We start from the raw sequence: 1,153,433 nt of genomic DNA, 5'->3' as shown, positions 1-1,153,433 counted from the left end.
GGCAACATAGCATGTTACTTAATTAAGTACATAGGTTTTAGAGCCAGACAAACTCAACTTCAGATCTAATTCTGCCTCTTACTGGCTGTGTGACCATGGGCCTATTACTTAACCTCTCTGAACCTGTAAAATGGGGGTAATATTCACAGGATTGATATAAGGGTCAAATCAGATCATGAATGAAAAGCACTTAACAGAATTCAACAAATGACAGGCATTATTATTATTTTGAGAGAATAAGGAGAGGATAAATTGAGGAGTGTCACCTAACATACTATGAATTGTGAACTACAACTCCAAAAAACTAAATTAAAATATACTGGGTGAGCTTCCACAAGTGGTCAGAAGACCCAGCTTTTAACAATGATTCTCCTAAGGATTTTCTGTGAAATTTGAAGCAAATTTTCTAAGGACTTAATGAGTCAGCTTCTTCATCCATTCTCATAGCACATCTGTGACCACAAATGTGGATAAAAGATCGGTAGGCATCTTTCTTTTTTTATTGGAATATAGTTGATTTATAATGTTATGTTAGTTTCAGGTGTACAGCAAAGAGATTCAGATATATATTCTTTTTCAGATTCTTCTCCATTATAGGTTAGAGGGCTTTTCTTGAATGTTCTGTTCTGCATAAGAGTCCTCAAGCCCTCAGACAATTCTGAGTCTAGGATGGTGGTGAGGTGATAGGGAACCCCAATAAGCCAGATTCAAATCCTCTCCAGCCTAACCTAACAGAATAGGGGCTCCGACAAGATTAAATTTAAATTAGAACAAGTACAGTATTTATACATCTAATGATTGCAAACTCCCACTCACCCATACACACTTTCAAGGAGTAGGGAAGGATGTTGGCTTGTTCAATGTATTTGATGACTCAGCATAGCTAGTAGGACACGTGCAGAAAAGTGAGACGCTTCAAAACCTAGCCTGGACCCTCGGAATGCAGTTGGTGACAAAAAGTTGACGTAGGAGTCACAGGAATCTAAGACAACACCCAGATCTCATTTAGATCCATTCATTATTTTTATTTGAAGGAGATGCTGTGGTGAAGGAAACCCACCCTCTCAGACCTACCTGAGATGCTAACTGGTGACCAGTTGATGGGCTGGTGTTTAACTGTCCCTGTCAACTTCCAGAAAAGAAATGTTAAGAGATAGCCAAGAACAACGGAGCCAGAGGAAGAGGATGATTTATTATAGAAAGTTACCTGAGTTGGTTCCACTGGGAATTAGGGATACTTTCTATTTTCCAAATATTACCGATTTTGGAGCACTGTAACAAAGCTTTAATTAAGAGCAACCCCTTGGGTCACCCAATTCTCACTCCCAGGCTTGTTTTGTCTTCCCTTGATTTGTAGGCTCACTATTCTGAATACTAAATTTTCAACCCAGGAAGACAGTGAGAATTCACTGAACATCAAACAAACCAAATTACCTTCATCAAAATTAAAATCAGAAAGCATCACCAGGGTGCTAGTCTTTCCAAATAAAATACATGTGTCAATAATGGCAATGAACACTGGGGGGCGGTAACACACAGCACATGGAACTTTTTCCCCTTCAAACTTCTGTTAATCAAGTTTAATTAATTAATGGTTTTCTACATTTTTTCCCCTTTGAAAATGAATTTCTCCAGTATCTTCTGTTGTTCAAGAGATATTAAACAGAGAATTGTGTTCAAAGTGTTGTTCGTTTGGACCTTAAGTCAATCAGAAGATCTGATTCAGTTTGTGAAATTCTCTTGTTATCTTGACAATTGATGGGGCTTTGCAAATTAAATTGTTTGCCTTTTTACTTCTTAGACTCAACATTAGGACAGGCTATTTTTTTAATTGACTTTTATCATTTTGTCTCATTTTCACGGTAGAATCACCGAAAACTATGTTTAATTTGCTTATTTCCGTGTTCCTAAGTCAGGGCATCCTAGTTTGAGAGGCCCTAGGCCTGTGTGCAGACTGCCCCTGACCTTGGTGATGGGAGTGACTGCAGAGTGATTCCCAGGGGCTGGGACACAGGGGCCAAGGGATGGGCTTCTGCTTGACAGCTGTTTCAAGGCTGTGGTCATGGTGAGACAGGTGCACAAAGGCACCATGGAGAGGAGAGATTAAGGAGACCTGGAGCCGCCTGTGGTTTGGGAACATATGGAGAGCAGACTAAGCCCAGAGCTTACCTTCCCCGGGGCCTGGAACAGGTACAGGGTCCACCTCCCACCAGAACTGGGGGAGGATGACAATGGCATTGCCCCTCAGGCTTTCCTGTTACTGCAACACCCTGGGTTGTTGGTGGTGATGGTTTGGTGTTTCTTTTCCTTATATTTTCTCAAGTGCTTCAGTAACTGTTGACACTCAGCCAATAGCTTCTGGCTTAGCCCTTTTGACTCTAGGGGCCTGGAAGATTACTAAAAATCAACCAGAAATAGGGGACTATCAAGCCCTCAAACCTTTGACAAGCTACTGCCATACCTTTACAGAGTGCAGGAGAGAAAGAAACCCTCGAGTATCTGTGATATGTTTGGAAATAAATATAAACTGCAACTTTATCCTGGAAAATAGCTATTGTTTGTGAGACTGTATATAGTGCTTATAGGGGATCATGTACTGTTCAAAACTCATTTAGTCTTCAGAAAGAGACTCAGACATAGAAAACAAACATGATTACTAGGGGGGAAAGGAGAAAAGGACGGATGTATTAGGAGTTTGGAATTAGTAGATACAAACTACTATATATTAAACAGATAAACAACAAGGTCCTACTGTATAGCACAGGGAACTATAGTCGATGGCTTGTAGTAACCTGTAATAAAAAAATACAAAAAAGAATATATATACGTATAACTGAATAACTGCTGTACACCAGAAATTAACACCACATTGTAAATCAACTATACTTCAATTAAAAAAGAACTATTAAAAAACACATTTAATCTTTATAATAATCCTATAGAGTAAGGTATCATAGTTATCTTTATTCTGTAGATGGGGACCTGGAGTACAGAGACGTTAAATGACTCTGCCAAGAACACATTACCTACTAAGTATTCAAAACTGGGATGTGAACCCAGACAGTCTGGTACCAGAGACTACAATCTTGACTATTATACTGTAATAGTCTCAAAATGAGAAAGGAACTTTCTGTGAATGAAGACAACTTTTATTCTGAATTTCAGTAACTGGATTTGGAGGTAAATAATTTGAATGCATGTATTATAATTTGTCAGTATGAAAAATGGTATGTTTTTTATGATGGCATAGTTAACTCTTATTTGAAACTTACAATGGTATTTTTGCCTTTCATTGTTTTAATTCCACTCCCTAGTTACAGAATTGGTTTTTTTTTAACTTTTATAACCTCTACTAGAAGTCAAACATCTCAAGAGAAGAATCACATTTATGTCATTATCTTTTTAGCATTTGGAATATTAGCATGGGCTCTAAACCAAGAGAAGGTATTCAGGAAATGCTTATTAGCTGCTTCAGTAGTATTCAGTATTATCCTGCTTTAATAAGTATGCATTATAGGTGATATGTACATCTATCAGAAATACTTGTACTTTATATCATAATAGGAAAATAAATTTTATGTTTTATGAAATATGGAAATGTTCATAAACTAGAGTATATCTTCATCTTTTATTTTTAGAAATTATTGGCAATTTCTGGACAGGCTAGTATACCTGAGAATAAAAGGGAGAAATAATGAGTGAAATTATCTTAATAACAGATGCAGAATTCTTAAGGGAAGGGAGCTAATACTATGTCCCAGTCAATATGCTAGGAATCTTGATAATTACCTTATTGCAGCCTTCCCATTTTACTGATGAGGAGACTAAGGGTTAGGGTCAAGGAACTCACTTTCCTACTAGTCAGGATTTGAATATGTCTGTTTCCATACATCACACATTGTATCAATCAAGGATGCTTTCTACAGTGACAGAATTTGTCTGTGGTGGTTTAAAACAGCAGGGGGTTATTTTCTCACATGAAAGGCAGTGTGACGGCACTTGGATGCACATGCTGGTCCAGTGATATTAGGGTCAGAGGTGCTGTGATTGTCCTGACTTTTCTTCATTGTTGCAAGATTCAAAAGAGAAAGGGGGAAGGAGAGAGTAGGCAGAACTTGCACCCCAAATCCAAGAGCTTTTCTAGGATCCCCATAGCTGACTTCCATTTACATCCCATTGGCTGGAATGGGGCCAAGGAGGAGGATGGTAAGGGGTTGGACAAGCCAGTGTCTATACCATCGTGTTGTGTTATTTGATAGTAGAGTCCTGTCCAGCTAGCTCTGTAGAGCTGTGGGAGTTAAGTGACCAGGCAGCTGCTCCGAGCCCAACTCTCGGGTACATGCTGGGTCAGAACAACTGAGTTGTCACGTGCATCTAGGCAAGCTGGTTGCCCTTGCTCCTGCCAAGACAGCCTTGTCCAGGTGTCACAGAGACGACATGCTGGTAGATGCTGTCGTCATTTTCATATGCTTCCTAACAAGTTCCCTGTCTGTAGCAGAGTGTGACAGGGCTATGCGCACTGGGTTTTTCCTTTTTCTGATTCTTGGTTTTCAAGCAGCCATAGAATGAGATCAGACAAGGAGTCAGAAGATCTGGGTTCTAGTCCAGGTTTGCCACCCACTGAGAGCTCTGGAATAAGTCCCTTAAGCCTTTATTTTTTCATCTGTACAGCGTTGGGATAATTTTCTTGCCCATTTGTTAGATTTCAGAACGTACCAGTAGGTACTCTGAGGTCTCTAAGGTCTTTTATAAAATTAAAAGCTATTACTATTACTAGGGGCAAAGGGGCCCTCCAGATCCAAGGGCTGTCGTGACCTTCTTGGACCATGAGGCTGTGAGATCCCAGAGGGCAGAACTGTGTCGTTCTTGCCTCTGTCTCCCTAGAACTAGCCCAAAATTGTGCTTAAGACTCAGTAAAGTTTCATTCAATGAGCTGAGTAGGTGAATGGCTGGACAAATAAATAAGCAAATGAAGGATTATCCTATGACAACCAAATTCTGGCCTTAAGCGCTGCCTTCACTCTTGCATGTCTAACCTTCTGCTGGAGGTCACTCCCTGGATGTCCTGAATCACCCCAAAATCAGTCTTACCCCACGGAATCATTGTTCCTAACTTCTGCACAGAACTGTGGTCACTTCTGATTCCTGATAATGGCATCTCTCTCCTCCAGCTCCTGGGCATGCAATTCCAGATGTACATTTGTCTCTTTATTTCCCTTCGTTCCCAATGTCCTATCATTTGAGAAGTCTTTGAAATCTACTTCTGTGATATTCAGGCACCATACAAATCTTAGCTACCACACAATTTTGCAAAGAGAGGCTCCTGACTATGAGGCCTGATCTTCTTTCACAAAGTATTGATGTGGGGTTGGGAAGCCTTATTTCTGCTCCTGGGTTTAGTCAGGATCTTGCTCTGCAGCAGAGACTGGGCTGGATTTTCTCAGATGTTTCCATCCCATCAGATGCCCTGCACATGTGGCTTTGATGTTTTACAATCAAGCATTGATGAGAGTTTATATTTTCTAAACTGAAAAACTAGTGGGTTAGACAATGATAGTGCACTTTCCAGTGAACAATTATACACTCAGGTTGGACTGGAGATTCCTTCTCACTCCCACCATCAGTTTGCAGTCACTTTAAAAATAACATCTGAAGATTCAATTCACCCATTAGAAATGTACAATTCAGTGGCTGTTATTTACAGTTATGCAACAATGGCCATGATCAATGTTAGAACATTTTAATCAGCATCTGCAAAGCCCCTTACCCATTAGCAGTCACTCCCCTTCTCTCTCCCTTATCCTCCCCCACAGCCCTAGGAAACCACTAATCTACTTTCTGTCTCTATAGATTTGTTTATTGTGGACACTTAATATAAATAGCATCATATAATATGTTGTCTTTAATGTGGGCTTCTTTTACTTAGCATAATGTTTTCAGGGTCCATTCATGTTGCAGCATGCATTAGTAATCCATCCCTTCATATTGCTAAATAATATTCCACATGTTTTATTCCACATCACGTTTTATTTATCTGTTCATCAGTTGATGGATACCTGGGTTGTTTCTGTTCTTTGGCCATCATGAATACTGCTGCTGTGAACATCTGTGTACAAGTTTTGTGTGGGAATATGTTTTCCTTTTTCTTGGGTAGATACCTAAGAGTAGAATGGCTGCACGTAGGATGATTCTAGGTTTAACCTTTTGAGGAATTGCCAGACTGCTTTCCAAAGCAGAGGTACCATCGCAGAGTCATTTTTAACTTAGTGGCCTCATTAGCATCATAAGAGAGACGGGCATTTAAAGTGAGAGTGGTAAGAGGTTTAGGATTTAGATGTGTCAAAATAAACACAATTTTATGTTTAAGTACTGTGCATTTATAACTTGTGGCAAGTCACCATCAGAAAATCTTCCAGGAAACAGGATTGTATTGTGCTGTCTAGTTTGTCCACAGAGAAAGATGAGATACCTGGTTAAATATCCTTGCTTTTAAAGCCACCTTCACTGAAATGTGGTCTGGAGCCAGCACCTTTCTCTGCCCCAATTCGTGCTCTTTGTTAGGACATTCAGGGACGGCCAGCCTCAGTCCTTCCCAGTCATTCCAGCCCTGAAGCCAAGGCTCAGCAGAGTCTTGTGCTCATAGATTTTTTTCCATAGTGAGTGACTGTGGTAGAACATTATGTCAGAGACAACAGTGTGACCTCTCTGTGGCGGGGTGCGGGGGGGCCTTGCCAGGAACAGGCATGCCACCACCCCAGTGTGGGTAAGGACAAGGAGGAGAAAAATCCATTTTCATGACTTTCAAATTTTAAATTTTATGTTTCCTAACTCTGAATACATAAACTATAAATGTCATACTCTGTGTTTAATTAGGTTGGCTTGCTTTCACAATTTAAAAAAAATGGAAAGAAAAGAAAGAAAAAGATACCACTGTCAGTTTGAGCTTAACCTTTATTTAGATTCTACATATCTCACCTCTGGAGTTACGAAATTAAATGAATTTCTTATTTTAACAAGAGAAGATGAAGAGTTTCTTTAGCAGATCTGAGTGTCTCCTTAAAGTAGGATTGGCAGTCACTCTCTCACTGTTTCTTTTTATAAAGACTTGAGAGTCACTGGACACAGTTTTAGGAAGGTAATAATAGTAAGTTTTAAAACATATAGGTGGTTAAATGTAGGGGTGAGGCAACTGGGGAAATGGGAGCCCAGAGAAATGAAACATACTTCTTGGTCTTCTGGACAGTGGTGGCCCTAGAAGAACACCCAGAGAGTTTGACTCTCAGACCAGTGCTGCCAACTGGTACTCACTGCCTCGGGCTGCTCCGGCCCCTTGACCCTGACCATGGCTGGGGGATGGCAGGAAAGAGCCTGGTAGCCAGGGTGTGCATAAGCTCCTCTCCTCCAGTCTGAACACCATGAGCCACCTGGGAGTAGGGCTCGATGGCAGACGTTATAGTGCAGGGTGTTGGGGAAGGAATTCCAAGTTCTAGTATCTGACACTGGCACAGACAGTGCCTTTGTACGAATTAGAAAAATTCACATTCTTCAGGGCAGATGAAGCTCCGTGCAGTTCAGCCCCACAGTGGCTTTTCCTGGAAGTTCTTATGCCGGGCCCAGCCAACACCACCGAGACCGTACAGGGTGATCCCATGAGTCCTCAAAGAGGCTTACTGTCCTTATCTGTAAAATGGGGACATCAATAATAAGACTTCTCCACTAAGGATCCCTGATGATTGGGTGAGACCCTGTTGATGAATGTGCTTCATAAACTAGAAAGGATCACCACAGGTTAATTATTATAAATATATATTACACATATACATCTGTGCACACACTTGGTTTCTGCCATTTTTAAATGCCTAGAATGTGCTTCATAAACTAGAAAGGATCACCACAGGTTAATTATTATAAATATATGTTACACCTATACATCTGTGCACACACTTGGTTTTTGCCATTTTTAAATGCCTAGAATGGTAAGTCCTTATTGCTTAGTAAACAGGCCTTTGTAACCAGTGAAATGCTTCTGGTTCTCAATATCAGAGAGCTTCTCAGTAGGTATCTCAGCAAAAGATATAGAACACAATGAAATGTGTCCCCTAAACCTATGTTTCTCAGACCTGGCTGCATTTTTAGAATAATGTGGAGAATTTAAAAAATACAGATACCCAGGCCTCACCCCCAGAGGTTCTGGTTCAATTTATTTAGTAGATGGGTAAGTAGAGGTTTTGGTCACTTTTTTACCCTGAGGAAATTGCCATTTAAAAAATGATGCCCCAGGCCTCTGTCTTTGTTTTTTTTTTTTGTGTTTGTCTTTAAATAACCCTGGAGCAAAACCTCTACTGTGGAATAAAACGTAAGGAAACTTAATAGGCTATTGAAACTAAAACCCTCAGAAGAAGCTGTTCCAACCCGAATTTTCTTCCTTGTAAAACTCTGAGGTTGCTGAGAATGTGTTCCCGCCAGCCCTGCGTTCCCCACTTCCCTGTCATTCCCACAATCCTCTGTGCTGCCTGCCCCCCTAACCCTGTCATCCACGGCTCTTCTGCCCCATCTACATGAGGCTGCCCTGTCTCCAATACCGAATGTGGGATGCAGCTGGGAGGAAGAGTCAGCAAACAAGTAGGAGATTCTGACGTAATCTCCCACCTTATAAAACAAAACCAGATAATCTTGGCAACAAGCCCGCCTTGACGGTCTGTATTTCTGCCTTATTTTTCTATTCTCATCCATTATCAGATTCTCCAGAGTTATGTACATAACTTGTTTCCAGTTGTGTACTCTCATTCACCCTGTGGCCTGCTCTAATCTGGCTTCTTTCCCGTGTCTCCATCCACTGCATTTGCTAGATCCATCAGTCACCTCCAGGGAGTCAAATGAGATCACTTTGAAGAAAGTGATGTCTTTCTTTTTAATAAAGTTTAATGATGTTATGAATTGAATGTTTGTGCCCCCCCCCCATTCATATACTGAGACCTAATCCTCAGTGTGATTGTGTTAGGAGGTTGGGGCCTTCAGCGCTGATTAGGTCACAAGGGTGGTGCCATCATGAATGGGATTAGTGCCTTTATAAAAGAGACCCCAGAGAGCCTTCCACCATGTGAGGACATAACGAGAAGATGCCCTCAGTGAACTAGGAAGTGGGCCCTCGCCAGACACAGAATTGGCCCAGCTTTGGTCTTAGACTTTGTAGCCTCTAGACTGTGAGAAATAAATGTATGTTGGTTAAGTCCCCCAGTCTCTGCAGCCCGAACTAAGCAAAATTTACATGTAGAAAAGTGCAAAAAGCATAAGCCTACAGCTGGATGGAGTTTTGAATGTAATCCCATCTGTTTAACCAGCATTCAGGCCAAGAAAGAGGACACTCTCAATATCTCAGAATCCTCCACATGCCCCCCACTGGGTCACTACTGTTCTGAAACAGCAACAGATCAGTGTTGCCTCTGAAACGTGACATAAATAAGAATATATGGTATGTGCTTTTTTGTGTGTTTAGCCTCTTAGTCTCAGAATTAAGAGATTCAGGTATTGTGAGATTAAGTTATGAACATACCTTACTTTGTTAATTTATTCCATTCTTGATAAATTGAGTCATTTTCCATTTTTGGCCATTATAAATGATGTTGCTAAAAATGTCCTTGTACAGGTTTTTTTTTAAATGTACATATGTGTGTATTTCTGTTTGTTATGCACTGAGGAGTAGAATTGATTGGTCACTGAATACATATACTGAGGCTACCAGTTTTCCAAAGTGGTAGTACCAGTTTACACTCTCAACAGCAGTCTATAAGAGTTCAAATTGCTACAGACTCTCGCCAACATGTTTATTTTCCCCTCTTTTAAATGTTTTCCATTCTATGGATTTTAGTGCTAGTAATATTTTCATTTCTTTAACAAACACCAAGATTAAGCACCATTTCAAAATTTTATGTTCCATTTGGATATCTTCATAGGTGATGTCCTCATTCAAATCTTTGCTTATATTTTGAAATTGTGTTTCACATTCTTTTTGTACTTATTCATAAAATACCTTTACTTTTTTCTATTGTGTTCTTTCTTGAATATCTGAATGTCAATTCTATTTTGTGGCTTGCCTTTTCTCTTAATGGCTTCTTTTGGTAAATATGTTGTATCTCTCCATTTATTCAAGTCTTTATTTTCTCTCAACAATGTTTATATTATAGCTTTATTTGGAGGTTTTCTCACAAACTTCTTTAGATGTATTGCATTGCATTTGATGATGTTCGGTGTTAGTGAACAGGGTATCTTTTTTCCTTTTAGAATGTCTTTGATGCTGGTATATAAAACTAAAATTGATTAACCTTGCACCATTTGTATTTATAAATTCACTTACTAATTCCAATAAATGTTAACTTATCTGAGGATTCTTTTTTGTTTTCTAGACATATGGTAATGTCATATGTAAAAATTTTATATCTTACTTTTTATCTGTATTACCTTTTATTTTTTAATGTTGCCTTTTGTACTGGCCAGTAATACCTCCAATAATTTGTTGAATAAGTATAGTGACAGCAGAAATTCTTGTCTCGTTCTTGATCTCCAGGGAAACACTTTCAGTATATCCCCATTGAGTATGATATTTACTCCATATTTGTAAATATACTTTATCAGATTAGAAAGTTGCCTCCTAGTCATAGTTTGCTAATAATTTCTAATTGCTAATAATTTGTTATCATAAAGAAATGTTAAACTTTTTTCTGTATTCATTGAAGTGATCATATGGTTTTTATTTTTTGGTCTGTTAAAAATGGTCAACTGATTGATTTTTTAAATGTTAAACTAACCTTGTATTCCTGAAGTAAACCCAATTTAGTTGTCTTGTATTATACTTTTTATTTGTAGCTAGGTTTGATTTGCTAAATTTTTAAAGAATTTTTTTGCACCTATGTTCGTGAGAGAGATAGACCTGTAATTTCCCTCTCTTGAAATGATCTTGTCAGGTTTTGGTATCTTGGTCATTCTAGCCTTGTAATACTTTAAAATTTCTGGAAGAATGTAGGTAAGTTTGGACTAATTCACTAGTAATGTCATAAGGACCTAAAGCTATCTCACAGAGAAGGTTTTAACCAAGGACTCAATTTGTTTGAGAGATATAGTACCCTTCATACCACTAGGCAAAGGGGAAACATGGAATATAACAACTTGATCAGGTCGGGGTTTTAGAAGTTCACTTTGGTGTTATTGTAGAGGGTGGATTGAAGGCAGATGATACTGGACAGAGACATCAGTCAGGAAACTGTGACTATAGTCACTTGACATCAGGTCTAGGCAGTGACAAAGAGTTGAAGAAAAAATGGCAGGTAAAAATAAATATTTTGGGGTTTTTTTTAAAGAGCTTATTTGGGGGAAAAAGTGGCAAGATAAGATTGGTCTATTAAAAAAGTCTGAATTGACTGTGGATTTTCTTTACTTTTATAAGAAGGACAGAGAGCTGGCACCATTTCAGTAGCTTGGCCAGTTTGAAAACTGTGACCTTGGAGCATCATTTATTCAAGATGCTGATCAAAACACCAGGTATCAAAACCAGTCATTTTTCACCATATGGAAAGTGATACCCAAGTGTAATACGGTATTCTTAGTATTCCTTGACAGAGATATAGATGTGGTTAGGGTGGACCTTAAACCATGGTATGTTCTTCCCATCTCCCCATTCCCTTTCCAGTTTTTTAAAAACACTTCCCACCCATCTCATCTGGGCCCTGCTCCTGACTTGCCAGGAGTGATGGCATTGGGAGCAAGTTGAGCTAGGAGGTGTTACCTGGAAGTTCCTCCTATCATTATCCAGGGGAGAAGGAGAAAGAGGACAATGGGAGTCCAGAAGTAAAGCTAAGAACAGAGATAACCACTAACTGGGAAAGTCTAGTAGATGAGTCCAGAGAAGAGATAACACAGATGGTGAGGAGAACACAGTGAGCCATGGTAAGGATAGGAAAAGATGTTTAAGATTTAAGTCTGCCAGTCTTGGACAGCTATGCAGATTACCTTTGTATGCAGGCTCTGCCTGCTCTCAGGTCAGATTATTTAAAGAGCCCTAATGAGCCAGACAGTCCCCTCCCAAGTGTCTGCCTTTGTTCAGTTCCCCAGTATTTCACAGTATCTTCCCTTCTTCAAAGGCCTTAATCACCCCTATCCTTTTTTCCCAGTTGGTTGATGTTGTCTTCTTATTAAATAAGATGTGTTCTCTACTCTTAGGGAGTTAAAATTCTGATAGAGAACAACAGTATAGACACAGATAATGTCAAACTATTTATTTTAAATAGGGAAGTACAGACCAGCGGGCTCTAAGTTCAGGCACATATAGCAGGGAAGTTGACATATTTTGAGAAGGGGGTTTCCTTGGTTTGTTTGCTGTAGGGACACACACTCCTGCAGCAGCCCAGATACACTGGGGGACTTTCCTTTCTCACAAGACTTACAAAGTTAGTCCAATCAAGAATGTGTTAATAAGAAGCCCTGTTATTGACAATGTCCTTGTAATTTATATAAAGACGACCTTGGGTTTCCAGGACACTTCATCTGCTAAGTGTCAACCAAATACGGCTGAGGGTGTGATGTGTCGGCAAGGATGTCAGGGAGGAAGTCAGAGAGTCAGATCTTCTGGGACGTGGCTTGTTTCGTTTACATGGAGTTCTGAAAGTGTCTGTGGCTCATTCTGCTTCACAGCTGGGGGAGCCATTCAGGTTCAGAACTAAAAGTGTTCGAGCCACAGATAAGGCAGTAAATGATCAGGGACTGACTTGTTGATACCTTCCAGAGGTACCAATTCTAGTAACTGAAAGTCTGGAAGCTACCACATGTATCCATTCCCATAGGCAGCACTTTGGCTAGATAGAAGAAGAAGAAGGAGAAGGAGAAGGAGAAGAAGCAGCATCTCTCCAGTTTCTTAAATTTCATTTTGCCTGAGAATCGCCTGGTACTTGCTAAAGTGAACATTCCTGAGCCCCACTCACAGAGACTTGCATATGAATTTCTGTGGTGGGTCTCAGATACCTGCATTCTTGCAAGCCCACCAGGTATTCCAGAAGCAGGTGGTCTGTGGACCACATTTTCAGAAATGCTGCCTTAAGATCTTCCATGCACCCCAGCTATCAAATCACTCTGTGAGGTGTCATAATTCAATTTATTTCCAAAGAAAGGGGTCTGAAAGTAGTTTTTTTTTTTTCTCCTCCCACATTCAATCTGTCATCTCCTTCTGCCACTATGTTGCAACATTTTCTTTATGTTTGCATTCTCTTCTCAAGCTCCTCACCCCAAATCATCATCTCATCCTGAGGCATTTCACATGTTGTCCACTGCTCCAGCTCAGTCAGCCCCAAGCAGGGTGTACAGCTCAGATTTGGGCAACAACCTTTCTTTGACCTTGATTGCTGTATAACTCAATTTGCCAGGTGTGCCAAAGTGATGACCAAAAGTTGTCTTATGAAGAATTTTTTATTTGAATTTTTTGTCAATATTTTTAAATGGGGGAAATTTCCTATAAACATCCAGATTTCTGGCTATTCTTAAAAATCTCAGAAGACCTGGCCATTCTGGCCAGTTTTCTTAAAGGTAAGAGACAGCTGGATTTGAGAGCTGCCCCCTTGAGACACAGAGCAGAGGCGCATATACTGTAAAGACAAGGAAGCCGGAGCATCAGGGCCCTGCTGCTCCAAGGCCCTTGACCTAATATTGCATTTGCCATTTTGTATTTTTTTCTTACAGAGGCCTTCACAATCGTAGTTTAGATCTCACGAAACTTGGATCCACCCCTGCCACTCTGCTCTGTGTACTCCCCTGATACCAAGGATTGGTTAGCATTTACCATCAGGCTTGCCAGTAGATTTTTCTTAAAGGAGAGAACTATTTCTCTAAACTACTGGGCCTGTGAAAACAAGAGACAATAGGGAAGAGGGCCTCGAATTTCAGGCAGAAAGGGAGAGGGTCTGTCTTGCTGTGGGTGTGATCTGGCCTGTGTCCCTGACATTTGATTTCATGATCCCTCACTGCACCTAGTTCTCCTACAATTCATGATTCCTTAAATTCCCTATAGATGGAACACTCTTGCACATAGTCATCAAGCTGGGTTCCTTCTCCATTTCTGCAAAGACATTTAAATCCCATCAGTGTAATCCTCATTTGGAGTGTGGATGCTAAGAATCCCCATATTGGAGAAAGAAAAATAAAAGTCCTGTCTGCCCACAGAAAGGCAGATTTTTGAAGGAAATGTCCTGGGGGAAAGAACTGTATCTTCTCTGTGATTTTTACTGCACGCGTTTGCAGACATGGCTAAATGCTTTCTGAGATCTCAGTAAATATCCACTGACACCGATGGTAAGACATATATAGAATAGATTAAGGCAATATGGTCTCCATTTACCTTCTAAGATATGGTTTTTCTATATGGGTTACTGCCTGGAGCTGGTTCTTTTATCCCAAAGCATTAAGATCAGTGGAAATTCAAATATTTTTGTTGTCACGGAATGCGGTAATATTGGGAATTCAGGCATTGCATTTCCCCCTTCCAAGATACTATTGACTTTACTTCAATATTTCCTGTGTTGTTCAAGACCTCCCTTTTCACTCTGGAGATTGTTAAGGATTTGGTGATGTTATCTGTGAATGTATTTATTACTCAGCAGTAGCCCATCTCTGCTCCTCTGCGAGAAGGAGCAGCGTGTATTCTAGATTGTTGCGGAGGAAGTCTTCCTGAGCCATTTTTCTGAAGCTTATTTTAACACTTTCCATTTGCACAAACTGTTAGTCAGCTCCTCTTTTTAGATAACATCTTATGAAAAGGAAACACCTGTTTGAAGATGTGAAAATAAGACCAGATACAAACAGAAGGGCATTTTGTTGAACGTGGGCATTTGCTGTATTTATTTTCTAATTTTCCCTGGCTGGGGTTGAGGTGGGGCATATGGCTTATTACTCTGAGTCTGAGCCATTAACTTTGTTCTACAACATATAGTGTTGAGAGCCAGTACTCACCAGGCCAATGTGGATATTTGTGGGTCATGACTGTGGAACTAGTTAAGGGGTTGATTATTTAATGATATTATTAATGGTATTAACTTAATTGTTCAATAGTTCCCTATTTTAGTTATATTTCCTTACATAAATGTCAATCTAATTTTTTTTCGGTTTTTAAAAAATTCTAAATTTTTCAATACAGTCACTAGACGTTCCAAACACATTTCCTGATTCCTCTCCAGAGATGAAGAACGTAATCTCTCTGTTAAGAGAACTGTTTTATCTTGAATAAAATCATTTAATAGATAACTTAAATTCTTATTCAGCCATATCAATGGCATATTGTATTTTTTTTTTTCAAATTTTGCTTTGAATCTACTATCCTTGTATTATGCAGGAGATAGGCAGCCCTCTCTTTGTGAAGTGAACATTTTGGTAACCACCAGTGAATTTCAGAACCTTATTTTATACAGTCGCTGAATTACTTAAAAGTAGCCAGGAATATCTGATTCCAGTAATAGTGTACAAAGATATTGGGTCAACTGTTTGCTAAGTCTAACTAGTAGTGCTGAGCAAAATATTTTTATAAATCTGCCTCAAGGCATTGGAGACTTAAAGCAATGAAAAATTACCAGGCCAAAATCTTGGGAAAAGAGGGAAATCTAGAGAGGTAAACATGGTTTTGGTAACTGCTTTTCCCTGGGGAGATTTGCAAATTCTAGAAAGCGTAGCTGATAGGTTGAGAACTAAGCAACAACTTTTAAAGCTTCCAGAGTTGAGGAAAACAAAATCTGAAGTCTAAGGCCTGCCGAAGTGTTGGTGGCAGGTAAATCCATGTTTTGGGTTGGCATCCAGAGGGGAGTAAGGGCAAATGAGGAGTAAGTAGGAACTGCAGCCAGTTTGGAATCATCTCTAGTCCTGAAATTGTATTAAGATGATTGTAGAATGCTTGTGCCTTCAGATGTCCGAAAGAAGCAAACAAAAATCCTGAAAAGGATAGTACAAGAAAGGAAAATAAGCCAATTTCTCTTATGAAAATAGATGCAAAAATCCTAAGTAAAATATTAGCAAATCTAATCCATCAACACACGAAAAGTATACTGTACATATACAATATGATCAAGCTGTTTATTCCAGGAATGTAAATTTATTTAGGTATTTGAAAATCAATGTAATTCACTACAGAATAAAGGAGAAAAATTATGTGATTATTTAAGTAGATGTAGCCAAAATATTTGATGGAATTCAACCATTTTCCAAACTAGTAATAGATGGGAATTTCTTAAATAGAATAAAAACTACCTACAAAACAGAAAAAGAAAATGTATTATTTAATGAGGAAATATTGAAAACTTTCTCCCAAGAACAGGAAAAAGAAACAATGCTTACCCATTTTACTATGGGTCCTAGTCAGTGCAGTCAAGTCCTAAAAAGCAATAAAATATTCGGAAGGGAGAAGCAACTGTCATTCACACACCAGATGTTTGCTTTCACAGAAAAATTGCAAAGAATCTTTAGACAAACTATTATAATTAATAAATGAATTTATCAGTCATTGAATAAAATCTCAGTACACAAAAAATCAATTTTATTTTTATATACTATCTCAGAAAACTAAAGAATGGATATTAGAACATACTTAGGAATATAGCTAGCAAAAGATAAGTAAGAATGAAGCATAGATAGATGAAAGGGCAAAAATACAAAGGAAAAGGTAAAATACATAGAGAATACAGTGAAAAGGCTTAAGAAATGAGTAGTTGTAGACCCAGAGAGGATGTGGCAGAACTCCTCATTAAAGATACAATGGCTAAGAAGATTACCATACTGGTGAAAAACATCACAGCACAGATCAAGAGGTCCTACTAACTACAAACAGAATAAATAAAAGAAGTCCACACCTATGTACATCACAGTTAATCTGCTGAAAATAAATGACAAATAGAAAAATCTTAAAAGCAGTCAGGGTGGTGAGGAGTGAAGACATATTACCCTCAAATTACAAATATTGGACTGTGTGCTGACTATGTATGAGAAATGGGATTCAGAAGACAATGGAGAAATATCCATGGAGTGCTGAAAGAAAATAACTGCCAACCTGAAATTCTATTTTCATCCTTAAAGAATGCAAGTGAAATGAAGACATTTTCAGATGAACAAAAACTTAAAGGATTCATCACTAGCATACCTTTTCTTAAAAAAATAGCAAGGGATATTTTTTAGGCAGAATGAAAATGTTCCCAGATGGAGGGTGGGAGAAGCAGGAAGAAAGGAAGAGCGATAGAAAGGGATGTTCGTGAATAAATCTGAATGAATATCGGCTATGTAAAACAATAATAAAAACGTCTTACAGACCTATAACAGGAGGCAGGTAAATGGAGTTAAAGAATTCTGGAGTCCTTGCATTGTCCAACAGGAGGCGAAGAGATCAATCAACATTATGTTCTAATAAGTGAAAAATGCATGTTGTAATCTCATAGGTAATTGGTTTTTTTTTTTACATTTTTTATTGATTCATAATCATTTTACAGTGTTGTGTCAAATTCCAGTGTTCAGCACAATTTTTCAGTCATTCATGGACATATACACACTCATTGTCACATTTTTTTCTCTGTGAGTTATCATAACATTTTGTGTATATTTCCCTGTGCTATACAGTGTAATCTTGTTTATCTATTCTACAATTTTGAAATCCCAATCTATCCCTTCCCACCCTCTACCCCCCCCCCGGTAACCACAAGTCTGTATTCTCTGTCCATGAGTCTATTTCTGTCCTGTATTTATGCTTTGTTTTTGTTTGTTTTTGTTTTTTAGATTCCACATATGAGCGATCTCATATGGTATTTTTCTTTCTCTTTCTGGCTTACTTCACTTAGAATGACATTCTCTAGGATCATCCATGTTGCTGCAAATGGCGTTATGTTGTCGGTTTTTATGGCTGAGTAGTATTCCATTGTATAAATATACCACCTCTTCTTTATCCAGTCACCTGTTGATGGACATTTAGGTTGTTTCCATGTTTTGGCTATTGTAAATAGTGCTTCTATGAACATTGGGGTGCAGGTATCATCCTGAAGTAGATTTCCTTCTGGGTACAAGCCCAGGAGTGGGATTCCTGGGTCATATGGTAAGTCTATTCCTAGTCTTTTGAGGAATCTCCACACTGTTTTCCATAGTGGCTGCACCAAACTGCATTCCCACCAGCAGTGTAGGAGGGTTCCCCTTTCTCCACAGCCTCTCCAGCATTTGTCATTTGTGGATTTTTGAATGACGGCCATTCTGACTGGTGTGAGGTGATACCTCATTGTAGTTTTGATTTGCATTTCTCTGATAATTAGTGATATTGAACATTTTTTCATGTGCTTTTTGATCATTTGTATGTCTTCCTTGGAGAGTTGCTTGTTTAGGTCTTCTGCCCATTTTTGGATTGGGTTGTTTATTTTTTTCTTATTGAGTCGTATGAGCTGCTTATATATTTTGGAGATCAAGCCTTTGTCGGTTTCACTTGAAAAATTTTCTCCCATTCCGTAGGTTTTCTTCTTGTTTTATTTCTGGTTTCCTTTGCTCTGCAGAAGCTTGTAAGTTTCATTAGGTCCCATTTGTTTATTCTTGCTTTTATTTCTTCTAGGAGAAAATTTTTGAAATATATGTCAGATAATGTTTTGCCTATGTTTTCCTCTAGGAGGTTTATTGTATCTTGTCTTATGTTTAAGTCTTTGATCCATTTTGAGTTGATTTTTGTATATGGTGTAAGGGTGTGTTCTAGCTTCATAGGTAATTGTTAAGAAGAATAGTAAAAGGGCTTATAATTTTGAAGCTATAGCAAGAAAAAATGAAATAACATACACTGGGTCAATCCAAACAAGTTAAGAAAATCTGGATGCAGAAGATAAAGCAGGTGGAACAAAGAAGAGAACTCAAGTAAGATGACAGTTTCAAATCAAATACATCAGAAGTTATACTAAAGGTAAATAGACTACATGATCTAATTAAAAGAAATTATTAAAAATTTTATATGACTAGATTTAAAATATTATATAAGGTTTATAAAAGATACACCTAAATCACAAGGATGCAGAAAGGTTGAAATAAATACAAAGACTAACCAAAAAAAAGCTAATATAGAGTATCTGTCTTTCATCTATATTAATATCAGATAAATTACTTTTGATTTAAAAGGCATTAATTAAAATGACATAATTAATAGAATAAGGGGTTTTACCCACCAGAAATATATGAGAAAGCCAAATTGTATGCAGCTAACGATAAAGTCTCAAAGTAAATAAAGCAAAATTTGACAGACATATTAGAAGAAATAAACACATTCACATTCATGGTAGGAAATTTTAACACAACATTTTCAGTTAGTGATAAAATATACAGACAAAAATCAGTAAGGACATAGGAGATTTAACATAATTAGAAAACCAGCTGTAGACATACATAGAGTCCTGTACTCAGCAATGGCAGAATGTACATTATCTCAGCATTTACAAAAATTGACTGTATGCTGGGACTTGATGCAAATCTCAGAAAATTTTTAAAGATTCAAATGAAAGAGTGTGTTCTAAGTCTACCATGGAATGAAGTTAGAAATCAATTATAGACTGAAAAATTGTGCTGAACACTGGAATTTGACACAACATTGTAAAATGATTATAAATCAATAAAAAAAGTTTAAAAAAAAGGAATTAGAATGAATTACAAAAATAATAAAGAAGTGTTCAAAACTGAAAAAAAAATCAATTATAAAGACATTTTTATAAAATTTCCAAATAGTTGGGAATTAAGCAATATACTTCTTAATAACCCATGTCAGGCAAAAATCATAATAGAAGTTAGAAAATATTTCAGACAGAATAAAGTATTATATATTAAAACCTGTGATATACAGCAAAAACTATGCTTAAAGGGAAATTTGTAACTATAAAGAATGAGGGATATCTGAAAATCAGTGAACTGACCATTCCTCTCAAAAAGCTGGAAAAGAATATCAAATTAAAATAAAAGGAAAGGACAAAGCCATACACAGAAATTAATGAAATTAAAAAATAAATAAGATACAGAAAATCAATAAATCAAAAATTGCTTCTTTGGAGAAACTAATAAAACTGATAAACCACTGATAAGACAGAAGAGCAAAGAGAAGTGAAAAAAACTCGCAACAGTTCCCCTCTCCAATTTTGCTGGAGATTTGCACATGGTTTGCCAAGATTACAGTCCCCAGATTGCACTTCATTGTGTTTTTTGTTGTTGTTGTTGCTGTTTTTGCACTTCATTGTTGAATCCAAATAAACCTCCTTTTCTCCGCCCCCCCCTTTTTTTTTTTTGCTGGAGAAATAACTGGCAGTCTATTTGTTTTAGGGCAACAGACATATTCATGTTTTTCCCTCAATCTAACTGAAAATTTGATGATAGTATATGTTCAGTGAAATGAAATAAATTAGAAGTGGTAATTATTTGGAAGTTGATCCATTGCTTTAGTTTCTTAGGCACTTAAATTTCGTTCATGGAAATAGTTGGGGACTCTTTACATTTTCTAATGTAGCTCTCTCTTACTGTTGACTTGTATTTAAAAAGAATTTCATGATGAATTTTGGGTCTGAATTCTCTATCGTTTTTTGACTAGCGAGACTCTTAGAAGTGGCTGAAGTGTACACCCTCAGGCTAATAGAACTTGCAGTACTACTGTGAGGGCTGAGCTGGTGGACACTGAATCATCAGCTCCATCTCTCTCCCTGATTATTTAGTGGTTAACAGTCAGAATGGCTTATAAGGTAAGTGGATTACAAGTATCTCAATTTTTTTCTTTAGGAAGATCTGTGAGCCCAAAAGGCCTATCCGCAACTACAGAGTACTGAATTTATATTCTTCTGAATTTAAGTTCTATTTTTCCAGGCCTAATGAGTCTCCCCTACTACTCAGAGTTGGTTGTTTCATATGGCTAAAGCCAGAAGGACACAGAGTAATGAGGGATTTATGGGGGACCTTATGCTTTTTTCATTAAATGATGTTGCTAAATAGCTAAATATCGATCCACGAAATAGGAGGAAACTATTATGTTTAAATGTACCAGATACGGAATGGAGAAGAAGGGTCCCAGAAAATATCCTAAGTTAGCATATGTGAACATCATTGGTTTAGGGATACACACTTTGTGAAGGGAGTGACTTTTTCTCTGCCAGTGGCATTAAATAAGGAAATCTGCCAAGTGTCCCTGTGTTCCTGGTGTCGGGGAGATGACTTAGGAATGCTGAGGAACGTGAAGTGTTTGAACAGGAGTTGTGAGTCGGGAACGTGTATGGCTTCAGCTGGGTCCCCCCCAAAAATCTGTGGAAGTCCTAACAACCCAGTGCCTCCGAATGTGATTTTGTTGGAAAATAGGTTCGTTGCAGATGCAATTAGCTAAATTAAGATGAGGTCATATTGGAATGGAGTGGGCACTTAATTCAATAAAACAGGTGTCCTTATAAGAGCAAAATTGAGACCCAGGTACACGCAGACTGTCGACTGCCATGGGAGGACAGAGGCAGAGACTGTGGTGATGCATCTAGCAACCAGAGAACACCGGAGCTTCCTGCCATCAGCAGGAGCTGGGCAAAATGCATGGGACAGATTCTCCCTCACAGCTCTGGGTAGGAATCAGCCTTGGAGGCACCTTGAATTTAGACTTCTAGCCTAAAGAACTGAGAACGAATTTCTGTTGTTTCAAGCCACCTAGTTTGTGGTAATTTGTTACAGCAGCCCTAGCAAGCTTACACAGGCTCTAGATCTCCAGTTAAACTGCTTAATAAGTTTGTTTCAGTTTCTCATAGAAGAGAAATAATATCTGCCCATTGTGCGGACCCAGTGAGTTTCTATAAGGGAAAGGTTTTACGTTTGGCTGCCTGAGCCTTCTGGCCTTAGGCAATTTCCTATGACTTCTCTACCTTCTCTCAGGTTTGGTGACTAGTTTGCATCAGAATCACAGAATCACCTAGAGGCCTTGTTAAACTACAGACGTCACGGCCTCACCCCAGAGTCATTCATCCAGCAGGGCATGGGTGGGGCTTTGATAATTTGCTAATCTAACAAAGACCCAGGTGATGCTGATTCGGCTGGTCTAGGGACCACATTTCAAATACTATTGGATAGTTGCTTGGGGAAGATTCATGGGGGGAAATAACAAAGTCAGCTTTAGAGGGAGTCCTGAAAGGGTGGGGTCTTTGCATCATGTGCAAATTAACCTTAAATCCTATTACCCTGAATGGGCTCTCACCAATCTGGCCCTTCCCCCATGCTGTAGCAAATGAAAGGCTTATAGTACTTTATTGGTTACAGGTTTTTATTCCATCTTCATTCTAAATTTGGACTCTTTTTCCCTTGTATATCAGGGTTTGGGCTTGAATGTCTACCTATTGTTCCTTCTTGACCTTTCCTTAGTAATGAGATTTGAGATCTGACTGAAAGTTAAGTTCAGCACTGTCTCACCTCTCCCAGGAAGGCTTTTCACCATGACTCCTCCCTTCTTTAGGCTCAGGACACATTTTTCATACTACTTGTTAGGTGCTTATCATACATTCACCACTGGCACCAGTTTTCATATGGTGATCACCTAGTGACCTTCTTGTCGATTGGTGGGCCCCCGCCTCATGATTAGAGAGGCTTAGAAATCTAGGCCATCTTTGTTCCTCAGAAATGCTTTAAACTTCTTTCGTCTTACTAAATTTTCCAAAGCTTCTCCACTCACTCATTCATTCACGAAATGCCCTGTGGAGCACCTCCTGTATGCCTTTTGGAATTTGTAAATAATAGGGGAAAGGAGGAGAGAGATACAAAAAAAAAATCCCATGATTATATGCAAAATTACAGTTGTGCCAAGTGCATCAAAGGAAAACAGTACTTAGTTCCCAGGGACAATAATGGTGAGATTTGGCTCTGCTGGGGAGGTCAGGGATGCCTTTTGAATTGATATTGGAAGGACGAGCTGGGGAGTTAGCTAGTTGTAAAGCAGAAAACAGCTATTCCAGGCAGAGAGAACAGTGCCTGCAAAGGCCTGATCAGAGGAAGGAGGGCACAGGGACTGACGTTTGGGTGAGGGGAGTAAAGGCGTCAGGGGGACATGAGCCTGCTGGGTGCCTGAGGCTGGAGAAGTGGAGGAGGAAAGATGCTGTAATGCCCTGATGCCACCTGTTCACAGTCCAAGCAGATATGGGCCATCAGGCATCTGCCTTGATTCTGTTGATGACTCTCCCACCTCATTGTTTCTGGCGTCATCCCTCCACGTCTCTTACCGCTTATTCTGTCTCAGGGAACAGGCATTCCTCTACCTTTACCAGGTGACTTCTTCACTTGGCCTTTGTTCTCTTCCCTCCTGCTTCCCTCAGGGACTGGGCTCAGAGAACCTTTTAAGTCTCCAGTGTGACTCTCAACTGCCATTTAAACTAACTCCTTCCCTTTGTTAGTTAATAGGCCCAGATTGCCCCAGTGCAAGAAAGATAAATAAATCAAAAGGCTTTCCTCTCTGTTACTTGTGTTCCTCGGTCTTATGCTTGCAGGCTGGGATGGGATTTCCTTCCTCCTTCAAAAGTAAGGGCATCTTAAGAATTGCCATCAAAAGTTCTCCCCAGTCAATCCAACTCTATTCACAGGAAACTAACAATCTTTTCAAGATCTTTGTTCTAAGGAATGCTCTCCTTGGCAAATTTCCTGTGACTAGAACTTGAGAGAAAACTGGTATTCTTGAGAGGGTGATGTAGTCATGTTAAGTTAAATTTTTGAAATGCTGTCTTAGAATAGTGCTTTATAAGAAAGAAAAGTACCATATGGTATCACTTATATGTGAAATGTAAAAAAAATAGACACAAGTGAACTATTTACAAAACAGACTCATAGACAGAAAATAAACTTATGGTTATGGTGGGGAATGAAGTGGGGAGGGATAAATTGGGAGTTTGGGATCTGCAGATACGAACTACTATATACAAAATAGATAAACAACACGGTCCTACTGTATAGCACAGGAAACTATATTCAGTACCTTATAATAGCCTATAATGAAAAAGTATATGAAAAGGAATATATACGTATAACCGAATCACGATGCTTTACACCAGAAATTAACACAACATGGTAAATCAACTATACTTTGATTTTAAAAAAATGGTGCTTTATATTTGATTCCTTGTCACTGAAGTAAGCTTTATAGGTGTGGGCCAGAGAAAATACAAGCTGTGCACATTTAATAAAATCATTAATCATTTTTTAAAATGCAAAAAAAAGTCCTGAAAAATACAAAGATAAATGATCTATTGAAATATGTATAAATTGCCAATTAAAAACATAAAGAATACCTATTATTATTTTTAATATATAAAGCTAATGCTGACAGAATACTGGTGGACTGTACTCTGAGTTCTTGGTATTGTTGACAGGGTTTGGCTGAACTAAGTTATCTCTTTTTTCCTCACCTGAACTTTTCTGTAATCAAGAGGATGCATCCTTGAGATGACAGGATGGAATGCATACTGTGCTAAGGAATAACTTTTCTCTGCATGGCTAACTGGCTACTAAAATAGCAACAGAACTTGGCCTCTTTAACACCATGCTTTAACAGGTTGACTAGCCAGAGCTTATGATCAGGGTTAACAACATGTCTTCAGAATCTCTAATGATAATATCCATCCGGGAATAGAATAAATAAGCCAATGGTAATGATGCCCGAATAATTCACACTTCATTAAGGTTGCTCTCATTCCAGGTGTGAACACTGCTGTCTGATTCCAGTTGCTTGGCATTTATTTACTTGAATTCAGCTGCCAATTCTCAGGGGCTTGCGAGATTCAGACCCTGGCAGCCTGACACATACTAGTCAAATAAACAAAAGATCTGATTTGTAAATTAGAATGTCCGTGTCTTATAGGCAGAACTGACACTTGCTGAAGAATAATGTTCCTTGTCACTCAATCTGTCCACCCTACTCTGAGAAGGAAGCTAATGGAGTGCTTGGCAGGGACTGCAGTTGTCCAAATTGCTGTATTTGACTTGCTAGATCCAAACAAGAACTGGAACTGTATTAGAACATTATTGCAGGGGTCAGAGTGGGGAGGGGATATATGACTTAGAGTTGGCTGATTGCAAATAACAGAAAGCAATATTGGTTGACTGACTAAAGGGGAATTTATGAGAGGATCAGTGGGAACTCTCAAAATTATAGGAAACCGGAGATTCAGGCTTGAATACAGCAAGGGAGCAGCAACTAAGACCATCGAACTGTCAGCTCAGGTGGAGAGAAGCCAGTTAGTTCCAGTATTTTTTGGACCTCACCTTAAAAATTTCATTAGGCTTTTAAACTTTCAGTTAGACCATATCTAGTCCATGTTTATATTATCTGCTAAGAGTTGTAAAAGTAAAGATAAGAGGCTACACTTAAGAGAGTTAAAGAGTTAAGAACCTAATACTACATATCAATAAGTAAAACACATGTTAGACCAAGTTCACAGCAGAGGTGCCCAATCAGGGCTTTCAGATTTGACAAATGAAGAGAGGATATGGGGTTAGAAGGATAGGAGAGAAAGGAAAGGCACTGGAGATGGGCATTGGAGATGGCAGGATTTTGCTGGGAAGCTGGAAGCATCTCAAACTGGGATGCAAGTAATAAATACTGGGCTAGATGTAAGGGCCTAATGTTAGTCACACACTTGGTTAAGTCCCCTCCTCCTCCTGTTTTTGGGTTAATAGGGTTTACTAAATGAAGAGAAAGGTTTTGCAAGGAAAGGTCCCTGTGCTTTGGAGGGTGGAGGGTTATGTGGGAGGGGAGAGAAAGACACACATGTTCCACCTCTGAGAGACAAAAGTGTGCTTCTCTCTGTGTATCTGTTGGAGGGTGGGTTGGTAGGCGACAAACCTGGGAGCAAGGAAACCAAGGTGGTCTTTCCTTGATTTCTTCTCTCTAAGAGAGGGCTCATTAGTTCTATCCATATTGGGTGGGGGTCCCATGCTACTGGTAGCATCCGGAGGCACACAATCTTATGTTTAAGTGCCATCTACCCCAGAACAACCATCTGGGTCCTGCCCAAACCATGCTTTAACACAAGGCTGTTGGGTGAAGGCTGTTGAATATCAGACCCTCTGTAGGAAAAATTCAGCATCAGTGACAGTGATAAACAGTTCAATTTTTCATTCATTCATTCCAATCTGTGTTTATTAACACTGACTGGAATCTCTGCCCGAAATTGAGGCTAGAGGCTGGAGTAGAAAAAGTAATGATGAGTAAATTACTTCTTTTCCTGGCTTGTAGTTAATAAAAATAAGAAGCTGGGATTTAGTGCCTTTGCTTTGCAATGTTTCTGTGCTTCACGAGCTTACTCGTAAAGTCAGGAGCAGTTTGTCTTGGCGTGGGCCGGGGAGTGGCGTCGGGCTGAAGGGTGAAGAAGAGGCGCTGCTTGTCCTCTGCCTCCTTGGAATGAGGGGCCCTCTGAAAGGTGCCAGGGATGCAGCAGCTCTGCGCAGACTAGAGGCCTGGTATTTGCCAGAAGCTTTGGCATAATGCAAGGAGAACTAGTGCATGAATGATGTGATGGAATTATTGCTGACCATGGATTTCCTGCCCAATTAGTGAGTCGAGTCTGTGTGGGGTTTCATTTAATTGGAACTTTCCTGAGCAGATCTAGGTTTATTTACCATTTTACATTGATTTGATCTCAGGAGATGAGAGGGCAGCACATTGAATTACAATAACCTGTTATTAAATGAAGTTCTTCCTCATTGACCTTTGATTCCCCTTGCCCTGCGTCGTTGTGCTTCTGCATTTGTCATAGAGCCTCTGTCACAACTTCTTTGCAACCAGAGAGGGCACTCACGTTTGAAATCTTTTCAGTGTCTGGTGCATTTGTCCCTCTACATTCAAGGCACAAGAAATGTCTATAAGAAGAGTTTTCTAAATTGCTAGCCTGCAAACTCCTTGGGGTTCACAATCTAGCCTATATGCATCTTGGTATTTCCCCTTACAACCCATCCCTCAAAGCCTCCTCATGATGCCTGCTAGAAAAAGCTCAACAAATCTCTTTCAAAACATCTTAAAGGTCTTTATAGGTATACATTGTGGCTTCAATAGAAATACTGAGTTTACATTGCAGTCCAGAGGATTTCTGGGAGAATCAACCATAGTTTCAGAAAGATGTAAAGACCTTTCTCTTCTTAAGTAGTTCCTTTGACGGATAGCTGGATAAGCATTCTAAGTTGGTAGATGAAAAATCAGGGAAAGAGAGGGACTTGCTTTGTTACTTTTAGGGTTCTGTTAAGTATTCAAAGTTCTGAGGAGAATTTTCAGGGCCCCCTTTCACACTATCCACCTTTAGAGACCAGAGCTCATGTGTCTCTCCAGTCCTGCCGCTTTGTAGATTAACTGTTCTGTCTCTTAGCATCTTCAGCCAAGGCCTATCCTTCTAGGAACATGTTCCATCACTTAGATCAGGGATCAGGTAGGAAATATTAACTATAAAATACTTGTATTATACAAGTAATGGGAAAATATGATAAAAATGGGGAGACTAGAGGAAAAAGTTCATTCCTAACATCTCTCCTCCAGCCCAGGAGTTTTCAAAATGCGGTCCCAAGACCAGAACATTAGCATCACCTTGGAACTTGTTAGAAATGCATGTTCTAGGGCCCCACCCAGTGAATCAGAAACTGGGATATGATTCACAGTTTGTACTTCAACAAGTCCTCCAGGGGATTCTGATGCAGGCTAAAGGTTGAGCAGGGCTCTGGCAGCCCAAGCATTATTAGCATTTTATGGCAGTCTTTTCATGAGAGTGTGTGTGTGTGTGCAGGCTTTGCCACACTGAGAGTACAGAAGTAGCCACTGGAACACTAACTCACAACATCTCTAGTCTAGAGCTCCACCTAGTCAAGCAGTGAGTCCAAACTCCATCAGAATTTTCTAATACCAAGAATCCAGAAATCATCATGGTGGGTCTTACAGATGTGAGTAAATGTGCCCGAGGCAAACCACCCCATGGGACCTCAGGAACTTCACTCTCCTGGTTTGTTCTGGTTCTGAAGGATCAGTAGCCTCACTTATCTATCATCTTGTCCTGTCTGATCTTTCTCTGAAACACAGTTGTCTCTTGCCCTGACGTTCCTTTAGAATTTCTTCTGGATCTCCAGAGCTAACTGTTCACTGTCTGTAGTTGGAGGTCAGGGTATGGTTAACACTTGGAGCCACCCTTCCCTGTGACCCTTGGGCCTCGGGGCTGAGTCTGCCCACTGCTTCATGAGGCTGAAAAAAAAAAAAAAAAAAAAGAAAACACATCTCCCAGAGTTCACTGAAGCTTTTGTAAGAAAGAAACAGGCCACTTCATGTACACGTAATGACAAAAAAATAAAATACACGTGGGCCATGGTATAAATGGAAAATCTCCCTTCATCTTTTAAGAAATGGGAAAGCATTTTCTGTTTTGTGCATTAGTCAGGAGAGACTAGTTTCGCCACAGTAGCACCCCAGACTCAAGTGAATTAAATTATTCAGGTTTATTTCTCCTTCATGCTTAATGTCTTTGGACATCAGCTGGGAACTTTGCTCTGCGCTCACCCTGGATTCTGGTTGACAGACCACAACTACCTAATATCCTGTTGGAGAGGGAATAGGGCCTTGTAGCATCTCATACCAGCAGTTAGATTCTCTGCCAAGAGGTGACAGTTACTTTCCTTCCTATCTCACTAGTTAAAACTTGTCACAGTGCCTCACTTAACCACAAGGAGTTTAGAAAGTGCAGTTCAATCGTGGATCCGGAAGGTATGTGAACATCGGTAATGACTTCCACTTTGGACATTTGCTCCTTTTGTCTGCTTCCCTTTGCAGAGTGGGTCAGGAGTCCATGTGCTGTTATTGCTCTGTGATTCACCACTATTTGCTTGATTCTGCCTTTATGAGTTTCAGTTCACATTATCAAGAAGGCCTATGATTGGTAGACCAGCTAATGGACAGGAATATAAGGTATTTACCCAGTGCCCAAGCAGTCTGGCTAGAAGGGTAGGAGTGGGGTCTGTGGTTCCCACCTGGCAGTGGGGGTCATGGAGGTAACGCAAGGCATTCCTAATGCTCCCATTCTCCCATGTTTCCTTATCCATTCTTGGCAATGTCTCTTATCTTGGCTTCCATCACTCTGGCTTCTCCTCTATAAAACTTTTGGTCCCCCACAAGGGGACAGAACTCAAGTTCTTCTCTATGCTCTCCTTAGTCCTAGAAGAACCAGAGGAAGTGGCTAACTACCAGAATACAGAAGCTCTCTAGTCCTGCTGGGCTACCAGTCCATCTTGTTACATCAGTTTCCCTTCAGCCTTGTCATATATACTTTGTTACATATGTAGTACTCGTACAACTTTGCGTCATGCTTTTTCACCTTATGTAATGCTGATTTTAGATTGAAAATCCTAAATCCACTGTCATAACTGAAAGTCAGGTTCATATTTGTTTTTTTTAATGTCTGTAAACAGAGGATTAAATGCTATTACTGTAGCAATATCCTACTTCAATTCTATTTACCTGACCAGCTTTAAGGTTTAAAATTTATTTTCATCTTTTTAAAAAGTCGTTAAATTGTATCAGATCGGAAAAAAAAAAAAAGCTTTAGTTGGCTTTACCTAACGTTATGGAGGTTTAAGCGATATTGAAACCAGGACAGAGAAATGTTTTTCTGTGACCAAGTGAGCGGGTGCAAGGCAGAGAAGGAGCAAAGACTTATTCATTACCCCAGAGAGAATACCACTCCTTTCCAGTCTGCAGAGAGGCCAGTCTCAAAGGGCAGGCAGGCCGGCAGGCAATGCCCCTGCGGCTACCTGGAAGCCCAGCAAGTCACCTGAGTCGTGCCGGTGCCTGGGTTGCCAACTCAGCGGGCCGCAGTCCGCGTGAGCACGAGTGACACTCCTGGGGCGGGAAAACGTCCTTGGCCCTTTGAGCAGGCAGCCAGCCCGCTGGTGTGGCGGAGCCAGGTGCACCGGCGGCTGACGCCAGGTACCGCTTGCCGCAGCACCTGCCGCACCAAGCCCGCGCCCGGGGCGGGGCTTCCCGCGTCCCCTTTAAGAGGCCGCATCACCCGCCCCTGACGTAAGGGTGTCTCTCCGCACGAGCCCGCGTCCCGCGCCGCTCCGCGCCCCCGCGCCCACAGCCCCGGCGGCGGCACGACGAGCGGCGGCTCGGCCAGCGCGCCTCTCCGCTTGGCCCTCCTTCTCCGCCCCGCCGCCGCCCGCTTCTCGCACCGCAGCCGCCCGCGCGTCCTCCTGCACCATGTCGGTGGCTGGGCTGAAGAAGCAGTTCCACAAAGCCACTCAGGTAGGGCGCGTGACAGGTGCGCCGCGGGGCAGTCCCGGGAGGAGCCCTGAGGGGCGCCCTCGGGGCTGGCAGCCGTCCGGGAACGTGGGGACCCCGGCCCGCGACGAGCTCCCTACCCCGGGAAGAGCCCCTCACCGCCCGCCCTGCCCGCCGCGGCGGCGGCCCGGGCATCCCGGGGCTGGGAGCCCGTCTTCCGTCCTCCACCCTCAGCTCGTGGCGGCGCTGAGGGCAGCCGCCGGTCTCCCGCGTGCGGCCTCCTCGCCCTGCGCGCCGCCCCCTCACCGCCTGGCCGGGGCAAGGAGGGGCGGCGCGGCGGGAGATTATGTAAAGTCGCTTCTTCTCTGGTGACCTTGCGGTGCCGGTGCGCCCGGCTGTCCCGGGATGTGCTGGCATGAGCGGTGGCCCGCACTGGGGGTGGCTGCGGCGATGCCCGCGGTCTGCGCTCTTCCCCTGAGGTCTCAGAATCCTTCCTTCCATGTAGTCCGCAGGCTCCAGAGGAATGGGAGGATGGGGCTTCCTTCTGGGAAGCTCATGCATTAACTTTTCCTTGGAGAACTCGGTCGTCAAACTCCTTTGAGGCCAAGGCTTGGCCAGCAGTCTGCATGCCTTTACAAATTTCCCATGGGTTTTGCAGCCTTAACGTTATCAAATCATCATGTATTTTAAAGTGTTATTTTTAGTGAGCCTTTTTCATCTTGAATGTGCCCATCTTTATGGGGTTAATAAGCTGTGATTATAATAAAACTTATTTAATTCAGATTCTAGTAATTTAAATCTCATTGGACTGGGGTGAAAAATTTTATATAGGCAAGAATAAGTGAATACTTATGTGACCTATTTCTTATATAATGAGTATGATTACTAATTTTTTACGCTTCTGCAACAGTTCTAGTTTAAGAGAGCATTTGCTAGGGACTTTGTTAATTTCTTTAAATATTTCTCATAATTTAGGCATATATTTTTGAATAGATTGCCATAATTAATATCAGACTTTATCATAATTTCTCAGAAGTAGTGAGCTTTTTCCTGGGCTGCTACAATAACAGTCCTATTATAAACCGCCTTCAGAAAAGGTGAGAGTTGTGTCTTACAGACTGCTGGTGAAGCCACAGTGACAGATGCTGTGTGACATTCATCCCCTGTGCGCTCACCCGCCACCTCTGTCACCACAGACTTGCCTTTATAGAGTAGTTGTATTTGCGAACTTAGGAAAGGAAGGAAACGAAGACTATTTCAGTAAAAAAAAAAAAATCCCTATTCGTGTAATTATTTTTGCTTTTCACCTTGGATTTTCCTGAGCTCTCTGCCAGAAATATTTGTAAACACAAGTATATTGTTGGTGTAATTTGGAAGCCCTCTAATAACTTTTTACTTCAGATTCCTTCAGGTTTACAGAAGCAGCGTATGAGCTACCCATAAATTCTCAGGCAGGATTTCTTTGCCGTCACCAACCTTATTTATTTCAGATACTTGTCACTTCTGTGAAGCACCTCCCAGCACTATATTTACCAACACTGCATCCTTTTTCCACTTTGGTTCTGAAGACTTCGTTTGCAATCCTTGGTGCCCTAAAAGGCAATTAGGAATCTTGGCTTTGGAGTGGAAAAGACAGAGGATTGACCTACCTCTGCTATCTGTGATGTTGAGCAAGTCACTTAGCTTTTGAATCTGTCTTTGCTAGAATGAGGATAATAACCATTGCTTAGAATTGTTGTATGGATAAATGATTTTGTAGAACATGCATAAAAAGTGTTTAGTAAATGGTAGTATTAACATTAAAAATATTTTTATTAGTATAAAATACTGTCCCTTTTATTAGTAATAGTGAGACATGAGGAAATTACAGAAACAGGAATTTCTAGCTTTACTACCTTATATAATCAGGCAGCTCCATTTCGGCTAAATCCTGAAGTTATTTGTAGCTCTGAAGTTCAGAGTAAAAAACTTGAATTGGGATATGAAAGAACTTCTTAGAGCCTTGCAGGAGGTCCACTTGTGATGAGATAAGATTGGTATTTATCACATTGACTCTAGAATCGCTGTCATTTCCTTTTCTTTCTCTTCTCTTCCTCTCTTTTTTCCTTTCTTTTTCTTTTCTTTTCTTTCTTTTTATTTTATTATTATTACTATTTTTTTAACTGAAAAACCTTTCATTTTAAAGGTGAAGTTAATGTACAATCTCTTTTCCAAAATTTAACGTAGCACAATCTTAGAAAACCCAAGGCAAATGTTATTTTTGCGTGTGGATGGGTTTTTCAAGGTACGTAAAGCCAGTGCTAATGTTTGCATGTGACAAAGATATTAGGGGAAATAGCCATGTCCTACTTTTTAAGCCATTTTTTCCCGTACAGTTCCATGAACTTGATCTTATCTATGGAAGAAACTTTAGACTTTAGAATTATTTCCTTTTGATAACGGGTATGCTGGATTAGATACCCTGTGTTTATAAGTGGAAGGCCCTCCTGAGGAACATTTCTCTTGTGTTTGTGAAACTGAGTGCTTTGCTTATGTTTGTAAGGGGTGATATTTGTATTAATAAGACAGAATATTTTTAGTGTTTACCTGTTGATTTCAAATCTCTGATTAGATTTAAACTAATCTACACAACTGTTCTTCGTTAGAAGGGATTATTTCTACCTTGTTGCTGACAGTTATTTTCAACATCTCTGCTCTTTGGAAGTTAAAAGATGCTTTCACCAAATACATTTTATTAAAGAGGAAAATAAGCTTTAGAATATATTAAAATAGCAAATATTGATCATCTCTTTTTTTACTTGAATGTACTTTATTACTCAATTGCTCATGAAGATATACTTTACCATGCAATTAAAATAAAATAAGATATTCTTTTTTTACTATAAAATAGGACAAATGAACATACATTATTCTACTTTAGTGAATTTTATCCATATTGAAATTTTATTTTTGCAAGAGTAATGCCTTTTTTCACCCACATGTTGGTTTAAGCTGGCACCAGATTAGGTAAAAATAGCTCTCTGGTTCTAGTTAACCTGCTGTTCTTATAAAATCTATACTTAATTTTTTTAACTTTATCAAGCATTTGATATGGATACACCTTACTGTATAACAAAATTTTGTTCAGAGTAAATTTTGTTATGTCTTTGTATTAGTCTGATAAAGCTGTAGCAAAGTATCACAAACTGAGTGCCTTAAACAACAGAAATTTACCGTCTCATACTTCTGGAGACTTGAAGTCTGAGGTCAAGGTGTCAGTAGGGCTGTGCTTCTGTGAAAGTACCAGGCAAGTGGTTTGTTGGCAATCTTTGGCCTTTCTTTCTTTCTTTTTTTTTTTTTTAACATTTTAAAATTTATTATTTTTTTTTATTGAAGTATATTCAGTTACAGTGTGTCAATTTCTGGTGTGCAGCATAATGTTCCAGCCATGTATGTATATATACATATATTCATTTTCATATTCTTTTTTATTAAAGATTATTACAAGGTATTGAATATAGTTTCCTGTGCTGTACAGAAGGAATTTGTTTTTTTAATCTGTTTTTATATATAGTGGTTATCATTTGCAAGTCTCGAACTCCCAAATTTATCCCTTCCCATCCTCTTTCCCCTAGTAACCATAAGATATTTACTATGTCTGCAAGTCTGTTTCTGTTTTTTAAATGAGTTCATTAGTGTCCTCTTTTTAAAAATTTTTTTTTTTTAGATTCCACATATGAGTGATAGCATATGGTATTTTTCTTTTTCTTTCTGGCTTAATTCACTTAAAATGACAATCTCCAGATCCATCCATGTTGCTGCAAATGGCTTTATTTTATTGTTTTTTATGAGTAAGTAGTATTCCATTGCATATCTATACCACAGCTTCTTTACCCAGTCATCTGTCTATGGACATTTAGGTTGTTTCCATGTCTCGGCTGTTGTATATAGTGCTGCTGTGAATAATGCATGTATCTTTTTAAATTAGAGTTCCCTGTGGATATATGGTCAGGAGTGGGATTGCTGGATCATATGGTAAGTCTGTTTTTAGTTTTTTTGAGGAATCTCCGTACTGTTTTCCATAATGGCTGCACCAAACTACATTCCCACCAGCAGTGTAGGAGGGTTCCCTTTTCTCCACACCCTCTCTAACATTTATCGTTTGTGGACTTTGTGATGATGGTTTGGCCTCTCTTGGTTTGTAGACGTATCACCCTGATCTCTGCCTTCATGTTCACCCCGATCTCTGCCTTCATGTTCACATGGTGTTCTCCCTGTCTGTCTCTGTCCAAATCTCCCCTTTTTGTATGGATTCCAGGACAGTAGAGTGATGAGTATGACCTCATCTTAAGTAAGTACATTTGCATGACCCTGTTTCTAAATAAGGTCACATTCTGAGGTACTGCGGGATAGGACTTTGATGTATGAATTTGGGGGGAAGGGGCATAATCAGCCCGTAATAGTTCTTATTTTCATAAAAGCATTCACCACACTGTTCTAAATATTGTATTTGATTCAACATGTAAAAAGTCAGTTCAACCTATAAATAACTTTTTATTGCATAGAATGAGATATGCTTTCTTTTCAGTGAGTCTGGTTAGGATATATACCTATCATAAACTGTATCTTCTGGTTTTTTAAAAGGATAACACATACTTGGTTAGGCTGTGTTAATTATGATATAGTCTAGCATGTAATTATTGTCACACTCAGATTCTCCAACTGGAAACATTTAATTACATTGGTATTTTATGCCTTTCTGTTTTAACTAATTTCTTCATGTTTTCATCACATGTAAGGTGTGTTTTGTATAGACGTTTTGCTCTGGAGAATTTTAACATGAATGTGTTTATGCGTTCTTTGATTTGGCGAGACTTAAATTTGTTAGGGTATGTAATTAAATATATAATTAGTTATGACTTTATCTGAGTGAGGTTCTCTGTTCTTTAGTTGCCTGTGCTGAGCAGTAAAATCTCTGGTGCCTTCAGAATCTCGAGTCTGGCTTGTCCCTATCCCTGCATTGTTATGAGGTTCTTAGCCTGGGGTCTATAATAGGCTGTGGAGGGCCTATTTATTTTCTAAAATTATGTCACATTTTTATATGTGCATTTTCCTGAGGGACAGTGTCCTTAGCCTGTTCCCAGGTTCTTAAAGGAATTCCTGATCCCTACTCTCCCCCTACAAAGTAAAAATACATCATAAGAAGTTGATCATGTCATCAGGAGAGAATGGGGTGGTGCTTATAATAGCAATCACTCCATGCATTCTTTTACTGGGCTTTAGAATGTCTGATCAAAATGCAGCCATCTTGAATGAATTTTAGGGGCAACCAAATATTAAAAAAACGTTTCCAGAGGTATTGGGATTGAATGGAATCATGTTTGTCCGAGTGCCATGCTTGTATAGTTAGGATAACCTGACTCAGGTTAAAAAAAAAAAAGTTGTTAATGAGCTCTAACTTCCTGATACGCTTGACAAATGGACAGACCTGTGGGGTGATTGAACTGAAAATGGTGACTGAAAATAATTTCGCTTATCACCTAGATTCTTCTTGATCGAAGCTTTTGTTGTTGACCAAGTTATATTTTTGCAAGGGTTTTTTTCTCCCCCACAGTGATTCTTTAATGTTTTAAGTTAAGTTTATATGAATTTTGGTTTCAGTCAACTTGGAAAATTTAAAGTATCTCCCGAATTAATCAGAAATAACTTGAAGATGTCAAGACTTGGTTGGGAAAGTGGTAACTTGTTTTGAGAAGAAATGTTGTTGTGCAGGGAGGGGCATAATATCAGGGTTGGGGGAGGAGCTTCAGCTGGCAGAGCAGATCCTGGGCTGCATGAGAGCCTCAGGAGCCTGGGCTTTCTTTAGAGTAGGTAGCTGGAGGGAGGAGTGAGAAGGGCAAGACTTGTTGATAAGTGAATCATGAGAACTGGGTGAGATGAGTTGAAGAACAGCTCTAGGGTTTAAAGTTGTGGGACTTTCCTGAGCAGTTCTTCACGAGTTAAGGCCAGAATGGGGGAGATACTGGGGGGTAAGCAATCAAAGGGTTTCCTCTTTCCCATTTCTGTTCTTTCAGTCCTTTTTTCCCTTGTTCTACGTTCTTTTATGTGACAATCAGTTGGTTGTGTCCACAAGGAGGTACACAGAGGTTTAGAAGAACAAAGTTTATTATACTCTCAGGTCCTAAAGAGACAGAGTAGAGTCCCTGCACACTGAGAGGGGGCCACCTGGGAGGATGGCCAAGAGAGTGGGCTCAACCAAGCAGGTGGGGGTGCCAAGAGAGAGCTTGAAAACCCTTGACAAGTATCTTGATTGAAGGTCAGCGTGGAGCACTCAAGAAGAGGCAGGAGGGAATTTCCTAAGTGTGTGAGAATATTACTTACCAGGTCACAGTCAGGGCAGACAGAGACGGAAACTTGTGGTGAGGCCACCTTATCACACTGGTGCACTTAGTCACCTGGGTGGGGTGCTCACCACTTGTGTGGGTGGGGAATGTTCAGGGAGCAGGAGACAAAATGAGAAGCTTAAAATTTTTACAGTACAACCTTTCTCTCTCTCTTTCTTTTTTGGCTTAGATTTTCTTTATTTCCCTATTCACTTTGAGCCCAAATGTTTAAGAGTGGTTTGTATGGTCTACTATGGATACTAAAGACTAAGACAACAGCTCTGTACAGCTGTTATTAAAATGCCATGTTGTGAGACCTTCTCAAGTGTTCTCACAGACTGTCAACAAAATATTTTCAAACCAGACTACAACATCAGCTGAGTCTTATGCTTCGGAAAATAACTTTACTATTTATGAAGATTTTACATTTAGTACAACTTCTAAAGTTGGAATATGATGCTTTAGTTGCTTTACTCTAACCTTTCTCCCCAAGCCCTGGGTCAGGTTGTGTATGGTATGATGACTATGGAGACCCTGTCAGTCATTCTCAGGAAACACCCAGCTCCTAGGAGGTTTCCATTTATTTTCTAGCCTCTTCAGAGTTATGATATCTGAAAGAAACAGAAATGTCTTTCTTATAATGTAAACTGAATTTACAAATAGATCCTAGTTGGAGCAGTTCTGTAATGCTGAACGATACCTCAGTAGCAAGGTGCAATGCTCGTGAGGTACAGATGGATAGTTTGCCCGTGCTTTTGAGTGTGTAGGAAGCCGTGTTCACAGGGAACACTCCCGTTTGTGAAAGGAAAGAGTAGCAGTCATGGTGGTGATGGTCCGTAAAGGGGATGGATGCCACCTGCTGAGCAAGCATTGTGAAGTCCCCAACCTCTGGTTTTTTTGCGTGGTTTCTACCATCTGGGGAGCACTCTTGTTCTTTCTTCTATTTGGCCAAATCTAAGAGGGTGACAAGGAGTGTGGCCTCTGGGAGCTGCAAAGCTTCTTTAGTCAGCTCCCTGTTTATTTAAATTTGGGGGTCACTTCACAGTCACAGGCCTTGAAGTACTAATGGCTCATGGCTGATTTGAGCAATACAGTTTCTTCAAAATCTTGTCGGTTCCACTGGCCAGTTACTACCGTGGAATCTTTTTGGGTTTTGTTGGACCCAGTTGATCTTTTTTAAACCTTGTTTTCAACCAGTAGCTTTGGTTTTGTTACTCTGAATTTTGCAAGATGTCCTAATGCTTTCGTTTAGCCAAGAAGTGTTAATGGATATTTGCTGGTCACAGCTCTTTTCATTCTTGTTTCCTGTTACTTGCTTCAGGGATCCAGGATGACTACAGTTCTGCCATCTCTAACACACATTTTTCAAAATTGTCAGAGCGAAAGAGTGTGTTGGAACAAGCGTAGGAGTTCGGTGGTGGATCAGATCTGGGAGGGGAATGTGGTTGGCAGAATGTTGAGACCTTGAGTGACCCTCGCTCTGGTGTAGTCCTCTCCCCTTTGAGTGTGGGTCAGCCTGTCACTGTGAAAAGATGTCCCTTCTGAGATTGTTGCTTTATATGGCAAAGGTAGATTATACAATTGGGATTAACCTAATCACATAAGCCCTTTAAAAGAAGAGCATTTTTTTTTTTTCCCTAGCTGGTAGCAGAAGGGGAGGTCAGAGAGACTGGAAGTGTGAGAAGAACTGGACATGCTATTGCTGTTTAGGGATGGAGGGACCGGGTCAGGAGTGCGCTTAGCCTCCAGGAGCGGAGAGCAGCTCTTGGAAGGCAGCTGATGAGGAAACAGGGACCTCCTGAGGTCTGGGGCCTAAAAGAACTCGATTCTGCTAACAATTTGACTGGAAGAGACTTCTTCCCTAGAGCCTGCAGATAGGAGCCCAGTCTTGCTGGCACCTTGATTTTGGCCTCGTGAGTCTATGAGCAGAGAACCCAGTTAGGCAGGCCCAGACTGTGACCTGTAGAGCTGTGAGCTAATAAATGGCTGCTGTTTTAAGTTGCTAAATTTGTGCTGATTTGTTGCAACACCAGAAAACTAATAGAAGAAACAGTCATTTCAGTTTAAGTTGAGTTGGCTGGAACTTGTAACCTGGCCAGACCATAATGCCTAAGTGCACGGGAAGAAGGGAGGAGGCTGTAGTCTGTCAGTGCACCCAGAATGTAGAGGTGGGTGTTGGTAAAACGCTAGAGGTCTTTGTCATCCCCTTTGTCTAAAACACATTCATTTGTATAATGCACACACTTATGAGTGCCTGTGTGTGTATGTGTACATATACATACAGCATGAACACATGTGTAAAATTTGTCTCACTTGCTGAATCAATCTTTTCATATTACATCAAGGTCAGTGTTACATATGCCTCTTTTAGTATGTGCTGTATTTTACAGGTTTTTCCCCTATGCTTAGGTTTTTGATATTTTTTTCTGAAACTCAAATTTCTTTTTGTAGTCCCTCGTCTGTATTAAACAGTGAGGCTGTTAATTACTTTCCGAGCAGCCTCTTAGGTTGGTAGGCTGGTCGTGCAGTGACAGCTCATTAACTGTGGAGTGGAGAGACTGTAGAACATTGAAGAGTTTTTTGAATTATTAGTCTCCAGCAAGGCATCAGGGACGTTTACAGTGAGAGTGGGTGGTTGACTGTTCACGCTGCATCTGTGTCTGTGCTTGTGGAAGGCTGATGCCAACACAGATGCATAGAAATGCCCTGATCTCATCTGAGCACATTAGACAGCTACATGGTAATTTGAAGTTGTTCATTAAGTTGTTGTTGAGGATTGCAGATACGTGTGGCACACTTGGTGATATGTGAGCTCCATGCTCTTTGACTTGATTCTTGGATCCAAAGCCCTGAGTGATTTTCTCGGTGCAGCTGGTGGACAGTGACAGACATCTTTTGGAAGGATGAAGTCTGGCCCCCTGAGAGGTCTTTGTAAGGACTTGGTGCCAGTTGAGCAGCTTGGCCAGGGAGAGAACAGTCAGGCACTGTTCTGTGTCTGAGAGATGAAGAAACCCAAAGAAGGGGTGTCCTGAACGAACTGATAACAGGGTGGGTGCAGCTTTCACCCTTCTCATTCCCTGCTTGTACTGCTCACTGAAGTGACCCTGGAGTGCTTCTTTATGTTTCATGAATGCTGTGTTCAGTGGCTTGCTGGCCATATTTATATTATTCATTAAACTGCTTAAATAGCTACTTCTGGGCAAGAGGGACCTACAAAGCCAAACCCTTGGCTGTGGCTGTTCTCCGTCATGTCTTAGGCAAACTGAGGGAGAGGCTTTCTGCAGATATTTCTCATCATTACTGTTACCAAGGTTTTGCTCATGAAAGTGTCTTGTTACCTAGAGATTCTGTTCTACTTCATATGCTTAACTTTGCACTGGAGTGCTGTGTCCTATTCCACTTTTTAATTAAGTTTAATAAACCTTAAAATTGTTTTCCAGTAAGCTCATTTCTTTTCATCTCATCCACTACTCTCTGTGTATCTTTGGTCCCTCTGAAGCTTACCAACCAAAATCTTTAGATTTTCTACTTTTTTGGGGGTGATTACCTTTGCCTTCAACCCAGTCCACATTTTCTAGAGAGATATTTAGAATGCATCTTGTCTGTAAATTTCTTGATGTAGACTTGGAAAACTCCTTTTTTTTTTTAGCTCCAGCAGAAGCTGGAAAAGGTTGTCGATGTTTATAAGATTTAAGTTATTCAGCAAGTATTTTGTGATCATCAAGATGCATTTAATTCATTTTTTACAAGCTTTCAGCTACTTTCTTTGTCTCAAGATGTACCCATTTAAATCATTTTGATCCATTTTACCATAAACCACCTTATGTCAAAGGATATGTCCTAATCAGAAACTTACCATAAAATCTTTATATCAGTACATTTGTCTGAATTTGATAACTGTTACTTTACTTTTATGAGGCAGTGAGTTATGCTATCGTGTGATACATATTGGCTCTCCCTTTATGTTTAAGTTACTGCTGTCTGACGTCACTGTGTCTGCTGGTTGCTGCTGTGAATGATTCAGGTGAATTTCTGTAGGCTCTTTCAAGTTCTGTACGGTTCCATATGGTTATGATGGAGTAATTTGAATATTTCCAAAATTTGTCATTCAGTTTTATCTTCATGACTTCCGGGCATCTGTATTCATCACTTTGATAAATGGAAAAACCGCTATCACTTTTTATAAGTAGAGGTCTAAAAAATTATCATACACAAAAAGTTAAGTCTTAGATATTTTCACTTGATTAAATCTGTGAGCTCAAAGTTTATTCTGCTTTTGTTAAAACAGGAGATAAACAAATATTAGGCAGGTAGTAAATATCCTAACAATACACTGAAGACTTTTTCCTTCACTAAATCAGAGTGATTATAAGGAGACTAAAACAAATGAGATCTTCATTGGGGGTATCGGTGTTATTGAAGACACAAGTGTGCACCAACTGTATTGTTCAAAACTTGCCCCCTCCCACAGTTTCACAGAGTAAGTGGTCGACCAGTTTCTGACCATCGGGGAATTTCCTGCCCACGACTGGATTTGATTATGTATCATAAAAGGGAAGGTCATTTGATGAGAGCAGCACAGAGTCATCTGTTCTGTGCCTGATGTTCAGAAGGGAGAGCAGAGGCATACTTCGAGGGAAGCTCTTGAAATCATTTAGAAAATGGTGAAAGACTGTCCGTCATTTGGTTGTGTAGAGCATGATCAGTAGGAGCCCAGGATCAGAGGCTCAGAGACCTCAGGTGTCCTCCTGGTTTTCCCATTCTGAGGACCCGTGAGACCCCAAACAAATCACGAGTCACTTGATTTCAATTCCACCTCCCTGGCCCCCAATTCCTAAGTTGCACAGCCAAGGTAGGATGGACTTGGGCATAAGTGTAGCCATAATCATCTTTCTAAAAAACAAATCTAATGTTACTTCTCTGCTTAAAGCTCTTCAGTGGTCTTTAAAGCTCCCATGTAAAGCCCTTGTAAGGCCCATGAGAGAGTTTGAAGGGAGTGTGGTCTGACCCTTTTTGTCTATGTGGTATCATCTCTTGCAGCTCTTTATGTGTGTGATTATCTCTTACCACTTCCCTGTGTACTGCACACATTTGCCTGCCTTACAGGCTTTGCACCATGCTGTCCCCTTTGTGGAAATTCCCCTTCTCTTTCTTCCACTTTATACAAACTAATCACTACTTCTTTTTCAGGTCTCAGCTTGATCATTTCTTAGGGAAATGTGCCCTTCCCTTGTTTGGTGCGGGTTAAATGCTCTTCATTGTGCAGTGAGAATGTACTGTAGTGCTTCTCTGAAGTATAGGGCTTGGCTCACTGGACTGCTTGTTAGTTTATTTCTTTGTTGGTATCCCTCAGGGTGGGTATAAAGAAAGGGACTCTGTTCTGTCCTTCATTGTGTCACCAGTGTCTGCCCCTTAGTGGGAATTCAATATTTGTTTGTTGAATGAATACATCCTTCCTGTTTCTTTTCTTTTTATCCAATTTGTATATATTTGAAAGGGATTATCCTGTACATGTATTTTTATATTTGCTTATTTCTGCTTAAAAATACATCACATCTTTTTAAGAATTAATTTAGAAGTTAAATTAAACATGCCCATGTAAAGTTATAAAGTTGTAAATATAAGATAAACTTCCTTAATTATGAAAATGGCTAGCATGTCTTGGCATTATTTTAACTTAACTATGCAAAAAGACCCCATAAGGGGATTATTATTTCTCATTTCATAGATGAGGAGACTGGTGCACAGAGTGGCTAAGTAAGTCACTCAAGGTTGCACAGCTTTAGTGGCAGAGTTAGGATTTTTGTCTAGACTGGCTAGTTTCAGAATTGATAACTGCCAGTAATTCTCAACTATGAGTCCTATTCCAACTTTAAATGTCAAGCTAAAAAATATCTTAAAGCATCTAGTAATCAGTAAGATAAAGATGAACACCTTAATAGAAAAATTAGAAAAGAACTTGGAAAGGCAATACTGCACTCTCTTGTTATCCATAGGGAATTGGGTCCAGGACCCCCACAGATACCAAAGTCTGCTGATGCTCAAGTCTCGTATATAAAATGACGTGGTACAGTCAGCCCTCTGTAGTCGCAGGTTCCATGTCTGTGGAAACAGGGCTGACCGCATAGGAAAGGACTGCAAGGGGCCAGGATGCAGATATAAAATCATGGAAATCACACAGCAATATGTGACATTGTTCATTGTTTAAGTCAGCGTAGATTAAAAGGGATGATAACTTTCTGAGTCAGCAAGGGTGTAAGTATGTGGGTTCTCATTTGATGGTGGGAGTGTTGATATCAGCAGTTCTCTTGCTTGTAATTCTGTTTTTAGGAATCTGTTTACAGAAAATAAATGTATGAACCTGAAACACTTGTGTGCACAGTTGTTCACTTCAGTAGTGTTGTAGTGAAAAGTTGGAAAGAACCTGAATGCAAATGCTGGTGGATAGGGAAGTAGATCACAGTACTTATGCATCATCGAGTGTCTGTAGCTGTTTTATCTACACAGCAGTTCTTATTGGTGTAGGGGAGTATTCATGATGATCACTCTTGAGAAAAGCAGGACATAAAGTAGATATTCAACAAGCCTTATATTGGAAAAAAGAGCTACGATAGTAGATAAAATACACTGAGTACTTATATACCAGGCACTGTGCTATATAATGCTGTAAGATTATTTTTAAAATTAACATTTAAACAGTGATTTTTCCTGGTCAGTGGGCTTATGGATGAGCAGTTTGTGTTTCTACGTTTTCTTCCTTGTCTTTTGTAATTAGGTTTTTCTCTCTCACTACATTTTCTTTCCATCATCTTTACTTCTTCCACCCCCATGTGCTCAGGTTAGACTGAAAACAAGGGACAGAAGAATCTTACAAGCTCTCACTGGGATTGGGAGCAAACCCAGTTTCCAGCCAAATTCTTGAATTATCAGTCAGTGTAGGTTTGCTCCATTAGGCAATTAGCTTAAGAGTATTAGAATACCTGCCTCGCCCTCTGTAGAGCCCAGAATTAAATTGTGCTGCTTGGGTTGCTTCTGAATGTGTGGCTGCTTTTCCTGTTTCTATAAGAAGTGTAGAGCTCTTGTGAATAAGAAGGCTGCTTATGACTTTTGCTAATGTTTCTTTTGAATGCTTTCCCCCCAGATCCTTAGGAAAGACAGTGTCATGACTTTGACTCTGTTTTGAGCAAAGGGAAGGTGGGCAGCTAGGACATAGTATAGCAGAGCTTCTGCAAGATGCTCTCGGTCATTTGGTGTGCACAGGCCAGCTTTGTTCTTCAGCCCTCATACCAGGGGTCTCCAGGGCATTGCTTATTTTTTAGCTTCTTGGCAAAAGATGTGTAGGCAATGCTATTCAGCAAAGAAGGGTGAAGAGCGGTGGAGACATTCTAAGAAGATGGGAGACCTTCCCAGTGATCCTCTTGGTGGGCTTCTGTTTTGAGGACAGAAAATGCAGAGTGTAGGAGAGCATGAATGGAAAAATAATACATCTTTTCTTCTACCTCAAGCAAAATAGAACAGAATGGAGGAAGCACAACCAGGAAACACAGCCTCAGGAACGAGGTGGTCAGGCCACCGTCAGTCAGCTTCCTAGGAGAGAGGGCATGTCTGGCAAGATCAGCTGGAGCCCTAAGGGTGGCTGCTGCCTGGGCACAAGTGTGCCTTTCTGGGTGGCTTGGCTTTCTCTGGGGCCTGGCACACTTTAATGGCTTCAATGAAAAGTGCTTCGAGTTCTGAGACAAATAGGCTGTGAAGTCATTTCTGGATTAAAGCTTGTTTTTCCACCCTCTGCAGAATCACTTTAAATTTCTGGAGTGAACATTACTTTGTAAGTTGAGAAGCAAGAGTTGAAGACTCTGTCTCAAGGAATTTGTTTTCCTGCGTAGTAATCCTGAGTACATTAAACTGATGCTTTTGTTTGCTGCAGAACTTCAGATTCTGGTCCTCATCCATGATGTTAGACTTGACCATGTAAATACAGCACTGTGTAAAAGTGATTTTTGAATTGAGGTAGATGTAGCATAATGGAACTCTGTTATCTGTACGTGCCGTACTATGCCCTTCGGAGGTTTTCTGAAGAGTGCCAGGGTTTTGCAGGACATTTCTCTCATAATTGGGCATTACTTGTGGAAGGTGAGGTGTGAGTCTATTTGATTTTTAAGTTTTTTAGAGCAGGTTATTAAAATGTGTTTTATTAAGCTACTCAGTGAATTATTTTGATTTAAAAACTCTCTTGATGCAAGGTAGATTCTTACTTGTATCAGTAGTTTAGTCTCTGGTTCCTGAGTGTACTGTTGGAATCCTAACAACTTGTTTAATAGAGTACCCATGGACCGGAAAAAGGTGTGCTATTCTGTTTCTGTGGATTAAATTACCTCACTTTTTCTTTATAATTTTGAAGGTGCTATTTCTTTACCTCATGCTTCATTTAGAAGTGATTCTGGCCCCAGCCTACCAGCCTAGAAATCTACAGCCTAGAATTGTGCAGGGAATTTAAAAACCGCTTATGCTGATACAGTGGTTCCCAAACGTGGCTGTGTGTCACATTTAGTTCCTACCATGTGGGAGTCTGAAATAGGTCTGAGAAGGGGCACAGACATTACCATAACTGCCCCCTCAACCCCAAAATAACTTCTCAGGTTTAAGGACTGCTGTCCAGGGAATCTCCTATTAATAGATAGAACATGGGAGAGAGGCACCTACCAAAAACAAGTAAGTTTGAGAAATATTGGAAGCAGAGTTAAGCATGCATCTGTATTACGGGACTTTCCAGAGCCCCTAACCGTTATAAAATGTTCAGAAATCTTGAAGCAAGGTATGATTATGTACAATTGATTAGTAAATCCTCTTGCCTGTTTCCTTCTCACTCCCCTTCTATTCTTTCCTCCCCCCTATTTGTTTATCTTTAAAGAAAATTAAAAAAAGATTTGTAGATTACCCATACATAAAAAAAAATAATAGTTCTCCTTCAAAAGTTCTTACAGTTTGGTTTTGATATGTGTTTCTTTAAGTGGAAGCATCACCTATATTTTGAAACAAGTGTTAGGGTCTTTTGAATAATCCCTTCTACTGAATTAAAGTTTTTTATTCAATCTGTCACATAATTAATTAGATCATCATGATTTTACTCTTCCGTAGCTACTCAGGTACTTGCTCTCCTAACATCCGTCTGAGACAGGAAACTCACATTAACTTCTCCCTGTTAGTTGGTAATTGTGGAGTGGCACCTTCACATTTTATATTGTGCGTGTACTTATTTACTACTCTAACACCTCTCTGCAGAGAACACAGGTTGATACTGAACCATTTGACACAGGAGAAAAGAGAGTCTGAGTGCCTTACCTAAAGTTTCTGCAGAAACGATGTTATTATGAGAGTCTGGCCCAAACTTTTCGTACATACTTCTTGCCAGTCAGCAGGCTCTTAGGCGCCTAAACCCCTACCTGCGGTGCTAGATGTGTTCGTGGCAGCTGTGAAGGGCAGGAAGGGAGAGTAGCAACATAAGAGTGTGATATTCTCAAGATGCTGCAAGAGGCAACATTGGTAGGTGGAGTGCCCCTGCCGAAGAAGCCATTGGCAAATACAGAAACTCATTCCTTTCTCACATTAGAAAGGACTTAAAAATATGCAGTTGTAGGTTTTCAGGAATGTTACAAGGCTTGAAGAGTAAGCATTCAAAGATTTTTTTTTTTTGGGTAACATTGTGAGAAAGAAGCTTTGTAATATATTATTTACTTATTTATTTTCTTTAGAGTAGTAAACCACAGTGCTGTAGAGTTACAACTGTGGAAATTTAAAGGCCTTTAGCCACTGTGCTCTGTAGTCTTAGCTTAATACTGTTTGTATATTCAGTATTTTTAATACATAGGAGCTGTCTTTTTGTGGTTAATAAATAATGTCCCTTGGATGAGTGAAATTGTCTAGAACTGGGACTCCTCTTTGGGGAATAGACTTTATACTCCGTTCTGGCTTTATAGTTTCCTTGATTACAATGACTTATATATGCACTGTACAGTCTCACCTTTTGTATCTAGATTACTAATCATAGAATTTTCTTTTCTGATGCCAAAGCTCTCCCTGTGAAATATTGGCACTTGTCACAATGTCCGTTTTTGAAATGCTGTGGGAGTTCCTCTGACAGTTGGCTGCTCACCCTCCCCCACCCCCCACCATCCTGGTCCTACCTGGGACCATCTCTCAGTCTCCCAGTATCTCTCCTGTCTCCAGTCAGGTCACGTTTTAGCCAGAGAAATTCAAAACCGAATATATCCTTGACACTTCTGTGCTTAAAACCTTTCAATAGCTTCTGGTTGCAGAGACTAACATCCTAAATCATGAGATGCAAGGGCCTGCCTGATGTAACCCTTGCCTCTCAGCCCCGATTTAGTGCCAGTTTTCTGCTCACATGGTGCTCTGGACATCCATCTGTCTTACAAACTGTAGGCATTAAATTGATTACCTGCCAGGTTCTGTGCTAAGTTCTGAGTGTAGAGAGATGAGTAAAATACTCAATCCCTGTCCTTATGGAAGTGGCAGTGTAGTGGGAGACAGACCAGTAATCATGCAAATATGTAACTAGACATTGTCACAAACGCAGCTGAGACATGCTAGGGTGGCATGACAGGAGGTCATTCCTGACGTGTTGTGGAGCTAGACCACATTCTCTTCAGCACGTAGGAAGGTTAACGGTGCTCATCAGGTGCAGCAGGGAAGGCTTTTCCCAGCAGAGACAATTCCAAATGTAAGAAAGGTACTGTTATTTGACATAAAGAGCAGATGATGGTTTCACAGGTACCTGCAAATAGTAATTCAGAAAAGATAGCCTTGGAGATAAATACGGCTACTGTGTTTTACTGAGGATAGGATCTTGGATCAGCTCCAGCTGTAATAGTTTCTGTTGAGGGAATAAAATCATATGATTTACAGCATTAGCTTTCTTATCAAAGACCGTATCTCTGGCTTTTCAGAAGTAGGGTGGTCATGGAGTGTCTCTCTGAGGATGGAAATTTAAACTGAGAAGTTGAAGGTAAGAAGAAACCAGCCCTTTGTGAAGTTGCCAGCAGAGGGAACAGCATGTAGGAGGTCCCTGGAACAGGCAGACGTGGTGGCCCCTGTGGCTGGATTGGGTGTCCACCTTCCTGTCACCCTAGGGACACATCCGTCCTACTCATCCTTTAGCCCTTAATTCCAGTGTTACTTCTTGGAAGCCCCTCTCTGATCTGCTAGATTGGATGAAGTTCCCCTTTGATCTGTTTACTGTGGTTTGTCATCATGCATTAATTTTGTGGCCATTTGGTGAAATGTTTATTTCCTTCATTGGTCTCTAAATTCCAAACGACAGGGATCAAGTTTCTGTTGGCTTACTTATGGGGATGATGATAAGGATAAGTAACATATATATAGTACTTACCATTTAGCTTAACCCCATTAAAAAAAACCTATGGGGTAGGTACTGTTACACACATTTAACTCATGAGGAAACTAAGGCAGAGATGTTAAGTGTCTTTTTTTTTTTTAACATTTTTTATTGATTTATAATCATTTTACAATGTGTCAAATTCCAGTGTTCAGCACAATTTTTCATTCATGGACATATACACACTCATTGTCACATTTTTTTCTCTGTGATTTATCATAACATTTTGTGTATATTTCCCTGTGCTATACAGTGTAATCTTGTCTATCTATTCTACAATTTTGAAATCCCAGTCTATCCCTTCCCACCCTGTACCCCCCTAGGTTAAGTGTCTTATCTGAACTAATACAGCTATTAAGTGAAATAAGTCAGACAGAGAAAGACAAATACTGTATGATATCACTTATATGTGGCATTTAAAAAATAAAACTACTAAATATAAGAAAAAAGAAACAGACTCACAGATATAGAGAACAAACTAGTGGCTACCACCAGCGGGGAGAGGGAAGAGGGAGGGGCAATATAAGGTTAGGGGACTAAGAGGTACAACATACTATGTCTAAAATAAATGCGCTACAAGGACATATAGTACAGCATAGGGAACATAGCCAATATTTTATAATAACTGTAAATGAAATGTAACCTTTAAAACTTGTGCATCACTGTGTTGTACACCTGAAACTTATATAATATTGTACATCAGCTATATCTGAATCAAAAGAAATAAAAACAAAATAACAAACAAAAATCAAAGTAACACAGCTATTCATGGTGGAGGCAGAATTTGACACTGGCAGCCCATCCTTTGGATACTGGAATAGACTTTAAACCAACCATTTAACATTTCATTTACTCAGTCAGTGGAGTAGAATAGAAGGCCCAGTGATGTGTAGTACAGGTGTACTGTGGTAATTCGGTATACGATAAAGGCAGCATTTCAAATCAGTAGAGGAAAGGATAGATTATTCAGTAAATGATGTTTGAATAGTTACCTAGCCATTTGGAAAACTGGATCCTTTTATCACATCTGATACTGAAATAGATTTTAGGTAGTCGAAATGTGTAAAGATAAAAGAATATAAAATAGTAAAAGAAAAAACTTCTGAACATGATTGATAAGGTGCAGAGACTGTGGAATAAATTAGGTGGGTGATTTTTTTTTTGTGGGGGGGGTAATTAGGTTTATTTATTTATTTTTAGAGGAGGAACTGGGAATTGAACCCAGGACCTTGTGCATGCTAAGCATGCACTCTACCACTTGAGCTATATCCTCTCCCCTAGGTGGGTGATTTTTGCTACATAAAAGTGAAGAACTTCCAAGTAGCCAAAGCATCCTAAATATGATTAAATTACTAATGAGATTAAAATATGCAGCATGTAACTAAGAAATAAAATGGACAGAACCCAGCTTTGGCAAGGGTGTGGGGCCCAGGGTTACTCTCAGGTCCTGCAAGTTCCTCCTTTCTGGGAACCAGTTTGGTAATGTGTCAATATGTGATTGTCTTTGATTAAGGTACTTCTTGGAATTTGTCACAGATGGGAAAATAAAAGACATGGGCAGACATACATTCAGAATTCATCACTGTGTTAATGGTAGTGAAATATTGGTACAGTCATCCAATGGAGTTCTGTGTGACCGCTGAAAATGATATAGTCTATAACTATTATGTGAACACCTTTCCTTGATATACTTGGGGTCATGGGACAAATTTCAGTAAGGTGGGTGTAGCATGAACCTATGTATAAAATTGTGGGCATGGCCTGTATCCGAACATGGTTGAAGATTTGGAACAAGGTTCACAGTGTTAATAATTATCTCTAGATGTGGGCTTTTGAAAGTTTTCTTTTTCTTAAGTTTTTTTGGATGTTATTTCTTTCAGAAGGTATATATGCTCATTTTTTTTAATAAGAAAATAATCCAGAAAATGAGGATAAATATTTAGGGTTATGTATCTTTATTTTTTTCCAATCTGAACCATTTTCCAGCTTATGAAATTAAAAAAAATTAAGACATTTTGTTATCCTTTTGTAAGTATTTAAATTCTTAAAACACTTATTTTTGGCTCCTATAAATGCTCTTTTGGCCTTCCTAACCACTGTATTAGGGGTGCTTGAAATATTCAGCGTACTGAACAGAAGGTCAAACACATGAAAGCAAATGGGGTTCAAAAGCATTATCATTAAAATTGCATGAATACTGGAGTTTATTCTACAGCACAAAGCCTTCCTGGATGAATGGGATCAAAGTTTAATAGATACACAGCCTTTTGAAGAATCACTGTTCTTAAACTCTCTGCTTGTAATTAAATGTGCTGTGTTCTTCAGCCTTAGAAGACAGAGTAAGACAAACGAAAGGAAAAAAAAATCCACCAATGTCAAAGATAGGGATATAATGTTGAAAGGAGAATTTCAAATAAACCACCCACACACTCACCTCCCTTAGAGGTAATATTAAACAGCACAGCTGGCTTAGATTCTGATCTTTTCTCAGAGCTTGAGAGAACAGTTTACTAAAGTGTTCATTATGCATCAGCCCTGTGCACTCTGTAGACAGCGATAATGTAGCTGCATAATTTTGCTAATGATGTTATCTATGGAAGGCTATTTCTAGCCTGTTGTGAGGTGTCCTACACAGCACAGGCTGCAGTGACGCGGGGCAGGCTGAATACAAGCGGTATTCAGCACTCTGCCTGGTTCAGTGCATATGTACCACTGTCTTGTATTTTGAAAGGAATGGATTTTAGAGAATTGTTTTAATATAATCCACAATGTGTGGACACACTTGGGATTTTTACAGATGTCTTTATCCATTGTCCTAGGTGAGGGAGCATTGGAAAGCAGAACAGAGGGAAGACCAGGATACATTGTCTGTGTAGGTGAAAAGTGCCACGTGAATTTGGGTTTAGAGTCTAGGATATGGAGAGTGTAATATGTTGTTGGAGCTGCAATAGGTAACAGATCGCTACAATTTTTTTCCCTCTCTCTCTTTTTTTTCATTAGTTCTGTGATAACCACTGTGATTTTTCTCCCTTAATCATTGTGTCCCTCAGTACTTTTAACCATTGTATACATGCCGCACTGGAGCTTTTCCTTGGATGCCTCCTGCATGTTTTGTTTCTTCAGCTTTAACACACCGCTCGGGGTCTTCATCCCACGGCTCAGGCCCTATCCTGCGGGCTCATGGTGTTATAAGTGGTATCATATTCTTTAATTTGAACCAATCTGTTACCAGTGGGCATATAGCAAAAAGAGTGAAGGGTGAAAAAAATAAACACAGGGCTTAATGTTCAGAGGGTATTTTTAGACTTAGAAGCAGCTTTACTGTTTTCCTGTTTTCCGTGAAATGGTCCAATATGATTAATAGCTCACGTTCCCCTTTGTTATGTTTTCCTTAAAGGATGAAATACTGATTTTTAACTGTGTGTGTGTGTGTGTTTGGTTCCCCAGTTCATGGGAGGGAGTGTGGTTATTTTATGGCTCTGTGTATAGTGTTTCCTCTCATCCCTTGTAAAGTATCTTTTTCATCCCTTGTAAAGCAACAGAAATCAAATCTTTCCACATAAGTTTCAGAAAAGGTGAAGTGGTACATGATAGTAAGTACACTGAAAAAAAGAAAGCGATAATGGAAGAAGCCAGTGAGTGATTAAATGACATTGTTAATTTTCAGGTTCTCTGGAATGGTTAAGATAGAGCCAGAAGCAATTTTTTTTTTTTTTAGATCATTTGAGTTCATTTGGTGACTTGTTGAATCTTCCCCTCAGAATTTGGATGTAGTCACCAGGAGAGTGTGTCTCGTTGTGGGAAATCTTCATCTGTCCGTAGTGGGTTTGATTCTGTCAGGTGGTTACAAGTAATTCTAGTTCCGGTCGTTACAAAAGAGAAACAATCAAGCTTGGGAGTCATGAGTTGAATTAAATATCAAGGTCTTGCAGATCATTTCACCTAGGGGAAACTGAGACCTCACTATTATAAGGGCATTGCAGAAAGCCGTCTGGCTTAACTTGCTGAAACCTAACTCTTCCTTCCCAGCCTGTCTCTCCCATCTTTTGAAAACCAAATTGGCATTCTTTATAAAAAGTGCTAAAAAAGGGGGAGCTCTGTTTTTTGGATGATATGACTTAGAAGAGGAACAAACTGAAGAATGGCAATCAGACATCCTTGAATCTCCTCTGGGCTCCAGGCAGGATGCTCTTGGTGTCTTGGTGCCCTTCGTCAGGATCAGGATCTCTGGACACAGAAATGATCTTACTTCGTGGGCCCATGACTTGAAATCAGCTTGCAGTAACCTTTGAGTTTATTTTCAGTGTTGTCATCTAAACAAGGAAGGTCTGCCTGCCTCTCTCTTGCCCTCGTTCTTGGCTTCTTACACACAACAGTCATCCCTTGGTATCACGGGGGATTAGCTTCAGGATGCACTGTGGGTATCAAAATCTGTGAACGCTCGAGTCTCTTATATACAGTGTGGTAGTGCAGTTGGCCTCCGGATTCGCAGGCTCTGGATCCGTGGATTGTGCTTCAGCCCGTGTGTCTCCCCCCAGATGCAGTGTCCCATGCAGGGACACTTCTTTTCTTTAGCTTATTTACCTCAAAAACCCACTCAGGGGTGTCAGTTTGATTGCTATTATCTGAGCTCTTTTTTTGTTTTACTTAGGGAGATTGTGGCAGGTTACAGTCGAAGTCACCTAATTTTACGGTTAGATAATGATGAAGCACACAAAAGTATCTCTGATTTGGTACATTTTAGCCACAACATTTTCGTGCAACTTTTCCTTTTCTTTTTCCAAGTGTTTTATAATATATTCGCCTGTCGAGGCCACCAGCTGCCTTCTCTCTTTCACCCTTGCTTCCAGGAGATTGGCGGGTCTGGTGACTGTAAGAATGGTGGATCTTGCCCTCCACCTGAGACTTTACCCCTCGTATAGGGAGTGGCCTGGCCCCATAAGGAACTAGGAGTGTAAAAATAACAAATATATTGATTTTAGAAAGAAGGATTACCAACAGTGATAGTAAGACAGTTGATGATCATCATTTCCTCTTTATTCTTCCATCTGGGGGGAGGGATGGAATGGGGACAGATAGGAAACACCTGTTCAAGAATGGAAAAAATATCTTGTTGTAAGAATAACAAAGGACGTCTATTATCAAATAATTTCCTTTTTTAAAAATATTTCTGAACCAACTTCAGGGTGTTCAAACATAAAAAGAAATCCTAACGTTATTCTCAAAATTGATGTGCTGTCCAGAAATCTGTACCTTAAATCTGTTTTGAAGTGCATTCAAATCCTCCTTGTTGTGGTAGTTTTTTGGAGATTATTTTCCTTGGGTAGCATGTGTTTGTTCTATTCTTCAGTCGTAGGCAAAGAGCCATATTAGTGATGGGAGCCTAGACCCTGAGACAGAACAGCACACTGTGTATGACTCCAATTCCTGAGCTTGTGCTTAGAGAGCTTGGCTTAATTCAAGAAGATTTATTTGTGAGAAATCTCCTGATGTGTTAATTTTTTGAACATAAATTGAATCCATTCTGCCTCATCAAAAACCCAGTTACCTGTATACCCATGTTTATCGGAACATTAGTCACAAGAGCCAGAAGATGGAGGCAACCTATGTATGCATTGAAAAATGAATGGATAAACAAAATGTGGTATATCCACACAATGGAATATTATTCAGCTTTTCCTGACACATGCTACATGATGAGCCTTGAAGACATTATGCCTAGTGAAATGAGCCACTGACAAAAAAGACGAATACTGTATGATCACCTTTATATGAGGTACCCAGAGTAGTCAAATGCACTGAGACAGAAAGTAGAATGATGGTTGCCACGGGCTGGAGCAGGAAATGGGGAGTTAGTGTTTAATGGGTTAAGTTTCGTTTGGGGAAGATGGAAGTTCTAGAGATGGGTCAGGGTGATGGTTCTATCACAGTGTGAATGAACTTAATGCCACTGAACTATACACTTAAAAATGGGTAGTGAGGTAAATTTTATATTATGCATATTTTATCACAATTTTAAAAAATCCAGAATGGATCACTTGGATTTGTTTTGGCTTTTGGTCACAGTGGGATATGCCTCTCCTGGTCTGGTGATTGGTGCTGGGGCTGATACTGTGAGCAAAACTCACAAAAAAGGGATCTTAGACATCATCAGCTCTGACACTCATTTCACGGGTGAGAAAGCTGGCTGTCAGGTGAGGGGATCTGCCCACTTCATTGGTTGACGTGGTCCTCCGCTCTTCTGGCTTGCCTAGTTTTCTGTGGAGGCAGTATAGAAATAGTAAGAGGCAGGCTGTGGAGTCATAGTGCCTGGGCTTCACTCTGGCCCTGCAGCTTAAATTCACACAGACAGTTCAATTCTCCCTCCTCATTTCTGCATCTGTCAAGTGGGAATCGGAGCAGGATCCCATGAGATTGTTATGAGCTGATCCATATTAGCACTCGACACTCAGCGTCGTGTTTCTACGCTCAGTAAGTAACAAATGTGTCAGCCGTTTAAAATGATCATTATTGTTCTTACTGCTTTTAATAGCTCCTGAAAGGAGGATTTGGAGACAGGTGTTGGGACTGAGGCTCGGTAGTAATCACGTCTTAGCTCTCTGTCCTTAACCGAACTGCTTAGTTTGTCCTTGTTAACCAGTGTGTGACATGGGGTGGATGAAGTGCCCGTCTTGGTGTGGCTGCAAAGGGTGGGTGTGAAGAGCCTGATGGAGCACCTGGTGATTGTACAGGCTGGGTCAGTCGTAGTGGTGAAGGCGAGGGCGCTGTGGGCAGGTGGCCTCACAGGCTCTAAGAGCAGACATGCTAAACTCTCATCAAGGGCTGAGGCTGCAGATGTGTCCTCTTGGACCTGCTTTCCGGGGCCTCCTGAGGAAGGAGTCCCCGACTCCTCTGGGCCAGTTATCCTCAGAAGTTGGCCCTCAACCTGCAGGTAGGACTTGGCTCTGTTTAAGGCGGGACAGAGTGTTATCTCACAAGTACTTTTGTCTCTGACCCAGATGGTGAGCATCCCCTCATTACCAACTCTTAGTCTTGTTATCTCTTTTTAAGCTCTTTTTTAATTGTCAGTCTTCCTAGCTTATCGTGGAAAACTTCATCCAAAATTAAGATTACCAGGAAGGTCATTTGTGCTCAAGGCAAACTCATGTATCTAACAAGTATGGATCAGCTGGGCACCTAGCCAGAGTGAGAGGCTGGAGCTGTAAAGAGGACTGAAACGACCTCGCCCTGGAGGGGCTCCACCCTGTAGAGTCCATGTGCCGTCCTCACCCCTGAGAACTAGAAAAGGACCAGGGGGAGATGTTCCTCTTAGCTCAGGCAGCTCCTGGGTGAGGAGGACTGGGGCCAGCATTGTGGTTCTACTATGTATTATTTAAATGTGGGTGTTTGTGTTCAGAGTATACATAAATGTTCATATATAAGTGACATACATATGGTAAACTGCATATCAAAAAATTCATGAGGTGAGATTTGTCGTAGTCAATGACATCCCTAGTTAAACAGCTTCTCAATATTGTGGGCATCCCAACCGGGTGAATCCTGAATGACTTTAAAACTCTGGTGCCAGAGTGGGCAGGGGGTGTGGCTTCCTCTCTGGGTGGTGCACACTCTCCCGGATCAGGTATCAGGCCCAGACAGGAAGTGGACTTCAAATTTCATCAAAGTCAACTATTTTATCTGCTCTAAAATTTCTACACTTGACCACATGATCACTTTCATTAATGGCTTATTCTTTCTTCAAGTAATCTAATCCAGTAGGTTTCAGCCCTCGCTGCTGGGTTAGCATCACTTGGGTGAGCTTTAAAAAAGAAAGTTCAGACCTCAACCCTCCCCAGACCAGTTAAACTCAGGCAGTACCACCATGCAGCCTGTACTGAGAACTATTAGCCTCTCCTTTGCTTGAGAAGCATCTACTTTCCCTTTTGATGGGAACCATTCTAGACTTCTTGCTTTAGTGGCTCATGGCTGTACCAATTGGGTGTCTTCTTGTTAGTCACGCTAGAAGTTGGATGTCGGAAGCAGAAAGCTAAAACCAGTTTGAGAAGTTTATATCAGATTTAACTGATGCTCTCTAGTGAAGGGAAAGCTTAATATTCTCCCAAAGTCTGAGCTGCCTAATGTTGAAGAGACTGTCTTTATTCCATTGTATATTCTTGCCTCCTTTGTCGAAGATTAGTTGCCCAAAAGTTTGTGGGTTCATTTCTGGGCTCTCTATTCTGTTCCATTGGTCTATATGTCTGTTTTTGTACCAATACCATGCTATCTTGATGACTGTAGCTCTGTAGTAATGTCTGAAGTCTGGGAGAGTTATTCCTCCAGCCTCTTTCTTTCTCTTCAGTAATGCTTTGGCAATTCTAGGTCTTTGATGGTTCCATATAAATTTTATTATGATTTGTTCTAGTTCAGTGACATTATGTCCTGGGTAATTTGATAGGGATTGCATTAAATCTATAGATTGCCTTGGGCAGTGTGACCATTTTAACAATATTGATTCTTCCAATCCAAGAGCATGGGATATCTTTCCATTTTTTAAAGTCTTCTTTAATTTCCTTCATCAGTGGTTTATAGTTTTCTGTGTATAATTCTTTCACCTCCTTGGTTAGATTTATTCCCAGATATTTTATTACTTTGGGTGCTATTTTAAAGGGGATTATTTCTTTACTTTCTGTTTCTGTTGATTCATCTTTAGTGTAAAGAAATGCAACTGATTTTTGAACATTAATCTTGTAACCTGCTACCTTGCTGAATTCTTCGATCAGCTCTAGCAGTTTTTGTGTGGACCTTTTAGGGTTTTCTATGTATAGTAACATGTTGGCATATAGTGACACTTTTACCTCTTCTTTTCCAATTTGAATCCCTTTTATTTCTCTCTCTTGCCTGATTGCTGTGGCTAGGACTTCCAGGACTATGTTGAATAGGAGTGGTGATAGTGGGCATCCTTGTCTTGTCCCAGATTTTAGTGGGAAGCTTTTGAGTTTTTCACTGTTGAGTACTATGCTGGCTTTGGTTTGCCGTATACAGCTTTTATTATGTTGAGATATGTTCAAGATGTATCCTGTCTAGCTTCTTGTCTAGGTAGCTTTTTCTCTGGTCATGAAATGGCAATATAGAGGGAGTGCCAGTGGTTTAAAATGGGGCCTCACTGTGATCTCCTGGGAAGCACCCCAGAAACACACAGTGCTTCTTCCCAGGAACCTTCACCAGTGATGCCCTTTCTCTCTCTTCTTCTTAGAGGGGGTGATTTAGAGGAGGAGAGTTTGTGTGTCCAGGGAAAAAGATTACTTGACTCTGGCTCTTTAAAACGATGACATATTTAGCAAATAGTTTAATGGAGTAAATCATATAAGGCCTTTCCCACAGTAGTTTTTACAGGCTCACAATTCGTAGTCTGTATATGTTTGTCATATTATAGGATGTACAGTTGTAATTTTGACCCATTTCTTCAAAATTCGAATGGCTAAAACTTCCAGCAGGCTCTGAGAGCTTGTCTGCTGTATTGTTTGTTTCAGCCCATAGCAGAATTGCCTCTGTTGAAATTACATGAAAATAATTGTGTGAAATGTGGTGACATCACAAACTGATTATTCAAACTCAGGGATTAAATACAGTTCATTTCATTTCATTATTGATTGAATACTTTTCTGTCCCAAATATCTGTGCTCAGTGCTGGATGTCTTTAATGTGAACTGCTTATTACTCTGAAGAAATTCAAGATTTTTCTTTCCCTTTAGCTCATCTGTGAAATAAAAATGGAATCCTTTTTTGGGGGGTGGGGACCTGATTTGCACTTGTGCGTAAACTACAGAGGAAGTTACGTTATTTAGAAATAAAATCTTTGTTGAATTTGAAAGCAGCTCTCACTATGGTCAGACCTTATGAGAGAAACTTGTTAAAGGAAACATTGATAAACTTGTTTGGTTTCCCCTCACCCAGTTCTCTTCCAGCCAGGTTGGAAGCAACAAGTATTTTTATTTTGACTCATGACTTATCAAGTGACATGTCAGTTTGTTGATGGATGAAGCACAGTGATATTTCAAGCTGAAGTCCCTCAGAAAGTCTTGTTAGGAACAGAGACCTGAAGTCTGAGACTTGCTTATGCTTTCATGATTCTTCCTTGTCTCTCCTTACATAGACATTTCCAGAAAGCAAATAAAATTATTCAAGGCTCAAAACGAAGGAGTTGTCAAGCTGGATTTGAGGTTGAAATGAGGTGGGGCAAAACATGAATTATTTTCAGTAACATCAAAGTGAAAATAGAATTTGGTTCTAGTGGATATAAGACACGTAAAATTCCATGAAAGTGGCTGCATTGCTCTGAATTCATAATAATTTGAAAAGTTACAAATTTTTAGCAAAGCAGCTCTGTTTTGGTGACTGGAGATCCAGGTGACCACTGACACCTAAAGGTGGTCTGTTCTTTCATTATCCTTACCCAGGATAGTAAACTGATCCCAGCATCTGTTACTTCTGTATCTCACTCTTGGGAAATAGCATGTACAGAGCTGATGAAGATATGGTCTTGCCCTCAGTGAGCTTTAGTCCAGCAGGTGTTAGCAACCAGCATTACTGAGCACTTAATGAACAATAATTTTCTAGCCCAGTGAAGAGGTTACTAACTTCATCCCCAAATATAGATGTGACAGTGGTGTGCAGAGAGATTATAGCTTGCTTAAGATAACAGTTTATATGAGAAGGAATTAGAATTTGGATCCAGGTAGTCAGGGTTGTACAACCCAAGAACCAAGTAGATAGATAGCTCAGGTGAAATTTTTCTGGGATTTTGCAAAGGAGAGATGAGATTCAAGAGAAGGAGCCAAGATGCCCAGTCTTGTGTTTAAACAGACCCATTGAGCACCTTCTGGGTCATGGTCTCTGAACCCATAGAACGGTGACAGTGGCAGGGGTTACACATCAAATGCGGGTGGAGTGAAGCCTGCCAGGTGGGGTTTGGGGAGCTGGACAGCCTCCTGCAGCCGCCTCAGGGTGCAGCTGTAGCCATGGGCGTGAGCTTAGTGTGGCTCCTCTTTAGGAGGACAACTAATTAAAGGTCTAAAAAACATCTGTGGGTCACAAATATAGATCTTTGGGCCATAGCAAGTTTGTGAATCTCCAGTGTGCAACCCTGGACACGTACTGGAAAGCGGTTTGGGGAGAATTGTTGAGAATGTGGGAAAAACACTTTGTTCTCTAGAAGAAAGCTATGCAGATCATATTACAGAGCTACAGCTGAGCTTGGTAAGGCTGCCCCTGAGAAGGGTGTGGGCTTCCTGGCTCACTCCTGCCTGGACTTCCACTGGCGGTGGGAGACTCTTGGAAACCACAGCAAGATGTACTGCACTTGGGCTGCTCACGGAGTCATTTTGCTGCCCCGAGATCTGCAGGCCACTAAAAAAAAGTGCTTTCTGATGCAAATGTACTGCTCAAGTATTTATTTGCTAAGTTAGGGTGGAGCCCTTGGTACCACTAAATGGGTCAGTGTGTTAATGCAGTGTTAACTCTCTGGTCCTGGATTTGATTTGAGGCCCCACCTTATTCACACTTGGCAACAGTGCCTTCTCAAAATTCATCTTCCTCAGGGTATATTGAAAGGACTAAATACCAAAATGCACACTGGGCTCTGGCAAACAGCAAATGATAGTTTCCTTTCTTTTCATCCTTTTAACTGATCACTTGATTTATGGACGTGATAACAAATGATCTTTTCTGATCAGTGCTGTGTGGGAGCAGAGGGCTTTGTTCTGTTTACAGTCTGTTCTGGCTGACGGGCTGGGCTCAGGCATTAGGGGAGTTAAAAATGGGAGTGAAAGGGCTGTTTCTGTTCTCAGGGAGCTTATGATTTAGGGTGAGAGATACATAAAAGTAGATGTTTGACTGTTGGATTGGTTTCAGTGTTCGATATATTTGGAATGACTACAGTGACTTTCTTGGGGTGAATGCACCCTATAGTGGGAAGCAAGAACTTTGGGGAGGCCCTTGAACTATTAAAACATACACTTAAAAAGAAACAGGGTGTTAGCATTGTGATGGCTGAGCAATGTCTAGATGTTTTTTTCCTTTGGGGGGAAAGCACAACTTTCATGCAAATTTTTTAAGAAAAGCTATTCTAAGAACTCTAGTGAATTTTCTAAAGTTTTGGTTAAAAATAAAAGCTTATTAATTAAAAAAAAAGCTTAGATTGTCTTCTATAAGCTAGTTTGCTGACTCACAGGAGAATTGTAATAAAAATAGGGCAATGCCCTCTTAAAATGATGGCTTTTCCTACATTATAAGAATGCTTTTAAAATGATTAATTCATATCTTTACTCATCTCTTTTTTAGGTTCTAGGCTCCTTACATTAAAGTTAATACAGCTCAAATGTTACTGTTTGGAGAAAGAAAAGTTCTTAATAATGCCATGGTGTTAAATAAGGCTCTTATTTCTTTTCAGTGAAGGATCTGTTTTGAATTGGCAATTAACTTTTTTCCTCTGTTTCTCTAAGAGTGTATTTATTCATTATGACAAATTTCATTGTATGAAAAATGTGAATGATTTCTTTAATTAGTTTTTGGTGTTTATGGGTTTATAATATAAATATAACTTGCAAATAGGAAGATACGCTTTATTAGTCTTATTTCATAAAGTTTAACAATCTTTTTGCTATGAGGAAATACGGAAGTAGAGTAACTCCATCAGGTTTTAAGACTATTCTGTAATAAGGGGATGATTGGCTTTTTGATGATTGGAACTTATTTTTGAAGTTGTTTTTAGAGAAATACATCATAAGTTCTATATTTCTTGAGTATTTTCATGATTTTGAAAGCAAGATTAATTTTTATGGGGTAAATATGGGTCCACGATAGACATATAGTACATTTTGGTTTCTTTTTTTATTTTTGCTTTTGGTTGAAATTGATCATGAAAACTAAAATATATTCTACAATGAAATAAGTTTTCTTTTATCCTCAGGGATCTACAATTTAATAGAAGGTAAAGCTCATTTAGAACTTAATTGGCTTCAGTTCTTTCTGGCTACAGCAGAACCAGAGATGTTGAATTTTCATGGCATGGCAGTGATGTGCTGGAGATGTGCATGAACTGAGTATGAGACATCATACCTGAGACCCCATGATGGTAACGAAGTTCCTCCTGATTAAGTTCATGATCTCACACTGACATTCTTACAGGACCCTAAAGATGAGGACTAAAACTTTTACCGACTCTCAGAACATGTCTTGTTAGCTTTGGTCACTGAAGCCTTCTCTCTCCCCCTTAAAAGGGATAAGAAGGGGCTTTGTCTTGGCCTCTACCTTCAGTGCCCACAGGAGCAGGCAGCAGGAATTGACTTCTCTGTCTTTCGTGTCCATCAGGGAACTCGGAATGAGAGCCTGCCTCTCTCAGCACTTTTCCCCATCATAAGATAATATAACACTTTATGGTTCTTTAGTCTCTTTTTGCTCACATTTTCTTATTTCACTCTGGAAACAACTCCTTGAAGTCAGCAGCTAGAAGGGTGGGGTCCAGTAGTAAAGTATGAGGAAGTTGTCTCAGCGCCTGAGGGTGCCCTGTGAAACAGAGCAGCAGTAGCAGCAGAGCCGGCCTAGAAGGCAAGCCTGCGCCCTGTCTATGTGTAAAGAAGTCCCAGTGGCGGGCATGGGGTTGCCGCTTGTTCTGTCTGTGTAGCACTGTGCATGGGAGGGGCCGGGAGAGAAAGTCCTTCCTGGGATACTCCTGGCTGTGGCTTGTGGCCGGACTTGGGCCTCGTGCTCTAGGATGGTATGAGTCCGTGGTTGTGGTACAACATCTGTGGTGTGGGGGCAGCACCACCCGCTTCACATTGCCACACCTGATTGCTTGCTAGAAAGGGAGACTCTCAGGCTCCCCCCCAAGACCTAGGGAATCATAATCTGCTCTTTCACAAAGTCTGCAGTCATTCTTGTGTATGTTAAGTTTGCGAAGCACCAGCTCTGGAATACAGAGGTCAAGGGAGTCTACATTTGAGACTAAAGTGAGGAGAGGGAGTGTGGGTACATGTGACTGAGATGATACTTTTAATTTTGTGTATGTTTGTAAATGTGTTTAATTTTTAATAACATTTAATTTTTAATAACAAATTTTAATGAGATATAATTTGCAGACCATGTAACTTACTCATTTGGGGGGTACAATTAGTGGTTTTTAGTGTATTTACAGACTCGTACAACCATAAACACAACAAATTTTAAACATTTTCATCACCATGAAAGAAATTTGATCCTCATTAACACGCACTGGCCATTACCCCTGAAGCTCACCCACCTTCCTGGAAGCCCCTGGCAATCACGGAAGTACCTCTGCCTTTATGGACTGGACTTGCCTATTCTGTATGTTTCACTTAGGAAAGAAATCGTACAACATGTGGTCCTCTGTGTCTGAATTTTCTCATTTAGTGTGATGGTTTCAAGCTTTATCCATGTTGTAGCATGTCTCAATGCTTCACTTCTTTCTTTTACTGTCATTTTACTTATGAGTTTATGTTGAATGGGAGTAAGGAGAGGCTGCCTTTTTTCTTAGCCTAGATGAAGTTGAGACAGTCTTTTCATTGTACAGTAAGAGTCAACAAGAGTAACTTCTTAGTACAATTGTTGCTTTCCAGCACCACAAGCTCTAGGATCTGAGAGCTGTGTGGCAGTGAAACACTAGGAGCATTGTTGCATGCCTATAGTTGAAAAAATAAAAGTATTATTTTCCATTTTCTTTCCAAGTGAAGTTTCGATTCCTTAATTTTCATCCACTGTTTTTTTCCATGAAAGCAGTGTTATGCCATCCATGCGCTGCTGAAAACTGTGGCTGTCTTTACAAAATATCCAGCTGATGTTGGTGAAAATTAAAATGACAAAATACTGTATTCAGATAAATAACAACAATAGCTATATTTTTGGCAAAATCCACATGATTGTCCCTCCCCCAAGCAGTCTGTTCCCTGCAGTTTTGAATGTTCAGTGATTTTAAGCTTCCCAGAGGAAGACAGCACTCTTTCCTTTGTTGTCTGTGCTAAGCTCTGAAGTTTTCATTTGTCAAATAAAGGACACATTTGTTTTCCTCTAGATATTTGAAGACCTTTTAAGAAATCTGTCATGAAGAATACCGTAATGATTGAGAAAATCTTTGCTTGGTCCTTGGGCTTTCCAGTGATCATTTCATAATGCAATGTAATGTTTGGTGTCCAGGAAAAGAATGGCAGCAAGATGTTTGTATATCTGCACAGAAGTCATTTTAGCACTTCACTGCCCCGATGGTGTTACACAGTCATTGGAAATGCTTAATTTTGGTTTTAGCCACGTGAAAAGCTTTCAGTTTCCCTCTGCTCTCCTCCCTGACTAAGCTCGTCTTAATGCCGCTAAATTACCAGTGCCTTATTTGGGTGGCTGCCTGGTAAATCAAATGACTGACAACTATACTGGAGATCTTGTGTGGTCACTTTCTAAAGGGCTTTGTATTTCCTTTATACTCTGTCACCCTCTCCCTCTTTGGCAGGTAGACTCAATCATTTGGCTGTGTTTGAGAAGGCTCTGGGCAAAATGCCCTTTATCTATCTTTTCAACCTTTGGGGACATGCTTTCTAAACAGATCTCTTTGGGAAGTAAGTTTCTTTCCTTAACCTGACTACTATTTTTTCAGGGTGCTGTAAAGTGCTGATGATTGTCAGCAAGTTGCAAGCATTCTTTTCTTCCTCATTATCCCCACAAAGTTGCTGTTGTGTGTCTGTGCATTTGTGTGATAATGCTGAAAATGTGTGGATTCCAAGAAGAGGAAAAAAAGATAAAAATCCTTGCCCCTTTTAGTCTTGGAAATTAACATGACTGGGTTAGCCGCATTCCTCTGTTGGAGGAAATAGGAAAGATATTGAACCCTTTTTCTTGTATATATATATTTTTATTGAAGTGTAGAACTGGTAGTCAGTTTACAATGTTGTGTCAGTTTCTGATGTACAGCATAATGCTTCAGTTATACATGAACATACATGTAATCATTTTCATACTCTTTTTCACCGTAAGTTACTACAAGATATTGAATATAGTTCCCTGTGCTATACAGTAGGATGTTGTTGTTTATTTATATTATGTATATTAATTAGTATCTGCAAATCTCAAACTCCCAATTTATCTCTTCCCATCCTGTCTCCCCCTGGTAACCATAAGTTTGTTTTCTATGTCTTTGAGTCTCTCTGTTTTGTAAATAAGTTCATTTGTCTTTATCTTTTCTTTTGTTTTTTAAGATTTCACATATGAGTGATATCTTATGGTATTTTTCTTTCTCTTTCTGGCTTACTTCACTTAGAATGACAATCTCCAGGTCCATCCATGTTGCTGCAAATGGCATTGTTTTATTATCTTTTATGGCTGAGTCGTATTCCATTGTATAAATATACCACAGCTTCTTTATCTGGTCATCTGTTGATGGACATTTAGACTGTTTCCATGTCTTGGCTATTGTAAATAGTGCTGCTATGAACGTTGGGGTACATATATCTTTTCAAATTTGAGTTCCCTTCAGATATATGCCCAGAAGTGGAATTGCTGGATTATATGGTAAGTCTATTTTCAGTCTTTTGTGGAATCTTCATACTGTTTTCCATAATGGCTACAGCAGACTACATTCCCACCAGCTGTGTAGGAGGGTTCCCTTTTCTCCACAGCCTCTCCAGCATTTATTATTCATGGACTTTTGAATGATGGCCATTCTGACTGGTGGGGTGATACCTCATTGTAGTTTTGATTTGTATTTCTTTGATGATTAGCAATATTGAGCATTTTTTCATGTGCCTGTTGGCCATTTGCATGTCTTCATTGAAGAATTGCTTGTTTAGGTCTTCTGCCTTTTGGAGTGGGTGTTTTTTTTTTTCTTATTAAGTTGTATGAGCTGTTTCTATATTCTGGAAATTAAGCCCTTGTCAGTCTCATCTTTGCAAATATTTTCTCCCATGTCTTTTCATTTTGCTTATGGTTTCCTTTGCTATGCCCTAGAGAACATTGCTGAGATTTATGATAGATAAATGTTTTGCCTGTGTTTTCTTCTGAGAAATGTATAGTATCTTGTCTTGTGGTTAAGTCTTTAAACCATTTTGACTTATTTTTGTGTATGGTGTGAGGGAGTGTTCTAACTTCATTGACTTACGTGTAGCTGTCCAGTTTTCCCAACATCGTTTGCTGAAGAGACTGTCTTTACTCCATCGTGTGTTCTTCCCTCCTTTGTCAAAGATTAATTGACCTAAAGTTTGTGGGTTATTTCTGGGCTCTGTATTTGGATTGAACCCTTATGTCAAGGAAATTGTCTTGGATGGATTTCAGGGAGCAGTCAGGGCTGGCCCACTGAAAATCTGTGTCAGTGTCTTTAGTGACCTTGGAATTAGGATGGGTAGCTATTTTCTGTAGTAGGTCAAACTCTGGGGAAAAGGGTGACCAAAATTGTTAACAACCTTGTGCACTGTGTATTACTATTATTATCGTTGTTATTAACACCATTGCTTTATAAATAGAGAAACAGAGGCCTGGAAAGGTTAAGATTCAAATTTTCCCACATCCACATGGCTAGAAGCAGCATTTCCAGAACAAGGGCAAGCTTCCCTGGCCTCCAGGGACCCACAGAGGTGCCCAGGTGCCAATGACACTCCCTCACTAGGGTGATTCTCAGGTCCATCTGAGAATGCCCTCCTTTCCCTACTGAGGGTCTTCTGTCCTTGTGGCCCCTCCTGGCTGTTCTAGAAAATTTGGACGTGTACTGTCTGCTTAGAGGTGCTCAGTGACTGGTAGCAACTCATTGTTGAGTGTTTCTTGCACAATTTGATGAATCAAAGGTTGGCTTCCTGGTGAGTACCCTCTAAGGGCTGAGGCTATGGACCTGCCCAAAGTCTATTTTGCAAGAAGTGTTTTCTGGAACCTTTTAGCAGTTCTCAAATAAAACTATATAATTGACCACCTATATTTTCTATGAATAAATTTGGCCTTTTGAAAAATGTGTAATCTTTTCATCTTCAAATTTTCCCCTGTAACATCTTATTTTTTTATTTCCCTCTATTGGTACATGCTTATTGTAAAAAACTTAGAACAAAAGTCAAATTAAAAAAAAAACCCACTACCCCATTATGAAGTCAATTAAAATCATTATCTTTCCTGTAGGAAAAATAGTTACCACTAACCTTGTTGAATTCAGTCAAATGGCAGTGTAATCATTTTAATCAGTAAATAATTTGCTCTCGTAGATTGAAAAATAATTTTGCACCGTCTTACTTTCTCCACTGCATGGCAGGTTGTAATTCTGTGAATGAGAAGGTTAAAACCTGTGCTCAGTGGCAGGACCCAGAAAGGTGTTCATGGGAGTCGAGGTTCTGAGACAATCTGCCTTCTGCCTTCTGCAAGACTCCCTAATTAATGAGACCTTTGTTCAGTAGCAGAGAGTGACAGAGACATACAGAGCTAGCAAAGAGGCATGATGACTTTCTGGGATATACACAGTGAATCAGTGATCCATTTTTCAGGCAGTAGCAGCTGCATTTTGTTCTGTTGAGGGGAAAACATAATCTATGGGTACAACTTCAACTGTTCTTAATTGGTTGTAGTGATACAGTTTAAAAATTGAAATCAATGAGGAGAAATCTGCCAAAACGAGTTCCATATGCCCTGAGCTAATAAAAGAAGTTGTTGTATTTTTTGCGGAGGTGGTGGTTTTATTTTTCTTTTTGTGAAGCGGTGCAGGAAGGGAGGGGGGAGGCTGAGGGTCTGGGAGCTGGAGGAGGCTACAAATGAGGGAGCAAAGTGCTTATGAATCATTATGAAACCGTGAAGGGAAATAAAATATTGTTACTGCTTTATCAGAAGTATTCTCTTTTATTTATTATTTTTAAAACAAGAAGATATCAGCCTTCAGAATCATATCTTTGACAGACTAAGTTTCCTGTTTTGCTTTTTTGCTAATAGAGCCTGCAGTTCTAGTGGATTATTGCATCTTAACTTCTTATTTTTCTGTTTTGAAGAGACTGGTGAAATTGGTTGATATAGTTATCTTTAGCTTTAATTTTTCTGAGTGTATAGTGCCATCAGCATAGTACAGAAGGTTAGACAAGGTAGTGTTCTGTTATATTATTATGCCATGACTTTCTTAACCTGTGCCCTATAGGTGAATGTTTTCAACTGGCTCTTTTGAATAATGTTGCAATTTGTAAAACTGTACGTATAGGTGCATTTTTTTTAGAAGGAAGTGGAAAGGAATAGCTGAAAGATGATTTTAGGATTGTCCCTGTGGGTAGGACTCTTTCATTGTTTCCCAGACTGGTACTCCTTGGAACTTTCATCAGGGAAGTAGATATTTTTGGAGCATAAGGAAAAATGGGTTTTAATGTCCAAATAAGATTGGGAAATGCAATGTTCTCTATTTTCTCTTGAAACTTCATAAAAAATTACCCAATTAAAGGCTTAAAGTGATCACATGGTACTAACAGCAACCAAAAATAAAGGTCAAAGATAATTTTTAACCTTATTTGAGCATCACAAATATGAAGATGCTTATTAACGTCTTTCAAGACAATTTCTGGGAAAAACCAGTCTGGGAAATGTTGCCTGTGTGATTCCTCTCTGTCTCCCCAGTTCTATAGATAGCAAAAACTAACTAAACACTAGATTTTTCAGCTGACAAATTGCTTGCCTTTGGAGTCATGTTTCTTGACGCCTGTAGATTGCTCACTTCTCTGGTCATAATGCTTAATGTGAGACGTGCCTTCTTGAGAAAGCTGTATGTCAGACCATCTTCTATAGGTGGGCATGAAGGCAGGTGGAGTCACCTGCTCTGGGTGGAGCCTTGAGTTGTGAAATCATGTTGTACTTGGGGACAGCAGTGGGTTTATTTTGGCTGGGGTTTGGGGAGTAGTGGAGGTTGAGGAGAGTGGGGAGACAATAAAAGAAGCATCACTCCAGCAGAAGTTGCTGTTTGGAGTTCTGTTGTGGAGAAGAGAAGGGTAGTTTTTCTTTGTTTTTTTGTTTTTTTGTTTTTTTTTTCTCTAGTGCCCTTGTCTCAAGGAAGGATGATTTTGCTCTTCCCCCCAGGGTACATTTGTAGTGTCTGGAAACATTTGGTTATCATGACTCGGAAGGTGCAGTTGGCATCTAGTAGTGACCAGGGTGCTGCTAAACATCCTATAATTACACAGGGCAATGCAAAATTATCCAGTCCAAAACGTCAGTAGCACTGCATTGATAAACCTGCTCTAGTGGGATCCTGCCAGGGTTGAGGACTTAGTAAATCGTCTTTATTTATTTATTTTTTTGTCCAAGCATCTGTAGTGGTGTTAATCAGCCATGTGCCAGTTTGGACTGTTGCTGCTGCCGTGAGGCTAGCATTTGATAATTGAGCTTCAGGGCCCCTTATTCACAGTTCTGCAGTTTAAAAAGCTCTGAAAATGTAAAGTTTCCGCATAATTTATTTAGCAGTGAAACCTCACCTGCACTGACTTACTGTCTTGACTGATTGGATTTTGTGTGAACATTCATGTTTTAATTGTAGGGTGCTGGCCCAGACCTGGCTTAGGATTTTATATTGAACAGTCAATGCATACCGTATCGTCTTTTAAATCTGAAAATTATGTGTTTGAAAACATTTTGAGTCTCAGAGGTTCCTGATAAAGGATTATAGATTTATATATTGAATTAAATTTTTGCCTAATTGGATTTCTTTTAAGAAATTAGAAACTGTTAGTGATATTTATTGATTTCTTTTCTTTTTTTTTTTTTTTTTTTGGCTTTGAAATGACATAGGATCTCTGCGAAGAGTTTGATAAGTACAAAAAGGAAATCATACCATCACCTGCCTGTGCGGGGTACTTGTCCCAGGGCTGTTCTCAACTTACAGGAATTAACTAATTCAGTCTTGACAATTCTGCAGTTGATGTTTACAAGTGACAAAACTGTGGCATAGGAACTTGCTCAAGATCCCATACCTGGTAAATGGCAGAGTTCTGCTTTTCTGAACTCAGCAACAAAGATGGAAATCATCTAAAATCTGACAGCTGGAGAGGTTAAAAGGATAATTGAGTGAACCATAATTTATTTAAACAGTCTTCTATTGTTAGGCATTTAGACTGTTTTCAGTTTTTCACAATAGAACATTGACATGAACACAGTTATGTTTAAATATTTGTTCACATCTCTCATTATTCTTTAGGGATTATTTAAAGGGAACCTTAGCGTGTATGACTCTTTACAAACTCTTCATATACACTGCAAAACATACTAGTAGATACTCCCACTAGCACTACACCCTCATCAGCATTGAGTGTTACAATTTTTTTCTGATTCTGAGATGTAGTATTTTGGTGTTTTCTGAGAAGACGGGACAGATGGCTGGACATTTAGTATGATTAAAAAAATTTTCAGGATTCTAGAGTTTAAATTAAAAATTTCCCATGGAAAAAACACTCAAATTAAATAGTTGGCAACAACTGAATTTTAAAACATTAAATTTCAAAATTTAAATTTTATGGCCACTTTCTTTTCAGGTTGATCTCTGAAGTTAAACTGAGGCTCCATTTCACATTATTTTGAAGGATTGGCAGAAATAAGGATATCTGGCATTGGGAAATGTTTTGGTCAGAATCTTGTTGGTATGTGTTTAGTATAGGACTCAATTAGCCACTCAGTAGACATTACAGAGCATTTGCTACGTGCCACGCACTGTACTTTGTGTTGGGGACCCAGTGAGGAAAAAGGAGTAACAAGAGCAGACACCTGCAGTGCTTCTTAGGTGTTGGATGCTGTTTTGACTGCTTACATATATTGACTCATTTCACCCACATGGCACCCCTGTGAGGTGGGTACTATGATCATCTGCAGGAGCGCAGGGAAGGTGAGTGACGTGATCACAGACATATAGCTGCTAGGTGGCAAGAGTCAGGATCTGAACCCAGGCAAAGCCTAACTCTACTAGTTTGAGAGGCAGACAGTAGAGGGTTGGTGCAGTAATCTGGGCATGAGAACATGGTAGCTTTAGCTTATGATCCAGCAATGGGGTTGGAGAGAGATGGAAGATCAGAAAGGTTTTTCAAGGTAGAATTCATCAGACTTAGCAAATGTATCAGACTGAATGTGAAGGGAGAGGGCCAAGCCTAAGTTCTTTGGCTTGAGAGACTTGCTAGATGGTGGTATATTCAGCTGGTTGGGGAAGACTGGGGGAGAAGGAGGAGCATGTTTTGGGGGAGGAGGAGATGATTTTAGGCTTGGATTGGTTACACTGGAGGGGTCTGAAAGATGGCTAAGCTCAGAAGGCCATTATCTCCAAAATATTTGAGAGTTGCTAGCTTCAGCTCTCAGCAAATTTGGCCAGGTGGTTTATTTATCAGAAAGTCATTTTCTTTAAATATTTACATGTAGTTTATGAGAAGGTTTTACAGGTTTTACAGATGTCAACAAAGTTTCAGTTGATGGCTTTGTTTTTCATGTATCGAATATGAACAAATTTAATTATGTCATTTTAATGCCCTTTTAAAAACTAATGTTAATGCTTGTAGACAACTTTGTAATGTGGTTGTAACATTACTTCTATAACCAATCTGTGAAGGATATAATATTGCCATTTTTCTTTAGATAGATTGTAGATAATTTTATAGTGAATGTGTGTAAAACACTTCCATCATTCAGTATTATTTCTTTGGAGGTAGATCAGAAAGAATGAGAATTGCTGGATATTAGTACATATTGAAGAATTACTTTCTTGTGCTAGTTTACATGTACCAGATATGTGCAGGATGTTGTCCTGATGATTTTTGTGACACCATTGTTCACTTCCTTCTTTTTATAAAATATCCTATAATCACAATCAAATGATGACTTTTGTATACTGACTTTATTTCATTTTGATCAATATCTGATCACATATTCATAAGAATTTTTATACATCTAATTAGCTAAAGTTGTGGAGATTATCATGGTTTTTTAACTGTCTAAAAGTGTTGATGTCAGGATGATACTCGAAGTCATTTGAGATTGTCTGCCAAAGTCTGGCTGATAATAGCATGAACACCTGGAATTCAGTGAAAGATGCCTGTTCTTCAGTGTGCATTTTGCCTGCCTCTGTATGATAACTGGAGAATTGAAGCCATTATGTGGATAATTCAGGACAAAAACAGATTTTACTATAAATTGCCTGATTATTTTGGGCAAAATTAGAATAACTCGTTGACTAGAATTATGCCAGTACTGGCCTCAGATTTGTAAAACTTTACTCTCTAACCTTTCATTTCTATAATTTGTCCACCTTAATTTTCCACTGCCAATATCACTATTTTGTGTAATTTTCCTGAAGTTGTTAATACCTGCCTCCAGAGCCATGGGATTTGGCTTCTTTTGATTATTCCCAAGTGAAATTTTGGGAGATCTAGAATTAGGGTATTTGTCCTTTTGGAATTTGCTGCATTTATAAACTGACCTCCTTGTAACCTTTTAATGACTTTGCATATAAGTTGTGATAAAAGTTTATAATTCAGGGGTTACTTATTAGCCTACTTACTTGCCAAAGTGACACATTAGAAAAATGTGTTTGTCCATCCATCTGCTTCTTCCCGTATCCCCCCAAACAGTCATCAACTGGGAGAATTGTAATATGCAAATAAGCCATCTGCAAAGTCCAAATGGGAGGTAGCTTCCAGTTCTTAGTCAGAGATCTGCCAGAAGCTGGGTAGTAATTTCAGTAGTTTTCTTAAGAGGGTGGGGATCTCTTAGGAAGCAGCTTGATTAAAAATGTTCCCTTGGGGACATTTGGAATTGGGTGCCCAGGTCACTTGTGAATTAAACATCTCTTGTTTCCAGATTCATTGTTTACCTGTGGGCTGTGTTTCATATGATAAAACATGCCTATGTATCATCAGAGATGTCCTCAACTTTATTTTTTTATCCCTTTACAAACGCCAAAAAAAAAAGTGATACCGACTATAAAGCATGAAAGGATATTAATTCAAATTGACTAATACCTGTGATTTTCTGATGCAGCCCTGGGCCTGTGTTGTTCCCTGAGAAAGTGGGTACCCTGATGACCCGATGTGCAGAATGGGGAGGTTGAGAGGCAGCCGTGGGAGGTAAAGAACAGCGGACCCGAGCCTGAGCTGCAGGGTTCTCTTTTGGCAGCGTACGTGCCTGGGGCGTGAGAAAAGACCTAAAGTTGTGGCATGTTGTTGTTGAGAGTGTGGACTTTGCTCGCCGTCACTGCAGAGTGAGGTCATCCCAGCTCTCTCCTCAGTTTTCCACTTTCCCTGGAGCTCATGGGTCGTCGTTCTCCTTCAGCTGACTGTTGTTGGAAAGCAAGGAACAGAGCCTGCTTCTGTTCCTTCCCCTTGCCCTTCCACCTGAGTGCCCCCCTTCGTGGGGAGTAAGAGTGAGGAGTCAGAGGCTGGTGTCCGGCGGTGTTGCTTTCTCAGGCCCCAGGCTAGTCTAAGTGTTTTGCAAACCTGGAAGCTGTGTCCTGTCAGTTCTGAGTGGTGGGTGAGGGGCCTATGGGAATCTAGGTGGAGAGGTCCAGTGGGTAGAGTGGTGGGGACTGTGGGCCTAGGTGATGGTGTGTCTGTGTGGAGCTCGAACCTTGCCTGGGATTTTCTGTAGGCTGGAGTGGAGGCTGAGAACAAGAGACCTCCCAGTTCTAGGGAGTGAATGGAAGAATTGCCTGTGAAGGACAAGTCAGAGAGGAAGTAGGAAGTCCAAAAGAGAATGCTGTTATGGAAGGTATGACAGGGCAAGTTTTCAAGAATATCATCAGAGAATGAGGGCACATGTGTTTTTGGTTTTTACTTGGAAATAATTTCAAGCTTACGGGAAAACAAGTACAAAGAGTAACTGTCTCCTCTACCCAGATTCACCTATTAAAATGTAACCCTATTTGCCTTATCATTTTCCTTTTACACAGACACACCCCTATACACTTCCACCCATCCATACACACAGTATGTTTTGAACCATTTTGAAGATACATTACATACATCATGGCCTTTTACCTCTTTTTACTTAAATATTTGTTTCCTAGGAATTGGGATGGTCTCTCATAGAACCACAGTATAATTGTCAGCTTCAGGAAATTTAACAATTGCTAAAATGTTTTTCTTAAATCACATCTAGCATTCATATTCTGACTTGGCCAGTTAACTCAATGATGTCTTTTGTAATATTTTCCTCTCCAATACAGGATCTACTCATTTTATTTCATTCATTAGCTTTCTTTAATCTGAAGCACTTCTACAGCCTTGTTTTGTGTTTCATGACATTGACAATTTCTAGGAATATATCCTCCCACCTAAAAAAAATAGAATGGACTTAAGTTTGGGGTTGTTTGATGTTTTCTCAGGGACGGATTCTGGTTATACAGTCTTAGTTGGAATATTGCATAGGTGGTATTGTGTCCTTCTCGGGACACCAGATCTGGAGGTAAGTCATCTTGGTGGTGATAACTTTAATCACTCAGTCAAGATGTGGTCCAGTTTCTTGACTGTCCGTCTGCTTACGTTGCAGAGGAGGAAAAATAAATCTATGGGGAGATACTTTAAGATCCTGCAAATATCCTGCTTCTCATCAAAATCAGGGCAATATTTAGCATCCCATTGGTGATTCTTACTGGATCCAGTCTTTTCTGTGATGGGTACAAAATCATGAAATTCCAACTCGGTATTCCTTCCATAGTTACCAGTCAGTTTTCTGCACTCTCCTGTAAGCAAGAGCCCTCCCTTCATTGTCTGTCTGTCTGTCAATCAGTTATTGGTATGGAGCCATGAATTCCTATTTTCTAATTCTTTCAATTGTTTGGTGCTTAAATTGCCCCAGACTTGGCCAGTTGGAGCCCCTTCAAGCTGGGTTTTGTGTCCATGTGATATTTCCTTTTTTGGAGACCTTTTCTTACTTTCTGGCATAAAAAGATGTTCCAGGCTCATCTTTTCCATACTCTGCCCCAGCCCTGAAATCAGCCATTTCTTTGAGGAGCCCAGGTTTCTTTTGGTAGAGAAAGGATACAGCACCTGAAGGTGCATGTTCTCAGTGATCCTCTCTACTGTATGGAGTGTTGGGGTCAGGGTTTGGAAACTGCCAGTTCTTGGTCGAGGAATTTTGGATGAAGTAGAAATTGTTTGGTAGTCAGGAGGGACAGCTTTGATTTGCAGTTGTTAAATGAAGAATATATAGTCAGAGTACCTCTGAGATGAAGATTGTTATTGCATTTATTTGTACGCCTTGGCTGGAGTTAGCCTGACAGATGGTGTCCCTTTGCCTCTGGCCATACCTTTTTGGAAAGGATCTGGCCTGCATCTTAATGAGAGTGCCATTCGTATTCTGGTCCTCTCCCATGCCTGCGTTTTTAGTTGTCCCTTTGTTACCAAGCTCTATAGACTTTCCTGTAACACTGGATCATTGCTTGTGAAGGAACGGGTAGAGGAGGTGAAGGGAGGGTGTTCTGGCTCCTCGGTGGGTGAGAGGTTTGCAGATGCCACTGAGTCCATGGCTGTTGTTGACTGGATCCTTGTCTGGGAGCCAGACCTTGTACCACTGTACAGAATGAGCAGAATCATGGTTGCAGGGCTGTGGGAGCATATGGTTTCTTTTTAAGTCCACCTCTCTTCATTTTTCTCAATGAAACTGATGTTTTCTGTCTGTTTGGAGCTATTAAAAAAGGATTCCTTGGGATGCTCTTGACAGTAACCTTGTTTGGTAATCAGGGAAAGATTAATTCTGTTTTACAGGGGAGGAGGCTAGGCAAAAAGAGTAACTTTCTGAAGGGGGAGCACCTAGTAAGTGGAAAAACCAGGACTGCAGTCCAGCTTTCCTGTCTCTCACTTCCACACCCCTTCATCTTGGTCTTGGAAATTCAAAGACTGAAGAAGGTAAGTGTGCCCTCTAGAAGTGGCCTAGGTGTGGAAATTGGTGAGGGTAGATTTCTTCCTTCTTAACTTCCTGTCTGGGACTTCACAGATCAGGGGTATAATTTTTCAAAGTGAAGAGAGGCCAGGGTCATTCTGTGTTCTTATGGAGAACCAGACCCAGGAAATATGTCCAAACCCCAGGGTTATCCGAAGGCAGTGAGGGGAAACAGTAGAGATCAGTCTGACAAACCAGACACAGGAAATATGTCTAAACCCCAGGGTTATCCGAAGGCAGTGAGGGGAAACAGTAGAGATCAGTCTGACAGCTCTGTGGTTGATGAAGCAGAGCAGAAAAGCTGTTCTCTTCTCCTTGTCTTTGTTTTTGACTTCCTCACCTCATCCTGCTCATCCGAGCTGATGGGCTCTCTTGCAGGGGTAGGAGAGGTGTCCTGTTGTTTCTCTGGCCATAGGACACAGCAGATGGCGCCTGTGGGAGCCGGTGTGTGTGTGTGTGCCTGGGTGGCGCAGTCTTGGATGGCTTCTGACCTCTGCCTGGCACGGTGTGTCAGGAGGATCTCACCCCGTATGAGTATTTCTGCATTTCCTCTGGCATGAGGCCAGGTTTGGGAACTTCCGCAGTGATGTCGAGGGGAACTTTTCTGAGGGGCCCTTGAGGAGATGGCCTGAGGTTAAAGAACCACAGCACTGTCCTTCTCAAAGCTTCAGAAATGGGCTGAGCCTGAGGCATAGCTTCAGAATGGCTGGAGTTGGGCTGTGTTTCCATCTCTCATATTTATTTCCTGCTCCAGTTTTGTTTTCATTATTTTGTTGGAGGCTCATGAGCTTGGATTTTTTCAAGTGGCAGTGATGATATTATTGTAAAATAGTGACAATCTAGTGCAGTTACTTCAAGATACATACCAGCTACCCTTCACCAAGGAATTGAAGGCCATCAAATAAGAAGGTCTTGGGGAGTCTGTGGATCCACTGAGATGAAATGCAAAATGTTGTATGTGTGCACGAATGTTTTTCTGCAGATTTTCTCAGTTGTTTGACAGCCCTTTTCCAATGCATGGTCTCCAGTATGTTTTTCCCACCTTCCCTTACCTGATGTGTCCCTCGTAGGTATCTGAGCCCTTTAATTTGTGGAAGAATCCAGGGAGAGTAGGCCTTGAAAATGGTCTCTTCTTACTACAGCATATTCAGTCTTGTGCTGCCTGCTTCCCTGAGCAGTGCTCTGAGTCAGGACGGCTCTCTTTCTCTTGGACTCTCTCCAGTGCCAGGCCCTGGACTACATGCTGTGGGCACCTCCTCTCATCTCATCTCATGGTTCCCTGTATGGGAGGTGATAAGCATTAAATGAAGCTTTCAAGCTATTAAATAGGGGACCTGGGACCACCAGTCACATTTGCCAGATTCCAAAGCCAGTATTCTTCTAGTACACGCAAGGAACACAAACACCAGCTGTCATTGTATCAACTCCCCCAACAAGACACCCTCCAGTTCTGACCCCTCTCAGGCATCCTGCAGTGCTGCTGTAAGTCACCCTAAGCACAGAGAGTGCCTGGGGGCTGCATTCAGCTCATCATCTATGAGAGGCAGAGAACTAGCCTGGTCTTAGGGGAATGATGCCAGAACTCTCGCAAGGGGCTCCATCCCCAAACACTTGCTGGATTCTTCATTCCCGGCCCAGTTGAGAACTCTTCTGAAAGTGAGGACCAGAAACTGTGGCCTCTTGCCTGCAGCGATTCTGCTGGGGAGAGAAAAGTAACACAAGTGTAGTGTTAGCAAGCAGACACCATCTGCTATCTGACTCTTAAAATTAAAAATAATAATTAATCATAATTACAAGATGTTTTTAATGTAGTCGCATTGACATGAAAAATATAAGCTTGAAGCTCAGGGATTTAAATTCTGGGAGCATAATTTGTATGTAATTCTATGAGTATTGTCAGTTAAAGAAATTGCTGTGGCTGTGCCTGCTGGCTCTCTGAGAAAGTAAAGGTACTCGTCATCATACTGAGTCCCTCCATCTTTCTGTGGTAATTCTGTAAACAAAAGATAAAACCCAGGTAAACCTCCTGAGACAGAGGCTCCAGATGGCCTTAGCTGAAGAGACACCTGGCATCAGAGTGGCCCTGTGGCTTTTTGCACATGAACCTGGGGGATTTTTTTTTTCAACTGGTCTAGTGACTCAACACAGTAGTGGTCTGCAAAGTTTGGCTTTTAGCCTTTCCTCTTCTGTGCTTTAACCCCTTCATAGCTCCCATTTCTTTCTTTTTTCCAGCATCACACAGACTGGTTGTGAAGATGAGTATACAAGAGATGCAAGAGCTCTAAGCTCTCTTGGGTCAGAGGAGGGCTTCCCTGCTAAGGAAGTGATTTGGCGATACAAAGCACAAGTGCGTGACTCTTGTCCCTGCCCCATCACCTCCCTAAGTGCCCCAACCCAAGTAGAACCTTTTAATTGGCTGGAAGAAGAGTAGGAACATAAATCTATTTCTCAAACCAAGTGCCCAGCTTAAAAACACATCTCTAGCTCTGGAGATGGCCAGATAACTCTGTTTTGGACAGAGGTAGGGAGGGTGGCTGTGTGTGTATGTATGCGTAAGTCAGGGTCTCACCTAATGAGGAGAAGCTTGCCTGGGTGACTTCAGTCTTTTTGACCCTGATCTGAAGATCTTAAGGTGAGAAAAGATAGAGTAACAACATATTTTTGAAGCTAGAAAACTCAATAGCTTGTTTGGAGGATTTTTTTTAATGGGTAGCTTTAATTTCCAGCAAAAAAGTTCTAGGTAGGTTTTGTCTAACTAAAGGGAGAATTGCATATTGGGCACTATTAATGGATGAAATTCTGCCAGCTACCCTTTTATAGATCTTTAGTGTGAAACAGGGCTTCAGATAGGTTGCCAGCTAAGAATCGATCTCAGATCTAATTCCATCAGAACAGCTTTAATATTTTTAGAAGTGACGCTCTTCCAAGCACAGCATACGGTGATATAGAATACCAGCTGTTTATAAAATCCATGTTTTAATTAATTTCTAGAAAATTAAATTGCCTTTTTCCTCCCCTTATGCCTTCTGTCCAAACTGCATGAAACTGTATCAGAGTTCAGGAAGTGGCCTTTGCAGAGAACTTAGAGATGAATTGGAATGTTGACTTTGAGCATTTTGGGATAGCATGGTGTTGGAAGAGATGGGAACCAGGAGACCTGGGTTGTGGCCCCAGTTCTGTCTTTCATGATGTGTGTTATCTGGGCCTAGCCACCAGGCCATTGTGGCCCTCAGATTGTACAGTTACCAAATGAGGAGATTTTATGATCTCTAAAATTACTTCATGTTTTAATTTCAGTAAATTATTATAGCTGCATAATAGAAATGAAATACAGTGTTTGTAAGTGTCTCTCCTAAAATTGTGATACTGTATCCATTAGAACCATGTAGCTTGGGTAGTTCTGAAGAATAGCTTGGAAAAAAATGAGACTTAAAGAACCAAGATACTGATTTTTGGCAATCTGGCACAACATCCTTGAGATGTTAAGTGGATTCCCTTGCTCTGTGTTTGAAGAGCATTTTTAGGTTGCCTTAAACCTACTTATTTCCCATTTATCCAAGTTTCACATTTTGTCATTGGCTCCTGTAAGGCCCACCTTCTACACGTGCCTGTGACCAGGTTTCTGGGTTCAGTGAAGTCCTGTGGTCCTGTTCACTGACATTGATTTGGACTTTGAGATGATTCCTTGAATATTTATTCCTGTATATATTCTGACCTGCCTTAGACCACTGTTTAAAATCTGGTTCCCAGGCCACCTGCAGTGGAACTACCAGAGGTGCTTGATAAAAGTATGGATTCCCTGTTCATATCCCATTCTTACTGGAGCCATGTCTCTTGGGATAAGACATGAAAAATCCTAATTTTTTTAGCAAGCTTCTCAAGTATCTGTCTTTGAGAATTGAGGCTATACCTTTGTTCATGCTCTGGAGATCTAACATGACTAGAATTCAATGAATATTTTTTGAGCAAATCAGTCATTGCAGGAATGGGTGAATATGTAGTAGTTAATTGGAAAGCCATTAAAAACCTGTATCAGCACATTTATATTGCAGACTCAAATGAATGAATCGTGTTGATAACAAGGTGATGGGAGTAATTTTTTCATTCATAAATTTCTAGCATACTACCTTTCATTACATAGTAGTCTTCCAAAAACAGTGTATCTGTGTTAGAACATTATCGAGTACATACTGAGTATTACTGGGTGCTGCCCTGGTTGCACACGGGTGTCTTTCACCCTGCGTTCAGAAAACACCACTCCCTTGGTGAGAAGCTGGTAGGACAGCGTGCACGCAGGGTTCCAGGGTTAGGAGGGCCGTCAGGTGGGCTGACTGGGAAGGGCAGGTGTGGTGGGTGGGTAAAAAGTAAAAGACACGTGCTCTGGCTCCTTGCTTTTTCTTGTTGTTTTAGAGCTTTTGAGCTTTGTGGTGGTTACTTAACACCACTAACAGTAGACACCAGGCGAGGCCACAGATGCACTGATTAAAGAAGTTACTGTTGGTTACTAATTAGTCTAGAAATCACATATTTCCTTGCTTCATTGTGTAATGATGTAACCTGAGGGGCTTCCAAATCCCATTTGGCAGATGGGGGATGGGAAGTGGAAGTTGGTTCTGAGGCCAAGTTTCTGACTGCTCTTCCTGGTCAAGGCAGGGCGGGACCAGTGGTAATTTCTTCAGTCATGGCCCCTTTTCCCCATGATGGTAGAGGATTAGGACCCTCTAACTGTTGAGGGACTTGGGTGTACAGCAGGTAGAGTTAGTCAGAATGGTGGAAAGGAAAGGTAAGTGGCAATTGATTTAATATGTGTTCTTTGATCACATTAAAAGTGTCTCGAACCTGTGAGTGCTGTTATTGGTGGACAGTCTAGTTTCAGTCTGAGTAATGGCATGGAGATGGTGATTCCATAGAGGGGTGGATAAAAGGGAGAATTGAACTGATATCTACCTTTATTAATTCTTAAAAACTGTCCTGTTAGTAAAACAAACCTAAAAAGGTGAAACACAGAAACTTAATAGCTAATAATGTACACATAGCAGCCTATTCCGTGTTGTCACATTTCTCCTAAGTAATTCTGTTTTGGCAGTACATTTTGTTTTTAAGAAAGTAGAACAAAAATTTTAGTAATTTATTTTTCAGAGAGCAGGATGGATACTATCCATCTTTATTCCCCCTAGACTTCATAGTAACTCCTTCACATAGTCATTGCTTGTGTGAGTTATTTTTCTAGTCTTCTGGGTCTCTGGTGTTTTATGTCTAAAATGAGAATTTTGTACCCCAAATTGTCTTGGAGGCCTCTTTCAGCTCTAATAGTTAGATTCTTGGTAAGAGACTATTTTTTCCAAATGGATCATCATTTTAGTTAAGATCATACTTTACTTTGAATATTTTAGATCTCTTTGCATCTGTAATCTATTCCCAGTATCCTTTCTTTAAAAAAACAGAAACAAAAAAACGTTTCCTGCCTCCATTTCCCTCTTTGCTAGATTTATTGAGAACATATTCTATGGAAAGACTTTGAACGTCAGGTTGAATTTAGATAAACTGTTTATATTCCAAGGTTGCACTGCAGTTTCACCAGTTTTGGGGGAAATGCCGATGGTGGATTTCTCTGCTGTGCCATCCCCTGGACTCTGTTGATTGAGTTCCGTCCCAGGTTTCAGTGCAGTGATGACTGTGACAAGAGACCCTGCCTGTGTGGACGAGTGAAGAGAACCAGGAGTCTGTGCACACGAGGCCCCTGGGAGCCGTGGCCATACGTATTCCTGGTTGTGCCCTGCATGGCTTGTGTGACGTTGGGGGGCCATTGGATGTGTCTTGGCCTTCCTTTGCTCATCAGTAAAATGAGAGGGATGTAGTAGATAGATGTTGAAATATGTGACCTGATACTGACTTTGAATGCTTTGGCTTACTAAAGTGTCTTCTAAGTTGTCAAAGAGATACTGCTAGTTATAGTTTGAGTATAACACAAACTTATATTCAAACTCACTAAATATTGGTAATGTAAATATGGGAAAGAGCAGATGGGTGGTTCCACAGTGGGTGTGTAAGATGGTAATGGGAGATGTAAGAAAAAATATTAGAACTTAGTATTTCTGTATTTTTGTCAAACTTAAAAATTATTTTCGTATTTTGAATTAATATAGAAGGTTGCATATTGTTTCTAAATAAAAATATGAGAGGCCTGCATGCTGAAATTTTGTACTGATTAGGGTTTGTATTCAGAGTTAGAAGACCACTGGAATAGATTATATGTCTTTCTTGCTCAAAACAATGTATTTCATTAGGTCGTTCCATTGTCTGATTGTTAAGTAACAGGATCTTCTACCTTTCCTTGGGAAAGATTATGATAAAGAATAATAATCATAATCATAATCATAATTCAGAAAACCTTTATTGACTCTTAAGTATCTTGCAGTATGTTGAGAGGGCAGCAGGTTTTAAGGATGAAGTTTTTGCCTTCATAGAGTATAGTTAAAATAAAAACAACGGCTTATGTGTTCTTGTACCTTCTTGTTCAGGTCTTCACGCTCACCTTGACATGGGATGTACTTGGTGAATCTTGGCCATTCTAACTGTTCCTGCTATCATCTCTTTTGCTGTTCTTTTCTGGGGTTTATTATTATGTAAACCCACCTAACAAGACTTCCGGAGGCTCTATAGATGGAAACTATAAAGACTTAATTTGGTAGCCTGGAAGAAATGAGTCCCTGCCTTACCGGATGTTCACATCAGCCGGGCTGGTTACAGTGCTGATAAATCGTTGCTTTGAAGGCACTAAGTTTAAATGTTTTGAATACCACCCTAAGCATAGGATCTTGGGTTCTGTGGGTCTTTAAAACATCCTTTTTTCCAACCCACTTTTCACCAACCGCCACAAACATTTTATATTTTTCTATACTTTTTCTGAAATGAAATTACATCCCAATCATACCTGGAGGAGACATACTTTGTAAAGCAGAGAATTTGATTTAGTGATGGCTTTAGGGCTTCTCCTTATGTGCTCATGTTTACAGTTTTGAAATGGACCTAAAACATCAATACGTTGTTTTAGTTTTGAAGTTTGTCTGATAATTCCTTTTTGGACATGTTAAAATATTAATTTTCATGGCAAAACCATTTTCTTTTTAGAGTTGAGCATCTTCTTTCCAAGGACTGTTTTTGGAAAAATTTTAATAGAGTTTACAGACTTTATTAACCACATAGATTATTTCCTCTAAATTTATGGGAGAAAGGATCAATGAAAGGGTTAGTATGACACTAATTAGTGAATGTCATTTTCTCTAAAGCTGGCCTCAGATTGTCTTTGCATTAGGAAAGAGTTTTAAAAATTGATGAAAGCTTAGCACCAGAAATAGAAAATATAACAAGTTGGCCTTTCATCATAAAAACGAAGTATCTGTGACAAGGAAAAAAGATACAAAAAAATTCACTATCTCTAGCTCAGTTATTTTTAGTTTTGTATGTTGTTTTTATATTTCTTTACGAAGCTATAAGTCAGTTATAAACTAGAGTAATTATATTGTATTTCTGATTTTTATCTGCTATTAATATATCACACTTTCAGTTTTTCCATGTACTGTACAAATATCACTGAAATGGTTAGTTAATGGGCTATACAGTTAATTTACTGTAACCATTCTTACGTTGTTAGATTTAGATTGTATCTAGTAGATACAGATATTTTTTGATACAGTAGATAATATTGTAGGAAAGGTATTTTTGCCTGTAATATTTTTCTTTTTAGGATTACTTCTTTAAATTAAATTTGGAATTTCTGGATCAAAGTAACTTCCATGGCCCTGAAATAATACTCTGTTTTACACTTTTTAGAAGAAGTTTTTCTTCTTCCAACCAACTAGATCACAAGTGGTGAGCAAGGTTTTAGATTGAGTGCACTGAGGAGTCAAACAATGTAAGTTATTTATGCTGTTAATGCATTCTGACTATTTTGTGCCTTAATAAATGCCTGTTATTTGGGGTCTGCCTGAAGGAGATTCTGCCAGGGGCCTCAGGTAATTAAATTGAGTTGGTCTAGTATTTTCATCAGTCTGGCTGCTGATTGTGGTGTTTTAGTCCTTCATTCTCATCCCTGGAAATGGTTTCAGTAAATTGAGAGACTGTTAGCCTGAGGACAAAAGTAGTTCGGAGTTCTGCAGAAGAGCTGCCAAAGTTAGCATTGCTTGGAACTTGCCGGTCTCGCCTTTTCCCTCCCCTGAGCGAGCCATCAGTGGTCTTTCGTGCCCTGCCCTTCACTTTCTGCCAGCAGAGTTTAGCCAGTGTCTTCTGGTGTAGGCTTTGTCTCTCAAGTGAGTGTGTCCTCACGGGTGGAGCTCTGCAGTCTAAGAAGGTTACTTTGACAACCCAGGCATATGGGAATGACAATAGAGTAGGACTCTGGTTAATGTGGGTACTAGCTGTGCCTGGCAGGAGTGGGCTAGAAGTCTCCTGGGGTCACTTTGAGCCCGGTCCATTGATATGCACCAGTGACATGAGAAGATACTGCTCTGCACTGCTTCCAGTGACATTAAAAAGTCTTTTGAGAGACCATGCAAATGGGTAACTGTTTAGAATGTATTAAATGTAGAAGCAAAATACAAAATGGTCTAGATATTGTGCAGGTACCCTAAAATTTTTGCATATATTCAAAATAATTTAAGAAAGTATAAATAGCTGTAATGGTGAGATTAAGGGGTATTTCTTTCTGGGTTTTTGTAGTGTGTGTGCCAATGTGTTGTTTAGTATTTTAGCACATTTTTAGTAGAGGTTTGAAGTTACTTTTTTAGTTTAGACATGTAGGAGTCTAAGGTCTGTGAAATGAAATTGAAAAAGGAGGATTTGATTTTTTGGTTAAGCCACTGGGAAATGGAGGTTGAAAACACGTGCTTTGTCTGTATATCTTCTGGAACTGACATGAGCACTGTGCCTTTTTTATTTTTCTGTATGTCTATGTGAATATGTTTTAAGATCTCTCTGGGGATGAAGTATGTCTTTAGCAGGAAAATTTCTTACTTCTTCCTAATGCCTTTAGGAAGCTAGGGGAACGTTTTGCTGAACCCAAGTTTGCCTGCAGTAGCCTTTGGCTGCCCTCTCTGCACTTTGTTCTTCCCCGTGATATGTGTCTCACATTGCCAGTTCTCTCTCCCTGCTCATAGAAAATCTGAGGTCAGTTGTGTACACCTTGTATGAGATACCAGAGTGTAATGGTGAGATGCTGGTTCTGGATTCAAACAGCTTGAGTGTGAGCCCCGGCTGGTTTTATGACTTTGGGCTCTGTAATGGTTTCTTATCTGTATGGTAGAGACCACCATGGTCTCACCCTTCGGGGTTATTGTGGGGATCACGTTGGTTAACACTTGTGAAGGCCTGAGCACAGCATAGTACTCTACTGTAGTTTGATGATGGTGATGATATAAAGATTATGATCATTGAATTTTTGGTAATTGAATTTTTAAAATTCTCATTACCATTGTATTCTTTTTCATTGTGGAAGATCAGGGGGAAAAAAAAAGACAAACCAGAAGATCACAAAGAATAAAAAGAGCAACTCATAATTCCACAGTAGGTTTTGCCCTTTAAGTCTTCTCTGATGATGAAATGAAAGATGTTGGCTGTTTAAGGAAATAGAAATGTCTTCAGGTGGGGTGTGTCCAGCACCTCTGAAATGGGTCTACCTATTCTCCCTGTGCCTAGCATAGTGCTGGGCTCATTGACACTCAGCAGAGACTTAGCTTGTGGTCTTTGATTCTGCTACTAACTTTTGTGACTTGGGCAAATCTCTTAAATGTTTCTAGGTGTTTTTCTTTAAGGCTAAAACCAGGTTAGGCTAACTTTGTCGTTCTCTCTTCTCCTAACCTCTGGCTTGGTTAGTCTACGGTTTGCTCGTTGCACATTTATGCACATCCCGTGTATGGTCAGAGATGTCTGGACACCTCAGTTGGCCAGCAAATTCTGAGTCCCCCATAAAAGCAGGCACTCTGGCCCTGGGACATACAGGACGAGACTGTGCACTTTTGTTTCAGCCTCATGGAGTGTGCGGCGGGGTCTCAGTAGAGAAGACATGTCTTCTCACGTCATGGTGTGATGAAAGCTTTTGTGGGCGAGCACGAGGTCCAATGCCTGTACTTATTTGAACATCTCTAATAAGGATGAAGTGGAGTAAGAAAGGGGTGGTGAGATGAGCCCCTGGTACTGAGTCATGAAGCCAGGATTTGAACTGCTTCATTTTTCAGAGTCAGTTTAATTCAGAATCATGTCAGTCCCTAGAATGTATCCAGCATTTGCCTTCTAGGGGCAAGGATGCACAGTTTCCACCTTCACAGAGCACCTAGTCAAGCTGAAGTGGGTATTTTTTTTTTTGGATTTTTTTTAACATTTTTTATTGATTTATAATCATTTTACAATGTTGTGTCAAATTCCAGTGTTCAGCACAATTTTTCAGTCATTCATGGACATATACACACTCATTGTCACATTTTTTTCTCTGTGATTTATCATAACATTTTGTGTATATTTCCCTGTGCTATACAGTGTAACCTTGTTTATCTATTCTACAATTTTGAAATCCCAGTCTATCCCTTCCCACCCTCTACCCCCCTGGTAACCACAAGTCTGTATTCTCTGTCCATGAGTCTTTAGATTCCACATATGAGCGATCTCATATGGTATTTTTCTTTGTCTTTCTGGCTTACTTCACTTAGAATGACATTCTCTAGGAGCATCCATGTTGCTGCAAGAAGTGGGTATTAATTTTCTTTGTCACAGATGAGGAAATGAAGGTACAGAGAGCTTGGGTAGCTTCATGGTCACTTCACCAGGAAATGGTGGAGCTGGGATTTGAACACAGGCAGTCTGGGTATAGAGTCCATGTTTTTCACCACTGGGTGGAAACAGAGGTAGTGACAATATCTACCTCCTAGGGTTTTCTCTGATGATTATACGAGTTAACTTGTATAGTGGGCTGACGTGTGTGTGTGTTTAAAGTCTCCTTCCCTTATTCTCATTCCATATGTGAAAATAAAATCCAATCTTCCATTATTAAGCCCTGTGGTATGTTAAAACACTGACTAGAAAGTGACTTTTGGCAAGAGAGGCTACTCACCAAGTGTAGTTTCTGTAACAGTTGCTCTGTGAAGGCGTGTTCAATGAAATGTGAATTCTGAATTGTGGGAGTTAAAGTGAAATCATTGCCATTTGCTCTTGTGACTTTGGATTAGATTTCTTAAACAGGACTCAAAAAGCATGAAGTACAAAAGAAAAAAATGGTAAAACGGACTTTCTCAAAATTCAAGACTTTTACATCTTTCAAAGAACGCCTAGGGTTAAAAAAACAAGCCATAGACTGGGAGAAAATATTAATAAAACATAAATCTGATAAAGAGCTTGTGTTCAGAACATAAAATTTGGGGAAAAGATTTGAATAAACATGTCATAAAATATACATCAATAACCAATAAACTCATGAAAAGATACTCACCATCATGTGTTGCCAGGGAAATGCATATTAAAACCCCAGTGAGATACTACTACATAAACACAAAAATGACTAAAGTTAAAAAGACTGATAATACCAAGTGTTGGTGGGGATGTGGAACAGCTGGAACTTTTATATGTTGCTGGTAGAGATGCAAATTAGAAACCAGTATGGCAGTATCCTATAAAATTAACATAAATTTGCCATATAACTAAGCAATCCAATTTTTTGGTATTTGTCAAAGAGAAATGAAAATATATGTCCATATAGACTTTTATGTGAATGTTCACAGCAGTGTTATTTGTAATCATCACCTAAATGTGACGTATCTGTACTCTGGAATACTACTCAGAAATAAAAAGGAACCAAATATTAATACATGCAGATACATGTTGAATTTTAATGAATCTTAAAAATTATGCTAAGTGAAAGAGATCAAACTGAAAAAAAAAACTTTCGACTCCTCTTACATGAAATTTTATAATTGGCAAACTATTGATGGAAAGCAAATCAGTGATTACCTGTGCACTATTGCCTGCAGAGGAGAACCAGGAAACATTTTAAGGTGATGGGCTTGTTATAACTTGAATGGAGGTTATATGAGATCGTGTATCATTACAAAATTTATTACACTGTACAGTTAAAATGAGTGAATTTTACCATTATTTTAATTGTAATTAATCAGTAAAATTATAAATTATATCTCAGTAAAGCAAAAACATTTAAAATATTTATAGCCTCTGCCAGTTTATCTTATTTGCTTCTACCAATGAAGCATTCTGCAATGTTTCTTAATTAAATGTGATAATAAAGGGTTATTCTTCTAACCATCTTATACTCTTATTCTTTTACTAGTCATTATGTGAGTGGAGGATTTGGAAAGAGGTTGCTTGTTCCCTTTCTTATTCTTTATTTTTTTTAAGCCGTATTAATCCAATTTGCTGGCCCTTTATTGTTTTTCCCAAGAACATTCTTTCCATTTACTACTGAAAACACTAGACAGGTGTATGGGACAAATGTTCTGTTTTGAACTAGAGAGCTTGTCCTTCATAATGTTAAAGAAAACCAGCAGTATTTGTATTTATTTAAAAGGGCCTCTCTGAACTGGTTTTCTTACCTGTGATTTAGGCTGAGCATTGCCCTTTCAGGGCTGCTGTGAATGTGACCTGAGACCGTCTGTCAGCTGTGGCCGTCCTTTACACGGACGTGGTCCTCGGTGGGGCTGGTGGCTTTCCTCTGCTTCCCATAACGCTTGGAACAAGTTTCTCAAAGCCAAGGCCTGGGAATGTTTTAAAAGGTCTTGAATGTTTATTTGCTGTGACTTTTTAATTTATCCATTTGCTTATTATTACTGTGTCCTTGAAATAAAGGCTATCATATACAAATATTCAGATCAATTTTAACATATCATTAAGGCCAAATTGAATTTTTTCTTTCTGCATGTTGCCTAATGTAGCATAATAATTACTAGCATAGGAGCTCAACTTTTAAAATTAACTCCAAGGAAAAATGTGAATATAGAAAACTTGCTTTTAGAGATTGTCTAAATTTATGCATAAATTCTAAGTGAAGTACTGGCATTGAATTTAGACATAGAATTATATAATCCTTTTGATTCTAACAGAATTGAACATTTTTGTTTGGTTTTTACCTGAATAAGTTCATTTTTAAAAATTATCATCAAATTTTTATAAAGGAGCTTTTTTGGGGGCGGTAGATTCTGATTCTTTTATCTGTTTCGTAATGTTATAGACTCTGTGCTTGAGCTGAATATTATATTTTTGCCTTCTAACACCTATTCGTCTTCCCAATCAAGTAGTGTTAACTGTCCCTCCGAAGTTAAGCTCAGTCACTGTCTCCCCACGTCTCCTAGAGTAGGTGTTGCTTCTAGTAACAGGTAAGGGCAAAGGTGCATCAGAGAGATCAATCCACGTTCTCCAATTTGCAGAGCCCTTACGCTATATATTGTGGGGAAAGACCAAAATGAACAACAGCTACACTCAGTAAGTTCTCATTGTGTGCCAGATTCTATGCTAAATGCTTTATGTGAGTGATTTTATTTAGTGCCTGCAACAGCTTTGTGAAAGAGCTCTTGTTAGTTACACACATATACACAAACACACACACACCCATTAATGTTTGAAGAAATTGCTGCTTTAGGAAAATGCAAGGGTTGGGGATGGGATGCAAATTCAGACCACAAAGCTGGTGTTCTTAACTCCCATAATTAACATACAAACCTCACCTTTCTCATCGGTAGGATGGGGATAACAAACTAGCTTGTTATGAGGGTTAAATACAGTCATACTAAAAAACACTTACTACCACATAGTAAGTACTTAATGATAGTGGCTGTTATGGGAAGGCAATGTAAAGGTAAAATAAATAATGTATATAAAGCACTTAGCACACAGTGTGGCACATAGGTACTCCAAGACTCAGCGAGGCATCCTTTAAATTGTAACTTAAAAATTGACAGAATTTTTATATAGAGAGATCAGTGCTTGGGGAAAACCGTAATCAAGATTAGGAAAATGCATGTTAAAGGTATTGAGATGGGATTGAGGACTGGTAAGTAGTCAGTTTAGCTACATGAAAGAATTTAGGAAGTGTAGGGAGCTGGGTAGCAAAGGTAATTTGGGGCCTGATCATTAAAAATGAATGTCAGGCAAAGAAGTTTGGCTTTATCCTTCTTTTGGAAAGCCTCTGCCAATTTAACTTGCTCAAAAATGTGCAATATTTTTTCTTAGCATTAGTAAATTAATGATTTAGACATTTGAGAGAGAGCTTTCCCTTGGATTATGTTCTTGTTGCCATTATTATTTAAAACGTTCATTTTCCACAATCTGAGATAGTGCCTTGATATAATCAAAGCTGCTCAGAAAATGAGCCATTGGCTTCTTTCAGGTAGCTTTTTAGGGTTCTAAATTATTGTGCAGTTGGATCTCAGACATTGTCTCAAGTCTCTCTTTTGGTATATCTGATATATTCCAAAGACTTTTCCATGATGGCTTGGTTAGTTGGGTTGACATGATGAAGACAACTCCTAGAAAGAGCTGACATGACAATGTAGGTCACGGCTGAGGACCCAGAAGCAGAGTACTGTGGGCTGTTCATCACACCAACATTTTAAAAAAAGTATTAGGGTGAAATTCAAATAGAAAAAGCTTCATCAAGGATTGTATTTTATTCTGAGTATAAATGTATTTCCTGTGTAATATTGTATGTGACTGTGTGTGTATAAAAGTAAATCTGTCACTGTGGGCTTCATGCCTTTTAACTCAAGCGTTCATTATAAGGTTCTACAGTATCATTTTTAAAGGGAGAATTACCACCATATTTTGAATTTAACAACTCACTTTAACTGCCTCACAAATACTGCATTCTGATTTGGTTAAAAGGTCTATGTTTTCAGTATTTAAGTGAAAAAATAATAATGGTATGACAGAGATAAATCTACATTACTAAATATATGATATTTAAAAGGGCAGGGGGAGGATGCCATAAAACTTTACTTTTTTCTTCTTCAAATTAAAAAATAGTTTTCTCTGTGCCTATTTAGCTCACACAAGTGAGTTTGCTTCACTAGACTTAGCTCAATGAGGCATTGCAGTTTTCTTTTAGTAAAAACATATAAGGCATCATTTCAGGCATAGTAAAATAATGTTTTTAGTTACTTTGAATAAAAATGTAGAATACTCTGTCAGAGAATTTTAGGTACTTTTTCTGCTATGCCTAAATTTTGAGCAGATAAACATTTCAAACCAATTTGTTCTACATCTGTTATAACAGAGAGAAATGAGGAAGCAAAATCACATTTAACAGTTTTGACAGGTTTGTACCAAAATGGTATTTAATAAATCCAGATGTTCTACCCAGAAAAAATGTAGAATGACTCATAGTTTAACTTAATCTAAAAGAAAAACCTTCATATTCACCAGTTTTTATTTAGCGTCCCACACATTTCCAATATACTGACGACGATGTCTTCCCTGGAGAGTCAGGCTGACTTCATACCAGCTCTGATTAGAGCTTTAACTAGAAACAACAGTTGAGATGATGTCATTTTCATCCAGATTCTCAACTCAGCTATGGAATAAAATATTGCACATGTGTATTGATATAAAATAAGTAAGATCGGATTACTGCCAGGATTTTACTTGGGTTAGGAATAAATGACATTCTTGTAACCATCTGAAGTACAGAAAAGAGCATGAAATCTAGTTTGTGTGTTCCTCAACAGTCATGTTGCAGCCCTCCCCAGGATCCGTGGGGGATTGGCTTTAGGGCCTCCGTGGATACCAAAGTCCGCTGATGCTCAAGTTCCTTACAGTCCACATTCCATATTCCTGGGTTCCGCATCCATGGATACGGAGGGTCGGCTGTCCCCTTACAGACTGGTTGAAAGGTCTTTAAGGGTATGTCTGCATGATGTTTTCACGGTCGACTAACTAGCATATTTTTGTAAAAGCATAGGTAAATGGTAATATCAAGGATAAAGCATCCTTATTTCATTACAGAATGTGATCCTATTTAGAATATATAAATACATGAGATTGCTCATGGTAATTCTTTGTTTTAGAGCTTCTAGAACCTTTTCTCTACTGCATAGGTCTGTTTCTTGCTCAGGAGAATGTGTTTCCTGCCCTTTGACTGTTCACGTTGATATCCTGATTACAGAGTCACAGAATTTCTCCAGATCTGGATTCTGACACCCTGTCACTGACTCCACACCTTATCTCCAATTCCCTTTTTTCTCCTACTTTTGTGTATGTGTGTGTGTGATAGAAAGAAAGAACATGTGTTCTTTTTTTTTAAACTATGCTTCTTGATTATTTTCCATTAATTTTATCAATTATTATGATTTGATGAATTTTAAAATCTGGCAGGATAAGCCCCATCAACTTTTACTCTATTTTCTTCCAAAAAATATCTCTGCTATTAATTTTCTTTTTTCCCTCCATATATATTTTTAGAACTAATCTGTCAAGCTCCCTCCAGTTCCTGATGAGATTTTATAAGAAATGCACTGATGTTATACATTAATTTTAGAGAAATTTGGTATCTTTAAAAATGTTACCTTGTCCTGCCTGTGAGCATCTTCTCTCTCCACTTTTTCAGAGATTTTTAAATGTCCTTTAAGATTTTAACATTTCCTCTTTGAGAATCTTGTGCAGTCTTTGTTAATGCCTAGATACATTGCTTTAGTTGCTGTTACAGTGTTTGTTTTCCTATTTTCAAAAAGATTATTACAGTAAAGAGGAATATTAGTGTTTTATGTGTGTTGGTTTTGTACTTGACAGTTTCTCAAAACTCTCCCATTAGTTCTCCATTACCTTGTTGTACATCTCTGTTTTATTTTTAATGTTCTGTGGGTGATGAATTCTTTTGGCTTTTATCTCTCTTGAAAAAGTGTGTCCTAAGATGTTTTGCTGGGTAAAGACAGTTGATGGTTTTTCCTGTCAGCCTATTCGTGGTGTCACTTTCATATTTCCAGTATTTTCTTATCTTTAATATTGCTATTACTTGTTTTAAATCTTATTCTCTCTGTTCCCTTATACGTTATTTCAGTAGTTATTGTCCCTCTGTTTTATTCTGTCTTTAAATTCCGTGGATTTTGCTTTTTCTTATGGTGTGAGGGAGGGATCTTTGCCATTTCTTTGCCTTCTCTCATGTCAGTCTTGCCTGAGGCTGTTCTAAATTAGTAGCCTTTAAAAAACACCACTTGGTTGTTTATGAATAAGCTTTAATTTTTGTTTTTTTTTGTCTTCTTCTAGTTCATTAATTTCTGCCCTATCTTTATTCCCTGCCTTTTCATTTCTGGCTTTATTCTCTTAATTTTGTCCTCCTTAATGAATTAACTTTTGGACTTCTTTTAAAATCTTTTTTAATTTTTATTAAAGGTATTTAAAGCTCAGAATTCTCTGCTATTACTGATTTAGGTGCATTCCACAAATTTTGCCATGAGTTCTTTCTTTGACCTTATGCTTTAAGGGTTTTTAGTTCTCAGTATTTCTTCTTGAAATCACACATTTTTTACTATTATACTTACATATATTATATTTCAGATAGGTGAGATATCTTCTAGTCCTCCTTTTATTATTTGTTTCTATCTTTATTATATTGAGGTTAGAATATAATTTGTTGAACTTTTGGTTTTTTTTTTTTTTTTTGAGGATTCTCTTACAGTCTATGAAATGAAAGTTCTGTGAATGTTCCATGAGTGCCTAACAAATAGTCTGTGTTTCTAAAGTTCTATGTGTTACTATTAATTAGTATATTTATGTTTTCTGAGAGGGGTATTTTAATATTATATGTTATGTTATTAACCATTTATTCAAATATACTGTTAATTTCTATGGTGAGCATCTTAAAGTAGCCAATGAAAATTGTTGATTTATCTATTTATTCCAGTAGATGACTTGTTTACTTATATATATTATGGTCACATGTTTTGGTACATAATAATTCTTTGCTGTATTTTTATTCTGCTTCATTCTTTTTATTAGTAGGCAAATTCTTTGGCCTTTATTATGTTTGACTTTAAATTCTTTTTCTATCTGATAGTGAAATTGCTACACTGGCTTTCTTCCATTTCATTCTTCTCTGACATAAATTTTCCATAACTTTTATGTTCACTATTTGAGTCATGGTTTAAAAAAAAATCAGTCTGAGAATCTTTTTGGTATTGTTTCACCCATTTACTTACTGTTCTGTCAGGCTTATTTATGCCACTTGTTTTGTGTTTTTCTTCATCATGTGTGTTACTTTGGTTGCTTGCTTTCCTGTATTGCTCTTCTTTCCTACCTCCCAGTGGAAACTCTTCCAACTTACTGAAACATGTCTCATCCTCCCCGCTGCCCAGGCGCCCCCTAGTTCTTGGAAATTCTTGACTTACTCTTTCAGCTGTTTTCTCTCATCTGTTTACATTTCTGTATTCTTAGGAGACTCATCTGGAGACTTTCTTGACCCGGTTTACTCAGATCAGATAGATTGTTTTCTTTCTTTCATGCTGCTTGTGTTCCTCAGCTGCCTTAAAATCTTCTCTGGACTCATTTTTAATTCCCCTGGAATTACCGCCTATGTTGGTAATGGTGTCTACCTGAGACTAGAAAACTTTGATGGAAAAAAGGGGAGGAAAAGCCCTTCTCTACCTGAGAATTCAAGACTCCTCTGAAGCAAGAGTTTTGTGACTTTATGGACAACTTGTTTGGCATTAAGTTTTCCCCGTAGGGAAAAAAACAAAGAAAAAGAATTTCAATGATTGAGTTCTTCCTGTGTATTAACCCATGTGCTAGGCACTGTCCCACAGTATTTCTCATTTATTCCAACAGGAATCCTCTGAGGGGCAGGTAGCTACCATTCCCACTTTACAAACAGACCTAGGGAGAATAACTGACGGGAGTGGCGAACAGCAAGGGAGCAGAGTCTGAAGGAGGGTCACCAGCTTTAGGTACCCTGGGATGGCCGTGAAAAGGGGAGCTGACAAAGTCATAATGCTTGAGACTGTGCATTCCCTGCATGATGATGTGTGGATTAGGGTTAGCAGAGACCAGTGTGTTGAAATGATTTGTTGCTCAGAGGAACCCTGAGGGCAAAAGCAGTTCAATTGGTGGACGGCTGAATTGGGCTGGTCCTGTGAAAGAAGAGGACAGGTATTTCCTTGGTGAAGGTTCACAGTGGGGACCTTCACCAGAGGCTGACATGGAGGGTACGTGATAGCCTAGCTTTAAAGTAGGTGGAAAACATCTAATTCACAACGGAAGAAATGACTAGAACGATTTTTCTTGAACCCTAAGAAAAGTAATTGCACAGTATATTTACATAGCTAGGTTTCTGTTATTATTCACTCTGCATTTTAAGCTTTGACTTTTCTTTGACTCTAATTAGCAACTAGCTGCCAGTAGGTGTCAAGCCAAGGACAGAGCTGACAGGCAGGTGGTGGGAGGGCACGAAAGAGACGCAAATGAGAATCCCTTCCCCAGTCAAAAGAAAACCAGGCTGGAAAAATTAATACTTCTCTGGCTGCTCCCTTCTGCCACTCTCTGACCCCTGATGTCTTGCTGAAGAATTAGTCTTCTGTTCTCTGTGTCTTTTATTCATACATCATTCATAATCTCTCTTTACTGTGGTGATTGTAATGTATATTTATCTGATGGGTTTCTGTGCTGTTCCCCCTCAATAACTGAACTCCAAAGTGGGGACTGTGGTGTTTTTTTCCTATGTGTTCAGGGAAGTTTTGTTATCTAAATAAGTGGACAAGCAATAATTGAAAATGTAGAAGGAGATACTACTCTTGCCTCTTTGGTAGGCAGTGGCAGGTTTTGATTTATTTATAGGAGAGCCCTGACCCTGAGCCAGCATGCTTATCTGTAAGCTAGTCCGAAAGAGCAGATTAAGGCCCAGAATCAACTATATAATGATGAAAATAATATATACTGTGTCTAGGATGAAGACAAGAAAGCGTTTAGAGAGAAAAATTTATGAAAATAAAGTTGTGGGTAAAAATGAATTTAATCACCGCTGTGACTGTCTTAACCAGTTGTTAGCATGAATGAGAAATAGTATGCTGGGGGAGGTGAGAACACACTGTTTTTGTGACAAAAGTATAACCCCTATTGTAAGTGTACTTGAAGAGTATAATAAGTGGAGAAAATGAGGTAATAGTTAAAAAAAAAAGGAAAAATAACTGGGTGTGGTAACATGTGGACGTCTTCCAACTAAATTGTTTCTTTTAATGACAAAGACTTGCTGCTCTGGGAGGATGTGGTAAGAACTCCGTCATGAGATTGAATAGGTCCTGGAGGAATCTGTGGTCCAGTGCTCTGCACATGTTCATACGTCAGACAGTTCTTTGCCTTTCTTGAAAATCCTTCAGCACAGGGCGGTGATGAAGAGAGGACCTCGGTCAGCAGGTGTTTTCCTTTCTCCCTGGAAATGCTCTGGCCACCTAGGAGGCTTTGAGCCCAGGTCTGTGAGTGCAGAGCTGTCCAGGGTGAAAAGGAACGTTATAGCCCAACAGGTCAGAGGACTGAAAGTTACTGTAAAGTAAGTACCTGAATGATGTTTCATGGTTTCACCTTTCTGAATTCGCATAGCACTTCCCTTCTCAAACAGCCATGGAAAGATAACAATAGAAACACACTGAATGAAGGCTTTTCCCTCCCTCTCCCCAAGTTCAACTCTTGTCGTGGGGAAATGGGGTGATTTATTTTTGGGTCTCCTGCCTGATCATGCAGCTTGGGAAGCGGGTGCTGTGAACTGAGTCCATTCTAATAAAGCACACACAACAGGACTTAATATTTCACAGTGCATTTTATATGATAGTTTGATTTATGTGCCTTGTAAGTTGAGTGTGAATAGTCAATTTTCAAACGTCATTTAAGCAGAAATTGGTTTTACATTGCACCTTGATTACCTAAAACCTTTAAAAAAAAAGCCAAAAATAGTATTTATTTAAACATATCACTTAAAAAGTACATGTTTTGAAATTGTGATTGAAGCACCTTCTATTCTTCACATCAAGTGACCTCGTTGCTGTTTCATCTTCTTGTCTGCCTTCTCTGGCCTACTAGCCCTGTGTGTGTTTTTGGAGCATGCTGAACGTATCCAGTCCGTGCTGTCTGAGCCTCATGTGTTCTAGGGTTGCCATAGCATCTCGGAGTGCTTGTCTTCAGCCAGACCCTCCTAACTCAGCCCCACCTGCTCTGTCCCAGGAAGAGGGGACAAGGGCTTCCAGGTTGCCCTGCACAGAGAGCTGCATTTCCTGACTGAAGAAAAGTACTGTTAAGGCTTAATCTGTTACATTTTCAGTTAGGATTAAATTTGAGGTTGGTTCATCCCTTCAGTTTTCAGTGCCCTGAAATCTTATTAGGAGTGAAGTCTGATTATGTATAAATAAGCTCTTTCCTCTCCCATCTCCATGTGTTGGGTATCTAGTAATATGCTGGCACGGTTTATCCTGACACTGTTTTGGTTTAGGTACCATACGTAAAATATATTCATGCTCTCTCTTGGGCTAAAAGTGTCTGTAGTATCCATATAAAACTTTGAATTGGTTTGGACTATCTGCAGATACTGTTGGTTATGAGCTCAGCTTAATTTCAGAAGCAGTAAAAACACTAGAGCAATACTTTAAACTTCAGCAGTGGCTTTGAGGCGACATTAGCCTTAATTTTGTGGACAGATGAACTGCTCAGTACAAAGGAAACTCATTCTAATGATGTTAATTTTATAGCAATGTGTTCCTTACGTGAAGTAATGCTTATACCATAACTTAAGGGGAGAAAATGGATTCGAGAAAATCTGTGACCAGGTTCTGGTTTCAGACAGAAGAGTCAGAAATGCCTCCAAGAGAAGTTTAAACCTTATATTTTTTGGAAAACAATTTTGTTTTGCACCCAGAGGCTTCAGTCATATGACTCTTATGGTCATTAACCTGATTTGCGTTTAAGGAATGATGATACCTGCTGGTAACAGTACCAACTGATTGATCGCAATGTTGCTGGAATTTTTCTTAGTCCAAAAATAGAGTACATGATAAATGCTCAGCCTGATGATATTTGAAAGAGAAAATTTGAGGAGTTGACGTGAATGACGTGATGTGGGGTTGGAGAAGGAATGCAGAATGCAATGTCCTTCCTTATTCCTCCCCCTCAGCTCTTTCAACAGAGCGATTAGGTGGCCCTTCACTGAGAGACAGGGTTCCTCTTTTTGAAGTCGGAGAACTAGACTAGTTTAGAATTCAGTCCTTAGATTAGTTTTTTGCAAATAATTTCCCTATTTGTTACTTAGGCAATACTAAATTTCTTTATTTTCTATATAAATTGCGTTGATCAAGCTGTACGCAATATTATCTCATTAATCATTTCTTTTGGAATGTTTTCAATTTTAATTATTTTGATAGACAGGCTTCTACTAAGAGTTATCCATGAGTTAGATACGTTAGAGAAAATTTTAAAATTGTTTAAAATGTATTATTTTTTCAGAAGATTAACTATCAGTGTATCATTAAAGTCAGCAGTCTGATTGGCCTTATAAAATAGCTAGTTTGGAGAAAGTTGAGGTTTTGACCAAATCTGGATCTCAAGAATTCCATAATTTAGAAAGATGATTCTATGCCATTGCTTTGTAGTTTGCAAGTAACATAGATAGCCTTGCCTGTGATACGTAGGTGAAATTGTCTTGTATGTTTGCAATATCACAAGTACTCAATAAATTAACATAAATTATTAAAGTATATGCCTCCAACTGGTATCTTTTAACATAATTCTGTTCATTCTCTTCATGCAAAGAAATAACTCCTAATGGTAGCTATTTAAATTATATTCAGATCTCTTGAAATGTTTGAATATCTTATGCTTATCAAAAAAGGCTTTTCCATGCATATATGGGTATTGTTTTTGCTTAAAAAATATATGTATGTGATTGCCTAACAAGCTATATATTACACAATTTAGGCTAGGAAAATAGAATTTTAAAAAGGAGAAATAATTTAGTTATTTAGTTTACTTATGGTGAGTATGGAAAAACTGATTTCCTTTAAAGAAGAAAAATCTTTAGGTGGTACATAATTGAAGTGTAGACCCAACTAAAGTACTCCTGGTACTATAGACATAAAACATTTTAAATTATAAGCAACATGTGACTGTTCCTCGGGGATGGCCATGAAATACCATTTAGTTATCTACCTTGAAGAGGATATGTGATCTAATAAACTTATGCACACTGAATTAGTATTTTAGTTCAGCTTTTTTTAGTGCCTACTAGTTGCTATGCATTTATATTGAGAATTAGCATACTGAGTGATGAATAACACATAATCTTGCCTTCCAGGAACTTCTTGTCTAATAGGAGAAAAAGTTGCATGAACAGGCCATTCTGTTACACTACAGTAAACACTGTGATAATGGTATGTACGCATGAGCATTGGGAAAGTTTGAGGCAGGAAAGCAGAGAGATTTAGGGGCAGATGGTCCTCAAGGTCCCTGTGAATCACACCATGTAGTGGTGAGGTTTCCGGCAATGGGTCATCGCATAGCCAACATGGGTAGGCTTTTGTGGTTGACTTGTATTCTGATGTCAACGTCTTTAGGCAAGTTAGTCGCCAAAATTGGTTTCTTCATCTATGAATTAGAAACAGAAGTTAAAATACCTGCCTCACAGTGAGGCAGTTATGAGGATCAGAGAGATGATATGCTTGAATGGGTTTTGTAAACAGGGAAACTGCATACACATGCTAATTGTTAACATTCTTGACACTCACCTTGTGACTTTGAGCTAATTACTTAACCTCTCTGTGTTTTGTATTTATTGTGTGTTAAAGAGGATAATAGTAGTTTCCTTGACCTAGGGTAATTGTAAGGATTAAGTAAGTTAAAATACGCAAAACTCTTAAGATAGTAACCAACTTCTATTATGTGCTAGACACTATTTTAATTATTATTCTTGCAACAGAAGTTTACCCCATCTCTTAGTGATTCTAGTGATATATAGCATACTCATTTTACAGTGCTCTCAACATGAGAATTCCATGTAGTTGTAATGACTAAGTAAACATTGTATGTTGTTGGACTGCTGTTCTAGATGAGCTTCCAAAACTGGATTAACTGATTAGCTGCAGGTAGGAACATAAGAGGTGTTCCATGTTATCTCACACCAGAGGCTGAATGGTTTGGAAATGCCTCTTTCTTCTGATCAGATCATATAGGTTTAATGAACAGTGGTTGAGATGCTGCCCTCTTAACAGTCATTAATACATTGTTAATTAAAAACCTCAGCCTAGAGTGTCTGCTGCCCTCCCTTCAGCTGGCTACTTAGAAGAGCAAACTGTCCTTTTCTTATGAGGCTGGGTAGGTGTCGGTTTCCTCCAGGTGCTTTTTCCTTTACTGAGAGTCCTGTTTTGTTTAGACAACTGCAGTAAAATGAATAGTCATTTCTGATAGCTTTTCTTTTTTAGTAGCAAGTTATAATGCTTCCTCTTTGATTTCTTTTAGTGGCATATTTTAGTTCCCTTGGGATGTCTTAACAAAAAGCCTTATTTCATCTGAATTGCACTGGCTCATCAAATTGGATGTGTGAAAGAAAAGTGGGTTTTACAATAACAGTTGATAAAAGAAGAAAAAAAAAGCAGTACCAAACAACATTGCCTATTAAGTGTGCACTATATATACCAGCCACAGTGCTAGGCATTTTAATACCTGATCTCATTTAATCACCTAAGGACATTGTGAGATACCCTCACAGCAATTTTTTTAAAAAACTAGATGTTTCTTCGAAGGTGACTTGAAGCTGCATTTGAGTAGTAAGAACTCTGTAGTGTATTTATTGGGATGGAGCTGTTGGAACTTATGGGGAGGAGTGTGACTCATATCTCCAAGCTGTCCCTTGAGGTCGACATCCCTGGCCCTACTAAGGGATCAGGAAATTGCCTAAGAGAAATGAGTCCTTTAGATTAAGTCTTCCCACCTTTGGGAGTCCTGCTTAAAATGCAGATGTCCCTGAGGGGTATCTGATTAAATAGGAAATCAGCCACAAAATTATCCTCCTCTGAGCAAGAATGGCGCTGAATGAAGGCTCAAGTGACTTTTGATGGGATACAGCAGAAAGGTGATAAATTTTTCTCATTAGTAATAGTTCCTTGGGAGTTAACGGGAAGTAGAACTGAGGACCTAGGGAGGGAACATAGAGTGGGGAGGAAGAGTGGGAACGGGGAGAGGGCATGAGGCCCCTTCCTGTGCCTACATCGCAATCCCCAGTTAGGAAGAAAGTCCCTGTTTGGCTCTGATCCCCGCCCTCAGACAAAGCTTTGGTTCTCTTTGGTCCTCTGTTGTGTGCTCCTGGGATGACGCCTCAGCCCCTTGCACAGGCTCGGCAGTAGATGCTGCAGCTGTAGGAAAGGAGCCAGCAAAGCCATTTTTGAGTTGCCTCTTAGGTATGGGGCCAGGGACATAGAAGTTGTCCCTGGAATGGCAGCCCTTAAAGTAAGTGTGGTGTGTGCGTGTGTTTTCACACCAATTTAGTCCCATGTCCCTGGCTGGAGAGTGGTTTATGAATGAGTAGAGGTAATGAAAATGCAGTAGTTAATCTCTGAACTCTATCATTTAGATTCAGGGAGAGAACTCTTAGTCCTTGCAACAAAGAATATTGTATTTACATGTCTTCTTGAATCCAAGTTAGAAACTGGTGCTAAAATACCAAAACGAGTTTACTCTTAATGTTCACTGATTATTTCATTAGAGTTTGAATTTAGTGTTATTTATCTGTTCGATTAAAGTTGAAATTGGTTTACTATAGAGGTACAGAAATCTCAACAATGACTTGTAAGCTAAACACAAAGCAGTTGGAAAGTCAAGAAATACTTTCTAGTTTAAGACTCACTGCTTGAGAGTCCTACATCCCCTTTAAAACTGGAAGACAAAAATATCCTGATTTTCATGAAACTGGGTTTTTGATATGACGTCAAAAGAGAATCTGCTAGTCTCTGTGACTTGCTTCCCCTAATCTGTATACACAGATAATGATAACTGCCTCTCAGGGTAGCTGTAAGGGTTAAATGAGCAGTATAATGAAGGTGCTCAGTATACAGGCTTGAATTATGACTCTGGCACTTGTGAGCTATGTGGACAACCTTACGTAATCTCTTTGAGTTACAAGTCCCTTATTCATTAGAACCGTGATTGTGGAAAGAATGTAATGAGAGAATGCATGCAAAATGCCTGGCGTGTATTGAGTGGTTTGCCATTTGGATGTGGTTTCTTTGACCAAGACTGGGTCAAATCTGAAATAGTTGCCAGCATTTCAGCATCAAAAGAAGTCAGAAGATCTGGTAGCCTTGCACCTGCACCTCTCGCTGGCTGCACTCCTTAAGCTGTGTGCCTGTGGGTCTCTTTGGGTGGACCACGGCTCCCTGATGACTTACACCTTGCCTGCTCATTCAGTTATGCTGTGTGGCTGATCCTGTAGGCATTTACTGTTTTGCACTGACTAAATGGAGGTTTTGGTTAGAGAATGTGCAGCACTGGGTGTGACACTTGGCGTACGTGACATGCTCAGTAGGTGTTTCCCTTTCTCTTTGCTAGACCACTGATGATGTAGTGAAGAGAACCCAGGTTTGATCCAGATGATTGCAGCCCCAAACTAGGTTCTGTTTCAGATGACTGGGTGACCTGAAAGAACCACTTAACTTCTCTGAATGCACCGTTTTCCAAGGGAAGCTGGAGCATTTGGATTAGCTGGTTCTCGGCATTTCTTCCAGTAGTGAGCATGTCTGAAAAGTGGTGTATACCACACTTAAACTTCCACAGGGTGTTTGAAAAAGTCTTGTATGATGGCCTATAAAGAAAAGGGTGAAGTATGGATTGTAAGAACAATTGAATTAGAAAATAACTGAAAAATTATGTTAAAAGTTGTTGATAATATCAATCTGATAAGCTGCAGAATTAGCCCTGTGCTGTTGAAATTTTCATTGTTGATTTGATAAAGCTATTGAGGGCAGGTACATCAATGTAGCAGCTCATGTGAAGCAGGGAGTGACAGTCAGTGATGGATGACAGGCTCAGGATGGAAAAATATCTTTATTGAATGGAGCAGTGGACCATACTTGTACAAGGATAAATGGGCAGTGCTATAATTTGGGTTTGAAAAATGAACTGTGAGTTAAGATGGGGAGGGAAATATCCCGAGAGCAGGTGAAAAAGAGGTAGGGTTTTAGATGGAATGTTCAGCCACAAGTGGGTATCCATGGCCATCACTGTGTTACATAAAGAAGACATTAGAACTTTTATTCATGTTTAAGATGAACATCTTTTCAAAATACCCTATTTTTGTATGTTGACTTACATAGTAGGATGATAATACATGAATGAAGATGAAAAATACATGCATTTGGAGTACGGGCTTTAAAAAAAAATAGAGTGGGAAGGTGTGATAAAGTTTGGCCACTACTGGATTGGAAGCTCTGCTTGTTGAGTTGTAACACAGTGTTGTGGAAACTAGATTTTGGAGTCAGATATTCTTGAACAAAAATTTCAGCTCTAACACTTAATGCTTATGACCTTACATAGGTAGCATAGCTTCTTTGAGTCTCACTTTTTCATTATAAAATATGTTAGAAAAGGAGGTTGGGATGGTTATAGTGAGATGATGTTTTTAATTGCCTTTCAGCTATTGATTTCTAGTTTGATACCATTATGGTCAGAGAATATATTCTATATAATTTCAGTTCTTTTAAACCTGTTGAAGTTTCTTCTGTGACCCAAGATGTGATGTGTCTTGGTGAATATTCCATGGTCACTTGGTAAGGATTCTGTGTATTCTGCTGTTGTTGGTTGGTGGGTTCTATAAATGTCAGTTAGAACTTGTTGATTGATGTGTTGTTCAGTTCTCTATCTCTGCTAGTTTGCTAATTTTCTATCTAGCAGTTCTGTGAGTTGCTGAGAGTGGGATGTTGTATCTCCATGGTGAGGTGATTTTTTTTGCGAAGTGCCCAGAGTAGTGAGTATGGTACACCTTAGGGAAGAGTTAAATAATACGTGCATGATATTAGGTCTTCAGCTGTTTGCAGGGCTGCTTAATGGAAAACAGAGGTTGCCCCTCTGAACAAATGCAAAGAAACCACAGTGGGAAAATGTTTGGCTTCATACAAGGAAGTGTTCTCATCTTATGGCTTCCCATGAATTCAATCTCTGAGTCTGTCACCATAAGCTCTCTAGGTTTATAGAAATACTGTCAAACCTTTGTTCCCCTCATGGTTGCTGAGTAAGCTTGAACACCAGAATCTCTAGTCCCTTCTTTATAAAATAAGTTGGGTAGGTTGTTATTCTGGCTTTTAATGACTCTCAGTCAGATACAGATTCACATATTTAGCCCTCTCTTTTGGCATATTAGCACGTAGAATTAACATGTTTTCACATTTCACGGTAGCACATGTAAAATTATGTGCTTTCTGTCCTTTGTCCAATCCTTTCTTAATAAACCCATTGCGGAAGATATATTCTAATGCAGAAGAAAGGAGTTACATATTAAGTAACAAAAAATAGCTGAAGGCTTTATACCTTAACAAAGCAGTCATTCATGAAAGTTATATTTTGTTTCTGTATGCCTTATTTTCTGGAGAGAGTTGTCAACTTCTTTGGGTTTTTTCTCCCCCTCCCTGGGATTAAGAGGAACTAAAGCAGCTAAGCATCTATTGGTGTCAAAAAAGACACATAAATGTGATCACTGAAACATCAGTAGTTAATAATAACCATAGTAGAACAGTGCCACTTTATTTTAGAGGAGGGGTCTCTTTTAAATAGCATATAGCTGGAATTAAAAAAAAATCCAACAAAATTGATCTGTTAGCTGGTGGGTTTTGTATAGAACAGTTGCATCAACTATGAGATTTATTTTCTTCTTAGTATTTTTTCTCTATTTTCGATTTATCTTTGCTTTTTTTTTCACTTTGTGCTAATGCTTTTTCTTTTTTTTTCTTTCCCTTATTTATTATATAGATTAAATTTTTCATTATTTCCTCTCCACTGGTTTGGAATGTTACATGTTTTATTTCTGTTAGGCTTAAATTTTAATGTGTATGCTCTGATTCATTTTACAAAAGATAAGTCTGGCTTTTAGCAAAGTTGTGAATCAGGGAAGTAAAAATTTATTCTGGTATCAGAAAACATGAGCACTGAGTTCTAAAATATGGATCTGTTGTTCTGTGACTGTAGTCTGATGTTTAATAGATACTTGTTAATTATATTCTCATTAGTGACTCTGGGGAATGATCCATCATGGATATGTGAAGGCTGGTAGAAGTCTGCTGTGGTATGATTTAACCCCTGCCTCAGCACTGCAGACTGACTGTAAATGCTCTTGTAGCTAAAGTGAAGTCTCTCTCAGTGGTTGAATTTGAGTCAGAAAATGAAATAACAGCAAAAAATCAAAAGCAAAAATAAACTTCTCTTATGAAACTAAAAAATACCTATTAGAAGAGCATGAATTAAAGACTCACCATTTCAGTAGTGAAATGAACTACTCTTTTTTAGGTATGGAAAGAGACACTCCACCAACTATAATCTCTTGGTTATTGTCACCACCTGTGGCAATTTTAAATGAAAGACTGCTAAGGGAGAAAAATTCTGAAACAAAGAAATATTACTATCATTAAAAAAATGTTCTTTGGCAGTGGTCTTTAATTTTAGCTCTACTGTGTTCATACATGAAAGCTTTCACTGAGTATGTCAAAATGAAGTTGGTTAACAGCTAGGGAGGGCAGAGCTAGAAAAAAAGAAAAAAAATCTGTAGACAGACACATTACACATAATATGTCTGTCTATCTATCCATCCATTAAAAACCATGAATTCACACTGATACCATCAGTTTCAGTCCAGTACCACAAAGCTCTTTATGGAGTTCCTCCTTTCCTATTTATAACTCATTTACTATCTATGAAAAACCTGGCTTTCATTATTTCTCAATATACTGGCTATTTGCTCAATCCTAAAAAAAGCAAAATATTAGAATTTCTAACCTGAGCTACTGTGGAAATGAAACCTAATCACTGGAGTTCCATATTTGTTTATGGTCCTTTTTGTTCTTAGTCTGAGGGTGTGCTGTGAAAGTACTGCATTCAACAGTTGCTTGGGCTAATTCACTTTTTCCTTTTTTCAATGTGATTATGTTCTTTATTTGAAATACAGTTGGGTCATCTGTTTCTGTTGTATTCCACTTTAGGATCCCTCTATTCATGCCTGTTGATTTATTTTTATTTGAATATGTAAACCATTAATATGGATTCAGAAGTGAAAGATGTACCTGGAAATGTCGTGACTCCAATTCTTTCCACCCAGTTCACATCCTAGTTCTTATAAGTAACTACCAGTGTCATTACTTTCTGGTTTATCTTTCTTTTATTTCCTTTGCAAAAATACACAGGTACATGTGTATTTTCTTTTCCCATTCCTTCGTCTACACTAGGTGACATGGTATATCCTTGTGAACCTTGCTTCTTTCACTAGCAGTATATTCTGGAGGTTATTATATATCAGTTCATAGGGACTGTCCTGTTTCATCTTTTACAGCAGCACAGTATTCTTTGTCTAGCTATCACATAGTTTATTCTGCCAGCTTTCCAAATATTGGCATGTAGGTTGTTTCTAGTGTTTTGCAATCAGAAACAGTGTGGCAGTGGATAACCTTATGGATATATATTTCACCATGTTGGAGGTATATATTTAGGCTGGATTCCTAGAAGTGAGATTGCTAGGTCAAAAGGTAAACACATAAGTAGTTTTATTAAATATTGCCATATTCCCCTCCGTAGTGGCTATACCAGTTTTCATTTCTACCAGTAAGGTGGGAGAGGGCCTTTCTTCACGGGCTTGGCTAACACCCCGTGGTAACTTCTCTTTTATTGTTTTTCTGCCATGGACGGGGAGAGACCGTTGGATGATGTCAGTGACATGATTTTGTCTAATTTATTCTGCTTATTAAATTGTAAATGGGCCATCAAGTAGGATGTCCTCTATTTTCCCAACTTCAACTCTATGTTTGGGCTAGTTTAGCTTGGAAAATAAAATCTCGGAGTCAGGATTTATTCCTCTCTTATCTACTCAAAACAATGGACTTCTGTATGCCCCAGGGGTTCTCAAACTTGAATGAGCATCAGAATCACCGAAGGGCTTGTTAAGACATGGGGTCCTGCCCTCCAGAGATTCTGATTCATTAGGTCTGGGGTGGGACCAAATGATTTGCATTTCTATAATCCCAGCAATGCTGATGCAGCTGGTCTGGGACTGCACTTGAAGAACCTCTAGTCTGTATTAATGGAATGGTTTATGGAGTATCTCAAGGAAGCTGTTAGATCTTATTTTATGATTGATGCTATTTGAGTGATTGTAGAGGACAGATGTCATCATGTCTGTACTGTTTAAGAGGCAAGATATCTAACAGGCCTTTAAGTCTTAGTACTGAAAAGAGATAGAATAGTCTAGTTTTAATTCACTCATTTATTAAATAATTACTTTATTCATCAGATTTCTTAGCTTTCAGCTATATTTACTAGAAAGTACAAGGACTTCTGTTTTACATATTGAAGAATTTTGTTTAAGGAAAATTAAATATATTTTCTAAGATCCTGCATTAAAAAAAAAAAGCCCTTGATTTCAGGACCTTTAGAATAACCCTGGCAATTCTATGCCTCTTTCTGCACATAATTGACTTTTACTGTAATAGAGCTTAAAGTTAAAGCTGAAATTTAATTTCATAAACTTGATAATGGCCTTTATAACTGATAATGACATCTTGGTTGCCTTGAGGTGACATGACTGCTGGTTGAAACATTTCTTTAGGTATTTAATCTTGCCTCCTAACAACTGTGTTACCTCATCAAAGACTGTACTCATACCTTGACTGAAATGTAACTACACACCAGTCAGGTAACCCCGTGTAGAATTGGTGGGGTACACGCAATTTGAGGGCCTGCAATGTCAAAGAAGACCTAATAGGAAACTGACTTCTGCAACTTGATGCTTTATTTTGCCCTAAACCTACTCTGGCGTGTTAAATACAGTTATTTAAGATACTTAAAATGCAGATACTGAATTTTCTTATTTTGTTATTAAGGTGATATGTGGAAATTTCTGGTTTTGCAATAGTTAAAATTGGAAGCAGAGAAGGAAAATTTGAGAAATCTTAGTTTCCAAGCAACTGGCTGCATAATATCAAATCCATGTACCACTTGCTTAATGTTAAGGTGCCTGAAGTGTAAATAATTGATTGAAAAGAAACGAAAACAGCCAATTTAGTCAGCTGAATTCTAAGCTCATTGACCTGAGCTCATTACGGTCAGGCTAGTGAATAAGATGGCTAATTCTCCAAGAAGAGGAGCCCAGATGCCATCTCTGGGATGTAGGTGGATCTTGAAAATCTGTTGGACTTAAATAAACATTTAGTTTTCAAGCTCTGACTTAGTGAATATGGGAATCCTGAGCTACAACCCCTCAGGAGGTGAAGGAGCTACAACAGAGCCTTGGCCTCTCTCCCTACGGTTCCTCTGAAATGGAAGGTCTAAGGAGTGATTGTTGTTGTAAAAGATGCTACAAGTAATATGCTTTCAGTCATGAAGCCCTATAATAACTGTTAATACTAATTATCCCTGTGATATTTCTCTTCACTCTGGAAGCGTTCTCTGGTTGATTTCATCTATGCTCATAGTTTCAGTTCTTCTGCTTATACAGATTACTTCCAAATATATACCTCCAGCTTCATTTTCTTTCTTGAGAATTTAGACTTATATATTCCAATACATGCTGGGCATTTTAACTGTTCCATTTGTAAGTCGAACTTAAAATGTCCTAGAAGAAATTAATCTCTTACCAACCTTCTCCTCCAGAGAAGACTGCTGTGCCTGCTCTGCTCTGTCCTGTCTGGAGATGGCACCTGGGAATATCGGCTGGGCTGTTTGATTTCTCCTGTATTCCCCTTACGTCTGGTCATTTGCTGTGGCCTGTCAGTTCTTTCTCAGTAGGTCTCCGCAGTAGGTGTACCCTCTCTTCTCCTATGGTCTCTCTCATCTTGACCTTCACTATTCTACCTGTCCCTGGGCATGACTTTCTCAAGTCCATCTTGTATACTGCAGCCAAAATCTTTTAGAAACATAATTCTGACCACATTACTTCCCTTTAAACACTTGGATGGTGCTTGATCATCAGCAGGATAAAGCCGAAACTCCATTTATCGCCCACTGTGATCTCACTCTCATCTGTTTCTCCAGCTAGATGTCTTGCCATTGTCCACCATTACCTCAGAAAGTGGCAGTTCAGAACTACTTTTGTTTCTCTGAGAATGCTGTGATGCTTCACACATCCTCACCTGTGGTTGTGCTAGTCTTTCTCACTGACCTTCGTGCCCCTTAGGAGTCTTTTGCTTTTAAGACTTATCTCTGGCTCCTCTAGGATGCCTTATTTGATTTCTCTTGCTCACCCACCTACTACAATCCCAGAGTGTCCGTTGCTTTTTCTCAAATGTCTCCATATGGCTCCCTGTGTACATCTCTGTAATAGAATCTCTTCCACTTTATTGAATCCATCTTTCAATTCTTTGAGTGGAGGGTTTCTGTTTTATTTCTCCTTGTATTCCTCTTACCTAGTATGGTTCCTGAAATCATGATGAATTAATCTATGCATTTGCTTATGAAGATGTGTAGAATTAACTGCATAACGGTAGCAAGGAGTGTCTTTGCCTTTCTAGTGACAATGAGAAGTAGTGACTCTTTTTTTTTTTTTTTAGATATTTATTTTGGGTGTCTATTGCTGTATACCAAAACACCCCAAAACTTAGTGCTTGCAACAATAAACATTTTATTTATTCATGATTTTCTTAGAAAATTAGGGACTCCTAATTGGGCTTGGCTTGGCTGAGTGTTTCTTCTGTTAGTCTCATCTTGGTATCTTCATTCCTCTGGGGCTGGATGATTTAGAATGACCTCACTCACATGTTTGGCTGTCAGCTCTGCCTCCCTCTCATCCTCCAAACAACTTGCCCAGGCTTCCTTATGTGGTGGTCTCAGGGCTGCACTAAAGTGAGGGTGGAAGCTGCAGGCCCAGAAGTGCCATGGTGGCTTCTCTGTCACATTTTTAGCTTAGAGCAAGTCAGCAGGCCAGCCCAGATTCATGGCATGAGGCTCACTTGTGGTGGAAAGAGTGATCATGTCACATTGCAAAGGCATGTGCATACAGGGATGGGAGGAGTTTATATCTGCACAGTATTCCTTGTTAGAACTGGATTGACTTCTCTACTTTTGGTCCTTTTTGCACATTGTATTACTTCTGAGTAGTCATCTTACACGATTTACATCTTGTATGGCTTACTTCCTTCTTTAGTAGGTCATCTTTGTCTTGCATTTAGAAAGAGCATTAATAAACATTGGTGTACTTCATGGAGTATATCAGATTTTTTACTTGGGCAGGATTTCAATAAATACTTAGGCAGTGAATTATCTTTTTCCAATTAAGAAATATTTTATGTATACAGAAAAGTTAGAGAATGATATAATATATAGCTGTCTGCCTCCCACTGTGAACATCTTTCCTGAAATAGAAATGTGAACTGATAGCTAAAATAGTGATGCTTGTGCAGTTACATTGTGAGTTATAATGAGCTGTTGTTGGCTGACTTGAGCTTTTAACAGCCATTTATGACCTTATTTCAAAGGGAGAATGAATTCAAGCACTCCGCCTTGCAAATTTAGTTGAGTCATTATTTGGGAACCTCATTTAAAGCCAAGGAAATACCCATACATGTGAATATAAGCATCTGGGTAATGTCAGTATCTATCTGAAAAGAATGAGCTAATTACAGAGTTCTTTAAGTTGTATAGAGTTTTTTTTTTTCTGTGAAACTTCAAAATTCTTTGCTACAAGAGAGGGAGCAGTAGATAAAAGTGCTTTAAGGATGTAGACAAGCTGTGTCTAGTATTGCTTTTTTTCCCCTGTGGATTTGCATTTTTTCTGTTTTCAGTTTTATTAGGTAGAGTTGTTACAGTTCAACTGCACATGTACATTATATTGCATGTAAATACATATATACAGTATACTGCACTTTTTTTAGTTTACATGTATGTACTGATCATTGTTTCTAAGAACAGATTAGAGCTTTATCTTTTTAGACTTACATAGTTATCAAAGGAATAAAGCCAACCACAAAATAGGAATCAACAGAATGTGGTAATCCAATCATAAAGGACAGTCAGATGTCTTTACACATAGTCAAGAAATCAATTATCTAAGTTATAGATAATAAATAGTTCATTTGTGTCCTTATTATTATTACTGTTTTTTAGATTCCTCATATAAGTGATGTCATATGGCATTTTTCTTTCTCTTTCTGGCCCACTTCACTTACAATGATGATCTTCAGGTCCATCCATATTGCTGCAAATGGCATTATTTTATTCTTTTTTATGGCTGAGTAGTGTTCCATTGTATACATGTACCACATCTTCTTTATCCAGTCATCTGTTGATGGACATGTTATCAGTAATACCCTCCTAGAAATGCTAAAGCTTTAATTGTATGTTGGATTTGCTTCACGGATGACCAGTAAAACCCAATAAAAATCCTAAAACTTTTACTTGCATGTTGGATTTATCTCATTGATTTTTCTCAGAGTACATAGAAGCTCTGTGTATACCTCAGGGAGCTAGAGAGTGAGAGAATGTAAAAGGTTTGGTTAGAAGAAAGGAGAGAAATGCATTCTAGTTTAGGGACTGTTCGGTTCACCAGGCCCTGTGTTATGTCTGGAAAACATAAATCTCTGCATTTAACCCTAATTCCTGATCTTAGTCTCTGGTGTCTTCTCCTTTTTTCTTTTCTTTCCCCCCAACTTTACTATGGAAATAATTGAGCATTTAGAATGGAGAGAATTATTTTTGCCCCAAATTTGAACAGTATATCACAGACTTCATTACATTTTCTTCCATAATAAATAATTGTGCATCTCTGAAAATGACATTTTCCTATGTAGTCTCAATACCATTTTCACAGCTTAGGTTTGTTCTCTTCAAATGAGAACCATGGTCCCATCTGCATTGAGTAAATGGGGTTAAGTGAGAATGCCTGAGATGTAACAGGTCCTTGCTCAGCTTGCTCTTCCATCCGTCCCTAGTTTCCTTTCTTTTTTTTTTTTTTTCTATTGCTTTTTTCCATACTTCTGCCTCCCTGTTTCTTCCCCAAGTTCTCTTATTGGCCTTCCCACCTTATGTGCCAAATACCTTAACTCCTCTGTCTTGGTTCCTTCCCAGAGTGACTAATGGAAGAGGCTCCCCTTTCCTCAGTTGCCTTTAGCCATCCCTGTGGACTCAGGGATTTCTGTGGGGTGAGCATGAGCATCTGTCTTCTAAGTACCACGTTTATGTACAAATGTATTCTCTGTGAAGATTTTAACTGATTTTCCTGAGAAGATTCATCTGTGCCCATTTGTGCACACTCTGGAATTTGTTCATTGTTTTCTTTTTTGCCCACCGCCATGTTCACATTCACTAAATAATCTTGGTTTTGGCTTATGTTTGACCTTTCTGCATACAATAAGGATTGGATAATTTTTCAGGGATGCAGTTCTCTGACATTATGCAGGTGATATTTCGATACTGAGTTTTCTAGTGAATGCTTTGAAATATTGTCAGTTAGAAGGCTTTAGCAGTTTATAACCTTCCACCAAGCACTTATTTTAGGGTCTGCAGTGGTTCCTGTAATGTGTTAAGTGAACACATTATTTCACACAACTCACACCAAATCTTTCAGCCACAGCTGCTTCTACAAGCTCTTAGGAATCTAAAAGTAACTTCATTAAAATGGGTGAAAAATTGGTAGGAACTTATGATGGCAAGTACCACAAATCATTAAACATAAGGAGAAAGAGAGAAATGGCAAAAAAATGCCTTAGTGTAATCAGTACAGGATTGGAAGCCTGCGTTGTAGGAACAGTGAGTGACATCCTGGTAATGTTATCAGTTAATGATTTTTTTCTTTTTTCCTTTGCTCCCCTTGTGCTGTCCTCTCTCACTTAATCAAAAAAAAAAAGTGTATTTCTACACTGGCTGTAGGCTTTCCTGTGACACATGTTTGTGTCACTAGAAAGTCTGACTCTTCAGTTAAGGAAACTTGGTATCAAATGTGAGATAATATGCTCTTCCTTTGCAAAACTCATCTGCTTTGGATCAGTTCTAAGAGGTAGCATTTTATATATTTAGGTGCACTTATGTTATAGAACCACAAATGATACTGAATACTCAAAGTAATCTCAAGATGGAAGAGCAAAGCTGTAGGCATTACACTTCCTGATTTCAAACTATATTGCAAGGTTATAGTAATCTAAACAGTATGATATTGAAATAAAAAGGCACACAGATCAACAGAGAGCCCAGAAATAAACTCATGTATGTATGGTTAATTAATTTACAACAAAGGAGCCAAAAATATACAATGGGGAAGGGTCAGCCTCTTTAATAAGTGATGTTGGGAAAAGTATATAGCTACATGTGAAAGAATGAAACTAGACCACTATCTTTCACCATACACAAAAATTTAACTCAAATGGATTAAAGACTTGAATGTAGGTCCTGAAACCACAAATCTTCTAGAAGAAAATATAAACAGTAAGCTCCTTGACATCAGTCTTGACAGTGAGTTTTTGGAGATCTGAGTCCAAAAGCAAAGGCAACAAAAGTAAAAATAAACACAAATAGGACTATATCAGACTAATAAGCTTTTTGCACAGCAAAGGAAATCATCAAAAAAAATGAAAGAACATCTGAATAGGAGAAAGTATTTCCTAATCATGTATCTAATAACAGGTTGGTATCCAAAATATGTAAAAAATTCATGCAACTCAATAACCTAAAAGCAAACAATGTGTTTTAAAAATCGGCAGTTGATCTGAATAGACATTTTTCCAAAGAAGGCATACAGCTGTCCAACAAGTACTTGAAAAGATGCTCAATATCACTAATCATCAGGAAAATGCAAATTAAAATCACAATCTCATACCTATTAGAATGGCTGTTATCTAACTGACAAGAAATGTGTTGATGAGAATGTAGAGAAAAGGGAAGCCCTGTGTACTGCTGATGGGAATGTAAATTGGTGCAGCCACTATGGAAAACAGTATGGAGTTTCCTCAGAAATTTAAGAATAGAACTATTGTATGATCCAGCAGTTTGATTTCTGGGTATTTATCTGAAGAAAATAACCTAATTTGAAAAGATATATGCACCCCCATGTTCATTGCAGCAGTATTTTCAAAAGCCAAGATATGGAAACAACCTAAGTCTGTGGAAGAATGGACAAAGAAAATGCCACACACACACACACTGGAATGCTGTTCAGTCATAAAAAAGAATGAAATCCTGCCATTTGCAGCAGTATGAATGGGCCTTGAGAGCATTTTGCTAAGTGACCTAATTCAGACAAAGAAAGACAAATAATATATGATCTCACTTATATGTTGAGTTAAAACAACCACAACAACAAACCACCCACAAGCTAATAGATACAGAATAGTTTGATGTTTTTCAGAGGCAGAGGGTTGGGGTCGGGGGTGGGAGCAATGGATGAAGTGAATCAAAAGGTATAAACTTCCAGTTATAAAATATTTTTATGAGGATTTAATGTGCAGCATAATGACTATAGTTAATACTGTGTTGCATGTTTGAGAGTTGCTAGGAGAGATCTTAAAAGTCCTCATTATAAGGAAAAAAATTGTAACCATATATGGTGATGGGATGTCAATTAGATCTATTGTGGTTATTATTTTGCATTATAAACAAACATCAAATCATGTTGTACATCTGAAACTGATGTAATGTTATATGTCAATTATACCTCAGTTAAAAAAATTAAATATAAGATGCCCTATAGTCCTGAGAGTAAGGAAAGCAATAAAACAAAAACAAAAACAAAAACAAATAAAAACCCTTCAGCTTGGTGGGTTAGATAAAAATAAGCAAACAAAAAAAACAGAATAACTATGATCAGTATGTTAAAGGTTCTAGTGGAAATAGTGGACAATATGCATAACAGATGAGGAGTTTCAGTAAATAGGTGCATATTATAAGAAAGAGTGAAATGAAAAAATGAAAGTGCTAGAGGTGACAGTTACAGAGATGAAAATGCCTTGGGCAGCTCCTTGGTACTGCTGATTACAGCAGAAGGAATAATTAGTGTACTTGAAGATGAGTCAAAAGAAATTTCCCAAAACAGAAAGAGAAAAAGAGTTAAATACAAAACCAAGAAAATTAGAGCCTTTAAGAGCTTTGGGACAACATCAGGTTGTGTAATTAGACAATTAGACAACAACCAGCATATGTGTAATTAGAATCCCAGAATGAGAAGAGAGTAAATAGAACAGAAAAAATAATTGAAAGGATAATGGCAGATTTTCTAAAATTACAGATCCAAGAAGCTCAGTAAATAGCAAGCAGGATGAATATCTCACACACACACACGCACGCACACACCATATTCAAAACTATTAAAAAAAAACCCCAAAATTTCAAAAGTAGCCAGAGAAAAAAGACACATTAAATACAGAACAGAGATAAGAATAGATTTTGATCAATATTAGGCAAGCTCAAAGAATGAATTGTCAACCCAGCATCTTATATACATCAAAAGTATCTTTCAAAATGAAACAGAAAGAAAGAAGACATATCTGTTGATGTTCTTATTACTCCTCACTGCCAAGATTTAAATACCCATGAAAATGAAGATTAAGGATCTGGTCTCAGCCACATTGAACTGAACTGACCATTGTAAATCATCTGTGTGTTTCAATCCCTAGGTTTGCCTGTGACTTTAGAGTTTTCCTTGAGCCTAGTACCTGGTTGAAGCTTTGATGGTTTGTAAGAGTTATATATGCTTGTTATCTCTGTCAGTCAGGGTTCTCCCCAGAAGCAGAACCAGCAAAGAGCCTTCCAGTTCCTTGACTCAGTGGTCTCATTTTAAAGAGTCCATCAGTAGGGTATTAACGATTGCACTACAAGGGGTCTTTTTCTATTGTTTGCTCCTTCTGTTGCAGTGAAGTCTTTCTGCAGACATTCCCAAACAAATTCATCATCTGAAGTAACACTCTTAATTTATCACTCTAGGACACTCACAGTCCCGTATTGGATGTCTCAGAACAATTAATGTGAAGAAGTCATCGCCATACTCAAGGTTTTCTAGACTTTATCTTATGTTACCATCTAGGAATTTTATAGTTTTGCATCTCATATTCAGGTCTGTGATTCGTTTGAGGTGATTTTTTGTGAAGGGTGTAAGGTCTGTGTTTGGATTCATCTTTTTGCATCTAGATATCTAGTTGTTCCATCACCATTTGTTGAAAAGACTGTCTTTACTCCATTCATATTGTCTTTGCTCCTTTGCCAAAGATTAGGTGACTGTATTTATGTGGGTCTGTTTCTGGGCCTTCTGTTTTGTTCCATTGTTTACTCTTTTATCAGTACCGCACTGTTACTTACTTTATAGTAAGTCTTGAGTAGTGTTCAGCTTCTTTATTCTCCTTCAGTATTGGGTTAGCTGTTCTGCGTCTTTTGCCTCTTCATGTGAGCTTCAGAAACAATTTGTTGATATCCACAAAATAACTTCCTGGGATTTGAACTGGGAATGCATTGACTCTGTTGACCAAGTTGGGGAAAACGGACATTTTGACAATATTGAGTCTTCCTGTCCAGGAATATGAAATATCTCTTGGTTTATTTAATTCTTCTTGGTTTCTTTCATCAGGATTTTATGACTTTCCTCAAACAGGTCTTCTGCATATTTTGTTATAATTATACCTAAGTATTTATTTTTTGGGGTGGGCTAATATAAGTGGCATTGTGTTTTTAATTTCAAAATCTATTGTTCATTGCTCGTATATAGGAAGGAAGTTGATTTTTATGTAATAACTTTTATCATGCAACCTTGCTATAATTGCTTATTAGTTCGAGGAGTTTGTTTGTTGATTCTTTTTGATTGTCTACAGAGACAATCATGTCATCTATAAACAAAGACAGTTTTATTTTTTTCCTTCCTAATCTGTGTACCTTTTATTTCTTTTTTCTTTTTGGTCTTATTGCTTTAGCTAGGACTTCCTGTACATTGTTGAAAAGGAATGGTGATTGGAGACATCCTTGCTTTGTACTTGATTTTAGTGAAAAAACTTCTAGTTTCTCAACTTTAAGTATGGTGTTAACTGTAGGGCTTGTGAGTCTATGTGTGGATATGCTTTATCCAGTTGAAGTTCCCCTCCATTCCTAGCCTGCTGAGAGTTTTCAATGGGTGTTGCATTTTGTGAAATGCTTTTTATACATCTATTGATATGATCATGTCATTTTTCTTCTTTAACCTATTGATGTGATGTATTACATTAGTTTATTTTTGAATGTTGAGTAGCCTTGCATACCTGAGGTAAAATATATACATATTTTATATATTGGTAGATTCAGCTTGCTCATACATTGTTGAGGATTTTTGCATTGATGTTCATAAGTACTGTATACTTTTTTTTATACTGTTGTTGTTTTAATACTGTTGAACCATGTCAATGGTTTCAATGGGCAGTAGCCCATTAAAATTAAGACATTTAAAAAAAAAATCTTGGCTACTTGGGACTTGATAACAAGTTTTGGAAATTTGCAGCAGAAATCCTAATAGTAAGAAACCTAATGGATACTCCTTTGATTGTATTAGATGTGTGAAAAAAAACAAAGAGATGAACTAAATACAGAATTTCTACTTTTTAGGAGTTGCCATTGATTCTGAGTAAAATGAGGATAGAGGTAATATTTTTTGTTTTGTTTTGTTTGGTACAATATGAGTGGTGTAAAGGCCCTTCAAAGAAACAAAATGCTTCTTATCCTATCATTTTGTACAAGAGCGTCTCCACACACTTATAAGAGGACAGCAGAATTGCCATGTGAAAATTTAGAATTTTCTCTCTAGATATTACTGTTTTTCAAGAATTGAACTGAAGTTGCTAAGAACTTGATGTGTTCCCTGCTGGGTGAAACAAGCAGGCAGTGAGTGGAATGCATGGAAAAGTCATTCATGGGAGAAGGATCTCATTTGGCTCTCAGGATAGGCACTGAACATCAGTATATTTGGGATAACATTAACTACTTATATCTTGGTCAGAATTTTTATGATAATTTAATATCTGTTGATAGAAGAGTTTATTATTGAATATATAATGGAAATCGAGGATGCTTATTAATGAACTGAACTTATATGAAGTATATATTAGCTTTCATTTTACTACTTTCTTCTAGGTCTACTCTTTCTCAAGATTTGAGAATGTCCATTGGCAACAGCTCTCTTTTTTAGCTAGTTGGAAACTTTCATGTTATTTAGAAAGGAAAAATCCTGGTAAGAAAGGAGACAGGAGTACATTTTGGAAGGTACCAAGAGTCTGGTGTTGACTGCCCATTTTTATACTAATAAAGAAAACATTAGTTCTTTTTTTTCTTGGGCATTTCTCAAGTGTTTTATTCTAAAAGCAACTATTGCATTTTTATACCATAATCCTGGATTTGCCATCTACGAGGCATGATGTGTCTCTACCAACTCAACAGTATTGACTATCATTAGCCTCCAGAATTCAATTTATGAAATGTCACTTTTTTTTTCTTTCTGTCAACTGACATAGTACAGCTAAAGCCAGGGGAGGAAAAAAAGCAAATATTTGAGGATGTGAATATTGTAAGTATGTGACAGTTGGAAATAAAAATATCCATCTCTAGGTCAAGCAAGTGTGTTCTCTTTAGATTTCTTTGTGCCAGTAAAGTAGAGATGAAGATTTCCCTAAGGTGTTACTCTGAGGTCTTAAAATTATTGGGTTAAATACCAAACTTCATATTCATAGATCTTACTAAAGTGTTTGCTAACAGTGGTTATGGACTGGACTACTTTTTTTTTTTTGTAGGGAATGAGTAAGGCAGGCAGCACTTCCATGATACCTTTCACAGCAATCATGTTGAATTTTGAGGAAATCTAATACAAAATTTAGAATGCTGTAAAATAAATAAGAAAAAATAGAAAAATGGCCACAAATTGCTACAGGAGAAAGAGGCAAGCAAAGATTACTAGAAGGAATACAGAGGAAGAGGAAGAAAATAATTAGAAAACAGATAATAAGAAATATCATCTTATTCTCTCCCCTGGCTGTTTTTTCACAGCTTTCCTTAGTGGGTGAAAATTCTGAAACTTTCAGAAGTATCTATCTCTTAGCTCAACATTTTACCAAAATCTTTTCATTTTCTCAAAGTGAAATGCAATTCCCCTCTACCTTCTTAGGGTGACAGGCACATGATGAAGGATGGGAGAGGAACTGAGGGATCCCGCGAGCTTCTTTCTGCTTGATACACAGTAGATTAGATGCCTGAGGTATCAGTAAATATTGGAGATCTTTATTTCTAAGAGGTTAGAAACTTTACCTACCTCCTCTCCTCTGCACACATACGGTGTGGTAATTGGATTATTTTCACTGAGTCAGTAAGGTTTCTGGTGTCACGTTTGCTTGGGTCTCAACATACTGCTGCAGATGGAAACTTTCTGTAAGCAGGTGGTGTCTGAATTCGCTGTGTGCTCCCCTGGAGCCTCTGACTTTCTCTGTCAAAAGCCCTTTGTGTCCTGATGCTCCGGGTGGTAGTGGTGGGTCAAATGGCAGTTACATAATCACAGTCCGTTTTCCAGCCAGGTTGGCCTTTGTTTAGAGAGCTAGAGGAGGATTTCTTCTTGGCAAGAATAAGCAAAGAAAAAGCTATTCAGATTTTTTTTTAAATGGAAACATTATGAAAAACAAAATATCTGGATGGCTCTAAAATTGGAGAGAATGGTATTTTATCTGAAGAAATTGGTGGGGAATTGAAGGTCATTTCTTAAATCTGACCTTCATAAGTAATGGGGGCCTTTTTGTATTGATGTTGCATTTTTAAAAGGCATCTTGACTTGCTGGGTGTGGGGTGGGGGGAGGGGGACACTAGACCAGGAAGAGGCAAGTATCTTAGTTTTAGCCAGAGCAGTGCTGTGGTCTCAGTTGTTGAGCATTCTGGTCTGAGTCACATGACTTCTTCCCCTTCACGGAGGCCCTGTGTAACCCCAAGTCCCTCTCAGTGCCCACATTACTGAAATTAAGAAGACATTTTTTTTTTTTTAAAGAAGATATCTTTTAAAGCTAGCTTTGTAACTCAAAGAAGGATATTTTAACCACAGGTTGCTGTTGCATTTGTATTTTATAATGTTGATTTCAAATTTGAAAATTTTGAAGATAACTAGCTATGAACAAAACAGCTTTGTAAACAAAAGGAAAAAGAAAGAATGCTTACTTGTATCACAGTAGAAAAATGGTCACTTGACTCTCAAGGATGTGGGTCCTTGACTGCGTTTTTTGGTTCTTCTTCCCCCTCACATCTTTTGTGTGGATGCTGAAACTAAAATTGACCTTCATGTATCTTTGCACGGTGTCTCCATGACTGTTTACCTTCCTTTACTTTCTTGGACTTGTGCTCATTTTACGGTGGTTTTGAGAAGAAGAACATACAGAAGCCTCAGTGTCTCTTGCAGATGTAACAGCTGATTTTAAAAGTTTTATATAGAAGAAGGGAAGGACCATTAGGGGGATACACTAAGTCCAGTTGGAACTTTGATGCTGTCACAGGCTGACAGGTACCCCACAGAGGTGCTAGAGAGTACACGTGGGATGTGGAAACTGGGTTGCAGACACTCAGAGGTGGGCAGGTGCACTGCTAAAAGCTGTACAGACAATCCACTCTTTTCCATGTTCATAGCTGGCTATCCATTTTCAGCTTGGGCTCATCCTCAAATGAATTTCTGTATAAACTCCAATCAGAGTAGTAGCCAGTCCCAGCTTTTGTGTTCCTAATATATCCTGAGGAATTCAAAGCAACATTTTTAGTCATCTGGCATAAACAATTCTGCAGCTTCATTACAAATCCCCTGGTGCATAATTTCTGTTAATGATTTCGTCAAGGAATCCCCATCATTTCTTCTCAGTCTTTTTGACTGCTGAGCTTGAAATAGATCAGTGAGGCTTTGAATATCCCAGTTTCACAAATGAAGAAACTATTAGGAGTTGTAACTCAGATCTCCTTATGTGGCCTGGGTTGCTTCCCCTGCTTTCTTCTTATCTTATCATATGCTCTATTGTCATGATGTTTGAAAGGAAGAAGTAATGTCAATTGGTGTTGAATCTCCAGAATCTGGAAATGGGCTATTAGAATTTGAAAAGCATTCATTCTCTGCATTCTGTCTCTCTGTGCTTACTCTTTTTCACCCCTACTGTTGTTCCATGGCTGGTGTGTAGGATTCTATCGTCAGCCTCAAATACATTTGACCAAGTACTTCCCTAGAGGATCCTGGAAGAACTTAAAGATGAAGATTATTTACTTTAATAGAATCCTGCATAGGAAGACTCGGAGACATGGACTCAACTCCAGATACAGCTCTTTGCTTATAGCTTTGGTCAATACCTTAACCTCTCTGGGTTTCAGTTGCCTTGTCTAAAACTTGATGCCTTCAGACTCTCAATGTCTGCCTCATAAAATAATCCAAGCCATGTTGTCGGTGATTACTGCTCCTCACATCAGTTTGGGAGATAGAGAGCCTTCCAGACCTACTCTAAGTTTTGGACTATACAAATACATGAGCTTTCCTGTCTCCAGTGGCCCCAGGAACGTAAAATGTAACTGGTGACATTTTTGAACATTATTGAAACCAGCCACTGTTTTCGGTCCATATAGAAATGGAATTGGATTGAAAACCAGCCTAATCCCTGTGCTCCATAGCCTTTAACCTTTTATGTCGGACAGAGAAACAAAGGCCTTGAGGTCATTGTTAAGTTAGAATACTGGACAAGAGTTATGGGGAAATGTGGGAAGTCTATGTGGGGAAATGCAGTGTGGTTGTTGAAGAACCTTTATGGTGTACAGTTCTAGGAGATTGATGAAAGGGAAGACTTTCCTCACAGCTGTGTGTGTGTGAGAGAGAGAGAGAGAGGGAGAGAAAGAAGGGGAGGGAGGGAGAGAGAATGGAATAGAGTAGATAGATTCCTGGAAGGTCTTCATGAATGGGAGAGAACCAGCAGAAAGTCCTTAGGAAGTTTTTATTTTTATTTTTTTGTCTGTGTGAATAAGTTTATGTTGGAATGATTCTGAATCCCAGACTTTAGATAAAGTAAGGAAATTTCATCAGCCAAAGCTGAAATTTTGTATCAAGAGGTGAAATTTCATCAGCCAAAGCTGATAAGTATTGAGTAATGGTGAGAGAAGAAAAGGAAAAATACAAGTTTAAATTGGATGGATGAAACGATGCTGGGCAGGTCATTTAACAAACTCTCTGGCATTGGTTCTGCATATGTAAAGAAGTTGGACTAAATTGTACTTCAGGCTCCTGTTCCTGTTTCACAAATACAGTGAAAGATGTTTCTGACCTTGAAGAAAAGTTAGATGTTTCATCAGTTTTTGTTCTTTTCCTTAAGGTATATAGTACATGCAAATTGTTTAAAAAAGAATCAGAATGGCTTGTGTGGGAAAAAAGCTAAAATTCCCCTGAAATATTTCCATATGTAAATGATTGATTCTCTGTTAATCATTTGGTGAAGATATTAGGCTTCTGTGCAGCCAGCATAAACTGTTTCATAACATTCAAGGTGAGGGAAACAAGTGGTCACATTTTGTACTTCTCCAAACTAAATTAAAACCAACTGACATACACACTTGCCAGATTGATGGGAATTTCCGGATACCCTTCAGGGATAACCTTTCCTCTCTCCCCCACCTCAGGTTTACACAGTCCAAAGAGGAAATTCACTGAGGTTGGCTTGAAGAGCCGTCATCTGTCTCCTGCGGCTGTCCTTGCCCCCTTAGGCCTCCTGCCATGATGAATGCTGGCCCACATGGCTGTCCAACGTGGCTGTCCAGCAGTGCTTTCCTGTTTCACTGTATTGTGCCCTGAGCTTAAACTCCCAGCAGAGGCCGTGTAGCTCTTTGAACAAGGGCAGCTTGGCTCGTTCAGTGTCTCACCCATTGTATGTGTTACATACAACTTCATTGATGACCTGTACTATCATTTGTTTAGCCAGTCAACTGATGGTGAACATTTAGGTCATTGCCAGCATTTGTTTTAATTATGTCACAATGAATGCCCTATTCAGTTGTTTCTTTAAACTTAATATCCAGGGTCATGTTGCTGGATCAAAAAATAAACCTATTAAATTTTGACCCATGTTGCAAATTTGCATTCCAGAATAGATGCACTAAGTTACACTCCCAATGAGAGTGCACAGGAGTGCTCTGCATTGTCAAATTTGCTGCTGTGAGAGAAGAGAATAGTTCTGGCTACCACAATCTCCAAAGGAGGACATATGGACACACACATCGGCAAAATTATATTTAGAGAACTTGAGTTCCCCTATGTGTTCAGGATCCATCTGTTAGGGATTTACTGTTTTTCCTTCTTTCTTTTTATTAGTTTCTTTTGAAGTGATTGTGTCAACCTACTTGGATTTAGAGGATGTACTAATTTATCTCATATTCTTTCATCGTATATGATGATGTGGCTGTATTTCTCTCAGTCTGCTGGGTATATATGACTTTTTAAATTGTGGTTTTTCATATACCTATGATTTACCCAGTAAAATAAATTTAAGTTCAAGAATTCCAATTAAAATTTCTTAAAGCAACATCCTGAAACCCAGCTGTGAGCTGAAAACTGAGCGGAACTGTGAAGTTTTTAGAGCTTTCTCACTTGACCTTCTTTTTCTGTGATTTCCCGATGGTTAGGTAAAGTTAGGTTAGCCAGTACTGATTTCTGAGTCTGTCTTTGTTGTTTTTTCTAAAGATTACCAATTACTGTCTACCTTTTGTTCTTTAGCCGGATTCACTTGCCATTTCAAATTTTTCATCTTTTCTCTTTACTTTACCCCTCTTCTTTGGAAAATGTCATATATTCTGTACTTTTGGTTGGAAGGGTCTCCTAAATATTACAAAGGCCCATGTTAAAATTTTGTTCGTGACAAGACCATATGGATTCTTAGATATTTCACAGATAAAGAAACACTTACTCTGATATTTTGAGTCAAACTCTGAGGACTTCAACATATGGTATAAAGATGCTAGGCAAATGGTTTTTAAGATCAAAACCATGTCAAGCAGAGTGCAGATGAGCTTGTCCCCAAGGCTTGCCTTAAAGAGACAGATGAACTTTTCAGCTGTGTCTCCTTTTGCTGGTGTGTGCCTGCCCTTGGGGCAAGTCCTTTCCTGTTAAGTCCCTTTCGTGGAGAAACCTGGAGATGACTACTTTAACCAAGGGATCAAACTGAGCATTGATAATAGTCCTGACATGTATGCCTTCTGATGTGACGTAACATGAAGCAAATATCGTCACCTAGGAAGCAGTCTTCAGAAAAATAATTAACCTGGATTAATTAAGCCTTTGCACCTACCTTTGAGATTTCAAAAAATGTAGATAGAGGAACAAGTTAAGTGACACCATCAGAAAACAGTTTGATGCATCTGAAGTTTGTAACATTCTCCAAAACAACTGGCCTGGTTTGTTTAAAAAAAAAAAATCAGTGTCATGGAGAGAAAAAAAAAATCAGTGTCATGGAAACATTTCAGAACTGAAAGACTAGAAAGGTGTAAAAACTAAATGTCACCCATTAACTATTCTTGGTGTTTTGGAAAAGTGAGTTTAAAAGATACTCTGAGGCTGTCTAAGCAAATCACAGCTATGGACGAGACATGGATGATATTAGGACATTATTTTTTTTAAGTGCTGTAGTGTATGTGATTATTGGAGACAATGTGCTTATTCTTAGGAGATACTTAGTAAAATATTTGGGGTGAAGGGTCACAGTTGGAATTTGCTTTTACGTGGTTAAGCAAAAAAGAAAAGTAAATGAGTGTGTGATATATATACACACATAAAACAAATATGCAGAATTGTTCATTTTAAAAATTAAGATAATATGTATATAGATAATCCTTGTACTGTTATTTTCAAGTTTTTAATGTAGCAGAATATTGGGGGAGAAATCAAGTTGGTCTTTTTCCAAGGTCTTATTCAAGCTTAGTGATGGCTTAATATTAGGAGGCTGCTAATACATTTTGTTGTATTAGGTCTAAGGAGACATATGTAATTATTTCCAGAAGTTATAAAGACATTTGATACCATTCAGTAACCATTTCAATAATTCTTAATAGAAATAGATTAATGCTTCCTGAATCTGCCTCATGATACCTGACAAACCAGCATCATGCTGAAATATTAAAATATTCCCATTAGAGGCAGGAATAAGAGTATTGCTTAACTTTGTTCTGGAGGTACTTTGTCATCCAAAGCTCAACAAGGAAAAAAAAAGTAGGAATATAGAAATTGAAAGAGACAGTTCAATCTTCACTATTATCTGATATGATTACATACCTAGAAAACTTTATGGGATCAAGTAGAAAAACATTGCAAACAATAAGCACATTCATTTTAACATACAGAATTATTAACATACAGAAATAGTTTACACAGAGACAACCACCAGTTAGAGGATATAGTGGAAGAAAAGACATCATTTAAAGTAGCGTCAAAGAATAGGAATAAAAATTTTAATCTTAAAGTTAAATAAAGTAAAGCTCTTCCTTAGAAGAAGACATAAGAGACAGAAAAACATACCTTTTTTTTTTTTTGGATGAAAGGACTCAGCATCATAGTTATCAGTTTTACCAAGATTAAATTATAAATGTAGTGTGATACACGTAAAAATGATGTATTTTAAAATTTTCATAAGTTATGTGGAGAAATAATCAAATGAGCTTAAGAAAATACAAAGAAGAATCATAAGGAAGAACCAGCCCTGACAGATACTAAAACATATTTTGAAATTTTTAGTATTTAAAACAGCATGTACTGGTTCATTAAGAAACAGATCAGTAGACAAGAATAATGTCCCGGCACATATGGGAATTTAATACAAGATACAGGTGGTATTTCATATCAGTGAAGACAGGATAGTTAATTCAATAAATGTTACTGGGAAAAATGGGTAGTCCTCATGGTAAAAGGTTGGATTCATAGCTCATATCTTATACCAGGACAAATACCTAATGGAATAAAGATTTAAATGCTTCTAAACAAAACCATAAAAGCACAAGAGGAAGCTGTGGAGGAATTTAACCAATAGCCTGATTATGACTCCAAACCCAAAAGCTATAAGAGAAAGAAACAATGTGCACATCTACATAAAAAGAAATCATGGTGCATGGCAGAAATGCCACAGTAGGGTCATGGAAAGATTTAAACAAATGGAAGAGTTAGGAAAAAAGCATAATACACCCTCATGTGCCCATCCCCTAATTTCAATCTTATCAACACATGTCTAATCCTGTTTATTTTGAAGCTAATTTTTGCTATCACATCCTCTCACCCAAAAAAATATCTGTGTATGTAGGTATGTGTGCTCACGTGTATGTGTATATAGAAAGCCTTTTAAAAAACACATTAAAATACCATTATAATAACAAAAAATTAATGATTCCTTAGTATCCATGATTATGTTAAAGGCAAAGGAAAATGAATCTTGTAGCAATATTTACATATATATAAACACAGATATATATATATGTATATATATATACACACACGCGCACACACACACACACACACACATACATATATACAAGGCATATTCTGTGGCTTTGGAAATATTAGAAAAAATAAAAAGAGAAGGAATATGCTGCAGAAATTCCCGTTAAACTAAATTTAGACGCTACCCCCTGGCAGTGTTTCAGATGATCTTGAATCAGTTAATGCCTTGCAGTAGCTTGTTATGTCACTTGGTTATCCTTTTGTTAATCCTGGATCTTGCTCTGACCTGAATGCAGCCAGTTGCTGCATCCTGGCCTTAGAAGTTGCTTAGGACTATGACAGATGACAACCCAGCAGTCTCCACTCAGTCCTTCAAGGTGTGTATACACTAGGCATTGGCAGGACCCTCAAGCTCTTGAGAGAAGACTCAACCCAGATGAAATGTGGACGTAGCCTGACTGCCTCCCGAATTCCTGACCCTTCCCCAAATGAAGATCAGCCACATTCTTTGAGTGTGGAAATATTTTAAGGATGTTGTAGCTCAGAAAAAAAAACAATAAAAAATATTACTCTTTTTAAACAGCTAGACTAAGAGAACCTCTTTTCATGAAGATATTTAAGATGCTGTGAGACCAACTAATTGTGAGACTGATCTAGGTTGAATTTTGATAATCATAATAAATTTCATTTTTAAAATGGATGTGACTGTTTAGAAGAACATGTGCCAGCTTCATCCAGTTTGTCAATAGATTTCAGATTTTAAGTGAAACTTAGAAATGTATTATTTGAGAATTTACCCCTTCCTATTCCAGAGTAGCTAAAGGATTCATTGGAGGCCACTCAGTAGGGCCTGGATTCCAGGTCTCCCAGTCCTCATGGCTATGTCCTTTTTTACAGGATCACACTTCTTTTCATACCTTTAGATTAATTCTCTTCATTTCCTTAGAATGTGTGCATTTCAGTAGGGCATGGCAGACATGAGTGTGTTTTTATGGGCTTTTAATTTAAACTTTTTCTCCACATTGCCTGTGATGCTCTAAGTTGCTGCCAGATGCAGCAGGAGCAATTGCTATTCCTAAAGAAACACATAGCTCACTTACTTTCCTCCTGTCTTTTCTTACCCTGGTGAACTTTTATGGTCATTTATCTACATCATAAAAATAAATGAATGCAGTGCATTTAATCTTTCGTGTGTTCATTTATATGGCACATGCGGTTCATGTCTTCATTCTAATTTCTTTTGTGTTATTGGAAAGTTTTATTTACGAAGAAAGATCTGCATCTTTTTTTTTACCCTCCCAGCATCAGACCTGTCATAGGTGGGCAGCTCAGGTTACCTGACTCTTCATCATTTGTCCCTTTCTTCCTGATGTCTAAGGCTAACCTCATACATTCAAATGAACAATGATTAAAAAAAAAATCCCGTTTCCCATGTAGGAGAGACTTAATGAAGAGCCAGAGAAGGCTAGAGAAAGCTGCTGAAGGATTTTTGCCTCCACAATATAGTAAGTGTTGAAAGGAAGTTCAGTCAGTGCGCTTTGGTAAGAGAATCGTAGCATCTCAAGGTAGAAAGAGACTTTTACGCAACATTTGTGTACAACCACTTGACATATAAAGCCCCTACACTGTTGTTGAGTGGTCAGCCAACCTGGTTGACCCACCCTAAAGACCAGAAACTTATGAGGGCAGCTAGAATGACAGAAAGAACCTTGGCTTTTTAGTAGATTTCTGTGTCCTGACTGTAAGACTTGTGCTCTGTTGTCTTGGGCAAGACCCTCACCTCTCTGATCCTTCATTTCTTTATTGTAACCTCATTAGGCTGTTATGAGAATTCAGTAACTGTTATTCTCAGCTAGTCCCTCACATTGTGTCGTACCTTGAAGCTGAGCTGAAGATGCTTTCTAGTTCTCATCTCTTGGTTCCGAGTCTGCCTCTTGGGGCTATGCAGAACGTGTTTGTAATATCAGTGTGTACCCTCTAGGGGCATTTAATTTCAGATCTCAACTCTCCAGGGCTGTTTGTTGTCCTTTGTGTATTTGAAAGCTGTGTAATTGAAGGACAAATGCAGACAAAACATTGGTGAGCTGGTGGCACCTTATAGCATTCTCTATGAGCTACCTGTATCTTACTGTGTTACACTGAGTTTATGTTACACAGTCTCTTTTGTGAACTTGTTGTGTTTATGAACAGAAGCTCAGATTAAATGTAAATATTTCATTTCAGTCATCCACTGATGTGGAAAATTGTTCACCTTCTGAAGAGTATATACATATGTTTTAGCCAGAGGAGAGTGAGTTCTCACTGACACCAGGCATTTACTTTACAGGTATTAGAGCTTACCACGAAATCCTTACCCCTAAGATAGAAAGCACAGCCTAAGTCTGTTCCACTTGCTATTGATAATCAGAATCCTGTCCCACCACAAACAGGCAATAAAGTAACCCCATAGACATACACGATCTCACACATACTCATCACATACTCTTTACATTCCAAATACTGGGTGATCCCTGGAGAGACATATTTTCACAGTTGTCCTCTTGGAAGCATGTGGATTTTCTGCAGCCTGTCCCCATTTTATTGAATGGAGTGTGCAGAGATAGTTCAGCAGCTCTTTATCTCTGGGCATGTCCATTCCAGATGTTCTGTGACTCAGGGCTGCCTCAGGGCCTCTGAGATGGGTCGGGAACGGTCTGTCCCTCCAGTCCGGATTATTCTTGGTGCCTTGTCCTCTTTCTTCCCCTCGTGGCCATCTTTGCTTCTTGACATTGTTGTCACCACCTCCACCCCTTTATTCTTTTTAAATAGTTTTTCTCCAGTTTCCTTTATCCTTGAGATTTGTTTGTTGTTGTTTGTTTTTTTCATAACCAGTGGTGCTGAATTTTGCTTCATCTTAACTGATGTGTCATATTTCATACATTTTCTTTTTTGAGCTTGACTCATCTTGGCCCTCCCTGTTTCATGGCAGATGTTTTCTTCTTAGAGAAACTCTATCTTGAATAATTTAGGAACCCTAGAGAAGAACAATTCCAGTTCGAAAATATTCTGACTTGGGCTTTAAAAGAGGTAAAATTTGAGGATGGACCTATTAGATCTTGACTTTCTTAGAAACCCATCAAGTATATGGTTAGCAAATACGTATGATTGTATTGCATTGTGCTCATAAATTAAATGTGCCTTAACCACGATCACAATGGTCAGGTCTCCCTAGTGGCTCTACAGACCACTTTACTCACCCTCATGTAGCTCAGATAATGAATGTCCTCTGTTGTGCTGCCGATTTGCTCTGTGAAAGAGGCCCACTTCTGAGATCAGTTTTAAAAGTGCTATTTAAAGGCTGTCTGCATGGCCCCATTTAAGAAATTAGGCTATGCAAATCCAACCTGAAAACAAGATTTAGGTCTAAGGAAATTTGAAGTGCATTTGAGGTTCTTGGTTACCATAGATTTCACTAGAACTGAAAAACTGAATTTTAGGCTTTTTAAGTGTAACGCAAGAAGAATTCCACTTCTAGCACCAGTGTATGTTAATTCTGAGTGCTCACTGACCAAGCTGGAGTTTTTCTCCATGTTCAGAAATTGATTCTGTGGCCTTGATATACTTTAATTTTTCAGTGTATTTCCTGCTGCCATGATTCTTACTCCTATCAAAACACTTGTTTCTAATGTAGGTAAAGTGTTTAGCCCAGAGATCCTGCTGATCTATAATTCCTGATTATGCAGGTTGAAATGTTTCCCGGGGCTTGTTTATGTAGGGTCCGTGGAGAATGCATTTGGCGTGGAAGAAGCTTGCTTGGTTTACTTGTGTCTTACTTGTGAGAGGTCACTCCTTTACAGTGACCTGGTCTGGGCTGAGGGCACCAGTCCCCTTTGAGACCCAACTCATCAACAAAAAGCCCAATAATGTGATCTGTGACAGTTTTTTTTTTCTTTTTTTCTGGTGTTAGTGCAATGTGGAAAGCCAGAACCTTTTTGGAAAATCTGACATTTTTCTTTTCCATAAAGACTGACAGAATTAAAAAAGAGAAAATCCAGCAAATCATCTAGTGTGCACAGTTAGAAACTGTCATTTATCTTAGTTTGAGTTCTTGCTTCAGGAAAACCATTATCCATAATCTTTTATCAGGTTTAACTGCATGCTGAAGTACTCTTCTAATATCTTTTCATTAGACAGTGAAACCAGTTTTGGTGTATGTATGAGTGTAAAACAGGAGTTTATTATACCTTTAATCAAGAAATCGTATCAGATGCAAGAACATATTTCCATGTGGTGAGTTCATAAAATCAAAGGCCCATTCCATGCGCAGATGCATAATACTCTTCAGTAGAGAGACACTCTGGGTGTTAGCCTCTTTCTGGTAGTGTGACATTCAAGTGGGCCATGTGTCATCAGCCTCTTTTCCTCCATTGACACTTGTGTACATCCATGAAACCATCTATGAAATCCAGAAAGTGAGTGTATCCACCCCCCCCCCAGATTTTTCTCAGGCCCCTTGATAATCATTCCCTTTCACCCCAGCTCTGTCTTCCAGGCTTCCATTGATACTCTTTCTCTTAGTGTAGATTACTTTACATTTTTAGAGTTTTATATAACTGTAATTATACAGGATATACTATTTTGTCTGAATTCTTTCAGTCGGCATAATTACTTTGGGATTCATCCATGTTTATGTCTGAATAGTTCATTCCTTTATGCTGCCAAATAGTATTCCATTGTGTGGACATACTGCAGTTTGTTTATCCATATCCACCTGTTGATGGGTATTTGGGTTGCTTCCAGTTTGGGGGTATTACAAATAAAGCTGCTATGAATATTCATTACAAGTTTTTATAGGAATATATACTTTTTTTCTCTTGAGTAAATCAAGGACTGGAATAGCTGGATCATATAGTAGTTTCTTGCTTAGGTTTTTAGGAAACTCGCAACCCGTTTTACAAAGTGGTTGTTCCATTTTACACCCCAGCAGCAATATATGAGAGAATCTGTTGCTCCACATTCTCACCAGCACTTGGTGTGGCAGGCTTTTTAATTTTAGTCATTCTAGTATGTATTTAGTATTACTGAATTGTGGTTTTAATGTATATTTCTCGATTGACTAATGAGGCTGAACATCTTTTTAGGTGTTTATTTGCCATTCTTGTATTTTTTTTTTGATGATGTGTATTTTCACATCTTTTGCCCATTTCTTTATTGAGTTATTTTCTTGTTGAGTTCTTGGACTTGCTTATTTTTATGAATACAAGGCCTTTATCAGGCATATGCTTTGTAGATACATATCATATAGTTGATTGGTTGGTTTCAGGCTAGAGAATAAATCAGACCTTCTCACCCGATCTTGCACTGGAACTGAAGTCTGATAGGATACTTTTTAATTGTCAGAACCTGTTACATAAATGTTTTCAGAGGCATCCATTGCGGTTCAGTGGGAACAGTGATATAAGGCTGAGACTCTCATCCTTTCTCAGTGACCAGCTGTGTGAGTTTTCTCATGGCACAGACTCAAGGAGTCTTCTAGTTGGATGGGACTCTACAGGTTGTGTGGTTGATCATCCAGCAGATTCATAAAACCCCTTCTGTACAGTTTCTCCTAGCCTTCCCCATGTTGGGCAACTCTCCTTTTTAAAGAACACATCTCCTACCTTAGATGTTTCTCATGGTTGGAAACATCTTACTTATATGAGCTGAAATCTGTCTTCCACTAATTTCCATCTAGATTTAGAGATGTCATGTGGAATTAGTCTATTCCTTTCCCACACAGTAGTCCCAGTCACATTTGAGGGCTTCATGCCTGCTTTCTTCCCAGGTCATCTCTCCAGGATAAATACCTCGATCTCTCTGAGCCTCTGTTGGCTCATCTCCCAGAAAGTGGTATTTGTTTAAAAAAAAAAAGATTCCTGAATCTGTGAGCAACTTCTTTAATAAGAGAGACACCATGCTAGATGCTAAAGATGCAGAATATACTGTCTTTGCTTCCTAGAAACTCATCGGGAGAAGAGAAGTCAAATGATGCAGCAGAGAGATAAAAAGTCCTCTTAATAGATGTGTGCAAAGTATGCTAGGCCCTTTCCAGGATTTTAGAGAGGATCAAATTAATTAAGATACCTGAAGTGTAGCTTATACACTAGAAAAGACTGTAAGTGTGTTTGGTATTATTAACAGTAGTGAAAGATATACCAACAGTTGATCTGTCCCCATTATTTTTTTCTGAAGCCTGTTATGCCTCTGACCTTTTCAGTTTGAAGATTCTGTTTGAAACCTCTGGGTTCCACATAATTAATGAGTTTGGATATGTGATGGTGCCCACAGGGGGCCAGAAACATGCCAATAAGTTTATTTTTCCTCCTGCTATTACAGGTTATTTGCGATTAGGGCTTGTAAAAGACAATTATACTCAGTGAATTTTTCTGTGAATTCAGATCTTGCAAGCTAGGGGCACTGTAAATCTCGACTGATGCTTTATTGTTTAAAACTCCAGATGGTGATGGTAATACTTCAGCTTTTGCCATATGGAGAAGCAGAAGAAAGCAGTGGCAAAATTCAGCTATCATGATTTTGTAGCAGTTAGGTCACTCTGTGCCTCCCTCACAGGGTGTTAGAGCTTCTCATCGTGATTTTTCAAGCATCTCATGACTTTGCCAGCAATATCATAAATGGAAACAAGAGGAAGAACTATGTATTGATGGGACTCAATGCAGAGGGCAGGGTTTGCCACAATATGGCAGCATTTCTTACACTTGGCGAGCCTGTTAAAAATGCAGATTCCCAGACCCCAGCTCCAAATGTTCTGATTTAGCCGCTTGGTGGGTGTTGGGGGAGTGGGAAGCTGCTGCAGTGTACTTGAAATTAGCTCCTGGTAACTCTAGTACAGGTGGCTCCCACTTGGAGAAACGCTGGTGGGGGAGTGGGCCTGTGATAGGAGGACAGTAAGTCTTGTCCTGCCTCTGACCCTGTGTTTGTTCTCCCAGCCTTGCCTCTACCCACTTCTGAGTGTCTGCTGTTTATCAGGAATTTATAATGTGAGGAGTCAAAAATATGAGTTAGATAGTTTCTATTTTCAGAGAATCTTCAGTATAGCCTAAAGATGCCTGAAGACCCTGGTTTTGTGGCTGCATTACTTGGAGTGGAATTACTTTTAAGCTTAGTGAGTATAATTTGAATAGTGCGATCTACCTGTTCTTCAGGATTGTTGGGAAAACTAATTGAAAATCAAGTTCGTTCCCACAGTCATAGTAAATGTTACTTTATCCTGTCTTAGCATTAAATGTGCTTTTCCAAAGTGGCTAATCTAAATAAGGTTCTCAGTGCCAAAACTTAAAGCATTACGTGTGTGAGTTAATTATTTGTAGACTGTGGGAACTGTTTCCAATCAATGTTTTCATGATCTGGCAAATTATAAATATGAAGAATGAACAAGATCTTACCTGGAATATAAGGTTAAGCTTTTGGAGTCAGATTCATGTCTTTCTCAATATATTTGAAACTTTTAATGCCTTTGTGCTAATCGATATTCACATTATAGTACTATGTGAAGAATCCTCTCTATACTTTATTTCTTGTTCTACTGTGTAAAATAAACTATAAATCATATATCTTTTTTAATAAGTAGAATTTTCCTTTTATTTCTATTACTTAATTACAAAAACTTGCATATATTTTTAATATGTTGAGTACCCTATTTGTAAAGTTGTGATTGTCTGAAATAAACAAAATCATCATTGACAAGGTAGATATGAATTTGTAGTTTATCAATAGAAGGAAATATATTTTAATTTACTCTGCTTGGCTCTAAGATTATAATTTAACATTTCTTCTCACAAAGAAATTAACAGTGTCAGGACAACACCGCAAAGAAAAACTGCATGGTCTTTTGCCACTTCGGAGTTGGGAGAGAACAAAAGAAATAAGAAATTGACTTTCTAGCATTCTTTTGATAATTGAGGTAAAATGAAATATGAGGAAATGTGAGAAATAAAAACAAAGGCCTTAATCCTCAATTTTCTAAGTGTAACTTCTAAAAAAACCCAGTAGTCTTCGAAATTAAAAATGTACAGCTGTCTAAACTGGTCATTTTTAATTTATGAGTCATGGTGTCCCTTTGTGGCATGACTCCTTTATGCGTGAGCCACCAAAATATGATCAATGCCTATAATTAACGTTTGCTACAATAGTTGCTGCATTGTCTTCTAGAAGAAACACTTTGATGAGATTGAATGGCAGTGTGTTACTGAGCAGAGTACAACCGTGGCAAATAAGATGTGGGAAGCTTTATTGAAAGATCAGACTGGTAACAAAACGAGGTATGTGTCTCAGGCTACATGACTACTCTTTTCTGAATCCTTTAGCTCTTCTCTTTCTTGCTAACTTGCTTGGGCTCTTCACCTATGTTCAGCTGCCTGAGATTGTCAGTTTGGTTAGACTGACTGCTTGGCTTTTGGTTTTGGATTTGGCCCCTTGAAGAACCATCAAATCCCTTATTTGACTTAGGAAATTAGCATTCAAATAGTCACATCCAGCGGTTTCCAGGGTTTGAAATTTGACAGTTTCAGGATTTCCTTTAGGGCTACAAAATTAATATATATTCATTATGGAAAGTACAAACAAAAGAAGAAAAATTTAATCTATAATTCTCTCATCAGACATAGTTTTGATATTTTGAGGAGTTAGTCTTCTCTACAGTCTTTTTCTATATGTATATTTTTAAGAGTTAGGATTATAGGGTTTTAAGCCTGAGCTATTTTCAGTTTACAACATAACATGATGATCTTTTCTATCATTTTAAATGATCGCTGTGTGTTCCATTAAATGAAGGTACCGTATTTTACTTAGCCAATCTGTTGTTTGTTTCTTAGTTTCTTGGGAAAGTTTCTCTTACATTTCTCAGTACCATTCTAACTCAAGTTAAAAAATAAGTGTATCTTCATGTGTGATCACATGTATACACTTAAGTACATGCTCCTCAGTATGTATGTGTGGCTTTGACTACTAATAGGAAAACTGGGACAGCGAAGTAGGGGCAGCTCTACAGACAATCCAGTAGTGATGTCGGTAGTAATGCTTGAACCTTGTGCCTTTGTGATCGCAGATCTCTTATCAGGGAGATAACGAACTCTGTAGGAGGATTTAGGTAGAGCCAGAGATTCTTCACTCTGACTTTCTGCATTACTAATAAAATAAGAATATGATTACAATTTTAACCAACACTTAAAGCACTTACTGAGTGCCAGGCACTGTTCAAAATACCTTTATAGACATTAGCTAATTTAATCTTTACAATCATCCTATGAGGACGTGGACCCTCAAACACCAATATAGAGGATATTTCAACCATTACTAAATTACTGATTCAACCATTACTAAATTATAACTCAAACTTAACTGGGAAAAAGCAAAGCAAATTTTTATCTGCTTAAAAAGTCTAATATGAAAATGGAGTCTCTTGAATAGGAATGGTAAACTTTCCAAAAGTTAGCAGACTTTTCTACGTTGATACATCTTTGATGCACTAATTGTCACTGCACTGAACTATCAAGAGAGAAAAGCAGTAGAGGCAGCAATCAGAAATAGGAAAATATAAATAGTTCATTAAATATTTCTTTTGGAATGCTTTGCTCAAGATGGGCCACATTTCCTGACCTTTTCAAAAGGAAAAAAACCAAGTTTTTATGAAGTGGTAGGGTGCATGGAGTTCTAGTCAGTGACACTCTTACCTCTGGTCAAGTGAATGTAGCCCAAGATGCTTGTAGAATATTCATAACTGTAACTAAGGATTCACTCGCCCCCAGTTTCCATATTCACTTGGATATACAATCTGTAGACTCTGTTTTTTTGGATGAGGAATCAAATTATTGAGAAAGTGAAACATCTGTCCAAGATGACATAACCAGGAAGTGAGAAGATTGGAACCAGGGAGTGGAAAGATTGGAACCAGGGAGTGTGGCTTTTCAGTCTTCCTCTCTCTAAGTTAACCTCAAACTTGGTCTATACCTGCCAAAAGAGGCAAATCTTCTATTTAGTGAGCTTTTTTAGCCTCCACTTTTAAACAAATGACAGTTTTTCCTGTCTGCAATACCAACTCAGAGGTTCCCACAGATGTGTGGCTGTTACCCTCGCTATGCTGTACAAGAGCTTATTGAACATAATTAATATCCATTATTCAAGAGAAGACATCTTCTCCACGCCATCATGAGCATTCATTTCCTTTTAGAAATGTTTTTGTTTTGCTTTATTTGTAATTTAACTGTGTGGCTTTTAAGTGTGCAGTAAAATGTTGATTCACAGAAGTTCCTTCTGCTACCAAATGGCTCATGAGGATTTACACACCTCTGGGTCACTTTCTTTCATTGTCTGTTAGGGCTGCTCCCATCACCACTTTTTTCTTTGTATATTAGCCATTTTCTTCTGTCAGTAACTTATGTCCACATCTGATTATAACAGCTAGGCTTCTAGTAGGCAGTGGTAAATGTAGGTGTATTCAGGGCACTCTAAACATAATTACTGGGCTCTTTGAGTTAGCTCAGTACTCAGCTTCACTGGTGCCCCATGCCCTTTCTCTCACAGATGTCTTTATCTAAATCACCAGGACCTGATTAGTAAATTTGCTTCAGTTGTAAAAGATCAACAGTACTCTCCAGTAAAAGCACATTTAAAATACACAGAAAACAAAACAAAAAATCCCAGTGTTTTCTGAGAGCCGAAGCAAGCTTACTGCTCTGATATAAATAAATGGTCTTTGTGATTTCATTCGCATTATTGCTGTACCAAAGTTTTCATCATGTTCCCTCAGATCTCACCTTACATATTTCTTATCTTCCTTTGTAACGTTAATAATCAGTGTTGGAGGAGCCTTCTAGTGTTTCTTGGATTACCCACTATTTTTACAAACATTGAAATCTTAAATTTTCAGTAAGAAAATATGAATGAGTAAATTCTCTGGTTGTCCTATGTAATTAACCTCACCTAACTTTTGCCTTCAGTGTCACCCCCACGGTACATGTTTATAAGCAGTGAATAATTAATCATTTCTTTCTGAATATTAACTAGCGAATCTATATGTCTTTCATACATCAGCTTAAATTCAGAATGGCTCACTGACAGTTCTGTTTGAGAAGTGTATCTCAACAATCTGTTGAGATGAAAGAGCTGTTAACTTTCATAAACTTTCAAACTCTGTAGATGAGAGATTTTAAAAAATTTGACTTTAATGAATTAGGTTTTTGGTAAGGTCTTTTAACGCTTGAGATCAGTGTTTCCTTCGTACTTTCTTTCAGCATTAGTTTGCTGAGATAATTTTGCATTCTTCCTCTGTTTGCTTGGAGAATCCTATGCATGGAGATTCCTACTACCTATGAAGACCCTTCTCATATATATTTTCTGGGTCTTTCTCTTTACCACAATCAAAACTTACATGCATTTTCCTGATTTTTCTTTCAGGAACAGTTCTCTGGCCTCCACTGTTTTTGATGAGAAGTCAGCTGTTAATTTTATTGTGGTTCCATAATGGAACAAATTGTTTTTCTCTTATTGATTTCAACAGTTTATCTTTATCCTTGGCTTTCAGCATTTTCATGAGTCTGGATGAAGTTCTCTTTGAATTCATCCTATGTGCAGTTCATTGAGCTTCTTAGAAGTATAGATTAGTTTTTTTAAAAAATCAAACTTAGAACATTTTCAGCCATTATTTGTTTGAATTATATTTCTGTTCTGTTCTATCTCCTTTCCTTCTGTTTCTTTCATTGTGTGTATGTTGTACAATTAATGGTGTCCCACTATTCTGAAGCTCTTTTAATTTTTTTCTTCTTTTCTTTCTGTTCTTTGGATTACATAGTCTCTATTCATCTGTTGACAAGTTTGCTTCTGCCAGTTCAAATCTGCTGAGCCATTCAAATAAATTCTTCATTTTAGTTACTATACTTTTAAACTCCAGGATTTCCATGTGTTTTTTTATTGTAGTTTCTATCTTTTTAATGAGACATTGTCATCATACCTTCTTTCACTACAATAAGCATGGTTTTCTTTTATTCTTTGAACATATTTTTTAATGGCTACTTTCAAGTCTTGTTAAATCTTACTTCCGGGCGCCCATAAGTTTCTATTGCCTGTTTTTTTTTTTTTTTTCCTGTGTATGGGTCATGCTTTTCACAGTTTGTCGTTTCTGTTTTTTGCATGTCTCATAATTTTTTATTGAAAACTGCACATTTTAGGTAAAATATTGTTGCACCTCTGAATACCAGTACCCCTTTACCCTTCCTTTTTGGAGGAAGTTTGTTAAAAGTCACATTTCTTAATGGGGTAACCAGCTTTCGAACACACTCTTCTTGGCTTTGCCTTTCTTTGCCCAACTCTTCCTCCTCCTTCCTTCTGTTTGCTGGGACTACATTGTCCGAATAAACCACTGCCCCTTCATCCCATGACCCAGGCTGTTTTGAGAAGCACCAACTAAGACAGACACATGGGCAGTGAAAGCACAAAACTGCCATTGGGAAGGAGAGTGGTATTGCAGGGGTGACGGGGAGTGCCCAGGGAGCATGAAAGGAGCTTTAATTAGATTTTTACATTTTATCTATTTATATCCATATCAGATAGGGAAAAAAGTTAGTTTTTTAAAAGTCAAGTAGTGTATAGATGGGTATTTACAGTTTGGATTTTGAAAAAGTGTGCCAGATTTCTGTGTGAAAATAGTGTTTGAATTTTTCTTCAAGAACCTGTTTCTTGTGGTGCTTAAAATTCAGCTTCTGCCTTGTCATGTCCATCATACCTTTTTGAATGAAATTAATTCGTTATGAGAATGAAGGAAAGGTGCTTACATTTAAGTAGTAGAGAATATGTATCACAGTAATTAAATTGAAAGAGACTTTACCTTCATTTTTTTCCCCAGTACTTGACAGTACAGCTTTCCCCTCCAATAGTAGTGGTATAGAAAACCTTCTGCACTAAAGATATTCTCTTGAGCTCTAAGTGACAAGTTGAACATGCTCTAGGAAATATATTGTAAGAGTACGTGGTAATTCACTCCAGAGAAACACAGTTTACAGGAAGCTATAAAATAATTCATCAGGAAAATTTCTTCTAATTTCCAGAAAATTAAGTACCACTTGAGTTTTCATGTGCTGGGTAGGGAAGGAAACCAAAACCATGACAAAAGGACAACAACAACAAAATTGTGTTCTCCAAGCCTGCGTAGAGGGCAGGATGTTTTTATTAGCAAATTTGGGATTTGATGCAGGCAGGACTTCTTTCAGAGAGGAGCCATATGTTCTCCTGTGCAAGCCAGACTTATGGCAGTCACGATTCTCTGGTCTTGCAAATGAAAGCAAAATGTTGTGTAGCCCTCACAGCAGGAATGAAGCCTTTTCCCAAAGCAGCATCCTTTTGTGATGCCAAGCTCTCGTTTGGCGAGTGGCTTTGTGCTAAGTATATCTAGCATAAGGTTTTAAAGTCATAAATCTTCTCATTTTACCCTCATTGCTTTTATGATGAAGGCCTTCATTTAGTGCAAAAGGACCTGCAGGGTCTGCCTCCTGCTAGCATGTCCATCTTCATAGTGGATGCTTTCTCCTTCCCTCCCTAATATTCTCTCATGTTGGCCTCTTGGAGGAGCCATGCTTACCCAGTACACCCCAGGGCCTTTGCAACAGCTCCTCATGGTTTCTTCAGTGCTGACATGTAAAAAACATTCAGTAAATATTTTCCAGATGAATGAATGGTAGAGATTAGAAAAGGTCCAGATTCTAACGTGGTAGTATTCATGGTGATGATGTCAGTAGGAGGGCAACAAGCATATAAACACCACCTTTGACTGCGTTGTCCCATCACCAGTGTTTTAAATGGGTGTTGAGTAGGCCAGCTCTTGCTTTCACCTCACTTTCTTATTTTCATCATATTCTTATCAACAGTCATGCCAGCACATTACCTTAATAATAATAATTTTTGAAAAACTATTTAAGATACTGCTGTTGGAGAATGATCCAGAGCTGCTGCTAATTATCCTGTGTCTGTATCCACTTTTTGCCATCAGGCTTTGCCACCAGTAGAGAAGTATTTTGAAGGAAAGAGGAAGAGACAAATACAGTGATTGTTCTGGGGAATGATATCAAATAGAATTGAAATAGGAAAAAAATAAGCAGATCACATTAGTGCAGAGGTTAGTGTACTGTTCCACTGCCTTCCCGTCCGCTCATACATTGCAGACCAACCGTGAGCCAGGGCTACACCGGGCACAGGGAAATGAGGCAAACAAGACCAACATCACTGCCTTCCAGGAATGCTAAAACACTGGAGAGGCATTCAAGTAGATGATGATAGTATAAAATACAGTCTAACAAGTGCTGAATAGAGTTAGACCCAGTGTTACTGAACCAAACTTGGGTCTGTTCCGCTCACCCGTTGTGCAGCAAAGCTGATCTGCTGACACTGGGTTGTGGTGAAGGAAATCTTTATTGCAGGGCCAAGCTAGGACAATGGACACCTCATGCTCAAAAGACCAGAATTCCTCAGTGGCTTTTAGAGAAGAGTTTTTAAAGACAATGTGAGGGAGAGGGTCAAGGGGCACATGATCAGCTTGCGCACAGTTCTCTGAATGGTGGGTGGTGAGATCACCCCAGAGGGTCACAGGGGTCAGCATTATCAATCCTCAGATTCCACCTCAGATGTGACCAAAGCACCTCTGTTCCTCTCACCCCTACGTCCTTAGCTGTTCCCATCCCTCCTCTTGTCCCTACCCTCCAGCACACAGAGGTACACGTAGGATGGTGTATTCCATCAAAACCATAGGTTTACTCCTGCAGTGCTTCTCTTCTGATCGGTGACCAGACTCCTCTTTTCCTACAACCCCATGTCAAATTAGAATTGGAATACCTCATTTTGCCAAGAAAAACCTCAACCTGCTCCCCCCAAACAAAAAACTGTACTGCATCGGCTCATGAACATATTCACTGTCCTTTCCCATTCTTCTGCTTAACCTGTGTTTGCTAACTGCATGAACCAATATACCACAGAACTAAGGTAACATGAGTTGATTGGATAAGAACACTTAAGAGGTCACTTCTGAAAAATCCATCCTCTGTATAGCATTGCATTTTGAAATGTAAATCTCCATTTCATCTTTGACTAGTAACAAGTGCCCACAGGCATACTGTTTTGCTCTTAAAAATCCTCATCTTGAATGATGCCATGTATATTAATGGCCCTCAAACCTTTAATTGGCCTGGATTTGGGAAAATGTGTGTATCTTCCTTCTACCACAACTTAGTCCCAGGTGGAAGCATTTTGGAAACCTCTACCTTATAGTCACTGTGTCTGTGATGTCACCATGTTACTCTTAGGTGACAGGGTCATGTTGGGTGCTTATAGAATAATGGAATAGTCCTTTGCATTGGTGAGGTACTTTACAGTTGACAAAGCACATACTCAGTTATCTTTTATGATGTACATAACTGCCCTGTGAGGTGGCTTTGAATTATCCACATGTCAGAAAACTTGAGAGGTAAAATGATTTGTCTGAGGTTATCAACCTAGGAAATAACACAAAATGTCCATCAGCTTATGAATGGATAAACAAAATGTGATATCTTCACATGATGGATGAAATATTTTTCAGCATAAAAGGCATGAAGTGTTGATACCTGTTAACAACATGGATGAGCCTTGAAAACATTATCCCAACTGAAAGAAGCCAGAAACAAAAGACCACATAATTATATCATTCCATTTATGTGAAATGTACAAAGTAGTTAAATCCATAGACACAGAAAGTAGATCAGTGGCTGCCAGGGGGTAGGGCATTGAATGGACTTGGGGAGGGGAGTGGGGAGTGACTGCTGTTGGGTACAAGGTTTCTTTTTGGTGTGATGAAACTGTTCAAAAATTAGTTTATGGTGATGATCACACAACTCTGTAAATACACTAAGAACCGTTGAATTGTACCCTTTAAATGAGTGAAATTCATGTTGTAAATTGTATCTCAATAACGTGGTTAAAAGTTTTAATTCATTTTTCTTTTTCCCACATCCTAGCACTTAAGGACAAGTGACTTTAAAACAGCTGCCACTGGGCCCCTGTGTTGGTACATATTCAGCTTCACTTTTCCCCTGTCATGAAAAGAGGTACCCAGCCTCTTCTAAGTCTTGTCCCTTCTAAATACTCCTCTATCCCTTCCTCTCATGTACAAATTGAACAAATAAGAGGACAGACTCTCAGAGTCCCTGTGTCCACCACCTACTACTCACTAGCTGACATTAGCACATTAGTAAGCCCGAGCAGAATTAAAAGAGAATATTCTTTTCTGCATCCTTTCCATAGCTTATTTCTTGATGTATTTTCATTAGGGTTTTGCAAATAGTTGACTCATTCAAGAGCAGATCTCCCACATGGTTGAAAAGCACTGGACAGAAACTTGAAAGGAGAGGAAGCCATTAGTGTCAGTTTGGAATGCTGGAGCCTGTCTCCAGTTGGATGCACAGCTTGGAGCAACCATAAACCTGCAGAAAAGTCAGATATTTCCCTGTTGTTTATCAAATGAGACACACACACACACACAATTTATTTGTGTAAGAATGTGAAGTATAACTGTTGGTACAAAATTGATTGAGGCAATAGGAAGTGGGATGATAAAATGAGTAGCTTCTTTCCACACCTTGAAAGCATATTCAGAAAGGAGTCAGATTAGCTCTGAGATGTGGGATGCAGTGACTGTGCTCTGAGAATGTGCTCCAGCTGTTGCAACGGCCTTGCCTGCTACATACATGTTGTCGGACATGACAACACAGTGGGCTGGTGATGTGGGCAGTGAAAGAGTTTACCAGAGGCCAAGGAAAGTTTAAGAACAAGCAAAAGTTTAATAGTTACACTACTACAGACAACAGTGGGCTACACAGATGAGAGGTGCCTGTGTGAGCACCGAGGGTCGGTTGTTGGGGTCTTTTATAAGATAGAGTCACAAGATGCCTGATTGGCTTGTGTGCACGTCTCTGATTGGTTGCAGGTGATGTAAGAGGTTTAAGGTCCCTGAAGGGTGGTGGGGTTTATGACTGATAAGGTGGGCTGAAACAAGCCATCCTGAGCTATTGTGAGATTAGGCATTACCTAGGACTATTAGTTTGTTAGGGCAACATGCCCAATAAAGAATGTATCTGTTGAAGGATCACAGGCAGACATCTGAGAGCCCAGGAATGAGGGTTGTTGGACTTTGAAGGATGGCTCCACAATACACCCTGCAGGGGCCAGGGACACCTAAAGTTCTAGTACTAGAAATTTTGGTTAGAAGCAAACCAGGAATCTGTGTGATGCTAGAGGTAGGAAGCGGCCACCATGTTTCCTTCTCTGACTTTAGTATGCATTTGCAGGTGTGAATCCCCAGAGAGCTGACTGCTATGTGGGCAGCAGACCTTGAAGCTTGGAGTGGACGCACAGTGGTGCGTCTGTCAGTGCTTTAGCCTTCTCTGGCTGTGATGGGCTGCTTAGCAGTCAGGAAATTCTGCCCAGATTGTAAATGAAATCTGTATCTGTATCTGCCTTAGCACTAAGGTACTTTTAACACTTTTGGTTCAGATGATGGAATTTCTGCAGATAAGAGTTTTCAAACAATATCTCGGACAGGGATCCATCTTTCTGAATTTTGTATGGTTATTCTTGGTTCACAGTTTAATTCCTCTGTTAGCAGGCCAGTGATTTCCTATATGAGATGGTGGGTCTGGTATCTCTTCATTGGATGCCAGGTGGTTGTCCATACACTTTCATGACTATCTCTGAGGTCTTTTCATATCCTCTCCTTATTGTCATCTAAGGTAAAGCTTATAATTTATTATGGCAGCTAGAGCATGGTTCTAGCTTCCTTTGGCTTAGGAAGAGAGGAGCATTGACCTCAAGATAGAGCCTGGCTGCCACATTTGGTGCTATAAAATGCCATGTAGAGAGCTGAATGTGTTGATGTCTGAAATACTTGTGGGAAGTCTCTCAAGTGTCTTCAGATACCTGCTGGCTTGCAATTTGTCTCTGATGTTTGCTTTCTGCAAAACTGAAGTACCTACCTTGGATAAGCAGATGAAGGCTGCCCAAGCATTAGTGATGGAAATGGAGCCTATTTTGAGCTGCCTGCCCTGCCACTGGGACCCAGCAACTGTCAAGTTACTCTGCTTTTTATGGGCATCTCCTACTAAAGATGATTTGTTGTCTTTTTTTCTTTTTTTCTTTTTTTTTTTTTTAGTTTAGGAGAAGATTTACATCAAAATAACCCTAATCTGAGAACGGCGGTGGGCAGGATTTTGTAACATTTTCTCTTCAGACACTTGCATGGTATTGTCTCTTTTCCTAATTGTTCTCTACCTTTTTTGTACTATAAATAGCACTCCAGTGGGTAGAAATTGCATGAGTTATGGTTCTTCAGAGAAATAGAACCAGTAGGATATGGAGGCACAATTTCTTCTTTATCAAGGGAGTCTCCGTTTTGTTCTTAAGGCCTTTCAGTTGATTGGATAAGTTCCACCCTTATTTTCAAAGCTGATCTCCTTTACTTAAACTCAGCTGACTGTAGAATCAACCACATTTGCAAAATATCCTCATGGCCACACCTAGGGTGGTGTTTGAATAACTGGGTATAACAGCCTCGCTAAATTGACTCATCAAATTAGTCATAATAGAAATAGCTGTCAAATTTTAAAATGGGAAGTATCTTAGAACTCTCCTGGTTATCTACCCACATCCTACCCTCGCCCCATTTTGTGGACGAGGAAACAGAGGCCCAGGGAAGTTTGTGATTTCAGTTCACGAAAAAGAAAAGAGCTTCTCAGCAGTTTCTCTTAACAAGTGAAAGCCTCGGGCTACTTCCTCCTGCCGCGTCAGCCAAGTCGTGCGGCATTAGGTTCTGGGCCATTCATTAATCAGAACTGAAATCGCAAATGAATTACTGGTACCTTTTCCCCCCTCTTTGTTATTTCTGCTTTTTTCTCAAGGGATTTTATAGCTGAGCTTTAAATAGAATTTAAAAAAAATACTACATGACATAATTATAGCCCTAAGTCTTAGAGTCTATTTTTAGCAGACACTGTCTTTTTATATTTTGTTCAATTTTGGTGATTACTGAAGTGGACCATGAAAGTGCATAAATTTTTTCCTGTTGCTAGCCAGGGATAGGAAACTTAATGGAAATATTATCCCCTCTCTGTGAACTGCCCCCTACTAAATTACCCCTTATATGATGAGAAACTAGATTATTTGGGAAAGTTGAAAAATAAAGAAAAGGTTATTGGTTTTTATTCTACATATTTTACATACTAAAATTCTTTTTCTAGAAGACAAACAGGATCACTTGTGAATGAAACTGTAAGTAATAATATATAAACTATCTTTGCAAAGAGGGACTGAAACTGCATGAAACCTCTGTAATAAATCTTAACAACTCCCTTTAAGGGGTGTATATAAGTAATTAGCCACATAGTCCGTGAGAAATTCTCACTTTGGGGAAATGAGACTTAGAAAGTTCCTGCTTTTAACCCCAGTGAACCACACCAGAAACTTAGAACATCATGCAAATCAGTTTCTGAATTTTCTACATAGTATTTGACAAGAAGCAAGATAGGCTGAAAGCTGGGAAAAGGGCCAAGTGCTTAGCTCACCCAAACTCATTTTAAAGTTTTTGGCTCCAGATATTCAAAGAAAATCAGTCTTCATCCTGTTGAATTGTTATGGAGGGAAATCACTTTAGTCTATAATATATAAGAACCTTTCTGCCTTCTTCAGTGTATAAGTTCTACTTGATAGTGAGAAATAGAGTTAGCACAGTGAGCTCAATTAGCTCAGTTCAGACAGATCAAAATGCTTTACTCATTTTCTAAGAAAATCTGAAATTTCTGGATAGGAAAAATGAATCTGTATTTTTTGAAATTCACTTTCAAAACTTCATGGCATTTAAGCAATCCAATTTAATGTCAGCTGAGAAAAACTAGTGTGAAACTTACATCCCATAAAGTGAATCCACCCTGCCTTTCATACATGGGAATAACTACCATCTGGAAAAAGAAGATTACTTGTATTTAGCCAAATACCAAGAAAATACTGCTCTAATTTTGACTTTCCTGTTTTCTTCTGAATATTGGATATGTTGTCAAGTATTATCATTTCAATTTTTTAGTACCTTAAAAATTAATAATAATTAAGGAGCTTTTATGAAGAGTCAGAATATGGCTTCTTTGTTATCACAGGTTGGTGCCTTTCTACAAATACTGGGAAAACAGTATTTTGAATTTTCTAAGTTTTTGCCTGTTGTTGACAGAGAAAAAGATAGGAGACTTTACCAGGGAAATTAAACTCAGAAAGGAGATACAGAACCAATGCTAACTCATAGTTAAGGGTCTTCCTTTAATTTCTTTTGGTCTTAGAGTAATTCATTGAGGTACTTTTTTTCAACTGATAACTGTCTACTCTTCAAGCACTGTGTTAGGTACTGCAGTCTCAGATGCTGTCAGACAAAAAAAAGCACGTGACATGATTCATAGTTTTTGTATCTTACAATTCAGATGAGCAAAAGGTCTCAGCAATTTTACTCATCAAGTGGCTAGTTTCAGGGAGTCCAGCAAATGATGTGTTTCATTAAGAGAGTGCAGAGGAAATCTAGTAACTTCCAGCTGGGGTGAGCAATCAAGATGAAGATGGAGAACGTGAAATCTGGGTGAGCATCTTAGATAATTGGTAGGGTTTGAAAAATAGAGAAAAGAAATAGGTCCAGGTACAAGGCAGAAGAAATTAACAGACTAATTTGGTGGATGGTAAGGAAACCTGGCTTTGTATAATGAATGATATGAAACGGAAGGAAAACAAGGACATTAGGTGGTTAATCACTTTGCACGTGTGTAGGATGTGAATGAATTTGGTCTTAAGTCTATTGAATTTCACTGATGATATGATTTTCAAGGAGATCTGTATAAAAGGCAGTTTGAGATATGTAGCTGGATCTTTAGTGTTTAGTTGAAATGCAATGCAGGGAAGAACAAGAGCTGCAACTAGAGGATGGAGTGTCTTTTGCCTGAAGGTGACAGTTAATGCGGGGGAGGATGAGTCATTGTTGGAAAGCATGCAGCATCCTTTGGATTGGGAACATTGGTCATTTATTTAAGCTGTCTCCTGCTGCTGGTTCTCTTGACGTTTTTCTTATTTGGCATATAGAGAAAAATAGTCAGCATGAGACACTACTGCAGACTCAGAATTAAGATTTTTAATTTAAAGCCTGAGTTTTCATTTTCTTTTTTGGAAACGTTATGCCTTTTGAAAAACCATCCCTAAGTGAGGTAATCAGTCTCGTTTGCCTTACTTATGCCTCCTATCAGTCTTCTTAACATTAATATTTACAAAATTACTCTGTAGTTCAGTTCCACAAATCTTTACTGAGTATCTGTTGTGAGGAATACAATGAAGAATACAACAGAGGAAGGTGAGATTTTTGTTGGTTGGAATATAGAGTACGTGGAAAGTGTAATAGAAAATAAGATTCGAAGCATAAGCTCTCAATGTTGAGCTAAGAGGGTACAACTGAGGGTTTTGAACAGAGAAGTTATTTCTAGGTGATACAGGAGAACATAGTGACTTATTTATGCTGTTTTGTTTGATGCAAATAACTTTCGCTGATGTTTATTTAAGTAGGGGATCAATTTCTCAAAAAGCAAGAATATTAGTGAAAGTATACTAAACAGCATCAGAGAACGTTCAATGTGAAATCTTGGTTATAGGAATCACTTCACTGGAAAATAGTAGGACAAAACTATTCTTAAATAAATAGTACTAGGTAAGGAAAACAGAGCTCACTGTTGGCCAGATGAGCTCAGGAAGCCTTTCTTCTTCACCTTGACTCTTATACATAGAAGCAATAGAAGTTTTAGTAATGTTATTTGAAGAACAGGAGGAGAAAATATTTGGCATACTCCTAAGGAATGAGAAGGTTGTTATTTAGCACATTGTTTAATGCAATGCCTTGATATATTTAGATCCTTTGTGACTTGGGAAAAAATAGCCCAGAGGTCAATGTCATTTTGATGTCATTTTGAATACTTTTCCCCCACAAATCTAATAAGATAAGAAAATTTTATATCAACCAAACAATCAGGCCAGGGCCAGTATCTAACTATTAGCCTCATTCAGTGTATTTGGTGAACTGTTCCTCTCAGAGCAGCTCAAATGTCAGCTTTTGTAGAGAATAGATTCATTCTCCTTCCCTCCCTCCTTCCCTTTCTCCCTCTCTCCTCTCCACTCCCCTACCCTCTCTCTTTCTCTAGCTTTCTTTCACACACACACACACACACGCACACACACACACAGACACACACACACACACCCAGTACTTAAGCCAGATAGTTAAAGTCAATAAACTGATGAGCTGGCCTCTGTGAGAGTAACCATGACTAGTTCTAAATTACTAATGGTCAGTGTGATCCCATTTGATGTCCCATTTGATATAGTGAGCAAGCAACTGTGTTACTAACCTGTTGATGGATGCAAAAAGAGGGGAAATTAAAGTTACTTTCAGTTGAGCAATATGGGATTTAAAGTATAATTTAAGCCCTTGTGCTTTTGATGAAAGTCATATTTTATTCCTTAGAGATGGTCAAAATGTGATTACCCAAGGTTACCGGGATTCTATGATGTTAGTATAAATGGAGGCATTGCTCAGCTACTTGGCTTTTATGACAATTTTGAAAATGAAATTTAATTATCTCATTCATAGTTCATGGGAGGGTATATCTGTAATGATCCTCTTTGACCAAAATAGAGGCTTGAGATATAGTAAGTTCCCTGACATCGAAGACGTTCAGCTAGAACTGAGAGACAGTTGACCTGGGGTTGTTTAGCGTACATTTATTGTGTAGGAGTTAACAAGATTAGGGTTTCTAAACCCCAATGTAACAGGTGATAGTGATGCTGGACAAAGTCTGGCTCTGTGCAGACTGTTGAAATAGTTGATAGCCAACATCACCTAGGACACAGGTTAAGTGAGAGGGCTGATGTCAAGGACCAAGGGTTAAAGCAGTGAATCTGTCAAGGGCCAGAGAGGTTAAAGCAGTGGCTCTAACTCTGGCCGTTAGAATCTAAAGGAACTTTAGGCAGAGATGGCCAGCACCATGGACAGCTCTTCAGTGCTGTGGCAGGAATGCGAAGTCATCTGTGGTTTAGCTTGGGAAAAGTGCCTTCCAGATCCTGGTTCCACCTCTCCCTAGCTACAGATCCCTACCATGGACAGCAGTTTAATTTATGCAAAGCCTCAGTTATCTCATCTGCAACATAGGAATGAAATCTGCTCTACATAATTCTTGTGGTACACATACTAGATGATAAGCTGTAAGTGAAAGTATGCTAGATTCTTCTCAAGGTGTGGAAACAACAGTTAAATAAACTGGTGGGAAGACCAGATTACTGTAAGCAGATATACGATTTGTTGGTAAGAGAAGGGAACTAGGATATACTGCATGTCTCTTAGGTTCAAACAGAGGTTCTTATAATTAGTATGCCATTTTATTTTCATAACAACTCTGTGTACCCAGCAGAGAGCAGAGGGGTCAGTGCATACCATGCCTTTCCATCATAACATATTCCTTTGATTACTGCTGCCAGGCTGAAAGGAATGACATCTGGGCCAGAATGGTGATAGAACTAAGACTCTTGACTTTTTCAAGAGTGATCTCTGGTTTTCCTGGTGGCAGAAAGCAGGAATGAAAGACAGAAAGACAGAGTAAGGGATATACCTCAGCCCTCAACAAGGGGATAACTGAGTTTCCCTGGCCAGAAGATGGAGACATATATCCCAGGGCCCTTTTTAGAAGAAGGTGAACCAAGTTCACTAGGATGATCCAGTTTGTTCCTGAGGTTGCTAGAGGTCTGACCATGGTGGGGATTCTCTGCAAAAGCCCTCAACCTGGTGGCTATTATAGGAAATGAAAATTATACTTTGATATCTGTGTGTGATTACTGTATGTGGCACAGTGACGTCTTACTGAAAAGCATCTAACTACTGTTACAATTATTTTAAGGGGAGTGAAATTCTGGTGTCAGTAGCATTTAATATTCTTGTCTTTGATGAAGCCAGAGTATTTTTCTTGTGATCCCTTCATAAAATTTTATTAGACTTAATTTGAGCCTTCATTTCAAAACAGAATAGCATATCTAATTTTTTATAGACATGAATTCTATGTGTGAAAAATGACCATTTGCATATGTAAATTGATTAATATAAATTGTATTATAATAATAATTAATGGGGTAGCAAAGAAATATCCTTGACATCTTTCCACATAGTTTATCTCATGTATATAAGGATGTTGGCAGCTACAGGGAGTTTTATGAGACTACTATTTAAGTTCTTTTATCTGAAGATCACTTGGGCTGATTTTTTTGTTACCAGTTTGATAGATGCTTGTGATTATCTGTTCAATAGCCCATTGAGGAATAAATTGAAGATGTAGCAATTTTCTACCTAGGTAGCTTTTTAGATCCATTGTCAAAGGGAAATGATTATTGTATGATGCTGTTGTCCCATGGAACTTTCAAAAGGAGGACATTAGTGATTTGATAGTTATGTAATGATTTATGTAATAGAAAGAGTACTAGGGTTGAAATCAGAAGATACAAGTGTGAATTTTTGTTTCATTACTTACCAGGTGCATGGTTTTTGTTAAGTTGTTTATACCCTCTGAGTCACAACCTCCTCCTATGAAAATGGGACTGCCTACCTATGTCAGAAAATAGTCGTGAGATTATATTAGATGTTTGTCAAAGTGCTTAAAACTTGTGACACATATTTTTAAAACAAAATTTATTTATAATAATTTCTTTTTTTGTTGTTACTTTCTACAGAAAGTGAGTGAGAAGGTTGGAGGAGCTGAAGGAACCAAGCTAGATGATGACTTCAAAGAGATGGAGAGGGTGAGTCTTCATCGCTTAAAGTTCCCTTGACATAAAATTGTCCTGCATACTAAGTGGAGAAGGGAGAAAGGAGAGGGGAAACTCTTCTCCACTGGTGCCTGAGAATACATTTTGTTATTCTGTAAAGTGCTCTACTTTTAGCATGTATTTTAAAACAGAAAATGTAAAGTATTGTAGTTTTTTTTTTTTTAACTACCTGAGAACAAAGCCTCCGCGAAGGTGAAATGTCTTAATGTGCTTCTGGTGCATTTTATCATCACTTTTCCAAATTCAGACGACGTGGAGCTGGTGTTTGAATTGCGGTGAGGTGGGAAGAAAAGAGGAGAAGGTGGAGAATGATGGACCACGTGTTTTGGGGAGAGTTTAAGTCACTTAGTGGTTTTCAAGGACTTTCCTGACAGGACTGGGCCAGCAGTGGCTGCAGGTGTGACAGAGAGAACACGGCATGGAGCCTGTCCAACCTTGGCCCGAAGTCCACTTCTGCCACTTACTGCATGAAGGATTAAAAATAATAAAAATCATTTAACATTCTTCCTTAAAAAATAGCAGTTTCTCAACAAGTGAGAGTGGAGGTGAGGAACAAAATGTCCTTTCTCATTTTTCTTGAGATAAACACCATACTTACAGCCACTTACATGGCTTATGATATAAGAGTGTGTATTGGAAGGAATGATTTTAGATGTTAAGTTGTGGATGGGTCAAGGATCTGGGAATACAAACCCTGTACTTGAACAGAGAGGATGTCAAAAGCCTATGATACCCAGAAACCACATTTTCAGTCTATTCCAGTTCCAGTGGGCTGCCTCGGTTTTGCTATTTTTGCTCTTTGCATGAATGATAAGGCAAAGAAAATTCCTAGATGCTTTCTGACTTGTCCTTTTCAGGTTTTCTTCTGATGAGTTCATTGATGAATATATCACATTCTTATTTTGCACCTCCTCTGAGGCAGGCATTTAGGATACAGCAGTGAGCAGGGTAAATAAGGTTCCTGACTGCATTAAGTCATAATCAAGGAGGGACACATACTGGCCAGTGTGGCTAGGGTAATGAAACATGACACTAGAGAAGCTTGGAGCAGAGGAAACTCGCCCACACAGCGTGGCCAGGGAGGATTTTTCTAAGATTAAAGTGAGGATATGGAGGATGAGTAAGAGTTAGCAGAGCCTGGTGTGTTTCTGGTAAAGGGAACAACAGACAGGGGAGAACAGGACACATGTGAGTTCCTGAAAGAAAGATGAGTTGCCAGGAGGCAGGAGTCTTGTGAAATGAGACTGTTTAGTGTTTACCCAGTTGGTATTTCTGGCTAAGTTTTTGAGATGAACCTCACTGATAAGCTAGGTACCCACTGGAGAGGAAATTTAACATGAGAGTCCTGAGTCCCCCAGAACTCTGAGAAGCCAGCCTCCTATACCGAAGGCCTGGCATCCACTTGCCCCCACTGGACTGAAGTCTATATTGGTCCATGTTTTCTCCTCTCTGGACAGTTCTAAGTACCACCTGATCTTCAACCAAAGCTGGTAGTCACCACTGTTTATAGTTATGGAAACAGTGTTCTCCGCTTCCTTCTTTTGCAGCATCTGGTCCTCCAAAACTTGACACACCTGCTCAGAATGACATGGCTTTGACTCTTCCACTCCTCGTAATGTTGGAGTTCCACACTTCTCTGGATGAGCAGCCTTGTGGTCTGTTAATTTGCACCAGCCTCTATGCCCAGTCTTCCTTTGTCCCCCTCACCCTTTGATGTCTCCTTCCCACCCCAACCCCAGAGGGAATTTATGGCATGCCACTCGGCCAGTGCTTTGTCATTAATGATGAATTAGGCTAGTATTTAGGAGTTTAGAACTAAGGAATCAGAATTTGAGTTCTGCTTTCAGCATCTGTCAGGACACAGGGTAATAAGCTAGGTAGCTCACTGTCTAAGCGGAGACAGACTAATTTTCTGTTTCTTAAATGAGACTAAAAGGAATAAGAAATTTGGAGAACAGTGTAGAGTTTGTAACTGAACAACTAATTAAATCTTTGAATCCATACCAATCTTGCAAAGTAATTGAGATAAAAGAGGCTCTTACAAGTATTTTACTTCAGGCAAAGATCCACAGACATCCCTCTGAGTCTAGATAAGATTTGTTTTTCCTTTTTCTCAGAAATATTAAGATTCTGAAGTTTTTATTTCAAAATATAGATATTCCTACAATAAATTGAACTTTTGTTGCGTGAAAAACACACCTGTGGTTTTGCATTTGGATTTATACCTAAGTAAATGAAGAGATTTAGATTTTAGTGCAGTGTGGAAATTGTTTTATTCCATTTATTTCACATATCTTTTGTCTTCTCTGTGGCTTTGTGGCAAATTTGTACTCTCTACCCAAGTTAAAATTCACATTAAAGGTAGAGATTTCTGTGGTAATTGGAAAGCACATGCTTTAGATTTAGAATCTCAAATCGGTTCTCTCTATTAATATGTTTATTACTCACAAAAACACTAGCTCAGTGTTCCCAAGCCTGCAGAAGAATCACCTAGCCATGATCGGTTTTCTGATCATCAAGCATTTAGAGTAGAGAGACCTTTGTTCAGCTATGTTCTCAAAGGTGCAATTAGACAACAAAATGAGATAAATTAGAGGTTTGCATCAAGCAGCACTACTGGGAGAGAGAAGTGGATATTCTTAGAGATTGTGTCTCTAATCAGCCACCCCATCCACTCTCCTGCTGAAATGCAGTAAAATTACCATGTGTGTGTCTTAGCTCTTGGAGTCTTCCCCTCCCAGAGCTGATTGGATGGAATCCTGCAGTTGTGTTGTCTCTGCAGGAACCCTGCCTATAGCCATTTCTCCTCTTATGTGCCTTGCATGGAATTGTTTCTGTTAATTTTTTTTCTGTTTCTGTTTTTTATTTTTATTTTTTGTTGAAGTATAGTCAGTTTACAATGTTGTGTCAATTTCAGATGTGCAACATAGTGTTTCAATCATTTATATGCATACATATATTCCTTTTCATATTCTTCTTCATTATAGGTTCTCATTACACTGAGAACACATTGCTACAAGATACTGAATATAGTTCCCTGTGCTGTACAGAAGAAATTTGTTTTTAAATCTATTTTATATGTAATATAATCTATTTTGTATATATATCTGTTACTTACAGGCTTCATCAAACATAGACTAAATTTCTTACCATGCAACAGACATTGTATGGATGTTTTCTTTGAAAAGCTGTAGATTTTTTGTCAAGAGGAAGTTCTAGAATTTGAGGGCTCTCTGATTTCTTGTCAGATTTCCATCAGTTGCTGTGGTGATTCTGTGTGTTTTTTGTATATAGTTATGCTCATTAATTCACACAGAATATCTATAAATGCCTCAATGTGGCAGGCATCGCGCTTGGCAGCAGAAATACAAAGATGATTAACGCATAGTTCCCGCCTTCAAGGAGCTTCCCATTTTGATGGAAGAAATGGGCACGTAAATCAGTGTCTTATAGGACATGATGCTTGGTGCCCTGTGCAGTATTTTCATGGGAGACCTAACTCAGACTGGGTAGATCAGTGGAAGCTTCCTAGAGGAGAGGGCATCTGAGCTAAATCCTGAAATTTCCTCGTTTCTGTGTACATGAGTAATGTAGAACTATGCGGGAACTGTGCGTTAATCATCTTTGTATTTCTGCTGCCGAGCGTGATGCCTGCCACATGGAGGCATTTATAGATATGAGAAGTCCACATCAGGGAATATAGTGTATCTTTTTGCAGCCTGGAAAGTATCATGAGAAATTGCTTTTGTTGAAACCAGGAGTCCTTGAGTTGAAAACATGGCTATAGACCTACTTTAATGAGAACGGAATTTTTCTGAAAGGGCAGCCTCCAGTTTTAAGGCAAGCAGATGTTAAGAAAGAATGGAAAGTATGTCATTTCATATGAGAGTGAGAAAGAGTAGATTGCTTGCAGAGCAGGCTGTGGGGAAGGCCAGTAGGAGAATGTCCAGGGTCATTATCTCCATACCCTTAGTTAGTCATTGGGTGGAGAGGGGCTGGGCCCTTCTGTTTAACCCCAATGGTGGACTAGAATTAATGAGTAGAAGCTATGGGGAGATAGATTCAGGCTTGACATAAGAAAGAACTTTATTTTTTTTTTCTGTCAAAGCTTTTTAAATAAAAAAGGGCCTGGGGAATTAATTCCCCATCATTGTCCATGTTTAAACAGAGGCTAAACCCACAATTCCCACATTCTTTGTGAAGCACACTAATTGTCAGCTCCTTCGAGTTTCATGGCAAGTAATTTATTACTAACAATGTCATTTTTAATAATGTCAGTGCTACTTGGGTTCTAGCGATCTGTCTGAAATGGGAGAGAAAGGAGTAAAGTCCCAACCAGCACGCTCAGAGTTTCACGGATCCCTGAGTGCACCCACGGGCACCTGTCATAGACGTGGTTGTCTCTTCCTGTGTGTAGTGGTACAAGAGATGACGTGGAAGTGGATTACTGTCCTTAGACACTGACTGCTGGTGTAGAATTATGGGGCGGGTGAGAGCTCCAAACAGGATGAGCTTTAAAGATATCTTTCTGCTTACCCTAAAATTTGGTGAAGCCAGGCTGCTTCTCAGTTACTTGTTTGCAATATATTCCCAAGCTAATACTCATTAAAGATAATGCCCAAGAAGATTAGCAAAAAAAAAAAAATATATATATATAAACAAAAACAAAAAAAAAACCGTTGGGGGCAATCTTAGCCAAATGCGTTGTTTATTTTTGTTTTCAACACACTTTATTAATCAGGCTTTCCAAACACAAGAGATAACTGTGACAGAGCAGAGCAGTTTGGGGACAGGTACATTCATTCTTCTGAGTCAGTAGGAAGCTGTCAAAACATCCCCTTGTTGGACCAGCCTACCAGCCTGTGTCTCACTGCCAGACAGACGTTTCCAGGGTGCTGTTTTCATCATGCCTCTTCCTTGTTTAATTAGGGGTTCTTGCTCAGGTTCTCATTACTTTAAGCAGGTGTGTATTCATTCTTAATAAGTACATTTTCCCTTAACTTTGGTGACAGAAAAATTAAATGTTTCATGTGACATTTCAACATTTTATTTTGTGCAACTGCTGCAAGTGACCCCATGTCCAAGTAGGTGCTTAATTTATCTACTTAGTATTGATCACTGAACCCACAAACTGTGTATCCATTTTCAGGTACCTATTTTTTCAAAAGGCAGAAGCAACCATTGGTGGTGGTTAGATGAATGAGCGTGGCTGCATTTCAACAAAACTCACCTAGGGACACTGAAATTTGAAGTTCGTATAATTATTATATGCAACAAAATAGTTGTATTCTTTTGAATTTTTCCAACCATTTAAAAATGTAACAACAGGTAGTGGCCCAGATTTGGCCCACTGGCCATAGTTTGCCAACCCTTGTCTGAACGTGGAGAAGAAGAGTGTTACAGTGAGTAAAGAAGGTTGAGGGGGCTGGTTCTCTCCCTACCCAGAGTTGTAAATTACAAGACTGCATAGTGGAGGGAGAACCTTCCTACTGAGCACTGCTAAAATCTTGACACTGAGAAAATTGAAGTGAAAAGAGCAGAAGAATATGTGCCTATGCTTTTACTTTCAGGAAGAAAAAAAAAAACCTTTATTTCACCCAGAGAAGTTTTTATTTCCTGACGAATAGAAAGCACTTTATGATGATGGTGATTATGATTATTACTGAGCATAGAGATGGGGGAGAGGTAGAAATTGGTCAGCCTCCTCCAACATAGGACTTCAGAATATCTAGTGGTCATTGGTCCATTCACTTCTTCTGGCATTCTCTCTTAGGAACCTTGACATTTGTAGCTACTTTTCTTCCCGTGATAGCCACACAGGACATTTGGATTCATTTGATATCAAATGCCTTAAGCCCTGTCGTACAGTCAGCAAGAGATCTGTTTTCCTCCTGTCATGCATGTAACCTGGTCTTTCAGCCTGTTTATTCGGCTTGTAACCTTTGATTTCATTTCTGTGACACTGAGTACCTAGTGGTTGGTTGGCATGTTGGTAACACTTCCAGGACTTCCATGTATGGCCACACAAGTCCTGCTCTGCACAACCCCAAGTAACCACTATGTACTTCAGAACTAAATACTACTTAGCTGCATACTCATATCTAAGACATTAAAAATTCAAGTTAACCAAAAGGATGTGGTACAGGGTTCACATTAGGCAGGCATTTCTTAAATAGGAGTGCTTTTTAAGATAACTTTATATCATGATGACTGCATAAGAAAAAAATGTTTTCACCTGTTAATCACAGCAATAGCAAACTCCTTTACACACACAGTAATCTGACGACCATGGAAGGGGAAGTTATTAAATATTTGAAGAACAAACCTGAAAGATAAAATCTTCTGGTTCTGGTTTGGCTTCTGATTATGAAAGAAAAGAAGGTTTACCCCACCTATGAAAGGCTGATTTTATGTGTTGGTGCAGTAGGTTATTGATAAAATTGGAATTGAGGAAGGAGCCCATGAACTCTAAACAAAACAAAACAAAACAAAACAGTAATATCCCCATGGACTTAATTGATACCTGATATTCTACCATCAAAGCTGAATTCCTTTCACTCATACTTAAGCATTCCCTGCATGTACCTTGGGTAGGAGGATGCATTAATTTTCACTGGTCATTTACCCTATAGAGTGGTTGAGTGGACCGCATGTGTTGGTAAGAAAAAGAATCCATGGGGGAACTTAGAAAGGACCTAATCGCATGGCCTCTCCACGTGGGGAGAAGGGCACAGCAGAGAGAGGACTTGGGGACCTGCTAAATGCAAATGCTGAGCATTCAACATTTTGCAAGGGTAGACTCTAGGACCAAGGTTTTTATTTAGAATTAAGCGAAAGTTCAAGGACTGATTACAAGTGTTTGCTCAAAATTTTTATGTACTTGGGATGTTCTCGGAAGTTAAATAAAAACTTTTCCACTCTTACTTGAATAAACAGAGTCGATGTTGCATTTTTCTTTTCTTTGGGGCAGTGAAACCTGCCAACATGCCTGGCCCACTATAGACATCCAGTAAATGCCTCTGGGGCAAAGTATAATTCATTATCTCCACCTTATTTTTTTTAATTTACATTTAATCTCTGCATTTTCAAGCATGTGCATCACAAATTCATACTTTTTGGGTCATGGACCCTCTTGTCTAGCCCCATTCTTTGGTATAGGCACACCAGCCAGCTCTAGCATTGTAATGATGGAATGGCATGATTTTATGGGGTTTTCTGAGTCACTTGAATAGTGAACCATTTTCAGAGACCACCTCAGGCCACTTGGAGAGGAAGCCACTGCCACCTTATTTTACTAGAAGCTAATGAAGTATATTTTGAAACACGTTTTAGGAAGTTACCAGGTTCCTCTTTGGATGAGTAGGCTTTCCAGATCTTGGTGGAGCACAGCTGAACGCAGAGGCAGAGTTACCTCTGGCAGGTCCGGGAGCCCTCACTGTCCACCGCAGGCCTGCTTGTTGCTCTGTTGTCCCGCCAGGGACATATTCAAGCAAAAAAGAATTTTTTTGTATATACTCAAGCAAAAATGAAATTTTTGACGCTAATAATTTATATCATTTCGAGTATTTATTTTCTCATTTCAGAAAGTGGATGTCACCAGCAGGGCTGTGATGGAAATAATGACTAAAACCATTGAGTACCTTCAACCCAATCCAGGTAAGGGGTCATTTTATACCTTCAGGGGATCCCTCCGGGTAATTTTGAGTTTCTCTTTGGGGGACATTTTAGTTTGGTGTGTTTCTTCTTCCTCAGTCTGCCAATCAGGAGGTTCAGTGACTTCAGGTAGAGCACTTCTTGTGGGGAGGGAGCACTTTCAAGGCTCACACTGAAGTAACTAGAGGCTGCTGTGGTGTTTTGTCTGACTGCAGTGTGTTTAACAAACTGCATGGTGCAGGCAACATGGGTGGCACATAACGTCAGGGGAGCTGTAAGCTGCTATTAACTGAAAGAAATTGTAGGAAAGAAAACTGGGAGAGCTGTAAGGTAAAATACAGTGGTTCCCTGAAAGTGTGAAAAAGTAGGAAGTTGAATGGTTTTGTTAAATACAGAGGATTTCTGTTCATACACATCACTGATCAGCATTGCTAACCTGTTACCACTTGTACGAGGAGGGAGTTATAAGAGAGATAATAGAGCTATACCTTGAAAAGAGAACCAGGTAGAACTGGGGTGACCTCCATGGGCACAGGTTGTAACAGAGCAAAGCACCTGTTCTAGACCCCCAACTACTCTTCCTGTATAACAGCTCCCACCTGCAGAGTGTGGAAGCTTGAAGCAAGGCTGGACATATGTAAGTGAAATGCATGAATGTTGGGAAAACGGCTTTCTCTGGAAGCTGGTTTCTTTGGGAGTTTCAGGTTGAGATTCCTATGTCTTTGGTGGTCCTAGGAAAGATGATCCAGGCACTGTGTCAGCCCCAGTTTGGATACTGAGCACTAGTGGGTCAGAGATAAGGAAAGGAGAGATACGGAATAAGAGGAAGCAGGCAGGTATAGTATGTGCTCTCTACTGCCCTCTGCTGCTGGTTGCAGCTTCACTCAACATTTAGTTTGACAGCACAGCTGCTGTTTTGAAGCTCAACATACTATGTGGGAATAACATTCTCAACTTTTTTTCTGTCTTAAACTACATCAGAGATGGGATTATGTGAAGAAGAATGATATAGAAGTAAATGATAAGGCATAGGAACCAGACACTTAACTGACAGTGGACCAAGTGGTTGGCAAATTAGGCAAAGAATAGCAGAAATCAATTCTAATTTGTACCCAGAGCCTTTTTCACGACTTTGATACTCCACAGAGATGCAAGGATCTCTTGGATGTTCACCTAGTCCTTAGTATTTAAATGGATGTGATGGGTCAGTTCTGAAGAGAACCGCTCACCCTGCCTCACCATAAGAAGTCATTGTTTAGCGCAGGTTATTTTTATCTTGATCTTTGCATAGAACTTTGAAGTGCTCTGATTTCCTGGGATTTACACATGATAAATTGTGCTAGTAACTCACTGTTGTACGGCTATGATCAAATATAGGGAAAAGGAGGGAAAATACAGTATCTATTGAGCACGAATGCATTTTCAGTATTTGGTAGTTATGTACACTATCTCTCCTCTCTAAGAGTAACCTTTTTTTTTTTTCTGACTGCAAAACTAAAGCACAGTTGAACAATTCATAGTATAGGGAAGAGACTAAAAATCTGTTAACACAAACTCTTAGTGGGGACCCGGCATTGTTCCTGAGTCTAACGGAGCTCGGTTGTAGGTAGGTGTTGCGTGTTGGATAGGATGCCCCTCAAAAACCCAGGGCCACCCAGAACCTCAAAATGTGGCTTTATTTGGAAATAGCATCTTTTGAGATAGAATTAGTTAATGATTTTAAGATGAACTCATCCTGGAATTAGAGTGAGCCCTGAATCCAACAACTGGTGTCCTTTAAAGAAGAGAAAACTCAGAGAGACATAGGGAAGAAGGCCATGTGAAAACAGAGGCCAAGATGAGAGTGACACTGCCACAAACCAAGGAAGCCGCGAGGCACCGGAGCTGGAAGAGGCAAGGAAGGGTTCTCCCAGAGAGCCTCCGGAGAGCCAGCCCTGCTGATGCCCTGATTTCAAGCTGCTTGAACCGTGAGAGAGTGAATTCCTGTTGTTTTAAGTCACACAGTTTGTGGCAATTTTTTATGGAAACCCTAGAAAAACCAGTATAGTAGGAGAGACTAATTTTCTGCAGAAGAAGATAAGGGCCAGAGAATTTAAGAAACTTTCCCAAAGTTACACACCTAGGGAGGAATGAAGCCAGGGATTGGGACGCAGGTCTGACTACCCCATAAGCCCAGGAACTTTCCGTGGCACAATCCTGCTTCTGAGAACAATGGGTTCTTCATTTAGGTACAAAGGGGCCTTCACTTACAGAGTGAATACGACAGAAATTCAGAAAGGAAACAGATTGAGGGGTGAGACTTATTTTAGTAAAAACAATTACAGGAGAAAGTCATTGGGGGAGATCTGAATTTTTAGAAATGACATATCTGTGACCAAGGAGGATCATTAAAGGCCATCACAAGGCAATCACAAATTGGTTTCAGAAAAGCAGTTATATATGGACAGGCCACATACGTATACAAATATGTGTCATACAAAGGGTCCAGAACAAAACAAAATTTCACATACTCTTTCTACAGAATTTAGGCAATCTGTGTTTATTGGTTTATAATAGATATGACTTAGTTCCTCCATGAATTTCTTGCCCTGAGAGCAGACATTGACTAGAGCTCCTGAAAGGTCCAGTACACTTGTTCAAAACGCAAGTGTCCTTGAGAAGGGGACACAGGAATCTAGCCAACACCCAGAGACTCCCAGTCCTCAGGCACAGAAGAGCAGAATCTTCCCAAACTCATGCTGTTTGATAAATGGTTTGACCACTTGTACTCTCAGTGACCCCAGAAGCTGGGTCAACCAGTATGAATCACCAGCTGCTGTTCCTGAATAAGCAAGGTCTGGCGGGGGTCAGGAGAGAGGCTGATGCAGAGTAACAGATTTACATGGACAGGCCAGTAGAAGCTGTGGAAATTAATGCTTTGAGGGCACTTTGAGAGTATTTGGTGTTAGATGAATACCCTCGGATGCATTCTGGCTCTCAGATCTGTCCCTGTGGAGCCCTTACATCTTTTATAGTCTCAAAACTAAGTTCCTATTGAAATGATGACCAGAGCATTTGATTACTTTTCACAGATCTCTAGATATGCTCTGTGTAGGCCCCACATCTGCTCTTGCCCACCTCCAGAGTGATATTTTTAAAAGACAAATCTGATCATACCATATTGCCAAAAACCCTTCAATGACTTTTCACTGATTTGGGGATTAAGTTTTAAATTTTTAACCCAGTTTAAAGGGCCCTCCCTGCATGGTCAGCCTGCCCCTTCCCCTCCACCTTGCCAGGCAAACGGTTCTCTCAGGTCCAACATACATGTCATTTGGAAGCCATCCTGGACCCCCGACTATAGTAAGTTCCCCTGTCACCGACCCTCTCAGATCCTGGTTGCTTTGTCCTGCTGGTACCCACATGCTTACTGTAGCTCTTTGGTGTTTGTCCTCCCCTGCGAGGACAGGACTGTGCCTGTCTTATTCACCCTCATGTCCCTAGCCCCCCGCTCAGTCAGATATTTGAATAATGAATTATGAAGCACAGTTGAAAGTCAGCGGCTAATGTGATAAAACTGCCATGATTTAAGTAAGAAAAGGAAAAACACTTGCTTTTCCCTGAACCATCAGCTCTACCCATGTATTTATCAGATGCATTCACTGTGTGCAAAGAACAATTCTAGGTGTGGTGGGGTAGCAACGGGACCAAGACTGGGCCCCTCGCCTCTGGGACTTCACAGTCTAATCACACAGGAGAGCTGCTCAGAGGCCTTCACAGCTAATTCCTTCTGGAAATTCCAGCTAACTGATGAAGTGAGGAGGGGTGAATGAGGTCACAGGTCTACAGGAGTGGCCTGCAAAGCAGGGCTTTCAAGACCATGGAACAGAGAGTTGTAAAATCTTTCAGCTCGATCTGTGAAATTCTGACAGGAACAGCATAAACCAGTACAGATTTCCAACCTGCTTATAAAAGCCCTGTGTACGTCTACTGATTGTGAGCCCTTGTTCTCATGGTGTCTAAGAGCAAAGATCATCAGAGAAGACACAAATCAATTTTCTTTATGAGTATTCTGATGCCACGTTGGGGGTGGGTGGGAATGTACTAAATCTATACTATCCAATAGAAATAAAATGCAAGCCACGTGCATAATTTTGAATTTTCTAGTAGCCACATTAAAAAAGGTAAAAAGAAAGATAAAAGTGATTTTAGTATTTTATTTAACCCAGTATGTCCAAAATTTAAAAATCATTGAGAAGTTTTACATTCTTTTTTTTTTTTACACCAAGTTTTGAAATTTGGTGTGTGTTTTATACAATATAGCATATCTCAGTTTGGACTAGCCGCATTTCAAATGCTCAGTAGCCCCATGCGGCCAGTTGCCCATCATGGACAGTGCAGGACTAGAGAGCTTGCCATTCAAGCTCTTTATTATATTTTGATATAATAGCTTTTTGATGTTTAGCTTCTTGGTTTATGTATATTGATGGTTGCTTTTTTCAGTAGAGAAATGGACTCTTGATTTTGGATCAGTGTATTTTTAAGTTTTTTTTGTTGTTGTTCATTTTTTTCAATATCCTGCAAATCTGTATCATGGCACTGTAGTGAAGCTCTTCGCCTGGAAACAGGACAGTAGACATGGCAGGAATGGCTATGTTTCCTTCCCAGCCTTAGCAGAGCGGTTCTCACAGAGACTTTTTACTTTGCACCAAAAAGTTATTCTGACCCTGATTTCATCATCCTGTTCAAATTTCCAAGATGTGTTGATAAAAAGCAGTTTGAACATGAAAAACGCTGTGCAGAGTGGGGTTTGGTTCTCTAGGGAAATGCTTTTTTCTTGAATATTTGCATGGTCTGGCATTCTCCGGCATGCCTGAGATTCGAGTATTAAGTCAGGGTCATTAAATGTCTATTCAGAATTTCACAATAATAGTTTCAGATCTCATTGGTGGCATACCTATGGAAATAAAAATTAGCTCTGTTAATTTAAAAAATACCTTATTAATCCCTGGAAAGCTATTACATCAAAATTACTATGTTTCTTTCCCAAGGGCTTCCCTCTTAATCATCTCCTTCCAAAGATGAATAAATACAGTGATTAGAAGATATTTGGTGAAAATCAATACATATATTGTTTGACATTCATGTCTTTTAAATACTTGGCCCCAAAACACACTGAATTTGCTGTGTTTCCTGGAGGGCAAGACCTCATTTGTGTTCTTCTTCTTGTCTTTTAGGGCTCTTAGCATTGTGCCTGGTACATCGTTTGCCCTCAGTATGTCTTTTGGATAAGTGCACACAAATGACTATCCATCCTTTACTTAAAGAATAAGACATGTACTGATCTAGTAGCCTGAGCTTTTACTTTTCTAAATCCTGACACTGAAAAATAATGAAAATGCATAATGGACAGATTACAGAAGATTATTTAGCACTGGCTGTTTTCCTGGAATGCCCCGCCTGCCCCGTATGTGGCACCTGTCTTCATCCTCATCCTTCCTGCCTCAGCTTAAATCACGTCCTGTGAGAGGCATTCCCTGAGCCCCTGTCTAAGTCTGCTCTGCTCCACTGGGCTCGTGATGCCTTCACTTGGGTCCCCTCCACAAATCTCTCCAGTGGTTCCCCATTTAGAGTAACATTGAAAGCCCTCACAGTGGGTTAAAGGGTTCAATGATCTGACTTCATTTCCTACATGCCTGCCAATCTCTACCTCGTTGCCACTGCACAGGGTCCCTGGCCTTCCTGCTGCCCCCTCATTCCTTGGACTGTGCCAGGCCTTCTGTCCTAACCAGTTGGCTCCTGGTCTTCTCACAGTCTTCCCTTGGGTCTCTGCTCAAATATCACCTCATTTGTACAGCTTTCCCGCCTGCCTTGTTTAAAGCATCCCCCCTCATCACAATCTAAGCCATTTCCCTGTTTTATTTTTCTTCATGGCCCTTGTTACTTCTTAAACCTTTATTATGTATTTACTTGGCAAGGTGTGGCTCGTCTCTGCCACTGTGATGCCAGTGGCCTGACTGTAAGATTGTGGTTTGTACACGTAGTCAAAGAGTCTGTACTTATCTTTTATCGTACTTACCGAAATACTTACTTTTGTAAGTTGTTTTTATTTGTATAATTCTTCATTCTTACTTCCCAGTCTCACATCCTCCATGTAGCAGCCACTTCATGCCATGACAGCTTTCAGTCACATCCGTCGTTCCTCTGCTTCTTACCCTGCGATGCTTCCCACTGAACTAGAAGAGACTTCCTGGCTCCAGGCCCTGGCTGACTTGGCTCTTGCTCTGCCCTTGAGCCGGTGTTGACGTCTGTCACCCCTCACTGACTTCTTGCTGATCCTCAGGGCCTTTGCACAGGAAGCCCTTCTACCTGTAGCACTCTTCTCCTCACTCCCGCTGTGGCTGTTCTTCTGGGCACTCCACCTCCCTCTGCAGCCCGCTCCTGGCCACTCACTCTGAAAGAGCCTCCCCCCACCACACTCAGAGCCCCTTCTCATAGTCTGTCACAATTGCAGTTATCCCCTATTTAATCTTTTGTTTTAAACATCTACCCATCACCTACATTTCCCATCTAGAATGTAATCTCCACAGAAGTAGAAACTTTGAGATGAAATTACTTGCCCAAAGCCATGCAACAAAAGAACCAGAATTCATATTCGGAAAAGACCGCCTTCCCAGTCCTTTTTGTCTTCTCTGTCATATGCTACAAAATATGAAGACACATTGTCTTGGTGTGTGTGGAGAACACACTCTAGAGTGACTTCTAATGGTTCACACCCTGGGTAACCCCTTCCATTTGAGTATAGGTAGGATCTGTGACTTGTTTCTAACCAGTAGACTGTGGCAAAGGTAATAAGATCACTACTCATGACTCCCTTGATGAAGTTACACTGTGTGCCAAAGTTGATGGGCTGTTACTCCCATGGTCACATTACTTTATATAAAACTTTCTTAGCAGACAGGAGTGAGAGAGATTCTCCTGCTGGCTTATGAGAAACAAACTGCCATGTTGTGATGGTCTTAGGAGAGGGCTGAGCGTCAGGGAGCTGGGAGTGGCCTCTAGGACCTAAAAGGGGCCACTAGACAGTGGCCAATAAGAAGCCAGGACTGTCTGTCATAAACCATGAGGAAGTGACATTTTGTCAGCAACCCAGGTGAGCTGGGAAGCAGAGTCTTCCCCGCTCAGACTTCCTGATAACAAGGCAGCCTGGCTGACACCTTCAATGTGCCTGGTGAGACCCTGAACAGAAGACTTAGTTAAGTCGCACCTGGACTACTGACCTACAGACTGTAAGATAACAGATGTGTGGTTCGAAGCTACTGAGTTTGTGGAACTAGGTTACATAGCATGGACAATGACTGCAGCATGGCTGTTTGTTCCCCAACCAGAGCTCCTACTTCAAGCATATCACCGTCTGCTGGGGCCCCCAGGCCATTTGCCCTGGTCACTTTTGGCTACTTTACATGGAAACAGGAAGTAGATTGGGAAAACCTGTCATATCTTTTCAGCTCAGGGTGAAGTCTCCTGAAGCCCATAGGGAGTGGTGGGACAAGCCCACTCTATGCTAAGATACCTATGAAACATGAGATGGTGAACAGTGCCTGGCACAGCACCTGACATTTTGTAAGGCTCAGGAAACATCACTCCCCTTCCCTTCCCAGTGGCCTGCTGCCCTCCTTGAGGACATCTCAAGTCCTTACCCAGCAATTCCTGCACAGGTAAGGCTTCCAGGGAAAAGTCCCCCTGCCGGGCCCTCCCCACAACAACATTATAGTTCTGTCTGCTCCAAAAATCTGAAGAAGCAAAGGCTCATGATGTTAGTACACAGAGGATTGTGTACTTTTCAAATGGCAGGAACCATTCTGTGCTCCTGTGATGTAATTTTTGCTCAGGGCCCACTGTGAGATCTGTGTTGTCACCTTCTAACACTCCACACAGATGTGGGAGATGTTAGCTGTCCCATCTCACGGGTTCTTAGGGCTGCTGACTGTGTACCACGGCTCAGTGTCTTAAAATACCTTCCCACTGCTTCCAACTCAGCAGGGGCATAAGAGAGCTCTGCCACCTTGGAGAGAAGTGTTTTAAACCATAATTTGGGTTGAATGTAACATGATCCAATGCTACAACTACATATTTGCATAAGTCAGTGGGCAGATCTTCCTCTTCCCTTCTAATATTTTAACTTCAAAAGAAACTGTATAGGTTTGGGGATACTTACCTAAAACCTCCATAGAAATCTTTTATGCCCTTTTATAATTGTTAGTCTGCAAGGCCAGGGAACACATTGCTCACAGTTCAGGGAGCATCAGAGGGATTGTTTCAAACTTGTCGGTGTTCTGAGATTTCATCGGAAAAGCTAGGCCGTCATACAGAATCATCATAGGTTATCAATGTGAGATATATGCTAAAATGTTATTTATTACATATGTTTTGCAAATATTAAGCCCCAAATCTAGCTTAGTGTGATTTGGGGATTTATATTCATATTCCAATTATAATCTCTGTACTAGACTTCAGAAATTTGGTTACAATAATTCAGACTTAATTTTTTTGCTCCAACTAAAGACGTCAGTGAGCCTTGACAGGTAATAAAGAGGTAAGTAGATTTTTAGTTGTTGGTGACCGTTTCAGTGAAATGGCCATCAGCCACAGTTTTCTGCCGAAAGGGGGAAAGAGGAGAAAAGAACTAACATTTGTTTAGTGCCTGCTTTGATGTCATACATCACTTCACTTTTCCATCACAACATTTCTGTCACTCAGTAAGAGTATCTCTTACTTAGCCAGGCATGGTGAGGTTGAGAGAGCATCTTCTCTTCCTGGTAGAGCTGCCGTTTGAACCCTGTACTGTGTTATTCCTTTGATAGCTCATGCCTGTGTATTAGTACGAAATGATAATAGATTCAGTCACAGAAGAATGCCGTTCTAACTTTTCATTGTCATATCTAAATATCACTTTGGTCCTCTAAAATTTAGCAATGCTTGTTCACAGCGTTTGTTGTATTTAGTAATTATCCCTAATGAAATGTAATAACTTTCCATAAGAAGGAACCGTACATTCTTTCTTATTTTCCTTCCTCAAATATCTATTTGATCTTGTAAAAAAAAACCTTGTTTTTGTAAAGACCCATACACATAAACCAGATCATTAGGAGATAGTCTGGCTGTAATATCCATTCTTGTAGAAACAAAAACCAAAAAAAGAAGGGATTAAAAAAGAATAAAGTTAAAATCTTCACATTGGTATTTTATTTTACTTTTTAAATATTTTTTTATTGATTCATAATCATTTTACAGTATTGTGTCAAATTCCAGTGTAGAGCACAATTTTTCAGTTATACATGAATATATATATATATTGTCACATTTGTTTCTCTGTGAGCTACCATAAGATCTTGTATGTATTTCCCTGTGCTATACAGTATAATCTTGTTTATCTATTCTACAATTTTGAAATCCCAGTCTATCCTTTACCAACCCCCTCCCCCTTGGCAACCACAAGTTTGTATTCTATGTCTATGAGTCTATTTCTGTTTTGTATTTATGCTTTTTTTTTTAGATGCCACATATGAGCAGTATCATATGGTATTTTTCTTTTTCTTTCTGGCTTACTTCCCTTAGAATGACATTCTCCAGGAGCATCCATGTTGCTGCAAATGGCATTATGTTGTCAGTTTTTATGGCTGAGTAGTATTCTATTGTATAAATATACCACCTCTTCTTTATCCAGTCATCCGTTGATGGACATTTAGGCTGTCTCCATGTCTTGGCTATTGTAAATAGTGCTGCTATGAACATTGGGGTGCAGGTGTCATCCTGAAATAGGGTTCCTTCTGGATATATGCCCAGGAGCAGTATTCCTGGGTCATATGGTAAGTCTATTCCTAGTCTTTTGAGGAATCTCCATACTGTTTTCCACAGTGGCTGCACCAAACTGCATTTCCACCAGCAGTGTAGGAGGGTTCCCCTTTCTCCACAGCCTGTCCAGCATTTGTCATTTGTGGACTTCTGAATGATGGCTATTCTGGCTGGTGTGAGGTAATAACTCATTGTAGTTTTGATTTGCATTTCTCTGATAATTAGTGATATGGAGCATTTTTTTCATGTGCCTATTGATCATTTGTACATCTTCCTTGGAGAATTGCTTGTTTAGGTCTTTTGCCCATTTTTGGATTGGGTTGTTTGGCTGTTTCTTATTAAGTCATATGAGCTGCTTATATATTCTGGAGATTAAGCCTTTGTCGGTTTCATTTGCAAAAATTTTCTCCCATTCCGTAGGTTGTCTTTTTGTTTTACTTATGGTTTCCTTTGCTGTGCAGAAGCTTGTAAGTTTCATTAGGTCCCATTTGTTTATTCTTGCTTTTATTTCTTCTAGGAGAAAATTTTTGAAATGTATGTCAGATAATGTTTTGCCTATGTTTTCCTCTAGGAGGTTTATTGTATCTTGTCTTATGTTTAAGTCTTTAATCCATTTTGAGTTGATTTTTGTATATGGTGTAAGGGAGTGTTCTAGCTTCATTGTTTTACATGCTGCTGTCCAGTTTCTCCAACACCATTTGCTGAAGAGACTGTCTTTATTCCATTGTATATTCTTGCCTCCTTTGTCGAAGATGAGTTGACCAAAAGTTTGTGGGTTCATTTCTGGGCTCTCTATTCTGTTCCATTGGTCTATATGTCTGTTTTGGTACCAATACCATGGTGTCTTGATAACTGTAGCTCTATAGTATTGTCTGAAGTCTGGGAGAATTATTCCTCCAGCCTCTTTCTTTCTCTTCAGTAATGCTTTGGCAATTCTAGGTCTTTGATGGTTCCATATAAATTTTATTATGATTTGTTCCAGTTCTGTGAAATATGTCTTGGGTAATTTGGTAGGGATTGCATTAAATCTGTAGATTGCCTTGGGCAGTGTGACCATTTTAACAATATTGATTCTTCCAATCCAAGAGCATGGGATATCTTTCCATTTTTTAAAGTCTTCTTTAATTTCCTTCATCAATAGTTTATAGTTTTCTCTGTATAATTCTTTCACCTCCTTCGTTAGATTTATTCCTAGGTATTTTATTACTTTGGGTGCTATTTTAAAGGGGATTGTTTCTTTACTTCCTTTTTCTGTCGATTCATTGTTAGTGTAAAGAAGTGCAACTGATTTTTGAACATTAATCTTGTAACCTGCTACCTTGCTGAATTCTTCAATCAGCTCTAGCAATTTTTGTGTGGACCTTTTAGGGTTTTCTATATATAGTAACATGTCATCAGCATATAGTGACACTTTTACCTCTTCTTTTCCAATTTGAATCCCTTTTATTTCTCTCTTTTGCCTGATTGCTGTGGCTAGGACTTCCAAGACTATGTTGAATAGGAGTGGTGATAGTGGGCATCCTTGTCTTGTCCCAGATTTTAGTGGGAAGCTTTTGAGTTTTTCACCATTGAGTACTATGCTGGCTGTAGGTTTGTCATATATAGCTTTTATTATGTTGAGATATGTTCCCTCTATACCCACTTTGGCGAGAGTTTTTATCATAAATGTGTGTTGAATTTTATCAAATGCTTTTTCTGCATCGATTGAGATGATCATGTGGTTTTTGTCCTTTCTCTTGTTGATGTGATGTATTACATTGATTGATTTGTGTAGAACCCCACTTGGTCATGATGTATAATCTTTTTTATGTGTTGTTGAATTCTGTTTGCTAATATTTTGGTGAGGATTTTGGCATCTGTGTTCATCAGTGATATTGGCCTATAATTCTCTTTTCTGATAGTGTCTTTGCCTGGTTTTGGTATCAGGATGATGGTGGCTTCATAGAATGAGTTTGGGAGTATTCCCTCCTTTTCAGTCTTCTGGAAGAGTTTGAGAAGGACTGGTATGAGTTCTTCTTTGTATGTTTGGTAGAATTTCCCAGTGAAGCCGTCTGGTCCTGGACTTTCAATTGTAGGAAGGTTTTTTTAATTGCTATTTTGATGTCATTTCTAGTGATCGGTTTGTTCAAGTGGTCAGTTTCTTCTTGATTCAGTCTTGGTGGACTGTATGTTTCCAGAAACTTGTCCATCTCCTCTAGGTTATCCTGTTTGGTTCCATAGTTTTTTGTAATATTGTCATATGATATTCTGTATTTCTATTTTATTTTTTGTAATTTCTCCATTTTCCTTTCTTATTTTACTAATTTGTGCTCTCTCTTTTTTCTTCTTTGTGAGTTTGGCCAGAGGTTTATGGATTTTATTTACTTTTTCAAAAAATCAGCTTTTGGTTCGATTGATTTTTTTCTGTGGTTTTTTTTAATCTCTATTTTATTTGCTCCCTGATCCTTATAATTTCCTTCCTTCTGCTGCCTTTTAGGGTTTATTTGTTCTCCTTTTTCTAATTCATTCAGCTGGTGGGTTAAATTGTTTATTTGAGATTGTTGTTCTTTTTTGAGGAAGGCCTGTATCACTGTAAACTTCCCTCTTAGCACTGCCTTTGCTGTGTCCCATAAATTTTGTGTGGTTGTGCTTTCATTTTCATTTGTGTCAAGGTATTTTTTAATTTCAGCTTTGATTTCCTCATTGACCCATTGGTTTTTTAATAGCATATTGTTTAATCTCCATGTTTTCCTTTTTTTCTCCTTTATTTCTCTGTTGTTGATTTCCAGTTTCATGGCATTGTGGTCAGTAAAGATGCTTGAGATAATTTCTATCTTCTTAAAATTGTTGAGGTTTCTTTTGTGCCCAAGTACATGATCAATCCTAGAAAATGTTCCATGTGCACTTGAAAAGAATGTATATCCTGACAGTGCGTGGTGAGAGGCCTTGCGGAGCGCGGAGTTTCTGCTATGGCTTCCAGCGGTGTCAGCGTGAACACTGCGGCCTCGGCAAATGAAGCTCCAGAAATTCCAGACAACGTGGGAGATTGGCTTCGAGGCGTCTACCGCTTCGCTACGGATAGGAATGACTTCCGGAGGAACTTAATCCTCAGTTTGGGGCTCTTTGCTGCGGAAGTCTGGCTGGCCAGGAATTTGAGTGACTTTGACCTAATGGCACCTCAGCCAGGGGTGTAACCATAAAGACACACGGAACCCCTGTGCTGTACCCGAACCTTCCAAAAACAGCCTCCAATTGTGACCATCACAAGACTTGCCCTGATGACAGCTGAAGTTTGATTTCCTTCCCTGCCTGATTTCCTTTTCTTTGCTGATTCCACTCAGAACACCCTTCACTGGTCAGTAGGCAGGCTTCAGCTAAAGTGTTGTCCTCTGTTCTGTAAAATTCTGTACATAGTTCCTATGTTTTTGCAGGGGATGATCTTTGCTCTGGCCCTGAGGAATAATCTAATGGTATTTTAACAAGTATCTGAAATAAAGACTGTACACCAAAAAAAAAAAAAAAGAAAAGAAAAAAAAAAGAATGTATATCCTATTTTTGGGGGGTGTAATACTCTGAAACTATCCACCAAATCTAATTTTTCTATTGTATTATTTAATTTCTCTGTTGCTTTGTTTATTTTCTTTCTGGAAGATCTGTCTAGTGATGTTAATGCAGTGTTAAAATCTCCAACTATGATTGTATTCCCATCAATGTCCCCCTTTATCTCTGTTAGTAATTATTTTATGTATTTAGGTGCTCCTATATTGGGTGCATATATATTAATGAGTGTAATATCCTCATCTTATATCACTCCTTTAATCATTATAAAATGTCCTTCTTTATCTTTCTTTATGGCCTTTGTTTTAAAGTCTATTTTGTCTGAAATCAGTACTGCTACACCTGCTTTTTTGGCTTTTCCATTTGCATGGAATATCCTTTTCCATCCTTTCTCTCTCAATCTATATGTGTCCTTCTCCCTAAAGTGGGTCTCTTGTATGCAAACATATTGAAGGTTCTTGCTTTATTATCCAGTCTGCCACTCTATCTCTTTTGACTGGAACATTTAGTCCATTAACATTTACAGTAATTAATGATAGATGTGCGTTTATTGCCATTTTGAACTTACCTTTGCAGTTGATTTGGTATTTCCTCTTTGTTCCTTTCTTCTTCCTTTTGTGGTCGGGTAATTTTCCTTTGTATTATCATGGATTTTATTAAGTTTTTGAGACTCCCTTGCAAGTTTTTGAGACTCCCCTGTAAGTTTTTGACTTGTGGTTACCCTTTTTTGTAAGTCTATTAGCCCATTACTATAACTGTTTTTATTAAATTGATAGTAACATGATATCAAACCCATCCTACTGAGAACAAAAACTTTAAAAAACAAAGAAAAAAAATTCTTTATTTTCCTGCCTCCCTCTCCCACTCTCAATGATTTAAATGTCTTCTTTTACAATTTTGTGTTTATTTTATTTGTAATTTATGAGTTGTCACCTTTCCAATTGTGAGTTTCTCATTTCTGTAGCATCCTGCTGCTTTTCTATTTAGAGTAGACCTTTCAATATTTCTTTTAACATGGGTTTAGTGTTGCTAAACTCTTGTAGATTTTTCTTGTCTGTGAAAATCTTTATGTCTCCTTCTATCCTAAAGGAAAGCCCTGCTGGATAAAGTATCCTAGGCTGCATCTTTGTTTCATTCATGACTTTGAATATATCTTACCACTCCCTTCTGGCCTGTAGTGTTTGTGTAGAGAAATCAGCTGAGAGCCTTATGGGGGTTCCCTTGTAACTCACTCTTTGCTTTTCTCTTGCTGCCTTTAGAGTCATTTCTTTATCCTTGACTCTGGCCATCTTGATTATGATATGTCTTGGTGTGGGTCTGTTTGGGTTCTTCCTGTTTGGGACCCTCTGTGCTTCCTGTACTTGGATATTTGATTCCTTCTTTAAGTTTGGGAAGTTTTCAGTCATGATTTCTTCAAAAACCTTTTCAATCCCCTCTGATCTTTCTTCCCCTTCTGGGACCCCTATTATGCGAAGATTGGCACGCTTTGTATTATTCCATAGGTCTCTTATGCTATTTTCTTTTGTTTTTATTTGTTTATCTTGTAGCTGTTCTGATTGGGTGCTTTCTATTGTCCTGTCTTCTAGGTCACTTATTCCTTCCTCTACATTATCTAGTCGGCTTTGCCCAGCCTTTAGATGACATCTCATCTCAGCCAATGAGTTTACCAATTCTACTTGGCTCTTCTTTATAGCTTCCATTTCATTTTTGACATATTTTATATCTCTAAACACTACCTCTTTTAGTTCCTTCAGTACTTTGATCACTCCTTTTTTGAAATCTTGATCTAGTAGGCTATCGATGTCTATTTCATTGATCGTTCTTTCAGGAGATTTCTCTTGTTCTTTTAATTGGGAATGGTTTCTCTGCTTCTTCATCTTGCTCATACCTCTCTGGCACTGTGGTTTATGGAGTATCGGTTATCTATTGTGGTCCTTAAGGAGTTTGTCTATCTAATGCCTATGTAGGAATAAAACTTTAAAAAAAAGAGAGAGAGAATTCTAAAAGAAGGGAGAAAAAAGGGTTTGAAAACAGTGTATAATGAATAATAGAAGAGCCAGTTGAAGCAGAATAGCAATCAGGTTGAGATGTCCTTTAAAAACCTTTAAAAAAGGAGAAAAGAGGAAAAAAAAATGTATTTGAAAGCTGTGTATAATCAATAACAGGACATGGAAACCAAGAGAAATAAAAGTGAAATGATGTGGATTTTTAAAAATAATAATGATAATATTTATAAAAAATTTAAAAGGGATTAAAACTGGGGATATATATAATTAAGAAGTAAAAATTAAAAGGTTAATAGAAAATAGAACACGTAAAGACAGATTTGGAAAAAAAAAAGGAAAGGGGGGCAGTGTTCTCCTGTAGACTGTGTGCTCTTAATGCGAAGTCTTTTTGTCTTCATCCTGTTTTAGAAGCTCAGCTTGCTGTTTCCAGAGGCCCTCTGTTGGCGCCCTATTCTGTGCTGCTCCCAGCACCTGTCGGCAAGCAGATCGCGCCCCCTCCCAACACTGGGTCAGGTGCAGCTCTCCTCTGCTGTGGGCGGGCGGATCACTGCCCCTCCTGATGCTGCAGTCATATGTTGCAGACTGGCCAGGTAGGAGGGCGGGTCACGCCCCCACCCAGCACTGCGATCAGGGGCTGCGTTCCTGCCAGAAAGGCGGGGGTGCTGCCCACCCTCTCCCGGTGCTGGTCGCTCCGCAGCTCTGTGTCGCTGTGTGCTCCGCCTTGGGTCGGCCCTCCGCAGGTGGGCTCAGGGAAGACCAAGAAACAGCCCTGCCCCTGCTCCAGGACAAAACCCAGCTCCTTGTTTGTCTTGGCGGAGCAAGTTCTCTGAGGGACCAGGACGATCCTATCTGCCTCAACCTGTAGACAAGTCTTCGTCTGGCCTTTGAGGCTGCTAAGCCCTTAGGTGTGGATGCAGGTTTCGCCCCTGCCCCTGCCTCTGCCTGGGTGCTAAGCACCAGAGGATATGGTGGCTTTGCCTGAGCCCCGCCTCTCTTCCCCCGAAAACTTTCCGAGGGTTTTCAGAAATGGGGGTATGCACCCTTCCCCCCAGGGCACATCAGCCATGTTGTTTTATGGAGGGCCCAGGTTGTTCTGCCCTGTGTACCCACAGCCATGGCGCGCAGCCCCCTGCAGTCCCCCAGGGATGCCTCAGTGCAGCCGCCCCAGTCCTCCGCCCAGCTCGGGCAGCCTGGCCCTGCCCCTGGCTGCCAGCCCGCGTCTCGGGCTGGGTGTCGTGGGGACCCTCTGTGCCCGTTTAACTTAGTTCTGTAGGTCAAGGGCTGCTCTGTACAGGTACGAGCCTCGGAGCCTCCCCCTCTGTCCCGCTGGCCTCTCAGTTGGAGAGGGGAGACCCAGCGAAGGAGTGCCGTTCCTCCTTTGCTGCTCCCTCCCCTTGGGACCGGTCCTGCACCGTTTTGCCTTTTTTCTTTCTTTTTTCCTTTTCTCCTACCAGATTTTTGGCGTCTCTATCTTGTGAAGAGGACGATGCTCTGTCGGAGTTCTGCAGGTGCTCTGGTTGGCTGAGTGGGTCTGTGGATGTGAGTCTTGGTGTATTTGGGGGAGAGGGTGAGCTACGAGCATCCTTCTACTCTGCCATCTTGGCCTTCTCCTTCACATTGGTATTTTAAAATAAGACCTGTTGGTTTTGATGTCAGCAGTGGCTTGCAAAGGATGAGTTTCTTTGGTTTTGAAAGTTTACATTAAGATTCTGCATATACTGGCATAGATACCATCTGCTCACTTGTAAATGACCTAGCCCACTTATCCTAGTAGAGTCTAGAGCACGTGTGGGAGATTGCTAGATTTTAAAGGCATTAGTGAAATCAGGTAAGCTGGTCTGCTTAGGTTCCAGGGGAGGGCCAGAGGGCCAGAGGGTTAGGCGGCTTGCCCAGGGTCACGCAGCTAGAGAGACCTCCAACCTCCTAACTCCTAACTCATGGTGCGGTGTCACATTGCCTCATTTCTGCATCTTCAGACACCTAATGAGTGTAAATATAGCTAAAGCTCTACTTTTTGCTGCTGATATGTCTTAATTTGACCTATTTAAATGAAGAAGTAATACAGCAGCGAGAGCCAGGATGGCATTCTGGGACAAAATTGGGCTTCTGAGACACAGCAAAGATTCAAATTTTGCTCAGCATCTTGTTGCTGTGTGTGACTGAGTGTGTGCCATCATTTCCTTCTGCTTCATTTTCCTTATCTGTGAAATGGGGAGACCAAAGCTGTGTCTTGGGTTTTGGGGAGGATTAAAGAGATGATATATGTGAATTACACTGGTAGATATATTTCTGAAATGATAGCTGTGGGATGAAATGTCATCCTGATCTTCAGTTATTCAAAGATATTTTAGGGCTCTTTCTACATTTTCAGACCAGATGGTAGCATTTATGAAAACTAGTACACATCATTAAGCATTTGTCTGCTAAAGAATTTCTGTTCTTTGGGGCAACTAGGTTTGTTTTCTGTAAGGTAGGTAGAAACAACAAAGGAATTCAGTCCCTAAAAGTGGTGAAAGGCTTCCGCAAGACATATTCCATGTCTTTGGTCTTCCCTGATGAATGTTAAGTCCATTAGGTTTCCCCTGTCAGTCAGAACACGAGGACATGACTTGCAATACTGTGGCCACATCTTCTGCCCAAGCGTGTCAGCTTCCTTCATCAGTGCAAGCCAAGGGTGGGGGTGGCTTATCTTCCTCCCTGTTGTGAGGGACAGATGCCCTGTCAATATGTTTTCTGATCTGAAGTTTGCCAGTTGAAGAGAGAAGGAAGCCACTCTTGAGAGCGTAACACAACAGTTTAAAGCACGCTGTGCTTTTTTAAAATTTCCAAAAGGTCTCTTCACAAACATTCCTGTCATGATCATTGAGGGTGTGGAGAAAGATGAGGTGCAGACTCATCACTCCTCCGAGCCTCCCTTGCAGTGAACACTAATTTTCACCACCCTGTTCGCCTTCACCCACCTACTGGTGCTCAGATTTGTGCTGGGCTTCTTCATCCTGGCTTCCTGTTCCACAAAGACTGCTGGTTTCCAGAGCTATGCAAATCCCATTTGCTATAAACCTTGATTTTGAATTATGGTTAATGAAACTAAAAAAAGGTGATATGAGGACTCAATTTTTTTCTTCTTAGGAGAAAGAGCCCTCTATCTTCTGCCATCACTGTTTTTGGGACCAGACCCTCTTAGAAAACACCATTTTCGCCTTGTCTTCAGAGGCTTGAGATTCACTAGTCCTGACGTTTCATGGAACCTTCCTAGAAAAGCAGTCTCAAGGGTTTTCCTGCAAATGTCTATCAGAACCTCAACATCCACTCACAGGAGTGTGTCACATCCTGTTTTAGAGATATGAAAGGAAAACTACTGTTTTTTCTTTACTTTCTGCCTGCAGAACACTTAGGTTTTTCCCCACACCAACCAGTTCTCTAACTCTACCTGGGTGTCGCACAATTCTGTTCAATTCTGACACTGTCTACTTGGAATTAGCCTCAGATTAGTTAAGGGCTCAGTCCCACAAGACTGTCCCAATTTCATATGCCAACCCAAGTCTGAGTCACTGGTGCTTCTGACCCCTTCTTGGGTTTGCTGATTTGCTCCAGCAGCTTACAGAACTCAGAGAGTGGGCACTGGTTCTAGACAATTACTTAAAAGTTCTTGAGTCAATAAGCCGATGACTCTCAAATTTCTCTCTCCAGCCCACCGTGTTACATGCTTATGTATTTTGATACCTTGTAGTGACTTATGAGAACTCGGTCAGATTTTCCAGTCTCACTGAGCCCCTGCATCCTCAGCTTGTGGATGCACCCAACCCTCTCTCCACAAATGGAAGTGATATGGTGAGACCCACAGGGTGCTTGCTGTTGTGAAGCTGAAGTTTTCATTGTTTTTGTAAAGCTTCTGTCTGATGCAATACTAATTAAAGCTAATCCCCACCTACCAAATATAAAACCAGAAGAAAAAGAAAACTTGTAAAATTTTGTTTTATCTTGATTTTTTTGGGGGGGGAGGGGATTGTCTTCCCCTTCTTCCTTTTATCTAATGGCCTAGCCTTCAATATACCAGGTGATTCCTTCTTTATTGTGGCTGCATAGTATTCCATTTTATAAATAAATGTGTGTATATATATATATATACACACACACATTTATTTATATATATATGTATATATACACACACACACACAAAATTGTATGCTATCACTTACATGTGAAATCTAAAGAAACAGAGATCAGATTGTTGGTTGCCAGCAGTGATGTGGTGGGGGGTGCATAAAATGGATAAAAATGGTCAAAAGGTACAAATTTCCAATTATGAGATAAATAAGTTCTGGAGATGTAATGTACAGAGTGATGACTGTAATGGACAATACCATATTGTATAAATTCTGTATTTTAATACCATATTGAAAGTTGCTAGGAAAGTAGATCTTTAAAGTTCTCATCACAAGAAAATAAATATGTAACTATATGAGGAGATGCATGTTTACTAAATTTACTGTAGTGATCATTTAATGATATAGAAATACCAAATCATTATGTTGTACACAAACTTATGCAATGTTATAGGCCAGTTATATCTCAGTAAAACCAGGAAAGAAAAAAAAAGATTCCAGATGTTATCAAATAAGCTACTTTCTTTTGGGCTCAAGACCCATGTGCTTAGTTATATGTTTAGTACAACCTTGTGGATATTCTGTTAGACTTTGTATTGGCTGAAATTGAACCACCTTCATACTCCCTCCCCCAAATCTCTTCCTCCTGTGTTCTTCATCTCAGATCTTTATCATCACTTGCTCAGGTATACAGTCTAGAGGTTGGAATCCAGTGGTTTTCAAACTTGGTTTATGTTAGAATTCCCTAAGGGACTTTAAAAACTATAGGTGACCAGACCATGAGCCGGACCAATCCCTTGGAAATTTGGGAGTGGGACATAAGATTTTTTTTTCCCCCTGAGCTTTGTGTGTGTGTGTGTGTGTATGTATGTATGTATGTATGTATGTATGTATTTATTTATTTATTTGAAGTATAGTCAGCTTACAATGTGTCAGTTTCTGGTGTACAACATAATGCTTCAGTCATACATGAACCTATATTCATTTTCATATTCTTTTTCACCATAGGTTACTTCAAGATATTGAATATAGTTCCCTATGCTATACATATGAACCTGAGCTTTTTATTGATCTGTAATACACAAAAAGTACAGTGTGCAAATCATACGTGTATAGTGCAATGAATTATTACAAGCTCATACTTTCATATAAAGGTTCCTGGTTCAAGTAGCTGCACGCTGTGGCCTCCCAGAAGCCCCCGTCTGCAAATAAGTTGCCCTGACTTCAATACCATGTAATTCTGTCTGTCTTAGGGCTTTACTTCAGTAGAGTCGTAGAGCTTGTCCTCTCTAGATCTGCTCCTTCTGCTCAGTGTGGTATTCGTCATTGCTGTGTGGAGGTGTAGTTTTTGCATCCTCATTGCTGGGTAGCGTTCCATTGTGAGAATAGAGCACAGTTTATTTGTCTGTTTTCTCACTGATACACGTTTGGGTGTTTCTGTTTTCTGGCTATTTTAAACAGCCTGTTTTTGTACTTGTCTCTCATACACATACACATATCTGATGGATAGATGCCTAAAAGGGGAATTGCTGGGGCACGGGGTGTAAATGTTTTCAGCTTTTGTAGGTAGATACTGTCAAATTGTTTTCCAAAATGTTCCACCAGTTCTTACTCCCACCAGCAGTATCTGAAAGTTCAGGTTGTTCTATACCCTCTGAACACTTGATATCTTCTGAGTTATTTTTCCCGCACTTTAACAATCCTTGCGGGTATGTTGCAGTGTGTTTTTATTTGCGCTGCCAAAATCATTGAGTTGAGCCCCTTTCTGATATCTCATTAGGTATCTTTCTGAAGTGTCTGTTCAAGTCTCTTGCCCATTTGAAAATGGGTTATCTTTTTTGTTAATGATTTATATGAGTTTTAAATAATATTTTGGGTAAAATCCTATTTTAGATATATGTAGTGTGAATGTTTTAACTTATTTTATTGGCTGCCTTTTAACTCTTTCTAATGATTTCTTTTGAAAGAAAGAAGTACTGAATTTTAACATAGTCCAATTTAGCACTATTTTTGTTTTTGAATAAGTGCTTTGGTGCCCAATTTGAAGAAATCTTTGCATTCTGTGCAGATCATGACTGTGTTCCCCCATATCATTTTCTAAAAGTTGTGCTGTATTTCCTTCCATAGTTAGATCTGCAGTCCACTTGGAATCAGTTTTAGGTATAGTGAGAGATGGAGTCAGGAGTCCATGTTTTTTCTTATTGAATCTAGTTGACCCGTACCTCCTCTAAAGGAATCAATGGTGTTAAAACCTCCCCAGGTGATTCTAAGGGGCAGCCAACCACTGCCCTGACACCGCCCTAGACGCCCTCTGCTTTCCCCTCACGCTGAGTCAGGCACCTGGTCCTGTTGATGCTGCCCCCAAAGGACTCTGAAATTCCTCTCTTCTCTCCTCTGTTTCCTTAAGTCTCATCTATTACGGCATTCTCGTAACTAGTCTCCCTGCCTCCAGTGGCTTTTCATTTTGGGAAGACCCCTTCCCACTTCCCACTTCCCCTCCACTGATGATAGGAATCTTTTTTTCCCAAACCTCAATCTGACTTAATTTGAATTAAATCTCTTCTGAAGGTCTAGATCGTAAATTACTCTCTGTCTGAAACCTTTGATGGGAGAATCTAAGCTCCTTAGCATGCAGTCTAGGACCCTTCACACCCTGGTTCCAACTTTGCAGCCACTTTGCCTTGTCCTCTCTGACATGGCACCTAAGCCACAAGCACCTTGCGGTTCCACATGCAGCAGGCATCTCCATGTGCCTTTGCTCATATTGTCCAGATGCCGAGAATGGCCGTTCCCACCTCTCTGCCTTCACAGCTCACTCTTCAAGAAACCCAGCTCAGGCATCACCTGTTTCATAAACCTTCCCAGCCTTATTCTTCTAGCAGAATTTGTTGCTGTGTTCTGTGACGTGCACACATTATCAGCTTACTCACACTACGGCCAGCATCTGCCCCGTGCAGCAGTGAGTGGAGCACTCTCTGACGCTCCAGCTAGATAGTAAGCTCCCTGAGGATGGAGGCTGGGCCGTGCTTCTCTCAGTCTCCCTGGTGTCATCCCTCCCACGCGATCGGGGCTTAATAAGTACTTGTTTTGTTCATTTAATCACTGAAAAAAATCTTAAGAAAGCTGACTTTTGGTAAATACCAGTTCACTCAGGGAGTGCAGATTCAGAATTTTTCTTTATCGGGGGATACGTAATTGTTTCCAGTGTCACCTCTGTATTGATTTTTATTCATTTGATTTTTCAATCCCTTTAGTTAGGGTTTATAATTTAGCATAGCAGCCCTCTTTTACTGGGGGAAATGAAAGCCTGTATCCTGATTCTGGGAGCTTGTGTGATCAGCTTCTTATCATTTTCACATAAAGCAGCATTTTATGCAAATTTGAGGTGACTTGCTTCCAAAGAGCCAGCATTAGTAAGAGTGATTGGGAAGTGGGGTCCCACCCTTCTGCACCATAAAGAACAGTCAGGAGAAAAGAAAAGGCCTAGCAGCCTCAAAAATCTTAAAATCTTGTGTATATAAGGGAAATACCAGTCTGATGGCTATCAGCATGACCTGCTCTCCCGAATCACCCTGTCAGACCTCAGAGTTTGTATGTAATTAGATCTTACCAGCACCCTCTCACTCCATTTCAGAGCATGATAGGAGATTTGTTGTGCTTTTGAACAGGGAAGTCTTTTCTAAGGATTGGAAGAAATGATGTGTATATAAGATTTTATTTTAAAAAATCAAAACTTTTAAGTGAAATCATTCAGCCCACAGTTAGTAAGCAAGCATCTGTTATATGCTTGGCCTTGTGCTAGAATTCAGTAGGAGGCAATTTCTCAACTTATAACAAGAATGAGACATGCAGAAAAGAGAGAAATAAAGTATTGTGTGAGATATGATCACTGTATGTACAGGGCACAGTGGGGGCGTAAATGAGGGAAAGGGGCACATACACTTGGCAGCAGTAGAGGTAAAGAGTAATTGGGAAAGACCGTGGGAAAGGTGTGCCTGGTGTTGTGTGGGGCAGGTAGAGAGAGGGAAAAGGTCATTCTGAGAAGAGGGCCAGTCCTAGCAACTTCAGGAAACTGCTAGAAGTTTCCTGTGGCTGAAGGCCACGATACACTTTCTTTGAGAAGTCTTCTGTCTAAGAAGAATCACAGTTAAGTAGAGGGGGCTTAACTGTCTCCTTTTTCTCAGCTTTTTATCAGCGAGGAACCTGAGATTCAGAGAGGTAAAGTAACTCATGCAGAATCACACAGGGAACTTGCTGGCGTGTCTGACGCTCATAGAAATAGCCAGTATTTATTGAATGTTTATCGTGTGCCAACATTGTGACATACATTATATCATCTAATCCTTACATCATCCTTACCCCCTGAGGGGGAGGTACCACTTTACAGATGAGGAAACTGAGGCCCAAAATCACCAAGCAAGAAATAGAGCCAAGATTTGAACTCAGAGCATCTGACTGCAGAGTCTGTGTCTTAACCGCACCTGTTAAACTGTCTGTCCTTTCCGGTGTTCTTTCCACATTTAGCAGCTAACTTACACCTACAGTTACTCTCTTTTATGTCTACCCTGAAAACACAGAGTTACAGAATTGAAATATTTACAGTCACTTTTATTGATTTACTTTCAGGGTTCTATCAAGGATAGACCATCATTTTTTGTCAGTTTAGATTTCAGACCATCAGCCTAAGAATTCAGTAGGGGAAGCAAAGCCATTGGGGATGTTATAGACTTAAGAGATTTATTATAGGAATCAGAGCTTGAAGAGCTGTAGGACGATCTGGGTAAATAAGGGCAGAAAAAGCAGAGGTGAGGATCAGAAAAGGTTCACTGCCCAGCCGTGACCCAGGTAAACAAACTTAGGCAGGAATCTGGAAGGTAGGCAGGTGTGGCTGCTGGAGCAGCACTGCAGAGGGCAGCTGGCACGGAAGACTGTGGGAGATTGTTGGCTCTTCAAGGTCACTGCCTCTGTGAGTTTGCAGCAAAAGCTCCGTGGCAGGCCCGGGGTCACTCTTGGTCAGCAGGATCAGCATTCAAGAAGAAGAGCTTGGCACAGAGTATATGAAGTTGAGGACAAACTGGAACCCATATCCACCTCTGCCTTCAGCGTGTATGGCTACTGCTTCACCTTCACGTCCCACATCTTGCACAGCCTCACGTGAGACCAGTTCTAGCTTGGAAACGTGCAGAGAAGGGGTTCTGGGAAATACTGCTTCCTGTACAACCAAGTCAGCAGTGGAACACTCCAGCACACATACTCACAGAAAGGAGAGCTGGAAGGGTAGAAAGGACTGCTTTCCTTTGTCTTCAGTGCCTGTGGTGTGTGTCTGTGACAGTTACTCTCTTGAGTGTTCATCACTGAATACTGATAACAGAATGAGATGATTTTCAGGGATACATAGCGAGCAAGATTTGGAGCCCGGATTTTCACCTGTGTTTGTATGAGCCAAAGCTGATGTTTATTTTAATGCACTGTGCTGCTTTCCATGACAGGCAAGACCTAATGGTTTGTTTTCCTGTTTAACTAAGATTTAGCAGAGGTACTGGGTTTTCAACATTCCTGATTAGTTAACACACTGGTTACTTGGGAGAGACTGAGCAGTGACTCACGTGGACGCCACTTCTAGGTCAGAGGAAAGTTAACTCCATCTGGCAGCAGGAGGAGAGCTTCTGTTTTGCTCTCGGCAGAGCGTTGACTTCCCTTCAGCTGTGCCCAGAATGAGGAAGCTCGTCAAGGGATGCTGCAGATGATGCTTTAGAGCTGGGAGATGACTCAGATTGAGCCTTGGCTGCCCCTGTTTCTCTGCCTTAAAGATAGTATAGATGTTGAGGCCAAAAAAGAAACTGCCTTTTTTTTTTTTTCCAGCAGGAGACAAATCAGTGGAAGCCTTTTTTAGGAGTAAGTCTTTTTTTTCCAGTCATCCCAATTTTACATCCTGTCATTTCAGTTCACCAGATATATTCCTTACAGAAATCACCTAGATGTGGACTCATCAACACCTTGCCTTTGATGGTTTTTTCTGATGGCACTTCACCTGTTCATCCTTATTAACTTTCATCTTCCTGGCCACTTCTCTTTACACCCCTGAACATATCTCTCAGTAGAACTTTTTGGTGGGAAGACCCTCAAGGTTAGAGCAGTGCTCGGCTTGTCAAGATCCTGTGAGTATTGTTTATCCAGTTCAGCCACTAAATTAGGTCTCCTGATGGAAAAAGAAGTGGAAAATGTCTTAAATTTAGTTTTTCATAATGAAAGTAATATATGCTCATATTATAAAAAATTAAATAGTTTTTTAAAGCTTTTTACAAAAAACAGCAGTCCCCCTGGAATTTGCATCCCTCCCCCCATTTCCATTTCACAGAATCAGCACTTTCAAACCTGTTTGGCTCTTTCTTTGGTTTTTACTTCTTGAAACAACATGCTTAGGTTGCTCTTGCTAGATTTTCCAGTTTTAGCTGTTTCAGTTTGATTCCCTATTTAGAAGGTGAGAATTATTTGCTCTTTTCCTGTTTTCCCCTTCCTTCTTCCACATCCTTTCTCTCTCTCATTTTATCAGTTTGTTGATAGCATAATTTTTGTTGGATCAATATTCAGTGTTTACATTTTATGCCTTTATAAACTGGTACAAAGCGGGTAATATGATTATATTTCCTTTCTTGTACAACCTTTTTGTTTTTCCTGGAGTTAATAATTGTTTTAATTTTCATTTTCTTAGCTTTCTGTGTACCTTTTAGTAATTCTTTGCCAAACCCTCTACCACAAATAAGAATTTCCTGTCAGGAGAAATTAAACATGCCAGATGTTAGTCATCTCTGAGAGGCGTATCTGGTACTGCATTCTAGGTTGGTTGCTGTCTTAGACTGGGTCCCCCCAGAAGCAAATCATGAGTCAAGGATATGGGCATAAGTGGTTGATTTAGAAGATGATTCCAGGAAACCCTGTAGTAGGAGTAGGGAAAGGGAGGAGGCCAATGAAGGGCACATTATAAAGTGAGGCACAGTGGTGGGCAGCTATAACCTGATTCCCCTGGGGATGGCGGGGAGCCTGGCGCTCCCTTGTAGCTCGAGGCTCCCTGAGTTGCATACACCTGGTTATGTGTAGTGTCAGCTACAGTTGTCCTCAATGCCTGGTGCACAACAATCGTCTTGACAGCCCCCTTTGTAATCATTTTCACCTCTTTTCTTATAAGAACTCCCTTTTTCTAGATCCCATACCTGTCCCTTTTCTTGACACCTTCATTTCAGTAGATTGCCTCTTCTATTACCTTGGGAAGAAAAATAAATTGAGATCTTCTTTGTGTATTTGGAGATGTCATATATTACCATTATACTTCATTGACAATTTGAGTATAGAATTGTAGATTATTTTCTCTAAAAAATTAGTCATTGCTTCATTGTTTTCTGAGGAAATTTCTCATGTTGTTCATGGTTTTCTCACATTCAGTGGCCTTCTAACATTCAGTACTTTGCATGTAACATATTTTTTTTTCCTCTCTGAAAGATTTTAGGACTGTCTCTTTGTCATCAGTGTTAGGAATCTCTTGTTTTGTTGTTGTTGTTGTTGTTCTGCTTTTGGGGGGATTTGCCTCAAATTTATCATCTATACTTTTATGATTTTTTATTTCTTTGTATTATTGAAATTCATGTTTAAAGTTAAATTATATTTTAGTTGCTAAGAGTTCGCTGTTTCTTTTTTATTTCATGGATGAATTATCTTAAACACCTAAGAATATTAATGATAGTTATTTTTCTTTTCCTAAATTTTTTTGTTTCCTACAATTTCCTTGTTTGTTTTGCCTCTCGCATGTTAGAAGCTTTCTTCAGAGTCTGATGTTAGTGGCTAACCTTTTCTACTTGAGTGTGGGACAGTAAAGCTGAAGCGGGTAAATTGCAGTTTTACTAATCCAAGAGTCTTAAAAAAAATTAAATGATTGTGAATAAATTTGAAAGGCAGTCTTTTCAGATATCAGTGATATGAACATTAGGTATTTTAGATGATTGGAAGAAATAGAAGTATTTTTTTTTTCCAGGTACAGTCATCTTTTATTGGGTGGTGATTCTCTAGTAGGATGTGAAAGGATTCGGGGGTGCAGGGCAAAGGTCCTGGTCAGGAATGCAGAGTGCGCCTCCTTCAGTGGTACTTGCGGAGCCGCTCATGTTTGAGCTCCTTGTAACAGCGGCAGTAGTTGAAAAGCACGTAAGCTGCCAGCACCATGGAAAGCCCCGCGACGCTCCCTTTCTTCACGTTGACGTACTTGTTGTAATACCGGTAGTAACCTCTTTGAAACGCTCCAGCAATGCCTCTAGGGGTGAAATCCCGCATCAGTATCCAGCTTGGCAGCTCCCCTAATTTGACATCCAGGAGCCTCTTCTCCTTCAGTGGTACAACTGACGCCATCTTGGAGTCCTGGCTGTCCGCTTCTCCGAAATAGAAGTATTAATAAGTGAAGTGAAGTGTTTGCTTCATTCTGAGAAGGCAATCAAGCCTCAAGTTGTTGCATTGGGTGCTTTCAGCTGTGAGTATCTTTCAGTCTCTTCTCTTGAGTTGGTTGTATTCCCCAGGGAAGAATCTTCCTGTCCCCCCAGAGGGTGCGAACCTGGCTGCCAGTTTTCTGGGGGACAAGTAAGGGAAGTGGGCTGGTGCATCCCACAGGTCACTGTCTGGACTGGCCCTGATGCTCTGTTTTCAGTATAGGTCAGCTGTCTTCTCTCTTCAAAAGAATTCTGTTAGATCACTACACCTTTTATTCTCAAACAAAAGAAGCAAGTTTCCTGTTCCTGTTCTCTGTAATGTTTCAAAAGGCTCTCAGTCACATGAGTCAAAGGATGTGAGCAGAGTCTGCTTATGAAAACCACTGCCATGATAGTCTACTGTGTCCAAGGTGGTCTCTTTATTAATTTATTCTTTCCTTCAGCAGACATGTGTTCAACATCTACTGCATGTGCAGCTTTCTGCTAACCCTCTCTGGGAGACACACAGAGCAACACACCAGTATCCTGCTCTCATGGGCCAGGGAAGAGATTGCTTTTAGGAAGCTGTCCCTGCAGTAAATCCAACTTGCACTAGAATAGGGAAGGTGAGAAAGTAAAGATGGGGGCTTAGAGAGATTGTAACAATTTGAAAGAAAGACTGAAGCTGTCGGGGGGAAAAGTCAATGTGAAGGAGAAGAGGTAGGTCCCTTTAGAAGAGAAGACAAGGGTGCCCAGGGACACGTCCAACTTAGTGAAGCAATCTAGGTTGAGACCATACTATGGGAATTCTAGTGTCCTAAATTTGTATTTTTCAGACTTCCTCTCTGTTTCTTAAAGTCCCGCTTTAAAAAGTCATTTAAAAACAATTATGTTAACATTTTAAAATGATTAATTCAGAAGTCTGATGATTTTCTTTCAAGAAGTTTTGCTAATCCAAGAGTCTTAAAAAATGTAATGGTTGTGAATAAATTTAAAAGACAGTCTCTTCAGATATCACTGATATGAATCATTAGGTATTTTAGATGATTGGAGGAAATAGATAAACTAATAGAATATGGTTTTCTTCCCCCTTCTCATGAAAATACAGAACATATTCAAGGTATTTTTAAGTAATTAGTAGAAGAATAAAGCTCGTCATGGTTGAACAGCATTCAAAATGATGAATTTGAAAATCAGCCACAGCATATTAAACTGTTATAATTACTTCTAGTGATTACTGACCAGAAACAGCTCTTAACGGAACCAAAGTATAAGTACAAATCAGTAACAAGCCTTTGGAAAAGGAATAAATCTTTAGGGTATAAAATGGTCAAAATAGGATTTGAAGGGATTCACTGCCATGTGTAGTTTCATTACTCTGTTTCTTCCATCTCCATTTATCTTCTTTCCTTCTATTCATTTTGTACCTCTTATTGCCTGGTGTGTGCTTACTTCAGTGTTATCTGTGCTGTTGTTACCCTCTCTCTGAGTTTCTCAGTACCTTGCGTGTATTAGCTGTTATTACATTTACCATGTTTCTTGCTACTATCGGTTTATATATCTGACACTTGTGAGCACCTTGAGGGAAGGGGCTGTGTTCTTCCTGGATCTCAGATATGGCTTGTTGTAGAAAAGTCTTTGAATATATACCCTAGTAATAGCATTCCCTCAGAACTGTGTGATCATGTGACATTTTCAGTTTCTGAAATTAAATGTATATAGTACACTTTTCTTTGAAAAGCAGAGTAATGAAAATGTGAATTTTATGGTTTTTTCCGGTGACCACCAGGCTTTACATATCACTATTAGCTTGACTAACTGCCATTTCTAAGCTTAAAGACACTTCTCTTCTGAATTCTCTTTTGCATTGCCCACCCCCACGGGCCAGAGTGATGCTGTACTTCTGTGACTTGCTGTCATCTCCCCGCATAATGCTTAGTATACATACTTCGCTCGAATTGCTTTTAAAACAGACCCTACCCTCAGTTCACGACAAACTTCATAAAGGCAGAGGCCATAGCTGTCTTGTTCATTATCATATCCCTGGGGCATGATAATTCTCTTCCTCTCCAGTTTTGACCTCTGAAGCCCAAAGTTCAAGTAAAAGCCTATTTGAATCACATGTTCAAGATGAAATGTTGGCCACCAAATGCAAGAAGTATGTGCTATGGGTGTGATTCTGTCAGGAGTTTCCATGCAGATGGACTCCGGGCACAATCCTAGGTTAATGGACAGTCCCAACTCTGGTGATGAAGCTGAGAAACCCTGGTGTCCTAGCATCATTGGCTTTAACAGTGTGCTAGTAAAACTCTTTCTTCCATGAAAACTGGATTTGCCTTCTAGGATCTTCTTTTATAAAAATAAAAGCAAAAAATAAATTGAAACTCTGTCTTTGTGGCATAGAACTGATTTTCTGAAGAACTTATGTATGAGAGGAGTAAATAAGTCTTTTTAATGAACACGATATTTCTGTACTTTGTGGGTGTGTTTACTGTCTGAATCTTAATTGAGAAGTAATTTTGAACATAGTTCTATTTTATACATGGTATAAGTGAAACACGGCATAAGGCCCACATTGCAAGAATTAACAATTAATTTCCTACTTTAGTTTGTGCACTCCTAGAATTGAAATATAAAGTAGAATCCTAAAACTTAGAGATCACGTAATCCAGTACTTTTTCAAATGCTTTCCCTGGGCCACTGAGGTCCACAGAGGCACAGTAGGGCCACAGCAGTGAAGAGTGTCGGAGAGGGCACAGGGAGCGGGCAAGAACACAGAAGGATAGCATCTTCACCTGGAAGAGCTTTGTCTTTTCTGTTAACTTCCTCAGAAGATTTTGAGAGACAGGGAGAGTTCAGTGATTTAAAAAATATCTGTATTTGTCTGTGGACCTACCTCTAGGTGAAGGTGCAAGTCTCAGTCACTGACTCTCCATCCAGCCCTGTTTCCATTCCATCACATTGCCTCCTGTGAAAGTCTCTTATCTCTTTGCCTCCAGCTTCCAGAGCCAAGCTCAGCATGATCAACACCATGTCAAAAATCCGTGGCCAGGAGAAAGGGCCAGGCTATCCCCAGGCAGAGGCACTGCTGGCCGAGGCCATGCTCAAGTTCGGAAGAGAGCTTGGAGATGATTGCAACTTTGGTAATGAGTGCTTTCTCACAGTTTAAGTGTTCATTTGTCCATGGGGATTTTAGTGCCACTGAGAAACTCTGTAGGAGAAAATTCAAACCATTTTATGTTTTGCTTCTCAATTTTAGGTCTTGTACACATGGGCCCAAAATTTGTTTTCAGAGCTCTTTCATGATTTTTAGTATGATTCGTCATTGGAATTTTATTTATATTCTTTTTCCCTGCTAAGAGCCCATCATTACGGTAGCTGGCTGACCCATCCAGATGCTTGGACGTTTACCCTGGTGTGTGTCTGGCTGTAACTGAGTTTGGGGGCACAGCCAACAGTCACACTCAGCATGATTCAACATTCGGCCCCTGGGCTTTCTCTGAGATGTCTGCTCTTCTCTGTATGGTTTTACCGCTCATTTTACCAGTCCAAGTGCATTCTCTCACCCCTCCCTCCTTTGACCCTCAGCTACCATACTAACCACCTTTGTTTTCACTCCTTCACCATGTGACGTCTCAGAAAATGACAGTCCTTCCTGACTGAGCCCTGCTCTCCGTTCCTGGTGTTTGCCTTTGCTGAATGCATTGGCCTTAAACAGCCCTCCCATAAGGGAAAACTAGTACTTACAAAGGAGGGTAGGGAGCTTCCAAATTTGCTTTTTAAGGAAAAAGTAACATTTTATGTTCTTTATGATAAGGATTCCACCACCACCCCTCGGGGGCATAGAGTCTCTTGTACTCAGTGAACTCTCACGAGCTCTCTTAAGTGGGAAACTACACTGATCTCTGGAGGGCATCATATACCGTCTCTTGTCTTGGCTGCCTTCAGAAGCCAGGCTGTAATCCCTGGGTGTTCAGGCCCTGTTATTGCAAATTCATGTCAAGTTTGTTCTTTGACATGCAAGCACTTCATTATTCCCTTCCAGGCCCAGCGCTTGGAGATGTGGGCGAGGCCATGCGGGAACTCTCGGAGGTGAAAGACTCTTTGGACATGGAAGTGAAGCAGAACTTCATTGACCCCCTTCAGAATCTTCACGACAAAGATCTGAGGGAAATTCAGGTATCTGCAGCCAGTAATCTGGAAAGTGGGCAGTTAGGGTCATACAGATGCAGGTGCCCTTTCCCTGTAGAATACATTTTTTTAATGCTTACCGTGCACATTGTCAGCACTGATGGGGCACATAAATTGCAAAACAATCCAGCAGGATAAATCAAGAGAAACCAGAAATGCAGCACGTTTTGCCCCACTCTCATGACTGTGCCACTCATGAGTATCACACTTGACTTCTCTGCGTTCAGTTCTCAAGTGTTTTCAAGCTTTTTTCTCCTGAAGGACAATATCCTTTCCTTGATAATATACAATTTTATTAATTGTTCTGTGGTTTTCTGGGCTGATTTCACCCTCTAAAATACTAGCTATACCAGTTGTTAGCTTGAATACTTAGTTATTTTATTGCTCTCTAAACAGTGTGTTTTTTTATTTTCATAATGGTTATTAGGATTGAGGAAAAATAACCAACTATCCTCTTCCTAAAACATGTAGAACAGTTGAGCTATTCCAAATACATGAAGTTCAGCTGGTTTTACCTCTAACAAAATGTATTATGTTTACTCATTCACTCCTTCAACAAATGGTTGTTGAACTTGTCTGAAACTTGATTTTCTTGACTGTAAAATGAAGTGTCATAACCTGCAGCCCCCCAGTCTCCTAGCTGAATCTCCCTCAGCCCTGTCACCTGCTCAAGGTCACACAGTTAGTATGTGGCAGACTCACTGTACATCCAGAGTGTAACCCTGACTCCAGTACTCTACCCTGCAGCTGCCTGCAAGTTCAGATGTTGTAAAAGAATTTTCCTTCCAAAGGAACAAACATTTAGTTTGGATCAGGGCCTGGATTGGAGGCAGGGTGTGCAGTGGGAAGGAAGGTTGAAATTCTTCTTCCTTTTCTTCGTGTTCCTTCTCTACTCCCAACTCTGTTTCCATTTCCTTCCCTTTCACTCCCTGCACATCCAGAACCAAGGGAATCTAGCATTTTCTCCTACCCAGTCGTAGTGGAGTGCTGCAACTTCTAGGGAAAAGACACTTGCGCACTTGGTCACTAGAGGTGACAGGCGAGGCTGGGCAGCCCGGCACCTGGGATGATGCAGAGAGGGGCTGAGCACAGCGTAGGGCATCAGGTCCCTTCAGAGCTCCCTTCTAGTTAGGTCTTGTGACTAAGTGTCATCCTCTGTCAGATGGCTCAGATGAGAGACTTAAATTAATCCATGGTTCCCCGAAAGCTGCTATCAGTCCACTAGGCTAAGTGTTGAGACATAGATTCCTAGACGCCAGCCCTGCATGTTCTAATTCAGGTGATCAAGAATCCATATTTTAGTAAGTGTCGTAGGTGGCTCTAACAGAACGGATAACCTCACAGGTAAATTGTTTCCAGCACTGACGTTCTATGATACGAAAAGTAAGAATACCATTCTTTCTCACTTCGTTTCAAGGAAAGTGTTTCTCCTCAGCCTACCCATGAAACACCATTTGCCTTGAAGGTGTGGCTTGTGGGCCCCATAGGCCTGTGCTTTCCGAATGCGTAGAGTGTGTACACATTTCCAGCTTCTGTCGTGGGGCGGAAAGACACATTCCAGCTTGGCTCTGGACCGGCGAGGGCAGAGAGTAAAGGGCACTGGTATTTCCCACATTTTTTGGTTCCTCTTAATTAGTTTCGGAGACATGTCCCTACATTTAGCCTTTGGAAACATTTGCCCCACAGGTGCATGTTTATTCTTCTGGTGGAGTGATATTTTAGGACTTAGCTTGTCTTACTTTGGAAGCTAATGGGCATGATGGGGAAGTGAGCTGTCAATAGGCCTTTTCCTTAAGTCCTTTCAAAGCCTTTTGACTTTTTCAGCATCATCTAAAGAAGTTGGAGGGTCGACGCCTGGACTTTGATTATAAGAAAAAACGACAAGGGAAGATTCCAGATGAAGAGCTCCGTCAGGCTTTGGAGAAATTTGATGAATCTAAAGAAATCGCTGAGTCAAGCATGTTCAACCTCTTAGAGATGGATGTGAGTGACTCACCTATGGTTTTTAATTTAATCTTGCCATTGAGGCACAAGTTTAATGTGTCATAATGGATTGCACCATGTGGTGAGAACTTCATTGGACGGTTATTCTTTTAAATAATTTAAAAGTAGAAATTATAAAGTAGACTGAGAAATGGTAAAGATTTTTCTGTATTCTTAGTTTGATTTAACTAGACTTTTGTCTACTAATGATCAATAGTGGGGAGATAAAGAGTGGTTCTGATGACCTGTATGTAAGTCCAGTAGCTTAAAAAAATACTCTTGAAATGTAAGGCAGATTGACTTCAGACTAAGAATATCAATCAAGTAAAGTACGTTCAGAAGTCAGTGTCCAACAAAGGTTAAGATGTTCTGTGTTTTGAATTAAAGTTGACATTTTCTTTCAAAGGTAATTTCAATTGAGATTTAAGATTGTAGCACAAATACTGCACTTGGAGCACAGATGAGATTGTTTAAGAGTTGCTTTTACATTTCCTGAATACTAAATTATTATTCATGGCTTTAGAAGTTACATTCCGATCATTCATATCATGAATCCTGTTCACCAGCTTCCCTGTCCTCGCTCATCCTCACCTCTGGCCCTATGAGTTGCTGACCAACTCCGGCCAAGATGGTTACAGAGCCTTGATGGACTTATCACTCCCCCAGCTGGTGACTCGGGAGGCATATTGAACACACCCAGACTCTCCCAGTGCCCAGAGACAGTGTCGGTTTGTGTCTGTGTAAAACAGTTTGTCCACCTACCTGCTGAAGAGGAAAACTCGGCGTGAGGATGACCTGAATCAGTGGTCCTTCCCTGTACCCTGGGCCCCACCCCAGCCCAGACTCCTGGGGCAGCATAGCCTCTGTTGAGTTGGAGACCATTATTCAGCTCGATAACAACACAAGTTGCAGAATGAAGAAGAGTAACAAGGATGCTTAGAACATTAGAGCTGGAATGAACCCAAAATGTCGCTTGATTCAACCCTTTTACATTCGAGATGAGGCTCAGAGAGGAAAAAGATTTTCCATCGTACCACACAGCCTCCCGTAGTGCCTCACATGTGACATCCATATTCACATTTGTATTAACAGCACTAATGTTGTCTTAGCACGAAAAGTATAGGGAGCAAAGAACATTCTAGTCAGTGCATCTTCTTCCTGTGGAAAATCAGTACGTCAAGCCCGATCCTAATTAGAAGGCTGTAGCTGAGCATAAGCTGTTTGGTAAAGTCCTGTGGCCTTCAGGAGGATTCTGACTCGTGTGTCTCCTCACGGTACTGGAGTTTCAAAGCTTAAGAATGTGTTCTTATCCTTAATCAACTTGAAATCTGCAGAACTGTCTGTCAGCCTGTCTCATGACACAGTCATGAGCATCTCCAGGCACTGGGCTATATCAGGGGTAACTCTGTCATGTCCTGGGAGTAGCAGCTGCTTCAGGACAGTGATCTGGTAACTAAGGCATGATTCCCCCATTCATCTGCAGATTGAACAAGTGAGCCAGCTCTCTGCACTCGTCCAGGCCCAGCTGGAGTACCATAAGCAAGCAGTCCAGATCCTGCAGCAGGTCACTGTCAGACTGGAAGAAAGGTATTTTACAGTTCCCTGCATTTTACATTTCCCTTTTCTTGTTACAAAACTGTGTGTAAAGGAATGGAAATAGTAGAGAGAATATTTTTGAAGAAGAACTTCCGACAAAATTCCTGCTGATCCCACACAGGCACCTTATAGACCATTTGTTTTGGTTTTATATTGTCTTGGGCTTTATTTTATTTGTTCTGTTGAATCTAATCTTGTGTTTATAAGAGATTGATACTTAGATTATATTTTGGCTGCCACGGATGGGACACTGGGATGCTGGTAATGATAATGGACGTGATTTGCTGGGCAGCTCTCATGCATGGGTACTGAGGGCATGTCCTTGTCAGTTGTTAACAGCCCTGTAACCCACATGTTGTTAGCCTCTCCAGCAGATGAGCAGACTGAGGCTCACACGGTGGTGCAGTGGGGGTTCACGTTCAAGCATAACCTTTTGGAAAGCTTGTGTTATTGCACACCTTGTGTTTCTCTGAATGGTGACAAGATCCATCGGGGGGACCTGCTTTCTTAAGCCTGTTCCACCTTCTTAGCTGTGCCCCATAGCTTGGTGGTGGTAGTTTTCTTTACTAAAGGGACTCCCAAGGGTTGCAGGGCACAGCCTACTCAGCTGTATGCAGTGCCCTGTACTGTCTAATTCAGCTCAATGTGTGTACATCAAAGGGTCACCTCAGCAGGTAAATGCACAAGGCGGACTCCAAGTATGATGCTTGTTACGGAAACTTCCTCACTTGTTTCCATCTGGCCAGCCTCTTCTTCTCCTCAGTATCTTCCCTGAGGAGTGCTTGATTGTGCATCTTCCCTCAGTACATCCTTGTGGAAGTGTGTGTAACACTCAGAAGCCTCTAGAAAGGTTTAAAGTCATGCACTACAAAGTACTAAAGAAATACTATGTCTCTGCAGCATCTGTTGAGCAAGAAGGCCATTTTCTTTTTTCCTCTGAAGTATGTCAAAGTCGCTACCATTTGACGATCACCATGCCCTTAACTCTGCGCACCCTTGCAGATCTGCGGCACATTTTGCTTAGTGAATCCCTGAAACTGGAAGAGACTTAAGGGTATGCAGCAGACAGTGACTGCCCATCCCTTCTGCCTTTCTCCTGATTCATTGCCCCGTCCTACATGCCATTCTCAGAGCACACAGCGTTTCCTCTGTTCCTCCCTCACATCTTGTCAAGCTCTGCGTGGAATCACTTTGTTTTGGAAACAACTGTTCATCTAGAAATGACTCCTACCTGTCTTTTATCTCCTTCCTTAACGCTTCTCCAACTTCCCTGAGGACAGGGAGACTCCTCCCCACCCCTGCGTTCCTGTTGCATTTTGTCCATATCTCTGTAACAGCACTTTCTACAGTTTACCCCAACCAGTTGTTTATGCTCAGAACATAAGCTGCTGGAGGATAAGAATTGTGTCTTATTCATCCTTGTGTTCCTGGCACCTCGCACAGTGCACACTTGCAAAGTGAGCTCTGAATAAATGAGGGAGAAAATGAGAGACTGAGAGAAAGGATGAAGACAGCGAGGGTATAGCCAGAGAGGCTATGACCACAGCACCAGAAGCAGAGACAGACACAGATAAGAAACCTGAGGGTCTTTCTCAGATTGGCCCTGCTCCACAGTGGTAGATTGGTGGGTGACGTAAGCATTTTCTGCATTTTATTGCTTTACTTTTTGTTTCCTAATTGGCTACATACTCCCCCCACTTTTCTTTTTAATGCAGAATAAGACAAGCTTCATCTCAGCCTAGAAGGGAGTATCAGCCTAAGCCTCGAATGAGCCTGGAGTTTCCATCCGGGGACAGCACTCAGCCCAACGGGGGCCTGTCCCACACGGGCACCCCTAAACCTGCAGGTAAGGAGCTGAGACCTTGGGCTGTGGGCACGCCCCGCTGACACTTTCCAGAATTTCTAGGAGCAGTCCAATCTGGCTGCATAAGAAAAATAAAGCAATATATTGCTTACAGGATGGTTTTGTCAGGTAGAAACTCTTCTAAAGAAATCCTGCCTTCTTGTCTCATTGAGCATCTCCTCCCCGCCTCTCTGCTCTCCTCTCCTCTGCAAAACTTTCTTTGTTTTCATCATCCTCAGTACACAGCTGCTCTAACTAGCTCATTTGATTTTGACCCTCCTCTGTGGTCTCAAAATCCCCTCAATATGCCAGTTTAGTTGTAAGGATGTCCTCTTTCTTCTCTCTTTCTCCCCTTCTGTGATTCCAGCATGCCCGAGGGTGAACGCCCCCGGCCCACATGCAGCCACACAGAACCCACACACAGCAGCTCCACGAGCCTGTTGAGTTGGATTTCTTGAGTCACAGGAACGTATGGGTGAATATATTTGCAGATGAATATATTTTGAACCTCACCATCTGCTAGGTTTCCCTCCTCTCCCCACCCTCCAGCCAGTTCATTGTGCTGTGGTGACAGGTTGGGATAACACAAATTAAAACTTAATTTCTATCAGGAATGTTGATATATACCCAATAATGTGTTCTTGTAATTGGCACCATTGCCCTCCACCTCCCACACACAGATCAGATAAAAGCCTGTGCTTGAGGTAGATTCAACCCGCATCTGCTTGGAGGAAGAATGGGCAGTGACTTGTACTGGATGTGGATTTAAGGATATGCAGCTCTCTCCTTTATTCCCTGCATCCCCAGTGCTGGATGTTCTACAGTAGGAAATGTTTTGTGAGACGCTGTCAGGAGACTACGAAAGGAAGAAGGGAGGCCTGTGATGACGGTGGCGCTCTCTGCCCCTTGTGCTTGCCTGTGCTGCTCCGAGCCCTCAGTGTGGGGATAAAAACCAGTGGCATTTAGAAGTTAGCTGGTTACAAGGACTAGTCCTAAAAGTTGTATAACCTGCTTCTCCCTGCTTGGAACCATATATTTCACTTTTCTTTTGGAGACTCATTAATTTGCTGCTTAACCTAAGTTAAAATAAATTTCATTATCCCCCTTCAAAGCCCTCTAGACGGCATGGCGCTGTCTGCACTTGTCTGAGTTTATATACATGTGTTTGTGCTTGCTGTGTTGTTGTTTACTCACTTAATATAGATCCTTTTTAAGATATGATTCCATCCTTCATTGTTTAATTGAAGGTAGAGAATATTAGTTTATATATGCCATAGCTCTGATGCACGCCTCATATTTACATATGCAATATATAATGCAAAGGTGTAAATTGTATCATTTTTGCCTAATCTCATTTAATAGCCACCGCTGTACTGTGAAGTAAGTTTGACTGTGAGTTCCAGCTTGAGACCAAGAAACTGAGAGTGAATTGTTTTGTGCAAGGTCACAGAGAGTAAGAACATGAATCCAGTGTTTTATATTACCTTCTTTTCACTGAATTACAGCAATTTTCCAGAGCCTGGGGTCTTTGTTTTTAAAAAGTGAGAACTGCGCTGTTATTCTGAAGTTGCAAAGCACTATACTTGACTGTAGTCTTTCAGATGTGCAGAGGTTTTAAAGTGCTAAACCTGGAAGGAATTCTGGCCATCCTCTGTTATGAACCTTAGTCTCATTCAGATTCCTTAAGTCTTTGAGCCTCCTGTCTCTGGACATCGTTAGGTAGGCCAGCCTGGAGGAACTATGTTGTATGTATCATGAGAATAGATGTACCCATTTTTCATACTGGAAATGGAAACGAATTCAACAACTTCCAGAAATGTGAGAAAGCTTCTGAAGACTGGTAGAGGGTGAGGTGCTAAGCAGCAGGCACTGGAGACCAGAAGCAAGAGGAAGCTTCAGCAGGAAGAGGAGGGAGGAGCCCAGGGGGACAACAAGCTGGGCAGGTGCAGCAGGCGGTAGATATGTGAGTTAAATTCCCCTTGTCTTTCTGTGTTCTTCTCTCCTGCTCCTACACCCAGGTGCCCCAATGGATCAGCCCTGCTGCCGAGCTCTGTACGACTTTGAACCTGAAAATGAAGGGGAGTTGGGTTTTAAAGAGGGTGACATCATCACACTCACTAACCAGATTGATGAGAACTGGTACGAGGGGATGCTTCATGGCCAGTCAGGCTTCTTTCCCATCAACTACGTGGAGATTCTGGTTGCTCTGCCCCGTTAGGATGTTACTCTGGCTGGCTCACCTCTTCTTGGCCCAGATAGTTAAGTTTAACCACTGCTTTGGTAATGCTGCTTACAATACATCCCAAGTGCAGGCCGCAGTGGTCCAGGTCATCAAGCCCCACCAAGTATCTTTGGTTGACTTGCGTGATCCCACAAAAGTCATGGTGATGGATGGTATCTTCTTAGTCTGGTAGGCATGGCACGTGCTTTTTAAACATCATCTGAGATCAGCCAGTAGTCACAGAACTGCTGTTGACACAGTTCTCAGGAGGCTGTGGCTTCTTAGATTATGCCCACGAGCCACATCACAGAAAAACCATCCTACCGAAGATACTATCTATCACCTGGGGCCTTTTCAAGGTCTCAGGTTCTCCACTGAAGTAAAGGAGAAAGTTCTTGTTTTCACATAGATCCCCCTCCCAAACATGTGAGTTACAGAATTGTCGAAGAAAGCCTCCCTCACCAGCAAGCTGTCTTCTGGTCTGAATGAGTCAGTTCCTCGATGCTACCAATAGAAAAGTGTTGAGTGTGTGTTCAAAGCCTTCTCTGAAAAGTCACCCTTGTTCCCCAACTTATGCCTATTTCTGAGGTACAGCCAGTTTTCTTCCCTCTGTGCTATTACAGCCAGAGGGGGCTCCCCTTTTATTTCTAAGTCAGTTAGCAGTCAGCATGCTGTGGGAGAGGCTGAAGAGATTCTCCCTTAATGAGAACTTGGGAAGAGATCTGGTTTCCAAGCTTACATTTCTTGCTGTACAGAATCCGTGTATGTATTTAGGGCATTCCTGAGGTTACATGCAAGGGGAACAAATATCTTCACTTGAGTTTTATTTATGATTTACATGTTTCATGAGTCCATTTGGCAGAGACACAAGGAGAAAAACACTGGAAACCATTTTCCCACTAGCTCATAGACCAAGAAACAGTAACTATCTTCCCTTTCCACTTTCACCTTGTGTTCTTTGAACATCGTTTGTGCGTATTCTGCCCTCAATGAGGACCAAATAAAGATGATGTTTGTGCTTAGCAGTTTAAGATGTGTGGCTGCATATGCAAAACTCTTCCCAATTCAGTCATTCGTTTTATTTCTGTCCCTTCTACCTTATCTTCGGTTTGAGTGTACAGTGCTGTGTGTAAGCTTACGAGTGGTTTTGTTTTTGTTTTTGTTTTTGTTTTTGTTTTGTATCAGTCATTGAAGTCCTGTTAGGTATCCAGAGTTCTGTTTATCTAGCTGTACAGATCCTTTCAGAGGTTTAATGTGCTGCTTCCAATGTGCCACCTGCGACAGTGGATCATGTGGAGTGAAAGGCAAATCTTACTGCTTAATGTATAAAATCTCACCATGGGAAGCATCGCTGTTTCCAATAAATACTGCTGAAGACAGAACCAAAGGCTCTGGTCCTTTATTTCATGTCAGTTCTCTGGGTCCCCAGTGGGTGGACTGGGGCTCCTTCCCATCTTAATTGCCTTCTGATACAACCAAGCCAAACCTGGTTCCAACCTCGGATCTACTTCTCTGTGAGAAGGGGAAGTTCTGTTATCAAGAGCTTGATAGCCTGTTGGCCTGGACACTGGCAACATCTTGATAATCCCAGCAAGGAGGAGATTTGGAAGAAAGGCTAAGAAAGCAGGGAGAGGAGCTCTCATCATGGTAGTATCATCAGAAGAATGTAGTGTTCAGAGGGGCAAATAAAATATACCATTTCAACCAGTCTTTTGTTTTCTTTCATGCTTAAAGAGAAAGGAATAGACATGGAAATGCAGGTTGGCCAAAAGCTAGCATTCTTAACTCTTGGTGTGTATGTGGGGGCTGGGGGCCTCGGGGAGAGTATGTACAGAATATGTATTTCCTGAGAAATAAACTTGCCCCTGAGAAAATAAACTTGTGCTTTATGTGCTGAGTGTTCTTTGTGTTCTTCCATGCTAAGACCAATTATCCAGATACTCTCATTGAAACAAATATTTTTAATCTAATATACTAATATGTGAACTGCTCTAACGTGAAAATAACATTTTTGCTAGCTGTGAGTTAGAATATTACAGATCAGTTCTTCAAACCCATTTGGAAAAAGAAATTACTCATGATATTATTGTGAATGGAGAAAATTCAGAAGAATCACAGATAAACTGTTAAACTCAATAAGTGAATTTGGTATGATTACTGGATATATTACCAATATCCAAAAAATATTTTTATATACCAGTAACACTCAATTAGAAAAAAGAAATTAAAAAACACAGTTTACAAAGGCAATCAGAATTCAAACCCATAGATATGACTCTTAATACAAATCATACAAGATCTCGACATAGAAAATTATGAAACACGTTTGAGAAAAAAGGTATTAATTAATAAGTGAAGATATATTTATGTTAATGGTTTGGAAAACTCAGCATTGTAAATACGTTCTTTCTACTAAAATTGACGTATAGGTTTATAGGTCAATTTCAACCAACCAAAATCTCAGGAAATTTTTTCTGTGTTTGAAAATTAACAAGCATATTATGAAAGTTATGCGGAAATGCCAAGGGATATTTATTCTTAAAAGAAGAACAACAAAATTGAAGGACTTTTTTTAGATGGAAAACATCAAGTTATAGAAATTAAAATACTGTGGTACTGATGCAGTGATGAGACAAAGGTGACCCACACAGAAGAGCAGGTCCAGAAAGAAGGATAAATACATTCAACCACGTTTGAACCAGTAAAGCTCTCCATGTGTTTAGTCTTCCATGCTCAGATGTGCCTGTATCTGTGCAGTGGTGGTTCTGTAAGCCTAAAGGGAGACCTGAGAGCAGCACCCAGCACCAACTGGAGTAATCTCATTGTGAGTCAACGTCAGATGAAACTAAATGACCACAACAGCTTCCAGGAGGAACTTAACAGTTTTTTAGGGAGTCTTTTGGAGACTGCTAATAATACACTCACCAGATTCAGAACTGCCTGGTTTCCTTATTTTTATCAAAGTATAATAAATTCTTTTTTACAAAATTTAAATATAGAAAAGAGCAGCCAACTCTGTGGACCACCATTGGAGAAGTTGCATCTACCCCTAAACACTTGCTTTTCTAAGTCTCATCTCAGAATGAACTGTCTGAGGTGGAAACAGAAGAACTAAGCTCACTTGAGCCAGTGTGGCAAACTGTGAGGCAGTGGTCTCATTTTAATTATTGTAATAGGTCTAATAGGTCCTAAAAAGAAAACTTTCTGGGACAATAATTATTTTCCTTAGTTTCTCTTTGATTAAAAAAAATGAGAATAGGAATGACATGACCAAGAGCTGAAGTTTCCCGTGCACTGTTTATAGTATATAGTGTATATCCTGAAATGTACCAACTCTAGCATCTGCTTCACAGTGGTTTAGGAAATCAGGATTATCCCCAAGCCCTAGTTTCAAGACAGCGTCTAGTGTTCTGGATTGAACCCTGTGGGCCCTTTTAAGATGCTCATTTCAAGACCCTCTTATTAACCAAATGAAGTACTGCTTTGCAGACTGCCTTTCATCTGATGGGGATGGGGATGGGGATGGGGATGGTGACAGGAAGGACTTAATGCTGAAGGACACAGCAGCCCGAAGCTTCCATTTGGAGCTCTGGGTGATGGTTGGTGAAGACCTACAGGACAATATGGCGAAGTGGCCACACCAGCAATTTCTAGGACCTGTTATGAGTTCCCATGTTGAAGAAGATGTCAAAGAAAAGAACACAGCTATTTTTGAAAGGACCCAGTGAAGGCTAACCACTTACAGGTCAGGCTGTTGAAAGTCACTCACCCCCTTTATGTACCTGGGTAAGGGGGGGCCTTTGGTTCCAGAAGAGCTGTGATTCTGGACAGGAGTCAGGCAGGTGGCCAGCTTTGGAGGCAAAAGAATGGAGAGCAGCATCTCAATACAATTTTCTCGAACAGACTTTTTTGTACCACCCTATGGGATTATTCACCCACATGTACCAAGGCCAAGATTTTGGGAAGTCCCTTCAGATAAGATATTACTAAGGAGTCTACAGTAGAGGGTGGAGAATAAAGTATGAATATCAGGAAAATTTGAAGATATTTGGAGCCTTCCCTGTAATCTGGGTTCTTGATTTTGTTTTTCCCCCTATGGCACATGTGGTATCAGAAATGAGGGTTTCCTATCTTATTTCCGGATGTTATCTGAAAAATGTTTGCAGCATTCACGAAATTTTCCTTTCTTTATATTCCAGGCAGGCAAAATGTAGATTCTTCACCTGGCAGAGTCTTTCCTGATTACAGGCTTTTAGGGGTCTTTAAGCAATAAAAATAGATGTGTATTTATAGCTTTGTTTGAATTTCCTCTGTCATTCATACACAGAATCACACTGAACAGTCAACATTTTTATCAGATGATGCTTGTAATTGAAGGGGAAAGAAATGGGAACCACTATTATTAATTACCTGTATTGAGCACTTCGTTAAGCTCAATATATGTGATTTTGATTGAAGACTAAGGTGTTAAACCTTAAACACTTGGCTCTTTGGGGTTAAACAGTAGAAGAAAGAGCTTTGTAAATGGGTTGATTGTTTACCCAATGTACTGTCTTGTGTCTGTTGGTATTCAGAGCTTAAAAAATAATTCACCAACATGATGAAATATCTTAGTAGCAAGACAAAGGAATAGTGAGCTTGATGGGGAAAGAAAGAGACTGTAAGTTCATATAAAAGGCTGACTTTATAAAATGTCAGACTTAGGAGATGAAGATAAAGAGAGAAGTTTTAAAAGCAACATTTTTTTACACTTTATTTCCCTGCTAGTGTTTTGGTTTCCTCAAAATCTTTTCTGTGTGTGACTGGTAAAAGAAACATGTTGCTTTATTTTTCTAAACCCAGTTAAGTAAGGCTGCCGTCCTGCACCCATCAGCTTTGGCAGGCAGTGCTTTCTCCGTTCTGCCCTTGGGAAGGGACTCTGGTCCTCAGCCCAGGTGGTGGTGCTGCTGCCAGGTTTTCTCGCTGAAGCCTTTGTGGTCTGCTTGAAAGTGCTGCTCCAGCCCTCTCTGCTGGAGCTTGGTGCTGGGTCTTTGCTGAGAATTCCAAGCTGGAGCACCGGCATCCCCAGGTACAGAGCTAGTCCCGCTGAAAAAGTTACCCCTTCTTCATTTAAGGCACTTACTGCAGGAAAACAAGAAGCATGGTTTACTGCTCTGCCGCCTCTCCCAGATACAGTGATTGACAAGATTTGGGGAAAAGCCCAGAGGATCTGTATTTTTATTCATTTTTTATTTATTTAATTTATTTTTTTAAATTTGATGACTAATTTAAAAAAAAATTTTTTACGTTTTTTGTTATAGTCATTTTACAATGTTGTATCAAATTCCAGTGTAGAGCACAATTTTTCAGTTATACATGAACATACATACATTCATTGTCACATTCATTTTCTCTGAGCTACAACAAGATCTTGTATCTATTTCCCTGTGCCAGCCATCCTGTTTTGATTACTATAACTTTGTAGTTTAATTTCAAATTTGGAAGTATAATACCTCCAGCCTTGTTCTTTTCTCTCAAGATGACTTTGATTGTTCATGGTCTTTGCATTTCAGTGCCAGTTTTAGGATTTTTTTTTCTTTTTCTGTAACTGGAATTTTGATAGGAATTGCATTGAATTTATAGATCACTTTGATTAGTATAGACATTTTACATTGTCACATTCTTTTCATTGTGAGCCACCACAAGAGAGGATCTGTATTTTTAAAAAGCTCCACCAGTGACTCTTACGTGCATATCTTATCAAAACACCTGCCTCAATCAGGGCTCATGAAGGTAAACAAATCAGGGAGGTGCCTAGAGTCTCCTAAACTTACCTGATAGGAAAAGTCACCAGAGGATGCTCGCACAAGTTTCCAGGTTCTCATTCCAGCAGCTCAGAATTGCCCTTTGAAGGGCCTGGAAAGATACACTTAGCATCAGAAAGGTTTAGGAAATGATGTACTACAGTGCTTCTAAAACTCAACGTGTTAAAACAAATGCCTGGGCCCCACCCACAGAAATTCAGATTCAGTAGCTGGAGGGGTGGGATGGGGAAGACGGGGAGCCAAGAATGTGCATTTCTAATAAGTTTCATAATGATGTATTTCCTGATCCCTGGACCACACTTGGAGTAGTATTGCTCTGTGAGATGAATGTCAGCTGCTTTCTGATATTTAGACCCTGCCCTTGCTGTCATGAAAGGTGACAAGATGTAAATGCATTAGTCAGTTACTGTCCCCAACTACATTGTTCTTTGTGCTCACAAACTGAATAGAACTTTCTGTGGAGACGGATGGCTTGGTGAAATCAAGGCTTTTTGCTGCAGACCTGAGAAATCCCCTGTCTGTTGTGCTTAAACATGGTGGCTGCTGAAACACACCCTGGAGAGTCTATGTCAGTATTTTTAGCAAGCTTCCCAGGTGATTCCTAGACTCAGGCAAGTTTGGGAAACACTAGTCTATATAAAAAGGTTTTAAACAGGTGGCCAGCTGTTTGCTGACTTTTCTTATTTTCTATTTTTACTTTAACTTTTTTTAAAGATATTCAGATTGACTGATGGATTAACTTGACAACGTGCGTTTCCACCTCACTCGGAGTGATCTTGCACATCCTCAGTGTTTCCGTGTCCCCCCCACCCCATGTGTTGACAGCAAAAAAGACACCCTAGGGCTGAGTTCAGTGCTGATGGAGAATCCTTTCCTTCCTGGACATTCCTTGTGCTGGACTGCTCACTCCAGGTCTGGTGAGGGGACTGGAGAGAGGCGTGGTTACAGTGAGACACTGGTGCCTCCCTCCGGTGGAGAAACCTCAGATCCCTTGCTTTTCTTATTTAGATCAGCAGGCCACACACTTCCGTTCCTATCAGAAGCAGAAAGAGGTGCGTGTTAACAGGCAGATTCCTGGGTCCTGGGGTCTTAGATTCTGATCTGCGTTCTAGAGTGGGTCCCAGGAGCTGCAGGTTTGACAGGCATCCTGTCCCGCCCCATAGGTCTTATGCAGGCAGTCTTCAGGCCACATGGAGAAACTCTGGTGCAGACTTGGGAATCCTTAGGTTTGTGAGTACCATGGAAGTGAATCGTGGGTTGACAACTTAAAAGCGGGAGGAGAACCCAGCTTCCTCTCACATGTGGTGCAAGTGCTTCCCATCAAAAGAGACAGTGAAATGCATTGCAGAATGCACAGGGCCATCCCTGACAGCAGTTGTGCCACAGCCTTTCTCTTGCCTTGATTTTTCTTTCTAGGAACATCAAAGAATTAGAATTTATTATGTTGGAAATACAGGTGGGAGAGGGAGGGCGGAGAACGGGAAGGAGGAAATGGTTCACGAATGTGAAGAAACCTGGACTGACGGACTTAACAAACCCAGTCACCGAAATATTGATGCCACCCAATTACTACATATTGTCTTTTACATTCCTTTCCTCCCCCTCCATTTGCTCTTTTCTCTTTCCCCAAAAGCAGTTTCATGGGAACTACATTGCCCTCTGCTGGCCAAAAAAAAAAGTTTTTAATCAGTTAAAAATCTGACCATATTTCCTGATTGTTCAGTAATCATCATGTATAAACAAACCTTAAGATTGTCTCTTTCCAGAGGTATAATGCTTGAGCTATTGCTCTTTTAATCAGTCAGTCATTTTCAGTCTATCTCACTGATATCAGTGAAATAATGTGTCGTGTTCAGGAAGAGAAACAAAAAGCATGGCTGTGGATCACATGGCATTGTTACCCAGTTAAGACACAGTGATTGGCTGCGTGTTTGCAGGGGTTAGCTCTGATCTCCCACCAGCTTTCTGAAGCTAAGCTGAAAAGAAGCTGTAGATCACAGTCTTTCACCTTAATAACAGCCTTCAAGAAATGCCATCTCCAGAGACAGTAACAAAGTTGCAACGTCTAAATAATATACTTGGAGTAATTTTTAAAGCAGACTGACTGAGGTATAATCTACATACCATAAAATTGATCTGTTTGAGATGTATAGTTTAATGATTTTGAGTAAATTTATAGAATTGTGCACCACCACTGAAATCTAGCCTTAGAACATTTCTGTCACCCCAAAAAAGTTGTGCCCATTTGCAGGCAAGCCTGCTTCTACTGCCACCTCTAGGTGACCTCTAGTCTGTGAGTAGTTGTTTTAAAGTACAAAACTTGAGACATTTTAGTTAAGTGGAAGAGATAATGCTTTAATTGATAAATGGTACCACATGGTTGGCTATCCGTCTGGAAAATACCCCATCTAACTTGCTCGCCTCCATGAATCTTGTCACCTCTTCCTTAACACTGCACAGCAGCTCTGACATCTCACCTCGCTTCCTGTAGGCCATCACCACATCCAGGCTTCAAGGAGCTGTGCCAGTGACATGTTGGGAAGGCTCCAGGTGTTGAATGCTGGGTCCCGGGAAAGTCCTCCCAGTAAATGGTCCCTCCAGCGGCCTTATGTTCTGCACGCCTATCCCCAGGTCAGCACTCTTGAGATCCATTCCCACATGTCTTCCCCTATCCTGCTAGTCTATGTTAGCCTCATCGTCCTTCACTGTGTGAACTCTTTCTCCCAGACATGAGACTATATTTCCGTGCTCTGCATGCAGTGAGCTGTGATGCTGTTCACCAGCCTAGAAGCCATGAGAAGCAGCAGCCTCAGGGGAAGCCTTTGCAGGGTCTCCTAGAAGCCTCTAGGGAGGCTGCTGTCCTCTGGCAAACTGGAGGGAGGATGGGCCCTTCTCAGGTGGGATGGTTCAGGGGATCCGGGGGCTCACGGATCGGAGCCTTGTCCACCTAGACAGCCCCAGCCCAGTCCTTTGGGCCCCTCTCTCCCTGACTTTGACATAAGGGAACTGTTGAGACTGAATTTCTTTGTCGCTTTGTTGCCTTGGCATTTTTTGAACTTGATTTCCAGTCTAGTCTGCCCTGCAGTTGCAGGAGATGAGAGTGCTTCCCTAGAGGCCCTCTGGTTTTCATAGCTATGATTGATTGACCTGTAGCTATCATTTTTTTTCAAGATATTCAAAGCTGTTACCAAAGCAATGAAGGCTACAGTCATCATAATTGGCATTCCCCTGTGCTGTTTACGGACTCTTCACCTGCCAGCAGTACCTAACCCTGTTACCCCACAGGTAAGAGTTCAGTGTGATGCTTTGTCCCTCAAGTGGCCCCTGTAAGTGCATTCATTGCCATCTGACCAGTGGCTAAGTAATCAGCTCGGAAATCCCATTCTGTGAGTTTTCTGGGGCCATTTCTGGTACTAATTTTCTTAGCCTGATACCCTGATATGCAGGGACTGAAACAAAGGCATGTGGGTAGATTTGGGGGGACTGTGATTCCAGGAGAAAGGAAATTGGGACAGGGAAACCAAAAAAGGCCAAGATAAGGTACATTTTGGAGGTATTTTTATTGCTTTGCAATCAGTGCTTGATCCCACTGGAATCTACCAAGGAGAAATATTCCCTTGAGGAAGGAGAGGGGGGAAACATTTATCTGTTGGTTCCTGTTCCCTACACTTGTGGGTTTCTCAGAGCTGAAAACAAGAGTGGTCTCCCGGGAAGTGAGAGATAAGGAACCTTAACCTGAGGCAAGACTCTGTCTACCTACATCTTGCAAAACCAGTCAAAGCTTGTGTGGAAGTGGACGCTGCAGTTTTGGCTGGAGTAAGAAGTAGGGCTGAGAGGATTCTGAAGTGCACACTATACACACCATCCATCCCATACAGCTTCTAATCAATCTACTTCTGCCCCCCTCTCCTCAGATCTTGCAAAAGTCATGTTGTATTTAAGGAATATTTCTCTCTCACATCACGATAAGCCCCTTACTGGGAGGAAGTGTATTACTGGCATCTTTTGAGCCCCTGGGCCAGCTCGTTAGGCCTTCCCCCTGTGTAGCTTCTTCCTAAATAGCTTCTCCCCTGATTTGGCTGTTTTGGACAACCGTTGGGTGTTTTTGTTTGTTTGTTTGAGGCTGAGGATTATATATTCCTCCTATTTTGCTCAAAATGTTATTACTCATACTGCTATTATTTCCATTAATCTTGTTTTGTATAACATCGTGAAGAGAACTGGGAAATTTCTATCTCCCACTGCCACGTTGATCCTGAAATTTCTACTCTGATTCCTCTAATCACACGGAGATGGAAATGTCAGGTCCCTGAGTGGGAGACAAGTTAGATAGTTTCCGTCTCTCCTGGGTTACTGTCCGTGCAGGGCCAAAAACACTATTTAAGTAATAACTGTTGATTTTAGCCCCTGCTGAAGGAAGGACGTTTCAGTTGTCTTCACAACTCTGACCCCAGAGCTGGCGTGGCTCCCTTGGTTGGGGGGTGAGGGTGTGTGTGCCTCGTCTGCACACACAGCCAAGCCTCTGTGGTGGCCGCCAGGTGACTGTTCCCTGGGGAGGGGGGGAGTACATGTTCTGACATATTTTATTATTTTTCCTCGGGGTAGAAAATACAGGCCCATGGTGATATCTAATTGCAACTCTCTTACCTCATCTGTGACAGCCATCTCCCTGTGCTTTTATAGAAATATAAAAATCAAGCAAGTGTGATTTGTAACCAAAGAGGGGCTTTTTAACATTTTTTTCTTTCATTACTACATATGAGGGGCCTGTTTCCTAGGAAAAGACTCAAATGCTTCAAGTATCTTGTTGAAAAATCCACAGGCAATAATAGTCTTTCAAACCCTCTGCTTTTCGGAGGGAGGAATTTTACAAGGGTTTCCCATAGCTCAGGGCATATATCATCTCATTTAATCCATACAACAAACTCAAGAGAAAGGCATTGTTAGTCAAGTTTACATATGAAGGAACTGAGACTCAGAATTCTAATGTAAGTTTCTGACTCTGAAACCCATACTTTCCTAGTACCACAGGACACAGCATTTCAAGTAACTTGTATTTTGTGGATGAGGAACACAAGTCCCCAAATTCAAAACACATGACACCTCGCCATTTACTACTTTTGTTATATTGAGTAGACTACTTAAACCCTCTGTGCCTCAGTTTCTTTGTTTGTAGAATGGGGATAATAATACCTGCTTCACTGTTGCTGTAGGTTGTTGAGGATTAAATGAGTTAATATATATGAAATGTTTAAAATAGAGGCACAGAGTGGGCTTGCCGTGTGGTTTAATAAAACCAAAGCAAACCACAGTTCACAGATTCTGGGACTAAACTCAGTTCTTCTGACTCCTGCTCTTAAATCTTCATGAAACATTTCTGAAATGGTAACTAACATCAACGAGAAGATGAGTTGTGTTTTCTGAATGCTCTGTGCACTTCTTTTCTGCAAACATCTCCGGCATTAAACAGTGACAAGTTATGTCTCTGGTTATTTGGAGACTGCATTCAGTGTAGAATAATTCACATACATTCACTAAGAGAAAGGAGAGAAAGCAGGAGCTCCTAAGGTTGGAGCCATTGGGTCTTTAAAGAATGGAAGTAGCAAATGGGGGAGACCAGGTACATAGAGGCTGAGCAGGCAGGACAAGCCATGTTTAGAACACGACACATGTTAGTGGTGAAAGTCTTCATCGTAAGTGACAGTAATACAATGTACACTAAAACAAAAAGAAAGGCGTGGATTGTACATGTAATTGGCAAGTTCATGGATGGCACTCACTTCAGGCAAGACTAGAACTAGGGACTCAAGCAATGTCATTGGGACTTATTGCCATAACTCCCCCCCGCCCCCATCTCTTCTTATTTCTTATTTCTTTTTGTTTCCTAATACTTTGTTGGCTTCATTCTCTACTGCCACAGACAACTCTTGGCACCTCTTGGGGAAAATGATTGCTGACACATCTATGTCTTCATTCTTACAGGAAGAGGAGCACTTTCTCTCCAACATCCAAATAGAAAAATCTCGTGGAAGAACACTAGTTGGCCCTGCTTGGATCTATGTCCATCCCTGGACCAATCACTGTGGTCCAGTACTGTCATTAATTGGATAGGGTCTCATGAGAGTCCCAGTCTTGATCGTTGCCCTCCCTTTTGGAGTAGGAGAGGCAAGGCTTTGGGTTGGAGAAGAAACAGCTCTCCAATGAAGCAGGGAATGCCAGACAAACAGAAATCAGTCACCATCCCCCGCCCTTTGTGCAGGATCTCAGGTTCTCTCAACTGTTCTCTTCTCCTTCCCCTCCAGTCTAGTTCCCTGCTGGTTTCTGGCTCTTGGTTTTCTTTACCTTTCATAATCCCAGCTTTAGATTTAATGTTTACACCTGATCCTCCGACTCCTGACTCTTGTCTGCATCTCCAGGAGTGTAGCTCAGCTGTGTTCGTCCATGCTTTCTGCCTTGGACAACCACCTTAAATGAGATTTTCTTCTTTGGCAAGACCTGTGGGGCCCAGATTCTAGCATCAGTTCCATCTTCCCAGTTCCATTGAGCTTCCCAGAACCAGGGATTTTGTGTGACATGAAGGTATACTTAGAGTTCATGCGGCTGATGGTAAGTAGTAAGCCTTCAGTTCATATAACCCACTGAGGAGTGGGATCTCAAGAACACTGAAATAGGAGGCATCTGGGGATTAATGATGTATCAGAGTAAGAGCATTTCCATAGCTCAGGACTATTTCTATGTCTGGGGCCTTGAGTTTAAAATGGAGTAGGATCACTCCAGGGTCAGTGAGAAACATGGGGACATTACTATAGCTTCCTTTAATTGGAGAGAGGGGTTATGTCCTTTGGACTCCCTTAAACTAAAAGTTTTCTCTCTGTATCTTTCTTTTACTGCAGTTTGTTGAAGGCACAAGACCATCCATTTTGTAGAGTGTCCTCTATGTTTCCAGTAATTTGGTATTTGGATCTACAGAAGTGACTTGATCAAACTCAAGCTTAGTTTTTAGCAAGACTACCTCTTAGGTAGTGTGTTCTTTCATCAGGAGGCATTTAAGCTTTGATCATTTATCTTTTTGTGATTTGGGCAGTCACTGGTAATCATTCCTTAGGTACATTGATAGGAGTTGCAAGATAATGCTATTCCAATTCTGTCATTCCTTCTGCATTTATTTTCTAGAATACTTTTACAAAGAGAAATTTCCTTTTATCTACCATTTTTCCCCCTAGTGGTATACTGTATACAGGAAAGGCAAAATAAATTCTTGATTTTTTTCCCCTTTGTTTTCAAAATTATTAATTCATTAGCATCACCAATAGTGACCAATAGTTTTTTGTAAGTATTATTAACACATGGGTCTAAACATGTTTAATATGTTCTAATCCATTAAGGTTATCCTTATTGATACTCAAATTGCCCCTGTTTTGGCCAGTGGCAATTTAAATTGGCTTCCGAGGCCTATTAATACAACCCTAGGAGTCTCTGCTAGCTTCCTTGCTTTTTCTTTTCATTCTACATGGTTACGTGATTTTTCTTGTAGCTTTGATTGTGTGAGATCTGCCAGAGTTCAGCAGGTATTCTGTGAGAATTGCTCCACCTGTCGATGTACTGTTGATACATCTGTAGAGGGAGGTGAGCTCCTTGTCCTTCTATTCTGCTATCTTGAAGCCCCTACTCCTTTGCTTTTCTAGTGAAGTGAAATATATGGGCATATCTGGTAGGTTTCTTGCCTCAGAACTGAAGTTGGCCATTTCTTCAAAGAACCCTGGTTCCTTTGAGCAGTGGATCTCAAGACCACAGCCTAGGTGCTAGGGAGTTATTTTATCTTCTGCAAAATTATTCATTTATAATGTACTTAAGTAATGTGAAGGCTCTGATAGTTACTCATTTTCTGTGAAAATGCCCTAAAGATTTTCACAGATTTTGGACAGTATATTAGTCAGGGTTCTCCAGAAAAATAGGAAAATAGAACCAATACTCTGTCTGTCTATCTGTCTGTCTGTCTGTCTATCTATCTATCTGTCCATCCATCCATCCATCCATCCACACACATATAAAGAAGACTTTTTATGAGGAATTGGCCCATGTGATTATGGAGGCTGAGAAGTCCCACAGTCTGCAGTCCACCAGCTAAAAACCCAAGAAAACCAATGATGTAATTCCAGTCCAAGTCTGAAGGCATGAGAAGCAGGGAAGGTGATGGTGTAAATCCCAGTCCAAGAGAAGACAGAAGTCCTGGTTTAAGCAGATAGGCAGGGAGAAGATGAATCCTCCTTCCTCTGCTTTTTGTCCTATCCAGTTGCTCCATGGATTCGATGATACCCACCCACATGGGGAGGGCTATCTGTTGTAATGAATCCACAGATTCAAGTGCTAATCTCTACCCAGAAATGCCCTTACAGACATACCCGGAAATAATGTTTAATCTGGCCCTGTGGCCCAGTCAAGTTGACACAGAAAATTAACATCACAGAGAGTATGTTTGACAATACGGGTATGTTTAAATAATTTGTGAAATGCCCCCTAATTATCTCAAGAAGGTCTTCAGGGGCTTTTTAAAGACTCAGGCTGTTATCCTCCAGAAGGGCTGAAGTTGAGGTGTGATGAGAGGCCCGGGGGACTGCTGGTCAGGCGAGACGTGCTAAATGAACAGAGAAATCAAATCATGGTTTCAAATATAAGCCTCAAATTGAAGTCACTGGCCAGATGCTTCAAATTGCAGGCATTGATTTGTGTGAGCAAGCTGTTTTTCACATGGGCAGCCCTATGTGATAGGTCCCAGGAGGACTGGCAGCTTGGATTTATTTACTTAACAATGGTTAAACATTCACCCAGGCAATGCTGGATGCCAGCTAGTGGGAAAGCTATCATACAGGCTGAATAGGCCATATCAGCCCATCTGCATATTTTTTTTTGTTTTTTTGCCTAGGTGAGCTGTGTAGAAAGCGAAATGTTAATCTCAGTGTGCTTAATCTGAGTTCAGCTAGCTATTGGTGATAATGTTCAGTGTCACCATGTTCTGACAGCCTGTTGCAATTATTTCCACCATGGGGCCAGCTGTTCCTACAGGAGGTCTGGAATGCACCTTTCCACTGGTCAAGTTCCCCTTTCCCGGACGTTGCTGGAGACTGTTCAAGTTGTGTAAAGAGCAACAGTCCCCTTTACAAGTGAGCACACCACCACCTTCCCTTTTATCTTAAAAATATGACAGTATATGTGTTTTCTGATGCAGGTCAACTGGAGAGTTCTGGAATCTTTAGCTGGGGGAATTCTAGGCCTTGCCCTCAGTCTACATTTAAGTGTGTGAAGACTCTGAGTGCCCTTGTCCACACATCTGAAGAAGGTCATTGACTTTGCTTTTCAAAAATGATTGACTTCATTCTTCCGACGTGAAGACAGACAGTGGGCTCTTCAGAAGGAACGTCTGATTCGCAGAGCTGATAGGCTTCTGGGTAAGAATGTCAAATTACATTTGCTTGTTGGGGGCCATCATCAAGGTCAGACTAAGTTTGTGGAGTAACTAAATTCAGTTGATGGTCAGATCCTGAGATGGTGTGACGTTACGTGGTCTAGCTAACGTAACGATAGTGCAACCCTGAAGTGGTGCCTAGGCTGCGTCTGAAAGTCTCTGGCTGGCACAGAACTGAGAAAGCATATTCCTGTGGTGTTTTTATTGGGGAGGTTGTCTATGATGCTTTTACTTCTGAACAAGCGCAGAGTTTTCACCTTCACTTTACATCAGTTTGCGGAGGAGAGGGAGCTTATTTGGGTTAAAAAAAAATAACACAATTAGACAAGCAAATGTATGAGTAGAATTTCTGGTGGGCAGACAAATGAATTATAAACAATGTTAATGTAGCGCATATTACGTGACTTAAGTGCTGGGCATAGTGCTAAACAGTTTACATGGCTATTTCTCACACTTCTTTATAACAACCCAATTAGGTAAGAGCTGTTACTGATCCCTGTCTTTGTCCACTCAGGCTGCTATAACAGAAATTCCACAGGCTGGGTGGCTTAAACAATAAACATTTATTTCTCACACTTCTGGAAGCTGGGAAGTTGAAAACCAAGGCGCCAGCAGAGCTGGTGTCTGATGAGAGGCTGCTTCCTGATCCATCGATGGCTCGCTGTGTCCTCGCAGGGCAGAAGGGGGAGATAGCTCTCTGGGGTCTCTTTTATAAAGGCACTAATCCCATCCATGAGGGCTCCACCCTCATGACCTTATCACCTCCCAAAGGCCCCCATCTCCTAATGCTATCACACTGAAAGTTAAGATTTCAGTGTGTGAATTTTGGGGGGGAACAAGCATTCAGTCCATAATAATCTCCATCTTACAGCTGAGGAAACCGAGGCCCAGAGGAATTAAGTTATGCTGAGTGCATATTGTGTGCCAGAAACTGGACTAAGCATTTCACTTGGATTATTTCACATAGCCCCTTACAATGGCCTGATGTGGTAACAGCTATTACTAATCCCCATTTTATGTGCAAGGAAACTTGGGCACAGAGATTTAACAATTTCCCTAAGATCACACAAGGGTGAGTAGTGGAGCTAGAATTTGAACTGCAGAGAGTCCAGCCTCTTAAAGGGCCCTTTTGTTCTTAGAGTTATCTCAGCCTCTGGCTCCTTCACCCAGTACTCCACAGAACCACTCTGGTTAAGGTCACCAAGGATGTCATTGCAGTGATCTCCTCTGAAGTACGACATTTCCTTCTGGAACCTTTCTGTTAATTTGCCTTTGGAAACACTTCATTCCCTGCTTTCTCCCCTTGGCATTCCTTAAAGAGTTAATGGGGCTGTCATTCTTACGTCTCTGAATGTTGGCCGTTGCAAGGTCTCTTCCCTGACCCTCTCTTGTCTACCTCACTCTAAATACACTCCAAAAGGAGAGACCAGATCTACTTCCATGGCTTCAGTTACCATGCTGATGTAGATTTGTTGAAAATCTTTATGTTAAATCCAGATTTTCTGAGTTCCAGATACAAAATTCAGCTGCTCCCTGGACTCCACTGGGCTCCTGAAACCTGCATGTCCCAAACAGAGTTCATCATTTCCATCCCATCCTTGGCCTGTTCCTTCTCCTATGTTCAGAATATCCAGTGGGTGACCTACCTGCTTATTATCCAGGCCCCTCACGTGGAATTCACTCCTGACTTCTCCCTCTATCTCATCTTCCAGCTCCCCCGATAAATGACCCAATCCTATCCATTATACTTTCAAAATGTTTTTATATCTCCCTTCTGTTCCATTCTTAGCAGTTCAAAGGCCAAGTCCTAATCTCTGCCTCCCTCCCCCATCCATACTTGAACTTTTCCAAGTATCTTGTTTGGCCTCCTAGTCTCTTGTCTTGCCCTTTTCCATTCAGTCTTTCATAGTTGTCAGCCTGATCTTTCTGAAATGGAAATTTCATTGCGATACAGCCTTCTTAAAACCTTCCAACATTCCTCACGTCACAGAATATGAGCATCATCAATCAGCATGCTATGGTTATAAATAACAGGATATTTGACCAGGAGTGACTTAAGCCATAAGAGTTCCTTTTGCTCTCATAATAAGGAGTCCAGCAATGTGTGGTCCCAGAGGTGGTCCAGCAGCTCTGTCCTGTCATGGAGGATGGTCATCCTCACTGTGTTGGCATCATCTCTATTTCTAGCCTCTAGACGGCTGCAGCAGCTGCAAGGATCACATCTTTACATGATAACTTCAACGGGCAGATTGAGATTGTAGGCTCTCTTCCTGGGTGTCTCCTCTTTTATCATAAAGGAAACTGCATTCCAGCCATCCCTCCAGCATATGATTGCTTACATCTTGTTGGCCAGGACTGGGTCGCATGGCCATTTCTAGCCATAAGAGAAGTTAGGAAAATCGGTATCTGGTACTTTCTGCCATCAGGATAGAAACAGCCCAGAAAACAGATCGAGGAATGGCTGGCGAGTAGTCAACCAAGAGCAGTTGTCAATTCGGGATCTTTTGTGGTTCCATATGAATTTTAGGATTATTTCTTCTAGTTCTGTGAAAAATGACAGGAGTATTTTGACAGTGATTATATTAAATCCATAGATTGCTTTGAGTATATGGCCGTTTTAACAATATTAATTCTTCCAGTCCAATAGCACAGGATATCTTTCCACTTCTTTAAATCATCTTCAGTTTCCTTCATCAGTGTTTTATAGTTTTCAGAGTTTAGGTCTTTCGTCTCCTTGGGTAAGTTTATTACTAGGGATTTTTGTTGTTGTTGTTGATGCAATCTCAAATGAGATTTTTTTTTACTATCTCTTCCTGATATTATTAGTTTATAGATAGAAGTGCATGGATTAGCAGATACAAACTATATATAAAATAGATGAGCAACAAGTATATACTATAGAGCACAGGGAATTAGAACCACTTTCTTGTAATAACCTATAATAGAGTATAATCTTTCAAAAATGCTGAGTCACTGCTGTGCACCTGAAGCTAACACCATATTGTAAAGCAATCATACTTCAACTTAAAGAAAAAAAAAAAAAGCAACTGTCACAGCTTTCAACTCCTGGAGCCTGGAACATGTTCTCTTTGCCTCTATGTGTCTGCCTTTATGGTCCATCACCTGGAATCTAACTCTCCATGGACATACCACTCCCTTCATCTGGCCGACTCCTACCCCTTTACACACCCAGGCTCAGGCATCACCCCTCACCCCTGCATGCTGGGTTATCTGTGCATCGTGTTCTCTAATTCCAAATTTCTGTTCCTCATAGTCATCTTCAATCCCCTTGAAAACAGGGACTGAATCTTTTACTCTATTATAGCTACAGGCCATTTTCTTTGAAAGGGCTGAAATATTTTTTTCATAATCCCATGTGTGGATTTGAATATAAAGCTGCTTTCTCTCTGTGATTCCCCACCATGGTTCTATTAGCTGCCAATGGCCAGTAGAGGGCACTCTGGCTTTTGACTATCGTGCCCTTTTCTGGTAGTTTGAATCTTTCAGCATTAAGCTTGCTTTTATTTTAATTTTCCTCCAAAGAAATACTGATTTTAAGTTTCTTAATCAAAAGACTGAAATGTATCATGCATTTAAAGTTAGATTTTGTTTGTATGATGTATCTGTGACTATACTGAGGTCACTTAATCTTCTGAAGCTTATTGCTAAGACCGTGCACACCCTAAATTCCTCTCCTTAGGCAGAGTGAGTGCAGCTGTTGAGTTCTTGACAGTAGCTGAAGTGGTCTAAAGAGCATAATCTGGTGTCTTGAAAAGGTGCTAACCTTTCACGGTTCCAAAGCCTGCTCCACCCCTCAGTTTGAGGGAAATCACTTAGGCTCGGTTGGACTGGAGCGGTTTTGAAAAGTTGTGAGAGCAAAAGTGAATATTATTTCTGGCATAAAGTAGGGATGAGCCTGGATTAGGAAATATCATTCATTCACCCAGTCTTCCATGCATTTAATACAGTTTTGAGAACCTATCATGTGCCTGAAATCATTTTCATCACTGGAATGCAACAATATATGACACAGATTAAATCCTTGACCTCATGGAGCTTACATTCCAAGGAGGGATATAAAATTAAATTTAAAAATATGTGATAAAAAAAATCAGGAAAAATCCCATGGGAAAAAAATAAAGCATGCTAAAGGGTTAGAGAGACGGAGAGGGCGCTGTTTTAGGCACACGCCTTAGAGGGAATAGCATTCTAGGCAGAGAGTTCAGCAGGTGCAGAGACCCTAACGCAGGAGAGTGCCTGGTGTGTGGAAGGGATGAAAACAAGGCCAGAGGAGCAGGAGCAGGGTTGGGAAGGGTGGGTGGTGGGAGACCAGGTTGGGGAAGTAGCGGGCATGGGCAGGGAGGGCTGGGAGGGCCTGGTAAGGAGTGGGCTTTCTTCTCAGTGTGATGGGAAACCATGGGAGGGCGAGTCAGGAGGGGAGCAGAGAGGCCAGCCAAGGGGTTAATGCAGAGTCCAGGCTACAGGTGCTGGTGGCTGGGCCACCGTGGCTGTGGCAGAGGTGGTACGTAGTGGTCACATTAGGCTGTTTTTGAAAGACTTCAAAGGCAGAGTTGCTGGGATTTGTGATGGATTGATTACAGGAAGCATGTGTGTGTATGTGAGCGAGAGAATGGCCAAATTCAGGGTCTCATTCTCTCCTCTGTTTTCTGAGGATGCATTTAAACAGAAGCCAAACTGGTTGTCTGTCTTAAACCCCTGTGCCCTTGACACCAAGCCTAGCATGGAACAGCTGTCATTTATGCTGCTGTCACAGTGAGGATCTCAATTCAGATAATAGGACCACCACACTGGGGCTTCCTTCATTGTTTTGTGATTGACAACAGTCTGTTCATCAGGGTTGGATGATCTGTGAGATGTAACATAAGCACCAGGGTTTTAGACACTTTGTGGCCTCTGTTTCTCCTCAACCCTCTTCCTGTTCTTTTTATTCAGGATGAAGTATTTCATTTTGTTAGCTGGAGCAAGCCACCTTTTAAATGTTCGTCCCTTTTACCCAAGAAAGAACTGAAATAGCGCAGTGAGACCTCAGTGTGGCATTTGTCATTATTTCAAGTCAGGCTGACAAACCGCCTTGGTCAGGGTTTGCTTATATTGAGTCCTGTGCCTGTAATTCAGAGAGCTGCCACCAAGTGGCGCCTGCACAGTCTAACAGGCTAGGCCTTCCCAGGCAGGGATACGGAGCTGGTAGGAAGAGAGCAAAATCCAGTCTTTTTTTTTTTGATAAAAATCTTGCAGTTTATAGAGATGAACCTCATTAAAAACTATACTCAATAACTTGTAAATAATAATAGGATAGTAATTCCTAATGAAAAAGCCTGCCTTTTAACTGTTTTCCATCTCTCTCCTTCTCTGCAGCTCCCTGCTTGTTTGGGTCCCCTCCTCATATCTCCCCCATTCCCACATCATGAGCCTCCTCATTGCACTCCCTGCCCCTCACCAATCCTACCCAGCCTTTTATTTTTTGACCCTACAGTGATCTTTCTAAATCGCAAGTTTGATCAAATCACTCTCTCTCAAAACTTTGCCCCCTACCATTGTCTACAGAACAAATCCTGAGCTTTAAGTCCTTCATAATCTGACCCAATTGACCTTCCCATCTGCATCTTCTCCCACCCCACCTTTTCAACCTTATGTTCTGTTGACGCTGTCCACACTCAGGGTTCCTTTAGTAAGATGTGAATCCAAGCCTTTGTTTTCTCTGTACTGTTGCTTCTGCCTGGAATGCTCTTTCCTTTTTCCCTGGAAACTTCATATTCATCCTCCAAGGCTCAGCTCAAAGCACTGCCTCTGTATGACACAGCTTCCTCATGACAGGTTCTCTTGGTGCTGCTGTAGCAGCTTTTTACAAACTCATGTACCTCTACTCATGCAGAGGTTAATAATAACCAAAAGCTACCCTTTGTTAGGGCCTTTCTATGTGCCAGGGACTCATTAAGGTCCTTTCTTTCAACAGTAATGCAAATATATGTCTTCCATGCAAGATGACTTGAGGGTCAAGGTTTGTTTACATTCTGTAACCTTTCAGGGTTTAGTAACACACCAGAGGCACAGCCAATGCTTGTGAATTTCCCATTTATTAAAGATACAAAATTTTGGTTTTGACCTTGTTGGTTCTCAAGTACTACCTGATAATTGTGAGAATTCCTGCAGGATTTTGTCAGAGTTCCCATAAGAATGCTGACAAGGCTAAAATATGCCCCTTTTCATTGGGATGAGGTTTGGGGAATGCCTCGCTTTATAAACCATGGGCTTACAAACCACAGAGGGAAGACCTGCTTACCCTCTCCCTTATTAAGAGCATTTCCAACTTTCTAGCATTAATTGTAGATTTAACATGCTTTGGATAATCAGATGTAATGTAATCAAGTTACCCAGTGTGTTCTGGGGTTCTAATCACACGTGTGCTAAATAAATAACAGCTATTTTCTTCCCTTCCCCTTCTCCCTTGTGCAATTTAAAATGTTTCAGGAGCTCTAGTATAAAAATAGAGAGCACGTGAAAAACTTTCCCTTCACTCTGAAAAGTTTCAGGGGTTACTAGGAGTTTCTGTACCATTTGTTGGATTATAAGAACATCGCACATATAGGGAATTGTCTGGATTCAGCTTTCTTCTCATGCTGCGTTGGGCTCAGAAGGGTGGAACATCTGCAGACACCTGCTTTTGTTCTTGTAACTGCAGGGTGAAGAGGCCGGTCTAACCACCTACCATAGAAACTCTGGGGTGGGAAGGGATATTCTTTCTGTGGTTCCTTACTAGGCTTCCAAACAGGAACGTGTCCTGCTGGTATTTTAGTCTCCTGCTTGGGAAGGCCTAGCCTGTTAGACTGTGCAGGCGCCACTTGGTGGCAGCTCTCTGAATTACAGGCACAGGATTCAGTATAAGCAAACCCTGACCAAGGCGGTTTGTCAGCCTGAGTTGAAATAATCATGATAGCCTGATTGATAGATGTGTACTCAGGCTCTCTGATGCCTGGATTAAGACTCTGAAACAATGTAGGGTGACCAAAATAAATGCCTGACTTTGGGATGAGTGCCCTGAATATGCAGAGATCACCTGCTGAAAACCAAAGAGGTATGATCTAGTACAGGGTGAGAAGGGAAAAGTAATCTTTAGTGTAAACCTATGTGGCAGTATTAAAAAGTCTTCCAAACCACCCCCAAGCATCTTGGACTTAAATTTCTCAAGACAGGAGACTGAAATACCAGCAGGGCATGTTCCTGTTTGGAAGCCTAGTAAGGAACCACAAATACAGGTGTGAAGTGAAGCCTTCCTCGTCAACTCCAGAAAAGGAAATAGCGGTGGAAGGGAATCAGCAGTAGTTACAAAGAACCACCCACCTCAGTGGGCAAGCAAAGAGCACCATCAGTGGTGGCAGTAAAACATCATTGGCTACTTTAAGGGGATGGAACATGTGACTAACCTGGGCAAAGGGGAATTTCAGGGGCCTTGAATTTCCACTCGTTTTACCGGGTGTCCAGTGGAAAACTGATCCATCAGGTGTGCTGCCAGCCATTTTGCCCAGACATGGTTCATACTGATTAATCTGATATGTGCATGCACTGGGGGAAAGAAGCTTAGGAGCATTTCCCTATAGCTCTAGCTATGTTGTACTATGATTTGTTATTTGTATGTCTGTCTCTCTTGCTAGATTGTGAACTGTTAGGGAGAAAGAAGCAAGCATTATTCATTCTTCTACCTCTAGATCCTAACTAAGGACCTAGACTGCTGGTTGATCAACTCCTGGTGAATGAATGAATTTCTGAATGATCAGTGGGTGAATGGATGAGGACATGGTTTGGCCCTCTAAGCCTGATTCCACATACTGCTTCCTAAATAGTATTTCAGTGATTGATGAGAAAGTTTACCACTAGCACAATCCATTGCATTTTAAAGGTGCAAGAGTGAGAATAATTGCTTATCTATGCACACAGGGCTGGAAAGAACTGATTGATGGTTTGTAGGTCCTTTCAATACACACGAGACAAAGACTGTTTTTTCACTTGTGTCTCCAAATGCTCTCCGCAGACTCAGCCCAGCTTCCCACAGCTGTGATATTGGGCCAAAACACCACCCACCTCTAATTCGATTCGTTCATCTAATAGTTATTATGATTTTCAGGCTTTGGGAATGGATGGGCCAAAGGGAGCTGTGAAGGAACCCATGGGGACCCCGTGACAGCTTCCTGTGTGGAACCATGGGCGTCTGTATGGAATTCAGTACAGATGAAGCAAGTTACCTGTGTATTCGTTGTTTTGTTTTTGTTTGCTTTATTTTATTAGAGCTTGTTATCATCATCATTATCAAACACCTGTGAGGGCAACTTAGCTTTCAAATAAGCAAACTGCAAATTCAGGCAAACACATAAGTGTGTTCAAGAATGGAAAGTTGGTGGAGATAGTTACCCTCTTGGACTCGATCTCTGTGAATGGACACCAAATGAAGAGAACTTGAAGACTTGTCTTTTCACGATGAACATCTTTGTATTTCATGAATAACTTGGAGATAACTTACCCCTATGGTTGGGCTATAGAGAATCCCTGAAACTCTGGTAGTAAAAAAACAAAACAAAAAACCCACTGTTGTTTCTAGGATAATTATAAATTAGTTGACAAGTTTTTGTGATTCCAGGAGAATGAGAACACTTTATCATGCTGCATTTATTTCAGAATACACTAGGGTGGAATTGTTTTGGTCCATAGCTGTTTTTTTTTTTAGCACTTTACAATTACCCCACTATGCTAAGTTGCTTTAAAAGGAGTTAGATTTGAATGATTCAAATTATGGTGATTCAGATTTCTATAAGGTTTGCAAGTCTCTAACATTTAAGCTTCTACAAGATATTGTGGCACTTGCATGTTGTGGAGAGAGATTTATGGGTGGTTAGGTGACCAGGAAGTTCAAAGCCTGTATTGCCCTAGCCTCCCAGCCCCCTGAACCTGAGGGAGAAGAGAATGAGGATGAGCAAAGGGCTGGCTGGGGCCTGAACTGGTGTCCAGCTTGGCCAGAGCATGGATCCAGAGTGTCTCTGTTGCCTGAAGTGAGCTGCTGCAGCTCCACAGCAGAAAGGGAGGTTTCCTGGCCTCCCTTTCCCCCACCCAGACTCAGGTCTCAGGTCTCTGGAGCTTACCCTTGATGGGGAGGAAGGGCAAGCCAAAGGAAAAGTATCCTAAGAAAGAGAAGGAGCCAAATACTGTAGGAAACTTTCTATGCAAGAGCTCCCCATTCACCTGAAGATGCCTGCTGAGTCAGTCCACTGCCTAGGAAGTCCACAGGGCTGCTGGGATAGAGGGAGCTAAAGGCAACCAAAAAGGAAGCCGGGGCTGCCATGAGAACATCCCCACCCCCCAAATTTGAGTGTATGTCTTTATTTAAGACTTTTTTATAAACATGATGTTGTCCCCAGGCTTCCTTTTCTGTAAATGGAGAAATGATTTATATCTTCTAATCAGTTCTATCCAATGTTAGTGTCATATTCATGATGGGCTTTGTAGTCTTTGGACTAAATCAGCTTTATAGGAATCAAGTAAGTAAATGGAAACAGCCAAGTGTTGTTTCACAGTTGCTGAAGTAGTGAACATGTGGTAAACATGTTTTTACTGTAGCAACCCACAGCTGGCTCATCACTGGAAATACCTGGGGAGCTTTCTGGTCAGCCCTTAGAAATCTGTGTTGCTCAGTTACCAGGTCTTTTCTGATGGTCAGCCGAGACTGAGAGCTGCCCTGTGCCATGCTATGCCACCTCCCCCCGTAATTGTTTTGTTCATGCTCATAATTTAAGTGCTTTTCTCTCTGTTCTTTTTCTAAATCTCAACTCTTCTCACATTTCTTATCTTTGATGAGACCTTCTCTGAACATGTGATTAAGCAAAGTAGTCTCTAATACTTGAATACTTACAGAATCTATTTCTCACCTTATATACTTTGCCATCCTCTGAGGGCTGTAAATCTGCTTTCCCAGACGTGGGACAATGAAGTATATAACTTTTTGAGATCTCCAAGAGTTTAATGACCACACAAACAGATACTCAATATGTTTTTTAATTAAAAAAATCCAAACTTAAGTTGATTAATGTTAAATACTTCAATTTTGAGCCTACTTAGAAATTCATCCATTGCTAAAGAGAATGTGAAATTACAGTGAAATTGGTTTAAGTGTCAATTGATAGGGATTATTTTACAGAAGAAGCTTTCCAAGCCTAAGGCCTGATATCACTGAAAGCAATTGAAGGCTCTCTCTGGGCAGATCTCAAAGGCAAGCCAATCGCTGGGATAGCTAAGTGAAATAAGAGTTGAATGAGAAGGTCCATATTAAGGTTCTTACATGAAGTAGTCCAGTCCTCAGCTGGTGAAATAATACCAGTCCCATAAAAATATGATTCAGATTTCATTACTGTGTTACACTGTGAGCAATTACATCATATGCAACTCACTCCTAGCTCTTCAGGCAACAAATAACTATGTAAACAGCACATGCACATCATGATCAGTAACCAACCATGTCACTCATTTCAAAGTCTGTGAGTGATTGGTCTATACAGGTCCCTTTTCAGTTCGCACAGTCAGCAAGGCATGTAGTTGTGTTACCTCCTTGTCTCCCAGTGATAAACCAACATGACATTTTATAAAAATGGATAATCAAAAAGGGAATCGGCCAACGAAGATAAAAATGCTAAAATGAAATGAATACTGATGACCCTGGAAGTGAAATTTGAAACAAACATAAATGGAATTATAGAAGAATTGCTGATTATGGAAATGTTGACAAGGCTGCTACTTGAAAGATTCAAAATATGCAGCTGGAGGAACTTGGAGTGGGTATAACTACGTATATAAAGTAAGGAAAATGATTGTAACAAGACGACGAAAATACACCAGAGAGAGTGGGGAAATCTGGCAAAGAACCTCACAATAATTGAACTCAGAGCTATTTCATAACACTGAAAGTGCAAAGGGCACAATATTGGAGGTAGATCCTAACATAGAAAGGAGTATGATAATTCATCCACATGTAAACAGTGTTTGCTCTGTATCGTGAATTACATGATGAGAAGGAGAAGGCAAACACTGTTCAAACTACTCTTGACAGTTTTTTTTTTTGATGAACAAATAGGACATTTTAATGTTCAATGTTCCTAATGTTCTAAATTACAATGTACTAAATAAACATTAGTCTTACTGTTTCTTTCAATTTCCCTATCCATTTATAACCAACAGTAGGAGAGTTTTTAATATTTGGACAAAAATTTTTAAAGGTCACAGAACAACTGTGATTCTTTCCATTGATTATTAAGATCGCTTTGCACAGTTTCAGCTTACAGGTTCGTTTTTACAGTCTTGCACTACCATGCAAAGTGAGGACTGCCTGTGTTATTTCAAAGTAGACTGTCGTAAGTTAAGAATACTTAACATAATATCTACAGTAAACACTTAAAAATAAAAATACATAAATAAAAGTTACATTAAAAAGGTGTAGCTAAAAGGTTAATAGAAGAATTCAAAGAGATTACCTAAAATTATTTGATTAACTCAAGAGAAGGTAGGAAATACAAAATGATGAAACAAAACTTTTTTTTAAATGGCAGTAATATAATAAACTTAAAGTCAACTATATCAGCAATTACATTAAGTATACATGTGCTAAGTGCTTTTAGTTAAAATTCGGAGATTGTTAGGATGGATTAAAAATCAAGTTTCAGCTATACTTGATTACAAAAGACATAATTTAATATAAAGATGCCAATAGATAAGGGTAAAAGCAAAGGAGAAGATACACCCTACAAATAGAAGTGTAAGAAAGGTGGTACAGACTGGAATTTGACACAACACTGTAAAATGATTATGAATCAATAAAAATGTAAAAAAAAAAAAAAAAAAAAAGAAAGGTGGTACAGCTTTTTAACATCAAATGAAGTAGGCACCAAGCAACGAGATTATCAGACATAATAAGGGACACTTGATAACGATAAAAGATTAATTCAGCAAGACTCAGCAATCACACATGTGTACATATCCAGTAATTTCAAAATACATGAAATAAAAACTGATGGAGTAAAAGAAGAAATAGAGTATCAGCAATTATCATTAGAGACTTTAATGTCCTTTTCTCAGTAATTGATAGAATAATTAGTTAAATTCAGGACAAAGATGTGAATAACACCTTGACCTAACATTGCCAGGTTACTACCCACAACGTCTGCAGAGTACATATTCTTTCCCAGTGCTTATGGGACTTCCACCAAAATAGACTATTTGCTAGGACATTACATTTCAAAAGACTGAAATATTATACACTATGTTCTCTGACCACAAATCAAAATAAATAACAGTAACTTAATACATTACAAATACATAAGACAATAGCTGAAAGTTTTGCATTTTTATAAGGATATTTTACATTTGGGTCCAATCTGACTTTTCTCTTTATGTATATTCTTTAGAATGATCATAAATAGGCCCCACCCCATTGGTTTATTTTGAACATTGTAAAATGGCAGCATTAGTCTCATAGGAGATGTGATATTTGAATTAACTCAAAGAGCACCTGGCTGTGGTTTAAGTGACAGATCATGAAAAGAGTCAGCTATTAGAGGAACAGTTGAACCAAGTGCTTTGGTTTTGTGTATCCAAATGGCAAGTAATAATCTTCAAAATTTCCCCCCTTTTTAAAATCCACTCTGCCAATCAGTCTTTTAATTAATATTATTTAGACAGTTTATTTAGCTAATGTTAGGCCTTAAGTCTACCATTCGTTATTTTTTGTTTTTTCTTTCTGATTTTAGTTTCTCTGTTTTCTTTTTTCTGCCTTCCTGTGGGTTACTTTATTTTTTTTAAACATTTTTTATTGATTTATAATCATTTTACAATGTTGTGTCAAATTCCAGTGTTCAGCACAATTTTTCAGTCATTCATGGACATATACACACTCATTGTCACATTTTTTTTTCTGTGAGTTATCATAACATTTTGTGTATATTTCCCTGTGCTATACAGTGTAATCTTGTTTATCTATTCTACAATTTTGAAATCCCAGTCTATCCCTTCCCACCCTCCACCCCCCTGGTAACCACAAGTCTGTATTCTCTGTCTGTGAGTCTATTTCTGTCCTGTATTTATGCTTTGTTTTTGTTTGTTTGTTTGTTTTTGTTTTTGTTTTTTAGATTCGACATATGAGCGATCTCATATGGTATTTTTCTTTCTCTTTCTGCTTACTTCACTTAGAATGACATTCTCTAGGATCATCCATGTTGCTGCAAATGGCATTATGTTGTCGGTTTTTATGGCTGAGTAGTATTCCATTGTATAAATATACCACCTCTTCTTTATCCAGTCACCTGTTGATGGACATTTAGGCTGTTTCCATGTTTTGGCTATTGTAAATAGTGCTGCTATGAACATTGGGGTGCAGGTGTCATCCTGAAGTAGATTCCCTTCTGGATACAAGCCCAGGAGTGGGATTTCTGGGTCATATGGTAAGTCTATTCCTAGTCTTTTGAGGAATCTCCACACTGTTTTCCATAGTGGCTGCACCAAACTGCATTCCCACCAGCAGTGTAGGAGGGTTCCCCTTTCTCCACAGCCTCTCCAGCATTTGTCATTTGTGGATTTTTGAATGACGGCCATTCTGACTGGTGTGAGGTGATACCTCATTGTAGTTTTGATTTGCATTTCTCTGATAATTAGTGATATTGAACATTTTTTCATGTGCTTTTTGATCATCTATATGTCTTCCTTGGAGAATTGCTTGTTTATGTCTTCTGCCCATTTTTGGATTGAGTTGTTTATTTTTTCTTATTGAGTCGTATGAGCTGCTTATATATTCTGGAGATCAAGCCTTTGTCGGTTTCACTTGCAAAAATTTTCTCCCATTCCGTAGGTTTTCTTCTTGTTTTACTTCTGGTTTCCTTTGCTGTGCAGAAGCTTGTAAGTTTCATTAGGTCCCATTTGTTTATTCTTGCTTTTATTTCTTCTAGGAGAAAATTTTTGAAATTTATGTCAGATAATGTTTTGCCTATGTTTTCCTCTAGGAGGTTTATTGTATCTTGTCTTATGTTTAAGTCTTTAATCCATTTTGAGTTGATTTTTGTATATGGTGTAAGGGAGTGTTCTAGCTTCATTGTTTTACATGCTGCTGTCCAGTTTCTCCAACACCATTTGCTGAAGAGACTGTCTTTATTCCATTGTATATTCTTGCCTCCTTTGTCGAAGATGAGTTGACCAAAAGTTTGTGGGTTCATTTCTGGGCTCTCTGTTCTGTTCCATTGGTCTATATGTCTGTTTTGGTACCAATACCATGGTGTCTTGATAACTGTAGCTCTATAGTATTGTCTGAAGTCTGGGAGAGTTATTCCTCCAGCCTCTTTCTTTCTCTTCAGTAATGCTTTGGCAATTCTAGGTCTTTGATGGTTCCATATAAATTTTATTATGATTTGTTCTAGTTCTGTGAAATATGTCCTGGGTAATTGGATAGGGATTGCATTAAATCTGTAGATTGCCTTGGGCAGTGTGACCATTTTAACAATATTGATTCTTCCAATCCAAGAGCATGGGATATCTTTCCATTTTTTAAAGTCTTCTTTAATTTCCTTCATCAATGGTTTATAGTTTTCTCTGTATAATTCTTTCACCTCCTTGGTTAGATTTATTCCCAGATATTTTATTACTTTGGGTGCTATTTTAAAGGGGATTGTTTCTTTACTTTCTTTTTCTGTTGATTTATCGTTAGTGTAAAGAAATGCAACTGATTTTTGAACGTTAATTTTGTAACCTCCTACCTTGCTGACTTCTTCAATCAGCTCTAGTAGCTTTTGTGTGGACCTTTTAGGGTTTTCTATATATAGTAACATGTCATCAGCATATAGTGACACTTTTACCTCTTCTTTTCCAATTTGAATCCCTTTTATTTCTCTCTCTTGCCTGATTGCTGTGGCTAGGACTTCCAGGACTATGTTGAATAGGAGTGGTGATAGTGGGCATCCTTGTCTTGTCCCAGATTTTAGTGGGAAGCTTTTGAGTTTTTCACCATTGAGTACTATGCTGGCTGTAGGTTTGTCATATATAGCTTTTATTATGTTGAGATATGTTCCCTCTATACCCACTTTGGCGAGAGTTTTTATCATAAATGGGTGTTGAATTTTATCAAATGCTTTTTCTGCATCGATTGAGATGATCATGTGGTTTTTGTCCTTTCTCTTGTTGATGTGATGTATTACATTGATTGATTTGCGTATGTTGAACCAGCCTTGTGTCCCTGGGATGAACCCCAGTTGGTCATGATGTATAATCTTTTTTATGTGTTGTTGGATTCTATTTGCTAAAATTTTGGTGAGGATTTTGGCGTCTATGTTCATCAGTGATATTGGCCTATAATTCTCTTTTTTTGTAGTGTCTTTGCCTGGTTTTGGTGTCAGGGTGATGGTGGCTTCATAGAATGAGTTTGGGAGTGTTCCCTCCTTTTCAATCGTCTGGAAGAGTTTGAGAAGGACTGGTATGAGTTCTTTGTATGTTTGGTAGAATTGCCTGGGGAAGCCATCCGGTCCTGGACTTTTATTTGTAGGGAGGTTTTTAATTGCTATTTCTATTTCCTTTCTAGTGATCGGATTGTTCAAGTGGTCAGTTTCTACTTGATTCAGTTTTGGTGGACAGTCCATCTGGACAAGTCCAGAAACTTGTCCATCTCCTCTAGGTTATCCAGTTTGGTTCCATATAGTTTTTCATAATATTCTCGTATGATATTCTGTATTTCTATTTTGTTTGTTGTAATTTCTCCATTTTCCTTTCTTATTTTGCTAATTTGTGCTCTCTCTTTTTTCTTCTTTGTGAGTTTGGCCAGAGGTTTGTCGATTTTATTTACTTTTTCAAAAAACCAGCTTTTGGTTTGGTTGATTTTTTCTATGGTCTTGTTAATCTCTATTGTATTTAATTCCTCTCTGATCTTTATTATTTCCTTCCTTCTGCTGCTTTTTGTTCTTCTTTTTCTAATTCATTCAGGTGGTGGGTTAACTTGTTTATTTGAGATTGTTCTTCTTTTTGAGGAAGGCCTGTATCGCTATAAACTTCCCTCTTAGCACTGCCTTTGCTGTGTCCCATAGGTTTTGAGTGGTTGTGCTTTCATTATCATTTGTCTCAAGGTATTTTTTAATTTCAGCTTTGATTTCCTCATTGATCCATTGTTTTTTCAATAACATATTGTTTAATCTCCATGCTTTCCTTTTTTCCTCCTTTGTTTCTCTGTTGTTGATTTCCAGTTTCATGGCATTGTGGTCAGTAAAGATGCTTGAGATAATTTCTATCTTCTTAAAATTGTTGAGGTTTCTTTTGTGCCCAAGCACATGATCGATCCTGGAAAATGTTCCATGTGCACTTGGAAAGAAAGTATATCCTATTTTTTGGGGGTGTAATGCTCTGAAAATATCCACCAAATCTAGTTTTTCTATTGTAGTATTTAATTTCTCTGTTGCCTTGTTTATTTTCTGTCTGGAAGATCTGTCTAGTGATGTTAATGCAGTGTTAAAATCTCCAACTATGATTGTATTCCCATCAATGTCCCCCTTTATCTCTGTTAGTAATTATTTTATGTACTTAGGTGCTCCTATATTGGGTGCATATGTATTAACGAGTGTAATATCTTCATCTTGTATCACTCCTTTAATCATTATAAAATGTCCTTCTTTATCTTTCTTTATGGCCTTTGTTTTAAAGTCTATTTTGTCTGAAATCAGTACTGCAACACCTGCTTTTTTGGCTTTTCCATTTGCATGGAATATCCTTTTCCATCCTTTCACTCTCTATCTTTATGTGTCCTTCTCCCTAAAGTGGGGTCTCTTGTATGCAGCATATTGAAGGTTCCTGCTTTATTATCCAGTCTGCCACTCTGTGTCTTTTGACTGGAGCATTTAGTCCATTAACATTTACAGTAATTAATGATAGATGTGTGTTTATTGCCATTTTGAACTTATCTTTGCAGTTGAATTGGTATATCCTCTTTGTTCCTTTCTTCTTCCTTTTGTGGTTGGGTAATTTTCCTTTGTATTATCATGGATTTTATTTAATTTTTGTGACTCCCTTGTAAATTTTTGACTTGTGGTTACCCTTTATTGTAAATCTATTAACCCATTACTATAACTGTTTTTATTAAACTGACAGTAACATGATCTCAAACCCATCCTACTGTTAAAAAAATTTTAAAAAGAAAGAAAAAAAAATTCTTTATTTCCCTGCCTCCCTCTCCCACTCTCAGTGATTTGTATGTCTTCTTTTATAATTTCGTGTTTTCTTTATTTGTAATTCATGAGTTATCACCTTTCCAGTTGTGAGTTTCTCATTTCTGTAGCATCCTGCTGCTTTTCTATTTAGAATAGCCCTTTCAATATTTCTTTTAGCATGGGTTTAGTGTTGCTAAACTCCTGCAGCTTTTTTTTTTGTCTGTGAAACTCTTTATTTCTCCTTCTATCCTAAAGGATAGCCTTGCTGGATAAAGTATCCTAGGCTGCACCTTTTTTTCATTCAGGGCTTTGAATATATCTTGCCACTCCCTTCTGGCCTGTAGTGTTTGTGTAGAGAAATCAGCTGAGAGCCTTATGGGGGTTCCCTTGTAACTTACTCTTTGCTTTTCTCTTGCTGCCTTTAGAGTCATTTCTTTATCCTTGACTCTGGCCATCTTGATTATGATATGTCTTGGTGTGGGTCTATTTGGGTTCTTCCTGTTTGGGACCCTCTGAGCTTCCTGTACTTGGACATCTGATTCCTTCTTTAAGTTTGGGAAGTTTTCAGCCATGATTTCTTCAAAAACCTTTTCAATCCCCTTTGATCCTTCTTCCCCTTCTGGGACCCCTATTATGCGAAGATTGGGATGCTTTATATTATCCCATAGGTCCCTTATGCTATTTTCATTATTTTTTATTTGCTTATCTTGTAGTTCTCTGAATGGGTGCTTTCTATTGCCCTGGCTTCTAGATCACTGATTCGTTCCTCTGCATTATCTAGTCGGCTTTGCACAGCTATTAGGTCATTCCTCATCTCTGTCAATGAGTTTACCCATTCTACTTGGTTCTTCTTTATAGCTTCAATTTCATTTTTGACATATTTTATATCTCTAAACACTATCTCTTTTAATTCTTTCAGCAATTTGATCACTCCTTTTTTGAAATCTTGATCTAGTAGGCTATCAATGTCTATTTCATTGATTTTTCTTTCAGGGGATTTCTCTTGTTCTTTTAATTGGGAAAGGTTTCTCTGCTTCTTCATCTTGCTCATACCTCTCTGGCACTGTGGTTTATGGAGTATCAATTGTCTATTTTGGATCTTAAGGATTTTATCTATCTAATGCCTATTTAGGAATAGAACTTAGGAAAAAAAGAAAAAAAATAAGAGAGAGAGAGAAAGAATTTTAAAAGAAGGGAGAAAGAGGGTTTGAAAACAGTGTATAATGAATAATAGAAGAGCGAGTTGAAGCAGAGTATTAATTGGGTTGAGATGTCCTTTTAAAACCTTTAAAAAAAAAAGGGGAGGAGATGAATAAATGTATTTGAAACCTGTGTCTAATCAATAACAGGACATCAAAACCCAAGAGAAATAGAAATGAATTAAGAAGTAAAAATTAAGAGAGTAACAGAAAACAGAACAGGTAAAAACAGATTAAAAAAAAAGGGGGGGGGGTCGTCGGTGTTCTCCTGGAGTCTGTGTGCTTTTAATGTGAAGTCTTTCTGTCTTCGTCCTGTTTTGGAAGCTCAGCTTGTTGTTTTCAGAGGCCCTCCGTTGGCGCCCTCTTCTGTGCTGCTCCCAGCACCTGTCGGCAAGCAGATCGCGCCTCCTCCTAACACGGGGTCAGATGCAGCTCTCCTCTGCTGTGGGCGGGCGGGTCACTGCCCCTCGGATGCCGCAGTCAGATGTTGCAGACTGGCCAGGCCTGTGGGTTACTTTAATAACTTTAGAATTCTGTTTTTATTTATCATTTTTACTTATTAACTATAGTGTTTTGAATATGTCACTTTGTGTAGATTTTTATCAACTGCTTCAGGTATTATATATGATATATATCATGTGTATGATAGTCTCCTGATGTCAACATTTTACCATTTAGAATGAAGTGTAGAAACCTTATCTCACTTTATATCCCTTTGCCCTCTTCTATTTATAATTGTCTTAAATAAATGTTAAATTTAAAAACTTTCTCTTTGTATATTGAGAACCAAATTAGAACATGTTACAACTTTTGCTTCAGTTGTCAAACATAATTTTAAAAAACTCAAGAGGAAAAGTAAATTTTCTTTACTCATATTTTTGCTCTTTCCCTTGTTCTTTCTTCTTTCCTGATATTCCAAGATCCCTTTTTTTTTTTTTTTATCATTTCTTTCTGTTTTGAGAAGGGAGGCATGGCGTGTTGCTGACAGGTGGGACTGGAGGTCCAGGTTCCCCCGTCGGCCTCCAGTGACACTGTGTGGGGGGTGGTGACCTCTTATGACTGCCAAGGGTGGGGGGATGTGGGGAATGCCAGTTCAGAATCCCCACTAAAGCCTCTGCTGATACCACCCCTGGTACCCTGTCATTACTCTAGTCTTGAGGTTCCAAGCCAGTCTGCCTTTTGCTCTCTACCTTTCAGGGTCTTCTTGTGCTTCTTTAAAATAAATTGTCCAATACTTTTAGCTGTACTTAATAGAAGAAATAGGGAAAAGTATATCTACTCCATATTTGCAGAGTGAAAATCTGGAAAATGTTTCTAATACAATGATAATGAAAACAAATCTGTCAGAATGTGTGAGATGCAGCTGAAGTAGCATTTAGCAAGAAATACATAAATCTAAAAAGTGATAGAGGAAAATAAAAATGATCTACAATTGGTGGTCTAAACGTCCACCTTAGGGGGAGCTAGAAAAAAAAAAGGAGTGAATTAAACTCAAAGTAACTAGAAGAAGGAAATAATAAAGATAAAAGCACAATAAATGAATTAGAGAACAAAAGACTAGAAAAATGTACTGAAACTAACAGCTCTTTCATTGACAAGATCAACAAAATTGATGAGTCTTTAGAATGACCAAGGGAAAAAAAAAAGAGAAGACATAAATTACAAATACTGTAATTTTACAGTACAAATACTCAGTTCTGATATAACACTGGTTTTGAAATGTGAAATGTCTCCAATGCAATTGATAGACTAGGAAACACGTTGAGCATAGCACACTTTAACATTTACTTGTATGTGGTTTTGTGCACAAGAAACAGTAGGTGAATGCTGTACTTAGCTGAACCAAGCCACCTAGGAATATACAAAATGCACTCCTGTGCACATCTCAAACATCTACCAGCTACCTCATTTCAGTACATGTGTGATGAGCTACACCCATCCACATCTGGTGTCGGAACTTTCTGTTCCATTTCAGATAACTCATCTTCCATCACTTCAAAAGACATAAGCTGCAACCCTCCACTTCCACAAGCAAGCTTCAGGTCTTTGTTTTTTTCTTTTTTAAGATTAAGTGCTATATTTGTTGTAGTATTTATATATTTCATAACCATTTCACATGTGTAAAACTGCTACTGTTTTTAATAGATTCCTATTTCTCTTTTTCTGTTATGTATCACCAACAAAGTTTTTGAATGTTATACCCTTATCCCCATTTCCCCCGTAAGCCTTGTAGTTTGTATGATGTAGCATTATAGCAAAACTGTTATCATGCCGGGTCCTGACATTTACTGTCCCTAATAGTACAGCCAGACATTATGCGCCCCTTGATATGTTGCAGTATGAACTATACAGCATCACCTGTGAGGACTTCTCACCAAAAATCTTGAACCCCAAACTAATCACATCTTTAGATCTAACCTTCAGTGAAAACACAAACAAAACAGGAGAGAGAGAGAAATCATTTAAATGATACCACAAGGAAGTCATTAGATAGATACAAAATGTTACAGCCAACCAGATAGTTGGCTTGGTCTGACTGACTCCTATTTTGAGGAAACCAACTATAAAATAAATTTTTGGTGCCACTGGGGAAATTTACTCAAGACAGTATATTACCTGATAGTGTGGAATTATTGTTACTTTGAAGAGTAATAATGTTATTACTGTTAAATTGCAAAATATCCTTATTTGGGGAATAGAAAAGCTTAAGTTTAGAAGTGGAGTATCCTGATATGTTTAATTCCTTTAAAGTATTTCAGTCTTTTACATCTGTGTGCATACACACAGACACACACACACACACATATATGTGTATATGAAAACACGTATAAAAATATAAGAAAGCAAGTATAGGAAAATATTATGGATGCTCATTATACCAATTTTTTCACTTTTTGTATGTTTGACATTTTTCCCACTTTATTTTTATACTTTTATGAAATTGGCACCTAATAGGAATTAAAATATTTTTCACCTGCTCTTTTTCACAGAAACTCCATGACTTCAGGTACCTCCCTCCCCCTTCACCCCCAGGTCTCGGGGTCAATTTATCCTGCTGGCTCTGAGCAGACACAGTACCCTGTCTCCTTGCTCTTGTGTCTTCTGTTATAAAAGCGCTCAGCTCAGGCGGCCTGTGCCCATCTTCGGGATTCCTTGCATTCCTCCAGGATATAAGGCCCCCATTGTATTCCCTTGTCTGGCTCCACAAGGGAAATTTAGCATAACTTTCTCTCTCTTGCTTGGATTTTTTTTTTTTTTCCTTTGAGAAAAGGAACAATCAGATCAAAGCAAAATCAGAAAAAGTAAATGGAGTCGTGCTTCATGTTCACCAGGGAAGAGAGTCTTCTAGACATCTGGGACTTCAGAGGAAAGTCTTTTATGCCTTCAGCAAAGGCTGTAGCACAGACAGGCAGCTCAAGGGGGAAGGCAGAGCCTGGAGAATGAGCCTATGATGTGTGTGCCTGAGTCCTGCTTTCCTGCAAAGCTGGTCTCTCTCTCCCAACTCCTTGTTGACTCAGAGCTGCTGAATCCGAGCCAGCCCTGAAGGAAATAGATACCTGAGCACAGCAGACGCAGAGGGCAGTGAGTGCAGAGCAGTCTTAGAGATGAAGGGCATGGGGGACAGGCACCCAGGAGTCAGGGGTGTTTAGGGGAGATTATAGGACTTTTTTTTTTTTTGACTTTTTTTTTTCTGCTTTAATTTTTCACTGGAAGAGGTGATTAGCTGTTGGGCATCCGGAAATAGTTTCAGCTAAACATAGCATAGCTGGCAGAGGTTGTTATAAAATAGAATTTGTGTGTGGGAATGCTGCCTCTTAGCTGTAATCCCTCCCCTAGGTAGAGCAATGTCAATGCTATGAACTCAAACCAAGGCCAGCCTTGAGGATCAAATGTAAGATCTCAGCTCCTTAATTCAGGGGGAAAAGTTCATTCTCATGGGTATGCAAAGCATCTCAAGTTAGAAGGACCTTTTCTTTAATAAACATCATCTCTTTTAGAAGTGGAAGAGACCACTATTAAGAAGATTTATTTCAGATTCCCAGTTTTATGGATGATGACTCTAGAAGTAATTTAGCCAAGCTCACATATAGCTAGTTGGTGATAGGGGTCAGACTCCAAGTTTGGTCCTTTTCCTACCATAGCATGTGGTTTCTCTCAATTTAGGATTCTTTCCCCCATTGGTTTATGATTAAAAATGAACTCAAATAGAATATGATTAAAACTCAGAAGATACTGTGCATTGGCCTGATGGAAACCCGGTAAAACTTTGATTAGGTCCTCAGAGGTGGGGAGAAGATTGTAGTTGGAAGATTATATGGACACAATACAATGAGTTTCTAGTTAGAGGCAGGTGTTGCCCCTTTAGGTGATCTAATCTCTGGAGATGCTCAATGCTCAGAGATGATTCTGTGTGTACCATCTGAAGAGCTACCTCAGCACTGAACATGCAAACACCTATGTGGGATGGAGAACCAGGGTTTCCTGGCTGAGAATTATGAGATTAGATATTAGGAAACAGGAAATGTTGCCCTGGGCTCAAACTGGGTGGAAGTAGAAATATCTCCCTGCCTCCAGCCTTGCTTGAGTCCTCCCTGCATGGGATTCCACTTTTTTTCTTCTGTAAAAACTCCCTGGAAAATTCTGTACCATTCTATTCTTTTATTCATTCTTCTAAAATAACTTTTTGTGGGTAATAATATCGGACACGCAGAAAGGTTGCATAAATATTGTGAAGAATTCCTATATACATTTTACCTAGACTCTCAATGTGTTAATGTTTTATCAGTTTGATTTATCATTCTTTCAGAATCATTTGAAAGTACCTTGAAATCATATGATATGTATGAAATCATATGGTACAATCAATCTTTATGCCTAAATTCTTCAAGGTACATCTTTTGAAATAAAGATATTCTTTTACATAACTATAGTACAGTTATTAAAACCAGGAAGTTAAGATTCATACAGCTATTATCTAATCTACATTCACAATTCCTCAATTGTCACACTAATGTGCTTTATTGCAGAAGAAAAATACATTTTTTTGGTATAGGATCCAATCTAGGTTCATATGATGCATTTAGGTGTCATGTCTCTATAATCTCCTTCAAGTTCCTCCATCTTTTTCATGACCTAGACATTTTTTAATATTACTGGCCAGTTAATTTATAAAATGGCTTTCATTTTTGGTTTATCTCATGTTTCCCCCTGATTAGATTCAATTTATACGTTTTTGGAAGTAACATCACAGAAATAATGGTGTTTTTCTCCACACATTATCTCAAAAGGCAAATGTTATCTATTGCCTATTATGGGTTAATAACACCAGTTGGGGAAATTGGTGTCTGTGAGGTGTGTACACTGTAAAGTAACATTTGTAATTAGTAAGAGTCTTATGGGAGATACTTTCAGACTAGATAAAAATCATATTTCTTATCAAATTTTCCCTCCTTGGTTTTAGCATCATGGTGATTCTTACCTGAAACAATTATGACTATGGTTATTGCCCAAAGCTAACTATTTTCTAATTCCACCCCTCCTTCCATGTTTTTCCATCATTTCTTCTATATGTTTTAGGTGCCATTCTAATGCAAGGAATAGATTTCTCTACTTTCTCATTTATTTATGTGTTTACATAGGTATGGACATGTGGATTCTTACTGTATTCTGTGGGTTATAATGTGTACTATCACTATTTATTCTGAGGCTCAGATTGTCCTAGAGTGAGTCTCTTCAAGCTGGCTCCATACTCTTTTGACATGTCCCATATTCTTTTAACATGTCTCCACTTTCTGGCACAGCAAGACATTCCAGATTCATCTTGTGCATTTCCAGCCCTACCCCTATCATCAGCCATTTCTTCAAAGAACCCTGGTTCCTTTCAGTGGAGAATGGTATTCAGAATCCAAGATCTGGGTTCTAAGTTTGCTTGTTTGTACCGGGATGTCCCAAATGACACTTTCACAAGGGCTGCTTTCGTCATTTCACTTCTCTGAAACTTCCTGGGCCTTTCTGCTGGAAGACTCATGGTTCACTTTGCTGCTTCCAGGCCAGTCCTGGTGCTGCCTCCTGTCTTCTAGGAAGACGCTTCCACCTGCTTGTTCTCATCTTCCTAGTTATGTTTCTTCTCCCAGCGGCTATGAATTTGAATGCAAGCTCCCAGAATCCTTCTTTCCAACCAATTCCTACAGCAATCCTGTATTCTGAAATTTCAATACACAACCTCCCAAGCTTAAATATACTATGGGTAGAATGAAACAAGGTATTTGACATCAGGGAAGTCCTGGAAATTCTATCTATTGAGAAGTACAAAGACCTCACTCTTCTTCAATTAGGGACACACATATGAAGAAACAAAAAAAGATAAATGTGGGTAGAGCTTAACCTTTCCAAATGTTGCCTGTTCCCTGGTCTATATTTCCCAGTTATTTTTCTGAGAAGGTTCAGGGATGGTCTTTGCCACTTAAGCCTCTTTAATTCTTGGGAATAAAATTCATAAATCCTTTTCACTCTCTCATCTTGGGTATCTTAGGACTGAGTTAAGACCCTATCAAAGCATTTGCTCTTTATACAAATTCCCCAATACTCTAAATATCAAACCCTTCAAAAGACCAAATACAGTCAGTGATGGTGGACAAGAAAAGTAACCAACATAACATACATGTTTCATTTTCCGTGTCCTGAAAGTTTTCCCTGGCCAAGTCTGACATTTTTATTATCTCTTAAAGTTGTGCTTTGTTATCATTTCATTTGAAAACACATGTCTTTGTTTAAAGATGTGTGTTAGTTGATGCCAGTTGTATATCCTGAAACGTCTTCCTGGAAAGAGAGCAGTTTTCATTAATCTCAGAAACCATGGCCTTCCCTAACACTGGGGAAGCAGAAGCACAAAGGAGGCTTGTCAGAGCTGACTTCCAGCTCAGGGCTTGATTTCAGTGTAATCTTAGCAAGTCATGCATCTTCTGTACCATGTCTACATCTTCCCCTAGCCCATGTGGGAACTTCATAGGGATTAGAAAAAGGTGCCTAGAAGGTTTCACACTCTCAAGTAATTAGTTGGCCATGTCCATTCACAACTCTTTGGCCAGAATTAATCACATGACTTCACCCAGTCATGAAGCTGTCGTAAAGTGTTGTCCCACCACGTACCCAGAAGGGGGTAGTTCAGGAACTATGTGGTAGTTAGACTAATGACAACTCAATGCCTTACAGTTGGTTGCATCTTATAATTAATCAGCAATATTTTAGCTCATTAGCAGTAGGTTAAATAGTGGTGCTTCTTACAATATGTGTCCTCTTACATTCTGTGAAATATGGTTGGTTTTATGGACACTATGAGACTAGTAGTAAGGTGTCTTCCTAGCCCTACCAACACATGGGGTAAAAAAGTCTATGGTCATAAAAAGACTCTTAGCCAATAAACTGATCCAGAAAATCACAGGATGTCTTTGGGGGCACTGACATGCCAAGGCTGTGCTGTTTGCATGTGTATCGGGAGAGCTGAGTCCTTGGCTGTCACTCTCCAACTTCTGTATTTGTCCCCCATCTTGTGGCCACTGTAGCTGCTGCTGCAGTGGTGGGGCCCAAAGTCTCTCTGCCTGAATACTGGTGATCCTGTGACTCTTGCCATGACCACTGCTTCCCCTGGGATCGTGGTCGCCTTGCCATGTCTGCAAGAATTAATTAAGAGGGGAGGGTATGGCTCAGTGGTAGGGTGCATGCTTAGCATGCACAGGGTCCTGGGTTCAACCCCCAGTACCTCCATTAAATAAATAAATAAGTAAATTAACCTAATTACCTCCCCCTTCCAAAAAATAAAATAAGTAAATAATTTTTTTGAAAGTGCAGCTGTTATGAGAAACAGTATGGAAATTCTTTAGAAAACTAAAAATAAACTTACCCTATGATCCAGCAGTCCCACTCCTGGGCATATCCAGAGGGATCTCTAACTTGAAAAGATACATGCACCCCAGTGTTCACAGCAGCAGTATTTACAATAGCCCAGACATGGAAACAACTTAAATGTCCATTGACAGATGACTGGATAAAGATGTCTTGGTGTATTTATACATTGGAATACTACTCAGCCATAAAAAGGATAAAATAATGCCATTTGCAGCAACATGGATGGACCTGGAGATCATCATTCTAAGTGAAGTAAGCCAGAAAGAGAAAGAAAAATACCATATGATATCACTCATATATGGAATCTAAAAAAAAAAAAGACACAAATGAACTTATTTACAAAACAGAAACAGATTCATAGACATAGAAAACAAACTTTCGGTTACCAGAGGGAAAAGGGGGTAGGAAGGGATACATTGGGAGTTCAAGATTTACAGATACTAACTACTATATATAAAATAGATAAGCAACAAGTTTCTTCTATATAGTGCAGGGAAGTATGTTCAGTATCTTATAGTAACCTATAATGAAAAGAATATGAAAACTAATATAGGTGTATATTTATATGATTGAAACATTATGCTGTACAGCAAAAATTAACACATTATAAACTAACTATACTGCAATAAAATAGCTAAATAAATAAGAATTAATTAGACCTATTTCAGGAAGGAATGGCACTTGGGCCAAGACTTGGGATCTGGGTCCGACTGACTCCCGTCAGCCCGAGCCCTGGGACTGCTCTGAGGCAGGGCACGTGGCTGTCTGGAGCCCAAGCTGGTGCTGGTCTCCAGGCTCAACTCTGGTTGCTGTCTGGATAGAGTCTCCCAGGAATGCCACACCTTGACTACGCAACCTGTTTTGCTCGAGCTGCAGATACCCTCTCTGGCCAGCAAAGTGTCCTCGTCCAGCACCCTGTGACGATGCTGTGTTTCTTTTGCTCCAGGCTATTAATGAGCTTCTCCTAGAGGAGGGAGTCCAGATGAGAAAAAGCCTGTTCCTACTACCCCGTGAAGCTTTAAACACCATTCAGGGCTTAGCACTTACTCCACAACCCAGTTACCCTCCCTCCAGACCCACTGCAGACATTCCTGTCCTTGCACGTATCCCCCCAGCCATACTCGGATGTCTGCAACCGCCCGCTCTCTGACACACCAGCTGCTCTTACACCTTGGGTCTTCCCACAGGCCTTTTGTTTCCAGTACCTCCTGCATCTTGCTGTATCCTGTTGATTCTTATACATTCTTCAGTGTCAGGCCAAAGGCTATCCACCCTTGGACACCTTCCCTGATTGCTACAGCCTTACGTTCTTTCCTTTGAGCCCCACTGAATTTCTGCCATACCCAGGTCAACCTAATCATTGTATCACATTACAGCTATAGATGCCTGTCTTTTTGCAGTGAGCTCCTTGAACGTAGAAGCCACACCCTTGCATTTCAGGCTATCTCATCCCTGGCACAAAGCCTGGCATGTTGCAAGGCTCCATAAATGTTAACTGGATGCAGGTCTGTGCTCTTGATGAAGAAAATGAGGAGTCAGTCACCAGGCATGCAAACTTGAAGGCTGCAACAGGGCCCTCTCACTGGAAGTGCGGGTGACACCAAACCTGAAGACAGAACAAATGGAAGACAGGAGAAGGAGATGCCACCCAGGTCAGCTTTTCTCAAGTGAGGAGCAGGGAGGGACCAGCAGTGATGCCAGGGAGGGAAGATGGGGCCTTTCTCAGCCACCAGTGTGTGCTAAGGAAGAGCGGCAACACTGAGGCCAATCAGGCAGAAACCTCAGGCTGGAGAAGACACCTGAGGGGCCGGCTTCTGTAGCCATGATTTCGCTGCTGAGACCAGAGCTATATTCGTAGCTGCCCACTGGAAATCTCCTGGACACCTCAGGTTTGGGATGCCCAAAGCTGGGATCATTGTCACCCTCTGCCCGTCCTGGGCTTCCTCCTTGGTAAGGGTCCTACCGCTCAATCAGCTGCCTGAGCCGGGAATCTGGGGATCCTTCATGATGCCTCTCATGCCCTCACTTCCCACAGCTGATCCACTGTTGTGTTTCCACCTGAATGTCTCTGGATTCTGCTTCCTAAGTCCTCTTAATTCCATCACCTTATCTCCACTCCATTGTCACCATCTTAGGTCAGGCCACTGTCCTCTTCCAGACTTCAGACTGATCACTATGCCTTCAGTCCCTGTACAATGCTATTAGGTACTTATTTCCCTTTTCTGAAAGACTTTGGAACCTATTCATTGTCAGCAGGATAAAGTCTATTTTCCTTAGCATGAAAGAACTACCTTCACCATCTGGCCCCATCTTCAATATCAAGCTTTATCAGTTAAGATTCTTTCAGCTGCAAGTAGCATAAATGGCTTAAGTCCTGATGTAGAGGACTTAAACCAGTGATTTCTCAAGTGGCAGACATATATCTGGAGTGTGTCCAAGATGACCTGTTGGACTACAATGAAAAAATATTAGAACTTCTTAAAAGTAAGTCATCAATGTTTACTAGAATTTGGTTTAAGAATTGGCATTGGTGGATTCAATCAGATTCCATGCCATATAGTGACAATCAAATCTCCCATGGGCTTAAGAGTCTGAGGGAGGAGACAGAACTCCAAAGTGGGGAAGAGTTGACCAAGTGCAATTCATGTGTGACTGGCTCAATAAATTTACAGATCGTCCTATCTGGGTTTTTTTGAATGGTGAAGATAATGAAATGATTTTCCTTTTAAGTTTGTTGTTGGAATACACTTTAAAAAACTGAAATACACCATAGATTAGTTTTGCCTTTTATAGAACTTCTAGGGCTAATAGAATCAATAGAATACGTTCTTCTGTGTTTGACTTTTTGCTTACCATAATGTTTTTGGGATTTAGGCATGATGATGTGACCTGGTATATGCTTGACTTCCTAAGAAGCTGCCAATTTGTTTTCTAAAGTGTTTGTATGATTTTATACTCCCACCAGTGATCTATAAGAATACAGGTTTCTCCATATCCTTGCCAACATATGATGTTGTCAGACTTTTTCACTTCAGTCATTGTAGTGAGATGGTATTTCATTAGGGTTTACATTTGCGTTTCTCTGATGACTGATGATGTTATTTACCTTTGTATATGCTTATTATCCGTTTGTATGTCTGCTTTTGTGAGAGTCTAAGTCTTTTGTTCATTTAAAAAAAGTGATAGATTTTTGTTATTAATCTATGAGTTCTTTATATATTCCATGATCAAGTACTATATCAGATATATTTATTGCAAATATTTTTTCTAGTCCATGACTTGCCTTTTCATTCTGTTGGTAATGGTTTTAATTTTGGTGAAGTTTTAAAACTTTGGTAATTAGACTTTATATATTTTTTTCTTACGTAGTTAGTACTTTCTATGTCTCATCTAAGAAACTTTTGCCTGATTGTGAAAATACTCTCCTATAGAGTGAGAGTGAAAAACGCACATAACCTCTTTGCATTATTATAAAATCAGTTTTAAGTTCACAGACTTCCTGTCTCAGGGGTCCCCAGACCACCCTTTGAGATCCTATACTCTGTATCTTTACTGACTTTTTTTTTTTTGTCTTCCTCTTTTATCAGGAGTATGAAAATCTTTAATTCTAATTGCAGATTTTTTTTTCTTTAGTTCTGTTAGATTTTGTATCAGCAGAGCTCTGTTATTATTTAGGATGTTTGTATTTCCCAATGATTTAACCCTTTTTTATGTCCCTTTTTATCTTTGGCAATGTACTTTGTCTTGAAGTCTAATTTATTTGATATTCATATAGCCACTCTAGCTTTTTAAAAGTCTATAAATAATGGTTGCATAGTATATCTTTTTTCATCCTCTATGTTTAACCTGTCTGTAGCTTTATATTTAAAGTGCATTTCTTATGGACAGCATATAGTTATTTTTGCTTTTTTGAATGCCAATATGACAATCACATTTAAAAATTAGAGTGTTTAGTCCATTTACGTGTAATGTAGTTATTGACATGGTTTGGTTGAAGTCTACTATCTTGCTATTTGTTTTATTTGTCCTATCTGTTTTTTTTGGTTACTTTCCTTTTTTTTTTCTTGATTTCTTTTGGATTAACTAAATATTGTTTAGTGTTCCTTTTTGTGTACTCAGTTGGATTTAGTTTATACCTCTTTTTTATTTCTTAGTGGCTGCTTTAGGGATTAAAATATTTATCCTTAACTAATCACAGTCTACTATGAATTAATAAATACACCACTTCACATGCACCTTAAGATCCTTAACAGCATACTTCCATGTACTTCCTCTTCCCTTTGTGCTACTGTTGTCTAACATTTTACTTTAATGTATATATAAACCATACAATGCATTGTTTTAATTTGTATTTTATACATATAATTATGTGAGCCCTTTTACTATGTAGGCACAGATCCATATTTAGCTCAGAAATATGTTCTCCTGTGACTTAATTATGTTTAACGATGGAATCACCTTTATTTCTTCTTTTTCTTCTTTTGGGATTGATTTGTTCTTCAGGTTGACTCAATATATTCTGCAAGCCTTTTGTCTTTTACTGCATGGCTTTTATCTCTTTGTATGGATGCTCAGTTCTTCGAAATATTTCTTCCATTTGTCTGGCTTGTTATTTGAATCTCAGTAGTGATTCTTTTGTCAATTCATCTATTGGCTTTATTCTAAATTGTGTTTTTTTAATACTAAGAGCCATCTTTGTATTATACACAGATATCTTTAAATACTGTTTTTCTTGTTCAGTTTATTAGTCTCCTTTAGTAGCTCTATTTCACAAGGGCCTGTTCAGAATGATTCTGCTTGTCCCTCCCTCCCCACCCCACCTCTGACTGCCAGACACCATTACGTGTAATTGTTAATTTATTTGATGGTTTGCTCATTTAGGCTCAGATTCAGCTGCTGATGTACCGTAAGTGGGGCTGTCCCATGAGCGATGGAAAGCTCGGTTGTCTCTGCTCTTTTGAGCCAGTCGTGGAATAATAGGCACTTTATCATCCTCTGCTCAAGTGTCAGTGTCAGGAAGAAGCAATTCTGTTTCTTAGCCTCCCTGGGTTCTCCCACCTTAGGAGCAAAGAGAAGAAAATCCCCCATTTCTGCTCTTCCTCAGCCTCTCAGGGGCAGGATCCCAGACAAACATATCCAGACTTAATTGCTATTCCCTTGATAGTATTGTTGGAGTGAGAGATGGGGCTCCATTGCCAGTTTATGGCAGCTTCCCTGTAACCTGTAAGTCCACCAGTCCATTGACACACCCTCCATGCCTGGAGAACCCAGAGAGGCAACCCAAACTAATTGGAAGTAGCTTCTACTCAGGACTCTCTTTACTTTGTCACAAATATTCAAATTCTGTCCTGTTCCTCATCTATATCCATTTTCCTGTTGTCAGCTCTGCTCTGACCCTGATGCTCTCTGCATGAATTCAGTTTCCATGGCTTGGCTCTAATGCTTGCTAAGGAGGCTTAAAGTCATGTCTCTTTAGCTCCTGGCAGTAACCCCATCCCAGCGTTAGCACCTGCTCTTGGAATGGAGGTTGACCATCAGTCTGCCCACTAGACTAAGTTTGCCCTTCTAGGGTACCTATCTCCCCTGTCCTTTCATGATTTAAAAATGTCCTGTTTTAAAGTCTAATTTTTTGCAAAAGTTACTTCATTGCCCATATCACCTACTATGATAGTGGTTACATTAGCAGCCCATATTTATTGATCGCTTACATGGACTATTTATTATTTATAGCATTTAGAAAACATGATATTCTCTTTAGAATCAGCAGCAATTGTTCAATCAGATCAGCTAATCAGTGTAAGTGAATTAAAAGAGGTCAGGATGTAGATGGAAGGTGAAAAAGACATTTCAAGAAAAAGCTGACAATTCATGTCATTTAGGGAAGCCAGTGTTATTAGGTAAGAAATCTGGCTAGAAATGCACCACAGCTAAGTTTCTTTTACATATTATTTTGCTTACGGAAGCCAAGATTGAGGGCTGGGGAAAAGCTTTTATGTATCATTTTCTGTTTATTAATATACAAATAGTTCTTTTAACCAAAGGCTAGATTTACTAAAACTCAAGTTATCCAAAGTATAATTTGTCTTAAAATCACCTTGTGTACCTCCAATTAATAACCTAAGTTTCCAGCTTAAGAAACTAAAAAAGGAGTGGATTAAACCCAAAGCAAGTAGAAGGTAGGACATTAAAGATTAGAGCAGACACCAATGAAATGAAAAGCAAACAAAGCAAGATAAAATCAGTGATAACAAAAATTAATTCTTTGAAAAATCAGCAAAATTAAAACTTTACCTAGACTAGTGGTTCTAAACAGGGAATAATGTTGCACCCCAGGGTGTACTTTTCAGTGTCTGGGGAAATTTTTAATTGCCACACCTTAGTGTGTATGTGTATGAGTGTGTGTATGTGTGTGTGTGTATCCATGGGCACTATTGACATCTAGCCGGTAGAGGCCAGAGATTCTGCTAAACATCCTACAATACATGACAGCCCCCTCCACAATAAAAATTACTGGACTCAAATATTAATAGTTCTGAGGTTGAGAAATTTGATTTAATCTGACTGACAAAAAAGAGAGAAGGCACAAATTACCAAAAATCAGAAATGAAAAAGCAGACACCATTACCAACCTTACAGAAATTAGAAAGATTATAAGGGCATACTATGAAAAAACTTTATGCTAAAAAATTAGGCAATTTAGATAAAATTAGAAGATTCATACAAAGACACAAATTAATGAAACTGACTGAAGAAGAAATAGAAAATCTGAATAGACCCACAAGTAAGACTTTGATTAGTAACTGAAAATATCCCCTCAAAGAAAAGCCCACGCCCAGATGTCTTCACTGAAAATTGTATGAAATTTCTATAGAAAAATAATACCAATTTTTCAAAAACTCTTCCACAAAATATATGAGAGAATAGTTTCCAACTAATGCCACGAGGCTAGTATTACCCTAATACTAAAGTCAGGCAAAGACATCACTAAAAAATTACAGACCAGTATTCTTTATGAGTCTCAATGCAAAAAGCCTCAACAAAATATTAGAAAAATGAATTCATCTACCTATAAAAAGGATTATATACCATGACCAAGTAGTATTTCTCTCAGGAATACGAGATTGATTTAATATCTCAAAATCAATGTAGTTCCATATCAATAGGATAATGTGAATAAAGGACAAAACCTACAGGATCATCTCCATAGATGTACAAAAAGCATCTGATAAAATCTAACACTCATTCATGATAAAAACTTTCAATAAACTAGAAATGAAAAAAATTTTTTTCTCCACTTCGTAAAGGGATTCTGTGAAAAAGCTACAACTAGCATTATATTTATTGGTGAAAGACTGCTTTTCTCTCTGAAATTGGAAAAAAGACCACATTAGTATATGGCCCCATTTATATAAAATGTCCAGAGAAGTAAATCTATAGAGACACAAAATGGATTAACATTTGCCTATGTTGGGAATGGGGAATGACTGCAGATGAGTACAAGGAATCTTTATGGGGTGATGAAAATGTTCCATTTTTGGACTGTGGTGATAGTTTCATAATTCTGTAAATTTACTAAAAATTATTGAATTGTACAATTAATACTGATGAATTTTTTGGTATCTAAGTTATGTTCAACAGAGCTCTTAAAATACCACCATGTGTGGTGTGGTGTATGTGTATACACATGTGTGGGAATGATTATCCTAGTGCTGGCCTGATATCTAACGAGCTATCTATCTTTGGTAAAATTCCTATATTAGGCCGAGTCTCAGTTTCTACATTAATAACTGAAGGGGCAGGGCTATTTGATTTCCAAAGTTTCTTCCAGTTCTTCTAACATCGTATGTCTCTGGATGCTTTCATGTGAATCGTGCCTCATGGGCCAGGTAGCTAAGGATTAGATGCTCGACTTCAGAGAAAGCTGTTAACTCTGTTGTAGAGAGTAAGAGACTATTAGGATGGGAGAACCTCGTGAAGCTCAGTCAGGGCTAGGCTACCCGCTTCATCATGTGAGTGAGAGCACTGATACATTAAGGGACTTGTTCAAGCCAGACCAGCTACTTAAGTAGCCCAGTTGGGACTAGAATCTACTCACCTCGTCTCCAAGTCAATGTCCTTGCTCAAGGAAAAGCCAGTAGCCTTTCCCAGGGGAAAGCTGTCCTTTTACATTTATTTTACTAAGAGTTGGGGTAGGGGAGCTTGGATGAAAAGTAGGCAGGAAAGGACTGTTAGGTGCATGTATGTGTGCTTTATATCTTCATACAAATAGATACAAGGCTGGATCTGAGCCTGGTGGGAAAGGTGTTGCTATAAATATGTTCAGTATCTTCCTTGCACATCTGTAAACATCCTTGCCTTTTCAAACCTTCTTTTCCCGCTGGTCTCCATGTCACTGACTAAAGTCACCACATGCATCAGCTTTCAGGAAAACCTGTATTTGTTATTCAACAGATTTTTATTCCTACAAAAGCCAAATGAAAAAGTAATCCCATAAAAGTCAAAGTATAGTAAACTCCCTGAAAATTCATGGCCTAGATTTCACAGGTTCCACCCTCCTTTGTTTCTAGCCATGAGCTTGTGGGTCTAGGTTCATTTCTTTCTCCTCTTTCATTACTTACTGCTTTCTTACTGCTTCTTACCTCCAAACTAGATCCCAGAGCATGAATTAGGGTACCATCTTGTCTGTTGCCTTGTGGTTGGAAACATAAGGTTATAGGTTAAGTTCTTTGAATCTAAAGAATTTGGAAAGTTGACTCTCAGTGTAGCAAAACCCCTAATACTCATGACTGGTGGTAAGAATGGCTGGCATTTATTAAGCGTTTTATGCCAAGCAGCATGTGAATCTTTCTGTACGCATTAATGAATTGACATTTCAAAACAACCTGATGGGACAGGCTCTGTTATCTCCATTTCCTGTTGAAGCAACTGAAGCTTAGAGAAGTGAAGCAGAGTATTCAGGGTCATATGAAATAACTGAATGAGGCCCCCAAATCTGTCTGTTTCTAGAGCTGAGCTCTTAATGCAACCACTGCACCACCCCGCCTCCGAATCCCATCTCATCTGAATCCAGTTTCATCCACTACTCCAATCCCTTGACAATACCACTGTCAACGGACCATCCATCCTCACCCCAGCAAGGGATTCACTGCTACTAGGGCACCTCGTTCTGTACGTGAGGGACTTTTTGCAACTTGTACCCAGTATTTGTCCTGGAACTTCTACACAAACAAGTTAAAACCATATGCCTTTCAAATTAGAAAAAAATAAAACAAAAAGCATCATGTCCCTTTGCCCCTTGAGCATCCTCCTTGCCTCCCAAATAGTCCCATTCTTGAATAGTCTCTGCATCTCCCCATCACCCTGGTTTCTCTCCTCTGGACACATCCTCAGTTATCACTACTTCCTCTTACAGTGGAGCCCACAGCCCCGGAAGCATCCCCTTCCTCTTTCTAATTTCTGTGCTTCTTTTAATGCTGCCTAGGGCTTGCTTACTTTTTGGTGGTCACATTATTTTGGTGGTTAATTACCTTGAGAAATCCATTTCCACCTCGACATGGTTCAAGTAAAATAGATTTAGAAATCATAGCTAAGTACATACTTCAGGCTTCAAGAAATACTTGTTAAATGACCTTAGACATTCACTTCATCTAATTTCAGATGAATTGATTGCCTTGATGTCTATTTCCACTTAAGCTTGCTGATGATTTTATTCCTTGATCTCATAATCCAAATTCAGCCAAGGACTTTTGCTAGTTTGATCCTTTTAAAAAATGTTCTTTCCCTTAGAGGAAGAAGAAACAAACAGCCTCTTCTTGCGAAGAGCGTGGCTGAGCCGTATGGCTGAGCTGACAGGGACACATACTCTGTGCTCATTCTTCTCCTGACTGATGGCCAAGCTGCATATTTGACCGCAGAAGATGCTGAGGAACTCTACCCACTCCAAGTTTAGCGTGGATCTTTTTGAGCAGCAAAAATGTCTCTGTGTCAATGGCTAAAATTACCTAGTCAGGCTTTCTCCACCCTTGTCCTGTATGTTCCATCATCTGTTTATTTGTAGTGGGAAGAGATCATCTTCCAAAGTGGGCCGAAAGCAGATAGATTCAACTCTACCCCCTGTTGAGGCATAATACTTTTCTAAATCTGCCTGGGGATTCAAATTAGTTCTGGATGCTTTCCTGTCACTTGGGTGGAGGGCCTGTCCCCAGCATTAATATTGATGGAGATATAAATTGTTGCCGCCTATCCAGTTTTTAACTGGTACTTAAAGTTGTTTTAAAGCCCTGCAAAGATTAAAAAAAAGAAGAAGAAGAAAATACTTGCAATTTCTATAGTTCTTAGTTCTTGAAGCACTCGAACAGTGGGATCCTCTCTGATGCCCTTAAATTGTAGGAACATTTCCCAGCCAGGCCCCATCCTGTAATTCTACCTGAAAGCAACTTAATCTGTATTTGAGGCTGTTGCCTTCTTCCTAAGGACCGACACAGAAGGTGATTCAGTGAGATGAAATCCGAGCTGGGCTTGGCATGCCTGATTTTTAAAACATGTCTAAAGCATGTATTTAGCTGTCACGGAGAGATCTGACAGTTTATGGGAGAGGTACTGTGCACAAAGGACCAGCGCTGGGCATTCCCAGCACACACCCACTTAGAGCATGCTGTGATCTGAGCGTCCCATTTCCCTGGAGCCAAACACAACCTCTATAATTAAAAACAAAAAAAATCCCTCATTTGTAAGACACAACCATGGTTTTCTTTTGGGGACACCCTACAAGGACATTGATGCAGGTAGAAACAAGTAACCACCAGCAAGTTTGCTCATCAAAAGTATGTTTTTCTTTTTTGGATTAAAATAGTACAGGGAATATTTGATTTTAGCCATTGCCAGAGATCCTGGAACTGACTGATTTTCTTAGCACTGGGATTTCTCTTTTGTTGGGCTGCACCTAGTCTTGGCTCCTGAACTACTTCCTCTTGCCATTACTGAACACTTAACAAGCAGCGTCTAAACACAGGGCATTGCACTTGATTATCTTATTCAATCTGCAAGGTGAGGTAGGCATTATTAGCCTCTTTCAGAGACGGGAAAAATGGAGCTCAGGAAGGATAAGGATCTGCTCCAAGGCCACACAGCTAGTGAACAGGAGAGCTGACAAAGTGACGAAACAGCCAGAAGAGCCTCAGGTCTCCATCTCTAGAACCCTTGTTCTTAACCATTATGCCTCACTGCCTCCAGTGGAACTTCTCAGGCCTGTGCCCTGTCCCTGCCCTCCTTCCATCCAGGTTAAGTGTTAAGTTTATCCTCCATCACCTATTGCTATCTCCAGGGAAATGAATTACCAAGTTTAATTTAAAAAGCCCTGCTGTTTTTGCTGAGAAAGGAGAGCCCCTATCAGGGGAGAGATGCTTACCATGTATCTACTCAGTCTTTAGGGGACCCCAGCCCGCTGTCTGATCACAGCATCTGCAAGGAGAAACCCAACCGAGCCCATCTGAGCCCATCAACCCCAGAACCATGAGACAGAAAACTAAATTGTTGTTTAAGCCACAAAGTGTTGAGAAGTTTCTTATACAGAAAAAGACAACCATAATACTGTTGGTGAATTAGTACATACCCTCTCTAATTCATTCACTATCCATAGTACCTAATGTCCAATGCAGAACTATCTTGCAGAGATATCTCCAACCTCCTGTATGTATGTGTGTGTGTGTGTGTGTGTGTGTGTGTGTTTGTGTGTGTGTTCCAAAAGGTTCCAAACCCACAGAGGATCACTAACCACTCAATTAAATTGTGTTGTCATTGAGTTGAAGGGCAGTGATTGGAGTTTTGAAAAATTCCTTTTGCTCCTCTGCTGTCCCATAATGCAACAGAATAGATCTTGCGAGGGAAGAGGAGGGGAGAGAGGATTATCAAAGCTCAGTTGCTGCTTTGGTAGTTCATCGCATGACACTTATACTTCTGACATATCCCACGTGCCTTTGAATTTGACTTTCCAAATGACTGACCATGACTGCTGAAGAATACTTTACCTCATGAACAAAGGCAGGTGCATATTCTCTGAATGACCAGATGGGTCACCAGTAGACACCAATGGGAGTGGGAAATCATATTTCACAAATGCTTCATGTGTGTGCAAATACTTCTTATGTGCCAGGGACTGTCCACGAATTATCTCGTTTGTTCCGGATAATTCATTCAAACACTGAAGGAAGTTGCACTTCTCCCCTTTTAAAGATGGGAAAAGTGACTCAGAGAGGTTGTAATTTGGAGGTAGCCAGAAGAGCCAGGATATGAACCTCTCAGTCTTATTCCAGCATCTGTTTTCTTTTTACTCATTAGCGTCAGATACACAGAGCCAACCAATATGACTTCTCTGCAGATGTCAAAGCAATGTGAATGGATCTTTGCTGCCTCCCTCTGCCCCTCTCTGAGGCAGGGGCCATCCTTTGGCTTGTCTCCAGAAGTGCATGGCTACAACTGAACCAAATGTGTGTTGAATGGGTAAGCGCTTGTGCTCCACCCTGTTCTACCCTGTATCCCATCCCAGGATGCTGCATTCCTGCCCTGGGGGTACATGGGTACCTGCTAGTGTTGCTGCTCCCTGGGGTGGACATCACTTAGGGTTACTGGCTCTTGGGCCACCATTATGTTTCCAAGGGTTTGGTTACTCTGAGCATAGTCTTAAATGATCATGCCTCTTCATTCACAGAGAAGATAGAAGTCTTTGCACGTGAACGTCCTGATCTTTTTATTTATTTTTATTTTTTTATTTTTATTGAAGTATAGTTAGTTTACAATGTTATGTCAATTTCTGGTGTATAGCACAATGCTTCAGTCATAAGGAACATACATATATTGGTTTTCATATCCTTTTCCACCATAAGTTATTATAAGATATTGAATATAGTTCCCTGTGCTATACAGTATAAACTTGTTTTTATATTTTATATATAGTAGTTAGTATCTGCAAATCTCAAACTCCCAATTTATCCCTTCCCACCCCTTTCCCCACCTGGTAACCATAAGTTTGTTTTCTATGTTGAGTCTGTTTCTGTTTTGTAAATAAGTTCATTTGTCTTTTTTTTTTTTAGTTTCCACATGTAAGTGATATCATATGGTATTTTTTTTTTCTTTCTGGCTTACTTCACTTAGAATGACATTCTGCAGGTCCATCCATGTGGCATTATTTTATTCTTTTTTATGGCTGAGTCATATTCCATCGTATAAATATACAGCAGCTTCTTTATCCAGTCATCTGTCAATGGACATTTTGGTTGTTTCCATGTCTTGGCTATTGTAAGTAGTGCTGCTGTGCACATTGGGGTGCATGTATCTTTTTGAATTAGAGTTCCCTCTGGATATATGCCCAGGGGTGGGATTGCTGGATCACATGGTAAGTCTATTTTTAGTCTTTTGAGAAATTTCCGTACTGTTTTCCATAATGACTGCACCAAACTGCATTCCCACCAGCAGTGTAGGAGGGTTCCTTCCCTTTTCTCCACAGGCTCTCCAGCATTTATCATCATGGACTTTTGAATGATGGCCATTCTGACTGGTGTGAGGTGATACCTCATTGTAGTTTTGATTTACACTTCTCTGATAATTAGTGATATTGTCCTGATCTTTAAGGTGCCACTAATCTCTTTCCCCTCCCACCCCAACCAGACACTTACTCATCATAGTGAAAGGTTCCAGTCACAGCTTAGATGTACAGCCACACAGCTCTCATTATATATTACTCCATAGCTAGACTAGAATTTCTCACAAACCCCCTCGTTTTCCTCTGATGGTGACATCTACTATCTTTTGCTACTTCAAGATAACTCAGTCACTTACAGTCTTAAATACAGTCAATCCTAAATTTAATTCTTCCAATTCAATCCAAATTCCTGATGGCTTTTCTGGCCTGAGGGCGATGCTCCTGTCCAAGTGTTGTCCTTTGTTCTTTACTGACCTTGGCTTTGCTGCTGCATGCCCCCAGGCCATAGCCCCTGGCTTTCCGCACCCTGAAGCATCTATGGCCCCCACCCACGCCTGCAGCCCAGCCCCACCTCTGCTCTGCCCTCACCAGGCTCCTCTGGATTGTTTCCTCCCCTGATCTTCCCACAGTGACTCCCTTTTACCATGGAAAATGTGGCAATCATTATTATTGCTCACCAATAATCCTGGAATTTCACTCACTGGGCCCCTAATAGGTGGCTGGGGCTGTGTGATTCATTTGAACAGTAAGCAAAAATGAAGTGAGTCCAACAAGATAAACATCTTATTATCTGGGAAGATCCTCCTTCCTCACCAGGGTGGGCGGTCAGGCGATGTTCACAATGACTATTGCTTCATCACTCTGGGTCCCTGAGTGTCGAAACAGACTCACCTCCCTGCCAGCTAGTGATGATCATGTAGTGTGTGCAAAAAAAGGTTTGTTAAGTTTCCTATATTCCAGGGCTGTTTGTTAGAGGAATTTTTTCCCATGCACCACTGGAGGCCAGGAAGTCTTGCAGACTGGGGCAGGGGACCTATTCAGGCCCTGCCGTATTTTTTCTACTCTGGCTCCCCATAGTGATGGAGGTGCTTCAGTTCTCTAAGCCTATCTGTGTATTTCCGTCCTATCTCCCTGCCCCCACTGGTTTTGACCTTGCAGAATGAGGCACAGAGCAGGCCCACCAGCTCAGTTTCTGGCTCTCCTCTCTTGATCATAAGGTTTCCTTTCAGCCAAGGAAGGATTTTACCTCCTTTCTGAATGATGGGAAAACTGACTTTGACATCATATCCTGCCTCCCTCCTATGGCCTCCGCCTGCCACCCCAGGGCTGAACTTACAGGCCTTTGCTTTCATCTCCCTGCCTTGCCCTGCATGGTCCAGCCCAAGCTTTTCCCTTTCAATCAGCCCCGGCTCTTACAAATCAAAAACATGGAGTCTTTTGACTTGCCTTAGCCTGAGACTTGAGGAGCTGTATTTTGAAACTGAAAGTTGAGTCTTTCCACTGAGAACAGTGAGTAAGAAAGCCATCCCTCCTGCCTGACAGATTAGAGGAAGAGAAATAGAAAAGACATTTAAAGAACAAACCATCCTTCAACCCCGCCACCTCCTGCCCCTGTGTCCGCACACCCACACCTGGCCCTGCCTCCTTCCCTGCCACCAGAGCTCAGGTCCCAGAGTGGCCTTGCCTCTCATTATCCTCCCATATCTTCAATCCCTCCATCTTTACTCGTTCTGTACCCTCATCATTTCACCATCTTTGTGTTATGCCTGTTAAATTCATTAAATGAGGACATGAGACTGAGGTGCTTCTAATGTCTTAACAGCCTACATAAGCAAACCAAAACCCAAGCCTGAAAAGCCTCAAGATTAAGAAAATGAAACCTAACGGCAACCAATCACACACAGCCACTGAGCCTTTCCCAGATAAGGAAGCTGCTTAAGCTAGAGCCAATCAAATAATTCCTTTGTTTGGCTTCCGTCATCCTTGCTATAAAAGTCTTACCCCAGCTGTTGCCAGTGGAGCGCTCCTAACACTCCCAGTTTGGCACTGCTCAGTTCAAATAGATTTGTGCTCCCACAGACTCTTAAAGTTTTAAATATGCCTCAGTTGATCTTTTAACATCTCCTTCAAAACAACCCTACAAACAGAAATGCAACAAAAATCCCCTGCCAAATGTACATCCATGTCTCTCTCCTCCACGAGTTTCTTAGAAGAGAGGATACTCACCGTCCATTACTCACTCCCATCCTCTTCCATTTGGTTCCTGAGTCCAGTGGGGACCCATCAGCCTCGTTTCCCTTGACCTCTCAGCAGGACTTGCTCTCAGTGACCACTGGCTTCTCAAAGCTCTCTCCTCTCCCGGCTGGCCCAGGCTCTCCTAGGTTTCCTCTCACTTCTCTGGCCATTTCTCAGCGTCTCTAGTGAGTTCCTCCACCTCTGGATGCACTTTTGAGGCTGCTATTGCCTGGTTTCTGTCTGAGGCTCTTTTTCCTATTTCCATCCTCCCCTGAGGACTTAGAGACTCCCAGATGTGCCCTTTGCATCTGTCTTCCAGCCCTTTAGGATTTTATCTTTGCTCCTCTTCATTGCCCCTAGACACACGCCTCCTTAGTCTACTGATTGAAGGCAGGTGGCAGAGGGGGTGCCTCTCTTCTAGGCAGCACTGCACCCTCTCTCAGCTCGTAAATGCTTGTGGGGTCTGCTGGCAGGGGTGTTCTCTGTGCTTGGGGAGGCCTCTCTGTACCATAAGCACACCTTTGCTCCTGACTTTTCCATCCCATCATTTCTTTTTTTTTTTTACATTTGTATTGATTCATAATCATTTTACAGTGTTGTGTCAAATTCCAGTGTTCAGCCCAATTTTTCAGTCATACTCCATCCCATCATTTCTTGCAGGAGTAAATATAGTCTTTTTCACTGTCTGCTCCCTAAGTAACAACTCTGCTGTTTCCAACAACTGAGCATCCTGTCCACGAAGCTGAAGGTGTTTTGCTCTCTGAGGTGTCAGCGTCCCTTTTAGAGACAATTGCACCATTTGCCTAGGGGGCCAGGGTGGGGCAGAATGCTGCCTCAATTAGGTCTTGTCACCGGAGCAAAACACTGCCTTTAGACCACATTTGGGTGATGGTTGTCTCTGTGTAGGGTCAAGACTATTCCTAATGGCACCAGCTCTATCAGCCTCAAAACCTTGGGACCAGCAGTTCCCTCTGCCAGGAACATTCTTCCCTTCCTTCCCCGCTGTCTGCAGGTCTCTGTCCAAGGATCCCCGTGTGACCATCCTGTGTCACCTAGCACCCCTCAGTCCTCTCCATCCCCTTGTCAGTTCCCCACCCTCTTTTTCTTAGCAACTATCACCATCTGACACATTTAAGTCTGTTTGTCTGTTGTCCTTCTCTCTGCTGGACTGTAACATCCACCAGTGGCATTGTTCACAAACCTTTGTTCAGGGCTGTACCCCATCTCAGACAGGGCCTGGCGTGTTTAGTCCATGTTTGTTTACTAGGAGAATGGATGGATGATTGAATGAATGAATGAATGAATGATGACATCTCTTCCCATGAGCTTAAGTAATTTAGGGCAGCAGATGTTAAACTGCTCTAGATAAACTGAGTCGGAAACCTGGGATTCACCCTCAGCTCTTTCCTCTCCCCAACGTTCAGTATCACTCAGCTCTACCTATTGGATGTCTCTGAACTTAGTCCCATCTCTCCATCCTCATTCCTGGTCCTGATCGACATTGTCTTTCACCATGTTACAGCCTCAGCCTCACACCTATTTTCTCTGACTTTAGTTCTTCACCCTTCAGATCATCCTTCCCACTATAGCCAGAGGGTGCTGCTGACACCCAAAGCAGCTGATGGCACTCCCTGGATTAAAAGACTTCAAAGCCTCCTCATTTTCTCCAGGGGAAACCCCACCTCTTTTGCACCTAACAGCTCTTGAGATCTGTTTCCACAGCACTGAGCAGCCCTGTCTCTCACAGCTTGTTCCCTGGACTCAGTGCCCCACACCCAACCGAGCCCCCTTCACCTGGTTCATTAACCAGCACATTCCAGACCAAGAGGGGAGTGTGGACTGCAAGGGGCCACTGTGACCCAAGCATCTTACAGATTCCAAAACAAACACACAAACAAAATATGCAGCTTCTGTTTCTTGCAGCCCATCCCCCTTCTGCAATGAAAAACAGCTCTGTGTTTCCCTTCACCAATTATGCAATTATAGCACTGCATTTGAATTGTCTGCTGATTCATCTTTCTTGCCCATTAGACAGTGAGTTCCAGTGCACAGGGTCTTATTATGTATGTTTTGCATGCTCTGTCTCAAAGGGGACATGCACATGGAGGCCACAGAGGAAATGTTGATTGAAAAGATGATGAATGAATACAATTTTAACCAACACATTAATTTCCTTCACATGAATTGGAAGGAAAAGGCAATAATCTTTTAAAATATGGGGAAAAATCAGTTAGATAAAAATCACTTATTATTGTAATGAACAGTTTCATACTTTATGTGCTACTTCTCCAGGGTGTGCAGTGTTATTGCAGGCGTTATTCTGTATTTGTGTACATACCTGCCTCTGAAAGTGAGTATTTCTAGTGCAGAATGCAAAAAAACAACTCACTGTCCTGAAAAATTCATTGTCAGCATGATGCACAGGCATTTAATTTGGGGTCTTTGAAAGCTGCAGTGTGTTTAGCATGTTCCCGGTGCAGGTGTGGGGCCAGTGGGGCAGCCCTCTCTCTGGGCACCTCCCCAGCATCCCTCCTTCCTGCCCCGGGGTTGACGGCACTTAGAAGCGGAAGTGGTTGTACAATCTCCAAGGTCTATTTAATCTTTGGCCTAGTTATTGAACTTGCCAAAAGGGAGACCAATTAGTTCCAGGTGTGATGCTGGGGTCTCTGATGTGGAACTTCCCCAATGGGAAGTTGGCTCACACCTGCCTGCAAACGGCTCCAACTTCATTACCAAGCTTCTCTCCTGCCTATGGGCTGGGAAGGGAATTCCATTCACTTGCTTTATTTCGAAGTCAGTGTCCCATATCGTCTTGAGAAGCAAGTATGCATTTGGTAATGTGCCTTTCATAATGTGAGAATTTGGTGATATTTAGTCATACAAGTTATAAGCAAGAAATGACCGTCTGAAAGATTAGATCTCAAAGTGCACTTTTATTGGAAGAAAAAGCACTTCCCTTTCCCTAGTTAAAAAAAAAAAAAGGCATCTGTGTTGATGAAGCCATTCTTGTCCCTCTCTCATGCTGTGACTCTTTTTGCCCCAGTGGGTCATTTGTCCCTAGGGAAAATGATGTAACAGTTTCTTTCTCCGTGAAGGAGCATAAAGTAAAAACTGTGCTAAATCTCTTGTGCTCTAAAACCCCTCTCTTAATGCTTTCCAGTGTAGAACTCTCGTCTTATATACCCTGCAATGTTCCCAATTATAGTGTTCCTTTTTCCGGCCCCTGGGAAAACCAATTTTACTATTAGTCGTGCACACTTACGGATCCACATTTTCACTCCCAATCAAGAGTCATGGCAAATTCTCAGCAGCAGACATATATACGGGGAGCTAACAATGTTCATTCTTTAAAAAGCTCTCTGTAGTATCAAATGTAACATGGAATTCATGGGGGCAAGAAGGCAGCCCCAACTCCCTAAATGCCTGTGGCTTACCCTGTTTATTCCCCCAACTCTTGCCAGGCCCTTGGTCCCAGGGGTTTAAACAGAGGCCTGTGACCTCCGACTTGAACTTTGGGGAGATTGTCCCCACCCAGATCTGAAGAGCATCTATGAGCAGAACATAAGGATTTGATTAGGGACTGTGTTCAGGAGGTTGGACAGCTACGTACCAAGAAATACAGTCTCATTCTTGGTAGTGTATAAAACCAGTGAACAATTTAAGGTTGGTTAAGAAATACTGGAATTCTATAGCATAGGATGTGAACTCTTCAAGAGAAACTAGTGCTATTTATAACCTTAGAGTCTAACTTAAAATTCAAATGCATTTAAGAGCAGAATGAGGTAAGCATGCATTTTCTGTTTCAGAAAGATCACAATTATGAACCAGGTACCACTCTTTTGTAAATGTCAAGATAAACTCCAAAGACTGTATCCTTTTTGGAGCTCTAGTAAAACTGGAATAATTCCATAGTACCAACAAGGAACATTGTAACTATAAAACCACATTCTACCCAGGGTATTTACTCTGAGTATCCAATTTTCTAGAATTCTCTAGGTTCATTGTATGACGCATGCTTCTAATAACGTAACTCCTAACCTTTAGAACGGAGGGTAACATAAAGCATAAAACAGCATGGCAATGATTGTGACAGAAAAGATCTCCCTTTAGAGATAGATTTAAAAAATCTTAAAGGTAGCTGATAATATTGGTGATAATTTGCTATATGAAATACATGAGCTTCACTTCAAGATTAAATTTATTTAGGAAAGTTAGTATTTGGTCCTTTGTAAGCTTTAGATTTTAAACACTGGTCCTAAGTGATAAATAAAATTCTTTTGCCTAGAGGTTCCTGAAAGATTAGAGCATAGAGCATAGATCATCAGTATAGACAGGAAGTGCTGGGAAGAAAAGCATCAGAAATAATGGGGAAATGGTTGCCATGCAATAGTTCTTGCAAAGGCACTGGAAAGTTAACTGTAACTCATTTCACTCTTTATATGTCATTTAGGCACTAACTGTTTGATAATTGATGTACTTAAAATCAGTAGTAAAACATATTTCAACAGTCTTCCCTCTGACACTAATGAAAGATCTTGATTCAATGAGGAGGGGTCAGCGATTTTGGAGACTTGACCCTCTGGATACGAATATTAAGGAAAAGATGGAGACCTATATGGTGGGTGGTTGCCAGTGTTTATGTCACAGCTACTCACATTCTGCTTATCACATGCATCACATTCTTTCAGAATGAGGTGGAGCGTAGACACAATTTAATAAAATACTCAGGCATAATTGAGCAAAGATTTTTGTTTCAAACACATAAAATTGGTGTTCAGAAAATACTCCTCTCTGATATTTCTCTAGATTTCTACTTATTCATAAGCTTTGTTTACTTGTGATTTTTTTTCCCTTATAACCTTTCCTGATTGTTCTGTTAGCTGATTTTAAAACAACAACATGACTTGTCTGGCAAATGTGGTATGTTAGAGTCAGTCCCTGTGGGAATCCAGAAAATGTGCCCAATGGGTGGGAAGATGTGTCGTCTGAGGTGTATAAGCTCCCCATGGATGATTTGGGACATCATGGTTTTGAGCAGATGTTCCCTTCATCTTAAATGGCCCTGTGATTAATGTACCAGTAGAAAGGAAAGGTGGTTTCAAAATTTTATTCACGCTGGATGAGTCATTGTGCACGCATCATGCACGTGTACCTTTAAGTCTCAGGAATGCCCTGGAAATCATTTGATTTCACTTGCAGTATGTACACGTGTCAGTCCAGAAGGATTTCCTCAAGTTCAGTTCAGATCTGTAGTTGCCTTTTTTCCTTCTTTCTTCTTCATTAACACCTTTCCTCTCTCCTTTTGCTGTATTGTTTTTGCTTTGCTTTTCTTCCCTTTTGCCTTCCCTCTAAGTGAGAGCCTTTCTGGCTGTGGTATCCCACGAGCCGTAAATCCTCTTGTTGGCCTGCTCAAATATCCAGCTCACTCCCCTCTTGGATATTTCAGACCCTTCCCCAGCATTCTCTTGGTCTGCAGAGTGCTTGGCTTGTTGAAGAGGAAGACAAAATGTGCTTCTCTTTGTTTTGGAGGTTAACTGGGAACAGCCTTCCAGCAAATCACTCTTCCTCTCAACCTCTTCATTGTCGTCTGTGAGCATCTCCTTTCCAAAAGCAAAAATAATGGTCCCTCACCTGGTTGGTATACTGCCTTCTAAGTCAAGATCACAGAGGTTTTGGATCCAATGCTAATACGGCAAAGCAATACTTTTTTTCCTCCCAGTTTTTACTGAGGTATATTTGACCGATAGCTCCGTATAAGTTTAAGGTGCACAGCACAATGATTTGACTTACGTGCATCATGAAAAGATGACCACAATAAAGTTAGCAAACATCCCTCTCATATATTTATGAAATTAAAGAAACAGAAAAGAAATATGTTTTCCTTGTGATGAGAACTTTTGGGATTTACTCTCTTAACAATGTTCATGTGTAAATACAGCAGTGTTAATTATACTTCTTAAGTGGTACATTACATCCCTAGTGCTTTCCTGGCTGTGGGTTCGCAACCCCTAGACACATTAGCAAGATGATGCTAGGTGCCTCTGAGAGAGAGAAGGAGCGACATTCAGGAGTGTCAGGTACTAACTTTGCTGATATCTGCTTCAAGAAACAGAGAGCGGCTTCCTTCCTCCCGGTATCCCTAGGCAAGAAAATATTCCCACGAGTTAGCGTGGGGCATGCTCTTACCAGAGCTCTGGAGTTTCCTGATGTGTGCTCAGGGCTGGGAGCAAGCGGGGACTCAGGCCTCACATCTTTGTTTGTGTGTGTTGAGCTATGTCTCTGTCAAAACATGCTTGGGGTTCTCTGGGGGCTGACCTTCCTGCTTCAGGAGTAGCGTCCCAGGGAGCTGTCAGGACACCAGGGAGGGAACTATTCCTTGATGGGTTTAGGCAGGTGATGCCACAGTCATCCTCACTGACACCTGTGTGCCTCGAATGTGGAGTGGAAGAAGAGGAGAAAGCCACGAGACTGCGGGCCACGTGGGCCTGGGCATAGGCTGAGGCTAGACAACCAGCACAGAGGGGATGAGTTGAGGATCAAATGTTTCCACCCTCTCCCTGGAACAGAGACCTCCCTCATTCTGTTGGCACATGTTCCTGAAGTTATGAGAGCCTGAGAAAGAAATAAAATTTTGTTAAATAGAAAAGATGAAAAATATTTTTTAGACTATCTTAGAAGTAGATAAAATATATACTTAACTACATTCATGTGTTTGGCATCTTGTTGCAATGTAATAGCAGTGACTTTAATTTATAAAGTGATAAATCTTTAATAAAAATAAAAAAAAAAAAATAATAATAATAATAAAGCAACAAATCTTACCAAATACTATGCCTTAGAGATAACCTATGTTGACAGTTGGTGAACCTCCATCTAGATAGATCTCTGGGTGATCAAAGGTAGAAGGATGTGTAGATAGAGAGAAAGAAATAATTTTATTAAAATGAGATCATACTATATCTGCTATATTTAAATAAGAAGGATTGTACTTAATTTTACTTGAATTTAATACAGAAAAAAATGGTATCAAAGCAAAACTGAAGGGATTGCTGTACTTCACATAATTGTTTCTTTATCCTAAAAGATGCTAGTTTGTATAGGATTCCTTGCAAGTTAAGGAAGGAAAATGAGGTTTAAATAATTATATTTGGTTTATAACACCTTTTAATTTAATTAAATATCAGTTGATTCCGTGGTGGAAAAGGTGGGATTAGTGTTTTTGCATGTCTTCCCATTCTTTCGCCTCCAAATTTGAAGTCTGATCTCAGTAACTCTGAACTTGGCCACATGATCTACTTTGGTCAGTGAATTGTGGTGGAACATGACATTTGCCTCTTCTAAGCAAAAGGTTTTAATTCAAACGTGTGTTTTGACCTGAGTCATCTTGCTTTAGCCCCCCACAATGCAAAGAGCTTGTTTTGAAGAGAGGCTGCTCTTTCAGTCTGGTTTCAGTGAGAAGGAAACTCGTGGAGATGGACCCAGCAGAGCCGCAGCTGATGCCCAGCTCTGGTCTCACGTGAGCAAGATAGAAATAAATGTTTGCCAGGAGGGTAGAGAGTTTGTCTGTTACAGCATCAAAAATAGTAACTAATTTTCTAAAACTTTATATATTTGTATTCTGCTCTATAAACACAGTTTCTCCAGTTGTTTAGTCTTAGCTTTGTTTAAATGGATTTAGTGTTAACACCAGTTCTTTTACTAAGCTGTCTCCACTTCTGAATGATTTGTTTTGATCCCTCTATTGATGAGTAGATTTCATCATCACATAGATTTTTCTAGAAGAGCTCAAGGTTGCCATCTTTTGTGTTTTCTCAAGTTTGTGAATACCTTCTTGTGGCCCTTGTCTACTTCAATACCAACTTAGCTGCGTATAATATTCTCATATTATAATACCTTAGAGTTTTGACAGTAATGTCAAAAGAATTAGAATAATTAAGTTAAATGACGCTTGGGGGAAATTCAGAAGACAGGCTTTTTTTCCTCTTATGAGTAACTTTTTATTTTGCTTGAATACTTGACACATTCTTTGCTTATTTATTTGTTTGAAGTACAATAATAAACCAGGATTTGTCTCTATGTGGGTCATTACATATCACTTTTTTCAGTTTCTTTTCTATATCCAGGTTTTTCATTTTTTGGAAATTTTCCTTTATTATAGCTTGAATTTTTTTTCTCTTTCCTTTATTGGATTTTCCACTCCAAGAACATCATTATGTATATGATGGACCATTTCTCAAAAAACATTTTCCAGTTTTATTGAGCTGTAATTGACATACAGCACTATGTAATTTTAAGGTATACAGCATAGCAATTTGACTTATATACATCATGAAATGATTACCACAGTAAGTTTTAGTGAATATCTGTCATCTCATATAGATACAAAATAAAAGAAAAAGAAATATTTTTCCTCATTTTGCAAATTCTTAGGATTTACTCTGTTAACTTTCATATAGAACATATATCCGTGTTAATTATGTTAACCATGTTGTATGTTACATGCCTAGTACTCATTTGTCTTATAACTGGAAGTTTAAGAAGGTTTTAAGTTTAAGAAGGTTTTGACCACCTTCATCCAGTTCCCTTTCTGCCCATCCCCAACCTCTGGTAACCACAAATCTGATCTCTTTTTCTGTGAGTTTGTTTGTTTTTTGAAGTATAATTGACCTATTACACTATGTTAGTTCCTGTTACACAACATAGGGATTCGATATTTCTATACATTACAAACTGGTCACTGTGGTAAGTCTAGTTACCATCTGTCTCCATGCAAAGATGTTACACTATTCTTGACCCTATTCCCCATTCTGTACAGTTCATCTCCTAGGCTCATTTATTTTGAAACTGGAAGTTTATATCTCTTAATTTCCCTCACCTGTTCACTCATTCCCCTTACATCCCTCCCTTCTGGCAACCACCAGTTGGTTCTCTGTATTTAAGACTCTGTTTATGTTCTGTTATGTTTGTTCATTTGTTTTGTTTTATTTTTTAGAGTCCGCATATAAACGAAAATGTATGATATTTGCCTTTCTCTTTTGGACTTATTTCACTTGGCAAAATATTCTCTAGATCCACCTATCTTGTTGAAAATGGCAAGATTTCATTCTTTTTATGGCTGAGTAATATGCCATTGTGTCTATACACATCTTCTTTATCCATTTATTTATTAGCGGACATTTAAGTTGCTTCCATATCTTGGCTATTGTGAATAATGCCACAGTGAATGTAGGGGTGCACGTATGTGTTTGAATCAGTGTCTTTGTTTTCTCCGGGAAAATACCCGGAAGTGGAATTGCTAGATCATATGGTAGGTCTATTTTCACTTTGAAAGGAATCTCTGTACTGTTTTCCATAGTGACTTCACCCGTTTACATGCCCAACAGTGCACAAGGGTTCTCTTTTCTCTACATCTTGGCCAACACTTTATTTATTGTCTTTTTGATAATAGCCATTCTGACAGGTGTGAGGTGATATCTCCTTGTGGTTTTGATTTGCATTTCCCTGCTGATTAGTGATGCTGAGCATCTTTTCATGTGTCTGTTGGCCATCTGTATGTCTTCTCTGGAATTTTTTTTTTTAAAGTTGTGGTAAAATACACATAACAAAATTTACCATTTTATCCATTTTTAAGTGTACACTTTCAGTGACATTAAGTACATTCACGTTGTTGTACACCCATAACCACCATCCACCTCCGTAACTTTTTTTATCTTGCAAACTAAAACTCTCTACCCATTAAACAATAGCTCACCATTCTCTTCTCCACCTACCCCTCACAACCACCATTCTACTTCTTTCTGTAGGAGTTTGACTACTCTGGATATCTCATACAAGTGTAATCATACAATAATTGTCATTTTGTGACTTGCTGGTTTCACTTAGCGTAATGTTTTCAAGGTTGATCCATGTTATAGCATGTGTCAAGATTTCCTTTCTCTTTAAGGCTTAAAAATATTCCATTGTATATACCACATTTTTCTTACCCACTCATTTGTTGACGAACACTTCGATTACATCCACTTTTTGACTATTGTGAATACTGACACTATGAACCTAGGTAGACAAATATCTGTTCTTTGGGGTGTATACTCAGAAGTAGAATTGTTGAATCATATGGCAATTCTATTTTTAATTTTTTGAGAAACTGCCATACATTTTCCACACATGCACACCATTTTACATTCCCACCAGCAATTTACAAATCTTCCAATTTCTTCGTATCCTTGCCAACGCTTGTTTTGGGGGTTTGTTTGTTTGTTTGCAGTTTTGTTCATTTTATAATAGCCATCCTCATGGAAATAAAGTGGTGGATCATTTCTCGATCTGTTGTCTCTATATACCATCTCTTCCCTGTTTGCTGTAATCTTTTCATTATTCTTATCTATATTCATGGTAATTAATTCAGATCTTTCAAATTAATGAATTCAGCTATACTGATTTTGTTCTTGGCTGTTACAGACTTATTAGATATATTATATTCTTATTTTGGTAATTTGTTCATTTCCTTAGCTTTGCAACATGCATTTCAACTCAGTCTGTAGTTTTCTGATCTTCCTTTATTGAATTCAGATATTTAAAAAATGTTATATCTCAAAACATTTCCAAGGAACATCATTCTGTTTCTGGGGACAGATTTTCTTTGAGACGAGGTTCATCATGTCTTCTGCCTGCTAAGTTCCTTGGTTTCCTTTCCCTTTCTTTTCCTTTTAACATGTTTGTATAGTTTCCATGCCACTGCTCTTCTTGTTGTATGATACAGGCATCTCCAACTAGTCTTCTCTTTGCTCTCAGAGATTATCTTTCTTTTCCTAAGCCTACTTTTTTTTTTCTCTCTCTCAGCTGTAGTTTGAGGGATAAATGTAGATTTCTGTCCATTTTTCTGTAGCCTGAAGGCATTGCAGTGGGGAAGGAGGGAGAAATTAGCTGGGGACTAGGTGCAGTCTTGATCAAAGGACCTGAATTCTCTCTGAGAGTCCATTAAATGCCACGTAACATGACCCATTTCTTCAGGAATACACTCCACTCCCATTGCTTTGGGTTGTTCCCCTCAGTCAGCATATTTTCCCTGGGGCTTGGATCCTTCAGGCTCATAGGTGTTTCTGTCCTTTAAAACTTTTCCCTGAGCTACCTACTCTCTCCCATAACCTGCCTCCATTCAAATTGGGAAGTATTTTATCAATTCTTTCTTCCGTATGATTTTTGAAAGGATAGGCTTGGAAAGCAAGCCACAAAGGAATCCTTTGTGGTCTTTCTTTGATTGCCATTTTCTTAACATTCATATCATGAAGCTTAACCACTTTTCTTTATTGTGGTTGTTAGTTTGTTTTATTTGTTTAATTTTTTTTAAATTGAAGTATAATTAACATATAATGTATTAGTTTCAGGTATACAACTTAGTTGTTTGATATTTGTATACAATGCAAAATAATCATCACAGCAAGTCTGAGGAACATCCATCCCATTATACAGTTACAAAATATTTTTCTTCTTGTGATAAAGACTTTTATGATTTACTTTTTAAGCAACTTTCGAATATGCAATATGGTATTGTTAACTATAGTCACCAGGGTGTACTTTGCATCCCCATGGTTTTTAAATCGTTTTAGGTACCAGGTACCAGAAGAAGAAGACATTGTAATCCAGATTTGTCTTGGTGTCTTTTCCTGAAATCCAATATATCTTTTGAGTTTCTGCTCCAGGGCTATGAAGAGCCTTACCTGCCGTCTAAAAAGAAAAAAAAAGCTTGCGTTTCTTTGGCACCGAGAGGATGTTTGTGTCAGCTACACTGACCTTATATTTTTTCACTGACATTGAATTTCAGAGAATCTTACAACCATTCCACCAGTAGATCATGAGAGGGCCCTTTCTTTTTTATTTCAAATGCTGACCTCTTGGGCTTGCTGTGGATTTTGAGAGGCCCTTTTCCCTTGCTGACATCTGAAACCCCCATTTTTTCTTCTCTTGACGGGGAGAGTTGAAGAGGAGGTGAGGTCAGGAGGCAGTTCAGCCAGGAGCTGGAGTAGTTGGGGCAGTGATCTCTCTGGCTGAGGAGTGGGGTGGCTGCCCCTGGGAGGCTGGTCAGCGGGAGCAGGGCTGCAGGAGGGCACGTGGTGGGCTCTGGTTGCTGAGGGACTAGGGGCCAGCTAGACTGTCTGCCAGCCCGCGTTCTGTTTCACTCACCCGTCGGCCTGCTCCTCCTCTCACATCTGCCTCTGCTGCTTTCCCCCTCCATTCCTGGGCTCTCCCGCTCTGCCCAGTGCTGGCCCAGCTCCATGAGAAGTTTTGACTCAGTCATGTCTACTGCAGAAATAGAGTGGATCTCTTTCGAGCATCATTGCATCGTCACATTTGTATGTGATTACATACCCATTTTTATCAGTTATTTTAACCACTTGACAGGCCTTGTCTTAGCCTCTTAAATGATTCACGATGTTTGAATCTGTACATCTTGTAAAAAAAGAAAGGAAGTGCTTTTGACTCACACAAGAGGCCATTCACTTACAACTAAAATACCACAAATGCTAAAGAGCACCAAAATGTTCACATTGATCTGGAAAGAAATGTTAAAAAACATTTCTGAGATGTGACAAAAATTATACTCTATCTGAGTGGTCTACCATGTCTGAATTATCTGTACCCTCTGGGGTCATAAATCACTAAATTTTGCACATGCGGGAGAAGAGTCACAGTCCTTGACATTCAGACAGAGCCCTGGGAAAGGGAACACGCCCAGGCCCCACGCAGCTTGTTCTGCCGGTGCTGCCTGGAGCTCACCAAAAGGGCGCCCATCAGATCTGGAACTCCGGGGCTGCCTTTCAGAGTTCCCTTCGTCACTTCACTTGACTGCAGTTGGAGACTTTCCCCTGAATGACATGGGTGACTGAAAAGGCAATATTGTGTTAGTTTCCACTCCACCCCAAATTGATTCTGCCAGGAACTTGAATTTCAGTAGTGTTCATGCCTCTTTGTGATAGGGGCCTGGAGGTCCCTCCCTGATTGGAGCTTGGGGCCTGTAAGAAGAAGGGCCTTGGGCATCTAGCCACTCCCTTGTCCTTTGAGAATTCACCTACTTTCTGAGAATTCCTTCTGGCAGATCTAGTGGCCTGGTCAGGTTTTCATGGACTACCCGTTCACACATTTTGTATCTGAGACTCCTTTCTCTTAAAAGGTAGTTTTGTAGCTTGCCAGATACCATCAACAAGATTATGAGTCTGAATTAATGGTTCCTGAAAAAAATTCCATACCCTCTTAGTACCATCAGTAAGGAAGTGGCCCATCCCACCCATCGGTAATATTTCCAAGCAGATATATTTTACTTGAGAGCACTGAGGTAGAGTAAGATCAAAGCCTGAAGTCTGGGCCCATTCTCTCTATGATTTGAATAATATTATTATTTTAACAAAATAACCGGATGAGTAGGGTTGTGTGAGGATTAATTTAAAATAATGTGTACAAAGCATATAGTACAGTTCCTGACTCATAGTAAGTGTTCAACAAAAAAATTAAATGAGGATTCTTGGAAAGTCACTGTAATAGACACATGTATCTCTATGCCCACGTACATTTGAACAAGTTAGCCAACATCAAACACCTGTGGAAGGTTTCCCAAACCCACTATATAGGCTTATATCTTTCAATAGTTCATAGGAAATAAATACAGTAGTATATCACATATTATAATATGTAATTATACTGCATTATTATATATTCATGTGTAGACTAGAACACATAAGATATTAGTATATATAACTGAAAACCAGCTGCCTCACTAATGACTTTAAATATTACAGCTGGTTTATGGAGCTCTGTCTGTATGTCAGGTGTTAGCCAAAGCGCTTTACAAAGCTGATCTCATTTAATCCTACATCAGCAGTAGGTGCTACAGTTATTCCTGCTTTATATAAAGCAATAGGCTGTGTGTGTGTGTGTGTGTGTGTGTGTGTGTGTGTGTGTGTGTGTGTGTGTGTGTTGCCTTAAGTATTCTCCCTGTGCTCACGTATCTACTAATTGAACAAGCCAGGATTTGAACGCAAGAGTGAAGCCAGCGTTCTGATTCTCTAAGACACCTCTGTTTCTCTCACTAGTTATTTATTTGCTGGGCTTGTCCCCAAGCGGCCACTCACAAGCTCTCCAGTCCTTTGAGGATCTTGGATGTTGAGTATAACTTTAAGAGTTTAGTTTTTTTTTTTAACATTTTTTATTGATTTATAATCATTTTACAATGTGTCAAATTCCAGTGTTCAGCACAATTTTTCAGTCATTCAAGAGTTTAGTTTTTTTAATCCTTTTTTTTTTCCTCTTAGCAACTATGCAAGGTAACTACTAATCTCCTCATTTTATAGAGGCTCAGGGAGGTTAAATCATGCAGCTCTTAAGTAAGCAGGCCAGAGCTGACCCAGAGTCTCACTCCAAAGTCCTTCATCTTCCCACTTCACCACACCCGTGCCCTTGGAACCACCACCCACCCCTTGGAAGCCTTTCGCCTGTGGAAGCTGTGGGTCAGCTACCACAGGGAGGCCACCCCAGCCTCTTGGTCATGGATGTGCTGGAGTTTGATTGAAGAAGAGGACCCAACAATGAGTCTGTGCCTTGGCTCTCTTGGGAAGCCTGCCTTTGACCCGCTGCTCCCGCCCAGCCCTACTGAGATTATGAGGCCTGACAGCCTCACAGCTGGAGGTGTTGGTGGCCTGCTGTGCTCTGATTGATGAGATTTGCCACGGTTCTGACACTGGGTGTTATTGTTTCAGCACTTCATCTCTTTCTCTTTAGAGGCTGGTGATGAAGATTTTCATCATTGCCTTTTGGTTAACCTCGAATAAAGAGGAAGTTAACAAGCACCAACCACATTGGGAAGAATTTCAACCCCAATTAAGTGTGTACTATAACATGATTTGATTTGTGGGAGAGGCATAATAAGGAATTCAGAATAAATCATATCTAACATGACACCAGGAACTAAATTTAGATGCTTAACATCATGGAATGTGGACTTGCCCACCCAGGAACACAGCTATCCCTGCAGTTTCTTGCAGGCTGCTTTGTGCTGATTCTCCAGATGTTCATGGACATCTCATAAGTTTTTTTGACTATTGAACCATGAAAGTAGGAATCACCATTTGGTTACCCCCCCTACCTCATATTTGCTAAGAGGGTTATAAGGAGATCTGCTGTCAGTTCCTTGAAGGAATGTGCTGCCCCAGTGCAAAATAAGTCTGCCATTGCCAGACATCCTCAGTTCCACCTGGGCCTGGGAGATGTGTGCAGGGACCTGGTTTGGGGCACCTGAGACCCTCTGGTTAGAGAGGTGTGTGTCCATTCTTGTCATCCTCTTTACAGACCCAGTGGTCTCTTTACACTGTGAGCCTTTTATTTAACCGTCACCAAAGGAAGATGGCAAAGTCAACAGCTATGGAAGAGCTTGGTTTTTTTCTCTACATTTAATTCCATGGAACAAGCTAGCATTTCTGGAGAGATCATAGCTCTGTCAGCGTTCTTTTAGATCTCTTTATTGTATATAGAACAGTCATCTATTGAATACTTGTTACATGATACCATCTCAAATCATTTTAATTTTTGGTGAGTATCAAAAGTTTTCTTTATTTCTACAGACTGAAATTCTGCTGTTCAGTGTTTACTTTCTTGGCAGTCTATGTTTTACCTACTCATCGTTTATTCCTCTCCTTCGTTGGTTTATCATTTTAGCCAATTTTCAAGGAGATTTTTGCTCCTTTTCTATCTTCGTACTTAGGATGAGAGATTGTTTTCTCAAATTTCTTTCTAGGTACTATAATAAATTATTTTCAAATTTTGGTTCATCCTGCACATCTTCAGAGTCAGGGTCACCTTTTGGGGGGGTCTAGAACGTTAAATAGGCTTGATGTTATTATTTTTTCACTTTTCTTATTTTTAAAGGGAAGATACAGTATTATCCATAGACAAAGTTTGTGGTTTGATTTTGATCTCATTCTTCAAATGTGCAGCTGAACAGTAGGTTTACATGCATAGCTCCTAGATCCATCTCTAAATCCATCTCCAAACTCTAGGCAGAGGCATGTTAAGGACCCCTGTGAGACTGACATTTCATTCCACCTCACTCCCGCCTCCTGACACTGACCTGATGGAAATGCTAAAATGCTGTCACATCCCTGGTGTGTGCCCTTCCTGGGACTGATTCTGGAGAGCAGGGCTGCCTGTTGTGATTTACTTTGGAGAATTTCTCCTTACATACATTTGCTGGGAATTCCCACCTCTGACTAAATATAGAAAAGAGAGATCCAGATGAGATCCAGATGAGAGATCAGGATGAAAGGTAGATGAGGATGGCACCAGTCCCAAAGAGCATCACCATTTAGAGAGATGGCCTCGGTTATCCACTCAACACACATCTTATATTTCTGAGCTGGGGATCTGATGCTGAGAGGGGGCAGGGACTGCTTACCTCCCTCCCAGCTATTTTCAAGTGGGGAGGGGGAAGTGAGCCCCATTTCCCATGGGTATAACACGAGAAATCATGGATTGTGGTTTTAATCCCATTTTGCCAGTCTTTCAGTTAGTGGAAATTAATCCTCAATTCTGAAAATAGGTTATTTAGTTTCTGTTTTGCATTTTTAAGTTGGCATTTTTTTTCCTGTGTCTTTTGAGGTATTTTTGTTGAACCGTTGGGAAAGGCTGAATAAGGGCCTCGAAGCCAGCTGCCATTTTAAACCCAACTCTCCCAGTCTTCATTTCTTAAAAGTCAAAAAGCCCTTTGGTCCAAAATATGGTTATGTTGATATCCTTGTAGATAACGCATCCTGTGCCTGACAGGAAAGAAAGGTCTATTCAGCTGGGACGAGTTCTCTAAGGCAGGGAGACTTCTAATTGAGGAATAGATTTCTTGTAACAACGTTTCTCATTGTCTGGGGAGACTGCATTGACAGAAAGACTACATTGATGAAACCATCTGATCTTTTAACCCATTCACCTTATGTGGAGAGATTCTGTAAATTCTAATGATCTAATAGCAGAGCTTAGAAACACCTGAATAAGAAACACACAACCCGGAGAACAGATCGTATTCTCTCTGCTCAGGGGTCAGTCACTGTGGGATGCGGACCAACTTCTCCTTCCCCTCTGAGGACCAGCCCTGCAGCTCGCTTCAAGATGTGCGTCCAGCCTCCGTGACTTCACTGCCACGGGACGTGTCCCACTGCGGGATGGGAAGAGGAGTGCCTTCCTCCTGTCACAGGGATGTTGACAGAGCTGAGTCTCTGCTGCCTGGGAACAGCATGTGGACAAATGTTTGGCACCAGAACGGGTCTGGGGCTCCAACATCAGAGCTGCTTGGAGCCCAGCAATGTTCTGCGGCCAAAACCGCAGAGTCCTAACAGCTGGCTTTACAAAACCTGAACTGAACAAGAGTCAGTCTAGCCTCCACTCGAGGGACTGCCCTGCACACTGGTGATTTCTCCCAAGGGCCTCAGGATGCACTTGGTTGGGTGGAACAGAAAGACACGTGAGGGTGCGTTCGTTCCCGTTGCCCCACTCCTCTTTCACCAGAGCTGCAGGGCCCTGAGCCTGGTCCACTGGAGTTTCAGGAGAACAGCTAAGAGGCAGGACCCAGTAAGTAGTATACGATGTCTTGGAAAGTCTTTTTGCTGAGGCCGCAGACTGATTTTTCACTGCGTTAAAGTCATTAGGTGTTGGGGGGTGCTGATGAGAAGTGAGTGGTCATCTGTCTGGTCAGCACTACTCCATCATCTACACAGCCCTCAGCAGAGAATCACACATGAGAGAATGCTAAGTAGACAGGGTCCTAATCAGGGTTGGCATCCAGTTACTAAAGAAGGATGCTCATGGGAATCATTTGTAGGGGCTAGAATGTGTGTTTTTGCTTGTGTGTGTGTGTGTGGATTCCAAAAGTACAGCACACGTTCGGTTATTCAGTCTGGTTGTCAACTTCGTGAACTGCCTACCAGTGCTTCATTTCCCTATATTTCTCTGTCTCATATACATCTTATGACTCCTCTACATGGAAAACAAAGAGGAGAAGACCCACTGTCAAGTCAGATTCTTGAGTTTAATTTAGCTAAGATTGTCTCCTCAGGAACACAGTCCTCAAATGGCAGTCAGCCTCCCGCTGTTATCAGAGAGCAGGTTGTGGCTCATTGCCGAAAGAATTCAGAAGCAAGCTGAGGTCAAGAAAGCAAAGCAAGGATAGATAGAGGGACCCTCTCAAGGGGAGAGCTGGCAGACCTGTGGGTAACTGCCCTGAGTTTCTTTGGCAAGCTGGTTACATGGGTATAAAAATAAATGGGCAGAATATTCATTGGTGAGTAGGGGTTTGGGGTCATCTTTCCTGATCTTTACCCCAGCTCCACCTTCCCAAGGGGAAGAGAGGTTCTTTTTGTCCTTATTTAGTCTTGATCAGGAAGTCCTATGAGGGCATAATGAGCACAAATTTACACTCGGATGGGGGAGATTCCTGCCTTGTCCCACCTTTCTTTGCCTCCAGGACACTTGTCAACCCAGGATGTATGGTTTCTTATCAGTCCAGAGTTTCCTGCTTTTCTTGGTCTGCCCAAGGGCCCCTGTTGTTCACAAGATGCGTGGTTTCCTGCCATCTGGCCTGTGACCCCCTTTCTCTGCTCACATCTAGCTACCTGCCTGCTCTAACACCACCATCCCCCTGGAGGCTGAGCCCTGTGCTGACAGTGTGGAAAAGCAGCAGCCAAGAATCCTGTCTTGTCCACATCATCCCTGACTTGAGGGGACCAAGTTACTTTGTTGGTTCTGGAATTTTCCCTAATGTTATTTGAGTTTTTCTGGTGACACTTAGATTCTTGGTTGGTCTCAAAATGAGGCCATGCTTGACCAATGATCAAAAGTCAAGGTTTTCTGTGGTAACAACCTCAAAATCTCAATCACTTACTGCAGTGGCCGCTTCTCTCTCAGAGTTGTGCATGTCAGCTGCAGCTCTGATGGCTGAACTGGGCTCAGCTGAAACTGCCTCCAGGCTACAGGGTGAGTTCCTGTCTGCTTTGGGCACCTTCTCACTCTGTGATTCAGGCTGAAGGAACAGCCACTCACTGTGACATGTCATCCTTGTGGAGGAGGGTGGGGGATCAGGAGGACGGACAGAAGACATCCTCCTTGAAGCTTCTGCTCCGAACCAGCACACCGATACTTCCATTCACATTCCATTGGCCAAAGGAACTAATTCACAAGGCCAAGTCCAAGGTTGATGGTGTGATGCTGTATATTCTGCCTGCTAGAAAGTACGGACAAGTCGCATGAAAAACGGGTACTATCTTATTCCAGGGACGGAGCAGAAAGTTGAAAACAATAAGTCTGTTCTATCACACCAACCATATAATGGCCCGAAAAAAAGATTCACCATGATTCTTTCCTGTTTTTGCTAGATGGCCTCAGTTCATAGGTCATACAGTAGCAGTAGAGTACCTATCTTGATTATTACCTCCTTTAACTTACTTTCCTAGAGAGCTAAAAAAGATTTCTTCCACTATTCCTCCCCTCCAGCCTCACCATAGATGCACACCAGAGGACACGTTTATTAGGTTAGAGAAAGATTCATTGTTTCTCCTCTGTGATAGGGTGTGTAGTGGAAATAGCCTGGGGTCTGTGTTCATACAGACATTAGTTTCGGTTCGGCTCAGGACCTAAATAGCTGAGAGTAATCTTGGGCAACTTATTAAGCTTTCCTAGTGTCCATTTCTTCTAGCATGGGGGACAAAGTACCTTCTTCATTGACTTACTCTGAACATTAAATGAGACGACTTACATCAATTACTATGTCTCCCATAAAGAAACTTTCCCTTCTCCTAAGTCTTGTCTACATCCAGGGTAAATTTTAAGTCCCATTGCCTTCCCTAAACCATCTTTTAACTTCCTGTTGAATTCATTGAGCTCCTCCTCTGACCTGCTGTGTTCTTAGGGGAGGAATCTATAAGCTGCTCCTGCATTCATGAATGCATTTCAGGAATTTCCATCCCACCCGCTTTGGAACCAATGTGAAATTTTGCGTGTATGAACCGCATGCTGATTTCTGGGAGAGACTACATAGCCTTCTTCTGAACTTCAGAGTGTCTCTGAACCCAGACGAGGTTCTGAACCATTGATATTAGATGCACTGGGTGACTCAACCTTCATGATATACCACCCTGAATGCTGGGCGTTGCTTCATGCTATCAACCCTTCTTCCCCATCTTAATTATGAGCTTCTTGAGGAGAGCATACACATCCTCCTTGGCTTATGTATCTTCTACAACTTGTAGCACAGGCTGAAACCTTGGTGAGAATTCAAGAAGTATTTGTTCAGTAATTACCCAGATAAAGGCTTAAAAAGTAGCCCCACCACAACCCCCCAGGGTGAACCTAAAAGGTCAAACATTTAACAACAGTGCTGAAAGCATGTAAAGAATAAAAATCATGAAACGCCCCCCCCCAAAAGCCCCAAAACTCTAGTGGTAGCAGAGTTTGTCAGTCATGTGAACATTGCATCAGATGTGATTGAAACATATCTCATTACTGATTGAAACCTGTCTCCTCACTTCATTTCCTAAAAGCAATGTGGAATATGTTAGTGATGATGAATATGGCTTCAGGTTAGAGCCAGGAGAGGACGACTGTCAGAGTGATGTTTGACAGCATGTTGGAAGGTGTCACAGTCCTATTAGAGAACTCTTTGCTCTCTTTACAAAGGGGGCCTTTCCTAATCCATAGGTTGATGTTTGAGTCCAAATATAATCTGGGGGAAAAAAGGAAGAAAAAAAGAAACAAGGATAAATGAACTTGTCAGTGCTTTTTCTTTCTTGCCTGGGAAGCAAAATAAATACAGAGTTGACATCATTAACCAAGACCATAAATGCCACCCAAAGATATTTTTAGAAAGTACCTTTCCAAACATTTAAGAACCTTTATCCCATTGAAAGTACCAGGAGAAAGAATGGTCAGGAAACTCTTCATGGAAGATGTAAGCATGTCATCAGAAGTCAAGGAGTTCTTGCTGGTCCTATGGTTTCTTCTCATAGGTTGTAACCTCCAAGATTCAAGTCTTTGATTCTCCAAGATTTGCAAAATAGCTCTCGGGGACACCATTGTCAAGTGCAGCATGGCCATAGAATTCACAAGACACATTCCCTACATAAAAATTCACAAGCATGCATTTTTGCAAGTCAATCCTCTAACACTTTCAGAGGGCCAGATTCCGTACGCCTAGCAACAATTCTATTTTTTTGTGTGTTTTATCCTTCTTCTCAGCTTCCTTGCTAGGCTTCAGGGAATTAGCAGGACTTACCACCAATTGCATTGCAGAGCTTTTTGGCCCACAGTGAGGCTTGCTATCATCAGGTATGTAAAATCTTGCCCAGTGCAGTCAGAAGTTAAAACCAAACCATCGTAAACCTGCAGGACTTATGACCTTGAAAGCCCTGGGGGAGTTTCCTGGACCAGACCTCAGTGGAACTTTGCCCAAAGCCCCAAATGGGAAATATATATGAACTGATTCTGTGCAGTGTGAAGGCTGAGGCAGCAGCAGAGTACTTTTATAGACTGATACAATGATAGATTAGTACACATTTAATCTTAGGCTCGGGGTTTAGAGGAATCGGTCTTCCTCAGCCCCTCCTCCCTCTCTGTTCTTGTTAATAGTCCAGAGTGCAGATTTAATGGTAATGGGCATTCTTCTTTTGTGACACAATTCTTCTATATCTAAGCCAATTAGAAAGTCATTCCATGAGGAAAAGAAGTGCACATGGGACACCGGTGTGTCGTGTGGCTGAGATTAGCTGTAGGATTGCAGACCGCTAGTTTAATTGGGATTGGGGGGAAGAAAAGAGATCACGGGAAGTCTTAGAAATTTGGTGATAAAAAATTAAATCTCATCACATTTTAAAGTATATAGGTGTCACTGACAAGGAAAGGCAGCTTATATTCAAATTACGGAACCAATGAATTAGGGGCTATGGTTTACATTACAAATTTCTTTACTTTTTGCTAGGGTCTCCACAAAGGAGGCTAAATTTCTTGGTTATCTTTAATATATATATATTTGATTTGCAAACATCCGGTGGGTATACTGCTTTTCAGGAGCCAACTTATTGGGTAAAGCAAGAAACTGTGCAAATGTATTAGAGCTAAAAGATGCCAAGTTGGAAAATACTTAGGATGTAAACACAAAGTTCTTGGCCACAGCTTATGGGGGAGATAGGAATTATAGGCTGTCTCGAGAAAAGCTGAAGAAACAGACCCATGTGGGTCTGTCAGTCTGAGGTCTGGTGTGTACAGATAATGAAGTTTTTTTTTTTTTTGCTTTAAATACATTTATTTATTTTTAAAAATTTTAAATTGAAGTATAGTCAGTTACAGTGTCAATTTCTGGTGCACAGCATGTCCCAATCATGTGTGTGTGTGTGTGTATGTATATATATATATGTATATATATATATATATACATACACACACACACACACATACATACATACATACATATGGTAATTAGGTATTTTGATCATGGAAATGATTCAGCCGCACATGCTGAACGGAAGATCCAGATGACACCAAAGCTGTAGGCTTAGCCCTTTTTGTTAGATTCCATATCAGATTCTAAATTCTATCAGAGCTTAAGTAAAAAACAAAAGCAAAAAAAATTTTTTTAATTACAAGAAGCTGGAGAAGTAAAGAATTAATCTCTCTAACAGTGTTAGAGTTCCTTGCAGTTAGATATCTCTAAGATATCCAACACATCCTCACTTGATGTCTAGATATTTTAGTTTATCTGACTTCTCAGAGGCTCTAAATATCAGCAGTTGTAGCTGAAGATTTCTACATCCTATTCGCATGCGAAAGGAACACGGGAAGTAAGTATAATTCCATATCCAGTGATTTTCTGCCAGAAGAAGCAGAAGCAATGAACACTTCTCCCCGAGGCATTGAGGAATGGCCCAGGACCTCTCTAATAGGGAAGATTCGCTGTCTCAGTGTCTGCAACCTACCTGATTTTTTTCTCCTGGGATTTTTCTCAGCATCTCTGAGAAATGCTCCAAAGGCATTAAGTGGAATGGAATTAAAAACACTACAAAACTAGGGTTTGGAACTGTGCTGTTGTTAATGACAGTGAGAGTTCAGGGTGCTCTGTTTAGAGTGGAGTCTGTGCTCTGTTTAGTGGTCTGCTGTGTCCAAGATCTCCAGTTGTTCTGGCTATCTTGCCCTTTAATGTTTAGATACAGTTGGTGTGAACCCCATGAAATATACAGTGCTATATCTGGTGTTTGACTACATATCTAGGCGTTCTTGGTGGTGGTAGTGGTGTGGTAGGCGTGGGGAGGGGAGGTGGTGGTGGTGATCGTGGTAGTGAGACTTTCTCTTGGGAAGCTCTGACACTGAATTCTTACATGCAGTGAGATCTCTGGGCCATCCGAATTTTCCCTCCTGTTCCTTTCCAGCGCCAGGTCATCCTTCTGGGTACAAACCTAATCCCCTCTTACCCAAAGTATGCTGACTCAAGAGTGTGTGTGGCAGTCTTCACTTAAGGCTTAGGACTAGGATTGCACAGTGTAAAAATCAAAATGGAAAGTCAGTATCCTTCTTAAAATATTGTGGCAGTTACTGAAACCAGGAATTTCCTTCCCTAATGCTTCTCTGTCTCTAACTCATTCATCATTATTTCCTCTCTCTTCCAGCTCATTTACGCCTCCTCCCCTTCCCCTCAAATTCCTATTCGTTTGTACATAGAGATCAGTTTAGCTTACTCTGTATCTCAATTCGAACTCATCTTCATTTCTCCTTAACTGCATTAAACAAAGATGGTTCTTTCCCTCAAAGGAATTCTATTCCTTAGCAAGAGTTAAACAGTTATGTTCAATGAATTTTCACTTTGTTTCAGTGCTTCAAGGCACACCCATCACTCAATCAATAAAGTACCTTTTGAACACTTAACACTTACTCACTTCCTCTGTGGGCATGTAAGAGCAGTGGCCCTTTTCATTTGAACCATACAGGCCTTGGAGGTGGAATCATGGAGGCCATGGGATTTCTCCTCTGCCAACTCACTCCCCTTATATGCTAAAAGGTAGACTTGGTATATATGTGCTGCTGAAGCGAGCACGGTAGACTTGGGAAGAACACATATGCCCTTCTTTTAAACTCTTTTCCTAAAACTTCCTTGTGGTTCCAAGAGACTCCTCCTCTGTTGCCCTTATAACTCCATGACCCTCTGCCTTGTCATTTCCAAAACTGGGGGCCAAACAATCTGCTGAGAACTGCCACTGTTCTCATCCCAAATGGGACTGATGTCTCTCTGCAGTGGACCAGCCCCAGTGACAACACCTCCAACAGAGCACCACAAGACAGTTCAGTCCATCCCAAACACCTCTGCCTGCACAAGGGGCTATAAAGGGCTGTTTGTAGGTCCACTTGTTCCTAAGTCCTTCATAGGTAAAGGTTTAAACTTTAAAACTAGGCATGTTATTTTATTTTGTACTGATTTCTATTGAGCATCTTTTTGGAATAGTAAGCTAGTGTTACCTGTATCGAAATTCTATTGCCTCAGAATCACCCTCCACGTATACCCACCTCACCTTATCCTGCGACCTCTGTAAGTGACGTCAGGAATATCTTATCAGCTGCAGTATTCACACTGACAGTCTAGTCAGCACTCACTCTGATGCACAGACTTGAAAGGGCCTCCAAACAGTGGAACCATAGGAAACATTGAGAAAAAAGGTTTATGCAGCCAATTTTCAAAGTTTAGTTCTCCAGTACCCTTCTGGCCTTCTCCTGAATTAATATTAGTCTGATAGGCTTTTGATATGAAGGCTAAATATTCCATTTCATCAGTTACTTTTCCTTGTCTTTTGCTGATTACCATCCTTTGCTTAGACCTAGAGGTTTTCACTTTACATGATTTGCTTTGTCCTTCAGAATTGTTCCTACTGATGAATACTCATCCCATGGATCTGTGGACATCTATCATCTCCTTGTCACCTTCCATTTAAAAAAATTTTTTGACCTGTGCTTCCATTGTCATCATAACCTTTTATTAATGGTACTTTCAAAGTTCTCAATGTCTTTGTACTCATCAAAAATCAAGCACTTATCAAAAATAACAGAAATAGAAGCAATCAGAGTATGGACCAACAAACCAAAGGATGATTGAGCCTAAAATGACCAACATGACCAGTGACAGCATCCTTGGTGGTAGGTGGAGTTCATAGTCTTTTGCTTTGGGGTATCAATATGTTTATGATTTTGAAAGTATGTAAGGTGAAAATCTGTAAGTAGGTGATGTCCGTGTGTCTCTCTTGCTATTGAGGAACTCATGCTAGGCTCCCCAGAGTCGGATCATAGTGCAGTGTCAGCCTGGGATACCTAGTTACTAATTCCCATTGACTGTCCTAAGATGGACTCAGTAACCTTATGCCTCAGTGCAACTAGTCTGTTTCCCAAGGACCTCCCTCACAGGGGCTGGCAGAGATTTACTCTGCCTTTCTTTGTTCAAGTGTCTTCATTTCCCCAGGGAAGTGTCTTCCCGACTCTTTGTTCAAGAGTGGGGAAAGGAGTGAGGGGGTGGAATGAGCAGGATCAATAATTCTGCTGAAGTTCCCTTCACTTTTCTTCCAGGAGGACTAGATGCTCTCATGAACACAACTTTCCTGGTGGCCAAACTCCTTACAGAGTTTCTAAGAAAGATTTCCAGATGAAGGTATTCATTATGATCCTTGCTAAGGTGATACGAATTAATGTAAAGACGTGCAAACAAAATGTTCATTATGCTGTACACCAGAAATAATTGATGCATTGTAAACTGACTATACTTCAATTTAAGAAAATTCTCTCTGTTCCTCTCCATACTAGCTGGTCCCCAGTGGTGAAGTAACTCTGGAGATTTGGTGAAAGCTTTGCTATCCCGTTGCCTCTCCATCCCAGGAGAGTCACAGGGAGGGTGGGAGCTGAGGAGCTAGCTGTGGTCCCTGAGCCAGACCTTGGCTTAGGCTGCTTGATACACTGAATGACTTCAAAACAGCTCTGTTACACTAATTTTCATAGAATTTTGCCCTATAACTTAACCCAAAAGATGCCAAGACTTTACAATAAATGGTTACCCTGGAAACTCAGGGAAACCCAGGACAAACCCAAAGAATGAAATCATTATTTAGAACGTCCCTGGCCTACTTTTTCTAATTCTTGGTTAACACTTTTTGGACAGGCTCTCTGTGGCTGAGGAGGAGGGCCTGAAACTGCACATGCTTCATAAACAGATGACAAGTCCAACTGCAACAGGCAATGGGCCCTGCTTTGAACTTCACCAAGAGGCTCATTTAGCTTGAACGCCGTACCAGGTGAGATGCTGAAAACCTCTGCCTGTCTCTCCTGTGTACTCTCAGTCTGATACCTGCTGACATTCACGTTCCTCAGTTTTAAAGGTGTCACATGCACATTTGATAGATCCATTTTGTTCCAGAAATTATTGCATAGCATCATCTCATACAAAAAACAAGAAAGAAGGCACAATAAGCTGTTTGCTATCATGATCATGATTAGTGTTTCTATGGCCTGTTTTTTCCATCCTTTTACGTTAAGATTTATCTCTTTCTTGTAGACAACACATGGTTTCTTTTGGTTTTTTAATCATTATGAAAATGTCTGCTTTTGTTGTAGTTTACATCCTTCACAATTGAGGTGATTATTGATCTGGTTGGGTTTTCATCAACCATATTGGTGTTTGTTTTTTATTTATCACATTTCTTTGTTTCTTATTTTCCCTTTTTTCCTTCCTTCTTTTGGATTAACTGAGAATTTTTCATGATTTTATTTTATGGCCACTACTGGCTTAAAAGCTTATTAGTTAGATCTCATTGATTTAGTTTTCAGTGGTTGCTATAGATGAACAATATTCTTTAAATTTTCATATTCCCTTAAGAAATATTACAGTGTTACACGGATAATTAAAGAAACTTACAATAATCTATTTTCATTTCTATTACCCTGTTCTTTCACTGTTGTGTTCATACCGTGTTCTAAATCCACAATGTATTGTTATTATTTTTGCTTTAAACATACATATGTTATAAACTCCACAATACATTGTTGCTACTTTTGCTTTATATCTTAACTAAAACAAAAATGGAAAAGTTTAAAATATTTATCTATTGACTTCCCATTGCTGGTGTGCTTCATTCCTTTTGGAAGGTCCAAGTTTCAATCTGGTATCATTTTCCTTGCTCAAGGAACTTCCTTCAACAAATTGCATAATTTAGATCATCTGGAAATGACTTCTGACTTTTTGTTTCTCTGAAAAAGTCTTGATTTTTTTTCTACATTCTTGAAAGTTGTTTTTGCTGGATTTAGAATTTTAGGTTGTTAAGGGTCCCCTACACCCACACCAGCTCCTTCAGTGCTTGAAAAGATGCTGTTCCATCGTCTTCTGGCTCACACAGGTAATGATGAGAAATGTAATTTCTTTCTTTCTTTTTTAAAAATTGAGTTATAGTCGGTTTACAATATTGTGTCAATTTCTGGTGTACAGCACAGTTTTTCGGTCATACATGAACATACATATGTTCGTTTTCATATTCTTTTTCATCATGAGCTACTACAAGATCTTGAATATATTTCCCTGTGCTATACAGTACAATCTTGTTTATCTATTCTATATATACCTGTCAGTATCTACCAATCTCGAACTCCAGTCTGTCCCTACCCACCCTCCTCCCCACTATTTCTTATCCTCGTTCTCCTTAAGTAATGTGTCTTCATACATTTTATTATCATGTGCCTTGAATTTTTTTTTTGTTTTTCTTCTTCTTTTTAAAATCCTTTTTTGGTTTAATTGAGCTTGTGTATCATCAAATTCAGAAAATTCGCAGCCATTATTTTTTCTAACACTTTCCCTTTGGAGTGTCTAATCCTTTTCATATAGATCTTGTGGTGTTTTTTAATTCAGAAGTTCCATTTGGTTCATTTTTATGTCTTTCACTTACATCCTCACTAAGTTCATGTGTTTTGTTAATTACTTGAATGTAGCTAAAATAGATTTTTAAATGGCTTTGATTGCAGTTTCATAATCTCTATCATCTGTTCGTCTATTTCTATTGAAAAATTTTTATCTTGGTTATGGGTCACATTTTCCTGCTTCTTGAGACATCAAATACTTTCTTGTTAAATGCTGGACCTTGTGAATATTATATCCTCAAGGATCTGGATTTTATTGTTATCCTTTAAGTGTTAGCCTTTCTTCTGGTGGTCAGTTCAGTTTGCTGTTCACTTTGATCCTCTTGAGACTTTTAAAGACTTTTCTTAGGGTAATTCTAGAGTATCTTATACTTTAGGAATATTTTATTTAACCCCCTTCTAAGATGTAGTCTTTCTGGGGTTTCTCGTGAACACTTGAAGTGATCAGCAAGACTTCCTATGTTGGTCAGAGAAACAAAACACCTCCCAGTCCTGGGTGAGCTCTCTGGACTATTTAGTCCATAACTCCTGAGGCACTGCTTGCCTAGCCTCCTGAATTTTCACACTATGCACCAGATATTAATAGTTAGCTGAGACTCCAGGGGGCCCATATGAGGATATCTGAAGCTATTTTTCGGCATTGGTCCCTTCTCCCAGAACTTTGCTTGCACCTCAGTCACCTGCCAGTCACCTCAAACTTCCAGAAGTCAGATCTCTGTCTCCATGACTTAGCAAGACTTCTATGCTCTTCTTGGGAGCCCTACCCTCCTGTGGTCTGCAGTGTGCCTTCAGGCAGAAAATAAGCATGATTGTTTGAATCATCTCTTGTTTCTCTTGTCTCATCAGAATCCTGTTGTGCATGTTGGCCAATGGCAGCTGTTTCATTCTCACCCCCACCACTTGTTTTCTAGTTTTCTGTTTGGGGAAATCAAACAAGGTAAATCAAATCTTTGCTACTCCCTCATGGCTTGGAGTAGACTTCTTAAATAAGTCTTTTTACAGTTAATTTGAATCAGGATTTAAAGAAGATCACATGTTACAAAGGTTTTGTCTGTAAACATCTCTTTTCTTTTGTAACTCATTCTTTTCCTTTTTTATGCTATTGGCTTCTTAGTTAAACTGAATAGTTGTACTTTGAAAATCTGGACTTGGCTGATTCCTTCCTTGTGTTATTATTTAACTCATCCTTCTGTTTCTGGAGAGCTGTGGTTAGATATAGAGTTTCAAAAATTCAGGTGAAATTTTTTTAGATAATAATATTTCATAGGTGCTGTGTATACTCCTGATGCATTACATCATAAGGCAAATAATGTCTGGCTTTCCAACTTAGAGTAATGCTAAGATGGGTCATTGTATTCATATATGAACATTCCAATCCCTGTTATAAGTTCCACCAATCAAAAAACTCCCTTTTATTTAATAGTTTTGGTATTTATTCACAATATTTGACATTGCTTCATTGGGATTGGTAAATCATGATTTTCTAATTCTATCATTTATTCTGCATTTACTTAACTAGAATTCTACTTTATGGTAGGCACTTTTCAATGAAAATTTTAAACTATTTTATTCTGCCATTTTTGAGAGCATCAGGTTGGAATTTGGGAAAAGGGGTTTGTAAAAAAAGACATATATGGTTTATATAAACAAAGCCATTGTTTTTGAATTTTAATAACATTTTAGTAATTAGAAAGGACTTGGAGCAGGCATATTCAAAGGAAAACACCATTGTTTCATTTCTGCTTGCAATTAAAAGTGATAACTTTAGCAACTCAGGGGGTGACCCTAGAGGTAATATTGACCCACAGTTTCATATTTTAAAAGCCTATTTAAGAGTGGGGAAAAAATGGCTTCTCAAACTGGAAGAGACCTCAGAGATTACCTACTGTATTCTTCTATTTTTCTTGATGAGGAAAATGAAGCTCAGAGAGGTTAAATGAAATAGAATAAAGCAGTGGCAAAAGCAAAGGCCCTAATATCACTACAGACCTGTGTCTGTTTCTTGACTCTGCATTGACCGCCTGTGTGACCTTTACATGTTATTTAACCTTGAAAGTCTTTAGCATCCTCATTTACATTAGATGACAGCTAAATGGCATAGAGCGTGAAGTGTGTCTAATGCAGTCTTGAAATATCTTAGACGCCTATATCAGCAAAGTTATTATTTAAAATGTATTTAACAGACACTTTTTGAGTGTGCAGTTTCAGGCATATGGTATATCCTGGAGATATGGTTTTCATGGGAGGCAGAATAATGGCCCCTCATAGATATCCACAGAACCTGTGAATGTGTTACTGCACATGGCAAAAGAGGCTTTGCAGCTGTGATTGAATTCTAGCTCTTGAGATAGGGAATGTCTCCTGGGTTATCCAAGTGGACCCAATGTAAACACACGTGTCCCTTAAAAGTGAAAGAGGGCTGTAGGAGAGCTACAGTCAGAGAGGGAGATACAATGATAGAACCAGAGGTTAGAGTGATGCAGCCATGAGCAAAGGAATGTAGGTGTTCTCTCAAAGCTGGAAAAGGCAAGGAACAGAGTGTCCCTTAGAACCTCCAGAAGGAACACAGTTTACTGGCACCGTGATTTTAGCCTTGTAAGACCCATTTCTGACTTCCGATTTCTACAATTGGAAGATAATAGATTTGTGTTGCTTTAAGCCACTATGTTTGTAGTTATTGATATAGCAGTGATAGCAAACAAGTATAATTTTAAAGAAGACCCGGTCCCTATCTTCAAGGATATTATTATTTCTGCTTAACCATTCTCAATTGGCCTGTTTTATCTGTTCTCAATTCAGTGCTTTTTGTGTTGCAATAATATTTCCCAGTTACCAGCCATCACCTTCGTGACTTTTTACCATGATTTCGTATCACCTGACACCACACCTATGATTTGGGGGGTTAGCATCGGGTGAATTACCATGTTGCTACTGGCTTCAACCTCTCCCAATGCAAATATGTTTCTAAAAATCGTAAGTTTGATATATACTAATGATATATTTTTGAATATGCATTAAGATATGCCCATACCCATTAAATTATTGTTTCACATAGCCCCTCTCCCTAAATTACTTTACAAACCATCGGTGATGCTCATCAGTATTTTGGGACACTTCTCTGTACTCTATTCAGCATTTAGCTGGATTTTCCTGTCTTAGAACTCTTCACTGTGGATTTTAGTTTGCTTTGATGAGACATGGGTTAACCAGCATGACTACTAACCAGTATAGCAGCAATGGGGGAAAGATGCCAGGAACTCGGCTCCTTGCTGATCTATGATGTTATTAGGCATCAGTCTTTAATCAGCTCTCCTGAGAGCTTATAGATCCGTGTCATTTGGAAAAGGAGCACAGGGCCTTGAACTGTTTTGCACATGCCCTCACATGGGCGGTGTCTCCCAGTTACTGCTTGCTAATACTTTTCTTGAATGAAGAACAACCAGAAAAAAAAAAAAAAGAAACCTTTAAAAAAAAAGAGATTTTTTATGTCAACATTCAAACTCCTGGATTTTGGTGTTGATTTAGGTAAACTTGCCAAATTCTTGCACGTCCTAAATAAAATAACATGCTGGAGACAGTGAAGACACGACCCAATTGAACATGTGATATGAATCCTCTCCAACTTTCCTGCATTTATAGGAGTGAGTTGGAACAGCATGGAGGAGGCTGTAGATTGCAGCTTCAGCAATTACACAGCTGATCAGACCAGGCCTAACTGAATTTGGCATGGCTCTGAGGATTGTGGTTTTCTAATTTTTTTCCCTTCCATTTGAGGTAAAACATTCTCAGAAAATCTCTCAACTGCACTTATTTTTTCAGCTCAGGGACACAGCCTCTCCTCTCTCTCAGCCCTAACGTCTTCCATAGAGACCACTGTGAGGAAGACGTCATGTGTCCCTGTCCTGTCCCTCTTGGTCTAGTTTATCAGAAAGAAGACAAGAGCCTTAAGACCTGGGTTGCAGGGCCAGCTTGGTCACACATTCACTCTGTCACCTTAAACAAGATTCCAAACTTTTGTGTCTCTTTTTTCCTTATCCATAAAATGGCCATCATGATGCCTTAAACTGTTGGTAGTTCAAATAAAATTATACTATGACCAAAGGACAAACTCATCTAAAAGCATTTTGTAAACTGTAGAGTGCCTCTCTTTGCTCCATTTTTGCCTTGAAACATGTGGTCTCCTAGCATCTCTTTAGACAAGTGTCCTAATGAAGAATTCACTGACTCACAAACATAGAGAAGAGGGAAGTGTCACCAGACCCTGTTGTTCTTATCTTAAAACCCTTAGCTAGTTTAAGTAGGTCCATGTTTTCACTTTGAAACAACATCATCTGGCCATGCTTCCCTCTATAAATGTACGTCCCTTGGGCTTATACATTTTTAGCTGCATTGGCTTCTGATATTTCCCTGACCATATCAAGGTCATTTCCATTTCACAGCCTTTACAGTTTTCACTTGCTTTGACTGGAGCACTCGTCCCCCTGCACAGCTGAATCCTCGTTCCTGCACTGGACAGATCTTAGCTATCATTTTCCCAGGGACCCTTTCTTCAACTGCTTTATCCAAAGGGGTCCTCTTGTCTCATCGCTCCTTATCACAGTAGCCTCGATGTTCCATACCGCTGAGCATCAACTGTGATTAATCTGCATGTGAACTGATGGCCAGTTTATTGTTGGTTGCTAGTAAAATGTGAGCTCCCTGAAGGCAGGAGCCATTTCCTCTTTAGATGGAAAGAATAAAGCTCAGCAAAGTAGGCATTCCTTCTGGCAAAACCATGTTGGTGCTTGGGCCCTAAGGCCATGGTGGGGGTCAGCTGAGCAAGAGATTTGAATTCTCCTTTGAGCGTCTATGTAGAAGGATATGGTCCTCTAGGAAAAGTAGTATTTATTCTTCCTTAACACCCTTGGCATCTATCATAGAGCCTGACACATACCTGGGCCTTACTGTGTTTTGGTTTGGACAGAATGAAATCTGCCTCTGTTTTCTGAAATGGAAGGTAGGTGAACACATAGCTGTTCCCTGGACCCCAGAGAGTTGACCTCTCCACCCACCTCAGCAACTCAACCTTGGGTGACACGACACTCCAGGAAATGCCTCTCTTTTCCCCTCACTCACTGGCTTGAGCTGAGCCCCCCTGAGTCTGTTGATAGACACGGAGGGCTTTCCAACTTCTGTACTATTTGCTGAAGGGAGTATTTATGATAACTTGTTAAAAATTTAAAAACTGATGGTAACGCTCATAACAATGAGTTAAAATATATAGGATAACATGTACCAGGCACTATTCCAAGAGTTTTGCATATTAGTTTTTGCAAATTAACTCATCTGATCCTAACAGTAATCCCACAAGGTAGGTTACAATTATTTCCTCCATTTTAGAGCTAAGGAAACTGAGGCACTGAGGGTCCAAGGAGCTTGTCAGAGACAGGGCTGGACATGAGCCTGCTCAGTCTGGCTCAGGAGACCCTGTGCTTAGCTGTTAGGCTGGAAACATTGCAGTTCTTAAAGATAGTTCTTCTGGGCCTGTCATTAGCCTTCCCTAGGCCAGAGGGCGTATTTAGCCTCTAATTAAATGTTTAATGGTTTATTACATAAGTAATACATGAAATAAATTCTTCTTTAAAGCAGTTAATACCTTCAGATAAAGTAAAAGTCCCTGTTTGACCTCCTTTGATAGCCCTGACCTGCATCTCCTTTTCCAAGGGAGAACCCACGTACCCAGTTTTCTGTCTGTCCTTCTTAACCATTCTCTGTGCATTTACATGCACCTGTGTGGCAACAGAAACGACCAATTATCACTGTGGTTTCTTCTTTAATTGTACATGGAGAGCAACATGTATAAATAATTAAATCATTTTAATTGTATATATTAAGCCTTTTCTCTGACAGTACACATTCAGTAGCCTTTGTCTGCAGGGCTGATATTCAGCTGGGTTCTGCAGTGGTTGGGCTGTGCCTGTAGCTGACACTCTGAAACCCTTCTGGACCATTTGGTTAATAGTCCCTGCTGCTCTCCCAGCAGCAGGACCAAAGGCACATTCATGGATCCACAAAAATGTCTTACTTTTAATTTCTCTGAAAATCAGAAGAAAAAAATGAAGATAATAATAATAGTGACTTAAAAATGGATCTAGCCAAGATTACATTTCTCTTTATACCATAAGAGCCATAAAATCTAATTTTGGTGTTTTATGGAGGGCAGAGCCCACAAAAACAAAAGTACCTTGAACAAATACCCAGGGCCCCACCTGGTTCCTCCCCATGATGCAGCCCTGGCATACAAGGTCAGTGCCTGGCAAAGCAGGGGCCTCCCTGGACCCATCCTCATGTTTGGACTGGTGGTGTTAGAGCAGATCAAGGCCATCATTCAATATCTGTGGGTGACAGTGTTTGAATATGTCTCCCAGCCACATATATTCTGAAGTGAAAAATGTGCTGCCTCATGCAGCAGTATTTCTGATGTCAGCAGAAGAAACCCATGCAAACGAGCTTAAGCAAAACTGAGCGTGAGTGGAGGGATCTAAAGCAGAAGAATGGTAGGACTCCTGGGGTTCTGGTTGAGTATCGGCAAACTTGCCAGAGACCCAAATGGCCCTCCTTCTCTTCTTCTCCAAGCCACGGGCCTCTCTTCTGCTTCCCTCAGCTTAGCTACTCATGTCCCCTTTCTCTTTGGACCGTTTTTTCAGTTCACCTTTAGCGCTCTGCCATTAATGAGACTCACCTCCCACCCAACAGTTTCTGTGTTTCTCATTTCAGATTCCTACATGAGACAGCATAGATTTGGCCTAGCTAAGGTCAGGTGCTTATCACTTGTCCAGTAAGTTAGGGCCAGGGGCCAAGAAAATGACAGCAGAGGGGAGGTCTGGGTGGCATTTGCACACACACTCCAAGATGTCAATGTCATTGCATCCCTTGATTATCCGGTCAGCACACCCTTCTGCCCCCACGTGCAGTGCCATTGCTTCCCCTGCTTACCACGAGCCAACCTTCTCAGACACAACTAGAAATACAAACTTACCATCCCCAGGGGTAGCAAGCCATAATCCCTTGCAACTAATGCACGGAGAGATCTTGTTTACAGGGCCAAGACTCTTGGAATCCACTCTCTCCTGATGATATTTGTTTCTGAGTACAAAACAACTATTTGACAAATGATTAGCTAAATGATAAATTTAACCACCATATAGAAAAAGGAAAGTATCAGGTAGAAATATTAAGTGCATGGTCAATTTTTGTATAATTTAGCAGCAAACATAGAAGTACAAGTGGAGGTTATACACTCAATTATACAAAAGAAGTCTTTAGAAATGTTTCAGGTCTGTAACAAAAATGTTAAAGGAATATGATTGCTTCCTCATAAAAGTTGACTTTTTCTTTCAAAGTCGCTTTCATACCTTCTTTGAAATGAATGTGCTTTAGGGTAGCCTCTCTTGGGAAATACTGGAATTGGGAGTCTAAAGCCATCTTTTTGTCTGGGTTAATAGCTTGCAGAGTCACTAATTTCTTTACTATCTTGTAACCAAATCAACAGAACCTCAACCCTGTGATAGCAGCAGGAAATCTGTGGTTTATTCTAGGCTTCCCCTTAGAAAGAAGGGAGGACTGACCTGACATAGGACACTTTCCCTCCCCGGAAGTGCTGGTAGACTAAGAACTTGAGCTTCCTGTTTACAGGGCTAACCAAACAAGGTGGGAGTGGGATAAGCATTTAATAATGACAGGACATACAAGTTTAGTGAACTTTGTTTTTAACTATAAATGCCTATATACCTGGGAGGATGCTTAATGTTGGCTGTGATACACAGCTGGATGGAATTGTTTTATTGGTTAGCCATAGATATTTGAATATGATACCCTATATTTAATAAGGAAGCAGTTTATTTATATATTTTAATTTTTTTGATAGACTTTATTTTTTAGAGCAGTTTCAGGTTTACAGCAGAATTGAGCAGAAAATACGGAGTTCCCACATAGCCTTTCCCACCCACACATACATACTCCCCTACCCTCAACATCCCTCATCAGTGTGGCACATTTGGAACAATCGATGAACCAACATGGGCACATGATTATCAACCAAAGTCCATAGTTTACATTAGGGTTTACTCTTGATGTTGTACATTCTATGGGTTTTAACAAATGCATAATGACATGTAGCCACTATAGTATCATACTGAATAATTTCATTGCCCCAAAAATCCCCTGTGCTCCATCTATTCATTCCTCCCCACCTCCCTCTCCCCGAACACCTGGAAACCACCATCTTTTTATTGTTTCTGTGGCTGTGCCTTTTTCAGAATGTCATTTGGTTGGAATTGTAGTTTGTAGCCTTTTCAGATTGGCTTCTTTCTTTTAGTAATATGTCTTTTTAAGTTTCTTCTATGTCTTTCATGGCTTGATAGATCTTTTTTTTTAACTGCACATCTATTTTTTAATTTAAATATATGTACTTCCATTGTTTCTAAGAAGGTTTAGAACTTTAGCTTTTTAAACTTACATAGTTATCAAAGGAATAAAGCCAACCACAAAATGAGAATTAACTCAAAAAAGATACATACACCCTGCTGTTAACAGCAACATTATTTATAATTGCCAAGATATGGAAGCATCCTAAGTACACATCAATAGTTGAATAGATAATGGAGATGCAGTGTGTGTGTGTGTGTGTGTGTGTGTGTGTGTGTGTGTGTAATGGAATACAACTCACCCATAAAAAAGAAAGATATTTTGCCATTTGTGGCCCTTCATTCACTTTTTTTTTTCTACTTCAAAACCAGAATTTTATAACTGGCAGAAACATTTCCATTCCATCAAAAACAACAAAACACCTAGAAATAAACTTAACTAAGGAGGTTACCTATACTCTGAAAACCAAAATGACACAAAGAAATGGAAAGATTTCTTGTGCTCTTGGATTGGAAGAATTAACACTATCAAAATGGCCAAACTACCCAAAGCAATCCACAGATCCCATGCAACCCCCATCAAAACACTTACAACATTCCTCACAGAACTAGAACAAACAATTCCAAAATATATAAGGAACCACAAAAGACCCTGAACAGCCAAAGCAATCTTTTGTAGGTCTCTCTCTCTTTTTTTTTTCTCTTTCTTCTTTTTGTTCTCTTTTCTTACGGTTTGATGACTAGAGACAGTCCTTTAACATTTGTTGTAATGCTGATTTGCTGGTGTTGAAATCTTTTAGCTTTTGTTTATCTGGGAAGCTTTTGATTTCTCCATCAAGTATGAACGAGAGCCTTGCTGGATAGAGTATTCTTGGTTGTAAGTTTCCCCCTTGCATCACTTTAAATATTCCGTGTCACTCCCTTCTGGCCTGTAGAGTTTCTGCTGAAAAATCAGCTGATAACCTTATGGGAGTTCCATTGTATGCTGTTCATTGCGTTTCTCTTGCTAATTTTAATATTTTCTCCTTATCCTTAATTGTTGTCAGTTTGAGGACTATGTGCCTTGGTGTGTTCCTCTTTGGGTTGATCCTGTGTGGTACTCTCTGCGCTTCCAGGACTTGGGTTGACTATTTCCTTTCCCAAGTTAGGGAAGTTTTCTGTCGTTCTCTCTCCAAAAATCTTCTCAGGTCCTTTCTCTCTCTATTCTCTTTCTGGGACTCCTATAAAGCAAATACTAGAGCACTTCATGTTGTCCCAGAGTTCTCTTAGACTATCTTCATTCCTTTTTATTCTTTATTCTTTGTTTCTGTTCTGAATTAGTGATTTCCACTAATCTGTCTTCTAGCTCACTGATCCGTTCTTCTGCCTCATTTAGTCTATTCTTGTTTCCTTCTAATGTATTGTTCATTTCAGTGATTTTATCCTTCAACTCTATTTGGGTATTCTTTATATTTTCCAACTCTTTGCTAAAAACTTCACTCTGTGCATCTATACTCCTCTTGAGTTCTCTGAACATCTTGGCCATCATTACTTCAAACTCTTTCTCAGATAAATCACCTATCTCCTCTCCCTTATGTCTTCTTCTGGGATTTTATCTTGTGCCTTGGCCTGGGAGCTATTCCTTTACCGCCTCATATTGTCTATCTTTCTATGTGTTGTGGATTCCTTCCACAGGCTTTGGGATTATTGTTTTCTTATTTCTACTATCTGCCCCTGGTGGATGGGGCTGGACTAGAGGCTTATGCAGGTTTCCTGGCAGGAGGAGCCAGTGCCTGCCCACTGCTGGGTGAAGCTTGATCCTGGACCTCTGGTGGGTAGGGCTGTGTCTAGAGGCCTTTGTGGCTTAAGAAGTCTGATGATGGGTGTGGCTGTGCTCCCACCCTGTATATTGTTTCCCTACAGGCTGTTGGGTGGGGCTAGGTCTTGGTGCTAATGATCCAATCAAGATGTCAGCCTCCAGGAAAGCTCATGTAGATGAACACTCCCTGAATGTCTGCCACCAGCTTTTATGTCCCCTGAGTGAGCCGTAGCCGTCCCCCATGTCCCCAGGAGACCCTCCAAATCCAGCAGGCAAGTCTGGCCCAGGTTCCTATGAAATCGCTGCCTCTGCCCTTGGACCTGGTGCATGTGAGTTTCCGTGTATACTTCTCAAGCGATTGGAGTCTCCATTCCCCTCAGTCCCATGGGGGTCCTGGAGCCAAGCCCCCCTGGCCTTCAAAACCAGATGCCCTGGGTCTCCTTCTCTTCCCAATGCCTGGATCCAAGCTGGGGAGCCTGACATGGGGCTTAGAACTCTTACTCCTGTGGGGGGTGGGCTTTGCAAGTTGACAAATCATCAGCTTGTGGGTCGCCCATCTAGAGGGTATGGGGCCCAATTATATCATGAGCACGCCCCTCCTACCATCCTACTGTGGTTCCCTCTTTGTTTCCAGTTGCAGAAGATCTTTTTTGCTAGGTTCCAGTCTTTCTTCGATGGTTGTTTAGCATTCAGTTGTGGTTTCATTGTAGTCTCTAGGAGAGGTGAGCTTATGGTCCTACCACTCCACCATCTGGACCGGAATTCCATAAGGAAGCAATTTATAATTTAAATCCTTGTACTTAAAAATGTTTATAATCCAGTAGTCTATGAAATCTGCCACTGTACCAAAAAGATAGAGGGCACTTGAATATAATTTGTAAACATCTACTCATATTATTTTCTTTCTGATCATAAAGTGTTTATATACACAAAATGTTAAAATAACCAAAAAAAAAATCCCAGAGTGTCCCCACAACACAGATGGTGCCATATAACTCTGTAATGAAGGGTAATGTTGTAGGATAAAATCTCGGTGGAAGTATTCTTGTTTGTTTTCCCAGGAGGAAGGAATAAATATGAGAACATGTATAACGTTGTTGTAGGACCACATGTACTTTAGTGACTTGGCACAAGGCAGCTGGCTTACAGGTGCTCTGGCAAGTTGTGCCGGGAAGGCGTCTTTGCTTTTGTGTTTCTAATATTGTGTGCATGAAATGATTGTATTTTTTTTTTTTGTACTGTGGTAGATACTGCAGGCATTCCCTTTGGGCTGAGCCGTTGGATTTGAATGTTGTTTCTGGAAACAGGTGACAATCCTATTTTCTTCCTTAAGAGGATCCTTTGTCATGCCGGGGATTGTTAGCTGGAGCAGCTCCCTTTGCCTTTCCGTTAGAATTGAGGAGAGGAAACTTAAAGACAAAATGGACCAAAAAATTATCTTAGGAAAACTTCAGGAATGCAGCTCTGGTAAGATCATTCAGGCCAAGGCAAGCGGGTCACAAAAGATTAGCAAAAACTTTTATAAACAAAGAGGCAATTATGAACATTCTTAATAGCTTTTAATCCAGAAATGTCCCAGTGTTTGTTTTTGAATCTGATGTACACCGTTTTTGCAGGTGGCACGCAATCAGCTGCAGCCAAGAGGATGGTCCTGGAGTGATACAGCCCAATGTGAACCACTGGCATTGAGGAGAAGGCATTTGCCTTACCTAGATGCCTGGCTGCTCTGTTGGAAATGTATCTGCTTGGAACCTGGCCATCTAAGGGCTGCTCTTCTAGCACATGAAATAAAGAGAGGAGGGAGAAAAAATAGCCACCCATACAACTGTGCTGAAATAAGACTGTTCTTCGTTAGATTCTGACCATTCCCCGTGGTGCATTCTCCTTCGATGATGTAAAGTCGTTGGGGTGTGGGAAGCCATACCATGAAGCACAGGAAATAGCTTAAATCTTTGGAAATGTTTTTAAGGTTAAATAAATGGGGAAATAACTCTAGTTAAAGTCGTCAACCACTTCAGAGTAATTTTTACTGGCAGATATTTGTTAATTGCCAGTGTTCCTGTGAAAACATATGCAACCAAGGTGTATGGGTAGAGCTGCCCCCTGGTTACAGGACCTGCTTTCTAAAGAGGCTGTGGTCACTTCACTGGTTTCTCTCAGACTCAGTTCAGACTTAGGTAGCCTTCTGGGAATGAAGCAGTGAATTAGGTACGTCTGACAGACCTGGTGGTGTTACTGGGACTTCTAGATGGATGATGATAAACAGGCGAGATTTTAGAGGGTTTTGGTGAACATCTAGCGTTGCCTTCAGTACCAGCCACAGACACATATCCATGCTGCTTCGATGAAAATGTTGCACCTATTTTGTTAACTGTTCACGTTTGATGACTGCAAGGAAATCACGGGATGATGGTTTTGATGATAACATACGAATTCACATCAGAACAGAAAGTGAAGCTCATTGGCTTAAACTGCTTGAAAAGCTGTACTATTCTGTAAGGCAGAAGTAGCCAACATGGTCACTTGGCCCATAAACAGCAGCCTGTCTGCAATCCTCATGGTGACCAATTATTGATGGTCTAGATCTAGGAAAACCAGGCTCCTTGGCTCCCTTTTCTATTCTGTCTCTTCAGTTTCCTGATGTTTGTCTCCTTGATCTCTAAAGAGTAAAGTAGGGAAGGCAAAGAAGTTAATTTCAAGATACCCTTTTGTTATAGGTCAGAATCTTAGCTGGTCCTCTGTATGTATCCCTATTATGACATGCATCATATACTACTATAACCATACATTAATGTTTCTGTTAGCCCTACTGGTCTATTCTTTCCTTAAGGGCACTGTGTCATGTCAGTTACATGACCAGTAACAAAAGGTCAGTATAATGTTTAAAATATGACCAAGTAATTATGTCAACCCATTACTATGTCCAGGTATGTGTGGACATGTTTTCAGTTTTCTTGGGTATGTACCAAGGAGTGAAATTAGTAGGTCAAATGGTAACTCTATTTTTAACTTTTTGAGGAACTGCCAAACTGCTTTCTAAAGTAGCTTCACTCTTTTGCTGTCTCACAATGCATGAAGGTTCAGTTTTTTCCACATCTTCACCAACACTTGTTATTGTCTGTCTTTTTTATTTTAGCCATCCTAGTGTGTGTGAAATGGCATCTCATTGTGATTTTGATTTTGATCTCTCTGGTGACTAAATGATGTTGTGCATCTTTCCATGTACTTATTAGCCATTTGATTATCTTCTTTGGAGAAATGTCTATTTGTATCTTTTGCCCATTTGAAAAATTGGGTTATTTGTCCTTTTATTTTTTTAGTTGTAAGAGTTTTTTTTATATATTCTGGATACATGTTCCTTATCAGAGATATGATTCTAAAATATTTTCTCCCAATCTATGAGTTTCCTTTTCACTTTTTTAATGGCATCATTGAAGCACAGAATTTTTTCATTTTGATGATAGTCCAGTGTATCTAGGCTTTCCTTTGATTTCTTGTGGCTTAGTTGTCATATCTAAGAAACTATTCACTAAATCAACATTACAAAGGTTTACACCTACATTTTTTTCTAAGACTTGTGTACTATTATCTCTTAGATTTAGGTCTTTTGTTCATTTGGAGTCAAGTTTTGTATTTGGTGTGAGGTAAGGGTCTAACTTCATTCCTTTTCATATCCAAGTATGCTTTTAACATCTAGTGAATATGTCAGCAGAAGTTGAGTGGTGTTTGAAAACATAATAAAACCTCAATAATTCGTACTATACCACACTCAAAACTAATGATAATTTGGCAATTGAGTTTCTGTGTTAGTTATAAAGAAAGGCTTTACTAAGAAAATTATCAATAAAGAGGATATCACAGTGGAATGTTAGTATACTTAGGAAATTCTTTGGAAAACTGTTAACTGCATCCATTCACTCTCAAATGTTATTTATAATATTTATATTTATTTATTAAAAAATTGTTGAACACTTTGGTTTAGTTGGGCTCTTTAAATTGCAAAGAACAAAGATGTTCATCACTAACTTCAGTGAAAAAGGAGTTTACTGCAGTGATCTGCGAAAATATCAGAATCTAAGTCTGGAGCCCACATCCTTAAGAGGGCTCTTTGTTACTCAGTTCAAGTTTGAGAATGAAGGGAGGCCTTTTGGTGCAGTAAGATATGAAAGCTATGAAAGGAAAGAGATTAGCTCCCCATGGCGGGATGTCCTATTTTTCTTTAGATATCTCATCCTGAGATCAGAGCACCTTAATGGCTCTCCTCCTCTCCCCATCGTCAGGAATAAAAGCATTCCCATGCTAGCAATGGAAATGGAGCTCAGAGTGTAAACAGGGCTCATAACCAATCATATTCTTCACTATTATAAAAGAAATAGGACTCTGTTTTTGCTATTTTTCTCTAGTGTTCCTATGTAAAGGCTCACTTTCTCCTTTCCCCTGTTTGCTGAGAAGTTCTTTTAGGGGTCAAAGAATGTTATGGGCTGAATTCTGTATCCTGCTCTCCAAGATTCCTGTGTTGAAGCTCTAACCCTCAATATGACTATATTTGGAGACAGAGCCTTCAGGGATGTAATTAGGTGAAATGAGGTCAGAAGTGTGGAGCCCTAATCTGATAGATTGGTGTCCTTATTAGAATAGAAAAAAACACCAGTGCCCTCTTTCTTTCCTTGTGCACACACAGAGGAGAGACCACGTGAGGACAGAGCAAGAACACAGTCATCCATGAGCAAGAAAGAAAGCTCTCACCAGAGACCAACCCTGACAGCACCTTGATCATGGACTTCTAGTCTCCAGAACTGTAAGAAAAGAAATTGGTGTTGTTTAAGCCACCCAGTAGGATGTAGTATTTGGTTGTGACAGCCCTGGCAGATTAATTCAAAGAGGGAAGGAAGCAAATGTTAATGAGTTCATTCTGACTTATCTCTAACGCTGAACTCAGTTTTATTTTTGTCCTAGTGCTGTGAACTGAGATTATTTAAGCATTTATTTACATGCTTTTGGCAATCCCCTTTTCCCCATTTACCATGTAAACCCCACGAGGAGAGGACTTGCCTATTTTGGTCCCTGCTATACTCCCTGGCACATAGTAAACAGATAATGTATTTACCAAGTGAATGCATAAATGATGTGGTCGTTTTGGTGCACCTTTATGAATGTGAGCATGGGAGATTTTCCCCCAAATATTAATATTTGACCCAGCTGATCATTCTCTTCTTCTCATGGTGCTTTCTACATTTGGCTTTTAGGAGGCCATGGGCCCTTGATTTCCTCTTCTACCTTCAGGGCTGCCCCATCACCATCTCCTTTACTAGCTCCCTTATTTCTAGATGTAAAGATTGGAGCTTCAGGTCTCAGTCCTGTGCCCTCATCTCTTCTGATAGGAGATGCAATATTAAATAGTGACTAAAGCATAGATTCTGGAACTGGATTGCCTGGGTTCAAATTCTGGCTCCACTACTGAAATAGAAGCATGAGTTTAGGCAAGTGAATTAACTTCTCTATGCCTCAGTATCCTTATTTGTGAAATGGGGATGGTAGGTATCTCATGGCATTGTTAAATAAGGGATATGTGTAAAACACTTAGATGGCACCTGGCGTGTAGAATGCACTTAGCAAATATTAGATGTAATAATTTTTATACTAATATCACTTTTTGGTCAACTGTAGTTTCTAGGTGACTTTATCTAATCCCATGGCTCTAATAGCCTTGAACTGCCTCTGAGCTCCAGGCTCATATAGCCATTACACATCCAGCTGTGGCAGGCAGGACTCTAAGGTCACCCCAAGCTTCCTGCCCCCTGGTGTACACACCCTGTGTAATCTCCTCCTCGAGTATGGGTAGATTTCATGACTATGATGTCATATCACTCCTGTTATTAGGACACTAATCGGTTACCTTTGAAGTAATCAAAAAGGAGATTATCTCAAATGGGCCTGACCTAATCAGGGGAGCCTTTAAAAGAAGGTGAAGCATCAACAAGGTGCACTCCTGCTGGCCTGGAAGAAAGTGAACAGCAATGGTGCTGCTCGCCCATGGGAGCCACGTGGCGAGGACTGAGAGCAGGCGCTGGGAGCTGAGAGCAGTCCCTGGCTGACAGCCGGCAAGAAAACGGAGGCCTCGGTCCTACAGCTGCAAGGAAATGGATTCTGCCAACAACCAGTGAGCTTGGAAGAGGATCCCAAGCCTCAGATGAGAATCACAGCCCTGGCCGCCACCTTGATTTCATCCTGGTGAGCCCCTGAGCCAGTGACCCCGCTAACCCGTAACTGGAATTCTGATGTACAGAAACTGAGAGATAATCAATGGGTGTTGTCCTAAGCTGCTAAATATGTGGTACGTTGTAGCACAGCAGTAGGAAATGCATGTACCAACTGCCAAGTTTACTTCTCTTCATCAGTGCGGAGGAAGAATCTCACACTTCACACATCCAAAGAACTCTTGATTTCTTTCCACCCTCCTACATTTTCCTCTTCAGAGTAAGTTGTTCAGGCCTAAAAACTAGAATGATCCTTGATGCCTTTCCTTCCATCATAACCTGCACACAGTTCATTTGCACATCCTATAGGGTGTCTCATCACAATGTAGCCTGCATCGAACAGCTTCTCCTCTCTCCCCTGCAGCCATGTTGGCCCAGGCCACCTCCTCCTTCGACCTGGACCCCCATGACAGCATCTAACTGCTCTCCCTGTTCCAAGCAGTAACTCCATCACTGCAGGCACAGTGAGTATTTTGATATAGATCAAGCCATACCACTCTGGGCGGGATGCATCCGTGACATTTCAGGACCCTTAGAATAAAATCCAGACGCCTTACCATGACCTCAAGGCCCTGCACCATGTGGTCCCTGGCGACTTCTCTGATCATGTTTCCGACCATTGTTTCCCTTGCTGTGCTCCAGCTACACTGGCCTTTCTGCTTTTCCTTTATGATGCCAAGTAAGGTTGTATTCCAGGTCCTGTATAATTGTTTTTCCCTTTTCCTGGAACATTCTGCGTATGTCTTGCTTGACTCCTTCCCTCACTTCATTAAAGTTTACCTCCTAGAATAGCCTTCCCTGATGGCCCAACCTAAAACAGACGACCCCTCCCTCCTCCCATCACGGCCTCTTGTCTTTATCACACTCAGCGCTCCAGGCATGATTACAGGAGGCATGTTCTCTATTTGTCAGCTTCCTTGGTTATTGCCTGTCTCCCCTGTTAGAGTGTAAGTTCCATCAGGGCAAGGGCTGTGATTTATCACTCAATCCTCAGTCCTTTTAACAGTGCCTGGCACTTAAACAATCTTTATTGAATTAAGAATATAGAAAAACATTTGATAAATTTACATTAAAAGCAGAATTGAAACTTCTGTCTTATCCAAGAAAATCCTGATCATGACACCTGTTAAAAACAGGAATTGAGAAAACATACATTATTGAATTGAGAAATATTTGTGCTATCAAATTCCATGTTGTTTTAGACAAATTTAATGCTATTAAAAATACTAATGATACTGCTGGTGCCATTTTTTCAAATGTAAGTTTATGGGGGTTGAACTCCAAGACATGGTGCTGTTCTCAAAATGTGCTCTTTTCCTTTTCTTCCTTTCTTCTTTTTTCTTTTCTTCTTCTTCTTCTTTTTTTTTTTTCCTGGCAGGGAAGAGGTGATTTTGTTAATCCAAATGCTGAAATCTCAATTCTAGCCCTGATCAAGTCAGACATGAAAATGGGGCTGTGATGAGACCATGTCCTAGGTCAAATACAAACTGTCTTCCTAATCAATGGCAAACAGAGCTAGAAAATATCCAAAATATATGTGACATGGAAAATAGGCTGTTTAGAGCTCATCTCATATTTTAGATATCTGGATGGATCACAAGTTCAAAGTTTCAGCACAACAAACAGATACCATTACAATGAAGTTTGAGAGGTTGGAAAGGTTTTCCCAGTATAAAAAGGAATTAAGTGTTCCAAGATGGATCAGTTTTGAAGGCCGGATTTCCAGGTTTACAATTATCAGTTCACATGGAGAGACAAGTTCACCCCCTTTCTCCTTCTCACAGTGGAGCTTATTTTAAAGACATTGGTAAATCGTGTCCACCAGACTGCTAATGCGTTGGCTTCCCTGCAGTGTAGAAAATGGCATAAGAAAACCCAGGCAATACCGTGTGCTCCTGTCCATCTAACATCGTAGGTTTCTGCTGTTTCAAAACTGTCACATTTGCTCAAATCATGCACTTACTTCTTTTTTCCTAGCAGGTCATTTCCTCACCAACTTGAGGCCTTTTAAACAACATAAATAATTTTTAATTTATGAAAGAAATGTTTATTGTAATTTAGTGTAGTTAAATCAAGAGAGTCAAATTCAAATGCCTTCTATATTATCTTCCAAAGAAAATAAATACAATGTAAAATTTTTTTTAATCTTCAAGATAGATAGGAAAATATTTACTGTTTACCCAAAAAGGGCCTTTCTTGAACTCTAGTCAAGGATGGAAGTATGCTGTGAATTAAAAATCTGATCTGATAAAATGACACATAAATATTTTAGCAGGAATTTTGGTCTTAATGCCCAGGAGATGGCTGTAAATCTGCCTGTAATACACAGCTCTCTCTTGCTTGACAACTTCAGAGAGCCAACTATTTGGGTATTAAAAACTCCTGCCCAGATTACTGTTAATGCTAATCCTGATGGAATTACTTAATAAGTATGATTTTTATCCTTTTTATAATGTCATAGCTGTGTTATATTACACTGTTACATTGCACGTCTTCACTCTGACTGGGTTCTGGCTTCTTCTGTTGTGCACGTGGATAGAAATTATGGTCTGTTTCTCATGAAGGTGAGTTTAGTTCCAGTTGAGTGAACATTATAAAAGAATTATTTCCTTTTAGTGAATTATTCCTTTTCAGTGTTGTGCCCATGGCCTTAAAAGAAAAGAAAAGAAAAGAAAAAGAAATCTTTCATTGTATTTAGACATGGAGAAAGGCCAATTTTTTTAAGATAAAAACAAAAAAAATCTGTATTGACCAGCAACAGACTTAGTTGAAATAATTAAAGCTTCAGTCAACAAAGTAGTTAAAGGACTAGGGGTGTCTGAGAATTTTCTCAGTTTACACTCAGCCCATACAACAGATGTTGCTCTAGGAGAGGTGAAAGCGATTTGGACTTCCAGGAACTAACAGGCTGGGATGAAATGTTCACAAATAGAACAACAGATGATTACCAGAGATTCCCCCCTCATCACCTTCCCATCCCACACATCTGGATGAATAAAGAGCTATTCTTCATTCTGTCTTGCTATTTGTAATAACATATGTCCAAATTAGGTTACAGGTTACCCTGCAGTTAATCACCACAAGAAAATATGTTTGGATGTGATGAGATACAAGGGTAATCCACGGTGTCCACGTGGAATCATTGGATTAAGATGCTTCAGAACCTCAGCGCTTCCCTATGATTTTCTCGTCCCTCTTCATACCAGTCCTGTGAGCAGGCAGAAGCCATGATCTCCATTTGACAAATATAGACACCAATACAAGAAAAGAACTGATGATTTTCCAAATGTCACACAAAAAAAGTTCAGGTAGGAAAATGGCAGCAGAATCCAGATTTAAAGACTCCCTGAATATTGCTAGGCCCACGATGGCACAATCCATTGAACTTCTCATTTAAAAGAACATACCTTTTAGAGAACTGACTAGTGGTTACCAGTGGGGAGAGGGAAAAGGTATAGGTAGAGGATTAAGGGGTACAGACTACTGTGTATAAAATACATAAGCAATAAGGCTATATTGGACAGCACAAGGAACATAGTCAGTATTGTATAATAACTATAAATGGAGTGTAACCTTAAAAAATCATACATCACTGTGTTGTACACCTGAAACTTATGTAGTACTGGATGGAGCACATCAACTATACCACAGTTTAAAAAATTACCACAGATGACTCCTCAAGACTTACTTCTCTCAACTGAGCTTTCGATGAGTTCAACAGCAGAAAAAAAAAGGAAATATCTTTATTTACAGGAATAGAAACAGAACAGGCACCCTGGACTAATGTTGGCCTCTTGAATGAGAAGGAACTTTTTTTTTCCCCCACAGGGGACCTGGAAAGTCTTCTTTATGGAATTTTCTTTTTAATTATGCAAAATGTTCTTTTTTAAATTATAATTTGCACAGTTGGGCAATTTAGATTGCTGAAGTGGCGCTATATGCACTTGTCGTTATTCAGGCCCTCATCCTTACACCTGGTGACCGTGAACGCAGTACTCACAGCTCCCCCAATAATTCCCCTTAAATCATTTCTGAGCTCAAGGCCTTTCTTTCTTTCTCTCTTTCTCTCTCTCTCTTTCTTTCTTTCACATTTTTTTATTGAGTTATAGTCATTTTGCAATGTTGTGTCAAATTCCTGTGTAGAGCACAATTTTTCAGTCATACATGAACATATATATATTCATTGTTACTTTTTTTTCGCTGTGAGCTACTACAAGATCTTGTATATATTTCCCTGTGCTATACAGTATAATCTTATTTATCTGTTCTACATTTTGAAATCCCAGTCTGTCCCTTCCCACTCCCTGCCCCCTTGGCAACCACAAGTTTGTATTCTATGTTCAAGACCTTTCATCGATGCTTTATTGCAAAATACCACCTCTTAACTAATAAAGTTGGCCATCAGGACTCTCCACTAACTCTTCCCCTCCTGTCACTCTTACTCACTCATTCAATGAATATTCATTGATTATCTATATATATGAGGCACTGTGTTAGCCCCCTGTTAGCCAAAGTCTTGTAAACCATCCTCTTTCATCCCTAGAGGAACTCTCACTTTTGGAAAGGGAAACTAAGCAGTTATTTAACAATGAAACAAGTGAAAGAATGCATTGGGGGCATAATGAGAGAGCTGTGTCTATATATTTTTGAAAAGTAGATAATTATCTGGAAAATTTTTCTAATATTGAACAAAAAAAGGATTTGGAAAAAAAAGATTTAGGCTTGTTAGTCATAGAAAAGAATCAAAAAAGTACTGTAAGCAACTATACTAGAATGGGAAATGGGTTAAATAATTACAGTACCTTCATAGCTTAGAATATTAGGCAGTGTGAAGAATTCTGCTCCTAATCTCTCTACAGCCTCTCTAGGGGTGAGATGGAATCTTCTTCCACCTCAGCTACCTGTATCTCCGCCAGACACAGCACATGGAGTGTCTGATGAAGGATTCCTATGGGACCGCTTCCTGGTATGGTGAAGCCTTTCACAAAGCCCCTACTTTCTAGTTCCTACCCGTGAGCTTTGTGGGAGTTGTAGTCTGGTTGGTAGAGATATGTTTAAGGAGAATCGGAGATATTCTTCTTCCCACAAAAAATATCAATCAGTTGGAATGAGGATAGTTCCTCAATTTTGGGGCTTAGATTGAATGAAAATCAGAAAAAGTTTTCACTTGCAGACTCCTAAGTAGGCATAACATGATCATTCTTTCATCCAGCTCCATCAGTTTTCTTTCTTTTTAAAAAATTTTTAAATTTTTTTTATTGAACTACAGTCAGTTAAACTGTCAATTTCTGGTGTGTAGCACAATGTCCCAGTCATGCATATACATTCATATATTCATTCTCATACTCTTTTTCATTAAAGGTTATTACAAGATATTGAATATAGCTCCCTGTCCTATATATAAGAAACTAGTTTTTTTTAAGTCTACTTTTATATATAGTGGCTAACATTTACAAATCTCAAACTCCCAAATTTATCCCTTCCCACCCCCTTTCCCCAGTAACCATAAGATTGTTTACTATGTCTGAGAGTCTGTTTCTGTTTTGTAGATGAGTTCAGAGTGTCTTTTTTTCTTTTTTTAAGATTCCACATATGAGTTTTCTTTTAATTGGAAATTCTTTTCAAATTCTGGCAATAGCTTGACTGATAGTACTGTTTTTCACCATAGCTGTTGGTTTTCATTTTTCTGTTCCCTTTCTTCTGAATCATAGATATTTTAGAGGGAAGTTTAGGAAAACCTTTTCATGGACCCATGCCAACAGTGTTTAAAACCTACTGTTTGATTTGGCTTGTACAATTAAAAAAAAATTCCTTCAGGCTGGACATTGATTCTCCACTTTGCCACAGTTTCTACTACTTCCTACCACTTCCTACTATCTTAAAGTGACTTACTCACTTATTTAAATTATGTTCCTGGTCATTGAAGCTATCAGTGTTTGCCATCCCTGTTTTATAGGCTTAACAGAAATGGAAAAAAAAATCACCTGAATAGAGGGGATTTCTAACATTCCCAACTTAGAAATCAGTGGGAACCAACAATAAATTCATATAGGGGAACTCTTAATAGATTCTAGCATTTTTCCATTCATCCCTAGATACGGGGAGGGAACTTCTTTAGTACTTGTGGAGTCTGTCTTTAGTCCTTGAATGGAAGAAAGGAATGAGGTCTAACAAAATCGATGTATGAAAGGACTAGGAAATGCAAGCTATAAGGAGTGACACGTAATGGGAATCTTGCCAAGTAATAAAACACTTGCCTTTCAAGCGAGGCACTGTGCCCAAATCAACTAGCTGAATCCTTCATGGTTCAGATCCTCTTCATTTTCTCTTTAACTCTCCATCTTGCTAGTCAACTCTGATGTTTTCCAAACAGTTAGAAACTGGAATGTAATCCCAGAAAGTGAGGGATTTCCTTTGGGCAGCCACCCTGATCTTGGAAAGAAACAAGATTTCAGATTCCACACCCTCTTCCTGGAAAGCCCATTTCAGATTCCTTTCTGATAGCCGAGGGGAATGCAGATGACCTTGGGGAGGACCTCAACCTTCCCATCATTCAGTGGAATCCCAAACAGTGAACCCTGATGGTCTCATTTGGGAGAATTCATATTAGACCAAAATATTTGGGGAGATATAGAAAAATCTGTGATGTATGTTGATCAGATTATCTTTTTTTTAATCCAAATTGTTAATCTTCCTTGTTTCAAAAATATTAAAACAGAGAAAGGAGATTCTTGTTAAAAAGGTAGGACCTGGGAATATGCATGCTTAACAAGCACCTCAGGTAATTCTGATGCAGATGGTCCACAGACCACACCTTGGGAAGCACCGAGACTTTATTCACACCTGAAATATGTCTGCAAATTTTCCACTGTGAAATTTCAATTATTTTTGATTATGATGAAGCTGGGTAATATAAATCTAATAATTCAGAATTCTCATTTAAACCATTGCTTCCAAGATTTTTTTAAATCTTCACACCCTGACAGAATTCTTTACCTGAACAAAGAAGAGAAGCAAATGTCAATGATTACTGTCCATCAACTGGATAATCAATCCAAGTTCACTACTGAGACTGAGTTAGAGTTCTTTGTGTGTTAAAGTTTCAAAGGCACACAAAATCGCAGAGGGGAAAAATCAGTTTATTGAAATGTGACTTAACTCAGGATTTCATCAATGGGGAAAGAACACAAGAAAGTAATTAAGAACGTGAGCTTACTTTCTTACAAAATGAGAAGGAAAACAGCAAGAAATATATTACCTTTAATGAAATTTGAGGGATACAGTAGATTATGTAAAGTCACTCACAGAAACGTAAACATACAGTTACCAAATTGGTCAGAGTATTTCAGGATCATGTATTTACACTTCTGTGAAGCTAGTACACGAGTCCGTGCTAAATAAAACTGCATGTTAAATGTATTATTCAAGTAATATAAACATTACCCTTATCAAGGTCAACAAGGCCTGGAGTTTTGAATATATGTGATTTTAATATGACATGGGTTATAATTAATAGGAATTGCTTTGGAGGTTTTGCTCAGTTGGTGTGTTAATTTTGCTTTAGGTCTTAAGGACTGAGTTCAAGAAGAAAATGGAATCCTTTAAAAAATATATGTGGAAATATTTAGGAAAGTGCAAATGTTACAGAAATGAACGAATTCCTGAAATAATTCACAACTTTTACCCTTTTGTAAGTATCCCTATAAGCCTCATACCTTATTTTCTTAAATAAGTGTAGAATTCACTTAAGATGACTGTTAGTAAGGAGCTTTATAATCTCTGATAAGGCTGTTTTAGACTTTGAAAACATTCCAAATATGGCTCCATCAATGACTAAAGTAATGTGCTCTTGTTTGCACAGCCAACACCGTAATTTGCACATGTAGCTGGATGAATACGTTCAGGTACTCTAAGGAGCAGTGTCCAAGGCACAAGAATTTCAGGAGGTACTGTTTGCTCTGTATATTTGCCCACAAATTCCTTTGTTTACCCTTTTGAAAGGATGGAATCAGGCACAAATAGCACTTACTCGCAAAGTAAAGTTTTTGCATATTATAGTTAAATAAATTAAGATTGGCAGTTTAACTCTGATGTTTCTTCCCTTTATTTTAATGTTATTTTCACACAATGGCACATAATAGAAAAGCTTAAAAGCAAAAATGAAATCTAATCTGTCTTTTCACCCCCTCCCCTGCCCAGCATCAAGGCACTTAATAATTTAGATTCATCACATTTCTGTGATTTGCTTTCTAATTAATTTACCTTCTTAACTAGAGGATTCCAGTTAGTCTTTATCTTCTAAGGTTGAACAACTTTCTGAGTTCATGTGCTCCTTTTCTGTCTCCACTTCTCTTTCCCTCCTTCCTTCCATTGCGTCATTCAGTGAATATGAATAAACACCTACTATGTGCCAGGCACTCTTCTGAGCAGTGGGGATGCAAAGTGAGAAGACACAATTCTTGCTCTCTTGGGGTCTAACTGTCTAGTTAATGGTAAAAGAAGTAAAGAACCAGTTACAATATTGTGCGCGATGGGCACATAATAGGGACAGCGTGGACGAGAAGTGTGAGTTGACCGGAGCACCTGGCAAGATTCCTAGCCCAGTCTTGGGAGAGGGAAGGCCAAATAAGGTTTCCTGGAGAATCTCCCTAGTTCGTGGTTAATTTAGGACCATTGCAGTCTTTTAACTCCAAATGGCGGTTAATTTAGGACCATTGCAGTCTTTTAACTCCAAATGGCATCAGCTTTCCTTACTCAACAATACTTCCTTTTCTGAAAGTTTCCTTGACCTTCTGAAAGCATTTTTCACATATTCCAGCCACCTTTCTATTGGCCAAATTTAACTATTTATCCTAAACAGCTATTGTGTTATACTATTGAGAATTGAGGCTTTATCTGTTAACCACGGTTACTCTTATCCGTCCCTTGATCCCGATTCAGACCAGCTGTGGGATCCCCCATGGACCTCTGGGGCTGAACGCAGTGGAAACCCCAGAAGAAGCCTGAGCCCATGCCTCTCCCCTTCCCTCCATTACCTGGCCCAAGATCAAGGTAACAATTTGCATTTCTTATTTAACTTACCTTCTCCAAACTGCAGTTCTGAATTTCCTCCCTTCTTTATGTCTTATCTTTGAAAAGTTTAAATATACATTTAAAGGGGAAAATACATGGTCAAGAAATTTTGCTAAAAGAAGTAGGCACTAGGAATCCCAACAATAGTTTCCTTTATTAATTATCTTACTGTATCCTGTTCTGCTAATAACTATGTGCTAAAGAACCCAAGGGCATATGTGATGACATTAGATGAGGCAGGATGAAAAAGAACCATGAAGCTTTTCTGAATTTTGTCAAGGCCTGTAGTACTTTGTCTACATAGCTAGTCTGATTTCTTTTTTTTCCCCCAATATGGGCACTGTAATTTATCAGGTTTCACGACTGCCTGAAAGTTGAGAGCCGAATCTGTGGCTGTTGCTCTTTATGGAATGTGTATTTGTATTAACGTCATCCTTGGTTCCATTTTAAGGCCATATCCTTGGTTTTCTTTCTCATCTAATTTTTTTCTAAATGGAAATATCTTTATTGTTTTAATCAGAAATTATGAAGTTAATTCATGCTCCAAGTAACAATTTTCAATCAGTATTGAAAAGCAGAGTAGTATTTGAAATATCCCAATAATCCCACCTGACTCTCATCTCCTGAGAATGTTCATGTTCTCACCTACCTTTAATTAGATCTTGACATATTTTTTAAACATCTATCTTTATAAGTTGGCTTAAATTCTCCTGGAACATAGCAGTGTACAACTAAATAATGATTTAAAGTGTTTTTAATAGTGCTTCATAATTTACAAATCACTTTCACAAGCTTTAGCTCATTTAATCTTATAAGCAAAGATCAGTATCTTCTAAAACATGTTCATTTTATTGCCAAAAATTTCGTTGATTTGGCCGAATTTCATTTTCCTGCCAGTGCCTTTTTTTTTTTTGCCAGTGTATTCAGTTCAGAAAAAACTGTAAGTCATGTCTCAAACTTTATGTTCACATTCTGCCCAGTTGATAGTGAGATCATTGTTTGTTGCATCTTAGAATAGGAAGGGCAACATACAAGAACACGTGGAGCAGTAGAACAGGTAAACATATGTAAGTCATTAATTGCAGATCAAAAGTAACAGTTGCCTTCAAATTCTGTTTCATATCACAATTTGTTTTAGCCTGATTTGAAGAGGAATTATTTTGCTACGTTGTTAATGAGAAGCCAACAAAATTGTGTGTTCCAGTGTATTTATTCTCATTGTGTGATTTTTTTTTTCTCTGAGCAATCCAGAGACTCAGTGTTGATTTTTCTGATTTTTCCAGTAAAACTCAAGGGGATTGTGTCCACATATGCATTGGTATTTCTTTCAGAATGAACCAAATGGAGGTATAGCTTACACCACTAGCTTCTATAGATGTCGCTAGGTAGACTGATGATGATAACTTAGTTCCAGAGAAAGAGGTCCGTTTTCCTTTTGTTTAGATACTGATTTCAAGTTTAAAAAAAAAGACTATAATAAGCAGATACTCTTCATATCCAGGCACAGGGAAAAACTGACAAGTGGAATGTTGTTTAATACACTGATGATAATACTTTACTTTTGTTGGGTTTGCTAAAGCGATTTTATAAGACATGGAAACCCAGCTCCTGGGACATATTTTGGGGTCTTGTGACACTCTCAAGGAACTTCAGATGCTGAGTTTGGAATCAGCACTGTATTTCATCCATTAGCTTTCTAGCATGCCCACTATCCACGGGAACAGAGAGAATTTGGACAGATATTGGGCTGGGCGATGTTGCGATGAAGCAAAACATATCAAAACACACAAATGGCTTGGATTTAAAAAATGGCATTCTTTTATACGAGGACAAACCTCTACAATAAAATGTTGAATTAGTTGACTGAGAACTACCTGCTAAACCACTGGTACTTTGTATAATAGTTGAAGTCATATCTCAAAGTCTGCCATATCTGCACTTTAGAGAAATAAGGATTCTGATCATTGACATTCTCTGACAGGGGATTTGGGGAACTAGTCATCAGTACCAGATCAGTGTATGTCCACAAAGTTCTTGTTGATGGTGTTGGCATTAGGATAAGTGTTTGGTGCAGTTCATCAACTATTTATTCAGTGCCTACTGTGTGGTAGGGGCTGAGGATACAAAAATGATTGTGACAGGTCACCATGCTTTCAGAGGGCTTAAGAAATAATGTAGAAGAGATATTTTGGAGATAGAAGTTTCTTTCATTTTGCAAAACTTAATTGTGCATTTTGAAAGAACAAGGATCACAAGTTTTACTTCTTTCACATATTTTCACGATGGCTAGGACAAAACAGAAACTGAATATTATTGTTGACAGACCAGCTGACTTATGGAAAAATTGTTGCCAAGTTCAGGTAAACAGTTTCTGAGTTCTCTGGAGAAGTTGAATGGAATGAAAATGTCCATTTCTAAATGTAATTTTTTGATTTCTTTATAATCTCTGTTGTCCTTTGCTGTGTTATTTGGACAAATCCTTCAACACATGGAGAAAGAATGACAATTTTTTGAAAAGGTTATTATTATAGATTTTCTGTGTGATAAAACCACACCCAGTGGGCCTCACCCAGAGGAGCTTATATATGTTATTAGACTCAGGAATGTTAAGTGTGTTAGATTCGGTCCCTGTTGGGCAGTCATATGACGCAAACGGTGACTCCGAAATGAAGCCATAATATATGGTTTAACCTCTTAACAGTTTGTGATGTCATTTTTTATGTGGTAAGAAAAACAAATGCTGTCACATTTTATATTTGAGACTCCAGCAAGCCAACATCAAGAGATTAAGTATGCGCATTACTAACACACTATCGTGGATGCAGTTAGCTGGGTGCCAGGAAATCACTGAGACCTCAAACCCTCCTCAGTAACTCAGTGTTATAGAATGGAAAGATAAGTCTGCTGATAAGTTATAACCCTCGTGAGACACTATGTTTTCCCAATAGAAGGAAGCCAAGGTAATCTTAAGTATTTGGACTTGAATGTTAATTTATATAACTATATTTATCAAGTTCCAGCAAATCTTTATGTTTAATTTAAAATTCCAGAAATACAGCAGCTCAAATGAAAGACAAATCTGTATGTTCATACATAAGACAAAATTAGAACAGAGATGAAATTAGGTTAGAGAGTCAGTAAAACCACTGGTTTGCAGTGTTGGCTTTCCTGAAATATGGTTTTGAGTCATTTCTGTGAGATATAAACATACTACTTTATGTTTCCTATTTTTTTTATTAGGCACATCATTTAACAGTTTGTAATAGTTGAAGCCACATGTCTCCATGGACTGGGATATTGTTGAAACAGCTTCACTCAAGTGAGGAGATGTTAACTGTATAACTCAGGTATGGATATTTTCTTTGAACAAAGTGTGTGACATTCAACTTGTCAAAAATGAACATTTTGCTTGACTGAACAGCTTTGCTCTGCGTTTTGCTTGTCTACTGAGGCAAATAAAGCCTGACAAGAAGGGCATTTCCAGCTAGTTAAAGACCAAGCGGGGAATGAAGCAGGATTTGAGCCAGTTATCAGAAAATTCCTTTCTTGCTGAACATTTTATAATGTATACGATACACTAACTAGAAATAATTTAGGTAAGTATTAACTCTGGGTCACAGAATATGTGCCTCCTCCTTCCTCCTGCTTCTAAGTATTTAGTAAAATTCTTTTTAGTATATTCTCTGAAAAGTATAAAAGTATAATTGGTATTTTGGTGGACATTCTGTATATATTATTTACATTATTTCTTTTTTGTTTTCTTCTTACTGGGGAAACTTCAGGTTGATGATGAGGACTATAATTGCCTCTGTACCAAACTTCATTATATGTTTTAAAGGAGGGGGGATTATTGGAATGTTTTATTATCTCTTCAGGAATTGTATGGCCTCTGGATTTTTATTTGGAGTTTGCTTAGGAATTTATATGATGAGGTGATCCATTCCACTAGTGGATTTGTTCATTGTTCATTCATTCATTTATTCAGTCAGCCAGTCCTTTTTTTGTGTGTACCTACCCTGTTCCTGGGACTTACGTAGATACTGGATGAATAGCATATAATGTCTGTCCTCAGGGACTTTCTGTTTGCATCTTACTTGATGGCTAAGTTTCCAGGTCAGCTCACTGAAAGAGTTTATTCATTTATTAATTATTTATTAATTCAGCAAATTTCAGTAATTGTCAGACTTGATGTGCTAGGCATTTGGACTGGGTTGGTATTGGAACCACAATGATGACTGCTTCTATAGAATTTACCTCCTAGTGGGAGAGGGAAAGACACATTTTGGTCAATTAATCACATTAGGGAAAGTATAATTACAAATTAGAATAAATTCTTTGAAGAAAAATAATGCAGATACAGGAGAACATACAAATAAGGACTCCAACCAGATATGGGAGGGGCTTGTAAGGAGTTATACTAGATAGAGGGAATTGGGAGGGAAAGGGACAACATGAACAAAAGGCAGATGTGTTCCTAGGAGGAGCATGCCAGTGTCTGAGGAGCAGCCAAGAAGGAAAGAACAATCAGCCATGCCATATGGTTCTGCAAGGACAAGTAGGAAGCAGGACCCACCAGTGTTCATTGGATATGGCAGCAAGGAGGTAACAGGTGATTGAAAAGGTTCTATTTCTGTAGCGTGATGGTGGCTGAATTCTAACTGTAATGGGTTGAGGATTACATAGAAAGGCAGAAGGCAATAGAGAGTATAAATAAAACCTTCAAGAAATATGGTTATGAAGGAAAGATGTGGAGAGTTATTAACTCCTGAAGGAGAGTTATTAATTCCTTTGTAGACTTATACTTGATAGAGGCTGGAGCATGTTTGAATATTGAAAGATAGGACAGAGTTCACAGGGGGTTGTTGACTATACAACAGAAAGAAGGGACAATTTGTAGTAAGTTTCCTTATAGCTGAAGGGAAGGGAGGGTTAGATCCAGAGCCCCATGGAGGTGCTGCCCTTAGAGAGAAAACAGAAGGAGAGAATAGTTGTATATATAAGTAGATTTGGTGGGAAAAGGTAAACGTAGAAGTTGTCCCCATTCTGCTGATTTGGTTTTCTCTGTAAAGATGGAATTCTATGTGCCCTGTTGAAAGGCAAAGAGGTGAAAGAGTAGCTGGAGGTTTGGAGAAAGTTTGAAATAGTCATTGTAGGGGTTGAAATGGAGTGGGAGTGAATGGACCAGGAGGATTGATGGGCAGTGTTGAGAGTCCATATGAGGTGGGTGAAGATGATAACCCTCATCTCTTCCATTCTGTGGCTTTCCCCTGCTCTGCTTGGCTCATATAGGGCAGGCACTGAGAAAGCAGATAACTGAGTTTGTTTTGAGTTGAAGTGTGAATAAAAGTCCAAGAAGCCAGGGTGTGTAGGGTATTGAAAGCATGTTATTGAAATGATGGGCCCTGGAAAAAAAGATGCTGTATAAAAAGGGATAGGAAGAGAAGAGAGGACTGAAGAAAGGATTGGGACATAGTCAACGGAGTAGAAGTACCCTGAGATCAATAAGTAGACCCAGAGTCAGCCTCCAAATCAAATAGTCTAATGTTCTAATGGGATGATTCTTTAAAAGGTCAGACTCATGATGTCAAAACATCTCCTGCTGCAAGCCTCAAATGAAAGGGCTTATGGTCCAGAGCAAGAGGTCTGGAAAGACTGGAACTAGGGTGAGATAAAGAACTATTGGTGGTGGCTGAGGTCTTCTGATACTCCATGTGTATTCTAGCACCTGAAGAATTCGACATTTTTAGTCCTTGTGTTACAGTGAGGTCATTAAGCTGTTAAGTAGAGACATCTGTTTTAAAGCATCCTCCCTAAATGGGGCACAATCTTCTCATAATATATAGAACAAATAATGCTTTCCTTCTCCTCTCTGGTTTTCTGAACACATGTTGTTCTCCAGGAGGTGAAATGCATCTCCAGGAAGCCTTCATCACCTCATGGCTGGTTTACAGCAGCATCTTCTTAGCTGGTCTCCCTCCTTTTGGACTTTCTACTGCCTTTTTACCGTATATTTAACTGCCCCATTATTTAACTTCCTGTTTCCTTTACCTCCTTGTATCAAGGAATAGAGTCTCACTCTTTTCTTTCCACTCTGAGGTAGGAATAAATTTATCTACTTAAGTGATTTATCCAATGCCCCCCACTTAATTTTCTTGGGCTTTAGTTTCTTCACCTATTTAAAAATAAAAATATGGCTATTGAACTAGATGGCCAAGCTCTGGGGTTTGGGGTACGTAGCTGGACTAGAATTCCCTTCTAATCCTGAAATTCTGTTGCTGTATTTCCATCCAGGGCCTGCTTCCAATCCTGTTAGTATAGCCATTGAGCTTCAGAATTCTCCTATGTCAAGTTGGGATAATCTGCACCTATCTTGATGGCTGTTTGAAAGCTTAATTCAGTTACTGTTGCCTAGCTCTGCCACCTTGCATGCCAGTGTGGATTCTCTTCTTTATTCCAGCCTGGTACTTTAGGTTACCTGGTATTTTAGGACCACCACCTCACCAAGCACAGCCTTGCCTTTTGCTGTTCAACTTTGTGACTCAAATATGCCAGCAAGGCCAACCATTTGCAGTCCTCCATAGGAACACTTTCCTATTTCCAGCCTCTGTGGTTTGTGTTCTTATATTTTTGTGCTTGGTTTTGTTTGCTTTTTACTATCTTCTCCTCCCCTGTTCACCAGTTCAAGGTGAAAACCTTGCCCCAAATCCCTTTTTAAAAAAAGATCTGTAAAGATTTTGGCCATCCAGCTTTGACTTTCTGGGGTTTTAAGCTCAAAGGGAGTTTTTTCCCCCCCCCTCTACTTCTGATTTTTTTCTTTTATATCTTGGGAACTCAAATATACACATAATGAGTAAATAGATGAATGCTGTGAAGCAGCTCGTTTACCATATACAAGAACAAAATCTCCATATTCTGGACACAGATGCTTATGCTGGCACTTATAATGTTCGTTTCCTATAGGCATTTGTGCCCTGACTGTTCCTCTCCTTGTCAGTGGTTTGTGTCTGGTCTGTTTACGCAATTAAAATGGGCCAGATCCCAGTCTGTCTAGGTCACTGACCGGCTACAATGTTTAAGCACAGAGCTTGGCTTTTGGAATATGTGGATTGAATGAATAGTTGCTAGGGAGTATGGCCGCATCCTCATTTTATGCTGGGCTCATCCCAATGGGTGCACGTGGGAACTTTACAAAAGTTATTTCACCAGCACTGGGCTGAATCCTCTTATCATACGGAGTTTACTGAAGTGGGGCCAGCTCTCCGCCTCTCCTAACTTCACTGCCAATGTTCGAGAGGGGTGGAGTGGCCTGGAAGATGGTTGGAGAAGGGTGGGGAATTTGCTTTCTTACAACGATGCTTTGGGAGACTGGCCCTGGAGCTCCAGGTTTTCAGGAAGAGATGAGCAAGTGGAAAAGAGCTTCAAAAGGGCACGAGGTATGTCATCTGTTACAAGAAAGCCTGGAAGTCTCAAGTCTAATTAAGAACCCTGCCCACACTGAAGAAGGGGGCGCACTGGCTTGCCCCCAGAAATCCATTGGCACAAGAATATAACAAGCAAAGTCATTCTCACTCAGCCCCTGTTGTGGACCCCTTACACGTGTCCCTACTTAGCTGTGATGACTCCCCAGACCCAGGTGGCAAAACAAATTAACTCCACGGAAGAATCTCTCTGCGCACGCCCAGAGTTTGTTTCCCTACGGACAAACACACCAAACCATTGTGTGGAATCGTGAGTTCCTTAATCATCGGTCCTCTGCATACGCACAAACTCTTCTCTACTCCCTGGAGGGTCTTCCGTGGTTCCCAAGGTGGCTGCAGCGCGCCCGGCTCCAGGTAAAGCGCGCAGGGAATGGCCCTGGGGACTCGTTCCGGGGAAGGCGCCAGCATCTGGGGTGAGCCTTCCCTTCTCAACCCGCGCTCTCCCAGGGCAGGCAGGGTGGCATTCCAAACGCAAGCAAGGTGTGCAACGCAAAATGCTCCCTTTAAAAAGAATAAGTTAAATAGAAAGCCAGCTCCTAGTCCCGCTCTCGTTTCCTAAAACGCTCACCGCCGTCGCTGCCCCGGCGGCTGGGTGTCTGCGCTCCCCGCCTTCACTGGGCTGACACAGGAGGGGAGGAGCAGGAGCTGGAGGGGGTGCTGGGGGTGGGGGAGCGCGAACCATCCCGAGCCAAGACAAGCAGCACATTCACAAATAACGCCCCCACCCCAGCGCACGCGCTCCCATTCAAAGCCGCCCGGCTCCGCGGCCGCAGGGCGGCTCTGAGAACGCGCGGCGGCTCCAGCGCAGCCCTGCCCCGCAGGCGCACATCCCGAGTCCGTCCGCCGCCGAGCCCCGCAGCCCGCGCGGGAGGCGGCTACCGCTCGCAGGGAGGGGTCTCGTCCGGGACTCCCCTCCTTCCCCGCCGGGGGCCCATGGCCCGGCTGACTGCGTCCTGGCGCTCGGGGCTGCTGGCCCGCATCCTCGGCGGCACCTGGTGCCTGCTGTGTGTCGCCGGACAGGTAGGGCAGTTCTGAGTGTATCGGGTCCTTCCCCCTCCTGGGACTTTCTTCTTAAGTTGTGCTATAGCGGGAAGTGCTATAGCTTGGGGCGCGCTCTCTCCGGTCAGGGTCTGTCTTGGGGTTGCACCGCCACCCGCCACAAGAGCTGGGACAGGTGGCGCGGGGTTGGGGCTAAGACAGCCCCTCGCGGCAAGACCCTAGCTGGCGGGATCAGACCCTACCCTGAGCCTCTCTGCCCAGCCTCCTGAGGCCGCATCCCGGCTTCCCGCCCACGCCGGGTCCTGCCTCCAGCTGGGCAGAGTCGGGGAGAGGAGGTGGCGCCTGAGCCGGGGTGCGGCCTTCTCCCAGGGAGCCGGCGACCCTGCATCCCTTCCGGGCGGTCCTTCGAGGAGCCTCCTCTGTCCTTCCTGGCGTTGGCTTGGGCGGCTCCGGGAAGGCTTGGGCCTTGCCAGGGAACTTCTGATAGTGTCACTCTAGGGCCACCCGCGTCCTAGAGTCGGGGGCGAGGCGCTGTAAGGTGTGCAGACGCCAGACCAGGTGGGCTCCAGGATGCTCTGTAGAGGAGAAGTGGCTCCCCCGCGGGTGCACGAGGACTCCTCTTCACCACGCCCCCTCCGAATGCTCCCAGAATTTTCTCCTGAACCAGATAGAGTGTAGGAATTGGGGAGCTCTTCTGAGTGGGTGGCTCAGGCCCCGAGGTAGAGCAGAAGGGCCCTGGAAGGATGTCTAATTCACAGGCTGCTTGGCTAGGGGCTAGAGGCTAGGGTTTATTACTCAAAGACCCTGGAGGGAAACCCTGCTTAGGGAACAGGGTTGGGTAGGGGGTCAAACTCGTGATACATGTGGTGTCTTCGGTTTTCACGTTTTCCAGCGTCAGTTAACATTTGATTAAAGCTCACGACTTAGGCAGTTTGTACATAATGTAGCCTACATAGATTTGCTTTTCACAGGATTACTTGGGTAATTCTGGGAAGATGCCCAAATACTCTTGGCCAGAATTATCGCCAGATAGCCTCCCTTTCCTCTGTTTTGCTCATGGAGACTTGTCCAAATCGGGGGATTTCCTTCCCTCACTTAAAGTTTTGAAACTTGTTTTCAGATCTCTATTTTAATGGTCATTTTGATTGCAGTGGTGTGCTTTCAGAGGCTGAGTGAGGACCAAGAATGAAGGCTGAAAAGGGCCCAGAGCCCGCTGGAACCTGACAGGCAGGGACTACCTTAATAGGTGATAGATCTTTTCAACAGGGAACACCTGCTTAATATGGAGTCTGAAAAACCCTTGCAAAAGCTTTACTTAATTATCAGTCAGTTTTATTCCCAGTATGCTTTGCTCCAGCGGCAGGACTTCTTAGAGGTGGCTGTACATTAGCATTGCTTATGGGGGCTCTTGAAACTGCTTGGGCTGAGCCCCCAACCCCAGCTGGATTGCATCACAATCCTTGGGGGCATGGTGATGAGGTCGTGGCATCGGGACTTGTAAAGCTCCTGGCGAATTATATTGTGCAGGTGGGTTGAAAACCACTGTGTAAAAATGACCTGCTTTACAGTGACCTGTAAGAACTATAGAATTGGGAGCCCAACAGGAAACTCAAAAAAGGATGGTAAAGAGAGACTAAGAGACAGGCTAGGGAGAGAGTCAATGTGGAGCTTCAGGTGCTGACTCTGTCCCTAACTAGCTGTGTCATTTTGGTCAAGGCCCTTAACCTTCCATTTCCTCATCAGTAGTGAGGGTGTTGGCCTATGTTCTTGAGGGTACTGCCAGCTCCAACAGCAAGCAGGTCAGCGTCTACCCCAAGTCAAGACAGAGCACCTTGTGTCTTATTTTAAAACAATCCTAGGGGTAGAAAGTCTGCCTTATCCCTGAGATTTCAGTAAATTATCTGGTAATATTTGTATCCAGCAAAGATGCTAAAGATGCAAAGATACATAATGTAGTTTCTTACATTTGTGCGTTTTTTTTGCTGGGTTTTTTTTTTTTTTAACTTTAATACTCTGCCTTTTTGTTTGTTTGTTTAAACACTGCTTGTTTAGACCTACTTCAAATCATTCAGTGCCTTGACATTCAGGACAAACTGATTTCCCCAGTATTTCACACCTGTTCTTTCTTGCATCTCTTCTTACCCAACTTTCTTCTGGATGAAGATGATGAAAGGAGACGTGAGCCTTTTGTGTGTGTTGAAAGTGGTTTATTGTTTAATTCCAAATGACTTTCTTGTTGCAATGGGCAGGGCTAGTCTCCACATGTGAGAAGCCTGACTAAACTTGTCAGGTAAGGGAGAACAGAGAGTTGAAAGTGGTAGATGGGGTCCGTATCCTGGTAGAATGCAATACACTTTAGAGATAACTTAGTCAGGTGATGGTTGGAAGCAGCTGATCTTGCAACATAATTTAACACTTTTTTTTTTTAAACCACATGGGTGGGTGTTATACCTAATAAGTGAATTAAACAGACCAAAAACTTGAGGATACTTAACATCAGATCAAGAAGAAATCAAACCCCTAGCCAGTGACAAAGGATTTGAGCATTATTTGAAATGTATACACTGTTTAAAATCTTTTAAAAATCTGAGCACACAGTGCATGAAGATATGGGGACCAGTTATCAGACCTCTTGTATATGTTGCATCCATAGTTAAAGGTAGTTTTGTGTTCAAGAGGTTCTCACTCCCTAAGCTGAATTACACCTGAGCTATATTCTCCAAAGAACAATTTTAATGCAAATGAAAATTACTTGGAAACCTCAGCATTTCTCCTTTCTTCTCACTGAATTTCTACCCTCAGGGGTTATTTCCCTTTCCTTCTGTCCTGACAGAATTACCCTCCTAACTTGCAAGACTTTTTTTTCTCCCTGTGCAACTGGAAGGCAGCTCACTCTTTACATTCTTATGAAACTGATTATTTTACTGATAACAATTTCATTTCATCAACTGAACTCAAATTTATCCTATTGCCCAAATTGCTCCCAGGTAAGGAAGTACATAATTAACTGTTTTAACCACTAGGGGTTACCAGCTACTTAATGATTTCTACAACCCATCTGCAGCAATCCACTGGAAAAATAAACAAGTTTGCTGGAGACGGTTTGTAGCTAGGTCAGCACAAATCCATGACTATTGTTAAAAATGTTGCTTAGCAGCAATTCATGTTCTTTTGGTGGTACATCAGTGATAGTTTATTCAAGTACTTAGAGTGAATATTTTCATTTACTATGGCATTCTAAATTGTATCCTTGTTAGGAATTCAGTAATGAGATAAAAAACAGGATGCCTGAAAAGAATTTGTGCCTTTGTGGGTACCTGATTTTTAACTAAAGACCTTAAAGGAAAGATTTACTTGTCTCTTTTGTTATTCTCTGGTATGTTTTGCTCTTATTATTTCTTTTTTATTTCTGCTTTGATAATAATTCTGCATGGTTAAAAAAGTACTAGTAAGGGCTTATAAATAAATATAAGCCTACTCTTTCTCCTAACATTAGATCCCATGGCCCAAAGGCAATCTTTGTTTGTTTTATATTATATCAAGATATAATTGACATACAGTAAATTGCACATATTTAAACTCTACAGTTTGCCAAGTTGTGACGTATATATACACCCATGACACCATTAAAGTTTCCTCATTACCCTCTTTGTCCCTTCCTGCCACCCTTTCTCACACCCTGAATCAGCACACAGTTACCTACTTTCTGTCACTGTAGAAATGTTTGCATTTTCTTGAATTTTATATACATAGAATCATAGAGTAGGTACCCCTCCTTGCCCCCTCCTTTTTTGTTCTGGCTTTTATTTTTCACTCAGGATAGTTATTTTGAGATTATCAATACTGTAGCATGTTTCAATAATTTGTTTCTTTTTATTCCCAAGTAGTAGTATATTGTATGGATATACCACAGATTGTTGTCCGTCAACTTTCACCTATTGATGGACAGTGTGGTTTCAGCTTTCGGCTATTATAAAGAAAGCTGCTATGAAGACGTGTGTAAGTCTTTGTATGGTCATGTAGTTTCATTTGCTTCAGGAGCAGGATGGCTTAATCATTGGTAGGTGTATGTTTAACTTTTTAAGAAACTGTCAGTTTTTCAGAAGGTTGTACCATTTTACATTCTTGCTAGCAATTTGTGAGAGTTCCAGTTCCTCTGCATCCTTGCCAACACCTGATAAGGTCAGTCTTTTATTTTAGCCATGCAAATCAGTATAGTAGCAGTTTGTTCTGAGTTTTAAGGTGGAGTTCCCTAATGATTAACAATAGAGAGCATTTTTCATGGATTTATTTAGAGTATGAGTGTATGTGTATATATATATGATACTGTTTTAAATGGCACTGTTTTAAAATTTGTTTCTGATTTTTCCTTGTTAGTATATAAAAACACACATATATATATATATTTACCTTCTTTGGCGAAATATCTATTCATATATTTTGCCCATTTCTTATTGAGTTGTTTCCTTATTAAGTTGTGAGAATTCTTTATGTATTCTGGCTGTAAGTCCTTTATCAGATTACCATTTGCAAGTATTTTCTCCCAGCCTGTGGCTTGTCTTTTTGTTTTCTTGACAGTGTCTTTTCATGGGCAGAAGTTTTTAATTTTGATGTAATCGAACTTATTGTTTATTGGTAGAATGCATTTTTGCTCATGTTCTTCAGAAATATTTACCTAACTCAAGATCTCAGAGGGTTCTTTTTCCCTAGAAGTTTTATGCATTATATTTATTGTCTATGTTTTATTTTGAGTTAATTTTGTATGTGATGCAAGATATGGGTGAAAGTTCACTTTTTGCCCATGAATTTTCAATAATAAGGTTTTTGAAAAGACTTTTTCCACTGAATTGCCTTTGAACCTTTGTGGAAAATTAGTTGTCTATATATGTGGGTCTGTGTTTGGATCCTCTATTTCAGTGAACTGCATGCCAGTTGTTAGGCTGGTACTACGTGGTCTTGAGTACTGTAGCTTTACCTTAAGTTTTGAACTCAGGAAGTGTGATTCCTCCAGCTTTGTCCTTCATTTTCAAGAATGTTGATTTGACTACCCTATATAAATTTTTAAATGAGTTTGCTAACCTTTTTTAAAATGTAAACAGGGATTGATTGGGGGTGTTTTAATCTATAGATCTATTTTGATAGAAGTAGCCTCTTAACAGTATTGAGTTTCATAATCCCTGAACATGATATACCTCTCTGTTTAGGTTTTCTTTAATTTCTCTAAGCAATATTTGGTAGTTTTTAGTGTATAGGTCTTGTATTAAGTATTTCATGGTTTTGATACTGTTTTAAATGGCGCTGTTTTAAAATTTGTTTCTGATTTTTCCTTGTTAGTATATAAAAACACATTTGATTTTTGTTTATTTTTCTTATTTTCTGCAACCTCACTTAGTAGTTGTAGTATTTTGGTATATTCCATCAGACTTTCTACACATATGATCATGTTATATACAAATAAAGACAGTTCTTTTCTACCAATCTGGATGCCTTTTATTTCTTTTTTTGTTTAATAACATTGGCTAGAACCTCCAGTACACAGTTGAAAGGAAGTGAAATGAACAGATAACCTTACCTGTTCCTGATCTGAGAGAACAATAATTTAATGTTTCGCCATTAAGTGAAGGTTTTTCGTAAATTCCCTTTATCAGCTTGAGAAAGTTTTTTTTTGTTTTTTTTGTTGTTTTTTTTTTTTGGTATCAGAAATGGATCCTGGATTTTTGTCGAAAGCTTTTTTCTGCATCTGATTATTTTTCCTTTATAGTTTGTCAACATGGTGAATTCACTGCTTGATTTTTGAATGTTAAACTCATCTTGCATTCTTGGGATAAACTCAATTTGCTGATAATATATTATCCTTTTTCTATATTGATGGATTTGATTTACTAAATTTTGATTAGAATTTTTGCCTTTATGTCCATGAAAAATATTGGTCTGTAGTTGTATTTTCTTGCAGTGTCATTGTCTGGTTGTGGTACAAGGTAATGCTGGCTTCACAGAATGAGTGGGAAAATATTCCTTTCTTTTCAGTTTTCTAGAAGCAATTGTGTATGATTTTTTCCTTAATTGTTGGGTAGGATTCACCAGAGAACTCATCTGGACCTGGAGTTTGCTTAGTGGGAAGGTTTTTAACTACAAATTTAAATTCTTGAATAGATATAAGGCTATTCAGTTTGTTTGTTCCGTCTTGAGTTAGCTTTGGTAGTATGTGTCTGTCATAAATTTGTCTATTTCATTTAAGTTGTTGAATTTATTGGCATAAAGTAGTTTATGATGCTCCCTTTTTATCTGTTTAATATTACTAGAACATGTTAGAATTTAATATTACTAGAACATTAGACACGTTACCTGTGTCATTCCTGATACTGGTTATTATTTATCCTTTTTCCTTACTAATCCTCTTAGTGGCTTAGCAATTTTATAGATCTTCTCAAAGAACCAGGTTTTGATTTCATGGATTTTCTCTATTGTTTTGTTTTCTATTTCAGTAATTTCTTCTCTCATCTTTATTATTTTCCTCCTTCTACTATTTTGTGTCTCATTAGTTCTTATTTTTCAAGTTTCTTAAGGTGGATGCCGAGTTCACTGATAAAAGACCTTTAATGTTTTCAAACATAGGTGTTTAGTGATAAAAATTTTTATTCAGTGCTGTTTTAGTGGCATATCATAAATGTGTTTTAATTTTTCTTCATTTCAAAATACTTTATTTCCCTTTGATTTCCTCTTTGACTCATGGGTATTTTGAAATGAGTTGTTTAGTTTCTAAATAGTTGGAGATTTTGCAGGTATCTTTGGGTTATTTACTTTCAATTCCAGTGTGTTCAGAGAACACACTTTATATAACTTGAATCTTTTTAAGTTAATTGACATTTGTTTTATGGCTCAGAATATGGTCTGTCTTGGTAAATGTTATATGGAATTTGAAAAAAGTTAAACTTCCTAAAAATCTGTGCCTTCTAAATTTTCTTGATTGGTCTAGCTATTGTTGGGTGGAATAGCATATAAATGTCAATTAGGTCAATTTAGTTGAAAGTATTGTTAAAATATTCTGTCTTTACTGCTATACTTACTGTCTCAATTGTTGAGAAAGATATATTACAGTCTGCATCTACCATTGTGGGTTTATCTATTTCTCCTTGCCGTTCTACCAGTTTTTGCTTTATTCTGAAGCTCTCTTATGGGTGGATAAGCATTTAAAATTATGTCTTTTGGGTGAACTGATCCCTTTAAAATTATTAAATGACCTTATCTATCCCTGTTAATAGTCTGTGCTCTGAAATCAACTTTGCCTTTGGTTATATTAATATTAGATAATCATTTTTAATTCTTTGTGATTTTTTATATGATGGTGGTAACTTTGTAGTTATGATAGTATACCTTTAATGTGACTTATTATAGTCTATTAAATTTTCATTATGGTATGATTTCCTAATTCTCTTTCTCATCCTTATTATTCTTTTATATTTTATCACATTTTAAAGACCCAGTGTTAAGTATGAATACATTGTAATGTCTACAGTGTGTCAAGTAGCATATTATTATTCTATTTTTCTGTTATATTTCCTTTTAAAAATAGCTTTATTGAGATATAATGCACATATCATACAATTCACCCATTTAAAGTATATAATTCAGTGGTTTTTATTATATTCACTGATATGTGCACCATCACCACAGTCTGTTTTAGCAATTTTTGTCACCTCAAAAAGAAACTTTGTACCTTTTAGCTTACCACTATTCTCCAGCAAACCCCAGCCCAAGCAACCATAATTTACTTTCTTCCTCTATGGAATTCCCTACTTTAGATTTTAATAAGAATGAAGTTATATACTGGAGTCATATAATATGTGAATTTGGGGGATTGGCTTCTTTCACTTAGCACATTTTCCGGATTCAGCCACATTGTAGCATAAATCAGTACTATATTCCTTTTATGGCTGAATAATGTTCCATTATATGGATATACCGCATTTAGTTTATCCATTTGTCTGTGGTTGGACATTTGGGTTGTTTCTAACTTTTGGCTGTTATGAATAATGCTGCTGTAAGCATTCATGTGCAAGTTTTTATGTGGACATAAGTTTCATTTCTCTTGGAAACGTGTTTTAGGCTCTGTATGCTATACTGTCTTCTGCCACAACTACTCAGCTCTGCTACTATCACAGGAAAGCAGTGATAGACTATGTAAATGAATGAACCTGGTTGTGTTCCAATGACCTAGTTGCAAAAATGGACGGTGGGCCAGATTTGAACCATGGGCCATAATTTGCCAACCTCCAGACCAAAGTTTCATGATGCTGTGCCTTGGTGTGAATTATTTACATTCGTTGTGCTCAGTTCTTAATAGACCTTCAATAGATCTGTTCTTCAGTTTGGGGAATATTTATTTTCATGTGTCTTTGATAATTTCCTCTCCAGCATTGTATGTGTTTGATTTCTGTGAAACTCCTTTGAGTCAGTTATTAAGCCTCCTGGGTGGACTATATATCTCTTAAAATCTTTTCTCTTGTCTTTATCATGATCTTTTTGTTATACTTTCTGAAAGATTTTCTCAATTTCATTTTTCAACAGGGTCTTCTTTTGATAGGTTTCCAACCACCATTCCTAGTTGTAACCAAAACATCGTGCCCCCTCTTTTGCAGAACCAGCTGCCTGCATGTCCGAGGCTTTTCTGAGGTTTTACAGGCCAAATGGTCTTGCTTCTCATCGTTATATCCTGTTGCAGGCGCAATTCTGTTTCATCTGTTACAATTCCTCCACCAGCTTTCCGTATTCCAAAATTTTATTGGCGTCTTTTGTCTGCTGTTGTCTGCCTTCCAGTTCTCTTGTCATTTTCGTTTATTTACTGTTATTTTAGCGGACATTTGGGAGAGAATGGAGAAAATATGGTGTTCAACTTGCCATGTTTTACTGGAAGTTAGCACTATTTATTCTCTTTCATTATTTCTATTTTCCTGTCTTGATCCATTTCCAAATCCCATTAAAGCTCATTCTGGTTATTATGCACACTTTTCAGAAACTCAGACTTTTGTTTCCCAGTGCAAGTGAAACTTTGGTCAGTATTACAAAAAAAACAGTAAATTTGAGGTCCAAAAACCCAGGTTCTAGTTCTGGATTTACTGATCCTCTCTGCAAATAGAGAAGCAGCCTTTTTAGGGAAGGGAATCTGTGCTACTGACTGCCTGCTAGTTGCCAAACATGATAACAGGTACTCTCTCCTCCCCTGTTTTATGTTTTAGATTTCAGTCTTTCCGTTACTGTTTATTTCCCATTCCCTGCTTAAATAAATACAGTCTAACCTATTTGCTCACACATACAGTACAGAAATATTATATCGTTTTACAAATTTTGATGTTCATATTTGGAAACTGTTTTATGAGAGAACATGGAGTTAACATGATGTAAAGATCTGGCTGTATAATATGATATTATATGCGGTATTAAAATTTATTCTCTAGGGTGTGATTGAGGTTCAGGCTTTTTTTTTGTGGTGAAGAATGGAGATGAGGTGAAATGAATGGGGAAGTAGTTTTGAATGGTTAGCATGTAATACCGTATCAGTTTTAATATTTTATTTTGCACAGGGATGATCTCTAAGTACAGAATTATGCATTTTTTGAGGGGGATGAAGTGGGTGGTGTAGGAGCTACATATTTCTTTTCAGCTGTGCTCATGGCTGTAGTATTATAAAGCCAGAAAGCACCTCAGAGATTCTTTAGTCTTTTGGTTCACAAACTTTATTGTGTATAAGTCAGTTTGATCTTACTGCACAAGGTCACCAAAGACTAGAGCTGTGCAGGTAGAGATTGAGAAGCTTTGAAATGCAGATTCCTGGGTCTCACACTCAGAGATTCTGATTCCATAGGAAAAGGATGGGTCCTAGGAATCTGCCTGTGTTATAGACCCCCCCCCCAACCCCTCACCACGTACTCACAGAGGATTCAGACACGGTTGGAGCGACGACCACATTTTGGGAAACACTGGCCCAATCTGTCTTATTTACAGATGTGAGAGATAAGGTCCTAGGAAGTTGAGCGACATGTCCCAGTTTGTTAGTAGGAGAGGTGGGAGTGAGCCATACATCTCAGAATTCTCATCAGTGATTTTTCCCATGGAAGCATGCACTATTATTTGAGTGTCTAGTTACATCATGAACTAAAGATATGAACCATCAGCTTAAAGTGTCTTTATTTGTAGTAGCCTCCATTTTTTTATAAATGGTTTTCAGATGTTTGGGAACAGCTTCAGCTCCCAGTCACTCTGCCTGCAGCAGAGGAGGCGAAGGGAAAGCCCTCTGTCCTTACCCTCCTCACCTAACCTGCTGGAAACTGCCTTCTGTGTATTTTCTCTGCGAGTCATCATGCCCCTGGAAGATTAACAGATACTTATTTAGAAAACTGTCCAAAGCATCCAGGAACTTGACACTTGTTGAAAGGGGGAGGATGTGCTTCTGAACACCTTCTCTGCCTGAGTGTGATGTAGCAACGGTTGCTACGTTCTTGGAGGGAAGGAAGGAAACATTTCATGTGCTTGTTGTTTAGGATGTCCTCCCATCTCTACCCCAAGCCAGCCAAACAAAACACACGCATGCTCTCTGCTGAGTCATGCACGGTCTGCAATGTAGTCCTGCACGTGGAAAGGAGAGTTTTCTTGACTGCTAACATCTTCCACATTTTGTGAAGAAGAATCTTTGTGAATTTTCTTTTAGAAATAAATGTCAGAGAAATAAAGGATTTTTAGAGTTAAAGAGTATCTATTGATTAAGGTGATATTCAAATTCTCTCTTCTCTCTCTCTGTCTTTTTAAACTCCATATTAGTCAGGATGGGTTAGATTATGCTGTGGTTACAACCCCCCCCAATCATGGTGGCTTAACACAACCGAAGTGTACTTCCCATCAGGCCACATATCCCGTGTGGGTTGTCAGTGGGGCTCAGCCCACCATGTGCACTCAGGAATCCATGCTAATTGCAGCTCCATTTCAACCCTCCTGCTTTCACAGCTGCCAGGGCAGGGAGAGGGGAACGCTGCTCTGCCTTGCTTCTAATGCTAAATGCTTCTACCTGGTGACAGATACTGCTGCTGCTCACATTGTATTGGCCAAATCAAATTCAGGAGTTTTGGAAGGGTAACCCAACGTTATCATGAACCCAGAATGTTCTTTTTCTTGCTTCCATTTCAACGTCATTAGCTTTTACGAATTTTCAGACTTTCTAGATAAGACCTAGACTTTAAATTTTCTCGTGGGTGTGTATGTGAACAGGGGTTCTTTGTCATGACTGTGAAACCACGTAAAATTACCTTTGATTTCTCAAGTTAAAAAAAATTTAAATATACATATAACTTACCATCTTAATAGTTTTTATTTTATTTTCAAATTGTAATTGATTTTTGGGGGGAAGGTGGCAATTAGGTATGTATGTATGTATTAATGGAGATACTGAGGATTGAACCCAGGACCTTGTGCATGGTAAGCATGCACTTTACCACTGAGTATGTATATCCTCCCACCTTTAATCATTTTTAAATGTACTGTTCAATAGTATTGAGTATGTTGACATTGTTATGTAACCCATCTCCAGAACTCTTTCATCCTGCAAAACTGAAACTCTCTGACTATTAAATAACTCCCTGTGGTCCCCCACCCACTCCGGGCAGTAACCATTTCTGTCTCTCTATGAATCTGACTACTCTAGGTACCTCGTAGAGGTGGGATGGTACAGTATTTGTATTTTTGTAATTGTTTTATTTCTCTTAACATAATGTCCACAAAGTTCGTTCAGGTTGTACCTTGTGTCAGAATTGCCTCCCTTTTTAAGGCTGAAGAGTCTCCCATTGTATGTATTTACCATGTTTTGTTTATACAAATGTTGATAGACTTTTGGGTGGCTTCCTCCTTTTGGCCGTTGTGAACAATGCTGCTGTGAACATGGGTATTGCATTTTGTTCTATGTGTGCCGCTTTTTCTGTATAAAAGGGAGGCAGCCCCTTCAGAGCTCTACTATTTGAGAGGGACAGGAAATAATTTAAATATTGAACTAGTAGGCTCACCTTGGGAATCGTCTGCCAATGGTTCCAACAAAAACTGAGCCAGACTCCACCCGCCTCCTGCACATTCAACTGAATCATCAGAGCCAAGGGGTTCTTGTTTAGTCTTGCATGGACCCTGCAAATCTTGACATTTTCCAAGATAGGTGGCAATATATGGCTAGCACATAATTTTTCCTCTATAGATCTAGGTACATGGCAAAAAAATCTGCTTACATGTGCTGTGGTCCTTTGTAGGGCCTAACACTACTGTACTCTTCAAGTCCTTTCCTCTCCTACTTCCAAGAACCAATTTTTCACCTGCTTTGGGGCATTATCCCCCATTGAGCACACATGCTTAGTCTAAGATTGCAAATCCTTACTGGTGCTCAAGGCCTGGCGTGAGTTATCTCCTCCTGAGGGCTCCTTCTTGCCCCTTTCCTCTCCCACCCTCCCCTTGTTCACTCCTATCCAGCCCCACTGACTTCCTTTCAGTAATTCAGAGGCATCAAGTTTGTTCCTACTTTAGGGTCTTTGCACAAGTTGTTCTCTTTGCTGGAAGGATATTTCTTTTTAATTAGTTGATGCTCATACATCTGTTCTTCTACTCAAATTCATTGCCCTGGAAGAACCTGTCCTCCAACTCCCTCGCCCTAGTCTATATTTCATCTCCTCCCTTGTGCTCTCACAATGCCTGGTGTCCTTCAAACATGGGAAATTTGTAATTATAGCCTTATTTGTTTGTTTGCTATATGTCTGCCATCCCCAATATATTGTAGGCTTGAGGCCAGAGACTAACTTTCCTCTGTGTGTATCACATTTAGCTGAGTGCCTGGAATTGTTGAAAAAAAGGGCTAATGAAGTATTTTTGTGAAAATACGCAGTTGGGGGAAAAACCTGCTATGAATTTTGTATTGTTTTTAACCGGATGTATGCACTCATGTTAAGTGTTCTTATCAAAATAAAATACATACATTGCTAATCACAGCAGCACCTATATGCATGTACTAGGTCAGGAAACCCTAGCTGCTATAACAACAAAATCCTGAACGGTCAGTGTTTTGATAAAATAGTTTACTTCTTGTTCACATAAAAGTTCAGTTGGCAGGACCAAAGTTGGGGTAGAGGGTCCACTCCAAGTAGCCACTGAGGGACTGGGTTGATGGAGACTTGTGTTCTCATTGCATGGCTTCCAAGGTCACCCTGGTGCCTGAGTCTGGATGATGGGGGACAAGGATGTCAGAAGAGGATGTTGAAAATTGCATGGGAGGCTTTCTTGGGGGTAATCTGGGGAGCGGAATGCATCACTTCTGCCCACATCCATTTTTTGCATTCCTGACCGAGATTCAGATCTCCAGGAGGGTCCCAGTCCCTATTATCCCACCACAAGAACCCAGTCACTTGGCTATACTTCCTAGTCAGGGAGGCTGGGAAGACAGCTGTGAACTCAGGAGGTCAGGTGGCCTCCTCCATCAGACACTTGGAAAGTTGCACATATATGTGCAGGTGTGTAGTTGATTTCTAGATGCCTGTGGATTTACAAATCACTTTCAGTAACTTAGGTGCCCTTGTGGAAGTTCAGGAAGCAGAGAATGGGAATCACTAAAATTAGGAGTATGTGAGTTTTATGTTAGGAGAACTGTCCGCTTCATTATTTTCAATAATCTGTCTGCTTCATTATTTTCAAAATTATAAGCAGAGAGAAGATGGGCTAAAGTTAGGGGAGAATGGGCTCTGGGTTAGAGAGGTGTTCTGTACATCTAACTCAACAAAACAGTTCATTGAGGTGTGACAACGTCTCTTCCCAGGCTCTTCTAACATTGCTGTGTTCATGAGATTGCAGGCTGGCATCCTGGCAGGTGAATGCAAGCCCAGGTGGGGTTCTGGCTGGGCTGCTGGCAGCGGTGTCATTAATAAAACAGAGACTGTTTTTCTAACCAAAAGGTCTGTTTTCAGTTCCCAAATCACCTGATAAGTCCTATTCTTTTGATGCACTACAAATAAAAACTGGTTCTCCATCCCACGGGGCTGTTAATCAAATAATGTCTGTTTAAAGAAAGAAGAAAAAGACCTATCGCATGTCTGGCTCAAAATACCACAAGGCAGTTGTAATTGATCTGCAAAATCATGATACTGTGCTTTTATCTGGGCCAGAACTTACCTGGCCATCCTTCTAGTTTGCTATTCTCCCCTGTGCCACAGGATGGGAGCGGAAATATGAGCCTTGGTGTTTCTTTTGTGCTGTGCGTGAGCCTCTCTCTCTAACTCCTGTCCTTAGCAGAAAGAGAGAGGGTTCAGAGCTTGGTGTGTTAGATGAGCTCTGGTGTTTCTTCTATTTATTCTTGACCAGCTTTTGAAACTTGCTATTTTCTTTTCCCTTCTACCATCCATCTAACTCTGTAGCTAGTGATCCCTTTAGAAAAGTTAGAGGAACAAACAGCATTTGGAAACCATCTCTAACCACCAAATAGAAAACAATTGTGCATTTTAAATATAAAAATTTCAAGCAAGTTGATTAGCAAATTGAATGTTTTTCCCACCTCTTACCTCTTACAGCTCTTTGGTTTTTCCTTTTGCATCAGGTACAGTTTCGGGTCAGTGTTGCCCTGCTTTCTGTGTTTCTGATGAAGCTGAAAAGTATCTGATGGGTGTGATAGTTGTGAACATAACCCCAAAAGCAGGTTGGCGGGTTCGTGCTGGCATCCTTCTTGGTGTCTTGGTAGGATTAGCAAGGAGTAAAAACTCTAGGCTCTCTGGCTTTTCAGAACTGCACCGCGGTGCTGACTTGTATGTAACAAGATGGAGGGTGATGATGATCTCCTTCTATTACGAAGAAACATTTTACAAAAACAAAACAAAACAAAAGGTCTTATTTGGAACAAGGCAGCCATGTAGAAGCTGAGTGGAAATGGCTGAGCAGGAGTATGTGACTTAAATTTAATTGGAATCTGCCCATGAACAGCTTTAGGTGTCCCTCTATTTGGAAACATACCATTTTCTGCTCGATTTTGTTGTAGGTCTTCCCCAGGTAGGAGATGGCTGTTCAGAGAAATGTGTATTGCATGGGAATTTGGGAGCCTCCCAGCCAACCATGAGCTCAAGCGGTTCTTCCTTACAGCTGTGCTCCATTATGTGTTTAGCTGCCACTGGTAATGAGCCCAGAGCAGCATCTGCCCAGCACCGGGGCTGGCATTTCCAGGGTGGTCTGCCACCTTTCTGTCAGCTGCTCTAGAGAGCATCCAGGGTGTGGAACAGATAAAGCTGAATGTTGGGCATGTGTTTCTTTCGGGCTGTTTTTGAGGGAAAATGGAAAATAATTGAATTTGACATCGGTTAATTTACGAGTTACAGTTTCAACCTCTTAACACTTTTTGAGTCCTGGTTACTTTTGTTTCGAATAGAAGGCTGCCTGAGGGGTAAACTCAGTTTGGTTTGAAGATGCCATAGAGATTCAAAAATCTCCCTGAACTTTAAAAGCTCCTTCTCTAGAGTCGTTTGTTTCTTGAATGATTTCTGAAGTGAAGACTTTGGAGCAGATGACAGGAAGCCCTTCCACTAAATTTATTTCATTCATTTTGTAAGTCTCTTCTCTGTGTTGGGTGGGGATAAATATATTCCCTTTTGTACAGGCTATCCCAGAAAATGTTTTCATTTTGAATACAGTGATCTAAGTAATCAGGTTATTACAACAGATTATTCTCCATGTTGTATTTTTTGGGGGGAAACAAATGTAAAAGCAACATGCAAGCTCTTTGGAATTTATTCAGGAATCCATAGTCTGAATAACTCTTCTTGTAGTGTGACCTCATATATGATCTGTTCCCCACATTTAAGGACACATTTCTTCAAATGTTTTGACTTCTTATTTTCTGGATTTTATTGATCACTTTTTTCAGAGCAATTAAGGTGAATAAGTAGAACCTCTTTTAATTGAAGTATAATTGATTTACAATGTTTAACTTCTGGTGTAGAGCATAGTGATTCAGTTGTACATATATGTTCCTTTTCATATTCTTTTTCATTATAGGTTATTACAAGGTATTGAATGTACTGTGCTATAAAGTAGGACCTTGTTGTTTATCTGTTTTATATATTGTAGTTAGTATCTGCAAATCCTAAACTGCTAGCCAATACCCCTCCATTCCCCCCTGGTAACCATAAGAAGTTTGTTTTCTATGTCTGTGAGTGTGAGTTTGTCTGCTTTATAAATAAGTTCATTTATGTCTTTTTTTTTTAGATTCCACATATAAATGATATCATATGGTATTTTTCTTTCTCTTTCTGGCTTATTTCACTTAGTATGGCAATCTCTAGATCCATACATGTTGCTGCAAATGGATTATTTTATTCTTTTTTATGGCTGAGTAGTATTCCATTGTTTAAATATACAACTTCTTTATCCAGTCATTTGTCTCTGGACATGTAGGTTGCTTCCATGTCTTGGCTATTGAAAATAATGCTGCTATGAACATTGGAGTGCATGTATCTTTCAAATTAGAGTTTGATAGTTAAAACTTTTAAGGAAAGGACTAAGCCCTGTACATCTTGCATCCTCCCAAATTGCCCCTCCTAGCACTATGCCTCATAGACACTACTCAGGTTAAATTGTATGCATTTCCTTTGACTGCTGTAATAAATTACCACCAACTAGGTGGCTTCAAATGAGAGAAATGTATTCTCTCAAAGTTATGGAGGCCAGAAATCCAAAATCAAGGTGTTAGCAAGACAATGTTTCACCCAGAGACTCTGGGGGGAGAATATTATCCTTGCCTCTTCTGATCGTTGGTGGCTTCCAGCTTTCATTGGCTAGTGGCCACATCATTACAATCTCTGCTTCTGTCTTCCTATTACCTTCTGGGTGTGTATCCACCTCACTCTGCCTCTCTCTTGTGATGAATTTCAAGACTCAGCTGGAACATCCAGGATCGTCTCCTCATCTCCAAACTCTTAATTTGATCACATCTTCAAAGACCCTCTCTCTAGACTTTGGGTATGACAATGACGTATCTGTGGGAGCCATTATCAAGCTTACCACACCTGTGTAAGGTTTCCACATACTCGCATGGCCACTCATTGGATCTCCACCTGAAGGACTTCAGAGATATTTGCTTCTATTTTATTTGGGGGACAGGGAGCTGCTTATTTCAAGTCACTGCTGTTATAATATTCTCTTCTTTATTCTCTTGTCTTTAGGGTATCAAGTTATTTGCAGTGAAAATGGCTTTCACTGCAGTGAGAATGGCTTTGGTCTTGGCAGTCTGTGTCCCTGATAGTGAGTTTTACATGTTTGGGACTGTGGACAGTGATATCACTATCAACCCTGAAACTCCTGACAAGCTGAGTGTTGGTGTCCAGGGCAGATTTATCATGACTGCGTAGGTTAGATGGCATCAAAGTCTTATCTGTAACAATAAATGCAATCCGCCCATAATCTCAGTTTTGAGCATTTTACTCTCTTAAACTTCACCCCTGTTTTTCACAATTGTCTTCCTCTAGAATCCCCAACTCCACAATTCTTCAACTCTACCTGTACCTACAGGCCCTAATTCCTGCCACCTTTTTCCTGTACCTCACTCACCTTACTTCTATTTCAATTTCTCCTTCAATTTCTTTCTTCCTCTCTCTTTGGTGCATTCACGTGGCTAAACCTTAACCCAAGTTAATCCTACCTATGTGATTGCTTCAAATTGATGATCACCATCCTCCAGTGCCAGCATCCTGCTGGGCCCCTAGGCTGCTCAGCAGTCATACTGTATTTCCCTGGTCCATCCACTCTCATGCTCCCCAGATAATTATTTTCTTTCTTTTCTCTGATCAAACCTCCTACGATTCTTCCACATTCCCAGTTAAAGATTCCTATTTAATTGAGAAAATAGAAACTATTGGAAGAAAATTTCCACATTTCCCACCTACCTGGATCTAATTCTGGTGAATGAATCACTCATCCATTCATCTCAAAAAGACCGGTCTCTCCACTTGGTGTCCCAGATCCCATCCCATTTGCCTATTCAAAGATACTGCTCTGATCATTCTTCCCCTCCTTTCTGCATCCATCCTCCCTCCCCTCCTCCTTCCTTATATCATGGACTTCTCCCATCAGCCCACAAACATGCCACCATCTTAAAAGTATTCTCTTGATGCTACTTGCCCCTTCATTTACCTCTACATTTTCCCTCACTCTTGTACATTCAAACTCTTAAAAATAGTCACCTATATTTGCTATAATTATCTCTTGAAACAATTGTAGTCAAGTTCTCAAGCCATTACTTCTCTGAAATGATTTTTATCAAGGCCATCAATAACCTTCATTGTCTCAAATGCAGTGGACAGTTCTCAGTCCTCATTTTACTTGACTTATCACCATAACATTTAACACAAATGGTCCTTCCCTTTTTCTGTGAAATCTCCCATTGCTTGGCCTCTAGAACATCACACTTCCCTTTCCCTCTGCCTATGCTTCATGCTGTTCCTCAAACATACCATGCATGCCCCTGCCCACAAGGCTTTCTATTTAGTATTTAGCTCTTTATGAAAGCAAAACAAAATAAAACCACTATCTCCATTTATGCTCATCTATACTCACCCAGTTTGTGGACAGTCACATGCATGTATGTGATTTTTCTAAGCATGATTTCCTCGCTATTTGCTAAATAAAAACTATTTCTATGTGAAATGAATTTATACCCAACACTGGTGTCTTATGTTATTTTTACAGACTGATTAACTCCCATTTTTGCAACTTCACAAAATAGTTGAAATCCTCATTGTCTTATGCATTTTTTAATCATTGTGGCTCACTTTAAAATTGTGATTCTTTTTTTTTCTCTAACTACTAGGGGTGTACTCAAAACTCATTGGCACCATAAACGTAGAAGAAGAATTGAAGGTACCCCTAACATAAGTAGAAGTTCACAGATGATGGAGGCCATGGTCGTGACCAAGTCTTCTCTCATCCAGGGCTGGTGAGAGAAAGGGAAACAACACAGGTTGGGTGTGGCTCAGCCACACAATTGGCCATGTGACCTCAGGCAAACCCTGTAACCCCTGTGAGCCTTCCTTTCCCATCTGTAGAGGGGAAAGTGCTTGAACCAGTTAATCTCTGGGGCTCTTTTTAGCCTTAACAACCTGTGACTGTGGGCAGGGGCACCACTCAGGCTATAAATACCTGCTCCATTATATTGAGGTCTCTCCCTTTTCTTACCTGCTCTCCGTCAGCTCTCATGTTAAAATTTTCCACCAAACAGGAACAGCAGAGGCAAAGGACTTACAGCAGGTATCACCCCTGCTGACTGCCAGGTATCTCTCCTACCTAGCCACTGCCTGTCTGGATGGGCTTTTGCGAGAAATTGGCCAGCTTCAGTCCCTTTCCACAAATAAACTTTGAAGTACTCCCTTGAAGAGTGAGAAGCTGCCAGTGGTACTGGCAGTGAGTTTTATAATGATGTTTTGATGCTTTCCATGTGACTTTGGGTCTGAGGGTGATGTATTTGGTTGGGTTGTATTGACAAGTTTCCCATGGACATGGTTTACACCTGCCATCCATGGAGGAAGCTGAGTGTGGCAGGAGATGTCCGGCTCTTCTGGCTCTCTGCTAGTCTCTGGGCATGCTGATAGCTATGTCTGCAGCTGTGGCCTTTGCCAGCCTGTCTGCTGGTGTGTTTCATGCCTGGCTGCCACCGAAGAGAGACTCAGACCACTCAACTTAGACATGCTGAGTCAGCTCTCCAAAAGGATTTTCCCTAAAATGATGTTGCAAGTAATGAGGAGGGATAACCCCAGAAGCATGCTGCTGTGGGCCAGGCTCTGGACTGGCCTTATCTTTAATCCCCAAGGTAGTCCTTCCAGGGGAGGCTTGTTGTCTGTGTTAGAAATGATAGAATGATGAAAGTGACCTAGATGTTAATTAGTGACCGGTGAAGAGTTGAGCTGAATTGGAATCCAGACCTTTCTGACTCTGTAGTGCACGTTCCCCACTGAACTGTTCTACCCTGCCTGCGATATACAGCCAGTGCTAGACTGAGACCCCTTATGGTTAATTACGTTTTCATGGGTTGATCAGAATCCCAGCTCTTAATTATGCAACATTGTTATATGGAAAAAAATGAACTATGATTTTCAAAAATAGAAACTTTTGTAATACTGGCCCTTTGTAGGATGTACAGGAAGGAACTTGGTTTACTTGTTGATTTCGGTTCCATTTTTTGATCATTACACAGGCACCTCTTCTAAAAAATGTAGACATTTCAGGTGAGTTGAGAATTGTCCTACTGAGTATTGTTGGCCATATTATGTTTCTTCATGTCTCTCTTGCTTAAAATAAAGAACAAAATATCACCTCCACCAACACTGTCACACAACTAGAAACAAGGAAAAGGGGAAGACTCTAAAGCTTTCCTTTAAGACACATGGATCCTGAGGTTTTAATCAAAATGATAGTGTTTTACCATTCATATCTGTTTAATTGTGACACAGTACATGTGCTTACTTTTAATATGAAAAGTAAAAGAAGTGTAAGGAGGGGGGAATGTGACGTGGACACCCAGTCACTCTTCTCCAGTGGTATCCTGATGAGTTAAGCACAAATGAATCAGAAACAGATGGATTTTCCCCCCCTTGAAATCCACATGGGTTTAAAAACCAAGGGAAAATATGCTTGGAAAAAAAATGTTCTTTGTTCAAGTCCAAATGTTTGAATTAGAGTTTAAGATTTTCGTAGGCTCCTGCAAGTAGTTGTGTGCACTCGTCTCTAATTTAGATGGGGTGTGTGCCTAAGTAGAGCATTTAAACTATTCTGCGGAGCTGCTGTCAGGGAGGCGTAACAGTCCTGTAAAATGACATAAGGCACAAGGGCCCTATGTGCAAACTCGTTTCACATGAGTTCTTGGATATTGAGTAACATGAATTCCCTGTAATCTGATTCTTGAAAATTTCATAAGGTTTACCTCAATCTTTGTGTGTGAAAGTGGAAACAGTTTCAAAGGGATACATCCAGGTGCTGTGCTGGGCATCTTTACTCTCCATCCTTCTGCCAAGGGTGGAGTGTCTTCTCCACAACCTTGTGTGTAACATTCTTCTTCAGTTCCTTTGGTCGTTGTTTCAGTTTCGTTTGAAGCCAGTATTCTCCATAATTTCACTAGCCGCAGGTGTTCCTGTGAACTTTGACTTAACTGGAAAACTACGAGAGAGGTGTCAGTTGGATATCAGGAAATCTTCCTGACCAAACAAAAGGTGTGTATTGGAAGAGCTCACCCTGTCACTGTCCTTCATTATTGACTGGGTGACCTTACTGTTGGATCTTTGAGGAACTGGGGAAATGGTGACATTTTAAGAGCACATTTTCCCCCCAAATTATGGAGCTAGTAACTCTAATCTGGTCCACTGCTTTCCCCTGATATTTCTGTCTGGGTGTCTTGCCACCATCTTGACCTAGATATGGAGAAGACTCTTTTTTGGCCAATCATTAAACAATTCTCTGCCTAATGCCTCTGTCCCTGTTGGGAGGGAAAACACCCCTCCTTATGCTATGCTCCCTCCACCCTGAACTTCTTTCAAGGCTTTCTATTTCTTTCTCATACAGATCCATCAGTTCCCACTTTTACTGTCCGTTTGTACAGCCTGGTAACTTTTGCAGATAGTCTAGTCATCTGGTTTCACTAGGACTACCCTACTTTATCAATTTCTAGAAAACTGTATATCTTCAAACCATTTTATTTTGTTTATTACTTGGTCGCTTTCCTTTTGCTAGTGAACTATTTCTTTGAGCATAAATGTGATACTACTTAACCTTGCAAAGCCTTCCTTCATTAGACTTTTTAACCCCTGTGGCTTCCAGTTGGTTTCTTTGATTCTAGTCAAACTAGTCTCCTCTTGGGCCCCCTTCACTCCTTTTCTTTTTGTTGATTTTGTTTGTTTGTTTGTTTTTGTGGAGAGGTAATTAGGTTTTTATTTATTTACTTTTAGTGGAGGTACTGGGGATTGAACCCAGGATCTCATGCGTGCTGAGCATGTGCTCTACCACTGAGCTATACCCACCCCTCCCCATTCCTTTTCTTACTTGGAAAGTATGTTCTCTGCTACCTCCAATGTCTAAAATACTGACTTTTTCACCTCATCAGTGTCTTTTCATCTCATCCAAAAGTCTTCAAGATTCTCTTTTAATATAATGTATACTTGGCTGGTAATAATGATGTATGACTGTTGATATATAAAAGTCTACCTCAAGGGAAGCTTTAGCTCATTTCGTGAAAGAATGATTGTAGTGATCATAATGAATCTTGGTGGGATTTCTGTTTTTTCAGCTGGTGTTTGATGTTCTGCATCATTCATTCATTTACTTACATATGTTGAACTTACACCATATTCTTATGCTGTATTAAGAACTAAAGATGAAAATATGAATAATACATTACCCCACCCTTGGAAAGTAATAATCAGAGGTAGACAGACATGTATGAACTGTATTATACTAGATTATGTCTACTATGATGAATATTTTAGCAGAGTCCTGTGGGCACTTAGAAGACAGAGTAATAAAATCAGCTCAAGAAAGGAGAGTGTCACCAAGAAAGTGACATTGGACTTGAATCTTCCTGGCTGATTGGAGGAATGGGGAGACCCAGGGTATTGGTAGAGGATAGCATTGATAGAGGCATGGAAGCATGAAGAAGGGTGTTTTGGGAAGAATAAAATAATAAGTGTGGTTAAAACATAAAGTGTGGTAGGACCAATTGTAGGACGTAAGACAGTGTGGTAGGTAAGACCAGATTTGTAGAAGCTCTGTAAACTTTGGTGAGAAGTTTGATATTAGCCCAGAGTTACTAAGGTTATTTCATTCATTTATGTGTTTATTTTAGCATAATGAGATGATCTAATTTATTTTTAAGATTGTAACCCTTACACCATTGTGGAGAATGGTCTTAAGAAGAGAAAAGGCTCCAGATGGGGAGAAGAATATTGGTGTAAGCATTTCAAGGATCTGGATGGGAGATAACGAGGGCTTGGGCAGTGAGCTGTAAAGAAGGACAGACCTCTTGCAGTAGAATCTGGTAGCAGTTTGAATTTAGGGGCCAAGTAGAGAGGGAGAAGCAGCTGATGACTCTTAAGAACTACATAGCTTATGTGGGTGGCAATGCAGTTTACTGAGATAGGAATACAGGAAGAAAAGTCAATTTGGGGTGGGTAGGTAAAGAGTTTATTTCTTACTTATTGAGTTGGAATTGGAAGGGTGTCTTACAAGTAAAGCTGCCTGGTCGGTGTTTGGAACTGCAAGATAGATGTACAGAAGAGGGAGTTAGCATTAGAAACAGCAACTTGTCATGCCCTTAGATGTGCATGGCCTAAATAGTGATGTTTTTTATATACACTTAAAGTTTTTAAGGACAGGCCTGCTTATGCCTAGCTTACTCTTTTTTCTCTTAGTTATTTTCTAATTCTCTTGACAAATTATTCCATTAACATCTCTTCTGTGGCTCCAGATTTTGATGGTAATTTTTTTTTTTTTGCTTTTTAATATGAATTATTTTTGGCCTCAACTTCAGACCTTTTGGAGAGATAATGGTTTCATTTCTTTATGCCATTTTGAAGTTGCAGGTTTGGGGCCAACCTTGTTTTTGTCTGTATCATAAAAGGGAGAAGCCAAACACGTTTTTCCTGGTTTAGACTTTTCAGGCAGGTGATTTCCCAGCTGTTGTCTCTTGGAAATCTTCCCATTCTTCTCCTTATCTCATTGGGCAAAATGGAAACTCTGAAGGTCTGTAATTTTCAACTTGTGGTTATAGAAATTCACAGTTTTGTTGCCAACCAAAGCAGGCGTTGTTGTTAGCCAGCGTTGCTTAAAATCGCTTCAAGCATTAATCTGAATTTGAATACTTGTAATTTATTCCCAATTTGAGGAGACCACTTTTTATATAATTTCAGCATAGAATCTATAAATTTTCTTAGTTGATACAATCTCAAAAATGTGTCCCATCAATGGGGAGACTATTTTGTATGCTGCTACTCAGCACATGTTAGACCTCATTTCTCAAATATGCTGAGCTTTGAATGTAGTGTCAGTGGTGTTATATGAAATACTTAATAACTAGTATGTTAATATGTAAATGCTCATTTATTTAAAAATATTGTATAGTTCTACCCACTGATACTAGGTATATAACAGGCAAATTTATAGAGACAGAAAGTAGAACAGAGGTCATTAAGGGGCTAGAGGAAGGGCGAGTCAATGTTTAATGGGTGCTGAGTTTCTGTTTGCAATGATGAAAATGTTCTGGAAATGAATAGTGGTGACGATTGTGCAAAATTGTGAATGTACTTATCGGCACACAATTGTACACTTAAAATATGGCCTTGTATTCTCCAGACAAAGTATAAACACACATCACAAAACTGCCTACCAACTAGTGTAACTCAAATTACTCACCAAGTTACTGTAATCATTTCCAAATTATTAGTTGATGCTTAAACATTGCTGGTGTGATCTTTTTGATAAATTCTTAGTTCTGATGTGACACAGGGAACTGGGTCACACTCTTCCAAGTTTTCCATTAAATCGATGGACCATTAGGTTTTTGGTCCCGGTGCTTTGTTACAACTGGGTGGTGCTCACCTGGAACCTAGTCCTTCACACGTGACCTTGAGTTTCTACTTTGACCTTCACTGAAGACATCACTTCTGACCTGCCCGTCATTACTCCTCACATATGCTGAACCACACATGCTCTTGTGCTGCTGTCACGGAGGTCATTTCAGCAGCCACCAGAAGCCACTCATATCTGTGTTGGCACTACGCCAAGGTCCAATGCCTGCTTCCAGGCTGCCACTGGGCAACATACTTAGGTAGCTTGTAGTGTCACTAAATATAAGATTTCTTTTTATCCACTGGTATGGAAGTATTTCAGTATTTTTACCACAAGAACATACCATCTGAACATCAGCACTGGTTACTTGCTATAATGTGCTTTATTTATTTATATGAGAGTTTACAAGAATGATGTTCATTAAGAGTAGGTTATAATGGGTTATTTCTGAGAATTTAACACATAATGCCTGGACTTGACCTAGATTGCCATGTTGAAGTCTTGAATTTTTGAGTCGTACAGAAGTATTGCTGTTGATTTTAAGATGGGATAAAAGACCATTCTTACCTCATCACAGGTTCATGCAGAGATATATATACATATATGTGTGTGTGTGTGTCTATCTGTCTATCTATCTATCTATCTACATCCTAAATAATCTTTCCCTGAAACTAATAAGCAGGCTGTGGCAGGATCCTTATTTAAGATATTTTGTTTTTTCTTCTGGATATAGATGTACTGATTTTACCTCTTTTCTACATGGGTAAGAACAGCTGATGAATTCTGAGTTTGAACCATTTTAGAAATGTGAAAATACTATGAAAACACCTCAAGTCATTCCTAGAGGCCATCCTCATATTCCACAAATATGGACTCTTATTTGTATTGTTTCCATTCAATGTTATTGTCACCCTTTAGGAAATCTTATTCTGCCACAAATGACTTTTGTGTATGTTGTTGATTCCTTATTCTGAGTGATAAGTTCATAGTGCGAATATGAACAAGAGAGGAATGAAGTAGCATCGCTGCTTTATTAACTCCTTGTTCACATCAGCTCTGCTAATGGCCAGATTGACATGGCCCAGTTAATAACACTTACCATTTCTGGAGCCAGGCATTCTTGTAGGCTTTTTACATAAATTATTGTAGAGATCATAAAACTGAATGTTCAAAGAGATGAACCTTTGTAAGTGAAAGTGGACAGTAAGAAATGAAAATGGTAGACTTCTCTGGAAAAAAATCAATCAACAGATTTTATTATATATATCTAGTGTTATTTTAAATGTCTCTAAAAATCTAAGGTAATATTGCATAATAAATTTAAAATTTATTTATACTGATTATCTGAATATTAAAACCAACAAAGGCAGAATAATTGTTCTTGGAACATATGTACATAATTTAGTCAGTTACCTTGGTGTCTCTATCTCTAATAATGTATCTGTAGTGTTTTCTTGAAGATTATGTTTTTAAAGTATGATTTTATATATATAAGTAGTTGCCTGTAAACTTTCAATTTGCATTTTATGATTAATATATTTAAAACTATTGTCTCCTTCAAGTGTGTCTTGTCTGTAGACCTTTATATATATATATATATATATTTTTTTTTTTTTTGCTTTTTTGGATGAGGAGGTAATAAGGTTTAATTTATTATTATTTTTTAAAATTTAAGTGGAGGTGTTGGGAACTGAACCCATGAGTTCCTGTGTGTAAGCATGCACTCTACCACTGAGCTATATCCTACCCTGCTATGGACCTTAATATTTTTGATAGAAAAAATAGCTTGTCAGTGGGTACTCAGGTCCCTGGTATGGCAGAGAACATTCTGATATAAAAAATATACTCAATTCCATATTTTTCCATAATTAAATTTTTCCATAATTAAATTAAATTTCAACCTCAGGAGTTTACTATCTTTGGGTATTCATTAACAAGATATTTTTTGGCAAATATTTATATGAGGCAAAATCCAAGTAACTCTGCTTACAATCGTTTTTAATATTTTGCTAAATTTAGATGCTGTGAGATTTGCGGTCTTTGGAACTTTTTTTATTCTATCAAATGCAATTTTTCCAATTTCCAAAGAATTCTGAAATTCCATCGAGAGATTCTTTTTACCAATGAAGCTAATGAAAAGTGTACTTAGAGAATTTCAAATGAGAATTTTCACAGTATTTGAGATGCTATCATAATTTAATTATTTCAGTTGCTCCATTGCTTTTATAGGGCTTAATTTTAATGTCTTTCTGTTTGAAAGCTCTGATTTTATAATTGAGATTTGCTAGCAACTTCAAAAGCTTAAGCATTTTGGCATTTGATTGATTGGCACTTTGATCACTTCCTAGTAAAGATTTCTAATGGATTTTGAACAGAATGCAGTAAAATTTGGAAGATTTGTTTACAAAAGTAGGTCAATACCATGGTAGGCTACTGGGGTTTATGTATGAAATAGTTCTACAAGCTTTCTAAGATCCTACTGATGACTGAAAGCAGAGAGACCACACATGGTGCCGTGCAGAAGTGTGTGTAGGTGGCATCAGCTTTGCCACCAAGGCGTTGTTTCTGGTTCTTTAACTGTATGTGTGTGTATGAAATATAACTATATATATTATAGTTACTTAACCATTTAACTATATATATATTTACATATATAATGTATATTTAGTTATATATATAAAGTAACTGTAAATCAAAATCTATAAAACTATAAACATATGTACATGTGATATATACACATATCTATATATATGCAGTTAAAGTAACTAAAATAACTAGAAATTATACGGCATTTACCTTATCTCTCTCTCTCTCACACACACACACACACACACACAGAGTCATTTTTTAAATTACAGCTATTTTGATTAATTGACTATCACAGTTTGGGGAACATTTTCAAATTATTTCAAGTGCGTTTCTGCTCTATACATTTCTTAATTTTATAAGAACATTGCTTTTACCAGGATACAGTGTTCTACTGAATTTGTGTTTGTACTTACATCACAGAAGCAAATATTTTTGTCATCACTGATGAACTTTGTAACTGAGTTTTGCAGGCAGTCCCACTATCATCAGTTGTTTCACCTAAGACAGAATGATCTTCCCAAAGCTTCACTCTTATCCAGGAAGTGTGTGAGGAATCAGATGATTACTGACACACACTCAACTAACTTCCCTTTGAAGCGTCTGATGACGGTGATCATTTAACTGTTTACAAATCTGTGCTAATTAGCGAAGAATTCAGTTAATGGTATTGATTCATTGTATATTGTCCTTGTAAGTGAAGTGTCTATTGTTTCAAGGCAGGAAGGTATCTGGAAAACAGCATCCCTTGAGTATTGGTTGTCTCTAGATTTAACCCCATATTACAGTGAGAACCTGACCCTTGAGTGTCTCACCTTCTAATAAATAAGACCACAAGAGGAACTCAGAGTACAAAGTAATCTTTTTCTTCCATCATATTCTCTCATTGGTCATTATTGGTATAAAAGAACATTGTGTAACTGGTATAGAGGAATGTCATTATGTGTTTTATCACTTTTGTATCAGATTATATTATACTTTGCTCAGAGTCTTCTGTCTGACTTAGTGTAACATCCGAATTTATAACATTACATTTTACAGCCCTACTGTGATCTGGTCCCTTGACCCCCTTCTGGGTTTATCTCCTACCCTTATCTTCCTTGTTCCCCTTACAAATCTGTATAATATACCACCCTCATTTTTTCCTTTACCGTACTTTGTTTTTCTTCATCATTCTTGCCACTGGCTGGCATTTTATAATTTTTTAGTTCTTTTTCTGTCTCCCCACACTATAACCAAGTTTCACAATGTTGGGGACGTTGTTTTATTTACTTTTGTCTCTTCAGTACCTAGAGCAGTGCCTGGCACATGGTGGGCTCTTCTTGGTCAATACTTGTTTGAGTGAGTGAATAAATGAATCCAGCAGCTTTGCTGAATTCTCTATTAGAAAATCAAAGACAAAATAGAAGAACTTTGTTGACTGTGTGCAAATCATAACACAAGTATTATCGATAACATAAGTATTGAAAGAGATATCCCCTTTATTATGACCCCTTGTCCCAGGACTCTGGCTTGCACACACATCATTGGCTAACAGGACACCCAAGTGGACACACCATGTTCTTCCTGCTTCTCCAAGGTCTTGGAAACTTCTCTTGTACTCAGGTCTTTTCTTCCCATAGGTGAGCTGTCTCTCCAGGTCCTTCCACACACCGTGGAGGGGCATCCCTGATGAACTTGAGTAACCCCTTCAAATGTATATTGGGATCTCGGCATCTGCTTTGATTGTGCCCTTTATAAGCATCGAGCCACATGGCAGTTTGGCCAACAAAAGAGCTGCCCTTGGGAGAAAGCTTTGTCACATGAGTCACTTCCTTGTTGGAAATTCGGGTTGTTGTTACTGCTCCTGATGCTCCACAATACATTTGTCACCCTGTGCACAGGTGGACTTGCCTATTCGTTCATTTATTCATTCTACTGCCTTTGATTGAACAAGAGCATGCTTCAGGCACCCTACCCGGTGAGGTAGGTTGTACAATAACTGAGGCAGAAACAGGACCCTTGGTGGGATTCATAGTTTATTAGTGGAAATCGTTAAAATGTTGTGCTCAGGAAAACCAGAGAAGAAGAGTAATTCATCTTACCTAGCAGAATCTTGGGAGGAAGCAACCACTGAATTTGGCCTTATTTGTTTAAGGATGAAGTTTATAAGGGAAGAATGGAAAACCAGCTTTACAGAAGCAAAATGTTCTTCATCTAGAAATTTCACTTACAGTAGTTTGTCAGATGTGCACCAAGCTTTATTTGTGAAGATGTTCATTCATTCAATATTGTTCAGAAAAACACAAACATGAAAAGTATTTAAATGTCCATTATTATGGGACTGATTTAATAGCCTGCAGACTTTAATAATATTCAGTAAGTCTCCATGCACTGATTTAGAAAGATATAACATTAAATTTAGGGAAAAAAACCCTCAGGGCTCAGAATAATACATGTAGAAAGGAAAAAGTTATGCTCATGTATGCACAGAAAAATTTTGGAAGGATGATGTTTTAGTTATCTATTGCTGCAAAACAAACCACTCCAAAGCTTTGTGGTTCAAAACAAGCCAGTTTTTAAAAACTGGTTTCTTACAAAGTTTATTACAGCTCAGGAATGGCCCAATGGAAGAGATGCATTAGGGAAAGGCATGTGGTAGGCAGGGTGGGGAGTGTGGTGCGGAGTTCCATGACGTCTCTGGGTAGGTGGCACCACCTTCCCAGCACTTCAACATGTTCAGCTACCCTGAAGCCCTCAGAATCTCACTGCTCAACAGTTTTTATAGAATTCAATCTCCAGCCCCTCTTCCCTCCCAGAGGCTGGGGGCAGGACTGAAAATTCCAACCCTCTAATGACATGTTTGGCCTTTCAGGTGATCAGCCACCATCATGAAGCTATCTAGTGGCCCCACCCTGAGTCACTTCACTAACATAAACTCCATTATGGTTGAAAGGGGCTCATTGTTAAGAGTTGCTATTCAATAACAGTATCACCCAGGAAATTCCAAGGGTTTTAGGAGCTTTGTACCACAAACAGGGAATAAAGACTAAATATATATATCTTTTATTATACCACAGTTCCAAAGTGGAATGTTCAAAAATTATGATTATGCATTATTGTCCTGAATGGGTCCTAGTCTTTGACTTTGTGTTAACACCCTCCTTTGTCCACCAATAGCATTAGATTATGGTTCTGGTTTTTCCTTTTTATATTGAAGTATACTTGATTTACAATGTTGTGTTAGTTTCTGGTTTGCAGCATAATGATTCAGTTATACACATATATATATATTTTAACATTTTTTATTATATATATTCTTTTTCATTATAGATTATTATAAGATATTAATGTAGTTCCTTGTGCTGTACAGTAGGACTTTGTTGTTTATTTTATATATATCAGATATGGAAAAAGTTTGTTCATAGAAATTGCCTCTGGAGAGGGATTCAGAGGGCTTGGGATATTAGGGAGACATATTTTTCAGAATGGTTTAATTTGGAAAAAAAATCATCTTTCTATCTGTATGATGTTTTCAAGTGGAAAAACAGCCCCTAAAACTAGTTATTCATAAAGCTCATGGGCTTAGACTTGTCTGACGTGTTGGGCACGGCAGGAAGCTGTGCTCAGTGGTTCAGAGCATCCCTCGGTGTGTTCAGGGAGTGTCTGCTCTCCTCCACAAATGAGGAGGTTAGATCCTAAGAACAGGGGAAGTAGAGGGCTAGGGTTTTAGTCTAAGTTAACAACCTTGAGTTCTAAAGGGGAAAAATATTAAACACAGTTAGGTCTGTTTAGTTTTCACTTAAAATGGAAATCACTCTGTACAGGAAAGGGTCATATTTCCCCTAGACATCCTGAATTCCCATCCCTTCCAGTTCAGCCGTTTGATGGTGCTGGACCTGGAGTCTGTCAAGCCAAAGGTGAAAAGGTACTGGGTTGCTCTGGAACTTCTGAGGCCCCTTAAGAAGTGTAACAGTAGCATCCAGGTTGCAAGACAAGGGTTAGAAACAAATGGATGTGGCCTCAGTTAAAAATAATGAAGAATCGGGTACATGTACATATACCCATGTATATGTGTGTATATTTTATATTGTGTATCTGTATGTTATATCACATGGCCAGAAAGTTATAGGAAGATTTAATCTGTCACCCTGCATACACGTGCCATGGTTTTCTCTTAGTAATACAGAATAGCCTGTTTCTCATGTGACTGCCAAGTCTGTTCCCTGTGGCTCTCCAGTTCTTGGCAACCTTTCAGGCTGTTGGGTCACTGAAGTGGCTTATCCCTTCCTGGGACCTGGAATAGGAGACTCTGGGCTATCCTGTCAGCAAAAGCAAAGGGGAGGACTTTTGCTTTCTTAATTTACTTGGTTTGCTAAGGCATGAGTCTTGAAAAATTCCAAATTTAGGATTGTGGTTATAATGTTTTTTGGGCTTCTAATTTTATGCTTCTTTATTCAATTTTTTATTTTAGGAAACCTTTTTTAATGTGAGAGTTTTCAAGGGAGAAAAGAATTTTTAAAATATTTGCTGAAGTTTTTATAAATGGCAACCAAATGCCTTGGAAAAATCTGAGTATTTCATTTTTTAAAATCCAAATAGGCACAGTTATCAATGATAGTATGTAAATCAAATATTTTATATAACAGAAATTTGCATTTTTCATGAATACATTTTACCTTATAATGCTTTTAGAAGTGGTTCTAAGACCTTCTTTGGAGACACACACCACTGATGTTTTGCAGAGAGATGATCTGAGTCTCAGTCAGTTACCCTACGTATAAATAACAGTTTGAACACTGAATTCTGGTCGTGTTTGTTTGTTTGGCTAAACTGCTTAGTAGAAACAGTATTGCTAGTGATGATAGTGTGATGGTGATATTGGTGGCAGTGGTAGAACTGGCAGTATTGTTGGCTGTATGCTCTTCTTTTCACATAAAACAATTAGAAATTCTGATGAGGTTTTATGTGGTTTAAGCAAAGAAAAGTCTTGAGGAAGATAGCAAAGAAAGTTCCAGAGTAAAGTGCCTTATGACTGGGAAACCCAGGTGACTGTTAGTTTCAGCAGGTTAGGTGCGGGCAGTTCTGCATGTCTGTAGGATGACTCAGTTTTCCTGCTCCCATTCTTCCTTTGGACTGCTGGAAGCCTTCTCTGAGTTGCCGTAGTGGAGCTGTTGTCCTTCGCTTGGCTTGAAAATAAAAGCTAAGTATTGAGTTCACTGCTTGTCTTTTTCTCATTAGCTTGCAACCATTAAACTCATCCTACTGTGTGCCTCTTAATTGTTACCACTAATGTGCACGCTAAAATTGCACAGCTATCAGATGATCCAGAATGTATATTTTATTTCCCTGGATTTTCATGCGAATGAAAACATAAAATTAAAAATATATGTCAGTACTCACAAGAAAACTATTATTAGAAAGACTGATTGGAATTCAAAGGTGGAGTAGGTACACACACACACACACATACACACATACTTTTTAAAAACATGTAAAAATAAATGAAATGTTCCAGAGGAACTCACAGACCCATAGAGCCTTAGTCTGAGGAACACTGCTGGAGAATCAGGGTGTAGAGGAGCCCATGATAAACTCCTGAGAATTCTGTCCTCTCCCTCCTTTCTGCCTTGCATGTAAGTGCTGCTGCTACTCCTGTTTAATCATACTTACTCTTACTGCTCATTGACATGCCGTGGGACACTAACGGACTCTGAAAAATGCTACCACCAGAGGAAGGCTGCCATCACTGGCCTTATGGTTTTTGAGATTCTGACACCTGCATCCTCAAGCTTTCTCATTGTCTCCACTGCTTCAGCTGCTGCTGTCTTGCCAGCTTCTTTTTTATTTTTTGACCTCTCCATAGGTCAGTTTCCACTGGTAAGGGAACCAGTAACTCAGACTTGGCCTTTGTTCCCCACTGTAGTGGGTTGCATAGTGTCCCTCCAAATTTATGTCCACCTAGAACCTCACAATGTGACCTTATTTGGAAGTGTAATTAAGATGAGGTCCTACTGAATTAGTGTGGGTCCTAAATCTGGTGACTGGTGTCCTCATGAGAAAAGAGGACACAAGAGACGCAGAGAAGATGCCCATGAGGAGGAGGCAGACTGGAATGTTGCAGCTACCAGCTGAGGAAGATCAAGGCTTACGGGGAGCCACTAGGAGCTGGGAAGAGGCAAGGAGGGCCCCTCCCCTAGATTCTGTGGAGGGAGCACGGCCCTGACAACACCTTGATTTCCTACTTGTAGATTCCAAGACTGTGAAGGAATAAATTTCTCTTGTTTTAAGCCTCCCAGATTGTAGCAATTAAGGCAGCCCTGGGAAACTAATAAACCCACCTTCCAAAATATACCGACCTTCCCTGTTGTCTCACTTTTCCCCAATTCCCTTTCTTTCTAGTCCTTCTTCCAAATGTCTCTTCTTTCATCTTTCCTTTTTGTGTCTTAAATTATTTCACCTCTTTCTAGTCAAATGCCACTAAAAAGAGATGGGGAAGTTTTAGCTGTAGAGGGCAAGCCATCCTTTCACATAAACCCCCCTTCTTAATTCCTGTTCAGAGCAGTGTAGACAATAGAGCTACAACAACTGGTGTTAAGATTTGTTTTTCCACGAGACAGTCAGAGGAGACAATGGAGAAAAGAAGCAGCTTGTAGAAATATCCCCTCCACCTTGGGCAACACTTAGCAGCCTGTTTATTAAAAGCTCAAGTTTTGTGAGCAAGTTTATCACATTAATTTTTGTTACAGGAAGACTATTTTAGCTGACATTTTCCCTTCCAAATAAAATTCAGAGTGCTAACAATGTCTTAGGCTGCATCCTGAGCCAAAATAATTTGGTTATCCCTAGATGAATAATGACTTCATTAACTGGGCATTGGACAAAATGTTCTTTTCCTCTGCTTGTCCTTAATTACATTAATTAGTTACGATTTCTGTGGCATTGTATGTTTTGTGCACAACACATTCCAGGGCAGTTCAAATAAGGTGATTTAAAAATTGGATTTGTGTATCAAAACCCCAAATCCTAACCAAACCAAAACCCACATTTCTTCCATGCCAATGAAAAGGAAAGTAAGTCTTAAAAATCACATTTAAGAACATGAGAGATCTTGCCTGGTCTAAACAATATGTACTGTTACAAAAAGAGAACCCTATTACATTCCATGAGAAATTCTGGCTTGTCATAATTTCAAGCAGTGGTTGAGAAAACCCATATCAGTTTAGTATTAATACTGTCATACTTTAAATCAGGACTAAACCAAATTCTGACCAGGCAGAAGTTTAAACTTTTTATTTTATCAGGATGCTGAAAGTATTCAGTCAAATACTTCACCAATGTTTACATATTTTAGAGACTCATAATCGATATCCTTTAAAAATTATTCTAAAGTTTTCTGTTCATGTGAATATTAACTTAAGATAATTACTACTGTAATGATTACTATGTTATTTTCAAGTGCCAATAAAACTTCTATATGTACTTCAAAATGTGAAAAGGAACCCTGAAAAAATTTCTAAATATCTTGAATATGTTTAAGTTCTCCAAGAAGGTAAAGAAAAAATTAAATTTGTGCCTAGCATTTTGCTGAACAGCATTTAGACTTTTAGTTATATGCTTAATGGCATTTTAATGTCATACTTCTTTCCTCCTCATCTGTCGCCTTCAAGGTCTGCTACTTTTGGCTTTTCAGTGTGATTATTTAATTGATACGGTAGAAATAGATGACAATCATAACCCCTCTTTCCCTACCCGCAACTTTACTGAGTGTTTGACATATGTCACAGTCATGGGTAAACTTTTTAACCTGACCTGTTTATCTTTTCTCCTGTATTTTTGTTCTCTTTTCTGCCCTGACCTCTGCATCCTGTCCTAGAGTATGACTTTCTCAGTTTGATTTTCCATGTCTGAGCTGACTTATGCCTAAAGTGGGTCTTTATGACCTTCTGCTAACGATGGTCTGGGCACTGCTTACACTTTAGGTCTATCACTGGAGTCACTGAGAAAAAGACTAGTGTATTTGTTAGGGTCAATTTCTCTTGTGATAGAGAATCCAAATTTTTACCGTGCCTTACCCAAGATGTAAAATGCATTTCTTTTTCTCATCAGACACGATGGTCCAGGCTGGTTTCTGGTTTCATATCCTCCCTGGTTTCCTCTTTCTTGGGTCTCTATTGTGTTGTCTTCAACACACAGTTTTTATTGATTCAGATGCTCAATTTTCTTTCAGTTAACCTAATTTTTATTATTTATGTTACGCTGTAGTTTTCTTCTTTCCTAGTTTTATTGAGATACAATTGACATACAGCACTGTGTAAGTTTAAGGTGTTCAGCATAATGATGTGACTTCTATACCTCATGAAATGATGACCATAATAAGTTTAGTGAACATCCATCATCTGATATCAATACAAAACTAAAGAAATAGGAAAAAAAACGTGTTTTGATGAGAACTCTTAGGATTTATTCTTTTAACAAGTTTCATGTTTAACATACAGCAATGTTAATTATGTTTATCATGTTGTACATTACATTCCTAGTACTTATTTATTCTTATAACTGTAAGTTTGCACAGGAACTCACTTTTGTACAGAGGTTTATCATATAAGAACCTGTTCCTGTGCAACAGGGAGATAGCCTATCTTAACAGGTGACAAAAACTGAGTTTTGTGGAGGTTAAATGAGTTAGCCAGAGGTCACAAAAACAGCTCAGGGGCAAATCTGGGTACTTTCATATGTTCTAATTCTCAGTTCCACTTTATTAGGTGTGTCTTAATCTTCTCCTTGTAAACCAGGGTAGAAGCCAGAACACAGCCAAAGTCTTACTGTTTTTAACTGGTACCTGAAGAGTTGTCACGAGACCATATTCTACTAGGGCTGGGAGGGCAAGGAAAACTTGACCCAGAATTTTACTCTTCACTGTCAATTCACTTCACTGTATGTATCACAAGATACCTTCTGAATACTTTCTTGTCAGGCTTTTTACATGTTTCATCCTTTTGGTCTTTTCCTCAGTATCAAGTGTTACACTCTTTGTCTATGGAAATAAGCCCTGGGTAGAGTCACATTTCTGACATCTCCCATCTCTCAGTACTAGGCTCAATCTCATACCTTCAGTGTTACAGCAAAAATCCAAGACTTTGTGTGTGGAAGGAAATCTCTACGGAGCATGTTATCTGAATCACTAATGGCTGTAATTATGACACAGCAGAAAAATGTGAGATCATGGCATAAGCAGTGCCTAAAGTTTAGAAATTTCTTTTTTTTTGATCTGCTCTATGAACCTCTTTGTGAAGATTCCTTGAACCAATTATACAATTCCCCCTCTGTGATGTTTTTAAAAAATTATGATTCCTGATAGATTTGGATATTTTCAAATTTAAGGTATGTTTTCATCTATTTTTCTTAAGAAATATGTTCATTTTTCTCTCTCTTGGAAGACGACCTTGCATAGCACGGAGTTATTTCATTGGCTCAACAGTGACGTCATACTCAAAGTACACAGCCTTGTTGCCAAGTTTCCTGGTGAAGTAATTGTCAGTTGGTATTTAAGAACCCACATCAATTGAAACTATTTCTCATGATGTCAGCCTGTGTCAGGGCAAGAGTCCAGAAGATAGGATTCCCTCTGACCTTCAGGGTACAGAAACGTGCTATTAGCTACCTTTTGGCAAAATGCCCTTGAGATAAGTAAATGAGATTAAGGGGTCTATTTGAACAATTCCATTAAAGTACTTTAAAATTTTTAATTTATGATGATTATCCCAGTTCTCCCTAGCTCCCTTTCTGAGGCTAAAGTTTTTTTCCTTTAATTCTGAAATATTTCAAATGTATGTAAGAGTCAAACATATAGGAGAGTGCTGTAAACACCCCATATACCTCTGCATAGATTCTACAGAGAACATTTTGCTGTGTCTGCTTGATCTTATATTTATTCATCTGTTCCTTTATATGGATGGAGTTTTTAAGCATCATTAGGGACTGTAGAGGCCTAGATAATAGACTGTAGACATTTGGGGATTCTAAGGGGAAAATCACAGCATAGTTACTAGTCCTTCACAAAGATACTTCATGACAGAATGAGTGATTTTAAGATAATTATTGTTCAAGGAATAAAATGTGGCAGCATTATTGGTGAAATTGAGATTGAAAGTGACAAATAATTCCATATGAAAAAGTAGGGAATCAAAATAAATGAAGGCATTTTTATAAAGTCCTTATACTCTGATGTCTGCATGTTGACTGTAAAGGGATAGACTTTCAGTTCAGGAACCATGAGTTCTAGTGCCTTCCTGCATTTAATACGAGTCACTTCATTATGTGACACCAAGTAGTCCAGATGGAGATCCCAGTTGAGGGACATTAAAACCCTTATGGCCCTTTATCCCTCTGGCCTAACAGAAATCTTTGTTAGTAGATTTCTTCGATTTTATTGTCTAAAGATTCCCAGAAATAACAGAATTCTATACCCTGCTTCCTCATTTTCCTACTTAAGAGCCATATTTGTAAAAAGGAATCCCTAGTGATAATGGAATAGTCATGCTGGCTCTCACTTTCCAACTCCTCTCAGTGATAGCTGTGCCTTTGACAAGCTAATAGATGTATGTCCCACAAATTCTTATTTTTTGGTTTAGTGGAACAGACAGCAGGAAAATTAGTCAAACTTTTACAAAGCATGCTAAAACAGAATTGAAAAAAAAAAACCCACAGAAAAAAGCATGTCTCCTCTACCACCCTAGTCTTTGAGAATTGATCAAAAAGTTTTCAAGGTTAACATATTTTGTTGTTTTCTCGATGTAGCATTGTATGCTCTGGAGTCTTCTTCATAAGGTATGTCATCCTTGTGTCCTTTTGTGATTTTTTTTTTTTTGCCTGTGACTTTTAAACTCTTTATTTACTGGAACAAACTCTAAATTCCCCAAACTCTAAAAACAATATTGCGTATTGTATGATTCCAGTTATATGACATTCTTGAAATGACAAAGTTATAGAAATGGAGGATGGATTAGTGGTTGCCAGAGATGAGGGAGAAGGAGGAAGGCAGCAGATGGGTGTGGTAATTAAAAGGCAACACAAGTGATCCTTGTGTGGTGATGAAGCTCTTGTGTGTGTTGACTGTAGTGGCAGGAACATGAACATACACAAATGATAAGATAGCATAGAACTGAAGAGATACATGTACACCAATGAGCATTAGTAAAACTGGAAATCTGAAGAAGAGAGGTGACTTGTACCAATGTCAGTATCCTGGTTATGATACTGTACTGTTGTGCAAGATGTAGTTACCATTAAGGGAAACTGGTGAAGGGTCTATGGGCTATCTCTCTGCATTATTTCTTGCAACTGCATGTAAATCTACACTGATCTGAAAGTAATAAGTTTAAAAAAAAATTCAATGACTTTCTTTGGGGGAGAATAATTTTCTTGTTTAAAAACAACATTCACTTCATCCAGCTTTTTTTTTTCCAGCTAGCATTTTTACAATTATAGTGACATATATTAGGCAACTTGGGAATTAATCAGATTCATGATAAAGTATAATTTAATCTTTTAAACTGTGGTATAATTTTTATTTCCTATGTATTTTTGATGTATATTTCACTAGAACAGTTCGTTTTTTTCCCTTTGAACATTTCACAGGAAAAAAACTTTATACTAGAATAAAAGTGAGCACATTATTTTGAAAAGAAGAAATATGATACAACTTAAATTTAGCATATTTTGTACTTTGTATCTCTAGAGAATATACTTACATTAAATAGTGATGAATTATTATAGACCATAAAGGCATGCATATTGATTTCTCATTGATTAAATGCTGAATTTCTGGTATTGTGGAATAAAAAAAATTCCATCAATGTTAATTACTAACTAATGTGCTATATATAGCCTGATTTTTTTTTAAATTAAAGCAATCATACCACTTAATAAGTTTATCTAATCATTAGAGACAAACCAAACCAAGAGAGTTCTAGTAGATATTGCTGTTATCCTTCAAGAGAATTCCATTATACATGATACATTGGAGCATTCAGGGTTTTGACAGTTTCTGAGTGAAAGGAGATTATTTTCAGAATTTCAATTCAGTGCGGCTTGAATAATTGATTCTGTAAGATTTGGAGGCCCCGAGGGCACCCAAGTACCCATCCAAGTACATGTGGTTACTGTGTCTCACAGTTGTGAGAATGCTAGACAGCTTTGGTCTGCTCAGAACACTCAGATATCCCAGTCTTTTGGGGGAGCTGATCCTACATCCCAGAAGTAAAGACAAGCAGGTTTTTCTTTCTTCCTTCCTTCCTTCCTTTCTTCCTTCAGTCCGTCCTTCCTTCCTTCCTTCCTTCCTTCCTTCCTTCCTTCCTTCCTTCCTCTCTCTTTCTCTCTCTTTCTCTCTCTTTCTCTCTCTTTCTCTCTCTTTCTCTCTCTCTCTCTCTCTCTCTCTCTCTCTTTTTTTTTGCCAATGACTGGACATCGACTAGCCAGGGACTGCTGCCTGTTCAATCATTGTGTCTTCTCTGCTTTGCACTTCTCCTGCCAAATTTTGAACTAGCGAAAAGAAGCAAATCAACCTATTACAGAGTATCAATTCAGTGGAATAAAAGCTGTTTGCTACATCGTTGCAAATTGAGTGTGAAGTATATACACTTTAGGAATGCAGAGGCCCATCAAGAGCTTGTAGGATACATTGAGATTAAGATGGGCCCAGGAGACCTTTTGAATATATAAAATGAACACCTCTAGGCACAGTTCCTGCTTTGAGGAAACAAGTCTACAGGGAAAAGAGAAGGCATAAACCACTACAATCAGAGTGCAGTGATGGAAGAAGTTGGTTTATTTACTGTTCTACTTGTTTTTGTTTTAACTTTTTACAATAAAATAAAACACAGATACAAAAAGACACACGACTCAAAGATAAGTATTAAAGAATATAACGTGAATACCAACCCGGTAAAGAAATAGAGTTTTGCCATATACTCAGAAACCTCTTCCATGGGCCACATTGCAGTCACAGACCCTTCCCTTCTGTATACATACACATTATTCTGCCTTTTATAGTATTTTTTCTTCCTCGTTTTACTTTTTATAGTTTTATCACCAAAATGTGATTGTGCAAAATGTGTATCCACAGATGATATAGTTTAGTCTTGCCCTTAAAAAATAATTGCCTTTTAGTTTTCTATATGTATGTGCCAACTCCTACCCCATCTCCTTCTTTTCCTCAAAGTTTTCCATTATAGAACAAGAGTCACTTGGCCAGTAGAGTTTCCCACATCTGGGTTTTGTTGATTGCCCATTCATGATACAGTTTACCGTGGTCCTCTGTCCTCAGTGTTTCTGCAAATTGGCCACTAGACCCAGGGACTGCACTGGGCTCTCCTTCCATCTTTTTGGCAAGACTTTATCACTTGTGGCTTAAAATGTCTTGTTGTCTTTCTTTTTTGTGATTTTAGCAAATGTTGGAACTTAATGCTTATGTCTCTTTATCCATTAAAGCTTATAAATGGTGATATTCTAATTCTACCCTTTCTTTTTCATTAATCACTGGATTGCTTTCTGAAGAGATTATTTCCCCCATCCTGGTGTTTGCTTAGACAGTGGTATGGTTCATGCAAGGAAAAAAATAAATGCTTAATATTTCCTTTTATTTAACAGTTACCAAGGTTATTAGTTTTCTATCATCTTTTGAAAGTGACCAATATTTTAAAATATCATTATTAACTCATAGATATAAAGGTATTTGGGTTTCAACCGATTATACTTTTTATTATTGAAATTCAGATCAACTGAATTCATATTTCTTCAAAAGCCATGATCACATTTAGTGAGAAGGATATTTCAGGACCACAATATGGGCACAAAGGTAAGCTTCTCGCTACTGGTTTGATCATTGTCCTTCGGGCTTTCAGTAGACATAGGAAGGGAACAGACAAATGAAAGCACGTGTGCACTTCCATTCCTAATTTTCAAATTTCTGGGAATTCCTGGTTTATTCCAATTTAAGAGTATTAAGATTTTTTTTTGCCAAATTTCTTTCCAGACAACTTATACCAAGTTATATTTCTACTGCCACATGATTTATAATTTTATGGTTAATTAGCTTGTCTTTTTGCCAATCCAGTTTGCCATGATTTGCTATTCTTATGTTCTTAATTTAGATTTGTCTCTAAGTTGCTTAGTGTATTTATAATTCTTTAGAGATGGGCAATAGTAGTAATAATTACATTAATAAGTAACATTTCTTACCTGAGTCAAGCATTTTCCATAGGACTTTACACACAGTTCTCAAAGTAACCCAATTAATTAAGTGAGCCTATAATTACACTGACTTTCTAGATGATGAAATGAGATTTTGGGAGGTTAAGCCTTCAAATGTAGGTTATAAATCTCCAGCTGGATTTTCAGTTTCCTTGTCATCCTCTTTTAGCTGATTTAAGCTTGCTTTTTTATATCAGCTTTTTCTTTCTTTATACATTTCTGTTCCTGATTCATAAAGGTCTTTCTGTGTTCCATTGAGGACATCAGCTGGTTTTCTGAAATAGTCTTTTGGTTCCTATAGTAAATAATTTTTGAATGTATATACTTTCTAAATTTTCTCCCAGTGTTGTCTCATTTTCTTTGTTTTGTCCAAGGTTTCCTTCTGTTTATTCACCCTGGGACAATGAAAAGTCTATCCATACTTGGTATTTGCCAACAGACTAGGTGCATAGCTTGCTCTTGGCCTTGTTCACCGACCACTTGTAAACTGTCAGGTCTCATTTTCTGTTATACAGCTGGAGGGCAAGTCGCTATGCACTGCTCTCACTGCAGTCTTTGTTAACAGACATTTGTCTTACATAGCTTTATTTGTTTGAAGGGCAATCTTCTCTTACTCTCTTCCTGGTTCTCTGAAACTGAACTGATTACTCACAGCAAAGACTACAAATCTTAGTGTATACTGAGTTCATCATATCTTTCCTTCACCATCTTACAACACTAGACTGTTGATTCTACTACACTGCCTAGAGTGCACGTGTCACCAGCAGTTCCCATCCTTTTCCTGGGGGGGGGGGGTGTGTGTGCGTGCGTGTGTGTGTGTGTGTGTGTGTGTATGGATGTATAGTCCGTGTAGGTATTTTCTTCCTGAATGTTGGAGTTTCTAAATACATGTTGGAAGAGAAGAACTGAGTGGATGGTATGAGAACAGCCTGTTGGACTTTTCAGATGGCTTGCTCATGCTATAGAGGTGTGGCTGCCCAATTTTGTGGTTAGTTCAAATGCTAGGCTAGTGCTAGTCAAAGCCTAGGCAAAGCAGGGCAGATGAAATTTTATCTCTAGATTCGTTCAGATTGGTGAGTGTGCTCCATTTCAGCAGGTGAAGCAGGCATTGACTACTGATGTTTGATTCTAACTTTACCTCCAATGGTAATGTAGTGAGTAGAATTTTCTCCCAGATTTTGACAATGTGTTACTCTCACTTATTGGAGCTGGTTTGACTTCATCTGTTTCTGGATCTTAGAGATTATAGTGTAATGTTAGCAAAGGCTGTGTTATACACTACTTAGTGCCATGCTATTTTTAAACCAACATTCATAAATGAATTTTGACTATCAGTTATTTCAACAGATCTTTGGAAGATTTTTAGTATATTGACAGTTCTTAATTGAGGTTTGAAACAATTTCTTTAAATGCATAATGGTTTATAACTACCACAGTGGCATTTCATGTAGGATTTTTTTTTCTATTCCAAGTATTGCCAGTATTGGCTTTTAATTGCATTGACCCATAAGTTATTTCTGATGTCCCTCACGAGTTCTTTTTTATTTTTATCTTTGTGATTGGTTTTTTTTTTTTTTTTTTGTTATAGTTATTTCTTTCTTTTGATGCCTCTTTCTGAATCTTGCTTCTGGAGTTCTGTAAGATAAAACTTTCTTCCTCCTTCCATAGCTTCAAGAACTTATCTCCTGATTGAATTAGATTACTCACTGTCTACGATTTTTTCTTTAGGTGTATACATGGAGCCTAATTTTGATAATTTGCGTAAACACCAACTCTGCCTCAACATCAATGAACGGATTGAATAGAAGTGGAGTCTTTACTAGATTGCCAGTTAAAGTCAAATTTCTCTCTTATGTTGGGAGAAACAAGTGTTACAGGAAATAGGCAGGAGATGTGATATTAGAGAATGAAATTCCTTGGCCAATTTTTAGCCTTCCTCAGCAGGGAGGACAATGTGACAATGCTTCCTGGAATAGTAAATGAGACTGAGTTATGAGGAAGGAAGCTCTGAGCTGGAGGAGGCTGACTGTGCCTTCATGAGGTGTCTGGTTTCAGACACATCGTTCAGCCATATTCTAATAAACACAAAGAAATTATAGTCAGTAAATCAACACTGTTTGGAAGGATTTAAGGTCTTGTGCAGCAATACTCTTTCCTTTACACATCTTACCTTTTTTCCCCCAGAGCTAAGGAAATGCACATGAAATTCTGTCAAGTATTAGGTGCTATTTATTATCTAAAAAGGAGATCTGAAGAAGTATTTGAGTGATATACCAAATGAGGTAGAACACCTAGCTGTAGATTAAAAACATATGTCTTATCTACACATTAAATTTTTCTTAGTGTTTTTAATAAGCTGAAAATAGATGATTTGTGAAATCTGATATTTGTAATAGTAACAAAGCAGTAACAAAATAGTAAGAAATTATAAAAAATTTATTTTAGCCATATGCAAACTTTTGATGGTGTTGAGTCCATATTACATGCTACATTAAAAATCTAAAATCAAATTTTTTGTAAAGTCATGAAAATAATTCATAGAACACCACACTAAGATGAAAAGTCATGATGTTCTGTGGGTTTATGAAATAATATACATGCTTCAGTCTGTGATTGATTTACATAATTTCCGATAAAGCCCAATCAGGGCCCAGTTTTGTTTGCTGAGTTAAAGGCACAATCACAAGAATTCTTGTGTACATACTTTGGAAAAGATAAAACAAGATAATAGAATATCATTATGTCATATAACACTATTATAAAGTACTTGGAATGGGCACACATCTCTTCAAAATAGAAAATTGTTAGCATTCTCTTTCCTCAAGTGCCCATTCTGATGCCTTCTAGTGAGGAGTGTTGTGTTAATTCAAGGACCTGCTTATGGTTTCCACAGAATGAGTGTGCATGATAAACATGTCGCTCTCTTGCTTATTTAGTGAATTAAATGCATAGGGAAATGTGGGAAAGAAAAGACACAGCTGGTATTTTCACGTCGACAGAGTGTGTGAGAATGTGTCTAATGTACAAGTGGCCTCATACATGAAAACTGAGTGACTTGGGGTTGTCCTTTATGACACTAGACAAGTACAGTAAGTGTTAGGTCCTCTGTGTTCTTGGGCAAAAGGAGGGGTGTGTTAAAGGAAGGCATTTTTGCCACATGTCTCTCATCTGTTCTAGAAATCGTTTACATGCAGAGTCAGTGACATGGTGGCATATTTCTCTCGAGCCATCAGGCCAGGTTGTGTTTTAGTTACTGATTTACACCATTGGGCTGTAAGGCACACTGGGGTTTAACTTGGTTTCAGTGTTAATGCCCTTATATCTGGTGCTGGTGCCTCTTTCTTTGAAAGATGAGATGTGAAGTCCTTCCTTACTTTTTCCCTACCTGCCTAGAGAAAAATTGGGATGATCGTAGATCACTGTAGTAACCTTACCCTCCACCTCTGGGCTGACCTCTTTCATCAGGCTTCAGCTCTTAGTTAACATTCAAATAGTATATTTCAGTGTCTGATGTATATTTCCATTTGGGTTTAAAGATTGATTTTTCTTACCTAATGTGACTTCATCATCTTTCTTCAGCTCCCACTTGCACTAAAGACCATGAGTATTTCCTGCTTCCATTAATTTTCCACCGTTTGTCCAACCCCAACACAAAACATGGGAGCTATTTTATTTTTTTTAACATTTTTTATTGATTTATAATCATTTTACAATGGGAGCTATTTTAGATTCTTCCTGCATGGATCTATGATGTCTTATCAGCAAGTCCTCAAAACCATCCTCTCCACACTACCCTGACTGCCTTGGTGGCTCTCACTCAGAACATGGGAGTATCCTTCTTACCTGGTCAAATTATGCCATTTTCCTGTTTAAAACCCCATTGTGACTCACCCCGTTCTCAGGGTGAAGTGAAAACACTTAGACATGGAGCATGGGCCTTGTGGGGACCTCCCTGTGCCTCCTGGACAGCCCATCCCCTTTCCTTCGTCACCTTTAACCTTGTGCGTCAGTGGTTCTGAGCTGAACAGATGTTCAGTGACCATACTGGCCTCCCTTCCAGGCCCTTGCTGTTTCTCATGTACAGAGTGACATCTCCCTTCTCTGCTCACATTGCTCCTTCTCACCCTGCAAGTCTCAGCCCATATATCGTCTTCTTTAGGCTGTTGTCTCTGGTTCTACCTCCCCCGTTCCCATCCACGCTGTAGATTGGATTAGGTGTTTCTAGGCTCCACTGACTCTATGTGTTTCCTCCTGTCTTTGCAATTGCCTGGGTGCACCTCTGGCATGACACTTAACCCCAAACTATCTGATCTTGTGTCTTCCTCATGAAATTCTATGTTTTTGAGGGCTGAAATCAAGTCTAATGTCTAGTACAGATCTTGAAGCATAGAAAATGATTAATATATTATATATATATTATAAATGTATCATGCTCTAAAAATATTTCTCTAAACATTTGCATATATATTTGATGTTTAGTACATTTAGTTATTGGTACATGTAGATCTGTGCACATATACACAGAAATAATTCTGTTTATATACCAAGACTTTGATGTTTGAAATACGAACTTTCTGCTGCTTGTTTTGTGAAGGGCAAACAGGTATGAGACAATGAAATGTACCATCAGAACACTATTTTCTTCAATTGATTTTTTTTTTGTCAGGGAGATAGGGTAAAGATGCAAAAAATATAGTCAAACTGCCAAATATCCTTTGAACATTGAAATAATCTTCTTTTCTGGAGCTGGTTTTCAGCTTTGAAGAATAGCTCCTTGTCTTTTCATCTGAAAAGAGCCAAGTCCTTAAGATCTCTAAACTAATGAATAATTTTGTGACTTAACTTTGTTTTGGCCATTTAGCTTCCAAATGCCCAATAAGTATCAATACTTGTTTGGTAAACGGACTCTTAAATCTACGAGTTAATTAGAAGTCTAAGTCATAGAATTGGTCCATAATTAAATTAACCTATTAGTATAAAGTTTAAAAAATAAAGAAAAATCCTTAATCTGCGAAATGCTTGTGTCCTTTCTGAAAAAGATAAACACGTACAGATCTTCCCTGACTTAGGATGGAGTTACATCTGATAAACCCACCGTAAGTTGAAAATATCTCAAGTCCAAAATGCATTTAATACACTAACCTACTGAACATCATAGCTTAGCCTTGCCAACCTTAAGTGGGCTTAGAAGACTTTCATTAGCCCATAGTTGGGCAAAATCATCTAACACCAAGCTCATTTTATAATAAAGTGTTGATTAACTCCTGGAATTTATTGAGTCCTATACTAAAAGTGAAAACCAGAATGGCGGTGTGGGTACAGAATGCTTCTAAGTGAACTGGTTGCTCACATTTGTGATCACATGGCTGACTGGGAGGCGCAGCTTGCCACCGCTGCCCAGCATCACGAAAGCATCACCCCCCCCTCCCCCGGAAAAGATCGAAATTCAAAGTACAGTTTCTCCTGAATGTATATCTCTTTCACACCATCATAAACATTGTAAGCGGACCATCGTTAGGTTGGGGAGCATCTGTACATGAGTTTATTAAACTAATTTCTTCCATGTCAACAGCTGCTTTTAAAGTGTGACCAGGTTTAAGTCACTCTACCAATTTAACTAAAGGAGGCTTTTATTCAGTTTTATCTTACAAAATTTATTTATGCTTTAGTGGTTCTTCTGCCTGCATACTTGGATATGCCTGTCCAAAAGATACATTTTACCTTCTTAAATATGACCATTGATCAGGAGGAAACCATTCTTTTTGTTGCTTAATTCATGGGGAAAAAAGCCAACTTAAAGTACACTGTGCATTTTCCTTCTGGGAAATTCTAATGAGAACCAGGTTAGACCTTCTCCCTATATCTCAATGTCTCTTTCTTCTGTATTTTCATCTTTTTGTCTTCCTCTGTGACATTCTGGACAGTTTTTTCCTGTTTTTTTTTTTTCCTTTTCTATCTTCCAAGTCACTAGCTCTCTTCTGTTACCACATATGGCTATTGGATTTTAATTTTAATCATGTCTGTTTTTCATTTCTAGCACTAAATTCTTTTTTTCAGAGCATCTGTCACTTTTTGTGAGTCCCTGTTCGCTGAAGATACCTTCAAGCTTCTCCTTTATTTCATGATGCACTCACAGTTATTTTGATAATTTTAATACCTAGAATCTTTCCCAAGCTCTCTCTGCTTGTTGTTTGTGATGGCTCTTACTTGTGTTCTCTTGTTTCCTGTGGGCCTCGTGAATTTTCACTGCTTGCTCGTCATCGACCCTGGACATTGTGTGAGCAACTTTATGGGCCAGGATGAATGTGCCCTTCTTCAGGGATGCTTTTTTATTTTCTTCTGCCGGGCACCTGAGGACACTGTCTTTGGAAAGCAGCTCTACAAGTTTATGGCTGAGTTCCCTGGCCCATTCAGGCTGCCAGCACCTGGGATGCAGATCTGCTTAAGGTCTGATCTGTGACCACACATATAAGCCCTTTTTGTCCTTTTTCTTCCCCTGTTCTGCTCTGTACCAAGGCATCTTTTTCTTTAGTCCCTGGAAGCTGATGGGGCTGCGGGGTGGAGCAGGGTTTATTTCTAGGTTATCCCGACTATAGGGTGTAGCCATTGCACAACCCTTTAGTGTGTAAGAATTCCCGCAGTGAACCTTGGCCTTCACTTTTGCAGGTTAAGAAACCAAGGCCAGGGGTGAGGTATTACTATGTGTCCTAGGGGCAAAAGTGGCTGGTTGCTCCTGAAAACAAACAAGCAAATAAACAAACAACAACAAAAACCTGACATAATTCATGGACAAACCACACACTTCCTGCTTAAGTACTTTCTATACTTATAATTCTACACTTTAAATACTAGTCAGTTTCTGGTTATGCACATTTACTATTGACATGGATGGCATCAGTTTCATGATAAAGCCATGAAAATGATACAGGATTCAATAAGGTAATTTAACTACCTATAAGAATTGTGGGCCTGCCAGACAGGGAGACTGTGAATAGAATTAAGAATAAAATCAGGCAGGAAATAGACTAGCAAACCAAGTGTGTGGAATTGCAGACTCAATTCAAATGGCAAAATCAGTTAATGAATAACCTGCCTACAAGACCATTCCATGTGCAGGGAAAGGAGTATTTAAAGGGGCTCACTGATCTTAAATTTCAGAAGTGTTCAACCTCATGGCCAGCCCCCCAAATCCCATCAGAATAAGCAATGTCACCTTATAGCTGCCTACCCCTTAGTGGGTAAAGACTGTTCTTGCTTGGGTTGGTGTAATTATTTCCTTAGAACAAATGTTCTCAACCTGGGCTGCGTATTACCATCTCCTGAACTGCTTTAAAAAAAAAATTGCCCCCAGAGATTCTGAATTAAATGGGTTGAATTGGAAGTAGGCTTTTATCATTTTTCGTTTTCCTTTAAAGAATCCTGAGTGATTTTAATGTGTAGTCAGGATTGAGAACCTCTTCCTGGTTGGGCAAGTGCCAACCTTTAACCCTTAAATGCTTAGCACTAAATACTTTTAAAATGCATTGTATTAAAATTTTGCATTGCATTTGAGAATAAGATTCTCTATATATGGTTAGTATTTAAAGATTTCTTTAAATGTTTAAGAGAATTTGATGTTTAATTGACTAGCCTTGTGATTCTAATTTAAAAAGTGTAATTAATTAGTTTCAGGATTTGGGATTTTAAAATTGAAATGTAATGTTAATTTGGCTAACTTTATAGATAGAATTAGACTATGAAAAGTACTTGAAAGAGATCATGTTTATGTCTAATTGACTGGAATTATGAGGATTAATAACTGAGGAACGCTTTGTTAGGCTTTTGAATTTTTTTTTTTTAATCCCACATTAAATTTTAAAATGCAGTTTGAAATGTTTAGGGGGTTTAATGATCTAATTTTGTAAATGAGGCCAAATGTTAATCAGATCCTCCCTTGAAGGTGATTTAAAAAACATATTTTTGGTCTATGAATAGATAATGAGATTTAGAAGTTCAACTTAAGTACATAAGAAATCATAGAATTTTTAACTTATAATTTTAGTTAATTGAGTATTATTTTCAGAGTAGTTGCAGGTGGTCTTTTTTTGTGATTAAGAGCTATCCTCACGATTACCAGAAACTTATTTTGACACTTGCCAGGTCCCTGTGATTTTTCCTTTTCTTTTCCAAGGTTAAAATAGTGACACATAATACAGAATGCAGAAAGATGTAAGGGATGAAGTGAAACTCCCATTCACAGCCCCCAGATTACAGTTGTTAGCAGCTGGATGTATCCTGCTCAATGGCTGGTTGACTGACTGATGGGTTCAACTGATCTGTGTATCTTTTTCTTTCTGTCATCTGTTTGATGTTTCATCGGATAAATGGAATGTCACCTGTGCTGTTTTATAATTTTCCTTTTCCGTTGACAGTCTCTTTTGGACATATGCCCTTAAAACTTTTACCTATAAGGATTGCAGTATATTCCATAAAGAGACTTACCATCTTTTATAAGAACAGTGTACCAGTTTGTAAGTTACTTCCAAACTTTTCTATTATAAGCATTACTATGAGGAACATACTTGATTGTTCACATTTAGGCACTTGTGTGACTATTTCCACAGCTTCATTTCCACAAGTGAAAACAGCTCTGTCCATGAATCATGAATTTCTGGAATTCAGAGAAATAAACCTATTCTGTTGATGGCAGTTAGACATTTTCAGATACTTAAAACCTTTTCCTCCTGTTGAGATGAGCTGTTGGCTGTAGTCTAGCTCTGCCTCAGTAGTAGGAATTTGGAGGCCTGGATGGAAGTCCTAGCCTTAACCCTGTCTATTTTGTTATTTTAATTGTCACTTAAATTCTCAATTTTCTCATTCATAAGGTGAAGATAATAAAATTAACCTTAAGCCATTTTGGGGAGAGGACAGATGGGTAAAAGTAGCTAGAAGGGAGCCTAACACCCAGTAAAGCTCAGGATGCATTTATTTTCTCTCTACTTAACTTGAGAAGATGAAATTCAGTTAATTCCTCCCAGATCCCTCACCAGGATCCATCACAGTTTGAATTGCATAAGAGACTGGGACACAATTTATTTTTTCAGTGCTTGCTTGAGACTTCATTCTGGTGTATCTCTTTCCACATAGCTGACATTTAATAAAATTTTGAATAAAATGAAATAATCACCCTATTTACAAAAGAATTTTCTTACATGTTTTTCAGGACTGAGATATATTTTCCCAGTGTTAAAACTTCCTTTGCAAAGGTAACGAGCAAAACCATTTAAAATAGTTACAACAGTGTCTCCTTCCCTACTGTGTGTCATAAAGCTTAACTGGGCAGATTTAACCATAGGGAAAATAAAATCTTGAAAAGCACTTTATAGTTCTCAGTATTACACAAAGAGGTGCTTGGGTTAAAATATAAAGGTAAGAATTAGCTTGTAGCTTGTAAAAGGAGGAGAAAATGGATTGATTTTATGCAGAAACATTTTGCCTTAAGGAGTTTGAGTTGGTGCCGCTTACTGAAAAGAGGTTTTCCTCTGAATGAAGAACTTTGTACAAAATGCATAATTGTATATGGGATCCTACAGTCTCTAAACATCACATGGGAAGCATGCTTAGAGATTATATAATCCAGTCTCTTCATTTTACAAATGAGCAAAATGAGACTTAGGGAGGTTCTGATGTATATTCGAAGATTTCTTTAAGGAGAAACTTGAGTTTTTGTTAGAATGAATTGCAGACACCAATTCCTTCTTTTTATACAAAAGGAAACGTTAGCTGGAGAATCTGAAATGCATTGTGAGCGATAAACCAGAACCCAGGTCTAGGACTCTTGTTCCAGTGTTCCTCTAACACTGGTCAACACACATGCTGAGTAGGCAAGAATTATTTATCAGCCTGAAATTCTTCTATACGTGAAGAACAATTCAAAATCACTTGAAGTCTGAATCAAAATCAACTGAAGTTTTGTTGATCCTTGAATATTTCTTAGAGGCTCTTGAGTTCATGAGTGCAGAATATTTTCAAGGTTATATTTTAAGGAATATTAGAAAGCCAGTCCCATTTCCCCAAGGATTTCTACCTCAGGTCAATTAGTTGTCAGAAGACACATTTCTTGAACTACTAGGCCTAGTGACTAAATCCTTAGGGACTCAGCTGCCAGCCCTCTCTGGTTGTTTGTAGAAAAGCTACCCATTCATTCAGCTCAATTGTCCTCAAGGTGCAAGTCCAGAAATTTTGGAAGGGATACCTCAAAGAAATAGTCCTGAGCATGTACCTGAGTAAAAAGCAGCAGACATCAGAGGAAAACTCAATATGAACAAACATCAGAAAACGAGAAGGATCCCTGATTGACTGTCGGTGTGTGCAGAAGTGTTCTCAAGTCTTGTCCATTTTTTATCACCTGCACTTTTCAAAGAAAAGACTAGGTTGAATTTAAAATTCTGCTCATTTTCTCTATGGAGGTTTGAGGTTTGGGGTGAGCCCTCCCCTGTGCCCAGGCTAGCAAACCCTAACTGAGAGTGTGACATTGGAGCGCAGTAACTTTTTTCCAACTCCAGGTGTGTGTGTGGTACCCGTGCTTGGCCTTAAAAAAATTTATTACAGATGTCTGGAATTGAAGACTGTTGACTAGGTACGAACATTACCTCATACTCCATTTGACACTAGCACAGTGGGGGGAGATTATAAAGGTAAATACAAATGTGCTAAAATGTAAACTGTGCTGTATTTTTAGCAAATTGGGTTTTCTTCTTATAGCCATCTCAATGTTTTATGAGTCAGATAATAGAAATCCGGAAATTAAGTACAGATTTACAGCTTGTTAGGGAATAGTTCCCACTCATCCCTTGAATATTTGATACTCATGATCTCTTTCCTGGATTTAGTGAGAACAGGTTCTCTTAATGTTATGTCTCTTTTAGAGTTTCTAGTCTCTGTAAATTTTGATGACAGACAAAAGATTGATTGTCTTGCATCGAGAGATCTAAAGCAGTGACAGTGGTGGGTGCACCAGGGGAGTTAACAGACTGGTATTTCTATCATTGTATGTTCTGTTTTCCCATCCTGATGGGTCCCCAGATGGTAAGCACCGTGTTGTAATTATTTTAGAGAGCCGAGGAGGCAGGGCACAGAGACTAATCGATACCATTTGATGATTATCATTAACAAAAAATGGCTAAAGGTATTTAAAATACCACAGCAGTCTGACCTTATTGTCATATTACATAGGTTGAAAATGACATGCAGGCACGTTCTGTACAGCTAAAGCAAAGAGGATTTAAAAAGCAGTATTTATGGATGAGGGAGCTGCTTGGAATATTTGGATCATTTTGGACTGGTAAGACTTAGTGTGTTTGGAATAGGTTACTAAGCAGCCTTTTTAAAGGGCTGGGCAGGGAGAGCCTATCTTGGCCAATGAAACCACCTGAAATGTGCCTGTAGAAGCATCTGGTAATAAGAGAATTGATTAACCATCAAATCCTTATAGAAGTCTGCCAGCAGCATGCTCGAGATGGTCCCAAATGCTCAGCTTTTACTTTGGAGCCATTGAAACCTTTTCCTATCTCTCTTCCAAGATGAGTGGAATCAAGTTCCCTCAGTGTGTTACTTGACTATTGGGGTCCAGAACAGACTCAGTCAGCAGGAGTTGAGACAGGTGGCTCTTGAAACAGCTCCAATATTCCTGTTAATCTCTCTGTGATCACCCAGGGTGTGAATACTTGTTTTTGCTGAGACCCCCATCCCAGAATCCCAAGCTTATTTTTGAATCTTTCTGTTGGTTACGTGGGTTAAGGCGAATACGTTTTGGTCCACTAGCATAGTCATTGTAGAAGTGCTCTCTAAATTCAGCCCTGTGATGTTTGGATTTGCGTTGCCTGGTGTTGATCGTAGGTTCCACTGCTCTGACATTTATGGCCGTGTTTCATCTTGGAAACCATGTGCAGTTGTAACTGGGAGTTGGCAGGTGCAAGAAAAGAGTAAGTGAAGCTTTATTGGCATTGTTTTATTCCTCAAGATTCCTTTCAGAAGGTGAAATAAGAAATATTGACGAAATTGGGAGGACTGGCCTGTTAAAGGTGTGACCTGATTCTGAGTTCATATGTTACTCTCTGTTGACATTGCTGTGGAGACAACTTTTACATTGGGTTTCAAATATTTACATCAATAATTATTCTTTCTCACAAAGAACAGTAACCAGAATAAGAGATCAGATGGCCCCTAAGTGAATATAAGTTTCCCCAAGGATTATTACACTGATGTGAAAAGTCGTAAGTGTGTTCACACCAACTCATGTGTTATGAGTTATACAGTTCTTTCATATAAAATCCCTTATCAGTCTTAAAATATCAATTTATTGGAGGAGATGGCCAGGAGTACCATCATTTTTAAGTAAAATAACTGACTTAACCTGCAAAGAAGAGCCAATTTGATATTAAGGTCTGTCAGTGATTTAACTTTACTCTGGTCGACATCAGCATGAATGTGATACTGCTTTCAATTATCAGTGAGACCTTTGCCTTTTTTTACAGAGGAAGAGAATACATACAGAAAATACATGTTGGAATAAAGGTTTTCATTTTTATTATAAATTATGATTTTGTATTTTATGTGCATACTGTAACGAAGTTTCATCTTGGTCTACTGTAGTGTTTCTCAACTTTTAAAAAATTATTGCTCCCTAACGAGCCTATTTTTAGACTTTTTTTGTTCCAGCTTGCTCTCCCTCTCTGCATGCAATTAAATACTAAGAATAAGAAGATTTTATTGGGTAGGGTTTTTTGCACACCCCCAAGACCCAGTTTTTACCTTCTTTGGAGGGATAGGGCCCTCACTGAAAATCCATGGTTTATTTGAAATGAACTTATGTATACTAAACTAACTTTTTAAATTTCTTAATTATTATGAAACAATTTATGTTTAGTACAGAAAAGTCAGAATACAAAGCAAAGAGGACATAAAACATACTCATACCTACCAAGACACAGTCATTGATTACTCCTTGATGTACATACTTGCAAATCTTTCTCTTGATGTGTTGTGTGTTTAGTATTTTTGATAAACAAAAAATAGATTGTACCATATGTAATGTTTTGTAACTTGCTTTAGTCATTTAGTAATATTCTATGAACATCTTTTTAGGACAGAAATAAACTTGTACAATTTCATTTTTACTGACTGAACGCTTCATTGCTTTGTCAAAATTTATTTAACCAATACCCTATTATTTGATATTTTGGTTGTTTTATAAATCATTGCATAGACTCAAAATCATGTAAAAAGTCACTGTATTATGTAACTAAAACTTTTTGGGCATTAATTCCTTCCATTTTTTCAGAAGTAGAATTGCAATCTACACACACTATAAAGCCTTTTTTCAAGAATCTTTTACCAGTTTACATTCCCAGTAGCATTCAGTAACAGTGTCCATTTTCTGCAACCTAACCAACAATAAGTATGAGCACTTTTTAAAATATTTGCCACTTTTATAGGTATAACACTTGGCTTTAGTAGATATTCTTTTACTTCCATAAAGAGTGGTCATTTTTACCATATGTTTATTGACCATTAGCATTTTGTTTTACCTTTTTACAACTTAAAAAAATGAGAATCTGATTTTTTCTGTAGCATGCAAATGTACAAGGTCAATGTAAAAAAAAAACTTCTTGCAAGAACAAGCAGGTCCTGAATATAAGTTCACATTAAAATAAATACACAGTTACTGAAAAATTGTGCTCTACACTGGAGTTTGACACAGCATTGTAAAATGACTGTAACTCAATAAAAAAAAGTTAAAAAAAAGATAAATACACAGTTGTGTGTATTTAAGACACAGACTTGTCAAATGAAAAGTAGAATTAGTTCAATGGAACCTTCTTTGGGACGGGAGAGGATTAGGGGGACCAAACAAGAATTATTTTCAGATTTAGGGCTTATTAAAATAAGTAATCTTTCTCAAAGGAGAAGACATAAGTTGCTAACGTGACACAGAAAAATTATGTTCTGTTATATGTCTGTAGCTTACTTTTAATGTGATCAACTTGACCTTTTGAAGAGTTAGAGAAACAGCTTTACAGTTTGGGTGATTTTGTAGATGACTCCTTATCTAGTTTAATTTACCGCATTGATCCTCAGAAGTTTACACGTTTAATCATTGGGATGTTTGGACTCCTTTCATTCTGTTTTTGTACAATTTGTTAACTCCATCTGAGTTTTGCAGCTGTCTTTTTGTTCCCCATACTCGTGCATCTTTGTGTGACTTCTGCTAGCCAGCTTCACATTGTATGACAGTCTAAACCTGGGCTGTATTGGGAGGGAAGAAAACTTTACACTTACTAAGTCCTTCTGCTGTGCCAGGTGCTTTCATATTCAGGTACTGCTTGGATCGCATGGTTAGACTGTTTCACAGGCATTCTTTGGCTTCCATGTAACTTTTTCTTTGCTAAATGAAATGTAGTCAAATGAATAATTCAGCCAACTCATGAGGCTTTCCTGCTTAACTTGGAGGTGCCTCCTGGGCAAGCCTCTTCATCCTGGTACCCCCCCATCACCTCCTCGCTCCCCCTACCCCTTGCTATTTCTCTCCTTGGGAGTGGAACCCTCCACCACCAGGGGCTCTGTGATGGACCTCCACTGCGTGAAAGGCCCAGCGCCTGTGTTGCCTTTCCCTGCCCAGCTTACATCCCACCTAACTGATGCTTACTCTTGCCTCTTCTATGGTTTGAAACCCTGCTTGCTCACAGGATATACAGAGTGGTCACAGAAAGCAATGAGAAAGACTCCTTTCCTGCACCCCTGCGGCAGGTTATCCTTCCTTGCTTATGTATCAGACCCCTTTGGAGAGGTTGACGAGAGAGCAGAGGTCATGGCTGGAGTGGGTACCTTTCTCGGGGCCAACATCCTGGAAAAGTTCATCCCTACCTGCTGTGTTGTCTGCTCATCTCATTTGTTTTAGTATTTAGTTCTAGTATTCTTTTTTGCTTGTGAAATATATTTAATGCCATTCATATTGTTTAATCTCAGCTATCCTTTTTTTTTGATGCTTTAAAATTTTTTACCAATGATGGTTTTTGCTTTGTTTCTTTTCTAAAAAATATTTGTGTACTTGATCTCTTCAACCTGTGGGAAGTAAATGTTTCTATTCCATCTGTTATGATTATATGACAGGTCACACAACCAGGGGGTGTTTATGTAATTCCAAAAGCCATACTCAACAAGTTATCCATGCTACTGTCCACCAAGATACATGGTCCATTACTGAAATTGAAAATCAAACTGAATGGAAAATTGCAAATGTGGAAAGAGGAATATTCATGCATTTAAATTTATATATCATGCTAAATTTACTAAAGTGAATAGCCAACTTATGGCTTATAAATAATATATCCTAACACTGTATTCAAAAGATGACAGAGGCAAGTAATACATTCTCACCAGCATGGGATTTATTTCTTTAGGGATTTACATAGCAGCTCTTCATGGAAAGGAAGAAAGATCATAAAAATGCTGCTGGTAGGTTATCTCGTCGGGTGGAGTTGTAAGAATTATGAAATCATGCAGAAGGGTGTGGCATACATCTGGCCTTTTATGAATTTAGAGGAAAGTGTGATATTCATTTCTATTCAGTATGTTAAATGACATATTTGGTCATGAATTTTTTTCTCTCTTTCATTTTAAAGATTTTACTCCATGTGTGTTTTCTAGAATAAATGAGCACCCCAAATACTCTGGTGGGAGAGATGACTGAAGTTCATGCCTTTCAGATTGTCCATAAAATATGTAATAGGAGCCTGTCACAGCTCACAGGGTTCTATAAAAATAGGTATTATTCTGCTGTTGGAAATATGTTTACATTCCTATCTCTTGGTCATAAATTTCCATTTGGGGGCAACCGGTTCCAATCTAATGAAAAGTGGCAGGATTCTGTTATTGTCAACAATCTCAACTTGGTCACCATTAGTCTTTCTCATAGTTACTTTGCTTGCAGGAATCACATAGTTACGCTTATTAATGGCGGTAAGTTAGGGAGTATCTGATCCCTGAAGTTTTTCTAAATCAGAGTGCTATTTGGATCATCACTTTTGTTAATGAAAAGTCCTATTACCTTCTGCAAATTTTTGATTGTTTTCTTTCGCATTTTCAAATTTCCTATTGTCCTAAACTTCATGACTAAAACTGTGCACCCACCCACATCTTGTGGGATTTGGATTTGCCTGTGTGGAAGAATGGCTGAATCTGAGATATTCCTTAAAGTATCGACCTTCATATTAATAGGAGTATGCTTCCTGGTCTTAGTTACTTACCTTTGTGTTTTTGAGAGATCTGAGAGGTCTTTAGAAACCAGCTTATGTTTGGATGAGCTGTTTGTCTTTTGGTTTCCGTTTTTAGACCTATTGCATGCTGCTGGTTGAGGATATTTGTGGAGCATCTGTCTCAAATAACTCTACTGTCTTTTTGTTTTACACTAACTATGCTGTCGGTATCAAGGATCATGGAAAATGTTGACAGAGAAACCATTGTAATAATTATGTAAGATGACACTGATCTAAGATGAAACTGATGAAAGAACAATTAGAAATTAGCTTCTATTTCATATTTATGTGGACCTGTAACAATTGGATGGCTAGTGCAATTCACAAATGCCTTTATTAGGTTTTTGCTGTATCCAGTTCTACTTTTGTTTTACCTTCCTTCTGTGAATGCAGCATCACAAATACTAATTCCCAGCATTTATACATAATGTATGAGAGTCAACTAACCTATATTTAAGGTAAAGTTAACAGAGCAGGGAGATTAAATCGGAATGCTATCAGGTTAGTGGTAGTGGTAAATTTAGGGTTAAGGATCAAAAGAGATGGTGCATTTACAATTCTGTTTTTTTCATATTCCCCTGATGTTCAGACATGAGCTCTTCTAGGTAGACAGAGATGTTTACTTAGACGCTTTAAAGTGATTTATTAAAGTAGATGCATCAGTATTTTCTGTATGCATGCGAAATCCTTGTGGGATTATACAATTAAAAAGGAAATAGATGGGACCTCACTCTTCAGCCCTTCATGGGACAAAAAACTCCCTTTAGCTGAAAGTGCACTTGGAGAATGAGTTTAACCATTTTTAGAGAGGAATGTAATCTGTTTTTGCTTATTTCTTTTTCTATCCTGGAGATTCTTTCTCAGAGTCAGAATGGGATCCATAGCACTACCCAGGGAATCTTAAGCTTTCCTCCCTCCATTTTCTTCTTTACTTAACAGAGAAAGGAGGCAGAAGTTAAGGGCTAGCAACATCTACTCATTTTGCTACACTTAGCACTGGTACTTATATCTCCACTTTCTTGATTGAGCTGCAGAACCCATCTTCTTTCCAACACTTTTTTTCTGAAGAGGAAGAAAAGAGGGAGTGAGAAATATCATGATTGAGTCATTCCCTGTTAAGTCTGATGAAAGTATGGAAAATCACATTTTTGATGGGAAATAGGAAGAAACTCCTTGAATAGCTGCTTTGGCCAGATAGATGCTCTAAGAAAAGTGCTGCATTATCTCTGCTGGCAAAAGAAGGGCTTTAGTAAGGAGAGGTTGCATAATAGGTGGTAGAGTCCTAAAAACTTAAACATGCTATGTTATCTTTGGCATAGTAGATAAAAGCACTGGTTCTGGAATTGGATGACCCAGCTTAAATCCTAGGTCTCCACCTGCTGGATTGGGCACTGACCTTACTAACGCATCTCTGCCTTAAAGTTCTCATCTCTGAAATGACATATTATGTATAGCTAAGCCACATGGCTGGGATGAGGACCAACATGATGTAAGTGCCTCAGAATAGTGCCCAGCCCAAAGTAAGTGCTCTGTAAATGTGAGTGTTATCACTGAGTAAACATCAGTTTTTTTATACTGTAAATATCTTTATCACTCCCTTTCTCATGGGTCAACTTCAGTCTCAACTCTATTAAATGATCATACTATAAATTACCAGTGTCCAAAGAGTGCTTTGCATTTATTTTTTTTTAAGCTTCCCATTGTGCTCTGCCCTCTCCACCCTCCCCTCTTCAGGACTGGACCCAGCACTGTGTTCACAGTGAGGATGAGTACAGACCCTGGCTTGTTCTTCACTGGATTGCTTTTCCCTCCCTGGCACACAAACCAAGCTGTCAGACAAGATGGGTTTGGGGATAGTGGAGACCCTTTTAGTATAAGGTGAAGATGATGCTGATTGCACCACAATGTTATTTTCAGTGAAAGTAACTGCCTCTTTTGTTACTTGTCCAGAAGGAGCAGGGAGGTGAAGATTAAACACAGGGACGGTTGGGCAAGGCAGACTTGGAGAACTCTGCCACACACTGCAGCATAGTTCTGAAAGGTCATCACAGTGCTACTTAATATTCTTAATGCACTGGGTATTGTTTTCCATATGGAATCCCCAAGTGCTTTCAGCCACTTGTTAGCTGCCAACTACTTTTCACCCAGCGTTTTCTACTCCTCCCTTCTCTGCTTTATCCAGATTCTAGATCTTTGAGCTCCAGATCTTATTCCCTGTGCTCCCCTCTCACACCACCCCCCTGTTGCATTTTTTATAGTAAATCAAATAATTGTGCTGTGTAAAGTCCACTGGGATAACAAGGCATTTGTTTTTGCATTTCTTTTTGGTAACATAAGCCAGAGGAGGATGGTGAATATTCTTTTATTTACAAACAATCTACATATAATTCTACTCCACTGGAGATAACAGCTTAGGCTGCTTTCTGATTTAACCCCCTTGCTATTTCAGATAAAGAACCTACACAGGCTTTCATTTGACCAGGCATTTTGCCTTAAAGTTGACCCTTTGATAGTGAGTGTCTCAGGGCAGTTCTGCATTCCACTGATGCCGTGAGCCTTTAGAATGCATACTGAAGAGCAGCATACAGAGTTGGATTTATCCCAATCAGTTTAGAGACTGGCTGAAACTTGTACTGCGTCTAAAAGAAAAAAAACTTAAATCAAACCAATGGGTCTAAAAATAGGTTCCCTAATAAGAATGTGAGATTTTGGGTTAAGGGCACTTTCTTGCATTTTAATATTAACTGTAACAAACAAAGGGTGTTGGTTACAGTTTTACAGAGCCCATTGTTGAATAGAGAGGGGACTGACGCTGGTTGTGCTGAAGAATCATTGTGTCATTCAGATGGGTGAGGGAATACATATGTATCACATTAGAAATGAGAACATTTGTCCTTCAATACTCAAGCCAGGAAATTAATTCATTGGAAACCTTATTATACATATGTTGGTAATGTTTATTACTTGTTAATTCTATGTAAATGGCTCTACTTTTATTAAAGACAAAGATCTGTTTAAAAAGGAGAATGTTTCTCAGCAGAGTCCTCAGCGCTGTGATGCTGTGTTTCACTGAGTTTATAAACAAGTGCTGGCTCTTGTGTTGACATGTGACTGTTCTCCACAGGAAAAAAAAAAAGTACTAATTCCTATCTTCCAGGGATCTTTTGAAGATCATCCATGTAATACATGGTATATGTTAGCATTTCACAAATGGCAGTTAGTATTGTTTTAAGAAAACAGACTTTTCATAAAGATGGGGACCCGTGGAAAGATCACATCTTTCATACTGGATTGCTTGTCTTTGAGCTTCTGATGCTCCAAGTTAGATACTGCCTCCAAATACTGCCCCCTACTGAACATGGCGTACTGACAGCTATGCCTTCATGTTATGGAATGACTGGCACACTGTGTTTTCTGTTAACAGAAATTAAAGTGGTATCCACCATTAATAAAAATTGAGCTATCCTTCATTAATAAAATTGGGACTCCTTGGGCATCTCAGATAGTTCTAGCCTTTCCATTCTTAACAAGCTAAAAAAAGAGTCAATTTAACCCAATAAGTGGAAGCAGACATATGTTAAAAGAGTATGTATTTAATAGAGACAATGTGCTTACAAACATATGTCCACGCATGTCCGCTTATAATTATGCTTGTGGAAACTCAAGCAACATGTCATCTATTAATGGAAACCAATGTTTCCACAGAAGGCAGAGAATAGTGCTAAAAAAGAAAGTAGGAAAAATGAGAAAAGATAAAAATAATACAGTTAGCATACATGTGCAAGGAAATGAGAGGGTTTGGGGGGCAAAGCTAGGCACACAGCTGGAGGGTTCAAGAAAGGCAAGTGGCTTGTCACCCCAGGCTTCTGGTCCATGATACCCAGGGAAGTGTTGGAGTGGTAATAGACTCACAGATAAAGCTATGTTAATTGAGAGGCTTTTCTGGAAAGAGAGAAGAGAAGGAAGTATCTTCTACTGTGAGGGTTTCAGGAACATTGGCAAAAATGTTTAGCTCAACATTTTTTCTTTTAATGATCATCTGATGTTACCAGGTCATCTGGGGGAAAAATGCTTTGGAAAAGGAAGTGGGAATGAGGGACAAAGTCTTAGGAAGTTGTCCTGTGGCCTGAGTTGTTGGGTTCTTTATAAGTATTTAATTTCCTGTCGGGGAGATGGGTTTCTGACTTGGTGTCTTACAAGTGAGGTGACCTGTCAAGCTATTTACTGTGAAGTCTGCTGCTTTCCTGCCTGTTTTATCTCCTGGATGCCTAGAATAATCTGCGAGGAGACAACAGAGAGCAAGCATATGCTCAAGACAAAGGCCCCGTGAAATCTGTGAGCCTGCTGTGCATCAAGTCGATGTAATTCATTTATTTTTCTAAAGCGGTGATGATACACTCTTTCCTCTGGATGACAAATTACAGAGCACATCTGAAAAGCCGTCTCTTTGGGGAAAACATTCTGCCTCTTTTTTGTTCCTTGCATTGCATCTTTATTCTGTATGATGAAAAAAAAAATAGCAGCATTGAATACTCCTAAAAAGAAAAAAATGATAAAAGAACTAGATTTGGACACATAATTGTAATAGGGAGCACAAAGAAAATACACATAATGTATGCATAACATTAACTAGGAGAAGTGGTCCTTTTATATTATTTTTGCAGCTGTCTACAATATGAATTATGATTACGTCCTATTGTCTCTTCACTCTGTGTTACCAGAGACTAGAACTGTTTAAGTCTGCTGTAGCAGAGGCTACAGTGAAACTTTGTTTCTGTAGGATCTAATAGGTTACCTGCAGTTTGTGAAACCTCCCTAAAAAATATACTAACAGAATAGTTTTACTTGCATCAAAGAATCCTTTTCTTAGTTATTACTAAGATTTTTGTTAGCCATTGTAGAGCTTTGTTATAGTTGCAATGGGAAAGATTTACCACTGATGTTTTAATATCATGATATATTGATATTTGTCTTCAAGCTGCCCAGCCATCCTCAGCATCTTTGATTTCTCAGTGTCCTCCCTAGACAACTATTTCAGACAGTTTTCCTGTCTCCTAAACACTCCTTATATCCCTTCCCTCAGGGAATTGTCTCCTCCTTTAGTGAAAATCAAGGGCATCCAGCCTGACCATCCTCATCTGCTCTTTTTCTTTAGCTTGACCTCTCTCTGTCCGGACCAGACCCAGAGGAAGGGGAAGGGAACGGGAAGGGCGCCTCTTCTCTGAGACCAGTTTCTTTGTCATCCCCAATTTAGATCCTCTTTCTTGCTGCCCCTGTAGTCTTCCTACGTTCATATCTTTCTTTCTAGTGTATGTACTTCCTTCCAAGTCTTAATGCTTCTAGGAATTGATAGGCCTTTTTTAACTTGGGAGAAACATCTCTTTGATTCACATATTCATTCATCATTGTTCATTCAGTGAACATTTGTTGAATCCCTGTGTATCTCTTAGTGTTGGTTGTTTGTAAGCAACAGAAGGAGACTTTGGTTACCTTAAACCAAGAAAGAATGAGATAACCCATAAAATGAGTGGAAAAGTTTAAGGATCTGGTTTTGGAGATGACATAGGCCAGAGCAGTTCAGAAGAATCCAGGTGACACAGACTAAAGAAAAATCTCTTCTGGAATGAATCAGCTTTAAGCATCCTCAGCCTCTCGATCACTGTTCTCAAATTTTATTCCAGGAAGTGAGTGACTGGCTTGGGACTCAAACCCATCCCTAGACCTGAGAAGGAAAGGAAACCAGGACTGACAGACTCACTAGGACTGCATCAAGTTGGGGAGGGCTAGTTTCAAGATGCTATTTCCAGGAGAAAAGGATGGGTACCAGTGAGGCAAAAACAGTGTATAGCCTACAATAATCAGGCATCTACCTTGCTGGCCATCAGGACAGAAAGATGAATAAAGGAAAACTAATGTTTACTAAAAGGAAAATCATATGATAAAAGTGGTAGAATTGAATGTGAATTTTTAATAATGAGTTTGAAGATAAAAAGATATTGCACACATATCATGAGATATAAGGGAGAAATCATCTCTATTCAAAGATGAATTCATATGCCAAAACATATGAATTATTTGGTCCAATCACACTGTCTTGTCACAAAGAGTTGATAAGAGACTGGAACTGTCCAAGATAAGACAGTATCTATCCTTGAGGCAATTATAGTCAGTGAGGAGTCTAATTCAGGAAGAGGTAATTTTAAGAAAATATAAGGGGAGAGGGTATAGCTCAGTGGTAGAGGGCATGCCTAACATGCACGAGGTCCTGGGTTCAACCCCCAGTACCTCCATTATAAATAAATAAGTAAACAAACAAACCTTATTACTTTCCCCCAAAAGAAATTTTTTAAATAAATAGAAAAAAAATGTTTTTAAGAATATATAGAAAGTTACTAATACAGAGGCACTGAGAAGCTACTCCTAATTTAAGGATGGGATAATTCTGAGGACATTTCCAGGAAAAAAAAGCACGCACACACACACACCCCTCATCTGGAATTAGAATTGAAGAAGAAATTATCTGTGGTAGATGGAATGGTACAGGGGTGGGAAGGGCCTTCCCTTAAGAGGGACTTGCAGGAAGAGAGGCAGGGTGATAAGAAACAACATGTATGTAAAAAGAACTGCAGTGATGGTGTGGAGAAAGGGTTTGAGGGAGTGGAGATTGGAGGCAGAGGGTCTGGGCACCATGAAAGTCATTGAGGAACACAGTAGAGAGGCCAGTAGGATGGGGAGTGGAAAATGCCCATTGGTTTTGGTGGGAAGAAAGCCAGTGGCAGGCCAGAAAAGAGCAGTTTGAGTAGAGCGGGGCACGGGGGAAACCAGATGGCCCTGATGGAGGAGTGAATGGGGCATAGGGAGTTTGACAGGAAGTAGAGGCTGCTGTGTAGTGGGGTCTAGGTGACAAGGAGCAAAGATTGACAGACAGCTGAACGGGTTTGTGGAATGAAGGCTGTACTTCTATACATTAAAAAGATGAAGTCAAAAAAGGAAGAAAGGAATTTAGGAAAAGACTGGAGATACAGAGGGGAGTGATACTTAAAGATCAGAGAAACAGGAAAGAGTGTTGGCCTCAAATAGAAGAAATGACTTATCCTCTGATAATGGAGATTAGGTCGTAAGAATAGGTGTTGGTATATGGTAATCTGTGGGAATCAGAGGTTGAAGATATTGAGGGAGGCTTTTACGGACAGTCTCAATAGGAGACTAGACATACTTTGGAATTAAAAGAAGACCTGGGTTCACATAGCTGGGTGATCTTTGGAACATTACTTAACTACTCTGAGCCTCAGTTTCCTGTTTGTAGAATAGAAACATTAAAGAACCCACCTCAGTGGGTTGTGGCAAAATTGAAACAGTAAGTGTAGTCCTTGACACCTAGTAAGTAATTTCTAATGGTATTCTATTATTATTGTTATTATTATCATAAGTATATATGAACATAATATGAATGAGTTACTTTATAATATACATTATATCTTGTTTAAGACTAGACCTGTAGACTCTGGAGCTGTGAGTCCTGGCTGTGCCTCTTACCGGCTGTGTGACCTTGGGGAAGATAATATTATCTACCTTATAGGATTACTGTGACAATTAAATCAATTAATTCATATAAAACTCTCAGTGAGGATTGTATAAATGTTAACTATTACTAGTATTTTAATTTTTATTCAAGATCCAAAACAGTGCTCTTCAGTATATATCGTTATCTCTATTTTGAAAGAGAGCCTCAAAGTGCAGAAGAGTTAAGTGATTTATCCAGAGCCAGATAACTAGCAAATGGCAGAGCTGGACTAAAACCCAGATTTCTTGTGTCGCCACATTCTATCCACTTGGCATTACACAGCAATATGACCCATTGCCAACCTTGAGTACCTATTCATTCATACTCTGAATTGCTTGACATCACATACTCTGTGAATTTATCTTGACCATTAGCTTCCAGGCTCATTCTTGGGTCTAGCCAGCCAGACTTTGTCCAGGCTTTGTGACCTGCTGCTTACGCTCCAGGTACTGACAGCCTGTATGTGTAGAAGCACGAAGATAAATAGAAGTTTGGTTCATGGGGGTGCTGTTCTACAAGCCCGTGAGGGAGGCTGCAAATACTTGAGAGAGAGAGGAATCCCATAGTGCATGCAAGTATATCCCATAGTGTGTACAAGTATTGTATTCATTTCTGTGAATGTCATGAAAGAAATCTGTCCTGTCCAACTCCAGAATTGCTGCACATCTGCGCACACTCTACCTATATATCTGCATTTCTTTCTCATCAGCATGGCCAGTTGTTTTATTGCCATCTGATTTGGCACTTTGGAAACACCCAAAGGCTTACCATTTGGATGGTGGTATGGATGCTTGATGATAAAAGCCTGACCCTGTTCCTGCTCTTGTAGCAAATCTGATGGGAATCTCAGTTCCAAACATTATATAATAACATCATGATCTTTCTTTGATGTCCCGCAGTGTGGCAGACAGATGTACATAAGCATCAACATCCAGAATATTTCAAACTACCCTTGTTCTTCCATCACATTCATAACAGGATTAGGAGACAGAGTGGGCCTTCTGTGCAATCCAGCTTTACCATATGAAAGAAAATTTATGTAAAAAGCAGATTCTCTGTATTTAGAAATGAGGTTCTTTGGGGGTTAGGTTTTATTTAATTTAAATACACTTAAGTTTTACGTTCAAAATGTGTTCCCACTTCATGGCCTTAAAGAGTCAAACATTAAAGATGGAAAGAAGAATTCCAATAGTATTTTAAAACAATTAGGCTGCAGAATGTCAATATTTGGACACCTAAAAAGAAAATATTACTTTTAATGAGTGTTAATGTAATCACTAATATACCAGAGAAAGGGTTCATCAGGGACCCTTGAATTCACTAATGCTTTAAAGAAGGACACTTAGTTCAACTGCTGAGGAAATGTTTTATTTCAATTACGAACAAAAGGGTTTTATATACAAATGAAGTGATTTTACAATATGGGAAGGATTTGGAGGGGGATGAAAACTCTAAGGATCAGAAATGTTAAACAGGGAATGTGATGGAAGGACAAGAAGCAGCGGAGTGAAAGGAAGAGGGGTGCCATCTGCAGGGAGGGAAGGGGCTGTGCTTTAGACCTTTGGTTGCTTCCATGGGGTACAGAATGGAAGCTTCTTCTCTAAGTGGTAAAGGGACTCACACAGATAGCTTCTGCCAGCCTCACACATGGGTGTGAACCCCCAAAACGCAGAGCAGATACAGACACTAAATGAGGGGAGCATGGGACCCACCCCAAGCCAAGGGGAGCGGAAGGATGCACAGAGGTAAACAGCACAGTGTGCCACACAAAAGATTTCTAATCTACTCTTATCTCAAACCCATAGGATAGATGCTAATATAAAGCCAGATTTACTCACCTGGAAACCTAGGATTCTTTGACATCGCCTGTATCACTAGTAGGGAATTTTGATGTTCATCCATCTCATAGAGGCTATAGAATGATACCTCTGATGGATTACATGGTATAACTAAGGATAAGAACTTTGGACTTATATTTTCTTGAAGAATGTGGGAAACTAGTATCATTTGTTAGAAGGATCACTGAGACAACAGGGCTTACAAAAGCATCGATTGAAGTAGGACCATTACATGGAAACCTGTGTGCTAAATAAGTGAAGAGAGGTACCAAATGTACCAACTGTCTAAAAAAGATCTGATAAGGTCATTCATTTACCCTAGCAAAAAATTTAAATCACCTACTATGTGCTGAGCCCTCAGCTGGGCCCTTCATATATAATGGCAAGTAAGATAAGCATAGTTTCTGACCTCAGGAGCATACAGACAAGTAAGTGATGACAGTGAAGTTTAATGTGTGTTCGGATGGAAGGTTACGCTATAATCAGGCAAAGAGCAAGAGCACCTAAGTTTAATAGTGTGTCATGGACAGCTTCTCGGGCGATGAGACACTTAACTGACACTTGAAGGGGAAGAGATAGCCAGGCAAAGACAAGCATGCCTGGAAGACAGAGAGGCTAGACCTGGAGAACACCCCAGAGGCTGCGCAGCTGTCTGGAGGAACTGGCAGGAAAGGTAGACCTTGGCTGCAGGAGGGAGCCGGAGGGTGGGAAGCAGCATCCCTTGAGTACCCATCGTGAGCCAGCGTTACCTACATTATCATGCTTCACCTTCAGTACAGCAGACTTTGCTTGCTTTTTTTTTTTATTGACATTTAGTTGATTTATAATGTTGTGTTAGTTTCTGGTGTACAACATAGTGATTCAGTTAAACATACATACTCTTTTTCATATTCTTTTTATTATAGGTTATTATAAGATGCTGAATGTAGTTCCCTGTGCTATACAGTAGGACTTTGTTGTTTATCTATTTTGTAACAGATTTATGGTTACTATAGCGGAAAGGGTGGGGGAGGGATAAATTAGGAGTTTGCTTCCATTTTGTAGATGAAGAAAAAAGATGATGAGAATCAGTGACTTGGTCAGGGACTCATGGCTTGGTGCCACCCCCATCTAGAGCCCAGCTTCAGCCATTCTGGTCCCTTAGCTGCTGTATTTCCCACTCTATCTCCCTTGGTTTCTTTCTTTTTTTTTTTTTTAACATTTTTTATTGATTTATAATCATTTTACAATGTTGTGTCAAATTCCAGTGTTCAGCACAATTTTTCAGTCATTCATGGACATATACACACTCATTGTCACATTTTTTTCTCTGTGAGTTATCATAACATTTTGTGTATATTTCCCTGTGCTATACAGTGTGATCTTGTTTATCTATTCTACAATTTTGAAATCCCAGTCTATCCCTTCCCACCCTCCACCCCCCTGGTAACCACAAGTCTGTATTCTCTGTCTGTGAGTCTATTTCTGTCCTGTATTTATGCTTTGTTTTTGTTTGTTTGTTTGTTTTTGTTTTTGTTTTTTAGATTCCACATATGAGCGATCTCATACGGGAAAGATAACCTGTTGCACACAGATGGCTGTTTAAATTATAACCCAAATAGGTCTTAGCCTTTAAATAATGCCAATCTTCTCAGTGAAAAGGTTTCATAGTCACTTAAATGAGAAACAGGTATTTGGGATATAAGGAGCACAAGGACAAATATACTGGAAGCCAAATGGTCTTGAGCTTTTGGATTTTCAGTATCCTTAGGTGAATTTGCTAAATCCAGATCAAGCCTCCTCTTCTTGTATTCTCTTAGCTGCCATGCAGAATTCATTGCTTCCTGCTCTGGCCATCCTGTGACCATAGGACTTTTCTGCATTATAGTTTTGCCCAGTTCTTTCTTTTATGAGTCATGAAGTCTGTCTCACAGACGTATTTGGAAGAGTATTTGAGATCACGTATATGTAAATTCCTAGTCCTACTGCCAAGTCCATACTACAGTAAAGTATATACTCTATATTAGTTATATATTATGTAACTATGTATTAGTTACTATGCGTATTCATAACTATATATTACTTATTATAGGTTAGTTAAATGCTGTGGTGGGTTGGTAAATGTTGAAAAACCATCTCTTAGGGAAAAATGTCATGAATTTGTAGCATTTGCTAAATTCTATTGTGTAAATGCTCCCCTGATGTCAAGCTACCAATGTGATATCACTGAGGGTGGACTTGAGAAGAGGAGGACCAGAGGGCTCCATGATCTAGATTTTCCAGTATGCACTTAAACCAAATGTGAATAACCTCAACAGCATAGAAACGTAGTGAGATGATTAGGAAGTGCTGTGTTTTAAGCACATGTTATCTTTAATTTCCATGTCATTTATTGAAATGTAAGTTTACATAATTTAATTTTCAATAATGACTGTTTAATAAGTGGCTCACAAATTCCTGAGACTTTAACCATCAGCCCTTCTGAGCTGGTAGCAGCTGGTTCCCACACACCACTGATTCATGAGCCCCTGAGGTGGGAATGTTTTGTGTTCATCTTTGGATTTTCTGTGCTTAACTGAACTCAGTTAAGCCTGAAACTCAGAAGGTGTTTGGTATATCAATAAATAATAAAAAAATTGGACGAATGCAAATGTAAAACCAAGTTACTGCTGTGCATTAAAAAAGACCTTCCATATATACGATAGCCCTATTTGGTCTCAGTTTCCTCATCTTTCAGGCAAGGAACTTGGACTGACTTAAAGCTCCTTCCAGCTCTCACATTCTGCATGTTCTAATGGCCAGAAGCAAATTCTGTGACTGTGTGAACAGTTTTCTCAGCTGTGTGCTTATATTGTGATGACAGTGTTATGACTAACTTATTTAGGACTTAAGCACTAAGTGAATGGGAGATAACTTATTTCTCTTGAACAGAAATGAAAACTACTTAATTTGCTTTGGTTTACTGTTGAATCATTAGAACATTTGTATAGATTTTCTGTAACAGGCCATGGTCATGTGCTCCTATACATTTGGATTTAAGGGAAAAAATCTATTTCTTTAAGTGATAGAAAAAAGAAATTAAGAACAGAGAAATTCCTCATTTTCAAATATTTAATAAAGCTTTTTTAAATGCTTAGTTTTTGGAGCTGTGAGCTTAAGATTAATGTTGCCAGGCACTTTTTTTGAGAAGGAGATCAGAATAAACACTAAAAATGGAGTCTTTCACATCGTTTAAGGCATGTTCCTGCCACTCATCTGATCCTTTTCCCCTGCAAATCACAGTAACACCTTATAGGACACAGGTGTTTCATGGAACCTAGTTTGGAAAAATGCTGCTCTTGAGCTTTCTCTGTGATAACCAGCCGTGAATTGGACCAGAAAAAATAAAATGGCTTACTGTTTGTTTATATGTATTGAATAATTTAGAATTTTGAAGTTTCATGTTTTCAATTATTAATTTAGAATGCTGTCTTTCCAGGTGTCATATACCAAATCCATTAACCTGATCTGTAGTGAAAAAGTAAAACCAGATGGTTATATTAGTGTAATCTCGGAGTAAATGTAGAAAGACCAAGACATTTTCCTCTTCCAGATTTCCTGAAGATATATCCAGTATAATTTGCCACTGCAGTCAGCTTATTTGTACAATGAGACAGGTGAATCAGATAAGTCTAAGTCTATGATTTACATTGTTAACCTGTGTAACCACTGCATAGGGAGCTCTGGCATCGGGGAGGATTATGGTACTAAAGCATTAAACGTATTCATAGAAGTGAAGGGGGAACCAGAGACGAGTTTAATTAAGCTAAATGTTCCAATGTTTGAATGTTGACACACTCATCTGTACTTAGGTCTAAGAGAATTAAAAGAAAAAATTTCCCCTCGGAGAATAGACTTGATTTACATGGGACTTCTTTTATTAAATTCAGTGAAGCTTGGAAAAATTGCTAATGAAGGAAAACTATGAAGTATGCTGGCTCAGTTTACTTGTTCTTGCCATAAAAATTTGGCCTCAAACCATCTTACACAGAATCGAAAGTAATCACATTTCAAAGAAATTAGCTCCTTCATTCTGTAGCTTAACATTCAAAGAAGGATGTTTAGCTCTTATCAGAAAGATTAAGAAGATACAGTAAAACTGGATTGGTAATTTCACTTCATCATAAGATGCTGAGGTTATGTTATGCATGAGATTTTAACATGTATTTAAAATAGTTTTAGATGTCTCTATAAGAGTTTTTCAACTTTTCTGAGACAAGTTACTACTGTCTCAACACTTAGAAAATAGCTCTAGAAGAGATGCTTAGCTAATGGATGAAATGGTTAAGTAAGTCTTTGCTGTCCAGGCATTTGAGATTTTCATGTTGTCCCCTCCAGTCTATTCTAGACTCTGCAGTCAAAGGGATCAATATTGACAATGCAAATCGGACTAAACCTTCCTTATATCCCTTTAAAGGAGTCCCAGTGCTCTCAGTGTAAGATACAAATTCCCCAGCAAGGCTGGGAGGCTCTACACAATACTGCTCTTATCTGACACTCATCTTGAATAAGGCAGGACACACTTTATTTTGGTTACGTCAATTCCATGCTGTCAGCAACCCCAGCTCTCAGGAGTTTAATGCAATACAGATCACTCAGGCTCCAAGAACAATTGCATTCAGCAGTGCAGATTTGCTCATGGTTGTCCACTCAGGGACCCCAGCTACCTGAGCATCTTCACTTTGAATGTTGCTAGTGCCTCCGCCAGAGGAAACAAGATCTCTGGCAGGTCCCACCTCAACAGTTAGGTGCTCTGGCCTGGAAGTGACACTTTTGCTCACATCTCATGGCCATAACTAGTTGTATGGCTCCATACAATCATGAGAGAGCCCAGGAGATAATCCTCTGTTGTGTCCAGAGGGAGAGAGAAGGGGATTGGATATCAGTGAGCAGCACTAATGCCTGTCACAAGCTTCATGTCTCTTGCTGTTTACTCTCCCCTACAGATCTCCAGTCCAGATGTCGTTCAATTAGTCACTTGTGACCTTGACTTTGTCACCAGATGAATTTACCTGTGCGATTCCCTCATTCTTTCCTCTATCCCTTCCTCCTCCCCCTCCACTTTGCACTAATGCTCAGAGTTCTCTTCCTCTTCTTCCCTTCATTTTCCTCTTCCCTCCTCCTTTACAACTCAGTTTTTCCACCACCCCCTCCAGAAGACTTCTTTATTTGCACCCCACAAAGCTGGCTTATCACTCCTTTGTCTGGTCTGTCACACCTCAATCTTAACACACTGCATTGTAGTTGCTCATTTACCCATCTCTGTCTCGAGGCTGCTGTACTCCGAATACTTTGCGTGGTGCCTGGCAGAATCAATTGATAAGCACTTGATTACCATTTCGAATGAATTAAGTACAAGAGATTCTTTACAGCGAAAACTTAGCATCATTATGGATCTGAGAAATTCCTTTTCTCTATTTTTCACACTATTGCTTTAATGAAAACATGATCCAACTCTAAGTCTGTTGATTTTATTTGATGAAAACAATTAAGAGAATGAATTTTAGGTTTCCAAGTGGCTAAGAATATAACTGGCCATTGAAGCTAATGGCATCAGAAATGGGGTTGAGCAACAGCGTGTAAAATTGAGTTAAAGTAAAATATTCTAGCTTAATGGCCCTTATGACCATAAAGCAAATGGCCACCAAACAGATGTGCTTATTCTTAGAATTCAGCATTGCAGACACAAGCACTCCGTACAAACATGTCAACTTTCTTTAAATACATTATTTTACTTCACTGAACATTTAGAAAAGAGAATCTAGGAGGAGAAAATATAAACATTCTTTGCTCTTATCTTTACAGTCTTCAAAAGAAACGTCTAACCTGTGTATCAATTGTATGGAAAATTTAAACTCAAAGGAAGAATGATTCTCTTTCTCATTCCACAGTTGATATTGTGTGTGGTTGAATTACCCAAGGGGGCAGTTGAGAACACCCATCACTGTACACTGGTCTGTTTTTCAAATTCTGTCCCACAATTTGCCAAGTTTCTCAGATGAAGCTCAAGCAACTCTGAGAATTAACACAATTGCTAAGGCAGATACTTAAAGTATAAGCTTTAGGGATTAGCTCTGAGCCTTAGGTGGAAAAACTGCCAGAAAAATAGGGGGATCATAGCATGTAAGCAGAAAGAAAGTCTTCTGACTACACACACACATATAAAATTATTTACATATATATTATATAAGACCCTTCAAAATCTGGAGAGATTGTTTTTAGGACATTAAACACCAGGGAAAATCATTTTATGGAAAAGAAACACAGGCAAATAAAGGATTAAACAACAAGTAGTCTCATTCTACGAAATATTCTACTCAGATTGTAAGAACCTGTACTGGTTTCCTTCAGAGCCACAACTGGGAGAGATGAATAGTGAACTCAGCAACTAGGTGCTGGAGCCAAAACTTAACATCTGCTGGGGGATAGGTGTCAGTTCCAGGGGACATGGGGGAAGAGGAAACCCGTGTCTGCAGTACTGCTTGTCTGTTTTCTCAACCCAGGAAATGCGCACAACCCCAGCAGAGTCGGTGGAGGGCTTGCTTAGCCAAGTGGGACTCCCAGGCCCAGATTTATTCCATTTGGTCAGTGTAATCCTAGACCTCAGGGCATCCTTTATATAATTACCCAGTCCAAACACTACTTTGCAATGGACCCAAATACTTTCAACTTTATATGTCATACATATAATGCACAATTAATTTTGCTCATGAATTTTATGTGATCATTATGTCTTGATATATAGTTACTCTGGTGTACCACGTTCGTTTTGAGTATTTTATAATTTCTTTAGGTAGTCAGTTTCTCAAAGACATGAAGCATGCATGGAATGAAAACTATAAAAAATGTTATGACACAGTGTCCAGGTACCTAATGAGTGGTAAAAAAAAAAAAGTATAAGAATAATAATGAGAAAAAATTATTCACACAATGACATGAAAGTGCTGAAGAGTTCTCAAGACTTTATAGCTAGCCTAGAACTGATGCTTGATTTGGGGACAAAACTGACATAAGTCGGAAAAGATCTTTGCCAACTGTGAAATTAAGTTGAAGGTAATTTGAGAGCTAATATTTATGAAAAATAATAGCTAAACTGTTGCTTGAATTGTTGTCATAATGTGATCATCATCTCAGTCAAATTTTATCTAAGGATTTTAACGGAAAACAGTTTAACAACTTAAAATCTTACTGAGCCAGGGAGTGGGACAGGCAGGCAACACTTACACCCGGTGGTCGAATATTTGCCCCCTGAAAGGCGTGAAGGAGGTTGCTCTCGTGGCCATGAGAAACAGATGGTGGATGGCAGGTGGCTACTCCCCCCACCCCTCAATCTTGTTGGAACTTAGATTCTCATGGTTAGAGAAGACAGGTCTAGATGAGGTCACTGGCTCTGGAAATCTGCCTTCTCCCTCTCTTGATGCTTCCCCTAGATGGGCCTTGAGCATGCCAGAGTCCAGGACCTAGCTGAAGCTGTCAGATAGGGAACAGACAGATATGACAGGACATCTAAAATTCAGTGTTTTCAAGCTCAAAGGAGTGATCAGATCACTGAGCCTACCTCTTTCATTTTACAGATGGGAAACCTGAGGCCACAGGGGATTCTGTGACTTGCCCAAGCTCACACAAGTGAAACACAAAAGCCAGACTCTTGACTTCTAGCCCAGTGTATTTTCCATGACACAACACAACACATGAGTCATCTGGAGAAAGGAGCCTAGAATTACAAGGGTGGGGCAGCAACTGAAGAGAGAGTTAGGTATGTAGCTTTGGCAGAGTGTTCCCTCTAAGACAAAGGGGCCATTCTTAAGAAAATGTCCCCAGTGTTAGCACTGAGAAATCCAAAATACCCACTGGGGTCTTTAGCTGTCAGGGTAAGGAGGTTCCTTTCTAGAGAAAGAAACAAGTTTGCCCTGGCAAGGGTCCGAACCTGCAGGTGCTCTGTGTGGGATCTCAGTCACAAAAGCTTGCCTTGGCTTGTCAGAGAGAACCCCGCCATGGAAGGGTCTCCCCAAGAACTATAACCTGCAGGCCCTTGTGGCTAGGAAGGAGGGCGGTGCCTTCTAACAGATGGCTCCCATCTGACCACCAAGTCAGAACTGCTGTTATGAAAAGGCTGCTGCTTTCCAGGCTTTCTGGCATGTGCATTCCAAACAGGATCAAGAACATCTGGAGAACTTGGAACCAGCAACATGCTTAGGGCATGGCCTCTAGGCAAGCAATCAGCAAACCGAGTCACTAAACTCTCTTTTATGAAGCATTAGCTGTAGGTCTGGAGGCAGCACTGAGGCCAGCCCATTTCAGTGGAGTCCACCTTACTTGGCCCCATTTCCCTGGGTGGAGCTTATCCTCGAGCCCAAGTCTCACCCGTGAATGTTGCTTTCGAACAAAGGCATTTGGAAGCATGGGGAAAGAGAATATCTGTGGTTTCGTGGGGGATCCTGAGACAGGTGGCAGAAGACCCAAACCTAGAATCTTTACAAATGTTATTGGTGGGTGTTAGGAGGGAAAATGATATTGAGAGACCTCTGAAATATTTGGATCCTCTCTAGCATCTGAAGTGGTGGCTTCATTTTTCTTGCTTCATCTTGTATTTTCTGTGCCTGGAAAGAAAGGACAAAAAAAAAAAATGACAGGACACTTCCTATGCATCACATAAATTTTACTCAGAAATGGCATTTGTAGAAAGATACCTTTGTAGTTAGGACTTGGATTCCAGGATTGTTAATTTAAAATAATTCCTTACCACCACCACCATTTATTCACATAGCACTTAGCATTTCAGCACATATGATTTTGTGATTTTTCTATTTTCTAGCTTCATTACCTTTAGATTCTAAGTGTCTTAAGGGCTTTAATTCATGATCCATTCATCCTGTCCTGTCAGCATCTGCCATTGTACTTATTGAATGACCAGAGTTAGTGATTCTAACAAAGTAGTGATTGCTAATGATGATAACAGTTGTGCATGTGCAACATTTTATATGTAGCTTGCACAGCACTTTCACATATATTGTACCATTTCAAACTTTGACCAAGACAGTGAAGTAAAGAGGGATGGTTTCCTTTCAGGGAATTCAACCTCAGCAGTACCTGGCCTTGGACTCTCAATGAATGATTGACAGAACTTTGATTCCAGCCCAGGTCTTCTGACTCCATATCAGATGCTTTCTCAGTGGTCTGAAGGAATCTAGATTTTTAAACTATGTGTTTATCAGAGCATATGGCTGACCAAAGCTGATAGTTTTATATGTATACATCATGAGACATGGGAGTATATACAGTCTTACCTTGAGTCTTTCACTAAAATTTCAGAGCAACATAGTTTTGTAGATTTTTAAATGAAGGTGAGCCAATTCAGAAATCACCTAGGCAGCCAAACCAAAATCAGAGGGACCCTAAAACCTTAAATGAGGACATTCCTAGGTAAAAAAATCAATTTTTCAGTCCGTTTTTGATGTCACAAAATTGTGGAAGGGCTGAAGGAGCTCTCTGGAGTCTCCTTTATAAGGGTGCTAATCCCATCCGTAAGGGCTCCACCCTCATGTCCTAATCGCCTCCTAAAGGCTAAAGACTCGCCTCCTAATATCATTTCACTGGGGGTTAAGATTTCAACATAGGAACTTTGGGGGTCACAAACATTGAGTCCATAACACTTCCCGTGACAAAATTCCCTATGTCTGTTATTCTAAATAGAAGAGTTGGAAGCATTTACTTGTAGCTATACAAAGCATAGTCCTCATTTCTAGTGGAGGAACTTCTCTTATCTTGTCGCTTGAGCACAGGGTGACTGAGATGCTGCTAGTTAGGACCCAACAGATAATGTTCTCCACATACCAAATGGTTAAGAATTGGAAGCCAAGGTTTGAAAGGTCACTTTTCATCAGCCTGTGATTATGGGAAAATAGAGAAATTACGGGAGGAGTGTGTTCTTTAAGTATTGGAAATTCACACCCCTAGAAAGTTTGCTTATACCATCTTCCACGGATTATAATCGGTCAAGGATATAGTCAAGCACATTTGGTAAAACTGCACTGAAAACTGTATTCTGAAGGTGAAGAGGTTCATTACATACACTTTCACATCCTATTTATGCTGTTGCCTCTCCCCAACCCCAACATCTGGGGCTGTGTGCCTCCACCTAACAATTACTTCAGGGGTCCACATCTCAGTGGGACCAGTGCTCCATTGCAAGGGGCGGTGCTGGTAAATCACACACAGAACGTGAAATCCAACACCTTGTGAAAACTCAGTACTGTTTCAATAACCCCACGGAATGGATTTACAATCACAGCAAAGCATAATTTGGGAATGGAAGCCTTGGTTCTTTAGGAAATCTAAGCATAACAGTGATTCTCGTTCACTCACAGCATGTCCTAAAGGGGTAAAGGGGATCTGTTTAAATCCTCGGGTGAGAGAACTTAAAGCCTAGAATTATTCCTGCTATAAAATATTAAAATAGCCTAGTGAAAGTGGATGCGCTAAGCACTTATACCTGATGCAGTCAAAACTCACCAGTTTTATGCGGGTCGGGTACCTGTGAAAGGCCCAGAAAAGTGCAGGCTGAGATCGTCACTGAGCCATCTCTGTGTGCAAAATCGTTTTAACTGTGGGTTTCAAAGCAAACTTGTTAATGCCGGAGGATCATGTTGGATAAGTGGGAATTGCTTGCAGAGGAATAACAGGGAGGCCAAGGCGGTGGAGGCTGATGACAGCTTGGGTCTGAATCATCCAGAATGACGTTGGCTTATGCACCTGAATACATCAGAACCATCTTCTCTGAGTTTCAGCGTCATTTTGAGGAGTGCATGGAGCTTGTGGAAAATCTGTCATTCTGTAGGACCTTCCTTTTTCTCTTCACATTTTTAATGAACAAAACTCAAGTACAGTGAGCATCAAGAAAAATCATGATAAAATTAGTCTAGAGTCTGGATATCAGGAACAGCCCGTAGGTGGTCACGGAAATAACAGCGGTGACAGAGGGAGTATTCATTGAAGGTTTACTGCACTGCAGAAAGTATGCTGAAATGCGTATTTAATCTTTACAGCCTCCGCATGGGGCAAGTATTAATGTTCCCGTTTTATAGAATTCAGGAGCTGTGATGGGGAGAAAAGCAGCAGCCTGCTCTGGTACACATGCCCATGAGCTGAGCAGTCAGGGCTGGAACCCAGGTGTGTCTGGGCTCATAGCCTCTACCTTTGCTGGGAGGGATGGGACCAAAGGATGATAAACAGCCTGAGAAAGCTCCTAGAGGAAAGTGGGAAACTGATATGATCACCTCATTTCAGATGCTGATGGAAATTGAATTACATTTTTAGCTTCCATTCCTTCTTTTCCTCCTATTCCTGCCACTGTCTTGGGGTCACCCAAAGCTTGGAGATTAACCATGGAGGCATTTTGATCCCAGAGCATAATTTATTTAGCACCATTTATTACAAACTTCCAGGAACTCAAGGACTGTGTCACTCACTTGACGTGTATTCTTGTGAGCTTCACTGTGAATTAGCCAGACGCTGGTGTTCCCATTTTCTGGTTGATGAAATGATCTCAAAAAGTTTAATATTCCCCTCATAGTGGAGCAGGATAAGAAGCGAGGGCTGCCTGACTCTGGGAGTCGTCCTACAGGGCAGGACCAGTGTTTCTTGTCCCAGGCTTCTCAGCACAAACACCTAGAACTTCAAAAAATAGAAATGCCTGGGTCCCTCTTCAGACCAGTCAAAAGTTCCTCAACAGATTCTGATGGGTGGTCAGAAGTGAGAACTATTACCACATACAGCTGCTAACTAAGCTATTTTGTGGACCATAATAACCTCACAATCTCTTTAAAAAGTATGGTGACTGAATGATTAGCTTTTTTTTCTTTTTTTTCTTTTTTTTTTTTTTTAGCTACTATGACAGATCCAATCCCGTCAGCATAGCCTTATATGCCAGGTAAACATTATATCTGATAGATACAATGGATTCTTCAAGGATTTAAATAGGCAGGGATTTTCCTGGTCTCAGGTAGACGTAAGAGGGAGAGTCAGAGGAGGTATGGTGACAATCTATTCATTCTGATGGCTGCTTCATCTTTCTAGTAGAAATAGAAATGGAATTAATAACCATTGAATTCAAGACTCATGTCCCTGTGAACACCAGAGTACCCAGCACTCAGGTAGCAGGGCCTTAGGTGAACTGGGAAGAAAGTTCTTATTGTCCTGACCTTTTGCTTTGATGAGCCCCTACTTTCAATGTCAGTAGATACAGGGGATGCTTGTCATGGTTTCCCGTATTAGTCTTCTGTCTGCAAGATGATGGTCTACCTAGTATTGTCTGGGATGGTGTAAACTCTGTTATATTCATGAGACTTACAGAGTCATGGAACAAAGGGTCCACTGGGTAAATAATTTCCCCCAACAGATTTGCAAGATACATGAATGAAGAGAATATGATGTATACAGTATTTTTCTATTTCTTCCTTCCCACTCCTGACCTTTTCCTCAACTCTAAACACATAGTAAATAACTAAGGAATGGAATAAAAATTCTGGGAAAAAACTATTCTAGAAGTAAAAGGCTTGGTTGTATGTTTAAAGCATCCCTGAGATGGTTATCCCATGTCCCATAAAGGTGCTATGTAAAAAAAAAAACAAACCCCAAAAAACCTGATGAGTTGTGTTTGTAATCATGTTGTTAAATTTAACTTCAAATTGGTGGAGGGCCAACAGAATGTGGTCTCTGAGTTTATCAGTACTGTATGTCAGGTTTAAAATTGGTCTACTCAAATTGTGGAAACTGACTTTGTCATAGAATTTGTGAATGAAATGATACCTTTCCCCCCCCCCCCCGGGAATTAAATATGAATACACTGGAGGAGATAATAACACCCCATATTTGCATACTGGTTGGATGGCAGGTATCTAGTATGAGTTCTCTTATTCTACCCTCTCAGGTCCTATGCCTGGAAGATCTTACTAACGGGTCGTGTTACTTTTTCTCCTCTTTTTCTGATTAAGCACAGGCATGGACTCAGAAACTCTTTCAACACTGTAACCTATGTAGTGACCACCAATAGGTCAGATCTGGCACAAAAGATCAAATCTGTTTTCCATTTCTATTATAGCAAGTTATAGTTTACAAATAATATTCAGGCCCAATACCTTGTAGTGTGCTCTTTGCAAAGTTAAAAGCTCTACAAGATAAAAAGTGGTGATTGTTTAAAAAAGCCCCATATTTGTTTTGAATGATAGGTAGAAACTGCAAGTCTTCTTCTGTTTTGCTTTGTTTTGTTTTGTTTTTTAATGTGTCTCTCTGTTCTGAAAGCCAGCAGGGGCAATAGCCCACTTCTGTAGATCCTGCTTTTAATACCTGCTCAATTTCAGTCCTGACAGTTTATTTTATAATCCCTCCAATTAGAGGAGCTAGATGGAAAAAATCACATTTAGCCCTTACACGATAGACCGTCGAGAGTTCAGTTCCCCACAGCTCACGGAGTCCTGTCTGTGGACCCTCTAATTTTTTTCTTGGATTTGACACCAAAGCCACATGCAGGTCTAATGTTGTGGATTGAAAGCATTTTTGTTGGACATCTTGTCTTTATAACTGACCATGAAATGATGATTGGATTTTGTCTTGAGTCTAATAAATTGCATAACTGAACCCCCGACCCTGTGTACTGCTTAGGTTTCAACTTAGGTAATTATATCCAACTTCCCAATTTCCAACTTAGTTTATGTGGTTCTGTTTCTTACTTGCCTGCATTAAATCTGCATTGGCAAAGAACAGTCGTGGCATTCCTTACAGGAACAGGCTGACTTTTCTTGGCATGTAAAGTGATGCCCCTTTGATAAACGGCATCATACCTATCAGATCAGTGCACAGGTAATGGTGTGCTTTATAATATGAAGAATTCCAATCTCTTTGCTGCCCTCAAAATTGTGTCTTAATATCAGGAATCAGCAAAGTATGGACCATGGGCTAAACACAGCCTGTGACTTCTTTTTGCACAGCTCTGGAGCTAAGAATGGGTTTAGTATTTTTAAAGCATTGTGGAAAAAAAACCCTACACACACAAAGAAGAATATGCAGCAGAGACTGTATGTGGCCTGCAGTGTCTAAAATGTTGACTAACTGGTTCTTTACAGAGTGAGTTTGCTGTGTCCTGCTTAAAGTGATCTTCTTAATAATATTAATAGTATGAATAAAAGCCCACTTAGATAGCAGTTACTATATTCTGTATTAAGCATTCTTCATGTTTTAACTCAGTTAATCTTCATAAAGGCTCTGTGAGATCAAGTGATAGGCAGCCTTTAAGAATGTCCCCAGTAATCCCTACATCTGGCCCTTGTGCCCTTGTGTGATCCTTTCTCCTTAAGTGCAGACTACTTAGGGACTCTCGTCTAGTGAGTAGTGATTTCCTTCTAATGGAAAATGGCATGGGGTATAGAATATATGGGATATGATGATGGGATATTACTGAGATTAGAATATTAAAGACTGTGATTTCCTTCTTGAATTCTCTCTCTGGCTCTTGTGCCCTCACCCACTCCCTTTCCTCATTTCCCTTCCTCCCTCCATTCCTTTCCCCCTCCCTGTCTTCCCCTTCTTTATCTTCCTCCTCTCCCTCTTCTCCCCCTCCTCTCCTCCCTCTGATTGATCCCTAAGGGAGAAGCCAGATGCCATGTAGAGATGCTCATGTAGTAAGACACTGAAGGGCTTGTGAAGTTAACCCTCTGTGTGAACCAGGAAGCAGATTCCCCACCCCCACCCCACCCCAGCCTTCAGGTGAGACCACAGCCCCAGCCAACAACTTGACTGAGACTTTGTATGAGACCTTGAGACAGAGGAAGCTAGCTAAGTTGCATTCAGATTCCTTACCCTCAGAAACTGAGATAACTAAGGTTTGTTGATTAAAACCACTAAGTTTGGGGGTAGATTGCTAGGTATCAATAGTTAAATACAGATTCTGGTACCTGGAAGGCAGAGTATTGTCATAACAAATATGTAAAACGTGGGAGTGGTTCTGGAACCAGTTGGTGGGCAGAAGCTCTGAGGCATATACAATTTTTAGGAGGATGTTAATGAAAGCTTAAAGTACTTTGAAGACTTTGTTCATAGAATTTGAGGCTTTGAGGACACCAAGGGTGAGAAATTGCAAGAAAGTGAATACCAGAGGAAGTAGGGTTTTTGTTACTTAGTGGCAGAAAGTTTAGCAACACTGTGGCCTGCAGTGATGTGGAAGACGGAAAATGGGGCTAGTGAACTGGCTGATTTACAAGCAGGATATTGCAGATGCTGCCTCATTTCTCCTTCTTGATAGCAGTAAACTAAGAGGAGAGATATTCACTTAGGAAGGAACAAAAAGGAGCAGGGATTTGATGGTTTTGAAAATTCCCAGTCTCTATAAATGGAACGTGATGCTAACATTAAGAAATGGCTTCTAAGCAAAGAGCAAATACAGAGCGCTGTCAGCAAAACATACTCTAAAGATGAAGCTCAGGGTATGACTGTAAACTTTGTTAAGGCCTCGGAAAGATAAAAAGCTGTGCCTCAGTATGTACTCTTCAGCCACACGAAGGCTCTTTAAAGAAATTAAGAGTGAACCTCATACCTCCTCTCAGTTAAACAATAGGGCCTCCGGGAGGTTTGAGGCTGCTGTGTCTCAGCCATCTCCAGAACAGCCCAAGGTGGAGAGGGATCAATTTGGAAGAGATCTGTAGGTGTGTCTAATGGAATGAACTCAAGTGCATTCACAGGAGACCAACCAAGGTCCCCTAACAGTTACATACACAGGAACACGAAAGCTTGAACTGAGGGGAACAGAAGGCAGAATGAGGAAACACCTTTGGACCCTCAGAATTCTACTGGCAGGAAGCAGGCTGGGAGAGCTGTTTGGCTGCAAACACGTGCTACCTTTCATTAGTAAAAGGTAGAGTAGAGCCAAAAGCCCGCAGGACATAGCAGAGACTGGAGAATTATTTTCAGGCCTTGAGACTGAGTCGGAGAGCTCTCGATGTTTTCCTGGCTCAATTTGGAATCCCTGTGGACCACAGACTTCTTTCTACCTCCCCTTTATCCCCAATTGAACAGGAACGCATATGATTATCCTACGCTGGTCTCACCGCTGTGTTTTGGGCATATGTGGGGAAGAGAAATTTCTACTTTAGTTTCGCAAGTCTAGAGTCTCCATTTGGAGAGATGTACTCAGGAACCACACCTGAGGAGAATTGTTTGTACCTGGCCTGGACTGAGATGGAAAGATCCTGGGTTTGAGTTGATACTGTCATTGGATGAAACTTTTGGGGGCTGTGGGAAGGGGTGGGTGGATTTTCCATGTGCAAGGAATGTGAATCGTCAGGGATCCCAGGGAGTACTGTGATTGGCATTTATGCCCTTGAGTGTGAACAGGATTTAGTGACTCATTTGTAACAAACAGAATATTGCATAAGTGATGGGATGTCATTTCCAAGTTATGAAAAAATGGCTTTTATCCTGGGTGCTCTGCTCTTACTTTGTCTTTTGCATCTCTTGCTGCGGGGAAAGCCAGCTATTGTGAAGGAGCCTTGTATCAAAGGCTTGAAGGCTGCTAACAGCCTTGTGAGTCTGGAAGCAGATTTTCTCTCCCCCAAGCCAGCCTTCAGGGAGCCCAAGCCAACAGCTTGGTCTCTCCTGAGACCATGAGCTAGCGTCTGTGTTAGTTGCAACTTGAGTGATAACAAAAAGAAATTGTGAGATAATACATGTTTGTTGTTTTTAACTTCTAAATTTGGGAATAATTTGTCACGTATCAATACATCATCAATACAGAGAGGTACCATTCTTACCCACATTTTATAGAAGACACTGAGGTCTAGAAAGCTATCCATTGCCATACCACTGATGACAGGTGGAGCTCAGGTTTGAACCCAGGCAATCTAGCTGCAGAGTCTGCACTTGGAATAACAAAGATCATTAAGAGATTGAAGTAAAGTAGATGAGAATGTACATTTGTTAAATGAGTGATGAGGGCAGATAAGCATTCAGAGTCCCTTTGCTGGTGTGTGTGTGGGGATGTGGTCACCCACATGCACAGATACATTCACTGTGAACATCTTGAAAAGCAGGGATGTTGCCTTCTGGGTACTTATTCTGTTGCCAAGTGGTGCTGGGTACAAGTATATATTCTTTAAATGGCACTTTTCTTTCGAGCAGTACTTACTGAAAGTCCAGGCTAGCATTCTGCTGAAAACTGGGGGTTACTGAAACAGTCTTTGTCCTCAAGCCACCAAAATTTAGGGAGAACATGGGAGTAAGTAAGCTTAAAACAATGTCCTCTACCTGAGTTCCACCACATTATTAATGTTTATAACATTGTACACATTATGAGTAAGATACGGATTTCAAACTCCTAGTTTAAGTAACTTTTTGGCACATGCAAAGGAGGGTTGTTTTAAAGTCATGATTTGCTGAGAAAAAGAAGTCACATTAGTCACTTTTGTGTTTAAACTAATAGCTTTAAAAGTTTTTATTAATAGGCTTATTTCCTAGAGCAGTTATAGATTCACAGCCGAATTGAGAGGAAGGTACAATGAGTTCCCTCCTGTCTCCTGCCGCTACTGCCACACCCTCCCTCCCCAAACATGCAGCCTCCAACAAACACCTTTTAAAAGTGAGGTTGAATCACAAAGTTCTCACTAAGGATTTCCAATGGCATCATCACGCATAACTAATTTAGTTAGTTCATCAGGTGTTAACATGCCCGGGACACATGTATTCTCTTTGGTTCCAGGGCTGAAATAAACTGCAAGGTGATAACTTCAATTTGAAGAATTTACTAAACCTCACTTTTTATTTGCATTTTCTGTTTGTTTGTTTGTTTGGTACAAAATGCCACCAGGAGACCAAGAGTTTGTAGACACAACTCAATATGTAGTTACACAGCTTTACTTAACTTCCCTTTCTTCTAAAGGAGTTAAGGGGGGTGGGGGCGGTGAGTTCTTGGGATATGGAATAAGGGGATATATGATGTTCAGCTACTGGGAGGCTGTTTCTGTCTGACTTCTGTGTTTTATTAAAGACATCTGCCAGTTGTCAGCATGTTTTCCTGGGTTTCTTGGAGGAAGTGTTGACTGACACTGAACGGACCTCCTGAAATGTAGATCCACCCTACTGCTGCTCCTGAGACATCATTTTGGTTTGCTTGCTCTCAGCTACTGGTGAAAGAGTGAGCAAGGCATCAGAGACTGTGAAGCGTATCAGCACTGTCACTTTGACCATTTCAGAGCCCTGATGGTATCAAGGACAAAGATGCAGGTGCTCTTGGCAGTATGACTTTAACCCTGCCTTTCGTCTCAGAATGCCTGCTGGTCAGAAGATAGGTGTGCCCAAAAGGGGGGCTGTATACTGGTAGTGCCCCCATCACCGGGGAGCTTAGTGAAAACACAAATAGTACCCATCAAGGTGTAATGAGTCAGGATCCCTGGGGCTGGTCCAGCAAGCTGGGCTTTGACTGGTGACTCCCGTACACACCAACGTTTGAGAAGCAGACTCTTAAATCCGGACTGCAGGTTTGATTAACATTGTCACAGCTTTCTGAAATCTGAAATATACAATCTTAGCTCTTCTGGCAAGAGTTCCTTTGCTCACAGTGAATTTTTATCTTAACACCTCATTTGAAAATTCTGTGTAGTAGTGATATTTGACATGTGGTTCACAGGAAATCGCCTATTTAAACAGGGGAAACACCTTAGCGGAACAAGCTAATGCTCATATAACTCTGTTTTTCCCTGTGGAGCCTCCTGTAACTTTTGTCTGTCTTGAGATTAATTTTTATTTTCATTTGAAAAATGCCATTAACTTTACTAATTGTGGCAGCTTCAGAGTCTAAATTTGTGGTTAGGTCTGAACTATCTATGCTGAAATCCCTTCTTTACAAAATAAGTGATTGTTGTCATGGTTCCATAGTGTAAAGCATAAACTTCCAATGTCATTAGAAAACAATTATTAGCCAGCTCTAATAACCGTTTATTATAGATAGAAAGTTATTTAGTTATATAACTTCTCAGATGACACTATTTAAAAGAAGATGAGTATCTCTTAATCTGTCTGGGGTCTTCTCATTAATTGTCAGTTGAACTGTGCCAGGAAATTATTCTACCATTTATATTACTATTTTAAGCTTCTTACAGATGTGGAGCCTCATGTGAAGGCTGGAACATTCTTAATCTTCCCTGTCTCTTCAGAAGAAGAAGATAATAAACATTTCTGACAAACTGCAATCAGGAACTGGCTTGGTAGTTAATGAACAGGTCAGAGGTGGCCATCAGGGATGTTTCTGAAGAATGTTCATAACGAATGATCATTGGCTTAGACCTACAGCTCCATAAAAGTGGTGTTAAAAGGCATGGTGCAGGGGTGGGGTTAAAGAGAAGAGGATTCTCTTTGGCCACTAGGAGTCACAGTACTCGCTCTTGTCTCATTTTGCTCTCATCTTAATATTTCAGAGAGTCTGGGATGTGTCTGAACCCTGCATTCTGCACTGATTACCACCGTGGAGAGCTAGGGTTGGTTCAGCACCTTCTCTGTGGTCCCGCAGGGAAAGACCACCAGAAACTAGAAGGAAAGAATCTGGGGTTGAATTTGGATTTGAGCACTACCTCTGCCTCTGAGCGTCCTTAGGGAAGTCTTAGCTCTTTGAGCAGCTGGCTGGGAGGGCTGTGGTGCTTAGATCCAAGAGAAGGCAAGAGCTTCTGTCTTGTTTTCCTCCCTGAGCAGTCCTATTACTGAGCACTGATGCTTTAATAGAGGAAGGTACCACACACCACCTTTGCCCTTGCTGCCTCAGGATCCTACCCCCTAGCCAACAAGGAGGGCAGGGATTGTAAATCCTTTTACCACTTCCTCCAGGTTGTAGCATCAATGAAATATAACGCTATTTTTATTTGATGAAGAGTGTTTGTGTGATGAAGGCTGAATAGCGGGTTAAATCTGATTTTTATGGGTGTCTTACAAGGCTTGTGAATTTCAAATATATTATGGAGAAACAAGCGCCCTTTTGCTAAGGGATACCATAAAGCAAAAGCAATTTTTAAAAAAATCAGCAACCTTTCTAACTGAATTATACACAGAAGCATGATTTATATATCTATGCTAAGTTATTTCCATTGAGAACATGAACCAGAATTGTCTCCTCTATAAACATTTACTCTGAAAATGTTTTTTGAGCACCTGCTATTTGACCGTTTTGGTTCTGGCTACCACACATGATTTGGTGCCTGTCTTCTTGGGTAGGTAGAAGTTGATTCCTGGTCTTCCTTCCCCAGCCTCTTCTCTCTCCTTCTGGTTCTCCTTCCTTCTTTCTCCCTCTCCCTGCACCCCTTTAAAAATGTTACTTAAAAATAAAAAAATGTTTTCATGTGGCTCAGTCATTCAAGTGGTATGACTGGTTTGGAAGTCATTATAAAGTGACTGCTTCTTGAAAGTACTTCTGACATTTATGGATTTCTAGATCCCTATGACAGGATAATTTATGATCTGTATATAAGTTAGCAATTTACCTAGGACAGTGGTTCTCAAATTGTGGGGTGCACTAGAATCACCTGGAGGGCTTGTGAAACCGCAGATGGCGGGGCCCACTTCCAGAATACCTGATTTAGTAGTCTGGGGAGGGACTCAAGGACTCACATTTCTAATAAGTTTCCAGCTGATCCTACTGTCCCTGGGACCACATATTCTGAACCACTGACTTAGGAGATGGTTTTCAGGGCAGTTTGTTTGTTAATGTGTCTTTCTTTGTGGAGTGACTAGAGAAGAAAAACTTGTGATAGGATATTTTCTGGGGATGAATGACCAAATGGGGTTAAGAACCCCAAGATCGTCCACTTTCTCCAGATTGCCCTTAATCTCTAGGAAAAGCTCTGTATCTGGCTCATTAACACTTAAATTTACATTCTTGTTGTTGGAGCCAGGGTGGCTGTTGGCTTTGGGATTTTATTTTCATTGTGTGGGAATGGAGTAGTATTATGGCATATCATCTCCCCAGATTTCTCCTGCTGGGTAGATTGTGGCCATCTGTGCATGATCGTCCAGTTTAGGACACTTGTGGAGTTTTTCTGTTTCTTTGTCTAAAAATTTCAAATAACTGCTCCTGTGTCTCTTCAAAGACTAGTTTAATCATTTGCAATGAAAACAAACAGGAAATTTGCTATGATTGGGACATTCAATTAGGCAGTAATGTATAGACTTCATAAGAGAGTAGTTTGGTAAAATTGAATATGATGGAATCTTAACTTATTAAACTGTTATGTTCAGAAAGAAAACTGAAAATACTAACTTTTAAAAATAGTGAGATATTCAGTTAAAATACTTTCTCCTTTGTAAGTATTTATTTAAAGGTCTCCTCTCCTTCCCTTTCTTCTTTCCTGTCTGCTTTAAATTATTGTTCTGTGTCTGGTTATGCCTTAAATTGATCAAATGCTTAAATACGGTTTACTGCTTAATTTTGTGTTAGTAAAAATGGCTTGATAGTGCTCTTTGTCTTGATAACTGTAAATATTTTATCATTTCTATGGTCCTTAGAACAAAGTAATTTTGTTAAAATGAAAACAAAGCAAAAACAGTATTTTAAATTTGGATGAATATTGTTTCCTTTTTCCTGACCCTACTAGCCTGTGACACATAGGTCCCTCCATTCTCCATTTGACCTTTCATCAATGACAATCACTACTACTTTTCAAAATTAGCGAATAGTATTCTTTCAGACTGAGTTGGCGTACTCTTCTTATGAGCTAGGCCAGGGTTTGGTTCCAGGGTAGATCCAGTCTTCCAGTACCACTGATCACTTTGTAGTCATGAAACTTCAAGCTTCAGTGCTGCTGAGTTGGAGAAATCTTGTTTATTAGGGAAAAAAATAAGAATATAAGGTAGGGCTTGGAGTCACTTTAATTTGATCCTTACCTGTGTGATACTTGGTATATTTCTAGGACCTGTCAATCTTCAAGGACTCTATCCTGATGATAAAACATCACAAGAGGTTTACTGTCTCCTGAGTGTTGGTGGCAGGCTGCCCTAGTTTAGGTGAAACTGCTTAGCAGTGTAGAGCAAAAACCTCAGTGTTAAAGGTGGAAGAGCATTGGTTCCCAGCCAGTAGTCATGGGTACTGATAGGTTGCCTAGCTTCTTGGAGGCTTCTTTATGTTTTCCTCTTTTTCTAACATACTCTTCTTCCCACAGAGTGTTAAATAAGTATGAAATGATTATCATTATCAAAGTATTTCAAAACTACAAAGTGTATACAAATAGGAGCTGGTATTTAAATGCTCCCTTTGAGAGTTCCTCAGATTTTATTTGTGTGAGATTTAGAGATCTACTCGAATGAAGAATTCAAGCCTATTGCAACTCAAATACTGATGTAAATAGTAAAATGTAAAGGCTTATATTTTATTTATTTAACTAGAACTCCCAGTTACAACTTCTTACTTGACTGAAGTAAAACCGTTCCATATAAGAGAAATATATCCTCTCCGAATAGAATGTGCAGAAATAGCATCTGAAGATTTATTACAGAAACAAAACAAATGGGGCACAATTAAAATAGGCATGTTCTCCAGGAAAAATGTTCCTAGCAGGCCTCAAAACCCTGACTCTACTTTTGGATTTGTCTGGGCTGGCATATATATCAAGAATCTAAAGTATTTTAGGGTGATGCAGTCTTTTATCTTAGTGATCATGATACATGAAATTCAAGGGTGCTCAGGAAAGTCTAACTCAAAACGTGGCCCCACAAAAGGAGGTATCTGTGGGCGTCAGTGACCTGGCTTGACCCAACTCCTGGGCTGCTGCTATCATGGCCATTAAGTGTGCCTGTCTATCCCTGAAAGTGTCAGATGCTCCTCTGTCGTCAGGTAGATGATCTACTCATGCTGCTTGCTCCTGTGAGCCTTGCTTGTTCATTCCAGGATGGCTAATATTGGGACAGCAGCTTGGAGACACTATTTGGGATTAACAGATACACGTTACTATATATAAAATAGATAAACAACAAGGGCCCACTGTATAGTACAGGGAACTATATTCAATTTCTTGCAATAACATATAATGCTAAAGAATCTGGAAAAAGTAATATATGTATGTTTATGTATAACTGAATCGCTTTGCTATACACCTGAAACTAACATTGTAAGCCAACTACACTAAATTAAAAAACAAAATTAAAAAAAAAAACCACAAGTGGCATTTTTGGCTGTTGCCCTTCTCTGGGCCTCTGGAGTATCTCAGAATAGTCTTTCTCCATATACTCCAAAGCCAAAACCAAAATCAAAACCAAAACCATTCCTGCCAGCATTCAATTAATTAGGAAATCAAGAAGGCCCTAATCTCCCTGAAAGATCAACTTGGAAGACTGTTTCACTTTAAATAAGTCTGATTTCAAAGGTATTACACACATTGGTAATCATAGTAACTTTCAACTGGGTGGACATTTAATATTTTATCTTCACCTAGAACCTTCATGTCTGATACCTTGCGTACAGGATTTCAAAGGGGAATAGAGAGGAGGCAGAATAGAGAAATCAACGGGATGGAGTAGCAGGACCTAAGGGAAAGAGAATTGGCTTGGGGTTTGCCTGACTTGGGTGTGAATCCCAGCACCCCTAGTTCTAGTCTGTCCTTACAAAGTTACCACAAACCTTTCTCAGGGAGTTTTGGAATAATGAACATAAAATACCTAATAATGAGGTGCAGAATACATACTAGTTCCACTTCTCCATAGGAATAAAAATATGGCAGAGAGTCCATCATCTAAAACTTACTGATACAATAACTTCCCACATAGCTGAAGGTGAGATTTCAGATGGCAATTAGCAACGACAATGCTGTGAACACATAAGTAAGTTAAAGAATGGATGGATCACCTGCTGTAAAAACCATGCACTTCTCTTCATAGGAGTGACAAAGCACTCACCCTAGAGCCTAACCAGATATTCATGAAACAAAAATGGAATCCCATGACTTTGAGCATTACAGCGATAAGGAAAAGCTAATGCCAACTGAGAAGTAACTTTCCAAAAAAAAAAAAGTTACATGAATTGCCTGGGATCTTATTTTAGGAACAGACTGTGTTGCTAAACTCAACAGAATGGTTATCTTGTGCCGTTAAGAGGAGATTGAATAATGTTTGGTATATTTATTTTATAATACCATGAAGTGATTGAGATTTGGACACATAGGTATCTTTATTCATCTGGAAAATGTCATGTGAACATCATGTTGGCAGATTAATGGGAAATTACTACATTTTCTTAATGACACACCATGTCTTTCTATAGATTATTTTAAAGAATACTTCCTCCCTCAAAGTATCACAGTAAGTCAAGAGAGTCATCCAGTAATTTTTGGTGTGCTCAAGAGCTAGCATGAGGTTATCATTATTTTATGAATTTTTGTTTTCTTGTTATGGGATGGGTTTTCTTTCTGTAGAAAAAACATTCCTCATAAGGAGTCTTTCTTCTCACAATACATTGAGTAAACTAACTGAGTTAGATTCCAAGGCTCTTACTGATGGGAATTAAAAAAATTTAGATTGGGAAAACTGTCAAGTTAACTCTAAGAAGACAGGCACACATCAGCACCCAGAAAAAAACTTGATTATCTTGTTGCATTTCTCTTAATGAGTGCTGTAGATCTAAGAGTGTTGTTAAAATTCAGATTTTAAGATGCCCGTTTTAAAAAATTAACTTTATTCCTGAGTTTGGGTAAAGATTAAGGAAGGAAGGAAAGTTGATTCAGAGGATGTTTGTATATTTAACTAGCTAATCAGATGTTTGAATCTGATTTGTCTCTGGTTGGCATGAGGAAATTGGCAATTTTCCTTTTTAGGCATACGCTGCTATATAGTGCCATGACCAAATGTATACGTAAAGGGTAGGGTTACCATATACCCTTGTTTCCCCAGGGCAGTCCTAATTTATGTCTTCTGTCTTCGTGTTTTGTCTGCTTTATTGTTTATCCAGTACTGATTCTATTTTTTTAACAATGTGTTATCATTAATGGCATTTTAAAAATAAATCAGTCTGGGTTCCACCACAGTCTCATTCAGTAGCATGTGAGATGCATTTGCAGTGAACAGAGTTTACCCTTTAAATTGTGATTAAATCTGAAAGACAACTAGTGATGACCTGTTTCTTTCCCCCAACCCTTTCCAGAAGCAAGGTAAATAACATTTCCCGTTCAATGACAGCATACTCTCTGATAAAAATAAGCCCTCTTGGAACTGAGTAGGTAAGGAGAGCTAACCGTTTCTGGTCTTAAGTTGTGGTGGAAGAAGTTCTTGATGCTGCTGTCCCTGCTGGCTACTTGGCTTTCTAGCTAGTTGAACTGTGGCCCAACCATGCAAAATGAGCAACCCCTGGCCACCAGGACGCAGGGCCAGTGGGAAACAGTAAATTATGCATAGGAGTACATGAAATATGTGTGGAGAATAGAGATTGAGCAGTCCTGTCATAGTGCATATAGAGAGAAATCCAAGTACTTCTGCTGTTGTGATTTTGTCATTTACTATATGGTACAAATCTATACCTGAAGATTCATTTTGTTCAGGTGATCAGAATTATTTCAGAGTTACTGAGAAAGCTCTTACAACCCGAATAGTTCACTGTTTCAACTCTTACTTGGTTGCTTTTTCTTTCCGGAAGCCAGGTGAAATGGTTATTTTAATTTTAGGGAGATTAAATTCATGAAAGTCTAAGGATGTAATTTCTGTTTAGTTATCAGAGAAGTGCCCAATAAGATACCCCAAAAGTCTGAGGTTCAATTGAAATGATCATTTGTGCTTTTGTTTTTGACACTTTTATTAAAAATGTTTCAATAAATCCATTTGACTTCAATGAGCTTGAAGTGTAGTGTAATGAAAAGATCAGTTTCTCAAGTAACTGACAATGAATGGAGACGATGTAGAAAATGCTTATTGACATTTACTATCTATAGGGGGGTTGTAGTGATCTCAATAACCACATGAAAACCCAAAACCTAAATCTGCTGAAGGAGCATCAGAAGCTGTTTCAGAAACTACTGCTTGTGTTAAGAAGATTGTATATGAAGATGATTTAGCTCATACAGCTGCAGAAAGTGCTTTTATCATCAGTCTGAAGCGTGCCCTTTCATTTAGAATAAATAGCTGTTTTCCTGAGTTAATTTAGCTCATTTATTTTAAATTTTCTTGTGTGAAAAGTGAAGCAAGAAGAGTTAATGTGTTAATTTCATTAGCAGGAGAGGAATTTTGCATATGTTAAATGGTGCAAATTTTATATTAATGTCATTGGCTGCTTCAAATAGAAAAAGCAATTAAGATAATTCCAGTAATAGTTTGACTATCTCAATCAATTTATGGAATGGTAAATATTTGGAAGTTAATTTTGTTGAAGGTAAAACCCTTGACACTGTTTTAAATGCTATTGTAGATTCAGTTAAAAATCTGAACATAATTAGGAGATTTATTTTGCCATAACAATACAATTACACATGGTGGAGGACTGAATTATCCTCAAAATGGTCTTGTTAAATCAAGATGTCTGTAGCAAAAAATTACTTGGAATTGGTGGGGTGTGCCCAACAAAGCTGATATTTTACCAATTGTGATAGTCTACAAGTTTATATAGAAATTGTGAATTTCAAAGTTTATAAATATTTGGTGCAAACAGAGGGGGTTTGAATAACTGATATACAAAGTAAGCTGATGCTAAATATAAAAACAGAACAAGACACTACAACATGGTAGTACTCGCTTTCTCTCTTTGCAGTTCGCAAATCAGATTTTAGGAATGTTTGAAACTTTGAAGAACCTATTTGTGTATCAACTTTAGTGTCCTATAATCACATTAAAATTTTTAGTATTCTAAATTTTGGCTGCATTTTGCTAAAATCAGTTGAATGGAGTCTTAGATCAAATAAGTCAATACACAAAATGCCATTTTTTTTTACTTTTAAGTTTTTAGTGAATTGCAGTCACTGAAAAAAAAATCACAAATAGTAGGAATTTGAAATTTATTTCTCTATAAACATGGGAGGTACTGAACAAAGTAAACCATGAAAGCTTAAATGATATACAAATTATAAATCACAGAAATATTACAGTTCATATGTAAAAGTTCACCTAGCTTGATTCAGAGAAAATTGCATAAATAGCAAATACTAAAAATATTGGGATTCTAATTCTGACTGAACTTATCAAAATGAATGAATTTCTGCCAGAGGAAATGAAAAATAACTTTTATTTAGTGTTAATCGTTTGCCAGTAACTCTTCATGGACTGTCACTTTAAATCCTCATTATGGCTCTCTGAGATGGGTTAAAAGAGATGATCTTTTCTGTGAATGAAGACATGAGGAATTGAAATGTCAAGTCACTTGTTCAAGATCATCAGTTATACATGAGATCTGAAGCCAGATCTCCTTGATAAGAAAGCACTCTTCATTACTACTCTCTATTGCTTCTGAGTAGTTAGGATTATATCAAAGTTATCAGAGAAAGGTCTTATAACCCCAGAGGTTCACTGTTACAGCCTTTATTTAGTTTGTGTTTCTTTCTGGAACCCAGTTGAAATGGAGAGTTTAATTTTGGGGAGATTAGACTCAGGCAAGCCTGGAGATAAAACTTTTATTGAGTTGTCAACAGAGTACCCAATAGGATATCCTTAGAAGTTTTGCTGTTCAGTTTAAGTCGTAGCTAATATGTAATACAGAAAGATGAGATGGTCACATGACATTTTCCCAAGTTTGCGGTGGTCAAGACTTCCTTAGCCGTAGAGACCTGCCAGTCAGGAAAAAACCCACATGGAACCCGTAGAAATGTTTTGTGGTAAGGAGTGATTGAAGCCAAAATTTTTAGCTGAGTAATGAAATGAGAATTCCTTCTGCAAAGCAATAATTAAGGGGAAAAAGTCATGAAACAAGAACATTTACAGTCTAGAAAACCTGAAAGGCTGAAACTGTGTGATATAAGCCAGTCTTTTTCAAACATGCCATATATCAGAAGTACCTGGGACTTGTAAAATAGGACATATATGCCTCACTGAGAAGGACTGTATCTGAATTTCAGGCTGTGGGATCCATGTTTGTTTTTAAGAGCTTCCAAGGTGATTCTTTGATCATCTAGGATGAGGAACTACTTGGTCAGAATACTTTCAAATAAGAGGAAGCTGCTGTACTTGAGTTAGTTGGAAAAAATTACTCTGGGAAAGTAGTTGAGATCCTTTAAAAAAGAGTGTTTAGATTTTTGGGATATTTAGAAGTGGAGACACTAGACAATTCAAATTATTTCACCTCTTGTGATAGAGCAAGCAAAAGATAATTTGGATATACAAGAATGATTCCAGATTTTAGTGAATTCTCCTAAATTACACATTAGGGTGGTAGGGAGATAAGGAAAGAATTTAATTTAGTGATGGTGAACCACTTTACTGGCATCAATACTAAGTAACCTGATGGTCATCCTCTTCCTTCATCCCCTTCATCCAGTTTCTAGTCAGTCTTTACAACTGTATTGTGCCCATCCTCATATAGGCTCCCCCTCCCAACCAGTAATGTAGCTTCTATCATTTCCTCCATTTGTCACCCTTGGGAACCATTGTTGTCATCATAATCAACACCAAATATTTATTAGGCACCTGCTATGTGTAGGCTATTGCACGAGGTACAAAAATAGGTCTGAGTCATTTCCTGTAGGGAGAGGACTTTGGTCTACTTTGGGACAGAGAGTATTCATCAAGACCAGGTGCCAAGTGGCTAAAGATCAAACAGATGGTCAGAAAATAAAGATATTTCAAAGGAGTAGGCAGATGCTGTATGGAGTAGCTGGGGCTCAAGCTGGATCTTGAAGGAAATAACAGGACTTTAGTTGATAGAAGTAATGAAGGTATTCAGCAAAGACCCAGAGTCAGGGAAGTTCATGGTTCTCTGAAACAGCAAATAGACCAGGTGGTAGGATGGTTTAGTGTTTTCCTCAAGGGGGAGAGTCTGAACTAGAAGGTTAGAACTAGACTTTATGGCTTTTGATGTAGGGACTTTAAGGTGAAAGACAATAGTAATAATTTATTCAGCTGATTGGATTGGCTTTTTATTTCACCACCACGTTCTTTAGCATCTTATTACCAAGTTGTGAGAAGATTAGAAGACAGGGAAGATGGATAAGTGTGAATTCCAACTGCTAAGCTAAGTCAAGTGTTTAGTCATCTTTCTCGAATTTCTAAGGTCGTAGAACCAGAGCATCAAAGGAGCTTTGGAGAATATTAGGCAATCCCTTCATTTCACATTATCAGAATTTATCTAAGTCAACTCAGAAAGATATTAGCTGAGTCATGCCTGGAATGGAGATCCACTGGCTCGCATTTCAGAGCTCTTTCCCTGTGAAGTGTGGCTTTATTTATGCAATATTAGAAGGTTTTATTCTTCTTTTCAATTCCTAAATTGTGACTACTTGGAAAGAGTCCAACTCATTTTTACTCATTAGAGTTCATTCTTGATCTTGAATGTAAAACAGTGGAAAGTAGAGGTAAGAGCACTGCTGAGACATGGGATTCTGGATTCTGCTGCAGACTCTACCTTCTGGTAACTCACAGTACCTTAGATAGATTCCCAGACCTCTGTTAGCCTTGGGTTCCTCATCAGCAAAGAAAGGAGTTGTACTAGAAGGGCACTGAAGTACTGGGAGTCTTTATTTGCTCTAAATTGAATATTTTCTCATGTTGGAAGTGTCACTTGCTAGAAAATTAGACTGTGTCACAACTGAGTATGTGTAGTTGGAGGACTGCAAGATTTATTCCCTTGTTGAATGTATACTGACGAGGTGGGTTATTCTACTGCTTGTCAAGTATTTCTTAAATCAGCAGTTGGAGCTGGCATTAGTGAATGGGGCACCAATGACTGTAGCTCTGAAGTCTTAGTACAAAGAAAGTGATTTTGCCTTCTTTTGCTGACTCTAGGCACATTCAGCAAGAAAGAAAAAATCTGTAGAGATGGTTTTGACTAAAACTTGGCATTTTGCTTTAAGTCTGTCCACAAAGATACCCATTCACGATCAATGAATGCTTATTAAATTAGATGAATGGCTAGATCCCAGAGGGAATTTCATTGCCCAAATACAAAAGCATTGCCCTTCCACAGGAATTCTCACATATAGTGATAGGTTGTAGCTTTATGCAATGAATTTAACTCTATTTTACCCTCATACATTGTAGTCATCATTTTCCATGGATCAGGCTATCTGGATTATTTTTTAAATCTTGGATTATTTTATTTAAATTGTATGTCCCTTTCCTACTGTAGGTCCTGCACTTGGATGGTACTTTTATTTTTGAGATACTCACCTGGCATCTTTATTTTCTATGTGATATTGACATAAATTCATGTATGCTAACATTCTGCCACAATCAACAATTTTGAAGCCCCAAAATTCCCTGTTCTAAAAAGAAGAATGAAAGAAGAGGGGAGAGAGATATCAGATAAGCCATTTGCAACTAAAATACAGAGTACTAATACCTCAGGGGGGAAGAATGTATCTGTTCATAGCCAGTGTGGAGAGAATTATCTTGTTCCTGGATGATGATTCTTGGAAAATTTTTTCTTGGTGTCCAGATCCATCAAAACAAAACCACAGTGGCTTTGTAAAGAAATGGCTAGTTGAGGCTAAGTTATGGGAGGTGCACATCATAAAGGAAATGTACTAGTTAAGATACAGGCTTGGCTGCTGAAATGGATAGACACTCAAACAATAGTGGCTGAAATAAGATAGCAACTTATTTATGTCTTATGTAAGAGTCCAGCTAGATGGTCCCAGGCTTCTGTGGTGGCCCTACAATCTTGAGGTACATGAGCTATTTCTGTCTTGTTGATCTGCCATCCTCAATGCATGGCTTTCATCTGGTGGTTCCAGTTGACTTTTCTTGCTCTGGTCATCACATACATACTTCAGTCAGTAGGAAGAAGAAGGAGAAAAGGGGTAGGCAAACTCTTCTCTATTAAGGACATGACCCAAAATTTGCACTGTCACTTCTTTTCTCATCCAGTTGGCCAAAACCTAGTAACTTGGTCACATCTTGCTGCAAAGAAAATTAGAAGGGAGTTTTGAGCTTGGTGACTATGTGTACAGCTAACTTGTTAATATGTTAGAAACAAAGAAGTGCAGTCTTTGCCACAGGAAATAAAATTTATTGAACCCCTATTTTGCACAATAAGTTATTTATATAAATAATAATGATGAGAACTATAATAATAACAATAGAATCTAACATTTCTTGAACTGCACCTGCTTCATTGCTCACAGTATATCTACTCCTACATCAACCCTGCAAGTGAAGCAGTTATCTTACCGATAAGAAAACTGAGGCTCAGAAAAGATAATCAACTTGTCTAAAAATACATAGCTGGAATAACATCTTTGGAATTGTACATAAGTTTTCTGCTTCCTGGAGGACTCAGAAGGCCTAACTAAAGAGGTTGGATTTTCTTCTGGAGGGTGTCAGCAATTGAAGAAAATGATAAAAATTAGATGAGCAATGTGTTTTAGGGGCAAGATGGATTGCAGAGTAGAGAAATGGAACGCAGGGAAATGGCTTAGGAACTGGCCACCTGGAATCATGGGGCCTTAGATCAAACTCACAGGATGAAACTAAAAATTCAGGGACAAATGCAGGAGATATTACTAGAGAATACTGTCAGGATCCAGCCAGAAGATGGAAACTATACCAGTTACTTGAATGAGAGTCTTTCATATGAGAAGTGTTAACTAGGTATAAAATTATTAACTAGGTGACAAAAAGAGGTAAAAATAAAAGCTAAGATAGTCATCCTCAACCCAGGGTGATTTTGCCCTTCCAACCCCCAGAACATTTGGCATTGTTGGAAGACATTCATGGTTGTGGGGAACTTATGGGAAGAGTTACTGGCACTTAGTGGGTAGAGGACAGGAATGTTGCTACACATCTTGAAATACACAGAATAAGTCTCAAAGCAAAGAAGTATCCAGCTCAAGATGTCAATATTGCTGAGATTGAGAAACCCTGCATTAAGGTATTGAGAGGTAGTTAAGGACCGGAAGCAGCTACCACCTCTAGGGCTTCCAGAATAAAGGGAAGAGACTAAGATTATTAAAACTGACTGGATTAGAGAGGGGGCCTTGTGGTGCGGAACTCAGACATCTGAGAAGGAGGACACTGGTCAGATGGTATTTACATCTTGAAGGTGTGGTGGAACAGTGAGGCTGGTTGGCTCTGTTTGAGAAGCTACCAACTGAACTGAGACTTAAAACTGACACATGCATATGTCAGAAGATGCAGGGTGCAGACAAAGAGGAATAAAAGATGACTTTGAGGTCTAGTGCTCAACCTTCCTAGTACTGAGAGAAGTACTTCCCCCATTACTTGATTTGGGAAAAAAGATGTGTTCAGCTTTTCGATTGTTGGCCTCCAAGTGGAATCATTCAGCAGGCAGTAAGGGGAATTTAGAGGATGGAGAACGAAAATAAAGAAATGAGTCCTCCACCAGAGATCAAACTTGGAGCCCTAGGAGGAGGTGAAATGGGCCAGGGAGAAACAGTGTGAGAACAGTGTGTAGCACAGAATTGTCAGAACCACCCTCTGTAGGAATAAGGAGTAAACACATCGTGTTCCTAGCATCCTTACCTTGGAAGAGTCGTTAGATTTTTTTATCTGGAAATGTTGCAGCTCTGATGGTGGTTATTTTGTTGTATCATAGTATTTACTAGGTCATTGTGGTTCTTATCTTTGGGCTGTTCTTGAAAAGAAGTTTATTTTCTCATCAATCTACTTTTGAGTTGATTTGTAGTCAGTGGAGTCTTTTTGTGTTCCCATTCAGCCCATATTTCCTTTATATAAAAATGTGTACATATACAAAGTTCATGATGATTTTTATAATTATACTTCATTTCACAAAGAGATTTTTTTAAAGGTGAGTTTCCTGCTGTTGTATGTACATTATAACTAGTGTATACTGAAACAGAAAAAAAAGACATTAGATAAAAACTAAGGAAATATGAATAAATTATGGACAATGGATCATTCATAATTATTGATATTGGTCCATTAATGGTAACAATTGGACCATACTAATGTAAGATGATAATAATAGAAATTCAATGTGGAACTCTCTACAATTTTTCTGCACATCTAAAACTATTCTAAAATGTTTATTTTAAAAAGATTTTGTGAATGGTTGAGGTTTGAAAACTGGGAAAGTATCTGTAACAGACATTCTTGGTTGCCATCTCCCTCCTAACCAGCTGTGTTCATACATCTGTTCTCTTCCATGCCATCATGTGCTTCAGAAAGGATAATCTAGCCCTGTTTATCAGTTACCTAGAGTTGCTGTAACAAAGTACCACAACCCAGGTGGCTTAAAATAGCAGGAATTTATTTTCTGAGAGGCACAAAGTTCAAGATCAAAGAGTCAGCAGGATTGAGTCCTTAAGGCAGGATCCAGTCCATATCTCTTTCCTAGCTTCTGGTGGTTGCTGGCAATCCTTGGCGTTCCTAGGATTGTAGCTTTGTCCCTCCAGTCTCTGCCTCCATCTTTACATCTCCTTCTTTTCTGTGTCTGTTCTCCCTCACTTTTCTCTTAAAAGGATACAGTCTTTAGATTTAGGCCTCACCCTAAACCCAGGATGATCTCATCTCAAGATCCCTAACTTAATTATCTATGCGAAGATACCCAAATGAGGTCTCATTCACAGCTACCAGTGGTTAGGACTTGGACATATCTTCTGGGAGGGCACCGTTCAACTTGGTACATCCTGAATGGTTAAAATTAATAGTGGCCAGTGATCAGTTTTATCCTCTGCTAGTGATCATTTTCAGCATGAGAATTGGTCACAGTTTTTTGACCAATGAGATGAAAAGGAAAATTTGATTTGGGTATTCTAGGATTTTTTTGCTCTTAAAAGTTAGAAGAGGGAAAAAGAAAGCCCCTCTCCTTTTGTTTTTTTTTTTTTTTTGAGCATTGGCATGTCTAGATATTATGCCTGGAATTACACAGCCATTTTAGGAGCATGTGGGGATGCTTGTCCAATGATAAGCCCTGCATGGAGCCACTCTAAGGGCAGAGCCAAGAGTCAGAAAGAAACTTAGAGTCCTGATGGAACTACACCTGAAGCCTCCTATTTTCAGACATCTTACTGTCTAGAATAAAAATATCTTTATTTTGTAAGGCATTTGAGTTGGGAGTTCCTGTCACTTGCAGCCAAAGGAAGTGCAACAGATATGTTATCTATGTTTACATATTTCTTGCAAGCAAATCTAATGGTCTCAGTCATCCAGTGGAAAATTTTAGATACTGTTGGCATTTTCTCACAACCTAGTACGACATTGAATGAAAATTAAATTGTATGGAGTTAAAATCTCATTATATGGAAGACATAAAATATCCTGCTTAAACCATCAAAATTAAAGTAAAAATATGGTTTAAGCATTAGCTAGTAGATTTTGATATAACAAATATCTTCTTTAAGTTTACTTTAAAAATTTCTGATAAACGGGTAATCCTTTCTAAAAGCAAATATAGACTAGTAAACTTTAGTCAAGTTTTCATATATCTATAACAAATTATTAAATACTTGGGCTAGCAGTCAGTAATCTGCTACCTTCCAGAAGTGACTTTTTAATAAGAATTCCCCCTGTAAAAAGAATAAAACGTTATTTCATTATTATCTAAAGGATTCTAGCCTCAAATCATATGCCAAATCTCTAAATTGGTACAGCTCCTCCACGTTGGAAGAATCTCTTTATTTTATCAAAGTCTTCTGTGAAATAATATTGGAGCTTAAAATATATTTTCTCTAAGTCATAACATGGTGGAAAAAAATGCTGTGGGAAGTCTGGACTTTAATACATCTATTTAAGTGCTGATTTGACTTTTTTTAAAATTTATTGTTACTTATTTTTAGGCTGGTTTTGGGCTGATTGTATTTTATCATTTATCTCATTGATATTGCTACTTCCTGATTTTATTTTATGACTGACTTTGTTGGTGTGAATATTTTGTGCTGTGTCACTCCTATCAAGGCCCATGGGAACATTTAAAGGGACGTTGCCACAAGTGGCACCAGCTGAGAGCCTGATCACCCCAGTATAAGGGGAAAAGGAAGAGATATAGGCTGTGTCATCAACTGGTGTGCCGTTTTTCTGTGTCGACATGCTTATTTTAGTAAAACAAGGAAATTCGTTTATAATCTTGATATTGGTAGTATGACCATTGCAAATCAATTGTGATGTGACATTTTTCCCTCTACACTGGCACTTTAGTGCTTTGAGAATCCATTCTAATCAGAGGACATTTGTCTTTATCATACTAAGTGAAGACAGAATCTCTAGGTCCATCCATGTTTCTGCAAAAGGCTTTATTTCATTCTTTTTTATGGCTGAGTAGTATTCTGTTGTATATTAATACCACAACTTCTTTATCCATTTATCTCTTGATAGGCATTTAGGTTGCTTCCATGTCTTGGCTATTAGAAATAGTGCTGCTAGAAACATTAGGGTGCATGTGCTTTTTTGAATTAGAGTTTTCTCCAGATATATGCCCAGGGGTGGGATTGCTGGATCATATGGTAACTCTGTTTTTAAGGAACCTCCATACTGTTTTTCATATTGGCTACACCAGTTTACATTTTCCACCAACAGTGTAGAAGGGTTCTCTTTTCTCCACAACCTCTCCAGCATTTATTATTTGTTAACTTTTTAATGATGGCCATCCTGACCCGCATGAGGTGATATCCCTTACATGTGGAATCTGAAACATGATACAAATGAACTAACTTACAAAACAGAAATAGACTCACAGACGTAGAAAAGAAACGTATGGTTACCAAAGGGGAAAGGGAGTGGCGGAGGGATGAATTAGGAGTTTGGGATCAGCGGATACATACTACTATATATAAAATAGATAAGTGTCAGTGTCCTACTGTATAGCACAGGATATTGTATTCAATATCTTTTAATAAACTATAATGGAAAAATATGAAAAGGAGTTTATACATATGTATGTGTTTAGACATATACACACACACACGTGTGTGTATATATATATACATATATGAATCACTTTACTATACATCAGAAATTAACACATTGTAAATTGACTGTACTTCAGTTTTAAAAAATCCATTCTAATCAGTTATTCCCCTTACTTACTTACTCCTTAAAATATCCAGACTGTAAAGAACAGTCATCATTTACTCTGTTACTCCAGGCTGGAAGCTGATGGACCACGTGGGAGGGAGTCATCAATGAAGGCAAAGGTAGGGATACTTGGAACGCCTGGCCAGGGATAGAGCCCAAGGGACCTTTTCAGTGGCTTGCATCATCTTGGGATACATGGCTTCAGCCTCAGGATTGGGTTGACCCTGGAGAGTGAGAAAGATGGAAGGATGCAGACTACTCTTTTGAATTTTTTTTTATGTCCAGGGACCTCCTGGATTAAGTGGACGTTCTTCAAATACAGTTAGGCATTTGTTTTTGTGTATATTTAAATGGAACATTCCTATCCAATCACTATTTCTACAATATGGCATAAATGGCATAAATAAAATGGAGAAGAAATTCTCATCTTGAAGCTTTTGGAAAGAAGAGTGACTTTGTGAAAATTTTGATTCACATCCTGTATTCTAAGGCAGATATTCTATTTCTCTCCCTGTTGGTTTGTTTACCTTGTCTGTGTAACCAGATACTGGGTAGACCTAAGTAGATTTTCTCATACTTCATGGAGTGTCTGTATCTGTTGATATAGGGAAACATCACAGACTAGTGGAGTCATTTCGAGATTTTTCTTTTTTAACAGTTCTTTGTATAAACATCTTTTATTTCAAGACATGATCAGATGAACACAGAGCTCCTGTGTTTAGAACAGGCAGAGTACAAGTACCAGCAACTCTTCATTTCCATCTTTTGAAAATCATTGTTACACTGATTTCAGTCAATGAATTAGTCAACAAATACTTATTTAACAATTATATTTGCTGTCATGGCTCTTGCCTTTCTAGGAGCTCACAATCTGGATCAAAAAGCAGGCATCTTCTACATAAGTACACAAATGAACACAAAATTCACACTGAGGTAAATGCCTTGAAGGAAAATGACAGGATGTAGAGCCAGAGAATAACTGAGGACTAACTTTTGGTTGAGTAGGCAGGTGAGGCTCTTCTGAGAGAGTGGTGTTTAAGCTGAATTTTAAAGAATGAGTATGAGTTGTTCAATGGAGAGATGGGGGAGAGTCTTTCATTCAGAGGACTCAGCATGTGCAAAGCCCCTGAAGGTGGATGAACTTGCTGGTAGTAAGAGATGTGGAGTCAGAGAGGTCCAGCCTAGACTTCTGGTTCTGGTTCTCTGCTGGACAGTGCTGTGCCTCCTTGCCCACTTATCTGTGATCAGGCTGCCTGCCTTCTCTGTGCCTCAGTTGCTTTAGCTGAATCGTGGGGCCAATAATACATCCTTGCAGTTTTGTCCTGGGGGTTAAAGATGATTTCATAAAGCAGTTGCCTGCAGTAAACACTGTTTTAGCATCATCATCATTGTTGGCAATATTTTTATTAGTTTACTTTTTGAAGTCTTTTTCATGTTATTTTTTCGTTAACCCGGTTACGTTTCTTAGGGGTAATCAGGGAGGGGATGTCACAGTTTTGAAAATCAGAGGAGGAAATCCTCTGTACATTTTCAAAACTATTAGAATTAGCACAAACCAGAATAAAATCATTGTTACTGCGCTCTCATGGCTACCATCTTTTCCGGAGCTAATAGGTTTGAACCTGGGAATCTAATTCAAGTTTTATCCCTTGTGATTCCTCAGTCTTTCAAGAAAACTTTCGGGAAACATTTTGTTTCTTTGATTCTTGCTTTAGTAATACTGGGTCAAAATCAAAACCCATAAAGCTAAGAGACCACAAGTGTGCAGTTCTGTTCTTGCACTTCTGTGTGGAAATGGGATCCCTGAGTGTGCAGGCTCTGCTTCATGGAGAAGGTCTTCAGGTGGGGCATCTGCACTGGGGGTAAGTACTCCGAGGAGTACAGTCTCTGCTGTGGGTCTTGTCCTAGATTTAACAACGAGTTGAAGAGGGCAGGAAAGGGAGGAGACATCTACTTCACTGCTCCTTATATTGCACTTTTATTTTCTCAAAAATAAGTCCCTTTGGGAATTAACATTTTTCATACTCTTTCACCGTGAAAAACATGTCTTTTGTTTCCAGAAATTATAAGGAAATTGTTTCAGTATGTTTTGGACTTGACACTATCTTAATTTTTAAAAGCGTGGGATATTTTCTGATTTCATGAAAAGTTGTGTACTGTAGTAACCATATAATGTACTCCACCTTCTTAATTGTCAACCATGCCCATCTCATTCTGAATAAATTTCCTTGAATGTTGCTTGCCCACATCTTTTAGTTAACAAGAAGAAAGCAAAACAAAATAGAAACCATGAAAACCATTATGATTATCCATCACTCCCATGCTACATCCATTTATTCTTTAAACAAGTATTTACTGAGCATTTACAATGTACCACACTCTGAGGTGGCTTCAAGGATGTATCATGGGTAAGACTTTGCTTACTCTGGTCTGTATCTTGCAAGCCATAACAGTTATCAGACAATATTTTTTGAAGTGAAAGTATCTTTTTTTTAACTGTTAGTGTTCAGCTTTCTCTGTTTATGACATTTTGGTCAATGTTCTGATGGTGTAAAAGTGTAGAATGGTAGCATAACAATTTTCTTTATTCACAATGTTTTAATAGCCTGTATAGTTCCAGACATAAATGGACACAGGGGTTTATTTCTAATAGGAATGATTTGTCTGCATCTTTTGTCTAGCATATTTCTGATTACACAAGATATCTGGATATAGATATATCTTAACTATTGTATGTACACACACAGACACACTGTATAAAATTGAGAAACGATGAAAAAGCCCAAGGAATAAATTACATTGTATATGTACACACACACACACACACACACACACACACACACACACACTCTGTATAAAATTGAGAAACGATGAAAAAGCCCAAGGAATAAATTACATTGTATATGTACACACACACACACACACACACTCTGTATAAAATTGAGAAACTATGAAAAAGCCCGAGGAATAAATTACATCTCCAAGAGATAATCTCTATTAATATGTTAGATTGTTTTCTTCCACATTTTATTCTCTACATATGAAGTATATGTATATTGGGAATGAACTAGTACTCACTGAGTCTTATATTCTAGGTGCAATTATGCTATGTACACATGTTTTCTTGTTGAATTATTCCCACCACCCTTGGGGGTGAGGCACAGTGTTATATTCAGTTTACACATTAGAAGACTTTGATTTACCAGGGTCTCTCAGCTATCAAGCAAAAGATTTGGGGTTGCATACACATGGGTAATATTTAAGGAAAACTCCTTTCTATCAAAGCTATCTTTTCATTATTTAGATAGTTCCATATATATTCAGATTCTTGGCAGGATGAGTTAAAATTAGTAATTGACATTGTCCTGGTGGTAGTGGCGGCAGGGGAGGGCTGTTTTATGATGCATGAAGTTTTATCTTTCTTCCTTTTACTCTAAGAAGCATCTTTGAAAATCCAACTTCTTCTGTAGACGAAATAACTGGTCCAACAGTTTACGTGGAACTTACAAAGTTCAGAAGGACATTGATTCTGATATGAGGGCACGTACCAGGTCCCACCTGGCACTGCTGGAGAGAAGAAGGGAGTGGATTTCTGTCATGGGAGGGGCTGAGCCCCAGGGAGGTGGGGTCAGCGTTGGGTGGCCTGTCTCCCTGCCCCAGGACTCACACACAGCACTATATCTCATGTGAATAGATGGTGGCACACACTCTGTCTCTACTGAGCAATTTTTCTAAAAAGCTGGGTTAAATGACAGGATATGGAATCTCAACCCCCCAAAAAAGTAGTAACAGTGTTCTTTTCAGCACCTATTCTTAGTTTAGTTAAAGTAGTTATGTAACTTTTCTTACAAACCAAGTTGTAAAATAGAAGACTTTGGTCCTCAGAATCATGGGCTGGTTTTATTGGTTCTGTTTTGAAAGCATTTGCTTATAATCATCGTACTTGTATTACCTTTGCTCCATGTGGTAAAGGCTGCCACACCCCAGTCAAAGGAAGTGAGTAAAAGTAGGGTCAGTCTCATTGTGCTTTTGTGGATTAAAGTTTTCTCATGGAAACTATAAAAGCTCATCTAAAAACCCTTCTATAAATAAGCCCCTAAGACCCACTTGAATGTCTGTACATTAAATGCTTAATGTACGTCCAAAGACTAAAGCAGTTTTTGCTTTTCTAGGGTTTCCTTCTAAAATTCTGCAGCCTTTCCAAGTTACAACCACAAGGACTCCTAGATGCAGGCTTCGTCTGTACGTCACCTAATCGTTGGGGTGCTGTGTCTGAGAGCGTGTGGCGCATAAAATCGGTATCCACACAGGCCCCTGGCAGTTTAGAATATTTACAATAGAGAAGTATGATGAAGTAAATTAGGATGGAGCCCTGGCTTTGGTTTTAAATTTCCTAAATTTTACAAGTCAAAGTCATACTTTTGCCATCCTGACAAGGTCTAATATTCAAAATATGGGCTTCCATTCCTTGTGAGGGCCATCAGATATTACCCATGCTTTTGTGTTTTGTTCTTAAAGAGTTTAAAAATACACTCATTAGCTTGAATTGCTACCATTGCAGCATACATTTTTGGGAGGAAAATTTTCCTGTCTGATCTATGGACCAGATAATCATGGCGAAAGTACTCGCCTAAGATCAGCTGAACAGTTCACCCTGTAGGGGGAAAGGGGCCTTGGGAATGGGTGGCTATTTGGGAGGGGTGACATTTTTTTTTCCTCTCAAACAAAGCAAAACCCTTTTCTCCTCCTTGGCCCTTCTCCTAAGATAGCAATACCATAAAGCAGTCTCTTATATTTAAAAAAGCAAGAGGGGAGGGTATAGCTCAGTGGTAGAGTGTGTGTTTAGCATGCACAAGGTCCTAGATTCAATCCCCAGTACTTCCATTAAACAAACAAACAAACAAACCTAATTCCCCACCCCCCCCCGATGAAAATAAATAAATAAATATAAATAAAAACTGCAAAAACAATTTTTCCAAGTTGTGAAATGCTGCTCTGGTGGCAGGGGAGGGAATATTCAGTGAGGGAATCTGCATATCTGCTGTCCTCAATCTAGAGGCAGGATTGAATGCATTTTGTGTGTGATGACCTGGAGAAGCTCTGGTTTCAGATCCTTGCCTCTTGAGCGTGAGCTCCATCAGGGCCTCTGACAGCAGCAGCTTAGAGGTTAATGTTTCCCACAGCTCCGCTGGGGAGAGCAGATGAGTCATTCCACCTTGGGAGGGTGACCTGTTGGCTCTTCCTCACACGTTCCCAGTATCAACAGTGTACAGGGAGCGGGTTCTTTGTTGGCACAGTCTATTTTTGTGGGAGGTAGGGAGCAAAAGAAGAGGCAATAAAAAGAGACTTAGATAGTTGAAAACTACAAATCTCAACATGGCAAGCAGTTCAGAGCATGGTAGCTGGCCAAGAGGAGGAATCTTAAGTGCACAAACACATGTCTAATCTCGAAGACCCTCCAGGTAGCTCTGCAGCCGGGCAATGTCTGCTGCATGCTCTCTAGACCCCACAGAGGAGCCCCGTCCGGGCTTCTACTCAGCCTTGCTGCCCTCCCTGTCCTCTTCGGCCCTTTCCCCAGGTCCTTTTCCCCACTTTACATTTGTCTCCCTATACAGGCTTCCTTGAAGGCAGGAGCCTCATCTAGACATGCCATTACTTTTTGCTGTGTCTGATTCTCCCTCATCCACTAGGAATCCCTCACTGAGGTACAGATTTCAGGGGCATCTGGAAACATCCAGCTAAGCTTCACATCATCCTTGTGGAAGAGAACTTCCACTTTTCTCAAAGCAGAGACCTCCCCCAACCCAAATCCCCCCAGTAGGCAGGTAGTGGCCCCCCTAGAAGGTGGTCTTTCTGTGGGTTATAGAGACCACAGGCTTTGCATTCTCCAGATGAAGAATGACTCTGCACTTAGTTTTCCTGTGTGTGGAATTGACATTCAGTATTGGGCCAGATGTTTTTCCCTCCATGATAGAAAATCTTTTAGAAATATCAGAATGGGAGACTTAACTGTTTTGGGTAACTGGTTATGTGGTGCTAGTTTAAGGAATGGTTTTATAATCACTATGCATAAGGAAATGAATTTTCTTTTAAGTACAAAGATTATTCTGTTCTCCCTACATAATGGTTAGAAACACATTCCTAAAATGCCAGTGAAGACCCAGGGAAAGTTGGCTACAAGTAGATTTGCACATTTTTTAAACCCCAGCCAAGGGGTGTTTGTGACTCAAATGTTAAAAACAAGGGAGAACTCATATAAGCAAATTCAGTACCTAGTTCCCTGGAAGAGCAATTTGAGGCATCTTTTTAAAGTGAAAACCTGATTTTGGCCCTGACCGTTGTCTGTAGATCCCACATCATCAGGCCCAGTCCAAAGATCATGTCTCATCATCACCACCCATTTACTCTGGGCTCCAGCCCTCCCTGCTGAGCCTACCAAGCTCCTCTCTCTGCCTCAGATCCTCTACACGTGTTGTTCCTTCTGCCCTTGCTGGTCTTCCAAGCTGCTCTTCATCTGCTGAGTTCTTCCTCACTCTTGAGGATTGAGTTTTACTGTTACTCTTTCAAAGTTCAAAGGCCATCTTCTTTGAACCCCTAGTGTTGTTGAGATCCCCCACATTATCCATCTTAATCGCTGACCTTATCTCTTCTTTGGAGCACTTATCTCCACTGTGAATGCATGGCCATCTGGATGGTTGTTTTTCATTGTCTCCCTGGCTAAGGTGTAAGTTCCAAGGGCAGGGAAACCAGCTTCCTTGTTCACCATTGTGTCTTCAGTGCCCAGCACAGAATATGGTACACAGAAGTGTCTAAATAAATATTTGCTGGTTGAGTGGGTAGGAGAATGGATAGATGAAAGAATAAATAGTGGGAAGAGTAGATGAATGAAAAAATGGATGAAAAAATGCAAGTGTTTAGAATAGTAATCTAGAATAATCTTTTTGCTTCAACTTAATTAGTAGTCTCAGTAAAATCACCTTAATTAAGATCAGTTGATAAGCCCTCCCATCCATGGATGCCAGATGAATCTGTCTTCTGGATGCCTGAAAATAACATTTCTACAAAGAGAAGAGATTAAATGGGTGCACTAGATTCCTGGGAATCTTTGTTTAATACTACACCTCATTAGTATGTGTGCCATTTGTTACGTTTCAGAACATAATGCACTAATATAGTGAATATTGTGAACATGCTCCTTTTTTCAATGGATGTAACTATAAATGAGGATTTGGGAATGAAGGGACTTTATATAAGTATGGGCATCTCTCACATAAGGAAAACTATAAAATCCCACACCCTTGACCCATGAAATGGTTCTCACTGGTTCTTTCCAAAACAGAGACCTTGCTTTGTCCCTATGTTGTGAGTGCACAGAGAGACTATATTAAAACATCCTTGTATATCTATTGTATTTCCTGCACCATTTTATTTTATGAATAAGCCAAGGAGAAACGTTTGCCTCCCATAAATCTTTTACAAGAACAATTCCAGCAAAAGAAACCGCAGATGTAACTGCCAGTTTTAAATTTCTAACAAATTACTCTGCCAGCCCCACGTGAGCTTCCAAGTTGAAAGTTTGCAATACTTGCAAATTTTATGGAGATTCCAGCATTTTAGCTTTGGGATAAACTGTGCCAATGATAAAAGCATGTTCTTATTTAAGCCTAAGGAATAACGGTGCTTAATGTCTACTTAAGATTAACCTCTGCTCTTTTGTCCCTGTCCACCATTTTTGCCCTCCTTTTCTTCCTTCTTTCTCAAATGTCCCTAGTTTTCTAAATTCTCTGCTTCTTTGGCTTGCATGGTATCATAAACACAAACTCTTGCTATTATTTGGGGCATTCTTCCCATAGTCTCCCTTGAAGTAGTTAATTCTCCTACTGGACCATTAGCTTCTTGCAGAGATAGGGTTTGTGTCACCTTTGCACCTCTCAGTGCTGGGACAGTGACTGGGGCCTTGAGGATGCTCAGGAAGTGTTTTTAGAATTAAGCTAAACTGAATATCTTTTTTTGTTGTTCTTGAGTCACTTAAGGTACCAATTTTGTGTCATATATTTAGTGAAATTTTAAAATGTGTATAAAACTGCCATCTTGTAATATAATAGGGAAAATGGTGTCATGGAAGCAAGCATACCCAAGCCTAGTAATATTTAGATATAGATGACATATATTGCAATACAATTTATGGTGTGATTTTGATAGGCTTTAGTGAAACATGGAATTTTTTCTCAGACACTGATAAAGAAATGGATACTTTTACACACACACACACACACACACACACACACATACACATGACATTAGGTTCAAGAATTATGTATAAAAGCAAGTACAAGGTTTACTCTTGAATGACTGCTTTTGACCTTGTAAAATCTTACCCAGGGATGTTTGTATATCCCATATTTTTATACTTTCTAAGCTATAAAAGTGGATTTCTACCTCACCTCATTAAATTTTGAAACATTACAGTTTGGAATTAAATAAAAATACAGAATTTGGCCTGATTTTCCAGCTTGTATTATAAATCTTACTTTGGTACCATTTTAAGTTCTCTTTATGTGCATTTTTTTTCTTCCAACTCAAAAGTCCTTAACAAATCTTTCCTTACCAAAAAAATTTTTTTTTATTTTAATTTTTGAATAGGTAATACAGTCACATAGCACAACATTTAAGAGGTACAAAATAGTATATAAGTTTCTTCCTCTGTTGACCACCCCCACTTTAGCTCCTTGGAATTAACCATTATTGACTGTGACTTAGATATCTTTTCAGAGTTGACTTATGCTTACACATGCACACATGCATGCATGCACACACGCGCACACACACACATTTTTTTTAAATGCAAGTGGTAGCATACCATATATGATTGCACTTGTTTTCACTTGAGAGTGAATGCTTAATCCTTTCTTCAACCTGGGTCAAGTAATTGTGTTTACGAAGACTTTCCATTTGTGGGTTCACGTGAATGTTGCAAGTCTGTTCACTTACTGTTATAAGTAACTCAGATCATCTGTAGAATGACCCTATGGGCTAAGTCACCTGCAATATTTTGTTTTCTTCATTTCAAAAATGGATAAGAATCTGGCTTCTGTCCACTGAGGGTCACAATCTCTGTGATTATCCTTATTACCAGTTTCAGCTTCTGACACGTTGGGCAAGACTAAACACAAAGCTATTTTAGTAAGCTGCCTATAGAAATTTGGCAAAGAAACAAGACATACCTGTCATTTATTTCTTCCTGTATTTTGCCTCCTTTAAAAACACCTCCTTTTCTTTCACTCTGACATGTCTACCCTACTGATTTTAGTCAGGTTAACTTACTAATTCTTTTCTCCACTCCTACCCCAATTTGTAGAAATTCTCAGGTCCTTAGAATCCCATTGGTAGCCTTTCACACATTTAGTGTATATGAATGTTACCTGACTTATTAACTTTGGGCTTGTCCTTGCTGGACTAGAAAATGTCAGTGATGGAAAAACATTTTTTCCCCCTCTCCTTTTAATTTCTTTACCACAGAAGTCAAACAGTACTGTGTCACCTAATTAAGAAAGTGACTCAAACTCAACTAGAGAAGAATTCTGCCTGTTAAAAATAATTAACAATGATGATGATGATGATAATAATAATAATAATAATAATAATAATAATAATAATAATGATGATTCTAACTGTGACTCAGATTCTTTTGCAATGAGGGCTTTAGTGTCATGTATCCTAGCAGTAGGCTTCTTCCATTTTGGGGGGATGTTTCCAAAAATTCAAATTCTTTACCTCCTTAGGCTGGTAGTGAGATAATTGAAGAAGCGTGACTTCTTATTAGAAAGTCTTGATCAAATCTAAATATTTGCACTTAACTAGTTGTGTGACCTTAGACCTACCACTTAGTGTCTCTAATGGTAGCATTATCACCAACTACTGGGAGCCAAAGAGGGGGACTAGGAAAGCCTTTATTAAACGGTTGGGTGGTTAAGATTGAGTAGGTTTTTCTTTCATGTAGCCTTCCTTTGTTTCCCATTGAGTTCTCTTTTTTTCTGATGTCTTGTGATATTTACTTGCTTACACCCCAAAGCATGGTAGCTTCCATTTTTGCTCCCATGGAAGTTGGTACACCTAACCCTTCCCTTGACAGTCTCCCAGAATTGCTATGGAGATCAAACAAGGCTAATATACATGAGATTTCCCCATAAACTACAAAGATGTAAAATATTAATATGCTGTTTGCTGACACGTGGACTGGAACTGGGCCCTGACTGCTTCATGGCAACCAGTCTTGTTAGGCATCCCTGTAGAAACTGGAATTGTGCTCTATGCTCTGCGCTCATTGCATTCAAGACTCTTTGAAATGAATTTGTCTGAAGCTGATGTCATGTCATCTGAAAGCAAGCTTCAGTCCCCTGTCTCTTACAAATCATCCTTTTTGTACTTCAAAGAGATGGGTTTGTGGTCAGTGTAGTTGAGGCTACACACAGCACCTAGAAGTCTGACTTACAGTGGGGTAAAGTGGGCCCAGACACGAGTTCCACACAGAAGTACAAATCACTGCTTTAGGGGCTCCTAATGGTGCCTGGTTAACAGTGGATTTATAAAAACAGGGAGACATTTTATGAACCACACAGTTTCCTGAAAGAGGCACAGCTAAGATCAACCTTGAGAGAAGCTGGTAGTTTAGGACAACATAAAATATTTCGTCTTTACTTTCTGAGTATTTCAACCTACTGATTTTATTTCCGGAATATTTCAAGTTTATAACATTTTCTTCCTCATGAAAAGTGGCAGTGTTGACTTGTGTGTAAATGTTAGAGAATATGTTCATTTTGTGGGAGTCTGCAGATAAAGGTAAATCAGAGTTTAGCACTGAGTGTTTACTGAACATGAAAATAGCTTGCACAATATTGAGCATGTATTTGAATGCTGCTGTTAATGTTATTCAGTAAATAACATAACAGGTATAATATATAATAAATAGAACAGAATAATTATAAAAATAAATATGTGAGAGAAGTTCTACAATAGTCAGTGATCCTCTTATTCAGCACTTAACTAAACATTTACCATGCATTAGCTACATAATGTGTTTTAAGCCATCTAGCCTTAATTGTAAATGAGTTAAAAACAAAAATCAGAAATTTATAAGAAGAATAAGTGATGATTTTAAATAGTCTATAAAAAATGTCACTATAGATATTTGGAATTAAGGAATTACACAAAATTTTAAAAATTTATAGCACCTAATTGAATAATTGTATTTTATTTATTCAGTCTGTGGGATATAGTGATGGCACTAAAGATAATTCTAATATTTTTATTTTTTATTTTATTTTTTAAGACTTGGTAAGGTTTTTTCTTCAATCTTTATTTTTAATTTAATTAATTAATTATTTTAGTGAAAGTACTGAGGATTGAACCCAAGACCTCATGCATGCTAAACATGAACTCTACCACTGAGCTATACCCCCACCCCCTTAATCTTTTTAAAATTTTGAGTTAAAAAATTATTTTTCAGTATTTTCCTGTGCTTTGTGACCAGAGATTTTCATGAAACCTTCCATTAACAAGTGCTTATTAACATTGTTCCCTTCTGTTTTTTTTTAATTTCCTCCAATTTAGTTTTTGTTTCTTAGGTTGTTGAAAAGAAACTATTTTGCATAGCATATTATACCAAGAAAAATTCATTTTGTAAAATAAATTCAAATAATATACTATATTCCTATTAGGTAAGATTTCATATTTAAAAAAAATAAGTTGGGTGTCTACCCTTTTATTTTAGAATAGTTAACTAAAGGCAGCCTTTAGTAACCAGGAGGAAAATACTATATTCTGAAATGACCAACTTAAATTTATTTTCTCTTTTATTTAAAAATATTTGCGAAGTATTCATTTTCACTCCTGGAAGAGGCCACAGGGACAGGAAGTGTTCAAAACAGGCATAATTCAGTGATTTTTTTCTGTTACTGAAGCCAGTGCCAGGGAAGGGCCAAGTTGAGTGGGACACATCAGAACGGCTGGGACATCACCCAGGACAGGACAGTCATTGTGCTGCAGAGAAGAGCTCATGGGTACTGCACGCAGATCGTACTTTGATTTCATTCATTTGGATAAAATACTTGGGAAAAGTAAACTAATATCACCTTTTGAGTGTCCACCCATGCATGACATTTTAGGGCTGAGTGACTGAGCTGTCACACAATACCCTCTTCCCACAGCTTCCACCTCGTGCTGTTGCAGAGACATTTGGCGTTGCACCTCCTTTACAAGTGGGTGTCCTACACCAGAGCTGGGACTCCTATTTGCATCCCTGAGATCAGGATCAGCAATAGCAGGACTTCTATTTCATCCCTCCACTGCCTCCCTCTCTCTTTTCTTTTACATATATTTGTATCAATTCCCTCTCTTTTACAAAGTTAAAGGAAAAATAGGTAAACACAGATAGATGTTTCTGCTGTAACTCCATATGGAAACCCACTTTCTAAAATGAGTAAGCTGTAGATCTAGGAAGAGTATTGAGCTGTCTCGAGCTTCCCCCCTAGGGAATGTGCAGCTGGAGGGGATTCTTAACTCAGAGGAGCAAAGGAGAAGGGGATGTGTGGTTGGGGGTTGGTGCATACAATGGAGTGATCAGTGCAATCTGTAGGGATTTACCGGGAGAGAGCTGCAAAATGTTCATCTGCTCCATCCCAGATAAGTCTCAGCCTCTCCAGTAGCAGAAACTTATTAAGTTTCCAGTAGCATTCTAGAGACACTTGGAATGTGAGAAGTCAAGCTTAGATGAACTTTCTGGCTGTTCCTTTTACCGTTGCAAGTTAGGAGTCCCATTTCATCAGAGTTAATTCCAAAAGGCTATCTGTAAGAACTTAAAGTCAAGGTCCTACTACCACCTCCTTAATCCATAATTTCTATATTCACTTTAACAACCCAATATATTAAAACAGATACAAGGTCTTTGAGAGCAAGGATTCTCTTCTCTTTTTATATGCCCTAAAGCATAAACTTAATACTGTAAACATTCATGAATTGATAGATTAGTCGATAAAATAATTATTACACATAGCTTAAAAATAATGATTAATGACTAATTTCAAATTTTACATATGCTTTTTGAAAACTTTGTAGACAGTTAGGTAAGGCTGGTATTTTCTGGAGGTACCTTTGAATCATGAAGTTGGAATGAAATACCAAATAGGATTGTTGCTCATTCCCAGCAGAATCACACTGGTATTTAGAGATTGATTTATAAAACTCTATTTGCTATAGATTTTGTTTTGTGGGTTCAGAATAAATCTGAGAACAAGGAGAGGGTTGATAAAGATACAGATTTTTAGTAAATATGTTTGAAGCAATTCAATACCTTGGGGAAAATCAATTTCAAATTCCAAGAGCTTCTCTGCAGCTGGGAAAGTAAATTTCTATAAAACCTTTTTTCACAGTTAACTCCAAAACATGAGGACTGGCTCTATACACCGCACTGACTCATGTCTTACCCAGAGGGACAGATTCCCATCTCTGTTAAGATATGCCTGCAAGGATTTCCTGTACACAGAGATGGAATAGCTATTGCCTTTGCTGGCCATTTCTGATCACAGAGTAAGGAGACTGCATGTCTTCAAAGATTTAGGTTTTTCATCTTTTTTTTTTTTTGGTCGGGGGAGGATGACTGTTAGAGGAGTTTATTAAAAATTTTAGATGAGTGCTAATCCCAACAGACAAAAGAGAAAAGAAAAAAAAAAGATCCTTTTGCTTTTGACCCTCCTGTGTTGGTCTCCAACCAGAGTCCTTTTGCCTGGTGTTGCTTGTGCCGATAGAACAGACCTAGTTTAGTTCAGAAGCAAAGAGAAGCTTTATTTTTCGGTCAAAGAGTGGACAGATGAGAGATCGAGCACTAGACTTCACACACTGGCTGGAGAAACAAAGCAAAACCCAGAACCGGCAGCGCGGCTGCTCTGTGAGGTTCTGGGCGCTGGGGAGGGGGCGGAGTTCTCCCCAGTCTGGCGCAGGCGTGTTGTTCTCGGCTCCAGGTTGCGTGCTCACGCAGCCTCTCTGCACACGTCTCGCCGCAGCTGCCGCCGCCGCCGCTGCCGCCATCGCCGCCGCCATCTTGAGCTACAGCGTGAGGTGAGGCGCGGTGCTTCTGCTCTCGGCCCTTCGGCGCTGAGGTGTGGGGCGCAGCCGTTTGCCACTAGGAACTCTGGTCTGAAGTGCTAGGTGCGAGGACTCTTCACGTGGCCCCCTGTGAGTGAGTGAGTGAACTTTGACACCATTATCACCCAAGTCCATTTTAATTACAGGTAGCTCTTGGTGTTGCTCTTGGTGGGTTTGGACGAGTATATAAATGGCGTGTATCCACCTTTATATACACATATAGAATAGTTTCACTGTCCCAAAAAATCCTCTGTCCTCTGCCTGTTCATTTTTATGCTCTGTGTAGTTTTTGCATTTTCCACAGGATCATGTAATTGGAATCATACAATATGTAGCCTTTTCAGATTAGCTTTTTTCACTTAGTAATACGCATTTTAGTTGATGTCAGTATTCTGAGTTTTGGCCATTCGGATGTATGGTGGTATCTCGTTTTAATTTGCATTTCCCTGATGATACATTATGTGGAAAAACTTTTCATATGCTTATTTGTCAACTGTATGTCTTCTTTGGTGAGATCTCTATTAAGATCTTTGGTCCTTTTTTTAGTCAGGTTATTTTCTTTTTTTGTTCATAGTGTGGCAGAGTAATTTATTATTTCTCTAATTATTTTGTGAAATACTTCACAAAAAGAGCATTTCAATGTGGTTATTTGTGACAATGAATTGTTATGGCATTGGTAATCTGGTTCAGGAGTTCACCACTCCAAAAGGAAAAAATAAAAATGCAGTTTGTTATTTCAATATGACCCTTTTAACTTTCCAAACAAGATGAAATGCTTTTTAGGGGCTGGAAAGAATCTTAGAAACCTGTCTTTACCTTTTAGTTTTCTGAGAAAGAGTTTTTTAAAGAATCAATAGAATGCAATAATCCAATCATAAAGGAGAGTCAAATGTGCTTACACATATTCAAGAAATCAGTCATCTAAGTTATAAATAATAAGTAGTTAATTTGCATCCTTTTTAAGATTCCACGTATAAGCGATATCATACAGCATTTTTCTTTCTAGCTTACTTCACTTGCTGCAAATTGCATTATTTTATGCTTTTTTATGGCTGAGTAGTATTCCATTGTGTGTGTGTGTGTGTGTGTGTGTGTGTGTGTGTGTGTGTGTACACCACATCTTGTTTATCCAGTCATCTGTTGGTGGACATTTACATTATTTCCATGTCTTGGCTATTGTAAATAGTGCTGCTGTGAACATTGGAGTGCATGTGTCTTTTTGGATTATATTTTTCTCTGAGTATATGCCCAGGAGTTGGATTCCTGGATCATATGGTAAGTTCATTTTTAGTTTTTTAAGGAACCTCCATACTGTCCTCCATAGTGGCTACACCAATTTACATTCCTATAGTGTAGGAGGGTTCCACTTTCTTCACACCCTCTCCAGTATTTATTGTTGGTAGACTTTTTAGTGATGGCCATTCTGGCTGGATGAGGTGATACGTCATTGCAGGTTTGATTTCCATTTCTCTAACAATTGGTGATGTTGAGAGTCTTTGCATTGTTTGTTGGCTATTGGTCTTCTTTGGAGAGATGTCTATTTAGGTCTTCTGCCCATTTTTTGATTGGGTTGCTTGTTTTTTTGATGTTAAGGTGTATGAGCTGTTTGTATATTTTAGAAATTTGTCCCTTGTGGTTGCATCATTTGTAAATATTTTATCCCATTCTGTAGGTTGTATTTTCATTTTGTTGATGGTATCCTTTCTTATTGTTGACTTCTAAGTGTTCTTTGTATATTTTGATGAACAGTTCTTTCTCAGATGTGTCTTTTGCAAATATTATCTTCAGTCTGTGGCTTGTCTTCTCATTCTCATTCTCGTTCTCTTAATATTGTCTTTCACAGAGCAGAATTTTTGAATTTTAATGAATTCCAACTGATCAATTATTTCTTTCATGGACTATGCCTTTTGTATTGTATCCAAAAAATCATCACCATACCCAAGATCATCCAGGTTTTCTCCTATTTTACCTTAGTTATGGAGGCTGGGAAGTCCAAGGTCAAGATGTAGGCTTGCCAGTTTCTTGGCTTTCTTCCTGGTTTTCAGACTGCTCCTGTCTTGCTGTGTCCTCACATAGGGAAGAGTTTAGGTTCTCATCTTTAATTACAGTGGGTTAACCCATAATGCTTCATCATTCCCTTCTCCAAGTTCAGTCACTTGTATGCCTGCTTTATAATTATTACCATCTTTTCATGGGCTATTGCAATTTAATATATTTATTAAATCAGCTCACTTTATAATTCACTGAATTTCAAAGTATACTTTATATCACTACCAGAAATGGGAAGTCAGTGCCACAGGCCATAGATCAAAGGTAACTGTAAAAATACACACAAAAGAAAATAAAAAATGTAATTAAATTCTGTTATGTCCTGCTGCCTGTCCAAGTCTTGATGCTTGTGGTCTGTTCAAGAAGTTAAAAAATAGGACCACCACAATGACCCATTCTCCTTCATTTAATCAGAATGATTGAAAGAGATAAGGAAAGAAGTAAGCTTGTGATTATGTGATGTCATGTGATTAAGTGTTACTGTGTTCCTTCAAGTCACCTCACGTACTACCTAAACTCCTGTGTACAGTCAGGGGCAAGGGACCCCATGTCTTGGGGACCCCTGCTTTCTAATAAAGTAAAGATTTCAACACAGAAACTGAAGCAGCAATAACTAAGTCACTGGGTATATATTTCTCATATTGCAGGGATGCTAACCTCATCAGTTAACTAGTTTTGAGTTGTGTAGGGAAAGACAGAGTATTCATAAACTAAAGATTCAGAAGGGAGGATTATTTAAATCTGGTTAGCTTTTAAGTGGCTTCAAGTTATCTAAAATAGTGATTTTTTTATCCATTATTTTATGTATTGATGGTCCAAATTTTTTTTAAATAAATAGATGACACATTTATATAATAGGTACCTATATGTACAAGATGCAAATGATTGTTTAAAGACTAGCTCTTTACTGAAATCCTCTTCCTATGTTTTTGGATAGTTAATGACTACTATTCACAGGAGGTGTTTTGTTGAAATATTTTTTGGTGCTCAGTCCTTTAATTGCAGAAGCAATTCCTGGAGAGATTTAAAAATTATGGCTGTGCAGTCCAAATAAGGATAGTGGCAGTGGATTCAGTAAACACACTATTGCATTAGAAACCAAAGTGTTTAAGAATAAGGCAGACTGTTTGTATTCTGATCCCAGCTCCACCATTTACTGTCCACTTGACTTTGGTCCAGTTCCTCAGTCTTCTTGTGCCTATTTTCTCATTGGTAAAGTGACAGTAATAATAGCTTCTACCTAAATTATTTTACTTAAAAGGTTAATAAATGGACTGTGTAGACTAACACCTGGTATGCAGTGAACATTCAAAAGCATCAGCTGATACGACTCCTACTGCTGTTCATCCTAGATGGCCCTTGGCGGTGATGTGCGATGAGAAATACAAAAGCATGAAATGCCACACAACTCCATTGAGGCCACGACCATTGTCATTCCATTGTCATATTTGAAACAATAAAGGCAATAGGCAACTTAAGTTAAACAACAAATTCCTGATTTTGAGAATAACCGTCCTCTGATTCAAGTTTTCCAGAGGCCATTACACAGTACGAAGTGGGTATTACTCCTCACAAGGCTGGAGTAAGCTCAGCACAGAGAGCTGTCGGCAGCCCTCAGCTTTACAACAGCGGTAGGACGGAGGAACTTGGAGAGCCTAGTCTGGAGGCGTGCCACCGCGGTGATTAAAAGCTTGTAAAATAAGATCTATGGAGGAAGGCTAAAGAAATTTGGATTGTTTACCCTGGAGAAGAGAAGACTTAAGGGTGATTTAATGCTGTTATTGAAGCATAAGAGGGTTCTTTTTTAGAGTCTCATGGTAAGCTCTTCTGTAGCTCTCCTGAGATCCAAATAGGAGGAGGTGGGCTGACAGTACAGTGCAGAGGATTTAGGGTAGGTAAGAAAAGCTTTTCAACAGAGGGATTTTTTAATAATTTGAAGTGGTGGACGTGTGGGGTTTTTTGAGAAGTTTCAATAATAATCATCTGAAGTGGTTTGGTCTGGTCTTGCCTCGAGGCATGTTGGGTGGGGTATTTTGCCAGAGAAGGCATCTTCTGCAAATCAGTAAAGGGCTGACACACCGACTCCCAGAAACAGCTGCTTTATTAATATCACAGCTCTTCTCATCAGTAAGAATATAAGTATTATAAGAATGTAATATAAGCTTCAAATAGTAAAGCTCACAACACAGGTTTATTAAACAGAAACACAAACATGTCAGTCCTGGGGACCAAGGCTCTCAGCTCAGGCCATGACTAATTCTCTGTCCTCCGGGATCCTTCTTTAAGTTTCCATGGTGTGAATCCAGACATTTTAATATATAGCAAGTTTTCACTGAGCACCCTCTACATGGTAGTAACTAGGCTAAGTTCTAAGATAACTTCTTTGCCTTTAAGAAGCTCACACTCCAACTAGGCAAGGCAGCATCTGAAAGGACAATTAAATGCGGTGTGTATAGTATTGCTTTAGGAGCCTTTTGCTCTGGGACCCTAGAGGAGAGCATCTCATTTGGCCTTGTTGGGTCAGGGAAATTTCCAGTGGATGTAGCCCTTGACGTAAATCTAAAAAGATGAGTAGGAATTACCAGGTGGATTTAAAAACAAAAGAACAAAATTGAAAGAGACTCCAAGTATAGGGAACAGCATGTGTAGACATAAAGATATAAGGAAGAATGGATCGTTAGGTAGTTAACTATGTGTCTACAACTCCACTATCAATACAGTGGTCACTAACCACACGTGGCCATGGAGCACTTGTAATGTGGGATCTGAATTGAGATCTGCGTTAAATGTAACATACATGCAAAATTTCAGACTTAATGTAAAAAATGAATATATCTCACTATAATTTTTTTACTTATTACAAGTGAAAATACTAATATTCTAGACATGTTGAGTTAAAGAAAATATGTCATTAAGACTAATTTCACTTGTTTCATTTTGCTTTTTTTAAGATGGGTACCAGAAAAATTTAAATGCATATATGGTTTACATGATGGTTTACATTCTATTTCTGTTGGAATGCCCTGGTCTAGAAGAAAGTTTTGGAAGAAATGAGGCAGGAGATGGGGGAGAAAGCTGGAATAGTAGCTGTGAATCAGACTACAGGAGAGCAGTAGATTTAGAATTTTTTTCAGCAAATCTCCAGTATAAATATACATATTACACTGCTATATATATCTATATAATATATATTATATATATATATATATATATATATATATATGTCTCAGATCTACCTACACACACACACACACACACACACACACACACACTGAAGCATGCAAAAACTGAAGCAACAAATTCACCCCTCTGCTTGGAAATACACTCTGGTATTGTCTGCCTTATTCTATTTCATATTCTTTTAATGCTGATTGAAATCCATTAAATTGATTTTAAAATCTATTAATCCACTAATGGGTCACAATTTACAGTTTTAAAAACACTGAAATATGGTCTTATCCACTAACCTGGGTTTTAGCCTTCGGTTGCTGAAGTGTTTTTTTTTTAATCAATACTGTGACATTATTGGATTTATCTTTAGAAACTGTTCATATGTGTAGGTAGCTTGGGGAGAAATAAGGTAGTGACCAGAATGCTGACATGAAGGTGGAATCACCATCATAGTCCCGGAGAAAGATCAGGAGGCTCTAAACTGTAGCCATGGCATTAGTCGGGAAGAGAAGGGAATCCATAAAAGGTGGTGAAGAGAAAGGAAAAAGCCATTAAGAAGGTATATTATTGGGATCTGGGGAGTGATTAGATGTGGGAAGGGAGAGTGTAGGAGGCTATAGTTAGTTGAGTCTTTAGCTTCTGATTTGAGTGACGAGATGGAGGCAGTACCATTTGCAGTGATGACAAATACAGACAGAGCCAGTTGGGAGCAGGTAAGGAGTTCAGGTTGGAGGATGATCCTCAACTCCTTACCTTTGGGAGTAATTGGAGGATGTCTGTGTGGCATCTAGAGTGGACCACTGAGCAAAGTCATCAGTGTTCAGCTGAGACGTGAGACTGCGGGTAAATAGGAAAATCCAGGGATGCTGGAGAGTGAAAAGAGACCAGGGAAGAGGACTGAATTCTGAGAAATAAGAACCTGTGAAAAGCCAGGAGAGCTGTGGAAAAAAAAAAAAAAAAAAAAAAGACAGGCTAAGCAAGCATGGTCTAGTGAAGCCGAGGGAAGAGAGAGCGTCAAGGAGGAGAGGACAGCTAGTCATTCTACAGAGAGCCAGTGCTGGGAAAAGCTGGTCTAACTTGGTCTAGGAAGCTATTCGGAAGAGATGCTTCCATAGAGGCATAGCAGTGCACTGCAGTTGGTTGAAAAATTACAAGAAAAAGAACAGAGATGATAGACTCTTACACAGTTTTCCAGAAATTGTGGCTGGAGGGGCAATATGAGATTAAGTAAAGGAGAAAGAGGTGTAGGAATGCATGCATGTATGCATGAATGAATGGTAGAAAGTGGAGGATGAAACTTTGAGCCAGAGTTTTGGCCATTAAATTTGTCTTTTTTTTTTTTTAATTTCAAGAAGGGGAAGATTTGGGTCTCCTTCTAACTAAGCTCAGTGAGCTAATGGAGAGGGGGAATTTGAAGACAGAATCATGAGAAAGAATAATGAAACAAAGCCCCTCAGGAAATAGAGGGATCTTAGGGATAAAGCAGAGGCCATGGAATAGAGAGAAGGGGTGAGGCGAGATAAGGAAGATGGAGGAATTGGGTGGCCATGGGGATGGGTAATGTGTTGCTGAGTGGAATAGAAGGACCGCAGCCCCGCCTCTACCCCTACTCTGGGGATCAGATACTCTGTGCAGCTGGTGGCCTCAGATACACAGGATAGGCCTTTGTTCAGCATCAGCCTGGGTCCAGGGGCCAAGGTAGAAAGGTGCTGGGTTGATTGAGGATCAGAGTCAGGCCAGAGCTGTAGCATCTGAGCTAGACAGGACCAGAAGAACAGCACAGCAACAGATGAGAGGGAGGGCCCGAGACTAAGGATCTGAAGGAGGCCACCGATTAAATGTATTTTGAATAAAAGAGGAAGAGAACAGAAGGGAGAGAAGACTAGTCAGAGTTTATGGTTTTCATATCAGTTCTCTGAGATAGTTTTTGTGGAGAATGATGAGAACCCAAGTTGATGATAATCTCATGAAAACAGGTGAACAAGATGTAGAGATGCAAATTTTTGTCTGTTATTAGAAGTTTTCAGATCTAAAATATTCAAAGATTTGGTCACTCCAGAGAATATCCATGTGGGTCCTTTAGAATTTGTTTGGATAACAAGGGAGAGAGAGAGAGAGAAAATGAATGTGTGTGTGTGTTTCTTATTCTGTTCAGATATTTGGAATGACATGGATTCCTGCCTTATACAAAAGGATCTCTATGGTGAAGAAATAGTCCAGTGACTCAGTTAAAAGATTAGGAAGTGGTTATATTGTTTTTACAGATTCTCATATGTGAACAATAGTTTATAAATTACTAGAATATGGTAAAAAAATGCAAGGAAGGCTAATATTGTCAGAGGGCAGTAATGATAAATCTAGTGGCAGGTACAGGTGAAATGGCTTTTGTCAATGGCATTCTGCCTTTATCCATACACCAGCAGAGTGCAAGTGAAAAATTCATGTTGAAAAGTTTCCCTGTAACATGGTACTTCCTCCAAGGAAGTAGGTGACTGTTGTAGGCATATGCCCATTTCTTGGAGTGCAGCCAGTGAATTATCTGATACACTGTGTGTTCCGGGATGACTCAATTTGGGGAGACTGGACGTCAGTACTGGAGAGATGTGGTGAAGGGTACTCAGTGATGAGATATGTTAGCCTCACTTCCTGTGTGTCCTTTGCTAGAACATAATCCTCAACTTTATCCCCATTTGAGAGAAAAAGGACTCTGAGTTTTGTTTTAATACAGAACAAGCTTAACAGTTCCAAGCTGTTGACAGTGCCAGAAACTTCCTAAGCCTCTTAGCTATTCTGGCAACTGTTAGAACAAGAACATTGCCCTTCCTACGGCCAAGCTTGTGTTTTTCCGGGTGGTCCAAAAGCCATGGGCCTTGGGGATCCCACTTTTGGACTGAATAGGTCATATTTTTTCTTGTTTTTCAGGGAAATGATAGTTGCAAAAAGCAAAAAAATGGACTAAGTATTTTTCATTCCTTGCAGTGGCAACTGGTAGTTTTTATATTTCTCACTACTGTTATGCAAAGCATGATTTCATGTCATAGTCACATGGCTGGAGGAGCGACAACAGGAATCAAATAAATGTGACCCTCAAATGTGAGTCATAGTAGAAACCCCCCAAGCCTGAAGAATGTTCCAATGTCAAGTCATTTGCCCACATCTTGCAGAAGCTCCTGTGTTTCTTTTTGAGAAGTTAAGTCCTGCAGGTCTTGACTCATTCTTCAGAACCCATACACTTTGCTAGTATTCTCTGTGAGCTGTGTGTTGGAATTCAGCTATAGTATGTTTTGCTTGTAAAGGAGAGAACATTATTTTCTTCCTTATAAGTAATGTGCCTTAAATGCTGGGTTTTGCCAAAGAGTGGTCATCAGCAGAAACCTCAGTCAGCATTGCTCAAATAGGAGTTAAAAAAATAAAACCTCTTAGACCACCTGTATTTTTTATTGAAACATTTGTGTAAGGTTCACTTCTCTTTGAGGCAAAGTTTGGTAACTATGCGGCTGACAATTTTCAGTGTCTACTGTGGGGTGAGAAAGGGATGAATAGCACTGTCCCCTGGCTCCCTCTAACAGGAACAGACATACATGACCATCCTCTGGCTCACACAATGTCTATTCTCTTTTCCAAAGACAAAATGATATTTTTCCTGGCTAGTGAAGATTGTATCTGTTGCCCATCTGCAGTTCAGGGGCAACATTAAGGATATTTTGTGTGCTGTTCACTTCAGTGTTTCTTTTTCAGAAAGTGAGATAATGAAAGTGATGTGGGTAGAGATCGCTTCCCTTTGAGTAGATTAACAAAGTTATTGTTAACTTCACTAGTGAAGTGCACTGAAGTTCTTGTCATTATAAGAAGCACAGAACAAGCACATCATGCTGTCTCTACATGTTTTCTGTTCTTCCAAATTCCAGGATTCCTTTGAATTTATGTATTAAATATACCCACTGTCAGCTCTTCATAGGACTCCCCAAAGTCTATGATATATAGCAATTCATAACTTGCATTGTGTGCACTGGGAGGAGAGGGCGGTATGAAGATGAGTGATTCAGTCCTGTTGGGCACCCTGCCTGTTGAGCATCTACATCTCAACTGATTTTGCTGCCTTCCACTTGGTCATGTGAACTATTGTGAAAACCTCCCATATAAGTCAACCTAGGTATATTTATAGAACCATTAGGAAACGCGTATTTTTCATTTGTATTTCGCACATTTGCGGAGGATGTTAGATGCCAGAGTGGTATTTGCAATTGGGGGGTTGGGGAAAGCCTTTGGATGGGGCCATCGCGCATAACCAGAAGCAGTGCAGTTCTGAAGAATCAGAATGCTCTCTTCCCGGAGTGAAAACAGGACTTCTTTTACCCATAACTGAATCATGCTGCTACATTGTCAAAACATACATGCATTTTTGATACCTGTGGAACTATGCACATTTGAGAGACCACATGATGTACTTGTAGGAGCCCTTGCAAGGAATGAAAAACAATGGGTTCTGGTTCTCACTAAATGAGTGACCACAAGGATGTCACCTAGCTTCTGGGGCCTGGGTGTCATCATTTGCTAAGAAAGGTAGCCTCTGATATACATTCAGGATATACTTGAGGACTAAGAATTCTATATTAGCATCCTTAGGCCCCATTTTTAGGTTCATTCTTTAAAATATGGTTTTGCACACAAGATAGCCAGCCGGTTTTATGGCTGGCTCATAAAACTCTACATTTCTTACATTAAAGGGGGTGAGGGTACAGGAAGAAGAAGGTTTCTTTATTTTTCAGTGAATGATGTAAGTTTTTATGTTCATGTGTCCATATCTTCTGGCATCTCAGAATTCCTTAAACTTGGAGCACTGGGGACAGATTGAAAATCAAGTCCCTTGGCTCAGGTGCAGGTCCAAGGTGCCCCCAGCAGATCCATGGCACATCAGCTCTAATGACTGGCAACTGGGACTTCCCTTTGGCTTAACAAATTTCTTTTGGGGCTCTAGGGGCTATTTCCTTTTACAAAGCTGTAAACACAGTGAAGGATGCATCATCTGGCATGTCCTTGTGTGAAGCACCTTGCCCATGGCATATCCTTGCTCTGGCCATGTATGCGATGCTTGGAGTGGAGATGCCCACTAATAAATAGGTGGGACTTGAGCAGAGAATCAAAGAGGAAGTAGACTGTTCTCAGGTGGCCGCGGAGGAGAGGGCCAAGCAGTTGTAAGAGGTGGGGAGGGACACTGTGGGCTTTCTGGCTCCTGCACTGCTCTTGGTGTTGGTGACAGGATGCTCTGGCATTCATCCCTGGATTGGTGAAACGAGGTGAGCTCGGGAAGTTCCTGCTCTGCCACTTGTGTTGTGTGAAGCTTAGAAATCCCTCAGATTCTGTGTGGGTCTGCTGTGTTTACACAAGACACATTCGCTTGTGGCAGTAGCTTCCTTCCTCTGTAAGCCCTCTTTTGCCTCTCACTTTGGCTATTTTTTTATTTGGCAGATACATTCATTTCTGCACTTTGTGTTTTCCATCTTCAGTGAGGGATGCTATTCAGCCAGGCAGAACAAATTTATTCGAAATGAATGTACATTCCTGAATTCCCTCCCTCCTCTCTCCTCTCTCACCCTCCCCTTTCCTCCCTCCCTCCTCTCATCTCTCCCTTCCTTCCTTCCTCCCTTAAGAAGTTCTGTGAAGGAAGACTCAACTGTTTTCCCTGAACCCTGGTACAAATTTCTTTACCATAATGGTCATTGACATTTATATCATTTCTGACTTATTCTAATCAAACATTGCAATAGGTGTTATTAAAGTTATTAAGACTCCTATAACATGAAGAAGTATGCATGGTAACACTTGTATGCATTTTTTTAAAGCCAAGCACCTAATCTGAGGTTACAGTCAGTGTCCAAAAGTTTTATTTGAAACAGAAAAGCCATGGTAGTTTAACCTGTGTGGGAGCCACTAAGAATTCTCAGGACTCATTCCCTCTACCCCTCCCTTCTGAAACTGCAGTTCGATTACTAGACAATAAAACAAGTTTAACATGTGTAGTTTGAAGAAGTCAGTTTCAACATGAAGGCTTTATAAAAGTCAACTCCATTATTTTATAGCACACCAAAATCATTTAGTTTTGGCATCTACCCTAGTTCACTGCACTGATTTATCCAAGAAGGAATACAGTTTGATTTCTAAAGGAAGAAGAAGTAAAATCATAGCCAACATCAGAAGATGAATCAGGGAAAGAGTAACTGCATTGGCCCTGAGCCCACCCTGGGAGGGATGTGTGACCCCAGCAGGAGGCCACAGCTCCTTAGAGCTGACCCAGTCTTTGGGGAGTTTCCAAGCTATGGGCTGAGCAATATTGGAAAGTTCCTGCTTAGGGCAGCCTGTGCATATAAAAGATGCTGACTAATTCTTTATTGATAAGCTATTAATGAAATTCTAAGAGCCCCAAACTGTCATTCAGTCCACTTGAATTCCAAAGGAAATAATTTCGTGTCTCCACAGATATATTGATGTAAGTAATGAACAACTTTAAAAGTTGCACATCACTGCAGGTTGAATACCCAATCCAAGCATGAGGGTAATAGGGTTTTCCTTTTATTAGGTCCCTGTTTGATTTCCCAAAACATTTTGGTATTTAATAACTGCAACTTCCTCCAATCCTTCAAAACAAAGATCTTTTCCTGTGGTTTGGCCTTTTATTTGGTTCCCTTTCTTTGTGTGGATAGCTGAACCCTAATAAAATCATTGTTCAACATGAGGAGTACCTGGAATAATTTATGACATTTAGGTCACGGTCATGTTGATGTGCTACCAGCAGAATACACCATTCTGCACATATTGTTGAGATTTCCTCTAGGCCAGGTGTAGTCTTGCTTGTTGGGTGGACACAGGTCAACAACACTGCAATGATTCATATATTTAAGAAGCCTAAAGCTTGTAGAAAAAGGTAGGTAAGCAATGCACGCATGGTTACTAGTGGTTGTAAGTGCATTGACAGAAAGGGTGAGGGTACTGATCAAAAATACAGCCTTGATGGGGGAATCTGGAAAGGCCTCTCTGAGGAGCTGAGCATTAGGCTGAGTCTTGAAAAAGAATCAGAAGCAGCCTGTGTTTAGATGAGTGCTTTGAACGTAGAAGTAGAGAGAATAGAACATTTCAAGGCCTCTTTAGAGGTGTGTACAGGCAATGAAGGTTGGCCAGTGTGGCTGCATCATGTGAGCAAAGATCTGGAGTTAAAGGCTTGAGGGGGAAAGGGGACAGAATTTCATTGAGTGAATTGAGAACCTTTATGTGTGGGGAGTGGAGCTAGGAATGATATGTACATTGTTGGAGTATCACTTTTGGTAACCTGTGGAATGTGGGTTGGCAGAGAATAGGAGGAAAATAGAGTGAGGAGGCTTTTGTACTAGTCCAGGCAAACCATTTGATGATAATGGTGATGAAGATGGGTGGTCAAGATTTGCTTGGAATCCCCATTTGATAGTTTGGCTGTAGGATATGAGGAAAAGGGAAGAATACAGAATGACTCTAGATTACTGATATATGTAAATAGTAGTGACATTTACCAAGATGGAAAGTCTGAAAAAGCCAGAGTCTGGAAAGTGGAGGAGGGGGTAGATTTAGGGGTCTAATTTGGACAAGTGGAATTTCACATGCCTCTGAAATATCCAAGTGGAGGTATCAAAAGAGAAGTTGGATATCAAACTCTGAGCTTCCCAGGAGAAATTTGGGCTGAAAATATCAACATGGGAGTTATCAACACACAAATGGTGTTTAAAGCCGTGGAGAGAAAGGGAAGGCAGAGAACAAAGGTAGAAGGGCTCAGAGGCAAGCCCTGAACTCTCTCTCTCTCACATTAAAAGATAGAGTAGAAGAGGAGGAGGTTGCAAAGGAGACTGAGAAGCAGAAGCCTGAGAGTGAGTACAATTAGACGAGAGTCATATTATGCAAGTCAAGAGTAGAAAATGTTTTGAGATAGAGATGGAACAGTGATGGGGAAATGAGTTACCTATACTGAAATTAAAGGGCCTTGGATTTAATAATGTGAAGTCACCAGTGACCTTGTTGAGCTGCTTCAAGGATGGGAATGGTGGGCAGAAGTCTCAGTGGAGTGGCTGAGGAGTGAATGGGAGGTAGAGAAGTGTAGCTATCAAGTAAATGCTACATATACAAGAAGATGAATTGTGAAGAGTAGCCAAGTAGTGGAAAAAAAGCTAAGAAAGGAACCCAAGGGAGATTTTTAAATATGAGTTTGCCTTACGTAGGTAAATGGATAAATAAACTGTAGTACATCCAGACCATTGTTACTCAGCAATAAAAAGAAATGAACTATTAAGCCATAGAAATACTTGGAGTTTAAATGCATATTACCAGGTGAAAGAAGCCTGTCTTAGAAGGCTAGATGCTACATGATTCCAGCTATATGAAATTCGAGAAAAGGCAAAACTGTGGCGACAACAAAAAGATCAGTTAGTTGTGGGATGGAGTGGGTGAGAGGAATAGGCAGAGCCAGAGGGATTTTAAGGCAGTGAAAGTATTCCATATGGTATTATAATGATGGATACATGTCACTATACATATGTCCAAACCCAGAGGATGTACACCACCAGGAGAAAACCCTAAGGTAATCTATGGATTCTGAGTGATTACAATGTGTCAGTGTAGGTTCATCCTTGGTAAAAATACAGCATTCTGGTGAGTCGTGTCAATGATGGGAGAGGCTGTGCCTGAGTCGGGGCAGAGGGTATATGGGAAATCTCTATACCTTCCTCTCAGTTTTATTGTAAACCCCAAACTGCTTTTTTAAAAAGTCTTAAAACATGATCTATTAGGAGGAAGAGACTGCTGAGGGGAGAAGAGGACAATCCCAGGAGGTGAAAAGGGATGGAGAGGAATTAGCTTTTTACAGAGGAGGCTTTTGGAGGCTGTAGCAGGTGGAAATGTGGCTGATGTGTAGGCAGTTTTGTGGGTGAGAAGTTTGGGCATCATCATCTTGGAGTTTCTGGCATCTCAGTGAGGCATGGGTATACTCATCATCTAAGGGGAAAGTGGTGGGAAGGGAGGGAGGGAGGAGATCTGAGCTGAGAGTGAAGATTAAAACAGTCATACGGGAGAACAGTGGGAAAGCAAGCCTGCTCTAGTGGGAAACGAAAACAGGAGCATTGCTGGGCTAGGCTGAGGGCTCATTCAGGGCTTATGAAAGTGCAGTTAATGTGAAACCAGTATAATCAATATCTTTAAAAGCATGACTCCTGATATAGAATGAGAATGCAAATTTTAATTCTTTCTGTTTTTCATTTGTCTCTCCCATTGTCCCTTTTATAGTTGTGCAGTGGGGAAAGTTTTCTCTGTGCCACAGATAGAAAACTCTGGCTCATCCCTGTGCCTCCTAGGAAATAGGTTTCAGATATAGTAAGTTGAAAAACACTCTAGATTTAGAAATTAGAATGTTCAGCTCTACATATTTCACTTTCAATTTTCATTCAAAGGGAAGATTTCTCCCCACACCTCCTTTATCTCCATAGCCAAGGCTGCACTGGCCTTGACTTTCAGGCTCATCCAGGGCTGGTGCTCAGGGAGAGAGAGAAAAGAAGGTACAGAGGGTTTCTGCTCTGCTTGACAGATGCAGTTCTAAGATGGATAGGTATTTGAGGGGCCTGGAATGTATTTAATTCTGCGTCATTTCTGTGTACTTCCGTGGGTTTTCCTAGATTCCCCTCCTGAGCCTCTCCAATCTATGTATGCAATGCAGGCATATTCCACTCGTCTGGCTGCCTCTGCTCTCCCAGCTTCTAGTTTTCCAGAAGTCCAGTCCACACATATTCTCTGTGGAAATCCCATTACTTTCCCAGTTAGTCCTCATACCTACAAGCCCAAAAGGCTCAGGCTGACACTCACCTTTGTGGCCCATCTCTGGCCTTAAGAAAGAATAAAGCTTCCTTTGCTCTGATAAATTATAGGGCAGTAGATTCCATTCAGCCACCTCTCCATGGCTCCCACATTGAAGCAGTTTAATAGCTCAGGTCTTTAGTCCTCAAAGTTTCCAGGGTAGGGGTCAGAACTTTGTCTGCTGAACTTCCATCTGCAGGTATGGATTATTGAGTTCTGAGTGGTCCCATAGAAGCAGCCCTCACTAGTGCTGACTTGAGAGCATGGCTATCCCTAGACACCCCTTCCTTTGGTGATGGCTCAGCATTCTAGCAGTTCCCACCAGACAGATCCTCCTCTTCTTAAAATGCATCTTGAGTCTTTTACTACTATCCTCAGAGAGGAGGAGTTTTTAAATGTTGTGGTATCACTTTTACTCTTGCCTTTGAAAATTTGCATTCTGAGGGGGAAAATGTAGCTCACGTGGTAGAGTGCATGCTTAGCATTCATGAGGTCCTGGGTTCAATCCCCAGTACCTCCATTAAAAAAAAATACGAAGTAGGCCTAGTCACCTACTCCCTGCAAAGAAAAAAAAATTGTATTCTGGTTAATACTTCACATGAGAATTTGTATCTGTCATTCCCTGGTACCTGAAGTCAAAGTTCCAATTTAATATCCTTTCAATTTGTTTATATAATATATTAAGCAAACCTTGGTACATATCTGAGGAACACCATGATAGAAAGCATCCAGATTTAGTTTTTTCAGGCAAATAGTATGGGCATATGAGAGCTGAATGTGTTCCAAAAGGGATGATTTTAGTGAAGGACCTCAGAATCCCACCTGGCCCATAAGAGTAACTGAAAACAGGAGAGGACTGATGAATAGTGAGGAAGTGAATGGGTTGAGGGTCACAATGAGGTTGAAGAGTTTTGTGGAAGTGAAAGTACTTGATCAGATGAACTGGCCAGAAAAGAAATGGTGGTTAGAGTTGATTGTTTACTGATGATGACAAGGGTCAAAGGATAACCATAGGAGAGCATGGCAGAGACAGAATGGAGAAAAAGATAATTGATGGTCAAGTAATGAGAAACCAGAGTGATGGATGGTTCATCTTCAGGATGTTCTAGTTTTATGATTTCTGACTGGGTTGAACATAGGTGGGAAGAATAAACCAAAGGTAAAAAAAAAGTCCTGAGTGAAGTAGGAATAGTCAACACAAGATGGTAGAAACATCAAAGAGATATGGGGCAGAGGGTAGAGTATTTGGATGGTGTGAGGCTTAAAGGAACAGCAGTTGTTTTGTTTTGTTTTAAGACTGAAGGGGAGGCACGATGCAGAAGTGAAAATGGTGAGCTAGAAGGATACACACGAAATGCCTCTGAAACAAAATTTTAGGATGCCATTATGCACTGCAAATTATGATTAACCTTTTTTTTCTGATAATAGTTACATAATACAAGAGAGAAAGGTACACTGTAATCAAAAGAGTGCAGAAAACAGCCAGAAAACTAGATTTCTACACGTTATGCTGTTTTTACAAATAACTGGCTGTGTGATCTGGGATAAGTCATTTAACCCTGAAATGATAAAACCCTACATTGATATAGCAGCTTACAAATCACTTTGGTAATCAAATCATTTTATAGGGATAACCACCCTATGTGTTGTACTTTATTTTATCCTTTTTACAGTTTAGAAACTGAGACCCAGACACATTCATTTGCCTAAATAGTGGAATTGGACTTGAATGTAGATCTTCTGGTTCCAGGTCATGTGCCCTCCATTTCCACTCTTTAGTCATCCTGTTATCTTTCCCTCTAGACCCAGCAGTGCCCACCTAGACTAGTATAATTTCTATTTTGAGTTAAAAAACCTTATCAAGCAATGCAATTGAAACCTGCATAAGAAAAAGCATGCCAGGCTAAGATTCATAGGGGTACCAGATGGGAAAGAAAGAGAAAAAAATGGTCTGAAAAGGTATTTGAAGAAATCAGACTGAAACTTTCTGAAACTGAAGAAAGAATCAGCTATCCCAATACAGGAAGCACAGAGGGCCCAAAGCATGATGAACCCCAATAGACCTACGGCAAGATATATTATCATTAAAATGACCAAAGTTCATGGTAAACCAAATGATTATAAACGCACCTAAAGAAAAACAAGTTAGTCACAAGGGAACCTCCATACGGATTTCAGCTGATATCTTGACAGAAACATTGCAGGACAGGAAGGAGTGCCAAGACATAGTCGAAGTCCTGAATGAGAAAAAGCTGCAGTCTAGGGTACTCTATGCCACAAGCCCATCCTTTACAATAACGGGAGAGGTGCAGAATTTCACAGACTAGCAAAAATTTAAAGAATTCAGCAATTCTAAACTTACCCTAAAAGAAAGATTGAGAATTCTACCCTAAATAGAAAAGAAGCAGGATGATCTAGAAATGAGAAAGTGATAATTGGAAATGCAAGAAGTACAAGTTGCTAAGTATGAACAAGAAGTTGGCAAACAGGATATCAAAATCTTAAAGATGGGAGCGGGAAGTAGGAAAATATAGATGTTTTTTCACTCTTTTTAGGATGTGGATGAGCTTATATGACTATCTGTTTGAAGTAAATGGATAGACTAATGGGTTAATGTATTTGAAAAACAAAAACAGAAACAAAAGCATACAGCTGACTCACATAAACCCAAAGGAACCAAGATAATATAAAAGAACATACTCAAAGTGAAGTCAAGGAGCATTCAGCACACATCTACCAAATATTGCTGCTTGCATGTATTCATCACACCTGGTAAATGAAATCATATATTTAGAAAAAAGTTGTGTGCATAAATATTCAAAAATGTTGATTCCTAATAGCACAACTGGAACTAACCCAAATGCCTATTATTAAAAGAATGGATTAATAGTCTGTGATATACACTACAAGCCTTCCAACAGAATGAATGAATGGCGTATTCAACCCTACAAGCAGAATGGATGGCATATTCATATAAAAAAAGACACATAGCTCTAAAAAACAGTACTGAGAGCAAAAGAGACAGACATTAAAGTGTACATTGGGATTGATTTCATTTCTATGAAATTCAGCCCCCATGAATCAGATGAATCCATGTTGTGAGAGTGTGTGTGTTTTAGTTGAAATGTGACAGAGGTGTATATTCTGGGTTAATGGATATTATTCTAACATATGATTCCTACAGTGGGTCTTCAGATACTGTCAAGTATTAGAAACATTAAAGACGTGTGAAACCATAAACTTAACATGGACACACTTCCCTCCATTGTATTGTGTATTGAGATCAACACGAAAGAGGGAAGAAAAAAAATGACTATTAGACCCTAATGGAGAGAATCACATTTTCATTACAAACATCTCTGACACAGGCCCTCCCCCAGCACTGACAAGATACCTGACCAATCCAGGATGTCAGGTGCTGGTTTGGTTCCAGGTGGAATGTTGGTGTGTTCCCCATGGCTTGTTGTGGCTAGTGGATCCACGGTAACTGGGCAGAGCCCTGTGGTGGATTAGTGTCATGGAGGGGCTGCCATGCTCTGTGGAGCTTGGCTTAGCGCTCTTCTTTGCGAGGGTGAATGAAGTCACGGTGTTGCTGCTGCCCAATGGTCTGAGTTCACAGTTCACTTTCCAGAACCTAGAAGGGCAGACAGTGGCATGTCTGCCTGTCACCAGCTTATTGGTGAGGTTTTTATGTACTTTCAGAATTGCTCAGTCTTGTAGAAGTCAACTTTATGGGAGACACGAAGAGAAGTTGGCAAAAATGCTGGCTGTACTGATTGAGAGGAAATACCAACTCATTGATGAGATTTGTGCTGCTAAAAAGAAGAATGCTGGCATGGATACATCTGTAGAGAATGCCAGGCTCAACAGAGATTCATGAAATATACTTAGCCTTGCTGATACTGGCAGAAAAATGATGAGGGTCAACGTGTGTTTGAGGAAGGAACTGAATTCTCTGGTGCAAGTACTGGTCCAAGATTCCTGCAGTCTAAAGAAAAAGAGATGGCAGAGATGCTAAAAGTGCTCAAGTTCCTGGAAGAGGTCATGTGAATCCACACCTCCTAAGGAGCATTTTCAAACCATTCAGGGGACCAAGCACCAAGCACTGTTTATCCTTTTCCCAGGGTTGGGCCTTTTCCAAAGGACTTGCTGTTCCCTCCCCTCTGCTCAGGCATCCATTTCAAAGGATCAACACCTGAGATGCATTGAAGCCAGTAGAAGCAGGGCAAGCCCCTCCTTTCATCAGAGTTCCTCCAACTTCACATTCTGTGCCCAACAGTGAACTCCTCCATGGTCAACTTCTCTTGTGCAAAATATATTGGAATTCTTAGATCACGCCACGAAATCATGATCTTTCTCTAAATTCAGCAAATGCTTGAGTTATGTCTTCTTAGTGGTGACAGGAATGTGGTAAGTGAGGGGAATTTTTTACTTAGTTTGAATAGTCATTAGGCCTCATTTCTCAAGACAGTATTGGTAACTATTATAAATCAATTATAGAAGTGAACTGTAAAAGTTGCTATAGACATGTATGGACACATTTTTTGTGGACCTTCTTTTCCCTTCAGTAAAATCTTGGGTGCAGGATCTCTTGTTGGTACAGAATTTGTAGAGTTAAATTAATTTTTCCAACATATTTGTACCATTAAAAATTCACGTCATTGAAAAAAAACCTTAGTATTATTACAATGTCAGCCCTAAAGTATTTTAACTGAAAATTTAAAATATTTATTAATATTTTATGCATCTGTGAGTCAGTCTTTTTATGTTAATGATTTATCTGGTGATAGAATATCTACATCTAGCTGTTCCTTCCACACAAAGATTACTTGATATCTTGAACTGATCATTCTCTTGGAAAAAAGAAAACATTGCACAGCTTGTTAATATTTCTGCAGCTTGCAGCTTTGAATGGTGAAAGACTTCAGGAAGTCTAGTTTATTAGAATTAGTAGGCAGGCAATTAATGTGGCCCCAAAGTGGGAAAATGCTCTTTTAATTCTGCACACTACTGAGATGGCAGCCAATCTAGTGCTTAGTGCTCTGTGCCCCCAGATAGATCTATTTTTCCCCCACGTTTAGCCATGCTTTATTGTGAAAAAGTATTTTTTTAAGCTTGTCATACAAATAATTCTTTTCCATTGTTTTCCTGCGTTATATTACTCTCACTTTATAAAACATTCATAGTCTTTCAGAATAGTTAACCATCCCAGAACTGACCTTGCACACAAGAATACTCAGCAGTCCTATTAAACACTTAACAAGCTTCATGAAAATTGTATGCAGGTGGATCAGAGCAAAACTCTTTAACAGCGGTGTATCCGAATGACATATCTTTGCGTATTTTCATAGATCCATTGCATTTGTCATTTGGTCAAGCTCGTAATCTTGAAGAATTTAAAATTGGGAAATAGAATTTTAAAAAGGAGAAGATGACTTTCTTATTTGGTCCTCTCCTCTCCCAAACTGAAGAGCCAAAGTAGAATTTCTGATTTTTGTTTATTTGCATTTTTGAAGTAATTTTAATGGTTTAGTTTTTTTTTAAAGATTATGATAGAAGAATATGTGAGTGCTACCTGCATTTTTTTAGCCAACTGTTTTAATACGATGAAGACAAGCTATGTATCTGTGCAAGTACAAGAGTATGCTTTGTCACAGGTACACTCTAGGTAACCTCTTTAGATGTGCATATGGCACAAGTACAAGGTTCAGATTATTGAGGAGTCTAGTATATGGTAAAGGTTATAAATTGGTAGTTTAATATGTGTTAAACTGCTCTTACCTTCTTAAGATACGAATCATTCTTTTGATATCCATCTGTTGGAGTAGTTTTTTAGCAAAAACAACATGAGTAGGCACATTTTCAACTAGTTATTTAAAATTTCTTTTACTCTTTTTGGAGGGGGAGGTAATTAGGTTTATTTATTTATTTATTTTTTAAACGGAGATACAGGAGATTGAACCCAGGACCTCATGCATGCTAAGCATGCACTCTACCACTGAGGTGTACCCTCCCCCTTCTTCAACTATAGTTATGTTTAATGTTGAAAATTGAATTTACATTCTTCGGGACAGTAGGCTTATATAAGGGCATAGGAATACCTTTATTTGTCAAATAACATAAAGAGGATAAAACGGGTGAAACTAAATACGTGCCCAAATTAAGTCTGAAGGAGGAGAAAATGTAAACTGGGGGGAAGATTTGCCTTTTATTTACTTCTGTTTACCTAGATTTACCCCCCCCCCATTTTTGGCTTCTTAAGGACACCTAAGGTACATACTGTGTCCTTCACTTGCCCTCTTTTTAAGCCTACCCAAACCAGATGACCAACAAAGCTGTCCACCAGTCCCTGCCCTCTGGCCTGTATCTAGGTGATCCCGTGCTGTGGACTCAGATGACTATTGGGCTTGTTCCTCCCACAGCCCTCTGCTCGATGATGGGAAGGAGCCAGCAGAGGAAGGAGGAGCTGAGAAAAGGAAGGAGTAGAAATTAAGGGACCAAAGAAGAATGGTCTGGCTTCCATTATCTAAAAATCCTTAAATGTCTAAGGCTATGAGAAAGTTGTGATTAGAAGAATAGAGAAGTCCATAATTAGACCTGAAAACTAATGTGGCCGATTGTACATGAAAATAACATCACAACTTACATTGCCAGGAACTTGAACTCTGATACAGTTCATTACTAGGCAAATATTATTCAGTAAAGGTTGAAAAATGGAGAAATTAAAATCATGTATTTACCACAGTAATGTTACAGATCCACATATATGGAATATAGGACTTGAGACCAGTTTGAAAAAAAGAAAAAAGGAAAAAGAAATCTTAGAACAAAAAACCCACTTTTTTTTTTTTAAAGGATTGAGGCCAAGCATGAGATTTCGCATCTTTAAGTTTGACTACCGCTCAAGTCAGTGAGTGAGATCTTGAGGACCACTGACGCAGTGATAGTCTAAGGGACCTATGAGAGTCCGGAACGCAGTGGTAAGTGTAGTTTCAGACACGTTAAAAAGCAAGTTTTTATCGTGTAACTTCAAGTTTCAAGGTTAGAGCTCTGTAACACTGAAATGTTACATCAAGATATTCATTTCAGTTGGTTAAAGGCATCGAAGACGAAAGTTATTGTGTTAGGAAATCTTTCAGTGCCAGTGAGACTAGGCTTTTCTGGATAAAAATGCCCGTAAGCTTGACTATGGCATACATCACCCAAGAAAAATCTATGTCTGGTTTTAATGCTGGTATTTAGCCTTTGGCTAGGTTCAAATGCTGTAGGTAATTTCAGGCTTAAGCCCTCACTTGTGTAAAGCTCTGAAAATCTCAGAGCACTTAAGAGTTATATGAAAGACAGACCCGCAGTCATCTGGAATTCTAATTCTGAACCTGGGGCAACTAGGGCTCTTTATGAGGGACAATTGGCTGTTTTGTGCCTGCTCTTCAGAATTGTGTGAATAACCTTGCCCATAAGACATTCATTTTCAGCAATGTTTCTGGATAGTCTGCATAACTTGTAAATATTATTCCTGACATTAATGTTAGCTTTCCCTGGCTCCTAACATGACGTTCTTGCTCTTGCCCTAAAAACTGGGTGATTTCTTTTTCTTTTTTTAGGGTTTATTACCTTATAAAATCCTTTGCCCCAGTTCTCATTTCTTAGAGACCTGGGCCAAGATGGTAGTCCTGTGTTCTCTGCACTTGGAGAATTCTGGATAGGAGTCAGTAGCGATGAAATTAAAGCATTCTGAAAATTAAGGGAGGCCGATTAATAGATTCACAATGGGAAAGTGCTTGCTTCTGATTACTAAGAAGAAGACTTCTCTGCTCTCATTTTAACAAGCTTCCCTACCTCCTAAGCTACTTCACAGAGTGAGCTCCAATTGCTTACCTTAGCTAAATCCACGACTCTTTATCTTGGGACACTGCTTCTTGTACAGTTCATTCGGGTGAGTGTGGTCTGCTCTTCGGAGTCAGATCGGGAGGTGGTCATGGAATTCTCCTAGCTTCTCATTAGTGTTTAATTTGTAGACACATTAAAAAAAACTGATCAATTGCAACATACAGCTCAAGTGGTCTTTCTCCCTCACACCTCTCTCCTCTCCTTCCTCCCTAACTTTTCCCTCCCTCCCTCTCTCTTTCTGCCTTCCCTTCTTTCTCCCAAGTGCCAAACACTATTCTAGGTATTGGAGACAGAGTGAAAAACACAGACTAAAATCCTTACCATTATGTAACTTACAGGACAGCGGGGTTAGGTAGAAATATACACAATTAAAATGTGTATCTTGTCAGTTGGTGCTAAGTTTTAGGGATAAAAATGAAGCAGGCAAGGGGGATAGGGAATGGAGGGGGAAGAGGACTGCTATTGAAATAGAGCATTTAGGTGAGACTCATCTACTCATCATCTGACTTGTGAGTGAACCATGTGGGTATCTGAAGGAAGTGTGTTCAAAGCTGGGGAAGCAGCAAATGCCCATAAGCTGAGCCAGAAGCTTGCTGGTCTGTTTGAGAAAGAGTGTAGGGGTGGTGAGACTGGAGAGGAGTGAGAGGAAGCTAATAGGAGTCATGTTAAGAGAGGACCAGGTGATATTGGACCTTGTAGACTTTCTTTATACTCTGAATAATATGAGAGTCCTCTGGAGACAGTAGAGGTACTAATGCCCAGACTGCCTGGATTTGAATCCCAGCTTTGCCACTTACCAGCTGTGTGACCTCAGGCACAATACTTAACCTTTCTGGACTCCCGTTGCCTCCTCTGTAAATAGGGATGATAATAGTTCCTTCTTTATAGAATTGTGATGATGAAATGACTTAATATCAGTAAAGTTCATTGTACGGTGTCTGATACACAATAAACATCATATGCTTATCATATGATTATCATCATTTGATTAAGATCATATGTTTATCAACTGACTGGTTGGCCATTGGGAGGCTCACTCTGGTTGTGTTTTTGGAGAATGACGGGAGCAGGATCAAGGAAAGGGGCAGAGGTAGCACTTAGGAGATTGTTTCTGTAATGCAGGCAGGAGAGGACAGTGTCTCAGACCAGGGCAGTAGCAGTGGTGGTGGTAAGAAACGGATTACGGAGATATTTTGAAGTCGAATGGGTGAAGCCAGCTAGCTGTCAGATTAGACGTGAGCTGTGAGAGCAAGAGAGCCAAGGAGGGCTTCAGGATGACTGCTATCAGCAAATTGTCATTTACCAACATGGAGAAAGTCTTTTTTTTTTTTTTTTTGAAATCCACAGTTTCGTTTTTTAGGCATATGTTTGATATGCTGTTGGTCATCTCTGGGGGTTGACTGGGCGGAGGTTTTGTTGTAGAGCAAAGCAGGCATCAGAGAGAGCCTGGACCATAGGAGGCTTGAACCTCCTGAGAGAGAGGGACTACCTGATGGAGGAGTGAAGCCTTCAAGCATTGAGGGGTTGCAATTACAGTTTGAAGGGACAGAGCAGAACCTTATATAAAACAGAATGACCAGTGACTTGGATACTCTTGCCTGTACTTGGTATGAAGGAATTTATAATAAATAAAAAAGCAAAATAAACAGCCCAATCAATTTCTTTAAGAACCATCACATAATCCTCAATCTCCTTAAAAGTTAGATCAGAATCTCCCTAATGCTGCCTCTCTGAATTCCATGACTATGATAACTACGTTCTTCTACCTTCTGATTTACTGCTGTAAAAATAAAACAAATATTATTAAGCAGTAAGATAAGAACTTGTGCTGCACACTCTGATACATAACATGTTAAATACAATCCTAAGTGATTGGTTAATTGTGGTGCTTTGGTTAATTAATTCATGTGTACTTTAGAAAGTTTTTAAGTGATTTTATGTGACAAGGATGGTTATAGTTGAGTGAAATGCTGCGTATAACAATTTCTGTAAAAAGTTGGGCACTGGCCCTTAAGCATGACTGTGTTTTAATTTTTTGTCAGCTTTATCTCTTTTATTTGATTTCAAGCACTTTGAAAACAGTGAATAGTTATGTTTTTATGTTTTCTATATTCAGGACTTAAACTTTAGCTGACTTAAAGTTGCTGATTGCTTGCAATTAGAAGAAAACTAAACACTGGCCTATTGTATAATTCCACAATCAACTCTCTTTTTGTAAAGCCATCCCCCAATCAGAATTCTCATGAGACTGAGTTAATTTTGCTATTAGACATTTATTTCTAGCTTTGCTTGACTTGGGTTAGATAGCCACTTTCTTGTGTAAACTTTATTTTTTTGCTTTTGTTTTTCTCATTTCTTACACACCATAGTTAATTTCAGTTCATAACCCTCCCTCTTCGCTCTCTCCTTGAATTCTTTAAAATTAAGAAAGGGCTTTTAGCCAGAAATTTTTCATGCTTAATTTCATCTCAGAGCACAGTCTTTTGGAAGTTTGAGCAAAATATACTTCGAATGGTATATTTTATAGAAGAAAATTAACTTTCCATTTTTAAAGCAATTAAGTTTTGTGCATGGATCATTTTTTAATTGACAAACTATAGATTGGAACTGTCTGTATGTGTAGCTGGTTTTTAATGAGGAATTCTGGGTCATAAAGTAGAACAATTCAAAAGTGCTCAGTTCTACAAATCAACCTTAAGTCTCATGAGTTTAAAAAAAATTATGTATGTTTTCATAAAACATACTTTATTAATAGATCTAGAGCCATGTTGCTATATAGTTTCAGACTTGCATTTTATGATAGAAAATTTAAGGTGCTGTAAAAAGTAAAATGGTACAGCTGCTTTGGAAAATGATGTGGTTCATCAAAAAATTAAACAATTAAACATAGAATTACCATATGATCTGGAAATCCACTTCTCTATATATATTCAAAAGAATTGAAAGTGGGGACTCAAGATATTTGCACACTCGTGTTCATAGCAGCCTTATTCACAATGGCCCAAAGGTGGATTCACCTCAAGTGTCCATCAGTGGATGAATGGATAAACAAAATATGGTATATACATACAATGGAATATTATTCAGCTTTTAAAAGGAATAGGGTTCTGGTACATTCCATAGGATGAATGAACCTTGAAGACATTTGTGCTAAGTGAAATTAGTCAGTCATGAAAGGACAAATATGAGGTACCTGGAATAGTCAAATTCATAGAGACAGAGAGTAGAATGGTGGCTGCCAAGGGCTTGGCGAGTGAGATGGGGAGTTAATGTTTAATGGGTACAAAATTTCAATTGAGAAAGATGAAAGGGTTCTGAAGATGGAGGGTGGTGATGGTTGCCCAACAATGTGAATGTACTTAATGCCACAAAACTGTACACTAAAAAACAGCCAAACTGGTAATTTTTATGTTATATATATTTAACCATGATTTTTAAATTTTTAATTAAAATTTAATTTTAAAATTTAATTTAAAAAATTACCATAAAATAAAGCCTATTCCACTTGACTTCATCTTGACCTTTAAAACAAGAAAATCTCTTGTTAAGTAGGTAGTACTCCCCATGTGTATGTACCTGACTTCAGAGCAGCCAGTCAGTTGTTGAATATAATTGATTGCCAACTATTCTCTTCACTGTGCCAATTTTTAAATTGAAGTACCATCAGTTACAATGTGTCAATTTATGGTGCACAACACAATGTCCCAGTCATGCATATACATACGTACATTTGTTTTCATATTCTTTTACATTAAAGGTTATTACAAGATACTGAATATAATTCCCTGTGCTATACAGAAGAAATTTGTATTTTTGAAATCATTTTTATAGTGTGACACATTTGCAAATCTCAAACTCCCAAATTTATCCCTTTCCACCATCTTTTCCCCAGTAACCATAAGTTTGTTTACTATGTCTGCAAGTCTGTTTCTGTTTTGTAGATGAGGTCATTAGTGTCCTCTTTTTTTCTTTTTTTTTTTTAAGATTCCACATATGAGTGATACATGGTATCACTATGCCATTTTTATTTTTTATTTCTTTGTTATCAGACATAAGTTTTCACTTCAAAAATGATTCCTTCTGTAACTTTGAGATGTTGTCTTACTTACTGTTGCTAATGTTGTCTGTGTTTTGCAGAGTCACACTGAAGTGTCATGATACTAAATCAACATTCATATTAAAAACAAAAAATCGAGGGGATGAGTCTTTGAATTAGTAAACCTGTATAGACGCTTGAATTCTACCCCTGCCTCTGGCTGTGCCTCTCTAAGGTCTTTAAATGTACTGTTTAACTTCTCTCGTCCTGAGGCTTTCTGTCTGTGAAGTCAGAATCTTCCTTGTACTATGAGAATAAGCTCTAGCATCATAAAGACAGTGTTTAGGACTCTCTTGTTTAAGACATCAGGAGTCAAAGATATTTTGGTCCTAATCCCAGCTTTGTCATTTATTAGACATGCAACTTAGTCCAAGTCACTTAATTTTCTTGGTTCTCAGTTTTCTCATTTGCAAATGAGAGCTGTCAGAATAAGCTTATAGAACAGCGTGGCTAACAGTAATTTGTAAATGCAGCATGCAATAAAAAAAAGTAAAGGAGTGTTGTAATGATTAAGGCTTGGCCCCATCGATCTTGTACAGAGACAGAACTTGTGCCTAAAGTGATAAATGGTAAAGCAGAGCTCAGAGAGTGCTGTGAATTGTGTTAATAGTGAATGCTGGAGAGATCAAAAGAAAATCATAAAGGTCCAAGAAAAGCTTCTTATTTTAAGAACTCTCATGAAGTCTTCTCCTGATTGAATTCTTTGGAAATGGTTTGTGTCAGTTTCCCCAAATTTTTGTTCATCTGTAGTTGTTTCTGGGATACCTATTTCCCAGTCACATTGGGAATTACCCAGGAGAAAAATCATTCAAAAACATTTACTGGGCACTGTCTATGCTTGGGGCTTGATTCTAGGGACTATGAGATGAATAAAACATTGACTTTACGTCATAGATCTCCTAGGACAGTTGGAGAAAACCAACACGTAAAGAAATAATTATAGTTCAACATAACATATGCCATAATACATGTAGGCACCTAAGGCTGTGAAGGCATGGGAGGGAGGGAAAGAGAGAGAGAAAGAGAAAGAATTATCTCCCTGGAGAAGGCTTCACAGAAGAAGTGACAAGTACAAGTTTGTTTCTGGTCGTAAAGGATGAGTTAACCTTATCAGGCAAATGAGAGTGACAGGTCTTCCCAGGCAGAGAAAATGGCTTAAACAGAGTTAAGTAAGAAAATTTATGCATGTGTACACATATGCATTTGTTCTAAAGTCAAAAGCAAGTAATTTGGGTATTATCTTCAACTTTTGGTCCATACCACTACTTTTTTCTTAATGTGGATAATTGAGAAATGACTCTAATAACATTGGAGCTTTTAGAATAAGCTTTTATGCCTGGCACTTGCACTTTGGATTTTCCCAGTCTTTCCCCAATGCTCATGGTCCAGGGGACTCCTAGTAAGGAATTTTTCATTTGCTCTAGAATCCCCCCAGTTCCACCTCCCACTAAGATAGTCTGGTCAGGGTACTTTGGGGCCACCAACAAAACAGCAAGTTGCCAAAATAAATGTTTTCCATCAAGATCTCACACTTGCACTTAATGAAATAGACGTTTTCCAAACTGTTTCTTTAGAGCTAAGTTTTTCTTTAAGATTTGTAATGAAAATATTTCATGACCTGTTGACACATTCATATGATGGTTTTCAAAAGGCAGATTTCGTTTACAAAATGGACTTGGCAACAAGTAGGAATATCTGGGAAGTTGAACAAGGCTGTTGACAGGGAAAATTAGGGCCGAATCATAACTGACATTGTTTTGCAGCTGTGCCATTTTTTAAGACTGACCAATGGGACAGGGTTTATAGAGGCCTCGTGTCTAATAATGCTGAGACTGGCAGCTAATGACCATTCATAATGGAACTACATAGGGAGTAGCTGACAAGAACAGAAAAATTAGTTTCTCTAACTGTTATTATTATTTTTTTGGTAAATGTCAAAGGAAAAATTACGCCATTTAGAAGATAGTAAAGAAGAAATTCTGTAATATTTTTCAAAGTAGCAGATTAAAAATCAGAATTTTCTTGTCTTCTCTGTTTTATATTTTCTTTATCTTGTGTTATCTGATTCAGTTAGCTCTTTGGTTGAACTAATTGACTCACAGATATCTAATTTAAATTTATAGTTGCAGTGCAGTTTTGAGTAGAATATATTGTTGAAGATTAACAAGGGATGTTCAAGTTCAGAAAACACAAGGCAGCACTGGAAATAGTTCTAAAAATTAATCAGTTTCAACTATTCCTTTACATTTATAAAACTTATATCAGATCTATTCTCATTTTTCTAAATTTCTGCTCCCTATTTCTGTAGACTAAGAGGATATAAAAATTAAATATTGTTACTTAGGGCTCTCTAGAGACAAATATAATTATAAAAATCTAAATAAATTCTTTAGGAACTGAGAAACAGGCATGCCTAAAGCTTTTAGCCATCCCTGAAAATAGTATCAGAAGACTTTGCAGAGTGTAGTGTTTGAGATGTGGTCTTGGAAGAGAAATCACTTTTTAGTGAGGAAGCGATCACAGAGGGCTTCTTGGCAAAGGTAGAATTAGAACCAGTTCTTAAATAGGGAGGGTAGGGCTAGGTGATGATGGGGTTCACTAGGGAGATGAATATGGGAAGGTCACTGTGCATTGGGGCAATTCCAAGAGAAAGAAGAAAGGCTAGGTAGTCATAAGTCATGCAGGGTATTTGAAAGGTAAGGAGTAGAATTCTAAGTTTGGAAGCTGATGTAGTGATTTATTTTGTCAGTTACTGGGAAATCATTGAAAGGATAGTGTTTTTGGATAATGTACCCAGAGTAAATTTCAGAAGTTAGAAACTGGAGGCCAGGATAACCTGTGAGTAGTAGTAACTGCCATTTTTGATTGTCTATTAAATGCTACTCATGGTGATACAAAATTTGGATGTATTTTTAAAACCCTTTAACAAACATTTCAGTTGTAGAGATGAAAAAATTAAAACCCGGAGAGATGAGATCTCTATTTTGTGATCACTCAGTAGGGGATGGGCTGAGAGAAGACAGCTTTATCTGACTCCATCACCATGTCCCTGACCACCAAATACATTACCACAGTGTGAACTGCTTGGATGTGATCTCGGTATCACAGTTCTCTGCCTACTTACTTCCTTCTTCCCCTACACACCTATCAGCTGTGCATTTTATTTTATTTTATTGTCCAGCTGATTTTTTTCCAGCTTTATTGAGATATAATTGATGTACAACTTTGTGAACACTGTGTAAATTTAAGTTCACAATGTGATGGTTTGATATATGTATATATATTATGAAATGGTTACCACACAGGGTTAGTTGACACCTCTGTCACATCACATAATTAACTTTTTCTTTGCATATGTGTGGTGAGAACATTTAAGTTCTACTATCAGGAAATTTCAAGTATAGAATACAGTATTGTAAATTGTAGTTACCTTTCTGTACATTATATCCCTAGAACATATTCCTATTATGATTAGTACTTTTTTTATGTTCTGAGAAATCTTTTCCTCCTCCAAGGTGGTGAAGAATTTCTTCTATACTTTTCCCGGAAGTTTTATATTTTTAACACTTAGCTTTAGATCTTTGATCCATTTTGAATTAATTTTTGTATATGATGTAAAGTAAAGGTCAAGGCTTATTTTTTCTCCAGATTGGTATCCAATTTTTACTGAATTTATAGAGAAAATAATCCAGCCTCCTATTGAATTACACTTTCACCTTTGTCAAAAATTAATTGTGTGGATCATTTTTGGAATTTCTTTTGTTCTAGTTATTTATGTGTTTATTTTTATTCTAATAACAAACTGATTTGATATCATTGTATACTAAGTCTTGAAACAAAGTAGTGTACATCCTCCAACTTTGTTCTTCCCTTTTCAAGATTATTTTCCCTATTCTAAGTCCTTTGAATTTTCATATGAGGTTTAGAATCAGCTTGCCGGTTTATGCAGAAATCCTGCTGAAATTGTAATTGGGGTTGTGTTGACTTTTTCATTGATCAATTTAGAGGAAAAGGAGATCTTAATGCTCTTGGATCTTCCAATTCGTGAACTTGATATGTCTGTTCTTTAATTTAGATCTTTAATTTCTCTTGGTTATTATTTTATAGTTTTCAGTGTAGAGCTTGGAAATATTTTGATAAACTTACTCTTGATTTGTTATCTTTTTTGATGCTATCGTAAGTGTTATTGTGTTTTAAATAAAATTTTCCAGATGTTGTTGCCATTCTAGAGACATGCAGTTGATTTGTGTATACTGACCTTGTATCATGCAGCCTTGCTGAATTAACTTGGTAAATCTAATAGTTTATTTTTATAGATTCCTTAGTGTTATTTATGTAGATAATGATGTTATCTGCAATGGTGACAGTTTAACAACTTCTTTTCCTATCTATGAGCCTTTTATTTCTGTATCTTGCCCCATTGCATTGGTTATAACCTCCAGAGTCAATGCTGAATATTTGTGGGGGAGAGTAGATATTCTTTCTTTGTTCTTTATCTTAGGGGAAAGCAGTATTTCATCAAGTATGACATTAGTTGTTGTTTTCTTTGTCAATTTATCAGGCTAGAGAAAGTTTCTATCTATTCCTAGTGTCCTGAGACATACTTGTAAGTAGACATTGAATTTTCTTACATTTGTTTCTCTGTAACTGTTGAGGGTATTATTTTGTATTCTGATAATATGGCATATTATCTTAATTTTTATTATGTTAATTTAATGCATTCTGGAGACAAATCCAATTTGGGAATGATGTATTATCCTTTTTATATATGGCTGAATTCTGTTTGCTAAGTTTTTGGAGAATTTTTGCATTGATGTTCATGAGATGTTGGTCTATAAATTTCATTTTTTGTGTTGAAGTATAGTCAGTTCACAATTTTGTGTCAGTTTCTGGTGTGCAACATAATGTTTCAGTCATATGTATACATTTGATGCAGGAAAACAGTTGTGGGGCATGAGGAAGGCTGTGTCCCAGGCTTCGGTTTTGCCCCTAGGACATGCCCCTCCAAGTGTGGGTCTTTGGCTTTGTGCAGGAAAGAATTCAAGAGCGAGCCACAGTTGAGTAAAGGTAGATTTATTTAGAGAGATTCATCGAAAGGCAAGAGAAAAGCCATAAGGTATAGGGGTTGGGTGCTCAGATTAGAGTACAAGTAGGTACACACTACATAGACAGAGTACGGGCTGTCTCTGAAGGGGGAGAGAGAGAGGACAGTAGCCATAAGGCACTGTGTTGCCCGTTTTTATGTGTTAAGTGGCTTCATTATGCTAATTAAGTGGAAAGACCAGTCTGACTAGCCTGGGGAAGGGGCTGCAATTCCCAGGAAGTTGGCCATTTCCGACTCTTTGACCTATTGTGGCTAGCCTTGGGACTGTCATGGTGCCTGTGGGCATGCTATTCACCATGCTAATATGTTACAGTGAGCATATAATGAAGTTCAAGGAAGTCATATCTCCCACTGTTTTGAGCCTCAAGGCCTACTGGGTGTTGAATCTTTCGCCATTCTGGTGTTAATTGCTGTTTTATTCCTTGAGTGGCTATGCTCTGGCCCCTTCCTGTCTCACATCGATATATTCATTTTCATATTATTTTTCATTATAGGTTACAAGATATTGAATATAGTCCCAGTGCTATACAGAGGAAACTAGCTGTCTATCTATTTGATATATAGTAATTAGTATCCACAAATCTCAAACTCCCAATTTATCCCTTCCCACCTCCTTACCCTCAGGTAACCATAAGTTTATTTTCTATGTCTTTGAGTCTGTTTCTGTTTTGTAAATACGTTCATTTGTGTCTTTTTTTTTTTTTAAGATTCCACATGTGAATGATATCATATAGTATTTTTTTTTTCTCTTTCTGGCTTACTTCACTTAGAATGATGATCTCCAGGTCCAACCATGTTGCTGCAAGTGGCATTATTTTATTCTTTTTATGGCTGAATAGTATTCTGTTGTACAAATATACCACAACTTCTTCATCCAGTCATCTGTCAATGGACATTTAGATCCATGTCTTGGCTATTGTGAATAGTGCTGCTGTGAACACTGGGATGCATGTATCTTTTCGATTTAGAGTTCCCTCTAGATATATGCCCAGGAGTGGGATTACTGGATCTTATGGTAAGTTTATTTTTAGGTTTTTGAGGAATCGTTTCCATAATGGCTGCACCAAACTGCATTCCCACCAACAGTGGAGAAGGGTTCCCTTTTCTCCACAGCATCTCCAGATTTATCATTTGTGGACTTTTGAATGATGGCCATTCTGACTGGTGTGAGGTGATACCTCATTGTAGTTTTGATTTGCATTTCTCTGATAATTAGTGATACTGAGCATTTTTTCATGTGCCTGTTGGCCATTTGTATGTCTTCATTGGATTGCTTGTTTAGGTCTTCTTCCCATTTTTGGATTGGGTTGTTTGGTTTTTTGTTTGTTTGTTTGTTATTTTATTAATGTTTTCAAATACTCCACTTTTGGTTTGTTAAATTTATTGTTTTCCATTTCATTGTGTTCAGCTCTTTATTTCTTTTCTTCTTATTTTGCTCATACTTTGCTCTTTAAGTTTACTTTCTAAATTTTTAAAGTAGAATCTTCAAAGTGAACATGGAAATCACTTAGTTTAAACTCTACTTTCTGATGTAAGTATTTGAAGCAGTATTTTTCCTACATACTGTTTTAGCTATGTGTCATAGTCTTGATATTTTCCATTTTCATTATTTAAAATATTTTCAAATGTCCCTTGTGAATAATTCTTTGATCCATGGTAGAAGTTTGTTATTTAATTTCCAGACATTTGAATATTTTCTGGATACCTCATTTTAAAAATTGATTTCTAATTTAATTCTATCATGATCAAATAATGTATTAAGCCTTATTTAAGGATTCAGCATAGGATCTATCCTGGTGTACTTTCCTGGGCAAGCCTCATTAGTTTCTCTCTGATGCACAGTCTAGTCCTTGGCCAAGAACTCAAGAGGGAAACCTCCCCTGCCCCTCCCTTCCCCACCCTACCCCCCATTAATAGAATTCCGGCACCTTCTTTGTGCCTCTCTCTTCTCTGGTGTTCTGCTGTGCAGATTCCAGCCAGTTCACCTACTTTGAGCTGTGATCCCTGCCTTCTAATCTCTGCAGGACCCCAGTGTTCAGCTGGGACTCCAGATCACTGAACAGTAATAGAGAATTAAGAAATGTCCATATACAAAGAGTCAAGTCAATTCTGGAATTCACTTTGTGATCTCTTCTCTTAGGCCTCACAATTTTATATTGTCTGTAGATTAATGTCTGAAAATAGTTACCTTCTATGTTTTGTTCAGTTTTGTCATTTATGGTGGGAGGACTAATTCACTTCTTCCATCATACTTGGAAGTAGAAGTCCATTCCCTGAGTTTTTGTGTGTTGACAGTAGTTTTTTGTGTATTCCCTTTATATTTGGAAAGTCAGTTTTGATGGATATGAAATGCTTGGCTCACATTTTCTGTCCTCAAATATTTAACTATGTTACTCCATCTTCTTCTGGCATAATGTGTTGCTCTTGAAAAACTCTGATGACAATCTAATTTTCTTTCCAGTTTAAGTCACTGATTGTTTTTGCTTTGACGCCAAATGGATTTTTTTTTTTATTTTTACATGTAAAGTTTGGTAGTTTTGCTAGAATATATCTTGGTTTTGGTCTTTCTAGAGATTGATATTCTCCAGTGTGGGGTTTGTTCTTTCAATAGGAAGCTTCCATGTTTTCTTTAATTTTCAGGAACTGTTTTTTAAAGTATAGTTTTAGTATTTTTTTTTCTATTCTCTTGTGTTTTTTTATGGACTCATTTTATTTGCATTTTGAATTTTCTTTGTCTACTTTCAATATTTGTTACAAGCTCTTGAAACCTTTTAATTTCTTCCTTCTTTATTTTAAAATTTCCTCCTTTTCACCATCTGTTGATATTAAGGCATTATCTCTTGTGATCATGTGTTTGTATTCCTTCTAATTTAGCTTCTTTTCTGATATAATTTTTCTTATAGTTCTAATTATTTTCTGATGCAAACATTTTATTTATCAGCTTTTCTAATTCTGATTTATGTTATCCTTTGTGTATTGTATCATCTTCTTAATGTGCATTAGCCTCGTTAAATAGATAGCCTAGTTATTAGTTAAGTAGAATGTTATACTTTTAAACTGTTCTGTGGATATGTCTTTCAGGCATATTTTCTTCGTATGCAAGAGTGTCATTAAGTTCTTTTGTCCTTTTTTGTTTTCAAGAACTTTCCTGGAAGTTGACCTCAATATTTTTATGTTACTCATTTTATGTGAAATTTGTTTCCCTGAACTTTTAGAAGGAGCGTCACAGTGGTTTTTCTAACTTCACAGAACTCCATCTTGTGTAATTTTTAGTGTGCTATTAAAAACATGGAAAAAGTACAAGTGAAAGACTGGACTTTTAATGAGACATCAGGACTAGTGACAGTGATTTGGGAATTATTTACATATAGAGATAACAGCTGAAATGTTTAGGATGGATGAGATTGGAATGGAAAAAAGTGAAGGAGAAGAACAAAGGTCCAAAAACAGGAAATGCTGAAAACCTACAGTTTTTAGCCAAAGAAGAAGAAGAAGAAAAAAAAAAACTTGAGAAAGAAGGTAGTCTTACAGTTAAAAGAAACAGGATGGTGCTTTGGGAGGTAAGAAAAGACTGTGACTAGAAAGAAATGGTGATAGGATTTAAAAGGACATAAAACAGGTTAGTAAAATTAGGGCTGAGTATAATCACTGATATCCTTGATTAGAGTTGGTGCGAGCAGCAGATGTGAAACACTGATTTGACAAGTTTAGAGGCAGAGAGAACAAGGGAGGAGTTAATGGGAATGGTGGAGTTGAGTAAAGTCTTTTATTCCAAGATAAATATAATTTGATTATGTTTGAAAGCCAGGAGGGAAAAATCTGGAAAGACAAGAAAATTGAAGATGCTAACGAGAGAAGATATATGAGAAACAAAGGAAGCATCAGGAAATTAAAGGGAACTTCTTCCTCTGAAATAGGAGGAAAAGAAGAAAAAAATATGTAAGAGAGAGACTTGGAGTTAAGAAGGCCAACAAACATATTGAAAGATGCTTAATCGCAAACAATAAAAGGTGGCAGGTTGCTTGCTGAAATTTCCAGACTCTATTCCCTTCCTCCACTTTTTCCTTTACCTTCTCTTTCCTTCATCTTTGTTTTCCTTTTCTTGCTCAATTTTGATTCCTCTCCCAGCAGTTTCTTTTCCATATGGGACTCTGTCTTGGAAGGGAGTCCTGGGTGCCTAGTTTTGAATGTTCACAGGGCCAGCCTGCCCCACCCTCTCGCCAACCCTTGTACCCACCTGTTATTAGCTTTGCCAGACCTTCTTCATTTCAGCTTCTGTTCTGAAGTTGGCCTGTCATCTTTTACAGTAAATACCTGATGGTTGCTTTGGGATTCTTCTCTTCTTTGGTGTTTCAAACTCCCATTTTTTTCTGTTATCTTTCACACAAACACTAATACCATGACAGTTTTTTGTTTTGTTTTGTTTTGTTTTTTACTGTTGGTGGCTGTCCTCATCTGCTTGTAGTCAGAGACTCATGGAATACCTTGTCACCTACTTTTATTGTGTATGATGTCCACGTGGTGTCTTTTCCCTCATTACCTCAGCCATTTAGATGCATTGTCTTTTAAAGATCACCATGGTTTCTGCCATCTTTCTATAATTCCTACATAGTACTTTTATTCAAAAATTAATTCTAACTGAAAAATACAGAGAAGTGCATTAAATGTGGACTATGTTTCTTGGAAAGTCTGAAAACCAGGTAGCATAATCCTGTTAAAATATCTGCTGGTTGATCTACTTCTCAGGCTCCTGTTCTGATTCACCATAGAATCCTTCTTCCAAGGACCACTCTGAACTTGGATGCAAGGGCAGAGGTTGGAGGTAAGAGATGTCAGAGACAAGAGAAGGTAGACAGTTATTATAGGTAGGAGTGAATGTGTGCACTGTGTTCAAGTAAGAAGGCATAGTTGAAAATCCACCTGATGAATAAAAAAAAAAGGAAGAACTAGCTGGTCCTTAGCTCTTGTGCGGCTATGAGGGACTATACATCCTGACTCTAGGTCAAAGGATGAGGTGCCTTGTCTCACATTGATGTTTCTTCCAGTAAGAAGGGTGGTTCTGTGTACAAGTTAGATACTGGTGATGAGAGGGCAGAAGCATATAAGCAAAACTTACTGTATTTAGTGCAGGGACGGAAATTTTCATTTAACCTCAAAATATGTGGGAAATATTTCTGTTGAATTGTTCAGCCTTTAGAAAGGATGTTACTTAAAGATATCTTTTTTTTTAATATTCTAGAGAAACTCCTTAAAAGGATGTCATTCTAAATCCTGATGAATGTATTTTGCTACCTTCTAACTTCAGTTGATTTTTCACACATTCAATTTCTTAGTGTTTTGTGTGAACTTTATTTGATACAGAAGTCTTGAAATTCATTTATTTCTGAAAGTATATTATTTAGCAAGTGCCTGAGATAAAGACATGGTGTATCATGGTCTTTTCCCTACATATTATAAACAATCCTGAAAGATCATAAATACTTCAAAAAAGTATTCAAGATGGGAAGGGGGTTATTGGTTCATTTGGTTGTCACATCTACATGAAGGAGACAGAACAGTTAATACAAGAGTTAGAATGTCTTAGGTGATGAGTATGATTTTGACCAGCAGGATATGGGAGTGGGGAATGAAGAATGGAGTGGACCGTTCAGCCAGAGGGCCTGCTTGAACAAAGGTACGAAGGAGAGCGTAGGATGTGCTCAGGCAAAACCACATAGACCAGTTTGGCTGGAATATATGACATGTACAAGGAAGTTGTGAGACTCAGCCTAGAAAGCTTATACGCATTATCAAGGGGTGAATGGCCGGTAGAGGAATCTGTACTTAATTGTGTAAATAAAGGGATTCTTCAAAAGTTTTCAAATAGATTTATGTGATCAGAGCTAGGAAATGATTCTATGTGGGGGCTTGGTCAGAGAGGAGCTAGTGCAGAGGTAAGGGGCCCACGGTTAGGACACCTTTGGACTTGATGATAACAAAACTCATTGTTTTTGTTTAAATTTGAACTGAATATTTTCTTATCCATGTGTACACATGGTCAGTTTTATGTCTGTTGTCTGAAAAGTAGATTGCTGAGTGAGAAATGGTTTCTCTGTATTCCTGGGCCATTCCATAGGAAGCTGAGATGCCAGAAATTCCCAGAATAAAGAGATCTTTAATGATATGTAGCAAATTAGATTGTGAAAGGTCAGGAAAACTAATTTTTTTTTCATGGAAAATTAAAGACATCTGGGCTTTTCATTGTAAATATTTTACATGCTTGGGACTAGGCTAACTGATAATTTTAGGGACAATTTGCAGTAAAGCATAAGACTTTTGAAGCTCATTATATGGTACATATATTTTAAAAATCGGAGTTGGAGACCTATAACTATGTTGTTTTAGAAGATGATAATCTGTTCTGAGGATTTTTATGATGTCCAGAATATGAATGTATTTTAAAAAGTAATCTTCTCAGGCCGGCACTATGGATTTCTGAAAAATGGATACAAGACCGTCTTAGATTTCTATGCCAAGTAGGCATTACAGGATTATATTCTCTGCTTGGTCAACAGTTTTAAAGTGTGGGAATGACATAGTTTAGGTTTACCAGCTGTAAATTATCTATCACTGTAGGTTTATAGTAGCATCTGAGTGCCTGTTATAAAAAGAGCAATATTGTATGTGATACAGGCATTTTTGAAAATGAAATTTAGGCCCTTCAACCAACATTCTGTGGAATCATAATTAAGAATTTAAGAGCTGGAAGGGACATTAGATACCGTCTAGGCCCCGTTCTGAATAAATGTTCCATGCAACACTAGTCCCATGGATGACCTGTAAATTAGAATTTCTGAGGGCATTGCTTCGTACTGACCCCTCACCTGGCAGATGCACATGATTATTAGCATATTGAAGGCTCTCGGATTTTCCTAGTGATGAAGCCAGCTTGACTTTTTACAACCCAGAGTTTCTCAAAATTATTTGATCATGTATATGTGCTTACATATGTATTATGGGCACGTGTGTGTGTGTTCATTCAGTAAATAAACATCTTGGGAAACTCATGTTATTTAGAACATGCTTCGAGAAACTAATTTGATCTCTTCGTTTTATGGGAAACTGAAATCCAGGAGGATTTATTTCTCTCTGCTGGTGACAAGAATCTTGACAGAACTGTGAACCATATTTCTTTTTTTTTTTTTTTTTACATTTTTTATTGATTCATAATCATTTTACAGTGTTGTGTCAAATTCCAGTGTTCAGCACAATTTTTCAGTCATTCATGGACATATACACACTCATTGTCACATTTTTTTCTCTGTGTCATATTTCTTAATTTCCATATTGCCACTTCTCTTTTCAGTGACCTCAAGAATCCAAATGTGATATGGCATTGGCATCATTGTAATTATCTTTTTCCTTTGTCCTTAATTACCAGATACATCCCTTCCACTGGTAAACTTTTCACTCAAATAGAAGGATAAATTTAGGGATGAACAACTCTATGCTAATTACAAAGCCTTTGGCTTGATTCTACAGTGCTTAGTGCTAGAAACTGGAGTGCCGGTCTCCATTTTGAATTTTCCCTTCATCTCCCTCTGCCAGCTATCACCTGTTCATCCTGTACTCTGCATGTGACCACGGTCAGGGTATTGGACTGCCTACTTAAATGGCTGAATGTAACTGTTCACTCCTTGCATCTTCCATTTGTAAATCACTGGTACCCTATGCTCACTTGGTCCTCCTGTGCCTGTTTGTCATTGTATGTTTTTCCTGATGCTTCAGACTGAGGGTGAACAAGAGCAAAGCAAAGCAAATCAGACTTTAAAGGGTGAGTTAGGGTTTACTCGGCACCTATACCCCTAAGAACTTCCATTTGGGGAAAAGAGGTCAAGGTTGTATGCTAAACAAACAAACAAACGAAGTCTGTACAAAGAATCCATGGGAGAGAGTAAAAAGAGAGAAGTCAACTGTGAGTCAGAAACTCATTTCTAGTCTTAGTTCTACTCCTTAATAGGTGTGTCAGTTTTTTCAAGACACTTAACCTTGATTGTCTCACTTGTAAACCAAATGAATTGGACTAAATGCTCTCAGACTTTCCTTCTCGCTCTAACGTTTTGTGAGACTGTGATCTTGGAGTGTTAATTGTCCATGACCTGATCTTTATGGATAATCAAGATTTGGCTGCACTTGTTCAGACTGACAGCATCTTGATGAAATGGCCTGGAAAGAGAAGGAAAAGCAGGATCTCTGTTCATGTTTTGACAGCCTTCCAAGCTGCACGTTTTGTTCCCCTTGATACTGCAAAGTTAAAATCACCTACCTGTTTGTGATAGAGTATTTTCAAGCCCTTCATTTTAAGGTACCATTGTCTTCATTTTTGAAGAGTTCTGGCTGAGAGAGAAGAATATGGTACTTAAAAGAATGTCACTGTCTTGGAGAAATCACATAGCAACAAGAAAGCAGCACGTAAACTGGCCTCCCAAAGAGTTCTTTGCAGACTTCACCCGTAATGCCAAATACCATAAAGGATACAGGCTGTTTCCATGGAAAGGATGTTGTAGAAAGATACAACCCATTAGAATGTATACATAGGCATAATATTGTTTAGATTAGTGACACCTTATACGGCATAGCCGTTTTTCCCTTTGGGAAAACCATACTGACAAATTAGTCAAGTAATCCTCCCTGGAGAGTAGAACAAAACACACAGGTCCTCTGGACCATGTCAGGGTTCTAAAAAGTAGAGAAGGTCATCAGACAAATTGGCTGCAGGACAGGTTGAGTTAGAACAGTTGGATACTCTGTTCTGTAACTGAACTCATGCTCAATCCTGCAACATCAGTCAGAAGGTTCTTGGTTTATTCTCCATACAGATACGTCTTAGCTCTGAATTCCTAGGGTGATTCTCAGCACTTCCTTTCTTCCCTGGGAGCTTTGTGCAGTGCTTGTTCAGAGCTCTCCAAACTATCACGAGGAAGACCAGCAATGAGAGGGATATACTTGAAGGGGAATGGAAACACACTGCTGAGGGCTGGCATCTCCCTTGAACCCCCTTCCTTCACATCTTGTTCTCCCAGCTTCTCAATGAAAGCAGCTAACTCGGAGAGAGACGGAGGCTCCCATGAATAGACATTTGTTTTCACACACAATGCTAAACTGGGATTGCTGGCCCATGCTGTTTTGCATCAGCAGATGCTTTAGAAGGCAGTGAAAACATCTTATAAAGTGAAAAACCTATCATTTGTAAAACTGCAAAGAGAGAGCTTTGTTTGCCCACACAGCATTGCTCAATGGAACCCCTGAGGCTAGGAGGTTTTCAGGACAAGTTTCAACTCTGCTTAGTGTGCATTTATTGTACTAAGGAGAAAAGGCCCAAATAAGCAGGGCATACTATTGTGAATCCTGTAAAGACTGCATAAGTAGAAGATCTCCGTCCATCTGGCTTTGAACTAAAGCCAATTCCCAATTACCTGTGATCAAAAAGACAGAGTGTAGACAAATTAAAATGGAATCCACATAATCTCTTCCTGACATTGAAAATGCCACCTCACCTTTGCTTGCTTTGTTATTTGCTATGGCAGCTTGCAAGTAGCAACAATTATACATTTGAATTTTTGGATGAGATTCTAGCCAACAAGAAAAATGGTCTCAGTTTAGATACTAAGAATGGATCTGATGTCCAATCCAAACATAATCAAAGAGTCTGTATTCTTGCCAGGGCCATTTATTAAAAGGAGGAAACTTCACAAATATCTGATAATACCACCATCAAAATTTTCTTGATTGATTAACAAGAATAGGTTATACACTACACAGAGTTGGGATTTTTCAATGCAACTTCTTTCAGCCACTTGGGAAGAGAATTTAATTTTTTTCACTCTTTTAGTCACCCCACACCTAGTCTTTCTTGTATACCTGGAGCATCACACTCGTCCTAGGGATCTGGAGAGGCTGGATTAGATCTTTAAGTTAAGATAGACATATCAGTTGCTCTTGCAAGTTGGAGATAATTCATCCACATATATGGCTCTGGTATTTCTCATTCCCTTAATGATCTGTGAGCTGGATGGCTCCTAATCCAGCAGTTTTACATTGATTGGGACCATATACATAAATTTTGCAATTTTTAGCATCTTAATATGGGTTTTATTTGTATTAGTGCTTGGATCTTCCTCTAACTTCTGCTGTAGAAGCATTTCCTTGCATGCATGAAGGTGAGACAAAATTTCCTGTGTAGAAATCCACAGTGAGATAAACTCTTAAATGAGAACAGCATTTTGTTGTGCTCAACATGGTGGTACTTCGGACAAAAAGGGATTGAAGTTCTAAATGATTATGGAAATTTCATGATTTTTTACAGCTTAACTATGGGACTTGAGAAGAATATAGACTCAAAATTAAAAAGGAAAGGAAAAGGAAATAACACTTTGGAGATTTAAAAATAATTTAAGCAAGAAAATAAATAAATACAACAAAAAACAAAGACCCATTTCCTTGAGCTTTAGACCAGAAATATGCATGAGGTTCAGTCTGTGTTTCATATGCTGCCTTTTCCTCAAAATATTAAGTCATCCTTGTGAATATGATGTCACGTGCATCCTTTAAGACTTTAACCAGAAGGCAGGTGTATGACCTGGTATAGATTAGAATGTTATGCTACCAGTTATTAAATGCTGAGCATGAAGTAAGTCTGGACTAGCCCAGCTCTTCATGCCCATAGTGCCAGCCTCTAGTGCAGTTTCCTGCTGCCACACCATTGCTGGTTTCTGGTGGACAAACAGAATAAAATGATGCCTGAAAGAACCCTGTCTCTAAAATCTATAGGGAGTGGCTTTAACTTCATGGTTTTAGCAAGTTGGTCTTTCTAGACTAGAACAAAGGATTTCCTAAGCTGAAGTCTCTTTTGAAGGAAGAATCTGCAGTGTTTACCTTCCTCCAAGGCCCAAGAAAGTTAGATTTGAGAGAAGTGAGCAAAAAATATTCATGTTAACTCTTAAAGGTAGGAGTTTTGAGAACAGTGATCTTAAAACATTCTTGGAGGCCAGTTCGTAGAGAATGTTAAAATAAAAAACACTAGTTTGTGTTTAGTATCTAGGAGGTGGCAGAGCAACTGGAGTTCTATTCTAGCTTCTTGCATTTGCTAAAAAAAAAAAAAAAAACAAAAAAACAAAACCCACAACACTGCATCCTCAATGTTAAAGATGGTATTTAGAGCTGTTTTAAATTTTATCCCTAGAATCTTCTTGAGCATAAGTGAAAGTCAGTGGATGAACCATTTAATATCCCCTGTCATGGACTTTGGATGAGAGGATCATCTAATTTTTTTTCTTTTTCATTGTATAATTATTTTTTGCCTCTTGAAGTGAAACTCTTTTCAGTATTAAAATAAAAATGATATGAATGCATTTGCAGTTTAAATTCACCAGAGTTATCCATGAAAGCATTGGTGTGTAGAGAGGGAGAGGGGGTACATTATATTGTTTTCCCTGACAGTGGTATAGAATTACTAAAAGTTTGGAGCCATAATGAAATGATAAGCATCAGTCAATCCTGCAGTCTTTTCACAGCCTACAATCAGTTTCTTACAATGTCTTAAGAAAACGTGTCATGAAAGGCTCTTCTCAACTGCACGTGTAGATACTCAAAGTTTAGGACTTACTGAATACACGTTTTAGGGGACAAATTTCTATCCCTCACCTAATTTACAGTTTGTTGGAAGAGATAAATCCTCATTATATTCTCCTTTTACATTCATATCTGTTAATTCCTGTGTTTCTTGTGCCCTCTTCTGTATCTTTTTCCCTAGAGGAACTCTGGTGCTATATATGGCACTGCCAGGAATCACTCTGGAGCTTTCAGGTGTTTTGCCCTGCACATCAGGTCATCCAGGAAGAGTTTGGATTCTGTGCACATTAGCCTGGGGAATAGTTGACTTCAGGCCTCCCTTGGATCATATGCTTGGCCAATTTGGGGACATTCCGAAGAATGTTGGTGCCCCAGGCAATGAATCACCCTTCTGCTGTTTATCACCCAGCTTCAGCTTAGGACTCATGTGTCTCCTCTTTCTTGAGCGCACATTGAAGTCAGAACCAGGGGATCTCTTGACTGACCATGTCTTTAAAATTCACAAGGTATAAATAAAATGACATCCTTGTTTCACAACTTGAAGTTCCTGAAACAAAGATCCTGATAATAACCATAGAATATATAGCTGAATTCTTAAGTACTGTGAATCCCAGGGCCCCTCAGAGTTCTTAACTGTTGGGAACATGGAACCAGTCTTACAACTGAGCAGTACTCTGCATGGTCCTCTGACATCTACGTGGGAGTGATCTGTCATTACACTCCCACTGCCACTTGCCCCTGCCCATAAAACCAAAGAGCAGAGAGAGTGATAGACTGATACTGTATTTCCTGTTTCCTTTCATTAGCTGTACCACCTTTACTGCTCTGTGCAAATTAATTTGTCTTATGAAAGGAATGGAGAGATAAAGATGAGAGAAGGAGACTGTGCCCCTTGCCCAGTCACTCACGGCAGATGATGTGCCCTAGCCTCCAGATGCCTTTTCTTCATTCATAAATACTTACTTTTCTCTTTCTGTAAAGACTACTTTCAATTACTTAGTTACCCTTGAATTGGGTTCCCCCTGTTGGTGCCCAAGGGCCCCATCTCTCTGAGTGTTTCCCACAGGCATATATGATTTGTTTCTGACCTGGACCTAAGAGCAGTTGGCTGTAGAGAATCTTGTTCTCAGTTCTCAGGGATCTTGTGGCTAATCAAGGTTTATCCCTGATCATTCAGTTTTCTCCAGTTTACATCAATTCCAGATCAGTCAGTGGCTCAGTAAGAAGGACATGGTTCTGAGAGCTGTGGCCCAGAGAATGCTATGAGGAGGGAAGGAACAGGACTAGGGAGACTTAGAGGATCTCTGAGAATTCAGGCTACTAGGATCTAGGACTAAAATCAAGATCCACAGTTCAAGGGATGAAGCTTGAAGATAGATGATTTCCTGGGACCTCTTTTCTTTTCATTGTCCTTTGAAATAGCCACAACTCCTAACTGGGACATCCTAAGCCAGAAGCTTTTATGAGTCCAGATTTGAGCCATTAATCCATTGTCTCTCTTCTGCAGGAGAAATACTGGTGGGATAGATTTGTGGCAGTGGCCATGGTTTTCTTTTTTATGATGAACATGGAGCTTTAGCTTAGATACGAGGACTCTCCAGGCTAAGTGGAAATGGGCCCTTTATACTTATTAGGAAAAGCTGCCAGTTTACACGAAAGCCACTACACCTAGGACCCAGAGCATGTTTTCTCTTTTGATCTTACTTTGCTCTGTCCGCTTGTAAGTGACAGTTAAGGAGCAAACTGAATCTGGCCACACATGAACAGTCCCAACACCCCCCTCACAGAATATGTGTCAGTTGACTTGGGGGGAAATTAAAACTGAGTTTTTGATCAGCTTTGTTTAACAAACTGAAGTGAATCAATTTCTCCTCTCCTCTACCTCTAAACTATTATCTGTTTTAGTTGGTGTGAAGAAAGTAACGAAGGTTTCATTCTCTAAAATGATGCTCTTGCCTTGTGTTTATTCTTCAGAGTGAAGTACAGAAATATGTTTCCTTAAGCTTCCCCTGCTAAAAATACCAGCAAGAACATTGACCTTTTTGCTTCTAAAGGAGATTGAGGAATTTTCTCCATCTTAGGTCAGGGCTGAGTTCTCATAACTGTTTATCTGTACTATCTTCCCAATCATTATATGACAAGCATTATTTTATAAACCAAGAACTTATACTCGAGCTAGACACATTGAATTGTAATTTGTTTTAATATCCAAAACTGAAAATAATTTTTTGCAGTGGGCAAAACCCCAGATGTGTTTTGTCAGTCTCTTTTTCACTTAAAAGTCTAAAGCTCTATGTATTTAAGGAAAATTTTATCCATGTGTTTCTCATTTATTTACACTTAACTCATCAGTATGTTTAGTATGAGTTATTTGATGTCCAAGAAGTCTTTTTAACCATTTTATGGGCTTATTTTATGTGCCTATGAAATGGGAAGTTATTTTATGCCAAAAAAAGGCAAACTGCAAAGCCTCTCACCATCATTGTCAACAAATATTTCTCTCTAAAAGTTCATGATTGATTTAAAAATCTGAATGAGAAATCTCTGAATAGTTCTAGACTGAGCAACATAAAACTTACATCTATTTTCTATAGACAGTCTTGTGTGTTCAGGGGCTTTTGTAGTCAAATACAGCCTTGATAAGAAAAGAATTTGGGGCCAGGGTCTTCTTAAGGGTATATATGTCAATGTAGAGCTCGAGGAATGTCAGTCACTGGCTATTTCTATGCAACTTTTCCCTGATGTCATTGGTGAACCCACCTCACCAGTACCATTCATCTTTTCAAATGTGCTTGTCTTCGTCTTCTTGGGCTGCCATAACGAAATACCATAGACTGGGTGACTTAAACAACAAAAATGTGTTCCTCACAGTTCTGGAGGCTGGAAAGTCCAAGATCAAGCCAAGGGATGGCAAGCTTGGTTTCTGGTGAGGACATTTTCTGGCTTGCAGACAGCTGCCTTCTCATTTTGTCCTCATATGGTAGAGAGAGCAAGCAAGAGAGTGCTCTCTGATATCTCTTCTTTTAAGAACACTAATCTTAATAGATCAGAGCCCCTCACATTGATGACCTCATTTAACTTTTTTTGAGATGTTTTTGAGTAATTTGTTCCCTGCTATTTACTTTATTTCATTTTTGCCCATCTTAAATGATGAATCTTGAGAAGTTCTTGTTAATTGATTGCTACGGTTAACAATATATAGTATTTAAAGTTTACCTTAGCACATCTCTATTTAGTGTGTATTTTAGGCAAACAGCCTAGCAATTTTAATAAATAGGTAAAGAGGGAACATACTATTAGGTGAAAGACTGTCTATGAAATACTTCATTAATATTTCTTTTTTAGCATACACATATCATAAGATTCATTTATCCAGGCATTTAATACAATATACTGAATTCCTAATATTTACCTAGCCCTTTTCTAGATTCTACAGAACAATATAAAAATTATTAAATTTAAAATATACAAAATAATCCCCATTCTTTGTGGGGTTTTTTGATCACTTCTTTTTTTAAAAAATTAAAGTATAGTCATTTTATAATTTTGTGTCAATTCCTGGTATACAGCACAATATTTCAGTCATACATATATTCTTTTTCATGTTCTTTGCCATTATAAGTTACTATAAGATATTGAATATAGTTCCTTGTACTATACAGAAGATACTTGTTGTTTATCTATTTTATATATATAGTAATTAATATCTGTAAATCTCAGACTCCCAGTTGATCCCTGCCAAGCGCCTTCCCCCCAATAACCATAAGTTTATTTTCTATGTTTCTGAGTGTGTTTCTGTTTTGTAAATAAGTTCATTTCTGTTTTTATTTTTTTATTTTAGATTTCACATTTGAGTGATATCATAGGGAATTTTTCTTCCTCTTTCTGGCTTACTTCACTTAGAATGACGATGTCCAGGTCCATCCATGTTGCTGCAAATGGCATTATTTTATGGCTGAGTAGTATTCCATTGTATAAATATACCACAACTTCTTTATCCAGTCATCTGTCGATGGACATTTAGGTTGTTTCCATGTCTTGGCTATTGTAAGTAGTGCTGCTATGAACATTGGGGTGCATGTATCTTTTTGCATTAGAGTTCCCTCTGGATGTATGCCCAGAATGGGATTGCTGGGTCATATGCTATGTCTGTTTTTAGTCTTTTGAGGAATCTCCACACTGTTTTCCATAATGGTTGCACCAAACTACATTCCCACCAGCAGTGTAGGAGGGTTCCCTTTTCTCCATACCCTCTTCAGGATATATTGTTTGTGGACTTTTGAATGATGGCCATTGTGACTGGTATGAGGTGATACCTCATTGTAGTTTTGATTTGCATTTCTCTGATAATTACTGATATTGAGCATTTTTGAATGTGCCAATTGGCCATTTGTATGTCTTCGTTGGAGAATTGCTTGTTTAGGTCTTCTGCTCATTTTTGGATTGGGTTGTTTGTTTTTTTGTTGTTGGTAAGCTGTATCAGTTGTTTTCATATTCTGGAAATTAAGCCCTTGTCAATCACATCATTTGCAAATATTTTCTCCCATTCTGTACTTTGGGTTCCCATTCTTTTGGTTTTCTTATGATTTCCTTTGCTATGCAAAAGCTTATACATTTAATTAGCCCCATTTGTTTATTTTTGCTTTTATTTCTATTGCCTGGGTTGACTGCCCTTGGAGAACATTGCTGAGATTTATGTCAGAAAATGTTTTGCCTGTTTTCTTCTAGGAGGTTTATAGTGTCTTATCTTATGTTTAAGTCTTTAAGCCATTTTGAGTTTATTTTTATGTGTGGTGTGAGGGACTGTTATAACTTCACTGATTTACATGCGGCTGTCCAGTTTTCCCAACACCCTTGCTGAAGAGATGGTCTTTTCTCCATTATATATTCTTGCCTCCTTTGTCAAAGATTGACTGTAGTTCTGTGTGACCTCATTTAACTTTAATTACCTCCATAAAGGCCCTATCTCCAAATACAGTCATGTTAAGGATTGGGGCTTCAACATATCACTTTGAGGTAGAGAGGGGCACAGACATTCAGTCCATAACAGTGGTCAATGGTTAGAAAGAAATCCTTTTAGGCATCTTATCAATGAGTTTCATGTCTGGTATCTCATCAAGAAAACTGTTTCTCCCGTTGATGCCTCTTCACCTGTGCCCTTTTAGCTTTCAGCATTATAGAGCAATAAGAACCTGTTGAAAATACTTATTTTATCATGTTGATATAGTGGAGGTTTGTCCATTCATTCAGCACATTTACTGAGTAGACACTCCGGTAAGTCCCATGAATAGGAAGATGGGTAGGTAATGCACACTTCTTGTAAGCTCAGGCTGGTAAGGGAACTGATCAGTGTAGTAGATGTTACTGTGTTCCTGCCATTCTTGTCTTGGTCCATCTGAATTGACCCAGATGCAGGTGCAACCAGGCAGTACAGTGAAGTTAATGTCCTCAAGGGGTCACATTTTGTTAATAGGGATGGGGTGCTTCAGTTCCCACACCACCTGGTGTGATGGTTCTGAGATACATTCCATATAATTTCTCAGAGAGATTTCAGGGGCACTGAGACCCAGTTTCCCTTAGCAGCCATCTGCTCATTAAAATACTCCTTACTGGGTTTCTTCTCTTTCTTGTCTCACTTTTCCATATCTGTGCTTCCTGAGATCATCCCTCAAATAAGCCACCCGCAGCCAAGTTCTTGTCTCATTGTTTCTTTTGGGGAGAAACCTAAGCTAAAGCACACAGAAAACCAGAAGTTAAGTTTTTTTTTTAATAATAAGAACATTAGGTATTAAGTAACTATTTAACAGTTAATAACTGTACTTAACCCTTAAGACACTAAATATTAACTCAGTATCTAACTCAACAACCTTATAAGGTAGATGCTGTTACCCCACTTTATAGATGAGGAAACTTAGGCACAAAGAAGTTAAATGCCTTTCTCAAAGTCATATGGCTAGTGAGTGATGGAGCTAGGGTCACTCAGTTGGGTGAACAGAGAAAGAAAAGATGAGTGACATAGCTACAGGGGATGGACTGGGTGCTTGAGATCCACTAAGGCCAGAAAGGAGCAAGAGAAGGGAGAGAAATATCAGGAAAATGGTGGAAACTTAAGAGATCAGGAAGAAGGCTTTCCTTGGATCACATGCCACTGAGAGATCAAATAACAAGGCTAGAAGATACTCACTGGATCAGTTTCACATTGAAAAAAGTCAGCTTTAATAAAATGATGCAGATTGGACATTCAAGTCAAATATTCTCCCAGAGTCAGAAGAAGCCCTTTGGGCAAAGCTTTAAAAACAAAACAGCTTAACCAAACTAGAGGAATCGATTCTAGAGAAGGAGTTTGACCTGAGAAGTTTGTGCTGCAGATATTATAGGAGGAAATTTTGAATGAGCCTTGCTTTCTGAAGGCTGCACCTACCTACCCTGATACCAAAATTGGCAAGCCTTAAGAAGGAATAATGCTAAAAAAGGAAGGAAGGAGGAACAGAAACCTAAGTGAAAACCATAGTAAAATGTGAAAATTGAAGAAGATATCCCTATAAAGAATGTTCTTGAAATTATTCTTTTTGAGACCAAATTCTTTGCTTTGGGTATTGCTCATATATGAAGAAAGAAGTGTTTACATCAGACACTAGAACTCAAAATATCAAGAACAAAAAGAAGATTCATGTTAAATCCCTTGCTGATGGATATTGGCAACATACAAGAAACATGTGGGGGAAAGTTCTCAAGCTTAGAGTACAAGTGGAATGACTTTTGCACATGCAGGAAAAAAGATGTCCAAAGACAACGGGGAAAGCTGAAGGGAATGTGGGAGTTAGAAATCAGTGTAGGCAGGCCTAATGAGGTGGAGACAATTCTTTCCTCAGTCATGTTTGAAGGTAAGTCAAGAGTGTTTGGACCTAAAGCTGCTGTGGTCAACTTTCTCCGTAAGGGACTTTCGCTGATACTTGCAGTGAATTCATTAGATGTCAACGATAATTGAATCAATTTGGGGTGGTTGCCTGGAAGAGACTGTACTTTCCTTCTGACAAGCCAGGTTTTAAAAAACGAAGCTTTAAATCGGTCAGCTGAAATTGGTTTATGAATTGCTGGAAATCCCTAGACAGCTTTCCATCAATTCAAAACATCACAGACAAACTTGTATTTGCAGTGGGCTTTGAGTTATTCATGAAATCCTATTGAACATCTTTTTTGCATTAATTTAGTGATATTTCTCACTGACGTCAAGGTGATGAAAAATCACACTAAACCTTACTTGGCTGACTGTTGGAGAACTTGGAAACCCACCAGGCATGCTGCAGGCAATTTCTGGAAGGCAGGCAGGGGGACCCGGCATGCCTCAGAAACTACCTCAGAGATGAGCTTTAGAGAGGAAAGAGTCTACAATTATGGGAATAAAACTCAAAAATATTTAACTGCTGCCATCAGTTTCTGAAAGATTATAAAAATATGAAAAACATGCACCAGTGGCAGAACTAAGCAGAAGGAGGTACAGTTTAAGAGAAAAACCAAGGTTTTATTTATCTATCACACCCTTCTATAGCTCTTACCATGTTTCTAGTGGTTTCTAATGACTTTATAAATATTAATTCATTTAATATTCTTGACAATCCTTAGGAAGTGGGTACTGATATTATCCTCATGTTTCACACAGTGGTGGTGTGACAGAGAGGTTAAGTAGTGTGCTCATGGTCATGCAGCTGGTATTGAGCTGGGTGGAATTTCGACTTAGGTGGAATTTCAACTTAGGGATCCTGACTCCAGAATCCATGCTTTTAGCCACCTTTGATGCTTCATCTCATAAAGGAAAGCAAAGGAAACAACATTTCCTTTCAAGAGTCTACACCTATTATCTCTAATAATACTCAGAATGACGTTTTCACATGGTGGCTTCTCTTTGATTCTAGTTTTGACACGATATTGGTAATCTGACCTAGTGGGATGGCGTTGGTTTCCTTTTCTGTGCTGACGTCCTCAGCACATGTTGAAAGATTATAAACAGGAATAATTTCCACTGCATAAACTGTGAACACAAACATTTATGAACTGCATAGTTCTAACAGATTGTCTTCAGACAATCAGTAGCTTCAAGAAATTGTGAGAAGCAGAAAATGAGAGGAAATATGTGTAAATAGCTTCTGCAGAGGACTTTTCTCTTGAGACATACATTTTTTTAGAACAAAATCACTACATTTGCACCAGTTATTTTGACTATTTTGAATGAGATTTGTGTTTTTCACTAACTTGAAATGGTATCTGCACTCAGAGGTTCTATTTCCAATAGCCAAAACAAAGAAATAACCTAAGTGCCTATCCCATTGATGGACGAATTAATAAAGAAATTGTGGTATATGTATATACAATAGAATATTATTCAGCCATTAAAAAAAACAAAATAATCCTACCATTTGTGACAACACAGATAAACCTTGAGGGTATGTGAGATAAGTCAGACAATGGAAAATGAATACAGTATGATCTCACTCACATGTGGAATCTAAAAAAAACAAAAACACAACTCATAGAAAAAGAGATCAGACTTGTGGTTACTCGAAGTAAGGGGTAGAGGGAGGCGGAATTGGAGGAAGGTTGTCAAAAGGTAGAAACATCCAGTTATAAGATACGTAAGTCCTATGGATGTAATGAACAAGGTGATGATTATAGTTAACACAATTGTATGATACCTAGGAAAGCTGTTAAGAGAGTAAATCCTAAGGGTTCTCAACACAAGGAACAATTCTTTTCCCCATTTTTTCTCTCTCTTTTTTTTATTGTAATTATTTGAGCATATGGATGTTAGCTGAATCTGTCATGGTAGTCATTTCAGAATATATGTAAATCAAACCATCATGTTGTACACCTTAAACTTATACAGTGGAGTATGTCAATTATTTCTCAAAAGTGAAAAAAATTGTGATTGTGATATAAAGACTCTTGGTTACTGGATTTTTGCATAATAGATCTATCTGTTTGATTGTCACATTACTTAGAAATAAGGTGCTTCACATGTTAGCTCAGAGTCTCTCCATCAATTCTTTTTAGCCAATAGGAGTTTTCCTAAAAGTCTTTTGGCTCATTATGGATGGGACTTACACCTTACATTATAAATGTCTCGAATAGTAGCCAAAACAGTAGACCATTTTTATTGAGACATCCTATCTCCAGCCTGGACTTCTCTCTGTAGACTCTGGTACCCTACTATCTATTCAATATCTCCACTTGGGTTTCTCCTTGTAATCTTAAATTTGATATGTCTAAAATGACCATCTTTTTTTACCATTTTTTTATTGAGTTATAGTCATTTTACAATGTTGAGTCAAATTCCAGTGGTAGAAGTGACCATCCTTTTTATCTGCAGCCTTCCCCATCTTAATCAAAGGGAATTCTATTATTCAAATTGCTGGGAGCCTAAAACTTAAGAAACATCTTGACTTCTCTCTTTTTCTCCCATCCCTCATCCAATCCAGTAACAGATCCTGGCTCTACCATCAGCAGTCCAACATCCAATCAGTCCTTACTTTATCTCATGCTACTATCTATTTTGAACCACCATCTTCTACTCAGATTGCTGCAGCTATCTGGTAGTGGCCTCTGTGAGCCTACTCTGTCTTTCTGTAGCAGCCAAAGTGATCCACTAAAAATAAGTTCACAAATGACAGTACTTTACTAAAAACGCTTTGGTGGATTCCCTTTCAAAATGAAGGTCAAAGTACTTTGAACAGCCTCCATTACCTCCTCTATAACTACTTTTGATTCTGGCTTCTCCACTCCAGCCATCCTGGCTCACTGCTTATTCTCATCCACCAGATCCACTCCTGTCTTGGAGCCTTTGCTTTGGCTGTTTCCATTGACAAGGAAGCCCTTCTCCCAGATAGCCCTACGGCAAATTTCTTCTGCCTTTAAAAAATCTTACCTGAAATGTCACTTTCTGAATGAGGTTCGCCCTGGCCATCTTATTTAAAATAGGTCTCCGAGTACTTCCAAATCCCTTCTCCCTTTTCTTTCCCACAGCACTTGTCATCTAACAAATGGTAGAACTTACTTACTACAATTGATCATTTACTGTCTGTCACCAGACTAGAAAGTAGATTCTTCACGGGTACGGGTATTTGTCTGCTTTGTTCACTGAAATATCCTAAGTGTCTAGAATAGCATCTGACACAGAGTAGGTACTCAATAAATATTTGCTGAGTAAACAAAAGAATTAATTTAAAAATGTGTACTACATTGGACCTCTCTGATGAAACCACCTGTGGCTACCTTGCTTATTCATTCCTCCATGATTAGCCTCATGAGGGTGACAAATTTGTACTAACTATATGTTTTGCTTTCACGGTTGACTATTTAAAGTTTCACATTCTTTAAACTTCCATTTAATATACCTATTTACATTACAGTCCTAAAAATAGCATCCACCATTTTAATTAAATTCATCATGAATGTATCACTATCTAAAACACAAAAAATCAACTCCTAGAGAAACATCTGGCACACAGGGCAGGATTTGCTATCATGTTTCCTAAATTGTCTTTCTCTTCTGCGAGCCAAAAAAAAAAAAGGATCACTTGCCTCTGGGTTAAAATAAGGAAGAGCTATTGCTGCCATTTGAAAATGGAGAAGGTGAGCAACAATTCTGGTTCACTCAATGATTCTTATTAAAGAAGAGATTTGCTTCTTGCCTGAGGAGATGTGCATGGGAAACAGTGTGAAATCTCCTTCTATTTTGATTTAAGAGATGCTGAGTAATAAACAGTCCTTGAAGCTTCTAGTATCCAAGGACACAGATCTAGTGTTTTTCCACCTTGTTTGAATGTTCAGTTTAGGCAACACATGGCAGCTGGACTCAATCTTGTTGTTAGGAAGATCCCTAAATGAAAGTGCCCGGTCATTACTCATGATCTGATTGGTATGCTTGGAGAAGTGGGCCAGCCAGCTTTCAGTCTGAGATCACCTTTAATGGGGGAGATGGAGAAAACTTTGGAACTAAGAGGCAGAAAACAAAGATAAACATAGAAACAGCATGGCCAAGTGTTAAATTTGCAAAACGCAGGTGGGACAATTTTGTCTTTGCATACTCAGCAGTTAGGATTAGGTGGGACTTTAAAAGCCGCAGTGTCATCTGCACTGTCAGTTTGACACAGAGTGGAGGCAGTTGCTCATAAACCCCTTTCAACTTGTGTGTCTTTATTGGAAATTGTAGTTGAGTTGAAGGCACCGCTATTCCCAAGTTACCTAGAATCCCTGTATTTCTTAAATCAAATGAAGAAGTTGTGCAAATCATGTCACTTCTGCTATACCAGTTCCTTGACTTTTTTTGAATTAATAGTATTTTAATACAGTAAAAAGATGGGTTATTTATGAGGGCCAGTTTAGAGGGATTGAGACCATGGGCTCTGGAGCCAGACTGGCCCCATCACATAACTGTTTGAATGACTTTGAGCAAGTTAACATAGTCTGCACTTTCTTTATTTGTAAAATAAGAATATTTGCTGTACCTACTTCATTAATTTGTGAGAATGACATGAGTTAATGTATAAAAAGGATCAGCACAGTAATAGTTAACATATATGCATTTGCTACTGTTCCAATGAACAGTTTTTGTCATCATGATGCTCTTTTGATGTAGGCTAGACATTATTACTCGTACCTAAGAATTGGTTCTTGCCTTTCTGAATCTCTTTAACGTGAGATTGTAATGTAGCATGCTGAAAAAGGTACACATAAGGTGGGGGGCTGCCTCTTATTAATTTAAGTCACTGTTTAGTTTCTGGAGGAGTTCAAGCCAGGCTGCTGAATTTGGAGAGTATACATTGGTAACAGGTGTGGAGTTTAGGGTGTGCATGCGTGAGGGGGAATGGGCTTCACTCTCCCCCTCTCCCAACATTGCTTTATGAACAGAGATAGAAGCAGAAAGAGATTGGGAAAGATACCCCCAACCATTATATGGTATGTTCTTTTAACTGTGGGAGATCAAGAAATCCTATCAGAAAAAGTTCATGAGTTCTTTTGAGAAACAGGCCGACTTTCTGTGGATTCATTACTAAATATATCATTTTTGCTGTGTGTTTGTTATCAATTGCTATATATGTACTCCCAAACTTGGCAGCTTCAAACAACACACTTTGATGAACTCAGAGTTTCTGAGGGTCAAGAATCCAGGAGTAGCTTCCCTAGGTAATTCTGGATCCGATGCTCTCAGAGGTTGGAGCCAAGTTACGTGCTGGGGCTGTAGTCATCTGAAAACTTGACTGGGATGAAGGATTCCCTTCCAAGTTCACTCCCTTGGCTGTTGGCAGGAGATCTCAGTTCCTCACCACGTGGGCCTCTCCATAGGACAGCTCATACCATGGCAGCTGGCTTCACCCAGAGTGAGTGATCCAGGGAGCATGCAAGAGAGCCCAAGATGGAAGCCACAGTGTCTTCTATAATCTAATCTCAGAAATGACCACATCAGCTTGGCTCAATTCTATTGATCATGCACCAACTCTGGTCTCATATGGGAGGGGACACAGGAGACATTAAGTACCAGAGTCAGGGATCATTGGGGCGGCCATCTTGGAGGCTGACAATCACAGCCCTGTTTAACTTTTGAAGAGGAACTTAATATTTCCTTTTTATGAACAAGGCTATAGCCTTAGAATAGTCTGGATTAAAAATAAAATGACAAACATTATATCTAAAACCATGTATTCTTCATTAAACATTGTAATTTTGTCTACATATGCATAACATCACTGTATGTGCACACACCCATGAAAACACACATGTTAGAAATGGAGACTATTATCCCTTCCCAGACTTACTAAATCAGAATCTACATTTTAACCAAACCCTCAGATAATTCATATGCACATTAAATTTGGGAAACACAGTATAGGATATACTTTAAACTTTTTTGGTCATAAAACCTACTCTGTCCTGAAAGTAATGGAATAGAGCTAACAAAATTACCTATTAAATTAATGTTTGATACTAAAGCTCTCTATTCTCTCTGCCCTCCCCACCCCCCACCCTGATTCCTTTCCTACACATACTCTATGCAGAAATATAGTCTGGCTTTCCAGAATGTAGAAGTCAACCAAAGCTTTTTTCTCCTCCTCCTTACAAGAAAATAGGTGGAGTACTGCAATGACATTTCAAAAAAAACATGTTTTGAGATAAGGTTTGTTTTTATTGATGGCAGATGGGAATAGACTTGCAAAGGATACAGTTGGCTCAAGGAAAAAGAAATAGTTTGAAAATCATCAACTGGTATTTGCAAAATGTCATCAGGGACTTTTCTTTTCCCCTTGCTGAAAACAAATACAGACAGTTCTACATAAAGAGAAAGCCTGTGTATAAAATTCAGCCATGTGTTTGAAATGATTCCATTTTTCTGACAGCTTGAAGTACCATGACAGTTGTGCAGACAAAAAAATTCAAACTCATTCATTTTTGTGGTATTAATGAATTTGTATTGGTCTTGTTGGCTTTGGGATTAATACCCACCCACTATTTCATTACAGGGTTAGTCCCTACAGGGGAGATTCTGAAGTAAAAGCAATTATGCAGCCTGCAGCTTATTAAACAAACCATTAAAATGTATTTTTCTCTGATTACAAAAGTAATATGAATTCATTGCAGAACATTTCAGAAATACAAAAAAAAAAACCTAAGGAAATATAGAAGTTACTTGAAATCCCACTGAAAGATAGCTCCTTTAAAGAGATAATGTCTAGTAATATTTGGGCCCTTTCCCTACAGTCATTTTCTTTGAGATGCCTTATATATGTATATAGTACATGTGTGACATATACACACATACCACACAAGAGGGCAGCATGGAAGACTTCTGCTATGAGGAAAAAAATTAAAATGATAGTGTATTTTTACCATGTAGACAGAACTTCCAAAATTGATGTGTTTGTGGGTGACTGTTTCTTGCCTTCTATATACTGCCAGACTAACTTTGTACACAATGTTTGCAATCATCACAACTCTCAGAACTTCTTGGAACATTTTTGTCACCTCAAAAGAAATCGCACACTAATTAGCAGTTGTTCCCCATTCCCTCCTCTCCCTTGCCCTAAGTAACCACTAACCTACTTTCTGTCTCTATGGATTTTCCTGTTCCGTACATTTCATATTAATAGAATCATGTGATAGGTGGTCTTTGTACCAGGTTCCTTTCACTTAGCATAATGTTTTCAAAGTTCTTCCATATTATACCATGAAATAGTCCTTCTTTTTTTTAATGGTTAAATAGCATACTGTTGTGTGGATATTTTTTGCATCCATTCATGAGTTCCTGGACAAATGGGTTGTTTCCACTTTTCAGCTATTATAAATAGTAATGCTATGAACATCCATGTACAAGTTTTGGAAAGGACATAGGTTTTTATTTCTTTTATGTACACATCTAGAAGTGTAATTACTGTGGCATCTTACTCTTTCATTTTAGCCATTCTACTGGGTATAAAGTGGTATCTCATTGTGGTTTTGATTTGCATTTGCATTTTTCTAATGACTAACGATGTTGAACATCTTTTTATGTGCTTATGGGCCATTTGTATATTTTCATTGGAAAAATGTCTACTCAAATCCTTTACCTAATTTTTATTTGCCTTTTTATTATTGAAGTTGTAATAGTTCTTTATATAGTCTGGATACCAGGCCCTTATCAGATATATGATTTGCAAATATTTTCTTTTATTCTGTGGATTGTGCTTTGACTTTGTTGATAAAGTCCTCTATACAAACACATTTAACTTTGATGAATCCCAATTGAATACACTTGATATATGTGATATAGCATATGGGTGATACATACATACACATACATAAAACTAAGGTCATACTCAAACAGGACTTTAAAAACAGCAATTAAATAGAATTTCTGAGTTCTTAAGATGTGTTATTTCAGAGGAAAAAAGTGGAAAGGCCATTTTAAAGCAAGGCTTACTTGACTCTTGTGCAATGCAAAAGGCAATTTATTAAGTACAAACATTTCCTAATCATTTCAAAAAATAGTTTTCTGGTCCTAAGTTCTCTCTGTAAATATTTTCTCCTTTGAATATATTAAGGAGAATTCCTAGTGACTAATGCCAGAAACACTGCTGAGCTCAAGATAGGAAATAGAACTTCCTTCTTTCTCACGAATCTGTTGGAGGAACTTATTTGCCAAGTTTGGTATTAGAAAAAGGTTTCACATTCTTAGAGCAGGTTCCTTCTCTTGTTGTTAAAAAAAAAAATTAATGGAACTGAAACTTTTTTTTTTTTTTGGTTGCTTGTAGTTTTGTTGTCATATCTAAATCACTGCCTAGTTCAAGGTCATGTAGATTTACACCTATGTTTTCTTCTAAGAATTTTATAATTTAGGTGTTTGATCAGTTTTGAGTTATATTTTCTCTATGATCAGGTAGGAGTCCAAGTTCATTCTTTTGTATATGGATATCCAGTTGTCCCACCACCACTTGTCAAAAAGACTGTTCTAATCCCATGTAAGTGTTGTGGCACCTTTGTTGAAAGCAATTGTCCATCAATGTAAGGGGCTTTTCTCTATTGAGTCTTTTCTCCACACTGTGGCCACTTATTCTAAACTATAAGTTTATCATGTTTTTCTGCTACTGAAATGTCTTCAGTGTTTTCCATTGATTATAAGAAAAAGACTAAATCTGGCCATGTGCAGTGTGCAGGAAAGGACAGGAGCTGTGAAATAGGCAGTCATTTTGAATCTGGCTCTCCCTTTTACTAAAATTGTAACCTGGAACAAGTTACTCAATTGCAATTTAAGTGTGAATCTCTCACTGGCAGGGAGCTTGCCTGACTTGGTCACCGTGAAAACCCAGCTCTGTTACAAAGCCTGATACATCACCCACACTCAGAAAATATTTGTTGAATGGAGAATGAACCTCAGTTTCCTCATCTACAAAATGGAGATTATTACAACTTTTATAAGGTTCTGATCAATGTTAAATTACATAAGATACCCCAGAGTTTTTCTTAAATACAACAGAAAAGTACACAAATCACAACTGTAAGTGTGATGAATTAAAGCGAAGTAAACACACTCATGTAACTACTACCCAGATCAAGCACCCCGGAGTCTCCCCACAAACTCCTTCTCATTACTGCTTCTGTCACTCTCCCTTGTGCGTAGCCAGGTCCTCTTTAGATTTAGTTTCAGTGTTACCTTCCTCCAGGAAGTCCCTCTGGAGCTTTCCATTTGGGGCTCAATACCTTTCTCTATGCTTCCAAAGCTCCTTTGAGACAGTCTTTGTCATCCTGTATTGTAGCCTCTGTTTACTTGTCCGTCTCCCCTGTTTATTGCTGTATCCATCATACACAGTGGAGTGCCCATCACTTGTAGTAGGCATTCAATAACTTGGAGAATGAAATCAGCTGATGTTATTTGAGCCTCTGGAGACAAAACCTATTTAATTTCAGGCTATTATTATAATATTTTAGAAAACTTAAAGTAACAACAGTTTGGCACAATAACATAGAAATGGAAAAAGACTGGGTGAACTCGTGATTTGGGTAAATCTAATAGCAAGCAGCTATCCAAACAACTCTACATGGGTTTTAATTAGTTACCTGTGAATCTTGGAAAAATGTGTCTGTAGTTAGGCCTCTGGAGGCAAACGTAGCGTGTTGAAAACTCAGACTGCAACAAGTAGTTGCAGTGTGGGAAGAGGGAGTTTCCTACATACATTACTTTCAGATTGTCGGCAGCAGCATGCACGATTGCAGCCAGCCTGCTTTTGCCAACCTGGGTGGGGAAGAAGTGACAAGGTTGATCTTCTAAGCTGCATGTCCACCAAAATGCAGGGCAGCCAGCAGGGAGAAATCTACGAGCTGGAGAGGCATTTCAGTGGGTAACCAGGGCTCATCATTAATAATGTGTGACACATGGCACAGTCCTGAGGATTTTGTGCCAGGCAGGGTGAGCTGGTGGGAAAGCATGTGGAGGCAACCAGACCGTTTGGACCTAAAGAGAATCCTATGCTGCTAATAGGAACATGAGGTGATAAAACTGGTTTCTCGTAGCATAAGGAAATCACTTCGTGATTCGCTGTCTAGGCCGCAGGATGGATTATACTGTCCTCTGTCCCAGAGACAGCATTTTCTGATGGAATAGAAGTGTGACATGGGAGTGGATGTATGTGAACAGAGTGGGAGTGGGGTGGGGAAACAATTTTAAGGGGATTTTTAGTAGAACGTGCGGACGTGTTTAGGGAACGTGTCCCCGGGAGCACGGGCGCATGCGTGTGGATGCACACGCACGCACAGACGCACGCACGCGCAGGCAGGCGGACGCACGCTTTAATAGAAGGACATTTTTGCCAGAACCGAAATGTTTCTCTCGCTTGATGGGCTTGGAAAGTAATATGTCTAGTTTAGGCGTCTGGCGTGCTGTACGTGGAGAGTTTTCACGTTCTGTCACTCTTGTTTTAAGGAGTCCTTGCTGTCAGCGCTCAGGTTAGTGACCTTGGGACTGGGTCGGGGAGAGGAGAGGTGTGAGTCAGCTTGGCTCTCTACAGAGAGTGGGAAACGGACACTAGGAAACTCACCACGGGCCCGGAAAGGCTGTTTACAGCCAAGCCCACGAGCCCACACCAGCTGAGTTTCTTTTTTTTTCCCCTCACGTAGCAGGAGTCTTACATCTGTTTCCCTCATGTTTCTATAGCAATAATGTGGCAGTGCAGTATATCAAGGTCGGACCTTTATTTTTGTTTAGAAGAGGCATGTGCAAATAGATCAGGGCTTCAGTAGAGGACCAATTTTAGATGTTTTTCCTGAAGAGATGACAAGTGGCCTGATGGTTGGTGACGTTATGTTTTGGTCTGTCAGGTGACTAATCACGTGAAGTTGTCAAGTGATTTGCGTCATGGGAGAGTTTTAGCTAGGTAGAAAGACATCTAAACATATAAAGTCTCAAATACAGTTTAAATTTTGGAAGAATTCTATTAGATTATGATTTTAGTAGGATGTGATCATGGAAAATCAAAAAATTGCTTTCTATTTCCTCTTAAGCTATTAATGTCCTCCCAGGGTAATGAGATTTGCATGTATAAACAAGGCACCAATGATAGTATTTCTGGATGTATTCTGTGTTGGTAGAAATAGCCTCAAGTTGTACAATTTGAACTAAAATATTGAACATGTTCTATGAATCACCGTCTCTAATGAAAAAGGGACTTACTAGAATTCCACAAATTCACCACTTCAACTATAAACAGAAATTAATGCTCTCTCTCCCCATTCCCTTCTTCCCTCTCTTCCCACCCCCATTCCTGGTCTCTTTTTCCTATAATTCCCCAGCAAATAACTAAGAAAGTAGGTATTTAGGCTACAGAATAACCCTAAAAGACAGAAAACTATAACAACCCACAGCAGAAGGAAGGTAACTGCAGAAGACTTGTGGATCTTCTTAAAAGAATACCATGAACAACAAGGACAGGGTACTATATTCAGTATCTTGTAATAATCTATAATGAAAAAGACTGTGGAAAAAAATATACACACACACACACACACACATATATATATAAAGTATAACTCAGTCACTTCTGCTGTACCCCAGCAACTAACACAACATTGTGAATCAATTATACTTAAGTAGAAAAGAATGCCAAAGTAGAAAATCATTTCATTTCTCAAGGAAGAAGCAATGTTTTGCATGCATGATAATAAAAACATAGAGATAATATATAAAGTCTTTTAGAAAACTGACCACAAAGACATTAAGATTATAAGCACGTCCTCCATTTGTTTTACCCAAATAACATGCAGAAATTCCTCATTTTAACCATGCCTTATTTTACCAGTGGTATAATCTGTTTTAAATCTATGTCAGGCAAGAGTAAACTCTGGTCAGCCTAGCATAATATTATGATGAAAGGAGACAAAAGGCCCACCTGCTAAATATATCTTTCCCTCTAAAGGCAAATCTTACTGGTGTTAAACTGTGAAACCCTAAAAGCCTCTTGCAAGCAAAAGTGCTGCCTGGAAGTTCGTATTATTCTGTTGTCACAGAGGTGAGTTGCAAAATCAGAGACTGATTGGGCTGGAGGAGGATTTGTAAGCATCTTTGTACTGCACCCCTTTCGAAGATGAAAACATTGCAGTCCAGGGGGGAGCAAGAGCTCATCCTAGGTCACATCATTTGGTGGGGGCAGAGCTGGGACTGGACACAGGTTCCTGAAGAAACTCAAGGCACTCATAGAGACCTTGTCTTTTTACCTCGTTTCTTTCCTCGTTATCTTTTCAGTCTCATCCCTTTTCTGCTGGTATGTATCTTTCTTTTGTATCAATGCATAGCTGAGGGGTGAGCCCGTAAAAAATAAGGTTTAAGGATGGATACGTTTCTTCAACTTTTTATTTGGTTAATCATATTTACAATAAAATAACAAAAATATGAAGCACATCCTACCTAGAAAAGTATCCATTCTCTTTTATAAAAAGCTGGTGTATAAAAGAGAGTGGATGACTAGTAAATTCCTTTTCAACCCTGTGATTCTGTAATTCTGAGTGGGAACTGAAAAATCGCTGGTATACGGGGTATTAGCTGGTGTGTGCTTCACAGCCAACAGGTAGTGTGTAGAGATCAACAAATCTTTCCTGTTCCCAGTGAAACAAGGAGAGGAAGGGAATGTTTATCTCAGGAAATGCGTCCAGTAACTAGTTCTTGTCCACAGTCCTTACTCTGGGTTGCCCATTGCTGGCCCACATTGGCCTCTTTGGGTCCTGTGCACGGGGGTCTTTGGCAAGGTGGTGTGTTCTTGCAGGTACCCACATCTCATCTCAAGGCACTGGCTCAGAGAGAGTGGAGTGCAGGGCCCTGCCTCCTGCTAACTTCTCACCATCACAGTAACCTCCACGGCTTCTCTCCCTGTCCCACAGGCCTCCCTCTGCCTCCTCAGTGTGTCTTTACCTGGTTTCACCTTTTCTGGGAGGGTAGGAAGCACCATGGCTGTCAAGTGGCTTTTGTTTGCTGGACATCTTGAAATGGAGAAAGAAAATATTTCAAGAATAAGCAGAAATTGTTATTTCCCCAATGCTGTTACTTCATCTTCTTATTTTGCATCTTTTATTTCCTTGATCCTTTGAACCAGTTGTCCTGATGACATTTCTGACAAAAGCCTGACCAATTGTATATGTATATTCTTCGTGCCCTTGTGGGTTGAATCAGGCTGGAATAGAATGTTCATTCAGTTGTACAATGAGAGTCAAGACTTTAATAGGCCTGATTGTATTATTTCTTCTATTTCACAATGTATCATTACAGAGAGAAGCTAACAAGTTGTTTTTTTTTAAGACACAGATGAAGTATTTTAGATGGACAGGAAAATACATTATTAAAGCATTTAGAGGAAATTAGAAATACAGACTACTAAATATGATATAAAACCCAGCATTACCACCAGACAAACACTTTTTCCTCCAACAGACAGTGGTCTGCTTCACTCCCTTAGGATACAGTGAATAATCAGTTTCTCTCTCACAGCCTTAGAACATGAGCAGAGGCATTGCAAACAAGGGCAGTCCCTTCCTGGTCGTGGTTTTAATCAGTTTCATGAGAAGTGAAAACCTGGGTGGCCTGAAACCCTCGTGAACATGTTAAGATGCCAGAGATAACAGTGTCCCCAAGGGATAACCAATTTGTTATCATAGGACTAGAAGATGTCTTAGAAAGGCAGTTTGGGCTGGTACATTGCTGTCCCTGAGAAAGGGTCGGTTTGGCTCCAAATCCAGTGCTCTTTCCATAACACCATATACCTAAGGCCAGAAGTCTTGGTGTCACTGGTTATCTTTGGGTCTTTGTTTTGACTAAGTTATTTAAGGAAGTTTTGATAAGTTATTATAACTTTTCTCCCTGTATCTTATGGTGCAGTAGGTCACGTGGAGATTCTCTGGGAAAAACACCCTCATGTATACCAATATTTCATGGGAAATGGGTCTCTGAATGATACTGTTTTAAGTAAAGCTGGCATCCCCAAGAACATGACCGCAGCATTGCTGTAGTAACAGTTGCATGAGTGCTGGGGGATCCTGTGGGAGAGGGCTGGTTACTGTTTGTGAAGGTTTTTTGGAGGCGATCAGTCTTGTGTGATGGCAGGCATCAGGTGACTCAGAGGGTTAGTGGAAATGAAGCAGGAGGTTCTTTTCTGAACTTTCACTTTGAGCTTCCAAGTTCACAATGTTCTTCTTGAAGCTCTCCTACTTCCTACTGGTAGACCCTCTATGGCCCCTCATCTCTTCTTCCTCCCTGGACCCTGTTGATGATGGCCATTCTTGAGAGTAATTGTCACCTTACTCATCCTTTCCCTCAGTCATCTTCCTCAAGAAGTTTATGATCACTCTTGAATAAATAAAGTGAAGGGGAAAGACTACTGGGTTGAGTTTCAAAAAGCCTCATGCACTCTCTGACCTCATAGGAGCCACCTCACTTCCCTGAGGCTTAGTCCCTCCATCCATAAAAAGAATAGCTGAGATCAGATGATCATAGTAAGTGCTTCAGAAGAAAAGTGAAGCACCTCAGTCCTTGTCACACACTGATGATGATAACATTGGTGATAATTTCTGAATTTATAGAATCAGTGCTGCTTGTCACTCAACCTCTGGACTGCATTTCCATCTACTAAAGATCAGTCATTTTTCCTTATTTGTACTTCCTAAACCCAAAATGCAGAATGGGCACCATTTCAATCAGGATTTTCTGCATCTAAGAAGGTGGGGATATCCTACTTGGCTCAGAAGTGCTGCCCCTGGGCACACTGGCATAAGTCTTAATGGTCTTTTTTGATCTGTCCTTTACCACCTCCATCCTTTCAGTCGCCCAGTCTGCCATATATTTTTTTTTGAATACCTCATGTGTTTGTGTTTATTTCATTCTGTCTATTCTGTGTACATGGTAAAATATACGTAACACAAAATTGATTTTTAACCCTTTTAAAGTATGCAATTCATTGGCATTAAGTACCTCCACATTGTCTCCAACCATCACTGCTAGTCCTCTCCAGAACTTTTCCGTCATCCCAAACTGAAACTCTGTATCCATTAAAGAGTGTCTTCATGTCTACTCTTCACTACACTTGATCTTAGCCAAAAGGCCGAGAAGCGATCTTCATGTCTACTCTTAAATGGCATGTTAGAGTGTTTTAGATGATCAGAGCTAAATAAGTTCTTCAAGGTCATCTACCACAACCGTTTATTTGACAGGTTATGTAAGGCAACTACAACCCAGGTGGGTGAAACCCTGCACTCACCAGGCCTTCTTTCTACTCCTCCTGGATTACATTTATACTTTCCTGGCTGATTTCTTTGATTCTGGCAACTCCAGCTTCCCACCCATCATGTGTATTTCTTAGAACTGAATTTACTTATTACACTTTTTTCTCCCTTTTACTCTGCTCAGAAACTGAAAGGTTCACAGTCACATGTCACCCAAACACCAGTTTCCTACCATTTTTGTTGCATAGTCTCTATTCTGTCAGTGGCCTGCCTGCTCCCCCCCCCGCCCCCAACAAACACTCGTACACAAATATACGTTCTTTTTTCTTTTTTCTTTTTTAGTGGTTATAATGTGTTTATTTTCTGCCCCTCTGATTTGCAGCCAGGTTCAGGAACTTGTCCAGGATTATAGAACTAGGGTTCAGATTCTCTCCTGGAGGACCATGGGTAGCCTGTACCTCCTCTGATGCAGTGAGATAGTGACTAAGATCAGCGGTGAGGGGCCACCTCAGTCAGCTTCGATCCAGCTCCAGATGGCCAAGCCAGCTCTGGTTACTGTTCTTTCTCTGTCTTGTGCCTCAACAGTAACTACCAGCATTATTGAGCTGTGTTGGCCTGGGTCTTGGCTAACCCCTGTCATAAAGTGTTTCATTGAATTCTCATATTTATCTGCATTTTACAGACCCAACACCTAAGTATTAGAACAAGTGTTCTTCAGTCCTGGCTGTACATTAAAATCAGCTGGGGTGCTATTAAAAATTACCAATGTTCAGGTTTTACCCTTTGAGCCTTTGATTCCATTGGTCTGGGATGAGACCCAGAAGCAGAATAACTTGTGCAAAGTTACACAGTCAATAAATGGTGGAACTTGTATTCAGACCCAGCAATCTGTGGCGTCAGAATCCAGGATTCTCTTAATCCAGGGTTCTCAGTCCCAGCTGTGGATCAGAATCACCTGGGAATCGGTAAATTGCACATATGGGGAGATGATGATGGAACTGAGTTAAGAGATACCTATATTATTTAAAAAGATAAGCAAACAAATCACTAATTCTCCTAGGCAACCAGAATTGAGAACATGGCCGTAGCCATGTTGCAGTATTACATCTCTTTGGATCTGGTTCAACAAATGCATGACTTCCTCATTCATTAATAAACAGGCATTTGTGGGCAGGGTGGCATGTTGGGAAGCATTGGGAGAAGACGGAATAACAGTAACAATATCTTATTGTGGAATATTAAGGAATGAAAATGGGACGTGTAATTCTTTAACCTACATTTATTTGCAAGCCATTACTTGAAATAAACTCCCATTAAATGATATGTATGCAAGCCTCATTTGGCACAGCACAGTTTTGATCATTTAATAGGAACTCGACATGTGGAAGTAAGTATCCACAGTGAAAGGAAAATAGGACTCTAAACTGAAAGGTTGTAGTGTAAAGATTTGTGAGTGCTCTGAATGCAAGAACTGACAAGGACGTCCAGTGGACTGCTACTTACTTGAACTTCTACAGAGGCGAGTTTGTAGGTGCTGCATGTCCTGGGTACCATCTGATTATTAATATCATTAAGCTGATGTCTTGAGAGCACACTCACTATCCTATTTTGGCTTCAGATTCAACTCTGGACGTTGACAAATGGTGGGATGGAGCTGAGGTGGAGTTTGCTGCAAGAACGAGGCCCTGGGAGTATAACATCTCCAAGGGCCCTGTGACAACTGCAGTTGCGTGACTTGTTGAGATGAGATTTAAGTGGTGATCATCCTGATGTTGACATTTACAGATTCTTCCCATAGTTCTCAACGTTTAACTGCAGCACACATTTGACACTGAAGAAGCACTGTTCTATGTAATGTGCTCAGAATTTGTCAGTGGGTGTGGTGGTTTTTTCTTAAAGTAAACAAACAGCCTGAGATTTACCAAAGTCCTTACAGAACACAGACAAATAAATTCACTAGACAAATGAAGCCCAAGCATCTGAAATGATACTTTGATCTTCAAAATAGGAAACAGAAGGGCAGGGGGTTTTTGTGGAGATAGACATCTCTTTAAGCAGTGACAGCAAGACCATCAGCCAACGTAGGGAGACGTACTGGGGACAGCCAGGATGACTAAACGCTTTCAAAAGAAAGGCAGTGTCAGTCAAAAATCGCACTGGCATTCCATTTGGTTCATTACATCAGCCCTTCACTAGGAGAGCACTTGGACAGAGGAAGCAATGCTGTTCTTGCCTTGCCTTCTGTCATCAGTGGTAACACCTGCTTTCACCTGGGACATGTTATACCTCTGTGTATTGCCTGGTTAAATGAACTAGTTCACTATTGCTCACTATAACATCTGACTTTAAGCTGGCCTGCATAAACAACTCCATATATAGAGTCTGCTCTGGTTCAGTGAGGAAAGTGAAACTGCAGGAGGGAAACAGTTCACAGTTGAATTGTTGTAACAGAGCACACCATCCAGATTATACATTCAGATGAAGTTTTCAAGGATAAACTTCAACACAAACACATTGTTTAATAAGATTCATAAGATTATCAGGAAAGCTGCTGTTGCAGACTATAAGACCAGAGACTGAAATGTTAAATGCCTTTGAAAAAAATTTTTTAGTAGAAATTGTATTGTGGCAAAGGAAGGAGGGCAGCACACAGTAGTGAGAATCTCATATAAAAACAATAAGAACAATCAAACATTTGAAATCTGCTGCTAGCGAGATGGCTGAAATAAAATTAATTTTAAAACAGAGTAGTGAATATTTAAATAACAAACTACAGTTTAAAGAATGCATGGTTTGTTAACAGCATCTTAATTGATTTGCTTTCCGCTGAGGAGCAAAGAAAGCACTTAATCATTGCTTATAAAAATTTAAGGTGTATTTCGGTTTTATCTAGGCTGTTAAGTTTCAACTCGTGTGGACCCTCTGCATGTTATCGTGTTACTTGAGCCTTGATTTTTCTGCAGTGTAACAGCATATGAAGAGACATGTTCATGGGCAGGGGCTGTTGCAGCTAGGAGATTATGGTGATGCTGTTCTGCTTTCTCTCCTTTGTGCCTCTTCTCTACCTTCTCGCCTTCCGCGTCGTCTTCTCCCACCACTATCATCATTGTCTTTGTCCCTTCCAGCCTTTGTATTGTGTAGCCCTTTGTTAGATTTTACAGAAAATGTTACATAATGAGACTATCAAGAGAGCGTCTATTGTGGAATATAAGACCAGAGACTCAAAATGTGAACTGCCTTTGAAAATATTTGTTTACCAATCACTGTCTTGCTAGAAGGAAGGAGAGCAGGGCTCACTAGTTAGATGGTGTACCATTACCACATCAGTTATTACACATCAAGACTGTACGGTTTTCTGTTATAGATATGTATGTAGGACAGGAGCAGGCTCAGACACCCAGTTGGAAATGGAGACCTGGAGACACTCAGCAAGGCAGAGTGGGCACACCTTGTGCTAAATTGGCACATTTCTAAAAGGTTGTCTGCAAGGAATGATGATATAATACATTTGAAAAAGGTCACCATGTTTATCCTTAAAATTTTAAGGATATACTGTTTTGTTATGACTTCCACTCTCTTTCTCTGACTATGGATGGACCTGTCTTCCTAGTGAGGGGCCAGTTTCATCATCACAGCTCATATTGAAGCAGTGCCCTCTGTTCATGTATGAAGGGCTTTATATGGAATGCCCCTCACAAACATCCCCCTGAGAGGCTTAGCATTTCTCTCATTTTAAATGAGAGATCCAAAGCACAGATTAGTTCATTTGCCCGCATGACTTTGTAGCTTGGATGCACAGCAGAGCTAAGATTCAAGCTGTCTTGCTCCATAACCCGTGCTCTGCACCACCTCCCTCTCCGTCATGTAATACTGATGTGGAGGAAGGCAGTGGGAGCATTTACATGACTCAGTAAGTCATGTAAGTTGCACAGTGGTTCCCAAAGCTGGATGCGCGTCAGAACCACATGGGAAGGTTATTAAAAATAAATATTTCCAAGGAATACCCTTAGTGGGTCTGATTAAAGGAGGTCAGAGGTATTCCTTGGGAATCATTTTCAGAATTGCTCTCAGGAGATTCTAATGAAGACAGTGAACACAGCATTTAGGAACCGCTGGGTTAGATAGCACACATAAACAAGGTATATTTAGGCAAGGGGAGGCTGCATTCTCTAAAAACACCATATTCAAAAGGTATGTAGGTACTAGGGATATAACATGAGTACTAAAAACAGTCCCTGACAGGATAGTATGTTAGGGGAGACCCAGAGTGTGCAGGTACGGGGCTTTGTTTGAGGTGGACGGGAGAGTTATGCCAATATGGCACAGGGGAGAGATGAACTACCTCTTTTGAGGAAGTCACCAAAGACTTCACAGAGGGAAGTCCCTTAAGTGGAACTTTGCATTGTTTCTACAAAGGAAAAAAAAGGGAAGGGATGGCATTCTGAGCAGGAGGCTGTGAGATCAAAGGCTGGGAAGCAGAAACGCAGGTAATTTGGACAGCAGCCCGAAGTTGTGTTATTGGCCTCATGTGCTAATGGCAAGAAGTGAGGACTTGTAGTAACTGGCAGCCACTGACGTATTTAAACAGGCTGATGAAAGGGAAGGGCTGCATTTGAAAAAGGTCAAAGTGGCTAAAGTGTGGGGATGGCTTAAAGTAGGTGATGTTGAAGGCGGGGAGACGGAGACGGGTCAAGAGGCTAAGTAATACTTAGAGTGAAAGAGGAAAAAGCTCCAGTTGAGTCAGCGTGAGTGTGGAGGGAAGGGAAGGAGTTAATGCAACACATCTGTGAGAACCTCAGCAGAAAAGGAGAAATAATTGGGTGGAGAAAGCTGTGAGGGAGGAGTCAGGGATGAGGCTAGAATTTCTAGAGCAGTACAGTGATAGTTTCCCAGGTTTCTGGGAAAATATCTCTTGTTTCTGGAGAAAATCAGTCTAATACTAGGTTTTGTTTCTATTTTATTGACAGAGTCCATCATTTGATTTATTTTTCATTTTTTTATTACTTTATAGACAAAAACCTCTATTTAAAAAAAAAATTTTTTTTATTGGAGGTACTGAGGATTGAACCCAGGGCCTCCTGCTTGCTAAGCATATGCTCTATCACTGAACCATTACCCTCTCCCCAAATCTGTCATTTTAAATAGAAAATAATATAAGTTTGAGGATAAGTGAAAAAAATTTATTATTGAAATAATTATAATATTTATAAAAAGAGAAGTGTGGTGCTTTATTTTATTCATGCTCAAAGCCTTGGGCCTTCAATAGTCATCTTTGAAAAACACACGGGAACCTTAAAAATTTTTTTCTTAATGTTTTCTGATACACTCATATTGAAAGCCCAAGTTCCACTAGTCCCAGTGGTCAAACTTAAATTTCTTGACATGTAAGTCTTTCTAGAGTTGCTTTCTAGTAATAAAGTGGGTGATGGAATTTTTAAGAAAACATTTTATGGCTCTGCAATAGATGAATTTTTCCACCGGGGTTTATATAATGACTTTGGAGAAAGCTAACACAATGTATAAAATAAAACCTTGTGGAAGAAAAATAATTATAAAGAATTCCCACCTGAAACATTGGAATGCCTATAATTGTAGAGTTCTGTATTGTGTTTCACTATCTGTTTAATAATTAAAGGGCCCTTTTGGTAACCAGCAGTTGCATTTTCAAGCATGTTATTCTAGGGTGCTAAGAATTCCATTGGTGGAGAGCAGTGACTTTTTCCAAATATGGGAAGAGAAACCTTCAAAAGAGAGGTGACCTTGGCCCAACACCCAGTCAAATGAAGACAGACAGGGAGGAGTGTTCTTGTTGGGAGGAGGGTTTCTTGAGGTAGGGACCATCTGCTGGCAGCTGGACCAAGACGTCCTGACGTACAAAAAAACCTTTGGCTCTGTTTTGAAATCCCATAGAGTTCAGTGTGGGGCCCTGTTGTGCCATGTTCTGGCTGCATGTTCTCAGGCAACTAGCTTAAATGTTCGAACCTCATTTTCCTTCTCCATAAGATAGGAGTGATAAAACTCGCCTAATGGAAGTATTGTCAAAACTATTAAATTAGATGAGGTAATATGTGTTTACATTGCTTTGTGAATTGTAAAGACTTGTGTAATTGTAATTATTATAGTTTTAAAACTTTCTTAAAATGGAACCAAGTTGTGTTTATGTATGTATTATCTTGCAAATGTTTTTTCTAGATGGATAGCTCCCTGCTTGTTCTCTATCCATGTAGCCAGCAGCTAACACTTTTAAGGTTGGGTATGCTAAGTTTAGGGGATAATGAGCATGAGGAGGCGCTAGGTTTGTGTTACTTGCATTTCAAAATGGGTTACTTGCAATTTTTAACATAGTTAGAAGCCTCCAGTGCTATACTGTACAATGAAGGCGATGTGCTACCATGTGTTCTGGCCACTGAAGGAACCATAGCTTCTGCTCTAGTGTTCTACCAAATATGGAAAACTCAGTTTGAAAACAGGTGTTCTCATACTGTAAATGTTCTCAAAATACCTGGGTGAGAATGGAAGCACTGCAGAGACAATTCTAGGTATTCCAGAGAAAAAAGGAGGGTGGAGTTGTGCTTTTTTGTAGCATATTTATTAACTCCTGCTGAAGCACTAGCTTTCTGATGAGATTATTTAGTTTAAAATAGATCTTACCTGGGATGGTTAAATAATTGTCAGGACCAAAATAACACTGCTTCAAATGGATTTCACCATAGCCATGAGCCTCTTACAGGTCCCCACTTTTATGGGATGTGTATGTAGCTGAGGGTACATGTGAGTGTGTGTGTGCGCATGTATGTGCATGCTCTTGGAAGACTGAGAATCTGGAGACATGGATCCTTCCCTGATAACTGTCACCAAAGAACTATGAGACTTTGGGGGAAATCTTCTCACCTGTCTGAATCTCATTTCTCTCACTTGGAAGAAAAGGGGCAGAGTACGATGCTCTTAATGTTTTGTGGCTTGTGAGCAACCAACTCACTGATTGATTTGCCAAACCTCGGACCTTGTAGTATTTTTTTTTTAATTGAAGTACAGTCAGTTACAATGTGTCAGTTTCTGGTGTACATCACAATGTCCCAGTCATGCATATACATACATATATTTGTTTTCATATTCTTTTTCATTAAAGATTATTACAAGATTTTGAACATAACAGTTCCCTGTGCTATACAGAAACAACCTTTTTAAAATCTTTTTTTATATATAGTGGCTAACATTTGTAAATCTCAAACTCCCAAATTTAGCCCTTCCCACTCCCTTTCCCTGGTAACCATAAGATTGTTTACTATGTCTGTGAGTCTGTTTCTGTTTTGTAGATGAGTTCATTGTGCCCTTTTGTTTTCTTTTTCTTTTTAGGTTCCACATGTGAGTGTTATCATATGGTATTTTTCTTTTTCTTTCTGGCTTACTTCACTTAGAATAATGATCTCTAGGTCCATCTATGTTGCTGCAAATGGCATTTTTAATGGCTGAGTAGTATTCTGTTGTATAAATATATCATAGCTTCTTTATTCCATCATCTGTCTATGGACATTTAGGTTGCTTCCATGTCTTGGCTATTGTATGTAATGCTGCTATGAATGCTGGGTTACATGTATCATTTTGAATTAGAGTTCCTTCCGGATGTATACCCAGAAGTGGGATTGCTGGATTTATAGTATTTTTATTCTAAATGCAGTGTTGGCTTTTGTCAGCCTGGTTTCTGTGTTCAGTGTTGAGGTGGCGTTGTTCCCTAAGTTGTTATTAGGTTCTCTTCTTACCCTTGCAAGACAGCAGAGGATACACTGGGGTTTGTACACCTGATTCTATAGGGTCCTCCTTACCTTAAAGCAGAACAAATAACATCACTTTCAGGAGATGTAGAAGCATCAAGAGTGTTTTCATTTGTGATGAAGTGAACCTTCCCAAGTTAGTGACAGAGAGCAAAGAAAAAGGAAGCCAACTTTCTTCTGTTGTATTCCACTGTCTTCTGATTCTACTCAGATAAATTCCTTGAAGATCCAAAGAAGAGTTTGCAAATCACTCTAGATGAGAATGCTCCCAACTTCCCACTTTTAGATGACGAGGCCAGCATAAATTAACAGATACTGAATATATGCTATATTACGTAACCCTGTACAAAATGATAAACATAACCATCCTATGTGAAGCTGTGTGAGTAATACTTTAATCTTATAAACTGAGTGCATCAACACAGTTTGGGCTAGTAAAGTTTGAAATTTGAAATTTAAATTCTACATTAGAAAATTTCAAAAACGTATCCTGCGTTTCTTCCCCTAAATTTAAATCTGATTCTTCCTTATTGGTTTCTTACAATCTTCAGCTAATCACAAAAGATTGTATTTTTCTCTGTCTCCAGCAATTTAAGGAATTTTTAGAAGCTCTGAAATTTTGGGGAATGCTGATTATCTCACTTTCAAACAGGTTAAATAAAAGTATACGGTATTTTGAGCCAGACATTATAATTGAAAGGAGTAGCTAAGAGACTTTTCATTCATTCGTGTACCACCTATTTCCTAGGTCTGTTCTTTGTATAAGGCACTGGACTGGATGATGCAAAGGTAACTGAAGCCCATTCTTAGGGAATTAGTGTCCTTGTAGGGAAGTTAGACTTGGACAAAAATGACCAAAGCACAAAGTAAAAAGAGCTGAGATCATAAAAGGAATACAGTTGAAGCAGGAAGAGTTCCTAACATCTTAGAAAAACTTTTTTTTCTTCGTCTAATGTGTTGGGAGTTCCCAAGGTCACCCTCATGTTCAGTGATGTGCTAGAACTCACAGGACTCAGTACATGGTCATACCCACAGCTATGATACAAAGTAAAATTGAAGGGAAGATGTGTATATGGCGAAGTTCAGAGGAAACCAGAAGTAAGCTTCCAAGAGTCCTCTCCCCTAATGGAGTCCCATGGAATAGGTTGAATTCCTCCAGCCACAAGTTGTGAAAATGTGTGTAAAATGTCCATCAGGGAAGCCTGATAGATACTCAGCACCAGAGGATTTGGAGGTGGGGTGCTGGTCATGTAGGCAACTTCTGCCTAGCACATTCCAGAATTCCAGCCTCCCAGAAGGAAAGCAGGTGTTCAGCATAAATCACATTGTTTGTACAAGCAGTTGAGGCACAGTGAGCTGCTCTATATGTTCTGGGAATGGTGGGAACTCCCCCAAATCCACATTTCCAGATGCCAGCCGAGGACCAACCTTGTAAGCCAGCTTTTTGAAGGATAGCAGTGTTTGGACTGATAAGTTAACTTTTCTGTACACCATCAAAGAATTGTCACAAAAAGCAATGAAGTGAAAAAGGTCCCAGAATGATTAACTTATGGTTAATAGAAGAGAGCTGTTCAGAACTGGGCTACTTGGAACATATGTAAAAGAAGGCAGAGTTCCCATAACCTTTTCATTCACTTACTCATTTTTGTGTCCATATACTATCTGGTGAACTCTGAGTAAAGGAGTGAAAACCGCTTATTTATTTAAATCTATCCTGTGAGTAGGCACTCTGAAGTCAGAATGAGATTTCACTTAGACATTCACAAATTTTCAGTGACTGCTTTGTGGGAAACACCGTGCCAGGTGCTGACAGCGTGAAACAGTCAGAACAGGTCCCTGACCTGACAGAGCTCACAGATAAGCAGACTCCAGTTCCTGAACCCTTGCTCAGTGATGCTGAGCTCAGTGAGAAGGGAAGGTGAGGGAAAGAGCAGATGAGGAAGATTTGGGCTTCTCATCAGGGATAGGGGGACATGGTCCCCTGGGACAGCAGTGCCTTTACACTACAGGGAACTCCAGATTGGGAAAGCAAGCTGTCACAAATCATCTCTGGACTCCAACAACATGCTGTGCTGCACCCAGAACACTGGACTAGTCCTGCTAAGACAGACTCATCGGCCCTGAGGTTAAAGCAGTTGAAACAAATACCAGTTCCCACCATTGGAGGAAATGAGAGACGTCTCCCTCCAGTCCAGGTAGCCAGCTAGAGGCAGCACAGTGGCACCCAGCAGCCCACCTACACAGGTCTGGCCAACCCCTCTTCCAGGTAGCCTTCCGTTTCCACATTGGTGGCCTTCTCTTAGTGGAGGCGCCCCTTACTAGGCTGAAGAGCCCCTTCTTTCCCATGCCATTGCTGGCAAATTCCTCATGACAGCTGCAACACATCAGCCGTGCCCGCACATCTCTGTGACTGTCACTTTCCCCAGTGGGTGTTACTGAGCTAGGAGCTACTACTAGTTCATACTCAGGAGATTGGCCAAATGCTACACCCCCACAAACCACTCTACAGCTGTGGGCAAGTGTCTTAACTTTTCTGAGTAGCCCCTCTTCTACTTTGAAAAGAGGATGATAGTATGTCTCAGGGTGTTAGTTAGGTTTATATGAAACAATGCATTTATGTCACCCAGCATGGCTCCTGACACAGAGTAAGCGAACTCCACAAGTAGCTCACTTTGTTGGGTAGAGGACACTGAGGACTCTTCCTACAGCTGTAGGACCAAGGGCCCCAGGGCTCTCAGCCTCTTCTCCTACCTATAGCATCTTTCACAGTTGAATTATAGAATGAATCTATTGCTTCTGTTCCCTGCTCCACACACAGAACTCACTGGATACAGGAGGACATCAGATGCCAAGCATCACCCATATTTCTGTTGCCCATTCTGATTTCTTCAAATTTCTTGCTGTCTTTGTCTTTGCAGACAGAGGACAAAGAAAAAGTCAGTGGGTCAGGAAACGCTGAAATTAAGCTAGGCTCTTTTCCTTCTGATGATGTATATCTCATTCCAAGTCCCCACTGTAGAAGCTGAGGGGTAGGCTTAAGTAAGGGGGTTGGACCTCTGGTCCCTCAGATGAAGTTTGTCTGGAAGTCTGAATGTGGCCCTTAGAATAGGCATCTTGTATTTTGTTTTCTGTGGACTGGACCTTCAGTGATATCCATGGTGGGGGTCTGGAAGACCCATGGGAAAATCCTGAGATGGTTGCATTATCGAATGTAATTCTTTCTTTTCTAGAATAAAGCTAGAATGAAAGTATTCTCTTATGACTGAGTCCATCCCTCATTCCAGCAGACTGCTAGAGTTGTTTTGTGCCCCACTTGCTGCTGACACAACCGGCCATTCTGTAATCTGGGGTGTTAACTAATGGCACAAGCCAAGTTAACTGCTCTGCCGTGATTCTTTTTTTTTTTTTTTTTAACATTTTTTATTGATTTATAATCTGCCGTGATTCTTTATCTAACCTTGGGAAGCAGGTTGCATCCTCAGGCGCAGTTCTGGACAAGCGTGATTAATCACGATTGCTGTTTGGTGGGAGGCTGAGCATGGGCAGGGGGAGGTGGTAATGTTTGTGAGGCTGCAGGCACATTTACCTTTGTTCTGATGAAAAATTAAATAATCAAATGGTATAACCTGCTTCTGGTTCATCCTGACTCAACAGGTATGTTTTATGTGAAAATTTTATTCCCCCCTTCCCCCCCGCCTCCGACTATTTGAAGAGTGAATGACTTCTCACACATAGCCAGGAATGCAGTGAAAAGAAGAACATGACTCAAGAGGAAGAGGAACAGATTGAGAATTGGGAATTATGGGATGTGCTTAGTCTAACTATTGATTTAACCTCTGAGCAAGTTACTTAACCTCTGGTTCTCAGGAACTCTTCCCCATCTCTTGTATAATAATTCTTGACTAACAGATGTTTTAACAACAACATTACAAAAAAATTGGCAAAGCGATCTACTGACTACAAATCGATTGGCGCTGTCCACGAGTACAGCTCAGAGCCATCAGCCCTTAATAGTAATGACACGACAGGACTGAGAGCTAATGCTGCTGTTATCCAACTTTCTCTATAAAATAATCGGTGCTTATTTGTAGTACATTATGCTTCTCTCTCCAAAAACCATGAGCGTCAGGAGTTCATTTCTTGGCTTTGCTCTGACATGTCCCTTCTTCCTCAGACTCCTATGAGGCAAAGAATGGTAGGAAACATTTCCTGAGTGGCCTTCCACCTGCCAAGTGCCCCTCAAATAGTGTCACACCTCGCAGTCCATCTAGCCTCAGAAACAATTTACGAAGTAGGTGCAGCCGAGGGAGCTGAGGCAGAATGGAGATAAATAACTCGTCAGAGTTGCTCAGCTAGCAAGAGGCAGAGCTAGGATTTAAAACAAGAAAGTCTAGGATCTGTACACTTATCTGACACTGGGATGCCTCTCTGTATAGGAGAGTGACCTTCCACAGGTAACCACAGCAGGGTCATATTGCAAAGTCACCCTCCTAACAGGTGACCAAGGCCTTGTGGATGTGTGACAGTGTATAAAAGTGTGAAAGACGATGGACTTCAGAATGAGGGAGGCATGAATTCAAATCCTACCCCAGCCAGTTTTGACCCTAATCTTTCTGAGCCTCAGTTTTCTAGTCTATAAAATTGGATGAGTAATGCTGACTTCTGGAGGCAATTTTGAAGGTTACATGAACTAAGGTACCTGAAGCCCTCGTCTGGGTTCTGGAACCCAACAAAGCTCAGTAAATACTAGCCAAGATGAGAAGGATGTTGGTCTGCAGGTGGCAGTCTCATTTTAACCTTGACTGGGCAGCACTGAACCTGGTTATAAAGTAGCACTGACGGGAGGTGATCCAGCTTGTGATCAGAGGGTTTAACCACCACCCACTCTCTGCTGCTGTCTAGAATGGAGCTTTGGCCATAAGGACACTCATCACTGTCCTACTCACTGTGGGGCAGGTTCCCTGTGAGGAGTGTGCTCAGAGGACCCCCTGTAGGGTCCCCAAAGCAAATTTCCTTCTCTCTTACTTAGCAATTACATACAAGCTCTGGTCAACTGGGTCTTATTGAAGGATTTTAAAGAGCAGATTTGCAGCTTCTCTCCAATCTGAGTATATCGTCCTTTCCCACAGTCAGTAACTTCCACTTCACTTTATTTTTTATAGCCTTGGAGGGTAAGGGCTGAGGAAGCAGGATGACGTTGCTTAGCAGCGAATCTCAGAGCTGCCGTGTGCCTTTGTGTTTTTTCAGGCTCGGGTTTTTGTCACTCTGCTTGTTGGAATCACATCGGCGTTCTCCCTTGTCCAAAGCCCGTGGGTCAAGTGGAGGCGTGTGCATGCTTTACAGAAGGGTCCTCGTTCCTGCCTGGAGGATGCTGGCTGCTGCGTTTGTTTAACAGACACTTCATGCTGCAAATTCTCCAGTGCAAATCACCTTTTGTTTCTTTTATCCTTGGCAATAATGAAGGGCTGAACTGGAGCTTAAGTAATTCTTTCAGTGAATACATGAAGCAGACTCTTTCATTGTGGATGTTAGAGGGATGAAAATAATCCACACAAAGCCACCTTTCCTTCACAGAGTTCTCAAAGAAGTGAGGGAGCGGCCATTGAGGGAACAATTAATTTTGTTTCTGTAAGAAAATGGGGAGGGGCAGATGAAATATGTTTCAGGACTTTTGAAAAGATTTCTGGTGGGAACATTTAACAACTGAGTAAGACATTCCCTGGGGAAAGACGGTGCTATTTGGATCTGTGTTTCTGTGACAGTTTCTTCTTATCTTTCGAGCAAAGAATAGAATTCCTCCTGCTTTTGAGGGCTAAAACTTACTACAGAGACAAATTTTGAGAATGGTGTTTCTATAAAGGCTGTAGAAGCCACTTAACATGTCATAATATTGTATATCTCTTTATGGCTGAACCCACGCAAAGTTGGTGATTTAAACCGTCTTTGTCCTATTTCAATGCCCTTTTCATCCTTCCTGCTGTTTTCTTACTCCCTGAGTGCCTTCCCATTATTTACTTTTATTTGTAGTTGAATTAAAAACAAACTCTTGCCAATTGATGAGCTTTTGTAGAAGCAGAGAATTTGAAACTTTATCTTAATTGGAAGAATTAGGACTCATGGGAATGAAATACCTGGTGCAGAATCACCCAGCTTGGACTGGTACCTCAGCATCTTTCATTTAGCCAGTGCTCCTTCCTAGATACCAGGTTGAGGATGTTCTGTTGGATTAAAAATGATGAGAATTTGGTGGTGTTACAAGGAAATGAATTCTTACTGAGTATGATGATGAAGCTGTCCCCCCTAATACCTGGAGCTCAGGAGGTCAGCTGGCTGCCTCAGGAAGAAGCAAAACCATAGAATAGAGTAGAATCCCCACAGAGGCTATGAGAGCTGCTATTTTGGGTGAGGAGGAGTAGAGCTTCATTCCAGCTAAGGGTCTCCGATGCAATGCTATTTAGGTATAACCTGGAAATTCTAGCAACAAAAGAGGTGAACCAACTCTCATGGTATGTATATGTTAAAAGTGGACTGTTGAAGACAGAAGAGACTCCAGAAGCCAAAAGAAAACAAGCATAAAGGTGTAGTAGCAACAAAAGTCAAACCTTCATGAATAATGCTGTATAGGTGCTATACATCATAACAGTCACCACCATTTGTTTCCAGTTCTCCAAGGACCATGCAGTGGTTGACTTTAGTAAATTACTACATCTGCTGAGCCTCAGTTTCTTTGTAAATGGCTCATGCTAATGACTCCTGGAGTTTTACAGACTGAAAGATATTTTAATCATCATGTTAGTTTTATTTTTTAATCCACTAATAAGCACATACAACTTACAATGACTCATTCATTCTACTGATATTGAATTGCACTATTATGGTGCTGGAACAAATAGATGTCCATGTGCAAAAAAAAAAAAAAAGACCCCAGACACAGACTGTACATCTTTCACAAAAATTAACTCAAACATGATTCCTGGACCTAAATGTAAAATGCAAAACTATACAGTTTCTAGATTAAAACATATAAGAAAACATATATGATCTTATGTTTGGTAATGAGTTTTTAGATACAACACTAAAAGCATAATCCATGAGAGACAAAGTTGATAAGCTGGACTTTATTGAAATTAAAAGCTTCAACTCTGCAAAAGAAACTCCTAAAAGAATGAAAAAACAAGCTATAGACTGGGGGAAAATATTTGCAAAACTCATATCTGATAAAGGGTTTGTGTCTAAAATAGGCAAAGAGCACATAAAACCATAAAACTGAATAATAAGAAAGCAAACAGATGAGCAAGAACTCTGAATAGATAACTCACCAAAGGCGATATGCAGATGGCAAATAAGTGTATGAAAAGGTGTTCAGTATTTTTGTCATTTGGCAAAAGGCAATTAGTTACCACTACACACCTATTAGAAAGACTAAAATCCAAAAATCTGACTATACCAGTTGCTGATGTGGAAGCAAATCAACTTTTTCATTTGAAGAGGGAATGAAAAGTATTACAGCAAATTTAAAACGTCGACTGTTCGGTAGTTTCTTACAAAGTTAGAGTCTTATCATATGACCCAGCACTCCTCCTTCTAGTTGTTTACCCAGCCAATTTATATCCACACAAAACCCCGCACGCGAATGTTTATAGCAGCTTTATTCACGATCATCAAAAACAGGAAGCAATTAATCTGGCAAACGAAATAGGTGAATGGAAAACTACTCAGCAATAAGAAGAGACGAGCTACCAAGTCATTCAGAAACACTGATGAATCTTAAATGTATATTGCTATGTGAAAGAAGCCAGTCTGAAAAGGCTACATATCGTATGATTCCAGTTTCATGACATTGTCCAAAAGGCAAAACTATAAAGACAATAGACAGATCAGTGATTGCCAGTGGTTGCCAGTAGGAGGAGGGAGGGAGGTTGGGTGAAGCAAAGCGGATATTTTAGGGTGGTATATTCTATATGATGAATTAATGGTAGATACATTACATTGAGAACAAGTATTTTTTAAGCACATGCTATCTGCAAAACGTGTGCTCAAAAAATATTTGAACATTTTGGCTTTCAGTGAGTGTGGTAGTGTGCTCTTATAAAGAAGACATAGGATTCAAAAGTTTAGGAGACTTTCATTTTATAGTCTCCATACACTTCTTTATTATTGAAAACAATTTATAAGAATGTATGTGTGTGTGTGTGTGTGTGTGTGTATCAACATACAATTTATTGTGTAGCTTTCTATGGTGATTTTGTACAAATCCAAAGTAAATTCATTCTAATCCACGTTTCTAAGTGATTAACACCTCCCCATTCCCCCCACCCATTTTAGTTTCTCTTTTGGGGTAGAAATCTTACCTTTGAATTATTTATAGCTTTTAGCACCATGTTCTTCATGTACTTACGTACTCAGGAATATTTATTTAATTGAATATTATACCTTAATTTCTAAGGAAATACAGCCCTGGATTCAAATCCCAGCTCTCCTACAGGGCAACATATATACCCTCTCTGAAACTTAGTTTCATTAACTATAGGATAAAGACGACAATACTGAATTTGTCTCACTGATCTGTGAGGGTTTGAAAAGATTCTAAGTATCGAACGTTTAAACCAATTCCTGATGTAAGTTAGGAATCCAGTAAACGGTCCTGAAGAAAGTAGTGACTCCAGATTGGTAAAAAAAAGATTGACAAAGTACTTCAGTTAATCAGGGAGGGAGTGGGGGAAGGCTCAGTAACCAGAAGAGGAAGATGGGAAGTGGTGTACAGTAAGGAGGAGGGATGGCTCATCACTCGTCACCCATTGGATATAATTTTGATTGCCATCAGCCCATTCGTTACTTGGGACGAAGTTGTGGCCAGTCTATCTACATTACTGTAGACTGGGCATAATTGTTGGGAGTTCCTGCTTCCTAGGTGCTGTTGATCCTGGTGACGATACCCGAGAAGTTGAGGTGCTTGACCTTTTATGGGTCTTATTTTCACAGCCACCCAGCAAATGGAGTAGGACTTTTTATAGAGACTTGCACGTAGGGTGGAGGCTCACTTACAATTTGTTGATTGATCCGTCCCTGAGATTGTTCCAAAAGACCAAGATAACCAAAGCAATAGTTATTTAGACACTATTCCATTCATCAGTTGGGCTCCAGGGATATACATTAGCAAGCTTGAAAGTGAGCATGAATGGTTTGTAGTTCTCAGAGCACATGTGGTTATCCTTTGAGAGAGCATTCTGTTTCGATGTTTTCCACAGATCCAAGGCATGGAGCTTGTATCTCCATGTAGCAGATACTACAGACTTTTTGGCATTATGATATTTTGCTACTACTACAACTTAAGGAAATACAAATTAAAACCAAGGAAGTACCACAATATACCTACCTACTTTGATTACCTAATGTTTTCTGTATCCTTCTAGACTGTAAAATCATGAAGGCCAGGGACCATATTTTTTTCTGTAGCCACCCCCTCCATCACCTAGCACAGCTCTAACAACATAGTAGAAGCTAAATAAATATTTGTTAAAATAAAATAAGATAATAAAGGACCAAAAGCTCCCTCACACATGTAAAGAAGGTTTGAAAACTCTTAGAAACATAGTAATGTTTTAACAACAAAAAACCTGACAAACTTTTAGAGTTTAAAATACAGATTTTGAAGTGAACAGAATTTGCTTTTTTGAGACCACAGGGAAAAAAGCTCACATGTTTTCACGTTTACATAGTATAGACAAATGGAACATCCTATTTTTGGTTTGAGTTTGAAAAAGCATGTTTATTTAACATTGTCACCTACACTTCACTGACAGAAAAAAAAAAGATGATTAACAGGGTACAGGAATTTACTTGGTATGTATAAAACAAATGTCTGAAAGTCAAGATCATATACTAAAGTTGTCAAATGGGAATCTGCAAAAATATAATTAAAATATACAACATTTATGAAGAGTGAGCAAAATGATGGAAGCATCCATGGATTCTGTCTAGGAAAGACAAGAAAGGCAAATTACAATGTTCTAAGGAATCTTTAATAAGTAAATAAATTTTTATTTTATTTTATTCTTTGCTTTCCCCAGGGTATTGATAGCTGCTGATGGTTGGGTTCCAGGCAGTGAGGCTGTAAGAATTAATAAGCAAGACCTTCAAATGACTCATTAGCTAATCCTTCACTCTTATCCATTTTGTAATGGGTGACACATTTAATTCATTTAGTAATATGCTCAGGAGGCACATTTAAATGAAAGAGTTTGGTGAAGCAATTTGAAAAACATAAAAATATTTTTATTAATGATAAATTTGCCTAAATTCCAGTTGATCAAATGGAAGATAGGCTCTAACTCTACACGTAATATGTTTCCATTATAGATTTTTTTCCTCATTTACTCCTACTTTAGTATTTGTTTTAACCTCTCAAAGGAAAAATCTTCTATACTTATCTCACTGGGGCTTTTGTCTTATGATTATTAGCCAGCATGTTCTCCACTAGGAAGTGTTTAAAGAGCAATGAGAGTTGTTAAGAGGCATGTGCTGTAGCCAAATAGATCGAATACTGATTTGCTGAGCTTTGATAACTAGCTTCTCTAAGCTAGGATCTCTCCTAGGTTAGTACTTGGGAGAGGAACTAGCCTCTTCTCTCAAGAAGCTCACTGTGTGGTGCAGAGAGAAACTTGTCAAGACAGAATTGAGTTGAGGAAGAGTTGATCAGTAGCCTTCTATAGGTGGATATGGAAAGCAGATGGAACTAAAAGTGAGTAGTCATAGAGGAGCAGATGATCACAGAGTATTTGGACAGCAACAAGCCATTCAGTGTTGCTGGAGCATTAAAAGCAAAGAAGAAAAGAATTGGAGAAGAGGCTGCAGTGGCAAGTAGAGGACTCCCCTCACCCCCAAAATACAGGCTTTGGGCACCTTTAAAAGGGGGTTGAATTATAATCTGTAGACACTGCTACTGAAAATCTGGTCACTGAACGGCATCAGCATCATCAGGAAATGCGTTAGAAATACAGAATCTCAGAGCCAATCCAGACCCCCTAAATCAGAATCTATATTATAATGAGACCCCCCCCAGTTGACTCCTATGAACATTAAAATTTAAGAGATGTGTATAGAAGGTAACGAAGTGTTGAAACACATTATAACAAAGAGAGACATGAAAGAAATTACTTTTTAGGAGTCTCAGTCCAGCACAATACAGGTGTTGGATTGAAGAGGGGATGAGATTAGAAACACAGACACTGTGAAGGAGAGTATTACGGTAGTTGAGGGGACAGTTAACCAAACCTGGGATGGAAAGGTCAAGTAGAAAAGACATTAAGAGGACAGCAGTGTCAAAATTTGGCAATCAATGTAATGTGGGGGAAGAAAGAAGTCAGATTCTAGGTAGACTAACAGGTTTCTGGTTTGAGACACTTGAGAGAATGTGGTGCCAGTATTGACAAAGTATTTAGCATATTTAGAAGGGATGGATGTGATAATGAATTCTCTTTTAAATACTTGACTGGAGTTACCTATGGGACATTTAGTTGTAGATGCTTGTTAGGTAACTGGGCGGCATGTATCTGGAGTTTGGTCTGGAGATACATACATCTGAAAGTTGTCTTACCAGTGCTGTCTAAACCCATGGTCTGGAAAAGATTTCCAAGAATAACTCATAGGCTAAGATACAAGTAGTGTAAGGGTGGAAAACCAGAGAACAGCAGCATTTAAAGGAGGAACAGATGAGTATCAAACCATGCAGGAGATTGAGAACTTGAAGGGTGTGCTGTCATGAAAAGGAAAGTGGAAGATAGTTTCAAGCAAAAGATAATGGCTAGCCAGGTCATGGTTTATGGATGTAAGATGAAGATGGGAAAACGCATACTACGGTTGGTACCTAGGAAGTCAGTGATAACCTCAGCCAGAGAAATTTCAGTTGGTGATGATATCAGTAGAGTTGCTGTTTGTTGAGCTTGTGGAGCCATTACGCATAGTGAAGATGTATTTCTAGAAAAGTGGCAAAGAGCAAGGAAAAATGTGGGATACTAGATAACAAAAGCACAGAGACAAGACGAAGCATATTTCTCTCTCTAGCTCTCTCTCCTTTAAATATGAAGAGGTGAACCTAGAGAAAAGAGTCAGTTGGAGATAAATAATGACAACACGTGAGGGAGGAGAGAGTAATAGCTAATGGAACAAGAGTCCTACTGCGACATCAGTGGATGGAATTCAGAGTACAGGTCTACAGGAGATTTGCCTTAGCCAGGAAGAAAGACATGTTAATATGTTAGACCAAGGGAAGCTCGGGAAGAGGGCCATATAATTTGGGGAGGCAATCATATTAGAGTATTCACATCTTAGGGACTTAATTTTTTCCTGTGAGGTAGGAGACAGTGACATTCACACAGAAGGGAGAGCAGCTTGTAGAAATGGGAGCCCAGAGGAGAGTGAGGGAAAAAGCTGACCAGGGATACAATTGGAGGGGGGCAGCATTTAAATCACTCAACTCAGATTCTTTGAATCTCTAAAATGTATTATGGCTGTTTCTGAATTCTCTAGTATATCTATTTAATGAATAAACAAATTCATATATGTGTGAATTATCCATCATCTGTGGTTTTAATGCATGATTACAGAGGCTATTATTCAGTTGCTAAGGAACTAGAAAATGTTCCAAAGATACCCAGAACAAACAAACAAAAAGACCATTGCATGACTGTGCTGTAGGGAAAGTAAATGTTGCCACCAATTACTGAATTATATTCTATGTCTACTGTTGTAGAGGAGGTAGGAATGACATCGGAAATAATAGAAATAATTTTAACTAATCTGAAGACTATCAGGGTTAGAAAGTCTTTCAGAATTCATCTAAATGCTTTCTTCAGGTCCTGAGTAAAAGCTTACTATACCAGAGTTTTCATTACCTACTATGTAGCCAGCTCCATGCTCAAGACACCATATTTAATTGTTTGAAATGTCTGTTTTATCAGGATATGTTGTGACTAAATTCCACTTCCTTGAAATTGGATGTGCCAAATTTATTTTCATTTAATTCAACAAATATTGTGCACATACTGAAGTTTAAGGTGTTGTTCTTGGCTTTCGGATGATCAGTAGGTCAGGGTCTCTAACCTTAATGTCTTTACAGAGGTAAGACAAGTTCCCAAATGACCACAAGAGAGCTGAAAATATGTGCCATTAGAGAAGTAATAATATGCTGTGCTTTTTGGGGTTAAAAATGAAGTGCCAGCACTCATATCTCAATAAATTATGACATGTGTCTCCAACACCCTGTCCCCAATCCTATTTACATTGGAATGTCAACGTGTTTTTCCAGCCAAGTGAGTCATCAAGATGGAAATACTAATTTATTTGACTGGACATACTCTGCTAACTTATACTGTCAAAAAAAAAAAAAACAAAAAACAAAAAACCAAACTTCCCTGGTTATGATGATACTACCAAACTCTGTAGAGCACTTTATTTTATAAATCCCTTTTCTGATGTTAGCCCATGTAAACATTATGTAAAGTAAGTAGTAATGCTTTCTTCCATTTACATATGAAGGACCTAAGGACCTCAATTTTTGAGTAATTTTCCTAGATCACACAGCAGGGAAGTGGTAAGCTAAGACATTCAGGTCCCATGACTCCAGATCTCATTTAGAAAGCAGGACCTCTGTGGGTGCAGTGGGGGAGAAATTATGCTTAGAGAGGGTGGAGAAATTATGCTTAGAGAGGATGGGGAAAATGCATAGAAGAATCAGCCTTTAAGGATCGATGCAGTTTCAGTACAAGGAGATGAAAGGAGGGTATTCCAGGGAGAAAGTACAGCAAAGTTCAATTTATGGATGCAGAAAGTGCAGGACATGCTCATGTAAGGGCTGTGGTTCCATGCATGGGTTTGGAAATCATCTGTCCAGAATAGATGGTTGACTCATTGAGAGCTAATAAAAATCCAAGGGCAAGAAACAAAAGAGACAAGAAAAGTTGCCAATCGACAGAGCCCGCAGATCACCTCTGGTTAATGGGTGAAAGGCGCAGAAGGAGCCACCAAATGAGAAACCAAGGGAATGGCCAGAGAATTAGGATCATTCACAATCATTATAGAAACCAAGTGGGGAAAAGACTTTCAGGAGAGAGCGTATGATCTTTATGGATGATGACTGAGGAAAAATGGTTGAAAGACCAGCCTTGGTGAGCTTGAAGAGACAGAGCAGTGACTACAGAAGTCAGAATGTAATGAGCAGATTGGTGAGAAGGAAATGAAGATCGGGAAGGAGATGAGGAGGACTGAGGTAGGTAGGTTTCCTCTGTCTCAGAAGTAGCCCTTCCAGACTTTGACAGTTCTCGAATTTCCTTCTTCCCTTTGTCACGCAAAATGCCTTTAATTAATTCAGCTTTTTTCCTGTGATTTCCAGATTAGTCACCATTCGCCATCATATTTTCTTTCTTTAGGAATTGTTGGTTTGTCGGTTGTCCTTCTTAATGTTTGGAATCTAATAATTAACTCCATACCCCATAGTTACGGTCAGTTGAACATGGAGTAGAAGACAGCTATCATATGTTTTATTTCCTACACTGTATTTTTAACTTCAGCCCCCGTTTAAATTAGCCACATTTCATTGTTGATGCATTGAGCTTGCCATCGGTTATGATCCCATGTCATCCACATCCTGTACTTGCCAACTATTACGGGAGACAATCCAAATAGGGGAGGACACTGGAGCTGTGGGGTGGAGAGGGCGCGGGACTGGCATCCAGAAATCTACATTTTAGTCTGGGCTTTGACACGTTAAATATATGCTCTTGGGAAAGTCAGTCAACTTCTTTCTCGACTAGAGGAAGCTAAGTTGGATGGTTTCTAAGCCTCTTTCAATCTCTAAAACTTTTGAAATTAGTAACTGATAACAAAGAAAGACCTTCATGAATTTACTACTCAGATATTTATAGAACTTAATCCTGTGCCAGGCACTGCTAGGATTTCAGAATATAGTGGCGGACAAGACAGAGGTGGTTCTCATTTGTGGATTTTAAAGTCTTAGGATCACATTTTGAGGCTAACATTACTTGGTCAAAGTAGGGATGAATGGGTGAAAAACAAAGACCAGAAAGTGCCCTCAGATCATTATTGGTTAAAAGGTGTGCAGAAGAGCAGTGGCCTTGAGGATATTCAAAATACAGGATGAAGAATAAAGTCTCTGTGTTTGGAATTATACCAGTAAGTAGCCATTTTACATTCTTTCATAGCTATCAAATTATGTGAGAAATAAAATGGTAAACAAGAGACTAGAAGGGTATGGCCAAGGGTAAAACTTTTCCCAAGGACCTAGTATTTGCAGGAAGTACAGTCACTTATATTGAAGAAGAAGATGTTAATAACAACATCATTCATGATATGACAGTGTCATCTGAATTTGATGGTATCTACCCTAAATGTAAAAGTAGTGATGCATACAAGAAAACTCTTGCAGTAGGCCATCTTGAAATGTATAGGGTGAGACACAAAATCAGCAGAGCCAACTAAGAAATCATTATTTTTCCCTTAGTTCCAACTGAAATCTGAAAATTCTGACATCTTAAAATTCACTTTTCAACATATGTGAATAATCCAGAAGGAAAACCAGACCCCTTTGTGTGCTTCTGAAAGCAAACATGGGCTATGAAGATGAATTTCTCCGTTCTTCTTAAGCTACCATGGTATTTTGGCTACCTAGCGCTATATAATGAGTTAGCCCCAAAATTAGTGGTTTAAAACAATAACTATGTTATTATTACCTCTCATAATTTTGTGGGTTGACTGGCTCCATTGGATGGTTCTTTTACTCCACTGGACATCAGCTGGGGTTGCACTCATCTGTGAGCTTAATCGGACTAGAAGGTGCAGGATGGTTTAGTAACGTGTCTGGTGCCTTATCAGCAGGGCCAGGTGGAAGGTTGAAATCAGCTGGGACATTGGAATGTCTGAGTCTCTGTACATACAGTCTTAGAACTTCTCTTCCACATGCCTTTCTGCTTGGTTACTTCATGTAGCCTGTTTAGCTGGGTGCCTGGACTTCATACTTGGTGACCCAGAGCTCCCCAAAACATAAAAGTGGAAGCTGCTGGGCCTTAACACTTAGGCCTTGAACTGCCACGGTGTAATAATACACATATATAATCAGAATTCCATTTCTCTTTCCACAAGAAATACATGGGCTGAATTTCAGAAATAACTTGGGAGTTGAGAGCAAAGATGTTTTGAAGAACTAGCTGCCATCTGTGTGAAGCACACTAAGAATGACAGCAATGGGTGCGGAGGAAAGAGTGGACATTTAAGAATGCCTGCTATGCATTAAGTATTGACCTCCCATTTCTTGGGTACTTTCTTGAGATACTGAGTAAATATTTGAAATTCTTCTAGTTACATATACAGTGTAAATACTGATATACATTTCTCCCAATTTTTTGTGTTTACATTTTTTAGAGACTGGGCCACGGGGTATGTGTGGGCAGCAGGGGGAGGATGTGGTGAACTCACAAACTTCTGAGTCACCCTACTGATACCATTAAAGCACTATCCAGAGAATTGTGCTTTGATTATTTTTTCAAAAGGGTAATACATTTGCTTGAGTCCAAGCTATCCTATTTTTTCCCCTGAAATATTGGCCCATGTAGGTGAGACTTTTAGCCAGGGGTAAGAGAAACTTCTAGAATTTGTGAAACAATAAAATCTAACTTGCCCACAAAATAATTTAACCTACTATCTTGATCCTTTTGTATGGAATTAAAGTCATTGAGCCAACTGTGAGTATCTGATGTGTCTGCGTTTCACTGCTAGGGTGAAGAAGAATGCTAGGAAAGGGTGAACTTGGAGCCAGGTCATGGTGTTCTGGGTACGGATCATGGATCAAAATCAGAGCTGTTTCTTGTCCACCAGTTCTGATCATTATTTCTCGGTCTGTAGAGAATTGACTGAGACTTCAGTGCAGAGAGAGTAGAGAGGAGTGTTTCCACCGTTTTGTGGAAACAAGGTGGCCTTTTTGATAGAGGTAGGGGTGGTGAATTGAAACAGTAGGTCTAGTCCAATAGTACTTGGGTAAAAAGAAGAAGAGATGCTGTGTTAGTTTAGGTCCAGAAACAAGTGCCAACATGAGAATAGGAATGCAAGAGATGTATTGGTGAGTAAAGGAAACAAGGCAGAGGAGGTCAGAAAAGCCATCAGCCTGTAACTCGGGCTGTCCCTAGTAAAGAAGAGAGAAGACACACAGGTTGGGTAGAAAGAGTCTTAGATTAGCGCCATGCTAGGAAAGGTTTGGCTAGACAGTGGAGTCCTTGAGCAGAAGTCACCTGTCAGAGGAGCTCTGCACCTCTCAGGAAAGGACTTGCTCTGACATCTCCGCTATGCTCAGTTATTGGTTAGGAGCACCAGTGGGCAGTAAGTAGGTGAATTCAGAGGATGGCATCTGGGGCCGTCTGTTGATTAAGTTCTGCAGTGGAGGCTCTGGGTGGCACGTCTTTATGGCCCTCAAAGAAGCTAATGTAATGTAAATAAGGGTGAGAAAAGACACTCCTGTCCTAATTAGTATCTTCATCTTCATTCAGAATGAGTGGTACCCTGACTTCCAACTCCTCTTAGCTAAGCAGCTCTCTTAAGAAATACCTAGATAATAATGTTGATCTGTAGAAACATTTGCTAAGTAAACAATGAGAAAAGTTGATTTCTACCATTGCATGTGTACATGGACGTCTTTATGTTCTATTTTTTTCTTAAAATTCTCCTCTAGTTGCTCAGTTCTCTCCCTTAATTCTTGGCATGAGTGAGTGTTTCATTTTACATGTACAATTTAAAGCACACAGGCACACACACATGATTTGAAGACCATGCCTGTTTCTCCTTGTCATTAGAAGATGTGACAATAATGTGCCCTTCCACCTAGGAGTAGAGCATAAAGGATTCCACTTTTCCTGATTCAGGTGTTCTTTCATTGTCTAAGTGAAGATCTGAATCACAGCTGTTACCAGTGTTTGGAAGCTTTGTGGCTTTAGAATTCGGGAAACTGTACTCTGTTCCCCTTTTGATAGGAATGGAGTATGATGTGTCTTAAAATTTTTGTGAAAAATAAAGAATGGGATTGGCTTTATATTTTGGGGAAGTTGGTGCCTTTACTGAGTTATTTGGCTGTCTTGCCATCATATATATATACCAATGCATGTCTCAAAACCCACGTATTTTCTCTTCCCTATACTTAGGAAGACAATGTTCCTCTTCTGGAAAGATAAGAGCTTTGTAAAGATGGTGTCTGATTTTCTTAGCACTTTCATTTCCACACCAGTGTTTCTAGCAAGTGATGGAAATGCCACAGCTTAGCTCTAGATCACTCCCATGTTATACACAATGCCTACCCTCCAGTGGAATTCCTTTGTTACTTTTTCTTTACCCTCTAGTACAGAAAGGGTAAACTTCCCAACATTGTTTGTTTGCTTTATTTTATTTTATTGTTTTTTATTTTTTAAAGAAGTCTTGTCTTGTCAAGGTAGATACCCATCTACCCTAAAGATAAACTAGATTACTTTTTAAGCATAACTTTTCCCCCGCCCCTGTACAGGTTTGCTAGGGTAATAGAGTTTCTTTTCATTGACATTCTGGGACAGATCTTTAATTTCAACTACATCTGGTCACCTTGCCTCAACTCATATTATAGCTGTTTCTGAAAATCAGACCTGAACTAAGTAGGAACATCTGTACCAAGAATTATGAGGCCCAGCTGAACACTTCGGACCAGTGTGTCCCATCTCACTTCTTTCTGCTCTAACCTTTAAGCAGTTATCTTTACAGTCCTTCAAAGTAGTGATTAAAGTTGGTAGAAGAACAAACAGAATACTGAAATGTTTTTAAGCTTCAAACACCAGGTATATAAATGTCAGTGGCTTCAGTATGGTTGTAAGAATGTTTTTATTAATTCCCCCCGCCGATCTTGGGGATTGTATTTAGCCCTTCCTTCAGGGAGTATATAACACTGCTAATCAGCTCGTAGAGTTGTCAGCCATTAGCTAGGACACCTGAAGCTACTTCAAGAAAATTTTGATTTTCCCAGACACACTGGCTGTAGATGTAGGTATGAATATAGGCGTAGGAGCATCGCAAAGTCTCTGTCTAAAAAGATTTAATCACACCCCTAACACAACAACCAAAAATACTTTCAAAGATAAGCGGATGATTTTCTAAGTGGACCCTTTGAACAATGATAGCAGTTTATTCAGTAACACTGCTTCCCTGCTGTCTGTAAAAATTTTTGAATGTGTGCATACTAAATTGCTGAATTCTTAGGCATGGTAAGCTGGCTGAGCCTCTTCTGATGGGTGACTGTGAGTTAGAAGACATTTATAAATATTTTGGTATATATTCTCATAAACCTCTGAAATACTTCCTCTGCATTTTAATCAGGAAATTTCTTTAGTAAGATTATATGCCCATAATGTTTTTCTATCCTTTATGATTGAATTATTCTTTACTCATTTCCCCATCTTATTATATTAGAATATTCTAACCAGTAATGCAGTTATAGGGATTAATGAAAATGGGGTCACTGAGAGTAGATTAGATTCTTTTCCCATAGCATTTGGGTCCATTAGAATAGCCCTACCAGAAACAGGCTGTCAAGTGGTTAATTTCCTTCTGAAAATCAGGGACCCTTGTTTATTGTCAAGTGGAATTTACTGATATCAGGCAAAGTCAATTTGTTACCAAATGTCAGGATCTTTAATAAAGTTGAAAAGATGTATAAATATATTTTTCTTTCAAATCTACTTCTTAGTTGATTTAAGCCTGAAATTTTGTCTGGAACTATTTTCATTTTTGGCCTAAGCCAAATACATCAATATTTTAAGGGCCAGTGATAGGATATTCATCCTTTGGCTCAATTTCCTTCAAACCAGAAGTTACTTGTACTTTCACACTGGGAACAGATTTTATCTTGCTTCCTTTGGCTTCTTCTGAGTAGCTTTGATTTTGGGAATCAGATGGTAATGATATTGGGTGGCAGGGCTACTTTGGGGCTCTTTGAATCTATGTAAGTTCTCATTATTTCCCCCTTTTACTTAGCAGGAATTCTCAAAACTGGAGCTAGAGATTTTTTTGGCTCCAAGAAAACTTTCTCTTCAGTTACTTATTCAGTAAACATTTGTCCTCTTGTGCCAAGAACTCCTAACCCTGACCCAATCATTTCACTACTCACTAGTATTTAAGTATAGGTGTGTATTCAGATAACAAAGTGGCCAGTTACTTCAGTTGTTTTAATTATTATTCTAATCTGATCAGAATTTATAACTTCACTGTCTTAATTCTCAGTCAACTATGAACCAAAATATGAGCATAAATATACTTTACAAAGTCCTTTTGGTAGGCAAAAAAAATTTTTAACAGTGTGGCTTTCAGTGCTGCGCTTTGTAAGTAATATTGTAACCTAAATCCTACCCATGGGACATAAGCTTGACTACGTTTGAGTTTTCACAGAAAAACTAAATAAAGAAAGAAGGACAATAAAATGATAATGTGAGGGTAAGTTTGTATGTTTAAACTTATTTCTACATCCCCTTCTCCCACCCTGGAAGTAAATGGCCACCTCTCCTGGAGTTACAGGAACATTATAGCTGCTTGAAACCTCAGGCCTTAATCCACTCCTGTCATCAACATTACAGTTTCTATAGAAATGATGACTCTTAATGATGGTAGAGGTTCCCCAATGTGAAGCAGTTGCTATGTATTTTAACTTTCCATATTCTAGTCACAAGTCATAGAGCAAACTTGTAAGAGATAGGAAATTCTAAGGGGGAGTTTTTATCTTTTCTTTCAACAAACATGTGCATGGTGAACAGACCATCAGTCAGAATTCTAACCAGCATTCTCTGGATCCACTGAAAGGCAGGTCAGGCAGGGAAACGGTTGGTGCCAGGTTGTGATGGGAGAGAGTTTGCAGTAGAAGATGAAAGGTATTGTATATACCTGGTTTGAGTTTCTGACTGCATCCCAAAGCCAAAGGCAAAAACTTTAGTATTCAGTGACTTTTGTTGTAAACTACCTTTGCCTCCTTTTCCCCTCTAATAGGGTAGAGAATAGAGAGTTATTTGAAAACTCCCTTGTTTCCTGTATTTACCTATGTCCCTCCCTAAAACCTCTATATGGTTGATCGCTCAGCCCCATTAGAGAGAGCATATCCCACAACAATAAATTGCTTCCATGCCTTCCTGGATCTAATGAGGTTCTATTCTGGGAGCTGGTATTTCTACATTCCTGGCTTCTCTAAGGAGTACTTTGCTGTGCCAACGAGCAGAAAGAGGAGTCACTGTTTGAAGCAGGAAATCAGACTGCAATTGGAGAAGCAGTCCTCATCATAGGGTACAAATTCTAGCACATGGCAGTCTTCATGCTTGCTGAGGATCAGTCCTTCTTGGTCTAGAAATCCTGTAGAAACATATAGATGTCTCAGTAATGATTACTTGTTTCTTGCCCTGTTCCTGTGGGTGAATAACCAGATTTGAATCCGGAGGAGACTTGCATTTTTAAGAAACACTGTCTCTGGTCCCTAATCCTAACATAGCCACTGGCCATGTACAAAATTCTTCCACTTCTCACGTTTCTGTTTTCCCATCTGTGAAACTAACACTGCTGAACCATAAAATACCATGGGGTGCCAGTTTTCATGCATTTTTATGATATGGTGACTACTTTATAACTGCAAGAGGAGCTTTGACATAACAAATGTAACTATATTTTCCAAATGAAAAATCAGGAAAACTGGTCTGACCATCAGAAATAGGATTTTTAAAATCTAAGTTTTCCTGGAAATTTTCAAGTTTCATGCAACATTTAGTTTGTTGAATTCAGGGGCTGAGATCAGTAAACTAAGGAGCCATGGTGTCTGTTCCCAAGGAATTAACCGCCTTTCATAAGGTGAATGCAGTGCTCTCATCAATGTGTTTTCTTAGAAAACCAATAAAGGGAAGCCTAAAAATGATGAAAATCAGTATAAGTTTGGGTTCTCTTTGTTGATATTTTCTGTTGGCATAAATGGGCCATTCGAGACGGATCCATGTTACATGTTAAATATCAGTGCCCCCCAGTGTTCTTAGCTCTCATACCTTCTCATTCTCTATGCTTTCTCTTGGCAAGCTCTTTCAGGCCAAGTACCATCGACTGCCCATGTGATGCCCAAACTTACACATTATCTCCAGATGAGTTTCTTTCCTAGGTACAAAGCTCAGCTCTTTTTGCCCAAGGCACCTTAGCTGCTACTTCTCTGAAACCAAATTCCTAATCAACCTGAATATTTGCTCCCCCTCCTATATTTTCTGTTTTGTTGAGAGTATTATATCCACTCTGCTCTTCTGGTCAAATCCAGACAGAAAATACGGACATAACCTGAGACTTATCCCCTCTATTTATTTGGCCACCAAATCTTCTGGTCCTTTCCTTTCCCATCAACCCCTTGGGTCTTCATAAATTCTCATCTGAGTAATTACGATTTGAAACTGGTCACTTTGTCTCCAGTCTTACCTCCTCAGAACCATATGCACACACTTCCAAACTCATAAGTTCAAGCAAGACACTGGCTGCTTAGGTCTTTCAGTGACCATGATTCATGATCTGGCCCCTGCCCACTGTACAAATTCTGTTCCCATCACTTGCTGATATGTACCTCCTGCTCCCAACATGCCAGATTGCTTAAAACATACCAAACAAAATTAGGTATCTCATGCCTCCATGCCTTCTTCCAGGCTGCTCCCTTTTTGTAGAACAAGAATCTTCCTTCCCCACTCCCCTTTCCCTTGTCCAGCTGGTAAGTTTCCATTCTTCCTTTAACCCCACTTTAAAATCTTTCAGAATCCTTCCTGGGAGAGGTAATTGTCCTTGCTCTATATTCTGGTGACATCTTGTGCTCACCTAGAATTTTTCATTGTATTAATTAAGGTAGATTAACCACAGTAAGAAATAGTCTCTGAAATAATTAGTGGTTCAAACACAGTAGACTGTTACTTCTTTTTTCTCCTATTTTTTCTTTATAATTGAAGTATAGTTGATTTACAGTGCTAGATTAGTTTCAGGTGTACAACCTGGCGATTCAGTACTTCTATAGACTACTCCATTTTAAGTTACTATAAAATAAGAGCTATGTTTCCCTATGCTGTACAATACACCCTTGTTCTTTATGTATTTTACACGTAGTAGTTGGTGTCTCTTAGTCTCCTGCCCCATTTTTGCCCCTTCCTCTTCCTTCTCACATTATAGTATTAGGTAAGTGAACAGGTCTTTGGGTGGGCTTCCTTCATGCAGCATTCAGGGGACCAGGCTAATGGAGCCTCTGCCGCCTTTAGCAATGTACTCCATGATTTTCCTGAAGCTGCCTCCATTCCAGACTTGAGGGTGAAAGAGTGTAGAGGAGGCAATGTGGGAGCTTTTTATGGGCCAGGCTTGGTGGTATCACCCATCACTTCGACCAGCTAAAACTCAGTCTCACCCACCTTATCTGCAGAGGAGGCTTGGAAATGTACTTTAGGTGTGAACCAAAGATGATGAGAAAATGGTGGCTTTTGGTAACGTCTAGTCATCTCTGCCACATCCATGTACTCATTAGAATGGCTTTACCCTGAAAGGAAGAAATATGTGCTATAGTGGAGCTCCTGTCATTTGATAATACTTGTGTAAATGTGTTTACACATGAAGGCATGAAAGAGTAAATAAGGTAAAGTACTACTTTGGATTTAAATAGTAATTAAAAATCAGCTTGAAACAGAAGTATAAGATTTATATATTTATGTACATATTCATGTATCTCTTTTGTTGTAACAGTGTTGGTAAAACACACAAAATATTGTTATCCATAGTTGATAGATACAGATATTCACAACTAACTTAATAGCAATGAAATTAATTTGGGTATTTTAAATTGTCTAATTAGTAATAATATTCATGGATAGAAATTAAACTAAACCAGATATGCACAAGATATCTATAGGGGGAAATGATTATAATTACATTCATCTAACATATATTCTTATCTGTCCTCAAGATTAAATTGAATTTTAGTTTAATGAAGACCTTCTGCCTTGGTATCATATAAAGTATTTGATAAGTTGAGCATCTTGGTGAGAATTATGTGACTTACAAAATGTAAACATTCTTGGGAAAAATAAAGAGGCAGAAACTCTAAAACAAAATACAGTTATGGTTGAGAATTAAGTTAGAAACTAAGCGAACAAGATGTTTGCTGATCATTTTTGTCACGTTAGTGAGGGTTCAGTTTTTATATCTGACATCTATCTCACTGTTTCTGTTGGAGGATATTTGAATCATTTTTGTCTATTTCTTTAATCAGTTTACATAAAGAGACGTGTTTTCCACAGGCACAAAGGTTCTCACTGAGAAAATGAACCTAAGTTTATAGGTCTTCTCTTTTGCTTTTAGCTTTTAAGAACTATGGCATGGCATTGCATGGCTAAAGATGGCCACCATTTTGAATAGTAGAGTTACATTCAAAATAGCCTACGATTTTTAGAACAGTGATTTGTAAGATGTGAGATTAGTAGCAATCAATATACATTAGTCTTTTGGAAAACAGTGCAGTTAAAACACATCATTCTAGGTTACTTTAAGTTTGGTTCTTGATCTTTTTCAGAAAGATTGTTACATGAGTGCAGCTAGGCCCTATCTAGAACTTGAAGAGCTGTGAGGGGTCCTGAATACAAGGTGTATGAATTTGGAATATACCCAGGAGAAGGTGGGGAATCTTGCAAACTTCTGGGCTGGAAAGTTACATAGTCAAGATGAATTTTGAAGTGTATTTACTGTAGACTCAAACAATTGTTGAACCTCATGAGTTTAAAAGAAGTAAGAGAACATTAATTTTAAATATAACAGGAATTTAGGTGAGCAAGAAGGATACATTCTCCAAAATTAGTCTTTGGAATTCTACTTGTTTCATACTGGGTAATTCTTATGAAACTTAATGTAGGAAAAGAAATAAGATAACCTTTCATTGTACCTCTTCTCTTGATGATTCTATCAGTTTTCTCTTGCTGCCATAACAAATTACCGCAGATTTAATGGCTGAAAACAATGCAAAAGTATTATCTCACATTTGCTGTAGGTCAGAAATCTGGCAAGGCAAGGCTGGACGTACTGCTCAGAGTCTCACTGTGCAAAAACAAGGTATTGGCCAAAGATGTAGTTCTCGAGGGTGAGGGTCCTCTTCCAAGGGTCTTTCATTGTTGGCAGAACTCGTTTTTCTTCTTGTCCTTCCCACGTAGCCCCCTCCATCATCAGGCTCTCAGTGGCAGGTCAAGTCCTTGTCACCCTTTGAATCTCTCTGACTTCCTCTTCTGCCCTCAGCCCAGAGAAAGCCCTGTTTTTAAGGCCTCCTATGATTACATTGGTCCTGCTTGGATAATCCAGGATACTAACTATTTTGACGTTAACAAATAAACTTAATTATATCTGCGAAGTCCCTTTGCCTCATTAAGCGACAGATTTACAGAGATGACTCTAGGAAGTGACGGTGCCCAGGATTCTGTTTACCACAGTGATATTGACTGTAATGTATAACACAGAGGCCATTTATATATAAATTATAGAAAATTATACAATCAATTTATTATGAACTTTTGCAGGTATTCCAGTAGGTAAAAAATAATATTATGAACACCCATATGTAGCTTACTGATGTTACCAATAGCATAAAAAGATAAAAAATTCAAAATGTACAAAACTTGAAAAGTTGAACCAATGTGAAGATAACTTAGAGATAATATAATACTTACTGTATTATCCATTATAGATATTATAAATATATTCAAAGAACTTCATGTATGTTAAAAGCTTGATTTTCTTTTTATTGAAGTTAGGCAGTTTACAATGTGTCAATTTCTGGTGTACATCATAATGTCTTAGTCATATATATACATACATACATTTGTTATCATATTCTTGTTCATGATAGGTTAATACAAGATACTGAAAATGGTTCCCTGTGCTATACAGAAGAAACTTGCTATTTATCTGTTTTATATATAGTAGTTAATGTTTGCAAATCTCAAATTCCCAATTTATCCCTTCCCACCCTCTTCCCTACCTGGTAACCATAAGTTTGTTTTCTGTGCCTCTGAGCCTGTTTCTGTTTTGTAGGTAAATATCTTTTTTCTTTTTTTGGATTTCACGTATGAGTGATATCATATGGTACTTTTCTTTCTCTTTCTGGCTTATTTCACTTAGAATGACAATCTCCAGGTCCATCCATGTTGCTGCAAATGGCATTATTTTATTCTTTTTTATGGTTGAGTAGTATTCCATTGTATAAATATACCACAGGAGCTTAGGTTTTTTTATTTGTTACTTGAGCAGAATGTGCTTTTGATAGTAATAATGGCTGTTATGTATTGAATGCTTATTATATGCAAGTTGCTGGACTAAGTACTTTATGTGTATTATCTCATATCTTCTCAACAATCCAGTAATACTGATATCTTTCCTGTTTTAGGATGAGTAAACTGAGGCTCAGAGAGAGGGTAGGAGGAGGCCTGGGTTTCTAGATTATTCCTTGAATTTCTAGGAGTCACTTAACAATTTGTCCTTCCCTGAAGGAGGTTTGAATAACTCAGTAGCAAAATGAGATAATAAACAAAAATGGGTTTTTGATTCAGGCTTGTATTTGAATGCTGATTTCAGCACTTACTAACTTGGCAAATTCCTGAAACCCTTCTGCTTTCAGTTCCTAATTTGTAAAGTGTGTTTAATAACAGACACCTCCTAGGGCTGGTGCAAGATAGCATGTGTAAAGGACCTGGTGTGTGATAAGCTCTAGATAAAAGTTCTTCACTACCTCCCTCCAGAGTAACTAATGTACATCTGTTTTTAAAGCCCTGCAATAACTCAGAAAGTCAGTGGTGGGTGCAGGCTAGCTCCTTCTTATCTGGTAGATAGTTAACAGGACGTCAAGATCCACCTAGATACTCAGATCCACAGGACTAGGGATAGATCCATGTGGATCCAAGACCGCTATGTAATACATACACATGAATAGCCCAATCAGTAAGTCTAGGAACCTGAGCACGCTGGATCTGGCCTCAAAGATAACTTATAATCACTGAATTTTGACATTGTACACCAGTCAATTAAGATGTGCCAACTTAGCAGGGGGCTTTCCTGGCATGCATCCAATGAGCCACATGCCAGAATGTTCTAGTGGCTCTCACATTAATAAGTATTTGTGTGCATTGTTTTTGATTGCTCTAATCAGACTTGAAATGAATCCAAGAGGTTTCTACAATTTGGAGACATTAATTCCTCGGTGCCCCTTCCCTCCAGACTCTGTCTGTAGGCTTAATTCAGCTATCTTATCTCTCTAGGTATGCGGAGACCAAAGCCAAGGGGCTGTTTTCCTGCGGGAATTTACACTGATTCGGAGAGAGAGCCTTCACGATGATTTCCTGTCTGACCTCTTGAATAGTCACAAAACTGAAGACTCGGTACAGTGCCTCTTCTTTTTATTCTTAGAAACACTGAAGTTCAGTTGCTAATTCTGACTGGTGGTGCTGGTTGATTTTAGCAAATCTGAAATGGTTTGGATGGTATTTTCATATCTGTTAGCAGGGGAGGGAAGAAAAGTGATATGACAGTGGACAGACTGTATGGGGCAACTTTCTGACTTTCCTGTGTCTGGCAACCTTCAAATATTTAACTCGAGCGTTGAAGTTTCTTTGGGGCCTCAAGTGGAAGATTCACATTAAAATAACTGATGTTTTGCCAGTGAGTCTGAACTTGAAATGGTAGTGATTTAAATGAGCGAAGAAAAAAGGAGATTTATATGTAAAGACCAAATTGTTTTATGGGTCAGTGAAAATTCCACCATCTTCCAATCCTGGCTTCTTTGTGGATATTTTTACTTCAAAGTGTTAGTCATATTTATTTTATTAAAGTTTGTTTCTCTGGTGGTGGTTTTGAAAAAAAGTGAAAGTCTAGAAAAGGAGCTCTCAAATGAAAACAAGTAGTATAGCTGACTGGAGATGTCAAGTTATAGGCCCCTCTCTGCTTGATCAAGGTGTGACTTGTTATTTGCACTTGGTGTGAGAATTGGATGGATAACTTCTAAGAGTTCTAAGTGAGGCTTTTCATGGTGATGACCTTGTGCTCAAAAGTACTCACGTGGGAATTAGAGGATGCTGTGTGCACAATAAGCCGGTGGGTTTCTTGTCCAATCATAAAATGGTAGGAGAATCCCTCCAAAGCAAATACACCTTCTCTACCTTGCTTTTTTATAGCCTTCTCTCATGAAGGTGTTTGGCGTATTTATTTCATAAACTTCTCTTCCAGACCCTGAGTAAATTGTCTCTCTGAGTAGCCACTCCCAGGTGACCTCTTAACTGTTTTTGTCATTTCCATCTTCTCTATGATGAGCTTTCACATCCTTTTCAAAGCTTGTGTCCCAGCATGGGCAGAAACAGTGTTGATGTTTCCCAAGGGTACTATGATTAATTTTCAAATGCTTCACGTACTGTATATTTTACTTGTAAATATATGAAACTGGGAAAACGCAGAGACTGCCTTTTAAACTTTCATTGTTTGCTGAAGGCTTTTTTTGTGATCTACTGTGGGACACACGTGTTGCCGCCTAAGTTTTATGACTTTGTGAGTGAACAGTATCTAATAATGTTATTTTCATTTTTGTCCCATTTAGTGTTATTCAGTATCTGAAGTATGTTAGCTCATTTTGGATTTGGTTTAGGCCAAGTCCTGGAAAGTGCTACTATATGGATACTATATACATATTTCATGTCTAATTATTACATAATTTATACCATAAAGGAAATTAAATAATATAAACTAATTGTGAACATAATGGAATGGTCAAAGCCATGCCACTAAAAACAGTTTTTGTCACTTGGCAACACTGAAGGGTGTCCCGAACTTTATTATTATATAATATTACATGGATTTACATCACAATGGAAACTGTGTGCTGCCGAATTTTCCCAAATCTACTGAGGTCATAAGTAATTGAGTTGGGGGAAGCCTTTAATAAAGCTGAAAGAGAAACTATCGACCAACACAAACAGTCAGAACTGGAGTTGCACAAGAAAATGTGAGGGAAAAGGAAAGATCGAAGCTTCCTGAATACCAGCAGCTAGTTCAGCCTCTTAATAAGTTTACAAAATTCTAACAATTTCTTTGGGAGGTTTGTCTCTCTGAGAACTTCATTTGATCCAAAGGATAGCAAACTTTCAAGTGTAACTTTACCTTCCAAATAGGCATGAATAGATAAATCACCATAATCCCTGTGTTGGTCCAAAGGGAAGAGTTCAAACATGAGTTGTCACTTGTATTAAGAGCCAGAGAAGTGAAATTCCTTTTGTGCCTCTTTTATGTGAATTTCTGCTACATTGGGAGAAACCTTGGCAGCAGAATGGGAGAATCAGGAACAAGAAACCTTCTTGGTGTAGGTCACAAAATCCATTTCACAAAGGTAAGTGGGAGAAAGGGGAAAAACGGTGGCACAACATAATATTTGTACGATTCTATCTGCTTTCAAGTAAATCCTCCCTGAAGTAGCCCAGTGACATTTACAGATATGTTTTACCTCCCTTACAGACTACTCACCCTGCTTTTTAAGGCCAGGATCCATGTGGAGTCTCAGCTGCTTAGCTACCCTTGCACCTGTGTATGCTGAGTGTTTAGTTGTGTTTAGGTTTGTTGATGGATAAAGCCCACCATGACTATTCTCTCTTGCCCTATTGTTGACATTTTTATATTGAGAACACCATAAGAATTCTATCACAGACTGCATGAAAAGGGCCTCATAAATGAAAATCGTTCTAAATGCAAAGTTGTTATGGCTAAAGTGGTATGCAAGACTTCAGTTTTTAATGAGGTGATGAAAAACTATTTGGGATTATCTTCCATAAGGTCCTTTCAAGCCAGGGTATGGGTTTATAACAAAGCATGTGAATTCAGGGATTATTTGCCTAGCAGAAATTTATAGTTGTGGAAGAAATAAATTTATCCCCAATATGTGTAACGGTTTGGACAGAGGTAGCATTAAATGTAGTTAACACCTTGTCATACTTCTGGGTAAAATTATTGCTATCCTCTTTTTAGGTCTTTAATTTTTCTTCTCTTATACCCTTTCTTTATCCTTTCAGATAACCTTTGAAAGCCTGAACAGCTTTACTTACAACTTGTTTGTAGAACTCTTTCATCTAAAAGCTTGATTTATTTTGGTCATTTTTGACCTTTAAGTGACAGTTCCTCAACTCCTGCTCAACTAGGGCTTTTTGGCATGAACTGACTTTCACGTTGCATTAGAAAAACTTTCTAGTTAGCTTCCTCTCAGAGGGCTAATTCCATTCACCATGCTTTGAAAAACAATCTAAGTGAGCCATTTGTCTAGAATCCACGACCGGCAACTGAACTTCTAATCGTTGCCTGAAACTCTGCGTGTATGTGATTTGTGTCATTTGCAGAAATAGGATGTTTGTCAAAGGCTGTTATCCATTATTGGAATAGTCAGGATTCAGATCATGTTGGTTTGCGCTGTCAGCTGGATGCAACAAAATCAGGATAATAATTAACATGAAATTCACTACAAAATGAGATTTTTTTCAGTATGTAGTTAGTGGAAACCTCAAGTGTCTATAGCGTTGTGGTTCACAAGGCACTTATTTAAGCCACTCTACCTTGTTAGAAAAGTTATTTAAATAATTTACTATAAAATAAATCATTTCTTCCAATTCAGGGTACCATGTCCCTTTTAATGACTGGTAAGACAGAGGTGTCAGTTGTAGAATAGAGGTGAACTTTCAGGAGAGGACCTCGAGAAATGCCTGTCTTTAATGATCATGTGTGAAAAGACGGAGTTGTTTTTAAGGTTAAGTCAGTAATTCTCAAAGCTCAACTAAAACCAAAAATGCAATTTATAAAAAATGATTTTGCTTTAAATTAAATTATTATTTTCTCTCTCAGTTGGGAGGACTGGGGCAAGGGCTGGGGATTCAAGTTGTATTTCTGTGAACTGGGAAAAGTTAGTTCAACCAACACATATACATGTATGTAAAATGGACTATAACTGTTTCCATATGTTCTCAAGGTGTTTACCAACCTCCTCGCCGACCCTGCCAAGGGAAAGGAAACATTAGAATTTAACTGCTAACATCTGAAGATAATAATTTAATTTGCTTAATTATACTTTTTAAGTTGGCTACTATTTTAGAGTATTTACTGGACGGAAATACCAGGAAGTAGCAATGTATCAGGAACACTTAAGTTACTGAAGAATGACTCACTTTGTTGCTCTCTCATTAGCATCTTCCCGTCTGCATTCAGCACACTCTTAACAGAATTACCTTTTCCCCAAACAAAAGTTTGATCTCTGTTCCCTTGCACAAGTGTGTGTGGAATGAAGAGAAGAAGGAACTAACATTTAACTGCAAATGCATAAGTGCTGAAAGCTACTTCTAGCTTCAAAAAGCCTTATTAATTAGTGACCATCATATCTTTTCTTTACTGATTTTATGCAAAGGACAGATACGCAGTGATATTGAAGGGGCCAGATGGTTTGAAAGTAGAAGCATGTTTTAGTTCCATCTTTGATGTATGTGGTGTGCTTACAGGTGTACTTTGAATTGGCTACCAAACTCCCTACTTGGGAAAATGTGCTGAGACAAGAAGACTAGGTTTGATTTCTAGTACTGTTGCTACTTTGAGTTACATAACATATCACAGAGAGAAAATCAGAACACCCTACAAAGTATATATAATACGTTACCTTGTGAGGGTTTTACATGTTTTTATTTGCCTGTGTTTGCAAGACTTACCTAACTTATTATGTCTCTACCAGTCATGAACTATTAAAAAAATACTTTAAGTTCAGAATATAAATATTTCATATAACTTTACATTTTCTGATTTTTTTTGGTATTCTAAACTAATAACCTATGTTATTTCTACGTTTTCTGTGGAAAAGACAGAGGAAGCTTACAGAAGGCCAAATGTACCCCAAACACTTTACTAAGGGCTTGATACAAATTTCTTGGAACAACCCAAGATAGGCAACAGTAGCTCCATTTTGCAGTAGTAATAACCAATTGGAAATGTAATTCTTGAAAGATACTACTCATAATTGTAATAAAACTGTAAGAACTGAGGTCTGAAAGAAGTAGAAAACCTGAATGGAGTATCAATGAATAACTCAAAGATAAAGTTCATTCATAGCATGTTCCTTACTTGTATACAGATGAAGCCAAAGGAACTAATAATTAATTTCATCAAAAAAGACAAAGTAGGATTTAAATAAGAGAAAGAGAAAAGAGTGGGGAAAATTTAAAAAACACAGATTGTTTACAATAGCAAACTGTGTTTTTCATTTCTTATTGTTTGAAATAGTTAACTGCTCATCAGCTGCCAGCTGCCAAAGAGGCTTGCGGTTGGTTGGTCTTATGCCTTGAGAAACTAACTGGGTCATCAGAAAACATAATGTGTCTATTGATTCTCTAGGAGAGCGTGGGGGGTTAACTGCGTGCACACATGACATTGTGTTTTTATGTTAATGTCTCCTTTTCATTACACCAGACTTTATCATATCGCTGATCAAAATTTCTTAGGATAAAATTATAAACCTTTACTGAAGGATTAAAAAAAAGACAAATAAATGAAGAGATATACAGTGTCTATGAATAGGGAGTCTTAATATCACAAGGATGCCAAACTCGCCACAAATTAATGAATGTATCTAGTGTAAGCAGTATACTTTTAAAGAAGAAAGGAGATGGAGCCGTGCTCTACCTATTAAGACATCCTACAAAGCTATAAAAACTGAAATAGTGTGATTTTAGAACATAAGCAGACTAATAGACCAACATAGATGAGTAAAAAACCTATAGGCACATACTTAGGACTTAAGACGGAATTACCGTTACAAATAATTGAGAAAAGATGTATTAATCAATAAATGTTCACTGTATATAAACATAAATTCCAGACAGATTAAACCCTATATGCAAAAAGAATGACTTTAAAACTTATAGATGAAGGTATAGAATAATTTGTTTTTGAACTCAGAAAGATTCTCTAAAGATATAAAGAGCAACCTGTAAAGAAAAATCTTGATGCTTTAAATTATATTAAATATTTAATATGTCATTTAGTATGTCATTAAACGTTTAATATCTAAAGACTCCATGGGCAAAGTAAGAAGATAGGACCCAGGCTGGGAGACATTTTTTGCAATGTATGTAACTAGCAAAAAATAATATCTGCAATATATAAAGAACTAGAAATCATGTTTAAAAAGACAGCCCAGTGGAGGGGAAAAGAGGATCATCAAAAAGAGGCAAGGATAGCTAATACTCATTAAAGATATGTTCAATCTTACTAGTCATTGGGAATCTACAAATCGAAATAAGAAGGACATGGCATTTGATACCCATCAGATTGGCAAAAAATTAAGAGAACTAACAAAGGCAATGTCAGTGAGGAAGAATGGTAGTAAGCAGTACTCCTATATTGCTGTTGAGGTATGAATTGTTTTGAAGAGCTGCTTTCCCATGTCTATAAAGCTGAATATGTGCATCTGTTCAGTCTCACCAGTTTCCCTTTAGAAACTAACCATATCTTCCATGAAGTTTTGAATGTTATAGCCTAAAACTGAAAGAAAACCTTAACTATCGATCAGAAGGTAAATGGATAAATAACTTACAGTTTATTCTAACAATAAACTGCTATCAGAGCAATTAAAATAGATAATTAGAGCTACATGCATTAATAAAGATAAATCTGAAAAATAAACATTGAGTGGAAAATTATACCATTTTATAATATGATACCATTTATATCAACTTTAGTATCACATAAATGTTTACTAGATACTGTTTATAGAAAATGCTTATGTTAAAAAACAGAGGTGGGAAAAATATGCTCAACTGTGTAATGTTAGCGTTCCTCTGGGCAGGGAGAGAAGGACAGTTGGACTGGGAAGATGTGCATAGTCCACTTTAACCCCATCTTTAATATTTTATTTTAAAAATATATGGTAAAATAGAAATACATGTTTAAATGGCTAGTGGTTCACAGAAAAGTTTACTTTATTATTCACTGCAGTTTTTATGATTCAAGTCTTTTTAAATACATGCATAATAAAACCTTCAGGATAATATTTGGCAAATAGCACAAAATAAATGCTGTTTTTATTAGCCGTGGTTGAACTGACAAATCGTTGAAACATAAAGTGACAAAACTCAGTGCCCAAGATTTAATATATACACTGTTCACATTTTTGCCTTGCAATATAATTAAGGAGTAGTCAGATGTAGGACAACGGACCACAAGATCATGCAGCCTCCTATCAGTTCATGAACTGCAACTCTAGTAAATAATGTCAAGATGATGAATCTCAGTATTTAAGGAGAGGGACTACTTTCTCACACTTGACCTTTGGAATTAACTGAAAAAAATTATCATTTAAGGAAAAATTTTTTTTCTATATCAAGTTCTAACTTCCTTCCAGCTTACAGAGTTCCTAGCTGCTGAGATGTCCTCCATTTGCTAAGATTCTGTCGTTTACTCCAAACAACAAATAGATAACAAGATTAATTATCTAAAAGACACTGGAAGTCATAAAATGTGAAGCACTAAGAATCCCAACTCTCATGCAAGCAGATTTTTAAGATCAAACAACCTCTCAAATAAAAAACATAATTCTCTTTAAAAAATTTAACATCCGTTAGAAACACATAAATAACACATGAATTTTAGGACTCTTTTTTGAGCATTCTTTCAGGTTTCATATTGTAAGTTCCTTCCCCAAAAGAACATTGTCAGGAATGGTGAAATTTCAAACTTAAATCAGTTATTCTAGGCATGCATTGAACTTTCTTCCTTTAAGTTAGTATTCTTAAGATAATCTCCACTTAGAGTTATCCTAAAGTAAACTAGCATACTTAGAAATATCAAAAATCATTAGGAAAAGTTAATCGATGTGAGGAGCTGACTAGTTGCTGGTTAGAAACTTGGAAACTTTCCTAATAAGCTTAAACTAACTCCATGGGCTGTAATTTAAATTACACCTCAGAAAATCACTTGGGGCACCAAAGAATAATTTACTGCTTCCTTAATATAAAAAGCTAGTGCATCTCATGGAAAGACAAATAACTTTCAAAGGAGTTCCTTAGTTGTTTATAAGGTGGTGCTGAAACAGCCCGAGTGAGAAGTGTAAATGCCCATCTTGTATGCCTATCTTTCAGTTTCTTATTTCGTTTATGACTTAGTTGTGCATGAAGGCACTGTTCATCACTAGTTGGAGGTGGCTAGAGAGGAATGGTTAGTTACAAGGTCATTTGGCACAAGGTGTCTGCATAGAGAGGGGCTGAGTAGACTCTGAGAGTTAGCCTAATGGAATAAGGTAACTGAGGGTCCAAATTCTTTCACCTGAATTTAAGGAAATACAAGCAAATACTGTGTGTTGTGGGCAGGAGCAAAATGTCCCTTTGGTGTAGCACATCCTCTTAGAGGTTATTTTTTAAATTTTCTCATGTGGATACTTTTTTTTTTCTTTTAGAGTAGGTTCTGTTTCAGAGTAGGTAGAAATGTTGACCTTTAAACAGATTGTAATGAGGCTGGACAATTGAAGCAAAACATTAAAAGAACATTATTTACTAGAATGATATTATTGAATAGATATAATCTCTACATGTTGATTTTAAGATTCCATATACCATTTTGAGTTTGTTAATAGTAACTTTTAGGTAAGAAAACTAATGTCATACTTCTGTTCAAAAGACTAAAAATAGAACTGCCACATGACATAGCAGTTCTACTGAGTATATATCTGAAAAAAACAGAAACACTAATTTGAAAAGATGCATGCACCCCAGTGTTCATAGCAGCAACCTAAGTATCCATCAAGAGATGAATGGATAAAAAAATGTGAAATATATATTATATACACAATGGAATACTACCTAGCCATAAAAAAGAATGAAATTTTACCATTTGCAGCAATGTGGATGGACTTAGAAGGCATTATGCTAAGTGAAATAAGTCAGACAAAGACAAATACTGTATCACTTATATGTAGAACCTAAAAAAAATACAACAAACTAGTGAATATAACAGAAAAGAAGCAGACTCACAGATTTAGAGAATAAACTAGTTACCAGTGGGGATAGGGAAAGAGGAAGAGCAATATAGGGGTAGGGAATTAAAAGGTACAAACTATTTGATGTAAAATAAGCTACAAGGATATATTGTACAACATGGGGAATATAGCCAGTATTTTGCAATAACTGTAAATGGAGTGTATCTTTAAAAAATTGTGAACCATACATTGTACACCTATAATTTATATACTATAGTGCAGAAACTATACTTCAATTTAAAAAATAACAGCATTGTTACTCAGTGGAAAGCTTTGAAAAGGAGCACATTTTAGTTTTCCTTTGTGTTACCTTCTTAAGATTGATTTTAACTTGATGTTGAAAAAGAGGGAAATGATTACTAATAGAAAGAATAAAGATCTGTATTACATAATTATACATACGTAACTTTTGCTAAGAGAAATATCTTTATCTTTAATTAACTCGTTTTACCAAAACTAAAAATGCGAGATTTAATGTACAAGTACCGTTTATAGAACCTAAAACCTGAGGGGTGGTTGTGCTGTCCGCTCGAGACTTTACTTCCAAATGACTGTGAGACTTTGAGCAAGGCATGTAACTTTCTGACCTTGCTTTCCTGATAAACATGGTCTGGATGATTCTGCAGCCTTGGATACTGTTTCAAATTAGGTATTTAATGGAAACCTCAGATCCCTTAATGTTGCTATTTGATAAAACTTAAAAAAATTTTTTTACTCAAGTTATTTTTTATGGCAGAGCCAATTATGTGTTTCTGGAGTCAGGTCTTCCTTCCTATAGTAGATTCACTTTCCTTCTGATTCTCCACAAACAACTGGCTGCCCATCCATTCTACATGTACGTTTACCAACAAAATATTCCTAAAGCTCCACTTTGCCTTTAACACGACGAGTACTTGTTTTTTGTTTCTTAAAATTTTTATTGATGTGTAGTTGATTTACAATGTTAGTTTCAGGTGTACAGTTATACATATGCATACATATATATTTTCTTTTCAGATTCTTCTCTATTGTATATTATAAGAAATTGAATATAGTTCCCTGTGCTATACAACAGGTCCTTGTTGTTTACTTATTTTATATATGGTAATGTGTGTCTGTTAATACACGAGTATTTTATGTTAAAGCTAATTATATGTTTCAGGAACATCAAGCTTGTCAAACACAGTTTAATGTCAAAACTCCTTAGTGTGGCCCCTGCTTATCTCTAACCATGTTTCTGACAATATCTATTTAGACTTCTATCACTGCAGCTTGCTGAGACTGCACTTTGGTCCTGTATGTAATGATCAGTTTGTTGTTTTGCTCATGGGGCATCTTCTCCCTGCAATGGCCTCCTTCCCTCTTCACTTTATTAACTCAACCCTCCTCTCACCTTTCTCTCTGGAGGAAGCTTTCTCTCTGAACTCTCCCATAGCACTCACTCACTGTCCTAGCTCATGGAAACAGCCAGTGCCCTGCCTTCTCAGGCTGCCCAGTGGGCCTTATGCAGATGTGGAGAGTCATTGGCTCAAGGCTGAGGGCAGTCCGTTACCAGATTCCTAATCTGCAGGGATGATCTGCTAAGAGGGGGAGTATAAGTGTAAGTCTGGGAAAAGAAGCAGGAAGTTGTGAGATCTCAGAGGGTAGGATATGGTGGAGGAACTAAGAGGGGATGAGCGGGGAAAAGGGAAGCAAGGATTTGGCTAGGTGGCCAGTGGGGCACAAAGGAGTCAAAAAAAATCAGACTAGGAATTAATTCTGGGATCCTGTTCCAAGAGTGTTTTCCCTTTGTTGTAGCATCTCTCCTACTTGGCACCTTCATTTATCTTTTCATACATTTTATCTTTCTCATACATCTTTCAGGCAAGGACTATGTTTTACAGTACTTTGCCCAGCACACAGAATAGAATCTTCAGCAGAGTAATAATAATCTAATAACAATAAAAATATCAGTAACAACAGTAATGAGAACTCCAGCTATCATTTATTGTCTCCCTCTTCTGCACCTGCTGCTGCCTAAGGCACTCTGCATACATATCTCATTAATCCTAGGAAGAGGATGATTTCCTCTCCTAACAGATGAAGAAATGAAAAAGAAAAGGAACTTACTCAAGGTTGCAAAACTGATCTGTTACTTAAATGATTAAAATGACCCACGTATGAAGAACACTGATTCATGTTAGCAACCATTCAAATCACTAGTCTAGATACTACCAAGAGATACAAAGATGAGCTGAACAGTCCTGGCTCTCTAGGAGTTTAGAATATTAATATTTTAATTCTAACTGTCGAAATGTTTTTGTTTTGGTAAGCTCACCAGAATAACAGCGAAATGCATAGATTATAGGTATCATTTTAGGGCACTTCATCCTTTTAATGAGAAAGTCTTCTGAAATAGTACTTGATTTATTTTTGGTTTTTAAAGGGTTGAACCTTATAGGAAGCAGGTTGAACTTTATATGAAGCATTCATACATACATGAAGCAGATTCAGAGGAGTTGCTGAAAACCCAGCATTTCAGGTGGACCTCATTTTGTTTACATTTTTATTCCTGCGTAGAATAATGGCTTTGCATACTCTGTGGCCTTTAATGGATTTGAGTGTGGATATATGTATGTTCAGATGACTGCTTGCCTCCAGTTTGAAAGCACAGTTCAGTAGATTGGTTTGAAAGTACAACCTCTGGTTAGTATTTCAAGTTTCTATGGGGACTGTTGGTCTTCATGTGTTACATATAGAGATTTGTGGAGATTATATGTAGGAAGCTAAGTTAAATAAGTTGCTGATAACTATGGTGTCCTGGACTGAACTCCAGTTTGTTAGAATTTTTACAAAGAGCAGAAAAAATTGGCCTTAATTTTTCAAGTACCCTTACCTTCTTGGCAACTCAAAATGTATGACACTGATGGGAATCTGGGAAACAGGTTGGTATTTAGTATTAAATTTAGTATTGAATTTACTGTATGTGACTGAAACCTCCTCAAATAGTGGCATAAGCATAGACGTTTGCTTCTCTCTGTAAAAGGAGTTTTCTAGAGAGAGACATCTCAGGTTCCATATGATCAGAGGTACCGGGGACCCAGGCTCATTCTCTTTTTCTCCTAAATCCTCCTCCCTTCTGACTGTCATTCTCAAGGATACTTTGTGATCTGAAGTGGCTACAAGAGCTCCAACCATTACACTCATTCTAGGTGGTGGGATGGAGGAAGAGACAAACGATAAGGTGATTAAAAAAAAAAAGGCATAAACCAGCTGGCTCACAAGGGATTTCCCAGTAGCTGCCACTTAGTATTTCCTTCAGTAGCTCATTGATAAGGGCTTAGTTGCACAGCCATGCCTAGGTGCAGGGGAATCTGACCATGCAGTCTTTATACTGGGCAGGAAGAAGGGTGGATAAATTTTGGTGTGAGCGGCTTAGAGTCTCTCCCACAGTAATATACTAAGTGAAACAGTAATTGTACTAAAATCCCCACAGTTTGTACACTGAATGCAAAATTTATTTCCCTGTGGCTTCTAGATTTTGGAGGGTGATTGTTCTGGAATTAGGGGTGATAGTTGAAATACATACTTTGAAAGGGTGAATTTTGTGGTATATGAATTACATCTCATTTTTCAAAAAACCAGTTCTGCAGTCTATAAAGTTTCAATCTAAGAGGAGAGAACAAAAATGTAAAAACCTTTACATTATTTCCCAGAATTTAAGGAGGATAGCTCACAAGACAGCAAAGGCTATCACAACAGGTCTCAGTGGTTGTCTCTTCTATAAGGGGAACTTCCCCCACACCAGGACTCTCTGCCTGATGTTGGAGTGTAAGGCAAATGCAGGATACCTGAGTGGTGCAGCAGCTGGTGGGGATGGTGATGGCAATGAGTACAGCAACAGCAAACATTTGTCATCTCTCAGATGCTGGCCAAATGTGTTATGTATTTAGGAATCATGACAGCAAAACCTTTCAGATAATAGCAAGATAAGAGAAATGGGAGGCACATGTTGGTTAACTCCCTTGCCCAGGTCACACCCTTTGTATGCAGTAGAGCCTAGTTTTGAATCCAATGGCCTTGGTCCACACTCCATCCTCTAACTGCTCCACTAGCCTTTCAGCTATCTTTCAGCTTTCTCTGGCTATCGAAAGTGAGCTCTCAGATTTGGAGGAAGAAATCATCACCTTTTATGGATTTTATGGTTTTTATAATTTATATTTAAAATTAAATGTGATGATAGTTATTCAAGTAATTTTATGAAGCAGGACTGGACATCTGTCTCAGGATTGCCTCATTCATTTTCGTACTGAAATGCTCTCCTGGAGTAATTGGGAACATGAGATCAATTATCAAGACACACACACACGCATACACACACACAGAGGTGATGAAGGTGACCTGCTACACCAGGCTTGCATTTAATTAGATATTTAAAGCACATATTTCCTTTTCAAACCTCATGTAGTGAAATAAAACAAATTTCATTTTTTTTTTCTTCCGAATGATCCTGTGTGGTCATGGTAAATGAGTGGCTTGCTTTTGACAGGGCTAGCATCTTCTTTTAAAATTGAAATTGTTTGCAATTTTCTGACCACTTAGGGTATAGATATTTATTGTACTCTTATTGCTATAATTAAGAAATACATGTGAATCTGAAAAGTTTATTTTTAAAGACAGTTCAAAGCTTGGGCAGCCCTACCATGGAGCAGAAATACTCTCTTTCAAAATGTATGTGTGTGGCGCTCTTGCGTATATAATCAGGGTACGTGATATGTGCTAAACACATTAAAACTTGGAGAAATTTACATATTCCTAGAAGTATAAATTTGACTGAGGGTCCTCTTTAGTCGTGTGCTGACCTGTACTTATGAAAAGTAGGTTGCTTTTGTGTGCTTACGGCATATCTGATTCTCTGCCATCATTTGACTTATTCTGTGATTATGTTAGGGCAAACAATAGGACAAAAATGGTTCAGATCTCTTAATTTCAAAACCCAAAATCGCACGTAGGGACTTATGATCTCAACAGAGATAAAATAAAAGAACGGCTTTAATGGAAAGACAGTAAGAATCTACCTGACTGCTTAAAGTTTAATGACTACATTATCTCCAAAGAAATAGAACTGTTACTGCACACAATTGAAACTATTTTTAAATATTTGTATTTCAAGATTTATAATTGTACCTACTCACATACAGATATGATGGATATAAATTGAAGTCACATACTCAGGTATGCAAAAGAGTAACTTTGGTTCTTTTTGTAATCACATTTAATTTTTCTTACTCCTCCCTATTTGGCCTGATGCAAGAAGTTAATTTAGTCCCTTCCAGGTAACTTTAGTCCAAGTCAGTAATTTGAAAAATTGTCTGTTGTATGGGCACCTATCCCCAGTGTCTGAGAAGCATGTATAGGTACCACCACAAAGAAGAGTGGAAAAGTGTGTGGTTCCAAGCTGACCTCTCATCCCACTGGTTCTTGGCCTTGACAAGTTTTATGGCCACTCAGAAGGAAACTTGAGGTGGAGGGAAAGGCAGCCTGGACCTCCTGCCAGTGCTGACAGACCTCTGGATCCTAGCTACCACCTACCTGCCAAGGAGCAGCCTTGTCCTTCAGATTCCTGGTGGGAACTGTCCAAGTCTTGTCCACCTGACAAGCATTATCAACGATAAACATTCTGGCAGATGAACCACCATTTTCTCTTCCTCTGATAATCCCTGAGTCCCTCTGGAATGCATTGGATATTTCATATGCTACTCTAGAGCCCAGGGGAACCTGAGTTGAGAGTGTGGACATGTGAGTTTAAGCCTCTTTCAGTCCTAAATCCATGCGTCACGCCACCATTCGTATTCTGGCCCCCAGGGTGGCATGAGGACTTTTCTCTGAAGCCTGCTATCCCCTTCCACGAAGACAAAGTGAGTAATGTCTTTTCTTCTCTACTATCCCCAAACCAAACACGCTGCCCTTTATCCCACCAGACTGTTTCTGGTGGGTGAGAAGGGCATAGTTTCCAGACTTGTCTAACTATTTTGAATTCTCTCCATACTCTACCTCCTTAGCTTTTTTTAGAAGTTTCTTATCATGTAGAGGTAGTTGAGGGAAGGGAGCATGGGGGAAAATTGGTATACTAGATCACAAGTACTGTCAAATATTTTGCTTTTAGTGTGAACCTCAGCATTTGAATTTAGAACTCAGTAATTCAACATCTTTGTTTTGGCCTGGTCTGATACTCTTTCTTGGGATTAATGGTGACCCCCATGTCTTGTAGAGCAAATGAAAAAAATCAGTTAATATCTCAAATAATTACTCTACCACACTAACTTATGTGCAACATGCAGTTATATGAAAATGAGTAAGCCAAATTTTATTTACAGATTGGGTGATTTTGAACATCATTTCATTGTTTCAGTTGTGGTCTTGAAGATTCCTATACTGCTGAACTCTCCATTATTTTGAATTTGCACTATGGAATTAAATATCACATAGTTGTAACAAGTACAAGCTAATTAAATACTGTGACTAGGGAAGAAAAGGTTTAATTGTGATTTTAAATAAGAGAATATTGTTTTACAGATAAGATTTGGAAATAGAATAAACTTGTCCAGTTGCCTTGTTCCCCAGTGTTGTCTAAAAGAGAGAAGGATGATTTCATCATCCAACAAATAATTCCTAAATGTTACAAATGCTGACAGAAGTGACAAGCATTTGATTGTCCTTGAATGAATTCCAAACTTCATTCCACTTACTGCATACATTTCTTGTTCTCCAAATAACTGCTCAAATAACAACTTTGGTCTAGAAGAGTTATGCACATTCTAAGTATGAGACCATGATACCAAAGAAGGCACAGGATCTGTCCTTTAATACCTGGGAGAAGAAACTAATTTAAACAACTTCCACATTGGTGGGTATGGTGAAGGAGGTTTCAATTTGGTTCAAGTTTATCTAAGATTGTCCAAGTATTTCCTGCACACAGCCTTTACAAGGATTTTTTAATCCTCACCTACCAATATCAAAATCCTGTAAGCAGTAAAACATCACAGACCCTTTGAGGAAAACTTTCTATTTCCCAGGAATCAGAGAAGGAAGATTCCTACTTTTACTTTGCCTAGTATTGTGGGAATTTCATCCCAGCAAATGCCTGGTCCTGACCGACTACAGGGCTTAGTCAGTCTTCAGTAATGGAGCAGTAGCCAGAGAAAGACTCAACTTACTTCATAACAAACTATTTTAACATAGGAATGCCAGTGAGTTGGCCAGCATTTTCACCACCTATCTAGAGAGGAAAGAAAACGGGGCAGCACTGTTACTCTTTGCAAGCTGTGACCTCTGCTTAAGAAAGCATCTGTATATGAAAAAATCACACATTGAGTAGCCTGGGCTATCCAGAACATTGTCAAGATTCAGAGAGTAAGTAAAATGGAGGTCTTAAAAATAGTCATAGTTAACTCACAAAAGCCACTTCGTCTGTGTTTTCAGTGTATTATTCTACTTTGCGTTTGATTCTAAGTGGATTCATTGGTGTGGTTGACAGATTTTAAAGTAGCCCTCCATGACCCCTACCTCCTGGTGTTCATGGCCTTGTGTAATTCATTCCCCTTGAATTTGGGCAGGACCAATGACTTGCTTTTAACCAGTAGAACATGGCAAAAGTGATAGAATGTCATTCCTGTAATTATGTTAACCATCTTGGTGGGGGAGAGTGTAGCTCTAGTGGTTGAGCGCTTGCTTAGCACATACAGGGTCCTGGGTTAAATCTCCAGTACCTCCTTTAAAAATAAACAGGTAAACCTAGTAACCCCCCCAAAAAAAATACATAGATAGATAGGTAGATAGATAGATTGATTTTGCGGGGAGGGTGTATCTCAAGAGGTAGAGCTCATGCTTATTAGCATGCACCAGGTCCTGGGTTCAATCCCCAGCACCTTCTCTAAAAATAAATAAATAAACCTAATTAACTCCCACCCCCCCCGGAAAAATAAAAATAATAATAAAAAAAAGATTTAATCTTGCTAGAAGACTTCCTTGAGAGTCTTGCTCTCCTTTCTGCTGATTTTCAAGAGACAACCCATCCAAAGTCCTACAGACACAGGAGATGAATTCTGCTAACAGTCTGTAAGCTCAGATGTGGACGCTTCCCCAAATGAGCCACCGAATGAGAACCAACCCTGGCTGGCACTTTAAAGCCTTACAGAGGAACCCAGCTAAGCCATGCCCAGACCTCTGACCCACAGAACCTGAGAGATAACAAATGTGTATTGTTTTTAGCCTTTAAGTTTGTGGTAGTTGTTATGCAGCATAGCAAATTAATTTAATTGGTTTCTTATATTACAAAAAAGAGAGGTATTGCTACATGAATCAGATATTGATAGCAACAAGAGAAAAGTAACTGACAAGTAAGATGACAAAAGATATGAAAACATAAAGTATACCAGATATAAGAACAAAAGATAGGAGCTTGAAAAAAATCACATAGCTGTCTGAAATTAGCTCAGAAACTTGTAGCCTTATACACCAGTATAATCTATGAAAACAAAGTTGAACAATAAATGGTGTTTATGATTATGATTCCGAGTCCACAAGCAGTAGATATATCATGTAAAATACATTCCATGCAAGAGGGTAGAGGTCTGTGTAATACAGTCATGAAAAAAGTTCATAATCATTAATGTAGCATTGGACGTGTTTGACCATAGATCTTGTGGAATTATTTGAGAATCTGAAATTTATCTTAGGATTAATTCAAAGAGAGCCTAAAATAAATATTTACAATCAAAGAGTTGCATATGCTTTTCACACAGTGTAATGTGTCAGAATGCTGATAGAATCTGCAATGAGAATTTTAAGTTATGAATGAAATTGAGCTAAAATTTCGGCATAGCCTGTGGACAGTTTGGACTCTGTTTCCGAGCAGGAAAGGTAACTGGAATGGAAGCAGTGAGTACTTGGCCAATAGTGGTGGTGAGCTATAGGTGGCTTTTTCCTTTGGCTTAGAGTGTGTGGGAGGGAGAGTTTCCTTGATCTGTGGAAGAACTAGTAAGAGAAACAACTACCATCTATTACTTATTAAAAAGAGCCAAACTTGAAGCATATTTATATAACCATGACATAAATCTGCATGAGATGATTTTTCATGGTCTTCTCTGTATCTCATGAGATTTGGAGTAGGAAGAGGTCATGGGAGTAAATGTTGGAAATGCTCTGGATCCTGCAGAAAATGAAGCTCTGTAATGTAGTTCCAACTTAGACACATACTAGTCATGTCGCCTGCCTGAGATTTAGTTTTAGCAATTGTAAATGGAGAGAATATTCTCTATTGTAGACGTAGACTAGGCGCCTTCAACCCCTTTGATAGACTGTAGGACTATTCTGTTGCAATATATTTTGTGAATGATGCTGATTTAAAAAGAGGAGCTGTCAGACATGTTTATGAAGTCCATAAAATGAAGAGTTATGAGAAGGGTCTCTTTATATAATTTGGATGTGGGATCCCATTTCAGTTTATAAAGCACTTTTCATTGCAGCCAATCATTTGATCTTCTTGGTCATCCTGTGAGGTAGATATTATTGTGTCGTGTCAGCAGTGCCTCTTACTCTGTGTAGTACACACACACACACACACACACACACGTTATTGATTATTTAAGGATGGAGTTGCCCAGTGTCCCATAATTGGTGAATGGTGGAATCAAGACTGAGATCAAAACTTTAGATCCCATGTCTAACTCTGGAGTATTTCAACGGAAAGGTATTACTTACTTGTAAATAGAAGTAATCTCTTGAGAGCAAAGATGCTTCTGAGTCACCATGCTGCCTTTTCACTGGCAACTACCATGTCATGTTCTGGGTTACTGACTCACGTTTGGAGTGATGAGCATCTCAATCACAGCCTAACTTCTCTCTGTCCATGCAGAGTTCTAGGTAAACAGGAAGCCCTTGTCATCAGTCTCTTTCTGGCAGCTCTTCTTAGTGTAGTTCATTCCTTGTAGAAAATGATAAAAACATGGCATTTCTTCTTGTCCCTAAAGCTAACCAACTCATATTTAAAGTACTGTTATTTTGAGAAAAACTGTGTTAGATTCTCATCAAAGAACAAAAGTTCAATGCAACCGACTCATGCTCCATGGATTCATATAGGGAATTATTTACTCTTTAAATTACTTGTTTAAAGAGTTAAAGGGTTTAAATTTCTAAATGTAGTAATAATGATAAATAAAATAATAAGCTTGCACACAAATGTATATAATGTGGTCCCTGTTTTGGATCAAAAATAAAGAAAAAAGAATTTCAGTATGTGTTCATTTATAGGAGAATGGAGAAACATGAAAGAAGCAGCTAGGTTATTTGGTTTCTCGGTGCATGAGAAAAGTTGGAACTTGCTAACTTTTTGAATATATCTCTGGATTCTTTTTCACTTGTAGCAAGGATCAAATAATAATTTTGTAGTTTCAAATTATCCAATAAGTTTAGGAATAAGAAAGAAAGATGGGGAAAAAGAAGGAAGGGAAAGAAGGAAGGGAAATGAACAATTATTCTCACAGCTGAGAGGGCCCTCATTTGCTAACTCATAGGTATAAAGTATCTTGTTTATCACTATGAAGGAAGTAAGAATATATTCTGTACAGTTAGGCAGTGCATTTATCCAGTACTTCAATAAATATTTTAAAATGCCATTTATGTGTTTTCTGTGATAATTATTTCTTATGTTACTGGAATATAAGAATGTGAGATTATATGATGGATACTGTAGTGTGTGTCAAATGTATGTTAAAGCCATTCAGTTATTCATGCTTTCAACTAGGTACAGGGGAGCACAGGATGAACAAACTACGATCCTGAACTTGAAAAATAAAAAAGACCGAGGAGAGTTCACAACTTGTTTAACAGGGATATAAATAGTTGGCATTCCTACCACCTCCACCGGCTCCCCCAGCCCCACCCCATGTAAGTCTCTAATTGTGTTACTCTTGGCTACTGAAGTCAGAGCACCCTTTAGGTTTCCTTTTAACTGTAGGCACCAGCATCATTAGGAATTGGTTGGCATTGATACTTAGCCCTTCTTAGGAATTTGAAGTCTACAGAATCTTTCTGTTTGATTTGCTACTTTTGATTTCTCATTGGCCCCTGAATACATGGACTACACAAGTGACCTTCGATGAGAAGTTGTTATCTGGGAACGTGATAACTGTCTTCGAAATAGCTGTTATGTAGAAGATGGGTTTGACTTTTACTGATGAGAGAGAGGACAAATGGGTGAAAATCAGTGGAAGGCAACTTTTAGAGAATTTTAAGACTTATTTTTAAGGGAAAATAGTGCAGTAATTAGAGCTGCCCAATGAGGTAGTGAGTTCTTTTTTGCCAGAGTTATTCTAATGGATTCGGGGATATTATAGAGGTGATTCACGGGTTAACCCTCCTTAGTGCTTTCACTGTGTCTTATACGTATCTTTTATGATTTCTTTATTTCATTGTTTTGTAATTATTTGCTTACCTGTTTACTCACCTACTCACCTCTGACAAGATGATGATTTTAATTCATTGAACACTGTTATAAACTAACCACCTTTAAGTCTTGTTAGTGTATGTTTAAAAATTTTTATTAATGATAAGAGTACATAGCAAAAATGAACCTTATTTGACAAGCAAGGAAACTGAGGTGTACAAAGGTTAAGTAACTTGCTTAGGTCACTGTGTTAGCAACTTTGGACTCTTTACCTTACACAGTACCACTTCCCAAGAAAATTAGTAGCTGAGTGATGCTTGGATCAGAATAGTAATAGGCTTGAGTAAGTAAAGTATTTCCCTTGAGTAAGGGAAAAACTGTCTCTTAAGTAAATCATTTCTATTTCCCACCAGCTAATTGGAGACAGGCGTTAAGAGGAAGGAATTAGTTCCACTCCACAGTTGTCAGGATGAACCGTGTGTTGCCTCCAACAGAGGTGGGGGGTAGGGGACACAAGAACATTGTTCTAATTGAGATCATAGGGAAAATTGCTCTTGAAATGGCTGTGAATAGCCATATTGAAATTTTATTTGCTATAATTGTGTTAAATTACAAAGCATACTTAATTAGGTAAATTTTGCCATTGTAATTTGCAAAGTAGCAAAGTTCCCAGTTGATCTAAGGATTCTCAGTGATGTCTATAGAAGATTTTCTCAAGGTAACTGCCAACTGAATCTAAGTCTTTATATTGAGTCAGATCCTGCAAACCTAAGAAGTCTTTTTAAACTTTTCTAAGGGCAAGAATGAATGCCCTTTCCCCTTATTTTATTTTTAAAAATGAATTAAAAAGTTATGGATATGATATAGTTCAAAATATGTATGCCTTTCTCATTCTCCGTGCAGCCAGGCCCCTCAAATGTACAGAGTAAAAGCCTTGTACAAACTAATTTCTGTTAGGAATTAACTGTTTCAGCTCCCAAAACTGTACATGGCTTGTACTCTGTTATAGAACTGTTTGGCAAGATACAATTTTTTTTTAAAACTTCTCAAGTTCCTTCTTTTATGCAGCCAAGTTTTGTGGATTTTTAAACTCTTGGAGAACTGCCCTTTGAAAGGTTTTGTCCTCTCTATCAAGTATTATCCAATAAATCATTTTCAACAAGTAAGTCAAATAAGCATATTAGTCTATGTGTTGCATTTACACAGGCCTGTTAAACTGGCTGCATTTTGGCAGTGTGCCCAATTAAAGGTTGTCATAATGAATCTGTCTAGAACAGGAGTGAGCCCTGGTCAGGTTTCAAATGAAACGTATGTTTTTGTAGAAGTAACCTCTGAGAGGACCCAGCCCTGCAAATTACATAATGTGATACAATCGTCACAGAAGCTTATAAATTCACGGGAATGAGCAGTCATCCACTATGTCATATATTAATCAGATTGGTTTAGTGTCAGCTCTCGCTTTTAAATTCCAGTGACTAGGAAGACAGCTTATTTTCATAAGGATATCATGATGTGTGCGTGTGCTTTAAGGGGAATGTTATATGAATGAATTACGCTTGTTCAACCAACTCCATTTAATCCTGGACCATTTAAATGGAAAATCCATCTAAGCTGACTTTATTCCATGGAAGTCACTTTTCCGTGGGGGAGATTAGGAACTGTCATTGTGACCAGCACACTCTTGTACTTGAAACAGAGGGCTGTTATTATGCTTGTCTGAATTTTATCCTTTATTTTGTTAATTAGAGTGACTATTTCAACCAGATTTCAAGCCAGGCTTTTATTGATTGTTCTCAAACAGGGAGAGAATTCAGCTCTTTACATGATAAGAATTAATTTCTCGCCCTGAGTCTAGTGACAGCTTTGTCCGGATTTGAATCCGTTAAATAAATCACGGGGGTCCTGCTGAAGAATTACAATTGTTCTTTGAAACTTGACCAAAAGATTTTTTTATTGTGTATTCATTTTTTTAAAAATAAATTTATTTTATTCGATTTTCCCCAACCCAGCTCTTTGGTTTAATAGATTTTGCCTCCTCTTCTCCCCAGGGTTCATAAATTCCCGGGCAAGACTGGAAAGAACAGTTCTGACCACCCACCACGAGGTGGCGCTTTATCTTGTCCGTTCCAGGGTGGTGGGTTTTGCTGTCACACGCTCCCAGGGCAAATGAACCTACCCTGTTTTTCTTGTTAACCTGCCTGCAGGTGTCAAAATAATCCAAATTTCCACATGACATCTGGGATGAGGTTACAAGTAAGCAGATGAAAATTATCCTCTTGTAATAGTTTTTACAGTGGTAAAGGGTATAGGAGAGGACTCCAAAAGAAATATTTAGGTCATGTATTTCTACTGGAAGGTGCCAGTTAGGGACTGGGTTCAGTGAGGAATGCTTATGAACAGGCCTTGATATTTTGCTTGGGGGGCTTCCCTCCAGACAGTCATCTGGCCTGACAGATGGGGGTGTGGGGAAGAAATTAGCTCGTGTGCTTGGACCTCCCTCTCAGGCATTCAGAATTGCTGGTAGGAGGTTCCAGTGGTACGCCTCAGGTCTCCCGAGTCCTGCTCTTACCAGGCTCTCCCCACCCCAGAGGCTGAGGAGGACAGATCTAGACAAGATGGCTTGGAGACTGGTGGGGTCTCTGGCAACAAAGAGCACACCCACACTAGGCCTTTCTTTTCCTTAATCTCTAGAGACAAAGTCAGGGAGCCTGGTAGGTTCAGCCCACAGCCTGGAGCAAGTGGCCCTACCTGGGACATGACAGGACCTCTTAGCTGAGCTTCAGAACCCTGAATTCAAGAAAAAAGAAAGAAAAAACAAAACTTCTTAAAGTCTCTAGCCTTGGAGGGAAGGCTTCTTCCCTGAATCCCACCACCAGCTCAAAATGCAGTCACCAGCCCAGAGACCCAGCTTCCACGAATTTCCAGGCCTGCTTTTTAAGATGTCACTTAAAGACTGCATGTAATTGTGGTAACTGGCATCATTTCATAGATGGCTTTGGGAAGCTTATTATTCCAGAGACTTGTCTTACTTTATTTCTTGAAATAGTTTATTATGCTCATATTCTCTCACTGTTTCTTGAAGTTATAATACAACATTTGAAAGAAGAGAGTTATTAAAAAGAATTTGTAGGATCTTGCAGTGGAAACTTTGTTGTTATTTTCATCATAATTCCATAACTGGCCCCATAATAAATACAATTAAGATCTACTTGTGATGAGGGAAACTGTATTAGAGTCATGATGTTTAATATTGATGGTTTGGTCTTTCCTGAAAGTGGTATATTCTTAATGTTCTTTTTATTTTCTCATCTTGATGACTTTGTGCTTAAAATTGTTTAAAACTTTTTCTAAGAAGAGTACATGGATTCTTGGTTGCTGCCCTCTCTAGTCTTAGAGTGACTTACTCTATTTCTTTCTATATTTTAATAAATCAGTAACAGTGCTCTCATAAGACCTATTTCCTCAGACTTTGTTACTGAAAATACCATTACCTGAAACATCTCAAGAAGGCAAAACTTTAAATCAGACTGTTCTCTGATCTAGGCACAACTGTTTATATTTTGGTTTCTTCGGATGCACTAAAGGAACGTTATCAAGTTAACTGTCTAAATTGTGAATTAGACGCTCTTGATATTTAATTTTTATAATGATTTTCAGAGAAAAGAAATAAGATTTGGGAAGCTGTAACATTCTCCAGTGGTATTTGATAGTGACCAGTGGTTCTTGGAGATGTTTCTAGATTCCTCTCACTATATAGTTTCTGAATCACTTCAGTGATGTTTAGGGCTACAGTTTTACCAGACTAAGAAAATACTCAGAGTACTATTTTGAGGAAAGACTGATACAGAAGGGAATGTAAAAACATAAAAACACTCAATGCATGGCTTCAAAGAAAGGAGGAAAAACTTGACCAACTTAGAACATTTATATAACTCTAATCCTAGGAGGTTTTCCTTATTCGATATGCATTTATTGAGCAGCTTTTATCTCAGGTACTGTACTGAATGCAGACTTTCAAAGTAGATTATTCCTACTTTCTATAATTCCTATTTTAATTCTATGTGTAATACACACAAGAATTATTTAACCACAGACATGAAGGGTATAATGAATGTTTAGACAAAATGTGCTGAAGAGATTAGGATTAATGGCCACAGTGTCCTTGTACCAGATCTGCTTTGCCTTTTCCAAGGTTTTTTGGTTGGGCAAAATAAATAAACCTACAATCGTTTGGGTTTTCTTTTCCTCTCAGAAGATATTTTCAGCAGATTCAAACTAGTTTTCAGGTTGGATTTGAACCTCAAGAGTCAATAGATTCGTCAAGTCATTACAAGAGACAATGGTTTTAAGTGGTTTCCAATAACTTTTAAAGCATGATCCCATGAGTTGTGAAATTGAGAAAGATTACTAGTAGGAAACTTAGCAACCTAATCTCAAGTGGGTTAGGATACTGGGGAAGAATCTTACAGAGAAAACGTTATGGAAGACAAAGTGAGGGGACAAGATGGATGGAAGGAGTAGTCAAGAAGGGTTCCAGTTTGCTGAGACACAGGGGAAGGTGATGGTGCCTTCACCAGCCATGTTGCTGTGAGAAAAACCTTCAGGTATCCAGGGAGAGACATCTCTGGTGCTGTCCCTCTCTATAGCCTTGTGGTCAGGTTCAAGACTGCATTTGGGAAGGCCTTCTGTGTGCCAGGCTGTGTGCTAGGTACTTTCACTCATAATTTCATTTCATCCTCTTGAAAACCTGAAAAGCAGGTCCTCATTGCCTCATGTTAGGGATAAGGAACTAGGGTCAAATGACTGAGTGACCTGCTAGTAAGTGGCGGGACCAGAAACAAACAGACGTTGTCTGATTCTAAGTCTAATGCTACTTCTAAAGATGTGGTTGAAAGTTAAAAAAAGAAATGGTTCTGAAGAAGTAATGGTGCATTGGCATGGAGACATTTCTCTTAGTGATGTTTTCTTTGGCCTTATAATCTCAAAAGAGCTGGTACTTGTTGATCTTTGTTTGATAGTTAAATCCATCACTGAAAGACAATTTATGTACAAGCAAATGTCATAAGCCATAAGGCTTATTAGTAATGGACATCAAGCATTAGCTTTGTATTTGAAAATTTGTTTATCTCAATACCCTTTTAAGTTATTTCTATTTTCTTTGCTAGAATGAAAGTCATATGTTCATTTGGTAAGATGTTTAACAAATTCTTAATTAGATGTCCACCTAAAGCAATTTTCTCCATATCTTTCTCTCTTTTTTCTTGAAAACTATTTTTGCTGATTCACATCGTCCCATGAAAAGTTAAAACCATGTTTTTGAACCTTAGGAGAAAAACCATTTACTTACCATTTTCTATTTAGAACCAGTCAAATAAGTTTGTATATTTTAGGACATTGAATGTAGCATACCCTGGGTGGAGGTTTTGTAACAAAACTCAAATCCCTGGGACTTTGCCGGTCATCTACACCATAGAGCTTTAGCTTAGTTACATCTTGCATGAGGTTAGAGTTCTCCAGATTTACATTTCTTCTTTTACACGCCTCTGCCCAGTTGCTCTAAGATAAGTACTTATCTGGGCAGTAGGCTGGGAAGTCAGTGAGGTACTAATGTGAATAATTTAAGAAATAACCTGAATTTACTTGCATTTTAAGGTGTGTATGTGCATATGTGTTGTTTTATTCTTTTCCTCATCAGAAGAGAGAGTCCTTTAAGTTAGAATTCTAGGTAACAAAGCCCAGAGATATCAATGGAATAGATGGATTCAAGCTCAGCTGTAGAAACTGGTCGTTGAAGCCAACCAAACTGAGTAGATGAGCCTCTTTGGAGATTCCTTGATAAAATCCTAGGAAACACAACCTGGTAGGGCAGGGATACAGAAATTTGAAAGTATGGAAAATAATCAGCATGAGTGGTTCAGAGATGCTTTTGCTAAACCTGATGGCAAAATCATTAGTGTATGTTTAGCCTCAATTTCCTCAGTGGTGAAAATCTCTTTAATTTCTCCCCCTAAAGAGCCTATAGATATCGTTGAAATATTGGTTAGTTGTTTATACATATATATTATAATAAATGTCAATTTTATCCTGGGAAAGTATCTATCCTGAGCAAAAATGATCAAAAACCCCTAAAAGTTATACCAGGGAAAGTAAGCCCGTAAACCTGTCTTACTCTATACTGTCTTTTAACTCAGCAGTAGCAAACGTGGGTTTTGCACACATCACTTGACTTTGAATGATATGTTACAGTAATTTTTCACTCAGGTGACACACCCCTCATGCTTTTGCTCTTCAAGGAAACAGTGCAATGAATATGTAAATGTAAATTAATGAAGTATAGCTTCAGGGCACACTTTCTAAATGAATTCTGTTTCAATTGAAAATTAATAGATTTAATGCATGTAAAAAATCATATATTTCTTTTTCCTCTTCTTCATGTGATCCTAGCAATAGATTAAGAAGATAAGTAAAGCAGAAGAGCTAATAAGGATGAACGATCATGATATCCTCTTCCATGTACTTTTCTTATTTTCCCAAAACGGACATGGTAGCCCTCAGAACCACAAAACTTAAATGAATTAGAAACAAAATTATGCTAACTCTAATGCTGAAGTTCTAGTCTTCAACCCTGCTATTTTTTCAACACTGAGAAATATTATCAAGCTATGAAATATTCAGTCTGGACACATTCCTGATCGTGTCCCCCTGAAAATTCACTTATGTCTCTTGGTGTACTATAATTTAAGATGATTTTTTTAACCAAACACATAGACAGTTTATCAAACAGTGTTTTGGAGTTTGAGAAAAGAAGTTGATTTCCCACAGAGAGTGAAATTTGGTCCAGAGATGAATTCAGCACGCTGGCTTTATTAAGGAAATGCTTGGCTGTATCCATTTGGGAATCTCCTTGAGCAGTAAATTTGATGAGTTAGCCATGTACCTTCCGGCATGTATGCTGTGTTGGATGATGCGATCTCTGTTGAGGGGGCGCATGCTTCGTTATGCTAAGTTGCTTTCACCATTATTCATTTTTCAGCCACTTTCATGTATTCTCTTGATATTCTCTCATTAATAATCAAAGTCAACTTGGATTTTGCTAAACATTTTTTGAAAGATTCCTAAGAACATTCCTCTTTTATTTTTTTCTCTGCCCCCACCATGCCTGCTGTAGACTGTACACTATCATGTCCTTAGAAGGAGCAAAAGACTCAAAAACTTTTTATCTTGTCTAATTGAGATAAGAGGAGGAATTTAAGGGAATAGACCAGGACTTTGTATATATTTAAACTAATTAAATAATAGAAGTCACATTTTACTCTACTCTAGTCTTGTTCTTATAGCACAATACATAAGAGCATGGGGTTTGGAATCTTGGAGACCTAAATTTGTATCCTGGCTTTACAACTTGTTGCCAGTGTGCCTTTGGATATGTTATCAAACCTACTAACTTTTAGTTTCTCTGCAAAATAGGAAAAATAATATCCATGTCTTTGTTTTGCTTTGAGAATTCATTGTGGAAAATACAGATAACGCAGTTAGTAATACATGATGTGTATGTATTTAACAAAAGTGGATTTTACCTTTTGTAAAAATCTTATGTATTAAATTAATATACTTCCTAAACAGACTATTCTGTAAGAAAATATCATTCAGTATGATTTGCTATGACCACATTACTCAGGATTGTGATTGTTGATTGTTGGATAATTTGCAATGATTGTTATGATAGATGAAATAAAGTGGGTTATAAATAAATAGATAAAATCCATGTGTTTCCCAGACAAACATGAAGTTATAGAAGAAAAACATGAATGTAGATTCAGATAGAACTAGTTTAATATTCTGTTTCTAACATAGTAAAGCTTTGGGACCAAGAGAAATTTAATTAAAATAGTTTACTTGGTCTTTAATTTGAGAGAACAAAAAAAGATAAAGCTATGTAAAACTCAAAGCCTTATTTTGATACTTCAATTACATATGTGTGTGTGTATATATATATATATATATATATGTATTGTATTGTATATATATATTTTGTATATATATGTATTGTTTTGAAGATAATGTATGTTAATACTAAATCTAGTGTCTGGGACTTAGTATAAAACTCAGCTAGTGAACCCACTCAGTCTTCAGCAGAACCAGTATACAGTGGTTCAAATGATGATCCCTGAAGTATTTCAATTTCCTTTCAAGTTAGTTCTATCTTTGGACTTCATCTGTTGCTTTAAGCCCATCTGCCTACTGGAATGTTATTTGTCTCCCAAACCTCCCTTCATACCTAACCTGTAGGGACTACCTCATCTGAGTCAGACAAAGGCCTACCTGACTCCTGGTAGAATGGATGACTCCTCTTCTATGTCTCCACCACGCCTCAGACACACCCTTATCTTTGCACTGGTAACACTTGTGTCCCTTATTTATTTGTATATACCCTTCCTTCTTTAAGACTGAATGCACAACTTGGGAGCCAAGATTTTGTCTTGTCTGTTTTTGTCTGCAGTGCTTGTCACAGAGTAGACATTCAGTCTTCTGTTGAGTGAGTTGGATGGGTGGATAGATGGACAGATAGAGGATGGACAAGATAAATAAGAAGATTATCAGATAAATGACTCTTAAGAGCTCTTTCTGCCTAGAAATTAACTAAATGGAGCCAACAGGAGTGGTTATATGCAAACTCAATTTTTGTGGGACACAAGGCTCTGAAGCTTCTAGCCTCCTTTCCCAGCGCTCTACTGATTAGGTTATATTCAAACTTAAACTTTGATTCCAAAGCTGTCCGTGAGTCTCACAAGGCCAAACCATGCTTGCTTTACAAAAAGAAGGTGGTGGACTCTGCTGGAGGCTCCCTGCTAAAATCCAGCACCACAGTGCATCCAGCTGCATCCCAGCCCTAGGATGCCTTCAGTGGGATGTGGAGAGAATGGAGGAGGAACTGCATTCACTTGCTGACACTTCTTTCCAGGCATGAGTTCCAGCTTGCACCAAGGGATGCTGTTGGTGCTTATCAAGTTCCTTTAAGGACAGACAAGTTGATTTGATAAAACCACACATATTAAATCTACTAAATAATAATAGAAGAATACAGGGTCTGTGTAATGCAGGAGTTTGGGTGATAGAGAAAGTCAGGCTGATAACTGTACCAAAAAGCTTCAGCTCAGAATAAATACTGGATTGGAACAGAGGTTTGTTTGATCACTGGAAGTCCCAAAATATAAAAGCTAAGCCTGCAAGAGAATAAAACATATTTGATTATGTATCTATACACATAGCTATTTATTCAGAAAGGATTTGAGGCAACTTATAAGTTCACATATTATAAGATAGAAAAATATAAAATAAAAAAATCAAGGACAGGGAAAATACAGACCCTCCTGAAAAATGAGTCTGGAAGAAATGAGAATGAAGTTATAGAGACCACAGGATCCAAAGTGGTTAATGCAAGTGTGTCTCAGATTCAGCCCAAGCGTCAGACACAGACATTGTCAGTGAAAGCATCTGGTTGAAAAGGAGTCTTTGCCCTGTATTTATGTGTTAGAAATAGAGTTGAGAAGGAAATAGCACTTCTGAGTATAACTTACTGAACTATTTCAGAGGTTTAAGCAGGAGAATCCCGCATCCTGCCATCTTGAGCTGGATGTTAAGTATTCTCTCTGATTCTTTTAATAAGAACCTGTAACAATATTAATAACACTATTTAGCGTCTACTGCAGGTTAACTTCTCTTTGGAATTTTCTCAGGTATTCATTAAACGACCCTATGTGACAGATACCATATGAACCTAAGAAAATTAAGAATTCTAGAAGTGACTTGCATGCCAAGGGAGTAAATAGACACAGACTCCTAGCTCCCCTGCTTACCATCATACCATATTACTTCAAGATAGACCTGTCTGAACTTCTAAAGGTTGATTTGCCAGAAACCTTCTGTTGCTCAGCATGATGTGTTTGGGTTCAACCAGAAATTTACAAGGGAAGAGACTCTGCTGGCTGTGGTACAACAAATGGTATCCAGAGCCAACAGTCTGATTGCCTTGGATGATAACTCCAACATAAGACTTGAGAGGCACCTTCTGTTCAGGCTTGTTTGTTTGTTCTAGAATAAGCTTGCGAGAACATCTATGTTTATTTTAATGTACTGTATATTCTGGTGCTGGTGAGGAGTAGTGAGTGTGATTGGGTTGATAGTAGAATTGGGCATTCCAACAGGCAAAGTGCCACAAGCACAGTTATACCAGAATCATCTTTCGTAAGGTTCCCACAGACTGAGGAGGGTGGAGCCAGATCCACAGTGGAGCCACCAACATGAGTTAAGAGTTGTGGGCACACCCTCCTTCTTGTTGCAGTGTTCTTGAAAAGGAGAGATCAAACTCCACCCTGTTTTGTTAATGAGGATCTGACAGAATTATTGCTTGGGGTGACGTATAAACACTGATTTTACTCTTTTAAAACAGTTGAAAAGCCATCAAAAGACTTTAAGCATCTGTTAGAATTTTACATACTATAAAGCTCTTAGAAATATGACTTATCAGTTTAATTGATCTCAAAACTAAGAAAGGTCAAAATGAAAATACACAGTAACTTCTTAGGATATGATATTACAATTCTCAGAATTCATATTTCCAAAATAAACATCTTTTAATGCTATTATTTTCAATAAATACAATAATGGATTTATGTCCTCTCTTTCTGTTTTGAGTTAGCCTCAAAAAAAATGTTCTAGTGTCTCTTTCTATTTCATCTCTATTAAATGATTTACAGTTACTGGGCTTAATTCTCATGTCAGCTTTGAGGAATCTGTGGCACAGAGAGGTCAGGAAACACGGTCAAGGTCCCACAGGAGAAAAACAGACCCAGGTCTCGCTGGTTTCTAAGCCTGCACTTGCCTCATACTCCTGCTTTTCTTCCCTGTGAATTCATTCACATTTTCTAGAGCAAGTAAACACTAGCATTCTTGTCTGAAATTGTGGCCTCTTGAGATTGGGGTTTGGGGATCAAGTGGTTTCTCCACAAAAGCCAAGTTCTTCAGGTTTTTACATGGAAACATCCCAGCATGAGTTTTGTGATGTCTTATTGTTAACAAAGGATTATCTTTTCATCGCAGAAGCCAAAAGCTGGAACCTCTGGCCAGGAAGGTGTTATGCTTTAAGAAGCTGGTATACTATTTGGTCCTTGCCCCGCCACCATATTTGATTTGAGGCATTTGCCAGCTTTACTATTCAATTGACTTTCTCAGAGCCCTGCAGGTGCTTGGCATGAAGCCAAGGAAGCTGAGAGTCCTGGAGTGTGTTTGCTGGGCATGACCCTGAAGCATCCTCGTTTCTGCCGTCTCTTTCCTCCTATCTTCCCTTCTTCTCAAGCTGCTTCTCTTTAATGAAGCACTCTGTAAAAAAACAAAAACAAACAAAAAAACACACACACACACACACACACACACACACACACACACACAAACCTTTTTTATTCTTTTCTAACTTTATCAAGTGTGTTATTATAATTTCTAATTATTGCATGCTGTTCCGGTCATCCCCATGCTCCTGAAACATCCTATGCAGATTTCCAGCCTTGCCTTCACCGTATCATCTCGAAATGATCTATTTACCAATGCCTGTTTCTTTAAGCTGCTGTATCCCTTCTCGCATCCTCAGCTTGTAGGCATTAAAAATACATTTGTCCACTCTTGTTAAGAATGTGAGTTCCTTAAAAACAGAAGCCATCTTTACTTATTTTGCATCCTCACTTTTCCTTAGCTAGTACTTGACTATCTTAGATAGCGCTTGAGAGTTGATCCCTAAAGTATGTAGGAATCTCTTGACCTGGATGGAATTGACATAAATCCTGTAGGTGATCAGGCAAGAAAGGAAGGGAAGGGAAAGAAAGAAGGTGGGAGGGGGAGAGAGGACAAAGGAGAAAAGGAGTGAAAGATTGCAAGAATATTACCATAATAGCTAGCTAGCTATCAATTATTGAGTTCTTATCATTTGTCAGACAGCGTACTTGATAATACAGTCGCTCATTCAGTGCTCTCCATCACCTTGTGAGAGAAATAACTGTTTTACAGGTGAGAAAACTAAGCCTTGGGTTCAGTAACTTACTTGAAATCACCCAGCTAGTTAGTAGTCAAATTGAAGTTAGAAGTCAGGTTGACTTAGCTAATCAGCAGTGGGTTTTGAGTAGTTTAATGTCTTGATATTCAGCAGTAACTAATGTGTGCATAGACATCCCCTGGACCATGGCCCCGCATAATCTTAGTATTGCATGACCCTCCCATGGTAGAGGATAAGAAGTTAACTCTTCAGAGCTGATGAAAAGTTGAATTCATGGTCCAATGCTAGTCATTTTAACACTCCCTTTTGTGGCCTGTTTCATGGGCTAACTTTTTCTCTGGCTTTCCCTCCATTTTCTCTTTTTTCTTTTTCATCCTCTTAGAAAATTTTATTTATTTCATGTATGTGTGTAAGGAGCCTCAGGTTTTTTTGAAACAATGCAGAGCATCAAACAAAAGAGGATCAATTTGGGTTGGTTTTAGGATAAAACAAGATAGGATAAATTAATATTGCATAATTTGGCCCTGGGAGGAAGCACTGTGTGTTCTCAAGGGCCAAAGTTTTGGAGTCAGCACTGTGAGCCAGTTGAATACTGGTTTTACAACTTGCTGTGTATCATTGGATAAATTTAACTCCTTGAGGTCTCACTGTTTAAATGGCAGGAATGATGCATACTTTGTAAGGAGTACAAAAAATGTTGAAGACAAATAAATAGCGAGGTCCCACTGTATATAGCACAGGGAACTATATTCAATACCTTGTAATGACTTATAGTGAAAAAGAATATGAAAAGGAATTTGTATGTATGTGTATATGTATGTATAACTGAATCACCGTGCTTTACACCAGAAATTAACACAATATTGTAAAGCAACTATACTTCAATAAAAATAAATTTTGAAAACTGTTGTAGACACTTAGCACAGGGTTTTACATCTAGCAGGTGCTCAGTTAAGTGGCAGTTGCTATTATTTACAACAAACTGGAATAGAAAAGAGTATAACTTCTTGAAATATGTAATTATTACCCCAGGTCAGAAAGAGGCTATGAGTTCCAAGTGGCAGATTTCCTCTGTGTCCTTCAGTAGGACACTGTTAAATTGTGAAAGAAAATGTAGAGAAGGGAGCTCCCCAACCCCTCATGGCAGGATTTCTGGGGAGCCTGTGAGCACTGATGCTGGAAGCCTCTTACTGAACCCATCCTACTGAAGTGTGAGGGTTGCACCTGCAGCCTGTGGACCGTCAGATACATGACAGTCTGAAAGTATCCAGGCAGTGAACCAGGCCCTCAGGGTCAATGTGTTACTTTGCTAAGCTGAAATTTGAAGAATTTTATTATATTTTCTATGTACCAGTCATTGTTTTAACTGTACACCAGAAATTAACACCACATTGTAAACTGACTATACTTCAATTTAAAAAAAAAAAAGACACACACAAAATTTTAAAAATAAATAAATAAATCAGATGCTTCATAAGTATTTTAATCCTTATGACAGGGTTATGAGATAGGTGATAGTATTATCCTTTATTTATAGCTGTTGAAATTTATAGCTCTGTTATAGGCACAGAGAGGTTAAGTAACTCGACTAAAATCACATAGCCAGTAAGTGGTGGGGTTGGGACTTTAATCCAGGCAGTCTGAATTGTTTTCATTGTAATAATGAATAACATATCATGATAATTTTTATTTTATCTGGGTGAGTTACTTACATTTCGAGGATGAAACATGAACATTGGAAAGAGAAAAACTTGACTGATATCTAACTTTACCTCTTTTCAGTTCTGTGGCCACAAACCAAACTTCTAACCTTGATTTCTTCACCTGTAAAATGGGAATAATGGCAACGAATGACCTTACAAAAGTGTTAGAAAGATGATGTACTCAAAGATGTTTTGTGAATTGTGAAATGCTATCTAAAGGAAAGTGCTGCTCATTTAAGCTTATAAGTTAGGTTTATATTATGCCAAGATGTGTGTGTGTATGTTGGTGTATGTTGCAAATTCAAATCTGCATTGTATAAACTTGTAGGAACATTGTACAAGTTGCTTTTTCTTTTGCCTTTTGAAATGTTTGTTTGCTTACAGTTGAAAAAAGTCTTTGTGATGAAAGCACATATAAAATTCATGCCAGACAGACTTGATTGTGATGACTGCAAGAAACTACTTGGGCTTATTATGCATTGTATCATTGTTAGAACCTTCACTTATTTTTCTGCGAATGTGGCACATTTATGCATTTTATGGTCTTGCTGGAATGTGTAGCATTATGTCTTTTTGTTGTAGAATCGGTACCTATTACTCAGTTATGTGAACATTCATTTGAGATGTATCATAAACATTTAGATCATGGAACCAAAACCAAACTCTCCTCAAACTCTGTCCAGATTTCGTAAATGGAACTTAATTTTATAAAGCTGTAAGGAAGCTCTGATTAACTTAATTCTTGCATCACAGTAAACCCCCTGAATTCAACTTAAGTATCTTAGCCATTCTAATGAGTAGGTTGATGCTGTTGAAAGAATGCAAGTTTTAGCTTTGCTGATGCCATTCTTCTTAGTGAAAGGTATCCTTGCTCATTTAAACACCCTTCTAGTTGTTTTTTTGGATAATACTGACTTTTCTCTCTGTTACCCTCTTTGCTCTTTATGAGTGACATGTCATAATGGATAATTAGTTCATTTTGTTAATAGGTGATTTTGATGTAGGATAGATGCCAGCTTGCATGTAGACAGTGGAAAAAAGTTACTTTCTTCTGAATCATCTCTGAACCTGAGTCAGGTCCTCTTGGATGTGCACTCTAACCATGGAAAGCGTTACCAGTGCAGAATACGTGGAAGGAGCAGGTCTTGTTTCCCACATATTATATTTATGTTTATGTATGTGCTTCAAACAAACTCTCTTTGGTAAGAGTGCTGCATTGCTATCTTGTTCAGCTTATGAAATGTTCCCCCTTTCTGATGCCTTCCTCTCTTCTCTTCATCAGCCTCTGAGCATAACCACAGCCAGGTCACACCCATCCTAATCCATGCACATGTGTTCTTTCCAGCCATTCAATGCTCCACTTTCTTTCTTTTTTTTTTTTTTTAACATTTTTTATTGATTTATAATCATTTTACAATGTTGTGTCAAATTCCAGTGTTCAGCACAATTTTTCAGTCATTCATGGACATATACACACTCATTGTCACATTTTTTTTCTCTGTGATTTATCATAACATTTTGTGTATATTTCCCTGTGCTATACAGTGTAATCTTGTTTATCTATTCTACAATTTTGAAATCCCAGTCTATCCCTTCCCACCCTCTACCCCCCTGGTAACCACAAGTCTGTATTCTCTGTCCATGAGTCTTTATCCACTTTCTTTCTTTCTTTCTTTCTTTTTTTAATTGAAATAGAGTCAGTTACAATGTGTCCATTTCTGGTGTACAGTATCATGTCCCAGTCATGGATGTATATACATATATTTTCATATTCTTTTTTATTAAAGGTTATTACAAGATATTGAATATAATTCTCTGCTGTACAGAAGAAATTAGTTTTTAAATCTATTTTTATATATAGTCTCCATTTTCTTTCTTTCCTCCTTTACCCCTCCTATTAGGGTATAATTTTTTAAAGGTAAAATCATGATGCTCTACCATATGAAATGAACACATATCAAAGTTTTATGTAACTCATTAGTTAATGAGAGGAACGTGAACATACTACAGCTGGTTTAGAAGAGAACTCAAAGAATACACCTATGAAGACAGTTAGGAATGCTGAGATGAACTTGTTAATAATGCAAAACTAGTCAGTATCCATTGGGTATTAATCAGTTGCATCTTCACCAAATCACTTGTATTTCTATGGATACAAATCGTTTGCATTACTCTGTTTTCTACACATACAGAGTTGATTATAACTCAGGCAGTGAACTTATAAGATACCCCAGAGGGGTGCACTAAGGATATCCCATAGTCTTTTTGCCCATCTAAAGTCTTTCACAGTTTCTCTTGCCTCCCTCTTCCTCAAATATGAAGAGTGCCTGGCAGGCTTTATGCAGCAATAAACAACAGAACTAAAACCCAGCCATAAAATCCGTTTAGGAACAAAGAGAGAAACATTAGAGAAACACAGATGAATATATAATTACGCGCTGAGAAAAGTGCTTTATAAAGGAAAGGTGAAAGGCAGAATTAGAGACTGTAACAAGAGGAGCAGCAAGGAAGACCTGAGAGAGGATATTTAAGCAATTTTTAGGATGTGCAGAGAGCTAGCTGGGCAGACAGAGAGGACGTCATCCCAGCTTCACAGACTGATGCTAGTTGAATCAATCCCTAGACTATAGGCTAAAACTCTGGAATACTATTTGATGGTCCCAAATCTTTAAATCCTCATCAATTCATCTTCTATCTCCTTTTCTCCAAAGCAGTGACATTTTCTTATCACCAGTATCTCTTCATTCTTAAAATGTCTTCAGATTTCTAATTCAGTAGCTTTTTTGGTTAACTTCTATGTCAGCATTTTTTTAAAAAAATTTGGGATCATGACCACCCAAATAGTAAGAAATGTAGTACTCCTCTGCTTCCCACATACACAAACTGAAATAGATATTTCACAAAATAACACTCTTAATATGTGGGATGTTCTCAGATATTTGCTGTTTCATTTTTTTCCTATTATATTTTATTCTAAAAATGCCAGCCTCAAGACCCACAAAATTGATTTCATAAGCCACATGGGCAGCCATTTCAAATTTGAAAACCGCTGTTCTAAAACACATTTATTTATTTAGATTCAGTATCTCTGTTATAGGATATCTTTTTTAAAAAAAAAAGCCAACAAAACAAAAACCCTTTTAGTTCTGGAATTAAGAATCTCCTGATCCTTATTTGTGACTGTCCATCCTGGATTTCCGAACTGAACATTCAGGTATACATCACAGTTCTGTACTTGAGACCAAAAGTCTAACCTTGATGCTGAAAAAGACCCTCCTTTGACTTTAACTTCAGTTCCCCAGTATTCCATAGTGATTCAAATGCCTCTGCATTTGGGCATCCCCTTCCAGTCTCCTGGACCCTTGCTACCCATCATTCCACGGAATAACTCCTACTCTGTTCTCCAAGTTTCAGTTCAGAAGACTCCCAATGAGACTGGGGCTTCCTTCTGATGCTTGTTCTGCCCTATTGTAATAACTGTGGCCCTTCGAGCCACCTCCAGCTTGTCCCCCAAATGCTCTTGGGAAGGTTGTCTTCCTGTTAAGAATTCAAGATTTATGAGGGCAAGAATCAAATCTGTCTCCCACTATCACAGGTGAGTAGGGGTAGGATGAAGGTCCCTTGCTCGAGTGCGTATGTGCTCAAAAGTCTTCAGATGGTATCATCATCAACTATGACGTTCTGTACACAGAGATACACTAAGAGAACTGAAAGATATTGATTATGTAGCTGGATATCTGTGTCCTTTTACTCCAGCACATAGCCTATAGGCTACTATAAAATAATTGTTGCATATGCTATTTGCTAGTTATCCTACAGACAGCATAGTTATATTGTGTTTTTACATTTTTAATTTATGAGGTATAAAGACTTAAAATGTACCACAATTTTGGCATTACTCTTTTTTTCACTTCTTCATTTTTGAAAATAGATATGGGAGCTTACAAAAATAGAAGTGGGCTGGACCACAGTTCACCTCCTAATAGGATAACTGCAGGTATTATTGGTGAATGAATGAAGGATGCATAGATTGTATCAGTCTGGTTGGCCAGGAGGGCAGGATCAGAGCAAGGATAAGGAAACATTGTTAATAATTTTCACCCTTCAGCCTTATGACAGCACTTCTGTGTGTTGCAACCATGATTTCATCTCCTGAACCAGTGTTTTGTATGTGACATGGCTAAGTTCCAAGTGTCCCCAAGATTTTACTTTCTATAAGTCATGTTTGGCAAATGTATTTGTAACTAGCTCGTGTTGACCAACCAAAAAAAAAATCACAGAAGTAATGTTTTACCCATCAGTTTTCTCAAACACCAGGTCTTGAAGAACACTAGATTGATTAGGCTGAAGTGTAATTTAAAAAGTTTTTACTATAGTCACCCAGTACAATCTTCTTTTTGTAATTTTATATGCAATTGCAAATACCCATATGCAGTTTGATATTAGTTGTTTTTTAAAAATGTGTGCATATCAAAAGTATAAAAAGCTACTAAATTACACATTTCCTGTAATACACAGTTTGAGTTGCCTTCTATCCAAAGCAAGACAACTGGCTTTAAAGCAAGCTTCACCTTTGTGGTGTGGATACTGTCAGGCAGGCAGTCAGGCAATGAATGCTGAGTCCAGGTGAGACGTTTTTCAACATTAAAAAAAAAAGTTTTTTAAAGAAGAGTAGTCTTTTATTTTATTCTATTTAAGTATAGTCAGTTTACAATGTGTTAATTTCTGGTGTACAGCATAGTGACTCAGTCATACATATATATATGTTCCTTTTCATATTCTTTTTCATTATAGGTTATTACAAGGTATTGAATATAGTTCCCTGTGCTATACAGTTGTTTATCTAATTTATATGTAGTAGTTAGTATCCACAAATCTCCAACGCCCAATTTATCCCCCAAACCCCCACCAAAAAAAAAAAGTTTTTCACATCAGTCATCACACTAAAATGATTTGGGACAGAATGACATCTGAAAATCATATTTCCATTTTGCTTTTTGAATAGAATTTGCTTATGATCCTAAATGCAAATTACTTGCCATTAGAAATGTTATTATAATGGAGTCTTCTGCATTTCTGTTAGCAGTATTTTGAAAGGTCAGCGCAGCCTGACTTTAAGTATTGCAGTACTTGACCACTTACAGACATTTTTAAAGGCAAAGAAGTGTTTGATATTTTGGCAGAAATTCTCACACACACACTTACCACATCCCAAATTTACTAATCTGTACAACTTTAACTAAAGACACTAATTTTCAAGCTCTGTTCTTATCCCTTTGCTCTCCTTGGAATCTATTTGATATCTTTTTCACCTACTTGTGATAGATTACAGACTGCTGGAGCCGGCAAGACTCTTGTTCTCTCATTTTCTGAAAAAAGATATTTGTAGCTTCATGATCTTGTTTCATTGGCGCTGTGATGGTTAAGGGATACTTTCAGGGACTGAATTAGAGTTGGTGTCTCTCCGATAAAACACTGGGTGTTTGTTGTTGGCAGAAATGGTCGAAGTCGCAAACTGCTTGCGCCCTCTAGCGTTACTTTCCCTCAGAACTTGGCAAGAGCTGAAGCTTTCACTCTAATGAGATGCTGAAGAGATGCTGAAAAAGGAGACTGAGGCTGGAACTCTTGGATTCAGAGATTTAACAGTAAAGCACAAGAGTATCTTTTTAAAAATTTTCTGCTACTCTATAGCTGTAACTACAAAATGGGGGTATTCTCTTCCCATTTTTTAACAATTCTAATGAGTAAAACAAGTCTTCATTATGTCTCTGCAGAAACATAAAGGCTTTCAGGATAGTACACACTGGGACACTGGGACTCCCAGGAATACCACCTGTACCTGGGAGACCTGAAAGATAGAATCTGGGTCTCAGGAAGTTTAATCATAATTAAAAATTTTTAATTTATTTCCTACATTTAAATAATGTTATAAGGTACATGATTAGCTCTTAGTGTGACTGTAGACTAAGTTTCATGGTCAGATTATCACCCCACATTTCCTTCTCTTTCTAACAACCATATTTCTCTACGATGCCCATCAGTCAACCCAGAATCATATTCACAAAGTAGATTTTAAATTTTCTTTGTTTATGTGAAAAATAATGATGAGCATAATTATACTATATGTTATCATAAAAGATACTCCAAAGTGAAATATGATTTATTTTCAGTAGCTTATTTGAAAAGACTTACAGTATTTGTTATTACAAGGTACAGTTTCTTATGTGTTCATAGCCGTGGCATTCTTTGGAACAATACAGAGATTATGTACCATGTGTTTTGTATTTTTCCAATTATGAAACATCTTGATGAAACAAATACCAAAACTGATCTTATAGCCACTTTTGGACTCCTGATGACTCAATGTTATTAAAATATTTAGATTAAATTTAGAAAGATGCACTAGAACAGTTATGTGACATCACAGAAGACTCGTAAGTGAAAAATGAATCATGCCCTTTTGCAGAAACTCATTTTGTTTATATTTTTTATTGAAGTATAGTCAATTTACAATGTAGTGTCAGTTTCTGGTGTACAGCATAATACTTCAGTCATATATGAACATACACATATTCGTTTTCATATTATTTTTCACCAGAAGTTACTACAAGCTATCGAGTATAGTTCCCTGCACCATACATCATGAACTTGTTGTTTAGCTATTCTATATATATCAGTTAGTATCTGCAAATCTCGAACACCCCTTTTATCCACTCCCACCCCCTTGCCCTGTGGTAACCACAACAGAAAATCATTTTTTATTTGTGCTGTCCATAATCATATAGTGTGAACTCTTGCTTGCTATTAATAATGTTTGCAAAAGTTCTATTTTATCAAAACCCAGAAAGATCGAAGTTTGATTACTTTATTTGATAAAGGACTTAAAAATATTTTAAACATTTTACAGAAGATAATTTTACTACCTAAAAATAAACTGGGAAGAACTTAACAGAAGTGACTTTTCAATAAATGTCATGAACACCGTAAAAGGGAGGATTTATGTATACGTAGTCCCGTAACTAATTTCTATTGACATTATTTTCTGGCTGCCATGGATAAAGGGATAGTATTGATTGTAAGAATATTTTAACAAATTGAGCAACCTACTGCTGGTTTGGGTTTTCTTTATAATAATTTAGCATTGAAAAATCTGTAGGAAGAGAAATGAAATGCTTTGTAGATCTATATATTGCTTTAAGAGATAATGGAAATTGAATATGAGATGGTGGTTTAAATGATGAAATGAAAATATGGTCATATTTTCTACAAAAATGAAAAATTGTGTGATTTTATTACAATGAACATTAAAGCAATATATAAAATTAATAGTTCACATTCATTGTTTTATTTTAAGAATTTTATTGATAATTCCAAGTTATTGTCTCAGCCAAAAGAAGTCTCTCTAAATTAAAGTTAATAAAATAAATGTAAGAACTACAGTGACTCAAGAAAGATTACCTAATTTAGCATACTGTCAGTATAAGAAAATCTATATGAAAATGTTAACTATAGTAATATTTTATAAAAATGGAGAGTAGGAAAATTAAATTCTGTGGAATAAATATATAATATTTATAAGTTATGTGTGTGTTTATTTTATGACTCATCTGAATGTTACTGGCCCATCAAGAGAACCCTGAGATGTACATACTACTAATGAACATTAGTCATCTTTAATGTCTCACTATCATTCATTAAAAAAAACATAGCTTTACACCTTTTGATTTTGTTGTCATGGAGGTTTATTTATCAAGGTGGGGCAGAAGAATAGTTGAATAGCTTATTAGTATGACTTACAACCTTTTATGGGTTAGATTTGTGGTATGCGAGCCCCTGTGTGTTTCCTTGGTCCTGCTCTTGTAAATGCTGGAACTGACCTGCAGAGGGAGTATCTGAGCATGACCTCAGGGCAGGGGCACCTGCACCTGCTGTCCCTGCAGAGAATTGTGATTCACTGATGAAACAGAGGCCAAGAGAACGAGAGAGACTGCAGGCCAGTTTTGTCAGTTCACTGCATGTTCAGGCTTGTGAGTCCTCTTCTTCCTGATTGAGAGAGAGACTCCATCATGAGAACACAGAGTTAAGAGCTCAAACCATCACCCATACTAGGAAAGAGTCTATGGTAAAATTCTGTGATTGCTCCTCTTAGAACACCATGATTCCTGGTAAAACATACTGATTTATACTTAAATGCATTTTCCCATGCATTCCATCGATTCCTTGAATTAAGATGTGTCTCTCTTTAATAAAAGGATCCTCAGTGCGATTACATCCAAAAAACAAAAAAAAAGGCTGTGTTAAGTGAAAATGTAAAGTCCAGCTTTTGTTCCTTTTCAGGGTGCTTTACACACCTTCAGGTGTGTCCTGTTTTGGAGAGGAAAGTTGGCTTTAATCTGAGATTGGGGCACAGGATGAGGTGTAGTCATACAGGATTTCATTTTAAGCAATTTGCATGTAGGGTTGGAAGTAGGAACTCTGCCAGATTATAGCTGTTGATCCGGCGGCTTTCATCACAACTAATTCTTTTACATTTGCATGGGATGTCTCCAAGAGAAAAACATATAAGTGTATTAACAGGACAAGAATTTAGTGTGAGCACGAGGGAAGCAAACACCGTGACATTTGGAAAGTTGGCATCTACATTAGGCTCACTCTGACAGGTAAACCCACAAGCCAAAACAGGGAGGCCAGGACAAGCCAGCACTTCTCCTGGCTAATCTGGGCATGCAGCAGCAATGCTTGCTTGCTTACACCCTCAGATGACAATCCTGCATGCCCTCCCTTAAAAATTTTTGTTGTTTTATTTCAAGAAGACAAGGATTTCATAATTCCCTTCCTTTGTACTTTAGTCTTTTCCCATTCCCTTCTACCCCTCCTCTTGGTAATGAATCCAAGTAATAATATTTTTATTTTGTTAATTTCCGTGTTTTAAATTCAAATTCTAGATTGTGTAGTATAGCACGGGAGTTAAAAGCACGGACGCTGGAGCCTCACTAGCTGGATTCAAATCCTGGCTTTATCCCTTATTTGCTGTGTAAAGGCCTAAGCTTTTCTTGGACTTGGCTTTCTCATCTGTAAAATGGAAGTATTAACAGCACCACCTTATTAGATTGTTGAGTGTTGAGACAGGGCTGTTAGGAAAACAAAAGGTCAAAGAGAGAATAACAGACACTCTAGGTAGATGATCAGAGAGGATTCTCTAGGGAAATGCCACTTAATCTGCGCCATAAAGGAAGAGAGAAGGGGCCAGTTACTATATCTGCCATGGGAGCATTTTTGTCACGTTGCCTGTCTTGTTTTTGTTTTGTTTGGGGGGAGGGTAATTAGGTTTATTTATTTGTTTTTTTTTATTATTTTTAATGGAGGTACTGAGGATTGAACCTAGGACCTCACACATGCTAAGCATGTCCCCTACCACTGAACTATATCCTCCCCACAATATTGCCTGTTTTTTTCAATCAGAAAAATAAGTCAGTGAGCTTCACAGTAATAATACCTATTAAGGTGTTTTCACATATTATATCTTTATACAAGTTATTTTTCATAACAACCCTGTGAAGTGAGGAAACTGAGGCTCCGAGAAACTGACTGTTTCGCTCACGTGTTGTTTCTCCCATCACTGTGGCTCTTGAATGTGCATGCTCTCATGCAAATGCTTCTTGAAGCTTGAGGAAGTTGCACTACCCTCATTCTCCTCACTGTCGCCTCTCACTTCAGAAATCTTGGGCTCTTGTTTTTCCTTCCTGCTTTCCGGGACCAGTGAAGGATCTTGTGGCTTTCTCCTTTCAGAGGAATTAGTTGATCTCCGTGTCCCGACGTCTTACCATCACATTTGTCCGAGGAGATGTGTGGATGATTGTTGACATGACTCATGACGCCCCAGATACAGTTTTGGTTCATATGTGTTCGACTCTTTCTCTCTTGACTAATCTCTCATGTTAATTCCAAGGGCATATGCACCTGCCCTTTTGGTCTTTGTACCCCTTGATCTTAGCTAGGATGAATGTTAGGTTCATCAGAAGAGTGGAAATTTCCAGAAAATGGCAGATGACTGAATTCTTTACCAGAAAAGAATTCCCTTTGATTCAGACTCAGGAAAGTTTTTTTTTTTTTGTACCCTAAGGACATGTAATGCTGAGAAGCATGTAGAGACCCTCAACTTTAGGGAGACATAATTGCTAATGGCTGGAATTTGAAATTCATTTTAGCAGCCAACAAGTTAAATCACAATCAGCTGTTAATATTGAAGTGGAAGGAATATATTTCAAAGAGATATGAAAAATAAAGAAGCTTAACTTGATTCTTTCCTGACATTTTCAAAATGTGTGCTTAGTATAAGTGGAAAACAAATGCTTTTTTAAATCTCTCCAGCTACAGCTATCTTATAATTAGTCATGCTCATAAACTGAAAAACAAGCTGAAGATCCAAATCTTATAATAGATATTTATTCTCATTTTTTCTGACATGTCCAACTCCCCAGAAAATACAAGTCCTCCTAAATATCAATACCTTTCTTATAATCACATACGTAATTTATTTGGCAATGCCATTGAAAGAAGCATTTCATTTAGGTTAATTTTGGATATTAAGTCCATACTACTTGGCTGCTAATTTTCATTGTAAAGATTTTTCTGTCACAAATATATTGACTGTATGTTAATTTTATGATAAAATTAATTATCCCTGCATTTTAAAAAAAAAGGCTCAAATGTTACAGAATGATGTGAAAAAGTGCATCTGGAAAGACTTTCTTTGATTAAAAATGATGCTGGGAATCTCAATATATGTTTATTGACCATTTCTGTTTCCTTTTTTGTTGATTACACACTGAATCTTTTGCCTCTTTTTCATTGTGTTGATTGTCTTTATCTTATTGATTTGCATGCATTCTGTGTGCTGGACACTAACCATTTGTTCATATATGAAGATATTTTCTTTTAGACTGGCTTATTTTTGACTTTATAGAATTTGACTATACGAATATTATTAATTTGGATAGATTTCAGTTTGTCAGTCTTTTCTATTATGATTTGCACTTTTATGTCTTGTTTTATAAACCTTCCTCTATTTTGGTTCATTAAGATACTCTCCTGTATTTTCTTTCAAAAGTTTAGTGATATTTAGCAATTAAATGTTCAATTAATCTAGAATTGATGCAATGAATAATTTGATATAAAGATCTAATTCTGTCTTTTCAAATATGAATTATCAATTTTCCCACCTTCTTATCCAAGTTAATCTGTAATGCTACATCTGTCAAAAGCAGAATATATGTCTCTGTTTAATTCCATTAGTCTGTTGGTTTATGCTTGTGCCTGTATTACATTGCTGTAATTACCATAGATTTATTGAGTTCTGTTATATTACTTTTTCTCAAACTTGTCTCATCTCTTTACTGTTCAATGTGGGTTAGACTTGGTTTTTCAAGTTCCATAAAAGACTGTTGGAATTAGTATAGTATGGGCTTTATAGATTAATATATGGATAATTGTTATCTTCATAGTATTTCATCCTCCTCTCAGCCTAGAATATATATGCAGTTAAAATAATTTTATATCTTTTATTGAAGTTTTTAAATTTTTCCTATAATGACTTTGAATACTTTATGCCAGTGTTCTTTATGATCTGTAGTGTCATTATGAAAATATCTTTTAAAAATTAAATGTTTTGTTTGCTGGTGAATAGAAACAAAATTGATGCTGGTTATATTGATCTTGTATCTAGCAATCTTGTTAAACTATTAGTTTTTCTTCTATATAGTTGCCTAGATTTTCTGTGTATATAAACATGATGTCTGAAAATCAGGACAGTTTTGTATTGTCCCTTTTGCTCTTACATTTTGTAGTTTAATTCATCCATTTTAATTTCACTGGTTGGGGCCACCAGTCATATTGGTCTTATCTATTATTGTAATGGGGATGCTTTTAGTATTTCACCATTAAATAGCTATTTTATGAGCCTTTGTCAGGTTAAAATGTTTCATATCACCCCTAATTTGTCAAGACTTGGATCTCCTACATCTTTACTAATTTTTGACCTGCTTGATCAATCAGTTTTTGTTTAGGTAAGATAAGATTTTCCCTTATGACAGTGGATTTATTGATACTTTTTCATGAGACTCTTTTCTTTATGTTTATAATCTGTTTTTAAGTGTAGAAAGGGTCAGAATTTTTTATCTTCATAGTGAATTATTCTTTTTACCACTGTGTAGTGACCCTCATTATCCTAAAAATTATTTTTCTTTAACTTTATATAGTGTGATATTAATATGGTCATAGCATTTTTAAAAAAAAGTTTTAAAATTAAATATGAGAATCTCATATTCTTTAACCAGTGAGCTTAGTTGGGTTACATGTATGAATACTAACATATTTTGATTTATTTTTTTCATCTTACCTTGTACTCTCTATTTTTTAATGCATTTTTCTCCTCTCTTATCTGCTATTGTGTTGATAAGCTTTTCTTTACCCCCCTTTTCCTGCTAATTGTTTTTCAGCTATACATTCTACCTCAATCTTAAATTTTAAACATGCATACTCCTTTAAAGAAAATCTTAGTAAACACCATGCTTTTCTCTTAAAAGGCCTTAAATTCAATCACCTCACTACTTAGTCTCTTAGTTTTGCTTTGTTTTTAAACTTCAAAAATTAGACACAATTTCTGCTGTTTACTATATACAACAACGTGAGCAGATACAAATTTATTTTTATTTAATCTGCTTGGGATTCATTATATTTCTTCAATATGAGGATTCCATAATTTTCTTTAATTCTGGGGAGACCTTGGCTATTATGTGTTCAAATATTGTCTTCCTCGTTCTTTCTATTCTCTTATTTCAGGACTCCTGTTAGGTGGGTGTTGATGTCTTATTTATCTTTCACTTATTTTAACATAATTTTTCTGTTTTCCTTTTTTTAAAAAAATGTCACTATACCACAATAAGTTGAGTGCTTAGTGCATTTGTTTTTAGGTTTATCTTTTTTTAATACAGATTAAATGTAGAGATTTCCCTTTAATAATTTTTTGCTACATTCTACATGTTTATTTCATTTAATTCTAATTTCCATCACAACTTCTCATTTAGAAGTGTGTTTATAAATTTCCAAACATATTTAAGTTATCTTTTTTATTATTGGCCCAGCACGTGGTCAGTTATGTCTGTTATGTATTTTGTTGGTGCAATGTTCTTTTTTTTTTTTTAACTTTTTTTTATTGACTTATAATCATTTTACAATGTTGTGTCAAATTCCAGTGTAGAGCACAATTTTTCAATTATACATGAACATATACATATTCATTGTCATATTCCTTTCTCTGTGAGCTACCATAAGATCTTGTATATATTTTCCTGAGCTATACAGTATAATCTTGTTTATCTAGTCTACAATTTTGAAATCCCAGTCTATCTCTTCCCACCCCTCGCCCCCTTGGCAACCACAAGTCTGTAGTCTATGTCTATGAGTCTGTTTCTGCTGTGTATTTATGCTTTGTTTGTTTGTTTTTTAGATTCCACATATGAGCGATCTCATGTGGTATTTTTCTTTCTCTTTCTGGCTTACTTCACTTAGAATGACATTCTCCAGGAGCATCCATGTTGCTGCAAATGGCATTATGTTGTCGGTTTTTATGACTGAGTAGTATTTCATTGTGTAAATATACCACATCTTCTTTATCCAGTCACCTGTTGACGGACATTTAGGCTGTTTCCATATCTTAGCTATTGTAAATAATGCAGTGCAATGTTCTTATGTCCTTCAGATTAATGTTATTTTATTGTTGGTATTGTTTTCATATCTGTATCTTTGTTGTTTTATTTTTGTCTATTTAATCAAATTTTCAGGCATATTAGAATCCCTCACCATAATGAAAAATTTATGGAGGGAACTCTAATTCAAAAAGACACAAGCACCCCAATGTTCATAGCAGTACTATGTACAATAGCTAAGACGTGGAAGCAAACTATATGTCCATCAACAGATGGCTGGATAGAGAACTATGGTATATTTATACAATGGAATACTACTTAGCCATAAAAAAGAATAAAATAATGCCATTTGCAGCAACATGAATGGACCTGGAGATTGTCATTTTAAGTGAAATAAGCGAGAAAAAGAAAAAAATACTATATGATATCACTCATATGTGGAATCTAAAAAAAAAGATACAATGAACTTGTTTACAAAGCAGAAAGAGACTCACAGACATAGAAAACAAACTTATGGTTACCAGAGGGAAAAGAGTAGAAAGGGATACATCGGGGATTTGAAATTTGCTGATAGTAACTACTATATATAAAATATGTAAACAATAAGTTTCATCTGTATAGCACAGGGAACTGTATTCAGTATCTTGTAGTAACCCATAATGGAAAAGAATATGAAAATGAATATATGTACATATATAACTGTAACATTATGCTGTACACCAGAAATTGACACAACACTGTAAATTGGCTATACTATAATAAAAATAGAACTATGAGTATATAGGTCAGAACTTTTCACTTTATTTTCTGTTTCTTTACTATAGTTTTGTTTCTTTTTGAATATTTGATTTAATATACATTTATCTCTTTCAGTTCATTAATTCTGTCCTCTGTGTCTCACCAGCTCTTTAATTTGTAATCTGAGTTTTTAATTTAAATAGTTACATTTTCCTCTCTAGAAGTTCTATTTGGTTATTTTTCAAATATGCATAGTCAATTCTAAAGTATCTTATTACTTAATGCTTTGAAGAATTTTATTCTGTTCCTTTAAATATATTAAGCATGTCTACTTTGTATTTTGAACCTGAAAATTTTAATATGCAGTATATACTGATTTTAATTATATACATGTTGCTTCTGCTGACTCTCACTCATGGTGGTTTATTTCTCATAAATTCAGTGATTTTTTTTCCCATTGTGAATTACTTTTCTTTTGAATTTTTCGTTGGTAATTTTTTTAAAGTGCATTCCTCCACAGAGGTTTTGTTGCTTCTGCTAGGCATTTGGAAGCAATGCCAACTCAGAACTCTTTTGTATTCTCTTTTTTAATCACCAGAGGTATTATTAATCCAGATTCCAAACCATTATGACTAAAAGCTATTGGCTTTTTCCCCCTGTTTCCCACTCTTTCAGAGACAAGTCTGAGGCTGAAACACATCCCGCCCACTCCTTGAAAGTCAGAGTTTTCCTAGTTCATCTGTTGAGCAAATTGTCATCTAGGGACCCAGAGTTATGTGAGGTTTTCCAGGTCAGTTTATTTCCCTTGGGCCTCTGGCTTGGCCTTCTGTTACCAGAAAGAGTATCTCAAAAAACAAACAAACAAGAACAGCAACACCCACAGAAGCTTAAGGCTATTAGCAGATACCTACATAGTAAATACTAGCTTCACAACTCACACACTCCCCTCAATTTATGCTTTTTGAAGTTTCTGGTTTCTGGGAAATTCCCCTTTTTTTTTTAAAGCCAGGTCAGCCAAAGAATTTTCTCACACACACACACACATATACATTTTTTTTTTGTCTAGTATTTTCAGGTTTGCTGTACTAGGAGAATCTCTCTGATGTCGTGTCCACCAAATTGTGGGGAAGGGAACCCCCTGCCTTCTTAAATGGAATTAGTGAACACTATTTGATCTTTTTTGTTGACACACGTGGTTGTCAATTTAACAGTTACTGTATTGCGTCAGTTATAGTGAGGCACACAGCATATGGTAGGATCACAATAGATGACAGTGAGATAAATGGCAGTCTCAAGGTTGATTTATTTATGTAAACTACTTTCCACTACATTATATTGTCCCAGATTTCTATGAGTTTTGATTAAAATAAAATGCTTTTAGTGCTTGTTTGTGATGGCTACCTGTAGGAACACCCCTGACTCCAACATTTACCAACTTTCCCCATGTATATGTTTAAAAGAGCCTTGTATTCTAGTTATAAAAATAACACATGTTGAAAAGAAAAAGGTAGGTAGTCCTTGAAATTCCGTCATCTCTTCTACTCTAGTGATTTTCTGTACCCTTTTTGGCTGTGTGTGCCCAATCTTTGGGTGAACGACCTCTTGGGCCCTCAAAATGAAAGGGAGAGTGCTTTACTGATGAGATTACTCCGAGCCCTGGTCACGTGACCCAGGGCACCCAGGACAGGAAGCTCCTTCCCTTTCTTTAACCATGATTCTTCGCAGAAAGCAATGCTGTTGGAAAAACAGGTAGAATAACTCAGTTAAGCAGCTGCATTATTTATTATTGTCACAGAATTTATCAGTCAGTGAAGGGAAAAAACTTTAAGTGGAGAGTAGACCTATACTGGCAGACTTGAAAGTATTTTTTATGTTTAATTAAAATCTCCAGTTTCATTACATCGTTCTTCGTAGTGTGCGTGAAATTCTCAGATCTTGCCCTAAAGTCAGCTGCCTATGACACAGTGGTCATTCCTCTAAGTACTGCCTCGGTTGCATATGGTTTTTTTTATTATAATATCATTACCGTAGATGAGAGTAAAGTGCATGCTTGGTCACATTTCTACTATTGGACACTGGATTTGGTTGATATTTTACCATCCTACAATCTTATAACCTACTTTTTTCATTTAACAATGTATGATGTAAGACTATCACAATAGAATTACTTTAGCAAATGTATAGCTTTCTGTCATATTGGTGTTCTGCAATTTATTTTCTTTTTTTGTGAGGGAGGGTTGATTTTTTTTCCCTCCTTTTTACTATTGCAAGTAACTTATGAACGTCTTCATACATAAAGCTTTTTCTATGTTTCTGATCTTTTTGAAGTATGTAAAACCATTCCTATAAACTACACATTTGCTGCTTCTGAACTACTCATTTGCTGCTTCTAAACTGTTCTGGGATAGGAAACCTGTTAAATAAGCTTGTTAGAAGTAAACTTAAGTTACAAGTTAATAGGATCCGAGGGAAGATTAAATCCATGGGCATTTTGATGTCACAGATACCTCTTGTGTGATTTTCTTTTCTGCTTCTAGACTGAGCTGGATGATGAGCATGACATAATAAATGCCTTCCCCCAAAATGAGATCCTAAATTGCTGTAGACCTGGTTGAAAATCAAAGGACACTTTGTAAGGAAGGTTGTTAATTTAGAAGCATAGACATAAAATCAAACCTCATTTGTGGAGATTTCATTAGGTCATTATATATCATTATGCTAGCAAATATTTACCGTGTCCTAATAAGTACCTCCGTAATGGAAATACATAACGTGAGTAAGCATTTTTAAAACTTGGTGTTTGCAGAAAAGCATATTTATCCATTTGATATAGCTGTGTTAAAAATCTTCTATTAGGCAATTCCTTGATACCACAGTTTGAATAATTCTTTGTATTTAAAAGCAATAAAAGCACATTTTTTAAAAATATTAAAAAATGCTGAACTATGACCCATTCAGACCATCCTCAATTATTCTAATTACTGACTTTCTACAATATTAGTTTGGTAGAAATACTGCTTCATTCAGAAACACTTTTAATAATGCTGAGGATATTTAATACAGAAAAGAAAAAATGAGTTTGGCTCTTGGGCAGTTAAAGTTAAATATGATCATTTATAGAATCATAATTATTTTGCATAGTTTAATAAAAATCTCTAGATACTTATCTTACCTCATTCTTACCCAGGGAATACATTAAAGTAACAAAAGTCTTTGCTAATGGGAGGAATATATTTTGGTTCTGTTTGTTTGATTAATCTTATTTTTCTCTTTTTCTCTTGAATTACTTGCTACATCAAATATGTGGGTGCTGATTTTATAGTAAAATTTATGTTTTGAGAGTAAAGGTTAATGTCGGCAGGTAGCTGTTTTCTTTAGTTGTGTCTGCCTTTTATGCAAGGGTGATGGAGAGGCCAGAGTTGCAGTAGAGGGCTAAAGAGAGTGTTATCTTTGAGGCAACCTTATGCCTGATATGTTTAATAGTTTTTCTAATCTTGGAAATCTATTCGTATGGTTCTTCCTAGCAGACCATCTCCATCAAATACACTCATCCTTGTGCCTTCCCTCTTCTTGAGCTTGCCATCTTTCCAGTCACCCTGGTTTGAAATGACGATTATTTCCTGACCTTCCACCCTTCTCCCCATTCACTCTGGCTTCAGTTCATGTAGGTTCCATTTCCTTCATCACTCTTCTCTGTTCATCCTCTCTACCAACTGAGGATCTTTTACATCTTTCCTAGATGATTGTGATCATATCCTAGTTAGTCCTTTTGTTTTCAGGACTTTCCATCTCTTTCTAGATATTTTCATCTCTATCCTTTCTTCTCATGGCTCAAATCATGTCACCCCCTTACTTAGAAGCCTTTGCTTGCCATCTTTTGACCTTCGAGTGACATTTGAGGCTCTCCTCATTCACCATAACCTGTCTTTCTGGATTTATCTCCTCCTGCTCCGTCCAGCCGTGAGGTCATCTTACCCCTAGGTCTGATAGCACAGCACTTTGCGCTCTGGGTACTTTTAGGGGCTCGTGAAAATGTTTTAATTGTAATGTATTTTAAAATCAGAAGAAAAATGAATATAATGATAATCATGTATAATAATCATGATTCTAGCCTGAACATATTTAGTTTTATACAATACAGTTATAAAATATAATTTTCATGTGTTTTAATGGACAGAGAGATCCACAAAGGCAAAAGTGCCTAAGGCCCCTGAAAGTTATAACGCATCCCTGTTTAAAGGCATTAAACTCTGGCCTCATTAGATTTCTCACTGTTCCTTACACACCATTCCTGCTTCTTTGTTTTCATCACTGTTGTTCTTTTTACCTAGACGTGGTATCCAGACTTAACCCTCCAGTTTTTCTTAATAAAACTGTACCCATATCTCAAAGCACAAATGGCTGTTTCCCCCTCATCTTTCCTAATTTCTCATCTGTTTTATATCCATTCTAAATCACTTATCTTCTGCATTGTCATCCATTTTAACTCAGCAGTTATTTATTAAATACCTACTGTCTGTCAGACTGTAAACAAGACTAGGCATCCAAGAAAAAAAAAGTTAGGCTTCTAACTCTCAATGGATTCTCCTTTTAGAGGGAGCAGAAAGATAGGAAAGCAGATAAATATTAGACTATGGTGTGATAATGGTCTAGTAGAGATACATTCAGGATGTTTCTCTTACGTTGTCTGTAGATTGTAAACTTATTGGAGGTAAACTCATCTTACCCATTTGTGTGCAGACAGTTCTTACCCTAGAAATCAGTTGTGTTCCAAATTATTTTTAAGCACACACCTCACTCACATACTAGGCACAACCCTGTGTGAGGTGGCCATCTGTCCTTTGAATGGGTAGCAAAAATGCCTCAACATCAAAAGTCTGTCTTTTCATGGAAGCAACCTAAATGTCTGTCAACAGATGACTGGATAAAGAAGTTGTTATGTGTGTATACACACACACAAAATAGAATACTGCTTAGCCATGAAAAATAATAAAATAATGCCATTTGCTACAACGTGGATGGACCTGGATATTGTCCTACTAAGTGAAGTAAATCAGAAGGAGAAAGAAAAATACCATATGGCATCACTTGTATGTGGAATCTAAAAAAAAAATGACACAAATGAACTTACTTACAAAATAGGAACAAACTCACAGACATAGAAAACAAACTTATGGTTACCAAAGGGGAAAGAAGTGGGGAAGGGATAAATTAGGAGTTTGCGATTTGCAGATTCTAACTACTGTATATAAAATAGATAAACAACAAGTTTCCACTGTATAGCACAGGAAACTGTATTCAATATCTTGTAGAAACCTATGGTGAAAAAGAATATGAAAAGAAATATATGTATTTATTTGTATGACTTAAACATTAGACTGTACACCAGAAATTGATACATTGTAAATCGACTCAAAAACAAAACAAAACAAAACAAAGAAAACCTCCAAACCTTTGTGTCTTTTTCATGGAAGAATGTATGTATAACATACTCTTAGGTCCAGTGCTACCTACTGAAGACTTAGCTTGAAAGTTTCTTTGAAACCTCCCCTAATGCCACAGGTAGCCCTGATATCCATTCTCTTGTTTCCTGAGTGCTAGGGGAATAGCATTCCCAACAGAGAGGAGGGCTCAGAAGATAGAGAACCACCCATGTAACACTGGAAGGCCAGTTAGAGGAAGAGTGTCATGTCAAGGGGCAGGAATTTGACTTTATTCAGAAAATGATGAAAATTCCTTGAAATCTGTTAAGAATGGGGATGTCATGCGCTGATGAATATTTTTAACACCGTATTCTGGCCTATATGTGGGAAATTGATTGCAGAGGGCCAAAGTTGGATTGAGGAGACCTGTGAAGCACTGGTTACTGGAAATAGCCTGGAGGCAATGCAGATGGAGAAAAGTGGACAGATCTGAGAAATAGCTCAGGGATGGAAAGGACAAGACTTGCTGAAGGATTGGATGTGGAGGGTGAGGGTGAGAAAAGGGAAGGAATCAAGGATGACTCCTACACTCCTGGCATGAGCAACTGGGTGTCAGGTGGACTGGTGGTGCCATTTACAGAATTGGGGAGGTCTTGGAGAGGGGAAGGAGTGTGTGAGGGAGTGTAAGATGAGTCGAGAGTTTAGTTTGAAACGTGTTAAATTTGAGGTATGTGGGAGACATTCAGGCAGAGATGTCAGAGAGGCAGTCAGATGGTAGCTGCTGAAAACAGAAGTAGAAGGAGAGGAAATTGACATTTCTTGAGCATCTGCAACGCTAGGTACTGCACATATGTTGCTTAATACTGCCCAGAACCTTAAGAGATAAGTTAACCTGTTTAATAGAGGATAGAAATAGACAGAGAAACTGAAAATCAGAGTGGTTGACTCAACTTGTCCTAATTGGTAATAGAGTAAGTACCAAGGCTTAGACTTGAATTCCAGTTTGCCTGGCTCCAAAGTTCACTGTTTCCACACCACCAAGATTGACAATTCTCATTCGATTGACATTTCTTTTCATTCGATTGACATTTAACTGAGCTCGAATTGGCTAGGTGGACATTCAACTAACCATGTTTTAGGAATATTTACGAACGTAGCAGTATATTTCTTTTCATTTCATATAGCAAATTACAAAATACCTGCCTGTGGATGATTTAGAAACAGAATTGCCCTCAGGTAATCTGATCCTTGCACTCCCAGCCTTCTATTAAGGGTTCACATATGTGCCACAGTAGGTCAAGTACCAGATTTTCCATGAACTGTTTTCAAATAAATATTTTATTTTTAGAATAATTTTAGAGTTATGAAAACGTTGCAATGTTAGTACAGAGAGTTCCCATATACCTCACACATAGATTTCTCTATGGTTAATGTTATGTTACTGTGGTACATTTGTCACATAGAAGGAATCAACATTGATGATGATGATATTATTATTATTATTATTATTATTATTATTAAAATGATAAGCACTATTCAGGTTTCACTAGTTTTCCCATGATATCTTTTTTCTGGTCCAGAATTCCATCCAGGACACCATATCATATTTACTCATTGTGTCTCCTTAGGCTCCTCTTGGCTGTGACAGATTCTCAAATTTTCCTTGTATTTCATGATCTTGACAGTTTTGAAGAGTGCTAGTCAGGTATTTTGTAGAATTTCTGCAGTTAGGGTTTGTCTGGTGTTTTTATCATGACTAGGCTGGTGTTAGGATTCTTGGGAGGAAGACCACAGGAGCAAGTGCCCTCCTCACCACATCTTATCGAGGGTAACTGCTCTCAACAAGGCTTATCACTGATGATGCTAACCGTGATCCCTTGGCTGAGGTGGTGTTTGCCAAGTGTCTCCACTGTGAAGGTACTACCCCTTCTCTTGGGGCATGTTTTCATTGTCTTGGATTTTCTTCCTGTGCTTCTGGAGCTGACATGTTGCACCTACACAGATATTAGATGTAGTAATTAACAGCACCAGGCATTGGGCTAAGAGATTACGTTGAAATCACCCCCATATGGAGTATTAATATCTCCCTTTTACATGTGAAGTACCCATGCTGAGGGAGGTTATGTAAGTTGCCCACAGTTGCATGGCTGTCAGCTCCGGGCACTGACTCTATGCCCATCATTCAGGGGTGGAGCTGATCCCTCCCTCTGCCTCCTGCATCCATCCCAGCAGAGCGCAGGACAGAACTGAAAGGCCAAGCTGAAGGCCTCAAAGTCTTTGTCATCTTCCTGCTGGGAATTCCTCCCTGCCTTTGGTGAAGACTTTAGCATTTATCCTTTGTGCCTTTCCTTTTAGCATTTGTTATTCATGACCACATTGCTAGAAACTAAGGAAAAAGGACATTCATAGGGGAGTTGGTACTTTTACCAGGTTTCTACTCTTGGAAGTGTAGTCCAGAGTCTTTCATTTTGATGTTTTCAGACCCTAGTGCATGTGATCTTTTTGGAAGGTCCTGTAGGGATGGCTGTCTTTCTATTTAAATTCCAAGTAAAGAGTACCCTCTCCCCAAATTAATCAGTGCCATTGTGACTGTGTCACTCACACTCTTGTGTCTAGCTACATCTGCACATGTCAGATTCCAGAACTCAGTTAAATCTCTCTGAATGAATAGGCTCATGCTGTTCACATCAAATTCTTTTTCATCCTTGGCAGTATGCAGACCTACTTCCCTTTCCTGTGATAATGATGGAAAATGTGTGTTTGCACTTTTCATCAAAGTTGGGGAGAAATTCCATCCAGTTGTTATTTTTAGGTTGCTAAAAGTGATAAGAAGCTGCAAGTCTGTCTCCTAAATCCAGTACCTCTTCATACAGCCAAGATTAGATCTATTTGGTTAATTTATTTCAGAAGCACAGAAATTAAATTAAAGCTTTGATATACTTTCCGGAGACTCTGAAGAAAAATATACATCTCATTCATATATATTCTTTTGGAAAGTGCAAAATGCAGTGTAGTGCAAACAATGGATATTCTCAACATTCCAGTGCTAGTCAGTTTCTAATAATGTAATACATCTTTTATCTTCAAGAGTCATAAAGGATATGGTTCAGAAAACTTCCAGATGTATGTGCATCTAAAATTACAGAATTGTATGTTGTTAAATTTTTCATATTTTACTCCAGTAAAATCTTCTTACAGATTATCCCTCTTCCAGAGACTAAATCTTGTCCTGTGTATTTTTAAACTGCCTAATACTTAGTAACATTTTTGTATATCCAAGTGAAAGCAGACCACGATAACAAACAAGTACCACATTGTGATCATCTTTAATTCTAGACCCATAAGATATCCAAAAAGGTGTCAGAAGGTGCGTCTTTCCTGGCAGACCATGAGCCCTTCAATGTGGGAGATGGGCAACCTGCCCATCAACATCCCTGAAATTAACACCCTTTGCCCCATACCATCACATCTCCAAGTGGAGTGATCTGGCTTGACATGACTGTTCACTAGCGCAGGAGTGACATCATGACAGTGATGTTAACCGAGACTGTGTGTGGACATGATTGATTTACTCCCGGTTGACACTTTGAGATCTGTTTGCATCTATATTTCTCTCTTATTTTCTCACGTTCTCATATTCTGTGCTCTACTCTTTACCTGTGTTGCTTTTGGCATTTTGGGAAACATTTGATATTCTTTATATAAATGTGATGGATAAAGCACTTTGGGTTCTTAAGAGGTAAATCAGTATATAAATCTTATCAACCTAAAATGTCCTCTTGTACAGAAGCCTGATACAGGCTGCCCCTGACGTACATATATTGATTTACGTCTATGTCATAGAAATGAAAAGTAGGTATTTACAAAAATTTGAGTAATCACTAAATCTCTTGTTGCACCCTGCTGCCTTTGAAAAGAATTTGTAACCCTAGTAAATTATTCTATTCCCAATAAATTATTCCATTCATTTTACACAGAGTATTACTACTTAATGGTACACTGTTTTCTTCTTTTGTCAGAATGTTTTATTCTAAAGTCTGTATTTGATACATCCCGTGGTTAAGAAAAAGCAAAATTAAATGTAGTTGTTCTGCTTAGAAGTCATGATTTTTTTTTTTTCATTTGTTCTTCAGACCTTTCATGCACCAGCCAACGTATCGATCATACTGGACCTCTGTAGGAAGGAGGTAGAATCTTCAGATTCGGCTGTTGCTTCCCTGTATCGCCCTCTAGAGGCCAGAGCCTAAAAATATCAGTCACCTTCCCTGAAGAGCTATGCGCTTTTTATTTGGGTTTTGAATGTTTCTCCGAAGAAAGCCACTTGCCCTCTATAGTTCAGATTTAGATTCAGAGGCCTAGGAGAATTTGACCATGGCCCTCCACCGGAATAACTGCCACACGGTTTTCTTTAAGAGATCTTAAAGGAGTGAATATTAGGTTTGTGTTGGAAATTCTCTGAGATGTTCAAGACTGTCACCTATAATTTCGAAATGGGGTAATTGCAGGAGAGAGGAAAAAGAGTTAGGACCCTGTCATTACATTTCCATCTTCTAGCGCTTGCAGGGAGTGGGTGGCTCATTCATTATAGGGCACTTTCGGGAGCAGGAAATGTGCGGTTTGAACCACCCACCCCCTCAGCAGGCAGCCGAGTGTAGCAGAAGGAGCTGGGCCTTGGAGCCAGACCTGGGTGCAGATCTTGCCCCTGCCCTCTAACTGTTAACCTCTCTGAGTGTATTTCTCCACCTGTAAAATGCCTGTAGAACAGGACTGTGAGGGATGTTAGATGAGATTAGTGCTTGACTTGTAACAGGTAACAAAAAATTGATAATTCTCTTTCCTAGCTCTTCTGTGATATTACAGACAGAAGGGAGGAGTAAAAGAAAAACAATGATATAACTCTCTAGTGAAAAGAAACAAGGAGAAAAAGGGGGCAGAAATCCCTTAATAATCATTTTGAGATTATTAGGGTTAGAAGTTCCCAGTGAGAAATTTGTATCTGGAAAAACTTGTGATTTCCTCAAGCTGATGGAAAGCATTTGTTGCAGATAAATTTGGGCAGTCAAGATTCTTTCCCAATAATTTGTTTGTGTTCCAGAACGGGTCAAATAGCATGAGATAACTGAGGAGCACTTTGGTGGTTTTTTTTTTTTTCAGTTCACTGAAACTTTAACACAATTGACTTTTTAATTTTTGATAGAGATACCTTTAGTAAGGAATAAACCTCGATATTCTAACATGAAGTAGATAAATAAGAATATTCTGATTGAATTTAGGGGAACATTTAGAACATTGATGATAAATTGGTAATAATGCTAGTGTTTTTCAGTAGATGACTGTGTTCTCCAGAGAAGCTGAGCAGTTGTAATAAAGTTGGTTAAGGCTGCCTTAAGCCCTAATGAAGTAAGTGGGGATCCCAATAGTAAAAGGTCAAAAGGACCAGGTACAGCCTCTTTTTTTCTATTATCTCCCCACTTTAGGTATAAGAGCTACTTCCATCAGAGAGTCATTCACAGGATTGGTCTCCCTTTAAGTGCATGTTAAAAGTACAATAATACTAGTGGGTATCATTATACTTACTTATAGTATAGTATTAGTGTTGGTAAGGATTTTTCCAGCTCATTTTTTTGTGCAAAGTGAAGTTAGGATTGGGAATGGTACAGAAGAGAAACAGGTCAAAAGAGATAATGACATCACAATATCAAATACATAGGGAGCTGCAGAGCAACAGAATGGGCTCCATGTAAACGTGTCTGTTTTTACCTGTAAAAATGTTGCAGATAATTTCTCTTACGCTTGAGGACCTAGCTCCTGAGGAATGTTTTGACTGTCGATGAATGTTACTGTTTTTATTGTGAGTAAAATGAATGTTTTATTTCAATACTTTTTGTAAATGGAAAATGTTTGGGGAAAGAATCAAAGAGAAGCCTTTTATCTGCAGTTTTAATTAAGCTCTGTTTAAAATACTTTTTAAATCATATATTTCCATTTTCATCAGTCCTCTTTTTGAGGGCTGTCTAACAAAAGTTTTGTTGGCATGAAACATGGATAGTTACCAATGCTGAAATACGGGGCAAGATAAAGTAAATACAGTGGTGAAGGATAGACCACAGCCATATTGAATGAATGTTGAACGTTTTTTCCTGTAAGTTACTTAGTACTGCAGACAGTAGTACAATGTCATGTGCATTCTAAAAAAATTCAATGGACTAATCTGCCTCCCCAGCTCCCCCCCAACTTTAGAGCCACGTACATGCTTGTGATTGCCAGACAGTCTCTTGACTCTGATGTGTTCGTGGATGCTGGTTGACAATAGATGTGTGTCCAGTCGCGTTTTTCCACCTGATAGCCTGAATTGGGTGGGGCCAGTCTAAATGGCCAGCATGAGAAAACATTAGAGTGATATTTCTAGTGATCAGTAAACATGTTGCTCATTGTCTTATAGCTTCTACATGTAAAATGTTGTACAGTAATAATCGGTCATCACAATGAATTGGTCATTCATTCATTCATATGGTCAGCAAATATTCAACCCCTTTCTGTCTGGCAGGTTCTGTGATGGAGGATGCAAGTCAAACCTTTAAGGACTGAGTAATGACCTGAGCCCATGAGCCTGGCCTTTGGAGCCAGATGGGCCTGGGCTAGAAACATGGCCCCCTAACTTGTGTAGTGATTAGTGATGAGTTATTTACCTCCCCTGAGTTGCCCAATATTCCTTTGTCTTTATTTTCCCTCTCTTTTGGCACTACTGGCTCAGAATGTCCATCTTCTGGCCTCACCTAATTTCACCCTACCTGTGCCGTTGATCACATCTTCTTAAGCGTCCTGAGTTTTGCTCCATCAGTGATACTTTTTCCTGATTATATTAATCTTGCCTTTTACATCAGAGCCTTACTTTCAACCTCTTATACCCATTCAAGCCTTCTATGTCCTAAAAAAGTCAATATGCATTTGTTCTCTCTTGAAATTCCTTCAGAATAGTATTCCTTCTTCCCTTCTCCTTTCCTGTGCTCAGTGTTTTTAATGCCCTTAATCATCAGCTCACTCCACTTTAGGCTTGCTCCCATCCCCACTATCTCTACCTCTGAGGGCCCTCTCAGAGGTTACCAGTGGTCCCCCAATGAACAAATTTATTATCTTTGCCACCTATAATTATTCCAACCTTTAAAACAAAGAATCTCCTCCTTAAAATGTGCTCTCCTCCCTCAGTCTCTATGGGACTCCATTAGCTTTATTCTCTCTGGCCTCTATGGTCGTATGTGCCCTATACCTACTCCTTTGTCCTGCACACAAACATAGGCATACTATAAAATTCTCTCCTCACACCTTCCCACATCTTCATCTAAACGTAAGCCCATGTCCTTAGCCATGACTTCTGGGTAGAAGACATTCCAGTCAAGACTTCTCAACTATCCTCTGTCCACAGCCCCAGGCTTCCTGGGCTTTTCTTTCTGAACTATCCACCACTGCTTCATACGCAACTTGCCTGTGATGAAACTCATCATCTTTGAAGGGAAGACCACAGTCTTCATGAGCATCTCTGTTTCTGTCAATGGTACCAAAATTATCCTATTCAAGAAGGCAGGAATGCTTAGTGCAATCATATGCCCTCTCTCCATTGAGATGCCAGTTGTCTGTATTCAGCCTCTGAGATGATTCTGCATTTTTTCTCTTCTGCCAGTGTTGATACCATCCTCATTAAGGGTCCTTACACTTTTGCCAAATAAAGAATAGAAAATCAGTTTTCTTCTGCATGCCAGTGTATAGCTTCCTACAAGGCTGTTAAGAAGAATCCAGAGATTGCATTTGGGGAAGGATGCCACGATCAGTGGGCAGTATTTACCAAGAGTACGGGAGGGAGAATGACAGCCTCTCTGGCGTAGACTCTCCCAAGACTTTCCTAAATGGTCTCTTCACTTCTAGCCTCTCCCTCATTTCACTTCAGCTGCATAACATTACAGTTACTCTCCCTCAAGCATAGCTCTGATGGCTCACATTGTCCACCACACTAAGTGAAAACTCCCCAATCCAGCATCCAGTATTCTCACATCCCTAGCCCCACCCTTTGCTACCCCTCCTGCGTATTGGTCCCTCTGCTGCAGCCCAACTCAATTACTTTTTCCTCCCCAGACATTCTCTATACCTCCTTGCCTCCTCCTCTTTACCCAAAACACACAGTTCTTCACTCTTCTACCCCAGCCTTCGAGCATGAGCTCATTTATCATTTCTTTCATGAGACTTTTCCTGACTTCCTCACCTATCTGGATTTTCTCTCATTTCTAAATCACTGTGGTGCGTTGTAACATTCTGATGCAAACAAGCAGTGGTGATGAATGGGGTGCTGTGTATGAACGACGTCACCCAGGGAGTTCATCTGCTTATTGAGTCATGTCTTTCCCCTTCCACTTGACTGGAGGCTCGTTGCTGATGGGAACTGCACCTGGACTATACCTGCAGATTCCTTGTTGTCTGTGCAGTGTCTCACGTAGTTTCTTTCGTGATGGCGTTGGATGGAACCGTCAGAAACAACTACTGTGAAATAAGGCTGCATGGGGCTTTTCATTTGCATTTCATTTAGAAGCTCTGCAGCGGAGCTTGTATCTGGCAAAGAGCCTGACCTCCAAGGTGCGGGTGAAAAGCTGAGATCTGGTGAATTCCTGCTTCCTACAAGGGAAGCAGCCAGCCTTAAACCATATGGAAAGCTGAAATCCGAAACATCGTTAAGGGAGCCTAGCACAGTACTGTCCAGTGGAAATGTAATGCAAGCCACATACATAAGTTAAAATGTTCTAGCTGATATGTTTTTAAAAAGAAGAAACAAGTGAAAATGAATTTTGATAGTAGATTTTATTTAAGCTATGTATTAAAATATTATTTTGATATTTAATCAATATAAAAAGTATTAATTAATATTCTATGTACTTTTTTGGTCGAAGTCTTAGATGTCCAGTGTCTATTTTATATGTACAGCACATCTCTATTTGGACTGGTCCCATCCCAGGTGCTCTGTAGCCACACGTGGCTCACAGCCACCTTACTGGGCAATGCAGCACCCACCCAAAGGTGCTCTGGGTTAATACAGAAACTGGGAGTTCAGAACTAGGAAGCCAGGGATTATGGCAGTGAGAAGAAATGTGTCAGGATGCCCCAGTTGGAAAGTCAGGGTGGGAGAAATGAGTAGTGTCTCACAGGCTCAGTCATGGTGCCTGTGTGATAGTTTGTTTTGGAGTTGGGATATTGACCCCAGAAGCAGCTCATTAAAATTTTGAGAGCCAAGAAAGATAATTGACTCCAGGCATCAATTCCAAATTCTCAGGCTCATGAGATCTGTAGTACCAACCTTTTGCTGAAAGTTTAAAGAAATCAGTAAGTGGTTAGTTCAGTAAGTAATCATTTTAATGATTTTGGGAAACTTACAACAAAGGAGATACAAAGGAAGTTGGCCCAAAGTTTGGTTGGTTGAATTTTAAAGGAAAGATCTATCTGCTTACTTAAAGCATTTATTTTGTGACAGATATGTATTTTATATGTGACCATAAGTTACATGAAGGGAAAAGAAATCTCATTAAAGGAAATGATAAAGCAGAACTTCCATTTTTCATCACTAATGTCCCCTTCTCCCTCCCACCCCATCCTCTGCAGGGGAATGAATAATGTTTTGTTCTCCATTGAGTCCCCTGGACCTAGAACAGTATCTGGCACAAGTAAGAGCACAGCCTTCTTCAAAAAATTACTAATTTTTGTTTTAAATTTTTTTCATAGAAGAAATAAAATTAAAAGGTAAAGGAATATAATCTGAAGCTCTTACTCAGACCACAGTTTGAGTGTCGGCACAACTTACCACTCTGAGTTTGTAAATTGAGCATCTACAGCAAACTTTCATTACTTTCTTGTCCTTTGACACCAACTAACCCCTATTTCAGAAACCCAAGTGTCACTATTTTTTTTTTTTTGGTCTACTTTGAAATCATCGAATCTTTTTAGAGAAATTAGCAGAGACCCTTGTCCTGAAAAGAATGGCAAATTGTTGCTATTACCATAAATTAAAATACGTTTCACTCCTGTATCCTCAGTTGGTTGCTGTGGGTAAGTTACAGACACAGATTAGACACAGATTTTGCCCTTAGGGAAACTATAAACAATCAGGACTCTTATTTTTTTTAATAACCATGTCACCCTAGAGCCATCTGGTGTATATTTAGAGTAATGTAATTTCTCCTCTTGCTTGATGATACTGATGTTATACAGCAAATATAATGCCATTTTGAAGAATAATCGAGTCAATTTCTGCTTATAATGCAATAGTAATTTAATCTTCCATTCTGTGTGAACTGCAATAAATTTTGAATTAGTTCCATTTTTAGAAAAGTCATTGAAAGGCCAATACGTATTACTCTATGGAAACTCAAAATGAATTTTAAAATATGTTCCTCTAGTACACTGGTCTAGGGGTACCCAAATAAAAGGGAGATGAGAACATCAGACAAAAGAAAAATGGTATCTAAGAAGGATAATAAAGGTTATCATTTGTTGCGTGTTTACCTATGTTAAGTATGCAGTACCAAAGAGACGTTACCTATGGCTTCTTATTTAATTTTTATAACAGTACTCTCCCTGCTTTTAAAGATAAGGAAAATGAATCAGAGAGAAATTAATTTACTTGCCTACAGTCTGATGGATGCAAAGCAACGTAACTGACAACACAAACCAGATCTCCCCACTACTTTTTCACACGTTTTAATACGAGAGTCCTGTGGGAAACACACACACACACACACACACACACACACACACACACACACACACACACACACACACACACACACACACACACACACACATCACTACCAATGCCATTACTGCCACCGTCAACCCACATTAAAATTAAAATAAGTATCTCCAGAAAATGAGTAAGTAATTTAGTAGGTCTGATTAATGAATATATGATTGTAGATAGAAACCTTTCTAGTTGGTAACTCTGTAAGACATTGCATGCCTAGTTCTTTCTAAAGTTCAGAACAGAAACATCTTATTTAGGCTTTAGTTACTCTTTAGAGAGTTCATGAACCCATTGATTTTCTAGAGAATTTAGGTCTTTACGCATATTCCTGGATATAGGATTCAATAGATTTAATCAGTCAGATTCCCAAAGAGATACAAGATGACAGAAAGATTAAGAACGGCTGTATTAACAAATGTAAAGAATGGAGAGTGTTCAAGGCATGAGATGCATTGTCTAGCATTTTCTTCACAAGTATCCAAATATAGTACCGATTATCCCATGTTCTAATTTTTTTATTAAAGTATAGTTGACTTACAGTGTTTCAGATGTATAGCAAAGTGATTCAGTTATATATATTTTTTTTCTTTTCAGATTCTTTTCCATTTATAGGTTATTACAAACTATTGAATATAATACCCTGTGCTATATAGTAGGTCCTTGTTTGTATTTATTTTATATATAGTAGTGTGTCTCTGTTAATCCGAAATTCCTAATTTATCCCCCCTTTCCCCTTTGGTAACTGTAAGTTTATTTTCTATGTCAGTGAGTCTGTTTCTGTTTTGTAAATAAGTTCACTTGTATCTTTTTTTTTTTTTTTAGATTCCACGTATAAGTGATGTCATTTGATGTTTGTCTTTCTGTGACTTAACCTTAGTTAGTATGATCATCTCCTGTTCTAATATTGATAGTAACTAGTAACAGAGCTGTAGCATCTACAGCTAAAGTAGTTATCCACCTGTGACACTTAGAAAATGCATTAGGATACCCTGCTGAGAAGTGGGATGTAATAATTAGTTTTGAAGTTTTGAAGAAACAGGAAAGAAGCATCATTTGTTCATTCATTTTTTCCAACAGTATTTCAGTTACTTCTTTAACAAATAAACACTGAGCGCTAACATTCTAGGTGTTTGGGACCTCGCAGTGCTCTCAGAGTTCTCCCTCCTATAGGGTTTACCTTGACAGAAAGTGCAGGGAAGAGGAGTAAACAGCTGATGCTTTTGGGGTGGAAAGTGCTAAAATGGAAATTGAGTAAGTGAAGTCGACAGCCTGATGGTGAATGATGGTTTTGAGGTGGTGGCCTGGGAAGGTCTCCCTGATAAGGTGACAGCTGAGCAGAGGCCTGAAGAAAGAGGGGAGGAACCATGAGGATGAAAGTCACAGGCCGTGAGGAGGCTGTGTGGTGGGAGGGAGGGAGGGAGGGCGGGGCTGGGCAGGATAAAAGAGGCAACACGCATATTGAGAAGGGCCACGCTGCAGTTCTTGCTGGCTTGGTAAGAAAATTAGATTTTATGCTAAAAAAAAAAAAAAGGATGGGGATGGGGAGTTTTGTGCAGAAGTGTAACTTGGCCTGTCAGACCAAGTTATTTTTCTTTTCCACGGACAGTGAAAGATATTCCCAAGTTGATTTTCTTGTAATTTGAGGGCTGCAACTCTGAAAATCTCTAGATGCTGTACTTTCAAGATTTTCAAAAGTAGCAAATCTGAGCACTCACACTTTCCACTGTGGCTGGTGGTATAACAGGGGAGCTGTAATGGTAACAGCTGGGAGGGCAGAGGCTAGCACGTGCTCCATCCCTTCTTTCTGAGAGCAGTGTCGGGCAGAATCACAGATGCTGGACCGTGGATTGTGCTGTACGTAAAAAGCACGGCTTTCCATTCTGGGTATTCCAGGGTACCACGTTGGAACCAGTAAGCCAAGGTGTATCCAACCAGTCCAGGAGTCCCGGGGCAGTTTCCAGAAAGAGCACTATTCTATCTCATATTCAGAAGAGCTAAGTCTGTACATTAAGTAATGCCTGAGTCTCTGAAATAGTGACCTTTAGTATTAAAAAAGGAATTAGTGACAATTAAACTCATTACTCAAATAAAAGGAAAGAAAAGAAAGTGAATAAGTCGTGTATAAGTATCATAGAAGATTTTGGAGCTACTACAGGGCTTGGACTCAACATTCTGTAAGGTTCCTGAGCTGCAGCAAACACATCGTCCATTAGGGGGTCCCATAAGCCTGCTTTGGTGTGTGTGCCTTGTCACAACTGAGAGATTCACTTTTGTTCTCTCCGCTCCAGTTTCTTTGTCTTTCTCTCTCTTTGAATATCTCCCTCTCTGTCACTGGAAAATAGATAAACAGTGTGTTATGTGTTTTGTTTTTTTCCCACCTGGTTGTATACTCCCCTACATTTGAACAAAGAAAACAAAGTGCCATGTGCCCCAGCAAGGAAACATCATGAACATGTCATCTTTAGGTACACAGTCTGAACACTGACGTCATCAGTTTTTGCATTGTTTCATTGTAGAGTGAGAGAAAATGGACTCTTAAGAAGAAGCTCGGACATTGGAAGGAATGGAGCTCTTGCTCCCCTGGAGGGATGGAGAGGTCTGTTGAGGCAGAGAGCCTTCCTTGATCCCCATCACTTTCAGACATGAAGCAAGGACGCTAACTCTGTGGTTGTTTCATTAATCCTGAGGCAAGAAGAGCAAGTCTTCAGCAAAACGTAAAAATGATGGCATGTAGGTAGGACACTATAAAAATACCCCCATTTGCTCAAATCACACACTCAACATTCTAGAATCACCAAGTGGAAATGAACAGCTTATAAATGCATCTTTAACTGATTGATTCTCAGCTGGTTACCTGAATCTGCAGAAAGTTATCACTTCTGTCAATAAGAGTCTTTTGAATCTAATACAAAATACCTCAAACCTACAGGATAGTGTAGAGAGGGACATTACGAACACCAATGCGTTCATCCCTAAATTTAACTGATCTCATCATTTTGTCATATTTGCTTTAGGTTCTTTTTTTTAATATGTCAAGGTTTAAAAAAAATTAGGCTGCTTTGGCCTACTGCTAATGTCTCATGCCTAGTTAGAAGACTTTATGTTTAGTGGGAATTCTTCTGTGGTATTGCTGAGGCAGTGTGAATCAAGAGTAATCAAACATGATATTTCTTGAAAACCCTAAGGACACACAGGTCTCAAGGCTCCTCATGTTACCTTAACCAAAAGCCAAACCAACAGGCCTGCCTCAGAAACTATTAGGCTGAAATACTCTTCGGAAGGAATAGTTCAGGGCAGAGAGTTTGGCCTGGACTCAGTGATTGACAAGGATATAACTCCTGGTCAAGGAAGGGATTCTCCAGTTGCTGAGCTGTTTGGAATCTCTGATATCTTCCCTAATGGAATCGTGTACTGGGAGGCTTCTCAGAGATATACACATCTTAGAAGTCAAATGGCATACCCACATTTGTCTGCCTTAAATACTTGCTATTCAGTCTCCTGTCCCTCTATTCAGAAGTGTGATACAGTCATGAAGTAGAAAAATGTTCCCAGCTTAGCCTGCCTAAATTATCATTCCAATTCTCTGTGGTTGGAAGATGGCTGACCATGGCACAGACATCTACTCTTTGCTCTGTTCAAATCTAATAATGGGTCATGGGAGGAGAAGATTGAACGTCTGACCCTGCCCCCCTTTTCAGGAGGGGCTGGAGGGCACCTGTGAGGCTGTGATTTTCTTGGGATCCCTAGGGACTCAGTACTAGGGGATGGTTGTTCCTGGTGCCCAGTGAGAGCCTGAAGGAGGAGGAAAGATTGGCTTTTTCAAGGCACAGCAAACACTAAATCTTAGAAGCTACCTTCTGAACTCTAAGAAGCCTGGGGATCCCTTCCCCTCCAGCAGGAAGCTCAAGTACCCAGGTGTGCCTCGTGACCCAGTTGTTCATGCCAGTGGTGACTCACTGGAAAGCAGAAGTACTCCCAGGCACTTTGTGGATAGAAAAGGGGGCACCTGCTTGGGGGAGGCTGGGGAGCAGAATGACAGTTCTCCACTCCCCACCCCCAGAGGACTAACAGTTTGCAAATTCCATCACTGACAGATAGCAGGGGAATCAGCTCTTGTCTTCCACCCCTGCCTGGCTTTACACTGCTCAGGAGACCTCTGAGTCCTGAAGGAGCATAAAGCCCTGGTCAGGAGAGACTCACAACAGCTCGCTAAAGAGACTAGACATGTGATCTTGAGAGCATGCGACCGTTGAGACAGCAGTTCTCAATGAAGTACAACTAATGGGAGAAACAGGAGAGAACTTTACAAAAAATGGCAGAGAACTGGCGGGAAGTTGTAATTCAGGCACCAAAATTAAATTCTAAAACTAAAAATTAAATTAACAAATAACCTGATTAGGAGAATAATTCTTGCAAAGAACCAAATGTGTGATGTAAAGGATCACAAGACAGAAAGACCCAATATGGAGGGAAGACCTAAAGAAATTAAAGTCATGAGAAAACAGATAGGAGACTTGGAGGACTTATTTAAAGACATAATGTGCAATCATAGAAGTTCTGGATCATAAAATGGGGTTAGTAGAAGGAGAAATAATTAATGATAGAAGAAAAGGTTTCCTGAGCTAAAGAACGTTTTGAATCTCTAGACTAGAGAGGTTTATGGAGTCCTGAAAGAGGATGTACATTTAAGCATTTCCTAGTAACTTTCTAAACTCCGAAGAATGTGAAAAAAAATTTTCAGTCTTCAGACAGAAATCACAAGTTACTAACAATGGACATTCCTATATGGCAGGACGTTTTTTCATAAGTGCTTATCCTTTTGAAAGTATTGCTACAGGGGAAGGGGATGTGAAGGGATAAATTGGGAGTTTCGGGTTTGCAGATGCTAACTACTGTATATAATAGATAAACAACAAAGTCCTACTGTACAGCACAGGGAACTATATTCAACATCTTGTAATAGCTTATGATAAATAAGAATATGAAAAGGGATCACTCTGGTGTACACCAGAAATTAACACAACATTATAAATCAACTATACTTCAGTAAAAAAAAAAAGTATTGCTTCAATTGAAATCATTTTCTAGTAGACTATCAGTGGATATTTGTTTTGTTTGTTTGTAGGAAGGGACTGAGAAGAAAAAGGGTATAAGAAGAGTCAAGAAATTGATGGGAGAAGAACAGTGTGAGGAAACTTGCTTTACCACACATGAAGTGTTTCTGTAAAGCTACTGAAAACCAAACAGAATAGAACTGGCAAAAGCAGAGACAGAGTGCATGTCAGTGCTGTACAGTAAATGTCCAGAAATAGGTGCAAAGATGTGTGAGAAATTACATTTGACAAAGGTGACATTTCAGTCCAGTGGAAAAAGTTGGGTTCAGCTAGACAAAATCAGATAGCTTTGCTGACACACTTGACTGTCCAACACAGGAGAAAAGAAAAGCTAAATGCCAATCCACTTTACAAGATGAATTCCAGATCAGTTAAAGGTATAAATATAAAATATGAAATAATAAAACTGTTAGAAAAACTTTCTTAGCAAGACAGGAAACCATGAAGCTGAAAAAAAAATACATTAAACTGTGTAACCTTTTTAATTGGATGGTAAAAGATATAAAATGAAAAAAAATGAGAGAATGGGGGAAGTTTCAGTGCATTTGAAAGGCAAAGGGATAAAATCCCTAATATTAAAAGAATTTTTACAAATTTTTTAAAAAGACATATAACCCAATAGAAAAACAGGCCAAGAATATGGATGTAGAATTCAGATAGCCTGTAGACAAGAATATGTTCAACCTCATTTACTAGTCATAGAAGAAATGCAAATTCAATTAAAAAATGAGATACTTTAAAATCCATCACACTGACAAAACTTAGAGAGTAAAAGTACCATTACTGGTAAGAAGATTAGGAAATGGGCAGTCTGACACATTGCTGGTTGGACAGTCAGTTGTTACTATTTTTGCAAGTTATCTTGCAATATCAAATAAAATACAAAATATACATATGCATGTGCTTTGACTAAGCTGTCCAACTTCAGAGACTCCCTGGAAGGCATGCACTGAGGGGCAAAGATGTATGTTACAGGTTGGTTGCCTCAGTGCCTCCCAAACTAAACTGGAAACAAAATCAATTTTCACCAACAGGGAGATGTTAGAATTAATTATGGCAGTCCATACTACGGAATGTTGTGCAGGTATTTTAAAATAATCTTTTGTTAATACGTGTCAACTTAGAGTGGTGTCCATGATGGAGTGATGAGTGAGAAAACCAAGTTGCAGAGCAATGTGTTCAGTACATTTTATTTATAAAACATGAGATCTTGTATATGTCTATATATGAGTGCAAATGTCTGTATGTCTATCTGGGTGTAGAGAAAGTAGTGGAAGGATGGACCTCTCATGTTAACATGGGTTAGTTACCTCAAGGAATAAAGGAAACTGGTTAGATGGTAACTTTTCCTTTATACATCTTTTGATGATTTTACTGGTAACAATGACCATGTATTTTAGTAGTAAACATAACAATTAAGAAAGTAAAAGAAAATAAATGAAACTAGTTGTCTGATTTTACCAAAGACAATATGAAAATCTGGACCTGTGTTTCTTTTCTCTAGTTAGAGCTAAAATTCTCAGTTTCTCCATTACTATAGGAACTGTCTTTGATTACTTTCTAAATCCTAAGAACAGAAGAAGCTTATAAAGCAAAATCCAAGTGTATTCTCAGGGATGTGAGCCATCATCTCTGGTTGCTCTGTTGTCAGTTGAGAGAAAATGCCTGTTTCCAGGGCTGTTCAGCCTCTCTGGGGTGAGAGCTCTGGTCTTCTCAGCGTGGATTTAGTTGGCCCCTTGTTTCTAGCCAGAATTACTGCTTGGGATTTTCATTTTACCCTTATTTTATGCTTTAAAAAAAATTCTAGCTGGTAGAAGCAGCCCTCAAATCTCCACACAGATCTCCCCTTAAATAACCTCACCTTACGTCTCACCTTGAAGAACCTCAGCGGAGAATCCTATCTCAACAGAGTGCCGTGGGGGTCACAGCTGGAGCTCACATGTGGTGGAACAAGGCAGGCACCAGTAGTGCATAATGACACCCCTTTCTCCAGGTCGACATTTGTACACAAATTCTCAAACACATCATCACTCCCATCTTGGGTCCTTGGCAACAAAATTACATGCCAATTCGTGTGCGTACCCATCTGTATCATCTACCCTTATAGACTCTATGTCCCGGCGTTTGGGAGATGGAGTAAACCAGAGTGATTCAGAGCTTGAGCGATGAAGTCAGACTCCCTTGGTTTGAATCTTACCTCAGCTACCCCTGTACGCTGTGTGGTTTTGGACTTAATTTCCTCCCCTGTAAAACAGAGCAGATAATATGTTCACCTCACTGGTTTGTTATGAGATCATTTCTATAAATTGCTTGCTAAGTAGTATGTTAGTCACCATCTTCATCATTGTTATTATTTAGGGGCGAACATTCACTGCGAGTTAGTCAGCTCTTATTTTACTAGTATCTTAAACAGCCATTAACTGTGGACCTACATTTGACGCTCTGATTAATAGACTTACAAAAAGGAGAAAGTACAAGAAAAGGGGAAATGTGAGAGCAGCATTTTTAATCTATCAGGGTGCCTTATTATTTTTTAAAAAAAACCGAACAAAACCTTGGAAGATATAATATTAACAGCTATGGGATGAGAAGGAGAAAGCTTGATCTGCTCTACTGATTTGCTCTTTAATAAATTTAAATCCGAAATAAAGGTGCTAAATGTATCCCATTATCTAGAACAAGAATCAAATTAGTCAACTCTCCTTATCTTGGCATCAGGGACCCAGTTTTCGAAAGCAACTTACTTTCACCTGATACTCCATAGGTATACATTGTTCCTTTATTCCAAGTGGTACCTTACTGTATGTGCAGGTGACATTGCGTTGATCTGCATTGATGGTAAAAATTGCTATTAAAATGTTTGAAAGTTCATATATCTGAATTGTATTCATTGGTCCTTTTAATAAAACTTCATATTTTTTGAAGTTTGATTAAGAATGATAATGCTAACAAATCCAAGCTTTTGGCGTTTGGGTGTTCTGTCAGCCTGGGAATGAGAACTGAAGGATCCCATCCATTCATACCTTCGTGAACTGTAACTAGACTCGGCGAGCACTAGGAGGCGCTGCCACATTCTCTACCCTGTGCCAGGTATGTCAGAGTTTGCTAGCATCTTTAAGCATGATGTATGCACTCACATACTTAGACAAAAAGAACTAGGCTTTCAGAGTAAAAACAGATGACACTCTCAGCGGGTTTCACATGGCGGTACTTAATTTCTGCAGAGTCAGAAAGAAGGCTTTGTTTTTTGGGCTGTACTCTTGTGACCAACTACTTATGTGAACTTCTAGAAAAGCTTTGAGCTTTTCTGTGAATCCCAAGTGCATTTAGCATTTCCTGTGTCATAAGAAATAGGCCTTTTACATTACAGGATATGTATGAATAAAGGTGTGAAATATGAACCATCCATAAATACCGTGGTTTCCTCTCTAAAGGAAAATCTATGTTTGCAAATCCAGAGACAGGTGAAAATGAGGACTTTGTCTTTTCATGGCCTGTTATTAAATCTTATTTATTTGGATGCAATTCATCGTTCTGTCAAAAGTCCCACTGTCTCCCTGCCCACTCCCTCCTGCCTCCCCGCCTCTTTCCAGATCTCCAGCGGGCCCTTGGTAAGCTTTACCATCCACGCTGTTTGCCAGAAGACCCATGGTATCTTTGTGACAACAAAACTGAGAAGGAGAGATTACAGTCTGTTTCTCCTCAGTCTGCTTGTGGTCTTGTTTGTCAGCTACTACTGACTTTTCCTTCGTCAGAGGAAGGGGCCTGTGTTTGATTTTTCCTGTTGGGTGACTGTCACCTTGTCTTTGTCAGTCTTCCTCGCTCCCTATCCTAAAATGCACTTCCAACCAAAAAGTATGATTTCTCTTGCTCTTATCATGTGATTCCATTTCTTAAACCTTCCCTGGGGACATTTTACTTCTCTGAGCGTAGTCTACATTCTGCACCTTTGTACTGGTACTGAAGGTACTGTCCCCTTCCTGCCTTTTCCAGCATCCATGACACCTCATAAATGGCCTCTGAGATGGTTTTTGTTGAGTTGGGACAAGGTCATAGGGCATCATGCAGGCTGGGAGGTTTAGCTGAACATGGGGAGTTGGATGAAGATGCTAGGCAGGCAATAGATTGGTTTTAATAAGAAAGAGTAACTTGGACCCTTGAGATCTTGACAGGATTTCTAGGAGTTTCTCCGAGGTAGGATGTGAATACAAGAAAAGAAGCCAAGTGTAAGGTATAATGGACCCTAGGTTGGAGCAGATAGATGCTTGCGGGGCTTCCAAAAGTTCACTGTAGATCTTCTTTGTCTGAAATGCCATTCTAAATGGTGGGTGTTGTAATGAAAAAGAAGTAAGTATAGAAATGAATAGAACATGGTTCCTGACTTCCAAGGAATTAACAAGCCAGTGGAGAAGACCAGAAAGTCAGTGCAGTGAGAGGAGAGAAACAGGAAGGCTTAGAGCTCATTCTGGAAGCTACTAGCCTCAGGCAGTTTTACTTCTACACCAGGATTCATTGCTTTCACAGGCACCAGAGGAGCCAGCAGTGTTGCCTGGCAACCATAGTAATATACAGCCTGGGTGCTGTGATGGTGACATCTCCCTGTCAGCACTGCCTATTCCCTAGGAATATTTTCTTTGATTCATTTTCCCAAGAAATTTCATTACAGTATGTTCAAAGGAAAGGAGCTAACCCCCCACTGATTTTTAACCCTCTTCTGCTCTTAGACTTCATCTGCCAGAGAAGTCCCAGAGACAGCTGTATCCCTGCCTCAACCTTGCTTATATATTTTATGAGACTGCGTCTTTTTACTCATTAAAAATCGTTTTGATATCCATAACTTCTTTGGAAAGATACCCACCAAATAAGCTTGAATGATAGGTGGAAGTTTGGACAGATGTGATAGTTAGGTATGAGATAAGTCAAATATAATAAAATGTTAAGTAGAATTATACTTAATTAGGTATAGCAATGTTCATAGTGTAATTCTTTCCACTTTTCTGAATATTTGAAAATTTTCATATCATCTTGGAAAAACAAACAAAAAAGAGACATTTCTTAATTCTTTCATTTATTAAGAGCACCTTACTATGGATTGAAGGGAATCCAAAAAGATAATGCAAAAGGCAAAGAGTTCCACCAAAAAACTCAATTCAAAAATGGGCAATGGACTTTAATAGACGTTCATCCAAAGAAGATATACAAATGGCCAATAAGCACATGAAAAGTTGCTCAACATCTGTAGTCATTAGAGAAATGCAAATCAAAACCACAGTGACTGCCACTTCACACTCATGATGGCTATTATCCAAATTAATTTTTTAAATCATACTAATAACAGAAAATAACAAGTTTAATGAGGATGTGGGGAAACTAGAATCTCCATGTGTTGCTGGCAGGAATATAAAGTGGTACAGCTAATATGGAAAATAATTTAGCAATTTCTTAAAAAGTTACACATAGAATTACCATAGGATCTAGCTGTTCCTCTCCTAGATGCTGCCAAAGAACTGAAAGCAGGCACTCAAACAGATGGTTGTACATCCGTGTTCATAGCACCATCATTCACAATAGCCCAAAGGTGCAAACAACCCAAATGCCCACCCACAGATGAATAAATAGACAAAATGTGGTATATCCATGAAATGAAATATTATTTGGCCATAAAAAGAAGTGAAATTCATGTACATGCTACAATATGGATAAATTTTGAAAACATGCTAAATAAAATAAACCAGATATGAAAGGACAAATAAATATTTATGATTCCACTTATAAGAGGTACCTAGATTACCCAAATTCAGAGAGACAGAAAGTAGAATGGCAGTTCCCAGGGACTGGGTTTGGGGGAAGGGCAAGTTACTGTTTAATGGGTACAGAGTTTATGTTTGAGGTGGTGAAAACTGCTGGAGATAAATAGTGGTGATGGTTGCACAACACTGTGAGTAAGTGTACTTCAAGTGTACTGTATTGTACACTTAAAGTGGTTAAAATTGCAAATTTTATATTATGTATATTTTACCACAGTTTTTTTAAAAAGGCAAGGAGTTTTTTCCCAAACAAACTATATACCAAAGAAAAAAATTAGATGAAAGGCAAGTATGCAGTTATGCAAAATGAGATAAATGAGTCATTATCTGAAAGAATTAAGAGAAAAATAAGCTAAAGATGACAGAACACCCTGGGGGATGTAGGTCCTGTGCTAGGTATCCAAGAAAAGGAACAGGGCTGGAAATGCACGGAGAGATTTTCCAAAATCTCTGTAGCTCTGGAAATGTTCTCTTTTCTTCTCTTAATCTGCCCCTTCCTTGCCTCTTTCCATCCAAAACAGAGGTCCCACCTGGCAAAGACAGAAGGTTCCTGTGTAGCCTGGAGCTCCACACTTTCCTTAGGATCTTGGTCCTCAAGTGATCCTCTCTCATTGGCGGTCCCTCCCTGGCCCCTGGACTCTCCAAACAGCACTTCTAAGTGCTCAGATTGCTCTCCAAAAGAACAAACCAGTGAAGCCTGCAGATCTTTCCTATGCCCCTACCCCCCTGGTTATCTCCCATCATTCTCCTGCCTTTCATAACCAGGCACCTTCACTTGCCATCTACACTCCCTTTATTTTTTTGTAGCCTTTAAATATTCTAATCTGGTTTTCCTCCTATTCCTCCAATGGAATTACTGTTGCCTAAGTCAGTGATGACCGTACTAAGTCCCATCAACACATCTCAGTCCTTGTCTAATCAAAACTGCCAAGAAGGGTCAACACAATGGATGAGTCCCTTCTGGAAATATCTTCTGTTGTTGGCATCCAGGACAGCTGCCTGTTTTGCACTCTGTCTTCACTGCTGGCTTCTGTTTCTGCACGTTTCTCCTGGCTCAATATTATGTCCTCCTCTCTACATTTACTTCAGGGGCATTTTCATCCTCTCACATGGCTTAAAATACCATCCATATGTTTACTGAAATCATAGTCCCAGCCCAAACTTTGCTTAAGGATATGAGACCCAGTAGCCAAACTACCTACTACCCATCTCTATTTAAATTCCTCAGGAGCATCACAAACTCAGTGTGCTCCTCTAACACAGGTTACCTGGCTGAGTGGGCACCTTTCTTCCCTTACTCCTTCTCTGTCATACTGCCTTTGACTCTCTGGGTTTCTGCCACCATGCTCTTCCTCATTCCCAAGTGTGGCAAACGCTAGTTTTCTCTGCAAATGGGGGTCTAGTAACACCTAACCTATATGGTTTTGTAAGATGAAATAACATCTGAGGTGCTTAGAGTAGTGGGAAATGTTACAATTGTTATTATCACTTATTATTCATGCTGGTCTGCTCAGGTTAACAGAGAAAAGAAAAGCACAACAATTAACATACCAAATTCCTAATTACAATTGTTTCCTAGTCACTGAGAAAAATCGGTATCTTTGATAGCTACTTGGCACTTTTACCTCATTAAAGAAATTGGAAATAATTTGTTGATTGTACGCAATGACCCTACGCCCCTTAGAAATCTTGGAAATTAGTTTTCATCCGTATTTTTAAATTGAGAAAACTGAGGCTGGCAGTTAGGCCATCAAAGGAATCAGCCATTTCAGGGTACATAGTCACACTATTATGTATTGTTTAGCCTGGGGGAAAGTTTCGGTTCCATTTCAGCTTCCCAGCTAGCAATGCTGGCATTGTGTAGACACCAGCATAGATGCTAAAAACGGGGACTGGCCAATTAAACCCCCTGCTGAGTCTTCCACCCACTGAACTAGATTCCTTACTCTTTTATGCAGCTCAAAGCAAGAATGTTTCAAATACCAACTCACTTGGCCATCTCCGATGGCACGAGAAACAACTGTTTGTATAGGAAAATGTTTTCCAGTACTAGAAGCCCATAAAGATTATTGCCTTTCTTTTTAGTACACAGAAATATTCCACAAACATGACTCTCACGGCTTTTTTGCAATATGGTACCCAGAAGAAAGAAGATCCTCTCCTTCTCCTCTGTGGCATTCTCTGCTTTGTCATCAGCTCCTGGACTACCTGGGTCCAGGACCTTCCGTGGTACCTGATCCTTCATGGCCCCATCCTCCCTCCAGTTGGGCTGACGGGTATCCATCCCAGCTTAAGGAGAGAGAAAATCCTTGGCAAAGCCAGCACCTTCCTGCTGATGCTGGGGCATTGGCATTGCTTTTGCTGCCAGGCTGGTTGCTTCCTTGTTGCCTTTGGAAGCCTGCACTTTCTCTGTGGCTTTTGTGGTCGTTTCCATCCGCCAGTGTGGTCCCTCTTAGCGGCACTAGCTGCCAGACCAGCCTATTTGAATTGATGCCAGGCCACTTACTGGGGAGGTGAAGCCAAATCCCATATATTTAAAACTGTAATGCTTTGCTTGTCCACCTAGCTCCTGTCTCTTGAAGTCATTAGTTGTGGTTTTACTTTACTGTTAAAACACTCTTCTTTTTTTCTTTTCTCTCAGCTCTGGCTATTTTCAGCTCTATATATTTAGCAAGTTGTATGTAGGTAGGGATTCTGCTGTTCTACTTAAATCTCTTTATTTTATTTTTTTCTTTCTTCCTTCCTTTGTGTGTGTGTGTGTGTGTGTGTGTCCTAAGGAAAATATGTTTCTTATTAAATGGGGGAGGTGGGGAGAAGAGATAGACCCTATATTTGAGTAGAGTAGAAAGCGAGAGAACAGTGGCCGCCTGTCCAGTAACAGAGGAGCAGGGAGAAGCCTGTTTATATGGCCTGAGAGCAGATGTCATCCCTGATCTTGAATTTCTTTGGGAAAATAGTCCTTTGGATGCTTGAGGGAGACCTTTTATGCTCCATTTTACTTGACGTATTTGAAGATCCTGAGACAGTCATGGGATTCCCTTTGCATGATGCCACGTCCAAGACTTTGCAAAGATGGAACGTGATTGTACAATGTATGGCAGATAAATAGTAACATTTCCATTCGACAGCTGAATTTAGGGAAGTTAAGTGATTTTCCTGAAATCCCACAGGAAGCAAGAGGAACACAACACGTGCATTCTGAGTCTCGGACCTTTCACCCATGGCTGCATCGCCCTGTCTCTATTTACTCTAGAATTCTGCACATATGTTTTTCAAGTAAATATTTGGTTCTGGAGAGATTTAGGGTGGAACAATCTTCTAACCTTCGCCAGTTTAAGGTGCTGGATTAGCAGTGCTGTAGACCGAAGTCTGCCATTTATCAATATGTAACTGTAGTTTGAAGAGCAGCTGTCTCAGCATTCCTGTGGGGCTACCCTGCGGTACTAACAGAACACAGAGTTGCCAAAAGGAAACTGCTCTCGCTGGCACTCAGACAATATCTGTTTTTCTGGAAGCGCCCTAAATAAAAATCAAGAATGGAACTCAGAGCATGGAAAAAGTATCCTTCAAAGGGTGAGAATAAAAGAGCGTGCCAATGGTGGGTAAATGTGAGTGCTCCCTGGAAGAAGTCTGGGTTAATGAGTCTATAACATAAAACCTATGAAATTCATCTTCTGCAGAATAAGTGAATTTCTCCTCTGGATTGAAATATATCATTATATATTATTTTAGATGTGCCACAGTTTATAAAATGTGAACATTTGACAAAAGTGTAGCATGACAGAATTGAGCAAACACTACAACTTCATTTTAGATGTGTCTTTCCAGAGTGAGGGTCACAAATCCAGATATTTTAAGAACCTGATAAGTGAAATGAGACTGTGACCAGTGGAGTATGAAGGAGCTGCCTGTTAGGGAGTGATGGAGACTGGCAAAGCAGAGCACCTGTGATCCTGGTAAAGGGTGCAGTGCTTGACAGGCAGGATTGCGGCTCAGTGTGGTCAGACTGTCTGATTTTTCAAGAGAACCTGAAAATCCAGATTTGTATGTAAAAAAATTCCAATTTTTAAATGTGAGAAACTTTTTTTTAAAAAAACTTACAACACTGTGTTAGCCAAAGAAAACATATCCTACAAGACCGTTCTATGAATAGACTGCCAGTGAGTTTCTTTTCCTTTTGAAGGTGACGATTTATGTGATGAAATACAGCAGCTTCTAGGGGGAGTTAGCAGAGAATCTGAGAACTGGGGGAGGGATGGGATGGTTTGGTACAAGCCAGAGGTTCTTGTACAGCACCTGTAAGAGCTGGATATTAACTCACAAATAACAAGTCTACCAAAAATATTTCACATAGGAGAAGAAAAGAAACCCTGGAGAGATCATTGGGGTACATGGGCTCAAAAGACAAACTGGGTCTGGTCAAGTTTTGCAAGTAGGAGAGCAAGAGACCCTGTGGATTATTCAGGTGACTAGAGAGAGTGCTTTCATCCAGGGAACACATAGGGTCCATGCCGGAAGAATACTTACCTGAGCAGGTTAAGAGCAAAATTTGGAACTAGAAAGTGAAAATATGCCTACTAGCGTGTTATATATTTGATTAGAATAGTTAAACCAAGGAGACTGGGTGCAAGCACTGAACCAGTATGCACCGAACTTGGAACTCAGAGCTTTCCAATAGCAGTAAAGTAAGTGCTTCACTCTTAAGACCATTGAAGGCATATGTTATGTATCTTTTTCATCACTGCCCCTAGCCCGGTGTTTGGCACATGAGAAGTTCAGTAAATGATTGCTCAATTAAGAAGCCATAGCCACGTGATAGTACATGTTGTGCCCACGGAATACAGGTTACTAATAACCCATTTGGTACTAGATTTAATGGCTACTTCTCAGTTCACGTACTACTCAGAGGAGTTTTAACATTATTCAATCTCCAGTCATCTCCTTCAATGTGTTAGTATCCTTCTTGACTGATGGTACCTTTACCTTTCTGTTTGTTTGTTTGTTTCCTTAATGTAATCTCCTGGCTCTCCTGCTGCGTCCTCAGTGTGCTCCTTCAATGTCGGTGTCCCTGGAGTTATAGGACCTCTCAGCACTATTCTTTCTACAGTGATCTTCAGTAGTCTCATCAACATTCATTAGTTCATCTCTCATTTATATGTCATTCTCACATTCCAGCCTAAAATCAAATTGTGAAACCAAATTTCCAGTGACTGTTACAGACTGAATAGTTGTGCCCCCAACTCTGTATGTTGAAGCAGAACCCCAATGTGGCTGTATTTGGAGATGGGGGTCTCTAAGGAAGTAATGATGGTTAAATGTGGTCATAAGGATAACTCCCTGCTCTGATGGGATTAGTATTCTTGTAAGAAGAGACATCAGAGAGAGCACTCTCCCTAACCTCCCTTCTCCCGCTCCCTACTCCCCTCCCTCATGGACACATGGAGGAAGGGCCATGTGAGTGCACAGTGAAATGGTGCCCCCTACAATCCAGGAAGGGAGTGCTCACCAGGAACCAGATTTGCTGGCACCTTGATGGTGGACTTCTAGGCTCCAGGACTGTGAGGAAGTAAATCTCTGTTGTTTAAGCTACCCAATCTGTGGTATTTTTGTTACGGCCGCCCAAGCTTCCCTCATCTATATTTTAGGATCTCATCATTTCATGTCTGTGATTTCTCTAAATTTCCTTCTAAGCTCCATTCCTGATTCTAATTCACCTTGCCTCCAGAGGTATTATTCTGAAACATCTGATCACGTACCAGTCCTCATGAAAACACTTTCCTTCCTACCCAAGTCTAAATTCCTTGGTGTCACATAGCAGAGCCCTCAGCTAAAGAGCTGTGTCACCCAGAAACAGAGACTATAGGGGTGGGAAGTGTTTTCCACAGATAAGACGTGGTGGAATTCAAAACCCAGGGCACTGCCTAAGAAATCCCTTCCCGAGGACCCTGAGGGGGCTGAACAACTCTTCATTTCCTTAGCCAACAGGAATGAAGTGAAGGACATTAGAAAGTATGGCATTTGAGGGACATGGTGAACTTCTACTTCCAAGTTAATGACAGTGTGTTTGAGGGATTTTTTTTTAATGATAATAGTATTTTTTAAATGTTTCAAATAAATTAAATACTTTAGTAACTAATTAAAAATAGATTTTATTGTGGTAAGAACACATATCACAAGATCGTCTCTCTTAAATATTTTAAGTGTACAACACAGTATTGTTGACCACAGACACAAGGTTGTGGAGAATATCTCTAGAGCCTGATTCATCTTGCTTAACTGAAACTTCCTGTCGAATGATCAGTAACTCCCTTCTTCCCCTTCCCCGTAGCCTCTGGCAGCCACCATCCACTCTAGGTCTTGAGTTCGACTATTTGAGATACCTCATGTAAGTGGAATCATGCGGTATTTGTCCTTCTGTGACTTGCTTATTTCACTTAACATAATGTCCTCAAAGTTCATCCACGTCTCGTATTTCAGAATTTCCTGACTGAATTATTGTAATAGTCCATTTTATATATATATGTGTGTATGTGTATATATATACACTCACATATGTATGTGTGTATATATATATATACACTTTCTCTCACTACACATGTATATATATATATACATACACACACACACACACACACACACCATTACATATATCATATATATACCATTATACACACACACACATACCCCACATTTTCTTATTTGTTCACACATTAATGGGTACTTGATTTAATGTTTGTTACAGGTTATTTCCTTAATGTTTGTTACAGGTTATTTCCTAACATACATATCAAAGTTGGTTTGGGCATACAAATGATAGAAGTAGACAAATTTTTGAAATCTCTCACTCTCACACACACACATGGAAGTATAGGATATTAATTCATATTGGAGGCTCTGGATCCAAATTCAGAAGCCTAGATCTAAATTCTGGCTCTACCTCCCACAGTGTAACCTTAGACAAGTGACTTCATTTGCCAAGCCTCACTTCTCTGTCTGTTAAATAGTTATAACAGTATGTTTTGATAAAAGTAACTTGATTTACAAAGTTGTAAGGGTTAAATAAGGCAAAGTGCTAAGTGCAGTGCCTGACTTGTTAGTCCTCAGTGAGTATTTACACTGGCATTAGTGGTAGCCACTGTTGTATCTTCTCATCATGTTTTAGAAAGAATGTTAACAAAAAAAAACTTTAGAATTCTAGGGATCAAGGAACCCCATTTAAGAAACACTGGCCTAAGCTCCAGCTACACTGGCTTTCTACTGCTCCTTGAAGATGCCAGGCCTGTCCTACCTTGAGGCCTTTCCTCTTGGTATTCCTTCTTTCAGGTGCTCCCTTACCTAGTATCTGCACATTTTCATCCCTGATTCAGTCAGGCCTTCTCCCAGTACTCAGCTTCCTGGTGAGAACTGCTCTGACCAGCTCATCTGAATGTTACCTCTGCCTGCCCCATCAGCACCAAAGTCTCATACCTCTTTTCCTGCCTCACTTCTTCACTTAAATACTTACTCTTAGCACATTGTTGATTTTACTTACTCATCCTTTATTTTCTCTTTCTCTCACTACACAAAGCCAGGGACTTTTTGTCTGTTTTGTTCCCTAGCACTAGTAGGTTCTCAGTAAATATTTACTGAATGGCTGAATAGATAAGCTACAGTAAAATAGTCAACATGATGTACACTCTGTGAACGTGCTTCCTTCATTTGACAGTCTGTGAAGATAAGCATTTTTTTTGCTATTTATTTTTTTAAAAACAAATAGAATATAGTAGCTATTGTATTTATATGAGCATTGAAAAATTTCTACAGAAGTACCTTCCAAAATCATCTAAGGTAGCATGTTTTCACATAGGTGGTATACAGCTTAAAGGGAAGGAGAGCATTTAAATGTTTAAGAAAATGAAATTATGGGAAAACTGGGCTGAACTGCAGCTTATTATTATAAGTTTGCAGATACGGTGGAGGATGGATTATATTACCTGAACCATACCCATCGCCCATAATGAAAACCCAGACTATGAAAGTTAGACCTGTCAACAAGTACACTGGAGAGCTCACTGTTTTTGGAGTGACATTAAAATGAAATACTTTAAATTTAGAATAAAAAATAAAATGTAAAATGTATTAATTTAATCATAAAAACATTTAATTTTTTAAAGTACATTTATAGCATTATTTTTATTAGGCATTAATATCCCAGACACATCATTTAGAAAGAGCAGAAACCACTGCTATCTCTAATTGTGCACTTCTCATTGTCTTGCCTTCTGCCTAGGAAACATGGATTATTTTCTCATCTGTATTTCTCTGCTAGGATAACTTTTTCACCTCGATAAGTTGCAGTTTGGTAGTTAGGATGTTGTAGCAAAGGGGTGGCGCTCATTTAGGGGACCATCAACTTAGCGAAATCACTGAGCCAAGGTCTAGTCTTCAATTTTAAAATAACTGCGTCGGATAATACAGAGCCGGTCATCCAAGAGAAGTGAATGAGACTTAATAATCAAACTGATTTAAGTAGGCAGAGATGAATGTAGATATCTATTCATAATCAGAGATGATACTTCATAAGTTCCTGGTGTCATATAAACTGTCAGGTGAGTGTCAGGCACTCTCTGGCTTGGGTGAACTCTGGGAGCCCTGAAACTAGGATAAGAAGTTTCATTTGTTTATTGAGTTTTTATAAATATGAAGCCGGAAGAGAGGAATCCAGGCTTCTCTACGGGGTCGCCCTCAGGGAGGATGATTTGCATCCGTCTTTTTGACTAAGGTGATGGACTCACTTTAGGAGCTATAATGATTAACCCCATTGGCCATAATTGAGTGAACATGACTGACCTCTGACTCTGGAATTTTTCCATTTCTCTGCCTCACATCCATGGTTCATTTCTTTTTTTCCTTAAACCTTTCCCTGGACGAGTGAAAATACAGTTGACTAGGCTTGGGCTTGCCAAATTGTAGTCACACTCCAGGCCCAGGATCATTGAGATGAATACTCCTGGGTCCTCGCCATTGGGCCATGGGAAATGGATTGCCTCTAAGTTCTTCAGTTCCTCGCCTGCAGGCATTGTGCACAGCAAGGATGAGCTTGCTCAGGTACAGGATGGACTACAGGGCACAGTATCTTGTCATTCCTTCATTTGATCTGACTTCTTGATGCTTTGCCTGGAATTGCAGTGACATCTAGAAGGCCTACTGTGCAGGACCTTGCAGACTTCACTTTATAATACTCTTCTCCCAAGTGCATTACAACTATTTTTGAATCATGTCTGGACTCCCAAGGCCAAGTTCGGTGCAGTGTCATTTGGGAACTATTTTTAAAGACAATATAGTCAATCACTTGGTGATTTCTTACCTCATGGCATAGGTATCAGCCAAGCTCAGTTCTAAATAGTATTTAAAAGGTAACATTTTGAGCTTTTATCTTTTGGGGTTCTTACAGGTGAGAGAGCTGGTAAACACAAGACCTGAGTCTTGCAAATGGCCAAGCTGAATTCAGATTAGTTCATCCTCAGAAACGATAAGAAACACGTTTTTCTTGCCACCAGAAGAGAGGACAAATGGCAGGAAATGTAAAATTTGTGCATTACCGTGCTTCAGTGCATGGCTTACAGAAATGAACTTATCATTGTATTCAATCCACAGGAGTTCTTAGCTAAAGGGCAAGGTTTATTCTATGAAAAATAAAGAATAGACCAAATTTCCATCTATGAATGTTCTAGATGTAAAGAACTCAATTCCTAAACTATAATTATGATTTTTAAAATTTTAACTTAGGTAAGTAGTGGGAAATTAAGTTATGGATTATAAGCATTTATGCTTTTCTCAGATTACTCAAAGGCTATATATCCACCCCTTAAAAATCTTAATTTTGGAAAAGTAAGACACCAAATTCAGAAGCCAAGGTATTTTCTTATGGAGCCTTTGTTATTTGCATTCCTTTCTGAATGAAAAATGCCTTAGATGTCTTCTTACCCTGAGTTCTAGTTTCTCATAAGCTCACTCATCTCTCTCCAAGTAACCTTCAGAATCAGTTTTATTTTTAAACATTCAGATCTAGCTGTTTCTAAGTTATATTTTATAAAGTAAGTGGTCAGAGTTTAAAAATTCAAGTATTGTGCTGAGAACTAAAATTTATTTAAGTAGGGAAGATATCTTTTTCATTAAATTAAAAAAAAAAGCCTTCTCTTGGTATAACTTGCCACATTAAATTATACATCTTTTAAGCATAAGCTTTGGAAGCTGAATCTTAGGCTCAACATTTGGAATGCTGTTTACTCGATGCTTTTGGTCATTGTGTTTATTTTGACATCTCGGTTTTTTTCCTGTCATCTATATTCAGGAGTTTGGGGTTGGAGTCATTGTTAACCTGTATGAATTAATTGTTCCAGCATATAACTCATGAACAGAATAACTCTTTTTGGTGTGTAATAGTCCCAAGATCACTGAGTTGTTTTCCCTTCTTGCAAGTTTCTTTCTACTTTGATTTAATTAATCAGTATTAAATGACAAATCACAGCAACTCCACAAAAAATGCACATGGTAACATTTCAGAATTGCTCTTTTGTATCATTTGGTCAAATATTAGTCATTTAAAAATATTTAGGGGAAGAAAGGGGAGTGGACATTGACGAGAAAACGATGATAAATGTGTGAAGCATTCCTATCCTCTCTGGGCTGACAATGCCTCCATTCATTTCTCCAGGCTCTGGGAAGTACGTTTTTTCTTTCTTCTAGGAGTGTGGGTTGGCTGGAGAGAAAACGGAAGAAATGAGGGGAGTAGAGTCCTCTCTAAATCACCAAATACGTTTTCAGCTGACAGACCAGCTCATTGTCACTGTCTACCTTTAAAAGAAGAAAAGCTGAAATAGATTCTTTTCCAACAGCATATGGTGATTCCTTTGCTAGTAAGTTATTTTGTCTGTTCATGACATTGGAAAACAAGGCTATTGGGAGACCCTTCATTGAGGTGGTGGTGGTGGTTGTTTTTTCATTTTGAATTGTTCCTGTGGTAACCATTAGGCTGATTGAGGGAAAGAATCACTTTCCAATTCCACCAGAAACCATGAGAGGAGAAAGCTGCAGCTATAATACTTGACCTGGAATTAAGGCACTTCATTTGAGAATTTCAAATATTAGAGGAAGGTATAGCCTGAATATAAACACTGTCTTTGCACTTACACTCCTCTGCCTGGTTTCATAAGTCTTCCATTATCAAGACTCTCTTATCAGTTCAAATTTATTTCTTCTCATTCCTTAATACAAAAATCTTCTCTTAAGTCAAGTCAGTCTCACCACTTCATTGGATTTTTAAATGTTCTTTTTCTCCCTGGCATATAAAATTGAATATCAAACTCCTTCAGAAATGAACATATATCCCTCAAGAAGCTAAACTATCAGTAGCATTTCACACTTCAAAAGATCCTATAGAAAGAAGATTGTCATCTACAAAATGGTATTTCTTAGAGTTCTGCAATTCTGTATAAAGTGTCATTGATATCCTAGTCTGTCTATATTGCCACATAGCTATGGAAGAAGAAAATCAGATACGTGTTTAAATGTTTTTGGTAAACATGTATGGAACAATGAATAATAATCCTTCTTGGATTCATACTGGAAAATAACCTACGGAACAAGGTAATGTGGTAAAGTATCATGCCCAATAAAGTGTGCAGACTCTTGCTTTACAGTTATTTACATAAATATCATCTCTCTCCAGCTCTGTAAACTCCTTAAGGAAAGAGGTCAATTTACTTTTGTATCCTTTAGAGAACTTAGCATAGTGTCTCTATGTCATACACACTTGATAAACATGCACCAAATGCAGGAATAACACTGTAGGATCTTCCTGCATGAATTTCTTGAGACCTTTTCTATAGATCTTTCATACAGACTTGAAACTTGGAGATCTATGAAAGTACATAAAACATCAAATACAAATACATGACAATTGAAAGCCAGAAAAAAAATCAAAAGAATATATAATGATTTTCTAAGAACAGATCAATGTGGTATCATAATTGATAAATTTGGCAATAGTTTTCCTTTAAAATACAGAAACAGTTAGAGTATAATCAGCTTAGCTGTTAATTGGTTTTGCAAAAATGTCTCTTTTCATTTTATAACTGACCTACTTAAAAGCATGGTGAACCATGAAGGGTCATTTCCTTGGAAGAGAGTGTGGACAAACCCCTTGCAGTTTTTTTTTGGGTGCTGTTCAAAGCCATACCCTAAACTTTCCCCAGAACTAGAAACAAACATTAAGTGTGACCACAAACCAACGTGGGAAACTCTGTTGAGAGATTATTTCCTCTTTATCTTTTATTTTTTATTTTTTGTATATCCCAACTGCTTATTTAGATCTATCCTGCTTTCTCATGGATGAGCAACTAACTCTATACAGTGAACTCTCAAGGACCAGGATTTTGGAAAAGCAACTTTTGGGAGATTTATAATCAGATGCTGTCTGTACAAGACTGCTTTTCATAAGAGGCCATAGTGACTTCTAATGGGACAATTCAACTGGAATACCAAAATCTACAAAGACAGAATTATCTTATTATCCTTCCATAGAGCCAGAAAGCCTTTGTTGGGGTGTTGAATTTCTGATAAGATCATTTTAGGATGATAATTGAATAGAATGAATGCCAGCTGAGAAATATGAGTATTAATCTAAAAATGATTCCTACCTAAGCCTTATTAATATTTCTATCATAATCCAGTTGACCTATTGCTTTATTGGGGCTTTTATCCAAAAATCCAAGAGCATTTAGACATAATGATCTGAAACATACATACTTTTTAGAGGTGCAACAGGGACATGTAGCCAACTATCAGAGTTTCATGTTTCTCTTCCACAGTGTTGAGTTGTCATGGGGAAGTAACTAACCACCTAGAGGCCACATTTTCCAGCCTCTTTGCATCTAAATGGGACACTGTTACTGGTTGTAGCCAAAGGAAATGAGTGGAAATGATACATATCATTCTGGGAAGTGCTGAAGAGGCAAGTGTATCTTCTCCATGGTCTCTTTCTCTGTTTGGATTGAAGAGGACTCATAAGACCCTAGAAGGGAGTGGGACCACAAGATGGAAGGAGCCTGAGTTTCAGAATGATCAGGTGGTTGGTGGGTGAAGGGCCACCCAACTTGGAACATCTACATTAGCCTGTATTGTGAGCAAGACACAAATGTTTATTGTGTTAAGTTAATGGAATTTGGTGGTTTATCTCTTCTAGCACCTAACATGACTTTAACAAATATAAGAGGTAAATAAAAATGTCCCAAACAAAGATCATTGTAAAATGGCAGATTTGTTCCCATTCTCTATTGATGCTAGAAGTTTAGGATTTGTGCCATTGAAGGTATCCTTTAAGAGTCATGTTAATACTGTACGACTTATACACAGAGAAGGCATACACATTCCCTGAATGCTGACTCACCCTATCCACCCCTTCTCAAAAAATGGTTTTCCTAGACATCATTAAGGCCATGCTAGACCCCTGTCTCTCTTTAATCTACCTCTCCCTCTCCTGCCCATTTCTCACTCAATTCCCTTCTCTTCTGTTAAACTTTTTCTTACCACTAGAGGTATCATTTCTTTCTTTGAGCTCATAGCAATTACAGTCTGTGCCAGTCTTTGTGGTATCTCATATGCAGCCTAGTGAGAGCAGTCACATTGTTACATTATTTTATTTAATGAATAACGACATTATTTGCCTTAATTAGAAGGTAATGAAGGGAGAGGGAAATAAAAAAATCTTAAAAATAAATGGAATTAGGATACTGGAAATAGAGACACATCTTTTTGTCTATAGGAAGATGATTATAGGGGGAAAAAGGGCTCAGGACATAAACCTCACTGTAACATTGACCTTCATAGTAGAATACTTGTAGTGTTATATCCAAGAATCCCAGAAGTGATATAGCAGTCACTGAGTCCACAAAAATTGAGACATTTATTTATGAGCAGTGAAGTGGAAAATTGGTCATGAGCAGTGCAGGTACCTCTAGTAATTTTGGCCATTCAGGCCCCCTGCCTACAGTCATCTTCCAAATTTGAGAGTATATTTTCAGCTAATTTTGTTTTTGGCATCATTCTCATTCTACCAGTGAGAATGTCAGTTGTATACTATTAGGATGGCAAGTTTTATGTGTTGATCCTACCTGAAAGTTGAAACTAGATTCATTCCACCCACAGTGCCAGCCATGTGGTAAATCTCATCCAGTTCCTTGGATGAGACCTAGATTTCAATGGACAAAATGTAACGTGAAGGCTCCACATCCTGTTACCCAATTGCAAGTGATCAATCCTCCATGGTTGAGTATCAGATGTCTACATTTATCATCTAGATCTTAATCATTGTTAACTGTGCAGAAAGACCCTTGGAGATTTTTAGATGTACGAAATTCTGGAAATTCTCATGTATGCTTCTCACAACAGTGTAAGTCATGCCCCTTGTGTGCATACAGGCAAATCATAATTTGAAAGACCTATTTAACACTTAAGCTTAAATAATTTGGAGGATGAATCTTAGATGAAGCCATGGAAGAGAAACTTTAAATGAAAGCTTTAAGTATCTCACACATGTACTGCAAAAGTAAGAACTGTGAATTCTCTTCCAGGCAATTTAGTCCAATTATTTCAAGTATGTTATGGGAAAGCTTGAATCATTAACACTATCTCTAGACATGGTTTACTTGAAGCTTTTAAAAAAATGTACAGAGTATATAGTGCTCTTTCCTTTTACACATTAACTTTCAGATTAACATATGGTAATAATGCAACATTGTTTAGTTGTCTGATTCTTCATAGAACATGAAATACAGAGTACAAAAGCACACAGGTACAAACTGAGCTAATATTTCTTTCCCCAAAGTAAGTAACTATTATTAATCTAGATTCTTTTCAGTTATAGAAATTCATGATATCTTCATGGAAGGAACTAACAGTTTACAAAGAGTCCCACAATGTTTGAGTTATTTAATGAGACAACAGAAATGGGTGACATGAAAAGAAAGTTTAAACTTGATGAAAAAAAAATTTTATTATACCAATGTAGGGAGGAAAAAGTCTGAAAATTTTCAGCACCAAGGTTAATTTTTATATAATAAGTGCATAGAAACAGAGGATGGAAAAGATGTGATTTTCAGTCACAAAAAATAAAATGAATTGAATTGTTGCAAAGGAAGGAGACTATCATAAAAGATAGTAAGTAGATTTACCCACCATTTACTATATCATCCTGTTCACAGCACTACATGTGAGATTGTGTCAGCACTTCCATTCTAAGCCTGTACTTTCAGGAATTTGGAATCTGGCCAATGAAAGATCATTCTGAACTAAAAGTTGGCACAGAAAGTTTCCTCCCATGAGCAAAAGATGTTTTCATTATTTCTTCTTCTTCATCTTTCTTTTTTTCCCTGTCTTTACAAAATTCCATAAAACTTCATCTGGTTGCTTTTAAACTTGGATATCTGAAGTAAAAGTAGACGAGAGCCAACCGAGTGGTTTGAGGACAATACATCTTTTGTCCATCTGGGTAGAATTTGTATTTGGTATTTTATATGAAGGAACCAATACTATTCAGTTGGGAGTACTTAGAGAAAGAGTAAAAACTAATTTCAAAAGATCTCTTAGTTGTTGCTTCTAGTAATGAAGTTAGAAGAAATGAGGGTGAGAGAGAGCTTGTCCACTTGTTCTTATTATTGTCCACATTACTTTATAGCTATTTATAAAAACTGTTCTTCACAGCACTGCTGCATGGTTTCATACCCATTTATTTTACATTTTTATTAATGTATAATTTACATACAATAAAATTAATTCAGTTTAAGTGTACAGTTCTGTGAGTTTGGGTAAATATATGTAGTCATCAACTCCCACCAACCACAGTCAAGTTTCAGAAAGATTCCATCACCATAAAAAGTTCTCTTGTTTTACTGGCACTTGTTTCCCAGCCCCAGCCTCAGGCAACTACTGATCTTCTTTATGTTTCTACAGATTTGGCTTTTATAGAATTTTAAATAAAATCAAATCCTGTATGATTTCTGTGTCTGTGTCTGACTCCTTTCACATGGCATGTTTTTGAGGGTCATCCATGATCTTTCATGTATCAATAGTCCATTCTGTTTTCTATTTCTGAGTAGTATTCCATTGTATGGTTGTACCAGCATTTGTTAATCCATTCATGAGTCATGGATATTTAAAGCTATTTCCAGTTCGGGACTATTATTAGTAAAACTGCTGTACATATCTGTGAACAGGTCATTATGTAGGCATGTTTTCATTTCTCTTGGATAAATACCTAGGAGTAGGATTGCTAGGTCTTACGATAAGCACATGTTTAACTGTATATGGAGCTGCTAAACTGTTTTCCAAGATGCAAATGGGGTTTTTCATTCCCACCAACAATGTGAGAGTTCCAATTTGGTCACATGCTCATGAAGTCTTTTTCTTTAAGCTTTTCTGTTAGGTATGTACTGATATCTCATTGTGCTTATTGGCCATTTGTATATTTTCTTTGATGGATTGTTTTTTCAAATCTATCCCTCCCACCTCTCTCTTATTGGGTATTTGCATTTTTATTATTGAGTTGTAAAATTTCTTTATGTATTTTGAAAAGTAATTCTTTGTCAGATGTATATTTAGTAGATGATTTCTTCCAATATGTGGTTTGCCTTTTCATTTTATTAATGATAGTTTTTGGTGAGGCAAAATTTTCTAAGTTTGAAGTCCAATATATAAATATGTTTTCTTTTGTGATTCATTTATTTCTGTGTCCTAAGAAATCTTTGCCTGACTCAAGGTCTCTAAGATTTTTTTATGTCTTTTATTTTTGAAGTTACGGTTTTAGCAGTTGGGTTTAGGTCTCTGATCCATTTCAAGTTACTATTTATGGTGTGAGCTAAGGATTGAAGTTCATTTTTCCCCATATAAAAGTACAGTTGTTCCAGCGGCATTAATTAAGAAGACCATCCTATCAACATTAAATTACTTGGCACCTTTCTCAATAAACATGTCATATATCAAATGAAGTATGAGTCTATTTCTTGACTTCAATTTTTGTTCCACTGAGCTCTAAGTAAGTCCTTATTCTAAAACCACACTGGCTTGGTTATAGCAGCTTTACAGTAAATCTTTTAATCAGGTAGTGTAAGTTCCCTGACTCTGTTCTTCTTTTTAAAATTATTTTGGCTATTCTAGTCTTCTGAATTTCCATATAAATTTTAGAGTGAGCTTGTCCATTTGAACGGGAACAACAACAAAAAAGCCCCCCAAAAGCCTACTGAAACTCATATTGGGATTGTATTAAGTCTGTAGGTCAGTTTTGCAAGAATTGTCATTTGAACAATATTGAGTCATCCTTCCCATCTATGAATCTTGTGTTTTTTTTATTTATTTAAGTCTTCTTTAATCGATCTCATCAATGATTGGTAGATTTTAGCATTCAGGTCTTGTACATCATTTGTTAAATTTGTTCCTCAGTGTTTTGTTTGATGGTATTTTAATGTATTTTAAATTTTTTATCAGATTGATCTTTGCTACTGAATCGAAATATAATAACCTTGCTAAATTCACTTTGTAATTCTAGTAGGCTTTTGTTGAATTCCTTAAGATTTTTCTGATAAAAGCATTTAAAGTGTTAAATTTCCCCATAGGCACTGCTTTAGCTGAATCCCACAAATTTTTATTTGATGTTTTGTTTTCTGTCAATTTAATATATTTTCTTATTTCTACTTTGACCTATGGGTTATTTTGAATTGTGGGAATATGTGGAAACGTTCCAGATTTATTTCTGCGATTGATTTCTAATTAAATTATGTTGTTGGAGAACATAATTCCATATCTTTGAAATACATTCAGGCTTATTTTATGAGCTAGCATATGGTCTATGCTGGTCATAAAGTGAATAAAATGTTCCATGTGCTCTTATAAAATATATCTGTTTGTTATTACCTGGAATTTTCTATAGATGTCAGTTAGGTCTGGTGGTTTATAGAATTTTAAAATATTCTGTAGTTTTATTGACTTTCTATTTGTCCTAACAATTGCTTATAGAGATTATAATTTACATCCTTCACTTATCATAACATGTTTGAAGTTAACTGATTTCTGTTAAAATATAGAAACTGTGTATCAGTATAGCTCTTCCCTTCACTATGTTACTTTTTAAAATTTTGTTGTATCTATATAAGTCATGAACCTGGAAGTACAATGTTATAATTATTAGCTTAGACAGCAGTATATCTTTTAAGTAATTAAAAGGAGCAAATAGTTTATCTATATCTATACACACACACACGCGTGCGCACGCATACCATTTCTGTGGTTCCTCATTCTTACCTGTGAATCTAAGTTAGAATCTGTTTTTATTTCCCTCCACATAGAGAAATCTCTTCAACATTCTCAGAGCATAGGTCTGCTGGTGACAAATTCTCTTGCCTTAAAATGTCTATACTTCACTTGCCTTTTTCCAGGATGCATTCAATGGATATTGAATTCCTGGTTGACACCTGTTTTATTCTTAAGCACTTTAAATGTGCAAGACCAGTGTCCTCTGGTCTCTTGTGTCTGATGAAAAGTAAGCGGTTAGTCATGTCTTTGTTCCTTGTATATGATGTATTCTTCCCTTGATACTTGCAAAATTTTCGTGTAATTTTTGCTTTCAGCATTTTAACTTGAGCTGTCAAACTAGGGGAGTCTTTAGTTTGTCCTACTTGGGGTCTGTTGTGCATCTTAGTTTACATTAATTAACTGAACCAGTTAATATTGGTTAATTAAATTAGTTAATATTTGTTAATATTTTATAACAAATTTGGTAAGTTTTAGATATTATTTCTTTAAATGTTTTTCTGCTCGCTTTTATTTTTCTTCTCTTTTTGATATTCCAATGGCATACATGGTGGAATGCTTCATTTCCATGTTGATTTTCTTTAATATTTTTTTCTCTGTGTTCTTCAAGTTGAATAGTTTCTATTGCTCTGTCTTCAAATGTATTGATTCTTATTTCTTTTCAAATCTGTCAAGCCAATTTAGATTTAGGTTTATGGTTTCTATTAGATTAATTTTATTGTTTCTATTTTCTTCTTGGCATTCTCAATGCTTACATAATAATAGTATATGTTTTCTTTAATTATTTGGGCATATTTTTCTTTAAGTTTTTGAATGTATTTATAATAGCTGGTTTAAAGTTTTTGCTAAATCCAACATATGGACCAACTTAAAGTGAGTTTCTATTGAGTATTTTCATCAGTGAGTATGAATCATTCTTTATGCTTTTTTTTAATATCTAGTAATTTTTGGTTGAAATGTAGACATTGTAGTTAATATTCTGTACCATTTCTGAATTTTATTTTGTATTAGGAGGGAGATGGTGGTTTTGTTTTCTTTGTAGATAATTAAATTTCCTGTGCTGACATATATCTGAATGAAATCTAACACCTTCATGATATGCAGTTGCTGATATCTCTGCTCAGTTTCTTTTTTTTTCTGCTTCTTTTTTTTTTACTGTAACTTCCTAAGCATGTGCCTTGCACCTATGCAGTTTAGTGTCTTCAGCCAATAATTGGGCATATTCAATCAAGCTGATAAAGTTTCCGTTGTTCTTAACAACTTATGTCGGGATTGAGGACATACTCAAAGGTATAGCATATTCATTTGTGTCCCCAGGATTTCAGTTTTTGTCAGGCATGTATGAATTAGCAGTCAGCCAGGGGTATATGGAAAATTTATTGTCACAACATATAAATAGCCTCCTCACTTCTAAAATCCCCTCTCCCTTAAATTTCTAGCTGCTTTGCCACCTGTCCCAACTCAAGTCCATCATCTTAAACTGGTAAAGCTATGATTTTTGCCTCCCAAGCTTGAAGGGGATGGGAACACTCACAAGTAAGAAAGCTAGACACTCACATTTTTTAATCAAATACAGTAGCAGTTTTTTTAATGAATAAGCACTTATCAAACTGTTGCCAGCTTGTGGTTACTTCCAGTCCCTAAAATAGCTGTATTGAATAATTTTGTCCAGCTTTATACTTGTTTTCCACTGAGAAATTGCCCAGACTCATTGCATTACCCATTCCCAGAGACTGGGCTAACATTTATTTTATAAAGTGAAATAAAATACAGTAAGTTTATCCTTTCCTTAATATTCTTAGATGATCATTGGACAAAAACAGAAAAAGAAAAAGAAAAAATATCTACTCTTGGTGGAGAATGAGAATATAGACACTGTTGTGCATGACTTTGACAAATTTTCTGAAGAATATTTTGGCTATAGCCTTACAAAGATATATACTGTTTGATCCAAACTTTAAGTTATAAACACCCTTTGACCTAGCTATTATAATTCTGGAATTATCCTGAAGAATAATTGGAAATATGACCAAAATTACAAGTACTGACATACTTACTGAAACTGCAGTTGTAACAGTGGAAAATTGGACAGAATCCAAATGCCCAACAATAAGGTTTTCAGTGTATCTATAAAATGAAATGCCATGCTACCGGCATAAGTAATGGTATAGAGCAGTGGATGTGTGTTTATTACTGTGTGAGCAGAGCAGGGCACAAAGTAATATAGCAATATAGTTGTACCACTCTCCTACTTTTTAAAGTTCATGTAGGTACATTGTAAAAAATTTAGAAGCACATTATTAAGGTTATTCTCAATACTGAGTTATAGGTGATTTTTCCTATTGTGCTTTATCTGTATTTCATATTCATTTCCTATAGTGAATATGATTTTTTTACATAAAGAAAAGTTGTGGCATCACTAGTTCCATGATGAGCCCTGTGGTTGTTAAATCTTATTAAATGATACCTTTAAATGGAATCACTGCTTGATTTGCCTACCATGTCTGGGACTAGAGTTGATCTCTTCCTTGCAAGTTGCTCTGCCAAAGAACTGGGTTTGCCTGGTGCTGCAGTGAGGTGGAGAAAGTGGCAGGAGCAAGATGGCAAAGTTGTACTCACAGCCAAGAGGAGTCGGGTATTCCCACCATTTGATGTGTGGAGACTGAGTTCACTATAAATCATATGGATGCCTAAGAAGATGGCTAGGGTTGAGCCATGTTGCAAGGATCTTTTTCCCCTGTCATCCCCCTTCCCAAGCTACTAGCCATGGTGAAGGCTTAGGATAGGGTAATGAAGAGGTCAAGCCTAATACGGAACTCTCAAACAGGGGCTGTGAAACAAAAGGCCACAGTAGGATCTCCCCCAAAACCAATGCATACACCCCATGAAAGAATTAGGACTCAGAAGTCAACCACATAGCTAGAATCTATGCCATTCAGCATTAGACCCAGAAATGACAACAGTCACTTCACCCCAGGCAGTGTTCTCCCTTCATCATTCTCCATCATAGAGTGGTAAGGGCATGGGGTCCAAAGCTGATTTGTGAATTGGATGAGAGATCATATTTTACCCCATGTCACCTATCTAGGGCTGTACAGGAAGTGAACAAGAGGTGAAGAACAGAGCTTTGAATTAAATGTGAGACTCAAGTTCTAAAATGAAAAAGACCAAATTCTAACAACCAGAATGAAGCTCTATACCCATTGGGAGTAGCTGCTGGAAAATTAAAACTGATTTCATATTTGTACCTGAACAAGTTGAGAACCTTCAATATCAAGTGATTGTTTAGGCAACAGAAACCAGCTTGAAAACTAAAGGCTCTGATGCTATCATTCAGTTATTTGCTTAACAAATGTTTACTACGCACCTATAAGTTACTACTGTTTTGGGTGAAGATAGAGCAGCCAATATGGATCCTAGGGACTGTCCTTCCCAACCTGCTATCTTGAAGTATCTACTCCCCAAGAAACTTGAGCCATTTTACAAGTGCATTTTGTGGATTCTGTGTTTCTTGTCTTTATACCCACCAGTAAAAAGCTGTCTCCTGAATTCTTGACACTATTAGGCTCAAAATCAAAAGATAGCTTCCCGCATCCTTCCTGCATACAGACACAGACACAGACACATCCATCTCCAAGAGAATTTCTTTAAATCTCTTTCATAATCCAAAACACATACTTGTAGATACTAAGAATGACTTTATCTTTTGGGTGAGACTCTGCCTCCTCATACAAGGGTATGCTTTTACTCTTTATAGGCAGTAAGTGTTGAACATACAAGATCTCACTTCCATATTTCAAAAATCAATACATAGGATAATAAGAACTGTGTGAGATCAGTTGTGGGCCCAGAGAAGCTGGAACAAATGGAAGAGAACAGTGGAGCCAAGACTCAGAAACAGGGCTTGGACAAGGCTGGGTCATGCTGGTATCAAGCACTGGAACATTACCCAAGTCAGGAGCTAGTCATTTGATAAATGGGCTATTTATCCAAAAAAAAAAAGATCTGGATTTCAATGACCAGCTAGAGTTCCTGGAAGGAAATAGGATACATAGCCATATGATCAAATGGTCAGCAAAACAGTTAATAGGACTTTAGGGTAGCAGACAGGTTCTCAGTCTTAAGGATTCAAGGCCAGTCATGGTTGTTGAGGAATTGAAGGCGTCAGGATTAAAGTATAACCAGCTAGGAAAAGAAGACAAAGTGTATTTATTGGGGAAGAACTAAGTGCCAGACTTTCCCTCCTAACTTTTCTCATTTTTCTCTCAGAAACTTTGTAAAAAGTTGATTCCTTCCTCCTTCACATCCGTTCTCAAAGGTGGCACAACTGTGTACCAAGCACTTTCTCTAAGGATGAGCATACTGTGCGCTGTAAGGTTAATACCTATCTGAAGGTCACACAGCCAGAAAGTTATTGAGCCTGGAATAGAATTCAGGTTTTTCTGACCCCACTTCATCACTCTACAAAAAGATGACAAAAGGAAATGACTATTCCTTGGATTCTTAGTCTGTGAGATACAAATGGCATCCAGAAACTGGGACCAGATCACACTCACAGTGGATAGGTTCAAAGGTCTGCACGGTCAGCAGGTAGGCAGGTTATTATGGTCATGTTAACACACTAGCCTTAGAAGATGTGTACAGTTTCTACCACTGCAGTCACTCCTTTGAGTGGGGATATGGCAGGTGGGGCCCAGATATATTCATTGGGAGGATATACCAGTGAGGATGGAATCAGCTGTTAGTAACAAAATGCCAGATAGCTTGGGTTCTGTATACCAAAAAGGAAGGAAGGAATAGCCCTTACATGGGCCAGGATTGGTTGGCAGATTTTTTCTGTAAAGGGCCAGAAAGTAGATATTTTGGGTTTTATAGGCCATATGATACAATCCCTGACACAGCTACTCATTCCTATTATTGTAGTATAAAAACAGCTGCAGTTTGTAAGTTTGTAAATGAACAGCTGTTCTATAAAACTTTATTTAAAGAACAAGCCATAAGCTAGACTTGGTCCACAGGCTGTAGTTCACAGTCTCCTTGTTGAGGAAACCTGTAGTGTCTGCCACAGTGGAGGCAGATGTATTTAACTAGGGACTGATTAACTTGTAAAATCATGTTAACTGATTAGACAGATGCCATTATCTTAAAAAGAAGATTGCCTGGGCCAGCCCAGTGCAGTGGGGCACTTGTTAACAAGGGGACCCCAGGTTCCTGGCTCATGAAATTCACACGTAAAAAACTCCATGGCTAAGCAGATGATCTCTCTGTCCTCACAGTTTGTCTCAGGCTGTGCCAGTGTAAGCAAAGAAAAAATGGTGGGAAAAATCAGATACTGAGAACCTCATGTGATCTTCAGTCATTTTCTCCCTCTGCAGGATTGTAATATGGGCCCTGGCCCTTAAAGAAAGGAAAATAAACTTCTGCTTAACTAGTTATTATCAGGATGCATTACCTTCTGCCCAAAGAGTGGGTCTTAGTTCTAGACACTGCATGAGTTGCTTCTATAGGCTATGCAACTGACGGCTTTGCAGGTACTAAGTAAGGAATATGGTGCTTCTAATCGGCCAAAAATGGGGTGGGGGTAGAGTGGAGAAGAAGGTGATATATTGTAATAGCCTTATTACACTGTATTAAACTTGAAATAACGGGGAAAATATTTCCTTAAAGCTAATAGGAAAAATCAGTTACCAGACTCAGAACCATGAATCTAAGTTGTCATCCAGCTGCATGGGCTTACGGAAAGAGTTCCTGTGCTGAGGTTTTCATTATAAAACACAGAGGCATTATTGGGGATAAATGAACCAATATGAATGAAATACCTGTAATTGCCAACCTGAAATTTCACGCCAAAAATCATCTGAATCCCAGGTTGATGTGGAGTGGTTTTTCTTAAAGTTCAAAAAGAATCCACTTTATTAGTGGAGTGGGATACTTAACACTAGTATGTTTATAAACTTGGATTCTTCAGGTTTCCTCTAATATTGGAAACAGAAGGGGAGGGAAGTTCTTTTTTGAATTGTTTTCCCTGAGTCTATTATTGTGGTCTTTTGTTCCGTGTGCTAAAAATAAGAGTAATGGTGCCCAGCTACTGGGATAAGGAGAGCCAAGATCCTTCTGGGCTCTGGTGGCCAAGCTGAGAGCCAGTAGGACTGTGTGCCCAGGGTAGGGTCCTTTGTCCAGTTCACCAGCCCTGATTGGTCATCTTTCTCCATATTTGCATAAAGGAGCCACATAACCTGGTGGTGACTCTGCCTCATGGTACCTTTTGGAAGGCGGGCCCATCTTGGACTTGTTGAGAAGGGAGAGGGCTGTGGGAATGTTTGAAGCCTTTCTAGTGAAGCCTGCAAGGAACATTCATTGGGATCCAGAGGGGAATCTGAACTAAGCTCTGCATCCCCTACCCCCACATCCCAAGAGCAGAACTTTGCAGCAGTGAAGTCACATGATAAATAAGACACAATGGAAAGCTAACAATAGGAGGAGGCTGACTAAACAGATGTTTTATTGGCATCCCCATGGGTTGGAAGAGGGGGAGGAAGGCCTGCCATGCTGCGTCTCATTTGCTTATATTCCATAGATGTCTATTCTATGCCCTTCTCTTCCCTCCTCCCCCTCCCTCCTTCTGCCTTCTCTACTTCTCCCTTCCTTTTATCACTACCAAGATCAGCTTAGATCACAGTCTTTGGCTGATTCTCTCCTGTCTTCCCTCTTCTCATACCCTCCCTCCTCCATTTCTCCCTCGTTATACAGGCATGTCATGTTTCTGTTTCAATGCAGCTTTTTAAATGTCTTTATAAAGTATCAACCTATATGCTGTATTATATATTATGGTCACGATAGGAATGGGTCATGCAGCTTTATGGTCCAAAAGTCATGAGTTCATTAATTGTGGCATTAAGGCCATGTGTCAGTGAATCATCAGCTTTATTATTGAGAGGTCCCAGTGTAGGGAGCACCAGCTTGCCAAAGTAAGGAGAAGGCAAAATGGGTGGCATTAATATATAATTCAAGGATGAAGACATTGACCTGCAACCATTTTTCTTAGGCACTTTTGTGTCTTCATCTCCTTGGAAAATTGCATGAATTTCATCTCCCCTAGGCATAAGCATATACATTACATTTTGCAAGCAATTTTAAAGAGTTCATATATATCCTCTAAGCATATGCATGGATCTGAGGTTAAAAATTCTTGAGCAAGATGAACCTATAATGACTTATGCTACAATATATTAAGTAACATCAAAATAGATACAGATTTTTCAAATATAATAACAAAAAGGAGAAATGTACTTCCCATAGGGAGATCTGTTATTTAGCACCTTAATTAAATGATTAAACTTAGCATCACGTTTAGTGGGCCAACTTGACATTTTGTGTCCCCTGATAATGATACAATATAAAGTTAAATTCCAAAGTGGTGAAGTATCCTAGCCAAAAAATTTTGACTTTACATCTAAACAAACCTTTAGACCTAACTTCTCACTGACAGAAAATTCAGGAAATAAAGAAATAAGCTGAATGATATTTATTTCAAGGAAACAATCAGACAAAATATGAAAATATGAAAGTAGATGTCTAAAAGACATCTACGTCGGTCCCCTGAGAAAGTCAAGATCCTTAAAAACCAAACAAATAAACAAAACATCTGTGAGGACTGTTCTAAATTAAAAGAAACTGTAGGAATGTAACAACCAAATGCAAAACATGAACTTTGGATTCTGGTTCAGATAAACAAGCTACATAAAAACAAACAAGTATTTGGATAATAAGAAAAATTTGAGGTAGATATTAGATGAAATTATGGAATTATTATCATTTGCATTAGGTGTGATAATGGTATTTAATGTGTATTTTTATATATTTGATATATATCAATACATGGATGCATATTCATATAAATAGAGTACTTATGGCAAAATTTTAATGTGCTGTATCATTTAACTTTTCTATGTGTTTGAAATCTTCAAAATAAAAATAGAAAAAACCAATTCAATGTAAATGGCTTTAAAAAATAATAGCACAAGGAATTATGGTTCTTAGTCATATATTTTATCAACTTAAAACCTTTTGCTGGAATAGCTGGTTCTGAATAGCATGGCTTTACAGAGCCAAGACTGAGCATTTTACAAAAGATCATCCCATACCAAGATATCACAGTGAAGCTCTCTTTGTTTCTCTTCATTCATACTAGAGGTAAATGTGATTAAGAATCTCTGCTTTTAACACTAAAAAAAGCAGCATTGCCTTGGGGGACTTTGTATCTTAGGGGCTTAAATAATACTTTCTGGCAAACACTAAAGTTGAGTACTTTTTAAAAGAAACCATACCAGAACTGCCACTGGCCACTTCTACCACCACCGTCACTACCATGCTCCTCTGATGTAATCAAAGGAGGTACATAAAAGTTAAGGAAATGTTATCATCTGAGATCATACTTTCCAACTGAAATTCATTGAGAAATAACGAAGTTGGACTTACAGAGTCACAATACCCCGGCATCCCCAAGTCTAATTAAGTCAGCCCCATATTATCTCATGTCCCGTCCGGTGCAGTCCTGTGTAATGCTGCAGATTACTGGGGATTGCCAAGGACTTACTGCACTGTATTAGATTGTATGGATAATGGCTTTTGGCATTTCTGTTACAAGGGACTGGTTTCAATATGCAGTAAGGCAACATCGTTTTACTCTCAATGGTTAGTTCATCACCAACTTCTTTTTTCTTTTTTTTTTTTTTAAGTCCTGAAAATAGCTTACCCAAGATTTGTCATTTCCTGCCTGGAGAAAGTTCTGGAGTATTTGTGTTTTTATAAATATCAGATGTGTAATCTCAGACATGAACTTATTATAACTGGCCCCAAGGCAGCATGAGCTGCAAGTTGCCACACGAAAATTAAAGGGGTCAAATTCAAAAGGGATGTGTGTCAGAGGCTCTGGAAGAGGGCATGGGCTTAATAAGCACCCCTCAGATGAACCTGTGATTGCAGCAGAACCTGCCATCTGTCTTCTGCTCTTGGTTAGACTCCAAAATACCTTTTATAGCCCCCCAGTAGTGAATAGGGTCCCCTGGGCTCAATTGGAAGAAAAATATATTAAGTTGGCTCCTCTTAACTGAAGGGGAAGGGGAAGAAGTGTTTAAATGACTTACTATCTCTTGGGCTCTATTTACTCTGTTAAAAAATATTGTACCTAGCATTTCAGAAATGGGAACTCTTTGAACCTAGGTAAAAGTCTTTTGTGGGTCATTTGGTATCCTTTTGGAGCAGGGGACTTGAGGCTATTGTTTTATTGGCAGCATTTATCATTCAGTTCCACTTCCTATTTTACCTTTTTCTCTAACAGGGCATGATGAAGTAGCATCATAAAAACAGACCTGCAGGTTTGAATTAGTCTCCATTCAGCTAACCCATTGTTTCTCAATCAGAGTCTACTACAACCAGGCACAGGTTCACTGTGCTAAGATATATTCCCAGGGGAGGGAAGAAAGTGGCTTTTATCAAGTGGGATGAGGGCAGTGATTAGAATAAAAAGTAAACTCCTGAGAGACTAGAATTAAAGGAGAGCGATGGAGAACAGCAAGTACTTACATGCAGGAAAGGAGAGACCAAATACCAAAAGTGTCAAAGGCCAGCACAGTGTAAAAATAAAGAAATATGGCAATATGGCCCATGAATCCTCGAGAGAACAGATCCTTCTCTTTTAATTGAAAGGAACACGAGAAAACAAAATCAGATGATGAAAGGAATCATGCCCCCCCCTAAAAAAATGGTGGAGGGAGATGTTCTGAATCCAGTAGCAGTAACCATGGAGTACAAGGCACTGAATTTTGAATCAGAGGTACAATGTCTGGCCCGGGTAGGTCAGCTCAAAATATTTGACTAAAGAGTCGCACGTGTGTGTGTGTGTGTGTGTGTGAGAGAGAGTGTGTGTGTGTGTGTGTAGCTAACTTTTATTAAGTACTTACTTAGTGTGCAGGTGCTGACCAGTGCTTTATGACCATTTAACCATTTGTTCTTCAGAATCACCCAATGCAGCAAGCCCTCTAAGTGTTGGCTCATTCTCCAAATGAAAAAATAAGACTTGGGGTAAGCAATTTGCTCAGTCTCGTAATTAGTGCCAGTCGAAGACAATAGTTATAGCTGTAGTTTCTGCTAGGCAGCATGTAGACTTACCTCATTTAATGCACACAATAACTGCATGATATAAGCAGCATGGTTGTTACTGTTTTACAGATGAGGAAACTGAGGTTTAGAAGAGTTAGGTAAGTTTCACAATATCCTGCAGCTAGTAAACCTGAGAGCTGGAATTCAAACCCAGGAAGTTTGATCCCAGTGCTGGCCTCTGAGTGGCCACACTGTTCTGCCTTGTAGTTTTTGCTGTATACATCTGAGCTTTTTCCTCCTCAGTGTCTATCTGTATCATCTGCATCGGTTGAGAAAATGACTTGAATAAAAAGCACATGGTGTATGTCTTGAAAGAGTTAGGTTTTAACCAAAAGCCATGAAACAACTACTAATCTTGTCAGTTGGGATGGCAGTTAATATTGCTGAGTAGATAAAGGCATTAATAGTCCTTTTTATTGCTGAGGATTGAACTCTAGGAGGTCTGGACTCCCCAGATGAGAAGAGGAATCTCAGGGACAAAACTCAGGAATCTGAGATAATTCTTAGTCCCCTGTTCTCTCTGTGCAAGACAGCCATGGGATGGGGGTAGGTACACACTCACTATTTTCAAACGTGGAATTCTTAGCTTGCTTCAAAATTGGCTGAAAGGTGAGGCTGACAAAGCTGAGTGGTGAAGCAGAGCCTGACTGAGAATCTTCAAGGGTCATAGATAACTGGAACCTGCAAAAATAGGTCTGGGGACCCAGAGTCAGGCCAGGAAGAGCCAGAGAGTAACACAAATCTGGAACCTGTAAAATGAAAAAAAAAAAATCCACACCAAAGCATACTCTGGTGAAATTTCAAAATCCCAGGGAAATTGGGGCAATCCTAAAATATTGCAAAAAAGTAGGAATCAGAATTAGATCAGCCTTCTCATCAGCAACATTAGAAACTAGAAGACAGTAGAACAATGCTTTCAAAATTCTAAATGAAAATGATTTCTCTGGAAGCTATTAGTGGATGTGGACCACAAAACAAGACAGGTGAAGGAAACTTTTAAGGTGAAGGCAGAGAGAAGTTCCAGGATGACAGATGAATAGCAAGCCTAGAGGACCCAGCCCAGATTAGAGCAGAAGTACGCAGGGTTCCAAGAGGGAAGTTTACAAAAAAATTAAGCTAAGGATTACTTGATAGTTTGGGGCTATGTAGGAAATTATACTGATAGGCATCTTACAGATGTTTGAGATGAATTAGCTGTAGGTTACAAAATTATTAACAACAAAAACTGGACAATTACTTCAGTGAATGTGGAAAATTATAGAAGAAAACTGTAATCAAGTCACTAGTTATCTCTGCAGTAAACACTCTTTTTGTAGTCACAATAATGAAATATGGAATATGGATATAATACAAAATTATTTTATCAATCCAAGTTACTTTTAATTATAAGATACACCATTATCTTAGGTACTCGTAAGAGAGAAAAAAGATATTTGTCATAAAGTGCCTATCAATTTCAGAGATATTAAAATGTATGAAAACAGTGCCACTTAGAATTGATGAAATGCAGTTTATTAGAATAATGAAAAAGAAGTGTAAAAATAACTAAAATCCTCATCTAACATGATCAGAAGTGACTATGTATTACTTTGATAAATCAATTTATTGCAAAACATCCTTGCCATTTAGAAAAACAGTGCAAATAGCAGAAGACATTACTTAAAAATAAAAAGTGGTTGCCTTATTTAGAGGGATTGGAGGATGAAGAGAAACTCTGTTCTAGAGTCTGCTGGCTTGTTTTCAAATCTTGGAGCATGTTTTGTCTTTTTTAATGGTATGCATGCATTATTTTTAGAAATATAAATTATTTAAGTTTTAACTGCTTCATATTCCACATATGGGGAAAATGTTTCTTTTTCTGTGCTACTGACAAGTCCTCTAAACTGCAGACACACTATGGTAGAGGCCTCAGATTATATTCCAGAGGAAAAGTGTGGACGATTGTGTTCATTTGCAGAGTTAAGGCTATACCATCTTTGAAGGTTCGGTAGAAGTATCATTTCATTAGAGCTTGTCAGAAAGTTCTGATACTGTGTGACCTCTACCTTTCTGAGTTCCTGTCGTACTTGAGCCATTCCAGCAACTCTCCATGCTAGAACAGAGGATATTCTTTGGGCAAAGGCAGAGGGAGCTCAGCCAGGTGATGGGGACCATCAGGCTGCCTGTGGGATCATTTTCAGACTGTAATGAGACAGTGATGCTTTTCCAAGATAATACTCTCCATCCCACCCAACCAGGGTCCTGTTATCTTGAGGCAATGCCACTGCTACTGATGAAAATATTTTATATATTTTTTAGTATGTTGGGGCAGAAAAAATTTGAGAGCCATACCACTTAGCCCTTAATTACATGGGTTTCTATTAAGATATATGAATGCCGAATTAGTTCTCCTTTTTTCTGTATGTTTAGGTCTTGTCTCTGTGTTAAAACTGTATGATTTAAACCCTTTTCCTTGCTTGAGGCTGGTAAGAGTTAACTGTATATGTAACAGTCTAATAACCACTTTTACTCATACTGTCTTTTAGTGCCTTTGTATCAAGTTTCTTACTAATGATTAAAATGGCTTAGATTTTTAGACGTCTCTTTAATCTTAAACTTGCAATGTTTATGAGAGAATATTCTTTGAAAAAGGGGCAATTTAATTTTTAACTTTAACAGCTTATCAAAGATTTTTGTATTTTGGTTCCCACTTTTGGATTGAGTGTGTGTTGTGTACATTAAGGAAATAGATCTGAGTTAATGAGGTGTCTTGGGCATGCAATTATCTGATTATCATTCCCATGACAGAAAGATCGATTATTAAGGGTGATTTAATACATAAGGAAAAATCCACAGAAACTCACACTTTTGTCTATTCCATTCATCAAATATCCTCAAACAGTTAAAAAGGACAGAGTATGGAAAGTGTCTGGCATCATCTAGGAAGGCAGTAGGCACTAATTTAAAACAAAATAATGAAGTAGATGCTGAATAGCGGGTTTAACATGAAAAGGAATCAAGAAACGATTAAGGACTGTTCATGTTCAAAATGAAAAACTGAAGCTAAAAAGCCTTGTTCCTTTTTTCTTTTGAGAGAGTTGCCTAGTTTCCCACCTCCGGTTGAATTGTTTTCCTTAAATACCTTCCTCTAGACTGTCACTTGTCTCAGGAGGTGGAGCATCCCTGATTTCCGGCCTCCCCCAGGGAATGATACAGGTCTTCTTTCCATAACACCTGCCTCCCCTTTCCCCCAGCCTCCTCCACAGGGGACGGGGAGCATGGGCTGTTCCATTCCACTCAGCTCAACCCTGATCCCTTCCAGGGGCTTCTGTAGCTACCCCGGTCAACAGTCACCTTGAGCAGGTTTCTCTCTGTACTTGCTGAAACATCCAGTGAGGGTGCAAGAGACCCCTAAGGGAAAGGGAGCAACAAGGACAGCAAAGGTCCAGAGAGGAAGAGAGAGCTCAAGAAAGGCAGGAATAAAATGAAATTAGAACCCTCTCTAACACCATATACAAAAATAAACTCAAAATGGATTAAAGACCTACATACAAGACCGGAAACCTTAAAACTCCTGGAGGAAAACATAGCCAGAACACTTTTTGACGTAAATCGCAGCAATATTTTTTTTGGATCTGTCTCCTGAAGCAAAGGAAATAAAAGCAAACATAAACAATCAGACCTAATTAAACTTAAAAGCTTTTGCACAGCAAAGGAAACCATCGACAAAATGAAAAGACAACCTACTGAATGGGAGAAAATATTTGCAAATAATATGACTGATAAGGGATTAATATCCAACATATAAAAATAGCTCATACAACTAAATGTCAAAAAAAACCCAAAAACTCAATTGAAAAATGAGCAGAAGAACTGAATAGATATTTTTCCAAAAAGGAAATGCATATGGCCAACAAACACATGAAAAGATGCTCAACATAGCTAATCATCAGGGAAATGCAGATCAAAACCACAACGAGATAATCACCTCATTCCTGTCAGAATGGCTATCATTAAAAAGGACACAAACAACAAATGTTGGCAAGGATGTGGGTGAAAGGGAACTCTCATATGCTGTTGGTGAAAATGTAAATTGATGCAGCCACTGTGGAAAACAGTATGAAAGTTTTCTCAAAAAACTAAAAATATAACTACCATATGACCCAGCAGTTCCACTCCTGGTATATATGTGAAAAATATAAAAACACTAATCCAAAAGGTACTCAAACCCTAATGTTTATAGCAGCATTATCTATAGTTGCCAAGATATGGAAGCAAACGTGTCAATCAACAGATGAATGGATAAAGACCATGTGGTATATGTGAAATACTACTCAGCCATAAAAAGGAATGAAGTTTTGCCATTTGCAGCAAACATGAGTAGACTAGTAGGGTATTATGCTAAATGAAATATGTCAGACAGAGAAAGACAAATACTATATGATACCACTTATATGTGGAATCTAAAACCTGCAACTAGTGAGTATAACAAAAAAGAAGCAGACACAGATATAAAGAGCAAACTAGTGGTTACCAGTGGAGAGGGGATAAGGGGAGGGGCAATATAGTGGGAAGGAATTAAGAGGGAGAAACTGTTATGTATAAAATAAGCTACAAGGATATATTGTACAAAATGAGGAATATAGCCAATATTTTATAATTATTAATGGAATATATATTTTTATTTATATAATTATTAATGGAATGTAATTTTTAAAAATTGTGAATCACTATATTTTATACCTGCAACTTACATAATATCATATATCAACTGTATTCAATTAAAAAATAAATAATAGAAAACAATAAAATTAAAAACATGTTTTCCTAGGGTGGGGAGGGGAGAAGAGAGAAAGGCAGTAATGAGAGTGTGAAAAAGCTGACACTGCTGAAACCAAAGAGAGTAAAGAACAATCCTACCTAATGAGGAGCATGGTGACATTTTTATGACCATGAATGGATTTAGCAGCAAGATTTCACTTTTTAGTCATCATGGAGTCCGTTTGCAATTTTCGCCTGGGCTTGGAGTACCCTGCTTTCCTCTCCCACCCCCTGCCAGGCTTTCTTCCTTTCACCCTCTAGGCTTTCTGTTCTTCCTTCCTCTGTGAGGCCTTCTCAGGTAGATCCTGGGGAGGTGACAGCTCTCTCCCCACAGCTCTCTACCCAGTTAGACAGCTACCTTGCTCCACACTAATAAAATGGATTTAACTTGGGCCTGAGGGAAATGTAAATCTTTCAGAGTCTATTTAAGTATCACTTTAATATTTTTATTTTCCTGTTTAGATGTCCTCTACATGTCTGTCACTGTTGTAAAACAGTGGCTTTCAAACTTTTTTTTTCTTTTCTGTTATAGAATACTTGGTTCAAAGGCAGTCTCACATGGAACCCAATTTGTTTGTGAAGCAACATGAACCTGGGGTTCTTTGAAGTGATGGTGGGAAGGGGTCTGGACCTTGGCCCACTTCCCCTACTTCTGTCCCTTCCCCCAGCAGGCCCTGAGGGGCCTCAAGAAGCAGAATTTTGACAAAGCTACTTTTTTAAAATAAGAAAACCTTGTAAGCCCTTGAACATTGGAAACGTCTATTTCATTTCCTCTATACTATGCCCAGGGTTGTTTGTCATGTGATATTAAAATAGCAAAACCTCAGTTGATAATTGGCATGAGTAATCCTTCCCGAAGGATACAGGCTCAAATTTATCTTTCCTATCCGTTAAGCAAAGGATTTTCTGAAAAAACCCCACAATTATAAAAATATATATATACCAGAAGGTTGTTTACCCACATTGAGGGAATAAACTACTTCCAAACACATTTGGTGCTGTTAACGTAGGCAAGCTTGGTAACACAAGGGCCTAAACCTTTCTTTTTTTGAGGACTCTTTAGTATGCTAATTATACATCTTTTTTTTTTCTAAATGAATAGTATGATTTCAGAGAAGTCTTTGTTATCTGTATATATTTTAGGAATATTCTTTAATTCATATTTTCATTAATTCAAAATGACTTTCCCATGAGTCTAAATTAGTGAAATTTTACTGTAAATTACTTTTGTAAGAGTCAGGAAAATGTTTCTCTTTCATACATAGTAAAATACATACTTAAAGGCACAATCCCCCAGAATGGTATGGTTTTATTATTCTCTTCTTTCGGAGCTAGTGGAGTCAAGTAGCATGTCAGTGTGTTTACCAAGCCAGACTATCTAATGACACGAGGTAACAAGTACAGTGGCTGTTACGGTGCTTGGAAATAATAGATGCTTTCAAAATGGTAGCTCCTGTGTTTCCCATCACTGCAGACCCAACCGAGCTCCCCCATGCTTACTCCGTGTGGATCTCTAATCTCAGTGTTTCCCGAGATCTGATTGCTAAACACCATAGGCAGTAAAGAATTGGCCCAAAGTTCCTGGAAGACCATAGACCATAGAATCCTATTGGGATCCCATGCTGAAAACATTCCCTGTAGGTACCATATTAATAAAGAGTTGGTCCCTGCCTCAGACCCTCACAGTCTGGTGGGGGCGATTGAAATGTATACACTTATTACACAGCTATAATAAAGAGCTCCCTCTGCCTCCAGTGGGTGGGAAGTGGCTAGAAATGCGACCTGATGGCCAAGAAGGCATTTGTCAAGTGGGCGAATGAGCAGAGAACATTCCAAAGACAGAATAGAACGGAGAAAGGCACAGAGAATGACTTATTTATTGAAACAGTGATACAAAACAGCATTAAACCAAGTCCCAGCTCCCATGAGGTTCACATCCTAGTAGAATCAGAGAATGTGCAGTGTGCAGGTAATGGCCAACCACTGACTGTAAATGAGGGGCAGTGGTGAAGATGAGGCTGGTGGTACCGCTTAGCTTCCATCTGGAGGGTCTTGAAGGACAAACTGAGAAATTTGAACTTTAACCTGTAAGGTGGTTCCAAGCAATGTTGACCAGTTTGGCCTCTGGAGAGCAGGACAGATGATGACTTTCTGTGCATGAAATTAAAACCACCTCATGTGTCTAAAAACACAACCGTGTTCATCTTGGCATTTGCTAGAGTAAAAGTCCTTGAGCTGATTTCATATCCTTTATTGCATGGGAATTAAAAGGCCACACCATTGCGTATAAGAGGATTTAAAGGGAAGAAAACTTGAAGTGAGAGCAGGAGTCACAGGAAATGGCTGCAGAGTGGTGGCCTTGAGCACTGGCCTTGGACTTGAACCTGAATTCCTGTTGCCTGCCAGTACCTTGGAGTGTGCACATGGCTTCACCTGAGGTACTCAGATGGATAACAGAAAATGCTATGCCAAGATGTTCCCTCTGGGTACTTTTAAAACGTTCCTGGAGCAACACAAGGCTTCTGTGCAAAGCCTGAAAATGTGTATCCTGGGAACCCATTTTTCACTCTCAGTTTGAAAACAAAAATCGTATCTGTTGTTGCTTGTCTACTCCCCCACCCCCACCCCAACCATAGCCTCTCCCACTGTCTTAAAGTTCCTTGAAAGTGCTCCACGTACAACTTTCTGCAAGGATGATTGATTTTTTTTTTAATGACAGTCACTCTAATAGCTCAGTCTTTAACGGAAAGAGTGTTTTTAATGATATTTACATGAGCGTGAGCTGCTTCTGGCCACCACCCACCAAAGCATGGACTTCTGTTTTTCAGAGTAGTAGTGAGGGACACTGATTCACTCACCCTGACTTTGACCAAAGGCCTGGATTGAAAGTATAGTCTGCAGTAGCATATAGGGTAAAGCATCTTGTTTTATGCAGATCGATCACGTGACTTTGACCTGACGCAGCTCTCGAACCAGTGGTTCCCAAATTTTAGGTGTGTGTCAGAATCACATGGGAGTTTTTAAAGCACAGATTACTGGGCAACACTCGAAAATCCCTCCTTCAGTGGTTCTGGGGTGGAGCCATGAATTCACACTTTTAACAAGTTCTCAGGCCATGCTGGTACATCCCCGGAAGACACTTTGAGAAGTATTTACCTTGTATCTCAAATTTACTTGACTACTGAAACAGAATCTTCAAGGGAGGGGGCCTCACATGTTGATCTTTTTTTCTCCCAAATGTGCAGTCACCAGGGAAATTTAGGAAATACTGTTAATAGCCTCCAGGCAAATTATGTGATCATTATATCTAACAGTGTATTTTAACCGTCAATTAGAGCAAGCAACTATTCTCAATCTTGGATGCATAGTAGAGGTTCTTGGAGAGCTTTTAAAAATACTGATCTCTGGGTCATACTCCCAGAGACTCTGATTCAACTGCTCAAAGGAAGCCCAGACATCTGTACTTTTTAAAAGCTCCCCCGTTCTGGGTGTTTCTTATGTGTAACCAGGGTTTGGCTGAAAGCCTGTTAGAAGGCATTTAGCCCCCTGCTTCTCCAGACTACTTACTTCAGCATGCAGCCTGATCCCTCCTCAGGAAGGAGGGACCCCTTTTACTTCCACCCCCAGGCAGGGTAAAGCACTCCTCTGCGTCCTCAGAATCAGCAATTTCATCAAAGCCGTGGACACAATGTTTGCAATTATTGTGGATTTACTCAGTTGCTTCTGCGAGGAGGTAAACGTCTTGAGGACAGACTCCAGCTCTGAATTTTCTCTGACTCTCAGTGCCTGGAAAACAGGATACAGTCGGCTTTGGAAGGAGTGAATAAAACTGTTTTTGTTTTCTGTGATGCCTCCCCAATAGAGCAGAGGGCATACCTGGTTCCGCCACTTACCAGCCTAGGGCGTTGGTCATGTTATTTAGTCTTGTTGAGCCTCTGTTTCCTTCTATGTAAAACGGACACCTTGAGGGCTACTTGTGAGATTTAGATGAGATGATTGATGTAAAGCCCATCTCACAATGCAAAACATGAGGTCAGTGATTTGTCAATGTCAGTGTCAGTTTTTATGTTATGCTCATCAGCTCTATGATGAGTGCTTTTACTGAGTATAATTTTATTTAATGCATATCTGTAACTTTATTATCGACACTTTACAAATAAAGAAATAGGATCAAGGAATATGAGTTATGTGCCTTTAGTCATGCAATTCATAATGAAAGAGGTGGGATTGAAGCTTATTCTATTCTTAATCACTTGGAAACTTTTCTTTCCATTTTATACTATTTATGTGACCTCAGCCTAGTGATCTTTGGAATGGATTTCTTTAAATATAAAATAATACGAATCACCTTGCTAGTATCGTTCATTTCACTACTATGAACTATAACAATAGTATTTCTCCAACTTTAAAAACAAAGCAAGGGAAGGAGAAATTTCCAGTTTTGGTACTAGCTGAGTCTCCCAAAGGTAACTATACAAATTGCAACAAATATTTTTTTAAAAAATACAATTTGGAGACAATGGAGAGAGACAAAAAGCTGGCAGAAACTGAAAAGGATTTGACCTTTAAAAAGAACTGCATTTGTTGTGATTTGCCTTTCTACACTGAGAACAACTATTGAAACGAAAGCTGAGTTTCCACCAGAAAGGAGGCTGTGGTTGGCAGAATAAGAAACCCTACCCCAGGATGTTCCTATCCTGCTTACCTGAACCTGTGAATATTACCTTACATGGAAAATGGGACTTTGCAGACATTGATTAAGGGTATGGGCCTTCAGAAGGAGAGAGTAGCCTGGCTTATCCAGGTTAACCCACTCTAATCATACAAGCCCTTAAAATTAGAAAAGTTTTTCTAATTTTAGAAAAACTGGAGTCAGAGAAATATAGGAAAAGTGGCAAGGAAGATTTGAAGTGTAGAAGACTTGAACCCGCACTGTTGCTGGCTTTGAAAGTGGAGTAAGGGGGCTACAAACCAAGGAAAGCAGTGACTTCGAAAAGCTGAGAATGGCCCTCAAGTGATAGTCAGCAAGGGACAAAGGACCTTGGACTTTGCAAGGAACTGAATTGTGCCAATGACCTGAATGAACAAGGAAACAGACTCTCCTCTAACATCTCCAGAGGGAGTGAAGCTGTGTCAATGCCTGGCTTTCAGTCTTGTGAGTTGCTAAGCAGAGGAACAGCTAATCCATGCTGTACTCAAACTTCTGACCTAAAGAACTGTGAAGTGAATTTGTGTTGTTTTAAGCCACTGTTTGTAATAATTTTTATAGTAGCGTTAAAATAATCTGATACTGAAGAAAATGTGTAAATATCCTTAAAGTCCTTTAAAAGACTTTAAATTTTTAAAGTTTCCTTTAAAGGAAAACAAGTCCACATATAGTTCTGTATCCAACAAAAATATGTTTTATAAATGAAAGTAAAATAACCATATATTCAGGTAAATGAAAGCTGAGAGAATTTGATGCCAGCAGACCTATACATAAGAAATGCTACAAGAAGTTATTCAAGATGAAGGGAAATGACACTAAACTCAATATGCAAAAATCAATTGTATTTCTGTATACAAGGAACAATTGGAAACTGAACTTAAAAAAATTACTTTTTATGATAGCTTTAAACATATGAAATACATAAGGAATACATTTAACAGAATATGTGCAAAACCTGTGTACTTAAAACCAGAAGCATAGCTCTGAGAAATCAAGTAAGGCCCAAATAAATGAAAAAAATATGCCATGTGCTTGGATTGGAAGATCCAGTATTACTAAAGACGACAGTTCTCCCCAGATTGATTTACACATTCAGCACAATGCCATTTAAAATTGTAGCAGGCTTCTTTGCAGATACTATCAAGCTGATTGTTAAACTTACATAAAAATGCAAAGCGTCCAAAAGAGCCAAAAGAATTTTGAAAAAGAAGAACAGGATTAAACAGGACTCACACGCTACCTGATTTCAAGACTTAAAATAAAGCTTCAGTAATAAAGACAGTGTGGGTTTTGTACAAGGATGGGCAAATAGATGAATGAAACAGAATTGAGACCAGAAATAGACCCACACACATATATGGACCTTTGACAAAATTGCTGAGAGAATACAATGGGGAAAGGCAAGTCTTTTTAGCAGTTATGCTGAAACACTTAGATAAATATACAGGAAAAAAGTAAACATCAATCACTGCCTCACATTATGCACAAAATAAAATTCAAAACGATAATAGACACAACCTTAAAAGCTGAAAATACAAAGCTTCTAGTAACAACATAGAAGAAAATCTTGAATATCTTTATAGCCTGAAGTAGGCAAAACTTTCCTAGGGTGGACACAAGCAGTATTAAATGTAAAAGGAAATAACAAACTATATCAACATTTAGAATTCATCTTTTCAGAAGACATTATTAAGAAAATGTAAAAGCAAGCCACATACTAGGAGGTGTTTTTTTCCATTACATATCTGACAAAAGCCTTTTATCCAGAATATACAGAGAACTTCCACAAATCAGTAATAAGGGGCAACTCAGTTTTTTTAATGCACAGAAAGAACAGACACTTCACAGAGGAAGATAACACAAGTGGCTAATGAACAATGTTATTCTTGCCGGGAAATGCAAATTACAACCATATAAAATTTACTATATACTCTGTAGAATGGATAAAATTAAAGACTTTGACAACACCAAGAATTGGCAAGAATGTGGGGCAACCAGAATCATCTTTTGATGATGGCTGTGTGAACCAGTACGACCATTTTGGGAAAAGTTTGATAGTTTATTATAAAATCAAACATATACATACCCTATGGCCCAGTAATCCTACATCTTTGTATTCACCCAAGAGGAATCGAAACATAATACCTACAAAAAGGCATACACAGAAATTGTCATACCCATTTTATTCAGGCTTGCCTAATTTTGGAATCACCCACATCCATCAGCAGTAGAATAGAGAACCAAACTGTGATATATTCCTACAAGGCAATACTACTTAGCAATTTAAAGAGGAACCAGTATTACAACAACATGGATTAATCTCGAGCATTATGTTGAGTGAAGGAAGTCAGATACGAAATGGTTCTATGAGATACAAGAATAGGCAAATCTTACCTATGTTAATAGAAATCAATAGTGGTTACCTTTGAGAGGAGGGCTTAACTGGAAGGAGGCAACAGGGAATTTTCTGGGGTGATAGAAATCCGTACCAATTGTGATAATGATTATATATGCATGGGTTCTTTTATCAAAACTCATCAAATTATGCACTGAAGATGTGTGCATTTTTCCTGCATGTAATCTTTTACCTCAAGAAAAAAAGGGAGCAATAATTTGAGATTGGTTGCTAAATAATTAAGAAAAATGGTTATAGTGTGTTTTGAGTTTTTTTTTTAGTAACAAAATACATCTTATTATACATTGGATATTTAATTAAATCAGGCATCTTATCTTTTAGTTAAAAATTGATTTAGAAGCATTTGACTGTTAGCATATTGCTCCTGAGGAATGCATAGCCACACATTGGCCCTGCATGGTCCCACTCATCCCCTCCACCTTGGTAAATGAATGAAGGCTATTGAAATGTTTTGTAGATCAGAGCTCCACTTGCCATATACTTGACCTCTTGGTGGTGTTTGATTATTTCCCAGAATGCATTTTTCCTCATGTGGAACTTTTATGTAGCAAGGTCTCTAACATAGGGCTACCTGCCATTATTTAAGTGAAATATGACCTGTTGCTTGCTATTAGATTTAAATGCAAAGTCAGTCATGAACAAAAAATTGAGGCGAGTTAAAAATTTTTTTTTCAAAACCCCTTTTTTTGCCAATAGAAGGGAAGAAAAAAGAGCTGACAAATATATTTAAAATCGGTTTAGCAAACATGGAATGTTTTTGGTTTTGTTTTTTGGTTCAGAGTAGAGAGAAAACTTAGCACAAGCTGATAAAAACCTCAAATTACTGATCCTTCACTTTTAATTGAGTTTCACAGTAGGTCATTTTTAATTACATGCAGTTTTTTTCTAAACAGCAGTGATACTCCTGTTTCTATAATAACTGACTGGGCAAAACCCTATGTTCTTCTGGTGTTGTATTTTACAAAATTAAACTGAAATATACATGAAATTAGACATAGGGGTGTTTGGCGTGATGTCATAGTGTGATTGTGTTACTCTTGACTTAAATGACCTGCTCCAAGAAGTGAACTGAAAAATTTGTTCATGACCCCATGTAGAGTCAGACACTGTGGGCATATTTTTCTCTTTTCATTTTGGGAATTTAGAAACTGACCCTCCAACTCAAGTCAGGGGAACTTAGGCTCTTTACTCTGCAGAAGTGAAAGTCAGTCAGCCCATGTAAGCATTGTTTCCCCCCTTATCTCTGGAAGGCAGCAATATGTCAGAAATTGTCTTCCCATTTCACAGATGCATATACTAAGGAGGGGTTTCCAAAGCCACAGAATGAGGCAGGGAGAGCCAACAATTAGACCTCCAGTTTCCAATTCTTGCTTCAACATATTAATGTTTCTTTTGTTAGGCAAATGGATTATAGTCTGTTGATATGAGTGCCTTTGGGCTAATATTAAAATCATTACAAAATATCCTGACCCAGAGATTGACACGTAAGGGAAAAGAGGTATATTTTGAGTTCAAATAATTCCAAAGCAGTCCAATTAGGAAAATACATGTTAGGAAGAACTATAACTTGCTTGCCAATCTAATGAGATTGGCTTCTCATTCATTCATTCAGCAAATTTTGTTTAGCGTGGTTTTAGGTTGTGGAAGTTCCAAGATGTTTAAGATGATTTTCCTATTTTAAAGTAACTTAGAATCTAGCTGTAAGGACAATATATATATGTTAGAAAACTTTAACTAAGTAACAGTAAGAGATTCGAATAATAGAACACATCTGTGAAAGAAGTGTTACAAGTCAATAAATGAGCAAAAGATCATCGTTGATTAAGATGATCATGCAAAATTTGAGAAGGAAACTGAATATCTAGGCAGAATTGATTCTTGTTTTCCATAAGTGCTTGCCTGGGTGTCAGGTAGCCAGTTAACCAGTTTGTTAGTTTTCACTTCTGGGAGAGCATATGTGTGTCTTTTAGCAGGCTGTAGTCAGCTCTGACTCTTACTTGAGTGCATATGTTTAACCACCAGAACTACCTATTAGAACGCTGATCACAGTGTGATATAATCAGTTATTTTCCTATTTGTCTCTCTTTCTCTGTTCTGTGACCTTGAGGACATGAATTGTGACTTAAAAATAACCAGCATTTATTAGATTCTTACTGTAAACCAAGGATCATTCTAAATTTCAAGTACTTTTCATATATTAGCTCGATGGTCCTTCTAATAACCTGATAGCATAGGTATTATCCTATGTTTACAGATGAGGAAAAAGAAGCATGGAGGGCTTAGGAAACATACTCAGAAGGTATGCATAACAGACTGGGGATAGGAGACCAGGCAGCCTGGCTCTAAATCACGTGTGTTAATCCCTACACTGTATTGCATCCAATTTTAGTATCATTTTCCCCTAAAAGAATGGTTGACACTGGCTAGTATCACTGGCTAGCTGAACACACAGATGATGAATAATTTTAATAATTGTAAATTTTCTGGAAAGGTTTGTCAGGGTTCATGCAAACACTAATAGAGTAACTCCAGAAAAAGTCATTTGGCTCAAAAGGATACAAGACACAGAGATACCCCTCAGAAATGGCAGTGTGTCCCCCGTCCATGGATGCCCTTAGGTTCTCAGTTCCTTCTCTGTTCTGGCCTGTAGTTGTAGCCTTTATGTTAGCATGAATGTCTAGTTAAAGCTCTTTGCAAGAGATAGAAACCCCCCAAACTTGCTCAAGTGTTAAGTTTATTAAGAGAAATTTCATGGGTACAAAGGGAAGACAAGAGACCAGTTTGCAGACAGTGGCCCAAGCAGTCCCCTAAAATGTGTCTGCTACAAGTATGTAGAACTTATACTTTTAAGTGTTTAAAAAAATCACTGTTTTTTTTCCTCACAGGAAGTTATACAGTGCTTCAAATGAAAGCAGTGCTTAAAACCCCTCATTGAAATAGGCAGTGGCCTGTCTTTCTAATCATGTTCCCCAAGGGTCTGGCCCAAACCAAAGCTTCGTGCCTTTCCCTTGAATATGTCGTTCATTCATTCATTTATTCATTTCCTTGTTTATGTGTAGATTCATTCACTTGGAAAACTTACTGTTCTTTGCTTCCTGTTTGCCCGGTCTGGCGCGAGGCAGAGGGTGCAGTGCTGAGCAGACAGGCTCAGACCATAACCTCTGGGAGTTTACAATTTAGTGGTGTCAGTATATAAACATGTGTCTTAGGGAATATACTTATATGTCACATGTAATTCTTAGTCACTTGGTTGCTGAGTCCTGCTTCCTTATTTGTATAACAGGGTTAAAAACTGGCCTGGCCTTTCTCAAATGTTGAAATGAGAATTAATGTACATGAAACCCCCTTTTTAAGTGTAAAAACTTAACTGAGAAATAGAATGCTGTTATTTGGTCAGTTAACGGAAATAGATAAGGATGATGGCTGGAGAAGTTGCCAGTTGCACAGGTTTTAGGAGGCAGGCTGGTGTGGTGCAAGCAACATGACTTTTCAGAGACTAACGTCTAAATTTGAGTTCAGATGTTGTCACACACTAACCTTGTCTCCTTGGGCAAGTTGCATAACCTCCCTGGGCTTCAGTTGCTCCACCTCAAAGAAAGGCTTGGAGTGTATTTCTGAGGGCAAGAGAGAGTTTGTAAACCACTTGACAGAGTGTAGTCTTCAGTAAATGCTGGCTGATATTTTTAGAACCCTGAGCCATCCAGGAATCAGGTGTTGGGACTCTTAGCTTTCCTGGGTACCCTCTGTCTCCCCATCTCTTTCTTCCCCTTGGCCGTCCCACTCTCTGTATCTACTTAGCCATCCTCTGGCCTTCAGTCACCCACTACAGCCCCCACAGTCCAGGTGTGCCCTCCCAGTCAGTGTTTTCCGTACTCCGTCAGTAGCTTCTCAGTTTCCCAATGAAAACCAATGTCCTCGTCCCATCCTCTTGGGGGCCTGCTTTCTGTGTGAGTGCTAGGGGCCCAATGTTATCATCCCAAGGATGAATCCTATTAACTCATTTGTTGAGCACCAAGTACATACTGGGTATTTTATCCCTATAATATTCCTGCAAGGCAAATTTTTTTTTTCCATTTTACAGACAGGTGGAATATGATCCCAAATTCACACACTAGAAAGTGGTGAAACTGTGGTGAAACTGAACCCTTTCTGCTGAATCCAGTATCACAGACAAGGTAAATCTCACTCGTAAAGAAATACAACCCTTAAGTGTAGCACTAAGCAAGCAAATTCTTAAGGACTGTGTTTTAAGAAATACGTGGTCTTCCTAGAAGCAAATTTGTGAAATCGCTGATTAACCAATATTTATCGAACACCAACTGCATACCAGTGACTATTGTAGATGCTTAGCGTATGAAAGATGGATAGATGGAATCTTACCCAAAGGCACTCTTGTAAATGAGGAAGGGGAGGTGGGGAAATAGGTTGGTGATTATGAACCCAGGAGAGAAATAATTAGCTCAGTTTGGATTAGGGATGGCGCAGTCAGGGCAGATCTTCCGTGTAGTTTGTGGTGGAGCATGCTCACAGGCAGAGAAAGGAGGAGAGGCCCATAAAAGATAAAGTAAACGCCAGGACAAATGGCAAAGGCATGAGAATATAGGAGTCATTTGAAGGGACTGAAGAAGGAATGAGGCTAGGTAGAACAAAATAATCATGGAGAGGAATGAGAGATAAGGCTAAGGAAGTATGCTGGGGTGAGGAAAGATGGTAGAAATGTCTTTGATGCTATACTAAGGAATCTGGACTTAGTCCTGTAACCCATGAGCAGCCGTAAAAAGCCTGTGTTTCAAACCTGATAATGGATATGTTAACTTCATTTTGGTTATTTTGCAATATATATATATCAAATCATCATGCTGTACACCTTGTACTTACACAATGTCACGTGGCAATTGTATCTCAGTAAAGCTGGTAAAAAATAAAATAATGACTCTAAGTACCACTTTTCCTTTTTTATTGAAGTTTAGTTGATTTACAATGTTGTATTTCTGGTGTACAGCATAGTGATTCAATTACACATATAAATATATACATATTTTTCGTATTCTTTTTTATTACAAGTTACTACAAGCCATTGAATACAGCTCTCTGTGCTATACAGAAGGACATTGTTTTTTTTAACTATTCTATAGTTAGTAGTTTATATCTGCTATTCCCAAACTTCCAGTTTATCCTTCCCTCACTCCTCTCTGCCCTGGTAACCGTAAGTTTGGTTCCTATGTCTGTGAGTCTGTTTCTGTTTTGTAAATAAGTTCATTTGTGTCATTTTTTTAGATTCCACATATAAGTGATATCATATAGTATTTTTCTTCGTCTTTCTGGTTTCACTTAATTTGACAATTTTCAAGTCCATCCATGTTGCTGCAAATGGCATTTTTTAATTTTTTTCTGACTGAGTAGTATTCCATTATATTTATATACCACATCTTTTTTATCTAGTCATCCATTGATAGACATTTAGGTTGCTTCCATGTCTTGGCTATTATAAATAGTGCTGCTAGGAACAATAGGGTGCCTGTATCTTTTCAAATTATAGTTTTATCCAGATATATGCCCAGAAATGGGATTGCCAGATCGTTTATTTTTAGTTTTCTAAGGAACCTCCATACTGTTCTCTGTAGTGGCTGCACCAATTTTCATTCCCACCAACAGTGTAAGAGGGTTCCTTTTTCTCCACACCCTCTCCAGCATTTATTATTTGTAGACTTTTTGATGATGGCCATTCTCACCATTCACCTCATTGTAGTTTTGATTTGCATTTCTCAAATAATTAGTGATGTTGAGCATCTTTTCCATGTGCCTATTGGCCATTTGTATGTTCTAAGTATTATTTAACCCCAATGCGTTAGCATATGGTTTCTGAGATACCACAGATTGAATCATGCCTTCCTCCTGTGTCTGCCATAAGTAAAAGCTTGGTATAACCCAAACTGAATGAACAACAGAACTTATTCCTAAACCATGGCTTGGTGTTATAATGTACTACACATGGTAATAAAGAATATGCCCCCAAGGACCCATAAACAACGTGTATGAATTATTGAGGTCCCTATGCTAATTTTACTTACGATGTAGTAGTCGAGCTATCCATTAAAGCAGTCCTAGGAAGAAAACCAAAAAAGTTGTGTTTGCTACAAGACCCCAGATCATCTCCCCTACTGCCATCTTTTCTTTCTATCATGAGTTCTAGTTTAAGCTGTAACTTTCCTAAGTCAAATGCTAGAGTTTTGGGAGCTAAGTAAGCATCAGTAGCTCTGGCATGGCTTGGAGTCTTCCTCTATCAAGCCATGGAACTGAAATGAAAATAGAATTATGGAAAGGGCAGATGCAGTATCTTATATCACTTTTATTACATTATATTTTAGCAGCTGAGACAGGAGGGGAGAATATTATAGAATCAGCTTGCTGCAGTCTCGCCTATAATTATATTTTTCCTTGATAAGACGTTGGCAAGGAGCCCACCAAAATATTGATGTGAAACTTGATCTCCCAGGGCTGTGGAATTTCTCCAGGCCTGGGATTGAGACTGAGGGGTTTTGGAAGTGTTTGGCAGCTGTAGTAAATTCAGGAGCTGGAGGCAAAGAACAATTCCTCTAGCACAAGCCCAAAGTCAATATATTATATAAGTACAAAAGGCACACTGCTCGGTGTACTTTTATACCCATGATTGGATCTCATCCAGCTCATGTGTCCTACATAGGTGTAAACACACACTTTACACAATATCAAGTCAGAAGGGTGGAAGCCCTATAAAGTTTTCATGGTTTTGTATTTAAGGATAAGTATGTTACATATAAATGGAGGTGCTGGTTGTGAAGTTCTCCAAAAGCACGTACCACTTAAAAACTGCAAGCCCCATGCTATCACAGATTTTGAGTTTGCTATCTTTTGTTATATATACTAGTCCGATATTTCTTTTTCCAAAAAATTTGCTGCAATCTAGACATACAGCAGGAGCAGAATTTTCTGAACTCTATGTGTTTGTTAGGAAAGTTACTTTAAATTAGAGCCTGTACAGTTATTTCCATAAGCAAAGCTCAAAAACATTGAATACTCTGGCCTACTGAAATAACCTGAGTTCAGCATGGCTCTATCAGGAGGCTGCTGGCAGAGAGGAAAGGGCATAAGCTTAGAAACCAGACATACTTGAATTTAAAATACCAACTCTGGCACTTACGGGTTTCATGGGTTTAGTGAATTTCAGATTCTCTTTTATCATCTGTGAAGATGTGAGGAGTAAAATGGGATTATGTACATGAAGCACTTAACCTCAGTTGGCACCTAACAGAAGCTCAGTAATCCATTATTTTCCTCATCTTCCTTTCTCTTTTCCATCTCAGAATGTAATTATTTGTGCATGAGTGGACAGAATGTCAGGAAATTTATATCACAAGTTCTCTAGAAAATACGGGATCTGGTCACTAAAGTTTTTTTTAATGGCTTCAGGTGTGATTTATCTTTTTTAATGTTGCCGTCTATTTATACCATGCCATTCTTGCAAAGATGATTTGTGACAGCTTTCCAAATAAGACAAGTGCAATAAGGTTGGTTAAAAATGATAATAGAGAGAAAAGATAAGGAACCAAGGACCAAATATTCAAACCCAGTTGGTGTAACTGAGTATAATTTTTGGCCAAGGAAATTCCTTGGAAATTTCCATTATATGTAGCTTTCATTATAAGAAAAAAGGCAAAGTAACAATTCATCAGAGGAGACAGTTTTGCCTGGTTTTCAAAAAAAGTTCTTATTTGGGTAATTTTACTGGGATTATGTAGCAGCGCTATTGCTTTTAATATGATAGGTGATATTCTCAATTTATACCACTGGGACTCTTGTGCAGTAAGGCCTGACCAAGGCAGCAGGATATACATGGGACCTAGATGGATCCTAGATCGGAGGCCTTAACTCTAAGAATCAGCTAGCTTCATAACTAACCCAAGGATGACACTGGTAGAGTGGAGATTTCCTAGGCTTTGAGGGCTTTGAAGTGAAACCAACCTAGGTTCAAACCCAGCTCTATTACCTGCTGTCCCTTAAATCCTTGGGCAAGTTGACTTAAGCTCTCAAATCACTGTCAAAAAGGGGTAATGATACCTACCTACTTCTCAGAGTGTTAGTGAGCATTTAATGAAATAGAATATGTGGAAGAGGAGGGGAATATGCCTGAACAGTCTGCCTCAGGTCCCAGAAGGGCCATGGCATTCATTTTCTAAGCACAATACAAATTTGTGTTGTAAACCCATGACTTAGGCTTCATGGAATCTTTTGTTGGAGATCCCTTGAGAGACGTGTTTGTGAGCTATCACTTACACACACACACGTGCCCTCACACAAACACACAGGTTTAGTCCTTGTATTTACTTAATGAGTCATTAAAAAAGTATACAAAAAAAGATTTCTCTCCTGCCTATTTAAAGTGCTGCTATTTCCCCTTTAATTCTGAAATTACACTATTGGCTTGTTTGTAAATTTGAAGTTCTTAGTCCTAATAGTGGTATTATCCAGACAGTATTTTCTTTATTTTTTCAACATTTAATGTACTTACAAATCATTTTCTAAATAAACCAATTCATCTAGCTAATTTCTGCATTTCTTTCAAATTCATATGATAGGCAGAATAATCTTTAACAAATTAGTCTGTTATCAATTTAGGTCACAAGGCTGAGGCTTGGATAAAAAATAGGAATCCAATGGAATTAAATTACTTCTCTTGCATTAATTTTTTAATTTATTCTTATTTATTTTTATTTAAAGTTACCACTGCTAAGTGTTCTCTTCTCCAGTTCTTTATTTAGAACATTTTCCATTGTTCCATTAGTCCAGATAAATCTTCATGCATGTAACCATCTATGGTCCTCAAAGAATTTTTATATATAATATATAATAAAAGCTCTATATAATTCAGATTCCTTAACCTAAAGGTTGACTAACATATTGTGAAATATGTCGGCATCTCAGTGTAATGACAATCAAAGAGGTGATTTCCATAATAGGCCTGTGGAAAAAAGAAACATGCTTCTTATCCATGGGGTTCCAATTCTAATGGAAAGGGGCCGCATATCTACATATTTGTCTTTTGTATTGAAAATATCCCTCAAGTCCTTGGCTTAAGATAGGCTATTGCAGCACAGTGGAAATAATGCTTACGCAGATATTCAACTCATTTTTCCCTAGTTCTGTTTTCCCCTGATTCCCCTGGGAGGGTCCATTAGTTTTTGTAGCTCATCTTGTTTTAGCTGCATCACTCCAATGTGGATATTTATATTAGAAAATGCCGTCACTTTTTATTTATTAAATTATATGTGTATACTTTAAGCTTTAAAACTTTACCTTTTAACCTTTAAACTTGATTATGGTTTAGTAAGATGTTTTGTGGAGTGAAGAGATGACAAACATGGTCACTCCTGCTCATCTGTTCTCTTTCCCAAGTGATTGTACCTGTTTGGACAAGTTGAGACCTTTGAAAACTTGTACACTGATTGTTTTTTTTCCCCTTCATTTGCATTAAGTTACAATATGTGAAATCATCTCAAGCCTTGACATACAAAAAGCCCAGGGCTGAGAAGAGCAGAGCTGAGGATATTCTCCTCTCAGTACTGTATCTACTGTCAATTGAAGATCATCTCTCTTCCTTTCCTGCGTTTAAAAGGATTTGAACTCAAGGAAGATTCCATCCCAAGCTTCTCAACTTCTCGCTACCAACAAGCTCTGGCTTATCAGTACTTCCTATAATAAGGCTGCTGGTGTGTAGATAACAAGCTGTACTTTCAGTTTAATGGAAGTGAACATAATTCTCACTAGACTGAGTGTTTTTTATTACTTTCTTAAAAATTTTCTTCTTCAATATGTATATAAGCTGGATGGATGGTTTTGTAGATCTTATGGATTTTAGTTCTCTTTTAGGAAAGCGTCCCCAACTTCAATTTTTAAAGAATATTTCTGCCCCTTTAGTTTTTTAAACCCGATCTTAAGCCTTACTTCTTTGCTTTCCTTCTCCCTCTCTCCTTTGCATTTAATGCCCATAAATGAGGTTCCAGATCCTTGATCTGAACCCCAGCAGTGATCAATGAAGTGAGTATCAATTACAGGCCCTTGTCCGCAGGAGCCAGTTTAGCTTAAAATCAGCCTTCCTTGGTAAACCAAGAGAATATATAATCCTGATTGATTATTCCCAAAGAGTATATTTGTGTCATTGGTAGTCGGTGCAATGGAACTAAAATAGCTCTTAGTTCTAAATCCTCCCTTGGATTTTTACCTTCTTACATGTCTATGCCACAGGTCAACTGCTGGGCTAAAGAATGAGGAGATGAAAGCTTATTTCAAAGCTTTGTACAGTAGTGAATAGGTAACACCACCTGAGATCCTTAAACTTCTTAGTATTTGTCTTAGAAGATGTAATAAACTGTGATACATTTGATCTAACCCAGGGTCCCTGGGCATTTATGCTTGAAAAAAGTTCCATTTATTGAATCCTTGACTCAGATGCAAGTACTCCAAACTCAATCTGTTACTAAAACAGCATTACCTCTGAAGAATGTGATAGGCACGGTTGCTCTCTTGGGAAACAAGATTCTTAATTCCTTGTATGGAAGTCTCTTCTCAGGTCCAGTAGAATGTCTCTTGCTGGAATCCAGCTTTATTTCTTCATCTTCAGTACAGTGTATTAAGCCATCAGTTCTTCCCTAGAATTACTTTATATAATTCAAGGAGACATTGAATAATAGTCTTAAAGACTACGCAATCTAGAACCTACTCTCTTTGACATGATAGTGGAAGATGTCTTAATCACTCAGATTTAGGATTTCCCCCTAAATACTGAAGCTCTTTTAAGTAAAATACCTTAAGACTCTGATTATTTTTCATTTGTTCTCTGCATCCTTCGCATAATAATTCTTTAGCGCCTCAAAGGGGTAATCTAAGTCTTCCAGACTTTTGCTATTTATAACGTTTTAATTCTGTTAATATCTTTGAGACCATGTCTAATTGTGTCCTTTAAATTTTGAACCTTTCAAGTGCATGATATACATGTGAGATTCACAAATAGATTTTGTTAATAGAATGATAGAACAAACTTTGGCATCCCACATAGAGGGGACCAAACCTGAATACTTGGGATCATGAGGAATGGGGAATTGTTGGACCCCAGAGTTCCCTTTGGCCATTAACACTGATACAGAAGTAGCAGGTTAAAATGCTAGAGAAAATATCAGTGGATCCACAAGGCTGGGAAAATGAGCAACAGTGAGGTAAGGGTGGGAACAACATCAGTAGCAGCAGGTGCCAGGTCTGACCACACCACATACTTGAAAGCTAACGCCCAAGACTTCATCTGAGTGCAGAGTCCAGGGGGTTCAGGAGGAAACTCAGCAAGGGAGCTTGGAAACTCTATAGTCATTCCAGTGGAGCTGTTTAGGCAGAGTTCTCCTCCGGAGAGCCTCTTCTGGCGTCTGATGGACATGCCTCCACTAAGCTCAGAGGCATGGTCCTGGCTTCTGACAGATATGATGAAAGAATGCAGGTGACTCAGACCTTCTCTCCCATTTCTGTAGCTTAGTCTGATCACACAGAGGCAGTGCTGTACTTTGTTTATGAACAACTTCACTCTGACCCAGTTCCCTATATGAATCCAGGTCCATGGCAAGAATGTTCACAGGTCATATAGCATAGTTACCACTGCCAAAATAAGAAGACCCACAGGTTAATGAATGTGCATCTCCAGAGATGAGAGAAGCTGCTCCCCTAGCAGCTACCATTGGGTTCCACTTTCCAGGTGCCATTGTCACAGCACTCTGAGCTGCAGAAGTCAGGAACTTCAGACTACTTGATGACAGTTGGCCTGGCCCTCTCACTTTGCTCCTGTTGTCACTATCTTCTCCTGCCTCCTCCCTGGGTCTACCCAGCTCCCAAACCCTCCCAATCTATAGCTCCCCTTTGGCTCTTTAAGACTACATATCCTTTAGCCTTCTACTTCTTGGAGGTTCTTACATATTTGAATCAATGTAACAAGCACATATGTAGTTTCTATGTTACTCTGCCATGCATTGGTCTAAGGACTTTACAAATGCTAAGTCGTACATTTAAGAGGCAATCCTGTTGTTACCCCACTTGACAGATGAGTTTGTCCCCACTTGTGGTTCTTCACGTTTCCAGACATTTCATATGGCTGGCCCACGGGGAACCAGGACTTACCAGCGTCAGCGTTATCTGTACCTGGGCAATGCCCCCCTCAGAGCAAGGCTGGGTGGTGCCATCATATGGCAGCAAAAGAACATGAGCTTTTGGAGCTGGATGATTGGGGTTTCATCCCAGGTCTGCCGCTTACCAGCTGAGTGACTTTAGGCAAGGTAGAATTTTCTCACCCGTAAAATGGCAATCATGTGAACCCAAGAAGGCTTTTGTGGGGTCATAGATCACATAGGGAAAACCCTAGCACAGTGGCTGGAACAGACAGCACTTAGGAAAGATAGCTACTGTTATTCCCTCTGATTCTGCTAGGTGTGTAGGAAAAGTCTTACTTTATTACTTTGTACCCAGTACAAACTTCAGAAGTGAAAGTGACCTTCGATGTTGGTGCATCGTGTTCTCTACTTTTTCAGTGAGGAAAGTCAAGCTCAGAAAGCTTTAGATTTTCTTCAGATCCTCTCGTTAATTGACAAGAGAACAGGGAAAGAACTGAGGCTACTTGATTCCTACCTATTCTTCAACCATCATCACACCCTGCTACTGCTCATGTACCAAGAGGCTCACCCCGACACTGACAGAGCCCTGGACTGGAGATGATTTGTCAGAACATGGAGCCTCCCAGCACATTCTTTTCCATTGATTTTTCAGTAGAAGCAGCTCATCTCAGCCCCCTCACTTCAGGTTCCTAGAATAAGAAAGCTATTGTTCAGGGGCAAACACACCGAGCCCTTGCTTCAGCAGCCCGCATTTCAGCCACAGTGGTTTTTTTTTTTTTTTTTTGACTCAGTTCTTCCAAGCTTTGTAGAGGGTCATCTTGTTTGAAACAGAAGCACACCCCAGTCTCTTGTCATTTCCACCATATGTGTAAGCGGTCACCCCTCTCTTCTTGGGCAATATGGTACGTTCGATAGAACATTACTTTTGTTTATATGACATTTATTCTCTCCTGATAACTTAGAGATTGAAATTTCCTTCTTGAGACAGAATATTCCTGGGCATGGGGCTGAAGTTGAACTATTTGATGTCTCTGGTAGCAGAAATTTGGTTGTGGTAATATTGTTACCATATGGATGGATGGATGTGTAACTATTGGAAACGGGGATGAGAATTCCAGGGCATTTTACTGGGACCACCAAGATGATGAATGACATATTTGATTCTAAGGAACTAAAACGAAGAAAAATGTCATATTTTAAATTGGAGTTATCATGTCAAAATGAAAACCTTATTATAAATAGAAGCACATATGCGCGTAGCAACAAAACCTCTTTAGCTCTGGGAAGGATCTGCATGACACCAGTGTAGTTAGAATGTTTCAGCATTATTTGAAAAAACAATGAATCAGCATGCCTGTCATCATCATATATTCCTTTCTTCCTCTGCAATGTAGCACTGCTCTTTCTCCTCCCTAAAATGAAAATCAGCTGGCTCTGCCTTGAAATCTTGAACAATTTTTGAGGTTTTCAGGCCTTTTTTGCGCATAATATTTATCATCGAAGCCACTGACTGGTGAGCTGGATCCCTCGTACCCTGAGTAGCTTTTTGTTTCAAGCCCTGCTTTGTTTTAAGTTAGGTGTTGAATGCAGCATCAAAGGTAGGCAAGCAGACATCCAGAGGCAGATGTGGGCACATTCCCAAAAGTTCAGTGCCAAGGGCCTTGTGTTTCTTCACAGAGGTGACTTGGAAAGACTCCAAAAACAAGATGAAAAATACAAAGTGGAATTTAGTTAAAGGGAAGGAGAAAGGAAAGCATTGAAAGTTTGAATCCTGTTAACTTGAAAAGTTGAGTTCTGGCCTTTTAAAAGATTCCTTCCAAAACAGACCTGTGTTAGTTTAATCTCTGGCCAATTGTAGATTTAAATTGGGCTTCTCACACTTATTAATCTTTTTAGGAGTGAAAATGGCCATTGTTGCTAATAGGGAACTGATTTAGTATTTTCTGTTTATAATGGATTTTTACTTACTTGGATGGTTAAAACAGGGACCACTGTTACTTTATTAATGAGTCCCTCACTGAACAGGCTGGGAGCAGAGCACGTTGATTAGAGCCAGCACCCGGAGTCAGCCAGACCTGGACATACTTACTCCCAACACTGCCCCTTGTGAACTTAAGATGGTTAGCAGATTGCTTAATAACTCTAAGTAAACCTCACTGACATCATCTGTAAAATGGGAATGTTTTTGTTACATTTAAGTGAGCAAACGCATGTACGATATAGTGCTTGCTACATAGTGAGAAATGAATTCTCTGTGTCATGGACACATTAAGGTGCATATCCTTAGAAAGATCTGGAAATAGTATCAAGTCCAACAGCTTATTTCATTTTACACATGAAAAAGCTGAGATGAAGTAGGATGCCTCTCTTGGTATCATGTAATTCATGTGCTGCAGAACCAAGGAGAGAACCCAGGTCTTTGTCTTCTCTCCACTGAAGCCACTGCATAAATATATAAGGCTGTTCCAAATGTAATTACTATAAAATAATTATATTTTAGCTATAAGGCTATAAGTCTGTTTCAAACGTAATTACTCTAAAGTAATTATTTTATAGCTATATGAAATTCACAATATTATAGCAATATATATAATTATAGCTCTATAAAATAATAACCATCTTATTAAGTGGGTGTTGTTTGCCAGCCATTCTACTAAATTCTTACATCTGTTATCTCAGTTAATGTTTGTACCATAAAGTACTACTTTGTACCTGTTTTTCACAGTTGAGAAAAGCTAAGCACAGAGAGTTTAAATAATTTGCCAAAGTCCTATACATTACCAATGGCAGAGGCAGGATTGGAAAGCCAGAAGTCAGTCTCTGGAGTCTGCTCTCCTAACCAGCACGCTGACTGGACTTGATAATTGTCCTAAGTAAATGAGACACTCATGATTAATGATCACTCTTATCGCCATAAGCAACTTGAAATACCGTGAGGCCACATCACAAAGAACTTGAAACTTATACATATCTGTTCATCACAGTTTACGGATTTATGTAAATGAATGTCCAGAGGATACAGGTGGCTATAGCTCATAAAGTAGAATCATAAATTTTGGGTGTCAGAAGTTCTGTATTCAAATCCCACCTCTGTGTCTTTCTGGAAGCCTGAACTTGTGTCTTTACCCCTGCTGAGCCTTGCTTGCCTATTTTGTTAACTGAGAACGGTGATCCTCAGGTCCTATTGCCTGGATTTCATCAAGTGTAAAGGCACCTCTACATCAGAGGTCCCCAAAGGAGGTCTCTGCCTTAGAGGAAAGTGCAGAGTGATTATTTGGTACGCTTTTCTAGTTTCTCTACCAGCTTCAGAAAATTAAACCTAGCAACACATTTACCCATTTCCTTCAGGTTGGAATATATTCGTGGTGAAATTCAGTCATCCCTGCGTCAGCCTGCCCTGGGTCACAGGCCCTACTCAGTGAACTGCAGACTGGGAGCCACTTACAGGGCTGACTTAAAGGGGAGAATTGCCGCCCACAACCTCCTTGGTGTGTATTTAGCTTTCAGAAGGGCACTGGGCCCAAATGGAGTCTGAGGGAAGCTTTCTAACTTTCTGTGAGCCTAGACCCCTGAAGACGAAAAAAAAAAGCCCAATGCGGGTGTTGTAGCCGCCTGTGGTTAACTTGAGCCCTGGCATAACCAAAATGGAAAAGACCCCCAAAGAATTGGAAAAGAGGGAGCAGATTTGAAAAGTTTTAATGAGAGTGGCAAATGGTCTGTGACACACTCTCCTCTCCTAGTTTATTTTGATACATCCCCACCTGGTCCCCAGGTGTGTCAGAACCACAGGATGCTGTTCATGCCACCACTGCGGACCAGACCCAGGCAGTGGAAGCCAAGCTCTGCACCTTGGAACAATGGCTTTATTCTTGAAGAGGTCTGCTGCTGTGAAAGGCAAGGGAAGAAAGGGACAAAGGAAGAAAAAAAATTGTATCCTTTGAGGAATTTGGTCCCAATGGGGAAAAAAAAATCAGAAAGTAGGAAGAAATTCTACTAAGATAATGTGAAGCCATTTCTCCCCTCCTGGCCCCCCTCAACCTACACCCCATGCCTGAAATAAATGTCAAGGTTTATTGGCTGCCTTTTGAGGAAGGAGAGGAGCAGGGGGAAACTTTTTTCTTCGAAAACCCACAAGTTGAAGTCTAGAAATGCAATACAGTTGCCGGAACAGAAAGTTGGGAGATTTCTTGATTCCACATACTGATTTGTAGGAATAAAGAAAGCTCTAGAGAGTTGGCTTTGGCGTTATCTCACACTGGAAATCATCATAACAAAATGTTAAATTCTGGAATTTCCACTTTTCCTTCACCGGAAGAGGATGTATGTTTTATTTTGGCCAGAGACCTCATATTATTAGAGACACAAGGGAATTGGAAAGAACAGTTTTCCACCTCACTCTTTCATGGAATTGGCAGGAACACTTTACAGGTCTCAAGGCAAAATGCCGTCTGTGATATTCTCAAAATTTTCTATGAGGAAAAAAGGTGGTGAGAACTTCATAGAATTTTGTCTGAGAAGAGTTGGAAGAGCACCATACTGTATGTATGGATATATGAAATTAAATTTTTGTAGGTGACTTTTTGCAATAGAGAAACAAGTTGTGTCTCACATGGGTTGGGACTTACTAGTCCATCTGCAACCTCATTGCCTTGAGATAACTAAATTGAAAAACAAAAATTAATAAACAGCCTGCCTAAACTCAGATTGAAACAAATGCCTCGCATATAGATTAATAAGGTGATGCAAGACACTACATCATCTGGCAAAAGAAGATTTAAAGCAGGTCAGGCTCCTTGAGGGGAGAGAAAAATAACTTTCAAGATGAAAGATTAAAAAAAAAAATCTGTGTGGTCCAAACCTCTTCTTTAAAAAAAAAACGATTTGCTAAAGATGCTTAAGCTGCATAGTGATAGTTTTCATAAAGTTTTAATGATTCACTTGCAGGTTGTGATTAGTCATATCTTTGACCAAATGAGGAACACATAAATAAGAACTTTTTGTATCATTCATGTTTGATTCTAAGAGTACTGGGAAATGTGATGAGAGAACTATACTTAATAATACCTGTTCTCAAGCAGCAGCAAAGGGGTGTTGGCATGTAATAGCACATTATACGTTTTGAAAATAATTATAAATACTTAGTTTAGACCAAAAGGAGGAAAGAAGCCTGGCTGAAATAGAGGCCAGACCTCCCAGAAAGCTTAGACTTCACCTTCCTCCTTGTCAGCTCCTTCTAGACTTGCGATGGTCTAGGTATTGCAGTACTGGATAAGACTGACTTAATCTGCAGCTCTGACAAATCCACTGGAGAATATTTGCTGTATTAATTGTCTGTTAAAAACGTGTGTGCCGATCTTCCTGACACCAGATTCTTTAAAGCAACCGATGTAGAATAGGGTAACTTTGTCACAAGAAAAATAGAGAAATTTTTTAAATAAAAAAATTTATATAAATATTCTTTTATATTCCACTTGGTAGTTAGGGGCTGTAGACAATGATTTCAAATATTAAGGATTATCTCATTCTAATCACTCTGTATTTGTAGCTTCTTTGAGAGCCAGAAGTACTCGAGATTTCTTGTCCTGGCACCCATGTACTTGGTAGGATTTAACAACTGTTTGTGTTTATTATTATGGTAAGAACTCTTAACATGATCTACTCTTGTAACAGATTTTTAAGTGTGTAGTATGTTGCTGTTGTCTACAGCCACAGTGTTGAACAGCAGATCTTTAAAACTTGTTCACCTTGCTTAACTGAAACTTCATGCTCATTGATTAGTAACTCCTTATCCCCTCCTGCCCCAGCCCCTGGCAACCACCATGCCACTCTCTGAGTTTATGAATTTGGCTATTTCAGGTACCTCATGTAAGTGGAATTATGCAGTTTTTTTTTTCTGTGACTGGCTTATTTTACTTAGCATTGTGTCCTCAATGTTTACCTGTGTTGTTGCATATTGCAGAAATTTCTTCTTTCTTAAGGCTGAATAGTAAATATTCGACTGTATGTATATTCCACTTTTTCTTTATTCTTTCACATGTCGATGGATATTTAAGTTGTTTCCACATCTTGGCTATTGTGAATAGAACTGCAGTGAACCCGAGAGTACTAGTCTCTCTTCCAGATCTTGATTTCAGTTCTTTTAGACAAATACTCGGGAATGGAATTGCTGGATCATATGACAGCTTATTTGGAATTTTTTGAGGAACCTCCATACCTGTTTTCCATAGCAGTTGCACCACTTTGCATTCCCACCAACAGTGTGCATGGGTTCCATTTTCTCCACATCCTTGCCGATACTTGTCTCTTGTTTTTGTGAAGATAGCCATCTTGACAGCTGGGAGGTGATATTGTGGTCCTGATTTGCACTTCTGATGATTAGTGACATTGAGCATCTCTTCATATACCTGTTGGACATTTGTGTCTTCTTTGGAGAAATATCTATTCAAGTTCTTAGTCTGTTTTTAATTAGTTTATTAGCGTTTTTGCTGTTGAGTTGTAGGAGTTCCTTATATATTTTGAAATTAAAATATACTTTATAAAATTATAAAATAAAATATACTTTGGAGATTAAAATCCCTATCAGATAGATGGTTTGCAAATATTTTCTCCAATTCTATCGGCTGATTTTATACTCTATGATTGTTTGCCATGCTGTGCAGAAGCTTTTTAGTTTATGGTAATCCCGCTTGTTTATTTTTGCTTGTATGCTTATGGTTTTGGTGACAAACCCATGAAATCATTGCCAAGACCAAAGTCATGAAACCTTCCCCCTATTTTTTCTTCTAGGAGTTTTACAGTTTCAGGTCTCATGTATAAGTCTTTAATCCATATTGAGTTGATTTTTGTGTATGATGTTAAAAAATGGTCCAGTTTTCTTCTTTTGCATGTGAATATCCAGTTTTCCCCAAACCACCTGTTAAAGAAACTAACCTTTTCAGTAATTATTTTAAATGTAAATGGGTTAAGCTCTTCAATCAAATGATATAGAGTGGTTGAATGGAGTTTAGAAAGACCCAACAAACTTTTTTTCTTTATCTCATGGTTAAAATATATGAAATGTATTTATTCTCTATTCTTATTTTAAAAAACAGTTATACTTTCTATGTTATTATCTTCAGTGCATCTGTTGAGTAGAGAAACAAATAGCATACTGTAGAGATTGATGCTAACAGCAATTTTTACAATTATTTTAAGAAGTGTTTGGAAGGGGACACGCATGGTGAACTTTCCAAGTTTGCAGAGTTTACTGACTATGTAGGAAAAATGGCTGAAAGGTAGATACTGTAAGATTTTGAAATGCTTTGTAAATACTCTATAAGGATATTCTTCTTCTTCCTTCTATCCATCTCACAGCTCATTATCCAGAGAACATGTGCTGACAGGGGATTCCTCATCTGTTCTGTCCTAGCATTCTATTACAAGCCTCATCTCATGGTACTGTCATAATGTCTACCTTTCTTTTGGACTGTCACCTTTTTTAGGTTAGGGACTATGTTCAAGTTTTTTCTATACCCGAGTACTTATGATAACTTCCTAAATGTTCATGTCCCTCTGCCTTTGTACTCTGATAATATATTATTCTCTTTGCCAACCACATCTAAAAAGGTGCTATCTATCAAGCAGTATCTATTTATTCCTTATAGGAAACCATTAAAAGTTTTTATTTTATTTTTGATTAGTAATAAATACACAGGCTACCAAAAATACAAGGGACGAAAGTGTGCATGGGAAAAACCAAGTCAGCTTTCATCCCTAGTCCCCATCACCTAACTTCCCTAGCAGGATACAACCTCTGTTAGATACCTTATTTCTTATGACTGCCTTCCAGAGGTATTCTGTATATATAAAAGCAAATACATGTATTTGGTAGGCTCTGACCAAGCCCACCATAGGCCCTTAATGCAGTGAGAAACAAAACATGGCAAGCTGAAAAAATCCTTACATGGTAGTAGTAGTTTAGACCCTCGAGTGTGTTAGCATGATATGCTCACCAGGCACTCCCAGAAAAGTGAGTCTTCCATTCTGGGTTCCTATGATGTAGTGATATCTCACTCTATATGGCTATTCTTGACCTCAGAATATCAGGGGCCATATATAGGGGCCAGGGAGTCACTGAGGAACTCAGCTCGTTTATAGTCTTAGCTCATCGATATCCTTTGCAGTACTTCTTTATCACAGATGCAAAAACAGTAGTAGTAGTAGCAGCAGCAGTATAATGGTTAATACTTACATAGCACTTGGTGTGTACTGGTCATGGTTCCAAGTATTTACTTTTTCTTAGCTCATTTAAACTAAAGTAAAATCAGCCTTAATCCTAGACTGAGGTGTTCTTTCTCTTCAGTGACCAAACTTGGGAGACTTGAAGGCCTACCTCGCTTGCTACGAGGATTTTACCTCCAAGTGAACAGGATTGATAGCATTATGTAAGTTTTAGGTAAATTCATGGACATCCATAATTATTTATTGAGAATAAAGGGATGTTTCTTGGCTTATCCACCAAATTAGGTTAGGATGAAATGAGCAAGCATTCCCTTGGTCATAAAGCTATGACTTATCTGACTTTGGATTCACATAGTTCATGGGTTAAGATGGCAAAGATGCCCATAAAATTCTTACATTGCTCCACCAGGGGGCAATGGAAAGTCATAGTCAGGGCTTCTGTTTTCACAGTTTATAAAGCGTAAATCAGCCATCTTTGGTTGCCATCTTTGTGTGTGTTTATGAAATTGAATCACCTTTTCCTCCAAAATTGTAATAGCCTCATTATTTCTTCTGATTATAAAAGTAATATATGCCTATTGCAGAAAAACTTAGAAGATGTTGTCAAATAAAAAGACATACTGGAAAAGTCAAAATATAACCTCAGAGAAATAGAAAACACTGCTGATAGTTTAGTGTATATCCTTCCAGACTTTTTCTGTACCTGTACATAACTATAAATATTGATTTTCTTTTTTTGCTAAAATAGGATCATATTCTATATGCTTCCTTCCACAATAAATATATCATGCACATATGTTCCTGTTATAAATAAATATTTACATTCTCTTTTAAAATAGTTGTATAGTGTTCCCTTGTATGGATGTACCATATTTTAATTAACTAGTCATCTATTGATGTACTTTTAGATATAGAGGTTTTGATAATATAAACCAATAGTACTATACATTTTTATCCATATCTCTGATTATTTTATCTGCATTTGGTTGTTAGGTTCTTCAGCAACTAACTGCTAACTACATATTCCTTAAGTAAATTTACATCTTCACATGAAGTAATAGTTCGGACACTTTGCTGCTATGATGAATGATCCCTTCTTTTTATTTTAAATGAGAATTCATTTCCCCTGACACAATGAGATCACTGGTGTATTGTAATATTCCAGATTTTATTATTCCTCTCTCCATTTCTGAAGAAGAACATGGAGGAGAAATATGATGTTAGTGCAAAGAGGAAGCAATGCAGATGTAGAGGGTGGGAAGTTGTGTGTGTTTAATGTGATGATGGGTTATAGATAGATATTTAGGTGATGGAAAGAGGCAAAGTACCTTGATTTTGCCCCACTATCCCTGCTGGGTTCCATGGAGCTCCAGGAAAGCTGGGTTTGGAAGCCCCTGATTTAGAGGCCAGGCCTAGGAGACCCTCACTGATGGGGTCCCTGAATCCTGCTGTTTCGCTTATTTGGGAAAAACACTTTGCCATCTTTCTCGGGTGGTGCCAGAAAAATGAACCAAACACTAGTTATTTTAAGATCCTTGAACTCGAAGCAGTTTTTAATGGTTGAAAGGTGTAATGTGAAATATATGTTTATGTGTAAAATATATGTGTATATATACACATATGTGTATATATATTTTTTAAATTTTTATAAAAAATCTAAAACAGGTTAATCAAACGACTAATTGTTTCTCAATGTGTGTATTTTAGGAGGTGCCAATAGAACAGAAAACAGGCTTGAAAATTGGAGATGGTTTTTTTATCCATCTCATTTGTTATTCCATAGCAAAAAAGATTCCTAAAATCATAAACCCCTTTTTGAATATCATTGAGAGTATACTTCTAAAGCTACTTCGATATATTTTGTAGTTAGGGAAAGATACTGATAAGAAATATGAACAGTACCCAAAACTCCACTTTATTCTGGACCAGTCTATGAATACTTAAAAAGGAGGACATGCTTCTGAGCTTATTTAGTAAATGTTAGAGTTCCTGTGGTCAGCTCACCTTGCGGTAACAGACTTTAAAAGGATAGTTGGATCAGGCTTAATTTCTTTGACTTTCCCTACCCATGCGAAGTAATGACTCGTACTAAAATAATTTTTTTATCTCTACCCTAAAAAACTTTATGTATCTACTCAATGCCTACTTCCCTTAAAAAGAAAATCTTTTGTATTCCACTTAGCACTACTTTCTAGAAGGTGTTAAAATGAATCAGTAAAGTTGAGATATATCAGGACATAAGGAATAAGCTCTTATCTTCAGAGAGAGAAGGTAGCAAGAGTGGATCTAAGTTAATGAAGAATTTGGCCTCCTAGAGAAAGAGAGATCTGTAGCCCATTAATTCATGTTCCAAAAAGCATAAAAGTTTTCACATACTACGCACATTGCAGACATCTGTGCCGAGATCTTCTTTGACTTTAAAAAAATCTTCAACCAATAGCACAACTTACTCTGGTGATTCCTGCAACAGTTTCTTAGGGATATTTTTACATAGAGCTTTTTGAGTATATATTAAGCAATGTTACCAAAGCTGAGAAACCTTAAAGTTGTCATTGTCCCCATCTCCCAAGCCTACATATGTGTCAGCCATGCCAGGGCATCCTCTCTACAAGCAGGTATTGAGTATCTGAAGCATGTAAGGAAACATGTTTTTGTAGAAAAGACCCTAGAGTATATGCTCTAATCAGAAACCTCAACTTTGGATGCTCTTGATTGAAAATATAAGTAGGGCCACCAGATCAATGTTTTTTTTTCCCCCAGTTAGTTCAGAAGAATCCTTCCAGTTTAGAAAACTGCAAGTTACCCTAAGAGCTTTAATTAAAAATATATTGAGGTCCAACCATTGGTAATCCCTTTGGTAGAAGTATTATTAACAAACTGCATTTAACTTGAGTGGAAAATTGAATAAAGGATAAAGATGCCCAGACCCATGGGTTCCCAGAGGGCAAGGAGTTCTAGATCAGGGTTTTTGTAACCCAGGAATATCTTAAATGCTTCCTAGAGTTCTTGGGGTATTTTGTAACCAGAGATGAGTTTTAAGTGTTCCTGTGACATTGTTGGGTTTTTTCATTATTTCAAATTTCCATAGGGATAACATTTCAGAATCAGAATCTAGTTCTTTTTCTTCATCTAAACTTTATACTTTGTTATGTATTTGTTCCTAAGTAGAGTCAGATATGATGCCAGAAACTCAATTGTGTAAGTATTGCCAGCTACAAGGTAGAATATATATTTCATTTGTTTTTCCATAACCTCAAATAGGAAAACATGAAAATGAAGAAGAGTTGTCACTCACTGCAATCTTGCAACCTTCATCTCCAAGTTTATTATTTTAGTAGAATGATACTTCTGTCCTACTCCCCACCACGCTCCTCCACATTCAATGGATTAGACTCCAAAGAAGAATATATTTGACTTCATCATTGCTCAGTCTAAAGCTCCCTCTCCCACTCTTTTCCAAGGGATTGAATATTGAATGAGTGTTAGGCTTTAGACTAAATAGACCTAAATAGGTCAAATCCTGGCTCTGCCATTTACTAGACTATAACCTTGATCACATCAGTGAATCGATTTTCTCATCTGTTCAGTGAAGTTACCAGTAGTCCATTTAGGGTTGTTGTGAGAATTAACTGAGAAACATATTAGTCACATTACAGTGCCTGGCATAGGGAAGAGCTTAATGAATGCCAGTTAACCTTAGAATCACTTTTCCCACATGTTGAAGAATAGAAGAACGTGGAGAAAATGATAGTTGGCTTCAGTGGTTTTTCTGTTATTTGTTCCCTCCAAGGGAAACTTAGGACCACTTTTTTTGCATTTTTATAGATAAAATTCACATTAAACTCACCATGTTTAAGTGTAAAAATTCAGTGGTTTTTAATATATTCAAAGTGTTGCTTAACCATCACCACTAATTCCAAAGTAATTTCATCACCCCCAAAAGAAACCCAGTAACCATTAAGCAGTCACTCTCAGTTCCTCCCACCCCTGGCAACTACTGATCTACTTTCTATCTCTGTGGGTTTGCCTGTTCTAGGCATTTCATATAAATGGAATTATGTAATACATGGTCTTTAGTTTTCAGCTTCTTTCACTTAACATAATGATGTCAAGAGTATCCTACCTTATATATCATTACTTCACTTCTTTTTATGCCTGAGTAATACTCCTTTGTATGCATATACTACATCTGCTTCTCCATTCATCATCTGATGGACATTTGAGTTGTTTACTTGTCTTGACTATTATAACTAATGCTGCTGTGAACATTCATGTATAAGCTTTTGCATGACCATCTTTTCAATTAGAATCATTAAGAGTTTGCTTCCCAATATCACGTGCTAAGTAGTAGAGATTATTGTCATTGTCTAAAGCAGACTTTCAGAGTCACAGGTGGAGGGGCCTCTTAAATTTCTATGACTTCAGAAAGTTAGATCCCTTTCCCTGTTTTTAGAGTACATGTCACAGTCAGATATACTGTCATGCTCTTAATAAATTTTGGTAAATTTCAGCTCAACCATTATTTCATTTTTGTAATAACTGTATACTCTATGGCACACATACAAACACATACATGCACTCACTGAGCTGCAATGACTTTTCTAGTACAAAATAAGGCTAGTCCTGGACTGAGTTGTTAGGGAATTATATATTTGAAAATAGCCCCTTCTGTTCACGTGGGCTCTTTCTGATTGCTTCACCTCCCCGTCTGTTCCATTCCTCTCCACCCAGAATCCAATGCTGTCCTAAGAATGTTTGGCCTACCATAATCTTTGGTGAAAATTGTATGTTTAAATCATTCACTGGTGACGTATGGTTCAACAGTGTGCTTTTATTCCCTAGAGATAGTTCCACATTAAAGCACAGAGAGGAAGGACAATGCTTAACACACACACACAGAAATAGTTACTAATGATATTTTACTCACCATAGAGATACTTGAATCAGGATCATTGATCAATGTTCACAGCTTTTCATCAGGGAGGCAACTTCACACTTTGCTTTCTTGTGTACCAAAATTGTGTTTTCAGGTCTTTTCTGTACATTCAGCCACTTTGATCATGTGTGATACGGAGTAAGCATAATTCATACTATTTTTAACCTAAGGGTGTTTCTCATTAAAGTGTTGGCATTATACCAAAAGTTCCACCCAGCAGTATTAATATCCACCCCCACCACAAACACACACACACACACACACACTCTCACACACACACACTCTCTCTCTCTCTCTCTCTCTGCTTTGATATTGGGTACATCTGGGCTCAAGTCTTGTTATGTAACCCTGAAAAAGTTTCTTAACATCTCTGGGCCTCAGGTTCCTCAGCTCTAAAGCAATCATCACAATAATATAAATCCTTCAAAATTACTGTGAGAGTTTAAGATTACAGCATCTAGCAAAGTATCTAGCACTACATTAGTGCTCAGTAAATAGGAGTTTTTATTATTGCTGTTATTCCCAGTGAGGAGAAGCCAGAATGTCGTTTCCCAGGCCCCGCCCATCTTTGCATGGCCCACATGTCAGGCGTAGCTTTCCCAGAAGATGCTCTGTCCTCCCCATCCCTGAGCAGCTGCCCCTGTCTGTTTATTTCACTCCATGGCTTTAACTCCAGGCTGAACTGAGTTGAATTTCAAGCAATACTGAAGTAATAGTAACTTGAAGATATGTGATCAAGGAGCTACACAAAAACATGTTGAAGGAATAAGAAGCCAATTTCAAGAGTCCTGTCACAGTTTCTTGTAATGGGTTAAAGGAAGGCAGAAACCTGGGTTCCAGTTTTGGTTGTGTCATTTCCTAGGTAGGTAAGAGTCTGAGCAAGATTTTTAAACTCATTGTTCTTCATTTCCCTCTTTTGTAAGATGGAACTAATGGTATTCGCACTAGCGACTTGACATTTTAAGGTAAATAAGTAAGATACTCTATATTAGTGACAGGCAAAGGGAGGCAACTGTAAATTGGTTGGAAGATTTTAATTATGTCAGTGACTAGAAGAGTGCATCACTCACTAATTTGGGTGTAGGAACAAGGACACTCAGCCCTCTGAAGTGTGGAATAGTCCCACATGACAAAGAAGTGTGTCATTTAAAATGCCAATAGCACTGCTATTTAGAAACATCACACCTTATGAATATGTTTTGAAAAATCTAACATCTAACTTGAAAAAGTTAGACAACACCCACTAATACACACTGATTAATACAAGGATTTGGATGGCAGTGATGGGTCTCCCTTCCTATGTTCTGTTACTAGCGAGTCTTGAAATAATCCTAATCTTTTCATCTTCCCTTAGAAAAATGGACAATACCTATTTTTAAATTTCCCTTATTTTGTTTTTTGTTCCACAAAGTGAATAAACCTGAATCTGAGTAAATCTCAGGAATTAACGATTGGTTAAAAAAAAACCATATCTTGGAAAAGTAGTGGTTGGACTTATGAAATAAGGCTTCTTAAATGTGTTTTGGGCCCTTTGGAGTGCAGGAGCTGTATAAAATACAAGACGGTATTGTTTTCCCTGACTTTGGGTGCCTATACAAGTCATGCTGTTGACAGGCTTACATTATAGTAGTATGTGAATGGCATGGGAAGAAACGAAACCATCTGTAAGTATCTTTTCCAATAAATGTATTTTTCTGTTATACAGAATATTAAAGTTACATTATAGAAAATTTCAAAAATAGAGGGGAAAAAAAAACAGAGAAATCATCTATAATCATTTCACTCCCAAAATAACCACTATTAAAATGTTGATATATTTCCTTTTAGTGTTTCTTTTTTCACTTGATACAGTCTCAATTTTTTACTGAGGGTTTTTTTAACTGAACATTTCACCCAGTATTTATATGATTACCTTTGAAATTAGAAGTCATTTTTTTGATAAACATCTTTGTGACTGTAGGCTTTAGGAGGAAATGTTGTAGGTCTCTCCATTTAAATGATTTGAACTTAGTGTTGTATTGTTCCTTGAAGCAAATACAAAGGAAAATTTAATTTTTCAACATCTAGAGTTGTTTGTGTTATACTCCAGAGCCTCTTCGTGTTTCCAGCTTTTAATCCCCTGGAGTATTTGAAGGCGCATCACTGGCAAGCAGCATCACGCTGATTGAGTTTTCATGCAGGGAAAGATTCTAGTGCTGGATTCAGATATTCTTGGGCAAATAGAAGCTCTAGAGACATTGTAGCTTAGTGAATAAAGGGTTGGCCTCTAACCAAACCCAACTAAATGATTTTGGTGGTCTCAGCTGAGTTTCCAGCAAGTTTAGCCTGCATTGCAAATTCATCATGCACAATTATGTACAATTTGGCACAACGTCGAATCCCTATTTTGGAGAGGCCCTCTGTTAGAGCTGCTGGGGAGAATAAAATACTTCTTGTGCATAGAGGGAGCTGTTCTCTTAGGTCAAGTTTGTGTTGCCTATGGAAAGAGATGGAGTAGAGCTATTGTCAATTACAAAGACACTAATGACAAATGGATATTGGGCATCAACTGTGCTTACCATTTGAAATTCCTCACTCTTAGAGTCTTCAAGCAGAGGATGCTGACAATTCCAACACTAATAGGCACATAGATTGTCTCCAAGCTGGAATTGGCACAGATGAGTTAAGATCCATGACAATTTTCTGTGCTCCTAGCCCTGAAACATAGAGAAGGATGCAAAAAAATGTTTAGAAGGTAGTTGGGGGAAAAATTTACAGACTTGATGAGGTGCCTAATATGTTGGAACAAATATATTATGAATCTCTAGAAATCTCAAATATTTCTAGTATTGCAGTAATGTAAAATAATTGACTGAACATAGGCCAACTCAGGAAATGAAAAAAATTCTAGCAATTAACTTTTTCTTTCCATAGTCTATTCCTCTCACATTGTATATATTCAGCTTGAACTTGTTTTAATTATTTGGAGAGAAGTATGCTGAACAGAAAAATGATCCTTGCTTTGTGTTCTAGTTCTTGAGGAGTTGGCATTTTACTGGAAGGGTCACTGAATATAATACTAAATAATTTGATTCCTGCACAAATAATCATAATCCATAGCCAAAGACTGGGCTGTAAGAGTCCATCCAGTGTCATTCATTAGTTAAGTCTGGGTAGCAGGGTAAATCCAGCCCTGCACTTTTGCTGTTAATGAATTGTTATGTCTTTTCTCCAAATGAACCCTGTGTTAGGGGCTAAATTTACAAAAATACTGGGACTACTGGGACTAGAGTTTGTTGGTAGTTGGATGTAGCCTAAACTATGCTCTTGTTATTACATTATCACTAATTACAACTTAATGAAATCCAACAAACTGTTGATTAATGTGAGCAAAGAAATCCAACCAGGTAGCCAAAGGAAAATAACCTAAATAAGCATAATGTTGACATTTTAACTCTGATTCCAAGAAAATCTGGCATGAATATTAAACAGATTGTCTTTCTAAATAAGGACAAAAGGACACAAGCTAGCCAGGGGTGAGTAGGTAGATAACAGAACTTCCTCTCTTCAGCCTCATAACCTGAAAATGATATTGGAGACAAAGCAAACTGATGAAGGGACTATCCAATCAAGAATTGATATTTCCTGTGGCTTCCCCCTAGAAGAGTCTTTGTTCAAACATAGGATGTTGACAATTTCAACACTGATGGGCACATAGATTCCCCAGGGAAGTCAGTACCCTTCCTGTCTAGATAAGTTGTTAACTGAGAGACTCACACCACTCCACCAATTCACCCATCAGGCATCTAGCCACAAATTGTTGGCAGTAGGTAATGTGATTCTTCTGAGGTCTCTCCTAAATAAGCAGTCATCAACGCAGCTGTGTAGGCAATTTGATTTCTTAGTTTCCTGTTATAAACTGACCATCATATACCAGAATGAATATATTCTTCGGGAAGCAGCATAGAAATAACCGAGGCTTAGAAATCAGATTAACATTGTTTTGATTTACCTCTTCCAAGTTTTGTGACCTTAAATTAAATTACTTAAGTTTTTGTGGTTTGGTTTATTCATTAATAAAGTAGGAATAGATAATTCTTCCTTTTTTTTTTTTTAGTAAGAAATGCTTATGAACCACTTTGCATAAATTGCCACACAGCTGCAATTACTACAGACGACCTTTAAAATATTGCTGTGGTACTTGTGGTGAGTCTGTATTATAGATAAGGTGATGCATAACAAAGTTCTACTGATTAATGATTGAGGAAGGAAAAAAAAATCAGAGCTGACAGTTCCTCATTTCTAACATGTTACAGCTCTAATACCTAGCTGCATTGGTTCAAGAGTAAATGAGAAAGGATAATTAAAGAAGGAAGAGGTGAAGAAATGTAAAAAGCAAGACAAAGAATGCAGAGGTGTCCTCTGAAAACCATAGATGGAGAAATAGTAGAATTAAAACCACTGGAAATAGAAAAAGGATCGTAGTTGCTAGCAACATGGTAGTCTAGATATCATAGATACAGAACACCTGAAGATACTAAAACACTAAAATCACATTTTTAAAGCATATCTGAGCTATATATTAGAAGAAATTCTTAGAGGCTGAAAATGAAGAAAACATGTGACTGCAGGAAGGAAAACATGGGCTGAAGCCATCTGTCAAGTCTGAGAGGGTGGAACTGCCCTGATTGTCCATTTGACCGAAGTTTATTTGAGGGCTGTTTTCCTAACCCTCCCAGTCTTTAAAATACAAAAGACTTTATAGAGCATCTTTATTTAAAAGAGAGCACAGCACTTTTACATTGAATTCAGCAATGCCCAATATGAGCTGGGCACAAATTTCTAACTAATTGGATGTAGATGGAGACCAAGGATACTGCTCTTGCTTTTGTTTAGATGGAAAAATTGAGGTACAGTAATCTCAAGTGACGATGTCAATTTGTAAAATTAGCATGTAGGTTGAGGGAGACATTTAAATGTAAATATTCTAGATAGAGCCATTTTTAAACATTAGCATGTGTCCTGGTTGGTACAGGATACTACATTCAAAGTCATTGTTTAAGAGAATAAATACTTTTTATAGGAATTCTTGGTTGACCTTTATGTCTGATTCTGTTTTATTTGCTATATTGGATAGCAACCTATCTAAATTTATTAAATGATTTCTTACTTAAGCAATGCATGTCTCAGGTAGAATAAGGTCCTTTGCAGTGCTCATAGAATTTTTGTTCATATTCTGATGCTTTGTATTTTGAGCCATGTATGTGTATATGCATTATCCATTCTGATCCTGTTAAAAGTTATCTTAATTTAGGTTTGCTTTTTGATACAAAATTCAGCATAGCTATCATGCATTCTATCATTAGAATAAATAGCTTATGATTATACATGAAATGTCTTTCTCCTGCAATTGGTATTTTAATAAGGGTGGAGTGCATCTGAAACTTACATCACATTGCAAACTGCATATATTGCCAAACCTTAAAAACACACTAGGCACAAGAGGGAGGTTTTTCTTTTTAGTGGAATCTGATATTATCTGAGTTGTTACTCTTAGGTTTACTGGGTGTTTCTATTTGCTTTATAAATATATGTTTGCTATAGCATAATAGTTTTATTATTGTGATAGGTTTATGTAGTTTTTTAAGCATACATTGTTAAACACAAAAGAATAGTGAACTTATATTAAATAGGGTTTTAGAACCATAAAATACATGACACTATAGAACATTTTTTGTATGGTATCCTGAATTTTGGAAAATATATTTCACAATCACAAATAAATGTGGGCATTAGGATGTGAGGAAGCAGATCTTATTCTAGTTTAGAATCTCTCTCTGGAGCCAGATGTAGTTCTGATGAAACTTAGAACTTGAAGGGTAGATATGTTATAAAAATAAAGGTAAGTACTTTGCCCACAAGGGCTCTAGCTAGGCTCAGTTCTGGTATTAGATCTCTGAACCCGCATGACCCATTCTCATCATCAGGCACATCCCCACAGTGGGGATGAGATTCCAGGTAATTCTAAGAAAGGCAAAATTATCTGTGCATTACCTGTAAATTATCTTTAATGTGTGCAAGAAGAGGCTTATTGGCAAAGCAACTTAAAAGTTAGTAGAAAAATTTACCTGTATTATTTTACACCTGAAACTAACACAACATTGTTAATCAACTATGCTTCAATTAAAAAAAAACAGTCAGTAGGGAATCCTTTAACTGCACTTCCCCAATGACTGATTTAGAGAACAAAGGCTCGGAGCTTAGAAGTATCAAAATAAGATGTATCTGCTATATAGCATCTAAACCAAGAAGGAACGCGTAACAAGATAACCTGGAAACTTAGAAATGGTAGCTCTTGGGACTAAATAGTGCCAGCAAGGAAATCACTAAATGTCATCACCAAGGTTTAGAGGAGGAAAAGGGCATAGAGGATACTGATGGCTAATTAGAAGGGTGGATAGCATGGGATGGCTCAGACTTTTCTGGAACACCAACATTACATGTTTGATTAGCTGTTACAGCCTGCTGATCCTTTAAAGTAAGTATCTAGTTTGATTGCCATGAGCACCTTAGGAGAAGTGAGGCAAGAATCCTCTATGTTTTATAACTGAGAAAAAACTGAGGGAGAAGATACAGACTGGCCCAAGTTCTTAGTAGTAGACTTGAACTGAGGTCTTCAGACCACTAGTCCAAGACCCTTTCCATTACCACACACCCTGATTCCAAATTTCACAGGTCTTATTTTCCTATGGTTAATGTGTGTTCACCAGCACTATAAAGACACGTAATCACTAAACTCTATTATCAAGATCTCTTGGCTTGGCTCTTAATTGAAGGCTTGCTCCCATCTATTATAGATACAATACAGTATTGAAGGGTTTGGTTACATGTGGGGGTCTCTAAAATAGATACTTTCTCTACTACACACAACCACTTCCTGATCCCAGATTGGTGTATGGGACAAATCGTAATAAAATCATAACCATAGAAAAAATAACAAAATGGGACCAAGCAGCGAACTGTGGAACCATCTCACTAACTTTTTCACAATGCTTGGGCAGGGGTAGGGGGTGGGGAGGGTGGAAGATCATATAATAAATAACATTTGTCCTGGACGTGTTGTGATGACTGAGTGAGAGTGGACCTGGCTGTCAGGAAAGGCCTGAAGAAAGCAAGCTACATGATGCTCAGGGATTCCTTTATCTTCTGGAACTTGCTGCTGCAATTTCTAAAATTATAGAATCAGTTGAATTATTTCTAGAATCCCTTCCCAATTCAACTCTAGGATTCAGTTACCTTTAATTGAGCCTCCTAGTTCTAAAAAATAGATCATTAATATTATGTCACAAAATGACTCCTGAATTGACTGTCTCAGCCACTATTTATTGAGAAATCACTCTAAGCTAAGCATTGGCTATGGAGCTTTCCATTTTTTTTGTGGGGTCTGGAATTTAGTCTAATACCTACATGCAAAGAAAATGTAGCATTGTTTAAAAAAATTGTTTAATCTTGATAATAAGATCCCCGTCCTACTGGATGGATAATAGGGAAACTTACACTTACCTGATAATGTTCTAGCCATCTCCTTTCAGTTTACAGCAGTCCTTTCAGGTATCTTTCCTCCTTTCCTTCCCCAAAGAGTATCTGAGTGTGTGGTGGTTTGGCTCTGCCTTTGGGAGTCAGCAGAGGGGCAAAAATCTGCAAGCTGATTCTCAGGCTCCCATTGTCCTCTGTGATGGTCTTCTATTAGCCTCCTCAGCACTGCCCACAGGGGGTCTTCCAGAACCAAGGGAGACTTTGAAGATTGAAACTACCAGCTTTATACTGTACCAAGGTGTACACGGACACCATAGCCATGAATGCCATGACTGTGCTCGTGCGATGAGATGGACAAGATACTTCTTAGCACCTGACGGCTGCTGTGGGTACTCCCACTAGCACACTGGCTTTCACTCTACACTGAGCTCCCTGAGTGATGAGAACACGACCTCATTTCCCTGAGAGAAAGTACTTTCTTTCCTTTATTTTTATTCTGAGTAAAAGCGTGAAGGGAGGAGGCAATAAAGATTGATTTTGTTTACTCCTGTCTGCTGGCTTCGCAATATGTGTGTAAGACCACTAAATGAAAGGAGATGGGGGCCTGCTTTTAGTTCTGCCTTTGGCCTAGGAAATAAGTCCTTCACCAGATTAAAATGCAAGGATTGTCATTTAAGAACTAAAGGAAATAATACGTCTGAAGCTCAGGTGTCTAGCACATAGTAAACCCTTGGTAAATAGTAACTCTTTTGAGCTATGTTTTCCAAAAGTACAATGAGAGTGAGCAAGTAGAGACCTTGAACGAAGAAATCTCTCAAGAATCTTGGCAATACAGCTGGAGAGGGATGTAGTATTGAGGGGGCTTTTCAAATTCTGCGTGTTTGTTTTTGCTTTTATTTTAAAGATGGAGAGATGTAACTTTTTTGAAGCGACATCTCACCCACTGACAATTTTCTTGTTTTGTGTCACAGTAAAAGAAAGACATCATACAGAAAAAGGTGTCTTTACTCACATCTCTTCCAGGATTCTGAAGTAAATGCAAATCAAATCCCCAGCACAATCCCATTTCTCATTCCCCATCATCTTCAGAGCAAGCCCCTCTCCTCCTTAAGACCTTTGCTCTCTCTCCCCTTCACCCCATCCTATTTCTTTACTCTGTACATTACCATTACCTTATTCATTAAGTTCATTCCTTCCTCTTCCTCTCTGGTCATATCGTTGTTAAAAGACGAACGGAGGCATACTAACAATTTTAAAGAGTTTATTTGGGCAAAACTCTATTCAAATCAGGCAGTGCCAAACCAAAGGGGTTAGATATGCTCCATCAACAGGAGCTAGGGAAAGACTTAGATAAAAGGCAGAAGCAAAGAAAGGAAATTACTTGATTGGCTGTAGTTTAAAGCCTAGTTGGCTGCTTGTGATTGATTATCCTTAGGTTTCAGTTTCTTAACCTTAGTCATTTATAGGCTTAGGTTTGGTTTGCTTACGTAAGTCACCAAAACATTAAAGCCACCTCAATCTAGTGGCCTCCTTGCTTAATTAATTTAACATCATCCTTTGACCAGTCCTATATTAATATTTAGATATAAATATTATATGTATTTACCATCACAAAGCTAGTGGGATCAAGACAGGAGTGAGGGTGAAAATAATGGATGAAGCAGGGCACTTAGAAAGGATGGGACTGAGAGTCTAGGTGAAAGAATGGGCTCTGGACTGTGAAGCACTTGATCACTGAAGTAGGCGAGGTTAGCAGCCGGTCATGAGAGTGCCAGGAACTTGAGGGAGCTCCTGACCAATACCTCTGATTATTTTTCTGTGAGGAAAGAGGCAGAGTCATCTTACGCATCTTACTGGGAGTAAGGATGATGGTCTCTGACGTAAGAGGCTTGCGGGCAATGAGTGGCAGTAACAGGACAGCTGTGAACAGCGTGGGAGAGGAAGCTGATGGGGCTGCCAGAGAATCCACAGGCTGCCTTAAAAGTTTAGGAAGAGGGAAAGGGAAAACTTAATTTTCTGAGAGATGAGAGAGTAAGAACATAGAAAATGATAAATAGGGGATAAAGATGAGAAAAGACATAAGCTGTGTCATGGAACAAAAAATAAAAGGCACGGTTACTCCAAGGAGGTGTAGCTGTGAATCAGGAAGTTAGGAAAGGGGCAGCACTTCCCATATTTGCATTCTCAGGCCATTTCCTTTTCTCCATCACCCCACTGGGATGAAGTGGTTTCATTAAAGCCCCCTTTCCTGTTTTCCCATTCCATAGCCGTAAAGAAATAAAGCACATACTAAATGCGGTAGCTGAGTTTGGGGAGTACTCAGGGGCTGTTAAAGGAAGAAATGTTGATGATTTTCCTACTTTCTGTTTTTTCTCATGCTTTCTCTATTCTTGTTGTTTCCTTTTCCTCCTCTGTTCTTATGTCTTCATCCACTGTCTCTATTTTAAGATTTCTCACTATTTGTCACAGCATTTCCTCCATTTTATTAATTCCGTAAGCTTCTCTTTTCACTTGATTTTGCTAGTATAAGAACTCAGAAAGGAAAATATGAGGGAGGATTACAAAAGACAGAAAATTATAAGAAATTGAATAAATGAGAAATTGGAATGTTTAGAATGAATACACAATTTATAAAACAAGAGTATATAATGAATGAGAAGAACAAAATGAATACAAGATCTGATATAAAGATAGAAATAAAAAATAAGGGAATGAGAAAATTAAGGAATATGTATAGTACTTTAAGTGGGTACTATAAAGCAAATTTGGATTTTGTTTCTTCCCTCCATCCTACACCAAGCCCTAATAGTTATTTTGAGTTATAAATAATGTTTTACTTGTCGACTTTAGTCTTCTGGTCATCCCTTCTGGGAAAAGAACAGAAAACGTTGCTACTTTTTACATGAGGCAAAGAGCAGTTTAATGAAAAACTTGGGGAAGGAAGAAAGGGCACATTTCCATGAATAAACTTCCAAATGACTCGGTCAATCTGGAGAGTTCACATTTTATGTATCAGCGCTCCATTTAAAAAAAAAAAAAAAGAATTTTCATGTTTTTCTCATTAAGGCTGAATTCACCTCCATGTCTCTCCATCCTGTTTTCTTCACATTTCTGTGATTCAGGTGAATCCATGCCACAAAAATATGCAGCATAAGCCATTACCAAATGCAGTGAGAGGAGTGGGTCATCTCCACCCAGGAGAATCCTTTATTCTGAAACAGCTCTGGACCTTCCCATGGGGCTTGATGGAGAACCCATGTTGATAGTGTGTGGTTCCTGCTGGTGCAGCTCCTTTGTCCCACATGGTGTGCTGACATATTTCAGTATTTATTTGGTTTTCTATTGTTTTCTCTAGATCTTTCCATTCTCCTCCTGGCCAAAATCATGCAGGTGGAGTGCATTTGAATGAGTAAAAATAATTGGAATGGAATGTAACATTCATCTGTGGGATTCAGAGAATGAGAGCTTACACTGAGCTTACAGTGATTAAGTTCTTTCTAGAGCTTGCCCTTCACCCCACCTGCTGACCCAAGCAAATTAGACCTCCTTCATAGAAGTGGCTTTAATACGTGAAAGGGATAGAAAAGGGGTTTAGGTGAATCAATAAATTGTTATTTTGGTTTGTCCATTCACCTATTTACCTTTCCCCACAAGTTTAAAGACTTACTTTGTTCCTGTTGTGAAAAACTAATAGCTTTTTGTACCTGTTTTTTTTTTAAAGATACTATGGTAGTATTAATAACAGCTACCAATTATTAAGTGCCTACATTGTGCCAGATTTATTAGTTATTTTGTTTAGTTTCTTGAGCAACTTTTTGGGCAGGTATTATTAGTCCTATTTTACAAGTTGTGAAGCTGAGGCTCAGATAAGTTAAGCTTCTTGCCCAAGGTCACATTACTATTTGTGTCCAGGACTGTCCACCCTACATTGTCCCTCAGTGTGGTGTAGTCCCTCATTGCTGGGTGATAGTGGGAGTAGAGGGTGAAAGGCTTCACCCAGAGAAGAAAGAAGGTTCTTCTCTTTCACAGAGCATCAGATGTTTCCTTTAATGAAATGTGTGCAGAAATCTGGAATTTACACTCAGTGAAGAGTCATGGTGTCATTGGCTCTGTAAAGAAGTAAAAGAAAACTGACCCCTTTTGGAAGACTACCACTGAGAGCTTATTTAGAGCAGGGGAGGGGAGAATCAGACTTTGACTCTCTTCATATTCTCCTGGCGAAATATTTCTCCCTAATCAGTGAGGATCATTTTAAAGACAGCCGAGGGATAAAAGAAAAAACACCAACGTTTGCACCTTTTATTTGAAGTGTAGTGGTTTTAGATGTTTCCTTTTTGCCTTCCGTCGCCTGTAAAAGATTGTTTCTGGACAGCTCAATGAAATATTTTTCCTGTGCTATATCTTGGCTCCTTCCTGAAGATTTCTGCTTTTCCAATGACTGCTGGTGTATAGAGGCAATAAACCAGATTCCTGCAGCAATGGCATCGATTCTCAGCCTGCCACTAGAGAAATTTGACAGGTGGAAGGGAGTTTTCCCTTCCTTGCAGAGTGGCTTGGAGAATGACTAGCTTTTAAAACTAAGAACTTTTGATGATCATGTATGTGTTTTCTAGACTGACAGAGAAGAGTAGCTCAAGTCAAGAGAAGGGTTAAGTGTTTAAGAAGCTGATGGAGAAGCTGTCTTCCTGCTCTAATTCCAGTGATCCTCGTATTACGAGTTGCCAAACCTCCTGCCCCCCGTCTTGGTTTTACCACATGTGACTTTCTAAATCAGAATTGTTTGGAAATTTTAATTTTGCCAGAATTCTGGCAGGAGAGATGACTCCAAAACTCATGTCTAAATTTAGCCACTTGCCCTTTCAACTGTGGTAAGATGAGTTTTTCCTTTTTTTAATAGCGAAAACTGCCTTAGATTGGGAAGAGTGAGAGGAATGTTTGTTTTGGAGAACCTCTGCAGGCACATGAATCTAATAGAACAGAAAGGAAAGAAATACCAGTATCTCCAAAGAAACAAAGGAGCTGTAAAACCCAGAGCCTGTTTAGGGATATGTTAATAGCAGGAAGGAGACCAGTAGTTGAAGGATACACCCTGAATATGTGTGAGACTGGATTAGGAACAACATTGCAGTATACTTCTTGTGGTTTCCTTGAAATTACCTCCCAGCCCTGCTGAACACCTACTGGGAAGAGACCCCCACTGACAAAGTTCTGAGTTTTGATGAACAGTGCTCATTGTAACATAGCTCTTCTAGGCTGGACCTCTTTATGGGCTGGATTTCCAAAGGACGGCCAGATGCCGCATGGAAGGAAGGTCAGTACATGGAGGGAGCAGATGAAAACTACAATAGGCATGCACTGAAATAGAACTTCAAGCGATGGAACATAGCCGAGGGTGAATACGGAACAGCAACACTGTGTTCTGTCGTTAGACATTTCCTTAAATGATGTAGAAAGGGACAGCTAGACTAGGTTCCATTTCTGGCCCCACCATGTACACACTGTCACCGTGGGAAGTTTCTTAAATACACTGAGATGAACTTTCCTCATTTGTTAATACCTTTATTACAAGGTTGTGGAGGTTTTGTTTTTTGCTTTTTGTTTTCTTTGTGGAGGCAGTATTGTGAGTATTAAGTACTATGTTGTTACAAATATAATGGATATTTTTAAATATTAGAAGTGTCACTGTTCTCCCAGACTTTCTTCTATCCCTTGCCTTCCCCTCACTCTTCAGACACCTTTCTGTCCAAGCTGCTCTTGGCTGTATAGACAGAGACGAGGACTGATGAGAAGACTTAATCTCCCTAGAACATAGACTTTTCCACACTGAGTGCAGGTTGAAAGCCTTAAAATTCTGACTTTCATTTGCAAAAGTGAGGCCCAGGAGAGAGAAGCATTTCTCTGATCTTGCAGCCATCAGCTGACCACAGAGATCGGTCAAGCCAGCCTAGACCAGAACTGTCCAGCTGACCCAGAGAATCACCAGAAATTTTTCACCAGATAGTTACTTTTAAACTGCTGGGTTTCAGGGTCATTTGTCCCTGAGCAATAAATAATAGACATTTCTTATCTCTGTCTTTTCTCCAGTGTGTATTCTTGCCTCCTTTGTCAAAGAGTAATTGACTGTACTGGGGGAAAGATAGAGGGAGGGATGAATTAAGAGTTTGGGGTTTGCAGATACTAACTAGTATATATAAAATAGATAAACAACAAGGTCCTACTGTTTAGCACAGGGAACTGTATTCAATATCTTGCAGTAACCTATGCTAATAAGGAATATGAAAAAGAATATATATATTTATATTATATATATGTGTGTTGTGTATATATCTATATATAAATATAAACTGAATCACTATTCTATACACCAGAAACTAACACAATATTGTAAATCAACTGTACTTCAATTAAAAAAAATAGATATAAGACTTCTGAGATGATAGAACTGATTGTCCATTTGACTGAAGTTGAATCTTGAATTAATGATATACTTAAAAAGACAGTTTTAAACTAAAAGACACTGTCACTGGAAGTGACACATGTAGAGCAATAATTGTTCCCACCCGATGGCAATTTGAAGGTTTGTGATGAGGCTGAGTTGAGGCATGGAGGAATAAAGAACATGACATTCTTGTACTCCTGAATATCATTTAATGTAAATTTGAAACCGTGCTCTTCAAACTTTAGTGTGCATGTGAATCGCCTGAGGTCTGGTTAGATGCAGAGTCTGATTAAGTAGGTCTGGATATCTAGATCAGGCTCCATACTCTGCATTTCTAATGAGTTGCCAAGGAACACTGATGCTGCTGCTCTGTGGACCACACTGTGAGTAGTGAGGCTTTGCATCACCAAGTGCTTGGTAGCTGATCATGGTCGATGATGTTCAGCACATGTTAGCTGTTTCTTCCTTTGATGTTCTCAATTGCTCTCATCCCAAGAAATCTCATCGGAAGAGATTTAACTCCAAAAACGCCCTCCTGTCCATCAGGCATGAGCTGCCTTCACCACTGTGACATATTTCCTTTCTCATGACTGCATCTGTTCTCCACTGAACTGCTTGAATCTCTCTTGTCCTTCTGGTCAACCCCAAGAGGATTGGTTTTTTTTTTTTTTAATTCTCCTTCTCCTTGATATTTCTACTTCATCTGTCACTTTAGTCTTGAAATGTTCTCCTCTGCACTTTGTTCTGCTTACTGAGGTCTCCTGATTCTGCTTCCACATCTCCTGGATCCCATTATTCCTTCCTCATCTACTCTACCATTTCCCCCTCCCTTCCTACACTCTTTGTCAACATTTTACAAAGAACCACCTCTAGGTACATCTTCTAAATCTATGCTTTGGGATTTTATCTCCCAGTTTTTTTGTCTACCCAGTAATAAACTTTCATTGATCTCTTCCTATTGTGCTAGACTCACCAGGAATCCAGACATAAATCCTGCCCCTCCGGGGAGTGCACAGCCAAATGGAGACAGACTGCGGGCCAAAGGTGGAGGGGCAGGGCATTGAAATGATGCTATTTTGGAGACTCTGGGCAATTTTTCACTTTTACCCACCACAGAAAATATGACACGACAGCTTTTCCACCTAAATTCTTCTTCAGGATTGACCTTTTCCCTACATTTCTTGGACAATTCCCTGGGCCTCTGGCTTTATTATCTAATTCAGATTCCCACATTAACCTCCAAGATGTAGTGTTGCCAGACATCAGATGAGGGCAGGAATGGTGTGACACATTCTGTGGGGAAATGAATTGTGTTTCCTCTGTAAGTAATGAGGAGTTCACATTTCTATGGGTTTAAAACATTTCACTTTACTTTTATGTTACTCCTTGAATTTACTTTGAATAATACTTTCATTATAATGATTTTTTTTAATGTTATGTGTTTATTTACTGTGATTTTAAAGGATATGCAATAATAAAGGAAAAACCTTTCTTCTAACTCTTCCTTTTCTGACACCTTGTCCATATGGGAGTCTCCAAGGCTTTTAGTAATGTTAGCTATAAAATGAATGTTAAGTTTTAATTTCAACTATGAAGAGATTAATTATCCCCCTTTAAAAATTCAGCCCTCTTCTTTCAAAGCACAAGATTAATTTTTAAATCCTTGATACGTGATGAATTGTGGTTTTCCCTACTCTAGTAGTAGTTGGCGGCCATTTCACTTAATGCTTGTCACATTTATAGTCCCAAACTAGCAACACATGGCACAGGAAGGGAGTTATAGGCAGTTGGTGGCAGGATTTGTTTTAAATGATGTGAGAATGTCACTTATTCACTCTTGTTTCTCAAGTAGCTTTCCCCCCACCTGCATCCTCTCTAGTCCTCACTAAAATGACAATAATAATTTTATGGCAGCATGTAAATGTCCATGCAGTCAAAGAATGTATAATAAAACAAGTATCCAAAAACCATTAATTCATATCTGCACTTGACTATTATTTTTTTAAGTCAGAAGAATATTATGATTTTAGTTCTAACTGCTTTCCCCTTTGTTATAGGAACAGTCTTTTCGCTTTAAAATAGGTGTTTGGTAAAGAGTGCTAAAAATACTTTTTTTACTTTTTTTTTATAATTTTTATTGAAGCATAGTTGATTTATAGTGTTAGTTTCAGGTGTACAGCAAAGTGACTCAGTTGTACATACACATATACATTTTTTTCAGATTCTTTTCCATTATATGTTATTGCAAGAAATTGAATATAGTTCCCTGTGCTATACAGTAGGTCCTTGTTGTTTATCTACTTTATATATAGTAATGTGTGTCTATTAATCCCCAATCCCTAATATATCCCTCCCTCTGAAAAATACTCTCTTAAAGTTGAAAATACACAGTTGGTTCCTGGAAAATGATTACTAGTTCTCTCATTGCAAAATAATGGCAACAGAATGACAGATTGCTGAGTGTTGAACCTTCGATTTGATATGGTTCAGCTTTTCAGCCCTCCGTGATTTCTCAACCATGCTGGTTAGTGGTGAAGCAATTACTGGAACCAGGCATAATTAGGGATCACATCACATGAAAGATGCTGCGATACTAGGGTTCAGGATTATTTCTCCGTTCCAGGGTAGCCATGTGCCTCCCTACAAATCTGCTATCAGACATCCTCATACTAGATTTTAAAATATTTCTCTCCCTTTAGAGAATCTTTAGATTTTTCTTATTTAATAAAGGGCCTCTCTTTCCTTTTGTTTTTCTTGATAGATGTTTACCTGAACTATTTCAGTAACTTTGCCTAACTCTATCTGAAATTGTTTTTATTTCTTATATGCTTAGCTCATAGTCTGATCCAATTCAACATTTCTTCTTCACATTATGGCATTTTACTTCGATTTATGGTGTATTCTGCCCTTTTCTGTATTTTCACTATTCTCCTTTTCCCCTCCTTTACTGATTTGGAAGCTGAATAGTTTATTTCAATTTTTGGTTGAGTAACATTAAATTTTAGCAAGTATTTGATTTCAGTAAGTTAAAAAACTAATCATCATTTCTGTACTTTTCTCCAGCAATACAAATATTTTAGATGTCTTTTTACCACAGTCACCTCTACTACTATTTCTCCTCCTCCTCTTCCTCCTTTCTGCTCCTTCTTCTTCTTCTCCTTCTTCTTTGTAAAGAAAATGAACAGAGTTTTAAATTCTTTGCTTAATTACTGAAGTATAAAGACGTCTCTGGGGCTATGTATTGGCCATGTCAATAAACTATCCCAAGAATTGCTTTCCATGTATCTTCCAGCAGATGTAAACTGGTTAATATACATAACCCAGTGTCAATCCAGTCACCAAATTAAAAATTTGAATTGAGCATCAAATATATTTCCAAAATTGAACCAAAGTATTCAACATGCACTGAGGAATGTAAGGAGGCTGCCCATCTGGCTTCCTCTTCTATCCTAGCAAAACAGCCATCCTACATCCTAATTCCTGAAATTATTTCACTGGACTTAGTTCAGCCAACTGCATTGTAGTTTTTGTTGGGAGTCTTGAGCCTCATAATTCTTATGTGGCCACGCGTGTCCTAGATCCTAAGTTTGTAGGTTTATATGCAATGTGTAGGAGTCAAATTTGACAAGCACACTCATAGAAAAAATTATTTCAAATTATACAACCATAAATACATGAAATTCTAAACACAGGAGTTAATTTTTAGTGACGACTTTGCAAATGCAGAGACAGACAAACACCATATTATTATTAAAATAAAAAAAGCAAGAGAGTAATGGGAGTGGTGATGACTGACTAGACCACAGAAAACTGCTGCTCCCTCCCCATCTCTGCCAGTCTCTTGCTATTCTATGTTCAGGGTTTGAAATCCGTCTGCCTTTGTAACTGGAAGCATCCTGTTTTGTCCTTGAAGAGGGATTTTATTGAATCAGCATAAATGTGGATTTCACAGATTGCCTGTTAATGTCAAAGACCCTGGTTCAGAATTCTCATGAGACATTGCTTATCAAGTTGGGTGAACTCTGTGCTGCAGAGTCATGATTCTGGACTTCGGGAGCTAGTTTTGAAACTCTTCAATTTATTCTAGAATTTAGGCTTGTGCCAGTTTTACAAATAAATTCTGTTTTTAGTTGGAAAAGAAGTAAAAATCATTAAGAAGAAAAATAATTGAAATTATAATCTTACATTAACTAGTTTTTAAGAGCACATATTTAGAGACAGGTATAGCTGAAGATGCCCACAGAGAGCCCCAGATTTCTTCTTCACGGCAACAGCTCTGATCTTACATTCATGTGTCAGTTGCACTGTTCCAAAAGGGCTTAAAAAAAAAAAAGAATATAAAGGAATATGCGCAGTGAAGTTAAAGAAATTATAAATAAATAGGTAATAAAGTTTGGATAAGTTAAAAATTAGAATATTTATTTAAGCCAGAACTTAGCAAAGTATCTACCATGATGTCCTATATGTTTATTAGAGGCGGGGTACAAATGTGGCTCTAGACTTCCTAACTGCTAATGCAAAGGGGGTCAGGAGATAGGGAGCATCATTATATGATCGATAGTGTCCGTAAGATTAAAGAAAACCACAGGGAGACATACCGTTTGTGGCACAGAGACTAGAAAGTAATTTTGGGGGAAGGGATTGGCATGAAGCCCTGAAATGTCAGGTACGATAATCTCGATTGCTAGCCTGGAAAACTCTGCGATGAGCGGCCCTGGTATTTTCAGTGTAAACAAGTGGCTTCATGAATCAACACAGGTGGTCTGTGTATTGAGTCCTAAAGTGATCTGAATTTATTGGACTAGCCTTCAGACAGACGAAAACTTTCTTTTTCTTGGTCAGCCTTGGCTGATACACCGCACGGCAGGCAGCATGAGGTGTTTACCCCGTGGCGAGCATCTGGAGCACAGCTAGTTCTCCCTGTTCATGATGGTGCTGAGCCACAGGCTGTAACAATCATCTGCCTTGGGTCTGGCCAGCATCCTCTTAGAAGTGTTGACAAACTCCCAACAAGAATACCTAAGGAAAAGTCTTTCTCTCTTCCCCATGGAGGAAAACCAAGATATCTGGGTTCAGGATATTTTCTAAGGAAGCAGCTCGGAATTCACTTTAGCACACAGATAAACCTATAAAAACCTTTAAAACTTCACAGCGAAGCTCCCGCAGAACTTAAACCTTTACTAGTGTAAGTAAGCCTGTCCAGCGGAGCTCTCCAAGATTAACGGGGTTTCATAATGTATGCTGAGATAACTGGAAGTGTTAATTTGTTTATAATTGTTAGCTATAGGCTTGATGTTGGGGTCGTCCAGTGAAAACGATTGCTTTGGCTGTAAATGAGTAATCTACATGAGCCCTGCTTCCTGGCAGCCATGACTGAGCTGCGTCTCCTGTGAATTCACACCATTTCTAATTAATAAACAGTAGAACTCTGCCCTGTCGGTGAGGATCTCATTTAACTTTTTGGGTCAGAAACATGGTGGGCACTTTTGATATTTAGACTCCTTTTTTTGCACCTTTTCCCCTGTCAAAACTCTGATACTTCAAAATCTCTTTCTTTGCCCTTTCAGATTGTAAAAACCTTTTCCATATCAATCTTCAAGATTATCAGAGAAAAAAAAGTTTACTGGGAATTAAATTCTTGTTACCATAGCTTGCTGAATTTTGTAGATTATATTGTATTTATTTACTCTAAAATCTAGTGTTAAAATTGTTAGTAAGCAAGGTGTAACAGAGTGTATGTAGTTGGTCGTTTTTTCTTTCAACAGAGATCCTGAGTGTGGTTTTCTTAACTCCCTATGAGAGATTATTCTTGCTTGTTATTTTGCATGATTCAGTGTTAACATTTTGTTTATACTTGGGTGAACAAAATGTTTTATTGGAGCACCTCTAACAAGGTATTTCTTTCACACATCACTATTATGATTCATGGAACCTTAATCGAGGTACCCTCACAAGACAAACAACAGCATGCGTGCTGGAACTGGCCACTGACATCTTTCATCATACCAGTTTCACTAGAATCGTTGATTTGATGACCCTTAAGAGAGAAGTTTAAAATTCCAGGTCTATTTTGCTTTAGCAAAAGTAGAACTGTTTTCTTAGGAATATTTTAATTCCTTCCCAAATGTAAATACTAACAGGATTTTACTCAAATTTCCAGAAAGAATAGTCATCTTTGGATGACTTGGGTAAGAATGCTTGAAAAATTTCTGCAAAACAAGCATACTAAAAAGTCAGATATAAATAATTGACATATGGGTTTGTCTGGCCAACATATTCACTGGCACGGGAATTATTCCCATGCTTAATTCTTCTTGCCTCTTCCAAAATCAATGTTTGGGAGTACATTTCTGTCTTAAAAACCAATGTATTTAGTCCTTAAAAAGAAACTTTAATTAGAAAGGGAGTATGGTTCAGCAGAAAAGACAGTGACTAACACTCGGATGATTTTGGTTCAAGTCTAGATCAACCACTTCCTAGCTTACTTTGGACAAGTCACCTAAGCTATCTGTGTCTCAGTTTATCAATAAAAAGCATAGTTAATAATACCAGTCCCACTGCCTTACCGTGTTGTTATGAGGGCAAAAATGATGTAATGTGTGTGAAACATTTAATGCTTGTCAACATGCTGCTCTTAGTAGCATGTAGTTTGTAAGGTGGCGCTAGCTCAGCCCAGCGGTACTGGAAGAGAACAGTGTAGTAGGTTATTTCAAAAAACTTTCTCTGCAAATATTTTCTCCCACTCAGGAGGTTGCCTTTTTATTTTGTGGATGGTTTTCTTTGCTGTGCAGAAAGTTTTTAGTTTAATGGAGTGACATTTGCTTATTTTTGCTTTTTGTTGTCCTTGTCTTTAGTGTCAGATCCAAAAAAATATCAGAGACCGATGTCACAGAGAATACTGCCTTGGTTTTCTTCTGGGCGGTTTATAGTTTCAGGTCTTACATTCAAGTGTTTAATCCATTTTGAATTTACTTTTATATGTGATGTAAGATTGTGTTCTACTTTCATTTTTTGCATGTAGCTATCCAGTTTTCCCTGAATCACTTATTGAAGAGATTGTCTTTTCCCCATTGTGTATTCTTACCTTTTTGGTTATAGATTAACTGGCCATTTGTGTGTGGGTTTATTTCTGAGCACTATGTTCTGTTCCATTGATCTATGTGTCTGTTTTTGTGCCAGTACCATACTGTATTTATTAGTATAATTTCGTAGTATAATTTAATATCGGGGAGCTTGATACCTCCAGCTTTGTTCCTCCTTCTCAAGATTGCTTTGGCTATTCAGGGTCTTTCATGGTGCCTTACAAATTTTAGGATTATTTGTTCTAATTCTGTGAAAAATGCCATTGGTATATTGATGGAGTTTGCATTGAATCTGTAGATTGCTTTGGGTAATATGGACATTTTAACAATGTTAGTTCTTCCGATCCATGAACACAGTGCATCCTTTTATTTATCTGTGACGTCTTCAGTTTCTTTCATCAGTGTCTTAAGAGTTCTCAGAGTATAGGTCTTTCACCTCCTTGGTTAAATGTATCCTCAGGTACTTTATTCTTTTTTGATGAAATTATAAATGAAATTGTTTTCTTAATTTCTCTTTCTGAAAATTCATCATTAGTGTGTAGAATTGTGACAGATTTCGTATATTAATTTTGTACCCTACTGCTTAAGTGAATTCATTTATTAGTTCTAACAGATGATTGCTTTAGCTTTAAAAGTACAACTGGGACAAAGAATTTTCTTTTAAAAGAGAGGAAGATGAACAATTAGATGGACAATTGAACAATAAAAATCAGTGGAGGTCACATTATTTTAATTCCTTGAGTTGATTGGTAAAAAGAGTCAAAAGCTTTTTAAGTCTTTATGCCTGGACCTAAGATTCCAGACTCCAATAGCAGAATTTATTCATAGCATTCTTTTCTGGCCCCACTCCTCAGTAAGTCCCTTTTTTCTTTTCAGATTTTATTTATTGAATGGATGTAGTATCCCTGACATTATAAATATCAGACCATATCAACAAGGATAGAAGTATAAATGAAAGGGATCATTCTGTGAGAGAGAGAAATCTGTGATAAACTATTCTGCTTTAAATTTAGCACAGAAAGTACATTTTATATTCTCAAGCTACAAAGACAACAGGCTAAAATAATGGCCTTGAGGGTAGGTAAAAGAAAGCGATTAGAAATTCGACATGAATTTAATTATTCATTCTGTGTCTCCACATTACACTCATCACAAAGGCACACCAACCCAGAAAATAGTTACTAAATCTCCATTTTAGACAACATGAGACAATATGAGAACAGCAGGTCTGAAGCAAAGAAAGCATTCTTTGCATTACACTGTTAAATGGAACACTTAATCAGCTCTTTTGCCAAGAGAGAACTTCCTATTATGTCAAGTTATAAATAGGGCTGTGGGAAAAGTATCTGCAGACTAAAAGGATGTGGACCTGTGTCTGTAGACTGTGGTACTTCATACAGTGTTACAGAGTCAGCATTTGTCGGAAAGAGTAGCTCAAAGGCTTTTGGAATCCTTGGTTTTAAGTAATTCTGTTTATCACCTAGTCTAAGTTTTGATGTACCAACTTGGTAAATAGTGCATTTTTCAGGGCAGGTCTGTCAGAGAGTTTCCTCTCTGCCACCCCCCCCCCTTCACTCCTGCTTTATTCTTAAGCCATTTCCAGGTGTGTGAGTATTATTTCAGCTTTCCTGCATTATGTCATGGAAAAGTATCAGTAAGATTTGTAAACTGCATTTCAAAACAGTACTCACAGGAAGCCAGAATTTACTTAGGTTTTAAAAAGTGAGGGATATGTTTAACCAGTGGTGGCTTTAAATCCTGCTTTTTCCACAAGAGATTTAAAAAAAAGAAAAGAAAAAAAAATGTGAATATTGGTTGCTGCTAGGCTAGATCTTGACCTGAAGTGTATAGCAATTCAGGATAGAATTAAATTCCCATGCTTTACTCGGAAATCTCATCCACTGAGGAGTGAGATCATTTAGTAACCAGACTGTTAGATTATGCCTATTTTCTCTCCGAAGGAAGACTTTGAAACTTGTACTTTAAGTGACATAATAGAAACTGACCCATTTTCTAATGGGGCACTTATTTGGCAAAATTGAATAAGTGGATGGTTGGAGAGTCAACACAGAATCAATTCTGTAGTTTCTGGAGCAGCCCTAGACCAAATTACATCCTGAATTGCATTCATCCAGGCCTGTACTTCTTAACTGCAAGTGAGCAAAGGTCTCTGAGCCTGTGAGTCTGGAACTGAACGATGGTGGGAAGGGTAGTTTAACCAGTCTTAATTCAGCTTGGTTTAAGTGGGACACATTTTAGTTTCTTAGGGTCTGTAACACAGATGCCTGTTGGCTGAGTGGTATGCTAAAAAGCTAAACTAAAATTTACAAATGTGCCATTTCTCTGCAGAGGTGATATATACATCAAAGAGGATATGCAAGATCCCAATTTGCTGTCTTCTGTTCTCCAGATGTTCCTAAGTGGCTCCCTTTCATACTGGCCTTTCTCTAGAAGGAAACCTTTGATGGTAGTCAACATTTGAGTTAGACAGTTGAGGCTAAGGATTTCTAAGGCTGGATCTTGTTTCTGAGGAAGTCTTTCCTAGGTCTTCTCCTGCAACCCAGGAGGCAGACAGGATGCTACTCTGTCCAATCCTGAAAGCACTCCTGTCCTTCTCATTAAGCTGGTGGCCTGTTTCCCAGGTGTTTCTGCCTTTGCACAGTCCCAAGTGATGCTTAGAAAGTTGATGCCCATGGCTAAGAAAATTTAGCTCAATATGGAAGTAGTCAGAAGGTTGGCTGAATTCTGGAATGTCAGGGTTAGCCCTGGACTAACCCAACACAAAATTAGATTCTGGCTTAGATAGAGGAAGTTTGCTATCACTCCTTAAAACCTAAGTCTCTTATGCTGCAGTTTTTAGTTTTATGTTAACATTGTTCAGTGAAAGTAGAATACAAGCCTTTATCTACTTACAAATTGTGCCCCCTAAACAAAACTATACCTTTGTTTTGCCATGATGATCTTAGTTGGCTAGGTTTAATCACTCTGGTAATTTTTAGACCTTCATTTGTTTACTTTGTCATTTTTAAGCTGTAGGCATAAGAAATAAGCACATTCCTGAAAAGGGGTCCTAAGAAATACATAGATTGATTCTCTAAACACTATGCCTGTTTACATCTTAATAGTGACCTAACTCTTAACAGAATCCCTGATGATTATGTTTATTCTCCACCCTATGCCATTTACTGTGGTCCTGGGATCTCTTATTTTTCAACTTATTTGCATAAATTAGACATTATCACTGGGTTCAGGTTTGTTTAGATTTCTTTTCCGATATTCATTTCCTCTCTCTCCCCACTCTTTTGCTCTTACCCATAAGTAGTGTTCTTGAATGATTTCCCAATGGTCTGTGAAGTTGAGTTATGAACTTAGCCTGAATTGAGAGTGCCTTGCTTCCTTTCCAATATGATATTATCATCCCAAAAGGAAATCCTGCCTTTTCATATTACTCTTTCCAGGAGGAGAAAAGGGCAAATTCTCTGAGCTTTATAAGTATTATATTTCTTGAATCCATAATGCCTTGATGAAAAAAGCACCATTACTTTATGTGCACCCCAAAAAGAAAAAGGCTCAAGACAAGGAATCTCATATAGTTAATAATCTAAGAGAGTCTTATACTATAAAAAAAAGCTTATTGCACATGACAGCTACATCCTTACTAAATGAGTAAATTAAACAACAACAAACAAACAATCACCATGCACAAAAAGCCAAAAAAACTTACATTTCTCAGTATTAGCACTGACTGGAAGAAGGAAAAAACAAAAGTCTCTCCTGATTATTTGAACCAAAACGCAATGCAAACACAGATTTGTAGTTTGGATTTACAAAAGTGATTGTAAATTGCTATTGGATTATATAAGACATATCTCAAATTTCAGAGATGTTGAAATGTGTAAGAAAAAAAGTTTATTTTAGGATCAATGAAAGGAATTAACTTAAATTGTTTAGAGGTTGGTGTTTATAGGTTTGCCTATGTTTTCTTAACTTCTGGAAGGTTTGGGTGAGCATCTATACCTCATTGTTCTACTCCAAACTGGATTTCCAGATGTCTTAAGATCATTTATCACTGGATAAGCCTCTCTGGGTTCAGCGTGATGTTTTCTCCCAGCCTCCACCAAGATGGAACATTTTAGAGGCTAATGTCCAAATGAGGTGTGTACATTTTAAAGACCCCTAGAGCAATGCAGTATTGTCTTGTGTAAGGCAGTGCACATCAAAATGCAATTGTCAGATGTAAAATGACACTGAAAATATATTCAGTCTAACAGCTGGCTTTATGATCCTGGTTTTCAACACTGCCTTTCCATCAAATACACAATAGACCATCGTCTTACAAAATTTCTCAAATTAAGTGGGCTCAAACTTCTCACTCAAATTGAATAGTTGACTCTCAAGAAATACCCTGATGCTTCATGTGACATATGAGTGGTTGAATTACTTTGTTACTGACCCATATATCCTCCCATGGTGTCAGAACAAAATAGTGTCATTACTGTAAAGTAGAAGTATGAGATCATGGTGAGTTAAAAGGACTAAGATGTTCCTCTTTACACTATGAAAGACCTGGTAACTTTTGTTTTTGATGCTAGATATATGCAGATTTTTCTCTACTCTGATCGAGATCACGGTTTCTACTCTGGAACATGAGTCTAGTGATTAACATGGATTAAATTTGGAAAATTTTTCACATTCTGCTCCTCTCTTAAAAAGTCACAATACACAATTGAATAGTAAATGCTCTGAACAGTAGTAAGGAAACCTCGTCAAACTTTCATGGTCATTTTACCACGAAAGTCACATAAAGTCTATTCTTTGTGTTACACAGTTTAAGGAGCTGATCTCGATTATGATTATTCATTTTGACTCTATTAGCAGTGATTACAGACATAAGCAGAAGGCAGATTGAGTGGACCTGTTTTAATGGGAAGCCACTGAAGGGTTTTAGATAAGGGAGTGATTCAATTCTATATGCCGTGAGGACAAAAAATAATCAAACCCCCTCCATCAATAAAGTATTCCTTCCTTCATTTATTCATTCTTTCAACAAATATTCAATGAGTATCTATTATATGTCAGGCGTTGTGTCAGATGCTAAAGAATGATAAACTAAATGGTGAATGTAAAATGATAAAATGATGGTTATGCCCAGGGCCAGAACCTAAGATAATATGTTGGAGAAGTATCATGGTAGGGAAATTCAGTTCAACACGCAGTCGCCACAGTACCACTTGTGTACTAGATAGCTGTTCCCTCCTGGAGTTACAGAGGTGGATCTAGTACTTTCCACACTGCTGGGGAACTTGTAGTTAGAGTCACATTTGTTTGGTACCAAGTGTCAGAAACATCTGTAGAGTGAGAGCTGAAGAAAGCACAGCAGTCTTTTCTTTGCCCTGAGACAATTCTTTAACTTAAAGATGGAAGGAGACTATAAATTTTTCTAATTCTGTTATCTGCTTTAGCAATTGACCTAATATTTGTAAGTTCTTATTTTCAAATACACTATACCATAGCTTTACAAAAGAACATGTTTTATTGTGAAAGATTACAGAAAAAGTATAAAAAAGAAATTTTAAAGAAGCCATAGCCATGGAACTGGCTTGCTCCATGACAAAGGGGCCATGATTTCCTCGGGTTGTCTTGGCTCCAGACAGATTTCCAGTTTTGGTTCCAGTCCACGTAGGTTCTTAAAATAAACTCCCTAATTATAGGATGTCTCTGGGGGAAGGCTCTCTGTTCACAGTAACAACCACCAAAAGGAACCTAATTAGATGCGCGGTAGCACTGTAAGTTAGCAGCCATCAGTAACAATGCTTTATGTGGAATGTGACTTTTAGCTGTTGGTGCTCAGGATGATGTTTTCCGCTATGTTCTTGGACTCAGATCTGACCCTAGCAACTTACTCTTTTTCAAAGCCTTTATGATTTTTTTTCTATGACAGAGAAATACTATTTTTATTAGCTATTGAAATACCTCTGTAAAAATTTTTGTTAAATATGTGACCTTTATATTTGATCATCCTGTTGTCTGTCAACAAATTGGTACTGGTCATTTTTTATAGTGAGCATAGCAAACATAATTCAGCCTTTCCTCCAGGATGGTTAATCAGAACAATTTTTGTTGATGTTTTTAAAGTTGCTTTTAACTTAAGTTCTCAGCATTGGTAATATCACACAAGCTTTTATGATTGTTGTCCAATTTGGAAAACCTTTATCAAGTTTCTTTCATAATATGCTCTTACAGAATACTTGCTGTTTGTAGAACTACTCTTGGTTTGTGCACTGCAGACACAGGAATTCAAATAAATTCTATTTTGTACTTCCCATAAAAATGTATGATATGTTTACAGTTGTATAAAGAATATGTTTCTAACAGAAGTGAATTTCCATTTTGATTTGATGTCAAGGAAAACCAAATCCTCAGCCTGAAGTTTTTATATGTTTAATGAATGGAAGAATTTTTCCACAGACTAGCTTCTAGTTCCATATATTTTAAAGCGTGTTTCTTCTCATTATCCACATACTTCTGGTGTTAAGTGCCCCCTACATCAGGGTAAATCCCGGTAGGACCTCTGGACTGGCACTTCTGTGTCTGTTACGACACTGGGTAGGTCAACACAGTGAGGAGTAGGAGTACTCCTAGAAGCCATTCATATACCAGAACGACTCTCAGTAAGCTAACTGTGAACAACATAAATACACCTCCCTAAGTACAAACTAAATCTACCCCAATTTTAGCTTTCCCCTAGATGGATTTCAAACATACTCTGGATCACTCCAAGGAAGCTTGATCAGAGAGAAAGTGTAACGAAGGGGAAATTGAAGTGAAGAGAGACAGCAGGCTTAACCAATTGTGGTTTAAATATTTTATTTCTGCGATCTTTGATCCAACTTGTGTTCATATGAACACACTGGCAGGGTCCCTCCCAGGATCTTGGAAGGGACTCATGCAGTTGAGGATTCTGAAGCTTAAAGTTCATTAACTTTCTACCTCTGATTTCATTTGTCTCTTCTTTCCAACTGACTTGGGCTTTTTCTGTCCACACTATACCTTCTTCTATTACATGCCTCCCTCTTACTCACAGTTTCTCTTGATTCCCATGCAGCCCAGTTCTGATCTCTCACTTCTTTTACTGCAGCCTTTCAGCTTAATCTCTCCGCTTACGTCTTTTCCCTCCAGGAGTGGTTGCTGTGAGTTTAAGTACCAATGCCAAAAACAGTGGCCTATGGTGGGGATAGGGGAGGATGGGAGACAGTATCACATGCTCTGAACAGGACTGCCCCAAGGCATCACCGGGTTCTAACATTAGGAAAGTGAGTCAGGGAACTAGGCCAGCTGGGTGCTGAGATCACTACTCTTGCTTAATGGTGGAGAAATCCCATTGAAAGGAATACTACCTCTTGATTACTAGGTTTCTTCCAGTCTTTCCATCACAGGGAATCCTTTTCATCAAGATATTGATAATATTACCTTTAAAATGCTTATAAAATCAGTAATTCAAGAGAATGTGTTCAGGGTGAAGAACCTGCTCCCCTGATCACAGCTGTGCTTCTGGGGGCTTCCCTTGAATGCAAATCATTCTCCCATAAAGGGGTTCAGGGGCAAGTAGGCTCCACAACTGGCATTTCTAGTACAAATAAATATTTAAATATTAGATATGCATTTATAATGTAGGATTTTGGTCATTTTGCAGAGTTGGATATATCTAAATGAAAGCAACATTACTGGAACCTAATAGCTGCTCATTCATCACACTTCCTTGCAATAAACTTTAAAAAATTATGATAGACTTTATTTTTTAGAACAATTTTAGGTTCACAGCAAAATTAAGGAAGGCATAGAAATTTCCCATTATACCCTCTTCCCCGACACATGCTTAACCACTCCCATTATCAGTATCCCCCACCAGAGTGGTACATTGTCACAACTGATAAATCTACAATGACACATCATTATCACCCAGATTCCACAGTTTACCTTAGGGTTCGCTCTTGGTGTTGTACAATCAATGGGTTTGAACAAATGCCTAATGGCATATATTCACCATTGTACAATCATACAGAATAAATTCACTGCCCTAAAAATCCTCTGTGCTCTGCCTGCTCTTTGCTCCCACTCCCTAACCCCTCCAGGATGGCAAACACTGATCATTTTACTGTCTTCATAGCTTTGCCTTTTCCAGAACGTTATGTAGCTGTAATCATGTAGTAGGTAACCTTTTACGATCAACTTCTCTAATTTAGGAATACATATTTACATTTCACCATGTCTTCTCAAGCTCATTTCTTCTTAGTGCTGAATAATATTCCATTGTTTGAATATACTCTCCACTCACCTACTGAAGGACATCTTGATTGCTTCCAAGTTTTGACAGAGTGAATAAAGCTGCTCTAAAAATCTGTGTGTAGATTTTTGTGTTGAAAGAAGTTTTCGGCTCTTTGAGTAAATACCAAGGAGCATGATTGCTGGATTGTATGGTAAGAGTGTGTTCAGTTTTGTAAGAAGCTGCCAAACTGTCTTCTAAATTGGCTGTGCCATTTTGCATTCCCATCAGCAATAAATGAGAGTTTGTTACTCCACATTCTCATCAGTAGTTGGTACTGTCAGTGTTCTGGATTGTGACCATTCTGATAGGTGTGTAGCAGTACCTTATTGTTTTAATTTGCATGTTCCTAATAACATATGATATGCAGCATCTTTGCACAGCCTTATTTTCCATCTGTATAACTTCTTCGGAGAGGTCTCTGATAAGGTCTTTGGGCCATTTTTTAATTGTTGAGTTTTAAGAGTTCTTTATATATTTTGGGTAACAATCTTTTATGAGATATGTCTCTCACAAATATTTTCCTCCCAGTCCATGGCTTGTCTTTTTGTTCTCTCGATAATATCTTTCACAGAACAGAAGTTTTACATTTTAATAAAGTCCAACACATCAATTCTTTCTTTCATGGATCACAACTTTAGTGTCATATCTGAAAGGTCATCACTAAACCCAAGGTTACCTAGATTTTCTCCTGTGTTATCTTCTACAAGTTTTATAGTTTTGTGTTTTACATTCAGGTCTGTAATTCATTTTGAGTTAATTTTTGTGAAGGATATAAGATCTATTCTTAGATTAATTTTTTGCATATGAATGTTCACTGGTTCCAGCAGCATTTTTTGAAGAGATTGTCTTTGCTCTATTTTATTGTCTGCTCCTTTGTCAAAGATCAGTTGACTGTATTTCTGTGGGTCTATTTCTGAGTTCTCTGTTCTGTTCCGTTGAACTATTTGTTTATTCTTTCACCAATACCACACTGAGATTCGGATCCAAATCTTCTCCCTTCTCTCTGAAGAATTTCACAAATTGCCTCAGTTTTTGTTTGTCTGAGAAAGTCTTTATTTCCTCTTCACTTTTGAAGGGTCACTTTGCAGGGTACGGTATCCTCGTTTGTGTTTTTTTCTCTCAACACGTTAATTATTTCACTCCACTCTCTCCTTGCCTGCACTGACTGAGAAGTCTGGTATAATTCTTACCCTTGTTCCTTTACAGATAAGGTGCTTTTTTTTTCCCCCTCTAACTTTTTTTCAGGAATTTTCCTTGATCTTTGATTTTGTAAATATATATATTTGACAATATAAATATATGTCTAGATATAGAGGTATAGTTTTTATGTTTGTGTTTTGTTGTTTTGGGTTTTGTCTGAAGTTTATTTTGCTTGGTGTTCTCTAAGCTTCCTCCTGGCCCTGGGGTTTGACATCTGACATTAATTTGGGAAAATACTGTCATTTTTTACTTCACATATTGCTTCTCTTCCTTTTCTTCCTCCTTTTTCTGGTATTCCCATTATGCATGTGTTACAACTTTTGTAGTTGTTCCACGGCTAATAGATATTTTCTTCTGGGTTTTTTTCAGCCTCATTTTCCTTTGCTTTTCAGTTTTGGCAGTTTCTACTGTGATATCCTCAAACTCAGAGATCCTTTACTGAGCCATGTCCAATCTAGTAATGAGCCTATTCGGGGTATTCTTTATGTCTGTTTCAGTGTGTTTGTTTGGTCCCCAGCATTTCTTTATTATTCTTTCCTAGAATTTCCATCTCTCTGTTTACATTGCTCATCTCTTCTTGTGTACTTGCTACTATATCAGTTCCAGTTCTTAGCACATTAATCAGAATTTTTTTAGATTCATGGTTAGACAATTCCAGTATCCCTACCATATCTGGTTTGATTCTAATACTTGCTCTGTTTCTTCAAACTATGTTTTTTTGCCTTTTAGTATGCCTTGTAATTTTTTGTTAGAGGGTAAATATGATATATTGGGTAAAAGGGACTTCTCTACATAGGCCTTTAGTAATGTGGTGGTAAGGTGTAGGCGAGGGGAAACATTTGATGGTCCTCTGCTAAGGTCTCAGTCAGTGAGCTGCCTCTCTGGGCTATGAACTTCACAAGTGCTTCTCAGCCCTCCTCCAGCTCACAGGACTAGAGTGGGCTGGACTTGGGTATTTTCCTTCTTCCAGGTCAGTTAAGTTCTGGTAAAAGCCCTAGGGGGTTAGTCTCTGGTTAAATAGTTTCTCCTGAGGGCAGACCTTGTTAAGAAGGGCAGAATGTTCTGGCATGTTTCAGAATGGTCCGTTTTCCTCTCCCTCTGCCAAAGCACAAGGAAATTTTTCTTAGCTTACTGCAAGGACCTGACTGAGCTCCTAGAAGTAAAGCTCACAGAAGTACAGGGAATGCCCTAGCTCCTCTTGGCGATTTTCATTCTCAGCGTTGTTCACACAGAGCTTCTGGTGACTCAGCAGTTACAGTTTAGGTTAGCCTGCCCTGACATTGGTTCCCACGGATGTTTCTGCTCATGCATTTCTGTCCCAGTCAGCTGTGATTCTCTGTGTCCTCCTGTCTGTCTCTCCAGTTGGGGGGACGTGGTTTGCCCTGTGACTGTAGTTCTCTTACAACTCTGAGAAGAGCTGTTGATTTGTTCGGCTTTTCACTCATTAGGATGGAGGGGCATCTTCCAAACTCCTTGTTTCAAGCTAGCTCCTATAGGGAGGAGACCTTACCTGCGCCTCTGTGTCTCAGCAGCCCCTAGCCTAGAGCCTAAAGCACTAAAAGCTGTCACCAAAAATGTGTGTAATACCTGAGTGGTGAAGAAATCAGCTGATGAACTCACAGTTGGAGCATTCTAATGGCATTCATTGATTTACTGGACATAGAGATCTGAAGTAACTACAGTTCATTTCTCCTTACCATAGTGTCCTCTTTCCCTCAAATTTCTCTTTTCTAGTCAGTTGGCACAATCTGGCCCTTGAACTGCTTCTGGCGTTTTGCTTTCTTTACCTGAAGTTTAAGACCACTTACTGTATCACTCAAAAAGATTTAATTAATATTTTATAGTTGTTGACATGTATTAACTTTTAAGTGTTTCTTTGCTTTTTAGGGAGGGAGGGAGGAATTGCTCTAGTATATCAGTGAGCCTTTCATGTCAAAATTGACTTCCAAGGAATTTCTCAAATGTAGCTCCACATGGAATGATCACTTGAAAGAAACGATGAGGAGGTGATGGCCTCCTGTTCCATCATTTTATGGCTCATAATAAAATAATGCTATATAATTTTCATAAGAGTAAGGTATTTATTCTGTCTTTTCTCATAGAACTTTTTTCAAGAATACGTTTCTCCTCCACCACAGTTTAGTTTCTCTAAATCTAAATCAACTAAGTTTTATTTCAAGTGTCTGAAGTGAGTTTATGCTTTTTAAGTCATTATCATTTTATAGAAACATTTTATCTTTTTGTCTCACCCATCACTTTTTAATTTATATGATTAACTCTTGAATACTTCAAAGGCTTTCTCCTTTTGTACCACCAAATAATTTAAAGTATAATCATGGCAGTTATTAGTTATAAACGATTTTATGAATACTTGAACCTAAAAAGCTTCATTCTCCCATAGCTCAAAGAATGCAGATTTAATGTGTTTCTAGCTGCTTTGAACCCACAGGAACAAAGATCTAAATCATATCAGGGTTTTGTTCACCAGACTCATGTCAGCCTCGGAGGAGGTGCCCTGTAATCTTGCTCTCTTTCAGAATGGCCAGATGATGAATTCACCTAGGCTTTCCTTTTCATCTACATTTCTCTCCACTCACCTAAGCATCTTTCAACAAATAGTCTGAGTATCTTAATCAGTTTTTCTCCTCTCTCGCCACCTCTCTTGTCAGGATCCTGGCATTGTGCCTGGTGGAGGGAAAAACAGTAAATTTCCATTTAAGCTCATCAGTGAGATTTCCATTCCATTTCTAGGTGCCACCACTGACAGTTGCAGAGTTTCTCATTACAGAAGCTGAACAAACTAGGTGTTTTCAGCATTCCTGACTCCCTGGAATAGAAACCATTACTCACTTCTTTATTCCATTTCCCCCTTTTCCAGATAGTCTCCCATTCTCCACACATCCTACTCTCCATCTTCTTTGATTCATCTCTCAGCTTCCCACCCTTTGGTCCCTAGATTCAGTCTGCCATCAAGCCTGGCCAGCAACTTTCTTTTCTCTCTCTTCCTTAATTTCCAGAGCTCAACTTCCATTCCAGCATCTAAGTACCTCTAGTGTTTGCCTCCCTCCAGCCTAATGACATAAAGTTTAAGGCTCAACCTGCATAGCTGCATCTTATCCTTGTGATGCTATACAGTTCCAACTAGAGGTAGACCTCAGAGACATTGCAGGTTCGGTTCCAGACCACCATGATAAAGTGAATAGTGCAATAAAGGTGAGCGGCACAAATTTTTTGGTTTCCCAGTGCTCGTAAACATTATGTTTGCACTATAGTGTAGTTTATTAAGTGTACAATGACACTGTATCTGGAAAAGAACAGTCTTCTACCTTAATTAAGAAATATTTATTGTTGAAAAATGTCATGGAGCCTGCAGTGAGTCACAGAAGTAGAATCAAAGATGACTAATCACAGATCACCATAGCAAATATAATAATGAAAAAGTTTGAAATATTGCTAGAATTACTAAAATGTGACACAGAGACACAAAGTGAGCAAACACTGATAGAAAAATGGTGCCAAAGACTTGCTTGACTCAGGATTGCCACAAAGCTTCAATTTGTAAAAATTGCAGTATCCGCAAAGCACAAAACAGCAAAGCGTGATAAAATGAGGTGTGCCTATATATCCAGTGATGGAAAAAAAACCTTTTTTTAAAAAAAGGCAAAGAATCCCTTGACTTTCCAGTCATGTCAGCTACAGCAAACACCTTCTATTCACTGCCCTTAAATGTCTGTTCCTCACCTTCAACACACCTTATGTGTTTTCTCCACTTGCTTAGATAGGCAGCCACCAAGATATCTCCAAACTCTGAATCTCTTGAGAGGATGGATATGGAAGATGATAATGATGACATAGGAAAGTCAGGCAGCAGATGACAAGGGAATTTTTCCAACTTCTCTGTACATCTGCAGTTCATCTACCATATGACCCAGCAATTCCACTCCTGGGTATATATCTAAAAAACCCCACTAATTAAAAAAGGTACATGCATGCCAATGTTCATAACAGCATTGTTTACAATTGCCAAGACATGGAAGCAACCTATGTCCATCAACAAATGAATTGATTAAGAAGATGTAATATATATACAATGGAATATTACTCAGCCATAAAAAAGAATGAAAATTTGCCATTTGCAACAAAATGGATGAACTTGGGGGGCATTACGCCAAGTGAAGTAAGTGAGGCAGAGAAAGACCAAATACTGTATGATATCACTTACATGTGAAATCTGAAAAACAAAAAACTAGTGAATATAACAAAAAAGAAGCAGAGTCACAGATATAGAGAACAAACTAATGGTCACCACTGGCAGTTTGGGGAGGGTGGGAAATATGGGGTGGAGGAGTAGGAGTCACAAACTATTGGTTGTAAGTTAGGCTCCAAGCTGTATTGTGCAACATGGGGAATATGGCCAATATTTTTTAATAACTGTAAATGGAAAGTAGTCTTTAAAATTATAAATTAAAAAAAATACAGTTTAAATTCCAGATTTAACTTTACAAATTTGGCCTTGGACCACCCTGTGTGCTAGGATTGCAGAATCCAGTCAGGCCAAACAAAAGTTGAGATGAGAAGGGAGGATTCTTCTCAGATGAGAGGAAAAGGTCATGCCACCCTTGTGATCCTCCAAGTGTTCCCTTTGGAGAGAAGAAAGGGGAAAACTTGGAAAAATAGAAGGTTAGGGAAGAGAATTATATACGGCTCAGTTTTATTTAAAACTAGCTTAATGGTACCAGTTACTTTGAAGATCATTTCTAGCAGTGACCAGGATTTTACAAAATGGTGTATATTTAGATAAAAGAGACTTAAAATGAGAGAGAGAAAGTAAGCGGCAAAATAAGACTCATGTCAATTAATGTAATCTTGTGGATATTCCTCCTCGCCTGACAATTTCGGATGGCTCTGAATAGCTTGGTTTGGCTCTATTTCTATTTGAAAAACAACTACTTTTGGAAAATGTTTCCACTTTCTCTAAAGAATTATAAGCAAAGAATGTTATAAAGAAGTTACCCAACTAATTTATCGTAAGTATCTTTAAACCTGGTTGTTTAGCTCTTGTTGGGAATGTTAAGTCTTGAACAAATTATATATCCATTATCAAATTGGCAAGACATGCAGATTGAAAACAATCCACTCATATTTTAGATGTCCCCCCCAACACCCCTTTTCTTTGCCAACTCAGGAAGATCTATATGGGATCTAAATGGGATCAAGAGCAATCCCATTTTCTATTTCTGAAAGCATGACCAAGGAGAAAACATGCAGCCTTTGGTGAAGAATATCCTGTTTCAAGAACTTGGTCAAGAAAATAGAAGTAAAATGGCAGGGCTCATTTCCATGAGGAGGTTTTCCTTTTTCAGTGGAAAACTATTCATCTGTTTCTATTAATCAATAGCCTTTAGCTGATTCAAATAAAAGTTAACATTAGTATCTGTTGTATTCTACTCAAGCTGCTCAATTGCATTTTGCCCCAGTATAGTGACTAGAACCCTGGAGCTAGAAAGAAGATATGGGTTCATGTCCTGAGTCTGCCATTTAATAAATATATACTCATGACAAAGTTCTGTTTTTCCTCATTTGTGAAATAGAGGTCATAATAATCATATCTACTTCTTGGGAGGCTGTGGGAATAGAATTTGAGAATGAATGTGAAAAGCAGGTTTAAAACAACAACAGAAGATTCACTTATTCTCAAAACAAAACAAAACAAAACACCTACAACGTTTGTTAAGCTCCTACTGGATATCAAGCATTGTCCTAGGTACTGGGACAATAAAAATGGAAATCGAAACTCACCTGTGTAGTCTTTTGCCATTCAGTAGAGGTCATGTACCAACATTTAAACAATGAGATAATTGCTTTAATTGAAGTGTATTCAAAGTGCAGGAAGAGCAGAGGAAAGAACTCAAACCTGCCTGGGGGAATTGAAAAGAGCTACAGAGATCAGCATTGGGGCTAATGGGTGGACGTGTAAAATTCTGCCAAATGAACAAGCAGTAGGGGTTGATCCAGGGGGAAGAAAGAGTGTGCACAGAAACAAAGGTGCGAGGGAGCATGGCACGTTTATAATCTGGAGCTGAGGAAAAAGAGCTGAGCTGAAAAGGTAGATTTCAGAGTTCTCATCCTATAGGAAGCGATTGAATCCAGGATAGAATAAGAGGAGATGAGAGCGACAGTTAGTTTCAGAGGGATAAAGGATGAGAAACCCACGATGCAGAACAAGAAGTAGCAGCAAGAGAAGTAGAAGGAAACTAGAGGAAAGCAATGTTTTAGAAATTAATGGAGGAGAGAATTTTAAGAAGGGAATGGCAAAAGCAACAGCCAGCACAGCTGAGAGATCAAGCAAGAAAAAGGTTTAAATGTATCCACTGAATTAAAAAACCCATAGTTTTTTTTTTCAATTGAAGTACCATCAGTTACAATGTGTCAATTTCTGGTGTACAGCACAGTGTCCCAGTCAGGCATATACCTACATACATTCAAAAGAGCGCCAACCATAGATCTTTAATGACCTGAATGAGAATCAAGGAAGAGATCGACTAGCATTATCTCAATATTTTGAGGTGTGAATAGGAAGCCCAAAGGTGACAGTAGGAAGTACTTGCTCCCTGTTAGCTGAGAATAGAAAGAGCAGGATGAGGTCAGAGAAGCATGATCAAGGCGCCGTGGGTATTAGGAAATGTCAGTGCTTATTTCCAGCAGCTAGACTATGAAAAGAGGGAGCCATTACACTGTTGTAACCAGGGAAGACAAAACCATTGTTGGGGACATTTCAAGCCAAATAAAAAGGACTAGATCATGTTTTTATGTTTTACATGTATATAGCCTATATAGCTACATAATTTAGAATTTTTTTATTGAGTGCCTACAAAATACATTTTGTTAGTTTCATCAATTAAAATCTGAGTATGTTTATCACAGGATAGGCCTGAAAAATAAATTCAGGAAACACAGGTAATTTTCTTTCAATTGAAGCTGGGACAGATAGCTATGCATCTGATCATTTGAGAAGTATATTCAGCATCTACTATGTGTCAGTCACTGCACCAAGTCCTGGTGATACATTGTGGGCAAGACAGAAGTAGCAGCAAGAAAAGTAGGAGGAAACTAGAGGAAAGTAGTATTTTAGAAATTAATGGAGGTCCTGCCACGCTAGAACTTACAGTCTAATGAAGAAGGCAGACACCAAAGAAAAAATAAAAGCAATTGTAGAAACATAATTGTATTCATATCTTTCCTAGATGTGTAACCTTGTGTTTCCACCTTTCAATTTTTTAATATCATAACTATCTCCCTTATCATCCACAAAGATTTCAAATTTTATTTCAATGGGCATTCATTGGGCATTGAATGGTAACAGTGAGGCAATCAGCTGGGCACAAGAGGAAGCAAGGATTTGCGAAACATACATCCTGCCATGATGCAGCTTTTAAATAATTGTGCAAACTGGACATAAGGGTAAAATATAATAAAGGATCACATATAGTAAGTTTAAATGAGAGATAAAACACTTTCATGAGTTCTACAGGTTTGCTAGGATACACATAAAACATACATGTTTAATTGCTCTTTTAATTTGTTAAGGTCACATGACATTGGAACTATTAAGAGAGCCTAATGATCTGGTAATCCATAAATTTATTTTACAGATGAGAAAACTAAGCCAGAGAAATCAAGGACTTCCCTAAAGCCCACAAACCTAATTTTAAAAAATTTCAAATCTAATCAAATACCCCCATTTGCATGCTATTCATCCATTGATTAATGTTTAATGGACAAGATGTTTATGATATAGGATTAAAATTTTTTATGACCGACTCTCTGTAATATTTCCAGTCCAAATGTTTTTTCCAGTACTCCCAGTACCTGTGGTAGCCAGTTTTGGGGTTTTCTAAGTAGACATGAATAGCATAGATGTATAAATAATGAGAACTTTTTCCTTTCTTTCCAATTTCTGTATCTTGCTTCTTTGACCCTTTTCAAATTGTACTGGCTAGGACATTCATTGTAGTAGAACACTGATAACAGACATCCTTGTCTTCTTCCTGAGTTTAAATAAAATACTTTTAATATTTCAGTGATTAGTTTAATAGTTATGTACATTTTTAGCTGCCTTTCATTACATTAAACAATTTTCCTTCTATCCCTGGTTGAAATGTGTTAGTGTGAATGGTTGTTGAATTTATTAATGATATTTCCTGAATCTAATGAGATACCTGCATTTCTTCATCTATTCCTGCATTAAATTACATTGGTAGATTTTCTTATGTTAAACAGAACTTAAAAATTGTAATCAACTCAACCTGATTATAATATATTATCCTTTTTATACTTTCTGGGTATATTATCAGAATTGTCAAATATACATAAAAGAGAGAGAAATGTAATATACATCCTAATGCTGTCATCACCTAGCTTCAAAAATTTATCAACATTTTGCTCTTCTTGCTTTATCCATTGCTCTCTCAACCCCAGTTTTTTAGGGTGGATTATTTAAAAGCAAATCTCAGACATCATGTCATCTCACCCATAAATAGTTCAATATGCATCATTAACTGATAAAGGTATTACTAAAATATGTAACAACCATTCCAGTATTATATCCAAGAGAATTAATGGGAATTCCTTAATATAATCTAATACCTATTTCATATTCGTATTGCCGGGAGACTCTCAAAGGTATCTTTTTACATTATTTTGTTCCCCTCCAAATCATTATCTAAATGAGATCCATGCATTGCAAGTTACATAGCATGGTTATGTCTAAATCTCCTTTATTCTATAATGATTCTCCCTGCTAACAGACATGTATGGTCCCTCTTTTTCATGGCTTTGATTTGTTGGGAAATTTGGGTTATTTGTCCCAGAATGTTCTACACTTGAGTTTTCACTGATTGACACATTCTTCCTGATGTCATTTCACTTACCCTTCTAGCCTCCACTTTTCCTTTTAAGTGAAATTCAGATTTAGAAGCATTATTGAATTCAGGTGCAATTTTTTAGGGAGGAATACATCATAGGTGGTGCTGTGTCCTGCCTGTTGCATCACGTTGTGAGGTACAAAGTAGCTGAATGTCCCACCCTTAGTCATGTTAAGATTCATCAGTGGACTCAAGTGAGGGTCAGCCTGATTTCCCCATTGCAGATTTTCCTATCATCATTTACCTAATGGTTTTAACATCAATCCATGATTACTGCCCACAAATATTTCATTTGGGGTTATAAAATAATGATGGCTAATTATATCATTAGTTTTACATTTGTTAACTGAATTCTTTTTCATAGAACTCTCTCATCAACTTGTTAGGTACAGTAAAATAGAGTTCATACAGGAAATTCAGAATAAATGATTCACTTTTTCCCTTTATTTATCAATTTTCAGACTATAAGTTTTTGCCCCAGCCACCACCATTGATGACCAATGAGGTGGTTGTATTTTTGTTTTGTGTTTTTAGTGTCCTTATGGTCTGGTTTTTATATTTTTGATATGTTTTAGTTCAATATAGTTATTGTTTCTGTTCTCAAATTGTCTGATACTATACAAGTGGGAACCTCATCACATTTTATCCTGTGCCCTTTTGACCTGGGTCCATCTATCTTTAAAAGACTCTTTGCTTTCTGACATGAGATTTCCCAGGCTAACCTTATTTATTTCCTTCACGAGATGTAGAATTAGCCATTTCTCCAAGAAGCTTTGGTTCTTTTTATCAGATAAGATTTGTTAATATGTTGTATAGGATTTTGGCATCTGTGTTCAAGAGTGAGAGTTGTCTTCTACACACACACACAGAACCTTATTTTTTCATGATTTAGTAGCCACACAGAAAATTTGAGTCATTTCTTTTTTTTTTTTTTTTTTCTGTACTTAGAAAGAATTGTGGAAGAGTGGACTTATTTGTTCCTTAAGCACTTAGCATGTTTACCTTGTAAATCTTTTCAGGATGGTAATTTCTCTGTGAAAATGTGTTTATCTACTGGTTCCATCTCTATAATAATTAGTTTACCACCAGCTTAACTGGGATTTAAAGAAAAGAAATAATTTTTATTATTTTCCATGGCATTTTTAGATGTTTTCTATTGGGAGAGTTATCTCAGCACATCTGGTACAATATATTGACTTATGATGCTTTTTTTAAGTAAAGGAAAGATGGAAGAAAACGTTTCAATTACCCCAGAGCCTCACTCTTCATTCCCTTTTATTATTGAATTGTTGTAGCTTCAAAGTATTGGTTGTAAAGTCTTTTTCCTCACACAACTTCCTGTCCCATTTTTCTTGCTTTCCATCATGGTGGAATTATTCAAGACATGTTTATGGGATTTCCAGCAGAGCTTTAAAATAGAAGACTGGCCACAGTATGATATCTTGGCTATATTTTCTGTTTCTCAGATACTGGTTTTAAAAAATGGCATAATTCTGTCTAAACTACTAAATATTTTGTGCAATTATAGAATCTGAGTTGTTGGAGCATTACAGTGAATAACAATAAAGCAAAAGGAGTTGTCAGTTGATGAAGGGCAGTGAGGCTGGATACATTTGGCATTTTTAATCAACAGAAGATATTTTCTCAGCAGTTTGACTACTCAAGTATGAGTGCAATAAAGACTCTAAAGTTTGTATCATAAAATCCTGTCACTTTATCAATTTTAAATTTTAATTCTTCAGAAGAGGTTTATGCTTCAAAGAAACTAAATCTGAGATGTCATAAAATGTGCTGATTAATGCATTTATCAACATCTGGAATATATAGAATGTTCTCCCTATTGATTCATTCTAAAGGGTTGACTGTGGTAGAAACACGGTCTTTCAATAAATGAGAATTTCTTCATTATATTCAGATTATAGGTTATTTATGTATTTTTCAACATCAACAGCTTCTATTAAGCATTTTTTAAAAGAAATAAGGGCTTCCACTTCTGGCCAAGATGAAATAACAGAGGTCAGTTTACTCTCATGCTTGAAGCAACCCCCCAAAAAACAAAATATATGAAACAGTGGTTTTCCAGACCCTGGATATCAGACAGTGAAGACAGTGACCTCTCCATGATGGTAAACTAACTGGGTGAGCGATTGCTCCAGCTTACCTCCTTGAGAGTTTCCAGGCTTTGGTGTAGAGAGTAGGAATCTGAGAAAAACCTAGCAAGTTCCCTGAGTTGAGAAGATGATCTTCGAACTGGGAAAAAAAACCCATGGCTTGTTTACAGGACAGGCTAACAATGAGGAAAACTGCACAGGGGAAGAACTCCCGAGACCTGCAGAGGGTCCCATCTGAGTATCTAGCAAAGTAATGATCAGTATGTTCATGTGAGAAAAGTACTCCTTGGCAGGAAAAGAACTCCCCGAAAGGATTAGCAAGAATACCTGGCACTAGCACAGAATGGGAAATAATGCCTGTTCCCTCAAGCCAAACTGGAAAACCTCACAATTTGCAGGCCTTTGGGTAAAGTGCTAGAAAGTGTTGCCTCAGTAATGGAGAATAATTAGCTCTATTCTACGCACAGCTCTGGTTCTAACAAATCTTAAAAGCAAAACCCCCGTGGATCAATCTGATTCCAAGTAACTTAATTGCCACCCCCCAAAAAGTTTAAAGAATGTTGACATAAATACAGAAATTTCCAGTACAAGGTAAAGTTCACAATGTCTGGCATGCAGTCAAAACTGAGCATCTGTGGAAAGGAGGAAAATGCAACCTATAAAAAAGGAAGAAAAATCCATCAATCAAAACCAACCCATAATTGACACAGATATTAGAATTAACAGACAAAGAGATTAAAACAGTTTTTTAAATTATATTTCACATGTTCAGAAGTGAAGAAGAGACAGGCAACATATAAAAAGGAACCAAATCACACTTCTAAAGAAGAAAAATATAATATCCAAGATGAAGGAGTCCTTGAATGGGGTTAGAAACAGATTAGATATTGCAGAAGAAAAAAATTAGTCAACTAATTTTTTAGTTGCAGAAGATACACTAATAGATCTAAAATAAAATATAGAGTTATACAGAATTTAAAAATTAAAAAAAATCATCAGTTAGTTGTGAAAAGCTTTAAGTGGCCTAATATTATGCAATTTGAGTTCCTGAAGATGGGATAGGTGTACAGTACAAGCAAGTAAAGATTATTCTGGAAATGCAAGGCTGATACATTATTTTTGGTAAAAATTGGTCAGTTCAATCTAACACTGTAATAGTTTAAAGAATAAAGACTATCAATTGATGCAGAAAAAATTAACAAAATTCAGTACCGTTCATGATAGAATCTCTGAGCAAACTAAAAATAAAAGGAAACTTGTACATGATAAAAGGAATCTACAAAACACACACACACACACACACGCACACACGCACTCTACAGGTAATACACTTAATGTGAAAGGCTGAATGTTTTCTCCCTAACATTGAGAACAAGGCAAGGCTGTACATTCTCATCATTCTTATTCTGCATTATACTGGCAGTCCTAGCCAATTTGATGAAGTGAGAAAAAGAAATTAAAAAGTATACAGACTGTAATGGAAATAATATAGCTACCTCTACTTGCAGAAGACATGATTACAATCATCTGTAAAGAAAATCCCAAAGAATCTATTAAAAAAAACAAACCCTAAAGTTTAAGTGAGCTTAGCAAGACACAAGAAAATCACACAAAAATTAATAATTTTTCTATATACTAGCCATGTAAAATTGGAAATTGAAATTAAAAACCAATAATGTTCTTAATAATAGAAATAAATTTATGGGGGGAAATGAAATGGGGTTAAATCTGACAAAACGTGTACTGCATCTGTTTCCAAAAAACTAAAAAATGCTGATGAATGAATTCAAATAAGATCTAAGTAGACAGAGAAGCATATGAACTAGAATACTTAATGTAGTAAAGATGTTAATTCTCCCCAAATTGATTTATAGATTTCATGCATTTCTAGTAATAATCCAAAGAGAATTGTTTGAATATATGGACAAGCTGATTCCAAAATGTATGTGTAAAGGCAGAGGAATCAGAACAACTGAAAAAATTTGGGGAAAAAAAAGCAATTTGAATTACATTAGTTGGTTTAAATACTTACTATAAAGCTGCAGTAATCAAGACACTGTGGTACTGACAAAGAGAGAGACATGCAGATCAATGGAACAGAATAAAAAGCGCAGGATTAGACCTCTACAGATATGGCCAATTGATTTTGGGGAAAGCTACAAAACAATTCAGTGGAGAAAGAATATACTTTTCAACATATGCTATTAAAAACATTTGACATTTATATGCAGGGGAAAAAAAAGCAACCTCAACCTTACACTTTATATAAAAATTGATTCAAAATAGATGATATATCTAAGTGTAAACTGTGAAACTATGAAACTTTTGAAAGAAAACAGGATAAAATCCTTGTGCCCTAGGATTAGGCAAAGAGTTCTTAGACATGATACCAAAAGCACAATCTGTTTTTAAAAAGGCTGATAAATGGACTTAATCAAAATTAAAATGCTATGTTGCTCTTATAAATACACTTATATAACCCAGCAATTCCATTGCTTGGTATTTATGCTAGTGAAATAAAAACTTACATTTGCACAAAAACCTGAACAGGATTATTTATAGCAGATCTATTTATAATCACCTAAAATTGCCCAAGATACATTCAACAGAGGAATGAATTAACAAACTGTGGTACATGTGTAGTATAGAACACTACTCAGCAATAAAAAGAGACAAACTACTGATTCACGCGACAACTTTGATATCAAAGGCATTGTGCTGAGTTAAAGAAGCCAGTCTCAAAAAGTTACAATCTATGATCCCTTTTATTTGACATTTTTTAAAAGACAAAATTACTGTGTTGGGGATCAGTGGTTACTAGAGTTTAGGAGTAAGGGGTGGAGTTCAACCATAAATGGATAGCATGAAGGACTATTTTCGGAATGAAGAAGCTGTTTTGTATCCTTAATGTAGTGTTGGCCATACAAATCTATACATATATTAAAATTCATAGACCTATTCATAGATTTTATTAAATTCTATTTAATAAAATTCATAGATTCTATTAAAATTCATAGAATCAAAAAGTCATTTTTGCTGTATGATAGCTCAAAACATAAGGTTTTTTAAAAATAAAAATTAAAAAAAAACCCTAAAATCCCCCACTTAGAGTTAACCGCTATTAATAGATATTCCCCTATGTATAGTATACATATTTTATTTTTTGCAAAATAAATGGTATCATAAAGTAGAGGTTATTTTATCAGCTTATAATGCAGCAGTTTATTACAAACATCTTTGGGTAACAGCAAAAAAATTACAAAATTGATTAAAAATATATAATATGTCAATATACCTCAATAAAGCTATTATAAAGAATAAATGACTAGTACTGCAGCTATGCTTACTATAAGAAATATACATGATTCAAAGAATGAGGCAATAATATTTTATTTCCCTCCCCAAATGGGTGAATCAGATGCAGCATGCAAGAGGCAGCTGTAGAACACCCCAGGGTCGGTGGAGGTGGAGGTGGAGGTGGTCTTTATAATTCAGAGCAAGGTGGCAGGTACCAGCATGGTATGCAGGCATACCTGCATGTGTGGTGGCGGTGTGGAGACCAGGAAGCGAGGTAAGGGTGGAGACTAAATAAACTGTTCTGATTGGAACGGAGAACTAAGGAGGAACAGAAGATGAAATGTCATTAGTAATTTGGATCAGGATTGTTGAGACTTAAATTCCAAGTGATGAAATCTGAACTACTTGATAGAAAACCATTAGTCTGAGGGCAAGGAACTGACATTGCAGAGGTGGTATTTCAAGGCTTATCATCTGACTACATTCCCACATGTTTCATTCATTTAATAAATAGTGAATGCCTAACCTCTAACAATTACAGAATGCCTGAGAGAAGGGAGTCTATTCTAGTTATCCATGTGTGATGTGATAAGGACTTGAACGAGAGTGGCATGTTGACTATGACCAGACCACTGTAGATTCTAGATTAGCATTAGAAGTACGTGGGTCAGGCAAGGAGTCACTTGTACAGTGAGTGTGGTAGGATGGACTCCTGAGGGCTAACTTGGCCTCTTCTCATGCCTAGGTAAGAAAGACAGCAAGTCTCCAGCTCTGAGTTCCTCTGACTTGGTGGGTTTCTTCTTCCTCTCTGGCTGTCAAGACCTCCCAACTTTGAGTCTGCCCCTGTGAGGAACTAGGGGAACTGGGTCCATTCCTCTGTGTTCTGTCGTGTATATTCTTTTCATACTCTTTGCTGGTATCATCGAAAACAATGGACATGTTGAGTGGGAGAGGGTTTGAGAGGATAATGCATTCAGCAACCTGCACACCAAAAGTTCTTTACAGTTTGCTGACTAACTGGAGCAAAGTAAGTCTTCTGAGTTACTTATAATGGTGCATTCCTTAAGGTGCTTCAGAGGAAAGGACTAGCTGCAGAAAACAAACAACTTTCATCTCAAATGCTCATTGAGTGGTAATGGCTGCTTGGAGCTCTGGGTTGAGTGGAAATTTGAGATTTTGTCTGGATTCTATAAGAAAATGTACTGGGCATAATCATCAATATCTACCTAGCAGGGGAGCAGGGATAGTGGCAGGAGGTGAAAACAGAAAGGTAAACAGTTGTTGAGGAAGAGGTCAGACTGACGACTGGGACCTTACCAGCAGAGATGAAGCCTTACAAAAAGTTGAACACCTGAAAGAGGAAATGAGGAGAGGGAGGTCACACGTCACTGAAATTCCTTCCCTGGGCCCCTGTACGATTCCCAACCATCTTTCAGCTGGGCTGGGAGGGAGACACAGCTGTAGCTATTTTATGTAGACACATTTACTATTATGCTTATAGATTGCTGTTGATAAAAGAAAGAGCATGAACTTTACAGTCCTAGGTTTGAATCCTAGCTCTACTACTTGGCAGCTGTGTGATACTGGACAACTTCCTTAACCTCTCAGAGCTGGTTTTCTCACTCTTAGGAGTAGAGTCATAAAATCTTGTACAAATTTTGCAATAATACAAATGAAGTGTGCAATAAAATAAGTGTGCAATAAATGGCAGTTTTTACAAGCTTTGCATAGTTATTCAAATGCAATACTGTATTTATCAATGGGATATTTATTATGGAAGTAGACTGTTAACAGATAGTCAGGGATTGAAGATTGTAATATTTGCAAGATGTTTCTTTCATCAGAATTTGCTACATGTTAGCAGAGTAATTTCAGTATTGATTTTCTGAATGCTGGAACCGATGATAGCTTTGTGATACAGAACTAGGTATAATATAGGTAGCCATTTAAATGTTATATTGCCTGTATCTATTAAACAGTGTCATAAAATTGACAACTTATAACTGCATCTGGCTCATCTCCGTTTCTTTTCTCCCTGGTCTGCTATAAACTTTCCCTGATGGTTTTCTTTAGTTAAAAGTGCAGTATATCCTGCTGTTGAATGAAATCTTATACATACACAAGCAGCCTTAACCGCTGGAAAGTGCATTTAGGATATCTGCCATTTTCTGAGTTTTGGTGAGGTCCCTAAAGTTTATAGTCTTATCACAACAGTCTCTCGCTGTCTCTTTGATCTGATTATCTAGCGTCTCCTGTGAGATCTTCATATATGTCACTGAATTCTCTCCTTCTAGATCAGGAAATTGACATTGACTTCTCTCTGAATAATGTCAAGCCATGTTCCTGTGGCATTTGGATACATCCTGTTTGTGGTATTTATGTGGTTTCTTTATCATCACTCTTCTTAATAATATAAGCCATGATCTTCCCCTGCTTTCCTGAACCTCCTTTCCCATCCATGTGTATCCTGTGCCCCAGCTACTCCAACTGCCTGTGCCTCACATGTAGTGCCCCTCATTCCTCTGTCATTTCCCTATCTTGCCTTACTACAAGTAGTATCTTTCCTTGTCTGTCTTCATGAAAGACACAAGTGAGGCATGCCTGGGAAACCTTCCTGGGTGTTCATCTGAGGATGCAGAACTTTCTTCCTCTCTCTCTTCTAGTGTCTAGGATGGCCTCTATCACAGCTCCTATCAGGTTGTGTGGCAAATGGCAGCTTTCCTGTTTAGCTTCTCTCCCCTAAAGATAATCTTGTGGATAAAGACTTTATCTTGTTTCTCTTTGTATCCCTAACACTTAGGACAGTGTCTTGAATGGAACAAATAATACTTAAATGTGATTGAGTGATCAAATAAAATTCCTTGACCTCTAATGTTCTTTCTCAGGGTCAGTGGTAGCGCTAAGTTGTTAAATAGTGCTCATTGTAGAATCTTCTGGAAGGTCCCCCTCCGTGCTTTCCAGATTTTGGTGTGTCCTGTGTTGTTAGACCTTTGTGTAGGATATAAAAACTACTTCATGTTGTGGTGGCCAATTTCTTTCATTTCTTTCCCCTTCCTGGAAATCTCTTTAATTAAATTTTCCAAGTCCTTTTGCTAGTGACCTAAAGGCCCCAAGGGATTATATATGTAGAAACTAACCTGGCTTTGAGCCTAAAAATGGTTTATTGCTTTGGAAAGAGAAATTACTTTCTGGACAATTTAAAACTAGATTTTCTTTCTATATATGTTTTAGATGACAATGGAAAAAAATCATAAATTAATCAGAAGCTAAGAAAGAGGGTTTTAAACTTGTTGTTTGGCTTAGGTCACCTGTGTAGGAAATATGCATTTTAAAGAGATGTCAACAAAGAACTGATTACCTTGTAGTCTCTGGTGCTGTTGGTACCCTGTTAGATCCTTACCCCCAGCCCTGTTAATAATTAAACATATAAACACATATGTTTCATTGAACACCGTTCAATCTCACTCTTTCTTTGACATTTCTTGAGAGAGAAGTAGCTTGCATGAATTCATTATTTATTCTTTCTATAAACCTTAATGGGGAACCCGTTAGAAGTAAGGCACTGTGCCTGGCACCTAGAGAGATGCAATTCCTTGAGGGCAATATAGCCTCAATTAGCAAGATGATAAACATTTATAAAACAAGATAAAAATGGCATGATGCTTTATAAGAGGTACAAGGATGTGCTTTTAGAAGAGAGAGGAAGGGAAAGGCACATTTGCCTGAGCTTCATTATAGAAAATTGGATGTTGAAATCTTGCAAAATTAAGTAAGAAATCTACATCTTTTTTACAACGTAGGATGGTTTCCATGGCCTCTTAAAAGAATTTAAAGATGTAAAATGTATATATATCTTCAGTCCTAAATTTCATGTCTTCAGTTTTCCAGCTTAAGTTTAAAATAAACATATCCCTTAATAGCATTTATCCTCCAAGTCTTTATCCCACTGGGCTAATGGGGACAGTTTTGGTATGTAGATAATGCTTCTCAGTAAAGGGCAAAAATGTAGCTCAACGTGAGAACATTTGAGCTAATTATTCAAAGATATGCTAAATGTAAACCTCAAAGAAATTATTACTTCATTGGTATCTCTGAATGTCTTCTAAAATAAGATCAATTTCCTCCTGTCTGGGATGTTTTAGATACGGCCTTGCTTAGTGGTGAGGAAATGAACAAGAAACAGCTATTAATGACTTTACATCTCCAAGACTCTCTGATGACCCTCCCAGCCAATCAAAGCACAAGCAAGTGAGGCTGAAAACAATTGCTCTGTTGAACTCATGCTGTAAGAAAATTCATGCCATGCCCAGCAACACATTTAGTGAGTACTTGGGACTAAGTGCTGTGCTAAGCTGAGGGACTGGAAAAATGGTTCTGGGACAGTCTCCATGACAGTACTCATAGTCTAGTGGGGCAACAATGAGTCACCATTTCCTTAAATCAAGATAAAAGCTCACAAGAGAAGTAAAACAATTACCGTGAGGGAGGTAATTCTCCAGAAAAGCTTGCACAGTAATGATGACGTTTGATAATACTGAATAATGAATGTTAAAGTAGGAAAACTAGCAGAATCAAAACACTAAGCATATAGGAGGAGGAAAAGCCCTACCCACATTCTCCTGTTTATTTCAAAGAACTAAGATGATTAACTGACATATGATATAGAAAGAAGTGCTTTAGATTGTCTTTCTGGTGGTGGTTTGGTTGAGCCACTCACACCTCCCTAGTCTCATGTATGGCCAGGCTGGGCTGTACTTTCCAGCAGAATCTTGAGGTTTTGTGACATGTCCTGGAGCCACCCCTTTCTGACCCACTATACTCTTCAACACCATCATGGTGTCTGAAGCTCCATCATCCAAAATGCACTAGTCTTCAGACAGCCTCTTATCCGTTCCATTTCAGAGAGCAGTTGATCACCTATGATTTGGATATTAGTTGCCAGCTGCCTGAAAACAAGGTTGAACTACTAAAGGCTTTTTTTTAATTGAACTACAGTTGATTTATAATATTATATTAGTTTCAGAAATACAGCATAGTAATTCAGTATTTTCACAGATTTTACTCTGTTTAAAGTTATTATAAGACTATAATTTCCTGTGCTATGTAGTATATCCTTGTTGCTTATCTATTTTATACATAGTAGTTTGTATCTCTTAATCCCACACCCCTATCTTGCCCCTCCCTTCTTCCCTCGCCCCACTGATAACCACTAGTTTGTTTTCTGTATCTATGAGTTTGTTTGTGTTTTGCCACATACATAGGTTTTATTTTTTAGATTCCACATGTAAGTGATATCATACAGTATTTGTCTTTGTCTGATTTATTTCACTCAGCATTGTAATCTCTGGGTCCGTCCACATTGCACCAGTGGCAAAATTTCATTCCTTTTTATGGCTGAGTAATATTCTATTATATTAAAGCCTTTAATTACACTTTAGAAACACTACTGAAGTTCCAAGAGGAGGGACAGGGTCTAAAATTGGGAATTGATGATATCTGCATCACAGTTCTGCTATAGGGGTTCATGTGTGCATTTACTCACTCTCAATCTCTCTTAAAAAGGAGTTGTAAAATGACTGAAGTTATGGGAGTTCCCATAGTAGCATCAAACAACCTGGGCAAGATGTGTATAAAATGCATCCATTCAGTCTTATCACAGCCATCCCTTAACCAAATTTGCTACCCTATCTAGGAATTCTCTTTTTTCCAACATGTCACCCCAAACGATGCCCTTAGTCAAGCACCAGAAATGTAATAATCCCCAAACACTGCTAAAGTTCCAGGAGTACTTCCAATGCCTAAAAGAATTTGGAAGAATAAAAAAGTTCAGCTTCTTACTTCACTATGGCCCTGACTCTGGTAAAGTATAGTTCTTGACTTCACAGTAATACTTACATGGATTAAAAAAGAAAACTTTATAGATTCTAAATTTTAAAAAAAGAGTAGGGGGAAGTGTTATTACTGGCAGAGGAGACCATCAATGAAAACTTTCCCATAAAAATCCTTACCCATCTAAGAGCTTGAGCTTCAATATTGAGCATGAGGTATGTGTATTTTTCCCCTCATATGCTCAGTTTATTCCAACAAAGGTAGCTTCAGAAATCCTAGTTGGAGCTCTTTGGTGCAGGGGCACTGATCCCTAAATTTCTCAAAATCATAAATAGATCAGATGAGAGAGCTTGATTCATGGCACTACTTGGTGCAAAAACCCAAGGATGAGAGGGAGAATCCTTGCCAAGGGTTCAGTCCTCTGGCCAGCGACATGATACCCAAGAAATCTCCATGACCCAGACAGGAGAGGACTTGGGTAGAACAGAACTTGTTAGATAGCAGGTTTTCATTTTGCATTGGTGTTGTTTCCCCTCCCTAAAGGGATGCCTGCATTTTCAACTTCTCTTAAGTTAGACTGGCAAAGAATTCCCTAAATATAAGAAAAGGGGTTTAAGAAACTCAGTATTTCTTTTGCACTTTGGAATTCAGCTTTTTGACTTTCTGGTGGCAAGCATAATTATGAAATTATGTACTAATAATATCTATTATTTATTGATTGCTTCCTGTGGTTAAGAGTTTTTCTAATCATTTTAAACACATTTTTTTCTGCTTCTGAGCTAGTAGCATCTCAAATGATGAGAATTTAGGTAATCTGCCAATGGTCACAGAGTCATTAGTGTGGTACAAAGCTCTGAGCCTGGAGGTCCCCTATTCAAACACGAGGTCTTGCTGTCTCTGGTGAGGAAACTGATGCCCAGAGATATTTCCACTTCTAAGGTCACTCAGCTAGCAGAATTCACACTAGGGCTGGAATTAAGAACCTGCATACCTTCTAAATTTCTATGCTGTTAGTCTGAAAGGAGCATCTACAGCCCTTAATGAAATGAAGAATACAAAACAATTCACCTTTGTGTTTTTTCCAAAGAGGCTATTCCTTAATAAATCAGGTCAGTGTGAACAAAAGATTTTATTACTAGGGTTGGAGAATTGTCATGTCTTGCAAACATTTTTTGATAAAAATTCGTATATATCTCATGTAACGCCTTGCTCTGAAATTACAGCTCTCGTGAAAGATTTTAGGCAGAATAGCTCTATTGATGCATCTGGGATTATTGTTCCCAAATGCCTTTTTCCTCCTGCTTGTCTAGTCATCTAAGATACAGTTTAAAGCAAGTTGGGAAAACCTGGAATTAAATAAATCTAACAAAATCCCAGTACACACAATTTTTAGTTCCTTATGAATGAATTTGGTAATTTTCAGCTTTGGTTAGAAAGAGTTCAGTTTATATTTGTATTAAATGACTTGCTGAATTGCTGAATAGGGATATACTCAGTAAAAATACTTTCAATGGATTTTTCCATGAATCCTTCTGGATATGGGGGATGAAAGCAATTTGGTAGGTAGCAAAAATAGGTAACCTAGCTTTTTCACAGATGCATGTTGCTACAATATTAGTGAGCTGACTTTTACATCAAAGCAAATAATAAAAGTCACCATAAATGGATGTTAAATGGTAGAAGGTAAAGAAGACAGTAGATGGTAAAGAGAAATAGAATTTTTTAAAAAATTCCACAATTTTGTGCCTCTTGTCTTATAACCCTTCTTTCGGTGCAATTTAACTTGAACTAGAGTAGCTAGCTAGCTACTCAAGAGAAGACTTGCTCTCTTAAAATTTTTAGAGATGTTCATGCTCAGGCAAGAGCCCAGGACCTCCCTTGAGGCTTGAAGCTTCAAGAGTTAAGCACAAAGCCAGGCAGGTTACGTTTTGTGAAACTTTTCAGTTAGCCAAGAAGTTTTGCTTAAGCTTGCGGCTATGTGTTGGTTCTCTCTCCATTGTAAAGCAGGGGCAGGGCCCGCCATGCCATTCAGAATGAGTTTGGAGATGATGAAACCCGCTCGATCCCCACTCATTTCCCTTGACTGCGTAAGTGGATGTGGTTTGTGTTTAGTGCATGGCAGAGAGGAGAGTCCTCATCCTTCTTCTGTGCCTAGTCCAGGTCTTTGATGTCTGATGTTGCAAAGTACTGCAACGCTGGAGCTGTCAGGCAGTTTGCTTCCCTCCTTCTCCACCCACCCTGCCCCCAACTCCGAACTACATTATTTCTTGAGGGTTACCTTTTGTCTTAACATCTTACAGTCATCCAAGCATGGTAAAGCAATTTTAGGTCATTATATAATTTTTCCACGAAATTCAACAGGCTTTTATAAAATCTGTTACATACCTGGCATTGTATTTGGCACTCAAGAGAACAGAAAAGTTATGAGACATGGTCCCTGAAGACTGTAAGGATCTTTCTTGTTTGCAGAAAAATATCACATATATACAACAATTGCAAGACGCTGGGAGTCAGAACACAAACAGTAGCATGTAAATTGGAGAAGGCAAATTACGCTGTATATAAAAATGAGGCAATATATATTATGATTTTTGACCATCTCAGCTATATTTTTCTTTAATGTATGTAAATAAAAAGCCTCAGTTCTTTTGAATGCCTTCTCTCTTACTCATTCTGATCTTTAGCATGTAATCCATAAAAGGCCATCACTCCCTCCATAAATCTTCTTTAATTCAAAGCATAACTCTTAGAGTTCAAAAACTGAGCAGATTAGCTATTGCTGCTGCTCCTCACTGAAATTGTCGGTGTATAAACATCTCCCTGGAGTCACAACTACAGTCAGTGCAAAAATAAATCAAAAGTCAGCTATAAGTTCCAATGATTTATCAATGAGTTTTTTAATGATGTGTGTCTGAATTATAGCATTTTTGCAAACCCCACCAGCACTTGCTATTTTCACTAGTTCATAACATTTTTAGAGTTTATATATGTACATAAATATACATATACACATATGCGTATCTGCATCTATAAATTTTGTATTTCATAATGGCATATTCTTTGCCACTAGATCAGCTGCACTATTTTTGGAAACATTACTCTCTTTACTTGGAAATTGTAACCTCTTAGTCAATCTAAATATGACTTCATAACTTTTATAGCTTTCACCCCACGTTTCTGCAAAACCTTATTGTGATTGCAAAAGAGCTCTGTGTGGTTAAGGGAAAAAAAGTGACTTCTCATGATATACTCTAAAAATGCTTTGGGTTTCTGTTTGGTGTTGGGGTCTTGATGTGACTCTTTCTGCTCATATGAGCAGAAAATCTAACATGGTAAATGAAAGAGCATTTTTTAAAGGAGCATTTTTAAGTTAAACTGAAATTGATTCTGTTGATTCTCCAGTCACTGGTCTAATTAAAGTTGAATCACCCAGGACAATGCTTCCACAGGTCTCTCTATCCCGGGGTAGGGGAGCGGAGATTAACATTAATTTAAAATGCTAAACATCATTAATTTTATTCATTAGGCATAAGTAATTCTCTTACTAATTAATCCTTCCCCTTTAGTGGGAGGAGGAGTCTAAAAGTTTTGTTTCTGTTTTCAAAACACAAAGTTTGGTTTCTTTTTCCATTAAGTAAAATTTTATTTCATACTAACTCTGTTGACCCGATTGTAATAAGTTTTAAAGCAGGACTTCTTAACATTTTGTGTACATAGCAGTGCCCTGAGGACCACGTTGAACTGTTTGTACTGATGCAGAAGGTCTGGAGTGGGGCCCAGGATTCTGCACTATTAACAATCACCAAGTGACGTGTCCCTGCCCTGGACTACAGGTGACACTTTGAAAGCATGATGTTAAAAGTATCATAAGCAGGTGTTATTACAAGCTTTCAGCAGTAGCTTTATTTTTTTGTGAATCCACAATGGCTTCCTAGGATATTTGCCTGAATCACCTGCTTATGCCAAGCTCAGCATTTCTTCCTCTTGGCACTGTTTATGTTAAGAGGTTGTCAGTCCAGAGGAATATCCCAATAAACCCTAGGACTTGGAATTGAGCTGTTTCTAACCTTTCTCCAGGTGTGTGTTTGTACAGAATTTGAAAATGTTTTAGCTGTGGGTGGAATACTAAAATATGCTTTAGGTACACATATTTAAATGAGTTTAATGTGACACCTCTAGTCCCATCCCAAACTGACCTCTACTGTTTCCCTGACCTCCTGGCATCACAGATCTAAAAGCAGCTCTGTGACCTCCTTTCTCCCAGGGATACTGAGGCAAGACCAATCCATCCTCTGTCAGCTGCCCTAGTCCCCAGAAAAACCCCTTGCACCTGGAAGAATCTTTGCCACAAGCAGTTTTGGTGCACGACTAATTGGCTGTAAGTTTTGCTGTTAAAAGAGAAAATAATGAAAATAAAATAAAAGAGGGTCATTAAAAAGTACATAGTGAAACATGAAAAGTTAATAAACATTTGAGAAGATTTTATTGTAAAAAATGAAAATACAAAAAATACTTGACTACATTTAAAATGTGTATAGATTCATGGTTATAGTTGGATTCGGGTCTATCTCAGAGGAAGCACTGATACTCCCTTTCCCAAAGTCAGTCACCAAGGATTCATATTCTAATGTCAGATGTAAGTTCTTTATGATAATGTCAGATGTAAGTTCTTTTAAAACCTGCTGTAATTCCCTTCACATTTCCTTGGAAGTAAAGCAGATGAGGGATGCTGCTATTTCTTAAGTTTATGTAGCCTACATAACTGGGCTTACATATCTGAACTCCATTTTTAAATGTTCTATCACATGCCCATTCCTTATATTTCACCAAATTATCTAAGCCTGATTCTGTGCCAAAAACCAGAATTCTGTCCACATCATGTTCTTTGCTATTAAATAGGGGGAAAAAATAACCATTTTCAAGAAATGTATACTCATCAGGAATCACAGAACTATTTCTTTTGGGGTGATGGGAGGAGCTTGATTCTTCCTTTGCCTCCAGCTTCTAACATTGCGTGGTAAATTTGGTCAAAATGGCATTAGAGAACAAGCTGTGGTATCTAAAAGCTAAAGGATCCATAATTAATGCTTGCAAAGACTGTCATGAATTACTAGCCTCTTCTTTTACATTTGCCATGGCTTGGTAAGCTTTTGGCTTTGATGGGTGTGGAACTGGCTGTGCTCAGTGAAGGAATTCCAACTGATACGTTATCATTTTCTAGTGTAGTTTGCAGTCTGGCTTTACACTCTCTTATTTCTCACTTTCAGTTAGTTTTCTTAACCCTGTACTTTGTGTCAAGTCGCTATATGTAGTTTTCATCATCCAGTATTTTAAGACTGCCACAACTGCTGGTCACTGTATAGACCATTATGAGGCCTAAGATTCATATAACATAAAATTTGTTTTGAAACCAAGCTGTAAACCAGTTATTTTCTCTTTTACAGAAAAATTGCCTGCGGCCAATTTGTTGTGTGGGAAACTACTTCCTGCAAAGATGTTTACAGAAAATACTGGACACTATACGTGTTCATTCAGAGACAATTGTGAACATCCTTTGAGATGTTCAAATACCCAGATTTCTGAGACTTACAACAAATTTCACAGGGTAGAAGGATTTGTGCTTAGGACACTCTACTAGAAACTCCAAATCTTATAGAGTTGGAAGCAGTGTTAGAGGTCATTAGTCCAAACTCCTACTCAAAGTTGGAATCCTTTCTGCTGCATTCCTTGGCAGATGGTCATCTAGCCTCTGTCTGAATATTTCCGGGGATGGGAAACACACCACTTTTTGAGATAACCCATCCCTTAATGACAGCTCCAAATGTTGAAACATGCTCCCTAACATGGAGTCCAAATATGCCTTTCTTAAATTTCCACCCATGGGTCCTATTTCTGCTGTATGGAGCCATAAGAATAAGTCTTTACCTTCTTCTGCCTTGATGAAGAAAATCTCTCAGTTGCTCCAAAGTCCTCTCTGCTTCATCTTAATAGCCTCCATCTTTTCTCCCCATGACCAGTCTTTACCCATCAAAATTAACAGATGATCAACACCCTACAAATGTGATCCCCTGAACTGAACATACTACTCATGATCAAACTGATGCTAATACAGCAGAACTGTTGTCTTTACAAGCTGGAGTTGAATTTTTATTCATGTGGCGTGAAATTGCACACTTTTTCCGTTAGCCATATGACCCTGCTTTTGCTGAATTTATAGAAAATGAAAAACTCACACACTTCCACATGAACAATGAATGGCAAAACACTGGTCTTTTCCCCCATTCCATATTGAATGATAGAGTTTTCCTTTTAATCTAAATTCAGAATCTAACATATAGATCCCAGTAAGGAGGCCAGCTTGTTAATTTTGGCCTATTCTAGTTCCTCATATTTCTTTAACTACTCATCTCAGCTGAGTACTAACCACAGATTACATTAAAAATATCTTCCTTGTCTTTAATCACACCACTGATGAAAATGCCAAAGATAATCGCATCTTTCACATCTCTCTCTTACTGGCATTGATTTACCAGTTTCACTAGACCTACCAGAGAGCCTGGTGCATAGTAATTGCTCAGTAAATGTGTTTTGAATTGAATGTACAGGTTTTCATCCATCTGCAAAGAGTTCAGCTAGAATCTTGTGTGGTTCGTATTGTTCTATCTTGCCCATTGCATACCACTGAAGATTATCAAATGCTTTGCTAAAATCAAGCACAATCATATAGCAGAAATGCACAGACTAGATTAAGAGGACCCAGATTCTAGTACTTGCTTGCTGTGAGCCTCAAATGATCATTTTTAGTCTCTGTTTACACTGTGTTTATAAATGAGAATTATTGGTACCTGGCTTGATGCTCATACAATTATTGTAAGGAATAAATGTAATAATAAACATGCAGATCATCTGTAAATTACCAAGCTAATTACACAGACATTAGAGCTCATGATTATGTTGTCGTTCCTCTGATCTCCTAGTCAGAGTAGTGTTGCTCAGGTAAAAGAAACAGGATTTGTTAGAACCTTACTTCACCTTCTCATCATGTCCATCATTTGTGGCATTTTTCAGTAGCATGGTTCTTGTATGAGTTAAAACTAATACCCGTACCTCTAGTTGTGGGTTTTGAAGTTTTCTGATACTAGCAGCTCTCCCTACCTTCTTGTTTCCGACTTTGACTGTGATTTTAAAACCTTAACTGTGTGGGAAAATTCAGTTTCTTTTTGTGTTTACTCAAAATATGCAACACTGGTTAGTAGACAGGAGGATTAGAGTACAGCATTTCCATCTCTCTCATCTACTGTGGACACATACACTGTTTTAAACCTTTAAAATAATTTTGGTTAGATTTTTTTAAGGAACAAAACCTGTTAACTTTGTTTTTTAAAGGAGAGGAAAGCACACATCCTGCAAAATGGGAATAATTGAGTAGGCCCTTGTCATGCTGACCACAACTAAAAAACAAAAACAGGAGACAAAAACTTGATTGATACGACTTCATCACATGAAGGTTGTGAATAATTTTAGTGACTATGGACTGATTCTCAATATAGACTCTGTTGAAGGCCATGATAATAAAATTGATACCAGTGTTTGTATTTCTTTCCCCTGAAAAGACAAATACCCTTATGAAATGAAACATAACAGAACTATTCCTTATTCCCTCCGGCCTGGACTGGAGAATTTTATCTACAAACTATAACAGAAATTATTGAAATTTCCCAGGGACTGTAATGAACTTATTCCATTTAATACTGCCATTTAAAATTTTTTTAAAATTTCCTCGATGGTGCTGAAATTGGGGAAGCCAAATCTCTTTTCATAGACTTGATCTGGATGTGTGTAAAAATGGTGATACACCTCAGAAAAAAACTGGGCAGCTACTCATACACGTCAAATTAAAGGCACAATTTGAAAAGGAAGCCATGATTTTATAACCAGTTCTATATTAATCCCAGAGATCTGAACAGAAAACTCAGTTTATTCACACAAAGCTAATTAAGCCTAAAGACTGGCTAGACCCTAAACTACACATTTATCGGGAAACTAAGAGAACTTCCAAATAGTTCCACAAGTTTCAACAGAATAACTCATAAAATGCTAACCAAACTGGTCCATAATTTGTAATGTCCTGACAGAGAATGTGAAATTTCCACTGGATTCAACATAGAGTATGTCCACATAGTGCTTTGCTGTTCGGGAGAATGTTAATTGCAATTCTTATATCTTTCCACCATCCAAGGAACTGGTAAAACTATAAATTTTAGTGTTTTACACACAATGCTTAATGATAACAAGTTGTCTGGCAAGAAAATGCTAAACCTCTATGTAATGTTTGCATCTCAGAAAGGTAGTTGGTAGATCATAGCTTCAGTAGCTTAGAGAAGAACAATCACAGAGAGAGGTGCACATTCATACTTAGCTCCATTCTTAGTCCCATAAAGACAGAACTATTAAGAGGTTTTCCAAAATCCCCTTGTTTAAAAGAGTTTAGTGTCATAGAAGCTTTGGGCAAGGTCCTAGAAACCTATTTCCATGGAAAAACTAGGAGACTATGCTACATTCGTTAAAAAAAAGAAATATTCCCAGAAGCCCAAGAACATGTCCCTTCTGTCCAACCTTTCAACAACAGAATTTAAAATTCAATGTTGGAAAAATGTTATGGACACCTATTATGTGCCAGGAAGAATTCTACACATTCTATAGTAAAGAACAAGATAGAGTTCATGGAACCTACATGCTCCTGCAGGAGGAAGCTGGGGCAGATGGGAACCGAAGATTAGAAAAAGGAAAGAAAATGTTCATTAATGATAAAGATTTTGGTGAAAATGAAACAGGTGATATGATGGTGTGCCTGGCCAGTTCCTAGATTGAGGGAGTAGCCAAAAAATTCTGAGAAGGATGTCTCATCTTCAGTCCATTCTCCTCCCTGAAGACAGAGTGATACTTTATAAATGCAGCTGGTTAATGTCATTCTCACCCTGACTCACATGGCTTCCCTCTGCTCAGAGAACCAAGCCTACATCCTCACCTTGATCTGCTGGCCCTGCAGGGTCTGGTTCTGCCTGCCTCCCCCATCCTGTACCCTGCCTCACTGTGCTGTCATTATTCCATTCAATATTCAGCACTGTGTATCTTCACAATCATTATCATAGTTGGAATTTTTCATCTATTTGCATGAGTTTTGATGGGTGTCTGAGTCCACTAATAAATTGGAAACTCCACAAGGACAGGGGCCACATCCGGTTTTGCTTATCCCTGTATCCCTAGCACCTGGCACAACTTCTGGTACATGGAAAGTACATATTTTTGAATGGATGAATATATGAGAGTCATGCAGGGATCTCCGATACCAATGCACAGGAGTTCCCAATGCCAGTCAGCCCATGATCACATGGTCTAGAGATTGTTTTTCAAGTGTAGTTTAAAAACTGTTGATTGCTCACTCAGCTAAGGTATACTGAGTAACTATTATGTACAAGGATCTGTACTAGACATTCAGGAAATAAAAAGATGCAAATGCATGGCTTCTATCCTTACGGAATTTATATCTTGTTGAGGACTTTCATAAATGAGATAACTAAGGTAGATGGTAGCAAGCATTCATTTATTTATCCAACCAAAAAGTGTACCAGGAATTACTCTGTCATGAGTCCCTGACTTTACAAAGTCATGGTCTGATGGGGAAACCAGACTTAAATGTTCACACAAGTGTATTTGTGGTTTGTGTTATAAAGGAAAGCACCACTGTCAGACTGTATAATGGAGCTTGGAAGTGGGCATCTGATCTGTTTGGTGAGCTTGGAGAATTGAAGTCCAGAGGAGGGTTCTCAGGAAGAGTACACAAGGCAGACATGAAGTGAACTTCACTTCTCACATCCATTTCATCGACCTGAGAAGAAGTCTCTGAGGCCAGGACAGAGACAAAAGAAGAATGTGTTAGATAGTATTTGACCTTCTACTTTAAAGAACAGGCAGATATTTAAAAACAGAGAACCCTGGGTCAATCCAGGAGAATGGGCTAAGGAAATGGTAAGAAAAGGTCCAGCAGTAATAAAACTAGGGGTACCTTGGTGTGTTTGCAGTGGTCTGAGTTGGTGTGAGGTTTTCAAGTATGAAGGTGATGAAGGGGAAACAAGGACAGAAATAGGAGCTGAAGAAGGTAGTGTAAGACCTTAAGTGCTAAGAGAAGGGTTGGGGGCTTGATGCCGAAGACAGTGGACAGCCATGCTCACCTCTTCCATCACCTCCGTACCTCCCAGCAGCCAGCATGGCAGGAAGACATAGTCTGGATGGCGTCCTACCTACCTCCCCATGTACATCACTCCCTTAATGTTCTGCTTTTTCCCCAGCATCATCATCCTCTTTCTTTCCATTGGCTATTTTGCCTCAGTCAATTCTTTTCTATTCAAGGGGACCTTGATCTTGTATCCTTCTCTGCCATCCACCACCTGGTCTCTGTTTCCACATACAAGTTTCTTCAAACAGACGTCTGCACTGGCTCTCTCTACTTCCCCGTGTTGCTCCTTAAGGCCTGAACCTGCTGCTCACTGTCTTCTACGCCACTGCTCCGTTAAGCTGCTTTTGCCCGGGCTAGTCCATGGCCTACCTCCTGGCTGTTCAGCACACCCTTTCAGCCCTTATTTTACTCTGCACCTTTCTGTGGTGTTCAGTACTATTGACTCTTGTCTGCTCCCAGAAACTGCCTCTTCCTTTAGTTTCCAAAGTCACATCTTTTCTCGTTTCTTTGCGATCCTCATGGAATCCTTTTCCTCTAACCACACTCTCTTACACAGTGTCCGTGAAAACAGACTGTGGGGTAGAGTTACCTGCAGAAGGTTGATTGGGGAGCACTCTTAGGAGACACACCTGTAAGGAAGAGAGAAGAAGACAGGTGTGACAAGCTGACCCACAAGGAGGCTGTGGTCCAGCCTAAGGAGAGCTCAAGAGCCGAATACCCCTTTAGAGTTGTCCCAAATTGCAGCCAGCGGGCTGAGCCTTTGTATCCGGGCATCAGCCAGTCACTGGCGACCAGCCACCATCTGGGAGGCTTGTAACCTTTGGCAAGGCAATTCTCTGTGGCTGAGAGGGATTCCCATTGAGGGACATTGGCTGCCATGCGGACCTCACACTCTGTACATCAAGACAGATCTCACTGCCTCTACTTGCAAACCTACTTCTTAAACTCCCATCTTTTCTAAAGGCACCCATGCAGCTGGATTTCTTCTCATATTCTTCTTCTTCTCCTTGTGTCCCATTGCCAAATCGTCACTGTGCCCCATAAATTTTATCTCATCCACCTCTCTTGCATCCTTCCCTTCCCTCCATTTCTGCTTCTGATCCTTTGGTTCAGACCCTCATTTCTCACTCCCATTTCTCCCCTGGGACCTCCTTTTCCAGTCATGACAGCCTGCAGTCTATTACTCTGTTTTGTACAAAGCTTAAAATCCTTTAGCTGCTTTCTTACTGCTACAAGGTCAAGTCTAAACTCCTTAGGATGTCACCAAAGTCCTTTCCTGTCTACCTTCCTTGTTGTCTCCCTCCCTTTCTGAATTTCCCTGGAATACTTGTTCTAGGCTAACTAACCCCCCGGAGCCTAACATTCAGAGGCAACTCTTCAGAGTTTAGGAGGGCAACCCCCGACACTAGATCACTTTATATTTGGAGGTGATTTCTTCTCAGTCAGAAACAAAGCCCTTGGCCCAGAGCAGAGATAAGCAAAGCATTTCATTAAATGCTATTATTATTCCCAGGGGGTCACATGACCTTTGGAGCTGCCCAGCCTTGGCAAGAAGACAGCCTACGAGCTGGGCTAATAGGAGACCAAATGTTGCCACTAAATCCTTATTGAGCATGACGTATGCACCCAGCTGTTAACACTGATACACTCTCAATGCCAAGACCAGGCACCATTTCCCGGGCACTTATACAGCCCTGCTTGCTAATCCAGGCTGTGTGCTGGGATGGACAGGAGAGGAGCAAGGCCACCCCCAAGTTGATGGGGGGCAGTGGGGACTCTTGTGACCCTGTGCCTGGTGGCCGTAAGCCGGGTCTTGTTTATTCTTCACATATGGCCAGACAGCATTGAGCAGAGTATAAATTCTGCTCATTGGCCTGATGTGTCAAGAAAGCATTTGTTGCCCGTTTCTGGTCTTAATCATGGGTGGAGAAAGAAAGAGGGAGAGACAGAATAAGAATATGAACGATAGGAGACAGAGAGAGAGAAAGAGACCCCCAAGCTTGTTATTTTTGAAAAACAACTTCTGGTGAAAAGAGCCCCTCTCTGAAAAGCGCATGCCAAGTTCTGCTTTGAGTAGCAATCTCCGCTTTTGAACTTTTGCTAGGAACCCAACACCGCCAGGGCAGCCACCCCCACGGACAGCTGAACTCAGCCTCCCAACCCCTCGGGTGGTGAGGGATGTTTTTGCTTTGGTGTCAGCAGGACCTGACGGCAGTATTTTGGAACCACGTCGGCTTCCTCCCCCTCTCCCCCAGCCCCGTCCCCTCGATCAGGTTTCAAGCCTGTCCCTTCCGAGCTGCCCTCTTGCATTGGCTTTCTTCTCGAGCTCCTGAATGTTACCCTAGAGGGGGCTGCAGCACCACAGGCTTCCTCCTCGCCGCCACCATTTGCTGTTGTTGGCTGCAAATCCCTTGCCTGGCGCCAGCTCCTCGGCAGCCAGCGAGGACCCTTCGCTCGGCTTACCCAAACAGACGGGCCGGCACAGAGAGAGTCTGGACACGCAGGGCAGCCCCTCTCCCCGACCCCCACCCCCGCCTCTGTGTTCTGAATCCGATCTGTGCATTTTATCAAATGTGCATTCACCAAATGTACATTTCACCGAGTGTGCGTGGTCCCCAGCACCCAGGCAGGCATAGCCCCCCCACCCCCCACCTTCCAGAGCCCTTGTACCGCCTCCCCCATCTATACACACTTCCCTGCTGTGCATGATGACAGGGTGGCAGGTCTTTTTCTTCCGTATCCTCTTTAAATGGTTCCATATTGGTATTCTGCAAAGTTCCTTTTGGAAGCTCCCAGTGCATTGCGTTCTAGAAGCATCTTAAGAAACACAGTCGTCTTTCCCAGGTCATAAGCAGCTGTCCTGCCAGGGACTTGGATATCCTGCATTGGCAAATCCTGTGTCCCTTGGACAGTGTGATCATGCCTGGCGCCTTTGTCTTCTTCTTTTTTTTTTAATGGTGTGTTCCAGCGGTGCAGTAAAGAATATGTAACTTCCTAACAACTGAATTTAGTCATTGTTATTCCTTACTGAAGAGATTCATTTAAAAAAAAATATACGGCAGAGATAAGGAAATGAGAAACACCATCATAATAGCTATTGTTTTTTAAAAACTGAATATTGACATTGTAGTTTGTTTGCAGTCCTATCCTCAGACTCCAGAGTAGTGAGTGCTTGTCGTTTAATCAATTCTCCCTGAATGAATGTCTGGCGGTGCACCGATCAGTTTACCCTGTCATCCCGGTTCATCTTCATAAGTCCTGTCATTTGATAGATAATGAAATGGAGATGTAGGGGATGATTTGTGTGTCCAGGGTTATATAATAAAAAAGTGGTCAACCCTTTGACTGCCAGTGTGTTTGAGCTTTCTTAATCATTACACTATGCTGCCTCATACCAACCAGTAACTTGCTATTTGTATTCAATTTTTAATCTTCCCCCAAATCTTGAGATAGCTTCACTATAGCATTGGCTTGCTAACCACTGCAGATCATGCTTAGAATTTTCTTATTACAGTCTCATGTAGCCCATTCTACTTATTGTTCTGCTTTTATGTATACAGGCAATTCTATTACTGTGCAGCAGTAGACATTTCTGAAAAGTCTTGTGTCCTGGGAAATGTGCACTAAAACTATCAGGATTTAATAGAAAATTAGATCAGGGCAGGCCATTCAATACACATGGAACTTTGGGAGCAGAACACCCACAAAAACAATAACAAACCTGTAAAAACAGTAGCATTGTTTAAAGGGTGTGTTAGATTTCTAGCAAATTGTGCTATAAACATTGGACTTTACCTCTAAAACAAAAAATTAAAGTAGCGTCATGGCAAGGGGAAATCAGGACATAAAGGCTGCTGAGTAATGGAGGAAAGGGCAAAATACACTAAGATGGAAGAACCTGCAACAAACACTTCCCAGCAGAGCATGTGGCCTGATAGCTGAGGGAAGGAAGATGTAGTAAGTGGTGCAGGGCACAGCCCTGCCGTCCTCCATAGCTTCCCCAGGGCAGGTGTGCTAGCGCACCAGTGTACAGCAAGGGGTGGGGCACTCGTGTACCAACCAACCAAGCTCCTTGTGATTCTGACACAGTTTCTCCATCAATGGCATATAAACCATCTGCCATGGAGGAACAGCAGATTCCTCCTCCCCCAAAGAGGGTAAATTATTAGAAGGGCAAAGAACATGTCTTATTCTTGCCACATCCCCCACTGCTCAACATTCTCCGTATTCCCAGTGCTTGGCACTTACTACCTCTTCAGGACGTTAGTTTGCATTTCCCTCTCTCATCAAAGAACGCACACCTCTACATGTTACTCTTTTTTTTAATTATAAAGCAGTCTCGACATAGTTTACCATATATAATTTATATAACTCTCTCTGATAAATGATAATCAAGTCCTTGCATCAGAAAGCATACAAGAGTTAGCAGTAGTATGTTTTTCCTGTGTGCCCTTTAGCTTCATATTTTGTGTATACCATTACTTAACAAAAATGTTCAAACCATGAAAGAATATCCTCTATCAGCCCTAAAGATTACTTAGTGTTAAAAAGGCTATAGTGTGATTTCCTAATCAGTGTCCGTCCATCCATCCCTCCACCTGTCCATCCACCCATCATCTATCCATTCATTCACCAAGCACCTACTCTGGGCCAAATACAGTGCTAAGAATTAGGATACAGTGATCAGTCTAACAGACTTACTTCGTTAAAAATATTTTAGGTTAAAATTTTGGATAAATAAAAATGATACTTTATTTTAGTAAACAACAGACTGTTACAAAATCAAATGTTTATTTATTTTATAATTAAGCTTTCCTAAAAATTGCCCCCAATTTAATATTTTGCATACCATCTTGAAGAGATGATGACACTTTAGAGATTTTTTCAGTGAAAAGATACTTTTTTTCCCAATGATCATTATTGAAAAGTAAAAATGGAAGAGTAGAAAATCAAAAAAAATTTTGATTTTCTTTTATTCACCAGAGCACCAGGAATTTCTTGACTTCAAAATCTGTTTAATTGAGCTCTTACTAGCTTAATAACACTAGCACATAGTGTTATTTCTTTTTGAGACTATTCAAAGACCCAAATTAGCAAGTTACCCAAGATAAGCAATAATTTATCATGGGCAATTGGAAAAGAAAATTTTGGAATATTATTCAGCCAGAAAAAGGAAATATAGCATACTGATTATGCTACAACATGGATGAACCCTAAAAACATTATGCTGAGTGAAAGACATAAAAGCCAATGTATTACATGATTCCGCTTATATATAATGCCCAGAAGAGGCAAATCCATGGAGACAAAAAATAGATTAACAGTGTCAGGTGCTGGGGGAAGTTGTGGGAAAAGGAATGGGGAGTGACTGTTCACGGGTATGGAGTTTTCTTGTGGGGGTGACAGAGAAGTTCTGTAATTAGGCAGTGGTGATGGCTGCACAACTTTGTGAACATAGTCAAAACTACTGAGCTGCATACTTTCAAAGAGTGGATTTTGTAGTACGTGAATTATGTCTTGATTTTTAAAAAGAAAGGAAAATGCTGACTCTATTCATTCTTCTAATAGCTGATCTGTTCTGTTGGGAGACCCAGACAAGAGACAGATCAGTGTGGATGGGCAAATATTAATTCTTAGTCACAGGGCTGCTGGGCACATCTTACTTCTAATCAGTTTTAAAGTAAGACAGGATTTCAGATCCAAGGTTTTCCTTCTGTTGGGGATAGGAGATCTGGGAAATCCACCATGGACTGGCATAGAAGAGAAAATAATTGACTACAGAAAATACAGACAAGCTGAAGCCTCATGTGTAATGTCAGAAGATAAAGAATGGCACGATGCCTCTTCAAAGACTTGCTGAGTTTATAAAAGGAATCCATTTTTTTTCTATAACAGGAGATGCTAAGAAGACCAAGAAAAACCAAAAAAACAAAAAACAAAAAACAAAACTTTACATATGTGTGTCCCAGGACACTTTGAATGTAATGATCTCAGCCAGGGAGGGATAGCATTTGAAATATAGTTTCTCCAAATGGTTGAACATAAAGTTTTGAGCTAGGTTACCTGGAACAAAAGGTCTTCAGTTCAATTTTTAAATAAGTTTTTGGTGCTGCACAAGTATACAAATATCTAAAAGGCAAAAAATATAATAAATTTTGAAGCGAAGTAAACCAGACCCAGGAAATGGCTACTTTGGAATGGCTGAACAGTAATGGCTGTTATGCTAATATACACATACCAATTATGAATAAAGTTTGGGCTGTAGGAAAACAGCTGTTGGGTTTTCTTTGTGGCCTTGAGTATTAAAAGTGTCCACTTCCTTACACCCTTCACACACAAGACTCAAAATATCTTCTGAAGACATAAGCTAGAGCCTTACTGTCAAAGAGCCATTATATTCAAGAGTTTGATTTAAATTTTAAAGAGAATGTTACACTTCAAAGTAGCTTAGGATATGTAATAAATGTGTATTTCTATCTACATACCAGACCTGCAGCTTCAATCTTTCTGTAGTAATATGGCGTAAGTTTGAGGAAAATGTGAGAGAGAAAGGGAAAACAAGTAAAATATGCTATTCTTTGAAATTTTGCCGAGTGTTTATTAAAAGATTTAATGCATATCTTCTATGGAGATTTTCAAAGGGTGTTATTAAAGTTCAAAGTTGGGAGACACTGCCTTTTCAGCTCAGACATTAGCAGCTCAGTTGGATGTATGTTTTGTGCTCTCCCCAAAAGGAAAAAACAAACAAACAAACCTGGGGCCTCCATTTAATTATTTTTTTCTTTAATGTTTATTGAATTTCTCAAACCTGCTAGATGTTTGTTTTTAAAGGAAAAAACAAACAAACAAACCTGGGGCCTCCATTTAATTATTTTTTTCTTTAATGTTTATTGAATTTCTCAAACCTGCTAGATGTTTGTTTTTACAGTCTTGAAGGAGGAGCTTAACAGCAGGATTCCAAACAGGTTTAATAATTTACCTGCAGCTGCTGTGATAAGGAGGAGAACCTGACACTTTATTCTTTTCCCTTTAAACTTTTTAATAAGATGGAGCTCCTGGCAGGTGGCTTGGCCATCACCTATAAATTTGAGAGGTCGAGAGGGCGCCACCTGGTGGCCTACCAGTCATTTGGTCTGTGCTGTCCTGGAGAGCGCCCGGGCAGGGAATAAATGAATAGGAACTGAGTTTCTACTCAGCCTCCTGCTACGTGCCGCAAGTCAGCACATTACCTGGTTTTATAGAACTGAAGGTGGTTCCGGCTTCCTCCCTGCCAACCCCTCCTTAGTCAATGCTGATGTTAAGCAATGCCTTTATAAGCCTGGGCTTGCAATTTCAAACCTTGCAGTTGCCACTGCCATCTGCTTAAAATGAAGGCTTTGGGAGCCTGGATATACCTCTTTCCAAATGGCCAGCCAGCCATGCAGGGCTTTGAAAATCTGGCCTTTGATGTGTTTTATAGGGATAAGGAAACATATATTAAATTCAGCTCTGCTGTACACACTCAGCCACGTAACCGAGTCAATCCTAAAGTTGTAATTTCATCTTCAGTCTTTTTGGGAGCTTAACTGTTCTAGCTTTCCTGTTGCTGATGACATCATAGGAAGTCACTGATGAGCTGACAACCTTTTACGATCTAGCTGAGGATACATTACTTTTGTCTTTCTCCTTCACTGTATGATGAATACCAGTGCCTGAATAAATGTTAAAGGATTATCTGCAAACGAAAACTGAACCTTCTGAAAAGCAGATTGAAAGGCAAAGCCAGTGAGATATTCTTTCCTAGGTTTTATCTTTTGCTCCTTAATCAGCCATGGAAGTTAGAGGTATAGAACTCATTCAAAGTTGGCAGGTGAAGGGGAGGGATGGTTTGTAAGCAGACGAAAGCTGGAGATTATAGGAGAGAAAATGACTTCACAAATCAGCCTTGGGTGAATCAGAGGTCTGGTGAATTTGCAGTTGTATTTCAGTGTAGGTATGTACTGATTTTTAGTTTCTCTCAATAAGGGTCTGAAGAGATCTGCTGTATACTTGTGGTCCAAATCATGAATTCAGTGTACATGCCTGACAGCTCCTTACTGGGGGAGGGAGAAGGGAGGCAGAGAAACTACTGTCTCAGAAGAAAAAAGCTAGGGCTTTCTCTTTATATAGATTTTTAAATATTGCCAGCATACATTTGAATAGATTGTTCATACACACCGCAAGTGGAAATGGATGGAAAGTATTAAGTAGCAAACCTGTTTTTTTTGTTAATTGTCTGTGAAGGAGTAATAAGTGATTGTGAAAGGGAGGTCGTTTTGTGTTTTAATGACAGAGATGTTGATTGTTTTCAAATTTAGGTAAGATGAGCAGTTGCATGGCCCCTACTGTCGGAATGATACTGTTCTGGTGGGGGTGTGTCTGGAAGCCATTTTACTTGGCGGATAAAATGGACAAAAGAAAGCTTGCAGGGATTTACCATGGTATCACAAATACGAGACTTGTATTCTTTGTGGTTTTAGATAACTTAGAATCTTCATGTTCTGAGTTGATGTAGTCAGTGGGGAAGGAAAATTATTGAGAACATACTAAGGGTCAGGCACTATGCTGAGTGCTTTGCAATGACATTTAATCTTCACATTGATCTTTGGAGCTAGCATGCAATCTTTCCCTGCTACAGATGAGGAAATGAGAGCTCAGAGAATCGAATGAACCCGCCCAAGTTCATGCAGCTGCTCAGTGGTAGAGATGGGCTTTGAGCTCAAGTCTTTCTGATTCCAAACTCTGTGTTCCTCCAGCGTTGCCTTTCATGCAAACAAAAGGAAAAAAATGTGTATTTTGTATATGTAAAACTCTACCAGTCTTCACTTTGAATTTTTAGCTTTAAAGGATAAAATGTAAGCTTTGAGGATTTGCATTCAAGCAGACTCCCAGTATTTCACCTATGTGTGCCTTTTCTCTGTTGGAAAGAGGAGTTCCTCTTTGAAGGCAGGGTTACGTCTTTTGCTTTACCTTAAATAACTGAGAAAAGGAGAACAGATGCAGGTGGTAATGGTAGTATGAGCGAAGTGAGAGCCAAATGATGGTATGAAGACATAAGGGTAGGCAGCATTCTTAAAATTTTCATCCTTACCAATTAAAGTAAAGAGTCTGTGAATTGTACCAGGAGACCAGTAATGTCAGCAACCGCTAACATTGAGCAGTTTTTTTGTGCCAGACGCTTCTCTTCATCCTTCACATGTCTAATTTCATTTTCTCACAATAATCCTGTAGGGTAAGTACTATGATTAGCTTCCTTTTACAGGTGAGAAAACTGAAATTTAGAGAGTTTAGGTAACTTGCCTAAGGTTAAATAGAGTGTTCTGGATCCAGGATTCACACCCAGTCAGTTATATTCCCAAGTTCAATTCTTAAACACTGTACTGTTCTTCAACAAAATGACTATGTGTACTCATTTTCCCTGGTGGGAATGGTTCGTTCTCAAGACTGAAGTTCTTGTGGGATTGTTCTGGCAGTGATAACCAGAGTTTCTCATCACTGGCTCAGTTTGATTGTCCCTAAAAGTATAAACTTTGGTTCCAAAGCTTATCAATCTGTCACTACTATTAAGCATCAAATATATGTTTTATCCTTAGGAGAAAAAAAATTAAGATATTGATAATAAATGCTTTGACCATCATTCGGTATACAAAAATGAATTGAATATTGGACCTGATAAGATGAACACTTCATTGTTCATCTGCATCCCTAAATATGAAGACGTGGTACATCTTTTAATCACACTACTTATATGTGAAATAGTTCTTCAACATCCCATTATTTACAAAATAGGCAGTTAATAGTTATCTTTGGCATTTGCTTTTTTCTAAGGTTTCAGAGTTTTATCATTCCATTTTATTGATGGGGAAACTGAAGACTAGAGAGATTTGCTGTAAACAAAGAGTTTACCAAATGGACATCAAAGAAGAGAATATTAACCAAAACTCACATATGAAATACGGAAAGTATTTGACAACCTACTTGCTTGGAGACATCTTGAAATTATTTTGCAGTTTTTATAAAGCATCTTTGACCATTTCTGCGTATGTATAGAAAGCCTAATTTTTTTGAAACTGCAGTTTAAAAAATTACTCTTATCAAAATAATCACGATATACTAACAGCCAGTGCTTACTGTACATGCAATATGTGTCAGATGCTTTTTAGATATTATTACATTTAATTCTTGGAGGAAACTTATGATAGTTTTCTTATGGTATTACTTTCCTTATTTTATAAAAGAAACTGTGGTTTGAGAAGATTAGTAAGTTGCTCAAGACCATACATCCAGGAAGTAATAGAGCCAGGGTTTGATTCCAGATCTGATCCCAGGACCCAGGATTTTGTCTCCTATTATATGACACTAACATTAGCCCAATTGTGTGAGCATCATTAGCAGGAAGGCAGAAGTTTTATAAACGTCCCAAAAAGTAGAGAAAGGAAAAAGCCAGCTCCAAACTGATCTGTTAGGATTGAAGTTACAGAAACTCTAGATGTAGGCTTAAGTCTAAGACAGAAACTAAATCTTACTCCCAAATTCTCAGTGGGAAGTTATGTCCAAGGGGAGAAATGTTGATATAAATATTCATCTGGATTCATGTTGGGGTACATGGGTTTCTCAAAGCATTTAACAATAGGAACTAAAAATATTCTGCTACTCTGGATTTCTTTTTCCTTTCTTTAAGATGCAAAAATAAACTGGTACAGGGTTTATAGCTGGGATTTAAAATCAGTCAAAAGTTTACCAAATTTCAAAAAGTATTAAAGACAAAGAGTCAAAGAGCCAGGATGCAAATGCCAATAGTTTGGACTGACATGTTTATTATAAAGTAAATACGCAGAAACTAGATCATGTAGATGGCCAAATGGGTCCATTTCAAGTCTGGACAGTCTTCTATAAAAGCCAATTGAGGTACACAAGGCAGGTTGGTTCTGAAACTAAATGGAATCAGCAAAGTCAATATAGTATATCTAAGTATAGATGAAATGCATCTGGGTACACACACGTATTTCTAACAACATATGTTCTTACCTATGTATTACCTAAAATATAACTTGATGTTTGGGGCAATACTGTTTGTCTTAGAGCAGAATTAAGCCTCCCTTGGACTGGATCCAAAGAGAAGGTTTAGTTCCAAAAGTACCTTGAAAAGACTTCATTGTGAGGTAACTTCCCATAAAAGGCAACCACCAGAATGGCCTAAAAGACAGTCCTGAGGGGCAAAAGTTGCCTGAAAATTTAAAATTGACATGAACTTCTATTTTTTAAACAAAATTTTCCGTTGGCTGGAAGGAGGCAGTCACAAGACGTGGGCCACACAACCTCTGTGCGGACTGTTTACATAGTTTGTGACTAGTTTGGAATGACGGTAATAGAGAGTGTTTTGAACTCTGTTTACCACAAGTAACAAAAATCAAAATCAATATTCAGTTGGCTTCATAATGAAGCAAATATTTTCTGTATTATGTAGTAATAAAAGTCATTGTGCTCTGTAAATAAAGTTTGCTCAAGGGCTCTGTGAAAAAAAGCCAAATGTCGAATGACAGCCAGATTCTACTACAGAGCAAAGAGGGCTTAGAAATTAGTCACAATCCCTGAAGCCGAAAGTTGCCGCGTGTGGTGTTTGGTTTGGGTCTTTTTTATTTTGTAGAAAGAGGAAAGTGTGAAGCAGCGCCGGTAGGATTGGCTTCCTGCCCTGGGTGTCATTACTCATTGGAATAATGGGGGAAGCCAGTGCCAAAGCTATGGGGGGGGGGGAGGGGGAGGGGGCAGACGCCACACAGACCTCAGTTCGGTGTTCAAAAAGAAAAGGGAAAATATAGAGCCAATGAAAGGAAGAAAAGCAATGGCATTGTCCTGCAGCTCATTAGTGGGGAGTCAGGCTGTTTGTTTCACCTGATGCAAAACAGAACGTCCTATAATTTGAAGTTGTGTTTGGGAGTTCGCAGAACACAGGGGTAGATGTGTTCTCGTGGAACATCGTGCTAGACCGTCTCTGAATGTCTTTCTGCTCCTTTTTTCTTGAAATACCTTCCTCCTAGGAGTCTGACACGCCTAAGAGTCAAACACCAAATGAGTTTGCTTCCTTTCTCTACTGGCGTGGCCCTAGGGAACCTGATGGCTCTGAATACAGAAGAGCCCAAACTTTGATGTATTAAAAAAAAAAGCAGGTGTCAAGTACACATGGATGTGCATTTATGGGATGTGAGCGATTCAGTTTGGCTGATAAGTTCTGTCCTAAGCTTTGAAGATTTTGGAAAACACTTTTTAGGACTCCAACAAAACAAGAGGTTTTTCAAGCTCACTCTCTCTCTCTCTCTCAGCCCACCCCTCCCCTCTTCCTGCACAAAGTATTTGTCTGACCAGAAAACACAAACCAGTTAAAAAATAAAACCTCAAGTCTCCATAATAAATCCTTTTATAAATTTCTGAATACCCAGTTAAGAATCACTCCGGGTGTTTTGTTCTTTGATGATGCTTTTTTGAGTTGCACAGGAAGAATGGCCAGGCTGAACCCTGGAGAAAGCAGCTTGGCACTGACCACTAAGAGTCTGCTGCCAGCCCACGTGGGAAGGACACGGGCACTGAATGAGCTAGTCATCCACTCGGTGTCCCGGGAAAATTATTGCTATTGTAATCGCAAACTGAGAAGCTTGCAAACTAGAACAATGAGGTCAGGGCCAAATGTCACAACTGCCAGGGAGAAAAGGGAAAGAATTATAAAGGTCATGACCTACCTTTCAAAATTTTTACTTTCAAACTCCCTAAGAGATTTTAAGAGAATCATCTACCAGAGGCACATTTTTAAGTTAATATTTAAAGTTTGTCATTATAAGTTAAAATAGTTGCCAAGGATATGATATCCAGAGAATTATAAGTTTTGACAATTTTAGATGTTTCTACTGGAATCTTAACATTATACCAATTAGACACTCATTAATTATCCACTACATATATATACAAATTTATTAAATTCTCTTTTTCTCTTTGAACTCATATTATCTTAATACATTTTATGATTGAAAGTTTTCTCCTTTCTACTAAATAAAAAAAGAACTAAAATTATGATCACCAGCAGAAGAAAAAATCTGCAGAAAAGGAATAGGTGTATGATAGGAAATTTAATTTTTGTTAAATTTTCTATGTTCTCAAGTTTCTAGATTTGAAGAAAAGTTTTTCTGGGTTGTGGTATTATTTCAGTTATTATCAGTACTCAAACAATAACACAAATAATACAAATTTTAATAACTGATACGCTTTCTTAAAAATACTTCGCTAAATAAAATATATGAGGCTTTCTTTTTTCCTAACTAGCCCATCTATCTGTCAGTGGGTAAAACATTATTTATTGCCAGAATGAGACAAGGTTACTCATAAATCCTATTTCTAATGTTCATATTTATTCATGTAAATGCTAAAGAACATTGATTACGTAAGAGGAATGAATTTAGGGGTTGAAGGAATTCTCTAATGTAACTCAGTTCTTTGAACTCCCAAGTTATATAGCAAAAATCACTTAGTGATTACCCATCAAAATTTATATTTAATAGTGTATCAACTAATAGCTCAATTATGTCATTCAAAAGCAAAGAATTATAAATGGCTTGACCAGCAAAAATAATTATAACACAGTCATTAGAATCTGTTCCTGCTTTACCAAGGCTTATTAAATGATTATTAATTATACTTGCTGTTCTTTCTCTTAAAGGCATCTTGTTTAATTTAATGTATTCAGGGAGAATTAGGTAAATTGAAATATAGTCAACTTAATATACCTTTGCAGATACAATATATTTTAATAAAATGGTATTACAACATCCATGTTTTAAATACACTTTTGTCAAAAACTTGGAATTGCAAAACATATAACTGATAAAGAACTTATGTCCTGAATACATAAGAACCTCTCACAACCCAGTAATAAGAAAACAAATGACCCAATAAAAATTGGACAGACAATGTAAACAGACATTTCACCAGAGAATAGAGAAAGATGGCAAATTGTCACATGAAGAGATGTCCATCATCATTAGTCATTAGGGAAATGCACATTAAAACCATAATGATCTGAGCCAGCAGGATGGCTAACACTTTAAAAACTGTCAATACCAAATGCTACAAGGATACAGAGAAACTGAAACTCTTATTTTGTGGGAATGCAAAATGGGACCACCACTTTGGAAAGCAGTTTGGCAGTTACTTATATTAAGTTAAACATGCACTTATCATAAAACCCAGCAATCCCTTTCCTAGGCATTTACAAGAGAAATGAAGATATATAACCAGGCAATTATATGTATAGGAATATTTGTAGCAGCTTTATTCATAATCACCAAAAACTGGAAACAACCCAATGTTCATCAGCCAGTGAGTGGATAAACAAATTAAGGTTCATTCATACAATAGATGTATACTCAGTGATAAAAAAGTGGGGAGAGAATTAACTACAGAGGGAACCTCATGGGTTGATGGAAATAATTCTATATCTTGGTTGTCATGGTGATTAGACAACTATATATATTTGTCAAAACCCATAGAATTGTAGACCTAAAATAGGTGGATTTTACTGGATATAAATTATACCTCAATAAACCTCTGTTTGAAAAACACCAAACGAAGCATTTTGTGGCTGCAGATTTAATTCAATCAGTGGGAAAGAATATTTGTCATGTAACTTAATTAGCAAAGTCAGAAAAGATCTGTTTTCATTTTTAATGAAAATGGATGTGTTAATACTTAGCTGCCTGAAAACAGTATCACTTTTTAATTCTAAGAAGGCAGATGCATATATATATGTATTCATTTATTCATTCATACATACATAGATCCATAGATTCACGCATATGGTAAAGAACTTCTCATGACCTGGATAAAATAAGTTGATGCCCTGTTAATATTCCTTAACAAACTTCCTTTGATAATAGTTGGAGAATAGAAGAGACAATAATGGATGAATAAAAATTGTTACCGATCCCATTGCCCCCTCTACAGTACATCTGGATTCAGAGTAGCTGTACCTAGACCAAAATATTCTATTCTTAAAGTCATGCTTTGTCATTACAGAAAAGTCCACAAAACAGGGAAAGGCAGGAACTCTAGTGTGGGTTTGTAGTACCTTAATTAAAGGAGGCGTCACTGAAAGCAATATTTGAGTAATTCTTTTGTTGAGTGCCCCTAGATTTATGCCCTGGGGTAATATACCAATGTAAGTTGCTGGTACTTTTGAAAAGCCAAAAAATGTGCTTTAAAAATGGGAACTGAGACAGGAAAATATCAGAACACTGTATCTGCATGTGCATGGTACTGCAGTTCAATTTTAGGAAAAAGTATATATAGAAATTAAGAATGTGGACATTCTTCCCCTTAAATCAGTCATGTTGGATATTCAGAAAGGCTTTGGGTAGCCTCATGAATACCTCAGTGTGGAGAACACACCTGTGCATCAATTTTTATAAGAGAACCACATATGATAACCTGCTGTCACTATGTATATATCTTTTCAATCCAGCTCATTATCAGTTTAGAGATGATTTTATGTTTATAATTTCCATCTGATTTTACGCCTGTAAAATGAAGTACCATTGAAATGAGGGTCTTTTTGTGTACTTACGTTTTGGTGATGTGAATGCATAGAAAAAAGTTACGTTACTGAAACCATTATTTGAGCAACTTTCGGAAAAGCAGTTACCAATTCCATACATACTAGCCTAGAATTTGTATGACTCAAACAGCTCTTGTGTAAATATATTTGTTTATCTAGCTACCCCAGAAATGAAACCTTAACATTTTCAGCTCCATGTATTAGTAATTTACTGTATCTGAACTTGTTGTTTTATTGCATGCAGTTCTTCTTCAAGTCTGAAAGGGACGGAGGCCAAAGATTCGATGCAGCTGTCTTGAATATGCCATAGGAGTATGCACCTATCACTCTCAGTTGTTACTCTGTCAACTCTGGCTTGTGCTTTGTGCTACCAGACCGAGAATCCAGAGTTCTATCCCATCTTCTCTCTCTTTATCTTTGGTTCTCAGTTCTTCTACTGGCTTGTACTATTCCCCATTTTTCAAATAATGGAGCCAGACCTAATGAGAATTGAAGATTTCATTGTGTTTCACAAAAGAATTATTGTATACAAAAAAAGAAAGGATTATTGATGAGCAAATAAGAAAAAGTGACTGCAAGTTTATGCAAAATCAACCACATTGACTTCAAAGATACACATGAATTTTTTAGGCTCATAGACTTTCTGCCCTTTTATTATTGCTTCCAACATGGAGGTAAGAACAAAATAGAATTTTGTGTTTCACCTGTTTGCTGCTGCAGTTTTTCCCCCTTGCAAAATTCATAGAGGTGCATGGGTGCAGATGTTATCTCTGTGCCTGATTGATTAGGATTTTTATTACATCACTTCTTGTAGATCTCTGAAACTTATACTACATTGAAAACTGTTTAATCCATCAAGTTAAAATTACTGTTCTTTGCAAAGTCAGCCCTAGGTATGAGAAATTTAATATGGAACCTGATAGCCTCCTACTTATTAACATTATGATTTCTTTCAATGTTTTACTGCTTGCTTATAAATACATTTTTTGTTAAAACAGAATAGTGCATTCATAGTCACGATTGTATACAGGTACAAGTTGTTCGCTTTTCTCAAACATTTGGAAGAAATACAAACAAAAACCATATGTTTTAAATATTCCACAGAATACCCTTCTCCCATTTGCTCATGTGTTGCAAGCGTTTTTTAAGCTGGTACTATTCCCAAGAAGTACCACTTACTCTCCAGTTTTATGACAGGTATCCCCGTATATATTCATAAGTGCATTTTTCACTTAAATGTAATTATTTAAAACCAAACATTAAATTCCTCATTTAAAAAAAATCTTTAGAGCAGCCGTGCATGCAGTCTCAAAATCTCCTAAGTAGCCTATAAGATGCTAGGCAAACCTGAAAGGACATCTAGTCCACTCTCCTTCTTCAGACAAAATGTTCTTCAACAGATCCAAGCAGATGAGAGTATAATCGTTTTTTAAAAAGCAGTGATTTTTAAGCATTTTTAGGAATGGATCCAATCTAATAAAAGTTGCCAGTCCTCTTCCCAGGAAAAAAAATGTACATATGTATACATATGCCCACAAAATTTTACATTGAATTTGGCAAGGACCACCAAACTCATCCATGTGGAAGGGGTTGAAATAGCCCCTGTTTTAAAGTTTAAAGAAAGAGACCCCAAAATGCTGGCTAGGCAACTCTATTTTGGATAGTTTATAATCCAAAAAATTCTTATCTTTAGCTAAAAACCCTCCCATTTCAACTTACTCTCTTCATAAAGGTCATAGAGCACAGTTAGTCACCATTACCTTTCATATCTTGAAGGCCATATGAAGCCACACCTTGGATGTGTCTTCACCAAGATAAATAATCTCAGCTAAGTAATTCCAGTTTGGCTATACCTTTTCTCAGAGGCCCCGTTATTCAATTCTTAATCATCTTTGTTGACTTCCTCTGAATAGTCTTCAGATTTTCCATACTCCTCTGAGATTAGTGAGCCCAAAACTATTCCTCAAACTGTAGTAAAGGTCTACCTAAGAGGCCTCAGTGCTTCACGAGCCTTGTGAAACCCACTCTCCGGAGCTTGGTGGATGGATGCACGCTTTTCCTGCCATGTTTGAAATCCCATGCCAGCGAGTTGCTGCAAATTTCATTGCTGGTACTCTCGATTGCTTGGTCAACTAGATTTTCCTTTTGGGATATATGATATCTCTTGACCAGGCCACCAAGGTTGCAAGCTGTTCTGTTCAGGTGGGCCATTTCTAGAACTCCAGGGGCCTCATTGACAGCTTATACAATGGTAAGTGGAGGCCCTTTCCTTAGTACCTAGTGGATCCATTTAAAATAAACATCTGTGAACAACTTTTACTACCTGGATTTCTTTTCCTCAGCTAATATATCTCTATTTCATTTTCTGTCAAGTCAAAAGATTTTTAAAAATAGCTAGCTAAGTATCAGTACTCACACCTACTTGCTTTAATCACCCTGGAAACTGTGGCTACCTCCTTCATCATTGAGATAGTGGCTCAAAAGTTCTCAGTGACCAGAAATTTCAATTTTACACCTCCATCCACCATGAGGTCACTCCTGTTTTCTCTGTGTCATAGCAGTTACCGCTGCCTGAAATTACCCTATTCATTTTTTTTCATACTTTTCCCCTTGACTAGTGTAAGCACCACAAAATCAGGGATCTTATCTGCTGGTCTTATTATCCCAGAGCATCTATAACAGTCCCTGACATACTCTAGCCCTTTTCTAAACAGGTACTTTGTGTGTGGTTTTAAAAGAAATTGTCTCATCCCCTATTTGTCACACTGCAAAATCTATAAACTCCTTGTCCTTATGAAAAATTTTTTTCCAAGTACTTTATGTGCATAATAACTTACTATGCTAGAGAGCTGAAGACCATCCAGTTATTGAGCTAACTTTGAGGTTTTACTTTTTTAAAAAACACCGAAAGCAGTTTTGATAAATAAAAGATGGAAATACTGGCTCATCACTTAAAGTAAGATCAAATTACAAGGAAAGAAAGTTTTATAGATATACACCAAGAAGAAGAGAGTGATTTCTACATGAGGTATTTCCACTTCCAGAATATTCCTCCCTGTCCTCCAGAAGCCACTATGGCTTCTGAGAAAGCCATTGGACAGAAATACAGGATGCCAAAAGAGAAAGAAGAGTTGGAGAAAGCTACAGTGAATTTCCTTTCCTCTCAGGATGGAAAACAAATTCTTTTTGCACTTTTCTGTATGAATATTCCACTTTCTCACACACACGCACACAAAGTTGTTTGGTTTTTTTAAATCCTTTGGTTGGCCTATACTCTGTCCTAACTCAGGCACAGTTACACTTAGGCGTATCCGACATCCACCCTCCACCAGGGACAGAACAGGGAATGTGCTTGCGTCTCCAGTCAGATCCATTAGGTGGAAGAGGTTGGTCAGTGACTTTGGCTTCTGGTGTTCAAAATCAGTGGGTCAGTTTGGTGCTTCTTTTCTCCGAGGAAACCTTTCTACTCCAGCCCTACCTCCTTTCTGTAATTACAAAGGATGCCCGTGAGATTCAGGATTTCATAGAACTAATTGTAGAATTTGAAGAAACTTTGAAAGGCTGTTTCCATTTAAACCAATTCAGACTTTTCTGAATGTGTCCCGCAAGAAGTACGTTGCACATAGTGACCTATTATGCCTAGTATGCATGCATCTACGCTGAAACACACACACACACCTGAAATAAAAGTTTCACCAATGTTTACCCTTACTATATGAGATACACTCAATATTTTCTAGTGTACTCTAAACTACTACTTTTTTCCCTTGCATTTTCAATGCTAGCTGTTACACATTAAATTGATTTCATGACCTACCCACAGTTGAAAAATAATGCTTTAACCATTCTGCAGAAGGCTGAACGTGAGATCTGAGCACTTTACATAATTTTGCCTTAATGGCTCATGACTTTTCAAGTTTTCTTTTCTTGGACCATCGATGCCCAAACTCAATTATGGTTCACAATAGGCTCTCCTCAGCATATTTCACAAGCTTTCCAGAGCATCCTTAAAAAGACTTTATCGAGGCTTAGTATACTAGGAACTAAACATGAGCCAGAATATGCTGAATCAGTGTGGAGTATCCGTCCAATGACTGAAAATTGTTGAGTGAGTTACAAAGACACTACTTCCCCATGAGTAATTTTTTTTCTTTTTTAAAAAGGCCAGAGTCATAAAATGTTAGAGCTGGAAGAGACTTTAGCAAATCTAGTTCAGCCCTTTGATTTTATGACAAAAATATTCCCATGGACATTCTGAGGAGTTCAGAGCATGTCTGTCTTATTCCCTTATCAACAATATTTAAAAAAAAAAAAAGTTATTTGCTGCCCTGAGTGGATATATTTTAAGCAAACAGAACTTCTGTATTTTAAGAAATAACACAGGACAAAAATTTTTTTACTGTTATAGAAATACTAGAAATGTTATTTCTGGTATTTTAAAAGAGGGGAAAGTTGACATGTTAGCTCTATATTTTAGAAGTGGCCATAATAACCGAATTGTAGAAGCCTTACACTCATCTGCTTGAGACAGTTGTTCTGTGGACATGGATTTTCCATTATTTAGACATTCAACAAATATTATTTGAGAATGTAGGATCTGCTCTCAAGCTACTTATAGTGAATGTAAAATGCTTATTTTTTATATTACAAATTATGTTATCTGGGAAATCATACATTATAAACAATGTATCCTTTGTATTTCATTGGTCAGACTTTATTAGTGTTTTACGGGCTATATTGGCTCTACCAATCTGGATCTAGTTTCTTGGCATGGACCTAGATCTTTTGACATCAAGTCCTCTATTGCACTTGGGACCCGACCTCATTAGTTATTTTATTCATTAATTAAATAAATACTTATTGAATACCGTCAATCTGTCAAGCACTGTTCTAGACACTAGAGTTACAGGGGTGAATGGGAATAAACAAGTCTCTACGCTCAGGGAGCCTACATACCGCGGGAGCCCATGAGTTGAGAAACCCCCCTTCTGGCTTAGTTTGTCAGACTCTGGGAAAGTATTGAACTACATCAGATTTTTAAAAAATGATTCCCAAATCTCCAACAGAACTAAGGAGATGACTGCTTAAGAAGTTGAATTCGTTGGGTTATTTGAAAAGTTGTGAACCTCATTAGCCCACACTGCTGGGTGTTTTGATGAGCAATCCCAAATGATGATTCTTCCCATTCAATTTTAACCCCTACAAGAACAATATCATTAGCCAACAGTAACTGACAAAGAAACTAGAATGGAAGAGAGGGGAAAAAGGAACATGGGAGGAAGGCAGGCTGCCGGGGAAGAAGATATCCTCAGAACGGAGAGGCAAGCAAGTATAAAACCCCAGCTTTGCCGAGAATATTTTTGGAGTCATGACTAGACATAGTAACAAGAAAACCTACAAATGCTCCCAACTCAAAGAAAGTTGAATCTAGCAGAAGTGGGAAGGCTGTTGGCACTCTTTTTCCAGAACTGCATTGTTTTGATGTTCTGACTCAAGTCTTAAGCATGACATTTCATGATCAACTAAGCCGCGGAGCAACTCCACCCTATTCTTGGCAAAAATATATATCATATTACATTACCAAGAAGAGCACAATGGAAAGTTTTTAAAATAATAAATAAACACCATATCTCATTTGTAAATCTTGTCAAGATTTTCAAGGACTTGCCTAACTTCATGGTGAAACCCCTGTTTGTTTGCCATGTAAGATGCAGCAGTCAGAGTAACTGCTTGAATAGAAAGCTCTTTTTTAATTTTACCTTCTTCAGCCCTGACTGAGGGGGTACTATCCTCTTTAGTGGTAAAAGTAGATCCAGGTTTTATGGCTGGAGAGAGTCCAGGACACTCAAAGTGAAGCAGACGGTTGTGAAGAATTATTTATGGCAGATTTTGTGATGCCTGTGTTGTACTTTGATTTAACAGGGGTGAAAATGAAATCTGAAGCAGAGTGAATTCAGTTTCCAAATTTTACTAGCTGTACCTGCAGGTTTTACACCCAGGTACTATCACTAACCCCAGCTTCTTTTCATGGCGTTCGTTCTTTGCAAAAGTAAGCTCTTCCTTGAACAGACCTGTGAAAATACTACTGCTTAGAAATGAATTTATTCATTCAACAAATACTTATTGAATACTTACTATGTGCTAAACCCTGCGCTCAATACTTGATTACAGTGGTTAACGAAAGTGGCATGATTCCTGCCTTTACGGAGCTTACAGTCTAATAAGGGAGAGTGAGAGACATTGAAATTGTAATCACACAAATAAATACAAATAAATAATAACTGTGAACTCTGATAGGTCCTATGTAACAAGTATTGGATACAAACAACAGGAAAGACAATTTAGATTGAAGATCTAGGAAGGCCTCTCTGACGAACTTACAAGATGAGAATGGGGAACCCATGAGTTTAAACAGTAGAAGAATGAGAGGGAGGACATTCCAGGCCACAGGAAGAAGCCCTGGGAGCCCAGCCTTATTTACATTTAAACTGAGAGAACCAAATCCAGTCTACCTTTGTGAAAACTTAGTCCAGAGAAACGCTTCCCTAGTATTTACTTTCCTTTTGAGTGAGTGTGGCATTGTTGGCGTAGCTTTGGTAAAGCTTGTGCTTGCTATATTTTTTTAACTTGTAGAAAATTTAGCAATCAGAACCAGTTCACTGTATCCATTGTCACACTGAGTTCCAGTTACTTGGGACAAGGATTAGGAGCCACGTCAGGGGGTTTCACTCGTATCACTTTTACACAGATGTAAATCATTTTTTCTTTTGTATTCTTTTTTCTCTTCTTGACAAATATTTATTGTAGTAAATTTGTATCATGCAAAATTCACCATTTTAGCCACTTTTAAGAGCATGGTTGTGTGGCATTAAGTACGTTCAAATTATTGTGCAGTGATCACCAGCACCCATCTCCAGCATTTTTTTATTCTTCCCTAGCTGGAACTCTGTACCCATTAAACATGAATTCCCCATTTCTCCTCTTCCCTCCAGCTCCCAGCAACCACCATTCTGCTCTCTGTCTGTTTGAATTTGACTACTCCGGGTACCTCATATAAGTGAAATCATACATGTTTTCAAGGTTCATCCATTTTGTAGCAAATTTCTTTCATTTTTTTGTTTATTTGGCTTTTTGGAGGGGCAGTTAGGTTTATTTATTTATTTGATGGAGGTAATAGGGAATGAACCCAGGAACTTGTGCGTCTACCACTGAGAATAATACCCCTTGTATGTACATTGTATGTATATACGTAAATGTGGTGAAAAGGACATTTCATTTATCCGTTCATCCGTCAGCAGACACTTGGGTTACTTCTACTTTTTACCTATTATGAATACTGTTGTGAACATGGATGTACACACTATCTGTTTGAGTTTCTGTTTTCATTTCTTTTGGGTGTATATCCAGAAGTAGAATCACTGGATCATATGGTAATGCTGTGTTTAATTTTTTGAGGAATCAAACTTGTGCTTTTTTAATTCACACATTTAGCAAATGTTCATTGAACTCCGATCGTGTGTCAGGTAGACGTGCCAAAGGTTGGGAATGGAATGGACAAGCAGGATGCAGACATTGTCTTCAAGTCTTATAGTCTGATGTTTGAGTAGTTTGTTGTTGTTCTTTTTTCTGATGGCGGTGATGATTTTCTATTTGACATTAAGTCTCCCTCCCAGTCTTCTTGACACCAGTAATGTATTTGTATAGTGTATGGCAAGAGTGCCCTCATGACCCCAGGCTTCACTAACTTGAGGCCCTGAGCAACTGGGTCAACTAGAACCCAGCAGAAATAGTACATCGGCCAGTAAATCAGGTGACTCGGGACAATGACCAGCCCCTCCCCCAAATACATTATTTAAAATTATAGCTTAAAGAGAAAATCATTTCAGCCAAATCAGAAATTTGATTAATGGAGCCTGTACAAATGAAATTGTAGTATTTTATGAAATCTACTAAGGTATTAAATTTGATTTGGGGATCTAATGTTTCCATTTGAATGGTATTATATCAATGGAAGTAATATATAAGAAGGAATAATCCAGTTTGAGTAAGTTCTCTTAAATAACCTTAAAATTTCTCCAAACAACTAAAGATAACAAAATGGAAACCTTAGCAAGGGTTAGGATAGGCTTGGAAAGCTTAATAAATCATGATGGCAGCAAAAATGAGTGTAGTCACCATAAGGATAAAGAAAAAGTTTTTATCAGCATGAAATCACTCTCTTACTCCACCATCTCCTTCAGAATTCTGCATAACCAGGTCCTGTTTTACAGTTGCAGTGTTTTATTTTGTATATTTATACCCCACCTTCTTCCAAACACATTGAACAGTTGTTTAGAGTAAATCTGCAGTGTAAACAAAAAGAAAAAAAAAACATGATTTTTTTTAATGTGAAGATCAAGAAAGGAAGGAGGAGGAGATTTTTTAAAACCGTAAGTGGAGAAAAGATTTAGACACTAAGCCTAAGTTTTTATTTTGAGCTTCCTAGTATCTCAAGCAAAGATGGAAACTCAGAGAAACTTATAGAACTCTCATTATCTAAGAAATGAAACATACCAGCCTGTCAAAGACAAGCTTTTTGTATTTGACCATTATGTTCTGAGAATTTGCCGTAGCAATTCTCATATAATTGAGCTACATAAGCAAAATTGTCCTAGATAATTATACAAGATCTCAAGAGTATTTCACATGTACACATCTCTCTGTTGGTCATTAGACAAAACCAGGGGCATAATGCTTACTCATAGATCTACTAAGGCAGTTGTGCAAGAGGCCAGTGTGAAATGGGGCCAGGCTTGTAGCTTTCTGGTGGTGTAGGCTGTTAGAGGAATACATAGCTTAGCATGTATTTATTTGATAGTTTTACATAGTCCTGCCACCCATAAGTTATGTGAAAACATACATGTTGCATTAAACACCTTTCTCTCACAATAATCTGGAGGTAGGCAGTCCAGGAGTGCTGTGACATCCCAGAGTGTCAGGCAGCCAGGGCCCCTTCTCTGGGGCATGGTATCCACTTCAAGGTTATCTCAGTCCAAGATGGCGGCTCCAGCCTTCACATCATCATTCCAACCACAAAAATGAGGAAAGAGTGAAGCAGAAAATGCTCTTTTCTTTAAGGGCATTACTTGGAATTGTACCCATGATCTCAACTTACATTTCCTTAATGAGCACTTTGTCACACATAGCTGCAAGAGAGGTTCGGAAATGTCTCTTTTCTGGGTGGCCATGTATGTTTGTTACCCAAGCAAAAGAAGAATGACAGATATTAGGAGACAGCTAATATTTCTGCCACAGATATATTATTTAAAATATTCTTTCCCTTAAAATGCAGGCTAGAGTTTAAAAACCAAGCTGATGAGGATGAAAGTGAATGCATTCTACTTACAAAGTCATTCTACTTATAATGCAGTTGACAAAAGCATGCCTGTCCCAGTCAAACGAATAGAAAGGTGAAGGGACACAGGGTAGGAGGGGCAAAGGAAAAACATATAACCAAACACCAACACCAAAACCTAGGCCATAGGACCATTTGGACGAGGATGTACCTCTCTAGAACAGACCGTGATGAAACCTCCACAGTCATGTGCCTTGGACCTTGCTGCCTCTTTATTTTGTACATCCCAGGCATGCCCCCACTGGTATTCCTCCTCAGAGTATGCTCAAGTGATACGTAGTGAACTTCCCTCCTTGGCTTGTTGGCCTTAAATACAAGAAACTCAAGGTTAGGACTTGTGTCCCTTCCAGCTACTTCCAAAAGCTTCCATGATTGGTCCTCACCCTGCAATCATATCTAAGGAGGAGGGGTTTTCCCCTTTATCCTTGGAACTCTATACTTTCCCTAACTACTAGTTTCTGTACTGAGAAACCAATGCTGAATTTTAACCTCTAGGAAATGCTCATGTGAATAAGATAAATCTCTGAATTCTTTTACCTGTTTTCTGCCAATCACACCCCTTATATTCTCCCATAGGACACCTGCATGTTGGTAGTGCTTTTGTTTATTGTTGGCTAATATTCGATTCTCCATGTTGTTATCCTTTTTTTTCCTCCTTTTGCCACAGTTACCAAGTTCCATATTCCTCATGAAAGTCTTTTCCAAAGACAGGCCCACCACATTTTCAAGTAGGAAAGGTAAAAACATCCAGTTTTACTCACAAACCTCAGGTCATTTTCAGAAACTTAAAAAATAAACTGTACTATAATTTTTTTTTAGTTAAAGGTTAGTTTTCAATATTTGACTATTTGACAATTTTTGATATTTCTTTGACAGTATTTATAACTGTGATAGGAGGTAATCTCTCTAACTTAACAGAGTAACCATTCATCTAGCTGCTGTTAGCATATATAACCAGCATATTAACAGGAATAAAATTGAAAGCCACACAATGATCTCTTTTATTTTAGAGGACAAGTTCACTGGTTTTCTATGATTTAATTGCTATTCTGAAATTCAAATTTTATTTCAAATGTAATTTACATTTTCCCTTAATTTTTAGAGACAATATTTTCTTTTCTTTAGTAATTCTTCTTGCATTTTTTTTCTCTTTTTCTTTTTCCCTGCTACTGTAACTGTAGACATGGCATATGTTAATTAACACACATATTAATTTAATAAATATTTATCTAATACCAGCTATGTACAAGGCTTTGTGGAGGAGCTGACATTTTCTACACCTTAAAGAATAAAAATGATTTTTAGTGAGGCAGAGGTGGGAGGAGGGATCTTCCAGGCAGAAGGGACAGGCTGAAACAATACACAGAAGTAAGAGGATTTGGGGGCTTGGAGTAAATCAGGTGTTTCACTTGGGCTGGAGCATGACTTTCTGTTATCTTGGAACAGGAAGCAGATCAGGGAGGTCCTTGAATGCCAAGCTGAGGAATTTGGCTTTTGCATTTTAATCCTGCTTTCTCTATATATTGTCTATAAATCTGTTCACACCCCTTCACCGTATTGTCTGGCTCTGGTATAATTATTTTATCTGTAGGGGATGATGTCATGGAAATAGTATGGAACTAAAACTCAAGGGCCTTGGATTTATATATTACACTTGGGTATAATATGTGAATATTACAACCATAATTCAAACCTCAGAGATTAAACTGGTGTCTCTCTGTCAAAAAGGCTGTGAGAGACAGCTTATCTTTTGCCAGAATTCTATTTGTCATGCCTTGCACACAGTAGGTGCTTCATAAGTGTTTTGTGGAATCTAATTCAGTAACAAGTCTCTGAGACCCATGACATAACCCCAGCAATGTAGAACAAGAAGGTACAGAGACCGTCAGTTTGAGGGTGATGAATAATAATTCTGGCCCCTCAGTGCAGTTTAGTGCTCTGCTATCCGTTTCGTTTTGTTCGTTTGTTTTTTTGGGTTTTTATGTTTGTTTGTTTTTTTTGAGGAGGGGGGTGGGCAGGGGTCCTAGAATTAGAATCTAAATTTTGACAATGATTTTTTCCTAGAATTTTATTAGAATTTTCAAACACAGAGAATAGGTGAAAGACATGACCAGTGGACACTGACCTACACACCATCTAGCTTGGGCATGATTTATTGATTTCCTATTTAGTACCAAGCCCTCAGCTAGACTCTGCAAACCCCTCTCTCCGCCGTCCAACGACAGCTTTTGGGTCCTGAGCAGTAGTCTCATCATTGAACAGCTTAAAGTAAAAACCAAACAAACAAAAAATACAGGATCAGGGGCTTTCAGCATTTTATTTCCTCTGAACCTGCTGGCAGGAACTAGGACAGCTGTGGCTACCTGGGTTCTTTCCATCGCACCATGCAGCCTCCACAGTTCCTCTCTGCTACTGGCCAGGGTCGCAGATTCTAACCAAGTCCTTACAGTGTGAGAAGCCCTGAGTGAAGCCTTGTCGATGAGAGGAAAAAATGTAAACAGAGGCTTCTGGTGCTTCAGGCAGCTAGAGATGAATACAATCAAAATTTAAAATTTGTTGAGTCCCTTGCATATATAACTTACGGTGTTAAACACTTTGTAGGGGAGATCACTGAGCATGGGATCTGAGACTATGGAAGAAAAAATTTTTAAAAGTCTATCTTTCCCCTTTAAGAGGCCTAAAATAGTGGGTCAGGGTGAATCAAAGCCTGGGTCTCACATGTTCCTGCTTTCTCTCTCCTTACTCTGTTCTCCTCACTTGTAAAGCCTTTTCCTTCTTTTTTTTTAATCCCTAGAATTCTTTGTGTGTCCCAAGGTCTTTTTCAATTTCTGTTGTTTTTTCATTTGGATACTTACTTTTCTCTGAGTTCTTAAATCAGCAGTGACCTCTCCCTTCTCTGAACTCTTGTGGCCTTTTGCTCAACAAAGAGGCAGTGCTTCCTAGTGCTTAGGGACATAGATGGTCTGGATTCAGAGCTTGTGATCTCGACAAGTTATGTAATTCTCCATGCCTCAGTTTTCTCCTCTGTTAAAGAATCAGTCAAGGTTTCTGCAAAGACAACAGAACTTAGTCTTACTAATTTAAGCAGAAAGTGGGGGAGGATATAGCTCAAGTGGTAAAGTGCATGCTTAGCATGAACAAGGTCGTGGGTTCAATCCCCAGTACCTCCTCATAAAATAAATAAGTTGGATCACCTCCCCCACCACACACACACACACATTTAAGCAGAAAGTGTTATATGTTATTAATTAACCCACAATAAACTGGAATTGTTAATGAAAAAGACGCTAGTTTGAGCTTCTGGAAGATTCCTGTGCTGCTGTGCAGCAGCAGGTCACCAAGGGAGCTGCTGTCTCTTCCATAGCTGGGAATTCACCTGCTGAGTGGAAATGCAAGGACTGCAAGCCATGCCTCCTTCTCTGATCCAGCTAATAAACTGCACATCCCAGGCCTGCCTCTTGACACCCAGAAAGGTAGTGACTGATTAGCATGGATGCAGGCAAACCACACTGCTCTGTAGCTATTTCTACAAGCACAGGAAGCAAAGTGCAGTCTCTGCCTCACTTCTGCCTTCCAAATCTTAGGGGAGTGCTTCTAAGTGGCCAAATCAAAATGGCTTCTGGTACACTAGCCGCACGGGAGTCTGGGAAATGCAGTTTCTAGGTTTCTGGCCTCTGAATTTCAAGAAGGCACTGGTTGATGAATGTTGATGGCTAATCCACCAGAAATAGCATCCGTGTGAGGATAGTAAGTGGACCTATTCCATAGGATTGTTGTGAGAATTACATGAAGTAATAAATAGAAAGTACTTAGAACAGTGCCTGGCACATGGAGGACTCTCAGTAAATGTAGCTGTTCTCATCAGCTTCTCAGAGGCTTGTCCAGGGGGAAGTCAGACCACCTTAGATATAGATCCAATTTCCCCCCTGCTAATAAGAAACTTAGATGAACTCACTTATCATAGGAGAGCACCAGTTTTCTTATCTATAAAATAAGAACAGTGATCACTCTCTCCCTGGTGAAGTTTCTGCTCACATCCCATTAGGTCACATGTGAAACGTGATTTGAAAGTTAACGGTGAACAGGCTCCGGTGGCCTGGGTGGTAGAGGGTGATTAGGTGAATGGCAGAGCTACTGACTCCTACTCAAATTCCAGCTCTGCCTCTGAGACCAGCAGTCGGCTTCCTGTAGTTTTTTATCTCATTCATCCTCACTCCATTTTCCCCTCTGTTTAATTTTCAGAATTAGCCAGGGAAATCAAACCACCTCCACATGGGCCCGTGAGAATAGTAAAACCCTGGGAGGTGGAGAGGGGCAATGGGGCCCTACCCACCTCGCTGTCACTCCCCACCCTAAGTCCTTTCCAAAAGACCCTCAGCCCTCCCTGGACAAGTCACTGCAGCTAGAGGGCCAAGCGAGGAGGCCCCACCTCGGGAAGAGACAGGTGGCTTCCGAATGAACACCGTAAGGCACTCTCCCCAGGGAGAGAAATTCTGAGAGTTTAGCTCACTCTTTCCTGCCATAAAGCACACGGAATGTTAACAGCTTGCTCCTGTCCAAGCTGGTGTTTTTTAAATTAAGTATTGTTCAATCCATACCATTTGGAATGATGCTTCAGACAGCTCTGACACTCTCTCACTTACTGCTCCTTTCATTTCACCTAATATATTGTGCAGGGAACCAGGAACCAGTATTATAGCAGCTGCTGCCGCCACCACCACCACTGCTGCTGCGGCTGCTGGTGCTCAGACACTGGCAGACGGCTTTAATTTAGGTACCTGGAGAGGAAAAAAGGAACGCGGCCAACGCCCTGCTTAGATGCCATATGAGGCCTTTCCCAGGCTGCTGCTGGTATGGCTCTAGATTACCTTGGGTTTTATGTGATTTTTCCTTGGCACTGAAAATGGTTTTAGAAATGACAAAGATGGGAGACAAAGAAGTTGTAGACTAAAAATATACTTTCCATTGTTGGGTACCATATACCCACTGTAAAACCTGGGTAGCCTGCCTTCTGTTCTTTTGCCTTTTCTTAAATGCCCTTCTCCAAGCAGTATGACACCACTGCTAATATCTGCATACACACACGTATATGTACGTAATACATATATATACACATACATACATATATGCATATATATGTATATGAGATGAGAGTGATTTACAGTCAGAAAACCCTGTTCAAAGTCCAGTTCTAACTAGTGGGGCCCCAGGTAAGTTACTTAATTTTTCTGTGCCTCATTTTTCCAAGTATGTAAAATGGGGTGAGTACTTAACCAACTTCAGAGAGTAGTCAAAACGTCAAATGAGATTCTAGGTATAAATATAAAGTCTTCGTAGACTTTAAAGGTAACCCATAGACTTTGGTAATTACCAGAATTAGCTCACCCCCTAAACTTACCCCGGTCACCCTAACTTGATTTTGTTCTTAGTTTTCTGAAATTACAGTCAGCTGGGAGTTGCCCTACAAGGTGTAATGCTTGACTGTACAGTGGCTTTTTCTAGCTTCTCTGGGCAGCCCCAAGAGGAAAGCAGATACTACTCACAAAGGGACCAGAAGCCTGAGACATTGTGGCAGGCATCCTCTGGGCATTCAACATATGGCTGAGGGCTTGAATTAAAAATAATCATACTATTCAGTGACTTCATTGAGGTGACCATCTTTCTGGGCATTGACATGTTCATCAAAATTCCAAGGCAGAAATCTCTGACTCCAAATATCTAGACAGTCTTTATTTCCAATGCAGGAAAGAATTAGACTAACCTAGAAGTGACTACTGGTTATCTCTGAGCATGCCAATTTTTTCTTTTTCTCTCTTCTTCTCCATACAGTATTGTATTATTATCATTCTTGTTACTCTGCCTTTTCCCACCTGTTCTTCCCTTTGGGTCTGCCTGATGAGTGATGTTTACGTGTGAGGAGGGAGGAAGTGGTATTAGATAAAATATTCCATTTTTATTCTATTTTTCAGAACAAGTTGAAACCTTTTAGCCAATGACACTGATAGAAGGAAAAACCCTGTAGCATAAAGCTCCAGTATGTAGAAGAGAGAGATATCATGCAGCTTTCTGAGTGAAAGTTTACTTCCATCAATCCATTTTTAATATGATGAGGATTTCAGATAATGCCAGTCAAGCATTTTTACATCTCCTTGTGAGTATCTTTAGCTTATGAGCCTTAGCTAATTTTTTGAGAGATTTGTAAAACGAATCTTTCTGAAGGGGAAAAGCGTACTTAAAGAAAAGGACCTCTTTGTTGTGGTTTTGTACAATCCAGTTTCCTAGGTGAGGAAAAAGGCAGATAGATACTTGTGTGCCCTGATCTTCCTAAAAGGTTAAAAATGGGATTTTTACAGCTCTTCTGTCTCTCAGTGGTACACCATATGAAGTAAGGAACCTGACTGAGGTTGAACAGCTTGCTTCTCTCCATCTTTTTGAAAAGCAACATGGCAGGTATGTCTAGAAGCAGCCCTGCCTGTATTCACATGCCTATTATGGTTTGATCAGGTTTTCCATATTTGTGTGTTTCATGCCTGTTGTCAGTATTTTTTTACTAATAAAAGGAAAGAACGTTAATTTTAAATGTCTTCTACCTCCACCATCTGTATTTCTGGGCTATCAGGAGATCTACAAAGGAAGAACTTCCTGGTGACACATCTAAGGAAATGTAAGGCCAAGTTTGCTATTTCATTCTTTCAAAAACTCCGTGATTTCCTTAACAGATAAAGAGAAAGATGTCCTTGTTTGACACTTGACGCTTTTCTAAAACTGTAAAAAAAAAATCCTCCTCTGGTAGAGTCCAAGCTTGCTTGCTGGTGGCTTAACCAGACTCAGAAGCTTCCTGACCTTCTCTTTGCTGTGGCTGTCCCGGCCCTCTTGTTTCACTGTCCATCAGCCCTTCCTCCAGGGCTGGACAGGACCGGGAAGGTCACCTCCTCATCCAGCACTCTTGCAACAGCAGGAAAAGGAGGTAAAACTCCCTTCAGTCTTTTCTGCGGCATTATAGCAGCTCCGATAAAGGACATGGATAAGGAGGAGGCTGAAACAGTTGGTTAAAAGGTTTGGGGATTAACTGAGGATTTAATTCACCCTTCCTTTCCCTCCTCCTGCTAAAGCAGATAGTTGAGCATTGGCAGTGAGTCAAAACCAGGCTGTTCCTCAACCCTGAATTTCAGCCCCACACATCCCAGAGTCTTTGTTAAGGGCTTCTTTTTAAGTGAGGAAAATCTAAATTTCTAATTGTGCCTTTAGCATTAGTCAACCTGGGCTGTTTGAAATTGTCACTTCGCAAAGCAGTAATCCGCTTTGTTTTCTTCTTCTTCGCGTCAAATCATTAATACACAAAGTAACTTATGCCTCTACTTCAGTTTAGTGAGGAACTTTCAAAATTTTATACAGTCGCCCTTTTCTAAGTCAAGGGGGGAAATAAAGAGGAACTTTATGGAAGAGAAATAAAGTGCATACAGAACACGTTTAAAGGGCACATTAAGTCACTTTTTGTCTGTGGTTCTTTCCCTTTATGGCATATGTTATATATTGACAGGGATTAGGTTTCTCTCCCGAATGGAACAATACAGAGTCACAGGGAGCTACTGTACTTTACAAAGCAACAGGCATCAGCACGAGCAAAGGGCAAATAGAAACGCGTCTCACAAAGAACTAACCAGGTTAGTTAAAAGCACAGGGCTCTCCTTCATCTTTTGCAATTCTGCATCTCTTGCCTTTCTCTTCTGGCTCTGCTGCGTGCTCCGCTCTCCTTTCTTTTTCGTCCTTCCCCGCCCCCCCTTCCCCCTCACACAGTTACACTTTCTCTGTCCCCCCCCCCCCTTTGTTATTCAGCGTGTCTGATTAGCAGGAGCCTGATTGGCTGGCTGCCTGCTCCGAGAGAGATTCCATTCAGCTTACCCCCCACCCATCCTCCCACCCACCCACCCCTCGGTCAGGAAATGTGAGCGGGGCTGATGGAAGCTGATAGGCAGGGCTGGAGTGTTAGCACTAGTCCTGGATGTGACAGCAGGCAGAGGAGCACTTAGCAGCTTATTCAGTGTCCGATTCGGATTCCGGCAAGGATCCAAGCATGGAATGCTGCCGTCGGGCAACTCCTGGCACACCGTTCCTCTTTCTGGCTTTCCTGCTCCTGGTAAATGCCTTTTCATTTCAATACATTGCTGTGGCCATTTAGTTTGGGTGCTTTGGGGTGCTGTGTATATGTGTGTATGTGAGTGTGTGTATCTTTATCTTCAAACGCCAGGTAAAGTAAGTTACATGATTAAAAAAAAAAGCTTCTTTCAGAACTTGAACCCCAACTGCCCAAGCAAAATAAAGTCTGTAAGACTGTGGAATTAAGTAGAGGTATATAGTAATACTGAGACATGAACTTTGGGATATACTGCATAGAGTTGTGAGCCGAGGGCTGTACAAAGGTGGTGTGCATGCTTGGAATTTAGGTAACAGACGTCCTGATATCAAGCTCAATCACTGTGGTGTTCCTGGAATTTTTTGAAGGATGGGCTGTGAGGGGCTTTCTGCCACTGCCTTTTATGATTTCTTCTCCCTCTGTGCACATGTGCTAGGGGACCAGGTAAAAGAGGGAAGGAAAACCTCTCTGCAGCCAACCCAGAGTATGGCTGATAATTACTGCAAGTCATCTATGGATACAAGTTAATGCTGGTATTTATGAATTGAGGATTATAGTCTTTGATCTCAGATCTGCTTTTGAAGAAGAAGAAAATGCTGACTTTTTGTGCGGCTGCTTTCCACAGTCACAGTGATAAGACGCTCTGCCTTGAACATCAGCACACACTGCATTTTTGACTCGAAGTAAACGTTCCGTTGTGACTCATACTTGGTTTTATGGGCAGAAAATGAACATTTACTGTCCAAAAAAAATCTACACTCAAAATATTAATAGCAATGCACATTTTTTTCAAACCAGAGTGTTCTGGGCAAGCAGCTTCATAAACCTCATCTGAAGGTTTGATTCCAAAATTTGCACAGGCTGATTCCAAACAAACGTGATTGTAGCTCTCCCTCTCACATTTATGGCATGCCAGCACTTCCTCAGAGGGTAACCAGGCAAGAAGGGGAAAAGGTAAAAATGTAACACGCATATAAGTTTGCACCATTTCATTGATGGTGAAGGGATGTTTGTTCTGATTAGGCTCTGACAAATTTGATCTGCATTATAATTTTGAAGAAGGGAAGCAAGCTATTTAGCACAAATTGAAAAACTCCCAGAAGGTTCATCAGATCATCAGACAGTGATTAAGTATTTTAACATTTCCACTTCTTATTTGCATTATTATAGCCAAGAACTCGTAAAGATGCATTGCAAATGCTGTGGATATAGAAATATAGTTTCAGGTTTTCATGGACCTTTAAAGGCAAACTGAATTTTAAGCATGAATGAACCGTAAGTTTTTAGCTGTTACGACGAATATAAAAAGCAGAATGTTTAGGTGTCCTTTATGACTAGAGGAGTAAGCAATTTATGAAAGGTGTCTCATTTTTTCCATGTGGGACGTGTTACTTATATACACACTGTTAGTTTGCCTTAGTCTTCCCTACTTTGTGAATTTTAAAAAGTATATATTATTTTCCCATTTAATTGTACCGTAAGGCAAATTACCAGTACACATTACTTCTTTGGTATCTTCGTATGGAAGTCTGATCTCATTATACTTTGGAAAAAAAAGTTCCCATTCAGGAGTAGATTGTTTTGCTACCTACTTGGTAAACGCATTATATTTCTCTTTGATACCTTGAATATTTATACATGCATTTGAGCATATAATTGCACTTAGGTGGGGGAAAAAAGAAGTGTTTGCTTCTTTCAGATTTAAAACCTGAAACATATATTGCTTAAATTATAGTAACTATATTATGAGGATAAAATGACATAAAACCCAGGTTTGTTTTATGCCTGTATTTAAATGAATTAGGATTCTGAGAGTTGCACCAAAAAAGAAAGGACTGGTGAGTGGCAAGATACATCCCTGTATAGAGTAATAACAGCATTAACCTGCCACATATTGTATATCTGACGATGCCAAACTGTGAGGCCAGTTGTTTGAAAATTCATTCACTGCAAAGAATCCTCACAATAACCTTGCAGATAAGGCGTTTTTAAACTCCATTTTACAGATAAGGAAACAAGCTTATAGTTGACCTCAAGGGTGAAATAATGGAGAGAAAAATGCTTTGATTGTGTTGTACTACGGTTGTAAAATGTTTAGCAGTGATGGAAACAGCAGCCTAGGTTGATCTGGAGTCTTTGTTGGAGATACTTAGGCTTTTTGCCTCCTCTTGGCCATTAAAGATGAGTACAATATTATGGGCACTTGATACACTTGCTGATTAACTGCCCCATTTAGCTTTGTAGGCGAAATTAAGTTATTGGCTTAAGAGGAAGTGACCTGTAGCCTGATCAATAGTTGACTTAGAACTAGGAGTGTGGCACTGTCAGCTCATCCTTGGGTCTGGATGGAGAAATTGAACTGGGTGGCTTGTTTTTTCCTGTAATTCTTCTATACATTACAAGAGTTGGTCTAGTCTTAGAGTTAATGTAAGCAATTTTTAAAGATCTCTTTTACTTAACTGGAAAACATCCCATTTGTTTAGTGGTAAGCCAAGTTTCTACTTCAAAGCAGCCTTCGTATCACTAATAGCAGAATCATCTGTATCATGACTTGGTTGTTGAGTGTATACAAATATTGAATTCTGTTCACCCTCAGTTTCGTCAAAACCCTTTCCTATTGGAGTGTTATTCCTGAGAGAGTAAAGTCCCCTGTGTCTTTTATATCTATTTTTGGTCACCAACAAAATTTTCATGCAAAACTCGTACATCATAGACTTCATTTTTACTCTGGACGCAGTAGGACAGTAGCACTGATCAGGAGATTTCATTCTAATATTCATGTCAACTCAAGCCACATACCCCGACTTTCCCCATCTTCCCACCCTGCTCCTCTTTCCCCTTCTCTCTCCTTTGTTCCAATTGTTTAGCTGAAAAGGAATGTGGCAGAAACCATGACCAGCCATTGACATATGTGTCCATCCCAACTTGAAGTCAAATCTCTTCTTGTCAGAAAGGCATTTAATCATATTTGCATTTGCCTTTTGTTTCTTTTAAGTGGTTTTAAGCTGTTTCGCCTGCTATTGTGGGAGTTGCAAGAGTAACACTCAGAATTATAATAAAGTACATGTGTTTTTCTGTTGAATTTCTTCTTCTTCTCTGCACTAATTTATACATGGAAACTAGTCAAACACAATAGCCCATTCCCTTCGGTCTCTCTGGCGCTCTCCTCCACTATTATCTAAGTGGATCTGTCTTGGAAGGCGAGAAGCACCATTAGCTTGGGCAATGAATGTTAAATCCCTTATTGACAGCAGACTGTGGCCTGCTCCAGTAAGTGTGTATGTGTGTGTGTCCCCATGTGCCTGCACAAGCACATTTCTGTAATTGTTTCCTCCTCCTCCACCTCTATTTCTTACTCTCATGCCTAGATTGTCTTTAAATCAAGCTTAAGGATATTTCATGTAAATCTGCGGAACATAGTGAGGCCTTTCTTTAAACATTATTTACTTCATGTTTTTGTGACGTTTCTTGTCTAGACAGGATCAGCTCCATTCTTGTTTTCTCAGGCTCCTGGGTTTTTTTCCTTAGTGTTTCAGTCTGTTTTAGGACCACTTTCTGGCCCCCATTATTATTTTCATGTGAATCAGTTCTATGGCTTCATATAAGTTGAAGGAAGTTTGCCCAATAGTGGTCACTACTGAACTACAAAAGAGTCCTGTTCCACCAGCAAAGTTTTCCCTTGAAAGACTCTGCGGATATATTAAAGGCTTTTGAAAGAAAGAGAGTGAATAAATAAATGTATTTGTGCATTTATATGAGTATTAATACACGTTGATTTTCCTTTACCAATATGTGCGAATAAAGTGGAAAGCAATTCTCTACCATGGGGTAGGCTATTACTCAAACTTAGGAGCACACAAAATTCATTCCTATACCTTTATAACAAAACTAAAGTCAGGGTATGTGCAATTTTAATCAGTGAAGTGTAGTTAACCCCTGTCCTTGCTACTCATTTTTTACCCAGTTTGTCGGTACATTTTGCACACAATTTATGTTTGCATGAGGCATAGTCTGGTGTTTTGGTTCTCCCCTTTATTATGGCTTAATCAAAATATAATTTAAAACTATTTCAGGAAAAATACAGTGTCCTATGCATTTCTGCATTTCCTACAGCACTTAGTAGACTGTCTTGTATATACAGGCATCATAATGGTTTGTGAACTAAATTAAGAGAACAAAGGATGTAAAGAGACTCAGGTGGTTCCCTAATTCTCCATACATTCAGTGTTTCCTAACTTTGTATATACTGTCCAGGGTCTTTGGTAAAGTGACAGCTCTGCTTTTACTTTGTCTGTTTCAGGTTCCAGGTCTAATTATTTAAGTTTCATTCTACCCTTCCTTCATTCACACAGCAGATTCTACTATTTCTTGTGGTCTCATGAGTAGAGTGACCCAGAATTGACCTCTTTGTAGCAGGAGGACCACAGTCTTTTCTTGAGTGAGAGCATTCCTTGACTCATCATGAGTAACCTACTGATGAAGTATGTTGAGATGATCACAGGAAAATATGTCTCAATTAAGTTTTAAAGTCTTGCTGGTTTTACTAATTTTTCTTTGTCTAGAGAGCTGGCTTCACACTTTGTGTTTTCACCAGAATGAGACAAGTTCATGTCATTTTTCTGTCTCCATCATAAAAACCATCCCATGTGGTTGACTTTTGGCTTGATTGGCAGTGCTGGCTCCTGAGCGGCTTAGGACTGGCACAGCAGAGGTGATGTCAGTCCGAAAGGATCCTAATTGAAATAGGCCAGCACAGCTGTGTGGGGAGCCCGCCTGCTAACTGGGTAAGCTATTGCTATCAACCCCTTCTTTCCATGAGCTCAAAAATAAATGACTAACTCTCCCCAATTCCCGAATTTCACGATTAAAAACTGCACTGAATAAAGCTTCACTGTTCTGATTTCTTCTCCCAGGGACTTTGCTAACTGGGAGCACCTAGTATGTAGAGCAGTTAGACATCTCCTGGCTGTGTCAAAAAGAGGTCCCAATGGGAGTAGCCTGCAGCCAACAGTGACCCCTGGCTTTTTGTTTATTGTATTTCCAGAAGCTCAGTTTGAATAGTTTCCTCTGTTTATTAATAGTCTCTATTCCAGTCATAGAAATATATCTTATTTCATTGTATCTTTTCTCATTAACTATCATAACCTTTATTGGAAGGAATAATTTGTTTGAATACCCCGACCTCAAATTCTACCAGTGTAGCCGCATGGAGTAATCGTTTGTCAGAGGCATGAATAATTAGTTGTATTCTCGACAAAAAATTTTAATGTAATTTCTTCTAGTTCTTCTGCTTCCTTGCATCTGCCTCTCATTGTACTTCTCATACTGTGCTCATTTTCCTGTCTGTTCCACAGACTTGTGGGTGACAGCAGAAGGAATGACTGGTTCCTCCTACCTTTATCAGCATGCCTGGTAATGAGGTCTCAGTAAATGTTGTTGAATGCAAGTGTAAATGGATAAATAAGACTGACTTGCTAAGAAAAGCTGAGAAGAGGGTACAGTCCAAGTAGCAGGGGGAAACGTGAGCATCCATTCCACATGTGAAGCATTTCACCAATTCTGGTTCACCAGCAATGCTCATGACATTCTTGTGGGCAAAATGATGTTAGATATAAAAAAGTTTCTCAAGATATTTGCCAAATGTTTTATTTTTTAAAGGGATCTCCCCACCTGGACCCCACCCTACCCATGTGCCTTTATATTAGCCACAGTTTCATAAAACTGGAAGGGAGTTATAAGCTCTCATTTTAGCAGAGAAAATGCTATGGATTCACCAAAATTCGCTTCATTGTACTATGGAGCACAAAGATAAACTATTTCCCAGCTTTCTCTGTGGTCGGTTGATGCAATATGTTTGAGTTCTGGTGGATGGAATGTTGTTAGAAGTTATATGTGGCACTTCTAGGCCTGACAACTCCACATAATCCTCCAAGCACCAAGAACTCTCTCTTTACATGGCTTCTGGATGCAGAGAATGCAGTAAAGAATGTCAAGACTCTAGAAAGTGGTAAGGCCACCAAATGGAAGGCCTCAATCCTGAGTGACTGCATGGAACAGAGCCCCACCCTGCCACTCTGAAAGAATTACATTTGTGAACATTCATTTAATCACAAGGAAGAAATAAACCATTGTTGTGTTCAAACACTGAGATTTGGGGGAAGGTGTTGGTTGTTATACTGAAAACCTTTGAAAATAACATATGTTTCAAATTTAGTTGACCTTCAGGCCTATGAGTAAGTACTAATACCACTTTCCACTTATTATATGGGGAAACTAAAATAAGCAGATGACATGCCATCCTAATGGTGGTTTAATCTTCATGATTTGCAATTTATTCCAGACGTAGAGTGCTCTAAGTACTTGGGGCCGTGTGGCAAAATAGGAAAATAGGTTTGTGTCCTTTTTTCAGATAAAATCCGGAAGTGAATGGAGCAGTGAAAAATAAGGGGGAAAAAAACAAAAAAAGGCAGCAGGGACTGTGGTAAACAATGGGAAGCTCATGGAGCAGAACAGGACCACACAACCTGGCCAAGGGCACAGAACCACACAGACCCAAGGAGAAAACAGAAAAAGAACCCAAGAAGTAGAAATCGAGGCATAACACCAGTGCAGCTCCAAAGACAGATGTCAGAAGATAAAGGGGTGAACAAGTGACAGCGAGGGGAGCAGACTCACACTCATAGACACACACACAAAATCATGTTTCATACAGTAGCATATAAAGGAAAGTACACTTTTGGAATATACCTAGTCTCAACTGTTTTTGATGAATTTTTCTAGAAGGTGTCCAAGTGCCATGAAAGAGCCCCAGTTTTAGAGTATAAACATCTGGGCTGTAGTGCTGATTCCAGCACTATGACCATGGCCCAGTCACATAATTCGCTTCAGCTTTTGTCTCCTCAGTCCACGCACGATTGCCCATCCCACCTAACTCTCCAGAACACCGTGAGAGGCAAATGCAGCATTAGTTGCTAAAGTGTTTTGTCAACTCCAAAGTACTATAAAACTTCAAGTGATTACTTTCATTCATGTGAAAATCACTTATCTATCACCAGCTGTATACCCAACACAGAACCAATCTCCATGGAAGACAGTTTCAGACACAGTCCTTCCAGTGAGCAGCCTAGTAGGTTTTTGGACGTTCTGTTGTCAGTGATTTTTTTTTTTAATTGAAAAAAAAAACAAAAAAACTCCCTGTAGGAATAGTCTTGTGATGGATATAATTGTTTTCAGTTGCCCCACAACATGGCTTATTTTGTAACTAACTTTTTTCCACCTGCTTAGACACTAGCTGTTTAATCCTTTTATCAATGCATAAATGTAAATTATGGCTTTCCACAGATTATTCATCTTCATGGACATTATCAGTATTTGACTTCAAACATCCAATTTTTATAATTCAGAATATCAGTTAGTACAGCAGAACACACTAGAACAGTATCTTGGTTAACATCAATTCTTAAGCGAAAAACTTTCCTCGAAGCATCGTGAGAATTATCATTAATTATGTGCAACCAATATCTAGAGAGTTTTCATCTGCCCACTATCATTGGGGCGCCATGCTGGCAGATTTCAATGTTAAGTAGTTTCCACTACATTGTGCTTACTTTGTAATAACCAAAATCCAGGCAAAAAAGAAGCACATTCCATTTGGAATTATATTTCTGTAAGTGCAGTTACTATAGTAGGCTATGTCTCCCTTCCTCACTAGATTTTTCTCTAAAGTGGTTATTAAAATAAGTTAATTACAATAAAACCCAAAAGACCTTGTTCATGGAAAGGTGGGGTTAGTTGAGAGAACAGGAATGGCAGAGAAATCACGTGTATGAGCTACACCATTTAGAATCCAGGAGATTTATTCCACTTCTGAGGCAAGAAATTGCAGGACTCTAATAGTTTCACCACCTGTGAATTATTTGGGTGCACCTCATAAGCGGGTTCTTTCTTCTATTTGTTTAAAGAAATAAGTGGTATGTTCGCCAATTCTACACTACATTAATTTTCACGGAGTTTCCATTTTCATCTTCATTGCTTTTTCAGATTTTTTTCCAAAGCTTCTGCCATTCTCCAACTAAACCTTTGGGTATTTTCCCCTTCATTTTTTGTCCAGGGACTTTCTCAAAGTCAGTTCAGTCTGTTGGCATAAATATTGGGACAAAGGAGGGAAGGAGTGTGATAACCTAAGACATCCTGATGTAAATTCCAAGAGCACTAAAGAAATGAGACAGGAAATTATGAGTAAACTATAATAAATTCAAAGTAGCCAATAAAATAAATATCCCTCACTTTGTTCCCTTAGTAAGCTATGGTAGGGTGTTCGATTTCTCAGCCTGCTTTGCCATTTGAAGTCTGCCAGAGCATTGTTCAAATATTGTACTTCATCAAGAGAACCAGAAATGAAAAGGGGTATTGGAAACAATAGGAACTCCTACTGTTCAGGTGCCGAAGTCAGATTTAGAGGAAAGCCTTTTAGAAATCGTCTCTTTTTTCATTATAGTTACTATAACCATTTGTCATTGAGACCGTATGCGACACACTTTTACTTCAGGGCTTGGACCTGGTCTAAGATGACAAACGTGATTGGAAATTACTGTTATAGGGTGAGTTTAATTGACATTTGCATTCTCAGGACATGCTGTGTTTTAGAATTAAAAGGAATCTTTGAGGTCACATAAAATGTGACCTCAATTGACTGGGCTCTCTTTGAAGGCAGGAGTTGTTTTATTTTGTCTTGGATGTCTTTGTATTTCCAGCACCAGACAAACATTTGATATACACAAAATGGTTAGTGTAAGTTTGTTGTCTGAATCAATGAATTCATCACCTATTTCAGCCCTTTTCTTTTGCAGATAATTGAATTTAAAATATAAATGTTGGCAAAGAGATTGAAGACATATTTGCCACAAACACCTAGTAGGATGGATCTAGATCCTGGAATCTGGGATCTCTTTCCTTTGAGTCCATACCCCTTTGAAAAAGAATTCATTTTCTTTCTTATATACTGTATGGTCCCTGAGGACCTTTATAGAAGAGAAAGGCTGAAATATTGAAATGTCACGTGTAAAAGAAACCAAACCAAGCAATGAAGCTGATGGAAAATCATCTTGCTTGAAAACTCTAGGATCTTGGTTGGTTTATAAACCTGGGGTGACCTGGTGAGAAGAGGGGATTGAAATCTATAGCTTGTCTCTCAACTAGACCTACAAACTATCAATAAAATTTGTTTCTCTTGCTTTCCATATTGATGAACAGTGTGAAGGTGAAATACACAGTGGTGATATGTATGTGAAAGTGACTTCATGTGGGGCCTTGCACATAGTAGGTCTCCAAGAAGTGTTAGCTTCCTTCCCTTCCCTCAGGACAAAATAGTATATTCATTGAAAGCCTGCTGTATATCAGGGCCTGTGCGGGGTACAGGGTGAACTGTGTTGAATGAAACAGATGTGGTTCTAAAGATGGGTCTTTCTACAAGTAATATCAGAAAGGGTTTGAGATTGGGAGAGGGGAGCATAGGAATTAATTGGCCAGTAGGTTCCATTGGTTTTATGTTGCTGTCATGATATTATTTTCTTTAAACTGTGTATTTAACTATTGCTGATGTAAGGGCATCTCTGCCTAAAGAAATAGACACATTATTTCATTATTTATAGTGATTCAAGAAAGAATGTGTTAGAAAAACTCTAAAACTCTAAAGATTTATATTTCAGGTCACTTCTTTGAGTTATGCCTTTTTTTTCCTTTTTTTGCTGGAATCCTCTTTTTTAGTGAGACTGAAACCAAAGCTTAATGAGTGTATTACTCTGTCTCTGTTTATTTGATACATAAACACCTGTCTTTTCCATGTTAGAAATATGCTCACACAGTGAAACCTTTAGACCAGTCCCTCATTCACATGAATAAAAGGCTAGTCAACAGCATATAAGCAATAATGACAGTAGGTTTTTCCTCAAAAGGTTTAGCTTGCTCTGTGGAAACCATTAGTATGTAGGACCTTTACAAATCTTTGAGCATCATCTGGCAACCAGTCAGCATGTTCCCAGCTCTCTGCTAGGAGGGGTTCTGGTTTTCCAGCACCTCTGCCACGTCCCTAACGACCAGCCCCAACCTGCCTTAATCCAAGGTGGGCCTTCTTACCCCAGTAGTTTGCTAACTTTGCTAACTTCAGTTTGGTGGTGCTTGGACTCAAATCTGGTCCTTTATGTCCCCTTTAGAGTTCTAAGTAATTAAAAAAGTGATTCCCAGAATTTGGATGTCACAGATGATTAAAATTTCAAAAGTAAATAAGGTCATGTTTGCAGGTAGGCAGGATATATGAAAAACAAAGTTTCTAATGTTTTAATTTTGTTAAGTAAGGACATTGATGAAATAAACTTCTCTTACCTAAGTTCCAGAAATGAAATAATAGTAGTTACTACTATAGAGAGTGCTTGTTTCAATGTGAGACATACTTTACATATAGTAAATTATCTAATCGTCACAACAACCCCATGGAGCAGTGACTATTATTTTTCCCATTTTACAGATGAGGAACTAAGGCACAAAGAGGTTATATAATATGCTTTATTTAGGTCACTCAGCTAGTAGTGGCAGAGTGCAGATTCCAACACAAGCAGGGTTCATGCTTGTCCCAATAATGCCATTTCGTTTTACGAGTGGTGCAAGAAATAAGAAAGATTATTTGAAGAAGCCCGAAGTTCCAAGTATATCATTTCAGAAGAAAAACTAGCAAAACACATTTAGCTCTATGGAGAACTAAGCAGTGCCCTTATTTTTCTCTTTATATATTCTTTGTATCAGTGAAAAACTTTGTCACGGACTGGCCTGCTCTATACCAGATACTTTTTTTGGGACACAAAGATGAACAAGACACAGTCACACTCTCCAGGAGGCTCACAGATTCTAAACAAAGTTTTGAAAAGATAACCCAGGCTGAGGCTGAGTGGAGGAAATAAAATGCTACAGCAGAACAAAGAGGGAAACGGGAGAAGGTAGCTGGCATCTGTCTGCCGTGGTCCCGGGCTCCCGGCTAGGCAGTCACTCGATTTCAAGGTGGATCAGTGAGGGTGACTTCGAAGGTGGGACATTTAAAGTGAGACCAGTAGGAGTTCACCAGATAGACAAGAGAGGGACAGGGGCATTCCAGGCAGAGGGACCTGCCACAGAAAGGAAAAAGAAGGTGAGTCCGAGGGGCAGTGAGTGAATCCCAGTGGCTGGAATATAGGTAGCTCCTGCACAGCCTCGCATGCCATGCCTGGGAGCCTTGACCCAAATTTATGTTTTAGAAGAACAGCCATGGTGGCCACACAGAGTAGAGAGGCCCCGCGGATGGAGGTTGCAAGGCCTCCTGGTGGGACGCCACGAAGGCAACAGCAGCAGTGATGGAAAAGAGGGGAGAAGACCCAGCTATCTGGCTATATAGTCAGCTGCAGGAAAAAGCCCTGTGGTCTTCTGGGCTCAGAGGCTCTTAAAATACCAGCTGTGTGCTAGGGCTTTTTTAGGGCCCCCTGCTCAGCAGACAGCCTGGAGCCTGGCACTGAGTAGGTGTTCAATTGTGGGCCGAAGGGATGTGGGAAGGAATGAATCGTTTTATTCAAGGCTTCCCTGTTTAAAATTGTGACCTACAGTCAGAGACTTTTTCTCCCCTCCAAGTTGTTAAAGGTCTTCCAGAGCAAAAAATGTAACACTCTTTAAAACCTGGGGAAGTTTCTGTCAGTCTTCTGGGAAAGAGAGAATTCAAGCCCAGTCTTTCTAGGGAGATGGCCACACTACTGCAACTTAACCCTTTATTCACTCTCAGTGAACCTTTCCAGATACATAGAGGCTCTTTCAAAGGGACATGCCTGTGCTTTTCTGAAAGCTTTTATGACCCTCACATAACACAAAGCCCATTGCGTGGGGTCGTTTTGGTACTTTGGGGTGATTCTTGTCAGACTGCCGCGTTTCCCTGTGTGCAGCTATTTATCTCCCTGTTTTCCCACCAAACAGTGCCCTATTCACCTCTTCAGATTCATGGCACAGCCCTGAATCTTTCCACAAGAAGCTGGCAAGTATCTCTGCACCAATTCTTACAGCGTCCCCATTATCCAAAATGGGCTCCACATGCGGAATTCTCTTTGCAAGAAACTGAAACTCCAGGAAAAGATGCAGCCCTCAGGGTCTAAATTTAAGGTATCTGCCCCGGTGGAATATTAATTGTGGTCTTCAGAAAAAAAAAAGCCATATCTGAAATTCACAAATTCATCATTTCATATCAAAAATATACTGTGACTTAAAAAAAACCCCACAAATTCTGTTAAAGTGTGAGTTAAATGTCACACAATTATATTGTCTATTTTTTCTTTACGAGTCCGATTAAGGCATCAGATTTTTGATCTGGTATTGGCATCTCCTGGGTATGTAATTTCTTCTGCTAATTATGAAGAGCCTCCAATTTATTCAGCGTTAGTTCAGAATTGATTATAGCTTGGCCTCACCTCGTAAAGCAGACTTACTTTGGAACAGTATCAAACAAGTACTTATGTTTTAAATCATATGGTCCTTGTGATTTTCATTCTAATTTTGGACATCTATTTTTCCTTTTCGTCCTCCTTCCCACAACTTGACTGCAAACAACATAAAAATCTCATTGGACTTAGCAAAGGGGAAAAATGTGATTTTCAGTCTCCTTCTATGTGCCAAGTACTGTGCTATCCGTTTCTATATGTCATCTCAGATAAGCCTTACCATACCCTTTTATAGATAAGAAAACGGAGTACTAAAACCTAAGGTGGTGTGAATTCCTCTGTTTTTAGTGGACGTATACTCAATTCTTATAGCAAACAAATTATATTAAAATATGCAGTACAGACTATTTTCCATGTTGTTGGAACTATGTTATTTGGACTCTGTCAGCAGGAGCCTCCCCAACTTGCTGAGTGATTTCCACGGTTTCAGAACCAAGTTCATTAGAGTTCATTGCTTGTACCATATTTCATCGATCCTAAGACACACAGTTTTTTCTTTCTGATTTTAGAAACTTTGATGTGCCTTATAATGGATAGCAGGTCATAGTTTAATGGGTGACTCTTTTTTATTCTTAATGGTACCTAAAATAATGTGAATTCAATATGTGGCATCTTGGACTTGATAGAACCGTGTACTATGGGCTTTCCTGTATCTAACCAATGGGAGCAAAGCTTGAAATTCAGTTACTGAAATAGGATCATGGATCCCTCCCCTCTCTCCCCTATTGTTCAGTCCTCTGATGCAGATGGCTCCTATCTTTGTTTGCCAGTCTGAGGCACTGAGAGTTTGTACCTTGAGCTCAACTTATTTCTGTCCCATAATAAGTTCAAAGCCCCCTAACGAAAGACCTCTTTTCTTCTTAATGGATATGTGTCTCAGTTTTCTTACCTTTAAGTAATACAGTATAATGCCATAGCTGCTGATTTTGATGGGTATCAGAATCAGCTGAGCACTTGTTAAAATTATAATGGTGCAGGCCCCTCCTCCTTCAGCGGGCCTGGGCACCTTGTGCTTTTTTTTTTTTTAGCTCTACAGCTGATGCTGATAAACACCAATTTGAGAATCACTGGTGTAGTTCTAAGAGCAGGAACTCTTGAGCCAGAATGCCTGGACCCAAATCCAAATCCTGGCTCCTCCACTGTAACCTTTGTATTATTTTCTGTGTCTCAGTTTCCTTATCTGCAGAACAGGCACCAACAATAGCATCTTCCTCAAAAGATTACTGTGAAATTTATTAAAACGAGCCATGCAGCCTACTCAGCCCTTTACCTATACGTAGCAAGTGCCCAGTAAACTTCACAAGTTACCATCCCTCCCTTTCTTCTACAAGGCCGAAATTTTCTATCTCATTCCCAGAAACCAATCTCATCTTTTTCTGGCTTCAAGGCAGCTGACAGCTTCGCCTGGTAACTCAAGTCTCCCATGGAATCTCAAGGGGGCTGAGAAGAAAAACTAGGATTCCTTTTTAATGAGGGGATAGGGGGGTCTAGAGTCTGTTGAAACCAGGGAGTATAAAACAGAATAAAGATGAATATTGGTTCCAAAAGGTGACACTGTGAGTTCACTCATAAACACTTGTCTGATTCAGGGTGCGTTTACACCTCCCCTGCATCCAAATCACCAAGGAACTGGGAACTCAAAATGTCTGGGCAGCCTCCAGCCTCCCTCCCCAGCGAGATTCAGATCAGGTGGTCTGGGGTGGAGCCCAGATGCTGGCAATTTTTCTTGAGTTCCCCGCTAATTTGAATATATAGTCAGAATTGATAGTCATTGACCTCATTGAATATTTAAAAGGTTCTAAACACCTCTCACCTGCTAGGGGATTTGTCTCTTATTTGAAGATATCTTCTAGAACCCTCTCCACCTCAAAAAACAAAAACAAAATCCTTAGGAGCTCCTTTTCCCTGAAACAGACACTATTTCAGTTCCAGTAACTCATATAGTTGATGTGAATGCACTTTGTAAATGGTACATACGTGTGTGTACGAGAGAGAGAGACAAGGACAGAGAGAAGAGAAAGGGAGGATTATGATGCATGATTTGAAGATGATTATCCTATTATGTTAGGTAGCATTCACAAAGAGACCTGGAACTCTTCCAGTTAATAGCTTGTAGTGTAATCTGGAGTCTAATCTTTTAGCCTTTTGAATGCATAAACTTTTTATTTGAAAATAGGAACCATGCACATTTTGTACAAGATAGAAATTAGAACCTTTCTGAGCCTGATTGGAAGAAACAAAATAAAACAGATACTCTGATGATAATCCAGTCATCTGCGTATATTAGTCACCTGATCTTTTATTTTCCTTTTTGTAGATGGCCATTGTAATAGATTACATATTTGGTCTTATTTCCCCTGGCTTTCCTCAGACCAAGTTTAATTCCTGTCTGGATGACTGACTCTTATCCATCCTTATTCCACTTACTTACTTAGACATACAGAGATTCTAAATTCTTCTTACCTGTTGGGGAAGTTGTTGTCAGGTGGATTTCTGTCTTACCCTTTTTACAGCACTACCCATCCAACAACCTTAGTAGGCTCTTTTTTTCTAAAATGCCCATAAACCTGCTGAACCATGTGGGGCTATAATGGGGATCAGATGAACACGTGGAGTACTTTAAAAACTGTCGAACTCCCATCATGCCCTGCTTGAAAGCCTTCATTGGCTTCAGCTGTCAGTTTACTCAAGGACCAATCCCTCAGCTGGAACTCTAGGCCCTATCCCAGATCACCATTCCAACCTCACCTACAGCTCTTGACAGAGAGCCTTGCTGCAGAGGAGCTGAAATACCAGACTAGTAGCAGACTGAGGTACCAGTTGTGTATTATACACTAACAGTGAAAAGAGTCCAGTTTAGGGCACCAGCAGATGGAGTGGAAAAGAGGGGACAGAAAGTAGACACACTGCAGAAGTAAAATATTTATTACAGGTGAGTGTGTGTGTGTGTATGTGAGGAGGGATGGGGGCGGTGAGGTAGAGGACAGAGAGGTTGGAGGGAGTTGATATGTTTTATAGAAATGTCTCTTTATTTATAACTGTGTTAAGAAGGCGTCCTAAAAGAAGGATTGGGGGCCCAAATACTGAGTTTGGTTTTGGACATGTTGAGTTTAAGGTACTAACGAGGTTTCCAGGTAAGTGGAAACAGAAACCTGGACACTGGTATAGAGATGTTTTTTGTCTCTCATCTGCAAAGAGAAGAGTGCAAGCAAGGGGAAGTGTTTGAGAGCAACGGGAAAGTAGAGAGCAGAGCAAGGGGAACCAGGAAAGAACCTTGAGGGTTCCAACATTTGCTAGTCAGGGTGAGTAAGAAACGGCCGGGGCGGAACAGGCCAGGAGTCACTGCCAGAGAAGCCAGGGGGGCATGTCGCACAGCAAGGTCTGAGGGAAGGTCCTCAGGTGTGATGAGTTTCACATCCTGATACATTTCCGAGAAGCCACGTGACTCGCATGGCAGAGCAGACAGCAGCTGACGAAGCGTTAAAGAGTTTGGGGGTATCGAGGAAGTGGGTGCAGTGGATGTGGATTGGCTTTTCAAGAAGTTGAGAAGTGAAAGGAAAGGAGACAGAAGACAATTTAACTCACCACTGACAAAGTGGAAAGTAAAGGCAGGAAAGCACAAAGCGGGAGCTGTGAGATAAAAGTGAGCTTGTTTTTAATAAAACGAGGAGAAAGGGCTTGCGTCTTAACAGTTCAAAGAATGCTGATAGCAGCCGTGTGTGAAATTGATTTCTGAGTCCCAGCTCCAGAGACAGAGAGGCTGGGAGGCAAATGGGGTAGTAAACCATGATTTAGCACCTTCACGTTCTCTGCTTATTACAAAACAGGCTTTAAAAAAAGATGCCTGTGGTGCGCCTGGGCAGTGTTGATATTGTCTGTGGCCAAGAGCCATTTTCATATATTTCTGAGGCATTTTAGTGATTATAACGTTGCTTTTGACGTCAGCCTATTAACTTTTCCCATTACTAACCATGGTTCATGCAGTGCATTTAAATATTATCCCTACCGTTAAAATAATAATGAATGATGCTGAAGGAAAAAGAACTATTCTCACTGAAAACTAAAAGCTGACAGACTCAAGAGGCTTGCACAGTGAAAGCAAAAATTAAGTTTTATAAATTCGTGGAGAAAATATATTTGCTTCTACTTTATCAAGCGTTGAGGGTCAGAGGAAGGCTCACAGGAATCACAGAAACCATATTATGTTTCATATGCTAATAAACATTTAATAAGTGGTTTCGCTAATGTCTCCTTGACATCGTTATTTAATTTACAAATGAATGAAAGATTGTATTACTTCCTGTATATACAATACTGAATGATATTTTTCAACTATGATTTCAAAATGCTTACAGAGAATTTAGGCATCTCAAAAACATAAGTGTTTTCTATGAACTTGACTGGGAGATAGAAAGAGACTACTTACTGGTAGATATGTCTTTAATCACCAGTATTATTTTCCATCTCAATGCAAGTAGATCTGTATTGTTGACAAATAATGATGACAAATTATAATTGACCGAGAAAGACAAGTCCTTTTAGGAAATCAGAGTCTTTCTTGCAGTGATTTAAAATAAAGGACTTATACTACAATATACTCTGTACACTATTAAAGAAAAAAATGTAGGCTATTGTATTTGTGAAATAAATAATCGTTTCACTAGAAAATTTTTGCCCTGGTTGCTGTAGTTAAGACAAAAGCTATATGACAACTGACTCTCAGTTGTTACTAATAAAAGACTTAATAATGTGTTGAAAATATATCTAGAAATCTGAGTATTAAAAAAAACAACAACACTAGAAGTTATACCAGTAGAGAACCACAAAAGCAGTTTCTGTTTTGATACAAAATAAATTGTCATGAAAATTACTGGCGTAGCTATTAGTAGAAACAGCATAAAAAGAAAAACTATTATTCCTTAACACTTGGAAAGGAAATAAGTCAATAAAAAACCTGAGAACTGTCATATAAAGCTAACTTTTATTTCATCATTTGGGAAATTTTTGCTTACAAGTAGTTACTGATTTTCAAAGAATTAAATAGTACACATTTATCAAAAAGTTCGGATTATAATTTAGCATTTCTTTTATTATTCAGAAGTCACTAGGATTTGACAGAGGTGCTGGGAATTGATAATTATAAAGAAAAAGAGTCCCCAGTAGAGATTCTTTGTTTCAGTAATTATTTTTAATAAAATGATTTTTACAGCTGAAGCAATAGGATCATCTCTACTTGAATTTCATTTAGCAATTTTATACTGTCAACATGTTCATATTTTAGAACTTTTATTTTTTAAATAATTTTTACATCAACCCTGAGTTAAGTCAAGCAAATAAATGTTCATATCTTGTCGACAAGTTGGAAAATTGATTTATAAATATGCTTAAATGAGATAGGCTAATTTAGAATTGTAGACATTTTTATGACTAGGATGTTTCAGGAAGTATCTGGCCAAAAATACCACAATGTCCAAGTCCTGACTCCTGGCCTGTATTCCCATTTAGAAGTTTTTCCATCAGTATTATCCATATCCATTCTCTGAAACATCTTAAAGTTGCTCACAAAAAAAAATCACTTAAACATTACACCTCCATTGAACACCAATCTCTGTATCAAACCCTGTGTTAGAAATTGGGATGTAAAGCTGAATAATCACATAGTCCCTGTCTTCAGGGGCTGATGTCAATATTTTGCCTCTGTTAATTTCTTTTAAACATCACAGCTCTAGAATTTGACTTTTTAAGAATTACTTTTACGTGGAATCAAATGGGAATCTATTCTCCCCAGTCTAAAAACCTTACTTTAAAACTTGTATTCAAACTTGCTTCTTTCAAAGTCATTTTTCCTACTCTGGCTCAACATTGAGTTTTCTGTCCTCTGTGGTGATCTCTACTATACTAATTGTTGCATTCATGAAAATACAATTTAATTTTTTTTTTTTTTTTACTTTTTTATTGATTGGGGGTCTATGCCTTTAATCAAGTCAGAATTCCCTCCCCAGCCCATCTTGATTCCCTTGTAATCCCAGCACTCTCATCTCCACAAAGGACTGCTTCCCGAGTGTTGCAGAAGGACTGACTCTTGTTTACTCAGTGATGAGGGCTCTTTGGCAGATAGGCATCTAGGATTTGAATGAGGCTAGCTTAAGGCAAGCTGTGACAGGTTAATCATCCTTCAGCTTTTCCCATTTGGGGTAAATTTAAAGTTGGCATAAAAAGACATGTGAATAAGCAGAAATGTGATGGTCTTTTTCTTTCATGAGTCAGATTAACTTTTCCCTCTTCCGTTCCCTTTACTTATCTGTAGCTTCTGCGTATATATTTTCCCTGCTCTGTCTTTGGAGAATCTGACTGTATATAAATGAGAGCAAAAGCTGACAGCTGTTATGAATTAGACACTCAGCTACAACTGGTCCTAGCCTGCCTTGTGTTAATTATTCATTCAATGAATATGCATTGAGACCAATTACATATCTGCTATTCTGTGAGGCACTGGGGGTTCAAAGGCGTATTCATCTTTGCATGATCCTTAAGGAACACACTGTCCTTTCTTTGGGATAGATGTGTACACAAATGACTACCGTGTAGTGGCTGACAAGTGCTAAAGTAGCCATGTGTATTAAGTGCTAGCAATATGTTCAGGGTACACAGCAGAGGCAGTGATTGATTCTAGCTGGAGGTTAGAGAACGTTCCACTAGAAGATGACACTGGAGCTGCATCTTAAAGCAAGAGCAGGAGTACACAAGTTGAAGAAAGTAGTAAGATATGAGGGAGATGGAAAGGAAGGCAATCTAAGCAGTAGCGGGATCAGGAAGAGTGTCAGAGGTCCCCACGCAGCTTGTCTGACTGAGCAGCTGTGCCCTGTCACTGGAGCATAGAGGACGTGAGTGATCGGGAGCAGCAGAAATGAGTCTAAAATGTTGACTGAAGGTCAAGTTAGGAAAGGTGTTATATGCTGCCCTAATAATTGGGACTTTATCTTATGCCCAGTGGTTCTTAACCTTTTTTGGAGAACATGATGAAAGCTCTGAGTCCTCTTTGCAGAAACATGGTAACAATGCACGTGCACCCAAAATGTTTCATACAGTTAGAGTCCTCATGGTCTACCTGGAATCCATTACTAGATGCCACCAGCTATTGGCAGGCAATGGAACCAGAGAAAGTCTCTTAAGGAGGAAACGGTTTAGCTCTGCATTCTAGAAAGATAACTGGTAGCAGTGTGGAGGACAGAATGGCAGGAGGAGAGGCTGGAGGTGAAAAAATCAGAGGGGAAGCCTATTGCAAATCACCAGGCACGAAATGCTAGAACCAGAATTGAGGCAGTGAAAGTAGGGATGGGAGAGGGTGGGAATAGAAAGGAAACATTTCAAAAGTGGGAGTGATAAGACTTGGTGTCTGGTTAAATGTAGAAAATGTTGAGCCATCAGATATTTTGTTGTTGTTGTTTTTGTTTATCTTCTCTACTGGATTATAAAGCCTCTAAGCAGTGTGGCTGCACAAGGCTGGACTCAGGAGGGTGAGCAGAAGCAAAGCATGCAGGATTAGAATTTAAGGTTCATGAGAAAGCAACGGGTCCCTCCCAAGCCAAGAGGCAGAGGGCTATGGGGTTGTGAACTCTGCTAATAGTTATAGGTAGACACTGAGAATCAAATAGGGGGCTGCTGAAAATGGTAGCCTTGGATGGGAGACAGTCATTTCGAAGCAGCAGATCAACTTGCTGGCAGCCATGTGCCTTACTTACAAGGCTTCCTGGCCCCAGAGCATTGAGTAGGGTGTAGGATGTAGAGGAAATCTGCTGATTACTCACATGAGTCTACATTAAGCAGTTATGATGCTTCTGGATGCTGGGGTTCTTGATCGATTTGCTTTACATTGATAGTGGAAAAGTATCATCAGGACCATAAGTAGACCCTCAGAATGATTTACTGCCAAACTGCAAAACTGGTGAAACTTGTTTCAGTCATTCTAGCTGCTACCTACAGCTATAGGTTAAAACTAGAGGAAAATGTTATCTATTGAAGATACTGAGATATGGTAATTGAGAGAGAGTTACTGCTCTTTAAAATGTGCATCCAAGTTACAGGTGCAATGTTTTTGACAAAACGTATTTCCTAGTGTAGAGGGGGTTGGATGGTGGTACATATTTGAATTGGAAAAAAGAATAAAGTTCCAGAACTTGAAACCACTTGGAAATTTTAAGTAACTAGATATCCCTCTCTCTTTTGCCTCCCGACTCTCCCCCTTTCTTGTGCTCTCCCCCAACTTCACCCCACTCCACCCGACTCCTATGCTTACCCCACGTTCTGTGTCTGTTTTTAAGAAACAGATGACAATTAAATGTAATCTAGGATTTAAAACAAAACATACTTGCAAAGCTTTTCACCTTCTATCAATTTTTTGTCCAAATTTGTTAGATTTTCTTCTAAGTGGCATGCATAGTAATGCTAACTGTAGGTAGCTCAGAAATAGAAAGCATAATTCCTGCCCTCAGAGAGTTTACACTCTAACTGGAAAGATAATTGTTGATTAATATGATAATCCTAAAGAGCTACAAAGTCCTGTTTTCAGTTTCATGTGTTCTGTAACTTGGCAATGCATGGATGATCAAATAATTGCAGATTAAACAAAATATTGACATAGTAAAAGCTTATCCTCCTCCTACTTTTTCTGGGTAAAGGGAATTTAATATAAGCAAAAGTAGAAATAAGAACATAGAAAAGAAGAAAACATAATACTGAGTCAGAGAATGTTTTAGATTTCAATTCCAAACATTCATTCCACAATATCGGAATGGCACGTTTGAGGGGGAAGACACCCCATTGTGACCATAGGAAGGGAACCTAAATCACACCCGCGGTAAAACCAAAGGCTTGATAGCAGTGTGAAATTAACTGGTCGTTTCTTCCAGCTTCTCTATTATCAATCATAATTTGGGTTTTTGCTCAGCACACTCAAAGCCATATTAATTTATTAACTTTCCAGTTTCCTCAAGGAGTCACAAAGTAAGCTTTTTCTCCATCAGGAATTCTTTCTCTATGATTCCAAACCCCAACATGTGCTTCCCAGAGCCTCAGATGTTTCGTTAGTTCTACAGATGCTTTTGTAAATGCATTTCAGCAAAATTTGCCAGGGCTGCAGAAAATATCTATGGCTGATGGGAGTCACAGTTTGGACAGAGCTCGGGTTGGATGAAGTGGAAATGGAAACTGAAACTTCTAACTGGCTCACCAGGAAGTCAGGAATTTACAAAAATGCAGAGTGGGAATTTCATTTCAGGGGGTGTTTCAAGTATGCCTGTTTTGGGGGGAGAGAAGGGTGCAGAAGCCCCGGGTGGTGACTCTTCACTGTTTTCCTTGGTGCTTAGCCTATGTCTTCTTTTCCACTGGAGGTTTTTTCTTTCTTAGTCTAGAAAAAAGAGCAACCAGGAAGAGCAGCTTCATTTTTCCAACTCCAGGGAAAATGGCATAAGTTTCACACTTGAGATGAAATAGTTTAAAGGCTTCAAGATATCCCTCCAGTGCAAGGGCCAAGACCGTAATGACTGTCAGCACAAACAAGGGCATAAATGATTTTTTTTCCTAAACAACTGCAGTTTCTACAGCATACAGTTCTCCCATTATCTACTTTTCCTTTGTGAAAGATGGAATTACCAGTTTCAGCCTTCTACTCCTAATTGAGCAGCCCCTAGGTTCAGGAGTTTGTGTGTTACAGTTGTTATTAAAAAGAGTTATTATAGTGGAAAAAAGAAAACCAGGCTGACAACCTCTTACTAGTAGAAAACCTCTTTAAATCTTCCAGGCTTTCTCAGAGTGTGTCTTGAAGATTTTTATACACACGCACACACACACACATATAAATGTATATACATAATATACATATGTATATGTATACACATATATATCCATGTATATAGATTTTCATCCAAACTGAGAGTTGGAAATCTCTATCAGAAAAAAAAAAACTGCGTAGGAGTATTTATGTTTATATTCTATCAGTATTACCTCAAAGCAGAGTACTTCTATTTGTGAAGTGTATGCTTTTAAAGTAATAGAAACTGACAATGCTAGAATTTTTTTTAGGCCTTTCCTTGGGATAAACTGACTCAAATACTCCATGACCAGTCACAAATTTCCTGAATACTAATCTTTGCTCGTATCAGCAATTATTGATTTGAATTCAGCTGGCTATGAAATTGTGTTCTGGTCCAGCCTTCCACCCAGAGGTTTCTCACCACTTTCTGAGATGAGCTGTAACCCAGCCTTGGCCTTGGAGAAAATACAAACACATCAAGTTACCCTGGTTCTGAAATGAAAATCTTCCTGAAGCATTTGACACTGACCAGAGTCAGGCTTTCGTTTCCTCAAAAGTAATGAAGCTGTCTTAATTCCATCTCCAAGTTGTAATTCCTAGATTGAGAAAGAGTTCTGAGGACAAAATACTTTCTGTTATAAGAAAAGCAACAACTTTAGTTCTTGTCATGCTATTAAAAAAAAAAAATTCATGTACTCGTAAATGCTGTTCAAAATGTAAAGGAAGGTGAAAATCTGAAGCCAGGCAACACAAAACATGATCAGATTATGGATAAAAAACCTGACTCTGGGGAAAGATATAGCTCAGTGGTAGAGCACATGCTTAGCATCCTGAGTTCAACACTCAGTACCTTGTGTTTTAAAAAAAAAAAAAAAAAAAAAAGGCTGTACCAGGTACTATCTGTGTGATGTGGGGGGTGGGGGCAGGGAGGAGGGGTGTATTCCTGGCTTGAGTGGAGGGATGAAATAATTAACACCACATGCCAGAAACTACACTAGGCACCTTAAGTATGATTTCTCGGTTAATCTTCACTATGACCCTAGTGAGAATATTAATGTCCCCATTTCACAGATGACGAAACTCAGGCTCGAAGAGATCTGACAAAGGAGGGCTCTAGTCAGTTTACTAGCACATGGCTAGTAAGGTCTATCTCACTCCCCAGCCTGTGCGCCATCTCCTGCACTATGATGCAGGGTGTTCAGCCTCTCTGAGAGTCAGTTTTCTCATTGGTAAAATAGGAAGAAGTTTTCTAACCTGACGTGGTTTATTGGGAGGCTTAAAGATGGTAATTGGTGTAAATTCTAGCATACTTCCTGGCACATAGGCACTCGATAAATCCCAGCACCTCACCACCCACCCTCCAGGTTGAGGTGCAGTCAGGTGCCCTGGCAGGAATGGGACAGGGTGTGCTGTGTGTACCTGTCTGGGTGCGGCAGAAGAAAAAGGACAGGTACCCACACGTCCTGCCGCAGGCTGGATGGCTTTTACACCCAGTAACAGAATGGCCTTTTCTCCTCAGTAGCAAGGGACAGTCTTGATGCAGTGGCCTCTGAAAGACCGTGCACTGTGTCACTGACAGATCATCATATCCCCAGCAGTGCAGTTGTGATAAGAACCAGATGATCTGAATTTCCTCAGCAATGCCAGCAGCAAGTATTTGGGAAGGCGCATGCCTCGGTATCCACACACCCTGCTCTTTAAGAAAGTACATCAAAAAGTGAACAGACTTTTACAAGAGTCCAGTTACTGCTTAACGTCTGTAAGCTCTCAGAAGCAGAGCCTCACAACCCCAACCGCATACAGTTGGCGGCAGAATCCATATTCCCAGTTGTTCAAAAAGCCAGGGATTAGATAAGATTCATAGGGACATGGTATAAGGGAGCTAAAAATGTAAACTGGAGATTCATTTCCAAAGCCTGATACATGGACAGGATGTTTCTGTGTATAGATTTCTCCACGTTGCATGAGCACACCACAGGAAAAATGGTTCTCTCATCACGGGAGGAGTCGCCCCCCTTTTTCAGTTCAAGGTGTGTGACATCCATTTGGTACCGTCACATACACAGCTCCAGATGGCTTGAGCTAAATGGGTCTGTCTGTCAGAAGAGGAAAACCAGAGACTCAGGTGGCTACTCGCTGATCTTGAAATAGTAAGAACCATTCTTCCACTCATCCGGTAACCCATTTTGCTGCTCTGAGGACCTGTTGATGTCTGAAAAACACTTTGCTTATAATATAACTTCACTGTTATATGACTTCAACTTTACAAAAACCTATCATCCATTTCCTCGGCACCTAGTTCCGTTTTCATTTTGTTCTATACAGCTTGACCTCTTGTTACAGCATTTGGAAAAAATATTTTCTAAGTGCTCTGTCTATGTTTGTGTCTCTGAACAAACAGAATTTTAGAGAGTTTTTATGGCTAACTTGTGCTTCATCCAACAATATCTTTCATCGGTTCTTGCTAATCTGTTCGGGTTCCAGTGAAAGAGGGTTCTGGATAAAGTGGTGCACAGGTCGTTCCAAGTTTAAGTGTCTTTGGGCCAGTGAGGTGCAGGGAAACACTGCTTCGTGTGATTACTCAAAGTCTGTAGCTCCTTGTACCTGTCAGGCTTAGCACTGTCCACATGAGACTTGGTTGCTGCAGTTGCCTCTGAGATCAGCCACAAAACCATCAGACGAAAACCACATTCAAATGAGCCAGTAATGGCGAGATGAGGTTGATGGATTTAGAGAAGCTCTTCTAATCATCTTTTAATATTCCTAGGAGGTATATGATGATGTTGGCCATAGTCTATATTCTATGAAATTGGCATGGACTGAGGTTTGGAGCCACTTACCTGCCCAGGAGCAAGGTTGGCTGGAACTGGGGAGTTGACGGCTGAGTTTTCTAACACAAAAATACAGTTGACCCTTAAACAATACAGGTTTGAACTGCTTGGGTCCACTTATACTGGATATATTCAACACTGTGTAAATACTATGGTACTACATGGTATGTGGATGTGGAGGAATGGCGTATAGAGAGGGCTGACCATAAATCATACTAGATTTTTGGTTGAGTGCAGGATCAGCACTCCTCACTCCAAGTATTTAAGGGTCAACTGTAGTTGATTGAGGAGTCGTCATCAATGCTACAAAGGTCATCATGTGGCACCAATGATACAGAAATAGCTAGATTTCTTCTAAATTGAATAACTCAAGGGAAGTGTTCAGTTTTCACAGAATTATAGAACCAGGACTCAGGACTCTTTCCTCTCAGGGGATTTCTGAAACGCCAACTCACAGAAGGTGCAACTATCCATTCTAATCCATTCAATGACTATGGAGAAAAATAAGTGCTATAATAAGGAGATTTATAATGGACTTTCCCCTCCAGTTCAATATCAGATGCAGTTCTGACCTTTTCTGATAAATCTCCTGTTGGTAAAACATTGGTTACATACAGAATTTAATGGCTGCGTTTTAGCTTTCTGGCATTAGTAGCTAAAAACTATCATCTCACCTGACACTTGCTGAAAATTCCAACAGTGGGGTCAGTGATAATCTCTAGATCACTGTTTTTATAGCCTTCATGACCTTGTTTCTGAGACATTGAGATCAAAATATTACATTTATGTGATGGAAATCAAATCAGGAACCATTGGCTGGGACGTGGAATTGTGGTTTCAGAAGCAATCAGCACTGCTTTTAAGCAACTCATTATCTATTTCTGTTTTCTTCTGCCTCACTTTTTCTTCCTAGATGCAATTCAAAATTTACAATTTAAAAAAAAAATGCTCCTGTGAAGTGAGGAGGAGTAAACAAGAGTTTGTCCTGGACTCGACACAAAAGTTATTTATGATGAAAGTCCTCTTAATGATGTCTTAAGCAGATACTTCTAAGTCTTAAATGATCTGAAAGGCATTACCGAAATGTCATTCCTGGTTCTAGACGTAAAAATCTGGCACAAAAAGGAGGAACATCCCTTTATTTTCTCTAACATGAAACCTGAATTTAGTTGAAATGAATTATGTTTACTCTGCCTGTTAAAAGTTGGAGTTCGTTCCAGTTTGAGAAGAAGATCCACGACTCGCTTCTGGGCTGATGAGCGATCTTTTTTAGAGAAATGTGGGCACTTAATATGTCTAGTGCTGCCAAAACTTGTTAACTGGTGATGAAGTAAGATGTTTAATGAGTGAACCCTCACCTGAGAGCCATTTTAGTGCCTCTTGAGACAAAGCACATCAAAAATATCCAGCAACTTTAGCAGAGTTTGGAACAATTTACTTCTCTAGAAAAACAAAATCTCAACCATACATTATTTCCTAAATATCTTAACCAGAGAGCCACCAGAGAGAAATGTCCCACGGATTTGGCATTCTGGTGTTCTTACCTCTCATGGAAATGGAGTTCAAATGTGAATGCCGTGTGTGGAATTTTTTTTTTCAGTTGTAGTAATTGGATTGTATCACTTGCGATCACTCATCTTGCTTATTTTAGTTGCTTCATGAATGCTAGCATTTGTGATGTTGGTTTTCATCTCAGTCATATTGAATTTTAGTAAAATAAGGGAAATGGCATTGCGCGGTGTATGTTTGTCTCGTAAACAATGACAGCATCAGGCAAATACTCTCCCAACAGAACAATCTTTCGGTCACAGAGGGTAAACACAACGGGAGTCAGGAGATGCACAGTAAGCTTTTAAAAAGTCTGAGGAATGAATTTGATGGGTGAGCAAGAGACTGGTTATGTATATGTCAATGGCAAAGGGTCTTTTCTCCCTCCCCAGTTAATTAAGCTTGGAAAAAGAATACCCCTTGTTGCTGTGATTAGAGATTGGTTTTATTAATCCTAAAAAAACAGGCTTTGAATTCCATAACTACTTCCTTTAGAGAGGACAGGTTTGGGGGTAACCAGTGTGTTTCTGTTTCTTATCCTCTGCCACATTTCATAGGAACCTCAAACTCTTCACAGGTCATATCACTGGGTAATACAGTGTAGCAGGTGACTGGGAGGTTCTGCTGTGGGAAAGTCAGGGTTTTAAGAAGGATGAGCCTTATGAGTGCACTGTCTCAACTCAACTCAGCAGGAAAACAAACAAACAAAAAACAAAACACTGGTACCTTCCCAGCAGCAGACCTCCTGTAGGCTTTGGGGCCCATGTATGCTTACGAATGAGGTTAACGACTAGTAATACTAAATAAACCACAATGTTAATAATAGCATCAAATGCTTATATAGTGCTTATAATTTAGGCCTTGTGAGCTTCTGAAATTGTATATATTTATTTTTATTGTAGTATAACATACATGACATAAAATATACCATCTTACTTGTTTTTAAGTGTGTAGTTCAGTGACACTAAGTCCATTCACACTGTTAAGCAGCCATCACCACCATCCAGCTCCAGAATTATTTCCATCTTCCCAGATGAAAACCCTGTATCCATTAAACAACTCCCTACTTCCCCCTTCCCCCAACCCCTAGCAACCACCACTGACTTTCTGTCTCTATGCATTTGATGACTCTAGGTACCTCATATAAGTGAAATCTTAGAAATATTTGTCCTTTTGTATCTGGCTTATTTCACTTAACATAATGTCCTCAAGGTTTATCTATGTTTTAGCATGTGTCAGAATCTCCTTCCTTTTTAAGGCTGAATAATATTCCATTGTATGAATATGCCACAGTTCACTTATCCATTTATCCTTCCATGGACATTTGGGTTATTTCTGCTTTCTACATGTTAACTGTTTTAATCCTCACAAGGTCTCTGTAATGCAGATAGCTTTATTATCCCCATTCTTATAAGAAGAGTGAAAGCTAGGATGCTCAGGAGCCAGTGTTCCATTCCAGGCTGAGCAGGTCTGCATTCTCTGCTTTCAACCACTGTCTATCCCACTTTGTCTTTCACATGATTTAGGAATCTAAATAAAGCACGCACCAGTCAGAGAATCCTTGATACAACACTCTGAGGCCAGGTTTGTGACTTCATCTGTACAGGCTGTGAAAGTTCCAAGGAGTAGTCAGTTTGACAAATGAGCCCCAAAGCAACTGATTTGTAAAGAATCCCATTACTGCAAAATAAATAGTTTTCTAGAAGTGAGATGATGTTCTTTTCTTTTCCAGGGTGTCCTCCTGCTTGGACGATACAGGCTTGAGTATAACTAGTTAGGGTGTGAGAAAGACTTTTCAAATAGTAATAATAAGAGCTACCATTTGTAGAGCCTGCTGTGTGCTGGTCACTTTACTTACATCATCTCAAGTTCTCACAGTGCTTTGTTAGAGGTTACCTTCCCAGCACCTGCACATTCCACATTCTCCCGGTATTCTACACTGCCTGTTCTCTCTCCTCAGAAAAGTGAAGGTGGAACTGTCATGCTGCCTAACATGCACGTTTTCTTTATAGCTTGCTTTTTCCAAATAGTTTTGAATTTTTAACGTCATTTGTATGTCTTTGACATGAAAAGATACCATCGTTATTGTTTGGATATCACTTGTATTCAGTTAAGTAACTTGGTCACAGTTGACACTATTTATAGAACTCTTGCCATGGACTGAGTTGTATCCTCTCAAACTTGATATGTTGAAGCCGTCCTGCCCAGTGTATTGGTATTTGGAGATGGAGCCTTTAGGAGATAGTTACTAGGTTTGGAAAAGGTCATGAGGGTGGGGCCCTCGTGATGGGATTAGTGCCCTTCTAACAAGAAATACTAGAGCTTGCTCATCCTTCCCTTACTCACAAAAAGTGGAGGTCATGTGACCACATAGTGAGAAGGCAGCCATCTGCAACCCAAGGGGAAAGTCTTCACCAGGAGCCAACCATACTGGCATCTTGATCTCAGACTTTCAGACTCCAGAACTGTGAGAAAGTCCATTTCTGTTGTTTAGACACCCAGTCTGGCATTTTGTTATGGCAGCATGAACAGACTAATACAACTGTGTATGTATATAGATGACATTTTCAATTTATAATAATATAATAATTACAGCTAATATTCACAGATTACTCTGAAACTAGTCCTAAGCTAAACTTATATAACTGATCTTTCTATAGTATACATGTGTATGCATGAATATAATATTATCCTCATTTTATAGAAAAGGAAATTGAAGATAGGTAGGTGGTAAGTTACTTGTACAAGGATACATAATTAGTAAAAACAAAACAAAACAGAATCTACATCCAAAACTAAGCAGTTTCTAACTCCAGAACCTGTTCTATTAACTACTGTAAAATTGGCACAAACTTCACCTCTTCTAAGAAATGTGAAGCACTACACAGAGACCTATACATAACAGTTTTCCTTATACTGAATGTAGATTTCACTTAGAAAGTCTGTCATTAACAAGCAAATCTGTCCAGAGCCAATCCCTACATTACTAAAGTTACTTCATGTAGTTATTCTGATTGGCAGATCTGAGAACTGGAAATGATGCTGCTTTGTTAAAAGAAAAAAAGTCAGTTGTATAAAACATTAAGTTTGGAAAGCAGTGCTGGTATGCACGTGTCAGGCTTCTCAGAGCAGAACCATTTCTGAGCCCAGCTTCTCTTTTCACAAAGCTGCAAGGAGTAGATTCATGAACTCTGGGCAAAATTTTGACTTCAGTGCAATTTCTTTTCCTCTAACCCTGATGCCTGTTTCTGGCCACCTTGTTTTTTCTATTTGCTCCCAGTAGGGTAGTCCCGTGCCCTTTTCAGTTATGGTCCAGGGTCCTGAAACTCGACTATTCCTCTCCCCAAACATATGCACGATATCAAATTGGAAAGAATCCAAGAATCAGAGCCCATTTTCATCCTCAACAAGGCCAGCAGGTACAGACACACAGACGACCCGTGCTTTAGCACACACATTTCCAAGTTAAGTGGAGATCTTGTACTGACCGTTGTCTTGTTCCTCACAGAGCTCCAGGACAGCACGCTCTGAGGAGGACCGGGACGGCCTGTGGGATGCCTGGGGCCCGTGGAGCGAGTGCTCACGCACCTGCGGAGGAGGGGCCTCCTACTCACTGAGACGCTGCCTCAGCAGCAAGTAAGTCCCAAACCCGCAGCGGTGGGGGTGGGGGGCTTCCATAAGGCCCCAGGGGAGCAGGTTGGAGGCACACTTTGAGGGTAATGCAGAGCAAGTCCAAATGAAGGAATGGAAGGAAGGTCCAAAGAATTAAATATGTCCTTCTTCAGCTAGGTACTTATATACGCATATGTGATGAGTGATACAGAATTTATCTCATTCACCAAGCTAATTTATTATCTGTTTTCATGTTATAACTAGAAGGAGAATTCATCATTAGAAATGGATCTATATATCACTTACATGTGAAATCTAAAAGAATGGCACAAATGAATTTATTTACAGACTCACAGAGAGAACAAAGTGATGGTTACCATGGGGGAAAGGGCGGGGAGGAATAAATTAGGAGTTTGGGGTTTGCAGATACTAACTACTATACATAAAATAGATAAACAACAAGGCCCTAATGTACAGTACAGGATATTAAGTATCTTGGGATAGCCTAGAATGAAAAAGAACGTGAAAAGGAATATATATGTATAACTGAATCATTATGCTGCACACTAGAAATTAACACATTGTAAATCAACTATATTTCAGTTTAAAAAATGGATCTAATATCTATAGCTCCATAATATATTTGGCACCATCTTAACAATTACAGTGACAATAATAGGAAAACTGTTCATGTTAACAGCGTATTAAGTTTAGTTGGATTCCATTGTTACCAAGTAGTTTGCATATGAAAGATACATTGGTTTAGTTTTTTACATGTTGTAATGGCCAGAAGTTCCCTAAGGTCATTCAGTTTACTGAAAGCTGAGTTTTGAATAAAAGGAGATTTGGAAAAATAGAAACTGCAGTGGGAATTAGGGCAGGAATAGTGGGCGTGATGATGAAGGAGGGAGGTAAGGGTGGCTAACAGTTCCCAAGCTAAAAGAAAAAGGCTTGAGGTGTTAGAATGGAAAGTCTTTACTTAGAATAATAATAATTCAAAACTGCTTCTTGAGCTGTGTGGTCTATGACTAGATTTTTCTCCAAACTATAAAACATAAAGTACTATGATAATATTTTTTAATGAAAGATTTTATTTGATGGTGAAAAGTGTTATATGTGGCAAGAAAGAGGTTTGATCAAAATTACTGTATGTTATAAAATGTGAAATAGAAGAAGGAAAAATTATGCATCTGCTGATTCTTCTAGACTTTTCATACACAGCAGAAAGTGGTGAGATGTAGTTTCAGGAAAATGTTAACTTATTCTAAGAAGTGTGAGAATTTCTTGAAATTGGGGTCCAAGTCTTACTTTTTTCTGTACCTCCGAGGTCTAAATAGTCTGAGAGGTAATAAGAGCTCAATAGATGTTTCTTCACTGAATCCATTGATAACTAGAGACAATTTTAGTTCCAGACAAGCCCCAGTGGAAATGACATACACTGGGAAACATAACCAAAGGCATATCGTGAAAGATACCAGATCAATTGCAGCATTTAGCCATTCTGGTGTTTTGGTCTACACTGAAGATAAGTTTTGCATCTACTAGAGAGTTTATCTGTCTTCTTTAGAGGCCAGCTTCATGTTAAACCAGATCTGTGAGCTGACGGGACAGAACAGACCTTTCATCCTTACGATTCACCTGTTCTCTTAATCCTGAATATCAAAAACTTCCTAAATCTGCACTACCTGATGCTACATGGTGGTACTACTGTGAGGCATAACTGATAATAAACATTTATCAGTAAAGCCAAAGGTACAAATTTGGAATGTTCCTATTATGTAGTTTTCCCAAATTAGCATGCTTGAATATTCTTCAGGGATGAGCCAAAACATGTCTCACAAAGCTGGTAAGAAATTTATGAGAACTTTCACATTGGCTCACTGATGTGAATGTTACATTGCAAGAATCTTGTACTGAGTGAGAGACTGAGAAGCAACTTTAGGAATAAATTAAAATCACAAGTAAGAGTCTGTCACTTGGCAAATCATCAAATAGTGATGTTCTATGAAATTCAAAAATACCGTACTGTCACCTATAAGTTAAGACTCCAGTTATTAAGATTTTATTAGCATGTTATGGAAGATACCAGTTGTCATCTACTTATAATGAACTGAAGAAGGAGAATGTAAATGCCAAAATTATTGAGGTACATAAGATGTGTCTCTATTTGACTTTCAGATATTAAAAAAATACATTCAGTAAACTCATACTGCAGTGAATAGGAAGTGAAAAGTATGGAGAGAGGAATGGACCATCTATTCTTTTGGTGTTTGAAGATGAAAAAAAAAGTCTTCAAACAAACAGATGGCATTTCCAAATCTAGTAAGAACATAAAGAAATAGTAAAAGAACAGACTGGACAGCTGAATTAACCTATATGTTGTTTTTCTTGAGAGAACCAGAATCAGGACAGTTGAGCCTAAACTCTCCTCACAACACAAGCCCTATTAAAGAATGGTGTCAAAGTATTGTTAGGCATAGATAAATAGTCCTGTCATGATTTTTTTAAGAAGGTATACATTGGCCAAAGTAAGTTAGCTGGCCAAGCCCAAAGTCACAGTGGGAGAACAAAACTGTTTCATGGAAAGGCAGGCAATATAGAGGTGGTAAAGAACAGGGGCTGTTTTTGTAATCTACTAGGGATGACCTTCTGTGACAATTTATCAACAATTAGGTTTAATAAACTTAATGGGTTTTCTTTCATCTCTCCACTCCAGATTTAGGCATCCCAATTCAATTAAGTCGCTTAATGACTCTTGGGAAAGATCAGAGGTTGAATGTACATGTCCTTAGAGGCCCAGCAGGTAACCAGAGTGTGCTCTGTAGTCTAATGGTCAGCATCCCACTTCAGCCCAAGTAAATCCCATCCACCTGCTGAGTTAACCTGTCAGGCCAATTTTTCCAGCTCTTGTGATACGATCTTGTCACATTTAGGTCTGATATTTTTAAGTTTATCTGATAATAATTATTCTGTTCCCATTATGATGGAGCTGTAAAGGATGCTCAAATAGACAGATTTAAGGGGTAGATGACAGGGGTTCATTTTCTGGGATTAAGTGTGTTTCCTGATGGATTGGGAGCTTGGAGGAGGCGTGGTGAACCTTCCCAGTAGAGAGCATCATCCCTCAGATGATCTTTTGAAGGTTACAGAAGAAACAGTCAGTGGAGGCAAAGCAGATTGAAAATATGGACAAGCATGAAATATAAACTCCTTCATTCTCAACTGGGAGTGCTTGATGCTGGGGAAACAGCCCTGACCCAGGGAGATACTGAATCTTCCTCAGCTTCTCCCCTGTCTTTTTTCGAGGCGCACAGAAAGTAAGCAGTGCTTGATTTTCCTAATTTCTGATATTGTAGGCTTGATCATTTCCTTTCCATGAAACTTTGATTTGAGCAATAAAGAAAGGCACTGTGTAAAATTTTTTCTACAACTTTCGCTCATTTCTTTAAGATTCCATTAGGTTTCATTGAATAACTTCATTAATGCTACTGCTGCTAACCTTGTATCACCAAGTGGTTTATAATGTGTGCTTTGACTTATTTTTTTAATTAGGAAACAGACTCTACCTACTTGTACTTTATTTTATCACAAGTGAATTAAACAATCTGCCAACTACCTTAAGAAGCTGCTGCTTGTCTCTCCAATTCTGTACCTCTCCCACTAAATACCCTGAAATAATATTTTTAGCAAATGCATTTGTCTGGTTAACCTAGTATTGTGTGTAGTTTAGTGGAAATGATCCTTCTTCAACCTAAGTTATTTAAGCATGTTTTTAAAAATTTGATACTAAAGATCTGTCTCTGAGAGCTCTGGGTTTGTCTTCAGCCCAAAAGGAATTCCAGATGCATAAGATTCTTAAGAATAGTGTGTATATCATCACATGTACCACTGTATTAGGGCTGTGCCAAGATCAAGGTCAAAGGTGTAAACTGCAGATCACTTGAAATGACACTGAATCAGATAGCTGATACTCTTTAAGTGTGGTGTCAACTTTTGCATTGGTGGCTGAAGATTTAAAGATCTTTTATGATTTTTTTTTTTACTTACTGAAATGCCAAACTAACTAAACACCTGACTAATTAATAATATGGATTAATAGATTAATACTATAGGTTATTTAATATATTGAGTATGACTATTTTGTTAAATCCCAACTGTTTAAATGAAAGACTTATTGACTTCATATATATATCCAAATAACTAAAAAAGGCTTACCCATAGAGAATGAAAACATTTTTGAAAGTTAATCAATTTTGAACTGAATTTTTGAGTTGAATAAAAATTTGAGTTGAACAAAATTATTAGACGAATAAGAGAGAAAATCATCACATGATAGAGGTGCCTAAAAAAAGTTAAGATTATGATGTTATTGCAAAGGGATGTGACTGCCAGAATGTTGTCAATATAAACCCAGAAAAATTAAAATAAATAGCCCCAGGGAGTCTTATATCACAGGAATGGGGAAGATCATTAAAACTTGTCATTTTTTTTAAGAATAATGCTAAGGGAAAGTAAGCTAACTCCTCTGATTTTTTAATTGTAAACACAATTTTTCTCCCATAAAAATATTGATACTTAACATGAATATAAGCTTTAGTTAGCAAATAATTTCTACACCGTATAATAAATACCAAAAGAAAATTTTTAGTGTTAAGATTTGACTTCTTAAATATTTTTTCTTTTAAAATCATCTCGTCTCTGTCATAACATCCAATATAAGGTTCACAAGACCTGTTTTAACAGGTCTTAAAAGTTTAAGAACTTTCAGCCCAAGTGAGCCCCAAAGCAAGATTTATCTGTTATTCTTCATCTAATGTTGTATGTTACCAGCCTTGTTTTCCTTGGAAATGTTTGAGGTTTGTTTAAAAGAAAGATACACAAGTTCAGAGTAAGCCTGACTACTCATGTCATTTATATGAGGTGATCTTTTCATCGAGTGAGAAGGGATCCCACATTTGGGGATATACGTTTAAGAGTTTGTGGTTGCCTTCCTTTTACTTTTTGGGTCAAAGCCTAGTCTAAATGTATTACTAGGACTTCTAACATACTAGCTCATTTATCTTAGAGGGATGTTTTGTTCCAAGATCTGATCTTCTTTCAGGAGGAGAATACACTAAAGCCAATGACTGGAATGTTTGGGGCCAATTTATGGCCTGGTTTGTCCCATAAACCTGTTTGTTGGTCTAAAAGATTATTGGAAATGTGTTGAGTGTCCGTAACCTTTACTAGCCATTTTGGGCATCTGTAACTCTTGGCTGTCTTTTTCAGTTTATTTAAAAATTCCTTATTTGGTTGGTTCAATAGCTTTTCTGAAGTTTTTATTTCTCCTCAATTTCTTTTTTTTTAAACTACTTTTTGAGGTATCTTTGTACACCTTAAATACATATTATTTTAAAATGTCAATTTGATGTTTTGATAAATGTATATACATTGTGAAAAGAGCACCATAATTAATGTATCCACCACTTCTGCATAGCATGTATGTATGTGTGTTTGTGTTGAGATTTAGTCTAAGAGCTATGTCCTTAGCAAATTTCAAGTATACAATATGGTATTGTTAACTATCATCACCATACTGTACGTTAGATCTCCAGAACTCTTTTATCTTGCATAACTGAAACTTTGTCCCCTTTGACCAATATCTCCTTGTTTCCGCCTCTCCTCTGCACCTGGCAACCGCCATGCTGTCCTCTGCTTCTATGAGTTTCACTATTTTAGATTCCACATATATGCAAGATCATTCAGTGTTTTTCTTGCTGTGTCTGGCTTATTTCACTCAGCATGATGTCCTTCAGTTTCATCCCTGTTGTCACAAATGGCAGGATTCCCATCTTTGTTAAGACCAAATAATATGCCATTGTATGTATATACCACATTTTGTTTTTCCATTCATTTGTCAAGAGACCATTAAGTTGTTTTCATATATTAGCTATTATGAAAAATGCTACAGTGAACGTTGAGTGCATATATGTCTTTGAGATGCAGATTTCATTTCCTTTGGATACATACCCAGTAGTTAGATCGCTGGATCATATAGCAATTATTTTTCATTTTTTGAGGTCTCTCCATACTGTTTTTCATAATGCCTTTACCAGTTTACATTCCCATCAACAATGCATAAATCTCCCTTTCTCTACATCCTCTCCCACTTATCTTTTGTTGTCAACCATTCTAACATATGTGAGGTGATACGTTATTGTGGTTTTGATTTGCATTTCCCTGATGCTTAAGTGATAGTGAACACTTTTTCTTGTACCTTTTGGCCATTTGCATGTCTGTTTTGAGAAATGTCTATTCAGGTTCTCTGACCATTTTCAATTGGGTTATTTGGGGTTTTCCAATCTTGAGTTATATGAGGTTTTTTTTTTTAAGATATTTTGAAAATTAACCCCTTATCAGACATACGGTTTGGAAATATTTTCTTCCACTATGCAATTTTTCTTCCACTTTTCACTCTGTTGATTGTTTTCCTTGCTGTACAGAAGCTTTTTAGTTTGATGCAACCCTGCTTGTCTAATTTTGCTTTTGTTGCCTAAGCTTTTTCCCAATGTTTTCTTCTAGTAGTTTTATAGTTTAAGGCCTTATATTTAAGTCTTTTATCTATTTTGAGTTAATTTTTGATTTTTAGTGTGAGATAAGGGTACAGTTTTATTATTCTGCAAGTAGCTTTCCAGTTTTCCTAATGCCATTTATTGAAGAGACTGTCCTTTCCCTATTGTGTGTTCTTGGCATCTTGTCAAACATCAGTTGACTATATAAGCACAGGATATTTCTGGGCTCTTTATTACTTTCTGTTGGTCTATATGTCTATTTTTATCCCAGGACCATACTTTATTGATTACTATAACTTCATAATATAATTTAAAATCAGAATGTATGATGCCTCTAGCTTTGTTTTTCTTGTTCATGATTGCTTTGGCTATTAGGATCTTGTGGGCTTCCATATCAATTTTAGGATTTTTTTTCTACTTCTCTGAAAAATGGCACTGGGATTTTGATAGGGATTGCATCAAATCTGCAAATCACGTTGGGTAATAAGAACATTTTAACAATATTAATTCTTCCAATCTATGAATCTCTTTCATTTGTCTTCTTTAATTTCCTCTATATCAATGTTTTATAGTTTATATTGTGTAAGTCTTTCACCTCATTGGTTAATTTTATTCCTAAGTATTTTATTCTTGTTGCTACTGTGAATGAAATTATTTTCTTAATTTCTTTTCAGAGAGTTAGTTGTTAATATACAGAAATGCCACTAATTTTTATATGTTGCTTTTGTATCTGTAACTTTATCAAATTCATTTATTGATTCTAAGAGTTTTGTCGTTGAGTGTTCATGGTTTCCTACGTTTGTGATCATGTCATGTGCAGATAGCATTTAATTTCTTCCTTTCCAACTTGGATTTCTTTCTTTTTCTTGTCTAAGTGTTCTGGCTAGGATTTCTGGTACTATGTTGAATGATTGGGCATCCTTGCTTTGTATTGGATCTTAGAAAACTTTCAGTTTTTTCCTATTGATTATGAAATTAACTGTGGACTTTTCATATATGACCTTTAATGTGTTGATATCAGTTCCTCCTATACCTATTTTATTGAGAGCTTTTTTTTAAAATCCTAAATGGTTGTTGAATTTTGTTAAAGGCTTTTTTCTGCATCTTTTGAGGTGATCATGTGGCTTTTATCCTTCATTATGTTAATGTAGCTTGTCACATTGATTTGCATATTTTGAATCATTCTTGAGTCCCAGGGATAGATTCTATTCGGTTATGGCATATAGTATAATCTTTTTAATATGCTGTTGAATTCAGTTTACTAGGTTTTTATACAAGATTTTTGCATCCATATTTATTTTAGAGTATGGGTCTCAAATTTTCTTTCATTGTAGTGTCTTTTTCTGACTCTGGTATCAGAGTGATACTGGTTTTGAGTCTGGAAGGACTCCCTCTTTTGTTCTTTGGGAGCATTTAAGAAAATTTGGCATTATTTTTTAAATGTTTGGTAGAATTCACCTGTGAAGCCATCTGGTTTTGGACTTTTCTTTGTTGGGAGGTTTCAGATTACTGCTTCAGTCTATTTCTTTGTTATTGGTCTGGACTAGAAAAGGGAGAGCAAACCAAGCCCACAGTTACCAGAGTGAAGAAATAGTAAAGATTAAGGCAGAAGTAAATCAAATAGAGGGTAGGAAAACAATAGGAAAAAATCAGCTAAACTGAGAGTCGGTTTTTGAAAAGATAAAATTGACATTTAGCTAGATTGAGGGGGAAAAAAGAAAATGCAAATAAATAAAATCAGAAATGAAAGAGGAGACATTATAATGGATATCTCAGAAATTATAAGGGTGATAGGGACTATTATGAACAATTATGTGCCAACAAATAGGATAATCTAAAAAATGGATAAATTCTCAGAAACATGACCTCTAAGACTGACTCTCTTCAATTTTAATTCATTCATTTGATAAATATTTATTCAACATCTAGTATGTATTACGCAAGTTGCTAAGTATAATTAAGGGTGTAAAGACCAACAGGCAGGCATTTGCTCTTGGAAATTTATCATAGTATTAAGTTTCTATCACTTATACTGAGTTCCTACTGATTATAGTTGTAAGATATTTTAAGAACTAAGAGAATTCCCTCCAATTCTGTAAATAGATAATACATCAGTAGCAGTGGTTCTTTAACCCCAGCTGTACTTCAGAGTCACTTGGGAAGCTTTATAAAAAATACAAATATCTGGGCTGTACTGAAGAGCAATTAAATTAGAATCCCTGGGGTTCAAGCCATGCTATCTATAATTTTGAAAAAGATCTCCAAGTGGCTTTAATGCATATCGAGCCTTAAAACTGCTGCTCTGTTAGGGGGCATGATAGTGAAATGATGAGGTTTGTCTCCAGCTCTCTGGGGATTTAGTTTGGGGTAATGAAGAAAAGAAGAAATTTTCTGATAGATTTCCTCATTCAAGTTTTTATGAAAAGATTTAATCTGCAGTGTGGGAGGAAAAATGGACACCAGCACGTCAGGACATTAAAGTGGTGATTGCCCCTGCACTCCTGTAACCTTTCTGTGTGGTTTTCCAGTTGTGTAGTAGTACTTAAGATCAGCTTTGCCCAAAGTGGCAAATAAACTGAGCGATTTCTGAAATTTTCTTCTATTCCATAATTAAGACTATAGATATCACCCTTTAAGCCTCTAGGTTGTTAGTGAATAACTCAGCTAATGCCCAGGGACTGGAGTGGTTTATACGAATTCTCCGAAGTCCACTTCCCCTCAGATTCACTGAATTTCATAACCATAGAGTAAGTAGAATTTAACTTTCCACCTTCAATTAAGCATCTATCACTCTATCTTGACCACTGAGTCCTACCCCAAAGCCAAGGGAGAGGTTGGCCTTGCAGCTCTTTGTGATTAGCATAGACAATTATGCCAACATAATGATGTTTAATAATGTTACACATAACATCATTATGATTGCACGTAAATACAATGTAACTTAGCATTCTATACTTATTTTTTCCTGCCTCTAGGTAAAGCATCCATTTCCCAGTGTATGAAATTCTTGTATCGCTCTTAATATCTTTGTCCCTTTGCTCGCACATAAATACGATGTTACACACGTGAATTGCACATAAATACAGTGATTGAGATCCTTTCCAAGTGAGAAATAGTCACCTGTTTGGGAATCTGGCTCTTAAAACAGTGTGTTTTGTTTCCTCTGAGGGAACCTTTATCCTATTTTGTGGATTATCTCTTCTATTTTTTATCAACTTACTAATTTTGAATCTTGGCCCCACTATTTTCTAGCTGTGTGGCACTGGGTTGGTTTCTTAGTTTCTCTTGGGTTAATTTGCTCATCTGTGATGTCAAATGGGCAGTGGCTGGTGCAGAATAGGTGTCCAATAAATATGTATATTGAAAAAATATATAAGGTACCCTTGAACTCCAAAATTGAACACGTGACTCTGAGAGAGAGTACCTTCCTTCTCCACACGTGCGATCAAAACCCATTTTGCTGTTAGATAGGAAGAGGGGTAAAAGCTGTTCTTAATATGGATGGTTTTAAAGAAGAACGTGGTGATTCTCCAGGCGGACATCTGGGTAATATGGGCGGATGGAAGAACTTTTGTCTTCAGCCAAAATAATTCTTAAATTCCCAGCTCCAGGGTTGTATGGGGTGAGGTTGTGAGAGTCCTAGCGTTTCATAATATACATTTTCCTCATGGGGAAGATGGAAAAGTTGGACTTGATGTTGGTAAAACACGTTTGTTTTTGTTCTCATTCTTTGCCTCTTTTGGCTACTGAGCAAATGTAAGATCATTTGCAAACCTGATGGCATGTGTGTATGTATTATAAAGTGCATGTCCTTCCTGCTAGTGGATCTGAAGCCAAAGGCAGCAACCTCCCTGGCCCCCGCCCCTCGCCCTCTTTCTGAGGGAACAAATGCATTGCGGTGACGAATACAACTTGGAATAAATATGTGAAAATAAACAAGTCTGTAGAAAAGAGCCAAAATGTCTTTCCTCTGGTAGCTATTTCATTTCATTTTAAACTTTTCATCTTTGGTTTATGGTAGAAAGATTTTAATTGGGTTTCAGGTTCAAAAATGAGAACAAAAGAGGCCAAAAATTCTTTGTGACCTGAAATTATTATAGCATTCCCTTCTGTTCTACCCCTCCCTCCCTTCCTCTCTCCTTTTCTTCCTTCCTTCTTTCTTTCCTTCCTTCCTTCCATTTTCAGTAAATGCTTGTGGAGTGCTAATAGTATACCAGGCTTTGCTGGGCACTGGAGCTCAGAGACCACACAAATAGACTGCAAAGGGGAAAAGCAAATAAACAAAAATACGAAAGTGAAAAACATCCAGGACTATGTTCTGGCCCCTTTCAACTGCTGGCCACTTTGCTGATTCTGCACCTCTTCTCCTGATGAGCCCTTTGCCTACAATGCCTCTCGTTGCCCCTGCCCACACAACCCTCAGTGTTATTTAAAGTTGCCTCCAGCAGTGGCCCCTAGTCTCACTTTGCTATATTTAAAAGGCATTATGTCTGCACCACTTTGACTCACTTCTACATAGTCCAGCTGGTGTTACAGCCATTTAGAAGACACTGCCCCCCACTAGACTGTCAGCACAATGGGCACAGGTTTTATCTTGCCTTTCTTTCTGTCTTCCTGTTCTGCACAGAGTAGACACCCAGTCGATGTTGGGTGAATTGACTGAATTGACTGTTAGGGCCAGTAGTACTTTGGCAAGCAGGAGTTGGGAGAGAAGGTGGTTTCTTGAATTCCCCTTCCTCCCATCACACTTTTGGGACTCACATGGCCCATACAGGACACCCCTCCTAAGATACCACCTTCCTAGGTTACTTCCTTTCATCAACCTGTCCCTTTGTCTAATTCCTTCCATATTTAGTATCCAGACCACGCCTACTAGTTGTTGACTCTATGTTATACTGATGTGTATTCTGCTCAGACTCAGGTGGATTTTTTTTCCCACTAGATTCTAGCTTTCATAAGATTCGGGGGAGTCCTCATGTTTGTATCTTTCACAATGCTGGGCTTAGTGCTGGTTCAGATTGGATGCTCAATAAGTGCGTGAAGTGACAGTATATCAGAAAGCATTCTCCCAGAGCTTGTGAACCTGCCTGGGGCTCATCTTCCCCATCGGACTGCATGCTTGTACGTTGTCTCATTAGATTATCTGAGCAGTATGCTCGGAGCAGTTTCTGGCTTCGTTAGAAGCTGGGCATGATCACTGTGGTACCCAATGTCATTGTTCTCGCTCTCTTCTGATGACATGAGCACAATCCTCATTTTCAGAGCCCTAGCCCATGTTTGTGAGAACTCGATGCTCTGCTGGGGCAGGCCGGTCTTTGAAGAACTAGCAGAGAGATGTAAAATCATGCTTGTTTGGGGGAAAAAATTGGCACTGATTTTCTAATTTTAAATTTAGAATATACCAAACACTTACGATAGCAAATAAACCAATTTGAAACTCACAGCACACACTTCAAAATTGAGTATGGAATATCCTCACGTGGGTCCAAATTTGAATGTAACAGTTCTGCAGCCTCTTAACTGTGGCTCAAAAATCTGTACAAGTACAGCAATACTTTCCTTATTTCACTGTGGTCGAAAGATCACACGACCATAGAAGATGTCATCTTCTAATGTTTTCCCAAAACCGACGCAATTTCCCTTTGTACTGAATTTGATAAAACATTAAGTTTTAGCAACTCTCTCTATATACATAAATCAGAGTCTCCAAGCTGGCATAGCATTCAGAATGTTTTTAGAATGAGAGATTAGTATCGAGCAGAAGTGTTGAATTGTAAAATTAAGGTTACAAAAATACGTCACCTCTGCCAAGGAAACACTTTTACTTGGAGGACTCAATTTACGGTGCCGTTTTTCAGTGTGAGATTCCGCTACCCCCTCTTCTGTTTAAAATGGCTTTAAAAATGCAGCTTTCAAGCCGGCTTTTCTTTGAGTTCCTCATGCCATGTTAGAACCTCAGCAGCTTGAGAAGAGCTGGTGACACCAGGGCTGTGTCTGTTTCCAGCCACCTCACCTACTGATGGATGACGCCTGGCTGCGTGCCCCCTTGTTGTTTGTTGTATTACTACAACAGAAAGCATTTTCAAAAGCTGCATTTGTCAAGTTGTCATAACAGTTTGGCTTGCATATCTATCTAGCCAGGAAAAAAAATAAATCTCTCCCTTAGCACTAATCTTTTGGAGCCACATGATACATCACATGCAGAAGAGGCAGTGCAAAACGAATGGGGCTCTTACGTGGGATTCAGGGACCTTTCAACTAAATGCTTAAGAGGGGAGAGTTTTTTTTATGTTTGCGTTTGTAAGTCTTGTGGTACCAAAGACCTCTGTCTCCAAGTTTCAAAAGTACTTTTCCACTGGAGGTTGTGTGTGTTGGGGATGCATTATTCCTAGAATTCTGGTGGTGCTTTCTAAAGAAAGGTGGGGGAAAAAACAAACTGGGGTTTGCCAGGAAGAAGGTTAACGACACCCTTCAATGTTTAAGATCAGTTTTTCATAGGCAAATGTTACCAGATTAAACATTATTTGTTATGGAGAATCTTTTGTAAGCAAATTTCTTATTTTGAGATTGGTGGTTGTCTGGAAGCACATGGCTGTTGGTGGGGGAGGGGCATGGTTAGAAGGATTCATGTTCAGAGTCAATATACATTCGTTAAATGTTTGTTAAAAATACTTCAAATCTTCATGTTAATAAATTACTCACTAGGGATACATACTAGAACATCTCCAATCATTTAGTTTTCGTATATAATGAATATACAATATAAGCATAGTTATCTGTAGATTCTTTTTTGTTGAGATATAATTGACATATAATAACACTGTAAGTTTAAGGTGTACAATGAGTTGATTTGATCCATTCATATATTGCAGTATAATTATCACTTTTTAGCATTAGCTAATGCCTCTATGATGTCACATAATTATCATTTCTTTTTTGTGGTAGGAACAATTAAGATCTAGTCTCTCAGCAACTTTGAATTTTATAATACTATCTCGTTTATAGTCACTGTGCTGTAAGTTAGGCCTCCAGGACTTACCTACTGGTTGCAAGTTCGTATCCTTAAACGTCATCTCCATAATTCCCCCACCTCCGAGCCCCTGATGACCACCATTCTACTCTTTGCTTTTATGTAGATACTTTTTGAAGAAGGAACAGTACTGAATTGACTTCTCCTTTTGAGACCAAGTGCTACATAAATAAGTTTCCACATGAACAAAGCTCATCTTAATTCTCCTGAAAGACACTCTAAATTAGAATTAAGTAATAACTGTTTGAAACATGGAGTAAAACCAAGAGCATTAAAGAATGACTTCTTTTAGCACAAAAGAGAGACAGAGAGAGCTAAGGGAAAAATGAAAACTTGGGACTTAGGAGACCCACAGGAGTGGCATGTCTACTGGCTCCTTTTCTCACCCATACAAGGCAACACCACTACTAACCATCTGTGGTGCCCAGTCTCTGGCTCTGGCCCCTAGGTTTTGAGCATCCAGTCTGATCAGTGGATTAGGATAGTGAGCATAGCTTTACACACAGTGTCCGGAGGTTCATATAGCTTCCTTTCTAATGGCTAAGTTCATTGGCATCAAGTGTTTCCTGAAAGAAACTCTAGGTTAATGTGTCTATGGAATGTGAAAAGCAACCAAACAGTGCATGTCCACTTCACCCTCTTGGGTGGTCTCAGAATTTGTTGTTCCTCTTGAGGTCTTTGTAAAATGCCCCAGAAGTGTACAAGTATTTTATCTGGCTCTTTGGGGATACCCTCCTGCTCTACGTCTCCTGTGAGTCCTGAGATGCTCAGCTGAAGGGAGAGAGGGAGGGAGACAGGGCTCCAGTACTCCATGAAGTCCTGGCTGGGGCTCTCTTTCTGCTTGTCTTGTCCAATTCATGGTCACCTTAGGAGCCACACTCTAAGGACCCTAGAGTCCTTCTGGCTTAAATTGCTGACGTGGTTTTATGTCTGATCTCTTGTAAAGAGTTCTTAGTTTGATTTTGGGTGATTAAAAAAGAGGAGTATGAGCAGATGTACTGTCTTCTTTCAGAATTCTTTGCCCATATGTCCATATTTAAAAAGCAGGAGATGTTGAGAGAAATACAGTAACCTGTTCTTTTTTATTAGTATTCTTTGGCTTTTGGAAATCAGAGGCAAAGCTTCATGAGCCCAGTGTAAGTGCAATTGCCCTTCAAAATTCTGGCGTTTTAAATACACAGTTACCAGATTTTCTTGAAATGGTTGACTCACACCAAGAATAAAGTCTGGTTATGTCATCAGAAGGATCTGTTTGTTTAGAGAAGGGATGAGAATTTTTAATTTAAATTGATGTATTTGACCAGATTTTTATTCCTGATGAGAGATAAATTGAATATACTCTCCCCTTCTAAAGACTTCTATAAGCCGGGGGTAGGGGGAGGGTGGGAAGCCAACAAATGGCTAAAGCCTGGAAAGAGGGCTTTTAATTTTCTAGGGAAACTCATCTCTTCTAAGGTTGTTACATTATGGTAATTGAAACTAAGGTAACATCAGGAATTTAAGATTGGAAGAGTTTGGATGGTTTGTTCTGTGTTAATTGGATACCAATAGAGTATGCTTTAAGCCTATACTAATCTCATTATAAGTGAGTTAAAGTCTAAATAATTCACAAATAGCTTGTGACCAAGGTGTTTTCCTTTTTTTGAGAGAAGGAACTAAATCAAAATTACTAAGTGACTGGGTACACATAAAATGCTGATATAAATAAGGAACTTCCTGTGCACATTTGTTTTGAAATGTATTTTTATTTATGTTTTGTTCTTTACTGCTTGAACTAGTTTCTGATTCATTAACTGGTATGGTACTTAACTCTAAATACAATTGGGTGACCGTTTCACAGTTTGCACTGAGCAGATGCGTTTACTTAAATCCTCTGTTGTCACTGGTCTGTACACTTTCTTGGAAACCATTTTGGACTGAAATTTCTAATATTTGTTTTCATTTCCAGAGGTGAATTTTAGTTTGTTGAAATGTGGAGAAAATCCTTCAGCTGTTTTATATTAACAAACTAGCTTTTTAAAAAGAATTTTTTTAAATGAGAAGAAAATATTTTTTGCTGCTAAATTCTCATATGAGGCTTTTGTGCCCAGATAAATGCTTTGGAAGAAGCAGTTCATGCTTGTCAAGAATTAAAATCCTTGTGGTAGAATAGTCCCTGTATTACTTAAATAAAATTCGCATTCAGATTTTATGAACTGGGATGTTTGAAAAATAAAAGCTTCTCTGCACTGAAGCGCCTTCGTATTACATTTTACTGACGAGCATGGTTCTCTTGGACATGTTCCAAATGTATAATGTGTGTCTAGGTGTCATTTACTTACTAGAAGTGGATTTACCAGAACTGAGAAACAAGTGATATATTGATGTAGAAAGTAAGGGGCAGTTAACCTCCCGGGCCAACTCCTTGCTAAGTCTCCCAGATTTAACCTAGTATTATATACATCTCAAGAACATCTTGTTCCTTTATTATTATTATTGTCTTATATGCTTTGGAGTTAGACAAACCTGGGCCCCAATCCCTGGTTCTCTCTTTTCTGTATAGTATATGGCTTTAAGTCTCCTACTCTTTGTCAGTCTCAGTTTTCTCATCTGTTAAGTGGGAATAACAAAACTTGCGGTTGCTGGATGGTTAGAGATAATGGGCACAGAATACCTAATCCTGGACCGGATACCTGCAGCAGGCACTCTATGTATAATAGAGACTCGTATTGATATTATTATTCACAATTTGATCATGTCTTTCAATAATAAAGACTTTTCCAAACTTAAGCATTACCACTTTAATATCATATTACAGTCAAGTTAAATAAGCTCTTGCTCAAAAAGTAATACAATATAATAAAGGGAAGACTTAATTCAGTAGCATAACTAAATTATTTGCAAATCAGTTTTAGGGGTTAGACAATTACAGGGTATTCTTTGGAAATGGTGGCAAGTGTTTTTTTTCCCCCTTTGCTATGTTTTGTGCTTGTTTTTGTTTTGTTTTTGCTAAATAAGAAGCATTTTAAGTCAGTCTTTTACATTATGTGCTTACATCTCCTATTATGCAAGGATGCTTTTTTATTATTGAAATGTAATTGAGTTACAATACTGTGTTTAGCAAAGTGATTCAGATATATACATACACACACACACATACATGTTCTTCTGATTCTTTCTCATAGGTTATTACAAGATACTGAATATAGTTCCCTGTGCTACATAGTAAATCCTTGTTTTTTTTTAATTTATTGTGTATGTATAGTAATGTATATCTGTTAATCCCGAACTCCTAATTTATCTGTTCTCTATGCCTTTCCCCTTTGGTAACCATTAGGTTTGTTTTCTATTTCTGTGAGTCTGTTTATATTTTGTAAAAAAGTTCATTTATAGTATTTTTTAGATTCTACATATAAGTAATACCATATGATATGTCTTTCTCTGTCTGACTTACTTCACTTAGTATGATAATCTCTAGGTCCATGTCAGGGATGCTTTTAAAACATGCGTAGGTATTCATAGTTTAAAATATCTGGGAAAAGGCTTATTTAAATTATTGAAGTAGGTATTTTTCTGCCTTTTTCTGTTTCGTATGTTTAGGAAGCATTATCTCTGTAATAACCTCAGGGGCTTTAGTTAGAGCCTCTGTAAACTATCTCAGTTGGTGACCATAATGTCATGCACTGCCATGTTGATACCCATTTGACTGATGAGGAAGCAAAAACCCTGGGAGGATGTGAGGTTCATGCAAAGAGAGGAGCAAAGTCTAGACCCAGATGACCAGACACATCTTAACTCAGATGTGTTTCCATTATCCCTTCCAGGGAGATAAGGTTAGGAAAAGAAAATAAAAGGAAGGTGAAAAACCTTAGTGTTTGAAGGTCTTTATGATTAATACAAGAGATTTTTTTAAAAAACAATAATCATCATTGTATCTCCCTTGGCTTAAAACCTTCAGTGGTTCCCCTCTGCCTATTGCAAAATTCACAATTAGAAGGTTTTTTCATCTCCTGCAATTCCCCACATAAACCCAAACAACAGAACTGCTTGAAAATGTGCTAACACACTGTGTATTTTCATTCCTCTACATCTTTGTCTACAGTTTCTTCTCCACATAACTGTAACTCTCTTTTGATATCTATTATACTTGTACATCTATTACACACAATTTATTTGTTAGATGTCTGCATAATGCTTACAATATGTGAGCACTGTTCAAAGTACTTCACAAATATTAACTCAGTTATGCCTCATAATAATCCCAGGAGATATGTGATATTATCCCATTTTACAGATGACAAAACTGAGGTATAACATCTCAGGAATAGGGTCAGGATTCCAGAAAAAAGATTCTGGCTTCAAAATGAGTACTCTTAACCACTATACCCTATCACATATACACTAGGAGATTCAAAACTGAAAACCATCTCAGTCAGCCAACACTGATGTCTAGGTGGCTTGTTACCAAAGCCCTCCAGGTCACAGAATTAATTACTTTGTAAATTTACCATCAACTGGAGGCTAGCTCTCATCTTTTTAAACTCAGAAACCTGAAGTTTTCAGCGTTCACACCAAGAACCTAGCTTCTCTTGGAAGTGGACTCACAATGACGAGATTAATATTTCAAATTAGAATGCCAGTTATTAATTTACAGTGAGAAATAGAACTGTCCATAGCATGGGCCAGAATACCCGTGTCAGCATGGCAAGCACAGTCTGCCCCTTAGCAGGCATGAAAACAGAGCACTCTTGGCAAGTTGCTTGATCATCATGGCATTGGAATGAGGGTCCTCCTGGGAGGAACAGAAAATTCATTGGCATCAGCTCAGTTAGTGCGAGTGTTCTCTCTGGTGATGGCAGCAGCCTAGTCGATGGGACCAGAAGGACTTGAAGTTCATTGGCCCTCAGCCTGGGACTTTGCTGGGCTGGGCACTCACAACCTAGTATTTCTTTCATTCTCTTTTTTTCCCTGTGATTTTAATGCCTGGCTAGCCCTTTCTTTCCTTTGACACATTCTGTTGTTTAATGAATATTAATATTGTCAGTCTGTTTATAGTCAAGTCTTCAAGCCTGGGACCTATCTCCTAAGATAGCCTTTGTGTAATTGTATTTTCAGATGACAGTTTTTTTTGATAATAGTCTTAAGACCTAGCACAATATCTAGCATTTCTTACACTGAATTATAATTATGTGAGTAATTTTCTGAATAGTGAAGATGAAATCATATCCATTCTTCTTTGTATTCTCAGAAGTAGATGTATTGCCCGGCACGTAATAGGAGCTCAATGCATGTGTGTTGAGCAAACAATGAATTAGGAGGCAGTAAACGTCATGGTTATGAGTATAAGCTCTGAAGCCAAAGGGCCCGGTTGCAAATCTCAGCTCTACTCCTTAATAGTTGTGTAATTTTGGCAAGTGACTTAACCTCCCTCAGCTTCAGTTTTCTCGTCTGTAAAGCGGGTGTAATGATAGTACCCTGTCTCCCAGAGTTCTTGAGAAGAGCATATAAATTAATACACACAACACACTTAGAAATGTACCTGGAATTCCATAACTATTAGTAGTATAATCATTCTCTCAGAATTTCCTATTATATTTCACTTGTCTTTTTTTAAGTGTGAGTTATTTTTAAAAGAGCAGAGTACCACTGTTAAGTGTCATCATTGAATGGTTAATCAAAAATTAATGGTTTTGTTCAGAAGAGTTGACTAAAATGGAAACTCCCATGTATTACTGGTGGGCGTACACAGTGGTACAACCTTTATGGAATGCAATTTGGCAGTGTTTATCAAGAGCCTTATAAAAATTGATCCCCTTTAGTGCAGTAATTCCCCTTCTAAAAGCTTATCTCTCTTGAAGACATAGTCAGAAACTTGGATAAAATATATGCATGGATGTTGTTTATTGCACTATCATTTATAAAATCCCAAATTGGAGATTACTTACATGACAAGAAATGAAGGAATGATTTTACAAATCGTATCATTTGATGGAATAGTATGTAGCTCTCAAAATGATGTCTTTAAAGTTATTCAGAAGTGTGGGAAAATAGCACCAAAGGATTTTAAGTGGAAAAAACAAGCTATAAAGTGAAAAAATTACATGTATAAATGATGTTATTTCCTCCACACTGGAAAGAAATTGATAAATCAAAATAATAGTGATTATCTTTAGATGAGACAACTATGGGAGATTTTTTTCCTTTTGTGTCATATTTTTTTCTAAAACCTCTACAATAAGCTTGTATTTTAGAAATGAAAATAAATCTTTAAGAATTACGACTCTTCATATCCTTAAATGTGTAATTTTAAAAGACATGTAGAATATTAAGTCCAATTTTTATCATATTCAAGATCTAAGGTCTATTAGTGAAATCTATCTTTAGTTTTTGTACTAGAAGCAATTGAGAGAATTCATTTAATGTTAATATTTTTCAGAAAATCTTGCATTAAAATTTATTTGATTAAATAAGAATTCACTATAAACACTTATTCTGACAACTTCTGAAACAAAATGACTGCTTAGTTTCAGCCCTCATGGAGAAATCAATTTACATATGCAACTTCAAGTGTACTCAACTTACCATTTGATAGTAACTCCTCTAAGAGCATACTGAGAAAGAGAGGCTCTGATAGTAGGATTAAGAGGAAATTGTTTTTATAGGAAAACAGCTCAAATTTGGGGGCTTTCATAGGTAGTAATGAGTTCTGTTTGTTTGTTTTTTTTCTGTTTGTGACCTAGGAGCTGTGAGGGAAGAAATATTCGATATAGAACGTGCAGTAATGTGGTAAGTGTTGAAGTTCTGTGATTGTGATAATGTATTTTTAAGCATTGAGTGGTAGTAACCAGTTTTATGTATCCTGAGCAGAAATCAACCAGTTAGTACTTCACCAAGGGTTATTTATTTCACAGTATATGGATTATGCAAGTCAAAAAAGAGGTATTTTTAATGTTTCTCAATACAAACATTTAATCATTTGAAACTAACTAGACCATCTCAAAAAAAGGATTCTCTGTATTTCACTCTGCTTTCTGACTTCACATCTAGGTCCCCTGAGAACAAGTAAGAGAAGTGATAAAAGGTAAACCACTTGGATATCATGAAGTAAATATCAGTTAATCAGACTCAGATTTGACAAATTCATTTGTTCAACAAATAATATTCAGTGCCAGCTGTGTGTGAAGCACTGCACTACTGCAAGATTAAATAGCATGTGGTCACTGTCTTAAAACATCTGTGTTACAGTAAGGGAAGTAGAATGAGAAGACAGACGTGCACATAACCACATTCTAGGGCAAAATATGACATGTTCTAAGAAAGGGATGATGTTCTTGTGGGTTAAAAGCAGAGAGAAATCTGAAGGGTCTTCAAAAAAGAGGTGATTTGAGAGAGAGCTAAGGAGGCTAGGAGGGCTGTGACTGGCCCAGGTTAGGTTGGAGGAGGTGACAGCCAGTCCAGGAGAGGAGACGTGAAGGGAAACTTTGGAGATGGAAACGTGGAAGGTGTGTTCTGGACACTAATTTGAGGGGGATTGTACTTCTCAGTATGGAACAGAAGAATTGAAAGATATTTTGAGGTTGAACAGATTTGAATGTGAGGCTTTCAAGTTTAGACTCGTCCATCGCACAATGGAGGCTCACTGGAGGTTGTGGAGTGAATGTATGATATTGCAGAGTCCAACTGGAAACTTAATTCTGTGGTGATGCGAGGGATGCACTGGAAAGGGAAACATACCAGGAGTAGGAAGTAATGAGGGCTTAATCCAGGAGGAAATAGATAAAAGACAGATCAAAATGAAAGTCTCTCTGCAAGACTTAACAAGCTATTCAAATTAGAGACATTACAGTGATGAGGTGTGAATAAAGGAAGCAGAAACATAGACATATTTAGAATTCTGGTACTTGCTGATCCCTCTGTTAGAGCAGCTTTCTTTGGTATCTACATGAAGAGCATCTTTCTTATTCGGGCCTCAGCTCAAATACCATCTCCTCAAAGAGGTTTCCTTGACCACTTTATCTAATATGATTGTCCCACTGCCCAACTCCATCCCTTACAATAGCCAATCAATCACATTTTACTTTTTTTTTTAGTACTTATATCTACCAAAATTTATCCTGTTTGATTAATTATTTGTTTTCTGTTTCCCAACTCTAGAATGTAAACTCCAGGAGGCTGGAAGCCTCATTTACCTTGTCCACTTCTTTATCCCTTTATCCCCAGTGCCTAGAACTGCTGACTTACTTATATTAAGCATACAGTAGGTATTTGTTAAATGCAGAATGAGTACCAGTCCTCTGGAAGAATGGTGAATGTTATTATCGAAAGTACAAACAATGGGGGGAGGATATAGGTCAGGGGCAGAGTAAATTAGGTAGGTAAACTGAATTATCCACCCCCACCCCCGCCAAAAAGAAACCAAAAACAAAAATAAAAATTTTAAAAAGTAGTACAAACATTGAGAGGAGCTTTAGGAGGGGAAAATAGTCATTTTTATTGAGAGGCACTGTTGAGTTTAACTTACGAGCTGGACTTGTAGGTGTTATATTCAACTAAGCTGTGGGGGTTTGGATCTTTGAAAAAAGAGATCATGGCTCAAGTGATAGAAGCATAAATTAAGAAATACAGAATTTAAAGATCTGGTAGCAGTTTTTAGGTAGAGCAAATAGAATGATGAGAGGAGGGACCCTTGGGACTTGGGTGCACAGCTGTATTCAGAAAGGAAAAGGACATGGTGAAAAAGAAGCCATACGAAGCACCACAGAAGAGGTAGCTGAAGAAGTAAAAGAGAAGTCTTGGAGATGCACTGTATGATAAATGCTGCCAAGAGGTTGAAGTCTGAAGAAAAGGCCAGTGGGAGAGCAGTTTCTCCCATATGTTAGGAATGAAATCAAGATCACAGTGTGTAAAGCATATTAATGAGAAAATGGGTAGAAGCTTTTCACAAGTGTTGACAGAGACACTTCATCATTTGTAGAGTTACAGAAGGGTGGGAAGGCTTTTTTTGTTTGTTTGGTTTGGTTTAGTTTGTTTGTTTGTTTAGAGATCCCTAGGAGATGAGTTGATCTGGAAGGAGAGGTTGATAAAATGTGCAGATAAGGGTAGACTGGATGCCACACATCCTAAAGCAGACACTAGGTGACAAGAGAAGGAATCGTGAGCAGAGAAAAGGACATACTTTCTATTCTTAAATAACAGAAACGAACAAACTGAGAAAGATGGGGTGGGGATATGAGAAAGCTTTCGAAGAAGAGAAAAGTTGAGGCTGCCTTTGATGGACAGGCTCACACTTCTCTGTGGAGAAGTTTTCTCAGTCCTCTTCTGCTGTCGTGAAGGAGGGAAGTCGGACCTGGGAAAGTCAGCGTGAAGGCCTGGCACAGCCACTGGGGAAATTGAGTGGAAGCCAGCAAAGCAAAAGAAAAGAATTGTTGGCAGCACAGAGGGCTCCACTGAGGCTAGAGAGTATGTTCTTATAGAGAACATGTTCAGGAAGGTGTTAGGACGTAAGTCTGGCATGCACTGAAGCAGGCCTAGGAAAAATGGACAATGGAGGTGACCCATGGCCAGAATACAGATGAGATGGGAAAGATGAAAATGAATGAACAGGGTATGTATTTTAAATGCCGGACCAGGGAGAGCATAAGGAACTCTTATGCTCAAAGAATGCTTGATAATTGGGAGTGGAAGTAATTGTTCAGTAGAAAATATTGCCTAGTCTGTTTCTCCCTTTCCATTTAGAACACTGCGCACCACATAACACATCCATGTCCTTATCTTCTTCACCACACGTGCACCCTTCACTCAACTGTCACTTGATATAAAAAGATCAAATAGCTGTAGTAGTTTTTTTCCCTTAATTTAAAAAAAAATGGTTTTGACTAAGTTTGTTTTAGTAATAGTATGAAACAAAAATTTTGATGTAAATACACTTCAGCTCATTGGGTTTTTTTTAATTATCCCTTTTATTGTGGTGATATATATCATGATTTTTAAAATGATGTTATTAAAGAATCTCCTTAACTTTTATTCCTTTTCTTTCTATCTTTTAGAATAGTACAAAGGGTTCAGATTATCCTAAGTAGATGAATGCCTAAAGCATCATGAGCAGATGTCTGTCTACTCTTTGCTTAAAGCTCTTCAGAAACAGCCCACAAGTTCCTTGCTATCATGAGCATTTTCATAGACAGATGCTGGCTAGGACTGACCTAACATTACTTAAAACCCATAGCACGAGTCAAACTCTTTTCAGCTTGTAGAATCACACTGACACTGAATTTTTTTTACAAGAACCTAGAGTCTTCAAGTATTTTGATGCTTTTCTTCCCCCTGGCTTTTGGCCATGGCAGAAGCAACATTGCCAAAAAAAAAAAAAAAAAAAAATTTCACAAGAAAGAATCTTGTCATAATTTTTGAAACTAAAAAGTTCAGAACAATTCAATTAAATATTCCCCTTTCAGATACTTGTTTTGGAAAAACCTGAGGGCCTCTTGTTAGCTTAGCCTCCAGGTCACTCCTTAATCCCTGGACAACTTCCTAGGGCTCTTCTGAACCACTTTTCCGCAAAGATTCACCCTCTATTTCTAGTCTTTGAACTTGCTACACATAATTGTTCTTTGGGTTCTGAAAACATCTCCTCAGATTCCCAATTTCTCTGGCTGGACTGAAACATCAGCTCATACACTTTTGGGTTTTATGAAAGTTAAATTTCCCCTGTTTGTATGATTCTCAGAGTCATGGTACATTCTTAGATCATTTCCAGCTGGTCCAAGTAGACTGTTCTCATTCCTAAGGATGTAGTTCATCCATCCTTTCCCATTGGACAGTCTCTGCTCTTTTCTGGGAAAGTGGCAAGGCTTTCTCTCTCTCTCTCTGAAAGGAAAGGCTGAGGGCACTACAGGGGGAACAGCAGCTGTGAACTAACAGAGCAATGAAGTGGGTTCTTGGGTCTCAAACCTTCCCTGGGCCCCTCATAAAGCTATCTTTATGTCCCATCTTCCTGTTTTTTCAAATTAAGCCTCAAATCTGAACCCCTAGATCTTAATGAGGCATTTTTAATGGACTTCTGAATCTTTTAGAGGAATAACATGTTGCTAATAAACTGTTTCCTCGTCACTGTCCTTCATCTTCACTAGAGCTAGGATTTAGTTGACAGCGGTCACAGCTAGCAACCTAATAAGCCAAGGTGCCTGCAGTAGCTGGCGAAGCTCTTAAGTTCTTTGTGGAGACTGTATTACATCACTGCAACACTTTACTCTTCTTCAAAAAATAAGTTCTCAAGATTACTGCTGGGAAACCACATTTCTATATCTCTTCTATAATTCTCAGGGAGCAATCAGAAGTGAGGGGGAGGTGGGTGGGCAGGGATTTCTGCCTTTTGAGGGATGGTTGAAACAACTAAAAGTGTTTATAGCACACAAAGACAAAATATCATTCATTCGTTCCAAAAATTGTTGAGCACATAATCTTTCACAGTACTGAGGTACATTGGTGAATAGGACCAAGACCTAGTTCTCCTGAAGCTTTCATTCTAATGGAGGAAACCAGATTATACAGGAGCAGACAGACAAGTTATTTAAAGGGAAAAATATCAGGTACTGATCAGTGTTCTGCAGAGAATTAAGTGATTCGTAGCTACTTCCGACTGGAAGGTCAGGGAAGTCCCCTTGAGGAATGACATTTGACTGACAGGAGGGAATGAGCTCTGTGGACATCGGAGGAAGAACAAATCAGAGAGGAGGAAGAGCTAGTGCCGAGGCTCTGCAGAGTGAAGGAAGACGGTGTGTTCAAAGAAAGGATAAAGCCTAGTAGAGTTAGAGAAAAGGGTACAAAGGAAAGAGTATTAGAAGATAAAACAAAAGAAAGCCAGAGGTAGACAGGAGCTAGATCATGCAGGAAGTCGTGGAGTGCTATAGTTTAAGTGCAAAAGGGAACTGATGAGAATTTTAAGGAGTGGAAAATTGAGTTGGATTTAGGATTTTAAAAACTAGGTTTGTCTGCAGGTCACTCTGGAGAGAGATGGAAAAGAAGAGAGTCGAAGCAGAAATGCCAGTTAGCAGGTGATTCCAGTAGTTTCGATGAGCACTGATGGACGCTTGGACTGGAAAAGGAATGCTGGGAAGATGTGGGGCATATTTTAAAGGAGGATGTCTTTTCCTAAGCCACTTGGCTTCATCCTCACTTGCTACAATCTGCTTTTCTGGTCTCCAGTGCTGTTGCTCTGGAATGTCTTCCAACAAGAGATGTAGCAGTGGCTCTGATGGCCAGAGAACAGAATGATCTTAGGCCAGTTGATCACTTTTGGGGGTCCTCAGTTTCTGCACCTCAACAAGGAGAGGGTTGAACGGCATGATCTCAGAGATCCCTCCCAGCTCTAAAATCTTATAACTCTTAAAAAAAAATTATGCCTGGGTTATACTAGATTTGGATCTGAATGTAGACCAGTGAAGATACCTATGTTGGTTTAGTGACTGGCAGTACTGTGGTAAGAGATTCCCAGCTGGCAGTATAGTAGAGTCAGAGCAAAGAGAGCCAGTGAGGACAGTGGAGGCAGAGTTCTTGTCTTTGCCTCAGACCTTGATCACCTGTCTTAGCCAGTGATTCTCATCATTGGGGTTGTAAAGCTTCATAGCTTTCATGGAGTCCTTCACATGGGTTATTAATGGTCAGTATAAGGCAAACTCCCCTTTGAGTCCTATGTCCATTTTTCTCCTAGGGTCTTTGTACAGAATAAAGTTGTCACATTTGGTGCTTTATGTCAAGAGTCAAATAGTAACTCATGGAAGCAATGAACATTCTGCTACACACTTTTCTTGGCCAGAATTTTTTTTTCAATTTTCTGAAACAACATTCAGACCTGTGAAATATCCCTGGAGTCTAGACAGATGCTGTAGTAAATAACAACTTTGGGAGTCAATCCATGAACCTAGGTGCTAGGCCATTTTCCAGCCAAGAGGCACCTCTAAGATAGGAAGGAAGATAACTTTCTCATAATCCAGTCATTATTCAACAGCTGAAGATAAGGCATTGTGCTGTTTTTCAGGGCCATTTGGTCACTTGTTCACTTATTCATTCTTTTGTTTAATTTTTCATTTATTTAACCAATATTTATTAAGCACCCAAATCCTGCTCTGTGTTCGGGATGTTAGGAGTTGCTGATGTCAATAAAAAGAAGCTATCTGCCCTCGGGAAATTAGGCAGGGTCTTAGTAGGAAAGACAAATACACGTAACTAGCGAATGTGTGACAAACTCTGTGTGTGGAGGTGAGCACACCATGCTAAGACGTCATGGAAGGACCTCATCTGATTCTCTCACTGCTGTACATCCAGTGTCCAGCATGAAGTGTAGACACCACGCTTCTGAAACTGTGTATAGGGAACACAGCAAGCCCCCAGGGCTGCAGGGGGATATTTTAAATATTCAACAGAAACACGGCAATACTTGACGTCTGATGGGCACTCTGTAAACTCCCAGGTCATGTTGTATTTTTTTCCTATGATGTCTGTCTGATCTTTGCAAAGTTGCTTTGGTGAAAAGCAAGTACTTTGGAAAATCAACATGGGATAGAAATTGAAGGTGGCATTTTCCAATCTGATTTTAGACTTTGAGAAGGGGTGCAGTGCCCCACAGGTACATACATCCCTTCAGTGTGAAGATGTGGCTATTCACAAATGAAGTAAAGTACTATTTCTCTTTCAAGTAATAGGTTGTTTTTTGTTTTTTTTTTTCAAATGGCCACTGAGTCGTTAGGAAACAAATACCCATTAAGTTGTTTGGACCTAACTACTTAACACATGGAACTGTTGGTGTTCCTTTTGGGCTAGAGATGCCATGAGAAAGATTCCTAAGACATTAAAAGGACTGTGAACAGATGTAGCTTGGCAACGTCTATCACACAGTAGGTAGGTGTTCAACACATGTAGTGAGTGAATGAAAGGCATTCTAAATAAGGTGACATTTGAGCTGAGCCTTTCAAGATAATGGGCTATAATGAGAAAGTTTATGAAAATAGGAATAGAAACTATTCAAAATTTCTACCTTAACCTACTATGTACCAGACACTTTCTAGGCACTGAGGCATAATAATGGCAGACAAAGATAAGGCCCCTGTTCTCATGAAGCTTATAGTCTAGTAGGAGAAGGCATGTACTAAATCAGAACATCAGACCTCTCTGGCATTGCTGCAGAATTACAATTCCCCTTCCTTTGGATGAAGTATGGAACAGACTTTTACACTGTCTGGTCCTTAGGCTGGACAGTTAGGTCTCTGGCAGTGACAAAGCTTACCAGTCTTTGTTTCCAGACAAACACTTGGTTGGAATTGCTGTATATACGCAGAAACCTATCCCAAGGGACCAATTAATATTCCCCCATAACAAATCTAGAACAAATGTAGAATGAGACTTAATGATGTATAGGGCTTTGTGGTGTGTGTGTGTTTTCCTTTTTAGCTTTGAGAAGAATCGCCGTTGCTGGAACACATTTTCACAAATACCCAAATTTCCGACATGGGCCACAATTCTTTGTATTTATGCTGAAATTAGATAACAAAGGAAAATAACCTTTAGGAAGTAAGAAATGATCAATGACTTTTCTCCTTTCTCTGAGGACAGAGGCCCTCCCCAACCTATGCTAACTGAGCTTTGGCCATCTTGCAAATGAATTCATCTCTACATGCAAGTACACAACATGCCTTGTGGATAACTGGGGGTTGATTGGGTTTCAAAACACATCATTTCTTTTTCAGTAGTTAAACACGGAGCCTTCAGAATGATGTTTGAAATTATTTGCAGCCATTACTCTGGAAAAAAAAAACCCTCCTATTTTATGACTTTTATCATTTGTGGCATAAAGAAATAAACTTTTTTTTAATGATTCACAGATCCCTTTGTTGGGTGGATCTGATGAATGTAGATCTCTTGGCCGGGCTTATTACCAGGCAGCCAGCCAAGACGGGGGGGGGGGGGTTTCCTCCCCAGCGGGTTAGACCCTTCTGCTCTGCTTCTCCCCTAGGTCCTCTCCTGACTCCTGTATTTTTCTTTCTTAATGCCTTTTCTGACATGTCTTCATTGGAGTCTCTCTACTTTTCCTTTCCCCTTAACGTGTTCTCGGCATCTTATTCTCTGTCTCAACCTCCGATGCTCCGGGAGTGGCGGGAGGTAAGCACGACCCTGCGGGGAGAACGCGGGCTCAGGATCTCTGCTCCTCACTCAATCCGTGTCAGGCGAGCTCCTCAGTGTCTCACCGCCTCGATTCCCTCAGTCATGAAGCAGAAGCGAGAGTCATGGTCACTTGAGAGTCTTCCTCTCCAGGAATCACTGCAGTCATGTCAATACACGGGAGACACTGAACAGCAATGCATTTTCATTCTTTCTTCCAGCTTACCTTTGGCAAAGATAGTTCAGTGATGGTCTTAGAGAAGACAGGGCCTAGTGAAACCGCCCCTTACGGTATCCCAGCAGCATTGAACACTTTCTTCCAGGGCAGCTGAATTCTACCGAAAAGGGCACTTTCACTCTTGTCCACAACTCAGGGTGATAGGAAGAGCTCCAATTGTAGGGGAAGGTATAAAGGTAAATAGATTGATAGGACACAACTGGCTTCTGTTCCTTGGCATCCTTGGCATACTTAAAAGACCATAGGAGATTTTTTCCCCCTAAGTTGATCATAGTTTTTTCTAAGCCAGCATCATCACATGGAGAATGTTAGAGGGAGGGTTGGCAATACTTGTAAACGGACTTTACAAGTATAAAGTGATAGGAGCTGGCTTTTCTGAACAGAAGAATCACACACAGAGGTCCAGTTGGTGCTGACTGATAAGAAATCAAACGGCCTTGTATCAGAGTTGTGTTCTTTGCACTTGGATCGATAGTAGGAAGCACTGGCTTTCCCAAGGCTGTTCGTACGAACCAAAGGCCCGCCGCGTGGTCAACCCTGAATCTGCTTCTTTCAATATTGTCAGGATCAGCTGCCTTATTGAAACTTTCTGAGGAGAAAGCTCAGCAGGAGCTTTTGGCAAATGTGTGTCTTACTATTAATGGTACAGTACTAGCTTGATAGATTTTTGAAAGAAAGAAAAATCCTTCATCAGTCAGCTGACAAAAGAGGATTCAAGGCTGAAACCATCATCTTCTGTAGTGTGGAGACTTCCTGTATAGGTAATAGCAGCTCTGAGCCTGTTTCCCAGCGAGCTCCGTGACCTTGGCAAACAGCTTTAATCTCTGTGTGCCACAGACTCCTTATGGAAAATGATTGGAACATTGATTGTACACCTCAAAGGGATCCTGACAGAGTCACAGACTTGTAGGATGTTAGAACTGGAAAGAAACTAGTGTATTTGGGGTATCTGTCATGTGCCAGGCATGGTGCTAATAATGATTTTTCATTCCCTAATTCTTTTCTTCCTCACAACCACCTTGAAAAGTGAATATTACCCTGATTTTACAGATAAAGAAATTTGTCATTTAAAGAGATGAAATAGTTTATCTAGATCACAGAGCTAAGAAGGGTGCTGCACGTTTTGAATAATGCTGAAGCCCGTAACATGAGACTGTACTTACGTAGACAATCTAGGCTCTTCATTTAGCAAATAACAAAACTGAAATATGAAAAGCTTAAAAGCTCATTTTTACAACATACGCTTCTTTTAAGAAAATAGACATTCAAATAAATTTACTGTAGCAATTATAATTCTCCAAGGCGACACGTATATGAACTGCTAAGAATTTTTAATGTGTAAAAGGGAAGACAAACCCAAGAATCCTAGTTGAAAGCAGACCAAGTTCCCTCCCCTTTGAGCTCCTCTGCTTGTCAAGACGATATAAATTTATTGAGTCAATACTCCTTAAAAATCTACTTTCCCAAGTCCTAGTTTCTGAATTGCGTAAGATATATGCTGGCCTCTGGTGACCCAGATAGAAGCTTAAAGCGGGAATTTGACAGTAACTTAGAGAGAAATTACTACTGCAGCTCATCCCTTGGCAGAGCGCCCCGTGGAATGAAACCAAACCTGCTGCCGTGCATAGGTTGCTAAACGTGCAAATACTTGTCTCCACTCAGCCTGGTTTCCGTGAGACTAGAAGTGATAGGCAGCAGCAAATCTTCCACATAACACCAAGATGGGCTGGAACTCAAGCTGTATAAACTCTTAGGTGTTTTTTCCCGCTGAGAGACCACTCAGAGACCTTTGTGCTGAGTCCACTGCGCTAGGGTCATTAATTAGTTAACTCGCTTTTGTGGGCTGTTGTGTGTCTAGGAATCTTCTCCTTCATGTTTTACTTTGCATTTTAACCACTCTCCTCCTTTTCAGAGGAAGTTGTGAAAAAAATTTTTAAAGGTTATCTTTGAGGTTTGGCTGTGTTTTTCTTTATCATCTTACTGTGAGCAGAAGCTCCACGTGATTCTTAGAGGGTATTTCATTCGGTTTCAAATCCAGTTGAGAGTTTTGGGTGAAATCTAGTCATCACTGAAGGAGGGTTAAAGAGGCATTTGTTAGGTTTCATTTCTGCGGAATCTCAGGGTACAAATATGCTTCAGAACTCACTCAACACCGATATCCTATAATGTACCAGCCTTTTTCCCAAGCAGCCTTTCATTACAAAACCTCCTTTCCTTCCGAAGCTGTAGCTTCAGAATATATCATGACATTTTACAAAGTATAATTTCTAACTTTTTAATTTTTTGTTTTCTTTCTTTAGAATACTACTGGGAATTATTTACTGTAGATTGTTACAGATACTGGAAGTAATTTAGACCAACCTCTCAATCCTTTGTAGGACCATAGTGTGGTAATGACTTCCTGGGTGGGTACCTTAACATGACTCCTGGGAGATGAAAGCTAAACAGTCAGGTTTCCAGGTCCATTACCTCTGTCACCTGGAAGAGCTCTGCTTTATCTGCTTTATTGATTAACATCCTGTGTGAGATTCTTTAGGGGGAAAAACAGTTGTGCTGCAATAACAACAAAAAAGAGTATGAAAATTCCTACTTGGTAATATCCCTCCTACGAGGTCTTTTAGATTCTTCCTGATGATTTCTAGGGGAGAAAATTCTCCATCTTACATATTTTGGTACAATGCTAATTACCAGGAGAATGTTTCTTACAACAAGCTGATGCATACCTTCCTATTACTGTTTAATTCAACAGATCTTGACTATGTGCAAGGCATTGTGTTAGGAGCAGCTGAAAATAAAAAGACTTACATGAGAGACTGTCTACTCTCAAATGTTTTGAAATTGGAGGCAGGAAGACAAAGGCACAAATCCAGATATTTATAAGCCCATGGAGAGTAAGTTGTGAAAGAAAGGTATATGGAAAGAGCTAAGAGGACTTCTAATCAATCTGTTATTCCCTCTATTTCCAAACAAGCGACAAGGAAAGATAAAGTAGAAAATGATAAAACAGTGACAGAGCTAGGGTCAAAGGCAAAATTGCAACGTCCATGGACCACAAATGAAACATAAATACCTAAATGCAAGATAGTGAACAGGGCTGACGTCAAAGGCTTTTTGGCTCTATGACTGGAAGGAAGCACAGATTAGCAGCATCTCAACCCCTGTGGGATAACAGGGAGTAAATTTATTTTATATAAGCAGGGGCACCGGAGCCAGGTAGAAAACTCCATGTCAGTAGCTTGGAGGACCTGTCTGTGTGAAGAGAAGCTAAAGAACGTTTTTAAAAATATAATACCTACTGCCTGGGATGAGAGCCTTAACTGAAGCTGTGAGTCCACCCTGGGATGAGAGCCTTACCTGAAGCTATGAGTCCAGAGTGGCTGGTAGACATAGAGGCTCTCGGACATCATGAACTGCAGCTACCAAATGACACTTTAGCTCCGTGCCTAGACTTGGAATTTCCTCATTATGGATTAAAATCCAAAATCCCAGTCTAGTAATATGACTCTGAACTGGGGGCTGTGTGAAAAATGTGGCAATAATCTCAAAACTATTAGCAGAGACAAAGATGGAGAGAGAAAAAAAAAGTAAAGCAACATCTTTTCATTAAAATAAACCTAGAAATAAAAATTCCAAAGCACGTGAAAGAAATCAGTACCAAGAAAGCCAGCAAAATTAACATTCACTCCAGATAAAAGTGTATGAAACAGTTTGACCAAGATTTTTAAATGGATACAGTCAATGCTCATTATTTGTAGGTTCAGTCCATCCTGGGTTATTCACGGACATGAGCAGAGGGGCCCCAATTTATTTTTGTTTTTGTTTTTGTTTTGAAATATAGTTGATTGACAATGTTGTGTTAGTTTCAGGAGTACAGCAAAGTGACTCAGCTTTCTTCAGGTTCTTTTCTGTTATAGATTGTTACAAGATAATGTAGTTCCCTGTGCTATACGGTAGGTCCTTGTTGGTTATGTTTTATATATAGTAGTGCATATATGTTAATCCCAAATTCTTAATTTATCTCTCTTCCCTCCTTTCCCCTTTCATAACCATAAGTTTGTTTTTCTATGTCTGTGTGCCTGTTTCTGTTTTATAAATAAGTTCATTTGTATCATTTTTTAGATTCCAAATAAAAATGATATCATATCATATTTGTCTTTCTATGACTAACTTAGTATGATAATCTTTAAGTGCTTCCATGTTGCTGTAAATGGCATTATTTCATTCCTTTTTATGGCAGAGTAGTATTCCATTGTGTATAAATACATATCGCATCTTCTTTATCCAGTCATCTGTTGATGGACATTTAGGTTGTTTCCACATCCTGGCTTTTGTAAATAGTGCTGCTGTGAACATTGAGGTGTGTGTATCTTTTCGAGGGACCCAAATTTTGAGTTGCCCAAGGAATGCATTCCCAGCTGAGGTAGAACAGGATGAGACTCTGCCTTTTTGTTTTGGCTCTCAGACTCTAAACAAGTGAACCTTTCAGTCTATTTAGTGGCAAGTGTTTCACATTTTTGCACTTCCTTTGGGGATTTTACTGCTATTTAAAGTGACCCCAGACACAGTGGTGAAGTGCTGTCTAGTATTTTTGAGCATAATAAGGCTGGGAAGTGCTTCTGGAGGAAAGAGTGTGTTAGATAAGTTTTATTCAGGCATGAGTTAGAGTGCTGTTGGCTGTGAGTTCAATGAATTGTTAATGAATCAGCAGTGTATTTTAAATAGGATATCTGTAAATAGAAACACATAAAGCAAAGCTACATATTGCTCAGCTTTGTCGTGACCAGAAGCCCAAAGGAACTCTATCTCCCCTAGGAGCAATGGTTAACAGATCACTAGTTCAGTGTTTGCATCAACTTTATAGACCATAACTAGCACAAATAATGAGAAATGGCTGTGTGTTTAAAAGAAACACATTTGAAAAGTGGCCAATAAGGATCCAACAAGTGAGGGAGGAAAACCGGGTAGAAGTGAGAATAGATGGACAAAGAAAAAAAACTATTAGGAATTTTGCAATAAAAGAATGTAGTAATTGAAATACAGATTCCAAGAGATAAGATAAAGTCCAGACTTAGCACAAAGAGAAAAGTAGTGAATTTGAAGATAGCAGTTAGAGATTTATTCAAAATACAGCTCAAAATTCCAGAGAAAGGTGATATGAAAGAGCTGTTAAGAGACACAGTCAGTGAGTAAAAGATTCCAACATGTGTGTGAAAGGAATTTCCAAGGAAGAGAATGGAGGGTATGACATTTAGAATATTCCAGAAAGCAAAAAAGACAAGAGTCCTCAGACTAGAATTGCAGTAAAAGTACTGAACTAGAAAAATAAAAATACACACCCAGACAGATCATAGTCCAACATCAGAAATAGAGTCCATCATTCAAGGGGAGAATATGAAAAGCTATTGGAGAAACAGCAGATTACCTGCAAAGGAATGGAAATTAGATTAATGGCCAAAACTTCTGGTCCCAGGAGTCTAGAAGATAATGAGCTAATATCTTCGAAGTGTTACTGAAAAGTAACTGTCATTGTAGAATTTGGTACCTTTCCCTGTTGACCAGGAATCCAGACAAAAATCAAAACATGTTCTTAATCGATACATTATAGCTGACTGTACTTCAATAAAAAATAAATTAATTTTTAAAAAAGCATATTCTTATATACACAAAGACTGGAGAGTTCACTACCTGCAGACTTTCAGTAAAATAATTAATACAGAATGTATTTCAGAAAGAAAAAGGTGGACCCTAAAACAGGTGGGCGTATAGGAAAACACTGATGAGCCCAAAGAGGTGTATCTGTGTCTGCATGCATGTTACATTACTGCCCTGCCTTAATGTTCCTGGTTCTCTTTTTCTAATGAGAGGAGTGGACTTTTCTAAGCCATTGATTGGGCATAACCATAGAAGTAGCTTTGGCCACTGAAATGTGAGTTGAAGTGATACACATTACCTTCAGAATGAAATGATTAAGGGTCAGTTTGCAGGTCTCCATACTCTGCCTTCCCCTGTAGTACTGACCAAGCAGACTGTGTTCTGAAACCCTCCTTCTCCAAGGGTGGTTTAGGGACTGCACCATCAGCATTCACTGGGCTCCTGTGAGAACTGGAGAAGCACGTTCCATCTCAGACCTGAAGAATCAGAATCTTCACTTTAACAAGATCCCCAGATGAAGGATCTATACAGCAAAGCTTGAGAAATACCATCCTATCAGATAGTACATCCTCTCTCATCTTGGGTCCCTTAGTTACTCTATAGGTAAAGCTGCTCCAGAGAGTCAGAGGTTGCATGAGTAAAAATAAGTCTTTGTGCTGATTTGGAAATTTGGAGATTGTTTGCATTTTCAGAATCAGCTAACCTATCCTGACAGCTATAGTCAGTGTGGTAGGGAGAATGGTCTCCCAAAGATACCCATGCCCTAATCCCCAAAATTTGTGAATATGTATTATGTTACATAGCAAAAAGGAATTTGCCAGCGTAATTAAGGTTATAGACCTTAAGACAGGAAAAGTAGCCTGGGTTATCTAGGTGGGCCTACTGTAATCATGTGAAGCCTTAAATGCAGAGCTCTTTTCTATAACTGGAGGCAATAAAAGATTTGGCAAAAGAAGTCACAGAAAGGCCAACCACAAAAAGGATTTCATGTCTATTACTGGCCCTGAGATTGAGGTGATAGCCAAGGACTAGAGAGAGGCCTCCAGGAGCATGATGGCCTCCAGCTAACAGCCAGCAAGGAAAGAGGGCCCCTGTCCTACAACCCCATACAACTGAAGTTGGCCAACAACCCACTTGAACTTGAAAGTGATTCATCTCCAGAAAGGAACTTAGCCCTTCCAACACCTTGATTTTGCCCTTGTGAGAAGGTCTAAGCCAAGGATCCAATTGAGCCACACTGTACCTGGACTTCTGTCTCACAGAATTGTGAGACAATCAATTTGTGTTTTAGGCATCTTAAGTTTATGGTAATTTGTTAAGGCAGCAGTAGAAAACCAGTATTGCTTCTATTTTGTGTTTGTGTATTAATAGCATTTCATTGTTTAGCATGCATTAGAATCCTTTTTTGTATTTGGAAAATGATAGAAACACAAAGTTAGATTTGTAGAAAATTTAAGTTGAGATGTTTATTTTAAAAAATGAAGTATCCATTAAAAGAGTAGAAATGTCATCTGTAGTCTCCAAACTAGCAGAAGAAATACTAGAAAATACAGAGAAACTTACCATTTTAGTATAAGTTAGAGGGAAAAAAAGAATCAAAGAAAAAGGAAAGTAAACAAAAAATGCAAAACAACCTAGTGCTTGCTCAGACTTTACAAGGTAATGCCAAAGTTTTCTATAGTGATTGCTTCAACTCACACCCCCACTAGGATTATACACGTTTTTGTTCCATATCCTTGCCAATGCTTGATATTATATGACTTTTTAATTTGTGTCTAATCTTATGGGTGTACTTCTGGAATATACCCAACTTGGTCATATATATATTTTTACATAGCATCTGGTTTTGATTTGCTAGTATTTTGTTTAGGACTTTTGCATCTATGTTTATGAGTATTTTCTTTCTTATACAAACCATATCTGGTTTTGATAGAATGAACTGGGAAATGTTCTCTCCTTTTCTAATCTTTGAAAAGGATTATTTTAGAATGCAGTTGTGTGTTCATTGCATGTTTAGTAAACTTTGCTTGTAAAATCCGGAGCGAGGTTTTTGTCTTTGTGGGAAGGTTTTTAATTACCGATTGGATTTCTTTAAAGGCATACAAAATATAGCATAGGGGGCAAGAGAATGAACTGTGGAGCCAAACTATTTAGGTTCACTGTCAACTTTGACCAATTAGCTATGTAAAAGTCATTTAACCTCACTGTGCCTCAGTTTACTGATCTGTAAAATGGGACACATTTTTGTTGGTGTGAGGATGAAAGGAGTTGATATATATAGACAAGGTAGGACAGTGCCTGATAAATAATCAATTCTATGTACAGATTTACTTTTATTCTGTTTCTTGTTGAATAGCTCTTTTTTTTTTCTCTTGAATAGTTTTTTTCTAGGACTAAGTTTTCAAATTTATTGGTTTAAAGTTGGTCATACTTTTTTTTCTGTTACTATCTTTTTAACTGACTTTATCTGTAGCCGTCTTCCCTTTTGTATCACTCATGGTGTGTGTTTGGAATTTCTTTTTTCTTGATTGTATCATTTTATAAAGTTTGTTGGAAGTTTATCTATTCTTTTAGTCTTTTCAATTAACCACCCTTTGGCTTTGTTGAGTCTATGGTCTTGTATCTTCTGTTTCATTGGTATTTGTGTTACTTTCTCTCATCGACTATCTTTAGACTTATTGTACTTTTTCTGATTCCTTAGATTTGATGCTTAGTATGTTAAATTTCAGCCTGTCTTGTTTTCACATGAAAACATTCAACAAAGTACTGCTCTGGTTCCTTTCCATAGTGTGACAAGAAGAATTTTCATTATCATGTAAGTTCTAAGTAATTTTAAATTTCCAGTATGGTCCCTTCAAGTCATAAGTTATTTACAAGCCTGTTTATAAATGTGTAAATACATGGCATTTTAAAAATTATCTTTATTATTCTCTAACAATGGCATTGTGATTTTTTTAAAATGATCTTTTCATTCTGTTTCTTTGAAGTTTGTTGAGCTTGCTTTATGACCTAATACCCATGTGTTCTTGGAGAGAACATGTATTCCCTGATCTGGGGGTGTAAGCTTCTATTTATATCAAGTATTCTCAATGTGTTTTTCAAATCTCCTACATTTTCAGTCATTTTTTTAACCTGCTTGAGAGAAGGATTTTAAAAATATTACACTTTGTTGTTTAATTTGCCAGTTTCACCTTGTGGTCTGTTTGGAATTATTCGCACCTGTCTTATTATGTAGATATACATTTTAAAATAGTTTTATCTTCCTGGGGAGTTTAACCTTTATTCATAATATGGTGACCATCTCTATCAGTAGCAATGGTTTTTTTTTAAATCTGTTTTATCTGATATTAATATAGCCAATCCACCTTTCATTTGGTTAGATTTGTCTCATACATCTTTTCTGTTCTTTTACTTTCAACCTTTCTCTACCTTTAAGTTTATGAGTAGCCAGTATAAACATATTTTTTAATTCCAACCTGATGATTTTTGCTTTCTTTGTTCTATTTGCATTTGCTATGATTACCGATAATATAGATTTATTTCTACCATTTTGTGCTTTCTATTTGTCATTTTTTTAGTGTTTTCTTTTTCCTTTCATGCCTTCTTTGAACTATTGAGACACTTTTTCTTTAGCTTTTCCCTTTGCTGCTATTAAAGTCATACATCAATTTGTATTCTTTCAGTGGATATTCTAAATGTTAATGTGTGCACTTAAAGACTAAGGTTAGGTAGCATGTATATGTGCCTATCAAAAAATTCAAATCTTTTAGAACATTTTAACACTGACTATTCTCCTTCAGACTTATGAGCTTTTGTTGTGTTTTAGCTCTATTTTTATTAACCCCACAGATTTGATATTTTGTATAATCCATGCTTTATACAGTCATCTCATCTTTATTGTCTCCATAGATTACTTTGTATAGTCATTGTTTATTTAGATATGCTTTAAAATATTCCATTGTCTTTGATCTATATTTTTTCTTAAATCATAGATGTCTTTAAAGTTCATTTTTTCTTCTGTTTGTAGTATATCCTTTAGAAGGTCTTTTAGTGAGGGCTCAGTGAAAATAAGTGCTCTTTGTTGTTTTTTGTTTGTTTATATAAAATATCTGTACTTCTCTTAAAATGTAGACATGCTGTGAAAATGATTCTAGGTTGGCAGTTGTCTTTGCTCAACACATTGAAGATAACTATCCACTGACTTCTAATTTCCGTTTTTTGTATTGAGAAGTCAGTTGTCATTCTAATTCTTCTTCCTTTGTCTTTTCTTTCTTTCTTCTTTTATGATTGTATCTTTATCATTGGTATTCTGCAGTGAGCTACGATCTGTGATCTGTGCAGGAACAGATCATTGTTTATCCTGTTAGATTTTCAGTTGACTTCTGACCTTGGGGATTTGTGTTTTTTATTATTTCCAGAAATACTCAGGAAATTATTTTCTCTATTTAGTCCATATTTTTTATTTTGCTGTTCGTATTTTCTATATCTTTGTCTCTCTGTCCAGAATTTTATATAGTTTCTTCAACTCTTTTCTTCCATTCAGCAATTCATCTCCCCTGCTGTGTCCAATACACTTTTTCTTCCACCTGTCAAATTTCTCATGTCACTTATATTTTTCACCTAGGTTCTATTTGCTTCTTTTTAAAATATAACAGATTCTGCTTTCTTTGGTTATATTTCCACCATTCTTTTTAAAAATTTTCTTAAGCACATTATACTTTCTTATTTTGTATTCTGTGTCTGATAATTTCACTATGTGAACTTTTTGTAGGTTTGATTTTCTTGTTTTTGCCATTTCATGCTACCTTGTTTCCTCATATGTTTTGTGACATTTCTTGTACTTCCACAGTTTTTGGAATTTAAGAGAGAATTCCTCGTAGCCTGGATTTACTTGTGTACTTTCTGGGAGAATTTATGTTTGTTTTTGAGGGAGGTGATGTTGAGATGGGGTAGTGATCAGTAATAATCAAGACCATTTTAAACTAAATTTTCCACATTGTGCAAATTGTGTTCTAAACTCTCGTGAGTCCTGTTGTTAGGAATCCTGAAAGAGACTACTGTCTCCATCCTTAACCCATAGCCAAGCTAAGACAGGCAAGTTTCCTTATTATTTCCCTTTGTGAAGCTGAGTAGGTTTTGTTTTATTGATGTAATCCCATTTTATTTCTTAAATAAACTTTATTTTATAGCAGCTTTGGATTCACAGCAAAATCAAGCAGAGAGCACAGATCTCTGATATTCCCCCTGCTCACCACATGTATAGCCTGCCCCACTGTCAACACCCTCCACCAGAGTGGTACATTATTGCAATCAGTGAACCTGCACTGACACATCATTATCACTGAAGTCCATAGTTTACATCACGGCTCACTCTTGGTGTTGTACATTCTATGGGTTTGGACAAATGTGTAATTACAGGTATCCACTATTGCAGTTTTATACAGAATATGATTGTTCCACTGCCCTAAAAATCCTCTGTGCTCTACTTATTCATCACTCCCCCTCCCTACCCAGAAACCACTAAACTTTTAACTGTCTCCACTTTCTGGCCTTTTCCAGAAGCTAAGTGATTTTTTTTTTAATTTCCCTAGTTTACTCTTTCTCTAAGGGTTTTCCTTAGAGTCTTGGCATCATGAGGGGATTTTGATCCTTTTCCACAACTTGCAGTCTATACACTTTATCCCTTATTTCCTGCTCTTATAGGCTACTAAAATAGAAAGCTCTAAACCACCAGAACCCCGCAGATCCCTTTTGGACATCCATCAATTTCCTCTGTGAATTTATACTTTATCATCGGTTTTGTCTCTAAGGAAACTTTCTTGCCAGTTTAGCTGTGCATTTAGCATGTTTTTAAATGTTATTTTTACTTAAATGTAGTATTTTTAGGTGTTCTGTAGCAGGAAGCTTCCTCAAAGTATCTTGTTCTACATATTGTTGCATATGGAAGCCTGTTAACTCAACCCTTGACAGATACTTATTTATCATCAAGTTTGTACCAGGCTGACACTAGGCCTCTGGTAAACCAAGAATACGATACATCATGTTAAGTCCAAGGGTGAAGGAATGTACAGGATGCTACGGTATCTCAGAGGGAGCTGCCAGAGGAGGACACCAGGAAGTGATACTTAAGCTTTAAGGAGTCAGCCAGGTGGATACAGGGAGGCCATACTGAATAATTTCAGCTGAAGGAGCAAAGCACTGAGAGAACGGTAGATGTTCTGATGTGAATTGTGGGCTGGACGGGGAGAAGTGGGGAGATCTGAGGCTATAGAACAGGCAAAGCTAGGCCAGCTCCCTGCAGAAACCTGCTGAGGTATTTGTTGCGTTGTCACATCATACAGAACAAGGAGAGCAGACTGAGCCGGTTGCAATACTGAGGGCACTTAAGGGGAGAAACAGTTTCAGCAGCCCTTTTCCTTCACTCCTTTTCAGATTCAGCCTTGCGTTAAAGAGAGACAAAATAAGAGAGGTCCAAAACTTACCTTCCAATTTTGAATTGTCTGCCACTCTGTCCATAATTTTGTCATTAGGATAAAAGCTTAATTCATGGTCTCAACACTTATCTTTCCCATTTACATTGTTCGCATCGCAAAGGCAGAGAGTATATCTGACTTTTCACTCTAGCCGAGTGCTGAGTTAAAATTTCTGTGTTTTGCAAACACGTGCAATTAACAGCTGTTGGGAGTGATAAAGTTGTTATTCACCCAAACCTTACTGTAGATAAGTCTGGTCCATTTGCTTTCCCCTTCCTCTTCCTGAATCGAGTACAGCCCTCTGAAGGAAATGTAAGTTTTGTAGGAAGAAGAGAGGAAACTCAACTTTGGAGCCAAGTGCTCTTGAGGACGAGGCTGGAGCTTAGAGGCCATTGTGCTTAAAGTTTCAGAGGACAACCTGAAAACCCTGGGTTTCAGGGCTCAGCAACTATATGTCTCTAATTCTTTTTTGATTTCTTAAAATACGTCCATAGTCCAAGATCAACAAACTGAGAAGCATGAGCACATATGAACAAAGCGGAGTGTTGTCATCTATTCAACTTATAACCCAGGAAATTTGGCACATGATGTCATTTGATTAGACTCATATGTTAAGACATTCATTTAAGTCTCTTTAATTAAAATTGTGTTTAAGCAACCAAATAAAGTAGTTCTAGAGGCAGGAAGGCTACAGCAAAGGCAAAATTCGGTGAACCAGGCACTGTCTCAGGGTCCTCTGAAGTTCGCTAGAGTGTGCAGCTCTCCCCTTGGTGGTGCTGGGAGTAAGAGTGATACCTGACGCGTATCGAGGGCTTGCTGTGCCAGTGCAGATGTAAACGTTTCAGTGGTAGTATCTCATTTACGTCCCGTTTGTCCACAGAGCCACGATATGGCAGTGCCCGCCACTTTTAGGCCAGGGTGAATATGGAGACCGTATGGAGGGGTAGAATTTTTCTTTTGTTTAGGAGCTGACACCTTTCACTGTGTTCTTACAGTGGTGCCCAGCAGTCTGATTTATGGCTGCAAGTTTGGAAGCTGGTAAGAAAAGCATTAAAGGAGCACTGACGGACCCATCCTCTTGCGCAGGAGGAAAGGGAGGTCTGGGATGTAGAAAGAGGAGGCAGAGGTAGGGTTAGTGACAGAATGAAGGTCCTCGACTCCTAGGAAAGACAGAAGGAGGAAATGTAGACAGGGAACTGGAGATATATAGCAAACAGTGTAGGTTCCGCTTGACCACAGTAAAAGGAAGGGTGGATGCCTTCTCTGGCTATGTAAGGGAAGCTTTTACTCCCCTACAGAAGAGCTACGGGGAAGGGGGGGTCTCCCTTCCTCCCAACTCTACTGCCTGACACCACTGGGGAAGAAACTCCCAGCCCTGCTTCTTTTACTTTTGGCTTGGTTCCAATCCCATGGCTTTCAGATTTTCTAAGATAATCCCACTTTCAGTGATTTTCTTGGTGTTACTGTATCTATCCTCAGTCTGACATTTGATGTGGACAGTATGGCCACCATACCCATTATGAAGCTTCCAGGAACCTGAGGAGACTTCTTTTAAAGGATCCATTTATATAGTAAACCATCAACTCGAGTGTCTGGAAAAGGAATTCTGATCTAGAAGTTGGAAAGAGGTGAGGGAAGGGAGAAAGAGAGTCATTAAACTCTTGATTGTTTTATCCATGGTGATCCCACTTCCTTTCTCTCATTCCAAAGTCTATAAGGAAAGACACAACTGATCTTCCCTGGTACCACTGACAAGTCTAAGGACATCTGGTTTCCTCTCTTTGGAGAATGTGACACGAGAGTACATCCTGTCTGTTTCCAGGTTGACTTGTACTTACGGTCAGGATTAGAATCTACCATCCAAAGAGGAATCCAGCTTGAAGGAGGCCCTATTGCATTCCACTGACTGGAGAATAGATGTCTTTCTCCTTCACCCATGAACCTGGAACCTTCTCCCAGTTGGAAAGTGGCTCCACTCCGAGTATAAACTTGAGTGAATGGACTGGATAATAATTCAAATAGCAGCCTGACGTCAGCTTTGCAGAAACTAACTCAGGGGAACCTTAAGTTGTGTGCTATAAAAAACTTACCGAAAGAGTGCCCAGAGGTATTTCAAGTACTCAAGTACAAAAAATATTTCAAGAGATGCTCATGGTACTGTATTACATGCCTCCCAAAAGTAGTATTGATTAGACACACTGCCAGGAAAACAGACAGCTGTCAGGACTCAGTGACAGCTGAAAAGAAGTTAAGCCTGCAGGCAACATTAGGCAGTTTGTTACAGACTGGGAGGGAGGGAGAGGATGCTAGGGTTCTCTGAATTGTCTAACATGGTACTAAGTTTCCCCCACTATCTGAAAGCAGAGCATTCCTATGAAATCTTTTCTAAGTTGAAATGGCTTAAAGTGAAGAAGCAATGACCTTAGGACACATCTTGCTAACAGATGCACAGAATAAATCGAGATAAAGCATGGATGCTCACAGATTCCGTTCAAAGTTATGGTGTCTTGATCCTGCAATGCTGAGGGTTATTCCTGGGGCAAGGAGCTTGGTAGAGCCACTTTCCCTGCTGGGGGTAGATGGCTGGGCTCACTGCAAAATAAATGCTGAACACGATTTTTGCTTTTCACCTTTTTTATAAAAGCAAAATCCTCTTCGAATTTCTTTCAGTTAGTGAAAACAGGAATGAATGTAAGGCCTTTCGTAAAAGCAAAGTGGTATAAAGCAAATTTCGGATAAGCTGGGGATCCCTGTATTTATCTTTGACTTGTTCTGGACAGTGTCTTTTTCCATTTTTCTCTAAATGACTAGCATAAGCACTACGTGTTCCAGAAGACAGCTTCTGTCTCAGTATATGCTCCTTTGTAATATATCAAGCTTTATTATCTTTCCCACTTAGAAATAGAAAAGTGGGGAGTTTGTTAGGCAGCAGGCCCCAGCAGTAGTAACAGGTTAAGTGTTTACACGCTGAAATGTGTCCCTTGTACTACTAGTCTTTCCTTGAACTTGACTCTCCACCACAAGTATTTTGGTAAATGCAATCCAAAAGCAAACAAACAAACAAAAAACTGCAGAATTGTGTGCTTATAAAATGAAAACATATGTTGTGGTCCAAAAAGGATTACAAATTAGCACTTCAAATATGCTACTTTGGGTGGGGGTGTGTGGGGAGAACATTTATTTTAGACAATAAAAAAGTCAGAAATGCTGATTTAAGAAAAGATACTGCTAAATTGGAGCTAATTCAAAGAAAAGGGCTAAAAATAATAAAAAAAAAACCCTCAAGGACTAAATATTTTCAAAAATTGAGAAAATTCAAGAGTATAACATGGCAACAACCAAGTCCTACAAATACGTCTAGGGAACTGGATTCCAAAGGTCTGCATTGTTTTGTCGACTGAAATAAATGCACAGCCTGAAAGTTGAGAGTTACGTTTTATTTGGCGGGAGGACTTGAGCCGGGATGACAGCCTCTCAGATCGCTCTGAGGGACTGCTCCCAAGAGGGAGGGGAGGAGCGAGGATCCATAGGAGCTTTACAACGAAGACCAGGTAGTTGGAACAATAAAAGATTACTTGTCTAAAGAAAACCAGGCATCTCAAGTTAAAGAATTTAGTGCTTTTCTATGTATGGGAGGAAGTAAACATTTGGGCTCATTGAATTCATTCTTCTGACGAGCACCCAGCTATCTAGGGCCAGTATCCTGTCCTTTCTTATTCTGAATCTGCTCAGAGTGCACCATTGTGAGTGGCTGCAGAAGCTGGGCTGCAGACTTGTCTTCCCTGGGGGGTTGTGGCAGCCGCTGATGACTTGATGGCTTCAGCATTCTTTGTTTACTGATACGGTTTGCAGTATTTTTCATTCACAGTTTAAAGGAGAAAAAAGGAATGCACTGAATTAAAAGCTACCTGAAGGAGGAGGGGAACAGCTTTTAGAACTAAGTGTTTTAAATGTTTTTACACGGATCAGCTCTCAAGTGCCTGGAGACACTAAAAACTGGCCAGGCAGAGGATTTGTTTTCAGATAACAAGCTCTAATCGAGTAAGTAGGGTGAGGCTAATGATTTATTATATCATACATTTTGAGTCTCTTATGTCTGGACCTGGGCAAACACATTGGAATGGTTTAGAGCTGTTTAATATACCTGTAACCCGCATTCACTTAGTAGGCACAGAGTTGGGCACACCCAAAACTTGAATAAACTCAAGTGTTCCATATTATTTTACAGGATCACAAATCTGTAAAGATGTTATTTTATTGGGCACAGACCTGGTCCATAGCAAGGCATTAAAATGGTTAAGGATTCATTTTCATAGGCACTTACATCCCTTAAGTATGTTATTTTCCAAAAGTATTGATTTAGAAGGAAAATAAAGAAAATCTGCAAATCTTTCATACCAGGGAAAAAGAGAACAAAACAAAGGGCTCTTAAATATACCTTGTATAGTCTCCCAAGAAAGTCTTTGGCATCTTCAAAAAGGAGAAAGAATGAGCCAAGAATGGCCTTTACCTACTGTGGCACCATCCTCCAAAGTCGACCCCAGTTTCTATTCTTTGTACTCAGAGTGATGTTTGAGATTTAAATATTACACCCTTGAAATATAATAGAGTTGTCTCCATACAGACTGTCTAGACAGGGCAGGGACTACGTCTGTTTAATTTCATTTTACATAGCAGCTAGCAGTCTTGCACAAATAAATGCTTTTGATGATGACGTTGATGTTAGTATAAGCAGGTGGCCAGAATTTGGGGATAAAGCTTGATACCTTAACATCAGTGCTTTACTGTGCCTGCATATAACACTGAGTGTTATATAAAATTTACAAATGTCTGGCTATTTATGGAATAATAAATTATTTCAGCACATTTAACGTTTCTTACTATCGCCCTGTTAAAGTTGTTTACGTAGAGGAGAAAGTATCAATCTGGACGATTCAGAAAGTAGGCAGGAATCCCTACTCAGTTTTCCTTGTGTCGGAATTGAAAAGTAGTCGTGTAAATCTGTATTTTAAAAAAAGAGGGAAAAAGTAGATATTTCATCAAGATTTTCTAAGATTTCTTGATTAGAAAACTGTCAAGATTCAGATTTTCTGTATGATTTTAATAAAACAGAACTGGAGTTTCTACAATGAAAACATGATTTCTGTTTCACTTATTCTATGTATTAGTCATCCACCCCCCTCCCCACACACACCAAAAAAATGAGTACTGGTATATAATAGCAAGCCAGCCAGATAGTTAAAGATCCCTGTCCTCCTGGACCTTGTGCTTTAGTGAGAGGACACAGACAGAAATTAAGCATAATAAATAAGTAAATTATACAGTGTACCTGAAGGTCATAAAGTGTGATGGAAAAAGGAAAAGTTGAAAGGATGAGAAGGAATCATTAGTGGGAGTTGCAGTTTTGCATAGAGAAGTCAGGGCAGGTCTCACTGAGAAAGTGATGTTTGAGCAAAGACTTGATAGAGGTTGAGGTTTGTTAGCCCCTTGGAATCTGGGTAAAGAAAATTCCAGGCAGAAGGGATAGATACCGCATGTGTCCTAAAGTAAGTGTATTTTTGACGTGTTCAAGAGTAGTGAGAATCCAGTGTGGCTGGAACCAAGTAAGGAAGAGAATAGGAGGTGATGGGGGCCAGGTCTTTATCTCTGTCTGTGGTGAGGATTTTGGCTTTTAATCTGAGTGAAGTGAGGAGCCATTGCAGAGGTGTAGCAAAAACGTGACATGATCTACTTTCTGCTCTAATAAGATCATTCTGGCTGATTTGTTGACAGAAGTCTCTTGGAAAGGAAGGATGGAAGAAAGAAGATCTGTTAGGAGATCATTGTAATAATGCAGGCAAAACATGATGGTGGCTTGGACAAGATTTTGGTCAGATTCTGCATACTTTTGTGTATAAAACCAGCCTTTCCTGATGTACTAGTTGTGGGAATCAAGGATCATTCCAAGGTAGCTGTTTGCAAAGTATGGTCACCAAACCAGCAATATCAGTATCATTGGGGAACCTGTTAAAAATGCAAATTCTTTAACCTCCCCAGATCTACTGAATCAGAGACACTGGAGGGTGCAGACCTAATAATCTTATATTTTTAATCAAGCCTTCCAGGTGATTCTGATTTACACTCAAGTGTAAGAACCACTTCTTTAAGATTTGGGGTCTGAAAAGGATGGAATTGGCATTGACTGGGATGGTAAAGCATGTAGAGGAAACAGATTGGGTAGTGTGAGGGGAGGAGGATCAGGGATCCAGGTTTGGACGTAATGAGTTTGTGATATCTTAGACATCCAGATGGTGAGGAAGCAGTTGCATATATGAGTCTGGAGTTCGATGGGGGATGGGGGGCCGGTGGCGTCTGAGTTGGAAATAGAAACTGAAACATTAATTATGTTTTTGAGAACAGAATACCATGTAAGATTGGATTGCGTCAGAGGAGAATTACTGTTTAGTAGTTTCATCTTAACTTTGAATGAAAGAAGCAGAAAGCCAAGAAATAAAGACCGCAACATATAAAAGAAGTGCCCACTTAAGCTAAGACTTTGAGGGCTTCAAGGGATACATTGTTCAGAGCCTCCGCTTATTTTAGAGGAATCTTTTATGGTAATCTTTTCCCATTTTACCATCAGTACATTGAGGGTTACTGATGTTTTGAGGGGAAGACTTAGGACTAATAAAATTTTCTAAATCCATCTAGTAGCTGATAAATTTCTATGTATGTTTTCATCATGAAGTAGCAATTTCAAATTTCTGGAGGATAGAGTAGATACCTTATTAAGGAATTATAATTTTGTTTTCTTGGACAGTAACTTCTATGGAGGGTGATTGATCAAGGAAGCATGGAGGGGAGATAAAGAATTTACAGGAACAGTTACAGGATAGAGAAATGCAGTAAGAAGGATAGATATTCTTCAGTGGTCACCTAAATATAAATTCCAGTCTTTTCCTGATAATATCAGGTATTAACATTGACTTTATAAATAAAACCATAAAATCAGAATATGGCATTTATACCATGGTACTCATATAATCATTTCAGTGAAATAACAAAAGTAACAGAAAAGGCCAACCACCCAATCAATAGTTAAGGATAGGCGTAAAGCAGAGGGCTATTCCTCAGGAAGGAAAATGTCTTCTTCAAAACGAGAAAAAATAAAGAAAAAGTAGTGTTTTTCTTGACCCTGACTCTGTTCTCTATATTTTTTCAAAACCACTTTAAAGACCTTTCCAATGCTCCCACCTTAGCTGCTGAGATACCGTCTTTTACGTTTCATCCAGTGAGTACACTCTGGGAAGCTGACCCTCTTTGGTCCCACAGTGTAATCTGATCCACCTATCATCATCAGGGGACATCTGGGATCCATCTTATCTTTCCCACTGGCTAGCTGATTAACCAGAAAATGTTTTGAATTGAATTCATTTATGGCAGAACTCCATGGACTTTATGAATTATACTGGGAGCACATAAAAGGACAGCTTTTATTTTGTGCTTTTAAAGAAGGAAACTCTGAGGCTGATAGGATTGAGGGCTTAAAAATTGGAGAGAACAAGTTTTATATTGTATTAAATGGCTAAATATAGCAATTCATGTGATCATACGGCTATTTTAAATAAAATGTATTTTTTTCCACAGTGAGGAAGTCCTAGCTCAGTAGCCTGACACAGAGGTGTCAATCTACAGGCATTATAGTTAGTTGGAAATAGACAGAAGGCCAAGAAATGCATTCTTTTGCTCTCTCTTGCTCCATTTCTACTGGATGGTATTTCTGGGGGTGTGTGAAGGGCTGAAAGCTGGGGGTCTTTAGTCCAGTGCATCCTTCCCACACCATGGTGGTTTTTTTTTTTTTTTTTTTTGGTCCGGGTTCTCGGTAGGGGGTGTGTTTAGTTCAAATAGCTCCTGGAGTTTTCATTAATTTTGATTGTCTTCATCATTACCACCTATGAGGTATTTCAAAGATGATGCCCAGGATAGAATGTTAAATACTTTGTAAAGCATTTAGGGCATCAGTTTGTAAATCTAACTTTTAGGAGGATTAGGAACTACAGTGTTTTCATGAACCAAATTATAATTAAAAACTAACAACTTTTCATACACAATGAATCTCTATACAAATAAGTGTTATTCTGTTGTAGTTACTATTATGATACTTGTAGGACAAGAGACTATGATGACTTTGCTTGAGTTTCCACCCCTGCAGCGGGGTGACTCCAGATGCATCAAGGATTCAGTGAGTGTCTTAAAGTAGGCTTGAGATGTTTTGGGTTCAACAAAAGAAGCTTTTGCCAAATCCTTCTTCCCTTAATTTTTAAACGGGTATTTCAAGGGAAATTTGATTCATATGTTTCTGATTCATTTACACTTAAATCATCAAAATGTTATTTTGTAAGAGCTATCTGATGTCCAAGAAGCTTTCTGAACCTGTTTTATAAGTCCTCTTAAGCCCTTGTTCTTAAAACAGGAAGTTGCATTTTGCCAAGTACAAATAAACTCAAACATTAAAAAGGTTCAATTTCAGTTTCCAAATCTGAACTCCAGGTTTTAAGTGCATCCTCAATTTAGCAAAGTGTATTTTCCCACCCCTACAAAAATACGGACAGAGGCAAAGACAGTAGTGAGAAAAGTGAGTAAAGGTATTCACAAGCATTATTATTCTCAGAGATACTTCTCCAGTAGTGAAAGTTTATAAAGCCTGTAGCAGGTGTTCTTGGAGCCAGTGGATACAGGTGACTTGTGAACAGGAACATCTGTTTGCTTGCTGCTTCTCTGTGATGTGTTTCAATGTGTCTACTTTTTTGTCACAGAAAAGAAAACCTAAAAGTCTTAATATTTTGATTTCACTTTTTAATAATTTTACCTTTGACTGACTTTGATTTCTTTTAGTAAAGAGGGGAAGACTTAGTACATTTTGCTGAACAGGGAGGGACTCAAAATATACTCTGTAGGCGTTTTATGTCTGTCCCAAGATAATGTAATAGTTTTAAAATGTAATTGATGCTCTTTTCCTGGAATTGGATAAATGCAGAAAATCGTCCCAGGTTCATACTAAGAGGACTCTTAATTACATATTACCCTTATTACTTAATGCAGAGGTGATTCAGCCTGATCCTGAAGTTCTTTATAGCTGATTCACTTTTATATATCGAAAAAGAAGGTAGAAGTAATTATGAGGAGGGTTTGGAACCATTCTAAACAAGTTCCTCAATGTTCTGCTTTGTGGAGTCCACTTCAGTATTTCTTCTGTACTATTGAGTCATCAAGAGACTCTTGGAATGACAGGTGTTATCCAACTGAAAATACTTTATTTCAACATCATTAATTAAACTATCAGTTCAACCGTGGAATCCCCCATGCATTGGCCACCAGGGAAACTTGTTGATCCTATAAAGCTGGTTTTATTAAACTTGCTAAACAAGGGGGAGCAGCACCTTGACAGTCTATAATGTCTTACCTGGGGGGATAGAGGGAAGAGGATGTGTGGGGCTTGGGGCCATAGGGAGTCACAGGGTTATTTCCAGGCAGAAGCTAGTAAATGAGGTCTAGTTGGAGACTGGTAGGGTTTGTAAACTAGGCAAGTTGGGGTCTTATTTTTGGAACACAAGTCCACAAAGAATTCCTGTTAAATCAGTTTGTTTGTGCTCTTATCTTGGAACATATGGTCTGAAAGGAGCTGGTGTGAAAGCATTTAAGGTCAGAGAGTGCGTTGCATCATACAATTTACCTGTTTTGTGATTCATAGCATAGTTTTGCAGGTTGAAGGTTTTGTTTTATTTCTCAGAACAAGCACTAAATATCATGACAAAGTATAACACCTATATTGATTGATTAATCTTTAAAAAATTTTATACTATATCCCATCGTTTAAAAAATTAAGTAATGAATTTTAATTGTACTTTTTTCAGACAATATTCAAAATCACTTAAGTCTTGTTGGATACCCAGCTATCTACACCTATGTTATAAAAATTATTCTTGTCCCTTAATACTACATTTTATTCACTCTGAGAAAACATATATGATACTAACAATAAAACGCCTTTCAGAGTTTATATTGTATTTTGAGCTAGTTGAAGTTCATCCAAAATAAGTGTTTAATTGTTTATACCCCAGTTTACCTAGAAAGAATTCATGCTTTCTGAAGTATTAGAGCTTTATATGTGACTTACTAGTAACACTAAGATTTAAGGAAAGAGTCAGGAGTTTCATTTTATAAAATAGCCTAATGCTATTCTCACAATGCTTATTCGAATATAAATAGATTTTCAGAGAAAGAAACCTTGTATAAGAGAACCCTTAAAAAGGATAATGTAGAAATCAGAAACTTCCAAAGGCCACATGCAAATTCATGATTTAAGATAAAAGATTGTAATACAAGGCTTCCCACAGCTGGATATTCTACAGTCGTCCATAGACAATCCTAATCTGAATGCATGAAGAAGAAAACAGACCTATCTATCAAAAGCCTTTCCGAGGGATATGTGATAGTTGACTTTTTAAAGCCAAACCTTAATTGCTTTCACTGAAGTTTATCATTCATTAGATAGTAGCCATAGTTAGAGTTTTATATTTTAAAATACCATTTATAAAGTATACATTTAAAACAATCTTGTTTTCTGCTGGTCTCAGCCAGTATGATTTAAAACTCAAATTCAGAGAATCTGTTGATTCTTCAACACCACTTTCTCTTCAGTGGCTTCGCTAAATAATCACAGTAATAGCTGCCATATACTGTCTTCCCCATGCCAGTACTTGGCTGACACAAGCTCATGAAATTCTCACCATGACCTTGACAGTTGAGTGTTGTTATTGCCTCTGTTCTAAGCACAAGGAAACGCAGGCCTAAGGAGACTCACCGTATTGCAGCCACACCCCCATCTGAGAAGAGAATCCAAAACGTTCCACTCTGCTGTGCTGCCTGAAGTTAAAGAAATTACAGGCATAAATGCTGTTTTCTCTATTTTGTTCTCCATGTTTAATTCTAGATACCATGCAGCCTATGTGTACTGTTTCAGGAAAAACTGACTAACAATCACACAAAAAATGTTGAAGGCAACTGTCATACCTTTTTGCTGCTAGTTGTGAAAATAAAGTATTGTCATAGCTCTTGGTATCAGAACTGGAAGTGACCGAGAGACTTTCACCTAACCTTGTGATTCTATGAAGTTCTAAATTACAAGGAAATAAAAATGGTATTACAGTGTGGAGGAACCCATGAACAGTCAACGTCTTGGAGGAACTATTTCAGGGTGGTTACTTTCCCAACTAGTATCTATCAATTCTATTTCCAGCTGGTTTCTTTCCCATTTACCTTCAATCAGACAATGTATTTTTAGGGAATTACTTTCTCAGATCTCTACGTGTTGAGGGCCAAATAACCACGTGACCTTTCAGATGCTATGGGAGGGTCCATCTGTAATGACAGAACATTTGCTTTGTTTTCTAAGACCTGGAGCACAAAGCTGCTCTAGTTTTCTGTTCGGAGCTGTCTTCTTAACCTTTGCTTGTCCCTCACCTTTTCTTCTACAGGACTGCCCACCGGAAGCAGGTGATTTCCGAGCTCAGCAGTGCTCTGCTCATAATGATGTCAAGCACCACGGCCAGTTCTATGAGTGGCTTCCTGTGTCTAACGACCCTGACAACCCATGTTCCCTCAAGTGCCAGGCCAAAGGAACAGCCCTGGTTGTAGAACTAGCACCTAAAGTCTTAGATGGGACTCGTTGCTACACAGAGTCTTTGGATATGTGCATCAGTGGTTTGTGCCAAGTAAGTGCTCACTTCTTTTCCTTCTATTTTTCCGGAGAGTTTTTTGTAAGTAGCTTTCACATAATCCTGCCATCTAAATCACTCAGTGTTACTTTTTTTTGGAGTTTATAAATGATGACAAATTTGAAAATTGACGTTCAACTTCAGTTAAAACTGCAAGAGCTATATTTTGTTTTAAGGAAAGGTGGGCAGAGGTGTTTTTTTTTTTCTTTGAGTCTCACTTGAATGTAGAAGAATGAACATTCTTCAATATTGTGTATCACTTTTGTACTAGATTCTGAAATTACCTCTACCTTGGTTGTGCCTAAAATGTGGTGGTAGGGGGTATGTGTGTTTGTATTTGGAGGTATCGACTTTCATTTACTTAGAACTTCAGAATTGCTCAGGTGAGACTGGCTCTAAAATCTTCAAGTGAATTGTAGGAGAATTTGCTGCTTCTTTATTGTAGCTTGCTGCAATTTTGTTGAAAATTTAGGCAACCTGTAGAGAAAGGCATGCCAGTGTCAGCTAGGTTGGATTTCAGCCCAGCAAATCTTTAAAATGGAGATAGCAAAGAGGACTGATTTCTGGTATCAATTTGTCAATGTCTACTTCAGGTGGGGAGTTAGTGTGTTTGCCATCTTGATTTCGAAGTCTATTCTTTGGATTACGATGACCAGTCTAGTTTTTGGAGCAAGCAGCTGCTACATTTTCCTGTGTGCTCTATTTGACCATATACTTAACTATTTCACAAAGTAGACATTTAGAGAATCTTTGCCTCTCTCAAGAAGACATTGGTTGAGTATATTGTATAGCTCAGTGGTAGAACGCACACTCAGCATGCTTGTCCTAGGTTAAATCCCTAGTACCTCCATTTAAAAAAAAAATCAAAAAAGAAATCTCTGGTTAAAATTTTTCTCTCTAGAATTTCTAATACCACAACTAGCAATACAAGAATAAACTTAAAATGTGTTTCAGTAATTTGTCTTCTCAAGTTCATGTGCTTGTTTAAAACCTCTATCTGTAATCAGATGTAAAAGGAATAGCTGTAGTGTGAATGACTATTAGAGATGTGAGCTGTCCTACAAGGCTCTATGTGTATGCAAGGGAGACAGGCATACTAACCCTTCATCAGGTCTAGAATCATGAGGCAAGGAACTTGTGACGCATCCAAGCATTTCTTAGGAGGATAGAGTAATGTTTATATATCTGAAGGTTTCTTTATATATAGGAGATATATGAATTTCAGATATAAATTTGAATATAAAATCTCACTATTTTAAAGCTAGGAAAGGCCTAACAGGTGATCTAATCAATGCCCTAATAAGCACTATATTTGAACACTGCTTGTGACATTTGATGTTTACCTCCTTCTCTAGGACTCTCAGTGGCTTTGAGATATAATTATGGAATCTGCAAAAGCTTTGGAAATGATAGAGAATAGTAAATAGATCTAGACAAAGGACTATGTTGTATGGAATGGCAAATAAAAATAATAATTTCTTATGTGTGTATACTATTTGAACAAAGCAAGACAGATTTCCATTGTATAAATGAAAAACAAACAAACAAAAACCAACAGAAAAGTTATGTGATTTTCTGAAGGTTATTTGGTTGGTCCTGGCAGAAATGGGACGAAATTTCAGGTCCCCTGATACCTAGTCTGAAGTTGTCTGTGCTATATTACACTGATAAATGAACCAAAACAAACAAGACGGGCCAGCACATTAGGTTTCATTTGTTTCCGTTGCATGGGAGTTCAACGTGGCCTCTTTTTTTCCTAGACTAATCCTGCCAGCTGGCCTTGAGTACCTTGGCAACTGAAGCAAGAATAAACATGCCTCCCCAACTTAGATTCTTATAAGTATGACCTGTTAGATTTGGGGGCACATGGAAATTATAGACTATCTGAAAAGATTGGTGACTTATACATAGAAATTACAATCAGTTCTTATTATTTTCTTCACTTACTTGTCTTGTTAGAGGCAATAGTATGGTAAAGGAGATGGAAGAGTTCCGATTGCATTTAGACACTAACAAGTAGTTTGTCCAGAGAGCAGGGAACTCCCCCCCACCCCGGGATACAGTCAGGAGAGAGAGAGGTAGTTTGGGAGAAACCGTGGAGGCTTGAATAGCAGACAGGACTATGATCAACAGTGGGAGGCCAAGAAAGGGTTTTAGGGGAGAAAGACAATCATAGCTCTGCTCTAGAAAGATGAATATAGCTGCAGTTACAGGATGCTTGAAGTGGAGCCTGGACCACTTAAAGGACCTGGGAGGTGAGGCGACCAGCTGAAAAGGAGGCTCTTAGAGCAACCAAGGTGAGGAGAAGCATGAGCCTGGGCCAGTCCAGTGACAGCAGGAACAGAAAGGAAACAATGTCTGAAACCAGGAAGGAGTTTTCATTTTGACTATAATTAGAGCAGGGAATATTTTTAAAAGAATACATCAAATGAATTATGTTCAGGGAATCAAAAACTATCACTTAATATGAATTTATCAGGAATATTATTTTGGATCCTTACTACCATTACCCTGATATCCTGTGTTTTCCTGATTAAAACCTACTTGAATTTTATAAAAAGGAGGGAGGGATCAGAAAAAGAGTAAGAACAGAGAGGAATATGATACAAGTTTTCCCAAATGGGTAACAGTCCTCAAAATTTACTTTGCAAATAATAAACTATGACATCATCAAAACAAAGTTTTCTTCTTATCCACCAAAAAAAAAAAATGATATAGGAATTAAGATGGAATACTTAAATGCAGTATATACTTTTCCAAAAGGACAAGAGTGAAGTTAGTCACCAAAAGAATAGCATTCACTGCTGCCTTGGAAGAGTGGAAATATGCAGATTTCATCCTACTTAGAAAAAAAGCTTCCTTTAGGTTGCATCTGTATACTGATGATTAGTATTTTTGGTCTTTGGTAAGAAACGTTAAGAAATATATTTTCATAATCTTTAAAACACTGTCAGAAATCTTAATGCTAACATAAATGTGCAGTTTTTTGTAAAGAGCTTTTCCTGGTTTCCTAAAGAGATCATCTCTGCACTATTTTCCCTTCTCTGTTTCTACCTCATTTGTTGGCAATTCTCAGCTTTTTCTCTGGCTTTATTGTTGTCTTATTATCACTTTTTTTGGTAAGCTGCTTCGAATATTTTTGATGCTAGGCAGATATAAATTATAAACTGTAGAGAAGCAAACATCCAGCTTTGGCCATAGTCTTGCCTTGATAGAAAATGACAGCATAACTAAGATATTCATTATTTATGAGTACCAATTATTTCAGTTATGCCTGTTTAATACTCAACTAAAATCCATCTCCTTAAAACTGTTTGGGCCTTTAACCCTTAAATAAAACTACAAAGATGTAGACTTTTAGATCCCCAAATACGTTAGCAATTCACAGCTACTACTGTTGCACAGAGGAGGAAACTGGGAGCTAGAGATGTCATGAAGAAGGGGGTTATCAATATTTGCTCTGAACTTCCTTTGGGAAAATTCCAGAATCATTGCTGTTTATAAGATATTCCTTATTCTTACTCAGTAGGATTAAAGCATCATATTAGGCAGCATATGCACTCTAATAGTAGTAGTAATCTTAATAATAATAATAATAACAACAAACAACAACAACAATTTAAAAACAGCCTCCATTTTGAGTAACTATGTTATCTAGGCACTTTACATATATCTTTTCTAATACTTACAACTCTGCATATTAGACGACATGATCCTCATTTCACAGATGAAGGACTGATGCTCAGGTACTTGCCCAGAGACACCCAGCTCTGGCCTCAAATTTCCTGTTCCTCCTGGTGAAGCCAGGGGGATAGAGGCAGTGTGATGTTGAGTCCCCAAACCTGACTGCCTTCCAGAAACTCTTGGAGGGCTCTTAAAAGACACAACTCTCAGGCTTCATCCTCCAGAAATTCAGATTTATTTGTGCAGTGTTTTTAGAACACTGTCCTAATGACCCTCATGTTTGACCAGATTTATGAACCACTTACCAATTAGAAAGCAGACAGGATTTAAGGTCAAAAGACACAGATTAGACTCTGGCTCTTCTTTTATGATGTGTGTAATCTTGATCAAGTTACTTACCCTTCTTAAATTCTATTTTCACTCTGGAAAATAAGGTTGTCTTGCAGACTATAGAGCACCCAGTGAGATAATAATGCATGTGAAAATGCTTAAGGAGTCGTCAGGTGCCCTGGGAATGGAGAATACCCTGAACATTTTGAGTTGCAAAATGTATCAAAGTAGTGGTACCCTGTGTGGAGTTTCACAACCCTGTAACAATTCAAAAACCTTTATAGAATGAGATAAAGTAACCAACCTCTTCATCTGCTATGAACATTCAAAAAGAAAAGGAGACCTTTTCTCATGTCCTTTCACCATCATCATTTCAGAAATGAAATTTTAGTAACAAGAAAGCAGTAAGAATCTAATTTCAGAATAAAGGACAATCTTTTAAAGTGAATATAGTTTCTCTTGTGAGAAAGTTTCTCCCCTGTACTTATTTTTCTTTCTCCAGAGCACAGAAATTGTCACTAATAGTACTACACAGACCAGCATTTGAAAAGCACTGCCTTTGAGATCATCTGGTCCAGCCCCTAGAAATATTGCTGCACTAGGTTATGCGATTTTCCCAGGATCTTCCAGCTAGTTAATGGCAGACTAGAGGTCAGAGAATGTCACTGTTTATCAGCATTTTTAAACTATGCCCGCTGTGTTATTTCTTGAGCCTCTGCCACGGACTAAAATCTTGTCCAGTTTTAATTCTGTCATTTATACATGGAAACAATAGGTTTAGTGAATATCTTTTCCACCCATGTACTCCCCTGTCCCTCCCCCTTGAAATCTGACCTTTATCCCCAAGTAGGGTGGTTGTATTGGTATCTGTCCCCACTTTGCATCTCAGACTGAGAAACACTGGAATTTTTTTTACTCAGCATCATTCTAGACTAGATGTTGGAGATAAGGCACAGCTAGGAAGACAATTTGAGTTAAGATCAGTGCTCTGACGTCATACTACCTAGGTTTAAATCTAAGCTCTACCACTCGTTAATGTATGGCTTTGAGCAAGTTCTGGAGCCTTAGTTTCCATATCTGCAAAATGAGGATATCTGTAACTGATAGGATTGCTGTGACAGTTAAGTAATCAAATGCACTAAAGTGCTTATTATGAGCTTGTAGTAATAGTCGTACCCAAATTATTTCTGTCTTTGATTTTTCCCTCTTTGTGGCCTTTTTGATTACATGGTTTAATGTGGTTACACATACTAAGGGGGATCCTGACTTCCCAGCGAATGAACAGACCTTCTGTTAATTTCCTATTGCGACCTTCTTCTGCTAATAGCTCCACGTTGCACCATTGTCAACTCCTGATCCAGGGCAGTGAATTGCATCCTGTATGGAGTTAATGAGCCATCGCAAATAGGATCAGCTCTATTAGTACTGCTGTTATTCATTTATTTTCATTATCCAAATTGCCCCATTTATATTTGTTATAAAGCACAAAGCCAGTTTCTGTTTTCAATATAAAAAAAAGAGTAGCAAAAATTTATGGTTAGAACATGTGCTGCTGTTAAAAACAATTTTGAGATTATTTTGAAGTCAAATACAGAGAATTGCATTTTATTTTTATAATTAATGAAATTCATCAGTTGATACCTAATATACATATATCAAAAGACAAAGTGCGAGTATAAGCCAGCTCTTTTGTAATGAATTTGCATATTTGTAATACTGTAGTGCTATTTCAGAAAACAAGGCGTTTCAGAAAGGAAAAGGGGAATTCAAGTAATGCCTTAGATAATGTTGTTGTGAAAAGAATAATGCAGTAAAGAAATAAGTGATAAATTGAATCACAGAGTTTTGGCGTCTTTACTGTGGCGACGTTACAGTGAACCATAGTTCTAACAAAGAAGTTCTTTCCATTTTTAATAACTCCTGTGGTGAGTAGTTTGAAATGAATTGAATGGAATGATTATTTCTCCATCTCTGTCTGTGACCCGAGTCACTAGTATCAAATGTCTACCAGTTATTCTAAAGGTGGTGATGTCAGAAACACGGACTTGGCTGTTTTTCCTTCTGTGTTTTGTAATCTAATTCCATATGGAAGCAGGGCATTGCTTCAAAGATTTAATGCATCATCTTTCCTTTCTCCCCTTCGTGTGATACAGTGAAGATGAAATGAACTATATACTACCTACTAGTTGAATTTTAACAAATGATAGTTTCTGAACATTGTTTGTTTTCCCAACACTCTTATAGGGACTGAGGATACAGAATTAAGTATCATCCCTCAGGAATGATACCTTTATAGAGCTATTGTGAAAAATTCAGTATGTTTGTTTATTTGACAAATACTTACTTAGAAATTAGCAGTGTGCTTGATCTTGGAAATACAGAATGGACAGAAAAAGACACGTCCCTGCCCTCCCAGAGTTGATACTATGAGGGGAGATAAGCCAAGAGTACAGGAAAGTTTACTGTCATCATTGTGCTGTATTCTCCTCACTGTACACAGGAGTTTACAGTGGAAAGAGGAGTTTTCCTTCTAAAACACAGATTTAACTTTATTTCTTATCTACTTGAATCATTTCAATTGAATTCTCCTTCAGGATATGGAAAGCCCACATTTATTCACATGGTAGCTTTGTTTACCCGGTGACTTGAAACAACAGAAATTTATTCTCCCGCTTCTAGCCTCTTGTGGAGTCTTTAAGTCCAAAGTTAGTGTATCATCAGGGCAATGCTTCCTTTGAGGCTCCAAGTAGAATCTTTCTTTGCCTCTTTCCAGATTCTAGTGGCAGCTGCCGGTGTCTGCTTCCATCTCCCCCTGCGTCCGTGCATCTCTCTGTCTTTACGTGGCATTCTTCCAGTGTCTCTGTTTTCTCCTCTTATAAGGACACAAGTGATATTGGATTAGGTCCCATTCTAATTGAGTATGACTTCATCTTAATCTGATTATACCTGCAAAGATGCTGTTTCCAAATAAGATCATACTCACAGGCACTGGGGGTTATAACTTCAACATATCTTTGGTGGGACACAATTCAACTGACAATAACACATGTCCCTGTATATTTGTATATGGTACAAACATATACATATATGCATATACATAATACAAACATACGTGTATGTACATATATATTTAAATCATTGTCTTTTCTCTCTCTCCCTCTTTTTTTTTTTTTTAATGGAGGTACCAGGGATTGAACCCAGGACCTTGTGGATGCTAAGCACACACTCTACCACTGAGTTATGTATATATAATTTTGAATAGTTTGTAGAGCCACAGTGGGAGAAGTTTAGCCTGTGGTAAGTAGATCAGGAAATGCTCAGAGGAAGAGGTAGCTGGAAAGACCTAACTAGTGCGTAGAATTGAACGCGAGTGAAGAGGTGAAGGGCTGCAGAGGTATCAGGACCTATGCCATGAAGGAGATAAGTCAGTTATATTTAAAAGGTTGGGGTTTTGTAACATTGAGGGCAGAAGGGTGCCAGTGAATTAATTCAAGCAAATTCAAGGTAAGGTAAGATGTGTATTTTATCAAGGGCAATGGATTAGAGTGGGCCAAAAATTGATATTGGGATAAAAATGGAGATTTTACAATCAGGAGATAGATTCCATGGACTTGGTGACTGGTGAAATATAATGGGAGAGAAAAAAATTTTTGTAACTTTTTTTATTGATTTATAATAATTTTACAATGTTGTGTCAAATTCCAGTGTAGAGCACAATTTTTCAGTTATACGTGAACATACATATATTCATTGTCACATTTTTTTTTTCACTGTGAGCTACCATAAGATCTTGTATATATTTCCTTGTGCTATACAGTATAATCTGGTTTATCCTACATTTTGAAATCCCAGTCTATCCCTTCCCACCCCCCGCCCCCTTGGCAACCACAAGTTTGTATTCTATGTCTGTGAGTCAGGTTCTGTTTTATATTTATGTTTTGTTTGTTTGTGTTTTTTCTTATTTTAGATTCCACTTATGAATGATCTCGTAGGGTATTTTTCTTTCTCCTTGTGGCTTACTTCACTGAGAATGACATTCTCCAGGAGCATCCATGTTGCTGCAAATGGCGTTATGTTGTTGGTTTTTATGGCTGAGTAGTATTCCATTGTATAAATAAACCCACAGCTTCTTTATCCAGTCATCTGTTGATGGACATTTGGACTGTTTCCATGTCTTGGCTATTGTAAATAGTGCTGCTATGAACATTGGGGTGCAGGTGTCATTCTGGAGTAGGGTTCTGTCTGGATATATGCCCAGGAGCAGGATTCCTGGGTCCTATGGTAAGTCTATTACTAGTCTTTTGAGGAATCTCCATACTGTTTTCCACAGTGGCTGCATCAAACTGCATTCCCACCAGCAGTGTAGGAGGGTTCCTTTTTCTCCACAGCCTCTCCAGCATTTGTCATTTGTGAATTTTTGAATGATGACCATTCTGACTGGTGTGAGATGATACCTCATTGTAGTTTGGATTTGCGTTTCTCTGATAATTAGTGATATTGAGCATTTTTTCATGTGCCTATAGATCATTTGTATTTCTTCCTTGGAGAATTTCTTGTTTAGGTCTTCCGTCCATTTTTGGATTGGGTTTTTTTTTCTTACTAAGTTGTATGAGCTGCTTATATATTCTAGAGATCAAGCCTTTGTCGGTTTCCTTTGCAAAAATTTTGTCCCATTTCATAGGTTGTCTTAAGCTTGTGAGTTTCATTAGGTCCCATTTGTTTATTCTTGCTTTTATTTCTATTGCTTGAGTAGACTGTTCTAGGAGAACATTTTTGAGATGTATGTCAGATAATGTTTTGCCCATATTTTCTTCTAGGAGGTTTGTTGTATCTTGTCTTATGTTAAGTCTTTGATCCATTTTGAGTTGATTTTTGTATATGGTGTAAGGGAGTGTTCTAGCTTCATTGTTTTACATGCTGCTGTCCAGTTTTCCCAACACCATTTGCTGAAGAGACTGTCTTTATTCCATTGCATATTCTTGCCTCCTTTGTCGAAGATGAGTTGACAAAAAGTTTGTGGGTTTATTTCTGGGCTCTTTATTCTGTTCCATTGGTCTATATGTCTATTTTTGTACCAATACCATGCTGTCTTGATGACTGTAGCTCTATGGTAATGTCTGAAGTCTGGGAAAGTTATTCCTCCAGGTTCTTTCTTTCTCTTCAGTAATGCTTTGGCAATTCTAGGTCTTTTGTGGTTCCATATAAATTTTATTATGATTTGTTCTAGTTCTGTGAAATATGCCCTGGGTAATTTGATAGGGATTGCATTAAATCTATAGATTGCCTTGGGCAGTGTGACCATTTTAACACTATTGATTTTTCCAATCCAAGAGCATGGGATATCTTTCCATTTTTTAAAGTCTTCTTTAATTTCTTTCATCAGTGGTTTACAGTTTTCTGTGTATAATTCTTTCACCTCCTTGGTTAGATTTATTCCTGGGTATTTTATTACTTTGGGTGCTATTTTAAAGGGGATTGTTTCTTTACTTTCTTTTTCTGTTGATTCGGCATTAGTGTAAAGAAATGCAAGTGATTTTTGAAGGTTAATCTTGTAACCTGCTACCTTGCTGAATTCTTCAATCAGCTCTAGTAGTTTTTGTGTGGACCTTTTAGGGTTTTCTATATATAGTAACATGTCATTGGCATATAGTGACACTTTTACCTTTTGTTTTCCAATTTGGATCCCTTTTATTTCTCTTTCTTGCCTGATTGCTGTGGCTAGGGCTTCCAAGACTATGTTGAATAGGAGTGGTGATAGTGGGCATCCTTGTCTTGTCCCAGATTTTAGTGGGAAGCTTTTGAGTTTTTCACCTTTGAGTACTGTGCTGACTGTAGGTTTGTCATATATAGCTTTTGTTATGTTGAGATACATTGGGAGAGAAAAATTTAAGATGATATTCAGGTTTCTACTTTGAGCAAAGTCTAGTGCTGCTGTTCGCTGGGATGTGGAACAGAGGAGAAAGGTCAGGCGTTGGTTTGGGACACTGGTGAGGGATGAGAAGACAGTGTTTGTATAGTGCAGCGTCTGCACTCAGTGAATTCACTCAGTGAATTCATATCCTTTCTTCCTCCCTCTTAACTCTGCCTTCTTAATTGAAAGGTGTGTTTCCATTAAATTTGTATAGTCACTGTCCTGTTTATGATTAAAACTTGTCAGGTTATCTTTTTCTGTGACAACCCATTAGTTTGATAACAAGTCAACTTAAGTGTTTGTCACTCTTAGGAAAAACTGAAGTCAAATTAACATGTAGTTCCTTGAGAGGTATCCTCCCTAGTTGGATAGCTAAGAGAGAGAAAGTGGCACTCTGTAGGGATTCATTCATCTCACAGTATCTCCTTCCTGCCACCTCACTTGAGTCCTTTATTTATGTATCATCTCTACTCATGGAAAGGAATTCTTAGCTATTTGGAATTTTTTCCATCGTGATATTCAATTTCTGAGAAACCTTCTTTCTGTAGCTTTCTTAGAAAAGCTTTTGGAAAGTTATATCCATTTACTTTTTCCTTTGGAATTAAGCATAGGATGGGAAGGACAAAATCACTGGTTTTGTTTTCCTAAAGAGATTCAGTGAAGTAGATGAAAGCAGACCAAATCTAATTTAGAAAAAAAAATTTTCAAATTTTATTGCTTTTTGTGTTGATAGTTTGCACAGTGCATCATTCATGTTACCATGTGCTCTTTGTGCCAACTCTTTGAGATATCTTCACTATCTATAATAAGGAGATTGAGGCTCATAGAGGATTATGCAGCTAGAAAAAAGCAAAGCTACAATTCATATCCTGTTAAATCTGTGTCACCCTTTCCATGCAAAGTGGTGCAGCTGCTTTGGAAAATAGCCTGGCCATTCCTCAAAATGTTAAACACGGAGTTACCGTATGGATCGACAATCCCACTCCTAAGTATCTACCTGAGAGAAATGAAAGCGTATGTCCACCAAAACAAAACAAAACAAAACAAAACAAAAAACTTGTCCTCAAATGTTTAAAGCAGGAGTATTCATAATAGCCAAAAAGCAGGAACAACCCAAATGTCTGTTAGCTGATGAATGGATAAATAAAATGTGGTCTAATCGTATTATGGAATATTATTCCACAATAAAAACTAATGAAGTACTGATACTTGCTGTAACATAAGAGTACCTTCAAAACATTATACTAAGTGAGAGTGGCCAGTCTCAGAAGGTTATATATTCTATTGTTAACACTTGTGTGAAATGTCCTTAGTAGGCAAATCTATGGAAACAAAAAATAAATTAGTGGTTGCCTAGAGCTGGGGGTGCAGGTAGAACAGGGAGTGACGACTAGTGAGCGCTGGGTTTCTTTTGGGAATGGTGAAAATCTCTGAACAGATTTTGGTGATGTTTTCACAATTCTATAAATATACTAAAACTGTTTAATTGTACACTTTAAATGGGTGAATTTTATGGTATGTGAATTATATCTCAAAAAAAGACATTTTTAAAATGTAGTGCAAAGATTCAGAAGTCTGTGGACTAAATACAAAGGCTGTGTTAGCTGTGAGTGACCTGATCACAGTCTTTGACAGAGTTAATATGACTAGCCCATTAGTTTAGGTGAGTGTCCCCTTCATTTATTATTATTCCAAGAATTCATTTATAACCCTAAGGCTTTTTTCTTTTTTTTTTTTTTTTTTGGTGGTATTTCTGTGTGTTAAAACTGATTTGGAACCTGGCACACAACAGTTTATTAATGGATATATGCTAAATGAATGGATAGTGGTATCTGGCTGGAAGTTGGATAGCTTTCAACTTTTTTTTTTTTCCCAAGGAAATAAGTTTGAATTTGAGAAGGTCTTTTCTTCAGTAAATTCTCAACAAAGCATTATTCATTTAGCTACATTATATATTAACTCTGCTATTTCATTCATTGAATGACTTCAAATAAGACTATTTTGAAACTGAAAAGGGAACTTGAAATCTTGCAGTTTAATCATTCCTTGGCATTTGAGGCCCAGATAGGCTCAATAGGTTTTTAAAATAGGGCTGCTCTATGGGGATGTGAAAGTGAATGTCATGATCGCTGTCTTGAAGAAGCTTCCAGTGTTTGGGTGATGAAGCTGAAAGTTGAATAATTATAATCAGTAGCAGCAGGAGATGGGAGGAAGAAATTCAGTTGGGGACCCAGGCAGATACAGGTTTGAAGTCTGACATTCATATTTACTATCTGTGTGATCACAAACTAATTTTTTAGGTTAATTAAGACTCATTTCTCATGAAAAACAGAGGTAATGATGCCTAATATTAGTAAGAAGAACTGATCTTTATTGAGCATGTATGTGCCAGGTTCTCTGCTATGTAAGCATGTAACATATGTTATCTCCTTTACTCCTCATGTGAGCCCACACAGCATTATGTTTTTACCATTTTTAGAGAGGAGGGAAATAATGCTTAGAGAGATTAAGTACTGTTGATTCATTCATTCAGGAAATATTTATTAAGCATTTACTAATGCTAGGCATTATGCTAAACCCTGGGAAAGCAGCTGTAAGTACAGGATGCAATGGGAGCAGATAGGAGGAGCATTTAGAAGGAGTGCTGTCATTGAGTTCTGGGGATAGGGAAGGCTTTCCTGCCCCTCAGCCACCCTCTTCCCCGACACTCCCAGTCCTGCAGTGAGACTCCACAGAGGAACTGATACTCCTTCCCATCTCTTGCACCTGTTTTTCCTCTTGTTTCCTTTGTCTTACATTAATTTTCATAACCAACTAGCCTGTTCTTTGGGATCTCCTAACTGGAAGAAACTGTGTCTTACTCATCTTTGGTTTCTTTATATTGAGTTACTCATATAAGACTGTTGCACAGAATGGTCAACACATCAATAAATCTCTCTGTTGACTATTTTTGTCTCTTGATGACCGAGTCCTCTCTAAATCACATAAATTATTCATCCTAAATGTCTTTTTTTAATCTTTTAATTTATTTGGGCCTTGTTTTGTTCTCATTTCCTTCAGGCTGTGAAACAAAGTCCATTTATATGAGTTTAAATGTTTTTATTTTATGATACTAGAAATAATTTTGAATCTGAGGTCTCCAGCCATCCACTCTTTATTTACCATGGGTTAGCAGATGGCTCAGATCTACCCAGAACCTTCTCCATCAAGACAACTGTTGGTTTCCTTAGTAAATCAACCAGGTTCTCTGGATGAACTCTTAACTGCTGAAGCCATTAGATCCTTCCTGGGATTAAACTCACAAAATGCCAGGTTTCCTAAGGCCATAAGTATCAACCAGGATTCCAGTGTGATAGTTTCTTTCCCAACTGTATATTTAAAAATGAATTTGAAGATGATTTGCTCCTATAGGGTGTTCCATGGGTAAATCAGATGACCTTCAGACATAATTTTAATTAGTTCAGCTCTCTCCATCTCTCAAGCTTTCAGCTATAAAATGCTGGTTTTCCCAAAAACTTGAAATGCAAGGTTTAAGTATATCAGAAATTTGAAAGGTTTGAAACTTTGCCTTAGGTTTAAAAAAAAAAACTTAAAATAGCAAAGTATTAAAATATTACTAAAATATTTTTTAAAGTATTAAAATATATTAAAATAGCAAAAATAGAAAGCCTTTTTGAAATTAGATGTCTTAAGACACTTCATAATTGCTTTAAAATGTTAAAAATCAAATCCAAATGTAAAAGGCAATTAGTAAATATCCCTTGGCTGATTGGCATAGTTCCAAGTCAATAGCAGGTTAGGTTAAGGGTTAATTTTTTTTAAAGTTGTAGCTTATTTAATTGTCAAAATCCCTAAGAAAAACAATTTAAAGTATCAAGACCCTCCCAGATTTTGGGCCATGAACAGAACTTTACCCAAGTTTTATCACACTCATGGTTGCCAGAGACTCTGTTGAAACACCACTAACCACTAGGAAGGGCCACTTGCCAGGGTCAGGAAAGTCCACCCAAGCACCTAAAATTAATATAATAAACCCCACCTGTCCTTTCTGTTGCCTCTTTGGTTGGACTGCCTGGGGAGTTCACATCAAGAAGGAACAAAGTGTTATTGCTGTGGGCTACCTATTTGTGATCCAAGAGAACACTTAAGAACCTGAAAAATTTAGAGAGAAAGGCAAGAAATTTTCTGTGTGGTTAATAGACCACAGAGGCCAAGACAAAGTCAGTGTCCTCTCAAGATGTTCTGAGCCTCTTTGAAAAGCTAGTACGAAAACAGTGGCTTTGAAAGGGACCTTGGAGATCACCAACTGAGCCCTCCCCATTTTATTTCTGAAGACACGGAGCATCAGAGCAGATGGCACGTGACTTACCCATGGTCTCCCCACTAGCAAGTAACAGAGCCAAGAAGACTCAAACTCGTCTTCTGGTTCTGAATCCAGGGCTCTTTCACTTGTGTTAAGTTAAAGTGCCTTTAATATGTGTTTTTAAGAACCTTCAAGAGTTTGAAGTATTTTCTTTTGATTTGGATTATTTATTTATTTTGTTAGTCTGTTTTGCCATTAGTAAGTGCATTTCAGTCCCTCAGCTAAATTTCCCTCCTGTATGGCCAAATTATCACAGAACATTCTACTTGCTTAAAAGTAGTTGTACTATAAAATAAAATGCAAGTGGAAAACGTTGCCAGCAATAAACATTCTAAAAAACTTAATGCACCCCACTGCTTTCATTCCTCCAGAAATGCCAGGTCCAAACCCACAGCACCTGCAAACTCTTGCAGTCACACAGGGGCCAGGAGCTGGTGGCTGGCTAGTCCCATGAGTACTTAGGTTGACAGTTGCACTTACATACCAATTCAGTTTCTTTGCCAGTAGAGTTATAGGTGCTTTTAAAAAGCAGACATTTCAGGGGAAGGGAAGAAGGGTAGAAAAGCTTGAGAAGAAGTAGCCAAGGTCACTTTAAAATGAAAGAACATAGCCAGTGTTTTGTTATCCAAAGTCCTCAACTCTCCTTGACCACTGTCCTCTCTCAGTCCCCTGGGATTCTCCTGGAGAGGGAGAAATTCTTCCCATTAGATGACTGTGACCTTCTAAGGCAGAAGGCTCAGGATCACTGTTGATTGACAGAAATTTGTTAATTTGTTGATTCACCCATCCAGGCAACAGCCTTTTATTGAGCAACACAGTATAATGTCCTTCTTTTGAATAGGGATAGTAAAGATATTCTTGCTTGGGTAAAGGATACGTTTCGTTAGCTAAGGCAGAGACATACTCAGTGGTAAAGTGGGCGCAGCTCACCTGGTACCTGACTTGTCCTTCCCCACGGTGGGCTCTGGGACAAGCATATATGGCAAGTGCTGAGGGGGTGACGACTTAGAAGGGGTAAGATCCCATCAGGCCAGAGGAGCACTGAGTCTCTTCATGCATGGGCTTTTCTTTTTCAGTCCAGAGAAATATTTTTACACTCAATTTGAACATTCCCTCTTAGTCAGTGTGTGCGTAGAATGATTTCATCAAGGCTGTGTGAGTCTAGCCTCTTAATTTCCTAAGTATTCCCCAAGAGTCTCTCTAACTTGGCCTGTAGTTTTTTTCACTTTCTCCCAGATGATTTTCATGGCTCAGAAGCAGAGGTTGCAAACTAACAACCAAATATATCCCACTGACAACTTTTGTTTGGTACATGTAGTGTGGTTTTGTGGAAATGTGAAATAGTTGCCAGTATTTAAATATACTACTACCAATAAAAATCTGATTCACAACATAGCCTTGAAAAAGATAAAAGGTGCAGTATTTGGTGTAGTCTGCATGGTGACCATTGACAGAGCTGAATAGTTTCCTGAAGCCTTGAGGTGCTGTCAACACTTCCAGGCCTCCTTTGTTACCTACGTAGCCTGGACACTAGCTATTTGTATTTTAGACCTTCCCCAAAGGGGATTCAGTCTGAGAAATATCCCGGATCTATTTATGTAATAGGAAGTAATCTATTATTAAGATGATAGTTTTACAAGTTACATTAAATTTCTGTCATCTTCAGGATTATTAGTAATTTTAACAGGGGATTGCAGTGTGGACTCATGCATAAGAAATGTCTTCCTGATATAATTTGGTGCAGTCATTATGGAAAACAGTATGGAGATTCCTTTAAAAACTAAAAATAGAATTACCGTATGGCCCAGCAATCCCACTCCTGGGCATATACCTGGAGAAAACTCCAATTCAAAAAGATCCATGTATCCCAGTGTTCATAGCAGCACTATTTACAATAGCTAAGACGTGGAAGTAACCTGAATATCTATCAACAGATAACTGGATAAAGATATGGTCTATATATATGGTGGAGTATTACTCAGCCATAAGAAAGAATAAAATATTGCCATTTGAAGCAACACACCTGGACCTAGAGATTATTATACTTAGTGAAGTTAAGTCAGACAGAAAAGATAAATATCACATGCTATCACTTATATGTGGAATCTAAAAAATAATGATACAAATGAACTCATTTACAAAACAGAAACAGACTCAGACATAGAAAAAAACATATGGTTACCAAAGGGAAAAGGTGGGGAGGGATAAACTAGGAGTTTGGGATTAGCAGATTCAAAGTACTATATGTAAACTAGACGAACAACAAGGTCCTACTGCATAGCACAGGGAACTATATTCAATGCCTTGTAATAACCTATAATGAGAAAGTATATATAGATATAATATCTATGACTGAATTACTGTGCTGTACACCAGAAACTAACACAACATTGTAAATAAACTATAATTCAACTGGAAAAAAAAAAAAGAAATGTCTTCCTGGTTAAGAAATGGATGTGATTTTGCTACCGCCTGTGACAGAGTAGTTACACCTTGAATCATCCTTCTGTTCCCTGGACAGTGAGTGCATCCTCCATCCATTGGGGGGTGAATCTGATGAGTTGGAAATGCTCAGAAGTTAATAGTGATAGACCAGCCATGGGAAACTTCTGTCTTGGTTCACACTAAACTCTTTTCCTACTAGACAAGATGAACCTTCAGCTGCAAATAGGAACCTTCTCTCTTCTTCAGCCAAAAGTTCACCAGGGTTCAAACAGTGTCTTAACGGATTCCAGCAAGATTTTTGTGGGGCTATAAGAATGAAGTTTCTGGTTTGCAGTCAAGATGAATGTGTCTAGCATGGTACCAGCACTGGACTTGGGATCTACTTGGATTCAAACCCTAGGCCAGCCTTCTGAGTCTGCTTCCGATTTTGCCAGGGGAAGGGGAGACTTGGCAGCCTGCCTTTGTTGTTTTGAAGTATTGCTGCCATTCTTTAATTCACAGCTCACATCTCACCTCTTCCATCAACCCTTCTGATGAGAAATCAGCCCCATCTGTACCCCAAATCTAGTACAGAAGACCCTTTGATTTCTCCCATTCAAATAAATAGAGACAGACAATTCTCAGTTGTCCACCTTGATAAAGGAGTGTGCTCTCGTAGATGATCTGTTACTGTGTCTGGTCTTTGGAGACTTCTCTTCCTCGTGGAGATGTGTATGGCATATGGAGATAATTAAGTTGGACGCTGAGAGTCAGCAGGACTGGAAAGCTGACCAAGGGCACAGCCAATGTGTTGTGATGGTGGGTTCTTTCTGAATTTTTGATACCTACACCCTGAATAATTCCATTTTTTCCCCTCATCTTAGATCACTGGGCAACTTCTGAGAGAACAAATCATGTCATTTGAATGATGAATATTTATTTTAATATAAAATGAAAGTTCCACTTTTGAGTTTTAAAGAACAGCAAAGAATGATTTTTAAAACACAGATTAGTATCCACTTTCTGTCCCTTTTCAATTCTTCAATTTCCATAGTTGTATTGTTGTTGTAACTAATGGTAGTAAGAGCTGCTCCTATTGTTAAACTCTGAGAGCTTTACTTCTTACAATGAATCCTCAGAACAGCCTTTGGAGGTGTGATTTGATTGGTACCATTTTCTAGAAGAAGAGACCAGGATATCAGAGATGTGGTAACATGGACGAGGTCATGCAGATAATAAGTAACAGAGCTTGCATTCAAAGTCAGATCCATCTGGCTCCAAAGCTGTTACACTATCCCCGCCCAGCCCAGCCCAGATTCTACCACCCTATACTATGTATGCTACACTGCACTTCACAGTGTAGGATGGTTGGGCCCCTGTTTAAGCTTGCTCAGCGGTAGAACAGAGTGCGAACACATGGGGCTTTGTCCACGTCCAGGTAGGAGGCCAGGGGTTGAGCAGGAGTTAAGGGAATCACTATAAAGCTCCTCAACAATAACAAACAGACATAGCACATGTTTACTCATATGTATGTTTTTCCTCACCCCATTTCATCTATGTGTTCCTTGTGTTAACTGTTTGTGTCTGTTACTTTTCTACATCCTGTTCTTTTTTTTATTGTGGTTAAAATATCCATAAGAGAAATTTTAACTTTTTTTTAAATTGAAGTATAGTCAGTTTACAATGTTGTATCAATTTCTGGTGTACAGCATAACATTTTAGTCATACATATACATATATATTCATTTTCATATTCTTTTTCATTATAGGTTACTACAAGATATTGAATATAGTTCCCTGTGCTATACAGTATAAACTTGTTTATTTTACATATATCAGTCAATATCTGCAAATCTCGAACTCCCAATTTAGCGCTTCCCACCCCCTTCCTCCACTGGTAATCACAAGTTTGTTTTCTATGTCTGTGAGTCTGTTTCTGTTTTGTAAATAAGTTCATTTTTCTTTTTTCTTTTAGATTCCACATCTAAGTGATACCATATGATATTTTTCTTTCTCTTTCTGGCTTACGTCACTTAGAATGGTGATTTCCAGGTCCATCCATGTTGCTGCAAATGGCATTATTTCATTCTTTTTTATGGCTGAGTAGTATTCCATTGTATAAATATACTGCAACCGCTTTATTCAGTCATCTGTCACTGGGCATTTAGATTGTGTCTATGTCTTGGCTATTGTAAATAGTGCAGTTATGAACATTGGGGTGCATGTATCTTTTGGAATTAGAGTTCCCTCCAGATATATATGCCCAGGAGTGGGATTGCTGGATCACACGGTGAGTCTGTTTTTCATCTTTTGAGGAATCTCCATACTGTTTTCCATAACAGCTGCACCAAACTATATTCCTACCAATAGTGTAGGAGGGTTCCCTTTTCTCCACATCTTCTCCAGCAGAGAACATTTAACATTTTAACCATTTCTAGTTACACAGTTCACTGACATTAAGTACATACACATGATGTATAACCGTCACCCTCATCCAGCTCTAGAACCTTCTCATCTTCCCAAACTGAAACTCCATACCTATTAAACAATGACTCCTCTCAGCCGCTGGTAGCTACCTTTCTGCTTTCTGCAGTCTCTCTGACTACTCAGGGTACCTCATATCATTGGAATCATACAATAATTATCCTTTTGTGTCTTGTTTATGTCACTTAGCATAATGTCTTCAGAGTCCATTCCTGTTGTGTCATGTGTCAGAATTCCATTCCTTTTTTAGCTTGAATAGTATTCCATTGTATGAACTGTTAAAAGATAAATTGAGGCATATTAAAAATGTCAAGAGTTGATTTGGGCATTTATGGATTAGAATCAGGCAGCATCAAACCAGATGTGGTTCAGAGCGCTCCACCAACAGGAGCCAGGGCCAAGACTACAGGGAAAGTGCAGGAACGAAGAAAGAAAATTGGCTGGCTGCAGCTTACAGCTTATGGGCTGTTTGTGATTGGTTGTCCTTAGCATTTTGATTTTGTAAGCATTTACTGGCTTAGATTTTGGTTTGCTTACATAGTCTGCCATGGTGTTAGAGCCCCCTCAGTCTCATGGCATCTCATTTAATTAATTTAACAGCATATACCGCATTTTGTTTATCTGTTCACCTATTGATGGACACTTGAGTTGTGTCCACCTTTGGCCTATGGTGAATAATGCTGCTGTGAACATGGGTGTGCAAATACTGGTTCAAGTCCTTGCTTTCAATTCTTTCAGGTATATACCCAGAATTGGAATCACTGAATCATATGGTAATTCTGTGTTTAATTTTTTAGAGTCTTTTTACTGCTTTCCACAGCAGCTGCACCATTTTTCATTCCCACCAGCTCTGCTTCCTGCTCTTCCACACATTCTTCTAGCTTATGAAGCCCTGTGAAGCAGAGCTGTGACTTTTGCAGGCTTCTACACTTTGATAGCTCATACAGTACCATTCCCAGAAAGGAGGTGCAGTGCAGGACTTGCTCCTTGTGATGGAGACTGTGATGTGAACCGTCTTCAGCTTCTCTAGGCAACTAACAGACGCTTGGGCGTGGAGTCCCTGTGGCCAGTACTCTGCCCTACCTTTCTCTCTGCTGCTCCCAGGCTCAAAGAAGTAGTTTGTCAATAGTGAGATACTGTCTGCAGGAAGGAAATAAAAGAATAGCTGTGCCTCTTTGCAGCCGGAGACGGATTTCAGAGTGGTGGCCTGCTGTGGGGTGTGGGTGTGGATTTATGGTAGCAAGTGCGGCGGGCTGAATCCACAGCTGCCTTTTCAATGACTGCTTACAGAATGGAACCTTTCTTCTTAATCTCTGTTCAGACCCAGTAGCTAGCACCGTAGTTTAGAAAGCAGTTGTCTAAAACAGAGTTCTAATCCCATTGCAAAAGAACTCATCACTCGTGGAACTGTCAGATAAGCACTTGGTCCAGGAATATAACTTTGACAGTGTATACATTTTAAAGCAACGCATGATTGTATTCCACAATGAACTCTGCCGTCACTTGAGGAGATCTGAACAGAAATCAGGGAGATGACTCTTTGATTCATCCTGGAGACAGCATTGCGCCTTCGGGAGTATATGTGGGATGCGAGTTTCCCACAAAACGCTTCCTGTGGTCCTCATTTTGTACTTGCATCACCCCGGCTCCTGTAATCTTGATCGTTTTTAGAGCTAAAGCTGCCAGTTTCTCTACTTGTTGCAATTATGTGAGGTTCGCAGATAAAAACTAAGGTGAAAATGCTCTGTTCCCATGCTGTCCAAATGTTTTTATTTGACCTTTGACAGAGTCAGAGCTGAGGGTAAAAGTGCTTTGACATCAGAACATACTCTTTCTGCATCCTGCGTGGGTGCTTGGCCCAGCTGGCTTCGTATAGCAGAGGCAGGTACTGTCAGTGTGAGCTGAGTGTTCGAGTCAGCTTCCTGCAGAGCTGACGGTGTGTCATGTCGGGTGTCCTCCTCCTCCCTGACACTGCGTGGGATAGATCCCAAGTTCACGTGGAGGTCATCCTCCCAGGTCATTGGCAGAGTTTGTGAGGTTTCTGCCGGGTTAGGTGCAGACGTAGGCTGTGTCTGGGCCAAGTTCAGTGTGTTTCCACTCCGTCCCTCCTCCTGCCTCCCTCCTCCCTTCTCCTCCGCCTTGCCAGCTGCTACTGGAGATGGTTTTCCCTCTGTTGAAGGTAATAACCTACTTAGTGCTGAAGCCAAGCTCCAGGCAAGCCTTGAAAATAAATTTACGGGGGGCTGATTTTCATACTATTGGAAAACACCTTGGAATCTTTTTTGGAAGTTTATGTCTCCCAAGAAATTGCCTTTCAGGAGTTTCTTCCTCTCTTGAATACTGTTAGCTGGGTGCAAAGAAACAAACTTCATGAACATTATTGATATACAGTGGTTATATAATTGATGTGCTATAAACATTCCCTCAGAAACTATTTATTGGGAACAGTTTTCAATAACTTGTAATAACCTATGATGAAAACAAATATGGAAGAAAGATAGATGTATAACAGAATCACTGTGCTGTCCACTGGAAACTAACACAATTCTAATTGTTCCACAGTTGTGTTACACAGTTACAATTGTGTAAGTGTGATTGTAAATCAGCTATACTTGAATAAAAACTTTTTTAAAGATACCATTTTTAAAGCAGAGTACTCTTGTGTGAGTAGCAGCTGCAGCCACGTGATGCAGCCCTACTCTTTTGAATATATACACTGTTGACTTAAATGTCCTCTGGTATATTAAGTGACCCAGAGTAGTAGGCATGATGCATTAGAAAGAAGTTGGAATCCAAATTCTGCCATTTTCCAAGTAGATGACATAGGAAGTTGCTTTGGTTTTGTCATCTGTGCAGTCCCAGAGTTTGTGTGCAGGCTTCGTGAACTCTGTGAAACACCAGTCAGAACCTGGCCCTTAGTAGGTACTTCATAAGGCTCAAGATCCCTTTCATGGTTTATTTGCTGTTGTCTCTTCTTGACATCAGATTTGATCAGTGAGAATTATCCATTACCACAGCCTACAGTTACCTAATCTCTCGCTCTTCAGAATAATCGTGGCTAGTGGTATTTCTTTTCTACCATCCTGCCAAATCAGACATAACGTCCACTCATTAGCCACAAAACAAGAGGCCTTGTGGACTTTAGCTGGGAAGATCACATCTCCCTGAGACAGGTACTGCTCTCATCTTAGAAAAATCCCTATCCCCTTACTCTTGACATATTCATTAGAAAGAGTTCAAAACTGAGGGCTGGAAATCATCAGAGAATTCAATGTCCAGATGTTCCAGGGAGCATCATGTTCATAAAAATTCTCATGCTGATACTAACAAATGTTTTCATCTACTCTCTGATATATATCCCAGAAAGTGATTCCTTGTAACACACCTGTACCTGCCTAAAATAGTGGAGTTTTAATGGGGAAAAAGAATAAGGCATGAAGACTAGGTCAACACCAAGCAAAAAAAACCCATTTGGAGTAACACTTGAAAACTCTAAAATCAATGGTTAAGTCTTGTTTTTCTGACAAATGTGGTGTTTGACAGACACAGACTTACAAAATTGGGGGATTTTCTATTTAGATTCACATAAATGTGATGGTAAAGATAGATTGCCTATTTTTAAAATATAAGCCAATTATCTCAAATTATATGCCTTATACCTAAGACATGCAGAAGAAATATTATTTTGTTTGGTGTAGCCAAATTATGATTGCTGCATGAACCACAAAAATTTCTTTTCTTCTTTGTCCATGGTCCACCAGGAAGCAGTAAGGTCGTTTGGGTCCCTTTGGAACAGTTAAAGGACAGCACATGGATAAACTTTCTGTGTTAGCTCTTTTTAGGTGGCTTTTAAAAACTGACTAAAAACCAATTACAACTATTATACGAACTTGGATTTTAAAATATTTAAAAAAGTTTTTGTCCAGCTATTTTATTTTTATTTTTTATTTTATTTTGCCAAGGGGAAGGAATTAGATTTGTTTGTCTGTTTAATGGAGGTACTGGGGATTGAACCCAGGACCTCATGCATGCTAAGTACATGCTCTACCACTGAGCTATGCCCCTCCGCCCGTGAATTTTAAAATATTTCCACATTTAAGTGTGAGCTTAATTTTATTCATGAATTAGACACAGGCTACATGTTGAATTCTGTCAGATTTGAAATGTCTAGTTTCAGCTGATTTTAAACTAGGACTGTGATAGAAAAGAATCGGAATTCATTTTTATGTATGTGAGTGGGTGGCTAGTGGAATCTTCTTAATCTTTCTGAATGGGAAAAAATGTATGCAGTCATTTCTTTTTTTAATCTTGGGGCCTTGAGTGAATTTGTTTTTGTCTGAAAAGAAAGAAACAGCATTTCATTTTGCTACGGTCAGTATTGCAGTGATTCAGCAGAAAGCAGCTGCTTGTCCCAAACCCACAAGCCTAGAGCTTGAAAGGGCGGCCAGGATTGATCCTTGTCAGCCTTCTTCCAGCACAGTCCAGCAGCTAACCTCTCATCTAGCTCAGGAATTTGAGGGCCCATTAAAAATCAGCCAGTCTATAGAAAACAAACTGTGGTGACCAGGGGTGAAGGGCAGGAGATAGATGAGGAGTTTGGGATTAACAGATATACACTACTATATATAAAAATAGATAAACAGCAAGGACTTACTGTATAGCACAGGAAACTATACTCAATTTCTTGTAATGAGCCATAACAGAAAAGAAACTGAAAATATATATGTGTGTGTGTATATCTCTCTCTCTATATATATATATATCTGAATCATTTTGCCGTATACCTGAAAGTAACATTGTAAATCAAATACACTTGAGTACAAAATAAGAAAAAAATCAATCAGTCCACTTTTCTCTTAGGACTTTTTTTTTTAATTGAAGTACAGTCAGTTACAATGTGTCAATTTCTGGTGTACAGCACAATGTCCCAATCATGCATATACATACATATGTTTGTTTTCATATTTTTTCATTAAAGATTATTACAAGATATTGAACATAGTTCTCTGTGCTATACAAAAGAAACTTTTTTTAAAAATCTGTTCTTATATATAGTGTCTAACATTTGTAAATCTCAAACTCCCGAATTTATCCCTTCCCACTCCTTTTCCCCCGTAACTGTAAGATTGTTTACTATGGCTGTGAGTCTGTTTCTGTTTTATAGATGAGTTCATAGTGTCCTTTTTTCTTTTTTTTTAATTCCACATGTGAGTGATATATGGTATTTTTCTTTCTACTTCTGGCTTACTTCACTTAGAATGACAGTCTCTAGTTCCATCCATGTTGCTGCAAATGGCATTATTAATTTTTTTTATGGCTGAGTAGTATTCTGTTGTATAAATATAACACAGCTTCTTTATCCAGTCATCTATTGGACATTTAGGTTGCTTCCATGTCTTGGCTATTGTATATAGTGCTGCTATGAACATTCGGATGCCTCTTAGATCTTTGCGACTGCTGATTGAATGGTTATTTCCTAATTGTGACTAATAAGCAATTCAGACTCTCAGTTTCAGGCTACTTTTCCTTTTTTTAAAAAAATTTGGTTTTGGCTTACACTTTCAGATTCAAGGTTTCTTCCCCATTGAAACAAATAGATTTTAAGTATTACCTATACCAAGATGAATTTGCTGAGTACTCACTTGCTTTCATTAAATTCAGTTGTCATATCAACACATCCCTATGGGTGCAGGCTCCCATGGAGAAAACTCTCAGCTCTTGCTCCAGTCGCTGAAAATAGATCTTTCCCTGGATTTCAGGTTTTAGAAGAATGACTTTGGTAAATCTCTATTTTGTATTGATATTTACATTTAATGATTGTTACTTGCCATTACATATTTGAAAGTGGCCCAGAATTAACTCCAGATTGGTGGTCTAGAATGGAAATCTAAGGATTTCTAAGGAAATCTAAGGAAATCTAAGTGAACTGGAGAGGAGATAATTTGCTACCCCTTAGCAAATCCAAAGAGGTTTTTTGTGTTTTGTTTTGTTTTGTTTTGTTTTGTTTTGTTTCATTTCTCATAGAATCCTTTAAAACTCCCAGAGGTCATTTCCCAAAGAGCCCAACAGGCTTGCTGCTCTTTCATTGGCTACTTTAGCAGAGTAGAGGGAAGTTAAAAAAACCATTCTTCAGTGAAGTTCCATCTACCTCTGCCCTCTTAAGGAGAGTCCATTTCTTGTACAGGATTGGGGTGGGGGTGGTGATCTTACTTCATATTTGTGGTCATCAAAAACTGAAATGGATCTGAGTTTTTGCAAACTTGACCCTGTACCTAGCACTATGGGATAAATCTGCAGGAGATCAAGTCACTAAGTCACACTTTACAGCTTCAGACATATTTTCCCACATAGAACAAATAAATCCTATGTGCACAATAACCATAGTCCCCTGAAGTGACCAGGACACATGGTCTGATAATTATGAAGACTATAAAATAGAAGATTTGAAAACAGAATTGTTACGGAAATTCTAGGATATGTGGTCAAAGTCATTTATGTGCCAGACCACTTTTTATATAAGGTATCAGTTCAAATCCTGATACGTAAATAAAGCACATCTGATTATCCTCATAGAGAACTGAATCACGCACTGAAAATATGTGATGTATCCAAGCAATTGGTGATAAATGATCGCATCCAAGTTTAGTCATTGTTTCACCTCCACAAGGTCATGCTGCCTCTCTCATGGTTTAGGGCTGTAAAACATGTAGATTTTTGACTTAAGTAAAGATGCTCCAAGGGTAGGAAATGGCCAGGGAAGTGAATGTGTGGATGAAAGGCTGAGATGGGACACCATGGTCTGGTTGGCTGTAAGGGGAACATTGCAGAGGTGAAAACTTTACTTTTACCAACTGTAAGTCTCATGGTAGAACTGAGGATCATGTCATGACTCTGTTTGTTCTGTGACAGAATAAAAAATTACATACTTTTTAAAAACAAATGTAGTTTACTATCCCACTGAAACGTTTTGTGCTATGACTTATTCCTCTGGGAATAATCTGAGATTAATAACCTCTAGTTTCTCAAGCTGATCTGAAACTTTTCTGCTTTGTGCAGGCACAAGAGCCACATGGGACAGAAGTTCAGAGTTATTTTACAGATGATATTTTTGTATAAACTTTTTTTTATTAATTTTTTGAGGCTTTACCCTGAGACAGAAATGGCAGTGGAGAACCCAGGAAAAGAACTGCAAATAAATAGATCATTTGAAGACATCTTTGACTGACTTTGAAGAAAAATACTAATAGCACTATCCAAAAGCTTCAAATTAGTATAAAGTAGTGTGTTGAGGGAAGTAACCAGAAATTGACCTGAGAGCCAAGGCACAAGCCCTCCTGGCTGGAGATCTGAGATACCTGAACAATTACAATGGAAGAGAACTGTTGGGAGACAGAACCACCCCTCTTTACTGTTCCTTTGTCTTTACCTCTACACAGCAAGCACACACACACACACACACACACGCAGCAAGCACACTACTGCTTTGAGACTATTGACTTCAGATGACATCTCCAGACCTGTAAATGAAAGCTTTATCATATGCAGAATTTTGCTGAATTAGGGCCCATAGGTGGAATTTTGAACTCTTCAGATGTAAATTTTCATTAAATTGTCCAGAGCTATGGTGTGAGTGAGCTCTAAACTTCATAGCAGAATGGCTACTTTGTGGTAACTTACTGAACAGGCACATTCCAATAAGATCTACATTTGTACCAGGGCAGAAGACCAGCTGCTGTCCTTTCTTCTCAACAAAGGACTCTTGTGTTGGAACAAAATCTCTGTACTTTATGCCCAGCAGCAGAAGGGCGTCTGAGCAGTGATGTCAAAGTATACCATGATGTCACCACAGTTCACAAAGAATTACAGTTAATGCTATGTGAAGTGAGGCCAAATTCAACACTTTCCCTCTTGGGTCCTTTACAGTCTTCGAGACAGGAGCAAGGTCAGAGGTCAGGCTTTTGTATAATTTTGTTTCACATTCTCCAGACACCCTAATTTTGGAAGCAGGGGAGGGAGAAGACAGCCTGTTAAAGAAAAGTCACTCGACCATTTGCCAAAAATGAATTCTGGTGTCCGCAGGCACAGATGTCTATACTAGGTTAATTCTTGGGATTTCTGCTGAAGACTACTAGACAAACTTAACTAAAAACTATTTTAACTGAAAACAATATGCCAAAAAAAAATCCAGATGGTTTTAGCAATAAATTTATACAATAATTTGGCCCAGACTTTGAAATAAGTAAGAAAGGAGCAAAATAATATCAGACTGGTGGCATCTAAGAAATTTAATAAATGTTAGAAATAAGACTTAGTCATTCTCTGTTTCCCTTTTAGGGTGTTTATCCAGCCATTGGTTGGATGAGAGTCTTGATCTCAAGAAAGGCAATACAGGAAAAATTCTTAAAAACGTTCGCAGTCTAATCAATTCACCACCCTTTCTGTCAGCTGTCTCATACCCCTAACATTGACATTCCCCACTTTCTTCCATTTACTTTATAATTTAAAGAGGTAAATACCATATAACCAGTGGTGGTTCCTCAACATCTCTAGAACTAGAGGGTAAGCATACTATTAAGGAGCATAGGAAAATATCTCAAACAACTAAGAAGATAGAACTCGGACCCTTTAAAAACAGCACCCAGCCAAATCTCATTCCGAGGCAATCAGGTCCTCCTTTAGACTTTAACCACAGAGGAGGTTGAAGTCCTGACCCTTTGATGAGGGTAGGGGAAGGTAGGTTGGATGTGGAGAAGGACTGTGGCTCCGGTCCAGCCAGATGGCCAGCCAAAGGGCTTGAGCTCACACAGGGTAATGAGAAGAGTCAGGCCAGGGACTGTGCAAGCTCACATCCCTTAGGAAGAGCCAAGAATAAGCCACTCAGGAGATCAAGGACACAACGAGCTTCCAGGTCCAGAGTTGGTGTCAGAACTAGGGCGTGAAGCCTAGAGCCCTGTGCCCAGAGGGTAAGAGGTCAGAAGAAGACTCACTCAAAAATAAGCATTCACAGCTCCAAGCAATGCTGGAGCAGTGGATGAAGGACTAGAGACATAGCAGGCAGAGTGAAGAATGGAAATTAAACTCTCAGATAACACTGCTGTAAAATGATGCGTCTGTGGGGATCTTTTTCTCTTTGACAGAGAGCTCTTTTTTGGTCTTTGAAACTAGTGGCAGAAAGCATGAGTGATGGAAGCTGTTACTGTGTACTGGGTTAAGAGAGGGAGGAAAATTCTTTGAAACCACAGTCCCTGCCTGACACCTGAGGCCTTTCCCATGTACTGACTTCATTCATTCATACAACAAATATTTATTAGTTGCTTATTATATGATTAGACACTATGGCCATGTGGTATTACATTCTAGTAGGAGATAGAAAATAAACAATAAACTTAAATAAATAAGTAAATTATATTGTATTATAAAATGAGTGCCATAAATAAAAAGAAAAAAATGGGACAGGGTAAGAGAACCTGGTTCTGGGGAGGGATGCAGGTTTAATAGTCTGGTCAGGGTAGGCAGTATTGGTAAGGTGAAAGTTTCCAGTAAAGACTTAAAGGCAGCAAGACAGCTGCTCTAGAGGTGTCTAGGGAAGAATGTTCCAGAGGCAACAACCAGTGCTGTCCTAAGATAAGAAAGTGTTTGAAGAATAGCAAGGGGAGAAAGCCAGAGAGAGATGGGGTCAGAGAGGTAACTCAGATAGTACAGGACCCTGTGGGACATTATAAGGACTCCAGTGAATCCAGGAGGAAGTTGAGAAGTCTGACCAGTGATGGGTAAACCCCAGAGGAGAGTGCCACATATGGGGAGAATCCCTTTGGAAACTCTTTACCTGGAGGAAAGAGGGTTAATGTCATCACATAAATGTTTTCCAGATTATAGTGTATTAGAGTGTCAGAGAACTAGACATCATCCATTTAGCTTAATAGCCTGTGGGTATTTATCACTGTTTCCCTGTGGCATATGCATCTGTGCTATTGAAAAAAAGCAACTCGTTGTTGTTGTTGTTGTTGTTTCCTAGTTAGATTTACTTATTTATTTATTTTAATGAAGGCACTGGGGATTGAACCCAGGACCTGCTGCATGCTAAGCATGCGCTCTACCGCTGAGCTATACCCTCACCTTCGCAACTCATTGTTTTTAATCAATTCAATTGTCGCCTCAAAAAAGAAATGCTACCCATTAAAGATAGACTTTCAAACTTACTGAATGCAATGATCCCACTTTTACCTGGTGCTTAATCTTAGTACTTGAGAGCTGTAGGTTGCTGTTGCTTTTGGCAACAAGGGGTGGCTTAAAGAAACATGTTCATCCTTATTCTTCCTGTCTCTCTGCTGCCCTTTTAACCCCTAAGAGGAACACAGTACATCATAGACTGGAGGGATCGCTCATGGATGGCATGGTGCTACAGCCTGGATTTCAGCTCTGGCAACACTAATTCTAGCAATGTGGTCTTGGGCAAATTGTTGAATCTTTGAGTCTAGTTTTATTTTTGTAAAACAGACATAATTTCAGTTAATTTTTAGGGGTATTCTAAGAATTAAGTATGTTAACTAGACTCACTGTGGTGACCATTTTGCAGTATATGCAAATAGCAAATCATTATGTTGTATACCTGAAACTAATGTTATATCTCAATTTAAAAAACAGTTAAGTGAGAAGATATATACTGTACCTAAGTATAGCAGATGTTCGGCAAACGCTAGTTTACTTTCCCTTCTCTACGTGGTTTTCCCTTTTGTCTTCTCCTCTACACCCCTGTGACCTTAGGCTTCTTAGTGTTCTTGCTCTCTTTATGTTCTCACCTGTTTTGAGGAGATGATCTGATTAAACCCATTCACCATAGATTGGGACCATGCCTACTCCTAATATGTATTCCCCACAGCACCATAATAGCTAGCATAATGCATTATGCTCAGTTGATTTGCTTTAATTTAAGCATCACCAACAACTTCATGTGTTACTCCCCCCAAGGGCTTTTGGACAGCGCACAAAGGACTATACCAGTGGTCCCCAACTTTTTAACACAAATGGGTCATTTATTATTATTTTGTATAGGCCTTGTGTTTTGAAAGTTTCCGTCAATTCAAAACACTGCATGTATTAAGTAATAATGTGTTTTCTTGTTTTAAGACTTAAAGACCTGAGTACAATTTTAAAATAAGTGCAGTAAAGATCAGGATTCAGCTTATTTGTATAATGAGATGGTTGAGGTTTTGGTGACCTTATGTAGTTTTATTGCAGGTAAACGTATATCCATTAGGCTTTTGGAAACATTACACTTAGCTCATGGACCACTATGAGCACCTTTGTGAATGACTAGGGATCCTATCTTCTTGTATTGAAGAGGCATGGAGCACAAGTATAGATGAAAAGTAGTCCCTTCCCATTTACTTCCTCTGTGTGCTTCCATGTCACAGAGTACAGATGAAGGCATCTGTTTACCCCTGTGCACAAGTCTGGCTCTGGTGATGGTTGTCTTGATAAGAATGTTCAACCTTGTTATCACCATTGCCATAATAAACACTGAACAGTGTATCCTCGCATGGTTCATTGGCATCCTACTATAACTTACAGTTAGGAATCCCACGTTGGAATTTTGGTTCTGTTAGTTACCAGCTGTGTGACCTTGGGGAAGTTGTTTATCTTCTCTGAACCCAGTGTTGCAGTCTATACTTGAAATCATTTATATCTTCAGAGAACCTTCATCCTAAGAGAAATATATGTGGAGAATTGTCTAAAAGTTTCTCTGACTCCAAAGTTGTAAATGGGTTTAGTCTTTTTGCAAGACATGCAGAGTCTATTGGATTTGGCTTCTAGATCTCAATCTCATAGAGGGTCTGGGGGTGCATAAAATCTCAGTGGCAAAGAGTGCTGTGGTTGGTTAGTAATGTCTGCTGTGGGTCCTGGCAGGAAAGTTGCTGCACATGTGCCGTATTTTTGCCAGCCCAGCTCTAAGTGCTGTAAATTCTAGCCTTTGATTAAATTGGACCATCACAATGCTCTGTACCTGGATGGTTTGTTTTGGCTTCCTCCAATTTGCTTTCACTAAATGTTCCCCGACCACTAGGGTTCATCGACGATTATTGAAGAGCCAGCTCTTTTGCAACTTCTTATATTTATTTGCTTCAGTGTTACTGGGGCATTGTTATGTGGCATTGTCTTTCAGAAAAGTCACACCAGATGTATCTAGGATTTCAGTACTTTGAGTAATTATGATTCTCCTGGGCCAGTGTGTCATTCGTCACATAAATACTTACTGAGTGTCCACTATAAGGAACGCATTATCCTATACAGTTTCTAAAAGATCCAGCAGATGCTGTGACCCTTGTAACTGCTCATGTTTCCCTCTTTTCTAGAAACTTCACATCCAGATTTGTGACCCCTAACTAGAAAATGCATAGGACTTCACAGTGTGCATTCTGTATTGTTCTCTCTTTCTGGCTTTAACTCATCTTTTTGACTCTGATTTCCCTTTTTTTTAATGTAATTATGTTGTACAACATGTATATGCTATAAATCTTTTCACAGAAAGGTTAAATCATAAACAGATCGATCAATGTCTAAATCTCTTTTGAAGGTAAGTTTGGAGATAGATGATTTTCCCTATTAACATAAATAGTAAATGAGATATAATGTATGTCAGAGCACACTCTTCCCCCATAAAGTTCTATCTGAATTAAATAATTATAAATAAAAGCAGCTGTGATCAGATTTGCAGAGTTTCATTTTCCATATTTGTCTTTCCCAGTGCTGAAAATAAAGGGATTTAAAAATTTCTTACCTCATGATGTTGGATCAAGAAAAGCTTGACATCACTGGCTCAGTATTTGATGCTAGAAGTTGAGGTCCTTATGGGAAACCATTTGAAACGTGGCCAGTGTGAACCCATCTAAGCATGTCAGTCTGGGCCACGGTATCTGCCTGTGGATTGTGTTTGTTTACATTCTCCAATTATCCGTGCAGTGATCTTTCTTTCTCCTGTGGCTCCTAGTGAAGACATTTTATTATACATATTTCAGTGTCTAGAGAATTTCAGTCTTGTGTTCTGCCTGTTCACTTGCTATCAGTTATGTAAGGTAAAGGAAGAAACTCCTATCACCACATACTCCAGGCCTGATGCCTGAAATCTGCATGACGTGCTGAGGATCTGTGAGCCAACTTGGACTGCATGTCATAATTCTAGTTTTTTGTTTAGGGAGTGTTTTCTCCCCTCCCCTTAGTAAATTCTGAAAAAGAATAAAGAAAAATTAAGTGTTAAGCGTATGTGTTCCCCTCAAAAGACGAGGAACTGCCTTGCCTGTCTGTGTGCCTGTGTACATATATGTATGCAAAAAGCATATATTCGAGACAAACAAGAAAATGTTGAAGGCCCACGAATGTTTAAACAACAAAAACACCTTGGAGCCTCTCACCTTTTATATCACCTGCGACAAAAGTTTTGTTTAAAAAAACTGCACCACCATGCAATCATTTCGAATTGGGAGGAGATTACACCACTGTATTGAGCTGACACCTACTAGCAGAATAATAATAAGCTGCATTAGGCCAAAATATTCTGTTAGTTTTCCACCCTTTACAAAAAATTCCATGTAGTTGCCAAAGTTATGAGTGGTCATTATCTCACTTTAATGTTTTGTCCAGACTGGGGTGGGTCTGGGAACTCAGTGATCTGAACACTGCATTCCATGACATTTTACTAATAATGAGCATAGGTGCACCTGGATCTCTTAAAAATACTAGCCCTTAAAAGTAATTCTTGTTCATGCACCAGGACAGAGGTTTAGATTTGACCTCTCACTGTCATTAATGGTATGTCTGTTTCTCTGAGTGCACACATACATGGAAACACACATACCAACAAATATGCACATTTTGGTACACATGTATGTCATCAGTGGCTGTGTCTAAGGTTGCTTATCTATAACCTACACTGAAATTATTAGCAAACCAGTATGTTTGGTGTTATGATATGTTACGGATAATTGGAGAATGTAAATAAACACAATCCACAGGCAGATACCGTGGCCCAGACTGACATGCTTAGATGGGTTCACACTGGCCACGTTTCATTGATTCACCAGCATTCACTGTGCATCTCAAATGCCAGGCACTTCGCCAGCATTCACTGTGCATCTCAAATGCCAGGCACTGTGCTAAGTTAAAAGAGAAAGATTAATAAAACAGGTGATCTGCTGTGGAGACAGACAAGTTGATAGATTAAATTCAATATAAACTCAGTGTAAGTTATATAGCTATTTGAATTGAACACAGATAAAAGAAACCCCAAAATAGTGGCTTAAGCACTTAAAGGATTTACTCCCTCACAAAAAGAGAAGTAAAAATGTAATCAACCCAAGTGCAGTTCCAGAACCAGGTTCTTTCTATCCTTCTGCTCTGCCATCCTTCCATTCTCAAGATTGTCTCATTTTTCAAGATGGCAACTGACGCCAATAGAAAGGAAGGCAGGTGAAAGGGACCCTACCCAACCAAGGAGCTTCTTGTAAGCAGCCTTCCCAGAAGCCCCACATAACACTCTCACTATTATTTCACTAATTACAACTTGATCACATAGCCAATGAGCAATGTATTCTTTCAACTGAATACGTTGCCACCCTAAATAAAATTGGAGTTCTGTTACTGAGAATAGGGTAGATGGCTATGAGGTGGCAGTTTGTACTCTCTGCTGCATGGAGTTATAAACAAAAGGCTGAGAAGGCATAGAACATTAAAGTAGTTAAGTCTGGAATCTGAAAAAGGCTTGTTTTGAGGAGACACTTAATTTGGGATTTGAGGGATGAACAGGAGTTTGCCAAATAAAGAATTGGGAAAGAGCGCTCCAGGCAGAAATATGCAGAGGCACAGAGGGGTCTGGCATTACACCTGCCAACTAAGCCCATTTCTGTATTCCTGTTTATTTCTTCTCAGTTATTAATGATAGCTCTTCAAATAATGATTTCACTAATTTTTAATTGACAGTTACTTAAGGTCAGCAGATTGAGATATGTCAGCAATGGTTTTCCTGATATAACTGCAAATAATTTTCCACTTGGACCAAAATAAGAACATTTTATCTGATGATAAAGTATTCCATATTTTAAAAACAATTGAGTTAGAATATTTTGGCATCTTAAAAAGAAAATAATACAGAAAGGAAAAAAAAAAACTATTGTGTCAGAGAGGTGCTTGTCTTTTCTGTTCTGAAGTTAAACAAAGCCCAGTGAGAACTGACTTGGTTCATATCGTAGGGCCCGTAAGCCCACACTGGGGAGCACTAAGTTGGTGGTCTGGCCAAGTCAGCCTTACAGTATGTCACCTTCTATTTAACTATTCCTAATATGACGGTCACTCTGGATCTGTGAAGCTGGATTGTTCTTTTCTTAAAATGGCTTTGGAATCATAAGCAATATTTCAGATTAGAGAGAGATTTTCATGATGATCTCCTTTTTGGGCTCCTTTAGAGACATCAGAGTCCCTTAAAAATTTTCCAGAGAAAGTTAAATCCTTTGAGAAATCTGAAATTTCTTTCACTGAAAGAATAAACTTAGGTTTGAGATACCTGAGAGTGTAAATTCCCGCGCCGACTGCCTTTCCACGGAGCTGAGTATCTTCTAAGATTATGTCTTTTCAACCCCAAACAACAGTAGAGTCAGTGATTTCTTTAGTGATACTGCCTAAATTAAGATAGTTGTATTTCTTCAAAGAGTTCAGCTCTATTAAGGCAATCAGATGGTTTAGTCTTCTGATAATCTTTTTTATTGAGATATAATTGATATTATATTAGTCTTAAGTGTACAAAATAATGATTTTATATTTGTGTATATTGTAAAATGGTCACTGTGGTAAGTCTAGTTAATATTCACTACCACGCGTGGTTACAGATCTTTTTTGCTTGTGATGAGAACTTTTAAGACTGACTCTCTTAGCAACTTTCAAATATACTATACAGTATTAATTTATTACAGTCACCATGCTGTGTATCACATCTCCATGACTTATTTTGTAACTGGAACTTTGTCTCTTTTAACCACCTTAACCCATTTCACCCACCCTCAACCCCCGCCTTTGGCAACCACCAATCTGTTCTCTGAATCTATGAGTTTTTTTGTTTGTCTTTTTAGATTCCACATGTAAGTGAGATCATGTGCTATTTGTCTTTTCCTGACTTATTTCACTTAGCATAATGCTATCAAGATCCATCTGTATTGTTGTAAATAGCAGGATTTCTCTCTATTTATCTATCTGTGGACACTTGGATTTTTTCCATGTCTTGACTACTTAAAATAATGCTGCAATGAAAATGGGGATCCCGATGTCTTTTCAGGATAGTGATTTCACTTCTTTTGGAGAAATACCCAGAAGTGGGATTGCTGGTTCATATGGTAGTTCTATTTTTAAGTTTTTAAAGGAGCTTCCATACTATTTTGCATAGTGGCTGCACCAATTTAAATTCCCACCAACAGTGTATTAGGGTTCACTTTTCACCACAACCTCGCCAACACTTGTTATTTGATGTCTTTTCGGTAACAGCCATCCTGACAGATGTGAGGTGATGTCTCACTGTGCTTTTGATTTGCATTTCCCTGATGATTAATGTTGTTGATTACCTATTCATATGTCTGCTGGCCATCTGTTTACCTTCTTCAGAAAGATGTCTATTCAGATCCTGTGCGCATTTTTAAATTGGATTGTTTGGTTTATTTGCTATAGAGTTGTATGAGTTCTTTATATTTTCTGGGTGTTAATGCCTTGTCACGTATATGATTTGCAAATACTTTCTCCCATTCGTTAGGTTGCCTTTTCATTTTGTTGATAGTTACTTTTGCTGTACAGAAGCTTTTTAGTTTGACATAGCCTCCCCTTGTTTATTTTTGCTTTTGTTGTCTTTGCTTTTGATGTCAAATACAGTATGATTTGGGGTGGGGGGCAAATTTGGTTTTTTTTAATTAGCTAGGCAGTACTCTAAGATAGAATAAACCACCTAGCAACACTTCTCCTTCATCTCATTAACTCTGACTCCTCATTCAAATCTCAGCTCAGAAGACTCTTCCTCAGGAAAATCTTCTTTGGCCTTTTTAAACAGATCAAGTTATCCTTACTTTATGCTCTCAGAGTACCGCATAGCTGTGTTTTAATAGTTTCCGTCATGATTATCATTCTGCATGTATTGTGTGTGATGATTTGGGTAACATCTGCTTCCACCACTAGACTCTAAGCCCCTGAGGGTGGACCCCCGTGTGCTTGAACTCACCATTGGATTTTACTCCTAGCACAGCGCCTGACTCATAGCAGGTCTGCAATCATTATTAGCTGAATGATTAAATAATTTGTTTGTCTTTGTAAATAAGTTACTTCTGCGTTCCACTTCACACTGTGCTTGGAATATAAGAATGAATGCAGAATTGCTCAGCTCGTGTGTGGGTTTATCTACAAATAAGGATTTGAAAATAATTTCACTGCAATTATAGAGAAGCTCATCAAAGAAGTCTTAAGCCAGCACACACTGGGCTCTGCGTGGGTGAAGGTTGCATCCATTCTGAAGTGGCCTAACTGTTGCCTGTGGACATACTGAGGTCATTTGCAGCTTGACCACAGTGAACACCTAAAGATGGGGTGGAACCAGTCCCCCCGTCACTCCTTACGTAAGAACTAGGCACAATGTTCTCCTGACATCTTCAAGTTTCAAAACATGTGCAACTGCTGAAAGAGTTGTTGTTTTGTCATTTATTTTAAAAGATGCCCGTATGCTTTTAGGGGAAAGGTACGCATGACCACATTTTAAAAATAGAGCACATATATAACACAAGACTCAATAGTTGTATTTTTTAAACCTTTGCCTAAACATATGTTTGCAATTATTAGTTAAAGGTAAAAAAAAAGAAAATCAAGCCTCAAAGAAAGGTCATATCAACAATCAGGCTTTTGAAAGGCAGGATGGATGGTGAGGACATTGTAGACATAAGCCCCTTCAAATGTCACTACAGTTATCATTTTATTTTGTCAAAAACAGTAGTTGAAGTAGTTTGGGAGTGGAATAGATCTTTTGATATTAGATCTAACTAGAACTCTTAAAGTCCAACCTGGTTGAGTTTGGATTGGAATTTTTGGTAACTTGAACATTGAAAAGGAAAGATCAGAGATACAAATACGTTTGCCCATGTAATTGATGAAGACTTGTGATTTTGTTAAGCCTGACTTGGATTAAGCACAAACGTTTTGTTAGATGTATTTAGAACTCAGCTACTTATTAGCTAGGTGACCTTGGCAAGATTCATAATCTCAGCTCTAAAGTGGGGATATCTCACACGATTGTTTTGAGAATAAACGAGATGTGTGTGTCGTGCCTGGTACAACACAGGGCCAGGCAACAGCAGGCTTTCACTGTTGGCTCTCTCCGCTGCCCTCCACACCAACCCTCCCCTCCCAGCATGTACACGTATACTTACCTGGTTCTGTCAGCTAGTACGGTGATTCTGTTCTCTTTTCTTCATTGAAATGCTAGCTAGAAAAGGAGATATTTTAACTATCACTTAACGAATATTTACTGAAGTCCTACAATTTGCCAATGCTGGTTGTTTGAAATGTGTCAGTGAACTCAAGCTACAAAACCCCTACCCTTATGCATCTTACATTCTAAGGAATATATAGAGATTACTCGTAAAATTTTTCCTGCTACAGTTGCCTCACAGTTGTTTCTTTCTGTGATTGGGGTGAATCATAATTATTGACAGTGGGAATTATGTTTTAATTAAGATTCTTTAATATTAATATCTCAGGATCTTTGTCTCTCCCTCACCGTCTCTCCCCCACTTGACTCCCTCCTTCCCCTTCTCCTTCCCTTTCCTTCTCTCTTCCCCTCCCTCTCCCTCGCTCTCACTCCCTAACCCTGTATATTTCGGTACATATGAGCTGTGAAAACATCTTTACCCATACTACATTTTTTTTCCTTAGCTTCATTCGATTCCAGCTGAATTCAGTCCCCTTCATGGGAAGCATGTCTTAGCCTCCTCAAGGATGACAGGAGGGTCATTTGGGGGCAGTGGGCTTCACCACAGATCCCTCCACCAGCAGGCACCTGGTTGAATTACCTACCTCTCTGCCTCTCTTCCTTGTTAGATTGTTGGCTGCGATCACCAGCTGGGAAGCACCATCAAGGAAGATAACTGTGGAGTCTGCAATGGAGATGGGTCCACCTGCAGGCTGGTCCGAGGGCAGTATAAATCCCAGCTCTCCGCAGCTAAACGTAAGCCACTCCAGGGATGGGGCAATCTTTGGGCCTTCTGACCTGTTATACTCCCCTGGCTTAGCTCCCTGAAGCAACTAGGGGATAACACCCCCATCAAACAATGTGGAAAGATTTATGTTCCTGCTTTATGAATTTGTTTAGGTGGGACAAATCAGGTCACCTATTGCAACCCCAGGGAGGAAACTTTTTCTTTAGGGAGCACATTAGGAGTGAACTAGACGTGGATCCAGATACACTTGATGTACAAGCGTGAGCTTTGCTGGCCAACATGAAGACAGAGTGCATTCTGGTCCCTGGCTGATCTGTAGACTGACGTGCCTGGTGGCATAGAGCAGAGAGAGAGGGAAGATCAGAACAAATTCTCTCCTACCACTGTGAAATCACAGGGTCTTCATTTACAAAGTGATCTTTGATCAGTACTGATCACAGGTTTCTCCAGAATTAATATAGGACAGTGATGATGTGAAGCCATTTATTGACCGTTGTGTCCTAGTGTCTCTGCATCAGTGCAATGAATGTGTGCTTACTGTACACGTACGTGCTGGGAACTTTACGTAATCATCCCATTTAATCCTCACAACAACCTTATAGCAAGGTACTGTTTATCCCCATGTTATGAATGAGATAACTGAGGCTTAGACAGATTATATGACTTGCTCAGAGTTACACAGCTATAAAGTATCAGAGCCAAGATGTAAGCCCAGAGTCTGATTCCAGAGCCTAAGCACTTATATCTTCCTCTGGATTGTCTAACAACCCTGCTGACTGTTTCCATGGCAGGACATTTGTAAAGCAGTTAGCTGGATGGAGGCAAGATACCTCAAGTATCTCCCCAGCTGGGTCCTGCTAGGGTAGATGGTATATGTTATCATGATACCCAAGCCAAAAACAGTCACCCAGCAATCCAGATCATTTTACTATACACTCTCCTCTGTGACAATCACTGTTCTAATCTGCAGCAGATAGAGATAGAAACAGAGCAAACCCTGTACTCATGAGTTTTTTTTTTTTTAATAATTTGACCTTGCTTGACATATTGTCTCAATTTTGCCATTATCCAGAATCCTCCAATAGATCTTTAATTGAGTACCTCTTCACACATGTCTCCCCTGGTTCGGGAAGTGAGAATGAATATCTTTACTGAATGTGGTTTTTGTTCTCTTTACTTGTTGACTAGCTGGAGGAAAACATTTGACATATGGGGGAGTTGTGGCTTTGTAGGTCAAGAAAAAAAAGTAGTGTGCTCTGGAAGACTATTCCGAGAAGTCAGGAAAAGGTAGCTTGCCAAAAGGAACTAGGCTCTGGGGAAGAAGGGGAGTAGGAAGAAAGACTAGGAACTTTTAAACACATGAAACTTTGGAGGTGCCAGCTTACAGAACTCTGTCCATTCTAACACCCCGTCAAGCAGTGAAAAATGTGATTCTGGGGGAAAAAAAGACTCTAGCAGATAGAATGATGAATGCTGAGGTAAATTCGACATTGATATAGTACATTCAGGTGAGATGTTTTTTGCTGTGGTTGTGTATTGGTAGCTTCTTCTAGAAGATGAAAAATTAAAGAATTTAAAAGATGGAAACCAGGGAAGGATAGAGGCTTGATTCTTTTATGTCTCTGAAGTCATGGCGAGATATTTGGGGGAAAAAGTTCATTTAAAAGGTCACTTTTATAGAACTCTTTAAGAAATTCTGGAAGAGCTGAAGCCTTTATTGGTGTCACATAGTTGAATCAGTGCTCGCTGTGTAGGAATCTAGTCATTTCTGTTAGGCACAAATGCATTTGTGCAATGGCTGGTGTACAGTGACTTCTGAGGGCATGCTTTCATGGTGGGAATCCTTCCTTTACTTCCCCTCGCATCCCCCACCTTCCTGTCTGTTCTCATAGGAAAGCCTGAACATTCAGCTCACATATTCTTCTTACTCTCCTAGTAAGGGGTGACTGGGGCCTGAATCACTGGAACCAAGGAACAAACTAGAGCAAACTGAGAGCCCTAAGTCATCTCCAGGTCTGAAAACAGACACCTCAGTGAAAAGCGCTCTTGGGGTGGGGGGGGTATAGCTCAATGATAGAGCACGTGCTTAGCACACACAAGGTTCTGGGTTTAACCCCTAGTATCTCCTTTTTTTTTTTTTTTTTTCGAAGTGTTCTATTCAAGGCTGGCTGGGGGTAAATGATACAATACACAACATGATGATGGTCCATAATGACAAAACGCAATTGATACCTTAGCGCTGACAATGCCTCCTGACAAAATGGTTGATATCCGTAAAGCCCAGCAGATCATGCACCTCACCGCAACCTATAGCAGATGCTGAACAGACAGCCTCATTTATGTTTTCTGCACTCACAGGAGAACCTTTTACCCAAAGTTACAGACTGTGAAGGTACCCACAGACAGGGGAGAGCAGGCTGCTCCACAGGGCCCAGTGTCCCCTCCAGGTGAGCAGCTTTCCACCCGTGAAGGCCTGGAGGAGTTCTGCCAGGTCCCTCCCCTGCACTCAGCCAAAACGATCTCTTCAAACCCCTTGCCAGCCGCGTGCTCTTTTCAAACCCCTTGCACTCCGATTCCCCACATTGAACTCATTTTCTTCTGAACTTATATCCAAGTTTTTTCCTTATGTTATCAAGCCTCAGGGGAACAAAAAAAGACCATGGTGGAAAGTGGAGAGTGGAGAAAGACCATGGTGGAAAGTGCCAGAAAGAACAGAAGTAGGAGGAACTTAGCACGTGGCTGCCATTTGCTGGCAAATACAAAGTAACCATCTTTGTATTAAAAGACATTGTTATTGCCTGATACAAAGACAGACAACAGAAATACAGAGCTGGATCAAGGCACTGTTTTCCCCTTTTAAAGAAAATGGTGGTCCACTGATCACATTTGGCCTTTTCATTCTTCGTGGTAGCTTTTTCCCTACTTCTCCAACCCAACCAAAAAAAGAATCAAATTTAGCTAACATTAGCCTGCTTTGATTCTTGAAATTAAAGGCACATTTTCTCAAATAGTATTGCCTTGTACCACATTTTGTGTTTTCCAGTTATACTCAGAATATGCTTAGACCCAGAGCTGGCCTATTTGCCATCAATTTGATGTCTCCAGCTTTGCAAACCTCCCCAGTGTGTCTGCATGTTGGAAAGTACCTGGCTATCCTAAAGCGCACTCTCTCTCTCCCTTGAGTGGCAAGAACTAGATAAACTAATTTATATCAGGAGAAAGTGAAGCTCCTAGTAGCTCGCTTTCCTTCTCAGACTGTGCTTATGCTGATTTATAATGGCTAGAGGTTAACGTACTCCTGGACTATCATTCTGGCTCAAAGACTTTTGAGATAAATGATGTTTATGATAAGATACAGCTCTATATATTATAAAGTGAAAAATACATATGATTTTTTTTAAAGAAAACACAAAACTTTACAGAAATTTCCACCTTGCACCTGATTTCAGGCTATGCTCACAAGCCACTCATTCATCTAGCGGCAATTCACTCGTACATTTATTTGACAACAACTATTTCTTGGGTACCTGCTCTGTACTGAGGAACTGTTTTAGATGCTGGAAACACAGGAAAGAGCAAAACAGACAAAAATCCATTTTTCTCTACAATGAAGTATCACCTCACATCCGTCAGAAGGGCCATCATTGAAAAGTCCACAAATGATAAATGCTGGAGAGGGTGTGGAGAAAAGGGAAGCCTCCTACACTATTAGTGGGAGTGTAGTTTGATGCAGCCATTATGGAAAACAGTATGGAGATTCCTCCAAAGACTGAAAATAGACTTACCATATGATCCAGCAATCCCACTCTTGAGCATATAGCCAGAGGAAGCTCTAATTCAAAAAGATAGATGCTCCCCAATGTTCATAGTAGCACTGTATACAATAACCAAGACATGGAAACAACCTAAATGTCCACCAACAGATGATTGGATAAAGAAGACATGAGATACAGATAAAAGTATAGATATATATATAGATATAGAGATAGTGGATACTACTCAGCCATAAAAACAATAGAATAATGGCCATTTGCAGCAACATGGATGGACCTAGAGATCATCATTATGAGTGAAGTAAGCCAGAAAGAGAAAGAAAAATACCATATGATATCACTTATATGTGAAATCTAAAAAGAAAAGACACACATGAACTTATTTACAAAACAGGAACAGACTCACAGACATAGGAAACAAACTTACGGTTACCAGAGGGGAAAAGGGATGGGAAGGAATAAGTTGGGTATCCAAGATTTGCAGATACTGACTACTGTATATAAAATAGATATAAATAATAAGTTTCTCCTGTATAGCAGAGGGAACTATATTCAATATTGTATAGTAACCTATAATGAAAAAGAATATGAAAACAAATATATGTATATTCATGTATGACTGAAGCATTATGCTGTACACCAGAAATTGATGCAGCATTATAAACTGACTATACTTCAATTTAAAAAATTAGTTTTCTGAGGAGGCCTACATACTAGTGTGAGGGACAGACAGATAAAGGAACTAAACAAATAACTAAAGAAAATGCATATGTGTCCTATGGCAATAGAAGTCATGGAAAAAAATGAAATAAAGAAGGCAAAGAACCAGAGATACAGATGGGCTGCCAGGCAAAGGTGTTGGAGGGGATTGCAGTTAAGAAGGTTAGTAAGACTCACTGATAAGATGACTCTTGAGCCAGGATCTGAGGGATGTACAGGTAGGGTACCACATGTAAGTCAGGAAGAAGAAAATTCCAGGCATAGAGAAAGCAAGAGCAAAGTCCCTGAGGTAGATGCATTCTTCACATATTTCTTGAAGTGCCAAGAAGCTGACGTGATTGAAGTAAGGTCAGTTTACAGAAGGCTAAAGGAAATGATGACAGCAGGAAGACTGTAAAATACAGGATGAAGAATGGCAAATACTACAGGATTTTATAAGGACCTTGGCTGTTGGTCTAAATGAGAAGAGAAGTCAAAGGGTGATTCTGAGCAGCAGAATAACTTACATTTGATTTATTTTTCAAAAGTATCATTCTATCTTCTCTGTTGAGAATAGTCTATAGTGGGTCTTACTGTGGAAGTGAGAAAAGCAGGCAGTAAGACGGGCCATGGATGGCTTGGACCATGGTCGTGTATCTGATTCTTGAAATTTAGAGAAGCCTTGTGGTTACACTGGGGCTACCCAAATAATCTAGGATAATCTTTTTAAGGTCAGCTGATTAGCAATCTTAATTTCATCAGTGACCTTAATTCCCCCTTTATATGTAACATAACATATTCACAGGTTCTGGGCATTAGGACATGGACATCTTTTGCAGGGGGTGGGTTGAGGAATTATTCTGTTGGTCACGTGTTTATTTCCTCTTTGATGTAGTGTTAATTCAAGTCATTTGCCAGTTTTTAAAACAGTGTATTTGGTTTCCTACTGTTGAGTTTTTTTTTGTTTTGGGTTTGTTTTTTTTTAACTTTTTTGAAATTAAAGGATAGTCAGTTTACAATGTTGTGTCAATTTCTGGTGCACAGCACAATGCTTCAGTCATACATATATTCGTTTTCCTATTCTTTTTCACTGTAAGCTACTGCAAGATATTGAATATAGTTGCCTGTGCTATACAGTATAAACTTGTTTACCTATTTTATATATACCAGTTAGTATCTGCAAATCTTGAACTCCCAATTTATCCCTTCCCACCCCTTCCCTCCTGCTAACCATAAGTTTGTTTTCTATGTCCGTTGAGTCTGCTTCTGCTTTATAAATAAGTTCATTTGTCTTTTTTTTTTCTTTTCAGATTCCACATATGAGTGGTATCATACGGTATTTTTCTTTCTCTTTCTGGCTTACTTCACTTAGAATGACATTCTCCAGGGACATCCATGTTGCTGCAAATGGCATTATTTTATTTTTTATGACTGAATTATTTTTATGACCGAATAGTATTCCATTGTATAAACATACTACAACTTCTTTATCCAGTCATGTGTCAGTGGACATTTAGGTTGTTTCTATGTCTTGGCTATTGTAAATAGTGCTGCTATGAACATTTGGGTATAAGTGTCTTTTTGAATTAAGGTTCCCTCTAGATATATGCCCAGGAGTGGGATTGCTGGATCATATGGTAAGTCTATTTTTAGTCTTTTGATCAATCTCCATACTGTTTTCCACAATGTTTGCACCAAACTGCATTCCCACCAACCTACTATTGAGTTTTGAGAGTTCTTTAAATATTCTGATTACAAGTCCTTCATTGAATATGTGATTTGAAAATATTTTCTCTCAGTAGGTAATTTCTTTTTTCAAAATTGCTTAACATTATCTTTCACAAAGCAAAAGATTTAATTTTGATGAAGACCAATTTACCATTTTTTTCTTTCTGTGGAGAATGCATTTAATGTCATGTCTAAAAACTCCTTGCCTAATCCCAGGTCAGAAAGTCTTCTCCTCTGTCTTCTAAAAGCGTTATAGTTTTATATTTTACCTTTGGATCTATAACCTATTTTCAATTTATTTTTATATAAGGTGTAAGGTTTACATCTAGGTTGAATTTCTTTTTCTATAAGGATGTCCAGTTCTTCCAGCCATTTGTTAAAAAGATGATCTTTTCTCCTTTGAATTGCCTTTAAAACTACCAAAAATTCATTGTCTGTTTCTATGTGGGTCTTTTTCTGGGCTCTTTATTCTGATTTATGTGTCGATGCCTTCACCAATTCCACGTTGTCTTGGTTACTGTAGTTTTAAAGTAAGTCTTAAAATCAGGTTTCTCTAACTTTATTCTTCTTTTCAAACTCATTTTGGCTACTCTGTACTAATTCCTTTAACTTTTCTTATAAATTTTACAATATGTTTGTCCATATATTCAAAAAATCTTGCTGAAATTTTTATTATAATTGTGTTAATTCTATGGATTGTTTGGGAGGAAATTGACATCTTTACTATAAGATATTAACCTATGAGCATTTCATGTCTATCAGTTTATTTAGGTCTTCTTTGATTCTTCATCAATCTTTATTAGTTTTCAGTATATATTTTAGTTAGTTTTATACCACTTTCACTATTTTACAACTACTGCAAATATTTGTATTTTGTATTTCAATTTCAGTTATGTATTACTAATTTATTTTTTGGCCATATATTTTGCAAAATTGCTAATAAACTCACTTACTAGTTCTGAGGGTTTTTGAATTTTCTACATAAACATTTTATTTACAGATAAGGATGGCTTTACATCTTCCTTTTCAGTTTGTAAACCACTTACTTATTTACAACCTTACTGTACTGACAAGGATGTCCAATACAATGTTGAGCAGAAGTTCCAAGAGTGGATATTCTTACCTTGCTGCCAGTCTTAAGAGGGAAGGTACTCAATTTCTCACTGTTGAGTATGATGTTAGCTGTAGGTTTTTTTTTTATAGACGCTCTTTATCATTTTGAGGAAGTTCTTTTCTATTACCGATTTGCTGAGCATTATTATCAATGAATGAATGTTGAATTTTGTCAAATCCTTTTCTGCTTCAGTTGATATGATCACGTGAAAAATTCCTTGGACTTTTACTGTGATGGATAACAATAATTGATTTTCAAATAAAGAACCAGCCTTGCAATCCTGGAATAAATTCCACTGAATCATAATGTATTACTCTTTATTTAGATTACTGGATTTGATTTGCCAGTGAATTGTTTGTGGGCTTTTTACATCTATGTTCATGAGAGATAGTTGTCTATAGTGTCCTTTTTTATACCATCTTTGTCTGGTTTTGATAATTAGTATGATGCTGGCCTCATACAGTGAGTTGGGAAGTGTGATTCCTTCCCTTCTGTTAGAGGAGGGATTGGCTTGAACGTAGATACAATACATCTGAAGAGAATGTATAGGATTGATGTTACTTCTCTTTTAAAGTCTAGGTAGTATTCACTAGTGAACTTTTCTGGGCCTGGAGAGTTCTTTGCTTTTTTTGTATTTAACCTTTTCAACATACGGAATACAGTTATAGTAACTATTTTAATGTCTATTCTGTGTTTCGATTGATTGATTTTTTTTTTCTTTTCAATATGGATTGTGTTTTGGGAGTTTCTTTGCAGGCCTAGTAATTTATTACCTGATTCCAGACATTACAAATTTTAACTTCTTGGATATTAGATATTTTTGTATTCTTATAAATATTCTTGGGTTTTGTTCTAGAGGCAGTCAAGTTACTTGAAATCAGTTTGATCCTTTGGGGTCTGAAAATTTGGGAGGCAAGACCAAAGCCATGTTGGATTAGTGGTAATTGTGCCCCACTACTGAAGCAAAGCTTTTATGAGTCCTTGATGTCCCATGAATTATTTCCAGTCTGGTGGCTGAAATAAGATACCATTCCCAGCCCTTTATGTATGGGTTCTATTCTGTGTGGCCCAATTTGTGTGGTTTTCCTGGCCTCAGGGAGTTTTGCCACATGCATGTACTGATCAGGATGTTCATGCTGCCATTAGTTTGGACACCTAAAGGGAATGCTCTTAAGTCTCCAAGATTATCTCTGTGTCCCTCTCTCTCCAGATACAGAGAGGTAATCTGGTAATCTGTCCTTCAAACTCTAGCCACCTTGATCTCTTTAGACTATTAGCTTTATCTTATCAACTCAGGGAATCCACTGGGTTCTACCTAAGTACTCATTTTCTGAGCTGTGGCCTGGAAAGTCTTCCAAGGCAGAAGGCTGGGGCGGTATTAAGGTTCAATTCATGGTTCCTGAATCTCAGGAATCACTGGCCTCCTTTGTCCCATCCAGTGTTATGAAAGCCATTGTGTCGTATCACTTTTTCTGACTTTTTGATTGTTTGGGGCAGGATATTAAAGCTGGGCCCTGTTGCTTCATCTAGACAGGAAGCAGAAGTCTTGATGCTGGGTTCATAATTCAGGTTTGCAAATATATAAGTTAGCCTACTCTTGGCTCCCGCTTTGGGAATGTCGTTAAGCACGACTGATTTCTTATCGCCCTTCAACACCCTCCACCATTTGATTCTTTGAGTGTGCTCCACTATTGTCTTGGAATCTTCTTCCAAGCTGCTGACATTCATTTTGCAAGTTTGACGTATTGACTGTTTTGATGGTGGCACCTGTGCAGACAGTGATAACTGTAACAGGATTATTCCCTCTGCGAGAGAGACTATAAACACTATTGTTTGTGAAGTGTATTCTGATTTCATATACGTTAAAATTTGAAAGGTTGTTCCTCTTAGAATCAGTTAAATATGATATTTTAACTCTAGTGACAATAGGACTTTCTAACTGATTAGAAGTAAAGTTTTTGGCCTAAGCAACTGTAAGGGTGAGGGGAGGATGCACCTTGGCTGGCCTGTCCAGTGTGTATCCTCCATGTGCAACTGCTGATAAACTGGGGGTCGGGGGAGAAGGGGGATTTGAAGGGCTCATATTCTTGGTTTCACTTTAGTTTATTGGATATATTTTAAGAATAATAAAGTTGTCATAAAAAATACACCATTAAAACCTCCTCAAGGTTGGCAGAATATTTTTTTAACATTTTTTATTGATTTATAATCATTTTACAATGTTGTGTCAAATTCCAGTGTTCAGCACAGTTTTTCAGTCATTCATGGACATATACACACTCATTGTCACATTTTTTTCTCTGTGATTTATCATAACATTTTGTGTATATTTCCCTGTGCTATACAGTGTAATCTTGTTTATCTATTCTACAATTTTGAAATCCCAGTCTATCCCTTCCCACCCTCTACCCCCCTGGTCAGAATATTTTTTTTTTATTGAAGTATAGTTGATTTACAATTTTGTGTTAGTTTCTGGTGTACAACATAGTGATTCAGTTATTCATTTTTATTTTTTTCAGATTCTTTTTCATTATGGTTTATTATAAGATATTTAATATAGTTCCCTGTGCAATACAGTAAATCCTTGTTGTTTATTTTATATATGGTAGTTTGTACCTGCTAACCCCAAATTCCTAATTTATCCCCCCCACCTTTCTCCTTTGGTAACCATAAGTTTGTTTTCTGCATCTGTGAAGTCTGTTTCCATTTTGTGAATAAGTTCATTTCTATCATTTTTTCAGATTCTGCATATAAGTGATACCATATGATATTTATCTTTCTTTGTCTGACTTACTTCACCTAGTATAATCTCTAGGTCCATCCATGTTGCTGCAAATGGCATTATTTCATTCTTACTGGTGAGTAGTATTCCATCTTACATATACAGATAGAGACAGAGACCAGATATATATATATATCTATATATATATATATATATCTGTATATATAGATATATAGATATATATGGATGATATGTATGTATATATGTATATATATACCATATATATACACCACATCTTCTGTATCCATTCATCCATTGATGGACATTTAGGTTGTTTTCATGGGAAGACTATTTGTATATATAGCCAACTGTATTAACAATAGCTCTTTCATTTAAAAATAATAATAAGATTAAGTATCAGCCTCATAGACTTAGAGGGGAATCTTTAAAATCATGAACTTATCAACAGGTCTAAAAGTAAGACAAACTCAGATGTGAGACTAGGAAATCCTGTCCTTTCAAAAATTTATTGTCACCTTTCTCTGGTACAACAACAAATCACACCGATCAATCCACATATGATGAAACTAAAAACAAATCTAAAACATTCTGTAGAAAGATGTGGAATAGATATACAGCTGTAGATTTTTGAGGGCATAGTTTAGGTACAAACCCTGAGAACAGTTTCCTTGAGAAAAGGCATTGGCAAGCCCTCTGTGTGAAGTGACAGAACTGAAGATTCCCATGGAAAGTGTTTCCATTGAACTGAGAAAGAGGTTATCTAATTTCTGAAGCAGGTCCTTCAGAATGGTTGATTAATAACCTAGAAATATGTTCTGAAGATTGGCATCATGGTTCTATCAACAGAGCCAGAGTAGATTAGAGCAGATGCATTTGATCACAGAGCAGCATACCTTCGTGGGAAAGGGCACCCAGAGACATGCCCGGCGCGGTAAGAGGGGATATAGCCACCTGCATGGCCGGCCATACTGACTGAATCAGTCATTGAGGAGACAGGTGAAGAAATTAAACTTCTCACCCATCCTCCAATGTCTTAAACACCCCTCTGTGCACAATACTGTAGTACATGCCAAGTAGAAGGCGCTTCCAACCCACCCCTAATCATTGAGAATTTATCATCAAATGAGACAATTAACAATACATAGACAACTCAAAGACTAGCTTTTTATCAGCATGCAGAAAATAAAATTAAAGTTTTTTCCTATCTTGCTTTTCTAAGAGCACCATATCTTGAAGTATTCTTAGATATATCAGCTGGCGTCAATAGATGATATGTAAGAAGAGAGATTTCCCTGGGTAAACACACTGGGAACACACTAGGTTAAGTAGAGTGAAATGAATTTCTTCGGCTCATGGATCTTAAGAAATGAATTAACGTGCTTGGGAATTTCCATGATTGGGGTATGGTATGTGATACGTCTCCACATATTTTATCTTAGGCCCCTTTTTCAGGAACCATCTTGTGGGGCTTTGTCTTCTTGGTTACCCATTTTGTAGTACCAAGTATGAAGCCTGACACTAGGAGACACTCAGAAACGATCTGTGGGATAAAATAATGAACTTGCTGATTGCCTGACGGCCTGCCAGTCATTGGTTGGCGCTGTACAGAACCAGAGAATAGGCCATGGCTCTTCCACCGTCTGTTGCTGTGTGCTGCTGACTGTTCAGGTTTGCACCAGCTTGAGTTTTCCGTATCTGTCTTTGACTTGGCAATTCCAGAGGGGCATCTGGAGACATTCCACCCTGGTCTGGTCTGTTCTCTCCAACCCACCCCGTTCCCTTGACAGCCTTCTAGGTTCCTCCTCGTCTTCCTGAGAGAGTTTTCAAAGGGACTGTGTCAGTCAAAAGCTAGAGTTAATGCCCCAGTGTGTGGAATGTGAGTCACTTCTCAGCAGAGCAAGAGGGAGGCCGCCTGAGCCGTGCGGGAGTCAGAAGACTGCCGCTGAGCACTGTAGGGCCAAACAGAAAGCTTTCCTTTTACTTGCACTTTACTTGACCTGTGGATAAACAAAGACTTTCTATTTCTAGAAATCCCATTGTTTTAACTGCTTTGAGTTACTTTTGTAAACTTCAAACCCCATGTCTGTATGCAAGACATTTAAAGCTCTGTGGGCCCAGTCTGAAGACTTTTTGTTCCTTTTCTCTGTTTCCCTTATGTGTTTTGTTCTTATATGCCACACACTCTTAGCTATCTGAGATGCAGCCTTTTCCTTAACAATGTATGACATTAAAAACAGCAAGCAGGTTGTAGTGTGAGTAGAGAATTCAATATTGTAGAAAACGTGGTAAATGTAACCTTTTAGGGAAAGAATTGAGAGCATATGATTCTTCTTTCTCATTCAGCTGGCTCTTTGCTGGGGGCTGTGAAGCATTTAAAAACGTCATCAAAATGAACAGTATTTCAGTTTCTGTCCTTTAGGAGATTTGGGATGGAGAGAGAAAAATGATATTTACAAAATACTTGCTGTGTTGCAGACTGTGTATCTACGTATGGGATCCTTGTCTACATTCATACCTATCTCTGCTCACACAGTATTATGAGGGAAGTGTTGTTTTCCCTCTTTCACAAACAGAAAGACTAAAGATCAGAGAAACTAGGGAACTTCTGAAATTCATTTATTGAAAGACAAAGACAGGATGATACTGTTAAGGTTCAGAGAAATTGGCTACCTTTTGGGATTCTTTTATTCAGACGAAATTCTTCTAGTGCTAGAATAGTAATGTATAATATTGGAAAGATATCTGTGAAACAGAGAATCCCACAGAGCTTCTGAATATGCTGGTCAATTTAAGAATACCTGCCTTCCTTTGTCTTCTGAAATGCCCTACAGTTCTTTGACCTTGGGTTACTCATTATACTTCTTAGAGGCTTTATTTCTTCATTATAAAATTAGAATGAAAAGCATCCTCTTTGCCCATATTATAAGTTTGAGGTGAAGGAATAAATAATGTAATTTAGGTGAAAGTGAAACTCTTCAGTGCCGTGGAAATATAAGGTATTATTGTCACAAATAGAGATCTAAGTTAGGATGCCTATGATGTGTCTGGGATGCGTGTAATAGACCTCTAATTTTTTAACAGATGTACCTTTGGGGACTGCTTCCAATGAAATTTGGTTCAATTTTCAAGCAAGATGAAAAGTAACCCATTTTTAAATGATCTGTAACTCAATTAAAAAGAATTTTTGAAATAGAGTGGGAGTGTGGGGGGAATGTTAATAATCATTTATGGATACTCACTATATGTAGTATTAGATGTCGATAGTGTGAAGGATGTTAAAGAAATGGAAAGCATGATTTCTGCTCTAGAAAGTTTAAAAAACATAAATATGCTTTACCAGATATTCTTATCTTTCCTACTCATCCAAGACAGTTACTTTACTAGACAGAAATCTAGCTTTTGATGTAATAAATTTCTCCTTTGGACATTAGAATTTATTGGCTTTTTGTAATTCAACACAGTTGCTCCACTGTAAAGAAATTTCAGAATATAAGACCAGGTCTTAAAATCAGAAACGAAAACTCGCAAATCCATTTTTCAGTATATCAATATATATTTTTAAACAGGCATGTTCCCCCATGAGTTAGTTGGTTACCGGCTTTTGGAACATGTTTAATTCTGAGGAAAGTGGAAATTTTGATTCACGTATATTGGTGTTTACGTTTCAGACTTTTTAACAAATTATTGTTTTGGGGGTGTATGTAAGTTAGTGCCCTTATATAGGGGACAATCAGTAATTTTGTATCAAATTACATGCTTTTAAGACTTTGCTTTGTTTCTCTCTAGTGGATGACACTGTGGTTGCTATTCCCTACGGAAGTAGACATATTCGCCTTGTCTTAAAAGGACCTGATCACTTGTGTAAGTCAACTCATTTGTTCTTCTTTGGATACTGGGAATTTTAGTCATTATTACATTTTTGTTGTTTCCAGAAAAGATGAAAATTCAGAAATACAAATCTTTCTCCTGTATCATAATAGGATACTTGGAGTACTTGTGTTTGTCTTCTAGTTGCCTGATGAGACAGCAAAACCTCTGTGGTAATTACTTCTAACCACCGTGATCCAGAAAAACACAGAATAGGTGCTCCCAATAGGTTGTTCATGAGTTAAGCACATGTTTTGTGACTATTACTTCTCCTTCTCTTTCTTCTTCCTTTCTGACCAATCTCAATCTCTTCCTTGCCTCACCTCTTTTTTTCCGTCTTTCCAACCTTTCTTCCCTTTCCTTCGTTCTTTCTCTTTTAATTCTTACTCTCATTCCATTACTTCATCAATTCTGGGGAACATAGAAACACCAAACAATCTTAATCCCATGGCATTTAAAGAGAACCACATGGTATAATTAAACATCCCATGTATTGAAGATAATGTAGGGCCCTGATATCTTGAACATAACTATTAGGATTCAGGATTGAAGGATAATTTTAACCCCAAAGATCAAATGGGAGCATGGCCCCACCAGTGTTTGTACAAGAATTGTCTTCAGTCATGCCAAGCCAGCAGTACACAGCCACATCTTTTTTTTTTTAATTGCCATTTAGTGCTGTTTAGATGTAGACCTGTAAATTACGAACAGAAAATTATAGGCTACAAACAAGGGAAGGGGTAAGAGAAGATATGCTAGTATGTTCTGCAAAATTCAGTGTCACTGAAAGACTTCCACTTCAGTTGATCCCTTGAGCATTTCTGATCTCCTCTGCTGTGATTGTTCCTAGTTCCTACAAAGACATCTGTCATCTTCTGCTCTCTCTTCCCTCCCACACACGTGCCTAAGAAGCCAATTTAGGTAGCAAGCATTATCTTTTGGCATTTGGATTATAAATGAAATCATTCCAGAAAGACAAACAAGAAGGAGACAAATTGGAGCCTGTAAAAGTTCAGATAGCCTACTATAGTCTTTCTAAAAGTAAAAATAAACACCCTTCATAGGAAAGGTGGGATTTGAGAGGTCGTGTGAAGTAAAGGAATAAGTAAGGTATAGTTCAGGCAAAGTTAAAAGATGTTGATAAGTCACCTTATATGGATCCAAGTCCTTTTCTAACCCTGAGAAACTCCCAAAAATATATTGTTCACATGTCAAAGGATGATATATGTGTGTACACTATTACCATTGAAATGATTTGTTTTTCCCCTTAAGAATTGGACAGAATTAACTGCTGGTGTAACAACTTCAGTCAAAAAACAGTATTTTTCTGAGCAGCAACAGGCTAAAATAAAACATCCAGATCAAGACCATCACCAAGTAGGACTTACTCTTCATTGCAGAAGAAAGAACCCAAAGGAATAGATGCAGGAGGAAAATTCATTTTTATAAATGTATTAGCCTCCCAGATTTCTTAATTACGTGATGGCTAAGAAGCTGAAGCATTGGCCTTGTTTGGTTTAATTGTTCCAGGGATTTCATAGGTACAGCTGCAAGTGATACTCACAGGTGATGAAAAGCAAAATGGAATCTGCTTTTTCCCCCACAGACATATGTTGGTGACATGTGTATAGATAAGGAAGTTTCTCTTTTGTTTTTGTATTTGGAATATAATTCAGTAACATGAGTCTGTGAACCTGTTTCTTTTGAAACCCTTTTGCCCTTCACTCCCAGAAGAGCTGGTCCAGTATGGGTCCAGCCTTAAATATTTAGGGCCAAACCAGAGCAAGAGGCTTAGACCTCCAAGATTTTTCCAGAACTAAGTGAATGTATGTCCTGGAGATTTTTCCACAAATTAGTGCAAAGACACCCAAGGTAGCTGGAAGTGTGAAAGCTAAAGGAAGGAGATGCTTTCCTCTGATGACACCACTGTGGTTCTGCCACTCCAGCATCCCCTCCATGTGCCTTTGTTCTTCTGTGAGGTCCTCTCTGCAGGGAAGGAAGGCCAGACCTATGCCCAGAGAAGGGCTGCATGGCTTCATCTGAGGGACATAGGTATTTAATAGGATATCAATACTTTCTGCCTGTTGCTATTCCTTCTAGTAGAGAATTTGGAGTGGATAACATCTAGAATAATTAAGTACAAATTCTTTAAGTATTTTAATACCTCCAGTGATCTTAAAGTTGTCTTTAACCCCAAAACTTCCATCTGCAAAACATGTAAGAGGGAAGTCTTTCTGATGGGATGTGGGGTAGGAGACCCAGAGCCCCACCCAGAGGCCCCAACTTTCTGCTCAGGAACCCCTGTCAAAACTTAGGGCCCTTGTGCAAGTGTTAGAAACCATTGTTAGACTTAGTGTATCCATCTTCCTTCCTGCAGTAGGCAGTTACTCTAAATCACCTCTAAATCTCATGAGAATTTAACCTGCTTTGAGATCCACATCATAATGACCCTCATCCCTGTCATGCTCTGATTTCCTAAAACAAAAAGTTCTTCCTGGGCTTTGTCATTGGCCAGGTTTAGATTGGAATGCTCTAGAAATCAAGAAGTTCTTCTCTGTCTTAAGTTCTTATGAAATATCATGTACATACACAAGACAAAATGCATTAAGAAAAAGGATTTTAAAAAACAGAGAAGTAAAGGGGATAGTTAGTTCCCTGCCCTTAAGTCACTAGAGTTTCTTCATTGTGAGCATTAACACACATGAAATAAGTAGCCAGAAAGCACAAAAAAATACAAGGTAATGCATGCAGTGAACGCTGAAGGAACTCAGAGATGCACTCTGGATCTCATAGAGCAAAAGGGAAACTGCAGAGTATTCTAGAGCGAGGGCCATAAAGACTGAAATCAATGAGAGATGTACGGGATACGGTTTAGTCAAAGGAATAGGACTGCAGTAAAGTCGGTTACCCAAATGAAGTCATCTGGGGAATCAAAGATATTTTCACAGGGAGCCTTGAATTCTTGGCTAATGAGTTTTAAAATAATTTCATTTGCTGAGTAAATTCCTATGTGACCCAGGGGTGCCTGTATATTTTGTTCCTGTCACATACAGTGGTGTCAGCCGTGTAAGGAATGATGCTTCTCCCTTACGTAGCTCTAGACTCTGCCGCATGGGATGTGCTTGCCTGTGGTCTGTGGTAGCCCTGGGAACATCTTCTCTCTTCTTCATGTGTTTGATTATGTAGATCTGGAAACCAAAACCCTCCAGGGGGCTAAAGGTGAAAACAGTCTCAGCTCTACAGGCATCTTTCTTGTGGACAATTCTAGTGTGGACTTCCAGAAATTTCCAGACAAAGAGATACTGAGAATGGCTGGACCACTTACAGCAGATTTCATTGTCAAGGTGAGCCCGTTTAGGTATCTTGTTTTCAAGTCCCATCCAAACCGGTGTTATAATCCCCTAAAGAGAGAGAGAGAGACTTTAGGTTTTGACATAGGTTTGAAAAGCTTGTTATCCAGGAAATGTTTAATTCAAGGGTGTTGAGCTACATCCTGGACTTTATAAGAATATGCAATAATTATAAGGTTCTAGGGAAATATATATATATATATATATGTATGTACTTGTGTGTGTGTAAGTTAATAAAAAAGACCACTGTATCATTAGTTGGGGGATACAAACTGTTTTTAAAACAAGTTAGGATATAGTCATTGAATCATGTAAGGAGTCCTCGGTCAAAGAGAAAGTCAAATGAATAATCCACAGACTTGGTCATGCTTCCAACTGCAAGTTCTGTTTTCTCTTGTACTGGCCGCAAGACCAAGTTGTTTCCTTCTTCAGAGCTCCCCTGGTCTTCAAGGTAATAGAAAACACATTGCTGGAAGCAACATACACGTTCTGTAGGAAAAATGTACACACTGGAAGAATGTTTGGGAATCACAATAAAATAAAACATTTTTTTTCCTTCAGTAGGTCAGAAGGACCTGAAGGATTTCAGCTGTAAAGCTGTAAAACTTGTAATGTGTCCAGGACTTCATAAATTTTTCATCATGGGACCTGGAGCCAGAGGACATTTGATTTAAGCTAAGGCTTGATGACCCCATGGCAGCTGGAAGGAAGAATGTGTACAGGAAAATGGAATAGGCAGTGAGGTGGGTTGGGAGAAGGGGTCCAGAGTTCTGTCCTCTGTCTCCATCTGCATGGTAGCCCTTTTTAATCCAGTCCGGATGCCAACCACATGACCATGGACGGGAAGCCACAAACCATGAGAGATAGCTTACAATAGAAATGATGTTGTAGGTAACTAAATAGTTTCAGTTGAGCAAACAAATACAGTTAAAAAAAAGAAAAAGGGCAAGAGGTGTCTTAATTTGTTGAAGCCCTCAAAGTACTGTTGAATGATGCACTGAAACTAATTTCCCTAGTGGCCTTGCAAGAGTTAATGCACATACTGAAAATACGGAGTTGAATTTAAGTAATACTGTCCACATCTGAACAGTTCACAGCATTGTCAAATGCATTTCATATGTCCAGCTGTCTTCTGCACATCACCACTTGGATGTCCCATAGGCACAATGAGCTCAAAATGTCCAAAATCGGACTTGTCTAGCCCTAGAAACCTACTTTATCTTCTTTACTTCTTATCTTGTGGGATAACACACCATTTACCCCACCGAGTCAGAAACCTGTTATTCACACCAGTTGACCTTCCCTTAGACACCCCTCGTTAGACATTAAACTTTGTCAGCTCTGCCTCCACACCGTCTCTCAAAACTGTTCTTTCTTCTCCATCGTTGCCGCCAGTGTCTTAGTTTAGATCTTTGTACTTCTCACTTGAGTGAATGCCATGGACTGTGCATTAGTTTCGTGGCCTTGGACATTGTCCATGTTGCCTTCAGAGTGGATTTTCTAAAACTGTAGCTGCCCTGTACATGATGCTGCATTGCCTCCCGCCTGCATGCACTACTTTGGGATTAAAATGCAAACCCATAGCGTAGCATCTGTTACTCTGAGCAACCTGGATTCTGTCTACCTTTCCAGCCTCATCTTTGACTCTTTACCTCCTGTTTCAAGCAACTGAATGGCTCACAGGTCCCCAGCCTCTTGTGCTTGCATAACTCTTTATCTTTGCATAATGCTGTGCCCTCTGTCACTGCTGCTCTTGTCTTTGCTTCCTCCATTTTCTTCACTAACTCATACTTGTAATGAAGGCTTTCTCCTCACAGCAGCATTTTGTGACTCAACCTCAAATTCCGGTTTACATCACATCTCCCCATTGTGTGTTCCTCAAGGGCAGATAGAGAGTTGTATCTGTCTTTGTACCTCCATAGAAAACAGAAAGACAAATAAACAAAAACCAATAAGCACCAAGGAGTGCTGGATGAATAAAGGACTTTTACTGCATGGCAATTGCTGAAGTAGGCCAGATGTGACATCTTTATTTTACCTGCAAGGAAACTGAGCCTGAGGGAAGTTGAGTGGTGTGCCCTAACTCACACTGATGATAAACCAAGGCCAAGTATCGCATCTCCTTACTGACTTGTCGTTTTTGTTGTTTTTGGTTTTAGTGGAGGTGCTGGGGGCTGAACCCAGGCCCTCGTGCATGCTGAGCATGTGCTCCCTCTACTACTGATCTCCTTACTTACGGCCCACAACACTTTTTAGTATGCTGTTGCTTCCAAGAGTGTATCTTTTTTCTTCTGTATGTAACTATACATATTAAAGGACAAATGGACTTTAAAGGCATTTCTGACACTTTCCTAGATACCTAGCACCTGATCTTCTTTCAGAGACAGGCTAAGCTATCATTTTAGTGATTTTTGCATTATATCCTACCTGGCAACCTAGCTTCAGGTTGCAAATGAACAGAGATAAGGTTTAATTAGAAAATATCAGAATCATATAAATGTAAAGTTATTCTAAAATAGATTATATAATTTTTCAATTTATTTACTTAAACTTGCAAGTGAGCCAGAGGATGTATGAAGATATAGACAAAAAGGAGAAAATTACCTTTTTTCCCCAGTGATTTATAATGAAGCAACCTTTTCTTCCCTAATTTTCCCCAGGAAATAGCTAAAAATGAAAGATTACCATTTGCTAATTTATCATCTTTGGTGATTCAGGTGCTTAGAAATTATACACACAGTTTGTAATTCAGTTTTCAGTATCATTTGAGGTGTAATCTCTTTTGCATTATACATTAATTTAAGCAATGACTTCCTTTTTGAATGAGATACACAGGGATCCGAACGGTCTTTGGCAGCATCTCTGGAAGTTTATTGCCAAAATACCATTTTTGTTTATTTAAGAGGAAAAGGCTTTTTTTGCATGAAAGGCAGATTTTTCTCACAGTGAGAATTGTTACAAATTGCCATTGATTGCAAAATTATGTTTTAGAATCTCCTTTTCTGGCTACCTTCAAAAATAGACTAAACTCTCAACTTACTTTCTAGGGGATTATGCCTTCCAAAAACTTGTACTTCATATGCTGGCTGTACAAACATTTTTGGCAATGCTAGCGTAAAGTGGTAGAAAGGATAAGCACTCTAGAAGCTTGTATATTCTCCTGCTTAGTGTGTCCTTGAGTATGTTGTTTTACCTCCTTGAGCCTGTTCACTCATTTGAAAAATGGTAATAAAATATCCCCCCATAGAGTCTTTGTGAGGAATTGAATGAGATAGTGTGTGTAAAAGCTGTAGCTGCTTGCTATGGGCTAATGTGATTAAGACAGGGTTTGTGAAACTTAGGCAGCCTGTGAATCTCAGGTAGGATTGAAATAATCAATTCTTCACTCCAGTGGAGGCTGAGCTTTGGCAAATGTTTAATCCCAGGTTGCTCTGACCCTGCCACCCAGCCTGTCTCTATCTAGATGGCCACCCCGTTCCAGTCACCCTTGTGTTCTTACAAGGGGAAAATCATTGTTGTAAGCCAAATATTCTAGAGTGGAACAGTCTAAATTAACTAAAGGAAAGAAAAGAAGCATGTAATTAATAGTGATTCATTTTCCCACCCAACTTTTACGGGTAGTGATTCCCCCAATAAATACGCTTCTTTATGCTGATTGATTCCCATTACAATACACTGCATTTCTTGTTGAGTTTCCCACATTGTCTTACCAGTAGAACAGCCAGGGTAAAGACACAGAGTTAGAGAACCAACTCCTCACCTTTCTCTGACACTGCGAGTGGCAGACCCCTCCCCAGTCCAGCCCCCCGGCTCCACTCTGGTCATTTCTTTTCTGCCCTCCTTCTCTATTTAAGCACTGAGACTCTCCTTCCAGTGGTGACATCTTTTCCACCTCTTTGTTCCTTAGCCAGTATTACACTCATGATTTGCAAAGACACATCTCTGATCTACTGCTGCTCAAGGGCTGTGGGCAGCAAATCCGTAACCAGCATCTCTCATGCAACCCTGAGACGGGGGGCCTGTGGGCCGGACTGCCGTATCTCCCAGTGTTGAGGTCTGGCAATCTGGGAGGACTAGAAAACTCTATATAAGTAAGAAGTGTAAAAGTAAAGTTGGGTGCTAACAGTTTTTTATCATTATTTTTACTGAACAATCCCTAAACTTAGCATTTCCAACTGTTAAAACAGTGGAATAATCGAGTCTCTGTTTTATTCCAATAATAGCATTTTTACAAGCTCTTTCCGCTACACTAAAGCCCTACTCTACCTAAGGAGACAGCCTTCAAAGAAGGGTGGAAAGTACTGTTGGGTAAGGGCTATGTTATAACAATACTGCTTCTTTTCATAAATTTTATCAACATTATCAATGTTAGCAACATTTTATCAACAAGAAATGATCAGTAACATCTTCAAGAAAACTGACAGATACATATAAAAAGATAACTCTTCTAGGAATTTGTCACGAATTATAGTTTGCAATTCCAAAATTGTTCTGGTGGTAGATGGTAATAGCAAATCCTCAAGAAACTGTAAAAATATTTTAAAATGCTTTTGTAATCAGTGTATAATTTGTTCCTTAGCCAACATTATACCCATTGTTTGCAAAGGCACATCTCTTAAAAGGACTGTGATCAGCATGTAATTCATTTGCTTGTTCATTTATGTATTCACTTATTCAGCAATTATTTGGACACCCACTATGTGCCAGACATTATAGATGATGCTGAAGAGTGATCAGCAAAATGGTACCTGCCTTCACAGAGTTTACAGAATATGGAGAAGAAAGGCAATAAAATAACAACTATGTCCATATTAAGTGTTTGTAAACACGTAAGTGCTCTAAGAAAGATCTTATTATTGTTGCATATCCTTGAAGGCCCACCAAAGCATTTTAAAATATTTTTACAGTTTCTTGAGGATTTGCTATTACCATCCACCAGCAGAATAGCCCAAAATTGAATTCAGTAGACTGAGGCATTTAATAAATAGAGTCACCTATTTTCTATTTTATTCCCTCCCTAGCAGGCCTATAGATTTATTTCCCCCATGTCCAAGCCCTCCCAAGCCATGATATCCCTGGCTGCCCTGAGAATAGGTGCCCAAGACGAATCCCATTGTGGGTCCCAGCTTGGAGGTGCACAGTGACGGGTCTGCCCATGGCTCCCTTTTGTCCACCTGTCCTCACAAAGAGCACAGTTTAACTGCAGGCAAGACAAATGGGGGATCCCTGACTACCAGCTCCTGTGCCCGCCCATCTGGGGCAAAAGTTTCTACAACATTGAAAGAGAAAGGAACATAGTTGGGGACCTTCCCAAGGCTCACAAATTATCCTTTTCCCAACTGAGAAGAAAAAGTATGGAATTTCATAGTGCTTCACCTGGAAGAGCTGGTGTGTACTTGAAGTCTTTCGTGTGTTTGAAGCCTGTCCTTGATTCCTTTGAGTCTACAATGGCCTGGAAGCTGGAAGCTTAGCAGTTACTCATACACACATTTGTACTGCCCTGAAGCTCTGCCATGACAGTGAGATCAGTTGCTATGGAAAGTGCCTAGGTTTTTGTCTTCTCCTTTACTTTCAATGTGTTAAGTCATTACATTGGGTTAGAAACACTGAACCATTGTAATTATAGGAAGAAAAACTTGGTTCAGAATATTCTTTTTCCTTATTAACTTGAAGAGGTCAAAATTACATATGCCAGATCGTTTAGCTCCCTAAAACATATTTCTTATGTGTCAAACTGAGCTTTCAACGTGAACTTGGGAACCAAAACCTGATATTTGAGAATTTAGTGCTTATGAAGCTCCAGCCCTAATGATAACAAGGGTCCCAGCAGCCCAGAATTAATAAAGCCAGGAAGAGGAACATGGCCGTTCATCTCTGTAAGCAACGATTAAGCCATAAAACTTAGACATCCAGTTAGCCTCTTCTTTGTATTTAAAATATTGTTTCTACTCTAAAGTGTAAATGTAAAGTTAAGAGGATACTGAAAAGAGTTATAAGGATACCACTAAATATAAATGTCTGTATCTTCCCAATGCTAATAATATTTCTCAGTTCCATGGATAGGATGGCAGCTTTAGAGCCAGGCAGACCTGCATTCAGATCCCTGCTCTGCTGTTTTCTTGCTGTGCAGCCTTGAGCTAGTCACTTAACCTCTCTGAGCCTCATTTTTCCCATTGTAATGTAAATGTGGAAGATAATGTAGAATAGTTTTAAGATTCAGTTTAATATAAATAAAATATCCCTGCACACAATAGGAATGTAATAATTGCTGGTTGTTGTGGTAATTGTAGCTGTTATTACTAAAGGAAGAAGGTGACTGTAAAGAAGGGAGAAGCAAGAATGTTACCAGAGTGGAAGGAACCAAACAAGATTATGTGCTCAGAGATTTGGATGCATCATGATTAGTTTCATCTATTTGAAATAAGATGTTTGAGTTATTTCCAGTCTTTTTTCAAATCTGGGCATAGAGTCTCCACATCTGTGGTTACTGTCCATCATTTTCATTGAACTCATTAAGAACAATATTCTTTCTAAGTTGCTTGTTTTTCCTTCAGTGTGGTGTTTACTAACCTTCCTGTCTTGGTGCTAACATTTCTTATCATTCATTGCTTCTTCTTTGAGCTTGAGATGCTTTTATTGATAATTCCCAGGGAGCTGAAAAAGGACCTGCTGCATTTTTTTTTGTCTCTTTAACCAAACCAAAAGATAAGCCCAGACCCTGTACATTTATTCTGGAATAAGGTTTCTCCCAGTAGTTTGATGTTATATCTTCCTCATTTTGATTCCCCCCACACACATACCTTTCTAGGACTTAGTTTAATTTCTAGCATCCCAGAGGGGACCCTTGCAAAATAATCCATCTCTCCAGATCTAAACAAATGTTCTGGTCTTTTTATTTTTTCATGGAGCTTGTGTTCAAATGAGAGTCCTCTTCTAATAGCTTTCCAGTATGATAACCACACATCCCAAGAGAGCTATCGACTTCTGTGAGCTAAAATAAAAGAAAGAAAGGAAAAAAGAGAGAGACAGAGAGAGCTTTCCAAAGAATGTGATTAATACCACCTCCCTAAGCAAGCAATTAGATATCCTGTATCTGACACATAGGACTGAAAAATATTAATCTGTCAGCCATGCTCCCCGTTTGTGAAAGACACTGTATTGCTTCAGCTGTTTTTGCTTTAAAGTAGGGAATCGTATCACTGTTTATTCTAATTAGGAAAGACCTGGATGCTTTGTGGGCCAGAATCCTAGCATAAGATGAGATATCCTGTAGCTTTTCTCTTTCTTTTTTCTCCTTTCCAGGCCTTCCAGATTTTCTAGGGAACATTTCATATTCTCATCCCAACTCCAAAAACTAATCTAGGGTTTAGCACCTAGTCCCTGTTTCTTTCCCTGTGCACCCTCAGTGTTTAATCCACTTTGCAAGCTCAGTAATAGAAAAGAAAAGAAGTAAGGCTATCTTTTAAAAAATCTGAAGCTCAAGTCCACCCATTTAACCTAGATAAACAGCCACTGGGACAGTGCTGTGGCTTGGAAACATTAAGAGACTTAGACCACGTGACTCTTCTGACCCTGATGCTTCTCTAATTGCTGTGATGGAGCTGGAGTAAGAGGTGGTCCTCTCGATTGTCCATGCAGCTTCCTTTAGTATAATGAGTAGTCCAAGCCTTGCCCTTGCCCAGCTGTCTAACTGTTGTATGACATGTCATTCTGTCTTCATGAAATCAGGGCATTGTTCCTATTGGATACTTCTTCTTCTTTTTCAGTTTGAGTGTTTTCCTCAGCCTGGTACTCTTAAACCATTAAAGAAGCATTGCCTCACATCCCCCCTTTAAAAAAAGAAAGATGTCATTTCCATAAACACATTTTACTTGAAGTAAATGCTTTTGTAGTGTAAGTTGGTGTTTTTCAAAGTTTGATTTTTGGACTGTCTAGATTTGAACTGCCTAGATCTCTGGTCTTGAGCCCAGGATTTTGCATTTTAGCAAGTTTCCAATTGGTAGCTGTGCCCATTAAGGTATAGGAATCACTAAGTTGCCGGGAAACTCCAAGTGTGTCTCTGAATGGGAAGAGCTACTTAATTCTTTAACTCTTTTTCTCTCTTACCCAATGACAGTATCTTAATTTTTTTTGCAGCACTTTGCGTTTATAATTTTGTTAGAATAAATTGTCTGTTTCTGAACCTATATTAGAAAATCAACAGAATTTTACCTGTTACACAGAGAGGATGAAAATAAAAGAGAGGGAATAAGTGGCTTGGGATACGATCCTGCTAGAATCACAAGTTGAGACACTGCTATCCCCTGTTCTGTGTCAACAGAATTGGGCAGAGGGTGATCATGATGGTAAATGCAAGGATCCTTTGCTGGTTGAATGAGAAGGTGGGTGGTACCGCCATTGCCTCTTCTATTCCAGTACCATCCTTCACACAGCCTCAGACCATCAGTCCTACCACACATCTTTGTCCAAGTTGCAAGAAGCCCAGAGAGCACCTCTTTGTCACCTGTTCCTCTACTTTGCCATTGTCTCCCGCAGATCCGCAACTCGGGGCCTGCTGACAGCACAGTCCAATTCATCTTCTATCAGCCCATCATCCACCGATGGAGGGAGACGGATTTCTTCCCTTGCTCAGCAACCTGTGGAGGAGGTAATGGTGTTTGCTTGGCGCAGGAGCTATTGGCCTCTCCCAGGGAAAACTCAGCTGTTGTAAGAGTAGAGTCACTTGGGCAGGGAAGACAGGTAGTCCAGTGATGGGTCACATCCTTTCTTCTGGATGGGGCCAGATCCTGAAGCCTTCCTGTGAGGCAGATGCCTCCAATAATGTAGACACCCCATGAACATATTCTGTCTGTAGAATCCCAGCAGACGAAATGGTGTTAACTCCTTTCGTTGTTTCAAGGGAGGCCAGGACAAGGAATATCACAGCCTGGCAACAGCTTACTCTTAAGGTGATTCTGTTCATTTGAGAACAAACTACTCACCTGGTGGAATTAACTTATTTATCATGATTCGAGTAAAGCATGTCAGGCCTACTACATAACATGATGTGTCCAAAAAGAAGCAGAGATTAATTTAATTCAAGGAAGTAGTTTGTTACCAGAAAAAAAAAAGTCCCAGCACCATAGACAGGCTTAGCTATTTTGGGGCTCTGTCCCGTCATCCTTGTGGTAAAAGGAATGCCACTTGTGTTATTTACACGTTAAAACACATCTCTCCTGAAGAGTTACTGCGTGAATTCCTGTCTCTGCTCCATCATGTCTGTAACATGAACATTTTGTGTTACTGGAAAAGGTCACCCTCCACCTATTTTTCTTTGATAATTACTGAAATGGTTATATAGTAATTTCTTTGAGTTATTTTATAATCATTTAGCCATATTCCTATAGAAGATATTCAGTTCATTTAAACTTCTGTATTATAATGTAATGAATAACTTCATATCTAAATGTTTTTCTCCTTTCAAATCATTTCCTTGGAATAAATTCACAAGAGTGATTTGAGAATTTTTGTGGCTATTAGCATATATTACCAAAATTCTTTCCAGAAGGGTAACAAGGTCTATGAATATTTAAGTTCTGTTGCCAGCTGAGTCAGTATTTGTGGACTATCATTTTTTAAAGTTTTGGTAATTCAATGAATATAAAGCTGTATGTATAGTCATTTAAAAATGAGCACATCAGATAAATTCTAGCTCCCACTTCGTGGAAGCCTGTTAATTGGCTTGCTTTAAGTAGCTAGTCCACATAGATACCGCTAGATTATTTTGACAAGAGAAAAGAAGGATAGTGCCTCAAAATGGAGACAAATGATTACCCATTAATTTTTGTAAAACAGTAACAACATACGATATAATTCATCTTCAGCTGTGTTACCTGTGTCTACATAATGTGAATAGATTGATGAGAGTGAGGTTGTATACAGCAATGTTAGATTGTAGCTTAAAAACAGTGAAAAAATACCATCAAGTGCTTTCACTTGGTTTTACATGACAATTCAACATTGTAAGCATTTCAGTAAAATCGTGTTTCCAGTTGCTTTGTCTGTGCTGAACAGAAAATTAGTTTGTTTAAAAATAAAGTGCCAATTACCTTGATATTTATGGGAATATGTTATTTTGATACACCTGTTGATGACTAGCACAGGAAGCAGTTTCAAAGAAAGAAATCTAAGGAAATAATTTTTTGCTTCTTTTCTTCTTAAATGAAAACCATGTTTTGTAAGAAGGAACAATTCAATAATACGCCTGCTGTGCCAGTTTCACGTAGACCTGCCGTTGGGCTGTGATTTCAGCAAGCTTAGTAACAGCTTGCTGTATAAGAAGGCAGTTCATGTTAGATTCATATATAAGCCTACCTCATTAGGGCTTTCTTTGCCTCCTGTCTAAGTGAAAAAGTAGAACCATCAGTGGTTTTCAAATGTTTTGAGTTATCAAACCCTTTCCTCAGGGAAATCTTACTAGGAAGGCAGATAAAAAAAAATACTGGTCAGATGAAGATCTGAAGGATCTGGAAACCAACCTTCCTCCCCGTCCGTGGACCACAGTTTGAAAATTCCTAAAGAAGTCATCTCTAAATTCCTTTCTATGTTTCTGTTCCAGGTTCAGCTAGTTGACTATTTTGCTAAGTGCAAAGAACTCCTACTCCAAATACCTTGTGAAACTTTAAGAAAAAACACTCTCTGACCATTGTGGTCATGTGTTCCATTTTTATTCGAAGTTTTCATCTCACACACTTGAGAAGAGCTTCACAGCCACATTTTTAAGCTGACAAATTACAATTTATAAAAATCGTAACCTGACATTTACAGCTTACTTACTGCTTATGCCTGTGTTTTACTCCATGATACATTCTGTCCTTGAGTAGAAATTACTTTCTGGAAAAATTATAAAATAATGAGCTTGTTAGCAAATTCTCTGCTTTAGGTATGATGTAATTGAAAAACAACAGTATCTTTACTTCTAAAATCTTATTTTGCTTTTTGATTTTCTTATAAGACAAAAAGTTAAATGCAACATGTGTTCTTATCCATTACTTTTCATGCTTTTCATCTTTATAGTAAAACTGTTAAAAAGTCTTTTTTTAGGTCTTTAAAGAACAATTAATTTTTGTGGACAGTCTGAGAACACAGCCTCAAGCCAGGAAATCTGGTTTATAAGCGTCCTTCTGATTTCTTGAAATCTTCCCCAAGAATTTTAACCATTCTAAATCTGACTTTCTAACACGCATTTAGCAATAACAATATTCAACCACTGCCCAGGGAGGATATATTTTGGGGTTGATTAGGGTTAGAATGATATAAAAAGCCTTATTTAAAAAATACGCTATATACATTTCTTTTTCACCCCAAGAATCTAAGTTCTCATCACCACCCCACTAGAAATCCACAAAACGAGAGAGGCCGGTAGGAGAAGTGAAACATATTATAATGAGTAGAATTAAATATTACTCAGCAACACTATTAAAGAAAAAAAGAGGATTCTCTTAACAGTGAAGATTTGGTCATGGAAACCAAAAAATACTGGCTAGAGACTTAGAGAAATAATGAAAGATTTTAAAGCAAAAATTGAACAGTAAGAAGTATTTTTTTAAGTTGTGCAGGGAAGCTTGGGATTCATGATGGTTATTGCTGGGGTCTTAGTCATCCATTTACTCAGCTTAACCCATTCAGGTTGAATTTAGGCACCAAAAAAAAACCAAAAAACAGTTTTCCTAGGCAGCTGGCAGGACCCAAATCTGTGTTATATTTCATGGTCCCCCATTGACAAGGAGGGCAGTATTGATTTTTTTTTTTAATTTAGAAGTTTTTTCTACCTGATGCCCCAGGTATAAGAAAGATAATTTTGCACCCTTGTATAAGATGATTGGTAAACAAATATTATCTATTTTTGATGCAGAATTCTGTGTTAGACTTTTAGATTATACAAACCAAATTAATAAGAATGGTCCTTAGAACAGAGTCTTACAGTCTAGCTATATTGTTATGTAGTTCGAGCCCTATAATTATTAAAATCTGTGTGGAAAAACACAGTATTTGAGGTCTACAAAAATTAACGAGCCTTCTATTTATCTGACTTTTGTCCTGAAAATGACTGGAGCATTGGGGAAAAATGTCCATGAATATGACATGGCCAAAAAACCTAAGGGAATATATGACATTGATCTGTGCATTTAAACTTGACTGAACGGTTTGATACTGCAGGTTACCAGCTGACATCGGCTGAGTGTTACGATCTTCGGAGCAATCGCGTGGTTGCTGACCAATACTGTCACTATTACCCTGAGAACATCAAACCCAAGCCCAAACTGCAGGAGTGCAACTTGGATCCCTGTCCAGCCAGGTCAGTCAAATTTACCAGTTTGTTTAGCATACACATAAACCAGGTTCAAATAAGCTTCTTAAGTTAAAATTTTTTAATTAAAAGTAAAGTGGAATTTACAATAAATAAGTGCTGCTGCCCAGTGTCCATCCCTGTCCTGTGTTATTAGAACCCACGCCCCTGTTCTGTCCGCTGTTCGACGCCATCGCAGGGTCTGTGAATTTCCCGTTTGTGAAGCTACAAGGTGAAACACTCTGTAGAGTCATCTTCTCTTCTGATCTCTTTTCATTCTGGTTACTTGTTCTGACCTTAACAAATGGGATGGCACGATGTTGTCAGGATTCTTCCCAGTTACCTCTGTCACCGGATTGGTGAGAGAATCAGAGCAGACCGTATTCCAGGGTCACGATGGACCCCTTTTAGTCTGTGCTGGTCTGTGATGACTCCCTGGAATCCAAACCAGTCTTAAAATAATTCTTCCGCATTTAAATAAACTCAGCCTTCGCTGAAGAGAAAGCAGGACTTACTTCTAACAGTCAGATTTTTTAAAAAGTTCTTTTTAATTAAGAGCTTTAAAGAGATATTTGACACTTTCACATATGTTTGCTTTGGGGAAGCCATAATTAGCCCTCAGTTATTTGCAGGATCAAGACTCAGACTGATGAATGAAACATCTCATGATGAGTAGTCACAGAAGTACAGGTCAGGAATCCTTCCATGGGTGGAGCAGTTGCCTTTTTCATTGCAACACTTCCTGGTAACTCTCTTGGTTAACTTAGCTTACTCATCCTCAACACATGAGAGAGGATATGTGAAAATTCTTCTGCAAAACTAAACACAAAGACCAGAAAATGGAGAATCCTTTCCAAGTGCCTTGGATTTCTGAGAAATACTTCAAGGTTATTTTTTAAAATCATAGTTTACTTAATTATATATTCATAAAACAAAACTTTGAATAGTTAAACTACTACATGAATAATGTGGATGAAAATCATTCTATCTTGAATTGTAGGCAGTGTGATTTTTAAGTTTTGTTTTCTGCTGTTTACTTTTTAAAAGTTCTTTTCTTATGTTCTTTTTACCTCATGTTCATAAATTCTAAAGTCTACACGTGATGTGAAATTGCTGTTACTTACTCATAGAAACTCTATTACCTAGGTAATAAAAGTGAACTTAGAATAACAGGTTTTCATTAAAGAAACAGATGAATAGATATTTTATAAATATATAATTTAGGTAAAGTTTAATTTAGCTTCATATTACACCAGAAAAGTTTGTATTTAGGATTGGATACAGTATAAAAACTAAATGAGGTGTTAAATTTAGCTTGGACTTCTTTACTTTGAAAATATTAAGGCATGGGATATTTTTAGCCAAGATAATTCTAGCTCATGCAATTCAACCCTATTTTAAAATTATTCTGCTTATTATATATCTTTATTCATATTCATACCACGAAGACCAGTGCATGAAAAGCATAATTACCCAATTCAAACAGGTTGACTCAGCCATAAAGAGACTTTGAAGGTCTTATACACACTTCCATGAAAATTCATGTGTGTATTTCTAGGAGAAAATAGGGATTCACTTCCCACAACCGCATAAAGCTTTTTCCCCCCTTGGAAAAAAAATTCAGTGAAGAGATGGACATGAAAAACAGTTGTGAGATAAAGGCATTTGGTTAACAATTTTATGAAAATGTTTATAGTTGGAAAAAATTTACTCATTTTTTTTCTGGCTTCTGATTTTTACCTATATTTTCTGTTGGAGTGATATTTTGACCTGTTATTATTCAAAAGCAAAAGGCCATTCTACATTGAAAGAAGTTTGTGAAATTTATGCTTTTTCTATGTCTGTGTTATTTTAAAACATCTAATACAGCACATGTATAAATGTCAGGACAGATGGTGATTGAAAAAAGGAGAAAAGGAGAAAAAAGTTAGAAGCAAATGTCAGGAAGCTGCTTTTTTATTACAGAGATAGTTAAACAAAGCTGTCAAAATTAAGACTTATCAGTAGGAGAGGTTTAAGAGGAAGTTGCTTTAGGAAATGTAGATATGCTAATCTGAGGTTAAGATACTTGAGGATTGCTGTAAAATTCAGTGAACTGATTTGCATACCTGGAATCAAAGCAACCTTCCTGAATTCCAAGAGAAATCATGAAGTGGTGGTCTGAAAAAAGGAGATAATAGATCTGCCCTCCCATCAGCCAAAGTAGAGTCAAACGCGCAAGGAATTGTTTTCTTACTCCAGATTGAACTGTCTAATAGTAAAATCAAGGGTGACACAATGACATTAAACCAACACCTTTGTGTCCAAAATTTGAAGCCCCAAAATGTAAAACACAAGATGTTTTTAGAACAGATAAAGTCACACATTTTGGAATTTCAGAAGAAATTTATTTTATCTAGCCATTGAGATAGTTCTTCACTTTTCCTGTAGTAGACTAGGATTTCTGGCCTATTACATGAAAGCAAAATCCCATTCAGATAGACAAGTTTATTCCTTGTCGAGACTGGGAAGTACCATGGACAGCAAAAAGGGCACTAAAAAGTCTGTAACCTGGCTTTATTGCTTTACCCTTCTGGGCCTTATTTTTCCTACCCACACGTGGAGGTGAGAGAGTTATTTGTTGGATTAAATTAGTGGTTTTCAAACTGTGTCTATAGAACCCGTTGTTCCACAGAGTTGCTTCATTAACTTTCATTTTATGTATTTTGAAGTATCTTTAAACAGTAACTCACAACAAGTATATTCAAACATAAACTAATTTTAACTTGTTCAAACTAAGCTAAATGGTAAAAGTTGTTGTAACAACTAACAAAGGGAATACTTTTTGCCCTCATTGTTAAAGTTCTTGAACACATCTGTTTAATTGAAAAAATAAGTATTCTAAGATTGCAAGGTGAGATACAAAAACCATTACCATTAGCATCTACTTCTTTGTGGTAAGAATTTTCTCATTACTACCTATCTAAAACCAAAACAAACCAGAAACAAACTGGATGTGATAACCATTAGCCATAATCCTTGCTATCCAATGTTTCTGTTAAGCAAAATAGCCTCACTGTTCTCAGTAATTTGCTTTATAATAAGTAGGTACTATATATTTGAACTAATAAATGCTGTCACTTCCTCCTTTCACTTACCAACAACATCCACTGGTTTTGATGGTTGTGGATTGATTTATCTAGTGGTTTCTAGGCTAACGAGGTTGCTGACATCTATTCCAAAATAATCTTTATGTTTTTATGTCTTTTTTCTGATTCTTAATGCTAACTCAGAAATGTGGGTAAGTTCAAAGGCTATAATGAAAATAAAATTCACTAATAATCTCCAGTGCCCACAGGTAATCACTGTTAATGCTTTTGCTCTCTCTTTCCAGTTTTGTCTATAGCTCATAACATAGAGAAATCATTCTGTATATAATAGACAGTTGGAATTCAGTGACTTAGCATTCTTGGTTTCCCCCACTCTAAAGCAAGCTTGATTGCCCAGGACATGTAGTAACAAGTAAAAACTTGACATTTTGCTGAGATAGGAATTTGGGTTCCTTTCATTACAGGACCAACATTTGAGCCTACCTGGCTGCATTGTCATTGATGCAGTCATTTTTATGAAATGATAAAATACTTTGTTTCCTAGCCCAGAGCCATCTCAAAAAGGAAGCCAAAATGATGCTTATAATGGGAGGAAAGAAGAAGAGAAATTAAAAATTTAATGACTTTTAGCTAAAATTAAGAATATTTCTCACTTGGGCTCTCCTGAAAGTCCAGAGGCACACCCCTCCTAGATGCCAGAGATCTAGGCATGTTTCAGTTGTTTTCTGCTTCACCCGTTTAACACCCTTTTGCATATAGCTAAGACACTTGGAATCTAATGGAATATAAAGCCTCCTTGTGCCTGCCATGCTATAATCATAGCCTCTGTTTTGCACAAGGGGAAAGTATTTGTTTTAACACAGTGCCTGCTGATTTGTGCAATGGTTTGTGTCATTGTTGCCTCTGGATGAAGGGTAAGATCTATCATGTGGTCAGAAAGTCTCCAAATGTATGCCTGTGGTTCAGCAACAACAAGGCAGAGTTTTAGTTCAGTTAATGAGCACCTTATGTTTTCAGAGTGTCTTTAAATGCAAAATATGCTCCATTTGGCCTTGGATATCAGTCTAGGAGACTGGTGAGACTGTTAAGGCTGCCTGGGGGAGATTGTGCAAGACGTTGTTTGTGAGACAGTCAGAGAACCACCTTTTCAGATTTTTTTTCTTTTTTTTTGGCACAGACCTTTTCTTTTCCCTCCAAGGCAGTAATGAAGGGGGCTTAAATTGGCAAGGGTTAGACACGTGAAAAAAGCTCTCACTCATCGCACTGTCGTGGTCACGATCATTAGCAAGCAAATCTGTTTTTAGCTGAAACCGCACCCAGATTCCCCCTTCCCTGAAGGAATACAGAGTAACAGCCCTAAGCAAATGCCCAAATGTGTATGCCCTAAGCAGCAGTTCTTGGTGACTTCAAGTGACCTCTTTCTGTCCAGCTCCATTTAATTTAACAGCAACTTGCGTAAGCCATCCCTGGCTATGGACCAAATAGTGAACAAAATCTCAGAACTGAATCCTAATGCAACTTTAGAGGAAGAGTCTGCATCATTAGAGGCAGTGTGTGCAGTGAGCATGTAAAACCCGACCGCACTAACTTTCCACACTGACTTGGTGAGCGACTAGACCAATGGCGATGCAGTGATTATCCCTGTACTCTGGTGGTTAGGAGGAGAGCTTTGGAGCAACACAGCCTGGCCTGGGATCCTGGCTGTGCCACTTACCGGTTTGAGTAGCCTTTGGCAAATTACTTGTTCCCACTAAGCCTCAGTTTTTTCATCCTCTGAAGTAAGGCTGTTAACTACTTACCTCATAGAGTTGTCATGAGGAATACATGGTGTCGTAGGCTTAAAGAACTTAGCAGAGTGCCTGGCATGTGATAAGCATTCAGTAAATGCTAGTTGCTGCAGCTACGGTGACTAAGAGCACGGTCATGCTAATGTTGACGTGGCCTCAGAGAAACTCCTAAACTCTTCAGAAACCCGCTTCCTTCTCCATGGAAGGAGATGGAACTCTAGCATTCTACGTGGGTCTGGAAAAGTAGTTCTCTATTTGTTGTTATAACAGTAGGAGACACAGATTCCTAGGAAATAGCTTCACAGAAGTAAATCACATTTATCAGATTTTTAAGACATCATCGCCATGAGAAATGATAAGAAATAAGAAATGAGAACTCCTGAAATCCCAATGTGTAAATCTCTAATAATCCCCACATTACCAGCTATGAGCCATTGCCACTGAGTCCGCATGGGTTTTGTGCCATGTCTCATCTCCAGAAAAGGAGAACTCAGTACCAGGGGACTAGAAAGTGTTTAACTCAATTAGCAGTTACAGTATAATGAAATGTTTCCCTGTTCAAAAGCTTTTTGTTTTATTATGATAGCTCAGTGACGTAGAAAAGTAACAACTTTCTTCTTTTTGATCAACTTCATTTAAATACACCACTTCGAGCAGCTCCTGAGTAAGCAATAAAAAATGCCATCCAGAAATCCCATTTGCACTTTTATGCATTTATGATGAGATAAAGCAGAGTTCTGGTGCTTTTTAGAGGGTGTAGCCATACTCTTCCCAAGATTGCAGACCCACCTCACATGCTCAGACACTCAGCTGTAACTCAGTTATTAGGGCAGTTTAGTTCTTCTACCAAGCCAGCTCATCACTAACAATAATGATCACTTCTTATATTTTAAACTTTTTGAAAGTATAACTATTTATGCAGTTCTTTTAATTGACATATGAGTTAATAGAACAGGTATTATCATCATCCTCATTTTTAACTTCAGTCTATCAGCTTGACATTACTAGCTAAATAACTTTTGTACTTAACTTCTCCAGGCCTTAATTTTGCCATCTGTAAAATAACTGCAGTACTGCAGTCAGAGAGTACCTAGGAGAAGTACATGAGATGATGCATGTAAAGTTCTTAGCAAAATGCCAAGCCCTCATCGAAAGTCAGCTGTCATTATTGAAAACTAAACCTGAAAAGTGACTTACCTAATATTACTTCTATTTAAAGTTTCTACAGTGCTTTCACATCTATCATCTCAGTTCGGTTTTACCTTCTCTAAGAAATGAGGAAGACAGAGATTATCATCTGTATTTACACGTTAAAACAAACTGAAGCCCAAAGAGGTTATGGGACCTGCTCCAAGCTAGGGTGGCATAGAAAGCTGAGTCATGAAGTCGTGAACCTGAGTGCTTCCAGTTCCAGAGTATCTCCTATATTACATAAGTCAGGTCACTGATCCCTAAGCCATCATATCCCATGGGTACCCTTGTTCTGCATGATGCCTTCATCAACCCCTGAGATCTGGTTTAAACCCACCATAGACCCCCACAGCCAGCACAGAACTGCCAGCCGTAGTATCAATGCAGTTTGGTGCCCTGGGTCTTTGAGTTGACCATATACCCAAGTTAAGCCAAGCCTCTTTCATATAAGCATAAATACTGATGTTTGCTCAAACCAAACAATGTCCACATCATTTGAGACAATACAGGAAGAGCTAAACAGAGCCCAAGGACATATTAGTCCCATTTATTTAAAAGCAGTTCAAAACTACATTCTTTAATATCAAGAATGTTTATCCACAGAAATATAAGTGTGATAGAATTACGGTATTTGGGGTCAAATGAACAAAAACCCTGCAGTAGTCCGTTTTATAGCAGAAAAAAACATATGTACCTTTAGAAAGTTTTCAAATCCTAGACAACGAAGCAGCATTCTTTTGGTCTGGTTCCAAAAGATAAATGAACGTTGCCTAGTAGGTACTGTGTTTTTTGGTTTTTTTTTTCATTGTGACCTTTACAGAATATTTCTTCATTTGCTGGCTCCCAACTTGCCCCTTCAAATAATAGGGAACCCTGCTGTGTTTCATAAAGTCACCAAATTTTAAAGTAGGAGAGATTTTGAGATGACTACCTAGTTCAGTGGTCTTCGATCTATGGTCCACAGAGCTCTGATTTCTGCCCTCAGTAGCTACCAGAAGGGGGGCAGATAGGATTAGGCCAAGTGTGGTGGGTTTCCAGGCACCCATTCTTACTTCATCTTAAAACTCCTAATTTCATCCAATACATAGATTTTGCAGAAGAACAACACAGAAGTCCAAATATAATGTACTCAAGGTCACACAGAGAGAGCGCTGGCAGAGAGGAGAACTGACCTTCCCTCTCCCAGCTCCTCAGGGGGTCCATTGTGCCACGATCCTTTGTAGTCTGCCACTCATGAAAAAGCAAATGCTTCAGTTTCTTCCAGCTTTTTATTGCTTCTCTCCTCCCCCTTTCTAAACTGTTGTTTAGGAGGAGATTGGTTTCTCTTGCCCTGGAGTTGTCGAGAGATGAATTACTCTCTTTGGGGCCAGAACTCCTTCCACCACCCACAGTTTCATTCATTTTTTTATTGAGTACCAATCCTGTGCCAAGTTCTGTGCTTAGTACCATGGTGAAGGCAAAGAAGAATCTGCTAGAGTATGGACCACAACACTGCCAAGGGGTGGAGGGGTGGTAAGTTATACAATTACAGAGCAGCGTGATATCTGAGAGACACGTGAGACAGACAGGGAATAGAAGACTTTTTTAAAAGCTGTCATGCCTATTTCTGGGAGATCCGCAATGGAAGAGATGTAGAGTTAAGCCAAGCAGGTTAGAAGCACAGTTGCCATTAAGCTGTCCTTTCTCTGCCCTAGATCGCCCAACCACCTCTGTCTGCCAAAGCAGCCTTCCGAGGCTGCCAAACTACCCCCTAAAGCAGCCTTCCCCTCACACAGATGACAGAGCTAGCAAAAGGCAAGGAGTAGGACTAAAGATGTTCGCTGTGAGTAGCAGTTTGTTTGGGAGTTTCTTTACCTTGTTCTTGTTTGCTTGCTTGCTTCGTTCTAGACGGTAGTTGTATTTCTTGCTCTTGTGCCTTCGCACCAGTGGCATGGTTTCACTGAATGATTATTTACCAGTTGCCTCTGGGTGGGGCACTGTGTTAAAAGATACAGTAAAGAACCAATATGGATTTTGCCCCATAGTGTTAAACTAGGGAAAACTTATACCTAGTTAGAAATACGTACGTAGTTAAAAGTGATGAAGGGAGTTAGTGCTGTGGGTGTTTGGAAGAGGCAGAGAGAATTTCTGGCCGGATGTTGAGAGAAAATAAGGACAGGCTTTAGAAGAGGTAGCATTTAACTAAGAAATTTCCTTGAGCATTAGAGCATCATGTTATCTGTTGCTATGACAGCAATGAGCAGGCTGGATTGGAGGAGGCAAAGCCTCTAGGCAGAGAGATCTATTAGGAGACTGATGCAAAAGGGTCTAAATTCATGTCACAGAGATGTATTTGGCAGACATCACAACTGAAGGAACTGTATGTGTAGGGAACACAGGAAAGAGAAGAAGCAAAGATGTCCCATGGTATCCAGCCTGGGAGTATGGGAGGTTGGCAGTGCTCTGAACAGTGACAGTAATCACAGGGAAAGAAGCAGTTTGCAGGGGAACATAGTGAATTGTCTGGACACACTAAGCTGAACAAATTGAGAGCACATCCAGCTATCAGGAAGTCAGAAAGAGGCTTTGCAGCCCAGGAAAAGAGTCGTGAGGTCGTGAGAGAGGTACTCAAAGAGACGGTTGAAACCATGAAATGGACACCTTTTGATTCATTTCCATTGTAAAAAGAACCCAGAATCCTGCAAATTAGGTGCTCATCCTGCAGATTAGGTGCTCATGGTGTTAGTTGCATTAGGATTTTTTTCTTAAGAAAGATTTAGCACAATGTGTAAATCTTACACTTGAGTCATGTGAGTCAATCAATATGGGTTGATTATTCATTAGGGATATTGTCCTAAAATAGCTTTGGAGATGATTTCAGGACAAAGACTTAATCATCTTTAAGGGACATGGGAAATTAAGGTGATAGCCTCATTTCATCCATTTATATCATGTTTCCAAATATTTCTGTATTACACTTTCTCAGACTTGAATTTTGTCTTGCCTAAATGTTCTAATTCCTGTACATTATAGAAAACTTGGAAAACAGAGAAACATAAGAAGAAAGGAAAAAAGCCACCCATAATCCAAACACCAAGAACTAACAAATCTCCTTGGTCCTTTTCTAACATATGAGAATACATACACATGTGCACACATACACACATGTATATAGACTTTATGAAAATGACTATATAGATGTATGAATACATGAATTTTCTTAATATTGTGGATTACATTGTACATTCTATTTTGTATTGGATTTTTTTCAGTTGACATTACATTTGAACATTTTCCATGTCATTAAGAATGGTTCAAAAAGCTTTGTGTTTATATGTTGCATAATATTTCATTCCACGAGCCAGTCAGAACACTGAAGCATTCCCCGGTTGTTGGACAGGTCCGCAAGGTGTGTACTTTGAAGGTGTGTGAGGATGCTTTGCAATGTCTTTCTTCTCCTACCACTTGAATCCAGAATTACCATGTCTTCATCCTCCTCTTCTCTTCTCCTATCATGACCCCTGATTTGGGGGACTTTAGATGGGATCAGATCACTGCCCAGTATAGGAAGTGCATGAGTGATCAGAATAGTTAAGGCAATGGAGAATGAGTGGTTTTACCCCCAAACCAACTGTTTATTGAGTTTTCCCTTCGTGATCATTTTTTAAAATCATTTCTACACAACCTTCACCACTCCCCATGTATTCAGACACATAAATACTCAGGCATGTACACACACTCAAATACAAATCAAGACCTAAACATGGGAAGAACTTAAAGTCCCTCAAGGACATCCTTTTTCATCATTCTTCAATGGGTACATTTTGCCTAAGAAAAAAGATTGTCTTAAAAGTAAGGAATAGAAAGTTAGGTTCAGGCACCATTGCCTGCCCCTCTGACAGTGTGGTGAAAGGCCAGGGCCGTGGCATGAACCCCAAGGGAGAGCAGAGCCCATGCACATGAATATGCATTAACAGGACTAGACAGAGCACCTTTGTTTTGATATCTTTCTGTTTTCACAGGTGCCATAGAGCCATTTTATGAGTCTTCACCATGACCTATGCCATAGAAAGACAAATATAGCTATAGTTTTGCTGAATCCAGGTTTCAAGCTCCTTATTCAAACAAAAACATAATTTCTAAATCAGCCCAATGCAAAGCCCAACATCTTGAATTCTATACACTCTCTCTTTTATCCCCCTGCTTTTCTTCTGGCCTCTTTCTTTCAATGTCACTGCCTCCGCTTTAAATGTCATCAGCTGATAAATCAGTTGGCAGAGATCTGTAGCAGTTTGTTCTCATATTGAGAATGACAAGTCATAGCTATAAATTTTTTTGGGAGACAAGGCCCTGATAGGCATTTCTGCATCTAGATCTGGATGTAAGCAGGAGCAAAGACATGAGAGTTAGCTCAAACATAGCTGCAAAGTCATTTCTGTGTGTTCATTAATTAACTACCGTCAGATCAAAGTTATTAGAAACTTCAGAAGTTTGGAATTCTATGAAATACAGATCTTTTAGAGAGAAAATTTCCTTCATTGTTAGACTGAAGAATTATTGAAAAGAGATCACATGATTCTAACAAAAGACAGGGTTAACCTTTCACATCCGATTTCCTGTCAAAAGAAGGCAGAAAAGAGGAAGTTTCTCCAACTTGGGAAAACAAGGAGAAATGTTTCATATTCATATTCGTCCCGTTCTTGGGTTTGTTAGAGCCATGGGATTTTGAGCTTCCTCAAAAGGCAGCATCCATCTTCATGAACATTGTTACTTAAGGGTAATGCACATGCAAACACCGTGAAGCTTTAGTCATAGAAATGATTGCCAAAACTTAACTCATGGATAAACAAAGTTAAATTAGTACTCCAATGGTTGTCCCTCTTGGGAATAGAAATCTATATGCAAAGATTGGTTTCCCATTTTTTCAAACTTAAATTCTCTCATCTCTCCGTTACCTTTCAGTAATTTCTTCAGAAATTACCCTTTATCACTCCCTCTTTCCTCCTTATCTGTCATGATGTCCAGTCAGTGCTATTTTTTATCTTTCTGTTCCACAGCATCCCTCACTCACTCTTTCTACCCAAAAGCTTAGGCTTGTTCGCCATATTAAAAGAACACACAACTGTGTCAGAGGATGGGATCAAAGCAAGTCTTAATTCATTTATTTAAATATGAATACATTTATAGTGAATATGGGTACATAAATATATACCCATCCCTTCATCCCAGAATAGAATATGTGGGTTCCTTCAGTATTCAGAAGAGGGACTTGCTGTCATTGGTCAGTTGTAAAGTAAGTGTCTTCTGCTCATGCCCTTCCATGCTTTGCCCAGCAAATAGGCCACATCCATGAGTTCAGCTCTCTGTCTGCCCCTCTTGATGGAGTGTCTGTTGCACTAACTCTGAGACTCATGAGTATTAAATCTTCCACAAGCTAGGGGGCTCAGCAAGAGCAACGTCTCGCCGATTGGAGGGTTTACTTGGAATCATTGGGCTGGATTACTGTTCTTTATTGGAGTCCTGAAGGCCTCAGGACTCCCACACAGTCTGTAATATCGTTTCTTGTGAATCCATTAGCCACACAGCCTAAAATGTCCTGTCCTATGGCTCCTTTCACTTTTGTCTCTAAATCTCACAGGTTTCCCAGGGCACTACATCTACTAACAACAGTCAGATCATCACAGCTACCTCTATAATTGCAGTTAGCACTATGTCACATTTAATAGACCACCAGAAAGATCTTTCATGTTTATCACCTCATTTTAACTGCTCTCCCTTTATTTTGGTAGAGAACTTACTTTTGTTGGTAGTTGCCTACTTCCTTCCCTAATTCTGCTTCCCTTTATGCAATAACCAAGTGGCTGTTTTCCAGATATTACTGAAACCCCTAGATCTGTCAAGGATACACTACCTATTTGCTAAGGCACATTACATAGTACTGTCAGTTCCCAGGTACACACCCTTACATGTAGCTCTCTCTCTCATCAGAAGTGAGACAGTTACTGTAAGTGCTTGGCGAGCATCTGGAAGTAACATTAATAATGATGATGATAATGACCTCAGAGGATGTATAATTGGGGGGATTAAAGAACATTTACAAGCTCATTGTGTCATAGTTAATGATGAGGTGCCAAATTTTCTTGCCACCACCCTTTCCACTGGTATTTCCTGCTTGGATCAGAGAACTAATTATAGTAAACGATGCCCTTTCAAAGAACTTGCCTCATTCTCAAGCACATGCTAGCATAAAGATATTGAACTGTTTTAGTGTTGTTTTTCAGAGATAGTTTATTAATATTGTTTTGCATTTGTCTGAAAAAAATTGTATAATGTAATCATTTAGTGTTTATTTTATTGTGTGTACCTTCTACTCAGAGGGTTGGCATTATTGTTCCTAACAGTGACGGATACAAGCAGATCATGCCTTATGACCTCTACCATCCCCTTCCTCGGTACGTAAATCAATCGTCCTGATGCTAGAAGTAGTAAATTAGTCTTCTGCTTCTTTTATGTATATATATATATATATATATAAAAAATATAGATTTTGTGTTTTTCTGTAATAATAAGATAGTAGATAGTATATTTTGCAACCCATCCTGAGCTCTGCTTTTGAATAACACTAGCCTGTAAGCTTGTCACTCAAAAACCATTCTAAGATAGGGTCGGATTCCATTGGAGTGGACACAGTAATTCACTCTGATTAGATATAGTGTGTGGGTTTATGTTATGTCTTTCTTTCACTCTCTTTGTCCTTTTCTATTATTTCCTCTACAATAGGACCCTGGTCATTAAAGCACTGTTGCTAACTGTTAAACAAACACTGCCTGAATTATTATCCCAATACCACAAATGTGGAATTCCAGATGTGGTATTACTCTGCATAGGGGCTTTGAGTATCCTTTTCTTGTTCCAGAGAAATTATAATTAAATACAAAAAGGCAGTTTTTTCATATCCTTATTGTTCAGAACATTTGGTAGGGAGGGGAGTTTTTTTTTTCCAAAACATTAAATTCCATGCACAATGTTGCTTTTTTTAAAGTACAGTATTTTTTAAAACTGGAAAAAAATCATTAAAGTGATGGTGAACTTGTAAAAGAACTTGTTCCCTTTATTAATATATTCATAAGAAAACTGGAGAAGCTGAAAATATGCTAGCTACAGAAGGTATCACCAGCAGCTACATTGGAAACAGCTCCCCAAAGAGCAGAAGTGAGAATTGGGTTTGAAGCTACCATTGTTCTATGAAAGACCTCTGGTGTATTCTTCTTGCTCATTTGGACTTCAGGGAGTCAGCTGCTATTCAGAACCCAAGGTTTAAATCAGATCACAGATAGTTGGAAGTAATCCCCAGTGGTTTACTCAATCTTGAATTAAACAAAGCCCAGAAAATGATTTTATTCTAAACTGTAAAAGAAAGCAAAGTGTGATTGAAAACCTTCAAATCCTTAGTGAACTGAAATACAAAAAGAGAGGACCTTGAGGTCATCTAGTCCAACTCCCCCTTGACACTTCATTCTCTCACCCCTCCCCCAGCAACCACATCCATTCATCATACATGTATAAATGCATGTACTTACACAGATATGCATGTATGTGTATTTAGTGCAGCTGTATTCACACCTTACAGACACACATATATCTTTAATTAATGCATATAGACCAGTGCAAGTTGTTATCCAGCTTCTACTTAAATATTTCCAGTGACTGGCAGGAAACTCACTTTTCACCATTCTAATGGTAGCACATAGAGAGGAGCGCGTGATTTATACTATATGTAGTTGTTTGGGGTTTTTTTAAGTTCTTCTGCTAAGAAATTACTTCATGAGTCAGCTCCCTCCCACTTTCCTATGACTATATTGATAAAGACAGTAAATGACTTTAGAATGCTACAGATGTACCCTGCTAGTTTGATCCAGAACCGAAGTTGGAAAAAAAAAAATGGAATGAAAATATAAAAGATGAATTTAACTGAGCCAAGATTTCACTTGATCTCAATTCCTCTATCTGTAAAACAAGTATTCGTAGAACTCCTGTGTCTGTTTGTGTGAAGGCCATGTATTTCAAGATAAAGGCACAGTTGAGTGTCAGGGGTGAGAACACCAAGTTTATGTTTTTCCTCTACTGGCACCCTTTTATTTTATTTTATTATTTTTCTTGTATTCGTGATCTCTCTTGTTTATATTTCTCTGGTATGACTAATGCCTATTTTAGGTTAATCTTGATTTCTTATATATTTGGTTTCCTGCCCCCAAATGTCTGAAGCTCAGTATTCTCAGCGACAGATTGAAATGAACCTCCTTGTTTGTTTGTACCTTGTCTTGTATAGGCTTTGTTCTGTCCGAGCTCCGCAATTGAGAAGGCCGACTAACAGATCATCAGACTGTATTTCTTACCCTGCACTTCTATTGCTAAACTAATTCTAAAGTTAGATACCCTGTTTTATTGATAAAGCCTTAGTAAATGGAAGCTATTTCTACAAAAGTGTTTTCATTTCTTAAGAACTGAGGCTCAAACACAGTTCTAAGAGGGCAGTTGTCTACCCTTCAAGGCAGAAGGCTTTACTTACTGAAATTATTTAAGTGGATTTTAGACCACAAGTATAAATACAGAACACAACTAATGATTTTTTAGATTGTTTTTCTTGCTCTCAGTCTTTGACTATAACATATATCTGAATATACTGTAAGAATATAGTCTGATGAATTATCTTTAATTTATAATTAATACATAAACTTTTCCCCATAAGGCTGAATTTTGATAATTCTAATCTAAACATGCTGTGTACTGAAAAAATTAGAAGCCAAGGGAGTTAAAATATATGATATATGAACTCATCTGTTATTCTTCCAGAATAAGATTCTTGGACATGCGTTTTAATTTTCCAAGCACTTACCTGGTCCCTGTTGTAAGATATCCTAAATGATGCCCTCTCTCAGCTTTTGTTATACTTTCTTTAAAGCACCCAGAGATGTCTTGCTCTGAAATTCGACATATCGCTATTATTATGTAAAGGATTCACATGATAATTTTTTTACATATAGAACTATAGTTGAATGCTAGAACCATACTGTAAATACTTAGAATAATATTAGCATCATTTGTCTTTCTGTGATCTCCGGCACTGAAAAAAATACTACTCTTTGTGAAATTACACTATGGGTCAGATCCAAGTGTTGAGACAGAAATTAATCACTCTTTCCAGAGAAGGGTCACATTTAGGAATGTTAGATTACCAATTAGAAAATGTGCGCTTTTGATGGCATCTTAATGTTCTAAGAGATTAAATGTACATTCAAAACCATAGTCCCAGTTCACTGTCAAATCAAGTTTAATGCGAATTTGTACTTATACATTCGGCCCAATTTCCATCTGAATCAGACCTGTTGTCCACCTCCAGAGGGAAGCTCTCCAGAGATTTACATGGAGGCAAATGAGAATTGGTTTTACCCTTTGGGAAGAGAAACTCTCTACAGAGCTGCTTCCTTCTCTTGAAAGGGAACAGAAAGTTCCTAAAGGGCTAAACAGAGGGCCTCAGTTTCCCCATAATAACATTGTCTTCTGTGTCTCCTGGGGAAATATGTATAGGAAAATATTGTACTTGGCAGCACGTTTAGGCTGTTGGCAGTAGAGATAACAGTTGTTGCCTAGGCTTGAACAGTACAGAGAAAGTGTGGAGGAAAATTCTCTGTTACTGGGAAATGCACGTTATCCAGGCTCATGCAAAAGAGAAACAAGGCTCATAATGCACACAAGATCCTGCTTAGATAATATTTCATGTCTCCACGGTATGCCTGTGCAGTATTTTTAAATTTAACTCTTCAAGTAGATCAACTTGGTGACATTTTGTTTTTTCTCTCATTACAATGATATCCCTCATAATTCTAAAGGAAATCTTAAGGTTCCTTAGCAGTTTTCACCAACAAGCAGACTATATGCAAGTGTTTCTTTCTTTTTTTTTTTTTAATTTGACATTCTCTAAATATGCAGGAAGAGATAAAAGAATTGGGCAAAGATCTCTCTCGTCATCTGGTCTGAAATGCTTCAGAGCCGTGTAGAGATCTGAAAAATCAGTGAAATTCTCTTAAATGCTATGGACAGTATTGTTATTTTTTCCCTTACTTTACTGAATCTGTAGATTCCAGTGCCATCAGCCTTTGCAGGGGGGAATGCTAACTGTCAGTACCCCTTAATAGCTGGGGAACAAGAGAACAATGGCTATATTCACCCCTGGGCTCCTTCTAGTAATAATGGCACAGTCTGAACCTCAGAATTATGCTGAATCCATGTAGTCCCAAAGTTGATGACTGCAGAAGCAAGGGAGAAGGAGTGGTTTCCCGTAATCTTTCATGAATTTCTTATGTCAAAGTATCCACATGCTAAGTAGTAAAGTATTGTGCTGAAAGTCAAAACTATCAGTCCAGGTACAAACTATTAGTGTTAACAGATCAAAACCAATTTTAGTATTGAGATAGATAGGTACAGATAGACGGATTAGATAGATGGATAGATAGCTATGCAGAATATATATTGATAAAATATAAAATAATAGAAATATTACATAAATACACATATGCACATACACCCACACCCAGAATATGTACTGAAACTAAAGAAGGACTGAGAAGCCCTCTCTTGAGTAGGTTACATGTGGCACAAGATATCCTTGTAGACAGCTCTCCTCCATTTCTTCCATTTGTGTAGAGCTTCGAGGTTTACAGAGCACTTCTGCCAGCCTTGAGTCCTTTCCTCTGACTCATCAGATTTCAGGCAGTAGCTGGCTTTTGGTCCTTGGGGCCGTAGCCTCTCAGAACCTGACCTCCCCGAGGGGCACTGGGACCGGGGTCGGGGGGAGAGCTCGCTGAGGAGGTTGGCAGTGTGCGTGTCTACCCTGATGACTCCCCTTGCTTCTGTAGGTGGGAGGCCACCCCGTGGACCGCGTGCTCCTCCTCGTGTGGGGGGGGCATCCAGAGCCGGGCAGTTTCCTGTGTGGAGGAGGACATCCAGGGGCATGTCACCTCAGTGGAAGAGTGGAAATGCATGTACACCCCTAAGATGCCCATCGTGCAGCCCTGCAACATTTTTGACTGCCCTAAATGGCTGGCACAGGAGTGGTCTCCGGTAACTGTGCCTTCTTTCTTTGTTCGTTAGGAGAGTAAGTCCACTCTTCCCTCTCCTCATCATGACCCCACCAGCCACCCCGTGCAACTCCCACTTCTCTAGAAGGGGTCTAGAAGCCTACCTGTTTAGCCCCTGGAGTAGGTTTACCCTGACTGGCACATAGCCAAAAGTAAATGAGTAAGGGAAAAAAATACGTATGTATGCATACATACATCTTTCTTCAAGTGACTTCAAGAAGCCTCTTTCACTCCCAGTAATGTTCCCTTGAGGGACAGGGGAGGCAAATGTCTGTCAAGAATATTGAGACCAGATAACTGAGCCCAAAGCAGTGTAAGCTGCTCTTATGGTAGAGCTCAGGAGACCAAAAGTTTGATTTCGTTTTTTTATTTTGTATACTTCGTCTATATCGCAAAAGTGTCTTGAGTGAATTAAGATTAAACTGTGTCTATGATTTGTTGGGGAAAAAAGATGAAATGGAAATAGCAACATAATGAGAATGAAGGTGAGGTGGGATTAATTAAAACCCAAACATTCTAGACATGAGGGAAGCAACTACAGCAGCTTAAACATGAAATGTTATCTGGGGGTTCCTGGCTGCTAGTGCATAAAGGTATGAAATGGCAACATACGGAAAGATGAGGAGACCGGCCATTGTGCCCCCAGCCACAGAGATGGCAGAAGGCTGTTCACTTAGCCTTGTGGCTGTGTGTCCTCTCTCTGTCTTGACTTGCTCCCAGGCGAGTAGAGCTACTGGGAGGGGCCGTGTACGTCTGGCCATTGAAACAGTTCCTTTGAACCTTTTTTGCATGTCACTATAATCAATTGGATCAGCTATGCTGCAATATAAATTAACTGTGATGGAAGTTAAAAAAGTTTAATGTCCACTTGGGAGCTGGTATTTCCTATATTTTGGACTTGACAGTCATTAACAAAATGACTAAATAAAATCAAAGTGCAGTCTTGGTCATCAGAATTGGGCACATGCTACAGTTTCTTTTTTCCTTCTTTTTGCTGCTTGATTTGGGACTTTGCACACAGTGGGTGCTTCAGGAATGCTGACTGATGAATCCTAAGCTAAGAAATTACAGATGATTTAATTTTCAGCCAGCTTCACCCTGAAATAGCCAAATAGAACAAGGCTTACCAGTCCTGGGAGGGACTCGTAAGACGTGGTATAAATCCACCAGATGTCCTTCTGTAAAAGCAGCCCTTTAAAAAGTCTCAGGTGGGAAATGAAGAAAAGTCAACAAGGCTTTGCCTGTGAGTCTCCTATCTTGCATTCTCCTTCCAGTGCACAGTGACATGTGGCCAGGGCCTCCGATACCGGGTAGTCCTCTGCATCGACCATCGAGGAATGCACACTGGAGGCTGCAGCCCCAAAACCAAGCCCCACATAAAAGAGGAATGCGTCATACCCACTCCCTGCTACAAACCCAAAGGTAACTTGATGGGAACTCTATTTAGTCTTCCTAGTATCATGTGCGTTCAGTGCTGTTTTCAACTTAGAATACTTTTAAGTATCCCAAAGTGTTCTTAGTAACTACTCTTTGTACCTTAGACCCTAGTAAATGAACTTAATTCTTTTAAAAAATGTTTCAAATGGTTTTTTGCTTGCACATTGTTTTTAAGTACCACATATTGATACAATTCACTCCTCAGTCAGGAAGTTGGTTGAAGACTGTGGCTGAAAAATGTCAGATGTATCTGCCTGAAAGGAGATATTATAGAGCTATTGTAGAAATATGTGTGGCTTACTATCCACATTGCTTGCTGTTAAAAACAAGGTAGTGAATCCAAGGCTGTCTGCTTTGCTAAGCGTGAAATACATAGGGACGCCTCTTACGTCAAACTAATAAAACAGAAAGCGGTTGCTTTTTATATTGAAAATTTAAAAATTAACATGAGAGTGGATTTCAGAATCATAATTGGAAAGAGGAATTGGAATAAATCAGAATTTAATAGATACTGTAAATAGTTTGTAAAAAGTTAATTTTAGAAAAGTTCTACTTAGTGAGCAAGATGTATTATTATACTAGGTCTCTCAGGTTAGCTTGACTACTAATCTGATTTCATTGCTAATATTCTTATAGTCTGTATCAGTGAAATAGAAAATTCTGAAGTCACAAACCATTTAGAAGAACTCCCCGTTAAAAGCTTCCTCCCAGGGGGTGGGTATAGCTCACTGGTAGAGTGCATGCCTAGCATGTTTGATCAAGGTCCTAGATTCAACCCCCAGTACCTCCATTTTAAAAAAGAAAAAAATTAGTCAAATTAAACAATCAAGTCTTTAAAAATTTTTTTAAAAATCTTCCTCCCATTTTTAATATTAAAGATGATTCCCATCTGTTTCTTAATTTATTTCTTTAAACCATTCAGTTTCTCTGAAAACAAGCCACAGTGTAACTCTTTGTTATGCTGTAGGTTGTCCTTGGTGGGAGTGAACAGTATCATGAAATCTAAATTAACCGTATAAAAGGAAACCAAAAAACCCAAACATATACCAGAAATCCTGATTCATGTTAATCAATATGTTCCTCTCTAAACCTCAGTTTCCTCATCTGTAAAATGAGGATAATATTAATAGTAACTATGTCTGAGATCATGTGAGGGTTAAATGAGATATTATGCAAATAGGCTGTTTAACCCACTGCCTGGCGTATAGTAAGTTTTCCACAAGTGTCATCTTCACCTCTTGACTTCCATCAGCATCCTCAAATGCAGGAGGAAGCGGCCACTGGTACAGCTGACAGGGTTCAGTTCAAAACAACAGTAACGTATTACAAGCCTACCATTAGTGTCATGCTGAGTGCTTTATTACTGAAAGGCAAGGATGGCCTGAGCTGTCACAGGTGGCTTCGTGGACTGAGTCATTTGTCTGGGAGAGGTGGGCTAGCTGTAAAATGATGTATATCTAGAAACCATGTTGCTGGGTTCAAAATGTTAGCAAATCCTGCTGGCTTTTATACTTCTCACTTGCTTTGTTTTCTAACCATAAACAATTGCTACACATAGAGGATGAGAAGTGATGCCCCTAACTTAAACAGTCAATTCTGTATTCATTCATCTTCATAAAGCGACTTCAGAGAAAGAAAAGCAGATTGTGGTTAACCATCAAGAATAAAATCTGGATTTTTCACAACTAAGTAGTGAGTCTGGCTTTCTAAACATCATTAAGAGCTATGTCATCCAATGGTGTATGCATATATACACACATTTCTTTCATCTTTCCAATTATATGTTATAAAATGGTGGTAGAGCTTCGCTGGCTCCTACAATGAAGGGAAATATGCCTATAAATGATTCTAATAAATACGTCAGAATGGGGATCTTGGCAGTTACTTCTGTAGAAGCACTTATAATCTCCCTTTCTTTTTCTCTTCCACATTTTTTCCCCAGGAAGTAATTAGGAAGCTCATCCTGAATGGTTTGGTCAAAGCTAGATAAATGGGCAAAACAAGTCAAATTATGGATCGTGGACCCTAAGTCGCTCCTGTTCAATTGTTCAGTGAGCCTTGGGTTGGCACTGAATGTGTCAGGTATCTCAAGCAACATTTTGTGAATTTCAGAGTAGCAGTTTTATTTTTCACAATACGGTATGGTTCACACTTAGCCAAAAGGCAAAAGAAAGACAAGTTAGAAGTTATGAAAGTATTATGATTAACCTATGATACTTTGTGTTTGTTTTAAAAGGTAGATAGTGCTCTGTCTTTTCAATAGGCAATAGTGAAGATACTTTGGTGACTCTTTAACTGCATATTGAGTGCCTGGAGTTATGACTTTGGTAATAAAAAGACTTTCCTTTGCTCTTCAACATAATAAAGGGGACACATATACACAAAGACTAGTGTTATTAAACATTTTAAAATCGGATTTTCTTTTTCTTCATATAGCTATCATCACAGGCAGAAATGTACCTAAAAACATATTGTTTGCAGTTATCAACATTGTAACTTCTAGGCAGTGCAAAATCAAGAACTGATAAGAAGAAAATGGAATTTCCCTGAAATTCTACATTGATTCTTATTTCTTCTCTTTTGTGTGCATTCACTTAATTCTCAGAAAAACTTCCGGTAGAGGCCAAGCTGCCATGGTACAAACAAGCTCAAGAACTAGAAGAAGGAGCCGCTGTGTCAGAAGAACCCTCGTAAGTTTTCAAACCACAAGTTGTTTTGCTTTTGAAGCTGACTGATTTAGAGGAAGAGTGTGACTTTCATGGGTTTTGAACTAAGTGTACTCCTCTTACTAAGGGTAAAATGAGGTTTTGGGGCTGTCAATTTGGAAATTTATCAGTTTCAAAGTGTTTCTCAAAACTTATGATTGCTCTCTAAATACTTTCCAGTTTTGAACTAGGAAATGAAAGAGTCATGCCTATCCTCTTCTCCAAAATCTAACATCCTGTTTTCTCTTGCCAAGGGACCAGAGGTGAGAAGGTCCAGGCAGTATCTGATGATGTAGCATAGGTTTGATGGGAAAGTCTGGGCAGCTTTTTACACACCTTACCTCCCAGCTTTTTTGCAATATAGCCACTCACAAAAATGAAAGAGGAAGAAAAATATATCGGAGGGCAAAGGAAGTTTATTAGCTTTTCTTTCCCTTTCTTCCTGGGATTGGTATCAGATGGACTCCAGGTCTTTGCCCTGTTTGTTCATGGAGCCATACCTGCTCAGTCTGATCAAGGCCATGAAACTTATAAGACCGCTACTAGGCACAGTTTTTTCAGAAGAGGAAACAAGGAAGAGACAAACGTAGAGTGAGTGATTGACTGACCAATAACTACATATTGATTTTACTAGAATACACTGACAGGCCTATTTGCTGCATCATTTTTAAAAATATAGGAAAGCACTTTATTGAGAAATTTCATTTATGACCAAAGCAGTTTTTCTGATTGATGATTTTTCTAGGTTAATTTCTTTAATACAAGTACTAGGCTCTGTGCTATGCGTTGGTACATAAGGCACGTTATGTCACCCACCCTCCAGGAGCTCACAATATAGTATGCAGGAGATGAAATGGTTTCCAAATTCAATCTGTAGTTTTAATTTTACCAAATTAACATTGTAATCTACATATTCAGAAGCAATTTAGAATCTTCTCTGACTCATCCTGTTTGAATCTAAATCTGATACGGTTTGCCAGAACACAGTTGTGTCTCTGAATCACACCCTAAAAAAAAAAATCAAGAAATTGAAAAAAAAATCCAAAATACAGATTAGTACAATGACCATAGTTCACTTGTAAACAAATAGTATTTAGTGATTTGATTTCACAGAAACATGGTTTATATATAAGGAGACACATTTCTTACTTAAAAGGACAATTAGCAAAAAAAACATCGATTATTTCTGTAAAGTTGCTACAGCATGTATTTTCTACTTCGTTGAGAAAAGACTTTAAGAAGCAGCAGCTAACCATTGCAGAACTTGGAGGAAGGGCAGTGGTTAAAGATTACAATGCAAATTTTACGTAAATACATAAAGGCTGAAAACTTTTCGTTTCTCTGCTGTGCAGGACGTTACTCAGGTGGCCTTCTTGAAAAAAACCTAATCTGACTTGAGATAGAAAGGAAATTATTCATTTCCTTAACTCCTTCAGGCCACTGATAAGCCACCCAGTGCCTGTAAGGTGTGATGTGTTAAAGGAGGCAGGCATAAGGATAAGGGGTGTCCTGGATGCTATAGATGCCCTGCCTTTCTCTTTCTAGACTTTCTGCTCTCTGAATCAAGTCATCCCAGGGAGAGGAAGGTAGGACTAGGGAAGCCATGTCCCCCTCCCCCACCCCACCCGAGATTTACTTCAGTCACCAGGAGTTCTGCTTGGATGGCTCAGAACAAATCACGGGAGACAGGCGGTTCCTTTGGGTACCACTCTACCAACACTGTCATTTTAACCAACCATCCCACCATCAAACCTGGGTGCACACCAGGTGGAAGCCCTTAACGGTGTGTCCTTTCAGAGGTAGAATGGGGTGGTCCTCTGAGTGCCTTCTTGATCTTGCACTTAAAAAATCTTGAGTCATCTTATTAGATTTTCAGTGAGCAGCTTTACTGCATGGTTAGGAAAACATTTTTGTCCTGCAACACAATACCCCAGCCCTAGACGTATTGCCATAAATAACCTTGGTGTGAGCCATTTTAAAAAGGAAGGAGGAGGGAGGCAAGCAGGCAGAAGGCAGTGGTAATATCTGGATGCCAGATGTCATCAGCTTAGTGATGGGGCTGATTCAATAAGAGGCACAGGGAAATTCCTGTCATGCATCTGTGTGAGCAGAACCCACAAGGAATCAGATACAGAAAGAAAAGCCAATAAGAGTCACCATAGTGATCCTGTAGTCATTAAATGGCTTGTTTGCCTTGTTGAAAATAGTATTTAAATATATAATATTTAAGCATATGTTTACATTAGTACATATTTATACCCAGTAAGTTGTCTGAGAATGTGGATGGCTTAACTCAGTGGTTAAGAATGTGAATTCACTTTTTTTTAAAGTGGTTAGAAATGTTAATTGTGTGACACGTGTTCTTATATTTTCCCCCAAAAGATATTTAGGGAATCAAACGTGGGTAATGCATCCAGATAGTTTTGCTATTCATATCCTCAAAATGAGGTGCCTTAGTTACGTTCTCTTTGTGAATCTCAGGCCACAGAAAATAAAAAGAAATATTGTGTGTGTGTGTGTGTGTGTGTGTGTGTGTGTAAAGATATATCTCTTAAGAATGAAGTCATCTCACCTGAGATTGAGAAATGTAAACACTCTTTGCAGATCATTAAACCAACATAAAGGATGTTCAAGCAGAACATGGTTGGCATTAGAATTACAAGATAAAAAACACAAAAGCGTTTCATTTTGAGAATTGCCATGTGGCAAGGCTAAAGCCTCATCCCGGTCACACTGAATCAGGCTTTATCCCCATAAGGATAGTGACCTCTCTCACTTCTACCTCCTTCCTTTCTGGTCTCCCCATCTACTCAAATGGCTCTCATCCCTTATATCCTCTGCAGCAGCAGAATGCTTCATATATAAAGTCTCTGACTGATTGTGTATTTTAGATAATTTTAGAGAGTCGCTGGACCAGCTAATTGTTCGCACCTCATAATGAGAGAAGTGAAATTCACTCATAAATCACCTGCTCTGGGCCAGACTTTGTGCCAGGTGCAGGTATTGTAAAAATAAACCCAATCGTCCTTGCCCTCAAGAAACCTTGAGTGCATTCTTACCACAGGAATGGTAAGATTGTGACCAACGTGTTGAGTACTGGCCAGTCATCCACAGATTCAACAAATGAGCCAGCTATTTTTAAGAAATGCCATTTGACATTTGGGTGTGCACAGCATGGTAGTGTTACTGATTTCACAAGGAGTGTAGGAGAATTATTTATTGAATTCCCAAACTCTTTCCACTGCCATATGTTCCTAGGAGCTACAGTTTCAAGAGAGTCAAGCTAGTACATGTATTGATGCACAAATAGGAGAAATACATGAAAGAGGAGTGCAATACACATGGAAAGGGTTTAGGGGGATGTAAATGTGAACGGGTGTTTGGCGGATTATGATAGAACTTACGTGCATCTGACTTTGACAGCTCCTGAGGAAAGACGATTAGATCTTCTTACATAGCAAATGATCAGATATTTTGTTATCGGTAGGTGTACCTTGGTGACTGCTACCTTGATGTTGAAAACAGACCACTAAAACCACAGGTCATTTCCTAAAATTTGAAATTTTGCTTAGATACATCATGCTGCCAACTCTGTGAGTTGATGAGAGAGGGCGAGTCTGTGTGTGTGTGCTCCTACAGGAATACAGCCCTACTGGAATCACAGGGAAAACACTCTAATTATTGACCACAGCTACACGTAGAGCAGCAGCGTGCACAGTGGTCGAAAGTGTGGGCTCCAGTGACAGATCTCGTAGGTGTGACTCATGGATCTCCCAGTAGTAACTGGGGACCCTGAACAAGTCCCTTAACCCCATAGGCCTTCATTTCCTCGTGTGAGAAAGGAACATAATGGTGTCTGCATCATAAGACTATCGAGAGGATTAAGTTATATGCAGATTACGGAGTATACAGGAAACTCTGTTCGGGTGTTAACTGTGATTATGATTGGGCCATTCCGAGCATCATTCATATTCCTAGAGAATATTTAAGAGAATAAGAATGTAGAGCAATCACTCATTTACAGTTGGCGAAATTGAGACAGGTGTTATCTGTGCCTCATGCAGGCTGTATCATACGGCATGTGAGAGAACCACAAGTAAGGACAAATAACCCCAAATTCAGCTAGTGGTTCCCCAGCTAATACTCTCTCCCTGCATCTCTGCTCTCCTGCTGAGACTCTTTGAAGACCCTCTAGTAAGGATCACACTTTGAATTTTACCAAGAATTTATACAAAGGGACAAGGGCTAGGTACTTTCATTTGAGCAAAAAGAAATCTATAACATACTGCCAAAATTAATAAGGAAAATTTAGAGAAAGCTTGAGTGGAAAAGCATCCTCTCGCAACTCTGAGTTATATTCAGTTGATCCCCTAGCTTGCTGAGACACAAAAACCAGTAACAAATTCAAAAGAGCCGGCAGAGCCATTTTAATGTAATCATTAGAAAAGCCTTTATTGCAAAGAACCAAGTTCTAAAATTGTCAGCCCCACCTACTGTCTCCACTTAATGCTCATGCTACAGCTACTTTCCGAGCTAAATCTGAACTGTTGCTCAGCCGAGCCCTAGAGAGTGGCAGAGACAAATTAATGGGATCCTTGTGTGCCAAAATAAAGCATGGACCCTGTCACCACCAATATATGTTAAGTCCATTAAGGTCATTTTTAATGAACTGAACTTTTCCTTGGAAAGCTTTGCCAAACTTGTTGAATTAAGAGAAAGAAACCTTGACAAAATTGCAAGATAAACCAATTCCAGTCCATGTGAAGAAGAAATGGTTCATGACAAGTATTCCGAGTTTACAATATTTTAGATTTTTATCAAAGTCAGGGGAAATAATACGACTTAAAATCTACATTCTGTTGTTAAGCTGAGAACTCCAAATGCACTAATAGCATTATAAGCTATAATGGCATTTTAGTTCCCAGGACATGGCTTTTTAAATAATCAGACTAACCTTCAGGAAAACCAAACTTTTAAATCATTTTCTATTCATATGGATCAGAAAAGCAATGGAGAGAAAGGTGGCCTGAAACGAGTGTTACAGTGTTGCGGAAGATCGGCCACCGTCCCTGGCGACCCAAATAGAAACTCAGAGACAGGGTCTTGGAGCTTAGAAGAAAAGAGACAGCTTTATTACTTTGCCAGGCAAAGGGGACTTCACAGCAGGCTAGTGCCTTCAAAACTGTGAACCCACCTTGGGAATGGGGCAGGGTGATTAAATAGCCATAGTTTAAACAATAAAGCATCGATAACAATCAACAGAATTATTTTCTTCTCAGAAGACTCAGAGTGGTCATGGTGTCTCCAGGTGACCAACTTTGTAAAGGCTAGTGGTTGTCACTTTCAATCTCTATCTTATAAGCGCCCAAGGTGTGGTCTTGGTAATTCAGGCTATTTTGTAAGGTTACAATCTTGTGACCTTCTCCCTGGAGAATGACTCAGAGACCAAGCATGATTATTACCGTTGATTACTGGAATTAAGTAGAAACAGTAGAATTAATAGCTTTATTTTAGCAACGGGCCTGGAGCTGTGAGTAGCAACCAGTCGGTCAGGTTAGTTGACCGTTTTAAGGGCAAACATAAGAATAAGCAATCTGTTAGCCTAAGTGTGGCCGTTTTATTACTTCTCCTTCAATAGTCTCATTTTTCATTTGTGAAGAGAATAATTTGGGTCCATCTGTATCTGCTACGTACAGTTAGTGGTCTCTTTTTCCCAAGGCTCTGTGTGTATGGAGTTTTAAAGAGTAGACCGAAAAATAGGAGTTCTCCTTGGGCTCCTGTAATCTAGGAACAATTCCAGAATGCTCTGGAGCCTTCACTGTTGGGTAGCTGGTTGTATAATAAAGCACTGTTAGACCAGAGTCATGCATAAATTACTGAAGGCAGCCTGTGGCTCAGAGCTGACCTCAAATCCTTTTATTCTACAAAACAGCATTTTTACTGAGATTTAACTGAAGTATGAGAGAGACAGAATTGAAACACCTCAAGCTACAGGATAACCCAGCACCCCACCAGGATGAACAGAGGCCAGCACAGACTGCTCAAGGGCAGCTATAAGAAATAAAAATAAATAAGCCCACTACAGCTACGAAATTTGGGCACAATAACTTTTAAAAAGATCATGAGAAACTTCTAAAACAGGAAGAGCTTTTTGGATTTTCCATGCTAATGCCTGGAACTGAAAAGTAGGATTTAATTTCTTTGAGTTTTTAAGCTGTTGTTTCTTTCTTTTTTTTTTTTTTAATTGAGTTACAGTCAGTTTACAATGTTGTGTCAATTTCTGGTGTACAGCATAATTTTTCAGTCATGCATGAATATACATATATTCATTTTCTTTTTCTTTTTCACCCTGGGCTTCTACAAGATCTTAAATATATTTCCCTGTGCTATACAGTATAAACTTGTTTATCTATTCAACATATACCTGTCAGTATCTACAAATCTTGAACTCCCAGTCTGTCTCTTCCCACCCTGCACCCCTCTGGCAACCACAAGTTTGTATTCTATGTATGTGAGTCTTTTTCTGTTTTTTATTTAAGTTCATTTGTCTTTTTTTTTTAAGATTCCACATATGAGTGATCTCATATGGTATTTTTCTTTCTCCTTCTGGCTTACTTCACTTAGAATGACATTCTCCAGGGACATCCGTGTTGCTGCAAATGGCGTTACATTGTTGTTTTTATGGCTGAATAGTATTCCATTTTATAAATATACCACAACTTCTTTATCCAGTCATCTGTCAGTGGACCTTTAGGTCATTTCCATGTCTTGGCTATTGTAAATAGTGCTGCTATGAACATTAGAGTGCAGGTGTTTTTTTGTTAAGCTGTTGTTTCTTTATCTAGCTTGGTTTTCATCTTGGGCTCAAGAAGAAGCCCAATATCAAATCCCTCATGACATTGACTCTTACCCTCCTATTTATCCACTCACTTATTCATTTGGGGGAAAAAAAAAGTATTTATTGAGCAGCTATTATGTGAATTCTGCCTTCTCAGAGGTTTGGCCTAGTAAAGGAGATAGTTATTCCAGAAAGATTCACACTTGATTGTTGAAGACTGATTACTATTATAAGAAAATGGAGAGGAGAGTCTAACTTGAGGAAAGGAGAAGAATCTAGAAAAGGAGCCTGTGTAGGAAATGACCAGAAAAGAAAAACAAAAACCAGGAGCACTAGGTGTCATGTAAGTCAGGAGAAGAAAGTACTTAGAGAAAAAAGGCATGACCAGGTGTGCTGGATGCTATTGGAAACAAGATAATTTTGAGGACTGGATTTATTGGGAATCCCAAGCAGTGTGGGGCCAATACCCTTTAAACACTGATTATTCACTGTCTTTCTGCTGCTGGGTTTTCTCTTATTGTTAAAGAACAACCTCCTGATGGTCAGTAAGGTCCCTCCTTTAGTAGGACTCCTCCTAATACCTTGTCTGGAACCACAGTGCAGGAAGGTGGATGAGACCTACAAGATGAGCTGAACAGAGTGCTCGAATGTATGAGGTCCTGGACTTTGAAAGAGCCCAGTCATCTCTGACTCATCGGAACTTTAAGAGAACTCTGATCTCCCACAGCATTTCCTTCTAGTACAAAGTCTCTTTGAAAGGAAAATGTGCTCTTTAATGCAGTCAGCCTTTCTTCCCCCACTTCCAGCACTGAGCATTTCTGCAAGAAAGCCATTGAGGCATTCTTGCAGAGGCCAGCTGCCTCTCAATCCAAAAGGGCATCATTATCATGAGAAAAGGAAGTTAGCTGCATGGAAAATACCTCTAAAGATAACACTCCCACTGTAGAGTGTTACAGTATTGGGTCCTTTCTTCACATCACTGGTTAGCAGCACTAGACAGGACAATCACTGGGTTGTTTTTTTATTTTTGTTTTGTTTTGTTTTTTCCAGATAGTTGTATTGGTGACCGCACCAAAATTGTCATTTGTTTTGTCATGTTAATTTCTAGAACTGTTCTATTCTTGGTGATACTACCGGGTGCCTTCCAGTGCTGAAGACTCTCATAACTCAGGCATGACACTTAAGAATTTGAGGAACCTATGGGAAAAAGTGGTGCTATTAGATGCTTTGTAGAGTGGTGTCCTGGACACCTTTGTAAAATTTTGCTTGGAGACTTCAACATGTATTACATAACCAGCATAAATTATTTGAATTATTTGCAGTTCCAGAGAGCTGTAAGCTAACAACAGCAGTTGAGAAATATTTTCACAATTCCACATGCAGATCAAGTATCCTTGACTAAAGGTCTTTCACAATAAGTTAGATTCTCATTTGTTTGGAATGACTTAGGTGTGGTTCTCAGTGAATGCGGAGGCATATTTTGGATAAGCGTTCTCTCAAAACTATAACGCTCTAGCTCTATTTTTAAATAATCATTCTAAGTTTGTCTTAGTATGATGGATTTTACAAGCAATTCCAAAATTCCTAAAGTGATGCAATTACAGTCCCTTAGTAGCATTCCAAAGGTTTTTGTTTGTTTACTAGTTTGGAGGGGTTTTTTTCCCCCAAAGTCTTTCATTTTAATTTCATTGAGAGACATTGAATAACTAAATAAGGAAGTAGGTGAAAGTACGTGTTTCCCTTTCCCTTTCTGAGTTTCTTTCCCCCAGAAACATTTTTTTTTCCTCACAGATCCAAATGCTTCTTTAGTCCAGATGCCCAAATGCTCAGCTAGGTTTAGGTAACTGCACCTTTTCCTAAAGATATTACTGTCTCAAGGATTGTCCACAGTCAGGAGGAGAACGAGCTTTTCAAAACTAACAAAAAAGAATAGAGAAAGACTATTAAAAATAAGATGAGGTAATACGAAATACCGTTTTTACCAATAGCATATGATGATTTTTTTCAGCACCCCCGCACAATGACATATTTATGTAAAAGACTTCCTGGTTAATTTGTTATGGAATTACTTATACAGCATTTTATTTTTCCAATATACTCTTCTCCAGATCCCTCTGTGGCCACTAGTTAAAAGAGAAAATTTTAGAAAGGGAATAACCATGATTCTCATGCAAATATAAAATAAACATCTGTCATATGTTGTATTTACTTCATTAATTCATGAGGAGACCAGGAAGACATTACAAACAATTCAAAGGAAATGTAAAAGAACCAAACATATTTAGGCAAATAAGAATGCTGAAATGAATTTACAGATAGATGTAAAATGAGTCTTTCCACAGGGCAACCAATTGCATTTTTCTAGACACAGTTCATCTACATTTCTATGGGCAAGAATCATTTTCATTATCAATTTTCTGCAATTTATAGAGTGGTGAAATAACTCACGGTCAATGAAAGACTGAAGTAACTAGGAAGGACACACGTAACAGAAAACTCAGTCATCTTTTGGGTCCATTTTAAAGTTTTCATAATTTTTTCCTACACTATTCAGTTCATTCCCTCCTCTCCCCTTCACCCTAAAATCACCAAAAGAAAGAGGAAAAATAAATCCACAGCCCCTATCAATTTATAATTCAAATGTTGTATGATTGAAAACTAAACGAAAATCGAGTATTTCTAATGAAATTTCCTGCAGCTTTCAATTTGCATTTTGAAACTGGAGAGTGAAGGGAGGCTAGTAACAGCATCAAAATAACACAATTATAGAGCTACTCTTATTTTAAATAATCCCGGTGATCTTTTTGAAGAAATGGGTATGAGAGGATGAGAAAGAAAAAGAAGAGGAGAAAAGGAAAAGTTACGTATCAGACCACGTGTGCAAAAACTGGAGTTAACTCTGGCTAATATCTGCACTGACATGAGACTAACCAAGAGTGAATTGTTTCTGTTTAGCATCAATATTAAGAAAGTGATCGTTTTTATGACTTCAGTCCTTGCTTCTGACTCCATAATAGCCACTAATAAACTAACCCACTTTGATTATTTTACAAGTGAATTTGATTATCTCTGTTTTCTATTTCATATAATAGGGACTGTGGTAATCTTTCTAATTAAAGGATAAGCATTTTATTAGTGAGATGACCAATTAAGCTTGTAAACAGAAGTCCAGGCGGAATCCTAAATTATTTCTTTGCCAGGGTTTTGTTTGTTGGTTTTACCCTAGAGATGGGAAAACTAAATGCAGAAATCATATCATTTCTGAAGCTCAAGTCCATTTTTTAAAGAACTCACTTATCCAAGCCATTCTTCATTCATGTGGTCATGGTGCTGCTAACAAAAAGAATTTTTAAATTACCCAAATTAAACTTCAATAATACACTGTACATTTGTACATGAAAACGATTAACAGACTGATTTTAAAAACCATGCTGACTCCATTTTATCCCCACTTGAAAGGTTCTAACTCAGCAAAAACTATTCAAGATGAGTCTTCTAAGCGTTGCAGTTAAAGCTCCTTCCTCACTTGACTGCCCTCTCCCTGACCTTCCTTCCTCCCACTTGGGGCCAGAAAGCTCAAGATAGTAAATACAGAGTTGAGAGATCTAGGGATGTGGCGGAAAGTTTCATATGAAAAACAGTTATTATTCACTTGGCCATTTGCACTATTAGATATTTTTCTTTTGAAATATAATCTCCTGCCTTCCATGAGAGAGAATATTATATCATCCAGTGTATGCACTAGAGAAATTAAAATGACTGCCAAAGGACAGCACCACTTAAAGACCAAATTGTTCTTAATTGGTGTGAACTTGATGAAGACCTCAGGATAGTGGGTTGGGAGATAAGCCAGTAAGGCTATTTGACGCTTGATAAGATTCTCACTTGGGAGACATAAAGCAGATTAACCCTAAGTATCCAGATAGTCAAAAATACACACACATTGCTTTTCTTTTCTTTTCTTTTCTTTTCTTTTAGATGCTGCTTTAAAATAACAAGTCTCAGTCTTTGCGCCGAGTTCACAGGGCCCTGGTAGCACACCCTTTCTGCTTTGTATGCTTTTGGTGTGTCTTCCTAGCCCTGGACAGGGAGCAAATGCAGAGTGGCTCCCCTGATAGGCATGGGGAGCGGAGGGCTCCATTTGTGTGTACTTCACATATTGGAGTTCATCTGGGACTCACTTTTAATCTGGAAAATAAAACAAATCTGTATAGCTACTTGTCACACGTGGAAGCTTATATTTTGGGGGAAAGGTGGAAACAAGAGATTTCAAAGAAGTTTGAAGACTATCCATGAATTTCAGTGTGCTCGGGATCCCCAGTAAGCGTTCTGTAGCATGAGTTGGGAAACTATAGCCCACAGACTGTATTCAGACACTTCCATAACCCATCCCATCTTCTTACTCCAGTTTTTGTAAATAAAGTTTTGCTGAAACACGGCCATACCTGTTTTGTTAACATACTGCCTAGGGCCACTTTCACAGAATTGAGTGTGGCAACAACAGAGTTGCACAAAGTCTCAAATATTCCCTATCTGGCCCTTTACTAGAAAAGCCATCTGATCCTTGGTTTCTTGTCATGGTCACTGAGGAGGGCTGTTACTGTGGACAGAGCAGTGATGCATGCTGTGTGGGAGAAGCCAATAGAGTGCTGTTCTTTCAGAGATCTTGTCATCTTTTTTTTTATTTGGAAACACAGTTCAGCACCACATTATTATAGGGACATTATTCATCACACTCTTGTCAGAGTTGGAAAGCTTATCATTTGCTTTTGGGTTTCTCTCGTCTACAAAATAGTTCGCATGCATTTTCCTTTCTGTCTGCGCCTGTAAAATTCAGTGCTGGTGTATTTGTCACGATTCTTGTTCTAGGACCCAGGCAGATATATGTGAATGTGTAATAAGAGGGTTAAAATTATTTTGATTGCTGATTTTGGTTTTCTATTTCTAAAAAACTGCTGCAAGAAGCATTACTTAGAGAGAGAAAGACTTTTTCATCTTTTAGGATGCTTTCCACCCTTCCCCACCCAAGTTCTCTTGGTGCCAGAAGATGGAGTTAAGAATTCAGAAATGAAAGAGGGAGTTGATATTGTATGAGAATTTCTTGGGAATAATTTCTGAGTGGCCCTTCCTCCCTCATCCACCTCCCTGACAAGGTTGTATGTGACCTTCATTCTCTCCCAGGAGATGGATGACTCTTCAGAACATCAGGCATCAGGCCTTTCTCGAAAGGGTTCCTTCCATGCCTCAGGCATATAGGTTTGGCTCTCCTGGCCAGTCCCCCTGCCCCACACACGGCCCAGACCCAGGCCACATCTTTGTTGTGCCTCTTTCCATTTGAAAAGTTGGATTGGTCTCCTGTTAGAATTTCAGTTTCCCTCAACTAGATAGGAACCGTTTGCACTTGCTGGGACTTAATTCTATAACCGCCTTATCAGTTCTTTCCTTTTCTGCCAAAGCCAAGGTTAAAGAGCCAGGTTTGCATGCCTCCGCAGCATGACTCCCTGTGAGAAAGCAGAAGGATCGTGGAAAAATTAAAAATTTTATTCCAAAGTCCTTTCTCCAGATTCTTATGTGTACTTTTAAAAAATGTTAGCAGTTCCCTAGGCCCCTCTCAAGGTCATTACTGTTTTGACCATTATTGATCAGTGGGAGGAAAAAAGACTTTTTTTTACTCCAGAATTTGGATATTGTCCTACATTCTGGAGAAACTCAGAGAAAAACCAAGTTCTCATTCATGTGGTTCTCTCAGTGGGGACGGGGTAGAGGCTGTTGACCAGACCAGTACGAATGCAGAAGCTCTCTCATTTGCTGTGACATGCCTACAGATTTAAATTCATAGCATGGCTTTTCTCTATGATATAAAAAGCATTGCAATCCAGACTAATTCAAAGAATGTGTGAGGAACAAGGCTTTGCACCATTCTTGGAAACTTACAGAAAAAAAAAAAAGCCTTCCTTCTATATATAAATAAATCTTGGGAGGCACATTGAGCAGAAAAGCAAAGAAAGTTACAGAATATGAAATCCAGACTGAAAAAAAATTTACTTCCTTAAATATCTCTAAGGGCTTATTTTGCTTTAGTTTTTAGTATCAGTATTGGTCTGCTATAAGAATAGCCAGCATCTTGCAAGAGGCACAAGTGCTGGGATTTAGATTGAGAGAGAAGAAACCAATTCCCTGCTCGGAAGAGCTGCCACTGTGGGTGCAGAGCAGGGAGAAAGCAGGTGGTATGTAGCTGGAATGTCTTACAGCTGGGAGTTCCTATGACACTCAGGAAGAGACCAATCCAGAAACAGGGCCAGATGAGTTCATCAGCCACACTGAAGCGCCCATCGCAGAGCAGGGTGGTGGAGCCCTGAGCACATCCGGGGACAGCACTGGGCAACGGTAGCCAGTGAGATGCAGCCCCCGACGCTGTCCACGGTCTCCGGCTTGGGGCTTCTCATCCTGTCCTCTTGTTTGCTTGCGGACTGCAGGTTCGTCCCAGAGGCCTGGTCGGCCTGCTCGGTCACCTGTGGTATGGGGACCCAGGTGCGAATAGTCAGGTGCCAGGTGCTCCTGTCTTTCTCCCAATCCGTGGCTGACCTGCCTGTCGACGAGTGTGAAGGGCCCAGGCCGGCATCCCAGCGCCCCTGTTACGCAGGACCCTGCCACGGAGAGGTTACAGAGTTGACCCCGGAAGAGAGCACCCTCCTGCGTGCCCTGCAGGATGTCGACGAGCTCTACGACTGGGAGTACCAGGGCTTCACCACGTGCTCCGAGACGTGTGGAGGAGGTAAGGCGGGGGGACCCGGCTTGGATCCTCGCCATCTTCTTGTCCTTTCTCTGTCACTTCCCACCCTGCGTGCCCCCATGTCACACGACTGCCTCTAGTCCAAGACCAGTAAGTCAAGGGAGCAAGCCGATCTAAAGGTAAAGCGTTCTGAATGAAACACAGATGTCTTTCTCCTTTGGCTTGAGTGGCTTTCAGACTGTCAGCTGTGAGTGGACACAACTAATGCTCTTACTTTGAGTTGTCACTCTGGTTTGTTGCACTGTATCCGAGGGTATCTGACTGAGAAACACAGTTGACACCGACTTGGCAGTGCTGTCAACGGTCAGTTTCATTTATCTACGCCCTTGCCTCAGTGCCTGTGGTTACAAACCAAGACCCAAGACAACAAGCGTCTGCTGTTCCTGGGAACAGGCTGCCGTCCCTCTGCTTTACTCAGCTGATCCCCACAGGGAAAGGGTGTAAAGGGCAGTTAACACTGTGGTTACCAAGAACTGGAAAGGAGTTTAAAGATTACAGGCTGACCCCAGGCTGACCCCACTGCCATTTGACAGATGAGAAAACTAAGATACAAAGAAGCTGAGTGACTTCTTCGAGATCACACAGCTAGTGAGTGACAGTTGGGACGGCTAATAAATTTATTTATTTCTCTGTCTAAAGTCTTTCCATCAAACCACACTTCTTTAAGCCCTTAGAAAGTTCCTGAAGCTTTCTCATCAAATGAATATTATTTAAATAATGTTTAATGTTCCCATGTATATTGACCTGGTTCTCTTAGGTGTAGTCCAGGTGTTGTTTTTTTTTTTTTTTTAATTTCAGGTATTATGAATGGAACTGTAGTGGGAGAAGGCCTTTAAATCAACAATTAATTCTTCAAGGTTATGACCTTTTGTACTGCTATGGAAAATACATTAGATTGGTATCGCCACCGTCTCATGTCTACTCCCAAGAGATTTTGCTAGGCGATGACGTGCTGGCTGATTTCCCATCAAATCCCTCTCGGTGGCTGTCAGTAACCCCTTTGTCAAGCTAAGGTTCTGCATTCTCAGCATAGTTTCTTACTGAATTGGTATAAAAATATATATATATTTAAATTATTTCCTAAACTGTTTTCTAAACCATGACATTTTGGAAACTCTTTTTAAAAAGCGTCTCTCATCATGACTGGGAATGTAAGAATACACGTGCCCACGTTGTTCACATGCAGTTGAAAAGGAGCAGATTGTGGAACAAGTAGGAACAGAGAATCAGTTTTCTCCATCAGGTCGTTTCATCCGCATTTAATAGTCTTGACCTCGAGGTTCTCATTTGTTTCTAAGTCTTCCAATTTCAAACCATGGGGTTCCAAAGTATTTTAATGGAAAGCCTGTTATTTTAAAACCTCAATTTTTCCATCTGATTCTGGAAGACAGTTTCTTGGAACTCAGCTAATCTGCGTTCCTGTGGTGCTCCCACTCACAGTGAGGACATCTCTTCTTCCATGCTTAATGAGGGAGAAGTGTGAAATCCGCTTTGATGATCTCCGAGACTGGGCAGGAGCTGAGAGGTCAGGTGGAAAGGCCACAGCCAGTGGCTACAGTGGCTTCTTTCCAGTCTAACGAATGATTCAAGGGTTCAGATGGTGTGTGTTTATCCCCAGTTTCCCTGATCACCTGAATGGAATGATCACAATGTCTGGTTAAAATGAATGTACTTTCAGAGATCATAATTTTTTTTTCAGTTATGATTGTCAGTTATAAGTCAAGCCTGGAGCTTTATGAGCAGATGGGGAAAATGATGCAGTAATGAAATATGTAAATAACCAGATACCTTTATCTTTAAGATTCTCACCATTCTGCTGATCAACTAGGGGTATAAAATACAAAGTGTCAAGAGTATACCAGATGTTTTTAATTTAAAATGTTTTCAGGAAATGATGATTTGGAAATGAGATTTGTGTATTTGATATACAATTGATCTCTGCTTACAGGAACCAAGCATCTTTGTATAACATAAAGTGGATATTATTTATATCCAAGGCAGGGTGAAGTGACTGAAATGTCTTAGGTCTTTAAGTGTCAACAACTGTGAACACTTACCTACAGTTGTGTATCTATGCCTGAAATGATAGAGTTGAAAATTCCAAAGCGGTGAAAATATATGAGTTTTTATGGTCCATGTTGATGTCCATACACACTAAAAAATTATTTAAGGGTATGAGACGTATATTTTGAAGTCATTGTTTGGCAGTAACATTTTATTGTATTACCAACTTTGATCTGTCACTAGACTATAACCCACAAGGCTATATATGTTTTTAATCATTGCTGCTGAAGCCAATCAAAAATGTGCTGGTTTAACAGATAGATTATAAATCAATTTGGGGTGATAAGACCGATCAAGCTAATTTTATTGTTTTTGTCATCTCAAGAAATGGAATTGGATAAACACAAAATTAACCTTTCACTTAGCATTGGGAACAACCAGAAGGAACTAGTTAGTAATTTAGGCTGGAGTTGATGGCTGAGTTTCCCCACACTGTCGTCAAATGTTATGTAACAATGATGCTCTTCTGGGAGATATAAACACTGAAAATCCCATTTTCTGGAAGGCGGAAAGTGAGCCTAACCTGTTCAGATCTGTGTCCTGTGTCCCACTATTACTTCCTTATTATATTTTAATTTCCCATTCGTGAACTGATAGATATGGTCAAGGAGAGCGGATTTGAACCTGAACAGCTTTATTATACTGGCCTCCTAGATGGTAAAATTGACAGTAAAATCTAGCTGAGGGAAAACTGGACATTGATACTTCAGCAAGAATAAAAGGTGAAATCCTGTGCCTCTTGTTCCCTCTTCCTTATGCTTCTGTCAAGAAAGAAAACCTCAGAATCAGAAAGGAAGGTCTTTAAATGTGTTCGTTGCTGGTTTAAAATGTCCTCAAAGCATAAATTAGCCCATTTGGAAAGAACACAAGTTTCGTGAGCTCACTTCTCACATTCCGGCCTGACTCCCTGAGCCAAGTGTCCTGTGAACTCACAGGTGAAGTCTTCACGGGTCTTCCCTCCTCCAAGTTCCCACGCCCCCTATTTGAGGGCCACTCCCTTATTCCACATTCCTTCCTCCAGGCCCTCATTCCCACCACCCCTTGGCCTAAATTGCACACTGTGCTTGGAACACCCTGCCCTTTAGACATTTCATTCGTTCATGCCACAAAAATGCCTTGTGTGTTGGCCACAAGGCTGGTCCCAGATACTCCTTCATTACGACAGAGCTCTGCCCTTAGCTCCCTAACTCCAGCCCCACTGAGGAATGCTGAGGCCACTGGCCCTTATGACAGCAGACCCTGAACGCACAGGGTTGTGGAAGCCGAGGGCATCGTTCTAGAAAGTGTTAGAATGTAGTAACTCTAGAGTGCTTCCTTTTTGTGTGTGCTTCTCTTCTTTTCAGTTATACATTATATATATATATATATTCTTTTTCATTACAGGTTATTACGTGATATTGAATATAGTTCCTTGTAGTGTACCATAGGATATTGTTGTTAACCTGTTTTATATTTAGTAGTTTGTATCTGCTAATCCCAAACTCCTAATTTATCCCTCTCTCCCCCTTTTCCCCTCTGGTAACCCAAGGCAATAGAATGCTTCTTAATGTCGGCACTTAAGCACCCTGAAGGTGATCTTTATCCTGATCTAAGATTATTGGTTGAGGTCATGTAAATGTGTTCTACATGTCTAAGTTAGAAGATTATTGATGTCCTTTTAAAAACTTTAACCCTTGTGACCCCATTCCTTGCAGTCTTGAAAGAACCTCAGTTCTACAAACAAGGGTTTCACAAAGTGGAAACAGGTCCTATCACTCATACACCCCTCAGACGCCCCTAAAGCAAACCCTTTCAAGTAAGGCAAATGACAAAAAACCCTGTGGTCCTTTCCTGCCTCAGGGATTGTCAACTCAAATTCATAAGGTTTTCAATAGCTGACTAAAGCCAAAACAGATTTCATTTTCGAGCAATATTTAGAATCTCTAGAATACCACCAGGTAGGCAAATGAATTAGAAACTTTATTTCAAACAGAACCACAGCTCTAGAGTCTGTCTGGAAGAGTTCGTCTCCTCCAGCGTCTTGTCATCATGACCTTAATAATGCCAGACTATTCCAGTGGGAAGTATCAGTGACAATATCAATATTTTCTTGTGAAATGTTTTGCTATATCATCATACCATGAATTTCAAGTGGCTCATCCCAGCTGCAACCACGAGAACATCCTGTAGTCAGAATTACAGAATATGATGGAATATCTTCAGTGTCTAGCATAAATCTCAAATGCCCCACCCTGAACTGGCCATCATCTATTTAAATTAAATTTTTGAAGCTCAGAAAAAGCTTAGAGGATAAATTGGGAATTCAAGATTTATAGGTACTAGCTACTGTATATAAAATAGGTAAACAACAAGTTTCTACTGTATAGCAAAGGGAACTATCTTCAATATCTTATAGTAACCTGTGATGAAAGAGAATATGAATACTAATATGTGTATGTATATGTATGACTGAAACACTGTGCTGTACACCGAACTGATACAACATTATAAACTGACTATACTTCAATAAAAAAGAACTTTTTAAACACTTTTTATTGATTTATAATCATTTTACAATGTTGTGTCAAATTCCAGTGTTGAGCACAATTTTTCAGTTACACATGAATATATGTATATTCATTGTCACATTTTTTTCTCTGTGAGCTACCATAAGATCTTGTGTATATTTCCCTGTGCTATATACAGTATAATCTTGTTTATCTATTCTACAGTTTTGAAATCCCAGTCTATCCCTTCCCACCCTCTGTCCCCTTGGCAACCACAAGTTTGTACTCTAGGTCTATGAGTCTATTTCTGTTTTGTATTTATGCTTTGTTTGTTTTCGGTTTTATTTTAGATTTCACATATGAGTGATCTCATATGGTATTTTTCTTTCTCCTTGTAGCTTACTTCACTTAGAATGACATTCTCCAGGAGCATCCATGTTGCTGCAAATGGCGTTATGTTGTTGGTTTTTATGGCTGAGTAGTATTCCATTGTATAAATATACCACATCTTCTTTATCCAGTCATCCATTGATGGACATTTAGGCTGTCTCCATGTCTTGGCTATTGTAAATAGTGCTACTATGAACATTGGGGAGCAGGTGTCATCCTGAAGTAGGGTTCATTCTGGATATATGCCCAGACCAGGATTCCTGGGTCATATGGTAAATCTATTCTTAGTCTTTTGAGGACGCTCCATACTGTTTTCCACAGTGGCTGCACCAAACTGCATTCCCACCAGCAGTGTAGGAGGGTTCCCCTTTCTCCACAGCCTCTCCAGCACTTGTCATCTGTGGATTTTTGAATGATGGCCATTCTGACTAGTGTGAGATGATACCTCATTGTAGTTTTGATTTGCATTTCTCTGATAATTAGTGATATTGAGCATTTTTTCATGTGCCTATTGATCATTTGTATGTCTTCCTTGGAGAATTGCTTGTTTAGATCTTTTGCCCTTTTTTGGATTGGGTTGTTTGGTTGTTTCTTATTAAGTCTTATGAGCTGCTTATATTCTGGAGATCAAGCGCTTGTCAGTTTCATTTGTAAAAATTTTCTCCCATTCCATAGGTTGTCTTTTTGTTTTACTTATGGTTTCCTTTGCTGTGCAGAAGCTTGTGAGTTTCATTAGGTCCCATTTGTTTATTTGTGGTTTCATTTCTTCTAGGAGAAAATTTTTGAGATGTATGTCAGATAGTGTTTTGCCCATATTTTCTTCTAGGAGTATCTTGTCTTATGTTTAAGTCTTTGACCCATTTTGAGTTGATTTATGTGTATGGTGTAAGGGAGGGTTCTAGCTTCATTGCTTTACATGCTGCTGTCCAGTTTTCCCAACACCATTTGCTGAAGAGACTGTCTTTATTCCATTGTATAGTCTTGCCTCCTTTGTCGAAGATGAGTTGACCAAAAGTTTGTGGGTTTATTTCTGGGCTCTGTATTCTGTTCCATTGGTCTATATGTCTGTTTTTGTACCAATACCATGCTGTCTTGATGACTGTAGCTCTGTAGTAATGTCTGAAGTCTGGGAGAGTTATTCCTCCAGCCTCTTTCTTTCTCTTCAGTAATGCTTTGGCAATTCTAGGTCTTTGATGGTTCCATATAAATTTTATTATGATTTGTTCTAGTTCTGTGAAATATGCCCTGGGTAATTGGATAGGGATTGCATTAAATCTGTAGATTGCCTTGGGCAGTGTGACCATTTTAACAATATTGATTCTTCCAATCCAAGGGCATGGGATATCTTTCCATTTTTTAAAGTCTTCTTTAATTTCCTTCATCAGTGGTTTATAGTTTTCTGTGTATAATTCTTTCACCTCCTTGGTTAGGTTTATTCCTAGGTATTTTATTACTTTGGGTGCTATTTTAAAGGGGATTGTTTCTTTACTTTCTTTTTCTGTTGATTCATCGTTAGTGTAAAGAAATGCAAGTGATTTTTGAAGGTTAATTTTGTAACCTGCTACCTTGCTGAATTCTTCGATCAGCTCTAGTAGTTTTTGTATGGGCCTTTTAGGGTTTTCTATATATAGTAACATGTCATTGGCATATAGTGACATTTTTACCTCTTCTTTTCCAATGTGGATCCCTTTTATCTCTCTCTCTTGCCTGATTGCTGTGGCTAGGGCTTCCAAGACTATGTTGAATAGGAGTGGTGATAGTGGGCATCCTTGTCTTGTCCCAGATTTTAGTGGGAAGCTTTTGAGTTTTTCACCGTTGAGTACTATGCTGGCTGTAGGTTTGTCATATATAGCTTTTATGATGTTGAGATATGTTCCTTCTATACCCACTTTGGTGAGAGTTTTTATCATAAATGAGTGTTGAATTTTATCAAATGCTTTTTCTGAATCTGTTGAGATGATCATGTGGTTTTGTCCTTTTTCTTGTTGATGTGATGTATTACATTGATTGATTTGCATATGTTGAACCACCCTTGTGTCTCTGGGATGAACCCCACTTGGTCATTTTTTATGTGTGCTAATATTTTGGTGAGGATTTTGGCATCTAGGTTCATCAGTGATATTGGCCTCTACTTCTCTTTTTTGGTAGTGTCTTTGCCTGGTTTTGGTATCAGGGTGATGGTGGCTTCATAGAATGAGTTTGGGAGTATTCCCTCCTTTTCAATCATCTGGAAGAGTTTGAGAAGGACTGGTATGAGTTCTTCTTTGTATGTTTGGTAGAATTCCCTGGTGAAGCCGTCCGTTCCTGGACTTTTATTTGTAGGGAGGTTTCTAATTGCTATTTCTATTTCCTTTCTAGTGATCAGATTGTTCAAGTGGTCAGTTTCTTCTTGATTCACTCTTGGTGGACTGTATGTTTCCAGAAACTTGTCCATCTCCTCTAGGTTATCCAGTTTGGTTCCATATAGTTTTTCATAATATTCTCATATGATATTCTGTATTTCTATTTTATTTGTTGTAATTTCTCCATTTTCCTTTCTTATTTTGCTAATTTGTGCTCTCTCTTTTTTTCTTCTTTGTGAATTTTGCCAGAGGTTTGTTGATTTTATTTACTTTTTCAAAAAATCAGCTTTTGGTTTGATTGATTTTTTTCTATGTTTTTTTAAATCTCTATTTTATTTATTTCCTCCCTGATCTTTATTATTTCCTTCCTTCTGCTGCCTTTTGGAGTTTTTTGTTCTTCTTTTTCTAGTTGTTTCAGCTGGTGGGTTAAATTGTTTATTTGAGATTGTTCTTCTTTTTTGAAGAAGGCCTGTATCACTATAAACTTCCCTCTTAGCACTGCCTTTGCTGTGTCCCATAAATTTTGTGTGGTTGTGCTTTCATTTTCATTTGTCTCAAGATATTTTTTAATTTCAGCTTTGATTTCCTCATTGACCCATTGGTTTTTTAATAGCATATTGTTTAACCTCCATGCTTTCCTTTTTTCCTCCTTTGTTTCTCTGTTGTTAATTCCTAGTTTCATGGCATTGTGGTCAGTAAAGATGCTTGAGATAATTTCTATCTTCTTAAAATTATTGAGGTTTCTTTTGTGCCAAGTACATTATCAATCCTAGAAAATGTTCCATGTGCACTTGAAAAGAATGTATGTCCTATTTTTGGGGGGTGTAATGCTCTGAAAATATCCACCAAATCTAATTTTTCTATTGTATTATTTAATTTCTCTGTTGCTTTATTTATTTTCTGTTTGGAAGATCTGCAGAGTGATGTTAATGCGGTGTTAAAATCTCCAACTATGATTGTATTCCCATCAATATCCCCCTTTATCTCTGTTAGTAATTGTTTTATGTATTTAGGTTCTCATATATTGGGTGCATATATATTAATGAGTGTAATATCCTCATCTTGTATTACTCCTTTAATCATTATAAAATGTCCTTCTTTATCTTTCTTTATGGCCTTTGTTTTAAAGCCTATTTTGTCTGAAATCAGTACTGCAACACCTGCTTTTTTGGCTTTTCCATTTGCATTGAATATCCTTTCCCATACTTTCACTCTCAATCTATATGTGTCCTTCTCCCTAAAGTGGGTCTTTTGTATGCAGCATATTGAAGGTTCTTGCTTTATTATCCAGTCTGCCACTCTGTGTCTTTTGACTGGAGCATTTAGTCCATTAACATTTACAGTAATTAATGATAGATGTGTGTTTATTGCCATTTTGAACTTATCTTTGCAGTTGATTGGTATATCCTCTTTGTTCCTTTCTTCTTCCTTTTGTGGTTTGGTAATTTTCCTTTGTATTATCTTGGATTTTATTTAGTTTTTGTGACTCTCGTGTAAGTTTTTGGCTTGTGGTTGCTCTTTTTTGTAAGTCTATTAGCCCATTACTATAACTGTTTTTATTAAATTGATAGTAACATGATCTCAAACCCATCCTACTGAGAGCAAAAAATTTAAAAAAGAAAGAAAAACATATTCTATATTTTCCTGCCTCACTCTCCCACTCTCGGTGATTTAGATGTCTTCTTTTACAATTTTGTGTTTATTTTATTTGTAATTTATGAGTTATCACCTTTCCAGTTGTGAGTTTCTCATTTCTGTAGCATCCTGCTGCTTTTCTATTTAGAGTAGACCTGTGAAAATTTCTTTTAACATGAGTTTAGTGTTGCTAAACTCTTGTAACTTTTTCTTGTCTGTGAAATTCTTTATCTCTCCTTCTATTTTAAAGGATAGCCTTGCTGGATAGAGTATCCTAGGCTGCATCTTTGTTTCATTCAGGACTTTGAATATATCTTGCCACTCCCTTCTGGCCTATAGTGTTTGTGTAGAGAAATCAGCTGAGAGCCTTATGGGGGTTCCCTTATAACTCACTCTTTGTCTTTCTCTTGCTGCTTTTAGGATCATTTCTTTATCCTTGACTCTGGCCATCTTGATTATGATATTTCTTGGTGTGCGACTATTTGGGTTCTTCCTGTTTGGGACCCTCTGAGCCTCCTGTACTTGGATATCTGATTCCTTCTTTAAGTTTGGGAAGTTTTCAGTCATGATTTCTTCCAATACCTTTTCAATCCCCTTTGATCTTTCTTCCCCTTCTGGGACCTCTATTATGCGAAGATTGGCACGCTTTATGTTATCACATAGGTCTCTTATGCTATTTTCATTTGTTTTTATTTGTTTATCTTGTAGCTGTTCTGATTGGGTGCTTTCTGTTGTCCTGTCTTCTAGGTCACTTAGTCGTTCCTCTACATTATCTAGTTGGCTTTGCCCAGCCTTTAGATCATTTCTCATCTCAACCAATGAGTTTAGCAATTCTACTTGGCTCTTCTTTATAGCTTCCATTTCACTTTTGACATATTTTATATCTCTAAACACTATTTCTTTTAGTTCCTTCAGTACTTTGATCACTCTTTTGAAATCTTGATCTAGTAGGCTATCGATGTCTATTTCATTTATCATTCTTTCAGGGGTTTTCTCCTGTTCTTTTAATTGGAAATGGTTTCTCTGCTTCTTCATCTTGCTCATACCTCTCTGGCACTGTGGTTTATGGAGTATCAGTTATCTGTTGTGGTCCTTAAGGAGTTTATCTATCTAATGCCTATGTAGGAATAAAACTTAAAAAAAAGAGAGAGAAAGAATTTTAAAAGAAGGGAGAAAAAAGGTTTGAAAACAGTGTATAATGAATAATAGAAGAGCAAGTTGAAGCAAAATAGCAATCGGGTTGAGACGTCCTTTAAAAACCTTTAAAAAAGGAGAAAAGAGGAAAAACTGTATTTGAAACCTGTGTATAATGAATAACAGGACATGAAAAGCAAGAGAAATAAAAATGAAATGTGAATTTTTAAAAACACTAATAATAAAAATATTTATAAAAAATTTAAAAGGAATTAAAATTGGGGGTATATATAATTGTTTAAGAAGTAAAAATTAAAAGGGTAAATAGAAAATAGAACAGGTAGAAACAGTTTTTAAAAAAAAAGGAAGAGGGGGCGGAGTACTTCTGTAGACTGTGTGCTCTTAATGCGAAGTCTTTCTGTCTTTGTCCTGTTTTGGAAGCTCAGCTTGCTGTTTCCAGAGGCCCACTGTTGGCGCCCTCATCTGTGCCGCTCCCAGTGCCTGTCGGCAAGCAGATCGCGCCCCCTCCCAACACTGGGTCAGGTGCAGCTCTCCTTTGCTGTGGGCGGGCGGGTCACTGCCCCTCCCGATGCCGCAGTCAGATGTCGCAGACTGGCCAGGTAGGAGGGCGGGTCGCGCCCCCACCCAGCACTGCAGTCAAGGCCTGCGTTCCTGCCAGAAAGGCCAGGGGCTGCCCGCCCTCTCCCAGCGCCGGTCGCTCACTGCTCTGTGTCGCTGCGCGCTCCTGGGGTTGGCAGCTCCGCAGGCAGGCTTGGGGAAGACCGAGAAACAGCGCTGCCACTGCTCCGGGCCAAAACCCAGCTCCTTGTTTGTCTTGGCGGAGCAAGTTCTCTGAGGGACCAGGACAGAAGGATCTTATCTGCCTCGGGCTGTAGACAAGTCTCCATCTGGCCTTTGAGGCTGCTGAGTCCTTAGGTGTCTCCGTCTGGCCTTTGAGGCTGCTAAGCCCTTAGGTGTGGATGCAGGTTTCGCCCCCACCCCTGCCTGGGTGCTAAGCGCTGGAGGATATGGCGGCTGTGCCTGAGCCCCGCCTCTTTTCCCCCCGAAAACTTTCCAAGGGTTTTCAGAGATGGGGGTATGCACCCTTCCCCCCAGGGCACATCAGCAGTGTTGTTTTATGGAGGGCCCAGGTTGTTCTGCCCTGTGCACCCACAGCCATGGTGTGCAGCCCCCTGCAGTCCCCCAGGGCTGCCTCAGTGCAGCCGCCCCCATCCTCCGCCCGGCTCGGGTAGCCTGGCTCTGCCTGCAGCTGCCGGCCCGCTTCTCGGGCTGGGCATTGCAGGGACCCTCTGTGCCCATTTAACTTAGTTCTGTAGGTCAAGGGCTGCTCTGTACAGATCTGAGCCTCGGAGGCTCCCCCTCTGTCCCGCTGGCCTCTCAGTTGGAGAGGGGAGACCCAGTGAACGAGTGCCAGTCCTCCTTTGCTGCTCCGTCCCCTCGGGTCCAGTCCTACACTGTTTTGCCTTTTCTTTTCTTCTTTCCTTTTGTCCTACCAGATTTTTGGTGTCTCTGTCTTTTGAAGAGGGCGATGCTCTGTCGGAGTTCTGCAGGTGCTCTGGTTGTCTGAGTGGGTCTGTGGATGTGAGTCTTGGTGTATTTGTGGGAGAGGGTGAGTTACGAGCGTCCTTCTACTCTGCCATCTTGGCCTCCTCCCCAGAAGAACATTTTTTTAACTTTTTAAAAAGCATGGACAAAAGAAAATTGTCATTCATGGCAAAAGGGCAAATATGGTGACTTTTTTCTTTTTTAATGTTTGATTTATCAGACTTACTAGGAAAAAAGAAAGGCAATTCAAATTCTGGCTTTAAAATGTCACTTTAAATGAAGGTCTTGCTGGGCAACCTTTCTAAGTCAGTGTAGCATCACTTCAGGAAGCAGTCACTCTTAAATGGGGTGATAACTTCTTGGAGAAAGGGTAGCTAGAAGGAAAGAAGTAAGGGCTGATTAGTGATAAGTCGTTGTACTATTTTAGGTACTAATTAACGAACTAACACAGAAAATTTTAAAAAGAAAATGCATGTGTATTTCTATATAAAACTATATAGATGGTCACATACTCTGCTACAACTGTATACAAATATTTAACAACAGATATCTTTAGATGTACATATGTTTATATATGTAGCTATGTGTGACTGAAAGCAAACTATCAAGAATGTCCTTTCTCTCCTCTTTCTTAAACTGAACTCCACTGAAATGATTCCAGGTGCATGTCTAGGTTATTCCTGAAGATCTGCAGCAGATGTAACAGCCTCTTAGTATTTTTTGAATGTTAGTGCTGTCAGTCATCAAAGTTCCAGTGCTAAGGCACAGCCATTACAGCTTCACCATTTATCAACTGTATGACCTTAGCAAGTCTTTTCATCTTTAAAGCCTCGATTTCCTTATCTGTAGAATGGGGAGAAAAATAGTGTTTGCCTCATGGAGTTGTTGAGAGGATTGAATGGGGCATATCAAGTTCCTAGACTCAATACTTGGCTAATAATGTTCACCCTGTGGATTTTTGCTTTTGCTGTTATGACTTTGGGAACCAGATTGCGATGTCTGGACATTACATTACCTGGTAGCGTGTGTCCCTGCTCCATGAAAGTCTCCACGAGGGATCCTGCACCCCACCTTGGAAGACCCACCGAGTGACCTTCTGCCAGTCATTCCTCAGACTCTTGATTTGTTAGCTCTGTGATTGGGGCATGTGGGTGGCAGTAGGAAGATTATCTTCCACAGGTGTAGAAAAGACTGTCTTCCATGAATGTAGAGAAGATTGCCTTCCATGAATGCAGTTATTAATCATCTTGTTCCCTTTTTTGTTCCAAATTCCTAAGCTGCTCTTGGTCACTATGGAAATGAACCAGAATCAAAAGGAAACCAGCAAAGTCCAGTTTACAAAATGTTGAATATTAAAACATGGCTCTGAGCCCCTCTTCCAAATACAACCATATCCTGTTGATTAAAATATAACATGTGAAGTTCTCGGGGCCATTTTTGGGTCACCCTTCTCCCCTTCTGCATTAAATTACCTTATTTCAGCATTGGCGGCTAGATAGCTTGGTGGCTTTTTTTTTTTTTTAAGCTTTTCAGCAGTACTGGTGGCAGCCTGTCCTCTTTGGGGGAGTTGCCCTCCTGAAGAGGCACAAAGCTAGGAGTGTTTCTGCAGATGGAGAGACGCCTGACAAGATGGGCGGTCCGGGCTTTAAACTGCCGACATGCAGGGAGGCTGCCACCCACCCACCCAATCGCAGAGACCTCCCACCAGCCACCTTTTCTGCCCTTGCCCACGCCACACATGCCCACTCTGGTCTGATGGTGTGATCTGTGCACAGGTGTCCAGGAGGCTGTGGTGAGCTGCCTGAACAAACAGACGCGGGAGCCCACTGATGAGGACCTGTGCGTGACCAGCCAGCGGCCCCCCCAGCTCCTGAAGTCCTGCAGTCTGGATCCCTGCCCAGCAAGGTAAGAGGCACACTGCCTGCCCCGCTGCCAAGGAGCGTGATCAGAATGGGGTGCGTCTGTTTCGTGGGCAAGACCAGAATGCTTATTGTTATCCAGTGTTTTGAAAACCAATTAGCATCAGTTCAAACTTTTAGTCAAATCCACTTAAATTTAATTGAAACCAGGGCTTTGGAATTCCAGCTCAGTGGTCATGCTCAGGGTCCAGAAAGCTCCATGCACTGAAGCAAGCCCCGTGGCGTGGCCAGCATGTGCACAGACCACACTGCTGCTTTCTCCTAAAGGGAACGTGGGCTGACCACAGACTTGATGGTGTCTGCCACCTTTTAGCCCGCGTCCCATGCCCTCGCACCCTAGTAATGGATGGGCTTGTGGCTTGCAGGAACTGAAGCATCTGGGCGGTATAATTGATCCACTGTGAAATCTGTATGCACGCAGCACGTAGATTCATTGTAGCACGCTGTGGGCTGTGTGTGTGTCACTCACTGCGCATAATTCAGTTACAGCATTTCATTGTTCAACCCTGCCCGGGTCTCTTTATTACCAAGCCTTGAGTCTTAATCTATCCAATGGATTGGATGCTTTGGTCCCACAATTTTCTGGTGTCTTGAGAGCCTTGCCTTCAGGTACTTGTTTGGAGTATGATTCTGCCATCTCATCTGTGATTTTGGATTCAAAGAGGGACATTTAAAGAACCAAAGCCAGACTTTCAAGTCTGCTGATGGGAGGAAGAATGTTCCTGGATCATATCCTGGGTATGATGGGGGTGCCTGTCTCTGAATGGTATTTCTTCTGTTTCTGTAAAATACCACAGAAGACACAAGGTGTTGCCTATAGGAATTGACGATAGTTTTCTGGTGAAGCTAATGCTGTTTGTCTTACTTCTCCACCAACTAGATGTCTTTCTGTGGGACTTAGAGGATACAGATTACAGGCCTCCTGGGATCAGATCAGAGCAGTCCTGCAGTGACTCTGTCCTGCTCGTCACCAAAGTCGTTCTGTATATTGATCTGAAGGGTGGGCCTGGCTTCTCTCTTCAAATGCAGGCCTGAAGAGGGCCACTAGTGCCCTGCTCTCCAAGGCAACCGGAAAATCAGCCAGCCAGTAAAATAGAGTCAAGGGCCATCCAAGAAAAGCCTAGATCCAGTGCACAGAATTCTGAGAAACTTCCTTTTCTGTCCCTGCTTACATCTCTCTTCTGCCCTCACCATTCTCCAGTGAGCCTAAGACCTTACTACATGGGCAAGGGGTCCAAACCCCCTGTATCTGACTGCAGGAAGAAGCAGAAGGGATTGAGCTGGGGCAGCCTGCCAGGGCACTGGCTAGCAGGTCAGGGAGCCTGGCTTCTCATCCTCACTCTGCCACCCACTGGTGGCATTGGGCAAGATGTCTTCCCCTTCTGTTTCCACATCTGCAAGGTGAACTAGCTGTAGTAGACGGTCTGCCATCACCATGTCCTGCGCAAATAATCCCATAGCTCTTCCTGACTCTGCAGGCAGAAACATAGACTGCTGCTGCTGCTCCTTCGTGCTGATAATTGATGTCATTTCTGCTCTGCTTATTTACCGGCACTTTAAAAACAAGCATGGGGGTCTTTGGAACCATGTTCCAGTGTTGTAATGACATCCAAGGGCTGTGATGAGCTGACGCAGCGCTGAGGAGTCAGGACCTGAGGCAAATTGAAAATCCTCCGGGATTTGCAGCCACTCAGCCCCTCCCTTCCTGGACAACAGAAGGAATAGGACACAGGATGTCCCATCCCATCCTCCAGGTCCTGACTCTGGTTAAATTAGATAAGCTTAATTTACTCTATGACCTTTTCCTTAACTCCAAAACAAGGACTCTTGTTGGGCTTAACATTGCATTTGCTCCAGATAAACACAGTGCTTTAATTTCCACCAGCCAGCTGTCAGACTGACAGGCAGAACCTCTTCCTGGGCACAGCTGGGGATTTCTTGGGCCAACTATACACAGTTGAGCGTTTGTAGAATGAAGCTGATTGAAACAACAAAGGGGGCCAAAGTGGCCTGATGTGACTCGCTCTGCTCTCTTCATCTCTCATCCGTCCAAGAGCCAATGCAGATTTTTATCTTAACAGTGAGAAAGATCCAGAGGTGCATCTCCTATGAAATATTCAGTCTGACATGAGGTCTGGGGGGGATCGCTCCTTCTGAATGTCGATGCCAGATGTGTATGAAAGAGAAAATGTGTTTAGTAGGAACATGATAGTGTGTTGTTTTCCCAAGCACTTTCTAATCAGTTAGGACTCATTTAAATCTTTAATTCCCAGTTCTTATTGTGCGTGGATTAGTGTTCTCTGCACATTTTGGTGTGTCCCCTGTTGAGCCCCGAGTTTCCATACACTGCCTTTTGGGCTCTAGACTCTTGCTGCTGTCTGTGTCTTCAAAAAACCCATAGCATTTTCTGTGAGATACACAGAAATGATGCTCTGAGTCCTAGTCACCAGGCTGTGTCTCTTAGAGGCAGCGCTTGTTAAGATAAGGAGCTTTTCCAGGAAGCTGTTAGTCTTACGGAAGACCAGTTAGGAACCTGCTCTTCCTCTTGCGTGCAGTCAGATTGTCAGCTCGCACAGAGACTACCAAAGGCCGTGGAAGGCGTGTCCTCTCTAGGCGCCTTCTCCTGGTGGCCTGTGTGACTGTCAGAGCCGGTGTCAGAGCGCCTGTCCAGCCTTCACCAGGTTTTGGCAGATGGTCTCAGACCTAGCTGTTCACAGCAGGAAGGGTGTGTCCTCAAGCAGGAGCTATCCTGATTGTTCCAATTTGTGTGTGTCCATGTGCACACCAACTGCGTGCCTTTTTTTTTTTTAGGACACTTGAAAAAAAGAGTCATCCATTGAAGAAGGCTAGTTTTTCACATCCTTGCTGTCAGCTTTGTCTTCTCCTCCTCTCTAACCACCTAGCGTCTAGCATAATATCCAACACATAGTAGGTGCTTATTAAGTGTTTACTGAATAAATGAATATAAAGGACTGAAGCCTGTTTTTTAGGAGTCATGTTTAGACCCTAACGATAGCTGCGGAGACCCCAGTATGCTCTCTCCTCTCCATTCCCCTTATCCCATCCCACCAACCCACCATGTGGTGCTGAAAATGCGGTTACTCGAGTCTCTTCTTTACGTTTAAGGCTTTAAATTACCGATTTAAAACAGAAGTAGCCTCAGGATAAATAACACTTTATGTTAGCAGCCACGTATGACCAGGTGTCCCCAAAGTAAGAACAGGAGGACAAAATTTATCAGAGGGGAGCACAGACATGATGGAGGTTGAGGGGGTTGTCAGCATTACCCAGGGAGGACTTGGATCGTGGGGAGAGACGGGAGGTCATACATCCAGGACAGGTGTTAATCCCTTAACAACCTTGCTTGAAATTGGCCAGAAGAGATGAGGACCATTTTTGCTTGGGAGCTGACAATGGTGAGAACCAAAAGTTGATAACAAAGAAGGTCTCATGACAATTAAGGAAAATTATTTGAGGTGCCATTGCCACCCTCTGAGTAATCTGTGTCTAGAAGCCCTGTCACCCTGCCCACCTTCACTGGTGGGTGAGACCCGCTTAAGGGAGAAGTACCCAAAACAGAGCTAAAGTCAGTCATTAGGAAAGAGGTCAGCCCCCTATTCCTAATTAAAAAGCTGAGTGTTGTCATTACACAAGTACTACATGAATATTCTTATTTTTAACGCTCAAGCACAATAGAAATAAGAAAGAAAGAAAGGCATACTCTCCCCTGTCACCACCGTGCTCTGCAGCCCCAATTCCTTCTCCCCAGAGATAATGGTGGTTAATTGCATTGTACATACCTTTCCTGACCTTTCTCTATGAATGTATGTACGTATATGAACATATACAAACATATCAGGGTTTCTTTCCTTTGTAAATGGAATCGTACTGTATGTAATGTTTGGCAACCTGATCTTTCCCTTAATAATAAGCACTAAATGTCTTTTCCATTCCTAAGACTAACAAAATAAAAACCTGCAGGTAGATTAAGACCTGTGTTAAAATCCTGCTCTGTCATGTTTTGCTGTGTGCCCTTCGAGAGGTCATACACCTTTTGAGGTCCTCAGATTGTTCCTCTCTAAAATAGGTTCCTAGTGGGCACTCAGAAAAATTCTCTACTCCTTTCCCTTTCATTTTGGGTGAGAAATACTTTGGGTTTGTATTCAGAACTTAAAATTTGATTCGATTTTCTCTCTGATATGACAAAATCTTAATAATTAAGCTTCACAATCCTCTCCCTGGTTTATGAGAGCTGTGACATGAGCAGCCCTAGGAAAGCTAGAAAGCACTACCTTAAAAGAAAAAAAAAAAGAGTCTGACTGTTATTAATTATAAGCATTTGATAGCTTGGCCAGTGTGTGTTGAAAAGATTTGGTAAACGTACGTGGAGGAGGGGAGAGAAGTAAGCAATGAAAGCCAGATGGCTGAAAATGAAGGAAATTCCAGGCAATTTCTGCAGCTTTGTTCTAACATACTTTTTAAACTAAACTTTTATTTCTCTGCAACAGAGAACAGCTGAGTGGTGCAGAATAGATAAACAGTCAAAGGGTGGGGAGAATGCCCATAATTCCTGGAACAGGACTTGGTTTCTGCCCCCTGCCCCAACCTCATTCCCTTTTCTCAGACCTCGGGTGGTTCATAGGACCAGTAAGAAATATAAAAAGTTTGAGAATCCTTATTTGAGATGAGAATGTTAAGGAAAACTTAACAGTCTTAAAGGTCACTGAGTCTCTCTTTAAAAGCAAACTTCAGAATGCCTATTTTATTGTACACTAACCAAATCCATGCAGACTAGCAGCGAAGGATTTCCAATTTCTAATTTTCTTTTATGTTAGCCTAAAATGGCTACAGCAGAAGGTGTTGCCTCTTTGCACAATCATGTTTTAATTTACTTGGTGGAGTTTTCAAAGCTTTACAGGCACCATTCCCTTGGACAACTTGTTTTAAGGGTTACTGTTCAACATGCTCTCAAAATACTGGTTTATCTTCTGCTGTGTTCCCAAAGTTTCCATATGCTGCCTTTTGGCTCTGTCCTGACTAACTTTTCAGTGCTTAAAATGAAAGCACACCAAAGCTCACTGGCGTCCACAGAAATTGAGTCCAGATTTAGAGGCCATGTTCAGGCGCCTTTGGAGAGCTCATGCTATTGCTAATGTCATCCTCCTCCTTGGTAAATCCAGGTGCGTAATCATACCGTCTCTCTCTTTTCTTCCACTGATGGACAAATTACAACAGAAGAACTTGCCAAGACCTGTTTCTTACAATTGGGCCTGATTGGCCCAGTGGTGGCTTCTGCTGTTTCTCTGCCCAGGAATGTGTTGGCCCAGTGATCAGAATTGTCCTGAGCAGTGTTTTGATATCAAGAAGGGTAAACATCACATGTATGCTTGCCTCGGGGCCTCAATCTTCATTTCTCTTAACGAGAGCCCTTTCCATGGTTACACATCACCTCTTTTATCAACCTCAGACCTCTGTGAAATGAGCTTTGATGATATTAAAAGTTGCTTGGCAAGCATAGGTTTAGTTGTTGCATGAATCTGGTGTAAAAATCAAGGGGTTGGGTCAACCTTCCCATCTTATCATCTGAAAGCACAGATGACTCATTGCAAAAAGACAGAAACATCGGTTTGAGGAAAATCCATTCTGTTAAGTCCTGAGAGGGAAGCTTTCCTGGTTTCTTACTATCTGTGTAGTTGGACAGCCCTTTAGACCACTTAATTCTGCCTGGACCCTGGCAAAGTCCTTATATAGACCACTGACTGAAGTTAACCTTGTGCGCAAAGTATATGAAAGTGTTTCACATCTTAATTCAGTAAAAAATAAAAATGCACTGGGTATCTTCACGAACAGTGATCTGCTTGTATCTGGTCCTCAGGGACGACTAAGAAAATAAACCCCATTCTGACAGCGTTATCAGTTAACAAAGGAAGAAGATTTCAAAACTGTCACTGCTTTGACTGAGGCAAGCACAGGATTTGGTGGGAGTGTGAGGCTGAGGGAAGGGCTTCCTGGAGGAAGCGATGCCTATGCTGAATCATAAAGCATAAGGAAGGGTTATCTAGGTGACGAAGAGCGAGAAGAGATATTACGGGCAGAAGGAAAAAGCATGAACATGGAGGAAAGGACAAGAGTTTGGAGCTAGTGTTAGAGGGTGGACAGGTGCCAGCTCTGTGTTAAGTTGTTTGGTATTTATGTCCTATAGGGCAACGGGGAGCCTTGAAGAGGAGAAAAACGGGGGAGTAAACAGATAGATTTGCTTAGAGAAAAATGACTCTGGCTGCACTTCCAGCAGAGGTGCAGTGGTAACAGTGGCTAGCTTTTATTGTCTTACAGGCACCTGCACTTTTTCTCGTGTAATGTCACGAAGAAATAGTGTACTTGGTGTAACCTACATCCTTATATCTTCATTGAAAGTAATTAAAAGACCTCCTGCCTAGGTATGTTAGCATCAGCGCACTGTGATGTGGACTCGGTTTGTCCACCTGGCAGCAGGATTGAGTCCAGGTAAGGGTGTCACAGGGGTGGGAATGAGAGGTGCAGCTGGATGATCCCCGAGGCCCTTCCAGGTCTGGCATTCTAGTTCCCTGAAGGGAATGATAATTATCCACAAAACTGAAGTTTTTCAAGAGAGAAAATAAAGGAGACTTCTGTTAGGAAAATACCTTGAGTCAAATAGAAGTCCCAAAGACAAAGCACCTCTTTTAGTCACAAAACAGGAACTGGCCTTACTATCCAGTTAAGGAGCCGGGAGAAATCAGAGAACAAGACTTACATTTCTGTAAGAAAAATCTAGGTGAGAGCATTCAGGACACAAGGATGGTGCAACACTGAAATGATGAGTATTTGTAGAGTACCTTAATGGTGTTTGTCCATGTGTAAAAGAACACAAAATGTCCTTCATCCCTCGATTTAGAATTTTATAGTGCTCTTTAAGAAAACTGGAATTTCTCTTTATTCAGCCTCCATTGAGCAGATATTTACTTGACCACCTGTGTTTATTGACTGCCTACTGTGTGCTGGGCATTGTGCTTGGGATACAGAAATGAACAAACCCACTTTGTTCCCTGTAGCAGGTAGAGCCAGAGTTTGGGGAATGGTCCTGGAGAAGCCATTACATTTTTTTTTCAATCTTGGAGACTTTAAATGCTACCCTTCTAAAGATAGTTATTAAACTAAACAACCTCCTGGGTTCATCACTGCTCCGACAGCTGACATACCTGTACCAGTCATCAGTCCCATGGCTTGTAAGCACCATGGTATGGAAATAACACTGCCAAACAGCTTTCTGCCGTGGAGGTGGTGATGAAACAGTGGAGTTTTACAGTTCACAAACCGTCAGCTTACAAAGCAATCAGCAGAAGTAGAGTCGAGACTCCCAAAGTAAATCTTGTCTACTTTTCTTCTTTGCCTTTCCCTATAATCCAGTGTTTCTGAAGTCCTGAAGTAACAATTTAAAGGCAATCCATGATTTAGCCAAAGCTTTGAAATGAGAATTATTGCTGCCTAAGTGTACCCGATGCCTTCTTTGGAAATTTTGAAAGAAGGCCTCACGCAATTTGAGATGAAGAGCTTTTCCGTGACCTTAGTGTTAGGAATCAGCTCTGTTACTAAGTTTCTTAAACTTGGAAAACAACGAAGTGGGAAGAAGCCTGGAGAAAGATATAGAGTGTTTAGGCAACATAAAAATGAGGGAGTGAAAAAGAGAATGCTCTGATTTGTGCCCAGTAAGCTGGGGGATACCATTCAGAAACAGTGCACTGTTCTAGAAATATCATTCCTGACGTGGTGCCAGCCCAAGGTCAGGAAGTTCTTAGCATCCCTGCCACAGCTACAGAAAGCTCTGTCAGAAAGCAGAGCCCAGCCAACTACCTCTTTCCTGTGGTGACTCAGTGTCCTTTTTTATTCTTGTCTTTACCATTTTTTTCCTTCATTGTTCTGCCAAATTATCTCTACCGGGGCTGCTAGGAATTCTGTTTGGTGTTTGTGTTAGTGACACAAAGAAGCCTTGAATGATTGTCATTGGATTAACCCAGCTCCCTCCCAGACCCTGCAGATGCTCACCGCTTTCTCATGGGGCTCTGCGTTTACCTGTGGAGTGACCATCGCAGAGCCCTAGGCAGACACAAACACAGGCTGTTGGCTCTGGGCTACAACCACTGAAGGTGGTGCATTCTCCGTAACTTCCTGCTGTCGACTCTGGTTCCTGAGTGGGTACATACAACTGCTTTTCTGGCTGACAGGAGGTAGCTCCTCATGTCACTCAAAGAGCCAAAAAAGACCCTCGACCTGGATTTCATAGAACTTGATACTTATTCTACTCTTAGCAATGGTGTTAAGTACCAAAGCCATGGTGTGCCTTGATGGGGGCATTCTAGGAGAGGTGTAGCTCATTATCATCTTAGCATGATTTTTTTTTTTAATCAGACACCACATTTTTCCTAAGAGGAGTCTTAGGCACACTTGGGAATGGGGCGACTTCAGGACAAGAACCAAAGGAGACTTGGCAACACCAAAGCTAATTATTCCCCACCAGGAATAGGGAGGCTGCCTGGAATTAGGGAGAAATTGTGGGTTTTAAGGTCAGATGGATGTTGACTTCCTTATTTGCTTTGTGGCCTTAAGTCAGTCAGTTTAACCTCTCTAAGATTCAGTTGTCTTTAACTGTGAAACAGATATAATTGACTGGAGGGGGTGTTGTAAAGATGATAACATTCATAAAATACTTAATTAGTTCCTACCCCATACAGCAGATGCTCAAAAAAATAAGGGTCTGCCTGCTTTCTTAGTTCCCTATTCAGGAAAACATGATACAGAAAGACCTTCATGTTTATTTTAGAGTCATTGCAGTTTAGTCCTAAATTTTCTTGATCAGCTAGTATGGAAGCAAAGTAAAGAGGAGGTGTGGCTAGAACCTAGCCTCAAGCCCGCTTTCAGCACAGCTCTTGCCCTATCTCTTGGGCACTTCTAGAACAGGAAGCAAAGCAGCTGGTTCTCAAGGATTCCACCACGCCTGCAAAAGGCAGCAGGTGTTGGGATATTCTGTTTTATTTTAACACCTAATCCAATAAGGTGTGTTTTTAAAGAACAGCCATGAGGTGATGAAGTGGGAGCAGGGGAGACAGAGTCCAAATACTCCTAAAAAGTTAATATCCTGTGTGACATGACTGAAGGAAGTCAGGCCAGTGGGCAAGTGAGATGTGAGTCCTGGAAAGGAGCAGCTATGTCCTGACGGTCCGAAAATCCTGGGACAAGTCAGTGGGAAATCAGAAAGCTTGTATTAATGATGTCATTCCTAGCCAGTTGTCTCTTCAAATACTTGTGGGAGAGAGAAGAGAAGGGAAGAAGGAAGGACGTGGAAAAGAGAAGAAAGGAAAGAAGTAAAATCCATCCCAGGGTACAGAGAAGTTCAGGGCATCTTGGCCTCACATCCTTGCTAATCTTCATGGGCCATCTTTGAGCAAGGTGGGGTGTCCCTAAGAGTTTCCATTTATTGGGAGCTTACAAGATGCCAGGCACTGGGCTCATGACTTTACATACATTATTTTGTTTAATCTTCCCCATAGTTTTAGGAAGATTTACTATTCCTATCCTCACTTTATAGCTGAGGAAACTGAGCCTTTAGAGGGATCATGTAACTAATTAGAGGCAGGTTCAAATTTGGAACAAAATATGTTTAACTCTAAAGTTGATAAAAAAAGAGCTTGTGGTTCAGTCTTTGCCTCTGTTAATGATGTTTATACATCTTCCATTTTTCCTTCCTCCCCACCCTCCATTTCTCCATCCTTCCCTCCATCCCTCCTTCCATCCATCCATGCCTATATCCATCCATCCCTGACTTATTCTAGGCACCAAGCTCTAGGCCTAGGAATTACCACATTGCAAAGATCCAGTCCTCCTAGCCCCACAGTAGCTTATAACCTAGAGAAGATCCTAGACAAATTAACAGGCTCTTCTTTCTTTGTTTTCAGAAGATAACCTTCATCTCATAGTCTCAGTTGCCAAAGGTAGAAGTGGGCTCTTGGTGAAAGCTAACAGTTAAGGGATAGTGAAACATTCATTAGAGTACACACTTCTCAGGGCAAAGCCGAATGTATTGGGAATGAACTGTGCTAAGAGAGAAATCAAATAGACCTAAAGTGAATGCCTTAGATCTCAGCACTGAGTCATTAGGCAAAATACTCAGTTCCTAAGAATACATTTTAATAAAGAAATACTAAGTCATCCAGAAAGATGCAGCCTGGACTTATGAATCTGGAAGACATTGGTGACTGCCTTGGAGATTTGCATCTTTGCTCTGCCACTACTAACAACCACTTAGCTGATGGCCTGTTCATGTTGTAAATTGCCAGCACCATTACTCACACACACACACACACACACACACACACACTCTCACACACTCTCTCTCTCTCCGCCCCCCCCCAACACACACACACACACACAGATATGCTTTATGTATTATTTATCTTCCCTCCATGTCCCCCATGCAACCCTAGGTCCCTGCCTCCATTTCTGTGCCACTCTCTTCTCTGACTCTTTCATCGTACCTCTGTCTTCTCTCCCCCAGAGACTTAATCCTAATCACCTTGCCCACTGACTCAAATTTCCAGATGACTTTTCTCTACCACTTATGCCAGGAACCCAATTCTTTCATCTCCTTTTAACCTCACTCCCATTCATTCAGTTCAACTCAAGTAAGAATTAGGAAAACAAAACTACCTAAGTTAATTCTTACTAAGGTGCAAGTGACTGATTCCCAGTCCTTCATTCCCGTCTTAAGAGCATGGGTTTAGGAGTCCAAATCTGGGATGAAATCCAGTTCACACAGTTTACTCTCTCCTTGGCCTTGGGCAGATGGTTTAGCTTCTTCTGCTGGTTAAGGGAAAATCTAGCTCTGTTCAGCAAACGTTTAGGGAATTCTTGCTGTGTTGTAGGCTCTGAAGAAACAAACAAGTCTAGGACATAGACCCTTGGGCCAGGCATTAACAGCTAGTTGGGAGGCCAGTACACAAACAGATCATAACAATGCACTGTCATAATGGCCGTAGCAGGGATATGAATGGCTGTCTTCTGGGAATCCTGAGATGGGTCCCCTAATGTAGGTCAGAGAAGGTGGCGCAGAGGAGATGACCACTGAGCTGGGTGAGTCTCTTGTTCTTACAGATGTCAAAGTCTTTCTTCCTAAAATTCTAATCAAACATATTATTGACACACTACTTAGATATTCCCTCTAAAGTCCCAGTCCAAGTATTTCAAAAGCCCTTGGGGCAGCTTTGTGTCCTGCTTTCTGTCTCCTTTCAGTCTTCCAGATGAGCCTACAGTACCTAATTCCCCTGTAGTGTAAGACTATCTCTGTTTGCTCTCAGTTAATTACCATGGAGCTGACACATTTATGGCCCATAAACATGTAATGCAATAACAATTATACCAACTGTTTAAAGTACGTCAGATTATTTACTGCCAGATTTGCTGAATCTCTGTCCCTGTGGGAGACACAGAAACTTGAAGCTTGATCATTTGTCTGTAACTTCCATGCCCTCTCCAAGGTACCATGCTGCCCTCAGGCAGTTCGATGGCTCAAGAGAGGGACCTAGAACACTCGAGGCAGTGTATTCGTGTTGCATCTTCAGGCAATGGTAGAAAACTCTGAAAAACAGAAGGACCACTAATATCCTGCCATTTCCTTCAGCTGTAAAGTCAGGGTCAGGAGCTCTTGGATTATACAATTTTGTAAAGTTCTCTGCACACTTGGTATTATGTAAATACCAGATACTGAGTTATCACTCTCCCTTCATCTCATCTTTTAAGCCACCTCTTCATCTCTTGCCCCATGAGATGTTCCAGAGGGTTGGTTTTTAGGACACAGCTATCTAATCAGTCCTTTAATACTTGCTTATTGTGCAGATGTCATTGGAAGGTTTGCTTAACAAACAGAAACAGCAATGTTACAAAGAAATCTCAGTTTGGGAACTGATGCTCTCACCGTTTTGAGGTTTAAGGGGAAAACATAAAGGAAATGCATCCTCTGGCATTGGTACAACCCCACATACCAAATACGGGTTTCTCCTTTATTCAGATTAAAAGTGTATGTGGGAGAACTTTGTAGATCATTGCTGAATACATCCAGGATGCTCTTTGAGAAACTGAATTTAAGCTCTCAATCGTAGAAAATGAAGCTTACACATAACTGATGCCTTTACTGGGGGAATTTCCTGAAATTAAAAAAATCTCTGAGGGTGGTCAATCACCCACCCCACCCCTACCTACCACACTGTTCCTGCCTCAGCCCCTTCCCCAAACTGACACTTAGGCAAAATTAAAGATTGCAGTGCCCGTATCTTGTCCATTATTTGGAGTCATCAAGTTATGGAAAAACACAGAAGGAAACTGTTACAGGCAAGATATTTACTGATGTAGAATCCACCAGGACTAGACAGACACCATTTATCAATGCTGTTTTTGTGAGGAAAATGAGGCCAGAATTATGAAGTGGGGGAGAGACTTATAGTGGGGCTAGATCTTCCTCACAAGATGCACCCCACTGTCAAGCTTGATTTTATGGCTTTTTTTTTTTTTTTGGTACTAATGGTAGGCTGTCAACTAGGGGGGATAGTAAGATGCCAGTTTGGGGCCCAGGAAAGCTTCCATTTTTCTTTTCTTTATCCTAAGTTACCTGCTAGGCTCTTCCTTCTGGCCCATCCCAGGCACACCTAGAAACGCCTCCTGTGAAAACGGGCACTGTCATGTGCTTCATCTAATGGAGGTTGATGGTCTTACTGACCTGCGGTAGAGGGCAGTGAAACCACATGTGGGCTGGATTGACCCTCCCTTGATCTAGAAAAGAAAAGTGCTGTTTTCCAGCTCACCCCTGCATACTTAACTGCTCCAGGAGGGTCGTCGTGCAGAACAAGATTTGCAAGAGGTAGACCACGTTTCACCACACATGGTTGTGCTGCAGCTGAAGATTTAGGTCTAGAAGGTGGGCCCAGGGATTGGATTCCTTCCTCTTGACACACAGGGCGGTAGTATGTTGAAATCTTATATGCTTCGTCAGGACATCTTGCTGCATCTTTTCATCCTTAGATGTATACAGTTCCCTTCCCGTTACCTCTCCGAGCACAGGGAGGCTCTAAATGCAAGCCTATCCTGATGTTTATGCCATTCCCACAACTGTTTAATTGTTTGCTATTTACTGCATTTGGAAGCCTCAAACTCTCCTCTATGGACAGACCAGTGTCTGAAATGGATGGGTTTTCTGAACAGCAGATGTACCCATTTGTTCACAGAGAACTCTCTCCACCTGAAAAGCCAGTTAAAAAGTTGAAGCGTGGGTGGATTTCCACTCCAAATTCCCACCCAGGACCATGGCAGGTGATGCCGATGGATTCAGAGACTTGACCATGAGTCCACAGTCCTCAAATATCATTGGGAATCCATATTTGTTGTAGGAAACAATTTTGCCAACCAGTTACCAGAAACTTGTTTCTTTCAATTCCGATGACTGAGGCATCATGGTCACATGAAGACCTTGGTGGAATTGAATTCTCATCAGTTCCCAGTTAGCTATGTCATAAGGCTTCATTCATTACACTCAAAAAAGCCAGAGAGTGACAAGGAGTTTGGCTAACAGATTTGTCTAGAATCTAAACATTTGACAAGTGAGTCTCTCTCAGTGACTGGGGTTGTAGAATCCCAGAAGGTAACTTTCCCCTCATTTTATCTGTGAAAGAAGAGAGGTCAAAGATATGATGTGACTGGCAGAGCTCAAACTACATGCCTGAACAGTAGTGTTTCTCAACTTAAAGCTCAGTGCTTATCATAAATAAGTAGGCTCCAGAAACTTGTCCAGGGAGACAGAATATAGGATCTAGAGCCAGATTTCCTAAGTTCAAATCTTGATTCTGCCACTTATCGACTCTGTCCTTGAGCAAGTCACTTAACTCTTCTCTGTCCTTGGTTCCTTAACTCTAAGATAAGGATAAAATAATACCTACCTCATAGGGATTCTGTGCAGATTGATGAGTTAATATATGTAAGGCACTGATAAGAGTGCCTGGTTATTGGAGAACAGATGCTGTCTGAGAGTTTTAGGTGATGGAGATGCACTAAGAGCTGGGATCAGGTGACAGAATAGGGGACCCAGATGGTCAGAAGTGGACATAATATACTCTTAACTAGGTTAAAAAAGGGTTTTCTCACCGAACTATTGAAAGAAGTTTTTGTTCTTTCTCTGTGCCTCACGAACACTATGGAAATGTACTGAGTATTTTATGTACAGCTGAGAAGACAGCCGTTACCTCAGGCAGGAGTCTTTTCTCCTGTCTGAAGATAGCGTGTCGATCCACTAGAAAAGCATTCTTTACTCTTTGAGTCTGAGGAGTAGAGGATAAGGTGTCAAGTGGGACATGGAAAGGGAAGAAAGAAAACAGCTGCATTCGTAGAGTATGGGGATTTTTCTAGTAGTTTAATCAGTGAGTGGTAGTCCCTAATTAGGAATTCAGTTGACCTTCATGTGACATGGGGTAGAAACCCTCCCCCCAGTTTTTTGGAAGTCATATGGATCCAAGCGTTCTTACTCAGAATTCAGCTATCAGGTTGCCCCACTGCTTCTGTTTTTTTAACTGGAAAAAATAGTGTGCTCTGAGGATCAGAGGGCAGCCAGAAGGTTCTCTGTGGCCTGGGGCATGTGAGCTGCATGAAACCAAACTGCTGCTTATAGTAAGTGGGTGGAATAAAGCAAGTACAACTGGGTAGCAAAACAGTTCCTCTGATTTCAGTATAGTAATAGCGGTCATTCCAAGAAACCACAAATAGGCACACACACACACAAAAGAATCCTGAAAGACCCTTTCTTCCCATTTGCCTCTCTTGTGTAAGAGAAATAATACAATAACAGTGACAGCAGTAGTAATCACAGCGGCTGCCATGTGGTATTTCCTCCCAGCACCTGTGTAATCTAGAATCTAGCAAGTAAGATCACAGTTAAAACACTGGAGATCACTTAGAATTGAATCCTGGATCCCTACTGACTAGCTGTGTGACCTGGGTCCTTTACTTCAGTTGACCCATACACAAAAGGGCATAATTGTAGTACCTCTAATTTAGGCTGCTGTGAGGATTAACGAGTCAGTACATGGGACATTTTTACATCAGTACCTCATGAGTAACCAGCATCCAGTAACTATTGGAAGTTGTTATTGCAGTTATTGTCCCATTTAACAGATAAGGAAGTTAACATTCAAGATGGGTTGCTTGGCCAAAGTTATAAAACACAAGTGGAAGTAGGTTCTGTCTCTGGTTTGTTGGAATCCAAAGTTCTGGATCAGTCTGCTTCTTTGATGTCATGCTCCTGTGTCTCCTGCTTTATGAACATAACGCGGGGATTTAGGGCAATTCATCAGTGCTATTCAGATCCAGACATGTTTTAAAATAGTGTTCCAGGGATAAAAGGGCCGGGAATAAATGAGCATCATGGATAATCAAAAACAAATGAGGGATTTAATAAGCCAATATAAATCCTAATATGAGGGTTTAAATTTATTCAGACGTTAGCCTGATGATAATCCCTTAACTCACCCTGAGATAACAAACCATCAAAGAGTAAAACATACATTCTACTTGAAGAGATCTTTGAACCTAACTTGAAAAATAATTTTAGGTCACTTTTGTGTGGTCAAATATGAAAACATTTGTGAATGGCCTCACTCCTTCTCCTCAAGTAAACAGCCTTCAGGGCTAATGAGTGCAGGGACCACTGCTCTTCGCATCCTGTGGGTAGAAACATACGTGCAAATAGAAATATTCCTGGTCTGCGAAGAGCGGGCGCTGCCTGCAGCAGTGCGCATGCGTTTGTGTGCGGGCCTGGGTCCCGGCGCTGATGGATTTCTTCTCACCGTGCGTCAGTAGCTAGCTGCTGCTTTGTCGGGCTCCTCACGTATCAAACTATGAGACAGAGAGATCTCCCCAGGGGAAATGGCTTTATCTTCTGTTTTCCTCTGCCAAACCAAGTTTGAAGTGAAATTTATGGTCTGATTAAACATGGTGTAGGATCTGTTTGAAGCACTGTGTCACCCTGTGCCGTGAGCCTGTTGGAATTCTCACCAAAGCCTAGCACCCCTTGGGATGGACGGAAGGGAAGGTGCTGGGCATTCAGCCCTCAACTGATGAGGTGTGTGCTACTCAGCAGTATCCTGGGGGCAGTGCATTTGAACTCAAAGTCACCTTTGTCATTAGGGCTTTGGCTGCCCAGAGTGCCTGTTTCCCAGGCTCCCTTCCCCACCCATAACTACATCGAGGAAAACAGAGAGAAGTGAGAACCAGAATTTTCCAAGAACTTACTAGGCTTTCAACTCAGTGTTCTTTCCAACCCTGAGCATAGAAATAAATAAATTAGAATTCCCCAAAAGCGTCATGCTTTCTTACACCTCCCCACTCCGGGAATACTTTCTGTTTACTTCTGCCTTTGCCTCGCCACCTGTAACTCACCCTTCAGGACTCAGCCCAGGCATCACTGACTGCAGCAAGTTTTCCATGACTATCACTTCCCTTTTGACTGTCAGGCTATTTTTTGTGTTTTCCTATACTTTGTGTTTATCCATCTCATAGACTGAACTGTAAGTCCCGTGAAAATAGAGTCTCTGTCTCCTTTACCACTCTGTTCCTGTACTTAGAGCCTGGCCCCATAAAGTCCTCAATAAGCACTCACTGAATGAATAAATAAATGACTAACACTTACTAGAGTGTCTTACAGTTGTCTCTGAAAGCCCTTAAGATCAACAGTTTTTTTAAAATCTCTGCATCCCCATCATTCAGCATAATGCTTGGTACATAGTAAGTTTTCATTCAGTGAATGCATGGCCGTGGGCACACATGCGTATATGAGTGGCCAAATACATGGGTGGAAGAAAAGTTAAGTCTACAAGACTGCAAAAGCAATTATGATGAAAGGAAAGAGGAGGCAGAATGTTGCAGGAGAGAATAGAATCAGATCTGTGGATCCCGACACAAAGGTCTGGCCTTCCCAAGCATTTCACCCAGAGAGAAAACCCATGAATATAGATGTCCAGAAAGACTTCCATTTACAACATAAATACATGGATTAAAGAGAACAAACTCAGGGTGGGGAGTGTGTTAGTTTGCAAAGGCTACTATAACAGAGTACCATAAACTGGGTGTCTTAGAATAGCAGAAATGTATTCTCTTACGGTTCTGGAGGCTAAAAGTCTTAAATCATGTTAGTAGAGCCATGCTCTCTGAAATCTGTAGGGGAAGGATCCTTCTTGTCTCTTCCTAGCTTCAGCTGGTTTTTCAACAATCTTTGATGTTCATTGGCTTGAAGATGCATCTGTCTAATCCTGCTTCTTTACATGGTCATTTTCCATGTCTTTGTATCCAGTTTCCTCTTTTTATAAAGGCACCAGTCATACTGGATTAGGAACCACCCGATGACCTCATTTGAACTTAATTATCTCTGTAAAGACCCTATTTCCAAATAAGGTCACAGTCTGAGGTAGTGGAAGTTAAGATTTCAGCATATTTTTTGTGGAGGACATTATTAACCCATAACAGGGAGAAACTCTTAGGTTTCTAGGGTCTTAGTGAGAAATGTCACCTGCAAATCAACAAATAGATGGAGACCTTTATGGCCTGATTTCATGGATGCCAAACAATGCTCTTGGAACTCCCAAATCTTAAAACCTTATATTCTAGTTGATATGATTACTAGAGAAAAACACGTAGCAAATAGAATTATGTCAGATATGATGCTCTAGACTTGGCTTAGAACAACTACGTGGTCAGTGCTTTAGAATATAAACAAGGGCCAAATAACAGTAAATCCAGTAGGATTGCAAAGGGGGTGTGGTTGATACGGGCTGAGTTGGTGAGGAAAACTATCCCTGGAGAAGGGCTTGAATCAGACCTGAACATGGGAACATGGAGAGCATTCCAGGAAGGAAAAATTGGAAGCAAATTCACAGATGTGAACAAGGAAACATGGTTCTTTGGGAAGCCAACAAGTAGTTAAGCTGGACAGAAGCTCACTCTGTTTGAGGAACGTAATTCTGGAAAGGAAGGGAGTTCATTTAGTGGAAGACCTTCACTTAGCATTCTGAGGATGCTAATCCACTAAGATAAAGTAGAGAAAACTAGAATAAAACCCAAAAGATGGTGTTAGAGAAAAGGAAAAGTGCCAGATGACACCTGTGTTTGTGATCAGGGTAATTCCTTCTAGGATCATGACTACAAGGAGGACCACCCTGCAACTATTTTTAAGAGAAAATGTCTACCTAGAATTCTAAGCAAGCCAGCTAAAATCTCAAAACTCGTAAAGGCAAAAGTGATTTGGCAGATCATCTACCCTACTAACCTATTTCTCAGGAATCCTCTCTGAATCACAACAGCCAGCAGAAATTTTATCTAATTTGAATGTCCTATCACCCAGAAGACTGGGTGAGCAGGAACCTGAAAACAGAATTTAGAAATTTTAATTAAATCAAGCTGCCTGTGGATAAACCAGCACATGGGCGTTTCTTGGACAATGGGGGGATGCCATAGAGAAATGTTGGGCTCTGGGAGGGAAGGCTGGAGATGCTCTGTAGTTCGGGCCATTTGGGGACCATTGTGCTCTTTGACATGCCCCGTGAAGGAAGCAGGTTTAAAGCACATGGCATGCTAGTAATGAGAGAGTAAATGTATATTTTGCTGCCAATGCTGGGTTTTTTTTCAAGAGCTATCTATTTTTTTTAATAGCAAAAAAAAAAGTCATTTGCAATGTTCGTAACCTTGATTATTTTTTTAAGAAATGATTTAGGAGGTGAGGCCAGCCAGCATGGCTAAAGTCGTCACTTTGACCACGCTGTTCTCCAGTGGAAATAAGTGCTTTATCATATCAGGTGGTTGGTAATCTTGATTATAAGTATTTTTATGCAGCCAAAACCTCATGCCAAGCAGGCTGGCTTCCAAGAGAAGCATGGTTCTATCTCCTGTTTCCTGAGCCATGTAAGCTCCTCTTTTACAGAGAGCCCTGATTTTCACGACACTATTTACCATGTATGCTTTTGGTTAATTTTTGGCCTTCAAACATGTTTGTACTCTCCATTGTTTAACATCTCCTTTGATCTTTTATTTTATTTTTCCTAGGCCCCTTTAAGCAGCTTTCTAAAACACAGAGGGTGTAGCAAATCCATCTGCTGTGGAGAGTAACTGCTTTTCTTAACTTGTCTGTCCTCTCTGACCCTTCTCGATTTCCTTCTCCATCCCTTAGTGACTTAGCAAGGTAGAAGGAGTAAGCTGAGTAGCCTTCCCAATTTTGGGGAAAGCCCCTGTTTCTCTGAGCCTCAGCTTGCTGACCCTATAAAATGGAGATAGTGATGCCTGCTTTGCTTACGTCAAGCGAGATAACGTAGATGAACAGACTGTGATTTGCAGTCAGTCCTATAACTACAAGTGGTTATGAGCACCACACTGCCTGCCTCCTGAATTTCTGCGGTGTTCATGCTTCAGCCAAATAGTTTAGCAGTTAGCTTATTACTTACCTAACATTGTTTGCCCTGGGTCCTGGGTCTTTGTCAGTTCTCCCCATCTTTGCTGAAATCATGTTGAAAGTGGTGAGCTCATTTCCGCCTTCTGAATCTGTCACCGTGCTTAGCAGTGTATGCTTTGCTAAGTTCATGTGGGCGTGTCACTAATGTCCTTTCCCCTGGTGTCCGTAACCTGTGCCTTCTTTGACTGACTCAATCTAGGAAGAATTCTCACTCTGCTCATTAAACTTTATCCTCACAATAATCGTCCATGCATCTAACAAATATTTACTGAGAACCCACTAATAACAGTTCGTATTAGCTAATGTTTACAGAGCCCTTAATCTGTGCCGGGCGCTGCGCTTAAGCCCTTTCCATAGATGTTTTCACTTTAACCTCATAACAACCCTTTGAAGGGAGGATTGCTATTATTGCTATTTTAAATATGAGTAAATTGTTTAACTTGCTGAAGGTTATGCAATTAGAGAGTGGCAGAGTGCAGTTAATTCACAGAGAATCCAATTCCAGAGCCAAAGGTCTTCTTCATTATGTGCCACAAAGCCACCCTGGGCACCTACGATGTGTCAGCACTGTAGTAGGTGCTGGAGATGTTAAAATCAATGAGTCAGCCATTAGAGTCTGGTGAGAGAGATAAATAAGTAGACAAATGACTACAGTGCAATGAAGGTGAGCCGGAGAAAAGAATGCCATTGGGGGAAAAGAGACAGTAGCATACAGGGAAGGGTCTAGCTCTGCCTTGTGGAAGGGGCATCAGAAGAGTATTCAGAGAGGAGGAGGATGTTCAGGATCCAACCTGAGAGGCAGAGGAGTTTGCAAGTAAGAGAAGAGCAGTGCTCTTCTGCTGGGTACTCAGCCAAGCTGAGTATAGGGGTGACTCCTGATGACACCAGGAAGATAACACTTGGACTACTTTGTGGAGCACATTACAAGATTTGACCCTTGGCCTGTGGGTAACAGGGAACCAATGGGTGCTTTTTATAACCTTTAATTTGAAATAATTTCTTTTTTTTTTAAGTTGTGAAAATAGTAGACAGAATTCCTTTATACCTGTCCCCTCAATTCCATATTTGTTAACATTTGGGAACCATTTGACAATCATTTCAGGTATATATCCCATGTGCCTCTTAACACTTCAGTGCTGATTACCTAAAAATAAGGATGCTCTCGTACAACTAACCATCTATCAAGAAATGACGTGGATTCAGTATCACCATCTCATGCACAGACTCCATTCATATTTCACCTGGTGTCCCAGCAATGCCCTTTATGGGCCCGAGATCCAGTCCAGGGCCTTTGTTGCCTTTGGCTGCCATTTCTTTTTAGACTCCTTCAATCTGGGACAGTCTCTTCTTGTCTTTCCTGTCCTGGACATTCTTGGAGAGTACAGGCCAGTTACTCTGTAAGATGTCACTCAGTTTGGGTTTGCTTCATGTTCCCTCATGATTTTTGAATTTTGACAGAAGCACTGCAGAAGTATGCTGTGTTCTTCTTAGCGCACTTTATCAGGAGATGATGAATGGTGTTCCATTCCACCCGTGACTGATGAGGTCAGCTCTTATGAGTTGGTTAAGATGATGTCAGCCAGGTTTTCCACTGTAAACTTAATAAGTACGTTGAACATATTGATAGTAAGTAACAAATAAGTATTTTGGAGGGAGATAATCTAGCTAAACACCCTGTTTCTCATCAGCTTTTCACCCACGTGTTAATATTCTTTGATGATTCTTGCCTGAATCAATTATTACTATTATTATGATGATGACTGACAAATGGTGACTTTCTAAATTCTGTCATTCCTTCTTGATTATTAGTAGGCATTCTATTGTAGGTAGAGCTTTGTCGTTTATTTATTGTGAATTTCTATTTTACTCAAAGAGTTGAAATTCACTACAATCAAATTGTCCCAGACAAGGCTGGTAGGAGCCCCTCCAAACTGGCCCCTGTGTCCTTTTGAGTTACACACTATCATTCTTTGAGTATGCCCCAGTTTTCTGTTACAAGATCTTCCAGGCTCACCTTCTATTTTCCCAGCCCCTGTCCAAGAGGCATTTTTATAGGAACTGGTTCCTTAGAGGAGAAATGATATTTAGAATCCAGGATCTGGGCACTTACTATACTTGCTACTACTAGAATGTCATTGCTTCTAGATCTCTTAGCAAGAGAAATAATGTAAACATATACATATGTATGTCTGTATCTGTTGATATATTTATGTCTATCTAAGTATCTATCCATTAAAAGTCATGAGTTCACACTATTTTCAGTACCAATCTAATTTTATAAGATTTATCCTTGTCTTCTCACTTCCCGTATTTGTAACTCCTTTCTCTGACAGTAAGAAATCTGGTTCCCATTCTCCTTCGTGTATGTATGTGTTGCTTCAGTCCTCACTGGACATTTGATTCCCAGCTATCCCTGCCCAGGGCTGAGTCCTGTCACAGGCCGATGAACCACTCCCCACCAAGCCTCAGGCTCAAGTTCAGGCCAAAAAAGTGGACAAAGGAAGGAAGGAGGAAAAGCCAGTTAGGAAGTTTAGCCCCAGCCATACAGTCCCCCCCCCCCCACTAGGTGCACTGGGCCAAAGCCGAGCCCTGGGCACACTGACCCCAATTCCCCTGAAAGCTCAGCTTGAACTCTGAGGGAGGCTTATAATCAGAGGAAGTAAAGTGAGCAGATTCACATTTTGGACTGACACTGGGGCAGCTTCAGGCTATGGATAGATTGGAAACTGGAAGACGTGGAGATCAATTAGGAGCCACTCATAATAGTCCAAGAACCTTAAAGTGGGACCAGCTCAAAGACAGTGTCCCCGCTAGAAAAAGGATTCTCTATTGCCTACCTTAGGATTTCTAGAGCTGGCCACGCCCCATGGTGTCTGCTTTATTACTGGCTTTTGCTGTCTACCTCCTGACCTCATTCTAAAGGAAACAAGTATCTTTGGAGGGGGACCTTGACAAAAATCACAGGATAGAAATGTTGGGCAGGATAGTCAAGTTGGAGCATTACACACATGTTTAAAGAATGCATCTCACAAATAGCCGAATTTATAATGGTATTTTGCCTCCCAATAAAACTGCAATTTAAAATTTTTAATAGAGAAACAAACCCTACTTTGCTGCAAAAGCAAAGGTAAGACAAGGTTCTTAGGATAATAGCTTGGGGTGAGGAGAGTCTGCCATTAGAAATTATGTGCATTTATGCCAGCAACAAATAGTGAGTTGCTGGAGGCCTCTCTAAAAGAGCAGGGAGCAAAACCTTGGCAACTCACATAATGAGCCCTTGTCCAGAGGAAGGCAAAAATTCCTCCTTTTGTGTAGCAAACACAAACATGAGCCGCTAAAAAGCGCCAACCACCGTGGGTCCTTGATTGTCCAAATTATCTCTGATGGCCACCTTCACAAAAACAAACATGTGCTTAGGGGGACCACACTCTGCTTTTTCCCTATGGCTGCCAAGTTCCACTGCTGCTTCACTGAAAAACAACCACCAGTATGTTCATGTTCTTGGGCAGCATCCGTGTGGTCGCTCCTATTATTGAGGAATAGATCTGTCATTTTGTCATTTGTCGCTTTCTGAAATTGTAAGCACCAGGGATCCTCGAATTTGCATCTCAGATCTACTTTTTACTGCTGATTTGTCATCCTTGCCTTAAGAAGAGGTAGCCAGGCTGCCTGGGTTTAAATCCTGATTTCCTTGTTTACTAGCTTTGTGACTCTGGACAAGTTATTCAACTGGCCAGAGCCTGTGTTCCGTCACCCTATAAAATGGGAGAACTGATAGGGCCTTCTTCGTAGAGTCGATAGAAGTAGTACATAAGTTCAGATATGTATCCCACATCTTGGGTAAGCTTAGCCCTGAGTCCTGCTGGGACCTCAGTGAAAGAGACTTGCGCTTAGAGAACCCATTGTGCTGACCTCTGTCATAGGGGCAGCCCCATTCTTGACGCCCACATGTCCAAGTCACGGGAGACTTGGATGTGATGCAGGTGGCATTGACACAGTCATCGTTTAACTTATCCAGGCCTCAGCTCCTTGTTGTGGAAATGCGAATAATAACAGCATCTGTCTCACAGGTGGAGAGGATTAAAGGAGGCAACCCATTTAAAGCAACTAGCACAGTATTAGACTCATTGTAAACACTGGTAAATGTTAGTATTGTTATTGGAGATAATTCATGATGTCAGCTGAATATGTTGCTGTCACATCATGGCTCATGGCAAAGGGTCTCTGCCTTGTCCAAGGCCAGGAACTGGCCAGATACGGAGTGACAGGACCACGTTCCAGTAAGGTGGACTTTGAGCAGAACTCCAGCACCATTGGAAAAACAGAATGGGAATCGGGAAACGAAGCCTAAAGTCAGAAATCCAACCCAAGTACACCTGATGCTGGGCAGAGGGCAGAAAGACTAGTTCCAGCCTTGGGGCAGGGAGTGGGTGCCAGGTAACCTTCTGGCTCCTGCCTCCCCTTGGTCAGGAGGCAGTTGCAGGAGCTTGGCAGGGTCCAGCCTGAAGGCACAAGGCATCACTGTGATCTGTTGACTCAGAGCCTTCCCTACAAGCAGGTTTTGGCAAAAAGAAACAGGAATGTGGAGAAGAAGGACTCAGAGGAAAGAAAATAGTATAGAAAAGGGATTCTGGGGGAACCCTTTTCCCTAACATTTTGGCCGTGAGCCCAATAATGAAACCAACACCCAAAGCCTAGAAGTTATACGATTGTGAACATGCTTACATTATCCAGATAACAGGACCACGATCCTTTAGCCAAAACCACTGGGACAGATGTGTTTTGGAATTCGGAATTTGGGACATTTTAGAAATACATTAGCATTACTAAGACAAAGTATGTAACACCCATAGTAAGTTCTGGGTGGAAAATACCATAATCCAACAGGCTAATATTGCTGCAGTAAAATGTATAAATATTTACACCAAATGAGATGTGGCCTGTTAAGGCATCAGGTCCAACTTTGTCACCAAATAGTTTGTGCCACACTGAAGAAAACCTCGTGGTATTCAGAGCTTTAGGGAATTTGAAATTGAGGGTGGGCGGTTGTTTAGAGGACATAGCTGAGAGATTGACCAGCCAAGTGACAAGCCCAGAGGGACACACACAGTTCCCTGGGTTCCACTCTGAGTCCCCTCGGACTTCCCGAGCATCCTCTCTGTCCCAGGCACCATCCTAGGCACTGAGGTTGCAAAGGTGTATTGGTTTCCCAGGGCTGCCGTAATGAAGTACCACAAACAGAGTGGCTTAAAACAACAGCACTTTATTCTCCCACAGTTTATTTTCTGTGAGAGAATACTGGTGAATACTGTAAGAGAATAAATGGTGTGGCCACTGTAGGACACAGCATGGTGGTTCCTCCAAAAGTTAAAAATAGAACTACCATATGATCCTGCAGTACCACTTCTGGATATTGATCCAAAAGATTTGAAATCAGGACCTGAAAGAGGTACTAGCACTCTCCCATCCATCGTAGCACTCACTATTCTCAGTAGCTCTTTCCAAGATGTGGAAACAGCCTAAACACCCATTGACAGATGATATACAAAGAAAAATGTGATGTATACATTCAGTAGAATATTACTCAGCCTTAGAAAAGAAGGAAATTCTGCAGCGTGTAACAACATGCATGAACCTTAAAGACTTTGTGCTAAGTTAAATAACCAGTCACAGAAGGACAAATACTACAATCCCACTTCAATGAGATGGAATCTAAAACAGTCACATGCCTAGAATCAAAGAGTGGAGTGGTGGTTGCCAGGAGCTCAGGAGAGGGGGAAATGGGGAGTTATGATAGACAGGCATAAAGTTTCAGTTAAGCAAGATGAGTAAGTTTATAGAGATTTGCTGTAAAACACAGCATCTGTATTGTACACTTAAAATATTGTTAAGGCAATAGACCTCATGTTATGTGTTCTTACCACACTAAAACAAACAGACAGAAAACAACAAGTGTGTTGAGAATTTCTGAGTGAAGAAGTATTCATGGAACTATATCGTAGAGGAGAATTTTACCCTTTTGAGGGTTTCCTCCCTGAGGAAGTAACATTTTGAATGAAGATGAAAAGACGAGTTAAAGTCGATCAGATAAAGTGGGGAAAGAGGCGCTAATGGCCCTCACCCTCTGATGCCCAGAGCCTCTGTCCTCTTCAGCACTGAGCTTACGGGAAACCAGAACCCAGAATTCCAGGGAAAGCCCATAAGTCTCCCAGGCTGCCAGCCACAGCCAGTCCTGCCCCCAGACTGTCTCCTACTGGCCTACAGTCTCTCCCTCAGAAATAGCCACAGCACAGAATCCAGGGAGGCAGCTGTCTGCAGCCAGCAGGAGCCAATGCTCACAATTAAAGCCCCCATGCAGGAGAGGAGTAGCAGGACAGTCTGTTTTCCCCTTTTGGCCTAAATTGATTAAACCACTTTGACCTAGAATCAGCCAAGCGCTTAATACACAGATAGCTTCTGTTGACCTCCTTCCTTGAGAATATCATGTACTTTTATCACAAGTAAGCAGATACATCTATTTTGTGAGTTCTGCCAGCAGTATTGAAGTGGCCTCACGCCTGCCAGATGCCTGTGCTTCCAGATCCCTGAGACTGACTTTCTGCGGGAGGTGAGGGCGGAAGTGGGCTGTGGAGGTGCAGAGATGACAGTACGAGTTCTGACCTTGGGACAGCACTCGCTGTGTAGGCAGCTCCTTTACGAAACGTACACAGAATGGTCATCAACACTGGACATAGTTGTTGGATTTTATTTTATACCCACAACATTTGAGTATCTCACTTGAAAGTGGAGGAAGGGGAGAACACCCTTCTTTGAAACATAACAAATATAGAGAAAAATATACAAATTCTCCACACGTGGCCTGGTGACTTTTCACAAAGTGCATGCAGGTCCAGCACTCAGATCAGGATAGCATCCCAGAAGCCCCCCACCCCACCCCCATCCTCTCCTTCTAGTTACTACCCCACCAAGGCCGACCACCACCCTCACTTCTAACATTGTAGATTAGTTTGGGGTTTTTAGCTTTATGTAAGTGGAATCACAGTATGAATTTGTGCAGTTGTGGTTTTGTTCACGCAATTTTATGGTTGTGAGATTCTTCCATGTTGCTTGTTGTAGTTTATTCTCATTGTATTATAGTTTTGTATGACTATATCATAATTATTTATCCACTCAACCGTTGATGGACGTATCAGTTGTTCCCCAGCTGGGCTAGCAGGAATAGTGCTTCTTTGAATATTCTTGTCTCTGTCTCTTGATGGACATATATGTACATTTGGGGTGGAGGGAGAATATATACTTGTATTAGTTGTCTATTTCCATAATGAATTTCCCCCAAACTGATGTGCTCACAACAAAAATAAACATTTATTACCTCTCACAGTTTAATGAATGAGAAATTTAGAAGCAGCTTGGAAAGGCAGTTCTGGCTCAACGTCTCTCACGAGGTTGAAATCCTCTGAAGGCTAGACCTGGTCCAGCAGAGCTGCTTTCAGATAGTTCCCTCATGTGACTGGCAAGTTGGTGCTGACTGTTTGTGAGCAGCCTCAGTTTCTTTGCATGTGGACTTTCCTCAAGACTGTCTGCGGGTCCTCCTGATGTGGTGGCTGGCTTCGCCCAGAGTGAGCAAAGAGAGGGCCAAGTGGAGTCTAGATCCCTTTTATGATTTAGCCTTGGAAGTCCCATAGCGTCACATCTGCCTCACTGTTCCTTACAAGTGAGCCAGTAAGTTCAGCCCATACTCAAAACTCCATCTTCAGAATGGAGGAGTGGCAAAGAATGTGTAGGCAGATTTTAAAACCAATAACCCCACAACATTTGAAAGCTTGGGATTTACCCAAGCTAGGGGTCTAAAAGTAAGTTTATAGACATTCACACAAGGATCTAAAAGAAATATATTCAACCCAAGCTGTCTTCTTTAATTCAATTAAAAGTTAGTGAATGTTTAGACAGTAATTTTCAAGGTATTTCTTGGAGATAAGATGGTACAGTAAGAGAGTACAAAGGCTTTGGAGCCAGACACACCCTAGTTTGAATTCTGAATTCACTACTTGATAATTACAGATATTTGGGCAAGCAGCCTCTTTGATTCTTAGATCCCTTCAACTTTAAAATAGGTAAAATCAGTACAGCCCACCCCATGATAGTCAGGATGTAATTAAAAGAGATAATGATGTGTATAATGTGCCCACTATGATGGTAGGACCCTTCCATTTGCTCATTTCTTAAAAAAAAATATTAACCACATACATTAACTATCTAGAAAGTGCTATGATGAACTCTGCAAGGGATACAAAACTGACTCCAACACAGACGTTACCTTCAAGAGGTGTATATTCCAGTAGGGCCCTTGACAGGCAGAATAACTGCAGTACAAGCGACAAAATGGTCAACGTCTGGAGCAGTTATGGAGACAATCCTTTAAATATGGTTTACATTTGGTTACATAGGAATAGAAGGAATTTTGAGAGGCAAGGGAAAGACCAAAAGTCTTCCAAATTAGAAGTAACAGCTTGAGTTAAGACAGGGCTAGAAAACCAGGAGGCATGAACTGAGAATAACAAAGGAGTTCAGTATAGAAATGGCCAAGATACAGGATTGGAAAGGTAGTTACAGATCAGAGTAATAGGAAAAGATTAGAGCTACCCTCAGTTTTACCATCTGATGGAAAACATTAAAGCCAAAGACTTTTAAACCAGTTTTCAGGGCCGGCTACAAAAGCTGGGCAGGCCTAGCTACCGAGGGGTCTACTTGCCATGCTTTTCTTGGCTAACTTCTGTTTGTAGAATCTTTGTGCCTCATTTTGTAAACAGGACTTTCTAAAATGGATCATTAAAGAACACTTCTCATTCCAAGCCCAAGCAGCTGAGTTTTTTGTGTTTTTTGGTTTTTTTTTTTTTATCATTCCCATTTTGGAGGCTGTGTCAACAGGGAAATGCAGTGAGAGGGATGTTTTTATAGGCCCTTAGCTCACTCTGAATGGACTTGTCAAGACTTGGCCATTTGTAATGGCCCACTCCTGCACTCAGCTCATCTGTGTGTATTTGACTTCCTCTTCCAGATAATGAGCTGTTCTCTCCATGTAGTCCCTCCACTGATTCCCCCTCAAGAAGACTGATCGATTTAGCAACCTGCACTTTTGTTACATTCTCCAGTCCCAGGCAGTGATGATATTTATACATAAGACAGAGACATTTCCATGCTGTGATGGAAGTTTGAAGAAAGTTGGACCCAGCAACCTTTCATTCTGAAGCCAGAGTAAAACAAAGCACAAATGTTTCAGTCTTAGTAAGAATGAGGACTAGAGCAATAAGCAGAAAGCCTTCTTCTACACCTACCCCTTAATATGTGATACCCAAAGCCTTTATGTGCTCAACCTATATCTTATCTAATGTACCCCCTTATTTTGACGAAGCTTATATGTTTCCTCAAAATAGACATGGTTGTATCACTTTTTGGTGATTTTGTGAGTAAAAATTGGATGTTCCACTTTATCACCCTCTCCTACTTTCTGATTTCTTTCCAGGTGGGAGATTGGCAAGTGGAGTCCGTGCAGCCTCACCTGTGGGGTTGGCCTACAGACCAGAGATGTCTTCTGCTCCCACCTACTTTCCAGAGAGATGAATGAAACAGTCATCCTGGCTGATGAGATGTGTCGCCAGCCCAAGCCCAGCACTGTACAAGCATGTAACCGCTTCAACTGCCCCCCAGCCTGGTATCCTGCACAGTGGCAGCCGGTGAGTGCCATTTCCACGTGTTGTCCGTCCTTCTTCTCAGCCAGTGGGCATAGCCCTTCCTTCTCCCTGCCCTTCTCTTGGCTCTGGCTTAGGAAAGCTCAAAGAATCAAATAGTAATGAGTGAGCAAAACACAAACATTTAAGCATCTGGAAACAAACATTGACTGTATATATATATGTGTATGTGTGTGTGTGTGTGTGTGTGTATGTATATATATGTGTGTATATATATCCTTTTAGCACTTAAATGTATGTGGCTAAGTTCATAAACTCCATGCTACTGTGTGATGGTCTGTGGAAGTCAAGAGGATGTTAGGTATTTTTAACATCTAGATACCAGTGTTCTGTTAAGAAATACATATATTATTACATACCTAATTGAAGTTAATCCTCACAAGAGTCTAGGGAAAAGTGATTTTATTTTCTTCATTTTAGGTTGGAGGAAACTGAGGCTCACAGAGCCAGCAAATCTAGGGTTGGACATCAGCTGAGTTTTATGTGATCCTTTCCACTATATCCCATTGTTGGAAACTACTGTGGCTGAAAAGGCCCTCAGGGATTCTATATGAGCCTCTTTGTTTTACAGATGGTATAACTGTGGCTTAGGTATGGTTTTGCCCAAGATCATCAGGTCTGATCCAGAGCCATGTCTCCTGATTTCTAGTGCATTTATACCTTTACCTTTAATTCGTGTGAATCCATGACTTTATACTGTACCACTAACCCATGATAACACAAGACAAGGAACCAGCCCAAGTCAACCTCTATTGTTGAAACTAAGTCTCTGTATTATTAGTTGTGTATTACTATGCAGTACATAGTAAGTTCTGGATGGAATAGTTTATTGAATGAATGCACCAACAGTGTTACCCACAAGTCCTGAATTTTTTTTTACTTTTTGTCCTACTGATAGGTTTGTTGCATAGTTGTAAGTCATAATGTTGACCTACCCATGAAGGTCACTCAAACACCAACCTCCTTCAGTAGCCACATGTACTGCGTGTTTGATGTTTTTTTAGAGCACATTTTTAGAGCACATCCATACACATGACCTTTCTTGGTCTATTGCCAGCACCCCCACCCCCACCCCCACCCCAGTGTCCCTATTTGAAACAATAGATTTCTAAAGAGTCACTTACTCTTCCATTTTCCGTCAGTCTTGGGCCTGTTAGGACATGAATTTATTCTGAAAACTTTTTCTATTTCCTTCCATTAGGGAGAAGCCTTTGAGATGAGTTAGAGTTAAGTCTGTTTTTCAGATCATGAAAGTAATAGTAAAAACTCTTTGGAGTTTATCCAGTGAACCACTTTATTAGGACCTTTAAAAATATTTTGTTTCATACCCAACACATAATAATTGTGAGAAATATTCAAACATAATAAGAAATGAAGAACACAAATTGAAAGCCACCAAGGGTTCTATCTTCCAGAGAAAAATCCCTGTTAAGCATTTGGCGCATAGGAATCACTTTTAGGTTACTGGTCACTTTTAGGAATCTCTCTCTGAACCTAGAGGAAACAATAGGCTATTGTTTCCACATTATTTCCTAGAATCCTACTTCTTGAGTTAAATTGTTTTTTAGGCAAAATCAGCTATTACTGACCATTTATTAAGAGAGAGGAAGTCATTGTTTATGCTGTATGGAATAAGTCAAGAGTATTTAAGTGTCTCTGGGCTGATCAGCTGTTGTCCTGGGACACCGCTCAGGTAAGACATCAGCTGTGGACCATGAATTTGCCCGGTTAGCCCTCTGGTTCCTTGGCAGTCCTTGCTAGGACAAAGGGACCTGCTGTGCACTCACAGGGTCTTTTCTGTGCGCTGCTTGGATGTACCAGGGGATAGTGCTGAGGTCTGTCATCCTTCAACACCCAGTTTAGAGTCTTTGTTTATATGAAAGAACAGGAGAAGGGGGACCAAATACTTCTTTAAAGGAAGACAGATAACAACCTGATGGACCTTGGCCTGTCTGAAGGGAGAAACTCCCCCTCCTTGCTTTTTGAACATTGGGCTACCACTGACCTCATGCATATGCTTTTCTTTGGGGCAAGGGTCATAAATTATGTGAATTGTCATTTGCCAGTAAGGAATGCAACCTCCTTTGTCCTTCGTAGAGCATTTGCCTGGTGTATAACAAATAGACAAAATTTACACATTCTTTAGGTCTGGAGGGGGCTAATACGAAGTCCAAGGATTTATGTTAGAATTTTAGTTTAGAAACAGTTATACAGAAGTGAAGCACAGATCTAATCTCTTCATTCTAGCTTTGTTTTTAAGGGGCCATCGTTGCTGCAGTTCTACCTCTTAATACTGTACCCTTGGTTTTCATCTCTGGTCTTGTGTGAAGGAATCATTTAAGATGTATCTTTATCAATGTAGCTATAATAGTTTGTTGGGTTTTTTGATTGGCTTTTGAAACACTTACTTATTTAGTGCATTAGTCTTCTGAATCCTCTCTAATTTATTAAATACACACACTTATCATCATCATCATCGGTGTCGGCTGTATATTACTTATTATACACCTCACGAAAGATCATTTTTACAACTGGTGTGTTACAGCACTATGATTGAAAACCACTGTTACATATGCATAAAGCAGTCTGAGACACCTTGATCATGAGTCTTCAGCTAGGATTTTTTTCAGTGACTCTCCATTGCCATGTAATCAAGCCAGATGGCTTAGTCAGTCCTTCATCCCGTTGCACACCTGCCTCCGCCCATCTCTAACTGTGGTTCTCCCATCCCTGCTCATACATTCCTATCTACCCGCTCTCCTCCCTGTCCATGCATGGTTCCTGTCCCCTCTGCCTGTAAAGCCAGCAGGAGTTCTATATCTCCCACCAGGACTCCTCTGCTGTCCTCCCTCACTGAAGCCACATGGCTTCATGGTCAGTGCTGCTCACTTACCAGTCACATAGCCTTCCCACGAACAGGAGCTTTCCCATGACTTCCAAGTTAGAGCATCAGGTCAGTCACAGCAGCGATGATTCTCAGTGAGACCCCACAGCACCCGCACAGGTATGTCAACAGCATAGAGGATGGTGCTGGAAAGGTAGACAGCACATGTGCCCCTTCACTTACTGAACACTTGCTCCATTTCAGAAGCTTCTTCGAGATTTAATGAGAGCAGCACTTACTCTGTATCGAGTGTAGCTGTAGGCACTTTACGTATTTAACTCATTTACTCTTCACCAACCTTAATGTGATAGTTACTACTATTATCCACATTGTACAGATGAGCAAACTGAAGCACTGTGAGGCTAACATGAACTCAGACTTGATGTGGTAGGGCTTAGTTCTACCGCTCTTTAGTTTCTCTTTTAATCCCTACGCAACCCTTTGAGGAAATAAGGCTCAGAGCAGATGTGCTTGCCCCGGCTCACATAGCCAGTAAATGGAAAAGGGGTCTGTATGCTTCAAAACCCATTCTCTTTTCCATTGTGTGGTGCAGCTTTCCAAAGACCTCTTCATGATTTTTTCTAAAGTGTTAAATCTCTACTAGCTCTAAAATCAGCAGTTTACATAAAACTTAGTACCTGTTGCCTTACTGAGGGCAGTTAATCTGTGTGTGTCTCCTACTGCTACTGTAACAAATTACCACACAGTCAGGGGCTTTAAAACAACATGAATTTACTCTCTTAGAGCTCAGGAGGTCAGAAGTCTGAAATCAGTTTCCCTTGGCTAAAATCAAGGTGTTGGCAGGTCTGTGTTCCTTCTGGAAGCTCTAGGGGAGAATCTGTTAAATTGCCTCTTCAGCTTTGAGGGGCTACTTACTTCCTTCACACATGGCCCCTTCCTCCATCTTCAAAGTGCCTCATGCCGAACTCAGATTCTGTCCTTACACTCTCCCTCCCTGACTCTGATCTTCCTGCCACCCTCTTAGAAGGGCCATTGTGACTGCATCAGGTCCACCTAGATAATCCAGGTAATCTCCCCATTTCAAGAGTTGTAAGTGAATCACCTCTGCAAAGTCCGTTTTACCATGTCAGATAACGAGTGGTAAGGACACAGATCTCTCTGGGGTCATTACTCAGCCTACTACCATCTGCTCTCCTGTGGGCTGACTCACACCGTTTCCCCTGTACGTCTCAATTAGCACAAGGTCCTTGAGATTACAAGTCCGTCTTCTGCTTCTTGCCACTATTTGTGACCTTGGACTTACCTATCTTCTTCTTTATTTTTTCTTATTCTAAAAAAAGAAACTTTAAAACAAAATGAGGAGGAAAAAAAGAGAAGGATGCTAGAAAGATTAAACTGAAATGAATTAGGAGTCCACTCTGAAGCATCATTTCTATTTATCTATGTGCCTGTGTTTCATGTTCAGGATTGTGCCCACCCACTGTACACACATCTTGCGCACATCTGTGTAGAAACTGAAACAGTCACCACAGCTCGTATTTTCCCCCTTGCTTAAAACTGATTATGTGACCATTTCCCTACGAACCTTTCTTTTTCTTTTAAATCAGAATTACAATTCAACATGCCTATAGTTTTGCTGTGTAAAAAGATATATGAGAGAAGAGTCCCTGCTGGTAATATTCAGAAAAAAAAGAATTTTAATGATAACCATAAATGCTTGAGGATTACATTTTTCATTTTCTAGACTGAAATACACACACAGCAAAGAATGACTTTGGTCTCTATTAGAGAGCTGAATTCTGGCAAGAAGAGTCAATGTAGTCATCAGTTTTGTTATATTCCAGTGACTAAAATATAAATCCTCATAAGTTAGAGACCATGTTTATTTAAAATGTTGTATCTGGGGAGAAAAAAAATGTATTGGGATATTAATTTTATTTTTAGCCATGTATTTCATAAAGAAATGATCCTACCTTTAGAAACCAACTATAAATGTCAGCAAAGCAGAGATCAGAATTCATGTTTCACACATGAGGTGTTACTGTCTTTAATATTAGGGGAAAATTCTTTCTAATAATTGCTCTGGATTTTGGTGGGGATGCACCCCCCCTGCTTCGTGTAGTAGCAAGAATAGTAAATCCAGAAGATACACTGTACACCCTTTGTACTTCCAGGGTTAAGCAAGCTTGGTTGACATTTGATAAACAAGGTAATTTTAATCCAAAAGTGGTTGGAGTAGAAATTCTGTTCTCATGTAATAATTTTGTTTAGTAAGTGAGCTTCCAGTCCTCACGTTTTCTGTTTCTCTGAGCCATCATTTGTTCGGCTCAGTTTTGACTTCATTATATTGCTAAGCCCTCTCTCTAACTGTTCTTTGAAACTCTCGATCTCATAGATCACAAAGTTACCTCAAATTCTACAGGTCTAACACCAAGGTCGAGAACCCACCTACCTGCCACAGTCCCCAGGAGACCAGTCTTCCTCATGGGTCCTGTGGTGTGGCTGACGCCACCATCTAGCCCATTCTCCAGTGAGGAGCGGGAGCCATCTCAGCCTCTTCTGTCCCTCACACTCAGTCAACACCCGCGGACTGTTGATCCCACTTCCTATGTCTCCCCAAGCCCCACTGCTCTCTGCCTCTCTCATCCTTCCCCACTGCCTTGCTTCCAGTCCTCACCACTCACCAAACCACTATAGACAGCTTCATACTCAGACTCCCTGTGCTATCTCACCTAATGCTGATCCAGTGTTTCCCAACCTGGTATCAGTGGTTCTTTACTAGAGACCCTCTGTCAAGTCTTTAAAATATGAATATGTGCTAAGAACCCCCAAATAAAGATATGGTATGCACTGTCACTTAGACTTATTTGACCAGGAAACCTTTTCTCCATAGCACACAGACCTCACAGGGCAGAACTCTTTGGAAACCATTGACCTTTGCTGCCTGAATCATTTCTACAAATTGGATCATGTTATCCCCTACTTTAAAATCCTAAATGACACCCCATGGGCTTAAGAGTGTGTCCACATAAGCAACTTAAATGTTCATTGCCAGATGATTGGATTAAAATGATGTGATTGATACACACACACACACACACACACACACACACAATGGAATACTATCTGCCATAAAAAAGGATGAAATAATGCCATTTGCTGCAACATGAATGAGCCTAGAGATGATCCTATTAAGTGAAGTAAGACAGAAAGACAAATATTACATGATATCACTTACATGTGGAATCGAAAAAAATGACACAAATGAACCTATTTACAAAACAGAAACAGACTCACAGACATAGAAAAAAAACTTATGGTTACCAAAGAGGAAGGGGTAGGGAGGGGTAAATTAGGAATTTGAGATTAGCAGATACAAACTACTGTATGTAAAACAGATAAAACAACAAGGTCCCACGTATAGCACAGGAAACTATATTCAATACCTTGTAATAACCTATAATGAAAAAGTATATATGTATTATATTTATTTACATATATATATATATATATATATATATATAAAAAAAAACTGAATCACTATGCTGTAGACCAGAAACTAACACAACATTGTAAATCCAACTATACCTCAAAACAAAAGAGTATGTCCATTTACGTCGTCCAAGGCCCTTCACTATCTGCTGCTCATCTGCCTTCTCGGGCTCGTTTCCCAGCTGCACGTCTGCATGAGCCCTCAGCTCTGACTTCTCAGGACTCCTCAGGGATGTACAGATACGCCGCCCTTCATACCCTCCATCTACGCACATGTGGTCTGACTCTGCCTGCTCTCTCTATCTCCCTGGCCAACCCCTCCTCTGTCACCTCCTCTGCAAAGCCTTCCCCAACTTTCCATAAAGACTTAGTTGCACTCTCCTCTGTAGTCCCTCTTTTGTAAAACTGATCCCATTTTAGAGTAATGTTTTCTCCCCAGCTGGACTGCAGATACCTGAGGCATAGTAACCACTCTTTGGTCATCTTAATTCCCTAGCACATAATACAATGCCTGGCACTCGGCAAGTATTCAGTAAATGTTTGATGAAAGAATGAATGAGTGAATGAAGAAATTAATGCGATGAGTTAGAAGCTGTAAGCAGAGCACATTATGTTAAAATTGGAAAGTTGACCTTAGAAACAGAATGTAGCCATCACTTTGTGTTGGGCTCAGTACAACTTTGTGTTCATATCTTGAGGTACCAAGGAAATGATCTCAGCTCTCAGTGAATTAAACTACCAACATGAAACCCAGAATGTCAAAACAGGCAGAATTTATTAATGTACTGATCATGGGAAAATCTTTAAAAGTATAAGACACTCAGGCCATTGCATTTTTGTATAGAAAGATAACTTTTAAGTGTTCTTTTTATTGTATAGTATTTAATTTTTTTAGAAAACTAATGAATCCATGACCTTATATCATGAAATATGCATGGCAACAAGGATAAAGAATATGAATGCTATTTTGGGTTGTTTATTCTGGTTAAGGCCTATATTTTAAAATAATACCCATTACCAGAGATCTCTCTCTTCATAGTGCAATATTATTTTCAATGATGATTCATAAAGCAGACATTTTTCATTTAGCTTTATTAAATTTCTTTTGCTGTTCCATTTAAAATTTTTTCTTCTTTGCATTCTGCCTCTCACTTGGGAGCAGTCAACCTCACCAGGTAACCGCAGCATGTTCACAAAGTCATCACAGACTTTGGAACCTTTATTCATTTGACATTTCATCTTCTCCGGTTTTTCAAAATTTTGAAAACCACCTTTTCATCAGCATACACCCCAGGGACACTTACTGAGCAAAGATGAGACGAGCGTTTGAAAGCCACATCCCTGACAACACTAGCTCAGCCAGATGGTCGTCCGCCATACCTGGGGGCTTGGAGCACCCAGCAGAGCACACGCTGCATCTAGCCTAAACCCACCGCTCACTTACCTAGAAGCAGCTTCTGGCTAATGATGAAACAGCCCGATAAAAGGTGGATGTTCAGCCCATCAGCTGGATGTTTGTTTTACATCTTTTAAACATCTGGATTGTTGGCTCTTTTGCTCATCCCATCATCAGTTCAGCAAACATTTATGAACTGTATGGTCTTTGCCAGATGTTCCACTAGGCACTGGGGGAATAGAAAGATGAGTGCATTCCCTTTCCTTAAAAGTTGTGCAATCCTGTGTGCCTGCAGGGAGGTGGAGGAAAATAGCAGGCCTAGCAGGAATCAGCCCTCAGAGGGGACAGGCAGGACACTTCCAGGGCAGTGAGGAGTGGGCAGGGACTCATACACCGTGAGGCAGAGGGGTTAGAAGAGGCTTTCCTGAAGAAGTGGTCTTTGAGCTGGGCCTTCAAGGGTGTGTTGGAAGTTTCTGGATGGACAAAGAGGTGAAGGGCATTGCTCCCAGAGTGAACAACATGATCAAAAGCCTAAGCAGGCCTGTTTTTTTTTCTTTGAAAGATAATAACAGGTAATATTTTCTTGAGGGCTTACTTCAGGCCACGCATGTTAAATATATGGCTTGGTTTAACCCTCACAATCCCATATGTGCTAAATATCTTCCGCCGCTCCTATAGATCCGCTATCTACCTTCTCTGCCTGTATCCCAGGAGGCTGACCGGTGTAGCCTCTACCCTCTGGCTTCTGGTTGTGTTCAACCAGTGATGTTCCCAGCAGGCCATCAGAAGAAGAGATTAGCTGTCTTCAAGTTGAGTGCACCATCTCTCTCCTGCTGGGCCCTAACTGAGAAAACTAGAAACCGGGAGGCTGGTTAGGAATCTGTGCAGCAGTCCAGGCAGGAGATGGTGGCATCCTACTTTATCATTTATTAGAGAAGTGAAGCTTATTTATTTTGGAGAAAAATCTGAAAGTGTTTGCTCATGGTTTGTGTATCAGGGAAGACGTGGCGAGAAAGAGGAAAAACTCAAGGACATTCCCCAGGTTTTCATCTTGGATCTTGTGGCACCATTCAATTGAATGGGGAAAGCCGGGAGAAGAGAGGATTTGGAGTGAGGTTGGAGAGGCAGAATCAAAGTTTCATCTTGGACATATTTAGGGCAAGATGCCTGTTTGCATTTAAGTGGACATGTTGAGTAGGCCTAGAGGAGTGATCACTCGGAGCTTAAGATTTAAATTTTTGACTTATTTTTTAAAATTTTGACTTTTTATTCCAGCAGTTATCATTTGAACAACTTTAAAATTACATTAAGTTCATGGAAGAATTTTAATAATTCATTGAATGGAAAGAATTGTGAAGAATACAGTCCCTAAATTTGGCAAATCTTTAGGAATCAGTAATCCACATGATTAGTTGTCTAGTTATAAAAGAGTTTTGAAAAACAGCTGAACAATAAAGGTTATAATTAATCTGATGATAGAATAACTGATTAGTTAGAGTGAGAATTTGACAGAAATAGAGAAGGCTGCCTAAGAAGTCATGCAGAAGACCAAATTTAAAATCTGAGTTGTCCATATGACAAGAAGGGTTATTCTAGGTAAGTGGAATTCTTAGCCACTAATTTAAATTACCCCCAACCACCAACTTTAATTCAATTCCACAAATATTTATTGAGGATTTACATTTGTAGAAGGCAATGTAGGGCCTCATGGGCATAAAATGCATTAAAGAAGTAAAATCCTTTAACAGTTTCTTGGACTGCTACTAAACAAGAACTAAAATGTTTGTTTTCTCCATTAAATGAAAAAGCCAAGGAATCACAGAAACAAGCTGGAGAAGCCAAAGGTCTGGGCCACTCACAGCTTGAATCATTAGCTCTAAGGCCATAGATTTCTTTTTCCCTTAATTAGGGCTAAATATTGTGCTAGACCAGCTCTTAGAAGAAACTCTTTGGATTTGTGATGAGTAACAGTTGGCTGTAGACCACTGCCTGTTGTCAACCTACACATCCAGCTTTCTGGCATAGCCTAGAAGCTGTGTCCAGATGTAGACTTGCCACTCAGAAATCAAAGGATCCAGGGAGAACATGTTTCCATGGCAACCACATGTAGATGAGTTACTTTAGAAGGTTTGTCTCCAACCTGGATCGTGGGCCAGCTTCTGGGCCTAGAGTAGAGGCTTAGGATTGAATTGGGAAGCATCTCCCATCTATTTAGGGGAAAGAGTGAGACCAGCCTCTTGGCAGCCTTGGTGCTTAGAAGGCCTGGGGCTTCAGCTTGAAGCAGCATGCCAGGTCCCCTCCACTGCAAGCAGAGAGGCATTCCTACAACCACAGGAAGGAAAAGCCAGGTTTTCTGGCTGTGTCCACCCCTCCCAGTCCACAGCATGCACTCAGTGGGAGGTAGTTGAGTGCTGCATGGAGTGAAAACAAACCAGGTCTCACCTCATGTAAATTATTTCATCCCTCTAGCCTCAGCTTCTTTATCTGTAAAGTGGAGACAAGGTCTGCTTCATAGAGTGGTTTCACCTTTATTGTTAGCCTTTTTTTATTTAGTGGGTGGGCAGTTGAATCCAGCCACAAGAAAATACTTTTTTTTTCCCCCTGTGGGACTCAAGAAAATTCTTTTCACTCCAAATTTTAGACATTTAAAGCATAACTAAAGGTCATTCAACCACTGGTTTGGATAGTTTGGGACAGTTTGAAAAGCTCTAGGGTTAGATGCCCTAATTAGATGAAGTTGATCACTTTTCCAATTTCATTACCCAGTAGCTCTGTGACCTCAAGCCATTCATATTGCAAACAAAGTGCAGAGTTCCTCAGTTGGGGCTCCAAACAACTACCAGTTCTAACCAAGGCCTCCCTGGGTCCCAGGTTTATTTTATTCCCATTGGAAATGGTGGAGGGACATTCATTTGGAGAGATGATTCTCAATCCTGGTTACACAGGAATACGTGGGAGATTTAAAAAAAATTTTTTTTTAATATAAAAAGTTAATGCCTGGGACACACCTCCCAGAGTTTCATGGATCTGAGATGGGGCCCAGGACTTAGAACAGGTGATTTTAAAGCACATCAGGATTGAGACCACTGAGTCAGAGGTGCCAGCTGGGCCCCAGCAGTGTTCTGACTGTACTCAGGACATCGTATCACCATCCTAACCTTGACTGTGGGCACAAAGCCCCCTGGCTTCTGAGTCCAGCCCACTGAGCACAGACCCCCATGAGTTCTGAGAGGCCACTGCCACAGCAGGAGATGCTCGTGCAGCACAAATTCCCAGGCTTTGCACACCCAGGACTAATTTTCAACAAGCACACAGGCAGCAGGTTAAAGAAAAGGAACTATTCTTGAAGAAAGCGGAGCACTCCTTAGACTTTCTGCTGTAAAAAGTAGTTATGGGTCGATAGATTAGCTAGGGTTGGATTTTTTTTTCTTTTATATATTTCTTGGCTTTTGTACCTATGCCTCTTTTTTCACTTTTTAAAAATGTGTATACAATTTTAAGGGTTCCATTTACAGTCATTACAGAATATTGCCTATATTCCCTGTGTTGAACAATACGTCCTTGAACCTACCTTACCCCAGTAGCTCGTACCTCTTACTCCCTCACCTCTGTAGTCTCCCCACCCCAAACTGGTAACCACTGGTTTGTTTTCTGTTTCTGTGAGTAGGCTTCCTTTTTCTTATATTCACTAGTTTGTTGTATTTTTTAGATTCCACACATAAGTGATATCATACACTATTTGTCTTTCTAGCTAGGGTTAGACTGACTGAAAATGACAGGACACCCTAGGTCACAGTGGCTTAAGTAAGAGAGAAAACCGTTTTTCTCTCTCATACAAACACAGGCCGCCCAGGGCTGGTATGGTGGCTTCACAATCAGGAAGATAGGCTGCTTCCACCTTTTTGCCCAGCACTGTCCAAAGGGGAATGTTAAATTTTAGACATCATGTTCACATTCCAGATAGCAAGGAGGGGAAGGAAAGGGGAAGATCTCACACCCTCTTTATGGACATTTCCCTGGACTTGCACACAACCCTTCCATGAATGTCCCTTTGGCCAGCGCTTAGTCACATGCCCCTTCAAGGGAGGTCAGCAAATACAGTCTGTATGCCAGAAAGTCATGTGCTCACCTAGAAACTGACGGTTTCTTTGCAGTGGCAAGGGAGGGGACAAAAACTTGGAATAAAAGCCTCCTGACCCCTCATTCTACCAGATCAGAACTATTAAATTACATGTAAACAGTATGATTGGGGTCCTGCTGAAAACCACTAAAATGAGAATATTTTTCTTTCTTTTTTTTTTAATTGAAGTATAGTCAGTTTACAGTGTTGTGTTAATTTCTGGTATATTGGTGATTCAATTATATATATATATTGCTTTTCTATTCTTTTTCATTATAGGCCATTACAATGTATTGAATATAGTTTCCCTGTGCTACACAGTAGGACCTTGTTGTTTATTCATATATATAGTACTTAAGAATATTTCTCTTGTATCCCAAATTTCAGTGACTCTTGGACCCACTGCCCTAAGAAATCACCAGTCCTACAAGAAATGTCTTCCAGGGAGTTCTTCAGAAAACCAAGCCTCAACTCTACCACCCCTCCACTAGGGCAGAGTGGATGTTCACACTCAGAGAGAAAGGGCTGCCTTCTCTGCAGGTTCATTCCTCCGGATTGACACTGATGGCAGGAGCTCTGCCTTGTTCATTCTGGAAACAGTACAGATTATTCTCACTGGATCATAAATGTTTAACACCCTATTTTACTAACCTTTTAAACCAGTTGTCTTGGGTGACAGCAAATCATACTTTAGGAGACATTTTCTAAGATTTAAAGGCCCTTGAAATTCCTGGATGCTCTAGTTAAATACTTGAGTTTCAGAGTGGAGAGGGTAGATCTTGCTACAAAATTCACTCAAAATTCAATACTTTGATTTAAAATTTTTAAAAATTTAAAAACATAAAGTAAAATAGAATACTTCAAAAAAAGATTGTGGAGGGTGTAGATCTTGCTACAAAATTCTTTTCAAGCGGAGGAAGTAAAATCCTTTGAGCTGGTTCCTGGGTTTTCTTCGGTTTTTTTTCTTTTTTTTTTCTTCCTTTCCTTTTTCACTCTTCACTCAGCCAAGGCTAAGGTAAGGATTGACAGTCAGACATGCTACTGTCCTACATTGAGTCCACATTCTCTTCCTTCCCCAGTGTTCCAGGACCTGTGGAGGGGGCACCCAGAAGCGGGAGGTCCTTTGCAAACAGCGCATGGCTGATGGCAGTTTCCTGGAGCTTCCTGAGACCTTCTGTTCAGCCTCCAAACTAGCCTCCCAGCAAGCCTGCAAGAAAGAGGACTGTCCCAGCGAGTGGCTTCTCTCTAACTGGACAGAGGTATGTAGGCTCAGAAGGAGAAACAAAGGATAAATAAGGACAGAAAAGGAGGCACTCAACGTTACACATACAGAAGGCGAGAACAGAACAAGAGAATCCTCCTAACATTTTGAAACAGAATTTTTGTAAGCATCTGTACTGTAGTGTGTAACTAGTTTTTAACCAGGCTGCAGGGACATGAGTTAAGGGGCCGGCCCTACTCAACAGTCAGAAGCAGGGAGTGGCAAATGGGCTCTTCATGGAACAACACCAGGCCTCGTTCGTGCTGCTCAGAACACTGGGTGCCCTCAACCTTCACTCCCGCCTTCCTGATCTCCCTGCCTCTCCTCCTCCCAGATGTTTCTTGTCTCTCCTCAGGAAGGGCAAAGCCTCTCTCGTTCTTGTCTTCCAAGTTACCAGACAACAAGGAACATGATTTATTAGGAAAAGAAGGCCAAGGAAATGCTGCCTCTTTCCTGTCAGTTTCCTGGCTCTCAATCATCAGAAGCTTCCCAGCAGGAGAACTTGATTTCCCCTGCTGCCTCGCATTTGGGCATCCGCCTTACCACTCCTGACTTACCTCAGAGTTAGGGATACACCCCCAACTAACCTACTTTTCTAAATCATCCCTACTCTAATTTACAAGCATAAATTAATTTGTTGCCACCCAGCTTCAACTTATTTTCCACCTCGCTTCCTTCTTTAAATTACCTACGACTCCCCCCTGCTTCATAGACCTGTGTATCTTCCATAAAGAAATCCCCCTGGAAGTATTGCCTCACAAGCAGATTTAGCCAAGAACAGAATTACTAGGCCTGAAGTGAAAACCTCTGTGTCAAAACCAGGTTCAGGACCCTCCCATTTCTTGCCTAGAAGCATCTGGATTGGCTTCGCTGATCTCATCGCCTCCTTTGTATGATATCCAGCTCAAGGGAGGGAGCTGCTGCTGGTGGAAATACGTCCCAGAGACACTTGCTTCCACAGCAGGGAAAGCTGCCTCTGAAAATGAAGATGCCCTGTCTTTCAACCTACGTTCTGAGAATTCTTGCCCCGTATTTTATCAGCCCATGTAAAGGTCATCAGATGGTACCTACTGAGGGCACTGCATTGATAGTCAACCCACGTCACCATAGATTTTATAATCAGGCGGTAAAATTGCCTTCTGATGGAAGCTCCCCCACGTGTCTCAGAACAGAAGGGAGGTGATTACTATTTCATCTTTTAGAAACAATTTTATTTCAGAGGGATAGAAGATTAAAAGTGTGTGGGATGAGTGTGTGTGTGTGTATGAGCATGCATGAACATATTAGTGACAGTTCTTCCACAGACTGTTGATTTGGGGTGTGGGATCGTATATTAAAAAATCATAAGGAAACTAGTGGTGCGGGAGAGAGCACTGATGTGTTTGCCAGGTGAGTGGCTCTCTGGGGGCATGTTGGAAAAGATGTGGCTCTCTTAAGTCTACAACGTCCGTGAGTGGCATGCTGATGAACGGACTTGTGTGTGTCATTGCACTTGTGTGTTCCTCGAGTTTGTGGCCTCTGAGCATATGGGACCCAGAAATTTGAAGGAGTGGCCCTTGTGATTAGGCAGTCAGGGAAGAAGGTGGCTGCATTGAAAGCCCATGAGTCCCCTTAAGTAAAGGAGACCTTTAGAACAATATCTTGTGTAGTGAAGAGTTCAGACTCAAAGACAGGCAAACTTAAGTTCAAATCCCGACTCTGCCACTTCCTGGCTATATAATCTTGGGCTAATTACTTCACCTTTCTAGGCCTTACTGTGCTTTGCTAAATATTGGAGATGATTATAGTGTCTACTAACATGGTTATTGGGAGGTTTAAATTAAATGATATGTATAAAGTCCTTTGTGCCTAGTAAAAGTTAACCATTATTATTGTTATGATTTTTTTCCATCCTTCCTCATTGTCAGGAAAAGGAGAAGAAATTAAAGAAAGCACTTAACTTGACTGGCTGAACCCAGGGTCATGGCCGAGGCCCCCCACCAGCTTTGCTGGTCTTCCTAGGAGGCAGAAGTTCCATTTGGGGAACTAGGAATAGTTAGCCATTATCCAAAGAATGTTACTCGGGTCTGCATTATCTGGATAGATGAATGAAAATTCCAAACATTGAGAGGGGGCTGGGAGTGGTGGGAAGTAATCACTGATGCGCTAGGATTAAACTCAAGCTGGTGTCACAACACAGTGCTCCTGGGGGTCTTCACAGAGGCTCTCGTGGGCCTGTCATCCCAACATCCCTGCCCTTGGCCCTCTGGCTAGGATGAGACATTCATTCCACAACCCCCACACAACTCCCCCTGGAGAGAGGAAGACCTGGATGATCTATGGGTGTTTTGCATCCTTAGCTATCTGGGCTTAATCTCATGGTTACTGCACAGACTCCCTCAGAGACAGAATTAAGCCAAAGTTTTAAACACTTCAAATAAAATTGCTTTCAGATTCTATGCTGAGAAAAGACCTCTCAGAAGACCTTACTTCTTTTCTTTAAAAGAAACACTTGCATCTCTTGGGAAAAAATTGGCTATTAAATATCTTTAAATCATATTTTTCTAGAAATTCCTCCCTCCCAAAATTATGAAAGAAGTTAAAGTCAGAATAGTCAATTTTGCAGCTAGAGGCAACTTAGAAGAGCCGATAGCCTAGTTGTTCTTTTAAAGATTAAAGCCACAAAACCCTTTTTTCAATTGAAATGTTACTATGAAGCCAGAAATATAAAACAGAACAAATCAAAGCTGTCCTGGTTGAAGTGTGGGAAGGGGTCCCGGATCTCCAGTGGCTGGGTCTCCAGATCACCTGAGAAGCCACTAAATCATTTCCTCAACATGTTAAAGAACACAGTTTGAAAACCCGGCTCTAGGGTAGTTTCCCTATTTTAGAGATGTGGAAATTGAGCCTAGAGAAAGAACTGGACCAAAATCATAAACTGATCTTCTGACAGCCAGTCTATTTTTCCATTTTTCTCCTTGGCAGCACTGAAATGACCATGCTTTTAAAATTTCCAGGCTCTTTACCTCCATCCCACCTGATCCCTGGATTTGGTGCTATGCTGTCATTTACAAGAAAATAAGGGGTGGGTGGAATCTGGAATCCACCATCATCAGGGAACAAAAGCAATTGATTTGATTCTCATCCCCATATTTTTCATCTTAAGTGTCTTTCAGGGTGGTGGAAATCAAAGTGCATTGCATGAAATAGTTCATTTCCATGGGCTAGCATATAAAACTTAGAAATAGAAGATAGTATTTTGGAGGCTTTTGCTGTCATTTTTCAAGTTAACGTGGCACACTGCCATGACCCTGGTTCAAGCCTTTATCATCTCAAGCCTGGACTACTGTGGCTTAACGTCCTTAACTGACATCCCTGCCTGCCGTCTGTCTCCTACTCCCAACCCTCTCAGGCACCGTTGCCAGATTCACCTTCTCAAAACACCTCTTTCATCATTTCACTCCTCTCTTTAATGTCTCCTCATTGCCTTATGGAATAGTTCCAAACATGCTGTCTGAAAATTAAACATCTCCAATGTCTGGCCCCAAATTACCTCTTGAGCTCCTGACACTCTCCAGTTGGCCCCTCTGTTCAGTCAAGCTGGTTTAGCTCTGCCCTCAAGCCTACCTTGAACTTGTGCACTGAACTCTTCTACCTTGATTCTGGATATTTCCCTGCCACCCATGCATAGCCCTGGTTCTCTAAACCCATCCAGACTTCAGCCATCTTCAAGACTAGGCCAGAAACCACTGGTATACCATAAGCATTCACCAGTTGTTAGTGTTAATTTTATAATACTTCACATCTTCTAGTTTTATATTTTTACTAAATTATTTTATTATTAATTCTTTTATTAGCTTTATTGAGGTATAATTTACATACTATAAAATTCAGCTTATCATAATGTCTTCAAAGGTTTATCAGTGTTGTAGCACATTATCAGAACATTTCTTCCCAATGTTCACAGCAGCACTACAATAGCCAAGACATGGAAACAACCTAAATGTCCGTCAACAGATGACTGGATAAAAAAGTTGTGGTGGTATATTAATACAATGGAATTCTACTTGGCCATAAGAAATAATAAAATAATGCCATTTGCAACAACATGCATGGACCTGGAGACGGTCATACTAAGCAAAGGAAGCCAGAAAGAGAAAGAAAAATACCATATGATATCACTTATATGTGGAATCTTAAAAAAATGACACAAATGAACTTATTTACAAAACAGAAACAGACTCATAGACATAGAAAACAAACTTACGGTTACCAGGGGGGAAAAGGGATGGGAAGGGATAAATTGAGAGTTCAAGATTTGCAGATACAAATTACTATATATATAAAATAAGTAAACAATGAGTTTCTACTGTATAGCACAGGGAAGTATATTCAATATCTTGTAGTAACTTATAAAGAAAATATGAAAAGGAATATAGGTGTGTACACATATGACTGAAACATGCTGTACACTAGAAATTGACACAACATTGTAAACCAACTATAATTTTTTAAAAATCATAATTTTTAAAAAAGTAAAAAAAAGACCATTTCTTTTTATGGTGGAATAGATATACCATGTTTCATTTATCCAGTCACCACCTGATGGGTATTTGAATTGTTTCCACTTTTGGCTATTTTTTTCCCTTCTTTTTTTTATTGAGTAATAGTTATTTTACAATGTTGTGTCAAATTCTAGTGTAGAGCACAATTTTTCAGTCATATATGAACATGTATATATTCATTGTCACTTTTTTTTTTTTGCTATGAGCTACCAAAAGACCTTGTATATTTTCCCCTGTGCTATACAGTATAATCTTGTTTATCTATTCTTCATTTTAAAATCCCAGTCTGTCCCTTAACACCCCCTGCCCCCTTGGCAACCACAAGTTTGTATTCTATGTCTATGAGTCTGTTCCAGTTTTGTATTTGTTTTGTTTTTGTTTTTGTTTTTGTTCTTAGATTCCTCATATAAGCGATCTCATATGGTATTTTTCTTTCTCTTTCTGGCTTACTTCACTCTGAATGACATTCTCCAGGAACATCCATATTGCTGCAAATGGCGTTATGTTGTCGGGTTTTGGGGCTGAATAGTATTCCATCATATAAATGTATCACATCTTCTTTATTCAGTCATCTGTTGATGAACATCTAGGCTGCTTCCATGTCTTGGCTATTGTAAATAGTGCTGCTATGAACATTGGGGTGCAGGTGTCACCTTGCAGTAGGGTTCCTTCTGGATAGATGCCCAGGAGCGGGACTTCTGGGTCCTATGGTAAGTCTATTCCTAGTCTTTTGAGGAATCTCCATACTGTTTTCCACAGTGGCTTTCCTTGCTTCCCTCTCCCACTCTTAATTATTTAGATGTCTTCTTTTACAATTTTGTGTTTATTCTTTTTGTAATTCATGGCAGTTATCTCCTTTCCAGTTATGAGTTTCTCATTTTTGTAGCATCCTGCTGCTTTTCTATTTAGAGTAGACATGTCAATATTTCTTTTAACATGGGTTTAGTGTTGCTAAACTCTTTGAATTTTTGCTTTTCTGTGAAGTTCTTTATCTCTCTTTCTATTCTAAAGGATAACTTTGCTGGATAAAGGATCCTAGGCTGCATCTTTTTTTCTTTCAGGACTTTGAATATATCTTGCCACTCCCTTCTGGCCTGTAGTGTCTGTGTAGAGAAATCAGCTGAGAGCTTTATGTGGGTTCCTTTGTAACTCACTCTTTGTCTTTCTCTTGCTGCCTTTAGGATCCTTTCTTTATCCTTGACTCTGGCCATCTTGATTATGATATGTCTTGGTGTGGGTCTGTTTGGGTTCGTCCTGTTTGGGACCCTCTGAGATATCTGATTCCTTCTTTAGCTTTGGGAAGTTTTCAATCATGATTTCTTCCAATACCTTTTCAATCCCCTTTGTTCTTTCTTCCTCTTCTGGAGCCCCTATTATGTGTAGATTGGCATGCTTTATATTATCCCATAGGTCCCTTATATTATTTTCATTGTTTTTTATTTGTTCTTCTCTCAACTGTTCTGATTGTGTGGTTTCTGTTGCCCTTTCTTCTAGGTCACTTACTCATTCTTCTGCATTGTCTAGCCTGCTTTGCACAGCCTTTAGGTCAGCTCTGATCTCAGCAAATCAGTTTACTAATTCTGCTTAGTTCTTCTTTATAGCTTCTGTTTCATTTTTGACATATTTAATATCTCTAAACACTATTTCTTTTAGTTCCTTCAGTACTTTGATCAGTCCTTTTTTGAAATCTTGATCTAGTAGGCCATCTATGTCTATTTCCTTGATTGTGCTTTCAGGGGATTTCTCTTGATCTTTTAATTGGGAATGGTTCCTCTGCTTCTTCATATTGCTCATATCTCTCCAGCACTGTGGCTTAAGGAGTATCAGTTATCTAGTTCTGCTGAAGACAGTGTGCTCTTATTGATTTTATCGAGAGGTCTTTGTGTCTTTGCCCTGTTTCATGAACTCAGCTTACTGTTTCCAGAAGCCCTCTGTTGGTGCCCTTGTCTGTGCTGCCCCCGGTGGCTGTCGGCTAGCAGACTGCACCCCCTCCTAACACTGGGTCAGGAGCTGAGCTCAACTGGTGAGCGAGCGGGTCACTCCCCCTCCCCATGCCGCACTCAGATGCTGCGCCGGCGGGGGCAGGTGGGTTTATTGTGCCTCCTCCCAGCACCATGGTCAGGTGCTGGCTCCTGCCAGAACGGCGGGTGGGGGCGGGCCGCCCGCCCTCTCCTGGAGCCAGTGGCTCCGCTGCTCTGTGCAGTGCCTGCTTCGCCTCAGGTCGGCGCTCTGAAGGCGGGCTTGGGGAAGTCCGCGGAACAGCCCCGCCCCTGCTCCACGCCAAATCTCAGCTCTTTGTTTGTCTTGGTGGTGCAAATTCTCTGAGGTGCAAGGGCAGAAAGATCCTATCTGCCTCAGGCTGTAAACAAATCTCAGTCCTACCTAGGAGGTTGTGGAACACCCGAGTGCGGATTCAGGGCTCAGCCCCTCCCCCGCCGGGGCGCTGCACTCAGGAGGAGGTGGCGGCTGTGGTTCCGCCCTGCCTCTCTTCTCAGGAGAAGCGCCAGTAATGGCGGCGCAGGTCTGAGGAGACAAAGGGTACGGCGCCCCTCCCCCCAGGGCACACCTGCCGTGTTGCTTTGCTTTTTTTTCCGCAATTTATGGGGGACCGAGGTGGTTCTGCCCTGTATCCCCCACCAGCCATGACCCCAGCCCCCTGCAGTCCTTCGGGGCTGCCTTAGTGCAGCTGCCCCAGTCCTCCGCTCGGCCCGGGCGGCCTGTCCTGGCCCCATCTGCCTGCTCGCGTCTTGGGCTGGGTGTCCTGGGTGTCGCAGGGACCCTTTGTGCCCGTTTAACTCAGTTCTGTCGGTCAAAGGGTGCTCAGGGCAGATCTGAGCCTCGGAGGCTCCCCTTCCATCCTGCTGGCCTCTCCATTGGAGAGGGGAGACCCAGCGAATGAGAGCCAGTCCTCCTTTGCCACTCCCTCTTCATAGGACCGGTCCTGCACTGTTTTGCTTTTTCTTCTTTCTTTTTTCCTTTTCTCCTACCAGATTTTTGGCGTCTTTGTCTTTCAAAGATGGTGATATTCTTTTGGAGTTCAGCAGGTGCTCTGGTTGGCTGAGTAGGTCCATAGATGTGAGTTTTGGTGTATTTGTGGGAGACAGTGAGCTACAAGCGTCCTTCTACTCCACCATCTTGCTTCTCCTCTTCTTATTTTCCACCTTTGGCTATTTTAAATAATGTTGCTATGAACATTTGCATACAAGTCTTTGTGTGGCTATATGTTTTCATTTCTCTTGGGAAAGATACCCAGGAATGAAATTGCTGGGTCATAGGGCAAATGTATGTTTAACTTTTTCAGAAACTATCAAACTATTTTCTGAAAGGGCCATGCTATTTTACATTCCCACCAGCAATATAGGAAGGCACTAATTTTTCCACATCCTCACTTATAAAAATAACACTATTGTCTGTCTTTTTGATTATGGAAATTCCAGTGGCTATAAAGTGGTATTTCATTATGGTTTTGATTTCTGTGTCCCTAATATGTTATTTCATTTTAACAGTGATTTCGGTGTTTTCCCATTATTTGATGCCAACTCCTGGAGGTTAGGAACCATCTTGCACATCTCTGTTCCATACCATTTAGCACCCCACCCCCTAACAAAGTAGCTGCATAACAACTATCTGATAATTGACATGTGAATATTATAGTTTTTTTTTTGTGAAGGAAGGAGAAAGGGATTAGTATTAGTTAAATGTCATTTCCATGTGTGCAGTTTTACAATGTATCATATCATATATTCATAAAATATATGAATTCCCAGCCTTGCAAAATAAGTATAAGACGTTTGAAACAGATGCAGAGAATTTAAGTAACCTGCCAATTAGTGAAATAGCAAAGTAGGATTTGAACACAGGACTCTACGACTGTGTAACTCTAAAGCCCAGCCCAATAAAAATAAAAGCAGGTGAAATGTCCACAGGAAACGTGAGAGTGCAAGGTCTTAGACTAGAACCTGGCTGCGATGTGGATGTGTCTTCCTACATTGTTACATAATTAATACTACTCTCTCTCCCAGTTGCTATTGTTTTTCTCATATTTGGGTGAATTTGAGAGCCCCTACAAAACTTATTATCCTCTAGTTTCCTGCATTTACAAGCATTTGGCCTTTCTTTCCCCACCAGTGTTCCACGAGCTGCGGGGAGGGCACCCAGACTCGAAGTGCCATTTGCCGAAAGGTGATGAAAACCGGGGTCTCAACTATTGTCAATTCCTCCTTGTGCCCTCCCCTGCCGTTCTCCTCGTCTGTCAGGCCCTGTATGCTGGCCACCTGTGCAAGTGAGTACACCAGTGCTTGGAGGGGTAGGGAGACGGCCAGAGCCAAGAGCAGTAGCTTTCCCTAAACCCAGACCAACAAACGGAAGATGGTCAGTAAAGCCCACAGAGGGCAATAGGCTGGTAAGCTCAGCTGGAGATGGAAAAGGAATCTTAATTACAGGCAGGATGCTCCTTTTCACTGGAAAAACAGTTTGCAGGAGGTAGAGCAAAGTTCACTTGCTGGCAGATGGAGATCTGGAAGCTGGAGTCAGCATATTACTAATGAAGTCTAATGTTACACACTCCAGGGTTTTAAACTACTCTAAACAGATTTGTTCTGTTTAATATTAACCCGCAGAGGCATAACACTTCTCGGGTCTCTTCCATGTACATCTGTGCCCTGGTGCTCTGCAGGACTCAAAAGGGAGACGTTCTCCTTCTCTTGTCCTCTGCCTCTTTTTATGATACCGATTTCTTTCTTTCTTTCTTTTTTAAAAGTCCCTTTAATGAGAGGAACTGCCTTTCCCCTGGGATCACCCTCCATCTAGAATCTTGCATTTCAGCTTTTAGGGGTAGAAAGCCCAACAGGCTGATAGCAGGTTGCCCCAGTGCATCCCGTTAGTTCTCGAGGGTTTGATGGTGGCAGCAGCTTGATGGTCCACAGCTGGTAGCCTGTTCCTCCTGGAAAACAGAAGGTGGTAGATGAAGGCCCTGGACAAAGCAAACTCTGAAGTGCCTTCTTTCCCTCTTTTCTCTTTTGTCCCAACATCTCACTTTCTCTTCTCTTCGCCCTCTCTTTTGTCTTCTCTCATCGCTGCACCTCACTCCTATTTCTCTGCTGTCCAATATTCCTTCTCCATCCATCTGGCTTCCCTTTCATTGCTTCATTCCAGGGCCCGGACGGCCATCCACAAAGCACAGTCCTCACATCGCGGCAGCCAGGAAGATATACATCCAGACCCGCAGGCAGAGGAAGCTGCACTTTGTTGTAGGGGGATTTGCCTACCTGCTTCCCAAGACCACAGTGGTGCTGCGGTGCCCCACGCGGCGCTTTCGCAAGCCCCTCATCACCTGGGAGAAAGACGGCCAGCACCTCATCAGCTCTGCCCATGTCACCATGGCCCCTTTTGGGTACCTGATGATCCACCGCCTCAAGCCTTCTGATGCAGGCATCTACACTTGCTCAGCGGGACCTGCCCGGGAGCAGTTTGTGATTAAGCTCATTGGAGGCAACCGGAAGCTGGTAACCCGGCCCTTGAGCCCGAGGAGCGAGGAGGAGGCCCTAGCAGTGAGGAAGGCCAGCCCGAAGGAGACCCTGCAGACCCACAAACACCAGAACGGGATCTTCTCCAACGGCAGCAAGACTGAGAAGCGAAGTCTCCCTGCTGATGCTGGGAGCCGCTATGATGACCTTGTCTCTCGGCTGCTGGAGCAGAGGGGCAGGCCTGGAGAGCCCCTGGCCTCGTGGGAGGTCCAGGACTCCACGGAAAGGAACACGTCCTCAGAGGAGGACCAGAACGCCGAGCAGGCCCTTGTGCCCTTCGCCATAGTGATTGATCAGCAGCGCCTGGACAATATCCTCCGGAACCTCTCCCAGCAACCCAAGGAGCTCAGTGACATCTACAGCAAGCACCTGGTGGCCCAGCTGGCCCAGGAGATCTTCCGCAGCCACCTAGAGCACCAGGATGTGCTCCTCAAGCCACCTGAGCGAAGGATTCCTCCAGTGGCGATCACTCCTCATAATCATGTGTCGGGCTTCAGCAGCTTCCTGCGGACCTCATCCACCGGGGAGGCAGGGGGCGGCTCTCGCCGGCCACACCGCAAGCCCGTCATCCTGCGGAAGATCTCAGCCGCCCAGCAGCTCTCAGCCTCCGAGGTGGTCACCCACCTGGGGCAGACTGTGGCCCTGGCCAGCGGGACACTGAGTGTGCTTCTGCACTGTGAGGCCATAGGCAACCCAAAGCCTACCATCAGCTGGGCCAGGAACGGAGAAGAGGTTCAGTTCAGCGACAGGTGAGCTCTGCAGTTACCTGGGCTGGGAAGGGAGGAGGGCAAGGGGCCACATTTTGCGGGAGGCACCTATTCATTCTTCCTTCAAGGTGTTTCCAAGGCTGTGGCTTAGAGCACTGGGCCTCAGAGATTGCTTGCATCCTGGGTTTCAAGCCCTCTCTCGGCGCTGATAGACCATTGCAACAAAGACGAAGTAGTTCATTTCTCTAAACTTTCTGCTCTCATCTTTATAAGATAATAATAGTGAGAATGCCTACCAACCCCAATCCCCATAGGCTCCCAAAGATTAATGAGATACTTTCTGGATAGCTTTGAACTTTTGGCAGAAAGATATCATTCCAGGCCAAGATATTATTACAGTACCATTTTGTGAGATGAACTGCTGAAAAGCTCACACACCAGGATGCTGTCTCCATGTGTGTGGTCCCCCAGGGCTGGGGAGAAAGTGCAGCCAGCATCTTTTGCTCCCGTGGGTGAACCCATCCTCTGTCTGGACTAGACAAGACTATTTATTCCAGAAAGTTTTTATTCCTGGTCAGACCTGTGATTAAGTATTCTAGTATCTCTTGGTAGCTCTGTTTTGATATGTCTTTACTGGGATGACAGCATGTATTACTTACTGGTTTCCTTGGGCTATGGCCATTCACAATGTAAAATCAATAGTGATGGAAGAAGTAATAATAATGACAGTATTTTCTGAATCCTACCTATGTGCCAAGCAGCATGCCATGCTTCCTACATACATCCTCTTTTCATCTTTATAGTGGCCCTGACAACAAGCTGGCATTGACTGAGTAGTAACTATCTACCAGGCAAGTGTAAACTCTTTTTGTGCTTTATTTCACCAACTTCTAACAGTAGTCCTAAGAACTAGGTTTACAGAAGAGGAAAGAAAGTCTAGCAACTTGCTGAAGATCACATTTATTAGGTGGCAGAGCCAAGATATGTGACAAAAACAAGATAAACAGCCAATGGGAAAAGGGTAGACTATGGATGAGAGAGGAACCTTTAAGGTCCTCCAGTCCAAAATCCTCATTTTAACTTTGTATCTTCTCTGAATCCATGGAGAATGCTGTTTTCATTAAATGTACTTTGAAATGCTATTGTTCAGCTAATCTTTTTCATTAGCTTGCTGGCTTTGAGTAATGAGGGAAAGGAGCCAGGATTTATTGTGCCAGGCAGAATGCCACATTTATTTATACGTTGCTGCATTTCTTCTGACTGTCAACTGCAAAAGTGACATTATCCTCCAGTTTCACATAGACGGTTGAGGTTTAGCAGCTCCCAGAAGATCACACTTTAGTAAGAGCCAGACCAAGGATTCAATATCAGATTTACGTGGTTCCAAAAGAGTACTCCTTGGACTCTACTGAGACTTGATGTCCACTCTTTGAGACTTAATGAACAAATGTGACTGTCTATCCTGCCCACGTCTTTTGTGCTTTTGAAATGCCAATAATAGTGCCTCTCAGCCTGAGTACTTACAGATCAAATAGCTTTAATAACAATCTAAGAATTTTTTTCTGTGACACTGTGCTCAATGCTGTAAAGGTATTACCTTGTTTAATCTTCGGAAAAACAGAAAAAAAACCCTGTGGAGTGAGTACCATTATTGTTACCACATGGGTAAAGAGAAAGCTGAGGCACTGGTGTTGGACCCACATATAAACACTGAAGACAAGGTCTGGATGCAGACAATGTGCCTGGAGAGCCTGGGATGGTAACCGCTCCTGTTGTTTGCTTCTCGGTCCCCAGCTTATAGTTTCCTTGATGAGCTTAACTGCTTGATCAGATCCCTGCAGTTCTTTCTAGAAATCTTTGTAAGGAATTTGTGAGTCAGACCAAAGTTGCAGTCAATCCCCTTGAGGCCACTGGGTCACGGAGAAGCAGCGCCGGTGTCAGACCCCAGGACGATGGGTGCTGATTGAAAGTGGTATCCTGGTGCTCAGGTGCATGGTGCAGTGGAACTCACCTCTGTCACTGCACAGTCACACCTGTTGTGCCCAAATCATGCATGCCTCCCGCCAGCCAGTTTCTCAAGTATAGGTACTGTTTTTTGTGTATTACCTGGGCCTGTTGCCCAGGATGGGTACTATTTAGATCGAAAGGAGTCGCAGTGGGCTGTGTGAAGAACATAGGGATTAACATTTCTTTACTAAGTAATGTAACTGTGCCCCCATGCTAGCAACTTCCATAGCCATCAACTCAGTTAATGTCCACTGCAAGGTGTAACACATGAGCAGATATCCCTATTTCAGAGGTAGGGAAACCAAAGCTCATGATAATTAAAGAAGTTGACCACTGTTCGGTAGCTAGTAAAAGGCAGAATCAAAAGAACAGATTCAAACCCAGTCCTGCTCAACTCAAGCTCTTACTGTTTTGCGTGAAAAAGTTCATGTTTGCACGCATCTCCTATACTTCACTAGGGATACCATGTTGCCTCAAGACCCCTGCTGTTTTTTACCAGGTTTTTCCAGGGTCCCTTCCTTTGAATAGAGCCTACTTCCTCCTAAAAGCTGTAGGAGAAGGCAGGCCATTGGGAAGGGGGAGGGGACGATCAGGGCTCTGCTCTGCCTGGAACTACGAGGAGAACATTGAGTCTATGGTTCCTCAGAGATCCCGACAATTTCCTTGAGTGCTAGAACTTATTTTATGAAATCAAGGATCATGGGCCATTGATGTCACCTGGTGACTAGGGAAGATGTGGAAGGAGTTAGATGAGGATTGAGGGCTTCAGGCTTGTCTTGTCAAACCCCTTCACTTTCCTCAGCCTTAATCCCTTCATTTCTAAAATGAGGAAGTTGTAGCAGATCATCTCTGAGGTCCCATCTACCACCTTTGCTCATTCACAGAAGGTCACAGAGGTTAAAACTCATGTGTTGATGGAGAGTGGGGACAGCCTTGAGCACAGTAACTTCAAAATCTGTTGAAAAATTTGTTTCTGAGTGCTCTACAAAGTAGAGATTCATTGATCGCAGGAATCAGCGGGGACGACCTCACTTAAAGCTAAACAGATGTATTTACTGCTGGATTTTACTTCTATTATTTTAATGTAGTATTTGATTTTTTTCTTTTTTATTATGAAAGTAATAAAGAGGCTATAAAACAATTCAAATAATACCTTAATCTATAAAGCAGAAATGCAAGTCTCCTTCATGCCCCCAACCCTATTCCCCAGAGGCTGTCACCCTTAATAATTTGGTATACATCCTTTCGGAATTGTTATGTCTTTTATTGTGTTACATATAAAACATATACACACGTAGGATTCATGTTTTTTAGTGGGATATTACTCATGTTTAGAAGTTTGAATTGATTTTTATTCAACAACATGTCTAGGAGACATTTCAGAGTAGTATGTATCACCTTTTTTAACAGTTGATTACTTTTCTTGAATGCATTTAACTACCCCTCAATTGAATATCATTTTAGTTTTTCTACTTTTTAACTCCTTTAAGCATTCCAACGTGTGTTGTGATATTCCAAGTGGGTATAGTATGCAGTGTTTTCCAAGTACTTTTTTGATCAATGAACAATTTTTTGGCCTAGGAATCTCAAGGATACCAATCATTCTTGACATACCATTTAGAAACATGACTTTTGCCTTTTAATTTTCACTTTCATGGGCATTAAGAGTCTAACGGCTCTAAGATGAAGAAGTTTCAGTGGCATCCAGCTAGAAAAACAAACATGGTGGTCAGGTGCTAAAGTTACGAAAAGTTCTAGACCTAGGAGAGGAGAGGGCAAATCCTGTGTCTTCAGGCACCAGGACATTCGTCAGAGTGGGAGTGGGGATAACATTGAGAGGGAAAGCACATGGTGGGGGGGAATGGGCAAACAGTTTTCCATTTTTTACCACTATCATGACTTCTTCCTACCTGTAGCCTTGACGGAGCTTTGTAATGCAAGTTAATGGCATGCAGTGGGGAAAATAAGAGATTTCTGTTTCTGATCTTTCACATCATAATTTTTCCATTTTGCTTAGCTGGCCAGTAAGAAATAATGCTGAAGTTTAGTTTTCTCTGCAGTTTTCCAAGTGCTGTTTGAGAAAAGAAGTGGATGTATCTGCCCAGAGCACGCAGGAGGCACAGAGCTGCCATTGGGACTGTGTTGCTCTGGGCTGTTGGTGACCTCTTTTGTGTTGGGTTTCATTGCTTGTCATCATTACTGTCTGCGGTAGCAGCTCAGAAATGCTAATTTACTTTCGAACAGAGAAGTGCTGAAATGCCCAGTGTTATACTTCAGTTAGTCTGTTTTTGCTTAGTACCCAAATCCATCTTTCTGAAAGAGTCTGCCAGCTTCGGCTGGCTGTTGGTCTACAGGACTTTGCAAATGTATTAAAGTATATTCTAAGTAGCCTGAGCCAGCAAGATAGGTCAAGGCAGAAAGAAACTGAAGTCTGTTACTTGTTGGCTTTGAAATATGCCAGAGCTTGATTTGAAAGAAATTGGTTTGCAGAACCACTCACAATTCAGATACTATTCATATCATCATATATGTAATTTACTAGTTAAAATGAATTCACATGATTCTTTGAAGCACATGTCGGCCTCTCAAACACTAGTTTCCAGGATGTCCCTCAGTGTATTATGAGACTGGTTCTTTATAATCCCTGCTTCTTCCTTTACTTCACAAACTCTCCTGTGCTTACTCTGAGCCAGACCCTATGTTAGATACTAGGGATGGAGAAAAAGGAGGCTCATTCACTGTCAGTGAGTCTAGTTAGGAAACCAGAGAAGTGATTGCAGTGTTGAAGTACTAAGAGAGAGGTATGCATATTTGTTCATTCCATAGGTGTTTATTAATGTACCTCTTACATGTTAGATACATACCTATTTGTTGGAAACATTATAGTGAATGAAGTAGAAGTCCATGTCCTCTTGCAGTTTTCACACATTCAGATATCTGCTCAAAGGGCACACATCACAAAGGCCTTCCCTGATCCCTCTGTCTGAAAGAACACTCCTCATCACTCTCTAACCCTTTAACTCTGCTCTTTTATGCACAGAATTTAATTGTCATCTAACATATTCCACATTTACATGTTGATTGCCTGTCCATAAGAGTAGAGACTCTCTTTACTGCTGTGTCCCCATTGCTGGGAAGAGTACCTGGCACTAAACAGATTCTTAGTAAATAGTGAATGAATTAATGAATGAGTGTGAAGCAAGACAATAAACACAGAAAAGCACACAACAAAGTGTTGGGCAGAAAGTTAAAACAGGTCTTTGATAAGGAATGATCTGGCGACCATGTTAGATGGGTGCTCTGAGGAGGTTACCTATAAGCCAAGAGCTGAATGATGACCAACGTCCAGCAATATGACATCAGAAGGAAGAGTGTTTCTGAGCAAGGAACAGGCAGTGCAAACCACCCCACCCCTCCCAAGGGGAAAATGACTTTATTGTGTTGAAAGAACCCAAAAAGAGTTCACTTGGTTGGAGTGTAGCAGGCAGAAGGTAAAGGTGGTGTGGGATGAGGCCACGAGGGTGACCAGAGACCAGGAAAGGGAGTTTAGGTTTTAGTCTAAGCACCACAGGGAGATTTTGGAGGATTTCAGCCAGGAAAACGAAATGACCTAATTTCCATTTTTATAGACTCACACTGGCTGCTTTGTGGTGAGTGGATTAGAGAGAAGCATGAGCAGAAGCTGGGGGGTTAGTAAGGGGCCCTTTGCAATTGTCCCTTCAACTCTCCAAGTATTTGTTGAGCATTAGATACAGTGACAGGCACCAGACAGTGAGATGGTAAATAAGGAAAGGTCCCTGCTCCGCGGAAACTAAGACAGAGTGAAGGGTTTGTGGAGAATGCAACAACTTGGGCCTCACGTCTGTTTTAAACCCCAGTGGTCCCAATACTTCTCTTGAAACTTCTAAACTTTTAAAAGGAGATAGAGGAGGGGTTCCCATATTCAGTGTGTACAGTAAATACCAGGAACTTGTTAGAAATGCAGACATCCCCATCGTACCCTACCCTAGAAACTCTTTCTACAGTAAGGCCCAGTCATTTGCATCTTAACAGACCCTACAGGTGGTTCTGAGGCTCAGGGTTCAAGGAACATGTTTAAGAAGAGCTGAGAGGGTAAATGGAGAAAGGTGAACCTCTGAGTAGAATCACGCACTTGCTATCATTTCTATTAAAAGATTTGGTCCAGTCAGACAGAATTCCATGCTAAAATGACACTTAGGAATTCCAAGCACTCTCCCATCCTCTTGCCTCCTTCCCAGACTCCACCAGCTTGCATGTGGGTTAGATTTAGTTCCCATTGTACCTAGGTTTTGAGAGAGACCACGAAGTGTATGTGTGTGGAGGGTATAGATATGGTGGCAGTTAAGACTCCCAGTCTGCCAATTTTCTAGAAAAGTTCTGGACCAGCTAGAGATTAGAGGTTAATTACTAAGTGTGGTGAGGTAGTTCAGCCTGAATACAAAGAAGAGGACTGGACTTCATGGCTCAGTCATCAGGGGTGAGTTGGAAAGTCCTTTTCGGAGAGCTGTGTGCCAATTGATTTAGAAAACAAGAGAACTCTGTTTCATTTTCCCTTTGCTTTCTTTACTGAATCTGCGTAGCTCATGTGGATCCGTCATTGACTGGCTCCTCCATGTTGCTGCATTGTGACAGGTCTTCCAGCCTCACTTCATGGGCTGAGTGCATTATTGGTACCTGAGTAGTTTGATAACATTAATATTATACCCTCCAAGTAGCCAGTTTATTTCCTGGAAATATTTCACGTACAGAAGTCTATCTTATTAACCCCCCAGTGTTGTTAATTATGAATGTTTCAAGTCCTCCCTAATATTTCCATTCAGTGTATTATAGAGTTGCCTTCTATTTGCCCACCTCATATGCTCAGGCTGCATGCAACATACACTTCTCTTGGATAAAGCGCCGTCCCCCTAAGAAAGTTATTTGTTGTTTATTCAAAGAGAAGAAAGTTGTCTCTCACAACATTTCTTATCTGAGCTCTCAGCAACATTCTGCGCAGGCTGAGCCCTTCCTCCTAAAAACAGTTTCTTACTACTTTAGAAACCACACGCACTTGGCTCTTTCTACTTCTCTGATTATTCTTTCTTGGCATTTTCGTGGATTTCTCCTCCTCTGCCCACCTCTTCGCTACCCTCTTAGGTATCTCACTCTACTTACACTCATCATCCCATGGCCCCAGCGTCCCCTGTGTGCTGGTGACACTCATTATCTGGCACCAAAGCAAATCTCTCTTCTGACTCAGATGTACAGCTGTCCACTGGGCATTCTAGCCCAGATGCCCCACAAGAAGGTCAAGTCAGTATTTCTAAAACTAAACTCCTGAATCCCTATCTCAGTAAAGAGTACCCCATCCATTCAGCTTTCCAAGCCAAAATACAGGCATACCTTGGAAATACTGCAGGTTCAGTTCCAGAGCACCACAATAAAGCAAATATTGCAATAAAGCAAGTCACACAGTCTTTTGGTTTCCCAGTGCATATAAAAGTTGTATTTACACTATGTTATAGACTATTAAGCATGCAATAGTGTTAATGTCTTTTTAAAAAACATCTATATATTTTAATCTAAAAATGCTTTATTGTTAAAAATGCTGGCCATCATCTGAACCGTTAGTGAATTGTAGGAGTAACATCAAAGACACTGATCACAGGTCACCGTAACAAATGTAATAGTGATGAAAAAAGTTTGAAATATTGTGAGAATTACCAAAATGTGACTCAGAGAAACAAAGTAAGAACATGCTGTTGGGGGAAATGGCGCCCCTTAATATGGGGTTGCCACGAACCTTCAATTAAAAAGAAAAAAAAAGTACCTGTGAACCAGAATAGAATGAGGTCTGCCTATACTTCTAGACCTTTCTGGCCCCTGTGTGGCTCTGTCACCCCTCCACTGCCCTCTGTTCTCACCCTGTACATGGTTTACCTTTGTCAGCTCTAGAGGATTGCAGCAGCTTCCTAACTATATTTGCCTTCTCGAGACCAGGGGTTGGCAAATGGCAGGCAGTGGCTTTACATTTTTTAAAGGACTATTAAGAATGGCTGTTAAAGGATCATTAAAAGAGCCATTGAAATTGAGCCCAAAGCTGTTTGATTGACTTGCTCGAGGTCTTGCACTTAATAAGTGGTGGAGCTGGGATTTGAACCCACGTTATTTAAAGGATTATTAAAGGAATGGCTTTTGCATTTTTAAGGGTTAATAAAAATATATAAACAAAAGCTAGAATATACAACAGAGACCGTAGGTATCCCTCAAAGCCTCAGATATCTGCCATCTGTCCCTTTACAGAACAAGTTTACTGACTCTTCCTCTGGATCATTTGCCATTCTACCACTAGAGCATCTTTCTAGCAAAATTGTCCATGCTGCTCCCATGCTTAAAATTCTTTTCATGGCCTTCCAGCACTTGGGGATAAGTTCCAAACACCCTAGCATGATATAAAGCACCTCTTATCACCTGACATCTGCCTACTTCTCTGGTTTCATCTCCTACAAGACCCCCTCACTTCACCCCACTGAGCTCTGCCCTTCTGCAGTGTCCAATTAATTGCTGTTGATGAATTTGCCTTAGAACTTCCAACCCATTTTGTCTGCCTAATCCTGTCCTTCCTGACAGGAAGCCTACCCCTCAAGCCCGGGTCAGATGACCCCCTCCACAGCCCACATAGCACCCTCCGTGTAATACTCCCTCTCAGCCTTACCACTGTGTGTTAGAATTAGTTATTTTTGTATATTACCTTCTGGATGTTGTTACTCTTCCTGAAGGGCAGATGTTTAAGAATGTTCTCATTTTCTCCACCATTCCAGAACATAGCAGACACATAACGAACAAGAAACTGGTGACCAAATGAATAAAGGAATGATGAGTGCCAGTGATCGAGAGGGAGGTTTCCTAATCAGTGGAGACTGTGGTCTGCATGGTTTTGCATAATCTGAACTTCCAGTCTCTAACGTGCAGTTATGGCAGAGTTCTGGAGGGGTACCCATTCCCAATTTAACATTTCTACCTTGCCCACGTGTTCTCCACTAGAGAAGTTTTAGGACCCTGAGGCTCTGTGGCTCACAGCTGTATTATTTACAAATCACTACTGTCGAGTAAGTGCAGAGTAGATCGCTTATGGCATCCTGTCTCCCATCACATCATCATTCTCACCATCATTGCTAACTATTGAGCACTTGCTTGGTGCTACACACTGTTCTAGTCTTTACAGGTGCCCATTTATTCTTACAATAACCCTCTGAGGTTACTGTCCCAATTTTACAGATGTTAAAATTGAAGCACAGAGATGTGAGATTCAGTTTGGCTCCAGGGACTGTTTCTTTGTATCGATTTTAACCTTAGTTGAGTATGTGGACTTGCCACTGTTTTAGAAAGAAGCCACGGTGGGGCAGGTGGGAGGTCAGCTAGACCTCGCATAAATTAACATTCTATTTTCTAGCCAGATGATTGCCAATTTGTGAGGCTTCTGTTTTTATTGTGACATACCTGTTTCAGGGAAAGCCTTTTCTTCTATCATCTGTGCTACCTTTACATATACGCACCCAGCTGCAAACATGCACAGCGCTGGACCCCTAATAGGCACTCAGTAAACATTGTCGCTGTCACATCTGTGTTTGTGTCTAACTGGGTATGTTTCCAGTGTTGATGGCCTTGTGCACGTTTGTATTTAGATACAAGACACAAACAAGATGAAGCTGAACTGTTCCTTGCTTTTCAGTCACTGTTTATAAATACTGAACACTTATTGGGTCCTTCTACTCTTGACTACATTTTGAGTTAAGGTTCAGGCAAAAGCCAACTCCAATTTACATTTGGATAAGGAGCCAGCACTAGCTGAAAAATCTTGTCCATAACTCTTCCCCACGTCAGATACCAGGAGGCTCATGTAATTATGGACAAATACATATTCAGTCCTCCTACATCTGAATCCAACTTCAGAAACAATAACTGTAAGGACACTGCTAACTTCTTAACAGAAAAGAAAAGCCACATTCTCCAAAACTGGCACAGGGAGCTGGATTACCAAATTGGGAAGGAAAGCTGGATGAAGATTGATCCCTTCCTCTGAGAAAGATCTAAATACCACTGACAGCCGCACACTGGCAGGGAAATCTTTGCTTGCTAGTCAAAACCTTTGGTCCGAGAGGGAGCTGATATAAACAGTCTACTCATAGCTCAGCTAATATAAGTCTTAAAGCATTTAAACAAGACTCTCCTAATGGTTATGAGATTTTTCAAAGGAATGCAGGTGAACATGAAAAAGACTATGAGCCTGTATACTTTGAAGAAAATACCGATTCCTTCCTAGGGGTGGAGAAGTGACTCGGAGGTGATACTCCATCCATGTGGAGTCCTAGGGAGCAGGCTAATGCCAAGGAGTTCCTGCCTTTTAATCCCGAAAAGCCCGCCCCTGCTTTCTTTCTTTTCTGGGTCTGGGTGTGCCCACTTCACTCCCCCACCCCCTTGGTCAGGAGGAGCAAACACTGAGGACAGCCCGCAGTGGTAGAGGACAGTAAGGCTAGAATCACAGCAGGTTAGGTTCAAATAACAGTTCTGCTACTTAGTAGCCACATGAGTCCACTCTAACCTCTCTGAACGTTGGCTTTCTCACTAGTTAAATTAAAATGATCGTACCTTCCCTGCACAAGAGCAAGGGTGTGAAGAACAGAAATAATATCTGGAAAGTACCTGGCACACAGTGGATACTCACTTGACTGTATAATCATTATCACTTAGATATGAGACCAATTTACCAAACCGTCTTCCAGGATGTCTCAAAATCAGGAGCTTCACTCTTACTTGGGGGACTCCTGGTCAATTGTTCAGAGCAGAAATAGAAAGGTGTCTAGTAAAACACAGTGTGATGGAGAATTACCAGCCTAAATCCAGACAACAGGAGAGAATGCTTTTACTCTAGTGACAATTTTTGGCTGGCATTTCTGATCTGGTAGGACAGGGAAATCTGTATGCTCTGAATGTTTATACTTCCCAGAAAGCTTTGGACAGTGTTCCAAAGTAGTGTTGAATAGGAGATGAATTAAGGAGTATTTGGAAGGCTTTAGCTTGGGCAACAGAGTATCCACAGATGGAAACTTCTTAGAATGGAAGAGGGAATCAGATGGAAAATGCCTCCAGGGTCAGTTTCAGAACCGCAGTTGTGAATCATGCTATATGTAAAAGTCATAAGCACATGAAATGCAGTTTCTAAGTTTACAGATAATAGGAAAACTAGAGGCTGGGCAGATATAGGGAGAGAAGGAGAAACCAGTTTCAATTTTGTTTGGCTTGTTTCCTTTATAGAACTAAAGGAAATGGAGATGACAAATGTTTTTCTCAGTTGAAAAGTGTAAGAACAGCAAGTCAGTAAAAAAAGGAGCCATCCCAGTAAATATGTTTGGCCTTAGCCAAAAAAAAAAAAAAAAGTATAGAAGATCATTGCAAGGTCATGGAAATGACCAGCATGAATCAAAAGCAGAGAAGATGAGAGGACACGAGACTCATTGACAACCAGCCACTGTCTGTTCTCTGAAAGTCTAGAAGGTCTCAAAATATCCCCCTAGCGGTTAATTTATTCTTCTAGAAAAATGGTCCTAGCAAATGGTAGAGTTCTGAAAAAGTGGTTAACATTTTTGTATAAATGAGGAAGACACTGAAACAAACCAGAAGTGAAGATTCTTCTGTGTTCTAGGTCAGGGTCAGCAAACTAACCTTGTCAAAGGCCAGAGAGTAAACATTTTAACTTTGCAGACTCTCTCTCTCTGTCTCAACCACTCAGTTCGGCCATTGTAGCCTAAAAGCAGCCACAGAGAATACCTCATCTGGTGTGGCTGGGTGCCAATAAAACTTTATTTACAAAAGCAGGTGGCAGCCGACTGGAGTTTGATGATCTCTCTTCAAGGTAAGTAAGAAACCCAGTCAGTCATTTCATGCCAGGTCTGTAGTTTGAAACGAATGACCCAGCAGGCAAATCAAACTACTCGTATTAGCAAATTAAGACTTAAGGACTTTCTGAAGAGAAGGAAACTGAAGGGTTTGGAAGAAAGTGTGAGGACAGGGTTAAGAATGTGTGGTCAGGTGGCCTTTCCCATTCCAGAAATATTTCCTATATTTCCACCTGGAGCAATCATGGGGCTTCCGGCATTAAATAACTTTTAGTTGGCAATTACATTAAAAACAGCAAAGATTGAAAAAAAGAGTTGCCCTCGCCAAATGGTGATATGAAAGTCTTCATGAACCTCAAATCTGTTCCCCAAAATATCTGAACAAAACAAAGCTCTCCCTTACAAGTCTCTGGGCTACTATAATTTTTGGTTTTAGAAAAAAATTCTTGCTCACAGAGAACGTCTTCTCACAGCATTCTTTGTGTCCTCCAGCTTCAAGCTACTTAAAATCTAGAATATTCTTGTTAGTGATTGTCCATCTCCCTGAGTAACTACAAACTTTGGCACAAATTATCCCCCAGCAGAAAACGAGGCCAAACCACATGCCTTCCAGCTATTTAAAATCCACAATATTCTTGTTAGTGATTGTCCATTTCCCTGAGTAACTACAAATCTTGGCACAAATTACCCTCTACCAAAAACAAAGCCGAACCACGTGCCTTCCTATTAGGCCCCAGTGGATGCTTGGATAGTCAGTTTTTAAAAGGTCAAAGGTCGCTCTCCCTTCCTGAGTCCCTGGACCCGCTGAGCAAGTTACTTCTCTGAACTTTGCTTCTTCTCTAAAATGGGATCATAGTAACAATCTAGTCACATGATAGAATAAAATTAATAAAGCTAGTACACTTGTCTGCTAAATACCTGTTCCCACTCTCCCTTTGTGGTAGATTTGATTATCCTAATCTTAGACAACCCTCAGCAGGAAAAAAAAAAAAAAATCTGCATTTCACGGTAAGGAAAAGACCTCATCTCCTCCTAGGAGTTTGGAGCTGATATTCTTTGCATGGTACCCTTTAACTTATTTGCTTCTAAAGCCTAATTTTTTCCAATTCTCATTCTTTTACTCTTAATATGGACATACTTTTTTTTTTTTTGCAAGGCAGGATTCTGGCTTTTATTTTTAAGTATTCTAAAATTTCAGTATTTGGTTAATAATGTTAAAACAGTTATGGAAATAACTAGTTGTCCTCTTTCCAAGATTCCTGAGTCAAGAATAGAATTGAGGCAGTTGCCAACCCAGTGTGCCATGTGGCCTCAGTCCTCTGTTCCTCTTCCCACCCCCAGTGCCACCACCAAGGTAAACACTCTGTGGCGCATACCCTGCTCTCTCCTTCAGAAAACCCCTTGCTCCTTCCGCATGGCCCTGACTTACGGATTTTTTTCTTGAAAACCCTCCATTTCTCTGTCATTTATCCATGGCAAAGCAGCTCTTCCCAGTGCCCAGAATACATAGGCTGAGACAAGAGGAGTGAGTGATAATGGTGATGGCGATGTCAGCAACAACAAAATAATAATAATAACTGCATTTCCACAGTATTTACTACACGTCAAGTACTTTTCTGTGTTCTTGGAATACCTGAACTCCTGCAGAATAATCACGACAGCCCTAGGTAGGGCAGTAATTCTCCTTATTTTATAGATGGGAAGACTGTGTCCCTGAGAAGTAAGCGACTTGTCCAAGGTTATAAAGCGACTGAGTGATACAGCTGGGGGTGGGGTCCGGTCACTGCGGCCCAGGAGTCTGTACTCTGAACCACTGAGCTGTGTTGTCAAAATGATCATTTTCAGCTCCGTTTCTTTCAAGGTAACTACACAGGTGTTTTATTAAGTATTTATTCAGCATGCTAGCGCTATACTGAATACTGAAGAAGGAACTATAAAAGAAATAAGAGTCCCAGCCCTTGAAGTATTTGTTGACAGTGGAACTGAAGGAATGAGGCGTTGTAGAGTGGAAAGGGGTTTGTAGTACAACTCAGAACAACTCTGGAAGATCAGGAAAGGGAGGGATACTTGTGGACTGTGGTAACCCAAGAGGCTGAACTTGAACTTGTTCTTAAGGGATGGGGAGAATTTGGAAGGATCACCAGGAGGAAGAACATGAATTTAGCGCAAAGCTGTGCAAGGAGAGTCAAAGAGGCCACCTTGAGTGGAAAGACAAGTCTGTGTTGGGAAGTGAGGCAGGTGACTTTGCAAGTATGAGGAAGACACTGTTCTAAAGAGAGAGGATATACCTATACAAGTTCTAGCCCTGTGATGAGACCTAAAATGGATTTAAGAATGATTTGTTAGGGTGAGAGGCCTGAGATGGTACATCATGGCCCATGGAGCAGATGGGTATTTCTGTGTCCAGAGCTTGAAATTTTCCTCTGACAACTGGGAATGACAAGGAAGAATTTCAAGATGGTAATGTAAGTTACCACCACCTGTACCGTTAAAAATTACTAATTTATTAGATGCATCTGATGTTCAGGCTGATGCTTTTTTACTTAGAAAACAGTAAGAAACTGTTTCTTAGAAATAGTTCCGTAGAAACAGTTAGCTCACTCCTTTCTGTGATCCTCGCAAGAACTCTATGAGGTCCTCAGTTTGCAGAAGGAACTTAGAGGCTCATAGGGTTGAAAGGCTTGCCCAAGACCACCACGCGATTCCATGTCTCTTGACTGAAGTCAGGAAACCTGCCCCTCTACTCTAGCTTCACAGGGTGGGTTGTGGACAGTACTGTGAGAGGTAGGCCTGCAGAAGACAGTGGTGTCACTGTTGAGCCAAGGATTTAGAAGGCATCATGATAGCTCCCCACACACAGGATTGTGAGAGCCTTTCCTCTAGACACCGGGAGCGGTCTTCTTTTCAAATGAGCATACTTGCTTTCTGTACGTGGCCAGTGCAGGAGAGCACATCCCCTCAGGGAGCTTGTGCTTGGTATGACCGGCCCACAGCGCTTTGTCCATATCCTCCTCATGTGGACGACAAGGACTTTCCATGTGTAACTAAAACAATTATTTGTACTCTCTCAGATGGTTCTTCGTTTGTAGAATGCTTGAGAAGACAAGCTGTCACAAAGACACAAGTAAAGGCCACCAGAAAAGCAAAAATGTTCTTTCATTTTCTAGCCAAGAACAATGGCCAGAGAAATAAAGCAGTAAGTTTTAGCCCAGTAAACCAAACAGGAATGTGGATATGGGAGGAAAGCAGCAAGTATTAATCTACCTAATGTGACCACAGTACTATGTGCAATGTAGGTCTTCATCATGCCCCATTCCGTGTCCCCTCATCTTGTAATTCCTTAAATTCCAAAACAACCCCAGAGAAATCTTTCTGGTTTGGCTTGGAAAGCAGCACTATGTTTCTGTGCCTGTGCATTCTAAAACAGGCTTATCAAGTCTGAAACCTAAATACAAGCTGACAGAAATCAGCTACCAACAAATTTAGTTAAATTAATAGAGTAGATGCCTGAAAAACAAAGAAAAAAATATTTTTTCCAAGAATCTGTCTCCTTAGATGCCAGGCTAGATAGAGAGCCTAAAGCAAGCCTCAGTCTCCAGCAAGCCCTTTCCTTGGCCTCGTCATGTTTCCTAGAGAGTCTTGCATTGGAACCCTCTCTGGAAGTATTGCTCCCCCTAGTGGCAGCCTCCAGAGTCCCATCTACTGATTTTACAGGCATATGCGAGACATGACAGGTTGAATTGTACTGGATTGAAAAACCCTATTTGAAATGACTCTGACACCAAATAACTATGTACTTCCTTAAGCTAAAGAGTTCAGTTTTATGAATAAAAACAATAAGTATACGCAATACATGAGAAATTCAGGTTTTGTCACACATAGATTTTGTCCTAAGACAATATTTAAACTGTTTTGTGAAGGCAAATACTTCAGCTTCTTTATCTTTGTGTAGACAGTTTACGGAATAAAAGAAAATGTGAATGCTGAGGCTTATGATCTAGATTCCTTCCTTTCCATTTCCATTATTCCCAACCTAGTTCAGACCCTGATGGCTCTGTGCCCAGTGTGGTGGATGCTCCCCCCTTCTGTTCACCAGCTTTGTGGGAATTCTCTCCAGGCTTCATACAGGCAGAGAGCATCATGGCTCGCTCAGTAGCACCAGTGCCTGGAGAAACTGATGCAGTTGTAAAAGTGAAGCCCAACTTAAAATAATTTAGGTGGTTCAGGCGCAGAGTGGGAGTGGGGCTTAGACCCTCTGCATGAGATCAGGCAGGGGCAATAGTCCTATGCAGAGAAAAATGGTCAGAATATAGAGAGTTAATAAATTGTCGGGGTGGAAGTGGACCAATATCTTGAGCCCCTCTCACTTCCTTCCTCACAGTCTTTTCATCCCCCCTCCTTGCTCGCATTTACGTCTCCATTTGGAATGTCTAATATCACCAATGGGAAGGTCTCTGGAAATACCAAAAGGTGGTCCAGAGCTTCCTTATATACTTCATTTTAACAGTTCCCTCTGCTGGACAGGAAAACATACTTCAACTGCATTTTAGAAGCTGATAAGCTGAAAGGTAGAGGAAGAGATTTGCCAACAGTGATGACGTAAATCTTAGAAACAAAATAAAGTTCAAAAGACTTGGCTTCTAGCCTCCTGTTCTGAACGTTCAATTCAAGAACCCTTTCTGATAAGGTTCTGATAGGGAAGCAACTATCCCAGCGGACTTGGGAGTTTAGCAGATTTAATCCCTGCCTTTTGAGTGTGCTAAAACTGAGTAATGATCTACTAAGTTCAGTCATCTTAAGTGGTCAGTTCTTTTGAAATTTGGTTAAGCTTGTTTTTCTGATTCTTGCCTGGAAATTGTTTTGGAGTCATCCATGTTCCTGGGACATCGTAAAGATTTAAATCATAAAGTCAGTGTTTCATTTTTTAAATCTAAAACAGCCTGAACACCTGAAAAGATTTAGCAGGGGTACTGTGTTGCATCTATGAAGATTCCTGTTTTTAAAATAGTGATATTATTATTTAAAATATTGTATGGCTTACTAAAGGAAAGTAAATTGTATATCATCTTTCTCTTATTAGCAGTTTGAAATAAACTAACCAATTAGCATGTAACTGTTGGACTTTGAGAGAAAACCCCTAATTTTGATGGATGAGTGGATGAAGGAATGGTGAGTTCTCTCACAGTCTCTCTTAGCCTTTATGTTGTCCCTCGAAAAGCCTCAACTCTAGTTCAGTGCCACAGAAGCCAGACTGTCCCTGTAAGAGCAACGATGATCTGGAATGGCACTGAATCAAACACACACCATCCAGAAATTTCCCTTTGGCTAAGATTTTCTCTTTCCTTTCCCGTTTTTACCAGAGCTGCCCATACACATAGCCAGACTGAAGAATGATTGATATAAGCTTTGCTTTTCCTGTCTCCTGCCTTTCCTCCAACAGGAGGTACGAAAAAGCAATGCAATGGGCCCAAGGCCAATAGCAGAGGTGAGGAGGCCTGATTCATTGCCAGACTAGTCACCCACCTCAGAATAATTAAGAGCTGACTAGAGATGGTGCCAAACGGCAAATACCATAGAGTCTGGAGAGGACCCAGAAAGAGACATAGTGGAGAAAAAGAATTGTACAGTGGGAGACGGTGCGGCTGGGACAGGGGATCTGACTCCTGGTCTTAATTTCATCACCAAGTCTTTTGAGTTCCCCTGACCTTTTCGTGTTTTTTTTTTTTTTCTTTCCCCTTTTTGAAAAATGACTCCTTACCTGCTTGCGTCCTATGGATGAATGTTAACATGATCTTAGGTGAACAGTTCTTGGCGCCTTTGGAAACTAGAGAGGTGGAAATAATCACGAAGATGGAAATGACTGACTCTGGGAGCCCCAAAGCTGCCACTAAATCGTTCCTGTGCTGTGGAATGATTTATTGACCTAAACCCCTGCCAGGTCCGGCGCTGAATCTCCGAAGTTCCCATCCAGTCCTTCCCCACAATGCTTCTGGGGTCCCACCTCCACATACACATTCCACTTATCATCAGCCTCAGCAAGTCCCCAGGACATCAGCTTCAGGTCGTCATTAGTCATTCATCTGCTAAGCTGCCCTAATGTTGCAGGTAGTTCTTAGAAACGGCATCAATCTGGAAAAGAAAAAAACGGTAGACTGAGATAGGAGTGGATTTTGAAGTTCATGGTAGAAATTCACAATTTGAGTCTTATCATTCCTTTCAGGTAAAGCAAAGTATCTGAACTATATGGTGATGATTCTGGAATGACCCTGAAGGGCAGACTTTGCCTCCATTCTGATGGCACCTTCTTCACAGAAGAAGAGCCCTCTACCAAGTCATGTGGGAAATAAAACAATAAATAAGTTCTGCCTGATGATATTTACAGACTAATGAAGGCAGTAGAATTGAGACATAGTTACATGCGTAATTTCCTTCAAATGTGTGCACCAAAATTCTCTTGTCAGCATTTGATTCCTACCTGCCTCCCTCCCTCCTCCAAGCCTTAACAGGTGCCTTTCTCCATATGTGGAAGCTCTGCCTACTTTCCACCATCGATCCAAGCCCCACTTCTCCTTTATAGCTTTGCCTTTTCCTTAATCAGCCTTCCCCAAATCGATCTGCACCATCCATTCTGGCATCTCCTCTCACCCCTGATGTGTGTGTTACACGTACTCAGTGCGCACATACCGTCTGCAACAACTCTTAGCATTTAGACCAAGTAATCGACACAGCACGTAAGCAATCCCAAACCTCCGTATTTAGGCCTGCCACCAGAATCACACCAATCTCACCAATCACAGTGGCAAGAGAGGCTGATTTCCTGTGGCTCGTTTGTGCCACTTGCTAAAACAGTTCTGAATATCCCCTGAGGTTCCTGCCAGCTTTGCCAACAACAAATGGCAAAAAGGAGTCAACCGACCTGACCAGGTCTACGTTTCTTTTCTGTTGCTCCAGGATTCTTCTACAGCCAGATGATTCCTTACAGATCCTGTCACCTGTGGAAGCTGATGTGGGTTTCTACACTTGTAATGCCACAAACGCCCTGGGATATGACTCTGTCTCCATTGCCGTCACGTTAGCAGGTAACATGAACATCCCCGTTCAATTCAGAGATCACTGAGTGGGTGTCTGCAGCATACCAAGCGGGCTGGGGGGCACATATGTAAATGAGATCCACACCCTGCCTTCAGCAAGTTTATCATCTATCATTGTAATTAAAGGGGGCTAACGTGTAATATGAAGTACGTGCTGATAACCAATGAGGGTGCAGTTTCATTCCACCTGGGAGGTCTTAGACTTGGAGCAGAATTTTGATAAATGGAAGTGTGAGAAATACTCCAGACAGAAAGAACACGGAGCAGAGGAGATGTGTACAACTAAGTAGCCTGCTGGGGAACATGAACGTGACCTGACGCGACTCTGACACGACTGAATGGTCTTTCTGTTTCTCCGTGTCCCACCTGTTACAAAGAAGCCTGTAAGAGTCTGGGTAGCTGGGATTCTGTGGTTGTGGGTTGGAGCAGAAGTGTTCTTTCTTTTTACTTCAACCTCTTGCTGTAATGCACCTGCCAATACTTTGCCTTTTTCCATAGAGGTTAGCAAATATTCAGAAATTCAGTGACGACTGCAGAAAATTGCAGTTCAGAGCACAGTGCCTCCCAAGGTTGTGATCTTGTAGTAATGTTCCTTTATAAAACCTTTCTTACGTAGGACAGATCTTTGCCTTTGAAACTGAGAGAGACCTTAGATACCAGCTGGATCAGGGCCCTCAGTTCTCAGGGGCCAGACAACCTGAGGTCACACAAACACTCAGCTGGTGGCAGGGGGAGGGGAACTGAGGTCTCCTCACTCCCAGCTCATTGTTCCGTCCACCTTCCCACCGATCCTGCCAAACCGGGATCCCCTTTCTCAGATCTGGGCTGTGCAGCCTTTTTGGCGGTATGTTGCATGTGTTTGTATTTATTCTTTTCAATCGCCACTCCCATCAGATGATTCAGTAGATGCTAGAAAAGCTGCATCACCCCACACTGACCTCATCGGTCCACCCTGGGATTATGTTGTCACACTGTTTTCCAGTCACACGTGCTACTCCCTTGCATATCTGTTCAGCAACAGTATTCCTGCCCCTCGACCTGCGACTGATCTGAGAAGGGACCTTGAGCAGGAGGCTTTGCAGAGAAGATGAAAGCCAACAATGAATAAGACAAGCTTAGCGGTCCTGGGGTAGATTAAAGACTGGTATTATTAATGTGTATTTTTTTGTGAATAGAACATTTGCTTTTCCCCTTATGTATTCCAGTCATAATCTTTATGCCCCTCTTTATACCGAGCCCAGATGCTCAGCACCAGTCTGGTTAAATCTCTTCTGCCTTGCCCCCTCTGGCCTGCCTTGGCCAGGGCACTGCTGACGTCCTTCCAACTGCTGGCAAACAGTGGCTCTTACAAGGTTAACTCTTTTGTTTATATTTATCCAGATACGGTTCAGCTCTGTCACAGACTAAATACCCTTTGTTCACCTGAATTTAATACGATTCATGGAAACCTGTCTGGAATTAAGCAAGGCAATTGTAAAATCAGGGTTGTCTTCAGCTCTTTGAAAAGAAGCTGTTGGAGGCTGCCAAAATGTTCAAAGCCGGGGAAGAGAGAGAGCAGCCAAAGAGGCCCGGGGAAAGGGGGAGAGGGGCTGAGCGATGAAGTAGTTTACGAAGACCACACCCAGGGCTTAGGGAGCTGCGTCCTTGTGCTTGGCTGGTGGGCTTTGTTCAGGTCTGCTGGCAAATCTGTCAAACAGTCACTCTAGAAGTTAAGGCTCGGAGGTTTATGTTATATTTGTGTCTTTACCTGGGATTATCATCTACCCTGGTGTCAGCGTCTACACGCACAGTTTTAAGTGACTCACTAGCTACTGTTCTGAGCACACCCTCTGCCAAGTATTACCGCCGTATAGCAGCAGTAGGACTTGAGTTCTGTGCTCCGTGATGCTTACAGACTAGTGAAGGTGCTCAATGTATATGTGACTATCTAGAATTGAGAAATAGTTACAACTTCCTTCAAATGTACTCATCACAATCCTGGGTAGCGATGTATATACAACCTACATATAATGTAAATAAGAGTGGGGGTGCGGGGATGATGAACATCATGCACTCCTACGTTTGATTACCAGTTTTACTGTTCATTAGTTGTGTGACCTTGAGCAAAGTGTATAACCTCATTGAGTCTTCGTTCTCATCTGTAAAAGGGAAATTAATCATCTTTTACGGGGTTGTTGTGAGGTTAAATAAGATTGCACGTGTGAAAAAGCACTTAGCCCAGTGCCAGGCGCATAGTTCACACTCAATAAATGTTTCCTTTCCTTCCTCTAGCTCTTCTAAAATGAAACACATCCTGAAAGTGATTCTAAAATATGTAAAACATTAGCCCAACTTTGCTTCCGTGTATATTTCACTGTGTCTTCACACTGAAAATTTTTAAGTGTGGACTTAGGAGCTGATTCTGCTTACCTGGAATCAAATCCTCATATATCTCAGTGTTTCTGTACTTTAAAGACGTTGTAGTTTCTCTTTTCTTTGACGTCAGTATAAATGTAGACCAAAGGGGGAAAACTTTTTTTTGAGGCTCAAAGCACTCAGGTGTCCCCATGATTTTGTAAGGAATGTGTGGGCTTTGGTCTCACCAATGCACCTGAGTTGACCAGATGTGGGGAAATTTGTTTACAGTTAATTCATAAGAGCAGGCAGAGCATGGCAGATAAGCCTGCAAGGTCTGGATTTGAATCCTGGCTTTGTGATTTCCAAACTACATAACCCTCAGTGGCTTCTTCAGCCTCCCAATTCCGACTACATTTGTAAAATGGTAGTAATAACGGTGTTTGACTCAGAGGGTTCTCGTGAAGATGAAATGCATATTATTCTTGTAAAATGCTAATGCATGTGCCAGCATGTAGCAAGCACTCAAAAGTTGTTAGCTATGGTTATTATTGTAAGGATAAAACAAAAGCCAGGTTATTTTCACAGTAGGGGAGATGCCTTTTCAGAGACAGAAACCCTTTGTAGAGCCCCCCTCTCTAATGTCTTAACAACTCAGTGTCTCAGTATCAAGGGGGAAGCTGAATTAGCCATCTGAAAAGTGGCTGGAGCGCCTGGATTCAGGGCAAGGGAGGTGAGTTCACGAGGACTGTTTCACACGGGCCACAGGAACTCTCCCCGGTCTGTGACTAGACCTCTCCCGTTGAGTTGCCCCACCCTGAGTTGAGTGTGTTGCCAGTTCAGCCTCTCAGGTTTGTTGTAGGTCCATTGCTACTCTCTACAGGATTTTTATTTAAATATATAAACACCATTTAGTTTTAGACATACCAACACAGCCAAACCTTCCCTGCTCTGCCCTCTTTGGGCCTATAGAATGTGTTTTTTAGTGCCCTTTTCTTCTCTCTGAACTCATCCAGTTATGTGTTGATTTTATCTTTTAAGCTCCAGAGATCTGAGAGTACTTTTCAAGTATCTCTCAGCATGGAGAAGGCTAATATTCCTTTATCTGCCTCCCTGGGCCAGGAAACTCACAGCCATGTCGACCCAGTGGCACAGAGTTCCTCTCTGTCCTCAGTTGACTTAATTGGATGCCTGTTTCACTGCTCAGGTTGTCGATGAGAAGGGAGGGTAGCAGGAGGTAGGGAGGAGTATAAGATTATCACCAAAATGTAACATTCTGAACACCTGAATACTTTGTGTGCAGGTATAAACAGAGTTAGGTAAAGGAGCGTGTCTGGTGGGCACAAAGAAAAGTTTCAAGAGCCATCTTAACTAGTCGGATTCAGCACTCAGCCAGGTTGCTCAGAAAGCTTCCAGATCTGAATGGGGTAGGCAGCGTTTTGAAGGAAAGCAGTAGTTTCCTGGTAAATTGCTTCAGGCTGGATCAGTGGAGTGGCGCTCTACTTAGCAATGCAGATGAGGCCTGCACAGGTGTAGACCACTGATGAGGTCATAGCCATAAGGGAAACGTTTTCGGTTGTCATTGATTTTATAAGATCACAAAAGAGATACTGTAAGGCCTGCTTGACATTATCAATGGAAAATGAGAAGATGGGGGCTGGGGGATGAGCATATCTTTCATTGAAAGAAGAGAAGACAGATGAGCTCACCCAAAGTTTTCATAGGAAAAGAGAGACAGAAAATATTTCTCCTTTCCTGGCATGTTTTTCTGCTTTTTTATGAGTTGAATAGCTGACACATATTGTGTCTAATAAAGAGATCACAGAAACCTCACTGGGAAAATAAAAATAAAAAAGGCAATTGTGTTCTTTTTAAATTCTTCTTTCTCTGCCCCTTCCTCATTATGACTTAGTAGCTACAATAAAAGACAAGCAGTTTTGTAAGGTTTTCATAATGTAAGTCATTTTGAATTGGCATTTCTGAATTTTTCATCCAGCAGCTCTGTTAACCAGAGGAGGATTTGGCTTCGTAGAGAGTTAGACTCAACAAGGGCTTTGTCGTCAGTGGCAGAGACTGACACAGGAAGGTGTGCTCGGTGCACTAGATCAGAGAGAAAGGCACACAGGTTGGGCTCTGTTCCTGGTGGTGCTCTGAACAACGGGCAGTGGCCATTACCTACTTCACGCTGCCGTCCAGGTACCTCATTATCTGATCCAATACTTAGTATCCAAGGCCCTTAAGTTTTCCCCCATCTGTATAGATGTGTAGCATGCCCATCAAAGAGGCCTGGTGTTGACAGAATTTAGGTAAAATGGATGAGAGTATAGCAGGAGAATCCAGCTTACTCTGCTCCCCAGTAGGTTAGAGGAGACAAACAGGGCAGTACAAGTGTTCTAGGCCAGCCTGTCGCACATCCTGAGAAAGCAATTACCGCATCTGTCCAGTAGGGTGAGGAAAGGGTGGGTGGTTGGACAGGCAGTGGGATACACTGTATCCTTGGCCAGTTGTTTCTAGGAGAGGCTGCAGCATCATGCAGCTGTGCTAGGTGGGGGGTCTTTGTCTGGGCCCCTGCAGTGGCACATGCGAAAGAAGTTATGACAGCATCACTTGCTCCCACAGCATCTTGAGGAGTCATCAACTTCAATTGCATGATTAGAAGAGATAGTGACAGTAACCTGAATAGCTGAACACACCGGCATTGGCAAAAAGTGTCTTCAGGGAATGGCAGTGGAAACAAGGGAACAGAAGAAAGCCATCCAGCCTGGGTGTGTTCAGGAAAGGGCAGTCCAAGCCCTACCTACTTCCTTAGATCCTAAGGGCCCTGCGATATTTATACCGAAGGCACGCCAACTAAACAGCATCTCAAGGGCAAAGAAGTACCAATTCTTCCTCATTTTTTGTGCAAGATAATTAATTAGTAGTCACAGTGCTGACCCTGACTCATCAAGAAAAGGTTAAATTAGGTCAAAACTATTTTGTCAGTTTTGTTGAGGTGCAATTTACATACCATAGAATTCACCCATTGTAAGTTTTCAATTCAGTGATATTTTAGCAAATCTTTTAAGTTGTGTAGCCATCACTACGAGCCAAGGTTGTTGTTTTCCTAAAAACTTTTCTTAAAAACACACTGCATAAGTCAGCCATTTAAAATATACAACTCAGTGGCTTTTAGCACTTTCAGACCCGTGCATCCATCACCACACTCAATTTTAGAATACTTTCAGTATCACAAAGTAAATTCCACGCCTCTTAGTCATCACTCCCCAACTCCTCCATCCCCTCTAATCCTGGGTAACCACTAATACACTGTGTCTTCATAGGTCTGCCTGTTCTAGACCCTTCAAATAAATGGAGTTACATATGGTCCTTTGTTACTGACTTGGCATAATGTGATCAGGGTTCACCCATGTTGTGGCATGTATGCTGCACTCCTTTTTATGGTGGAGTAATAGTCCACTTAATGAATATGCCACATTTTATTCCATTCATCAGTTGATGGACATTTGGGCTGTTTCCAGTTTTTGACTATCATAAATAGTGCTGCAGTGAACATTCATGTGCAAGTTTTTGTGTGGACATATGTTTTCATATCTCTTGGGTATATATACCTAAAAGTGGAATTGCTGGATTGTGTGGCACATTTATATTTAACTTTTTAAGAAACTTACCAGTTATGTTACAAAGTGGCTACACCATTTTACATTTCCATCAGCAGCATCTGTGGATTCCAGAGTCTCCACATCCTCACCAACACTTGTTATTGTCTTTTTTTTTTTTACCACCATCCTTATGGATGTAAAGTGATAATTCATTGTGGTTTTAATTTACATTTCTCTAGTAACTAATGATGTTGAGCATCTTTTCATATGCTTATTAGTTGTTTATACATCTTATTTGTTGCAGTAGCAACTTTGGTGATATAGACAGTGTATATGGCCTGTATATTAGTATTTTTATTGCTGCTATAACAAATTACCACAAGCTTAGAGTCTCAGAGCAACACAAATATATCATCTTAAGAGTCCTGTCGGTAAAAAATCAGGAATAGCCTTACCAGGATAAAACTGAAGTGTCAGCGAGGTGCACGCCTTTCTGTAAGCTCCAAGGGAGAGTGATTTTCCTTTTCATTTGGGTTGTTGGCAGAATTTAGCTCCTTGTGACCTAGGACTGTGGTCCCTGTTTTCTTGCTGGCTGTAAACAGGTTCTGGAGGCTGCTGCATTCCTTAGCTCTTGGTCCTCTTCCTCCACCTTTAAAGCTAGCAATGGTGAGCTGAGTCTTTCTCATATTGCCTCTCTCTGACAAGCTCTTCTGTCTCCCTCTTCTGACTTAAGAGCTCGGGTGGTTAGATGGCCCACCTAGATAATCTAGGATAATTTCCCTATCTTAAGTCAGTTCATTAGCAACCTTAATTCCAGCTGCAATTTTAATTTCCTTTTTCTGTGTAATACAACATGGTCACAGATTCGAAGGATTAGGATGTAGACGCCTCAAAGACAAATGCAAATCTAATTCTGATGGCCCTTCCAATTTTTCCACATAAGCCAAACCAAAACACACACATCTTTTTTTTAATCTTTCCATTTTTAACTGAGCCTAACTAACTCAAATTTTTACAAATTCTTTCCAGACTAAACATGTCAGTGATCTGAACATAGCCTGGAGGCTACCAGTGCCCTCTGGTTAAATCTTCCATTTTCTGTATTCTCTGCTCCTATGTTATATCTCATTCTCCAGTATAGTTAGAGTGTTACCAAAGTGTAGTCATTTATTTTATTAGATTATAAATTACATTAACTAAAACCAGGTAATGATTTGGATGGGAGAGAAATATTTGTTTTTTACTACTATTAAAAAGGAAGCTTATTGTAATAATAAGTAAGATTTGGGGGAAAGAATTTGCCTCATTACAAAACTTAGAGCAGATTTAGAATTATAAACCTGTGTCCTTACTGTAAACAGAGGGATTTTCAATAGATGCACACTTGGGTCTTTTTTAGACCTAAGAGTTCATGAATCTCTTACATACAAATAAAGAACAGCAATCTCCATCCACCACTACCAACTGTAAACTCCCCTCACTTGAAATTCTAACATTTGCAAATTTACTTCCTTTATCTTTGGGAGACTAGAAGACTAGACGGCGAAGAAGTAGAGCTTTTGCAGTGAAGTCCAGGAAAAATTACAGATGAAGGGAAAAGGTATCGTAGGACAGGTGAAGAGAAAGGGGATAAAGGTGACTAAAAGTTCAAACACTGACTCAGCAGGTGGGAGTGAAGGAAACCTTGCAAGAGAGACAGCAGGACAAGAAGGAGTTAAAAATTCCTGACCTATAAAAAGTGAAAGGCATTTGGAAGGACAACCAGACTAAGGAAAATATCATGCATATTAATGTAAAACTATTATCTGTAACAAAGCAACTCTTGTTGAATTGCCAGGTAGCCAGATCCTCTGAAGTTTCTGGCCAGCATGGGATGGTAACTGAACATGACTGGCCATGATTTTTCATTACTGATTTCAAATGTATAAGATGTTGTTGGTATTTTTATAGACGCTTTCATTGGTTCACACAGATTGTGGTCCCTTAAACTTTATTCGACTCATGAGTTCTTTAATTCTTCAACTGTAAATTCTCATTTCAGAGAGTTTTCACAGATTCAGCTCCAGTGGCCCTTATGAGAGGCCTATGATAATTGCAGTATAAGTTGAGGCTAGCATTTTTTAAGGCATTGCTTTGATAGTCTCACCTGTTACAGGCATTATCCATTGATTAAAGCTGGATGAAATATAATTTACTTAGTTTTAGGTATTGAAAGTGTGTGAAACTTACAGCATCATATTGCCGTATACGCAAATATTTTAATTAGTGGGCATCACTATCTTGTTCACTTTTCTCTTGAAATCAGATCTGGGGCTGCTGTAGGTGCCCCTACAATTTTTCTTGAACAGTGTTGTGGGCAACCCCAGCAAGTCAGCCTGGCGGATGTTGTTTCACAGCTTCTCTGGAAGTAGATACTTCCTGGGGTATCCAACGAGAGCATCCTTAAACTTTCCCTCTCTGTCCAGAGACTGATACCAGTTTCAGGAGAAGCCAAAGTATTTCTTCTTCTAATTATCCTGAAACCCCCACAGTTCTTCAAAATAGAAGCAGTCAAGTTCCTTCTCACTAATGGATTTGTTTCTTTTCCTCTTTCCTGCCTTTTCTTGTTTCTTTAAACTTGCCCTTCCTGCGTGTTTTCTTGGTTTATCAAAAACTAAGTATCGGTTTATCAGCACTGTTCCTCAGAGCATCTTCTTCCTGTATCATAGTGGAGATAACGCTGATGATAGCCAACATTTATTCAGACCTCATGCTGTGCGGAGGAAGGAATCATTCAAACAATTTTACAAGCATTAGTGTACTTACCGTACTCTCTTATATACTGTCAGCCAGTAGAAGTAGAAAACCAAGGCACAAAGAGATTAAATAACTTGCCTAAGGCCGTTTAGCTGTTGTGATAGAGTCTAAACACCTATCATATAGGTTCCATTTCTCACGCCCATGCCTGCTTCGGGCATCACTACTTACCACGCACTTTTGTTGCTCAATCCTCATGAATATAACCCAGAATCCATATCTGAGCAGACCTCCAAGAAGACTCTGCCAGTTGCTAGTTTAGGCATCATAATCTCAAACCTATTTGCCATTTTGGCATCCTTCCTGGAGCTCTAAGGTTATCTCCAAGCCTGCGTCCTGCAGTCCCGGTTTCTGTCATTGCCCAGTTTCCCAGTCACTTTCAACAAGTCTTCTTGTTCTCCTTGGGAATGAAAGCACATAAGCGCTTCCTAGCATAAATCACCTCTAGCTTAAGAGGGAGAATCTGAAGTCTTCAAAGTTCAGTTCATTTTTGGTGGCTAAGGGTCATAAAGAACCATTTTTAAATGACGTTTGTGACTTACAATGTTCGAAGGATTGAAAGAGAACCGATTTGATTCATTCAATCAATGAATTAAAAATATTCATTAAACCTGGATTAATTAGCATTTGCTAACCACCTTTACAAACAAAATCATAAATATATGATGGTTAAAATGTAGTCAATTATTTCTTGCTCACATCATGTCTCAAACAAATTACAGCACCAGAGGGTTTCTATGGTTTGGGTCAAGAAGTGGCACCTTTGACTTGTGCTTGCCTTCCGTCTGCTAGAACTCAGTGCCTTGCCCTCACCTAACTGCAAAGAGACTGGGACATACCCCACTGTGTGCCCAGGAAGAAGAAGAAAGGGATTTGGTTAGTAGCAGATCTGTCTCAGCCGGGGCTTCTAAAATGGAAGGCGTCTTGCTGTTGAAAACAAAGTTCTCTTAGCAGAGGCTTGGACTTTGGGCCTGAGAAAGAGTTACTTAGAATGCTCTCTGCTCTTGGCTGCACTCAAAAAACAAACCTTCATCTCCTCTGGCTCCTCTCTCAGTCACCCTTCTCCTGGGCCAAAGATATTTTTCAAGCACATATCTTTAGATTTTTTTTTCCCCATTGGGTTTTGATCTTACCCAGAGTCACACACAAGGGAGCGAGGCGTAAGGCAGAACCCAGACTATGCACAGTAATGTATTTCCAAGCATTGCTCCTTGGGCTGCTCATCTGTCCTGCTGGTCTCTCCAGCTACTGGTCCTTCAGGGTCAGGACAGTGCCTGTTTAGTCAAACACCTCTGCTGGAAAGGCATCCCAAGGTGCCACGGCTCCACATCAGTGGATACTGACATGCGAGTGTTCGCTCACCTCAGGTTCACCCTTGCTTACCACTGAGGCTCTGAATCCCCTGTTCCTTGTCACTTCGACAGGAGCCAGAATCCAAAAGCTAAGGGTATGATGAGGTCTGAAGGAAATGAACAATAAATGATTCTCTTAATGCTTCTGTTTCTATGTCTGACTCTCTTAAAGAGGCTTGATTGCTTATGTTGGACCTGATAAATTGAAAAGCTTGCCTTTGTTTCCATGTTCTCATTTTTCATAAATGTATATAGATATAAAACTAGGCTTAATCGCCTTAGATGTATAGCTCTCATGCAACTAACACAGATTTACAGATTCAGTGAAAGAGTAAGCTGTAAACCCCATCGATTTCTGTAAAAGAATGCTTATGTAATCTGCTAGCTGACGCTGACCCACAGGAATGACGTGGTGGCTTCCAGGTGGGCGGGGGCCTGAGGGCTGAGGTTCCGCGCACACTGCCGAGGCTCTGTGATCATTGCTCAGCCCTCTTTGTGCTCTTTTTTCCTTTAATCTATAGTGAAAGTCTTTGGCCAGGCATGCTGTGACTTTTTTTTTTTTTTAGCATTCTCTTAGCACAAATACATAATTTATCATTTCACTCCCCCTCTGCATCTCTCTTTCTTTTTCTTTCTTTTTCTTTCTTCTTCCATGTAAAGTAATATTAGTTAATGGGGTTGTAATCAAGCACAGAGGCATGGCATCACACAGCAGTACTCACTCACTGAGGGAAGACCCAGGTTATCTAAAACGGGCTTAAGTGTTTTTGTTTTGCTTTGTAGTTGACCATTGAAATAAGAATTCCAACTTGGAATTTTCTGCTAGAGAAGTAGTGGTCTCTCAAAAGAAATCTCAGCTCTCACCAGGACTCAAGAAAAACTAACACTGTGTAATTAATTAATTAACAAACCTGACTACAAGTCAGAATCAGCTAGGAAGTCATTCAAAATAGAAACTAGAGGTTCCATGCCACCACCTGAGATTCAGGTTTCATAGGTCCAAGAATGTGACTTAGTAATACGTGCAGGGTTTTTCTAATAGATTTAGAGGGTCTGTTGATTAAGAAGCATCATTTCAGTCTAAATTTCAATTAATTATAGGTACTTGGGTAACTGTGCTTTGTCTTAACAACGGATTATGAAGGTAATAAGAATGCATAAGGAGATGTGTTCACAACAGTGCCTCTAGTGACAGGACAAAAGGCCGTTACTTTTCAGCAGAAGCTCAGTATAATTAATTAAGGGCTGGATTTAATTCAGTGACATTTGAATTTTATAGCTATACACTTGCAACTATAAAACCACCTTTATTATTAAAATTCCTGTAGGAAAAACAACTTGGTAATTGTAAGTCTGAAGCTCTCTGGTCCCTAACCTGCTTTTCCCCATTGACAGTTGTTTTTATTACACAGTGAGGCAACTATTTATGTAGCAGGACAGATTATGTTTTTAATAAGTGCCCAGGGGGTTCTGAGGCAGCCAGTCCACAGACAGGGTTTGGAATCCCCAGTTATAAGCACTGGACTTGAGGTCCAAGTTCTGGGGTCTTGTTCAGCCCTACTACTTGCTTGTTCTTTTGCCTTGGACAAACCGTGGGACTTTTCTTAACTTAAGTGCCTCATCTGTATTAAAGATGGGAAATTTTTTACCTGCCTCTCAGGGTTTTTATGACGAAAAAAACAAATGCAGGTAATGCACATACCACACCATATGCACACTTAGATTGATTTACTAGACATTTTTTGAGGACCTACTATGTGTAGGACTAAGTGATAGGAATAAAGAAGAAGACAAGAGGGATGTGATCCTTCATTTTATGGAAGTTACATGGTGATGGGCAGGAGGCAGAGAACACACAAATAAATAAGGTAAATTTGGATAGTTCTGGTGCTTAGGAAGAAAACAAAATTGGCATTGAGCTACGTAATGGCTGGCGGGGGAGTGAAGGGTTGCACGTTTTAGATGAGATGGCTAGGAAAAGCTCCAGCAGAAGCTGCTATTTGCATGGAAACATGAATGACCAGAAGATAGCTGTGCAGAAGTCTGTAGGTGGATGTCTGTAGGGAAAGAACGTCTGGGACAGATGAGTTGATGTTTTGGAGGCAGGGACCACAGGCCAGTGTGGCCAGACCAGCAGTGATCGATGCAGAGTGTGGCCTCAGTGAGGCAGGAGGGGTCAACAGCTGAGCCTGAACAAGTAGGGGATGATTGGTCATGAAAGGGGCTTGAAATTTTGTCCTGACTGCACTGAAAGAAACACACACACACACACACACACACACACACACACACACACACACAATAATTTAAGCAGAGGAATTGTGTGATCTGATTCATGTTTTAGAAAGGTCACCCTGGCTGTCGTGAGAAGAGACTATAGTGAAGGGACAGTGGGAGCAAAGAGACCGGTTAGGCTGTGGAGTAATCCAGCCAGAGAACATGGCAGCATCAGATTATAGGAGTAGAGGGGCTGGTTAGATTTAAGGTATATTTGGAGCTAGAGCTTCTTAGGGTAGGGAGGTAAGGTAAAGATGCTAGTGGTAATTCACTTGTTACTTCACTTATATTCAATACATTTGAGATTATGTATGATCTGATGTGGAGATGAGTGATTTCATACTATAATGATTTCTGAGACTAATTAATGCAGGTGCTAATGAGAGAATGCAGCTGGAATAATACTGCATTCTCCATACATAATCTCGAAAGTATTGAAAATAAGTGAAATAAGGGAAAAGGCCCCCAAATAGTCCAAATAGGTAGAGAGAGTCTATGCGTATATTCAAAGGTGAACTCCTCAGAACCTTACTCAAGTTTCTGTCCTTAAACGTAGATCTAATGAGCTAATAACCTGTGCCTAGAAGGCAGTTAAAAGGGAGAGGAGAAGAAGGAGGGACGACTTCTAATACGAGGCTGTGTGACAGTGCAAGCAGAAAGAAAGGATAAATGGATGACAAAGAAAACAAAGTCTGAAAAGCAGGTACAGGACTGCAAAGGGCCCTGTTAATTACGGTTTTCTTCACTATTAATGAAGGCACAGAAGAGTGAATGCCATTGCAGATTGTTCTGCCTGTAAAATGATTGGAACAAAATTAAATCCATTTGGCTTACAAAAGAATTAAGCTTTGGGTATATGAAAATGATCTCATGTAGACCCTTATTTCCCCAAGGTGCTCAGTAAATTAATCTTTTCATTGTGTTTTGTGGTCATGTACATGAAGTGTGCAGTATTTTTATCCTCAGCTGATAAAGGCCAATTAAAATGTAACGTGCACAGAACTTCTACTTCTGTGAAGATAGTGTAGATGCACTTTTCCCTCTTCCTCTCAGTGAATACAGCTAAAATTCAGACATTATATATAAAACAAATGTAAGAAGACCAGAAAGTGGACAGGAGAAAGCAGACTGGCTAGGGACCTTGGGTACTGAGGAGTGATACAACTGTGACTTCCTTGGGGTTTCCTTTTTCTTCACAAATCCTAAACTTGGAGCTAAAGAAGCCAGCCACCAGGAAATACAACAGGAATGACAACAGCAGAATGTCTCAATGAAAGCCTGCTTCCTGCAGCCAGAGAACTAGGAAAGGGCAATCTAGCAAGACAGAAAACTTCTAGGAACTATTTCTCTACTCCAAACATCACAGAAAACACTATGACCCACCATCACCCACACCAGCAAAGCCTGGTGTGGAGACTAGACTCCTTGTCAGACTGAAATGAGGTTCCCCAGCACCCCCACAGACATGGTATCTGAGAAGACAGATTTCTTTCCCACAAGGGCGCAATGTGGGGACCACATGGGGATCCTGGAGTTCCACCCTCCCCCCGCAGTGCCCCCCTTACTCTCCCCTCTGGGGTGGTGGTAGAGAAAGCCTCCTAGAGAATTCGAGTCTTCACCACCACCCAGCAGTAACAAGGCCCCTCCCTCAGCAGTGTTAGGGGAGACTAGATGGAGAGCCAGAAGCTCCACCCGTGCCCAGCAGTAGTGAGGAGCCCCTAATGGGTCACAGAGGAGGCCAAGTGGAGAACCTGGACTTCTGCTTTCACTGGGTAGTAGCCAGGTGGCACCTCCCTGCTCCCTGACCTGGGTAATTTCAGAGAATGCCAGCTCAAACAGATTTAAGTAAGATCCAGAGTTGCATAATGTAACGTGAAAATGTCCAGGTTTCAACTGAAAATACCAAAACCCCACTTTTAGCACTTTTATTCAACATAATGCTGTAAGTTCTATCCAGTGGAATAATCCAAGAAAAAGAAATAAAAGGCATATAGATTGAAAATGAAGGAGTACAACTATTTGCAGAAGGAATGATCACCTACTTAGAAAATCCCAAGGAATCTACCAAAAAAAAGTTCTAAAACAAATATAAAAGTTTAGCAAGGTCACACACTATACAAAACTCAACTGTTTCTGTAACTAGCAATGAACAAATGGATGCTGATATTGAAAATATGATATCATTTACTATCCCTGGAAAAAATAATTGGGTATAAATCTAACAAAATATGTACAGGACTTGTACGCTGGAACCTACAAAACTCTGATGAAAGAAAGTAAGGGAAATCTAAATAAATAGACATGCAGTGTTCATGGATTAGAAGGCTCAACACGCTAGATGTGTCAGTTCTCTCCAAATCGATATACAGATTTGTGTAATTCCTGTCAAAACTGTAGCAGAGTTTTATAGTTGTAGACAAGGTTCCTCTAATGTTTATGTAGAAAGGCAAAGAAACTAGAATAGCAAGGAATAAAGTGGGAAGACTCAGCCTCAAGAATCAATTTCAAGATCAGTTGCAACTACAATAATTAAAACTGTGTGGTTTGGTAGAGAGAGAGACGTGTAAATCAGAACAGAAGAGAGAACACAGAAGACGACACAAATACACCCAGCGGATTCTGACAAAGACACAAAAGCAATGCAGTGGAAGAAAGAGCTTGTTCGGTAAATGGTGTTGGAGCAATTCCACATCCATAGGCAAAAAGCAAATGCACTTTAGCCTAAGTCTCATACCATATACAAAAATTAACTCCAAATGTAGCACAGACTTAAATGTAGAATGTACAACTATGAACTTGTAGAAGAAAAGTAGGAAAAAATTTTCAGTGCCTAAGGCTAGATAAAACACTTCTTACATTTAACATTAAAAGCATAATCCATGAAAGGACAACTTGGCAAATTGGACTTCATCAAAGGTAAACACTTTTGCTCTGTGAAAGGGTCTGTTAAGATGTGGGGGAGGGGAGGGGATAGCTCAGTGGTAAATTGTGTGCTTAGCATGCACAAGGTCCTGGGTTCAATCCCCAGTACCTCCACTAAGTAAGTAAGTAATTAAGTAAGTAAAGCTAATTACCTCCCCCCCACACCAAACAAAACAAAGCAAAACAAAAGCTAAAAGAGTGGGGAGTGGACTCTATGGACAGGGAGAAAGTTACTGCAAACCATGTATGTGACAATGACTTGTATCTAAAATGTAAAGAATGCTCAGAACTCAACAGTAAAAACCACACAATCCAAGTAGAAAATGCTTAAGGACATGAAGAACTATTCATCAAAGAGAATGTAAAGATGGCAGATAAGCACATCAAAAGATATTCAATGTCATTAGCCACTGGAGAAATGGAACTTAAAATCACAGTGAGGTACCACTACATACCCATTAGAAAGGCTAAAATTTAAACTAATAACAACACCAAATGCTGGCAAGGATGCAGAGAAACTGGACCATTCATACATTCCTGGTGGGAATGTGAAATGATCCAGCCACTCTGGAAAACAGTTCAGCAGTTCCTTAAAAAACTAAACATGTAACTACCATATGACCTAGCAATTACACTCCTGGGCATTTATCCCAGAGGAAATGAAGACATATGTTCACAGAAACTTGAACAGGAATGTTTATAGACACTTTATTTGAATAGCCAAAATGTGAAAACAACCCCAGATGTCCTTCAGCAGGTGAATGACTGAACACACTTGGCACATCCATACCGTAGAATACCACTCAGCAATAAAAGGGAACACACCATTGATACATGTAACTGTGGCTGGTACCGTGTGAGTTCTGGAAGAGTCTCCAGAGAATGATCCTGAGTGGGAAAAAAAGCCCATCAAAAAAGTTACATACTGTATGATTCCATCTATGTAACATTCTTAAAATGACAAAATTATAGAAATGGAGACCAAATTAAAGTTTGCCAAAATATTAACGCAGGGTTGGGGGCAGATGAGGGATCCTTGTAGTGATGCGAATGTTGTTGTACAGCTTAACGTTATGGATGTCAGTGCCATAGTCATAATACTGTTCTCTAGCTTGTAAGATATTGCCATTGGAGGAAACTGGGTAGAGGGTAAGCAGGATTGCTCTGTGCTATTTCTTACAACTGCATGTGAATCTGCAGTGATCTCAAGGTAGAAAAGTTTGACTAACCCTAAAAAAGTGGAATGCATTGGATCATTTGTTAATGATGAGAGGCACAAATCATCCCCACTTGTTAGATTCCATGCTCTATCCTCAGATTCTTCAGTCCTTGTTCTTTTTCTGAGAATTCTATGGTAGCTAGATGGGTAAATGGGTGGATGAATGGTTTTTATATTGTGTAGTTACGGTTTCTTCAAAGGAAAACATGGTCAGTGGAAAAAGCCTGGGTATATCATCTGTTCATCATTGATCATCTCATGTTTCAAGGGAATGCCCACTGCCACCATCTAATATAATGTCACGTTCCTTCTCATCCTCAGGAAAGCCACTAGTGAAGACATCCCGAGGGACGGTGATCAACACAGAGGAGCCCGCCATCACAGTCGATGTAGGAAGCACCATCAAAACAGTGGGAGGAGTCAATGTGACTATTAACTGCCAAGTTGCAGGTGAGAAACTCATTCCTGTGTTAATTCACTTGTTCAGGTATTAATGGAGCCTCGTACTAGGTTGGGGAATAAAAAGATATGTACAAGTTCTGCTCTCAGAGACTTAGGACTAGTAGGAAAGCTAAAGCATGACCCTCAGTCATTGTGAAAGTAGAAAGTGCTGCAGAAGTTTAGAAGAGGAAAACAGCGGCAGATGAAGAGAGGGTTTCATCGCCGTCTTGCAGACTGGTAGAGTGCATGCAGAGATGGGGGCAAAGAGTGTTCCAGGGGGATGAAGTAGTGTGAGAAAATCCATGAAAGTAGGAAAGCCTCAGGACTTTAAGGGAACAGTGGGTGCTTTGGTCTGGCTGGAACCCAGAGTGCAGAGATGGTGTGGAAGGGCAGTAGCGTGGGTTGCAACTGTGCCGTGGGAGACTTTGAATGCTTGGATGAGGGCTTCAGACAAAAGTAAATTCAGAGTGACGTTAAGGAGCCATGCAGTGCATGAAGTGAAATGAAGAAAAGAAATACTGAAACAGAGAGGCCAGTTAAGAAGCCCTCATGGTAGTTTAGAGGAGAGATACTGGGAGCCGGGTTCTTGGATTCCTTAATTGGTAGAAATTGGTAAGAGGCTAGAACAGGAAACTCAGGCAAGGCTTTACAGGGACTCGTGCTGCAGCACAAGGGAGCAAAAAGAAGTAACAGGTTCCCTTCTTTGCTCCCTGAGGCAGGGGGAGCCAGTCCCTTAAATGGGGTGAAGGTAGGGGTGGGTCCAGGGGTCTGGCTGAAGGGGTGGCTTAGGTGGTCTGCCCCCTCCCCTGGCGGTGTTGTGTGCAGGGGTCATGCGCAGTACCCTGCTTTTGCTCCCAACACCTCAGATGTGGCAGTTGTGTTTTTGGTCTTTTTTGTATCTTGTTGTTCATCATTTGCCCCAACTGCAAACGCACACAGTTATTTTTATCCCTTATAGTTTCTTTGTATTCTGTTGCTCAAGGAGATGTTAGTCCAGGTGTAGGCACTGCAGCAAAGGGTCCCAGGTCCCAGCCTGTCTCAAGGGCAGTGGTGGTGAAAAGTTCAGGAGTGGATGGTAGGGGTAAGACCAACAGAAGCCTGGGGCTTACTCACATCAAAAGGAGGTAGAAGTCATTAATGAAAACAGCCAGTTCTGTTTAGAGTTGCGATGTAGGCATTACCGTTGGGTAGGCCTCGCAAACTCAGAGGCCTATAGGGGCCAGAAAGTCACAGGGAAGTGGAGGAGTAGTAGGCAATAGGAAGTGGTAGTATGCTCTTCATAAAGGTGTTTACCTTCAATGAAAAAACAAACACACCAAGATAGGACAGAACAAAGCTCAGCCACCAATGCTCCCTTCATCTGAACTGCTAGCTTGTAACGTCCATCCTAAGGGTTTTCACTCCCAGACATAGAGAAGAAGTGGGTGGCTCTTGTGCAAGGGCCCAGCGACAGGCCCCTGATTGCTGTCTTCATCAGATACACCCTACTGCAGTTATCGAATTAAGTTATTTGAACCCTACTCGGGCCCTAGCCCAGTCGAAGTCCTCTGCCTCTGCAGGAAAAGTTTGTTTTACTGTTCAGGTTCACGTAGCCAAATAACAAAACTGAAGCTGAGATCAATGCCGCACAAGCTTTATTCAGTGGCCAAAGAATGGAAAAACAGGAACCAAATTCACCAATCAACTCACCCACATGGTGAGAGGGATTTTTTGGTTTTGGGTGGGGCAGAAGGGTTGTCTTTTTTGTTGAAGTATAGTTGGTTTACAATGTTGTGTTAGTTTCTGATGAACATTGAAGAGATTCAGATAGATAGATAATTTATATTTATATTATTTATATTTATATTTATATTTATATTTTCAGTTTCTTTTCCATTATAGTTTATTACAAGATACTGACTACAATTCCCTATGCTATACAGTAGGACCCTGTTGTTTGTCTGTTTCATATATAGTGGTTTATATCTGCTAATCCCAAACTCCTAATTTACCCCTCCCCCAACCTTTCCCTTTTGGTAACCATAAGTTTGTTTTCGATGTCTGTTAGTCTGTGTTTTATAAATAAATTCAAATGAATAATTTTTTTTAGATTCCACATCTAAGTGATACCATATGATATTTGTCTTTCTCTGTCTTACTTCATGACTTACTTCACTTAGTATGATAATCTCTGGGTCCATCCATGTTGCTGCAAATGGCATTATTTCATTCTTTTTTATGGCTGAGTAATATTCCATTGTGTGTGTGTGTGTGTGTGTGTGTGTGTGTATAAAATATAAATCATTCTCTTTCATCATAATTTAGCTTCTTCTTGGTAAGGCTTCCTTTGGCCTATGCATCCAACCTCATCAGTGAAAGCTTCTAGAACTCAGTCCCTTCAGGCTCTGTACTCCCAGACAGGAGTAAGATGAAACCTCTGACAGGGCTTCCCATGAATGAGTTGCACCTCCATGCAGGCACTGATGACAAAGGCAGGGTCCTTTGTGCAGAATCCTCACTCCCCAGTTGATCACTAGGAACATGTGCCTTGAAGATGGAGCACCAAACTAATGGACTATGTTGGGTCTCCTCTTGAGGTTTGAGATTGGTAGGATTAAATGAATGGAAAGCAAAGGACAGCAGAACAAGGAACTGGGCATTTGAAGGTGACTGAGAGAGCCAGAATCCAGGTAGAGAAGTATTTATCATGGGGAACCCAGGACAGTTGAACCAGCTTTGGTCAACTCTTCCATGCCACCGAGGGCCATGTCTCCTGACTTCATGCAGACTCACTCTTGGTAACCTGATGGGGAAATCCTAGATTATTAAGTACAGTGTTTACCTGGCCATGCCCATTACATTCTTTGTTTTAATTTTTATTCGTAGAACCGTTTGCGTTAATCATGGTTAACTAAAATAAATTTGTGTGTCTCTGTCATTATGCCTTTGATTAAATAAGGTTTTTATTCAACACAAATGGGAAAGAGCCTGCTTTTAATTAAACTGTTGGTCTGTGAATGTACTGGACAAAGAAATCATTCTTGAGTTGAGTCTCCAGTCAAAATACTGACAGCTGTAATGCTGAATGGCAGAGGAAACTATTTGTACTTTGATGCTTCAAGTGGCTTTTATGGCTCTCTTGTGACATAATTTTAATGGCTATACAATAGTCTATTTTTAAGAATATTATATAATTTACACAAAGTAACTCATGTCTTACATGTTTGAATTGTTAGCAGTTTTTCATTAAATAACTTTTTGCACACATATGCTTTCAACATGTAAAATGCAGCCTCACAAATTCTTCCCAACCCTTAAGCATAAAAAGCACTAAGCAATAAGATGAAGCTTCTCCTTGAAAAGTGATCCAATCCATTATACCAGTCCCATACTTGTTCTCTGAGACGAATTCAGGAAAATAAATCAGAGATAAAGGGTTGAGGGAGGAGGGAGTATATCAATCATTGGGAACAGGATGTGCAAAGGGCCTGAGGTAGAAAGAATGTGTTACATCTGAAAGAGTAAAATATGGCTGGTGTGGCTCTAGTATGGAGAACAGAAAAGAAAGTAGTGTGATGTGTGACTGGGAGGTAGGGAAGAGGAGGCAAGGTCTAGATATTACATGCTTTCCTAGACTATGGTACAGTTTGTTTGGAACAAGGGAAGCTTTTGAAGACTTAGGAGATAAAATTGCCAGGACTAGCCATGTAGAAATCACTAGTTGAGGTGTCAAGGATAGGCAGTGTGTTAGGTAGAGTAGGCTAGATTCTGGTAACAAGTAGACCCCCAAATGTATCATGACTCAAACAATAAACAATAGAAGTTTATTACTGCCTATGTAGGAGTCCAAAGAGTGTTCCTGAGTCAGCTGGAGAGAATCTGCCCCACACAGTCACTCAGCATCACACAGCACTGGTGGCCCTGTGACCTTGAACACATGCCCTCCAAAGTCTCCCCAGAAGCTCTCTCTACTCCTGCCGACCAGAAGAGAGAAAAGCAAAGTGTGGAGGGTGGCTGTGAAGGTTTTAAGGGCCATACCTGGAAGCAGCACACATTACTACTTCTCACAGTCCCTCTTAGTCATGTGGCCACTCACAGCTGCAAGGCATGTTGGGATGTGTAGGCTGCCTGGGTGCCCAGGAAGGAGAAGAAACAGCCATCAGCATCTGCCTCAGTCAGCGTGCAGAAACGTGGAGGACTGAAAACCTGCCCTCCGGACCTCCATGTTCTTTACAATAATTGCCAAGGCTGCCTTTGCAGTTACACTAGCCTTTCCTTGTCTTGCTCCAAGCCCTCGAAGAGGCTTCTCGAACTTATGTCAAGGCGCACCTTTCAGTGGATGCCCTACTTCAAGGTGTTGATTCTGTCATGGGGCAAGCGCCTTCTAAGTACAGCGAGCAGTCTAGTTAACAAGAAGATCCTGCCTGGGAGTTTAAAAGAGAATATTCCAGCATCACCCGACCTGGCAGCTCAGTGGAGATTAAAGACACTAATCCTTATAATCATGTCAAGTTACAACCCATTATGACTACGCTCATTTATTGATCCTTTTGAGCAGCAGAGAGGGCACTGTGTTGCTGATAAGATATGTCACCAGAGGGGAAAAGCAAAGGCTGGTCCTTTTCCTTTTCCTTTTCCTTTTTTAGACACAGGTCACACCAGGGAGTCCAGAGTGTGCAGCCTCTCCCCGTAACTTGTCAGCAGCACAGCTTTGGACTTTGTTCTGTGCTCGAGTATATTTTCTCTCATTTTTCAGACTTTCCTGTCTGTAGAATGTGCTGTCATATCACGACAGTCTACGAAAAAAAAAATAATAATAATCTTTCACACCCTGACCAAGCTTCTCAACAAGGGCACTACCAAGCCAGTACCCGTGGATTTTAGAAATTTCCCTCTTAACAATAATCTTGGTGTTACATTTACAGCAGAAAGGTAAATTCCAAAGGTAGAAAATATTTAAGGATTTGGCACTAGAAATAATAAGGCAGCCATCAGAGCTTCTTGAGGGAGGCAGTCTGGTATAAGGGCAGGCAGTGCCACATCCTTGTTAAGATGCGAATCTGTGGCATCAGATGTATCTAAGTTCGGATCCCCACCTGCTTGCTGTAGGTCACTGGTGCTAGGTAGGGAGTAGGAGGAGTACAGGGGCTTTGAGCCCATGTAATCATTCAGGAATCCAAACTAACGTCACTTTAGGCAGATTTCTCAATTTCTTTGAGTCCCATTTTCCTCTTTAGTAAAATTGAGTTGATAATAATGCTTCATAGGATCTTTGTGAAACAGGAGTGATTATGCTTATTAAATGTTTGGCTTATTGCAAATACTAAGCAAATGTTCCTTCTCTCTCTGACATGTTCAGGATACTTGGGCATAGCTCCTGACCTCAGTGCATTCCTAACGTCTAGGCATTCGAAACGTCAGTGTCAGGCATGTATATCTGGTGCCTTTTCAAGGGACTCTGGCATACATGAGGGCTGGTGATACTTTCTGAAGCATCATTGTCATCGCGAGAGAAAAAGAAAAGAACTCTACGATGCCTTGTTTATTTTCCCTCTTCCCTTGTTCCAACTTTGTCAGAGCCAGTCATGGCAGGATGGGCTGTCATTTTGAAGCATCTTCTTGATGCCATTCTCTACCTAAGGCTCACAATCTCGGGCAGGATTCCCCCAAAATGTGACACCAGCAACTCTACCTCCATTGGCAAGTTCATGACACAGGCCCGTGTTTGACCAAGTCTCAGAGAGGTTTGCTAGCATATGTATTAAGGAACAATTCCTAAATCATTTGTCTTTCCTTGGCACTGCCGTCGCTTCTGTGTCTCCAGTGTTACAGAGACTGGAGGTCACTTCCTTCTACCCTTTGTTGTCCTGAACATTTCCATTTCTCCCATGATCCCCTCTGCTCTCACCTGAGGAGTTCAGCCCTTTTGGTAAAAACCCTGTGTTACCCTGTTAAACACACTTGATCTCACAGAGGAATGAGGTACAGAGTGATGAAGGGACTGGAAGATGTTTACAGCCACTTCCGGGAGACTTGAGAAATGGCTCTATCCCTAGGCTGTCTCTCTCTCCCTCCTCCTCCTCTTTCTCACCATCCCTGTCTCTGCCCCTGGGCTGCCCTGCAGGGGCCCCGTCCCTGACCGGAGAAGGACACATAGGGGAGCAGCAGGAGCTGCCTGTGTGACACGCGGAGAAGGCGCCACGAGTGCTGGCCCTGGAGGTGCGCACACTGTGGTCCACGGGCACAGTCTCAGAACGAGAGCATTCACCCCCACCCTTCACTTGGTCAGCACGCTTTTGTTGGTGGAGCTGAAAGCCTGTTTAGTGCAGCTCTGTCACTCTGCCTCCTCGCTCAGGAACAGCCTCAGTTCCTATCAGGGATTGTTTGCTTGCTGCCCACGGCTCTCCTCGGAGGAAGGTGCCCACCGGGGCTGTATGTGGGCAGTTCATGGTGAGGGAAAGGGGTGAGTGCTTGCAGAAGATGGTTTGTAGGCCCTCATTTTTCCTTGCACTTTCAGGAGAGAAATGACTAGGAGGGTTTTCTTCAACTTACTTTTCAGAGGCTTTCCCCTGAATACTGTGGAACTTTTTTTCCAGCATGAAACTAGATCTCAGGGTCCAAAGTCCTAGCTGGCACAGCTGGGCATCATGATGCTCTTGCTCTCCCTAGTGGTGTTGCAATGAAAACTCAGCTTTTCTGTCTTTTACCTGCATGATTTCTCCAGGTGCACTAGAGACAGTGCCAGCCTGGCCCTCTCGTGCACTTGAGCGTTAACTATCGCAGTGTGTGCCCCTCCCTGATGGGACGGGGCTGCAGTACCCAAGTCTCCACTCTTTTCAGCAGCCCTGCCTCCTTCCTCAGCCAGTTCACCAGTCCCTAATGATTTCAGACTGAATCATGGGTAATCTGAACAAAAGAGGGGACCCGAGCCTCACTCTTCTGTTCCCCATTAACAGGGAGAAAGGCCCTTCAGATTGACCATGTTGGCCATACACCTTAGGCCACCATTCCACCACTGGAAATCCCACCTACAGCAGCAGGGCAGCTGGGACACCAGTGAATTCACACAAGGCAGCTCATTGGTAGTGAGGGAGCAGGAGAGCACCCCACCCCTCTCTACTTCCTGCCACTTGGATCTTGGGAACCACAGGTGCTTTAGGGACCAAAATGAGGGCTGATGAGCTGGCTGTCACAGAGTGGACTGTGGGTAAATTGTGTTCATCGACGACAACCAACAGGTACACGAGTAACTCTTGAAGGCATCTGCATTCTCAATAGTAGGCTGCCCATTAAAGGTAGGCTACCCATTAAAGGTAGCGCTGCCCTCACCCTAAGGGCAAAATCCAGCCCCACCTCAGGGAAAGCACTCAAGCTCTGGCTCTGACTATTCCTGGCTTTGACATTCTAAACATGCCCTGAATGCATGTCCAAGAATTTTATGAGCAAATTCTGTGAGCTGAGTCAGCAGCCTAGATAGTGCAAGGGATGGAATTTTCTGTTCCCTGGAGACCTGTGGATTAATGCCACATACTTTTTGACTCTCAGCTCACTCAGAGCTTGGCCACCTATGAAGTCTCCACTTCCAAAGGCTTGTCCTATACTGAAGCCTCCAGCATGTTAACCACAGGGAAACTTCCTCAGGAATTAAAGCCATTCCCTTCCTAGTCTATTCAGGCTGCTCCAACAAATGCTTTGGGTAACTTGAACAGCAGAAGTTTGTCTGTCACAGTTCTGGAGGCTGGGAATTCCAAGATCAAGGTGCCAGCCCATTCAGTCCCTGACAAGGACTCTGTCTGGCTTGCAGACAGCTATCTCCTCACATGATGGAGAGAGAGCACGAGCAAGCTAGCTCTCTGGTGTCTTCTTACAAGGGCACTAATCCCATCACAAGGGCCCCTTCCCTATCGTAATCTCATCTAAACCTAAAAATCTCCAAAGGCCCCACCTCCTAACACCATCACACTGTGGGTGATTAGGACTTCAACATATGAATCTGTAGAGGACACATTCAGTCCCAAACAGTCCTAGAGGACAGAGCCTGACTTCCAGAGACAGGAACCCCATCCCAATTCATGTGCCCACACTCTCCCCAGCTTGCTCTCACAACAGTGAACTTGGATTGAGGAGAGGGCAGAATACATTTGGGAGTTTGATATTTACAAATGTTAGCCACTATATATAGAAATAGATTTTTTTTAAGTTTCTTTTGTATAGCACAGCAAACTATGTTCATTCAATATCTTGTAATAACCCTTAATGGAAAAAAATATGAAAACAAACATGGTTGCCAAAGGGGAAGGGGGGAGGGGAAGATATTACAGTATCTTATAATAACCTATAATTGAAAAGAACACGAAAAAGAATATATATAAGCAAAACTGAGTCACTATGCTATACACCAGAAACTAGCACATAGATATACTTCGACTGTACTTCAATTAAAAAAAAAAAGTGTTGTGTTTGTTTCCTGTCTCTGTCAGTCATTCATTTTCACTGATATATAGGTTTGATTCTTAGGTGTTTTCTCCAAAGAATGGGGGTACCCTTCTTCCATCCTGGCAAGTGCCCTTTCCCAGCTGCCTCCTTCCTCTTCTTTTAACCAACCTCTCTCTTCCTGCCTCATCAGTGTCAGTTTTAAAAACCAAAAGATCTCAAGACAGCTGAGAGGTCGGAGGCCTTATTTAGTTTGGCTGAAGGACAGTAGAAGACGCCCAGGCAGGTGCTTCCTGCAGGGCAGCCCCGGGGCGGGCCCGCCTAGAGGCTGTAAATGTCTCGGGGATCACCTGAATGTGTTGGCCTATAAGTTTGTTTTTTTTCTTCCTAGGTGTGCCTGAAGCTGAAGTAACTTGGTTCAGGAATAAAAGCAAACTGGGCTCCCCCTACCATCTGCACGAGGGCTCCTTGCTGCTCACAGCCGTGTCCTCCTCGGATCAAGGCCTGTACTCCTGCCGGGCAGCCAATCTGCATGGGGAGCTGACCGAGAACACCCAGCTACTGATCCTAGGTAAACACCTCGAGGCTGGCTGCCCCTGGTGAACCCCGCTGAGGGGCCTGTCTAACCCACCCTCTCCACCTCCTCTTGTCCCTCATCTGGTTAAGTGCATAAAGGTAGAATCAATATCCCTTCTCTTCCCTCACCTAGGGGCCATCCGCTAGAGAGAAAACAGACTTTGGGGTCAAGCAGGCATCAGTTTGAACCTTGGCTCTACTGCTAACTCACTGTGTGACCTTGGGCAAGACACTTAACCTTGCTAAGCTGTAGATGCTGGTCTCTGTGTAGAAACCTGCAGTGTGAGGACTGCCTATATTTGGGGTGGTATGTGGCAAACAGGCAATGGAAGTAAAGCAGTTATTCTTACCTCCTGTGTTAAGGACTTCTTTGAGAATCAGAAAAAAAGCTATAGAAGACCTTCTCCAGAAAAGTTTATGCATGCAAAATTTTTCAAATAATTTCAGGAAGTTCATTCATGGTCCAGCCCACCTCACATCCACACTTGTACCCCCTGTCTTAGTCCGTTTGGGCTGCTATAGCAAATCACCACAAACCAGGTAGCTTAGAAACAACAGAAATTTGTTTCTCACAGAAACTGAGAGAAACTGGAAGTCCAGGATCTGGGTGCCCGTATGGTGGGGCTATGGTGAAGGCCCTCTGCCTGGCTGAGGAATGATGGCTTCTTGCTGTGTCCTCATGTAGCAGAAGGGAAGAGCCAGCTCTCTGGGGTCTCTTCTCCGAGGGCATTAGTCCCCATCATGAGGGCCCCACCCTCATGAGCTAATCATCTCCCAAAGGCCCCACCATCACCTTGAAGGGGTTAGGATTTCAACATACAAATTTTGGGGGACACAAACATTCAGACTTTAGCACCCCCAAACATGAGAACCCCTGAGTCTAACACAGTTCCTGGCATAAAATAGTTATTTTAAAATAACAACAGTTGCTGGGACACCACCCCACACTCACTGATGCCCGAGGCTGAATTCCAGCTATAACCCTTTTGTCCCCTGGATTAGGAACCCTCTTTCTCTTCCTCACAGAGTCTGGAATTTAGTGGGATGCGGTAAAGAAGCTTGTTTTGTCTTGCTTTTAAAAAAAAAAAAGTCAATTATTAGAGCGTGCACACACACACACACACACACACACACACACACACACACACACACACACACACACACACGATGGACTTCCTCAGGGAAAATAAGTAAACTTTATGCTTGTATTTTCCCACCCCAAATTGATGATGTACCAAAGCACAGAGTCTCCAGCCCCTGCCCGCTCAGATTTCAGAGAGGCCCAGATGGGTTTTCATCTCACCAGTGGCTGCATAAACTTCTAGTCATCTTAAGAAGCCACAGAAAATCAGCTCCATGAAGGATGTTATTTGTTTCGTGTTGGGTTTCATCTGGCTGCGCTGCTAGTCTGGAGCCCGAGGCCCAGAGACCGTTGCCCCACACTGAGTTACGGTGCCTGCCATGGGGTTTTCCTCCTTAATAGCCCTTCCTCGTGGCCTCCACTAGAGAGATGAAAGCATGGGACCTGTAGCAGCTACTGCAGTTCCGCTGATGAAGTGTGCCGGCTCCGGGAGCCGGGGCTGCTGCGTTCCAGCTCCAATTCGGTGTGACCGTGCACGTGGCGTTTGGAGAGCATAATGGCTTCCTATTTTAATCAAACTGGATGGGGAAAAAAGTCACTACTTAGATCCTTAATTTTAGGGCTTTCCTCAATCAGAAGTCTTGGTTTTATTCATCAGTTTGTTCATTTTTATAGGTACTTTACGGACCTAGGAGTAATGTTTTTCTTTTTTTAAATCAGCCCAAAATGTGACTTCGTTTTTAAATGAGGGATTTCCTGTGTAAAGCTGAGGTTTGATGCCACAGTGTGTGACTTAACCTGTAACATGGAGACCTGAAGTGTCGTGAGGCTGACTCTCATTCCTGCATTCATATAGCCATTGGACGAATATTCATTAAGGGTTGCCTCTAAGTCCCGTGTAGAGCTTTAGGATAAATACAAGTGGTGACTTCTGTCCTTGGGGAATTTACAGTTCCCCTAGGAAGATTGTCAGGATATGCCCTGAAAAAGTAAATTATGATAGAAGCTGTGAGGGCGTCCGGTGGGGCTGACGTTTGGCCCAGAAAGATCAATGGTTTTGAAGAGGGGACATAATCTCCCGTTTTGTATCTTACTAAATAAACAAAGGCTTCTTGAGTTTAATATTCTTGAAGGACTATTCACTACTCAATTTCAGTAGTCTTGAGGGAATTCCATGTCTCTCAATATTCAATTTCAATGTTTTTGAGGGAATATTAAAAAGGAAGAGAGGAAGAAAGTCTAGGTGTGAATAAACTGTCACTATCAACTAAAATCACGGTGTTTCATAGTAGAAAGAGACCTTGGGAATGATGAGGTTTGTCATCCTTTTATAGATGAGGAAAGCTAAGGCTTGGAGTAAGTGACTTGCCCAAGTTAGTGAATAAAAGAGCCAGAGCTCACATTGAGGGTCCTTGAATCCGATCATGATGTTTTTACAGTATACCATGTAAAGAATATTTTTAGATTATCCATTATATATATATAATGTCTTTATAATGCTTAAATTATATATATCAAGCTCATCATTGTTTTCTGTATGTGAAAGTCTTTTACCAAGGCTTGAAGTAGATTCAAACAGCATTGTGACGGATTTCTTTGCCATCCCTAACAAGTACTGAACAAGGTGGCAAGCACACAGTAGGCCCTCACTGAACACTGCTGAAATGACCATCAGTTAGAGGGCAGCATTCCTGCTTCTCTTTCCACTGCAACAAGTGCTCTAGAGAAAAAGTGCTGGGGGTTTGGCCTTGGAATGTGAATTGCAGTGCTGCAGGAGACGCAGCAAGAGGGGGACGGACTCCTGCTTCCTTCCCAGGAGAATCTGGGGTCATCCTACCACTACATTTAGCCGGTCCCTGCCTCTTTATTTGTTATATGGAAATAGTAAACAAGTCGCCACATTCCCCATTTTTGTCACTTTTAGCTCTGGTTAACTGTGGTTCCTAATGATGTCAGCCCTGACTCCTTATAAGATTTTGAATAACAAGTCATCCCTGTCCTTATCTGGTCCTACTTGGGCATAAAAATCCAGATCACAAAGCAAATTGCCAGCTTCACAATTTTCTGGACCCTTTTCTTCAAAGAAAAAAACACTCACAGGATCCTTTTACCTAAGAAATTCCTGTGGTGTATCCCCGTCTGTGGAGACCAAAAGAAAGTACCTCCCTCTAAACGATGTTCTAAGAGTTAAATAAATCAAGGAGTATAAAATATTTTAGCACAGGACTTGGCATACAGTAAATGCTGAAGAAGTGTTGGGTTTTTCAAGTGTCTTTATAGTGTGCTTCCATTTACCTGCACATCTATAGAGTACCCAGTGGTACCACGGTATAAAGTGGTATACAGTAAGGAATTCCAGAAATCAGCATGCCTGATGCTTATTACTAACTTTACTGTTTCAGGCACCAAATATTATGTTTGAAATTCTGACTCACCTTGATAGGAACATCTTCTCTATGGGAAAAACAATATTAAAGGCAATGATAGTAATGCCCGCCTTACACACAGACACACTTACACGCATGCCCACCTCTCCCTCTCCCCTTAAACAGCAGTGATGCTTCAACCTGCCTGATCCACCATCTGCCTTCTCACAGATCCCCCCCACGTCCCCACGCAGTTGGAAGACATCAGGGCCATGCTTTCAGCCACTGGACCGAACCTTCCTTCGGTGCTGACGTCTCCTGTGGGAACACAGCTGGTCCTGGATCCTGGGAATTCCGCTCTCCTTGGTGAGTCCAACCCTCTGGAACATTAGGCAGAAATCCAGGGCTGGACAGGATTTATGGATGGGTGACTGCTCGTAGGTGGGAGGGAGGCAGCAGTGGGGGGTGGCCAACAGGAAATCACTAAATTGCCTACAGGATCCAGACTCACTAGTGGAAACTTGGCTGACTTTCCATCTGAGGTGAATGCAGTTCTTAGTCTGGACTCCAGCTTGTTCAAAGTCCAGTGTGGCTCCGTTCTGAATCCTCTGGGGCTGATGCCACAGTCCAGATCCTCTCAATCAGATTGATGCTCTGAACTCTGAGAAGGATAAAGCATTAAAGAACAGCTTCTATATCTCATCTCCCTTTGCCAATTGTATCCCAGGACTCCCCTATGACCTCCTCTTACCTAAATTAGAGCTATAACAACCTTTCAAGGAGAAAATGGCATTATCAGTACCTCTCCAAGGCCAGGCAATCTGTTTAAGCCTCCTTCAGTAGCTAGGGCTTAATACCAACCCAGACAGACTCCTCAAGGCAAGTGTTTAATGCCACCAGGTACAATTTCCCTGGAATCTGTCATTGGGAACCTTCACCCAGTTATTGCCCACATGGCTGGTGCCTCATGTAGCAGAGAATTGTATCCAGGTCCTGGGCCCCTCACACCAGGACCATGGAGATGCCAGAACAACCTCTACAATCCCAGCATGACCTCTGGAGATGGTCAGGATGGAAAAGAATTCTTTGGCCTTCAAGGCCTGGGAAAATCAGGTCTACAAAATGGAGGAAGTCTTCGCCCCAGATGTTGGTCGTGGTAACCAGAATTATTCCCTTGGCTCAGTGTGGAAAGTTCCTCTACCTCTACCCTTACCCTCACCCACTAGCAGGGAACAGGAGGCCCATGGGTTCCCAGTCATACTAGTGGTAACATGGCTACAAGGCTTGGTATCTTTAGGGCAATAACACAGGAAGATTACCTTCAGTTTTTGTTATCATCTGAAATTAGTGAAGAATGCATATGCGCATAGGCAAAAAGCTTCTGATTTCTTTGTTTCTGATCTGGGTGAAAACAAGACACAGATAGAGTAAAAGGCAGCCCTCTTCTGTTTCTCATAACTTAGAGAAACTTGGCATCAGAATTCATAGTTTAAAACTGTCAGAGGGTGCATCTAAGTGGTAAATTTATTAGATTAAATGTGTGCATTGTAAACCTTTTTTATTTTAGACCCGTCACTCTGAGAGATTGTCATAATATTTATCATAGCCCAGTCACTAGCAGGGTGTGCAGCAACAGTTTATTTTCAAAATCAGTAACTCTTGGGTCACTCAGTGCCATTCAGCATCCTGGAGAAGTTAACCTGCTCATATTTTTCCATGATAACTTTACTTTCTTTCTCCCGTATTCTGGAATAATATTTTGTCTCATTTTAGGCAATAAGAATTTAGTGTGCTTTATGCTGCTGCATTCCATTTCCAGTTTATGGGGCTTTGTTACCTTAGACTGGTATTTAAATCTGACCGTTAAGAGATACCTTAATGCCCTAGTTCATATACAGATTGCTCTACTTGAATAAACCACTGAGTCAGTATCCATAAAGCCCCTGAAAGTAACTGTGTGGGCAAAATGGACTCTAGTGGTCAATGTCAGTGTCTTGCCAACACTATAGAACTAGGAGAGATCCACGTGGAATTGTGGAGATGAATTAGGGAATGATGTCAAGTACCAGGACTCTGAGAAGAAGGTCACTGAGACATAGCCTCATTGTTAGGCTTTGGAGCTGAGCACTGAAGGAACTGGGGTGGGGATTCAAATAGGCACAAAGGAAAGGAAACAGGCACTCACGGTGAGGAAGATGCCATGAGCCCAGAGATGAAAATGTGTGGGATGTGTATGAGGTATCTGCTCAGAAAAAGCTGTAAAATCCTCTCCTTTAAAACTGATGATAGGCAGCTAAACTGGGGTAGAAAGTAGGCCTTCTAAAGGAACAAGCCTCAGCCAGAGCTTGTCCACTCAGGTTTGACTCCAGCCCTTACCGCAAATGTTCCAAGAGCCTCCTTCTATCTCGAGCCTCCCGGCTAGTGACTCATCCTGATCTGTTAGTTCATTCCTTCCCGTTTGGACCAGCTCCCATCCCTGGCTCCTATTGGTGGTCCTTTCAGACCAGAGTGTGCATTCTGGGTATATGAAATAGGCCAAAGAGAGGCCAAAGAAGAGATTCTGCATAGGGCTGCTCAGAACTTAGAATGGTAAACGGCATTAAATCTTGGAGGACCTTGATTATTAGACTATGGAAATAGATCTGTGTGGAGAGATCTTCAGAGGGTGTTTAAGTAGGAGACTGATGCAGTTAAAGTAATATTTGAAAGATGAGTCTGACATTCTATAAGAGTGAGTAATCAGTAGTGGGAGAGTTAATGAAGAAACACTACTTTCAGGGTAACAGATGTTCTAGATCAGGATGGAAATATGTGGCAAAGAGCCTTGTTAATCACCCCTTCCACAGCCAAGTCACCCCTAATCAATCCATGGCACTCACTCAGCCCAGGCTCTGACTTGGAATTCATCTTAACGTTCCCACGAAGCACACTGGCAGTTGATACACAGGAGAAAAGCCATTTGCCAGCGCCACTGCAGCCAGTAAATGTAGAGACTGCTGTGTGTGTATTTCTCCCATCTACAAGGTATTTGGCTGCAACACATTGAAAGAACTCCCTGATTCTGTGGCACAGGGACAATAACTCATGGGCTTTGATTCTATGGTTTCGTGGGAGGAAGGGGAGAAGGGAGATTTGGGGTTTTTAAAGTCGTGTGTCAGAGCTAACTCTTCTGCATAAAGATTTGAGTGTTGAGACTCCCAGTAGGTGCATCTGTTCCAGAAAGGGCTGTTTCAGTTTTCAGACACTCTGGCATTGATTTCACTTCAAGCCACTGCTACATCTTTCAAGAAGGAGTGTTCACTGAGTGACACATGCATTGGGTTCATCTGGGCCTCACGTCCCATAACTGTAAATGAAGACTTGGGACTAGTGAGTCCCTTGCCATCCTCACACACTGCTCTCTGACATGGAAAATATCCAGTAGAGGCTCAGCTGTGCAGAGTGGACCCAGCCTCACTGAATCTGTTGTCCCAGCCAAGACAAGTCCTCATTTTTTTTTGTCCTTGTTTCCCAGCTGGCCCTTGTGCAGGGAGGCCTAAACTGCACCAGCTGTTCTGGAGGGCAAGGCCAATGCCCATGCCTCCAGGCCCAAGCGGTACCCTGCAGGGCTCCATTTTTAAAGCAGCAGCATCAAATGCCTTCTCCAAAGCACCTAAACCCTTTTGCAGCCTTCTGTTCAATATTTTTTGTGGCCACTAAGGGCCAACACTAATATTTCTCACAGTACCACTTATAGGGCATTAACTTTGATATTTGAAAAATAACTTGTATTGGAGTTTTTATTATAAAAGCAATACATCTTCACTGTAGAGCAGTTAAAAATAGAAGCAAAAAGATGATGAAAATGATCTATAATTACCTAGCCCAGAGGTAACCAGTGCAACTTTTCTTTTTCCTGGCCACTAATATATACATTATATGTATTTTTGGTCTAAAATGAAATCATACTCTAAATACTACTTGTAACTTTTTTCACTTAATGGTATATAACAACCATCTTCCAATCATTGTCGCTAAATATTTTTCTATAATTTTGTTTTTGATGGCTGTACTGGTAGGAGGTACCATATCTTATTCAACAAATTCTCTAATGTTGAACTTCCCAATTCTGTGCCATCTTTTGCTAATATAGAAACATAGATATGATGAATACTCTTAATCCTAAATACTTGTGTACATCCCTGTTTATTTAGAATCAATTTCTAGAAGTGGGATTACTGTTTCAAGAATTTTGTATATTTTAGATTTTTGCAATATGTTGTCAAATTGCCCTCGAAAAAGGTTCTGTACCCCTGTTAATATCTACCAGCACTATATGAGAATTCCCATTTCCCCCAAATATTATCAACACTAGGTATGGCCAAGAGTTATTACATTTACCATTTTAATTGGTGAATATACAGTAGTATAAAATACAAAAAGTGGTATAATTTTTTATTTTTATCTTTTGATTATGATTTTTCAGTAATTTTGTTTTTAATGTTTATCAGTCATTTACATTCATTTATGAATTGCCTGGTCAGGTTCTTTGTCCATTTTTTAATAGGTATTTAACCTATTTTATTGATTTTTAACATCCAATATATAGATATATTTGATATGAAATTTTTTATTGAAGTATAGTTGATTTACATTTCACTAAGCATAATACCCTCCAGGTCCATAAGTGTTGTTGCAAATAGCTAAAATTCATTTGACTTTGTGGCTGAGTAGTATTCCGTTGTGTGTATATACCACATCATCTTTATCCATTCATCTGTCAGTGGACACTTAAGTTGCTTCCATATCTTGGCTATTGTTAATAATGCTGTTGTGAACATGGAGGTATATGACATAGAAGCTTTTAAGTTTTGTAACAGCCTTATTGAGAGATAACTAATGTACAATAAATAATACATATGTAAAGTCTAAAATTATATATTCTGACATATGACTGCACCTATGAAACCATTACCATGATCAACATAATGAACATATCCATCATTCCCAACAGTTACCTTGTGCCCCTTTATAATTGTTCCTTCACACCCCTGCCCTACCCACTCCCACCCCAGGCAACACTGATCTGCTGTCAGTATAGATTAGATTGGATTTCTAGAATGTTACATAAAAAAGAATCATACTTTTGGGAGATTTGGCTTCTTTCACTCAGGATCATTATTTTGACGTTTGTCCGTATTGTAACTTGCATCAGTAGCACATTTCTTTCTATTTTTGACTAGTGTCCATGGTACAGATACAGAACAGCTTGTTCAGTCACTTACCTGTGGAGCGACACCATTTCCCATTTCTGGTTGTTACAAATGAAGCTTATGTATGTATTCATGTACTAGTCTTTGTATGGACACATGCTTTCACTTCCCTCGATTAAACACCTAAAAGTTAAATAGCTGGATCATATGGTAGGTAGATGTTTAACATGTTAAGAAATAGCCAAACTGTTTTCCAAAGTGGTTGCCCAATTTACATCCCTACCAGCAGTGCCCGACAGTTCTAGTTCACATTCTGACCAACACTAGCTATAGTCCATCTTTTTAATTTCAAACGTTCTACTAGGTGTGTAGTGGTTTCTCACTGTGGTTTTTTTTTTAACATTTTTTTATTGATTTATAATCATTTTACAATGTTGTGTCAAATTCCAGTGTAGAGCACAATTTTTCAGTTATACATGAACATCTATATATTCATTGTCACATTTTTTTCTCTGTGAGCTACCATAAGATCTTGTATATATTTCCCTGAGCTATACAGTATAATCTTGTTTATCTATTCTACAATTTTGAAATCCCAGTCTATCCCTTCCCACCCTCTGCCCTCTTGGCAACCACAAGTTTGTATTCTATGGCTATGAGTCTATTTTTGTATATTTATGCTTTGTTTGTTTGTTTGTTTTTTAGATTCCACATATGAGCGATCTCATATGGTATTTTTCTTTCTCTTTCTGGCTTACTTCACTTAGAATGACATTCTCCAGAAGCATGCATGTTGCTGTAAATGGCGTTATGTTCTCGGTTTTCATGGCTGAGTAGTATTCCATTGTATAAATATACCACCTCTTCTTTATCCAAGCATCTGTTGATGGACAATTAGGCTGTTTCCATGTCTTGGCTATTGTAAATAGTGCTGCTATGAACATTGGGGTGCAGGTGTCATTTTGAAGTAGTATTCCTTCTGGATATGTGCCCAGGAGTGGGATTCCTGGGTCCTATGGTAAGTCTATTTGTAGTCTTTTGAGGAATCTCCATACTGTTTTCCACAGTGGCTGCACCAAACTGCATTCCCATCAGCAGTGAAGGAGGGTTCCCCTTTCTCCATAGCCTCTCCAGCATTTGTCATTTGTGGATTTTTGAATGACGGCTATTCAGACTGGTGTGAGGTGATACCTCATTGTAGTTTGGATTTGCATTTCTCTGATAATTGGTGATATTGAACATTTTTTCATGTGCCTATTGATCATTTGTATGTCTTCCTTGGAAAATTGCTTGTTTAGGTCTTCTGCCCATTTTTGGATTGGGTTGTTTGTTTTTTTCTTATTAAGTCGTATGAGCTGCTTATATATTCTGGAGATGAAGCCTTTGTCGGTTTCATTTGCAAAAGTTTTCTCCCATTCCGTAGGTTGCCTTCTTGTTTTGCTTATGGTTTCCTTTGCTGTGCAGAAGCTTGTAAGTTTCATTAGGTCCCATTTGTTTATTCTTGCTTTTATTTCTTCTAGGAGAAAATTTTTGAGATGTATGTCAGATAATGTTTTGCTATGTTTTCCTCTAGGAGATTTATTGTATCTTGTCATATGTTTAAGTGTTTGATCCATTTTGAGTCGATTTTTGTATATGGTGTAAGGGAGTGTTCTAGCTTCATTGCTTTACTTGCTGCTGTCCAGTTTTCCCAACACTGTTTGCTGAAGAGACTGTCTTTATTCCATTGTATATTCTTGCCTCCTTTGTCGAAGATGAGTTGACCAAAAGTTTGTGGGTTCATTTCTGGGCTCTCTATTCTGTTCCATTGGTCTATATGTCTGTTTTTGTACCAATACCATGCTATCTTGATGACTGTAGCTCTGTAGTAATGTCTGAAGTCTGGGAGAGTTATTCCTCCAGCCTCTTTCTTTCTCTTCAGTAATGCTTTGGCAATTCTAGGTCTTTGATGGTTCCTTGTAAATTTTATTATGATTTGTTCTAGTTCTGTGAGAAATATGCCCTGGGTAATTGGATAGGGATTGCATTAAATCTGTAGATTGCCTTGGGCAGTGTGACCATTTTAACAATATTGATTCTTCCAATCCAAGAGCATGGGATATCTTTCCATTTTTTAAAGTCTTCTTTCATTTCCTTCATCACTGGTTTATAGTTTTCTGTGTATAATTCTTTTCCCTCCTTGGTTAGATTTATTCCCAGATATTTTATTACTTTGGGTGCTATTTTAAAGGGGATTGTTTCTTTACTTTCTTTTCTGTTGATTCATCGTTAGTGTAAAGAAATGCAGCTGATTTTTGAAGGTTAATCTTGTAACCTGCCACCTTGCTGAATTCTTCAATCAGCTCTAGTAGTTTTTGTGTGGACCTTTTAGGGTTTTCTATATATAGTAACATGTCATTGGCATATAGTGATATTTTTACCTCTTCTTTTCCAATGTGGATCCCTTTTATCTCTCTCTCTTGCCTGATTGCTGTGGCTAGGACTTCCAAGACTATGTTGAATAGGAGTGGTGATAGTGGGCATCCTTGTCTTGTCCCAGATTTTAGTGGGAAGCTTTTGAGTTTTTCACCATTGAGTACTATGCTGGCTGTTTGTTTGTCATATATAGCTTTTATTATGTTGAGATAATGTTCCCTCTATACCCACTTTGGTGAGAGTTTTTATCATAATTGTGTGTTGAATTTTATCAAATGCTTTTTCTGCATCTGTTGAGATGATCATGTGGTTTTTGTCCTTTCTCCTGTTGATGTGATGTATTACATCGATTGATTTGTGTATGTTGAACCACCCTTGTGTCCCTGGGATGAGCCCCACTTGGTCATGATGTATAATCTTTTTTATGTGTTGTTGGATTCTATTTGCTAATATTTTGGTGAGGATTTTGGCGTCTATGTTCATCAGTGATATTGGCCTATAATACTCTTTTTTTGTAGTGTCTTTGCCTGGCTTTGGTATCAGGGTGATGGTGGCTTCATAGAATGAGTTTGGGAGTATTCCCTCCTTTTCAATCGTCTGGAAGAGTTTGAGAAGGACTGGTATGAGTTCTTCTTTGTATGTTTGGTAGAATTCCCTGGTGAAGCCGTCCGGTCCTGGACTTTTATTTGTAGGGAGGTTTCTAATTGCTATTTCTATTTCCTTTCTAGTGATCAGATTGTTCAAGTGGTCAGTTTCTTCTTGATTCACTCTTGGTGGACTGTATGTTTCCAGAAACTTGTCCATCTCCTCTAGGTTATCCAGTTTGGTTCCATATAGTTTTTCATAATATTCTCATATGATAGTCTATATTTCTATTTTGTTTGTTGTAATTTCTCCATTTTCCTTTCTTATTTTGCTAATTTGTGCTCTCTCTTTTCTTCTTTGTGAGTTTTGCCAGAGGTTTGTCAATTTTATTTACTTTTTCAAAAAAACAGCTTTTGGTTTGGTTGATTTTTTTTCTATGGTCTTGTTAATCTCTATTGTATTTATTTCTTCCCTGATCTTTATAATTTCCTTCCTTCTGCTGCCTTTTGTGGTTTTTTGTTCTTCTTTTTCTAGTTCTTTCAGCTGGTGGGTTAAATTGTTTATTTTAGGTTGTTCTTCTTTTTTGAGGAAGGCCTGTATCGCTATCAACTTCCCTCTTAGCACTGCCTTTGCTGTGTCCCATAAATTATGTGTGGTTGTGCTTTCATTTGTGTTAAGGTTATTTTTTAATTTCAGCTTTGATTTCCTCATTGACCCATTGGTTTTTTAATAGCATATTGTTTAATCTCCATGCTTTCCTTTTTTCTCTCCTTTGTTTCTCTGTTGTTGATTTCTAGTTATGGCATTGTGATTTTAATTTGTATTCTCCTAACACCTAATAGTGTCGAGCTTCTATTCTTGTGCTTATTTGCCATCCTGATTTCTTCTTTGGTGAAATATCTATTCAGCTTTTGCTCTGTGTTTTTTTGGTTGGGTTTTTTGTTTCCTTATTATTGAGTTTTGGAAGTTCTTTATATATTTTAGACACAAGTCTTTTATCAAATAAATGTTTTCCAAATAGTATGTCCTAGTTAGTGGCTATCTTTTCACTCTTTTGTTTTTCAGAGTGCAGGTTTTAATTTGGATGAAGTTCAACTTATTAATTTTTTTGTTTTCCAGATGATACTTTTGGTGTTACATTTAAAAAATCCTTGCTTACTCCATAGTCTCAAAGACTTTCTCCCATATTTTCTTCTAAAAGTTTTATCATTTTACATTTTATAGTTAGCTCTCTCATTTACTTTAAGTTAGTTTGTATATATGGTGTGAGGTGTATACTAAAGTTCATTTTTATGCATCTGGGTACACAACTTGTTCCATTACTGTGTGTTGAAAAGGTTACTCTTTCTCCAGTGAATTGTCATCGTGCCTTTGTGGAAAATCGGTTGTCTTTATATGTGTGGGTTTATTTCTAGACTCTCTATTCTGTTTCAATGATGTATTTGTCACTTTCAGCCACATTCTAGCCAATGCCCTTTCAATCATGAGGTTTTCCAGGCTGGTTCATGGGAACAGGAAATTTTCCCTTTCAGCTCCTTCTCCTAAACCCAGAAAGTCCACTGAGTCCACCTGGGTCTCCCTGGGCTGCAGCCTGGAAATTTTCTCAGGGCACAAAGCCAGGGCAGCATAAGGCTCACCTCATTTTATTACCCATTTCTCAGGGATTAGTGTCCTTCATTGCCTAATGTCCAGTGTGTTGAAAACCACTGTTTCATTTTTTGTTCACTTTCTTATTATTTTGGTCAGGAGGGTAAATCCAGTCTCTGTTACTCCATCTTGGTCAGATACAGATATGTGTGTGTGTCTGTGAGTACACACACATACATATATAATATATAATATATATACATACATTTTTTATATATAAGTAAATATATCAAGCTGGTACCCAAGTTTGGTAATCATGTTCTAGGATTATTACATAGTTACTTTTAAGAGATAATGTCTTCCAGGGTTGGCAAACTATGGCCCAGGGGCCAAATCTAGTTCACGACTTGTTTTTGTAAATACAGCCTTATTGGCACACAGCCACACCCACTCACCTGCCTAGGAATTGGCTGTGGCTGCTTCCACACCATAATGTCAGAGCTGAGGGCTTACTATAGAAACCATGTGGCCCACAAGCCAAATTATGTCCTATCTGGCCCTTTATAGGAGATGTTTGCTGGCCCCTGATCAAGTGCATCCTGCTCATTATGCAGAAAGGATGCCGAGGTCTGTCGTATGGGTCACATGTCTCCTGTCGCCGAGGAGGATCACAGTCTGGATCACTCTGTCCTCTATCCTGCCACTGTGTTTTCTTTCTCCATGAAGTACAAGGGCCTGAAAGAGAAAAGTGAACATAACTTACAGGAGTAGTGTTCTTCCCCAGGAAGTCTAGGAAAGAGAGAAAATCTTATTATAAAGGCCCTGGACTTTTATCAGAATCAGATGACCTCAGGGACCTCCAGTAAAAAAAAACAAACAAACAAACAAACAAAAAAAAAACAGGTAATGATTTGTGGCTTAAGAAAAGCAATTCAGTACTTTTTCGTATAGCTTCTTTAGGTCCAGAACCTGTTAGAATGTCCACGGAATATATACATAAGGGTTTGTGAATAAGCGCCAGTGCCCAGTCAGAGGGACTCCCGTGCATCTCTGCCAGAAATTCATGTCATGTAGGGCCACAGGGAGCCATGCTGCACACGCCTTTTCTCACGTCTTGTGATTTACCAAGAGGAGAGCAATTCAGGCATTCAAACCTGAGTGTGCAAAACTTTCCATAAAAGAAATCATTGTGTGAGGCCCCTCTCCCCAGCTGGGGACTCAAGGGTCACAGCCAACACACACAGAAGCCCCTGGCATCAGCAGCAGCTTGCCTCCCTGGCCCTGCCCTGCACAGGGAACAGCTTCCCTTCTCAGAGCCCTTTCAGCCCCAGAGAAGCTGGGCTGTGGCCCACAGGCCACAGTCAGGCAGTGGTGGTTTCCTTCTGGCAGGTTCCCCTCTCCTCATTTGATGGGCTGAGAACCACAGAGCCCAGCTGGCATGAGATGCAGTTCCAGATGTCTCTGCTAAGAGCACTGATGCTCTGGTGGACCAAAATCTCATGCTCAAAGGTGAAAGGATGTTTCTTTGTCCAACACTGATGTTGTGACTGGGTGGCTCCTACAGATGCTCTCACAGTGAGGAGGCAGCTGGAGCTGGAATTTAGGGGACCTGGGTCTGGAGTCGAAGGTGGAGTTTACAGTACTGTTCACATGTCAACCTCTCAAGGTAGGAGGGTGTATTAGACAGTTGAATAAATATCAATGTTTGAAGTTGAAAGCCTTGGTAAAGAGCCTAAAGAAGGCAGTATGTCAAAGATCAATCAATTTACTCATTCAGTAAATATTTGTTGAGAGCCTGTTCTGTGCCAGTTTGAATTCTATTGGGGGCACTTTGAGTCTGGTGGGGAAAGTAACTCAAGTTAAGAGGACTGTGATTAAAAGAGGAGGAACTGGGTGCTTGCGGGGCCTGTGTCAGGACAGCACCCCCGATCTGAGTTTAGGCAAGGTTTCTCAGAGAAGGGGATATTTGGGCTGAATTTGGGAGACAGGGTGGAAGTTACCTAAGTGGAGAGAGGGCATTCCAGACACGAATTCCACAGCATTTCAGGCAGAGGAACCAGCAGAGGTTTTGAAGCAAGAACATCTAAAGCATCTGAGGAACCATCATAGTAAAGACTAAGGGAAGAGGGGCCTAAGATGAGGCTGAAGAGGGCAGTGGGAGAAAACTGCTGGCATTCTGAGCCACTGTAAGACTTCCACACGTGCTCTAAGTACAATGGGAAGTCTCTGCATGATTTAAAAGCAGGAGAGGACATCATCTGATTTGCATTTCTAAGAGCCCGTTCTGGCCACAACATAGAGGGTGGATTCTAGGGGAAGAGACTAGATAAAGTACACTATTTAGGAGTGGCTGCAGTATCCTAGATAAGAGATAACCGTGTCTTAGACTAGAGAACTGGAGAGAATGGAAAGAAGTGAATGAATTCAAGGATATGTAGGGAGTAATACCACTGGGACTTGGTAAATAGATTAACATGGAAGGGAAAGATAATCCATACAACCAATACGTCCTTTTTCTTTTAATTGAAGTATAGTCAGTTTACAATGTTGTGTCAATTTCTGCTGTACAGCACAATGCTTCAGTCATACATGAATATACATATATTCGTTTTCATATTCATATTCTTTTTCACCATAAGTTACTACAAGATACTGAATATGGTTCCTGTAAAAGCATCTGACTGTTTAGGCTTTTCTCTTTGCAACTACTGGACCTCCTATGTGGTGATGACGCATTTCAGTCCACTCAAGTCAAGGTGTTAGATTAAAATGGAGACCTACATAGGTGTACAACTGCACAGAGGGTGGTGATGAGGAGAAGGCTTGTCCAAAGCTTCTGTTGTTAAATCGTGACTCCTTTCCTTTACACCCAGTTGCTCAGTCTCCATCGATGCTAGGTCCTGGGCCCCGCTCCCAGCCTTGGAGGAACTGAGAAGTAGGAAGACAGACAGAAAAGCTCTGAAGAGTTGCAGAAGAAGTCAGACGGAAGAGAGGAGGGGGGTCTCTTTCTTTGAGAAAGGGGGAATCAGAGAAGGTTTAACAGAAGAACTGTTCAAACTCAGTCCTGAAGGATGAGTAAAAGCCTTCCAAGCACTGATGCAATAAACACATACTTGCTGAGTTCCTTCTATGTTCTGGGCATCACTGAAGGCACTGGGGATGCAGCAGAGAACAAAATAGATAAAAATCCCTTCTCCTATTATTGTTACCTTTTTATTGAAGTATAGTTGATTTACAGTGTTGTTTTAGTTTCTTGTGTACGACAAAGTGATTCAGTTATACATATATATATTTCTTCATATTCCTTTTCATTATAGGTTATTACAAGCTACTAAATATAGTTCCCTGTCCTATACAGTAGGACCTTGTTGTCTATCTATTTTATATATAGTAGTTAGTATCTGCTAATCCCAAACTCCTAATTTAACCATCCCCACCTCTTTCCCCTTTGGTAACCATAAGTTTATTTTCTATGTCTGTGAGTCTGTTTCTGTTCTATAAATAAGTTAGTTTGTATCATTTTTTTTTAGATTCCACATATAAGTGATATCATATTTGTCTTTCTCTGACTGACCTACTTTATTCAGTATGATAATCTCTAGTTCCATCCATGTTGCTGCAGATGGCATTATTTCATTCTTTTTATAGCTGAGTAGTGTTCCATTGTTCCATATATATATATATATATATATATATATATATATATTTGACATCTTCTTTATCTAATCATCTGTTGATGGACATTTAGGTTGCTTCCATGTCTGGGCTATTGTAAATAGTGCCGCTATGAACATTAGGATGCATGTATCTTTTTGAATTAGAATTTTCTCCAGATATATGCCCAGGAGTGGGATTGCTGGATCATATGGTAACTCTATTTTTAGTTTTTTAGGGAGTTTCCATACTGTTTTCCATAGTGTCTGCACCAGTCTACATTCCCTCCTATAGTTTAGGAGGGTTCCCTTTTCTCCACACCCTTTCTAGCATTTGTTGCCTGTAGACTTTTTAATGATGGCCATTCTGACCGGTGTGAGGTGCTACCTCACTGTAGTTTAAAAAAAAATCCCTTCTGTTATACTGTTTACATTGTAGTAAGGGAAATAGAAAATAAACATAATTAAGTAAACGGCAGAGTATGTTAGATGGGGTGAGTGCTATGGGAAGAAGGATGGCTAGAGCCTACGTGGGATAGGATGCGGTTTTAAATTAGATGGGCAGGAGAGGACTGACTGACTGCGACAGGAATCCTTGAGCAAAGACTTGAATGTGAGCTCTAAGCCATGTCTGGAGGAAGAGAAGAGCGTCGTAGGCAGGGAAAGGGCAAATGTGCAGTCCTTGAGGCGGGGACATGCCCGTGTGTTCAAGGAACAACAGGCAGGCAGGTGTGGGTGGCGGGAGCAGAGTCATCAGGGTTGTGTGTGGAGAGACAAGATGAGAGGTAATAAGGCTGAGGACAGATTGTGTAAGGCCTTGTAAATGCTCATGTTAAAATAACAGTGAGAAAGAAATCTATAAATGCCCAAATTTATAAACAGACTCAATATTGCACTGAGCATCACGGGCTTTTCCAGGATTAGGGAAGGGCAGGCAGAAGTGATTTCTTTTATTGGCAACCATGTGGCCAACTGAATGTTACAGAGCTGACTCTAGTAAAACACAGGCTTATCAGGCTGGCTCTGGTACAAGCCAATATTGCTGGCTTAATTTGATTCACATGTGTTGTGCACCTGCTACATCTACCTGGCCCTGAGCTGGGCTCCTGCTGGCAAGTGCCTGGCTATTTCCTGCACCGAGGAAGGGGTTCCTGACTACACAATAGAGTCACTTAGGAAGCAAAAAGGAAAAAAGTATTCCACCAATTAAGACGGAATCTCTGGTCTGGGGTGGAGTTAGGCATCAGTACTTTTAAAAATGGATTCTCATAACCTGAATGGAATTTCAAAGTCACTTCCTTCTCCTCTTCTACCCATGTAGAGGCTGGTATTGGAAAACGGTATGTTTTATCATTTACAATATTTCAGCCTGGCATTCAAGGCTCTGTGCTACCCAGACTTAGCTGCTTCATCCATCCGTCCATCTTATTCCTGAGTCAAATCCAGTTCACTTTTGAACAACACAGATTTGAACTGCACAGGGGTCCACTTACATGTCCATTTTTTCCCCAATAAATATACAAATGGTTCTCCTTATTTGCTGGCTTTGCATCCATAGATTCAACCAACCACAGATTAAAATTTCCACCTGCAGTTGGTGGAATCCCCAGATGGGGAACCCACAGACATGGAGGGCCAACTATGCTGTGCCATTTTATATAAAGGAATTGAGAATTGAGGATTTGATTTAGGCAAGTAATCAATCCACTGTGGATACAGGGGGCTGAGTGGAGTTCCCCCCATTCCAGTCAAACTTTCCCATAGTAATTGCATGGCCTTGAGTTTTCCTTGCCTGGAATACCGTCTCCCTTATCTTCCTCTCTGGCTAAATCCTGAAAGTCTTCAAGGCACAGCCAAGCCCTTCTGTGAAGCCTTCCTGCAGTGCTCTAGCATGAGTGATCTCTCCCTGCGTGCCTATTAAGGGACCTGCTCTAGACCAGGGGTGCACAAACTTTTGTGATAAAGAGCCGATAGGAAAAACTTGAGGTGTTGAGGGCCATAAGATATTGCAAAGACTCAACTCTGTTATTGTAGTGTACAGCAGCCATAGGCAATAAGTAGACGAATGGATGTGTCTGTGGTCCACTAAAACTTTATTTACAGAAACAGGGCTGGCCTTGGCCCCCAGGCCATGGTTTGTCTGTAGACCACTGATGAGACACTTAACCTACAACGCCTTGTATTACTAAAGGTATTCCTCACCTGCGTCTCCCAGCTAGATCCTGGGTCCTGGGGAAAGAGGCTCCTTAGAGACTCTCAGGTAATTTAAAACAGGGCTAGGGAGCAGAGCTTTGGCTTAGAAGTCCTTGTGAGTCATTTCCACCTCTTATTTCTATTATAATCGTAGCTCTGTCATCTGTCCCACGTAGCTCCACCCTCACCCCACCCCGGGGCACTTCCTGATTGTTCTGGTACAGGCTAGATTGGGCACTTCCTGAACCCAGTTACGAGGAAATTCACATGGCAACAGTCAGTGAGGACCCCAGGCCACACCTGTTGGGAAGCCACTTTTCCTATGATGGTTAGGAAGACTAAGATCATCACTGCTTCCTCTCTAAAGATAGCTATGGAAGCAGCAAGTTCTGATGGTCAAAGGTTAAGTAAAAATTAATCCATAGTGGGGGCCGCTCCCCATCAGAAACTGCAGGTGTGGCATGGAAAGTGATGCATAGGAAAGGTTTTTAAAAACCATGAAGGAGAAGGCTCACATACTTGATGAGGAAAGGGAAAGAAGAGGAATTGATCCCGACCCTTTTCAAAGAGACATGAGTTGGCATCTGTTTCCTCACTTATATTGGGACCCTGACGTTTTATGTCACATGGAACCTGCTTCTGTTTTCCTATAGCTTTGCCCACAAAGAGAATATGCTTTGCTATTAAGACAAGAAGTCAGCACTTTGTGGTTGTTTATGGCCCACGTTTATGTACTTTGTGTCTCTCTCTTTTTTTTTTTTTTTTTTAAGTAAAATCCCAAGTAGAGACTAGAGCGCACATAGGAACTGCAGGAAGCTCTGTAGCACACAGAGTGTAAAACGAAATCAGTATTTCAGCGGGCATTCATGAGGGGGCCACAGGAAGGAGCAGAGCGGCTCTTTGGACTGGAGTGAACATTCGTAAATTTAAAAAGACACTAGAGCATAAGTGACCCTTAAAATAGTTGGACACAAAAAGCGAGGCAGTAAATCTCCCTGCCTAGCCACTGTTCCAGGCCACAGCAAGCATCCAGGCACGGGCTTATTTTAAGACTCCAAACAGTCAGGAAATGGGGACCTTGAGAAACTCACACACACTTGCCCCTGCCCTTTCCTGGCACCAGGACACAATTCCCAGGCCATCTGCCGTCCTCACCATGTTTGACAGGAATGACGTGAATGAGGTGGATGTCCCTAAAATAGATAGGTATTGAAAGCCCATCAGTGGGAAAATGAGGAACTCTTACACTTTTCCTGATAAATCCTTCCTCAGCCCTGAACCGGCTCTTGAAAATACCCACGCTGGTTCTGTGCTTCTTTGTCTGCGTGGTGCTAGAGGCAGGTTTACAGCCACCTCAGGGCCCAGAGGCACATGGTAGAGCAAGGCAGGATCGTGACCTAAGACCTCCTCCTGCCTCAGTTGCTTGGACACTTTATTGAGTAGAGAGAACACTTCGCAGGACACTTTGTAGAGGAGAGGAGGGGGCACCTCAATTAGGAGACCCATTTCTAAACCCTCAGCTTCTGCTTCCTCGTTTATAAATAATTGTCTTAGTCTGGGCTGCTGTAACAAATGCCACAGACCGGGTAGCTTATAAACAGCAGAAATTTATTTCTCACAGTTCTAGAGGCCAGAAGTCCAGGATCACAGTGTCAACATGGTCACACTCTGGTGAAGACCCCTTTCCTGATCCCTAGCCAGCAGCTTCTCGCTGTGTCCTCACAAAGTGGAAGGACCCCTAGTCCCTGTTATAAGAACACTAACCTATTCATGAGGGCTCCACCCTTACGACCTAAGCACCCCACGAAGGTCCTACCTCCTAATACCATCACACTGGGCATTAAGATTTCAACATATGAATTTGGGCAGGGGGAGACACTAACATGCAGACCATAGCAGTAATACCCATCTGACAGAATTAATTGTACTAAGGGTTAAATGAGAGATCATCTGCAGCCTGCCCAGTTTAGTGCCTGGTATGAAGTAGATCCTAAAGTATGTTACCTTCTTGCCTCCGTAACTGACTGTGAACCAAGAAGTCCATTCCGTTCTCTTCTTCACTAGGATCTGCCACAAGTTCTTTCTTATAGGAATGTGTTGCCATTGTGAGTGCGAATTACTGGTTGAAAATCACTCAGGAGATCGGTGCCTTGTAGAAGAGTTCACTGTGTGCCGGGTTCTGGGTAGGAGCAGAGAAGCATGAGGTGTGTCCCCTGACATAAAGAACTTCGAATCTAGTGAGAGAGAAAAGATCAGCACAGAAAGAATGGCGGGGAAGCAGTGGTAAGTCCATGAGGAAGAATAGCTGTGAATTTATAATAAAAGACTAAGGTTTCCCTCTTCTTCTAGAAGTTCTCTTCCCATCTCTTCATCTGCCCCATGCTGTCTTTTGGGGCCATTCACACGCACATTAGAGCTCGCTGAGCACAGCAGCTGGAAGCACTGGCTCTGAAGCCAGAAGGCCTGGCTCTGCCACATGCCAGCAGCTGCATGACCTTGAGCAAGTTCTGGAATTCCTCTGCCTTTGACTGTAAAGTGGAGGTAATAACTGTATATATACCCCCAGGGTTTTTTGAAAAGAGTAAACGAGGTGATGTGTGTAAAGCACTTGTGCCTTGGCACGCAGTAAGTACTCGGTTAATTTCAGTCATCATTACCTTGGCAGTACCTGCTCTTGCCCCAGCCCTCCCCTTCTTGAAGTAGAGGAACAAGGAACTTAAGAATGCCCCTGGGATACTGTATTATTATATACTTGAAAGTTGCTAAGAGAGTGAATCTGAAATGTTCTCACCACGAAAAGAAATGGTAATTATGTGAGGCGATGGAGGTGTTAGCTGACACTATGGTGGTGATCATTTTGCAGTAACTAAGTGTATTAAATCAACACTTTGTACACCTTAAACTTATATAGCATTATATGTCGATTGTATCAATAAAAGCTAGAAAAGAAGAAGAAGAATAAAAAAAAAAGAATGCCTGTGGGGGCCAGGTCCTGGAGGCAGGGATAAAGAAGCTAGATTCAGGCCTCAAGTCAACCTACCTTTTCCTTCACTTACCCATATTATGCTACTTGTATTTCCTTTACATGTTGGCTAGTTAATTTAATATACACTTTAGTCAAGTTTCTTTGACAATTCCAGCCTATCTCAGGTAAATTAAGCAAGAAGAAGGAAAGAGTTTTTGCTCACTCCTGAACCCAGACAGGTGTAAAGAGCATGATCTAAAGAGCATGAATCAGAGATGAATTATGGTCAAGTCACACAACCTTTGTGTGTCTTCAAGCTTTCTCATCACTGAAAGGGGTTCGTAACCTGTTTGCTAGGACTGATTTGAGAGTCACATGAGATGAAAAGTTTCCTTACTTGCTCCTCTTCACAGGAATACAGATTGCACTGTTGTTTTCCTAAGGGGCCTTAGGAGAGGATGCTGACTGTCCTGGAGAATGTCGCTCATAAAATACAGAGAACTCATCCCATCTGAGTAGACTTGATGGGGAAATGGGTCCTAGGCAACACCAAGAAGGATATGGGATTAGACAGGCCAGGAAAGGAACACGGGTGTGGATTAGCTGACCCTCCAAGTGAGACTGGAGTACTGGAAAGCAGAGGACAAGGGCCTGCTCTATATCCAGTGCTTGGTCTATGGAGGCCAGATGCCTGGATTCACTTGGTTTTTCATGCAAATCTATGACTATTCCGGAATCAAAACTCAGGCAGGGTGTTATCTCCAGTCACTCACCTGTTGGCTGCTTGTGGGGGTTTGCAGTCTTCCACCTTTTCATGTGTTATACCCTGCTGTCTTTAGGAAAGATTTGGAAGAGTTGAGTTTGGCAAATATTATGGAGATCAAGTTTATTTAACCTCCTACCCTAATTAGCTCTAGTTTTTTCTACCTTTTGTGAAACAGGAAAATTACTACCCAGCTTCTGTTTTAGGATACCTTTTGTCTTCTGGATAAAAGTTTTGAAGTCATTCCCACCTCTCTCTGTCTCACACCCAAACCCACCCTTTCACTTCCTCTCCTTGTCTGTGGATGTTGGCATTGATAGTCTAACGTCACGGCTTCCTTAGACCTTAAGGCCTCCAGAGTTTTGAAAAGAATTTTTTTTAAGCCTATTTAATTATACTTCGCCCTTGAAAGGGAAAAAAAAAAAGGAAGGTATGATTTTTCTTTGGGGTATCAACTTGAATATCCTTTTTCATGTCAAAAAAGTACCTTACAGATACTCAAGAAACTGGGAATGCTGTTTGCCTAAGAGGAGAGGAACCAGGAAGTTCGTGAGGGGGAAAGGGGTGAGAGGGAGAATTGTACAGCATTCCCTTTTGTTCCCTTTTAAATTTTGAATCATACATTAACTCTTCAAGAATAAATGAATAAAATCTGGACTTGAAACCTAGCTCCATTCCACCAGTATTTCTCACACCTCTACTATGTGCCAGGAACTCCATGATATCTTGACTGTCACACAGCTTACAGTCTGGGCCTCCCATTTCATGGAAACACAGGGCTACCACTTGGGAAGACACCCTCCCTCTGCTGGCAGAAAGGAGAGCAGGGAAGAGAGGCAGAATCACATTTCAGCACCCTTAAGATCCCAGCAAGGAACACACGGTATGGCTGAGTGCTGATTTTGTTTCAGTGTTTTCATGAGCATTCCTGGGGAGATATTTTGCCAGGACGCCCCCATGCCAGGGCTGCTGGTAACATTCCTGAAAATAGAAAAAGATTTGCACTGTCTTTGAAAACCTATACAGCTCAAAAAGGATTTTGTTGACCATCTGCCTTTCCCTACCCACTTCAGCCTATGAAAGCAAATCTTTTAGAAGGTAGATTGGGCCAGAGGTAGGTTAGGCCAAAGGAAAAAATGATGATAATAATAATGGTACTCTTATTCTGGAAACATAACCTAGTCATATGTCTCCATCTATTGGAAAGTTCAAACTCTCTTTCATCCTTCACCTTTGATACTTTATCTCTGAGAGGTATGTAGAAAGACAAGTTTCATTCCAAAAACATTCTGTCGGGAATCTTTTTATGTGAAAAATCCATTATGATTATGGAATTCTCCATCTCTTTGTTGGCAGTGCCTGCTCAGAAATAATGAGCTCCCTGTAATTCCTGTTGCTAAGGAGATAAGACCAAAAATTCATTCAAGGCCCTTTCTGGAACATGGCAGGGACCGTTGTATCTAATGTGTGACTCTTTGAAATGCTATCAGGAGAGATAAGCCAGCGCAAGTCTCTGTGTCTGTTGTCCTGCCAGCTTCCTGAGCCCAGAAAAAGAATTTAGGCACAGAAGAAAATGACCACAGTGTTCCTCTCTGCACAATACAGCTGTACCTCCTCTTAATTCTTCTTGTAATCCTGCTGTTCTTGACTTTAATGAACTTTCGCGGCATCTCAGATCTTTGCTGAAAGCCATGGTTTAGGCACTGACTCATCGGCATGAGTTCAGAAATGCCTAACAGGGTGATGGAGAATGCCTGGAGATTTTGCTGAAGATCTTTCTTCCAAGCACATTAAAATCATTCCTAAAATGGCATGGTTGCAGCGGGAAAAAATACTATAAAAAGTTAAATTAGAGGCAAAATAAAACCTGTGCTAAGTAGGCTTTACTGAGCATTAAATATAAGCCTTTTGTATTTTTAAGAAACCAACAAACAGATCCTGTTCCATGACTTTTGAAGGATTTTCTCTCCTTTCTCCATCCAGCTTCTCCTCTGAAAATGGGTCCTCTCTAGCCGTTAAATACCACAGACAACTCGAAGTCTGTAACATAATAACTTTGTCTTACTCAGTGCTGCTTGAGATTTCTTCTCAAGTCTTAAAAAAATAATTAAAATTGATTAAACCTATGTGAAATGAAACCCTAACAACCTCATTTTCTGAGTCACCAGCAGTTTTGCCACTTTGTATGGTTACCTTTATCAGTTCCCCAGTCCTCCAGATCTTGAGGTCTTGATGTATAAAACAGGTCTTTCTCTCTCCTTTCCCATGTTGTTTTATTTCTTGATTTGGTACAAGAATTTCTTATGGTAATGAAAAATTACCAAACTTTTATTTTGAAAGAATCTCAACTTTACAAAAAATGTTGGGAAGTGTAATAGAAAGAGCTTTTCTACCTGATCCATTTGAGAGTTGACCTGATAGCCCATCCCCCAGTGTATATTTCCTCCCATTTTTGCCGGTTGTCCCAGTAATGTCCTAACTAGCAAAAGCAACCAGCCCCTGATCACACAGTGCATTGACTTGTCATGTCTCACATCTCATGTCTTTTTCAATCTGGCACAATTCCTTGGGCTTCCCTTGGCTTTCATGACCGTAACCATTTTGAAGATTATGGGCCTGCTATTTTGAAATGTGTTCCTCAGTTTGGATTGGTCTCATATTTCCTCAACAATTATATTCAAGTTACGCATCTTTGGGAGGAACAGCACGGAAGTGATGCTGGGCTTTTCTCGTTGCCACCAATCACATGACCATGACTGCCTTTGTACCATTACAGCTGGTGTTAATTGCAGTCACTTGATCGAGGTGGTATCTGCCAGGCTTTTTGATCTTAAAGTTACTCTTTTTCTCTTGTAATGAGTATTTTGTGAAAAGGTGCTTTGAGACTATGGTAGATACCTCATTCCTCACTGAACTTACAGTTTATTCATTTACTTCTTTATATCTACATGGACTCATGGATTCCTGTCATATCCAGTGGGCTGTAATTGATTGCTATCCTTCTATTATTTCGAGGTAAAAAAAAATCCAAGATTTGGCCAAGGAGAGCCCCCTTAAGATGACTCCTGTACCTTCTGACATGTCCATATCATTTTTTGAGAACTTCATTACTTTGTCAGGTCAAGCTCACCTTGACCTTGCCCTGCTCCAGTTTTGCAGAACAGTATTTAGGAGCCAAGATCTCCAGGTCAGATTTATTTGTTGCTATTGGAGTGTCACTCCTCTCAGGTCTTCTCAGTGCACAGAAGTAAAGAATATATGTATGTACACGCAAACACACACACACAAACACACTATTTCCACATTTATCTGTACGTTGGGACCGTGAGTCCTTCCTTGTATCCCCAATTCTTATCTAACACCACAGGATTTATTCTGTTTTTCGCCCTTTCCATATTTGTAATACTCTCCTTAATGCATTTACTTACTCAGTCAAGCCTGCTCTATAAACCAATCTCCTCTCACCACTGCCTCAACCCCTACACACTGCTGGTGTGAGAATTTCTAAACAGCAACCACATTGCTTTCCACCTTAGAAGCTAAAGAGTAAGACAGGGGGAGAACTAGAGGAGTGGGCCCTGGGCAGTGCCCACCCTTTCTACTTTGTGTTGCAGGAAGGCTCAGCTTGGCCAGAGTGCTGATGACTGCCCTTTAGGTCAAGCACTTTTTACAAGATCAGTTCTTGTGTGGCCAGAGAATGCTGCTGTGTTTCAAGCCTCTGACCTTGAATGGGCGAGTGCATCGCTGGGACGCTTTTCACTCCTGTTCTCTAGCTCAGGAGTTGGGAACCTGGGGTCCATGAGCCCTGGGGACTCTGTAAGCCCCCTAGTATACGTGCAAGGGTGCTTTTCTCTGGTGACAGAATCACAGCTTTCTTGAGATTCTCAAAGAGATCTGTGACCCAGCAACATTCACTACTTGCTATACATCAAAGGTTAAAAACCAATTTAATCTTACTATTAATCAAGGAAAAATAAAAATGAGATATTTGTTGTATATGAGGTTAGTGAAGAGGGAAAACATTTGTGAAATTTGTATTAATTTCCTATTGCTGGTATAACAAAGTACCACAAATTTAGTGGCTTAAAACAACACAAATTTATTCTTACAGTTTTGGAGATCAGAAGTCTAAAGGAGTCTTACTGGGCTAAAGTCAAGGTGGGCTGAGTGCATTCCTTCTGGAATCTCTGGGGGAAAGCCAGCTTCTTGCCTTTTCCAGCTTCCAGAGTCATGCATACCCTTTGACCCTTCCTCTGTCTGCAAGACCAATAGCTGGTCCCTTCACATCTCTCTGATTCTGACCCTCACCCTCTATTCTCCCAACTGTTAGGACCCTTGTGATTACGTTGGGCCTACCTGGACAGTCCGGGACAATCTCCCATCTCACCTGCTTTCTTAGTCACAGCTGTAAAGCCTCTTTTGCCATGTGAGGTAACAGGGATTAGGACGTGGACACCTTTAAGGGGCAATTGTTGTGCCTGCCAGCCACAATAGCCAACAATTGGTTGACATGTACTATCATACGTTGTTGCCCAAAATATAAATTAGTGTAACATTTCTGGAGGGCACCTTGACAATATGTACCAATATTTTTAAACCAGCAGTGTCACTTCAGTAATATAACCTAAAGAGATATTTGGATACAGAGAGGTATATACTGAAAATGTCACCAGACAGTAGATTATGTTAGTGAAAAATTGAAGCAGTGTAATCGTTTGTAAATAGAGACTTGACCAAATAAAAGTTCTGATACATTCATATACAAAATCTTAAGCAGCAACTTAAAAGGATGAGATAGACAGACAGACAGACTAGCCAAGATTTATTAATCTATTCAGTGATAGACACACATATGTGAAGAAACAATATAGTGGTTATGATTTTTTTATTTTTATATTTTTTCTTAACTTTTAATCTGTGATGAGCATGCATGGGTATTTTTAAAGACAAGTTGAGCCTATTAATTGGCAAAGAAGGTACTGGATTTATCTTCCTTCTCACGAAAATGGGAGTTGTCTTTGGAGGTAAAAATAGATCCTGCACAGGCACTTAGTGACTTTCTACATGGTGTGCTCTCAGGGTACAGAAACTCTAATGATCTCATACCCTAGACCAGGGGCTGGCCCTTGGGCCAGGTCTGTTTTACCACCTGCTGTAAGTAAGGTTTTGTTTGTGCACAGCCAGACCCCTTTCATTTAGATACTGTCCATCGCTGCTTTCAAGTTACACTGGCAGAGTTGAGTAGTTGTGACAGAGACCATATGGCCCACAAAATCTCAAATATTGACTATGTGACCTTTTACTAAAAAATATTTGCCAACTCCTGCTCTAGGCTTCCTTACAAACAGCAATGATAAAAGTCTTTCTACTGCTTTATTTTTAAGAAACTATTTGACAAAGAGATGGCAACATGTGAGCACTTTATTGTAAACACTTTCCTTTCATGCCGCCCCTCCAAAAATCAGAACCCCAAAATGCATGTTAGGGGGAAAAACTTAACTACTCTAGGGAAAAGTTGCCTTTTCTTCTCAGCTTTCTGGAGTTTCCCAGCTTTAGTCTTTAAAGAGCGCTAGGAGCAGAACCCCCGTGGAGTATGGGTGCCCAGTGAGGTCACTGAATAACGTGCGTGCCCCTCCCTCACACTGTGCTTGCTCTGCCCACACCTGGACACTGAGGCTTTCTTATCTCTGATGTCCTCAGAATGCCTTTGAGAAGCTCAGAATGCCTTTGAGAACATCAGTTCTCAGTTTCAGTAGCTGTTTAGAGTTCAGGTAAACACCTCTGTTTCACAGTGCGTTTTCCTCTCTAGACCTTCCACCTTTACCCAGTGTAAGTGGCGTGGAGAATGCGGAAGCCAAAAAAAGAGTGAGTTTGATCAAGAAGTTATCTGTTCCCAACAGCACACCGTGTGCTCGGCCACACTCAGGCCTAGATGGTCCTGAGTCCCAGGTTTCCTAAAGAAACTACATTGCATCTAGGAGCCTCTAAAACCAGATGGTTCTTTCAAAGATCAAAATTGGCCCCAGGGATCCAAACCATACTACCTCCCCCATAAGCCTTCAGGGAGCCCACTGAATGCTGCAGGGGAGTCTCTGGAATATACAGGACCAAGGCAGATCTGGGAACCAAATGCAAAGAGGATTAGGATTCAAAGCAAATCTGTCCTAGAAATCTATGTTGTGAGACAAGGAGGAGGCATCTGGACGACTGCTCTCCACTCTTTAGATGCACGTGATATCGCTTCCCTGGCCTTTCCAGTCAGGGTGGTAGGTTTCTAACTTCTTCTTCCAAGGACATCTCTATTTAGGGGTCCCTGACAAACCACACACTCTTCAGGCTTGGCTGCCAAAGGCCAGACCTCACCTGCCACAACCTGTGACTCCCCCGGCTGAGTCAGCTGGCAGCATCCTCACAAACGCTCACTTCTTTCTCCCCCTTCATGGCTCGTGTCCCTGCTTCAGCTCACCTGCTTAACTGCCCACCCCCATTCACTTCACTCACACTGTTTATTGTTTTCTTTACTTTGTTGAGAAGTTTCTGGAGCCTCAAGCCCCAGGAGCCATATAGAGCCATCATACATTTGGGAGAGGTGTTCAGGCTGGGCCGGCAGCTCCGCTGCTGGCGCTCGCTCTGGAGCCCCCGTCGGCAGCCCTCCTTCCTGTGACTTGCCGCTGAACCCTGCGGCGCGCCCTGGGGAGGCCTCTCAGGATACCTGCTAGGAAAATTAGCCATTCTCCATCTCCACTGCTGTTCTGCGGCTTTGGTTCAACAGAAGAGAGCTGAAATGGGGTGTGGACAAGGCCGTGAGCAGAGGCTCTTTTTTTTTTGAGTGTGTGGGGTTTTATTTCTTTTGCAAAGGCTCTGGCCCATAAACCGAGCCAAACCTCGGCTAAGTTCCTGAAGGCCTGTTGGCCCTGAGCTGCTGCTGGCTTTTGTTTTTTTCCCCAACCTAATCTGGATATTTTCTCACTTGCCTCTCCATTGGCTGGAGTTGGTGAGGGGGTGACTTGGTTATATTACTCAGGGGCAGGGAATAGTCATAGAGCCCATGGCTTTTACTCTGAAACTGTCATTTCCTTCTCACAGCAGTAGCACCTTGATTATACAGAGCACTTCCTGAAAGTCCTGAAATATTGTCCCATTTTGGACCAAATGTGAACTATCCATCTCCTTCCTTACAGAATCTAGGCTCGGTGGGTGTAATCCATAAATGTACACAGAGAGGGGAGTTCTGACTGAGGACCCTCCTCGAAAGTATGGTATGGCCCAAGTATGATCTGCATTCTGGGGTTCATTCAAAGGCCATCTCATCAGTGGATTGAAACTCCCTCCTCAGCCCCAGGCCCCAGGCGGCCTGCAGCCAGACCTCCTCTGGGGTCATCCCAGTCTTCCGTCCTGCAGGCCAGGTAGCACCTGCCAGCAGCCTGAGGGTAGAGTCAACCAGGGACTTATAAACCCAGAAATTTGAAACTTTTAAAAAATGCTGATGTGTTTTTAAAGATGTGTTTTATGCCAAGAGCTGCTGGCAAAGAAGAACGCTTGGGAACTCTGTGTGTGATTCACTTGAGATAGCTTCGGTCCCAATCAACACTACTGTGAATTTAAAGAAATTGGACCAATTTCCCAAAGTCCCCTCCCCTGAAAGGTGGCCCAGGCACCGCTGGGTAAGCACATTGTTCAGCACTGCCGGACTCTAACTTAGACAGTGCCGTCACATTTTCAGGGCCAAGACTGTCCACGTGCACATCCTAAGTAGCACCTCACCTTCCTTACCTCCAACAGATAACCGGGTCCCAAGGTTATGGGTGGGGGCAGTGGTCGAGCAATAACTAAATCATTTTGGAGAAGGCAAGGCCTTCACCAAGTCATAAATCTGGCCGGAGCTACTTCTCATGCTGAGAAATAGATCAAGTTCTTCCACCAGATGCCCGGGGACATGGAGACATTAGTGTGCCCCCTGCCAATGGAAACCCACAGCTTGCCCAAGGGGTAAAAAAGACATTTGGGGAATGGAAAATGGGCTTGCAGAGTTCCTTTTTTTCCAGGAATGTTTTAATGTTCGTTTTCTTTGGGCAAATGTACATGGGAATAGTCTTGGCCTGCTTATTTGACCAGCGTATTGGGAGGTCCTAGAAATCAGAGTGAAAATTAAAGTTGCTTGTCTTCTCCCACAGCCTTCTGGGGTCCAGCTGACAAATGAGGAGTAAGGAACTGAGGTTTTTTACCGACATGAATTAATCACGTCTCTCAGCTTCCTGCCAGTTCCCACTCGAGTGTTCAGTGTTGCTTTAGAGAGCAGCTCTGTCACCCAGTGGGGACCCCAAACCTAAAAGGGGATTCCACCAGAAAGTGCAGTGAGGCCGCTGCCCTGCCTTTGCTTGTCCGGTCCCCGCGCAGCGTCAGGGTGAGGCCTGTACCCACCAGCTGCCTCACACAGAACGGAGAGCCTGCCATAAATTTTAAAGGACTGAGTGAGTGTTCTCCAGTTTTGCAAAATTAAATTAAAGAAAGGACTCCCAGACTGACTGCACCAAGGGCCAAGTTTCATCCCAGCACACATCATTTTTATAGTAAGTTTTAACTCTGTGAAAAATACAGGATTAAAATGAAAATGCTGCCAGGCCCGGAGCCGGCCCGTGATGTAACAGTGCCACATCGTTGCTGTCTTTGCACAGCATGTCCTAATCTGCCACGGCTTCCTTCCCCTTTAGGTGACAGGTACATAAGGCAACACCCCTAGCCCCTGCTTTCCTCTCCTCTTTTAGGCGGCGTACCCCCATGTTCCAACCATCCTGCCTTGGAAACCTCTTTCGGCCCATCTACATTTTTCTCTGTGTAATCGGTTTATCAAGCTCAGCTGTCTTTTTCTGAGCTCTTTGGCTGGAAAGAGAGGAGAGAAGGGAGATTACCCAAGTCTGAACTCTTGCCTTCTTCTCATTAAGGCTAAGAACTCATGAAAATAAACTCCGGATGTGTGGCTCACATAAGTGACAGGCCGCTGATGAGTGCCTGAGTTGGCTTGCTCTGTCCTACAAAGAAGCCCACAAATCAAGCTGCTTCCCTATCTCTTAGCTGACCAGAAATCCTGCTGCTTTTCAGCCCTTCAACAGAAATATCCACTAAGTAATGCCCGTCATGAGGTCAGGGCTTCTTTCTAGACGGCTGAGTCAAAGGCAGCCTATCCCACTGCCTTTAAGGTGAGCCAGCCTCTTCCATCTTCCACGGTGGGTGCAAGAAAGTGGAAGCCAAGGGCCACCCGGCCTCCCGGTTTCCTGTTCCTCCCGTTTCCCTCACCTGTTGAACTCAGGCTGTTTCCCTGAGTGAGGCTATTTTAGTTACAGGAACTCACGTGAAACAGGAGACAACAGTGAAGAAAGTCAGGGAGGTCAATTTGACATGATCAGGCATGTCAACTAATGGCAGGTCACAGCTAAACTGACTCCCAGCAGATGCAATTTCATATGGAATTTGATTTCTTATTGTACACATCTCCCCATTCTAAATTTTTACCACTCTCCTGTTAACGTGGTTAAAAAAAGGAAAAAGGAGGTGAAGCTAGGAGGAAAATCCTCACACGTATGTGAATCACACCAGGCTTTGGCTCAATTTAGAGCCACAGTGGACCCCAGAATGGAGGCCTAAAGGCAGTATTTTCTTTCACTGGTTAAGGAGCACTGATCGACCGGGGCTTTCTGCGGCCAGAACTGTGATTAGCCCGACAGCCTTCCCTTCCTTCTCGGCCGTCTACCCAACCCAGGACCTGTAATCCCCGAGGCCTAAGAGAGAGAGCACTGTCGTTCCCTGGTGATGGACTGTTTCCTGGGGTAGACGTTCAGGTTGGGAGGATGGAAATGGTCAGTGTTCACGTAGCTGGGAGGGAGGCAGAAAAAGAGATGCTCGCCACTGCATGAAACACTGTTAATGTGTTCATCGAAGCAAAGGGGTAGGAGGCACGGCTTATAACAGGGTCTCTCTAGAGGCAAGGAGTACGTTGGCACACGGTTCCTCGTGTCCTTGCAAGTGGCACACAGAGAGCTTGCTCACCTTTAAAGAATGATTGATACTTCTTTTACTTCAACAAATGAGAAACGTCCGTGACAGAAAGGAACCCCCATGACGAGCCAGGTTTTCTCATTAGCCGTGAAACATGGATAATTATTCACTGGGAACATACACAGTGGGAATTCGTGTTAGATTCCTTCTTTTGACTTTTGCTGCTGGCAAACCTCATAGACCGCTGTGTACACACACAGACATGCACATAAATATGTATATAGAAGTACAGGGGCCTGTACTCCATGTGTGCTGAGGGGATACCAATTCTGAGTACAAAGGAAGTTTTTAAGGAGAAGTTATATATTTGATTAAAAGCACTGAAAGACAGATGAGTGATGGAAAAGGCAGATGACCTGTAATTTTGGTGGTTTGATTTAGTTAAAATTAATTTTGGTCTTCTTTACTTTCCTTTTCCTATTTAAAGTAGACTTTCCTAAGAGCATTTTCAATCCAAGATGAGTGGTCACACACACTGTCCATGGTCAGTGTCCAGATGTGAAGGCAAGTACAGTAACCTGTCTGGCAGAGGGAGGCTGCCTCAGTAAGGAAGGAATATTCAGGACTGTCATAGTTAGGATATACATTCAGCAACCTACAGCAAAGACCCAAAATAATGATCAACAAGACAGGAATATATTCCTGTCTCACACAGAAGTCCACAAAAAGACGTTCCAGGCGTGGTCTGGCAACCCACCATGTCACCTAGGGACCTAGGCAAAAGGTTATTTTTTTAACTCCTGATGCTCTGACATCTGGAAGTATTGTCCTCATCTACGTGAGCCAAGACAAGACGGTTTGCTCCACATACACGATCTCAGTACCAGGACGGAGGAAAGGGCAGAAGAGCAAGTTCTTTTCTGTGAAAGCCATGTCCCAGGAGGGGCACGCAGCCCTCTCCCTCTCGTGGCACTGAATGGAATCACATGGTCCACACGTTATTTAAAGCGGGGGAGGGAAATGTCTCTATTCCAAGTGACTGTGTACCTAACTAAAACTCAGGGCTATACTTACACTAAGGAGGAGAGGGCAGATATGAGAGGATAACCGCAGTTTCTGCCATACAGAGCGACCACACTAAAGTTGGTGGAATTGGGGTACAAGTCAAAGTGATCCCTGACTTCAGTGGAGCTGAATGAACCAAGGTGAACCTACCAGGAGGAATTTTTAAGTTGGGCAGATTATAAAATATTTGAGGAAACATCTGCAAATAACAGGCTGAAACAGCAGGGGTTTTTTTAATACTTGTTAAAAAAAAAACCTTAGAGAAAAAGCATAGAGCTGAATAAGCAGAATACATGAAAAGGTGAAAAGTAGTTCTTTTGGACAGAGTTATTTCTGATGATCAATGATTCAGGCAGTGCAAATGTGATTTCTCTCTATTATGGGTAATTTCACACATGTACGAAGTAAACAGGGCAGCATAATGAACGACATTCACTCCACACCCAGCTTCCACAAACAACATCTGCCATTCCTGGTCTGTATTTCCACCTACTTCCCACCCCTCTCCCTACTCAATTATCCTTTTTAGTAAAATTTACATTTATTAAAATGCACAAATCTTTTTAATATTTAGTTATTTATTTCTATTGAAGTATAGTTAATGTACAATATGATGTCACAGGTGTCCAAATTAGTGATTCACAAATTTTAAAGGTTATGTTCCATTTATAGTTATTATAAAATATTGCCTGTATTCCCTGTGTCACACAGTATATCCTTGTAGCTTATTTTATGTATTTTTTATTGAAGTATAGTCAATTTAAAACATTGTATTAACTTCTGGTGTACAGCAGAGTGATTGAGTTGTACATATATATATTCCTTTTCATTTTTTTTTCATTACTGGCTATTACAAAATACTGAATATAGTTCCTGGAAAATGCACAGATCTTAACCATACACATTTGGCAGATATACCCATGTAACCATATCTTTGTCCAACATATGTCTGACCACTTGATTTTTTTTTTCAGTCTTTTTTCTCTCTGCTTTGGTCTGACTAATTTCTATTACTACATCTTCAATTTCACAAATCTCTTTTCTATAGCATTTAATCTTCTATTAATCCTATCCAGTGAATTTTTCACTTCATAAAAATGTTTCATTTCTAGAAGTGCATTTGATTCTCTTCCATTTTCTTACTTTAAATATTTAACATATTTTAATATCCTGTTGTAATAGCCTTGTCTACTAATTCCATCATCCCTGTCATTTCTAGATCTGCTTCCACTGACTGATTTTTGTCTTGGTTAGGGGTCACATTTTCCTGCTTCTTGACTTACCAAGATGTGACTGAATGCTAGATGGTATAAATTTTATACCATTAAATGTCTCAATTTTGTTGTCTTCTTCTAGTAATTGTTGGATTTTCTTCTCTGAAGCATTTAGGTTATTCAGAGTTTAACCTGATCTTTTTAAAGCTTGTTCTGAAATTTGATTAGGGCAGGTCTATGGTGGTCTTTCCTCTAGGGCCCTTCTGGGGTCTCTACTGAATTCTTCCAACGATGAACAAGGATGTTCCACTCTGGCTGGTCAGAACTGGAAGGTCTTCTAGCCCTCTTTGAACTCTAGGGAATATTAAAGCTCACAGCTCCCTGGTTTCTCTTTGCTCAGTCTTGTAGAGTTTTGCTCTATGCATGTAATTCTTCAATTGGGCAAAGACTCAGGAAGAATGTATGCATGTTTCTAGAGCTCTTTTTCTACATAACACCCTCATTTCCACAATTCTGCTCAACTTCCAGGTGCCTCAGCTTCATTGAACTCTGTTCTTTGCCTCATTAATTAGTCCAGACTGCTGTGCTCTGCCTGGGATAGTCCTCTGCTGTGGGTTAAACTGTGTCTCCCCAAAGATGCTGAAATCTCTAACCCTCGGAACCTGTGAATGTGACCTTCTTTGGAAATACAGTCTTTGCACATGATTAAGTTGAGGTCATTAGGATGGGCTCTAATCTAATTTGACGGGTGTCATTATGAAAAAGAGAATTTTGGACACAGAGACAGGCACGCATTCAAAGGAGAACTCCATGTGAACATAAAAGCAGAGATGGGAGTGATGACAAGCCAAGGGACACTAAAGACAGCCAGCAAACCGGCAGGAGCTGGAGCAGACAGAACAGGTTACCCCTACAGCCCTCAAAGACACTAAGGCTGTGACACTTCAGTCTCAAACTTCTAGACTCCAGAACTGTTAGACACCACACCAGTTGCAGTACTATGTTCTGGCAACCCCAGGAAACTAATACATCCTCCCTACTCTGCACCTCAAGGTGTACTTCCAGGCAGGAAGGCAGGGAATTCATGGCATTCATAATCTGTTTCTCTTCTTCCAGGGATCACAGCCCTCTACTGTCTGTCGTCTGATGTCTTAAAACAGTCATTTCATACATTTTTGTCCAGTTTTCTAGTTATGTACAGCAAGAGAGTAAACCCAGTCCTCATTACTCCATGGCTTTCAAAATCTTTTTTAATCTTCTAATTTAATCACTTTGACTATACTGTGCCTAGTTCTTGAACTTTATTGTTTTCCCCAAATTTTGGGAGGTTGGGCAGTTTTATTTCTTCCAATATTTTTCTGTCTAATTTTCTCCTTTATTTTCTCATATTCTCATTTCTTTCCTTACTGGGCTCCAATTACATGTATATTAGACTTTTTTTCACAGGTCCATGGGGCTCTATTTTCCTTCATCCTTTTTTCCCCTCTGTTCTTCACATTGGCCAGTTTCTGTGGAACTATCTTTAAGTTCACTAACACTTTCTCCTGCCATCTCCAATTTTCTGTTAGGCCTATCTAGTGAATTTTTAATTTCATTTTTTGTACATTGCAACTCTAGAATTTGTTTTCATAGTTTCCACTTCTCTACTGAGCTACTCGATCTTTTCATTTATCATGGGTATATTTTCCTCTGCATCCTTAACTGTATTTATAATACTTGCTTTAAAGTCACTGTTGGTCAGAGAGAAGCAAGATGGCGGAGTTGAAGGATGCTTGTAGCTCACCCTCTCCCACAAATACACCAAAACTCACATCTACGGACCCACTCAGCCAACCAGAGCACCTGCTGAGCTCCGACAGAACATCGCCCTCTTCGAAAGACAAAGATGCCAAAAATCTGGTAGGAGAAGAGGAAAAAAGAAAGAAAAAAAGGCAAAACAGTGTGGGACTAATCCCGCAGGGAGGGAGCAGCAAAGGAGGACTGGTGCTTGTTCTCTGGGTGTCCCACCTCCAACAGAGAGGCCAGCGGGATAGAGGGGGAGCCTCCAAAGCTCACATCTGCCCCAAGCACCCCTTGACCGACAGAACTGAGTTAAACAGGCACAAAGGGTCCCTGCGACACCCAGTCCGAGACACGAGCCAGCAGCTGGGGCCGGGACGGGCCACCTGAGCCGGGCAAATGACTGAGGTGGCTGCACTGAGGCAGCCCCAGTGGACTGCAAGGTGCTGCGCGCTGTGGCTGGGGGTAGATAAGGAGTAGAACCACCGCGGTCCCCCATAAATTGTGAGAAAAGCAAAGCAACACGGTTGGTGTGCCTGGGGGGAGGGGCACTGTGGCCTTTGTCTCCTCAGACCTGCGCTGCCATTACTGGCACTTCTCACGAGAAGAGAGGCGGGGCGCAGCCACGGCCACCATCTCCTGTGCGCAGCGCCCAGGCTGGGGCAGAGCCAAGCCCTGAATCCACACCCCGGGGTCTGCAACCTCCTAGGCAGGACTGAGACTTGTTTACAGCCTGAGGCAAATAGGCTCTTTCTGCCCTGGCACCTCAAAGAACTCATGCCACCAAGACAAACAAGGAGCTGAGATTTGGCATGAAGCAGGGGGGGGGCCGTTCTGCAGTCTTCCCCAAGCCCGCCTTCAGAGCGCCGACCCAAGGCGGAGTGGGCAGCTGCACAGAGCAGCAGAGCGACCAGCACCGGGAGAGGGCAGGCAGCCACCCCACTTCTTGGCAGGAACGCAGCACCTGCCCACGGTGCTGGGACGGGGCACGATCCACCCACATGCTTCACCCAAGCGCAGCATCTGAGTGTGGCATTGGGGGGGGTGACCCGCCCACCCACTGGTTAAGAGCTCAGCTCCTGACCCAGTGTTGGGAGGGGGCGTGATCTGCTGTCCAACAGCCAGCAACTCAGAGCAGCAAAGATGAGGGTGCCAACAGAGGGCCTCTGGAAACAGCAAGCTGAGTTCGCGAAACAGGGTGAAGACACAAAGACCTCTCAATAAAGTCATTAAGAGCACACTGTCTTCAAGAGAACTATTGATAAATGATACTCCTTAAGCCACAGTACCAGAGAGATGTGAGCAATATGAAGCAGAGGAACCACTCCCAATTAAAAGATCAAGAAAAATCCCCTGAAAGCACAATCAAGGAAATAGACATAGATGGCCTACTAGATCAAGATTTCAAAAAAGGACTGATCAAAGTACTGAAGGAACTAAAAGAAATAGTGTTTAGCGATATTAAGTATGTCAAAAATAAAATAGAAGCTATAAAAAAGAACCAAGTAGAATTAGTAAACTCATTTGCTGAGATCAGAGCTGACCTAAAGGCTGTGCAAAGCAGGCTAGATAATACAGAGGAACGAATAAGTGACCTAGAAGACAGGGCAACAGAAAGCACCCAGTCAGAACAGCTGAGAGAAAAACAAATTAAAAAACAATGAAAACAATATAAGGGACCTATGGGATAATATAAAGTGTGCCAATCTATGCATAATAAGGGCTCCAGAAGAGGAAGAAAGAACAAAGGGGATTGAAAAGATACTTGAAGAAATCATGTCTGAAAACTTCCCAACCTAAAGGAATCAGATATCCAAGTACAGGAGGCTCAGAGGGTCCCAAACAGGAAGAATCCAAACAGACCTACACCAAGACATATCATAATCAAGATGGCCAGAGTCAAAGATAAAGAAAGGATCCTAAAGGCAGCAAGAGAAAGACAAAGAGTGAGTTACAAGGGAACCCCCCATAAGGCTCTCAGCTGATTTCTCTACAGAAACACTACAAGCCAGAAGGGAGTGGCAAGATATATTCAAAGTCCTGAATGAAATAAAGATGAAGCCTAGGATACTCTATCCAGCAAGGCTATCCTTTAGAATAGAAAGAGAGATAAAGAACTTCACAGACAGGCAAAAATTCAAAGAGTTTAGCGACACTAAACCCATGCTAAAAGAAATATTGACACGTCTACTCTAAATAGAAAAGCAGCAGGATGCTACAAAAATAAGAAACTCATAAATGGAAAGGAGATAACTGCCATGAATTACAAAAAGAATAAACACAAAATTGTAAAAGAAGACATCTAAATAATTAATAGTGGGAGAGGGAAGCAAGGAAAGCCACTGTGGAAAACAGTATGGAGATTCCTCAAAAGACTAGGAATAGACTTACCATAGGACCCAGAAGTCCCGCTCCTGGGCATCTATCCAGAAGGAACCCTACTGCAAGGTGACACCTGCACCCCAATGTTCATAGCAGCACTATTTACAATAGCCAAGATATGGAAGCAGCCTAGATGTCCATCAACAGATGACTGAATAAAGAAGATGTGATGTATTTATACAATGGAATACTATTCAGCCGCAAAAACCAACAACATAATGCCATTTGCAGCAACATGGGTGTTCCTGGAGAATGTCATTCAGAGTGAAGTAAGCCAGAAAGAGAAAGAAAAATACCATATGAGATCGCTTATATGAGGAATCTAAAACAAACAAACAAACAAAAAACATAAATACAAAACAGAAATAGACTCATAGACATAGAATACAAACTTGTGGTTGCCAAGGGGGCAGAGGGTAGGAAGGGACAGACTGGGATTTTAAAATGCAGAATAGATAAACAAGATTATACTGTATAGCACAGGGAAATATATACAAGATCTTGTGGTAGCACATAGCGAAAAAAAAAGTGACAGTGAATATATATATATATATATGTTCATGTATAACTGAAAAATTGTGCTCTACACTAGAATTTGACACAACATTGTAAAATAACTATTACTCAATAAAAAATGTAAAAAGCAAAAACAAAACAAAAAAAAGAAAATAATTGTGTCTGTGTACACATATGTACGTGTTAACAGACCTCCGTTGGCTTCTAGTCTAGGAATATTAATTGCCATCTCCAAAAAGAGATTAAATGAGGAAAAAGGAGCCATGAAGAATATAGGCATGAAATCTTGTTTTGGACGAGTTAATAAATTAGGAGCTGAAATAAAAACAGAATTAATAAATGACCTGCTCAAGGAAACACTTAAAAGATCTTCTGATAAACTCTGGCAAAGATGGTATTAAGGGAAAGGTCCTTTGCAGTTGAAGGACTTTAAAGTTTACAAAATAGAAATTCAATGTCTTCCCTATTGTCAGTAAACAAAGGAATCCATATATATCTTCTCTCATAAATACGTAATTCTAGCAAATCATTTTTACAGCCATTTCTCACTAAGCCATCTTTCAATGTGATAACATAATTATAGCAGAACAAAAATTCCATATCGATGCTGAGACCTCATGGAAGCATCTGCAAGCTCCTTATTTAGAATGCACCTCATTCTTGACCTAAATACTGCATGGCTATTGATAGCAATCATGGGCGAAGTCTCACTAATCCATTTATTGGAATTTCATTACCCTAAACCTTCAGAGACACAGTCACCCCCACCGTCATTCCCCCTCTGAATTAGTGACTTATCTCAGGAGAAAATGTCATATAGTCTTCCTTTTAAGCATGGAATTAAAAACACCCAACTAACTAATATGGGAGTAAATTGGCTAATCACCAAATCTAAATATGTACAGCCCTGAATGGGAGCTTTGGCCAGTCCAGTGATCAGGACAGATAACTCTATAAGCTTTCACTGATTTTGTATTTTCTTATGATGTTGAAGGTGGGGGCTAACTACATTGAGGATCTGCAGAAATAACTGTGGGAGTCTTGGAATTTATTTATGGATTCATTAGAAAAACTACTGGACATCTTCTATGTTCCAAGCACTCTACAGAGTGAATGAAATACGTTTTTTATTTGACTCTTTAAAAAAAAAAAAGTCACTGTCTACTCATTACAACATTTACATCCTCTCAAGATCAGTTTCTGTTGACTGCTGTTTCTCTTGAGTGTGGGTCACATTTCTTCTTATCTAGTGGGTTTTAGTCGTATATTGAAAATTATAGATGATATACTGGGGAGAACTCGAATCCTGTTATGTTCCTCTAAAGAGTGTTTGGTTTTTGTTCTAAAAGGCAGTTAATTTAGCTAGACTCTAATTCCAACCTCTGTCTTCCCTGAAGTAGGCACCAACTGAATTCTCCACTCTGTTCTGTCAGCATCTAGCTGCTGGCCTTTTGCTGGATTTGCCTGGGATCAGCTAACAAGAATTTGGGCAGGATTTATTCAGATTTTAAGGTTTATCACTTCTGTGACTCTTAGAGGATTTCCCCTATAATCTTCCAGCTATTCTGACAGTCCCCAGACACTGTCCTCTGACATCTCAAGCCAGTGAAGCTATACATTTTCCAACAACCTGAGCCAGCTGAGGACTGAGGAATTTCCTCGGCAAAAAGCCACTAGGTAGCATATCACACCTGTTGTAGTTTCTGGGTTTCTAGGATACAGTCATCTTCTGTTTCTGCCACTGCTTTTGGTCACTCTTCAGTGCTTTCCAAGAGTTGTTGTTTCACGTATTTTGTTGTTGTTGTTGTTGTTTAAATTTTATGATTGTTGTCTGCAGGAAGTCTAGACCAGCCAAGTTACTCACCCTTATTGGAAGCTAGAATGCCCAGTCAAGTTGTTTTGAGAGTTTTCTAGCCAAAATCTACTCTGTTCCTGTTTTGCAATATTTGAAGCATTCCCATGCACCCTGGCTTTAATCCTTTATCTTCTTAATAATACAGCTGTTGGTACACTTCTAAAGATTCAAGACCCAGAAGTAAATTTATTTAAATTAAGTTAAATAAGAAATATGCATGCATAGCATTAATGGGATGTTTTGATTATACAGAGCACTTTTATTTACAATTCCACTAACTTGGAATTCCTGATCATTCAAATGTGAGTTAGAATGAAGTTTGCCTTTATATGACCTGGGCAGGGGGTGGAGGGTGGTTGCGGGAACAGTACGTCTTGTCAATTATTTTCATAAACAAATGAAACCACTTATTCATTCCACAAGTTCTTATAGAAATCACTTATTTGCTAACAATCTGTTTCTTTAATCACTTTCCCCTCTGGTTTCCCATGACATTACAGGGTCTCAATTTTCTTCCTGTCCCACAGGCCCCTTTAATACGTTTTCTTCCGTCTTCAATCACTGAGTGTTAGAGTTCTCCCACCGTTTTGTCCTGAGACCTGACCTCTTTTCATGAAGACTTCTTCCACACATCTTTGAGACTTCTTTCCAAAAATCTGTCGCCAGTTCTTATCGCTCACTTCCATTTTTATTTTTATCATCTCGATGGGTTTTTCTATCCTTTGGTCCTATCACAACCTTTAAAGTCAACATGCTTAAAACTAAACTTAACTATCTTCTAGGGTGGACATAAGAAATGGCTTCTCTTCCTGATTTACGTACTTCAATTAATAATCTCACTAGTGTTTCAGTCTCCTTCTCTTCTTTGTCTCCACCACCCCCTCCTCATATTCTGTCAGAGCTAACTTTGCAGGTATGTCTCATTTCTTGCCACACCTGAACTGATATCCTAGATTCTCCTTTCTCTCAAGCCACTGACTCTTGCAAAGAACCACTGTAATGACTCTTCTAAAGCCAGCCTAGATTCCTCTTCCTCTTCAGAAACCTGCAGGGGCTCCCAAAAGACAAGATTCTGGCCTTTAAAATCCTCCCCATTGCAACTCTCATCCATCGCAATGGGCTGATTTCTCTCTATCTCTCCCCAAGGCCATTCCCACCCGCACTCCATAACGGGAGTGCAGCGACACCACCACAGACCACATGACAGTTAGATGCCTAGATGCCACCAGGAGCACGTGGGGAGTAGCTGAGTAAGAAGGTTCCAGGTCAGGTGAGAGCGAGGTCAGCACCCAGGGGGAAACTCTACCCCACTGGAAGCCTTGGATCCGTGGGCCCAGGGAAAGATCTGGAAGCCCCTACTCCTTAAATGTATCAATTAGCTGTTGCCCACCACCCCACCTTCAAAAAAAAGAAGGCTGCATTAAAATAAACCCAAGATTCAGTGGCTTAACAGTAACAATCATTTATTCTTGCCAATCTTACTCAGTTCAGTTAATCTAAACAGGTTTGGCTGGAGTGACTTGGCTGTTCTCCACTGTTGTCTCATCCTCCCTTGGGATGACCAGGCCTGTTCTCCTACAGTGATGGCAAAGGCACAAGAGCACAAGCAAACACTCACATGGTCCCTTGAGGTCTGGGACTGAAACTGGTCCACCAGCACAGCTGCAGCCTCATTTCTTTTACTTATGGTAAAACATATGTAACATGAAATCTACTCCTTGAACCATTTTTAAGTGTGCAGTTCAGTGGCACTGACATTCTCACTGTTGTACAACCTCACACTATCCATCTCCAGAACTTTCTCATCATCCCAAACTGAAACTTGTACCCATTAAATACTTTACCATTTCCTCCTTCCCCGAGCCCCTGCTAATTACTGTTCTACTTTCTGTTTCTATGAATTTGGCCACTCTAAGTTTCTCATATAAGGTGTATCATACAATATTTGTCCTTTTGTGTCTGGCTTCCTTCACTGAAATGAATGTTTTCAAGTGTAATTCATGTTGTCCATCTTTCAGAATTTTATTCCTTTTTAAGGTTGAATAATATTTTGTCATACATTTTGCTTATCCATCCATCCATTGATGGACTTTTGGGTTGTTTCCACCTTTTGGCTATCATGAATAATATATCATAAATTCTGCCATGAATATCAGTATACAAATGTCTAAGTTCTGCTTTCAGATCTTTTGGGTATATACCCAGAAGTGGATTTGCTGGATCATATGGTAACTCTCATTTTTTTAGGAACTGTAATAATATTTTCTGTGCCATTTTACACTTCCACCAGCAATGCACAAGTGTTACCATTTTCCCACATCTTCACCAACTCTAGTTAATTTTTTAAAAAAATAATAGCCATCCTAATGGATATACAGTGGTATCTCATTGTGGTTCTGATTTGCATCTCTGTAATAGTTCATGATGTTGAGCATCTTTCCATGTGCTTATTAATCATTTGTGTCTTTGAGAAATGCCTATTCAAGTGTTTTGCTCATTTTTTAATTTGGTTGGTTGCTTTTGTTGTTGAGTTGTAAGAATTAATCTCTTAACAGATCTATGATTTGTAAATTTTTTCTTCCATTCTGTGGGTTTCCTTCTCACTCTGTGGATAATGTCCTTCGATATACAAAAGTTTTTAATTTTGATGGTGTCCCATTTATCTAATTTTTCTTTTGCTGCCTGTGCCTTTAGTGTCATATCCAATAAATCATTACCAAAGCCTTTGTCGCATAGAATTAGTAAAAGAGGCAAGTAGCAGGCCTAGGGGATAGAACACAAGACAAGGAGTCAGATAAAAGGCTTGCCTCAATCTTTGGAAGATATCTTAACAACTCTGGGCCTCATTTTTCTCCTGTGGCAGGAAGCTAGATAATCTCTAAAAACATCTCCTGTGTTAATGCTGCCATCCTATAAAAATTCTAATGGTGCTGTCCCCAGAATACAGAACAAGCCAACGTGAGAAAATCCATTCACAGGCACACACACCCATGCAGGTGGCCGTCTGTGCGTCTCATTGAGCTCATCTTCTGCCTTACATCTCAGTTTTATTGGTGTGCTATCTTTCATCCCTTACCAGCTGGGATCTCCTTGTAAGAGAGAAGATAGTCTTAACTAACTTAACTGTCTCCAGAACGGTAGGCACTAAGTAGTTATTTTTTAACAAAACTGAACTCCCATATCTTTAATTTTGAATAATTTATCATGTGTTTAAACTTCCAGATAAATTTTCTCTGGAAGCTAAGTTTCTGGAGTCACAACAGCAAATTCAGCAAATACAACTTTAGAGTTTTCTCTTACAATTGCAATCAGTATTTTACTAATTCTGTGCTACACAGGCTTGAGTAGACACCATATCTCAGTTTAATAGTTTGGACTTTTAATGTATCAAAATACGTTCGATGACTATGTAAGTAAGTATAACACTGCTACACGTCCGATGCAGGCTTGGTTGTCGGAAGAGCTGTCAGAAGGCCAAGGTTCTTGACTTAGAGAGAAATGAGATCAGTGTTTAAGATTGTTTTCCTAGTCTCTGTTGAAAACTTTTGGCTTGAAAATCACATAAAGAATAAAATGAAGGCAGACATCAGACTTTTACCAATTAAAGTTTGATTCTTAGACATAGTATGTGGCTTTTTTCTCAGCTCATTGCATTTGAAGAGGTGATTTCTTTCATCGTAAAATTGATGTAGGAACTAATTAACTTGAAGAAAATGTTCAATGAGTAAATCTCAATTGCTTCGTTTTTTAAACTTATTACAGGGACATAGACAGAAATAAGCACTTTGTGTTCCCCAAGAATTTTTATTTAATTGAATAACAGTCACCATCCCAGAATCCCAGAGAATAAAAACATTCCCTGTTTGCTTGGGAATGGGAAGCAAAAAAAAAAAAAAAAGCCACAGGGAAGCCACGTCATATGTGTGGCCTCCAAGTCCATGGAAACACTGAAGCAGCTCATCAGGAATGTGTCCTCTCTGGCTTTATCAATGGCTCACTTCTCTCCTTTCCTTCCAGGCTGCCCCGTCAAAGGCCAGCCTACCCCTAATATCACCTGGTTCCACGATGGCCAGCCAGTTGCCACTGTCGCAGGACTGACACATCACATTTTGGCAGCCGGACAGATTCTCCAGGTTGCAAATCTTAGTGGCGGGTCTCAGAGGGAATTCAGCTGCCTTGCTCAGAATGAGGCGGGAATGCTCGTGCAGAAGGCCTCCTTAGTGATCCAAGGTAAGAAACTCTTCAGGCTTCTGGTGCCAGGCTTGCTTCTTGAATTCTTCTTGAGAATCTAATTCTCTAGTAGAACAAAGTGATTTCTGACCTCCAGTGGCTCCTAGAGCGTAAACACTGAAGCTGAACCGTGTCTCCATACAGTGAGGCTCTTCAGAAAAGCCCCCCGGCCCCACCTGAGCAGAACCTGGACAAGTCAGTGCTGCTTTCATAAATGGGCCCTCTGCTCATCATGTTGCTGCTACTCGGGACCAAGGAGATACCACCATAGAGCAAAGGCACATGTGTTTCCTTGGTGCTGGTTTAACTAGTAAAGATCACACATGCAAAGTTGCTTGTTAAGAAAGAAAATGCAAGATTTCTCTGTTGGGTTGGTTTCAAAATACCTCTTGATCTGAACCGTGTGGTTACTATCCCCTACCCTGGGGGTCAGGGCTGGTGCTGGGACTTCCTGATCATCCAAGAGAGTCTTCAGCTGCATTCACAGGACGAGTGCTTACCAGACATCCTCCCTGTGGCCTGTCCATGAACAGACGGAGAAGCCTGTGTGGCTCACGCGTGAACTTTCCAGGCACAGGGGCAGGTCAGAGAGCCCTGAAAGTGGGGCCCAGCACTCGCTAGCCCAAGAAAGGGCTGTGAATGAACCCAAAACATGAGAAAAGAGCCAAAACTGGCCTTGTTATAGAAATAAGTGAGGCTTTTGGGTTTTCCATGGGCTGGTTCTACCTGTGGCTTACGTGTGATACTTTTAGGGAAGATAAAATTGTGCTGCATGTATTGTGAAATGGAGGGTTCCATGGGGAAGGATAGAGTTTGTGCCAGTATTAGCACATAAGGAGAGAGATCTTTCTGAGCACAAAGATTTTCCCCTTAAGCATCCTCCCCCACCATCTGGCTTTCCAGACAGGAAAGTAAACACTCCATTTTCTTGCCAGCCAGCCATTCTCTGCTGAAAACCAGAAGGCAGTGCCTATCTGCGAGATTTTTAATACACAACTTTGCAAATAAGCACTCAAAATTTACCAGCCCACAGTTCTTTTTAACAGCTTTCCTACCAGGACGCCCCAGACCCCCAGATAGAAAATCTAAAGAAACAGCCTCTCTGACTGATGTCACTGTCTCATGTAAATGACTGCTCTCTGGATAGGCTGCTCTTCTGTAACAAGGCCCAACTCAGATGCATACTCTTAAAGATGATTTTTAAGTAACTCTCAGATTTTTATATCTCTTTGTAGAAAAACAGCCACTTTCTGGTAAACCCATATGAACAAAAAGTACTTTAGGAAGTAGGCTTAAAACTACAACAGCTGCAGCCACTGAGAAAGGCTCGTGTGCCAGGCGCTGGGCTGGGGCCTGCACTTTCTTTTCAGACCTCGAAGCAGCTGATGAGACAAGGGTTATCGTACCCTCCTTGTGGATGAGCCGTCTGAGGTTCCTGGAGACCACAGGGTTTGTCTACGAGAGGCTGGGAATGGAGCCCCCCTCGGGGCCGAACTTTATGCGTAACAGCATCTCATGCCCGCCCCCCCCCCCCGCCCCTGCTCAGAAGGAACAGAGTGCATGGACATCAACTCCATCTTCTTTTCCCTACTGATCCAGATTACTGGTGGTCTGTAGACAGATTGGCGACCTGCTCAGCCTCCTGTGGGAACAGGGGGGTCCAGCAGCCCCGCCTGAGGTGTCTCCTGAACAACACAGAGGTCAGCCCCGCTCACTGCGCTGGGAAGGTGCGCCCTGCCGTGCAGCCCATCGCCTGCAACCGGAGAGACTGTCCTTCCCGGTGAGTGCGCTAGATGCCGGCTCGGGCCGCCCACTGCCCAAGGATGGGCCTGGACTTTTAGCCAAGTTCACGGCCAGCCCTTGTCTGGCACCGTGAGAGTGAGAGATGCTGAGTGCAACTGAGGGGGCCTGACATCTCCAAGGAGCTGCCCTTTCCTACAGGCCTGCCAGCCTCTTTACCGTGTAGAAAACATCCCCCTGGATGAGCCTCCTCCCTCAGCTGTTTGTTCCCTCGCGCTCCTGCCCGGGCTTCCCAAGGGCCAGGGAGCAGGAGCACCCCAGGCCCTGGCAAGAGAGAGGTCCCATCCTGCAGTGAGAAACCAGCTCTTTGGTTTGTAAGAGAAGCTATGTGTTTGCATTCAAGTGCTTAGGGGTAGTGATGACTAGCCTGGATCCCAGCCCCTCCCCCTTTCTTCTAACTGTAAATACCTGTGCTAATTAGTCCTGCAGTTTAGCTGAGGAAATTTTGTCCCTTCTACAAAGGGTTGCATCCTACTAAAGTTGAAAGTTTCCATTTCCCATAGTTTCCTCAACTTCAAGTTTACAGTTGACCCTTGCGTGACACATAGGTTACAGACTTCAACCCCATGCAATCAAAAACCCACCTATAAGTTAAGAGTCGGTCCTCCATAGCTGCAGTTCCATAACCTTGGATGGTGTAGTACTGTAGTGTAGGTATTTAGTGGGGAAAAAAACCCCAAATGTAAGTGGACCCGTGCAATTCAAACCCACGTTGTATAAGGGTCAACTGTCCATTCTCTGTATTTGGGTCCCTTGTATAGCCCAGAATGATGCCCTCAGTCTCTGCCTCTCTCCGTCTTCCTCAAGCTTTGAGCAGCTCCCCCTGAGCAGTGCCCCCAGCCCCGACCCAGCCTGCAGGCAGTAGCCGAAGGGATAATGGATGGGCTTCGAGCTGGCACCAGCATGGCACCCCGCGCCTGGGCGGACTTGGCTGGACCCTGAAACGCCCCTTTACTCCCCTATCTGTGGGACATTCATCCACTCCTTGGGCAGCCGCTTTGTCTTTTGCCAGCTGAGTCATAGGGAGCAGCTGAAACCAGGAGAGCCTCAATGAAATATGAAACACACTCATTAATATCAGCAGTTTGACTTGCTGACGGGAAGGTTTCCATGGGAATGATTAATGTCCTTTTATACCCTTCCTGAACTGTAACATAGCCCGTACCTCTCCTTTCGCAAAGCCCCCGCCCCAGCTCCTGAAAAACTGCTGAAATGGATATTTGGGAATAAAAGTTGATTGAGAGGCAGGCCTGACATTCACCACGGATACGAGGGGCTGGAAGACTGCCCTTGCCAAGCTGTGTGAAAAGAAGAGGTCGTGGACATGCCGGGGGCTTTTTGGTGTGCTGTGGTGACAGTCGGAGTCAGTCAGCCTCATTTGCTTCTGTGGATGAAATAATGGCTTGTCTGCTTGGGTTTCAGTGCCCCCCGGAGCTTTAAAACACCTTCTGCCTGCTTCCTAAGTGGCTCTGCTCCTGCGGGCTGGAAATCTGCACGCAGTATCTCTCCCCACGCGAGTGCAGGGAGGAAGTTCCACCAGACTAAACAAGTCACAGATCCAGATTTAGGAGGAATTTGCTCCCCATCCCTGCTACTTGCCTCTCCTCAAAGCCAGACGGGGCTCCACTGAACCAGAAAGCGGCCACAGGCCACCGCTGACTGGTCTCCCCACCAAGCTTCCCGGGCATGTCAGCCCCTGTCTTGGCACACAAGCAGGGGTCGCCCTGGTGGGCTTTTTGAATAGTCCTGGGAAGTCCTGCTTTGACCCAGGCAGCTGCTTCAACCACTTCATTTAGACAATTTTTTTTCACCAGGCAGTAGAACCAAGGAATGTTTCCTCTAGATGGAACGAAATGGCTGGAAAGCACATCTTTTCTGACCTTTCCCCAAACTGCCTCCCCTCCTCCCTGAGAATTAACCCAGGGTGCACACATCCAAAGAAAACCCCTTTGCATCTGTATATGGACCATCCGAGTGTCACCCAGCTTACAGGTTGGCCTGACGAGAAAAGCCATTTGTCAGTCTTTGTCAGCCTCACATCGGAGGGTCTGAATTGTATTTGGAACCTAACATTCTGAGAACAATTACTTTCACCACGTATGCAGTATTAGAGATCTAAGACCTATGGACTGTGACTAATGGAGGTGGGAAATTACTCCAGAAAGCTGGAAGGAACTTTGTCTGTTTCTGAGTGAATCAAACAAAATCAAATGAGACGTGGGTTAAGGCGAGGTAAGGAAAATGAGTACTAGCAGACAGAACTTGCCTTAGCTGAGACCCCGATTGCCTCTGAGGTCAGGAAGCAACCCAGGTTTGGATCTGATTTCCCTAGGAAACTGTCCCTTCTCTGCCACATGCTTGGATGCCTTTAGGAAGCACCAGAACCACACTGCAGCATGACCAGCTCAAGGACCATCGTGTTCCATCTGTAAAATCACGGCTTTTGGGGCCATAGGGCTACTGATCTTCAGAAAACTCTTTCAGGATACTCCTTTTTAGTCAATTTGCAAATATATCTGTTTCCTGTGGCTGCAACAACAAATTACTGGAAACATGGTTGCTTAAGACAAAAGTTTATTCTCTTACAATTTTAGAGGCCAGAAGTCCAAATTCAAGGTGTCAGCAGGACTGCACCCCCTCCAAAGGCTCTAGGGGAGAGCCTGTCCCTCAGCCATTGCAGCTCCTAGTGGCTCCAGGTGTCCTTTGGCTGTGGCCCCAGGTGTGGCCCCGTCACACCTTCCTCTGCCTCTGTGGTCACACTGTCTTCTCCTCTTCTGTGTCCAGTGTCCCTCTGCCTTTCTCTTTTAAGGACCTGTGATGATATTCAGTGCCTACCCAGATAGTGTAGGTCAATCTCATCTCAAAATCTTCACCTGCATCTGTAAAGACCCTTTGTCCAAATGAGGTAGCATTCACAAGTTCCAGGGATATGATGTAGCTATTTTGGCGGGGCGGGAGGGGGATTTTCAGCCCACCACTCCAAGCATACACTGTGAGAAGGGACACGGCCCCGCAGTTAGCTGCTGTGTGATGAGGACAGGAGGATGGACGGGGCTCCTTTTCCGAGAGTACACGGCAGTGTTCCTCTCCTCAAGGCTTGACCCTTTGCCCTGACTCTTCCTCTTCCAGCTGGATGGTGACCTCCTGGTCCGCCTGTACCCGGAGCTGTGGGGGAGGCGTCCAGACCCGCCGGGTGACCTGCCAGAAGCTGAAAGCCTCTGGGATCTCCACTCCTGTATCCAATGACATGTGCACGCAGCTTGCCAAGCGGCCAGTGGACACCCAGGCCTGTAACCAACAGCTGTGTGTGGAGTGGGCCTTCTCCAGCTGGGGACAGGTAAGAGAGTTTTACTAGAAACGTAATCTGAAGGTGTGGACCCTGCCACAGTAGGAAGTGCACTGCTGCCTCGGCCGCATCCTCTATGATGGTCGACCTTTCACATTCTCATTTGTCAACTAACCCTGCCCAGGACGCTTCCTAAAGCCGGAAGTGTCTGGCCGTTCTTCTCTAACACTAACACACCTGCCCCACAGCCATGAAACTTCCCTTTTGATTTCCCTCCACTCTGTCTTCCCATTCTCAGACCATCATGGGACCTTCAGACTCATTTTCTCTGCGGCCACCTCTTCTCACTGGTTGTGCTGGAGCTGGTGACGTAAAGGTCTGATGAGAGCCAGCTGGGGGCAGCAGTGTTGTTCTGGGCCTGGGGTTGCACAGTGAGCATCTCCAGGAGATGCAGCCTGGACATTGGTCTTTTGAGAGAAGTTTCTCCAGGGATTCTAACTCAGTTGCTCAGGGGTAGGATCCAAGCATGGACACAGTTTAGGAGCCCCCCCAGGTGATTCTGATGGGTAGCCAAGGTAGAGAACCACTGTTTCAAGCCAAAGAAAATTTGAAGCCTTGATGGTACCACCAACTCCTTTCTTGATTCTCTGCTGGAGGTTAACAAGTCCCAGGAGAGCTCCCCAGAGAGCAGAAATAGGGCATCAGCTGGATGTAGGGAGGAGGCACAATGACTCTCTCCATTTGGAATGGAAATTTTATGTTTAGTTATGACTTGGAAGAAAGACCAACACAAACTGAAGATTCTTCATGGGGAAGAGCAGACCTGAACAGTGACACACACACCAGGCCAGGACAGAAGCAGCCCAGGGATGTGGGCGCTGACGGGGCCTCACTGCTGTCATTTCTGGGCCAGGCAGGACTGAGCACAAGTCTGGATCTCCTGTTGTAATTAGAGGCTAGGTTTCCCCCAGTGCAGGGAGATGGGGTGTCTATTTAAACAAGTAATAGTTGTTTTACTCATTTGACCCCTTCTCTGTTTTAGAATCCTGTTTGCAGTGATATAATTGTATGTACTCTGCTCCTCCCCAAGTCTGGGTTCCAAACCTACTGGAGATCTATTGGGCATCGAAGACCTGCCTGCCAGGGCTGACAGTCAGCTGGTACCCACCATGTGGGAATGACTGTTGTGGTTTGTCAGAGGCTGGTGCTAATCGGTAGGATGACCATTCTGATTGGTCAGACATAGTTTCTGATTGGTTGGTGTCTGAAACATACCATTAAGATTGCCCTGTGGGATCACTTCAGAGCAGCCACAAGGCTCCTAATTCCTTGTGTAAGTGTGTGAACTAATGTGACTGAATGTTTTGGGGGCAGTTAGCAACTTGAACTTACTAGAACTGGTATCTACACATCACTGCATTCATGTTCCTCCATCCCCACCATGAGATGTGTTCTTTGAAAAACAATCATTTGGAGCTTCCAATTAAGTTAATACACTGTAGCCATCTCTAATGAAGGTCAAATGTGATTTGGGGGAAATGTGGCCACAGAACTCACTTGCAGTATATAAGCCATTTCTGTCTCAGGTAAGTCCGGGGATAATGCTCAATGCTGGACAATCAACACACTCAGCCCGAGGCTCCTTTCTGGGGCCTCTGCCAACCCCTCCTTAGTTCCAGTGACCTCACATATGTGCTTCATAATCAGAGAGGCATGAGCTCCCCCTTGCTTCGTCACCTGGGAGAGATCATCTTTCTCTTACCTGGAAAAGCCCCTTCTGATAGCGCTCATTCAGCCCAAGGCAGAGCTGCTTCTAGGCCCTGAAGGCTTATTGGCAGCTTGTGAAATTACAGTTGGGAACAGATCTGACTACACATGGGAGATGTTTCTGCATCGTATCATTGAGGTCACTCAAGGGCACATACGTGCACATTGATCATTCTCGGTGCTTATTTTTCCTAGAAGACAGAAAAATAGCTCTTTCCACCTTCATTCCTCTCAAACATTTTCACCCCCTTCTTTCTTCTGAAACTCTTTAGGCAAGTATGTCTCAAGCTTTAATGTGAATCACCTGTGGATTTTGTTAAGAATGCAAATTCTCATATAGCAGGTCTGGAGTAGGGCTTTGGATGCTGAATTTTTAATTGAGGTATAATTTTTAAACATATATATTTTTTTTATTGAAATATAGTCAGGTTACAATGTGTCCATTTCTGAGGTACAGCATAATGCTTCGGTCATATATCAACATATACATATTTGTTTTCATATTCTTTTTCACCATAAGTTACAAGATATCTAATATAGTTCTCTGCACTATACAGTATAAACTCATTTATTATATATATATCTCGAATATATATATAAGTTAGTATCTGTAAATCTCTAATCCCAATTTATCCCCTCCTTCCCCTCCCCCCCGCCCGGGAACCACAAGTTTGTTCTCTCTGTTTGAGAGTCTGTTTCTGTTTTGCAAATAAGTTCATTTGTATCTTTTTTTTTTTTTAGATTCCACATATATGTGATATCATATGGTATTTTTCTTTCTCTTTCTGGCTTACTTCACTTAGAATGACAATCTCTACTTCCATCCATGTTGCTGCAAACGACATTATTTCATTCTTTTTTATGGCTGAGTAGTATTTCATTGCAGAAATATACTGCAGCTTCTTTATCCAGTCCTCTGTCAATGGACATTTAGGTTGTTTCCATGTCTTGCCTATTGTAAATAGTGCTGCTGTGAACATACGGGTGCATGTAGCTTTTTGAATTAAGCTTCCCTCTGGATATATGCCCAGGAGTGGGATTTCTGGATCATATGGTAAGTCTATTTTTAGTCTTTTGAGGAAAAGACTGTTTTATGGAAAACACTGTTTTCCATAATGGCTGCACCAAACTACACTCACACCTACAGTGTAGGAGGGTTCGCTTTTCTAATTGAGGTATAATTGACATAACATTGTATTAGTTTCAGGTGTACAGCATAATGATTTGATATTTGTGTTCATTTCAGAATGATCGCCACAGTAAGTCTAATTAATATCCTTCAGTACACAGTTACCAAAGAAAATTTTTTTTCTAATGCGAACTTTTAAGATCTATTCTCCTAGCAACTTCCAAATATACAATACAGTATTAAGTATAGTCATCCTGCTGTATATTACATCTCCAAGACTTACTTATCTTATAACTGGAAGTTTGTATCTTTTGATCCCCTTCACTATTTCACCCACCCTCACCCCTTACCTCTGGCAACTACCAGTCTGTTCTGTGTATCTATTTTGTTTTTTGGTTTGTTTAGATTCCACATACAAATGAGATCATATGGTATTTGTCTTTCTCTGTCTGACATATTTTATTTAGTATATTGCCCTCAGGTCCATAAGTGTTGTCACAAATGGCAAGATTTTATTTTTTATGGCTGATTAATATTCCTGTGTCTGTATGCATGAGTGTGTGTGTGTGTATACATACACACATATGCACACATATTTATCCATTCATCCACAGGTGGACACTTCAGTTGTCTTTATATCTTGGCTATTATAAATAATGCTGCAGTGAACAGGGGGGTACATATATCTTTTCAAATTAGTGTTTTCATTTGCTTTAGGTACATACCCAGAAGTGGAATGGTGGTTCAAAGTTCTATTTTTAATTTTTTGAGGCTCTTCCATACAGTTCTCCATAGTGGTTCTCCATTTACATTCCCACCAAGAGTTCACAAGGGTTCCCTTTTCCCCATAGCCTCACCAACACTCATTATTTATTCTTTTTGATAATAGCCATTCTAAGAGGTGTGAGGTGGTGTCTCACTGTGGTTTTGACTTGTATTTCTGCTCTAATCTTTGCTATTTGCTCTTTTCAGCGCATTTTGGCCATCATTTGTTCTTTTTCCATTTCCTCAAGATGTTAAGTTAGGCTGTTTGAGACTTCCCTTGTTTCTTAAGGTAGGCATGTATCTCTGTGAACTTCCATGTTAGAACTGCTTTTGCTTCTCCCCACAAGTTTTGATATATAATACTTCAATTTCATTTGTCTCAAGATATTTTTTCTCTTTTGACTCATCGATTATTCAGCATGTTGTTTAATCTTCACATACTTGCAAATTTTCCAGTTTTCTTGTACTTTATTTCTAGTTTCATACCATTGTGGTCAGAAATGATGCTTGATATGATTTCAATCTTAAACTTATTGCAACTTATTTTATGGTCTGTCATATGATCCGTTCTGGAAGGTGTTCCATGTGCACTCGGGAAGAATGTGTATTGTTGCTGTTGGATGGAGTCCTCTGTCCATAACTGTTCAGTGCTTCTGGCCTAACATATTACGTTAAAGGCCAGTGTTTCCTTACTTGTTTTCTGTCTGAATGATCTATCCATTGATACAAGTCGGGTATTACAGTCTCTCACTATTTTTGTATTGCTATTTCTCCCTTTAGGTCTGTAATATTTGACTTTAAATATATAGGTGCTCATGTGTTGGGAGCATAAACATTTACAAATGTTATGCAGTTCCCTTCTTTGTCTCTTATTACAGTCTTTAAAAGTCTAATTTTTCTGGTATAAGTGTGGCCCCCAGTTTCTTTGGGGTTCCATTGTCATGCAATGTCCTTTTGCATCTCTTCATTTTCAGTTTGTGTGTTCTGACTTCTGAAGGGGAGTCTCTTGTAGGTAGTATATAAAGGGGTCTTGTTTTTTTTATCCACCCAGATACTTTGTCTTTTGAATTGAGAATTTAGGTCATTTACATTTAAAAATATACTGGTAGGTAAGTACTTACTACCATTTATTAATGTTTTGTAGTTCCTCTCTCTTGTTTTCTCCCTTTGTGGTTTGATGACTTTTTTAAATGGTATACTTATATTTCTTTTTTAAAATCTTTTGTGTATTTACTATAGGTTTTTTGTTTTGTGGTTATCAAGAGGCTTATCTGTAGCAGCATATCTCCAACAGTATATTTTAAATTAAATTCAAACCCATTCTAAAGCTCAACATTTTACTCTTCCTCCTCCATGTTTTATGATTTTGACATCACATTTTATATCTTTTTTTAAATTTTTATTGAAGTATAGTCAGTTTACAATGTGCCAATTTCCTGTGTACAGCATAATGCTTCAGTCATACATGAACATACATACATTCGTTTTCATATTCTGTTTCACCACAAGTTACTACAAGATATCTAATATAGTTCCCTGTGCTATGCAGTAGGATGTTGCTGTTTATTTATTTTATATTAATTAGTATCTGCAAATCTCCAATTCCCAATTTATCCCTTCCCATCCCCTTTCCTCTCTGGTAACCGTAAGTTTGTTTTCTTTGTAAGTCTGTTTCTGTTTTGTAAATAAGTTCATTTGTCTTTTTTGTTGTTGTTGTTGTTCCATATATGAGTGATATCTTATGGTATTTTTCTTTCTCTTTCTGGCTTACTTCACTTAGAGTGACAGTCTCCAGGTCCATCCATGTTACTGCAAATGGCATTGTTTCATTCTTTTTTATGGCTGAGTAATATTCCATTGTAGAAATTATACTATGGCTTCTTTATCCAGTCCTCTGTCGAGGGACATTTAGGTTGTTTACATGTCTTGGCTAATGTAAATAGTGCTGCTATGAACACTGGGGTGCATGTATCTTTTTGAATTAAGGCTCCCTCCGTATATATGCCCAGGAGTGGGATTGCTGGATCATATGGTAAGTCTATTTTTAGTCTTTTGAGGAATCTCTATACTGTTTTTCATAATGGCTGCTTGAAACTACATTCCCACCAACAGTGTAGGAAGGTTCCCTTTTCTCCACAGCCTCTCCAGCATTTATCTGTGGACTTTTGAATGATGGCCATTCTGGCTGGTGTGAGGTGATACATCACTGTAGTTTTGATTTGCATTTCTCTGATAATTAGTGATACTGAGCATTTTTTCATGTGCCTGTGGCCATTTGTCAGTCATTGGAGAACTGCTAGTCTAGATCTCCTGTCCATTTTTGGATTGGTTGTTTGTATTTTTGTTACTAAGTTGTATGAGCTGCTTATTAATTCTGGAGATTAAGCCCTTGTCAGTCCCATATTTTATCTTGTGTATCCCTTAACCAATTATGATGATCATAGTTATTTTTACTATGTTTGTCCTTTTAACCTTCATACTAGCTCTGTAAGTGATTAATCCACTACCTTTTCTGCATATTTACCTTTCCAATGAGATTTATTTTTCATATATTTTCTTGTTACTAATTAGTACCCTTTCTTTTCAGCTTAAAGAAGTCCCTTTAACATTTCTTAAGAGGCCAGTTTAGTGGTGATGAACTTTTAGCTTTTGCATATGTAAAAGACTTTTTATCCCACCTTCAATTCTTAATGGTAACTTTGCTAGGTAGGGTATTCTTGGTTGGAAGTTTTTTTCTTTCAGCACTTTGAATATATAATGTCACTTCCTTCTAGCTTACCAAGTTTCTGCTAAAAATCTGCTTTTAAGTCTTACGGGGCCTTCCTTGTATATAAAAGGTTGTTTTTCTCTTACTGCTTTTGAGATTATCTCCTTTGCCTTTAACTTTTGCCATTTTAATTATAATGTGTCTTGCTGTAGGACTGTTTTGTGATTATCTTGTTGGGAACACTTTGGACTTCCTGAAACTGGATGTCCACCTCCTTCCCGAGGATAGGGAGGTTTTGAGTCCTTTTCTCTGTCTTCTGTGACCCCCAGTGTGAATGTTAGTGTGTTAGCTGTTGTCCCACAAGCCCTTAAGCTCTCTTCACTTGTTCTTATTCTTTATGCTCCTCTGATTGGGTGAGTTTCACTGCCTTGTCTTCAGGTTGACTGATGATTTCTTTTGCTTCATCTGTTGAATCCCTGTACTGTATTTTTCAGTTCAGTTATTGTATTTTTCAGCTCCATGACTTCTGTGGTACTTTGTTACATTTTCCATCTCTTTTTTGAAGTTCTCACTGTGTTCATCCATTTTTCTTCTTAGTTTGGTGAGCATCTTTATGACCATTATTTTGAATTCTTTTCCGGATAAGTAACTTATCTTCAGTTCATTGAGATTTTTTTTTTCCTTGAGGTTTTATCTTGTTCTTTCATCTGAAACGTATTCCTCAGTTTCTTCATTTTGCTGAGTCGTTGTTGGCTCTGTACCGCCTCTCCCAGTCTTGAAGAAGTGGCTTGTGTGGAAGATGAGCCTTATCTTCTGACCCTACTCCAGCTCTCTGTCGTCTCTCAAAGCTTTGTGCTTTGTCCCAGCAGCCTATTATATTTTCAGTAGTTCCCGTGATTGAGGATGTGCCAAGGCTTGTCAGTGTCCCCAAGGAGAGGCTCTCAGCACCTAGATTCAGGCTGTTGGGAAGCCAAATTCTCATGCAGCAGCCTCTGAAAGTATGCAGATCTGTACCGTCCTGTGGGACTGCAAGTGCCACTTCCACTGGCCAGGTGATCCGGTAGGATCCCCTGGATGGCTGCCGCAAATATCAGGGCTCCAGATGAGTGTGCAGGCTTTCCTGGGAGATACAGGAGAACTGGAGCAATGCAGAGGGAGAGTGCCAAGACAGCATCCACAGCCTCCATTCCTTGAGAGGAGCTGTGTGGGCCACGAGATGTGTGCCAAACCTGAAGCCTGGCCATAAGCCCAGAGCTTTCCAGGACAAGGAAAGAGGTTTCCTCCACAGAGAGACTGGGAGGTGTGCCCCCGTCTGCTGTATGCACAATGCCCCAGGGGTGGTAGCCGGGAACGAACCATCTATGCAATCGCCACAGTCACGTGGGACCGAAGAATATAAGTACCCCTGCTCACCACAGCCAGGCAATCAGGGGGCATCCCTGGGGTGGCAGCTGCAAAAACCAGGGCACCAGCTGCAGGTAAAGCTCTCCAGGAGACACGCACTTTTGGAGTATAGCAGAGGGAAAGTGCAGAACAGTGCTGACCCTCTGAGGTGTCTGGAAAGGATTCCAGCCAGACTCTAGACACATGTTTAATTAGAACCCTGCCCCTCAGGCCACAACCAAGATGATTAGCAAATTGGACTCCTTCTCGGCAATGCCAAGCTGTGGCCTCTTGCTGTGCCCTCAGGGTGCTCATTGTTTAAGAACTCTTTTCTCCATTGTTTACAGGCCTGTGGGACCCACAAGCATAAGCCCCGCTGGTTGCCAGAGCCAGGCTGTGTAGAGGTGTCCCTTGGCAGCAGCGTAAAAATTGGAGCCCCAGACAGGGCTACGAGCTCCTTCTGGGGTGACACCGGTTCTTACAGTCCCGGGGACAGGAATGTGAACTCCTCCGGCCTCCAGGGCCAAGCACGCAGGAGGCCTCCCCGCCAGGAGGTGCTGGGGCTCGCTGGTATCACTCCTGGCCAGGCCCCAGCAGGCCCCTGGATTTGCAGGATAAATTAGGTGCCTACTGCCAGGCAGAGGCTTGACTCTAAGCAGATGAGCCTCCGTTATTCTAAGTCTGGGTGGGAATCAGCTGTCTCTCGCTGGGCCTCTGTCAGGGGGTGAGGGTGGCAGGGAGAGCGGTAAGTTTGAATGCATGGGCCCCTTAAGAGCTGTCTCCCAAATTCCTACAGTCCAGTAGGTCTTGGGACAAGAGCCTCACTGGTTTTCAAAGTTAGATGTTCGGGGCCCATCTCTCAGATACAGGTCCCAAAAGCTTAGATGCCTAACATGGGATTTGAACCCTTTGCTCCTTGGGAAGAGCTCCAAGTTTTGAGTTTTCTCCCAATTAGGGGTGGCCTCACCAAGGGCAGGGTTGATGGCAAGATTGTGTCCCAGCCTCTCCTTTCTGCTTTGATGTGGTTTTCTTCTCATTTGCCTGATATATAGGGTTGTCATTCAGCCAGCCTTTAGGTTTTAAGGAGAAATTTTCCCATACGTAGCTGTAAACTCAGTATACTATCTGTGTGAGGTGAATTGGGGATTTTCCTGTATCACCATCTTGAACTAGAACCCCAAATCTTGTATTTTTTGACATTTTCTTTACCACCATGCTCCAGGTTTCATCAGATGCTTAAAGAACCTTGAAGTTTACAGAGCACAGAAAGAGAAGGATTTAAGGTAAAAGCTGTCCTCTTAGGTTGGGCAAGTATGTCTAAAGCCAGTTACTGCTCCTCCTGCTATGGCCGAGTATGCCTAAGTCTTGCCAACTACATCTGTTTCTCTGATCAAATGATGCTAGAAGGCATGAAATCAGAAGATAAAAGGCAGGGCTCTGAAGGCTCTAGGGTGACACTGTTGTTCACAAAGACACAGAAGACAGAAGGGCTAGAGAAAGTGTACAAATGCTTCCTTAACATTGACAACTGGAAGTTCTGTTTAAAATTATTATTGTGATAAATATACATAAGAATTCAACATTTTAACTATTGTAAGTGCACAATTTAGTGACATTAAGTACATTCATATTGTACAACCATCACCACTATCCATATTCAGAACTTTTTCATCATCCCAAACTAAACTCAGTACCCATTAAACAACAGCTTCCCATTATCCCTTTCTGCCGGTCCCTGGTAACCACTGTTCTACTTTGTTTCTATGAATTTGACTATACTAGGTACCTCTTATAAGTGGAATCTTACAGCATTTGTCCTTTCCTGTCTGGCTTCCATCACTTTAAGTAATGTTTTCAAGATTCATCTGTGTTGCATCAGAATTTCATTCCTTTTTAAGGCTGAATAATATTCCACTGTAAGTACATATCACATTTTGTTTATACATCCATCAACGGACATGTGGGTTGTTTCCATCTTTCGCTATCGTGAATAATGAATAATGCACATTAGTATGCAAGTATCTTTTCAAGTCCCTGCTTTCATCTTCCGAGTATATGCCCAGAACTGCAGGATTATATGGTAAGTCTATGTTTAATTTTGGAGGGAACTGCCAAACTGTTTCCTACAGCAGCAGCTAGATCATTTTACATTTTCACCAACAGTGCATAGAAGTCCAAATTGTTCCACATCATCCAACCCTTGTTATTTTTTCTGGTGTTTTTTGATAGTAGCCATCCTAATGGATGTGAAATGCTACCTTGTTGTACTTTTGATTTTATTTCCCTAAGTACTAGTGATTGAACATATCTTCATGTGCATATTGGCGAGTCATACATCTTCTGGGGAGAAATGTCTATTCAAGGCTTTGTGTTTTGTTGTACTTTTCCTCTATATATTGAATATTAATCCTTTATCATATCTGTGATTTGCAAATATTTTCTCCCATTCTGTAGGTTGCCTTTTCACTGTTAATAGTGTCCTTTGATGAAGAAATTTTAATTTTGATGATGTTCAGTTTATCTACTTTTTGTTGTTGCTTGTGCTTTTGATTACTAAATTCAGTTAACATGAAGCTCTTCCCTAATAGTTTTGTGCTTTTAACTCTTTCATTTAAATCACTGGTCCATTTTGAGTTAATTTTTATATGGTGTAAAGTAAAGATCCACTTTCATTCTTTTGCCTGTGGAGATCCAGCTTTCCCAGAACCATTTGTTTTAAGACTGTCCTTTCCCCATTGAAAGGTCTTGGCACCCTTCATGTGACCATATATGCAAGAGTTTATTTCTAGGCCCTCTGTTCTGTTCCATTTGTCCATATATCTGACTGCATGCTAGAACTGCACTGACTACTGAAGCTCTATAGTAAGTTTTGAAATCATGAAGTGTGAGACCTCCCTTTTTTTTTTTCCAGATTGTTTTAGCTATGCGTTTTTAATTTCTTTTAGCAACATTTTGAAGTTTTCTGTGTACAAATCTTTCACTTCTTTGGTTTATTCCTAAGTATTTTATTCTTTTTGGTGCTATTATAAATGAAATTGTTTCCTTAATTTCCTTTTCAGATTGTTTATCATTTATGTATAGAAAGGCAACTGATTTTTATATATTGATTTTCTATCTTTAAACTTTGTTGAATTTATTAGCTCTAAGAGGGTTTTTTAATGTTGCTCTTGGGATTTTTAGGGTTTTTATGTGTCTCTGTGAAGAGATAATTTTGCTTCTTCCTAACCAGTTTGGATGGCTTCTTTTTTTCCTGCCTAATTATTCTGAATTTCCAATACTATATGTTGAATGGACATGGTGAACACTGCACTCTTGTTCCTCATCATAAGAGAAGTTTTCAGTCTTCACTGTTGAGGAGGATGTTGTGGGTTTTTCATATATCATCATTATTATTTTGAGGTAGTTTCTTTCTATTCCAAGTTTTTTTAGTGTTCTTATGTTCTTATCCTGAAAGGGTGTTGAATTTTGTTAAAGGCTTTTTCTGCATCAATTTTCTGCATTACAGTGATTTAGAACCATCTTGCATTCCAGGAATAAATCCTGCCTGTTCCTGGTGTACAATCTTATTATTCTGCTAAATTTGGTTTGCTTGTATTTTATTGAGAATTTCATCATCAATAATCAGAAGGGCTACTGTTCTTTACTTTTCTTGGAGTGTCCATGGCTTTGGTATCAGGGTAATGCTGGCCCCACAGAATGAGTTAGGGAGAGTTAGTGTTCCCTCTCCTTCAGTTTTTAGGATGAGTTTGAGAAGAGTTGGCATAATTTCTTTTTTAAATACTGGTAGAATTCACCAGTGAGGCTCTCTCATCCAGCGCTTTTCTTTGTTGGGAGGCCTGTGATTGCTGGTTCAATCTCCTTACTAGTCATGGGTGTATTCAGATTTTTACTTCATGATTCAGTCTTGATGGGTTGCCTGTTTCTAGGAAAAACTGTCCATCGTATCTGATGATCCAGTTTTCTGGTGTATAGTTGTTCATAGTACTCTTATTCAATCTTTTTAATTTCTATAAAATCATTCATACTATTACCACTTTTATTGTGTATTTTAATAACTGAGTCTTCTCTCTTCTTCTCAGTCAGTCAATGTAGCCAAAAGTTGATTGCTTGTAGATCTTGTGGGAGAACCAACTTTTGGTTTCATTGATTTTTCTCTACAGTTTCTCTGCTCGTTATCATTTCCTTCCCTCCATCAGCTTGGGGTTTAGTTTGCTGCTCTTATTTTAGTTCCCCAAGGCTTGCTCGTTCTGTTTCTGCACTGCTTTTCCTGCATCGCATGTTTTGACTTGTCTCAGGTACTTTCTAATTTCTCTTGTGATTTTTTTCCTTTGACTCATTGTTGAAGTGAGTGCTGATTTCCACATATTTATGAATTTTGCTGTCTTCCTTCTGCTGCTGACTTCTAGTTTCATCCACTGTGGTGAAAAGATACTATGCCTTTTGATTAGAGAAGTTTGTTTTTCTATTTACATTTAAAGTAATTACCGATGAGAAAGAATTGACTTAGTTTTGGTATTTGTTTCAAGTGTCTTAAAGCATTCCCTCCATTACTGTCTTTTGTGTTTAGTTGATGTTTTGATTCCTTTCTCTTTTTTTCCCCTTGGGAGTATAGTCTGTAGCTATTTAATTTGGTTTCTATCAAAATTACATATAACATCCTAAAGTTATAACAATCTCATTTTAATTTACACCAGCTTACCTTCAACCAGACACAAACTCTTCCTATACAGCTCTTTCCCCTTCCCCCACTTGTTAATAATGTAAAAATCACATCTTTTATACACAGCATATCCACCAACACATTTATAACTATTAATGCATTTGTCATTGAAATCCTATAGAAAATAAGAACTGGAGTTACAAACCAAACTTAGAATACCAATTTTTATATTTGCCTGTGTGTTTACATTTTTCTGGCGATATTTAGATCTTCACATGCCTCGGAGTTACTGTGTAGCAGCCTTTCTCTTTAACCTGAGGCGATCCCTTTCATGTTTCTGGCAGTCAGGTAGAGTGGTATTCATCTCCCTCTGATTTTATCTGGGAATCTCTTAATTTCTCCCTCATTTTTGAATGACATTTTCATTGGATATGGAATTCTAGGTTCATAATTTTTTGTTTTTTGTTTTCTTTTAGCACTTTAAAGATACAGTTCTACTACTTTCTGGCCTGCACGGGTTCAGCTGAGATCACCTCATAATCTTACTGAGGATCGATCCCTTGTACCCGATGAGTCTGTCTTGGTGATTTCAGGATTCTTTGTGTTTATCTGTAAAACAGTTTGATTATAATGTATCTCAGTGTGGTTCCCTTTGCAGATTTGCATCTTCCATCACATTTGGAAATTTTGGCCATTATTTCGTCAGATGAATGCTCTGCCCCTTTCTCTCCTTCTGGGACTTCCACAGATCTATGCTGGTCGCACTTTTTCTTCATTTTTTTTTCCTTTCAGCTCCTTAGACTCACTAATTTCAACTTTCCTATTTTCAGGTTTGCTAATTGTTTCTTCTGCTTGCTGTTGAACATTTCTAATTAAGTTTTCAATTCAGATATTGTATTTTTCAGCTCCAAAATTTGTTTACTGTTCTGATTTCCTTTCATTCTTTATTCACGTTTTCCTTTAGATCTCTGAACATGCTTATGACAGTTTTAAAATCTTTGTGTAATATATTTGATGCCCTATTTCTTTTGTATGGTATATAATTTATTCAGGGAAATTGAACCTTTGAAAAACAAGACATCTCTCCCAGTCTTTGAATCTGTCTGAAAAAGTCAGGTCTTCTTAGGTCTTTTCTGAGCATGTCTTGCTTGAGTTTGCTTGTTGCTTTCTGAATTCCACTTTATATATGGCTGCTTTGAATGTCTTAATTTCCAAGGTGTTCTCACCACAGGGCCTCAGGTAGCCTACTGCATGTCTCTGTGACCTCTTGCCCCAAGTGACAGGAGCCCCCCTACAGCTTTCACCAGCAGTGGCTGCCACTTTGCCCCACCTGAGGTCTGAGTCAGGTGACTCAGAGCCTAGTCCTTCAGGTAGCCCTCTAACAGGTTAGGACGTCGCACATTGCAAATAGGATCTTCTTTGCTCCCTGCAGATTGCGGGAGGATGATGGGCTGCTGCTGCCTCTAGACCAAAGCCAAATGCTGGGGAAGGACAAGTGAAAACACCCCAAATTTTCCTATTGTTTTGAAGGTGGATTTTTCTTTATTAAGTTTTCCTAAGTTGCTGTAGACCTTGAACTTTTTCAGAATTCCTATAAGGTTAGTTCAGCCAGTTTCCAGCTGCTGCTTGATGTTTCTGTGTGGGAATAAGGACTTAGAGCTACCTGGTCTGCCGTTTGGTTCATGTCCCTTGACCACAACCAGAAGTCTTGAAGGAATTCCCCAGAGCCCTGTTTCTTCCATTCTCATTCGTCTCTCTACTCATTGCTGGTTTGACTTCTTTGCCAATTGCCACATTGAAACGGCCTGTGAGTCAGGTTCCACTGGGTAGTGGCAAATTCGTACTCTACCTTGTTAGTTCTTTTTGATGCATTTTGATACCACTGACCCTTTTCTCTCAAAACTCCTTTGTTGGTCTTTGTGATTATACTTCATGAGTTTCTCTTTTTTTCCTCCTCTTCCTGCAGTTTAATTAGTGTCCCCCAGGGTTCTGCCCTAAGCCTTTTCTTCATCTCATGCTTCCCCTCCCCTCATACTACCTTTAACTCCAAGCCACCATTTGTTTATTAGTGACTTGCACACATGGATAATGTGTAGCACGGCTCTCTTTTACATCACAGATTTATATATCCACATGCTTAATAAACATATCTACTTGGATACTTCATACCCATTTCATACTAAACATCTTCAAAACAAATTCTGACCCAGTTGTTCAGTATAAACCTAAGACTTACCTTAGTGCCCTCCCTGCCTCTTACCCCTGTCAGGGCACCAGTGAGGCCATGTCAATCCCACTTCCAGAGGCTCTCCACTTCCTTTTCCCAGTGCCTTCATTTTAATCAGCATAATTTGTTACCGAGATTAATTTCTTTCTCCAGTCTATTCACTTTCCAATTCAATTATCTTTCTGAAGGGCAACCCCAATCATGACACTCCTGCTTAAAAAATCCTTCTAGGTGCCTCCCCAACAAAGTGGCATTTTATACTAAAATCCAGGCTCGTCAGATGGCATACAGTATTCCTCATGATCTGGCACATGTTTGACAGTCACATTTATATTTCTACCTTTCATATAATTCTCCTGCAAACATTCCAGGGCTGTTTTTGCCATCATTCCTTCACACGTGCTTTTATCGAACACATTCCCCACCCAAGACAGGTGCCTCATAAATGTACACTGAACTAAAAGAAAGTTGAATTATTACATGAACCCAGGTTGTTAGAGCTGAGGTGGTGGTGCTTAGTTCTACTTAGACTGAAATCAGCAAAAAAAAACAGGCTTTCATAGACTTCAAAGAGGTAGGAAGATGAAGGAGCAGATCTTTGTATCTGGATTTTCTTGTCAGAAATTACCATTTTCATTCTTACAGGAGTAGAATATGGAGGTTTGGCGGGCAGCTATAGTTTGAAGCACATCCCAGTAATATCACCAATACAAAAAATATCAAAAGGATTTTGAGATCAAGTAATTCCCTGTAACTTGTAATGCCTCAAGCCGTGCTGCTCTTTGAAGTGTAGTGCATGGACCGATAACATTGGCATCACCTAAGAGCTTTCAGAAATTCAGCATGGATGAATTAAGCTAGGGGAATAGGGTGAGAATTTAAACAAAGAGATAGAAAATGTAAGTACTAAACAGAAGTTACAGCAGTGGAACTCACCCAGTCGGAGCAAGAGAAAAATAAAAGAAAAAGTGACAGCAGATGAAGGAGCTTGCATTACTTAAGTCCCAGAAGGGAAAAAGGGAGAGAAACGGGCAGAAATCTTGTTTGTTTGAAGAAATACTGAAATAATCCCTAACCTGGGGAAGGAAACAGACATCCAACTCCAGGAAGCCCATAGGGTTCCAAATAAGATGAACACAAACAAATCAGAAATAACCTATACATATCTGGTCAATTAACTTACAACAAAGGAGCCAGGAATATACAGTGCAATGGGGAAAGGACAGTCTTTTCAAAAGATATTACTGGGAACACTGACAAGTAGATGCAAAAGAATGAAGCTGGGCCACTGCCTTACATCATACACAAAAATTAACTGAAAATGGATTAAAGACTTGAATGAAAGACCTGAAACCATAAAACTCCTAAAAGAAACATAGGTGGTAAACTTCTTTTTTAAAAAATCAGATTTTGTTTATTCCAGATGGATGTGAAATGTGCTTTTATTTTGGTTTGATTTTCTGCACGTATATTTTATTTATAATCAGTTTACAATGTGTCAATTTCTGGTGTGCAGCATAGTGATTCAGTTATATACGTACATATTTCTTTTTATATTTTTTCATTATAGGCCATTACAAGGTATTGAATATAGTTCCCTGTGCTATACAATAGAAACTTGTTATTTACCTATTTTATATACAGTAGTTAGTATCTGCAGATCTTGAACTCCCAATTTATCTCTTCCCACCCCCTTCCCCCTGGTAATCATATTTGTTTTCTACGTCTGTGAGTCCGTTTGTTTTGTAAGTTCATTTGTGTCTTCTTTTTTTTTTTTTAGATTCCACATATGAGTGATATCTTATGGTATTTTTTTTCTCCTTCTGGCTTACTTCACTTAGAATGACAGTCTCCAGGTCCATCCATGTTACTGCAAATGGCAATTTTTATGGCTGAGTAGTATTCCATTGTAGAACTATACCACAGCTGCTTTCTCCAGTCATCTGTTGATGAAACAACCTCAATAGGTTGTTTCCATGTCTTGACTATTGTAAATAGTGCTGCTATGAACATTGGGGTTCATGTGTGTTTTTGAATTAAGGTTCCCTCGGGATATATGCCCAGGAGTGGGATTGCTGGATCATATGGTAAGTCTGTTTTCAATCTTTTGAGAAATCTCTGTACTGTTTTCCATAATGGCTGCCCCAAACTACATTCCCACCAGCAGTGTAGGAGGGTTCCCTTTTCTCCACACCCTCCCCAGCATTTATCATCTGTGGACTTTTGATTGACAGCCATTCTGACCGGTGTGAGGTGATACCTCATGGTATTTTTGATTTGCATTTCTCTGATAATTAGCAATATTGACCATTTTGTGTGTGAGCCTATTGGCCATTTGTATGTCTTCATTGGAGAATTGCTTGTTAAGGTCTTCTGCCCATTTTTGAATTGGGTTGTTTGTTATTTTTGTTATTAAGTTGTATGAACTGTTTATATAGTCTGGAAATTAAGCCCTTGTCAGTCTCATCTTCTGCAAACATTTTCTCCCATTCTGAGGTTATCTTTTAGTTTTGCTTCTGGTTTCCTTTGCTTTACAAAAGCTTGTAAGTTTAATTAGGTCCCATTTGTTTATTTTTGCTTTTATTTCTACTGCCTGGGTAGACTGCCCTAGAAGAACATTGCTGAGATTTATGTCAGAGGATATTTGCCTATGTTTTCTTCTAAGAGGTTTATAGTGTCTTAAGTTTAAGTCTTTAAGCCATTTTGAGTTTGTTTTTGTGTATGGTATGAGGTAGGTAGTAAACTTAACATTAGTCTTGGTGATTTTTTTAAAAATTTGACACCAAAATCTAAGACAACCAAAGCAAAAATGAACAAATGGAACCACATCATACTCAAAATCTTCTGTACAAGAAAGGAAACCATCAATACAATGAAAAGATAATCTACTGAATAGAAGAAAATATTTGTGGCTCATATATCTCATAAGGGTTTTAAGATCCCAAATTATAAAGAATTCATACAACCCAATAGGAAAAAATTTTGATTTACAGTGAACAGAAGATTTGAATAGACCATTTTTTCAAAGACATACAAGTGGCCAGCAGGTTCATGAAAAGATGTTCACTCAACATCATCAATCATCAGAGAAATACTAATCAAAACTACACTGAGATATCATTATACACCTGTCACAATCGCCATTAACAAAAAGCCAAGAGATGACAAGGGCTGGTGAGGATGTGAAGCAAAGGGAACCCGCAGGCACTGTTAGTGGGAATGTAAATTGGTGTACCTACTATGGAACGTATGAAGATTCCTCAAAAAATTTAAAATAGAACTACCATATGATCCAGCAATTCCATTCCTGGGTATTTAACTGAAGAAAATGAAAATACTAACCTGAAAAGGTATCTGCACCTTTGTTTATTGCAGCATTATTTACAATAACCTACATATGGAAACAACCTAAGTGTCCATTGTTAGATGAACAGATGAAGATGGGGTATGTATATATAATGGAATTTCATTCACCCATAAAAAATGAAATTTTGCTATTTGCAACAACATGGATGGACCTCAAAGCCATTATGCTAAGTTAAATATGTCAGAGAAAGACAAATACCATATGGTCTCTCTCATAGTGGTGGTTGCTGGAGGGTGGGAGTAATGGGTAAAGGGGGTCAGAAATTTAAAAGAAAAAAATTTAAACAAGGTTTCTGCCTATAATTTTAAGGATTAACAGCCCCCTTGTGAGCCCCTGGGAGTCTGAATACTTCCAAGTTAAGAACCTTTGTTCAAGATTTACAGATACTAACTACTATATATGAAATAGATAAACAACAAGTGTCTTCTGTATAGCACAGGGAACCATATTCAATATCTTGTAGTAACCTATGGTAAAACGAATATGAAAATGAAACATTATGCTGACACCAGAAATTGACACAACATTGTAAACAGACTATATACTTCAATAAAAAAGAATGCAAATTTTTAAAAACATTTTTTATGTTCTAAAATGAGTGACCTCCAAGGGATATCTGTCCCCTTGCTCTACTCAAATAACAGGTTGGCTGAGGGCGTGCAACTTTTGTACTTCACAGACACCATTGTTGGTCAGGGTATTGACCATGACAGTCTGGCTCTGCAAACTCCAGGAGCATGGACTGACTACACATCTAAGTCTACCTCTGTTCAGCCTCCAGGGGTTCATCTTGAAGAAAACCCAAAGAAAGGAAAAGAAATGATGGATTTGGATGAATTTAGCAAGAGAACAGTAAACTAAATGACCCTCTGGACTGAAAGAGGGAAGAGGGCTTATTTAGAGGTCTTTAGCTCTAAAGCTTACCAACCCATTCCTAGTACGTTCTGCCAAGCAACCTTTCATATGGTTCATCTGGGAGGGGGCAGACACCTCGAACTGGCTGTGCACCACCATTAGCCAACGGCAGAATGCTCACAGACCACAGCAAAGCTAACCCTTCTGCTGTGGCACTAAGGAAAGAAACTGGGCTGGTGAGTATCCTTTAAGTTGGCCCAAAGAGGACCAAGATAAATGATCTGAAGACCTCAGACACCTGCACCAGGATCCTGTGTCCCACGCAGCCTCCCCCATGACTTGGCTAACGTAACAGATGTCACCTTTCTCTGCTTCCCAGTGCAGTGGGCCTTGCATCGGGCCCGGCCTCGCTGTGCAGCACAGACAAGTCTTCTGCCAGACGCGAGATGGCATCACCTTACCATCGGAGCAGTGCAGTGCCCTTCCGAGGTAAGAGAAGCCACGAACCTCCTTTCCCCAGCCCTGGTGTCAATAGCACAGAGAGACGGTGGTGAGTAAACATTTCTCCTCCAACAGCCCATGGTCCACGTAGTCAGACTCCATTCCCTTTCACCTCCATTCTCCCCTAACGGTTTCTCCCCTAACGGTAGACAGCGCAGTAGTAACCTTGTGCTTACTGAATGGGCCCGGCTGGGCTTTCCTGTGAGATGAATGATAGCACGGGGTGGGCAGGGGGTCAGGTCCACAAAGTGGCCACCAGCCCCTCCCTCTAGAAGCTACACTGAGACCCTTGTCCCTGGGTCTCAACCTACATTCCTATCCAGCCCCTGTCCTACTTCCTTGTAGCGTTCCCCTACCCCCACCAGAGGCCCCAGCCCCCACCCTGGTAGAGCTTGTTTTCAGGTCATGCAGTGACACGAACATTGCAGGGATGCGCAGACAGAGACCCAGTTAGAGGAAGGGGCCCTCTGAGATCCCAGCACCATTCAGTAACGGAGCAGAGATCAGAGTCCAGGTCTGGCAGCATTGGGAATTCCTGAGGGTTCCCTGACATGCTGGGGTTTGTAGCATTGTTTTCACATCTGCTCACCCCAACCTCGTGATCTGGCCCCCACAGTGGCAGACCCTAACCCTGCCACGCTCCTCCTGCAGGCCCATCAGCACCCAGAACTGCTGGTCAGAAGCCTGCAGCGTACACTGGAGGGTCAGCCTGTGGACCCTGTGCACAGCGACCTGCGGCAACTACGGCTTCCAATCCCGGCGCGTGGAGTGCGTGCACGCCCGCACCAACAAGGCGGTGCCCGAGCACTTGTGCTCCTGGGGGCCCCGGCCCGCCAACTGGCAGCGCTGCAACATCACCCCGTGTGAAAACAGTACGTTCCCACCCCAGAGAGCCTCTGCAACTCCCCGCAAGGCATCTGGTACAGGGGGTGGGGCCCGGGCCCGAGCCCTCCGAGCCGAGGGCGTTAGATCAGCTGTCCCAAGGACTGTGAGCTGGGGCCAGAGTTGGGCATCTTCCGAGGGGCGCATGGGTTCGCAACCACAAATGTGCACGTCTCCCGGCCCAAGACAGATGGCTGGGTGTGGCCCAAGTGCTGGGTGAAATCAGCCTCCAGCTCACTGACAGTAGTAGAACGACGGCTTTTGGGGAGAAAGCACCGTTCACATTGAAGCAACACACAGAGCACCTCCCAGTAGCAGACCCATCAGGGCTCCACTTCTCACAGAACAATGACCTGCCAGCCCCCTCCCTCCTTCCCGGCCCCACGTGCACCGCTTGGTCTGTGCAGGAGCCGCGCCCTCGGGTCTGACAGTCACTGTCCCCGTCCTCCCTCGAGTCTGGGTTCTCTTCTGCCCAGCACCAGCATCCCAGCTGGGTGGGGCACCTACTTTTTCTGCCTCTAGCCCCAGAACAAACTGGAGGTGCTGCCCCCCAGGGAAGGACACAAAGCATGAGGCAAAGAGGAAACTGTTAAATGTTGCAGTGCAGTTTTCCCCCCAACCAGGGCCTCCCCATGCTGAGACAGATGCCCTGTGAGCAGACAGTCCCACGGCTTTTCACACGCTGCAGAGGATTGCCTGTGCTCTCTTGTGTAGTCTCACCCCTCTGTCAGCAGCCCCCACACCCAGGACCACTGTTGTAGGAAAGTATTTCAAACTCACTGTGTTGGTCCCAGATATCCACAGCCCACGTCAGCGCCAGTACTGAAGAGCCCTCTAGTCTGGGCCAATGCCGAACTGGGACGCCAGTGCTCTGGTCAGCCACGGTCGGGGGGAGGGGCAGAGGCTCGGGGAGATTACAAGCCCACAAAGCTTCACAGAGGAAGGAAGGTCCCCACTGCAGGGGGCGGGACCCCCAGCCAGGGCCTCACTTGCGCGCCACCCTGAAGTGAAGAATTTAGTCCTGGGAACCATCTCAGGAAGGAAGAGAGACGTGTACTCAAATGCCACGGGAAAAGGCAAGCCAGCCTCTGAGGTCCTGAGGGAAGGTAGGTGACAAGCACCCCCAGGACAGAAGAGGGCTATCAAGAGGGCAGCCAAGCCCTCGCATTCGGCCCCCAACAGCAGCCCGGAGATGCTGGACCGCGGCCCCACTGGCCTGAGCCGGTACTGAGCCTCTGTTCCCCATGTCCTTTCTGTCCCCTTCCCCAGCGGAGTGCAGAGACACCACCCGGTACTGTGAGAAGGTCAAACAGCTCAAACTCTGCCAGCTCAGCCAGTTCAAGTCTCGCTGCTGTGGAACTTGTGGCAAAGCGTGACGACGCTGCGCGGGGAAGGACGCTACCGCTGCACAGAGGACCTGCGCAACCCCCGGGACAGGACTTAAGCTTTCTTCATTTTATTTATTTATTTCCCCCGCCCCACCACACACCCTCATCAACCTCCTCCCCTGCTGGCGCACCTTCCCTTTCAGTTGCTGGAGGACAGACGTGTAAAGGAGGCGGCAGAGCAGACCAGGCCAGACAGCAGGAGCTCCCTGGCAGGGCCGGCTCCCTCCCAAGCCTGGGTCCCAGAGACACCTCAGAAGGTGGTGTCAGAAGACGCCAGCGCAGCCCCCAGGGGACAGACAGCAGGGCGCCGGAGCCAACCGCAGATAACTCACGGCAGGAGGGTAGGTGGCCAGAGGGCTTGTAAAGCATCCGGACAGAGTTTGAAGACGCGTCTCTGCCGCCGCCTCTGTCCCTCAGCGTGGGAAGAGCAGGTAGGGGAGGGAGGACACCATCCAAGCCGAGACCCTAGCCCAGAACTCACGCAGGGGGCACAGAGTGACGAGAAGCAACACGGTAGAGAGAAACACGGTAGATGTAGAGGGGAGCCAGTCCAAGCAGGCCTAAAGCACACGGCGATGCAGAAAATGAGGCAGGGAGGGAGGGGACAGACGGGAGTGAGCAGGCCACTGCGTGAAGCTCTGAACCCAGGCCTGCATGCCTGGCGGCACCCCTGCGGGCTCAGGGGAGGCTGGAGGTGCTCCAATCTCTGCTGCCCCAACAAGGGCACGGCCTGGCCAGGGGCCTCCACTTCCTGGCAGGAGACACGCCCTCTCCAGGTGGACAGGAGTTCCCACACCGTCTCAGTGAACCCTCTGCCTGTACATCCGTGGCCGAAGCAGTGAGCCAGCAGGGTCTGGCTGTGCCGTCAGGCCGCCCCCCGCCGTCTCCATCTAAGTCAAGGGCTCCCAAGCCCAGGACTAACTGCCGCAGGCCAGGGCCATTGTGACCATGAATAGGCTGGGTTTCCTGCCTACATGGCCTCTGCTGTTCCACTTGAGGGCCAGGGACTGGGGTCAACTTGTCAAAAACCAGTCCACTGACCAACGTGCCAGAGTATCCAGCAGATGGAGCGACCGCTTCCTTCCAGAGCCAGGCGGGACGCGAGCGGGGCCCCTCCCGGGCACAGTGAGTTCCCCTTATGTTCATACAACAGGTGGGGGAGGGGTGATGGAACAGAGCAGCAAAGCCCAGGGATAACTTCCCAGACTGCCCGGAAGGCTTTTCAACTCATTCCCCCCAAAACAATGAAATATTATAAATTTTACGGAATTAATAGACATCACTTTTAGTAGTTCATGGGCAGCGCAGCATCTACACTCAGTACCGCCTGTCAGCTTAGCAAAGTCAGTGGGTGAAACTGAAAATCTGGGACTATTTGGCAAATGAGTGGTTTTGGGCAAATAATTTTGGCCATCGCCCCCCAAGTAGCCACCGTTCAGCAGCAGCTGGGGTGCGGCGGGGCGGCCAAAGTCACTGATCCCTCAGACAAACTGCCCCCTCTCATATAGACTCGCAAAATGTCACTTACCCCACGGGGCCACCACGGACATCAGGGCTGCATCTTCCAGCCAGCCTGCAAGTAAAAGTTTGGGGTTGCGGGGGTGGGTGGAGACAGTATGATCTGTGTTCTCCCCAGATGAGCTATGGGCAGTTGAGGTGGGTCTCTTTCTTCCTCACCACAATAATGGGCTCTAAGAAAATCATGTTACTAAAATTCAGTGTAAGGTTTATTTAAAATAAAAGAGAATGTTTTTATGTCTGTATATCTTTTGTGAATATTTATTAGGATTTCTTGTATAAAAAAGTGCAATATTAATTGTACATTGTCATCCAGAAAAACACAGTATTTGGGGGCCTTTTTATTAACTTCCTGCAGTTATGTTCCTGTAAACTCAGTGGTGATTGATTATGGTATTGTTCCTATTTTTAATAGAACCTGGTGTTTAACTCTGGATCCTTTTACTGTGTACAGAATATGTTCTAAAAGCTAACACGGGATGATGGGGCAGGAAGAGGGGATGTGTTTGGGACACCATAGTTACGCATGGAATGCAGAAGACAGATTCCGAACTACTACTAATGTGGTTGATCACTTCTAGTTGAGTAGCTATTGAAAACCAGTGGCCAATATTTACATTTCCTAAAGAGCAAGTATCCTCCAGCTCCGGCGCGTGTCGGGCTGCAGCAGTTTCAGGTGGGTTTCAGCAAGCTTGGAGGACCTAGGTCTGGGGTGGGAAGCAGCGTGCTCCTTGCATGAGATGAATGTACATTTACTGTTTGTTCTGTGAATTGTGACTCAGCAGTGCCAGAAGATTATGAGGGCTGCTGAATAATGTGGAAGGAGGCACTTCCTCCTCTAAAACACAAAACTGTATTTATATTTTTTTGTACAGATAATACAGCTTATTTATTTACATCTTGTCGTCTGAGTCTCTCTTAAGCTCAGCCTTCCCATCTTGTTCTGGGCAGGGGGTGAGGGGGTTCCTGGCCACTTATGTGTGTTTGCCTAAAATGGAAGAATTGCAGTTTTCAGCTTTGCAGGGGATGCTGGGGACCGTACCTGGAAGGACCAGCTCTGTAAATGAACCCCGAGGAGCTAGAGAGGCACAACTTAAGGCAAGGGCTGCCTTTGACAATCATCTCATCCACAGTCCTGTGTATAGGATACCTCGGAGATAGTGAGGGTTCGGTTCCAGACCACCACCACAATAAAGCAAACATCACAAGAAAGTAAGTCATATGAATAGTTTGGTCTCCCAGTACATATAAAGTTGCACTTTTAAAACTAAAAAATGCTAACAATCACCTGAGCCTTCAGCAAGTCACAGGAGCAACAAAGATCACTGACCACATCACCATAACAAATATAATAATGATGAAAACTTGAAATATTGTGAGAATCACCAAAACGTAACAGAGACACAAAGTCTGGACACATTTTGTCCAAGCGCTGTTGGAAAAAATGGTACTGATTGATAGACTTGTTACACACAGGGTTTCCACAAACCTTCAATTTGTAAAAAACACAGTATCTGCGAACTACAGTAGAGCAAAGCGCAATAAAACGCGGTATGCCTGTGGTGGGAAGACGGGAGCCACGGCACCCTGAGGAAGAAGAGCCAGCTCGGGCATCTCTGCGGGGGGTGTGCAGACCCAGGTACAGGAGTAGCCTCGCTCCAAGCCAGGCTTCCTGCCCACGGGGGTGTGCACCACTGGCGGGGCTCCCATCCATAGCATTGTGACACACAATCCTCACACCCTGATCTTATCTCCATTTACACGTGGGTAGACAAGCCCAGAGAAGCCCAAGGTCCCCCAGGACTAAACCTTGAGCAGTCTAGCTTTTTAGCCAGAGCCTTGCTCTAACCCACTAAGCTGTCTGTCCCCAGCTCCTACCGTGCGTGGCCACCCAGGTGCGTGCACCATTCTTTCCTACCGTTCAGAGGTTGGTAGGAGATGACAGAGGGACATTTAATGGAGTTGTTGCTCTCTCACCCTCTGAAGTCGATTCTCATGGCATTCTAGGCCTCCTAGCTCCCTATTTTTAAAGCATTTTAATAGAAATAAAGCTACCATAGAAAGTCCAGGGGGAAAAAGCATATTTGTAGAGTTCTTTTTGAACAGGCTCCGGTGAAAGGGCACATGTCCCCAGACCCGGATGATGTCCCTGCAGGGACCTTTGTGAGAGACGCTCCAGAGGACCCCCGCCTGAAAGCCAAGCTCCAGCCTGTTTTCCAGCAACTCACCCAGCACATGACACTGTGAGCACCGTCAAAATGTGCCAGCAAGCTCTTCTTGAAATTCCAATTACTTCCTAAAGAGCTGTGGGTTTTGCTTTAAAGAAAAGACCAACACTAGAACTATAAATCCTCACACGCCAGCAACCGATGTCCTACGGAGACCCCCGGGGAGGGGGGGGAGAAGGAGTCAGGCCAGAGCACAAACCCAGGAAGGCGCAAAGGGTGGGAAGGGCTCCGACAGAACGTATGGAAAATTTTCCAGCCAAACCACGGAGCTCAGCGGGGAAGAAAAGCGAGATTCTGCCGAGCGGCCACCAACCACAGTGTAAAAGTTTGCAATCTTACCCACAGGCCAGTCCTGGGTCGTAACTTCTTGTGCTAGAGCCCCCGGCTTGGCCTCACAAGTTTCCAGGACTTTGACAAGACAAGCCCAGGCAATCTGTGGGCCCATCGGGACCAGCATCATCAACCACCATCCCCAAAGCTCACTTACGCCCCAAATTCCTCCCCTTTGGAGAGAGGATACCCATGGAATTAGTTGTGGCAAACTGGTTAATCCCTGCTGAGGAAACAGAAGGGTGCCTGGCACTCCTCACCTGCCAGGCTACCTTGGAGAGACTTCGGGGAGAGGAAGGGCAGGGCTGGCAGAAAGTTTGCCATTTCACATGACTTCCCTTTGTCAGCTTTGAAAGACTCTCCCCTTTGTTCCCACTTTTGATTGAGAAAGACCCCAGTCATTCCTTCACTGTCCAATAGCACAGAGTGTAAACAAGGGAGGCGCTCCTGAACCAAGCTCTGTATCTTGGAAGAAAATACAACAGTCCACGTAGGCAACTCAAAGATTGACCAAAATACTCAAAAACTTCCAGAAATACCTCCCAAGACAGAGGTTACTTTCTAATCCCAATGTACATCCTAGTCCCAATTCAAAATACCCAAGTGTACATGTAACATCTTCTCTGATTTAAAAAGAAAAAAAAGTCACTCATGAGCGAATAGCAAATATACAAAAGATAAAATTAAGCATCTCTCACTTACCAATGGTAGATTTTCTCATAAACAGCGTAGTATTAGCCCCTCACCTCATCCTGCAAATAAACTAAAGGAAATAATCCAATTTTACTTGTGGTTCTCAGCTAAAATGAGACAAGTTAGGTTATTGAGATCTATCTGTAGGGCCCCCTGAAACTGGCAAATTCACTCACAGAGGATAGAGAGAAGGATGGAGGTTTGGGGAAATAACCCAGTGAAAGCTGACCTGTTTGGAGAATTAACCCAAGGAAGTGAATTTTCCTAATATATTAGAAAACTGAATAAGGTGACACTGCTTTCATTTTTTTCTCTCTCTGTCCCTCATTTTGTTCAACGAACCAGCTGTGGTTTAAGGACTTCAGGATTCAGACTCAGACTGCACTGAATGTGAGTTAAATCAGGGCAGGTTATTTATGCAAGTCACATACTGCCAGTGGGGCAAATACCGGGGTTGATGCAAGCCTTGAAGTAAACAGTGAAGAACTGAAAACCCAATTCTGCCAGTCCTCCAAGATGACTCTAAAATTACTGTCTGCCCCTCACCCACCCGTCCTGTCCACTTGGAGATGCTTTCACAGGTCAAATGTGTGTGAGCTGAGCAGAGATTGTTCTTTCTGACCAAACCTCAGCTTCTTACTCATAGCACCTCAAGGTTTTCAACTGTTTTTTGCCACCCCTAAAACCGGAAGACAGGTACTGGTCATTGAGCCTCTGCTAACAAGAAGTGGCTGTCACCCTGCCTGTCAACTAGAGGTTTACAACTTCACTCAGATGGATTCTGTGAAGCACCTGGTCCCAATCAACCACACGTGTCACGCTTCTGATAACACAATATACAGATGTCACTCACCTCTGTGTTTTCCAAAGGCAAAAATCCGTCTTCAACCAAGGATTTCCCAGGCGGCTCCTAAAGATATAGTTTATCTATGTGTAAACAGAAATTAAATGTGCAGTTTTATGTGACTGAAGAGAAAGCAGATAGTGGGGAATAGTTCTCCTGCCGAACATAAATAATGTTTGTTTAAGCAGAACGCTTAGGAGGGCCTTAGAGATAGCACAGTCAGCATGCAGACCAGAAAGTGTGCCTGGGAAACCTGCCTCCCTCTGCAGGATGACATAAACAGCTCTCCTCCAGGTCCCTGGGATGGCCCGGGGTGACCTCGTTACAAATCCATGAAGGGTGGTAGACGAGCTGTGAACAACTTAGTTAGCACGTGGGCAACTCTAGCAAATGTCTACTGGTCAGGGCAAGGAGTGTGGTGATGACGTGTGTCCTAGGCTTGGTTGACTTTCCCCAATCCCCACCATCATTAAGTAATAAGCAAAGGGCCAGGAAATGACTTCGCTGGGGTCAGCTGAAGGATGGTGAAGTTGTGCATCAGTCATCCAGGCCATCCTGTCCCAGAGCTGGAGCTCAGCGTGTCACAGAGCCAGGGTCCACGGCAGGTGTCCAGTTTGTGGACCAGTCACTCCGGAGCTGCAGTGCTTCACCTGCACAGGCCCTCCTAAGGGGTGGAGACCCACGACCCCTGAGAGCAAACCCCATGACCTGAATCCTCCACTCCCTTTACACCATGAGGATCTTGCCTTTGCAACTTGGGTCCAGCTGGGATGGAAAATTACCATCCTCTTCATTTGGTCCTAATGGTCCTGCTTGACCCTTTATCCATTCTCATCTCACCTCATCTTCTCCCTAATTCCTTTTCCCATCACATACCTTTCCTTTCCCTCAGAGCCAAACTCTGGCTAAGCATCAGCTCTCTGCCAGGCCCACGCTGGGCCCTGAGGACACAGGGGCAAAAGCCTAGCCCCTGCGCTGAGACTCAAGGAGCTCGGAGTCCAGTCGGGAAAGCAGACACACCCACCACTAACAGCAACGTGTCCTGCTCCGATTACAAAGGCCAAGTGTTGGGGAATCTCCAGCCCAGTTTTCTTCCCCATTGGTTCTTTCCACAGTCGGCACCGAGGGATTGCTACTTTTATTCCTAATACTCTCTCACTGGGGCTTTTGCAAAGGTATCCTGACAGGTCTCCTCCAACCCACCTCCCATACAGCAGCTAGAACTATTGTTTTATTGCCTGCAAATACATCAGTGTGAATTGATGTGTATATGTATGTGCACATGTGTATGTGTGTACAGATGGGTTGGGGGGGAAGCGTGGTCAGTGCTATGACAGGTGTATGGCAGCTTCTGTAGGGGGAGAGGGAGGCACATCTAGGGGGAGAAGGCAAGGTTTCTGGGTAACCACCCATCAGACCAGAAACTCACTGGATGGAGTAAAGGAAATGAAAGCCAGGGAGACGCTGGGGAGCCCCGGAGTGCTCTGCGGGTGGGTCCCCTGGAGGTGCGCCCAGGGCCAGGGCATGGTGAGAACTGTGGCTCACCTGGGAGCGTGGGAAGAGGGCTGCACAGGCACCATAACAGTCTCAAGTCAGATGGACCCCTGGGCCAGATGGGCAAACAGAGGTAGGAGATGCGTGAGATCTTCAGAGCTCAACCGTCAAGAGCTTGGTAATCAGGAGGACACAGCCTCCCTTTGAGAGCTTAAAATAAAACAGACACAGCAGATGTGACTGTATGTTACCAAATCACAAGGTGAAAATACCTTTTTCCTTGGAAAATCCCAAGGGATCTTTTTCTAGAGTCTAAAGTGATTTAACTATTTTAAACCAAACGCTTAAATACTTAAAGAGCTCTTCAAATAATCTCCACCTCCTGGATGTAATCACTCCTTTTTACATATTAGACTTGTAAGTGAGCATCACATGAAGAAGCTCGACTGTAACCTGCTCAACATTTCTGTGTGTCTGTCTGTGTGTGTCCAGAAGCCATTAGTGACTAGGTCTGAATGCTAACTCAGTATCTTGTGCAGTGGGGAGTCACTGGACACACACATGCAGTTACCATTCCCAAAGTTCTTTCAACCCTTGATTTCTGAAGCCATTGCCCCTTAAAAAAAAAAAAAAAAGCATTCCAGCTTTCAGCTTTCGGCTTAGAGGAGGCCAAGATGCAACTTTCTTCAAATCCGGGTTCATCTGACACCAGCCACCTCCACCGTGCTGCCTAAGTCCGACCCCAGTGAGATCAAAGTCATATACCTGACGTGTACTCGTAGGGAAGCCAGTCCACATCAGCCTTGGCCTCCAAGATCAGCCCCCTGGGTCGGTCTCCAGGAAAGGCTGGTGACGACATCACCAAGGCAACTGGCGACTGGAAGAGTCTGAGGATTACAGTGAAACTGACAGGCCCAGACCGAGGTTGGTACCTTCTGCCTCTGCCCTGAGCATCAAAGTCCTCAAGGAACCACTGAGAGACAGAAAGAAACAGAAAAACATTAAGCACAGTGGAAACATCACTTTCGATCAAACTATCAGCTCTGCCCAACAGATGCAGCACTGGCCTTCAGCTACAGAAGCCTCCGGGACCGCCCAGTCTGTGGGCTGCAGCGCTGATGGCCACCACCCTCAAGACAACACAGAGGACATGAGCAGCGGTGCGGTGGAACGCCCAGCGAGTTAGGAACTACAAGAAAAATGATTTAAGAAAGGGTTATTTGACAAACAAGAACAAAAAAATTCCAAAATCCATTCTCTTCCCTCAGTAGCTTCTTGCATCTCTCTAGCTAGCACTCCCCTTTCTCCCAATTCTGTGGCATCATTTGAAAATGTCTTCACTGTTCACGAGATTTGTTTTACAAACATCATTTCATCAAATGCCCTGAGCAAGCCTGTTGGCAATTTGCCAAGTTGCTTGCCCTCTCTGAGCCTCAACTCCCTGCCGGGACAGGAGAGTAACCAGCACAGAGAGGGTGTGTGTGGCTAAAGGGAGGTGGCGTGTGCTGGTGCTGTGGGGACTTGAGAGAGCACGACACGGGAGACTCGCATCCGCCGTGCAGTACCTGAACTTTCCCAGGCTCCCTGTGCCCGGGCTGCACCGTAACCTCCCATTTATCAACAGGCGCAGCAGTCCCCACGGTCAGCAAGCAGGATGTTTCAGGCTCAGAGGTGACCCTGAGGTGGGGCAGGATCCACAGAGTTTCTGCATCAAAGGAACGTTCAACCACATGTTTGCATGCGTGTGTATTTTATTGTATTCTATTCTAAACTTCCTTGAAAAAGAGATGATGAGCTCTTGGCAGTGTTTCTCCATTTGTGTTCCAGTAGATTTTGCATGATAAAAAGGCTTCTATTGTCAGACTTGGAAACTTGTTTCCGCCTGCTCAGCATTCATCCCTCCCTTCCCCAGAAACCATATCCCAGTTTTCTTTCGGGCACCCACCTCACCCCCAGCCCTCTCACAGTTCGTGTAGTTTACCTGGTCCAGGGGTGGGCCCCCGTTCTGACCCAGATAATGAGTATTTTCCAAGTCCCTGGCCGTGGCCATCAGTTCAGGGATCAGCATGAGACAGCCAGGCAAAAGAGACTCAATTCAGGGAATTCTACTGAAACCACAGGAAAGGAGAAGCCCTTTAGCTAAAAGGATGCTGTAAGCTTAGAACTGCTAGAAACCACCACATGGAAAGGGTCTGCCCAAGGAGGGAATGCAGAAGAAAATAAAGCCAAACGCTGAAGACCAAGCCCCACACCCTCATTCGAGCCCCTTGATCCAGCTGTGCCTAAAGCCCACGGATAAAGCCCTAAACTGTTCAACTGCCCGAACCAGTGAATTCCTTTCCTGGTTTGAGCACTTGTAATTGCAAGGATGCTGATTCAGAGCCTGGGTTGTACAAAGTTAAACAAGGTGCTTTTACTATAGGGTTTCATAGAGCCTTGAAAATATTAACACGCATCATGAATCCCCAATAAGAGGATATAATCTGCAAGCTTTTATGTCCAGTGAACATTTCTGAAGCCCGTATCACAGGGCTGGGGTTCCCCAGAAAACACCTTGGGCTAACACTTATTACCTGGAGGTTAACTTCCTATTAAAATACTCCAAATCCCCACTCCCCTATTATTCTGGATAAAGGAGACAAAGGGGAATTCATTTATCCAACACTGCTGACACATTTGTCCAGACTTAAAATGTGTGTATGATTTTTTATTCTTTTTACTAAATTGGCTTCATAAGCACAAACTATGGTCTATTTTCCAGACTTAATAAAATATGCATGTATGAACATGTGTGTTGCGTGTGTGTGTGTGTGTGTGTGTGTGTGTGTGTGTGTGTGTGTGTGTGTCATATTGGGATAATTCATGAGCTGCCATGCTTTTGAGCTCTGCATTTAGAAAAAATGTTTTTGGCCTCTACCGCCAGCTATTAGATGTCACTCCTTTCTGCTCCAGATGTGTCTGCCTTGTCTTCTGTGGATGAGGACACCAGGTAAGAGCAGCTCATCAGAACTGTGTGTGTTAAAAAAAAAAAAAGTGGGGGCGTGGAGCCAATATGCTGAGTGAGCGCTGCTCACGGCACCTGAGTTTCCATACGTGAAATGCATGTCAATGATTTTGGCAACTTAAAAGCTGCTTGTTTCCAGGTTCTTGCCTCAGTTTTGGACAGCTGAAGTTTCCAAATAACTGATCTTCGAATATAAGAGGTGTTAACAAAACTTTGCCAAGAAATGAGCCCCTCCAAGTTGACGGTAAGCACTGAGTCCTGCTTAGAAACTTTAAAATGAAAAGTTTTGGTTTCTTTTTAAGCCCAGGAGAGCCTATAGTCCACAAAAATTCCATTTCTTAGTTTATAAGTCATTCACTGGCACAGATGTCAAATTTCAGTCATTTTTCAGGCATGTTGTCTGCCTGGAACTCTCGAGTAGCTGCCTGCCTGTTCAAAGGGTCTTTGTGGGCCCCCTGCTTTTTGCCCCTGCAGCATGCAGTGGATGGGGATTGAGGACATCAGGGAAGCAGCCAAGCTTCACCCTTGTCATTGAGAGAAGAGCCTTGGTCCTAGTGAGGTGGGCAGGTCACAGACGGGCAGGCGGCCTGGCTGGTCTGGGCAGTAAAAGCCCAAGAATATCAGTGTTTTAGATTCAGTCACAGGAGTGGAAAGTTCCTGAATCCTCTCAGTTAGCATCAAGTTGGGTGTGCAGCCACACTTCAAGGCTTGGTGAGGAAAAGCCATCAGGACTTCTCATATGCCGGCATCCAAGGATCCAAAGGCAGACCAGGGCGCCTGTGACCCAGAAATGTGGCTTAAAAAGAAGCCCTGCATAGCATTGTCCTGATGCCTTTTCCAGAATCCAGAGTGCGTGTTCTGAAAGGTTCACAGGCTCCTGGGCTCCCCCAAAGTGGGGAGAAGCCAAGCACCTGCTCAGCCAGCCGCGTGGAAACTCTGAGCCTGCCCGGCGGAGTGCACACCGCTGCCTGCCACCGCCCCCAGCGTTCCTGCTCAGAAGGGCCTCCGTCCTCCGCTCCTCCGCTTCCCTTCAAGGCCTGAGAGCCAGATGTGGGCCTGGGCAGGCCCGAGGAGCCAGGGGGCCATTTGATCTGCAATTAGGACCTATGCACACCCCCACCTGCCCCGCCCACTGCCTCTCACACCTGCACAGCTGAGGAGCACACTTAGAGGAAGTGGGTCTCTCTGCTCATCTTAAGGCCCTAAATGACCAGATCCCAAAAGGCGGCCCCGCTCCCCGCCGGTAAAGTTTTGTTGCACTGATCCCACGGCCATGGGAGCCTGCTTCACTCCCGCGTTAGAGGCAGAAGAATGGAGAAGCCTGGGAAGGACAGTTACCCTCACCGTGTACACAGTGGCAAATGCTTTTAGGGCCATGTGACTACAATGAAGATGTACGTGGAGGACACCACGTAAAAGCAAAACCATGAGACAGAGCGGGGGTGTTTGCTCCCCCGCCAGGCAGCCCCAGCAAGGCCCCGGCTGCTCCTGATGTCAGAACGGGGCTGCGGTTTCTGCTCAGTGGAGGGCTCTCTCTGAGCCCCCAGACCCTATTCCATGAAGTCACTAGCAATGTCTGAAAGGGGCAGGAAGGAGGATGACTGGGGCCGAGGACACAGTTGGGGGGGCACTGTCTGCACAGCCCTAGGGAACGGCCCAAGATCCAGGGCCCCCCTGACTGGCATACACTGGTGGGCCTGGCACTTACGCTGCACTGACTGCCCAGGTTTGCCTTTCAGCCCCGCCAGGGGGAAAGTCCCCTTCCAGGTGTGCTTTCTAGTTGAGAAGACCCCATGAAAGTCCATTAGTGTTTCATCACCCTCAACGGGCTCTCTGCCAGGTCACACGGTGGCAGCCAACTGGAGCTTATCCCCTTCTCACCCCTTCACGTACCCCATTCAACACCAATAAAGCAATAATGAAATTATAAGACACCCGAGGGAGGATGGCAGGAGGGTTATCAGTGAACAAAGGTTTTCAAGAAATTGGAAGAAAGGAAGTAGATGGCAGAGTG

The 1,153,433-nt window shown here is 39.5% G+C and overlaps 3 protein-coding genes and 1 pseudogene across 9 annotated transcripts; 3 read left to right on the top strand and 1 right to left on the bottom strand.

Annotated features, from left to right (window-relative positions):
* The first annotated feature begins 30,058 nt into the window (after positions 1–30,058).
* SH3GL2 (SH3 domain containing GRB2 like 2, endophilin A1) lies at positions 30,059–199,230 on the top strand. 4 transcript variants are annotated; one of them, XM_006208272.3, is made up of 9 exons: positions 30,059–30,283; positions 150,336–150,404; positions 158,015–158,087; positions 189,014–189,157; positions 190,060–190,193; positions 192,030–192,188; positions 193,672–193,775; positions 195,500–195,630; positions 197,646–199,230. In XM_006208272.3, the coding sequence occupies exons 1-9, from the start codon at positions 30,239–30,241 to the stop codon at positions 197,843–197,845; spliced, it is 1,059 nt and encodes a 352-aa protein (XP_006208334.1). In that variant the 5' UTR covers positions 30,059–30,238; the 3' UTR covers positions 197,846–199,230. The 4 variants fall into 4 exon arrangements, with proteins under 4 accessions (XP_006208334.1, XP_072815465.1, XP_072815464.1 ...); XM_072959364.1 differs by lacking the exon at positions 30,059–30,283 and adding an exon at positions 34,237–34,273; XM_072959363.1 differs by lacking the exon at positions 30,059–30,283 and adding an exon at positions 98,231–98,304.
* LOC107033905 (mitochondrial import receptor subunit TOM6 homolog pseudogene) lies at positions 170,665–171,408 on the top strand (annotated as a pseudogene).
* Positions 185,595–185,984, bottom strand: LOC102543640 (ATP synthase subunit f, mitochondrial). The gene has a single exon (XM_006208270.4). The coding sequence runs from the start codon at positions 185,959–185,961 to the stop codon at positions 185,695–185,697; it is 267 nt and encodes an 88-aa protein (XP_006208332.1). The 5' UTR covers positions 185,962–185,984; the 3' UTR covers positions 185,595–185,694.
* Positions 199,231–316,434: 117,204 nt separating the features above from the next.
* Positions 316,435–1,143,724, top strand: ADAMTSL1 (ADAMTS like 1). 4 transcript variants are annotated; one of them, XM_072959360.1, is made up of 30 exons: positions 316,435–316,465; positions 535,636–535,755; positions 801,198–801,325; positions 821,602–821,647; positions 853,894–854,130; positions 892,440–892,566; positions 906,402–906,476; positions 909,669–909,826; positions 918,368–918,479; positions 922,031–922,169; positions 934,608–934,658; positions 939,123–939,327; positions 940,619–940,766; positions 943,387–943,471; positions 956,801–957,099; positions 970,510–970,639; positions 999,720–999,930; positions 1,012,878–1,013,057; positions 1,021,732–1,021,885; positions 1,022,758–1,023,877; positions 1,042,690–1,042,817; positions 1,059,650–1,059,778; positions 1,068,573–1,068,752; positions 1,072,436–1,072,570; positions 1,114,379–1,114,591; positions 1,116,191–1,116,371; positions 1,119,521–1,119,728; positions 1,138,917–1,139,026; positions 1,139,690–1,139,910; positions 1,141,190–1,143,724. In XM_072959360.1, exons 5-30 carry the CDS (start codon positions 854,107–854,109, stop codon positions 1,141,294–1,141,296), a joined length of 4,830 nt encoding a protein of 1,609 aa, XP_072815461.1. In that variant the 5' UTR covers positions 316,435–316,465; positions 535,636–535,755; positions 801,198–801,325; positions 821,602–821,647; positions 853,894–854,106; the 3' UTR covers positions 1,141,297–1,143,724. The 4 variants fall into 4 exon arrangements, with proteins under 4 accessions (XP_072815461.1, XP_072815459.1, XP_072815462.1 ...); XM_072959358.1 differs by lacking the exons at positions 316,435–316,465; positions 535,636–535,755 and adding an exon at positions 770,804–770,999; XM_072959359.1 differs by lacking the exons at positions 316,435–316,465; positions 535,636–535,755; positions 934,608–934,658 and adding an exon at positions 770,807–770,999.
* The last annotated feature ends 9,709 nt before the right edge of the window (positions 1,143,725–1,153,433 follow it).

This window comes from Vicugna pacos, chromosome 4 (assembly GCF_048564905.1).
Source record: "Vicugna pacos chromosome 4, VicPac4, whole genome shotgun sequence".
Taxonomy (NCBI): domain Eukaryota; kingdom Metazoa; phylum Chordata; class Mammalia; order Artiodactyla; family Camelidae; genus Vicugna; species Vicugna pacos.
This window is presented reverse-complemented; position numbering and strand designations above follow the sequence as displayed.

Coding starts and splice junctions, on each gene's coding strand:
- ADAMTSL1 (XM_072959358.1), top strand. CDS start 770,937: ATGGAATGCTGCCGTCGGGCAACTCCTGGCACACCGTTCCTCTTTCTG. Junction 1,023,878..1,042,689: donor GAGGTTCAGTTCAGCGACAG/GTGAGCTCTGCA, acceptor CTGTTGCTCCAG/GATTCTTCTACAGCCAGATG. Junction 1,068,753..1,072,435: donor CACCCAGCTACTGATCCTAG/GTAAACACCTCG, acceptor GCCTTCTCACAG/ATCCCCCCCACGTCCCCACG.
- SH3GL2 (XM_006208272.3), top strand. CDS start 30,239: ATGTCGGTGGCTGGGCTGAAGAAGCAGTTCCACAAAGCCACTCAG. Junction 158,088..189,013: donor GTACCTTCAACCCAATCCAG/GTAAGGGGTCAT, acceptor CTTTGCCTCCAG/CTTCCAGAGCCAAGCTCAGC. Junction 195,631..197,645: donor GGGCACCCCTAAACCTGCAG/GTAAGGAGCTGA, acceptor TCCTACACCCAG/GTGCCCCAATGGATCAGCCC.
- LOC102543640 (XM_006208270.4), bottom strand. CDS start 185,961: ATGGCGTCAGTTGTACCACTGAAGGAGAAGAGGCTCCTGGATGTCAAA.